At 46.4% G+C, this 904308-nt stretch overlaps 4 protein-coding genes and 5 long non-coding RNA genes across 26 annotated transcripts; 5 read left to right on the top strand and 4 right to left on the bottom strand.

Moving 5' to 3' along the window:
- Positions 1 to 3598: 3598 nt before the first annotated feature.
- SYNM (synemin) lies at positions 3599 to 28575 on the bottom strand. 2 transcript variants are annotated; one of them, XM_086364808.1, is made up of 5 exons: positions 27658 to 28575; positions 19645 to 19769; positions 9888 to 9955; positions 5301 to 7681; positions 3599 to 4379 (listed from the first exon to the last, which is right to left on the bottom strand). In XM_086364808.1, exons 1-5 carry the CDS (start codon positions 28465 to 28467, stop codon positions 4041 to 4043), a joined length of 3723 nt encoding a protein of 1240 aa, XP_086220934.1. In that variant the 5' UTR covers positions 28468 to 28575; the 3' UTR covers positions 3599 to 4040. The 2 variants fall into 2 exon arrangements, with proteins under 2 accessions (XP_086220934.1, XP_086220933.1); XM_086364807.1 differs by having other exon boundaries at positions 3599 to 7681.
- A 142066-nt stretch (positions 28576 to 170641) lies between these two features.
- Positions 170642 to 175818, top strand: LOC147349812 (uncharacterized). Its single transcript, XR_015150595.1, has 3 exons — positions 170642 to 172166; positions 173643 to 173710; positions 174800 to 175818. It is a non-coding gene; the product is annotated as an uncharacterized LOC147349812 (long non-coding RNA).
- A 24588-nt stretch (positions 175819 to 200406) lies between these two features.
- IGF1R (insulin like growth factor 1 receptor) lies at positions 200407 to 506444 on the top strand. Of its 5 annotated transcripts, none has more exons than XM_086365379.1 (21): positions 200407 to 201563; positions 254034 to 254579; positions 440375 to 440687; positions 444806 to 444954; positions 448138 to 448282; positions 456431 to 456645; positions 458542 to 458668; positions 460174 to 460412; positions 463025 to 463192; positions 463324 to 463528; positions 466846 to 467129; positions 468393 to 468529; positions 469005 to 469164; positions 473105 to 473207; positions 473705 to 473775; positions 477906 to 478135; positions 478390 to 478500; positions 482274 to 482433; positions 485417 to 485546; positions 490845 to 490979; positions 499263 to 506444. In XM_086365379.1, exons 1-21 carry the CDS (start codon positions 201470 to 201472, stop codon positions 499642 to 499644), a joined length of 4104 nt encoding a protein of 1367 aa, XP_086221505.1. In that variant the 5' UTR covers positions 200407 to 201469; the 3' UTR covers positions 499645 to 506444. The 5 variants fall into 5 exon arrangements, with proteins under 5 accessions (XP_086221505.1, XP_086221506.1, XP_086221508.1 ...); XM_086365380.1 differs by lacking the exon at positions 200407 to 201563 and adding an exon at positions 202973 to 203008; XM_086365382.1 differs by lacking the exon at positions 200407 to 201563 and adding an exon at positions 227784 to 227917.
- Positions 282231 to 326788, bottom strand: LOC147349811 (uncharacterized). Its single transcript, XR_015150594.1, has 2 exons — positions 282669 to 326788; positions 282231 to 282477 (listed from the first exon to the last, which is right to left on the bottom strand). It is a non-coding gene; the product is annotated as an uncharacterized LOC147349811 (long non-coding RNA).
- Positions 499263 to 582636, bottom strand: PGPEP1L (pyroglutamyl-peptidase I like). Of its 7 annotated transcripts, none has more exons than XM_086365385.1 (5): positions 581715 to 582636; positions 575554 to 575606; positions 523589 to 523711; positions 522353 to 522575; positions 499263 to 510519 (listed from the first exon to the last, which is right to left on the bottom strand). In XM_086365385.1, the coding sequence occupies exons 1-5, from the start codon at positions 581746 to 581748 to the stop codon at positions 510278 to 510280; spliced, it is 675 nt and encodes a 224-aa protein (XP_086221511.1). In that variant the 5' UTR covers positions 581749 to 582636; the 3' UTR covers positions 499263 to 510277. The 7 variants fall into 7 exon arrangements, 6 of the variants coding, with proteins under 6 accessions (XP_086221511.1, XP_086221512.1, XP_086221515.1 ...); XM_086365386.1 differs by having other exon boundaries at positions 522349 to 522575; positions 581715 to 582635; XM_086365389.1 differs by having other exon boundaries at positions 522423 to 522575; positions 581715 to 582325.
- Positions 582637 to 590644: 8008 nt separating this feature from the next.
- Positions 590645 to 687931, top strand: LOC147349807 (protein FAM169B-like). 2 transcript variants are annotated; one of them, XM_086365378.1, is made up of 8 exons: positions 590645 to 590694; positions 608939 to 609069; positions 612283 to 612382; positions 634826 to 634911; positions 640914 to 641091; positions 676615 to 676797; positions 678883 to 679017; positions 684647 to 687931. In XM_086365378.1, coding segments are annotated over exons 1-8 (846 nt in total). In that variant the 5' UTR covers positions 590645 to 590663; the 3' UTR covers positions 684649 to 687931. The 2 variants fall into 2 exon arrangements, with proteins under 2 accessions (XP_086221504.1, XP_086221503.1); XM_086365377.1 differs by lacking the exon at positions 684647 to 687931 and adding an exon at positions 683075 to 683451.
- On the bottom strand, positions 613354 to 617227 carry LOC147349808 (uncharacterized). Its single transcript, XR_015150207.1, has 3 exons — positions 617106 to 617227; positions 616452 to 616538; positions 613354 to 613595 (listed from the first exon to the last, which is right to left on the bottom strand). It is a non-coding gene; the product is annotated as an uncharacterized LOC147349808 (long non-coding RNA).
- A 111860-nt stretch (positions 687932 to 799791) lies between the features above and the next one.
- On the top strand, positions 799792 to 904070 carry LOC147349805 (uncharacterized). The gene is made up of 3 exons (XR_015150592.1): positions 799792 to 800024; positions 902219 to 902353; positions 903088 to 904070. It is a non-coding gene; the product is annotated as an uncharacterized LOC147349805 (long non-coding RNA).
- On the top strand, positions 815068 to 821085 carry LOC147349806 (uncharacterized). Of its 6 annotated transcripts, XR_015150587.1 has the most exons (5): positions 815068 to 815390; positions 815912 to 816109; positions 818734 to 818872; positions 819729 to 819856; positions 820957 to 821085. It is a non-coding gene; the product is annotated as an uncharacterized LOC147349806 (long non-coding RNA). The 6 variants fall into 6 exon arrangements; XR_015150589.1 differs by having other exon boundaries at positions 815990 to 816109; positions 819729 to 821085; XR_015150590.1 differs by lacking the exon at positions 819729 to 819856.
- Positions 904071 to 904308: the final 238 nt, after the last annotated feature.

The following is a 904308-nucleotide window of genomic DNA, read 5'->3' as shown; positions in this document are numbered from 1 at the left end:
TGTGGTCACTTGACTGTCCTATTTGGTGAAGACATGGACTTTGATGCGTATGGTGGGAAAGCATTTTAAGTACATACCACACTGGAGTCTGCCTCAAAAATGTTTGTGCAACTCAAAAATTCCTTTGTTGAGGCCCTCAACACCAGTGTGAAACTATTTAAAGTGGAGTCTCTGCGAAGTAATTAATACATGAAGGTCAAGCCCCCAGAATGGGATTGAAGTGAAGTGAAGTCGCTCAGTCGTGTCCGACTCTTTGCGACCCCATGGACTGTAGCCTACCAGGCTTCTCAGTCCATAGGATTTTCCAGGCAAGAGTACTGGAGTGGGTTGCCATTGCCTTCTCCAGGGGATCTTCCCGACCCAGGGATCGAACCCTAGTCTCCTGCACTGTAGGCAGATGCTTTACCCTCTGAGCCACCAGGGAAGCCCAGAATGGGATTAGTGCCCTTATAAGAAGAGACAAGAAAAATGATCTTTCTACCCTGTGAGGGCACAACAAGGCAGCCATCTGCAAACCAGAAAACAACACCCATCAGGAACTGACTCCACCAGCACTGTGATCTGGGGTTCCCACTCACCAGAACTGTGAGAAGTAAGTGTCCATTATTTAAGTTTCCCAGCCTGTGGTATTCTGTTCTATTATGGCATTCTATTATAGCAGCCTGAGCAGACTAAAAGCCCGTGCTGGGTTTTTGAAAAAACAAAATGCAAATTCTGATGTTATTTATTCCTCTGTTTCTCATAGGATAATATCTTGGAATCACAAGAACTAAAACACTTTTTTAATTTAGCCCCCACTCTGGGGAAAGAATGAATTTGGGAATATTCTCTATCAAACATCTCCCATCTATTACATGTGTTAACTTCAGAATGAAAGGAAGACTCTAGCTATTTATGTTTGGGTTTGTTTTTGTAAAAGGCTACAAACAGGTAAGCATATCTACTCCTTTGTCTCAAACTAGTGCAATTTTTTTCAAGCTCCTAAGAAATGGCCATGATTAGCCACTCCAATTTGCACTTAAGGTTAATAATGAAGCACCATGGTGTGCTCAGGATTGTCTTCATTTTAGCACTGAAAGTTCCATGTCCCGGGAGAGACCCCTCCATTCAAGGCCAAATGGGATGGCTGGTCACACTGTTGTCAGTAGTTTTGAAGGCTGTCATGATGACATTCTTACCACAAGCTGTCTAGTCTGTATTTCAATATGAACCAGTGGTTTACGCTCTATCTGCCATGCCTTCTCATTCTGTGCTAACAATATCGAGTTCTGAGACATGTGAGTAATTAAATAACTGAGACTTTTCATATCTATGTTCTCCCCAGTGATTCTGTGCCACCATAAAAAAACATGCACATAAACACATATATCCTTTGATTAGAACTTAAATAAAAACCACAAAACACCTACTGGAAAACATTCATTCTCTTTAGAAACAACATGGGGGTTTTTTCTTAGATTTTTATTTTTACACATTCTTATGATATATCCCTTCAAAGGGAACAGGAACAGGTTAGCAAGATCAGCTTTTTAGATGATTCCATTCTAAATATACATTTTAAACAAACAATATCCAAACAACCAGTGGGGAGGTGAGAAACATCCCATTATCACTGCTCTGTCTACACAATAATAAACGTGAAAGGACTGGCTGTGTCCTCACCCTCTCTCACCATAAAGCTACTATTGTCTCTGGTTTTAAAGGACATGGAACCATGGGGTGACCTGTCACAGGGTCAAGGGCACGCCCTGCTCTGGGCTGTTCCAGAGACTTAGGAACCAACCACAGCTCATGACTCCATGCTGGCAAACACTCTTGGCAGGATACTTCTTGAAGATGTGCACTCCAACATGGAGATACAAATTAAGACCCAAGACACTTATTTTCCAATGGAGGTGGGTCAGGACATTAATAATCTATTCACCTCAGCACTCATTCCCAGGGTCACAAGCTGGGAGAGTGACACTGAGCTCAGCCCACATTTAAGACACACACAACAGACACCCCCCATTACCAGTCTGTCTTGCCATCAGACAACAGGCTGTCACCTTGACCAGTTCTCACCAATAAATAACCTACACAAATACCATTACCAATTACAATCAACATAAAATCAACTCTTTATATTAGAAATGAGGAGTCTTTGTTGGAAAAGCCGTCACCTCCCCTGACAGTTTCTGACAATCACCAGTTCATCTGGCAGACAACAGAAGTTTACACTTGCAATTCAAATAAACTTTCCTTCTATGCCCTGCTTCACGGTGTTTTAAAAATAGATCATCCTGAAAGCTGTACTGTGATGCTCCTCCACTTCCCGATTAGGAAAACACACTCTCTAAACTACCTGCTGTAGCCATTCCTGGCAGCTGAGATGTGTTCTGTGGAGGTTGAGGGCCATCCTCTGAAACCCAGAGGGAAGACCCTCAGCTTCCATAACTGCCCCAGTAACCACGTCCCACCTGAGGATGACAAAGCTGGGATCATCATTCCTCAGTGCGCTACAGGCAGTTAGGTCTGTGCTACTGTGTTAGGGGGAGGTACAGTTTAGACATTAAGTGAAAGAAACTAGTTTGGATTAAAATTTTAATACTGTGCTGCTAGAGATACTATTTTTATGTGACGCTACAGCTTTAAAGAAGCAAGCTTTAAAAACAATACCTTTGTGCAAAACACACCAGACAGAGCACACCCATTCTAGTATCTTCAACTCAGTGGTGTATATCTGCAGGGCTATATACTCTGTGGCCTGGGAGGTGAGTAGGGCCTTTGCTTGCTCCAGGGCCCCTCCTGGGTGCCTCCGGGCTGGGTGGCAACAGAAGCACCCAGTTCCTTCCCCAAAACATCTTATTCTGTTTAATGTATCATTTGTTTCCCTGGAAAAATACACCCCAACGGTCATGACTTCTGTCTAAAGTGCAAAAACCTCCCTGAGGTTGGTTGCCATCTTCCATCTCCAACCCTTTGTGCTCAGAAAGGCCTCCACCCCCATCATCGGTGGGTTGGGAGGGGCTTCTTTGGGAGGCACAACCCACCTGGGCTTCCAACTGTACTGTGCATGACCACCCTGCAAGTATGTGCTTCAGCTTCCTATTGTCTTTAGGGTCTACCTCCCACCAGTAAAATTAAATGTTTAGATCCTAAGGGCTAAGGTGCAGAAAAGCTCAAGTACACTCTGGTAGGAGCTGGCTACTCCAGAACTTGTTAAAACCAAAAAGAGTATTTAGACTGCGCACTACTTAATGACCTAGTACCAGGAAAAGCTGGTATTATAAGCCATTCCCAGTAATCCTTCCCCAACCCCCTGCCCCCACCTGGACCCAGTGCAGGGTTCCAGGAGCTTGTGCAAATGTAGCAAGTGTGCTAATCTGATACACTGCAGGAGGCTGGAGCTGTCTTCTCCATAGATAAAATACTATATTTTTAAAAGTTGTGCACATAGAAGGCAATTCATTCAAGTCTTAAAATGAATTTAACTCTAAGGTGAGTAACTTTTTCCTAAGATGAAATCATTTCACTTTTTTTAATCTGCCTATTTCCTATGGTTTCTTTTTTGAAAAGACTTTGTAAATAGACAAATGAATTCATTTTTCCCTTATAATGTTAGTTTACTATTTCATGTTAGCACATGTGAATAAAATTTACTCTTAAATATATTACTTTAATCCCATTGCCATTTAGGTGTCTTACCTAGGCAATTATACTTTCAAACAGATGCCAGGCACTTCTGTGACCAGGTGCAAAAATGGGAGAAATCATCTCTAGGAGTGGAAAGAAAACTCCAGAAAAAGGAACTTTTAAGACTAAAAAGATAAAAGTATTTCTTGTCAAAGTCCCAACTCAATAAAATTCCAATGCCTTTTAAGGCATGAATTAGTTTGAAATCTTTACAGATTATTAAGTAAAAAGACACTGCCTGGAGTACTCGAAGTAAAAAAAGGGGGGGGGGTTTAATAAAGAGTTCACCTCCCTCCCTTAAAGTAAAGGCCTTTGTGTGTTGGTATGTTACCAAACAAGATGGCGTTTAAAATCAAATATGTTTATCAAAACCAGTGTCCCTCATTTTCCTCCTCCTGACTGTCTAGATAGAGGAGGGCAACCTTCTTCTCGTCCGAAATCACTGACCTCTGGTCTACCATCCTCTGCAGCTGCACCGTCTTATCAAATTCAGCCTGCTCCTTGCCCCTTTCCCCGGGGGCCTGGTGTCTGTCCCCAGCAGAGCCCTGAAAGCTCACGCCGGCTGCCAGGTCATTCCTACTGCTGGCATCTCTCCAAGCACCAGGCTCAGACACACTAGGAGCTTCTGCTTCCGTCCCTGCAGGGAAGAGGACTCTGGCCTCTTGTGTCCAGCGGGAGGTCGCCTCTACGTTACTCACGTCCATCTGAAAGGTAAACGAAGTTTCTTTGGGCCCCAGGGCAACGTGCCTTAGTGTTCTGCCACTGTCTGCAACCTCGCTTACTTCAGGGGAGTCTACCGAACCAGCAAGTGCAAAGGTTTTGGAAATGGGTCCGTGGAAGACAATGTGTTCAGAGGTCTTGGCTTCCGCGGGACCCAGCTGAATATGCCTAAAGGATCTGCTCACACCTGATGTTACTTCATTCCCTGACATGTCTCCTGCACTAGCTTCCTGGGGAGACTCCGAAACGGCCCTTTGGAAGGTGCTCTTTTCAGTCACAAGGATGTTCCGACCCACAGTGTAACTGCTGGTGGCCAGGGTCTCGTCTGCCGAGCCCTCTCTGTGGGTGCTGCTTTCTGAGTCGCTAAATTCTAAGGGCGGGGGAACGATCGGCTCGGTGGCTTGATGCCTCTGAGGCCCGATGGTAACATGCCTGACGGACGTGCCGTCCCCTGACCACGCTTCCATGAGCACAGAAGCTTCCCTGACGCCCAACTCCACTGCACCTGAGAGGGGGGCTGCGAGCTGGGTCTGCTCAGTGAGCCCCTCCCGGGTGCCTAACTGAAGGTGCTTTACGGAAGTCTGGGTGCCCGCTGACTCTTCTGCTTGAGAAGAGTCACCCGCCTTCCCCACCCCAGAAACGGGGGCCTGAAAAATAACTTCCCTCTGAGCATAAAACTGTTGGGAGCCAAATGGGCTGTGCCTCCCAAATCTGGGAGGCTCTGTGGGTAGCTCTGCAGGGCCAGGTTCTTCTGTGCCCCCAGCCTCGGGACAGGCGGCATCAGGCCCTGGGAATATGACTTCTGTGGACACTGGGCTCTGACGGGCACCCAACGTAATGAGCCTGGCAGACCGGCTGGTTCCCGCCGAGCCCTCTGCCCAACTCGCCTGGCCCTCTGCACTTACCTCCACTGCCTGGGCGGCACGGCCTTCGGCCGAGACCTGCTCAGTCCTCCACATTCCAGGGGATGCTATCTGGACGCGCCCCCCAGACTGGCTGACGTCCTCCAGCACGTGAGCATGGACAAAGCCCGTGGGGCTGGTGACTTCCACGGTGGCCGACACAGGGCCCGGGGGCGAAGCCAGGCCTGCGTCGGCCTCCCCCGCAGAGGAGCTGTATAGCTCCTGGGTGGCCCAGCGCCTGAAGCCGCGACCGGCCTCCGCCTCCGGGCTGCCTGGGCCTGGGCTGCGCCGCCACGCCAGGCTGTCTCGCACCACCGACTCCACGGCCTTCTCGATCTCCCCCGCTTCATCCTTGCTCAGCTCCTCCAGGTCTAACTGGTCGGCGTCCACCGTCTGTGAGAGGTTGACTTCGGCCACTAGGGTCACGGCCCTGCTGCCCGCGCTCTGGACTTTCTTCACGTCAAACGAAACACCCGCAGGCCCGCCCTGGCCCTCTCTGGTGAGGGCAGACAACTCTTCCTTCATGCGCTCCGGAAGGTTCTCCTCCAGCTGCTCGATCACCTCCACCAGCTGGTGCCTGGGCTCCTTGGAGCCTTCCTTAATGGATGTGTGGAACTCATGGGGTATTTTGATTTCCTTCTCAATGACTATGGGCTTGGCATGAAACTCGCCACTTCTAGTTTGTTCTTTCCAGGGAGCAGATGCCGTGTCCCCCTCCAGAGACACTTCTGGAACATCCACCGGCTTCACGACCTTCTCTCCCGGAACGTCATCCCTCCGCACTCTTCTCCGAGACCCCGGCACGATCTCATCCTGCCAGGAGTACCTGATGGTGGATTCCTCTTCAATGTGGATCTGCCCATACACGGAGCCTTCTTCTCGCTCGGGGGCCCCAGGGTGTTCGTCCGGAGTCGACACAAAGTAACTCTGCTCTCCCTCCAAGTCACCTGCCTCCGTCACTTCTTCCACATGAGTTACGCTCTCCTGGGGCCGCCTGGCCTCCTGACCTGCGTCCCCTGAGCACGTGACATCTGATTCCCCGTAAACTGCCTCCTCTCTCTCCTCAACAAGCCCCCTGGAGCTCGGAGACACGTCATCGATCTCCTCCACTTCGAACGGGGTAGAAAACTCATCTTCCTTCTCGCTGCTGACATAGCTCATGGGCTCTTCGATGATCTCCACGTTGACGACTTTTGCTCGCCCTTCTTTCCCCTTCAGACCGAGACGGATCACGTCTCCGATCAAACGCTCCGCCGATTTTCCTTTCAGCTCCACCTCTTTAGCATCCTTGCTTAACAGGTAGTCCAAGCCGGCTTCGTCCGAAATGTCAATCTCTTCAGTCAGTTTTGACTCCACGACTATCTCAGTCTTTGCTTTTCTGTCACCGGGAACTTCTTTCCTGTCCACATAAGTGACTTTTGTGTCTGGAAAAGACTCAGCGGATGCTTCTGCCTCAGGAGAGTGGGTAAACTGCTTCAGGATACTGGAAACGATGTTCTCAGCTATGGTTTCAGTCATGGAACCGCCTTTCAGAGAGGCTGTGGTGTCGCTGGCGCCCAGCGTAAACCCAGCCTCTCTGGTTTCCACCCCTCTCCCTGTCCCGTCACCAGCATCCTCCTTTAGGGGTGTCTGGAGACCCTGGGGGGCCACCTTTGCTGTGCTGTCCTGGGACGCCTCTAGCCTGATCGGTATCTCTCTCCCCTTCACACTTTCCTCCTTCAGCGACTCCTTCTCTCTGGCCTTTTCCCTCATCTGCTCGCTTTCTCTCTTTCTTGCTTCTTTATCTAACTTTGTCAGTTCTTCCCACCTTAAGTTTCTCTCCTCTGAAGCCTTCTCTTTGGAATCGAACATTTTCTCTTCTCGCTTTGTTTGAATGGTTCCTGGTCTGTTTCTCTCCTGCTCCTTTGTGGCTTTAGCTTCCGTTTTCTTCCCCCAAATGACGGTCCTCTCATTTGACCACGTGCCCTCGGAAGCGGCTGCCGCCTCCTCGGCCCGGCGTTCTTGGTAGGGCTCTGCAGCAGCGGCGGACTCTTTGGCTGAACTAGCGGGTGGAGCCTTTGTTCCTTCGGTTCTTGGCCTCTCAGGGAATGTTTTCAGTTGAGCTTCAGTATTTCTTAAAAGACCGGGGGTTGGAGAGAACGTTCTGAAGTTGGTCTGACCGCTGGCAGTTTTCTGGTAAGCGTTCTCCTGCCAGGCAGTGGTGAAGGAAGAGTATCCGGAGCCCAGCACGTCTCTTCTGGCATCGCTCCCGACGGGTGTCTGAGAACGCGGCGCCAGGCTCTGCCGGAAGCTCGCAGGAGGTGCTTTTTGCCTTGAAAACAGATTTCTCTCATTTTCTTTCTGTAATACTGAGGTGGTATATTGATAGGACTTCTCTCTGAATTCTGTAGAAATTGAACAGTACATTAAATTGATAGTCATCATTACCTTTTTTCATCTTAAAAGCATCACCACAGATCAGATCTTATCCCGTCATAATATATACCATTACCACAGAAGGCTCATTATAAATGAGATATGTTGGGTTCCCAAATTACTTTTTCCGGTAGTTTAAAGAATCCCAGGACAATAAAATACAGCTCTACAAATGCTTCCACACAACACTTTTCTCCAATTACTGATCTTAAAATACTCATCCATCTTAAATATATCAAACGTGATCATAAAGCATGGCACCTTGTGCCAGTGAGGTTAGGGGTGTATTTATGTGGCAGAAATCTCACAGTTTGGAATCCTTCATTTCCACTTTGTTAAGGTAACTTTATTTTACTGATGAGCAGAGAAGAGCTTCATAATTACCAAAGATAAGAGTATATAACTACTAAACATTGAATGGTATTACCCCACCACCTTTTACTATGCTCTTTTTTTTCTTTCACTGATTTCTATGTTGGGTCAACAAATACTGAAGACTTTAACTTTTTTTAAAGCTTCCTGATTTCTTCGACTTTTATACTTTTTTCCTTTTTTCAAACATCTCATTTGAAAAGGTGCCAAAGGAGGAAGCCAGCCAGTCATCACTACTACAATCTGTCTTAATGTCATGGTTGTAGGACTGGGAGGCTGTCTGTGGGGCTTCCTGCTTTGCTCTGGCCCATCCACAGAGATGCTACCCTTGGGGATGGCCACACACCCCAGGGTAACTGCTCTAGGGGTGGTCACTGGTGGTAGGAATGTAGCCTGGCCAGCAGGACCATCTACCCTGAGGGTACCCCCTCATGCCTACCCACACCCATCTGCTGATCTGGATAGAGCCTTCTCATCCTCTGGGTCTCCCCACTGCAGCCAACCAGCTTCCTCTCAAATTCAAAAGCAAACTTGCTGGACATTATCAAAGACCAAATTCCATCCAATCACAGATGACTGGAACCAAAATTATTCTGAACCCGGTGACCTGTCATCCTGTGAAGTATCTAACCTGGGATGTTGCTTTTGAAAAATAAAGATGGAGGGTGTTTTTTTTTTTTTAATCTACCACCTATACAGATTGGCTGTTATAATCACTCTCCTGACAGTGGTAACCAATACATACATGTATGCCCCACGCACCATGATTCTGAACATGACAATACTCACGGAGCTGAACTACAGAGTAGGGTGTACACCCAACACATTGTACCTAATGGACTCTGCCCTCGCTTAAGAAAGCAAGCTCTTAAAGGTTGTACAGGTCCACGGGAGTTTTCTTTTTCTTAGTTATCCTGCAGCTTCTCTGGGTCTTTCTAATGAACACTAACTCTCTAATAGTCGGTTCTGCAGCCACAGGAAGTTTGGGCTTTGTGCTGCGGCTTTTGGCCTGGACAGAGGTCAACCTCAGGGCACTAGCTGACATTGCTGCTCGCATTGCCCTGAGCTGCCCACAGGGACACAGGCTGGTAGAAACGGTATAATCCTTTTATCTCTGCTCGCGACTTCCAGAGCTGAGCCTGCTGGACAAAGGAATACCTCCCTGGGCCTGTGTGAAGGCTGTACGTCTTTGCTCTGTAAAGGGTATTCCCTCCAAAGGGTGTGATGAGCAAATCCATTTCCACCTTCTCACTGGCTCTCCATCAGCCCTCTCCTCCCTCACCAAGTTGGGTAGGAAGAATCCTCAAAACACTAGCTAGATCAAAATGAGTTAATGAAGCTCTTTCCTATACAATCTCATTTGCATATTATTGAAACTGTGTGTGTGTGTGTGTGTGTGTGTGTGTGCGCATGTGCACACACGCATGCGTGTTTAATCACTCAGTCATGTCTGACTTTGTGACCATTTGGACTATAGCCCACGAGGAACCTCTGTCCATGAGATTTCCCAGGCAAGAATACTGGAGTGGGTTGCCATTTCCTTCTCCAGGGGATCTTCCCAACCCAGAGATCAAACCCACGCCTCCCGTGTCTCCTGCATTGCAGGCAGATTCTTTATCCCGAGCCATTGAAACTAAAGTAAATTCTATTTGGTGCTTGAGAGGTACGAATGACAGTTATCTGAAAACTCTTATCTAACCCCAGCTCTTCCAGATAAATGATACTTTACTCTTTATCCATAGAATAAACCTGTGCAGATGGACACCATCTTAATGTTAAATGATAAGCTTCCCTTATATTTACCTTGTGGCATGTTTTCAATGCATTCAACGATCAATATCTCCGGATTACTCTCTCCTTCCAGTAAGGCTCTGTAAAAATTATTTTTAAAAAGCTCATTAGGAAATAGAAGATGAGAAGTACCTCTGTAAGCTGTGGATTGGGTCGATGACACTCTGGCGCAAGGTCACCGGTCTGCAGATGCCACAGGGCGTGCAAGACCATGCCAGACCTGGCTTGGGAGCACCTATCAGCCAAACGAACAAAGGGGCCGGGCCTCCAGAAGGACTGGAGAGCCAAGAACTTCTAGAAAGGCCCTCCAAACCCAGGGCGAGAAGGAGGAGGAGACAGAGGGATGTGGACCCAGGAGGGGAGGCCGGGGACCTGGCTTTCCTGGGAAGTGGGGAGGGGCCCATGCCTGGCAGACCACCCGGGGCCACAGAGCCCCAGAACAGTAACACTACCAGTAACACTACTACCCCACCAGGGTCTCCCTGGAGTCAGAGGTCAGGGGTTAACTAGGGGCAGAGGAAGGGCTGACATTTGTCTGTAAATAAGGAAGTCAGGCTGCACGTGCACTTTTCAAACTGCGTTCCATGGGGACATCTTAGAGATGAAAACAATAGAGGAGAGATGGAAGGGGCAGGCAGAAAAGGAGAAAGAGCTTCAGCCGCCGCCTCCACCACAGCCCCCAGGGATCATTTCTAGGCGGCATCCAGTTACCTCCTCTGATAAAAATGGCAAAATGCACTAGACTCGGGGGTTTCTTTGGCCATGTCTAACTCCAAAAGTGTAAAACTATCATAGAGTATTTATTGTTATCCACATCTAGGACTCGAAGCCCTGAAGAGAGAGCAGATGCAGGCCTCAGGGCCTCTGCGCTCCACGGTGGGTGAGCCAGACCCAGGGCCCCGAGACCCTAGGATGCGGGCTGCTACCGGCACAACAGTCGTTCAGTTGCCAGGGCAACGTGTGAGGTCACCAACGTCAGTTCCAAGAAATACACTGCATAGGGCAACGGGCAAGCAGAAGTGGAGCCCACTTGGAAATGCTGACTGACCACTGACAGCCGGGCAGGCAAACACGGGAGGGCCGCCAGCGGGGACTCGGGTCAGGCAGGGCAGTGCCAAGTCCCGTTTCCACGGACTCAAAGGCGGTGATTCCCACACACGCGAGAGCCCCGGGGGTGGCTGGAAGAGGGCAGGAGCCCCCCACTCCGCAGCCTAAGGAGAAGCAGAGACGAGGGCGAGGAGTTCCAGTCCAGCTGTGCACAGGAGGGTTCGTCCGACGCCCTGGGCCGCGCTCAGAGCCCCGCGCTCCACACCCGGACAGCCAGGAAACCAGACACCAGCCCGCTAATCCCACACCCTCCCGACCAGGCGTGTTGGGTTCCCCAAACACAAATAGAAAATGCCGAGGTCCCTACAGGATAAAAAGGCACACGCTGAAGGGAAAGTCAGCCTGTGGGGGGTGCACCCAGGATGGCACCAGCAGGAAAGGCAGTGTCCTATAGCCAAGGGGCCACAGAGGGTGCCGAGAAGCCAAGTCCTATTTCAGCTCTTCCCTCCGCCTGCTCGGGAGGAAGCCTCGGGTACCACAGGGTGCTCTCACTGGCTGCCCACAGCAGGCAGAAAGGGCCTGCAGGGTGTCCTGGCCAGCAGAGAACAGATGACAGGTGGGCGGGGTGCTCAGGATAAAGACGCCCCTGCAGGAAAAACACCTTCCTTCTCCTTCATAGGGCCATGGCTTTGTTCCTCTTTCAGGGAAAATCCAACTCATCACCAGACTTCTAGAGTGCAGGACCCTAAGTTGGGTACCGCGGTTCCTAGGAGGGGCACCAGACCTCGAGGGGTGATAGGGCCCTAACACTCCCACCCCCAAGGCCTTTGCCAGACCTAAGACGGGCACTCTAAGCAGGCTTCGACCCTGCCGTCTGTCTCACCAAGACCTGGCAATCCCACACTGGGCCGATGGTGCGTATGGTGGCCGACGGTGACTAGACAGGCAGAGACTGGGGCCTGGGCCTCCCTGCGGGGGTAGAGATGGCGCAGTCTCACACACACTGTCGATCGAACCCCGCAGACAGAGCCTCCAGACCACGCTAATGAAAGCACAGCCAACATCATTTGTGATTTCAGTCACAAGGCCCCAACGGGAAAGGAAACCCCCTGAGGACTCAGGCCCGTGGCGACACCCCTCCGGACAGCTGGCCCGACCGGCGGGTGTCACCTTGTCCCCCTGGCTGCCCAGCACGAGCCTCACAATCGGGGCCGCTGGTGCTGAACCCACGCCTCTGTGAAGCCCCCCAGACACGCGGCGCCCCGCCTCCCTGAAGCCCCCCAGACACGCGGCGCCCCGCCTCCCTGAAGCCCCCCAGACACGCGGCGCCCCGCCTCCAGTGCTGCCCACAGAACTACAGCAGAGGCAGACCCAAAACCTCGGGGCGAGGCCGCGAAGGGTCGGTCCCCTCAAAAGCTTTCAAAGGAACAGTTTTTAAGGAATAGACTTGTACAGCTTTAAGAAATAGGTCAAGCATTCTCCGGTTATTTTGGGAGCGGAGGAATAAAGCTGCTCAGAGCCACCGTGCTGCTGAGAGATGCCAACCGCCTGAATCATGGGCTATTACTGAGCGTTTCATAAGGCCCTCAGGTTGGCAGCCTCGAGGGGCAGGAAAACAAGCAAACGTGTGCGGGAAAACCAGGTCGGCGGCCTCCTTGAGGCCTCCTTGAGGCCGCCGAGCCAGGCCCGCGGGTGGAAGCAGCACTGATGCGGGGCCCGGCACTGACAGACCCCCGCGGGGGCTGACCGTGGGCCCCCGCTGGGCGGCCGAACCTGCAGACAGCCCAGGGCACGCACGCTGTTGGCCACCCTGCGCGCCCACCAGGCAGGGAGAAGAGTCCGGGAGGCAGAAGCTGTTTCCAGAAGCAGCCTTGCGGGGAGCCTGCCTGGTCCTGGTGGAGAGATGGTTCCCCAGGCGCTTCCTGACAAAACACACGTGGTGGGGGTGGGGGGAGGGGAGCGGCTGGGAGAAGGCTTCCCTGCGCCCCCAGCTCCAAAGAGCCTAGGGGACCGCCTGCCACTCTAGATGGGAACTGGGGACCGGAGGGTAAGGGAGGAGAGGGGGGCGGAAGTCCTTCTGTAGGACCGGCATCGCCATCGGAGTTGGAAAGGTCTGCCCCTGGCACAGGCGGGTCAAAGACTACAGGCAGGCAGTGGTGCCAGGCGCCTCTGGTCATTGCCTCTGCGATCGGGATGAACGCACACGTGGAAAGTCTGTCAAATCCAGAGACAGGGAAAAAAAAAAGCGGACGCAAAAAACAAGATTAGGAATAAAGCAGAGAAGAGAAAGCACAGGGCGTGGTGAGCAGAGAAACTTCCAGAATCAGGTTGCCTGGATTCAAACCCTGCCACTTCCTAGTCCTGTGACTCCGGCAAGCTGCTCAACCCTCTGTGGCTCAGTTTCTGCATTTCTGAAACAGGGAGCGTTGTCTGTGGTGCTAATTAACAGGGAACAGGTTTATGGTGTTAATTAATAAAGTGACTAGAAAGTTCTCGCAACAATGGCTGTCACAGAATACATGCTCAGTAAAGGTCAGCCATGGTCATTACCCACATCATTTTCTACTGGTCTCAGAAAACTGATTTTTCATTAATGAAAATAATTCAAGAAGGGAAGAGATTCTGGATTACCTAAAGTCATGGTTAACTGAGGGGTAATTCATTTACACAGTGATGTGGGGCTAACGACCAGCTGCATCTGTTGATCCTTGATCCTAATTGTCTATCCTTAAAACTACAAGATTTTATTAACTTCAGATTTTTCACCTAATAGGCAGATAAGTCTCAGCATTACACATTTTTATAAGTTTTCCCAAAGCGGGATTCAACTTTTAAAATAACAAAATGTATTTCTCCAAGAACTTGAGAGTTTTCAAGAAATGTTTTCCTTTGAACAAATACATAAAAAGGTATAGGTGCTCTTAAAAATAATGGAGCAACCAGAAACATCATTAAAATGATAAAATTACCAACATTAGGCGCTATCTGTATTGGATATTCTCAGTTAAAACCCACCGCATCTGCCCACTGCGATCAGATAAAGGGGGTTCTGTATGTACATCCTCCCCCAACACAGACACATCAACACAAGACCCTAAAGGACTTTGCCATGAAGTCCCCAGACAGGAAATCTTTGCACTATACTTCAGTATCCGGCCAGGCAAGACTAGCTTTTGTGTTTGAGAAATCCTTTGGCCCTGCTCTCCATTTTTCCAGGGGAAACTTAGAACTGTTATACTCTCCACTCCCAAAACATAAAAAACAAAGCCTCTTTGTAAATTCTAATGGAGATTTCATCATCTGTACCCCAGATCAGAAATCCAAGAGGGGCCCCTGCTTACCCTCAGTTTTGTCCTTTCTGGACTCAGCTTACTCTGGGTAGTTCTGCATTTTTTGTTTCAATTTTGACTATGTTCACCACCCCCCCCCACACACAAACACAACATGTTTTCTAACAGCCTACTCCTAATGATGGGGTTCTGTCCTCTTTTGGTGCAGGGGGTGGGGAGGGGGGATTCTCTATTTTTCAACTGTGTTTCTACAAATTCTCAATCTGTAGCTTATAGGCCTGATCTTTATGTCAGCAGCAAGGGGCTCAGGACATGGTGGGTTCTGAATACCGTCGTATTCCTATCCCCCCTTCCCTATCCTTCAAGGCCCAACTCAAATCCCACAAACCTTGAAAAGCTCTCAGGCTACCTTGGCCTGAAGCTCACCATTCCCTCTCTGAACCATCGGTACCAGATCCTATCACCAGCGGGAACCCGTGTGGAGTATTTTCTTGGAACGTGCGTTCTATTATTTTAACATCTTCTTTGACTTTTCACTGAAGCACACGCCTCCCTCTTCCCGTGACACCCCCTCACCTCCCCCTCTTCTGCGTACGATGTTCAAACCTCTGCCATCCTCCAAGACCCAGATCAACGTCACCTCCCTTGAGAAACCTCCCTGATTCTCACAACTCCCTTCTGACTCCAGAAGCCCCGCACCTGGGGACGCGTCTTATGTCCCGCGGTGTAGGTAGGAGGCTACCTCTGTCCACGTGGCCTTATCCTCAGCACCCGGCCGCACCCTTCTGACCCACACTGAGCAGGCATCATACCCTGCATGTGGACTGTCTCCAGAGCAGCCTGAGTGCACAGCCCCAGCTCACAGAACACAGCTTCACGGGCAAGGTTCTTACCCACCCATCACACGTGCTCCTCCATGGACAGCCCCTAAAACCAAGCTGCCCAAATGCTTGGCCTTGCTACAGACACGTTAGCTTAGTCCTCAGGTCCTTGCTTTGGCTGCCCCCTCGGCCTGAAAGGCCCTTTCCTCATGGTCTCTTCCTGGCTGCCCTCCCTGCAAGACTCAGAACTGCCTCTTCCAGGAAGCCCGCTCTGCATGCTCCACGAGCCCCTCGCTAGGTCTGCCCGTTCTTTGTCCTGTCCTCCAGCCTGCTGGGTGACAGGCTCAGAGCTTTCTGGATGCCCCCAGGGACTCTGCAGACAGCGATGTGGGCACAGGTCACCTGGGATCCTGTGATGGAAACTTTGATCAGGGCGGGCGCAGGACGTCCCAGAAGCCTGAGGTGCCGAGTGACATCAACTCTGTGGGGCTGCAGGCCTGTGTGAGCAGGGCCCCGGAACAGCGCTTCTCTGCCCTGGGTGCACCTGGCAACCACCCCTGCAGCTGAAGCACGACCACGCTCGGGCCCACCCGGCGCCAGGTAATGGGAACATCGAGGACTGGGCCCAGGAGCCGCCGCTTCATCAGCTTCTCTGGGTGACGCCCTCATGCAGATGCAGCCGAGAACCAAGCCCTTGCCTGTTTCTGAGCATCTCCCCACTGTCACTCAGCCCCTCGTAAACAAACATTCCCCCTTCAGGAAAACCTCGAGTGATGGTAGACAAGCATCTCCAGGCAGACCGGCACCAGGCAGACGAGAGCGAGCGCAGCCGTGCCCACCTGCCTCCTCCGCACCCCCTTCTCCCGGCAGCCTCAGCCTGGCCTGGGGCTCCTGCCCACCATCACCAGCCACATGGGGCAAAGGGCTTGTTCTTGGTCCACCTACCAAGCCAAGCTCTCCCTGGACACTGACCGACCAACTTGGCTTTGGTGAAATCCTCCAGCCTTGGACTCTGAGGTGTACTTTGTTTTAATTTTAATATTTTATTAAATTACATATTTGTGTGTTAGCCACTCAATCATGTCCGACTCTTTGCGACCCCATGGACTATTGGACTGTAGCCCGCGAGGCTCCTCTGTCCCTGGGACTCTCCAGGCAAGAATCCTGGAGTGGGTTGCCATTTCCTCCTCCAGAGGGTCTTCCCAACCCAGGGATCAAACCCAGGTCAGGTTTCAGGCAGATTCTTTTACCACTGAACCACCAGGAAGGCTATAAACTATAAGTTTATATATATTAATTATGCATTACACCATTCTGTTATTATCGTTTCTTCTTCACGGTGAAGGTTACTGGAAAGGGTCGGACACCTGGGTTTGGAAGGGTTCACAGCACTTGAGAGCTGGCCTCCACACAGCGCAGAGTCAGCTGCGCTGGGCTGCACTTCCAGCTTCCCGGAGACCAGCCCGCCCCTCCCGTGGGAAGCGCGTGGAGGGGTGACAGCTGACGAGCAGCGCCAGGGGGCAGCCGCGGCGGGGAACAGTCCAGCCATGAGGGGGAGCAACGCTGGGCTGGCTGCAGCAGTCGCCCACCTCAGCCCCCTGGGGCGGTGAGCAGCCGGGCGGCGCGGGCCCCTGCACCATGGTCCCTGTCGCCCTCCGGGAGGCAGTGGAGGGAAGGTCAACCTCCCAGGGACGGTGAGTCAAGGTTCATAAAGACCAAATGGGCGCTTGTGAAGAGGAGTTTTCAGACCTGAGCTCAGAATTTGGGCAGGAGCACAAAGCACTGAGAGAATCACATGAGACACAAGGATTTATCTTCAGGACACTTAGCAGTGATGGGAAATGCCAGGCTCTGGGCTGCTACAAAGGAGCGGATCAGATTCAGCTGCCTGCATGCCCTCCAGGTCTGCAGGCGGCTCCGGTCTCAGTGCTGAGCCCTGGGGGCTGGCGGCAGTTCTAACCACAGGGCCGGGCTCCCCATCCCCACCAAGCTCACCTGGCCTTCAGAAAGGCACAGTGACTTAAGTCACCCGCTTCCTGGGAAGGACGGATGCCTCCTACACTCCTAGGAGTTGGCCACGTTAGTCCCTAATGGGTGAGAAAAACAGATGCCCAGCCACAGACAGGAGTGAACTCTGTCCCTGCGGATATGAGTGAAAAAAGTTCAACCACCACCAAGAGAAAAGCTAAAAACACACTAAGCCTTGAGGAAAGCTGAGCTGGGAGGGTTGTGAACACCTCCCAGGAAGGGGAGGCCCTGACCTCTCAGGCAAGAGGCCCGCCTGTACGCGCTGACTTCCCACAACAGGGAAGTGGGGATAGGACGCAAAACCCCGGAAAGATGAGGCGTAAAGTCAGAGTCTCTGGACTCCAACCCAGAAGACTTTTACAGGAAGGAAACAGGAAGATCCAATACACTCTGTAGAGAAAAGACTCCCTCAAAACCAGGCCTCGCCTAACACGGCACAGGTGTGGGTTTTCTAGGCAGCCCGGCGTCTGCCCTGGAAGGCTGGGCCTCCCGCCCCGTCTCAGCCCGTGGGTCTCGGAGAAGCCGACCCCTGCGAGCACTCTGTTCCCTGGGCTAAGGGCAGGCACGGGGCCCAGCAGAGCCAGAGGGGCCCCGGGAGTCCTGCTGGGAAAGGAGCCCCTCCTCTGCCCACGCGTCTGGGGGCTACAGGGACGAGAGCCTGCAGCCGCTGGGGGCCCTCCTGCCATGGCGGGGCAGAGCAAGGCAGGGGCCAGAGACACAGGGCCAGACCGCCAGCAGCGCTACCCGGGCACCGAACCCGCCGTGCCGAGCGGACAGCTTTATCAGTTCTGTGAGGAACAAGAGCCTCCTTTGACTTGAGCCAGTCTGAGAAGGGCTTCTGTCACTGGCAAGTGACAAAAATCCTAATTAATGCTTCCTTCCCCCAAACAAAGCCCAACAATTTTGATGTTTTCCTTCTTAGTAAAGTTTAGCTTATCTCATTCAGCATGTGTTTGAACAGCCTGCCGATCTGATTTTGCCGTCGCTCATCCCATGAGGTTTCCGGGGAGAACGTGGGGAGATGGACCTTGGCAAGCACAGACCGGCAAGTGTTGCCTCTGCCTTCCCCGGTGTCCTGACCCCCCACCAGCTTGGCCCCGGAACCATCCCTCAATCCAGGTGGAGGGTCCATGCCCCTGGGCAGGCCTGGCCTCTTAGTGGCCCCTGTGGGTCCAGCCCAGGGCCTGCCCGACAGCCTGCTCCCTCTTCACTGATGGTAACATGAGCCCTGGCCAAAGGCTGGTTGAGGCAGGTCTTCCAGAGAGTGAAGAATCAGTGAGGCTGGCCCCAGGCTCCAATGTGGATGCCCAGCTTACACTTGTAGGAAAGAAAGCTGCTTTTAGATGCACATCAAAGCAACCAGGTCGCTCTGATGTTCAGAGTGAGGGTAAGATCAGGAGACCCCACCGACAGCCCCCAGGGCATGCTGATCTGGGCTGGGCTCCATCGCTGCTGCGTGCCCCAGCCTAGGAAGGGGTTGGGGGTGGGCTTCAGTCCCCTCCTCCCTGCTCCAGGTCTAACTTGCCCATCTGCTGACGATGATGGCACTGACGACCAGGCCTCCTGGGATCAGCCACAGCCAAGGCTCCAAAGCTCACCCACACCCACTATTGATTCATGCTCACAGCAACCAGGAGTGAGGGGGCATCGAGTCCACTTTACACGGCTTGGTGGGTACGGCACAGGCCCCGCACCAGCCTGGATGCCTGCTTCTAGACCCTTCCCTCACGTGCAAAAGGGGTGCATGGTGTCCACCACCTGAAGGATGACACAGGCAGTGAGCAGCCTCAAAGGACTTAGCACTGCATCGGGCAGGCAGTAAGGGCTCAGTAACCAGTCATCTCACAAGTGGGGAGCCTGGGTCCCTAAAAGCCCTTCTGCTGTAAGCATCTGCGAGCTGGGCCCTCCGGTCCAGTTCTCATTGCTTAGGAAAGCTGCAAGCAGTGGGAGGTGCCGCCTCGGCCAGAGATGGCTCACCCCTGGGGGCAGGAGGTGGGCGCTCAGGGCAAGCACCACTCTGCGACCCACAGGTCACGCCAGGGACACAGGGCCATGGCCTCCGCCCCTCTGAGGGCTCCGTGACTGGTTCATCTGGGTCGATTGAATTCAAGTCAACATCTTCATAAACAAAGCCAGGCACCTGGAGCTCCCTGCTGATCTTTAGGCAGAGACGAGTTTCTTGAAGGATGAACCCCTGGAGACAGAGTCAGAGCCCCGGGGTTTGAAACAACAGCACGACAACTGGCAGATCGACTCAGACTTTCTGGGTCCGAGTCCTGGTCCTCTCCTTTCTGGGTCTGTAACTAACATGGTACCTAACCCCTAGGATCCAGGGAGCTGGCGTGTGTACAGCTCTTCACTGGTTCCCTAGACACGCAAAGGGCAGGCAAGGGGGCAAAAGTCAGCTACTCCCAGCACCAGGGGGTGCCCGCTCTGTGATCTGAGTGGGACCCTGCCCCCCTCCCCACTCTGGCCCTGGACACCTGGCTTGGCAACCCTGGGGGCTGCTCCCCGCTGTGACAAAGCCATCGCCTCTGCACGGAGCCTGCAGGGGCTGTAAAGTGCTCAGTGCAGCACCCTTACCTGTAGGTTGCCACCTCCAGGCTGAGGCCAGTCTTCACCTGCACGAGATCCTGGTAGTCCCGCAGCCGGTCGGCCATGGCCAAGGTGAGGGCTGCCTTCTCATCCTCCAGGTAGGCGATCTCTCTCTAAAGAGAACAGAAGTTTTGGGGATCAGGGGGCTGGAGCTCTGTGGCGTCCAACACAGAAAGAGATGAAAAATTTCCAGATTTATTAAAAACACAGTCATTGCAAGGATAATTTTTAAATACTGTATTTCTCCCACCTGGAAAATTTTTGTTTTTTTTTAATCACTTAAGGAATATGTGATTAGCACACAGAATTTTCTGTTCACACTTCCTAATAATAATGAAAACTTGTAAAGCATTTCTACACCTTAGACATCAGTCAGCATAAGTAAGTAAACACACTGACACTGGCGAAGTAAGATGCTATTCAAAATAAGCCAAGACTAGAAAGCAAGGATTTTACTATATTTAAAACAGAAGTCACTCAGATCTGAAACAGAATTTCCCCCACACTCACAATTTCCCCAGTTATATAAGCTGATACAGACTTCTTTGCTTCACCTAGACAAGCTACTTTAAAATCATCTGGGAGAAAAGTTACATTAATGAGACAAGAAAACATTCAGGGCATAAATGTCAAAAGTCAGACCTGGATATAAACCTTTATGACTGTTCTCATAGCACAGTTTTCATATGGTTAATAAGAGCTCCCAGGCACGTGTTCACATTGTTCCCACAGCAGTTCCGCTCCCGCAGGGTTAACTGCATCTGTCCATGTCCCGCCGGCTGGGAGACACCGCAGGGCGCTGCCTGCTGCCTCCTGCACGCCCCACTCCCCTGCCTCCCCCCATCCCCACCCCCGTCTCTAGAAAAATGTCCTTTACATACGAGTCATACAACACACAACTGGTGAACCGGATTTAAAATGAAATGACCAAGAGAATATTACCTTCCTCAAAATGTATCAGTTTAAATCGACAATATATTTTAATAAACACAATGGTTTCATTTATACCATTTCCCAATTCTGCACTACTCTGCATTAACAGTTTTACATAGCATTTTATAGTTATGCTGGGGAATAATTAGCTGAACAAATACTTAGAACTTTGAGTAAGTCCACATACTTTAACTTCTGGTTTGCAATTATTTCTGTATACAATTAACTAAAAAGCTTACATTCTTAGACAATTGTCTTTGTGGAATTTAAAAACTGTAAGACTATTGGGAGAAGGAAATCTATTTTCATTTATCACATAATCCCTCCATCAAAGGCACCTGGCAACAGGCTGACCGTCCAAAATCAATAGTGTCTACGAAACTAAGGAGTGAATGCAACTAAGGTCTCAGACTGGATTTACCACCTAAAAAGAAGCATGATCAGCATGTAAATAATTCTGCTTCTCACAGCAGTTCTATACATCTAAACTAATAATTGCTCTTATGTTCTTTTTGTCTACATAAAGTATTTTAAAAACAAAAACTGAAGCTACTTCGCTTTGAAAGCGAAGAAGTAATTTTAAAGCAAAGCAGTAAATTTAAGAAGTGCTAGGTAGTATCTGAGGGTGGATAAGTGTAAACACCCTCCAAAACGGGCATTATAAAGAGGTTCATCAAAGCAGACCATTGGCCAGTCTTCAGTGACAGCTACCAGAATTTGGTCACGCATGACATTCACATATTCTGTAGTTAAGTCTCAGTGTTAAAACCCCATGTTCCCCCATTTTACAGGAAGTATAAACTCAGGTACAAGGTTACAGTATGAAATGTTTTGTAAACATATGAATCCTTCCTACTAGAGAAAATTCTACCTAAATATTAGAATTTGATGACACATAGTAATGTCTTTGCTGCTGCTGCTGCTGCTGCTGCTGCTGCTAAGTCGCTTCAGTCGTGTCCGACTCTGTGCGACCCCATAGACGGCAGCCCACCAGGCTCCCCCGTCCCTGGGATTCTCCAGGCAAGAACACTGGAGTGGGTTGCCATTTCCTTCTCCAATACATGAAAGTGAAAAATTAAAGTGAAGTCGCTCAGTCGTGTCTGACTCTAGCGACCCCATGGACTGCAGCCTACCAGGCTCCTCCGCCCATGGGATTTTCCAGGCAAAGTACTGGAGTGGGGTGCCATTGCCTTCTCCGATGTCTTTGCAGAGAAGTTCATATTGCTAAAATGCTTAGGAAAAGAACCAGACATATTCAGTTCTCTAACCACAAACCTCCTAGCAAGTTAAGATCTCCCAGCCATGCCAAGGAGGTAGCGTGAAGATTTTTCTCCCTCCCAGGGGCCCAGAACAGGTCTGTACCCCACAAAATAGAAGAAAAATCAAACTGTGTTCAAGTTACAATAAGAGCAGTTCCAACCACATCCCCATGTGAGTCAAGTCTTTCTAAACTGTCAAAGGAAAACTCATTGACTTTTGGAAGCAGGAACATAAGAATTACTGGCTCCCAGCAGTCTCCACAGGAATTGTAACCCATCCTGCTGGTTGAATAAAGCGTCAGACTTGGCCTCCAGTTCTCCAGAAGTTTTCAGACCCTGGGCCAGGCCAAGGCACTTGAGCCTGACACACAGCAGCGAATTCTAACCCAGGCAGAGCAGTTTTGCCGAGTGACACAAGAGCTGGGGAAAAGGTCACCTTTTCAGTTGCTATTTTAGAGCACTTCTGGGTGCCTCACAACGGATGACGAAATGCAAGCTACACAAGGGAAAGCATGCTGCGCTCAGCGTCCAGAGAATTTCCTTTCTCTTCACCCAACGTGAGCGGCTCCTAGCTAAGCACATCACCCAGACACAAGAGGAAGAGAGTGCAAAAGTCACCTTGAATGCCGGAGCTCGAGGCAATTTAATACTATGATAACCTCATTTAGATGCAAAAACTAAGTGTTAATAACAATGCATTGACTGGATGCTAAGTATTTGCAGCTCTGACCCAGGCCATTCTGAACTCCAGGCTCATCATTTTATGTTATAAGAGCAGGTGGCTATCTCGGACGCATTTCAAACCCAACTCTGCTCTCCCACCCAAGCCCGCCTTCCTGCACCAACCCCGTTCCTCCAGCTCCTCGGGCCCCAAGCCCTGGAGAGGACCTGATTTCTCCCTCTCTCCCACCATATCCAATCCATCTGCAAAGCCTTGGGCTTCAACTTCAGGGTGAAGCCTGACCTCTGCCCTTCGCTGCTGCCCATGGCCCAGTCGTCCAGCACCTCCTGTCTTGATGGCAAGGTCTCTGAAAGAGATCACCCTGCTCCCACCTGTGTGGTTGGAACTGCACTTAACTTACAGTCTGATTTTCCTCCTCTTATTTTGCGGGATGCAGAACTGTTCTGGGAGGGAGAGAATTTTTGTGTTACCTCTTTGGCATGGCTCGGAGATCTTGACCTGCTTAGCAGATTTGCAGTTAGAGCACTGAATGTGTCTGATATTTTTTTTCTAAGCATTTTAACAATAATTAAATTTCTCTGCTACAGTCCACGGGATCACAAAGAGTTGGACACAACCGATGCGACTTAGCACGCACAAACTTCTTTGCTAAGAAGTCATGTGCAACACAGCAGCCAAGGAGACTCCCTGAAGACACAGGTCACCACTCCTCTCTGCACAGAGCCCTCCAGCGGCTTCCCACACGCTCAGAGCAGAAGCTCAGGGCCTGCGGTGGCCCCCTTCTCCTCCCCCACGTGCCCTGGTCACACCCGCCCCTGAACACGGCACTGCTTCCACCTCCAGACCTGTGAGGTCAAGGACTTGTCCGTTGGGTCTGTTATGTTCCCTGCTGTACCCCCGGGCCTTTAGAGGCCAGCCTGGCACACTACGTGCTCAATGTGGGCTAGTTTCATCACCCTAGCTCACAGATGGGGAAACGGAGTCTCAAACATGGCAGAGCCAGAAATGAGACCCAAGCGGGGCAGCTAAACTGACTCCATTACAATCAAAAGAAAGTTCTGTCATTCACACCTCAGTGGTTGTGTAAGCTGTCCAGGGCCAGCCTCGAGGCTAAAAGCACACTTTCACAAGCCAAAATCTCTGTGTTTGTGGGTAAGGCTGGTGTAAATCACAAACGTCTTCCAGTTTTTGCCTGAAGTCCCTTCCTGCAGACTGGAAGGCAGGGTTCAAGTCATCTGTGCTCAGTCGCTCAGTTGTAACCAACTCTTTGTGGCCCCATGAACTGTAGCCCGCCAGGCTCCCCTGTCCATGGAATTTTCCAGGCAAGAATACTGGAGTGGGTTGCCATTTCCTTCTCTAGGGGATGTTCTCAACCCAGGGATCAAACCCACATATCTTACATTTCCTGCATTGGCAGGCAGATTCTTTACCACCACACCACCTGGGAAACTTCAAGAAATCTGAACCATACAAAAATGCTGGGGACTTGGATGTCCGTTCATCAAACTTCTCTGGCAAATCTGAGGCAAGGGGCCTACCAGACAGGCCTAAGGCATGTAGGCCATCTGGGAAGGCCCACTTTTCCCAGAGAGGCCTGGTGAGCAGCTTTCCCCCTCAAGCTGCAGACGCAGCCCAGAGCCTGGATACTGTGTGAGGGTTCCTACCTCCAAATAGGGGTTTCCATTAAACCATACGGGAAACAGAAGAAAATAAATGAATGACTTAACTCTAAAACTATTCTGACAGCAGCCAGCTGGAAGGGTCTGAAAGCATTTTGGAATTTTAGATTAACGGGCACCTCTGTGCTAGTCCTTAGGAAGAACAGGGATCATCACTGTCTGAAAGCAAAATGAACACTGATTTAAAGTCCATTTTAACAGAACAGACAGAAGAGAGGGAATAAACTAACTGGGTTTACTAACTGGGTGATCTATGGGCCTCAGTTTCATCATCTGCAAGGTGGGGCAAATACTGGTACCCACTTCCTAAGACTGGCATGAGGACTGAGAGTGAATACCCATGTGATGGGCTTCGTACCTGTGGTACCCGGCTTCAGTTCAGTTCAGTCGCTCAGTCGTGTCCGACTCTTTGCGACCCCATGAATTGCAGCACGCCAGGCCTCCCTGTCCATCACCAACTTCCAGAGTTCACCCAAACCCACGTCCATCGAGTTGGTGATGCCATCCAGCCATCTCATCCTCTGGCGTCCCCTTCTCCTCCTGCCCCCAATCCCTCCCAGCATCAGAGACTTTTCCTATTAGTCAACTCTTTGCATGAGGTAGCCAAAGTACTGGAGTTTCAGCTTTAGCATCATTCAGCTAATTCTTAGTAATGAAACTTTTATTACAGTAAATTAGTTAAATCAGGTCTTATATTTTCAGTCTCCCCAGGGTAGCTTCTTTAGAATTTGAAAACATCAGGAGCTTGGGGTTAAATCATCAATACTCACTCTTAAACAAAATTTCTAGCATTTCTACATTCCTTAAAAATAAAACACTAATGCTTTTTGTTGAGAGTCTTTTGGAATGCAACTTGAAATATGGTTGCTTTAAGCTAACTGATGAAAGATTCAGGGTATGGATAAGGAAATACACGGTACGATAAAGCCTGCAAGTCCTTATCAACATTTTCCTTCCTCTTTATTTACTTTTAGTGGAATGAAGCAAATTCCAGTAAGAGAGGTACTACCGGACAGGAGGGTGGGGTCCTGGTTCTGGGGCAGGTGTGACCCCAGGGAAGGGCCCTGGAGTCCCAGTGTCAAAGAAGGTAATCTGAACTGCATGTCAAGTGCCCACCTCTACTGGAATCAGAGGAACTCTGCTTCTGTTTCATATCTGGGGGCAAACTTAAAGAGTTAACAGGGAGCAAAAGGGTTCTGCTGCTAAAAGGAACACTGAAACCAGAGCTTCCAGGTCCAAAATGAGCCCAGTGGGCTATGACTGCTAATGAATGGTGAGGACTGAGCCCACCGAACACGCCTCAAAGAAGGCTTTTCCAAAGCTGCTTGCACAGCAGGGACCCTTGACGTGTAGCAGGGGTTCCCTACAAAGGGGTTCAGTAGGCAGGGAGCCTGGCAGACACTTCCCTTTGGTTAAAAGCTCTGTGAAAGCCTGTGTTAAAGATACTTTCTAGCTTTCACTCAACACAGAACATAGGGCCCTCTGGAACTGGTGTCCCTGGCCACCGTCACTGGAAAGGGAAGCGCTGTAGTGCAGAGTAAGTTCTGGAAACCAGCACACATTTTGCTAGTGCCTCCTCACCCTAGCTACAACCCTGGCAGGAGGCTTTTGCAAATCATGAGGCAAAGGCCTAAAAACCCACAATTCAAAAGACTAAGTTCCAAACAACTGGGTACTGTTTCACTTCATGATTTGCCATCCAGACTCCAGCTCTTTGACAAGGGAAGCCCCAGGGCAGTGCTAAGGACCAGGGGCAATCAACAGATACCTGCTGATTAATTGTACCTATGACGTCACCACAGGCCCCTATGCCACAACTGCTTCCTTTACTTCCGTTTTTAAAAAGGTACAAAATCACTCCAACACAAATTGTTAACTTGAAGCTATAAACAGTTTCCTTTCAGATACTTCTGAATTTGTGTGGATGACACACAAATTGTGTGGATGTGGTCTTAAACTGTCATCCTAAGAACTAATGACAGTTAGTAGGATTGGGAGAAGGCAATGGCACCCCACTCCAGTACTCTTGCCTGGAAAATCCCATGGACGGAGGAGCCTGGTAGGCTGCAGTCCATGGGGTCGCTAAGAGTCGGACGCGGCCGAGCGACTTCACTTTCACTTTTCACTTTCATGCATTGGAGAAGGAAAGGGCAACCCACTCCAGTGTTCCTGCCTGGAGAATCCCAGGGACGGGGAGCCTGGTGGGCTGCCGCCTATGGGGTCACAGAGTCGGACACGACTGAAGTGACTTAGCATAGCATAGTAGGATTGGGGAATATTTTCAATTCTAACGCAGTCTGGGGAGAACCGGGGCTAACCGCAGGACTGGGCTGGGTGTACAGGTTATAATCCAGCCACAGGTGTCACCTGTCAGTGTGAGAAGCCTGAGCTTCGCTTCTGTGGATGAGAAACTGTTTATAGTACCTGCACTTGTAATAACATCCTGCCAGAGACCTGCCTTAACCCAGTTTCTACCCAGAGATCTGGCATCAGCGTGTACTGTGAGGAAAACATCTCCGATCAAGTTCTTCTCTGCATTAAGATTGCTGCCCCTCCCCAAAACAAACAAGGCGGTGGCGGCCCAGGGAGCCCCGACCAGCTGCTTCCCACAGGGAAACCATTCTGGCAAAATAAAAACCCAATTTGGAAGACAATTTATGTTTTCACCAGAGGCGTCCTAGTGGGCAACGGTGCTGCCACTTTGAAGGACTCACGATAAGGGCTTGGCATTGCCGAGAAACCTCGCAACGCTGGGGCCTGTCTGAGGAGGAAGGAACTGTTACCTCTGGAAGTCACTTCGAGGGGCTTCCTGGTCGACTTTAAAGTGAATTTAGTCGGAGAGGGCAATGGCACCCCACTCCAGTACTCTTGCCTGGAAAATCCCATGGGCAGAGGAGCCTGGTAGGCTGCAGTCCATGGGGTCGTTAAGAGTCGGACACGACTGAGCGACTTCACTTTCACTTTTCACTTTCCTGCATTGGAGAAGGAAATGGCAACCCACTCCAGTGTTCTTGCCTAGAGAATCCCAGGGACGGGGGAGCCTGGTGGGCTGCCGTCTATAGGATCGCACAGAGTCGGACACGACTGAAGTGACTTAGCAGCAGTAGCAGTCCTTGAAGTACAGGAAATAGCAAAGAGAACCTGGAGCCTAGGGAGTCATTAGCCAGGATGCACCCAGGCCAGCCGAGGGCTACAGAAACTGACAAGCGGAGCAGGACCCCGCCCCTGGGCACGAAGAGCCATGGCACCGCACTCTACATCCAGCGGGTGATCTTGAGGCCGCGCCGCGGAGTCGGGCGGTCCCTTCGGCTCCGGGGTCCCCAGGGGCACCCCCTGGGCCGGGCCCGCCCGGCGGGGACGCCGCTCCCGGCCTGAATGAGGCGCTGTCCGGGGACCCCCCACCCGCCGGGCGCCCGGGGCCGGGGCGGGGGCTTTCCAGCTCACCGACCTGCCGCTCCTCGGCCTGCAGCTCGGACGCCTGGCGCACCCGCAGCAGCTCCTCCTCCAGCAGCGCCCGCAGCTGCTCCAGCTCGAGCACCTCGCGCCTCAGCGCCTCCGCCTCCTGCGCGCACAGCCGCGTCTCCTCCTCGGCCTCGCGCCGGCTCTCCCTGCCGCGCCGCAGCGCCTCCTCCAGCTCGCGCACCTCGTCTTCGTACCGCTGCACGGTCTCCCGCCAGGCCTCGGTCACCAGCAGCGCGCAGTCTTCGTGCAGCTCCCGCAGGCGCGGCGGGGGCGCGGCAGGGCCGGCGACGCGGCCGCGGTAGCGCAGGGTCAGGCCGGCGGCGCGCGCGCGAAGCTCCCGCACATCGCGCTCGCGGGCCGCGTCCAGGCCGCGGCGTTCTGCCTGCAGGCGGCCCAGCAGCGCCTCGAGGGCGGCGCGCGCGGCCAGCTCCTCCTGCAGCTCGCGGCGCTGCGAGTCGAGCTCGGCGTCCAGGCGGCCGCGGGCGGCGCGCGTCTCCTCGCCCAGCAGCTGCAGCTCCCGCAGCTCGCGCCGCAGGGCGTCCCGCTCGCCCTGCGCCAGAGCCGTGGCCCAGCTCAGTTCGTCCAGCTGCCGCCGCAGGCCGCGCGCCTCCTCCGTGCACCGGGCCTCCGCCTCGGCCCACAACCCCTCTTGGCCGCGCCGGCTGCGCAGCTCCTCCTCCAGGAGCAGGTTCTCGCGCTCCAGCTCCCGCACCCGGCACACGTAGTCATACAGCCGGGCGTTGAGCTCCTGCAGCTCGGCCTTCTCAGGACCCGTGTGAAGCCGCCAGGACAGCATCTTGCTGGGGTGCGGGGCTCCTCCGGCCGCCTGCTTCCCTCCGAACCCGGTCTTGTCCCCTCCGCCGCGCCGCCCCGGCCCCGTCGCCGCTCCGGAGGCCCGCAGACTGGGGCGCGAGCCGGCGCGCCGCGGCTCCTGGTCCGCCCGGCGGGCGGGAGTGGGCGCGGCTTCCAGCCAATCAGGGCGCGGCTCGAGCGGGCACCGTGGCCGCGCGGCGCCCCCTGGCGGCATGATCGTGGCCCCGCACAGTCGTCCCGCCCCGGGACAGTCCGGGAAACCGCGAGCGGGCTCGCAGAAGGGATGCCCAGGAGCTCAGGTCAGTGCAGCGGCTCAGTCGTGTCCGACTCTTTGCGACCCCAAGGACTGCAGCACGCTAGGCCTCCCTGTCCATCACCAACTCCCGGAGTTTACCCAAACTCATGTCCATCGAGTCAGGGATGCCATCCAACCATCTCATCTTCTGTAGTCCCCTTCTCCTCCCGCCTTCAATCTTTCCTAGCATCAGGGTCTTTTCCAATGAGTCAGTTCTTCACATCAGGTGGCCAAACTGATGTGGCCAAACACAGTCCTTCCAGTGAACACCCAGGACTGATTTCCGCAGGGCTCCCCGTTATGGTCCTCCGTTCACCCAGGTGCACATCGCCACCTGGCCGTTGCTTGTCAGGCTGCACGGCTGCTGTGATGTCAGCACCCAGACCGCTCTGGAAGTCCCACCAGTACGAGCATCTCTGCTGGGCCACACTGGGGCTCTATGGAGCGGCTCTCAGCCTGCAGGCATTTGTTCTCAATTACCCAACTCTCCACATTACCAGGGCTTCTTCTATTCCACCTCTTCCGGCTTCGCAGGGTAGGAGGTCCTTCTCAGGGACCAGGGGATCTCCAGCAGGATGCTTTGCTCTGATTACCAAGTTTTCTTTGCCGCAATGCCCTTCAGGGTCTTGGATTTTGAAATTTAAAACTTTTCTCCTACTTACTCTTTAAATCCTGTCCCTGAGAAACATCCACTGCTATAGCTGCCCAGTTTGGGAAAAGTTATGGGAAATAGCAGGTGGAAAAAATGAAGTACCACTAGCTAATCTTTCAAAATCATACCATTCTGCATCATACGTAATCCTCACCAAACTGTAGCTCAGAGAAGTTGAGCGACTTGCCTGAAGACCCACAGTTTCTACATTTGGGAATAGAAGTATTAGTAGTTGTGATCCCAGAAGCAGACTTGGGCAAGAAGGGTCCAGCCAGAAAAGAGAGGCGCACTCAAAGAGAAGGGAATGGTGAGTGGGACATAAGAAACGAGCGTGGATGTGATTGGGAAGCGGCAGGAACCAGCAAGAACAAAAAGCCATTAGCCCCCTAGAGGCAGAGGGAGGGAACTGTGGTGGCTGAGCCTAGAAGAGCAGGAGCTGCAGAGTGCATCCCAGGAGGGAGCAGAAGGAAAACCCAAGCCTTCGCTCTCCCTGCTCTCCCATATCCTGCCAGTGCCTGTCAGTGTGGGACCCAGAAGTCCTTGGGGCCTGGCAGGGGTACGCTGGGGTCAGATCCCAATGGCTTGTGAGAGCCAACTGTTAAATGATCAGTAACATTGTGAGCCAGTTGTTAAAAGCTATTGTTAGGAAATAATTCCAGTAGTCATGTACAGATATGAGAGCTGGACCACAAAGAAGGCAGAGTGCCAAAGAATTGATGCTTTCGAATTGTGGTATTGGAGAAGACTCTCAAGACTGCAAGGAGATCAAACCAATCAATCCTAAAGGAAATCAGTCCTGAATAGTCATTGGAAGGGCTGATGCTGAAGCTGAAACTCCAATACTTTGGCCACCTGATGCAAAGAGCCAACTCATTGGAAAAGACCCTGATGCTGGGAAAGATTGAGGGCAGGAGGAGAAGAGGGCAACAGAGGATGGGATGGTTGGATGGCATCACCAATTCAATGGACATGAACTTGGGCAAACTCTGGGAGATGGTGATGGACAGGGAAGCCTGCCGTGCTACGTCCACAGGGTCACAAAGAGTCAGACACGACTTGGTGAATGAACAAACAAGGAAATAATAGCCAGTTATTATTAGAAATGAAATTATATATGTTTACCATTAATTATACAAAAATGAAACAAACATTTAAAAATCACTTCCTAATTAGTGCCTTTTACTATTATCTGTTCTTGAAGTTATTCATGTCTTGAAGTTATTGAAGTTATTCTGTCTATAGGAAAGAAATGCTATATAACCCATGCTACTTGTCTCTATCCAATTCCACATTCACTGCCTTCATTTTGGTAGCTTGAGTATTTAGACTGCAGAAATCCGTAACTGGTTTGCTAATTGTCAACTTGATTTATTATTCTGTCAATTGTCTAGACTTAAAGAAGTGATGGAGAACATGTTAATAATGCAGATGAAACTCATGTGCTGTGTCTGAAAGTACTGAATTTCGATAGCACAAAAATTTGAGGAAATATCTTTCCAGTGTTTCAAAACTATTATCTGAGTTAGCAAAGAAGTTGCTTCCAGTTAAGAATGACGTTTCTTGTTTATTTCACCTTTTTTTGTTGTTGAGGTAAACAAAAATATCAACCAACATTCATGTCATGCTACACTCATTTATCAATTACAATCACAGATTGATGAGGGACACCAGAGTTCTCTAAAAATCAATGAATGCGTTCTGCAGGAATCAATTTGCTATATGGAATTTATGATAAGAAGTATATTATACGTCATTATTGTTTGTAATAAAAAAATGTAAAATTGCCCCAATGTAGCTGCCATATAAACAAATACACTTTTATATTAACAGTTTAAAGCCAATAAAAAAGACCTGCAGTCCTCATTTTATTTTTTACATCCTTCTGTTCAAAATAATGGGAAATCTAAGCTGTAGGAAAGAATATATATATATATATACACATATATATTTTTTGTACATACCTATAAGTGTATGTGATTAATAAAATCATTTTTACCTTGAGGTTTTAAAATTGCCTGTAAACATTTTTTCTAGAATTGGCCCAAAATAGAAGAAATTGCTCCCCACTGCGTAAAATGCAGAGAAGGCAATGGCAGCCCACTCCAGTACTCTTGCCTGGAAAATCCCATGGACAGAGGAGCCTGGTGGGCTGCCGTCTATGGGGTCGCACAGAGTCAGACACAACTGAAGCAATTTAGCAGCAGCAGCAGCAGCAGAGGTAGATAATCCTGGAGGTGTTTAGCCTGTCAGAGGGGGCTGTGGTTAAAAGAAAAATCTAAACCATCGTTTTACCACTGCTGCGGCTAAGTCACTTCAGTCGTGTCCGACTCTGTGCGACCCCATTGACGGCAGCCCACCAGGCTCCCCCGTCCCTGGGATTCTCCAGGCAAGAACACTGGAGTGGGTTGCCATTTCCTTCTCCAATGCAGGAAAGTGAAAAGTGAAAGTGAAGTCGCTCAGTCGTGTCCGACTCTTAGTGACCCCATGGACTGCAGCCCACCAGGCTCCTCCGTCCATGGGATTTTCCAGGCAAGTGTACTGGAGTGGGCTGCCCTTGCCTTCTCTGATTATCCACCTCACCTGTTACCAATTTCAGTGAAAACGGGACTCAGGAATATTAGAGAACTGGAGAGAAGAACGTTCCATTTTAGCCTCACTTACTGATTTCAGTAGGCTGATAGATGCTTGTCACCAGTTGAACAAATGCACGGCGGTGGGATGCCCCGATCTCTGTCCGCTGCCCTTGAGCCTTGAGCCCGAAGGAGAAGCGGGAATTTTCTCAACTTCCCAGCAGGCGGCGCTGCCTAAGGATGGCGAGCGCAGACAGGTCTCCAAGGCCGCTCCTGGCAGGATGCCCTGCTGTGCCCTCCTCTGCCCTGCTCTGCCCTCCTCTGCCCTGCTCTGCCCTCCTCTGCTCTCCTCTGTTCTCCTCTGCCCCCCTCTGCTCCACTCTGCCCTCCTCTGTCCTCTGCCCTCCTCTGCCCTCCTCTGCCCTCCTCTGCCCCTCTCTGCCCCACTCTGCCCTCCTCTGCCCTCTTCTGCCCTCCTCTGCCCTCCTCTTTCCTGCTCTGCCCTCCTCTGTCCTCTGCCCTCCTCTGCCTGCTCTGCCCTTGTCAGCCCTCCTCTGCCCTGCTCTGCCCTCCTCTGTCCTCTGCCCTGCTCTGCCTTCTTCCCTCCTCTGCCCTCCTCTGCCCACCTCTTCCGTGCTCTGCCCTCCTCTGTCCTCTGCCCTCCTCTGCCTGTTCTGCCCTCGTCAGCCCTCCTCTGCCCTGCTCTGCCCTCCTCTGTCCTCTGCCCTGCTCTGCCTGCTCTGCCCTCCTCTGCCTTCTTCCCTCCTCTGCCCTCCTCTGCCATCCTCTGCCCACCTCTTCCCTGCTCTGCCCTCCTCTGTCCTCTGCCCTCCTCTGCCTGCTCTGCCCTCTTCAGCCCTCCTCTGCCCACTTCTGCCCTGCTCTACCCTCCTCTGTCCTCTGCCCTCCTCTGCCCTCTGCCCTCCTCTGCCCTCCTCTGCCCTCCTCTGCCTACCTCTGCCCTGCTCTGTCCTCCTCTGCACTCTGCCCTCCTCTGCCCTCCTCTGCTCACCTCTTCCCTGCTCTGCCCTCCTCTGTCCTCTGCCCTCCTCTGTCTGCTCTGTCCTCTTCAGCCCTCCTATGCCCACCTCTGCCCTGCTCTGTCCTCCTCTGCACTCTGCCCTCCTCTGCCCTCCTCTGCTCACCTCTTCCCTGCTCTGCCCTCCTCTGTCCTCTGCCCTCCTCTGTCTGCTCTGCCCTCTTCAGCCCTCCTCTGCCCACCTCTGCCCTGCTCTACCCTCCTCTGTCCTCTGCCCTCCTCTGCCCTCTGCCCTCCTCTGCCCTCCTCAGCCCTCCTCTGCCCACCCCTGCCCTGCTCTACCCTCCTCTGCCTGTTCTGCCCTCCTCTGCCCACCTCTGACCTCCTCTGCCCTCCTCTGCCCCCCTCTGCCTGCCTCTGCCCTGCTCTGCCCTCCTCTGCCCTGCTCTGCCCACTTCTACCCTCCTCTGCCTTGCTCTGCCCTCTTCTGCCCTGTTCTTCTGCCCTGTGCAGGGTGGATGGTTGCAGAGCAGGCACCCAGGTCACTTCCCCAGAAGCCCCAGAAGCTGCACGGGGCTGGAGGACATGACTTTTCCACTGGCCCTTGGACTGTGCTGGAGAAATGGGAACAGCTGGTCTTTGCATGGAGAACCTGGAGCCGAGTGGCCAGTGGCTGGGGGGCCTCCCAGGCATGGTGGAACAAATGGGGGTGGGGAGGGAACAATTAATGGATTACCCCACCCCTACCCCCTATCCACCAGAGAAAGGGGAGGCAGGCAGAAAGCCAAGCCAGAAAGGTATTCCTAACTGTTGATCCTAAACATGCAGGTTCTAGAGGCTCGGAGATGCGATGGTAGAGAGACAGCTCAGAGGGATGGTAGAGCAGGTGGCTGGAGAGACGGGGTTTCCAGAGAGATGAGGAAAGATCCCCTCAGATGGGGGCGGGGGAGAGCGATGATGGGGACTGATGAGAGCGCGGTAGTTCTTAAGGGGCTCTGGAGAGGGGGCCCCTGTGCCCCTTCCTGGGCAGACCCGCAAGGAGACAGCAAAGGGCACACCCCATCGTGGGCTGCCTGTCCCGTGCCCCGGGGAGCTGGCAGGCTGAGGGGAAGGGAGGGCCTTTCTGAAATGCCTGCCTCCAGCGTGGGTGAGGCCAGAGCACAGCACCCTTCAGAAGGGGCAGAGGACTTGAGGGAGGCCCCCTGAAGGACGGATGATGCCAAGAGAGCCGGCTCTCAGGTGCCTGCGTGCAAGTTAGGAAGAGGGGCACGAAGGCGCCCAGATCCATAACTAGCCTGTGGGTGGGTCCTTGCTAGGAGGCAGCCCTGCCCCACACCCACAGCTTAGCAGGTCAGCACAGGCGGGGTTCAGTCCCCCAGCGCAGTTACATTTGTACAGTGGACCACCCGCTTAACTGTCCCTGGGGGCCCACCGTCCCAGTCTTTGCCTACGTGCGTGAAGACCTCGAGCTTGGATGCCAGCACAGACAGGTGCGATAAGGTCCAGGGAGGTCCCGGTCCCCTGTGCCTTGGCCCTGTGTAAGTCTCTGGTGCAGCCCCAAAGGGACTTAGAACCTTCAACTGATAGACGTTGAGTCTCCATCACCCTGCTGGGACACTTGGGGCCCTGAATAGAAAATAGGTTGAGACACAGAATGAACCAATCTGCCGTGACTCCCTCCACACCCAGGTTTGTGAGCTGGGAGGCACGCATGCCAGCCAGCAGGTCTGGCCAGGGAGCAGGTGAAGCAAGAGAACGCAGGGGCCGCCTGGAAGGTCTGAGCCGGGCTCAGTGACACGAGGGGACAGAGCTGCCTCATGCCTGGCACCTTCCAGCTGCGTGGCCATGAACACAGCCACCCTTCCAAGCAGTGTCCTCATCCGTGTGACAGTGAAGGCGAAGTAGCTCATGGAGAACCCCTGGGTTTGGGTCCTTACTGTGTCCGCGCTGGGCCCTCACCGTGCCAGGCACTGTTCTGAGTTCTTGATGTGGATTTACTCACATCATCAGCACCACCTAGGAAGCAGATTCCAGCAGCTCTGCTTCAGTGATGAGGAAAAGGAGCCTCAGTGCGTTCTGCGTGGCCAGGGCCAGGCAAGTAGCAAGTGACTGGATTCAGGCCCGCCCTGGTCTCACCCACGCCCACATCGTACTGTGTGAAGCTCAGCGTGCAGTGCCTGGATGCAGTGCCCAGGAAGTGTCGGTCATCCTCACAGGTGAAGCCCAGGAATCACATAGGCTCAGGGGAGTTGGAGGAGATGCTCAGGACCCAGGGGACTGATGCAGATGACAGGCAGCTCAGTGGGGCCCCCAGGAGAGTGAGGCTAGCAAGCAGGAGGGAGGCCTGGACCTTGAACCTTCCACATCCTGCTTGGTAAAGTGAAGAAAACTCCTGCTTCATTGCCAGAACTAAAGAAGAAGAGAATGCAAGGCCTTCAGGTGATGGTGGTGGTTTAGTCACTAAGTCGTGTCCGACTGTTTCAGCCTCATGGACTGCAGCCTGCCAGGCTCCTCTGTCCATGCCATTTCCCAGGCAAGAATACTGAAGTGGGTTGCCATTTCTTTGTCCAGTAGATCTTCCTGACCCAAGGATCAAACCCACATCTCCTACATTGCAGATGGATTCTTTACCACTTGACTACCAGAGAAACCAAGGCCTTCAGGACGCAGAGTCTTTGTGGCCTACCTCATTTGGAAAACTGAATCCAAACACACTTGCTTGGAGACCAGAAAGCTCCCCACTCTGTCACGGCTCTTCTTGCTATTTCGAGAGGGCAGCTCGTTTGTTTATCTCTGTTTCATAGGAGCACAACAGGTGTCTGTTGGAGTAGGGGCTGCCTTTTTCAAAGGTGCAAAAATAGCATTTGTCATATGAAAAAAAAAAAAGTGCAGTAACTTAACCTGCACAACCTCTGTCTCTTAATTTGGAAATCCATGACGTATACATTGCAAATGAACTTGAGAAGGGTCCCAAGTGGCAAAGAGACACCCCCTGGTTAATCTTCACAACAGGAGCAGGACTCATATTTCATCTTAAGAACTAAAAAAAGAAGAATCTTCCATCAAAGAACAGCATGTTTGCTGTTACTGCCCTGAACATATTTTCCACAGTGGGATAATTCAGAACCAGCTCTTGAGTCTCTCCACTGTGCCAAGGATGGGGCTGGGCACTGCAGACACAGGACAGAGGGAGACACAGCCCCTTTCCTCGGGGACTTGGGTTCCAGGGGGCACGGGAGGCTTCAGGAGGATGTTGTATTTCCTCAATGTTGCCTCGAATGTGTGTTTCCTCCTCTCTGTAAGATTGCCAGTCACTCACTGAGACTTCTAGTCTCTGTCTACCCTTGGATGCTCTAATCTCATGGCTTTGAATACCAACCATTTACCAACGACCCTCAAACATGTGACTCAGTCCCAGATTGCTCCTCTGAATGCACTGCGTCCTGGGCCAGGGTACTGTTTAGAACGTAACTCTGGTATGTCCCTCCTCTTACGGGAGAGTCAGGAGGATACTCTGCATCCCTAAGTGTCAGAGTCAATTTGAACCTGGTCATGGGCACCCAGCCACTCTGGAAAGAAATGGCTATTCCCCTTTCCCTGGTGTGAATGGCTGTCCTCGCTTTGGGGAAGGCCCTGGAGATCACATGTACTTCTTCATCGTGGAGGTGGTTAGGTCCTGCCTGCTGTCGACGGGATCAGGTCTGAGAGCTGACTCAGGCCTGGAAATCAGGCAGTGACCTACCACGCCTGTGTTTATTCATGATGGTTTTGTCACCAGCCCCATTTCTTTCCCCCAGAACATCGTGTTCTGTGAGTCATCTCTGTAGATCCCTGGGTCCTTGCTCTTCCCCCAGGTTACCATTCGCAGGTGGCTGCTCATCACAGTGACTCTTCTCGTCTTGCTCCTGACACCTACCGGCTGCCACCTGCCCCCCGCTGGGCTCTCGCCCAGTGGTTCTCACCACCGTATCAGGGTGCTGAGACTAGTGCCAGGCTTGACCAAGAACTTTGTAGAAATGTACATTTCCCAGCCCCAAACCCAAGCCTCTGAATCAAATCCTTCAGCTTCTGACAAGCCCTGTGATTGAGTTTGCTGCTGCTGCTGCTAAGTCACTTCAGTCGTGTCCAACTCTGTGCGACCCCATTGACAGCAGCCCACCAGGCTCCCCCGTCCCTGGGATTCTCCAGGCAAGAACACTGGAGTGGGTTGCCATTTCCTTCTCCAGTGCAAGAAAGTGAAAAGTGAAAGTGAAGTCACTCAGTCGAATCTGACTCTTAGCAACCCCCTAGACTGCAGCCTACCGGGCTCCTCCGCCCATGGGATTTTCCAGGCAAGAGTACTGGACTGGGGTGCCATTGCCTTCTCCGTTATTGAGTTTAATGCCCACTAAAGTTTGAGAACCACGACTGCCTTGCCACCACCCCCTGCCAGAGAGGTCCCCGTCTACTGTCAGCTCCTCCTCCTGCAGAAGCCACCACAGAGCTTCTCAGTGATGCCTCGTCCCCTCCCCCGTGGGTGCCTTATCAAGTCGGTAGATGGAGTGTCCACACGGCCTCCCAAGGAGCAAGGCCAGCCAGGGGGGTTTCCGCCTTATGGCCACTTCTGAAATCTTTTGTTCCCTTCCCCCATGGTTTGCTACAGAAGATTTGGTGTCTCTGCGTCTGTTAATGTGGGCTGGCCTGGCAGCACACCGGCAGTCAGCCGGGGCCATCACGAGTGTGCCCCACCCCACTGACTCCCGGACCGAGCCCCGCAGGACCACGAAGGCCTGCTGCTCCGGCTACTACTCGTAGCCAGGCTCTGTAGCACCTTCGACGGGTAACTCCTGTCCATCCTGTGCAGACCCAGCACTTTTCCAGCTGGCTTTTCTGAGGTGTCCACCTAGATACAGTTCTGGGAGCCAGGAGGAAGACGGTGCTGGATCCTGGAAACACCTGCTCCTTCTGAGGTCTCTGCATGGCCTTCTTGCCAGAGGCAGGCTCTATAATCCAACAGGGGAGAAGGCCACTTCTACGGTCCCGGGGAACACGGAGGTCCAAGTTTCTCACCTACAGTACCCAGATACCCCTGTGCCTAGTCTCCGAGCCCCACTCCTTCCCATAAGGAACATAGACTTGGCCGGTGTGAGAATGCAGCCTTCCCAGAAGTGCTTACCCTTAGGAAGTCCCGTGCCTGGTCTCCCATCCTCTCTGACTTATACCTTCAGGAGAACAAACGAGTAGCGACTCTGACTCTCACTCTTTGCTTAAATTGCTTAGCAGCAAGGCTGAGGACATTTTCTTTCTTAATGAGTCGGGGCACTTAGCAAACAGCTATCTGATTCCACAGTCTCTCAACTTGCTATTTTCTTCACACCTCTCCAAAGTCCATGCACCAGTAATGCATTCCCTCTGCCAATATCCTGTCCTAATCCATCAAAGGGGAAAGTCTTAGCAGTCACACCATGACACCACAGTGGGAACTCCTCCTACTCAATCCAAAAACAAAATTAAGAAAACAACTTCATTTACAGTGGCACTAAAAAAAAAAAAAAAAGATAACATACTTAGGACTAAAGTTTATGAAAGAAGTACAAGGCTTACACGCTGAAAACTACAAAGTATCATTGAAACAAGTTAAGGAAGATTTTAATATAATAAATAGAAAGACATCCCATGTTCATGGATTGGAAGATTTCATACTGTTAAGACGCATCATACACATACACACACATAACTCATGTATACACGTATCAATAGGTCTTTTTCTATCTATCCTCAAGCATGAGCGCATATGAATGCCTCCAGATCCCTCTGGAATCCCAGGTTCATTCTACCCTCCCTTCTCCCTCTGCTTATCTGTAACTTCTTTCTCCAACAGTGAGAAGCCTGGCCCACATTCTCTGCAGTATTTTCGCTTATTTGTCCACCCTGGTATACACGTAAAGTAGCTTCTCCATAGTCTCTTTCTTTTTAACGTGGGTGTATTTGGCTGCATCGGGCCTCAGGACTCTGTAGTGGTGGTGCTTGGGCTCAGTAGTTGCAGAGTCAGGGCTTAGTTGATCTGCGGCATGTGGGATCCTCGATCCTTGACCAGGGATCGAACCCATGTCCCCTGCGATAGAAGGCCGATTCTTAACCACTGGACCACCAGGGAAGTCCCTCTGTAGTCTTTATAAAGCCCAAGTCAGATCACTCCTCTGCTCAAAACCCTCCCACACCTTCCCATTTCACTCAGAGTAAACCCTCGTCCTTGACCCGCTGTGGCCTCCAGGGCACTACCACACTGACCCCTAAGACCCATCTCTTAGAGTCTTATCTTACATAGACCATAAGACCTCTTCTCCTTTGAGTTTCTGCTCCAGACACCTTGGCTTCCTTGCTGCACCAGAGGCTGGGGTGATGGGAAGGGAATGGACTTAAAACCAGGAAATAAGGGAACTCGTTGTGGGTAGAACTATTCCATACTTTGGCACTGGGGGTGGTAACATGACTGTATACATTTGTCATTATTCCTTGAACTATACACTTAAAATCAGTGAATCTTAATGTTAAATTCCCCTCAATAAAGTTGACCTTTTTTAAAAATAAAAAAGACCTTTATACCAAGCAATAAAATCTGTGACATCACCCATTTGAAATGTTTGCTATGCTTCCCAAATAGTTTGTTTTTTAAATGTAATTGGTAAGATTTTCCATGCTTTCATCCATTTCTACCTAAAATTATGTCCCCTGTCACCAAGGTTTGTTTTCTGTGGTGAACACTGTTGGGTTTAGCAAGGATTCAACATAGTTGGTTGGATTTGGCCACCTTTCTCTCCTCTCATACTAAGCAAAAATGTTATCCACCAGTGGCTTCCCAACTGTTCTGGCATTGGCCACAGTGAAAAGGAAGTATCATTTAAACTGAACACACATCCAAGTCACAGAAACAGAAGTATCAGGGTGGCCAACAGAAAAACCCCAATGAACTTTTTGGCCAGCCCAATACTACAAGTTGTTACTTAGCCCCTTAATATTTTAATCTTTTTTTAAATGCCAATTTGGATCTACAAATTTAATATTATGACTAATTAATGAGTCAACTAGTAACTTCAAAACTCCTCATCTAAATGATGTCATGTGCAATGTTAGTCAATAACATTGGCCTGGCATTCATCAACACATGTGTTTTCTAAATGCAATGGATAATGGATCCGGTATGAACGCATACTGTCACTGATCTTTGTTGATCATCCTTCTGCAACCCCCCTTTCTGAAGGTTCCGGGGCCCATGTGAGGGAAATGCAGCCTCAGTCCACCCTTTCCAGTCTCTTACTACCTCATCAGTAGTTAATCACTGAGATTGACTCACAGGCAGGTAAATCAATGGGCAAGGACGATTCTCCAAAATGACCAGGCATCAACTTACCAACGGTACTTAAGTTTTTTTTCCCCACTGACTTTGGGGATGGTTTTGATGATGTAGATAGCCATTGTCAGGAGGTTGCTTTAGGGCGATCGGCGTGCAAGGTGGTGGCTAGGAGCCACAGGAGGGGTATGGTGGGTCGGGGGTGGGGGGAGACGGAGAAGCTGCTTAATTTCTTGATTGCAAAGTATCAGCTCCACCACTAAAAATAGCAGTGGCAGCTAAGGGGAGTGGAGCTCTCTGCCGGAGCCCTCCTTCCAGACAGGCCCCAAAGGTTAACCATCAGTAGCCAGGAGGTGAGTCAGAAGGTGAACCCTTGACTGATACGGCTGTGTTTGAACATCAGAGAGTTAGGTTTGGAGCTCTCAGGTCGAATCATGGCCTCCCAGCCCAGGCCCCCTAGTCATCATTCCTCAAAGTTCTGCTTCGAGGCCAAACTGACATGTCCCCAAGTCCATGAGCCTCCCCCATGGTGCCTGTGGGCGTCGGGCCTTCTCTTGAACCCTTGGGGTCATCACTTGGAAGTCTCTGAGGAAATACGCTCCCTTCTGCGAAATCCAGTTCAGGAACCCTGTCCCTCAGTGCTCCTGTAACCTCCTGAGCAGGCACCCCGGTTGGTTTCTCACCCCGGAATCCAGGCTGCTTGGCCCGGCCTTGCTTTTGGCAAGCATCTAATAGATAAAATCAGTTCAGTTCAGTTCAGTTCAGTGGCTCAGTCGTGTCTGACTCTTTGCGACCCCATGAATTGCAGCACGCCAAGCCTCCCTGTCCATCACCAACTCCCGGAGTTCACTCAAACTCATGTCTATCGAGTCGGTGGTGCCATCCAGCCATCTCATCCTCTGTTGTCCCCTTCTCCTCCTGCCCCCAATCCCTCGCAGCATCAGAGTCTTTTCCAATGAGTCAACTCTTTGCATGAGGTGGCCAAAGGACTAGAGTTTCAGTTTCAGCATCAATCCTTCCAAAGAACACCCGGGACTGATCTCCTTTAGAATGGACTGAATGGATCTCCTTGCAGTCCAAGGGACTCTCAAGAGTCTTCTCCAACACCACAGTTCAAAAGCATCAATTCTTTGGCACTCAGCTTTCTTCACAATCCAACTCTCACATCCATACATGACCACTGGAAAAACCATAGTCTTGACTAGAGGGACCTTTGTTGGCAAAGTAATGTCTCTGCTTTTCAATATGCTATCTAGGTTGGTCATAACTTTCCTTCCAAGGAGTAAGCATCTTTTAATTTCATGGCTGCAGTCACCATCTGCAGTGATTTTGGAGCTCCCAAAAAATAAAGTCTGACACTATTTCCACTGTTTCCCCATCTATTTCCCACGAAGTGATGGGGCCAGAAGCCATGATCTTCGTCTTCTGAATGTTGAGCTTTAAGCCAACTTTTTCACTCTCCTCTTTCACTTTCATGAAGAGGCTCTTTAGTTCCTCTTCACTTTCTGCCATCAGGGTGGTGTCATCTGCATATCTGAGGTTATTGATATTTCTCCCAGCAATCTTGATTCCAGCCTGTGCTTCTTCTAGCCCAGCATTTCTCATGATGTACTCTGCATAGAAGTTAAATAAGCAGGATGACAATATACAGCCTTGATGTATTCCTTTTCCTATTTGGAACCAGTCTGTTGTTCTATGTCCAGTTCTAACTGTTGCTTCCTGACCTGCATACAAATTTCTCAAGAGGCAGGTCAGGTGGTCTGGTATTCCCATCTCTTTCAGAATTTTCCACAGTTTATTGTGATCCACACAGTCAAAGGCTTTGGCATAGTCAATAAAGCAGAAATAGATGTTTTTCTGGAACTCTCTTGCTTTTTCCATGATCCAGCAGATGTTGGCAATTTGATCTCTGGTTCCTCTGCCTTCTCTAAAGCCAGCTTGAACATCTGGAAGTTCACAGTTCACATACTGCTGAAGCCTGGCTTGGAGAATTTTGAGCATTACTTTACTAGCGTGTGAGATGAGTGCAATTGTGGGGTAGTTTGAGCATTCTTTGGCATTGCCTTTCTTTGGGATTGGAATGAAAACTGACGTTTTCCAGTCCTGTGGCCACTGCTGAGTTTTCCAAATTTGCTGGCATATTGAGTGCAGCACTTTCACAGCATCATCTTTCAGGATTTGAAAGAGCTCAACTGGAATTCCATCACCTCCACTAGCTTAGTTCGTGGTGATGCTAAAATAAGCAGCTGCTAAACTGAAATGTCGTAAAATACAGCAAGCCCAGGCTCAACTCTTGGTTTGACTTTGGCCAGCTCATCCCACCTCTCTGGGCCACAGCTTCCTTGGCCATAACGGAGGGAATCAGACGGTGTTGTCTCCGAGGCCCTCTGTAGCCGACTCCCAAAGTGGCCCCACGACCCCACCTCCCCACGGTCCTCCCCTTGCGTGCCTGGGGGAGGTGATGTGGCGCACTGGAACCCGGGTTCTGGGAGACACGGCAGCTTCCTTCTTTGTCACTTTTTCTCGCCTTTGGATCCCTCACTCTAGAAAAGTCTAACTCCACGTCCTGGGCAGCCCCGGTGAAAAGCTGAGGCAGTGAGGAACTCAGTCTCAGTCAACAGCCTTCAAGAAACAGCCCTGGGAGTGAACTCATCCTTAAGATGATTGCTTCTTGACAGGACCTCATGGAAAAACCCAAGCCACAATCACACACCTAAGCCGCTCCGCAGTGTCTGACCCTCAGACACTGACATAGTAAGTAGTTGTTAATTTGAGATTGTCTGTGACACAGCCACAGATAACTAATCCAGACCATTTCTGGCTCTAAAATCCTGTAAGCCTAAAGTCCCCGAAATAAACTTACCGCTTTCAGGAAAAGCCTGATTTATAACAATTGTCAATCTTCCCCCTCCCACCCAACCCCCCGACCAGAATCCATAAAGAGAGAATGCAAAATGTGTCAAAATATATTTTGGAGTAATAGTATTTATTTTATTTGTGTTTGTAAGCATTCCCAAAGCTTTGTTGATTTTGCTTCACTGAACCCTTTATTTCACAAATGAAGGTGGAAATACAGATAAATTAGGTGATTGGAATAATGCAAATGTTCTTCACTTCACAACATTTGCATCCCTCCAGTGGTGAATAAGAATGAGGTGCAGGCTGGCTTTGTTTTGCTCCAGCTTCATCTTGAGAAACATGTCATGAGCTGTGTTGACACTGGCAGCTAAGGACCCAGAGAAATCCTGGGGGCAGAGGGGGGGCTAAGGCAAGGTAGCTGGCTAGAAGAAGGGACCCTGCAGCATGCTGAGTCCCCCCGAGGCACGGCTGAAGGTCAGACAGAGGGCCAGCGGGCAGTGCGGCTGCCCACTCAGCCTGGGCTAAGGAAAGACTTCTGACAGAACAGCAAATGGCAGGAAGGGATTTTTTATTTTAAATGAGGCCACCCAATGCACAAGTGCTCAGTCGCGTCTGACCCTTTGCAACCACATGGACTGTAGCCCGCCAGACTCCTCTGTGGATTTTCCAGGCAAGAATACTGGAGTGGGTTACCATTTAGGGGATCTTCCCGACCCAGGGATTGAACCCAGGTCTCTTGTGTCTGATGCATTGGCAGGCAGATTCTTTATCACTAGCGCCACCTGGGAAGATAAAAAAAATAAGGCCGTGGTCCCCTGATAAACAGAGAAGGCAACGGCACCCCATGGATTTTCTTGCCTGGAAAATCCCATGGACGGAGGAGCCTGGGGGGCTGCAGTCCATGGGGTCACTAAGGGTCGCACACGACTGAGCGACTTCACTTCCGCTTTTCACTTTCATGCATTGGAGAAGGAAATGACAACCCAATTCAGTGTTCTTGCCTGGAGAATCCCAGGGACGGGGGAGCCTGGTGGGCTGCCATCTATGGGGTCGCACAGAGTCAGACACGACTGAAGTGACTTAGCAGCAGCAGTAGCAGCCCCTGATAGACAAGGAGAATGGAAAGGAAATTAAGGGTGTGGAAGGTTCATAGAGGGAGATCGTGTCTCCTCTGGCTGACGGCATGAGCCCACGTAGCCCCCCAGATGAAAACAAATAGCTAATGGCCTCAGAAATCTGAGTCAGTAAGTGTAGTAATGAGCTTGAGGAGAGTGGGAAAAGTGGCCAAGAGGCAAAGGTGGATGCCTGACTCTGACAAAGCCCATGGCTCTGTTTTACTCACTCAGGTATTCCTAGATTTGTTGCCTCCTGGAGGCAACCACCAACAAAAATTTATTGAAAGGACAAAAGTAAATGGGAAAATGAAATGAGGAAAAGGGGCACGGATGGGTGGGAGAATACCCTGGCAGAACACAAGTTTGCTCCTCTGAAAGCATCTACTTCACCAAACAGAATATCATTGCAGTATTTTCTGATTTAAGTAATACTGGCAATTAGAGAAACCCCTTCTTGAACTTGTTAATTGCCTTTTGGATCAGAAAGATCTAAATGGTCTTACCTGCTGTACAGCTCATGGAACTCAGCTCAGTGTTATGTGGCAGCCTGGATGGGAGGGGAGTTCAGGGGAGACTGGATACACGTGTGTGTGGCTGAGTCCCTTCACCCCTGAAACTATCACAACATTGTTTGTTAGTTGGCTATCAGATCAGATCAGATCAGTCGCTCAGTCGTGTCCAACTCTTTGCGACCCCATGAATCGCAGCATGCCAGGCCTCCCTGTCCATCACCAACACCCGAAGTTCACTCAGACTCACATCCATTGAGTCAGTGATGCCATCCAGCCATCTCATCCTCTGTCGTCCCCTTCTCCTCCTGCCCCCAATCCCTCACAGCATCAGAATCTTTTCCAATGAGTCAACTCTTCCATGAGGTGGCCAAAGTACTGGAGTTTCAGCTTTAGCATCATTCCTTCCAAAGAACACCCAGGACTGATCTCCTTTAGAATGGACTGGTTGGATCTCCTTGCAGTCCAAGGGACTTTCAAGAGTCTTCTCCAACACCACAGTTCAAAAGCATCAATTCTTCAGCACTCACCTTTCTTCACAGTCCAGCTCTCACATCCATAATTGGCTAGACCCCAACACAAAATTAAAAGTTTAAAGAAAACAAAACGTTTTAATGGTCTTAATTGGATGGGAATTTTTGGACCTTTTAGTATTGCTACCAAATAAAGCAGAAGGTTGGATCAAAAATATGAGGTGAGAAGCCAGAGGGAGAAGCTGATGGGATGCCCAGACTGTTGGTCAAATCTTTCAGGGGACTTAAGCCCTCAAGAGGGTCTGGTTGACTTTGGGCTGCAAACCTACTATGGATTCAAGAAAATCTGGTTGCTTCACCAAGATCACTCTCACAGATTCCTTCCTCCTCTCAACAGATCCCTTTCAAAATCGTAGACCACTTGCAGCTGAACATATTTTTTGCTCCTCTGTATGAGTTTTTCCTTTGTTAATGGAATAAAGATGTGTTTGGGGAATGAATAACAGAAAAGCCTATCAAAATGGAAATACTAGGGAATGGAATTCTGAGAGATAAAGGAACTTTTTCGTGTATTAAAGAGCAGTTTCTCCCACTGATATTTGCACACAACGTGAGGATTAATTTTTCTGAAGCTGAGTCTCAGGATAGATGTGATAATAGAAGAGAGCATCTTGTGTTCAGAAAGCTGCTGTACTCCTCACAGCATACCTGTCAGGAAGGGGGAAGCAAATGTCATTGATGTTTTGCAGTAACAAGACCAAACCATGGAGTTTTTAACAAGCTGCTCAGTGTGATAGGATGGGTCAGAGTGATTCGCTGGGTAATAAGTACCAGGAGATGTCTTGAACTGTAAATATGCTTTTCCACTGGGACCCTCTTAAGGTTTGGCACAGCCTCAGTGATGGGGAGCAGATCCAGAGAGTTAACTCTTCGCTTGCCTAGTTAGTGGTGGGTCATGGAGCAAAGATAACCCAGGATAACACAGACACCCAGAAGTGAGTCATGCTGAACCGTGTAAAGCAGGGTACATTGTTAGGAGGCCTGGGAAGACATGACTGTGGGGTCAAGTAGAGACTCAGTCATTGTCTGGGATTTGATGAGATGTGATTCACAGAGACCCAAGGCAGATCCCAGGGAAGCGAGTGGATAATATTTACAATAACAGTGAAACTCCCCTTCTCCATTCCATCCACTGGGTCTTGATGGTGCTCAGAGAAAGGCTGACTCTGCAGAAAGTAAGGAAAAGCAAAGACTCGGGTGCAGGCCTCAGCTTTTCTAATGGTCTCCGGGGTTACAGAAGAAACTGTGGTGTAAGCAGCAGATCGGGGGGAACACTCCATGAGGAAGAACACGCGGTTTTGCCTTCCAACATCAGCCACAGACAAGAGCATATGCCCCACACTTGGTGTATTCAAAGAGTTGCTAAGGAGGCTAGGAGTCAGTGGTTCCCAGAGGAGGGCTTCTGGGCTCTGCCAGGGAGCTTGGGGCATCCCGAAGGACAGAGGACTGGTCTGGGAAAGTGACAAGATTCCAGGAGGAAAATATGCAGTGAAACTAGACAGAAATGCTTACAGACAGCCCTGTATGTTTCCTGCATGTCTAAGGGAGATACGGAGAAGACAGAGAAGGAAACTGAACTTGAAAGGGTCGAGGAGGAATTAGCACGTTCTGGGTCAACCTGGACAGAAGAGCAGACAAAAACAAGGATATCTTACCAAGGTCCCTGAGAGGGTCTCTCTCCGTGGCTTCCTCTATCCAGCCTCACCTCGCCATATGCCATTCCTTACCCCCAACTCTTGGGCACCAGGCAAGCCCCCTGAAATACAGGTGCAATGCTAGAAAGAGTCCAGGGATCTCTCCAGATTGGTGAGATTGCATCCACCATGAAAAAGGCTCAGATGATTTTATAGAAAATCAGGGAAGTTTCTTTTCCTGCACACCTGAGTTTGTAGATTATGTCAGAGGACTAGCACACCCAGGGAATGGGCACAGTTCAGCTCAGGGCTGGGGTTTCACACTGGCCCCTCCAGTGATGACAAAGGTCTATCTACTCTGGGCCTTGTTGACTCCCCTTTTTCTCCTTTCCCCCATTTTGGCAGAAACATTGTACTAACCCATCATGGATGGTCCTCTTCATGAGGCTTTGTCTGAACTCAGCAAAACAAAACATGATAATCAAGTGTGAGGTTGGCCTTGTGGGTAGGGAAAGGGATAAACTAACTAGTATTTGCCATTTCATCCTCTCTCAAACACCGGGAGTGAAAATGGCTGGAAAACTGGGATGTGGAGACCAAAGCAAAAGGTCTAGTCATTCAAACACTTGGGGAATTTTCTAGAAGGGCAAGAGAAAGTTTGTATTGCTAAGTTAGGGGTCTGTTCATCCCAGATATTTGGCCATTGGACACAAGGCAGTCCAGGATGGCTTCCGATTCCTGCAGTGGGCACTGCCAGCCTGATGGGATGTCCTGGGAGCCACCCTGGTGTCATGATGGTGAGGCGGGGAGGGAGTAAGCCTGGAGGCGATCGGGGATCAGAACACACAGCAGTAAGGAGAATGATCTGGCAGGGCGAGATGCAGGTGGCTTCAAGGAACTGGAGTCATTTGGGGATTCAAAATATGGTAAGGTAATTGCTTTTAAATGTACACTCCCACTAGAGATAAGTGAATCTTGGTTGTATTATGAACTACTAGTTTTTAAAAATTGAAGTTTATTTACAATGTTTTGTTTTATGTGTACAGCAAAATGATTCAGTTTTACGTATGTATTTTTTCAGAATCTTTTCTATTATAGGTTATTGCAAGATATTGAATATAGTTCCCTGTGCTATGCAATAAATCCTTGATGTGTTTTGTATATAGTGATGTGTAATATTTTATATAAAATATGTGTACTATTTCTATATAGTGGTGTGTAACTGCTGACTCCACACTCCTAACTTCTTCCTCCCCTTCCCACTTCAGTAAGCATAAACTTGTTTTCTATGTCTCTGAGTCTATTTCTGTTTTGCAAATTAACTCGCTTGTGTTATTTTTTTAGATTCTATATATAAGTGATACCACATAATATCTCTTTCTCCGACTTCACTCAGTGTGATAATCTATAGGTCCATACACAGAAATAAGCTCTAAATGGATTAAAGACCTGAATAAGAGATAGGACACTATAAAACTCCTAGAGGAAAACATAGGCAGAACACTCTCTGACCTAAGTTGCCGCAAAATCTTTTTCAATCTGTCTCCCAGAATAATAGAAATAAAAACAAAAATAAACAAATGGGACCTACTTAAACTTAATAGCTTTTGCACAGCAAAGGAAACAATAAACAAAATAAAAAGAGAACCCACAGACTGGGAGAAAATATTTGTAAATGATGTGACCGACAAGAGAGTAGTCTCCGAAATTTACAAACAACTCATGATGCTTAACAATATCAAAACAAACAATCCAATCAAAAAAATGAGCAGAAGACCTAAACAGACATTTCTCCAAAGACGTACAAATGGCTAAGAGGCACATGAAAAGATGTTCGACATCACTAATTATTAGAGAAATGCAAATCAAAATTAAAATGAGATATCACCTCAACACCAGCCAGAATGGTTATCATCAAAAACTCCACAAACAATAAATGCCAAGAGAGAAGGGAACCCTCCTACACTGTTGGTGGGAGTGTAAATTAGTACAGTCACTATGGAAAACAGTATGGAGGTTCCTTTTAAAAACTAAAAATAGAGCTACCATATAGACCCTGCGATCCCACTCCTGGGTATATATCCAGAGAAAAGCATGATCCGAAAGGATACATGCAACCCATGTTCACTGCAGCATTATTTACAACAGCTAAGATGTGGAAGCAACCCAAATGTCCATACACACACACACCCAATGGAATATTGCTCAGCCTTTAAAAAGAATAAAATAATGCTATTTGCAACATGGATGGATCTAGAGATTGTCTTTCTCAGTGAAGTCAGTCAGACAGAGGAGAAATAGCCATATGACATCCCTTACATGTGGAATGTAAAAGGAAATGACACAAATGAACTTGCTTACAGAAAGTAAGTAAGGAGACAGACTTACAGAAAACAATCTTTTAAAAAAACAGAGACTCACAGACTTAGAGAGCAAGTTTATGGTTGCTGGGGGCAAGGATGGGGGAAGGGATAGTTAGGGCGTTTGGGATGGACATGTGCACACTGCTGCATTTAAATGGATAACTAGCAAGGCCCTACTCCATTGCACAGGGAGCTCTTGCTTAGTGTTATGTGGCAGCCTGGATGGGAGGGGAACTGGGGAGAGAGTGGGTACGTGTATATGTATGATGGAGTCCCTTTGCTGTTCACCTAAAACTATCACAACATAGTTTATTAATAGGTTTTAATAAGTATTAATAGGTATTAATATTTATTATCAGTTCAGTTCAGTCGCTCAGTCGTGTCCGACTCTTTGCGACCCCATGAATCGCAGCACGCCAGGCCTCCCTGTCCATCACCAACTCCCGGAGTTCACTCAGACTCACGTCCATCGAGTCAGTGATGCCATCCAGCCATCTCATCCTCTGTCATCCCCTTCTCCTCCTGCCCCCAATCCCTCCCAGACACCTCAATACAAAATTTAAAAATTTAGAAAAACCTCTAGGTCCATTCACGTTGCTGCAAATAGCAATATTTCATTCTTTTTCTAGGGCTGAGTACTATTCCACTGTATACTTATATCTACCCACTTATTTTCTTTACCCCATTCAGTTGATGGATACCTAAGTTGCTTCCTTGTGGCTATTGTAAATAGTGCTGTTAGGAGCATTCAGTGCGTGTATCTTTTCAAAGTAGAATTTTTGTCTCACAGAATACCAATTTAGTTCATATTATTAAATCAACTGAGTATCAATTTCCAGGCAGGTATCTTCTCTTCTGAAAGGCATTGAATTTAGAAACACGCTTATAGACAATGAGATACAAATCAGTACATATGTCAGATTTCCAGCTCACTGCTTTAAAAAGACACATTCTAACATGATGTCTAACTAACACTCGAGTTATAGAAAGCTGAGTGAAGATGCAGACAAAGTGAACTCCATGTGTACAACTGTTAGTTCTGCTAAGATGCTCCACCAATACCGTTCTTTAGGGACCATTGAAATAATACTAGCATGTGGCCTTTCGTTTAGATTTATGTAGCAATTTACAATGGAACAGATGTCTTTGTTTATGTCATATAACAGAATTGGGAGCAATTAAAAATACTTTTCTTATGATCATTTCATCCAACCTTCCATCATTGCTAGTAATTTACTTTATTGACAGTAAAGGAAGCCCATAAAAGAATGGCTGGATTCTACTGCCTTTCACATTATCAGCAACTAGTACTTCCAATCAAGGGTAGAAAAGCCACCATCACCAACTTTGAGGATGGCGTGAAGATCCAAAGAAGTGCTGTACACAGCTGGTGAATCAAGGAAACATAGGCTGTCCAGGAACTAAACCAAAAGGCATGGCAGCCTCGCAGGGAAATTCAAGCCTACAAATTCCCAAGACATGTCCCCCTGGGGCTGACCTCTACCTGGAGTAGCTCCAGCTTGCCTGTTTTTATAAAGTGGCTTTAAAACTTGTGGATAGCAAAAGAAATATATTGCTCAATTTGGTTCTAAGTAAATTAAGAGTTTCTGAAGTAGATTTTAATTCAAATGTGGAAGAGCACAAACCCTCACGTTGTAACAAAGTGAACACATCCCGTATCAGTATCAACACATAAAATACAGCTAGCACCCGGAGCATCCCTCATCTCCCATCCCAGGCACCCCCTTCTCCATTCAAAGCCATAGACTGCTATAGCCATTACAATGGAGTCACACAATACACATTCTTATGTATCCTACTTCCTAGCTGTAATCAACCTAAATGCTCAAGGACAGAACTAAGGAGTGAGTAAATTGTGATCTATTCATACGATGTAATACAACACAGCAACCAAAACGAGTGACCTGTTGCTACCTGCAGCAGCATGGATTGCTTTCACAAACATAAGGCTGAGTGAAACAAGCCCAGTTCCAAAGAATGTGCAATCAAAAACAAACAAAACTAGCTGCGGAGTTAGAAGTCAGAGCTACAGTTCCCTTTGGGGATTATGAAAAAGGCAATGTCCCAGGAGATTTTTCAGTATTTTAAATGGTGGCTATTATAATCAGTTAAGGTTTAGGGTTAGGAAGGAGAGTAGTGTTAGGATTTTACATTGTCCTGATTACCAAAAGGTTGAGCATTTTTGCATATTAGCTACTCTTTTGTGACATGTCTGTTCACATCTTCTGCCCATTTTGCTTTAGGGTTGTGTGTCTTTTGCTCACTGATTCATTTTTTACATATTTCAGACACAAGTCCTCTCTTGTATCTGTGGTTCTACCTCTCTGGTCATATGTATTACAAATCTCTTCTCTCAATCTGAGTCTTGCCTCTTCTTAATGGTGTCTTCTTAAAATTGAGATATAATTCACATTCCATAAAATAAAGCTACTTAAAGCATACAATTCAGTGGTCATTAAAACATTCACAAGTTTGCATGTCCTCTAATTTCAGAGCATTTTCATCTGCCCAATGAGAAACCCCATTCCTGCTAGCTGCCACTTTGCATTCTCTTATCCTCCTATCTTTAGCAAACACTACTCTTTGTCAAAAACTACTCTTTGTCTCTATCAGTTCGCCCCTTCTGAACACTTTGTAGAAATAGAATCACATAATACATTTTTTTGTGTCTGACTTTTATGCTATGCTATGCTAAGTCACTTCAGTCGTGTCCGACTCTGTGCGACCCCATAGACGGCAGCCACCAGGCTCCCCCGTCCCTGGGATTCTCCAGGCAAGAACACTGGAGTGGGTTGCCATTTGCTTCTCCAATGCATGAAAGTGAAAAGTGAAAGCAAGGTTCTGCCACATTGTAGCGTGTGTCAATACTTCACTCCTTTCTACGGCTGAACACTATTTCACTGCATGGATATAACAAATTTTGTTTATCAGCTGATGAACCTTTGAGTTATTTCCACTTTCTGGCTAATGTAAATAATGCTGCTATGAACATCATGTACAAGTTTTTGTGTAAACAAATGTTTTCAATTCTGTGGAATTTAAAGGAAGGTGTGAAATTGCTGAGATATATGGTAACTGAGTGTTTAACTTTTCGAGAAATGGCCAAACTTCTCAAAAACAATCTCACCATTTTACATCCTCATTAGCAAGATATGAGGATTCCAATTTCTCCACATCCTTGCCAATATCTACTTACTGTCTGATTTTTTTAGTTATGTTATTAGAGGATGTGAAGTGGTAATTCCTTCTGGTTTTGATTTGCATTTTCCTAATAACTAATGATATTTAGCATCTTTTCATTTGCTTGTTGGCCATTTGCGTATCTTCTCTGAGAAATGTTTATTCAAATCCCTTACCCATTTTTTAAACTGAGTTGATTTTTCATTGTCGACTTGCAAGAGTTATTTATATATACTGGATGCAAGTTCCTTACCACATGCATGATTTGCAAATATTTTCTTCCATTCTGTGTGTTGTCTTCTGACTTTATTGATAGCATCCTTTGAAGCATAAATTTTTACAATTTTGTAAATTTATCTATTTTATGTATCTAATTTATTTATTTTGTAATTTATCTATTTTTTCTTTGGTTGCTTGTGTTGTGGTATCATATCTAGGAAAATACCACCGAAACCAAGGTCATAAAGGTGTGCACCTGTGTTTCTCCTAAGAGTTTTATACCTTTAGCTTTGATCTATGATCCATTTTGAGTGAATGTGGGGGACATAGTATGAGCTAGGGATCCAATTTCATTCCTTTGCATATGGATATTCAGCTGTCCCCTCACTATTTATTGAAAAGACTATCAATTTTTCCATTGAATTGTCTTGGAATCCTTGATCCAAAAATATAAGAATTTATTTCTGGACTCAGTTCTATTTCATTGACCTTTATGGCTGTCCTTTTGGAGTACCATGTTGTCTTAATTGCTATAGCTTTGTTTTTCTCTTTCAAGATTGTTCAGGCTATTCTGCATCCCTTGCATTTCTATGTCAAATTTTTTATCATTTTATCAATTGTTGCAAAAAACAGCCAGGATTTTGATAGGGTTTGTGTAGAATTTGTTGATCAATTGAGGAGTATTGCCCTCTTAACAATATTAAGTAATTCAATTGATTAACATAGGATGTCTATCCTTTTATTTAGGTCTTCTGTAGTTTCTTTCAATGAAATTTTGTAGTTAACAGTATGCAAACTTTATATCTCTCTTGTTAAGTTTAATCCCAAGTATGTTATTCCCTGTGATGCTATTTTTGTAAATGGAGTTGGTTTCTTAATTTTGTTTCTAGATTAGTCATTGCTAGTATATAGAAATACACAGAGTTGCATATGTTGACCCTGTACCCCACAGCCTTGCTGAAGCCATTTATTATCTCTATGAAGTTTCCTTGGTATGGACTCCTTAAGATTTTCTATGTACAAGACCATGTCATCTGCAAAAGCAAAAAAGATAATTTTACTTCTTGCTTTCCAATCTGGGTGCATTTTATTTCACTATCTTTCTAATTGTCCTGGCTAGAACCTCCAGAACAATGCTGAGTAGAAGTGATGAGAGCAGACGTTCTTGCCTTGTTCCATATCACAGCATTTCATCATTAAGTCTTCCTACATTAAGCATAACATGAACTGTGAGATTTTCATAGATGCTTTTTATGAGAATGAGACAATTCCCTTCTTTTTCTAGTTTGTGGAGCATTTTTATTATGAAAAGTGTTGGATTTTTTCTAATATTTTCTCTGCATCTATTGAGATAATCATGCTATTTTATTTTTGATTCTATTAATATGGTATACTGGGCTTCCTTGGTGACTCAGATGACAAAGAATCTGCCTGCAATGCAGGAGACCTAGGTTCAATCTCTGGGTTGGGAAGATCCCCTGGAGGAGGGCATGGCAACCCACTCGTGATCTTGCCTGGAGAATCCCCATGGACAGAGGAACCTGGTGGGCTACAGTGCATGGGGTTGAAAACAGTCAGACATGACTGAGTGACTAAGCACAGCACACATGGTATATTATGGGATATTATGGGATAATATGGTATGTTACACTGATTGAGTATCTTATTTTGAACCAACAGTGTCCTTTGATAAATAGAAGTTCTTAATCTAAATATAGATCAATTTATCAATCTTTTATTTTAGGTTTTGTGTTTTTGTGTCCTGTATAAGAAATCTTTGACTATTCCAAGACCATGAAGTTACTCTCCTAAATATCTTTTACATGCCTTGTTGTTTTACCTTTCACATTTAGATCCACGATCCACCTCAAATCGATTTTTCATGTAAGTGTTTATAGAAATCAACATAAATTTTGCCCATATTGATTTCCAGTTGACCCAGCACTGTTTACTGAAACAATCATCCTTTCCCATTGCTCTGATGACAAAAATGTCACTCCTGTCACAAACTGAGCATGTGTGTTTACTTCTAGACTCTGTTCTGTTTCATTGATCATTTGTCTAATCTGGCCCCAGTGCCACATTGTCTTAATGACTGAGCTTTATTACAAGGCTTGATATTGCTTTAGTGTAAGTCCTCTATGTTGTTCTTTTTCTTCAAGGTTAGCTTGGCTATTTTGGGCTATTGCTATTTAAATTTTGCAATCAATTTGTGAATTTACACACACAATCATAGACCTACACCTACACCTACACACACACACACACACACACAACACACACACACACACAATCTGGAACTTCATTGTGATTACAATGAGTCTATAGTTCAATTTTTGACATTTTTAGAGAGACTGAGGATCCATTTGTGTTCATTAGTTAGGAGTATTTTAAGCCTTGTATTTTCTATGATTTTTGTGAGAATAAAATCATAGAAAGATAGATTTTATTAATGAGAATAAATAATAATAAAAATGACATTTAAATAATTCCTATATGCTAGATGACTGGGCTAAGTGCATTACGGGTTTTACCTTATTTTATCATAAAAAAATTTGCCAGAAACTATGAGACTTCCCTGAAGAAAGCCATAACATTTTGCTAAAGGCATAAAGATAATATCTGAACAAATCATGAGACACAGCATGGCCTTGGGTGGGAAGAATTAATCATCATTCATGTGTCAGTGATTTTCAAAGAAATATTTACCTTAAGCTAATTCTAATCAGAGTATCAGTGTTGTTTTCTAGAGCTGTACAAAGTGTTTTAGCACTTATATTTTTAAAATTCTAAATGTTTTAGAATTGACAATAAAAAACTTTAATTTCAAAAAAAGAATATTAAGGTAGGATTTCCTTACCAGATATTACTTTCCAAAATGCAAATGTACTAATTTTTTTAAACTGTATAGTTTGGCTCACAAATAAGCTTACAGATCAGAAGACCAAAAAGCCAAAAAGATCTGTGTATATATTAAAAGCTACCACAAGAAAAAAAAGCTTTTTTTCTCCATGCAGAGAAGATGGTTTATTTAATTAATGCAATTGGCATAACTGGCTATTGATCTGCAAAAAATCCCACCTCCAACCATGAGTATAATCAATATGAATGGATTACAACTTGAAACATAAAACAAAAAGTAATAGAGTCAATTTAAGACGAAACTTGAGTAGCCTCAAAACTAGGGAAGGGAGAAGTACTTAGGCAGTACAGGCAATCTAGAATACATAAGAGAAAAAAAAAGACTCATGAGTTTGAGTACAAAAAGTTAAAAGGCAAAAACCAATTGGAGAGAGTATTTGCAACTTTCTCCACTCATAAGTGAATGTCCCTAAAATGTTAATACAAGGAGCTCCTGCAATTGAATTTTTTAAAAAACGTCAACCTATTAGAAACATGAGCAAAGAGTATGACTGGCAATACAAGGAAAATGAAATTAGAATGGCGAACAAAACCCTGAACATCTCTCCAGACTCCCTAGTAGACAGAGAACTTAGAGTTCATACCAACGTGATCACATTTTCCCCCACCATTCACACTGGTAAGAATTGAAAGGCTTCAGAAGCACATTCAGTGTTAATGAAGGCAGAGAGGAAACAGACCATCTAATACTATGCTACTAGGTGGGTGAATTACTTCCTTTTGGTAAAGGAAGCTAACTGGCAGCATCAGTTAAAATGTCAAATGTATATATATCTTGAATCCAGCAAATTCATTTGGTGGATGTTAAACTTCAAAGAACCTATGGTCACAGATGGAATCTTGCAGTTGTTGAAGAATAGTTTAGATCTATTGTATGAATTATATGAATTATATTTAAATTGAAAAAGCAAACTGAAAAGAAATATTAAAGACACTTAGTAACATACATTTTCTTGGGCTCCAAAATCACTGCAGATGGTGACTGCATCCATGAAATTAAAAGATGCTTGCTCCTTGGAAGAAAAGCTATGACAAACCTAGACAGTATATTAAAAAGTGGAGACATTACCAACAAAGTAAGTATAGTATAGTAAAGTAAGTAAGTATGTATAGAAAGTAAGTATGTATAGTAAAGTAAGTAAGTATAGTATAGTATAGTAAGTAAGTATGTATAGTAAAAGTGAAAGTGAAAGTTGCTCAGTCGTGTCTGACTATCTGCGACTCCATGGATAGCTCATGGAATTCTCCAGGCCAGAATACTGGACTGGGTTGCCATTTCCTTCTCCAGGGAATCTTTCCAACCCAGGGAATGAAACCAGGTCTCCCACATTGCAGGCGAATTCTTTACCAGCTGAGGTGCAAGAGAAGCCCAACAGTACTGCAGTGGGTATCCTATCCCTTCTCCAGTGGATCTTCCCAACCCAGCAATTGAACCAGGATCTCCTGCATGCAGGTGGATTCTTTATCAACTGAACTATCACGGAAGCCTGTATAGTCAAAGCTATGGATTTTCCCAGTAAGTCACATTTGGGTGTGAGAGTTGGACCATGAAGAAGGCTGAGCACCAAAGAATTGATCCCTTTGAAATACTGTGGTGCTGGAGAAGACTCTTGAGAGTCCCTTGGACAGCAAGGAGATCCAACCAGTCCATCCTAAAGGAAATCAGCCCTGAATATTCATTGGAAGGACTGATGCTGAAATTTCAATACTTTGGCCACCTGATGCGAAGAGCCGACTCATTAGGAAAGACCCTGATACTGGGAAAGATTGAGGGCAGAAGGGAATGACGGAGGATGAGATGGTTGGATGGCATCACCTAGTCAATGGACATGACTTTGACAAGCCCCGGGAGTTGGTGATGGACGGGAAAGCCTGGCGTGCTGCAGTCCATGGGGTCACCAAGAGTCAGATACAACAGAGACTGAACTGGACTGAACATACATGTATTAACATCTATTACACAGTAGGATCAGTTGTAAGTGATTCACATGGAAGCATCAGGGCCAATGAGGCTGTGCCCCCATCAGTCCTAGTTTATTGATGTAGCACCAACAGGTCACACAGCAGGTGTATGGTGGAGCTGGTGTTGGAAACCAAGCCTCTGATCACATCTGTATCTGTAACCTGCTTGGAATGTTGCATGTTGATTCCATTTTTTAAAATGATCCAGTTTTAGATAAAAAGAAAGAAAAAAGAAACCTGTATATATGAAATATTTTTAAATGAAACGTGTGGTATGAAATTACTGCAGCAGGTTTTCCTACCTATTAATGCATTAACGCATGCTTTCAGTTTACAAAGATCACTGTTCTCACTGGAATGCTGATTCCTATGTCCCACTCCCAGAGACTCTGATTTAATTGGTGTGAGTGTTGCCTGTGAATACGGGTTTTTCCAGGCTCCCGGGGTGATTTTTAATGTGTAGCAAAGTCCAAGAACCACTGGCATAGATAACTTAGATCCGATGCCCAGTTTGGGAGCAGTTTGGCTCTGGATCTGTGAAGCTGTTTTTGCAACTGTCCTGTTAACCACTAGATGGGGTCTTGTCCACATGACAGTAATTCAGCAACCAGGTTTCTGCAGAACTCTTTTTGGTAGAAGTAGAAAGCACACGGGAAGTAAGGAGCAATTGCAGGGACCAGATCTGTGGTCAGGTATTTGGCCAGGCTGTGGCCTCACACTATATTATGTAGTCCAGCATACATCTTTGTAAAGTTCTGGGGAGAAATTCTTATTACCTTTTAAGCCTGATTTTCCCTCAAGTCAGAGACACATCTTAGTTTCTTCGTGTATCTGTGTCTTTTCTTGGATATGAATTACAGAAAGTCATTCTTTGTGGAAAGGCCACACCCTCTGTTGTTTGGCTGCAAGGGTAAAACAGAATGAGGCTCTTTGGAAATTTCCTAATTAAAAGTACATAATTGACTGTGTACTAAATAGCCAGGAGGGCAGTATTTAAAATCTACTTATAGATTCAGATTAGTGGTGGGAATAAACAGGACAATCAGGAAAAAACTGTTAAATTAAGATTCTCATCCCCCTAACACACAAGAGTCTGACTTTTCTAGAAAACAAGTATCTCTGAGCTTGATTGTTCTCCCTTTGATCTCAAAATAAACACCAACTTGCATACTTCTTGGTCATGCACTGTTGATTCATTAAAGAGCCGTACTGATTTCCTATTAATGCTTAACTCATAATGATTATGGGTAAAGTCAAGAAACATAATTTAAGGGGAAATTTTGCAGTAAAATTAGCCTGAAAACTGAGTGTAATTACTGTATCGGTGTTTCCACTATTTGGACCTTTTCCCATTGGAATTTATAAATAATGTTCTTAGTGAATGTACAATTTACATGTTTCTCAGAACAAAGAACAAGGAGGAGATGGTAGCTATATCCCAGAGCAGGAAATTAATATGAAGGCTTTGAGGTTTCTGTCATAGCTATTCATTCACAAGTAGTCTATAGACTATGAGGCCCTGCGGACCATCCTACCAAAAATCTGTACCAAAATCTGTATTAGTCAGGGTTCCCCAGAGTAACAGAACCAATAGGAAATGTATTTATACAATCATACAAGTGCATGCGTGTGTGTGTACACATATATATGATTTATTTTGAGGAATTGGCAATTCCTTATAATAAATTTCTCCGCAATATGGAAGCTGAGAAGTTCCCAGATCTGAGGTCAGCAAGTTGGAGGCCTGAGAGAACTGATGGTGTACATTCCAGTCCAAAGGCAGAAGATCAGTGCCTCAGTTAGGAGACTGGAGAGTGAATTCTCCGTTCCTCAGCCTTTTCTTCTTCTGTTCAGGCCTTCAGTGGGTTGGATGAAAATCCAATAGCTTTCTCAAAGTGTGTTCACAGAATTTGAGTTCCTTAGAACAGAAATTAGAAATTGTTAATACAGGCAATTTGGCATAAAATGGTTTCAATGTCAAATAAGTCTGGAAAATCCTGGGCGAAATAGTTAAGCAGATTTCCTCGCTGCCATCCTTCTCAAAGCCTTTAATATGTCCATGCACTTTGTGATTATCTAAGAAGAGGTGATACTTTGTAAAGCTTTCCAGACTTACTTAACACAGTATCTTGTTTGGCATTGCACCTCTCCAAATCCTGGTAATAAAGTAGTACAGAGCAGAAACTGTGTTTTATCTGATTTTGTACCCCAGCCTCTAGCTCAGTGCTTGCCAGACAGAAGAGACCAGATAAATGTCTGAAATTCTATTCAACAAAATGGTGAGTGATGGATGAAAGAGCAGTAGAGATATGGCCAAGCAATAAACAAATTTTACACAGTACCAGCCTGAGACTATGGCAAGGACTTCTCAGCCCACTCCTAGAGGGCCAGAAAATCTGAAAAATGTTTTAAGGATGTTGGAGTCAGAGCCTAAGCTCTCACCATTATGAAAGATGCCACAGGGAGGACAAGGTGAATTTGCTGTTTCTTAGTGAAGCAGATGCCTCCTATGTCCTGCCCATATCCTCTGCTTCTCCCAACTGCAGGCATCTGCATTTCTGTCTGAGGTTTTCTTTTTGCTGCAAGAGCCAGTTTTGCTGTCCATTCAGCAGGCCCTGGGAGCAGCTGGAGTTGGTATATCAATACCCAGCTCTCCACCCCACAGTTGGGCTAACTCAGCCTTGTATGTTTCACCACTCATAGCTCAGTGGGTAAAGAATCCGCCTGCAATGCAGGAGATTCAGGAAACGTGGGTTTGATCCCTGGGTCGGTAAGATCCCCTGGAGAAGGAAATGGCTACCCATTCCAGTATTCTTGCCTGAAAAATCCCATGGACAGAGGAGCCTGGAGGGCTACAGTCCAAAGCGTTGCAGAGTCAGACATGACTGAGCAACTAGCATGCAGCACAGAGCGCTCCACAGTAGAACTTGATGATGCACTGGCTGGTCCCATCCTTGCCTCACTTCCCCACCCTCCCATCCCTGCGAGGGTCCCAGGAATCCCCTCTTACTTGCACTACCTACTTCTGATCCTTGGCTCATGCTCTGTTTCTGGGGGACCCTAAAATGACAGCGCTTGCCTTTCCGTGGATTCTTTCCTGTCTTGACTCGTCCTCAACTACAGGACCTCAGAACCCCTGGAAATCCCCCCTAATCTAGTTCTCAAAGGGGACCTTCCTGTCGGCTCACAGCCCCACTGTCCAGCTGTACCCATCCCAGGGCATATTCCAGTCATGCATTCAGTTGGTATGAAGGGGAGACTTGGGAATGTACCCCGTCCTGGGCCAAAGGGGGTACTGGGGGCACAAAGGTGGGAGAGACAGGCTTAGAGCCAGCCCTCAGGGCACTCCCATGCTTTTACAGAAGACAAGCACAAATCACATTACCACACAAATCACCACGCAGTGATAATCCTTAGCAAGTGCTGAAAAGCAGAACCATGGGGTGCCATGGAGGAGAATAACAAGAGGGCCTAATCCAGTCGCGGGTGTGAGGGAGGCTTCCCAGTGGAGCTAACCCGCCTGTTGAGACAGAGGGTGTCCAGGCCCTGGGCGGGTGTAGGGGTGGGGTGATGTGGGGAAGACAGGTCGGGCAGAGGGAACAGCTACGCAAAGGCCCTGGGGAGAGGAGCGCGCACCTTTCCGCCCCAGTTGTCTGATGGGTGGGCCTCCCAGGGTTCCCGAAGCCATCAGAGCCATCCAGGGGCAGGAGCCAAGGCAGGGCTGGCAGAGCCCTCGTCCTAACTCTGTGCCAGGCTCTGTCCTCCGGGGCCCCGCGGCAGCTCACGGGTGTCTCCCCTGCAGACTGGGGAGGCCACCAGTCCCTCTCTCTGTGTGTGAGAATTGCACTCCCCAGGTCCCTTGGAAATGGCCTTGCTTTGGCCAATAAAATGTGAGCAGAAGTGATAAAGTCCACTTCCTAGAGAAGGTCTTTTGTGAGCTGAGGCACAACTGCGGTGCTCTTTCCCCTCTGCCATGGCAACTGGAAGTGCTCCAGACGGGTCAGCCCTGTCTGTCTAGACGACTGTGACATGTCAGCTGACCCTCAGTAATCATGTAGCATAAGCAAGAAATAAACTCTTGTTGCTTTAAGCTACTGAGATTTGAGGGTTCCTGCTGTGGCACGGTCCAGCCAACCCTAACAAACCAACCTGTGAAGACTGCTCCAGGGAAGACACTCGGAGCACACACAGGCAGGGTAGCACCGTGGTTACTGCACCACCCCCGAGACCTGCCGGCTCATGTTTGACCCTGGCTCTGCTGCCTTCTCACTGAGAGATGTGGGGGTATTTGCTCAAGCTCTCTATGCTTCTGTTTCTTCATCTATAAAATAGTAATGATTGTATTTACTACATATTCTTGAGAGAATTATGTAAGTTCATTCATGTAAAGAGCTTGGAAAATCGCCAGGCACTGAGTAAGTGCTCAATAAATATTAGCTTTAATATTAACATTTTTTTAAAAAACAAACAGCAGTTGGATGCCGCAGGTGGCCCAGATCCTTCCTTAGGAAAAATATTATCCAAAGGAAACCTCGCTGGCATCAGGCCTTCAGAAGGGCAACTCTCTGTATGCAAACTCAAATGTCTCCAAGGAGGGGTGGCAGCATCAACATGTTTAGCTCTCTTTTTTTCTTGTCTGATAGAGGCCCAGGTACTGAGAAAAGGTAGCTCAGCTGGTAAAGAATCCGCTTGCAGTGCAGGAGACCACGGTTCGATTTCCAGGTCAGGAAGTTCCCCTGGAGTAGGAAAGGCTACCCACTCCAGTAATCTTGGGCTTCCCTGGTGGCTCAGACGGTAAAGAATCTGCCTGCAGTGTGGGAGACTCAGGTTCGATCCCTGGGTTGGGAAGATCCCCTGGAGGAGGGAATGGCAACCCACTCCAGTATTCTTGCCTGGAGAATCCCATGGACAGTGGAGCCTGGTGGGCTACAGTCCATGGGGTCGCAAAGAGTCGGACACGACTGAGCGACTAAGCACAGCACACAGCTGTAATAAAAGCAGTGATGCAAATGAAGTGGTAAGTGATAGTTGATGCTCAGTTTCTGTGCTGGGTGAAAGTGAAAGTGAAGGTTGCTCAGTCGTGTCCGACTCTTTGCAACCTCACCGATTATACAGTTCATGGAATTCTGCAGGCCAGAATACTGGAGTGGGTAGCCTTTCCCTTCTCCAGGGGATCTTCCCAACCCAGGGATTGAACCTAGGTCTCACACATTGCAGGCAGATTCTTTACCAGCTGAGCCACAAGGGAAGCCCTCTGTGCGGGGCCATGGGTAATGCGGGTGCCATGGGGGCAGAGGAGCATGGAAGAGGGCATCCCCCATTCAAAGAGGTGGCTGGGACCCCACAAGAATGAAGGGGCAGTGACGTTAGCTTTTCCGTTTTTTTAATAGGAGATTCAGCTTTTAAAATGTGAACTCATGTAAAACATTGGGCAAGGCCAACCCATCCATCATATGATGGGTTGCATCTGTGGTTTGCATCTCCTGTTCTCAAGACCCTGCTCTTCCATGGGGCAGATGCTCAGATATTTGTATCCCTAAATGTTTGAGTGCTTGTTTAAATGGCTTTTCCAGAACCTAAGTAACACCTTCCCAAAGATCCACTTAGGCCTCCACCTCCTGAAAACATGAAATCACTCCCATTTTTGAAATGGCAATATCTTCAGGTCCACCGCCGTGTCCAGGTCACCCAGACTGTGGTCTCTGTCTTCGTCTGAGTTCAATATGAGTGATGTGGCTGTAAACACTTGGCAGTCTTTAGGGAAAGCGGCTTGTCTGGGCTCCTGGCCTCAACAAGGGGTCTGAACTGGAAAGGGGGACAGTGCAAATCAGCCCGGTGTCCCCACCAGCTCCACAAGCCTCTCAGGGCCAATACTTGGGAGGCGTAGGCGTCTGAGGCCACTTGGAGGAAGCAGTCCCCACTGCAGCCCGGGAGCTATGCTGCCTGCCATCCACGTGGGACGGGAATGTGGATGGGAATTGGGAATGTGTCCCCGTCCCTCCCCCACTGGTAGGCAGCCAACAGCAGGTGGGCTTGGGTTCGGGCGCAGGGGTGGAGGCCTTCCCACTGCTTCCCTGCCCTGCCGATGATGGAGAAAGGTTGGAGATTAGGAAGCTACCTTCTCCCCTTCTTGCCTGTTACCCTTGGCCTGGGGTGACCATAATTTCACATCAGTAAAGCAGCGGGATCCTTCAAGCTGTTACCAGTGACTTCTCAGCTGACACCAGGCAGATCACTGAAATTTTTTTTGATGATTCAGTCTCTTATCTGTACCGTAGGTGTAATAATAGCATCTTCAGAGAGTCATGTGTCACATACTTCATTAGCATTTCTAAAAGCCGGTGAGCTTCTTAGGGGGAGAGATGGCTTACCCCACCCTCCACCCAACACCACTCCATACGACCCCGATCCCCCTACGTGAATGTCTCCATTTTCTGGTAGCAGAATGGGAGAAATGCTTTTGAGAAATGTGCTTTAAAATACTTCACGATGATGCATTAATACTTCACATGACTGTCAGAGTTTCTCACTGCAATTTATCTTTCCATGTGGGTTTCTCCAAACAGAGCTGGCAGATTTTTTTGCTCCCCAGTCCAATCTCAATTCCAATTCCAGCCTTTGTCTGGTTTCTTGCATGTGATCTAAACACATAACCTCACAAACATGGGAACGAATTTGTTTTTAACCAAGTAGGAGAGCAGAGGGTCTTCACCGGGTAAGGAAATGTGGACAGCCTAACGTTCTGGAAGAAAAAAACCTTTCTAGAGACTTTTTTTTTTCCAGAGTCATCTTCATTAATATTAAAAGACTTTTGCTGCCTCTTTAAGAAATGAAGCTTTATAACATGTCTGTAACTAGTGCAGAACAAATTAATTTATTGCAGGTGGGTTCCTAACAGCAGCCAGGGGAAACTCTTGGTTACACGTCCACCTTTCCAGCAGGTACACTGGGACTGACTCTTTCTCCTGTGGGAATCTGAAGGCAAGACAAGGGCTCATGACCCCAAGAAGAAAGGAGCAAGGTGTTCTCCCATCTCCTCTAGGCACCCACAGAAGCAAAAGACACAGGCATTGGGCACAAGATGAGGATCTGGTTATTCTATATTCTTTTGTTACTCTCCAAATATTCTTGGCCCTACATTTACAAGAGTGGGGGCATTGGGGGGAGGGGTGTGGTAGTTAGGCATGGGGTCCATCCACATGTGCTTCCAAGCCCCTGGTGACCAAGAGTACAGAGGTGGGCCTCAGCCAGCAGGGGTCAAGAGGCCAGCCAACTCTGGGCAATCGTCACTCGTTAGATCATGGCAACCAGCCACTGGGGCTCCCCAAACATTGACTAATGAAAACACAATAGTCCAGTGGCCAACCCAGCTCTGATTGGTCAGATGTCCCCTCTGATTGGTTGGTACCTGTGCCTTCCGGGTTATTCAATATTTTCAAAGTTACCCCGTCCATGGGCAAGGAAGATGCTAACAGGTCCCAGTCATCCATGTGCATGAACTCATTAATCTTCATGCGGTTTCCCTCTATAGGAACTGTTAACATGCCCCATTTCACAGGTGAGGAAACTGAGGCTCCAATGACATCATTTGAGATCAGTTAACCAGCTAGATAGGGAGGATTCTCCTCTCGGAGGCATGATTCCAGGCTGACTCCCTCATCTTTGTGTTCCCTGGCACAGAGGGAGCGCTCAGTAAACAGTTCCTGGGTGAATGAACAAAAGAGTAGATGGCTGAATGGTTGTCCAAGGGCCCACACTACTCCAGTTCATGGTGATGCCTTCTCGGGGAATAAGGGCCCTTTTGATCTTTCATATTTTGCCTCCTCTTCCAGCCCCTGATAACTGAGCAGCCCAGAACAAAGCAGGCTGGCAGGGGAGCCAAGCTCACATAGCACCCTGCCCTGGGCTAAGAACGATATGCCTCCTTCCCCACCATGGCCTCCACTCAAGCCCCCATCACCCCTGAGGTTCCCATCGCCCTGCCACAAGGGGCGGGGCATCAGCTCTGTCCTCACCAGCTGGTGTCCTGGACCAAGTCTCTGAGTCTCCACTTCCTCATCTGTAAAATGGAACAAATAACGCAGCCTACTGTGCAGACTGGATGAGCCCAGGCTTCCCTGGGGTTTAGCATGGTGATCCTGTTACAATAACTGCAATTACACTCACAGAATGTGTGTAGGGGGTTCCCTGTGCTAGTCTCTCTACTTTTGGGTATTTGGAAGTTTCATACTATTTTTTAAATAAAGGGACTCATACAAGTACCTCAAGGACGCATTAGGACTTGTTCCTAAGGGAAAAGGGAGGTGGACACCCCCGAGGGCTCCGGCATGTCTGGAAGGGCTGGAGAGGGTGGTGCATGGAGTCCTGCAGAAAAGCCACTGTTTCCTCCCTGAGCCCAAGAGGCTTACCAAGCTCTCCGCAAACAGAAGTCCTGCCTCGAGGCTCCAAGCTGGATCCACTAACCCAACAATGAAAGCCCCATTGTTGGAAATCCAGAAAAGCGCCAAGAGCGTGATAATGAGAATGTCCTCATTCATCTCTTATCCCGCCTGGATTCATCACGCGTTCTTTCATCCCCACCCACTTGCCCAAGCCACGGCTCTCAGACCCCTCCTCTCAGCGACCCGCAGGACCCCATCATCACCTCCTGCAGGCATGACTTTCTCCTTGGTTCTTTTTTGACCCTAAACATTCACTCCATTTCTGGGCTCTGCCCCATCTCTGCTGGCCCGGATGGCGCTTGACAGGACTTGCAGGAGGCTCTGGGCTGGCGCATAGTGCTCTTCATTCCTTCTGAGGTGATGATAGGATTGGAGTTGGCCCCATGACTTGCCTTGTGACACGGGGTTAGCTATGTAACTTGTTTTTGCTGATAAAACATGAGTGAAGATGAAGCGTGTCACTTCCAGGCAGGAGCTTTAAGAGCCAGCAAACCTCGAGCCAAGCTCTTCGCCTCAGTCATGCAGCTGGCAGCATCAGCTGCAGCTCCTCTGCTGACCTGTGTCCTGGAGTGAGGCTGACTGATGTGGCGCAGAGCCCCCAGACGCCAACAGTGCAGATGAGCACGATTGGGAGATAAATCCTTTTTCTTTTGTGCCCCTGAGGTTTGGGGACTGTTTGTTACCCAGGCGGGACCTGTCCTGAACTGACTGATGCAGACTAGATTTCAAGAGTGGACAGGCGACTGGAAGAAGAGCACAGGTCATGGCTAATGGCTGATGACTGAGCTTCCCCTCCAGGAGCTTGTGAGACACAGCAGCAGAGGTGGAGAGCAGAGAAGCATAGCCTCATGGGGGGGCCTCTTCAACAGCTGTTACCACCCTGGCAGAAAGACCTCAGAGGAGGCAGTGTGGACACTGACTAAATGTGGCCAGGCTGTGAGACAGGCTGGCTCCATTTCATCTTACCTCCACCAGCCGAGGTCACTGTCCCTTCCCTGCCCTTGGGTTCACTCCCAGGCTCACATCAGTCCCCACCCACCCCCACCACCACGCAGGAACTTGCTAATCCTTTAAGATCCCAGATCATGATTGAAACTGTGTTAGCCACTCACTCCTGCCCAACTCTTTGTGACTCCCATGGACTGCAGCCCACTAGGCTCCTCTGTTCATGGGATTCTCCAGGCAAGAATGCTGGAGACGGTTGCCATTCCCTTCTCCAGGGGATCTTCCTGACCCAGGGATTGAACCCAGGTCTCCTGCATTGCAGGCGGGATTCTTTACCATCTGATCCACCAGGGAAGCCTGATTCAAACACATATATTGCACTAATTTATCCAAGAGTTAATCCATTCCCCTTTCTACCCATGCCTTCCAACTCTCATGTGGTAATGAATATATAAATTTTCAAATGTTTTTGGTCTGTATTTTTATAAATTCACATAGAGAAAGATGCTGAAACTCTAAGTGTACAATTTAGCAAATTATCAGCAGCCCACGACTCCTATAATTATCACTCAGTTGCCACGCCCTCCACCAGGGGATCTTCCTGATCTAGGGACTGGAGGCACAGATTCTTTACTGGCTGATCCACCTGGGAGCCCTTGGTAAGTTCTTGCAGGCTGCTACATTGTTGTAACTTCCAGCTGAGGCCCAGAGGTCCATGGAGGCTGTATTCCTTATAAATGAGCACAAAACCAGACACATGACTCTCAAAACTGGAAGCCACTTGAGTCTAGGACTGAGCTATTGGATATTAGAGACCTGTAAAGAGGGTCTCTTTGGAGAAGACTGAGCTGACAGTACCCACACCCCCACCCAAGAAGGGGGAAGTGGAGCTGCTTCTTCCTTCCTTTCATCAAGAGAGATGGGCTTCCAAGAGACCACGTGGTGTGCTTGACTTGAGTCCCTTGCCATAAAGGGGACCCAGTGGATTGACTGCTCAGGAAATCTTGAGCACAAGAAATCAAACTCTGGTAGGATTGTTTAATTAATGATCTATCCTTGGAAAAACTACCTAGATAAAGGACTAAGTTCAGCACAGTGCCTGGCACACACAGGATGCTCTCTGTCCACCATAGCAGTCTTGGTAATTATTCTTGCCCTTGGACGTGAGGCTTGGTAAAGGGGTAAACCCCTCCAGGAGAAGGTTTCACTGCTTCATGACTGCTTACTGGATAATTTGGGGCTGGGTCTTGGTTCTTGAAATTCCCTGGTGGCTCAGACGGTAAAGTGTCTGCCTGCAATATGGGAGACCCAGGTTCGATCGCCAGGTCGGGACAATCCCCTGGAGAAGGAAATGGCAACCCACTCCAGTACTCTTGCTTGGAAAATTCCATGGATGGAGGAGACTGGTAGGCTACAGTCCATGGGGTTGCAAAGAGTCGGACATGACTGAGAGGCTTCACTGTCACTCTCTCTTAGTTCTTGGAGAGCTGTCATTACAAGCACAGCAGGGGCACTCTGTGAGACCCGAAGGGAACAGATCTAGACATCTCTTCCACAACCCGTCTCTGCCTCTAAACATCTTCCCCCGCCATCTTTGTAAGTTCCATCATTCACCTTCCTTTCAGTATTACCCTAAAAGCTGCTCTTGACCATAGAGCACACAGCACATTGACCTATGGATGTGTTAGTGCCCTGGATTGCTCTGGCCTATGGATACCTGCCATTTTCTTTCGGGCTGCCTGGCACCTTACCTCCTTCCTTCTCATGGTGGGGGTGCCCCACCACGGGAACCTCAGTTGACAGAACACAGACAGGGCTGTGCTGGAGGGAGATTCACCAGCCCACCAGAGCTGAGATTCCTAAATTCTCAGGAGTCTTTGGAGTGTTAAGTGGTTGTCAGATAAAAATCAGTCATGGTGGGAATTTTGACACCACGGAAGTCAGCAAGTTGCCACAGATCAGAGTTTTTCTCACTGGAGAAGAGATTGTTAAAATTTTCCCAACCCATCACTAGGCACAAAGTGCATCACCAAGGCTGAGCCAGCTGATCCCATCTAAGGCGCTGAATCTGGAGAAAGTGATCTGACATGAAGGGACAAGACAGAACCCCCTTCCTGCAGCAGCCTCTGGCCATAGCAGGAGTATCTTCTTGGGGGTGGCAGTGCCCAGGGAGCCCTGGCATGACCTAACCCAGGTCTTCCTTCTGCCTGATTTCCTTTGTTTCTGCCCAGCTTCCAAGCCTCTTTCCCCTGCCTTCCCATCAATTCCAAGAATTTTCCTTTCCTGCTAAGTGAACCAGAGTCAGTTCCTCCCAAGGGGTCTGTCAGGTATAGATGGATAATCACCTGTACACAGAGGTCCCCAAAGAAGGAGAAGCAACTTTCATTTATGGAGTACCTACTGTGTGCCAAGCAGCAGCTATCTAACAACTAAATATGCCATTAATTCTGTGGATTGTTCCACTGTCATGAATTCATACCAATCTATTGATAAGTATTCGAAGCCCACAATGGGTAAAGTGCCGCCCAACAAACTACGGGACGTACTGACAAAGTTGGACAATCTGTACCGCCCTTCCGGAATTTACGGTTTAGCTGCTGACATTGGTATGTGCTCACGAGGCTGAATATCTGTCTGGACACAAGTTCTCACTTGTAAGGAGTATGAGGAGCTGTAACTTCCAATTCTGGGGATCAGGGGAGGCTTTCTGGAGAAAGTAGGATTTGAGCAGAGCCTCCCCCATGGTCACCTGTGTGTGTGTGTGTGTGTGTATGTGTGTGTGTATGAAGGATGTTGTTTCCTTTATCCTTTTTTTTTTCAAAAGTAAAATAGTTTTCTACTGGAAAATCCCATACATTCATTTCCAGAAAGGGTTCAGCAACATACAGAGGACATAACCTGTGAAGGGAGCTGCCCGCAGCCCCACCAGCCCCAGGTGGCCACACGGAGCAGTGCCACCAGCGCCCTTCGGCCCAGCTGCACAACCCTGCTCTGCGTGCTGTTGTGCGACCATCTGTTTTCACTCAACAACATGTCATGGACGTTTTCCCATGCCAATTATTCCCAATCTACATCATATTTAAGTGGCTGGAGAGTATTCCCTTATACGGATGTACTCTAAATTAATCAAATCCCCATTGATTAACATTCAGTGTTGTGGGCAAGGGCAGGGAGTCAGGAGCCCCACAGTCCAAGCATACATCTTGGCTCTGCCACTGCCCAGCTGGCTGTTCTTGAGAGGAAAACTAACCTCTGACTGCAGGTTGCCTTTCTATAAAATAGGGGTATTAAGAATACCCACTGCAGAGAAATGTCATGAGTAGGTATTTGTCAAACTTTGTAAGTTTCCAGCACATAGTAAATGCTCAATTAAAACCAACTGTTGTTGCCATCATATAGTGGGGTTGTGACCACCATCACCTGTGCTGCTGTGCTTAATCACTCAGTCCTGTCTGACTCTTTGCAACCCCATGGACTGTAGCCTGCCAGGTTCCTCTGTCCATGGGGATTCTCCAGAAGACCAGAGTGGGTTGCCATGCCTTCCTCCAGGGGACTGTCCCAATCCAGGGATCGAACCCAGGTCTCCCTCATTGTAGGAGGAGTCTTTAAATTCTGAGCCACCAAGGAAGCCCCTCCCCACCATTACCTACTTAGGATAAAACTTAGAAAGTGAAAGTGAAAGTCACTCATCATGTCCGACTCTTTGCGACCCCATGGACTATACAGTTCAATGGAATTCTCCAGGCCAGAACCCTGGAGTGGGTAGCCATTCCCTTCTCCGGGGAATCTTCCCATTCCAGGTATTAAACCCAGGTCTCCCGCACTGCAGGCGGATTCTTTACCAGCTGAGCTACCCCCACTAACTACTTAGGGTAAAACTTATAAGAGGAATGAAACAGTTAAACGGTAAACATATTAAAATCCTAATAAACATCACCCAATTGCCCTCCAGAAACGTCCCCAGAGTTGCAAGGGGACCTGGTGTCGGCAGGAGGCAGTGAGAGAGGCAGTCCCTGCCTCTTGGCCTGGAGCAGTGTCACCCTCACGAGTCACCAGCAAACCAGCTGGTGAGGTCTCCCGACTCGCCCAGCCTTCTGGGTGGCATTCTGGAATACAAAGCAAGAGGAAAATTAACAGCAAGTCAGGTCAGACTCCCTTTGATTTCTAGAAGGAAAACTAGGGTTGAGGCCATATTCAAAAATATAGGTCAAATCTTGGTTTCTGTGGTTACCAAATACTGTCAGCCACCAATGACTCCCTCCCTCGGGGGCGATGCCAGGGTTCCGAGGCCTGGCAGCAGGACCCGGCTCCCCTCGGTCTGCGCCCGCCGCCGGCGCAGGGGCCCGCCCGCTCCGAGCGCCGCGGGCCGGCGCGGGGGTCCGCGGGGAGCGCGGCGGGGGCGGGCCCGGGGCGCCTGCCCTGCGCCGCGTGGGGCGGGGAGCGGCTCGGCGCGGCTGCGGCGGGGCTGGGTGCCCCCTCCCCGCCGGCCGGGCTCCGCGCGCCCGTGGGGCAGGGAGCGCGCTGCCCGGCCCGGGGCCGAGCCCACCCGCCCGGGGAGGAGGGGCCGCCGCCGCGGGAACAATGCGGCCGGTGTTCCGCGGCCCGGCGGCCGCGTCCGCGGACCCGCCCCTCCACGCCCCTCGGCCCCGCCGCCGCGGGCCCGGCGCAGAGGGAAGAGCCCCCTTATTTGGTCTTGGAAAGAAAGGGGAAAGGTTATCCCCAGATGCCTGCGGCGTTGGGTCATCGGCCCGCGGTCCTGGGCCCGCGCCCGGGAGCAGTGCCCGCTCCCGCCGGGAGGTGGCGGCGCCGCGCCGCGCCGGGCCGCCCGGTAAACAAGCCCGCGGCTCCGGGTGCCCCGGCCCGCGGCCTTTTGTGTGCGCCTCGGGGGCGGGGCGGGGATGACGGCGGGGGTGGGGGGGAAGGGGAGAGGGGTGGTGCCGGGGGGGGGGCGGTGACTGGGGGAGGGGGAGGCGCGGTGACGGGGGGTGAGTAGGGGGAGGGGGCGGTGACCGGGAGGGAGGGGGTGACTGGGGGGACGGGGTGACCGGGGGGCGGTGACGGGGGAGCCGGCTCGACAAGGAGACAAAGCCCCTGTTTGCGGCGACCGTCAGCCGGCCGCGGTCTCAGGGTGTGACTTGGCGGTGCGGGCTCCAGGCGAACCCTGGAGTGCACGAGGGGCGCGCGGCGGGGAGGCCGCCTGCTGCGGGACCTCAGTGAGGCGCCTGGCGGGGTGGAGGGCCCCTCTCGCCCGGCCCCGCCCCCTCGGTCCCCCTCCGGCCGCCCCTCAGGTGAGCTGTGCGCGCGGAGCCGGCTACCGCCTTCTCTCGGCCGCTGTGTGTTAGTCGCTCACTGGTGTCAGACTCTGACTCCGCGGACTGTGACCCGCCAGGCTCCTCTGTCCATGGGATTCTCCACACAAGAACACTTCCGTGGGTGGCCATGCCCTTCTCCACAGGAACTTCCCGACCCAGGGATCGAACCCGGTGTCCTGCATCACAGGCAGATTCTCTGCCTTTTGAGCCAGGCGGAAGCCGAGGCCAGGAAGCGCCGGGCAGAGCAAACCCGAGCTCGCTGACCCTAGTTGCTGACCCTCACACCACACCCGCAAGCCAGGACTCATCTCTCTGCTACACGTGGTTCTGAGAAGCGGGGGTCACGGCACAGTAGATGGCACAGCCGGGATTGGAACCCTTGTTCTCCACTCCAGAGCCAGAGCCGCCCCACAGTGAAGGGCGCTTCACCTCTCTAGAAAGAAACGGAACGTGTTCATCGCTCGGTCGTGACCGACTCTTTGGGACCCCATGGACTGTAGTACACCAGGCTCCTCTGTTCATAGGCATTCTCCAGGCAGGAATACTGGAGGGGGTAGCCTTTCCCTTCTCCAGGGGATCTTCCCAACCCAGGGATCGAACCCAGGTCTCCTGCATTGCAGGCAGATTTTTTTGCCTCGTTCCAAATAAAGCTCCTGTAACATGTATCATTCTCCAGAGTTCTGTAAAAAGAACCAAAAGATTAACATGATTTGAATTTCTTCAGCAGAACAAAGCAAAAGCCATCACCGTGCGTAGGTGACTCTGGTGGGTGAACCTGCACCCCCAGCTGGGAAGGAGACCCAGGTTGGGGGCTGGAGCTTCTGCTTTTACTGCTTTGGGGACGCTGTACTTCAGGGAAACTCTGGGGCAGCATCCCGTGAGGTACCTGCTACTCCACAGAGGGCTCCAAAGAGGGGCCCGCTAGGTGGGGGGGGGGGGGGGAAGCTGTTCTAACTTTTATTTTCTATTTTAGGCAAGTTGCAGGCAGTCCTTTTGTTTGGCTGAGGTCCCACAGGCTCCCCTCCTCTGCCCATTGTTTCATCTGCCTCCTGAGGATGGGAGTGGGGGAGTGTGTCAATAATTTTCACTTAGGAGACCTGCTTCATGTTTCCTCATCTGGAAAGAAATTAATTTTTCAAGCCACACAATTATAGGCAACTTTTTAAAGAGTTTCAAGAATGACAGTTTCATACTTAGATTAACTAATGCCAGATTTTCTTTAAAAAAAAAAACAACACAAAATTTGTGTGAACAAAGTTAAACCCAAGAAATGTGGTTTTTCTCTATCTCATTGTAAAAAAAAAAGCTGCTTCTACCAGTTTTGGGGGGTTTCCAGGTTTCCAAGAATTTACTTAGCTTGCTACATAGTATATTTCTGTGGAAAAATTATAGCAAGAATATCTTTCAGATCATTGCTTTCCAGTCATTGTTTTATTGGTTCCCAGATTCCACGAGAACCAGCATTGTCTGGGTTTGCCCTGACATTCCAGAGTCCAGGTCCCCATCTGGGGAACCAGAGTCCTTCTCAGGATGAAGAACATGGCAGCCGTGGCTGTTGCTTTGTCCTTCCCAGAAATGCTGGCAAACCAGAGTGTGGTGTCCTCTGAGCCCTGGCTCTGCACCTCACTCTGCACTTCACCCTCTCCAACATCTTGATTGGCTCCATTTGGTTGCCTGGATTCTGCTCTCTGCCTATGCCTTGTGGCAAGTGGAGCCCACCTCCCTGTCATCTCAGGGGTTGCCCTGTTTGGAGGGGCAATGGCATCCAGCCACCCAGAGTGGACTTGGGGGACAGAGCTATGCAGATTTGACCATGCTCCTTAACTCCTGCACTTCAGCTGTGTGAAGATTTAATGATTCTTCATATGTAGGACTTGGGGAGCAGAGCAGGGCACACCTCCCAGGGTCATGTGGGAGGGTCAAATGAAATGATGTCTATAAAACCCTTAGCCAGGGCCTGGCACCTGAAAAGGGCTCAAAAGATGTTTGGTGAGTAGTATAATCAGCGACCTCTTTCTGAGAGTAAGCTGTCTGCTACAAACTACTTTAAGGCTCTCTACATATGCACTTGAATCCCATGGAAAACCTAAGATGTAGATAAAATTATTGCATGTTCGGGTGGCTTTAGTAAGTTTCCCAAAGTCACACAGATAGTATGTGGCAGGACCAGAATCTATCTGACTCCAAAGTGTGTGCCTTTTTGATTATGGACAACCTAGGGAGAAGGAAAAAATCATAAATGGTTTTTCGGTGGACAGCAGCCACGGTTAGGTCTCTTGATTGCCCTCTACCTAAATTCCCAAAGCCTCTTGGGGCCCTTGTAAGCCCAGGCTAGAGATGGATCTATGTACTGATCAGAATTCTCTGTTTTTGCAAAAGACAGAAACCCAACCCAAACTAGTTTAAGCAAAATAGAGATATAATTGGCTTATGAAACTGATAATGGAAAGGTTCAGCTTCAGGCATGGCTCGATCCAGGTGTTCAATAATATTATCTGGATTTGGCCTTCTCAATATCTCAGTTCTAGTTTCTTTCCATGTTGGCTTTATTCTCATGTTGGTTCTCTCATTGATTCTTTTTGGCCCTCATTGGTCAGGCCCAAGTAAACTTGGGTTCTTAAGAAAAAATCATGGTTCTGTTTATTAAAAGAGGTTGGGGATGTTGACAGGATGGAACAATCGATGTCCACTCCACCCTACCTATGTAGCACCATCAATCAGAAAGATGATCGAGAAAAAAATGTTAATAGTGAACATTTCTGACGTAAAGGACACTCATACGTGAAACAGACAAGGGAAGGGTAATTAGAATTGTTTCTAGTTACACAGAGGACCCAAGAGCACACAGGATCTTCCAGTTTCAAGTCAGGCTAGGTGATTCTAAAAGATAGAGTAAACCTTAATGTCACAGAGACTTCTGTTGGGAGATCTTTAGAAATCCTCAGTGTCTTACTACAGTAAAATGGTTTAAAAATATATAATAATAGAAATATAGTACATAATAGAATGCTATTATAATACAAATATATACAGATATATGTAAAAGTTTATATGTGTACATATGTACTTTTATAATCATATATAAATTAATGTAAAAATGCAGTGAGGTTCTACGGAACTAGCTGCACTAAAGATCCTTGCAGACCCTTAATGAGAGTCACCAGACACACAACTATAAATAAAACATTACAATCCACAGGGTGGATGCCGGGCTGTTGACTAGATTGGTCACAAGCTGCGTGATGATTTGTCCCTTGCACCAATCTGATGTAATTCAAACTGGTGCCTGAGCAAACTGGCAAATTATTAGATGTCACGGACCTTTGGTCACTTCTCAAACTGTCAAACTTGATTATGTTCACTGGATAAGTCCAATGTGCTGCTTTTCTGCCACTGAATGTGTCCTGGGCCACGGGTGAGGCCGCTGAGGCCCATACATTCTGGCCTGAGGGTGCTTCTGGGCACCCAGGGACAGGAATGGAAAGTGGGCAGGCTTCCCACCTTCAGCCTGAGGAGGGGGCGTTTCCTGCCCCCCATGCTCCCCTTCTGGGCCTTGTCCCCACTCCACATCCTGCACTGTCCCCATCACTAGGGTACAGACTCGGAACCCCATTCAGAGGAGCAAAACTGCCCTCAGTGTCAATCAGGGTGTGGATTGGTCCAGGGATACTTTAGTGTCATATCCATCACAAGAACAGGGAGCAGGTAAAACCCACCCAAACAGAAAGTCTCTCCAGAAAGCCCATTGTCTCTCCTGGTTCTCCGGTTGCCAACATTATTAGCTTCATTTTTTTCACAGAACGAACTGGGGCTTGCCCAGTTCTGTTACTTGCCCCGAATCACACAGAGAGAAAGAAAATGGGACCAGATTTAGTGCTGGCCCAGGTAATCTGTGCATTCCCTTATCAAGTCATTATTGGGCACTTCCTAGGTGCCAGGCTTCCCAGGTGGCTCAGTGGTAAAGGATCCGCCTGCCAATACATATATCTACTACATCTAACCCCAGTTAGATCCCTGGGTTGGGAAGATCCCCTGGAGCAGGAAATGGCGACCCACTCCAGTATTCTTGCCTGGAGAATCCCATGGACAGAGGAGTCTGGTGGTCCATAGGGTTGCAAAGAGTTGAATGTGACTGAGCAACTGAGCACACACGCAGGTGCCAGGCAGGGTTCTGGGGCTTGTGAATGCCTTGAGGAGCAGAACAGGCTCCCTCAGTGAGTTTAGGATCTACTGGGAGACAGACTTCCTAGAGCCATCGTAAAGCATGGTATGTATCAAATTTGTGCAGTGCTGTGAAGGTGGGGTATCCCGGGTGTGATGCCTGCCATGGGAGATCTGTCTTCACCTGGGCTCTCCTACAAGCTGACCCTGGGACTGAGTTTGGGTGTGAGTGGTTTATCTGGAGATGAACATCGAGAGGGAGTGGGGCAGGACAGGAAGCCAGTAACAGATACATCCGTGGGGCCTGGCTGCCTGTGGGTAGCTGAGCTCAGTGTGCACGGGCGTGCTCTGAGAGACAGGGTAGAGTTCCAGCACCCCAGGACTGAGTGTTCATCACCAGCTCCTGAGCCTCACTGATGAAGGACGTTTGTAGGGGTGTTGACTCCCCAGCACTTCCAGCTTGCATGGGGAGCCAGCCGAATTTAAAGCAGCCAGAGGGGATCTTCAGGCAGACGGAAGTAGGCGCTGCAGAGAGGGAGCTCTCAGCCCACAGGGACCCTTTCTCCAAAGTCCTGGGGCTCCACTTGGTGGCACTGACAGCATGTGCTGCCCTAACCCACTACCTGAGTTAAGTGCAAAGAGGTGGGCCAGAGGGAACAGAGCATGCTAAGGTGCAGAGGCTGGAGAAAGCCTGGGCTCTGAGAACGAGGAGGAGGTCAGTGCACTGACCTGCTGGAGGCGGAGAGCTACCTGGACCCTGGGAGGGCTTTCAGGAGGTGGGCGGCTCCCACTGTTAGGAGTCCCTGGCTGCAGTGTGGAGTGTGATGTGGAGAGGGTCAGAGTCACAAGACAAGATTGGGTAGGGGGTTCTTGCTTGGGAGGGGCAGTCCAGGTGAGAGAAGGTGCGAGCTGGGCCTGATGAGGTGGTGTTTGAGGAAGCAGGGATTAAAGTCAGCGGGACTCCTGCTCTCTGCCTCCCTACCCCATATCCCCCCACACCTCCGCCAAGGACAGAATGAGGGGACTCTCACTGGACCTGCTGCTGTTGCCCTCCCAGCCCAAGAGGAGGTTGAAGCATACGAAGAACACAAGGATGAAACAAGGGCGTTTGTTTTCAAGAGGCTGTGCATGAGGGCTCCTGGGAGCAAACGCCAGGCGGGAACGCTGGCCCTCTTCAGCAAGAAGGACAGTCATTGGGATGCTCTCTGAGCCCCGCAGGCGAGGGTAACAGGTTTGAGAACTGGACTGGGACCACGAGGGCTCCAAGGCAGCAGGAATCCCCTGTTCTTTCATCCTTCAAGTACTCACTGAGTGCCTACGATGTGCTACGCATGGTGTGAATGCTGTGGATAGCGCTCCTAAATGTGACGAGTGAGGGGGGCTCGTGAGAGCAGTTGAGGGGGCACAGGGATGTGTCGAGCATGGGTTCCATTTAAGATGGGGGGACAGGGAAGTCCTTTCCAGTGGAGCCCTCGGAGGAGACCCTGAGTGAAGCCGGGAGGAGGCAGGCAGCCTGGTGGAAGAGCATCCCAGCAGATGGGCAGAGGCTGGGGGAGGGTGCTTTCTTGCTGGCCTAACGGTGGGGAAGGTGGACTCTGAGTGAAATGGCGAGCCTCTGGCAAGGATTCAAAGAGGGGGACTGATGCAATCTGGTTTACTCATTGGAAGGGTCACTCTGACTTCTGTGTGGAGGATGGATCATAGAGGCCCAGGGAAAATGCCCCGGTAAGAGGTTACTGTAGGGGTCCCAGCAATGGGTTATGGGGGTGAGGGAGCCATTACAGCAGAAAATCAGAAGTGACCAGACTCAAGACTCTCTTTGGAGGCTGAGCTGACAGTACTAGTGGGATTCGTGTTTGAGGGAAAGAGAGGCGTCAAGAACAACACCTAGGTTTTTGGCCAAATGAGATGCCATTTACTGAGATGGGGAGGTCTTGGAACAGCTGGGGAATCAAGAGTTGTGAGTATAGGTGCTGGTGTTGGGATAAGACACAGCAGAACTTTGGAAGGATCCCTGGAGTTAGATATATACTCCAACTATCCCACATCTCTGTGTTCTGTCCTCAAGATCCAAAGTCCTGGATCCCATTTGTTTGTTCCCTAGCTGACCTCAGGCTGGACAAAGAGGTCCAGCTTTTGGGCACTGGCCACCCCCTCCCAGAGAAAGACCACCCAGGGAACACCCTAGAAGAGAGTCGGTGCTATTAAGAATGGGGTGGGGTGTTGCACAATCCAAAATGAGGGAGAATTCTCTAAGAAGATGAGTCTGAGGATAGGGTAGGGTCTGCCAGCCTTTGGAAGGGCAGTCTGTGTTTTGACTGAGCACTCCCATCAGGAACATAACTTGAGGCTGCACCTCCAGTATCTACATGTCTGTGTTCATTCATTCCAACATATATCATGTTCTACCATAATAATCATAACTATGCCTGCAGTAATAGACTTTTAAAAGAATGAGCAACAGATGAAATAAACCTGTTTAAATTAATTTTCATTTTATTAACAAAACTAAAAATCTTTTATCAATAAAATATTAGATTAATTATTAATACTCCAAAGCAATGTGATTGAAAATATTTCATATTTTATTTTATTGGTTTCCTACTCTAATGTGAAAGTCTGGTTCTAAATTTAGTTTACTTGTATGTGCTGAGCTGTGCTTAGTCACTCAGGCATGTCTGACTCTGTGACCCGATGGACTATAGCCCACCAGGCTCCTCTGTCCATGGGGATTCTCCAGGCAAAAGTACTGGAGTGGGTTGTCATGCCCTCCTCCAGGGGATCTCCCCAACCCAGGGATTGAACCTAGGTCTCCCGCATTGCAGGTGAATTCTTTACCGTCTGAGCCACCTATACTTGGTTTTAATAATGGTTGAGTTGTACAAGACAATTTTGAAAGATGCCTAATTCCAAGCCACAGACAATCAGCGTTGGTCATAGTCAGCAGTTAGTGAATCATGATTTCCATTTTCAGCCCCACCCATCAGTTTGTTCAAAAATTGTAAGTGAAATGTATTTAGTAATTCTCCTTTGATATTAATCAGTTATTCTTGAAGCAGAATTGGAAGGTATTGCACCTTTATATTGTTTTAATTGTGGTGGAATACACAAAACCTAACATTCACCACCGTGACCACTTTCAAGTGTACAGTGCAGTGATGTTAAGTACATTTACATGCTTTGCAACCAATCTCCTGAATTTTCCATCTTGCAAAACTGAAATTCTATACCCGTTAAATGATAATGCAGTTTTATATTTGAGTAATTCAGCACAAAACCCAATTAAATATTTCATTTGAAAAATAAACATTTTGTTTCTATATTTTAAAATACATACCTGCATGAATTTATTGTGACCACAGATATATTTTTTTGTAACAAATTTGAAATCACAACATGTTGAAGGTATTTTAAAACATCTGTTTCAAAATGATCTCCTTGTAGCATGTTTCTTTCAAAAAGCAGTTAATTTCTAATTCATTGTTCCAAGTGGCTCCTTTCCTTGAAGATACAGATGTAATCCATTACTCTCTTCAATTTTACTTGCTATGTATCTATATTATTTAAAGCCACTTGTCATCGCAGAAAAGGTCAGAAAATCTGAAGTATTTTTCCTTTTGTTAAAAAAAGACAACACCTGTTTTTTAAGGCCACCACCTGGCATTATACCTTTGTATAAAGATTTGACTGCATTTAAACTCCTTTTCATAAAATTAACTGCACTGATGACACCTTGAATCACTTTGCATACCTTTGCCTTTCACTTCTCTCATGCAGTGCTTTGCCTGGGGGTGATGCAATGAATGGTCTTCACTTCAGAGCAGTGCTAGCTCTGAAACCGGACCCTGGAACTTTTATTTAAAAATTACAATGAATGTAACCATTCCTAATGTGGTTACATCGATACCATCTTCCCACAACACATCATTTTTAATAAAGTCATAATGCTATTGAGAGTATGTCTTCTCTGCTACATCTTACTTTTAATAGTTTCCAACGACTCAATTCTTTATGTTTTCATTGTTGAAACAGAATTTAGCAAATACCATGAATGGATACATGTAAAATTAACCACAGTACTTTCATCCAGCTGTACGGCAAATGTCCCATATTGCATATTTTCAAATCTTCAGCAATATGCTATATGACTTTCAGCAGTGTTTGCTGACAAATGAATGTATTTTAGTTTGTCTTTATTTTTCTTTGTTTTGTTTCTACTATTTTTATGTGAGAAGAACAATTATTCATAAATTGCATATGAGTTTTGATCATTTGCACCAAAAGAAAAAAAAAACCCTCAGGAGACACTTCTAAACTATTATACCTAACGAAATATTTTCAAGTTTGGATAGATTCTTTTATTAAAGGTTGCCATGAAAGTTGTACAAGTGTATCTTTCTGTTCTAGATTTTGTCTGCTTACCTCCACTAAAACACACAAGCCTTACTTGTACAGCAGAATGAAGTTTTACCTACATACCTACCAGTATACCTGTGACCCAGATCAAGATTCAGAACATCTTCTGAGCCTCTGAAAGCTCCATTGTTCCCCTTTCTTGTCAAAAACCCGCAGAGGCAGCTGCTGATCTGACCTCTACTATTACGAATTAGTTTTCCTTGGAAACTAATCATACCTCTTCTACGTCTGCCTTCTTTTGCTCAATGGTTTTTAGATAAATTCAGGTTGTCGCATGTATCCATACTTCATCCTCTGTCTTTGCTGCATTGTATTATTCCAACGTACACATAGATAAATAAATCACATTTGTTTAACCATTCTTCTGGTAGACATTTGGTTTCCAGTTGTGGGAAATTATAAATAACGTCTCTATAAAAGTTGTTGAATAAGTTTCACAGAGGAGGTATATGTTTAATTTTATTAGAAACTGCCAAACAACTTTCCTGTTTATACTCCCACCAGAGATGGACGAGTTCAGTTACCCAAATCCCCACGAACACTTGAGCTTGGTCTTTTAAATTTTAATCATTCTGGTTGGTGTCTGTTGATATCACATTAAATTTTAACTTGCATTTCCCTGTCGAGTAATATGGCACATATATTTATTGATCATTTGTGTGTCTCCTTTTAAGAAGCATTTGTTCACATATTTTGCCCCTTTTAAAAAATTGACTGTCTTTTTCATACAGATGGCCTAGAGGCACATGAAAAGATGCTCCTCAGAGAAATACAAATCAAAACGACAATGAGGTATCATCTCACACTGGTCAAAACAGCCATCATCAAAAAAATCTCTAAACAATAAATACCGAAGAGGGTGTGGAGAAAAGGGAACCTTCCTACACTGTTGGTGGGAATGTAAATTGGTACCACCACTGTGGAGAACAGTATGGAGGTTCCTCAAAAAACTAAAAATAGAGTTACCACATGATCCAGCAATCCCACTCCTGGGCATATATCCAGAGAAAACCAAAACTCTAAAGGATACATGCACCCTAATATTCACTGCAGCACTATTTATTGAATGCAATAGCCAGGACACGGAAGCATCCTAAATGTGTCCATCCATAGAGGAATGGATAAAGAAGATGTGGTGTGTGTGTAGAGATATACACACACACACACACACACACACACATATATATATATATATATATATTCACACTCATTTGTGTCCAGCTCTTTACAATCCAGGCTCCTCTGTCCACAGAATTTTTCAGGCATGAAATCTGGAACAGGTTTAGTATTTCCTCCTCCTCCATTTCCTCCTCCATTTCCTCCTCCAGGGGATCTTTCTGACACAGGAATCGAACCTGTGTCTCTTGCATCTTCTGCACTGGCAGGGAGATTCTCTATCACGGAACCACCTGGGAATCCATATATATATATATATATATACATACATGTATGTGTGTGCACATATAACTGAAATATATGTATATGAAATCAGATGACATTTGTCTTTCTCTGTCTTACTTCACTCAGTATGACGTGTCATATGACACCATATGACAATCATGTCATACTGAGTGAAGTAAGACAGAGACAAATGTCATATGTCATTTATATGTGGAACCTAAAAAATGGTACAAATGAATCTATTTACAAAACAGAAATGGAGTCACAGAAGTAGAAAACAAACTATGATTACCAAGGGGGAAAAGGGGATGAGATAAACTGGGAGACTGGGATTGACATAAATACACTACTCTAAATAAAATAGGTAACTAATAAGAGCCTGCTGATAATGCAGAGAACTCTACTCAGTGCTCTGTATTACTACTCCATTATTCTGTATCCTATAGAATAGAATCTAAAAAAGAGTATATATATGTGTGTGTGTGAAACTGATTCGCTTTGCTATACAGCAGAAACTCATATAACACTGTAAGTCAACTACACTCCAATAAAAATTTTTTTAAAAAAGAAAAATTGAGTTTTTAATTATTGACTTAGGAGTTCTTTATGTATTTTGGGTCTATTCTTAGAATGTACTGCAAATATTTCTTCTCACTCTACAGTTTGCCTCTGCATTTCCTTAATGGTGCCTTTTGATAGGCAGTTTTAAATTTTGATAAAATTCAATTTACTAAAGATTTTATTACATGGGTTGTCTTTTGTGACCTATTTAGAAAATATATCCTATTTCTTGGTCATGAGGATAGCCTTCTCTGTTTTCTAGTTTCACACTTTCCAGGTCTAGCTTCTACAGTTAGGTCTAGGATCCCTCTGACATTCATTTTCTGAGGCAGGGCTCAGGGTTCTTTCCCGTCCCCTTAATGTGGATATTCAGCTATTCCAGCACCATTTTCTGAAAAGTGGATATAAGTTTCGAAGTGTCAAATGAATCACAGTGACTTCATTTTACCATTAGTCAGTGTCTCCAGGAGCAATACACACATACGGTGATGTTTATCTTGAAGGACAGTGGTTATAAATCCCTGTTTAAAAGACTGTTCTTGGAAATTATAACATTATTTGAACATCTTCTCTGATCTCATTATCTCATCATTATTTTTAATGTGCATTATGACTAAGAGATCATACTAAGGGTAGGAAAGAGATCAATTCTGAAAATTTCTTTAATTTCCTCATACTTGCATTATTATAATGTATGTCAAATATAGTATATAGTATAACATTTTAATATATTCCAGGAATCTTTTAAGCCTGCTTATTCATCTTGTTAAAAATTCCCCAACTTGATTTGAGGGTTTGTCTCTTTCACTATAAAATGTGTTAATTTTTACTGTTTATTTTGAGGGTATAATACTAGGTTCATATTAGTTCAGTTCATTCACTCAGTCATGTCTGATTCTTTGCACCCCCATGGACTGAAGCACACCAGGCCTCCCTGTCCATCACTAACTCCCAGAGCTTGCACAAACTCATGTCCATAGAGTTGGTGATGCCATCCAACCATCTCATCCTCTATTGTCCCCTTCTCCTCCTGCCTTCAATCTTTCCCAGCATCAGAATCTTTTCCAATGAGTCAGTTCTTCCCATCAGGTGGCCAAAGTGTTGGAGTTTCAGCTTCAGCATCAGTCCTTCCAATGAATATTCAGGACTGATTTCCTTTAGGATGGACTGGTTAGATCTCCTTGCTGTCCAAAGGACTCTCAAGAGTCTTCTCCAACACCACAGTTCAAAAGCATCAATTCTTTGGCTTTCAGCTTTCTTCACAGTCCAACTCTCACATCCATACATGACTACTGGAAAAACTATAGCTTTGACTAGATGGACCTTGTTGGCAAAGTAATGTCTCTGCTTTTTAATACGCTATCTAGGTTGGTCACAGCTGTTCTCCATCTGTTTGCCATGAAGTGATGGGACCAGATGCCATGATCTTAGTTTTCTGAATGTTGAGCTTTAAGCCAACTTTTTCACTCTCCTCTTTCACTTTCATGAAGAGGCTCTTTAGTTCTTCTTCACTTTCTGTCATAAGGGTGGTATCATCTGCATATCTGAGATTATTGATATTTCTCCCAGCAATCTTGATTCCAGCTTGTGCTTCATCTAGTCCAGCATTTCTCATGATGTTCTCTGCATATAAGTTAAATAAACAGGGTGACAATATACAGACTTAACATACTCCTTTCCTGATTTGGAGCCAGTTTGTTATTCCATGTCCAGTTCTAACTATTGCTTCTTGACCTGTGTACAGATTTCTCAGGAGGCAGGTAAGGTGGTCTGGTATTCCCATCTCTTGAAGAATTTTCCACACTTTGTTGTGATCCACACAGTCAAAGGCTTTGGCATAGTCAATAAAGCAGAAGTAGATATTTTTCTGGAACTCTCTTGCTTTCTCGATGATCCAATGGATGTTGGCAATTTGATCTCTGGTTCCTCTGCCTTTTCTAAAACCAGCTTGAACATCTGGAAGTTGACGATTCACATACTGTTGAAGTCTGGCTTGGAGAATTTTGAGCATTACTTTACTGGCATGTGAGATGAGTGCAATTGTGTGGTAGTTTGAGCATTCTTTGGCATTGCCTTTCTTTGGGATTGGAATGAAAACTGACCTTTTCCAGTCCTGTGGCCACTGCTGAGTTTTCCAAATTTGCTGGCATATTGAGTGCAGCACTTTCACAGCATCATCTTTCAGGATTTGAAATAGCTCAACTGGAATTCCATCACTTCCACTAGCTTTGTTCTCAGTGATGCTTCCTAAGGCCCACTTGACTTCACATTCCAGGATGTCTGGCTCTAGGTGAGTGATCACACCATCATGGTTATCTGGGTCATGAAGATCTTTTTTGTATAGTTCTGTGTATTCTTGCCACCTCTTCTTAATATCTTCTGCTTCTGTTAGGTCCATACCATTTCTGTCCTTTATCGTGCCTATCTTTGCATGAAATGTTCCCTTGGTATATCGAACTTTCTTGAAGAGATCTCTAGTCTTACCCATTCTATTGTTTTCCTCTATTTCTTTGCATTGATCACTGAGGAAGGCTTCCTTATCTGTCCTTGCTATTCTTTGGAACTCTGCTTTCAGATAGGTATATCTTTCCTTTTTTCCTTTGTCTTTCATTTCTCTTCTTTTCTCAGATATTTGTAAAGCCTCCTCAGAAAGCCATTTGCCTTTTTGCATTTCTTTTTCTTGGGAATGGTCTTGATCACTGCATTCTGTACAATGTCACAAAGCTCCATCCATAGTTCTTCAAGGCACTCTGTCTATCAGATCTAATCCATTAATATGGCCACATCAGCTTCTTGACTCTATTTGTCACTTCCACTGTATAATCGTTCATGTATAAGGTTCATATACATTTTAAATTATTGTATCTTTCTGATGAATTTAGCCTTTTATCACTATGAAGTGATCGTCTTATCTCTGCCAGGACTTACCGCATATATTATCTGCTATTAATATGGCCACATCAGGTTCTTTTTGTCATTGCTCTAATCTTTTTCAAATTTTGTGACCTTTTGTTTTCAACATTTTTCTTAAAAGCGGCATATGTTGAAATAGAGGAAAAAAGCAGTCTACCTTTGTCAGTTGACGAAAGTGCTTAACCGCTTATACTTTATGATATGTTTGTGTTAAATCTGGTGGCTTATTTTGTGCCGATAGTTCTATCTTGTATTGGTTTCCTAGGGATGCCATTATTAGCCTGGGTTCTCCAGAGAAAAAGAACCAGAACAATATGTTTGTATTTATACTTACTGCAGTGAATGACCTGTGCAGTTATGGAGACTGAGAGTCTCAGATCTGCAGGCAGAAGGCTGGAGGCCCAGGAGAGCCGATGGTCTAAATTTTAGTCTGAGTCCAAGACCCAACGCAGGAGAAGACCCATGACCCAGCTCAAAGACAGTCAAAGAGAAAGAATTCTTTATTACTCAGCTTTTTATTCTGTTCAGACCTTGAATGGATTGGATGAGTCCGCCCACCCACAGTGGAGAGGGAAATCTGCTCTACTTGATCTACTGATCTAATTCAAATTCACCTCACCCCAAAACACGTAGAATAATGTTTGACCAAAGATCTAGTCATCCCATGGTCCAGTCAAATTGACACATAAAATTAACCATCACACTACATAACAAAGCATCACAAACTGGTTGAATGAAAACAATAGAAATGTATTATTTCATAGTTCTGGAGCCAGAATTCCAAGATGAAGGTGCTGGCAGGGCCACACTCTCTCTGAGATTTCTGGGAGAATCCTTCCTCGAATCCGCCTTGCTTCGGCTGGTGGCTGTGGATCCTTGGCATTTCTTGGTTTGTGGCTGCATCATTCTGTTCTCTGCCTCTCTTGTTACCTCTGTGTCTGTGTCTTTTTTCCTCTTATAAGGAAACCAATCATATTGGATTAAGATCCATGCTACCTCAGCATTACCTCATCTTAATTATGTCTGCAAAGACCTTGTTTCCAAATAATGTCCTGCTCACAAGCGGGAGCTGGGACTGCAGCATACCTTTGGGGAGTCACGGACAGCACTTCTGTGGCTCCCTCCCTTCCTCTCCTTTCTTGCCTTCTTTTGGATTAATTTCATCATTCCATTTTTTCCTTCTACTGCTTTCAAAGTTCTATATTCTATTTCTATTTCTTTGGTTGTTATTCTAAGAATTACAATATGTATGTGAAGTGAAAAAGTGAAAGTCGCTCGGTCGTATCCAACTCTTTGTGACCCCATGGACTATATAGTCCATGGAATTCTCCAGGCCAGAATACGGGAGTGGGCAGCTTTTCCCTTCTCCAGGGGATCTTCCCAACCCAGGGATCGAACCCACAATATGGATACTTAACTGTAGAGTTAATCACCACTTTTACCCTCTTCCCAGACATTATAAGGACCTTAGACCACTTTATCGCCAGTTGCCCTTCTCCCAACCTTATATAACGTTATTATCATGTGTTCAATCTATTTTTAAATAATCTTACTGTAAAATAAAACTCAGAAGACAGAAAGCCACATGAGTCAAATATGTGGTTTAACGAAACTTTTAAGGAAAAGACCATTCAGGTCAGAAATAAAATTTTGCTGGCCACCCAGAAGCAGCTTTGTATGCTCCTTCTCAGGTATAACCCCCTCCTCACCACTTCCGTGCTTACTACCTTCATTTCAATACTTAAAACTTTTTGCATTTCTTTTAGAAGTTGTTTTATCAACCAAACGCACACTCCCAGACACTAGAACATTGCATTGGCCGTTAAGTTGTTTTTATATTTCTTTCAATCTGTAAGTTCTCTTTTCCATCTTTTTCTTTTCCTTACGATCTCAAAAAACCTGGGTTGTGTGATGAGTAGTTTAGCTTCACAGGAGTTTTTAAAATCACATCCTCATGGTTCAGCATATTTCTCTTTCCTCTATATTTCCAGAAAATTGGGTAGTGGGGTCAGATTTGGGTTTGATCCCTTTGGCAAGACTCTAGTTAGGGTTTGGCAAGATTATAGGAGGTAAATAGTGTCCAGTTATCACTCTTTTTGATGCTAGCAATTATTGATGTTTAATGCTTAAACTTGGAGAAGGCAATGGCACCCCACTCCAGTACTCTTGCCTGGAGAATCCCATGGATGGAGGAGCCTGGTAGGCTGTAGTCCATGGGGTCGCTAAGAGTCAGACACGACTGAGCGACTTCACTTTCCCTTTTCACTTTCATGCATCAGAGAAGGAAATGGCAACCCACTCCAGTATTCTTGCCTGGAGAATCCCAGGGACGGCGGAGCCTGGTGGGCTTCCATCTATGGGGTCGCACAGAGTTGGACATAACTGAAGCGACTTAGCAGCAGCAGCAGCAATGCTTAAACCTAGTAATTTGTTGGGGGGTTGCAAAGTGATGGTATCCTATATTTTTTGTTCTTGCTGCTTAATAGCTGTAATACTATTATAAGAAGACACTTCTCCATCTACCATCTGGTTATCCAGAATGGTATAATTCATTTAGGAAAGGCAGGAAATCCTGAAATCTTTTTCTTTATTCAGCAGTTTTCAAGGTAATGAATTGGTTTCCAGTCTTTATCCAAGGGAGACTGATTCTTTTTTTCCTCAATATTATTATGAACTTATGAATTTAAACATTATTTTTACTGCAGCTCAAATTGTTCCAGTGGGAACCTCTTCAGGTTGATTCTGGGTCCTTTTGACATGAGACTAGGAGTCTTTAAAGATTCCTTGCAACCTGATACGACAAGATGCTCCAGGTTCACCTTGTGTATTTCCTGCCCCAAATCCAGATCCAGGCACTTCCCCAAGTCCTCTGTTTCCTTTTAGTAAGAAGCTATGTTTTTCAGTGGTCATGACTGAGCGCCAAAGAACTGATTTCAAACTGTGGTGCTGGAGAAGACTCTTGAGGGTCCCTTGGACAGCAAGGAGAGCCAACCAGTTAATCCTAAAGGAAATCAACCTGAATATTCATTGGAAGAACTGATGCTGAAGCTGAAGCTCCAATACTTTGGCCACCTGATGTGAAGAGCCGACTCATTGGAAAAGACCCTGATGCTGGGAAAGATTGAGGGCAGGAGGAGAAGGGGATGACAGAGGATGAGATGGTTGGATGGCATCACTGACTCAATGGACATGAGTTTGAGCAAACTCCAAGAGACAGTGAAAGACAGGGAAGCCTGGCATGTTGCAGTCCACGGGGTCACAAAGAGACACGGCTGAAAGACTGAACAGCAATAACAAAGAACTTCAAGGCCACAACTCAGCACTGGGAATAATCGTTGCTCTAGATTGGTCACTGTTTTCTTATCAATGGAACTAAATATAACACACACACACACTTCTGAGTTGTTCTAATTCGGATGCATATCATTCTTTTCATGTCCTGTACACAGATGTACAAATATATATATAAAGATAGAATATCACGAGTCAATATTGAAACTTGTAATCTAATTCAAAACAAGATTTTCTTGAACTTCTCCATTATACTCTGATCTCCTCTCCTCTATACCATGAATCCTGATTCTCAAGAATATGAAGGATGACATATTTAAAATTTCCCATATTTGATCATTTGTTTTATCCTGATTATATTAACAATAGACTTTAATGATTATTTAGAACACTAAAATAAATCCTTTTGCATATGCCCTTTCCATCGTATCTCTATTGTTTGTAGTTGTACTTTAACTATAGTCGTCAGAGCCCACGACATTACAGCCTACACTCACCCCATCTAAGCCATCACTGAGTTTTAGTTCTACAGGTTACTGCAAATTTAATCCTCACCATCTACTCTCACATCCATGAAGGTTATTCTGGTTGTCTGAAGCTTATTCTTTAGTAAATATCTCACAAAATGCTCATGGAACAATATTCACTGAGGTCTTGCATGTTGATAACAGTTTGCTTTTGTATTTGAAATTCAGTTTTGCTGGATATCAAATGCTGGGTGTACATTTTCAGAAACACATGACTCTTTTATTCTGACTTAAAGTACTGCTGTCAAAAAGTCTGACGGTAATCTAGTATTATTTCTGAAAAATTCCATTCTCTCTTTACTGATGTTCAAATAGTTTTTGAATCTTTTCTTTAAAGACCAATAATTAGAGTAGAATATTGCTAGGTGTTAGTAACATTTGGTTGATGTTCATAGGTACATGGTATCTTCTATTGACATATAATTTTAATTATTTTTCCCTAATTTTAGACAAGTTTTTTGGATTATAGTCTTCAGTATTTGTTTTGTTTCCTTGCATGGCTTCCTTCTTCAAATATTTTATAATTCATTTGTTTAGTCTTCTTTGTTATCTTTAACGTTTGTCACTTTCTCCCAAATCCTTTTCATCCCTTTCTTCATTTTTAATTTGAAAACTTTTTTTTTTTACCTTATGTTTCTCTTAAGGCATTACTTGTTACTCATTTTTCCTCATGTTCCATCTAGTTTAGTCTTCATCTCTGAAATGATTTTTTTCTTTTATTTCTAATTACTTCTTAACTACTTCTGTCACTTCATGTCTAAATTTTTTCATTCTATGTATTCTCCTATCTTTTATCATTTTCTTAAATATTTTAGCTTCATGTGAAATAGGAAACTTTATTTTTATCTATTTCTATGTGGGCATAACTTTTTACGTTTTTAAATTTCTTTGTTTCTTCTTTTTTTCTTTTTAAATTCTAACTCTGTCTAGAATTTGATCATATTTTTTAGCTGCTAACTTTTCAGTGAAATCCATTTTCCTGACTTTGAGAATAAAGCAAGAGGTTATAGACTGCATATTCCTGCTCCTCTACCCCCACTTCATATGCTGAAATCCTAAATCCCAGCACAGGGGTATCAGGAGGTACGGCCTTTGGTAGATAATTGGGTCTCAAGGGCTCAGCCCCCGTGATTAGTGCTCCCATAAAGAGATGGCAGAAATCTCTCCCCATCCCACCACCCGAGGACCCAGCAAGCAGTCTGCAGCCTGGAGGGAGGCCCTGAGCAGGCAACACCCTGACCTCAGCGCTCCAGCCTCCAGAACTGTGAGCAATAAGCCACCCAGTTCCTGGCATTCTGCTATAGCACGCCAAGGTAGGACATGGGGTTCAGAAATTTTTTCTAACATCATGAAGTTCCCTCTTCTGCTGTTTTTGTGCGGAGTCAAAAACCAGATGGCTTACCTTCTCTTTCCTTCATCTGTGTGGTCTGGGCCTTCTCTTTTCTTCATCTATATTGTCCTCATCTGGCTTAATTGTAAGTGCACTGGGAGTGCATTTTCCCAGCGTGGGGCTTGGAAGGAGCCCTAGAAAGTCAGCTTTCAGAGTTCATGAGTCTTGTACTCACCCAGGAGGGCCCCTCTCAGTTTCAAATGCTGTTCTCAGTTGGTTTTCCAAGCTTTTCTGTGGCTTGCAGTTGGGGTCTGCTGCTCTCAGGTATTTCAAATGATATTCTGTTGCTTCCTTTTCTTCTTTTCACACAGACTCCAAAATCATAAAGATGTTGGAATTATTTGTGGTTTTCCCCCACCCACTTCTGTTCTAGGGTTTGAAAGGATGTCATGTCGTCAGTTTTGCTATAAACATGGTCCGTTGTTACGCAGGATTCAGATCAAGTAGAGAGCTGCCGCCACTAGTTTCCCCTTAATCTCTCTCTCTTTCTTAAACTTCACAAGACTCATTATTTTATACGGTCAGTGTTTGCTTAGAATTAGCCACATATTTTCTAACTTTCTTGGCTCTTCATCCCTTCTTTCTCTTCATTCTGGGACCAGTTTCTTTCTGCCTTTAGAATTTGAGAGTCTACCAGTGGAAAAGTCACTGCGTTTGTTCATTTGTTTCTGAAAGTATGTGTATTTTGCCCTTGAAAGATACCATTTCTGAGTATGGAATCCTAAGGCTGGCTAGAAATTTTGTTCATCCCACTGAAGATATTCAACCACCTCAGGACTTCCTTTGTTAGAACTGATAAGTTAGCTGTAAGTCTGTTACTCTTTTGAAGGCAGTATATCTTTTCACTCCAGCTTCTTTTATAATTTTTCTACTTATATTTCATGTGTTGCTATTTCACTCTGACATATCTACGTTTGCATCTCTTTTTATTTATCCCACATAAAATTCGTTACTGAATTAATTATGGAGTGATTCAATGTTGAATTCTCAGTCTATTATCTCTTCAAATAATTCCTCGGATCATCTCTCTGTTTTCTCCTTCAAGGACTCTGCTGAAATGGATGTGAGACCTTCCTAGTTTATTATCCATATCTTGTAACCGCTATTCTGTACTTGCCATCTTTTTGCTTCTTTGTACTGCATCCTGGAAAATGTCCTGTAACATATTTTCCATTTTGTTAAATTCTTTCCTTGGCCTTATCTAGTCTGATTCTGTGTACCTCTACTGAGTTCTTCAATTCTTGAAATTTTCACTTGTAGAAATCTTATTTTTTTCCCCCTGAATCATCTATGTCACTTTCACAGGTTCTCATTCCTTGTACATATATATATATTTTTTTTTAGACTGTCTTTAATCTTTAAACACAGTAAGCATACTTGATTTATAATCTGTTTGATAGTCTCAATACATAAAATCTTGAAATGTTTCTATTTTATATTGCTTTGGATTGTTCTCATTCACAGTGCTTATTTTCTTATGTACTTGATTATTTTTCACTATGTACTGCTTTCCGGCATTAAGAATTATTTGGATGAATAGCTTGAAATCTAGAAGGAAGAAGCATTCTTTTACAAGAGGATTTCATTTGTTTCTACTGCATATACCTCGTAGCCCTGCAGTCCGAGTTTCTTTCAGATGAAATTCACATCAGTGTCTCGATCCTCCCGAATGATGTTACTTGGCACTGCAAATCCACACAAGGGTTGGTTCACTACCAGATGACCCAGAGAGAGAGTATCCTTTGGAGTCCCAGTTTATTTGGGGGAGGGTTTATTATAGTTTGATTTTTGTACCTCTTTGCCCAAGAGGTTGTAAAATTTAATGCTTGTATATGCCTAGACCAGTGAGCGCCTTAAGAACACGGGTTTTCAGGGTTTCACATCTCCATCAATTTTCAATTACGTTGTAATTCCTAACTATGTTGCCAATTCCTCAATATTTTAAGAAGATGTTTTAAAATCCACTCAATCTAGCATTTTTAGCTGTGAAAGTAAGAGCATTAGTCCAAATAGCTCATCACTAACACATCCAAAGATTCCACTTGTCCCTTTCATTAGAGCTAGTTTATGTAAACTAGATACTATAATATAAGAAGCAACTTAATTTGGTACTTAGACTGCAGTGTATTAGGATGAGAAGACTTCCTCTTAACCCTCAAGATTCCTAATACCTAACTCACTGGGGAGGTTTGACCAAAAGAGGGTAGCAGTGTCATCCATATATTAGATACTCATTAAAGTTAATTTCTTCCTTCATTTTCACATAACAAATAAAAAGCAAAAAGTCTAATATTTCCTTTCTATGGGCCCAAAAGATCATCTGGTATATCCCTCTTTGAACTGGGGTTCTGCCAACCTGGGAATCCTCTGACTGTCAAGACCTGCTCCAGGAACTTACCTGTTATCAGTCATGTTCGGTCTTCCTTCTAGCTCTTTCTTTTGCTACAGGAGTCTTCGCCAGCACATTTAACCTTGCTTACCAATGTGTTTACAATTTGACTTGATTGAGGATGAACATACTTTCATGGGTGTAAAAGCTCCTTTTTAGTTGTGAAATGAAAGAAAATGCTTATTCCTGGTTTTCAGGCATCTGAAAACAAGTATGGGGGATTTGAGAGCTTTTTTTTTTTTTTTTTTTTTGACGGTTTTAGCATAGGGATTTCCCAATAGCCTTCTGATGACTCCACGGGACAGTTCTTTACAAGGCAGATGGAAAGTTAACCTCTGTGCTACTACCATCAAGCTATTTCCCTTCCTTGTGGTGCCAAGTAAGTTTCCCATCTTAAAGCTTCTCAAATGTCAAGCAGTGGTCCTAGGTTTCCATTTAGTGGGTTTTTCAGTGAACTTATGTGTAGTTCCCTCCTTCTGTGTTAGGAGGAGTAAGCAGGCTAGCTCTGAGGCAGGAAATCTGGGTTCTCCCCACCCTCTGTTGCTGATCCGCTGGTAACCTTTAGTAAACTGTCCAAGCTGTCCGGATGCGGCTCCCACTTCTGTGAAGTGAAGGGGGTGATTCGGTTTGATGCTCTTTAAGACTCTAGTCCTCAAACAATGATACGTTCCATGTTTTAGGATTCTCTCCCATTCCTCAGAAGGTTTCTATAGTGCCTTAATTGTGTAGGAACTGAAAAATCAGGGCAACTCTGCTAGATTAATTTCTAGTAAGTTTTATGTGGTCAGCCACAAAGTTGTCACTGAGACTGTGAGATGAGTGTGCTACCAGGACAAATGTCACATAGCTATTACATCTTAGTTTTAATAAAAGGGGAAGAATCTGGCATCATGTCTTGGGTTATGTCCAAAAATCACTGCTCCCTCTATTTTAAAAAACAATCTGAAATTATTTGTCAAAAATAACAGGTATATACACTCTATCGTGGCAACCCACTCCAGTGTTCTTACCTGGAGAATCCCAGGGACAGAGGAGCCTGGTGGGCTGCCATCTATGGAGTCGCACAGGGTCGGACACGACTGAAGTGACTCAGCAGTAGCAGTAGCACACTCTATCAAGGTGTTGTTGCTGTTGTTTGATCACTGAGTCGTGTCTGACTCTTTTGCAACCCCATGGACTGTAGCCCTCCAGGCCTCTCTTTCCAAGCAAGAATACTGGAGTGGGTTGCCGTTTCCTTCTCCAGGAGATCTTCCTGACCCAGGGATCAAACCAGCATCTCCTACATTGGCAGGCGAATTCTTTACCACTGAGCAACCAGGGAAGCTTATCAAAGTATTACTTAATGTTAAAGCTGCTCTTTTCCTTTCCCCACAAAAGACGATCTTTGCTTAAATTTCTTTTCCTTATCCTATCAATGAAATAGCAGAACATTTTCCTTGCTTACCCTTCAGGGATGAAGTCTAGACACAAGTCTGCAGTGTGCTGGGCTCGGTCAAGAAAAAGGTAGGTGCCACACTGCACTGCTTTTCCTTCCCTTCACATTTCCTATGATCTAGCTTTCACAACTTGAGCTTCCATTTAGAATCTGGAAAAAATTCTGTTATTTTAAGGCAATCATAAAAATTTGGAATGCTTTAACTCTAACCGGTCTTCGGAATCTTCGCGGGAAGGAGCGTCCCCGGGGGACGGGCTTGGTCAGGAGGCTGGGTGCTCTCAGCTTCCCAGGTGCCTCGCGCCCCCTCTTAGAAAGGGTTAGCGCCCACCCTGCTCGCCAGCTCCCCTCTGGCGGAGGGCACTCCGCCTCCATCGCCCCATGCTGCGGGGTCTTCTCCTGGGCTCATTCCGCTCCAGTCTTTTTCTCTCTTCACCACATTTTTTGGATTCCCCTCCCTCCCCCCCTCCCCTTTTTTTTCATACCTCAGTGGGTAGACTGGTGGGTTTCCAGGATTCCTGAGAAAGGTGTCAGCCACCATCTGTTCAACTGCTTCTCAAGTCGGGAACATGAGAGCCAGCTTGACACTGGTGCGAGATCGTGGTGGAACTCGGGCTCTGAGAAGGATGTTCGCATCCTCTCTAGGATCTGATTTCAACAGCGGTGAAATACCCAGGCAGGGCCTAATTGGTTTGTGCCGGGGCTCTTTCGGGGAAAATAAAAACTGCTAAAGAATCCCGGAAAATAATGAAAACCAGAGATTCACTTCTGCTGGGATGGGTTATCAAAGTTCATCATTTGCTTCCAATCTGTCCTACCCTCTCCTGTCTCTCTTTTCTGGGGATTCCTTAGCCTAGAAAGATGAACTGATGTGTTGTGCTCCTCTCTCCGCTCCTGTGGACTTGCCCATCACTCCAGCGCGCAGGCCGGTCAGCAAAACAGCAGGCGGTAACAGGTGCTGTGTGCCTTGGCCAGGTCTCTTGGACGGTGGGTCTTCAACATGGGCAGCAGCGCCCCCAACTGGGAGAAATTTGATGCAGGACGAGGGGTGGTGGCAAGTGATGGTTAATTTTGTTTCAACTTGATTGGGCCACACTGTCTGTCCAGACATTTGGTCCAGTGTTATGATGAGCTGTTATTCTGAATATGTCTGTGAGAGTGTTTCTGGGTGAGAGTAACGCCTGAATTGGTAGACTGGGTAACGCAGATTGTCCTCCCTAATGCGGGTGGACCCTCCATCAGTTGAAGGCCTAAATAGAACAGAAAGGCTGGCTTTCCCTTCTGCCAGACTACCCTGAGTTGGGAAGTTGTTTCTTTCCGCAGGATTTGAACTGAAACATCAGCTTTCTTTGCGTCTCAAGCCTTAGGACTGGAACTACACCATCCTGGGTCTTGTAGACAGCAGATCTTGGGACTCGTCATCCTCTATAATCATAGGAGCCAATTCCTAATAGTTCAGTTGGTAAAGAATCTGCCTGCAATGCAGGAAACCCCAGTTTGATTCCTGGGTCAGGAAGATCTGCTGGAGAAGGGATACTCCAGCATTCTTGGGCTTCCCTGGTGGCTCAGCTGGTAAAGAATCCACCCTCAATGTAGGAGACTTGGGTTTAATCCCTGGGTTGGGAAGATCCCCTGGAGAAGGGAAAGGCAACCCACTTCAGTATTCTGGCCTGGAGAATTCCATGGACTGTATAGTCCATGGGGTAGCAAAGAATTGGACACGACTAAGCAACTTTCACATATACTTGAATGAAGTCACACACACACACACACACACTTTGTTGGTTCTGCTCCTCTGGAGAACCTTGATTAATACTGGGGACCAAAAAAATAAAAGTCATATAGTTTAATGGTTTGCAATTCACACCCCCCAACACACACACAAAGAGCAATAGTACATAACAGATAATATATTTGCAGGATTAAAATTTGATGGGGCAGGGGCAATTAGGAAAAATTGCCTTAAAAGTCTCCTTAGAGTGGAAGTAATTTTTTTTTTTCATTTGAGAAACACTGCATTGGACTCTGCTTTTTTCACATGCCCCAGATACCTACCAACTACCAAGGTGTGTGCTTCTGTCCTTAAAGCCTTCCCCTCCCAACCTCCCCCCCCCCCCCCCCCCCCCCGCCACGCATTCTTCAGCGTCTGTAAACCACTGACTGGTGTAAACGGCCCCAGGCTTGCGCCCCTCAGGTGCATGGGTGAGTCCGAGCTCTGTGTTTCCCAGTTTGCCCACAGGGTAAGATCCAGCTCCTTTTGGGCTGCTGCTTAAGGACATACCCTTTATATGCTGCCTCTTTTTCTGCCTCACTCCTTCATTCTCCTGCTGACTCCCCTGCACCTTCCAAATAAACCACCTGCCCCCAACTGCCTTCAGGGTCTGCTTCTATGGGAGCCCAGACTAAGACCTTATATCTCTGTGTCTTTTGTGATTTGTAACTTCATTAATTAAATAAGTAGACCAGGGTCTGTGCATGAGAGAGTGTATCATACAAAGATTAGAATTAAGCCAACTCTATGTGTCTGAAGTCTTTTGAAACTTTTTGTCAAGCATGGACTTTGGAGTCAGACTGCTGGGCTCCTGCGCTTTCTATGTGACCCTCGGCAAGTTACTTATCCCCTCTGTGCCCCAAGGGTTACCCACTATCTCTGTTGTCTGTTGTTCTTGCTGAGTCTGTGGCTACTGCCAGACTGTGTACACAAGCTTTGTCTTTCGCACAGAGAGAACAGGAAAGGACATCAGCAGTAAAAGTTTTACTAGCACTTTCTGAACTAGAAGTCATCTTTTGTCTAAGAAGCCCCAGACACTGGGCTGTCTGGACTAATGTGTTCTTACTGTATTAATAGTCACATTACTTAGTTCTACCCAGAGCGATCCCACACCTCCAGCTCCGGGATTCAAAGATCTGCAGCTCCAGTAAAAGCCACAGCCGGTACCTGCCTTATGACCTGCTCAGCTTCTGAGCCCAAACAGAATTATTAAACAGGTAGGCACTGGCCTAATGTAATGAGCCCTATTGGGCAAGAGGTCCCTCTGGCATGAGAAAAATGTTGCATGTTTCTTTTCTCTCAATGTGCAGCAACAAATGTAGGTGATGACCTTCATACAAAATCCTAACAAAGAGAGAACTCAGCCGCTTTAAGTTCCCCTGGCAGTGGGCAAGAGGAAGTTAGGATCCTTCCCTTCCATTTGTGAGCATCCAAAGGAATGTTTGGCTTTACTGTAGTTCTGATATTTACGCAATTTATTTGTGAGCCAGAGATCCCATAACTTGATAAAATGTTTAATACCTCTATAAAAACCTACGTGGTAATTTCTCTTTGTACCCAAGCTGTTCCATTTAGATTTATGCTCTGCATAGACTGCTTATTTTAAAAATGGAATCAAAACACACAGAATCCATTACTCTCCCCGTTCCTGTGGGAACCCAGATCCTAGTCGAAGGCCCCAATTCCCCCTGCATATACTCTTTCTGCTTCTTTCTTCCCATGTGACTTTTTCATTCCCCCTCCTTCTGGCCACCACCTCACCAACAGACTGTGGACCTTCTCTGAAATAAGCTTCCAAAAGAACAGGGGTCAGTGATCTTTTTCTATAAAAAGCCAAATTACAAATATTTTAGGTTTTGTGGCTGTAGGGCCTCTGTCGCACTACTCAATTCTGCTGTTGTATCATGAAAACAGCCACAGACAACACATAAACCAATGAATGTAGTTTTTCCCAATAAAACTTTATTTATAAAAACAGGCCATGGGCCAGACTTGGCCCGTGGGCTGGAGTTTGTGGGTCTCTGCTACAGAACAACAAAAGCAAACAAAATTATTCATCTGCCAGAACCACTCAGTAAGGTATGAAAAACTGACCTTGCTTTTTAAGGCGACTTTTTTATGTAACGCCGTGTACACAAGAATTTCTATATTTACTTCTAAAGCTGCCTTGAGACCCAGCCAGAGCTGTCCTGCCGCATTCTCCAATTCACCACACTTTGTCTATTGAAAGCAGTAATTAGGGTCCTCATATTCATGCCTTCGTTTCATAAGAAACCACACACTGGCCACTAGGATTACACCCGTTGGGACATTCATCAGTGCTTCTTGTTTCACTCTTCTTCTTGTTGCACACGGTATAATTTTGTTTACCACATTAGGCACAGTAACAAGGTTTTCCTCTATTACAGACACACAATCAGAAGAAAAAGAGAATACTGACTAGTAGCTTTGGCCCGAGACATCTGCATGGCCGCCGTTGACCAGAAATACAGTCTCTGGTTATTTTTGCCACTCTCCCGAGTGCCACTGTGCACAAAGGCTTGTCCCTGTGCCGTCACAAATAAGACTTCATTGCCATCCACATTCTGGACGTGGTAAACAAGTTTATTTACACTCGAGCACGGCTGAAGAGTGAAGTCAGAGAGAAAGGTTCGGGGTAGGTGGCCCTGCCTTGTTCATTACGGCAGTGATTCCGACTGAACACCCAGCGCCTCGCTGGACAAGCTGCTTTCAGCTTCCCGGGGTTAATGAGAGCGCGGGTGTGGCCTGTTCAGAGAAGCTGGCAGCGCTGAAGGCTGGTCACAGCTTTATTCAATGATATGTGCCGTTCCTGTTTCTAGCATTTTCCCCTAACTCCTTCTTCCTTTGCTCTCCCAGTGCATATGAAAAGGCTAAATCAGGTCTCCACACTGACGTCTGATGGCTGGTTAGCTGTCAGTGATGTTGGGGTGTTGACTATAATTAGCTATCAAGTAGTTTTCGAAGTGACACAGCCTGAGATGTTGCGGCTCCAGCTGCTTATCTGGGATTGTGAGAAAACACACGTTTAACCGTCAGGTTGAAAAAACACTGTGGGGATTTGCCCATGTTTCCTTCCTTGAAAGCAAAATGCATGTAATGGGAAAACCCGTCCGGATGTCCAGGCCCGTGATGCAGCACTGGCTGGTGGCTCCTCACACTGGGAAAGGAGGGGTGAAATTCCAGCTCCTGATGCTGTGAGCGCTGGGAGAACAGGCGGCGGTAGTTGCAGACCCCCGGGATGGCCCTGCCTGCATAGAGGGAACCCCGAGCAGGCACGAGGAACTCATCACTCCCTCCAGCTTCATGGTTCAATGCTGGGTGCCTCCTGTGGACCTCTGACAGCCACGCCTAGTACTGCTCACACGTTCCTTGGGGCAGCCCATGGTGAGCATCCTACCTATGCCTCTACAGGAGGCAGAGGAGCACCTGTCTGTGGTCTGGACACCAGAGTGGTCTTTCCCGAGTCAGCTGGGTAGGGGTCTTGGGTGAGGAGGAGACCTAACATCCACAGAGTACCAACCCTGCTCTGGGCATGGCAGTAAGCGCCTTGTGTCATGCGGTTGCCTGTCGTGCAGGTTAGCCGAGACTCTGACAGCAGCTTTACTCGTACCCCAGGAAGGATGCTTTCCCCCCAGCATCCTTTTCCTGGGAGGTCGGCTTTGGATAGAAGATGAGCTAAAGACCCATGTGACGTACTTACACCAAAGCTATGAGAAGAGAGTTTTGTGTCTGGGTTGGGTTCCATTCTCATGCATCTGAAGCCATCTCCCTCTTATTTTTGGAAGAGGAAAACCTGTTGACTGCAACTAGCCTCAGGCTGGGACTTTTTTGTGGGAGAGGGATGGTGTGGTGTTGGGTTAAGAGGGAGGGACCCGGGAGGGGACATGGAGAAGGAAAATGAGGGAGCGTGACCAGAAGGGAGGGATTCCTGGATGCACGTGTGAGGCAAACTCTGGACGAACACCAACACAATAAGAAACATTTACAAACAGACCCCAGACCCCCTCTTGACTCTGGCAGCAAGATTTCTTTCTGGTAATGAACCAGTGGTACAGGGCTCCATCCACATTAGAGATGGGATCTGAGGCTCAGGGGCGAAGTCTGTGCCCAAAGGTTCACCAGCCCAGGGACTGGTCACATCCTGTCCTTTCCCAGCCAGTGAGTCCTTGAGAGGTGGCTGAGCATCCTGAAGATGAGGTTTAACAGCAAATGGGAGTTTGTGGCAGGTAAAGAGACAAGGTTTCAAGCCCCAAGGAGCTTTCTGTCCAAAAGGGGAGACTCAATGAGCTGGCAAGGAATCCCTTCCTATAAGAATAATAATTTAACTGATACTTTAATGTGCTCAGCTCTGTTCTACGTGCGTCACACACTTTTCACTCATTCAATACTCACAACAGTGCTATGGAGTTGGGACTGTCACTATCCCCATGTTAAAGATGAGGGAATCATATGAAGAGGTTAATGTGGACAAGCTACATACTTTGTTAAAAGACAGGGCTGGGATTCTGAGACTGATGATGTCAGAGAGGGAGTGAGAATGAAGGAAAATAAAGATTCCCCCAGCATCAGAACAGACATAGCTGTGCAAGGCAAAGGCGCTTCCATCGCCTCCCAAAATAATTATATTTAGAGAGGCTTTACAGTCAATACATCTGGTTCTCAAAAGATAAGAATGTGCCCCATTTTGCAAATGAGAAAACTGAGTGTTGGGGGAATAATACAACTTGGAAACACTCACATATCTAGCAGTTGGCAAAGTCACTATTTGAACTCAGATCTGTCTGATTTGCAGCTTGTTTTTGTTTTTTGTTTTTCTTTTTTTCCCACCTCTCCAACTATTAGAGAATAAAGGAACACCCTTAACCCTGCTGGGGGTCCATGATGTCTTGTTGCTGGGAGATTTCTATAGTTCGGAGCATTTAATCCCACAAATGGGCCAGGTAAGATTTCTCAAGAGTTGAGGTCTAATCATGATGACCGTCCAGAAGCTGGTAGATGGTTAACAGCTGTTTCTGTGGTGTTAGTGCTAAAGGGGGTCATAAGACCACTGAAGAGCCTAGTCCAAGCTGCCAGCTCCAAGGTCCTTCCCATGCTCCCCAGAAGCTAAAGAAATGCTGAGGTTTTTAAGGCCCGGATGTGAGGACTAGCCTGCTTCATACCAGTTGTTCCAGCCATAGTACCACTAGCAAGATCACCTTTCAACCATACGGAATGTTGAAGACTCCATGAGAGTCATTCTGAGATTAGTTCATTTGTTTTTTTAGTCCAAATGGGCCAGGTGGAGTCCTAGGAATTTGCAGTGATCAGGGTTTAAATTGTCTACTGAGAAGATCACAAGAGGACAGGCGGCTATCAAAGATGCTGAATATAAGTCATCACCCTCTTGCTAACTGAATCATCTGTCAGGTTAGTGCGGATTTTTGCAAGTCAAGGTGCCCAGCTCTTCGAGGCAGAAGGACCCAAAATAATCTGGACTGGAGGCACCGAAGTACAATCTTGGAGTGAGTGGCACTTTGGAAGCATTGAGGGTCAAAACTGGCAAAACTAAAATGGTCAGAAACCCCAAAGGTTAAAGTCAGATACACACTGAAAGTAAACAGGGGGAAAAAGATAGGAAGCCATCTAGAGGACCAGGCAATCGTCATGCTCTCTGATAAGATTAGACTCACAAGTGTTTAGCAGAAAATCCCGATTAACTAATAGGAGTTATGGGAGTCACAGAAACCAGAGAAAGTGGACAAAGCGGGGTTTGATGGTACAGCCAAGCTGGTCCATAGTGATCTTGAGGACTAAGTTGGGGTCAGTTCTAGCTGCAGTGACAGGCAAGCCCCCCGACATTAACATCTTAACACAATGAAAGCTGTTTCCCCTGGTCATTTGACAGTCCAGTCTAAGTGTTCCTGATTTGCAGGCATCTTTTCTCCATGTGGGTCCAGGGTATTGCAGGCTCTGTGTGTGCTAAGTCACTTCAGTCGTGTCTGACTGTGCAACCCCATGGACTGTAGCCCACAGCTTCCTGTTGCCGTGCCCTCCTCCAGGGGATCTTCCCGACCCAGGGATCAAGCCTGCGTCTCTTACATCTGCGTTGGCAGCAGGTTCTTTACCACCTGGGAAGCCCCACTGAGGGCTCTAGTATTTGCTAACTAAACCTATTTAAGAAGTGTATCCAAGGAGTCAGGTACACAGGCGGCTTCCGTCCTGCGGTCCTGCCCTTTCCTAAAGCCTCAGAATACTGCACACATGGCCAGAGATGGAGAAAGAGGTCCCGTGATAGGGTTGTGAGAAACAAAGGAGTCGACGTATGTAAAATGCTTAGAAGAGTGCCTGGGTCAAACTGAATGAACGAGTTGGAGGAAGAGGAAGTCAGGAGGGGGAAAAAGGTTCCTTGAAGCAGAAGGTTCTCCAAAGCATAAAATTCTCAGAAGTTTCTGCTTACTTCCCACTGGTCAAAACTTAGTCACATGGTCACAAAGCTGCAAGGGAAGCTAGGAAATGTATTTTTTTATTCCAGAGACTCATATGACTGGCTAAAAACCAGGGGTTTATTGCTATGGAAGAAAAGGAGAATGGATATTAGGGGACAACTAATAGTTTCTGCCACACTCACTAACAGTCTGGACAAAATTCATTTTTCATGAACTAAGTTCCCAGGCAGTGGGGCAGAACCCCCTGGTTTGAAAGACACAAGGGCAACCAGAGACAAAGCCCCCAGCCGGGATGGTGGAGTGAGCATCAGTTTGTGGTCTCAGCCTTACTCACAGGCACACTGGCTTCATCACTGTCCCCCTGAGTTAATCGTCAGAGGAACTGGGTCCCCTCCATCAGGGGTATGTGGGAACCCCACCACCTCCAGGACTGAGGCTAACTCAGCTGGGATGGCCCTACACTGTACAGCGATCCACCTGAACACTCCCTCCTGAAGGGTCTCCTTGACCCTTCAGCCCCTGAGAACGCCGGGTTCCTGACTGCTGCTTGGGACCCCACCCTAGGTCCCATTGGTGCCTGACTGCCCAGGCTGCATCCAGGCTCCCCTCACTCATGAACCTGGTGTTATAGGTTGAACTGCTTTCTCTCCAAATTTGAATGTTGAGGTCCTAACCCCAGTGCCTGGGAAAATGGCTTTATTTATTATTTTTGGAATTCCTGTCTTTGCAGATGTAATTACTTAAGAGGAGGTAAGATTGAGCAGGATAGGCTCCTAAAATCTGATGTACTTATAGAAGGGGAAAATCTGTGAATGGACACACACACACACAGAGGAAAAACGCCACGTGAACATAAAGGCAGAAATTGGCGGATGTGTCTCCAAGCCAAGGGATGCTGAAGACTGCCAGTAAACTCTCAGAAGCTGGGGGAAAGGCCTGGACAGACTCTCCGTCTTAGCCCTCAGAAGGAGCTGACCCTGCCGACATCTTGGTCTTGTTCTTCTAGCTTCCAGAAACTTGAGATCATAACTGCCTGTTGCTTAAACCCGCCAGTCCGGATACTTGTTGTGAGCAAACAAATACACCTGCTCTCACCCCAGCTCACTGTCAGAGCTTGAGCCAGGCCTTGCTCCAACCCTCCGGGCCAGGCCCCCCCTGCTGGTCCCAGCCTCGGTTTCCCCATCCAGCCGCACCCCCCAACCCGCCATCTGCGCGCCCCCTGCTGCCCAGGTCTCTGCCCCTGAAACTCCAGGCGCTGCTGCCAACACTGCTGCTGCTGATCTCAGGATTCGAGGACCCCACGTGCCCATTAAGACTCCTCCTCTCACGAAACAGGGACAGCCGGAGAGAGAACTCTCCTCCCCTTAGGTTTTATTTGTGCAACAAAATGAAATAGAGTTGAGTATCTTCCGGATAATCTGATTAACGCTGGCAGTCACATTGAATAATTAGGCGGGACGTTTTCTGTGTGGGGTGGGGGTGGAGTGTTTGCTGGAAACAGAGCAAGGGGTGGTTTGTCCGTCCTCATCTTGAGGACACATGGATGTGGCTGTCACCCAGGTAAGCCAGAACTTCCAAGGCGCCTGGGCCATCAGTGCATGAAGCTTCAGTTGCTACTTACAAAGTCATTTCTGAGAATAGAAATCAGTGAATTTCCTGAGGGAGACACTCAGGAAACAAGTGGAATGAAAGGTAGACCGTCTCCAAAAGGGTGTCCCCATCACTGGGAAGCTCCCAGGCCATCCACGCAGAGAGGCAACCACCAGGTCCCAGCTTCCCGGGGCAGCCTTGACTTCAAAGAGCCACCTCCCTGAATAACCTAGGAAGGCTCATACCTCATGTTTTGATTCGGGGTTCAGAAAACATGGCTGCCATAGAACCAAGACTCAAGGAGGAGTTTGGGGAGGAGCTTCCTGGAGGGAAGCACAGTGGTGGGTGGGGTACGAAGGGTGCTCCCAAAGACCTGAGGAAGGCTCACAACCCGGGGGAAAGCCAGGCCTGGGGCAGGCAGCCATCCCAAAGGCCCCCTGAGCACAGGCCATCGGGTCTCCTCCTCCAAGCTGCCGGGCAAGTGCCGTACGGTTAGAATGAACCTTGAAGTGGGAGAGAAGTCCTGAACTGTTAACCTGAAAGGTCATCCAGAGGTCAGCCGTCTGTCCCAGCTGTCTGTTCCATAAGCGGTTGAGCGTCGGCTCTGGAAATAGCACCCCAGGTCTCTGGCATGTCAGTATCCAGCTCCAGGGAGAGTGAGGGGCACAGGCCATGTGGGGGGCTGGCCCAGAGGCTGAGAGCTGGCAACAGAGCCCCACCGGTGCAGTGTCTTCCTTCTGGCCCAGCTCCTGCTCTGGGGAGCCATGAGCGGCTTTCTCCTCTGACTGACGCCTGCCTCTCCCTGGCAGGCCCCAGCCTGCGCGCTCCATGACCCCAGGCCCTAAGTTTCACAGGTCCAGTGTTCAGGGCAGGATGTGGTCCTCGGGGCCTGGAAGTCATGCCTGGCCCTTGGGCACTGCCCCCACAGGAGGACAGGAGAGGATAGACCCTCCCCTCGGCACTGATCACAGGGAAGAACAAGGACTCCTGCCTCATTTCAGAGGAAGTGTGACCAGGAACAAGGGGTGGGGCGGGGGCATCCAGTCCGTGTTGGATCAAAGTTTGGTTTTTGTTTTTTGTTTTTAATTTTCAGATGAATAATTCAGTGGCTATGCCAAGGTTGAAATATTTTTCTGTTTTCAGCAAGATGTGAGAAAAGGAAATGAATTTTAATGAAATGTTTTGGTTTACTTTATCGGAGGCTTCCAGTATCGTGGGATTCCCACGCCCTAAACAGATGTCAGCTGTTTCATCCTCTCGGCTGCAAAAGGCAAAAGGGAGCCGTGCGACTGCCCTGCTCAGCCCTCTTACGCCCCCATTTCCCAGACGGGAAGAGCTACCTGCAAACATCAGGCTGGTAGAACTTTGAAGCGATGCGAACTTCAGAAAACTAAAATTGCAAGTGGTGATTACAATGTGTTCACTGAAATAAACCAGTTGGTCTCCACAGGTGGGAGGCAGACACCTGCCCTACGTTCCTTGGGCCTCGCACCCCTATCCCATCAAGGGGGGCAGGCCTTGGCAGACGCCCAAGCTCTCTGAGCTGACTGCTCCCAGGAAGGACTTAAGCATCAGATGATTCTGAAAACAGAACTTAAGGGGAGGAGGAGAGATGTGGCAAGATCTCTGTGGAGAAAGCAGAGCCGTTAAGTGGAAGTGATATCACAGACAGAGGGGAATATGCCAAAGCATGAGCTAACTTATCGCTGCGGGCTCAGGACGTGTCTGTAGGAGAAGTTTCTGAACTAAGTCAGCAAGCAACAGACCACATGGGCTTTCTTAAATACTGATGAAAGTGAAGTTGCTCAGTTGTGTCCGACTCTTTGCGACCCCATGGACTGTAGCCTATGAGGCTCCTCCATCCATGGGATTTTCCAGGCAAGAGTGCTGGATTGGATTGCCATTTCCTTCTCCAGGGGATCTTCCCGACCCAGGAATCGAACCCAGGTCTCCCGAATTGCAGGCAGACGCTTTACCATCTGAGCCACCAGGGAAGCTGGTTAGGTTTAGATTAGATTCCTCCTAATTCAAGAAAAAGCCTGCCTAAAATGAGTTGTCATCTATAGGTCAATCAAAGAAGGACCGTAAAGCCCTGAGCACTGGGCTAGTTGGGGAGATGGAGAGGTAGGGTAACCAGATCCTGCCTGCAAGGGCTTACAAAAACTTGCTTGTCCAGGCAATGACGGTGCACAAAAAAACAAAGAAAACCCAGAGTCTGTGATCAAGCTCTCCTTGCCTGGATTCTCAGCTGCCACTATCCCTGAGGTGTCACCTTGTCAAAAGACCCAAGTGGATATCTAAAAAGAGAAAAAGAAAAGTAGTTGCTGGAAAAAAAAAATAGTCATAAAAGATTTCTGCCATCAAAGGAATCTCATAATAATTTTTTTTCCACACACTTCTCCATTTAAGGTTTCCCAATCACATTTGACTTGTCTGTCATCTTTGCTCTGGTAAGAAAAGAGGAAATGTCTTCATCATGGTCTAACTGGTGATTTAGAGGCGGGCACTGGAATTCACAATGCCAGCTCCTCAGGAGAATCTGTGCTCTGTCCTGATTCATGGGAAGGGGGTGTGCAGCAGAGAGGGGAGGGTGTCTAGCAGGCAGAAAACGTGAAACACATAGTGAAAGCCAAGCAGGAGACTCTCCTTTTCTTATTTTCTTTCCCCAGGTCTGATCCCCTAAGAGAGGAAAGTTCCCAAGCCTTCCTAGTGAAAGGCTACTGTGTTAACCATTAATATTATACTTTCCCCAAAGTGGTTAATGGAGGGACTGATGCTGTTGATTAACTTGCTATTTCTTCTCTGCCTTGGGCCTCAAGTCCAAAATCCTTTGGATACTGTCTGTATGCTGAGTTGGTCCTGAAAACACACTGCCTGGGTCCTTTCTCCATCCACTGTGCTCAATGTAGTTAACCCACATTACAGAGTGGCCAGCAGTGGCAAAACAGAGGCAAAGCCTGGCAAAACTTCCCTCTCAAAGTGGAGAGCATCTTAGAGAGGATGCCAGGAGCACAGCAAGCACAATGTCTGTGTCCCCAGGCTTTGCAGATACCAATATCCCTGAATATGGTAAATTGGTGAATGGAGGGGTTGAGGGGGACCTCTGTAGACCTGTCCTAAATGATTTGGTTTGGAAAAGAGGCTCACCAGAGCAGATGGAGAGCACCAGTGTATAGACAGCTGCAACAAGGGGTGAATGAATCAAGCAAAACCAGTAGAATTTAATAGAAGCCTGAAAAAGATAGCTACTTCTTTATCCTGCTATCAGACAGGTTGGTTCTAACATTTATGCAGGAAAAGCAAACTAGCAAAACTGGACAGGAAAATTGCCAAAAAGAAATGCAGGGAGAAGGAACTAGTCCTCTAGATAGAGCATACCGCAAAGTCTCAATAGTTAAAATAGTATGCAAATGACCAGAGTCAGACATGCCAGAAGAATAATAGACTCAGAGACATACACACATTTCATTTCTGATAACAGGGGCATCTCATTTCAGCAGAGGTAAATGGTATCACTTTAATAACTGGTCTTGGACAAATGGATAAACGTTTAAAAAGATATTCCTGGACCCATACTTCACATTGTACATGAGGATAATCTCCAAAAGGTTCAAAATTTAGGTGTGAAAATGAGATAATAAAAGCATAAGAAAAAAGCATGAACAAATTTCTTTAGAATCTTGAAGTAGAAAAGGCTTGCCTATGATAGAAAGAACCAAAGTCATTAAAAAAATTATTATATACAACAGAACATTTCTAGAGAGGAAAAAATGGCGTAGCAAAGAGAAAAGACAAATAACAAATGGGAAAAATATTTGCAACTCATACCTCCCTAATATACAGAGCTGTTAGAAATTGAGACTGTGAAAAAATAAGTACCTTATGGAAAATGGGCAAAGGATTTGAAATAGAGCTCACCAAAACAAACAAAAATGGCTCTTAAATTTATGAAAAATGTTCAGTGAAGGAAAGGCAAATTAAAACTACCGTGACACCACTTTTCACCCATCAGTTGGAAAAACCCAAAAGTTTGAGAACACAGGTTGCTGATGACTCTGCAGGCAAACACAGCTTGTGGAAATAACAAAACGACTCGTCTCTCCTGGAGGGCCATTCGGTGCTCAAAATCTGTCAGAAGGACGAACGTGCCTTCACCCAGCACTCCCACCTCTGGGAATTTCAGCTCAGTGCCACTTGTGCAAAGTTATACATGAACAAGATGTCTCACGGCAGCATCATTTGCAAAGGGGGTGGGGGGCGGGGCTGCGGGTGGACAGAATTAGAAACATCTCAGGCGTCCATCAAGAGGGAAGTGGTTAGATACACCAGTTTCATGGGACCATCATGCAACTGTTTTTAAAAACTGAGGGGCTCTTTATATTTTAGAAGGAAAAATTCTTTGTAACATAGTAAGTGGGGAAAGCAAATTTTAGAATGACATGCTGCCTTTCCTGAAAGAAGGAGGTAAGTAATTAAGGATGTGTATCCATATTGGCATGTATTTGCATAAACAACATTGGAAGATTACTTGGGAAACTAATAAATGTGTTTATGGAGTAGAATTGTCAGAGCGGGGAGGACAGAGCCTTTTAGTCTGGGTCCAGCCCCTCAAATGAGGGCTGTCCAAAACTTCCCCAGGGAAACCAAGTAGAGCTATTAAATAAAAGCATTTTTTAAGGTAATAGGAAGAAATTCAAATGAGAAAAAACTTGCTCTGAATCTCCACCTAGCCCAGTTCCTTAGTTTGAGGTGCCATCCTCCATTCTGTCAAATCTCAGTAAGAAATTCCAATTCTGTAGTTAGTGTTTCCTGAGAATGTCGGTTGGAGAAAGCAATGGCACCCCACTCCAGTACTGTTGCCCAGAAAATCCCATGGATGGAGGAGCCTGGTAGGCTGCAGTCCATGGGGTCGCTAAGAGTTGGACACGACTGAGCGACTTCACTTTCACTTTCCACTTTCATGCATTGGAGAAGGAAATGGCAACCCACTCCAGTGTTCTTGCCTGGAGAATCCCATGGACGGAGAAGCCTGGTAGGCTGCAGTCCATGGGGTCGCACAGAGTCGGACACGACTGAAGCAACTTAGCAGCAGCAGAGAATGTAAGTTACTGCTGATTTCCAAGTTTATTTCCAAGTTCACTTATTTGCTTAGTATAAAAGTTCAGATTGCTACAAAATACAGTGAGAATACACCATGACCGTAGGAATACACACATGTATGTCTCTTTTATGCCTGGCTTTATGTTACAAATATTTAAAATAAGGCAACCTTTATGATGTTTTAAAAGGGTGTGAGAGTTGAAGTCGCTTGTCTGCTCACTCAGCATTTTCCGGGCATGTATTGGGTGGGAGTTTCTATGTGAGACCTGCAGGTCCCTCTGCTCTAGAGGAGAAGGTCCTCCGGGGGGCTGCATGGCCAGCCCGACACCCTCTGTGCTGACAGTACATGCCCCTCATGAGTGCCTTGACTGTGTGTTGTCCCTCTACTGGACGCTGTCCATACAGCCGTCTGCCGGAAATCCTCTTGCCCCAACTACTCAACAAAGTGACTTGTACTCATCCATCAGGATCACAACCCAAGAGCTGATCACACAAAGCAGAGCCGTAGCTGCCAGGACCTGGGAGGTGGGGGACTAGGGGTGACTGCTCATGGCACAGGGTGCCTTTTAGGGTTAATGAAACAGTTCTGAAATGAGGGGGCATGGTTGCAAAACTTCATGAAAATACTAAGCCACTGAAATGTACACTTTAATGGGTCAATCTTATGGCATGTGAATTATATTCAATATTTTTTTTTTTAAGAGCCTTCTTCAAGGAAGTCTTCCTGGTTACAGTCAGACACCTACTGCCTCAGAGGACCCTCTGATGCCTGTTGACAGGTATCACAATTAAAAAGAGTAATTGTGTCACTGTTTATTAAATGCAATGGTTTACTTGAGGGCAAGGTGGTTGGAGGGGTCCATTGTCTATGAAAGTGAAAGTCACTCAGTCGCGTCCAACTCTGTGACCCCATGGACCATAGCCCAACAGGCTCCTCTGTCCATGAAATTCTCTAAGCAAGAATATTGGAGTGGGTTGCCATTACCCTCTCCAGGGGATCTTCCCAACCCAGGGATCAAAGCTGGGTCTGCTACATTGCAGGTGGATTCTTTACCTTCTGAGCCACCAGGGAAGCCCCACACTGTCTACAGAGAACTCAAAAGCGATAATAACACCAACTAAAAGTTAATCTCTTTATTATGCCATATCCTGGCAGTTCTAAATAATGTCAATGATAAAATACATTCCCCTCAAAAAGTTTTTTCGGTCTAAGTTCTAAACAATCAGAGATTACTATTGAGTTTAAGTGATATATGTGTAAGCTTCAAATGAACACATTCTTATTAACTTATCCTTTAGTAAACATTGTATTCTATGAGGAAGTCAATTCAGAGAATAGCCAATTACAGCCAGTTCCCCACAGGTGAACCCAGCTACAGGGCTTCCTTTTGAGATAAATTTTTCACTGTAATAGTTCCAAGTGGCTCAGCTGGTGTTTCCAGCCCTGTGTTACAACAAATACCTACCTTTAAACTGTAAATTAAAAGCAAACACAGATAGCACACTGATTACAAAGACAGAAACAGAACTTGCAGTACTTCAATTCCATTGAAGTTTTTATTTGTGTTTTAAGATTTCAAACAATGAAACAAAGTGAAAAGTGCAAGGTGCAATATTTTCATTTGGTGAGTACAAATTTTAGTTCATACACGAAACACTGTACTGAATTTGACACGGAGATGGTTTCTTCATTTCTAATTGTTGTTTGTTTTAAATGAAAGAACAGATCAAGAAAATTAAATGGTGAGAAGTGCTGCCATACAGTAGTTACCTAAATCATATCTTTTACAGACATTATGGTTTTATTAAAATTCACTTATTAGTTACAAAGCAATTATTTACGTAAAATAATATTAGCGTCTATAACCAAAGAATCAAAGTTTAATCTCAAGATATAAAAACTAAAGGATAACCATATTTTTCCTTTTTGCCCAATATCTACTTTATTTTTATTCTTCTGTACTGGCAAGATTATGTAAACAAATACTAAATACAAGAAAATCTTCAGCGTTTGTACTTCTTTGCTGGCCATTTTGTTATTCACCTGATTCTGTGATTACTGCTGAAAGTAATTTAGTCATAGAGAGGAGGGAATTACTTTTTAATATTCCTCACTCTGATTAAATAATGATATTCATGAAGGATGTGTTAATGAGCTACAAGTTTTTTCACTATATTCCTAAATATTCTGAATGTATGTCAAACTTATAATAAGGATATATATTTCTGAAGAATATTCATTTTCATTTAAAATACATAGGAAAAATATTCTTCAATGCTGGGCTGTGGTAAATTGCTAAATTTGTGAATCAACTCTTCAGTGACTTGGGCACTCAGGGAGTTATCTTCACTCCTATGAGATGGACAGTGTCATCTCCACTTATCTCCATGGGAACACTGAGATGTAGAGAATGTGAAAGGATTCATCTGCAGTCAGAGCACCAGTAAGGGGAGCAGGGATCTGCCTCGGAAGCTTCTAATGGGACAACTCACTCTCTCAGCCATGATAACATACTGCTTCTTTGCACACTTACTGTTAAAACTAAAGTTATCCAGGAAATGCCATCCAATTGCACTTTCACTAGAAATGCTGCCCAAGTGAAGATGAATGGCCAAGTGGGGATACAGAACTCTGACCTACACATCTGTGAGTCAAACTCACACCACACTGCATTGCCAAGGATTAGGGATGATAAGCAGGCAACACCGAAAATGGCAAAGACCTGCTTCCAGGACAGTTCATTGGGTCTATCTTCCCCGAGGCTTGGTCCTGGGCCACGCCACGTCATTCCTGCTTCAGGATCGTGGTATCCACTGTTGTTTCGCTTGGCTCCCCACCCTCTACTCTTGAAATAACTCTCAGGCTACCTCCTCTAAGAAGCCCTTCCTAACTATCATATCCAAAGTTACTCTTTCCAACAACTAACCAATCACTAACCACTGCCCCATTTCATTTATTTTATAGCACCAATTTTCTTCATCATCTATATCTATCTATTTACCTATCCTCTCTCTGATTTCTTTCTTCTCTTCCTTCCTTCCCTTTTCATATCACTGCCAGGCATACAATAGGTCTCAGTTCAGTTCAGTTCAGTTCAGTCGCTCAGTCGTGTCCAACTCTTTGTGTCCCCACGGACTGCAGCATTCCAGGCTTCCCTGTCCATCACCAACTCCCAGAGCTTGCACAAACTCATATCCATCGAGTCACTGATGCCACCCAACCATCTCATCCTCTGTTGTCCCCTTCTCCTCCTGCCTTCAATATTTTCCAGCATCAGGGTCTTTTCCAATGATTCAGTTCTTCATATCAGGTGGCCAAAGTATTGGAGTTTCAGCTTCAGCATCAATCCTTCCAATGAATATTCAAGACTGATTTCCTTTAGGATTGACTGGTTTGATCTCCTTGCAGTCCAAGGGACTCTCAAGAATCTTCTCCAATACCACAGTTCAAAAGCATCAGTTCTTCAGTGCTCAGCTTTCTTTATAGTCCAACTCTCACGTCCATACATGACTACTGGAAAAACCATACCTTTGACTAGATGGACTTTGTCGGCAAAGCTTTTTAATATGTCTGCTTTTTAATATGCTAAGTTGGTCATAGTTTTTCTTCCAAGGAGCAAGCATCTTTTAATTTCTTGGCTGCAGTCACCATCTGCAATGATAATAGGTTCCTAATAACTATTGTTAAGTTATGAAAATAATGATCACATGAAAGGTTAGTGATGCTGTGTTCATAAAGATTCTGAGGTTCCACTCCAGGCTCCATGGAACAGAGCAGTGTGAGAGATGAGCCATGCCTGCCTGCATAGGATGTAGGAAGGGGTGGCACCTGTATGTGTGAGCCCTTAGGCTGCCACAGCATTCAAAACAAAGGGATTGGTTCAGGTTCTCCCCTTGTCAACACCCATCGGTCCACTAGAACATTCACTAGTGGGGTTCCCTCAGCTCTCTCTCTTTGGAGATGGAGAGCTAGGCCCTCAGGTGTGCACATCAGAGCTGGTCCTTGAGGAGGGAGTGAGTGTTGCTCTAGCCAGCACTACTCAGATTCAAGAGTGTGAAGGCTTTGATTTCACCATGATCCTCACCTTTATAGGAAGAGAGGTGAGAAAAGGATATTCAATGAGGTTCAAAGTTCATAACCCAAGCCTCTCCCAGCTTCCCACAGCCTGAGTTTGAAAAGGAGTTCAAGAAAAGGATGCAGAAGAATTAAAAAAAAAAAAATACCAGCAGCCCTAGCTGTATCTGATTCTCTCCTTCCCCTCCCAAGTCATTAACAAAGACTGACACTGTAGTCTTTATCAAAAAAATCTTGTTCCCTAAGTGGTGATACAGAATAATTATCTCAGCATGCAATCAGCATAGCGATCTTCTTCAAAGCAATTTGTGGCAAGGATATGCATTTTTAAAATAGATTAAATTTTCAAGAGCTTGCCTCTTAAACCTGGTCAGAATGTATTTACAATTCACCTGGTGAGATGATGCATATCTCCAAGCTGGAATTCTCTTTCATTAGGCCTTGCTTAATTGAATCAAGCAAAGTCATTTTGGGATTGTCCCAAAAGAAAAACCTTTTATCTCAAGGCAAATGTGTCTTAACAAGGCCCTACAGGTAAATAAAGCCAGGTTTCCACTCCTCTGAAACCTCTGCTCCTCCTTTCCAAAGCCTACTACCCGATTTCACTTGTTTTCCTTTCAAGTGAGGAAATTGCTTTTAGAGCTAACTGTTGCCAGTGAAAGCAACAAGTTGGCTCTTTTGTTTTGTTTTGCTTCCTCCCAACAGTGAAGAAACACCTTGTCTTCTTTTTCTTCTTTCTTTTCTCACAAATAAATTGTACATAATCTAGAGTGTGCTTGCCATCAAGGGCGGGGTCACCGTATAAACCAGGAGTGTCATACGCAGTCCCCTTTTCCCGCTGGCTCCTCTCTAGAATTGAGATGTTCCCCATCTCCCACCCTCACCCCCGGCCTTAATCAACAGGTGATTGTTTCACAGTCTTGAGTAGACTTCAGGATCTGATAAAATCTCCATTGCACCAACGAAAGGTCAAAGACCCTGACTGCATTCCCACGAACACTGAGCGCGAAGGAGCGCAGGGCTCTGCCGCGCTGACCCGCCGTGCACTCTCCGCAGCAGGAGGCCTGTATTTTCCGCATTCACGTGCTGCTCGGCCCCCTACACGAGTTTTTGGGTTTTCATTCAAACACAGATTCAGGTTCCGTGGATTCTGGAGGCCGGGGTGAAGGCGAGGCTGGTCTCTGGGCCAGACTCGGGGCTGCAGAAGCTGTGAACGGTAACCCACGTGGTCGTCGCAGCCTTTAAACCGCGTCGGGGCCCCTCAAGCTCTAGAGCAAACCCACAAACCGGCAGAGGGGCTTGCGTGGCCCGCTGCCTGCCGGCCACCCTATACACAGTTTCTCCCGGGCCCCTCTGCTCCTCGTCCAGAAGAATCCCAGCATCTGTCTAGAAGAGTGGCTTGTCCTCCCCTGGCATTTTAGCACTATGCCTCGCGAGTTTCCTTGACTCAGCACAGACGCCTCCGGTTCCACCAAAATCCGGAGGCGGCCGAAGCGGCTTTCACTCGGGTCCTCCGCCATCCAGGCGGCCGCATCCTGGAGGACTGAGCTGGTTGGCTCGCATCAGATGTCACCCGGAGGTGACTAACATCGGACGCCGATCACGAGCCTCCCGCCTCCGGGTAAACGGGCCTGCGCGGACTCCGGGCGCGTCCTCCGACGGGTCCCGCGGGCGGGCGAGGCCGGCCCGCCCCCGCCGCGCCCGGTGACTCGGTGCATCGCACTGTCCTCCGCGAGGGGCCGCGGTTACATAAACGCCGGAGAGCTCACCGCGCGGGGCACGCCTCCTCCTCCAGCTCCCGGCCCGGATTCGCAGGAAGGTCTGGGGGCGCCCGAGGCTTCCAGAGCATCGAAGCGCCACCCAAGAAGTTTCTCTCTCAGGCAGGCAGAAAAGACAGCCTCCATCCTGGATCGCCGAGACGCTCTCCATCCTAGCCGGCTTCGGAGAGCGATCCCCCCGCATCCGCCGGGGCGGGGGCGCGGGGCGGAGCCGGGGAGGCGGGAAGGTCTGGCTTTCTTACGCAAACTTTTAATTGGCTCTGGCTCCTGCGGCTCGGGGCCCTGCACTCCGTTTCCGACCGGCTGGATTGCGAGGCCGGGCAGGGTCCTCCTCCTCCTCCCACCTTCGCCTCGCGGCGCAAGCCCCCCCCCCTCCGCCTTCCCCGAGTCTACCCCAATTTCCCGCGCTTCCCAGTCCTCCCCTGCTTCACGGAGGGCACCCAGAAAAGAACTGCTATATGAAAATGGCATTTGATTATTAAATTAACGTACGCCCGGCCTGCCAGCCCCGCCTCCAAGCCAACTCTTAGAAACAGGTAACTCAGGTGGAAAATCAGTGGTCCTAGACCCGTGGTCCTCAAACTTCTTTGCGCCTCGCGAGTTCTTAGAAGGAGGTGGGGCGGAGGATGTTGAACTCCGAGCGCCGGAGCCCCACCCACAGAGTTCTGCTCCGTCGGTCTGGAAGGGGCCTTGGGATTTGCGTTACGACATGGGCTTCCTTGGTGGCTCAGATAGTAAAGAATCCACCTGCGGTACTGGGAGCCATGGGTTCGATCTCTGGGTTGGGAAGATCTTCTAGAGAAGGGAAGTGCTGCCCACTCCGCTATTCTTGCCTGGAGAATCCCATAAACAGAGGAGTCTCGCGGGCTACAGCCCTTGGGGTCACAAACAGTCCCACCGACTGAGCGCATTTCACACGTTACTAAGTTTTGCTCATGCCGTCCAGCTACTGTTATAGACGGCAATGGGACCGCAAGTCATATTTTTTCCTCCATTCAAAAAGGTTTGCCAAACAAATGAACAGGGTGAACAAGATGTCGGGAGGACCAACCTCCTCTCAAGAATGCTCTGGAATTGTAGAAGCACGCATTTACAAATAAACCTGTTCATTAGAAACCATAGTATCCATCCCTGTGCGCAGTGAAACACGTGAGCACCTCAAATTAGTAACGGACGGTGGTTCCCTCCAGGAATTTGGGAATCAAGCGTTTTACAGTAGGAGGTGACCCCAGAGACAGGCCCAAACCTCACCTAACAGGTGATAAACGAAGTTCTGCAAGGTGGATAGATTTGTGCAGAGCGCCGGGAAGGCCAGTATTCCTGTAAGCAGATGTACTATCTGAATGCATCCAAACCAGGGCTGGACCACTGGTTAGCTGCAGATCTTAATTTTCTCTGTTTCCCAATCTGTGAAATGGCACCAAGGTCTGTTTTGCTGCAGTGTTATGAAACGATATACAGTGTATGAAAGTCACGTGATTCAGGCTTGCATATGCTAGTGCCAGTGCTATTAATGGCCAACCACACTATGCTATTTAGCAGGTGAGCTAGGACTCAGGGGGCTTCCCCCATGACTTAGACGGGATTTCCCTGCAATGTGGGAGACCTGGGTTCAATCCCTGGGTAGGGAAGATCGCCTGGAGAAGGGAATGGCTACCCACTCCAGTATTCTTGCCTGGAGAATCCCATGGACAGAGGAGCCTGGAAGGCTACAGTCCATGGGGTCACAAAGAGTGGGACATCACTGACTAACAGACTAGAACTCAAATCCAAGACCTCTGACTTCTAAGGCAAAACAATTTTTTCATCACCCTAGTGTGCAGGAAATATATATATTTAATATTGGCACTTATACCTCAAGCTTTTCTCTGAAAAGCTTTTCTGAACCATTTTCTCCAAATGACTCCAGAAGTGAAGTGTGTTGGACTTTCTGGTTTCTTATGAGCCTAATAGTGAACTAACAGTCACAGCCCAAGAACCAGAAGGATTCCAGATGCAACTTTAAAGCTTTTTAGAATTCCTATGTAGCCCCCGCCCCCTATTGGCCCAGGACAGATATCCCTAGAACAAATGGATCTTTGAAACTTCAATGTGAGGCTTAACGTTGTCCCCTAGAATGGGTGATTTTCCTGCCTCAAGAGCTTCCCCTGTACTTTTCAGCAAACAGGGCTGCTAGTCACACCATTGCATCTGCTTTAACCAAGCCCCCTCCTCTCCCGCCCAGAGACTCCCTGCTGCTTGCAGAGTCACAGAAAGGAAAAGGGCTTTGGGATGGGCGGGGGGGGGGGGGGGGGGGGGGAACAGTCAAATAATGAGGGTGGATAATTGAAAGTATAGAATCCAACCTGGCCTAGAGCGATATCGTGAGTACTGAAGCACAAGGCGTTCACATTCCCACATGAAATGAGATGCTAAATTGCTAACAGCCTCCCTGGTGTTCGGTTCCCGCTGCGATGCCTTCCAGGATGTTCACTAGAGTTTAGGTGCATTAAAATATCACAGCATAAGCTCACACGTGAGGCATCCACTCACACTCTCGATGTTGATGCTGAAATTCTATAAGGAAGAAAAGCTTCTTTCCCACAAAATCCAACTGCAGGTCGGTATCAACAGGCAATTTTTAAAATGAGAGCACTTGACCACTGCACTTATACACCTGTAGCAGTGTCTCTAGAAACATCCCTTTCCGTTAAGAGCCCCACTAAACGTCACACCGGATGGATGGTTACTGAAGAGAGTAGACTTGGCACATCTTCTCTTAGTCTTTTGATTCAGATTCAAAACTTACAGCACAAACCAGGTCAAAGTAACTTTATGTTAGAATTTATTGCCATTTATTCCTTTTTATAAATTTCTATAGATTATATTTCTAATTTTTTTATGTTACTAATTAGTCTAGAGCTGCAAACACGGGTTTGTCCTGAGTACATTTTCAAATAACTTTGTAATAGGGAAATGGTTTTGTGCACGTTCTTGGAAATACTTGTGTATGTACAGAAGGGAGGGGCTGATTATTTTTCTATAAAGTAATTTATGATTTTTAATTTTCTAATGTGCCTTGGATATGTGCCAAATGATGGGAAAGAAACAGTAAACTTTATGATTCTTGGAAAAAAAAAATGAGAGCACTGTTGCTGTGAGCAGCACTGTGACGTCTGAGGTTTCTTAACTGCTGGAGTATATACAGAGTGAGCTTTGAGCTGGTGACATTAGTTCTCAGAGCTTGTCTTTTCAACAGTGTTTCTTTTTTCCCCCTTTTCCAACCTCACTCTGATTCAGCCTTCAGTTTTATTTCATAATTGCTCTTATTTTTAAATACTTTTCCCACCTCCATCTTAGATTTGCTTGGCCTTTAAGATCTTTTATTTCCACTTTGGTTCCCAAAGCTAGTAGGGTTATGAAACCATGAGTCTGGTTTTAAAATCCAACCAGGCATACTGAGATTCGTGTGCCTAATGTGTCTTCAGGTAGGTGGCGTCTGTAACTGAATAGGAATCTATTTTAAATCAGTATGGTGTCTGAATATTTATTCTGTGTTTTTGCAAGTTATTGTCAGAGAGTGGTCACTTATTTTCTCTTTTCATCTTGATATTTTCTTTCTGAGTCAGTAACAATTTTTTTTAGCATGTCCTTAGGTACTCAGATAGAAAGATTTGGACTTATCTAACCATTAACAAATTCAAAGGCACAGCTTGTGTTTCTTAATATTGCAAGTGAAGTTTTGATCGTTTTTGTGACAATTATTGATGTATGTAATATATCCAGACCTGTTGTTTACAGATCTATCCAGAGAGGTGGTGTTGATATAAAATTGAAATAACCGCCCACCTGGCTCCCTTTCAAAGCTGTATCATGATTGTTTCTTGAGGGTTAATCACTTGGGTGTTAAATAATTTCTCATCCAGCAAGCACACTGACACCCTACTCTGCCAGACCTAGTACTCCTTCAGGAATCGAGGGATGGTGTCAAAATATGAACAGATTTAATCTATAACAATGCCATGATGGGAAACAGTGCCAGGGGCTATGGAGGCCTGAGGAGGGGCATCCAAGCTGCCTTTGGGAGGTCAGGGTAGCTTCCGAGAGTAGGCGGCACCTCCACTGAGTGTTAGAGGAAAAACAAGAACTTGATGGACAGTAAAGTGGGTCAGTCAGTTAAGTTGGAGCTTGAAAGCATTTTTTTTATATAAGTTAATATCTTGCTGCTGCTGCTGCTGCTAAGTCGCTTCAGTCGTGTCCGACTCTGTGCGAACCCAGAGACAGAAGCCCACCAGGCTCCCCCATCCCTGGGATTCTCCAGGCAAGAACACTGGAGTGGGTTGCCATTTCCTTCTCCAATGCATGAAAGTGAAGTCGCTCAGTCGTGTCCAACTCTTAGCGACCCCATGGACTGAAGCCCACCAGGCTTCTCCGTCCATGTGATTTTCCAGGCAAGAGTACTGGAGTGGGGTGCCATTGCCTTCTTATTTGTCTACAAATAAACAAGATCCCCCTTCCCTCAAAATAGTGGCCAAAACAGGAGGAAGTTAGTTTCTCTCACACATAAACAAAGTTCAGCAGTGATATGGAGGCTCAATGGTGTTCTTAATCCAAGCCCCTTCTATCTTACTGCACTGCCACACATGATCTCTTGGCCCAAGATGGCTGCAGGAGCTCCAGTCATGACAGCTTCATTCTAGATCGAATAAAGGTAGAAGGCAGGAAGGCCTATTCCTTTTAAGGCAGCCTCTTGCTATGCCATACTTTCCTCATTGATCAAAATGTATCACACTGTTCCACATAGCTGCAAGGGAGGCTAGGGAATGAGGTCTTTAACCATATCTGGCAATATGTCCTGGTAAAGTCAGGGTTGTTAGTAAGGAAGAAAAGGAGCTATTGGGAACAACCACCTGCTGTCTCTGCCAGAGCAGTAATTGTAGGTGGAGAGCAGGCTGTGTGAGCAAAAGAGGGAAGGGAATCTTATCTTGTTTCAAGGGAATTGATAAAGATATGTGGGTCACTTTGGTTTAGAATTTGGTTTGTCAAGAGACAAGGCTAGAGAAATAAACAGATGCGAGGCCGTGGGAGATCTTGTAAACTGTACGCTGCTAAGGAGCTGGAGTGCTATCCTGAGGGCCCTGGGCAGCCGATGAAAGAATGTCATCCTTGAGCTAGAGGGAGAAACGCATTGGGAGGTGAGGGCAGGCCGGCATCAAGGGGCCGTTACAGCCTTTCAGGAGAAACCATGACAGGCTCAGCGAGGCAGTGGCATCAGGATGGGAAGACATGAACTGATTCAAAAGATATGAGAGCGGTAAAACTGGTCAGATGGAGGTGGTAAGAGAGAAGTGGCTAAAGATGGCAGACACCCAGGAACCTGGGTGGATACGACGCTGCTCCTTGAGAGGAGAGCAAGTGCTGGAGAAGCCGGGTGGAGAAGCTGAGCTTGGTTTGGACGCGTTGTCCCAAACATTGTATCTGCGTACACAGTTTGGCTCGATCCATTTTCTTAGCAGTGCTGTTCCGGTGTAATTTATGTACCATAAAATTCATCCATTTTAAGTGTACAGTTGGGTGAGTTTTAGTAAATTTACATCGTTGTGCAACCATTATTCAGCTTTGGAAGGCTTCCACGGTACCAGAAAGTTCCCCCATGACCATTTATAGTCAGTTCCCTCCCACTCCTAGCTGCAGGGAATCACTGATTTGCTTTCTGTCAGATCCCCTTTTAAAAATGTAAGCTCATGATGTTATTCCCTGGTGGGGAGTCAAGGGGCAAAGGCAGGCAAGGCCGTGAGCCCCCAGGAGAGGACACAAGAATTATGAGGCTTTTCAGTCTGCACCCCCTCAAGGGTTAGGCTGCCTTCTGCCTCTAACCCTGCCTCATAATGGGCCACTGTTAAGAGTCGGGGATAGGAGATAGTTTTCAAGTATTTTAGGGCAGAAAATGGTAGGAAACCTCTAAACTTGTTGGTTTTTAAATAATTAGCTTATTAGATACTGTATTTTGTTATTTTCAGCTGGCTGTTTTGGCAGTTATCTAGAGAGAAGTCATTTTGGTTATGTTCCAAACACCAGATGAGATGGTGCTTCTGAGGACACTTTATATAACATACAGTTTTCAGGATCACCCCCTGGTTTTCCCACAAACAGTGTCTCAACGGTACTGAGGCACAAAGCCCGGTCGCTGCTCCCTGGACAAAGCTTGCCGGGTGCAGGCCCACAATTTACAAACCCAAGGGGTGCCCCAGCCTCCCTCAATACCAGAACCGTATTTTTTGGCTGTGGATAATCCCACACTTAAAAGCAGACAAGATGACTGTTATTTTTAGTGGCGATGCAATCCCTGTTGAGGTGGTTTGAGGGCGCATCCATCTGAATGTCCCTTGGTTTTCCTCAGGGAGACTGTTCCATCAGGAATACTTTTTCTTAGTCCTTGAATTCCAGCTTGTTATAGATATCTAAATTCTCTCAGACTCCATTTCAATTTTATCTATTTTGAATAATGTCAAGATTTCTTAATTGGCTGTTAACAACATCAACGCTATGAAGATGACTGATTTAGAAATGGGAATTAGGCAGGCACTTTTTGCTTCCTTGATTGTCTCAGTTCAAAGTGGCTTTTGGACAGGACCATGGCTCTAACACATTTCCATCCTTGAAAGAGCCTTCTCCACTGTTTTAACCTCCTCGATCTTTCTGTCACTTACAAAGATAGGAAAAGTGATACTAAGTGCTGCAGAAACCACAAGCTTTAAAAACCATCATATCAAATATTCTTCAAATTCAATGTTCCTTCTAGCCAGCAGCACTGGGATTGAAGCTCATTGAAATCAGTGCACAACCTCACAACCTCTCTGGAAATGTGGCCCAAACATGTTACCATGATTCCTTTATCCCACAAGTATTTTTGAGCACCTACTATGTGCCCTGTGCTGGGCAGAGGAGATTGAGCATGGAACAGGACAGGGAAGGTCTCTACTGTCTGGGGCCAACCTTCTGTTTGATTTCAAAGTGGTAGTTCAGCTCAGTTCAGTCACTCAGTCACGTCCAACTCTTTGTGACCCCACGTACTGCAGCACGCCAGGCCTCCCGGTCCATCACCAGCTCCGAGAGTTTATTCAAACTCGTGTCATTGAGTCAGTGATGCCATCCAAGCATCTCATCCTCTGTCATCCCCTTCTCCTCCTGCCTTCAGTCTTTCCCCGCATCAGAATCTTTTCAAATGAGTCTGTTCTTTGCATCAGGTGTCCAAAGTATTGGAGTTTCAGCTTCAGCATCAGTCCTTCCAATGAATATTCAGGACTGATTTCCTTTAGGACAGTCTGGTTGGATCTTCTTGCAGTCCAAGGGACTCTCAAGAGTCTTCTCCAACACCACAGTTCAAAATTAAGTGAAGTAAATAAAACAGGGTGATATTCTGGTGAGTCACCTGGGGAGAGTCATCTTAAGAGGGCAACAGGGAGGCCTTCCAGAGGAGGTGAATTTACACTGAGCCCCAGAAGAAGGGAAGGGGGCGCATGAGGTCAGGAGGAGGACAATTCCAGGGAGAAGGCGTAAGAGAGGACACAGCTTGGCATGCTGAAGGCTCTTCAAGGAGGCTGGGGGTCTGCAGAAGTGTGATCTGGGGGAAGAGTGCCATGTGCTGGGATGACTGCTGGGCAGGATATGGAACAGCTCCTGTTCCATGTAGCTCATTTCCTGCTACAGTGGGGGGGTGGCAAACAGCTCACCTGTAGCCCCCAGAAAAACATTTGGATTCTATTGTAAAAGCCATGGAAAGTCACTGTGGTGGGGAGGGGTGTGGGGAGATGGGCATGAAGCAGACAAGTAGGAAGATGTCCTTTGCTTTGCAGGAAAGTCTTCTCTGGCAGTTGAGCGAAAGGGCCTGGGAACAGGGCAGAGAGGAGGCAGGGTCACAGGTTAGGGAGGTGTTGCATAGTGGAGGTAAGCTGAGAAGGCAATGCCACCCCACTCCAGTACTCTTGCCTGGAAAATCCCGTGGACGGAGGAGCCTGGTAGGCTGCAGTCCATGGGGTTGCTAAGAGTTGGACACGACTGAGCGACTTCACTTTCACTTTTCACTTTCATGCATTGGAGAAGGAAATGGCAACCCACTCCAGTGTTCTTGCCTGGAGAATCCCAGGGATGGGGGAGCCTGGTGGGCTGCCGTCTCTGGGGTTGCACAGAGTCGGACACGACTGAAGCGACTTAGCAGCAGCAGCAGCAGCGTAGTGGTGGTAAGAGGGTGCGGTGGCTCTCAACTGAATAGTGGTGAGGCAGGTGGCAGGGAGAAGTGGGACTGGGGGCATACTGTGGAGTGAGAGCCCCAGGATACAATGGTGGGTGGGATGTGGCGAGGTGATGACAGAGGAATCAAATCTGACCCAAAGTCCTTGATTTGGACAACTGGGTGGATAGGGGTGCTGCTTACCAGGGTGGGGAGGATGGAGAATGAGCAGGTGTGGGGAGAAAAAGAGTTCTATTTTGTACATATTAAACCTCAGACATCTATTTGGTCCATTATTCATTCACTCATTCATTCAACTCCCCTAGAATGACCCTCTGTTCTAGATAGCAGGCATTTACACTCAGGTCCTCAAGATAAACGAGCCAGAGACCCTGTTTTCTAGGCATTCATAGTCTAGTAGAGGAAGAAGACATATAGGAAAAGGGTCATGACAGGGGTGACCAGGGCTTCTCCAGTGGCTCAATGGTAAAGAGTCCACCAGCAATGCAGGAGATGTAGGAGACGTGGGTTCGATCCCTGGGTTGGGAAGATCCCCTGGAGAAGGGCTTGGCAACCCACTCCAGTATTCTTGTCTGGAGAATCCCATGGACAGAGGAGCCTGACAGGCTATAGTCCATAGGGGTCACAAAAAGTCGGACATGATTGGGTGACTGAACACACACACACAGGTGATCAGTGACATAATGGAGGTGTGCTGATGGACCAGCCGAACCGAAGGGGAGACCACTTCTCCTGGGAGGGGAGGCATGGTGATGCTTAGGAGAGGGGAGCTCTTGAGCTGGATCTTGGGTGGTGACAGCAACCAATGAGTTAACCAATAAGGGGACTTTCCCAGGGCACTGGAGACAGTTGCCGTCCGAGGGTGGAGTCAGTAGTCCAGCCCTGGAGGGAGGAGGGGGAAAGTGTGTGACCCTCGTGAAGAGCCATTGAACCCCAGCTCCTGGCGTCTCGTTTGAATCTGAACCAAGCTGAGATAGTGATGTGTACTGGGTATCACAGAGTCTTAAACATTATTACATGAACAAACATATTAACATATTATATTAGGTCTAAATAAGAGCTTTGTAAAGCAAAGTGTATTTTCAATAGAATTCCTGGAGTTGTCTCTCCGTTTGTGGGGGAGACACAGGGATGTTAAGGAACTCACCCCAAGTCACCCAAGGGATAAGTGCTCAGCCAGGATTTTATCCTAGGAGGTCTGTCTCCAGAACCAGGCTGGTCCCCACCGCAAACCTTATGGAAAGATTAGCCAGTGAAGATGAATAAACTACAGAACAGCGGGTTCAGTGTGATCATGACTCCACTTATGTTCACAGGGAGAAAAGCACTTAACTACAAACTTATTCATACATACATTCTGTGCATTCAATTTTTCTAGAAGGATTTGAAAAGAAAAACTTCAAGATTACCTTTGGGGAATTGGAAAGAAGCTAGAGGAAGAGGAAATTTTCATTTTAAATTTCATATCCTTCTGCTGCTTAGATTTTTAAAATGTAAGACAGTGTTGATTTACAATTAAAATATTCAAGCTAGGTAGTACAGGCAGGAGTGTGCCGGTATCCGTGGCCCACCTCACCACCTCTGTGGAATTTTTAGAATGCTGGGTCATTTTCCCTCTGGTTCCCCAGGGTCAGTAAGAGTAGCTGTGGGTAGCAGCCATGGGTACCTCAGTGGCTGGCAAGAATCTCAATTTTGGAAGCTCAGTTTTGAAAATTTAGCTCCTGAACCTTGTTGCTCATACCTCACACCAATCTCTGTTGCCCCCAGCTTGGGACATGAAGTCTAGAGAGAGGTCATCGAATTCTTTCATTACTGCCCCAGGAGAGACATTACTGACTGTCTTGCTCTGATGGATTACAGTACCAGCCAGAAGCATTTTAGGGGTAGAAACCCCAGATACCAGACAATCTTGGATGAGTAGGGATGGCTAGAGACTACAGGTAACCCAGGTGGGACATTTCCATGCAGTAATAAAGAGGAGAAGAGTGAAGTTCAAACATTCCTTTTCTAGATTATTTGCCTGACACCATCTTCCACTTGCAATGCAGGAGACGTGGGTTCAATCCCCTAGTCGGGAAGATCCCCTGGAGGAGGAAACAACAACCCACTCCAGTATTCTTGCCTGAAAAATCCCATAAACAGAGGAGCTTGGCGGGCTACTGTCCATGGGGTTGCAAAGAGTCGAACAACATGATTGAGCATGCACGTTGGCTTGGCTATCTCGGTACGATAAATACCTGAACCACAGATGTGGCAGATAGGTTTCACCACAAGTACCCAACCCATTCAACTGCTATTACAGTAAACTGAGAAAAAATCCAAGACAAAATCTGAGCTCTGCAGGAAAAAAAAAAGGAGTTAGTGATTGATTAGTGATGTCTGAATGGACAAGGTATGGTATGGATGCCAGGTAGTTCTCATCTGGGCTTGAGTTCAATCCTGCCTTCGGGTTTTTCTTCAATGAGACAAGTAATTCAGATTCTCTCTGCTGATATTTATCTCATTCTTCCCTCCATACTCATAGCACCTGGTTCATACTCCTGGAACTGCACTTGCCACAGCCTGCCCCAGGTCCGAACCAGTTCCACATGTGTCTATCTCTCCTTCTCACACAGCATCCTGAGCACAGGGACCACGTTAAATCCCGGTTCCCATCTGCAGTGCTTGCTCGTGGCATTCTGCGTGCGACTGGCACACAGACAATGTTTGTGGAGTTGAAATACTTGGAACTGGATTTCGGTGGAGCCCCTGCCAGAGAACTGAGCAACCTGGCAAGTCCAGAGGGATCATAGTGAGGGTGAGGAGAACCTGCAGGGAGGGGAACAAGTCAGAGCACCAGGGTGTAATAAATATCAGTTCCACTTATTGTCTTTTGTGTTAATTTTCTGTGGCTGCTGTAATAAGTCACTACAAACTTGGTGGCTTAGAAGAATAGTTCTTTGCTGTTGTTCAATCACTAAGTCATGCCCAACTCTTTGCAACACACCAGGCTTCCCTGTCCTTCACTATTTACTGCAGTTGGCTCAAATTTCTGTCCATTGAGCCAGTGATGCTAACTATAGCTTTATTCTCTTACAACTCTCTAGGTTAGAAATCCAACATGCCTCTCACTGGGCAAAGATGGAGGGGTTGGCAGGGCCGTGTCCCTTCTGGAGATTCTGAGGGAGGATCCTGTCCCCTGCCTCCTTCAGCTCCTGGAGGCCACCTGCATTCCTTGGCTTGTGGTTCCTTCCCTTCCTGCTTCACAGGCAGCTATACAAAACAGCTTCAAATCATTTTAGGGTTCTGTTTTTCTGAAGGCGTCTTCCACTCTCTTAAGTGGAAGATTACATTAAGCCCGTTGAGATCCTCCAGGTCAGCTGATGAGCAATTTTAATTTCATCTGCAACCTTAATTTACTTTTGCCAAGTAAAACAGGATATTCATAGGGCCCAAGGATTAGGAAGAGGACATCTTTGAAGGAGGCGTAACTCTGCCCACACCTCTTAATAAACTTACAGACAGTTCTGAACTCCCAGCTGGTGGAGTTAAGGGGACATTTCAACCCACTCAGAACTGAAGCTCCCTCTTGTTGCCTTACAAAGGTGAGGGAGGCCCTCAGGGCTTCCAGGGGCCTGGCGGAAGGGCCATACTCTCCTGCCAGCTTAATGGTCACATCACTCAAGCTGTGAGGTCCCTGCAGAGGGACTTTTGGTTTCAGTGGCATTGTCCAGTCCGGAAACCTCAGTGAAGGCGGTCCAGCTTCCCTGAGACCCCCAGATCCTTCCATTTCCTCCTGCTCCTGTGTAAAGACCTTCAACAGAACCTGTCCTGGGAGCTGGGAGGGTTACGTGACCAGATCCCCCTCCCCCAGACACACACGCTTGGAGCTTTCAGTGGAGTGAAAATCCCTGAGGTGAAGGCTTACAAAAGGCCTGACTACTTGCTTGGAAATGAGGTGGAGGAGGGAAAAACACAGAGAAGGAAACATACATTAATACCTCAGAAATGTCTCAGGCCACACCTTTTGCCCGGTTTTGCCTGGGGCCAGCTCCACACCATAAATGCCTCATTACAACCCTGCCTGGGGCACTCTTCCCATTTGGACCGCGCCAGGCTCCTCTCCAAACCCTGGGCAGGAGGGCCCCCCCACCCCAGTCACTGGCTGCCATGATCTGATCGTAAATGCCCAGGCCAGGCTGGGCACGTCAGAGCCTCCCCTGGGAGCTGGGGAGTGTTTACATGGCTGGCAAGGAGGCTGGTCTCAGCGTGAGAAGAGGCCTGTTTAGAGTAGAAGGCCCGGAAGGATTTATGGAGGGCCGCCTGCTGAAATAGAGCGGTCATTAAGGAGAGGTGAGCGGCCGTTGGAAGCGGGAGTATTTGGTAATGACATGGCACAAATATTGGTCAGGGAGGCCTCCTAGAATGTACTGTTTTCTGTTTGCTTTGTGGGGGAGGAGAGTCTGCTGCCTTTTTTTGGAAAATGGGGATTAAAAGATGTGAATTTAGTGCTTGTGAGAAGCAGAGGAAAGGTCTGGAAGCAGAAGTCCTTAACTCGGCCCCAGAGGCGCAGGTGGGCTTGGCTGTGGCCCTGGAGGCTGCTGCTGGGGGCCAAGTGTTCGGGCAGAGGCCTGCAGAGGGGACTGGCCCTGGACACCCACCTGCCACCCCCAGAGCCTGGGAGAGACTTCTGATTTTTCCATCTAGCTTGCACTTCATTTCACCTGCAAAGATCAGCAAGACAAGCTTTTACTCCTTCCCTTTTAGGATTTATTTTAAAACCCCTAACACTCTCAAAACGGCTTTACCTTAGAGTCTAAGTCTTAGACAGATTTTCGTAGGTGCTCCTTGAGAGAATTTGCAAACTCTTCTTGAAGTTCTTGTTACTTTTCTGCATTGACTTTCCCCCAGACATGGGTAGCTGCATCTGTAATAATTTCCTTAATAAATTCCTGCAGTTGGAAGCCTAAAGTGTCACAGTCATGTTGTCTGCCCAACTCCCCTTTCTTTAGGGAACATCCCTCCCTCCTCTATATGATCCTGCTGTATGTCAGTCAAGGGACTCTCACCTCCCTCCAGAATGATGGGCATATGACCCAGGGCAGACATGCTGACTGGTCTAGGAAGAACACATGACCCAGACAAGCATAAAAGGAGTGCCCTTGGGAAATGGATGCAGGTTAATTTGAAAAGAGATGTGCTTTCTCCTGGAGCAGTTAAGCTGGGCCATCTCACCTGGCCACAGGAGGGTCCTGTCTAGAGTAGGAGAGAATGGTGCCCTGGCACAGGGAAGGAGAATGCGAATGGGGAGGCAGAGGGATCTGAAGTCATTATCTGCACCCTGGGATGAAGCTGAGCTTAGAGTCAGTAACACTCTGGGGCATTTTAGTTGGGTGAAATCCCCTTTGGGTGTTTAACCTCTTCTGAGCTGTGTCTCTGTCACTTCCAACCCAAAGTTCCTAATACATTAAGAAAATAAACTTTGTAGAATGGAAAGACATTTCATATCTCCAAATAAGCATTTAAAATATTGCTTTTTGAGTTTTTTTTTTTCCTTTACTTCCAATGGCCCGGTCCTTCCTTTGCCACGTGTGCACCTAACTCAGGTGCTCCCAAGTGCTCCTCCTCTGTCCTGTTGCATGGTGCCCCAGCTTGCAAAGGCCGAGCAGCTGCAGCAGCTTGAGGCAACCACCTTGTTGGTGATGAAGTGCCCGTTGTGAGAAAGGACATCTGCACCATGACGCTGTGCCCTGGTGCTCCCAAAGCTGGCCCAGAGCAGTGCAACAGAAGGAAGTTACCTGGAGGCAGTGTGGTACAGTGGCTGGCAGCGTGCTTTGTGGAGCCAGGATAACCGTAGTCCAATCCCAGATTTAACACTTAACAACTGTGCAAGTTTGGCCCAGTTCCCTGTGCCTGAACGGCATTATCTGTTCAGTGGGGCTGATAAGGATATGGAATCCACAGGTCTGGCTGAGGATTCAGTGAGTTGTTATTATTATTAATTGAACCCCAGAGCCCAGAAGTGGGACTACTTAGGCCAGAGCCTCACAAAAATCTTTTCATGAAATCCCCTGTCTTATCTGTGCTACTTTGGCGAGTCCATTAATGTCTTTCAGCCCAGTTTTCCTACCTAACAACACATCCCTCATAGGAATGTGTGAAGTCTGGGGGAAACCGTGCTTGTAAAATGTACATAATTGTGAAGTGGACGCAGTAAGCACTCAGGACACATCAGCTATCAGGATGCAATATAGTTCTTGCCCAGCAAATTAAAATGGACCCACCTCAGTGGTCTCTGCAAAGCGCAAAGCTCTCCTAGGTGCTTGGAGTGGCAAGTGTAGCTGGGCCTGACGTGGGGGCCGGAAGTTCTGCTCTGGTCAAGGGCCTCAAGGCTTCAGCGCATGCCCCTGAGGATGGGGGGCTCCATCTTGGAGGAGATTGCTCTGGCAACTGGTTCCAAAAGTTTCTATTTGCTAACTACTTATTTTAATTCACATGGACTATCCCAAGGCCTTGCTCAAAGGATTTCTTCCTTGTGTTACACAACACTCTGCTTTTCCAGGTTAGGACATACTGACTTTTTACTGTCGTCAAAAAGTTATCTAGGGCTTCCCTGGTGGCTCAGTGGTAAAGAATCTACTTGCCAATGCGGGAGACTCAGGTTCGATCCCTAGTCTGGGAAGATCCCACCTGCTGCGGAGCAACTAAGCTTGTGGGCCACAGCTATCTAGCCTGTGCTCTAGAGCTGGGGAATTGCTCTATTGAGCCCAGGGGCCCAAACTACTGAAGGCCGTGCACCCTGAGCCCATGTTCCGCAACAAGAGGAAACCCCCCTAGTGAGAAGCCAGTACACTGCAAGGAAGTGTGACCTTGCCTCGCCGCAACTAGAGAAGAGCCCACGCAGCAGTGAAGACCCAGCACAGCCAACAATATGTTAAAAAAAAAAAAAAGGGTTCAATTAACTTACGGTAGAGAAGTAAATTAATATAATTTATTCATGGAACTGCCTTAAAAGTCATCACGTTTTACCTTAAACCAACTGTGTTTTGATCTGATATTTATTTGACAATTTAGACATTGTATAATTTAAAATATACTATCATCAGTCTAAAATGACTTGGCGTATGCAACATATTTTATTCTGTCCCTCAGAGAAACAAATGATTGTTAACCTTGTGTTTTTAAAAGAGAATCGGTAGTTTTAGAAGCAATAAATATTGAGATATTTAAACTTGCTTGTTAACCTTTTTTTCCCCCTCCAAGGATGAAAAGTCCTTGAAGCAATGGTATCTCTAAATGATCTTCATTGAGGTGGCAGGAATGGCAGTCTACACAGCCCTGGAGAAGGAGGAGGAGAGGCATGGTGAAGGCCGGGGCTCCAGAGGCAGGGTGCTGGTCTGGCTGTGGCTCCCTGGGCACACAGGGACCCTTTGCAGCTCTGCCCTCAGACTTGATGGGCAGGCAAACCCAGGAGTGAATGAAAGTTCCCTTCATGGCTCTTTTCATCCTGGAATCAAAAAGGGCCGCTCAGAGCCCAGGTCAATGAGCCGTGGTGTGACCGCAGACAGGCAGCCACCTCAGAGATGAAACACAAACCCAGGTTCCTGCCAGAATATCCCGCCGAGGGGTGAGCGGCCACCGCACACCGAGGAGCACCGCCAAGTTGCCCAGGCCGTGTGCTAAGGCCCCTTCACCGGGCTGAGTGTGTTGGGCCCTTAGGGCTCTGTTTAGCACTTTGTCCTGATCTGCCTGTGTTTGTCTCTGTTTCCCTTTGCTCTTATTTTCTCCCCCAGCCTGGGTCTCCTCCTCCTCCTCCTCCCCTCCTGGGGGAGGCAGCATAGGCCAGTATAACCATTCTAGTCTTTAAAACCACAGGCAGGACGCTGAATCTCGGCTGGGTGCCTTAACCACTGAAAAGAATTCATCTTTACTATGTGTTTGAAAGCTTTACCTTTAATATCCTTTCCAGGCCTGTTTCCTCATCGGTGAAGTAACATTAGCACCTGCCTTACAAGTTTGTTATGAGGATTAAATGAGACAACCCAGAAAATGCCCAGCACAAAAGGTTGCCACTTAGTAAGTTCTTAATACATATTAGCTATCATTGTTCACATTTTTATTAATATCATCATCATTGGAATAGATGTGTAGTCATCCAAAGTTTTAAATGCCCTGCTTTGAAGAACAATAGTCACTCAATGACTAGTTTGCTGCATGATATTAGAAAAATAAGCCTCCTTAAAAAAAAAAAAAATAACTCCCATATCATTACAATCCCATACCAAGTTAAGGAGATGACACTTCAGTTTGAACACAAGAAGGGTAAAGCAGTTAAAACTGTAGTAATAAAATAAACATCGGGGACTTCCCTGGTGGTCCAGTGGTTAAGAATTCACCTTGCAATGAAAGGGACGCAGGTTTGATCCCTGCTTGCGAAACAGATCCCATAAGCCACAGGCAGCTAAACCTGGGAGCCGAAACTGCTGAGCCGGTACGCCGCGACTAGGGAGTCTGCATACTGCAAAGAAAGGTCCCACGTGCTGCAACTTTGACCTGAGGCAGCCAAATAAATACATAACAAATAAACACCAGCCTAGTGCACCTACCCAGCAAAATGAAACGGTGGGGGGAGGGGGGCATATAGTGAGAGGTTCTATTTAAAATAACTTATATTCATTCTGCTCCCATGTCCTCTCCTGTGTCATGTGGGCAGTAGTCAGTTACAGAACTCCCATCTGAAGCAAGCTCGTTTTCATTCTTTGTTGCTCACTGGAATTGCATCACAGCTAGGTAGGTTTGTCCTGCTTGTTTTTCTCCCAGGAAGCCTTCTCATGCCCATACCTTTCTGCTCTCTTAAGCGGTAGATGGGGAAACAATGCAAACAGTGAGAGACTTTATTTTCTTGGGCTCCAAAATCACTGCAGGTAGTCACTGCAGCCATGAAATTAAAAGACGCTTGCTCCTTGGAAGAACAGATATGACCAACCTAGACAGCATATTAAAAAGCAGAGACATTACTTTGCCAACAAAGTCCGTCTAGTCAAAGCCAAGATTTTTTCTAGTAGTCATGTATGGATGTGAGAGTTGGACCATAAAGAAACCTGAGTGCCAAAGAATTGATGTTTTTGAACTGTGGTGTTAGAGAAGACTCTTGAGAGTCCCTTGGACTGCAAGGAGATCAAACCAGTCAATCCTGAAGGAAATCAGTCCTGAATATTCATTGGAAGGACTGACGCTGAAGCTGAAGCTGCAATAATTGGGCAACCTGGTGTGGAAAGTTGACTTATTAGAAAAGACCCTGATGCTGGGCAAGATGAAGACAGGAGAAGTGACAACAGAGGATGAGATGGTTGGATGGCATCACCCACTCAATGGACATGAATTTGAGCAAGCCCTGAGAGATGGTGAAGGACAGGGAAGCCTGGCGTGCTGCAATCCATGGGGTCTCAAAGAGTGGACACAACTGATTGACTGAACAACAACAACAGGCAACAGAGACTTTAAATTACAGATCAAAAGCATCCAGGCCAAGACATAGTCAACTTTTGCATGGTCAGTCAAAGCTCAGTCTTCTCCTGTTCAAGCAGCTGAGGACAGAGTGATCATGCATCAGGAATTGCCTAGAACAGTCCCAGTTTATGCCTGTTGTCCTGGCATCTTGCCCTTGTTAGCATCTCTCTGAGATTTCCCATTTTTAATAAAGAATTATTATTAATAGTTTCATGGAAGTGAGTGACTTTGGAAGGTGTCAATTGGTCTTTCTTAGTTCTTTTAATATCTCTACTAGGAGCATGTAAGACTCATGCATAGTGAAAAGAGCTTTCACTTCAACATGAAGTGAAAACTTAAAGTTGAGTGCAACTCATTTTTCCCCAACCCTTCTAGCCTCAAGGTAACTAACACCTCCCTTCAGTGACTGCATGTAGGATGGTAGCTAATAGCACAGTATGCTCACACACAAGCATTTGGGGACGTGGCTCCTTCTGCTGTTTGCAGAAGGAAAATAATCAATGCTGCTGGGCCACTTGGTCTATCAGCCGGCTCTCCTATGGTCTGGGTTGAGTCACAAGCTGCCAGGCTTCCCTGCCAGAGTCAGCAAAATGTGGGAAATCATAGTTTAGGTGCAAGAGAAGAAATATGTGCAGAAAAGAGAAGCTGTGATCCTGTGAGAGAGCATTTAAGCATTTAATTTCTATTAGATTTCATGGGAAATTTTTTGCTGTGGTGGTATTGTTACTTATATGGTATAAACCGACAATTATAATTAGTTGGTAATGCTTTTTATTTGTAATAAACCTTTTTAGCAGCAATGAGCTAAAAAACAATGTAAGTATGTGTTTAATGATATGTATAGGTACTGAATTTTCATTCCTTAATGAATTAGTGCTAGTGCTCAGTTGCTCAGTTGCTCAATCATGTCTTACTCTTTGCAAGCTCATGAACTGTAGCCCACCAGGCTCCTCTGTCCACAGGATTTTCCAGGCAAGAATACCAGAGTGAATTGCCATTTCCTCCTCCAAGGGATCTTCCCAACTCAGGGATCGAACCCACGTCTCCTGTGACTCCAGCATTGGCAGATTCTTTACCAGTGAGCTACCTGGGAAGCCCTCCCTTAAGGAATTCAGTCAGTCACTTCAGTTGCTCAGTCCTGTCTGACTCTTTGCACCCCCATGGACTGCAGCACGCCAGGCTTCCAGAGCTTGATCAAACTCATGTCCATTGAGTCAGTGATGCCATCCAACCATCTCATCCTCTGTCATACCCTTCTCCTCCCACCTTCAATCTTTCGCAGCATCAGGGTATTTTCCAATGAGTCAGTTCTTTGCATCAGGTGGCCAAACTACTGGAGTTTCAGCTACAGCATCAGTCTTTCCAATAAATATTCAGGACTGATTTCTTTTGGGATTGACTGGTTTGATCTCCTTGCAGTTCAAGTGACTCTCAAAAGTCTTCTTCAACACCACAGTTCAAAAGTATCAATTTTTCAGTGCTCAGCTTTCTTTATAGACCAATCTCACATGCATACATGACTACTGGAAAAAGTATAGCTTTGAGTATATGGACCTTTGTTGGCAAAGTAATGTCTCTGCTTTTTAATATGCTGTCTAGGTTGGTCATAGCTTTTCTTCCAAAGAGAAAGCGTTTCTTAATTTCATGGCTGCAGTGACCATCTGCAGTGATTTTGGAGCCCAAGAAAATAAAGTCTCTCACTTTATTTTTCTCCTTAAGGAATTAGATGAATATGTAATTTGCAAAAACATTTGTTGACATCTGCCAATCCACGGGGGAAGCTACAGCAGTATTACTGGCCATATGAAAATCAAGAGACACCAATCTTCAGAGAAGCACTAACATCTATTGTGTTTAAAGCATGCAGCTGCAGAAAAGGTTTTACAGATCACTCTGTAAAGCATGATTTTTATTTAGATCAAACGTCTTTCTTATAAATTAATTTTGCTTATTTTAGATCCCATATCTTCTTGTGCACATGTAAGAAGTAAAACCACGGATTGGCTCCTCTGGCTGCAAAAGAATTTTTGCAAACAGTCAAGTGATGCCTGGTTTATATCAGTGACAAGAGATGCTTCAAACAGAAAACCAGTTAACTCTAATGATAATTTAATATTTTATCCAGTGCATGGAATCAAATGGAGGTTCGCTTTGTCAACAGTGAAACACTTTTAAAGATTTTAATCAGAAATTCAACATTGAAGATAAAATTATTTCTTTTCACAGTGATAATAGGATTACAAATTTTGGTGGAGCATAGAACTGTGGTTAAAACATTGTTATCTCTAAATTGGGAGCTTTCTGAAGCAGAAATGTATTTGGAATTGATTGTAATACACAGGTAATTTGTCATCACATTTAAACAAGCTGGAACATTTTCAAAATATGAGTGTTACTTGTCTATTAGTCTGCCGATCTAGCTGTCTATCAGAAGTTGAACTGCAAAATTTTTGTGACTGAGATGACATTGAGTACAAAAACATGCATCAGCATGGTGGCATGTATTTAGGCTTTTTCTTTTTTTTTTTGGGCAGTTAATCATGAATAAAATTTCAGAAATGTTAAAGCCTTTGAAAATATTTTATAAATCAACTGAAATATTCTGTAATGGAATTAAATTTTCCCAAAGATGAGTCATCTAACTGTTGGTTGTATTTTGGTTACACTTTGTTCCAAACAAATAATTCAAACAAATAAGTTGGAAATAGTCAACCAAGTATTCCAGGAATGAAGCAACAACAACAAAACAAATCCGTTTTTGAAGCTTTTTAGTGAATTGCAATGATTGAAAACAATGCTCTAAGCAGGAAGATATTACATTTTTTTCTCCACAAAAGCAAAGGAGGCATAATGAGATACCACTTCACACCCACTAAGATGGCTATCGTAATAAATAAATAAATGGAAAATAATGAGTGTTGGTAAAGATGTGGAGAAATCAGAGCCTTTTGTGTACTGCTGATAGCAATGTAAAATGATGCAGCTGCAGTGGAAAACAGTCTGGGGTTTTCCTTAAAATATTAAATATAGAATTACCAAATGACCCAGAAATTCCACCCGTAGGTAAACCACAAAAAAAACGGAAAACAGGTGTTCAAACAAACACTTGTACAGAAATGTCCATAGCAGCACTATTTACAATAGCTAAAAGGTATAAATAGCCCAAATGTCTGTCAACAGTTGAATGGATAAACAATATACAGTATATCCATACCATAGAATATTATTCAGCCATGAGAAGGGAATGAAGTCTTGACACATGCTGGGAGGTGGATGAACCTTGGTGGCATTATGCTAAGAGAAGCTGGAAACAACGGTCAAACACTGTCTGAGTCCATTCATATGAAATACCCAGAACGGGTAAACCCATAGAGACAGGTTGTAGGTAAACGGCTGTCAGGGAAGGAGGAGAATGGGTGTGGGGAAGGACTGCTTAATGGAAAGGTCCCTTTCTGAGGTGATGGAAATGTTTTAGAGCTAGATAGAGGTGGTGGCTGTACAACACTGTGAAGGGAGTAAATGCCGCTGAATTGTCCACTCTAAGATGATGAATTTTGCTTCAATTTTTTAAAAGTGAGGAGGAACTGAACACATTAAATTAAATGGTTTATATGATTTGGGGGAAGGGCTCCTATTTTTTACTTTTTTATATTATGTTTTTAACAAAATGGAATATAATTGAAAAGACCAGAAATTTTGCAGCGCTTAAACTTGGTGAAACAGTAAAAGAGAATCATAAATAGAGATAATTTATTTGATCATTTTTGTCTTGTACAAATGTCTGTCAAAGGAAGATTCTCTGAATGAACGCAAAATTATAATACCTGTGAAAATACTTTGACTAAACTATATGTGCATTTCAAATTAAAAAAATAGAATATTCCACCTAATACAATTTGCTCTGTTGTTATCTTGAGACCTGCAAAGAGTATTTTGTCAATAAAATTATTATAATCTATAGAGAAAGCCCAATTGAAGATGTCACCAATTTCAAATTTATTGTTATAATAAAGGCATAATAAAATGCATCTTTGAGAGTGGTTTCAGTAAGTTTTTTGAGGGAAAAAAGACCATATTGAATAAAATATGCTATTGGAACAAAGCTGAGAAACTGATAAAAGTATGCGAATATGCAACAAGAGCAGCTATTCTGCTTATTTCTTAAAATTTCAGATAATCAACATAAAGGAGTTTCCATATTTTTTAATATACATATAGAATTTTATTTTAGAGTAATAATTGTACTTCAAAAATAGTTTTTGAATAGAGCTGGTTTTATAATACCAATTTTATAACATGTTATAAAGGACATAGTCCAATTCTGCTCTGTCTCTGCCCTGTCTCTTCCCATCTTACTCCCACACTGGCTAAATAAGTTGGAGAGAGGACTTCTCTGGTGGCCCAGTGGATAAAATCCACCTGCCCATGTAGGAGACGCTGGTTTGATCCCTGATCTGGGAGTATGCCACATGTGGCACCAGAACTGAGCCTGTGCTTTAGAGCCTGGGAGCTGCAACCACTGAGCCCACGAGCTGCTGAAGCCCGCACGCCCGAGAGTCTGTGCTCTGCGACAGAGAGGCCCCCGCAGTGAGGAGCCCACGCACTGCAGTTAGAGTAGCCCCCGCTCCCCCCAACTAGAGAAAGCCAGGGCAGAAGCGAAGACCCAGCACGGCTGAAAAGAAATAAACAAATAATTTTTAAAACAAGGTAGAGAGAAGTAACGGGCCAAGGAAGTCTTTCTTGGTTGGATGTGTTGTGCTAACTTTTTCATGGGCACTTTCCAGGGCTCTTTGAAGATTCCCTGTTTTGGGAGCCTCCACTGAAGATCCCAGTAAGTAGGCAATGCGTATTCTCCGGCAACCTCTGCCCACCTGGCCCCTACCGCTGTCATTTTGTCCCTCTCTACCAGGTTTTACTGTTGGATTTAGAGCAGGACTTAAAATAGCTCCATAAGTATGGCACAGATGTCTATCGATGGGAAACAGCTGAACAAGTTACGGTGCACGATGGATTCCAGTTACTATGCAGTAGTAAAGAGGAATGAGGGAGACCACTATATGGACATATAGGGTAATCATGAAGATTTATTGTTAAGTGAAAAAAACAAGGTGGGTAACAGTGCTTAAAGAATGTTACATTTTGCATCATGAAGTTATCCCCCCCTAAACAGGGGATGTATATATATGTCTCATTCAGTTTCAAGAAGAAACAATAGAAGGATCCAGTAAAAACAATTAGGAGGCTTTCCTGCGGAAGAAGGAAGTCAAGAGAGTTGAAGCATGGCAGTGAATGTACCTTGGCATACAGCTATGATTTTGGATCATGTGTTTATTTTACATAATTCAAAACAAAGTAAGATCAAAATGGTGAAACTCAGCCACACAACATTGAAAGCAAGTGGAAATGACTTGTATAACTGTACGTTGTGTGGTGGCACAACCATCTGGAGACAAAAATTACCATAAAGAGACTTTAAAACACTTAATTTTGACTGTATGGGTGGTGGCAGCTGCACAAAAACATGAATGTACTTAACGCCCCAGAACTGCACACTTAGAACCGAGACGATAAAATGCAAGTTTCATGCTGTGTATGTCTTATCACTGTAAAAAAATATATTTCATTTAGAATTTTAGACAGCAGAGAAAACTGGAAAAGGAGAAAATAAAGTATCCTTAGTTCTATTAGTTAAAGAACAAAATGTGTTTCTAACTCTGTCCACTGAAAAGGCCTGGAAGCAATGACAAGCCGGTAGGGAGAGGACATTTAGCACCCAAACTGTGAACATTTCTTACCAAAAGGAACCTGGGTTCCTAAGAGAAATGGCTGATTCTAGGTCTGTTGCAATACTCAGAGACTAAAGCAGTAACGTCAAAAGGACACAGAAGAAGCTTGAGTTCTTGCTGACCAAATTCAAGACTATTTTGCTTCTAAATATTAATGTTTATTGTATAATAATCAAAATAATAATGATTGAAACATGTTGAGTGAACACACGGTGGTGAATAATAGATGTCAATGAATATGAAAAAAAGGAAGTTCTTCATTAAACAGAAATATCAGCTAATAAATATAGAGGTGTAAATTTTAAATTACCCTTGTGCACACCCTGGTGTATCCGTTGATTCAAGCAAGGTCTTCAATGGCGGGTAAAACCATTAGGAAAAATTTTAGGGAATTGAATATTTGTATGATGTCAAAGCATCACTCTGCAGGTTACTTCCTTATTTCAAAGGAGAAAAGATATTTTTGTAATGAGAGTTCTGGAGGTAGCCATCTTAAATGGACGCTCAAGATTAACTTACTAAGAGTAAAACAACCTGAGAGTCTCCGCACTCAGTTTGAAAAGAAGCAAATTGCTTAAGACATTTTTGCTAAAAAATAACAAAAACAAACAATAACAAAAAACTAAGCTGAATATGATCAAACATCTACAATCTGGAATAAAAAAAAAAAGAGAGAGCTTGAATGATTGGAAAAAAAAAATCAGTGTCACCCAGCACTCACGTATTTTGGTCTTTAAATACCATTGCCAACTAAAAGGAAACAGAAATCTTTGGAGAACTGGCCAATCCCAGGCCTGGGGCAGGAACGGCACAGGAAGAGCCACACTTGTACCAGGGAGCAGAGAAGCTATCAAAGTCCATCCATCCTGAAGAGGCTGTCAGTGGCCAAAGTGGGGAAATTTTGAGCACGTAGAAGAATAAATCTGCAATGAAAGGCTACAAGCCAAATAAGCTCAAAACCAGAGTACATATTGAAAATTATGAGAAAGAAAATTGAAGACAGTGACATCGCTCAGTCGTGTCCGACTCTTTGCAATCCCATAGACTATTACCTATTGGAATTCTCCGTCCGTGGGATTTTCCAGGCAAGAGTACTGGAGTGGGTTGCCATTTCCTTCTCCAGGGGATCTTCCTGCCCTAGGGATCGAACCCAGGTCTCCTACAAGAAGCCCTGGTTCGTCTCTGGGAAGGATGTGGCTGAGCGGGCTTGAGGAACACCAGGGCCCGCCCTATGCATGGCCCTGGGTCCCCCCTAACCCAGGCAACAGGAGTCATTCTAGTGACTCAGATCTCAGCAGACCTCAGCCCCCAAATCATTTCACTCACAGAATCCAAATGATGCACCCGAAAGCCTTAGTTTCAGGAGCTGTCCCTTGCAGGAGCCCCTTCTGAGACCCTGAGGAAACAAGGGTCCTACAGGGTGGTCCTGTGATCATACATTTCTGTAAAATTTACAAACCGAGAGCTAAGCCACATGTGGCTCAGACCCCTGTCTCTCTCCACTCCACCTCTGCCTCCTTCACTTTCCCTCCTGCTGAAAGGGACATGGGGACCCAGGTGGGGAAAGACGTTTAGTTTGGATTTAGCGGGACATACATGGATCTTTGGTTGTCAGTCATTTCACTGGTGTTCTGGTAGAGGAAGGGCTTCTGGGAATGTGCCCACCTCCGACTCGGCCGATCTGCCTGGCAGGCAGAGACCCGAAGGAGCAGGGCCAGAGGTCATAGACGGTATAAGCGGGTCCTGCGGCACCTGGCAGCAAAAGCCTGTGGGGACAGACTTAGAAAACCAACTCGTGGTTGCCAGGGGGAAGGGATAGTTCGAGACTTTGGGAAGGTCATGTACACACTGCTATATTGAAAATGGCAGTATTTTATAGCACACGGGACTCTACTTAGTATTATGTGCCAGCCTGGATAAAAGGGGCATTTGGGGGAGAATGGATACATGTATATGTGTGGCTGAGTCCCTTTACTGTGCCCTCGAAACAACCACAACATTGTTAACCGGCTATACCCCAGCACAACATAAAAACTGAATAAAATGAAGTTAAAAAAAATTCTGTGGAGAGTGCAAGAGGAGCAAGGTCTAAAATGCTCTAGAAGCCAATCTGTGGAAAATTCTCCCAAATCTTACAAATCATACATAAAGCTTGATGGAGCTTAGGGAGCTTTCCCCAAATCTACCTCAATCTTTACCTGGCACATGACACTACCAAAAATGAGTTGCAAAGCTGAAGGAAACATTTCACAAGGAGGGAGCAAGAATAAAACAAGACATTTTCATCAACCAACAGCTAGAGTAATGGCCACGTAACTTTCTCTAGCCCATATAAAAAATTGTTACCATATGAAACTGTGATTAAAAAGCAGACAAACAAAAGATGTTACAGAGTTATGTCAGGAAGCTAATAAAAAGTACTGTGGGCTTTGAGGGGAGGGGAGAACTCATGGTATTTGCAGCTTTAAAAAAATTTGTAATTTGTCACCATTTCTTTTCTCATTCAAAACTAATATTCTCTATTAGGCTTAATTTTGTATTTATAATTTTGTGCTGTTTTTCATAAAGATAACCCCTTCCTTCTACAGGATCAGGTCTACACCATCTGGATCCCCCCTGAACCCCCCAACCAGATGGGGTTATTCACCTAATGTTGTAAAGTGAGACTGTTATTGCTCAGTTGTGTCCGACTCTTTGTGACCCCATGGACTATAGCCCACCAGGATCCTCTGTCCGTGGAATTTTCCAGACAAGAATACTGGAGTGAGTAGCCAATCTCTCCTCCAGGGGATTTTCCTGACCCAAGGGTCAAACGTGAATCTCCCACTTTGCAGGCTGGTTCTTTACCATCTGAGCTACCAGGGAAGCCCTTGTTCTAAAGACAGTTCCTACCTTTGCTTGACAGTTCTTACTATGGTTTTGCTATTTTACATTCTTCATGGTGAAAAGTTGATTGATACCTACCTTCCCCCAGGCCTTGAGCTTAAGTTCTATAAGGACAGGGAACACTCATTTCTGGTATTGTTCTCAATTATTTGACTTCCCTGGTGGCTCAGACAGTAAAGTGTCTGCCTACAATGCGGGAGACTGGGTTTGATCCCCGAGTCGGGAAGATTCCCTGGAGAAGGAAATGGCAACCCACTCCAGTACTCTTGCCTGGAAAATCCCATGGACAGAGCATTCTGGTAGGTTACAGTCCATGGGGTTGCAAAGAGTCTGACACGACTGAGCGACGTCACTTTCTTTAATTTTCTTTCTTTCCCAATTATAGTCCCTATTTCCCTGTGCTCAAGCACGGCACTTGGCACATAATAAATCCTCAATAAGTATTTGTAGAATCACTTAATGAATGAATATGTAAGTATGTCTTCTTTCTTTATCAATATCAAGTCATGTGTTGGCCCATTGGTCAACATCTCTGATGTTTTGTATACCAGTTTCCCAGTTTCAGTGAGTGGTCTAAATTGTGAAGCTGGTAAAATATTGTCTTGACATGTTTCTGGGTATCAGCTGTTCCCATTTCTCAAATTGCGGCTCAGTACAAAATTTTTTTTCTTATCTTAATGTGTTACACTGCAAGAAACTTCCCTATTTTGCTACTTTAAAAGAAACAATACTTCTTTGGGTCTTCTCCTAAAATAAGTACTTTCTCCCTTCTATACTAACTCTGTGCCCTTATAACTTTGGCTCTAAATGTTCTTGAAATACTGTCTTAATGTATGAAAATTAGCTATACCAGAGGACTTTATTCAGGAATCTGAAGGGCTGTCAGGAGCCTGGGCTGGTTCCTGCGGTGTGTTAATGGTGGGATCACCCACTAAAATGGGAAGAGAAACACTTTCTCTGGTGGTTCTGAGAATAGATGGGGGGAAGCGAGAGATGTTGTGCTTGAAAGTGCTTTCAAAACTGTAAATTTTTTTGCATATAATAGGCATTATCATCATCACCACCACCATGTTTTACCAGAGTTTTGATGCCTGCCAGGCTCCTCTGTCCATGGGATTCTCCAGGCAAGAATACTGGAGTGGGTAGCCATTCCCTTCTCCAGGGGATCTTCCCAACTCAGGGATGGGACCAGGGTCTCCTGCATTGCAGGCAGATTCTTTGCCAACTAAGCCACCAGGGAAGCCCTTTGAAATACATAACTTACACCAACTCAAGGTATTGACAGGAAAATCTTGTAAAAAACATAATTCTGTATATTTATTCCTTATAGAATTTTAATGAAAATCATATTTTTCTTTAAATTATTTTTTTCTTCTCTAGAACAAGAATATGGTAATTTTGTCTGTACTATTGCTCACTTTTTTCAAGTTAAAATTGAGCATTCTTAGGAATAATTTCCCAGAAACAATAATCTTCTTATTTCAATTCATAGAACCCACTGCTAGTTCATTCTTTAGCAATTTTGCATGAAGAGAAGGCTTGATTTCTTCCAATACTGTTCCATCTTTTGATGTCTATTACCAAACTGTGAACTAGAATATAGAATTATTTTCTGGATGAAAAAACATCCTTTGTTGAAAATGCTAACGATGGAATATAAATTTCAATCTAGGCCTTGTGTAAAGAATAGTAGAGGTACAATGTATGCATGAATGCCTGAAAACAAATAAGCCCCTATTAACCCACTCATCTAATGTCAACCAGAAAGGGCTTTAAAAGTGTTCCACTTCAAATTAAAAATAAGTACAATAACACAAATTTGACCTGACATTTCTGTTCAGCTCTGAGTTTGCTTACCCATCATTTGTCATAAAATTCAACCAGGAGTCATTGACAGACATCCAAACACACCTAAGTTTCCCATCGCCCTCATTAAATACTGTTACAGAAATAGAGCTATTTCACAGGTATTGTCTTTTTATCTGACATGAGACAAGTGGAGCTGAGTTGATGACTCGTCCTGTTTACCGCTGATCTCTGCGGTGAGCCTGAAGGTTTGCCACCGTCAGACTGGCATGCACAAAGGTAGGTTACACCAGTGAGGGAAATTTAGAAAAAAGCAGAAAAGTGCAAGTCTTAAAATAAAAACTACTATGACACCACCTCCCAGAAACGACGCGCTGTGAATATTTGTGTGGTGGTCTCTTCCCTAAGCACATGTGATGATTATGGTGTTCATGACCGTCATCAGTCTCATTTGTAACCTGTTTTTCCCATGTGCATCAAGAACGGTATTTAACAACATTAAATATACTCTAAACATAATTTTGAATGACTGCATGAGAGACAATAGCAACTGTGCCATAACTGAATTCAGTTTTTGCTGGCATTCGTATACAACTTTGAGAAATCTTTTCATATACTCAGGATACATCCTAAAAGTGGAATTTCTGGGACAGAAGGTATTCATGTTTTTAAAAGCTTTTAAGAAATAGTTTTAAAATGTTTTCTAGAAGGCTTCAAATAATTCAACCCCCTGACATCCTCACCAGTGTTTGCTATTATCACTAAAGCAACACACTAAAGACAAAAACATTTTTACTCCTTTATTTTAATTTGCCTGTTTGATTACTAATAAGTTTGAATTTTTTAAATATATGTTCACATTGATAATTTCTCTCTTTGTGAGTGTGTGTGGTGTTTTGGGGAGAGGAGATCACCTCTCCATCTCTACTAAGGCAAAAAGTTGTCTTTTCTCTATTGATTTGTATGAATAAGCCTGGGGCTTCCCTGGTGGCTCAGACGATAACTGTAATGCGGGAGACCTGGGTTCAATGCCTGGGTTAGGAACATCCTCTTCTCCTCTGGAGAAGGGAATGACAACCCACTCCTGTATACTTGCCTGGAGAATTCCATGGACAGAGGAGCCTGGCAGGCTACAGTCCATGGGGTTTTTTTATAAACAGCAGCGGAAGACAAATTTCAAGGACAATAGTACAAGCTGATTGGTGATAGATTATTTATTATACTGTATGAATAGCATACTAGTCTCACTGAGCGCACACACACACATACACACACAAATACACTGTTCAATGGCAATTTGTAGCTGACACATTATAACCTCACCCCTAACATTTCAGTACTTGGGGGGCATCCAAGGAGTAGGACCCAGCCTTCACCTCCACCTGGCCAGAGCCTGTCTCAGGATACATCCTAAAAGTACTTCCAAGGGCATAGCTCCCGCTCATAACCATATTTGTATCAGGAACATTTCCTCCTTGTGACTATCTCCTTAAGAGCACAGGGCCTCAGGCAGAACCCACCTCGTACTAGACGGGTGACTCTAGACAGTCTCCCCAGCAGGGCAGCCTCACTGTTCTCATGTATGAAACAGAAATTGTAGGAGGATCTCTCGCATGGATTGTCGTGACAACAAATGATCATGGAGTGCTAAAAGACTTTGTGTCACACACTGCATATCAGTTCGGTTCAGTTCAGTTGCTCAGTCATGTTCGACTCTTTGCAACCCCATGGACTTCAGCACACCAGGCTTCCATGTCCATCACCAACTCCTGGAGTTTACTCAAATTCACATCTATTGAGTTGGTGACGCCATCCAACCATCTCATCCTCTGTCGTCCCCTTCTCTTCTTGCCTTCCATCTTTCCCAGCATCAGGGTCTTTTCCAATGAGTCAGCTCTTCACATCAGGTGGCCAAAGTATTGGAGTTTCAGCTTCAGCATCAGTCCTTCCAATGAATATTCAGACTGATTTCCTTTAGGATTGACTGGTTTGATTTCCTTGCAGTCCAAGGGACTCTCAAGAGTCTTCTCCAACACCACAGTTCAAAAGCATCAATTCTTTGGTGCTCAGTTTTCTTTATGGTTCAACTCTCACATCCATATATGACCACTGGAAAAACCATAGCTTTGACTAGATGGACCTTGGTCAGCAAAGTAATGTGTCTGCTTTTTAATATGCTGTCTAGGTTGCTGTGCTTAGTTGCTCAATTGTGTCTGACTCTGCAACACCATGGACTGTAGACCACCAGGCCCCCCTGTCCATAGGGATTCTCCAGGCAAGAATACTGCAGTGGGTTGCCATACCCTTCTCCAGAGGATCTTCCCAACCCAGGGATCAAACCCAGGTCTCCCGCATTGCAGGTGGATTCTTTACCGTCTGAGCCACCAGGGAAACTTAGGTTGGTCATAGCTTTTCTTCCAAAGGGCAAGCATCTTTTAATTTCATGGCTGCAGACCCAAGTGATTTTGAAACTCCCCAAAATAAAGTCTGTCACTGTTTCCATTGTTTCCCCATCTATTTGCCATGAAGTGATGGGACCAGATGCCATGATCTTAGTTTTCTGAATGTTGAGTTTTAAGCTAACTTTTTAGTCTCCTCTTTCACTTTCATCAAGAGGCTCTTTAGTTCTTTTTTGCTTTCTGCCATAAGGGTGGTGTCATCTGCACATCTGAGGTTATTGATATTTCTCCCAGCAATCTTGATTCCAGCTTGTGCTTCATCCAGCCCGGCATTTTGCATGATGTACTCTGCATAGAAGTTAAATAAGCAGGGTGACAACATAAAATCTTGATGTACTCCTTTCCACAATGCATATTAAGTATTTAACCAACATTGCAACTAAATGGTGGTGATTGACTTTTTGTTATCTATTTAGAAGGAAAACTTGATATTTTAGAAGTAGCAACCAAATCTAATTGTCCAGGATGCCTTAAGTAGCTAGTTGGTTGCTGATGGTCCAATTACGTAATCAAATGCAAGTAACGCCACACTCCTTTCTTGGATGAAACACTCCTTGACCACCAAAAGTAGTATTATTTCTTTGATTTTTCTACAGAACTGGCAGGTTGGGGAGCCCAAGAGAGAGAAGAGGAAAGAAGGAAGTGGGCTAAGAGCTGGGCACCACTGAGCACCATGTTGGCACAGGGAGTGTTGGGTAACAGCCCCACCTCTCTGCCCACAAACAACCCCAGTCACCTTCTCAGGACAGGAAAACCCGCATCGACCGGTCACCAAGCACACACAGACATCTCTCTCCTGAGAGAATACAATAGATGCAGATTTCTTATGCCCTCCCTGTGCTTCCAACCCTGTGTGATGTTGACCCAATGTGGAGGGGCAGAAGCCACATGCAAAGCATAAATGGAGCCCTCATCCCCCCGCCAAAATGCTCACTGCAGCCAGACAGCTGGCCAGGATGCTGTTGTTAGTGGAGGATATGCGTGTCACTGAGGATTCCAAGGAATTTGGCTTGTTCTGGGCTTTTCCTCTCCAGCGAAATGATTTCCACTTGTTCCCTGCGTTATAGGCTTCCTCGATTATGTGAAGTGGTGGTCTCCCTTCCCGGCACAATTGACAACACTAATAAAAATAGATAACGTATTTTTAAAACCTACAGCAGATTGTCATGGCAATAAATAATTGTATCATGTTGCTGTCATAGCAACGAAGTCTGTGTAACAGAGACAAATCAAGCCTATATGGAATTTTTCTAAATTTAGGTGTTTGAAAAGAGTTAAAATAGCCTATAGTCATGGAGAGGTGCATTGAAAAATCCTTAACCTTCATTGGAAAAATTAGTTTTAGCCATTTAAAAAAGCTGAATTGCTTATTATTTTTTTGTTCTCTTTAAAGTATAAAATTTACTTTCCTTTTTGTTCATTATACATACATATGTATTCTTAAGAGCTTTCATGAGCAGTAAAAGACTAGAGAGAATGCTCTCTCACTCGTTCACTCTCTCTTCTTCAGAAGTAATTTGCAAGGCAGCATATCATAATTCTTGTATTTTGCCTGGTAGCTAATGACACAATATTAATGGAATAACAAGTCACATTAGCTAAGCCATGCCATACCAAGTTAATAGCTAGTTTCCATACTCTTGGCTCCGTTTTCTTAAAAAGCATTTATTACTGCATGCTATCTAGTGTGTCATTAAGAACTACAGACTCCCAGAGCTAACTATGGTTATTCTCTGACACAGTAAACTTTCCCTCCCGACTTCAACTAGATGCTACTGAAATGACAAATAAGTGACATTGCCCGAAAAAGGGAGAATGATTTTTTTTCACAGATATGTAATTATTGTGCTATTTAAAAAAATAACCAAATCTAAAACAATTACATGAAAAAAATCCTGCAGTTTCCCATGTAACGAAACAAGACCTCTGTTATTTAAATTTTTTTCTTTTCTTTGGCTTCAATGAAAAAAAATGTGTATTTTTTTTTCTTCTGTAGAGATTTCTGCACCAGTGAGGGGCTATCAAACTATAGGAACAGAGTTCAATTCAAAGTTCTTACTACCTACATACTTTGTGAACTTGCAACATCACCAGACAGTATTATTTTGCTCTTTAAACTATTTAGAAAAAAGAAAATTTAGATCACATTTTAATTAAATGAGATAGTAAGGCAATGTTTCTAATGCATAGCAAGAGCTCAGAAATATGTTACCCGTTATTTTACTTCAAATCAAAGATTGAATTACATATTCAACATTGATAAGAGACTAAAATGATGAGATCCTTAAACAGTTATGAAGTAGGGGGAAAAAACTAATATAAGAATTATAAGTAATGTATTATAAATCAATGACTCTAATGATACTAATGTTTTTCTTTACCATGTAGCTTTATAAAAATTTCCATGATTTATTTTTCTTGGATGAAACTTTATTAAAAGGCAACTTTCAGAGTGAGCAGACTCTGACTTTCCTGGGGAAAGGGGGGCGATGGTGTCACAGAAGGACAGCATTCACCCCGCTGACCGCCACTGGTTTCAGAGGCCGGCTCCCTGGAGCACGTGGGGCTTCCTGGAAGGCAGGAGACGAGCCTTTGGTCCCTGCAGCCCCAGCTCTTCCCTAAAACCCTGCTGGCTGACCATAAATGTCCACGGGAGAAACTTGTGAAGGGATCCAAGAGGCTGTAACTTGCCTAAGAAACCAGAAGTGAACGTATTCGTAAGGATGAAGTGGGCAGCGCAGTGTGTGCAGGAAGGAGGTCCGCGAGAGTCCTAGTCCGAGAGCGGAGCCCGGCGCGCCGCGGTGGAGCTGTCCTGTCCTGTCCACCCGGGCTGCGCGTCCCACACAGGGACAGTTCCCTGAGTGTGCACAGAGAAAGCTTATTCTGACGTGTGGTGGCTTCTACTTTTCTGCTTCTCAGAGAATTTCTTTTTGCCTTAACTCTCCTGGGTTTTGTTTTATTTGTTTCATTTTGCTTTGTTTTTAAAAGGACTTAAATGCCACCAAAGGACACCCCAAAATTTTCGATAACATTTCCAAGCAAGTCACGCCTTTTAAAGTTACACACCTTTGGAAAGTTACTACAGTGTGAATACACAAAATGTATGGCTTTATCATTTCCTCACTGCAAAACCAAACTTAACCTCACATGTTTAGGACATAAGTTTCAATATATACTCTAAAGAAGGGAAACAAAGATAAAATTCATAGATGTTATTTCTCAGTGATGGAACTATGTATGATTTTTATTTTTCTCTTTTACTTTTTACTTCATTCCTAAAACTAATGTTTTTATCTGAATATAAAAGAACATTCTGAGGCAAAGTCAAATTCATCTGCATGTGTATCAGTTGTCCTGGCTGTAACTGAAATGAAATCATAGTGATGGTGTTGGGCTAGATAGGAGTCTGTGATCCCCTTCAACTTTTAGATCCAGTGGGTTCCATTTCCACAAGTGTGCATGCCAGCTAGGAAGAGGTGGTAGAGATAAAGTGATCCTCTTTTGCATCTTAGCCACCTTAATTGCTGCATTTGTTTTTTTGGTACTATCATTATTGCTATCATTGTATTACACATGACATCTTTTAACATTTTCAAATTGTGTTCCCATTTGTTATTTCCTCCTGGGACTACAATGTAACTTTATCCATTTTACGGAAAAGAAGACTGAGTCACCCCACAGTCAGCCTTCTGAACCACTTGTTACACTGTGTCTCTCTAGGAAATCTGAGAGGCTTTCAGAGTTGACATAGATTTATACATGGCATCTGATTTTTGTGTGTCTGGGAGAAGTGGCAGCAAGTGCATCTTCCCAATTACATTTTGCTTAGGCTAGCATAAAAACCGGCTTACATTTTCTGAGCATTCAGCAACTGGGAAGTATAGAGTGTTTTATGATGGGGAAGCTGCCTTGAGATACAAACTTGGGCATGTTTTAAAACAAATGAAAAAAAGAGAGAGAACACTTGTGGTGTGTGACCAAGTCTGTGTCAACATCTTTATTATATAATGAGCTTAGGCAAATCAATGACAGCAACACCAAACCCTCCAATATTTCTGTGTTTTCTATGAGTAGGAAAATAAAAATTTCTAGTTGAAAACATAGAAATGTTTTTCTCAAACAATGTGTTTTTGTTCAACTCTCAATAACAAAAGAATTTCAATTTAAACCAAATTGGAGTGAGGCACGTTGCAAAACAACCATAAACACCACAATATTATAAAGTAATCGCCTCCAATTAAAATAAACAAATTAATTAAAAAATATGAAGTCAGTATACTTAATCTTGAAAATTATCCTTCTTGAAAATAATCTGTCAATATCTATCAGTGTATATTAAGAGCCATCAAAACGCCCCATCCTTATACAGTTTTAAGGCAAAAATTATTAAATACATGTAGGAAGTATGTAAGAAGACATTTTTGATACATAAAAGGGTGTCCAGCAATGTGGAAAATACTCCTGATAAAATGTACACTCAGAAAAGGAATACAAATTTGCATATTTATTCCACAGTTATAATGACTTAAAAATAGATATGAAAAAGCAACATAAAAGAGACACTCAGATTATAGTGATTGGAGTGTTTTATACTTTTTACTCTTTTTTTTCCTAAAGAGAGATTGTGGAGTTCTGTTTTTTTTTTTTTTTTTTTTAATTTTTATCATTTCCATCTTTTTCTCTTCTCCACGCTTTAATGGAAAAAAAAAAAATATAGCCATGCCCACCTATACCCAGAACATTGAGTTGAGGGGCTGCTGTGCTAGAAATGTGACGGAAAGCAGGCTGGCATTTCCCTCTAGGTTTAAAATGTATAAAACAGCCCAGTATTAAAGAATAATAGCAACTTGCATTTTTAAAAACATAAAGTAGTAATTTTTTGTTTGTGTTCTTACCATTAGGACTACAGAACCTCAAAAACACCTTTATTCAATGACCAATTAGAGGTTTCTATAGAGGGGGAGTGATCTATTTGAACAGAATTTCTCTCTTAGAGAATGATACATGACAGTGTTGTTCTCTGGGCCATCCACCCTTTCACAAGGATCTGTGTGGTCAATTCCTGCTTGAATTTAGTGCTAGGAAAATTTTTTACAGAAGTGGATTAATTTGTAAGCTCTCAAAAAAAAAAAAAAAAAAAAAAACAAAAACCCACCACCGCTCTGTAGCCCCACAGCATGGATAAGAACCCTTTTTTCCTGTTCTCCTGGAGTCTCCAGGGAGCTGTGAGCCAGTCATTGCCTATTTGACTGTTATCAGCGCTGAACATCTCTACCTTCCCTTTCCTTCAGGTTATCTGTGTCCTGCGGTTTTAATGCTTTGATGTTTTTTCTTGAAGTTTTCTCAGAAGTAGGTAGGTACAGAAACTGAAAATAAACAATTGAAGAAAAGGATTTTGTTATAAAACAGAAGATACTAATTTTTCTATAAAGATGCAAATGATATAAACGAGCAGAAAATGAGAAAAATCACAGTGTTCCTCCATGCAGATCTGTCGCCTAGAGGTAACCCAGTTTGGACTACATCTTTTTATATCTGTGAATAGACAAACTTCTTTTTCTTAAAAAAGAAAGACAGTTGAAACATTTGTCTTTAACACTGAATTTAATGTAGTCTTCACATTTTAAACTTTTTTTTTTTAAGTTTATGTCTTTTAAAACCAGAGTGACACCCAGGCATGTGTGATTGCTCACAACTCCACACAAGGGGACACAGGAAGGCTCATGTGTGTTTTCCAAAAGTCGAAGAATTATATTCTGTGTGGCAGACGAACAGATATTTTATATCTAGATCAAGGAAGTGCCCATCTTCAAATATTTAATCAGACTCTCTCAAAGAATCTGAGCTGCTTAGATCCGCAAATTCACAAGAAACCCTTGGGGAAACATAAGGGGGAGCACTCCGTTGCTTCTGTGTTTGATTGCTGTGTATTTATATTTTGCTTTGATTTTACTTTTTCCTATGGAAGGGTGGACCTCGCGCCCTGAGAGCTCAGACATGTGACAAAAAGCAGTGCTTTCCAAAGGCTGCTTCAGATATGCTTTAACCATTGCCTCTTTTCTCATCAGGAAGCTCTAATTGACTCCTGGGAAAGAGTGGACACAGCCTCTAAAACTTAACTCCCCAAACCTTCTGCTTAAAAAGAAGAGAGAGAACGGGCAGTCCTAAGATGGCAGAGGAATAGGACGGGGAGACCACTTTCTCCCCCACAAATTCATCAAAAGAACATCTAAAAAGAAGCGAGAGAAAAATCAACCTTTTTTTTTTCTTAACTAACAAAGAAGTGTTAGAGTTCTTAGTGATTTTGGTTTTAGAATACATACAGACAACTCGGGTGTATATCACCTCCTTCAAATTATGAAAATTCTTAATGAATTTTTAATTTAAATTTAATTTAAATTCTTAATTCAAGTTAGAAAGCTTAAAATATTTTTTAATTAATTTCATAAGCATAATAAAGTTACCAAAGTGTTTATACACACACACACACACACACACACACACACAGGTCTATAAAATGACCTGAATTTTAAAAAGTTCTTTCTAGAAATATTAACAGAAATTTGACATCTGAATTATTTGTTATATTCATGGTGGTTTTCTTTTAGATCTAGTACTTATGGGCAAAGAATATATTTGCAATTTGCCAAAAATGCATAACAGTGTTATTTCAAATTAATGGAAACAGAAAAACTAGACGTAGGGTGTTATTTAAATGACTATTGATAATTTAAAGTTATTTTTAATGAAAAGAGAGGGTGTTACCCCCGTTAAAATAAGAAATTATTTGATACTTCATTTGTTCCATCTGAAATCAGCTGAAAAATTCTACATCATTTATGAAAGAGGTGTTCATTTATTCAATGTCTACATTTTTTTTTAGGAGCATATTTAACAGAAGAATTTAAAAACCCATTGGAAGTCTGGCTAGACACATTATACAGGATGACTAAAGAATGGGGTTAGGATATCCTAATTTACTGACAGGAAATAAACACCTTAAATCAAGAGTTTTTATAAAATATAAGGAAAGGTTAAAATTTTTTTTCATTTTAAGAATTCATGTGAATACTGCACAATTCTCATTTGTCACGATCTCTTTTTTATGAGGTGTTTGGTATTACTTTCAGCTTATGATCAGGAGCAGTACTACCCTGCCATGATTCAGAGAAACCTCCTCCAAACATAAACTGTGAGAATACACACACAGACCTTAAAAACAACATTTTTTATTATATTTAAGTTTTGTATAAGAGGAATTTCAGAAATACATTCCACTTTTAAAATTCAGCATATTTCATTCTGAAAAATGGTATCATTTTAGAGTGAATGGTTAAACCAATTGCAGTGTATCTGCAGTGTGGACTATTACTCAGAAATAAAAAGGGAGAAACATGTAATGCAGGCAACAACTTGGGTGGATCTCAAGGGAATTATGCTGTGTGGAAAATTCAGTCCCTAAAGTTTTGTATTCTATATGATTCCATTTCTATAATAATCTTGAAATGACAAATCTATAGAAATGGAAATTGTATAAATGGATAAATTGTATAAATTTATCCACACAATTGTATAAATTGTGTGCAGTGCTCAGGGGTTAAGGAAGAAAGGAGTGTGTCTATAACCAGGCAAGGGAGAGATCTTTGAGGTATGGATCCTGTACCATGTGATGTTCCCGGTCCTACATCTTGACTGAAGTGGTGGACATTTGAACCTACACACGTGATAAAGTTGTACCGGATGGAAAACACGCACAAATGGGTTCAACTAAAACTGGGGAAATCCAAACAAATTGGTGAATTGTATCAAGGTTCGTGATATTGTACTATAATTCTGGAAGATATTACCATGGGGGAAACTGAGAAAAGAGTATGTGGAATTTCTCTGTCTTCCTCCTTACAACTGTGGATATAAATCTACAATTATTTCAGAATAAAAGCTGTAATTTTTTCTTAAAGTTTCGTTGTTTTAGGATTGTGCATTCTGACCTGAATTAAAATCATGTACTGCCTCTCAGAATAAAAATTATTACAGGCTGGGAAAACACATAGCATTCCAACAAACCCCGCAACTTTCATTCATCCTAAGGACACAACGGATCCCATCCTCCGTTCTCGCTGGAGAATCCTATGGCCAGAGGAGCCTGGCGGGCTACAGCCCATAGGGTCGCAAAGAGTCAGACACGACTGGGGAGACTAGCACGCACATCTGATGAGACCAAGAGAAGCATAGCATCACCTGGGGCTCCTGAGTGTTCAGAAGCTTTTCGGAGTTCTAGTTTGTCAGACTTGCTTTGTTCCAAAAGTTACATGCCCATGGAGCCCCACCAGCTGTGTCCTTAGGATGAGTCAACGTGGTGCAGAGAAACCCTTTCAGATACCCCAGAACCAAGTTCTCGTCTTCCTGTTACCACATACAAAACTATCAAGCTTCAGAAAGCATAGGTTATCTAAAACACTGTTTCCTCTGTGGACTTGCCTCTCTCCATAGCAGGCGTTTTCATGCTTAGATGGGACCGGAAGAAAACCTTCCCCCTGCTCAGCCTGTGTTCTCTGTTCTTGGCATACTGCCTGTGTAGGAAGCTGCCGTTCCAGCTTCATGTCCTTGTCCATCATGGTCCACGATTGACTGTGCACCTCTGTCCCCACCTTAAGGAGCCCTTTCTGCCCCAGGTCCCAGAATACATTTGGAAGAGCTCTGAGCTCCTTCAGCTGGGAAGCCCTTAGTTCTTTATAGCTATGTTGGGATTCTCCAAACCAGCTGGTCTCACAGGGGAAGCTGTTAACAACTCCTTCAGAAAGAAATAACTCTTGCTGTTTCTAAAGTCAAATACTTTGGCCATTAACACACTGAATAGTTCTCCTAATTCATCTCTTTCTCTGCCAGAACCTGTCCAGCTCTTGGCTCTGGGCTGGTTTTCACTGTCATTTACTCTTGTTCTTTCTTCCTTTCCCCTGCTTTTATCTTCCAGAGGGCACGCCTGTTTCCTTTATCTTTTCCCCTTCAAGCCTGTTGAGCCCACGCATCTCCGTAGCCACTAATTCAACAGGTCTCTCCCGGGAGGATGCCACCTCATCTACCTTGTCAGAGATGAAGCCTAGGAAACACAACTATCTTTTGTTGTTGTCGGGGATGAGCTACTGAAGGAGAGCGTTGCCAAGATCCTGTGGACAAGTCAATGCAAGAAATGTTAACGCTCTTATCTGTTCCTTCCTAGGGATATTTAGCCTTTTGTCTCCCAATAAAGCCAGAGTGACTTAGGATCCTCATGCAGCTTCATAATTCCAAGGGGACTTTGGTAAACACTATGAAAAGTCATTTTGAAGCTTTCCTTTCTTTGGTGTCCCTGCAATAATAGTTTTGAGGGAAAACCATTTTGAAAAACACCTTTCTTGAGGGCATTTAAAATGAGGTGGGGGGGGGTGGCGGCTTATGCTCTCCTTCCTCTGTTGGTGATTCAGACCCAGTGATGCCTGCAAGGTGGGGTTTGAAGATGTTCACTGATCTCCAGACTTTGTCACCTCCCTGCATATTTGTGGGTCCTGCAGCTCCAGCAGAAATCCGTCAGGCCACATGGGTACATCCTACTGGGGGCGGGGTTGACCACTCATCCCACCATTTAGTTGAAGACACTCTCTTCTCTCTTCCTTGCTTCCCCGTCCACACCTTTGGATGGTGGGTGTGGACAGACTGGGTCAAACGCAGAGCAGCGGAGCTCACGGGGGAGTTCCTGGGTCCGGCAGGGACCTTTAATCCAGACCGAGGCTGGAAGGCCAGCCCCTGCTCACCGACCGCCTTCTCCAGCCATGGGTTCCTTCTGGCCCTCTGAGTCACCAGCGCCTCCTTAAAGGTGCTCGGACTTGGTGACCCCAACTCTTCCTGCCAGCCCCCCTGAGCTTCATAAGAAGATGACTGGGCAACCGAAAATTGTACTTTATTTCCCAGCTCTGGTTTCCACTCTTTATGTCCATAAAATTATAGAAGGAAACAAAACAACACAAAAGGGGAAGTTATTTCTCATCAGATTTTGTGCATTTTCAGACTAGGCATTTTGGTGACATAGGAAACAAACATCAGTCGTCCTAGACTTCAGAGATCGAGTTCACCCCGTCAGTCTGGGTGAAACAAAACATTGACTTCTGGTTATGTCATTTTGGTGGTCTCAGAACTCACTCCCCCGCCCCCACCCCCGCCCCCAGCAAGTCTCAGTTTCTCCTTTCGGAAAACAAGGAAATTGAAACACATGGTTTCCAAGGTTATTCTCTGAGCTAATGTTCTTATAAAACATAAATGAATCCTTCTGAAGAGGGTTAAGATGCAACTCCTGAGAAATGCTATGTCATTTTTAAAAGAATTAGCAAATGTGTGTATTTAAAAAAAAAACAAACACGTCAGATTCAAACACTAAGGGCCCTTCCATCTGACAATTTCTCTCCAAGGACTAACAGCTAGAAGGTCGCACAGAGAAGTAAAAGAGAGGACAGTATGGGAGACTGACCGCTGAATATTACAGTATGATATTTTCCTCAACTGAACATCCTTCCAGATATAAGTAACAGTGACTCATGCCTATTACATTAATGTTGCTTCAGTCACTCTTTCTCTGATTGAAACTATCTAACAACACAAGAGCAAACAAATTATCCACAAAGTAAGCATGAATTATAAAAGAAAAAAAGGAAGGAAGAAAAGGTCAGCCCTGATTTTTAAAAAATCACATTAACCTATTATTCTAGAACAGTTTTAGCAGACCCTCACCACCAAAAATGACAGCTGAGTTTTGCTTTGTTCTGAAAACCTGCGCGTGATTATTACCTAGAAAATTGGAGAATGTGCTCAGTTGCTCAGTCGTGTCCGGCTCTTTGCACCCCCATGGACTGGAGCCCGCCAGGCTCCTCTGTCCATGGGATATTTTCTGGCAAGAATACTACAGTGTGTTGTTATTTCCTCCTCCAGGGGATCTTCCTGACCCAGGGATCAAACCTGCATCTCCTGCATTGGCAGGTAGATTCTTTACCGCTGCACCACTTGGGAAGCCCATCTAGATGATTAGGTCAGGTCAGGTCAGGTCAAGTCACTTAAGTCATGTCTGACTCTGTGCGACCCCAGAGACGGCAGCACACCAGGCTCCCCTGTCCCTGGGATTCTCCAGGCAAGAACACTGGAGTGGGTTGCCATTTCCTTCTCCAGTGCATGAAAGTGAAAAGTGAAAATGAAGTTGCTCAGTCGTGTCCAACTCTTTGCGACCCCATGAACTGCAGCCCACCAGGCTCCTCCGTCCACGGGATTTTCCAGGCAGGAGTACTGGAGTGGGGTGCCATCGCCTTATGATTAAGTTTGGTTAAATTTTAGTTTATGTCTTTAGTATTAAATTACAATTAAACTTTCTTCTCCCATTATTTGGTATAACATTTGGTTCCTATTTTAAGTAGATTTACTTAAGTGATGTTCCCCCACCCCCATCAATCCTTAGGTAATGAGAATTTGTTGAACTTGTTAAGGAAGAGCAATAGAATGTGCTGACTTAGAAAGAGCTCGAAGAAATCTCCAAGCACAGTGAGTCACCTAAAACTCGTTCTGTAGCATTAACAAGAAAGGAGTTTAGGCCAGCTCTCTGGTGGGAAGAGAGCTCCAGGGGGCTCGTCTTATCCTGTTTGGATAACAATACACACTGTTTACAGAGGACTTTCAGTGCTTCAGAGTTTATAAACACCATCTCTTTTAATCCTCACAATAATCTTGTGAGATAGCTCTAATTGTGACCCAGTTTCATCAACCAAGAAGCCAGCATACAGCAGTCCTGAATTCACACATCTACTAAGAGGCTAAGAGAGATATAACTGTGGCTCTTCAGCCCTTGCTTGCTTAAATCAGCGCTTTCTGAACTACAGAGAGCTGCTAGACGGGGCCGGGGCCTGGGTCCTTTGGAAAGGCTCCTGGGTAACGCCGCGGTGCAGCCATCGGACAGAGCCACCGCTCAGAACGAACATGTCTCTGATTCTAACATGTGCACACATTTCTGGGGACCTTGTTAAAATGCGAATTCTGGTCCAGGCGAGCTATGAGTTCTGTGATTCTGCAGGTCTAATAAATTCCCAAGAGGAAGCTGATTCTGCTGGGCCTGGACCACACTCTAAGGAGCAATTAGAACGTCTCTCTTTGGGGGAATGGTTTTGAAGGAGCTGATAAAAGTTCTAGGAGTTCTAATCCCCCATCTCACCTTCAAAACACCCCTTGGTGGGACCCCTCCAAAGGACCCTTGAAAGCTCACCCTTGCCACCACTCACCAGTTTTCCACAAGCAGCTGCCTCTCTCCTGGGTTAGGGGAAATTAAAGTTCATCTTTCAGATCTTGAGTCATGGAAATGCCAACTAGATACAGGAGAAACGAAAAGGAAAGTCACATCAAGATACCCTCACTGTTCTTTTCCCATGCAACTGGGTTCTTATCATCAACCCAAGAGGACGCCAACTCAGACTCAGGACAAAAGAAGCATTGTATTTTCTGGCGCTTCAAGGACAAGTCTCTACTTTCAAAGGGACACTGAGGGCATTTTATTTTCTTCCTAACTCCAAGATCAACACCCCTGGGGAAGGAATAGGTAACTGATGCCTGGAAGAAACCCAAAGTTCATGGAGGAATATTCCAACCCTCCTCCCTTCAGCTCACCTGCCCTTAAAATAGTACTGCCTCCCTGAGAAACACACATCACTGTTATTAAAAAACTATTATTGTTTAACAGTAACTGCATTGTGAACAGAAAAGGTACAGACGGTACCAGATGGACCTAAAATCAAAATGATACAAACAGGCACCAAACAGACACACTGAGAAAGCCAGTGTGCTAGTGGGTTACATAAGGCTGGGGAAGAGGCGGATGGATGGGGGGACTGTAAGAGGCTTATTGTCATGACGATATCTGGATAAAGAAGGAGCTGTGCGGTTTAACTTTCAAGTGAGTGTGAAGAATCGAACGTACAGCTGAGGGCTGGTGAGACAAAGTGCAGACAACTAACTGCTGGAGAGCTCAAAGCATTTGGCTGCTTCTTCCAGAGGGATGCGTGCATGATCGCACCTGCGCGTGAGCGTCTGTGCAGATTTAACAGCGGGTGATGAAGAGGGAGCTACTTAAAGGTAATAGGGATTATATTTCCTTTCTTTATGTTAAATTCTATGGGGAAGTAGATTACACACCTTCAGCATCTTTGCTCTGACACTTGGGCTGTTTCTCTTACCAAGAGCAAGCCCCGAAGTGCCCGTAGGAGACCTGATCATCAAGGCCGCCAGTGTGGCAGAGGGACCCCGGAGAAAGAATGGCACTGCACACCGCTCCCACTTTGCAAACTTCTCCAGGTGGTGAAGGAGTCCAGACCTGGGCAGGAAGGAGTCTTCTCTCTCCAGAAGTTAAGCTGTAAGTGGTTTGTTTTTTGTTTCTGCAGTTTTGTTCTAGTTGGAGATTGCTGAAACCTTAGTTGCTGGTAAGACGTTAGCGGTGGCCTTGCTGTTGAATGCATCTGGCCCGGAGGTCAGCCGGCTGGGGGCTTCCTGTGCCGCCTTCCCCCCGCCCCCACCAGACCATCACCCGACTTCCGCACATGGGACCCCGCCTTTCAGGAGATGTCAGTCCTGTCCTGTGCCGCCTTGCTTTGAGAACAGGCCCACCTGCCACAACCAATTTGATCAGTCCCACTTTCCTGGCACAGGGCACCCCCACAGAGCATCCTGGAGCAGAAGCTCTGACTCCTGTGGACCGAGAGCCCACTGGCCTGAGCCCTCTAAGGGCAGGTTGGGAACACTAGTAGGGCACATGTGCGTGTGTACTAGGACACTTCCATTGTGTATGACTCTTTGCAACCCTATGGACTGTAGCCCGCTAGGCTCCTCTGTCTATGGGATTCTCCAGGCAAGAATACTGGAGTGGGCTGCCATGCCCTCCTCCAGGAGATCTTCCCGACTCAGGGACTGAACCCATGTCCTTTATGTCTCCTGCATTGGCAAGTGGGTTCTTTACCACTAGCGCCACCTGGGGAGCCCAGTAGAGCACACGTGTACAGAGAAATACTCCAGGATGCCTTATGGGAATCTGATGACAGATGAAAAGTGAGGGTCCTCTGGATTCCGTAATAGCCCTGTAAACACCAAACCAACATTTCAAAGAAGCCTAACATCTTCCACCCACTGCTACATTCTAAACGCTCATTAAGATGACATTTTGCTCCAGAAAAGATTCCAGTTGGCATTGTGAGGTATTTCTTTTTAAAAACTGCTTAAATATCTGATGTGTGAAAAACATTGAATTAAATTTGCCATTTGTAATTGGAACTAACATTAAGCAGGGTTTGTCAACAAGGCTTCCGTGGAAATGTATACAAACATACAGGATTTACTGTACATGTAATAGTTGTAGGAATTTATAAAAATACACAGCGTATCATTCCATAAAGGAACAATTTCTTCGGTAAAAGAAAAAATATACTTCAGGGTAAGTTTTAAATTTTAAAAAGCTTGAGACAGGTGTCGGCTTTGTGAAAAAGCACTTGCCTCTGTTGTGTGGTCCAGAGGAGCCTGCTCTTATCCACCACAATGGATCTGATCGTATAGTTGGTGTCTTTTCCACCAGTCTGCGAGTTCCATAGTATGAAGAACTGGGGAGGGTGTCTATTTTGTTCACCATATTATCTCTGGCACCACAGTAGGGTTCTAATAGCATTTGTTGAATAAACTAATTCTATACCTGACTCTTGGGAAAGTCCACCCATTGCATCAAAAAGGAAAGGAAAAGACTTAATGCTTTAACATTGCTTTATTTGATTCTACTCATAAAAAAAGTTCCTAAACTCAACATTCCACCTTTGGTTGAATATGCAAATCATAGTCATAGTGGCTAATATTAACCCATGGCTTACCATGCGTCATAGGTTGTATTCCTAGATCCTGACAACATCTTTTTAGGCAGATAGGATTATCATTATCATCATGCCCTTTTACAGTTGAGAACAGTGAGGTCAAGTAGATTGCCCAAGATCACAGCATCAGCAAGAAGTAAGGCCAGGATTCAAGCCCAGGCTATCTGACCCCATTTCACTGTCGATGTGTTTCTCCAAACCCATTCTTGGAAAAGAATCTTTGGAAGGTAAAGACAAAGTATCTGCTTCCCCTAAATTGCATGTTTTCAATTTAAAACCCAAAGCTGCTGCTGCTGCTGCTGCTGCTAAGTCGCTTCAGTTGTGTCCAACTCTGTGCGACCCCATAGATGGCAGCCCACCAGGCTCCCCCGTCCCTGGGATTCTCCAGCCAAGAACACTGGAGTGGGTTGCCATTTCCTTCTCCAATGCATGAAAGTGGAAAGTGAAAGTGAAGTCGCTCAGTCGTGTCCAACTCTTAGAGACCCCATGGACTGCAGCCTACCAGGCTCCTCCATCCATGGGATTTTCCAGGCAACAGTACTGGAGTGGGGTGCCATTGCCTTCTCCCAAAGCTACCAGGCTGCCAAATGAGGATCTGCTGGATTCAAATCCTAGATCAGAACATATGACTTCAAGTAAGTTATTTCACTGCATTGAAGGCTGAAAAAAACACCTCTCTTTTAAGAGATGATGTGTGGAAACTCTCAGGCCCTTAGGCACACAGCTAATGCTTATGAAGTGCATTTTATATCACTATTATGGGGAAGAGAATACAGGGCTACCTGGTGGGATTTTCCCTTCTTCCTTTTTCATACACACTAGGGGAGGAGTGAGGATTTTATATCCGTTTCACGGAGATGAAAGATATTTATGGACAAATAAAGCATTTACTAACAGGAAACAAAGAAAAGGGCATGGGGTCCGTGATCTACATAAATACAGACGGCATACACGCTGGCCGTTATTTTGTGCCTAGAAGCTGGAGTGCTGCAAAATGAGCCCTTCGTATCCATAGCCGAGGATGGACAGGCTGCAGGCTTTGTAACTGTGTTCCTCTCTTGCTGCTCAGAGGAATGGGGGCTTCAGACCAAGTCCCAAGTTTCTAATGACAATCCACACCAAGTTTTAGATTTAACATTCCAAGGGTCCCTATGTCATGAACTAAATATGTGACGTTCAAAAAACTGGAGTGGAATTTAATTTCCCTAGGGATCAGGACCTTTTGTGAGTAACTGAGTACCTTGGGTGCGTGCAATGTGACGCATGTGCGGGAGAGGGCTTTAAGTGGGAGGGCAGAGCTGAGGCCTCTGTTAAAAAAATGCTAAATACAATTCCGAGAACAAGCAGCCCCTGTATTCCTAGAGCTGGAAAGAATTGGACATACAGGTATGTTTACAAAGACTAGGCTCACTAAAAATGTTTAAGGACTAAAAAAAAATTTCAAAGGGAAGTAATGCCTTCCCCTCCCCACGCCCTCCCCTTTCCCCCTTCTTCTCTCTCTCCTTCTCTGCCCACGCACATGCATGTGTCCACACACACACACACACTCACACGCACGTGCTGTGCCATCGAGGATTCCATCCTCAAGGCTGCTGGCTGGCTTCTGTGGGTGGTCACCCCCCCAAAGAACAGTGGTCTCCAGGTTCCCCTGCGGGAGCCCCGGGCCCCTGCCCTGGACTCTGGTGTCTTCAGGGCTCCCCTGCGGGAGCCCTGGGCCCCTGCCCTGGACTCTGGCGTCTTCGGGTTCCCCTGCGGGAGCCCCGGGCCCCTGCCCTGGGCTCTGGCGTCTTCGGGTTCCCCTGCGGGAGCCCGCATCCCCTGCCCTGGGCTCTGGCGTCTTCGGGTTCCCCTGCGGGAGCCCCGGGCCCCTGCCCTGGGCTCTGGCGTCTTCAGGGTCCCCTGCGGGAACCCTGGGCCGCTCCTCTGGACTCTGGCGTCTTCGGGTTCCCCTTTGGGAGCCCCGATCCCCTGCCCTGGGCTCTGGCGTCTTCGGGTTCCCCTGTGGGAGCCCCGATCCCCTGCCCTGGACTCTGGCGTCTTCGGGTTCCTCTGCGGGAGCCCCGGGCCCCTGCCCTGGACTCTGGCCTGCATTCTGTTGGTCCCTTCTACTCTCACTTTCTCTTCATTGAAGCCGTTTCCTGATTTATACCGACAGCCTGAAATCCTACAAATTTGAAACTTCCACACCGTTTCCATAGTAAACACATAATGCATTATTTAATTTCTTCTTAAACTACAAAAATATTTCCTTAAAAACAATTGTAACAGGAACTTGGCTACATTTCGCAATGGGAAATAACAAAGTGGCCAAGGAAAACCTCAATAAAAAGTCAGGGAGAGCACACAAATTAGTCCTTTCATTTACATTCTTGTTTCCTTACAAAAACCTCCCCCTTCATAACTTTCGTATTAGAGCTGAAAGTCAACAGACAGAAATCAGTTTGAAATACTAAGTGAGCCAAACAGAAATTACAGACAGGTCTGGTTAATTTGAGCTGTTTTGTCTTACTTTTTCCTTTATTTAAAATACTGTGTTGTTAAGAAATTTAAAGGCAAGTAATAGAATGGGGGAAAATATTTGGAAATCATGTCTGATAAGTGGCTTTCCTGGTGGCTCAGATGGTAAAGAATCTGGAATACACAAAGAATTCTTATAACTCAATGACAAAGAGACAATTTCATTTGACAATGGACAAAGGATTTGAATAGACATTTCTTTAAAGAAGACACACAATGGTCAATAAGTGCATAGAAAGAGGATCAACATAATTACCCATCAGGAAAACACAAATCAAAACCATAATGAGGTACCACTTCATATTCTCTTGGATGACTCTAATAAAAAAGACAGACAGTAGCAAGTACAACAAATCTGTGGAGAAGTTGGGATTCTGATACAGTGCTGTTGGGAACGTAGAATTGTGCAATCACTTTGCAAAATATTTTGGCATTTCCTCAAAATATTAAATATAGAATTCCCTTACAACCCAGCAACTCCACTTCTAGGTATTTATCCAAGAGAAATGACATCCACACCCACGCAAAATTATGGATGTTCACAGCAGCATTATTCATAAGAGCTGAAAAGTGAAAACAACCCAGGTGTTCATCAACTCGCGAATGAAAAAATAAAATGTGAATATTACTCGGCCATGAACAGGAAAGATATATTCTACGATGTGGGTAAACCTTGAAAACATCAGTGAAAGAAGTTGTTCACAAAAGGGCTCATGTATCATGTGATTGCATTTATGTAAAATGTCAAGAATAAGCACATCTATAAAGACAGAAAACAGATTTGTGTTTGCCTAGGGCTGGGAATCGGAGAAGGCAATGGCACCCCACTCCAGTACTCTTGCCTGGAAAATCCCATGGACAGAGGAGCCTGGTAGGCTGCAGTCCATGGGGTCGCTAAGAGTTGGACAAGACTTAGTGATTTCACTTTCACTTTCCACTTTCATGCATTGGAGAAGGAAATGGCAACCCACTCCAGTATTCTTGCCTGGAGAATCCCAGGGATTGGGGAGCCTGGTGGGCTGCCGTCTCTGGGGTCGCACAGAGTCGGACATGACTGAAGCGACTTAGCAGCAGCAGCAGCAGGACTGGGAATGGGGAGAGTGGAGAGTGGCTGCTGATGGGTACAGGGTTTCTTTGAGGGTGATGGAGTGTTCTAAAATTAGATCATGGGAGATGGTTGTACAACTCTGAATATACTAACACCATTAAATCATATGCTTCACATCAGTGTATTTTATAGTATGTAAATTATATTTGAATAAATGCATTTAAGCTATAAAATTAATACCATGTTGACATTTCATAACTGTGCTAAACACCTTAATTTATCATTTTGTTCATTAACACACCCCAGTGTACCTGTTAAACTGTTTCTACCCCTAATGGCAGAAACAATTGTATATTTTGACATTAACATTTGAAAGAAATGTCAAATGGCTAGGAGTTAAACTTTTCCACTTTTCTCAATGTAAATATGAGGAAACGCCATCAGACAAGAATTTATTTTCTTTGGATAGCAACATAGGATATATTTTTCAGTTTTTCCCTCTGAAGAACGCTAAGCCTTTTTTTTTTTAAAGCAGTTCTTTTGAAAATTAGAAATACCCCCTAAGTGTTTTTCCAAAGTTTTCAAATAAACACACCCTAACAATTCTTTTACTTTCTCAGATATCAGATAAATACTGTAAATGAATGTTTATTTGCGCTGTTCCTTGCCCACCTTACTCCCGAGGGCCTTGCATGCGGGTGGTGCCCATGTGCTTGTTAAGAAGAGTGAAAGTCGCTCAGTCGTGTCCGACTCTCTGCGACCCCGTGGACTATCCAGTCCATGGAATTCTCCAGCCCAGAATACTGGAGTGGGTAGCCTTGCCCTTCTTCAGGGCATCTTTGTTTTTGTTAAGAAAGCCTACGGCAAAGTTAACAGCCGCCCGCCATGCATGCTGGCTACACTCTCTCCACTGGGCTCACAGAGGAGATGCTGAATGATCTTCAGGCATTTGCTCCAAGTGTGAGAGAGACCATGTCTTGTCCTGGTCTTTCTCTAGATCCCAGTTCAGTATTCCTCCTCTTTGGCACATCTGGCACGCGCGAGGGCGTGGGGCAGGTGATTCTCAGGGAAACGATGTGAGGAGAGCAGTTCCCAGCCTCATGGCACCCTCCGCCCCTTGGGGGGGGATGTGTGGACTCGAGCAGGGACCCTAGGCCATGGAGGGTGGGCGTCGTGAGCAGCGCAGACCTGGGGGAAGGCAGCAGAGGGAAGGGGGGTGATGGGTGATCTCCCGGCCAAGAGGGACATCATGGATAAAACCTGGAGCTGAAAAGGGAAAAACAGACCTGGGGAAGCATCTGGGAATGATGGAGACCACTCAGGGAAGCGGCAAAGGCCATTTTTAATGCGACTCTACCAACAGCCCCGCTGGAAAGGGGTTCGAGGGAGTCAAGGGCATCTTTGGGATACAGACTTGGGAAGTGGTGACGCTGGCTGCTGGTTCCAAGAGATGCCTGTCCTGGCACGTGTGCTTAGAGTGGGGGTGTGAACGCACCCGGGCGAGAGCAGGGCGGACGCCCAGCGCCAGGGGTTCTGCGTGGCCCAGACTCCAGAGGACCAGCAGCGTAGGCATGAAGTGCTATGCACGTGCTCGCTGCTGTCACGCAGGGTCACAGTGCCCGACGATTTATGGAAACACCGCACCATGGTCCAAACAGAAACAGAAAGTTTCTACAGTGTTTGGCAGTTTGGGAGGGGCCTGGGAACGCAGACATGGCACTTTATCCATGACACGTAAGCAGCAGCAAGGACGCAGAAGCAGCAGGCAGAATGATGCTGTCTTCTAGGGATCCCAGGAAGGGAGAGAAAGTTAGTGGGCCTCCCAGCCTTTGTTCTTCTGCCCCGTGACCGGGACTCCTCCCATGTGAGTTTCCAGTAGGCACTTCATCTGTTGAGTAGATGAGTGAGCTTGTTGGGCTGGGAAAGGACGCCCCCTGAGGTACAAAAGGCCTTGAGGACAGTCCTTCCTCATTCACTTGTTACAGGAAGAAAGCGTTGCTTCCTCCTGCAGCTGAAGGAACTGTCTAGAGCGTCTCACACATTGATGGATGGAGGATTTTCTCATCAGCACTTAGAGAAAGTCAAACGAGGTGGTGGAGATGGTTTGGGAGCTGGAACCATGTTGGGGGCATATCTCTCATCCCCCACTACAAGGCCCCATCTAAACCTCTCCTCCTCTAGAACTTTCCCCACCCCCAATCCCACCAGCCAAGATCTCCGTGCCTCTCTCTAGCTTCTTGGAAGCTGGCCCAACCTTCCCTCGCCGCACTCCCCAGATTGGCTCCTAATTGCTAGCCTTTTCTGGGACCAGAAGGCAGAGGCTGCCCAGCCATCAGCTTTGTGTTTCTAGCTTTCATCACCTTGCCCAGCAAGTGGCACCCTCCCAACAAATGCTTGCTGTGTGAAAAACCAACTGTTTCTTTGATGTGAAAGAAAGTGAAAGTCGCTCAGTCGTGTCTGACTCTTAGGGACCCCCGTGGACTATACAGTCCACGGAATTCTCCAGGCCAGAATACTGGAGTGAGTAGCCTCTCCCTTCTCCAGGGGATCTTCCCAACCCAGGGATTGAACCCAGGTCTCCCGCATTGCAGGCGGATTGTTTGCCAGCTGAGCCACCAGGGAAGCCCAAGAATACTGGAGTGGGCAGCCTATCCCTTCTCCAGAGGATCTTCCCAACCCAGGAATCGAACCAGAGTCTCCTGAATTGCAGGCAGATTCTTTACCAGCTGAGCTACCAGGGAAGGTTTGATTGATACCTAGTGGTAATTCCATATTGAAAAGTCACCACTGAAATCTTTTGTCCTTACATTTTATTTTATTTTTGAAAACAGTCTTATTTTCTTCTCTGCCCCCACTGGGGTTTACCTGGGCAGAAGAAGCTGGTGCCAGCCAGGAACCTAACCCCTTGGCTATGGCCTTTGAGAGGATGAAAAATGTGTCATGGGACTTGCTGGCAGTCCAGTGGTTAAGAGTCCATGCTTCCACCATAGGGGGTGTGGAATTGATCCCTGGTCGGGGAACTGGGATCCCACAAGACACATGGCACAGCCAAAAATAAGTGTCAGGAGTTAGGAGGACCCAAAGATCATCTGGTCTGACCTCTTAATTTTGTGGATGAGAAAACAGGACTTTGCCAAGTAACCTTGATTTAACCCTCCTGATTCCTGCCCAGGTCTCTTAGTGAGATATTTTTATATATAGAAGTAGGTAGAAATGGGTTTCTTTAACTGCCTGGGTGACGTAAAGATAATACCACTAGAACCAGAAGACCTTGGTTTGAGTCCCAGCTCTCCTACAGCTTTGAACAAGTCAGGTGAATTTCCAACTTCAGTCTGTTCATTTAGAAAATAGACAAGAAAGAGCATTATTATTGTAGTGTCTTCATCCCAGAACTATCGTGAGACATTTTATCTGAAGGCTCCTTGAAATGTGTAAACATCTTATAATGTTAGTTATTGTTATTTTTGTCCCTATTCTCAGTAAGTCCAAGGCTGTTTGAGAAGGAAGAATACATTTTACAGTTTGACAGTGACTTTTATAAAAGTGCAGATAAGGATGGGCACCCGGAGGACGCCCAGGACCGTGTGTGGCTGGATTCGCATCCACTTGGAAGTTGATGGGTGGTGGCTGCTCTGGTCGCACAGAAGCTCAAGGCAAGGGGCTCTGAAAGGCCAGGCTGCGCAGGTGCTGCCAAGCATGTCCTCCTGGCCCAGGTCCAGACGCCTTCCTCGTCCAGAAGAGAGAGACGCATCCATTGCCCACCTGCAGGGATGGACTAGGGTGTGTTCGTACCCTTAGGGAGCACAGGACGCCATCTCCCTAGGTTTTTGAATATCAGCCGAAGCTTTTCAAGGATGAATTCTGCAAGTCAGGACATGAATAGAACTAAGGAAGTCAGGCAAGTTTAGAGTGCCTCAGAAGGCTGCAAACATGATTCCTTCCAGTAACGCCAGCCCTTGCTGTTCATCTGAAATCCATTCCAGCTCATCCCTCCAGGACAGGAACAGTCTGGGTCAAGTGTCTGGGGCTGAGGTCAACCGTACTTTCCATTTCCATTCCCTGGGCCAGCTTTTTCTACTCTGATGGAAAGAGAGCATCAAGGCCCCCCGTGGTCACCACCATGGGTGATGACCAGGTGAGAAAACAAGACTAGTTATGAACGTGGTCACGGCCCTGGGAGGCCCACACACCTCTCTACTCCCAGCTTCCCTGCTTGGGGAAAATATGTGAACTCACAGGACCCAGGCCCTGCCCCCTGACACCTGAGCTTTTATTTTCCCTCATGAATCAACTGCCCATGATTCTCAAGCATGCACTGTATATAAATTAACAGCCTCAGTGTCTGAGATGTACAGTGAGTTTTCTGGATGTAACACCTATCCTTCAAGTGTTCTTACAATTTCCTTCCTTTGACTCATATGCTCTTTAATTTTACATCATGGAAAGAATTAGACATGACCCCAGAGAATGAAGACTGCCATCTCGTCCCTGGCTCAGCATCCTGCTGGCAGAACAAAAGAGGACACTGCTCCCTTGCATTTTTTTCTTACAGAGCCATCCATAACTGTCTGCCCCCAAAGCCACAAGCCATGCGGCTCAGCGCGGCTCCTTCCCACCAGGTTTAACTGTGGTCCGCTGTGTGCCAAGCCCTGTTCTAGGCCCTGGAGAAGCGGCGGTGACTTAAAGGGACAGAAACTGCTGCCCTCATGGAGCTTCCATTCTGAGAACTCTAGACAAGGGAAATAAAAGTCAGAGGAAATAAAATTAATGGAGGCATCGTTATTAACTTCAATTGCTAATGGTTTAGAAATAAATATGCTTCAAGTGCTTTTTTTTAAAACACCTTCATTTGACACCACAATTATTTAAAAAGGTAATATATTCCATTCTCTCTACTTTTCTGTATATTTGAAAAATGTTAATAATAAAACAATGTTCAGTAATATAGGTAGCTATGTCCTCTGCTCCTGTGCCTGTTTCAGGGCAAGACAGTCCCCTCTGACCCCCTGCCTTCTGCATGAGCTTCCAGAGTGAGTCTGTGGCTGAGCAGGCTTATTTCTGTACCTACCTGGTTTCCCTCCTGTGCACCCTAAGATGCTGGCCCCATGACCTGCCAACTGAGCCCCAGCCCGCGGCCCCACTGCAGATGATCGGGGCAGAGGGCACAGAGGCAGGGCTGACTCAGGGCTGGTGCTGCCTCTGACCCGTGAGAACTTGGCTGGCGCCCCTGACCCGGCCCAGCGCTGAGAAAACCAGTGAACGTACGTCCCGCCACCATCTGGACACAGTCTGAACACACGACCTCCAGCTCTTGGAGCCCCGGTTTTCATTACGGTGACACGCGTGTGACAGTCTGTCCAGTCTCATGAAGGTCATTGCGGGGTCAAGTGGGTTGGGATGAAGTTCTGCTTGCAGTGCCTTTGTGTGGCTGAAGATGGTCCTAGACTAGAGGTGTTCATCCTTGGTTGAATATTAAGATCATCTCAGCCCCAAAGAACTGATGCTTTTAAATGGCGGTATTGGAAAAGACTCTTAAGAGTCCCTTGGACTACCAGGAGATCGAACCAGTCCATCCTAAAGGAAATAAACCCTGAATATTCATTGGAAGGACTGATGCTGAAGCTGAAGCTCCAGTACTTTGGCCACCTGATGCAAAGAGCTCACTCACTGGAAAAGACTGTTACACTGGAACGATTGAAGGCAGGAGGAGAAAAGGGCGACTGAGGGTGAGATGGTTGGATGGCATCACTGACTGAATGGACGTGACTTTGAGCAAGCTCCAGGAGACAGTGAAGGACAGGGAAGCCTGGGGTGCTGCAGTTCATGGGGTCACAAGGAGTTGGATATGACTGAGTGATTGAACAACAACAATCTAATCTAGAATAATCTAATCTAACATAACATAATATAGTATATATTATATATGCCTTGATGCCTCACCTGGGCCAATTAAGTCCACCTCCTGGAGCCGGAGCCCCGCCTCAGCAGTGACAAAGCTGTCCAGGTGGTTCCTGCAGGCTGCTGGGCTGTGGGCCAGGACTCAGGAGCACAGGGGCCCTGGGCAATTTGGAGAGGAGCTGGTAGAGGCAGGGATGGCAATTAAATTGCAGTGTGTGGGCTATTTTTTGCAATTCCAGTTTAGGGGAACATGGCTGTCACAAGGTTTCTGTTTAGGATCTTGGTTGTTTAATGACAGTTTGAACCTGAAGTTCCCCGGGGATCTGAAACCAGGCAGCGCTTGTGGCTTGGTCTGGTCTGTGGGAAGGGGCAGCAGCTGGGTGCTGGTGACACAGAGGCATTAAGCGTGCTGTAAACTGACGATCTGAGGCTTCATTCTGATAGAAGTACTAGAAATCACACACACACACGCCTCACACAGATTGCTACAGAAAGTTACCTCCTAGGTGGTTAGATTTTGAGCACTTTGGTTTTTTTCCTTTGCACTTTAATACATTCTTTGAATATTTTACTGTGAGTAGGTATCCCTTTACAAAAATAATAAAAAATTTAGAAGAAAGTCAATGGAGAAGAAAGGGTACAGAAAGAAAGAGGCAGAGGGAAGAGGCATTTTATCGTTTGTCAGGCTAGCTCTACTACGATCTCATATTGATCACAAAGCAAACAGTGATATTTGCTCCTTAGGAAGCTCTGGTCCTCTTGTGAGTCGTCCGGCCTGGTTCCTGGTGATGGCTTTCAATCCTCATCTTGAGTGGCCTTCCCAAGTTCCAGGATATCCTGACCTCTGCTTTAGGGTTCCTGAACAGTGGCTACCAGAACCTTTCCTGAACTTGGCCAAGGGGAGGGCCTTTTTCTATGTTAAGCTGGAGCGTAGGTAGCTTGCAGGGGGTCCCTGCTCAGACATCTCTCCTGGGTGTTGGGAGAAGGCCGGGGAGTCCAGGCACACTCTCCACTCTGTTCCAGGGAGGGCTCCACTGGGCACATGATTGAATTCCCTTGCACACCCCCAAAATTGCCCCTGCTGGCCAGGAGCGGGGAAGGTACAGTGCTTGTCAACACATCCATGTAATCTGATAGTGTGAAAAAGTAGCAATGATCACTTCATTGTAGAAAAAGTGCTGCGAAATAGTCTTATTTGATTATTATCGGTGACTATTTTGTGATTGATTGGTTGATGCAGGAGAAAGCGCAGTAGCTTTGTTATTATCTGTCAGTATATCCTATAAACTAAAAAAAAAAAAAAAAAAGTTTTAAATACACTATTGACCGTTGCCCTGTAAACAGTTACCAGGGCCCCATTTCAAGAATTGTCTACAGCTGTGTCAACAGAGGTTGCCTGTTCCCTACACACCAGCGTGACGGCCCAGGACAGCTTGAGAAACAGATGTAAAAATTCCCGCGTCCAGCCCAAGAGTGGCCGTGGGCTCCTCCTGCCTCGCTCAGAGTCAGAATCAAATAAGGTGGTGAAGGTCCGAGCGGCCATTTGACCTGCGGCTATTCTGAAGATCACATAAGGTGGGCAGAGTGCAGAGTCTGTGAGATGAGATCCCCAACTCCTCACCCCAGCAAAGCGCGCACTGAGGAAAGGAATCCTGCGTTGAAGCAGCTTTCCTTTTGTGCTGTATTCGGTCCCTGTGGCTGAGCTCTTTAACCCCACTGGGATGGGACCATCTCCTTCCTTCTAGGTGAGTGCAGTGGGGTGGCACCAGATTGAGAGAGGACCAAGTTCCAGTGCAGGCTCTACAACCTAGAGCGAGCTCGGGTCTTGAACTTCTGTCTCTGAAAGGGGGATAACACACGGGAGGATACTTTACTCTTGGGGCCGACGGGAGCGTTCTATGAACTGGGCCACGCTGGAGTGCCTGCAACTGTAAATCCCAGCGTAGCCAAATATGGTTTTGCTTGAACAAGTTTACTCCCTGTGCTGCCCCGTCTTCTGTTGACCACACAGCCCCGGCTGCCCCCTCTGTGGTTCTCCTCCTGACTCCTGGGTGCCCAAGGGGAGGGCTTACTGAGCTAGAGGAGGAGAGAGAAGGTGCTCGAGTGTTTGTTTATACGCTTATCCTTGGGCTTCCCTGGAGGCTCAGCTGGTAAAGAATCTGCCTGCAGTGAAGGAGACTTGGTTCAATCCTTGGGTAGGGAAGATCCCCTGGAGGAGGGCACGGCAACCCACTCCAGGATTCTTGCCTGAAGAATCCCCACGGACAGAGGAGCCTGGTGGGCTACCATCCATGGGTCACAGAGTCAGAAATGAGTGAGTGACTAAGCACGTGCTGACTATTGGCCTCGTCACATTACCTGTTAGCTCCATGAAGGCTGGAAATCATCTGTTCATTGCTGTCACTCAGCAGCTAGAAGACTGTCTAGACCCCTCTTACCAGCATTACAAATTATCAGTATTATGTCAGTGCTATCAGTGACACTTATAATCAGCACATTATCAATTATATACCATAGAAGCTAATCTCAATGATATAATGGTATCAATTACATAATACTATGTTAGCAATTTTATAAATTAGAAGCTCTCCCATTAAGGAGGAGCTCCTGGGCTCAAGAGAGAAATTTGCATTGGTTGAGCCTGAAGGCTCGCTGCCCTTTGTTGCTACTTGCCACCGGAACGCTGGGACTTCAGACTTTCCTGCTTTACAGTGCCCTGTTGGCCCACAGCCCTGCCAATCACTGGGTTTGCCCTCCCCTCACCTGACAGCTAGGACTTGATTTCTGATGGAAATCTGGAAGCTTCCAGAGCATCTCCAGGAAAATTTCCTTCTCCCTTAGTGATTTTTTGATGAACACCAGAGAAACTTTCTACTCTACAAGAATTGTCTGAAGGCTTATTTTTTAAACCTGTACTGATCTTGATCCCACTTAGGTTGTCAGATGAGTTTTCCTGCTGGCAATGCTTGGGGGCCTTGGGAGTTCCATAAAATCTTTCTTTAGTTCAAGTGCTGCCTTCAGACTTATCTCAGGGTTTCTTTTTTCCTGTAGGAAGTTCTGGGAGCCAGATCCACGGGACCTGGCATGAAATGGGAGGCGTTGTGCCTGCCTGGCATACCGTAAGTGTCCATCACGTTTCTGTTGGATGGTTAAACACGGAGTAAACGAGATTTGTTCTTTCCAGAACCTGGAGCTCAGTAGGAAGGTGAGAGAGAGTGTCAGATATTTGAAATAGGAAAAATGAAGTTGAGGTGTGGCCTGGAGGAAGAGGAGCCAGGAGGCTACCTGCTGGAAATCACAGGCGACAACAGGGAGCTGGGGATGGAGCCAGGCTTCAGCCAACTGAGAATTGGGGCTCGGTGAACTGGCTCCTTCTGCATCCCTTTTATTTTCTGGTAATTTTAAAGAAAGTTCCTTGTGAAAAGGCCTCCATCATGTGGTCTCTTCTAAGGGAAGAGGGGGAAGGGTCTGGGAGCTGTGATGAGCCGAAGGCAGAGGACAGGTGGGAACCCTGTGTGAGAAGGGCTGTGACCATCCAGCCCTCCCGTCCAGCGAGCCCTGTCCTCTGTCCTTTCTGCTTGCAACAAACCTGCTATGTAGCTAGGGTCAGCTGCAGGGAGTTTATTGAACCCGGTGGGGAGGAAAACACTCAAAGGGAGCACACCGGGATAGCTCTCCCCTCTTGCAGCAGCAGGCAGCCCCGGGACTGGCATTTTCCACAGTGGGAGATGACAGTCAGGATTCTCTGGGTGAGGCGGGTGTTTCTTAAATACAGGGTTCAGGATGAAAGCAGAAAAGCTGTTGCTACCCCCAGCACATCTCGGAACCATTTCTCCCTGTAGTAGGTTGGATAATGGCCCCGAGAGATGTATGGTTCTAACCGTTGGAAACGCGCATGGTCAAAGGGTTTGTGCCTATGTGATTACATGAAGGATTTTGAGACCATTGGGCCCTACATGCAATCACAAGAGTCCTTAGAAATGGGAGGTGGAAGGAGATTTGACACAGATGGAAGAGAAGGAGGCAGCATGAATAGAGAGGCGGAGCGTGGGGGCTGAGACCATGAATGGGAAAGCGTTGGAGAGAGAGAGTGCCCCTGAGAGCCTGCAGAGAGCATGGCCTCTGGACGCCTTGATCGAGACCCAGGGGTACTGGTTTCAGGCTTCTGACCTCCAGAACTGCAAGAGAATACCTTTCTGTTGTTTCAGCCACCAAGCATGTGGTCACAGCAGCCATGGGAATCCGGTACGATGCATTCATTTAAGACCAAATTACAGGTTTCCTGAAGGTTTGGGACTCCATCTGATTTGTTCTCCCTGTTTAATGTCTAGTCCCCAAATGATCCTGGGCCTTGGTACACGCTTAATAAATATTTGTGGAAAAAATGTTGGATGTTCTTGAATCTCCTAGTGGAGGGCAGTAATTTGTGGTGCTTCCCAAACTTATTTATTAAAAGAACCCTTTTTGCAAAAACATCTTTTGGGACAAGGGTTGTTCACTTTGGGAAATACTGATGTCTTTTTTGCTGAATCTTCAGGAAGGTGGGGAAGGAGGTGTTGAAATGGTACATTGTACACGCCCGGCTCCTCAGCTGGTGACCATGTTTTCCCTCTGGGAATGGCCAGCATTTTACAAATTGTCCCGTAGTTGGTGGGCGATGGGAAAGGCTCATGGCTGTTGAGCTTAGATTGTGAGGGAAAATATTTATGGGCATGAATGGCTCCAATCACACATTTGTATTAACAAAAACGTGATGCTTTGAAATGTTTAAATGCTACACAGGCACTATTTATAGATCCTCTGTTGAGAAGGAGAGGCAGTCAGAAATGTGATGCTTGCTCAGCTTTATAGTAATAACACTATTTACTGCAGGGATGCAAATAGGAATGCTAACAATATTTAGCGTGGCATCCAGCTTTCTGTTTCCAGAGCAAGCCAATGCGGTGTTGTATGTGTTAACTGCACATTATCAATTACAGTTCTCCTGTAATTGATACAGTTTCCTTTCTGTTCACAGGAATGAGAGGAGGCCTTACTTCCTTTGCCATCCTCAGCATGTTGATTTCAGGCTTAAAAAAAAAAACAAAAAACAAACTCACAGTGCTTCTGCTCAGATTTGTGGGCACTTTTGTTGCTGGGGTGGCGGCGGGTGCCCCTCTTTCTCACAATGACACACTGGTGGGATCTGCCTCTCCCTGGGCATGTGTTGTTTTGAATTTACTCACACGGGGCACTCCTGGGAAGGAGGTTAAGAAACACAGGGAGGAACAAGTGAAAGATCTGGGCAACCGGCAGGTGTTGTGTGTGTGTGTGTGTGAGTTGCTCAGTTGGGTCCGACTCTTTGCAACCCCATGGGCTGCAGGGAATTCTCCAGGCAAGAATATAGGAGTAGGTTGTCATTTCCTTCTCTAGGAGAATCTTCCTGACCCAGGGATTGAATCTCTTGCATTGCAGGCAGATTCTTTACCATCTGAGCCACCAGGGAAGTCCAGCCAGGCGTTAGTGGTGGTGAAAGCATTTCCAGTGTCTATTGAAGAAAGATTTTGTTGTTGTTTTTCAGAGTGTTTGTTCTTCTCCCCCCAAAATGTAACTGTATTGACAAGTTCTAAGAGGCTCTATAAGAGAGGGAATTACATACCCAGATGGAAGGAGGTCGCTGAGAAGCAGAGTTATATTTAAATGATTGGTAATGAAAGGTCAAACTTGAGAAATCAAAAGATGTCTAAGAGAGCTTTTTAACACTGAGCTCACAGGAATCAAAGAATGAAATGTGTTCTCATGTTTGTCTTCCTTCCCAATAGTTGAGAACATTTAGTTATGTTTTGTGATCAAGGTCAATTACAGTCATGGACAAGGTAGTCTGCATTTTCCCCAGGTTCTGTTGGTGAAGTCAGCCATCAGGGAAGACCAATGTTCTCAGTAGATGATGGAGCAGATGGTAAGGTGTTCTATCAAGTAAGTCCTTTCTGTTGAGACCGTTGAGATACCAATTAAAACATCAGAAATCTAGAGACTCTATGCTAAGTCACTGCTAAGTCACTTCAGTCGTGTCCGACTCTGTGCGACCCCATAGACGGCAGCCCACCAGGTTCCCCAGTCCCTGGGATTCTCCAGGCAAGAACACTGGAGTGGGTTGCCATTTCCTTCTCCAATGCATGAAAAGTGAAAGTGAAGTCGCTCAGTTGTGTCCGACTCTTAGCGACCCCATGGATTGCAGCCTACCAGGCTCCTCCATCCATGGGATTTTCCAGGCAAGAGTACTGGAGTGGGGTGCCATTGCCTCCTCCAGAGACTCTAAGTGAGTGTATTAAAGCTTGAGAGAGAAATAGACAAAGCTCCTTAGGAGCCATGTAAAATAAAGAAGAGTAAACACTTTAAACGTATGTGAAAACCTTATTCAACACACACTGTTAATAACAGGAAAACTGTTAAAGCCTCTGTCCTCGCCCTCCTCACCCCAGTAAAGAACAATGACAAGAATCACAGCCAGGATAGAGCCAACCTTCCTTCTCAGATGGAGAGAACAACCACTGAATCTGGTTGCAGTTTTAAAAACACGAAAGTAGTTACTGCTTTAAACAGAACAATCTAGAAAAGACTAGAAGTTGAGTGGAGGGAATAGAAGTGGGGTGGGTGGAGAGACAGGACTCCAGAATATTGAGTCATTAAAATAAAGGATAAACTGGAAAAGCAAGTGTTAAAGAAAGACTGAATTTCTCTGGGAATATCAAGAAAGAAAAAAAAATGCAAGGGACTCAGTTAAAAGTATGGTTTTCCAAAACTAATAGCGAGGTGGCTCATGGCAAAAGGTTAGCAATTGAGAGCCACTTCTGATGCTGTTACTCCTAAGGAAACAATTTGTGCCCCAGACCATCATTTCAGCTGTGAGAGAATAGAATTTCCAGAACTGATGTAAGAGCTGAGACTGGAAACTGAAGCAGTGTTGAGTGTACACTTGATTTCATAGGTATTTAAAGTATTCCACATCTCATTCCAAAAAAGGATCTCCGCTGTGTGGGGCAGTTACATAACAGCCAAGCTATAAATATAAAAAGAATTAGTTCAATCGATGCACAAATAAATGAACGGAGCTCTGGGATAACAGAACCATCACTAGAGGTCGGCTGCTTGACAACCCTCAGCAACTCTTCCAGGTCTGTTTTTAGGCTAAGAAGCCGAGCCCAGGGCCACTGCTGCAGTTTGAGTTCTGAAGTCCACACTCCTTCCAGCAGGAGAGGGCCCACGGAGGCTGACAGCACAGAAAGGCAGCCAGCTACTAACTCTACAATCCCCAGGACAAGGGGTGCTGCCCTGCTGTCTCAGTGCTAAGTGTGAGGTGAACGCAGGCCACTATTCTATTCCTGTTCTTATTTAAAAGGTAATCAACAGCAATGATTTGCTGTTTGAAAAAGTGCTTTAGATTAGAATGTGATCAAATGTAGCAGTTGAGACGGTAACCTTCCCCATCGCAGTGGAAAACTACAGTGCTCCTAAAAGGAAACGGGGTCAGGGGGTGGGGGAGAAAAAGGAACCTCAAAAAAAGAGAAAACAAAAAGGAGATCTTTACCAATTATCTACTAGGTTTGATGGCAGAAAACTTCACAAACTCCCTAACCATAACCTCATCAGCAAATAGCATTTCCAGCATCATGGCAATAAGCAATCAGCGTCACTGACAAAAAAGTACAAACATTTTAAAAAATGATTTCTCTCAGATATACAAGCTATGAGGAGTGGAAAAAAGGGAAAGAGGAGAGTGAAAAATTCTAAGTGTCTGATTTTTCTCAACAGTTACTACTATCTATTTATTAAACTACAAATATTTGTGGAAGCTTAAGTATGACTCGGATTTCCAAGTGAAGAGACAAAAAAGAAATATACGCAAAAACAGATAGTAAGAAAAATAAAATAAAAATTAAGTAAAAGTTAAAAATAACAATTATAAGAGGATATGCCAACGGGTTACATTTCCCTATTTTAAAAAATTTCAGGTTATATGTAAGAAAAGATCCAAGAATACTCTACATAAAGATAAAGTAGATGTGGAAAGGGTAAAAATAACTGGATGAGTCAGAAAATATCAAACCTATTATGAAAGCAGAATACAGAACAAAATGGATGAAGCAATAAAAATAAGTTTATTATATGACAATGTAAGGCAAAATAATGAAAACAAAAGGTGTTACATTTTATATGAACCAAAACACATTGCAACAAGTATGTGAAAGAAACTTAAAACTACAATACGGAGTTGAAATAAAAATGGTAGCAGAAATCCTTATCTAGTCATAACAATAGACATAGTAGGGGAAAAAAGAAATAGTTTGCAAAACTGCAATTAATAACTAAATAATTGAAAGAGGAATTTTATACTGTGAATTGAAAGGGAAAACACGGAACACGGAAAGCTTTCACAAGAAAGAAAAATAACAGGCAATTTCAGTAAAGGAAAAATACCTAAAATGTTACTATTTTATTTTAAATTTGAAAACTGACAATATCAATGAAAAAAAGAATTTAACTGTTACCTGGTCAGGGAAGAAATATGAAATACAATTACAAATCACTGTCAAATATGGAAAACAAAGGTAGTACCCATCAAATCCTTGAACTGAAAGCTCAGGTATGTGTACAGGAAACTCACTTCTTAAAGGTCTTTATTAATAACAAAGAAAAATTTCAAAAACTAGAAACATACTTCTAGAAAAAGAACAAAGCAAAACCTCTGGGGGGAAAATACACGCAGAAGCAAACAAATGCGACAAGAAATATTCTCTGATATATGACAGCAGAGATTTCTCACTTTGAAAAGAAAAAACAAAATGTTTAAGTTTCACTAGTAAATTCAGTGAGGAAACACAGTTAAACTAGAAAGAATTTAAAAGCAATTAAAAAAGACTAAAAATCGTTAGGGAATGTCTTGTCCAATGACATTGGTGATGCGTTTGGACACTAAAGTAAAATGGATGATTTTACCAGAGTTACAGAAGTTTAAATAATATAAAAAGAGGTGGAGAATATGAACAGACCGATTGCTAGGGAAGAAATGAAGGCTGTTAGCCAAAAAACTGATTTCCTTGCTATAATGACATATGAGTTAATCGTAAATTTTTTTTCAGATTTTCAAATAAAAAAAGGACAACTCATAAAAAATTAAGTTCAGTATTTCTTAGCTTATTCTAGCAGGAAAAAAAATCCTGTTCTTAAGTCTGATAACACTACAAAAAAATAACTGCTTTGAGACACAATTCTTATAAATGTGAAAATATCCGTGAATAGAATATAACCCTATTTTTAAAGTATTTTTAGCATGAACAGGTAAGGTTTATCGGAGAAACATGTCCAGTTTCATGCATGTAAAGTTGTGAATAAAATACACAATTTAAATAACTTCAGGTACAAAATTCACATGGCCTTCATAAAAGATTAAAATATTTGATAACATTCAATGCTCTTTTTGGTAAAAACTTAAGAACAGAAATCAGAAAATACTCCTTTAACAAATCATATTTCTAAAACCTACCAGTTTGTAATAGAGAAATTTTTGAAGATTTCTATTTAAAAACAAGCAAAAACAAAGATGTTTTTTATTAAAATTATTTAGCATATCTTTGGAGATTCTTGTTATCCTAACAATGCTTCAAAAATGCACTGAAGAGTCAATACTATAAAATGAAAAACAGAATTTTAGGTTGAACCTGAAGAAACTGAGGATTCCAACTAAAAGTATTGAAAATAAAAAGATAGTTCATGAAAGTGTTCAGATAAAGACGAACTCCACAAATCTCCAAAGCATTTCTAGTAAAAGGCTGCAAGAATCTGGTAATTGGTTTGAGGCAGTCCCATTCACCATATCAGCAAAAATATATAATATTTTAGAATCACCCTACCTCAAGACATGCAAACAAAACTAGAAAATGCTGATTTTAGAAAAGAGATGTAAAGAAAAAAACTATTCTACATTGGGTGATTGAATATAAAAAAGGCTATATTTTCCACATGTTAATTGTTAGGTCTGATTTATTTTCAATTAAGCCTATAAAAATACTTATCAAAGTATGACAAAAATTATTCCAATTTTTGTTTGAAAAATAAATATGCATGATTGGTAATTACAATTTTTAAAGACTTGACCTCGTAAAATATTGAAAACAAATAAAATGCATGCTTATCAAAAAATTTTAGAAAGCACACAACAGTATAAATTTGAAAATAAAAATCTTTATGATTTTGGTTTAAAAACAGAAACAAATTTCAACTCAACAGAGAATGTAGGCGCAAGCTTATATATACTTGGTAAATGATAAATATTAACAAAGCAAATGGAGAGGTAATGATTATTTAATGAATGCTTTGGGAATAATTAGGAATCAAAATGAAGGAAAAATTAACTCACACCTAGACATCATAATAAAAAGTGAATGGAGTAAATGGTAAATTAATAATGGTAATAATAACAAGAAAACTAGGAGAAAACAGAATAGAACTATGTATGAAAATAATTTTGATGATTCAAGCAACAGAGAAAGTAGGTTGGTGGAATTCAATTTCCAGAAGTCTTCTATAGGTATAAAATACTTCAAACAAATGATAGGCAAATGTTTCTTATCTAAAATAGATGAAAACTTTTTATAAATTTATTAGAACAGAACCAAGCATCAGTGCTCAAGAGACAACTATTTGAAGAAAATGGATGGTTTAAATTAAACACCAATAGGAAATCAACATCTGATGAGCCAACCACGTTTTCTAAAATTTAAACAAATTCAGACTGAATCAGTGTGCCATCATTTCACACCCACCAATTTAAAGTGAATGACAAAATGTATTGCTAGCTGGGCTTTGGGGAAACAGGGAACTCTTGTATGTGGATGACAATAAGATTTACTTTGTTTCCTCTGGAAACAAATCTGATAATGCATATTGCAAACAAACAAAAAAACTATTCCACTCATAAAGATTTGTCTCTCAGAATATATCCCAGTAAAATTAGTTTTTAACAGGTCATGTGTAAAGATACTAATATCATTGTTTAAATTTCCAAACACTGAAAACAACTTAACTGTACGGGAAAGCGGAATCGTAAATGTTGAAATGAACTATCATGGTAGTTAGTTCTGGGCTGGGTGGATATCCCACCAAACCATACAGGATGTTGTCTGATAAAAGAATTATTCTACTAAAGAAAGTTGGAAAGTTACTGCTTTCCAAGAAAACAGAAATATTTAAAGGTGATTGCAGATACATTGAAAAATTGTAAAAAAAACAATTAAAAGTGAAAAAAGTAGAACATAAAAGTATATAAAATGTATGAAACTATGGATAATGATATGAAGTCCATTAAAATATGGATAAAAATCAGAAAAAGGCTTAAATAATATAAATAATTGAAGATTTGCTCAAATGAGGTGGATATTGTTTAAAATTATTTTATTAATAAATAAAATAAAAATCTTAGGCTGAAAAATAGAAAAGGAAAGAATGCATTCTTAAACCCTGACTCATACAGAAATCATGTGTTTTTTGGTAGGCATTTCTTAGATCACACCTTAGCAAGACCGCTACTGAAATCAGAAGTACGTTTACCCTATTGGGGGAACTAAGCAAAAGAAAATTATCTCGGATCAAGGATCTTTTCTACTTCTCTAATTCAACTCCTGGGGACCTTTTTCCTTGAGCAAAAATTGCTCAAAGAAGAATTATGTGTTATTCAAGCAATCTGAAAACCAAATCTCTTTTGACTTATGGATGGTTATAACTATCCAGTGTCTATGTTGTTGTTTCTGGTATCAGCTAACACGATATTTAGTTAAATATCTTTCTGATATTTTGCTTTAAAAATAAAACAAAAAATTTCAATCAGAAACTGTACCATTCTTCCACCTTTTTATAAAGTTGTGTGTGTGTCATAAAAATACATTTTAAATATCTTTATACATTTAATAACACATTGTTTAGGATAAATGGTATTTTTAAAAACAAATACCATTCACACTTTTCATTCTTAGAGCATCTACAACATTGTCACACAGCATCTCTGTGCATTTTAACCCCTTACTTTCAGAAAGGGAAAATGTCTTATGCTCTTTTCAGAAGGGTCATTTGAATGGAAACGCTCTCTGCCATTAGTTTTTTGTATACGTTGCATTTTGACATGACACTTTCACATCAGAAAAGTCACAGATCTGACAGAGTGGCTACGTTTTTGGAAGAGCAACTTGGTAGAATGCTCGGGACCTGGGGCCAGAAGTCCTGGGTGTGAGTTGCTGTTCTGTTCAGTTTTCCAGGACTCTCCGAGTCTGCACGTATAAAGCAGGGTGGAAAGGAATGACAATGCGTGCATTACCAATTTCACACATTAGTTCTGAGGCTCAAAACAAATTCTAAAAACTAGATCACACAGGTAAAGGTTAAGGTATGACACGAACCCATGTGACTGCTTCATTAATACCTGGAGACAGTATTTTTTATATTTTAAAATCTGAGTGCAATTCAAGAATTGAGCACTCGGTCCAAAGTCACCATATTCCGGGCATTGGGGCTGTCTGCCAAGTCTGTCCTGCTTCTCCTTCTGCGCTCTCAAGATAGAGGGCACAACCCACTTCACTGCCAGCTAACCTCCTGCACAGACCCAGAATCCTCACTGTCCCGCAACCGCCATGGCTTCAGATGGCAGTCTGTGCATGGGCAGCCTTACCTGAGAAGGACCTCGCCTCTTCCTGCCCATCTGTGAGCTGCCTTTATACCTTTGGTATTTCCTCTTCCTTAGGTCCCAGCTTGCTCCACCTCAGGCTCTCAGAGGTTCATTAGAGATGCACCTCGAGGAATAAATGACTCTGTAGTTGAGGAAGTGGGTGGGGAAAAGCATTTCATGGCCAAACGAAAGGCAGGAGCAACGATAAAGAAACTGGAAAGGGAGCACTTAGGTGTGGCTGGAGGAGTCATGAGCTCCTAGGCATGGTTGGAGGGGTCTTGGCAGGTGGGCGGGCAGCACCAGGTGTAACTTCCCCAGCAAGCAGAGCCCGAAGGGTGACTCCATCCAGATAAGAGTGGCAGAGAATGGCTAATCATTCTAATATACCAGATCTCTATTGATTTCTTCGTTCTTTTCTTTTCTGTACCAAAACTATCATTAGCCTAATAGTTTTAGAATCACATCCTTTATAGGGAATTTATTTTCATTAATTTTAGAGACTTTTATCAATTGTGACACTCACTGTTGGAGAAGACGCAATGAAGTCACAAAATGCAATAAAATTCCTGCAAGGCGAATAGTACATGTGCATTAGAAGATTTGTTTTTAAAGTTCATATGCTTTGACCCAGTAATTTTGCTTTGAAGAATTTATCCTAAGGAAATAATGAAATGTTCATAAAATGTATGACAAGAATGTCCATTACAAGATTATTTAAAATTGAGAAAGTACTGAAAACACATTATATATCCAACAATAGTTGATTGATTTAAATAAGGTTCACAGATGAGAATGGATGCTACTGATTGTTAGAACTGAGAAAAGCTTGGTCCTGTACCGCCTGATGCTGGGTGCATATCTGCATGCATACACCTATGACCAGGGGACAAAATGCACAGCTCATTATTCAGGTTCATTATCACTGCACGCTGAGATAGCAAGTGGCTTTAATTTTATTTTACTTTATAGGTTTTCCAAGCTTTCTTTAATAAGTATTTTTGCTTTATTGGGGGAGGGGCTTGAAGTAATTGCCTTTTAAAGCTTTCTTTTATTATGGTAAAATATACATTCCATAAATTTTGCCATTTTAACTATCTTTATGTATACAATTTAGTGACATTAATTACATCCACATGTTATTTAATTATCACCACTATTTCCAAAAACTTTTGCGTCTTCTTCAAACAGAAACTCTGTACCCACGAAACAATAACTCCTCCTTCCCCTCTTTTCTCAGCCTCTGAAAACCTCTGATCTATTTTCTGTCTCTGTGGATTGCCCTATTGTAGGTGTTTTATTTAAGTGAAATCATGCAATATTTCCCCTTTTGTATCTGGTTTGTTTCACTTACCATGTTTTCACGGTTCATCCATGTTGCACCATGTGTCACGATTTCCCTCCTTTAAAAAGCTAGATAATATATTGTAAGGATATACCAAATTTTGTTTATCCATCCATCTCTTGATGGACACTTGAATTGTTTCCACCTTTTGGGCATTGTGAGTAATGCTGGTGTACAAATATTTGTTCAAGACTCTGGTTTCAATTCTTTGGGTATATACCTAGCAGAGGAGTTGCTGGCTCAGATGGTAATTCTGTGATTAATTTTTGAGGAAACTGCTGCTTTTTATCCGGAAAAAATGGCATATTTTAAACCTCAGTGTGACTCAGCTTTTAGGAATATAGTATAGGAAGGAACAGTTTGATGTTGATATCTATCAGTTGTAAAATTGATTGCCTCAAAATGTTCTGGGTTCGACATGTGCCCACACCAGCTAGAAACTTATGCCAACTTTAGAAAATGTCAATATAAATTTAATTTATCCAAATATCCGTAAGAGCTCTACATATGCCAAGTATTTCAAGGCTAGATGCTAAAAGAAACTTTGTGATCACTAACTCTTTTTGGAATGCTTCAAGTTGCAAAAGCACCCCTGAGAAAACCACATCATTTGCTTTATTGCAATCTTTTGCCAATACTTAGATCTTTTCCTCACATTTCCACACATGAAGTTTTCAGTTGCAGGCAGACTGGCTTTTTTTAAAGTTAGGTATCTAATTTAAAAAAACCAGATTGCCACTTTTAAAATTTAGTCTGAAATGCAATTCTGTTTAAGGAAATTTTTCTTAGGTAACTCATCAGAAAAGCATGATTGATTGCTTATGGTTTGAATAGTTTAACAATAAGAATCATGGGATTTAATAAAGTATACTGTTTTCTCACAAGTTTAAGACATCTACAAGGAATCCAACTCAAACATGATGTTTAACCCTTCTGAAGTTTTTCCACAAAATTTTTTTCTAATTGACTTGGCAAACAAAGTAAATCTGGCCCACAGTTTTCAGGACAGGGGTTATCTCTTGTTGTCTGCTTTGGAAATGCTTATGTAGACAGAGAAGGTTCTAGAAACAGGAGAATGCATAGCATGTGGAGAGGAGAAAAAGAATCTTTACAAACACCTGAACTTCAAATTTTTCTAGCTGTACAAGCTAACTGTATAATCTAAAATCACAGTTACCTAGGATGTATTCCAGAAAAAAAAAAATGCAGTGTTTTTATGGTGGAACAGACATATAAAAAAATAGACATACAGACAGTGGGGACATTGGGAAGGGGATGTAAAAGTAGAAATTTAATAGGCAAAAGATTCATATCTAGAATGCATAAAGAATTCCTAAAAGTTAATAAAAAAAAGACAAACAGTTCAGCTTAAAAACTGACAAAGTGTTGAACTGGTAATAACCAGGAGAGGAAAGCAGAATGGACAAGAAGCATCTAAAAATATGATTGACTTCACTAGCAGCCAGGGGGCTGCAAATTAAAACAACCATGAGAAAGCATTTTATACCCATGATGCTGCTAAAAGCCAAGTTTAACAGCATCAGGTAATAGCACTGAAGCAGGGAAATCAGGACTCTTCTCTGTTGATGGAAGTGTAGATTGGTGAAGTCATTTTAAAGGGTAATTTGGGGAAATCTCAAATAGTTGAAAATGTACATCTCCTGTGACCCAGCAATTCTACTGCTAGTGTGTACTCTTGAGAAACTTGCACTTAAGGAAATAAGTGCAAATTCCTCCACTAAAAATAGCAAGTTTTATGAGGAAAACAGTGTTCGGGAAGATCACTCAAAAACTGTGGAATTGGTCACACAAGAACTAACAAAAACAAAAGCAAATTTTTTAAAATCATAACAAATACAGGGCAGTTAATACACTGCTGGCATTTGCTCCTGGAGTCCCAGACATCTGTCCTATCAGGCTCTTTCCTTCCCGGACCGCTGAGTGTGGCTGTCCTTTAGCAGAGAGCATTCTCATAAACATTTAAAATATGACTCTGAGGATAGCCTTCTTCATTACTCTATGGTTTTAATACAAGGGGGAGAGCTTCTGATTCCTCCATCTGCACTCCTGTCGTTATCTGCAAAAGATATTTCTGTAGATTTTCAGCTCAGGTCTGTATTCATTGCTAAGACTTTCTCTTTCAAGTGCTTCAGAATTAACATGTTGGGAAAAATCACATATGAGCCAGCATGACCTCCTGTTCTACCAACATCCTTCCCCTATTTGCAATGGTATGTTTAGTAATTTGTACAAAATGTAACCAGAGTTGTAATACGGATGTTCATTACAGCATTGTTTGTCAGGGCAGGGGGCCCCTGAATGCCTTTCACTTGGGAACAAGTAAGGAAAACGTGGTGTACAGAAATCGTGGGATGTTACATAGTAACTAAGACAAATCAACTAGATCTACGTGTGCCAACGTGGGCTTTCCAGGTGGTACAGTGGTCAAAGAATCTGCCTGCCAATGCAGGAGATGCAAGAGACGTGGGTCCGATCCCTGGGTCATGAAGATGCCCTAGAATAGGAAATAATCTGCTCCTGTATTCTTGCCTGGAAAATTCTGTGGACAGAGGAGCCTGGTGGGCTATATAGTCCACGGGTTGCAAAGAGCACACACACACAGACACAAACATGCATGTGCCAATGTAAATAGATCTTGAACACATATATTACACTTAAAAAGCAAGATGTTTACATTTAAAAAGTAGAAAAAGTAAAATGTTTTAAATCGTGTAAAATAATATTAAGCATTACTCAGTAGTAAAAGTACAAAAGTATAGATTGGAAAGATACATTCCAAAATAATAATCACCACTTTCTCTGCAGTAGGCAGGAAGAGAATGAAAGCTCTTTGTAAGTTTTATTTAAGCAAAATGAAGATTCTCAGGCAAAAATGAGAAAATCTTATCATTGGCTGCAAATCCTGGCTCATGGGTAATGTGTCTTGTCAAAACTTTTCTCCTTTTCTCTCCTGCATTAAAAATTTCCCCAATTGAAGAAAGTAGGAATTTAGCTCAGTTGAGCAGACATTTTACTGAGTGCCTCACATGTGCACACGTGGCCTTGAGTAACACCGATGGAAGGAGTGACCCAACGCTGCCCGCAAATCCTTTGCAAGGAGTGCGGTTGGTAAGAGGGGTCTGAGGGTGCGGAGATGAACAACCTACCCCATCTCCGGGACACAGGGCGACTTGTTCCTGAGACATGCAAGGCTTGGTGGACTGAGCAGTGCTCAAGGGGTGAGGGGTGAGGGGGAGATGAAAGATGTTTTGTTTCTGTTTTTTAACTCCTTTCCAAATGAAACCCAAGGACAGGAGACAAAGGAACCTAATGGTGTAATCAGAAATGGCACAGGAAACCCTCAATCTACTATTTAAAAATGTTACTGTAATGAGGTTGAATTCAAATTCATCCACGGAAAAATGTTAATGATCCTTTGCTAAATAAATTCATTTTGTAAGTAGTATATTGTAAGTAGTGTAAGTGGTAAAGGTTCTCTGTGTCTGGTTAAAGCAGAACTTTTAACACTGGAACATTATCGCTTGGGGAACCCTCCTACCCTCTCCTTACGCTGTAGTTTCCCCATCTGTCAAAGTCGCGTGGTAGTGACCATCACTGTCAGTTAAGGGAAAGGAGATGTTACATCAGGTGCAAAGCCGCCCCAAGTAAGCACTCTGCAAGGGTAAGCTCCCTGGCTCCTCTTCTAGAGGAAGCTACTACTATGAAAGCAATGTTATGTTACACTAATTACAAATGGTCATTATCTGTTCTTTGATGTAAAATTTGTTTCATGGCAATTTGTTGTCCCAGTAAAACTTATTTTTATGGCTTTGAAAAGAATAAAAGATGCAGTCCATTTAGGAGTCTGCATTTCAAATACTTTCCTAATTCTCACAATTTTCTTATATCACAGGGATAATGGACTTGCAGTTCAAAGAGTGTTCACATAGCACCTTAGGAGTCCTTGAACCCCAGAAACTGCAGAATTGTATTATTGAATAGAGACAGATTTTTCCGGGGAGAATGTCCATAACTTTTATTAAGTGGACCCCCGCCCCAGCCGCTGCTGTAATGTTATATGTGTCTTTCACTATACTCTAGCTTTTCAATTGTATACGAAATGTAACATTTGCTGCCTACCTTTATGGTAATAAAAATGGCTATGGAGAGGGATGGGAATTGGATAAAAAAAAAAGAGAGAATAAATCAGTAAATCAAGAGAAAAGCCTGGTGCAGAGCTACAAAAGTGGAATGAACACCCCCCACTCCCCGATCAGTGACCCACTGAAAAGCAAGAAGCAAGCAGCAGTCCGGTGGCAGCAGATCCATGATAAGCAGGTGAACAGGATGACATTTATAACAATAGTCAACATATCATCTTTTTTTTTTCTGTTGCATACATTTTTTTCTACTGTCACAGTCATGAACCAAGAGGAAATGTTTAAGAAAAATTTAATGTCTGTGTTGCAAATGTCAAACTTTGGAGCTGGAGGAAACATCTCTGAGCTCCAGGTGCTGCAGATCCAGGAGGGGCAGAGGGGAGCTCTGGTTCCTGCGGAAAATGTCCAGACCCTTCTCCCCTCATTCACTCTCACCCCCATAGGCTGGTGTCCCCAGAACAAGGGAAACTGCCCTTTGCCCTTCTCCCTTGGGCCTTCAGTGTTGACTCTGGAGCCCTTTCTTGGCTGTGGTCTTTGGACTTGATCAATTTTCCCATGGGCAGGGCAGGGTGGCCTCGGGGGTCTCAAAGATTTCCTCCTCTGGTAATGGATGCTCCCTAGAAACGGTTTTTACTTCTGCCACGTGGACCTTGGCTACTTCGCATCTAGGGAGCCCTATGGACCCCCGGCTTGGCCTCTGCCTCCACCCATGGACTCGAGGCTGCCCCTGCCCACCCCTACTCTCCACCTCATTGCCAGCCACATGGCACCATTTCTTTGGGGGTATCTTGTAACAGGCAGTGATTTTCAAACTTTTTTTTAAAGTAGTGGAATTATTCTTTCCAAATGAACTGCTGAGCCAAAATCCAACCCATAAAACAGCTTGAAGCAGAAAGCAGAGCTTGGATAGGGAATTGGTCATATCTTGACAGACTGAGCTTCTCAGCCACAGAGCAACTCTACGGCACCCCACAAACCCCAGGAACACAACCGAGAAATGCCTGGGAGAAGGGAGCAGAGCAGTCACTGGCCACTCACCCTGTCAAGTTTCTTGACTGTACAGAGTGAAATCGAATTCTAGGCCCCCTGATCAGTGAAGGAATTCATCAAAAGGCAGCTGTAAAGCTAAGCGTTATACGGAAGGCTGAGAGAAACAAGCTCAAAACGAGAAACAAAAGGGTCTAGATCAGCTGAGCTTCTGAGAAGAAGGTCATGCATGAACATACAATTTATGTACCACACAATTCCAGGGTGCCAAGTGCTAGACTTGTGTGGTGTACAACCTGCATAGCTGTCCATGACGGTCCTAAGCAAGGCCTTTGGGGTCCCTTGGGAGGTGATGTTCAGAGAGTCGGCAGTTCAGAACAACAGTGTCCTTCCTGCTCCTGTGCGCCAAGTGCTTTTCCTATTTCAGCTTATTTCGTCCCCTCCACAGCTTTCAGAACATCATACAAATCATTGGGAGCCCTTATTAAAATGCAGGTTTCTACATTTTGCCCCCTGGGATTCTATCCGATGATAAAAGTTCTTGGGTGGCAGCCTGGAAATTTCCATTTTACAAGAACTCCAGCTGATTCTCATGGGGGTGCTATAGAATATATACTTGGAGGAACACTGGTGGACATGCCAAATTTTATACAGACAGGACAAGTTTCACCTACAGCCAAGATCCCACAGCTGGCAAATTTGCAAAGAGGGGGTTTGAACCCAAACCCTTCTGGTTCCAAAGCATGTACACTTTTCATTAGACTCAAGGTACCATCTCTTTGTACTTGTTTCCAAAACTTTAGTTCCCAAATATTACTTCATATGTTTTTTCGAAGTGATTTTATTAAAAATCAAACAGATTTATTTTAAAATAAAAAAAAGTTTATTTCCACAGAAAATTGGTGTCATTTGCCACTTGCTGTAAATGGGAATCTGCTATAAATGTCACAGATCCCAGGCCTGCAGCTGGAAGGCAAGAGCTTGGCCCATCCTGAAAATAGCCAGGCTCAAACAATGCAGCTTCCACGTGAGCTCACTTGCTCACTCCTCCCTACTGAAAAACAAGCAAATGAACTTGACGTTCATATCGTACCCACAAGTATGACGTGCACACAGGGGCTCAAAGGTGAGGTTTCCCCACCGTGGGGCAGTTTTTCATGCTGCTTGAGCTATGCGAATGTCTTCCTGGGTTGAGGGTCCACAGCCCTTCCGAGTCTCAAAGGAATCCATTATTCCAAAGGAGGTAAGAATTGCAGTTGAAATAAATGTTTTCAATCTTGCTTTTCTCGTTAGCACCCACCCTTGCCTAATTGTCAAGAATCTCTCCAGGTGTGCTTTGGTGGTTTTCATCCTTCCCAAGTGGGACTCGTTTTGAAAGGACATTTTGCCCATGTTTCCAAGATGGTCCCCTGGAAAGGTACAAGGCACCAACAGAAAGTCTGTGCCCTGAATGCATCATGGCATGCAGCATCTTGCCCTTCAGATGTCTGCTCTGTAACTAATCTGTACCTTTGGTCTGGATGTTGTAATAAGTTGCAACCTTTCCCTATAGCTTTCATTTAAAAAATAAATTATAAATGGAACAGTGAATAGTTGGATGGCAGATGGTGAGAGCCAGGTCCGTCACTGCTGGAGCAGGGCAGGAGGTCAGAGTGACCCATGTGCTAATGGACTCGATCTGGCGATTCAGTATGAGACTTTACTATTAGTTCTTGCTTGGTTTAATCTAGACCCAGTCCATGTGAATACCCAAGTTGGTACACACACATATATTTCCTTGTTCTGTCAACTGAGGGGGCCTGGAAGCAATGACACCCCAGTAGCAACACGCGCACCCAGTGCCTAGATTTTGGTTTCTGATAGAATTCTCCAACAGAAGGAACCAGACCTCTTGGAGAAATGATTGCTTCTAGGTCTGGGGAGGAGATAGAGAAGATCTGAAGTATCTCGAAGTGGCAGGAAATAAGGAAGAGCTGGAAAAAAAAAACCAAAAACCTCTGAGAACAAACAAAATGCAATGATGAAGACATGTCAAAGGGACCCAAAAGCCAACTGAAGAACTCCCAATAGCCAAAGCTGGAAGAAACTGGGCAAAGCAAAATAAAGTTGAAATGAATTATAACCCCAAATATGAAATAAATATACATGAGTTCATACTGATACAAATAATGGCTAAAGAAAGAAATAAACGAGGAGAATAAACTAATCTCCCATGCAGAAGAACTCTAAATAATTTATGAAGAAACTCCACCATGAAGGAGAGAGAGCCTAACTTCCCACTCCTTAAGCATAGTGACTTTTTCCAAAAAGGACGGTATAGAAAGAGAGGGAGTGAAAGAGTAACAGTGGAGAAAATTGATAAATTCTCCATCAACCAGGTAATCAAGATTAGCATCAACAGTGATGTCAGGATGCCTGTTTGTGTCCTTGATATGAAGTGACAAGACGGCGCTTGCTTCGTGGCTTTCCTCCCCGAAACACACTACCCCAGTTGGATGATGAGAAAAACACCAGACAAATTCCAATCAAGGGACATTCTACAAAACATCTGACCCGTACTTTTCAAAGCTGTCAAGGTCCTCAGAAACACGGAAAGCCTGACAAGCTCTCACAGTCAAGAGAAGTCCAAGAAGACATAACCCCTAAATGTGGCATGGGGCCCTAGATGGGATCCTGCAGCAGGAAGCAGAAATTACCAGAAAACTGGAGAATATTCAAATAAAGTATGAGCTTTAGTTAATAATGGTATATCGGTGTTGGTTCATTGCTTGTGACAAATGTACAATACTAAGATGTTAATAACAGAAGTAATTGAGATTGGGGTATACAGGAACCGTCTGTTCTCCTCGCCAAAATTCTCTAAATTTAAACTGTTCTAAAATTAAAAGTGTATTTAAGAAAAGGAAAATGAAAATTATGAAATGATTCAACTGTAAAGAAAATTTCAGAGAGTAATTGAATAGACACACAGGTACTCATCAGCTAGGTTTAACAGATACTAGCGTTTGCCCCATTTGTCTTTCCAAGAACCATTTCCATGCATATTTTATGCTGGGTTATATATGTATATTTCCATGAACAAGATATGCTGTTGTTTTTGTATTAATAGTTACATAAATAGTGCATGCATGCATGGCTAAGTCACTTCAGTTCAGGCTCCTCTGTCCACGGGGATTCTCCACGCAAGAACACTGGAGTGGTTGCCATACCCTCCTCCAGGGGATCTTCCCAAACCAGGGATCGAACCTAGGTCTCCTGCATTTCAGGCAGACTCTTTACCGTCTGAGCCACCAGGGAAGCCCTCATAAACAGTAGCATGTGGTTATTTAACTTTTGCAAATTGCTCCTTCATACAATATTAGTGGTTAAATTTATCTGTGTTGATCATGATTACTTATATCTAGTTCACTCATCTTGACCTCTGTATAGTATCTTATTGTAAAAATAACACACCATTTTTCATCCTTCCCCTGAGGGACAATTAGGGAATTTTTTTTACTGTTGAAAATAATGTTTCTGTGAATACTCTTACATGTGTCTTCCAGTGCATATGTCAAAAGGTTTTAGGATATACTCTGTATGAGTAACATTGTTGGGTTGTAGGTTAGGTACAAGAATTCAATTCTGCCGGTCATCCCTGTGAAAAGCTGGTACAGTCCAATTCTTAATTTTGCCAACCAGATTGCTGAGTATATTTTCCTGCTTATTGGCTGTTCTGGTTTCTTCTGTGAATTGCCTGTTTATAGCTATTGGTTTTTGTTTTTGTTTTTGTTTTTTTGTACTAAGTTGCTTAAAAATCCCTTACCGAATACATATTTAATTTGCTACAAAGGTAATGCAAGATTCTTGGGTATCTTAATCCAGCAAGGACTGCAGCAGGCTCACAGGGTCTCACAAAACCCAGCTGTCCATCTCTTTAGAATTCTGTGCTCAGTGATCTCACATTGGTTGCTTAAATTAGCTGTAGTGGAATTTCCTTGATTTTCTAATCAAGGAAGATTAGAAAGTTCTAAAAATCAGGGCTCCCACTCCCTACTCCGACAGAGCCCACTGTCGGACACACCAGTACACTGCTTATCTTAACCTCCACCTGAGTCCCACTTGCCTCAACCATCCCCTTAATATGATTGGTTTGAAAGCAATCCCTGACCTCCTAACTTGACTTTCTGACCTGTTGGAACTCGGTTTTGGACCTCTTTCAGGAGCTATTTCATTAGGGTTTCTATAATATAAAATACATACAATATCCTATTAAACTAATACCTCTTCAACTTTGAAAGAAAGAAAGTGAAACTGTTAGTCGTTCAGTTACGTCTGACTCTTTGCGACCCCATGGACCGTAGCCTATCAGGTTCCTCTGTTCATGGAATTCTCCAGGCAAGAATACTGGAGTGGGTAGCCCCATTCCCTTCTCCAAGGTATCTTCCCGATCCAGAGATTGAACCTGGGTCTCCTGCCTTGCAGGCTGATTCTTTACCATCTGAGCCACCAGGAAAGCCCAATACATCTTCAACTTTGAAGCTGTTCACTGTTCATTTAAAGCAAAGGGAGGCCCCTTCAGTGGCCATAATACACAATTATCCAAGCCCAGAAGTAGAAGCCAAATATCTAGTGATCTTGGCATTGGAAGGGACCTCAGATGTTACCATGCCGGCCTCTGTTAATTCAGTGCTTCTTTGGACAGTTCGCCCAGTAGGTGTGGATCCAGCCTCTGCCTCCTTCTTATGCTGAGCTCTTTCCCACACAAGGCAGTGCTGCAAGCAGAGCCTGCAAGATAATGGTAGTTATTTGTTACTATTGGAAAAGAAGAAACATTCTTAAAAATAACTGATACCTCCTTTCCTTTCCCCTGGGCTAGCTCTGCCCATTGGAGTTACCTGGGTCAAGCCTAGGAATCATTTTCCAAGGGTATGAAAACAGACGTCACATGAAACTTAATGTCTGTATGTCTTAATGACCCCTCATGGGATACAGGAAGCAATCCTTTGCCATTCTTGCCCTGCGCCAGTACGGCGTTCTCTTGTGGATCCGTGGTCCTCCACAGACAGACATAAACATGCCAATTCTCCAGATGTGGTCTGCACACTGTGGAGCCGCAGAGAGCTATATAACTTTAAGGTCTCACTTATTTGCAGCGGGTCCACGAGGCCAGCAACAGAGTTTGGTTCTATTAAGGAGCCTGACATACTGGTGCCTCTCAAATTATTTTTTTCACTGAAATAATGTACAAATATATTCTATAAAATAAGGCTTCACCAGAACTTAATATCCAGAAGAGAATATTTTGCAGGAACATTCTCAATGATCAATAAGGGGATTATTCCTTCTGCGGGTCACCTGTGACCACTTGCTCCAGCTGCTGCTGTGGTGATATTTTTGCTCGTCTTTCTGTATTTGTATTCTTGGAATATATATATGGGAATTTAGAACCGGTGAAAAAAATGTGTTCTGCTCTAAGAAACTCCAATATGTGAAAAATCTAGATTAATAAAATACGTTAGGAAACAATTATTCCTTGAGTCTGGCTTCTGTTGCCTGTGCATTGATTTATAGATTATTAATTATTTGACAAAGAAACTAAAGGTAGGAACTATACTATGGGATACCAAGGTACCACTCTCAACTAGAAACCAAAGAAAGAAATCATGGTATTTTTAGAAGCAGGCAGGTCTACTCCAATACGATCATTTCTTGGAGGAGAAAACAGAGCTACAGAGACCCTCGGAGTCACACTGCTTTGCAGGGTGGGGCGGGGCATGTTGCGGACAAAACATCTCAGGGCTGGTGGCTTTAATCAGAGTGAAGAGAAATTTTGATTTAACTCCACTTTTCAGGTACTTCTAAGATGCATTTCAAAGATGAAGAAGCATCTTTTGTGCTCTCTGACAGCCAAGGATCCTTAAGATTGAAAGTGAAGGAGTCAAGAGGGCAGACCCATCTCAGAGATCAAGTGAAATAGACAAGTGAAGAAATATGGAGCCAGAACAGGGCTCCGGGTATGGCTTGCTTTCCCACAGATGATGATCGGGAGTTGAACACCCCCACACCCTCAGGTCAGTGCCAGCTTGTGGAAAGCTGGGCAGCGAGAGAAGCCTTCCAGCCTCTACCTTGGATCCATGGTGAGCACAAGGGTGCCTGTCCCTCCTGGCTCAGGCCTGAGTTTTCCAGGAACTCCCCTTACTGATGCTTCACCAGAATGCGATTCTGGAAGGTGTCTCAAAGATGTCCCTCTGTCCCTGTGCAAATGTTTTCCGAAACCTCCACCTTGCATTTCAAGTATTATGGAGGAATGTAGCACTGATGGCCCCGTGAGCGGGGTGTCCCTGAGCATCTAAAATAGGAAATCTTCTCAAGGTGAGTGTAAACAGATCTCAGGGAGACTGGGACTCACATCTCTGTGGCTGTGCAGGCACTGGGAACAGCTGGAGATCCCTTATCTCTTTCCTGCCCCTGGGTTGCTTTGTGGAGACCCCTTGGTGGCTTCTTCAGCTCAAGCCCTTTGTAGGGGACCTTGGGCAGATGTATCTCTGAAAGTGTATTTATTTGCAGAGACAGCTGTGGGCATGGAGGTTGGAGATGAGCTCTACTAACTCACATAATAGCAAAAACGGAAAGCATTGTGCTAAGCTTTTTTAGAACAGCTACAAAATTTCTAAATTACATAATGGACTCTTTAAAACTTAGATATAATTACACACAACGAAGTGCATCTATCTTAAGTGTACAGTTTGACTTGTTTTGATGAATGCATACGCTACCATGCTTTTGAGGCTCATCTATGCTTTTGTATGCATTAATAGTTCTTTCTTTTTTATTAGTATCCGGTATTGCGTTGAATGGATAGATCACAATTTGTTTGCCCTTTTCCCTTTTGAGGTACATTTGGGTCGTTTCCAGTTTTTTGCTATTAGGAGCAAAGCAACTATCAACATTCCCATATAGGTCTCTTTGTGGATATATTTTCATTTCTTTTGGTTAAATAGCTAGGGGTAGAATTGCTGGATCATGAGTTAGGTATTTATTTAACCTCACAGGAAACTGCCAGACAGTTTACATAATGCACTCAATTAATGAACCTGATTATTTACGAAGTCAATTCTCTGACATTTTTTGTTTCATGATTTGTTTTTGTCTTGAATTTCATTGATAGGATATGGGTAGTTATTCTTTGAAATATATCCTTAAGAATAAGACCTTGATTAACTATACAATTTTAGTGATTATTTAATGCTTCTGATTTGTTTATACAAACAGCTTGGAATCTGGAAGAATCCTACTGGACACCTGGGATGATCTTTCATGAATCTCTCTCATAATTTTTGTCTTATTTTCTTTAATATTTTATACATACAGAAATATGTGTAACATATGTGTTAGTTATAAGCATAATTAAAAAATGGAAATCTGTAAGTCTACCAGCCCATGCGAGGATGAACGTGTCTCCAGGAACGCTGCATGAGCTTAGCGGTTTGCTCCACTTCTCCCGGAAGTAACCAAGATCCTGGGTTTTGTGCTCCTCATGAATCCCCTTGCTAAGATAAAACCAAAGCAAAACAAAACAAAAATATTATAGTCTGTATTTAGATATTTTGCTTTAAAATTTGCCTCGTGGTTCTTGTTTTCCCTTTTAAGAGCTTTGTCAAAATGGGAGTATGTGTACAGCTTTTCAGAACTTGCATCTCTTTACCTAACATTGTGTTTCAAAGATCTGCTGGTGTTGCGTGTGGCTGTAGTTTATTCACTTACTGTTGCATGACATTCCTTCCTGGGAATATATCACAATACATTGTATTACCTGTCAACTGTCATTTGCAGTGTTTCTCATATTTTTCACTCCATATATATTCCATTGAGCGGGGGTGGGGTGGGGGTGGGGGGGGGAACCTGGTACATTTAGCCCAGTAATTTGAGATACAACTCTTTTCAAGTAAACAGTTTTTATAAAGTGAAAATGAGCAACCAGCTTCAGTTCCAAAATAAGGGAAATTTATAGGATACCTGAGGAAAACTGCATAAAACAAAACGTGTGACACATTGGCAGTGTAGTTGTAAAGACTCCAATCAATGTTTTACTATGTGGTTTTATTTCCAAGGTTGAAAAAATAAGTTTGACTTTGGTATGTAGAATGTAATAATTGAAGAAAATACAAATCACCTTCTATGTGTAATCAAGGTAGAGCTGAAAGGCAATCTAAATTTTGATTCTGTCTAAATATTAAGGCATATACTTAAAAAATCTAACTTAACTATCTAAAATAATTTAATCTTATTGACATCTTAGTACTTTAGGATAAAACAACATTTTAAAAAATCACAGAGGAAAAGTCATTTTCTTAAAAAAAAAATCCTACAATTTAAGTAACTGTATGCATTTCTCTTTATTTCATATATCTCTTATGTTCTCAGGGACAAATGAATGAATTTACTAATACTAAAACTATATTGTGTAGTATTTAAAGATTTTATATTAGCATCATTCCTTTAAAAACTCAACTCTAAACTTTTGTCTTAATTTAGATGTATTGTAAAATCCTGAATACTAAATACAATGAAGATATGCTATTGATATTCCTTTACATTTAATTGCAAAATGGATCTGTAGGCATCAAGACCAACTTCATGTAGGGTATTGTCTGGAGAAATATTTTAAAATAAAATTTAAAAATATAAGTAGATCAAATTTTAATTATTCATATGGCAGTGCCTACTTTTAAAATGACACGTGCTAAGTTTCAATTTCTTTTTAAAGATTCTAATTTCCTTCTTTCTTTGTTAATGTCCAGGAATATCTAAAACTGGAACATTTTAAAATTAAGCTGAATTTCAGTTAACAAAACAATCACATATGAATGACTTAAGTAAGAAAAGATTTATTTCCTTCTATCCAACTGACTCACTGAATTGAGCTAAAAATTTCCAAGAGGCAAATGATGTAGGGAATAAATATAGGGGGGAAAGGGCTAGGTTTCCATTATAATAGCTTTTGATTTGTTTTCAGCTCTTAATTAAAAAAATTATTTACGAACGATGGGATGCATAATGTAACGTCGAAATCTTTTACAATTAGAGTAAAAAAGGAAATCTACTTTCCTTTAGAACAGATCCGATCTTACCAGACAGCCTGATTATTTATGAGACAAACACTTCTACATCTCGACATCCACAATTCTTATTAGCCATCTTCTTTTTATTTACTGTTGACATCAATTAGCCTGAGTCATGAAGCCGGACCACATTAAAGGCGACACGTGGTCCAATCACTATGTTTAAAAGTCCACGTATTTCAAACTCCTCTCTCTAGATCTCGCTGGGCTGCTTCCCGCTTTAAGGACCTGGTTTCCGCAGCATTTATTCATTAGATGGCAGTCCAGGGGCAGGCTCTCTTTGGGGAAACCCCTCCTCGGGCACCTTCAAGAAAACCACGGAGGAGACCGGGCGGGCGCTAGTTTCCAGTCCTTTACGGAGCAAAGGAGGGAAGACAGACGCGCCCGGAAGGACGCGAGCAGGTGCGGGTGGGCTCCCGCAGTGGCCGCTCGGCGATCGGGCGCGGCGTGTCCGCGTGCCGAGAGCCCGGCCGGGAGACTTCGGCCCCAGGCCTCGAGCGCATCCTCCGGGGGCCCCCCGGCACGCCCCCTTGGCCTCCGGGGGCCCCCGCAGCCCCGCACCGAGCACGCGCCCTGGCCGCCGCCCGCAGCCGCCCACGTGGTGGGGCCGGCAGAGGAACCAGTCCGCGAGCCGCTCCCCGGACCCGCCGCGGGTCTCCAGTGCCGGGCCGGCGCAACCCAGCTCGGCCGGCCCCCGGCCCGGGCCCCCAGATTTCCTCTCCCGGAGGGAGGGGACACTCGGCGGGCCGGCCCTCCCCGTGCCCGCCGCGCCCCCTGGCGGCTGCGGCGGGGACGCGCCCGGGCGCGCGGGGCGGCCCGTCTGGGCCCCCCTACGCCCGCTCCGGGCCCCCGCCGGCAGTCTCCCCGGGCTCCCGGGCCCGAGCCGCGCCCTTCCCCCTGGCTGCCCGCGAGTCCCGGGACTATGGGGTCCCCTGGGGCGACGCCGCGGCCGTCCCGGCCTTGAGCCAAAGTGCCCGCTTAGTAGCCTGGTGGGGGGGGGGGCGTCTCCTTTCTCCCAGGTGTGCCCCTCCCGCCACATTCGAGCTTTCCAGCCGGCTGCGAAAAAATGCCGCATGCACGCACTTATTTATTTATTTTGCAACAGCTGCAAGACACAATGAAGCTTTTCAAGAACCGGGGCAACGCGCGCTCCAGCCGCGCTGTTGTTGTTTTCAATGAACCTCTCGGGCCTCGCGCTCCCCTCCCAGCCCGACCCAGCCCCTCCCCCGCTCCCCAGCCCGCTCCTCGGCCGGGCCGGGCCCGGCGCCGGGGGCATTGTTTTTGGAGTCTTGCGGGAGGGGCGCGCGCGTGCAGGCTGGCCGGCGCAGTGCGGTGGGGGTGAGAGCAGGGGCGCGCGCGCGCGGGAGCCGGTGCGCGCGGGCGGGGCGCGGGGGCGGCGCCTCGCCGCCTAGCCGCCCGCGCCGGGGCTCCGCTCCGCACGTCCCTGTGTTCCTGGGCTCCGGCTCTTGGCGCGCGCCGGCCGGGGCCCGGCCCTCCGCGCGCCGGGGCTGCGGCTGTGGCCGCACTAGTGCGCGCGCGCGTGTGAGTGTGTGTGCGCGGCCCCGAGCGCACGCGCGCGCCAGGCCCCAGTGTGTGGCAGCGGCGGCGGCAGCGGCGCGGCGGGGCTGAGGCTCTTGTTTACCAGCATTAACTCCGCTGAGCGGAAAAAAAAAAAAAGAAAAAAAAGGGGGGGGGGGGGGAACAACCCGAGGAGGAGCGAGCGCACCAGGCGAACTCGAGAGGCGGGCGAGGGAGAGGGACGCCACCGGCGAGCCTGGCCCCGGCGCGCCCGTGCCTGGAGCTTGCCGACCCCCGGGTCCTCCACGCCCCTCCCGCGCGAGGGGAGCTCCACGGCGCGCCGCGGCTTTGACCTTCAGCGAGCCGGAGCCCCCGCGCCGAGCCGGCGGCGGGCGGGGGCCGGCGCGGGGCGGGCGGCGGGAGCGCAGAGCGCGGCCGGCCCGTCGCTTTGTGTGTGTCCTGGATTTGGGAAGGAGCTCGCGGCGGCGGCGGCGGCGGCGGCGGCGAGCGGAGCCCGGCGGAGGAGGAGCAGCAGGAGGAGGAGGAGGGGAGCGGCTCATTCATTTTTCCTCCGCATTTCTGCCCCCGGCCGGCCTCCCCCGCGACCCGGGCTCTGGGGCCGTGTTGCGAACTGCGTCGCGCCCTCCCGCCGCGGAGGCTCGGGCGTCGGGCCGCCTCCCTCTCTGTCTGGGGTCGGGTTTGTTTTCCTTCGCCAAGACGGATCCGGGCTTGGCCCCCTTCTCTTCGCAGTTTTTCCTCCCTCCTGCCTCTCTGGGTTTGAAAATGGAGGCCGACGACGCAGACAGCCCGCCCCGGCGCGCCCCGGGTTCCCGACTCCGCCGAGCGCTGGGCCGCGGCTGCCGGCGCTGAGGGCCGCCCGCCGCCACCGCCCGCCCCGTCCGCGCCTCCCCGCGGACCCCCGGCCGGCGCCGCCTCGGGAAGTGTTGTCGCCTTCGCCCTTGTTTTTGGAGGTGGGGGGGGACGAAGACTCGGAGACTTTTTCTTTTCCTCCTCCACCACCCCCCCCCCTTTTTTTTTTTTGAGAAAGGGGAATTTGGTCCCAAATAAAAGGAATGAAGTCTAGCTCCGGAGGAGGGTCCCCGACCTCGCTGTGGGGACTCCTGTTTTTCTCCGCCGCGCTCTCGCTCTGGCCCACGAGTGGAGAAAGTGAGTATGTGCCCGCCGCCCGCGGCCACTGCGGGAACTTTTCCTCCGAGGGGCTGCGCCCTGTTTGCGAAACCCGAGTTGCCACCGTCGCAGCTGTCGGGCTCCCGGGCTCTGGGGCCGCGGGGCGGGGCGCCGAGGGGCTCGGCCGCAAAGCCAGGGGGGACCCCTGGGCCCAGGTCGTTGGGTTCGGAGGCCCGCGCGGCCCCGGGCTCGGCGCATCCCCGCGCGGGAAGGGCCTCGGTGGCTCTCCTTTCCGCGGTCCCGAGAGCCCTGCTCCGCGGCCCGGCTGTCTGGGCTGCGCTCCATACCCGGCGGCCCGCGGCGGGGCCAGGCCCCGGGGCTCCAGCGGGGAAGTTCGCGCCCAGCCGTCCGCACCGCGCGCCCGCGCGGGGCCTCCCGACACGCGGCGCGCAGGCGGCGGTGACAGCTCGCGCGGCGCCCTCGCGGCTGGGGGCAGGTTCGGTGCTCGGGGGTGGGAGCGGGCAGCCCGCCGGCCCCGGGGCTGCAAGGTGCCCAGGAGGAGGTGCCCGGCGGGGAGGCCCCGCGGCCCCAGGACAGGTTTCCAGACATTCCAGCGAGATCTCCTGTCGCTCGCCGCGCTTGGCCCCTTGGGCTCTTTGGGTTCCCTGTCGCTTTCGCCGGATCCGCGGCGGGTCGCCAGCCCCGTCCGGCCTCCCGGGACTGCTCAGTGCGGCTGGGGGTGCGGGGAGCGTTCCCACTTACATCTCGCACCCCACGGTGCAGCCCCTGGAAAAAGGCGAAGTCGGGGGCTCGGCGTCAGTCGGGCTGTTCCGGACAGCGCGTACGGACCCCGAGTTCAGAGGGTTTGGGGGGCCCTTCTCCCCGTTTTCTAGCGGCTCGTGGACTCCTTCTTCGTCCCGGCGGGGCTAGGGGTGGTAGGGCGGCCTTCGAGTGTGCGGGAGTGGGTGTGTGGTCGGAGCCGACGTGCATTTCCACACACGTGCTCGCAGCCACACGGCCGCCCAGGGACACCGGGCCGCCGTGCCCCGGGGAGAGGTGGCCCGCGTCGCGGTTTCGGGCGCGCGGGGCCCGGCGGCGGTGGGCGTGCGGGGAGGGGGCTCCGCGTGGCGAGCGCGCGGCCCCGGCTTGGGCTTCGTGTCCCGAGTTGTGTTGCGCGCCCCCCACCCCCCGCCCGCACTTCCTCTGCACAGTTAATAAGCAATATCGCTCCTCGCGCTGCCGCTTGCAATCTGATAGCTTTTGTTTTGGTGGTGTCGGCTAAGGGTAGGGACGGGCAGGGAGGGAGGGAGAGAGAACTTAGGGCCCCGCGGTATGTGGAGCGGGGAGAGGAGGGGTTTCCATTCTTCTCCAAACAGTAAAGGGAGGCTCTGCTGGTCCATTCGGGACGGCAGGGTATCTTGAGCACGATTATAAAGTTTAAATGTAGGCACAGAACTGGGGCTGGGAACGGCGAGGGCGTGTTGGTGAGTAATGTTTGCCGAGTTGTATGCAGGTGGTGCCAATTAACTTTGAAAAATCACGACTGCGCCTTGCACAGTGAGGGGGAGAGTCAGGAGGCAGCGGGGGCTGCCTGGCCCGTCTTAGGTGCAATTCGGAAAGACTGTTCGTATAAACAAACCCTTCTTAAACGTTTTGTAAGAAATGCGTTCACGACGGAGTATGAGCAGATTTTTACAGGATTAGCGTGTTTACTGCGTGGAGTAAGACTCGCTTTGAGTCCGGACCCTCCACAAATCTGAGCTCTCCTGCTCTTTGTTTCCTGAAGTTTCCGCACGCTGGATTGGGCGAAAGGCTCTCGGCACCCTTCTAAGGCTCACAGATGGTGTTTGGGGGCACAGAGAGGGGCTTCTAGCCTTCAGGAGCTAAATATAGTTCAGGAGACACAAGAGAGTTAATCCATTTTATTACGGCATGTTGTTGAACTGTGTCCTGTCTCTAGTTTTATTGTTTAATGTTAGTAAGTTCTGAAATTCACAACACCAGGGTTGGCCTTGCTTCTCCGACGCAGGGCTCCGGGATTTTAAAATAGGATGTCTTGTTGTTTGGAATTCTTGATGAAAAATACTCTTTGTGAAAGGTGTTTTGTTCTGTTTGTTTTTCTTGAGAAAACAGGCAGGAGAGGAAGGGGCGTTTTAACTACTTTTATAGTACAAGATGCCAAACTTTGCTCAAGGATCCGTTGCAAATAGTTGGTTTCTGAAAACTTGATGGATGGCCAGAAGACGCCCCATTCCTGATTATGGTTTGTTGAAGTTCTAACTCACTACCTGCCCCTCCCTATAGCTAGGAAGTTTTCAGGAGTAAATGGTATGCTCAGCATGTGTTCAGCTCTTAGTCCAAAAGGTGCTGGAACTCTTACTTCTGATAGAACTAAAACCACCGGCTCCTATCAGAGACAAGCATTGTTTTGACTGTCTAGTATAATATAATAAAGATTGGGGTGCTGTTGATTAATAATGTGTTGGCTTATTTAGGGATTAGTGTTTTCTCTCAGAGTGTAATAGCAGTAGGGGTGATTAAAAAAAACACAAAAGCCTTTAATTTGGAAAACCTAGCAGTTTTGAAGCAGACGAAGTCATAAAGACTTTGTATCAGTGTACTGTGAACACTGCATCTAAAAAAGGGAGGTCTGGAAGTTAGGAGTGATAGCCAAATAATATGATGCTTAAAAAAAAAATCAGTGTGCCCTTTAAAGGTATTGTGGCCGTCTCATTAAAAAGATTCAGTCATCTTTCTGCCCCAGGCACAGTAATACCCTATTGTCAGGGAAATGTAGGTATGTGAAAGATGGGTGTTTAAAGAACTTTGCTGTTTTATTACCAGGAGAAGAATCCCAGAATAAGAAGTTTGGGAAGAACCTAAATAGCAAATTATAGTTTAGCCTCTCTAGAGGGAAATAGCAAGTAAAGGGTACTTTTGTGGAGAGGTGGGGTGTGGGTTTGAAGTTTAAAAGGTTATATGTTTAATTTGTCAGAAGGATTAGAAAAGTCCAACATTAAGAAATATGCTAAGGTTGACTGGAAGAACCTTAAAAACATCATGCTTAGTGAAAGAAGTCAGTCACAAAAGACCACATATTGTATGATTCCATTTATATGAAGTCCAGAATAAGCAAATCCATAGAGACAGAAAGTAGATTAGTGGTTGCATAGGGCTGGGGAAGGAGGGGGTACGGGTTTCTTTTAGGGGTGATGAACATACTCTAAAATTAGATTGTGGTAATGGTTGCACAACTTTCTGAAAATGCTAAAAACCATTGAATTGTGTACTTTAAATTAGTGACTTTTATGGTATGTGAATTATATCCCAATAAAGCTGTTTTTCTTTCAAGAAACATGTTAAGGTTGAAAAGAATGTATTGTGTTACTTTGCATAGAATCTGTTGATAGATTAAAATTATTAAGTAACTTTGTCCAGCAGGTTGGTGTCTCCTTTTTTAAAATTTATGGAGTTTTTCAGACTCATGAACTACAAATTGATCATTGAAGCTAAAACAGCGGAGATTGAATGCCATAGGGGAAAAGGACAGACAGGAAAAAAGAAGCTTGGTTAGGAATAGCTCACATGAAGGATTAAGGGGTTGGGTGAAAAGAAATGCAAGTGCTGGGAGTGAAAGTCAGATTTGTGACACTGAAATCCTTGACTGAATCTGAAACGACGTTGGTCTTTCCAAGACTAGAGTTTAGGAGCTGAGTCTGATGGCGTTTTGTATTCCAGTTTTCTTACATATTTTTTTTCCAACAAAGAAATAATGTAATGTTTTAAGAGGATAAAGAATTCCCACTGTCTCTTTTGATATCCCGTATTAACCACCCTGGTAGTATAAACTTAAGAACTGCTTATTGTAATACAGTAGACTTTTTCTTTTCTTTTTTTTCTCTTTTCTTTGTTACTTGTTTTATTTCTTAAATAGTTGCAGAGTCTGAGCAGGAAAGAGAATTTCTGTAGGATGCAGAAGTTTTTTTAGATACACAGTGATTATATTTTTTTAATTAAAATTTCTTATCAAGAAAAAGATTTAAAAACATAGCAGAAGGATTTTTGTCTTCAAACTGGTCTGCCTTTATCCAGACTTAGCTTGGCCTGTTAATAGGAAAATACCTAAAGAATAACTGTTTACATTTGTTTTTGGTTTTTGCATAAGGCTCAGTTTACTAATAAAAATGATTCCTGTTGTTCTTATTGTTGCAAGATCAGAGCAGTAATGAATATCAACTGTATCATTTTCACTTGCTGCCTTCCAGTTTTGCCAAGGAGAGCCCTCATGGGACAGTAGCTTCCTTTTAAATCTGGTTTCATTTGTTTTGTAAGAATGTGCTGTAAGAAGCAGCTGAATCCAGCCAGCACTTATTGAGTACCTGCTGTATGGAAGCTGGACACTGCCTTACGTGATGCCTGCACAGAGAGAATTTCACTTTTGTCCTTAGGACATTTTACATAATCCTGCGTGAAACAAAGTTTCTTGAAAATTCACATCTTTTTCTGACTCAGCCCAGCATGCAGTTCTGAAACAACATTTTAAAGGCCCTTTAGAAACATTTCTATAGACTTAAGATAGGAAGTCTGTCAATGTTATTGATCTTTCTGGAGGCATGCATGGCATGGCTTGCCTTCTGAATATCCGCCCTTGTATTGCATTGCTGCTGGCAGGCTGAGGTGTACCTGCCAGCCACCCATCTCGATCAGCTGTGCTGTCTCCTTTCTAACATTGGTTTGACAATTGTGATTAAAAATGTGCAGTGCCGTGTTTGCCATTTGCCAAAACTTCAGTAGAAGTCACAGGTGTGCATGAGAATGTTCTATGGCACGTTTTGAGTTGTAAGGAAGGTGAGACTGACTCTAAAGCTTTTCTGGATTTATGCATTGCTTAGTTAGCTTTCTGGAAAACTTTAGAGAACTCATAATTGTAAGTCCTTGTTTAATTTCAAATACTTTGCTGCTTTTGAAAGCATGAGATTAAAGAGGTAATCAAACCTTGAAATGTCTTTTAATTGTAAAATGTCCAAGCCATGTTTCTCTCTCGGTTGTGATTTTTTTTCTCCAATTTGTTTTCAAAACTCATTTAAAACATCAACCCTAGTTCACGGAGGAGGGATTTGTGCCCGTGGGCCAACCTGTTTGAACTGCTGTTCTTAGCCAACTTATGACAGGTGCCATCTGAGTCCAAGGATGCACGCCCTCATTGTACTAAATATATGATGGTTGCACACATGCTTGGGATACAGTTTCTTGATCTCTCTGTCTGCGATGTTCTGAAGGAAAATTCTAAACGCTTTAAAGGCAACAAGTTGAATTATGAATGAAGCACTCTGACCTCTCCTTGAAAATGGCGTTTGGCATCTGATTATGCAGAGGAGCTTTTCCAGTTATTTGTAAACAAATGATTTGGCTTAAACTGAGAGGTGGCAGGGGTAAGGGTCGGGGGGTCGAAAGTCCTAATGTTTTTGCACATTGAGACCTGTTGACATTTGGGGAGGATTTTCAGTATTTGGAAACATTAAAACTTTGAAATGTGTCACCCTTACCCCAACCCCCAAGGATCTGGAAAGAACTGATTGTTCTTAGGAAAGGGCATATGGTTGGTATAAAATGGTTGGTAAACAGAAGATCTTTAAAAACAAATTAAGTTGTTATTTCAGTAGATGCATACTCCCTGGGCATGATGAAGTTTGTTTGTTTCTTTTGTTAAATTGTTTAGGTTATATTTGACTCAAAATATTAACAGTGTCTTTGATTTTGAAACTTTTGAACTATGAAGACTAATTTTTTTTTTTACTTTTAAAGCATCATTTCTACTCATGTTATAAAGTCCCTAATATCAGTTTTGAAGATCCCCTACTTTTCCCACTTATGCCAGCTTCACTTAGGGCTTATGAAGTTGATTAATTTCAAAATCTGAAGGAAATACTGATATTTCTTTACTGGAATTGAGAATTTTTTTTTCTCTTTCCTCTTTTCCTAAATAAATATATGTTGAGTACTTAGTGGACTCAGTTCTTCAAGTTTGCCTATCTTCCCTGGTGGCTCAGACTGTAAAAGCGTCTGCCTACAATGCAGGAGACCCGGGTTTGATTCCTGGGTTGGGAAGATCCCCTGGAGAAAAAAATGGCAACCCACTCCAGTACTCTTGCCTGGAAAATCCCATGGACAGAGGAACCTGGTGGGCTACAGTCCATAGGATCACAAAGAGTTGGACATGACTCAGCAACTGCACCTCTTTAAGTTTAAAAATTTGTTCTGATGTGATAAACTATCCTACATACATTTAAAAAGATACGTGTCACACCATAGAAATTGGGCTCCCCCGATGGCTTAGCAGGTAGAGAAGCCGCCTGCAATGCGGGAGACGCAGGAGATATGGGTTCAATTCCCGGGTCAGGAAAATCCCCTGGAGAAGGAATGGCAACCCACTCCTGTATTCTTGCCTGAAAAATTCCATGGACAGAGGAACCTGGCAGGCTACAGTCCAAAGGGTCGCAGAGTCGGACACGGCTGAGTGACTAAGCACACATAGAGATTACTTTCTATGTTCCTTTAAAACACTAAAGAAACAAACTAGTAAGCAAGGGTTTCATTTTTCTTTCTTTTTTCTTCATGGACTAGAATTCAGATTTTATTGGAACACAGCAGAGACTAGTTTCTTTTATGATGAGGGATGAATGCCTGCGATTGCAGTAACTGTTGTGTATTGTTGCTGCTGTTTATGATGGGGAAAGGCAGACAGGCTGGAGGGACTGCCTTTGTTCCCATGGTTGTCCTCTCCTTGGTCAGTTGCTGGGGGTGTGTCCATGGACCTGAGTGACCCACCTCTGGTGGCTGATGGTCTTAAAGCCCACTCTTTCTTATTTGAAATAGATTGGTAACTAACCACAGAGGGAAGATGTGCATGCATATGATGGATATCCCCAAATGCAGCTGAGATAGCTATGCCTGCTTTAAATTGTTCACATTATAATAGTCCGGAAGTCTTAATTTTTTTAAATTTTATTTTAAGCATTTATATTTTTAAAGACTTTAGAAAGTATTCTATTCTTAGTTTATTCCTAGTCCAGAAAGTTCTTGGGGTTTGAAACTTTATTTTTTACACCACTCCTCAGCCTCTTAGTCCCCTTATCAAGGCAAGCATCTACTTTAGTAATAGTTATATAATAGAAAAGGCCACTTGTTCAAAATTGTGTGTATTTCCGTCCATTCATCCAAATTCTGACGGTTTCAAATACATTATTATTGTTGTTTTGTATACTTTTGTATGGCTGTTTTTTTTTTTTTTTTTTAAAGCTGGCACTAACTTTCTTTAAACTGGCTGTGGAATTATTTGTCAGTTTGGTAATTTAGGTATATGCATACTGCTTTCTAAATTACTCGACCATGGGAGAGCAAATATATGTCGACGGTCTTAAAGCATAAATGTTTTACAGAGCAAAACTTTAAAAACTTTCTTGAGATATTTTGGGTGCCAACTTTGAGCTTATCTTGTCACATAAAATATAGTCAGTGGTTTGTCTTTATAAAATCAATTATTAGAAATGCATGTTGACTAAGTAAATGAGACAGTGCCAATTTGAGTTAAGAAAATTTAGTTAATAACAGTTTAAGGGAGAGAAGTCTGATGATGATTAGGGAGAGATGAGTTTATAACAGTTTTTCCCAAATCGGAAGCGTCCAGCTGACCTATAATAACCTCCTGGAGAAGAGTAGGAAGCATAGAAAGAAAGCCCAGGTGAGAGGTCCATGATCTCCTTGCCTGTGAAAGTGAAAGCGAAGTCGCTGAGTTGTGTCCGACTCTTCGCGACCCCATGGACTGCAGCCTACCAGGCTCCTCCGTCCATGGGATTTTCCAGGCGAGAGTACTGGAGTGGGGTGCCATTGCCTTCTCCACTCCTTGCCTGTACCAGCTAGCAATAGGGGAGAGGTCCATGGTCTTGCCTGTACCAGCCAGCAATAGTTTTCTTAGGTCATCAGCTGTTACTTATATTTAGGTTGTAAAGTCCTCAGCAGTTGTGCAGTTACTACCAGCGTTGTCCTGTGTTTATTCTCCCCTGCTAAGTTTTGGGGGTCTCTCAGTAGTGGGGTAAAATACCTACCCGTAGCTCAGACTCTGAATTTGAAAGAGAAACACAGATTATCATGAAGACAAACGATCAGAGACCAGAGGCAGAGGAAGATCTGCTGTTGGGCTTCCTTAGTTCTGTTGTCTGATTTCTGTGGATACTGAGTTCATGGAATGTGTGAGATCACAACATGTTATAGTTTCATCCCAGGAAATTCTTTTGTTACCACTGTTGTACTTGGTTGACCTGTGTATCTGGGATTTTCTGTCTGGCATTACCTCAGTAAGATTTTCAACAACAAGTGGTGTTGGGTCAGGATGGAATTCCTAGTTACATTTCTGTTCATCAGCCCCTCTCTGGGGAGACTCCTTTATTAAATGTTTCCTTTCTCCCTCCCTGAGTCACTTGAAATTGTTCACATTCGCCCATTTCTGGCTCCACCCTGGTCCCGTCCAGACCTGCATGGACTCTTGGAGGAGATGCTTGGTTGGCCTCTGGGCGGGGCATTCTGACTCCAACGCCCTCCTTCTGCTTTGATGGGCTTGCCAGCCCCAGATTATCAGCATGTGCCTTTTGTGGTGCTGCCCCTAGGTCCAGGAATCAAGTCCGAGGGCCCTGTCCTGGGCTGTAATCCGCCCTTACCGAGACTTTGCTATAGGGATCCTGTGTGAATTCCTAGGATTCTCTATCAACACGCTCTAGCTCTACGGTAAATAAGCCCGTTCCTAGCTCCATGTTTTGCTCCTTCTGTATTCAAGGCCTGGAGTGATTTTCCTTTTTACTGATGTTGCCAGAAAAGGTCAGAAAAATTGGAGTTGGAATCTCTTTTTCATTAAAAAAAAAAAAACCCTCTAGGTTTCAGATCTGTGAAATAGGGACAAGACTGTAACTGTGTAAAGTTGGGAGTTAATTCCTGTTCCCCAAGTACCTTCCTAGAGTTTTAGTTCATCTGAGATGCCATCTTTTAATTTCTTTTTTTTTTTTAATTTTACTTTATTTTTAAACTTTACAATATTGTATTGGTTTTGCCAGATATCGAAATGAATCCGCTACAGGTATACATGTGTTCCCCATCCTGAACCCTCCTCCCTCCTCCCTCCCCATACCATCCCTCTGGGTCATCCCAGTGCACCAGCCCCAAGCATCCTTTTAATTTCTAACACAGATTCCTTCTCCTTTATAAAGCTTTTCTTGATTACTCTCGTTTCTATAGACCTGACTTCCTACTTGTTCCTTTTGAGATCGTACCCCCTGCTGTGCCGGTTAGCAGTGATTGGTTTTTGTCTGGGACCCGAGCTGTTGTCATTTTAGGAGGCTGTAGAGAGAACTGCAGGCAGAGAGGCAGAGGGCTTGGGTTTGAATCTCAGCTCCTCAGTAGCCGAGGCCTCAAGCCAATTGTTTAATCTTCCTGTGCCTCATCTGTAAAGTTATAATTCTGATAGAACCTACTCCAGACGTTTATTCTTAAAAGCGAAAAGCGAGCTGATGCATATGTCAGATACTTAGGCTGGCGTATCCTAAGTCCTCCAGCTTTTGTTTGCTACAGCTCTAATGGATGCGGCATCCTTGAACAGAGTTGTTGTTTGGATACTGCCAGAAATGCAGGATGCACTTGACGTCGGGCTTCCGTTGTCGTTTAAATGTTATGCAGAGCCTGGCACATAGTAGGTGCTCAGTTAATGTTCTGTCGTGAGGATTTATTTTGCTAAGGTGGTTACCAGGATTGCAGTTTGCTTGTTTAACACAGTTTTGTGATTTTTTTAAAAACCTTTTTTCATTAAACAGTGGCCGGTGCCTGAAGTGCATCGTCCATTTCAGAGGTCTATTATGCTTTCTCTGTCTAATCCTTGGCCGTGTCTGCTGGTGCCCAAGAAGTGTCCAGTGTGCGCTTTGTCCGCCTCACCAATGCGTAGGCGCCATCTAGTGGCCAGAAAGGAAATTCGGCCTCTTCGGTGCCTAAGGATGAAGACGGCCCCGTGGTCCCTCTGTCTGGCTTAGGTTCCTGGGAACCCAGTTCCAGGAAAATGTGAGGACTGCAGGCTTCTGTAGGACCTGTTGGGATATGGTTTTCAATTAAGGTTGCTCTGCTGCATCAGTGAACTGGCTTGAGAGAATTTGGGTCTCCCTAAGTGGTGTGAGCAACTTTTGACAAAGTTGTATCTATCTACCTAGCGCACCTTTTACAGTTTGGGATTTAAGATGTTTTACAGGACTTAAATAAGTGACAACTTCTAAAATATTCCTTTCAAGGTTAGAGGTTTAAAACATCTACTGATTCCTTTTGAAAAATAAGCAAGATTTACTTCCCATTGCTCTACTTAAAATGTGTGGTAAGACTTTAATTATCATCTTATATGTGTCCCCTTGGGCAGTTTTCTGTAGTTCTGGTGCTCACACGCCAGAAATCCTAACAGAGAGTAGTAACAAACACTTTCATTGCTGCTGTTGGGCCTCACGTTGCTTGTATTTTGTTAGACATTTTTCTGTACTTGGTTTGCTACTTGTTGGGTAGTTTCAGAATCTGCTTTCTCACTCCCTTAGTTGAGGCTACACTAAGTTAGTGCATAGGTGGTTCGTTTAGAAAGTGTTAGGCTCATCTCTCTGTGATTGCTTTTGGCTAGTTTTCATTTGGAAGTCATTGGCTTGGCTGTCTGATAGAGGATTGCAACTTGCCATCCTCTGAGACATTTTGAACAACAGCTCTGGCTATTTCTGAAACAGACTGGACCCACTCAGATCTCTTTGCCTTGGCAGGTGGGAGCCCCTGTGCCAAGGGGCTCTTGGCAACTGTACTACTTCCTCTGATACAACTGTATTACCTGCTCACGCTCTGGCAGACTCCTTTCAAAATTAGCTGCGGCTCTCCCTGTCCGGGGGCCTCGACCCTGCCGGCTGGGTGGTCCCACAGATCTCTTTATACTCCTGTTGGTGCGTCGTCCCCAGACTGTTGCACTCTACTGGTCAGGGAGGCGAGCGGCACCTTGGTTATCCTTGAATTCTGAGCTCATGCTTCAGTGCCTAGCACGTAGGAAGACCTCAACTAATAGAAGACCTCTTAAAGGGACACACTCAGTCCCCCGTGTCTCCTCCACTGTGAAACAACGTGAACAACAAATTTATTTTCATCTTGTCATGACCACTCTTTGCTGACAAAGGTCCATCTAGTCAAAGCTGTTTTTTCCCCAGTAGTCTTGTATGGATGTGAGGGTTGGACCATAAGGAAAGCTGAGCGCCGAAGAATTGATGCTTTTGAGCTGTGGTGTTGGAGAAGACTCTTGAGAGTCCCTTGGACAGCAAGGAGATCAAACCAGTCAATCCTAAAGGAGAGCAACCCTGAATGTTCATTGGAAGGACTGATGGTGAAGCTGAAGCTCCAATAATTTGGCCACCTGATGCGAAGACCTGACTCGTTGGAAAAGACTCTGATGCTGGGAGGGATTGAAGGCAGGAGGAGAAGGGGATGACAGAGGATGAGATGGTTGGATGGCATCATCGACTCGATGGACATAGGTTTGAGCAAACTCTGGGAGAGTGAAGGAGAGGGAAGCCTGGTGTGCTGCATCCATGGGTTTGTAGAGAGTTGGACACGACTGAGCGACTGAACAACATGATCACTCTTCTAGCTGAAACGTTTTATCAGGCCAGTTACTACTACAGAGAACTTGGAAGCAATAAAATTATCTTTAAGATTATGGTTTAATCAGGCTTTTTGTACACTGAGGTGAGTGAAAACCCTAGAACCCCTGGAAAGGTCACTTGTGAGTCCAGCCCTGTGTTGAGGCTGCCTCATCTCTCTGGAGGGAGGCCTTGTTCCAGAAGTTCCCTATAAATGTGGTTCAGTCACTCAGTCGTGTCCAGCTCTTTGCGACCCTGTGGACTGTAGACTGCCAGGCTCCTCTGTCCGTGGGTTTTCAAGGCAAGAATCCTGGAGTCGGTTGCCGATTTCTTCCCCCGGGGGTCTTCCTAACCCTGGGATAGAACCCCAGTCTTCTGCTTCTCCTGTGTTGCAGGCGGATTCTTTACTGCTGAGCCACCGGGGAGGCCCTTCGAGGGTTTAACGCGTCTTTCTCAGCACCAGCTGTGTCCGGGACGGGATGCAGGCTGCGTGGAGCTAGCGCCGCTTGGAGGCAGCCTGGGTCCCGCTGTGTGGCGTGCTGGGCTCGGCCTGAAGCCGCGGGGCAGGTGGGGCGTCCGTGGGCTCCCTCTGCCACTCCTGACCCTGACACTTTCCCCTCTGAACGACTGCGAATGCCCAGGCTGTTTCTCGTGGTGTTTCCCATCTTCAGCTCCAGAGACAGCACGCAGAGAGATGGGGTTCTTAGGAAGGTCTGGCTGGACTGAGCGGGGCTGCTGTTTCTTGCACAGTTTCCTTGACGAGGCCAGTTAACTTTTGCCTTGACTCCTGGCGGGGACGATAGCTCACCTTAAAGACTCCTGTCACTTAAGTGCGCCCTCTCCTTCGGGGCTGTGGATGAGGCTTCTAACGGCCTCATTGTGGGGCCACTGAGGTTGGAAGCCTGCACCCTGCATCCCCCAGAAGTTGGTGGAATAATAGATCTCCTGAACGTAATTAACACCTGGGAGATTACCCTTGAAAGCTTCATACCCTAAGGCCTCTAGTCCAGTGGGATATTTCTTACAGATAAATGGAAACATGACCATTTGAACCTGGCACATTAATTTCAGGCATAGCCTGTTTAAGAGTGTCTTGGAAAGCGCCATGCAGATGTTGAACAGGGTCAGGTGAGCTCCATCTGTACAAGCCAGCATGGCGCCTGCCTTTTGTCTGCCCTCCTCACGGCGCTTTCTGCCTTTGAACCCCACCCCCCCCCCCCCCCGCCAAGTCCCCCTGCCACAGGCAGCCCCCTCAGACACAGGCAGATGCTGGAGCCTCAGTGTCCCCATCTGCGGTTCGCCATGCCATGAAGGATAATCTTGCATCCCAAGTGCCCAGCAGGACTGGCTTGTAGGAAGTGTCCAACAGGTGCATGTTTTAATCTGTCTCTTCTGCAGGCCCTGGTGGCCCCGCAGCCTCTCCCTGGAGGACTGGCCCCGTTTTCTGCACTTGCTGTGATGTTCTGAGCTCCTGAGACAGGTGGGCAGCCAGGGTGGGGGGCGTCAAGCTGCTGAAGAGCTCCGGCGGCCATGGGTGCTCCGACTTTGATGCTCCTTGAAGGTTTGACTCTCGGGTGCCCTGGGACAGGCTCCGGCGGGCGGGCAGGGCCACTGGAGTCTGAGGCAGACAGGAGAGCCAGGGGAGGGCTCAGACCTATGAGCGTCAGGGTGTTCCAGGGGGGAATGTGGAGGGCTGCTCAGGTCGGTGCTGGTGACCCCATGAACGTGCGGTGAGGGGGGCCCTGGAGGCCGGGTCACACCCCGACCTGTCAGAAGGGCGCCCCTGGAGCAACACCCAGGGACATCGGAGGTGCAGGGGAAGGAGAGCACCAGGCTGAAACTGGGGGGCCGCACAGCCTCCAGACATATTCCTCTTCTCTGGAAACAAAAGGGAAAGCTCTTCAGGTGTGTGTGCATTGCCGGGCACTGCTCTCCCGCTTTCCAGGGACCCAGCTTGGCTGTGACCCCAGGTCCCCTCCGAGCCGCGTGCTGGGCCGTGGCCTGAGGTTGGAGGCTGGCCGCCCAGAGCAGGGAGGGCTCATTTGTTGGAAACGGGAGGCCGGTTTGGTATCCAGCTCCGGGCTTTGCTACTGGTGCTTTTTAACTTGAATGCGTACTGATGATGTTTTGAACTCGACCGGCACATTGTTGTTCCCCTGAGAAGTGGTCACTGGGCCTTCCACAGGGGTCGGGGTGGGGGTTGGTTACTGCTGGAAGATTCCTGCTGCCCTTCCTGCAACTGTTGCCACTGCACAAATAGCCTTAGAAACAAACACGCCAGTTCCAGAGGTCGCCTGGGGGCCTTGGGCGACTTTCCTGCTCTCAGTGTGCTGACTTTCAAATTCTAAATCCCTTTCGCCTGTGGGAGCGAGCAGACCTAAGGGGTGCAGTGTCCATGTGCTGCGGGCAGAAACCGCGCCTTCTGCTGGGTCCAGAACGCCCTTCTCCCTGGTCGTCTTTGATGCTCCAGGTTTTGTACAGCTCGGGCTCTACCTCGAATGAGACGTCTGCTGATGGGCTGTGCCTGGACACCTTGTTTTCCTTCTGTATCCCAGTTTTCTCATCTGCAAGATGGGAATTGGTTAATGGCACCCATTTCAGAGGACAAGTCAAAGTATTTCCTGGGGAAAAAACCATACATTCCTTGGAATGGCGTGCCTGTCATCTGCACTAGGGGTTAGTCGTATTATTGTTATTAAAGATGGAGGAAACAGACGTTGAAAGTTGTCTACTTCCTTAAAAAGTGATCAATGCCCTCCTGGTGCATATGGGTTCTGATGTTGGGCATTTAGCATCATTCGCCTTCTCTGACCTTCACATCAAGACTCCAGCAGCTTCAGTTGACTTAGAGGAGTTTTGTGAGCGCTGGCTCCAGCCTTTCGTCTTTGGGGATAGAAGGCACCTCTGTCTGTTCTGTTCCTCTCTCTTCCTGTCATCCCTGCTGCCTCCGGGGAAGGACGCAGAGCGTGCTCCTCCAAGAGAGGCAGTTATTTGAACCCCAAGATAGCCCAGGTGTTGGGGCTCACCGGACGGTGAGTCACTCCTCAGTGGCACCGAGCGTGTACGGCCCTGCTCTCTGCCTTCCTCAGGAGTGGCTCGGGGGGCCAGGTGGCCTTCTGGGGAGGAAGGTCCGCATGAGAAGTGAGGGGGGCGTCATAGCCCCACCTTCATTCAGGACACAGATCCAAAACACGTGACTCTACTTATCCAAAAACACTAGTTCAGATATTCAAAATACTGGGAAGAGTGAGAACGTGTGGTGTGGGGTCCTGGCTGCCAGAGGTCTCAGTGAGGGGGTGGGAGCCAGCCCCAGAAATGGTGAGAGTGAGAGTGTTAGTTGCTCAGTCGTGTCCAGCTCCTTGCCACCCCATGGACTGTAAGCCCACCAGGCTCCTCTGTCCATGGAATTCTCCAGGCCAGAATACTGGAGTGGGTAGCCATTCCCTTCTCCAGGGGATCTTCCCAACCCAAGGATCGAACCCGGGTCTCCCGTATTGCAGGGAGATTGTTTGCCATCCGAGCCTTGGGGGAAGGTGGTGCCTGGTTAGTAAGTTCTTTGCCAGAGAGCCGCCTCCAGGAGGGAGAGAAGGAGCTGCCCTTTTGCTCTGCCCCCTTGGATGGTACAGGTTTCTGGTTCCTGGGATGGAGATGAGGCTTAGTCCTGCTTCGGGAGCTTGTTAGGTAGGTTTGGGTGCTCTCGTTAGGGAGCTGTTACCTATGGTAGTGTTTCCTAGGGAAGTGTGTTTTGAATCCAGACCCCTTATTCAACCAACTTGATGGAACAATTCACAGTAAGAGCGCTTTTCTTAGCAGGAGGAGTTAATTCCTTTGGTTTACAAGTTATTCCTTGAGGTCAATAAGCACGAGACAAGATGAGCCCCTTACTAGTCATTAGGGAAATGCAAATCAAAACCACGGTGAGATACCAGTTCATGTCCATGAGGACGGTGATTATCAAAATATTGAAAATAACAGGTGTTGGCAAGGGTGTGAAGATGTTACAGCCGTTCTGCGTTGCTGGTGGGAAAGTAAACGGGGCAGCTGCTGTGGAAAGCAGCGTGGGGTTGTCCCTGGAAAAATTAAACACGGAGTTGCAATCTGATCAGGAGTCCTACATTAGTATATGCCCAAAGGCCTTGATTGCAGGGAATCGGAGATATTTGCATACCCATGTTCCTAGCAGGAGATAATTGTTTGCGGTAGCTGAAAGCTGGAAGTGTCCGTTGGTTAAACAAAAGGTGGCCTGTGTAAGCAATCAAATATTATGCAGCCTTAAAGAAGGTAGGAGATTCTCACACATGCTACAAGAAGGATGAGCCTGGAAGACATTGTGTTATGTGAAAGGAGCCAGCCACAAGTCAACAAATGCCATCTGATTTCACTTAGATGAGGAACCTACAGTTGCCACATTGACAGTGATAGAAAGTAGAAGGCGGGTATCAGGAGCTGAGGGAGGGGAGGATGGGGAATTAGCGTCTGATGGGTTTGGAAGTTCGGTCATGCAAGGTGGAAAGAGTTCCGAGGACGCATGGTGGCGATGTCTGTGCAGCAGTGTGAATGTGCTTCATGACGCTGAACTGTGCACTTAAAGGTGTTTCAAGTGGGCTTCCTTGGCGGCTCAGTGGTGACGAATCCGCCTGCAGTGCTGGAGACTGAGTTCGATCCCTGGGTCAGGAAGATTCCCTGGAGAAGGAAATGGTAATCCACTCCAGTGTTCTTGCCTGGGAAATCCCCTGGACAGAGGAGTCCATGGGGGTCGCCAAAGAACTGGACATGACTTAGTGACTAAGCAACAACAAGTTGTGTTTATTTTTACCACGGTTTCAAAAAGTCTGGTTTCTTGAGTATGTGCCGTGCAGAGAGGAGAGCAGGAGCGTAAAAGCCAGCCCCCACCCGTGGTGATGGAGGCAAGCGAGGGCTGTCACAGGTGCCCCGGGAGCTCGGGGGCTGTGTGAGGTCAGGAGAGGTGTCCCCGAAAAGCGTGGCTTTGTGCTGAGCCACCAGGGGTGGGTCTGTTTGCCGTAATGAGAGAACGTCTCCAGTGGCGCTTTCCTTTCAAAGGGAAGGCAAGTCAGGAGTCAGACTCCCGTGCCATCTAGCCACAAATGAAATTTATTACTAATCAGCCATGTGACGTGTAATTGCTTTTTCATTTTCTTATTTTTCCAGAAGAGAGATTTGTTTAGATATCTGGTTCCCTCACTGATTAGACTAGAAGTTTTTCATTTGCCTTGACAGCTCAATTTCTTCCCGCTCGCGGACTCCCCCGCCACGTAGGGAGCCCTGAAAGAAAGGGCTTGACCCCTGCGTGCCCGAGTGGGAGCATTTCCTCAAGCAGAGAAGGAAGCAGAGGCCCTGGGGTGTGGCCTGAGGGCCAGGGCACGTGCTGCCTGTCCAGGCGGGCCGCCTGCCCCGCACCCGTAGCTGCTCTCCGGGCCTGCTTCTGCGTCCTAAGTTGTCACCCTCTGGCTTAACCAGGAGTCGGGGCTCAGGCCTGGACCTGCCTTGTTCCACCAAGAGTGGGAGGCAGGTGAGCCTGCCTGGCCGTGAAGGGAGTCCTCTCTGCCCCGCTCAGTTGAGCAGCCTCTCCGTTTGGGCCCCGTGGGAGGAATCTCTCTGTGGGCGGCTCCACCGGGCATGGAAGTTGACTGGTACTTTCTCTGCGTCTCAGAAGTCAGCTGGAGTGACCACTCTCGTTCTCCCCGGGCAGGAGGAAGTGTCAAGAGGCTGGGGTACTGCTTCCCGGCGTGGCAATGTGCTCTCATGAAGCTGGGGGGACGTCTGCATCGTCTCAGGCTCTTGTAACAAATCACCACAGGCTGGGGGTTAAACAACAGATACTTAGTTCCCACAGCTCTGGAGGCTGGAAGTCCAGGATGAAGGTGCTGGCAGGGGCAGTGTCTGATGAGTGTGTACTTCCCAGCTTGCAGATGGCCGGTGTCACACGGCGGCGTCATGGGGCAGAGGGAGGCAGGCGAGCACGCTCCCGTCTTCCAGCCCAGAGGACGCTCATGCCTTGGTGGGACCCGCCACAAGGTGCCATGACCTCACTGATAGCATCCTGCGGGGGGTTAGGGCTTCAGCATATGAGTTTTCGGGGAACACAAACATGCATTCCATAACGATGGAGTAATATACATATATATGAAGTTCTTGGTCAGTTTCGAGAGTTGGCTTCGGGTTTGTTTGGAAGAACTAAGGGAAACCCAGCACCTAAACATGGATGCTTTAAAGATGGCCCTGAGTGCACTTGGCTTCTGATGCTTTGGCCAGGTGCGTGAAATGTACAGGTGGTCTTCTGGGCATGCGGTTGCTTTTCTTAGAGTGGATGCTGCGTGAGAGGAGCGTAGTTATTGGGAAATCTCACACGACCCCTGGAGAAGGAAATGGCAACCCACTCCAGCGTTCTTGCCTAGAGAATCCCAGGGACGGGGGAGCCTGGTGGGCTGCCATCTATGGGGTCGCACAGAGTCGGACACGACTGAAGTGACTTAGCAGCAGCAGCAGCAGCAGCACACGACCCTGCTTCCTGCAGTTTTGGACAAGGGAGTTGCTGCCTTTGAACTCTGCGGTGGCTCCTAGTGGGCAATTGTACTCCAGGACCGCTTCACTTTGAGTTTTTGAAAGCTCAGCTCCTTGGTGAGGACTCCCCTTTCCAGTGGGATGGAATGTAGTTCAGAGGCCCTCATCTTAGCTGCCCCCCCCACCCCCAGGGTCTGTCTTGTGGATATGACTCCAGCAGTGGTGAAGGGTCAGGGACGTGCTGGGGATGGAACTCCCTTTCAACACGTCCACGAGGCTGGGTGACTGGGGAGGCGACTGTTAATTGTTTATAAGCATGAGCTGTTTACAAGTCATACTTGCTATTTTCAATCTGACCCTGCTATTATGTTGTTTTGTTTCTGTTCACAGCTGAGTTTTAAGCTGGGTAGGATTTAAGGGTGAGTCACTCCCATGACGGTAAAATCGGTATCGATCAAGCCTTCCTGTTAATCCTGCGAGCAGTTTAGAGATGGATGAGGCGTCTTAAGGCTGCTGCTGGGAGGATCCGAGAGTGCAGGCCGCGGCCTGAGGTCAGGCTTCCTCAGGACTCAGCTCACCACTCTCATCTGCCGGTCTGGATCCGGCACGCTGCTTGGAGCCTCCGCTGCCTAAAGTCGGGGCGTGTTTCAGTGAAGGGGATACGAGCCCTGGTGAGGGTTGCTCCCCTCCATGCAGAACTCTCTCTGGACCACTGGTCTGAATGTTCAGTGAATGTGTGCCAGGCATTTGTGGGGAACTTAGGATCCCTTTCCTGCCACCCTGAACTCTGCATTGAAGTCCGATTTGCCACCTCGTTCCTGCCTTGGTCAGAAAGTTGCCCCGAGGGTCGTGTGTGCCTGGCAGCTGTGGATTCTTCTGGATGGAAGGACAGAGAAAGGTTGAGGGTCACGTGTCCGGGCAGACTGACGGGAGCAGGACTGCAGACAGGGCCGAGCAGTTTCTGAGGGTTCAGCCCCCAGCTCCCATGGGGGCAGCGGCTAAAACGCTCACACCCAGCTTCCTTTCGCCTCCTGGTCATCCTGCCAGGTGGGTGTGCAGGCCCTGGGCTCTGCAGCCGGCTCAGTGTCCCAGCTTCGAGTCCCAGCTGAGCTCCTGGAGGCCAGCTGCCTGGCGAGGAAGCTGCCCAAGGCCTGGGGGGCACCCTGGCTCCTGGTGGGGCGGTGGGCCCTGTGCACTGCCTTCGGCCTTCTCTCCAATGCCAGGCCTGCCCTGGGCACCGTTGAAAGCAGACAGGGCACTGCCTGGATGTGGGCAGTGGAGTGGAAGGTTCTGGTGAAGCTTGTACTGCAGAGAAGAGGGGGTGAGCAGGTGGATCAGGGGCTTGAGGGATAGAGAGCATCTGGTTGGGAGAAGTTGAAGAGGGACAAATTGGAGTGTCTGGATGTTCAAGGACGTGCCAGCAGTAGGGAGGTGTCACGGAAGCAGCCCCTGCCTTGGAAGGGTGTGCCATGTGGCTGCAGAGACTCTCCTGGGAGCGGACCGGGGTCGTGATGAACAGGACCAGAGTGGGCGGGGGCACGGGCAGTGGGAGCCCAGCAGGAGGTCCTGGGCCTCCTGGAGGAGGTGCTGGGAGGGCCAGGGTTTACTCAGCCTGGGGCTGAGCTGGGTGAGGGCTGAAGCATGTGTGGTGTGGCCCAGGGAACAGGCTGGAGGTGGGGGCGGAGGGTGAGGCTGGGGGCAGGTTGGGGCTGGTATCAGGGGTCCTCGGAGGCCAGGCTGAGGGACGTGATGGAGTCTCAAGGGCAAAAACAGTCCACGAAAACCGATTCTCTTGTGTAAGTTAAACTAATACGCTGGTGGCCCCTGGTCTTTGTGAAATAACCCAGAGCCTTTTGGGGGAGGTGGGAGAGGCTGGTCCCCCTGCTGTCCAAGCACCATCACGCTGTGTCCCGGGCTGACTCGGCTCTGTCTGACTTGCCGGAGTTACTCATTTCTGAACCAGACAGAGGCCTCTCAGGTTATCACGTCCAATGGGAATAAGCAGAAACGTCCATTCTCTCTTCATTTGCTTCCCACCCCAGGTCAGCATTGTTTTAAATGCGTCACCACATGCAGCTTGCTAGTGGAGGTGGTGTGTCTGACCCCTGTAGAAAGTAACTGGAGATGTTTTCCAAGCCCTGGCAGCTTTTTGGTGTTCGGACTGTGAGGACTTTGGAATGGGAAGGCATTCTGGTTGAGTCGTGGAAGGAGGGAGACCTTTGCAGGGAGGATGAGAGTGTGGCCTTTCCCCTCAGATCAGCATAGTAAACGCCTGTGCAGACGTTTGTAGGGTATCTTTGTGGAGAGCGAGCCCTGTACTGTTGCTCGAGTGCCCTTAAATTAACAGGTGAAGGAGCGATGCCCGGCTCAAATCTGACATCTGAAAGCGTTTATGCAACTGTTTCGTGGATGTTTGAGTTTTACTCAGATTTAGTAGCCTCTGTCAAGTAGATAGAATCTTCCCTGAAAACCAGTGTGACGATATGCATCAACCATCGGGTGTTCTGAGATGTGAAATATTTAGTCCCAGGTCTGCTGCAGGCTCTACACCGGGTGGGAATGGAGGGGCCGAGGCGTGAGGCCAGCTGTCTGTGCCCACCAGGACCCCGCGCCTGGTCCTCTGGAGCAGCATCATAAACAAAACCCCATTTGTAGACAGTGAGTTCCCAGTGAACCTTTAATTATGGGGGCAAGGTATGTATGCTGGTCGGGGCACAGAGCCAGAGGTTAGGGGCTTACTCACTGCTTAATTCTCCCTGGCCTTTCTTGCTCAAATCTTGGTTCTTCTAAGGTTCAGAAAATAATGTAGAATGCCTAAGATTTCTGAAATTCCTAGCTCTGGAGACTTGATGACATGAAAGAGCCAGGATTTTTAGGCTGGCCATTTCAGCATCAACCATTTCCCACTTCCTGATTCGTAGCTTCCAGGATTTGTAATGCCTTTGGACATTTTTTTCCTCTCTCGTTTAAAAGCAGCCATTGAAGAAAAAGTAAATAGCGGAGTCCCCGGCCCAGAAGTCCTACTTCCTGTTGTTGTACTATTGAGCTCTGAAAGACGGCTTTGCAATTTAGGCTCTTGTTTGGGCTGTTACAAAGGAATTCTTGAGATCTTTTTGTTTGGACAGGCTGTATGAAGGCGATAAATGGAAAGAACTTCAGTTTAATCAGCCCAGAAGTGCGCAGGTGGCATTATAGTTTCCTTCTTAGCTTTATGGGGGGTGTGAGTGTGTGAATATAACCCAAGCAGTAGTGAGTTTGCTAGTGCACACACGCATTTGCAACAATGCAGCTGTTTCCCTCATAACGTTTACTTTTGAAAGACTTACTCAGGTACAGATGACACTTTCTGAATATAAAAGAAGTGGGAGTGTTTATAATTCTTGTAACAAGGGAGAAAGATCCAAAGTAATCAAGAAAATGATGGAATGTCAGACTTCCCCTTTCCCCACCAACCCTTTCCATGAAATGAAAGTGTGGAGCCCCAGAAGTGTCTCACATTCAAACGCTTCCGTGCTACAAATTTTATTCCTCCCGTTTGAAAGTTCTGATCTAATTTGTGATAAGAGTCACAAGATTTTGAGAAGTACAACAACCTTTCCAGCTTTAAGGGATGATATCTTGGCCACTGAAGTGGTCCTGATTGTGTAAACTAATTCTGGCCCCAGAATCATTTCATCTGTGGTGAATGGACCCCCTACCCGCAGGCCCCCAAATCCAGGTGTCTGAAAAGCTGAAGCAGGATATCTAGTGATAACTTGATCTAGGCTTTCATGAAGGTGAACGACAATGTTTCTGGGTAGAATTCCTAACGTCCAGCTCCCCTTGTGTGGTCCAGTACCTGTTCTGGATACTAGGCTGCGTTTGCATCTGGGAGCATGTGAAGGTGCTGCTGTCTGCCTTTCTGGGGTTATAATCTATAGCATGTATTTGGAGGGCACGTGGTTTTACACAATCTGGTTAATTGATATATTGGTGGAACAGCCCCTCTTCTGGGGGACTCTTCCTAAAGATCATAAGCAGGAAAATCTTTCCTCAGCTTCCCAACCAGTGGGGGAATAACAGCTCTCTATCTCTAGTTTTTGGGGGCCTCTCTCAACAATTAAAAAATGGGAAAGAGTACACAATCCCCTGGTATGACTTTTAGTTTTTAGTGATTTATTTATTTATTTTTTTAAGCATGAAGACCTTTGACTCTTAGTAGCTTTACACATGGGCTTCCCTGTAGCTCAGCTGGTAAAGAATCCGCCTGCAATGAAGGAGACCCTGGTTCAGTTCCTGGGTTGGGAAGATCCTCTGGAGAGGGGATAGGCTACCCACTTCAGTATTCTTGGGCTTCCCTGGTGGCTCAGATGGTAAAGAATCCACCTGCAATGTGGGAGACCTAGGTTCAACCCCTGGGTTGTGAAGATCCCCTGGAGAAGGGAATGGCTACCCACTCCAGTATTCTTACCTGGAGAATTCCATGGACAGAGGAGCCTGGTGGGCTACAGTCCATGGGGTTTCAAAGAGTAGGACACGATTGAGCCACTCAGCACAGCACAGCACAGCCTTACACCTCATCTTTGGAAACACCACCTTTTGAAACAGGTGGTAACTGCTGGCTCCTCCCACGTGAGGTGCAAGCTCTGTTACAGTTAGGCTGGCCTCACCTCTGGCCGATGAAGAAGTCTTCCCGGGTTTTGCTGATGGTGTAGAGAGAGCTCTTGGGAGCAGGGTGTTTTGAATTAGCAGATGGAGCACCAGCTTTTTAAACTTGCTGCTTGTTCTGCTAACTAGGTACTGTGCGTGTGTACACACCTGACAAGCAGCCCCTCTGTGTTGGGCTCTGCGAATTGGTTTCTCATTTTGTGTGTTTGAGGCCAGTGTGTTCTTCTCTCTGGAAATCTAGCTAGCTCCCCTTTCTTTTCAGCCAGTGAACTTTACATTGTCATTGCAGTTTTCTCTAGGAAATATTTGCACAAACTGGGGAGCCCTGTTTCTGTCGTCTGTGAAGGCCATCCTGGGGGTCAGAGACAAGTTCAATTGGCAGAATGAGTTGGTGGTGGTCTCTGAATGGTCAGAGTGTTAATGCTATCTATAGCCAACCTGTGTCTTTGGGGGAAGAGTGGATTTTAGACGTGCTTTAAAATAACGACTGCAGAATGAATCTGATTCTTGTATTGAGACAGGGAGGGAGTGAATGAGTGAAAGTCGCTCAGTCGTGTCCGACTGTTTGCGACCCCATGGACTACACAGTCCATGGACTTCTCCAGGCAAGAACACTGGAGTGGGTAGCCTTCCCTTCTCCAGGGGATCTTCCCAACCCAGGGGTTGAACCCAGGTATTGAGATAGGATCAAATCATAATCGCACATATCAAAAGGACAAAACGGAAGTCACTATCACTTTAACCTAAAATATGGGAAACAGAAACTGAAGGCTCCATGAAAGCAAGAATTGTGCTCACTGTTGAGTCCATGGTACTTGGCACATGGTGGGTTTTATGAAAAGCTAAGAAATGGATGCCAGAGAGTTCTCAGATCACAGCCCCAGCAAGGCCTCCTGCCTCCTTCCACGCACTGCGCTCTCGGTGGAGCCTACTGCCTCCTGTAGATGATCCTGCGGTCGAGAGGGTTCTGTGGCAGTGAGAATTGATTCAACAATCATGCGTGTGCACGGCAGTACACCGCTTCACATATTTGACCTGTTTAAAGATAATATGCCACTACGATGAACAATGAACCTTTAATTAGGGGCAAATTTGCCTGCCACCTTATACTACAATTATTACATTTATTGCTTTTTTCAAATTATAATAGTAATAAATGGTTATTAGGGGAAAATTGGAAACTATCATTAGGAAAAAAGGAAAATAAAAATCATCTGTAGTCAGTGTAGAGGTAACCGTTAATACTTCGTTGTAATTTCCTGAGGTCTTTTTTTTTTTATCTCCCTCAACTTACCTGTGTACGTATATATTTAAAAAAACAAAAATGAGTGTTCACTATATGCAAATTTTTATCCTCATTCCCCTGCTGCTTAGCATCACATTGTGAATTTTTGCCTGCTGCATTATATTTTTATCATCTGGAATATGGTCTTTAGTTATTAAAATTGTATAATTGCTAGATTTACGCATTTTACAATGTGTGCCATTAAAAATAATATGATAAAATCACGTGTACTATTGTTGGTACTACTCTTATTATTTCTTTGGGTTAGACTCCTAAAAGTTGAAAGAGTGGAATACTGGGAATTTTTTTTAAGTGTGTATACTTTTGATCCTAGATAAATATTGCCAGATTGCTTTCCAGAGAACTGTAGTTTAAACTCCATCAACAGTACCCAGCACCCTGCTCTTTGTCAGTATTGAATGCTAAATTGAGCCTCGCAGTTTTAGCGTTTAAAAAATTTAGTCTCACTGCTTTAATTTCCGTTTAAAGGATTACTGAGGAGATCTTTCTTCCGTTTTTCGATGGGCTTCCTGTCAGTTCGCGCTTAGATTGGTGTGGCCCTCTCTCCCCAGGAGTTTACCCTGAGGTGCTTCACCCTGTGCTCTCCCTATTGCAGGTCTTTCCTAGTCTGCTGTCTGTCTGTCTGTTTTTTCACTTGTTGAAATATACAGTGTTTCATTTTCATATGGAATAGCAGTCTCTTCATTATGGTCTTTAATTATGGTTTTTCTTTTGCTTGGAAAGTTTGTACTCATGCCAAAATCAGTTCAGTTTTAGCTTATGTTTCACCTTTTTCTTTTAGTTCTTTAACGCTTTGAGGATTTATTTTGTATTTCAATAAAACGAGATACCTTGCCTGTTGAATATTCAGTTTTCCCAACACGGTGATGTTTTGTTTTATCTTCATTGGATTATCTAAAATATTTTCTATTATAGCATCTGTTTAAGAACTGTCTTTTCCCACTGCTCTGTGTGCTGTTTGTGGTAAAATCATACTGTCGTATATACGGTAGCTTCATTCTGTGTATTAACATCTTCCAGGAAGACTCTGCACTGAGTTAAATATTTCTGGAGAGGCATTCTGCATGACGGTGTGTGTGTTGTTCCGTCTTGTTGCAAGTTGTCTTCTCCACTGCCCTCCTAAAACAGAAAAAAATCCACTGGGTTTTGGTTTGGATTGTTAATAAATCAATTTGGAAGAAAATAACAATTCCAAAATGTGGACTTCTCAGTCAAGGACATTTCATGTCTCTCTATTTATTCAACTTTTATTTATCTGTTAAGAAATCATAGAATGGCATAGGGTTTATATTTTTCTTTCTGGGTTATTCCTAGGTAATTAACACTCTTGTTGCTAATGTGGGAGGAATCTTTATTTCCCTTTATATCATTTAACTGATTATTGTTTATGTGAGAACAGCTATGGAATTTTGTGTATTTATCTTGTATTTACCCAATTCATTGATTGCTCTTATTATAGTTTTTTTTTTTTTTTCCTAGTTGATCCTCCTGATTTTTCTATGCAGAGTCACTGATAACCAATAAGGATAATTTTGTCTCCAGTTTTTTTAGTACTTAACTCTGTTTCAGTTATGTATCATTTAGGAAGATACATGGCTACATTCGAGGGCTGCTTTTTTTCCAGTTTAGGAAGTCTAGAGGAAAGCAGCCTGTGGCTGCTGCAGTGTGCTCAGTGTGGGCATGGGGGACCACAGTCCAGGCTTCTGTTTCTCCATCCATCCATGTGTCTTTGGTCCTCATGTCACAAGGTGGCTCCTGTGCCTCCAGACATCACATCTGTGTTGCAGGCAAAAGGAGGAAGATATAAAGGCAAAGGGCAAAAGGGCAGAGTGACTTGCCTGCAAGCCTTGCTTAACCAACTGTCCCTTCCTCACATGGCCAGCTGGGGCTAGTAGGTGGGAGATAGTTAGTGGGCCTGCTGTGGGGGATGGGTCAGCCAAGCAGCATTCATTGGCTACAGGGTCTTATAGCATTGGTCAGCTCATCTGAATAGTGTTATATGCTGATTATGGAGGGGTGTGTGTGTGCTTAGTTGCTCAGTTGTGTCTGACTCTTTGTGACCCCATGGGCTGCAGCCCGCCAGGCTCCTCTGTCCACGGGGATTCTCCAGACAACGATACTGGAGTGGGTTGCTATACTCTCCTCCAGGGTATCTTCCCAACCCAGGGATCAAACCCAGTTCTCCTGTATCGCAAGCAGATTCTTTACTGGAGAAGCCGAAGAATACTGGAGTGAGTAACCTATCCCTTCTCCAGGGGGTCTTCCCAGCCCAGGAATCAAACCAGGGTCTCCTGCATTGCAGGCAGATTCTTTACCAGCTGAGCTAACAGGGAAGCCAATTATGGAGATATTTGTCCTTTTGGGTTATATTAATGGTATATTCTTTGATATGTGTGATATCCTTTGGTTTAAGAGAGATTTTCATCATGTTGAAGAGCCGTCCCGTTTTCATGGGTGACTAATGAGGGATGGGTGTTGAATGTCATCAGATGTTATTTTGGTATCCATTTAGACTCAGATGTTGTTGTTATACCCATTGAGGTGATGTGGGAATTGATTACCTGGTAGTAATTCCTCAAATTCCTGAGACAGACTATTTTTGCTTGTGGTGGGTAACTCTTTCGATTCCTAATTTAGTTTGGTTTGCTTACATTTCATCAAAATTTTTAAGTGATATAATTTTGTGGTTCTGTTTGTATGCTCTCTTTTCCCAATTTTGCTATCAGGTTTATGCTAGCTTTGTAAAATGAATGACCAGTGATTTTTCTTTTTACCTTTTCTGCAACAGTTGATATAGTGGCCATATAGTGGAGGCAGATGTTTTTAAAATGGATTGTTCTGTAACAACTTAAAAAAAAATTCTTCCATAGCTGTTGGTTTGTCCAGGTATCTTTTTTTTTTTTTTTAATTAATTTTGGTAAGTTAAAAATTTCCAACAAATCAGTCTCATCCCATTTAAAAATTAGTTGTCTGTAGAATTTTCTTTGTAGCGTTCTTTCCTCATATCTGTTTTTCACTCTTTCTCTTTTTAGGTACTTTTTTTTATTCCTGATTAGACCTCCTGGGGCTTTGTTTTGTGCCTCCCTCCCTCCCACAAAGAACCAGAATTAATTTTTTCCATCTTTAAGCTTTCTGAGTCTTTTGCTTGCATTAGGCTCTTGTCTCTTCACATGTCTGCCTTGCTGACAGATCGGGAGCTGCTTGAGGCCAAGCACCCTGTCTCCTTTCTCTGCACTTACTTGTTTCACAGTCTGCCTGACACATGACACACACCTACTTGTTTAATTCTTGCTTTGCATCCACCACCAGCAGTTACTGTGTTATAAGGGAGATGTCCATTGATTTTGTAGTCTGTGCAGTGGGAGTGTTGCACTGACCTCACAGGCTTTATGGAGAGGAAGGTGCTGGCATATTTGGATTCATCCCAAGGGATAACCCCTTGATAGACCAAGTTGAGGTAGCATTGCCATTTGATGGGTGTTTGGGGAGCTCCAGAGGGCAGCTTGCATATCCTCAGGTCATTACGTGCTGCAGAGGTGGGACACCATCGCGCTGGGTGATGCTCTGTGATGGTGGGAAGGGCGGCTTGGGTCCTTTCCGGCTCCTGCTCCAACCTCAGGGCCGTGCAAGTCTGGCTCAGTTTCATTTGAAAATTCTGCTCATGTCTCTGGCTTAGACCAGCATCAAGCCAAGATTCTTGAATTTAGGATTGCTTGGATGTCATCTGAATTATTGTCTGGTACATGTAGGGGGAGGAGATTGTCATTATTCAGCATGGGTGGGTGGAGGGGGAGAAGTGCTGGGATCTGTCTTGGGTCATGTGAAACCGAACTGGGGTTTTGATGGAGGCCTTGCACTGTTTCCTTTGCGGGCGGTGATTGTCCATGTAGGGTGGAGAGAGACTAGGGAGGGCTTAGCTGCCCTTGAGGGTGTCCCCGGTCCCCGGTTCCTCTGGGGGCAGGACGGTAAGCGAACGGCAGGGTGGATGTGCCAGCAGCCTGCACCCTGGACCCCACAGGGGCCTGCCGTACCGTCTGGCCCCAGAGAGCCTGCAGTCACCATCTGGTTTGACGTGGTTTTGAGTAACTTCCTTCTCCCAAAGGACACCAGGGCTCTTGCATTCACAAACATGATCTGAGTTGTTTTCCAGGAAGGGCTGAGAACATTCTAGGAGAAGTGTTTGCTGAGGGTATTCCTGTTGGGTGAACCGGTGTTCTGGTTAGGGTCCGAGGACACCAACCTTCACGTTGAAAAAGCATGTCTGTGCTCTTGGATTATTTTTTGTGGGGAAAAGTGTCAAATAAAGAGTCTTTAAATAGTTGATTCAGAAATGTTAGAGATTTAATTGAAGAACTTGTCTACATTTTTACATTTTCCTTAGGGACGTAGAAACTAACATCTTTCTCTGGGATGCTTTTGAAATTTATGTTCCTTGTTTGGGGAATCTCAGATGCAGTGGGTGGTAACGCTGTACTTCTCTTGCTCTGCATTTTGCTTCAGGTAGGCTGCTGGGCAGCCCTTCCTGGAGTCGATAAACCTTGTGTGTCAGTGACATCCTTCCAGCCAGTGTATCTTGCATGCACTCCCTGGTACTGTGGTGATTGCTTTATCTTTCTCTCCCTGCATGGTTACAGGGGTTCTTTAAGAGCAGGGGACAGGTTCTTTGTTTCCCTAGGGTCTGGCAGAGTGCCTGGCACATAGTAGGTGGTCATTAAGACAGGTGGAGTTGAGTTAACGTTACAAGGATTTTAGAGGATCGGACTAGCTTGACTTCAAAGGGAGATAAAGTGCCTTTTCAAGGGTGCACCTCAGCGATTCCTCAAGTGATCTGGATGTTTACTTTAGGATTCAAAAAGTAAAGTGTTCCATTTAGTAAACTAAGTCTTTCACAATCTGATGTTATCCGGTTCTGTTGACTCTCCTCCGGATTTGGGGGCTGTTCCCACTTACAAGGCAGGGAGGGGGCCGGCCGGTCCCCTGGCTCCTGCAGATGGATGTGTGCTTCTGTGGGCACTGCCCAGCTGGGCTACCGCGCGTTTACTGCCGTCAGTTTCTAAGGGATGAGGTCATCTTAGCTCAGCTTAGTTTCCTATACAATAGTTTTGCTTGTTGAGGAAATTGTTCTCTGTTGAAGTTTTTAAGATGTAAGGGATGTTATGAACTGCAATCAAGTGGGGATCCTCTTATGTAAGTGCATCTGACAAGCCAATTTCACAAGCACATCTCATCAGTCACAGTTGGATGGCAAGGTTTATTGTTTAAAGTTTTTTGGTGTGTGTGTGTGTGCGTTGAGTATGGAAGGGAAGCCTCTATATAGAAACCAAATGCTTTCAGAGGCGAAGAAATGGCACGAAGGCATGGATGTTTAGACATCTGGACATAATTTCTCATTTCTCTTACTCTCTTTCTTCTTGGTCTCTGGGACATTGAGACAGCTGTTAATTGAACTCCTTGTTCAAAATATCAAGCTGTAATGAGATGCGAGTGTTGTGACCACCTGGTGGGTGTGGATCCCGGAATAGCTCTACAGGCTGAGGAGGCCACTCGGAGCGGCATCTTCACCAGCTTGGCCTCTGAGCTGAGCCAAGTGCTTGTGTTCATTTGCAAACAGTGCTGCCCAGCCCTTAGCCAGTTGTTAAATCACTTTGGATGTGTTGACAGCCTCCAAAAAGTCATAACTTAAAAAAAAAGTTCAAGCTTGAAAAAAAGGTAAGGAAATGATCTCCTAGGGAGACAACTTCTGCCTAAAAAATGAAAGCTTTAAAGACACAAATTCTATGTTATAAACAACTTGTAATTTTGATCTTTTTCAGTTGTAGCTCCAACAGCCTCTACGATAGATCTAAATACGTTTATCACAGCTGGAAAAATGTTTTATTGTCGTCTTTGTTTATCATAATATGCCACCTACTCTGGTTGTGTCTTACTGTAGCTCTGCTCCTTTGTTTTATGTTTTTTCATAGAAGGGGGGCAGATGAATGTAAACGACACCTAGAAATTGAAACAGGGAAGAAAAAAAACACGATGTATTCAGCCAGCGCTCTTTCCAGGTTCTAGACGTCAGCTGGCAGCCGCCAAGCTGTGGTTTATTGAATAATACTTAATACTTAGCACAGCCCTCAGTGAAGATCTTTTTATGGCCTTTTCTGAATGTTTTACAAACATAACTAGAGCTTATCCAGATGAGAGCAGGGAGCTTTTTTATTTTCTGTTTTAGAAGGAGCAAATTTAGCCATTGGGATGCTACCATTTAGTGAATAGGAGGGGAATCGCACTTGGAGGAGCTCCTCCCGGTGCTGAGAGCATGCGTGGGGTTTGGCCTCGGTAAATCTGGGCTTGCATTCCACCCAGTGTTAATACTTAGTGACTGATTTGCAGCAAATTAATGTAGCCCCCGTGAGTTTCTAGATTTTTGGGATACCCTGTTGAAAGATGGGTCCCACAGTATGCATTCCACGTATACATTTTTTCTTCCTTTTCTTATCCTCCAGACTTGAAATCTTTCCTGTATGATTTTTCAGAGCTTTGATGCCCTGCCACTCTGCAGATAATTAGGTGCCATTTGTTAACATAATTTGAAAATTGCAAATTCATTTTAATAATATCTTAGGCCAAGTATAATGAGGAAAGGCAGTTTTATGGCCCCAAATCGTATTACAAAGCTAAATGGAAACCAGTTTTAGATGATTCTAATTTATCCATTTCTTGGCCATTCCACCTGATGTATACCGGCTGATCTGGGCACACACTGACTTAACCCTGACGCTTTGGGTAGGAGGAGAGAGGAGAGACTGCGTGAACCACATCTAGCGGCTGATTTTGTGTTTGGCATTCATTGCCTGGTACGTGCTGAGATCTGCTACTCCTTAGACCTTGGTTGGGTGGACCTTTGTGAAAGACAGAGAATAAATACAGTCTCTGCCACCCAGGGGCTCATAGTCCAGTAGTAAGGGAGCCCCTAAACCCGCAGGCAGGTGGATGCTGCCAGGGTCCCATGGCTGAGCAGAGAGGGAAGGGTCAAGTTGGCACCAAGGTGGGTGTTGAAGGCTGGTGTGGAGAAAATGAGTGTTTTGCCCGAAGGAGCTCCTGGGAAGCCTGTGTACCTGGGGTCCTAGAGTTTGGGAACCTGAGGTGGCTCCAGGTACTGTCCGACGAGGGGCCTGCAGGAGCTGAGGCTGGCGATGTTGGCACAGTCAGATCATAAGGGCTCCAGGGAGGTTAGGTTTTGTCTGGAAGGCCTTGAAGGACTTGAAATGGAAGAAAGGGCACCGTCAGATTTGCATTTTCAGGGCACCGCCGTGGGAGCAGGTGTGCCACGGTGGGTCAGGCCCGGGACCCAGCCCCCAGCCAGGTGCTGTGAGGTTGTCAGGGAAGAGGTGGCTGTGGCCGCCAGGACTTGGCATCCATGCCATTTGGCTCCAAGGCTGTCATCGGGTGATGGTTAAATTCGGACAAAGGAACAGAGCTCTGAAAAGTTACAGCTGCAGAGCTCTGTCTCATTTTGGCTTTGCCCTCTCCGGCTTCGTGGGGAACGCCGCAGCTGCTCACCTCTCAGGTGGAGACAAAGCTCCTATGACCCCCTCCCTGGTTTGGGGCGGACTCGAGCAGACGAGGACACGTGGCAGGGTAGCTCTCTGGAGGTGTGTGCTTGTGGAGCCTCGCAGGCGCCGTGTGCTCTGAGTTCCAGAAAGCTGTGGGTGCTGCTGGAGAGGGCCCTGGGCCTTGCCAGCTGAGGGCTCAGCGTGCCTTGTCGGTGTTAAGGGGAGGACAAGGTGGCCACAGCCTGGGCCGCCAGTGTGTTCTCTGGTGACCTGGAGCACGGATTCTTGCTTCGTGAGCAGAATGCAGGGTTTGGACCGAGCCTCCAGCCCTGGCCTGGGTGCCTGCAGGGCAGTTGTGCAGAGCTCTCATTCAGGCTTACTACACAGACTGATACCAGGGGGAGTTAGCACGCTCCTGTTTCATGGATGTACCATTGTGCAGAATTGGCACATATTGGAATGGTGTTATAATGCTTTTTTTGTGGGGGTGGGGGGGTTGCCAAGGCTTACCTCTGCTGGGTGAGCTGCTTGTTCTCTGGAAACATCTCTGCTTGGTGTCATGAGATGAAGGCTTCTTCTCTGCCCTGCCACCAGCTAGTGGCGGGATTTTGAGAAAGCCATTTGATTCCCTGCACCTCAGTTGATTCATCTGTGAAGTGGTATTATATTCAATAGATGCTTAAGACCCAAGAGTACTTGGCTAGTGATCTTTGGCTCAGGAGACACAAAATGAGGTTCAGGGCTCTTGAAATTGCATGCAGAGTCTTTATAGGTTTTTGGACAAAAGACCCTGGTTTATAGCAGGGAGGGACCCCAATCCTCAAAAAGAAACCACAATTCACCTCCGAGGCTCCCTTGAAGCCCCCTGTGCTTCCATGCATCAGCACCCGCGTTTGGACAGTCCCCCCCGGCCTGGTGTTCCTGCCTTCTGCCCGCCTCTGTGAGGTGGGTAGTGACTTTGGCTTGCCCAGTTGTCAATATCAAGTAAACAGAAGCTCAGCCAGTGTTAGCAAAATTAAATCACTGTGGGGGAAAAAAAAAAAAATCAATGTTAGTGAAATTAAGTCACTTGATTTTAAAAGCAACTTGGAATAGCAATTTTTCATATTTATTGTGCTGTTTCCTCCCTCTAGATGTTTTATAGTTCTGTCTGTTTGCTTTTGATATCCTTTCAAGGAGCAACAGCTTTGGGCAGTTGCAGTGGGTTTTCAGATACTCCAGTTGGGGACCCTGGGGTTTGTCCTGGTTGATTAATCAGAAAGTATTAATCCAAAATATTCAAATGTACTTACTGCAGGAGGAGACCTTGCATAGTTTAAAGATGATTCAGAAGGCAGGTTCGGATCGTGCCATCCTTTCCTGTTGTTATGGGTGTCAGTTACCACATTCTCCCAGCTCTGCCGGGAAGCTACAGGGAGAACGGTATCCACACTTGCTGATCCTGTTGGACAGAGAGACTGTTACCGGCGGTCCAGCTAACAGCTGAGGGAGGGCTGGGGGGCCACGGCCAGGGTGCTGCTTGATGGCACTCCCCCCAAACTCCCACAGCCGCCAGGCAGAGGGGTGGGGTGCGCCCTAAAGGCAGAATTATAAACCGTTCGTCAGCTCCTTTGGGTGTGGTTCAGGGACAAGGCGATGGAAGAACAAGTAAGGGATGAAGGGTGACGATTTGTTGGCATTTTGATGATGATTGTTTAAAGATACATGCTTCTGATACAACACTTGAGCAGAAGGTAAGGAGCGAAAGTTCTGAGCTCCTCACCCCACTCTTCTCAGAGTCCTCCTCCTTCCAGCTTGTTTTCCAAAGGTAAGCTTCACAGATACCCACTACCCAGAGCAAATGTGTCATGTCCTGGGTGTTTCTTTAACATAGAAATTGTGCAGTTTGTAGTTTTCAAGGTAATCTATCTCAGATAGCGTCCTGTGGCAGAGAGAGCTACTTTGTTTTTGAAATGGTGTTGCATGCATGCACACATGTGTGCTCCTTGTAAAAATTAAAACAACCCAGAGTCACAGAGTAGAGGTGGTCGCCCCTCTCCTCTCCCTCGTGTCTCTGAATCCACCCCTCCCGCCCCTGGAAGTAACCACTGCTAACAGCTCGGTGCGTCTCCTCCAGGCATTCTCGCCTGTGTGTTTATACACCTGCTGGCAGGTGAGAAGGGAAGCTGCCACAGAGCAGTATCGATAGTTCAAGAACAGTGGGAACTTCCCTGGCGGTCCAGTGGTTAAGAATCCACGTTCCAATGCAGGGGATGTAGATTCGATCCCTGGTCGGGCGGCTGGGATCCCACATGCCCTGCTGAGCCCTTGCCCCACAACTAGAAAGTCTGTGCATCCCAAGGAAAGGTCTGGCATGATGCAACCAAGACCCAACATAGTCAAATAAGTAAACAACAGAAAATGTAAATAGGATCCCTCTTGTCATGAGTGTCTTCCTCCCTCTGTGTCACGGTCTGTCTCTTTTTAAAGAGAACTTCCTCTGTTAGAGTAGTTTTAGGTTACCCAGAAGTTGCCCTGACAGTACAGAGTCCCTGTGTACCCTGTTAATATTCTGTGTTGCCATGGCGTGGGCCACAGCCAAGGAATCAGCGTGTCAGCATCGCTGTTCATTCATGAAAACTCAGCGCTTTTTTTTAGGTTTTGCCATTTCTGCCCTGGGTTTCTCTACTGTCCCAGCATCCCAGGCAGAATCCTGCATTCATTCATTTGGTTGTGTGTCTGTCTCCTCCTCTGGTGTGTGACGGAGTCTCAGACATTGCTTGTTCTTGGTGGCTGCGACGGTTTTGAGGAACAGTGGTCAGGTTTTACACAATGTGTCCCTCAGTTGGGGTTTGTCTGATGGTTTTCCTGTGCGTAGACTGGGGTCCTAGGTTTGGGGAGGGGGAGGCCCCAGAGGTGAGGTCACAGTGTAGTCAAGGAACGCAGTGTCAACATGACCTGCCTTCGGCGATGTTAACCTTGACCTGCTTGGCTGAGGTGGTGTTTATTGGACTTCTCTTTTGTGAAAGGGCTTTAAAAAATCAGCAACATATTGATACTCTCTGTTCTTTGTAATCCCTCTGCACTGATCACTGTAAGGAGACCTTGAAGTTTCTTATTTTTTAGGGCTTCCCAGGTGGCGCTAGTTGTAAAGAACCCACGTGCCACTGCAGGAGACAGAAGAGATGCGGGTTCGATCCTTGGGTCGTGAACATCCCCTGGAGGAGGAAATGGCAACCCACTCCAGTATTCTTGCCTGGAGAGTCCCATGGACAGAGGAGCCTGGAGGGCTACAGTCCACTGGATCGCAGAGAATTTGACACGACTGGAGCTGCTTTGCATGCATGCATGATTTTTTTGACTGCAGCACCAGATCTTAGTTCCCTGACCAGGGATCCAGCCCGTTCCCCCTGCAGTAACCGTGCAGAGTCTTAACCACTGGGCCACCAGGGAACGCCAGCGGTTTCTTTAAAAGATGGACATTTAGGCTGTTTCCTGGTTTCTGATTTTGTAACTAAGATTCTGGGGAATGCTTTCACATTTATCTATCTTCCCCTCCTTTTGTGAGGGATGGGTCCCCAGAAGAGGAGTTCGCCAGTCAAAGAGTTTTGGGCACTTGAGCTTTAGTCGGATGGTGCAGTTCAAAATAGCCACACATTTGCGCTCCTACCAAAGGGAGGAGCGTCTCTGCTCTCCATCTTCACTCAGGCTTGGTGTTAGGAGATTTTTAATTGTTGCTCTTCTGATATGGTAAAAATACTTTGGTTCTCATTTGTCTAATCGTCTTGCCCTGGAGGTCTTACTGTAGATGGAGGACCACAAATACTGGAGTCTCCAGGAGCATTTGAGTTACCAAGCTCTGCTAGAAATACAAACAAGATAGAGATTTCTCTTCCAGCAGTCAGAGCATTTCTCTGAAATCTTTCCCACAGGCCCCGCATTTGGAAGTGGGGAGCACTCAGTATGTGTTCCCTCGAGTTTGTTGCTTTCCATCTGATACCTTGGAGGCAGCTGCTGCCCGCTGATGTGGGGGCTCTGACTTGGAGAAGGACGGACATCCTGCCCTGAGTGTCCGGGGTGAGGAAGGCCTGGAGGCTGCGGCGTGTGAGCAGCGGGGGGCCCTTGGGCCCCGGTGTCCAGCCTTTGGCTTGTGCCTCTTCTCCCGAGGCACTGCCCCGGAGCGGGAAGGCGGGATGGTGTCCCTCCCCCCGGGGTGGGGGCACCGGCCCGCTCGCCCCCCTCCAGCCCTGCTTCCGGGTCATGAGGACCCCCTCTTCTTCCTGCCCCGCCCCCCGGACTCGCCGCCCCCGCCGCCCCCCACCGCAGCGCCGTGCCTGGGAGCCCCGTTAGTCCCCGAGGCAGGGCGCCCGGGCGGGCTGGAGCAGGCAGTCCGTGCTGACACCGCCCGGGTGGGCCGCCCCACGCCTAGGGGACGGGATTTGCCGATGATTGAGACTTGAGGCTTTGGTTTAGACTCTTTCCTCCCTTGGGGAGCAGCTTCATTTTCATCGCGTGCTCGGAGCTTGGTTCTGCGCAGCCCGTGAACGCGGCTGCGGTCCAGGAATCTCTGTCTTCAGCCGCAGGACGCGGGGAACACGGCTGCAGAGGCCTCCCTGCCAGGGCTCCGTGTGTCCATGATAGAGGAGCGTCCCTCATTTCCCTCCTGTCCAAGGTGGCATTCTGAGAGGCGCACTGGGCCTTGTCCTGAAGAGGAGACGTTGGGGAAAGTCTGGGCTCTCCCAGAGCGCCTAAGGGGAACTGCCCGGCAGCGCCCTCATCTCCTTTCTGGGTGCATTTGGAAGTGTGTCCGTTATCCAGTACCAGGGAGCTCTTGAAGGAACCCCATTGCACGAAATTGGCATACTTTTATGTTTCCAGGTTTTCTTTTTCTTTTTTTTTTAAAGCATAATGATTCTTGCCTGTACCATGCTGCTGACTTTTAAGCAAATTTACACAGTGTGGACTGGATATAAGGGTGCAAGGAGACTGAATCGGAGGGTCGGGTGAGGGGCGTCCACCTGTTCCATTCCAGGCTCTTTAATCCTCCAGGAGGACAGCCCAGCAGGTGGGCTTGCCTGTCACCCTCCACCAATTAGAAGGCGCCTTGAACAGGCTCAAGGCCCCCAGATGAACTGCTGTGTGGCTTTGTGAATATCTGCCGCCTTCTTGGAGTGATGGCGGGGTGGCAGCCTGGTGTTTTGGGACTTCAGCCTGCAGTGCTTCTTCCTCCCCGACCCCTAGTGCCCCTGAGCCCGCCCTCCCGGGAGGTGCTCCCCCAGCCCCCTTGAGTTTGCCCACCTGGAAGGTGCTCTCCAGCGCCCTTGAGCCCACCCATCTGGGAGGTGCTCCTCCAGCCCCCTTGAGTCCGCCCACCCAGAAGGTGCTCCCCCAGAGCCTGCCCACCCGGGAGGTGCTCCCCAGCCCTCTTGAGTCTGCCCACCTGGAAGGTGCTCCCCCAGCACCCCTGAGCCCGCCCACCTGGGAGGTGCTCCTCCGGCCCCAGTGTCCCTGAGCCCTCCCACCTGGAAGGCATAGGTAAGAGGAATGCAAATGCTGTGGCTGCATTTGGCCCCTTATGCTTCACTAAGTGGTTTGCTTTAGTTTTTTAAATGGTCAGATATGTGCTTCATTACTGATTAGTTAGAAGTGAGGCTAAAAACACTGTGTATCTTTGGAAAGAAAAGTGTTAGTAAGTATGTGTGCTAAGTCACTTCAATCATGTCTGAGTCTCTGCGATCCCATGCTCGCCAGGCTCCTCTGTCCATGGAATTCTCCAGGCAAGAATACTGGAGTGGGTTACCTTTCCCTTCTCCAGGGAGTCTTCCTGACCCAGGGATTGAACCTGGGTTTCTTATGTCTCCTGCATTAGGCAGCCAGGTTCATTACCACTAGAGCAACCTGAAAAGTATAACATGAGGCTTATAAGCATGATATAGATCTTTAAAATAAAATCAGGAACATTTGAAGACAGATTTTTTTTTAAACTTTTTATTTTGTATTGGGGTATAGCTCATCAAGAGTGTTGTAATAGTTTCAGGTGGACAGCAAAGGGACTCAGCCACTCAGCCGTACATACACAGGTATCCATTCTCCCCCAAACTCCCCTCCCATCCAGGCTGCCTCAGAACATTGAGCAGAGTTCCGTATACTACGTTATACAGTAGGTCCTTGTTGGTTACCCATTTTAAACATAGCAGTGTGTACATGTCCTACCAAGCTCCCTAACCAACCCCTTTCCCCCATTCTCCTCCCCGCTCCTCCCTGCAATCATAAGTTTGTTCTTTAGGACCGTGGGTCTCTTTCTGTTTTGTATGTAAGTTCATTTTATCATTTCTTTTTAACTAAGTGGTTTGCTTTAAAAGGCAAGTGTTGCTCAGTTTCTTAGAGTTGTCTGGGTACTTGAGGATTCTATTGTTCTCAACCTGAACTTGTAAAGAAAAATAGAATGAGCTTCTCAACTACTGTGAAAGAACATATAGATTTTTTTCATTGGGTGGTAACTCTCTCAACGTTAGGGCATCTTGCTGTGATCTGAGTTTCAGCACCAAATAAAGAGTGTGTGTACCAAGTTCCAGAGGGCTGGCTTCTCTGTGACTTGCAGAGGAAAGCTTGACTTGTTTATAAAGAGCAACTGATAGGTGGAAGGAAAGCTGTTTGAGAATTGAGATAAAGGTGGGCATGTGCTTCCATGGGAACTCGGGGTGAAGAGCAGCGGTTGTCTGATGCAGTTGAGATCCTGCGTTCCAAATCTGTGAGCCCCACTTCTCTCCTCCAGGGAGAACTTGGCCTAGTGTTGGACAGAGTGTTTTCTGTCTTTATTTTTTCTCCGTGGCTTGTGAACAAAAACAAGAATTTGATGTTCTGCAGTGGATTTAACTTGTGGCGACAGCGTATGCTTTTCCTTGGAGTATGAGGTTGGAAACAGTAGCAGTTTCCTCCCTCCGCAGGATTTCATGCCTTTCCATGTGGGTTGAGGTATCTGTGAGGCTCTTACAGGAGGGGCTTTTAAAGGATCCTGAATGCAGAGGGTACCCGCCAGGCCTGCCTCAGTGGAGGAGTCAGGGACGCGACTGGCCTCCAGACGCTCTGATAAGAACAGCTAACGCAGGGTACACAGTCCGTCCACCACCCAGGACCCAGGAGGACCTGGTGGGAAGGAAAGTGGGTCCAGCCACAGCCCTGCCTCAGACAGGTGGGGCATTGAGAAATGCGCTGCCAGGCCAGGCATGACTGGGGTGGGAGTGCTGTGCCCAGGACAGCCAGAACACGTCAGGGCACACACGGGCCTCAGGAAGAGTCCTCCGTGGAAATGGGCTCTGAGCACACCAGAGGTGTAAGTGGTCAGACAGGTGGGCACCTGCACACGTCTCTATATAAAGTGGGAAGAAGCTAAGGTCTCTACCTCCGAGCCTGGGCAGGTGGCTCTCCAGGTGTACCAGTTGTGGGAGGACCCCTCTTTGGGCGACAGGCCCTGGGCAGTAGCATCCTTGCCAGCCTTGGACTGTCTCTCAAAAGGAGTTCTCTGCTCAGAATTGTGTGAGGGAATCCGTATTTTAGCCCCATCTCTGGGCCCTAGTGACAGACCGATCCTGGGCGGGTCCTTTGTTGGTCAGTGTTCTCAGCTGTGAACAGGACAAATGTCATCCCACAGTTACCAGCGGTGGGTAAAGTCAGGCTTACAAAGTCTCTGAAATGTGCCGGTCCACAGAAACCTTCGTCACCTCTTTAGCCCATTCTGACTTCAGATAAATCCTACTGTGTGTTCTTACCCGGAACCCAAAGCCCCTGTGCTGCGTTGGTTCTGTATTCTGTGTTTTCCTTCCCGCTGTGCCTTGCACGGAACCAGCCAGCCTCCTCCTGGGATCCTCGAGTGCTTGCTCTCTGCAGCTGTTCCCCGTGGGATAGACGCTTCACGGCCCTGTTCCTCCTGGCTGTCCCTGGGGTGCTCTCCTGTTTCCTCTCTTCTCTTTTGAAGTGCGGAGGCTGAAACCCCATTTTGGGGACCCCTCCTCTGGCCCTTTACTTTACAAAGTCTCCTTGAGTATAGTCTTAAGACGGCCTGGCTTTTTTTTTGGCAGTCACAACGCCCCATCATCACATACAGAAATTATATCCAATTAAATCTCCTAAGTCTTTTTCACACCTCCTACATTTGTGCATTTCTTTTTTTGCACCCAAGTGTCCAAATAACATTATTTCCTCTCTATTGCAATTCCAATCTGTTGATCTTTTTAGCTCATGACTCTGTCATCCAATGTATTTGCCATCTCTCCTGGAAACTTGTCATCCTTGATTAGATAAACATTTTATCTGTGCCATCGCTCAAGTAATTGATGAAAATGTGGAAACATACAGAAAGAGCCTTGTCGCCTTCCACTAGAGACCTTCTTCGGGCCACTCGCGAGTCAGCGCTTTGAAGGGTAAATTGTGCATTTACCAAGCTCTTCAAATGTAGTTTGTCTTGTTTTACCTTGTTGACAAGGATATGATGAGATTTTTAACAAGGCACTGTAAATGAAGTCTAGTGTCCCCCCAGTCTACCAATTTAAAAAGTCCTCAGACTAAGAAGGAAAAAAAAACCCCCAATTTCCAGGTCGTTGTGTCTTATGATGGTTTATGGTTTATGGCCTGAGGCTTCTCTGCAGCGGTGTTGTTCTCTGTTCGTCTTTGGCTGATACTCCGAGAGCACAGGGAGGGAGTGTTACTCTGGCGGCTGGGGTGTCGGGCTGTTATCTGGTGCAGAGTGGGATTGAACTGCTTGGGAGAAAGGCGTTTCACTGATCTTTGGGAAGCCAAGGCTTGGGGGTGCCCTGGGTTGGGGTGTCTTCTGGCAGGATGCGGGGAGTGTCTTCCTGGAGGCTGCTGTCCAGGCACCAGTGGCGTGGAGAGAGAGGTCCTGAATGCAGAGGGTACTCTCCAGGCCTGCCTCAGTGGAGGAGTCAGGGATGTGACCGGCCTCCAGACGCTCTGATAAGAACAGCTAACGCAGGGTACACAGTCTGTCCACCACCCAGGACCCAGGAGGACCCAGCAGGAAGGAAGGCGGGTCCAGCCACAGCCCTGCCTCAGAGAGGTGGGGCATTGAGAAATGCGCTGCCAGGCCAGGCATGACTGGGGTGGGAGTGCTGTGCCCAGGACAGCCAGAAGACGTCAGGGCACACACAGGGGCCTCAGGAAGAGTCCTCTGTGGAAGTGGGCTCTGAGCACACCAGAGGTGTAAGTGGTCAGACAGGTGGGCACCTGCACACATCTCTATATAAAGTGGGAAGAAGCTAAGGACCCCACTTGCAGGGCTGCATTTCTGCAAACTAGACTGTGGCCGACTTCATCCGATGTGACTCAAGGGCAGACCTCTCACGCTAGTCCATCAGTTTCCTAACTTTCGACATTCCCAGGTGGTTTCCTGTAGCCAGATACATCTGCACATCCTCGCAGCCCTTGTCCTGGAAGTGTGGTGAGGTAACCAAGAGTTACCTGGTCTCTGAGGACTGACCCGGTGCCCCTCCCTCTCATCAAAGGCCCCGATCAAGATAAAAAGATTCAGCAACTCAAGGGACTAACCTTCAACACCACATTTATGAGAAGTTGCCTCACAGTGCAGAGGAACAGGTGTGTGGGTTTTCTGCCTTGAGCATCAGTTTGTCTAGATAGCTGGCTGGTTGAAAGAGTGCAGGTCACTGAGGGAACCAGAGAACTGTAGAGACTAGGACAATACTCTTGAAACGAGGATGTGAACTCTTAACTGCAGTGATACGTGTTCTACAAAAGATGATGAGACGGAATGGGGGCCACAGGGCTGATTCTCATTAGAAGGCTTGCCCGTTCCTGAGTAGGAAGCCTGAAATCATAAGGGAGAGGGGAGAGAAGAACGCTTATTTTGCGGGTCAGGCTGTAGCACATCTGCTTCCTTCTGCTGGGACCGGCCCCACACCTCAAGCAGGGCCTGGGCCCCCCAGCATCGTCTGCTGGCCACACAGATTCAGGGTTCAGAGGCTGGGGTGCTGTCCCACCCGCCTGGGTAGTGGGGAGGCCCCACGGGGCCTGTGGGGGCCTGAGTGGGTAGCTGTAAGCAAGAAAGGCTGGTCCCTGTATGGTGCTTTGTCAAAAAGGCAGCCAGCTGTCGGAACTGGAAATAACTAGAAAGGATGGGAGGTGCTCATGAAGGCACTTTTAAAATATAGAGACTTAGAAAGAATATCGGGCTTTCGATATTTTAAGATCAGAAAGGAATTTGGAGTAACCGTCAGAGCAGGCAAAGCTGTTCTTAATGAAGACCCAGGAAAATCGTTGGTGCACCTCCGTGGAAGCAAACCCGGCTTCCTTCTTCAGCAGCCTGTCTGGCTCCAGATGCTTTATGTGATGGGGTTGCTGGGGCTTGTGTTCGCACCGGTCTCTGGTCTCTGAATTAACTCCCGGTGAAGCTTGCACTGCTCTGTTGGCAGGCAGGATGTAAACACCTTACTGGTCTTTGTCATTTCTGTGCCACATCGCAGCACTCTGTTTTCACATTCAGAGCCTCCAGGGCTACATCTCATGTGTGCATGCATTTTTAGGTTTGCTTTTATGCATGGTAGACATGGCTCTTAGGAGGGGGCAATGCATTTGTTCATTGCACGTTGAAAATCTCACTTAATTTTTAATTTCTGTCCCCAGAGTCACGTGTGTAATGCAATCCCTTACATTCTGAAGATGGCCTTCAGTCATTGAATGTATCAGGTGCCTGGGTCTGTGTGGAATATCCTGGATCTGTAGTCTGTGTAAGAATATAAATGTACATATACAGTACAAATACGTTCTCAATGATACACGAAGATAAAAGGCTTAACATGAATTGTATCTGTTTACATTTACACAGAAAATTCTATTTTAACAAACTCTGGAGTATCCGTAGTGTTTGTTATCACAACATTGTCTTTTCTCCCCTCCTCTGAGTTTTTGGTTGTTGCAGTCTGCTGACAAGTGGGCAGAAAGAGACTCATGCCCCCACTTCCCGGAGGCTGTGCTGAGATGCTGACTCAGAGAAGGGGCTGCATATTCAGCCGCCGTGGGTAGATCGGGGAGCGCTAGGGATGCTCCACCTCCACCCCCTTTTTCTTCATCTTTGCTGTGCTTTCTGCATAGTGTCTGTGGGCTTCCTGTGGGGATTTTCTGGTAAAAATCACATTGAGAACCACAGGTGCACAGGCGTGTCGTCCATCACATAGCGAGTATAGTCGGGGGGAGGGTACTGCTAGGTGAGGATCTTAAAGGATTATTTTCTGGGGCACTGGTTCTCACAGGGTGGTACCCAGGCCAGCAGGCACTTACTGGAAATGCCAGTTCTCAGGCCCCTGCACCATCTTCTTTTCCCAGGCCCTCCAGGAGGTTTGGATGCACGCTCAGGGTCTTGAATTCTGTCCTTCAGCCTGCAAAATGACGCTGGCCTACTGAGCGCTTGTCTCAGTCTGCTTTCCAGCATCCGGTCTGCTGTTCCCCTTGTTCTCTTCCCTGTCTCCCGGGTGGTACCCCTGGGGTTCCCCTGAACTGCTGCCAGCCGCCTCCAGGTGTGTGCCTCCCCTACCCTCCCCACTTTCCTGGCAAGACCCTGCTCACCTTTCAGATCATTCCTTAGCGATCCCTTCCCCTGCGAAGGCTTCCTGAACTCCCAGAGGTGGGAGGCCTGGCTCCCTTCTTTGCGATCCCTGAGGCCTGCTCATTGACTGTTAAAACTTTTATCTTGTTTTATTTGGCCCTGGCCCGAGAGGTGGTTATTGTATCTTCTTATACAAAGCTCAGTGACAGACATGAGTCCTCTTCTGACCTCTTGGCTCAGCGTGGCTTTTGCAGAGTGATAGGGTCTGGAGGGAATTTTGGTAGTACTCAGTGACTAGTTCTGAAGAGTTCATTTTAAGGGAAGTAGAGAACCCTTACCCTGGGCCGCGGGCTGAGACAGAAGGTTTGGTTTGTAGAATTTTCCCACCAGAACCAGAGATGACAACTGGCTTTCTTTGAGCAGGTTTTTCTTTTTCCTTATTTGCCTCTAGACCTGCAGGAAAGTGATGCTAATTGTGCTTCCTGATGTCTTTTATTTCCAAGTACAGCCAAGGCTGTCCCATGTTTTTAAAGAAGAGGTAATCAAAGTGGAGAACATTTTAGTGAGATAACTACCTTGGCTGTCCTTTAATGAAGCTGGTGTTAGAAGGCTAATCCACGATTTTGTTCATTGCTCCCCATTGCGGTATATTGGTTATGTTTAGATTGGCGCAACACAATAGATGAATGTTTTTATCAATGTTTAATTTATATAGTAATATTGCCTCAAGCTTCCTATTATGGTGGGAACACAGAAGTCCTCATCTGATCCTTTGACAGCCTCAGTGGGGTAGGTATGAGCTGCCCATTTTGCAGGTGTGGAAGATGAGGCTTAGAGATGGGAGCGGTATGAGCTGTTGGGGTCAGGAGCCAGGCCATATATATATATACACACACATAGCACTCTCCAGGGGTCAGACCTGAGTCACCCGTTTTCTTTTTCTAGGACCCAGGATTGTGTTTAATGCAGAGCATGCAATGGCATTGGAGTTGAATTTCTTGTGTAACTTTTCCAAATGTTAATACCTAGATACACAGCTTTTGGGGGTTTTCTCAGCCAAATGCTTTTCATTAGCCCTTCTTATATGAGCAGTTTTTAGGGATTCGTTTTCCAAAGATGTATAGTTTGTTTATGCCATTCACTCAAGTCCCTAGAGCAGAAATACTGCCTTTTGCTGTTTTGATGAGGAATTTGTGGGGAGCAGCATTTCCGTCGGTGGAAAGGCTGTTTAAAATGGCATCTTAGGGGAAGTGAGCCCTGCCCGTGTCCCTTGCCAGCCCGGCTGCCTGTGCTCCGGCCCCTTCCCTGCGGGGTGGCCCCCGCCGGCGCTTTAGTCCCCACCTGCCCGCACCCTGGCTCCCTGTCCTGTCAGTTCCCCACCTATTTCACTTCTGCTGCGGCTGTCCACCGGCTTTGGGGCTGCCCCCCGGCCCCTGCTCCCACCTTCCAGCTGTGTTCTTTCTCTCCACTTCCTACTTGCCTTCAACTCCACGAGCTTCCCTGATTCTTCCCAGGCCAGCCTGTGCTCTCGCGTGCCAGCGACTTTCCTAAGGTTTGCGAGTTCCTTGGCTCTCCGTTTCTTTGAGAAGGAAAAGCAGTGTTTTGTGACCTCTTTCTAGTTGCCAGTGAGTCGCAGCAAGGCTGTGCCTTCCCTTCCTTCGCAGCGTGGCGCGTTCCCTCCCTCGGCACTTGTGTTATCTCGCGGCACAGATGAAGCGCCTTGTATTCGCTTCCCTGTTGGTGGCCTGCGCCCTCTGAGCACGGTGTGGTCACTTGTGGTCCAGCTGGGTTTTCTCCTCTTCAGTTCCTATCACAGAACATCCCGAAGACCCACAGTGTCACTCATGCAACCCGAACCAGCTGGTGGCTGCGTCCTGCCTTGGACTTGTCTCTTCTTCAAGAAGAAGTGCGTAGTTTTTCCTGCCTTTTCCCTTTTCTTCTGTAAATGGCAAAAAAGTGTCCAGTGCGAGGCAGTGCTTTGATCTGAAGAAGCTGTTGGTCGTGGCCCTGAAGTGCGGCTTCCGTGGAGTGGTGTATACTGGCCGTGGAAGGGGCCTGGGACAGCATCATGGGATTCCTCCCGTGTCTGTCTCGGGGCCATAGGAAGTTTCAACAGACTTGGGTTTTGTGTCTTTATGGTCTTTCCCTGGGTACTGAATTTTCTGGTCTATTCAAAATGATCACAAACAAATTCATGTTAACACTTGCTAATATCATCAACATATGAATACCAGGATGAATACAGCAGTAATAAATTACATCCAAGTACTCCTGTATAAAAACTCCTGTTTTTTAGGAGCAAACTAATATACTTAATTTATAATGGCATGGAAAGAATATGAGTGTTTAGATTGGGCATTGTTGTTGTTAAGTTGCTAAAGTCAGGTCCAACTCTTTGTGACCCCATGGGTTGCAGCATGCCAGGCTCCCCTGTCCTTCACTAACAAACTCCTGGAGTTTGCTCAGATTTATGTCCATTGCGTTGGTGGTGCTGTCTAACCATCTCATCCTTTGCTGCATCTTTGTCCTCCTGCCTTCAATCTTTCCCAGCATCAGGGTCTTTTCCATTGAGTTGGCTCTTTGCATCAGGTGGCCAAAGTATTGGAACTTCAGCTTCAGCATCAGTCCTTCCAATGAATATTTAGGGTTGATTTCCTTTAGGATTGACTGGTTTGAGCTCGTTGCTCTCCAAGGGACTCTTAAGAGTCTTCTCCAACACCACAGTTCATAAGCATCAGTTCTTAAGCGCTAAGCCTTAGGACTGATCTGGACATCACCACAGGGTCAATACTGAAATCAGATTGATTATATTCTTTGCAGCCAAAGATGGAGAAGCTCTATACAGTCAGCAAAAACAAGACTGGGGGGTGACTGGCTCAGATCATAAACTTGTATTGCCAAATTCAGACTTAAATTGAAGAAAGTAGGGAAAACCTCTGGACCATTCAGGTAAGACCTAAATAAAATCTCTTATGATTATACAGTGGAAGTGAGAAATAGATTCAAGGGATTAGATCTGATACACAGAGTGCCTGAGGAACTATGGACACAGGTTCGTGACATTATACAGGAGGCAGTGATCAAGCAATCCCCAAGAAAAAGAAATACAAAAAGGCAGAATAGTTGTCCCAGAAGGCCTTACAAATAACTGAGAAAAGAAGAGAAGCAAAGGGCAAAGGAGAAAAGGAAAGATATACCCATCTCAAAGCAGAGTTCCAAAGAATAGCAAGGAGAGATAAGAAAGCCTTCCTCAGTGATCAATGCAAAGAAATAGAGAAAAACAACAGAATGGGAAAGACTAGAGATCTCTTCAAGAAAATTAGAGATACCAAGGGAACATTGCATGCAAAGATGGGCTCGATAAAGGACAGAAATGGTATGCACCTAACAGAAGCAGAAGATATTAAGAAGAGGTGGCAAGAATACACAGAAGAACTGTACAGAAAAGATCTTCACGACCCAGATAACCAGGATGGTGTGATCACTCCCCTAGAGCCAGACATCCTGGAATGTGAAGTCAAGTAGGCCTTAGGGAAGCATCACTATGAACAAAGCTAGTGGAGGTAATGGAATTCCGGTTGAGGTATTTAAAATCCTAAAAGATGATGCTGTGAAAGTGCTGCACTCAATATGCCAGCAAATTTGGAAAACTCAACAGTGGCCACAGGACTGGAAAAAGTCAATTTTCGTTCCAATCCCAAAGAAAGGCAATGCCAAAGAATGTTTAAACTACTGCACAATTGCACTCATCTCACACACTAGCAAAGTAATGCTCAAAATTACTCCAAGCCAGCCTTCAACAGTACATGAACCATGAACTTCCAGATTTTCAAGCTGGATTTAGAAAAGGCAGAGGAACCAGAGATCAAATTACCAACATCCGTTGGATCATCAAAAAAGTAAGACAGTTACAGAAAAACATCTGCTTTATTGACTACACCAAAGCCTTTGACTGTGTGGATCACAACAAACTGAGGAAAATTCTTCAAGAGATGGGAATACCAGACCACCTTATCTGCCTCCTGAGAAATCTGTATGCAGGTCAAGAAGCAACAGTTAGAACTGGGCATGGAATAAGAGACTGGTTCCAAATTGGGAAAGGAGTATGTCAAGGCTGTATATTGTCATTCTGCTTATTTAACTTACATGCAGAGTATATCATGCAAAATGCTGGGCTGGAAGAAGCACAAGCTGGAATCAAGATTGCCGGGAGAAATATCAGTAACCTCAGATACACAGATGACACCACCCTTATGGCAAAAGGTGAAGAACTAAAGAGCCTCTTGATGAAGGTGAAAGAGGAGAGTGAAAAAGTTGGCTCAAAACTCAACATCCAGAAAACTAAGATCATGACATCCGGTCCCATCACTTCATGGCAAATAGATGGGGAAACAGTGGAAACAGTGACAGACTTTTCTTGGGCTCCAAAATCACTGCAGATGGTGACTGCAGCCATGAAATTAAAATTAAAGACACTTGCTCCTTGGAAGAAAAGTTATGACCAACCTAGACAGCATATTAAAAAGCAGAGACATGACATTACCAACAAAGGTCTGTTTAGTCAGGGCTGTGGTTTTTCCCTGTGGTCATGTATGGACGTGAGTGTTGGACCATAAAGAAAGCTGAGCACAGAAGAATTGATGCTTTTGAACTGTGGTGTTGGAGAAGACTCTTGATTATCCCTTGGACTGCAAGGAGATCCAACCAGTCCATTCTAAAGGAGATCAGTCCTGGGTGTTCTTTGGAAGGACTGATGCTGAAGCTGAAACTCCAATACTTTGGCCACTGGAACAAAGAGCTGACTCATTGGAAAAGACCCTGATGCTGGGAAAGATTGAGGGCAGGAGGAGAAGGAGACGACAGAGGATGAGATGGTTGGATGACATCATCGACTCAATGGACATGAGTTTAAGCAAGCTCCGAGAGTTGGCGAAGGACAGGGAGGCCTGGCGTGCTGCAGTCCATGGGGTCGCAAAGAGTTGGACACGACTGAGCGACTGAACTGAACTGAAGCCTCAGGAAGAAATAAATAGTACAAAACAAGAAAAGACTTTCACGTTGAGTCATGGCTCAAAGCTGGGTGGTATGACTGGGTTGGAGAGTGCTCCAGGGGCAGAACCTGATGGAGACCTTGCTGTCTCCGTTTCCCCTCAGCTGACTTAACTCGGGTGGGAAGCAGCCCTGAAGCTCCCCTGGCTCCTGCTGGGCAGCCCGTCTTCAGTGATGCTGCTGTGGGCCTGACGCCAGGCCTGGGAGACAGAGCAGGAAGCATGCAGGGCAGAGCCTCTGCCTTCGGGGGGAAATAGCTAAATGTATCCTTTCAGGTACTGACACTTTGCAGGCTTGCAGAGTGCTCTGAAATGGGTGACACAGAGAAATGAGGGACAGGGAGGCAGGGGCAGGCTGGTGGAGCTTTGGTGTGCGGGCAACAGCTCCGAGGAGGGGGCGTTTGAGTGGAGTGGCTCAGGGTGGGAACCGGGCAGCTGTGGCCTGGGGTGGGGGCGTGGGCTCTGAACAGCACGGGGTGAAGGAAGGAGCTTGGGGGCTGCGGCTCGCTGAGCGGGAACATACTCGAAGAGGAGGCCGGGACGGCCCGGGGTCGGGGTGGGATCCTGGGCAAGCTGTCGTCCAGGCCAGGGATGCGGTGGCTCCGGTGAGACTGAGGGCAGTGGGTGGAGACAGATGGGCGTGGGGAAAGGCACCCTCACTGCATGCGTGTGTCAAGTGCGTGTGGACCGCACACAGGCTCGGTTTCAGGCTCTGCAGATAGAACTGTGGGCTCCATGGAAAATCCCTTCCTGTCCTCCCTGAGCTGCTGTTGTGGTGGCAGCAGTCAGTGTGGGAAGAAGGACCAGGCCTTGGTCCTGGGGAGGGTGGACACCCTCCAGGATGGGGAGGAGTGGGTGGCGGAGGTGAGGAGCTGTGTGCTGCAGAGAGGGGGCCTTGTGGCAGGAAGACCACCTGAGCCTCTCAGCTTCCCACAGGCTTGGGAGTTGCAGCCAGGAGGTCTGAGATGGTACTGACATTAAGACAGGGCATAAACATGAGTTTAAGGTGTGCAGTGTGGTCATTAGATCTATGTATACATGGCAGAATGATCGCTGATGTCAGACCCATTAACACCTCCATTCCCTCCCAAAATGGGACTTCTGCATGTGTCTATGCAAGTGTATATGATACAGGACTGTTCAGTGTGGTCACCAGGCTGTGCGTTCACTCCCCCAGCCCTACTGGGGAGTTTGTACCGCGGGACCAACATCTCTCCCAGCCCCTGGCTACCGCCATTCTACTCTCTTTCTATGAGTTTGGCTTTTTTTTTTTTTTGATACCTTATGTAAGTAGGAGCGTAGTGTTAGTCTTTCTCTGACATTTCAATAAGCCTGAGGCCCAAGAGGAGTCGTTGCTGCACTGGGTACCGAGTGGCGTGGGGTAGGGGACAGAGTCGGGAATGACTCTGGTGTTTGATACGAGCAGTTCAGGCATGGGACTGGCAGCGACCAAATAGGGAAGCTTGGGAGGCAGGCTTGGGTGGGGAGGACATGAGTTATTAGACCCCTAAGTGGAGCCAGGGAGTGGGCAGGTGGGTGTTCTCCTGCTGAGCTCAGGGCTCTGGGCCCAGGACGCAGGAAGCCTGTTGCCCTGTGTGATGGCGGGGGAGGCGAGGGGGAGGCCAGCACTTGGAGGTCTGGCGAAGAGGGAGGGCGGACGATGGGCGAGCAGGACCAGAGGGTCCTAGAGAAGGCGGCGAGGCCAGAGGACTCTGCCGGGGCCAAGTGAGATGAGGCCTGAGACTGTCCTCGGCTTTGATGGTGTCCTCAGGGGCTTTGCTGAGCCCTTTGGTGCTGTGACCAGGGAGGAAGCCCCGCTGGCTGGGTTGGAGATGACCTGTTGGTGAGGATGCTAAGGGCAGAGACGCTCTAAAAGCCTTGTGTCCGGTTTGAGGGAGGGGGCTGGTGTGTTGCACACGTGCGCCCTCGAGCTGGGCTCCCTCCTTCAGGAGGCGGCGGCATCGCGTGCCGTGAGTTGCTGTTGAGACCCACACGGTTGCGCCACGCAAGGGCGCGTCCAGAGCGCCCAGCGCAGCCTCCGTCCGCTGCGGATGTTCTCCGATGTCTGCTTTCTCCTGTTCTCCTCTGTCCGAGAGGCCGCTTTTTCTCACCAGTGCAAGGGGGAAGTTGGGCCAGATGAAGAAGTTTCTGGGTCCAGGTCCTCGCGGCTTGCCTGCCGTTCACCCGGGGTCCCCTGCTTCCCCCTCCTCGCTCTGTCGGGTTCCCCAGCTGTGGCTGTGGCCCCGCTGGGCTGCCTCCTGTTCTGCCTTTCCGCCTCTCCTTCACTCTGAGTCTTTCTCCGAGAAGCCGCCTTGGTGCGACTTCTCTTTCACCCAGGAGTATTCGCACAGGCCTCCTTCCTGAGGTCACAGACGTGAACCCATGGGACCTGTGCTCGGCCAGACTCCCTCCCTCTGCCTCCTCTCACCCCCGGCCATCCGATTGGCGGCCCCATGACTGTATCTGGCTCTTCCTTTCCTCTGGCCTCTGGCGTGTTACACCCAGCTTTAAACCAGGCCCGTCCCTCAGGAGCCGCTGTGTGTGAGAGTCCCCTTGGCTCTGCCACAGGGAGGAGCATCCCTCAGGGCTGGTGTGTGTGAGAGTGCCCCTTGGCGCTTCATAGGGAAGATCATCCTTCAGGAGCTGCTGTATGTGAGAGTGCCCCTTGGCGCTACCATAGGGAGGACCATCCCTCAGGAGCTGCTGTGTGTGAGAGGGCCCCTTGGCGCTGCCACAGGGAGGACCGTCCCTCTGCAGAAGCTTCAGGACCACCCCTGTCCTCCCAGCCTCTGGTTGCGCCCGCATATGGCTCGGGCCGGCAGTGTGCACACACCGACCCCTCCTGCTTTGCCTGGCGGCTGTTCCTCACGGGTCTCAGCTCCTTCCTCCCCCAGCAGCCTCCTGCAGGGCGTCTGTGTCTCCTGCAGTGCTGTGTGTGTTGGGAGCTTCACAAGTTAACAAATTACATCAATCAGGAAACGCCGCTGTGAGAACTGTAATGGGAGGGTTGGGGATTATTAACACTTTTGAGAGAGAATAGTAACCGAGGGTTTTTCTGCTTGTCTATGTCTAGAATTTTAAAAGTTAAAAACAGTTTCCAATGTTGACATTAGTCTACTTCTAGGGATTTATCCTCAAAAAATAGTTTTGAATATCTGCAGAGAATGTGCACTGGACTGTTGTTTATGATGTGGAAGCATGGAGGTAACCTGAATATTCGCCAGTAGGGTATCGGTTTAGAAAGAAACGAACTCATGGTGCACGTTTACATCTTACCATTACCGTCTCCTTCATAAAACGGTGACGTAGAAGGGTGTTGACTTGGTAACATGTTCATATGAAATGAAGGAAGTATATTTGAAAACATTCTATTATTGTCTGGTTTCCTTTACCTTAAATTATAGAGAAAAGATAATTGGCGTAGTTAGTGATATCTTTGGATGTTGAGATTATTGATGATTTTAATTGTCTTCTTGCTATCATCTAAGCTTTCTACAGGAAGCGTCCTTTCTCAATTAAGAAAGCTCTTTATTAAAGTTGGAATTGGATACTTCTTGTATTCATATAAATCGCAGGTTCTTATCTCACTGCTGAGTTAGCCTTTCTGTCTATATTCAGTGCTGGGGAAGAGCCCGTGGCCACCTGCCGACGTCAGATGGAAGCAGGAGACGTGGGCGTGTGCTTCCCGGGTCCCTCCCTCACAGGCCACGGCGCCTGTCCTCTGTGGACACGCAGGGTGTCCTTGAGGCTGGCGCGGCAGTGGGCTGCTGTCCCTTGGCTGGGGGGCTGTTTGCTCAGGCGCGGGGCACTGCGCTCTGTACTGGGGGCAGGGCGTGTGTGTCTGGGCACCTGCCGGCAGGCCTGGGGTGCAGCCCTGACCCTCTCCTGTGTCCCTGTGTGGCCCTGGGCTCCAGGCTGTGGTTTGCACGTTGGTGAGGTGGGGTGGCATCTTCCGCAGTGGTTAGTGTGCTGAGTGCTCTGACCCACACCAGGCACATCCCGAAGGAGAACTGGCCAGTGAGCTCCCCAGACAGTCCACCTGCGCCCTGCTCCTCCGGCAGTCGGTGGTGAGAAGGGAGCCTTACCTCTTTAACGATAATATAGGGTTCCTGGAGACTGGCCGTGTGGCGGGCGGGGAATTAGTTTGTGAAATGTGCTTTCCTTGTAACTGAAGCCTGTGCTGCCCTCCCCTCTTGTGTCCCTGCAGTCTGCGGGCCGGGCATCGACATCCGCAACGACTACCAGCAGCTGAAGCGCCTGGAGAACTGCACGGTGATCGAGGGCTACCTCCACATCCTGCTCATTTCCAAGGCTGAGGACTACCGCAGCTACCGCTTCCCCAAGCTCACCGTCATCACCGAGTACCTGCTGCTGTTCCGTGTGGCCGGCCTCGAGAGCCTGGGCGACCTCTTCCCCAACCTCACGGTCATCCGCGGCTGGAAGCTCTTCTACAACTACGCCCTGGTCATCTTCGAGATGACCAACCTCAAGGACATCGGGCTCTACAACCTGCGGAATATCACCCGTGGGGCCATCCGGATCGAGAAGAACGCTGACCTGTGCTACCTGTCCACGGTGGACTGGTCCCTGATCCTGGACGCGGCATCCAACAACTACATCGTGGGGAACAAGCCCCCCAAGGAGTGTGGGGACCTGTGCCCAGGGACGATGGAGGAGAAGCCGCTATGTGAGAAGACGACCATCAACAACGAGTACAGCTACCGCTGCTGGACGACAAACCGCTGCCAGAAAAGTAAGACGGGGCTGTGGCCTCGGTCCCCCCCCTCCCCCACCCCCGGCCGTGTCTGTCCTCCTCTTTGGGTGCCTGTTTCTCCCAGGTGGGTGTGGCTCTATTGCCACGAGAGTGTGGCATCTCAGGGGGCTTCTTGCCATGAGATTGTGGCATCTTAGGGCGCTTCTTTTCGCATCGGGGAACTGGTGGGTGCAGCCCGTCCCAGCTGCTGTGAAAACCCTTCCAGTGACATGCTAGAAACCATCCGCTGTACTCCTGGGTGGGAGGCTTGTGGAACTGCTGCTTTGAATTTCTGATGGGCAGGGTGACCTGGTGTGCTAGGAAGTGCCTAAGTCCCGCCAGTCAGGGGCTATGTATGTATCATCAGCTCTTTTATCCTTTGCGTGAAAGGAGGTTTTTTGGTAACGCAGGGCTTCCTTAGCATGAGTACACCTGGATTATTACGGAGTAGAGGAGAGGTAAAGACGGACTCGCATCCTGTGAGAGTGCTGAGCTGCAGCCCGTCCTTGGTCCTTAATGGTGAAGTTCCAGTGCTTGCACATCCTGGTTTAAGATGGAGCGGAGCCAGGGTGGTGCTGGCAGAGGAGCCCTGGACCGTGTCTAGGAGCCCCAGGTTCAGGCTGACCTGGCGGGTAGCTGGCTGTGCAGCAAGCTCATTTGTATACCCCAGGCTTCTGCTTCCTTTCTTGTCTACCTCTTTCTTGAAGAACTGTGCAAATCTTGTGAAGCCACTTAGTGAAAGACCTCTGAAGTGTGTTTACTGCTCCTGGGGGTCAGGCGGTGGTGTTCGGAAGCTCCTTGTTTGTCTGTCTGCTGTGCATGATGTCCTCTGAGTATCCCTGATTGTGATGTGTGCCTCGAGCGCTGGGTTCTTGGGTGTTGCAGCGTGACTCTGGGCCTTTGTCTTCTTGCTTTCGGCAGTGTTTAGCTCTGTTGTCCAGGAGGGTTCCCATCGCTGGCTGGAAGGCAGAGTGGTACCTATAAATAGTTCAGTGGTTGGCCCGGTTAGAGCCTCAAGGAGCCCATGTACTCCAGCTGGCCACGGAGAGCCAAGAAATCCCGGATTGGTAGGCTTGCCTAACCGTGACGTGTGTAAGATAAACAGAGCAAAGGCCAGACCCCACAGGTAGCGTTGTTTCAGCTTCCTGCCAGCCCAGGGCGGAAGCAGAGCAAGGAGGCTCTGACACACAGGGCATGCTTTCATGCTCCCTGTCGCTGCATCAGCGGGCGGGTGAACACTGGTCCAGTGAGGGCGGGACTCCACGGGCTGCAACCAGGACCTAAAGAGCTGAGAACACCACCGGACCACTCGGAGCATCCCTGTTGGCTCGGGTTGGGGAAAATACTGTGCTAAAGTCACATTTGTGATTGATGAAAACACTACCCTATCATTAGCTTACCCGCTGGTTCTGAGAAAACAACACAGCATATTTTCAAATAGTCTTGACATTTAAAAACTTTATTTTAAAGGAAAAAGTCATCTTCAGATGAAGTGTCATGTGTCGTGGAGAGATGTTGGATGTGGTATAAGGGGGGTGACCTTGGACTTGGATGTGGTATTAGGAGGTGACCTTGGACTTGGGTGTGGTATTAGGGGGGTGATCTTGGACTTAGATGTGGTATAAGGGGGGTGACCTTGGACTTGAATGTGGTATTAGGGGGTGACCTTGGACTTGGGTGTGGTGTAAGGGGGTGACCTTGGACTTGGATGTGGTATTAGGGGGTGACCTTGGACTTGGGTGTGGTGTAAGGGGGTGACCTTGGACCAGCCAGCCCTTCTGTGCGGTTGTTAGCCATGTTTAGAATGCTCCATTGGGCAGCCCCATATTATTCCTTAGTGGTGGTCAAATGTGTGTACAAAACTGTTTTGAAAACTCATAAGGTCTGTACTAAAGGGAGGTGTTGCTTAAAAGTCGTTCGGTGGGCACTCGTTCAGTGATTCAGTCAGCATTTACTTAGGTCTCACTGCGGATTCTGTCCAGCTTCTTGTTGGAGAAGTCTGGAGCAGGGGCGAGGCATGAGTTTCGGGCCCGAGTCTAGTAGCGTGACTGGACATTCGCCCTTGGGCTGGCCCTCAGTTTCCTCATCTGTGACATGGGGCAGCCCCGTGGCATCGTCATAGGCTGTGGGGGATTAGAGAGAGAAAGGGGAAAGGCTCCTGACAAAGGCCTGGGGGGCGGGCATCAGTCCGCTGCGTCTCATGCTGGCAGGCCTGTTGGCTGGACGCCCTCTTCCCCGAGGCCGCACCCTGCAGCTTCTCCTGGGCCAATGTCTCAGGCCTGCTCATGTTTTTCTGTGATTTCACAATGGAATATTTATTTAAAATTAATGACAGCATTCAGGGAAATTGTCTTCCCTTCAGGTTGTCCTGAAAACTCCAGGGTTGGCAGGTTTCTTAGGGATTCTCTAGTTGAATTGGAACTCTTTCCCTTTGCATAGATTCCCTTCTGACCTGCACAGTCCAGTATGGTAGCCACTAGCCACATGTGTCTTGTCTAGTACTTGAACTGTGGCCTGTCTGAATTGAGATTTTTTTTTTTAAGTGTGAAATACACATTGAATTTCAGAGCATAATATGGGGGAAAAAGGTATTTCCTTAATATTTTGTGTATTGATCACATGTTAAAATGATGTTTTAGACGGAGGGAGTGAAGCGTTACCATAGTTAGTTTCGCCTGTTTCTTTCCAGTTTTTAATGGGGCTCCTAGAAGATTTGAAGTCACAGGTGGGGCTCGCGCTCTGATTTATCCAGAGGGTGCTGCCTCAGAGCGTGCCGTGGAAGGCGCTGGGTTCTGGCCTGCAGAAGTCCTCTCTCTGCTGAGCACTGCAGTGCTGCTCTACACCTCTCTAGGCAGAGCCGAGGGGTCATCCAAGGAGCCAGTGGGGGCCACTGAGTCCAGATAGAACGTCTGCCTCGGGGTCCCTGTGAGTGTGAAGATGGCCAGTTGAAAAGAGGCAGCATAGAAGCACCCCATCCTTCCCGGAGCTGGCTCCAGACGGAGTCGGGGTCATCTGGAGAGACCTGTCAGGTCAAGGATGTGTGTGAGATCTTTGACAGGATGGAGAAGCACTCAATTATGGGGTGCCCATAGGCCGTTTTTCCCTGATGCTCCCCTTTAATCCCCCTCTGTAGACCCTGACTCTGCAGGGGCAGGTGGCTTTGTCGACAGCCACCCCCCCATTAAAGAAGTTACTGTGCTGGGGGTTCCCTGCCCGCTTCCATTTTCCGATTCCCAGGGGTGCTTTTATGTCGGCGAGAGTCATTCACTCCTAGGAGGTGAGTGGCCTTTAAAGAGCTCAAGTGTGGCTTTTCCCTGCCGTGAGCAGGTGGTGCCCCCTGAGCTGTGCACCGCTGGCTCCGCCCTCCCTGCCTGCCCGCCTCGCTGGTCCTCCTCCTGCTCGCTCTGCGGCCTTCTTTCTGGCTCCTCTTCCAGGTCCAGCCTCTACACACTGCTCTCCTTGGGCCGTCTCCCCACCGTCCTTTCCCCCGGAGTATCTTACCTGCTGCTTCAGCAGCCTCCCACCCGCATCTGGCTTCCAAACCCCACCTCCAGCTCAGACCATCCCCAGTCATGTCTGGACCCCCATGGGAATTTCAGCTACAGATGGGGGTGGATATCTGGAGAGAGGTGTCAAGTCAAGGATGTGTGTGAGATTTTAGATGTTACAGACATACAGACACTCAGTTATGCGGTGTCAGCGTCTGATGGTCTTCCTGGCTCCTCACTTCCAACCCAGGGTTCTCCCTGATTCCCCTCTGCATGGGCAGTGTTCCTGTTCTCCGAGCTCCTGTATCAGACACTTCGGTACCATGTGGATGCTTCCTTTTCCAGCTGGACACCGAGCCCTTTCCATGTGAGGTGTTTCCCCAGTCTGCCTTCCTGTGTCTCCCCTCTGCTGGCTCAGCGACATGGCCTCTCCCTGGCCGCCCTGCCTGTCCACCTCAGCCCAGTGGCCTTGCCCTCATGCATGCTGACCCACAGGCTGCTCTCCCTGGAATCCGTCAAGGAGCCCACGAAGCGGGCCTTGCACCTGGCATTGTGCCTGCAGGTCTGTGGCCCCGCTGAGCAGCTGGCTGCCCGCTGCTGGAGGTCTGGGGAGCTTGGTGGACTCTGGTGGGCTCTTCCTGAGGAGGAGACGCCTGTCTGAGGCGCTGAGTAGATTCTGGGCATGTCCTCCAACACGTGGCCATCCTGGCCCTCCCCCAGGGGTGAGCTTGCTCCTGCTTTGTGAAAGACGGGTTGTCAGGAAGACGCATCTCCCCCCCTCGCGCAGAGAGCGGTGTGGAGTAGCTGCTCGGCGAGCCAGGAGCCGCGAGGATTATAAAATGTGGACGTTTTCTGTGTCACCCCTGACGTGCCCTGCCTTGGTCAGAATGATCCAAGGCCAGGGATGATGGGGAAGGGTGGAGAGGGTGTGACCCATCCCGAAAGCTGAAGCCTGGCCCGAGGGTGCTGTTCCTTATCGTCCAGAGGCTGGCCGCATGCAGGGAGGGAACAGGGTGGACTCCCCCGGGCACCTGAAGTTCTCTCCCTGCCTGGTGCAACGCCTTGACCCTGTGTGGGGTTTGCCTGCCTTCTGGATTTCTGGTATGAGATTTCAAGTATGGCACCCCCTGCCAACCAGAAAAAAAAAAATCTGAAAGCCTACTGCTGGACTTAGTCTCCAAGTACTTTCTCAGTGGTCAGGGTGAACTCTGTGAGGTCCCTGACATCACGGTGCCGCCAGTGAGCGGGCCTGGGCTTTGCCGGGAGCCCCACTGGGCCGGCTTCGCTGCGGTGCTGCCTTCCTGCCGTCCAAAGGGTGTTGTCTGGGGACGGCGGCCCGGAGCTCCGTGCGTTTCCTACCGCCTTCAGAAAGGAGAAACCAGGGAGACAGGTTGGCGCTTTCAAGGAGAAGGCAGAAACCGGCTCCCTTCGTTGACAAGTGGAACACGTTTCACTGCCGTCTCACCAACCGGGGCCCGGGACTTAAAACGAAGACAGGTGGTGTAACAGAGAGAATCCTGTATTTCCCCCCAAGTAGGTTCTCCTGTTTTTATCACACTCTCACCAACCGGGGCCCGGGACTTAAAACGAAGACAGGTGGTGTAACAGAGAGAATCCTGTATTTCCCCCCAAGTAGGTTCTCCTGTTTTTATCACACTCTCCTCAAGAGGGTGATCCTGGAGTGAGGGGTGGACTTGCTCCCTTCCTCCTTTGCTTGTATTGCTGTGTCAGGCCCGATGGGTGAAAGTGGCGGCTTGTTAGTGTCTGTAAACCACCTGCTGGATTGAGATGAGGTGGGGGGACCCTGGGTCTCCATTACTTCATCTTAATGGTTCTGCTAATCCTTCTTCTTTTTCTTGTTTTCGTTCTGTGAAATGCTGTGTTGTGTGTTGCCGTGGCGGGCCAGGGCAGGGCCTGTGTGTGCACAGGGCTGAGGGGGTCCCGAATGTCCCGTGGGGGGCGGGGGGCAGGCCGTCTAGGGGGCTCTGGCTCACGTGTCAGTTGCGACCTGTCTCTCTTCCCCTGGAAGGCCCCTGCTCCGGTCAGCTGAGCCCAGTGTGGGGGTTTCTTTATTTAGAAAGGGGGTCACATTCCCCGGGCCTCCTTTCTCTGCCTTTGATAGTCATGCATGGAGATGGCATTTCTGCTCCCTGATGGTGACCCTGTTCCCGAGATGGAGAGGCAGTTTGTGCCCGTGTCCATGGGACCCTCTTAGCCGACGCCAGCTCTTAGTCCCCATGCCTTGCTGAAAGGCGTCATTCTTGGCTAGATGTCACCTAGTTAAGGAGTCACTCTCCCACGCTCCCTTCAGGAGTTTTTCTTTTTTTCTTTTTAATAGGGATCTCGTCTTGGAGATGAAAAAGCTTTCAGAATATGTCTCCTAGGGTGCTTTTTGCAATCCTAGGTCTTTGCAAAATATTCTGGAGTCCCTTCCCATTTCATTAGTTAAGCCTACTTATAAGACCATTCTGTTTTTTTTTTCTCCTAAAAAGCCTCCTTCTTTTGTTGTGTTAATATTTCTATCTCGCTTTCCATGTGTGGATGCCAGCATGACATTGCCTGCTAAAGTGGGGATGATGTGGGACGTGTGGGCCCGTGGCTAATCCTGTCCTGGACTGCGTTGCTCAACTTGAGTGCATGGGGTGGGTTAGACTTAGGTTTGGCTGGCGGTGGAGCTGGAAGCCATGACTTGGAGACAGGCCTCCTCCTAGCACGTGGTGTGACTCTGGGACTCGGGCTATAGGAGGAGGAGTCTCTGACACCGTCCTGGGACGGAAGGCGCCCCTGACTTAGAGGAAGCGAGAGACAGCCAGGGTGTTCTGGGAACATCAGGGGCGGGAGACAGAATCTCTGTCTGCAACACACAGGATATTAAACAGAATAGTCATCTGTTTATCACTGTGTCTAACTCGGGAATCTGGAGTTAAGAAATATAGAGGTCTTTTGGTGACGTTAGTGGTAAAGACTACTCTTGCCTGGAAAATCCCATGGATGGAGGAGCCTGGTAGGCTGCAGTCCATGGGGTCGCTAAGAGTCGGACATGACTGAGCGACTTCACTTTCACTTTTCACTTTCATGCATTGGAGAAGGAAATGGCAACCCACTCCAGTGTTCTTGCCTGGAGAATCCCAGGGACGGGGGAGCCTGGTGGGCTGCCGTCTATGGGGTCGCACAGAGTTGGACACAACTGAAGCGACTTAGCAGCAGCAGCAGCAGCAGCAGTGGTAAAGAGTCCACTTGCCGATCGAAGCAGGAGACATGGGTTTGATCCCTGGGTCGGAAAATCCCGTGAAGGACGGAATGGCAACCCAGTCCAGTGTTTTTGCCTGGAGAATCCCATGGACAGAGGAGTCTGGTGGGCTACAGTCCATAGGGGTCACAAAGTGTTGGACACGACTGAAGCGACTTAGCACACACACACAGAGGTCTTTTACGGGGAAGAAGGGAATCCCCGGTGGAAATCCAAAATCTAGACCATTCTGGGTTCTGCCGCTGGCTAACACAGCCTGCGCTGGACATTGTCAGGAGGGCTGGGTTTTGTGTGGGCCGACGTCCTGTCTTCTCAGTCCCTGGAGGAGCAGCTCCCTGGTCTGCAGGGGGACGTGAGGGGGGAGCCTTCTCAGATCTCAGGGGAGACAGCTGGCATCTCAGGTCAGGGAGGGATGGGGCTCCTGGGGCCTGCATGCACAGGGTAGGGTGACCATCCAGGGGAGACGGTGCTCCTCCAGGGCCAGCGTGGTGGCTCTTCTGCCGTTCTCAGGGTGCCGTGAGTGGCCAGGCCTCACTCCTGATTTCCTAGCGTGTTTATTTGTCCCTGGCAGCATCGTGGAGGCAGCAGCTAAGCACAGCGTGCCTGCCACCCTCTACCTCACTGGTCTTTGGGCATGTTTAGGCGGCCCTGCACCTGGACGGTGAGGCTTTCCCCTGTGGACCATCGTGGCATTTAAGGTTGATATTTGCAAGAATATGCAATTTTGTACAAAATGGGGCTCAGGAAAATAAGCCGCCTTCCAGCATGGGCAAAGGCGTCGTGTGGCGGAGGTTTGAGAGCAGCCTGTGGGTTGAGAGGGCTCTGCTGCCCTGCTCTATGCCCCCAGGTGCCGAGGCGCGGCTGCCAGGCCCCGTCTCCCGTCTGAAGCAGGGCTGGGCAGGTCTGTGTTTGGAAAGCGCCAGACAGTGCCCAGCACACAGTAGGTTCTTAGCAAACAGTAGCAGCTGCTGGTCTTTTTAAAAACTAAAAACGAAATGCCTAAGAGCTGCATTCTGAGAGCATTTAAAATTCTGAGCATTCTGACTGTGTATGTTTATTGCCGTGTCTTCTATGATATTTCTGCGTTACTTTTTCTAAATTGCAAGAATTCAATGATCATAAATAGCATGGCACAGTGTAGGAGTGGGTCTCGCTAATTTAATCCAAATTGTTCAATTCCTGTGTGTCCAGATGAGCTGTATCTTGAGAGAACCTTCAGTGAGGACAGATGTCCGCATGGGGAGGCGAGTAGGGGCCTCTGCAGTTAAAGGTGAACTGTATTTATTTGGTTATCAAACCCTGTGAACTTACTGCGCTTGCAGGCTGGGTGTTGGGAAGAATTAAGAACATCAACAACAAGATTCTTGTTTGATACTAACCTTAAATATTATCTTCTTTAAAAACGTGTTTTCCTCAGAGAGCAGCCAAGTGCTTCAAGTGGGCCAAATTGGGCTAAAGATAACGAGGGTGGACACTTTTGTCTGTGACAGCTTCAGGTCCCGCAGAGCCAAGGTAGCTCGCCGTGCGCCCCCTGCAGAGTGTGTGCCTGTTCATGCCCTTCTTTGGGTAGTACTTGCTGTGTGTGTGTGCGCACGCGTGTGTGTGCATGCCCCTGTGTTCTCCCACCCAGTCCCTTCGCCTGCTTTGGCTGTTTTGTTTCCTTTCTCTCCTCTCACCCCCTGCCCCCCGTGCAGGAAACACACACTGGCTCCCTCTGTCCTCCCTGAGGTCTTCCTTCCGTTCGAGGGGATCAGGTGGGTGGGAAAATGCTGTGCAGGAATGCAGGCCCTCTCCCGGAAGCCTGGCTTCTATTTCAGCTCATTATTGAACAGAAGTCGCTTTTTGTTTTTTGGCCTTGGTCACAAGCAGCCACCCGGCCCTCTTTCCTCTCTTTGTGCCATTTTCCACGGCACCCACGTGGGATGGGAACAGAGGCAGTGTGTGTGGGGACTCCGCGTTGAGGCTGTGCAGATGGAGCGACCCTTGCGGAGCTGTCTCCTGCTTGTTTTTGCGAGTCCTAATGAAGGGGCTGGGGGAGGGCCGAGGTTTGGGGGCCAGTGCAGCGAGGCCGTGTGGCCCCGGGCCCTGAGCCGTCTTGCCCTGGAGCCCCGGGAAGCGGGGCCCACCTGCAAAGGGGCTTCCGTCTGCCCTTGGCAGCAGATCTGTGAACCCAGGCTGCCATTCTGGATTTCTGGATAGATGAAAAGGGCTTGGATGGTTTTTAGCAGCTCCCGAGACCGGGTAGTTGGGCTTAGTAGTAAAAAGGGGCAAAAAAAAAAAAAAAAAAAAAAAAATTGGGAAGCATAGAGCCTGGGATACAAAAAGAAAGCAAGATGAAGGTTGCTATTATTAGAAGCACTTCCTGGACAGCCACAGTGTTCAAATTAAGACTTTTTTTTAACCCCAGAAGGTATTGGGTGGTAATAGGGAGACAAATGGAAACTGGTCACGTTCCCTGAGTCCAGAAAAGGCAGAGAGCTTTGTTCCTGAGGTTCCCAGTGTGATGTTTCTGTCCTGACTTCTTGGCTTCTGAATGGCTCCTTGTGCCTGGCTAAGTTGATGATATTATTCAGATCTTAGACTGCTCCTCAGGTTATAGGATGTATTTTTGTTCTCTTCTTCTGTGGACTAGAAGTGATGGGATTATTTTGTAATACACCGGTACTCTTTTAGAAGAATTTGCGTAACTGTGTCAGAGAAGCTCTGGAACAGGTTTTTAAGCAGGGCTGTGGGAAACGGCCCTCGAGTTCTCCTCCATTCATGAGAGAAGATGGAGCAGCCCGGGTGCAGGATGGGGTGTCTTGGGCTCCCCCTTGGAAGTAACTTCACGAGCGGTCTGGGTGCACCGTCTGGGGGTACAGTTTAGGTGATGGGGTGTCATCCTCTGAGATCACCGGGTCCCCTCCCCCAGCCCCTCGGCCACCCCCTCATCCTGACTGTCCTTTCACATCCACTGTGGGAGTTGAGACTCTCAGGATCTTGATACCATCATTGCTTATGAATAGAATTCTGAGAATGTATCATTTTTTTTCCAGAAGAATGCTTCTTTAGATCCACAAATATTTCTTGTTTGCTAAGAAAAATATCCTTGGGAAAAGTCACTGCATGCCCAAGATGGACGCCTAGGTGAGGTGGGAGGGAGTGGTGAACTTTTGGGTCTGCTTCCATCAAGCAGAATTTTATTGAGAGGCGATTGATAAAACAGCCACAGCCAACTTAACAGACTGTCATTGTAAGATAAATTTGTTTTGCAGGATTAGTGTGATGTTCCATTTTAGAGACGACAGCTCTCTGGGCCTGCTGTGCCTCCTGCCCGTTATCAGGCACAGGGAGTGGTGAGGCTGCAGTCACGGATTCGGTGAACTTCATGCTCGTGCTGTGAAGTTGGGGACTTCAGACGCCCAACTTGACTTGGTCTCATGGGAAGGTTTAGCCTGTTTGGGTCAATGCAACTCTGTCTTGCTGGGCACTGTTCTAGTTCATGGAGAGCCTCCGTGGTTAGAGAGGAGCCCCTGAAGATGTGTAAGGGGGATTAGATGGTGATGGGGATGGTATTCAGACCACCCCTTCTGCAAGCAAATGAAAGGTGACTGGTTTGGGTGATTGGTGTATCGTGAGCCAGTGCAGATTCTCTTTGCGATAAGCCTGGTGCCCATTTTTTTTTTTTTTAAGTGTGAAGCTTGGACTTTCATATGCCAGCTCTTCAACCTTCAGTCTTAAACTCTTCCACAATTAGCAAAATAAAAGCAAACCTCTTGTCAGCATCTTCTCATCTCTGAAGCCAGGCTGGAGAGGCAGGTGGTGGGTGGTCAAAAGACAGGAAGAAGTAGGGGGCCCCCCTGCCTCATGAGCTGATGGAATTTGCATGGAGACTGTGAACACATAAGCATCCCTGTTTACCGCAAAAAACATTGGCCAGACGCCGCTGCTGCTGCTTAGCTGAGCAGCCCAGTGCCAGCCCTTTCCCTGCCTGCTCCCCGGTTTCCTCATCTCTTAAACTGAGCGAGTCCAGCTCTGTTTCCCTGCTGTGCTGGAAAGTGTTGGGGACCTGGGATGGTGCTGCTGGCCCTGGACTTGAGGAAGCACTGCTAGAGCACGAGATAACATGTTCCAAGCTCACCGTGGCGTGAAGTGATTGCCTTCTTTTTTGGGATGGGCCCTACCCTTCCTTCAGGACAGGCTCCCGAAGCGGGCCTTGGAGGGTGTGCTGCAATCAGCCGGCTCTGACGAGCTCATGGAGGGGGCAGCAGATAGAGCACAGGCCAACGAACCATCTCAGTGAAAGGGTGGAAGGCAAGAAAAGCGGTTAGACAGGCATTGAGAGTAGGAAATTGAGTAGAATTTATGTTGGTCTTGTGTCTTTGACGTGACTTTTTCTGGTCTGGCTTTTGCTGTAACCAAAGTTAATTATTCACAAGTACTTTTAGAAACCCCTATCTAATGCGGTTATGTTGCACGAATTTAAGTTCATTTAAATCATTCTTTTCAACTCAAGTAAGCTCTCCTTCACTCGGAGCCAGAGCAAGCTGATGGGCCCGTGAGCATTTCTGGCTCTTGTGGCCAGTGGCTGACGTCTCCCGTGATCCTGACAAGGTGCCGTGGGCTCGGAAGCACTTCTGAATGATCAGGGTGGAAGTGCAGCACTTGCTGAGTAGCCTGGGAGTGGGATGTGTTCTGCTCTGCGTGCTGGTCCTAGCAGCCTGGCTGTGGGGCCTGTGCACAGTGAGTTCCGGCTGGGCAGACTTTGCTGTGGCCACGCTCTTCGTGATGGATCCTTAACCGTCGTCCATGGGGTCATTATGGCTTGGCTCAAGTCTGCTCTTCCAGGACACCTCCCTGAGTCTCCCTCATGGGAGGCTCACAGGCCTGCAAGGCCCACGTGCGAGTGTGGGGTCTTTGCCCTGTTCCTGCTCGGTGACGATGCCTCTCAGAGCTCTGTCGGTGGTTTCAGAAGGCCCTGTGCACTCAACACTTGTCTCTTTCTCTGGGTCAATGATGAGCCACTGTGGGTTCCAGCTTGTTCTCTGTTTATAAATCTTGGTTCTCCAGCTTCACAGCTAGGGTTGGAGGAAGGCAAGGAGGACATGTTCTGCAGAAATCTGTCTCCCTGGTGGACCTGCCCCTGCAGAGCTTCTGCATCTGAGTGGGTCGGTTCTCATGAAGACTGGGGGAACTGGCCATGAGAAGTGGAGGTGCCCGGGACCTGCAAACTAAGGGGTCCTCACTCTTGGTGTCATGTCGGGGTGAGTGAGCCCAGTCAGAGTTTGGGGTCCTGAATGCCAGCCTTGGTGCTAGGCCCAGTCTTGATAGGTATAGGAATTTTATTAATATAAAATGGGATTTATAACATGTTTTTAGATGACACATATGGTTTTCAGTTCAGTTGCTTAGTCGTGTCTGACTCTTTGTGACCCCAAGGACTGCAGCACACCAGGCTTCCCTGTCCATCGTGAACTCCCAGAGCTTGTTCAGACTCATGGCCATCAAGTTGGTGGTGCCATCCAACAGTCTCATCCTCTGTCGTCCCCTTCTCCTACTGCCCTCAGTCTTTCCCAGCATCAGGGTCTTTTCCAATGAGTCAGTTCTTCACATCAGGTGACCATAGTATTGGAATTTCAGCTTCAGCATCAGTCCTTCTAATGAATATTCAGGACTGATTTCCTCTAGGATGGACTGGTTGGATCTCCTTGCAGTCCAAGGGACTCTTTCAAGAGTCTTCTCCAACACCACAGTTCAAAAGCATCAATTCTTCGGCACTCAGGTTTCTTTATGGTTCAACTTTGACATCCATACATGACCACTGGAAAAACCATAGCTTTAACTAAATGGACCTTTGTTGACAAAGTAATGTCTCTGCTTTTTAATATGCCATCTAGGTTTTTCATAGCTTTTCTTTCAAGGAGCAAGTGTCTTTTAATTTCATGGCCGCAGATACCATCTGCAGTGATTTTGGAGCCCAAGAAAATAAAGTCTGTCACTGTTTCCAGTGTTTCCCCATCTATTTGCCATGAAGTGATGGGACTGGATGCCTGATCTTCTAGTTGGAGTGAATAAACTAAATATCAGTAGAGTTCAAGAACAACTGAGTGAGTGTAGGGGTGTGAGAGGATGTGCACACACAAGATTTCCGGGATTCTTAACCTCTGCTGAGTCTGTTTCTCCTCCTTACCATTCTCATTAACATAAATCCAGTCTCATTTAATGAGGTGGAAGAGATTGTATTCCGTGTATCTCATTCCTGTGGTAAGGGAGAATGGCCAAAAGGTGTGAATTATAAGAAACATCCGATTTCGGTCCTGATGTATCTGTGCACCTGGCCAAGGTTCCCACAGTTTCCATCAGTCATCCTGTTGTGTGCTGGTCCCATGCCAGGCAATATGAGAGGACAGACACTTAGTATTTTATCTTGAGATAAGATAAAATCACAGGACATTCCAGAGAGACACACACACAGCTTATGCCATGTGACGAGATACTCCACGATTTTTGCCTGAAGAGGAGGCGAGGCAGCCAGCGCTAAGAGCTCAGAGCGGGTAGAGTTCCGAATTTGGAGCTTTGCATGGAAAGCGCATTTGCCTCAAGTGAGATAGAGGCCTTTCTCGTAGCACGTGCTTGCGTGCTCGGTCCTGTTTGCCTAGCACTGTATACACGGCCCTCAACCCGTGACTAGCTTGCATTTCAGAACTTTGCGAGTCGTATGGAATGTGGAGGGTATCATTTCACAAAAGCAGAAGTCTGCGTGGTGGTTGAGGTACCCGCCGGCGGTCCCGCCCGAAGCCTGTTCAGCTGAGATATCGTTTGCATGGAATTACTGCCCACAGCGTGGTTCTTGGAAGAAGAGACCTATATTTTTTTTTTTTTAGAAGAGACCTATTGAACTTTATCCCAGAAGGTGGTGCCTTTGCTGACCAATGGTTAAGGCAGGGGTGATGATGGGAAGTTGGTGGTTTCCACTTTATATCTGATTTTTAAAAAAATCCTCCTTGAGGGCTTAGCACTTCCCAGGTCATCAGACCTGGGGGACAAGGCTGGGTGTGCAGCGGGAACAGCAGGAGCTAGGACTCAGCACTCTGGTGTCCCACTGGGCTGGGAGGGGGGTTCCAAGTTGATTCCAGGACATGTCCACCAGAAGGTGCAGTGTTTGCCTAGGAGGACTCTGGTTGGTTACTGCGTGGCAGACTTTGGGTTCGTTACTCGCGTCATGAGTTTATGATGTGCGGATCTGTGACCATGTCTGGATTAGATTCCCTGTTGCACCAGGACCACCGAGCAAGTTTTATTACATAAGATCAGTGAAGTGTCCGACCGTGTCTGGAACCAGAACAGGCTCAGGACATCTCAGTTCTTCCTTTTTCCCCCCTCTTTGGATCTGATGTGTAGGGCTGCCGATTTAAATTTTGTGTTACTTGTTTTGCTGTGAACTGTTCTTTGTGGCAACAAAGGGATCCCAGACAGCCCCCTCCCTCTCTTCCTGTCTGTCTCCCAGTTAGAGAAAAACTCAGCGTACGATCTTCGGCCTAGAGAAATATTAAATCTATGTTAAGTATGCAGACATGAATGGGCAAAGCGAGGATCTGTGGCAAAGAGGATCTGCTGAAACAAATAAGTCATGTAAACCGGCAGAAAGAAATGTGAAATTGATTTCATCTTTTCAGCTCCCGGTACTTACTGCAAAGATGAAGTACTGGGAACGGGTTGTCATTTGAAGTAATAGAAAGATGAGGGAGTTTTGAAGCTGACTGGGATTTTTCTGCCTGCTAGTAGAGTGACTTGGATTACAGACTATAAAAGTGAAGACGTTTGAGGAGGGCAGTTCCATTTAGTACGGATCATGCTTTCTGAGCAGCCTCTGTTCCAGAGGGGAAGAAGCTGAAATCCCCAGGCTTGGAAGATATTGGATAACAGCTCATTAAACTCTTGTCATAAGCCTTCATTTAACGTCATGGGAAAACTCACAGTATCTCCATTATGAAACCACTTAAATTTCCTTTCAAAATGCACATTGTTAACATTTTTTGTTTATTAAGTGGAGCAATAGATTGAAACTGAATGGATTTGATTCTCTCATCCTGTGTTGTATGCTCAGAAGACCAAGGTTTCCCAGAATTTTTATCATGGTAATGAGATCACATTTAGCTAGCAGGTTGGAAAAGTGTAGGAACCGTTTAGGTCCATCCACAGTTAATTGGATCAGTGGTGAAGATTTTGAGAAAATGGAAAGAATTAAACAAATTTGTATTTCTCCTAGGGTTTTGTTTTGTTGTTTAAGGTGATATTAAATGAGTTAACTTCTGATCTAGTAACTTTTGAACTAGTAGAGTTAACTTTTGAACTAGTAGACTAGTAGATACTGAGTTAACTTTTGAACTAGTAGACTAGTAGACACTGAGTGAGTCAGCCTTTGAACTAGTGGACTAGTAGGTACTGAGTGAGTTAACCTTTGAACTAGTAGACTAGTAGGTAATGAGTGAGTTAACCTTTGAACTAGTGGACTAGTAGATACTGAGTGAGTTAACCTTTGAACTAGTGGACTAGTAGATACTGAGTGAGTTAACCTTTGAACTAGTGGACTAGTAGACACTGAGTGAGTCAGCCTTTGAACTAGTGGACTGCACAGCAGGTAGCAGTGAGCTGTCCATACTGCGTGTCGCCCTCCAGCACACCCCATGCTATTCTGTGTCACTTATGAACCAGAAGCCTATGAATTTGCAAGATTGCCTTTTGAGGGGGTTCAACTTTCTGGATTTCCCTGGTAAGGGAGTGTTTGGTGCGAGCCCCAGGAATGAGAGCAGTCTGGGTGGAAGAGGCCGTCTCCCCAGCCGGGCCGGTGCATTGAGTGCTGTCCCCTGGGCGCTGGGACAGTTCTGAAGCGGGCACTGCCAGTGTAGGCTGAGGGAGCTGGCTCAGGGAGCTGCCGGTCTGCGTGGATCTCATGGAGGAGAGGATCTAGGGGATCGTGAGGTCTGACCCCGCCTTGGTTCAGAAGGCGCCCCTCCAAGGACCTCGGCGTGTGCCTGCCACTTCTCACTCGTGGTACCAGCCATCACGGTGACCGCTCCTGGGCCCCCAGCTTCCCTTTCCCATGGTGCTGAGACCTGTAGTAGACGCACCCTTGGGCTGTCTCCTTGCATCTGGAGTGCGCCAGGCCTCTGGCCGAGAGGGGCTGACTTGGAGCACAGAGACTGGCGGCTCTGGAGGCGCTTGCCCTCGTAGGACACGCTCTGGGTCAGGAAGGGGGAAGACGGGGTGTCCCGCGGTGGAGAAGCCCTGGTCTCCCCCTGGGGACCCTTCAGCCCTGCTGGGGTATCCGTGGATTCAGGTATCGAGGGTGTGGTGCCGTTAGAACAAAACAGAAGCCACTGGCCATGGAATATGTGCAAGTGGAGTTAGAACTTTGTGTTCCATGAACACTTTCTAGGAACCAGCTTCACATGCCCTGCCTAATCCTCCTGAGAAGTCACAGCGAATCAGTAGGAAGCTTCGACTTGGAAAAGGTCTGGAAGGTTGAGCCAGGGCCAGCCCCGCCACTCTGTGGGTCGAGCTGTGTTAGAACCCGGGGCGCCCCCGGCGGCCGTCTCAGGCCGGGCACGGCCGCCTTCTGCTGCGCAATCTGCCCCTCTCCGCTGTCTACCCCGGAGGGCTCTGGGCCTGACGCGAGGCTGGGCGCGTGCACTCGGCCCCTGCGGTGCGCTGTGAATGCTAAGAAAAAGGTATTTGCCTGGTGGCAGAAACAGAGCGGCAGCATCTTATGAGGCCTGGATCTCTGTCTCCTTGTTCGGTCTCTTTACGGGATTCAGTGTTTTGTGAATAGGAAAAAAAAAATCCACATCTAAATCCCAGGCATCTAACAATATTGACAAAAGAGCAATTTTTGCTACTTTGGTTAGGGCTCCTCAGACCTGTTAGAAGATCCCCCGACATTTGGAGGCTCTGCAGAATAGAACCCCACCGGGCTTCTGCAAGTCCTAAAAGAGCTGGGCCTCCAGGGAGCCTGCTGATCTAACCCTGGTGCGTGGACCCTGGCAGGTGGGGGATCAGCTTGGAGGGGAGATCGTCTGTGTGAGAACTCTATCTCCGTGCGGGTGAACCGCACCCTACCCCTCTGGATCCCTGTGGCACCGAGGAGGGACTGAGTTAATGATCGAAGCTGGCGCTCATGGAGTAACTGGTACGCGCCAGCCACCCCTCCAGCAGTCTGCTTCAGGCTTTGTCACAGCCTGCAGGGTGTTTGCAGACGTTCCGCCCTCCCCCCACCCCACCTTTTCTGTAGGTGAGGAAACTGAGGCAGGGAGACCTGATGAAACACGTGTGAGTTTTCATGCCGCCAGGCAGCCAACCCGGAATCAGACCTGCTTTTGTCTGATTCCGTAGCTCGTGACTCCCCATCACACCATGCCACTTTCCCGGGAGCCGCCCCGTGCCGTCGGGGAACACACACCCGGCAGTGACCGGCTGGCCTGTCTTGCCCTGGAGAAGGCAAGGCTCCACGACCGACAGGGTCGTGCTGTGCTCCTCTAGCCGAGGGGCTTCAGTGCACACCCGCAGAGTGAAGTGGTGAGGGTTCTGTTTGCATGGCCCCCTGCCTCCTCGCCCTTCCCTCCCAGCCTTCTTTACATGACCAGAAAATGTATGACTAAAGATAAACGTGAAAATGAAACAGTGTCGTAAGCGCAGTCAGAATACAGATGCTTAATCATGAAACAACTTGTTTCTGAATTTCAAATACTATGCTTGTGTCTCAGACTTGACCCCCCCCCATCCCCTCCCCTTAGGGAGGATTTATTTTTACATCGATGAATTATTTTCACATGGGGAGAAAAACTTTGATGCTGATCTGTGATCAGGTACCCTTGTTTGGCTGATAACTGGGAGAATTGTTTTCTTTTTAAAACCCTTCTTTAATCTCCTAAAAAAATATCTTTAATAAACAAGTGGATGCTCTAGCTCTGATGAAGGGCAAGTTGTGATAAAGGAAGAAAGGAAACTTGTTATTCCTTAAAGAAAGGAGTAAAAGTCATACAGAGGGTAATATGAAGTGTCAGAAACTGATTTCTTGAAATCAAATCTTGGATTGCCGATTTCACCGTGAATTAGTCTCCTGGATGATGAGTTGGCCGTACATTTGTGTTTTTTAGTCTTTTTTATTTATTGGGCAGACCAAACTTGTTGCCTGTCCAGTGTTTAATTCTGTTTCCCTGGAGCAAAGCACCATCATTTGCTCAGAGTTTTACTCAGAGATAAAGGTGCACCCCGAAACTCTGTTCTGTGATGCCTCAGCAAAGGTAGGCGTCTGCCCGGGCTGGGGGCTGCGACCCTCTGGCCCTCCTGCTCTCCCCCGGGCTGGGGGCTGCGACCCTCTGGCCCTCCTGCTCTCCCCCGGGCTGGGGGCTGTGACCCTCTGGCTCTCCTGCACTCCCCGGGGTGGGGGCAGAGCTCAGGTTTTCTTTCCGGGGAAGGGGCCCTGGGCCTCTGCCCCTGCCCAGCCATCCTCCCGTTGTCCGGGGGGCCGGGCACTGCGGATTCCTGTGTGCTTAGTCACTGGGCCGAGGCTGTGGGAGGATGGGGAGACTGCGGAGGCTGCTGTCACCCCAAAGGAATGCCCGCTGCTGGGCCACCGGCCGGAAAAGGTCTCTGCAGGCAGCCCGCTGAGGCCAAGGGAAGCCCCCTCCTCTCCTTTGCCTGGCCAGCACTGCTCCCTGGATGTGACTTTTTAAACTCACTTTTTAAATGCCTATTTTTGTTCTGCAAATTCCTGGGCCTGTAAACACCCATGGTTATTCAAGATAGGCGTTTTAGTGAAAAGCAAGGTTTCCAGCAAGAAACCCTCCCCACTGCATCAGATGGTCTGTCCAGGAAAAGCAGGCCAGGCGTGGTGGGGGTGCAGAGGTCAGCTCCGAGGCTTCGGCCTGGGCGGTCTCCCGTTCCAGGGCCCCCCCGAGACCCTGTTTGTGGGGCAACAGAACAAGACGAGGGGCACCCCCTGCCCTCCCCAGGCCGCTTGGTGAGCCTGCCCTGCCGTCCGAGCCAGCTCCAGGTGAGACCCCTGGGCGTGGACGCGGGTCCTTTCCCCAGCAGCTCTCTCAGTGGGTCCTTAACTGCAGCGGGGAAGCCCCCAGGGTCGTCTGTTCTGCAAGCCCTTCTCATGGGAGATGGTGGAGCAGGCAGTGCAGCCCAGAGCCCTGGCCCTGTCAGCGCCGGTGCTGACACCTCAGTCAGGAGCTTCCTTTTCTGCGGCTTCTGTGAGCCGGGCTGGCTTCCTTCCCGGGCTGTGGGGGTAGAGAGCAGGGCCCGCGATGCCCCTCCTCAGTGGAACGCTAGCAGACCTCCAGGGTGCAACCGAAGCCATTGTCAGGAGGAGGGGGTTTCGAGGTAGGCACCAAATACTGAGTGGTCTGGATATTGGATACATAGTGACATTCTCATGACACAGCTTTTTTTTTTTAACGTTAGATCTTCACATACTGATATAAATTAAGTGTAAAAAGGTGCAGACCACTGTAGGCAGATCCTTCAGGTCTGCCTTTAAAAAGAGCATTTATCTGGTAAAGGCTGGTACAGTCAGGAAGTACAAACAACACAAGCAGCCTCCCAGAGAGGGATAAGCACCTGCTCTCTGTGGGAAGAGGTTGGAGATACCGGGTGACCGCCCACTACTCCTCTTGTGCTAAAGCACCCTGTGGTCTTCTGACCATGCTCATTTATTGCTTTTATTCTTTTTGAAGGTCAGTAGATATTAGCTAGACAGTAGGGTTATCATCCATTTTTTATTTTCTTTATTTTACTTCTTTGTATTAAACTATTTTTGTGTGTGTTTGTTTTTTTAGGTAGACTTCTTTCCCCACGTCTGATTGTCCTTCTGAGAGAGCAGGCTCTGTGAGGATTTAGCGATGTCTCTAGCTCCCTGGAGACAGTAGCTGGGGATCTCCTTGCTGTTCCCACCAAGAACCAGGCTTTCTTGGGAACAGAAGCCTGGGATTCACCTTCAATCTCTATAAGAGCCCAAACAGTAGGCGCTGGCAGAGGCCTCAGTTCAGAATGCCCTTGGGACAGTGTGTGTGTTTCCTTGGTAAACGGCCTTGAAAATGCCGTGTACTTTTGGCAGGCTTGGATAAGGTTTTCCCTGCGTAACCCTTGGAAAGAACAATTCTCACTTGTAACACCCTGTTTCTGCAGGTCCACAATTTTGTAATTAAAAATTTATGGGATCCCAAGGGCCCAGTTAAAGGGCGTCTGGCCTTAACAACGCAGGTAAAAACAGAATTTGTGTCAGTGTTTCCTTTAATTTCTCAAATGTGGTTATTTGTCCGTGCCTCCTACTGGATGCTTGTGTTGAATATTTTGTTGATGAAGGAGGCAAGATTACGTGAGGGAAAGAATGTTTAAAAACCAGGAGGCCTCACATTTTACTGTCTGAATGCATCCCTGCTTCACAGGCATTACCTTGGGCAGGCCACCTCGCCTCTCTCAGAAACACGCAAAGCTGTTGTACCCCATCGGCGTTTTGCGGGGCTTTTGACCAGACCCGCAGTAAGGCCTAGATTTATATTCTAGCCCCAGGAGAAAATAAGGATTTGACTAAGATAAGTGTTTCCCAAACACTTCTTATCTGAAACAGTGCTCATTGTTCCTAAGAGGTACCATGATATTGTTTGATTCTAACAGTGGGGAGAAATGCGTTTAACTGATTTTGAGACCCGTCACTGGTGGCAGCAACTCAGGGTTTGAAAAGCACATTGTTAAGGTCTTTTCTAGCTCTGATTTTGAGTTAGTTGTCTCTGAGTTGAGAATCCTGACCCTAGTGCCCATGAAATTGGCCTTCGAGTTCAGCTTTCCGTTTTCATATGGAAATATGGAGGGAAGAACGTCAAGTTTTTTCTTGGGCTAGCCGCTGAGGTTGGGAGGGTTGTCACAATTTGAGGCTTTGTTCCCAGTGGAAGGGTGTATTCTGTTGTCTACCCACAAGCACGTTTAGAATATCTCGTATACTTGATATCACTTCCTATTTTATAAAATACTTTAAAGTCAGTTACTGAAATAACGGAAGTAATGGCAAATTTTATGCCTTCCTGTCTTTCCTCATGCTACTTCAGTACATACCCAAAACACAAAGAATGTATTGCAGCATTATAACCAGTGGTGAATTATTTTATACTGAGGGCTTTTTGTTAGGAAGGAGCTTGATTCAGAGTGACAATTATTGAGCACGGGGTGCACGTTCCGTTAACTCACACTTGCAAATAATCCCATTGGCCAAGTCCTCACCAAGCTTTGCCTGGCATGTGAAGTCATTAGATGAATTTTGAAAATAACTTGGTCTCTTCTGAGAGGCTCTGTGCGATCCAAGCCTGTGGACTGGCGCCTGGGAACTCCGATGGCCATTTTGAAATGTTACCATAGTGATAATTCTTCTGGAATCTCAAGCCATTAAAAGTGCTGTGGCTGACTCTGGGCTGTGTGCTGTACAAATAGATGTCATGGGTTGTGTGAGTCCTTTTCTCAACACTGTGGTCTGTGCCAGCTGCAGCAACCTGCTGGTTGACCCAGAATCCTTACTAGGGGCTCAATGGTTCGCTGCCCTTCTTGACGGAAGCCATCTATCCACGTAATCATTAACCTGCTAGAATGAATGGCATTTAAGAAATGGTTCGATTTCTCCCTCCTTCGAGTTCAGTTGATTTGCCCCTTGCTTCCTTTTGGTGGGTCTTTCAGAAGTTGGGTTGTGACCAGAGAGGGATCCCTGTTGATACTGCTCCCATGGATGGGCTTGCTTGCCTGTGTCCCGTGCTGCTTCTCCTGTGGCTGGGACTTCCCCTGTGGCATGGGCTCTCACCCCCCACCCCATGCCCCTACCAGGTCGTGGCGCCTCTTCGCAGAGGCTCGTGACTTGGCACCAGCCGTGTCCTGTTTCCTGGAATGTACCGTGGGCACCTCTGTGCACAGAGCACCCTTTCAGCTTTGCCCTGCCCGCTTCTCTCCTGAACCCCAGGGTAATAATTAAGAGAGTCTATATTAGTCCCTTCTCTAGGTAGGGGAATATAGGTTGGAGAATTCATAAATAGCGATTTGCTGATGGTCTGGGACATGAGGCAAGCCGCTGGAGAGTGTGGTTGGCAGCGACGGCTGACAGCATGTTTACACACAGCCGTGCTGCTGATTCTCCGTGTCGAGTGGAGTTCCTGGCCCTGGTAGAGGAGGTGGTGGGCCACCTTCACTCTGCCAGGTGGGGGGTGCTAGGCCTGCTCTGTGTGTTCCACCGGCACGGTCCTTGCCTGCGGCTCTCAGGTGCAGCCCCCGTGGGCTGGCTGCTGTCCTCTGCGGGGCTGGGGACCTGCGGAAGAGGGCCCTCAGCTGCTGTCCTGGCAGAGACTGCTGTGTCCATAAACTACACAGCAGCGTGGCGTGAATTTTATCAGGGCTGCGTAGGAGGTGTCACGAGAGCCTGGGAGGGGGCTGGTTGGCGTGGAGGGGTCAGGGCCTCAATAGATGGCAGAGGAGTTTGCTAAGTACTAGAGCTTGAGGGGCGAGGCGAATACAGGAGTATAGGAATAAATCGGAGCGTCAGGTTGCCTCAAAGAAGGAGGGCAGGGAGGCTGGGCTGCTTGGTCGAGCTGTATGTGAGGCGCCTGGGCTGACTTTACAGGTGGGGGCCGAGGAGCAGGAGAATGCTGAGTGCAGGTTTGTAGTCAATGCAGTTTCTCTGACAGTCATTGGGGGAGGGAGGGAGAGAAGCTGGTGGGCTTGGTGGGTGGTGAGGGTGCCCCAGAGACCTTTTGGAGAAAGGTTTTAGCAGGACCTAGTGAAGGACGAGGGAGCTGGGTCAGCAGGAGAAAAGCAAAGAGCCTGAGAGACCAGCTGGAGAAACCGCGTGATCACTGGTGCCACTGAGGTGCCACTAGGACAGAGGAAAACAGATTTGCAGGGCGCGAAGGACGGAGGGAGAGTGTTTAGTTTCAGCCTGTTACGTTTGGGATGCTTGTGGTGTGAGCAGGTGGACAGTCCAGGAGGTTTCTGGAAACACCAGTGTGTCTGGAGGGAGAGAGAGCCGTGGATGCTGTTCTGAGAGTCATCCCAGGACTTGGGAAGGGTGTGCAGAGTGGGAAGAAGAGAGTCCTGGGGCCACTTTTCAAGATAGATCTTCATCTTTTAGACAGTTTGTTTAAGAAAGAACAGCTGATACACAGAAGGCTAGACATACTCAGGCGCCTGGCACATTCCCTGCAGGGGATCTCAGTGACCCCTGTTTCTGCGGCTGGACCGCCCCACTGGCCTGGGGACTGGATCTAGGGGCAGCTCTGAGATTGCAGGGGAGGAGGCCATTCTGCAGGGCCCCGGTTCTTCCTGTCAGGTTTCAAATGGAAGGACAGAGGAACCATCGAGAAAGCTTAGTTTAAGCTCCGTATGGAGCTTAAGGAGGTCAGGAAGGGAGCTGCGTCCAAGGCCACCCACCCTTTGGGGGAGCTGGGCCTCCCCTTGCTGTGGCCTTTCCCCCGGCACTGCCACTTGAGAGGAATCCTCAGGACAAGCAGTGTGAGTCTGTCTGATAAAGGTGAGAAGAGATGGGACCCCCTGCTCTACTACCCCCAGTAAGATCTGGGGGTGACACAGGGCTGCCCATGAGCCACTTCTGGTTCCGAAATCACCAGGAGAGGAACCCCAGACAGTGACCGCCAAGGAGTCTTTGGGAGGCAGGGCCTGAGGGTTTGTCTGGTCTGCCTGTGGTCTCCTCTTCCTTTCTCCTTCTCGCAAGCCTGCTGTCCAGGTAATTCAGTGCATTTGATCTGCTGTCAGGCAGGAGCATGAGGGGCTGATATTACACACCCTGCATGTCCTTTGCAAACACGACTAGTTTCCTGAGCAGCAGGTAACACTAGCCTGCCCCGTGGGACCCTCGGATGCCGCCGAGCATGTAGCCGTCCTGAGATGGAAGTGTATGTTTCCATCTGAGGTTTCTGCTGTACTGTCATTTCTTTGGATTTTGTATTTTCCATAAGGGTATCACTTAATGTGAAGATGACTTGGGCTTCGTGGCCGGCCATAATCACAGGTATTTTCCTTTAGCTATTTTTCTTAGTCCTGTTAACAACCTACAGTCATAGAATGTGACACTTTTTATTCAGCACACCCCCCCTTTTTTTTAATGTTTAAAATACTTGGCCACAAATGCATCCTTTTTTATTTCAAAGTAGGTCCACCTCAATCAAGTCTCAATATTTCTCATCATGTTTTTTTCCTTGAAGTGGAAGCACAAGGGGAGAAAGTCACATGTTTCTGTCCTCTGGCTCACCTAGTACTGCCCAGAATGCCTTATGGAGTTTGCATCCAAGGAGGCTTTGTAAAGGTGGCATTAACTTTGCAGTAAAGTAACTGACCCCAGACCTGTGTCACTTCAGGTTCGGTCAAGTGCTAACCGAGCAACTTAAAACTTAAACAGAGGTGTGAGCTTGATAAATCAGTGTGTATTTTGGACTAATTGGTGACCAGCATTCTGAACATTAACTGCCCTTGCGTGCCAGGAGGCTGATTGTGTGTAACCTTTGAATACCTCCCTGAGTTTGGACGAGAGCTAAACTCCTATGGTGCATTTATTTTAAAGGACTTTGGTGGGTGGCGGGTGGGAGTGTGGGGAGGCATGGATCCCTTTCTTCTAAGGGCAAGTTTTGCATTGTTTAGTTTTTATGGTGGTGGTTCTGAATTTGGCATTTCCTGTCCATACCAAGACAAATTTGTAAGTTAAACTTAAAAAAACAAACTGTATAACCTAAATGTGAAAAGCAGTCCTGAGAAAGGACTTTACACTCTACATGCAACCTCTGCATTTAAAAGCGTGTATCTGTAGCACCCTTCCGTCTTCCCGTCTCAGCTTCCTGGTGACTGTGCAGTGCGGGCACGTCCCTGTGGCAGTGCCGACCGGGTCGTGACTCTGTTCCCTGTGGGTGCCAAGGTTGGGGTGGGTGGGGGGCTCTCCTTCCAGGGGCTCCTGCTGCAGCCACTCCCCAGTCCTTCCAGTTCAGGGAGGGCTCTTTGACCTCATGGGAAATGTGTGGTACGGAAACAGACAATGTAGTTTGATTTCCAAGGAAAAACCCACCCGTTTCAACTGGTTAATGCAAAAAAAAAAAAAAGCATTTTTCATCTTACTCAATGAAAAAGTCTGAGAATGGATCAGGGTTCAGGAGAACCCCTGGGCACCTCCCTTCCCCCTTCACCCGCCGACTGACCTGCCTGTACACTGGCTTCACCCTTAGGATACATGTGGTAGGGAGAGGGCTGTCTGCACCTTCATCCTGCGTCCACCCAGCTTTGGGGTTGGGGCCCACGTGTCTGTTCTAAGGGCACAGACTCATCTCCTTATGTCTCTGCTGGCTGAGCTAGGCCCCCGGCCCTGCCCTCCCACCAGTGTGTTCCAGAGAAGTGATGCTTCGATGGGCCAGCCCAGGCCGCATGGTCCCCGAACCTCATGGAGGAGGAAGAGGACAAGGTGATCCCCCGGGGGAAAGTGTGGATGCTCTGATCAGAAGAACGGAGGTCAAGAAACAACACCCACCCGCTGGAGACGGGCTGCACGGGGCCGACAGAAGTGTATTTCAGCGTGTGAACAGGTTGGAGATACTTCAAAGGCAAACAGGACTTTGGTTTCTTTCTCTCCGTGAGTTGAGAGAGGGAGATACTCTTTCTTCAGAGATACTCACTGTGGAGCAGAGACAGCCTCTGGCTTCTGCCTCTCCTCCCCGCTCCACCCAGATCTCTCTGCCCCGAGGAGGGCCTGGTGCCACTGCTGTGTTCTCAGAGTTGCATTGAACAGGCACATCAAATTAAAACCTTTCGGGCTTGCTCACCAACGTGGTTTCCTGTACAGTACTCCCCTGAGGGGGGATTGCAAGTAGTTATCCATCCGTTTCATTGATCTATTGTTTTTATTAAAAAGAAAAAAAAACCCAACCATCAGAGGAAGTGCAGCCAGCTGTCTCAAGAGGGGAGATGATGGGAGATGATATTTTGATTACATTAATCCATATCCTGTTAGTTCCCCTGGCTTCTGTCGCTGCCACTGGTGAAGTCACTAATGTGAACTAATTACATTTGCTCTGAAAAGCCAAAATTTTTAATGCGTCTCAGCAAGAAAGGTTAATATTATCAATTTAACAGCGTGAATGAAACATGGTGTGTATTGAACTCGAACTGTCCTAGAAGCTTGGATAATAAAAACCCAGTGGCTGCTTTTGTAGCCCACTGGATAAACAGCTGCTGCTGAAAGATGCTTCATCCCTTCTTCTCTTTAGTCTGATGTGGGCAGGCACTTCTGGATGCTCTCTGTTGACCGGGCGGTCTGGTGTGTGACATAGCAGACCACGTGATGAAAGGTGCTTCCTTCCCTTTTATGTCTTCCTGACTGTTGGGGTGTTTTCAGAGAGAAACACAGATCGCCTCACCTCCCAGTGCTAACAGCCTTCCCGTTTTAAAAGCCTCTGAATTATCAAGACTTAGAGCACTTCACGTGTCGGTCGTTTCTCCGGAACCAGCCAGCCCCTAGAGGCAGCATTCTAGAGAGCCGGGTGTTCTGGAGGGGCGCTCCCCTCCAGGGGTGTCTGTGGTCCAGCCTCTTGTGCCCACCCATGGTCCCTGCGGTGCCCACCTTGGTGACGGGCAGTGAGGATGCATGCAGCCTGCTTGGTGCTCTCGGCTTCTTGGAATTGGCGGGCGCCTTGCTCTGCTGGCAGCGTGTCGAAGGTTCTGACTGGTGCCGCTTTGCTGACCACTGGGTTCCTCGGCGTCCTTCCGTGTTCAGAGTAGGAGCTCAGTGAGGATTTGCTCTGCGGGGAACATGCCTGTCTCTCTGTGGCCCCAGAGGAGTGGTGGAGTGGCCTGATGGGAGCTGAAACCTGCTAGGAGCCGAGGAGGAGATTTCTCAGATAAATTCCAAAAGGTCCTTGGCTAAGGTTTTCAATTGGAATTTTTCTCCAGTCATTTTTAAAAGAAGAAAAAAAAGATTTTGCCTGCTTGCTTCCTGCCCCTCCTCAGCGGGATCCTAGGATGAAGAGAGGCAGGTTTTAGAAGCACGTTTTTCCTGTCACCTATGTGTCCGCAGTCTGAGCCTGTCGGGTGGAGTCAGACGGGGCGGGGGCGGTTCTGCAGCCTCCTCTGACCTCCTCTCTGGCTCCGGGATGGCCTGGAGCCTTGCGTGTCTGTGCTGTTTGCGTGGCGCTGACAGGCCGCCCAGGCCACCGGTGTCTGTCTCCTGGGCCTGACCCCCCTCCCCCAGGTGCGCTGATGATGCCTGTGACCCCGGCTCCCCTGACCGCCCCCGTCACTCAGGGGTGTTGGGGTGCCTGCTTACGTGCTTGTGTCTGGACTGAAAGCCTGTGACAGGCGCTCGCTGCACTTCTAAGCTTGGTCCGGGAGCCCGGTGACAGCAAACGACGGCAGAGGCGGCAGCTACCCTCTCCCCGAGTGAGACCCGGCTCGTTCCTCAGTGTGCTCCGGTCGTCAGGCCGGGGGAGAGGCCGCTGATGCAGTGCTTTCATGGGACCGCTGGGCTGGCCCGGCCCATTCATCTTAGGCTTGCACGAGCTGCCGGTGCCCCAGGACCTGGTCTCAGATGCTGTCTGTCCATGCCAACGTCCTGCTGGTGGCGGCTGCTGGATCCTGGGCCTGGCACAGGGCTCAGGCCTGATAAATATCAGAGAGGCTGTTGATCATTGTGTGCGGTCATTTCCTTTACATTCCAGATACTGTGTTTGAGCTAGAAAATCACCCCACAGAACCTTGGTCCTGACGTGTGCATTATTAGGCCATAATGTCCTTTCTGAGGCCAAGTAGCAGTCCACCCCCAGCCCCTCCTCCTATCCGGGATGTAGGTGGATGAATCTCAGTTTCATCTTCAGCTGAATTTCTCCATTAAGATTCTAAAAGACTGAAATGACTGGCAGTTCAGACTTGCACTTGAATACCTAATGATGTCCAACACTCTCTTGAATCCCACCTTATGGGATTTGCCCGGCGTACTCACTTGATCCTCCTACCAGCCGTTCAGGTGGGCGTAATTAACTCCGGTTTACATTCTGGGAGACTGAATGTTGTCGCGTGTCCTTGCCCAGACTTCTTAAGTGGTTGAACGTGAACCCTCACACCCTTCCAGTGCCAGGATGTGTACTCTTACATCCTGAAACACAAACAAAGCAAAACTAAAGAAGAACCAGGTCTAGATGACCTTTCATCCTACTCAAAATTCTAAGTTTACATTGCTTTACAAAAGTTAGTTTTAGCTTTGAGCGTGGGAATGACACGCTCATTGCTTTTATGCCAAAGGTGTGCCATCTGAGGGCTGTCCTCTGCGCTTTAGACAGAACTGACCTTGATTACTGCTTGACTCAGGAGCTATGCAGAGCATCCAGGGAATGGTGATGGCTGATCGTGGCCGCTCCTGGCTTTGTGCAGCTGAGGCTCGCGTGCGCGTTATCTGGGTGACCTGGTGAAGGCCCAGCGTGGGAGAGTCTGCAGCTCTCCTTTTTGTCAACAGCCAGCCCCCTTAGTGAATCCTACGCATACATGTTATTTTTCCATCATGTTCCTCAAAATGGCACTTTGGGACTTGCTCAGAGTCCAATATAACTGTGGATATGCATCATAAACAAAATTATAAATTGATAAGACATTATGCCTTTTGATACTAAATGGCATTTGCTTGGTGCTTCATCAAACCCTCTCTTAAACATTTGTCTCTTGAACCTATATTACCTATATGAGATCATTATGAAAATGCAAAATAGTTTGTAAAAAGGTACCTTTGCTTAGAGAAAATTCTGACTTCTCGACTGGAAATGATCTGGAGAGGACGGGGTTCCTGTGACGGCACCCTGCATTTATCCGGTCCCCTCTGCTCTGCGTTTATGATGGGCAAGGTTCAACCTCATCCCCTTTTAGGAACTCAAGCCCAGAGAACGTACTTACACAGTGTCACATTCTACTTGAAATATTTTGGCATCATTATGTACTTCAGAAAGTAAAAGCCTTATGACTCAATGTCCTATTCAGTTTTGGTTAGTTATCTTGATGCTTGAACATGTGTTCATGTTCCTGGTATTCCTGGGCTTGTGATGTAGCCTTTGACGTAACCTACATACCTGGTGCAGGTGATGAGTTCACCATGGGATGCCTGTGGTTTTTTTGGAACTCTTCTTTCCAGTTTTTCTTTTAGAGCATGTCAGGGCTGTGGTTAGGAAGATAATAAATGAGGCCAAGAGTAAATGAAGGCTAAAAAAGCATTGAACAGCTCAGGTATCTGAAGCTTTTGAGAAGGGAAAAAAAGAAAAAAACAATAAAAAAGGAACCCAAACAAAGCAAAATATAGTCTTGAAGCAGAAACCATCAAAACCTGGGGTTCAGCACTCACTGTAGCCTTGGTGCCAAGTCACGCTAAGAGCCGCAAAGGCCTCTGTGGTTGGGTACGTGTGGCAGGAGAAATCAGTGTGTCTCAGAGAAGGGAGGGTTCTCTTTTCGAGGAGAAAAGGACAACAGAGGGAAATGTTTTATTTTGAGATGTTTTATTTACAGTGAATATGTGGCTTGTGCTCTGTAGGGCAGAGCTTGGTTGGTAGTGTTTGGAAGGCAGGGTAGGGGAGGATACTAAAATATCCGTGCCACGGAGCTTCCATTAGGACTACATATGTGAAAACATTCTAGAATTCACACCGTTTAGACAAATGGTTGATTTCGGAATTTCTCCTTCCTGCTCCTTGGCACCCTCAAATGCCTCTCCTCCTTTCCCTGTTAGGAATCTGAACTGGCTCTTTAAAGAGATGGAGTGAAACTTAATTACCTAGGGAAACCTCCAGTTTATATAACACAGGAATAGTCTTTCTGGTTGGCACATCTCAGAATATCTACAGCCCAAAAAACCTCCTTGCTGGGTAGAAGTAATCAAAGGATGGTATTTAATATTGCTTCAACTTTTGTTTTTAAAAATCCTTTATGCTGTGTAGTTCCCAGTCTGACCTCACATTTCTAGACTCCATATTTTAGAATAACCTTCTTGGGTAAGTAATTAGCAGAAACTATGGTGGTGACCTGCATGTTCTTTCCATTAAGCTGCCTCCGTGGTAGGACTTCTGCCAGGGCTTTAGTGAGGTTTCCCTGAGCCTTGGGAGTACCCAGGAATCTACACTCTAAAAGCAAAAACCCTTGGCATTTCTGCGTATGTTGCTGTTGTTCAGTCACTAAGTCGTGTCGGAATCTTTGTGACCCCGTGGACTGTAGCAGGCCAGGCTCCTCTGTCCTCTGCTGTCTCCTGGAGTTTGCTCAAACTCATGTCCATCTGGCCAGTGATGCTGTCTAACCATCTCGTCGTCTGTCGCCCCATTCTCCCTCTGTCTTCAATCTCTCCCATCATCAGAGTCTTTCCCAGTGAGTCGTCTCTGTGCATCAGGGGGCCAAAGTATTGGAGCTTCAGCTTCAGCGGTGGTCCTTACAATGAATATTCAGAGTTGATTTCTGTTTGTATGACTTCCTAAAACTTTTAGACGCCATATAGGGGAGTGACTTTCTTCCAGGGTTTGGTAAAAGAGAAAAAGACATCTTCCCGACCCAGGGATCGAACCCACGTCTCTTGTGTCTCTTGCATTGGCAGACGGATTCTTTACCACTAGTGCCACATGGGAGGCCCAATATCACTTATATGTGAAATCGAGAAAAATGCAACAAACTAGTGACTGTAACAGAAAGAAGCAAACTCATGGATGTAGAGACACACCAGCAGTCACCAGTGGGAGAGGAGGATCAATATAGGGACTGGTGGGTAGGAGGTACAAAATACCGGGCATAAGATAGGCCACAAGGATGTATTATATTATTATCCAACACAGGTGGAATATAGCCAATATTTTGTAATAATTATAAATGGAAAGTAACCTTTAAATGGTATGAAAATTTAAAAAATTATTAAATGATTCTACAGAATAATTAGATTTAAGCTTTTGGGAATAAATGTGATTGCAGAGGTGAAAATCAATCAATCATTCTGTTTTGCCAGCAGAAAAAGAAGACTTCCTCCCTAGATGACATTTGCCATCTAGTCTTTCTGCCTGGCTTGCTCACTTCCTTCTTCAGCAACAGGGGGTCTGCATTGCCCTTTGTCAAGTACCCAGAGGGCCATGTAGGAAAATAGCAGACTCTGAGCAAAAGCATCACCTCATGGAGAAGAAGCGGCCGAGTCCTTTCCAGGCCGCCGGAGGGAGGGTTCTTTAGGCGTGCCATCATCCTGTGCTGGAGGCCAGGCACGCTCGTGTGCCCACTGGGTGACGCCAGTCCATTGCTGCGGCCTAGTCCTGCCCTGCCCCCGTGACTGTAGAGTCATTCTTGGTCTAGATGAACTCTCCAAGTTGTTGGGTTTTCCCAGGAGATAAACTGTGAAAGCTCATCATAAAGAAATAAAATCAGGTCTTGATCTAAAGCTTTCAGCAAGTAGGTTTAAAGGCATAGCCCTGTCGTTCTCTTCCTCAGGTCAGTTCAGTTCAGTCGCTCAGTCGTGTCTGACTCTCTGCCACCCTGTGGACTGTAGCATGCCAGGCTTCCCTGTCCATCACCGACTCCCAGAGCTTGGTCAAACTCATGTCCATCGAGTTCTCTTCCTACAGGTGGATTTTTGTGTGGTTAGTAACACAGTTGTGTACATTTATTTATCTAAATTTCTGTGATCTGTTCCTTTTCGTATGGATACATATATACACACTTGTGTTAATGACAGACTTCCAGCATTTTTGCCAAGTTTGAGATGCCTAGTGTACAGTAGTCTCTGAGCAGTCAAGCGACAGGGGCAGATGGTGAGCTGGTGTGTGGTGGGGAATTCAGGGCTTTAAGAACCAGTCTGTCCGCGGAAAGCTAAGGCTATAAGCAGTCTGCCAGGGCTGGGTCCTGAAATGGTTCACCCTCCTCTCGTCTGGGGAGGAAACAGCCTCTTCAGTGATTGGTCTTCTTCCTGAGAGAGTGTCCAGCAGTCCTGCATGCGTATCCTGTGAAATACCAGTTTCAAATTAGCCCAGACCTGGGGTGTGGACAACATGGAGCCAAGTCTAAAACAGATCAGTTTGTGGACAAACGAGGAATTCAGCAGCATTTGAGAAGAAAGCCAGCAGAACTGATGCGGCTCTTGGTCCCTGGTAAAGCAGGCCGCAGCAGCAGGTAGCGTGTTCTGGCTGAGAGGTGAGATGCTCGAGGGGATGTGTGCGCTCGCTCGTGGGGCATCTGTGTGCTGTGACGCTGTGGAAGTGGCGTAAACATTTCTGAAGGGGTTAAAGATAATTTTGTAGCATTAACTCTAGCCTAACGTGACTTGATCTGAACCAGTCCTAGCCAGAACTCCTGTGATTTAAGATTAGCGTAAGGTTTTCTGAGGTTCAAAGTTTCAATGTAGTTTTCTTCTTTTTTCTAAAAAAACAGTTCTGATCATTTGGTATTGTTTTAAAATAATATTATTTTCACTTGTTATAAAAATTAAGTTCACCTGTATAATAATTGCCCTCATAACGAATCCCTTAAGGAAACATGTGTTAATTATGATTTCATGGTAAATAGGTTATTTTTAGATTTTTAAAATTGCCCCTTCTTCCAGTAACTAGCACTTCTGTGTCTGCCTTTTGAAAAGAACGTACAGATTAGGTGGATGTAGACATAAGGGAGGTAAGCTGGAAATGCATTTCTGTTTTTGTAGTTTGCTGCTGTTAAGATTTAAAACGTTAACACAGCAGTGTTTCCATGACGCAGATATATCATCAAGTTCTTACAGCGTAGCTTGAGGTGACTAGGATTCTCGTGTCATTTGGAGGAGGGCAGGCCAGTGACTCATTCATCTCTTCTTTCATTGATTCATTCATTATGTAAACACATGCTCACTGGGCACCAGGAGTCACTCACATACATGGGTGCCCGCCCACATGGACTGACTATTGGGAGATGCATTAATCACACCAACCACAAACAGATACACTGTTATTGTTCAGTCGCTTAACTGTATCTGACTCTTTGCGAGACCGTGGACTGCAGCACGCCAGGCTTCCCTGTCCTTCACCATCTCCTGGAGCTTGCTTGAGCAAGCAAATCAGTGATGCCATCCAACCATCTGGTCCCCTGTCGTCCGCTTCTCCTCCTGCCCTCAATCTTTTCCGGCATCAGGGTCTTTTCCAATGAGTCAGCTGTTTGCAACAGGTGGCCAAAGTACTGGAGCTTCAGCTTCAGCATCAGTCCTTCCAGTGAATATTCAGGACTGATTTCCTTTAGGATTGACTAGTGCCCCCTTATTTGAGGAGTATATGTACATCACAAGACCCCCAGTGGATGCCTGAAACTGACCCCTATATATAATGTTTTTTTCCTATGCTTATATACTTGTGATAAAGTTTATAATTAGGCAGAGTAAGAGATTAACAGTAATAATAATAAAATAGAACAGTTGTAATAATATACTGTAATAAAAGATATAAATGTGGTCTTTCTCTCTCTAAAAATATCTTAGTGTACGAAATTAATGCCTTTCGCATCTTAACTAAGCACTGATCATACTCTGTGGCCAGAACTTTGGCAGTCTGAGATGTGGGAGCAGAAGTAGCCTAAGTTTCTTTTTGCTTTGTCACGGTTTCCTGGCTACAGGATTCATTCTTACCACTGATCTTGACAACCTCAGCATATGATTTTTCTTCCTTCTAAGTCTAGAACTTTTACTTTTTCACTTAAAGGAAACACTTTACAGCTTCTCTTTGCCATGTGCGAGTTGCCAGCATCACTACTCTTGCACTTTAGGGCCATTTAAAATAAGATAAGTGTCCCTTGAACACAAGTAACACCTGCGACCCCATTGATCTGCTAACCAAAATGGCCACGGGGTGGGTAACAGACGGATGTGCTGGAGAAAAGGTGGATGCACATCGCGGGCTGCGTGGAACCGGAGGGCACGCTGTTTCATCCAGCCGTGGGCAGGACTGTGTGCAAGTTAAAACTCACAGACTGTTACTTTCTGGAGCTTCCCATTTAATATTTTCAGACTGCGGTTGACCGAAGGTGACTGTAGAACGTGGCGTCTGTGACGAGGGTCCCTGAGGCCAGAGGTGGTGCTTTGAGCCCAGGGGGACAGGAACGCCCAGGGCCCAGGGTGGGAATGGGGGTGGGCAGCGGGCCCCAGAGGCCGAGTCAGGGGCATGGTGTTCGCCATGTGAGCAGCGAGACATCAGGTGCGGGGTGTGCAGGTGGGAGAGAGAGGCAGTAGTATGGGGAATATTGTGTAAGGAATCACCCTGTGCGCCCCGCCCAAACCCCAGCACGGGATTGGAGAGCGGGCTTATTAGGAAGCTATTGGAGGAGCGGCACTTGGGGTAAAGACCCGCCTGCTAAGGCAGGAGACATGAGAGCCACCGGTTCGATCCCTGGGTTGGGAAGATCCCTGAGAGGAGGGCATGTCAACCCACTCCAGTGTTCTTGCCTGGAGAATCCCACGGACAGAGGGGCCTGGTGGGCCACGGTTCATGGGGTCGCCAAGAGCCGGATAGGACTGAAGCGATTAGCAGCAGTAGCAGCGGCAGGCAGAGCGCCTCGAGCAGGGCTCGTGGCCGGACCAGGAGAGGATGGGTGGGCGGGGTCCAGGCAGTGCTGTGCTGGGTGGTGGGCGGGCATTCCAGACGGCGGCGCACGGGGCTTGGGGTGCACGCGGCCGCGGCAGCGCCAGGCCCTGAGCGGGGTCCCTGGAGGTGTAGGGCGGCGAGGAGCCGGAGCTGGTCTCTGTAGGCTGTGAGGCTGCGCGCCCCTGCGGCAGACAGGGTGGGATGTGCGCGGGGCTCCCAAGGGCCGCAATTCAGGAAGCACTCCGGGGGGAGGTGGCCCTTTAAAGCAGAGCCTGGTCCCCACGCAGACGGGTTGAGGGGCGAGGCGGTTGGGCCAGAGATGGATCTGGAGGCCCGTGGATGGTCTGGCCCTGCGGGGAGCATGGAACCGTCCAGGAGAATGAGGGCCCGACGGGGAGGAAGGTGGGGAGTGTGTGTCTGAGACCCGGGCAAAGGGTTTAGGGGGGCGGGCGGTTGGGAGGGCCTAGAGCTGCGGCCAGGAAGAGAAAGGAAGGTGTCCACTGGCTCTTCCCGCAGGGAGGCCTTGAGCGTGTGGCCTAAGGGATGGTGCCGGGGCGTGGTCTGGAGGACGGAGATCGGAGTTTGTTTTGTGGCTGCGGCATCTGCGATCTTAATTCCTTGCTGCTGCTGCTGCTAAGTCGCTTCAGTCGTTTTGGACTGTGTGCGACCCCATAGAGGGCAGCCCACGAGACTCTGCCGTCCCTGGGATTCTCCAGGCAAGAACACTGGAATGGGTTGCCATTTCCTTCTCCAATGCATGAAAGTGGAAAGTGAAAAGTGAAAGTGAGTCGCTCAGTTGTGTCCCACTCTTGAGACCCCCAAGGACTACAGCCCACCAGGCTCCTCCGTTCATGGGATTCTCCAGGCAAGAGTACTGGAGTGGGGTGCCATTGCCTTCTCCACTTAATTCCCTGACCAGGGATCAAACCCCTGCCCCCTGCAATGGTGCGCTAACCACTGGACCATCAGGGAATTCCCTGTGGAGTTTGTTTTCTGTATCAAAGCCTGGAGTCCAGGGGTGGCCCCCGTGAGAGGAAAGTGTGGGTCGGTGAGAGAAGAGGGGACGGCCCCAGGGGGATCTGGAGGCCCAGATGTCTGGGAAGAACACACGGAGGGAGCTGCTTCAGATTAGAGGAAGGGCCGGCGGTCCCTCAGGAGGGGCACTGATGCTGGCGTGCCGTGTGCGTGCTGTGCTGTGGCGTTTGCTGTGGGCTGTGTGTGCGTTTTCTCGTCCATCCTTACAGAAGCCTGTGAGCAGAAGCCGCCACGCTCGCGGAGGAGGATGCTGAGTCCTAGGGAAGCTTCAGCACTGTGCCCACAGTCCCCCCAGGAGGACTCGACCCCGGGCGCTGCCTTTCCAGGAGTCCGCAGCCCTGGCGGGGAGCTGGGCCACGGTGGTGCCCTTGTGCCCTGACCCAGGAGACTGGGGGTAACGGCAGCTGCGCTGTGGCGTTCCTACCCAGTAAATGTTAACATGAACTCAACGCTTTGGGAGGTGGTTGCATTCATTTTAATGATTAGTTCTTTTCCTAGTAATATTAACCAGTGTCAGAAGAGGGAAGCTAAGTACTCTTGGTGTAAAATAGCAGGTCTGTATATTGATTTACTCGACTGAAACTTCCACTCAGTTACTGGTGTCAATTTATACTTTGTTAACTCTTAGTTTTATGAAATGATGGCTGTGCATTTCTTATCAAATGGTACCGGTTATTCTTTCTTGGAATGCACACATCAGGCCACTGGCTGCACCAGGCATGGCCTATGTGACCCGCATTTGACACCCCTGGCGTCCTCTTGGGGTTTGTGTGTCTCCACTGACACCTGTTGCAGGTTAGGAGGCTGGGAGCACGGACACCCAGAGGCAGGGCCGGCCCGAGTCCTCAGTGGCACAGCTGTCTCTCCCTCTGGGTTCTTCTCTCTTCTTTCTCATTTCCCTTGAAATGAGAGCAGACTTGCAGACTTGCCTGTGTGGGGTCCCTGGTGGGGCAAAAGGGCTGCGCTTCTCTTTGGACCTCTTAGGGTGTCCTGAAGATAAAGAAGAAAAAGGTCCTTAAGGAATTGCAGATGCTGTGTGAAAGATGTCAGGCTGAAATTGCTGGGAGCTGTTCAAATTCCTCTTTGGAGAAACTACTGTTGTCTCTTCCTTTCCTGTTTTGAAGGTTAAAGCTGCTCTAAAATCTGAAAGTTGGTTCAACAATCTCTATTGTCAAGACTTTGGAAAAACAGCAACGCTTACACATTGCTGTTGAGAACGCAGAATAGCCCAGCTCTTGTGGAAGACAGTTTGACAGCCGTATATGTGAAAGTAACATAAATGCGTGTACCCTTTGACCCATAAGTCCTGCTTTGGGGAACCTGTCATGTGACACAACTGCACACAGACAAATTGCAGCTTTGTTTGTGCTCGTGGTACCTGGGAACAATCCATGTGTCCTGCAGTAGGGGACTGGTTAATAAACTAAGATACAGGCACAGGATGGAATACTCTGGAGCTTAAAGAAGCACAAAGGCACTCTATTCTCTGTGTGGATAGATCTCCAGGATGTTAACTGAAAAAGACAAGATTTGCTTCTTTTTTTGTAAAATTAAGGAGTGGAAATAAGACTGAATCTTTGCACTTGCTTGTGTATGTATAGACTGACAGCAGGAGGAAAGCCAAGAAAGTGACGAATGTGAGGACTCCCGGGGGCGGGTAGGGACAGGGAGGAGGTGACACACGCCAGTGTACATTTTCGTATCATTTTTGATTTTGTCTCGTGCTTATCTGTTTATCCGTGCTCTGCTGTGTCCCAGCTCTTTGCGACCCCACCAGGCTCTTCTGTCCCTGGGATTTCCCAGGCAAGAATACTCGAGTGGGTTGCCATCTCCTCCTCCAGGGGATCTTCCCGACCCAGGGATCGAACCCACGTTTCCTGCATCTCCTGCATTGCAGGCGGATTCTTTACCGCTGAGCCACTGGGGAAGCCTCCCACACCTTGTGCTTACATTATGTATTAAAACTTAGAAAAAACTGCTGCGCTTTCTCCTGCTGGGGTAGCAGGGGGCTCTGACGTTGATCTTGGATGGCATTCCCTGTTGTGGAAAGACCGAGTGACAGAGGCAAGTCCATGCCCCTTGGATAGGTTTCCCTCTTCTGTAGCGTATGTGCCATTTGAGTGGTTGCCCCAGGACGCTTCTGGGAAATCGCCTTGGTGTTGCGTGCTGCTCTAGCATCACCTGCACCATGAGAGGAGAAGCTTGTGCATCTCTTAGTTTGTAGAAAGGGCTATTTCCAGACATGTTTGTCTTCTCCTTTTGGCTTCCTTATCTTGTCATCTTCAAGTCACAAGGTCTGCTGATCAAATACACTCCCATGTTTTACAAGAACTTACTTTCTGATTGTTCTGTTTTACTTTAAATAGAGGGTTGAGATGCACGTGGTAAGGAATTCAAAGGACCACATGGATGTGTCTCCTTAGTTATTTCTTTGACCCTCTTTGGGCGCTTGAATGGTGTTGACTTTTTCACTAGTAAGTTGATGTAGAAATGCGTTTAATTTGTTGTTCAGTCGCTCAGTCGTTCCTCACTCTCTGCCAGCCCATGGACCGCAACACGCCAGGCTCCCCTGTCCTTCACCATCTGCCAGAGTTTGCTCAAACTCATGTCTGTTGAGTCAGTGATGCCATCCAGCCATCTCATCCTCTGTCTTCTCTTTCTCCTCCTGCCTTCAATATTTCCCAGTGTCAGGGTCATTTCCAGTGAGTCGGCTCTTCACATCAGGTGGCCAAAGTTTTGGAGCTTCAGCATAAGTCCTTTCAGTGAACATTCAGGTTGATTTCCTTTAGTATGGACAGGTTGGATCTCCTTGCAGTCCAAGGGACTCTCAAGAGTTTTATCCAGCACCACAGATTGAAAGCATCAGTGCTGGTTTGGAGCAGTGTTATTCTGTATCTCTTGAACTGACCCTAAGGGCTCGCTCGTTCGCTCGCTCGCGATGTCTGTCTGTCTGTCTGTCTGTCTCTCTCTCTCTCTCATGCCAAGTGTTCAGGAAATAATATAAACTCAGTATAATGTAAATTCAAGCTGGTGGCTCCGGCAGCTCACCCTTTGAATTACAGCTCTATTTGTTCCCATTTATAACCACCCTTTAACCACTCAGTTTGTAATCAGAGTAAGTCACTTCGGTGGTAAGTCAAATATGGGTTAGTTTGCATCATAGATTCCCTCTGACAGTTCAGTCTTATAAGAGGTGTGTGAGCATGAGAACTGTGTTGTGTGGTCATGGAAGGGGTGGAGGTTGGTAGTGATTAGAAGGTGATCTCAAGATTTAAAAAAAAAAAAAAAAATCTACCCCAACTGCAGCCCTGGGCAGTGAATCAACTGGTGCATTGCCCTCTGTGGTTGGGACTTTCGAGGGAGCCCGTCGGGTTCTGCTGTTACCTCCAGGGAAATGGTCCTGGGATCAAATCTGGGTCGGCTGTGCTGCAGGCCGTGGTAGTGGGTATCACTGGTTTGTTGGAAAAATGACTCCTTGTTATTGTTACTGTTCAGTCGCTCAGGCACGTCCAACTCTTTGTGATCCCGTGGACTGCAGCTCGCCAGGCTTCCCTGTCCTTTACTATCTCCTGGAATGTGATCAAATTCACGTCCATTGAGTTGGCGATGCTGTCTAACCATCTCAGCCTCTGTCATCCCCTTTTCCTGCCCTCAGTCTTTTCCAGCCTCAGGGTCTTTTCCAGTGAGTCGGCTCTTTGCATCAGCTGGCCAAAGTATTGGAGCTTCAGCTTCAGCATCAGTCCTTCCAGTGAATATTCATGATTGATTTCCTTTAGGATTGACAGGTTTGATCTCCTTGCAATCCAAGGGACTCTCAAGAGGCTTCTACAGCACTGAATGATTCCTTATTAACTCTTAAAAGTATCACCTATAATACTTGTTTTAGCAGCAGAATCTTCGCTTATGGTGTGTGTGTGTGTGTTTGTGTGAGTGTTGAGAGGTTTTGTGGGTAGGGGATGAGTTAGGCCAAAGATATTTGAAATATATTTGTAGGAGGTATATGTTTGTCTATTGAATCATTTTAAAGCTAAAATAACCCCCTACTTAATTTTGATTTGATTTGCTTACTACTACCAGGGAATGATGCTTATATGACCAAAACGTGCTTTCACGTATATACTTCTGCATGTCCTTTCTTTATCCATCAAGTGTATTCCTCAGTAATACTATGTAAAATACAGACGTGTTTGCAAAGCATCTTATTCTATTGACTTTCATTGTGAAATTTGAAAACTGTAGGATCTAAAACAAATCCCATTAGGACTCCTAATATTCATTTGCATCCCTGGTAGCTTAGTGGTAAAGAATCTGCCTACAGTGCAGGAGACCATCTGCAATGCAGGAGATACGGGTTGCATCCCTGGGTCAGGAAGATCCCCTGGAGAAGGAAATGGCTACTCACTCCAGTGTTCTTGCCTGGGAAATCCCATGGACAGAGGAACCTACAACCCGTGGGGTCTCAAGAGTTGGACACAACTTAGTGACTAAGCCACCATCAGTATTCACTTGTAGAGCTCACTTTTCAGCATTCAGAATGTTTTAAAACTTTTTCCTCTGTAAGTAGAGTTAATCCATTGGCGGTTAATCTATGTTTTGGTGTCTTTGCTGCAAACGTTTAGTTAATTGCTTTTATTCTTAAGCCATCCTTGCCCTACTTCTGGGACTTCATTTTTGGCAGCTACAGTGGCTACTCCAGGAATTATTAGAATTAAGAGCTGGAGGGAGATGCTGTTTAAATTCCGTTTAGGGTGGGTGGGTGCGCTCACATATCGTGTGGGGTGTCCAGGGGCTCTGTGCTCTGGGTCAGGCTGGGGAGAAGGCCCTTCAGATGCATCTCTTTTCTTTCAGTGAGACCCCACTAGTGAAGTGCTTCCTGCTGACTCATTATTCAACAAGTACTTGTTGTTCCTGGAGGTTATGATTGCTTCTTTTCCCCCCAATTAGTTTAAAAAGCTGAGTTTAGGCAGAATTCTTGTTGAAGCAGAATAATTTAATAGGTTATTGACCACCTCTCTGAAGCTCTTCGTCTGTGAGATGGGACTAATACCACCTACCCCACTGGCTTAAATTCTACAGGTCAATACTTACAGGTCAGTGTAGGCCGCGTTGGGGGCTAACAGCCTAGAGGTTGATTTCAGAGATGTTTTATTTTCATTTTGAGGTTGCTTTGCACCTGGCAAGAGAAATTAACACCCCAGTTTGTGATGCTCTCCTCCGTGTGATACCCTTCTTGTTATTACTGCTTTAGCAACTCTACTAGTACTCACCAGGAACTACAAAAATGCCCTTTTTTTCTATAAATACCTTCTAATTTAGCTGTTTTTAAACCTTAGGTTTTTTGTACTTACCTAACATATAACCAATGGCACCCCACTCCAGTACTCTTGCTTGGAAAATCCCATGGACGGTGGACCCTGGTGGGCTGCAGTCCACGGGGTGGCTAAGAGTTGACATGACTGAGCGACTTCACTTTGACTTTTCACTTTCATGCATTGGAGGAGGAAATGGCAACCCACTCCAGTGTTCTTGCCTGGAGAATCCCAGGGATGGGGGAGCCTGGTGGGCTGCCGTCTATGGGGTCGCACAGAGTCGGACACGACTGAAGCGACTTAACAGCAGCAGCCGCAACATATAACCAAGCGAGAATGCTATCTTTTTAAGTGTGGAGGTGAGAGTTTCAACTGTGTCTTAACTATTTGTATTTCTGTTTGTTCCTGGTGACACTGAGTGATTCGGGTCACTCTGACATTTAATCAAGTTAAACGGTGTGGCTGTTAGAAAATATGTCTAGCAGGTAATCTGAGAGCTTGATGACTAGTAACACAGCCGAGAAATTTCATCAGGACTAATTTATTAATTTCTTAAGCCCTTCTTGTCCAGTTTGCCTTTAATTTTCATTTTTTCTACGTTTCCATTAGCAACTGTGCCCTCACTTGTTATTTAATAATGAATGGTTACAAATTGTTTGTGTGTTTTCGTAATTAGAATGTGATAGCAATCATCTACCGGATGAGCTGACACTGTAATGACATAAAGTCAGTAACAATTATGCCTAACAGGAAAATTAATTATGTAATCTTATCATACCCTATTTCGCCTAGGAGATTAGATTTGGCTGTGACTAGGCTGGGCTACGCAGGTGACAGTGTGGTATAACACTTCTCATTCTTCTGCATCACCTAGTCACCATCGTGTTCACTGTATCACCCGGGAAAACCATTTGATTTAGATTTTTAAATAAATATTTTCAGCCTTTTGATTTTCTACTTAAAAAGAGCGAGAGAGAAAAAAAGACTGCTTCTACTTGGATGATTTATTCTTCCCATGCTTTTAGTGCTTGAAGGTCTTTGCTGGATTTTTATCCAGGAGCAGCCATCTTTTCTTTTTTCCTTTATTTACCTGCCAGGGATGTGAGCTGTGCAAGTGAGCTAACCACGCCCTCTGACCCGAGGCGCCCCTTCCTCCAGCACATGGAGCAGCTGCCTGGGTGCAGGTGGGACTGGACAGACCGAGGGTCCTCGGGTGACTCTGGAGCAGCCCACCTGGCCTCTGTTGGGGTGCCCAGCTGACTGGTCCTGCACCCCCCCTGTCCTTGGAAGCCCTGTGGGTCTCAGGCAAGGTGGACGGTCTCTCAGGACCCGTGTGCTTAGCCTCAGAGGAACCCTGCCATTAGCTCGTCCAGCTCCTCGCCTTCAAGGTGTAAAAACTGCCATTTGTCTGAGGGTCGAGCTGGGACCACAACCCACGTCTTCATGGTGTTCTTCCCATCACACCTCGTTCCTACTTTGTTCTGTTTTTTAAAATTGCTTATAACTACTCAGTATCTAGGGATAAAAGTTTGTCTCTAAGCTAAAGAATTTAGAAAACATTCAGAAAAGTCACGCCTCCTATATGCTCATCACTGATAACAGTTGAGTACATTTTTTTCCAGCTTTTTAAAGCGTATTTTCCGTGGTCCAGCCGCCTCTAGTGGCATGTTTATTCCTGGGAATCTTAAAGTTTATCAGCGCCATGAAGTCATCTCGGCCTACAGGGTGCTTAACCGTTCTCCAGGGTTGGCATTTGCCCTGGCTCCAGCGCGTCACAGTTGTTCATGATTGTAAGTAGGGCTTCAGTGAACACCGCCACACTTAAATCCTGTCCTTTACTTCACACGGACTCCTTAGCATGTCGGATTCCCTGAAGTCGGATTTCGGAGGAAAGGTGTGAACTTACGGCTCTTGCCCAGACGGCCTGTCCCACTTTATACTCTGACTTGTGCTCCTAAATCCTGTTGTGAGATGGTCACATTCGCTTTGTGAGAAGTACCCACCCCACAAACAAGACAGCCCCCTGAAGACAGACCAGCACCGTTGTTTAGGTGTGTGCTGTGGTTCCGGTGGGTCCCTCCTGCCTCTTTTCCCTCCAGCCTAGGTCAGTCTTGTTCCAGATGATCGATATACACAGTATAAACTCCCTCCTGTGTGTATTACACATTTGTTTCGTCAGCCGTGGTCAGTCTTTGTTTCCATGGCAGTCAGAGCGTCAGGCTGTCCTTCTGGGGTCCTCCCTGCCCTTTGTGTATAGTGTATAGTCTTAGTTCTTTGCGGACGGAGTCGAGGTGACCCCAGACCCATTTAGACACCTTCCCACACACCTGGCTTTGTCCCTGACTCTTCACATCTCCCTGCCCCAGGTGTTAGCAGATGACAAGTCAGAGCTTTCAACTAGGCATTCGTTTGTGGACTTTTTTCTTTTTCTTTTTTCTGCTCAAGTATAGTTGATTTTTTTTTTTTTTTTTGCATTCTGAATTTGTGGACTTTTGACGTTAATGACTATTTTCTAAACCCCAAACCAGGTCATTTTGTATAAAACTAGGTCACATAACTGTGAAAACTCAGGGGATGGCTTAGCACTCTTAGCCAATGGGTTCTGCTCTCTGTGGAATTGTCTTGCTTTAAATCCATTTTTAAGGAATGGAGTGTTTATCAGTGAAACCATACTTAAGTCTTATCCCCTAAATGTATTTACATATGAATAATATAGCTCAAGATAGTGATTATATATAATTAAATTTACTTTGAGTTATTGTAAATGATACGTAATTGGATTTTAATTAAAATGCATTATTTCAATCAATATCAAACCTTCAAGAAAGAAAAACCTATAATCATAATTAAATAAAACAGTTACTCAGATGAGTTGAGGACTATGTTTGGGACTGGAAAATTAGATAAATTTTGACAAATTCCTAGAGGAATGTAGAGGGTTTTTTTTTTTTCCTAAAGTGTATTTAAAAGTTAGTGGGATTTTACATGAAAGCAGCTTTTGAGTCACTTTATTTAGTTTTTAACTTATCATCTGGGAGGAGATTGCGAGGAGTTCCCTGGTAGTGAGACTATGGTGAGTTATGTTTCCCACAGATGGCTTTATTTCCTTTTTGTGACATTGCTTGGATCATGAAACAAGTGTCTTGGAAACTGCGCGATGCAGAGATGTGAGTTGGGAGATCTGTGTGCGTGTAAGTAAGCGCGGTCTGTGTTATTTCGGCTTAAGCTGCAGTGTTGCTTCTTTTCACCCTTGGCTGCGGCTTTGTTGAGCGCTTCTGTGCCTTTGTCCTCGAGGACAGTGTCCGCTTCTTGATGCTGCAGTGTCTCCTTACCCGCTCGTCCAGCTCCTTTCCCAAGGAAGCCCAGTTTTTCTTTCTTGGAAAAACTCAAACATATTTTCACACCCAGTTAAACTCCCTTCCCTACTGTTACTTTTTGCTTCTCCATATTTTGTTCTTGAATACCATCTTACAGAATGGGACCAGTATCAAGATTGGGAGGAGAGGGGACATACGTATCCCAATGGCTGATTCATGTTGATGTTTAACAGAAAACAACAAAATTCTGTAAAGCAATTATCCTTCAATAAATAAATATACAAATAAATGAAGATTGGGAGGGGACCAGGCCTCCACATTGCCCTTTCCCTTTTATTTCCCCTGATTTTAATGATCGCTCATTAACCTAGGCAGCTTGGAAGCAGTAGCAGTGGTGTCTTCCTGAGGTTCTCTTTCTACATTTCCTTCTGGTATTTGGATGCGGCGGTTTCTCCCAGTGCTTCCTTTGTCTTCTGTTATTGTCCGAAAGAGTCTGAAGTGATATTCCCCACGATCTCCCTGGCTGCTGTCAGGCAGCCTGACTGTGAATGCTGGAGAGAAGTTGCTACCTTTTGAATCAGTTCAGTTCAGTCTCTCAGTCGTGTCCAACTCTTTGCGACCCCATGGACTGAAGCATGCTAGGCCTCCCTGTCCATCACCATCTCCTGGAGTTCACTCAAATTCATGTCCATCAAGTCTGTGATGCCATCCAAGCATCTCATCCTCTGTCATCCCCTTCTCCTCCCACCTTCAATCTTGCCCAGTATCAGGGTCTTTTCCAATGAGTCAGTTCTTCCCATCAGGTGGCCAGAGTATTGGAGCTTCAGCATCAGTCCTTCCAATGAATATTCAGGACTGATTTCCTTTAGGATGGACTGGTTGGATCTCCTTGCAGTCCAAGGGACTCTCAAGAGTTTTCTCCAACACCACAGTTGAAGAGCATCAGTTCTTTGGTGCTCAGCTTTCTTTATGGTCCAACTCTCATATCCATACATGGCTACTGGAAAAACCATAGCTTTGACTAGATGGACCTTTGTCAGCAAAGTAATGTCTCTGCTTTTTAATATGCTGTCTAGGTTGGTCATAGCTTTTCTTCCAGGGAGCAAACGTCTTTTAATTTCATGGCTGCAGTCACCATCTGCAGTGATTTTGGAGCCCAATAAAATAAAATCTGTCACTGTTTCCAGTGTTCCCCATCTATTTGCCATGAAGTGATGGGACCAGATTCCATGACTGTAGTTTTCTGAATGTTGAGCTTTAAGCCAACTTTTTCACTCTCCCCTTTCACTTTCATCAAGAGGCTCTTTAGTTCCTCTTTGCTTTCTCCCATAAGGGTGGTGTCATTTGCATATCTGAGGTTATTGATATTTTTCCCTGCAATCTTGATTCCAGCTTGTGCTTCATCAAGTCCAGCATTTCTCATGATGTTCTCTGCATATAAGTTAAATAAACAGGGTGACAACATACAGCCTTGACTTACTCCTTTCCCAATTTGGAACCAGTCCATTGTTCCATGTCTGGTTCTAACTGTTGCTTCTTGACCTGCATACAGATTTCTCAGGAGTCAGGTAAGGTGGTCTGGTATTCCCATCTCTTGAAGAATTTTCCACAGTTTGTTGTGATTGACACAGTCAAGGGCTTTGGTGTAGTCGATAAAGCAGAAATAGATGTTTTTCTGTAACTCTCTTGCTTTTTTAATGATCCAACAGATGTTGGCAGTTTAATCTCTGATTCCTCTGCCTTTTCTAAATCTGGAAGTTCTTGGTTCACATACTCTTGAAGCATAGCTTGGAGAATTTTCAGGCATTACTTTGGTAGTGTGTGAGATGAGTGCAGTTGTGCAGTAGTTTGAGCATTCTTTGGCATTGCCTTTCTTTGGGATTGGAATGAAAACTGACTTTTTCTAGTCCTGTGGCCAGTGCTGAATTTTCCAAATTTGCTGGCATATTGGAAAATTTCCAGATTTCCAAATTTGCTTTCACAGCATCATCTTTTAGGATTTGAAATAGCTCATCTGGAGTTCTATGACCTCCACTAGCTTTGTTCTTAGTGATGCTTCTTAAAGCCCACTTGACTTCGCACTCCAGGATGTCTGGCTCTAGGGGAGTGATCACACCATCGTGATTATCTGAGTCATGAAGATCTTTTTTGGATAGTTCTTCTGTGTGTTTTTGCCACCTTTTATTATCTTCTGCTTCTGTTAGGTCCCTACCATTTCTGTCCTTTATTGGGCTCATATTTGCATGAAATGTTCCCTTGGTATCTCTAATTTTCTTGAAGAGATCTCTAGTCTTTCCTGTTCAATTGTTTTCCTCTATTTCTTTGCATTGATTGCTGAGGAAGGCTTTCTTATCTCTCCTTGCTATTCTTTGGAGCTCTGTATTCACCTGGGTATATCTTTCCTTTTCTCCTTTGCCTTTCACTTTTCTTTTTTTTCTCAGCTATTTGTAAGGCCTCCTTAGACAACCATTTTACATTTCTTTTTCTTGGAGATGGTTTTGATTACTGCCTCTTGTACAGTGTCAGTAACCTCCATCCATAGTTCTTCAGGCACTCTATCAGATCTAATCTCTTGAATCTATTTGTCACTTTCATTGTATAACCCTAAGAGATTTGATTTAGGTCATACCTGAATGGTCTAGTGGTTTTCCCTACTTTCTTCAATTTCAGTCTGAATTTGGCAATAAGGAGTTCATGATCTGTGCCATAGTCAGCTCCCAGTCTTGTTTTTGCTGACTATATAGAGCTTCTCCATCTTTGGCTGCAAAGATTATAATCAAGCTGATTTCAATATTGACCATCTGGTGATATCCATGTGTAGAGTCTTCTCTTGTGTTGTTGGAAGAGGGTGTTTGCTATGACCAGTGCGTTCTCTTAGCAAAACACTGTTTGCCTTTGCCCTGCTTCATATTGTACTACAACACCAAACTTGCCTGTTACTCCAGGTATCTCCTGACTTCTGCTTTTGCATTCCAGTCCCCTATGATGAAAAGGACATCTCTTTTTGGTGTTAGTTCTAGAAGGTCTTGTAGGTCAATTTCAACTTCTTTGGCATAGACTTGGATCAAGGCAAATTGGAAGTGGTCAAACAGGAGATGGCAAGAGTGAACATCGACATTTTAGGAATCAGTGAACTGAAATGTTTGGACTGGAATGAGCAAATTTAACTCAGATGACCATTATATTTACTACTGTGATCAAGAATCCCTTAGAAGAAATGGAGTAGCCCTCATGGTCAACGAAAGAGTCCAAAATGCAGTGCTTGGGCGCAGTCTCAAAAATGACAGAATGATCTCTCTTTTTGTTTTCAAAGCGTTTTAAATAGCAGTGCAGTTCAAGGCTGGTATTGTGGTCGTGATCAGTTCTCAGGGTAACTGAGGACTGCCAACATTTTCAGGTCACCTTTGACTCTTAAACTGCCAGTGGTGGTAACACTGAAAAGAAATCCGATCAAAATTTTGGCTGTAGTTGGAAGCAGCATTTAGGTACTGCCAGGCAGCCCTTGGAAACCCACAGCGGGGAAGTCTAGTTCCTTGTTTCTGTCTTTGTTTTTGAGAGGAAAGAGCTAATAAAAGGAATGAGTTAATAAAAAGACTTTAGTAACGATGAGCTTTTGCAGGTGAGATTAGACACTTAATTCTCTTAACAAGACAAAGAGGGATGGGAGAAGCTAAGGGGCTTCCCAGGTGGCACAGTGGTGAAAAATCTGCCTGCAGATGCAGGAGATGCAGCTGGATCCCTGGGGCAGGAAGATCCCCTGGCGGAAGCAATGGCAGCCCACTCCAGTATTCTTGCGGGGGAAACTCCGTGGACCGAGGAACCTGGCAGGCTGCAGTCCATGGGGTCACAAAAGAGTCAGACACGACTGAGCACACACACCCGTTTTACAGATGAGGGGCCAGAGGTTCTGGGAGGCTGAGGAACTTGCTACTCTGTGAAGTCAGAATTCACACTAGAGGTGGATCTGAGCCTGCCGCTTCAGGGTGCTCCTTGCCTACCTCCCCAAGAAATAACAGTGTGCAGAGAATCACTTTTCTAAATTGTGTGTGCGTGGAATGCGCTATGTGCCATCAGAACAGACTTCTTTTGGGGGGGAGGATCCCTTTAAAGTTTTCTTTAACAGAATGAACATAATTAAAAAGTGGTACACATGAAAGATAAAAAATATATGTAAGATACATCTCCAATGTGTTCTTTGTCTAGGAATATAAAGATATGCACATTTATACAGTATAAGTTCATGTTTTCATAAAAATGGATTCATCCATTAATATAAAGAGTATTATATAAATAGTGTTTCTGTAGGATTTTTGTTGATTTTTCTTAAAATATGAATGCCACTTTAGGTCAGCTGCATATATTGAGTCAAAGTTATCGCAGTTTCCAATATGCGTGCACTATAATTTAATCAGCCATCTCATGTTGATGGACAACAGCATCTTCTTGTTTGTTTTTTTCTTACGTTTTGTTTTGCTGCTAAAACAGGATTATAGTAAATTCACGTCCATGTATGTATATATGCTTGTTTCTTTGCTGGTACTCGTTTTTCTATAGGAAAGGGCATTGCTATGCCTACCTTGCTCCTGATTTAAATAAAAATATTTCAGTGTCTTAAGCATTGAATATGCCTTTGTTAAGTTTTGATAAATACAGTCGATCATATTTAAGTATCACGTATCCATTCATTTTTTAGTTTTTATTGAAAGAAGTTGATGAATTTTATTAAATGCCCTTTTACCATGATACAGTTGTAAGCTTTTGCCTTTATTTTGTGGTGTAATAAATTATGTTGATTAGATTTCCCAGTACTGAATCATCTTTGCATTCCTGGAATAAACTCTGGTTTGTTATGGTGTACTATTTCTTTCATATGTTGCTAAATTTGATTTGCTAATACTTGATTTTATTTTTATGACTGCAGTCTTAAGATGGGTGTGGAATTTCTTCCATAGTTGCACTGTATCAGGTATTGATATTAGGATTTTGTTTTTAAAATGATTTAAGAAGAATCTCCTCTTTTTCTAAAGTCTGAAAGCATTTGTGTAATAGAGGAAATATCTAGTTTTTAAATATTATGGAGAAATCAACTTGAAAACCGCCTTGGCTTGATATCTCCCCAACTCTACCCCCAAATCTTTTAAAGCACGTTCTTTAATTTTTCAGAATATGTTGCAGTTGTTCTACTTATCTTTTTACTTTTTCTCTGGATTTTTTATATTTCTTACTTACTAGGAAATTAGTTTGCCTAAATTTAAATTTATTGCACAAGTTGTACATAATATTGTTAAACATTTTTTGATATCCATGGTAATAATCCCTTCCTACTAATGCAGGAAGTTTTTGCTTTTGTTTTTTTTCCCCTTTAACCAATTTTGTTGAAGATTTCCCTTGGTTCAGATGGTAAAGAATCTTCCCGTAATGCAGGAGACCCGGGTTCCATCCCTGGTTTGGGATGGTCCCTCTGAGAAGGGACTGACAACCTACTCCAGTATTCTTGACTAGAGAATTCCATGGACAGAGGAGTCTGGCCGGCTACAGTCCATGGGGTCTCAAAGAGTCAGACACATTTTTTTCCCCTTAATCAAGCTTGTTCAGCTCAGTTCAGTTGCTCAGTTGTATCCAACTTTTAGGCTTGTTAGAGTTTATATATTTTATTCTCTTCAAAGAACTAGGCATATTAATTTTATGTTCAATATATTTAATTTCAGTATGTGATCTTAATTAATTCACTTTTACTATTCCTTTTGATTTAAGTTTATTAAGTTGAATGACTGTTCCATTTTACTTTTAGTCTTCTTAAAATAATGACACTTAAGGCTATAAATTTTCTTTAAGAACAGCTTTAACTGTGTACCTTTGGTTTTAGAGATCCATCTCCTTTTTGTTATTTTCTAGATGGTTTATGAAAAGTGAAACTTCACTTTCACTTTTCACTTTCATGCACTGGAGAAGGAAATGGCAACCCACTCCAATGTTCTTGCCTGGAGAATCCCAGGGACCGGGGAGCCTGGTAGGCTGCCGTCTATGGGGTCGCACAGAGTTGGACACGACTGAAGTGACTTAGCAGCAGCAGCAGCAGATGGTTTATAATTAAATTATTGTCTTTTGATCTTGAGATTATTTAGAGGCATGTTACTAAATTTTCTTTGGGTTATGTTTTGATATTTTACTACCATCTATGAATGTAGCTCTGAAATCTCTGTCTTAGAGGATTTAGTAAAGTTTACTTGTGTCCAAGCCAAGTGTGGGCTTTCCCCAGTGGCTCAGCGGTAAAGAATCCGCCTGTGGTGCCGGAGACACAGGTTTGATCCCTGGATCGGAAGGTCCCCTGGAGAAAAAATGGCAACCCACTCCAGTATTCTTCCCATGGACAGAGGAGGCTGGTGGCTGCAGCACCAGGGGTTACAAAGAGTCAGACACGACTGAGCACACACACTGGTGTCCAAGTACATGATCAGTTTTTAGTTGTTCGTGGATGTAAAAAAATTATATCCTTGGTGAAGTACACAGCTTTCATTTTCTATATTTAGTAAATCAAGTTTATTGATTGCGTTATATTCTGAGCCTGCAAATCTGTGTTTATTTTTACTATCAAATTGAGCGTTATGTTAAAGTACCTTTTATAATTTTTAAGCTCTCATATTTCTAAGAGCTTTTGCTTAATGTATTCATGGCATTTTGTTTGATGCATAAAGAAGTATAATTCTTATTTTTGCCTCAGATTACAAGTTTGTTATTATGTGATATCCCACTTTATTGGTTTATTACTTATGGCCTTAAATTCTTTATCTGATTTTTATATTGCCATCCTCGGTTTCTTTTTTATTTGTATTTGCTTGGTATACCTTTGTTCAACTATTCATTTCTGAACTCTTTATCACTTTGTTTTAGGCCAGTTCCATGTTTTGTTGTTGTTTTAAATAGAGGCAGATTTTAAAAGTCCAAGGTGACAAGTTTTGTCTTTGACAGGAAAATTCTGCCTTGTCTGTTGTGATAAATTTTGCTTTGTCACTTCCATCTTATTCAGTGGTTGCCCCTTATTTTACTTTGTTTTTCTCAATTCTTATGTTAGTTTAACACGGTTTTTAAATTAACAAAGGAATTGCTATTTTCAGTCCTGCCAGAGCCTGACAGTTGGAAATGAAACTTTCACATACCAGCAGGAAGTTACTGATGTGTCCACCAGGACCTGCTGAATTCTTGTTGTCCCTGTAACTCTCTTTCCTGGGTGTGTCTTCCACATCTCTTATCTTTTGACTCCTGGGTTCCAATTCCACGTTCTTGTTCTTTGCTTCTTCATGCCTGTGTTTCTTCTGTTTAATCTCCTGGTGCATTTATTTGATACTTTACAGCAATGGGTAAATTTTCTCATTTTATTTTATTTTTAAAATTTTATTTTACCCTGATAGGAACACTTGATATGAGATTTACTCTCATACAGATTGAAGTGTATAGTTCGGTCTTGTGACTATAGGTACAGTCTTGTAAAACAGGTCTTTAGAATGCAGTCATCTTGTTTAACTGAGACTTTATGCCTTCCTGTTGTTTTTTTCTTTTTTTAGTTCGGAGTGTCTAAGCTGCAGTTGCATCTCCGTGTGTGCACTGAAGCCCTTTCTGGTTACAGGTTCTCCTGCTGCATTAGTTAACCTTGTGCAGGCGGCACTTGCAGCTTGGCACGACCCCCAGCCGCTGTCCCTCCTCTGCTCTGGCTGCCCTCGGCAGGCACGAGGCCCCAGGTGGGGTCACCGAGCTGGCGGCCAAGCGGGGTGGTGCTGTGGATGGCCGGAGTGCGGGACCAGGGAGCAGTCCTGGCCACAGAGGCTTGGGAACCGAGCCCCTCCCCTTGACGCTCCCATCCCGCAGGTCTCAGTGAGGCCCAAAGCCTTCCTCCCTCCAGGCGGACCCTCATCTACCTTGACCGTGAAGGCTCACACCTCTTTCTTCTGGAGATCCGCCCCCACCTCCCAAGCCCCCTTTGAAGTCCCTCAACCCCAGGCATTGCCTGCAAGCTTGATAGATGGTTGTCTTGTCACTTCAGGTGGGGATCTGGCGGAGAGGCGGATCGTGTTTGTGTTCTCAGGCCACCACGTTCCCCAAGAGAGTGTGTCAGGGTAGAAGTGTGTTTGCTGTGTGTGTTGTGAGGTGGGAGGAGAAAAAGGTGTGCATATCTGCACTTGGAAGCAGCTCTGCAGAGTGATAATACATCAGTGAGGCAGGCCGGCCCTTCGTTTAACTGCGTGAAATCAGCATACAACACAGTATGTTTGTTTTACGAAAAGACTCTATTTCCAGAGAATAAGGTGTCCTACCAGTGGAGTAATCAGCATCAATTATAGTACACACACACACACACACATACACACACACACACACCCCCACACACACCCCCATTCCTCCCCTCTGTCCCCCCACCCCAGAGGGAAAGTGGAATTTTCCTCCCTTCACAGCTTGAAAACTTGAGGGAAAATAAGTAACCAGCTTGGCCCAAACTGGGTAATGTTACTGTCTGCATCCCAGGGGAGGTGTTTATAGGCTGTTTATATAAAGCGGCACTGGGGTGTCCCCGAAAGGGCTGCAGCATTGGGTTAAGGCCACGGACGCTTCCTTTTAATGAATCTTGTCTTTGGAATTAGTGTGTTTTTCTGCTGTCCAGTATCTTAGAATATAAATGCCCAAGAACCTCCAGGATTTGGTCCGACGTGGGAAAGGCCTTCCCTCGCATCACAGGGTAAGGGCCCCCTGCGTAGTCCATTTGGTGAACACACAGATTCTTGCAGCAAGATGCTATAGAAATAGCTTCATGTCCTAGCAAAATTGCCAAAACAAGTAAGAACCTGGAAATTGTTGCTATGCATGTATGTCGGAAGACTTCTTCACCACTTCCACACTGAGTTTTAAAAAAAGATTAAAAAAATTTTTTTTCAAGCTTTGTAAGCGTCTAAGGAAGTATATCAGATAAAGTTGCCTATTTTCACCACATTTTTAGATCCTTGGATACATATTCTGTTTAAAGCATCTCTGTGTATTGGGTCTCAAAGTTAAAGTGCCTGTAACCTGCTAATAAAATAGGTGTCTGCACTGGCCAGCTGTGGTTGAACCACAGCACGCCTTGCTGGGTTCCTGAATGGTGCAAGCTTTTTATTCCTCAGTCTAGCTGCCTGTCCCAAAGTGCTTTGAGACTTACTTCTTATCTAAGTTGACCAGTATTTGCAGACAAGGCTAGTGGCTTTGCTGCCAATTTTACTTGGTTTTTGCAAGAGAGAACCAACTTTTTCTCTTTTTTAATGAAGCATTAAGGTCTATTTACATAGTGATAAATAAGGTAATTACTACAGTGATGGCATTCTGCCTAAGTCATCTCAAAAACTGAATGCATAATCTTTCTAATAGCTGCATAATGGTCTCTTGAAGTGTCACAGATTTTTATAATGAAAGTTGTAATACAAGTGCTGTTATTTGAAGATTGAACCCTCTGACCACTTCAGGCGTCCTCATGCATCTCCAGCTGAACTGAGCATGCATCTCTGCAGACCGTGCGTGCTGGCTCCTCCGATGGGTGTCTCCCAGGGTTTCCCTCTGCCCGGAGATGGAGGCTGGCCTGCACCGTGTTGCCATGCCTGGGCTGGCTAGTCCAGTTCCTGGTTGCCATGGAGGATGTCTTAGGATATCTTCTTTTCTGGCAAAAGAGAGTTTCTGTTTCGGGAACTCTAAGGCATTGCCCGGTTTGGAGAGTGTTATGTAAGTTTTATTTCTTCTGTTTTCTGATTGCCCATCATTTGATACGGACCAAAGAGAGAATGCTTCAGTGATGAAAAGGGAAGGGAACTGTCGCTCCACTCTTTCCTTGCAGGTATTGGCTTCTTGATGTCTTAAGTTGTTTCAACATTTTCAAGGGATATATATTCTGAACAGTCCCTTTTTGCCGAAGTAAACTCAAGACGAGTTGAGCACAGAGCTGTATGGATGGTTGTCCATCTGGGAGGGCATGGCGCCGTGCGGCCAGTGGACAGGTGCCACGTGCTGTGCTGGGAAACCTGCAGCTTTGTGAGGAAGGTGCTCCTGGCTCTGAGTTCCAGAGTGTTCTCCTGTGGGAAAGCCTGCAAGGGTGAGGTTTGCACATCCATTATTGGCCGTCATTAGCTTTGGTGGCTCGGGGTCTCCGGGAGACGTGCCATTGTCACTCTCTGCGGTCTCTCTGTCGCCTTACAGCTTTCCAGCTCTTGCTGAGTCCCCGGTGAGTTTCAGGGACAGAGGCAGAGAGGGGGGAAGAATACAATCCCGAGCCAAACTGGAGAAGAGAAAAAGGGGTTACAGAGTCATGGCAGGGTGAGGTGGAAGGGGTCAGGGTTAGAGCAGGTACAGAAGTGATGTCACCCACGGTTCACAGAGAGCAGCCCCGCTGAGAGTGAGGCCCTCTGGATTTGATTCGTAGCTGGTCTGGGACTGGCTCCTTGGGCAGTTGATCAGAGACAGGGTATAAGCTAGACATGATCCCCCATCCCAGGCTGGGAGAGCCCACATGAGCCTCTGGCTCTGCGGAACTGTGCCCTTTGCTGCTCAGGGCGGGGGTGGACCATCTAGCCACAATCCTACCCAGTAGTCTAGTGGTCTCAGCCCTGGCTTGAGCTCCTGCCCCCGCCAGACAAGCCTTCCCTCCTGGGGGTACCCTGCAGGTCCCATTCAGCCCTGAGTCCTCTGTGATGACTCTCATTGATGCATCTTTTCAACAGACGCTTATCAGCCGCCTGTCACTGCCAGGAACCATGCTAAGCATGGAGGGGACAGCAATGAACTTGCCTCCGATCCTGCTTTCAGAGCGCAAATGGGGAGATGCAGAGAAAATGTACATCTTAACTACGCAGCCTTTTATGCCTCACCTGTTTTATCCTCCAGTCTTGCCTCCCTATGACTTGTTCCCTGTTTGGAGTGTGTCTGAGGCCTGTGGCACTTCCATACAGTGTGCGTTTCCCCACGTCTTGTAATGATCCCACTTACCTGCCTGAAGTTATGAGTAATTCTTATGTGTGCATGGTGACTGTTATATTTGCATAAAGAAATGTGAAGTGTGTCCTGGAAACTCAGGAAAGTTGTTACCTCCTAAATGTATCATTTTGATGTTTGAACCGTGTGATTATATCACCTATTTCAAAAAAGTTTTAAATTAAGAAGAATGCATCTTTCAAAAGTGCACACATTCCAAAAGCTAATTTTTCTCTTCTGGAGATCATATTTACTCAAATATGTGAATTAAATTGAAAAGAAAAAGTATACATCTGAGAGAAAATGAAAACCAGTGTATTACGTATAAATGCAGCTTTGACCATCTCTTGTTATTTAACATTTTCTGCTGTTCCTCTGACATAGTCTAGCCAGGGAAAATCTTTTCATTTTTTTTCTGTCTGACTTTTGTTTTTCTTGGTATATTTAGGTCCTCTTCCGTTCTCTGTGTTAATTTTCAGTGTTGTGATGTCAGATGTGAATTAGGGGTCACAAATGATCTTGGAGAACAGGCAAACCTCCGCAGGGGCTGTGGTTTGTTTGCTTGTGTGTTTTTAGCAACAGTTGACATTGTACAACTGACATGGCTGCGACTCCTGTTTTGTGTTTTTACAACAGAGCACTGTGTCGTTGTCATCCTAGTGTGGGGCAGGCGGCCCGGCCCCCATCTGTAAGGCTTTGTTTGTGACTTTGTTAATGGGCAGCAGCCTCCCACTCTGGGAAGGATGCAGCGTCCCTTTGAAAGTCCCTGGATCTTAGTCTCATCCAAGTTACAACCTTAAATTCTGGTCCACACTCGCTTGTTACAACTGGGCTAGGTGGTTTTAACCTCCCCCGTGCCTTCAGTGGGAATGTTCGGGCTGCAGTGGCCCTTGGACGCCACCTGAGTGAGTCAGGCCCGCTCACTTCTGCTGCCTGCGGGCTTCTTGGCATCCGCACGTGCCTGCAAATGACATGCCAGTTTGTTTGTTTGTTTTTGGGTAACAGCTTTATGAGATACTATTCACGTACCATGCAGCTCATCCATTTAAAGTGTACAATTCAATGACTTAGTACATTCAGAGTTATACAACTGTCACCACAATTACTTGTTTAACAGTGTACAATATTATGATTTAATATATGTATACATTGTGAAATGATTGCTGCAACCAATGAAATTAACACGTCTTCCGCCTCACATAGTTATGGGGCTTCTGTTTTGGTTTTTTGTTTGGGTTTTTTTTTTTTTTTTTGGTGGTGAGAACACTTAAGTTCTAGCAAATTTCCTCCTAGCAAATTTCAAGTATTATACGATAAAGTGTTATTGACTGTAGTCACCCTGCTGGGCATTGGAGCCTCAGAATTTATTCATCTTATAATGGAACGTTTGTACCTTTTACGCAGCATCTCCTCATTTCCCCCATCCCACAGCAGTTGGCAGATGTGTCTGGTTCTACGGGCTTGACGTTCTAGATTCTACATATGTAAGTGAGATTGTGTAGTATTTGTGTTTTTCCGTTGGGCTTATTTCATGTAGCATGATGTCTATCTACCAGGTTCATCCATGATATCACAAATGATAGAATTTCCTTCCTTTTTATAACTGAATAATGTCATATGTGTATATAGTGGTTAAGAGCCCGCCTGCCAGTGTAGAAGATGTAAGAGACCTGGGTTCAGTCCCCTGGAGGAGGGCATGGCCACCCACTCCAGTATTCTTGCCTGGAGAATCCCATGGACAGAGGAGCCCGGTGGGCTGAAGTCCTTGGGGTCACATAGAGTCGGACATGATTGAAGCGGCTTAGCGTGCATGTAGGCATGGCATATATACCTATAAATGTATATTAGTGTGTGTACATGCACACACATATATGTGATATAGAGATAGCTCACACCTTCTTTTTCCATTCGTCTGCCAATGGATGAGTGGGGCGGGTGTGGATAACTCGACTCTTGAACACTGCTGCGATGAACATGGGCACTCTCCACAGTGGGAAGCCTGTGGCATTGCCGTGAGCTTCTAGCAGTGTTCTCTGGCTATGATGTGCCATCTGGCCCAGTGTGACTCTAAATACGTGAGAGTGTCTTGTTTTTAAAGCATTTTCCCCTCGTGGGTCCCTTAGGATCAGTCCTTGCCACGTGCATGTGGCAGGTAGGGGTACATGTTTGGGCTTTTTTTATTCTTCTGGAGAACATAATTGCTGCTAATGAGGATGCTCCACTCGCATCTGATTTGTTCTTGCTGCTGTTGCTTTGGCAATAAATAAGGACTCAGTTTGTGTATTTAACACCCCATCTTCCTTCAGCCTACACCTCCGTTATAGGAACAGCTTTTCATTGCTTGTAGAGCTTTTAATTACATGGGGCTTTTCTGTCTTAAATGGGATATAACTTTTCTCCTCATTAATCAGAAAAAGTCACCAAAAATGTTACAGTTTATAATTGGGAGGAATAGTTGCAAATAATCTTATTTTTCTTCTCTCTTTTTGTTACACTGCTTTTATCACAAGACAAGGAAAAAGAGGACTTTGGAAGTAAAAATAAATTATTCATTGGATAAAAGTTGGCCTAGTGTTTACAGCAAAGGAATTACATACAGGAGAACGCTGGGGTCTTCCTGAATAAGAGAAATTAGATTTCATTACAAATACAGGCTTTCAACACAGAGACAGGGGACGCTTTTTAAATACTGTGAGGAGTTTTTACAGATAATAGAATAAAAACAAATACTAAACTGGTTTCACCAATTTCTAGTGCATTTTTTCAATAACATTGTTTCAGCGATACTTCTTCATATTGTCTTCGAATTCACAGCTCCACTGAGGTGCCATGTGTTTTCAGAGCAATTGAGAGTCTGTCTGAAGACCTCCTGATATATATGGTGGGGCATTTGCTTTTTTAATAACGTTTGTTTTTATTTTTTGAGGTAAAATTCACATAAAATTAGCCCTGGAAAAGCGAACAGTTCAGTGATGTTTAGGTCATCCCGGTGTTGTGCAGCCCTCATCTCTGTCTAGTTCTAGAACATTCCCATCAGCCCCGCAGAAAGCTCTGTGCCCACTGAGCGCTTCTTCCCCTTCCCTCTTGCCGTTAGCCCCTCACGACAGCTGATCTGTTGCTGTATATTTACCTGCCCTGGACATTTCATGTGAGGGGAAGAAGATGGTAAGTGACCTTTCATTCCTAGCTTATCTTATTTTTAAAGTTGCAGCATGTATCAGTCCTTCATTCCTTTTTTAAAAAAATTGACATTGTAATCTTAAGGGTTTTAATTGTAACTTTAATGTAATTTCTTTTTTGATCTAGTTCATTTTTTATTGAGGTATAATCAACATATATTAGTTTGTATAGATTGCTGCTGCTACTGCTGCTAAGTCACTTCAGTCGTGTCTGACTCTGTGTGACCCCATAGACGGCAGCCCGCCAGGCTCCCCTGTCCCTGGGATTCTCCAGACAAGAACACTGGAGTGGGTTGCCATTTCCTTCTCCAATGCATGAAAGTGAAAAGCGAAAGTGAAGTCGCTCAGTCATGTCCGACCCTCAGCGACCCCATGGACTGCAGCCTACCAGGCTCCTCCATCCATGGGATTTTCCAAGCAAGAGTACTGGAGTGGGGTGCCACTGATTAGTATAATTGACATCTACCAATGTGATTATTTGTATATTATAAAATGATCACCACAGTAAGCCTGGTTATCATCCATTACCACACATAGTTACAAATATTTTTTCTGATGATGGGAATTTTTAAGATTTACTCTTATAGCAACTTTCAAACATGCAATACAGTATTATTAATTATGGTCATTGCTATGCATTACTTTTTAATGGCTGAATGATGTTCCATTGAATGGATATACTACAGTTTATTTTTCTTGTTTCCCCCTCCAGAAGATCTGCTCTGTATTGCATAAACCCAGGACTTAACATCTCAATCTTTGTTATGGGATGAATACAAAGTTAGTGCATTCTTTCTCTCTTTCTAAAACTAAACAATCATGCCAACATTTATTTAGATATATAGTGAGAATGCATCTGAGCAGTAGAAATGAAAGGGCTTTAAAAAGAAAATATTACACAGTTGCTAGATAACTTGTGTTCTTATGGTTCAGGCTAATCATACCTTAATTTAGAGTGGCTGTATTCTTTACAGTACTTTCGCATCGTAGACATTTCCCCCTTCTACATAATTTGACAGCTCACTCCTCAGCCGGCTTGCATTATGCCTCAGCTGTGTACCAGGCACCACCCTCAAGCTCATGGCCTGGCTGGTTCAGCAGGGAGAAGACAGGTGGGTAAATGATGAACGTTCTGTGGTGGGCACGCTGATGGTCCCCGTGGGAGAGGGCTCCCAGTCCTGCACAGTAGCTGGCGGGGCTGGGGATCTGGGCTGGCACAGGAGGGAGACTGGCGTTAGAGACTGAGTCCGGCGCCAGAAGCCGTGTGTGCAGATGTGGTGGGAACGGGCGGGGGCAGGAGAGGCTGGACTGCAGGCGGGCATAGAGCACCCCCGGGGCCAGGCGGGTGCTCTTCTTTCTGCGGGCATTGGGCTGTCCGGGAGGGTTTTCCACTGCACCAGCATTCCTCTGGTTCATTCATTCTAAAGTTTAAATAATTCAGTATTGATAAACCCAAGTGATGAATTGAGTGCCACAAGGCTTTCCTCATCCCTGGAAGTCCTTGTCCCCCCCCACCTGACTTTGTTGAGTGCGTGTCTCCTCTTTGGTTCTCCTTTTTCTGATTCCTCCCCTAGCTTTTCCTTGATTTTCTGCTTAGTGGATTTATATTTTAAGGAAATAAAGATGAAATAGATATTCTGAAAATTCCAGTTTAATGAATGGTTAATGATAACTTTCATCCATTGATAGAGAAAAGCTAATCATTGCATACCATGCTTTTAAGGGTCATTGTTTTTGTTGTAGTTGTGGAAGTGGTGGTGGTGGTTTTCTCTTTTTTTTTTTTCTTTTAAGGGTTATTCTTTTTTGTTTTTTTTTTTTAATTTTATTTTATTTTTAAACTTTACATAATTGTATTAGTTTTGCCAAATACCAAAATGAATCCGCCACAGGTATACATGTGTTCCCCAGCCTGAACCCTCCTCCCTCCCCCCTCCCCATACCATCCCTCTGGGTCATCCCAGTGCACTAGCCCCAAGCATCCAGTATCGTGCATCGAACCTGGACTGGCAACTCGTTTCTTACATGATATTTTACATGTTTCAATGCCATTCTCCCAAATCTTCCCACCCTCTCCCTCTCCCACAGAGTCCATAAGACTGTTCTATACATCAGGGTTATTTTTAAAATGGCTTCATTTATCTAAGTATTTGAGTTGGTGATTGAATAACTCATTTCTTGATTACTCCACTCTCTGTGGATCTACAGGGACCTGTCTTTATATCCCTATTTAAGTCTTCTTTTTAAAAATTTCACAGTGTTAACCTCTGCCAAAGTGGGTGCAGTTACTGTGGCTGGTAGGAAGCAAGCTGTTGATTTATTCTTGTAGGCATCAGAAGGAGCCTGTCTTAGAGTGCTTTGTTGTGATCATCTCTAACCACAACTCTGCACCAAGTTGTTACTTTGTTAATTCACGTTACTCAACAGGAGCTTACTTAAGCATGTTCAGTTCAGGTCAGTTCAGTTGCTCAGTCCTGTCTGACTCTTTGCGACACCATGAATCGCAGCATGCCAGGCCTCCCTGTCCATCACCAACTCCCGGAGTTCACTCAGACTCATGTCCATTGAGTCAGTGATGCTATCCAGCCATCTCATCCTCTGTTGTCCCCTTCTCCTCCTGCCCCCAATCCCTCCCAGCATCAGAGCCTTTTCCAATGAGTCAACTCTTCGCATGAGGTGGCCAAAGTCCTGGAGTTTCAGCTTTAGCATCAGTCCTTCCAAAGAACACCCAGGGCTGATCTCCTTTAGAATGGACTGGTTGGATCTCCTTGCAGTCCAAGGGACTCTCAAGAGTCTTCTCCAACACCACCATTCAAAAGCATCAATTCTTCAGTGCTCAGCTTTCTTCACAGTCCAACTCTCACATCCATACATGACCACGGGAAAAACCATAGCCTTGACTAGACGGACCTTTGTTGGCAAAGTAATGTCTCTGCTTTTGAATATGCTGTCTAGGTTGGTCATAACTTTCCTTCCAAGGAGTAAGCATCTTAAGCATGTTAGAAGTTTATAATTTTATTTGTAGAAAGACTCCATCTCCTTGAGCCAGCCACTGTATTTCAGGGCTGTAGGATGTAAGAGTGGGCTTTCTTCAGGTGTGCCCTTGACCCCTGTCCTCCCAGGATGCCCTCTGAGCTATTGGAAACTCAGATAAGTGTTTTGCATGGGCCAGTGGGAATTATTAGTTTTCCTATCTATACTGTATTTGTTTTGTATTCTCTAGATCATTAGTCATAAATAGTCCATTTTTACATGCCTATATTAGATTCTTTGTGTAATTTTTTAATAAGTGCGATAGGGGAAGAACCATCTTGGTAGTGTTATTTTTAATAGTTCAGAGGAACTATCTTTTCTGAGCATGGATTTTTCTGTTCCATCTTTCTTTTCCAGGTAGGCTCTAACTCTGTGCTGTGGTTTTGTTTGGAAGTGGTGTTTTTGTCAAGGTGGCTACCGCTGTGAAGTTAGGAAGGGGACGTCAGTGCGTGAGGCATAAGCATAATTACCTGGTTGGGTGTGACTTGTATTGTTGTGCGCCTCTTCATGAAATTTTGAAAAATTGAGTCCAAAAGTGAGATTCCTTTTTCCCCCTCTAAAAACTGTTTTAAAATAAAAAAAATAAATGTAGGGGACACACAATTTTGAGGTCACTAGCCCGCGGTGACCCCCTTTGCCTGGAAATAAAGCTGTTCTTTTCTACTTTACCTCCCCCCAACACAGTTTTTAAAAATGTAATGAAAGAGCTATATGACTGTTTCAAATAACCCAGAAAATATATTTTTTTATTGTTGATATGTGTGCAAGTGTAATGGTCTCATAGGTAGATTTTACCTTGATATGTTTTTAGAAATGATGGAATCTAATATATTAAAATGCATGACTCTTAATTAAGGCAGGTTGTCATGGGATAGTGAGTGTGAACAAAGCTTCATCCTTGGCCCCAGGCTCCTCTCATCTGGGCAGCCAGGGTCAGGTCCCGGCTGGTGGGGGCCAGCTTCCTGCTGGTGCTGGCAGGATAGGGAGAGGTGGGGAGTGGGCCTGTCCCACCTCCCAGCCCAGACCGTGAGCATTGCTTGAATATTTGTGTGTTTGTGTGGGGGTGGTGTTCTCCTGAGAATGCCGCTAAATAACAGGAATTCCCAGAGTTCCTCTGCCTGCAGCCTACAGCTGAGTGGTGCCTGCCTTCCAGCAGTGAGGTAAAACTCAGGTTAATGGGAGACAGCAAGACTTAGAAAATCACCCTGATGGAGAAGAAGGTGGACTCTTTGGAAACCCACCAGTCCTTTTCCCACAGGGTCACCCGTCAGGACCTTGGATGAGCTCATTTTTCCAGGAAATTGGACGGAGGTCTCCTGATATCTTCAGTTCACTGAGGCTTTCCTTTTCCTCCTGTAACTTTGATTTCGTTGATACGTAGTCTCTCCAAAGAGACTATTCATCAGATTCCCTTTTTACACCATGGCATTGTGCAAGAGGTATCAGATTTTTAAAGTAAAAGCACGCCTTCTTGGCTGCTCCAAGCTTGCGTATTAATACATTTAACCAGTGTGAAGTGCTAATCCATTTGATGTTTATTGCAAAAAAATATAGTTTATCTCACCTCTTATTTGAACTCTTTTGGACACAGAGTATATCAAAATAGTCAACAAGAGTTTTAAGTTTGTGAATAAATATTTTGCTCAATGCTGCGAAAACTTTTAAACAGAAAGACCTAACATTTTCTTTGCCAGCGAGAACAGCATCGAAAAATAGCATTTCTCTGCTTTTCTGGTCTGCATCCTGCGACTGATTTGTCCGTGAAAGAATATGCTTTGTGTAGTATTGTTTAAATCACTAAAACCCTTTAAAATGTTACCAAACTCACCTGTCTTTGCTCCAACAAGTTTAAGGCATCAGAAAGTGAATGGACGTTAACTCATATTCTCACGTTTTCTGCCGATTCCCTTCTGTTCTTTTTCTGCAAAAACTCCTAGGGCTGTCCTCCAAGGCCCGCTCCCAGGAGCCTCCTGAGCGCCGAGTCCTGCGGGAGTGCTGCCTGCGAGCTGGGAGAGGACCCGCCGCTGGTCCTTCCTGCTAGACTTGGGGAGAAGCGTGTCCCAGCCTATCAGATGCTGTCAGAATCACAGCATGTTGCACCGCTGGTAATTAAAACTGGGGCCCAAATTGAAGGAGAAGTGATTTCTTCCCTTGATCCCTGGCATTTGTGAAGAAGGCTTCATTAGATCAGGATACGAAGGGGGCTTATTGGCGCTTGCATCCGCCAGCACTGACGTGAGTATTTGCTTGGAAATTTATAAGTCTCTCCCACCTTCTGATGAGTGTGCCAGCAGCATGGCTTTTATGCTCATTAATCATGGCCGTTTTGTTTTTAAACGTACACGTCATGGCACATGCTCAAAAGTTTTCCCAGGCGCAATTTCTCTGAAGTGGGACTTGAGGCTCTTGGCCCTCCTGTCCTGGGGCACGTGGTCTCGGCCCCTCTGTCCTGGGGCACGTGGTCTCGGCCCCTCCTGTCCTGGGGCACGTGGTCTCGGCCCCTCCTGTCCTGGGGCACGTGGTCTCGGCCCCTCCTGTCCTGGGGCACGTGGTCTCGGCCCCTCCTGTCCTGGGGCACGTGGTCTCGGCCCCTCCTGTCCTGGGGCACGTGGTCTCGGCCCCTCCTGTCCTGGGGCACGTGGTCTCGGCCCCTCTGTGGTTTCCTGTCCTTTGTGGCTCTCTTGGTGCTAGTGGGCCGTTAGCTTCCTTTCCAGTCCCTTCTCCCAGTTGTCTCCTGGCTCTGCCTGCTGGCGGCATCTAATGTGGACCTCCTCCTGGAGGTGGAATTTGTCTCTACCACACCGGTGGACTTCCCAGTTTGGAGGTGGTGGTGAGTCACCGTAGGCTGACCAAATGTCCTTCTGCAGGAATTAGAAGTTAGGGGAAGAGAGGTTTGAGCAGATTTTTATCCCAAGGGCCTTTGAAGTAGGGAGTGGAGGGGTAGGTTCAGGGTGTGGGTGTCCGTGAAACTGAAATATTGTGTCACAGTTAGTCTGTGTGTATTGTTCTGAGCTGGAGAGTCCCTTATAGTCATTAGATTCTCCTAGATTTCTGACCCCTAAACCTTCAGAAACTGCCAGTTGGTGTGAAGGTTCCAGCTGTGTCTTACTAGTCCCCATGGCAGGCTCTTGGAGACTGGCTCCATCTGGCTTAGCCCTGTGGATGAAGCTTTGGGTGGGGTTGTTGGTGAGAACCAGGTCACTGCTGTGTCATGATTCGCAGCTCTCCATCTCATGGGCTCTTCAGCAAGGGCTGTGGGGCTGGTTGGATGTGGCCCTGCTGTTTCTGTTGACTCTGTCCATCCATTCGTTGGGCGTCTTCTGTCCACGTGCCCGATGTGGAGATCTGGAGGGGCTGATCCGTAGCCTTTCCTGCTCCTGCTGCAGCGCTGTCCTGATCTGTGGTGGGGTAGTCTGTAGGATTTGGGCGATTTTCCCTGCACGCTCCCCTCCTACGTTGTTGTTCAGTCACTAAGTCTTGCCTGACTCTTTGCGACCCCATGAACCACAGCACGCCAGGCTTTACTGTCCATCACCAACTCCCAGAGCTTACTCAAACCCATGTCCGTTGAGTCGGTGATGCCATCCAACCATCTCATCCTCCGTCGTCCCCTTCTCCTCCCGCCTTCAATCTTTCCCCAACATCAGGGTCTTTTCCAGTGAGTCAGCTCTTCGCATCAGGTGGCCAAAGTAGTGGAGTTTCAGCTTCAGCATCAGTCCTTCCAATGAATATTCAGGACTGATTTCCTTTAGGATCAGTTAGGATTAGACTGGGTTGATCTTGCAGTCCAAGGAACTCTCAAAAAGTCTTCTCTCCAGTACTGTGATTTGAAAGCATCAGTTCTTCGGCGCTCAGCCTTCTTCATGGTCCAGCTCTCACATCCATACGCGACCTCTGGGAAAACCACAGCGTTGAGTGTATGGACCTTTGTCAGCAAAGTCCCAACCCCTTTGTTTGCCTGTCTTTCCCTGTGTTTCTCTGTCCTCACCGCTGTTGCCTGGGGGCTCCCCTATTCCTCCAAACACAGCAAACACATTTGCAGATGTGTGTACTTACATGTGCACGTGTGTTTGACTTGAAAACGGGACAAGAACATGGTGCAGCAGAAGGTGAGGCAGTTGGTCCGGGCCAGGCGGTGCCCACAGAACAAACTCCAGTGTGGCCTGAACGCCTCCCAGAAAGAGCGGCTCTCAGGCAGGGCTCCTGATGGCCACGGGCGTTCATCTGCAGATAGCAGTGACTTCTGCCAGAGATAAGGCCTTTATTTCAGAAGGAACAAGTACAAGGATAAGCGAGAGGAAGAAAATAAAGGGCAGGGTTAAGTTTGGATTGTTTGCCTGCTTGTTTAGTTTCTGGCAAGTGTTATAAAGCCCAGGGTGTTCTTTGTTTATCAACCGTGCACCGATCAGGTTACGGATGTTCAGGCTGACTTTCCCTCCTTCCCTTCCTCCTTCCTTCTCCTGCTGTGCCTGCAATTTTTTTTTTTTTTTTTTAAAGTAGGCAGAAAGGCTTTTAATTTTTTTAGCAGCATGGGAATTGCTTCAGTGTCCTCCCCTCTAGTGGTATATTTGTAGCAGCTTAGGTGCGGAAAGACCAGTTTGCACAGCTGACTTCTCAAATGAACAAGCTGCTCCTGGTTCTTTACACGCCTGCACTGAGGGCTTCTCCACCGAGACCCCCAGACTGTGAATAAACATACAGTTTTAGTTGAACTAAAAGCATGAGTTTTTTTTCCTTTGAGATATAACCCCATGACAATTGTGGAATAATTTGAAAATTTCTGAAAGCATGAAACAGGTGTTTGAGGATCAGTTTTCTGACTTACAGAATCTGTGCAATAAACCTTAAAACAATGTTATTAAAACTGGCTGTTTTACATATGTGAATGTTTCTTACAGTTGATTTAAATCATTAATACTTTCTGCTGCTGCTGCTAAGTCGCTTCAGTCGTGTCCGACTCTGTGTGACCCCATAGACGGCAGCCCACCAGGCTCCCCGTCTCCCTGGGATTCTCCAGACAAGAACACTGGAGTGGGCTGCCATTAGTCCCTGGTAAAAGAGGAGGTTTTTGAAAGTGGCTGGTACTTTTGCTGTGCTTTTTTTTTTAACTTCTCGTGGAGTAGTAGGCTCTGTTCCATGGATTAATATTGAACAGGCTATTCTGATCACAAGAAAGGTTTGTGAAGAATTACATGGAGGAAGACTTCAAAAGGTGCTTTGGAGGTGGGCAAGGTGCAGAGGGGGAAGTGGCCAGGAGTAGCAGTCGCGATTTACTGTTGTTCTTTCCATGGCATGTGAATAAAGACCATGCCCAGAGCCTGTTGATCTCAGGATTGTGTCTGCTGTTGAGTGAGGGGACGTTGACTCATTCTCCTTCCCCCGTGGGTAGAGCGATTGCAACTCCTTGGTTCAAAGTGCTCCTTGCATTATAACACACGGGTTTGTATTCTAACCTCAGAGTTAGAGAATCTTGCCTCACAATAGCATGCTTCTCTTTCTGAATAAATACAGTTAAGTAAGATCAGGTCAAGGATAGGTAAGAGAGTGAAAAGACTGTTTCCATTGTTGATCACCTTCTGCCCGGCTGTAGCGCGCAGATGCTTTTGGGTCATTGTTGTTGCCCTCCAGGGCAAGTACCTCCTGTTTCAGGAGCTCTCAGCCTGACCATCAGTCACGTGCTCCCATTTGGCTTGTTGGGGGCTATGTGAAGCTCGGGGTGCCTAGTGACTGTCATCTTCTAAAAGATAAATGTGGCTACTGTTGGCCTAGAAGTTCAACTTTATAAACATAGACATGATGAGGAAAAATTCAGGCACCTGTAAACTCTAACTTGATCATAGGGGATGAATCAGTTCCCTGAGGCAGAAAGGGGAATTGTAATGCTACATAGCTTAACATTCTAATCAAAAAGTTCTTAAGAAGTGCATGAAACATGGACACAAGGCTTGCTATGGAGTGTTGCTCAAGTCATGAGCTGCCTTGGGGTGTATGGTCTGACACCCATTTCCTTTTGCTCACAGTACCCACATTTTCCTTTGAGGATCCTATCTATCCCGTGTAAAGTAGGGACACGAACTGGATGACGTTAGTCTTAAACTTGGCGTAAGGGGATCACAGCATCCTCCCGTCCCCCAAAGATGTGCTGTAACACAGTCCCACGTTATAATCAGTGGGAGGCTTGTCCTGGCCACCGTCAACAGTATGATTTGGGTTGATTCATTAGAATACTGTAGCTCAGGACGTCGGGGGTTCTCGGAAGCAGGGTGAATAAGGCTGCACCCTGCCGTAGTGCTGAAGCCAGCCTGAAGGTGAAGCCAGTGGGTGGACGAGGGTGGCATGGAAGGAGTCACTGAAAAGTGGAGTGGGAGCCCAGGGCAAACTGTGCCTGAAGTCCACCCTATTTCTGTGTGTTCCAGTTTTCTGCAAATCTCCTTAACTGCATAATCCATTTGAATCAGTTGCTGTTACTCCTTTGAAGCTGCCTGTTGGTCAATGGCTAATTTGGAAATAGCTGAAGAATTAGGCTGTGGGTCATACAGTACTATGACAAAATGGAGAGAATCTTAAAAGAGGAGGGCCATTCACTGAAGTTTTATGAGTCCTCTCCTGCTGCTGCTGCTGCTGCTAAGTCACTTCAGTCATGTCTGACTCTGCGACAGCAGCCCACCAGGCTCCTCTGTCTATGGAAGTTTCCAGGCAAGAGTACTGGAGGGCGGTGCCATTGCCTTCCCCTAGTCCCTTCAAATCAGATCTTAGTTCCTTCCCATCCAAGTCTTCTAAGGAATGTTGTATCTTAAATCACGCTGGCCACAGCGCCATCATGGGTCCCTCGTGATTCAGGTTGGATTCATTGGTTTGATTGTGGGGCCAAGATATGAGGCAGAGATTGAAAATTAGAGAACATCTTTCACGTCGTCCCACAAGAGAGTAAAGGAGCTCTTTACCACAAATCATGTGAGAACGGTGTGTTGCATGAGAGCGATGTCTGTGTTTTCAAGCAAGGGAAATGCAGAGCTTGACTATAGAGCTTAGCATTTTTCAACTGATAATTGTTTCCTTAAGAAGAAATGTAGAATATTATTCAGCCTTAAAAAAAAAAATTCCATTGCACAGTGTAATAAGGATGAAGCTTGGGGACGTTGTACTAAGTGAAGTGAGGAGGCACAAAAAGAAAAACAGTGTTTGATTCCGCTTGTGTGAGGTTCTGAGAGTCATCAGACCAGGGGCAGAGAGTTGGAGAGTGGTTGCCAGGGTCTCGGGGGAGCAGGGAGTGGGGAGTTAGTGTTTATTGGGTACAGAGTTTCAGTGTTTTGAGAGGAATAGATGTCTGGAAATGGGTGATGATTTATGATGGTTGGTCAACAGTATGAATGTACTCAACAGTACTGAAATGTGCGTTTAAAACTGGTTAAAATGGTAACTTTTATGTTATGTTTGCTGTTGAGTTGCTAAGTTGTGTCCGACTCTTTTGTGACCCCATGGACAACAGCCCGCCAGGCTTCTCTGTCTGTGGGATTTGTCCATGTGTGTTTTACCACAATTAAAATAATTAAAAAAACAAAACAAGAGGAAATGTGTTGAGCTGGTCGTTGGATATTAGATCAGAAACCAGGAGGTAGGGTCTTGCACTCTCATTTTGTAGCTCAGGGAACCTAGAGTTGAGCTTACATAGCTGCTGGGAGGTCCTGGGTGTCGCTCCTGACTCCAGTTGGGGGCTGTGTAATTATTGCCCTGCCTTAACCCCAGATTCCTCATAAAGAAAATAGGTAGATAAGAGCTGAGGCATTTGTATTCAGCCTTTGCTGATGCTGGGACCCCAGGACCCCTCAGCGCAGGTGACACCTGACTTGTCCTAAGCCAGACTTCAGGTTCAGGGTTCAGTCAATTTAGTTCAGTTCAGTCGCTCAGTCGTGTCTGACTCTGTGACCCCATGAATTGCAGCACGCCAGGCCTCCCTGTCCATCACCAACTCTCGGAGCTCACCCAAACTCATGTCCATTGAGTCGGTGATGCCATCCAGCCATCTTATCCTCTGTCATCCCCTTCTTGTCCTGCCCCCAATCCCTCCCAGCATCAGGGTCTTTTCCAATGAGTCAACTCTTCGCATGAGGTGGCCAAAGTACTGGAGTTTCAGCTTTAGCATCAGTCCTTCCAATGAATACCCAGGACTGATCTCCTTTAGAATGGACTGGTTGGATCTCCTTGCAGTCCAAGGGACTCTCAAGAGTCTTCTCCAACACCACCATTCAAAAGCATCAATTCTTCAGTGCTCAGCTTTCTTCACAGTCCAACTCTCACATCCATACATGACCACGGGAAAAACCATAGCCTTGACTAGACGAACCTTTGTTGGCAAAGTAATGTCTCTGCTTTTGAATATGCTATCTAGGTTGGTCATAACTTCCCTTCCAAGGAGTAAGCGTCTTTTAATTTCATGGCTGCAGTCACCATCTGCAGTGATTTTGGAGCCCCCAAAAATAAAATCTGACACTGTTTCCCCATCTATTTCCCATGAAGTGATGGAACCAGATGCCATGATCTTCGTTTTCTGAATTTTGAGCTGACTTTTTCACTCTCCTCTTTCACTTTCATCAAGAGGCTTTTTAGTTCCTCTTCACTTTCTGCTATAACAGTGGTGTCATCTGCATATCTGAGGTTATTGATATTTCTCCTGGCAATCTTGATTCCAGCTTGTGCTTCTTCCAGCCCAGCGTTTCTCATGATGTACTCTGCATAGAAGTTAAATAATCAGGGTGACAATATACAGCCTTGATGTACTCCTTTTCCTATTTGGAACCAGTCTGTTGTTCCATGTCCAGTTCTAACTGTTGTTTCCTGAACTGCATATAGGTTTCTCAAGAGCCAGGTCAGGTAGTCTGGTATTCCCATCTCTTGAAGAATTTTCCACAGTTTATTGTGATCCACACAGTCAAAGGCTTTGGCATAGTCAATAAAGCAGAAATAGATGTTTTTCTGGAGCTCTCTTCCTTTTTCCATGATCCAGCGGTTGTTGGCAATTTGATCTCTGGTTCCTCTGCCTTTTCCAAAACCAGCTTGAACATCTGGAAGTTCACGGTTCATGTATTGCTGAAGCCTGGCTTGGAGAATTTTGAGCATTACTTTACTAGTGAGTGAGATGAGTGCAATTGTGCGGTAGTTTGAGCATTCTTTGGCATTTCCTTTCTTTGGGATCGGAATGAACACTGACCTTTTCCAGTCCTGTGGCCACTGCTGAGTTTTCCAGATTTTCTGGTATATTGAGTGCAGCACTTTCACAGCATCATCTTTCAGGATTTGAAATAGCTCAACTGGAATTCCATCATCTCCACTAGCTTTGTTTGTAGTGATGCTTTCTAAGGCCCACTTGACTTCACATTCCAGGATGTCTGGTTCTAGGTAAATGATCACACCATCGTGATTATCTGGATCGTGAAGATCTTTTTTGTACAGTTCTTCTGTGTATTCTTGTCACCTCTTCTTAATATCTTCTGCTTCTGTTAGGTCCATACCATTTCTGTCCTTTATCGAGCTCATCTTTGCATGAAATGTTCCCTTGATATCTCTGATTTTCTTGAAGAGATCTCTAGTCTTTCCCATTCTGTTGTTTTCGTCTGTTTCTTTGCATTGAGCACTGAGGTTCAGGGTTACTCTTCGGCTAATGTCACGGCCCCTCTGCAGCCCTGTGTCTGTCCTCTGCATCACAGGACAAATCCCTGTCTCTGTTTTATCAGTCATGGATTAGCAGGTAACCCTGATCTTTTTTTTTTAATGACTGAAAAGTAGTCCGCTGTGTGTGTATACACCACATTTTCTTTACCCATTCATGCGTAGCTGGACATGAGGCTGTTTGTGTATCTTGTCTATTGTGAATAATGCTGCGCTCAGTGTGAGAGTTCAGACAGCTCTTTGGGAGATTGATTTTATTTCCTGTGGGTCTGTACCCAGAAATGGGATTCCTGGATCATATGGTCGTTCCACTTTTAATGCCTGCAGGAGCCTCCATACCATTTTCCATGGTAGCTGCACCAGTTTTCGTTCCCACCGGGAGTGGAGGCTGCCTTTTCTCCACATCCTCCCAGTAGTTGTCTCCCGTCTTTCTGAGGACAGCCGTCTGGGCAGGGTCAGGGACGCCTCACTGTGACTCTGCTTTGCATTTCCCTAATGGTCAGCTGTGGTTAGGGCGCCCCAGGTGCGGCCCGTGTGGGAACAAGCCGCGTGTCGCAGCCCCGTGCTGAGGCTCTGGCACCCGACCCCTGGGTGCTGGTGAAGACTCACCTGGTTGGGTCCCCTCCTCCGAGGGCTTCCTGACTCAGCAGGTCTCCTCCAAGCGCTCCGGTGACCTGCAGCTCTGCTGGTGGTGGACCGCACTTTGAGAACCACTGGGCTGCTTAACAAATGCGTGCCAGTTAGGGGTGCCGTGGGTGGGGGGTATCGGGAGTGGAACGAGTGTTTGCTTGGATACATTGCCGAGCATTTGCCAAGAACACGGCCTTCCCTGTGGGTTTAATCACACGTAGACTTTCTAAATCGCACGTAATTGCACATCCTTTAAGCAGCTTTTGACTGATTTTGGTTTTCTTTTTGTGGTGATTTTCTTTAAACTCCTGAAGGGAGGGTAGGTGGGGCAAGATGGTATTTCTTTAAAAAAAAAAAACCCAAAGCAAAAGGTGTGTTAGTTATTACCAGGGTTGCCTTCTAAGTTCTTAACTTCAGCAGCCTTACCTTCAGGAGCCCCTGGGGGCCCCCGGGTGGAGTCAAGGGTCTGCATAGCTTGGGCCCGTGGGGGCTGCCCCGCCGGGCACCTGTGGTGATGCTGACCCAGCCTCCTCTCCGCCCCGTCGAGGCCACGGCCGTGAGCAAGGCTGGAGGTCTGTCTGGCCGCAACAGTGTTTTCAGACTGGTTGCTTGGTCTGTGCCCGGATGTCAGTCCACAGGAAAGCCCGACGGAAACCCGAGTCTTGATGGTCCAGGACCTCAAGTGGTCTTTCCGGCCGGGTGCCCAGCTCTGCGCTCTGGTCGCCCCAGGTGTGTGTCCAGCCCGCCGTCATGCTGGCGCTGGACACAGCTGCTTAGGAAAATTCCTCCCCGCAGGGCTTTTGGGACCGACAGGCTCTCGCTGTCTCTGCGACCTTGCATGGTGTCTGGTTTCACAGAAGGCTTTCTTTCTGGGTTCTCGTGGCTGCACCCAACCTGGCCCTGTAATCACTGGGCGCCAGGGAGGGCTGCGGTCTGCTTCCCGGGGTGCGTGCACAGACCGTGTCGGCCCTTGTGTGTCGCCGGGGCGGCAGGGGGCCTGGGGGGCAGCGTGCAGAAGTGCACTTGATTCCTGATCACGGCCTGCGTTTGAATTTCGCACTTGCTCCAGATGGAGACATTCCTTGGAGCTGCTCAGTGGGGTTTGTTTGAAATGGGCCATCGCTCAGTGTCACATGACCCTGGAGCTGGGTAGGGTAGGTCCACATGCTTTTCCAGGTTTAAAGTCTAGAAGCTGTTAGCTGTAAGCTTTCAAAGAGGGAAGAACTTGCCTTGAATTTAATTCCAGGGTTGGGGGGTTTGGGGAAGGTGGTGAGGGGATAGGGGAGGCTCTTAGGAATGGAAGTATTGGCCAAGAAACCAGCCTTGTGGGCTGCGTCAGAAGTCTTCAGTGAAGGAAGGGATGGTGACTAAAGGGGGACCTTGGGGTGCAGATGGCAATGGCTTCTCTGGGTACACATGTCTGTGATGGAGAGAGCAGCTAAGGAATGATGCCCATGGTAGATGCCACCCAGAGTCGGGAGATGGCGAGGCGGGCAGCTGGGCAGTGCAGGCGCAGGCCGGCAGCTCAGGGAGAGAGTGGCCTGTTAGCTTGAGGAGGACTCAGATGCTCGCCCTGGACTTGGAGAGGAGCAGCGTGGAGCAGCTGTGTTGTTTTTCTGAGAGTAGGGTAAGATCACTGTCGGGATCCCATATGGAGATGGTTACAGTAAGACCTAGATGAGGACTGACAGTGGGGAGGTACAGGAGAGCAGAACTTGACTGTACAAAGACCCACGCCTGCTGTTGTGTTTTGGTGGGGGTGGGGGGTATTGACATTTGTTAAGCACCTACTGCGTGCCAGGTGGAGTATTTTGCAGTGACGCTGCAGAACTCAGTGAGACCAGCCCTGGACCAGTCTGCAGGGGCAGAAGGGAGCAGAAATGGGCAGTTATAGCTCTGTTCTGAGAATGTCAGGAGTGGAGCAGTGGGCATCACGACCAGCTCCGCCCCTGGGCTGCTGAGGGCCTCATGGAGCACGGGGTCTGCTCCAGGACTCTGCCCCCTCTGTGCTGTGTGGCCTCTGTCTGTCTTAACTAGTGGGGAACAGAGAGCCTGTAAGGCCTGTTCAGTCTGCCCGTATCAGTAGTTTTATTATTTGGAAAATTAAGAGTGTCTCACGCCTTTGGGTCCTTTTTCATAATCCTTGATACTAAGGGCATGGATAGAGTTGGTTTACTCGTTTATAATCCCTCGTTTTTATTATTCAGTGTTCATCACCTGAATCCCTGCTGGAAGTCGCCCGGTCCCACCCCCCCGCTGCACAGGTGAGGAGATCCCGGCTGAGGCTGTGATTCAGTTTGTCACATGGCGCAGAAGCCCAGTGGCACAGGGGCTCAGCCTCTGACTCTCTGTAGCCAGCAGGCTCTTTGAGAACAGGAAGGACGCCTTCCCGGGGAGCAGAGTGGGGAATGGGGATGACCCTGGGCTGGGTGTCCAGTCACCGGTCCCTGCGTGAGCAGGCCCCCTCCCTGCCCCGCGAGCTGTCCTCTTTGTGGAGTAGGAGGTGAGGCTGCTCCCTTCGCACTGACTGCCTTCCCTTTCATCTGTCCTGCCCGGAGCCACAGTGTGGAAGTGGCCTCGCAGTGGGAGCCCCTGGAGCCACGTGTGGGGTCTCGGACAGTGACCTTTGCTGTGTGATTGCTGGGGACGGCTCACTGTCTCGTGTCTCCGGAAGTGAGCATGTGGGTAGTTCTCTGTCTTTTGAAAACAATGGAAAAACCCATCACCAGCCCCCAAACCAGCTGTCTTTCTGCTGATGAGCACACAGCACACCAGGAAGAGCAGGAGAGTAGTTCCCTGTAAGTGCTCTGGGAGTGCATAATACCTTTTAAATAAGATTAAAAATTATGTATTATCCTCCCATTCTGGCATCACTGTCAGATAATGGAGCGCGAGAGCCTTCAGCACTGTGTGCTAGGTACGAAGTAGTAACATCAGTTCCGTGTTCAGTACAGCCACTTTGTTCAAGAACAATGTATTCAAGGTCAGTGTATTTTGGCTGTGCTCGGGGTTCTGGAAATTCCCAAGAGAATAAGTTTTTTTGTCTGTTATATAATCCAGCACAAGTGAATGCAGTAGCTCATGTTTAGTGATGACTTTAAAAATGCAATTGATTCTAAAATTTAGCTTTTTAAAATTTTGACTATTTTTTTTTTTAAGTTCTCTTAAGGTTTAAGGTAGACTTTTGTTTGTTTCATTTATTCAAGAAATAGTTACACAGCACTGCTCTGTGCTAGGTACCATCCCAAGTGCTTTGCAAGGATCAGTTTATTTAATCTCAACCTCATTTGGTAAGCAGTGCTGTGCCCACTTTACAGATAAGAAAACTGAGCCACAGGGAGGTTAAAGTAAGTAACACAGTGACATGGATAATTGGAAGTTTTCATTACCTTTTAAGTTTCAGATGACCTCTGTGAAATTTTATTAGTTTGAGCTGCACATTTCAGAATCTTTTCTGATGTAGACCAACTCTTAAACAGTACCGTCTCTTCATCTGGAGTCAAGCACGGTGATAAGAGAGTAGGCGTGGCTTGGGCTTGTCCCTGGAGGGAGGTGATAGCAGCTCCTCCGGGACCACAGCCCTCCAGTGGCTCTGCCAGTCTCTGGGAGTCCTGGTGGAACAGAGGCTAAGGGGCCAGAAGGAACCCAAGCGAAGCAGAGCCAGCGACCGATTCCATTGGCAGTGGAGCTTTCCTGCCAGGCCTTGGTGGGCAAGTCTGAGGGTAGAGCTGGAGTTGCCTGTTCTTTTTTGATCATTAAAACACCAAGTTCTCTGGCTTGGAGATGTTCAGTTATTGGAGTGACCTGCCTGCAGCCTTACTAAGCTGTCATCTAGAGAGTCCTGCACCAGAGCGTAGCTTCCAGACAGCGGGTTTAGCAGGGTCTACTCAAAATACATACTTCATACAGTTTAATGCCACCTATGCAAATTAGTGGCCAAGAATGAAGCCAGGCAGACATTTTTCTCTAATAACAGCAGGCATTCGTAATTATTAAAAACATCTCTCTCTCTCAGACACTCCTCTTAAGTGCTTTGCAATGTATTATCTGACTTAATAATCCTTAATATTGTAAATTAATACAGTAGATAAGACGGTAAGGTGACTGTGTAGCCTTGACAGAACTCTTAAGTACCTTGACAAATTTTACTTTTTATTTACAGGTGAAATTAACATGCTAATTACAAGTCATCTTTCACTGTTCACACGAGCAGGTTGACTCTGAAGGATTCCCTAAAGGTTTAGATGGGCGACTTAATTGAATTGCTCAGTATATTTGAGATGAATAATACTGCATTCTTTTTAGTGATATAATCCAGATGACAAAAGAATAACTCTCATAAGAAACTGCAGGATGTATTTATGGATAAATCTATCCATTCTTACTGAGCAATATAGAAAAGAGATTTAAATATAGTGAAATGTCATTTTTCCTAGGTGGAAAGTTGGAATATTACCAGTGTCACTCTTTTGTAATTGATTTATAATTTAAAATCAGTTTCACTGCTTCTGTACTTTGTTGGAGTTTAATAAAGTGATGCTGAAGTTTTATGTGGAATCTTCAGTAGGTGAGACAAAAGAGGAATGTATTGGGATTGAGGTGTGGAGAGGACTAGTCTGATCACTTTTGCTAGAATTGTGTCGCCTCCATACTGCTAATGTTGCATCTCAGATCATATTTAAATCCATCACAAGGTTTTTACCTTTTAAGGTGAACTACCAAATAACTGGGAACAACTCTGCTTATCATTTGTGGAACCCAGTTTCCCAGCTTTCAGTTGATTTATTTAACTGAACTTTTTGTAAAGTAGTACTTGGCTTTATTTTTCCTATTTATCAAATGATTTTTGAATGGAAATAGACTTGTCACATTTCCTCTACCTTGGTAAACATGATCGTATTAACAAGATTATAAGGCGAATATGTAAACTACTTGGAACTCTGTATGTACCTTCTGGATTTTATAACTCTTGTTTGCATATATGTATCACATACTCCTTATATTAATATGTGGATACCCTGTGCTATCATAGTACCGGGCGCTGAGGTCATACTGAGTCCATTTCCTGCCTTTGTCTACTCGATGGGTAATATGGACAGCATCAGGGTATTGCACAGATGAGGAGGTCAAGTTCAGTGTTTCTCAAACTCTGAAATCCACTAAGCGTCTTTTCATGCACCGGCCAAGTAACAGGCTGATTATCTTACCCTCTTCCTGTTTATGTTTTAAACAGCATTTCTCAGATCTCTGTGAGCAAATAACTCTTATTAATATGTAGGGTTCCTTGGGAGACATGAGTCCGTGAGTCCCTGCTGTAGTCACTTTTTAAGAAGGAGCAATTCAGTGACAGATTTGGATAAATACCTGAATCTGAGAGATGATATGAAAAGAAGTAGTTTTTGTTTAAATTAAGTTGAATTAAATGGAAAACATATCTTACTTTGATCACAATTGATTGATAGAACTCTAAAGTTGTGTTCTGATTGACTTTTTTTTTTAACAGTAACATTTTAACATTTTAAAATGTCTATAGCAAAAAGTCCTTCAACCCTTCAAGTCATCACCCCTTTCCCTTGAATTGTTGCAAATAACTTTAAAAATACTCCATCTCATGTATTTACTCCATCTCATGTATTTACATCTCATTATTGTTTATATGCACATATTCTAATACAGTTTTGAAAACTGAAGTGGGATCATTCTTCTGCATTGTTCCAAACCTTTTTTCAGCTTAATTCTTTACCTTGATTATGGGCCAGTGACAGTACATGTGCCTCTGCCTTGTTATTTTTAGCCGCTGCGTGATGCGGGAATGATGGGCACAATTTGTTTAATCACTCCAAATCAGGCATTTAGGTTGTCTCCAGTTTTTTAGTATTACAAATAACCCTGCAATAAACATGTCTTGGATATGCATTCTTTTAGTTTAAAATAGTCTTGTTCCTTCAGAAAGTTGCTCAATAATTGGCTTAGAAATTCTTTTGTACTAATTATTGTGATTGCTTACTTTTGAATTCTGTCTTTAGTTTATTGTTTTTGTAGTATATAATCCTAAACTATTAAGACTGAAGTGGCCCTTCTGCTGAGAATGCAATTTAGCTCAAAGATGAGATTGCTAAATAAAGACTTAAAAATTAACCTCTCTGGAGCTGTGACTTCCTGATGAAGTGGCACTGCATGGGCAGGATCTGTTTTGCATCTGGACAGCCTACAGGGGAAAGTGATGTGATTCGAAAGAAGCCGTGTGTCTGCCTAGACTGCTGGAGGATGGCAAGTGAGTGTATTGTTATTGAAAGATTTTTCCCATTAATTGTTTTTTTTTGATTTTGAGATGATAGATTCACATGTGGTTATAAGAAATAATACAGAGTAACCCTATACACTAGTTTCCCCCCATCATGATATTTTGTAAAACTATATTACAGTGTTACAGTTGCAGTATTGACATTCATATTAGTGTAGTCAAGATACAGAACATTTTCATCTTCACAATATCTATCTCCTTTTGCCCTTTTATAGCCACATCCACTTCCTCTACTTCTATGACGTTTTTAACCCCTCATTACGACTAAGCTGTCCTCCATCTCTAAAATGTCATTTTAAGAAGGTTCTTTAAGTGGAGTCAGGCTTCCCTGGTGGCTCAGGTGGTAAAGGATCTGCCTGCAATGCAGGAGACCCGGGTTGGATTCTTGAGTCAGTAAGATCCCCTGGAGAATGGCAGCCCACTCCAGTGTTCTTGCCTGGAGAGTTCCATGGACCGAGGAGCCTGGCAGGCTCCAGTTTATGGGGGACTAACATTTTGTTCTAAGTGGACTCATACAGTGCATAACATTTGGGGGTTGGTCTTGTTTCCTCTCAGCGTAGTTCTCTATAGAGTCATCCAGGTCTCTGTGTGCCCTGTTTTATTGCTGACCAGTGCTCCATGGCAGGGATGTACCACTTCCTGTTTAACCAGTCGCTTCTCGAAGGATCTGGATTTCTTCCAGTTTGGAGGCATTTTTTTTTTTTTAAGCTGCTACGAACATTCATATACAGGATTTTGAGTGAGTGCAGTTGCCAGGTTGTATAGGAGATACACGTTTAGTATTTTAAGAAAGTGTCTGACTGTTTTCCAGAATGCCTGTACCATTCCGTGTAAGCACCAGCACTGTATAAGTGACCCAGGTTTTCCATATCCATGCAAGCATCTGGTGCTGTTGTTATTTTTTATTTTAGCCTATTCTGATAGATAGAGAATGCTATCTCATTGAGTTTGAATTTGCATGTTCCTGATGGGTAATGATTTTAGCCATCAGGATTTGAAGCATTTGTTAGCAATCCATATATCCTTTTGGGTGAAACATCTGTTCCTATCTTTTGCTGACTATCTAACTAGATTGTTTTTTAATGTTGAGTTTTCAGAGTTCTTTCTGTACTCCAGAGACTAGTCCTTCACTCGATTATGGTTTGTAAATATTTTCTCCAAATCTGTAGCTTTTCGTCTACTTAACAAGGTCTTTGCTGAGCAAATGTTTTAAATTTTGCTAGAGTGTAGTCTAGCAATTGTTGTCTTTCGTAATTTGTGCTTTTGGTGTACAAGAACTCTGCCTGGTGCTGGACCCCCAAAAGACTCTATTTTTCTTCTAAAAGACTTACAGTTCTATATTTTACATGGCTCATGGCCTAGTTTAAGTGGATTTTTGATGTAGGCTGAATTTTTCCCCCCAAAGGATGTCTACTTACGCCTCATTTGTGGCAACAGCTCTTGTTCCTCCATTTGGCTTGCTTTTGCTCCTCAGCTGTGCGTGTTTGTGTGGGTGTTTCTGGGCTCCCCCTTCTGCTCCATTGATCTCTGTGCCTCTTCCTCTGCCGGTAGCACAGTTTTGAGTTGCGTAGCTCTATAGTAACTTTTGAAAACAGGTAAACTGATTCCTCCCCCTTCATTCTTCTTTTTCAAAATTGTTTTAGCTCTTCTAGCCCTTTGTGCCTTTTGATATAAAATTTAGAATAAGCATGCCTACATTCTAAAATACCTTGCTGGCATTTTGTTAAGAGTATAAGTTTGCAGTAAACTTATGTATCCATTTGGGGGGGAACTGACACCTGCATGATGCTGAGTCTTTCATTCCTTGAGCACAGTGTGTCTCCCCGTGTATTTTAACTTTTCTTTAATTGCTTTCATTAGCACTTTGTAGTTTTCAGTATATAATTCCTGTGTATATTTGTTAGAGTTGTGCCTAAGTATTTACTTTTTTTCATTCCAATATGCTGAATTCACATTAATTTTGGGAGGTGGGTTGGGGCTTGTTTTTTAATTGTTGGTGGTGCTTTTTTGTTTGTTTGTTTTTAGAATTTCCTGAAATTTTCTACATAGACAATCATGTAGAGATAAAAGTTTTCTTTCTTTCTTTTCAGTCTGTATGACTTTAATTTCTTTTTCTTGTCTTATTGTAGTGACTGAATAAAGATGATGAGAGGAGAATTCCTTGCCTTTTTTATGATCTCAGAAGGCTTTTCGTGTTTTTTTAAACTTTAGGCTAAAATAAAATCTTACTTTTCTTACAGATAGATTGGACTGTTTTTCTATTTCAAAGTCTGTTCCTGTATTAGACAGTACTAACAGCTGTCTTATCACCACACCATGGCATTCAATTTTAATTTAGTCTAAAGAAGTTAGTTTATGCTCGATATGTATGTAAACTCATATTATTGTTATTAAGAACCACCTGATAAATTTTATGGAGCATACTGATGCTATTTCCTAGAAAAAGTGAGTTTATATATGTTTAAAACAACTCTTTCTGTAAAATTTTTTCTTCCTTCTTAGGAAATATTAGAAGTTATTTGGGTACTGTGTGTGTGCACAGTTTCTGATTGGTCTGTCACATATCAAATGACATTTAAATCCAGTTTTTAAGTATAACAAGTTTTCCTCTACCTTGGGATTAGTTGATATATGGTATAAAGAACTCCTTATGATATATATATATATATATATATATATATGATATATGGTATAAAAAACTCCTTATGGCAGTAAACAGAGGAGGCCTGGGAGAATCCTTTCCAACTTTTCAATACAAAATAGAATCTCTTTTTTTTTTTTTTTTTTTCTTTTGTGCTAGAAAGAATAGTGTCAGGATGAGGGAAAAAAACCAGGGTGGTCAGGATTGGCCAAACCACGGATTATCCTGCTGAGTCCTTTAGGCCAGGCTAACTCATACTTGACCACATGTCCCAATTTATGGTAATCTTTTACCTGAGTTATTACAGTTCAAATCACTTGTCATTTGAAATTGTATATTTACTTTTTTTATTTTTTATTTATTTTTTATTTTATTTTTTAACTTTACAATATTGTATTGGTTTTGCCATATATCAACATGAATCCGCCACAGGTATACACGTGTTCCCCATCCTGAACCCTCCTCCCTCCCCGTCCATCCCTCTGGGTCATCCCAGTGTGAAATTGTATATTTACAACATGCCTAGTTTTGACAACTTAAAGTAGAAAGAATATGAACACACATACATTGTGTGTGTGTATGTGTGTGTGTTTAAAAGGCGGGGGGGACAGCTAAACATGGGAAATAGTTCCTAGTAGTTTGTAATTTTATGATTACAGTTCAGTTTCCAACTGAAATTTGTCTTGATTGGTTAATGTTTCATAGTAATTAACCTCCAGCTCATCAGTAGGACATCTTGTTACAAGGAATTGAATCTAATATTCTTACATAAAGGATGTTTTTAGAAACAATGCAGTGTATATTTTGTTTGTACCAAGAGTTGAATGTACCTGGTCAAGTACTTGCAGGTTCTCTTAGACATGTGAGTGTCTTCACCCTTCTTTGTCTCAGATATTACAATCCCCTGTTTCACTGCAGCATATGACAGTAGTGTGTGTACACTGAATGTATATGACAGTAGTGTGTGTACACTGAATTTGGGAGCATCGGGTGATAGCATCCCTAGAAAATACTCACTCATCGTTGGATGTGGTGTTAATCAGTCCTGGGGCATGGGCTTTGAGATCCCACAGTCGTCATGCTTCGGGGTTTCCTCCCCTCCCACTTTTATTGAGATGTAATTGACACACAGCACGGGAAGTTTATGGTGCCCAGCATAGTGATTTGACTTCCATGCATCATGAGATAAGCTAGTGAACATCCATCCTCTCGAATAGCTAGAAAATAAAAGGAAAAAGAAAAAAAAATTTTCTTCCTGGTCATGAGAACTCTTAGGATTTACTCTCAGCAACTTTCATACATAACATATGCAGCAGCATTCATCATGTTAGCCATGCTGTGCATTGCATCCCCAGTGCGAACTTAGTTTATAACTGGAAGTTTGTGCCTTTTGATCACCATTATCATGTTGCCACTCTCTCACCGCACTTCTGGGAACTGCAAATCTGATCTCTTCTTCTGTGAGTTTGCTTGTTTTTGCTGTATAACTGACCTACGATACTGTGTTAGTTCCTGGTATACAACACGGAAATTTGATATTTGTATACATTTCAAAATAATCACAAAGAAGTCTGAGTAAGTCTCCGTACAAAGATACTACGTTGCTGTTGGCTCTACTCCCCACACTGTCCATGTTATCCCTGTGACTCACTGTTTTGTCGCTGGAAGCTCGTACCTCTTAATCTCCTTCACCTGGTCCATTCATCCCCCACCCCCTCCCCCTGTCAGCCACCTGTTTGTGTCTGTGACTCTCTGTGTTTTGTTATGTTTTGTTTCATTTTTAGAGTCCACGTATGGGTGAAATCACGTTGTGTTTATTCTTCTGACTTCTTTCACTCAGCATAATACCCTCTAGATCTGTCCATGTTGCAAATGTCAAGATTTCATTTTCTATGGCCGAGTAATATTCCATTGTGTGTTTATGTATATAACATATCTTCTTTATCCGTTCATCTGTTGGTGGGCACTTAGATTACTCCCATGTCTTGGCTGTTATGAACGATGCTGCAGTATGTAGAGGTGCGTGCATCTTTTCTAATTAGTGTCTTTGTTTTCTTTGGAAGAATACCCAGGAATGGAATGGCTGAATTATATCCTAATTTTTTTGAGAAACCTCCATATGGTTTTCCATAGTGGCTGCACCAATTTACACTCCCACCAGTGGCACACAAGGGTTCCTTTTTCTTTACATTCTCAGCAACACTTTTTATTGCTTGTCTTTTTGGTAACAGCCATTCTGATAGGTGTGAGATGGTATCTCCCATGAGTTTTGTGAAACGCGTCCAGAGACCTCATCAGTACATTGAGAATAAATACACCTGTAGAGGTATCTTGAGGATTCAAACATATAAGTGGGTAAACAGTCTAGCTTGCTGTTTATATACTCTTAATGTTATAACTCAGTAGCCTGTGTCACTTTCCCTTGGCGCTCCTTCAGGTGTGATTGCCTCCCCAGGAAGTAAGGGAGAGAGAGGCAGGAGGTCTGACCGTGTGGGACGCCCAGTACAGGTTCCCAGTACAGATTGGAGTGTGGAGTGTGGATGTCTTCCAGGTTTCCTTGAACAAAGCACATCTGCACAGCCACTCACCGAGCGCTGCAGCCTAGCTGGGTGCCCGGGGTGCTGGTGGCTGTCTGATCCGATTATGGGTCGCCTCTCCTCAGTCTTCTCGTTGGTGCCTGTCTCACCTTCCCCTTCCGAGCACGGTCCATGCCTGCCCCAGACACCCTGATGCATGTAGAGGTTCCTGAATCAGAGGCATCAGAAGCAAGTTGCTGAGGTCTCTGGTTGAGCATTAGATTTCCCAACTCATGACCTCTGTACAGAGCTTCTTCCTTCCAGCCATTCAGAGTTGGACACCCGTGTTGAGGCCAGGAGATGCAGAGCAAGGGGAGGGAAACTTGAAGACGCAGCTTGGTTTCCTTGACTCATAGACCTTGGACTCAGAGTAATTATCATTGTTGCAAATGGTCCTTACTCTGTGGTCTTACTGTTGAGCAGGGAGTCAAAACAACAACAGCAACTAACATCTTGACCTTTCTGAACAGATCTCCCATTTTTGGAAAAAAAGTAGCTGATTGCAGCAGGGGTCCCGGGTCTCAGAGCGTGGGGCCCTCCATGCAGCGTCTTCACAGGTTGCACGCTACTGAGGCCTCTGTCCCCTTTTGCCCATGTTGGGAAGATAGTCTAGGTTCTCACAGGGCTTGTCTGGCATGTTTGGGGGAGGACACCGTTCCTGGGCCAGCCGGTCACAAGATGACCCAGCAGGTGGACTATGAGCTGGGCCGTTTGGAGCTGCCTCTGAAATGTGAACACCCTCCCAGCTTGTTGCCAGCCTGACCTTTTCCTCAGCCGTGGAGAATCGATCCTGGTACCGGCATTCCTCACCCCTCTCACCCACTTGAGGACTGCATAGGGCCTGCCTTCAGGGCAGGAATGGCTCTATTTCTGGTTGTTGATGACATTCCCGAAGGCCGGAGCTCAGGTTAAATATCCCCAGGAGTGCCCTGGATCCATCACCACCAGTGAGTCCTTGGTCATGAGACCTGGCCGGAGGGAGTCGTAGTGCCTCCCGTCCTGGCTCGGGGAAGGAGTCACCACGCAGCTCATTTTCTGTCCTCCCCGGCGTCTGTCTGGCCTGCAAGGGAGAAGGAAGTTACCATGCGGGCCGCTCCTGGCCAGCCTGAGTTTTCTGCATTTGGGGCAGAGCATGCCCCCACAGCCCTCCAAATAAACACCTTTAGACAAGTGCAAATGCTGTCACAGCGCCCCCCTCAAAACTGACCAAGGAGATCCTACCAGTCCATCCTAAAGGAAATCAGTCCTGATTCTGATGCTGAAGGACTGATGCTCCAATATTTTGGTCACCTCATGGGAAGAACTGACTCATTTGGAAAGACCCTGATGCTGGGAAAGATTGAGGGTAGGAGAAGAAGGGGACAACAGAGGGTGAGATGGTTGGATGGCATTACCGATTCCATGGCCATGAGTTTGAGTAAACTCCGGGAGTTGCTGATGGACAAGGAGGCCTGGCATGCTGCAGTCCATGGGGTTGCAAAAAGTTGGACATGACTGAGTGACTGAACTGAACTGAACACATTGACTAAATCCAGGAGAAGGTGTTGGGCTGTGAGCACGTGGAAATGGCCAAGGCGATCTTGCCTGTCAGCATCCAAGTTACCATTACCCAGCCCTCCTCGCACCTTTGCTAGAGCTCTGAACCCGTGGGAAATGGGCATTGAGTGTCCTGTTTTTATTGAGCCTGAAAAAGGTGACCCTTTCTCTGGTGGCTCAGACGATGAAGAATCCATCTGTAATGCAGGAGACACAGGCTCATTCCCTGGGTTGGGAAGATCCCCTGGAGAAGGGAATGGCTAACCACTCGTATTCTTGCCTAGAGATTCGCATGGACAGAGGAGCCTGGTGGGCTACAGTCCATGCTGCTGTGAAGAAGTCGGACATGACTGAGCAACTAACGCTTTCACACAGTCGCTCACTTGCCCGCACCCCAGGTGTATTTCCAACCCTTATTTCCACACTGGAAACACTCTATGGAAACTTTGAGAATCCGCAACTTAGAAGGGAAAACTTGGCATTCTCAGATGGCAGTTTCTGTGAGGGGTGTGTGTCTGCCTCTTGAATGGGTCACAAGCATTTTGTTCGTGTGCCTGGAGGCCGTTTGTGGGTGAGAACCTTTCCTTTGAAGAAGGCGGGTGGACAGCAGGAATGAGTCTTGAGGCTCCCTCTTTGTGAGGAGTGGCAGGGTCCCCAGTTTGCCCGTGGGACCGCTGGAGCCTGGGGTCATGTTCCAGGGATGGCCAGGGTTGTTTTTTTCCCCCTTGTGTGGCATTTTTGGTTTTGGTAACTGGGTCCATGGCTGCTGTAGGTTGGTGTTCACTGGGGTAACCTGTGCGTGCTGAAACTGGACTGAGGGGCTTTGTGCAGAAGCAGAAGTTAAGACACCCTCGGAATGGATAGATTTTAACCTGAGAGCAGTAGATTTTCTGCCACTTTCAGAGTCCGAGAGCAGCCCGCATGGAGGCTGCCGTTGCCCTCATCCCGGGACTCGGGCACATCGTGGGCACGGACGACGCTGGAGGAGGAGACGCGGGCACCTCCCGGGTGGGGAGCCGCCGGCTGGGACCAGCCAAGGTCAGAGGGCGAGTTGTCCTGCGTCTCCGGCATCCCAGACTCCCTTCCTGTGCTCTGAGCCCGTCACTCAGGCAGGGCGCGTTTCGTCAGAGAGACCGGTGTCTGTTTACATGGTGCGTGCGTCTCTTCTATTAGAGGATTTTAAGGCATTTATCTAATGCACGTCTCCTTCTGTTGGGGGATCTTTTCTCTGGTTGCATGTAAATAATGATGTCAGCTCTGCAGTTTGTGCGATTTCTCAAGCTGTTTGTTTACTGCTCGGCCTGACTGGGGCTCCCTGAGGCTTCTTGGGCCGTGCTGAGTGAGCCCCGACAGCCCTGGGGAGGGCGGTGAGGGCTGGTGGTGTCCCCTAAGCTGCCGCAGATGATTCTGCGGCCTGGGGACTGTGCAGGAGCAGCTTCAGCCATTCTTATGCAAAAACATGCTTTCTCTCCCCTTTTTCTTTTTTCTCTTTGCTCAGTATCTCCCTGGTTTCCAGCAAAGCAGTGGACTTCATGTTTATTACTTGTGGTTTCTCAGCAGTTACTTCTAGCATCAGTTTCAATTGATTACAGGGGTTGAAGAATTTTTATGCTGAGGAGTCAGTTAAATATTATTTTCTCTTTCAATTTAGAAATTAGTTTTAGAGTGACTTTTTTTTTTTTCTTTTGTAACCTCCTTCCCCCTTTTTTTAAGTTTCTGAAGGCAGATCCCGCTTGTAACAGGAGAGAACACGTGAGCTCATGGCTTACTTCTCCCAGTTGACTTTCCTGGTCATTTACCTTTCTGTAAAATGGAAAGACAAACAAGGAAACCCTTAAACCCAACTCACATCATGATTGCCAACTTCTTTCTTTATGCGTAATATTTTCTTTGTATAGATATATTATTTCTAGGTTATGCCTTCTTTTATTTATCTTTGAAAGATAAAAAAAAAAGCCCTTACCCTGTTTACAAGAACTCGTTCTAAGGCTGCACAATTGTGTCTGTGACACTTTTTTCCATTTGGAACCATGGAGGCGATAAAGTTGATGTCAGCTGGCTAGCTGCCTTTTTTTAAAGGCAAAAATCCTTAATCTTTGTTTATACTGTAATCATTTTCATTGTGTATGTAGTATGTGTCTCAGAAAGTCAATGTCACAGCTCCAGCCTCCTGTTTGCCCTTCCTCTACCCACCACTACTTCTCTGTTCCTCACCTAGTCCCTTTCCTTTGAGGAGGGGATCGTCTTTCATTTGAAAATTCCATACCTTATAAAGAAGGTGACATTCCATTTCTTAAATGTAGTTAAATGCAACCAGGACTGTTGAAGTGGACCTTTAAAATTATGTATGCCATTGAACTTTTTCTTTGGGGAAGGCACTTTTCCATTGGATGGTCTCACAGTTTAATAAGAAAAAAAAAATAAAAGCAGGCTGTACAGGGATATGTTCTTAAATCCTGTGACCAGGGCCCCTAGTCTAACCCAAGGGCTCTTTTGTGGCCTTGAGAGGGTCTCTCGCTCTGATGAGACGGGGGTACTAGGGGAAGCACCATTGGAGAAGACTGAGGGGGGTGCTCTTGGAGCTCAGAGAAAAAAAGAAAGCCCATACTCAGAAAATAGCCCTGATTTGCTATCTGCCCCATCTGCCAGCATTTAGCATCTGTGACTTAGCCGGAGCGAGTGCATATTGGCTGCTGAGTTCCTATGGCTTTTGCTCTGGGACTTTGCACCCCAAGGGTACTCTGTGAAGGAGCAAGTGGCTCTGTTCCACTTGGGTTTGGGAAGGAGCCAGGCAGGTGACTAGAGGAAGAAAGTCCTGGCATCGTGAGAGTCATCATGCAGGGGGTGCCTGGGTGACCCGTGTCTCTGCCTGGAAAGATCATCGCTTTGTTTGTTTAAACAGAACATGTAATGGAGCCATCAGGGATCATTTCTCCCGTTTTTCCAGGTGGCCTGTCCCTCGACAGGTCTGTGACAGACCTGCAGAGAAAGCCTTAACTGCCACGTGGATGCACACCTGGGGGAGTTCGTCTCAAACGCAGCTTGCCGCGTGCACAGGTGCTGGGATACAGCGAGTAGAACAGGGAACCATCACGGGGCCTGGGAAGGATGCTGACCTGGAAGCTGGGGCCCTCGTCCTTGCAGTTTTGATGGACTCAGCAAAGCCCCTCGCTCCCTGGTCTCCTCTCTCTTTATATTCTTGATATCCCCTGGTTGGGTAACTACAATCGCATACAAACCCATGCCCAGTTTTTCATGAGACTGAAGCTTGTCCCAAACTTTCCTTTAAAGTTTTCGTAACTGTTAGTTCCTGTCCAGATGGCACTGTGATAACGGATTCTTGATTACACATGACTTAACAGTGCCTAATGAATTGCTGACTAATAGCATATATTCTTTTAGTGGCTAGATCACAGCCTTGTGGTGCCAGGGAAGCCTTGTGTGTGTGGTTGCCCTTGTTAGAGGGTGCTGTGCCTTTACCAAATGCAACAGATGTTACTCCAGTATCTCAAAAGAATTAAAAAGGCAACAACCAACTTACTTTGTATCTTTTCCTCTAATGATTGACTTGTAACTTATTATTTGTAACTTACTAAACTTAGTAAGCAGTTTTTCCTGTTGTTGTTTAGTCGCTTGGCTGTAATCGACTCTGTGACCCCATGGACTGTAGCCCTCTATGCTTCTCTGTCCATGGGATTTCCCAGGCAAGAATACTGGAGCGGGTTGCCATTTCCTTCTCCATAGTAAGCAGTTTATTTTTTCATTAAATTTTATACATACAAGGATGAAGCTAGGAAGAGTGGTGATCTGTTTAAGCATTAAAGTCCTTATCTGTGACCACCTGCCACACAACGTGTGACCCATGGTCTGTGAAAGAGGACAGTTTTCCAACCTAAAGCATTGATATCACAGATCGACAAGCCATTTTGCCACCTGATAAAAAGTAAGATGGACAGATGGATCTTGGAGATGCTGTTAAAGTGAGAGAAGCCAGTCATATAAGACCACCTACTGTCTGATCGCATTTTTAAGTTGAAAGTGAAAAGGCTGTGTGACCAATAAAGGCTGAGTGTCTTTTAGTAGACAGAGTTGCAGGGCTGGGATGAGTCAAAATTCACAGGCACGTGTGGCATAGTTAATGATAGGCACAGCCAGCACCGTGCTGCATGCCAATGATGTGCAAAAGGAAGGCAGCACATTTAAGGTACCTGTTATTTTACACAAGCGCAGATGGAGGGTCTTGGTGGTGTGGTTTGCAGGAAAAGCGGAAGGTGAGAGAATTGCTTCTGTATATACTCTCGTCATCAGAGAAGGTGATGGCACCCCACTCCAGTACTCTTGCCTGGAAAATCCCATGGATGGAGGAGCCTGGTAGGCTGCAGTCCATGGGGTCGCAAAGAGTTGGACACAACTGAGCGACTTCACTTTCACTTTTCACTTTCATGCATTGGAGAAGGAAATGGCAACCCACTCAAGTGTCCTTGCCTGGAGAATCCCAGGGAGAGGGGAGCCTGGTGGGCTGCCGTCTATGGGGTCGCACAGAGTCGGACACGACTGAAGCAACTTAGCAGCAGCAGCAGCAGCAGCAGCAGCATACTCTCGTCATAGCTCCTCACCTGGCCGGGGATTCGGTGGAAGACACTGGGTAGGCTTTATACAACTCTTTTTTGGTAGGGCCAACCAGGCAGTTAAGAGACAAGTTTCTTTTTGTCCTCCTTATTACCTTAAAAATCTCCAAATTCATTTCCTATAGAATACTTGAGTCAGATTGCCTTCCTGACATTCAGGTTTAAGGTGTGCAGGGCTGGCAGTAACACCATCCCCTGCCATTTATTTGCTGATCCAAATGAGTGTTAACTGGCAGAATATGGTTTACATAGGGGGGATAGAATCGGAGCCTTCAAATGGTAGCTGCTTAATCTCGAGAGAAGTGAAAATGACTGACACCCACACCCACATACCCATCGTTATATGAACTCAGCATTTCTGAGGCATTTGCGTGTATCTTGAGAGATAAGAGTACCCACAAGTGGGATTTCTGCCTGAGATTCATTTTTGGAAATGTAGAAGACAAATCAACAAAATATTTCTAATTTTAAAATGTGCATTTTGATTTGATGTCTGTCTGTTTGGAAAGAGGCTTTTAAAGTAAAAGCTATCAGTGTGTAGCTGTTACCATCAGAGGCTGAATCCTGGTGGGAAGCTACTACACAGGTTCCCACATGAGGGTGGATCTTCTCATATGTATTTTTTATCTTATACCTTCAGTCTTTTTGATTTACATCCCTAGATGGGGTCAGGTGGGAGGCCAGATTCCCAAAGCCCCAATTTTAAGCAGTTATTATTCCTCTTTATTGGATGTTTCCTTGAATTTACTGAGTTTTAATTTTGGAAAGGTTCACTTTCATTTTTGGGTATTTTGTACCAATATTCTATGTGTAAACAGAATTTTTTATACGTTCAGTGAATTGGTATTTGGGGTGGAGGGGTGGCTGTGGGTTGCTCCTTGTGAGAGACCAAATATAGATTGGAGTTCAACAGGCTTTTGAACTGGATATTTCTGTGTGCTAGAACTCTGTAAGCACATGTAGCTTTGTCTGCCGTTGTATATTACCGTATTGATTTCCCCCCTCTCCTGAAAAGCCTGTCTGTTCATACCAATGCAAAGGCTGGCCTGCTCCCCAGGGGCGCTGCAGAGAACCTCTGGGGTCTGTGCGCTATTAGACGTTACCGTCTGTGAAGTTGCTCCAAATTCTCTTGCACTTGATCATAAAATTCCATTCCAATTTTATATGAAGTTTTGTTGTCAAAAAGAATAAACGATTGCTCAATAGATCCAGTTGTCAGTTGCTGACAGATGTGAAAATTAACAAACAGCAAAAAAAAAAAGTCTCCCTTTTAGGAAAGGAACACAGTACTTTTAAAACACCTTGTATTGTCAATAAGTAACTCTGTTTTAAAAGCATTTTCAAACATTTGTAATGAAAATGGAGGCCTTCTAATGTTTCAGAGCTTAGAGACCCAGCGTGCATGTAATCAGATGCTCCTGTTTCTGTTATCACTGTAGTAATAGGGCTTCGTTCTGCCCTTTGAGGCGTGGACTTGGGTTACTCCTGGTCTTAGCAGTAGTCACAGTATGTTTTGTTGTAAAAGAGACTGCGTCCCAACACTTCTCTATACTAAAACACAAGGAGATGCCAGCCTGTTAGAGTGCCAGTTCAGATGTTTTTATTTTGATACAAATATTAGTAAATATGTCATATTGTCCCTTGCTAAATATTTATAGCTTAGAATGTATATTCTGGTGTATATAATATTTTATGAAAGAAACATCCATTTCCTCAAATTTCTTCTACCGTGTTGACATCAATCTGTAATTTATATCCAGAGATCTGTACGAAGACTTCTCTGTGAAGACCCTTTTATTTCAGTGAAGATAAAACCCTATTCAAAGAGGGAACATCCTTGACTCTTTGTGACCCTTAAAGGTAGAGTGTTCTGAAATATGTGTATTTATCCCTTTGCTCAGATTTTAATAGCTTCACTTTTACAAAAAGGCTCAAAGCAGGGGTGACTTTTAGGGTACAGCTTTAGTTTCTGAGGTGACGCAAGGTGCACAGTGGAGAGTTGACTTGGTCTCCTTGCATGTGTGATGGCCATGACACGCGTCCTGTGCGTGCCCTTCCAGGAGGGAAAGGCTGTTGTGAAAACGCCATGTCCTCTGACTTCAGCTCTGTGACTGAAAGACGTTGTTCAACAGCTGTGGGTTTGTAAGATGTTGCACATGGAGTACTTTCCTTGGCTTCTTTAAAGAAACCAGTCTAGACTTCCACAGTTTGGGATTCAGGGCCATGGTCTGGGCTCTGTGAGATGGCTCTCGAGGTGCTCTTGGGGAGACAGGGGTCATGCCAGCTGTCTGAGATGGTCTTGCGTGAGTGTGCTCGCCTGCAGGCGAGCACAGTGCGTGTGAGAAGGAAGGGGGCCGGGCTGGAGGGGGAAGGCCGGGTCCGGCAGCTCTGTTAACAGCCGAGTGGCTCTCCAGGAGGGGTCAGTCACTGTGTCTATTCACGAAATGGACTTGAGAATCAGTAAGCAGACCGTCTCCTCTGCGTGAGTGGTGTTCTGATCTGTCTGTGCAAAGTTCTACTTCCTAGCTGAGCTCCTCTGAGGCACTTTTGTGTACAACTGCTCTGCCAATGTTTGCTGTCATTTGGTTGTAGTCGTGGGCTTCAAAATGGAAGCATTTCAGAGCTCTTCCTCTGCAGTAGTTTGGGAGATGCTTGCAGTACCATGTGGCTTGCAGTACCATGAGTCACTGCGAACTCAACTGGAAAATGTGCCTGGTGTCTCCCTGAAGCGAGAATCGCTCGCCTCTTGACCCTGGTCCTTTGAGGCCCGAGTGTTCAACCTTGCTGTGCGGACGTCAGCACTATGTAATCTGTGACCTTCTCTGCTCTCTTCCAAGCTATGGCCTGATTGTTTATACCTTAGCATTGCTATCAGTTCGGACCACGAGTCATGAATCTTTCCCTGACCTTAACCTCACTGTGGGTTGGCTTAAGGAAGAATCTGGATCGGCTGATGTATAAGCACTAAATTATGTGACAATTAATAACATTTTAGCCCTCAGCTCCCTAACTAAAGCAGTGGGGAAAGAATTGAATGTTTTATAGCAGTTGTAAATTATCTAGGAAATAGCTAAAAGGTAAGTTTTTATTTAACTGACGTTTTAAAAACTGGAATGAAAGAAGGTGGGAAAGGAGAGTCCTTAAGAAGGCTCACTTTAACCTGGATGTGGTGTTATTTTAACTCTGCCCTCTAGGCTTGGTTAAATAGTCATGTATTTTATGTCTGTAAAAACATATCCACATGTATTAGTAAGTTAAAAATTTAACAATACACAATTATGTTAGAATTATTATGTTTCTTGAAGAAATGATCTAACATTAATGAGCATATTTTACAAATGCTATTTCCTGAGAACTGCTGCTTCTGGATGGAACATTCCAAATATTTGGGGTTTTGCCCCGTTGTGTTGGTCATGCTTTCTTCCGAGTAAGTTGAAACACCGATTTAAATTATCTTTTGCAAACAAAGTCACCAGGTCACCACTGAGGTTTGTAGCGTAACCTTTTGGATATCTGAAACGCTGGCGATACTGAAGGATGGTGCTGGTCTGCTCAGCGTCTCTTTCTCGTGGATGGACTGTGCTCCGCTGTGTAGCCCAGTGGGTGGTACGGGCCTGTGAGCAGCCCTAGGGCAGGAGGAGGTGGTGTGGCCGTGAGAATCCTAGTGCAGGAGGAGGTGGTGTGGCCGTGAGAGCCCTAGTGCAGGAGGAGGTGGTGTGGCCGTGAGAGCCCTAGTGCAGGAGGAGGTGGTGGGGCCCGTGAGAGCCCTAGTGCAGGAGGAGGTGGTGTGGCCGTGAGAGCCCTAGTGCAGGAGGAGGTGGTGGGGCCCGTGAGAGCCCTAGTGCAGGAGGAGGTGGTGTGGCCCGTGAGAGTCCTCGGGCAGGAGGAGGTGGTGTGGCCCGTGAGCAGCCCTAGGGCAGGAGGAGGTGGTGTGTGTGGGGGGTGGGGGGCGGGGGGTTGCCTGTGAGAGTCCTAGTGCAGGAGGAGGTGGAGGGCCCATGAGAGCCCTAGGGCAGGAGGAGGTGGTGGGCCCCTGAGAGCCCTGGGGCAGGGGGAGTGTCAGCAGGGCACCTGGGCGGCGGGGGCTGGGTGTTGTGTTGGGCAGTGCGCTGACTGGTTTGTAGTGGATTTCCTGTGCCCCCTGGGAAGGTGGGGGTGGAGGATAGGTAAAGGTGCCTGGGTGTGGGGGTACAGGGAGCTGTTTGGGATCTGTTGTAAAAGCCCACCCCTCCCTCAGTTCTGGATTAACTCCAGTCAGATCGAGAGGGTCCCCAGCCATGTAGCAGTGCAGAGTGTTTCGTGTCTGCAGCAAATGCTGCTGAACCTCTGGCCTGTGCCCGGGGGTCCTTCCTGAGCTGAGAATCACACAGGAAGTCATGGCCGCACGGTCAGCTTGGTCCTTCGGTTTACATTCCTACAGGAGCATGTTTGTCCGGCAAACAGCATCACTCCTCAGATGTCTCAGAACTCCGGATCCACAGTCTGAGCTGCTGAGTTCTCGAGACTAGTAATTGGTGGTTTTAACCTGGTTTCTCCACTTTGTATTTTCTAATATATGATTTAACTGAATAATGATGTCTTTTGGGTCCTTTCTCTCTGCGTCTCCCTCAGCCCCACCTCACGTGACAAGGGCAGGAGTCTGATCTTGCCTTTCTTCCCGATTCTCCCAGGCACCTAGACGGAGCCCCCGTCACCACAGCTGTGGTCAGTGTTTGCCGAGTGCACATTCACACTGGGTTTGTTTGAACACTCTCGCTCACACATCCTGTCAGAATTCTGAGAGCGTGTCTAACTCTCGAGGACAGGGGCCTGGGGTCTTGGGGGGCAGCAAGCTTGCTGCCACCTCATGTGGGGGGCTCTGGTGCTGGAGTGGGTCCCCCACATCCTCCACGGCTCTTCCCCCGCCCCGCATGTGCGGGGCCCGAGAGGCATGCTTCGTGGTCCTGGCTTCCCCGCTGCCAAACGGGCTCTGGTGCTGGAGTGGGTCCCCCACATCCTCCATGGCTCTTCCCCGCCCCGCATATGTGGGGCCCGAGAGGCACGCTTCGTGGTCCTGGCTTCCCCGCTGCCACACAGCAGCACCATTCAAGAGGTGCGGCAAAACGTGCAGCCTGATGGGCAGTTGGTCTTGTTAGGAGGGTCGCCCGATGTTCCCGCTGCACAGTGGTGAGTGCCTCGGAGGCCAGGGGGCTGGGTGCTGGGGTCCCGGCACTGGTTTCTAAGCCCGTCTCCGGGCAGCCGTGATGACCACGCTGAAGCTCGCTCAGGGGGAAGGGGAGCTGACGCCCGGTGTTTGGACAGGCCATGCCGTGTGGGATCCTTGGCTGTGTGTGGAGCTGCTCCTCTGTGGTGACAGATGTCGAGCTGTTATTTAGTAACTTAGGTTTGTTTTCCTTTGCGCATAAATAAGCTCCAGCTCTTGAGTGCTTCTGCCAGCGACCATGGAGCCCATCAGCATGGAGGTGTCTGTAGGCGACGGGGTTGTTGCATTGAAAGAGAACCTTCAGAGTGTGTGGGAAGGACGCGGGGAAGGACAGGCCCTTCTGTCCCGTTCCCAGATTTGCCTTTTAGAAAACTGTCAGTGTGCGCACCACCACCCTTCACAAACCCTGCCTCGGGTGCACTGCTGTAGGCTCTGGGGGCCCCGGGATGAGTAGATGCCCACCGGGATGGAACCCTTCTAGTGGCACAGATAGATCACAGTCCAGCTATCATGTTAGACAGCGATTCACCCTGTGAGCAGGAGCAGATGAGTAACTCTGTGTGTGGGGTGGGGTCGGGCGGTTGGTGTTGGGCTCTCCTAGGAGGGGGTGTTTGCTCTGAGAGCGTGAGTCAGCCAGGAGGAGATGCTGGGAAGCGCCGGCAGGAGACCCAGGGCAGGAAGCTCCCGAGGCGGGGGTGATCTTGGGCTGTGTGTGTGGCGGGGCAGGGCTGTTTACTCACCAGACACCCACTGGGCGCCTGATCGGTGTCAGGCGCTGTTCTCGGTAGAGGAGTAGAGCCAGGAGCCTGGAGCATCTGCCTTGTGGAGCGTTTGTTAAAGCAGGGCGGGCTGGGCGGGGCTCTCTTTTCCATAGAGTGCTCAGAGGGGGTCTCCAGGGAGACGGTGTTTGGGTAGAGACATAAAGAAAGGGGCACAGGAAAGCCAGGAGGCTGGAGGGCCAGGGGCCACGGCGAGGACCTTGGCTTTGCCTGGGACAGGTGATGGCGGGGTTCTGAGCAGAGGAGCAGCTCTGGCTTCTGAGTTCACCGTGGACCCTAGGGCCCAGACAGAAGCAGAGAGGCCAGTAGGAGAAGGCACGTGCCCTGATCAAGGGCAGAGGGTGTGCGCCTTAGACCGGGATGGAGGTGGGGATTGGTGTGAGAAGCAGTTGGCATCCCAGAGGGCCAGCAGGATTGGCAGATGCATATGGGATGCTTATGGGATGGCAGAGAAGGAAGAAGAGACAGGTCATGGGGCTGGAGCCCATGAGTGAGGGGCGGAGGACTGGCCCAGGCAGATCATCACACCGGGAAGAACAAAAGAAAGGGTTTTATTCCGTGTGCTGGAAAGTTAGCTGAGAATTTAGATGGGAGGGTGAGCTTAGCAACAGCACCTAGAGTTTATTGAGCACTTACTGTGTACCAGGTCTTAGGACTACCCTATGAGTCAGCTCCATTGTTATACCCATTCTACAGATGAGGCTGCTGAAGGACAGAGAGCTTAGCCATCTTGCCCTGTACCTCCCATTTAATTTGGATCAAGCTTGATTAGATGGTTGGATGGCATCACAGACTCAATGGACATGAGTTTGAGTAAACTCCGGGAGTTGGTGATGGACAGGGAGGTCTGGCGTGCTGCAGTCCACGGGGTCGCAGAGAGTCGGACACGACTGAGTGACTGAACTGAAGTGAAGCTTGATTAAGTGATGTGCACCCTAGGGTGTATTTTATTGTTCCTTTAGGGACGTTGCCATGTCTTTGGGTAACTATACCCACACCCAAGGACTTAAGACACATTTTTAATGATTAGCAGTTGTTTAGGAGTGGGGCCAGAGACAGTTTAGGTATTAAAATCTCCCTAAATCTGTATGCATTATGTGTGACTCATATACCTCCTCCCTCCATGGGCCCCTCAGGAATGACTGTCAGTACCAGAGCCACAGGCCTGTAGGTTTCTGCGTGGGAACTCTCACACAATGGCCAGAAGGTCTGAGATGAATTAAAAAAAAAAGATTGTGGATTCCAGGCAGCAGCCACTAAGGTAATCTCTTTGTCAAGGCTGGTGTAATTTCTGTAAGACTTGTTTATTTTACTCTCAGTTTGTTATCTTGACATTGCTGCCCTTGAGGAGGTTCTAGAATTATTGTGATTTAATTACAGACCAGGTATTTCACAAGATTCATTTGCTATCCCCACATTATTTTCTCATTTCTTTGGCTGTCAGTCCCTGGGTGAAGGTGGGAAGGGAGGCCTTCGGTGAGGGGAGAGAACGTGTTAGAAATGGATGCTCTGTGCAGGAGGGCGCTGAGGGTATCTGTCCCATCTGGGCAGGGGGCCTGGCAGGGGGTGGGCAGGGACAAGGCTGCCTGGGCCCCAGCCCTGATGAGCAGGGCCGGAGTATAGCCGGATGCTGGTGTTAAAGTTAGGATTCTCTGAGAGTGTAACAGACTCTCCTGCACCCCTTGTCATCTGAGATTTTTGAAACCCTGCTTGTGTTTTTTGCAAGAGCAGAGAGGGGACTAGTTAATAGTGCTGATCATCTTGTCTCTGGGGAGAATTTATATCTCAGTTTACTGGAAGACAGCTCTGGTATTAGGGCAACAAGAATGATTTTATTCCTGTCTCCCCTTCCTGCACTCTGCTTCTATTTAATTCTTGCATTGAAACCATTCCTGCTAAATTAGAACATGCCTTTGTGTTCGGGCCTTGTTTTGAAGAAGAGTTTTGAGTCTAAAGAAAATGGATAGCCTCTCATCTATCATGGTGATTTCTGACTGTCCTAAGGGAAGGTGAGTTTGAGCGAGGCATGTTCCTTTGCAGGAAGGACGTGGGCCTGGGAGAAGCTGTGCTGAGAGGGGAGGCATGGAAAAGGGCTGGACATGGGGGGACTCCTACCTGAATGAGGCATAGCCATTGTTGTTCTCTTTAGAGAGGTAAAAAGTAGTATTAAGAATTAAAGTTGTGCATAACCTCCTAGAGGTTTCTGCCCTGGCTGTGAAAAGTTCAAGTATGGTGCTATCAAGCTGAAAGTGGACAGTTTAAAAACTCCACCTCTTCTGGAAGTTTGTTACCACCTCCACCCCAGTTTGGCAGTCTTTAGATAAACTGGCAGCCCCCATTTTGCCAACAAGGAAGAACCTTCGATTTTTGTTTTTTGTGATTATTTTTTAAATAGCAGGGAGGTGAGAGAGTCGGTGAGTGACTCAGCAGACCAGGAGTTTCTTTAATACCACCCTGGGCCTGTGAGCTGGCTTCCCTGGTAGCTCAGCTGGTAAAGAACCCGCCTGCAATGCAGGAGATGCTGGTTAGATTCCTGGGGTCGGGAAGATGCCCTGGAGAGGGGCATGGCTTCAGCCCTGCTCCCACAAGCCGCTCTGCAGAGGCCCTCTGCTGATCCAGGCGGACCTGGAGCCGGTGAGGAGCAGCGCAGGAGCCCCAGAGGGCAGGCCCCTGGGGGCTGGAGGCTTCGGGGCTCTTTGTCTCAGTTGTCCCTCTGTCTTGGAAAATGCAGACACAGACCCGGTGCCGGCTCCGCAGCTGCTGAGGCAGAGCCGGCTTTTTATGAATGAGGCCCGGGCGGGGGAGGGAGGGCTTGTGTTACTGCGGCAGTCGGTTGGGTAATGCGTTTCATTCATGCCCAGCCATCTAGCCCCGGCTGTATTTTAAAGGATATTGTTCATTTTTTGTCAATTCAAATTAGGTTTTTCTGCCCCCCACTCCATGCAACTGTCCATAAATTAGGACACTAAGCATGGTGTGTGCATTGATTTTTTTTTTTTTTTTCCTCAGTGTTTGCTCCTTTAGTTGGAGGGAATGGTAAGGGAAGTGGACTGGAAAAGGGAAGGCAAGGCTCCGCCATCCCCGGGGGCCTTGGTTACGTCTCTGTCCCCGAGCCACCCCCGCGGAGGCAGGCAGGGTTCCTGTGCCCGCCGGAGAGGGGGTGCTGATCGGGGCATCTGCTGCCTGGGGTCTGCCCGTCCCCCGGCCGGCCCAGTCTGCTACTCCCAGTGGGCAGTGCATTATTTGTGGCCCTTGAAGCCTCATTGTTGTGGCTGCCTTTTGGCGTGAATTGGACGCTGTGTGGCAATGCGGGCCCCCTCCCTGCCCCCGCTTCCCGCTGGGAGCGGAGCCCAGAGGGCAGGCATTGTCCCCGCGGAAGCAAACCTCTGTCGAAACAGACTCCAGAGAGCGGCGGCGGGGTCACAGTGCCCCCCCAGCCCCGGCAGAGGGCTGCTGTCCTTGGAGAGGGCCTTAGGCCTGGATCAGGCCTGTCGCCCTGACCGTTCTGAGTGCAGAGAGCAAACCCCAGACCAGCTGGCCATCCATACCACCCTCAAAATGATTCCCCAAATCAGAAGTGCCAGATGGGTGCCACTGGGCGTGTTTGGGGGAAGGGAATTGCTCTGAGGCTTCACGGCTGTGTATATGGAAAGTGACTCTGCTGTAAAGTCGTGCTGCCGTAGTGGGTGAGCGTGCCCTCCACCAGCGTGGACCCTGAGAGCAGAGGTGTGAGGCTGGGTTTGGCCCCAGCTTTTAAATAGGGCCCTGCCCTCCCCTTTGCTAGCGGCAGCCAGATGCTTTACGACACCTGACGCCTGAAGTCACAAACTCTCCAGACGTGCCGGGTGCCTCTCTTTAGCTCTCTGTGTTTGGATGTTGTATAAATGGAATCGTCGGTAACCCTAATGTCCCTGCCCAGCACCTGTGGGGAGGCTTCCCATCCCCTTCCTTTTGCCAGCTCACTTCCCTTCTCTCTCTCTACTGGTGGTGTGGACGGCCGGTCGGCCTGGGCTTTGCTCTCTGTGCGTGGGGCGGTCAGCCCAGACAGTGCGTTGTGACATGGCTTGCAAGTCACACGACACTTTCTGGTGGCCCTGACTTCTCTCCTGTGTGGGTGTGTTGTGTCCCATCACCATGGGGACGGCCCCGCCCGAGCCTTGAATGCCACACCTGGGCTGTTTTAGGCACGTGGTGGTGATACGGGTTGGGTTTTTGTTTTGGTTTGGTTTTTACTCTGAAAGGAAAGTCTTTCACTGCAGTTACACCGAAGGACGGGATGAAAAGGAATGCACTGAGGACTTGATATAAATAGCTAGTCTTGGGTCCTAATTGTGCAGTCTCTCTTTTTGGCCAGCAGCCAACATGATGTCACCATGTCCCTGTCCTGAGGATCTGAACTCGAGGCCCACTGCGTGGGCCAGCCCTGGGCGCAGCGATGGCTTCAGCTTTGAAGTTCAGCGGGGCTCCTGATTAGAAAAAAGTCAGAGCTGATCCAGGGTGTGCCTGGCAGGTTTTAAGATGACGTTCAGAGTGTTACCCCTGACAGTGGGAAGTCACTTAAGCCCACAGGCTAGGCCCTTGGAGGACTTCAGGAAGAAGAAGGGATGGGAAAGACTGCTGGAACACCTGAAAGAAGGAACAGGAGAGGGCTGCTGCAGGAGAGGGACAAAAATATTTCCAAAGCAGGTGCCTCCTTATTTAGGAGATTGAGGGATTGTAGTGGGTGACTGTGCCACTGGTGATAAAACCATTTTAGTTGAGGGAGCGCTCCCTGGAGGACCCAGGGGCTAAGTGTCAGCAGAGGCAGGGGCTGTAGCCTCTTCTTTCTGAAAGATGAATAGAAGATGGAAGAGGGCAGATAAAGCAGGACTGAGGAGTGTTTGGGGTTTGGTTTTGTTTGGCTTACAGGTGGAGGATTTTACCAGTGAGGTCAAGAGAGCCAAAACTGTCAAATTCAAGAAGTATCTCAGAGATATTTTGAGACCAGCAGCAACTTTGGGGAGCAAAGGCTTTGAACTTGGCTCCTTGAAAGACAATGTACGCAAATTCACATCGAAAGAATGCATCCCATTGTAGCCACGGTCCTGTGTGCGCGTAGACACCTTCTGTACGCATTGTGTGTGTCTGGCCTCATTGAAACATAAGTTTTTTGCTTGGGTTGATTTCCCAAGTAATCAAACCTCACTTTTCAGAGTGCACAGTATTTACAATTTTGTTTTAATTGTTGATTGACAGCACTTTGCTTTCTTTAAAACAGATCATTTTTATGGCAACCCATGGCACTATTGCGAAACCTGGTGCTTCAGAATCTGTTGCCTTGTGGGGCTCTGATTTTTCCTTAAATGGCCTTGGACATCTATACATGTATCTATTTTATGCATTTGATGTATTCTCCTGTGTGCTGGGATTGCTAATTCTGACCGTAGTCTAACTATATGTAGATAACTGTGAGTTTTTATAAATGATTTTCCATGAAGCTCAGAGGACTTTTGCGATTGCTTTTATGTTGGCATCAGGTTGCACGTGTTTCGTGGTTGAGATTCTGTAATAGAATTCTGTCCATCCGATCCATCGAGTGTTAAACGCGTGCTCATAAAATACATACTTGACTGTGAACTCCAAATGGGAAAGATGTCTTTTTAATGATTTTAGATTTCGGGTCATTGCTATTTATACTGTTACATTTTTCTTTCTCGTGTTCATGGTCTTCAGCAAATCAGGAAGTTTGGGTTCATTTATCTTACAATTTTTTTTTACACATAGTTCCTTTGTTTTCTCAGACAGGAATCGTGCTGCTTGAAATGAAAAGTAAATGTAATGTGTCATGTTCTGTTGGTAATTGTTTGTTTCCGCTTTAGGCTGCCACTGAACTAATGATTTTTTAATTGTACCTGGCTTGAAACACAATGAAAACTTGGTTTCCTACTGCTGCTACTTCTTTTTTTTCCCCTTAAGCTGGATTCAGTAACTTGGAGGTAATTAAAAATGTACAGATCTCGGAAATGCACTTATGTTCATGGTCATGGGCTCACCAAGTAGTGCTCATGTATAATAGCTGGATAGGAGGTAAGAACACTGAGGTGATGAGTAGCCTGTTTTATGTACTTATTACGTTACTGTTTATTTAGAGGAATGAAAAAGTCTTCCTCTGTAGTTCCAGAATGCTGTGAAATGTCTTTTTGAGTATTATCGTGCCATTTTTGCAGGGTGATCTTCTCTTCTGAATGTTGCTCTGTGTTGCCAGTATTCCAAGGACCGGTTTGGGACTAAGACAAAGGAGTTAGGGGGCAGAAGGGAAGAAGTAAACACACGCCTTTCTTAAAGGGAAGAAATAAACATGCCTTTTCGTCTTAAAAGCAGGGTAGTAGTTGACTTGTTGATTTAGCTTGGAGACTGTGGAGGAGGAAGCACTCCCCGCAGGGTAAGTGCTGTGGGAGGGGGGGGGGCATGAAGGAGAGGGTGCAGAGTGGGGGGCTGAGCAGACACAGCAAGAGTGTGAGCGGGACTGGAGTGGGGAGGGGGAGTGCTGAGAGCCTCAGAGCCGCTCAGAAGACACTCGCTAATCCGCTTGTTAGAAGATACACTGAACTGGAGAGGATAAACAAAAACGGGAGATTCTTGCGGATAAGAAATCCAGGATAATCATCCGCCAGAGTTTGAAAGCATCGCCATGTTCAAGGACATTTTTCTTTTGGGGTGGTTTTGTAGTTACGATTTGCATTTAGATGCGTGATCCCAAATCCTGAGGGATTAGTGGAGTATTTAAGGTACAGGGGAATCTCATAGAGGAGCAGGTTAAATTTCATGTGAAGATGCACCTGTTTAAACTTTCTGCTGCCGGAGTTGGCAGGCAAATGAAAAATTAAAAGAAATTTGGATAGGTCTTGTACCCCAACCCCTTGAAAGGCTGACTTTCACTTCGGGTGGAGTGTTTCTCTTTCTTCACAGAGCCTAGGGTTCCTTGGAGATCATTTTCCCTGCAGTGTGCACTCGTAGACCCTGTGTTTGGGCAGAGCAACACGACCAGACTTCCTAAAGGCAGGCTGCATGGTCATGTGCCTTTATGCTCATCCTCTCCAGAAGGTCTCGGTCCACTTATCTGTGTGTGTGTGAGAGAGAGATTGATTCAAGGCACTGTGCATCTGCCCATCCTCACCTCCACGCAGCCCTCTCATCTCTTAGTTTTCCTGTAAGTGGTGACCTGTGATAACTTCAGGAAGAAGGATTTGGTTTGCTTGTCTTGCTTAACTAACTAAACCTTTGACCATGGCCCTTAAAAGGACCTCTGAAATCCTAAAGTAGCTCTAAGTTATTACCATAAATTATTTTTTTCTTAGCTAACATAAAGGACTTAACTATCCTTGTCTTTCTGGTTGGTGGGCTTTATGACCAAAATCATTTCTAATAGTTGTGTTCGCTGTTAGGGAAGACCAACGCATCTTTGGTCCTTTGAACTAGGAAAGCACTGGCCATGCGTTTCCTGTGGCCCTTCTGGAAGGTGAATACTGGACTGAGTTTGTTAGGGGCCCTGCCTGGGGGCAGGCGCAGACGTGTGTCTGTGAGGGGCAGGAGTCCACGTGGACCCACACACGTCCCCATCCAGCCTCTGGTTCCTTATCTGTTCCTTATCTGTTTCTGTGAGAGTCTGAATCTTTCCTGAGCTTTTGATTAGCTCGTTAGGAGCACTGGGGAGGCCAGGTCAGCACAGTGACTGTGCCGAGGCCCAGCGGCCCAGGGTTGTCCCATGCGGCAGAGAAGGCGCAGGTCTGCCCTGTGCTGGGCAGCTCCCCTGACCGCCCCCGCAGCCGGCTCCCCGCCTCCCTGGCACTCGCTCCATGCCGGATGTTCAGGGAGTGCTGCAGTTTCTGGGGTCTCTCCAAGGAGGCCCCCCCTGTGATTGTCACTCTCAGATAGTCCACGAGCACCCCGGCACAAAACGCAGCCTTTCCCCCCACCCCTGTCCTCCTCCTCCTCGCGTATTTGGGAAGTTGAGGCTCCCTGGCGAGAAAGTGGGAGGGGATGCTGGAGGAGGAGCTGGGAGCACATGAACCACGCCTGTCAGAGGTTTGCAGGTCTCTAAGACTTGAAGAGGGAAGCTGCAATGCCTTGTCCACCTGCTGAGCCCGCTTGAGGTGGCTCAGCTCCGCGTGCCGCGCCTGCGCCGTGTGCCGCGCAGATTCCGTGTGCCTTGGTGGCTCTGCGTGCTGTGCCGGCGCCACATGCCTGGCCAACTTGGTGTGCCGTGACGGCTCCGTGTGCCGCGCCTGCGCCGTGTGCCACGCAGATTCCGTGTGTCTCGCTGGCTCTGTGTGCCGTGCCGGCGCCACGTGCCTCGCCAACTCGGTGTGCCGCGACGGCTCCGTGTGCCGCGCCTGTGCCGTGTGCCACGCAGATTCCGTGTGTCTCGCTGGCTCCGTGTGCCGCGCTGGCGCTATGTGCCACGCAGATTCCGTATGTCTCGCAGGCTCCCTGTGCCGCACTGGCTCCGTGTGCCATGCCAGCTCTGTGTGCCACGCCAACTCCGTGTGCCATGCCAACTCCGTGTGCCACGCAGATTCTGTGTGTCTGGCTGGCTCCGTGGGGCCGGCATAGACCCAACCCTTCTTGCAGTGCCTCTGCTGGTGTCTCCCAGCTGAAAGTTCTGCCCCTCCCTTCTCTTCCTTTTTTTTCTTCTTAAGAGTTAAAAAATTTTTTAAAATTCTGATTGAATAATAGGAACCTCTCTCTATAACTGACATGTGTAGAAATAAATATTAAATAAACACCTTCAGCACTCCTATAGGGATTCTCTCATGATGCGTTTTCAGCATTGAGGGAGGAAAAGCCAAGGATGCGTGTTGCACTGGTCTTCCTCGTGGACACGTGCTGAAAACCAGGAGCCGTCCTGTGGCTGGAAAGGCCCATTATCTGGTCTTAGTAAGAGATAGCCGAGGATGTGTGTTCACGAATAGCAGACCTCTGCACAATATTGACATGAGTGTTTGAGGGCACAGCTGACTCTAAACCAGAGGTGATAGTCACTATCACCCAAGCTGAAAGTTCTGTAAGATCTGAGGGGTATGGTCTGTGGGCCCTGAAGTCAGATCTGCCCCGCTCAGCCCAGGCCCACTCAGGTCGTCCCCCTGCTCCACAGGATGCTGTGTCCACTGTAGCACGGTGGGATTTTATAGATTCAAACAAGCCAGAGGTCGTTTCACATTTTTAACAGCTGCAAACATGCTAATCATCAAGCTTAGATTCTCCCAAGTATGGTGCTGAACACAGGCCACATCGTGGGTGTATTAACAGAGGAACCACATTGTGAGATGGACCTTCTCTTTGCCTGCCTGAACCATATGCCTCTAGGCAGCTTTCTGGAGACTCTCCTTGTGCGGTATTGTCCAAGAAATGAATTGCTTGGTGCTATTGGAGGCACTTCGGTTGTGTGGAGCTTGTCAGAGTTAGGTTCCCGGCATGGTGTTGGAAGTGGTGTGCCCTCAGGCCATTCCGGCTCTGGCACCGGTGCCTCAGTTTCCCCCTCTGTAAGATGGCACAGACAGGGGTGCCCCCTCGGGGGTTTGTGAGGCTTAAGGGAGCCAGTGCCCGTGAGGACCTCACTGTGGCGCTGGGACCACAGTAGAACGCCATCCGTGGAAGCATCAGCCATCGCCACTCTTGTCGGCGTCGTCAGTTGTTAATGCATGCTCTGTCCCTGGCCTTTTTTTTTTTTTTTAATTTATTTCAGCAGTAGGATTTTCTGTCAATATAAAGAAAGTCTCTATGTTTCACACAGTATACGTTCAGAGGAAACAACAGAAAGCTGTATGAAAATAGTATTTGTGAGTTTAGTCAGAATATTTGAGCCACAAGCTTTCCTGTAGATATTGTCTTGTACTTGGAAAATTCTCTTAACAGCAGCTCCAATGAACATTCCTTTTTGATGGCTGAGGTGTGACTTTTGTGTGGGAAAGAAGCTGTGACCCAAAGGTACTAAATACATGTTGTTCAGGACAGGCGTGTGACAGCCCTGGCATGGGGCAGGGTGATGCTGGGAATCCCTGCGAGGAGCATGGATCAACCCAAGGGAAAGTAACATTTGTTGGTGTAAGAGCTATTAACATTGTAAAGAATTTTAAAGTAATAATAAGGTATTGGGATGTCAGCACCAAATTAGATAACTACAACTAAAATAGCATTTCATTAATTCTGAAACCTGAAGTTGAAAGATTTCCGTTTTCCTCATCGATATGTTTCTCTCCCTCAAAAATGTTTCCAGCTGTGGGATAAACGATGAGGAATTGTTTCATTTTGAGTTTTAATGCTGCCAATGCAGCAGCTTTTCATTGAAAGAAGAGTTGCTATAGGAATGATTATTTAGCTCCCCCCCCCCACGCTGGGACTCCTGCGTGTACCTGTGTCCCCAACAACACATGGGAACTTAAAAAGCGGATCCATCTGCTGAGAATGCTAATTGACCATTATGGGTTTGGTGCTGGAGTCAGGATAATGACCGTGACATGACCTTCACCTTAAGTCTGGGCAGGGGTAGGGCAAGTGTGGGCTTGAGAGATTTCTATCAGACAACTGAAATTAGGGGCTTTTAAGATGCACACCTATCCGGAGCATGCCAGGCCATGCAAGTGCTAGGTGAGGAGGCTGTGGTTGCAGTGGTGGTGGATAGTGGAAATTGGAGCAGGATACGAGGCCCAGGATTCTGGCTCAATTTGACCTTTGACCTTCCACGAGGCCAGGATGCTGACTCTCCAAGGCATGTCCTGGGCTAGAGTCAGCCTTAGGCAGCACTGGGATTCAGGCCTTGGCCAGTGGTCCTTCAGGGTGCTGGGAGGCTTACGGACCTCCTGTTGTAAACTTGGATTAGCCTTTCCCAAGAGCAACTGAGATTGCACTCCACCAGCTCAGGGTCAGGAGCTGGAAGGGATGGCTTATCCTCTGGTAGACCTGGGATAGTAGCCATCAGCGTGAGCTCTGTGCCTCCCGGGTCCTGCTGGCTCCAGAGGCTCGCATGGCGCCAAGGCCCAGGGCGTCAGATGCACTGCCTGCCCCAGACAAGAGCCGTGAACCACCGCAGTGAACCGGCAGTGACTGAGGCTCTTTCTTCTTCACTTTTTCCTCCATTCTGTGTTTTTATAACTCTGCTGCGTGGACACGAGATTGTAAACCCCGTGCATGTAGTCTCAGAGTAGCTGGATTCAACCCCAGGGAAGACTCAGTTGTGTTTTGAGGAATGCTTAAAACAAATGTGGGTCAGTTCCCTTTTCCCATGTTAAGAACTGAATAAGGGCCCTGCCCTGACCGCGAGGCATGTCCACACAGTCCTTGGGGAGTGCCTGCAGTGGACATGACTGCTTTGGAGAGAAGTGCTTCCAGTGGGTTTCCCACCCTCCGTCTTGGTTGCTGAGATTGTGTTCCCTGTGTTGGGTTTGTTCATGCAGTGAGGACCCACTTCCCCTGCTGTGGGGTCTTCCCCCACTGTGGGGTCTAGGCGGGAGAAGGACCCAGACATCCAGGACTGACACGGAGCTTGGCGTGAGCTCCTTCAGGGAGCTCCACTCTGAGGGGGGCCCACACAGGTCCTCACTTTGTGGATTTGGGGTGAACTAAGCAGAGTAGTCATTGGAGGAGGAAATGGCAACCCACTCCATTGTTCTTGCCTGGAGAATCCCATGGACAGAGGAGCCTGGTGGGCTGCAGTCCATGGGGTCGCACAGAGTCGGACACGACTGAAGCAACTTAGCAGCAGCAGCAAGCAGAGTGGTCAGGGGAGATCATGAAAGTCATGTTTATGGTTTGAGTGAAGGCCCACCTTGGGAGATGGGCCCAGGGTATCAAACCTTATGGTGAAAGGTATAGGGGGAAGGGAGAAGTTTTCCCCTTGCATCTCAAAGTAACCTGACCAGCTCCCTGCCCTCTGCTTTCTTGTGGGCAGTGGCTGTGCTGTTTGCTTAGTATCTATAGTATATCAACCCAGTGTATTAGAGCCTGCTGCTACTGCTGCTAAGTCGCTTCAGTCGTGTCCGACTCTGTGCGACCCCATAGACGGCAGCCCACCAGGCTCCCTTGTCCTTGGGATTCTCCAGGCAAGAACACTGGAGTGGGTTGCCATTTCCTTCTCCAATGCATGAAACTGAAAAGTGAAAGTGACGTTGCTCAGTTGTGTCAGACTCTTAGCGACCCCATGGACTGCAGCCTACCAGGCTCCTCTGTCCATGGGGTTTTCCAGGCAAGAGTACTGGAGTTGGGTGCCATCGCCTTCTCCAGTATTAGAGCCTAACTATTGTCAAATTACTGCACAGTGAAGCTAGTACTGACATACGTTAGACAAGACTCCCAACCTCACCCTTAAAGCAACACTCTGCCATTTAAAGGTGAAAAGTTAAAATATCTTGTTTCAGCCTTTTAGAATAAGTTAACGTGGAGAAGAGCGATACTTGTCAAGCGTTTATGTATGTGTGTGGCCACCCCTTTATATCATATTTAGAAGTGAGCAACTCTCTTGTAAACCAAAGAATCCAAATGATCTTCTCAAGTTTGAGTCAAGGTTCGGCAAACTGGAGCCCACGCGGCCAAAGCTAGCCCTCCATGCCTGTTTTGTAAATGAGTGTTCTTGGGCCACAGTTGCACTCCTTTGCTTAGCTCTGCAGTGCTTTCTTGCTATGATGGCCGTGCCAAGTAGTTGCCACACAAACAGCACGAGTTTCAAATCTCTTTTCAGAAAAAGTTTGCTGGACATCAGTGTATTTGGTAGAGGAATAACTAATCTCTCCCTGAACACCTCCGTGTCCAAGAACCTCATCATCTAATGAGGCAACTTATTTCATGTTCAGACAGCTTAGGAGTGCAAGAAGATTCTTCTTTTTAGAAACAGACAAAACCCTACTTCCTTCTAACTTGCTTCCTTTCATTGGTTCTATTTGTATCTTATGAGCCATAAAAAATAAGTCAAATATCCCTTCAAAATAATGGCCCTTTTGAATATGTGAGGACAGCTCTTCTGTACCATCTGAATATTTCCTTCTCCAGATTAAACATTTCTTGTTCCTTTCAGTTCAGTCACTCAGTCGTGTCCAACTCTTTGCGACCCCATGAACCGCAGCACACTAGGCCTCCCTGTCCATCACCAACTCTCGGAGCGGAGTTCACTCAGACTCACGTCCATCGAGTTGGTGATACCATCCAGCCATCTCATCCTCCGTCGTCCCCTTCTCCTCCTGCCCCCAATCCCTCCCAGCATCAGAGTCTTTTCCAATGAGTCAACTCTTCGCATGAGGTGGCCAAAGTACTGGAGTTTCAGCTTTAGCATCAGTCCTTCCAATGAGCAGCCAGAACTGATCTCTTTTAGAATGGACTGGTTGGATCTCCTTGCAGTCCAAGGGACTCTCAAGAGTCTTCTCCAACACCACAGTTCAAAAGTATCAGTTCTTAGGCGCTCAGCTTTCTTCACAGTTCAACTCTCACATCCATACATGACTACTGGAAAAACCATAGCCTTGACTAGACAGACCTTTGTTGGCAAAGTAATGTCTCTGCTTTTGAATATGCCATCTAGGTTGGTCATAACTTTCCTTCCAAGGAGTAAGCGTCTTTTAATTTCATGGCTGCAGTCACAATCTGCAGTGATTTTGGAGCCCCCCAAAATAAAGTCTAACACTGTTTCCACTGTTTCCCCATCTATTTGCCATGAAGTATGGGACCAGATGCCTGTTCTTTATTCCAGAGTTTTTAAGTTTCCTTTTGATAAATTCTAGTTTAACAACCCTCTGAGCCATGCCCCTGAGAAATTAAAATACCATCTTTGATGGTCACAGCCAGTAGAAATCAGACCCAGACTGTTGATTAGCCTTGGTTTGGATGCCATGGCCCCTGGGATGCAGCTGAAGTCTGTTATTTTCTTGGAGCTCGTTGACATGGGTCAGCAAAGCACGGTGGACTCTCTGACCCTTTCAGCTGTTAGCCACATCACTGATGTATTATGCTTAGTGGTGGTCTACGTTGATGTTATTTTTTATAAAGCTTTTTTAAACCTTGTTGTATAACATTTGGACCCCCTTTCCAACGTGATCTTTTTATATCCAATTTTATCTAACTTGCTTGCCCCTGCTGTCAACTTTATCTTTGAATTTCATACATATGTTGTCTAGGCTTCTCCTTGAGGCCTTGTCCTTGGGCTCACCAGTGGATCATCCCCTTGGGCTTGACTCCAGGCAAGCTGCCTTCACAAGGATCATGAAATGTACTATTGTTGGCAAGCGACCATCAGCCCATTATCATAAGTCCACGGACCCACTTCCTTTGTTTTATGCTGTTTCTAATCTTCAGCTGGAAAGCAGTGGTTTAAGTGGCTTTGCTGGCCGTTCTGGTGAATTAGGAGTTCCTTTTCAGATGTCCTCATCATCCTCTTTGACTTGATCAAGGGTTCCTACCCGGGGCTTTGGGAGTTCTGACTTAACTGACGTATGCTGCCTGGCAGGCTGCAGTCCATGGACTCGCGAGAGTCGGACACGACTTAGCGACCAGACCGCCGCCACCTTTCTGTGTTAATCCTGCCTCTTTGTGCTCTGTGGTTTGCTGCTTTAATGCATTGAGGCCTTGCTGACCCTAGAGAGACTGCCCCTCCCAGAACCAGCTGGTACCTCGGACAGTAGGTAAGCACTCCTTTCACGTGTGAGCTAAGCAGCCCAGAGCCCGGGCACCCACCCTCCACCTCCTGTCTGGGGCTCTCACACTCAGCCCGTTCTCACCCCGAGTACCAGACAAGTAGACTCAGCCCTGCTCCAGCTGACCCCCAGCCTGCTTACCTGCCTCACCCATGCCTTCCTGCAGACGCTACCGTGAAAGCTCGCGGTCATGCTCCCCTCTGCCGCCTGCTGTCCCGAGACTTCCCTGTGGGGCTCTGAGCGGTGGGGTATAACACTCCTCTCGAGAACCGGGGCCACAAACTGCCTTTTCAGTGGCAGTCGTCTCCTGATCTGCTGGTCTCACCATACCTGAAGAACAAGAAATGCACCACTATAAAACAAGTTGACATTGCCTTATGCCGGGAAGTGGATGAAAACGAGGGCAATTTCCTCGATGCAGAGTGGGCCCTCGGTTTCTTACGTCTGCGCTCTGAGACTTGACAGAAGGTGGGAGGCGCCTGGGTCCTGAAATTTCCTCCTCTGGTGAATTAGGTTGGAGATAACCCCACGCAGCTTCATCATTATGACTCAATATGTTGAAAAGCACCATGAGTTTTGATAACCTAGCTCCATCCAGTGGGAAAAAGGCCCGTAACAGACTCTGGTCTGCCGTAGATGAGACTTTTTACTTCTAATGCTGAAGCCCAGGCAAATGTGAAGGCATCTCTCCAGTGTTTTTGTCAGTCATGAGATAAGTGAAGTCAGCGTGATGCTGAATAAACTGGAGTCTGCTGCTTGAGCCTCATCACAAATGAAGCGCATGATTGTGGACTGTGCGCCTCACTAGGTCCTGTCGAGAAACCAAGATTAAACTTTAAAATACATTTTAGTTTAAGTTACTGGCATGAATGATGAATCCCCTCAGAAGAGCACTTTACCATGCAGCTGAAGGTCCTTCTTCTGCCCCGATGTTGCATTGATTGCTGTAGCTTTATATGGTTTGTTTACATGGTTTGAAAAAAAATACAATAATATATAAGCTCTCCAGATGGCTTTCAGAGGCTTTATTAGTATGTTGGCAAATTGGAACTCCATTTCTTCTAAATTGGGAGACTGAAAGAGGTGAGTAGGAGAAAGACCATTAAAATAGGAGAAGAAATCTCTTTGTGTCAAATGTCACTGACTCAGATTGGAAGAGTGGCCAGTCTGAATTACTGGTAATAGAAAGACGATTTTCAAAATTCCTTAGTGGAAATACACCGAGGACTTCCCTGGTGGCTCAGTCGGTAAAGAATCCTCCTGCTTTGTAGGAAACCCAGATTTGATCCCTGGGTTGGGAAGCTTCTTTGGAGAAGGAAATGGCAACCCTCTCCAGTATTCTTGCCTGGAGAATCCCGTGGACAGAGGAGCCTGGGGGTTTCCAGTTCATGGGGTCTCAGGACTCAACTTAGCGACTGAACCACCCCCGCCACAGTGGACATATCCAGCTGGTAAATAAGGCACTCTGGCTGAGGGGCTTCCTTGTACCCGTGGGGAAAATCAAACTTAAATTCTGAAAGGGAATCATAATGCTGTATGTTTCTAAACACAAGTTGAGCAGCACTTATAAAGTAATGAGTTTGGTTCTTTAGTTCACCTTTTCCTAACCAGGAAGAGTATTCATAATTAGCAGAAAAATATAGGCGCTCACTTCAACTCTGTTTAATTCTGAAGGAGTATGAAGTTTTGAGACATAAAAACAGGACTATTTTGAAACTTTCAGCTTATTACAATTTAAAATCATGGGTGACATTTCATAGAAAGCTTACAAGTAATCCCCTGCATAAAATTACATGGTTGGCATTTTAGAGCAGATGGTGAAAGGAGAGCTTCCTGGGTGAGGTCAAAGGCAGAGGAAAGCCTGGGGAACAGTGGGCATTGTTCTGAATGGGCACTGCCCCTTTTCCTGTGCTCAGAGCCTCTTCCTTTCCTGAAGGAATCACTGCGGTGGAGTTGCTGAATAGATGAGGAGGGGGCATCGTACCCACCCTTCTGCAGCAGAGAGAGGCCGGCCTGTGAAAGCAGGCCTTTGTGTGCGCTGGGCTGGGCCCCTGCAAACAGGGCACAGTCCGGCTATTGTTTGTTTGGGGAAAGCCACGGCATCCTATTGCAATTATTTATGGAAGAAAAGATGTGATGTTTTTGGAAGGGGTTGGGTGTCAGGGGGAGGGAGGCTCACCTCTTGGGCCGTCTACTCCCGCTTTCTCAGTGGGTGGAGAGAATGGTCTGTGGCCCTGGTGTCGGGGTGTGTTTGGGGGCAGTGACGGTCACAGCATCCCCGGCTTTGATCCCAGCATTGGGAGGGAACTTTGCCTTCCCCAGGCGAGGCTGCTGGGAGGCAGCTGTGTCCTCTGGGCCGCCAGTCCCTCTGACCTTTCGGTGCTTACCTGTGCCGCTGCCCACACTGCCCCGCCCTGGCTGAGGTCCTCACTCGGCGTCGGTGGGAGTGAGCGCGTGTCTGCCGCATCCCCTCGCCCTCGGCGTGCCCCCTGCAGCCGGCCACCCCCCTTCTCCTGCCTGTGAGCGGGGGCGTCGCGTGAAGCACTGTCTGAGCCCCCAGCCCACATTTGCAGTCCTCTCCGACTAGACTTCGTGCCCGGACAGTTACAGCCCTCGTGCCTGAGTGCACTTCATGTCCCTGAAACATCTGCCTCTCCCTTCTCTCCGTCATCACGCCCGTCTCCCCCTGAGGCTTCCCGGGTGGCCCTCGTCAGGGTCTGTCATCCACTTTCCCTGACCCTCTGTGACACGAGACCTCGCCCTCCTCAGGGCTCTCCCTGAAATTCCCAAGCTGACGGGTGCCTTGCCCACAGCAGGCCATCAGGACTGTCTGTGACTGTCTCACTGTGCGTTTTCCATTACAGAATCCCCACCCCTCATTCTGCATGTGTGTGTAGGCTCTCTTTGCAAGGGCTTCCCTGGTGGCTCAGGTGGTAAAGAATCTGCCTGCAATGTGGGAGACCCAGGTTCAATCCCTGGGTCAGGAAGAGCCCCTGGAGGAGGCGGGAGGAGGGCATGGCAACCCACTCCAGTATTCTTGCCTGGAGAATCCCATGGACAGAGGAGTCTGATGGGCTGCAGCCCGCAGGGTCGCAGAGCATCGGACAGGACTAAGCGACTGACACTGCTGCTACGCCTCCGTTTTCAAAGACCCTGTGGTTTGGAAGCACCTGGGCGTATGGAGTGTGGTAGAAAGAACGGACAGCAATCCCAGCCAGCAGGCCTCTCCCGGCAGCCCAGCCTCCATGACTTGCCTTGGGTTTCTGGGGCAGCTGAAGGCTGGGTCCTGTGAGCCTTACTCATGTGACACATGGACCCCTCCTTGGTTCGTGGGTGTGGAGAGCAGACACTGGGGACTCACTCTGTGCCTCCTTGGGCCTTTTTTTCCCAGGCCTGTGCTCCAACATGACATTGCGATCTGATGTTCCCCAGAGTGAACTGACATGGGTAGCTACTTGCTGCAGATACTGCCGTTAATTGTTCTTTCCTGTCCCCCTCCATCCCCAGAGCACTCTGAGATTGGCACAAACACGATGACCTTCTTGGGAGGTGGGAGTGGGCCGGGCTCAGAAAATGGCTGGAGATGCTCAGCTGTTTCAGTTTGAAACCTGCAAAGGCAGATTCATTCGTGTGCTTATTAAACTGATACTTAGCACCTACGCTGTGTCCTGTCTCTGGGTAGCAGTGAAGGAGATGGAATAGATTTCTCCTGGGATGGGATGAGGAGACAGACGATAAACAGAAAAATAAGCTAGAGATGACTCCCCAAGAGGAACGTAAGAAATGGGGCGCTGTGGTTGAAGGGCAGGCGTGCTGGGGTGGGTAGGTGTGTGGCTGGGAGGGTGGTGGTGCTGTTAGGCTGGGGAGTCAGGGAAGCCTCGCTGACAAGGGTTGCTGGGGGTCGGCCACAAGGAATCAAGGAGGCAAAACAAGGACAGAAGGCTGTGAAGCAGATACGGACCGATGACCAGGCTGGACCTTGGCAGAGGGGGGAAATGGTGTGTGAATTAGCTCAGGCTGTGATGCCAGGATACCAGAGCCGAGGTGGCTTCTGCTGGAGACATTTGCTTCTCACACTTGGGAAGCTGAAAGACTGAGATCAGGGTGCCAGAGCATGGTGGGGTCCTGGGGGCATCTCTTCTGGCATGTAGATGGCTGCCTCTGCTGCGTTCACACCTGGCGGGGGAGAGCAGCTGTCTCCCAGGAGAACGCTAGTCCTGTTGTATCAGGCCTCTACCCTGATGACCTCTTTAGCCCTAATTACCTTCTTAAAGGCTGACCGTCCAGTACAGTCACACAGGGCTGTTAGGGCATCGCCACAGCAGTTTGGTGGTCGGAGGGTGGGTTGGGACACGCACATGTAAGCGAGGCCATAGCTCTGAGTTCCAAGGCGGGCTGAACCAGAGCAGGTGGAGCCTGTAGGCTGCGGCAGGAGTGACAGCTTCCGTGACATCAGCGGGGAGCCAGTGATGGGCTTGAAACAGACATGCTCGGGTGTATATAACGACATGCTAGCTGTTGTGTGGAGAAGGGACCAGAGCCAGGGGGAGGGCAGTCGGAGTGGGATCAGGGGCACCGATGAGGGAGCTGCTGGGATAACCCAATGGAGACAGACCGGGGCGTGGACCAGAGCTGGCTGTCAACCTGGGGATGAGTGACAGCTGGGCTCAGGTAAGCCTTGGCCGGGGGGTGGTCTTGTGCGTTGTTGGGGGTTCAGCAGCACCCCTAGTCTATGCTTCCTAGATACAGCGCTCCTCCCTATGAGCGTTTGCGAAGAGGGTGGGAACAGGTGGGATGGGGCAAAATGGTCCCCTGATCAGCTTGGGATCAGAGTGATCGCGTCTGATAGTGGGTTGATCTAGGAATATCTGGGGATTTTTAAAATGTATGGAATATGAAGAATGGAGGGAGAAAAAGAGTTAAAGCCAGGAGAGACTTCTTGGCTTGGACAGAACAGGGGATGGAAGTGTTGGTTCCTGAGCCGGATGGGCAGTGGGGAGGAGCAGGTCTGAGACGCGTGCAGAAGGAGCTGCAGCTCTGTCTTGGATTTGCAGAGTCTGAAATGTCTCTTAGACATCCCGGAAAAGAGCTAACAGGGAGCCAAATATCGGAGTCTGGGGCTCAGCACACAGAGATGAAGAGAAGCATTGAATAGGTAAAAAAAAAAAAAAGATTAATTCAGCTAAAAATAATAAGCCCATCACGTGTAAACATGTTTTTGTGGTGGGGGGAACCTTAACCACCTCTGTCAGTGTAGTGAGTAGGGAGGCAGTGTGTCTCCAGATCTCTGATGTCTGGCGTAATGGGATTCAGCTGGGTCCCAGCATCTGTTACCACGTTCAGTCTGCTGTCAGTATCACACACTGGAAAAGTCCGCTGTGCACTCCTGAGACAGTGTGAGTGAAAAGGCAAGTGATGTCTTTGCAGCATTCTGAAAATTGGTTGGTCTCATAGCCCCTGCTCCTCCACATCCCCGACCCGGACACAAGGGCTGCAGAACCCCCAGGGGTCCACCAATCACACTTTGAGAACCACCATCCAGAGATTTTTATGCTGTTTAGCGTGTGGCCAGGGCTCCTCATCACTCCTCTCCACAGATAGTGAGTTCTATACCCCAAGCTGACATTTCAGTTTGGCCCTATCTAGGGACTTGCTGAAGCCATTTCCATATATGTATAAATTTAGCTTTACTCTCTGATCATCAAAAGACACATGCATATGGGTACCTTCATATCACAGAAATAGCTTCATATCCTAAACAGCAGAACACATTCCAAGGATACGAAGAAAAGTTTTCATTATATAAATGATAACTGAGTTACTTGGATAGTGAAAGAGTCATCTTTTTTAAGCAATGCAATTAAAATAATTATATTTAGAGGAAATATTTCTAAAGGACATTTTCAATTGCTTGCATTGAAGAGAATATAATGAACATAATCTCACTTTTCTCAGTACACAAGGTCATCACTGTGAAAGTAGCTTCATTTTCTGATGAGATAATAAAGTAGTGTTCCCAGGTGGGCAGAGCAGTTGTTTTCATCTGTGGCAGTTGAGACCCCTTTAAAGGTAAAAGATATTCACTGCCCCTCAGTGTCATTGTAAATTACTCTGCTATAAAGATACTTAAATACTACAACCATTAGGGATAAATGTCTTATGATTCTGAATCTTTTTTATAACTATATATTAAATATACACATTAAACGCAGATGAGACTCTAAAATGCAAACCCAAACATCAATTTAGTGACGTGCTGATACTTTGCTAAGACTAAATTAGCATTCAAACATGAATCAACAACTGACGTCAAAGGCGTGAGTGCCTTTGAGTTGTGGAATGCTTCTCTTTGGTATTTCAGTTGGCTTTTCTCTTCAGGTGTCGAAGAGCCTCAGTTCCCATGAACACCATGGCATAATGTGGCCTTCAGATGGGTATATAAAGATGTGTTTGTGTATTAAATTCACCTTTTCTCTTCCTCTTGGTGTGCAACAGCTAGAATAACACAGTTGGCTTCCGGTGTGTTTTGGATGTAAATGCTGATGCTAAAGTAACAGCGTTAAATTCTCAGAGGGTTAAATAGAGGAACTCGAGGTTAGAAAGGTAGATCGTATTCAGAATGGAAACAAACGAGATGAAAATTATAAAGGGGAGCTCTCAAGCCCGCAGGAGTGTGCTTGACAAGCTTTGATGTGAAACACTGCACTGAGCTGAATGGCCTGCGAGCGCCAGGGTTGGGGATCTTGTGTTGGCTTTTTTGTATAGGTGCCATTTCTGTGTGTTCTTCATGTTACTTTTGTTCAGATTTTACCACTGTCTCCAGCCTTACTCCCTAAAATTGGCTGCTTATGATCTTCTGTGGGCTTGAAACTTAAATATTTAATCGTGCTAAAAGTACATGCAAGTTAATGTTCAGTAACCATGAAATCAGATAAGTAAAACAGAATTGTGAATACATAGTCACCGTGGCCGCCTCTTTGCTAGATTTTGGGTTTGTAAGGGAGGTGACTTGCTAGCTAATTGAGTTATTGGTAAGGGAGGTGTGAGATGTGGATTGTACTCTAAGATGCCTCAAATATTTTGACTCCTAGTATGACCTCCTTTTCACAGATGATGAAGCCAAGGCAGAGGAATGAGATGTAGTTCTGTGACCTTTGTCTGTGATAGCAGTGCTGCTGGTTTATTCATGAAACTCAGCCTCAAACCACTACATTTGCTTTTGATATATTCAAGGAGCCTCAAGAATAGGATGCCTGGGCCAACAGGCCAAGATGTGAGGTATCACAGGGTGGAAGGGAATTAATCACTGGCCCAGCACATGGAGAGACGTATTCTCACACACACACGTTTACATTCACTGTGGCTTCTGAACCCCAGCTCCAGGCCAGCTTGCCTCCTTCTCCTCCACAGTTAGTCGTGAGCATACAAGGGATATAAAGTGCTAAAAACATTTGCAGGGTATATTGCAAATATGAACTACTCTATAAGCGATAACTAAGAATTGACAGGCAAGTCTGGGCAGAGCAGATCTGTATCATCACAAGGAAAGAGGTGTCCAGCCTTTGGAAAAGGGGGACAGTCCCTTCATCTCTGTAGGGATGAGGTTGAGCCACCTGCAAACAGTTCTGTAGTGAGTGTTCTCTAGTGAAGACGGGGGAGACAGTGGCCCTTCCCAAGGCCCTGCCTTTCTGAGACTCATGCCCAGAGCGGCAGTGGAGTGTGGGGCTTGGTCCTGCCCCTGGCCTGCAGGCCAGGGGGAGGTTTCCAGTGTGTTCACGCATCTCTTGGTGATGTTTCTGCAGGGAGCAAGTTAAGTACAAGATGGGGTCACAGGCATGTTCTAGCCTTGAGGCCTTTGTATGTTTGCAAGTTAATGTGGCTACATTTCCTACTTGCTCCAGTTCTGGAGTGATAGTTCCTGTCTTACAAGGTCCCAGTGAGAATGACTGAGCTTAACTTAGAATTTAAAATGCATTTTGAACCATGGGTATTGAAAGCTGGTGAGTCATTGGGCTTCTTCATTGGTTTGGGTTTGTAAAATCTGTTCATTTCTCTCTCTCTTTTTTTTTTTTAACACGCTGTCCTAAAAGGAAGCATTTTGCTTTGAGTTGAACGTGAAAAGTTAATAATTTGCACTGGGAGCCTTGAATGTTTGGGGACTTGTGTGGTCACTGGCTCTATGGAAGGTGGAAAAAATCAGAACAAACTGCTTTATTTCCCAAATCAGAAAGGAGTTGTTCAGACTTCTGGTGGTCACATTGTTAACATGAAAACAGTAGAGTTAGGTGAAATAAATTAAGATGACTTATTGTGGAGAAAGAGAGGTAGTGTTTGACTAAATTAGAAACATTCGCTGAGTTTTTGACGTGTGAATGATTTAAATGCGGCTCTGGCACAGGATTGCATGTGGTTTCCATTTTACAGTTTTCCTGCTTGAAAACAAACTGTCAGAATTTTTATTTAAGTCAATACGATTTAACTCACTTAAGGCTCAGCAGCAACCTTTTGCTCCTCTTCCCATCCCCCTCCTCAGACCAGGAGAAAGGTCTTTATCCCGGGAGGGGATGGTGTTGATTGAAACCTGCATCTCACCAGTTCTGTTATAAACTGGGTGACTTCAGCAAAGGCTGTTTGACCCTTGGTGACTCCACAGTACATGCCTCTTCCTCGCTCTTTCTTTTTTAAATGACTTGGCCTAGTGAGGTCCTGACGTCCCCGACAAGGGGAAGCTGAAATACAAAGTTGAATAACAAAGTGATTTCACCGGGAGCCACTTGGAACAGTTGGCACCACATGCCTGGGAGTGACTTGAAATGCCCATCACACAAGAGTGGGGGCTTCAGACCCCCTTCCTGCCCTTCTGGTCGGCATCTTTCTAGAACAGGGGCAGAGCAGTTACTGACCCAGGCCCAGCAGTTCAAGGAGCTTCATCTTAACCAGCTGAATTTAACTTGTGCATTCTCACAAAGCATCAGGGCTCATTCAGAGCTTTATTTTCTGTTTTTGCCCTACCGATACAGCCAAACCGTTTCTTACGGAGTGAGGACTGGGAAAGGGTCAGCCCCGATTCCAGCTGACCTAGGGAAGCTGAGCAGGGCTGGTCTGTGAGCCTTGTGGCGCCTTTCCGAGTGACAGACCCCTGTCTGGGGTTTTAAGCTAACGTTACTTTTCCAGAGCTTAGAGCAATAACCTCTTGGTTTCATTAGCATGGGGAGGTTTTGCACAGCCTCCACAATTTTCTGTTTGTGACCTAATAGTTAAAATGCTCCCAGGACATGCTTCTCACTTGGACCACCCTGGTTTAAGAAAACATAACAACCACCACAAAAAACAAAAATAAACAAACAGCTTGGTTAAACTACCAATTTCAGGCATATTCTCAGAGAGAAAAGACTGGACCTCCTTAAAAGCAAGCAGGAGGAATCACACTGATCTTTTATCACTCAGTTATTTGTGAATGATGCGGTTCAAACAAAACTGAAAGGAGAACAGTCTTTCTTAAAATATGTTTGTTGCATCCAGACGGAAGTAACGAGCGGAGGTAACAGGCGAGCGTGGTCGCGACCTGGGCTGCCTGCCGGGCGGACGGCAGCTCACCCGGGAGAGGACGGTGGATCTGACGCCCCAGGTTGTTGTCTTGTTCAGTTGCTCAGTCGTGCCCAACCCTTTGTGACCCCGTGGACTGCAGCACGCCAGGCCTCCCTGTCCCTCTCCATCTCCCGGAGTTTGCCCAAGTTCGTGTCCAACGCACTGGTGATGCCATCCAGCCGTCTCGTCCTCTGACGCCCTCTTCTCCTTCGGCTTTTGATCTTCCCCAGCCGCAGGGACTCTTCCAGTGAGTCGTCTGTGTGCATCAGATGACCAGAATACTCCCCAGCTAGCAGAGAGCAAGTGTCAGGCCTGTGTGAACCCCGCCTGTCTCTCTCCGCTTTCCCATGTATCAAGCAGCTCGTGATGATTAGCAGGACTTGGAAGTTTTTCTTCTCTGCCCCCTCCTTCCTTCTTCTATGCAGATGCCCAGCATTTCCCTCCCTTTCTCAGCCCCCCTGCCTGTCTCCTTAATTTGGGGTTACCCTAGTAGAGGCCTCACCATCAAGCCCTTCCTCCTCTCCAGTCCATCCTGCAAAGTAGCCAAATGGTTTTAGCTGAAGCTCTGCTTCCGTTAAGACACTGGCCCACTCGAAAAATTCGCACAGGCACCCTGTTGTCTCTGATGTGAAGCCCTAACTGTGAGACTCAAGCTATCCCTGCTCCAGGCCTGGGTTTATTTTTTGCAGCTTTCTGGAAATTTCTGCTTCAGTATCTCCCACCTCCAGCCTCCATGTGTGCTTTCTCCCCCATGACTGGACTTCCTTCCTGCGCTCCTTCCTTGACCATCACTCCCTAACTAACTAAGGTCTATTTTCTCCCTAAGTTGTAATTTTCAGTCCCTCGCCTAAGACTTGCTCATGTACCAGGCTGGTTTTTCCTCTGACTTCACAAGCTTAGTATAACCCAGAGGATGTCATACTGGTGCCCTGGGTGGCTCAGCTCCTGGGACTTGGGAGCTGGGTGACCTCTGTGGCTCTCGCCATCACTTGCCGTGTCTTTCGGATAGAATGATCATCTCTGTCTCTCAGGGACGTTGTGGGGATGGCGTGGTGTGGCCTGTGTGTGTCGAGTGCTCCAGGCACTGTCTGCTGCATCCTCAACGCCCATGAAGCCCGGCTCATGGGGCTGTGCTGGACTCCTGGAGACACGGGGATCCCCCATCCTCCCTGCAAGTCCAGATGCGTACACACTGAAGAAACACTGGTTGGATCCCTGTGTGCATACACTACTGTACCTGCTGAAATAAGCTGAGTATTTTTTAAAACTAGCCCAACTGTACATTTCCGTCAGAGATTTAACTTGCTAAATGCAGGAAAATGATAGAATAAGTAAGCTGTGTTTTTCTTGTGATTCTACTTACTGTCCATATTGCAACTTAGAAGATTTTTGGGAAGCAATGTAAAAATGATTTACTCTGCTGTAATTGGTTTCCCGAAAGCAAAATTGTATTTATGTGAGCTGCAGCGAGAGATGCAACCGCTGTAATTTATCGCCGAGGAGCACTTTCAGAGTATCCGGGAGGACTAAAGCTTAAGTGTGTTAAACGTTCTAGAGGAAGACATATTTAGACTATAAATCCATAGACTTTGGGGGACATTTGTTTTCCTTCTTCTCTGCCAGGTGTATGAAGATCTTAAGTTCTTAGGCCTCACTGGGAGGAAGATTTAAGTTTCCAGGAGTACGTTTATGTCTCTCTTAAATTCTCTGTTGTTTATCAATGACACACATAACTGGTTTGGGGGAAGTATTTACTGTAACATTCCCCACTCTAGCTCTGAACATAGTCTGGCAACCTATGTGATAAAGACTGAAGGAAGCGCTGTATTTCGCTGCTGACAAGGATGTCTTGGAAGTGCTGGAGCGCCAGAATAGGCAGTGAAACATGGAGAGCCACGCCCAGAGCAGTTTGCTCACTGCGAGGTGTCTACAGGGTTTAAAATGGTTCTGACCGTGCAGCTGCCTACGATGCCACTCCCATATCACACTCAACACTCTTCTTAGAAGAACAGGAAGACAGTTTATCTTGCTATGCACTTGCTGTGTTACTAAGATTTGAATTTAGTACCAAGAATAGACGATTATCTGTTACAGATGCTGATCGGCTAAAACTTTTCAGCAGTCTTCCAGCAGCCCCATCCCCCACCCAAGACAAAAGAAGAAATAACAAATGAACATGACTTGGCGTCTCATGCGGCAATTTCATACCTGTGATCAGGAGTCTGAGGACCCATAGCTCTTGGAAAGAGAATACATGGAATACATTCTGTGCGGAATACATGGCAGTGAGGGGTCTGAATACACGCCTCAGGACACGATTCCATTCAGACCCTAGTCCCGATCACTTTGTTGCGTTTAAGTGATGTTAACATCCTTAATGAACCAAAGAGCCTGGACTAGGTGTCATTCTAATTCTTCTGAGGAGAGTTGAAGGAAACCCTCTGACTTGGTGAACTGGGCCCTTGGAAGTGGTCTGAACTGGTTTAAAGGCCATTTACAAAAGGAGGAGTAAATGGCCTTTTAAACCGTCTCTTGCTCAGCTGATTAAATGTGGTCGTTTCAACTGCTAGCAACAATCAGAAGGCAAAAGACATCCTCGTTATGGTATTCCACAGTGGAGAGGGAGACTTGAAAAGAGATTTTTCCTCCCATCCCCATCTCCCCTGCTGAAAACTGATGCATCGGCCACATGTCTAGTTTTCCCTCTTTGTGAGCTTCTCTGGTGGCTCAGACGGTGAAGAATCTGCCTGCAGTGTGGGAGACTTGGGTTCGATCCCTGGGTTGGGAACATCCCCTGTTGTAGGATCTCGGAGTAGAGGCAAGGCACTCCAGTATTCTTGCTGGAGAATCCCCATGGACAGAGGAGCCTGGGGGCTACAGTCCATGGGGTTGCAAAGAGTCGGACACAACAGAGCAACTAAGCACGTTAGTAGTACTGACTGTCAGTCACTAACAGTTACTAACTGGCCTCCAAAAGTTGGTGGTGGGAGTGTGTGGGGGGAAGATCTAAGAAAGGAAGGTGGTGGTCAGGAGACCTCACCAGAACACTCCATGCTGCACAAGCGTGCCCTGTAGAGCAGTCCCTCTTGCAGGAACAAGACTTCCCAGTTTGCCTCTCTATTGACTTGGACAGGAGTGAGTTCTCCTGTTCCTCCCATTGCTGTAGATACTTTGTCTAAATTTTTCGCAGTTCTTCCTTCAGCCTCAGGAGAGGCTTTTCCTTGAGTCCCAGGGAGTCAGGCTCCGGGCAGGATCCCAAAAAGAGCCCCCTCACCCAGTCATACAAGACACAGCACCGTGGTTGGGTCTCTGCCACCGGATGGGCTGGCTCCTGGCTGTACAGGGAGGCGGGATGGCATGAAATGACTCCCCTGAGCCTGACATCTTGTGCTTCTGGCTCGTTGGGTTCTAACAGAGAAACAGAATGGCCTCTGCAAATGTTGGGAAAGACAGGGGCGGTTGGTCCATTTTGGAGGAGCACACTGATCTTCAGCTGCTGTGCCCCTGCCGGCTGGGGGGTCTCTGGGCACAACCTCCCTTGCCAAGTAATTAATGATTTGCAAAGAAACACTTAAACAGGTATGAGTGGGACCTATTATTCAAAGGAATCCTAAAGTGAATAGTTTCCTAATTCATATTTGTCCTATTTATTTTTGTATTTACTGAGCATTTATTTTTTCTATTTTGAAGCTTGTTCTTTTTTTTTTTTAATCCTAGGGAAGGCCTCCTATGTGCTAGTTAGTACATTTGCTCACCTTAACATCACTGAATGACTGAATGGACCAATTCAGTTAAATGCCATACAGGCCTTTAGATGAACTCGATGATGTTTGAACTACTAGAGAACAACTACTTTCAAGCCCTCAGAAACACTTAGTTACAATTGTTGGCTTAATTGCACATTATTCTTATTCAGTGAAACAAGTCCCCAAGGGCTTCTTGGGATACTGCTCCTTGTTATTAGAAGTCCTTCTAGTTGTAAGTCTTTACCAGCTGAAAAACTTCATTAATTTGAAAATAATCTCCAATTCAGACTTGTATTCAAACAAGTCATTTTACCAGCAAGTCCAGCTCAAACAGAATTTTTTTTTTAAACACTTTTGATGTGTTTAGTCACAGGAGATTATTTTTGCTCGATTCCCTGTTGTTCTGGTGGTCAGCTCCCGTCACGCCTCTGGCATGACCCATGCCTGAGACGACATGATGCTGAGTGGTCATAGCACTGATTTGACGGAATGGCTCCGTGATTTTTCTACCACGGTAGCTGCTGTTACCTTAAAAAATAACTGGAGATCTTTCCCCACCCCTGTATCAAGGTGTCACACAAATATATATTTAGGCTATTTGGGGGTTACAGATGGCAAACAACAAATCCACATTTAAGAATACATTTGCAAGCCAAAATTGAGTGGTGAGCCACTCCGGAGTGTGGGTCTGGGGTGGCAGGGGGTGGAGGGGTGATGTCTATTTTGCTTCGTTTTGTGGAATAATTTTTTCACATTTCTATTTAGCATTCATGATACTCTAAATAGAAGCAGGAGAACAGTGTAGCTCTTGGATCCTGGGAGAGGCAGGCCACGGGAGCTCCTGCTGTTTGGGGACAGTCTGTGATTCTGTTCTTTTTATGTGCAGCAATTATGACCTTGAAAATGGGTGACTCTAATAGCGGCATTCGTCAAACTGGAAAATTTTTAATGCCCCGGTGCCAAAGACCAGATCATCTCGATGGACCAGAATTGACCACTGCTGTGTTTGGAGCAGTGTTTTGGTGAAATCTGAAACCCTCGCTTTTCTCCGTGTACCTTGTATTTTATTGGGAAATTATTTATTTATGAAAATACCTGAGTATGAAAAACAAAGTCTAATTGAAGTTAAGGGGCGGTTCCAGAGAGTTGTAGCCAACTGACTAATCAGATGTCTATCATAAACGTGTTAAAGGTGATTTTTCACTACTGAGACAACAGGGGCAAGTAGCTTGACCCTGAAGTCTCGTTTGTTTGCTTGTCCCCACTGTATCCTGGCCTGGAATGCCCTTTCCCCTCCATTTAGCAAAGCTGACCCACCCTCTGGGCTCAGCTCCAGCCTCTCTGGGCCGCACTGTTTCTGCACTCCTGACTCTTGGCCCCGCCTCCAAGCTTCTAGAGCGGTCGTCCTGCCTTCCACCTTTCTGAGTGGGAGCCACCTTCGTGGCTTTATCTGATACGGCTGTAAGGTGTGTCCTGCCTGGACCTGTCTTTCCCCTGAGTGTTTTTTTTTTCTTTCCTTTTGCCCCATGTCACCTATGTCCACCAGACTCACACGTGGGAAAGGCTCCCGTCACCTCATGCTCAGCCGGTGGCACACCGCGTGCCTTGCTTCTTCAAAGCCAGCATGCCTTCTGGAATGTACCAGTGATGAACTGGCCTCAGCTCAAATCTCAAAGTCTGTCATCAGGCACCAAATCCTGCCACTTCCTTTCTACTGCGAAGCTCATCTTTCCATTTGTTCCACCCTCATCTGACCCCAGGATTTCTAGCATCCCGAGTGGGTTTTCTACACCCACTCTCTCCAGATCTGAATCCATCTTGCATTCCCACCTGCCAGCTTAACACTCCTTTGCATAGACCCTGCTCAGGCAGGAAGGTTGCTCACTGTTACCGGTTCGAGAACCCACCCCACCACTTTCTCATGTGACCTCCTCCCCTACTTACTGGGGTGTGTTGCCCCTACCGCATCTTCACTGCATCTCTTCCTCTTCTGTTTTCCCCGAAATAGAGTTCACTCTCTTTCTGTGTGTCTGTGTCCTTTTTTTATATGTATTTCAGGAAACTCTTCCTCTCAGCTTGCAGACTCCACATTGCTTTGACCCTCTGGTGCTCTCAGTTCAGCTCAGTCGTGTCCAGCTCTTTGCGACCCCGTGGACTGCAGCACGCCAGGCCTCCCTGTCCATCACCAACTCCTGGAGCTTACTCAAGCTAATGTCCATCGAGTCGGTGATGCCATCCTACCATCCCATCCTCTGTTGTCCCCTTCTTCTCCTGCCTTCAGTCTTTCCCAGCATCAGGGTCTTTTCCAATGAGCCAGGTTTTCACATCAGGCGGCCAAAGTATTGGAGTTTCAGCTTCAACATCAGTCCTTCCAGTGAATATTCAGGACTGATTTCCTTTAGGATGGACTGGTTGGATCTCCTTGCAGTCCAAGGGACTCTCAACACCACAGTCTTCTCCAACACCACAGTTCAAAAGCATCAGTTCTTTGGTGCTCAGCTTTCTTTATAGTCCAACTCTCACATCCATACGTGACTACTGCAAAAACCATAGCCTTGACTAGACGGACCACCAGGGAAGTCCCAAACCCCCTCTCATCTTAATCCCTGTGATGCACTGGGACTGACCTTGCTCTCTCCTTTCCTGGTTTGACCGTGTGACTGCACCGGCCCATCAGCGTGCTGCATCTCTTAGTCAAATGAAAGCACGAGACTCAAGATGGGCCAAGTTAGAGCTAATTTAGCACTTTCACTGGAGTTTTTGGGGAAAAGACTCTTGTGGTGGCTAAGCTGGTAATTCTGGAGTTGTTGGAGGCCATCACTGTTACCATCTCCGGGGAGAAGCTGCTTGAGGGGGTGCAGCCTTCACAGAAGAAAGTGTAGCTGAGAGATGAAGATTAAATATGGATGTCATTGCTTGTGCCCCAGGAACCAACCATGCCTGAAGCTGATTTGCATTGAAACTTACAGAAGCCAATAAATTCTTTCTTTGCTGAAGCTAATTTGAGTTGAGCTTAGGTTACTAACAGCAAGAAATATTTACTGACAGCCCACGCCTCAGCTATCCTGCTGCCAAGCACACAGTGGATCAGAGAACAAACGTTTGTCGATTGAATGAGTGAGTCCATGTGTGGGAATAAATAAGACATGAGAAACAACCCCCATGAGCTCTCGAAGAGTTCAGATGAGGTAGTACTACTGGGAAGGCCCATAAGAAAATGGGCTTTAAAAAAATTCGTTTTGCTAAATTTAAATTCTAAAGCTAAACAAGACATAGGAAAACTCACGCACTGCCATTCAGTTTTGTTTTTTGGTTTTAGACCATCAAGTCATCCTCATTAAACTAGGAAGGACCTTTGTTGGCCAAGTAATGTCTCTGCTTTTTAATATGCTCTCTAGGTTTGCCATAGCTTTTCTTCCAAGGAGCAAGCATCTTTTAATTTCATGGCTGCAGTCACCATCTGCAGTGATTTTGGAGCCTCCCAAAATAAAGTCTCTTACTGTTCCCACTGTTTCCCCATCTAATTGCCATGAGGTGATGAGACCAGATGCTATGATCTTATTTTTCTGAATGTTGAGTTTTAAGCCAGCTTTTTCAGTTTCCCCTTTCACTTTCGTTAAGATGCTCCTCAGTTCCTCTTCACTTTTGGCCATAAGGTAGTGTCATCTGCATATTTGAGGTTATTGATATTTCTCCTGGCAATCTTGATTCCAGCTTGTGCTTCCTCCAGCCCAGCGTTTCTCATGATGTACTCTGCATATAAGTTAAATAAGCAGGGTGACAATATACAGCCTTGATGTACTCCTTTTCCTATTTGGAACCAGTCTGTTGTTCTATGTCCAGTTCTAACTGTTGCTTCCTGACCTGCATACAGATTTCTCAGGAGGCAGGTCAGGTGGTCTGGTATTCCCATCTATTTCAGAATTTCCACAGTTTATTGTGATCCACACAGTCAAAGGCTCTGGCACAGTCAATAAAGCAGAAATAGATGTTTTTCTGGAACTGTCTTTTTCGATAATCCAGCGGATGTTTGCAATTTGATCTCTGGTTCCTCTGCCTTTTCTAAATCCAGCTTGAACATCTGGAAGTTCATGGTTCATGTACTGTTGAAGCCTAGCTTGAAGGATTTTGAGCATTACTTTGCTAGCGTGTGAGATGAGTACAATTGTGCTGTAGTTTGAGCATTCTTTGGCATTGCCTTTCTTTGGGATTGGAATGAAAACTGACCTTTTCCAGTCCTGTGGCCACTGCTGCGTTTTCCAAATTTGCTGGCATATTGAGTGTAGCACTTTCCCAGCAACATCTTTTAGGATTTGAAATAGCTCAACTGGAATTCCATCACCTCCACTAGCTTTGTTTGTAGTGATGCTTCCTAAGGCCCACTTGACTTCACATTCCAGGATGCCTGGCTCTAGGTGAGTCATCACGCTATCATGGTTATCTGGGTTGTGACGATCTTTCTCTTCTTTCTGGTGCTCTATTTCTGTTTAATTTTATCACTGTGTGCAGCTTCTGTGTACCCAAGAAAGTGAAAGTGTTAGTCGCTCAGTCGTCTATGACTCTTTGCAATCCCATGGATTGTAGCCCGCCAGGCCCCTCTGTCCATGGGATTTCCCCGGCAGGAATACTGGAGTGAGTTGCCATTCCCTTCTCCAGGGGATCTTCCCCACCCAGGCACCAAACCCAAGTCTCCTACATTACAGGCAGATTCTTTACCATCTGAGCCACCAGGGGCCTCAGTGTATAATCTGTGTACCCAGGGAGATTACAAACTCCTGGAGGGCAGGGATTAGGTCTTATAGGACTGGAGGGCAGACAGATGTTTTAATATACTCTTTCAGCCCCTGCCACACTCAGAGGTGGAGGAGTCACATGTGTCTTATACCGTAATGGGTCCCTGGCACCTGGCACAGACCCAGGGAGCTCATTACATACTTATGGGAATGACTGAATGAAGGAGAGAGACCAGGAAGGAAATAGTTTATATTTTACATTATTAGATTATCACTGAGATGTTTAACCTCTTCACAAATTAGATGTTTAGAGTTGCAATCTAGGCATTTTATTCCTACTCAAGCAGCTGAAAGATTAAGGATAATCCTTTTACAGATATATGTTGACACGTCTCTGTGAATATGAATTAACTATGTAAATCTTGATTGCCTTTCGTGGGTGCTCAGTTCTCTCTAGAAAAGCAGACTTAGGTGGGCTGCTTCATGAAGCTTTAGGCAGCTTTCTTTTCTCTCTTTTAGGACACAGTGAATTACCTTATGCTAAATGTAAATTGGCTTCCTAAATTCTGTTTACTTGCTGTGTCTACAAAAAAAAAAAAAAAATTCGATGTAATGTAAGCCAGGGCTGACAGAATTTCTGGCACATTCACTGGGTCCCTATTCCTCACAGATTTGTAAAACCAATTTGCTATTGCAGATAGTACTGTTATCGATGTAATTGCTTCAGATCCTAAACAGCCTGTATCTGTGATAGTGATTGTATTCATCAGTGGCCTTGATTGGCCCACTTATTGGGGTCTGAATTTCACTTAGTGTAGTGGGCTTGGATTGGCTGAATGACGCTAGCCATTACTAGGAGGAGATGGTGGGGGCTACATTATGGACCCTCCCTCCAATTCAGAACTGTCAAAGACAAGTCACTTTGGGTTGAAGTGTTACCCTCTCCTGAAGCTCAGTACAGTGATATGATGTGATGGACCATACTGGAAAAGCAAACAAACTTAGGTTCTCGTACTAACTCATTTGATCACCATTAAGACCACTTTCCTCATCTGTCAGTGCTCCCCATGTGGAAATTTTAAGAGCTACCGTTTATGGAGTCACCAGATGTAGCATATTCTCTGTTCTAGACCTTTGCCCGTAGTATCGCTTAGAGTCCTCTGAATATGGAAATGTTTGTTGCTCAGTCGTGTCTGACTCTTTGGGACCCCAAGGACTGTAGCCCACTAGGCTCCTCTGTCCATGGGATTCTCCGGACAAGAGTACTGTAATGGGCAGCCATTCCCTTCTTCAGGGGCTCTTCCTGACCCAGCGATTGAACCCCTGTCTCCTGCATTGCAGACAGACTCTCTTTACTGTCTGAGCCACCAGGGAAGAACCCTACAAAGTGAGATGAGGGACAGTTCTTGTTGTGACGCTGACTTGACCGATTGATTCAGTCTTGGTTGTTGACCTGGTCAGTCTGATTTAGCTCAACCTCAGGATGGATTTACAAGTAGAGAGCTTCCTAATATTTGTCGCAGTTAAGCCACTGGAGTACAGCATTTGCATTAGCTGTTTTGTGGAAAGTGAGTGATTTTTGATGGTTAATACCTTCACAATTCCACATGAATGACTTGACCGTAGTTCCTGTTATTGAATGGCCCGTTGATAGCTGAAGTCTAAAATTTTCCAGAAATTACACAAAGAATTTTTAAAATATGGTGGGAGTAGGCATGCTGGGGGGGCATGTATCAGTTCCACAAGAATCTTTAGGGCAATTTTATGCTGTTAGGAAGAGCATGTAATAGCAACACAGATATGCAAGTTTATACACACAGATCGTTAATCATGCATGCTCTTGACAGGGAGATTATTTTCCAGTTTCTTTCTTTCTTTTTTTTTTTTTAAGAAATCTTAAAAGCTTAAGCCTTTTTTGTTTGCTTTTTTTATTAAAAAGTAATTTGGAGCCAGTAACTTAACCTGTTTTTCATAAACGTGCTAGCTCGAGGCAGCCAAAAAAATATTCATGCTTACATAGTTGGGGTCCTCAAGTGAACTTATGTGTTGGATCATGATAGCTCTAGTAATTGCTTGAATTATCCTTGTTGAGTAATAGTATGGACCCTGAATACAGGGTTTGATTTTATTATGGCCAGATGTCTACTCTGCTGGGTTTATGGGGCTTACTAAATGCCGTCTCCTAATTCAAACCCCCTACCCCCAGGAAATGAATCGATTTTTCTTCACAGCATGTAACAGTTTGTGTTGTTATATGTTTACAGCTTGATCTTTGGCTAGACTGTGGCTTTTTAAGGGGTTTTTAAGACTTCTGAGCTAATTCTGACTTAGCTTTGTACCCCCAGCATCACCATATACCTGAGACACAGTAGGGTTTACACTTACAACAGAAGCACTAAATGTTCGAGAGAAGTGTCAGGAGGAGTCACTCCCTCTGGCCGTGGTAGTTATCATCTGTTCAAAGTGGGAAATACTCTTTTAGGAAAATGGAGGCCATTAAAACTATCCAGCTTCAACAATATAATCTGTGTGCTTCTACTGTATGAATTATTTCACCAGAACCTGGTGAAAACCCTTGGCTTCATGCTTGTTTCTGCTGTGTTCTGCCTTATTCACCATTTAGCCACCAGAACCGAGGCATGGGTCGATAAGGCTGTCCAGCCCTATTGGCACAAATAGAGCTGGAAAAGACACTGAACTCTGGGGGTTACCAGAAATACCGGAAACCAGAGCAGTGTCTGTTAGGTGGGGATCTCTGAGCATTCTTAACTTTGCAAGTCCTTGTAACAGCTCTGAAGGACAGTCTTGCTTGATGGGCCAGGCCAGGCAGTCCTGGGTGGTTCAGTTGGCTCGGGCACTGGGGACCAAGGGGGCCCTTTGCCCTTGGACTTGGAAGGGTATTAATTGTGAACGTTTGGGCTGTCCTCATAGCCTAGTACACATAAACCCAGTATGCTAGGTACATACCATTACTTGTGCTTAGGCTGCTGTCACTGTTACGGCCATTGTAGTGGGGTTTTGGGGTGTGGGGTGAGTCCAGTTGGACACACCTGAGTGCCTGCCTGTGTTTGTAAGTGGGAAAATATTGAGCTCCCTCACAGGCTGTATGGTGAGCAGTGAGATCTTTGTCAAAAGTAACTCAGACTTTTTCGGGGGCCGGGCAAGAGAAAACACACACACAGAATTTGAGGGCTCTGTGGAGAGGATACAATTAATACAGCTGCTGTTCTTTTGTGTAAGTTACTGTTAAGAAAGGATACAGGTAGGCCTGCCTACCATTAACTCTGAGCAGCTCTTACCAGCAAAGTGGAAGCGCTCATCTTACCCTTTCAGTGAAAGTTGCAGAAGAGGGATGCAATTTTCATGTGGCTTTAAAGTGGAGATTTCCTCCTGGAGGCATTACTCCTCTCAGTAGGAGAGAGGATCCCAAAGTTGTCTAAGAGTGTTTGTGTTCACCTTGCAGATTAGCATGGGCAAACACGGTGACCCTCTTCAGTTAAAATTAATTTTAGTTATTTTAGGCACAACAGGTCAAAGCGGGAGGGTAAAGGTGGAGAGTTACCCATCCGAGAAACAAGTGAAGTTGACTCAGCCTGGAAGGGTGTTGGGGAGGATGGAATGCCAGAGTTGTCCCAGCAGCTCTCTGTGTAGCTGTGGTCTGGGAAGACCGCCGGTTCCTAGAGCCTCTGACTTCTGCATGAGGAAGTCGCTGAATCATGTGGTCCACATAACTTACTAAAACCTTGTCAGGACTTTATTTTCCAGAAAGCCAAGTTCTGGATAAAGAGTGTGTGTGTTCTGGAGTTTAGCCCAATTACTGCCGTATTTTTAGGGAGCTATGCCTACTGAAGGGGTGGGGGGGGGGCGGGTAAAGGAACTGTGAGGATTGTGCTAAGTATACAGAATTTTACATTTTCTCAGTAATTCCTTTTTTCTCAATGTCAGCGTGGCTTCTTTATTTACCTTCTTCCTTCAGTCTCTTGAATTTGAATTTCAGTACGTAATATCAGCAGTGTTGAAGATTATAAAATCCATTAAGGGAGGAACGTCTGGAGTGCTGGAACCAAAGCCAGCACGTTTGTACTGAGGATGACCCCACTCACTAGGGCGAAACGGAATGGTCTCTTTCCTTTCTTTTCTTTTTAAAATAACTTCGTATTTTAAAATAATTTTAGACATACGAAAGTTGAAAAAATGCACAGAGAGTTCGTAAAATGTCACCCAGTTATCCCTAATGTTAATATCTTACATAACCATAATCCAGTTACCAAAACCAAGAAATGAACATTGGCATAATACTATCAACTGCAGACTTTATTTGGATGTCATCTGTTTCTCCATGAACGTCCTTTTTCCAGGCTCCATTGAATTTGTTTGCTCTATGTGGTCTCCTCCAGTTGTGACAGTTCCTCTGGCTGTCCTTGCTTTTTACCTTGATCCTTTGGGAGATGATTGATCATTTCTTTTAGAGCATACTCCTCCGCTTGTGCTTCTCTGATGTCTTCTCATAATTAGACTCAGTTTCTGTATATAGGGGAGGAAGACCACAGGCGTGAGCGTCCTCGCAGTGTGTGACGTCAGTGTGTTTACTGCAGGTGATGTGACTCTGATCACGTGGTTACGGGCCGGTTTCTCCACCGTGGAGTTTCCCCTTTGTAATCTAACATCTTGGGGGTGGAAGGATGATACTTGGAGCCTGTGCAGATGTCCTCTTTCTCCTCACTTGCTAATGTTGGCACCCCTTGGTGGTGCTTACCTGCAACAGTTACTACTATGATGTTCTAATGGTGAGTTTCTGTTTCCTTCTGTGTGTATTCATAGGGATTTTTTTGGTAAGGAAGAACTTCCCCTTCACCCCTGAATGTGCTCTTTAACCACAGTTTTCTTCAGATAACTCTCTGGCTGGCTGAAAGTGATTTACAGAGAATGGAGATGCCTCTTAAATGTTGAGAGGACAGCGATGCACTAAATCCCAACAGTGTTGTCCTTACCAGGCATTGAGCGTCTATAGACTGCCTTGACCACCATTCTGATTTAGAGCCGTTAGTGCCAAACTTGTTAGAGATTTGAAAAATAGTTTCCAAGCAGTTAGAGTCCTTCTGATACTGTTTTTGGTTTTTTGTCTGTTTGTTTTTAGTATTTCTTTACCAACAACTTTTATTTAGTATGATTTTATGGAACATATTTTGTGCTTACCTTTATTGGAAAGAAAACTTGAATTTTTCTATTTCAGTGTTTTCATTTTCTTGCAAGCATTTTAAGATACCATCCCAGCCCTTTGCTCAGCCCATCTGTCTGCATTTGACCATCTCAGTGCTTCCAAGCATCTTCACCAAATACTGAAAGATCAGCAAATAAAATGAAATATATTTCTTCAGAGTCGAATCAGAAGTACAAGCTGTAGGTTAGAAAAAAAAAAGAAGTTGACATTATTGGCTAAAAGGGATTTCTGAGATTATCTGTAGATTTCAGTTAGCCACGCTCTTTGGCCTTGCTTACCGCAGAGTATCAAAAGCTGGCCATCCTGCAAGGAGATAAGAGAGAGAGGTTGCCAAAAATTCTACCAAATGATGATAATGATATATTATTGATGTACAGTTGCTTGAATTGTGGGATCAAGATAGAGTCCTCAGCAGAGATGATATGCAAACTCACTGTGCTTAGAAAGAAGAAAATGAAAATATCCTCTATGTGTTGTATGTAAAGTGATGAAAACGAACATGTGACCCTGAAAACTCTCTGCCTCTCATTTCTCGGTTTTGCAGTTGAAACTGATGTCTGGAATGTTAAGAACTCAGGCAATTCTAGGACTTGTTGGAGTAGGCATACAGTATTTAGGAGATGGAAATGGTAGGGGTGCCTGCTTGCTTTCCTGAATGCCAGACTGCTTGTTTGGAAGGTAGATGGCAGCCCGTCCACAGCCGGGCAAGGCTCCAGAACGGCCCAGGAGCCCGCACTTCTGCAGCACATGGCTTTCTCGTGCTCTCGCCCAGGGGCCTCTCCAGGACTCCAGGGTCAGAGGGCTGGGCAGCATGCTGGTCTGAGCGTAGTGTTACCCTTGTCTCTCTCATCTCTGTTTATCGGTCGGGCCCAGGGCCCAAAGCATCCCTTGAGCAGGAGGCTTGGAACAACTGCAGTCTGCTGCCAGCCAGAGGCAGCTGGCCGCAGTCCCCCGGGAGCTGCTCGGGCCCCTTTGTCACGCCTGATGCTCTGTCCCTCAGCTTTCTCCTCCTGACCACGGAAAAATACAAGAATTTGTTGTTCCGTGTCTGTTGGAGAGATAGGCTCCTGCCTGTGCTGGGAGAGTTTCTGTTGTCTCAGTCCTCACTCAACCCCCAACTCCTGCCAAGGCCACTGAAGGCAGGTGGGAGGACCTGGGGACTCGAGGGCGAAGAGGGCCCTGGGTTTCACAGCAGCGCTGCCAGCCAAGCTGCAGCTTGTCAGCCATTCAGGATTCGCGTTCCTTCTGCTGGTGAGCTTGTGCTTGGATTACAGCGTTTGCTGTGTGCCACGTATGATGCCTAAGCACTTTACATAGACTGAATCAGTTTTCTCATAGCATGACTGCCCATTTCAGAGGTGAGAAAACTGAGGTACAGAAAGGGTGAATGATTTGACCAAGGAAGCATAGCTAGTAAATGGCAGACCTGGGCTTTGAGCCCGATCGATCTGGCCCCAGACCACTTTCTCTTAGACCCTATTCTCGGTGGCCTGTTTGGAGAGGTGCCCCTCCCCCGTACCCACTGCCAGACACACTCTGACTCTAGCCCGATGGCTCAGATGCTCAGATGGCTGGAAGTGGTATCTCAACTCTGTATGCGTGAGACATGAAAATGTTAGATTAAAATGCCACTGAGACTTCAGATAAGCTGGTGGCTCTGTGTGGAGAAAGGAGGCCCTTTTTTAGTTGCGTTCCCCTTCTTCCTAGACTGGGGAGCAACAGCACACCCCAGGGTGGTGGAGATGCCAGTAGTAGAAGATAGAACAGTGCCCTGATTCTGCTTTGACCCCATGAATGGCAGGTTCAAGACCTCCCATCTAGGGTGGATGTCTCTGCTCAAATGGTTCCCTGGGTCTTCATTTCATTTCAGAAGGAAAATCATTTGCCTGCTGTCATTTTATCTGTAATTTATTTATATATATATATACATACACACATACATACTGTACTGTAAGTCACTTCAGTCATGTCCGACTCTGTGCAACCCCATAGATGGCAGCCCACCAGGCTCCCCCGTCCCTGGGATTCTCCAGGCAAGAACACTGGAGTGGGTTGCCATTTCCTTCTCCAGTGCATGAAAGTGAAAAGTGAAAGTGAAGTCGCTCAGTCGTGTCCGACTCTTAGCGACCCCATAGACTGCAGCCTACCAGGCTCCTCCGTCCATGGGGTTTTCCAGGCAAGAGTACTGGAGTGGGGTGCCATTGCCTTCTCCTAATTTATATATATATATATATGTGTGTGTGTGTGTGTGTGTGCGTGTCTATAAAATCCAAACTTATACCATATTATTAGTTTTTTAGTTACTCTTTTCACCTGTCTTCCAAAAGCTTAGCTGTTCCACCAAACTTCAACATGGCCCTTGTGCTTAACTTGGGACTTAAATCACTCCCCCTTGTAGTTTTAACTGTACGTTGCATTCTCTGCTGTCTTCCTGGACATTACTGCTAGCACAGTTGGGGCTGGCAGGCCATCAGGGATCCCCTCACCCCTGAATGGGGGCATTCCAGCAGAGGAGGGCATTTAGTGTGCCCAACACACGTGATGCGAGAGCCAGTGTTGATGAAAGATATAGCAAAACCAGTGTGTGCTGTCATCAAACCTGACTGTCTTAAAACGTTGCTTTCTGTGGTAGCGAAACAGGCTTTTTGTATTCTTTTGAAATAATTATGTTCAAGAAAATAATAATTCTTCTTAATTCTTCTGGAGTTATCTACTGTTTCTTCTGGTATCATCTAAACCAGTGGGGGAACCTTCAGAGAAAAACAGAAGGTAGAGTGAGAAAATGTACCGAAGGGCTGGCTTTACCCATAAGTCGTTTTTAAAAGCGTATGTGTTTCTGCAAGTGTGTGTGTGTGTTGAAACTCAGTCATCCTGCCGTCATACTGAAGGTATCTAGTGCATTCTCCAGCCTACCAGGAGAGCTGTTTCCTCCATCTTGCCTTCTCTCCGCTGGGTCACTTGAGCGGTCACGCTGCCCATGTGTGGCCGGCCCTCTGCGGCTCCATGGCCTTCCCAGCACAGACCCAGATGATGGTGCAGGAAGCCTTGGGGTGGGGTGTCTGTTTCCTCCCCCCAGCTCTGGCTACCTGCTGTCAGGCCAGGGCTGTGGGGTGCTTCTCCTCCTCCTCTGTGGTCCGTGGGGACCCCCCCCCCCACCACCGCTGTGCTGTACATGTAACCAGAAGTTCCACCTGGAAAGGGGCTTCACCGACACCGCAGCATGTCAGCGCCCATGCTGCAGGCTTCCTGAGCAAAGCTGTTCCTGTCTTCCTGGAAGGGAGTGACCTCTGGCATCTTCGTTCTAGATTAACTCCTTCCTAGGACTCCTTCAAGAAGCAATTTTCTGGGTGCTTTGTTTTCCTTTGGTTTTGATCTTCCCATAGACGAGAGCAACCTCCTGCTTAGAAACACCCTGTTATGATACCTAAAACGGCCTCCCTGGAAAATTCCAGAACAGACCCCTCAGTCTCTGCCCCTAGACAAGCCGGTGATGTGCCTTCCTGGCAAGCTGAGTACCCACGACTGTTGCACAGTCTAAGCTGAGAAATCTACTCTTCCGACGTTCATTTTTTGGTTTTCACTCCTTTACTTCCTTTGCAAAGGCAGAGACTTCCGTATTAAAACGGATTTTGCTCTGAGGGGGCTAAGAGAAAAACAATCTATTGTCCTGGAGCGGTCAAAGCCGTGCTCAACAATGGGGCCATTGTGCAGCCGCCTTGTGGGTTGGGGGACAGGGGGAATGTTTATAAAAACAAACTTTAGAAGCAGGGACAGTGCGCGGCTTTGTTTACCTGGCATTCTAAACTTAAGGGACGTATTTTGCCCGAAGAACAATGAAGTGCAGAGCTGTGATTAGAAAAGGGTGGTGTAACTGATGCATTAACAACCTCCGAGGTTTCTCTCTCTCTGGCTTAGGATGGTCTTGTCTGTATTTTTCTGAAGCCAACATCAGAACTGTCCATCAGAGGCAAAAAAAGAGGCCTCAAGAAACACTGTCTTTTGGCAAAGAAAGACAAAGGTCCTTGTTCTCCAGGCCAGTGTGCGTATGTGTGGAACGTTTGAAAGAACCATTTTGAAATGAACTCAGGACGAAAGGCTGTTCCAGAGTCATTCTTGCAGAGACGGGACAGGATTTGTGCAAAGTGGAAATGCAGTCATAACAGAACTTGTTCTCTTTGACAGTATCTCTCTCAGTCTGGGAGTGAACGTTTCCAGAAAATCTGTAGAAACTCAGTTGCGCTCTCTTGTCTTATACATGTAACACGGTGGGTGGGGTTTAGAGTTCTCTTTTTGTTATAAGGTCTGGGATCTAAGTTAGAAAGTTACGGTTCTTACGGAAGATGTGTCTTTTGTTCACTCACTGGTATGTGCTCCATTTCCACTAACCAGCTGGTGCGTTTTGTTAAAGGTTTGCTCAGTAGCTTTGTTCCTATCGCATCTTTCTTCCCCCACCCCTGAAAATTAGAATGTTGGCAATTCATTGGTATTAGTGAGATTCCCACCTATGCGGCTGTGCACTCTCTCACGTCTACAAAGAGGTTGGGTGCATTCTTAGTCTGGGAGTGGGTTAGAGCTGTTGGCTCTGCCCCAGCTGTGATGAACTATGTGCCCCCTGCCGAGGGAGCCCGGGAGAGGACAGAAAGAGCCGGGATGGAGCCTTTCTTGGGTCCTTTCTCCTTGCCTTAGAGTCTTGCCGCCTCTGGGTGGCATCTGAAAGGAAATTCCTGTGTGCGCAATAGATGGCCGGTTTAAACGATTGTTGATCTCCTCTTCAGCGCTCACTTTCCCTGTGCAGATAGATGCATAGCTTTTCTTCATTCTTTTCTTTTTAAATTTTTCTCTACCTTTATCTATGAGGAACACAGTTCCTCCTCCCAACACAGACATCCCGAGGATTGACAGCAGCGCCTGGGACCTCCTCTCACACCAGCCTGAGTGTCCGCCTCAGGCTCACTGGGGAACATTTCCTCAGAGCAGGGGGCCCAGCCTCCCCACACCCCCTCACCCAGGCCGAGCTGCACCGTCAGCCTTCGGTACTCTGACACTGTTCATTCAGAGGCCATCCTGGAATATGGAGGCAGACAGAGCTGGGGCCAGAGGTCACGTCCAAGGTCTGACCCCTGCAGAAAGGCAGCTCTGGATGTCTTCAGCATCCTCTGGGTTCCTGTGGCCTGCCTTCAGTCCTGGGTCTCAGTCCTCACTGAGAAGACCAGAAGCCTTGGGTGGACGGCTGGACACCCCTTCTGACAGCTCCCAGACGTTTTGTTCCCCAGCAGAATCCCCATCACCCAAGGCACGGCCCCTCTTCAGAACGGGCGCCTTCACCATGGGCGAGACCGTCAGGAGAGGTGCTCTGTGCTCCCAAGCTCGCAGATCCCTGGCCTTCTCAGTTTCTCTCCTGACCAGAGTGCTCAGCTGGGCAAAGTCAGGGCCTGGGCCCTGGCAGGCTGGGGTCCGTGCCTGGGGACCCCTGCTTGGCACCAGGGACGCTGCTGAGCCACGTGGCGCCTCTTCATTCTTAACCCGACCACGGAGAGCAGCTTCAGTGACCACGCGCGGTTCCCCTGCTGTCCTTGGTGGCCCAGAAGACACTGCTGCTGCTCACGCGTCTCCCGGGCTTTCTTCAGAGTGCGATTGTTTTTCTGTTTTACCATAAGCAACAGTCTATCAAATTAACAGTTGCTAGAGGAGAAACTAGATACAGAATTATATTCTTGTCAGCAGCGCATTTGCCTAATAGCAGTGGAGGAAACAAGTTCTTCCCAGCAGCTGAAACACTGAAGAGATGCCTTTGAACCGTGTGCTTCACTTTTGTTTGTTTGTTTTTGGAGCAGATGGGCTTGTTTGCTTTTTGCTTAAACATTAATCAAAAATCAATTTATGGCTATGTAAGTGGCATTAGATAATTCTCATTCTGACTCCAGTAAATAATATCTATTTGTTCATGTTAGATAAGTCTAGGGGGTGGTGAAATGTAAAATAGAATTACATGAGATATGACATATGGCTATGTGTTTTATAAATTAATACTTCTATGCATGTGGGAGGAGAAGTAATTTAGCTTACTGACAAAAGGAAAAGCAAAGGAAATTCCAGAGGAAAAACAGGGTGGCAAGTCTAAATAAAATTGGAAGATGAAGAGAATTGATAGTTTAGTTATGTCTGTTTAACAAGTCATTTCTGTGTTGGGATTAGAACCAAGAGAAAAGGAATATTCTAAGTGCTGAACATTTTAATGTACTCCATTAAAGTACATTAACTTAAACTCTTTTTTAACTCTTCTGCTGACAAAAAAAATTCATTTGATGACTGGGGTGGCATCATATGGGCAAATGTATTTATACGTTTTCCCCCCAATCCTTTAGGAGGCATGTCTTCATTTGTAAATAAGCTGCTTGAGCTAGTCATGTTTGTGCAAACGTAACTGACGTTTCCCTGATATGAGAAAATAGACAATTAAATTTTGCTGAGTAACTCTTATATATCCATATTCTATATGTAGAGAGGTATACATTCATTGAAATAGCCAGAGAAAGTGAGAGAATATTCAAATTGCTATTAATATTCCCTTTTTCACAGATGTAGATCTGTTAATTGTAAGAAACCTGTTTTTAAATTAATCAACGAGAACTTTTTATTTCTTCCCTAAGATTCATTTAGCCTTGAAAAGGCCAAAAGTTTAATGAAGCTTCTAAATGCCAATCTTTCCTTCCTTTTGTTAGAGAATATGCTTCAACTATAATTACATTTGCATTGTTTGAAATATTAGTAGTTCTACAGCCAGATCTCTGAGTTAGCTGAGAAGTGTAAAAGTAAAATCTTGGAAGATTTCATCAGGCACCCTGGAGACCCTCTCCTCACAGCACACATTGATCCAGCAAAGGGTTTCATATGAGGGCTCCCCCCGCCCAGCTTTACTGAGCTGTAACTTATAAGTGAAAATTGACCAGCTTGACTGAGATGTACAACTTAAGGTCCTCATGTGCGTGTACACTGTGAAATGCTCCCCAGTTAAGCTCATGACCATGTCTATCACCTCACTTTAAAGTGAAATTCCCCTCGAATACTTTTGCCTGATTAAACCTGGAAGGATCTGGGAAGCGCCCTCAAACTTTGCAAACTCTTCTTGTATCTCATATACAGTAGGTACTCAGTGATTCTGAGAATAGGGAAATGAATACAAATAGGCTTCTAACACTTTATTCAAGTGCTGTTAACAGAGCAGGCGTTCTGATTTTTCCTGTGACTTGCGCCTTGGAATTTATTTTTCTTTTGCCCTAATTCAGGATCAGAGCTGGCCTGTGACCTTAGAGGAGCTTTGCCTGTGTGCAGTATGGGAACTGAGCTGGCCCTCTGCTTCCTCTCCCCCACTCACAGACATTCCCTCCTCTTCTCTCTCCCCAGCCCCACTCCCCGTTACGTACACCCTACCCCAAACCCCTGGTTTGCAGCCCTTGCTGTCTGTTGAGGTGAGCCTGTGAAGCTCCGGCTTTGCAACTGATTGGCAATGTTCTGTTCCCCTTCTGCTGCAGCAGCTGAATCATCCTCGCCTCCATCAGTTTTCTGAACACCTCACCTAGTGATCCTAGTGGGGAAATTATAGTCATTAGTGCTCCAACTCTTGTTTGCCCATAAGTGTTCCAAAGTAGTGTTTTAAAAAATTCTTCTAAGATATTTTCTTCTTTCATAGTAGATACAGTGAATATTAAATGTCCCCTAATTGCCTGAAATTTCTACTGTAAAATTGAGTTGGCAGCTTTACAGACTAAAAGGTTAGAGGTATCGGGTAGACGAAGGCTCACAATTTCTAACAGCATCCTTAGGTTGCCTTACCTATCTTACTGTTGTATGACTGCTGTCAGTGGCTGTTTCTGTTCAGTCTTTGTTCTTCTATAAGATATATTCACTTTCCCATAGCTCCTTTGATACCAACCAAAGGAAAGAAACTTGATTTTGATTATGTATACTTTTCTCCCCTCCATTCATTGACCTTAGTATCAACATTTGTTCTTTCACATGGCTTATAAAAATTTAAAATTACAGAAGTCGCACAAGCTGTGCATAAAAAGCAGGTTTGTAAAAAGGATCTGCTCATATCTTGTGTTGTTTGGCAGTTGTAACATTTTCTGTTGACTCCTTAGAGCTTCTGGTAGCTGGCTCTGATACAGTTATCAAGGGTACCATGGGAGGCATGAAGGCACAACAGTGTGGCCTTACTAAATGTGGAAATAATAAATGAGTGAGGAGAGAATTTAAGGGTAATTTAGCTGAGTTCAATTAGTCTTTCCTTCTGTGCCTACAGCTTAAACTACAGTGGGAAGAATGTAAGGCCAGGAGAAGTTAGGGCCCCTTTCCGAGAGCACCCCCAGGAGGTAGGTGCCTTTGGTGTGATCTGTCCGTGTGTCCTAGCACGACTGCAGGGTGCTGGGAGCCCCGAGATGCTGTCCAGTCCCGGGGGGCGGGCAGGGCTCCCCGAGGTCTCCATGGGGGAGACACAGTGGACAAGGGGCTGGTACCGGTGAACTCATGACCCAGTTCTGCACGGGCAGTGCTGCTGCTCTTGTGCTGCCTTAAAGAACTGTTTGAAAGCCGCTGATAGTCCCCTGTGTCCCCCATTCAAGATTAATTTTAGCAAGTCGGTGACTTAGGATGACTAAGGGAAACTATACACAAACATTTTCTCAGGACGTCTTCAAGTGAATGTGTGAATGCTCAGTTTTTGGCCTGGCGTAAATGAAGTACAGCCTTGACCCGGGAACACGTTACTTGGCTACCAAATATTACGTTGGCTCGTTAAGACGCAGGCACAGCAGACCATTCTGTGCAGGGAAACGTCTCAGTATAGGTAGAGGAGCGCTCAGGGGTGCCACGACAGCCCAGACCACACCAGCTCTTCAACTCTGCGCTGATGAACTAAGAGTGGTGGACAGTGTGCTATCTGGAGAGAAAAGTCTTCAGAACCAGACAGACCTGCCTACCTCTGGATCTGGGCTCCACTGCTTGTGTACGTTAGGTGGTCCCTATCTGTAAAATGAAAATGATCAGACCTGCTGCCAAAGATGGAAGGCATTTCAATTTACCTGGACAGTGTAACTGCAAGCATATAATAAATGCTCATTGATAGCCACGGAGGTTGCAGGATGTCTGAAATCTGATGACACTACCTTTTGAAATATGTTTATTTGATTCATGTGATTTGAGGCTTTTCTACTTCTAGTCTCAGAATTGTCTGGCCCTGCATTATATGGGGATTTTTATTCCCTTCTGTTCCCCCCTCAAGGAGGAAATGGCATCCAAATTACATATTGGGTCCGGAAGATCCCCTCGAGGAGGAAATGGCAACCTACTCTAGTGTTCTTGCCTGGAAAACCCCATGGACAGAGGAGCCTGGTGGGTTACGGTCCATGGTGTCGCAAAGAGTTAGATATGACTGAGGAACTGAGCACACACATACACGCAACCAAGATAACACTGTTGTCCTCAGGTTCCCAGGAAGGCATGAAGTCAGCTGCTCATCATCCTTAGAATGAGTCCTTTTTTTCCCCCCTGTGTATTAAAGCTTGAGGATACCATATTCTCTCTGCCAGCACCCTGCCTTGGCCTCTCCAGCAATATACCCCGCGCCATTTAACTTACTTGTTTTATGAATGCCGGCTCTAAATGTGTAACTTGGATGCTTGATTAGGATCTTAACCCTTATCTATTGTTAATGAGTATTCAGCCTTTGAGTTTTTCCATCCCACTATATTCTTCTAAGGGCACAGAACAGAATGACTTCTGCCAGAAACAGCATAAACACATTTATCATAATTAAATCCTACAATATGCAAGTAACTTATTAGAAGATATTATAGAAGAAAAGAGTATTTTCAATGAAAATAAAAAGAAAAAGCACTTCAGAATTAACAAAAACTTAATAGAAAAAATACAAAGACAACTTGAATAAATGGAAAGACATATTATCAGACAGGAATGATCAATGTTATCAAGACGTCAGTTCAAGTTAACTTGTAAATTTAATGTGATCCAAAGACCCAGTTAGATGAGTCCTAAAGCTATCATGAAACAAATAAATAAACAAGATAGCCAAGAAAACTGTATCAAAGCAGTGAGGAGCCCCAGTGTTAACAGATTTTAAAATAGTCCATAGAGTCTGAATAATTAAAACAGTGAAATACTGGTGCATGAACAGGCCAGTAAAACAGAATAGACGGTCCAAATATAGACACAAGTACATAAGGAAATTTAGTATTTGGTAAAGGTGGCCTCTGAAATCAGTGGGATAAAGATGGATTCTTCACTTACTGGCACTGGGGCATGGGTAACCATCTGGAAAAGAAGTAAAGTTCTGTCCATACATCATACCCTGCGCTACATTGAATTCCAAATGGATCCAAGGTAAAAATGTAAACAGCAAAACTATAAAAGTGCTAAAGAACACATGGGGGGTATTCCTTTACAAGCCTGACGTGGGTAAGGCCTTTTTGGTTTCAACACAAAATACAAGAAGGCAGAAAAGAAAGCATTCATAAGGACTGAATACATTATTAAAAACAAAAACAACTTCTGCATAGCCAAAATCTATAAGCAAAGACTAATGCTAAACTGGGAAAAATATACGCAACTTCTCTCTGAGACAGACAGCTAATTGTGTTGGTTAAAACAAAGAAAAGAAAAAACCAGAAATCTTGGAAATTGGTAAGGAAAAGACTAACAATTCGAAAGGATTTGGGGTGAAATATTGAACAGATAATTTATAGAAAAGGAAATACAAATAACTATTAAGCAATAAAAAAAGTTTTAATCTCACTCATAAAAAAAATGGAAATTAAAACAACACAGAGATACCATTTTTTTTTACCTTTTATATTAGAAAAAATTCAAAATGTTTGATAACACACATTGTTGGCAAACCTGCAGGAAAACAACCCCAAGTTGCTGGGAGGACTGCAAAATGGTACCGTGTCTGTGGAGGGGAATTTGGCAATATCTCTTAAGTTATAAATACATATCCCCTTTGACTCAGCAACTTTGGGAAGGGCATTTACCCCATATATACTTACACACATGCAAAGTGACTATTGTGCAAAGTTATGCAATATGCCACTGTTTGGAATAGCAATAAATGGGAAATAACTCAAATATCCATCAATGATGTAATAGGTAATAAAGGTTTTCCTTGGTAGCTCAGACAGTAAAGAATCTGCCTGCAATGCAGGAGTTCAGTTCAGTTCAGTCGCTCAGTTGTATCCAACTCTTTGTGACCCCATGAATTGCAGCACGCCAGGCCTCCCTGTCCACCACCAACTCCCGGAGTTCACCCAAACTCTTGTCCATCGAGTCAGTGATGCCATCCAGCCATCTCATCCTCTGTCATCCCCTTCTCCTCTTGCCCCCAATCCCTCCCAGCATCAGAGTCTTTTCCAATGAGTCAACTCTTCGCATGAGGTGGCCAAAGTATTGGAGTTTCAGCTTTAGCGTCAGTCCTTCCAAAGAACACCCAGGACTGATCTCCTTCAGAATGGACTGGTTGGATCTCCTTGCAGTCCAAGGGACTCTCAAGAGTCTTCTCCAACACCACAGTTCAAAAGCATCAATTCTTCGGTGCTCAGCTTTCTTCACAGTCCAACTCTCACATCCATACATGACCACTGGAAAAACCATAGCCTTGACTAGATGGGCAATGCAGAAGATGGGTTCAATCCCTGGGTCGGGAAGATCCCCTGGAGAAGAGAATGGCTACCCATTCCAGCATTCTTGCCTGGGGAATTTCATGGACAGAGGATCCTGGCAGGCTACAGTCCATGGGGTTGCAAAGAGTTGTACACAACTGAGCAACTAACACCCAATAAAGGGCAGTGACTTCCAAAATTGTGGGCTTATTAGAATCACTTAGGGAATTATTATTTTTTTTTAATTTCAAAGTTCAGGTCATACCCCAGACCAATTAAATCCATCTCTGGAAGGTGGGACACATATTTCATGTTTGTTTTTTTTTTTTTTTAAGTCCTTCAAGTGATTTCATTGTACAGAGTTTGAGAACCATTGAATTAGGGTTTATCCATACAGTGGAATGTTATTTAGCTGTTGAAGTAGATATCTTCAACATATATTAAGTGAGCAAAATAATAAGCAGAACAGTGTGCTGCTGTTGTTCAGTTGCTCAGTCATGTCCAACTCTTTATGACCCCATGGAGTACACCATGCCAGGCTTCCCTGTCCTTCACAGTCTCCTGGAGCTTGCTCACACTCATGTCCATCGAGTTGGTGATGTCATCCAACCATCTCATCCTCTCTCATCCCCTTCTCCTCCCGCCTTCAATCTTTCCCAGTATCAGGGTCTTTTCCAGTGAGTCAGCTCTTCACATCAGATGGTCAAAGTATTGGAGCTTCAGCTTCAGCATCAGTCCTTCCAATGAATATTCAGGATTGATTTCCTTTAGGATGGACTAGTTTGATCTTGCAGTCCAAGGGACTCTCAAGAGTCTTCTCCAACACCACAGCTCAAAGTCATCAAATCTGTGGCACTCAACTTTCTTTATAGTCCAACACTCACAGCCATACATGACTACTGGAAAAACCACAGCTTTGACTATACGGACCTTTGTTGGCAAAGTAATGTCTCTGGTTTTTAATAGACTGTCTAGATTTGTCATAGCTTTTCTTCCAAGGAGCAAACATCTTTTAATTTCATAGCTGCAATCAATATCTGCAGTGATTTTGGAGCCCAAGAAAATAAAGTCTGTCACACTGATTGCATTGTTTCCCCATCTATTTGCCATGAAGTGTTGGGACCGGATGCCATGATCTTAGTTTTCTGAATGTTGAATTTTAAGCCAGCTTTTTCACTCTACTCTTTCACTTTCATCAAGAGGCTCTTTAGTTCTTTTTCATTTTCTGCCATAAGGGTGGTATCATCTGCGTATCTAAGGTTATTGATATTTCTCCCGGCAGTATTGATTCCAGCTTGTGCTTCATCCAGCTCAGCATTTCATATGATTTACTCTGCATACAAGTTAAATAAGCAGGGCGACAATATACATCCTCGACACACTCCTTTCCCAATTTTGAACCAGTCTGTTGCTCCATGTCTGGTTCTAACTGTTGCTTCTTGACCAGCATACAGGTTTCTCAGGAGTCAGGTAAGGGTATTCTCATCTCTTGAAGAATTTTCCAGTTTGTTGTAATCTACACAGTCAAAAGCTTTAGCATAGTCAATGAAGCAGTACTAGATATTTTTCTGGAATTCTTTTGATTTTCTATGATCCAGTGGATGTTGGCAATTTGATCTCTGGTTCCTCTGCCTTTTCTCAATCTCTTGTGTGAAAGGCAAAAATAAAAACATTCATATTTGTCAAATACTGTAAGCAAAGTATGGGAAGGCAGATTCTGTGTTGTATCTGATATACTAATATATATATATATTTTTTTTTTCATTTCTGAGCTACAAAGTTATTATCTATGCCAAATTTTTTTAAATTTTTTATTGTGGAAAGTGCTAAGTTTGTCAATAATAGTTTACCCTGTCCCACCATTAATCTGTATTTGTTTGGGAAAGTTATATAATGGATGATACATGTAACATGTTACACAGGGAGCAAAGAGGTACCCCTGGTTCCAGCTGTAGAACCTGGGATTCTCAGGACGACTGGGACTCCTTGGGTTAAGTGGGGCCACAGAGCTTAGTCCTGTCTCCGCCTGGTATGGTTCTGTGAGTGTCAGACTGAGGGTTCTGAGGCAAACCGTCCCAGAAACCTCACCTTCCCTTTGCCTCAATGTGCTGCTGAGTGGAGCCTCCTATACTGTCCCTTATGGCGCCCAGAGTTGCTTTGGATCGAGGTACGCTGGAGATGTGGTTGTATATCCAGCAGATGAAAAAGAAGACAGACTATAAAGACAGCAAGTGGGTAATCAGATAGGAAGGATGGTAGTTAAATCTCATGATGAAAATGAAACAGATCTGTGTAATAGTGGCCCGGAGGTGGGCGTGGTGGGCGTAGAAGTGACATTTGAGCAAGAGAGCTGAAAGGGGAGGAGGAGCCCGCCCACAGTCAGACAGAGGCGGGGTCTTAAGGGAGAGGCACTGGGGAAGGACCCTGTGGCGGAGCCAGCTTGAAAGTGGGTGCACTGTCGGGTCTGGAGACCAGAATGGACCGGTCTGTGGACACCTGGTGGGGGAGGAAAGCACTTTGTGGATTTGCCTTTCAGTTCTTGGTTCTTGCGTACACCACGCCAGCTGTCGGACTGTCATTGTGTCCCGGCCAGGCAGAGATGCTCTGGGGGAAGGGGTGGCAGGAGCTGGTGAAAGGTCTGCTCAAGGTAGGGAGCATTTTTTAGGCTGAAGAAGAATTTTCCTCTTCTCGGGAGGGCAGAAAGGGGCCTGAGTGGCAGAGGAGACGGCAGGAACAGCTGCGTGTATGCAGGGAACCACAGAGGGGCAGAATTGCCAGGGCCTCCACCTGGGGGTCGGGGGGATGGGGGTACGTGTCAGCCAGAAGCCAGCTCGGAGAGCACCCTCTGAGTGAGCTGGGGGCGGGGAGAGGCTGAGGACCGCACGCAGAGGTGCGCAAGTCCAGAGCATGCTTACCGCATGCCTACATCTCCGTTGACACATCAGAAGCCGACACCACTTTTGCCCTCGGGAAGTTCAGTGTCTCCCGAGGCGGCCAGAGCTGGGATCCGAGTCTGCACGCAGTATTGGCCTGGCCATCAGGGGCACCGAGAGGCGCGGGCTGCAGGGGCGGGAAGTGGTGGAGAACAGTGGCCTCTCCCGGGCTGGCAGGGGATAGCGCAGAAGGCAGAAGGAGCAGACTGAGTGAAGGGCGTGAAGGGTGTGTATGGCGGGCACTGGAGCCTGCGACCGGAACCGAGTGCCCCAAGGGAGGTTGGCTGGAAGGAAGGAGGCTGCAGACCTGGGGGCTGGGTCTAGGGTGGAAGGGACAAGGGCACTAACTCCACGCCGCAGGCAGTGGGGGCGAGGCGCTATTGGAGCAGGCAGACAACAGAGGCTGGCAGTCCGTGGAGCTGGGGGGTGGGGGGTGGGGTGATACAGAGGACCCCCAGGTTCACTCTTAAGTTGCATCCTGCAAGGAGCCCTTTGTATCTTTATTTTTAAAGCTCTCCAGCAATCTGGCTGTCTGGCCACGGGTGGCAACATGGCTAACCATGAGAGTGTAGAGTCAGCAGGCAACCAGGTGTCCTGGAGATCCCGCCTGTGTCCAGCCCCACCCCCCTTCCCTTCTCCATCAGCGCCGGAGGCCTCTCTGTGGACTCTCCCAGGAAGGTAGTGTCTGGAGACCTCTCTGTTGATTGTGCCCCTCCTGGAAGCAGCCCCAGGAGCTGCCGGGCTTGGGGGAGCAGCTCCTCCATGGTGGAAGCTGCCAATTTTCTTGCTGAGGTCCCAGGAGGATGGTGAGGCCAGGAGGAGGAGTGGATTGTGATTCAAGTCAAACTAGATCAGGAGTTACCTTGGCATGCGTGCAATATCCTGGGTGAACTACCCCCTCTATGGAAAATGCAAGTTAACTGTTTATTTCTTGTCAAAGGAGCTTAATACAACATCATCTCAGTTTCTTTTTATATGTATGTTTCCAAACAGGGTCAGCCCTGAGTGAGATCACAGCTCCAAAAACTTGTGATGAAAAGGTCTAACAAGGCGTCTAATTCACCTCTGTGAAGGGCACATTATGTAAGCAAACAATTTTTAGTACCAGGGTTTAAAATCACTTCTGCAGAGACAAAAGTATACACTGTGGAGGGAGCGGGGAGAGGGAGAGTCAAGTGAATCGGCCCTCGCCCGTTCCCTTTTGGGAGTTTTTAAGTTGTAGGAAGAAAAAGGAGAGCAAGAATTGTAGAAACAAAACCTTTTTGGTTTTTCCACGGAACAAAAATGATGGGAAGCTGCAAGTCAGCAGTTCTCGCCCAGGGGATCTAAAGGGCGCCCACTCATGTCTGCTTTTCTGGGGGGCCCTCGGCCGTCTTGCCGCCGCGGGTTCCTTTTGTCTCGGGGCCGCCCGGGCTCGGGGCGAGGACCAGGGCAGCGGGCATCCCGCGCCCTCCCCGCCGCGGCGGACCGAGGTTGTTTACTACTTTCTACTCCGAGTGGCACGCCAATCACGAGGACCCGCCCTCCCCGCCGCCCAATCGGCTCGCTGGGAAAGTCCACCGAACCAGGGGCCCGGGCGGCGACTGGCCGGCACGGCCGTCAGTCAAACGCGCATCCCGCAAGGATGCGGCGGGAGTATTGGGGCAGCGATCAGCAGAGCGGAGGAGGAGTAACCTTCCCCATAAACAAGATGTGCGCCCCCCGCCACCCCCCGCCATAAAACGCGAGTGCGGGCACCGAAGCGTAACCCAGCCCTGGGGCCTCTGCGAAGCCGAGCGAGCGGCGGCGTGCGGAGCCGGGGAATCCCTCCCTCCCTCCGCTCGGCCTCCCGCCCACCGCCGCAGTTGTAAACACGTTTCCCTCCATGTCTGTTTTCCTTCTCACAGTGGCCATTACAGGCTGCTGTTTACCAGAATCTCACAGGGCACGGACAGCCTTCTGGCCCCTGTCCTCCATTGCCCGCGCCCCCCCTGCCCTCATGCCGGCCTCTTTCTTTTCCCTCCGGCTAATCTTGCAGACTAAAGGAGGCTGGGTTGCCATCAGGCTGGTTTTCCTTTGATTCCTGCCCATGTGGGACAAGTCACGCTTTGTCAACATGCACCATTTTCTGCGGAGATCGTGCTTCCTTTTTAAATTGCGTGCTTGGGCTAGACGGATTTTGGTTAGGAACACTGCACACGAAACTGGCGCAGCTCGGGAAGGACTGGGTGGGTTTGACTGTTTGGGGATGCTTGAATGCTATTTTAATAATGCGTTTCCTTCCAAAACGGGTCTTGAATGTCTCACCCACTAGTAGGTTTGAGATCTGATGCTCTACCATCACCAGCAGCACACGCAAGAAAGACAGCATTGTGTTGAGCTCAATGTTTTTGTACCTTCCTCTGTGGTCTGAATCAGGTTTCCCATTTCCAGCTGCACAATGTGGTTGTATTCAGTGAGATAGGGGCGTAGTGGACAGGAATTATTTGTGACAGGGCTGCCTGGAAGATGCGGACTGGAGTTTGCGCGGCCGGGAGCAGCTTCAGTGTCTGAAGCTTCTCTGTTATGCTACAGAGGCTCCGAGCAGGAAACGCAGGCAGAATGGCAAAATCCAGCATGAGCATGTGGCATTTGGTTCCAAAATGCCCCCCCTTTTTAGGAGCGGCTGTTCCAGATGACATCCAGTCTTGTTTAGCGATTCTTTTCAAAAGAAAGGAAAGTGCTCTATAAAGAGAGCTTGTTTGGGGATATTTTGTGAGAAGCCCCATCAACAAAAAATAAATGATTTTGAGGTTCTGGTTTGCTGAGTGGAGGTTAGGCCTCCTTCGGGCCTGAATCACAGTCATAAAAAGACAAGGCTTCTGCTTCTTGGTTTATGGTAACTGCAGAAACGCAGTGGAGCTGTAGCCGTGGGGCAGGACATGTCAGCCCTGCAGCCTGTGTGCTTTGTCAGCAGTGGGGCGTGTGAGGTGCTTACCGGGAATGAAAGGAGGGAAGGATACACTGCAAATATAAATATAAGGAATGGTACGTGGTGGTCGTCATGATTTGCAAGAGCAGCTTCCAGGCCACTTAAACCCTAGGAAATATGTCCCATTTCAACTTAGCCGTCCTATCCGATTTGGATTTCTTTGCCTGTCTCTCTCCCCCTGCTCTCGCTGTCCCTTTGCACTCCACAACTAGGATAATTTTCCTGAGAGGAGGGGTCTCGGCGCCATGGGTTGGGAGAGGGGCCAGGGCAGAGTTCCGCCCAGCCTTGGGGGCCCTGCGGTTCTGGGTGGCATTGTCGCCCCCCGTATGAAGTTTCAGAGAGGGCGAAGGCAGGCAGAGAGGCACTGCAGCCTCAGGCAGGGTGCTGTCATTCTCTGAGCCCCAGCTTTGGCCCTCCTGAGCTCGCGGGGGGCCATTCCTTTGACCCCTGTGAGCCTCGGCGTCCCCCCGGGGTGAGATGGAAAGCGTGACGCCCTGTGCAGGCTTGTGAGGCCTAGGGAAGCTCCCCAGGAAGGGCACCTGGCTCCCTCCAGGGCCCCTGGAGGTGCCCTACTGGCCTCTGCTCAACCCTCCTTCTCGCGGCCCCTTCCCGCGGGCCTCCTCCTGGTTCGGAGTGGCACGCTGAGCTCATCTTTTGTTGGCTTTCTCTGTCACCTGCTCTTCCCTGGCCAGGTCAGCCTGTTCGTTTTTCCACGCCAACAGCCTCTCCGTGCCAGTAAGTCACGTCTGAATAACCAAAGCCTGTTTCCCTGCATGAGGACGCCAGGGCAGGCGGGTCCGGGAGCCAAGCGGCTTCTCTTGTTCAGATAGAGCGGGCGGAGCAGGAGAGCCCCGGCAGCTCTGCCGACCTTGGTGGCTGGAGACCGGTTTGGAATCACCTTTAATCCCACCCCAGGGTCAGGTTCCCCAGGGCTTTCCCGCGTGATTGCGCCGGGAGCTCGTGCTGATCTGGCTGTAGCCCTCCCCGCACCGGCCTCCAGACCCCTCAGCGCCCCTGGCTGGGTGTGGCTCCCGAGGCCACTCCTGACCAGCCTCCCCAGTTCTGGGTGCCCCCCAGGCCCACCCAGTCCAGCTTCCAGAGCTAGCTCCAGCCCGCCCCTCCCCACAGCCCTCCCCGCGGCTCTGGCCCCTCACCCTCTGCCCCTGTGAGCCTCATCCTCAGCACCCGGGGGACCCCCACCCTGGCCTGGGTTGCGTCCTCCAGGGCCTCGGGGGCATCTTTTACTTTCACAGCATCCCCCAGCCTGAGTCATATAATGTCATTCAACGGCACCCCGGGCTCCGGAGCCAGACACACTGGCACCGTGGCCACATGACCGACCCTCTGAGCCCGTCTTCCCTCCTCTGTAAAGAGAGGTGACGATACCTGTCCCTTGGGGGAGCCATGAGGATTAACTGTGCTTGGCACCAAGTTGGCTCTTGGGAAGTGTGAGTTATGGTAAGCGGTTTTTGTCAGCCATAGATGGAGATGAACAAGGACCTCTGAGAGAGTAGGAAGTGGAGCCATTGATGTTGCTGCCTTTTCTCCATAAGAACAGGTGCCCATTGGTCTTTTTATACCTTTCTGTGTTCTACTTAGCCAGCCCTTGATAAATATTTATTAAACAAAAAAAAAGTTAGCTCTTCATGTGTATAAATTTAAAATCTGTTGCTTTGTCAATAGTGATTTTTATGAAATCACTTATAAGTCAGGCTAGAAGCCCTCATCTGAAGGAATTGGGCCAAACAGGAAAATCTGAGCCCCTTGCTTGAAGACAGAGTGGTCCAATACATACCAGGGGCCCAGTGGGTCCTTACTGAACCATTGTCAAGTATGTGTTAAAAATAAATGGGAAGTTCTGAACAGAGGGGGAATACATGATTGCACTTGAGGGGCCCCCAGCTCCTTCAAGTGTCATGCAGCTGGTTAGATTGCAGAAGCAGGCGGGCCCCTGATGTGGGATGGCCATGGTGTCCAACGCATGAGGCTCTGCATAGAGGACAGGGGACAGGGTCACTGTGATGCCGGCTGTCACTGTGGGAGAGGTGTGGAGTGTGCTGAGCTCTGCCCACTGCTGGGACCCAGGCACCTTCCCTGATGCTCTGTAGCCCTGAGCCATTAGGACTATTGAGTTCTGTTCAGAAAACATTTGTGGGATGCCTGTGGGCAGGTGCTTGGCTGAACTCTAGGGGTACAAAGAGGCAGAGCCGTGCCCAGCTCCTTCCTTGAAAGTGTGCCCAGGACCATCATCGCCTTCCTGACCCTAGCAGGAATTGTGTAACCTGGCATTATGACGAACTTGGTCCATAATTATCACCAGGGCAGCTTTTCCAATTATACAACTACAGCTCTGTGACCTTGGGTAAGTCACTTAATTTCCCTAAGCCTTGATTTCCCACTCCTCCTGGCAGAGAAAATATCAGAGTGGGGGCGGGGGGAGGTGGTGGTAGAGGCAATAACAAGTGTAAAATACTTAGTGCTATGCTTTTTGGAAGGAGCCATTGATGGAAGATACTGAACGGTAGCCTGCATACTTGCATGAATCAGTCTGCTGAGTTATTTTCAGTTTGTATCTGAAAATAAAGGGTGGATTGCTCTCCAAATATAAAAGAATTGGATCCAGTCTCTAAAAAGATGTTTGCTATTCTTCGGCAAAATACCATTCTTCTTAAGTTTCATTCAATCATTCCACAAAAATCTGAGCATCTGTTTTGTCCCAGGCACTGTGCTTGTAATGGGTGTACAATAGCAAACAGAACACTTGCTTTCTGCTCACATCAAGCTGACAGTTGGACAGGGAATGCAGACATTAAATAAAGAGAAGTGTGATGATAGCCATATAGGGGGAAGCCTGGTATGTGTTTTAATATGTAACACCTGCTGTGTGTTTTAATGTTGAAATGAATCTTGGGAAGGTGTTTCCATCTGAAAATAATGATCTACCCTTTTGCCTGCGAACACCTCTGTTCTCTGTAGGCAATAGTAATCCTTGTTCATGTTTTGGGTGAGAGATTCTGTTGATAGGGAATAGGGGGGTTCACGATAGAAAGTACACTAGACATGATACGGAGGAGAGACTACGTATTGGATTTTCCTTGGCTTGAGCACTGATGTGGCTTAGGGAAAACAGTTGTGTGCAAATAGAAAACTGTGGCTTAGCTATGCTTAAGTGACCCCCAAATTCAGGTAAACCATTTTGTGCAGAGTTGTAAAAATAAACGTACATACACATGGCTCACAGCTTCTGGTCTTTGATCTGGACCAGAGTTGTTCTGTGGAACTTTATGTGGTGGTGGCAGAGTTCGACATCTGCCCTGTCCAGTACGGGAGCCGCTAGCCACGTGTGACAGCGGAGTACCTGAAATGTGGCTACTGGGACTGAGAGATGCATTTCAGATTGTATTTAATTTTTAATTAATTTAAATATAAATAGCCACATGCCGCTGAGGTTTGTGGCCACAAGTCCATATGGTTCCAGACACAAGATTAACTGACAAAATACTTTCCTCTTAAAGTACATGTTTATTATCACAAAGGTAACTAAGATCTGTGTATTTTACTTTTCCTGTCATATTTCAGGTTAATAAAGGGGGTGTGCAAAATTTTAAAAATGCAACATGATCAGACCGGCTGTGTAATTGCACACATTTCCTGGAGCTATTGTTGATTATCAGCAAATGCTAAATACTCCTAATGACCTAAGAACTATAAAACAAGCAAGTCATCTTCTGTAACTGAATTCCAGTGGGTTTCCTGGTTGAGAGACGACTCAGAACAGCTTCAAGGTTCTATCAAGTGGCTGTTGACTCACAGACATTCAAAAGCTTCTGTGGCTGTGAAAGTAAGATGGATTTTAGAAATTTTGAAACAAAACTGAAACTCTCATTTAAGGTTAAATGTTGATTTTATTTCTTCTTCTGGCTCATCTGTGGATTCCCCCCCAACCTCCGTCCCTGCTTTGTTGTTTCATCAGGTAGTGAGAATAAAGCCTGGCTGGTCAGTTTCAATTTTATTTAAATTCGTTTTGTCTTCATTCCTTCTAATCTAGCACAGTCCTGTGATGCACTGCGATCTGAGTGTTCCCAGGAAACATTGACATATAAAAACAATTTTCATGAAAACATTTCCACTTATATTTAATTTTTCTTCTCAATAGAAAAATATTTCCAACTTAATCCTCCCTCTCCCCTCTTGAAATGAACTGCATGCTTTAGAAATAACATCAATCCACCCAAGTCCACAAGGACAATCTCAGCCATTTAATGGAGTTTACAGAATGGTCTGGTGCAGAGGCACAGACTGCCTTTCAGGATGCTAACGAACGTGGGCAGGCCCCCCACCCAGACCCCGGGTCGCCCACCCAGTAGCAGAACAGACAGCACAGCACTCAGCTGTGCCACAGAGTCATCTCGCTCCATCTTAAACCATCACCATCATTTTTATTTTGAACAGCTTGTGTTTGCCAAGGCCAGCTGATGTTGAAACTTCCTGTTTCCAAACCCCATCTGACATCTGGAATCAGCTTTGCTAGAAGGTGTTCAAACAGGCTGCAGAGTGGCTCAGCCCTTCCTTAAGGAATGGCAGGCAAGCGTGCCCCTTTCAAGGCTGGACTTGGGCTTTCCCTCCCTCCTACCCCTTTGTCTGGTTTTTGTTCCTCAGTGATTTCCCCTTACTAGGAAGCCCAGCCCCAGGGGAAGGTGAGCCTCTTCTTCCAAGGAAAAACTCAAAGAAAAAGACTTGGCCAACAGAGAGACACATTCAGTTTGAGCTCCACCATGCAAAGCCTGTGAATACTGGGGTCTGTGCAAAAATTTAGCACACACCTGCATAAAGATGAGTGCTTACAACACAGGGGTCAGGCTCATTTCATTTGTTTGCAACCACCTGTGAGTAGAGTCTACTAACATTGTTTTACTGATGAGCAAAGGAAGGCTTGAAGAAATAAACTGTCCATGTTCACACATCCAGTAGGCGAGCAAAATGGGATTTGAACTGAGATCTGCCCAGCTTTTAAATGTATGCTTTTCTGTGCTCTGCGGCACCTACCATCATGGCACTCAGACATTAGAAGAAATTCTGTTTCATGTTTTCCCCCAAGAGCTCAGTAAACGAAAATTGCCAGTTTGTAATCTTTTCTCTCAAGGGGGGAAAGAAAACCCTTGGGTTTCTAAAGCAGTAAGAAGATAAAAAAAAAAAAAAGTAATTTGATTATATCTGGATATTTGACTAAGTGGTATTTTGGTAATAATTGTGGACCTTTTTCAAACAATATCAAGAGATCTAGGATTTTTCCTGTAAAAAACTGTCACTACTTAAAACACACGTCTCTTCCTAAATGCATTGATGACATGCACGGTGGTTCAGTTTCGGGGTGTCACAGCTGAAATGTAAGAATGCACTGGGGTTAGGATTCTTTTCCTCAACAAGAACAGCTGGCAAATTCAGGAGCTGTAGTTCTCTGGGCCTTTTACGTTGTTTCGTTTTTGTGCAGGCAGAGCTGCAGACCTTGGTCATGGGTGCTGGTCCTTGAAGTATTAATTGCGTGGATTCCTAAGTGTCTGATCAAAGTCTTAGACCAGGTTCGGTTGCTTACATCCAAAAATAAGTCGAAGCTTCTTTCGGTCTCAGTACAAAAGTGCAGATGGCCAGCTCTCCTGATTGAAGTTGGGGTCTTGGGTATCTCAGATCCTTACTAGATGATGAACTCCACATGAGCAGACGTTTTGCTCTCGCAGCTGTCTCTCCAGTGTGTTCCGTAAATTATCCATCCAGTACATAAAGCTGAGACTACGGCACCAGTGTTTGTATACTCTCCATCTGAAAACCTTTCCAACAGAGAGTATGTCCTTCTTTGCTTCTTGTGCTCGTGAATATGATTTAATCATTTCTGGCCGACGCGGGGACAGCACAGAGCAGAAGTTGTTCTATTATGCATAATACAGCGATAGCCTCAAGGTCTAGTGGGAGGCAGTTTGCCCTATACTGGAGATTTCTCGGGCTTGTTGTGTTCTTATGGTCTGATTTTATCATTTTTATGTCTCCATTTCTGTTTTAATAGACTCTGCAGTAAGACAAGAAAGCTGTATCTCTCAGCTCCTCTGTAGGTGATTACTGGCTGCTTGCTCTTTGCTGCGGTATTTCAAACACAGATTTGCAAGCTTATCAGAATTGCGTGTAAGAGTAAATAGGCAATAAGTGCAGTGTAGCTTCTTTCTTTCCTTGGCTATATACCCCAAACGTGGATTTGCTGGATAGCCGAGTTCTGGAAAAGAGAGGTATTAGTCTATGAGCAGGATTTTCCTTCACTTCCTTCATCTGATACTTTTCTTCTTCTACTTCCCTCCTTTCTTACATCTCTGTCTCTCTTTCTCACAATATGAAAATGGCTGGAGAAATGAAAGTGAATGGGACACATTCGTCCACGTTGAAAGCTAACGTAGTGATGAAAAACCATCTTTGAAAGGCACACTGTGCCCACTGTTGGATCCTAGACCAGCCTCATACCTTGTTTAATGACACCCTGTTTTACGAGGGTCACCCTGTTCCTCACTGTCGGATAAATATGCCTGCAGGGGCTCCTAATCAGCTTGGTGGGTCCTCCCACCCTGCTGGTCTCTTTCCTTGGCCCACAAGGACCCTACTGGTCAGGGGAGCTGCATCACACACCCTCAGACATACCACTCAGCACAGCTGTGTCGCCCAGTTAGTGCTTCTGGTCCCTCTGAAAGTCCCTCCTCCTACGGAACACCAGCCTTCCCTTCTCTGCCCCACCGGACACCTCTAAGCCACTTTGTAAGTGAGCTCTGTCTTGATTTGGGAGGCCAAGTGGCCAATAGAGCCTGGATCCTGGAGTGAGGTCAAGCAGAACCCAGCCACACCTTCACATACACACCCCCACACAAACACGCACATATTAATCAGTGACCCTGGCAAGCCAGACCAGTCTTGGAGCCTTAGTCTCCTGTCCATAGGAAGGAGCTTGTATGGATTTAATCAGCACTGCTTCTGGCCAGGCAGGGGCTGAATCAGGGGAACCCGAGTCCTGCAAAGATGTGGTTCGTGTACTTAAAGGGGTCGTGCATTCCTTGACAACAGTGCCCTGACTTCTCTTGCACGCCTCCGAATGCTGGGATCACCAAAGTAAAAAATATTAGCTTTTGCACATTTGTCTTTGGCCTCAGTTTTCTACTGTTCCCCAATGAGGATCATTTCATTTGAGGCCAATATGTGAGAAAAGTAGTAGATCAATTCTTTCCAATGAGATTTTAGTGCAACCCTGACCAACTCTCTTGATTGCCTTCGCTACCACATAGTGGCAGATCAGGAAACTGTAGGAACTGCGATGCTAGGAAATTGCTGCTAATGAATGCAGTGGAGCTTTTTGCCGTTGAAAGAACTTGGTCTCTTCTGCATAACGGCAGGAGAGCAGAAGCCTGTTTATCTGCAGCAGATGACAGAACAGAGTATATGTTCAAATCAGGAAAATGCCATTCTGACACATGTAAAACAAAAAGATAGAGAATTGTTATAAGGCTCCAAGAGAGCCTTGCAGTTTTCTGCCATCCGTTCTGTTGATTGTTTTTCTTTGCATCCCTCAACCATCATACTTCCCTCTTGGAGGAGTTAAATGTTCTGCAATACAGCAGAATGGAAGGGGCCCGCAACACGCAAGCCCAGTTCTCCACTGGGAGCTCCACTGTCAGCTTTTCACACAATCTTTCTCTGGTAATCATCTGTAAAAAGTAGAGATTTGCCTTATCTCCAAACTGGGGTTTACCTAACTTAAGAAACTGTCTTGGAGGGAGGGATTGTCAGTAACTGGTTCAAGTGGGAAGCACACAAAGTGAAATTTTGGAGTTTACCAGTGATCGACCGGCATATACCCTAACATCTCAAGAGTCCTTCAGCTTAGTTGATAGTAAAGTTATAAGTTGCTTTCTTTTCCTTTATGAACTTTTTAGTAAGATCATAACATTTAGATTTAAAATAATTTCAGGCTGGCGAAAACTTACAAAAAGTACTGAGTTCCCAAACACCCTTCACCCAGCTTCATCTTATGTGACTGAAACAGTGTCTATTACCTACCATGTCCATAGCCAGGACATGGACATCAGTGCTGCGCCACGCATCTCTAGACCAGATTCAGACCTCTCCCATCCTCCACTGATGTCCTTCTGGCCTCAGATCTAGTCGAGATCCCACCTTGTATTTGTCGCATCTCTTCAGTTTCCTTGAATATGGACATTTTCTTCAGTCTTCCTTAGATACTCACTGTCTTCGCACATTTGAAGAGCATGGAGCAGCTATTTTGTAGAATGTCCTTCAGTCTGAATGTGTGTTTCCTCCTGATTAAACTCAGGCTATACATGATCGGGAGGCACCCGATGCCCATGTGTTTCATGTCTGTGATGATCACTTTGATCACTTGGTTCAGGTGGCCTCTGTTGTTGCTATGTCTCCCTTCCTAATTAGGAGGCATCTATCCTGTTCATACTGTTCCTCATTATTTCACCTACTAATTTTAACATCCGTTACTGTGGTGTTTGCCAAATGGTGATTTTTTTTTTTTCTATTTCTGTTTTCTACACTTAGTAATTGGAATTCTACTCTGAGGACCGTTATGTATTTTTAAAATGAGGGACATAAAACTTTTTAAATAGCAGTAGCAGCTTCACTTTTTCTGGGAGGGCAATTATGAATGACACGAAGCAGAAAAATATGCAGAAGCCTAAGTAATCTCAAATATGAATGTTATTTGAAACGTCGTTGCCATTTTTCCCTTCAGAGGAGGTGAAGGAGAAGGGAGGAGATCTCAACTGCCAAAAACGTCCCATTAATTTTGGTCCTGGCTGAAAGTGCCTCTTGCTCTTGAGGACTCAGAGACGGAACACAATTGCAGGACTGCCTCTTAAGCAGAGGCCCTGAATGTTTTGGATGAGTTAGGAAGGCTTATCCACCATAAGAAATTCAATTAATAATATGAAATTTTATCTCTGAGCTTATAATGCTGTAATTGAAAAGGTGCTCCAGATACTGTTTTCTTCTTTTAGAATAGATACTATTACTGGCATCAGTGAATGATTTGGAGGAGCCCCCTCCCATTTAATTAAATTTCAGCAACCCAACATCATATTCATATAAGGAAATCGTTATTTTGAATTCTCCACCACTGAAAGATTAAAATTACTCTTTAATCTTAGAATAAAAATATATTTAATTATGTATTTTTACAATATATATTTAAATATATTGGGCTATTTTATTCTTTGATTTTAATACTACCTGTATGAGCTTTTATATTTCTTATGCCTTAAAAGATTAAGAAAGTATTTGTACTCAACTATAATATTTTATTAAAGCTCGTGCATCTATTTGAAAGAACTGTGAACGACTACATTTTTTAATATCCTGCAATCCACCCCAGTTTGTAATTTTATTATCACACTCAGACAAAATCATACTAGGTACACTGGGCTTCCTATGGCCCTCATTCTTCTTCACTGATATTAGTAACTTCTCACAAATTAAATTTTAGGAGTTTGAAATGTAACCGTTATATTAGGAAAAGAAAAAAAAAAAAAGAACCTCAGGCACTCTCAGCCATAGATGGCTCAATCGGACAGACACACATTTTCAGGGCCAAATAGGAATGTTGGCAGCAGCACTGACGGTTCTGAATTAGTTTGGATGCTAAATATATGTGTCTTTTAAAGGTGTGGCCGCCTAGAATTCAGAAGACCTTGTACTAAGATTCTTCTATGTGTGCAGTTTCTTGGTGAACATTTTAAAACTTGGCCTCAGAGCAGAAGCAGATAGTTAACACTTATTTGTTATTTCTAGACCCCCAGTTCCCACATTGGAATAAATCCCACCGAATTGATTGAATTATTGCATATAGAACAGCTTCAGTAGCTGCACTCCGATGTGCAGACGGGATGCCGTAATCTTCTGCAACGCCACGGGCCGCGGTGGCCCCAGCCTCGGACGGGTCGGGCTGCAGGCGGGGCTCGGCCGGCGCATGCGCGGTGCCGAGGGCGGGCCGGGCCACGTGACCACGCGCCACTCCCCAGCCACGTCAGATGGCCCCTGGCCAGCGCGGCGAGGGGCCCGAGAGGGGAGCCGCTGGGCTGACGTGGCGGTCTGAGGATCGCGTCCACTCCGGGCTGCTGCTCTCTGAGTTTCCGATCCCGGTAGTGCAAGACCGTAAAGCAGTCCCCGTGGGTCTCTGAACCCCCGGCTGGCTCACATTTCCCCCTGAAACCGTGATCTGAGCCGTGCGGCCGCTGGCGCGGTGTGGAGCCACGCCGCCGCCCCTCCAACGTGGCCGGGCGGGTGTGGCCGGGGCTTCTCGTGTCGGGATCCGCTTCCCGGTGGACGCAGAAATCGTTCACAAGAAATGTACTGCACACTCCGGGTTTTTAAGAAGGCCTGAGTTTTGGTGGAAAACTAGCCGTCCTAAAGTTGTAAGGAGAGTGCTCTGCGGCTTCGGCGGCAGGACGGGCCTCGCAGGGTAGATGACCTGCTGAGGTCGTTCAGGGCGGGATTCTAAATTAAATTAATGGTGTAAATGTGACTGCAAGAGAGAAAAATTAATGCGGATGGAGAGGGTTCATTCGCACATTGAGCTGAAGTCATGCGGTCCTGCGATCGCGCCCAGTTCCTCATGCGCTTAGGTCAAATACCGATCGACCTTCGCTGGAAAGTTGGCCCATCCACAAGATTGCTGGGGCCTCCATCCCCCGGCGCCGCCGCGGGCGCGCGCACACTCTTTATTTCCCGGCACCCAGTAAACGCAGATTTTAATTTAAATCCCGGCACTCTTTATTTCTTCGCATTTCACGTGGAAATTTAAGATTTTCTTCGGTTTGCTTTCTATTCATCTTCTTTAAAATGCAGTAAAGCAAGGGAGTTTATTAACGGAGATCCAGTGTATAGAGACAATTTGGTGAGAGAGGGAAAGATTCGAAACGTTAAATCTCATCTTAAAAATCGGAAACAGACTCTTGTTATTAATAACTGAAAATGGACATCGAACTTGTGATAAATTATTTCAGAGGAGTTCTGGGGATCAGACATGCGGTAGGTAACTGTGTGTCTGGTCATCAGTTGCCGTGATTTCCTTGCATCAGCTCCAGAAAAATCAGATATTCATAAGCTTTCGGGTCTGACTCAGACCTTCGGGAGCCCTGAAATTTTCCTGTTGGGATGAGAGGCAGAGCTGTCAGTGGTTTCGGCAGCTGAATGAAACCAGAAAGAGATAAGTAGGGGAGAGAGGGGTGATGTACGTTGGTTTGGCCTCATCATCCTGCTTTTAATTTGTGAAATTTAAAGTTTAAAAAGTCGTGTTGAATGTGTGATCCTTTTTAGAATTCACTGGTTATATTATCGGAAGTGGTTTTGTTTTTGTGAGTTTGTTTAAACAAATGACTGAGGTTTTTGTGTTTTGCTCTGTCTGCCCAGGCAACATTGCTACATTTTTTTAAATTCATGAAATACTGACCAATGAGCCTGTTCTTTAGCCCTCCTCTCCTTTTGTGATGAGAGGACAAGGAGGCAGACACCGATGGCGCCTCTCACAATGGAGGTTTGTTTGTTTATTTTTTAATTTAATGGAGGGATTGTAGATGGTTTAAAATTTCCTTGTGCCTGGACAGAGAGAGAAGAAAAGAGAAAAAGGAATAATTAGTCTATTCTAAACAATTTCAGCAGTAGATAGTCCATAGGCATTAACTTCAGACAACAACAGAAGCCTCATTCTGGACCTCATCCTCTGATGTTTTACACAAATTTGATTTGTTAATTAGAATCTTTCTTAAAGGCAGAAATGCACTGAAGTCGTTTTTAAGAACTTTAATTAAGTTACATGTTAATAAAGATGGCAATTTGTAATTTCCTGTTGAAATACATGAGAAGCCCTGCCCGCACTCCTGCCCCCACCCCCAGCGCCAGTCGCTGAAACCCCAAGGCTCCCTTGCCCACTTTGAGTTCCTACTCAGCTGCTTCTGTCTTTCAAGCCATGATCCTCACAATGGAAGTATGCTTGTCCTTCTGATGTGTATCTTTTATGACATGAGTGTTTACCTTGAAATTATTATCTGTGTGCACATCTCATCTTCAGAGCCTGCCTACAGAAGGCCGTATGCACTTCTGTTCAGCCTGCACAGTGCCTGGTGTGTCTTCCAGACACGTGCAATCAGGTGTTAGAAAGTGTTGGTGTTAGCTCAGTTGTGTCTGACTCTTTTTGACCCCATGGACTATATAGTCCACCAGACTCGTCTGTCATGGGATTCTCCCGGCAAGAGTACTGGAGTGGCTTGCCATTCCCTTCTCCAGGGGGTCTTCCTGACCTAGGGATCAAACCAGGGTCTCCTGCATCACAGGCAGATTCTTAACCACTCCACCAGGGAAATCCAAACCACCAGGTGTTAAATGAACAAATATTTAATCCATAAGAACTGACAGAAGAAATGCCCTGTGTATCTTTTTTTTAAAAAGCCATTGTTACTAAACACTGTGTTTGGGGTAGTACTAATTCTTTGCCCTACCAATTTGTGTGAATTATGACATGAAAAGTAGAAATAACTGAGAAAAAACATAAATTTAGATTAAGCACAGCAATAAACTTGTCAGTTTTTTTTAGATAGCCAAAATCATGGCTTTTTGGCCCTTTGGGGTGGCCCAGAGTGGCTCTAACAAATCTGTAAGGCACAGAACTGAGTCTCCGGTGGTCTTAGTGCTGAGCTGCTGGCATTGAGTATTTTTCTGCTTATCACCACTGCCTTCCTGTTGAGTCACAGCCTCTTTGGTTCTCTGTCACCTCGTCAGTGAAGTAATGCTGCTTCCTTTCAGTGAGTTACGCGAGCGGGTTATGAGAGTTACAGTGGAAGGTGCACTGTAGATGCTGGTGGAAGATCCTGGGTTGGAATTTCTACCTCTTTGTCTTTCACGCTGTGTGACTCTAGGCAAGCTGCTCTCTACATGCCTCAGTTTGGGTTCAGAGGATGAGGAAGCAGCGTGGCTGTCCCTTTGTAAGTTGCGGAGATTAAACAGGCAGTGTTTGCCACACTCCTAGCACGTGGAGTGGTGAGTGCCCCCTAAATGCAAGAGCCTTGCTGTAATGATAACCTTCATGGCTTCCCTCACCACCTAGTACCTTCAGCTTTTACTTTCACCAAGCTTTTGAGAGAAAGAGAGAATTGTTTTCATCAAAAATTTTTAGCCTGCCCAGAAGTATGTATGACCTAAAAAACCTTGGTGTTGGGTCAGATGATTTCTTTGGTTATTCCAGGGGAAAACCAGCCGAGAAATAAACCAGAGGACTATGGGTTTATTTCATTTTATTCCAAATTATCTGAAGAGGCTCCTCTGATTTTTGTCATGTTTCTTCCTTTTTAGGTAGATGCAAAGAGAGTAGTTTTTCATATTATTTTGTCATTATTGTTATTTAATAACAATTGACTATCAAAACATAGAAAAGTACTTATCCTGTGAGAAACTCTCTTCTGTTACTTATCTGCTTTCAATTTATACTTTGTCTAATGCCCAAGAGAATCAGAATTTGAGGCTGATTTCAATTAAAGAAAAAAAAAAAGCCACCTGGGGGACAGAAGACCTGAATGGCCAAGTCAGCAAGCTACCCCATACCACACCAGAAGGGCTGTAGTAGTGCCCTCCTGGAATCTAGTTCCTCTGGGATTCTTGGCAGTCAAAGCAAGAGAGGAAATACAACAAAATCTGTATATATCTACATATATACCCTGCCCCATATACATATTTTGTATGCAATTCAAGAGCTTTGGCTTCCCTGGTGGTTCAGTGGTAAAGAGTCCACCTGCCAATGCAGGAGACTGATTCAGTCGCTGGTCTGGGAAGATCCCCCGAGCTGCAGAGCAACTCAGCCCATCATCTACAGCTCTTGAGCCTGTCCTCTAGAGCCTGGAAACTGCAGCTGCTGAGCCCACGTGCCAGTACTACTGGTGTCCTAGAGGCCGCGCTCCTCAACAAGAGAAGCCACCGAAATGAGAGGTGCCCACATATCACAATGAAGAGTAGCCCCCACTCTCCGCAGCTAAAGAGAAGACCTCACAGCGACAAAGATGCAGCACGGCCAAAAATAAATCAATCAATAAAATTATTTTGAAAAAGTCCAAGGGTTTTGTTTTTGCAAAGTTTGCATAAGTAACAGTCCAGGGTTAAATTAGCACCTGACCTCTACCTGTGTATGGGGCCCTCTGGAAGGAGCTGTGAGACAAATATAATTAAAGAATGGTATCCCTGCCCTCAGGGAGCTTACAGTTGAGTAGGAAACATGTGAGTATGTCATGAGCCATTGAACTAGTGTACCCTTAGCATCTGCTGTGGGCCAGATTCTAGGCATGGCCCTGGAAACACGATGATGCAAAAACGTAAAATTTCTACTCAGGGGGCAAGGAAGGGTGAGGGGGTAAACTAGGAGTTTGGGTTTAATGTATATACACCTGCTGCTGCTGCTGCTGCTAAGTCGCTTCAGTCGTGTCCGACTCTGTGGGACCCCATAGGTGGCAGCCCACCAGGCTCAGCCATCCCTGGGATTCTCCAGGCAAGAACACTGGAGTGGGTTGCCATTTCCTTCTCCAATACATGAAAGTGAAAAGTGAAAGTGAAGTCGCTCAGTCGTGTCTGACTCTTCGAGACCCCATGGACTACAGTCTACCAGGCTCCTCTGTCCACGGGATTTTCCCAGCAAGAGTACTGGAGTGGGGTGCCATTGCCTTCTCCGGTATACACTCTACTGTATATAAAATAGATAATCAACAAAAACCTACTGGATAGCTGAGGAGACTATTCAATGTTATGTGTCTGTAATGAGAAAAGAATCTGGAAAAGAATGGATATATGTTACGTATAACTGAAGCACTTTGCTGTGCATCTGAAACCAACACAACATTTTAAATCAGCTATATTCTGGTATAAAATAAAATGTTTTAAAAAAATGGATCCCCACACTGGTGCAGTGTACACTAGTGGAAAAAAGGGGAAGTGGTATTGCACAAAATTCGGTCCATGTTTTGAACTGCTGTGAAATACATGTAAGATGAAATTTACCAACCAAACCATTTTGAAGTACACATTTTGATGGCATGGAGTCCGTGCACATTGTCGTGCACGCGTGCTCACCACCCATTTGCAGAACGCTTCTCATCTCGCACAGCTGAAACTCCCCTGTAAGTCCCCATTCCCCTTCCCTGTAAGTCTCTAACCAAAAAAACGTCTTTGATTGTTAATGTGGCCAGTGCTTTGTAGGAGGTGAGCAGGGTGCTGTGACATAAATCAATGGGGCAGCAGGAATGGTCCCCACTCAGGAGAGATTTTTTGGGGATGAAGACAGCCAGGCCCAGCGCTGCAGGTAGGAGAGGCAGGTTGAGGGTGGGAAGAAGCAGAAGCCAGGAGAAGGAACAGCCTGTCTGAAGGCCCAGAGGCTCCAAAGGGTTTGCCTTTTTCTAAAAGGGAAAAGAAGGCAGTGTATGTGGAGCAGGGGCCAGGAGCGCGGGAAGTTTTCAGTTCAGTGTGTCTGTGTGCTTTGGTGTGTCTCTGTCACAATTCAGTAAAGTCGCCCTCGAACTGGCACTAAATTAAAACGAGCCATGTGTGGCTTTTCAGTAGCCTGCACCCCAAACTCCCAGCTGCATCCCAGAACTCCGGGCAGTGCCTGCTCTAGGAAATCACAGAGATCCTTACTGCATGGACGAACGAGTTCCTCCTCGCTGCTGCATGCCTGCCGCCGGGAGCTCTGGGAGGAGCAGGTGGCTGTCCTGCTCCCGGCTGCCCTTCCCAGCGCGGTGGCCTAGAGGGAGGGTCAGGATGCAGGAATATCCCCATGGCACTGGCGCCCGGGATTGTTTCTGTGAAGCCGGAGCAGTGGGTTCTAGATAGGGAGGTGCAGGTGGCGTGAGAACTGGACAGTCTGACGGGTGCTCCGGCCAGCTGGCCGCCCTCCCCACCTCCACGAGGACGAGCCAGCCTGGGCTGCCTGTGCGCAAAGCCAGTGTTTTGGGTTTTTTTTTCCCAAACAGCCTGCACATGTTGTCAGTTGCAATGCAGAGGTCTAGCCTGGAGATCCTGGAAGAGAGTCCTTTGACTTGGAAAATCGCAGCGGCAGACATTTTTACACAGCTCTCAAGCAAGCCTCCAAGTGGTTCTTGCAGAACCCATAAATTTGAGGAACCTCAAAATGGACAGTAGAAACTAGTTGCAGAGCCCTTTTGAATAGCTGTATTGAGCACTGCCTGTTCAAGCATCGATGATGCCTGTCTCAAAGGGTTCCCCTCCTCCTCTCCCTCATCCACCTTAGCCCAGAAATTAGCACGGTAGATGCTGCCTCATCTTTCTTTATTGCTTACGTGGAGTTTTTTCCTTCCCATGGAGGAAGGAGCTTGTTTATTTCTTTGCTACTGCTCAAGAGCCTTCATCTAACCTGAAAAAAAGTTGTATTAAGTTATTTTGGAGCAGTTTGTGACTCTTTTTGAAGACTCAAATGAAGTCTTTTGAAACATAGACAATTTGTTTGTCTAAAGCTTTCAGAGCTTACTGCTTACTAAAAGTTGAAGTTTAACATCCATGCTTGTGAATTAATCTGTCCAGGAAAATGAAATGCACTCAGTCATGTCCGACTCTGTACGACCCAGTGGACTATACAGTCCATGGAATTCTCCAGGCCAGATTACTGAAGTGGGTAGCCTTTCCCTTCTCCAGGGGGTCTTCCCAATCCAGGGATTAAACCCAGGTCTCCTGCATTGCAGGTGGATTCTTTACCAATTGAGCTATCAGGGAATCTGTCCTTGGCTCTCAGCAAACTGACTCAACCCCACCCACCCCTCATCCATTTGCATCCTTAAAGATCTGCATCTTTAAAATAATAATTGAAACTGCATTGGACCCCAAACGATGTAGTCTTAGGTAAGTCACTGTCTACCTTGTGCTAATGAAGATTATTTTGGAGCAAATGGATTTCAGAACAGCACTAAAAAATGGAATTGGATGCTAAAGCTAATCCAGAATTTATATTTTAATTTGTTTGGGCAGAGATGAAATTTGAAATATTTTAGAATCCTGTCTCTTGGTTTTCTTCCTTTTTTCTTTTTTAGCCATGTTAACCATCCCTCTGAAACAAAATCTTGTGTGATCCTCATTGTCTGAAACTAGGTCTCTCTCTCTCTGCCCTTCCCAGCACATCATGGCCCATAAGGCACCTCCAGGGGATTCGATAGAGACACTTGAGTCACAATGTGAGGCCACTTATCTCACCTACCCCATGCACTCACTGGTCAGCTGAGTGGGCGGATAGTTGGCAGAGCCAGGATGGAACCCTCGGACCTTAAAATCTAGTCTAGGGACCGAATTGTCATGGCTAATAATTACAGAGGGCCTATGACATGCTGGGGAAAATGCTCAGTACAGTTGCATGGTTTTACCACATTTAATCTTGCACCCAAAGCACAAGGTGGTACTATTTGTCTTCAATGTATTCTGAGGACACGGAGCCCCTTTGTCACGCTGTAGTCAATAAATGGCAAAGCTGGGATATAAACTCACTTCTGTGTCACCCCAGGGCCCGTGTTCTTCTCTAATCTGAACACTGTCTGCGCATTCTTGCTGTGTCTCCAAAACAGGAGGTGAACATCTCACAGTTTTAAACACTGACTCTCCCTAAAACCAGTTTACTTAAAAAGTAGATAGACATGACTTAGGCCCTTAAAAATGTGACTAACCTGGCACATAAATGGGCATAGGCGGTTTCTAAGTTTTTGCTTTAAATTTTGCCGGCATAGCTTCTTGGCTGGTAGTCCTGTTTGCGTTGTAATATATTTTTGACACTAGTTATGTGGAGAGAAATGCTACCACATGCCATTGTGTTGCTCCACCCTCAGGGCAAACCAAGGGTGTCCTGGGGTCACATCAGGGGACCTGTGCCCAGAGCCGGAAATTGCTGAGTGGGAGGGACTTGGGTGAATGACAGTGTTCCAGGGCTGGTGGACTTGCTGCATAGAGTCTCTCATAAACATGTCGTGACGTGTTAATATATAAGCTAAGACATGTTGAAGTGTCCCACTCTTTTCTGTTCTGTTTCTTCGTTTTCACTGATGCTTCTTTCAAGTATCAAAATATCTCCTGTAGGTTTAAGACCAAGGTAAAGATTCATCTTTGTTGTTGCTCAGTCGCTAAGTCGTTTCCGACTCTTTGCAACCCAGTGGACTGTAGCCCGCCAAGCTCCTCTGTCCATTGGATTCTCCAGGCAAGGATACTAGAGTGGGTTGCCATTTCCTTCTCCAGAGGATCTTCCCAACCCAGGGATTGAACCTGCATCTCCTGCATTGGCAGGCAGATTCTTTACCAAAGAACCACCAGGGAAGCCCAAAGACTTATCTTAGGCAGATTATTATTCTTGATGTCCATCATTGTCCAATGTGAAGATACAAGAAAGAAGCCCCAGATAAAGGAAATAGGACCATTGGCTGCTTTCTCCTGGCTGCCTTCGGTGTACACTGATTGTTTGTATGAATCAAAAAAGCAAGACGTGCCCCTTACGAAGGGGCAAAGCCACGTGGCCGCTGCTCCTCTGCTCCCACATGTGAGACCTGAAAGCCAGCCAGGATTTGAAAGTATTGGATTGGGATAATGTTATTTTTTTCAAAACACCTGGCTAATTTAATATGAAGTGTTTATACTTCATTTTTCTGACAGTGGGTTTTCCATGTAGGTGGTAGAAGATTTCCTGTTAAGTTTTGCAGGTTCCAGGGGAGGGGGGTTGCACGTGTGCCCTCTGTGGTCACAGGCACGAAGGGGATGGCTCAGTCCACTTCATTACCATGGCGTGGGCGGATGCAGGCCGCTGCAGAAGGTGTCCTTTCAACCCCTGGACTGTTGCAGGTTCACAGGTATGTTAATGAAAATTAATAGGAATGGCCTTTTTAGGAATTCCAAATATTGAGTCTTGAGGAAGGATCATCTTTCCCCTGAATGTGTGCTCCGGTTGGAATTGCTGTCGAGAGCACCCCGTGGGTGAAACGGATATTTTGAGCATGACTGAGCTTATTAAGAGCCTGAGGCGCTTCCTCTACCGGGGGTTTAGAAATTTCAAAGGATGGGGGTTGAGGAGGGAGGAATTAGGAGCATGCGATGTTGAGCTGGCAGGAGAGTGGAAGCAACAGGTTCAGTACTTATCTTCTGTGCTCCTGCAGAGCCCTGGCATGGGCTGAGGATGGGAATTTAGGAAGATAAGGTCTTACCATCTGTGGAGCCAGAGAAAGTGGATTTGGGGGACAGTTTAGAGGCTTTTATTTAGGAGGGGATGGGGAGAGGGCAGGGCGGTGGCCGGGGGATGATGAGAATACATTTAACAGGTTTTGCTTAGAGGAGAAGAGGTATATTTGTGCAGTGGGAGGTGTGTGCAATTTGGAGGGAAATACCTGAATAGGCAGTTTCAGAATTGGAAAATGGGGAACAAAGCCATTTCGAAATTTCTGATAGTATCAGAGCACATTTGTGGATGGGTTATGGCAAGGGGTCCTGTGCTTTTACGGTTTGAGATCCTTCTCTTTTCTGGGGAGTGTGTGTGTTGGGCTGGGGGATGGTAACATCACATCACAGGGTGACTGGAGCCCTGGGCCCCAGGTCCTGGCATCAGCTCTCTGGGCTGAAGACAAGTGAAGCCAGATATTGATCTGAACTCCGAATTCTAGAGATGCTTTCAGCTCCAGCAGACGAGGAAGACTCCTTCCTTTGGGCGTTCGTCTCATTTCAGAGATGCTCCCAGCTCAGTGGGGAAGCAAAGCAAAGTCATGCAGCCTAGACTGGGAGTGAGGTGTGAGCCCTAGGTGAGGGGTCCTCCTGGGTGAACAAAAACCAAGGGATCTTTGCCTTTCCCAAGCCTGCCCCTTAAGGAGCACAGCATAGAGCCTGGCTCAGGCAATGAGCAAACGCTGACTTTAGCCTTTACCCTGGGTTTCAGGTCACTTTGATTGTTTGCAAAACATGTTCTGTCTTCGTCACTTGCCAGTACTTGTTCTCTCTGTGAGTAGAACACCAGCGTCCTGAGGGATGGGCTCGTGGGCCATCTGCAGCCAGGGTGGTGGCTTGCTTCCACGCCTCCCCGAGCCCTCTGCTCGGAGGTGAGGATGCCCTGGAATGTAGGTTTTCACAGGAAACTCGAGGAAGTTGCTACAGAGCTTAATCCTCTGAAGGAGAAAACAGATGACTTTTTAATATTTTCAGATCTTTGTTTTCAGTTTATTCAAGTCCAGGATTTTGGATAAAATTTTGGAAGAAAAGATTTATGCTTGAGGAGTCTACCTTTTTTTTTTTTCAAGTGACTCGGCCAGTTTGAGGTTTTGTAGTTTTAGGGAAACGGTTAAGAAGTTTACTTGGGGAAGGAGAATCCTGTGTTCCGAAAGTAGCTCCCTGCTGACCCCTTCCGTTGCAGGCATGCTTTGCACACTCCCGCCGTGTGCCAAACGTGTGCGTCACAGGCACACTCGTTGGAGCCTGAGTGCAATTGGACCCCTTTATGTTTATGGACTTTTTGTGCAAATTACTTTAGTCTTGGAGCCAAGGGCAGAATGAAGGAATGATCCTCGGATGTGATTTCCAAGTTTGGGGCCTCATTTACGTTTTGCCTTGCCCTGCTTGTTTTTTTAAGATAAAGTTAGCCTGAGTGTTAAGTTGTTTCATCTTTCAAAGCAGATTCCTCTGAACCCTGGAAATCAGACTGTAGGATACAACAGATAATGTTCAGGAGGCAGTTGAAAGATGAAGACGTGGGATGCAGGAAAGGTTGCTCAAACAGTCAAACAGGAGGGGGAGACAGAGCCACCCACCTCCCGGCACAAGCCAGGCTTGCTGTGCGTTGTCTCTTGGCAGGCAGGCTGCTTGCCATGATGGCGGGGCGAATGAGTGGCAGTGTCTGAAGGGAAATCCCTGGAATTTCCACCCAGCATTTCAGAGCTCACAGTAAGCTCTATCATATTTTGCTTCAGATTTCAGCTTTCTTAGAGCCCTAAGTGATGTTGGGTGGGCCTCCCGCAAAACCATTCACTTTATAATCTGGATAACACTCTGGGGGAAAACAGACACCAAAAAATCGGAAATGATACAAGGGAAAAATGATACTAGATATTTAATGGCTCAGAGAGCAAATAAAAATTCACTCTCAGATGTTTTATTAATTAATAGGAAAAGGCAGAAGACACCTGTGAGCCCATCTCTGTTGGGGATTTACAACTGAAACACTGTCAGTTAGCCGTGTGTGCAGGACATGCCTGTGACGGCACTTGAGTTGAACCAAGTATTACCTGTTATTTATGAAAGAGAGCAAAACCCCAAAATCTCAACTCTTAGTGTTTTAAAAATGGGGAGGAGTCTTATTAAACTTCAGAATCCTTCAGTCACCCTTTCTGAAGTATTGAATCTGGGTTTTTCTCGGTTGAAATGGAGAAAATGATAGTTTCTAACACAATTGGTTATCAGTATGAAATCTTAGCACTTTGCATGCATTCTGGCCAGGTTCATAACATTTTTATTAAATGTGCTGTCCCACCATCCACAAAAAATAAAAACTAAACAAAATATAAATATGAGCCAACAGAATTCTGTGAGAACAGTAGGTTTTGTTTAATGGTAATCTTTGCAAGGACATGCCAACATTCTACATTTGTGTGCTTTTTCATGGCACTTTGGAATCATGAGATAGATTAAATGTAAGTTCTGCAAATTTGGGGGTGTCTGTGTGTCCAGTTCTCCAAAAAGTGATTCTCATAAAGTTTGTGTGGTAATTCCATTAACCAGAACATATGACTACCTGGGACACCGGTTCCTCCTTCTCTCCCTATAACAGGGTCTACTGTACTTTGAAAGTCTGGTGGATCTTTTGTGGTTTCTCAACAGTAGTAAAAATAATTTAACTCCAGGAAATAGAGCCAGCAATCAGATTAGATAACGGAAAAGAATAATGTGGCGTTCTAGCATAACAATATACTCCACAATACATGTTTACAAGTCCAAAAGTGTGCCACCAGGAAGTAACAAGATCAAAGGAAAAACGACCAGAGAGGCTGGAGGGTAATAAATCACTGGAAGGTTGTGATCTGTAGTGGTTGTTATTCATGCTCCTTGGGTAGATTTAATTACAGAAAAGGGGGAGGGGTGGGCAGGCATTTTTCTCTCTAGTCACCTAAAAAAATTCGCAAAGCACAATGCTATGTTTAAAAAGCATAGACAGCTTCAAGGGCTTAAACAAATTTAAATTTATGCGCTCAGAACTTAAGCTCCCAAGAAGAAAATGGACCAAAGATGTTGAGAGACCGGTCATTCAAGAGGTACTACAGGGGGGTGGGGTGGGGGTGAGGGTGGAATCCAGGTGACCCAAGGGACCCAAGCTTACTAGCAGCCAGAGAATTGAGCGGAGATGCCTTTTTCCCCTTCTGACATCAGGAAAGAAAGGGGAAAAAAATGTAATTAGGGATCATTTTCCCCTTTTTAGGAAGACGTGCCCCACCTTGAGGCTGTAGCAAAGAATGGTACTATGATCCCCAGAAGAGTTTTTTTTTTTTTTTTCAAAAGAGGTTTCCAAGGGAGCTTTGCAAAATTGTGAGGTCCTCGGCCAGATGGGTGTGCTCCCAGGGAGGCAGCTTTGGAGGGACTTGTCCAACACCTAACAAGAGGCTGCAGCATAACTCATCTACGTGTGCGGGTTTGCGTGTCCCAGTCTCCATCCACACAGACTGTAAAAATCTACCTCCACGGCGACCTCACGTGTTCTGTTATCACTGTCTCCTGGGGAGCGGTTCCGATGTTGACATACTGTATCCAAAACATTGCTGGTTTCTAAATAGTAGTTTCCCTGCGAGTGGCTGCCTTCAGTTGATTCATTTAAATTATGTTGACATAAATATTTATGCGTATGGAAAGGGGCTTTTTCATGTTTCGTTGAAGCGTCGCACCTTTTGGACCAGCAGTTTCTACCAAAGTAAACAGGCAGCAGGGGAGTGTAGCCACAGTTGTGCAGCACGGAGCTGCTCGTGGGCATGTGCGGCAGGCAGCGTATCAGTAGCAGTGGTACTGGTCAACACCAGGGGGCGTGTAGTTGCCCAGAAATGGACCCTAACCCCCGTTTTAAGAGATGCAGCCAAAACCACAAAGCTGGAGGCCTCTCCCTCCGAGCTTGGTCTCCACTTGGATGAAACAGCCCCCAATTTGTCCCTGCGGGACACAGGCCTGCCTTGTTTGGAAATCAGCAAAGTTTAGGAGCCCACAATACCTCACATAACTCTGTGTACAGTAACGGGGAGTGGAAATAGGGCTGTGAGCACGCACAAGCAGACAAGTTATAAATATAGACTACTCTCTCAATTCCTCTTCAGTTAGTCATGAGGGGCAGTGTGAGTTTTATAAACTTATAAGGAATATACAAACAGTTCCAAATTTAAAATAACTTGGAGTAATTTTTAAGTGTGTGAAAAGAATATATATTTTTTTCCCACCCTGTCCATTTACTTGTCTGTGACAGCAGGTACCTCGTGTGCTCACGCCTGATGGTCACAGAACTGGGGAAGTCTCTCAGAAGAACTCCTCATCAGGTGGGGATGTTTCTCCTCCTCTTTGGAGAAAGATTCAAGGAGAGCTGGAGGGAGGGGTGAGGGGTGTGAGAGACCCTGTGCTTCCGTGTGGAGAAGCCGGCAGAGACCCCAGAGCAGGGGCAGGTCCGTGCTTCCGTGTCTCTTTCCCTGGTTTTTCCTCCTATTAGAACTTGTCCGTATTTGTAAAAATTTTTTATACAGGCTTCGAATGTGAGTTCAGCAGAAGGAATCTTTGGAAGATGTTAGAGTACATTACGGAGAAGGCAATGGCACCCCACTCCAGTATTCTTGCCTGGCAAATCCCATGGACAGAAGAGCCTGGTGGGCTGCAGTCCATGGGGTCAATAGGAGTCGGACACGACTGGGTGACTTCACTTTCACTTTTCACTTTCATGCATTGGAGAAGGAAATGGCAACCCACTCCAGTGTTCTTGCCTGGAGAATCCCAGGGACGGGGGAGCCTGGCAGTCTGCCATCTCTGGGGTCGCACAGAGTCGGACATGACTGAAGCGACTTAGCAGCAGCAGCAGAGTACATTAGCATAGTTTGATTTTCTAAAGAGTATATTCTGTTTTATAAACACAGAGGCAGTGGAAGTCAGGCCCGCCCTCCCCTCTTAGCACCTGACTTTCTTCCTTTCCTTTTCCCTGCTTCCACTCTCCGGAGGCCTTTCTGAGAGGCAGCGTCGACTCCCGTTTGCCAGGCCCTCGTCCAGAGGTGAGGATCGTGAGGACACCTAGTTTTCATCAGGCAGAGCCGGCAGGAGGCTCTCAGACTGGGGGACCCTTCCTCCACAGGTTGCGTGGCTTCTCCTCTCATTTCCTACTATCAGGATGACAGAGTCTAGTCAGTGTGACAGGTTCAAGTCTCTCTCCCTTTAGAATAGATCCAGACTGTGAGTAGATCCTGGAGTCCGAATAGTTGATGGAAACATCAGCTTCTGATCGCCATGCCTGTGTTTCTCTCACTGCACAGGAACAGAAGGGCTTGTGGGGCCAGCGTTGTCGCCCGCGGGTCACCAAAGTCAAAATTTAGGAAAGGAAATGCAGGGGTGAGGGACTGATGCACCACAGCGCAGATGAACCTGGAATGTGTCGTCCTGAGTGGGAGAGCCAGACCCAGAGGATCCCGTGGGGAGCTGGCCCCGGCCATGGGCCCCCGGGGACCAGTTTCGGGGCAGACACTTTCTCCACGGATGTTGGGCTGGGGGCGGGGGGGCTTTCAGGATGATTCACACATTACATTTATTGTCACCTTTACTTCTACTGTCGTTACATCAGCTCCACCTCAGATCATCAGGCATTAGATCCCAGAGGCGGGGGGCCCCCTCGTGTAGTATATGATTCAGTTTGTATGAAGTGTTCAGAAGAGGCAGATCTGTAGAGTCAGAAAGTTGATCGGTGATCGCCTGGAGCAGCGGGGCAGGGGAGGGGTAGACAGCTTCCTCTTTGGGGTGATGTTTGTATAAGTCTGTGAATATGGTAAAAGCCATCAATTTGTACACTTTAAATGGGTGAAATTGTGTATGAGTTCTATTTCAGTCAAGCTGTTATGAAAATTGTGAGGGAAGAAAAAAAAAAATCACAGCACCCACAGTAACCAAAACCAGCAGTTTAGCCAAAGGAAGATTCCTGGCCTGCCTTCTGCTCCTCACTTAGCTTTTGCTGTGAATTGGAGTCCTGCACTGTGTCTGCATTGATGGCTGCTCTTTCTTTACTCTTCCTAATTAGCTCTTGACATTTTTACTTAATAATGGTGCCCTGAATAACCTCCCTCTTGGTTTCTTTGTTGCCTCTTTTCTTTTTCTTCTGTGTTCTCAATAGTCTGCTCAGCGCTGCATATTAGATCCTGGAGACTACAGGGGTCCGGTGTTACTTTCTGTGGATGATCATTTCTTTTGCTCATTAATGAAATCCTCATAGATGCCTTTAGTAGCTAGTATGAAACATATCCCCAAACATCGTAGCTTACCTGTGTACTAGTCAGTAGGGATCTACTTGGAACTTGGCTATTTCTGTGATCTTAGATTATATATGTTTATGTGCCCAACCAAGGGGAAGGCACAGACCTGTTTTTTCTTTTTCCTGACCAAGGTTGGAGCCTTGCTGAGACATAGGCGTTGGCGAAGAGAGTGAACTCTGGTTATCTAATCTCATGAGTAAGACTTGTTTGGGTGAAAAAGGTTCTGTGGGTCACCGAGTCTCCCCGGGTCTGGCTGCTCTGGCTCCTGACAGCACACTTGCTTATATATGTGGTCGCCTTTGCCCCACAGAACATGCCCTAGGCGCCTTCTACAACAGGAGCCACTGCTTCACCATTGCAACTAAGCACTGAGGGCTGCTGATAGACTCATCAGGGCTCAGCCTTTGAGAGAGAGAAGAATGTCTTTGAGAGTTCTATTTGCTGTAACCCAGTTAATAGAGAATCAGATGGTGACTGCAGCCATGAAATTAAAAGGCGCTTGCTCCTTGGAAGAAGAGCTATGACCAACCTAGACAGCATATTAAAAAGCAGAGACATTACTTTGCCCACAAAGGTCCGTCTAGTCAAAGCTATGGTTTTTCCAGTGGTCATGTATGGATGTGAGAGTTGGACTATAAAGAAAGCTGAATGCTGAAGAATTGATGCTTTTGAACTGTGGTGTTGGAGAAGACTCTTGAGAGTCCCCTGGACTGCAAGGAGATCCAACCAGTCCATCCTAATTGAATATTCCAGTCCTGAATATTCATTGGAAGGACTGATGTTGAAGCTGAAACTCTAATACTTTGGCCACCTGATGGGAAGAACTGACTCATTGGAAAAGACCCTGATGCTGGGAAAGATAGAAGGCAGGAGGAGAAGGGGATGACAGAGGATGAGATGGTTGGATGGCATCACTGACACAATGGACATGAGTTTGAGTAAACCCTGGGAGTTGGTGATGGACAGGGAGGCCTGGCGTGCTGCAGTCAAAGAATCAGACACAACTGAGCAACTGAACTGAACTGAATAAATACAGGGCTTCTCAGGTGGCGCTGTTGGTAAAGAACCTGTCTGCCAGTGCAGACAACTTAAGAGACATGGGTTTGATCGCTGGGTCAGGAAGATCCCCTGGAGCAGAGCATGGTAACCCACTCCAGTATTCTTGCCTGGAGAATCCCATGGACAGAGGAGCCTGGCGGGCTACTGTCCGTGGAGTCACAGAGAATCAGACACGACTGAAGTGACTTAACGCACACACCAAATAAATAATGAATGCTTAGTGGGTACATCATCCTTACTCTCACCTGCATGCTTGACCCTTCTCCAGAGCATCATGTTTCATGTTTTGTCCTTCCTCCAGACTAAGTGGTTCACCTTAAGGGGAAGAAAGAGGATGTTGAGACTGGTGGTTTATTTTTTCCTGGTGGATGCCAACTTACAGAGAAAAGTGGCATGAGAAGAGCCCCCTAGCCTTTTGCTCTTGGACAGCAGAGCCTGGCGAGAACTTCGTGCCAGCATGGAGCAGAGCAGGGGAAGAGCCTGTCACCCAGTCAGATAGATCTGGGATCCAAGCCCAGGTTTCCAGCTTGATAGTTATTCACTTGGATGGTTAATGGCCCTGGAACGTTATAAAATCTCTGTGCTTCCATGTGGGCATCTACAGATGAGCATGATGCTACTGCCCCATGTGATCGTTAACATTAAGTTAAATAGTATATATAAGGTTGAGTCCTGTGTTTAGACTCAGAGCGCATTCATGTAGGAGAGACTCCAGCAGCTATTGTGAAAGGACAGGAGCGTTAGGTGGTTAGATGGTCGGAATGAGCTAGCTGGGTGGGACAATGGGAGTTACCTTGAAGGGCATACAGAAAGCCCTCAAGTGTGCCGCCTCGGTCATGGAAGACCGCCGCTGGGCTCAGTGCCCTGGTGCTGCAGCTGTTCAGACTGCTTCTGCAGCCTTAGGTAGGTTGTGGACAGGTGTTAAGGAGCAGTGATGTTCGTGTATGTTGAATGAACTGTGGCTTGAGTATGGCCTTCAGGAGGAGGCCAGGATCACAACCTTGGAATTTTGAGACTGAGCAACTGTCCAGGGCTATTAGGAGTTCCAGACACCTGAACGAGGCCTGGGGGAGCGCCCTGTAGGAAAACGCATCCTGGGTGGGGGTGAGGAGGAGCTTGGTCAAGCGGGGTGTGGTTGGGCAGTAGCAGTTTCTCTAAGGAAGAGCTCCCTGCAGCACTGCTGTGAGGCTCGCCTAGGTTTCTGAAGAGCAGTGCCTCAGACACGCACGGGATGATGGCCTCTTAACTTTGTTTCATCTCTGAGGATCGGGGCTTGATGAAAGGCAGAACGTGGCAGCAGAAGCCCTGGTGTGTTTGAACTGGGGCAGATCTAAGGGCTCCGGGAGCTTCCCACAGGAGGGTCTCTGCTCCTGCGTGTTCTGAAGCCACCTCCTGGCCCCTCGGAAGGAGTGAAGGCTGGAGAAGACAGTTGACGGGAAGGCAGGGGTGAGGAGGGAGGTGTATCACTTCCTGCCCCCTCTGTGTGCCTTGGTGCTGCAGAACGTCCATCTGCTGACCCAAAGATGCTTAGTCCAGGGCCCTTCCTCTTCGGAAGGAAGAGGACTCAAAACTGAGTCTTGAAAACCCCTTGAAAGACTGCAAGGAGGAACTCCTTTGTGCACTCTGGACTCAGGAGAAAACAAGCACTTGCAGGCTCACTAATTTATCGGTTCAGGAGCCGAGGTCTCCCTTTATTAACCAGCCTCTGCAGGCTCCTGAGAGCTCTGTTTGGGGATCTTCCTGCGTGCCCCTGGGTGCCCTCCCCATGCTCCAGTGCTCATGCTACCCTTGATGCTTCCAACAGAGAAACTGAAGTTATCTTCAGGTTCTAACCATTACGTTGTCTCTTAGTCTGGCCACTATGATGATAGAATGTTTTCTCCTGCACAGGAGGTGGTTTCTTTGGCTTTGAGAAGAGAAAGCTTAGAGGGGACGCAGCTCTTCTTTCTGAATGTTTCAGACACCAGGGTTACCACCTGATTCCTCTTAATGGCTACAGTTTTCCAGGCAGAGAAGCCGGCTGAAATGAACTGGGGTTTCTAGGCAGTGATTCTCTGGAGTTTTCTGGTACCAGTTTCTCAAGACGGTCAAGACAGATTCTTCTTATCTTCCTTTTGAGAAAATTGTGCTTTACTCATTGTATGTATGATTTGTAAATACATATACACGTGCATACATATGCGTGTGAGTGGAGCTCACACACTGTTGTGCCAGGTTTATTTCACGAGTCTTAGCATTTTTGTGTAAGCCTACTTTTCCACACTAGCTGACATATTTAGAGAACTCCAGACTAAAACACCGGGGTGAGACAGCTTCATCTTGAGCCCGGGAAGCCTCGCGGCTCCTCTCCTCTCTACCCCTTTGATGGTTTCTCTTCTTGGACTGGTGGGTGGGGAGGAGTGTGTGCCTGAGGTCAAAAGGCAGGAGAGAGGGAAGAGTACTTGGCAGGATAAAAGGCCGTGGCCCCCTGGCCCGAGGCGGGCTCTCCCTGACCCTCTCTGCAGTCCCTCATGGCTCCTGGAGATGGGACACTCTTCAGTCCAGCTGGGACATCCCATCAAGGTGGCTCACCCACCTTCATGGCTGAAATGACCAGCATGGAGCTCCAAAGCGGCAGGGCCGTGCATGCCCTTAGAAAGGACAGAGCCTTTCTGCCCTCGTGCCTCAACTCGTGCCGCTTGAGTTGATGAGCAAAGAGGAAGCAGTGAGGCCCAGCCTCGCCTGTAGGTCCTTGGGATCACTTGTGAGGCTTAGAAGAGGAATCCTGTAGATGCATTATTATCCTTACTTAAGCCTGAGCTCTGTGTTAGGTCTATTAAGGAGTGGAGCAGGGAAGACTAGAAATGTGGGGCCCAGAATTCACAGGTGAATATACGGAAATCCATGTGAGCGGCCTATTTTAAGAGAACGTAGGTATCAGAAAGGCTCAGGGACTCTAGGCGCTGCTGGGCCCCGTGGGAGGTGGAGGCCTGCGGATCCCGGGTCCTGCCGGGCTCCGCTGCGTCCATCCGCTGACCAGGCCCCAGGGCACAGCATCCACGCAGTCCCAGGATTTCCCCATCTGTGCTGCTGCCCCTCTGTCTGCACCACTGCCAGGGCTCACCGGCCCTTCGCTTGCCCCTCTCGTGTTCCCGCTGCCGTCCTCAGGAGCTGGGCTGTCTTACCTGCAGAACCTGCAGGACCGGGCCTGGCTGATGTCTTTAACGGTCAAAGGAGACTTACCCATCCTCCCAGCGAGCTGGCTCAGAGGTCTCTGGAGGAGAGGCCTTGGGTGGGCTTCTGGCTATGCTGAATGGGGCACTGCTGTGAGTCCAGCAGACGCAACTGGGGCTTCCCTCTCTTCCCCTCCCCATGGTGTCTGGTGGAATCAGCTCCTCTCCTGGCCAGGCAGGAAAACCACACACTCTCTGGACCACATGTCTCCCGGATGTACTTGGGAAGTTGAAGTGTGCTTTCCTGGAGTTAGCAGCCATTCACCTTAGTGCAGAGTGATGCTTGTCTCTTAGGAAAGGCACCCTCTTTTTATGGGGAACTGCGGTATGTCCCTTAGGGTACCCAGAAATACCTTAGAAAACTCTACACTAGTCTGGATTTTGATACAGAAACTTAACCTTATTTCAGTGTCCACGAACTGGTTCTGTCCTTTTGAAATTATTTGGGATAAAATGTTTGTGTTTTTTAAACTCGTGTGACTAAGTGGTCCCTTTCCCATTTTTTTCTTCTGTGAAGAACTTGAGTTCTCCATCTTCTCTTCCAAAATATGCTTGTAAAAGTTTCTCTGAAGTAAAGATTGTTAAAGAGTTTATTGGCAAGAAAAGAAAGAAACGTTTTTAAAATCCCTAGAAAGAATTTAATAAATACAAGGACTCCGGGGAGGGAAGGAGAGAGTTAAAGGTTGATGTGTGTGACTTTTTTCCTGTTCCCCCAAAAGAAGAAAATGAGCTTTTAAGCGCAACACCTTGTTTTTATGGGATTGTGGCCCTGAACGAATCCTTTCAGTGCAGATGTGGGACCTGTTGTAAGCTTTCTTGACAGTTTACATAGGCGTTTGTTTTTATTTTTGGTCATTGTAAAAATTCCAATGACCAGAAAGATCTCACGGGCAAAATCCACTCGCTTCCCCCTGCGTGTATTTGTTGGTTTATAGCACCTTCCATTTTCCTTTTATTCTTAGAGGCAGAAATGCCTTTCATCACGCCAGGTGTGCTCCTTATTCATGGAAGCCAAGGAAGACGTTCCTTCCTTTCTCCCATAGCTCTGTGATTGGAAATTTGGTAACTGTACTAAATTTTAAGTTTTGGCACTCGCGTGGAGCAGCCATCGTCTGCTGGCTAGACACACTGCCCGGGGCTTTTCAAGAAATCCCTTAATAGTCCTGAACACTAATAATATTTATATACATTGAGATGAGGCAAAATTTACAGCGGGCTTCTGGGGCTGGCTCCAGGACTCTCTAATCCTGAACTTCCGCGGGTTCTCCTGCCTGCCTCCCGGAGCCCTCGTGGATCGTGCTGCAGCCAGGGGAACTCTGGCTTCCACCCCTGAGTTTGTCCTCCAGCAAATGGTCCCCTTTCTCTCTCTCTCTCCCCATCACACCCTGTTTTTATTCCCCCAAAGTATTTGATATGTGTTTGTGCACAGTGGCGTGATGTACCGTGGAAGATCTATGGTCGCAATTTGTGATCCCTTTAAGAGGAATTGTTCTGTCTAGGAACAGGATTTTACCTAATTTAAGCTTTACCGAAATTCCTTCTGAGGCAGCTCCCGTTGCTGAAACAAAACCCTACCTCCCTAGCCCGTGTGTTGCTGTGGCAGGAATTGACTAATGGTGCGGTTCCATGCAGTGCACCCCCAGAGGGGCGTGTGCTGCAGAGGACCACTGCCCAGAGATGCCATTTCCGGTGCAATAGGGAGCAGAGTGCAAAACATTAGCCACAGATACTTGGTTAGGTTTTTTTTCTCTTTCTCGTACTGGAAATGCCCAACATTTGTGTTTGAGTCTAAGCGTACCCAGGGCATTTTTATATGCTTTTAAATGCTTTTAGTCTTTAGCACTACATTAATACCTATTTGATATTGATGTCTGCTACTCATCATTTTATTGATATGTAACATTTTATTTAAATTGTAAGCAAGGGAAAAAGGGTTTTACAAGTAGACATTGTTCCTAGTTAGTCTCTGATGATGAGCATAATATTCTTAGCCACTGTTCGTTCCTCCAAACACAAGCCTGGTGGTGGTTGATGGCCAGTGAGCAGCCCTGGGGCCTTCAGTGCTCTGAACGGGGAGTGTGTGCTCAACATGGCAGGTCTGTGCTACGACAAATGAGCATGGTTTCTGCAGTTAGTTTCATTTTTAACCCTGTGAACCTCACAGATCGATTGTATTACAGGAACTCGGTAGGGACGGTAGAACATTTCTCCTCTGGCTTGATCCCGCTTCTTCTAGCACGGCCCCCTCTGGCCATCATACCCTCTGTGCTGCTGCCAAACGACCTCTTTCTACCGTGAAAATCAGACCGTCGTGTTCTCCTGCCCGAAATCTTCAGTGATGCCCACTGTCCGCCACTGAGCCAGAGTGCCTTGGACAGGCTCCCAAGGCCTCTCTGAGCTGCCCTTCTCCTCTCTCCCAGCATCACCTGTTACTGGATCCCTGCCATCTTCACGAGCACCCACTTCTCCCATCGCAGCCACTTAATCGCTTTTACACATGATTTCATCTGTTCCTCAGCTTTTAGCTTTCAGCTCCAGCCTTTCACACCTATGTGAAGCCTTCCTGGGCACCCAAATGCCCAAGGCAGGCTATGTACCACCACTTGATTCGTGTGCTTACCTGGTATATTATCCACCCCTTAAGAACAGGGTCTGGCACACAGCTGCAGTGCACACTCAATAAATAGTTGCTAGGTGGATGATTAAATGAAGGATAGGTAGTCTTATTCTCTCTTGTTTTTAGTTTAAAAACCTGAACTTAGGATTTGCAGAGTTATTCTTTCTCTAGATCTTGGGCCTTGAAGTTACCTCTATAATGGATATTTTGAACTTAGGCATTTAATCTGTAATTACTAGATCAAGTGTGATACCTGAGAGTCAAGTGTGTGGCCTCTGTGTGTGCATTTGCTGCAGATACAAGTTGGTGGTGTCAGCTTCAAGATGATGCTTTCCATAGACACAGCATTTTAGGAACTCCTACAACAACAGGCTTTTTTGATGTGACTGGAGATAGTTACTCCTTGTAATTGATTGGGTAGATTAGCTTTTGGAAACAGCCAGAAATCATTGAGAGGCAATTCTAGTAAACAACAATGACATAAACCAACAGTCACTGTCTTCTTCTTTGCTTATACATGGCTCTGAAGGCACTTCTCAGCTGGGATTTGTTCGGTTGCGTCTAACAAATAGCAGGCACTTAAACACGACACAAGTTTCTTTCTTATTCATGTAAAGAAGTCTAGAGGTAAGCAGTCCAGGGTCAGCCTACTGGCTGCACAGTCGTGAAGGACCAAGTTCCTTTGGTCTTGCTGCACTGTTCTTAATGGGTCACCTCATGCTCTAGTATGGTTGCTTGAGCTTCAATCATTACACCTGTATCCTAGCCAGCAAGGATGACGGGCATGCCCCCTTTGTTTGAAGCACTTTTCTGGGAAGTTCCACCCCAAACATTTGCTACTAGCTAGAGTAAACTCAATGTTTACTCATTAGCTTAGAACCTAGGTTGCTTTTAGCTACAGGAGCGGCCGGGAGATGTTATAGCTAGCTAGGTGGCAAAATGCCCAATTAAAAATCAAGGTTCTATTACCAAAAGAGATAACAATGCATAATGGAAGGTCACCTCTTTGTCTCAGTCAAAAGATGATGATCAGAGGAGAAACCTGCAAACATTTTTTTTAAGCCTGACAGTATCATAAGAACTTGTTTTTTCCGAGGTGACAGTATTCATTTGAACGTCCAAGTTCTGACAGCTGTTTTTAAATGCACCTTTTGGCAATAAAATAGGTACTCCTATGCAGCTACCAAATGTGTATATTGGTACCAACTTCCCAGAGGACAGTTCAACCCAGCAAGGCTAACTCTGGAAATTGATTCTATTGAAATAATTAAGAATTCTCATGAAGATTGACTGCTCATTGTCCTAATAAAATGTTGGGAATAAATGAAATGTCTAATAGAAAACTGATTACAACTTATGATGTACTATACCATGGGATGTGATGCAGCTGTTAAATTATTGTCGAATTCACAGTATGTTATGCCAAAAAATGCTTTTAGAATGACTTGATCCTTTTTTATAGATGTTTACATTTGTGTGTGCATGCACGTGCATAGAAAATGATCTGGTGGGGGAGTCTTCACGGAGGTACAGATAAAGTGCCATTGTGGACAGGCAGACTAGGTGGTCAATGTAGTTTTTAATCTGATTTCTGATTTTCTTCATCTTTTTTATTATAAAGAAAAACAGTAATAGAAGCTTTACTAAATAATGCATGTCAGAGTCAGTAATCTACATATTTAAATAATTTTGTGTTTTCCAACTCATGGAAAAAGTAGGAAGCAGATAATGCAAACCAGATTTCACATTTTGTTGACTTGCACTTTATTCGCTAGTAAGGCTAACAGAGAGTTAGTAAGGCACCTTTGCTAGTAAGGCACACTGCTCTAACACCCCTAGAGTGTGGTCCTTATGGCATTGTTATAGAAATAAATGCCAGCTCATCTGTTTGGGACAAGAATTGTGGTTCTCTGGCTTTTTTAGATACTCCTTTCACTTATCTTTAACGTAGAAGGGCTCACAGGAGATGGTTTGTAATGATATCTTATGGTCGTCTGGGCTGGAGACACTGCCCACCCATCTTATATGTGAGAAAAACCATCAGACATGGGGGCTTCTCTGTGATCTATTAGGTTGTGGTACATGCATATGTTAATATCCTTGTTTATCTGGGGTGAGACCTTTGGTATGATACAAGCAGATACAAACTTTCTAAAGCTAATTTGTCAACCCCTATAGTATCATCTTTAGCACATACTAGTTTTAATGTTTTAAAAATAAATGAGCATTTCTGCACACTATTTAAAGATATTTACAGATATCAGAAATAGTTAAGGATATTTCAGTAAGGAACACATGCAAAATGCAGATTGACTAGCGCATATAATGGCTTCTAAAGTAACAATAAACTGTACGGTCCACATAGTGCTTCCGGGGTACCACCCATGCCACAGGTAACCTTCCAAGATGGGGGCTACTACCGTGTTTTGTAGATGAGAAAGAGGATCAAGGTCAGAGATCGTTAAGCACTCGTCCAAGACCAAACAGAGTAAACTAGTAGAGGCTGGATGTTAAACCCTGCTCACCTGGCTCGAAATGCAGAGTACTTGCTCCCTGCCCCAGCGAAATTCTCAACATGTAACACTGGGGATTCAAGCTTTGGGGCCCCGGCGGGTGGCTGGTGGCTTGGGGGTGCCGGGTGGGGGCCCCAGCGCCCAGCGGCCTCACACCCTGCCTGTCCCCACAGTGTGCCCCAGCGCGTGCGGGAAGCGGGCGTGTACGGAGACCCATGAGTGCTGCCACCCCGAGTGCCTGGGCAGCTGCAGCGCGCCCGACAACGCCACGGCCTGCGTGGCCTGCCGCCACTACTACTACGCCGGCGTCTGCGTGCCCAGCTGCCCGCCCAACACCTACCGCTTCGAGGGCTGGCGCTGCGTGGACCGCGACTTCTGCGCCAACATCCCCAACGCCGAGAGCAGCGACTCCGAGGGCTTCGTCATCCACGACGGCGAATGCATGCAGGAGTGCCCGTCGGGCTTCATCCGCAACGGGAGCCAGAGGTCAGTGTGGGCGCGGGGAGGCGCGGCCTGGCTCCATCCGGGCGCGGCCCCGGGGAGGCTAAGGGAGTCCGGGGCACTGCAGAGGGCCGGCGTGACTCCGGCTGCTGATGGCGCCAGGCTCGATGGGCGGGGCTTCTGGTTTGGAAGCAGCCAGCCTGGACGGTTGGAATGAAGTACCTGATTTGCTGACTCCGGTCTCAGGAGGTCCCTGACTCCCTGTGTGCATGCGGGGCTCTCCCCTAGAGCCCGTGGGTAGGGGAGACTATAGACTGAGGTTTTCTCACCTCCAGGGCTGCTCAGCGCTAGACCAGTGAAGGCTTTGGAAGTGCAGGAGGGAAGTGCAGAAGAAGAGTAACCCCACCAGCATCCGTGAGGCAGTGAGCAGGCATAGGCTCTTACCAAGCAGTGTGCTCCATCACTTGCCACACACACACACACACACACACACACACACCCCTTAGCGCTGGCATAGGCTCTTACCAAGCAGTGTGCTCCATCACTTGCCACACACACACACACACACACACACCCCCCTTAGCGCTGGCATAGGCTCTTACCAAGCAGTGTGCTCCATCACTTGCCACACACACACACACCCACACCCACACCCACACCCACACACACACCCCTTAGCGCTGGCTTCCGCCCTCCACTCTGAGCAAGAAGTGTGCTCTGTCCCATTGCTACGCAAACAGTCTTCACGCTCCCTCAGCTTTCTCTCTCACAGCATCCCTCTCGTGCATGCCAACCGGACTTCTGTGAAGCTGTTATTGGTTTTAAGTTTTTGAAAAAGCAATGCCAGGGTTCTTAGAAAAAAGCAATGCCAGGGTTCTTACAAAATACAGGACTATAACCCTGCAAGCACGATAAGACTTGAGACCTGGGGTTGCTGATCCTGCCTCTGGAGCAGAGCAGAGAACTCTCAAGGAGTTCTTCTGATGGAATGGACTAAAAATGCCTGCTTCATGACTACACCAGAGGAGCCTTCCATTTCGGGTTCTTAAAAAATAAATCTATTCTACAAATATAAAATACCGCTGGAAAAGGAAATCTTCATTTTGAGTGTAATGTGTAATTTCCCTTCTGTTTGCTGCCTTCTGTTTCTGCAAACCTCCTCAAGCAAGTCTTGGTAAAGGGGCATCTGTTTCCGGTGTAATATTTGGAGATGTTGCTCCTTCCATAGGCTTAACTTCAAATCAGAGATAACACTCACGTTGTTGCATAATATCAAATGTAGAACATTCTGCCTGTCATCATTGCTGTAACGACTATAATAGTAAAAATTACTCTAAATACTTTAAAATGGTAAATGTGCCAAGGATACTGGTGAACTGTGGAGTATACGTATTCCACCCAAAATAAGTCTGCCACATTTTTCTCACATTTTATTGGCAGCCCTAGAACTTAAAAAGGCTTTGCCAGTCCCTGGGCAGTGCCTGGAACCCAGTTTAGGCTGCGCCACACTTCCTGCCCAGACTCACAGGACTCGGATGCAACTTTAGCCACTAAATCGCCACTGTCACGGACTTTAGCCACTAACTTGCCACTGTCGCAGTTCCTCCCTGGGCTGGGGGCTGAGATGGGGCAGCTGGTGCATGGCCGGGGACTTCTTTGCCCTGCGGGTGTGTGTCTTTTGATGCTGGAGGCTTTCAGTCCTTTGCAGCTGCCATAGCTGTGGGTGAAGTAGGGGGCGCTGTGCACTGTGACCGTTTCTCCTGCTGTAATTCATTCTTTGAAGAAAGCTCTTATTTTTCCTACTCATGCTTGCAGTCAGTTCAGAGTTACAGATCTACCTTTTTCACTTTAAAATAAAACACCATCAAAAACTAATAACACCCCACCCCTCAGCCTTTAAGGCCTATTTGACACTTATTTAAAATATTTATTTTTTAATACTGTTTCTACCCTCTCTGTACCAGGATGGACTTGAGGACGCTTAAACTATAAACATGTAATCAGAGCACTTCCTTAGACAAACATTTTTTAAAGTACTAGCTGATTCCTAGACATTTTAAGAAAGGTGTTTGGTTCAGAAATTGCTATTTGAATAAAATGTCAGGGGAACAAAACACACACTTAACCTACAACCCAGAAGTTACCCTCCTGAACGTTTATTCCAGAGAAACGAAAACTTAAGTTCCCACAAAAACACGTACACAGCCGTGGGTAGCAGCTTTAACAGCCAAAGCCTGGAAATAGCACAGACGCTCCACAATCGGTAAATGGCCAAGCAAACCGTGATCCATCACACCATGGAATATCAGTCAGAAGTAAAAAGAAACAAACTATTCAAACACACACAACATGGATGGATCTCAAGGACATTAAGCTGTGTGAAAAACAAAAAACCAGTCTCACAAGGTCAACACACCAGATGATGACATTTATGTAAGATTCTGAAAATAACATCATTACTGAGACCAAGAATGGGTGAGTGGCGGCCCCGAGTTGGAGGTGTGGGGGCAGGCTGACCGAACGGGCAGCACGCAGGAGGTGTTGGTGGGCACGGGCCGGCTCGTGGCGGTGGTTACTCCGGTGATAGGGTGGCGTGGGAGTGTATTGTGCCTGTGTGTTTCCTGGGCTTGATGTCGTATTGTCATGGTACAGGAGGGAGCCATCAGGGGGAACTGGGTCAAGGGTACACAGAACCCCTCTGTACAACTTTTGTGACTTTCTGTGTGTCTGTAATTATTTCACACCAAGTTTTTAGAAAGGGAGGTGGGGCATTATATAGTATGTAGGTAAGTTAGAGAAGGAAATGGCAAGCCACTTCAGTGTTCTTGCCTGGAGAATCCCAGGGACGGGGGAGCCTGGTGGGCTGCCATCTATGGGGTCGCACAGAGTCAGACACGACTGAAGTGACTTAGCAGTAGCAGGTAAGTTAGAAGCAATAAAAGACCAACAAGGAATGCTGAGGAAAATCTGCTGCAGACTCTAGAAGTGAAAGTGTTGTGATGTCAGAGAAAGGGGGTACCTCCATTGCTGTGGTCGGCGCATTTCCTCTGGAAACCTTCCCTCCTGTTTTCCCGACGTGAAATAAGAAAACAGTAGGGATACCATGTTTATCTATAAGCTTTTAAACAAAGCCCTTCATCTTTGCCTTAGATATGCAATAAAGTTCAGTGATGGAGGGCGGTACTTAATGCTAAGAGCTTTAACTGACACTGCTTTCCTGGATGTTTCTCACTTATCTTCATGAAGTTTGAAAGATCATTCAAGAATAATCATGTAAATATAGTGGCTCTCCAGTTCACCATCCTATTACACACACATCCCATAATGTTGTATCATTTATTTTGTTGGGAAATTGACCCAGCTTCCTGCGGTTCAGAGAATTGGATTAGTGTTTTGTCCACCATTCCCTAAATAAGGAAGAGTATCAAGGTCACTCGCTAGTCCCTGGCTGTTGGTGGGCTTGTGGCGTGTTCAAGATTGCATGTGAAATAGGAGCTCGTTATGAAGCAATGGAAGTTCCCGTTTTTATTGTGTATGCAGCAAAAACAACATTTGGATCAATTTACAAGTTTCTGCCAAACACTGTCAAGAAATTATTTCAGTTGTGCTTTAGCAAGAAAATAATGGATCTGTGCTACAGCACGTGCCTTCTGAAATCCCCCACTGGGCCGCCGGCCACAGGAGTTAGCTTCCGGTTGGCGGCGGGGACACTGCTGTCCCTTCGGCGTCCCCGTCCACTCTCCCAGCAGCTCCTCCGGGGTGCACCAGCAGGGCCCGTGACCTCAGAGAGCAGCTCTGTTCTTCTTGGGATCCCCCGGTGTCTCCCTTCTGCAAGGCTGTTTGTCTCACGTGGGACCAGCTGGCTCACCAGCCCCAGCCTATGATACACACATGCCTCAAGGGTGTATCATGTGTTCTGTCTGGAAGCAGGCAGCACGCTTTTCCTTTGTAGGCAGTTTCTCCTTTTGATTGCCGTTTGAGTGGCTTACCCTGGGTAGGCTTGGCAATGAGAAACAGCACGACCACTTGAATGCTTCTGCCAGTTGCTTTCTGTAATGTGGACTATAGAGACACCTGGAATAAAAGCATATCTTTTAAGAATTTTTGTAATGTAGGAAGACAGACTCAGCTCTCAGTGTGTTGGGTTGTTTTATTTTCAACAGCATGTACTGCATCCCTTGCGAAGGCCCTTGTCCCAAAGTGTGTGAGGAAGAAAAGAAGACAAAGACCATTGATTCTGTCACTTCTGCTCAGATGCTCCAAGGATGCACCATCTTCAAAGGCAATCTGCTCATCAACATCCGACGCGGCAGTAAGTATTCCCTTTTCCTGGAAGAGAGGGCCAGACCTCTCGGTTTTCTTTTGTTGAGCTTTTCCTACTCGTCCGTGACTCACAACTAAACTATGGGCCTAGAAAAACAACATGGTGTGTAAGCCACATGCTCGGGGCCCCTCCTTTGAGCGTCCCTCAAAGATTAAAAAGAGAGCAGGAGATTGAAAGGCAGTCGGCATTTTAGCCACGGGCTCAGCGTTTGTTTCTGCACAGGGTCATCCTTCATCTCTCTTAAGTCACACCTTATGCAGGATGTTCATGTCTCAACACATGCAAACCCCAGGAGAGACGGATGGATCAGAGGTGTGACTCAGCAGTCTCCAGCCAGAGCCAAGGCCTCAGAGCTTTAAGTCCAGAGAGTCTTGGTTCCTTGGATGTGTGGAAGAGACTGAGCAAGGGAAGGGTTTAATGATGTCAGTTTAAAGTTTTATTCAGTCCAAAACTGGCCCATCTCCAAATTTACTTCTGACAACCAAGAGAGATACAAGCATATTACATCAGCATGCATTTGAAGCTTCAGTCTCACCATCCTCTGTAGGATTCCCCACTGTTTGCAGTAGATGGTGTTCCAGGCAATTGCATGTGCGAAGCATTTCCGGTTGACTTATCTGGTGATATTTTCAGTTCTAATCTGTAATTGACAAAGGCTTCTAGTAATAGTGCCTTAAATTCTCTACCACTGGAACCACTTGATGAAGGCACCGATAGTTTCGTCAGCTGGGAGAAATATAGTAAGAAGGTGTTGAGGTTGAAAGGGACTTTTTTACTAAATTCTTAAAAAAAAAAAAAAAATTATATGGTTTGAGGGGCTTCCCTGATGGCTCAGGTGATAAAGAATCTGCCTGCATTTTGGGAGACCTGGGTTCCATCCCTGGATTGGGAAGATCCCCTGGAGAAGGTCATGGCAACCCACTCCAATATTCTGGCCCAGAGAATCCCATGGACAGAAGAGCCTGGTGGGTTACAGTCCATGGGGTCACCCAGAGTTGGACACAACTGAGCGGCTCAGCACAGCACGCAGCATTCTGTGCATTTACTTTCCCTTAATATTGATACTATTTGTACAGTGAGTGAGTGTTATTCTTAGGATTTAGAGATAACAGCATCAAGCTTTTTGCTTAGTTTTTTTGAATTTTGGATAGCCCTTTATTTTCACAACAACCTTCACCACTTCACAACAGAGATAACTTTATTTCCACACAGCTAGAATTTTATTACTTTCATGGTATTCTGAAGTTTTATTCTTTCTGCTCTTACTAGATTTCCTAATTTCTCAAACAGATTTCTTCATTTCCTAGAACGTACCCTTTAAGTGTGTAAAAGTGTTAGTCGCTCAGTTGTGTCCAACTCTTTGTGACGCCATGGACTGTAGCTCACCAGCTCTTCAGTCTGTTGAATTCTCCAGGCAAGAATATTGGAGTGGGTTGCCATGACCTTCTCCAGGGGATCTTCCCAATTCAGGGATTGAACCCAGGTTTCCTACATTGCAGGCAGATTCTTTACTATCTGAGCCACCAAGAAAGCCTTAAGTGCCTAACCCTTCTTTTATTTTCATATTTCTGTCCTCAAAATAGGAGAAGGAAATGACAACCCACTCCAAGATTCTTGCCTAGGAAATCCCATGGGTAGAGGAGCCTAGTGAGCTACAGTCCATAGGGTCGCAAAGTTGGAAATGACTGAATGAGTATGCACACGTGCATCCTCAAAATATTTTTTAAAGACTTTAATCCGTGAATCAGGAAGTATAGTTTACTATATAGTTTGAGGAGGAATTGGTACATATTTGTGTGTGATCATGCAACGTGGCTTCCAGTTCATGTCCACGGCAGGCAGTTGGTTGGGCATCTTATTGGAAAGGCCCCTCTTCAGCCTTGACTGAAAGGCGTGAGTCCCACCACATGTTTTATTCAGAATCTCTTCCATGAAACATCAACTGTAGGCAACTGCTAGTCTTTACAACTTGAATTTCTCCATTTCTCTTGGGAAACCATCACACTGTCCAGAAACACAGGGCCTTGCCCTAGAAGCTGCTGCTGCTAAGTTGCTTCAGTCGTGTCTGACTCTGTGCGACCCCATAGACGGCAGCCCACTGGGCTCTCCTGTCCCTGGGATTCTCCAGGCAAGAACACTGGAGTGGGTTGCCATTGCCTTCTCCAATGCACGAAAGTGAAAAGTGAAAGGGAAGTTGCTCAGTCGTGTCCAACTCTTAGCAACCTCATGGACTGCAGCTCACCAGGCTCCTCCGTCCATGGGATTTTCCAGGCAATAGTACTGGAGTGGGGTGCCATTGCCTTCTCCGTGCCCTAGAGGACAGTATCCTTATTCTTTGATGTTTATCAGTTGAAAGCAAAGCAGAACCTTTTATTAACTAAGCCTTCACAGGTCATACACAGTACAATTCCATTGGTTGAACCACACCCAATTCATTATAGTATGCCTTGTAATTTTGGCATAAGTTGAACTGAAGTTTATGCTTTTTACTTACTATGAGAAAAAGGCTGTAAGAGTAAATACACAGTTCATACAGCTTGTCATTTTTGCACATGTGTTAGCAATGATGTTCCCAACTCTTTTCCACCTGTGAGAATCATGTATGTGCATTATAGAAAATTTAGAAGCATAGAAGTGAATTATTGAAAATTACCTGCCAATAACCGTTGTTAATATTTTGGTGCATTTTCTTGCAGTCTTAGTAAGATGGAGTCTTTAAATATAGATCCCTGTATCTTAGGAACTAGGAATGCAGCAGAAGCAGTTCCTAGTGAGACCGAGAAAACATTGTTTGTTTAGTCATGCCCTTCTACTGTGGAGGCAGTGCTGTTGACAGAGCATATTAGAGATGTTCCCTGGATATGTCCGCCTTAGCTAATTGGCAGTCTGGTGTTTACGATTTTACATTCTGTTAATCAGCCTGGGAGCTGCAGTCCTCAGGCTTCTAGAAACTGCCCTCCCCCCGCCTCGGGGGCCCATCCCAGGCATTGGGAGTTGAAAGCCACACTTAGGGAAACGCATTTTTGACCACGGGCAGGGATCCTGGGAGGCCTCGCATCTCGGGGCACCGGGGAAACAAGAGCTGTGCCGAAGTGCTGCCCACACGGGTCTGCGAGAAAACGTGTGTCCCCGTGTGACAAGGCGCGCAGTAACCCTGTCCCCCTGCCGCAGACAACATCGCTTCGGAACTGGAGAACTTCATGGGGCTCATCGAGGTGGTGACGGGCTACGTGAAGATCCGCCACTCCCACGCCTTGGTCTCCTTGTCCTTCCTGAAGAACCTGCGCCAGATCCTAGGGGAGGAGCAGCTAGAGGGGTAAGAGCTTCGCGTTGCAGCAGCTGATGCTCTCCCGCCACCGCCACTTACACACGCTGCCTTTAAGGTTTTCTCGTTAAAAAGAAGCAGCAGTGCCCGTGGTGGGGGCGCCCTGCGTGGGGCCACCTCCTTGCGAGGAGTCTCCTGCAGTCAAGATTCTCCATCCTTGAGCCTGGGTCCTGACCCATCTGGGGGTGGGTGTCTGCCTGTGTGCTGGCAAAGCAGCAGACAGGGCCGTGGAGGGCACCAAAAGCACTGAGATGGGGGCTGAATGGCTCACCTCTCCATGAAACCATCGTCCCGGGCCCCTTATCTCCCTCTGGATGCTGTGGTCCACTTCGTAAAAGCCATTCCACCTTTTCAGATGTGTTGGAACACCAGAAATACAGAGACGTATGAACAGTTCATTTGGTTACAAAGAAATCTTGACTCACAGAATTGTTTCTATTGATCAGCTCATAGGATTTGTGCTACTGGTAGAACGTTTGCCTTCTGCAGAGATGCGCTTTGTGATAAGGGTTTTAGCCTCGCCCAAGGCCATCCACCGCTTGAGGAATGAAAATAGGTGCTTCGATCGCTGCGCACACATGGGCAGTTTCCCTCCCGAATTCACCCCAGGTGTTCCTGTGCACATGCGCTTCTCTTCACAGGCGCCCCTTTAAATATAATTCTTGTATTGCTTTAAGCTAATGCTTCGAAATAAAAGGAGACATCCATTAATGAGTTAACTCCTTCTAAAGAGAATTTGGGGAAATAATTTAGGAAAGCAAGAGGTGGGAAGGTCATGAGAAAGGTTGTCTTTGCTGATTTATGTGCCCCGATGGATAAAGTTACCACATAAGGGTTTCCTTACAGCCCTCCTGCTTTTCTCAGACTCACTCTCAGTCAGTCTTAAATTCTTAAAATTCCATCATCTGATATAGCCAAAAAGAGGGGGCAGCACTTCATTCCATCCCCGAAAAGCATACTGTCCTCCCCGCTGGGAACCCTGTTTCTTTCGAAAAACATCTTCCTCCTGGCGAATCCACCGAGGCTGCTGCTGTGCTCAGCCCGATGTCCCAGGTCACCAATATAGCAAGCCAAGGCTCTGCCAGTTTGAGGTGATAGTTATTGTTGGTTGTAGTCAATTTTAAAATGAATTTTAGCACAGCTATTTTTCCTTTTCCTCCAAGTAGGTTTTTCTTGAAACTCTGGTGATGGTAAGCACCTTTTCTTTAGCATATTGGTACCTGCAGGTTTTCCTTCTGCTTGAGGATACACTTTTTTCCCCCAGGTTGAGCAAGTGATATAGACAGAGGGGAGAGCTAGCAGGAGAGTTCAGTTAATTTTTACTAGGAATTATTACATGACGTGATTACCTATCAGTTGTGTGTTAACTAAAAGTATTATGCACTCAAGTGTAGCTGAAATTAAAGTGTGACTCTTATTTGCAAAAATATTTATGACGTATTTCTTATTATCTGAACCTTGTGTAAAGCCAGAAGCCCCAGTAGGGTCTTCTTACAGATAGATGCATATCGTCTCTTAGGTGTTTGGGCCACTTCCAGGCTCAGGGAAGCTTCAGGCCTCCCCTGATCTTAGTACTTTATTTGTCAGGGGATGGCAATGGTGAGCCTGCTGATCGTCAGTAGTCCTGGTTGCTCTGAGGAGACTGAGCGTCCAGCCTTGGATTTCTTCCTGCCATTGCTGGGAGGAAGTGCTCTCTAGCTGGAGCACTTGAGAACCTAGCTTCTCTACACGAGAGCTGTGTTCCTTTGACTGCCTTCCTCACCCATGACCAAAATGGTCTGGGTAACCTTGCTTGTGATGAGTGCCCCTGCAGCTGGCTTTGGCAGTAGCAACTCAATTCTGTATTTCTCCTCCTCAGACTTAGGAAGGAGGTTAGGTCCAGCCCCTTCACCTGCTCCCCTCACTCCTATAAGAAGAGTCACGCAGATACAGAGACCAAACGCGTGGTTACCAGCAGGGGAGGGGGAATGGGGTGGGGAGTACAGGGATAGGAGATTAGGAGGTACAAACTGTTACGTATAAAATAAGTTACAGGGAGGGATAAAATGTGCAACACAGGGGACATAGCTGATATTTTATAATAACTACAAATGGAGTATAACCTTTAAAAACAGTGGGGATTTCCACGGTGGTCCAGTGGTTAGGAATACAGGGGATGCAGTTTTGATCCCTGGTCACGGAATTAAGATCCCACAAGCCACGTGGTATGGCCAAAAAAAAAGTGAACTGTAAAAACTATGAATCACTATATGTACACCTAAAACTATAAAGAATGCAAAATACACTTTAAAAAGAGCCAATCTTCCACTCAAACCTTAAAAAAGAAAGGAAGAGTCCAAAGGAAGCAGAAAAGAAAGGAAGATGATAAATAGATAAATGCCAGCAGTGCTGAGCGAACTTTGCAGAGTGCCACAGGGGAAGAAAAGGCACATGCCATGGGCATGAAAAAGAGTCAGATATCTGATTGAGAAAGATCAGACAGGCTTCTGAGAAGAGGTGGCTTTGGAGACGGGCCTTGGGGGTTTCCGGAAACGCTCAGAGAGCAGAGGGTGAAGAAAGGCGTTTCAGGCCGGCAGCAGCAGAGGCAACGAGCTGGGGCGTCCTGGGACGTGTTTGGCAAAAAATGCTGGAGAGGTAGGTGGCATTAGGGTTACGTAAGCTGCTATGCACCCAGGTGTGGAGGTTATAATTTGGATAGGCAGCGGAACCTACACAGGACGTTTGAGTTACCAGAGTGTTAGTAGAACCTTTCACTTCCGTGTGCTTTTGCTATAAGCCAAGATGACTTTTACCCCAGGGGTTCCCACACTTTGCTATACTTAAGAGTCATCCAGAGGCTTTTAAGGAATCCTGATGCCCAAGTTGTACTCCATCCCAATTCAGTCAGAACGTTTAAGGGTAGGATCCAAGCATCAGTGCTTTTCTAAGGATCGCCAGGTAATTTCTGTGTGTGCCAAATTGGAAACCACTGCTTTACCCCTTTATTTCTTCTTCTCATAAGCATGTCCCCAAAACTTTGATTTTTTGCCTAGATATTTTCTTGTCACACTGTTGTCTTAAAGTATGATTTTTCTTATACCTCTCATGACCAAGTAAGTGCTTCCACTTGGTGCAGTGGGAAGAAAGTTTTATAGCCTTTTGCTTTGATGCTGAGCAGACAAATTGGTAGTACATACATCCTTTTTATGTGTCACCCCTTGCTTTCCAAACTGGAACTGAGACCTGTCCCCAGATGTCTCCCGAGTAGCCCAGACTACAAAGTCAAGTCCAGAATGTGAAATTCAAGAGCATTGCCTGGAGTAGGCCTCTTATTCCTCACTTAGAGTGAGCTGATTCTAGAATCTGACATCCAGGACTGTGATGGACACAGAGCAAAATCACGTGGGAACAGGTGGCAGGGCTGCTTGTCTCTGGGTCAGAGGGGCCAGACAACATAGGCAGTCTAAAGTTAAGCCAGCAGAATTCAGATGGCTAGTGCTTCCTTGAGGACATCACTCTGTGTAAGGTGGTGTGTTTCTGGAATAATAACCTTAGACATTAAGACCAAAGTTGTGCTGTTTTGGAAGGAAGTGGATTTTGGAATACACATGTACAAGGTTTCTATGAAATGGTTAATTTGTAAGCCCTTGAAAAGGATATTTCTGTTATCGGAAAAAAATTCCCTGATGTTGAACAACCCTGTTTTGTGATAGCATCAGATAAATGAGTTAAAATTCCAGATTTGTTGGTGCCACCAAGGATAGTCGCCCTGAAAAGAGTAAGAGTTAGACAGAGGTGGAGGGTTATAAGGATCGGAGTCTTGGATGCAGTCAGGCGTCTCTACCACTTGGCTTTGCAACACTGTGCTTTATTCTATCTTCTTGCAGCTCTAAGATTAGGTTGCAACATGGCTATACTTTAACACTTCTTTGGCACTTCCAAAAAATGTACACTCAGTCGTGTGACTCAGCAGTTCCAGGATCTACCCCAGTATCTACCCAAGAGAAACGAAAACATGCCCCCACAAGACTCGTACGGGATTGCTCATAGGAGTATTATTCATGATACCATCCCCCCTCACCCCACAGCAAATAAAAGCCCCACTGGAAGCAATCCAAATGTCCATCAGCAGATGAGTGGGTAAATAAAACGTGGCACAGTGGGTTCCTGCCCAACGATAATGTCACAACACGAGTGAACCTCAAAAACATCAGGGTAAGTGAAAAAAAGCCAGACACGAGAGACTCCACGTTGTAGATTCCCATTCGTTGTAATGGGTGATTTCTGGAAAAGGCAAAACTGTGGAGACAGAAAGCCGTGAAGAGCTGGGGGTGGAATCAGAGGTTGAGCACCACGGGGAATGAAGAGCTTTGGGAGTGCTGAGAGCGAGGAGGGGTGGAGAGGCTCCGACACTGCCTCGTGGGCATGGCTGGACCCCTGTGTGAGTTTACTGAGCTCCGGAACTGTAAAAGCTTACAATGACTGGATTTTTTTGGTAGATAAATTATACCTCAGTAAAGCTGTTTTTAAAACACTCAAAGAGGAAACATTTTTAGAGGATCTGTTTGGTTCTAGAGACACGTGAATATAAATTCCTACCCTTGCTGAACCCCCAAGGCTGGTGTAAATATTGAACTTCGGAGGAGATTTGGACGTAGTCGAAAGCAGTCTGCTGCAGACGGATTAGAGGCAGCCTCTGTGCAAAGACCAAGCCCTCCGTCTGCTGCGGAGTGCTGGGGACAGCCCCCATGTGCTGGGTTCTGATGCCCCCTAGGGACCGCAGGGAAGAGGCTGTGTTTTTTTTCTCTGAGAAATAAAGGGAATGGTGATTGCTTTTTTCCAGTCTGTCAGTGAAGTTTGGAAAGGGGGAGAGTGTTCATTCCTGCCCCGCCCTCCCCCAGCCCCATCTGTCCCAGCTGGGGAGAAGCTGAAGAAATGCTTTGTCTAGAGTTGCTGTCTAGTGAGACAGGAGATGACGCTCCAGCCTTGGACCTGGCGTTGTCTTCTAAGTACGAGGAGAATCCCCAGCACTGTGCCTTCCTCTGCTTCCCGGTCTTTCCTGCCCTTCATCTGAGCAGGCGGGGAGGTGGTGGTGTTGACAACTCAGAGATAAGACAGCCCTGAGACTGGAGCCATAAATAAAACAGTTGGGTGTACAATATATGCTGGGCATTTAGGATGTTGATGCAGGAAATACATAGATGTCCTCAAGGAAATAACCTCCCACTGGGGACCCACCCCAAGCATAGGAACAAACATTTTTTGCAACCTTAAGAGCTGGGGAAAGGACACTAACACAGATAAAATCCAGGCACCACAGAGTCTGTGTAAGGGACAGAAAAATAACCAGATAGTTTTTAAAAATACATTTTGAATGTAAAGGCAGTCATCTTAGAAACAATTAGGAAATCACATTTACAGAGCAATTGAGTTAAACAGCTAATTCCTTTAGGAAACAATAAAATCTAAGTGTGTTTATGAGTGTGTTGAAGATGTGCAGACAAGTTTCTGCCTTTTCCTACCTCGTAATCCTCACCTGATCTCAGAAGGAATGGGAGGGCAGCAGGGTGCCAGCTGGGGTTGGGAAAACAAGAACAGTATTGACGGGCAGCTCGTGAATGGCTTGGTTATTATTGTGAGGAGGGTTTTATTTTTATTTTCTGTCGCTTACTCCAGCTCCATAACGACCGGGTTTTATTGATATTGGTATCCGGGCTCCAGGCCTTCTCAGAGTTGTTAAAAAAAAATGTTTATGTTTACTGTAAAAAGATAATCTCGCTTTTCAAAGTGATTAATCACATACACAGAATTTCAGTGTGCCTGCCATTCATTTGTCAAATTCCTTATAATTCATGCTCCCTCCCCTGGGGAGAAGATGTTTTGTTCAGAAGGTATTTTCTGTATGGTTATGTTCCCTGCTAGTGAAATTAGTTTACTAAAATAAAAGCCTCATCTTAGGTTGAGTCAGAAGTTTGACCTGGGTAATTGGCCTTCACTCCCGGCTCAGAGGTTTCTGCACCAACAAGGAGATTTTGTCCCTCGCGGTTACGACCTGGGCACCTGGGAGCCGTGACACCGCAGAGCGTCCTTCAGAGCTGGGACTAGCCCGAGGGCAGGGACGGCCCTTGCCGGCAGGCATCCGACTCCACCTGCGGACACCCCTCCTCCGAGCAGCGGCCCCAGCAGCCTGGCTAGGAGGGATCAGACACAGCCAGGAGGGGTGCGGTGAACCCCGCCTTTGCGGTGCCTAGCCTGAGCCTCGGTTCCTTTGGACAATATTTCACATCCATTTTCCAGTATATTCCTATGTTGGGGAGCAAGCTCTCGTTGAAAGGAAAGGATTTGTTGGCCTGCCCGTTTCTGCCGCTGACTTGGTGACCCGGGATGTGTCTGAGGCCTCGGTGTGAGAAGGAGCCCCTCTTGGCTTCCAAGCTGCCGCCTTTCGGCCCGCGGGCTCACTGTGCCCCTCCGCCACCCGGCCCCGCGAGGTGCACTTCGTGAGGGGCTGGGCCTCAGGCCAGGGGCAGATGCCCCCTGGGTGCAGCGGCTCCTCCTGGGCCCTGCACACCCGCAGGGCTCTCGGGTGACGCCCTTCCTCCGCCTGCTGACCCGTGAGTGACGGACGGAACTGCAGAAGGAGCTGAGTACCTGCGTGCGTGCGTGCGTACCTGCAGCTCGTGGACCTCACCGCTTGTCCTGGGCCCGGTCTCGGAATGCCCCGGGAACTCCCGAGAATAAGTTTGGGCGTGACCCAGGCTTCCGCTTAGCTCAGCCTGTGGGCTGACTGGCGGGTAGAGGCCTGAACCTCACCGGGCGCCAGGCGGTGCCCAGCGCACCCCGCCCCAGGGCAGAGGAGCGCGCCGGGCTTCCGTCTGGTCCTTCCTGGCTCTGGGAACGGGGGCCGGGGTCCTTTCTTCTCTGCTGTGTGTGTGTTGGATCCCTGAGTGGGTCTTGGAAACCGCACACAAGGTGGCACCAGTGCCTAGACTCAGTTTTGTAGAGGGCACTGGAGTGAACCCCAGAAGGAAACAGGCGGGGGCGGGGGGGGGGGGGGGAGAGGGGTGGGGTCTGAGGTCTGCTGGGAACAGCCCTGTCAGTGCCGGACTGGGGTGCGCAGTGACCCTGCCCGCCTGTTGTGCAGGTGTGTCCAGACCCCGGGCGGGAGCTGTCCGCTCGCCTGCTGCCCCGAGGGGTGTGGGTGGTGTGGTTTCTAGGGAGACCCAGGCTAGCGGCTGCTGATGCTGGCTGTCCCCCCGCCTTGCCTTCAGAGGCGGCCGTGTCTGCTGCTTCTGGGTCCACCCACCGGGGTAGACGTCTCGCTTGGTCAGCTTTGGAGCCCCCGCCCCTCATGGTGCTCAGCATCTGTTAGACCGGTGCCTCTCCAGGTGTGGTCCCAGCACGTACAGCGTCAGCATCCCCTGAGCGCTGGTTAAAAATGCAGATCCTCAACCCCCCTAGACCTGCTCAGGAGAAACCCCCAGGGTGGGGCCCAGCCCCCAGCCCCCAGCCCCCAGCCCCCAGCCCTCTGAAAATCAGCTGTGTGCGCCCTAAACTCTGAACTTGTTGGACACTGAGTTGCTGTCGCCTGGATGGGTGGCCTGGGGAGTTGCCCTTCAGGGGCCATTTCTTCTCCCCCCCCTTCTCCAGTGACCAAAGCTGAGACTTTTCAGGGTGGGCTGCATCTGAAGGAGGAACTGAGCCATCTGCCTGTCCCGTTCTCTCTCCTCCCCGCTGAGCTGCACGGAGGGGATGGGATAGGATTTAACCCCGAGGATAATGGCAGGCTTTCTACAGCAAATATGTAAGCTGTTCCGGTTGAGTAACAGAGCATATCTGTTCTCCCGCGGACTGATTTCAAGTGCGTTGTACATACTCTGCTTGAGAGAAATAACCAGAGGCGTTTCTAGAGAATGATTTGAGTAGCAGCCTCTAGTGTGAGAAGTGTAATCGGGGTCATCAAATTAGTGTTTTATCTGTTTTGACATTATTCTTGAATCATATGGTTGCTATTGTTAACAGGGACTCTTCCTTCTTAGATACTCTTAATTCCATCTCTGATCGGCAGAGGCGGTGTTTTCTGGAGCCAGGTGGCGAAGAGTCCCAGAGCAGGGTGGCTGGAGGCAAAGGATAACGGTCTGATGCTGATCTCTCTGCTTCCAGGAACTACTCCTTCTACGTCCTTGACAACCAGAACTTGCAGCAGCTGTGGGACTGGGACCACCGCAACCTGACCATCAAAGCTGGGAAAATGTACTTTGCGTTCAATCCCAAATTGTGTGTCTCGGAGATTTACCGCATGGAGGAAGTGACGGGGACTAAAGGGCGCCAGAGCAAAGGGGACATAAACACCAGGAACAACGGGGAGAGAGCCTCCTGTGAGTGCGACCTCCCATACTGCGCCGTGGCTTCTGTCTGTGGCCGCTCCTCACTTCATGCAGGCCTCTTAAACCAACACCTGGACATCTTCAAAGGCAGTAGTGAGGCAGATTCATATTAGTAAATTTTCCATAGGTTCCATCTGTGTATAAACATTTATAAATGGCTTTTCACTCAGATTTTAAAGAGGTGCTTACAGAATACACAGAGTTAAGCATCTTTTATGCTCACTCAGACTGTTGGATTATTTTCCAGGGGAGAGCTGGTTCTCTCCAGCCCTGGGAGGGAGTGAGCCTGGCCCTGAGTCTCCGGGGTGGAGGGGAGGTCTGAGGGCAGAGGGGCTCAGCTGCAGCCCCTGTGGCCATGGGCCCCCAACCTGGATCCTGGTCCCAGCACAGCATGGAAAATGGAGAGAGACTGCCTCCCTGAACTGATAACTGCTTTTTAAATTTAGAACAGTATAATTATAATCTTATATTGGTTATATGACTTCTGCTTGAAGGTTTTGCCTCTGAGCGGTGAGTTTCTCACCTAACCTTGTATGTAAAACTGCTTTTAAAAACGGTGTGCTTCTGTGTGGCTGGATCAGGTTATGAAGGTAAATGCTTTCTCCACCATCGGCTTTTGATAAGGGACAGTATGCAAAAAACAGAGACTAACCCCTGTGATCTGGGGTGGTGCACATGTGAACACTGGTGGGAGAGAATCTTAGAGACTGTCCACATTGGACTTTGTTTTGTGGGCTCGGGATTCACCCCGTAAACTCTCGAGTTGCCCAGGAAGGGGTTTTAGAGGAGGGAAACCTGACGCAGAGCTGCAGGGCCTTCTCCCTGCGCGTCACACGCCCCCCTTGCCACGCTCCTGTTTAGACCATTGCAGAGTGGATGTCGCATAGCTCTCTCAAAGTGTTTTTCTGCTCAGAGTCAGCCAGTCTGACCTGTTGGATCATGAATACAGTAGCCATTTATTTTCTTTTGGGGGAAAAAAAATGTTTCCTCTGTAAATAACATTTTAGCGGAAACTACAGCATTTTTTCCATCTCAATCCATCACATTTTGCCCCACAGACATCTTGGATTGTAACTGTTGCAGGCCTCTGCTTCACCTCCCTGAGGGTGGAGGGTGTGGTGGGAGGGAGTCAGGCAAACACAGGGCCCCGGGTGGAAAGGGCCGTTCATAGGAGAGCTCGGGTCTCAGCCTGGGCGACTTCAGCAGCCCTCCCCGAGTTCTCAGCAGTTTGAATCTGGCCCGGGAGCACGACGGGACTTGGGGCAGCCTCCCTGTGGTGCTCCCCAGCCCAGGCTCCTCCCACAGAGGACGGGAGCCGTGCCGAGCAAGGTGGGCTCTATTAGTGCTCAGTCCATTCCCCGCTATGTGTCGGCACTGCCGGAGCCTCCAGGGAGTTCCTGGAGGTGTCACGCAGGAGGGTGTCGGTACCAAGCTCAGACTAAGAAGTTCCCCTCCTATGGCACACCTGCCCCGTTACTGACGCAACCAGGCAGATCCGCAGTGGTGAGACAGGTGTCACCTTGTCTAAGAAGACTCTTCCAGCGTCAAGGTCCCCAGCCCCCTCGGTGGCCCACATCTCAGGCATGAGCAGAGACAAGCTCCCTTGGTGCAGCCAGCAGTCCTCTTCCAGGTTATTAAGGATCGCCCACAGGTTCACATCCAGGGCCCCGCCTGAATGAAAGCAAAGGATGGAGCCCCTTGCAGGCCCTGTAGCACAGTGTTTGGGTCCTTAGTGGAGATGGCAGAGTCACTGAGACGTTCCAACAGGGGCTTTGCACACACAGCCAGCTTTGGGGGAGAGGGCCGTGGCCTGAGCAGATGAGCCCGCGGGCGAGTGGGAGGGGAGGGCGGAGATCACTGTCCCTCACGGGTGTGCCTCTGCCCCAGGTGAAAGTGACGTCCTGCACTTCACCTCCACCACCACGTCGAAGAACCGAATCATCATCACCTGGCACCGGTACCGGCCCCCCGACTACCGGGACCTCATCAGCTTCACCGTCTACTACAAGGAAGCGTGAGTGTCTGTGCTGCGGCCGTCCTTCTGTGGGCGGGCTTCATCCCCCACCCCCCACCACCGACCCCTGCTGTCCGGTGACAGCCACGACCACCAGTGACAGCTGTAAACGAAAAAGTGTTTTCTCAACACCTTTCCTTCTTCAGTGGGTGCTTAGAGGTGCTTGAATTTAAAAAGTCCAAAGCAAAAAACTTACTTTGTGACTTAGGTCAGTCCAAACATTCAGAAGCTGGGATGGCGCGTGTGGTTGCGGCATCATTGTAGCCTTGGTGCCCTCTAACCCACAGTCCAGGGACGCCCGAATCGGGGTGCTCAGCCCCCTCGAGGTGACCCTCAAATGCGTCCGTAGTCCACTCCCGTCATCTCTGTGGCCCCTCCCCCCAGATGTGGCCCTCGACTGTAGATCGTAAGCCCTCCAAACAAGGCACGGGAAATGGAGAGAGACTGACCTCCACGTCCCGAACCTTTCAGGATCTCTCCCAGAATCTGCCAGGGGCATTTCTTGTCCTTCAGGGGACACCTGCCTGCCCGGGCAGCCATCTCTCCTGATGGCAGGAGTGTCTTCTTGGTCCGCCTCTCCCTTCCGGCACCTCCTGTATCCAGATGATTGGTTGCCCGGGGCCCGCCTTGATGCCTCTCCCGGGTGCCTACCTTCCCTGGAGCTGGAACCAGAGCCATGGTGTCAGCATCTGGTACCCTTTCCCCTGCCCCAGCTGGGGCCCTGGGAGTGCCTTGCCCATGAGAAAGTCCAGATGCAGGATTCTCAGGCATTCAGTGTCCCGGCACACAGGAGTCACTCATCCGCCGTCACGACGATCGGGAGGGGTGTGTGAATGCCGGTTTCAGAAACCAGTGGCTGTCCAGCCCTTCCATCTGAGGGGCATGGGATCCCTGCCCAGCTCCGCATCTGTGCAGAGCCACCATCCTCTTTGACAGTTCTACCAGTGCTCTGGCAGGGTCGGCTGGCACTTTCCCCAAGGGGTTGACATTAGTGTCTGAGATAACCTGGAAACTAAATATTTGAGTGTGATAAAAATACTTAAGCAATCAGAATTGTTTGTGAGCAAATTAGATTTTGGAGGCTGTACTTGAGAAGCTGTTTTTCTGTGACAAAGGCATTTTCCTCCAGAAGTTATTCTTATCAATAACTGATGTTTGCATTAAGTGACTGCCCTTGTTTTTTATGGTGAAAAAAAAAAAAGCCACAGTGGGAAGAGAGGGAAAGAGTATTTGTATATACTCTTCAGGAGCAGTGTTTCCAATCCCAGTAATTACAGAACTTAACTCTTCCTGAGGCAGAGGGTTTGACTCTATAGTACATAGAGAACCAAGTGAGACCTGGAGTCTGGTAGCTTACTTTGATTCTATAAAGATCTAATTGCTGACGTGTTTTACCTAGAATCCCCATTATGGAAAGTGGAAGGGGGGACACCCCAGGGAGGTTCTTAGAACTTCAGTGTTAGCACCATAAAGCACTGTCTGAGCTTCGCTGACTTGTGTTTCAGCCCCTTTAAAAACGTCACGGAGTATGACGGGCAGGACGCCTGCGGCTCCAACAGCTGGAACATGGTGGACGTGGACCTCCCGCCCAACAAGGACGTGGAGCCCGGCATTTTGCTGCACGGGCTGAAGCCCTGGACGCAGTACGCCGTTTACGTGAAGGCCGTGACCCTCACCATGGTGGAGAACGACCACATCCGTGGGGCCAAGAGCGAGATCTTGTACATTCGCACCAACGCATCAGGTACCCACGCACGGCCCTCGCTGTCCCCGCCTCATCAGCTCACGTTCCTCGCTCATGATAAGGTGTAGTCAGAGGGCTGTCCCTGAGCTGTGCCCATTGTCTCCCCCCGTCCTGGGCCAGTGTCTCTCATTTATATGCGTTCTTAGTATATCAGTAGAATACCTTAGCAGTATCATTTTTTTCTCCCCCTACTCCCAATACCCCAGCCTCTTCCAGGACATCTTCTCTGGACTTAGGACCCTCTTCCATCATCATTCTGATTGTCCTGGACCAGTGAGCCCAGGTCAAGGTGCTGGGTTGGTTTCTTTGGGAGGCCCCAACGGGATACTGTCCCCTAGGCTCCCCTTCTTGTTTATTTGGATAGTTGGACCTCTGGGAACTGAAGCCCTGCCGGTTGGTGTTCCAGTTTATCTCGGGCTCACTGGCTTCTCACCTTCATCCCGTAGTGCCTAGGGTTCCAAGAAAACAAACACAAGTTGGAAAGCATGAGAGGAACCATGTGGTAGACACTGCAAGTGACTGCTGATGAAAATGTGCCTCCTTCTCCCCTGATCCCCATTTTCTAAACTACCTCATTTCTCAACTCCAGAATCTGAAACTAACGAGAGCAAATTTTTGTGTCAGTTTTCCAAGTGTATAAATACCAGGTTAGAAGTAGGGAAATGCACATCATTTTAAAAGGCACTTAAACATTTTTTGATGATAGCCATTGTTACAATGCGTAGGCTGTTACAACACATACAAGCTAGCACAAAGTGAATTTAAATGGCAAAGAGGGAGAGGAAAAAATGTTGGTCAGGAAATCCTTTTGCTCATGTTCTCTTGCCTCCTCCTCCCCTCCCCTGTTCCATCCCAATGCTCTTCTAAGTGGCTATGATCATGTCACTGATGGTACAGCATTTGTATCAATAAATGTGATGCAGACTTCTGATTCTAGGCCTGGGATGATGTAGCAGAGGCTCAAGGAAACAGAACAAGTTGTTCAGCCTAAAAATTTGGAAGTAATTCATTGTGACTAATTTAGGGAAAATAAAAATCTTTCTTTGCTATGACCAGTTCTTAAGAAACTTGTTTCCTTTCCCCAAAGATGGAAAACAAAGCACTGCACAAGTTGAGTCCGTTGGCCCCATCTGGCGCCTGTCCTTACAGGTGGTGGTCAGAGAACGGCTTAGTCCTCGGCTCCAGTTTTTTTGTGACACCTGTTGTTGAAACATCTCGGGTCCGCTGTGTGTTTCTGAAATACTTATTCTAGGAAGCACTAAAATGGCCTAGCATTTAGTAGTTAAACATTTTCCCAGAGAAAGTTAGCATTAGTCATAACTTTTTCCTAACGTGTCCTTCCCTACAAGTGTTCAGAACCTCATGTATATGTTGTCCCTTAAGCTTTCAAATGTGAAAAGGAGCTTGCATAGGAAGCTCAGCTTAGTGCTCTGTGATGACCTAGGGATGAGATGGGGATGTGTGAGGGAGTCTCAGGAAGGAGCGGACATGTGTATACAAACAGCTAATTCATGTTGTTGTAAGCAGAAACTAACACAACATTGTAAAGCAATTATACTCCAATTATGAAAAAAAGCAGCTTACATGACCACATTGCTTAAGTGGCACGTAGCGAAGGTGTTTTTCGCACTTTGGTAAACCTACCAAAATCAATGCTTTTTCTGTGAACCTAATGAAAACAAGATTTCAGTGGTCCCTGGGTGCATTTGCCCTTTATACACAATTCAGCTCTGGGTTTGGGATTTAGGGGCAATAGTAAGTACAGTTTGACCAGATCCTTATGCTTTGCCTGTAAATCGATATTCTTTTGATGGTAACAAGAGTCCATGACTTGAAATCAGGGCTTTATGTGTGTTCCAGGTATTTTTAGACTTCTCATAGTCATAACTCCATACTTCCACTGATTCGCGGTTATACAGTTGTCAGATTTACAGACCCTTTTTCATCGCCTTCTCCTCCAGAGCCCCCTGTGCCCCGCCCCACACCCTCCATCACCCTTTTTACGTCCCCCTTTCATTTTGGCTTTTTTCCTTTTTTTTTTTAATCAGAGATTCAAAATCTCAAATAAAATAGAAGTCAGTCAGTTTTTTTTTTCTAATTTAAAAAAATTTTATTTTAATTGAAGGATAATTGCTTTACAATATTGTGTTGGTTTCTGCCTTATATCCACAGGAATCTGCCACAGGTAAACCTATGCCCCCTCCCCCTTGAACCCCCTCCTCCCACCCACACACACACAAGGCAGTGGGTCTTACCATTTGCTGACACTGCCCCGAGTTAGACGTCTTGGAGGATGGCAGCGCTGATACATGAGGACGGTCCAGCATTTGCATTAACTGTAGATTCTAAGTCGGTCCTCCCAACCCCGGCTGCGCCCCACCGCCCTTTGCCGTCGACTGCTCAGTCATGTTTGTCACCGCGGAGATGCCCTGAGAACAGATGCTATAAAGGGAAAGTAAGACAGTTGGGAAAGGAGGTTCGGTTGGCGTCTTGTGTCTGTGTTCACCAGCGTGTCCTGTCCCGGTCACACTCTGGTGGGTTTGCGCTGAGTGTCTGGCAGCCTGGCTCTCGGCTTCCTTGCGTTTTCTGACGCGTCCTCTGTCCCCTCCCAGTTCCTTCCATCCCCCTGGATGTCCTCTCGGCCTCAAACTCCTCTTCTCAGCTGATCGTGAAGTGGAACCCGCCCTCCCTGCCCAACGGCAACCTGAGCTACTACATCGTGCGCTGGCAGCGCCAGCCCCAGGACAGCTACCTGTACCGGCACAACTACTGCTCCAAAGGTGAGGGGGAGGCCGGGGCGGCGTCTGTGGGGAGTGGGCGGCAGCGGCGGGCCTGAGCCCGGGGGTGCGGGCTCTCCATTCCCGGCAGCCCGTGTAACTTGGCTCGCACGGGGCCACTCTCTTCCGAGCAGACAAAATCCCCATCAGGAAGTACGCCGACGGCACCATCGACGTCGAGGAGGTGACGGAGAACCCCAAGACCGAGGTGTGCGGCGGGGAGAAAGGGCCGTGCTGCGCTTGTCCCAAAACCGAAGCTGAGAAGCAGGCGGAGAAGGAGGAGGCCGAGTACCGCAAGGTCTTCGAGAACTTCCTGCACAACGCCATCTTCGTGCCCAGGTACCGCCATTTTCGTGCCCGGGTACCGCCATCTTGGTGCCCGGGCACCGCCATCTTTGCACCCAGGCCCCACGTCCTCCGCGGTGCCGCCCCCCCCACCACAGCCCACCTTGCGCAGGTTTGACAGCCCGGAAGTGAGGCCCCGGGGGCCACCACAGGGCGGGCGATCGGCTGGGCAGGTGGGCGCTCGGCCCTGTCAGACGGGCCAGGAGCTCGCAGCCTGCGCTGTGGGGGCCTCAGGGTGACAGCCGGCCAGCCCGCTGTGGGCTCAGGGAGCGGCAGGCAGCGGCCACGAGCAGACACCAGCAAGTGAAGGAGCCGGGGTTTGGGCCCTTCCTGCACCTCCCTGCCGGACTCCCAGCCTGGCCAAGGAGGGGCGAAGTGAGAAGGAGAAACTGAGTCAGTTATGAAAGGGGCTCCACTTCAAAGCGTAACTGAGCACCACAGGGTCCCTTGAAAAAGTTTGTGAAGCCGTGCCAAAGACAGCCTTTCCAAGACAAACAGCTCAACCCCAGAGCATCTATCTTCTCTGTTGCTCCAGCCGCCACTTCTGCCAAGTGGGGACAAAATGGAGGAAAATAAATGTGTAGAGCAGAATTATTCAAGTTGCCAAAAGCTGGGAACAACCCATGTGTCCACCAGCAGATGAAGAGATGAACCAATGTGGTCTTTCCCTGCGGTGGAATATTCAACCATGTAAAGGAATGAGATTCTAAACAACAGGAATGAGCCTTGAAAACACTATGCTGAGTGAAAGCAGCCAGATACAGACATGTGTGTGAAATATCCAGAACAGGCAAATTCACGGCAACGGAAAGTAGATTACAGATTACCAAGTGCTGGGAGAGGGAAAATGGGGAGTTACTCCTTACTCTGTGTAGAACTTGTTTGGGGTGATGAAAGATTTTGGTGATGGTTACACAGCGTTATGAATGTCATCATTGACACTGAATTTTACCCCAAAAGTGGTTAAAATTATAAAGTTTTGTTAGCTTTTTTTTATTTTAAAAGTTTGTTTTACCACAACAAAAAATAGTTAAAAATCAAAAACAGAGGGACATTCAACAGGGCAGCCTTGTAGTGTCTGGGGAAGGAGGTAGAAACGGGGTGGTGGCTGATAGTGCCTTTTTCTTTCTGAAAAATTGTAGCACAGGGTTTAGAAACAACCTCGTGCCTGAAGTCTGGGCAGAGGAGCAGGATCCAGACCAGCGTTTTACCTGCAAGCCCGTTTCCCCACCCCCGTGGTGTCCCTGTTGCCAGCGCGTTCTCCTGGGCATCCGTCTTCTCCCAGCTCCCCACCCACAGGGATACCAGCGGCCCCCGGCTTCTGTTTATGCTGCATTTGCTTTGCCCTCAAAGGCAAAGGTTGTAGCAACAGAGGGTTTTGAAAGAGACTTCTATTTTCTGTCAAGTGACCTTCCTGGTATTTGTATACTAGTCAAAGATAGACATTTTACTTTAGAAGTCTTTAAAACAGGAAATCGACCTTTTAGAAGTGGAGGCACTAGCTTTTTCTTTTTTTTTTATTTTTTCCAGAATAAACTCTGGGTTGTTTAACAGCTTTCTTCCCCCTCCTTTCCTCTCCTGCCATTGAAACCATAGCACCTCCTGCCCTGCCCCACCAGTGACGTGTTCTCACAGTGGATGTTAGGGCTGCTGCTCACACGTTAGACGAGATGTTCTGTATGTTGTGCATGCTTTCAAGAATCAGGAAGTTTGAGGGAGGTTAGAGAAGAGCTCAAAGATGTTTTCAAACTAGAACCCAGGTTCAGTGGCTTTTCCACCACCCAGATTCATTAACAGTGAATTTGGGGCCTGGGTCTTCCTCCCAACAAACCAGGAAAGGACTGGTTCACAATTGGAAGAGGGGTACAATGAGGCCGTATATTGTCACCCTGCTTATGTAACTTATATACATCATGCAAAATGCTAGATGAACCACAAGCTGGAATCAAGGTTGCTGGGAGAAATATCAACAACCTCAGCTATGCAGATAACACCAGCCTAATGACAGAAGGTGAAGAGGAACTAAAAAGCCTTTTGATGAGGGTGAAAGAGGAAAGTGAAAAATCTGGCTTAAAACTCAACATTTGGACTTCCCTGGTGGCTCAGTGATAAAGAATCCACTTGCCGGTGTAGGAGATCGGGGTTCGATTCATGATCCTGGAGGAGCCCACATGCTGCAGAGTGACTCAGTCCATGCTCCACAGGTTTTGAACCTGCGCTCTAGAGCCCATGCCCTGCAGCAAGAGACGCCTGAGCACTGCAGCCAGAGAAAAAGCCCACATAGCACCAAAGACCCAGCACAGCCAATAAATAAGTAAATAATTTTAAAAAGAATGTAACATTCAAAAAACTAAGATCGTAACATCCAGTCCCATCACTTCATGGCATATAGATGGGGAGAAGTGGAAGCTGACTGACTTTATTTTCTTGGGCTCCAAAATCACTGTGGAGTGTGTGACTGCAGCCATGAAATTAAAAGATGCTTTTTCCTTGGAAGGAAAGCTATGACAAACCTAGACAGTGTATTAAAAAGTAGAGACACCACTCTGCCAACAGAGGTCCATATAATCAAAGCTATGGTTTTTCCAGTAGCATGTTTGAATATGAAAGTTGGACCATAAAGAAAGCTGAGCGCTGAAGAATTGATGCTTTTGAACTGTGATGCTGTAGAAGACACTTGAGAGTCCCTTGGACTGCAAGATCCAACCAGTGAATTCTAAAGGAAATCAACCCTAATTATTCACTGGAAGGACTGATACTGAAGCTGAAGCTCTGATAGTTTGGCCACCTGATGATGAAAGCCAACTCATTGGAAAAGGTCCTGATACTGGTAAAGATTGAGGGCAGGAGGAAAAAGGGGCAAAAGAGGATAAGATGGTTGGATGACATCACTGACTTAACAGACATAAGTTTGAACAAACTCCAGGAGACAGTGAAGGACGAGGAAGCCTGGTGTGCTGCAGTCGATGGAGTCGCAAAGAGTCGGACACGACTGAGCGACTGAACAACAGCCATCGAGTAACCACTCAGGGAGCAAGAGGGTGGTTTGCATGGTGAGGCTGAGGTTTGTAGTGCAGAGAAAGCAAAATAAATGATGAGGCAGGAAATCCCCATGTAAGAAAGCAAAATAAATGATGAGGCAGGAAATCCCCATGTAATTTGTTGGTTGTTATACAAGGGGGTTGAATAGCTCCTTTTATTCCAAGGTGAAGATTTTTTTCTTTTCTTTCTCTCACTCTGGCTCGAGTCAGAGGAAAGACAAGAGAGGTAGAAGCCCTCACTTACAAGCCACGTTTCTCTCTTCCTTGCAGACCCGAACGGAAGCGGAGGGAGGTCATGCAGATCGCCAACACCACCATGTCCAGCCGGAGCAGGAACACCACGGTGCTGGACACCTACAACATCACAGACCCGGAAGAGCTCGAGACCGAGTACCCTTTCTTCGAGAGCAGAGTGGACAACAAGGAGAGAACTGTCATCTCCAACCTCCGGCCTTTTACTCTGTACCGAATCGACATCCACAGCTGTAACCATGAGGCTGAGAAGCTTGGCTGCAGCGCCTCCAACTTTGTCTTTGCAAGAACCATGCCTGCAGGTACAGTGTGATCCAGCTCACCCACACCCAACCTAGTGGAGCAGACTGATTTGAAGAGACAGAGGCTGACACTCTTAGTCTCAGTCCTGCTGATTAAAGAACAGTGGTCATTTACATGTGACTTGGAAGCCCAACAGGGAATGGCATCCATGCATATCGACCCCACTCCCACCCTAGTCTCTCCATGCAAAGTACTTTGAGAGCAGGGAGCTTGATTCAGGATCGACTCTTTTCCTTCTTCTCGTGGATGTGCATTATGCATTCCCACAGCCCTTTTCTGCCAGGCCCCTCCCTAAGTTTCCATGAAATCCCCAGTGTGCGGCCCTGATTCAGAGTGAGCATCACTCCTCAGGGGCAGCTCCCATGCAGTCTTTGGTCCTGCTTGCTTAATCTTCACCTTCCCCTTGTAAGTTAGAAGCTGCCTGTGGCTCAGACAGCCACACATCCACCTTTCAGGATGGACGAACTGCAGCATTTGCTTCCCTGCAGAGCTGGCAGGGAACACAGAGTGTCTGCGTCTGGGGATGGGGCCTCCTGGGTTCGGTTCCAGCCTCTGCCAGCCAACCCAGCCTTCGTCTCCTCACCGTCCCAGGAGAGACACAGCCCAGCTGATTTCTCAGGGCTCTTCCCAGCTGGAACCTGCAGTGACTTTGCTCACCACCTGGCTTACTACTCTAAGAAACACAAGCAAGAGAGGAAGCACCCGAGCCTCCCCTGGCAGCTGGAGGAATCGCTGATTCCACCCCAGCGAGCTTGCGCTCAGCACCAGCTTCCTGGCGGCTTCCTCCCAGGCAGGCTTGAGGACCATCCTTCACACCTGCCCAGAAATTGCATCTGCCGCATGCAGATGCAGAGCACAGGCAGGGCCCAGGACCCAGCCTACAGGCTGGGGCCGCTGCTTCTGCTCACCCCGCACCTTTTCCGTGCTGCTGGTATCAACAGCATCGCATAGAAGCCGAGAACCAGACCTGAGTGACTTTAATTGCCAAGATTGTCCTCCTGTGCTTGAGAGTAGGCTTTTCTGTTGGGGGACTGGAGTGGGAAGGGAGGGTATGGTGGCATCTTGAGACTTACAATCATTAGGTTGTTCTGATTCCAAAACCCCTGCTGTGTGTGCGTGGCCAGGCCAAGAGGAGTCGCCACGCCTGTTGTCCACTGTCCTGTGTGAGGGGTTGGGGAGGCCGTTCTTAAATTAGTCCAGTGTTTCTGTCCCTCCTTGGGGGCTCGAATCTAACTTTCTTGCCTGTTTCAATTGTTGCACAGAAGGAGCAGATGACATTCCTGGGCCGGTGACCTGGGAGCCACGGCCTGAGAACTCCATCTTTTTAAAATGGCCAGAACCTGAGAATCCCAATGGATTGATCCTCATGTATGAAATAAAATATGGATCCCAAGTCGAGGTGAGTCGACGCTGAGCACGTGTGGGTGCATTTCTGTTACAGGTGTGGTGTACATTACACCGAGACACAGGGCACAGGGTTAGCTGAAGACTAAACAATGGAATAAGGAGGTAAGGCAGTGAGGACTTAGGTCTTTCTAGCAGCTCTCTGCTCTTTGAGGAATTTTCACAGTGTGCAAGGAGCTGGCTTATCCTTACCCCCCAAGAAATTGTTTCTTTACAGAAAGTGATCTTTCAGCCTAGAGACTGGTCTTAATAACTTAATCTTTCTGAAACACTTTTTGGTTAAAGTAATAAGGTCTGGTTAGGGCTTGGTGCGCTTTCAGTTCCTGGAGGACTGCCACCACGTAGAGCCGGTGTTTGCCCTTTTCCTGAGAGTCGGCGTCAGCATCAGCGGGGGGCGAGCGGCCAGGCAGCCACAGCTGTCTGTTTCCAACATGTGTGGGGAATTGACACCTGTGTTTTATTTCTTCCAGGATCAGCGGGAATGTGTGTCCAGACAGGAGTATAGGAAGTACGGAGGAGCCAAGCTAAACCGGCTCAACCCAGGGAACTACACAGCCCGGATCCAGGCCACCTCTCTCTCTGGGAACGGGTCGTGGACGGATCCCGTGTTCTTCTACGTTCAGGCCAAGAGTAAGGCCGTGGTGGGAGCCGCTGATGGGGCCGGGACGGGGGAAGCCTGGTTTTCTGATTCCCATCACCCACCACCGAGAAGAGGCACACTAATGCCAGCATCCCGTCTGGGAGCTCAGGCCGGGGAGCTGCTGCACGTGGGGTCCCTGAGTCTTTTGAGAGAGTCAGCAAGGGGGCCCTTGCTCTCAGCTTGATGTATGTCCAGAGCATTTTACAAAGTACTGAATTGACCATTCTGCCTTCTTCCTCGTCAGGGATGCTGGCTGGGGCTCAGACTCAGGGCTTAGCATCCTAAGGGGGATCACAAACCCAGGGGCCTTCTGGTCCAGCCTGCTTCAGGGCAGGAGTCATCGCCATGACAGAATCCCAGGCCGAGGCTGCGCCCCATCACTGCTCGTTGGTAAAATACAGATGCGCTTGTAAAGCAGCAACGCACATTGAGAGTACACGGTACTCCTGTGGGGTGACGGGCTTCCCAGGTGGCGCAAGTGGTAAGGAACCTCCTGCCGAAACAGAAGATGTGAGAGACTTGGGTTCGACCCCTGGGTCAGGACAGTCCCCTGGAGGAAAGCATGGCAATGCAGTCCAGTATTCCTGCCTGGAGAATCCCATGGACAGAGGAGCCTGGCGGGCTACAGTCCGTGGGGCTGCAAAGCGCTGGACACAGCTGAAGCAGCCTAGCACACATGCACACACACATTCCCCATTTGGCACAGAGGCTGGGCTGTGTGTTGAGTTTACGCTGAAACCATCAACACGACAGTATTCTTAGAAGGCCATTCTATGTGAGGATTTTAGATTTTAAAACCGAGTTTTGTAAAATGTATGAGCACAAGGGCACTGTACTTGCTTGGCCAAGAAAATTCGGTATTTTCGGTTGGTGACATAAATATTCCTTGTTATTTCCATTTTGAGTTTGTACTATTTTGTAGTAGAAACCAGATTTTTAAGATTATTTTATGTTCAGATAATGGGATCAGACTGGTTGTAATACTATTCCTGACTGCTTGTTGGAGAAAAAGCGACCCCCGTGTGCTGAGTGGTGCTTCTTTTGGGTCAAGTGGGCAGTTCCCACTGCCCTGGTCCCCTCTGGCGTCCACACCCGTGCTGCTCTGGTCCAGAGTCTGAGTTATTAAACTCAGGATTCAATGGATCCAGCAGTCCATCTGGTTAGTGCCTAAAAGTCCAAGACACGCATGATATTTAGAAATCTCCAATGTGACAGATACCAAAAGAAGGATGGGGGGAAATAGAATTGCCAACCTTGAGACATCATTTTGTGAGCCTGGAACTGTATGAGGGCTAAACAGATGCTTAAACAGATCGTTCCGTCATCTGAAATGGTCTGAATTCTCCATGCGCCCCGCTTCACCTGCTCTTTGCAGTTGGAAGATGCCATGCCCTCCAGCGAGGGAACTTTCTCCGTACTCCCAGAGCCCTCCCCAAAGAGCGACTTCTTGGCCTGCTCTGTGGCCTTCCCCTGTCCACATCCATCCCTCAGGAACAGGGCCCAGGTTTAGAGGACTCGGGCGGCGCTGTGTTCTTTGAAACAGCAGCGTGGGCTTTTGAGGCACGGTGAACTTGGCTTGTTGGCGAGAAGCCGTCCTATCTGCTGTCGCCCCCTGTTAACCCTGTGGGTCCTGGGAGCCCATGGGAGACCCAGAGCCCCTCTGGTGGCACCTTTCCAGCAGGAGTTGGCAAACACCACCGGGAAATTGGATCTGTGTGCCTACTTTACTATCAAGAGGCTGTTCCTTGTGTCAGACCAGATTCCCTCCTGCTACGGTTGAACCGCCTCTCCTGTTCGGTCCTCAGAGGAGACAGAAGCTTTGGAAGCTTTCTGGCAACTGCTCTCCTTTTAGGAGCCCTTCATGTGCTTGAATACTATTAAATTACTCTTCAGGCTTTTCTTCTCCAGACTAAATAATCTCAAGTTTGGGGCCCTTTCTCATAAGCCAGTCTCAGAAACCAATTTTCCAGCTATTCAATCATTTTGTTCTTCTCTGGATGTGTTCCAGTTTCTTCATGTCCCTGTTGAAATGTGAAACTCAAAAAGAACATGGTACAACCTGACCAGTAATATAAGTGATACAAATAGAATAAATAGTCCTCAGGGAGCAAAAAAAAAAACAACCCTCCATTAGCTTCCCAAAAGCCGTGTTAACTTGCAACTGTTTTCAAGAACTAGGAAATGTAGGAGCCTGCATCCATTTCTACAGCATTTTGATAAAAATACTTTAATTAAAAAAATAGGTTTAATAGTCCTTACAGAGTAATAATAATAGTAGTATTTAGTGGCAAAGTAATTATTGATGGGGGAGCTTAATAGATGTAACTGGGTCCCCAGTGAGTTCCACCCTCATTTCCACATAGACATTTCTCAAATATCCCACAGGCGCTTGAGATGCCTCGTGCACAAAACCAGAATCACAGCTGGCACCTTCAGAATCCTTCTCCCCCCGCCCCCGCCCCCAGTTCCTCAGCTCAGTCCGTGGCCCCGTAACCCGCACAGTCCCCAAGCCAGGAGCCTCACGGCCACTGCTCCCCTTTCCTTCTCTCCTGCCGCCCACTTCTCATTCAAACCCATGTCTCATCTTTTCTGCCTCTGTGTTCTCTCAGAATCCAGCTTCTGTAGCCACCACCACCACCTCAGCTCAGAGCCTCTAAGGCACTTACTTCATGGAGAGAGTGCGAGCTGGGGTACAGGAAGCCTAAGTGCCAAGGCCAGCCCGCTGCCTGTGTGACCTTGCGGGGGACAGTTCATCTCTGTGAGTCTTGGTCATTCGTAGAAAAGGAGCAGTGATTCCCTCGCGAGGTCCAAGTTGGGCAACGCAGAACATGCCCAGGACCCCTCCCTTGGAGAGGGCAGAGTCCCCTCCCCGCTGCCAGCCGCTCAGGCTGTCCTCGGGCACAGCCAGCTCTCCCCACCCAAGTGCTATCAAGTTTACTGCAGGGCTGGAGGGCTCTTCCCTATTCCTCCTCATCTGCAGAGTGCAGTTCACGCTGCTTGGCCTGGTCAGGGCCCCTGGGAGCCGGCCCTGACTTCTCTGCATGTCACTTCCAGCCATGCTGTGCTTGGCCAGCTTCTCCTGACTCTCTCCACACTCTTGTTTCCTCCCTGCTCCCTTGAAGTGTGTGTAGTCCACTTGTGGTTCTGCTACCTGTGGGCATGTTGATTGTCAGCATCCAGCTGAATTTTCTAAGCGTGTGGATCAGTGTCCAGCCTGTCATCTGTCATCTAAGAGCTGAGCATGGTAACGAGCAGGTGTGAGCTCTGTGGTCTCAGACTGTAACTGTGGCCTCTGATGTTTAGGGGAGAATTCAGAGCAGCTTTGGTAAAGGGTGCCATCCAATTACTCTTGTTTTTTTAGGTTGTCTGTGGAAGTGTCTTAAGACAGATTGAGCTTGAGCACTATATACATAAAAAGCTATTCATCTGATTTTAGCAAATGTATGCAACTCCATTAATAGTCATCTAACTGTGTGTGTATGTGTGTGTGTGTGTGTGTGCACTCAGTCGTGTCCAACTCTTTTCAACCCTGTGGGCTGCGGCCCACCAGATTTTCCAGGCGATAATACTGGCATGGGTTGCCATTTCCTACGCCAGGGATTGAACCCAGGTCTCCCAGATCTCCTGCATTGCCAGAGGATTCTTTAGCACTGAGCCACCAGAGATTATTTTACTTGAATCCATCATTTGAACTGCTTCAGAATATACTTAGGTTGACGATAAAAATGACTCTATTTCTCAGTCTGCACTTCTTTAATACTTTTGCAAATGACTTGGTTTTCTTTCTCTTTTTTTGTTATAGCCAACTAGACTTCCTAGTTCGTGATAAGCAATAGAGGAATTCTCAGGGATTTTTTTTTTCATACTTTCAACTGAATATGAAATATGTTCATCTCCTGACATGCTGTCATTTCTGGCTTGTTTCTGCAGCGACATATGAGAACTTCATCCACCTGATGATCGCTCTGCCCATTGCGGTTCTGTTGATAGTGGGAGGCTTGGTTATAATGCTGTACGTCTTCCATAGAAAAAGGTGAGTGCCTTGGTGCGAAGTTCAGACACTTGCTGCTTCGGACTGGTTTGATGATTTGAACCTGCGTTAAGATGAACTTTTTGAGGAGTTTAAGGAAATACCTTATGGATCAGAAAATCTGATTTTCCAGTCAAGTGTTCTTTGCAGAAAAAGAGAACATCTTCTAATGATTCAACAGCAGAAATTTTTTTTTTTTTTTTGGAGTCTGGTTGACGCATCACAGATATTGCTGCTTCTGCAGAGCTTTTTCAAACATGGTATTTTAACCCTGTCCATAAAATAAGCTTTCAGTTTCCGATGAAGTAAAGAAAGAAATGTTACTGATTTGAGGCCAAGGAGGAAGCCAAGAGAGGCCTTAGGGTGAGCTGTCCTGATGGCACTCCCCTCCCCCACTCCTCTGTCCTTAATGAATCAGAACAAATAAAACGGAAGAAAGTACAAACAGAAATGTGTGGGTTTTTTTTTTTTTTCTAACCTAAACTTCATCTTTTTGGCAGAAATAGCAGCAGGCTGGGAAATGGAGTGCTGTATGCCTCTGTGAACCCGGAGTATTTCAGCGCAGCTGATGGTAAGTCCCTGCCTGAGATCCCAGCTCGGGAGCTTTTGAGCGTTAGTAATTCAGGGGAAGGTGTTTGCATTGTTTTGAGGTACCTTTGACCTCAGATCTGTCTTCATTAATACTTCATTTTAAAAAAAATTTTTTTTGAGCAATTCACTGCATATGTCAAAAATTCTAGGACTGTCTGAGCTGCCCCAAGGGAATACGGGCTTCAGAGATGGATGTGGCCAACACAGTAATTCATTTATTTAATTGCCTGAAATTTTATGCTAGAATGAAAAAAGCTGTGTAATTGTCAACATCCAGTTGAAGATATGCTGGAGCTGACAAAGCAGTCCTTTTAAACTAGTTTTACCTTGAGTCCTATGTCTTTAAAATTGTCTTTGATCACCATGGCTTCTCAGCTTTTTGTATTTTGGAGATTTTTTGTTCATTCCCTCCTGACTAGGGTCTCCATGGCCCGTTCACATTCCCTCTGTTAATTACTCATGAGAGCTGTTTAATTTAAACGGCTGAGAAGGTCTGAATTGGAAGCTGGATTGTGCTTTTTTCCCCCTTTTTTGGTATCTTGTCTTCCTAGTTTGCCAAAATCCAAACTTTTCAAAGTAAGTCAAGGTGAGCCCTTTGCCATTGGGTGCCACTAACTGGCCCTTTGCTAGGGGCATTCACAAATGCCAACCCATTTGATCCCTACATCTTTATGAAGGTGAAAATGTTAGTCACTTAGTCATGTCTGACTCCTTGCAAACCCATGCATGGACTGTAGCCCACCAGGCTCCTCTGTCCATGGCATTCTCCAGGCAGGAACACTGGAGTGGGCAGCCATTCCCTTCTCCAGGAATCTTCCTGACCCAGGAATCAAGCCCTGGCCTCCTGGATTGCAGGCAGATTCCTTACCGTCTGAGCCACCAAGAAACCCGGTAGAATGGACTTTCTGATGCTTCTCTGTCTCTTCGTTGGGTGATAAGGCTCAGAGAAGAAACACGCCCAGGTCACAGAACTAGGCGGTTGAGAAGTCAGGGTAAAGCAGTCCTGGGCACTGTGTTAACGTGTGATGCAGTTGCTGTGGGGAAGGACTGTGAGGTTCTGGGGGTATTGCAGGCAAGCTGGCCCGTGCGAGGGGCTGGACCCAGTCTGTCAAATGCATGAAGAGTGGAATTAGGTTAATGTGTTCAGAAAATTATTTGACTCGCTCATGCTTCAGAAACAGAAGTGTGTATGCAGGAGACATGAAATAAAGAGTCCTGATTATTCTAACTGCTCATCCTCATCAAATGAGGAAACGATTAAAAGCACCATATATAAGTGTGTTATCTTTATTACTGTGATTCCTTTAATAATTTCTAATTCAAATTGTGTTTACAATAGAATCAGTCAAAAGCAGAGTCCTCTGAATGGGAATCAAATGTAGAAAGATGAGGACATTATAAAGGTCTCGCAAAGTTGTATTTTTAAAGGGCATGTATGTGCCTCCTTGGTGGTCCAGTGGTTAAGAATATGCCTTGCAATACAAGGGACGCTGATTTGATCCCTGGTTGAGGAAGATCCCACATGCCAGGGAGCAGCTAACCCCTTGACCCACGGCTGCTGGGCAGACACTTGCAAACCCACGAGCCACAGGTACTGAAGCCCACACACCTGGATCCTGAGCTCTGCCACAAGAGAAGCCAACGCGGCGAGAAGCCTGCGCACTGCAACAGAGTAGCCCCGACCCGCGACAACTAGAGAAAGCCTGCGTGCTGCAACAAAAGCCCACCACAGCCAAAAATAAAACGGATAATTTTTTTAAAGTAAAAGCCATATATGCGTACACACATACCTATACATCTGTGTGTGTGTGTGTATGTATAAGGCACAGAGAATGTTCTGGAAGGATACATGCCAAACTTAAAAGACTAATTACTTGTGGAGGAGGTCTTTTTCTTAAAAAAAAAAAGATTTTTATGCATTGTTTATGTAAACGTAGTTTTTAATCTAATATAGATTATTGTTATTTATTAATAATTTATTATTAATATAGGAAAATGCAGTGCTCTATCGGTTTGGAGTAAGACTGCTGTAGAGAATAAAGCATAGAAGATTGGCATTTGCAGCTTTGACTATGAAGTATCTAGGAAGTTTGAGAGCGCACAATCAAATCAGACTCTAATGGCGATTTGAATTCAAGTTCTGTGTCTTTCCAGAATGCTTTCATAATGTAATCTCTTGATTCCTTAAAAACTAAACAAAGAAAGCTTACTGTCACTCAGGCCAACAGGTAGAAATACTGTCACCTTATTTGAACTTAATTTATTTGGCCTTTGGACAAGCATCTTATAACTAGTTTCCTCAGGGGGCAACAAAATGACATCGCAGTTCAAAATTGCTTAAAACACTTCTCTGTCCAGAGCTGATCTGCATGTCACCATTCTCCAAGCACACTGAAAATCCCCTCCGGGGAAACGCTGATAGCATTGTGTGCGTAAGCCTCTGCTGCCCGGCAGGGCTTAGGGCTGCTAGCTGAAGTCAGAGCTGTTGGGTTGAATTGAGAGAAGGGATTGTGATTATTGACTTCAGCCACCTCCAAGGGATGAATGTGATTGGTTTTAACTCCATGTTTCATGGTGAGCTACATAGCTAATTCTGATTAAAAGCAAGCCTGGATTTTCAGAGATAAATGGATATAGACTGTCCCTTTATACTTTCTGAGGGGTATCAGAAAGAGTCTTACTTACTAGGGTGTCTTGCGTATTTACTGTCTTAAGCAAGCATCAGCCTTCTCTTCCAGGCTATAAACTGTCTAAGCCATATGGAGGGTGGAATTCCATTTGTGACATTCCTGAGCACATACCTACGTACTATGAAATACAAAAATGTATGTGAAAGAAAATTCTATGTTGATTAACATAGTCCATATTGGACATTCCTTAGAGGTGTAAATTGGTGGTATCTCCTGGGCCTGATTCATAGACATCTTTACTTTACGAGAGTGTCAGAATACAGCTGTCAACCCACTTCTTCTCTTACATCCAGCCAAAGGCCCACAGTTAACATCTAAAAGCGTAAAGGCAAACACAGGTTCCCAGTCTTTCTGCATTTCTGAGCCAGGGCCATCTCTTTCCAATCAGTGGAGCTGGCCAGGGGTTCCCCTCTCAGACAAGCACGTGAGCACACAGCATTAGAAGAATACAGTTATAATTGAAATTTCTTATGAATCTATGGAACAGGTACATTTTACTTTAGTTGTCACCTACCCATCAGAGTGGTCGGATGGATTTTCTTCTCTTTTCTTTCTTTCCTCCCTTCTCCCCTTCCCTCTTTCTTTCTCCTTCCTCCTGCCTAGAAATATTTATTTATTTTCTTAAACCAGCTTGAGTCTGACCAGAAGCATAGGCTGGAGAGGAAATCATATTCAGGCTTAGTCATCGCCAAGCCTCACTCGCCAGCCCCTCACCCCAGTGATGGGAGGTCCCTGAGTTCACAGAGCCCGGGCCCAAGTCCTGGGGAGACCCTTCTGCTCATCAGCTGTCCCTTCCTGCATGCTGGTCACCACTGACTACTCCTCGGTAGGAATGAGCACTGAGACAGAGCTCATCGCTTCCATAGCTCACTCAGTGCCCCAGGGTCTCTGACTCTGTCCAGGCTAGAGCAGAGCTACCCATGGAAGTGTTAATGCGAATCCCATAAGAAACCTGAAATGTTTCTAGTAGCCACATATAAAATAGGAAAAAGAAGCTAGTGAAATACATATTGATAATGTTTTCTTTAACTCAGTATATCCAAAGTATTATCAGTTTTAATATGCAGTCAGTATAAAAGTTACTGAAGTATTACATTATTTTTTGAAATCCAACGTGGATTTTATACTTATAGCAACATCTGAAGTTGGACGACTTTCTGTTTCTTCCTTGCCGTTAGTATCTTTGAATTATCTAGAAATCCATGAGGACTTGAAATTCTAATGTTTGACTGTACAATGGCCTTACTGACATCCCCAGCCTGTGGGAGATTCCAGAGCCAGCCATATGCCCATGCCCCCCAGTGCTCTCCTCTGTGGGCTCCAGGGAGCGGCACCTTGCCCTCCTTGGCCTGGAGTTTGCCGGGAACGCGTCCTGCCCAGCTCGGTCCCGCTGGCTCAGCTCCGGCCTCTTCCTTCTCAGTGTACGTTCCTGACGAGTGGGAGGTGGCCCGGGAGAAGATCACCATGAGCCGCGAGCTGGGCCAGGGCTCCTTCGGGATGGTCTACGAAGGCGTGGCCAAGGGCGTGGTCAAGGATGAGCCCGAAACCAGGGTGGCCATTAAGACGGTGAACGAGGCCGCCAGCATGCGCGAGCGGATCGAGTTTCTCAATGAGGCCTCGGTGATGAAGGAGTTCAATTGTCACCACGTGGTAAGAGGGGGCCCCGGGTGTGGGCCGCACACTCGGGGTTGCCGTCTCGCCCCGGCTTCCAGGAGGCTCCCCGTCACCTCGCTGCTCCATTAGATGCCGTGCACACCGAGGTTCCAGAGGTGGTACAGGGCCGACCCATGAGACCCGGGGCCATCGTCCGGGCTCTGCTCCAGCCCAGCGGTCCCAGCGGCGGGGAGCTGTGTCGTGGGGGGTCCTCACCCGCTCAGCCCTTCTCACTGTGTCTTTCCTCACAGGTGCGCTTGCTGGGCGTGGTGTCCCAGGGCCAGCCGACGCTGGTCATCATGGAACTGATGACCCGGGGGGACCTCAAGAGTTATCTCCGGTCTCTGAGGCCAGAAATGGAGGTAAGTTTTGATTTTCATCCGCATCCCATGTCATCTGTTCCCTTTCCTTTAGAACCTTCCCCAGAAGATACCGAGTCTTTAAATTCGTGTACTGTTCTTGCTGCAGGCTTGGTTCTCGGTCCTCTATAGCTGCAGTCCCCACCCATTTTGGCACCAGGGACCGCCTTCATGGGAGACAGATTTTCCACAGACCAGAGCCGGGGGATGATTTGGGGATGACTCGAGCGCGTTACATTTATTGTGCACTCCGTATGCACGCTAAGTCTCTTCAGTCGTGTCCAACTCTCTGCAACCCTATGGACTGTAGCCTGCCAGGCTCCTCTGTCCATGGAATTCACCAGGAAAGAACCCTGGAGTGGGTTGCCATTTCCTCCTCCAGGGGATCTTAAGGATCGAACCCACATGTCCTGCATTGCCCACCAACTCTTTACCCACTGAGCCACCTTAAGAGAAGCCCTTACTGTGCACTTTATTTCTAATCTAATACCAATGCCGATTTGCCAGGAGGTACTGGTCCATGGCCCAGAGGTTGGGGACTCCTGCTTTATACAAAGGAGTTCCCTGACTACAGAGAGACCTGGATCTTCAGTGAGAGGCCCTTGCCAGTACGCAAGATACCCTGTTAACCAAATCCCTGTGGGATTTTGCTGCCACCTCATTCTCTCTACCCACTGCGTCAGCTCCAGCACTGTCTCTCTAGTTCCCACTGACAGACCTGTCCACACCACTGACTCCCTGTGGCCTTTGCTGCCCGCACTCTGTCTGGGGTACCCATCTCTGCTGCCCCATCTTGGGCCGCGCTTGTCAGAGCTCAGTATCAGGTTGACCTGCCTCTTCTGCTGGGATGCCTTCCCCCAGGCTGGTGCACAGACTCCCACTGCCTCAGAAGCCCACGCGCCACGTGCGCCTTCTCCCCTCCCGTGGGCAGTCTGAGCCGTTGAGCTGAGGGAGCCCTATTTCTGAAAATGGGGCTCCCCTCCTGCATCCACATTTTTGGCTTTATCCTCAGTCAGCGTCTTGCTTGAGCTGCTGAATGTTCATCGCCTCAACTGAACCATGATCTCTTCCTAGTCTCGGGAAAAATATCAATTTGTATTACAAGCTTCAGGTTCATCACTGTGGTGTCTCTCCTTTGGCAGCGTGAACCCAGCTTTTAATAATTTGGAGGCATGACTTTTAAGAGAGTAGTTCTAAGAGTAAACTGGGAGATAAATACTTAGAAGGAATACTAGCCACATCTGCCTTCCACTTGACTGCCTCACTGGGCCTCCGGTCCTCATTGGGATCCTGACTTTGCTGCCTATTGAGGAAGCATTGGGTCTGCTGTACGAGCCTTGGATCCTGCCCTTTCTTTACCCTTTTTGAATGTCTGTAGCCTGTCTCTGAGCATAATCCTTTGTTTTCTTCATTTAATCGACAACTGAATCTTCTCTCAAATAGTAGTTCCTTAGTTTTTGTTCCAAGCACTTGTTCACACGTGGCTTCCTTTACTCACAGCCGATGGGTGTGGTTCTGCGAGGCCACGGAGCCCCGTGTGGACCGAGGCTCCGAGCAGGGAGGTTTGCGACACGCCCACCCTTTGTTCTGCCTCATGGGGCGCCCAGCTCCCCTGGACCTCAGTGCCTTGCCCCAGCCCGCTCTGTAACACCCAGACCAGCACAAAGGACAAAGGCTCCATCAGCTGGCGGCTGGAGGTGTGGCAGCGTGTTTCCTATCAGATTCACTGACGCAGCCTCTGAGGAGCCCGAAGCACTTGCTGCCCCCGTCCCGTCTCAGACACAGAGTGAAAAGCTCGTCGCCCTCGCCTGGCTCTGCCCCTAGCTGTCTGCATCTCAGACGGCGGCTCGGACTCTGGGCCTTGGTTTCCTTCCCTGTGCCTAAGAGGGTTGGTCCTTCTCATGTCAAAATTTCACTTTTAGGTTTGTCAGACTTAAAGTTGTCCTTTCTGGCCCATGTCAAGCATAAAGCTGCGTGTGCTTGTCCTGTGGTCCTGTTATGTTCTGCACGGCATCCTCTCCCCCCGCACCGAAGGTTCACGCGTTTCCCTTGCTGACCTGGATGCGCTTGTGTGCACGTCTTAAGCAGTTCTAAGCAAATTAAAGATTTCTGTTCTCTAAAACATCTGAAAGCATGGCAGTATTAGCACTGTGAACTGACAGAAAGTCAGCCCTCTCTTTCAATAATTAAAATCGGGTTCCTTTCTTTGCTTCTGTTTTTATATTAATCATGAATGGCCACTTCTAATAAAGAAAGAAAGTGAAGTCGCTCAGTCCTGTCTGACTCTTCGTGGCCCCATGGACTGTAGCCCGCGAGGCTCCTCCGTCCATGGGATTTTCCAGGCAGGAGTACTGGAGTGGGGTGCCCTTTCCTTCTCTGTCTGTCATATTAATCATGAGAGGCCCCTTCTAATAAGCACCTAATTTAATACTCCACAGCTTCTTGAGCGTAAGCTTAACATTTTACCTTCAGTTTCCCAGGGCACCAGACCAGGAACATCTAAAGCCCTGGAAAGGCTCATTTGCACAAGGCCCCTTTCTGAAGGAAAGGGGTGTCTGGCTTACCCTTCGGGCCATCTCATCACTTCCCCAGGCAGCTCAGTGATGAGGATTTTAAACCACAGACATTCCTGATAGTAGCTTCAGAATTCAAGTGTAGGGAAGCAACCCATAAGTACTTGGAAAGTTGTTACCCTGCTTTTAGAAGCCAACTTTGGGGCAGAAACTGCCCCCTCAGTGGGTAAAGCCAGCAATCCCTAGGCATGGTCTCCAGTCATCCTCCTAGCAGTGATCCCCGCCTTGACCCCAGGGGTGTGAAAGAGCCCAGGCATGAGCCAGTGCACACTCTTCTCGTGGCCCAGGCTTTGAGCTAGGGAGGGCACGCATGGGGCCTGTCAAAGCAGGACAGCTTTAATGTCGCAGGAGGTGCTCTGTAGGCAGGGAAACCGAGGTAAAGTGTCGAACTCACGCAAGCAAGAGATGGTCAGCACAGAAACCTTTTGGGATAAAGAAACTTGGCCACACATTTTATATGATGTTTTTCTAAGTGGACTTATTATTTGGGGGTATTTCTTTTCAGTGCTGAAGTCAGTATGTTGCCCTCCTCTGCAAAGAGGAAGTGTTTATCCAAGTTACTTGTTGGACATCGGTCCCCTCCAGAGTAGGCGTCCGTTGAACTTAAATGAACTGTCAAAGGCTTGCTTTCCACAGCATGCACAGAAAATTATAATCCAAGGAATGCCACTCTGTAAGGGGAACAAATTAATCTTGATGTCTTTGTACTTTAGAAGAAAGTGGAAGGGAAAGAGAAGGATTAAGTAATTTATAACAAAGCTTTCATGGGAAATAATGTATCCGGTGTCCATTCAGGACTGTTTGCTTCTTTCCACACAGCCTTTGTAATGTCCCCTCCCTCCTTTTCCCTGTATGGACTTGAATTGTAGACATAAAAGGAAGACTTAGACTAGTTGTAATTTGAGTATCCAGAATCCTTAATATCACAATTTCCTGGCTTCACTAAATGCTGTTAGTCCCACCGCAGCACCAAAGGTGCTGGTCCGAGTTGTACTACTAGGCGCTTCTCTCTGCAGCTCTGCGCTGGGTCAGAGGGCAGTGCCACGGCCTCCTTCTGAGCCACTCCTGGTTTCCTCGCAGAATGACTTGGGGTGCTCAGGTTGAACAAAAGAGGATCGACAAACCCTGAAAGAGCGTGGGGTGGGAAAAATCCCTAAATTCTCAAGTGTATCTTTTTTTTTTTTTTTTTTGATTCTCCAACAGAATAATCCAGTCCTAGCACCTCCCAGCCTAAGCAAAATGATCCAGATGGCTGGCGAGATTGCAGATGGCATGGCATACCTCAACGCCAATAAGTTTGTCCACAGAGACCTCGCTGCCCGGAACTGCATGGTGGCCGAAGATTTCACAGTCAAAATCGGAGGTGTGTTCTTAGCTTTTCAGATCTGAGCTAAAGTCGCACGAGTCTTAGGGACCCCATGGGCATTAGCCTGCCCAGGGAGAGGTCTTCCCATACATCCTGTGACTGCAGAGGCTTCCTCTTGGGAGTCATGTGACTGTGTCCCGTTGGTAGTCAACCAGCAGACTGGCTCCAATCTCGATAGCACGTGGGCGCAGCAGTCCAGGCAGTGGGCAAGGGCGAGCTGAGGCCATGATCCCTGCAGGTGCCTCTCCTGGGATGTGGGGCGTTTCTCCGCAGAACAGTTGTAAGCACCGGTTCCAAAAATAGTTGAGAAAATGTCCTCAGGTGATTTTGACTTGAACCTAAAAGTCACCACCCAGACTACCAGTATGTCCTTCAGTTGTCCAGCTTACAAGGAGTTTTCCAAACTCCGTGGAGTTTTCTAAGGGTGAGGCCCCCTGGGTGGACCCCATGCGCAGAGCAGGTGTGGTGATGGGGGGTGGTCCCTCGGCGGGGGAAGACCACTGCTCTCCAGGGCTCACACTTGAGCTGATCAGCCTCTGGGCTCCTGATCCTTGTGTGTGTGCTAAGTCGATTCAGTCTTTGTAACCCTGTGAGCTGCAGCCCTCCAGGCTCCTCTGTCCATGGGATTCTGCAGGCAAGAATACTGGAGTGGGTTGCCATGCCCTTCTCCAGGGGATCTTCCTGGTCCAGGGATCAAACCCGCATCTCTTATGTCTCCTGCATTGGCAGGCGGGTTCTTCCAGCCCCACCTGGGATCTTTGTCATAACCCTGACTTGGTATCTAACCAGCCTGCTCCTTAGAACCCTGTTGTCACTGCCCACCATAACAGCAAAAATGTGGAGTGGGTTATATTTTTGGTCACTGGTTAGGAGTTTATTTCAGCCTTTGGGCTTGGCTTTAACTGTGGTCTTTGAATCTGCTTGATCAACACACATGTAACGTCAGGGCTGCTCAGGAACCACCTGCTCTTCCCACTATGAGATGATGATGGTTCAGAAAAATGCTAAATATTTATTCTGAGAAGCCGCAGGAATTCAAAAACTATTCAAAATTATTCAAAAACTATTCAAAATTAGCCTCTTTGCCTAGCACATGTTCTGGAAGTGCTCACCTTCCTTTAGCAGAGCTGTGTTTTTTTTATTTACACAGTGATTTTGAATGAATATTTTGGCCCTTTGATAAACAGTGAGTAGCCCCTCTAGAATGGTTTCCCAAGTAGGATGTCTTTATCTTTCATTTGTAAGGAGCTTGAGGTGATGGATGAAGGTGTATCACAGAGCAAATATACTTGGCCATCAATTACTCCCTGTGTCCCTAGATTTGGCCCTTTGATGCTCCCGAGAGTCTGAGAGGCTGTCCCGCCCTGGGGCTCCCAGGGAAGACCCTCTGGCCGCTGCCGGGGCTTCCTCTGTGCGCCCGCTCCCTTCCTCTCACTTCTCAGCAGTAACTCAGACTATTCCCACATGGATGCCCACCAGCTCCCCTTCCCCAGCTGCGGAGCCGGGCAGCCACTAACTAAACAAACCTGGTTCTGCCACCAGCAGCCTCGAGGCTTGAGGCAGGTGTCCTGAGCTCTGTGAGCCTCAGTGTCTTGACCTCGGAAGGCGGCATGATTGTAAGAGAGCCGTGAGATGCTGGAGGGACTGGGTGCGGGACGGTCCAGGGCGCCTCAGTGCCTGGCGCGGGCACATCCTAACTCCCTGCTGCGCCCTCACGGCCCTGCCCACCCTGCAGTGCCACTGAGAATGCCCCCAAGAGCCGTTCTCATGCCACTTGCCGCTGAGAGTCCAAATCAGCAAGGTCTCAGTTTACTATTTAACCGGGTGGCATATCTGTAGTGACATTTTCTTTGTACTTGTGTTTCTCTTCCTAAAATTCGAACTTTTTCTTTTCAGTTAAGGAAGAAATAGTCTATGTTCTTTTTCTGGGATTTTTTTTTCTTTTTGTACAAGTAAACGCAAATCCTCTAATTTGCATGTCACTGGATTAATTTGGAGATAAGACTTCAGCTCTTCATTTTTATTCTTCACAAGGGTTCGAAAATGTTTTTCTAATACCCAGTGTCTAATGGATTACAAATACAGCAAGCAATTTTACCACAGGCAGTTCAGTGGCCCTTAGCATAGGACAAGGAATTATGTTGGTTAGCATCCAAGGAACTTTGTTCTCTGTGTTTGCTTTGTAGCCTTACCTCTTTGTGGCAGAGTTAGAGACATAAATGAACATTTTAAAAAGGAGAGCGGCCCTTTCTCCTGAGAAGGAGACGGAAGAAGCCCTGTAAGGAGAGGTTACATGATTGAGTGGAAAATCAAAATCTGACAAAGAAGCAATAATTTAGGATTATAAAGCAAGCCTGCCATCAAACATAATTATGTGACTTCTTCTAGAGTCATGGAAAATGGAAGACATTTTCAAAAATGAGTGGGAGTATTATGTTGAAAAACATTATTGAGTAATAGCTTCGGGGCCTAGTAAATAGCATCTCTAAGGCAGCTTGCTGTGGACTTTTTTCACTGTGAATTGGTACTCTCAATATTTTCCCCCTTATTAGATGGTGAAACTACTTTCATTTCCTCTGATAAGGAGGCAGTGCTACCAAGTAAATAAAAGTCAACATGCTCCTGGCTATTTGATCATGTTTTTAAACCACAGATAAATGACCTTTGCTCTGCACAGTATGTATTTTCCTGGTAAACTATGGGTCTTGATAATTTGTAAGATGCCTCTCATTTTAAATGCAAAGAGGGAGCTAACGTTTTAACAGAACTACTGGTATAAATATATTTAAAGGCAGAGATGTCTGGGTGTTTGCTTGTCATGTGACTCACTGACCCCATCAGACGGCCACACGGACACCTACATGAGCGTCCCCTTGGCTCAGCCGAGGGCACAGGCCCTCTCTGAGCCGTCATCGTTCTCTCCACTTCTGCCCCGCAGTGCTCACCCAGGGTAACCTCACGCCCTCTCTCCTCCTCACAGATTTTGGGATGACGAGAGACATCTATGAGACGGACTATTACCGGAAGGGGGGGAAGGGGCTGCTGCCCGTCCGCTGGATGTCCCCCGAGTCCCTCAAGGACGGAGTCTTCACCACTCACTCTGACGTCTGGTACGAGTCCTGTCCTGTCCCCCATTTTCTGTTCCCTGTTGCTCGTGTCCAGCTTTGGCTGAGTGTGATGCGGGCCACCCCCTCGTCATGGACATGTTCCTGTTGTCCGTGGGCACTTGTGGGACCTAAAGACTTTGAAGGACCAGTATTTCTTTCAGTGCTGAGCTGCTCACCAGGTCGTTAGGAGACCCAGAGACACAGCCCCAGAGGCTGGGATGTGGGGACAAGCCAGAAAACATCACCTCTTTCTGCTTCATCCCCTGCCTGCCTTCTCTCATTTTCTTTCACAATAAATAGATATTCTGTGTGTGTGTGGGGCGGGGGGGAGGGGGGGGAGGGGGGGGGAGATGGGTTGCTTCACCTAATTAAACCTTCAGATTGCAAACATTGCTTATTTTAGAGCCAAAGCTTGAGTCTTGATGTGTTTTCCTGCTGGTCCCATCTGCTGTCTGTCCTCTTCCAATGGGTCTTCCAAGGGGTCATCGTTGTTGACCCAGGGATGATGTGGAAAGCAAAATGCCCCCTTGGTCATGGTCATTCTCGGGGTAGGAAGCGTCAGTTGAGGTTGCAGAAGCCTCTCACTCGCAGTGTTTGTTGCCGCTCCTCAGCAGCCTTGCGGAGAGGTGGTCAGGTTCTGAAAAACGACTGAGGTTCTTGGCAGGCGAAGGGCCTGGCACATCTGCCTTCAGGAACGTCAGCTAGTTCCTTGGCTGTCCTCTGGGGAGATCCCATCACTGATGTGTTACAGAAATGGTAGTTGTTTACTCCAGCCATCAGGATGACCACATAGAGGAGTTATTTAAACAGTGACAGACGTCATTTTTTTTTTTAACCTCTTGACCCTTCACAGTTCAAGGGACTTGGATCCTGTTTTGAAGACAGGTGCAAATTGGAAATAGCATCTGAATATGACCCAGCAAAGCATGATTGCTTCTTGAGCTCAAGTATGAGATCTGTTTTGCAATCAGTCTGTTCAAGATGCATCTCTCTTCATGGTCAAATCGAAGTGCTCAATGCCATTTTTAGATACAGAGATGACGGGGAGGGGCAGGCCTGGGTCCACACTGCCTCTGTTTATTCTGGGATCCCTGCTTCCAACAACTTTGAGGTCAGCTTACAGGGCAATAAAATAGAAAACCACAGGAGCCAAGGAAAACAGGGGCAAGGCAGAAAGATAAAACTAGAGTTGTTGATATCCCTTAGGCTAAGTTTACCAAATTCTGGTTAGAGGTGATTGTGAAAAGCTGCAGCAAAGCATGTTCATTGCCATTTTTCTCCCATTTGATGACATTGACATTATGAACCAGGAGGAAAAATACATATATACAAACAAGAGTAGGGATTTCATCTTCATTCTATTCACTGTTCAGGCTTTGACAGTGCTTTAGCTTTTTTTTTTTTAATAGTCCTTGATAACACTGGTAAGGTGGGTAGGCTAGGATGATGGAGAATATATAGGGCTTCTCAGTGCCCAAGAATCTAAAGTGCTCCCTCTTGAAGGAATGAAAATCATTTCTGAGTGTATTCAATGGCACAGAACAGTCACCCCTGCATAGTTAGAGTCTAGAAAGAAATGAAAAGAAGTGTATTTGACCTTGAAGGAGATACATCAGAATTTTAGGATAAGAAAGTGTTCTGAGGTCAGGACTGGTCCCCGAACCCCACCTACAGTGTCACTGACAGCTGGCCATTGAGCTTCTGCTCACATATTTCCCTGGTACTGCTAATTCCTCTTTCATAAGACAGACTGCCCTGATCCTTAAGACATCCTTGGGTTGGCAGGTCTTACTCATGCTGTGCTAAAGTTGGCCTCTTGTTGGTACCCCATGGGCCCTTCTCTCTGCAAAACAGTTCACAACCTGCTCTGGTTTTGGTAAGACAGGCCTTGGAGTTATAAGGAAATGGTCTCTTGTCTCTGCTTGAAGCATCTCTGTTTCCCTGCTATCCTCAGAGACATTATCCCCAGGCCTTTGGGCTCTGTGCTGTTCCTCCTATAGCTCCCTTGTAGCACTGTGTCCCAAAGGGGTGGTTCCTTTGAGTTAGAAGACACAGGTGTGCCTTCTAGGCATGGAGGAAACCAGGCACAGGACTTAGGAGGTGGAACTCCCAGCTTGAAGGCGTGTTTCCTTCCTGAGCAACTGCGCAGCCCTACGGCAGTCTTCATTTCCTGACTGACTGAGAAGCTTTCCAAGTGGCCACAAACAGCCAGAGTCTTCTGCCCCACTCCTAGAGTTACTGGTTCTTCAGTGGGAAATCCACATCAGCAGGGAGTGTGTAGGTTTCCATCTGCTGGTGGGTGGGACCTTGACAGTTCCTGTCCTGGTGTGAGGAGTGCTGACCTTAACCTGCACTGGAACTGATGTGAGACTCACACCAGGTTGTCCCTTCCTTGGGGAAGACAGCCCAATGCTCATATTTAGGAAAGACTTCACACAAGTGCGTTTGCCTAATGTTTAAGGATTAAGTGCACAAAATTCAAGGCTTGGTTTCATCGGAGGCATTGATGTCAAGTCACACTGTAAGTGACCTGCTCCTAAATACCTGCAGGCTTCGCATATTTCTTAGTGTCTCTGGCTGTGTGGCCTTGGTCAAATCATGGAGCATCTGTGGACTTTGGCTGCCGGTCTGTGAGGTAAGGGCTATCTGGGGATGTCTGTCGAACCTCGATAGACCTTTAAATGGCCCCTGTGACAGCTGGTGACGACAGAGAGGCACATTGGTGGTGGAGAGAGAGATGTTAGCCTCCGTAGCTTGGGACAGACTGAACTCAGCTAGTCCTGTCCTATGCAGGACACCCGGACTCCAGCACTACGTGGCCCTCACTGACAGGTGACACTGACATCAAACCAGAGTTGCTCCAGGGAAAGCCTGTGGGGAGAGCTGACTATGTCACCTGCCATGTTCCTCCATGGGTGTGAGCTGACGTGGCCCAGGCACAGCGCTCAGTGCGCGCAGGAACAGGGTGCTGGAGACATGGTCCTGGTCCCTGGTGAACAGTCTTATGGAGAACAGGAAGTGACCCTGACAGGCTGAGATCACGGACCCCCTTCCCAGAAGAGCTGGAGTTGTGGGGCACCCTGAAGTATGGACTGTCCCCTGTGGAGCAGTGAGGAAGTGGGGACACTGGAGGAAGCCGTCATGGTGGGGAGCGCTGAGTGCATGTGGGGGCCAGTGGGACTTCCTTGGGGGAGTCAGCTGAAAGGAGAGCGAGTGAGGCCCTGGCTGCTGTGTGAGGGGTTCAGGCCTAGTTCTTCAGGTGCTATAAGGACTTTCAAGGGTGCTGGGCAGGAGAGGGACCTAGAGCCATGTTTAAAGAAGTTCGTCATACCTAGAGTGTAAAGCTCCACCAAGTACGATGTCGGTGCCGAGAAGGAGGAGTCCCGCAGGCCAGGCGAGGGGGCCATCTGCACTGAGGATGTGCTGGGCGGCTGGAAGGAGGGGACCAGACCTTTGGGCAAGTCTGAGCCTGCGTGGACAAGCCGTGGTGGTCCTCTGAGGGGGTGCAGGAAGGAAGAGCTCAGGGTGCTGTCAGATGGGAAGGAGCAGCAGCAGCGAGGCGAGAAGAGCAGGGTGACGAGACCGAGGTGAGACCCGTCCAGGTAGTGAATCCGGAGTGAGTGGAGCTCGGAAGGGGGCGGCAGTCACTGAGGGCTCAGGGTTGCGCCACCCAGCGGGTGCTGGCAGCTGTTGGCGCCGCTGAGGAGCATGTGGGGCAGGAGGAGACGTGGGCCTGGGGAGCTGCGTCTTCAGGTGATTCTTCAGTCCAGGCTTGCAGTCAGTCGCATGCCACGGCCTCCGAGGAGGTGACCTAGATGACCAAGCCAGTTCCATCTGCGAGATCCCTCAGCCCACACTGACAGGAAGCCCACTGCCCTCAGCCGGGCCTGTGCACACCGTGCTTGGGCCTTCGGCTTTACTAGATGACTCTCAATGTCAAGACTATTTCTTGGTCCCTGAGGTTCAGAAGGACTTTGGGTGGATCAATCCTCTGAGGACTAAAATTCTGCATGTCTGATATCTGCTCTTGGCATCAGTTTGAACAAAACCCTTTTGTTCATGGAAAGTAGCTGAAGGGTCCAGTGAAGCATTCTGATGCAAAGTCTGTGGCCCTCCTGGCTCTGCTCGGCCAGGTCCCCGGAGCTCTGGGCGGGAAGGGACACCCCGAATTTTCAGTGTGACCTTGTCCACACCCCTGGTCTGTAAAGGTCCAGTCAGAAGTCCCTCAGGCTTGCTCTTCACTTCCAAGTGGCCATCTTTAATCTGTGGAAATGACCCGAAGGGAAGCAAATAGACCGTGGAGAATTTGTGCAAGACAGTGATCTGTGCTGGGAAGGCACTTCCGTTTTGCAGTTTACAGCATTGTCCTTTTGAATGTCCTTGGTCTGAAGTTCCTGTGTATGTGTATATGTGTATTAGTTTGTTTTCCAGTAGTGCTCAGTCACTCAGTTGTGTCTGATTCTTTGTGACCCCATGGACTGCAGCTCGCCAAGCTCCTCTGTTCATGGGGTTTCCCAGGCAAAAATACTGGAGTGGGTTGCCATTTCCTTCTCCAAGTAGTACGATCTTCTAAATCGACCAGCAGAGGCACATTCAAGGCAGATTGCACCTGAACCTGCTCCCCTTGCTGACTTGGTTCCTCGACTACCCCCTTCCTCCTTGGCTAGACTCTGGGCTGAAGGATCCTTCCTGGGATGGGAGCCCTGCCCCAGCCAGTTCTGCCCACCGCTGTCCCCACCTGTGAGGCTGAACCCCACCCCCCCGGCCCCCTGGACTTGTAAGATCCCCATTGAGCTTTTCAACACCCCAAGGCCAAGGCTCTCAGCCCAGACCAGTGAGGTCAGTCAGGGGCCTGGGCACTGGTATGTGTTAAGAACTCACCAAGGGAGCCTGACCTGCATTGAGAACCACGTAGGCAGAAGTTTCCAGAACAGGAAGTTTGTTGAATTGCTTGCTCATCCCAGACGGCATTTGAGGCCACTAAGACACTGTCCCAGCCAGGCCTGGGGACCAGCATTTGATTATCAGTGGGATAAAGCACATTTGGGAGATGTGGCCCTGCAGGGCCCTGAACTCCGTTCACCTGGGGCTCCCATCAGAGGTCAGGAGCTTGCGGGCCCTGAACACGCCGTCCTCTCAGCTGCCAGAGTTGTGTCCCCAGGGCTACCGCACATGAGGCAGCTGTTCCACACTTAGCCCGTGCCTGGCTTGTGCCTGACATGCGCTTAGTTGCCGGAAGGGAGAGGGCTCCCGGCTGCATCCTCCCTTTCCGAGCACCTCACGTTTCTTCTCACTTGGCAGGTCCTTCGGGGTCGTCCTCTGGGAGATCGCCACACTGGCTGAGCAGCCGTATCAGGGCCTGTCCAATGAGCAGGTCCTTCGCTTCGTCATGGAGGGCGGCCTTCTGGACAAGCCGGACAACTGTCCTGACATGCTGTACGTATGTGCCGGGTCCCTGCGGCCTGGCGGTGCCGGACTGGCCAGAGCAGTTGAGACGAGGGCTTATCTTAAGGGAAGAACCTGGGCATTTGGGCTGCTGCCTTTACCCCACCCTAACTTCCTTAATCCTGGGAAGATTTTTGCAATGCAGTTTGCACTGCAGTCTCTCCAGCCAAACGTCTTTGTGAAATACTTGAGCACAGCAATCCCTGCCAATCTTCTCCAGGCAGAGTTGTCTGAAAAAAAAAATGCAGCAACCTGACACGGCTTCCTCTGAAGCCACAGTCCTGGGCTGCGCCCCAGCCATTGGCAGGGCTCCTCCAGGCTTTCGGGGGTGGCCTCGGACCTGCTGCAGGCTGCTCCAGGATGCTGCCGCCACCTGCGTCTCCCGCGGGTTTCTTTCCTGTTAGGTGTTTACAAAGGTTGTAAAATGTGTGAGGGGTGGGCTCCTGGTGACCTCCTCCAGCGGCCGTGCGGACCGGGAGGCAGTTCTGGGGGCCTCCTGGTACTCGGCTTTCTGTCCTGAGATTCGTCAGGAATGGGAAACAGTCCAGCAGCCTCATGGGCCTCCCTGCTCAGTGTTCTCGGGGCAAGCCCCTCTGTCTGTGGCGGTCAGCGCTGCTGAAGGAGTGCGGCTGTGCAGGTGTGCTGTGGTTGGATCTTCAGGTGCAGACAGGCACGGGTGAGGAGCACCGGGTTTGCTTTCAACACGCACCTTAAGGCAGGGCTCATGATTTTCTGGATCCCAATAGGTGGGAGGTAGCCTACCACTAATACCTTAAGACCAATCCAAGAATTTTCCAGAAGTGCTTTTCAGGACAGGTTTGGTCTCACGTTAGAAAGGACCCCAGAGGAGTTGTTGGGCTGTTTCTCTGTCCATGTGGAAGCCCCCCCTGCCCAGATCTGCCACCTCCCAGCTCACCAGCCTCGAGTGAGCCCTGGCTCGGGGAAGGGCTGCATCGTGGTCGGATGATATAGACGTGAGTCAGGCGCCGTGCTGTGTGGGGACCAGGGAAATCAGCCCAACAGCCGGGAAGGCTCGGTTCACTTGGTCTCTCAAGGTTTACGTGGATTGGGAAATGGGGATGCTGGGTCCTCTGCTCAGTGTGACAAGGTAGAGATCAAGATGTCAGCCTGGCTGTGACCATCTGGGACTCAGGGGCCACCATCTCCCAGGCCCCTTTGGGTTGCTGCCAGGAGTCGGCTCCTTATGGCTGTAGGCCTGAGGTCCCCGGGTCTGGCTGGCTTCCAGCTCCCAGTCCTTGCCGCCACTACCTGCACTCTCCGCCACGAGCTTCTCACAGCGAAGCAGCTTTCCTCTTCAAGGCCAGCAAGAGCAATTCTGCTGCTGCTGTTGACTTTTTTTTTTTCCTAATTAAGTCACATCCATGCTGGGTAATCTCCCATTTGATTAACTTAGAGTCAGTTATTAGAAGCCTAAATGAAGGAGTGAGATCTCATCACGTTCACAAAGTCCCTCCCACGCAGGTGAGGGGATCATATGGGGCATTTGCAGCAGGGGCAGGGATCTTGGGGACCATCTTAGAGTCTGACAGCTGCAGCCTGGGAAGCAGAAACTGTTGTCCTGGCAATAAATCAAGGTTTTGGTTTTTCTCTAAAGCATGTTTAGTGTAGGTTCCAAGACTGGATCCCTAAGCTCAAGGTAGAGTGTGGGAGGGGTGGTGGGATGGGGGTGGGCCTGTTCTCCTGGCTCCGACTGTGCTGCTGCTTTGAGAGAACATTAGCTGGGCATCCTACTCCTTAGCTGCTGCCTCTGAGCATTTGCTCAGCCAAAGCCTGTTCTATCTCGAGGACAGCTTCCATGGAGTTAGGAAAGAGGCCAGGGAATGCCACAGGAAAGGCAACATCTTTGCGTGTGTGTGTGTGTGTGTGTGTGTGTGTGTGTGTGTGTGTAGGTGGGGTGCCCATTGATCATCTGAGCATGGGCCCGGCCTAGGAAACCTACATATGTCCTGGACGTGGGGCACAGACCGTGACAGGAAGCTCCACTTCTCAGGGGGCTGTGCCTCGGGGGGCACCAGGCATCCCAGATCCCTCACCAACAGACTACCTGGCACAGCATCTTCAGACTTTGGGACCCAAAGTTGGAAGAGATTCAGATAGCCACTCAGTGTATTTTCTTGCCCCTCAAGGAAACTCTCCCTCTTCTTCTCTGTTGTTATTTTTTTTAGTTGCAGCATAACGTTATCTGAAACCTAACAGTTTAAGACAACAGGAAGCATTTATTATCTCTCAGCGTTTCTGGAGGTCAGGGAGCCAGGAGCAGCTTAGCTGGCTGGCTCTGACCAGGGGTCTCCTGAGGTCACAGTCCTGCTGGCAGCCAGGGTTGCACTCATCTGAAGGCCTGACTGGGGCTGGGATCCACGTCCAAAGCAGAGCACTCACCGCTGGGTGCCACGCGAGGCCTCAGTTCCTCTGTGATGCTGCTTGAGTGTCATCGTGCTAGGCAGCTGGCTTCTCCTAGGGCAGGGCTCGGCAAGCCTTTTCTCCAGAAGGACATATCGTAAGTGGCAGATAGTAAATATTTTCAGCTCTGTGGCCCCTGCAGCTGCTCGCCTTAGCTGTTCATAGGAGCAGTCAGAGACAACAGAGGAACAGGTGTGCTTATGGTCCAGGAAAACTTGTTGTCTGGATCCTTTGTTTGAATTTCACATAGCTTTCGTTTTGTCGTAAAATATTGTTCTTCTTTGATTTTTTTCCCACCCATTTATTGATATAGATAGAAAAGCCATCTTTAGCTCCCAGGCCTTGCAGAATCAGAGAGCAGGCCAGATGTGGCCCGTGGGCCCAGAGCTCACCTGCTGTGCCTGAAGGCAGTCGCTCCCATGGCAGAGCAGGAACACAGTGTTCTTCGTGGCCTGGAAGTCATGCTCCTTGGTGTCCAGCGCTTCCTGTGGGCTGTATCTGATGTGATGTGATTCTGTGAGGCATGGACACCAGGACGTGAGGGTCTCGGAGGCCAGCACCACGCCCGACTGGTGACTGCCCTCCGCTTTGAACAGTGGAGCCACAGCACTGCTGGCAGCCCGTGAGAATGGCCTTCCTTCAGAACAAAAGCATAAGTAGTGGACTTTGAGGAGTGATGCCCGCTGAATTTGCATGAGCGTGTCCGGTGCCAGCAGAGAATCTAACGCTAGAAGTGGTGGTGTGTTACCAAGCATAGAAGCATCCAGGAAAGCAGGTGTGAGCTTTGTCCGTGTGGTTTGGGGGTGTGGGAGGACAGGCACCGTTCCTGAGCTTTCTCTTTCTTTGACTTGAGTCATCATTGTCTCCTAGAAACTTGTGGGCCGCCTGAAGCTGATCTGCCCCCAGGTGGCGGGAGCTTTACTCTGATTTAATATGCCTGGGAAGCAGCCCCCCTGCCCTGGGAAAGGCAGCGCACTTCCTGTTCCCAGCCTGGAGTGACAAGGAAATGTACATGGTGCGGTTACTCTGGGATATTAAATGTATAACTCAGGAGGCCTTTCTGCCCTACCAGGCAGAACCCCCTTGGCAAACTTTCTTCCTTCTAAGAAAGAGCGAGAGGAGGCAAGTTGGTTTCATAGAGAGTATCTGTGTTGTCCCTTTTGAATTTATTGATGAGCTTAGGTGAGGAAGACATGTTCTGGGAGATGGTGTTCTTTTATTACAAAATTGAAAGAATGAGTCTTGTTTTTCCCATGGGGGAGGAAAGTCACTGAGCCCTTGGGAGCTGCCTGAAAGCCATGCTGGGCCCCACGTGGAAGAGAGCGTGTGTGCTTCGGTTTCGTGGTTCTGGAGGTGTGGCTGGCACCCACAGGGTAACGGGGCTGCTGGGGGACCTCAGGGGCTGCTGGGGGACCTCAGCTCAGTGTCTTCACTCGACGATGCCAAGAAGTTGCCGGCTGTTCTGAGCAGCCAGCGGTCCTGATGCCCTCCAGAGAACGGGTGCCCGGCTTCAGAGGAATGGCGTCAGGGACCAGGCCTCAGTGTGTCCAGGCCCGAGGGGCTCAGTCCTGAGATGCAGTGTGGATCGCTTAGCACGGGGTTGGAGACCGATTGGCCTGCAGCTCTTTGGCCTTGTCTTGCGCTCAGGCCTCCACACTCAGCTGCCAGTGTCCTGGAGCCCCTCCGAGCACATGCTGGCTGATCTGGCCCAGAGCCGGTGCTGCGGTAGCAGTCCCCACTCCCAACCGGCCCCGTGACTGAGAGGCCGGGGCACGGGCGGGACAGAGGCGGGCGCTTAGCGAGGAGCGTACTCTCTGCCCACGGCCCCCCAGATTGCGAAGCTGGACCTGTGCCAGGGAGGCCTTCAGGGTGCGCCATTCAGAGAGGAGTTTGAGCTGCTCAGTCCAGAGTCGTCAGCTCACGGATGAGCCTGAAGCAAACTCGGTAGACTCTGGTTGTTTTGCAGTTTTCAAGCATGGTTTTTCCCTGTTGCTGACTGTTGGAGATCCCGGGCCAGTTGTGTGGGAACCGAGCACTTGAGTGGGACGCAGACAGGCTGGGATGGCACTCAAGACTGGAGAGCCTGCGGCCGCTTCCCCAGGATTGGGCCCAGCCTTTGATCTCTGCCCTGAGACAGAGGAACGTGGGGTGAGCGATCAGGCCGGCCCCCGGCCCCCTGCCCCTGCCAGCCGAGGAGCGGGGCAGGAGCCTGAGTGTTCAGGGAGGCGAGGAGGGGTGCTGTGAGCCCTGCAGGTCCTCTCTGGAATGCCGTCTCTGTCATCACGGGGACAACGGAGGCCGCTCTTGGCGGGTGACCACAGCCTGCCCGCACACGGCTGGGCTGAGGGTGGGGTGGAGACGGCCTCCACAGGTGCACAGAGGCGGCGGCTCTGTCTGGTCCTGCCCAGGTGACGGCCATGCACACGCACGCCTCCCGTGCAGGCATTCAGTACAAGATGGCTCCTGCTCCCCAGAGCCGACCAGTTGTTAAAAAAAAAAATCTGTTTTTTTTTTTTAAGAGGAGTTTTATCAGCTCATAAATCCTTCTGGAGTCTACTGGAAAGTTTTCTTGTGGAGATAGTGTAAACAAGGTCTTGAATCTCGCCAAGTGAAAAAAGACTGCCTTTCATGGGCAGCACTACACGGCCGTGGCTCTGGGGAGGTTTGGACGCTGTCACGTGGCTTGTTGGTGCTGACTTCGCTCACAGGCCTCCTCCCCTGTGGGGGGCACTTCTCAGCCCCAGGCCAAGGGGCGCGGAGCCAGGCCCCGTCACGTGTCCTTGGCCCTGGCTGTGCTTCTATTCAGGGATAAGTCAGTTGGCTAGAGAGGAAATCACAGCTGAGCCATGGAGAGGCATGTCATGTATTTATGGCTCTTTATTTTATTTTTTATTTTATTGGGAGGGGGGGCGTTGGTCCTTTTTCATAGGAAATGATGGAGGTGAGGATATGGAAGGGGGCTCGTTTGCCATCTGACCCAAGAACAAGCCGCCAGTTTATCTGCAAAGCCCCCTGTGATACAGGTGTATCACAGACACCTGTGACTGTCGGTGGGCGGCCAAGAGAGGGAGATGGGGCAGGACTGTGGTTTCTCCTGTTGAGGCTGAGAGCAACTTTCTCTTTCTGAGGTTGGTGGTAGCATTCAAAGTGCAAGCAGGTCATTCGTGAGACTTCCATTCCTGCTCCACCCTCACTCATTTGCAGATCTATAAAATGGGGCTTTATTATGATACACACCTTCCCAGACCCATGCAGAGTAATGCTGTATACACCCATAAAGCTCCCGAGAGCACTGGTCACCTACCGTGGGGTTAGCATCCTGACTTGTGCGGGTGGTTTAGTTGGGAGGGGAAGAAATAGTCTTCCTGTTTTGACTAAGTCTTTCTCCACTAGAGCAGGGGTGGCAAGCTTTTTCTGCCAAGGGCCACACGGTAGGGCTCACAGGCCAAACCATCTCAACTATTCGGCCCGTACAACTGCTGGTTTGAAAGCAGCCACAGACCATATGCAAACAAACGGGTGTTTCCGTTGCAGTAAAACTTGATTTACAGAAGCAGCCGGCCTCTCTCCCGTGCCCACCCGCACTCAAGGTCACATCCTCTTTTCTCTGACTTGACGTGACACCCTTCTCCCCAGGTCTTTCAGGGTGTCTGGCGGGTAGACCTGGGAGCCTTCCTGTCCCCTTGGGCTTTCTCTCTTTGAAATGTTCTCCGGGGCCAGACTCAAGTCTGTCAAGTGTCAGCTTGAGGCTGGAAGCCAGTTTGGGGCGTGTTGAGCTTCCTAGATGTGGGGAGTTCCATTTGGCCATTTTTATTGAAAAGTATCTCATTAGCCAGAAGTTTTGAAACAAAACATAAAACACTTTCTGGAGAGAAAACAAGTGGAAGGGGAGGCTCTCTGGTCTCCATGAGAAAAGGCCGCTGGCCGCTGTCTCCTCAGAGCCTCCTTCATGCTCCCTGCAGCCTGGACCTTTGTTCGGCCACCTCCCATATGCCCCGGAGGTCTGCGTAGCTGGAGCCCTCTGCATGCCGGGTGAATGAGGGGTGCCCCTCCTCCCGCAGCTGTGCTGAACTATTGTCAGAGCCTGTTCCTGGCTTTTTCCCTGTGCAGCCGCCTGTTTTGGGGGCTTGGGCCCGATGTTGGGCTGGTCCCTGTGGCCACGTGACGCCGAGGCTTCCCAGGTGTCCTCTCTGCCCGCCCTGGGCCTGAGCAGGGACCCTGGCACCAGGCTCTCTCATCTGGCTCCGGGCCCCACTCTCGCTGGGTTCAGGGCAGCCCGTCTCCCAGGCTGGCTCTGCCCCCTTGGGGCACACCGTGTGCAGTCTGAGCCCCGGCACTGGAAGGGGGTCGTGTGCCCCTCTGTCTTGCAGCCACACTGCCTGGCACTGCCTGTCCTTGGTTCTCTGCCAGTGGCCCCCTGCGCCCAGGAGGAAGCTTGGAAACAGTGTGGGTAGAACTGAAGGAGAGAGCACTGTGGGGAAAACTGATCGCTGCTCAGCCTCCTTAGCGTTCTAATTCTGGAAATAGTGTTTATCCAGTGGCTGCAGGATATGCTTCAGATAGAAGGCTGGTTTGCATTTTATGTAAATACGTGTAATAAGAGGCTTTTGTGGGTGGCTCAAACACCTACAGAGAATCCGCCTGCGATGTGGGAGACCCTGGGTTCCATCCCTGGGGAAGATCCCCCAGAGGAGGAAATGGCAAACCCACTCCAGTGTTCTTGCCTGGAGAATCCCATGGACGGAGGAGCCTGGCGGGCTACAGTCCATGCGGTCGCAAAGAGTAGGACACGACTGAGCGACTTGACATTTTTGGCTTGTAATAACAGACTCTCTGTGGGACCTGTATTTGTCCCTCTCAGGATGCGAGAGTTAGGGTTGAGTCCTGCGTGTGGGTGAAGTGACTGTAGTGGTGGACATAAGTCACGAGAAGCTGAAGATACAAGTAGATACTGTACCTGTGTCATAGAGAGATAAGGTAGATACTCTCCTGTGTCAGAGAGACAGAGTAGATACTCTCCTGTGTCAGAGAGAGAGAGAGTAGATGCTCTCCTGTGTCAGAGAGACAGAGTAGATACTCTCCTGTGTCAGAGAAAGACAGAGTAGACACTCTCCTGTGACAGAGAGAGATAAGGTAGATACTCTCCTGTGTCAGAGAGACAGAGTAGATACTCTTCTGTGTCAGAGAGAGAGAGAGAGTAGATACTCTCCTGTGTCAGAGAGAGAGAGAGAGTAGACACTCTCCTGTGTCAGAGAGAGAGAGAGTAGACACTCTCCTGTGTCAGAGAGAGACAGAGTAGACACTCTCCTGTGTCAGAGAGACAGAGTAGATACTCTCCTGTGTCAGAGGATACTCTCCTGTGTCACAGAAACAGAGTAGATACTCTCCTGTGTCAGAGAGAGACAGAGTAGACACTCTCCTGTGTCAGAGAGAGTAGACACTCTCCTGTGTCAGAGAGAGACAGAGTAGACACTCTCCTGTGTCTGAGGATACTCTCCTATGTCAGAGAGACAGAGTAGATACTCCCCTGTGTCAGAGAGAGACAGTAGATACTCTCCTGTGTCAGAGGATACTCTCCTGTGTCAGAGAGACAGAGTAGACACTCTACGTGCGTCAGAGAGAGACAGAGTAGACACTCTACCTGTGTCAGAGAGTAGACACTCTACCTGTGTCAGGGAGAGAAAGAGTAGACACTGTCCTGTGTCAGAGAGAGACAGTAGATACTCTCCTGTGTCAGAGAGACACAGAGCTGGGGGCCTGGCACCGCCTGCAGCGTGCTCACTGCACTTGGTGTGGCGGGGCTGCCTGGCCTGGCGCCCTCCGGCGGGGCCCACCTCTGCCGTCTCCCCTCAGGTTTGAGCTGATGCGCATGTGCTGGCAGTACAACCCCAAGATGCGGCCTTCGTTCCTGGAGATCATCAGCAGCGTCAAGGACGAGATGGAGGCAGGCTTCCGGGAGGTCTCCTTCTACTACAGCGAGGAGAACAAGCCGCCGGAGCCGGAGGAGCTGGACCTGGAGCCCGAGAACATGGAGAGCGTGCCGCTGGACCCCTCGGCCTCCTCGGCCTCCCTGCCGCTGCCCGACAGACACTCAGGACACAAGGCCGAGAACGGCCCGGGCCCGGGCGTGCTGGTCCTGCGGGCCAGCTTCGACGAGAGGCAGCCCTACGCGCACATGAACGGGGGCCGCAAGAACGAGCGGGCCCTGCCGCTGCCCCAGTCCTCCACCTGCTGATCCCGGAGCCCGGCCGTGCACACAGTAACGCGCGCGCGTGCGCGCGCGGCGGCGGGGGTGGGGAGAGAGTGTTCACAATCTATTCACAGCTTCCTGTACCTCAGTGGATCTTCAGAACTGCCATGGCTGCCCACAGGAGACGGCTTCTTTGCAGTAAACACATTTGGGATGTTCCTTTTCTCAATATGCAAGCCGCTTTTTATTTCCCTACCCAAACCCTTAACTGACACGGGCCTTTAAGAACCTTAATGACAACACTTAATAGCAACACTTGAGAATCAAGTCTCCTCTCTCTCCCTGTCTCTCTTTCACTCTCTTCACACCTTTCTCTTTCTTTCTGCTTCATGATGGAAACACATTTGCCGCAAGCCCAGGCGGGACGCCCTCTGCATCGGATTGAAGCGAGGGCTGCCCATCTGTGGCCCCACATTGCCCTGAACATACCTGCCGGTCACCGTAGGTCTTTATAAGAAAACAAACACGTTGAGATGGGATTTTTTTTACTGTGTCTTTAACATTTTTAGGGACATATGAAATTTACAAAGGGCCATCGTCCACCCAAGGTTGTAACCATTGTTAACGCTGCCAAATTCTGCCAAAACCCCCACTTTTCCCCCTCAGCGCCCCCCCACCGTTCTCTCCTTTCCGGAGGCCTGGGCGAGACTGGAGCTAGTCACTCGTTAAGGGCCGCACTGCTGACGCCCTGCACCCGGTCGTCCCTGGTGTTCCGAGTCTTGCCTTCACACAGGCCCAATGGCTTCTGACGAGGTTATCTGGGGGCACTGGACAGAATGAGACTCGCTGTCAGTGAGGATGGGGAGAAGCTCAGCCTGGCTTCCCCACCCCCACTTTCTGCACACCCCCCCCCCCCCCCCTTCTAGCCCCCCGCAGGAATTCTGGAGGAAACAGGCCCTGTCGGGAGTCTGGAAGACAGCTTTGAGTAAAGGTCGTCCACATGCCAGTCTCCTGCCCCCGCCCAGCCCCCAAGGACACAGACGGGAAGGGGTTGCCAGGGACTCAGCCCAACTGTTCATGCAGGTTTGCAAGGAAAGCGATTCCAACACCACCACAACAGTGCGAAGAAAAGCAGTAAATGAATTCAAGCATTCTAAGCTTTGTTGACATTTTCTCTGTTACTAGGACTTCTTCGTGGGTCTTACAGTTCTATGTTAGACCATGAAACATTTGCATACACATTGTCTTTAATGTCACTTTTATAACTTTTTTACGGTTCAGATATTCATCTATACGTCTGTACAGAAAAAAAAAAAAAAAAAGCTGCTATTTTTTTTGTTCTTTATCTTTGTGGATTTAATCTATGAAAACCTTCAGGTCTCCCCTCTTCCTCTCTGCTCACTCCAAGAAACTTCTTATGCTTTGTACTAGAGTGCGTGACTTTCTTCCTCTCTTCCCAGTAATTGATACTTATATAACATAATTTGCCATGAACTGTTTGATGCCTTTTTATAAATACATAGCCCTCCCTGCTCCCCCTGCCCGGTTAGTTCTGTTCTCCCCGTACGCTCTGTGGGCACGAGGCTGGTGAGGGGGGCGCGGAGGGATGGCGGGTGCCTGCCCGGACCCTCCCTCCCCAGCCTGCCCTCACACCACGTCTGAGTCTGTTACAGTGCAAGACATGATACAAACTCAGGTCAGAAAAAAAGGAAATGTATCGCACACCCGTGTTCAGTGTTGATACTCACCGTTGTTGACAAGTCTCAGCTTCTCCTTCCCTGCCTTTGTTTCAGTTGTCACACACATATATCTGTTTTTTTAATTCTTGGGTACAACAGCAGTTTTAACTGCAGACACTAGGCATTTGGATTACTATTTTTTTTAATGGCTATGTAATCCTTCCATCCCATGGAAAACAGCTGCTGAGTCCAGGGGTGCAGCGGCGCGCGCTCCAGCGGGCCCGTCTACGGCGTCCCGCTGCCACCCCGGCCCCCAACCGGACCTACCTGTCTTTAGAACCGGAAACGCCCCAGGGCAGGCCAGCCCCCAACCCCGCGCCGGTGCAGTGTGGGCCGCACGGAGCCCCTCGCCAGGTCGGGACAGCAGGCGCCGCAGGGCAAGGCCCGTGCCCCTGCCGGGGGGACCGGGACCTGGCCCAGGGGAGTCGTTCCCCGGCCAGCAAGCCGAGTGCTCAGAGCCCGGGGTCCCGTTTTGTTTAGTTTTTAGCACTTCTCACCAGAGTGATGACAGCACAAGAGTTGCTTCTGGGATGGAAATGTTTAAATTATGAGTAAGAACAAAGCTATACAGTATGGTGATTGCTAGTTGCGACTGGAGATTAAACACAAAAAAGAAGGTTGGTAGTTGCTTTTTTGCTTATCAGTAGTTTCAGTCCCACTATTTCCTCTAGTCTCTGTCCCATAGTTTTTCCCTTAAAAAAATGAGAAAAAAAAATTAAGGTATTATATGTAGGAGTTTTAATTTATTTTGTGATACCAGTTTCAATCACTGTAGAGAAGCCCCCTTATGAATTTAAATACTGAGAAAAGGCTTTGTGTGTGTGTGCGCGCGCTTGTGTGTGTAAGACAGGACAGTTTAGGCGTTTTTGTTTTGTTTCTTTTCCCAAGCATTTATCTACCTCACTCTTATTTTTTATATGTGTATATATAAAAGGAGTACATCTCACATTTCTCAGCACCTGACAATATGCCGTTGATACTGGTAACCTCATGCACACCACAGGCCGTACACAGCAGGTGACGCAGGGCGAGGCCAGCCTGTGTCCCGGGGTCACAGCAGCGCGAGCTCACCTCCCCACTCACCTTTCTCTGCGACGGCTCATTTGGCGTCGCTCCTGTTCTCCTCCTGACTCAGTTTCCCCAGAGGCGGGGCGGGGCCCAGCAGGTTGTCTTGGAAACCAGCTACTCGGTGCAGACTTGGGGGAGGGGCGGTGGTTTCCATTCTGGGGACCAGGCCGAGCCAGGGGCCTCACCGCCCCTGTGGCTGCGGGGTGGCCGCTGGGCCCTCAGCGGGGTCAACTCAGCAGCCCCTGCGGCCACGTGGGCTCCGAGAGCCCGGCGAGCGCCTCCTCCTGCGGGTTCTCAACCTGGTGGTGGCCAGCCCCAGGTAGGATGCAGGAAGAGTCCCCGCCTCCCTATCCAGGCTGTTCTCTCCACCTCGCCCTCACCTCCTTCCCAGGGGCAAAGACGTACCAAACCTTTGGGCTGGAAGGGGCTGTGCCTCCTCCCCCGCTGCCGCTGCTCACAGGCGGACGGACGGCGCCCCCTCCAGCAGCTGCTCTCACAGGCACTGGCGTTTCATCTGGGAAATGCAGAGGAGGGGATCTCCCCAAGTGTGGCGGCTCCTTTCTGCTCCCAGGACTGCAGTTGTGCTCAGGAGCTCCTCTCTCCTGCTGGAACACCCCTCTCCTTCCCCGAGTCCCCTGGCATCTTAAGGTCACTGAGAAGTAGTCTCTGATCAGGGTTTCCCACTTCCCCACCGTAGGTGACCCCGTGGAATAGTGGCCTCTCCTCCGTTTTGCACATACCTACCAGTTTCCACAACTGGATTTCTACAGATCATTCAGCTGGTTGTAAGGGTTTTGTTTAAACTGTCCGAGTTGTTGGTGTCACTTTTTGTTTTATGTAGGTGGCTTTCCTTTAAGTAGAGAGAAAACACTAACAGTATATGCCCATCATAACAAATGCTTCAGAAACACTTAAATCAAAGAGAATTTTTTGCTTGTGTGATGGTGCAGTCATTTTCCTGGACCAAACCACCCACCTTGACTATACCAAGGCATCATCTGTCCACAGTTCTAGCCTAATTTTACGCTCATTTCCCCACTTCTTCTTGGTTTCCTCCTCTGTATGCTCCAAATAACTTAAGCTGAGTTGTGGCATTCTCCATGCAGCCTCCTTCTGACAGCAGCTTGCACTGCTTGACGTGACGTGAACCACTGAGGCACATCATTGAACTGATGTGAGCATTAAAACCTGATCACACACAGCCCTTCCCTGAGGCAGCAGGAGCTGGTGTATTCTGGAGACGTTGTTGAACTGCAGCTGGGTGAGACCCAGACCACCCCAGGACTCCCTTAGAGGATGTCCTGACATTTGACACAGTTGGAATGAGCTTCCTCCTTGGAAGAGAGAAGACCGTGTTCATGGCCCACACTGGCCTTTCCTTCCAGCCTGTTTCTTATGACTTGGAACACTTCAATAATAGAGAAAAAAAAAAAGTTATTGTGGAACTACTCAATGGAAAAATGCTTGGCATGAAGTGGTGTGTTTTCAGTTGGGTAACAGATGTCAGAGCCAAGTATGCTGCCAAATTCTAGGCCAGTTTGTTCCACTGAAGCCTCTTTCTCAGCAGCCCACCTCTGCTGGCAGGTGGCTGTATGGGATACAGGCCGCTGTTATGACAAGGCCACACGTAGCTCAGAGCAGTGAGAAGGCTAGGATACTTGGTCCAAGGTCCTCAGCTGTCACTCTTGGGTCCTCTGGCCAGACAGTGTCAAAGGCAACTCTTTCCAGAACACAGGTACCCTCCAGGTGACAGTGAAGCTCCATGGTATGCCTTGGCCCATTCCAGCAGTCCCAGTAATGCATTTAAGGTTTGGGGTTTGTTCTTTTGTTAATATTATTTTTGTGTTTGTTGGCTGTCTTTCCATTTCCTGGGCTAAGCAGCATTGGGAGACATGGCCCAGAGATCCACTCTTTAAGAACCAGTGATGAAAATCAAACTCTTAACTCCACTCTGACGTAGTGGGTGGTACAGATGAGAACGTCAAGAGAGGATGTTGCTTATATTGAACCTCTGTTGCCAGAGATGCTGAAGATACAGACCTTGGACAGGCCAGAGGGTTTCATTTTTGGCCTCCAGCTTAGATGACTAGTTGGTCATTTAGAGAAAAAGCAGATGAACACTCCTTGATGGTGGAATGAGGAAGTGGCAGGAAACCATTGTAACAGGGATCGTGAATGACATGGAGAGAGGAAAGCATGAGCAGAAGGTACAGGGCTTGGAAGAAGTGTGGGCTGTGCTTGGAACTTGATGGTTTCTGAAGGTATCAGACCACATCAAGGCTCAACAGTCATCCATGGGCATTTGGTGTCAACAGATAAACCTAACATCCTACTTTGGAAACTGTTACTGCGGAGTTCAGTCAAATTGTTCAAGAACACGAACTGCATCGCACCCGTCAGTTGTCAGTTCTGGGGCATGACTTTAGGGTTTTGTTTTATTTTGTTTATGCAAGAACATAACGATCGCTCATCTGTATGTCCACGTTTGTGTGTGTCCACATCTTTCTGGTAAACATCATTGTAATTAGTCACTCATTAGCGTTTTCAATAGGGCTCTTAAGTCCAGTAGATTACGGGTAGTCAGTTGACGAAGATCTGGTTTACAAGAACTAATTAAATGTTTCATTGCATTTTTGTAAGAACATAGAATAATTTTATAAAATGTTTGTAGTTTATAATTGCTGAGAATAATTTAAAGACACTTTTTTTCTCTGTGTGTGCAAATGTGTATTTGTGATCCATTTTTTTTAGGACACCTGTTTACTAGCTAGCTTTACAAGATGCCAAAAAAAGGATTTTTCCCTGACCCAAGCCGCGGCTCACCCTCTTTCCCCCCATGCTTTGTGCCCTAGTTTATAACAAAGGAACGATTTAAGAAGTAGTTCTGTATCTTCAGTATCTTGGTCTTCCAGAACCCCCTGGTTGGGTAGGGGATCATCTTTTACTGCTCATTTCCCTTTGGAGTGTAGCTACTTTAACAGACTGAAAGAACCTCATTGGCCAAGCAAATCACAGAGGTGTTGTAGCCCAGCGGCGCCGTGGCACCATCCACATCTGGTGGGGTTGGTTGGTACCGTTAGGCGGTGCCTCAAGATGGAAGGACTCCATCGCACAGCTCACGGTTTTCACGATGAGCGCGGCACACAGACCGCCACAGAAAGATGGTAATTCTGGCGCACGCAGGCCATTTGCTTCCATGCCTCATATCATGGTTAATGCTTTGTTATGACAAGGAAGAGACCCTGTTTTTATTTGAGGCAGAACACCGAACATAGATGTTTTTCAATAGAAAACAAACTTTTTAATAAAAACTACACACATTCAAGATCTTTTTTAAGTTTGACTCCATTGCTTCCTGCTCTCAGTGGGTTATTGGCCATATCAACACAGCTCCACAAAATCCCCATCACTGGAAACACCTGGGTGTTTTGTGCTACATGGGAGAAAGGTCCAGAAACAGTTTGGGTTTTGTTTGCAACTTTTCCTTTGGATGTTTGGTGTTGCACAGACACAACCACAGGTGATGGATGCTTGGCAAAGACACCTGTCTGCTTTCTAAGCCAGTGAGGTTGAGATTGGGGTTTGCCAGAGTTTGTCTACCTCTGGGACAAAAAAAAAAAATCAAACCAGAAGGCACGATGGAATGGATGCATCACAAATAATGCATTTTCTGAGTTTTCTTGTTTAAAAAAAAGTTTTAAAAAAAAAAAGTTAAAAAATTAAAAAAAGGTAACAACATGGCCAATTTGTTACATAAAATGACTTTCTGTGTATAAATTATTCCTAAAAAAATTCCTCTGTTTATATGAAAAAATCAGTAGATGAAAAAAATTTCAAAATGTTTTTTTGTATATTCTGTTGTAAGAATTTATTCCTGTTATTGCAATATACTCTGGATTCTTTACATTACCGAAAAAAAAGAAACTTTGTCTATTTTGAATGGCTGAAGCTAAGGCAACTTTAGTTTCTCTTACTCTGCTTTTTTCTAGTAGTTAAAGTACTACATGGTTTAAGTTAAATAAAAGAATTCTGTATGCACTTTGGTCTCTGATTTTGCCCCTCCCCGTGCTTCTGAGCAGGGAAGCTGAGCTGCGGGTGGCGTGTGTGTTCACACACGTCGCTGGGAGGCGTTCTGCGTGAAGGCTTCACCCTGTTTCTGACAGCTGAACCTTCTTGGCATGCACATTGCGGGTGAACAGGAAAGCTATTCTCCATTACATCAGCCAGAAGAAAATTTGAATTTCTATAAAATATAGATATCTGTACTTGATTTTTGCTGTGTAGGCTTTTCCAGGCGGGCAGGTTTCGTCTGGGCGATTCTGGGGCAAAGGACTCTCTTCACACTTTCACATCCTGGTTGGTCCCTCACAGTCCGCACACCACCTCAGAGGGCACAGGCAAGGCCTCGGACACACACAGGGTGAGGCTCACTGGCATTGCACAGACACGTTAGTTACTTTTCAGCCGACGATCTTGGCCTACCCAAGGATGCTGTGCCAAGTCGCTTGAGTCCTGTCTGACTCTGTGCAACCCTAGGGACTGTAGCCACCAGGCTCCTCTGTCCATGGGATTCCCCAGGCAAGAATCCTGGAGTGGGTTGTCCTGCCCACCTCCAGGGGATCTTCCCGACCCAAGGATTAAGCCCACATCTCTTCCGTCTCCAGCACTGGCAGGTGGGTTCTTTACCATTAGCGCCACCTGGGAAGCCCTGGCCCAGAGACTCTACAAATCCCGGGATCATTGTCTTTGCCAGAGGAAATGTCATGGTAGGAAGTGTGAAGACATGTTCTACGGAAACGAGCTGTACATGTTCTAGAATCAAACCTTACACATCAGGAAGACACGCTGATCATTTATTAAACTTTGATCATGGGATTTTATACATGAGTAATAAAATCAGGCTACTGGACAAAGGGGGTTAACTAGCCAGGTGTAGGAGGTAGAAATAAATGAAAGGCTGTGCTTGCTTACAACCTGGTGAGTGTCAAGGACTTGGACCTAAAAATGAAAAACAGGGTACTCTCAACTCTCAGTGTTGCCCTGGAGTTTTGCTTCCCATTATCACGGAGAGCCTGGTACCCAGGAGACCTTCACTAAGGACCCGTGACTCACAGCAGGCTCACATGAGGCTCGGGTGGGCATCTCACCTCTGGAAAGAGCCCAGCCAGCAAGATTCCCACCACCCCGGGTGGGTGGCACTGTGCCTCCAGGCTGCAGAGGCTCAGTCTGCACCTGTCCTCAGCCAGGGGAGCAGCAGGGTCTTCTGAGGCTGAAGGTGCTGGGGTTGAGACCTGCAATACCCTTTCCCCACCACGCCCCTGCCCAAGCCCGCAATCCAGCAGAACTACTTCCGTATCCACCCTCCGGTCCAGCTACGAGTCCGTATGTAGCTCTCTGTCATCACTGACGGACGTTCACATCCACTCTCTCACCAGGTCTTCACAGTAACTCTGCAAAGGAAGGATTTCTATTCCTCTGTTTTATAGATGAGCAAACAGGCAGACATGTCCAAGATCCCCCAGCTGTTAAATGACCGACCCAGGGCTGAGCATTTTGAAGCTGTGTCAACTTTCAAACCGTCTCAGAACCGCCTGCACCTCAGCCGTAACTAAAGAGACCCCAGTGTGTATCGGGGTGATGGCAGGCCACTTAAGACCAGGTGAATGGGTCTCTGGCTGCTCCCGAAAGAACCCTGGAAGCACAGTGGGTGGGAGATGATGGGTGTTCATCAAGAGCTCTGGGCCTCTGTGACATCTAAACGTCTGCTTGGCGCCAAGCCACACACATTTTACAATCTGAAATAACACTGGAGCTGGGTCCAAGAGGAGGCCTGCTTGGCACCGTCCTGAGACGAGCTAAAATAAGGCAGGGTCGGGGGGAGAGGCCCAGGGCTCTGGGTAGCAGGTGTTTGCCTACAATTGCAGAAGGCTCTCCTCATTAATAGCCGTGCAACCAGACCTGTGCTTGGTGTCCAGACCACCCCGCCCCTCTTGCTGCCTTTGGTCTGCTGCAGTAGGACTTTGATCTGTTCTATGTCAAGTGAGCCAGTTCCATTCGCAAAGGGGTCCTGTAAAATCTATCACAAACACACAAGTGTGCTGGAGGGCTAATGGTAAAGTGCGTTCCTTTGCCCAGTTCCTTTGTTATTAAGGTACAGCTGCTTTTTCTTCCACTGAAAAAATCTGGGCATTAAGTAAATGATTTTTCTTTAAATGAAATTAAGTAGAAAATTACAGTGTGAGCACACCAACATAACAAGAAATTTCCTAGAGCTTAGCTCTTCCTCCAAAAAATAATTTTGCTAAAGGGGTTTCCAATGGAAATGTGCCCCTAGAAAACACTGGGACAGTGAGACCTTGCTGTGAGCAGCTTGGCACAGTGCCACAAAGGCAAAATGAACGATGTAAAGGGCAGGTTCTGTTGCTTAAAAGGCAGAAAAATACTGTCCATGGTAGAAGAGCTAAACCCAGCTATTAACCTTTGCTTTGGGGCCAGACACTATGGGGGAATGTGACCTGGGAGGGCTACCGTGAAAAGCAGTACAGCAGCGCCTCCAAAAAAGTAAACTCAGAATCACCATATGATCCAGCAATGCCACTAGGTACAGTCACACACGCACACACACACACACACACACACCCCTAAACCAGGATTCTAAGAGAGATTTGCACACCAGTGTTCATAGCAGTAGTATTTTCACAACAGCCCAAAGGTGGAAGCAACCCAGTGTCCATCAAAAAATGAATGGATAAACAAACTGTATTCTACATATACAATGGGGGTATTACTCGGCCTTAAAGGAAGGAAATTCTGACACATGCCACATGGATCAATCTTGAAAATATTTTGCTGAGTGAAATGAGCCAGTCACAAACGGACAAAAGTTCCATTAATATGAGGTCTCCAGATTCAGAGAGGGAGGGTAGAAAAGTGGATGCCAAGGGCCAGAGGGAGAAGGGAGAAGATAATGAGTGTGGAGTTTCACTTTGGGATGATGGTGGTGGCAAGGGTTGCCCGAGTCAATGTACATATTGCCACTGAGCACTAAAAAATGGTTAAAATGATAACTTTCATCTTATGTGTATTTTATGACAATTTTTTTTTAATGAAGTTAAAAAAGGAAAAGCCCAAACACTAGAGACTCGCTGGCTCAGAGGGCTCTTGCAGCGCCTGGATGCACAGGCTCAGAGGACCAGCGTGGGGCGCCCGCAGTGGTGGCTACGCCCGAGTTTTCCCAGGTCAGCCAGTCACAGGTCATCCCACGACATGGGGCCCTGGGGAACGAAGCAGAGGTCCCAGCGATTGGACAGAATCACAGAGGCCCGACACATAGACTTTAAGAGGGAAAAAAGACATTACTAGCATTTCATTTTGGAGAAGGCAATGGCAACCCACTCCAGTACTCTTGCCTAGCAAATCCCATGGACGGAGGAGCCTGGTAGGCTGTAGTCCATGGGGTTGCTAAGAGTCGGGCACGACTGAGCGACTTCACTTTCACTTTTCACTTTCATGCATTGGAGGAAATGGCAACCCACTCCAGTGTTCTTGCCTGGAGAATCCCAGGGACGGGGGAGCCTGGTGGGCTGCCGTCTATGGGGTTGCACAGAGTTGGACACAACTGAAGCGACTTAGCAGCAGCAGCAGCAGCAGCATTTCATTTTATTGTCAGGAAAACCATAACTGAAGCTAGTTAATCCCGTATGAAATGTCTGCCTTTCAGAGTGTTCTTCTTTCTTCTGACAATAAAATAACCCTTTGTGATTTCGTTGAGCGAATTCAGAACATTTTTCCTCTGTGTAAACTGTTTTATAAGCAATTTTTTTAAAAGCCCCTCAAAGCACAGTTTAACTCTACACACAGGAGTGAAACATTTAATTTTCTCTAAAGGAGCAGTCCCCCAGTTGATTCTCCCTGGCTGGAACTGCAAAGGCTGAGCTTCTGGTTTTGAGCCCGGGCTTTCTCAATCTCCTCCAGCATTTCCTGGATGAGGACTTGCAGGGCTTTCCCCAGCAGGCTGGCGGGCAGCCAAGGAGATAATGGAGGGACGTGGATGAGGGCCGCACACCCATTTCCATGATGCAAAGACAGGTAGTAGGCGTAATCGCAGACATACCTATAACCACACAAAATGCCAGGTTACTCCTTGGACCAGCCTCGAACCTCAACTAAACGCAAGAGAAGCGGCAGGGCCGCAGCTCCGAAGCACAAGGGGCCCGCCACCCAGGAGACCCAGCTTTTGTTCTTCTGTCTCAGAAAGAACCTGCTGCTGGGGAAAAGCCATGGAGAGGCTGGCTCCAGGCCTCGTGTCCAGCAAGTGGCTGATCTCTGGAAGGCACCAGATTTCCAACCAAGGAATCCAAAAGGCTCTCTCTCCAGCCTGTGAATCCTCCTCATTCTCGTCTGCCTTGACTCATTTTACTGTCAGAGTTGCTTCAGGTCTTTGCTCACGACCCTCCAACCCCCACCTTTAGCAGGAGTTAACATAAATTCTTATGTTAAAAGATCCAGAAATACACACGGAAAATACAAAAAAAAAAAAACAAACAAACAACTAGATGGAACCAGCTAAGACCAAGAGGGCCACAAACTTGATCACCAACAGACCCTGGGGCTCATTATATGTTGATTTTTCTAAATTAGCATATTAAATGACACTGTAGCTAAAAGATCAGGCTTTAAGGAACAAAAATGATTAAAAGGGGGGTGGCACTCCACTCCCTGGAAAAAACCCTGACCCTTCCCAGGTAGTCCAAAGCATATGCCTCCCCATCACCAATCTCACTCCTCCTGCCTTTGTCTTTATTTTTAAAATTAAATCCCTCTCACCAGGTGGGTGATTTGGTCTGTGATCTTAGATCCCACTTCTCTATACTTTTACTGTTGAACAAAGCTTGAACCCAAGTGGGAAAAAGAAACCTCTCCAACCCAGGCAGAGAGGGTCCAAGCAAGGTCCATACAACTTAATTCTGTAACAAATTTTGGAGTTCATCTTGGGGCACACTCTGTCCATTAATCCAGGGTTACTCACTGACCCAGGGCCAACAAAGCCAGCTAAGTAACTGAACCATGTGCCCCAATTCTTGACCTCTGGGCCAGTGAGGGATACTGGAGATAGAAATTAAGCTGGAGACGGAAAAGCAGCCAAAGATCAGGTGGAGCACACACCCCCCCCACCCCCCCCCCACCCCACCCCCCCCCCCCGCCCCCAGCATATCTACAGCAATGATGCTTGCGGCAATTTGGGGAAGCTGGGCCGGCCTCAGATATGCAGATGACACCACCCTCAAGGGAGAAACCAAAGAGGAACTAAACAGCCTCTTGATGAAGGTAAAGGAGGAGAGTGAAAAAGCTGGCTTAAAACTCAACATTCAGAAAATGAAGATCATGGCATCCAGTCGCATCACTTCATGGCAAATAGATGGGGCAACAATGGAAACAGTGACAGACTTTATTTTGTGGGGTTCCAAAACCACTGCAGATGGTGACTGTAGCTACGAAGTTAAAAGACACTTGCTCCTTGGAAGAAAAGCTATGACAAACCTAGATAGCACATTAAAAAGCAGAGATGTTACTTTGCCGACAAAGGTCCATCTAGTCAAAGCTATGGTTTTTCCACTAGTCATGTATGGATGTGAGAGTTGGACTATAAAGAAAGCTGAGCACCAAAGAATTGATGCTTTTGAACTGTGGTGCTGGAGAAGACTCTTGAGAGTCCCTTGGACAGCAAGGAGATCCAACCAGTCCATCCTAAAGGAAATTAATCCTGAATATTCATTGGAAGGACTGATGCTGAAGCTGAAGCCCCAATACTTTGGCTACCTGCTGCGAAGAACTGACTCATTGGAAAAGACCCTGATGCTGGAAAAGATTGAAGGCAGGAGGAGAAGGGGATGACAGAGGATGAGATGGTTGGATGGCATCACCGACTCAATGGACATGAGTTTGAGTGAGCTCTGGGAGTTAGTGATAGACAGGGAAGCCTGGCATGCTGCAGTCCACGGGGTTGCAAAGACCTGGACACTACTGAGCGACTGAACGGACTGACTGACCCAACTTCTCGGTGCTGACCCATCTTCAGCCAGTAAAGCCGGGGTTGGTTGTAGAGCCATTTGGTTGAAGCCAGACCTCTTTCTAGAGGACTGGACTGGGCGGTTGGTTATCTAAATTGAGCTAATCCTCTGGTAAGGAGAGAGGGTGATGAGATAGTTGGTTACCTGGTTGGACTAGATCCTGGCAAGAAGATCAAACTGGACGGGATCTTTATCTGAGCAATTTATATGATTTAGAGCAGAGGCCCCAACGTCTGGGATCTAATGCCTGAAGATCTGAGGTGGAGCTGATATAGTACTAATATAAAGTACACAATAAATGTGCTTGAATCATTCTGCAATGATTCCCCCTATCCCAGTCAGTGAAAAAATTGCCTTCCACGGAACTGGTCCCTGGTGCCCAAAAGGTTGGGGACCGCTGACTTAGAGAACTGTTTTCCCACTCCCACTTCACTCTGTCTCTGGGAACTGCTTGTTGAAAGCAGTCACCTACATCAGGTATTTCCTACAGCTCACAGTGGGTCTGGCAACACTGAGTCACTGACTTCAGACGGTCTAAGACCCTCTTGGACAGTGTCTCCCCTTCTAGCCCCTGCAAAGACTGGTTCAGGTTGCAGTTAGAGCTCCCAAACCACTTGGGGTGGGCCAATCCAGTGGGCTCTGCATGGTCACCAACCCTAGGAAGAGGCTACTGGGAAGCTGAAGAGAGACTAGAAGTAAGGACTCCTCAATATGGGGAACCCAGCCTCCATCCCAGTGAACACTGCTCAGGTACATTCTCCGTAACTGTAAACTCTTTGAGTAGCACCCACTAACAGGGAGACAGCTTATTTTCTTTGTTAACACTGCATAGCTCCAATGTAAACTGGTGGATGGAGAAAGCTGGCCAACTAACGACTCTCTAATTCATTTTTCAATTGGATCGTTATTGCTAGTGTTTAAAAAGAAAATGGGATGAGATCCCCTATGTTGGATTTTTTATGGCTCTTAGCCAACAAAAGGGACTGTGGAAAAAATGTGAAGCCAGTTTAAATCTCTATTTCCTGGGAAAGACTGAGGGCAGGAGGAGAAGAGGGCAGCAGAGGATGAAATGGTTAGACAGTATCGCTGACTCAATGGACATGAAAGTGAAAAGTGTTAGTCGCTCAGTCATGTCCGACTCTTTGCAACCCATGGGCTGCAGTCTGCCAAGCTCCTCTGTTCATGAAATTCTCCAGGCAAGAATACTGGAGTGGGTTGCCATGCCCTTCTCCAGGGCATCTGCCCGATCCAGGGATCAAATCTGGGTCTCCCGCATTGCAGGCAGATTCTTTACTGTCTGAGCCACAAGGGCAGATCCTTTAAAGGAGGAAATGGCAACCCATTGCAGTATTCCTGCCTGGAGAATTCCAAAGGAGACTGGTAGGCTACAGTCCATGGGGCTGCAGAGTCAGACGTGACTGAAGCGCTTTAGTACATCTCAATGGACATGAGTTTGAGCAAACTCAGGGAGATAGTGAAGTACAGGGAAGCCTGGTGTGCTGCAGTCCATGGGGTCGAAAAGAGTCAGACAGGACTCAGCAACTGAACAACAACAAGCTTCGACAAAAACCAAATAAAAAGAATACTCATGAAGCAAAGAAGCCCTAGCATGCATGAAGCCTATAATAGAAAGTCTATTCAAACAAGGGCTTCTTAGACCCTGCCAGTGCTCTTGCAACAGTCCTATTCTGCCAGTAAAAATCTCAAGAGATGACAGCTGGTTCATGACCTCCAAGCTATAAATACAGACAGGAAAGAAATTCACCCGTTGAGGCCAGATCCTCAAACCATACACTCTACCCCATACCCCAGAGTATTTGGTATTCCAGGTGGTGTGAGTGGTAAACAATCTGCCTCCAATGCAGGAGATGTTAAGAGAAGTGGGTTCGATCCCTGGGTCAGGAAGATCCCCTGAAGAAGGGGATGGCAATCCACTCCAGTATTCTTGCCCAGAGAATCCCTTGAAGGGGGGAACCTGGCGGGCTACAGTCCATAGGATCCCCAAGAGTCTGGCACAATTAAAGCGACTTACCATGCACTTGAATGAAAGTGAAGTCGCTCAATTGTGTCCGCCTGTTTGTGACCCCCATGGACTGTAGCCTTCCAGGGTCCTCTGTCCATGGGATTTTGCCATTTCCTTCTCCAAGAGATGTTTCCAACCCAGGGATCGAACCCGGGTCTCCCGCATTGTAGACAGAGCTTTACTGTCTGAGCCACCAGGGAAGTCCATGCACTTAGCTAGGTTTAAAAGACACCTTCCTTTGTGTGCCCTTAGCCAGGTAAACTCAGTACATTTTTGCATTTGAATGGCAGGATCTAAACTACAGGAGAAAACACCACTTGTGCTGGGTGGTTCTGCCGCAGGGATTTTAAAACTCCCTCACCCTTTTAAGAAAGGTTTTAGCTGAGGATCTCTGTGACTCTGAATTAGAACAGGGGACTATCCTTCAATATGTGGATGAAATTCTAATCACCAGCCCCATCAAAGAGCTTTCTGACCATAACAAAGTTACTGCCTTAAATCATCTGGCAGAGAGAGGATATAAAGTTTCAAAGGAAAAAAGCCCAAATCTCCCTCCAGCGGGTAGAATGCTTAGGATTTAATAACAGAAAAGGGGCACAGGGCACTATCTAAGAAGAGGAAAGAATGGATTTGCCAGATGGCACCCCTAATACGAGAGAACAGCTCCAGGGTTTCCTGGGGGTGCCTGGCTCTGCCATGTGTGGATCCCCAATGCTGGCTTAATTGCTAAGCCCTCATATGAACAATTAAAAGGGAAGGACCTTGACTCTTCTGAGCAGACCCTCAACTGTGACTGAGCATTCCTGGAACTGAAAAAACATCTCGGGAGAGCCCCCAGGTTAGCTTTACCCAACCTGAGCCCCTCCTTCCATCCGTATGTATCTGAAGGAAGAGACACTTCCCTGGGGGTGCCTACACAAAAACCCGGACCTCTGACTCTGGTTGAGGCCTATTTTTCTAAACAACTGGACCAAAGTGAAACAGGAGGGAAGGGGGCAGGGCACAAACTTTAAAAGAATGGCACAGCCTGAGGACACAACATAACCTGATCTCAGGGAATAAACAGATTAAAAGAGGGGGGTGGGCTGGGGATTAGGAGGCTGCTGGAGGCTGCTGAAGGCTATACTTCTGCCAAAGAGCATATAGCCTGTATTCACTGGAGAGGCCATCAAAGGGAGAAGCAGAAATAACAAGAGGAAATCGCACAGCATATATGGCAGCTAAACAAGCTGTAGAGGGTGGGGACAGACTTCAAACGCCCCTGCTATCGCTGCCCCCAGATCCTAGCTCTTACCCCCCAGAAGAAAGAGAAGGCTTTGTGATGGGCCTGTTTTAAAAGCCCAGAATACCTGGAAAGGATGGTTAACAATCATGGGCAGCTGCTCTTTAAGCTACTGCACTTGAAGCCATTCTGAACGGGCACTTCAGGCCATAAGCAGGAGACCCTGTATCAATGGCTTATCACATCCATCACTACTCCCAATTTCTGAAGTCTCCTTAAACAGATAAGGTTGAACCGAGCCCTCTCTGTCTCCAGAATAACCTCAACACTCACCCCTCCAAAGTCAAGGGAGGGACCCCCACCTCGTACCGAGGCACATATCCAGGTCAAAGCTTGCAAATGGATTTCACAGTAATGCCCTGGGTACAAGGAAATTTTCAGATATTTGCTGGTTTTGACTGACACCTTTGGCTAGATTCCTGCCCCAAACCAAGACTACTTCAGAGATTTCTAAGGCCCTGCTCAAGGAAATAATCCCTTAGTTTGGGCTCCCTAAATCCATTCAATGTGACAGTGGTCCCACCTTTGTTTCTCAAATTACTAAGGAAATCTCTAGAGCACTGGGAATTAAATGGAGGTTGCAGCCCTCTTGAGCTTCCCAGGTGGTACTAGTGGTGAAGAATCCATCTGCCAGTATAGGAGACAGCAGAGGCGCAGGTTCGATCCCTGGGTCGGGAAGTCTCATGCAGAAGGAAATGGCAACCCACTCCAGTATCCTTGCTTGGAAAATCCCATGGACAGAGGAGCCTGAAGGGCTACAATCCATGGGGTGGCAAAGAGTCAGGCACAAGACCACAATCCTCAGGAAAAGTAAAAAGAATAAATCAAATTCTCAAAAGAAATTAAGCCAAACTATGTCAAGAGATTTATCAAACTTGGATCTCTCTTCTCCCCACAGCACTTCTCAGAATGCAATTAGCCCCTAAAGGAAAGCTTGGGTTAAGTCTGTATGAGATCAGGTACAGGAGGCCCATTCTTGAAGGACCTGCCTACAAAGCCAACCTTAGGGACATGGATGACTGAAATATGCCTTACAGACGGGAAAAAAAAATCAAAGCTTTACAAGCCTTCCCCTTCTGACATGGTTTTACATCCTTTGTTCCCTGGAACTGGGTTTATTTGAACACCTGGAAGGCTGGAAATCCACAAGACCAGTTAGCCCCCAAGTGGACAGGACCTTATCTTGTAATCTTGACTAATGCAGTGCCTGACAATTGCAGAGCATAACTCCGTGGGCCACCATACCAGAGTAAAGACAACACCTATGCCTCTGGAAGTTACTGAGCCACTTGCTCAATTACAGCTGTGTGAACCTGTCACTGAGCTTATATTACTTTTTAAAGGGACTAACCCTACTAATAAGTAAGTAAGGTGATGGACAGGCTTAGCAGTTGGCCTTGTCATTGCTACTGTATTACTTAGCTCCCACCGTTCTGCCAAACCTCCTCCTACTGGTAAACATTTCCTCTGTCCATGCTGGATATAGGGAACATTAACACTGGAGGCAGGATGAGTGGCCATTATTGTCTATTCCTTCTTATCTTCTCTGCGCTCTCTTACAACCATGCATGAAGAATGGGGATTCAGTAGTGAATTTCTTGAGAATTATAGCCTGCTGACAAAAGCTATCCCAGTGCTGAATCTGTCACCTCCACTCTCCAAGTGACACCTATAGATTAGCTGAACACAACTCAGTGAGGGACAGCATAGAAAACCTATTCCTCCCGAAGTTTATATCCCATCCCTAAAGCAGCTTCCCAGCTTGGATTCCCTCTATCAAACACAAAGCACGTACTCCACAGGACCACCACTATGATCAGGCTGCTGCCACCGCCCCTATTAAACACGCCTGTAAAAAGGAGGGACTTACAGTAACACCCTAGGGTTACTCGACTCTGGCCACGACTTCTTCCATTACCCCCACAATTTAAGTGCCTTGGGTTGACTCCTATGGAAATCTCACCCACTGCGCCCCCTGCACCGACCTGATGAACACCCACACGGACCAGATGGGAGATGTACTTACTGCAGATGGAAAATGCCAGTTGTCTGACAGTTAGTATATGGCCCTCCTAAGGCCTGGGGAAAAGCCACTGGTCAAGAATCCCTCAGTGACCCCCACCAGGCAGGTGGGCCTCTCTCCTCGCTCTGCAAGGGCACCCTCTGGGGCTAGCCACTTTCAAATGTGATTCAACTCCCCAGAACATATGCTCCCTATGGGTACCCGTTCCTTTGTGGCCTGAGAATAAACCAAGTACCCCATCAGAACAACTCTGACTCCTCCTTCCCTTCTCTGGGGTGGGCTCTAGTCCATCCTTGTTTAGATAAGCCCCATCTTGGGGACATTGCATGCTACGGCAGCTAAGTTCTCAGAACCTAGGTATAACCGTTTATAAGATCACCCAGCCCTGAGATAAAAGGACTCATTCTGGCAGCAGTAAGGACTTCTCTCAGACTAGTGGCCCCCTGGGGAAGGTTTGCACAGCATGAAATCTCTCTACAAAATCTCACCCAGGCCTTTAAAGACTTGCCTAAAAACACAGGGTATGCTTGACAAGAACTCCATACTTCTCTGGACTCTCTAACAAATGTTGTTCTGAACAACAGACTAGCCCTTGACTGTCTCCTTGCTGAGCAAGGGGAAGCCTGCACAGTTACTAATAAAACCTGCTATATATATGTCAATAACTAGGTTGGTTGAGATAAACCTAAAAAATATATGACTAAGCTCAATGGTTATACAGATAGAACACACAAGGTCTAGATCCAGGCTCCATCTGGAACATAGTCAAGCAGGGTCTTCCCAGGCTAACTTGCCTTTTTTCCATTTCTTGGCTCCACTAATTGCCATTATCTTCCTGCTTATCTCTGGGCCTTGTCTTGTCAACTTCCTTAGTAAATGTGACTTTGATGACTTTGAAGTAATCAAGCTTCAGATGATACTAATACAAGCGTACAAACAATTCTGACTGCAGCTTGCTGATAATTAGACTTAATTTAGGCTATCAGGAACAGTTCTGCTCCCCTAATCCAAGGAAAAATGGCACTCATGTTCAGCAGGAAGCAGCTTCAGAAGTCAGACCTTCACCCTTCAGTGGCCCTCAAGAATGAGAAGCAGTAAGGAGGAAGAGGTGGGGGTGGTGTTATTGCCAGAAGTGCTCCAGATTTTTGCTCAAAACCTGCCAGGCCCCACCTTTAGCAGGAGTTAACATAAATATTTAAGTTAAAGGATCCAAGGATAAGAAAGAAGGCCACAAACAAAAAAGATGGCCAGGAACCTGACCTCCAACAAACCCTGAGTCTCATTATACATTAATTTTACTAAATTAGCCTACTATTCTTAACATGACGCACCTACTGGTGGCCAGGACCAGCCATTAAAGACCATAAAAAGGATAAAAGCAGAGTGGCATCCTACTCCCTGGAAAAAGTCTTCCTAGGTAGACTAATGCATATGCCTCTCCATCATTAGCCTCACTCCTCCTCCCTTTGTCTTATCTTTAATATCAAATCCCTTTCATCAGGTGGGCAAGAAGTTGGTCTATGAACTTAGCTCTTGCTTCTCAATTCGTTGGCCACTGAATAAAGCAAGAACCTTCCAAGGCTATGCTAGGGCCTGAATAAGGCTCATATGATTTAATTCAGTAACGATTTCTTCATTCATTCTTTTGAAGGAGAATTAACTACCTCCTAGGGGGTCAGAATCTGGAGAAACAAAGGAAAATTAATCTTCATCTGAGGCTAAACTAGAATGGTTAATTCACAACTTTGCAGCAATAAATAACTCAGCAATCCCACTACTGGGTATATACCCTTCAGTTCAGTTCAGTTCAGTCGCTCAGTCATGTCTGACTCTTTGCGACCCCATGAATTGCAGCATGCCAGGCCTCCCTGTCCATCACCAGCTCCCGGAGTTCACTCAGACTCATGTCCATTGGGTCAGTGATGCCATCCAGCCATCTCATCCTCTGTCGTCCCCTTCTCCTCCTGCCCCCAATCCCCCTCAGCATCAGAGTCTTTTCCAATGAGTCGACTCATCGCATGAGGTGGCCAAAGTACTGGAGTTTCAGCTTTAGCATCATTCCTTCCAAAGAAATCCCAGGGCTGATCTCCTTCAGAATGGACTGGTTGGATCTCCTTGCAGTCCAAGGGATTCTCAAGAGTCTTCTCCAACACCACAGTTCAAAAGCATCAATTCTTTGGCACTCAGCCTTCTTCACAGTCCAACTCTCACATCCATACATGACCACAGGAAAAACCATAGCCTTGACTAGACGGACCTTTGTTGGCAAAGTAATGTCTCTGCTTTTGAATATGCTATCTAGGTTGGTCATAACTTTCCTTCCAAGGAGTAAGCGTCTTTTAATTTCATGGCTGCAGTCACCATCCGCATGGATTTTGGAGCCCAGAAAAATAAAGTCTGACACTGTTTTCACTGTTTCCCCATCTATTTCCCATGAAATAATGGGACCAGATGCCATGATCTTCATTTTCTGAATGTTGAGCTTTAAGCCAACTTTTTCACTCTCCACTTTCACTTTCATCAAGAGGCTTTTTAGTTCCTCTTCACTTTCTGCCATAAGAGTGGTATCATCTGCATATCTGAGGTTATTGATATTTCTCCTGGCAGTCTTGATTCCAGCTTGTGTTTCTTCCAGCCCAGCGTTTCTCATGATGTACTCTGCATATAAGTTAAATAAGCAGGGTGACAATGTACAGCCTTGACGTACTCCTTTTCTTATTTGGAACCAGTCTGTTGTTCCATGTCCAGTTCTAACTGTTGCTTCCTGACCTGCATACAGATTTCTCAAGAGGCAGGTCAGGTGGTCTGGTATTCCCACCTCTTTCAGAATTTTCCACAGTTTATTGTGATCCACAGAGTCAAAGGCTTTGGCATAGTCAATAAAGCAGAAATAGATGTTTTTCTGGAACTCTCTTGCTTTTTCCATGATCCAGCGGATGTTGGCAATTTGATCTCTGGTTCCTCTGCCTTTTCCAAAACCAGCTTGAACATCAGGAAGTTCACGGTTCATGTATTGCTGAAGCCTGGCTTAGTGAATTTTGAGCATTACTTTACTAGCATGTGAGGTAAGTGCAATTGTGTGGTAGTTTGAGCATTCTTTGGCACTGCCTTTCTTTGGGATTGGAATGAAAACTGACAGTCCTGTGGCCACTGCTGAGTTTTCCAAATTTGCTGGCATATTGAGTGCAGCACTTTCACAGCATCATCTTTCAGGATTTGAAAGAGCTCTACTGGAATTCCATCGCCTCCACTAGCTTTGTTTGTAGTGATGCTTTCTAAGGCCCACTTGAGTTCATATTCCAGGATGTCTGGCTCTAAATGAGTGATCACACCATCGTGATTGTCTGGGTCGTGAAGATCTTTTTTGTACAGTTCTTCTGTGTATTCTTGCCATCTCTTCTTAATATCTTCTGCTTCTGTTAGGTCCATACCATTTCTGTCCTTTATCGAGCCCATCTTTGCATGAAATGTTCCCTTGGTATCTCTGATTTTCTTGAAGAGATCTGTAGTCTTTCCCATTCTGTTGTTTTCCTCTATTTCTTTGCATTGATCACTGAGGAAGGCTTTCTTATCTCTTCTTGCTATTCTTTGGAACTCTGCATTCAGATGCTTAGAAAACCACAATTCAAAAAGACACATGAACCCCAATGTTCACTGTGGCCTATACACCACAGCTAGGACACGGGAGCAATCTAGATGTCCACTAACAGATGAATAGATAAAGAAGTTGTGGTACGCATATACAGTGGAATATTACTCAGCCATAAAAAGGAATAGACTTGAGTCAGTTGTATTAAAGTGGATGAACCTCGAGCCTGTCACACAGAATGAAGTGGGAAAGAGAAAAACAAACATACTATATTAAAGCATATGTAAGAATCTAGAAAAACCATGCTGATAAACCTGTTCACAGGGAAGGAATGGAGATGCAGACGTAGAAAACTGACTTATGAACACAGTGGGGTAAGGAGAGGGCGGGATGAACTGGGATAGTATTGACATATATACACCACCATGTGTAAAACAGAGCCAGTGGGAAGATGCTCTATAACACAGGGAGCCCAGCCTGGTGCTCTGTGAGACCTAGTGGGGTGTGAGGGCGGTGGGGGGGGTGGGGTGGGGTGGGGTGGGGGGGGTGGGGTGGGGTGGGGGGGCGGTGCAGGGAGGCTCAAGAGGGAGGTGATATATATATATATATATATATATATATATATATATATATATATATAAAACAGCAATTATCATCCAATTAAAAAAAAGAATAAAATACTGCAAAAAAAAAAAAAGTCATCCACAAAATGTTAGTGCCTCTCAACATCCCCTACCTACCCCTTCTCTTCTGCCAGCCAACAAAGGCTAGTGAGTGGGAGGGTCCTCAGAATCAGTCCTAGGCAGAAGTGAGCAACGTGTGGGTCTGAGTGATGACTCTGGGCAGCTCCAAGCACCCAGCTGGATGGCACAGGATGGCACATGCTGGGAGGAAGTTTGGTCAGAGGCCGCTTCAGCCCTTCCTCCTCCCCTGCAAGCCCAGTATCAGGACGCACCTACCCGCGTCTCGGGAAAAGGCCACCTCCACGCCCTGCACTGCCGCCCGCCTGCTGACCGCCTTCATGCTGACCTCTGACGCGATCACTTCTGGCCCATCCAGAAGGCACACGCCGCACTCGGGCCGGAAGCCCCGGATGTCGGCGTCTCGGTAGCCTCGGTTCTTGCTGCACTGCTCCAGAAAGATGGCCTTGGCGGCGGGGTCCACGCCCACATGCACAACGAACTGTGTGAGCACATGTGGAGGCAGAAGATTAGGGAAACTGAGGTCCCCTCTGCTCTCCAGACGGTTCAGAGGGAGAGCTCTGGGGAGCAAGACACCCCAGTCCCCCAAATGTGCCACCATCACATCCATCCCCTGCCGCTCCCCTTGATGAATGTGCTGGAACGAAAAATCACTGGATAGACACCTACATGGTATCTAATTTAAATATTTTCCTATTTCAAAACATTTTTATATGGCAGTGTATTCCTTTTTTCCCTGGGGGGTCCCAGCTGGTATCTAAGACTATCCCAGGAGAAGCTTAGTCTTTCCCTGGAAGCTTCCATCTCTTTTATGAAATTTTAATAAAGGAAGTTAATAACAGTCTAATAAAATACTGTTAGAATTTTTTGAGCTGATTATTTTTCCTCTTTGAAAAATATAGCTCATTATATTATCAAAACATTAGGGTATCATCTTAAAGGTCTGGTGGTATTTGTTCTATTAATATCATCTGGTCTTCATATCTGGAGGATGTTTGTACCAGTTTCCTGCATAGTAACTCTGTTCTGATAAAATATTCTGGGAGTGATGAAATGGGCCTCTCCAGGTGGGCCACTCTCCCACCTCCGGGTGGGGGCCACCCTCCAAATGCTCTCCTAGGCCAAGAGGTCCTTGCCTCTCACCCCATCTCACAACCCACCTGCTCTGCAAGGGCCTGGCTGGGACTAGCCCAGGGGCCTCTCTGTTAGGTGGGAACTACCTTTGAGTCCAGGCTGGGAATAAAGCTTCCTTTTCTTTTCCTCCTTCTCTCTTTCCAGAGTCTTATTCTGAGATTCTACTCTGTATTTCATCTTAAACTTTTATAACCAGACCCTTTTGAAATTGTCTGGGCTGTTACTGGTGGGCAGGGGGCAGGATACACTTGAGCCATCAACCCTAGAACCAGGGTCCTGGGGTTCACAGGCTCTGGGTCTCCACACATAATCATCCCACCCCCCGCTCCCATCCCCACTGCCTCCCTTGCTGTCATTTACTTGTGGTTGAAGATCTTCCCAGATTCTGGTGACCCTTTGTTTCACTTCCCTGTAATCCACCGGCAGCTGAAGAGTCTGCAGCTCTACCTCCATGTCATTCCCCAGGCCCAGTTTGGAGAGTTCCTGCAGAAAGAAACAGGTGGGTCACCTCGCTTGCTGGAGGGCCACAGGGAGCTCCTCACAAGCCAAGTTCAGGGCCATCCAGTTCGTTGCTGGGGCCTTTGGGGGCCTGGACCTGCCCTCAAGGAGCTCCCACAGAGGCGACGGGTCAACAGTGGGCCAGAGCTCCTGCTGCCCGCACAAAGCCCCATATAGTTGCCCTTGTCAAGGTGCACAGACCCCAAAGGCATGTCTGACCCAGTCTGCAGGTCAGAACGGCGTTCACAGAAGGGATGCAGGGTACTTCTAGTGGACAGATGAGGGTGAGCCAGATGGAGAAGCTGAAGGGTGTATAAGACAGAGGGAGGTGCACCCGGAGCTGAGAACAGAAATTCATCACCTCTGTCTTGCAGATGGAAGTCCAAAACCAAGGTGTCAGCAGGGTGATCCTGCCTCTGAACCTTGCCGAAGGCGCCTACCTTGCCTCTTTCAGCTTCTGGCAGCCCCCAGTAGTCCTTGGTTTGTGGTAGCATAACTGCGGTCTTCACATCATCGCCCCTTTGTGCGTGTCTGTCTTTCTGTCCAGGTTTTCTGCTTTATAACAACAACCCACCCATGACACTCTCTAAGGTAGTGCTTTCCAGAAGGCTGATTGCTTCACTACTGCCAAACCAGAAAGTTCAGGAAGGCCAAACTGTATTTCTCCATGGCCTTTATAGTTATAGGCGTGGGATGGAGTACGTTGGATACCGAAGTGAAGTGAAGTGAAAGTCACTCAGTCGTGTCTGACTGTTTGTAACCCCATGGACTAGACAGTCCAAGGAATTCTTCAGACCAGAATACTGGAGAGGGCAGCCTTTCCCTTCTCCAGGGGATCTTCCCAACCCAAGGATCAAACCCAGGTCTCCCACATTGCAGGCGGATTCTTTACCAGCTGTGCCACAAAGGAAAGCCCAAGAATACTGGAGTGGGTAGCCTATGCCTTCTCAGGGGCTCTTCCGACTCAGGAATCAAACCCGAGTCTCCTGCATTGCAGGCAGATTCTTTACCAGCTGAGCTCTCGGGGACCAGGCATTTCTGTGTGCTTTACTTATCTGAAAGTCAATACCCAAAGGTCCTGCTTCTCCTTATCAGCTGTTTCTTTTCAAGCTTCCAATGCGGTGCTCAAACAGCCTCAACTACAAGCTGGCATTAGAATCCCTTCCCTGCTGGATTCCAGTGGACTCAGAGTCTGGGGCTGCACTCCACAACTGGCCACCTTCACATTTCAGGGCAGGAAATAGAAACAGGCAATTTAGGTGAAATAAATACAGACATCACACTTTGCCTCACACCAGCTCAGCTCACCTTTTGCATCAACTAGATTAAGGAAAACATCTAATGTTTAGAGATCTTTGGATGTCAGAAATGCAGATAAGGAACTGCAGACCAGTATAAACTTGAACTTTTTCAAGGATTACCATGGAATTATCCTCCAGGATCCTCCTGATGCATTTTCTTTTCCTAACTGGTGTGTCACCCTCTACCTCTTTCCCTCCCAGTTGTCCCAACACGGGGAGCTGGCACCTTGGCAGGTCTGCCATGTCACCAGCTCCAGGGATTCTGCTAAGGAGCAGGCAGTGTCCCCTGGAAAGAGGTGACCACTGCCGCCCATACTGTGGGGCTGGAAGTCCAGGGGCTTGCTGGTTCCCCTGGAGCCCTTTGAGCAAGAGGAGCAACAGATGGAGCCAACAGACACCTCCCACTGAGGACAGAGGTTAGACAGGAAGGTAACTACACCACCATGGGCTACAGGCCTCCTGGGGCCTTGGCCAGGCTGCCTGGATGGCTCTAGGAAGTCTGCAGTCATCCAGAGATCACTAGGTTTTGTGGTCAGCTGTACTGGTATTGGGAGAGGGAGCTATGGACTAAAAATATGTCCCTGACCCAAATTCGTATGTTGAAACCCTAAGGTTTAGATGAGGTCATGAGGGTAGGGTCATGCATGGTGGGATTTCATGCATGTATGCACGCATACTAGGTCAGGTGTGTCTGACTCTTTGCAACCCAGTGGCCTCTAGCTCACCAGCTCCTCTGTCCATGGGATTCTCCAGGCAAGAATACTGGAGTGGGTTGCCATGGCCTCCTCCAGGGGATCTTCCTGACCTAGGGGTCGAATCTGCATCTCCTGGGTCTCCTGCATTGGCAGGCAGATTCTTTACCCCTGAGCCACCTCGGAAGCCCACATAATGGGACTAACACCCTTATAAGAAGAAGAGAGGCCAGAGCCTTTCTTTCTTTGCCATTTGAGGCAGGACACAGCCAGAAGATACTGTAAGTCAGAAAGAAAGTTCTCACCAGGAACCAAATCTGTTGGCACCTTGATCTTAGACTTCATTTACTTCTCTGTGAGAAATGCATGCATGTTGTTTAAACTACTCAGCCTGCAGAATTTTGTTATAGCAGCTTAAGCTGACTAATACAGGGGAGCTTCCAGCTGGTAACGAGATAAGTCCTGGTTGAGTTTCAGATGCCTTCCAGTTCATCCATCCAGCTCATTATAACTCTTGAAAGTGACACAGACAACCCGGGACTGAAGTCAGAAACTGATTTGGGAATCTGAGGAACTCTCTCCAACCTGCAATCATGCAAAGAGTCTCCAGGCACTGCCTCATGTGGACGCTCGGCTCCCTCAAGCATGTGTTCTCTCTAACGCCTACACACACACACACACACACACACACACACATGCACGGTGCCCTGGGCCATCTACACTGTGACCCATGGCAGACAATAGCATTTTACAAAGACTAAACCAAGCTGGTGGTCATCAGCAGCCTAAGCCTGGAATGAGGAGGGCACAGGGCAGAAGGGGGCACATGCAAAGTGAGATCCCACTAAAGTGAGACTCCAAAGGGCACGGACTTTGGAGTCACAAAGATGCAGGTTTGAGACCTGGCTCTGCCATCCATTTTTTTTTTTTTTTTGGCTACAATGGGTCTTTGTTGCTGTGCTCGGGCTTTAGTTGCAGAGACTGGGGCTTCTCTTGTCGTGGAACACAGGCTCCAGGCGTGGAGGCATCTGTAGTTGCAGCACACGGGCTTGGTAATTGCTGCTCATGGGCTCCAGAGCGCGGGCTCCAGAGCGCGGGCTCCGTAGTCATGGTGCGTAGGCAGAGGTGCTCCACAGCATGTGGGATTTTCCCAGATCGGGGATTGAACCCGTGTCAGGGGACATCGGCAGGTGGATCCCTACCCACTGTGCCACCAGGGAAGTCCTGCCACCTTTCATTGGGCAAATGTGGGCATCTTATTTAGCTTTGGTGCACCTCTGTTTTCTCATCTGTGAAATGGGCATAAATAAAAGTTGGAGATGCTTTCACAAATTTTAAATGATTCACAAAAAGTGCCCAGCACAGTATCTGTCACATAATTGGGGCTTTATATGAAGGCCCAATATGTATAATTAGTCCATATTAATTGGAGAAAGTCATGCAAGAGGGATTTATTAAAAGTAATATTTATTAGAATTTGATTACTTTTAGCCTTTCAGAAGCAGGGAGTAGAATATTCTGCGTAAGCAGACGGCAGACAACTGGTTGCCACCACCCTTTCTGCCAAGGAGGTTGGTAGTTTTAGCAAAGAGAGCATCAGTTCTATGCAGAGACAGCCAGGGGTTTGTACCTTCCAGACTGGCACACTTTCTCAGCTAGAATTGCAGAGTGTTTTGTGCCCAAGGGGCCAGGGACAAAGCCTGGTATAACTCTTACCAAAGTGGAATTCAGGGTACTGCTCTCGCCAGAGGAATCACCAGGCTCCACGGGGAGCTAAGAGCCTGTGCCAGGCCCCCGATCCTTCAAAAAGCCTGAACCCCACCAGTCACAAAGGCCCTTGGGAATAAGGGAGCCCCACCTTCTGCCTCTTCCACCCACTTCTTCCTGCCTCCATGTAGTCCAAAATCTGGTTGCCAGGAACACACAGAGATTTAACAAAGAGAACTCAGTTGCTCTCTGAATTTTTTTCAAATCCACCAAGGCTGTGGCACCAGCTGGTGCTGCAGAATGGTTGCTCTTTTTCCACAATCTGAGTCTTCTCTCATCTAATGGGAGTCTGTGGCTAGTACCATGAAGCAGGAAAGGATTTCTTCATTCAAACTTCTTGAGTGCTTGCAATGTGGTCCTCTGCTAGAGCATGGGCTGTCTGGGAGGTTCACATTCTCAGAGGAGATGGAGTATAGGAATGGGAAGTGATGGCAAGACTCCTGGTTCTGGTTCCAAGGGCTGTGTTGGGCCACACTGGGCTGTGGAATTCTGAGGACCTTCAATTATTAGGTGGTTAGGAAGGAGCTTAGACTCCATGTCTTCCTCTTCCTATTGTGTGTTTGTTGCTCAGTTGCTCAGTCTTGTCCGACTCTTTACAACCCATGGTAGCACACCAGGCTTCCCTGTCCTTCCGTATCTCCCAGAGTTTGCTCAAATTCATGTCCACTGAGCTGGTGATGCCATCTGGCCATTTCATCCTCTGTCATCCCCTTCTCCTCCGGCCCTCAATCTTTCCCAGCATCAGGGTCTTCTGAGTCAGCTCTTCACATCATGTGGCCAAAGTTCAGCTTCAGCATCAGTCCTTCCAATGAATACTCAGGGTTGATTTCCTTTAGGATTGATTGGTTGGATCTCCTTGCAGTCCAAGGGACTCGCAAGAATCTTCTCCAGCACCACAATTTGAAAGCATCAATTCTTCAGCCCTCAGCCTTCTTTATGGTCCAACTCTCACATCCATACATGACTACTGGAAAAGCCATAGATTTGACTATACGGACCTTTGTCGGCAAAGTGATGTCTCTACTTTTTAATATGCTGTCTAGGTTCATCATAGCTTTTCTTCCAAGGAGCTCAGTTCAGTTCAGTTCAGTTGCACAGTTGTGTCTGACTCTTTGCGACCCCATGGACTGCAACATGCCAGGGTACCCAGTCCATCACCGACTCGTGGAACTTGCTCAAACTCATTTCCTTGAGTTGGTGATGCCATCCAACCATCTCATCCTCTGTCATCCCCTTCTCCTCCTGCCTCAATCTTTCCCAGCATCAGGGTCTTTTCCAATAAGTCAGTTCTTCGCATCAGGTGGCCAAAGTATTGGAGTTTCAGCTTCAGCATCAGTCTTTCCAATGAATATTCAGGACTGATTTCCTTTGGGTTGACTGGTTAGATCTCCTTGCAGTCCAAGGGACTCTCAAGAGTCTTCTCTAACACCACAATTCAAAAGCATCAATTCTTTGGCACTCAGCAAGCATATTTTAATTTCATGGCTTCAGTCACTGTCTGTAGTGATTTGGAAGCCCAAAAAATAAAGTCTTTCACTGTTTGGGCAAATTATTGAAACTTGCCAAGCCTCAGTTTCCTGATCTTCAAAACGTCGTAGAAACAGGACCTTCCTCACAAGGGCTGCTGTGAAAGTTAAGCAAGACCATCCACGTGGAGTTACAGCCTAAGAGGACTGCCCAGAGGGGCTTCTGATCTGAGCTTGGAGGACTAGCAAGAGTGTTCAAGGGGAAGAAATTAAGGAGTGGGAACTTGGAGGTGTGTGCAAACAGCCTTCCCTCCTCCCTTCTTACCCCCTACTTCCTTCCTTCTGCCCTCTCTCTGTCCCTCCCTCCCCTCTCTTTCCCTTCTCCTTCCCTCCTTCTCTCGCTCACTCGTCCATCAGGCATCAGATGTGGATATGGCAGAGACCCTCCTGGGGCCTCTGTGCTGGGCTCTGGGTGAGGGTCTTGTGTGCCTGTGTGTGCGTGTCTGCGGGCTGACCATGGAAGAGGAAGCGATAGCCGGTTCTTCTTGACCTGCAGGGTTGGAAGGAACCTGGGAGCCATCGGCTGGTCCTGGAGATCCAGGCCCGTGCTCCCTCCAACCCCATCTAGGCTGGAGGTGCCCCACGGACACAGAAACTAGGGGCAGACCTGGGAGGGGCTCACCAGGCACAGGAAGAAGCCGTGGAGGTGACTGGGGGTCTGACGTATTAAGTACAGGACAGCTACCAGTGGAGCATAATGCAGCTATTATAAACGATTTTACAAAGAATGTGTTGACACAGGAAAACCCATGAAAAGAAACCAGTTTAAAACTAAGGATCTCAGACTGTTTCCTGCAGCCATTTATGGAAATAGGAGCATACTGACAACGAGGAGAATTAGGGGAGATTCTCATTTCTGTCTATATTTGTCGTAACATTTTTAAGGTGTATGTAGTATTTTTCCGGTTCTAAAAGCTTAACAAATAGTCTGGCTGATAATCAGACCAGCTGCCTCAGCAGCACTCTTGCTATCTGCAGGCAGTATGCCCAGCACCTCACCCCAGCCCCCTAACCTTGTCACCATTTTACAGATAAGGAACCTGAGGGTGAGTTTAAAAGAAGGGAGCCGTTCCAGAGACCCTCACAGAGGAGATGCCGCCACAACAGTGGGGTCAGCTGCTTAGGGCTGACCACAGCTCTCACCAAGGGCTTGGAAAATCTTAGGATTGTTTCCAGGTCACACTCTTTTCCTTAACAAAGCCAAGTTCCGCTCTCCACATTTGACAAATGTCCAGCCTATGCCCAATATCCTTTTGTTATTCCTCCAAAAGTCCAGTAATGAACAACAGTAACCCAGTAATTCTTGATCCTCTGCTTAGAGCAGTTGTCTCCAAATATTTTTGACCACATGCCACTATTGATGAAAAGATTTTAGTATGCACACATGCATACACACACACACACACACACAATATCATTAGCTGGTATCTTCATGTCTCAAGGCATGATACATTTTTCATGTGGGCTTCACTGTTCATATTCATTTTACATACAAGTATATGTAAATCTGTATTTATAATGGTTCCCTTAATTCTTCCCTCTTTTTGGCCAATTTCTTATGAGACTGTTACTGTTTTTACATCACAATGTAACTGGCAGAGGACTCAGATGAGGTTAGATAAAGGATCACTTGGCTGTTTTCACATGTGTTCAGGTTTGCATCATATTATCCTGTATCTGTGGGTTTCTTGAAGATCCTTTTTGTAAGGATTTCTTGATCATAATTTGAGGCTTAGTTTAATTAAAACTGGATAATATTAATTCTGAAACACATTAACTGAAGTGAAACACTTTATCAGTCAGTCTAGTCACTCAGTCGTGTCCGACTCTTTGCAACCCCATGGACTGCAGCACGCCAGGCTTCCCTGTCCATCACTAACACCCAGAACTCTCTCAAACTCATGTCCATTGAGTTGGTGATGCCATCCAAACATCTTATCCTCTGTCATCCCCTTCTACCGCCTTCAATCTTTCCCAGCATCAGGGTCTTTTCAAATGAGTCAGCTTTTTGCATCAGGTGGCCAAAGTATTGGAGTTTCAGCTTCAGCATCAGTCCATCCAATGAATATTCAGGACTGATCTCCTTTAGGATGGACTGGTTGGCTCTCCTTGCAGTCCAAGGGACTCTCAAGAGTCTTCTCCAACACCACAGTTCAAAAGCATCAATTCTTCAGTGCTCAGCTTTCTTTATAGTCCAACTCTCACATCCATACATGACCACCGGAAAAACCATAGTCTTGACTAGACAGACCTTTGTCAACAAAGTAATATCTCTATTTTTTAACATGCTGTCCAGGTAAGTCATAACTTTTCTTCCAAGGAGCAAGCATCTTTTAATTTCATGGCTGCAGTCAACATCTGCGGTGATTCTGGAGCCCCCCAAAATAAAGTCTGACACTGTTTACACTGTTTCCCCATCTATTTGCCATGAAGTGATGGGACCAGATGCCATGATCTTAGTTTTCTGAAAGTTGAGCTTTAAGCCAACTTTTTCACTCTCCTCTTTCACTTTCATCAAGAGGCTCTTTAGTTCTTCTTCACTTTCTGCCATAAAGGTGGTGTCATCTGCATATCTGAGGTTATTGATATTTCTCCTGGCAATCTTGACTCCAGCTTGTGCTTCATTCAGCCCAGCGTTTCTCATGATGTTCTCTGCATAGAAGTTAAATAAGCAGGGTGACAATATACAGCTTTGACGTACTCCTTTCCCTATTTGGAACCAGTCTGTTGTTCCATGTCCAGTTTTAACTGTTGCTTCTTGACCTTATTACAGATTTCTCAGGAGGCAGGTCAGGTGGTCTGGTATTCCCATCTCTTTAAGAATTTTCCACAGTTTCTTGTCATTTACACAGTCAAAGGCTTTGGCATAGTCAATAAAGCAGAAGTAGATGTTTTTCTGGAACTCTCTTGCTCTTTCAAGGACCCAGTGAATGTTGGCAATTTGATCTCTGGTTCCTCTGCCTTTTCTAAATCCAGTTTGAACATCTGGAAGTTCACAGTTCATGTACTGTTGAAGCCTGGCTTGGAGAATTTTGAGCATTACTTTACTAGCGTGTGAGATGAGCGCAATTGTGCTGTAGTTTGAAGATTCTTTGGCATTGCCTTTCTTTGGGATTGGAAAGAAAACTGGCCTTTTCCAGTCCTGTGGCCACTGCTGAGTTTTCCAAATTTGCTGGCATGTTGAGTGCAGTACTTTCACAGCATTATCCTTTAGGATTTGAAATAGCTCAACTGGAATTCCATCACCTCCATTAGCTTTGCTCGTAGTGATGCTTCCTAAGGCCCATTTAACTTCACATTCCAGAATGTCTGGTTGTAGGTGAGTGATCACACCATTGTGGTTATCTGGGTCATGAAGATCTTTTCTGTATATTTCTTCTCTGTATTCTTGCCACCTTTTCTTTGTATTTTCTGCTTTTATTAGGTCCATACCATTTCTGTCCTTTATTGTGCTCATCTTTGCATGAAATATCCCCTTGGTATCTCTAATTTTCTTGAAAAGATCACTAGTCTTCCCTCATTCTATTGTTTTCCTCTATTTCTTTGCATTGATCACTGAGGAAGGCTTTCTTATCTCTCCTTGCTATTCTTTGGAACTTTGCATTCAAATGGGTATATCTTTCCTTTTCTCCTTTTCTTCTTTTCATACCTATTTGTAAGGTGTCCTCAGACAACCATTTTGCCTTTTTGCATTTCTTTTTCTTGGGGATGGTCTTGATCACTGCCTCCTGTACAATGCCACAAACCTCTGTCCATGGTTCTTCAGGAGCTCTGTCTACCAGATCTAAGCCCTTGAAACTATTTGTCACTTCCACTGTATAATCATAAGGGATTTGATTTAGGTCATACCTGAATGGTCTAGTGGTTTTCCCTACTTTATTCAATTTAAGTCTGAGTTAAGACCTACAAGACGTTCTAGAATAAACACCCCCAAAAGATGTCCTTTTAATTATAGGGGACTGGAATACAAAAGTAGGAAGTCAAGAATCACCTGGAGTAACAGGCAAATTTGGCCCTGGAGTACAGAATGAAGCAGGGCAAAGGCTAATAGAATTTCGCCAAGAGAACGCAGTGGTCATAGCAAACACCCTCTTCCAACAACACAAGAGAAGACGCTACACATGGACATCACCAGACGGTCAACACCGAAATCAGATTGATTCTATTCTTTGCAGCCAAAGATGGAGAAGCTCTATACAGTCAGCAAAACAAGACCGGGAGCTGACTGTGGCTCAGATCATGAACTCCTCATTGCCAAATTCAGACTGAAATTGAAATACTTTATAACAAATTAAAAATGATTCAAAAATGGAGGGCCTAGCACCATGGTGTCTCTTGCTCCAAGGGTGATGAATTCCCTTTTGCTTCAGGAAATCAAGCTTGTTCAGGGACCTGCAGATGTACAAAGCCAAGCTAGCTTTGGTACAGCTATGAAATATTGTTCAAGGATGATTTCATTTTTATAGACTAATAGAAATTCACACCCATTAGGTGGCCAATATAAGAAAATAACAACTGTTGGCAAAGATATGGAGAAATTGCAACCTTTGTGCACAGTTGGTGGAAATGTAAAATGGTGCAGCTGCCATGGAAAACAGTATGGACATTCCTCAAAATATTAAAAATAGAATTACCAGATGATCCAGCAAGCCTAAGTCTTATCAAAAAGAATCAAAACGCAAGAGCTCAAAGGGCTATTTGCATATTCATATTCAATGCAACATTATTCACAATAGTCAAGAGATGGAAGTAACCCAAATGTCCGCTGATGGAGGAACAGATAAACAAAATGCGATCTATACCAACAATGGAATATTAATCAGCCTTAAAAAGGAAGAAATTTATGGCACATGCTACAACATAGATGAGTCTAGAGGACAATCTATGCTGAGTGTAACAAGCCAGTCCCAAAAAGACATACTGTATAATTCTACGTAACTGAGGGATCTAAAGTGAAAGTGAAAGTTGCTCAGTCGTGTCTGACTCTTTGCGACCCCATGGACTATACAGTCCATGGAATTCTCCAGGCCAGAATACTGGAGTGGGTAACCTATCCCTTCTCCAGCGGATCTTCCCAATCCAGGAATCAAACTGGCATCTCCTGCATTGCAGGCAGATTCTTTACCAACTGAGCTATCAGGGAAGCCCATGAGGGATCTAAAGTGGTCAAATTCATAGAGACAGAAAGTAGAATAATAGTAATCAGGGATTTGGGGGAAGGAAAATGGGGAGATGTTCAACAGAGTTTTAGTTTTGCGAGATGGAAAGTTCTGGATATCTGTTGCACAATAATGTGAATACACTTAACATTACTGAAATGTACACTTAAAAATGATTGAAAAGGTAAGTTTTATTTTGGTAAATTTTAAATGGTAATTAAAAAAAAAACATAGAAATGAAAACCCTGATATTTTCATGCCACGCTCCAATGGATCAACTTGCAAACTTGCAACTTTGCATTTTCAAAATCATTTTGAAAATGATTTGGGGTCCTCAAGAAAGCACTGATGTAGGGAGTATTGGTGGACAAAAGTTGGATGGCCCTGGACACCTCTCATCTCTGCATAGGAGGTTGGGCAGAAAAGGGTTAACCCAGCAGGCAGGGGCTGCTCAAACTCTGCACATTGCCAACAAACACCTGTCTTCAGGACTGGCCCTTGGCTGGCTCCTGGGAGAAAGAGCTCTGAGCCCTCGGGGTGTTCTGCCTGATTAGAGCAGTTGTATATGCCTGTGGCCTTCGGTCACATCATGCTAGTTTGATTAGAGTTTATGCCAACACTGTGATTTATGGCAGACGCCTGTTTTTGCTCTGGAGTCTGAGTAGCTTAGGTCAGGCATGCAGGCACTGCATACCTATGTGATTGACCCCAGTAAGAATCCTGGACACCAAAACTCTGATGAGCTTCCCAAGTTGACAACACTTCATACCCGTTGCCACATGGCATCGCTGGGAGAGTTCCATGGCTCCATGCAGCTCCACTGGGAGACACCACTTAGGAGCTCGCACCTGGTCTCTCGGGGTCTTTGCTCCAAGCACCTTTCCTTTGCTGATTTCAACTGGGACCCTTTTCCTGTAGTACACCACAACTGCGTCTGTGAGCATAACAGCCTGAGGGTGGTCTTGGAGACCCCGTGACACACAGGCATCTCAATGTCTCTTGGACCCTGACTCTCCTTTAGAATCATTTCTTCATTTTCTCTTACTAGCTGTTTTTTTCAAAAAAGAAAAGAAGGCAATTTTCTCTATTTTCATTCATTTTATTTTCCCCAACATTTTTCAAGCCCTTCCTTTGGCCAAGCACTGTGCTGCCCTGGTCCTACCACAGATAGGAAATACCCATGCAGAGTAACTGTCCTCAGGGCAGGTGGAGGGTGGGCAGGTGAGATGGTACTGCTAGGGTCAACTTGGAGGTTACAACACATGGTAGAGTCAATCAGGAGAACAGACTTAGAATCTGATGGGTACAGTTCAATTCTGCATTTGCCCCTAAAGCACCAACTCAGGCATTTGGCTTTAGGCAAATGACTTTGACTCCAAGAGCCTCAATGTCTCATCTACCAGTGCAGTTCAGTTCAGTTCAGTCACTCAGTCATGTCCGACTCTTTGTGACCACATGGACTGCAGCACGCCAGGCCTCCCTGTCCATCACCAACTCCCGTAACTTGCACAAACTTGTGTCCATCGAGTCAGTGATGCCATCCAACCGTCTCATCCTCTGTTGTCCCCTTCTCCTCCTGCCTTCAATCTTTTCCAGCAACAGAGTCTTTTCCAATGGGTCAGTTCTTCACATCAGGTGGCCAGAGTACTGGAGTTTCAGCTTCAGCATCAGTCCATTCAATGAATATTCAGGTTTCCTTTAGGATTGACTGGTTGCATCTCCTTGTAGTCCAAGGGACTCTCAAGAGTCTTCTCCAACACCACAGTTCAAAAGCATCAATTCTTTGGTGCTCAGCTTTCTTTATAGTCCAACTCACATCCATACATGACTACTAGAAAAACTATAGCTTTGACTATACAGACTTTTGTTGGCAGAATAATCTCTCTGCTTTTTAATATGCTGTCTAGATGGGTCGTAGCTTTTCTTCCAAGGAGCAAGCATCTATTAATTTCATGGCTGCAGTCACCATCTGCAGTGATTCTGGAGCCCCCTCCACAAAATAATGTCTGTCACTGTTTCCATTGTTTCCCCATCTATTTGCCATGACATGATGGGACTGGATGCCATGATCTTCGTTTTCTGAATGTTGAGTTTTAAGCCAACTTTTTCACTCTCCACTTTCACTTTCATCAAGAGGCTCTTTAGTTCTTCGCTTTCTGCCATAAAGATGGTGTCATCTCTATATCTAAGGTTATTGATATTTCTCCAGGCAATCTTGGTCCCAGCTTGTGCTTCATCCAGTCTGGTATTTCGCATGATGTACTCTGCATAGAAGTTAAATAAGCAGGGTGACAACATACAGCCTTGATGTACTTCTTTCCCGATTTGGAACCAGCCTGTTGTTCCATGTGCAGTTCTAACTGTTGCTTCCTGACCTGCATACAGATATCTCAGGATACAAGTCAGGTGGTCTGGTATTCCCATCTCTTTAAGAATTTTCCACAGTTTCTTGTGATCCACACAGCCAAAGGCTCTAGCATAGTCAATAAAGTAGAAGTAGATGTTTTTCTGGAACTCTCTTGCTTTTTCTATGATCCAACAGATGTTGGCAATTTGATCTCTGGTTCCTGTGCCTTTTCTAAATCCAGCTTGAACATCTGGAAGTTCACCGTTCACACACTGTTGAAGCCTGACTTGGAAAATTTTTGAGCATTACTTTGCTAGAATGTGAGATGAATGCAATTGTGTGGAAGTTTGAACATTCTTTGGCATTGCCTTTCTTTGGGACTGGAATGAAAACTGGCCTTTTCTAGTCCTGTGGCCACTGCTGAGTTTTCCAAATTTGCTGGCATATTGATTGCAGCACTTTCACAGCATCATCTTTTAGGATGTGAAATAGCTCAACTGGATTTCTATCACCTCTACTAGCTTTGTTTGTAGTAATGCTTCCTGATGCCCACTTAACTGTGCATTCCAGGATGTCTGGCTCTAGGTTGGTGATCACATCATCATGGTTATCTGGGTCATGATGATGTTTTTTTGTACAGTTCTTCTGTGTATTCTTGCCACCTCTTCTTAGTATCTTCTGCTTCTGTTAGGTCCATACCATTTCTGTCCTTTATTGTGCCCATCTTAGCATGCAATGTTCCCCTGGTATCTCTAATTTTCTTGAAGAGATCCCTAGTCTTTCCCATTCTATTGTTTTCCTCTATTTCATTAATTCCTCTATTGCATTAATCACTGAGGAAAGCTTTCTTATCTCCTAGAACTCTGCATTCAAATGGGTATATCTTGCCTTTTCTCCTTTGCCTTTAGCTTCTCTTCTTTTCACAGCTATTTGTAAGGCCTCCTCAGACAACCATTTTGCCTTTTTGCATTTCTTTTTTCTTGGGGATGGTCTTGATCACTGCCTCCTGTACAATGTCACGAACCTGTGCCCATAGTTCTTCAGGAGCTCTGTCTATCAGATCTAATCCCTTGAATCTATTTGTCACTGCCACTGTATAATTGTAAGGGATTTGATTTAGGTCAGACTTGAATGTTCTAGTGGTTTTCCCTACTTTGTTCCGTTTAAGTCTGAATTTTGCAATCAGGAGTTCATGATCTGGTACCTTCTGGTACCTGCAAATCCTTATCATACTGCAGAAATTCCTGACTGGCTTCAGGTTTATGCTCAAGCCCCTGTGAAACTCCTACAAGATGGCGGAGTAGAAGGATGTGGACTCTTCTTCTCCTGCGAGAACTCCAAAATTACAACTCACTGCTGAACAACCATCGACAGGGGAATGTTGAATCCCACCAAAAAAGAGAGACCCCACGTCCAAGAGCAAAGGAGAAGCCCCAGAAAGACAGCAGGAAGGGCAAAACTGCATTTACAATCAAACCCCATCACCTAACAGAGATGCTTGGAGGGCTCAAACAAAATCTTGTGCACACCAGGACCCAGGGACCCCACAGAGACTGAGCCAGACCTGCCTTTGAGTGTTTGAGTGTCTCCTGGGGAGGTACAGGTCAGCAGGGGCCTGCCGCAGGGCAGGGGCTCTGGGTGCAGCAGACCTGGGTGTGACATAAGCCCTCTCGGAGGAGGTCGCCATTAACCCCACCTTAGAGCCACCAGAACTTACACAGGACTGGGTAAACAGACTCTTGGAGGGCACAATCAGAACCTTGTGTGCACCGGGACCTATGAAAAGGGAGCAGTGAGCCCACAAGAGACTGACCCAGACTTGCCCGTGAGTGTCCAGGAGTCTCCGGCGGAGGCTTGGGTTGGTGGTGGCCTGCTGCAGGGTTGGGGTCACTGACTGCAGCAGTGCCTGCATGGGACCTTCTGAAGGAGGTCGCCATTATCTTCATCACCTCCACCATAGTTTGGTTTCAGGTCAAACAACAGGGAGGGAACACAGCCCATCAACAGAAAATTGGATTAAAGATCTACTGAGCATGGCCCACCCATCAGAACAAGACCCAGTTTCCCCGTCAGTCAGTCTCTCCCATCAGGAAGCTTCCATAAGCCTCTTATCCTTCTCTATCAGAGGGCAGACAGACTGAAAACCACAGTCACAGAAAAACTAACCAATCTGATCACATGGACCATAGCCTTGTCTAACTCAATGAAACTACGAGCCATGCCTTGTAGGGCCACCCAAGGCGGATGGGTCATGGTGGAGAGTTCTGACAGAATGAGGTCCACTGGAGAAGGGAACGGCAACCCACGCCAGTACTCTTGCCTTGCGAGCCCCGTGCACAGTCTCATCTATAAAACTGAGCTATTACTGCTGCCCTTGCAGTGGCTCGCATGGTGATACGGTCCCTGTAGAGGCGTTTGAACACATGCAGAGTGCTTAGTGTTTGAGGGGAAACTGCTGACAATGCCTCGAGGTTGAGATGCTGTAATGAGTCTGAGTGAACTCCAGGAGTTGGTGATGGACAGGGAGGCCTGGCATGCTGCAATTCATGGGGTCGCAAAGAGTCAGACACGACTGAGCGACTGCACTGAACTGAACTGAACCGAATAGCCTTCAATGCACCTTTCACTTCATCCCACATTCTACACACAACAGTCTCAGAAGAATAATACTAACTCCACCTTAAACAACATGATGACTGAAAAGTTTAAGATATTAATTTTTGTTTTGCTTTTGCTTTTTGTCCTTAAAGTAACTTGCTGTGTTTCAAAACTACTCATCACAGTTCCTCTCTGTGTGGTTGTCTCACCAACCGGACACACCATTAGGCTCATTAACTCAACTTTACTCATGATTTCCATGGATTCCTTTTTTAAAATATTTAGTGTTGTTTTATTAGTATGTAAAATAAGTTACACGGCTCCAGAGTTAAATCCACAGAACAGCTTTACTCAAAGAAGTCCCTTTGCTTTCCCCCTCCCCTCCATAAGAAACCATTTTTTTAGTTTTATGATTTATCCTTCACTTTCAATTTTCATAAACAAATATGTGACATATATTAAGGCGTCCCCCTGCTTCTTATATACACTTTCCCCATCTTTGTGAAGCTATCTTTTCTGATTTTTGCCAGCGTACCTTTGGGAGAGCCTCCAGAAATTTTGCGGATTGCTGAAGCAACACGTACATCATCTTACTGGGACTGCCAAACTCCTCTCCACTGGGGTTGTACCACCTTGCATTCCCTCCAGCAAAGTCTCACAGTGCCCGACAGCCTTACAGCCTTGCACACTAGTTGTCAAACTTCTGGATTTTTGCCAATCTGATCTTAGCATGGCTTTAATTTGCTTTTCTCTTATGAGCAAGTTTGAACGTATTTTCACGTGGGTATGAGTCACTTGCATTCCTTTCTCTGTAAAGTGACTCTCCATATCTTAGGCCTACTTTTCTATAGGGTCATTTGCTGTTTTCCCCTATTTATAGAAGCTCTTTGTATATCAGTGATATTTCCTTTCCACTTGTAAGTTTATCAGCTGCATCTGGCTTATGATGACTGGACAGGACTGAGTGGGGAAGAAAGAGAATGGGAAGGAATATTGAATAGCAATAGGAAGTCTGCCATGTTCAGAGACCTGGCTAGAATGGAAGGTTGGTAGAGACTGCCGCTGGAATTTGCATTGTAGAGGGACATGGTTGGATGTTATTAATCTCTGAATACACCTCCAGTCGTTTTTGTCCCAAGAATAAAACTACACCTTCATGGTCTGTCAACGGTACCCTCAGCCCCAGTGAGTCTCCATCTGGGAGCCTGGGGAGACTCTGCGTGTGGCTCCCAGACCTATGCAGGCCCCTGGTCTTCTATGCAGCCAGGAGCACAGGCTTAACCAGAACAGCTACTTGATACATAACAAGCAAAATCAAGGCTGTTGGCAGCAGGGAGGTGCTGTTTAGGCTACAAGAGCAGCAGTTCATGCTCTTGACAGGGGCTGAGCAGCTGTGGGAAGTAGAGTCATTAGTCGCATGGTCCTTCTGGCAAGGGAGATGTTTTACAGAAAAAAGTGTTCTCTGGGTGTCGGTCCCCCTAGACTTTCTAACCACAGAGGTCTTCAACCTCAGGTCTGCTCAGCTTACCCTGTCTCTGCAACTGGGTGGAAATGCCCCCTCATCCACTCAGCACGTCTTTCTCCCAGTGAACTACAGATGGAACAATCAACCCCAAATTATCTCAGCCCAGAAGAACATTCCCGCTGCAGGTCTGGTTTCTCATTACCTGGAGGCACACAGTCAAAGGAACGAGGGTCTGGAAAGTCGGGGCACAAGCCTGTTGCCTCTGACCTCCTCTCTGCCTCTTCCAACTCTGATACCCATGGTCCTGTGATGCTGCCCAAGGCTTTACAGCAGCAACTCCCTCCTCGTGGACCCCTTCCCAGGGGGCAGCCGCCCTGGTCACTCAATCGAGATGTCACGTCCTCAGAGAGGCCTTCCTGGCCCACTGTTGCTAGAGGAGTGCCCGGGTCACTGTCCGCTACGTCATCGTGGCCCGTAGGACTCGCAGACAGCTCTTGCTCAGCTTTTCTTTCTTGTTTTTGTTTCTTGTTTCTTCTTTATTTTGTGTTTTTTTTTGCGGCTGCAGAGGACCAGCAGCACCAGAGCGGGTGCTCGAGATGCTGTGGGATGAGTCGGGCCCTGACCAGCCTGTCTCTGAACTCTGCCCCACTCATCCTGAATAATTGCATTCTTCACTGGGATTCCAGCAGGATTCCAAACAAAACACAATGATAAATGCTTACTTAGACTTCTGCAATTTTATCAAACAATTTTTCCCAATCACCGACATGAACATTTGACTGATTAAAAAAAAAAAAAAAAATGTGCTTCATGGGGCACACGCTGGATAGGAAACCAGGAGTCTCTGGGGTTTTATTTCAGTTTATTTTTCAAAATTGAATGTGGGAGATAATTTTGCCTGTGTGTTATATTGGTCATGATTCTAGTCAAGCCAGACCACCTGATTCACATCAGTAAAAAATCTTGGAAATAAATGTTCTAACACACAGATACAATATATTATTTTAAATTATTTTCAGTTCCTAAAATGGCCAGTCAGGAAATCCAAAGGGATTGAGTTAATGATACCTCTCCACTCCTTTCAGTGACCTTTGTCTTGATTGAAGGGTACTATTTAATAGAATTTATATTAACACTATGCTGTTAATCAAACTGGCAAGGGTTTTAGAAACCATAACACCCTAGTGTTGGGGTGTGTAATGAAACACACTGCTACTGCAAAGGGGAATTGGTATAACCTTTCAGAAGGGTAACATTAGCTCATGTGGTAAGATATGTCCAAGATGGTGTTACCAAACCTGGCCAAGCTACTGACACCAGGCTGTAATGAAGGAAGGTACAGCATTTACTACAGAGCCAGACAAGGAATGGGCAGCTCCCGCTCTAAAGACCCAGACTTCCTGATGGCTTTCAGGGAAGGAAGGCAACACTGGGGGTGAGTGGTGCAGGGGACATGAATTTCTTCCGACTGATTGGTGGTGAGGTGACAGGGTGGCGTTTCAGGGATCTTAATGATTAACTTTCTGGTTCCAACCAGTCTGGGATCTACACACTTGTAGTCAGTGTACAGCCACCATCCCTCACCTGGGTTGGGGTAGGGCGTCTTACTTTCTGCAGAACAATGCAAAGATTTGCATCATATTGTTCTGTACACCCCTTGAGGAGGAACTGGAACTCTGTGTTGTCACTGAACTATTGTTTAAGCCATCCTTGGCTTTCTTGCTTGACTGCTTTTCCTTTGATTCTGCATTCCCTTGGGTCCCTAATTAGAACCGCTTGAATCTATTCTTTGGAACTCTGGGGAGGCTCAGGAGATGAAAGCTTTTTCTACAAACAAGAAATGTGGGACATGGAGGGCCAGCACGGTCCTACTCAGCTTCCATAGCTCCACTTATGGAATGAATGTTGGTGAGAAGGTTGGTGTCCTCCCCCAGTTCATAGGTTGAAGCCCTCACTCCTTGTGTGGTAGTATTTGGAGACAGGGCCTCTGGCAGACCATTAGGTTTAGATGAAGGCATGAAGGTGGGGCTGCCACAGCTGTCTTAGCATCTTTATAAGGGCACGATGAGATCAGAATTCTGTCTGCATGAAGCATGTATACACCAAGGAAAGACCCTGAGGTCACAGCCAAGAAGTGGGCCCTCATCAAGAGCCCAGTGGTGCCAGCACCCTGATCACAGACCTCAGCCTCCAGAACCATGACAAAGAGATGTTTCTTGTTCAAGCCACCAGTCTATGGCATTCTGTTACAGCAGCCAGAGCTAAGAAAGCCCGCAGTGGAGCATGCGTTCTAGGAGCCATCTCCTGGTTCATTGCCTGGTGTCATCTCTTCCCACGGTGAACCTGAGCTGGCCTGAGCTCATTTTCCACCATAATCCAGCCAGTTCAGGGCCTAGGCCATCAGAGGGCTTGGCAGTTTCTAACCTAAGCTCTCCCCTGGGGAGACCTCCTGTAGCAAGGTCTGCTGTCTCAGCACCCCACCCAGACTCTTTCATCCTGCCTCCGTCTCCCCCAACTACAACCACAAGAGAGGTCCAAGCGAGACCAGCAGAACCGTCCAGCTCAGCCTAGCTGACCCATAAAGCCAAGAAGGATAATAGAATGGTGGTTGCTTGACACCATTATGTCCTGGGGTGGCCACAGCAATAGATCCCAGTGCAGAACATGAGGGTAAAACCGGGAGCACACACACGACACTCGGGCTTCCTTTTAGACGGGGAATTACAATCTATTTTCCTGTTTCTTTGTGATCGTTGGAGGTCTTATGTAATTTCTCCTTTGTAATTGGAAAACAGAACAAAGCACATTGTTAAAAGATTTTCTTTTTTTTGCTTCCTTGGGAACATAGCTTCATTATTAATAACAACAGTATTTCTTCATAAATATTAGTTTTGCCTCTGCCATGTTTCGGGGCTTGTGCTGGATGCTAGAGACAAACTGGAGACCAGGCCAGAAGAGAAGCAACAGACGCAGAGAAGAACGTGATGGGAGAGCAAAGGTGCCAGGCTCAGGGACGAACGTGGTCAGAAATACAGACGCAGAGAAGAACGTGATGGGAGAGAGAAGGTGCCAGGCTCAGGGACGAACGTGGTCAGAAATACAGACGCAGAGAAGAATGTGATGGGAGAGCAAAGGTGCCAGGCTCAGGGACGAACGTGGTCAGAAATACAGATGCAGAGAAGAACGTGATGGGAGAGCGAAGGTGCCAGGCTCAGGGACGAACGTGGTCAGAAATACAGACCGATGGAGAAATAAGCCAGACATGAAGGACAAATGTGAAATGACTCCGCTGACACGAAGCTGCTAGGATAGTCAAATCATAGAGAAAGAGAGTATAAGGGTGATTTCCAGGGAGCAGGAAAAGGGTAGTTAGAATTTTAATGGGTACAGAATTTCTGTTTGGGATGGTGGAAAGTTCTGGAGATGAATGCTGGCGGTGGCTGCACAACCGTGCGAATGTACTCAATGTCACTGAATTGTGTGCTTAAAATTGTCAGTTTTATGTTATGTGTATTTTACCACAGTGTTAAAAAATTACAGATACCCCATCACTCTTTTCCATCAATATTTTTTAACCTGACTGAAATGTACAGTCTGAAGAAAGACTAAATTCAAAGTAAGTCACTTAGGTAAGGCTGATGTCTCCGTATTTCAGACAGGGCTGATAATCAGCAGAGGATTTTAACAAAGTCTCCCACTTTCCATGGCTGAAAGCCTTCTGGAATTCTATGGCGTCAAGATATAGAAGTTGTCTTCTCAGATGACAGCAAGGGCATCTGAAGAGTGTCTGAGCTGAAGCGTCAGGTTTGCTGAAGGAGTCCCAGGATCTGTGGAGTTCTTTTCTTCTAAAGAGACACCACCCTTCCAGCAGGAATTTTCTTCGTCTTGAGCCTATAAGAACTGGCCACTGGGCCACAAAAGGGCTCCACTCTCTCTGGTCTGTGAGGAAGTCAGCCACTGTGTTTGCAGCACCCTTCACTATCTCTGCTCTTTGTTCTCATAAATTCACTCTCTTCTGAGATACTGTGTGTCTGGAGACTCTTTTTCAACCTGCACATGGACCACAAAATTTTTGTGGCCGGTATGGGGACTCGTGGGGGTCCACCCCAACTCTCTCATTTCCTTTTCCTTGAACCCTCTGCAAACAGGCAAGTGGCTGTGGAAGCAACTGAGGCACTCTGGCCAGGGCTACTGTCGGGCATGTTCCCAAGGCCACACTACCCACGGTGCCCAGTCTCTGCCAACCAGGCAGGTGAAGGCTCTCCTCTCCCCTTTCTCCCTTAGGCTGAGAACCAGACCAACAGCAGGCAGGCCTGGGTCAGGCACTTCAGAGCCCTTAGTGTGCCTGCCGCTTGAAGACTCCTGTAAAAGGAGAGGGGAGTCTTGGAACAGACCAAGCTATCAGAGTGTCTGTCTCCAGTAAGACAATTTCCATGAACCATGAGGCGCATGTTGTTTCAAACAAAACAGAGCCCATCCCCTCCTTTGGCCACTGCCCTCCCAGCAGGATTATGAGGTGGGTTCCTCAGCCTGCCTTCCCTGCTACTTTCACTTTCTGACTGACAGGAACCTAAGTGCTGCCTCTGAAGTGCCTTACCATGTTTCAGGGAGTCATCAAACGATGCGGCACCCAGTTGCTCCCGGGAGCCTCTCGTTTCTTTCTCTCTGCTCGAGTTGCATGGCCCCTCAGTCACACAGTTTGTGCCTCTGTCTCAGACTCAGGATCATCTCTCACAGTTGGAGGCAACTCTTGGGACATTTGGCCATTTTGTGCCTCAGACACACAGAGATCACTGGGACAGAGGGGACATGTTTCTGTCAGCCAGTGACTCTCAGTACCCCATTCTATGGCATTTAGGCTAAGAATGGGTTCTGGCATGCCTTGGAAGTCTTCCTCAGACTCACTCCTTGGCTGGGTTCTTCAGCACTGGAAAAAATTTGACCCTGAAAATCTCAAAAAGAAAAGGCTCATTTCCTTTTGCGAGTTGGCCTGGTCCCAGTATAAACTGGGGGGCCAGGAGAAATGACCTCTTCATGGCACACTGAGTTATAACACAATCCTCCAACTCAATCTCTTTCACTGAAAGCAGGAAAAGGACTCAGAGGCTCCTTACGTTCAGTCCTTTACGGCCCTTAGTCAGAACCTGGATGTGAGGGACGTGGGCCGCATGGGTCTTTCTGCTGCCTCTCATCCCCAGGCCCTCTGTCTCCCTCCCCGTCAGAGCTTTTAGATGGCCCCCTACTTAATCTTTTCTATCCACAACCCAGCCAACCCCTTAGCTTCAGACTCAACTCACACCCTCAACTCACACCCCAACAGTGTCTCAACAGCCATTGCTCATCAGGACGAAGGCCCCATCTCCCTTTTCCACACAAGACTGAGGACGACCCAATGCCAGGAAACAAAATCTAATATGCTTGCCTTAAAGGAAGTGGTAAATGCAGACATGGGCACCATTAGAGTTCATGTTTCCTTTCCTATGTCTGGCATTTTTCAGATTCAAAACAAGTCAGGTTCCTTCAGTCAGGACTTCATCACTGTGATTAAGGAATTGCAGGCCCTCACTATAGCCCTCAGCCTAACTTGGGAAGACATTCATGTGGTTGACCACTTGCTGTACTCACGAGGAAAAGAAGAGGACATGGGCCTTAGCCTAAGCTTGAGCCGATAAGGCACACACTCAGAATCCCAGCGAAACCTGAATGGGGCAGCTGCAATCCCAAGAGTAGACCACGGATGAAGCAGCCAGGTGAATGATAAAGGGCCGGCAGGGGGACGAATTAGGAAAGACCATATGATCACCTGCCTGCCAGAGAGCATGACAAAGGCAATCATCAAAACTGTTCATTATAGCAAGCTTAGGGAGTTTCCCTGGTGGCTCAGATGATAAAGAATCTGCCTGCAATGCAGGAGAACCAGGTTTAATCCCTGATCGGGAAGATCCCCCGGAGAAGGGAATGGCTACCCACTCTAGTATCCTTGCCTAGAGAATTCCATGGACAGAGGAGCCTGGCAGGCTACAGTCCGTGGGGTTGCAAAGAGTCAGACACAACTGAACAACTAAATTGCTCATTTTTTCACTTAGGGAAGTTACTCAGGATCCTTCTGAGAACCCTGTCCTTCCACAGGCCTGGCTAGCAGTCGCCATGAGAAAACACACCCACGTAGATCCAGATACTAGTGAAGGAAGGGCTATCCTTGTAGTCCCTTTATAAGCCAGTCAACTCCAGACACTAGGCAAAAGCTACAGAAACTGGAACAGGGCCCACAGACATCATCCCGTGTCTCGCTTGATAAGGCCTTTAAGGTCTTTAACAACAGGGAGGACATTTCTAGGAGTAGGCGGGAACAGAGGGGAGGAGAAAAATTTTAAATAACATGCTCAGTACATGGCTCTTGCCATTTCAGTCCCTCCCACAGCAGGGGCTACGGGTGCACCTCCCTTTCTCAGAAACCTCGGACAACCTGTTACCAGTGCAATCAGCCAGGGAGCACGGGCAGGAGCTGCCCTGCTCCACCACCGACACTTACTGTCACCAGAGGGGCCCCTGGAAGAGGAGTTGTCCCTCCTTCCCTCAAGCAGGTAGGCCAACATGATAGCCACCCGATACCAGAGGTACCTCTGAACTCAGCACTCACAGCCGAAATCCAAGTCAGCTTCCGCTGTCAGTGGTAGGTGACGATCGAGAGCAGCAGTCAGACTGCACTTTAGGTCTTGACCTCCTGGACACAGATGGCTGAAGGTGCCCAGGGCTCAAACTGCAGGCCCCTATATCCTCTATAAAACTGAGGAGCCTGGTGACCCTGGATGTGGTGGGGGCCCCTGTAACCTTTCTGATTGACCCTGGGGCTACTTATTCAGCCCTTCTCTGGTCCCACTTACTATCCCTCAATCTTCCAACAGGGGGATGGACAGTCCTATGGCCGTTTCACTCCCCCGCTACCTTGTTCCCTGGAAAGTACTCTGCTCACTCACTCCTTCTTAGTCTTCCTGACCTGCCTCACCCTCTGTTGCTGCTGCTGCTAAGTCGCTTCAGTTGTGTCTGACTCTATGCAACCCCATAGACGGCAGCCCACCAGGCTCCCCTGTCCCTGGGATTCTCCAGGCAAGACACTGGAGTGGGTTGCCATTTCCTTCTCCAATGCGTGAAACTGAAAAGTGAAAGTGAAGTCGCTCAGTCGTGTCCAACTGTTAACGACCCCATGGACTGTAGCCCACCAGGCTCCTCTGTCTGTGGAATTTTCCAGGAAAGAGTACTGGAGTGGGATGCCATTGCCCTCTCCGATAGGCTGAGATTTATTAATAAAATTTAAAGCTACTTTATCATTTATGCCAGTAAATATGGCTTTAACAACAACTATAAAACTGGTTCTAGCTAAAACCCTGCCCCAGATCCTGAGGCAAGTTCCTCCAAAAGAATGGGATACTTCGACTTCCAGCAGGTCTGTGACAGCTACCCAAGTAGTTATCCATTTAAAGGATCCGAACTCTTTCTCTAGAGTATCACAATATCCTCTTAGGGAGGAAGGCTTAATAGGATTGAAGCCTCTAATCTCCGAGTTCCTCCAAACTAGGCTTCTAATCCTATGTAATTCTCCCTGCAATACCCCAATCCCAGCGTAAAGAAGTCTGACAGCTCCCACCATTTAGTTCGAGACCTACAGTACCTAACCCATATAACCTTTGAGGTCAAATCCCTTCACAAACCCAACGGTACTCCTAGACCTGAAGGATGCCTTCTTTTGGATCTCACTACATTCTGCCACCAAATTCTTATTTGTCTTCAAATGGAAGGCCCCAAATACCAAATAGACCCAACAACTCACCTGGACAGTCTTGCTTCAGGGGTTCATTTGTTTGGTCAAGCGTTAGCAAAGGCCCTTTCATTGTTAATGCTGGAGGGTGAAAGCTGCCTACTCCAATATGGTAGAGATCTCTTAATTTATAGTCCAGATAAACTAACTTCCCTGGTTGCTCAGTGGTAAAGAATCCGCCTGCAAGGCAGCAGATGCAGATTTGATCCCTGGGTTGGGAAGATCTGCTGGAGAAGGAAATGGCAACCCACTCCTGTATTCTTACCTGGAGAATCCCATGGATAGAGGAGCCTGGCGGGCTGCAAGTCCATGGGGTTGCACAGAGTCAGACATGACTTAGCACCTAACAACACAACAACAAACTAACCTCAGACAATAATGTTATTCTAGTTCTTAGCAGCATGAGGGTACTGGGTATTCCCTGCCAAGGCACAAATTACTTTCCGACAAGTCACTTTTCTGGGGCTAATACTAACCCCTGGAAAAAGAAGTATCGCCCCTGACAGAAGGAAGTTAATCTTAGACATGTCCATTTGAGCTAACAAATGACAGCTTAGGAACTTTACAGGAATGACAGGGTTCAGCCAAATTTGGATTTCCACCTATGGCCTATTGGCCAAGCCTCTTTATGATGCCCTTAAAGGACCAGAACACTCCTGGAATGGAGCCCTGAAACACAGGCAGCTTTTACACAAATAAACAAGGCCAGCCTTAGGCCTACCAGATCTAACAAAGCCCTCTCTCCGTTTGTTCATGAAGAAATGGGGTGGTTCTGGAGGTACTAATCCAATCCCTGGGACCATCTCAGTGCCCAGTAGCATATCTATCGAAAACACTGGACATAACATCTCAGGGATGGCCTCCCTGCCTAAGAACATTAGCTGTCACTGCAGTTCTCACAGAGGAAGCTTCCAAACTCACAACAGGAAACCACTTACAAACTCACAATAGTTTACACTCCTCACCAGGTCTTCAGTTCAGTTCAGTTGCTCAGTCGTGTCCGACTCTTTGCGACCCCATGAATCGCAGCACGCCAGGCCTCCCTGTCCATCACAACTCCCGGAGTTCACTCAGACTCACATCCATCGAGTCAGTGATGCCATCCAGCCATCTCATCCTCTGTCGTCCCCTTCTCCTCCTGCCCCCAATCCCTCCCAGCATCAGGGTCTTTCCCAATGAGTCAACTCTTCGCATGAGGTGGCCAAAGTACTGGAGTTTCAGCTTCAGCATCAGTCCTTCCAATGAACACCGAGGACTGATCTCCTTTAGGATGGACTGGTTGTATCTCCTTGCAGTCCAAGGAACCCACAAGAGTCTTCTCCAGCATCACAGTTCAAAAGCATCAATTCTTCAGCGCTCAGCTTTCTTCACAGTCCAACTCTCACATCCATACATGACCACTGGAAAAACCATAGCCTTGACTAGATGGACCTTTGTTGGCAAAGTAATATCTCTGCTTTTTAATATGCTATCTAGGTTGGTCATAAGTTTCCTTCCAAGGACTAAGCGTCTTTTAATTTCATGGCTGAAATCACCTTCTGCAGTGATTTTGGAGCCCCCCCAAAATGAAGTCTGACACTGTTTCCATTGTTTCCCCACCTATTTCCCATGAGGTGATGGGACCAGATGCTATCTTAGTTTTCTGAATGTTGAGTTTTAAGCCAACTTTTTCACTCTCCTCTTTCACTTTCATCAAGAGGCTTTTTAGTTCCTTGTCACTTTCTGCCATAAGGGTGGTATCATCTGCATATCTGAGGTTATTGATATTTTTCCCGGCAATCTTGATTCCAGCTTGTGCTTCTTCCAGCCCAGCATTTCTCATGATGTACTCTGCACCAGGTCTTAGAGGTCCTCAACTCCAAGGCATCCCATTGGATTTCAGGTAGCAGAATTCAAAAGTATCAAGCTTTATTCTCAGAGGGGTCAGAGATGTCAGTCAAGCTTTGTACCACCCTAGATCCTGCCACTCTTCTGCCCAACCCAAATCCTAACCCCTTCCTTCTACATTTCTGTTTAAAGTGATTGACCAGCCTAGTCATAGTGCTAGGCCTGCATAATTTTGAGCGTTACTTTGCTAAAGTGTGAGATGAGTGGTAGTTTGAACACTATTTGGCATTGTCCTTCTTTGGGACTGGAACAAAAGCTGACCTTTTCCAGTCCTGCGGCCACTGCTGAGTTTTCCATATTTGCTGGCATACTGAGTGCAGCACTTTAACAACATCATCTTTTAGGATTTGAAATAGCTCAGCTGGAATTCCGTCACCTCCACTAGCTTTGTTTGTAGTGATGCTTCCTAAGGCCCACTTCACACTCCAACATGTCTGGCTCTAGGTGAGTAATCACACCATTGTGGTTATCTGGGTCATTAAGATCTTTTTTGTATAGTTATTCTGTATGTTCTTGCCACATATTCTTAGTATTTTCTGCTGTGAGGAAGTTCTGAACCAAGAACTTCCAGATAGTCAAGCTGGATTTAGAAAGGGCAGAGGAACCAGAGATCAAATTGCCAACACCCACAGAACCACAGAGAAAGCAAGAAAGTTCCAGAAAAATATCTACTTCTGTTTCATTGATTATGCTAAAGCCTTTGACTGTGTGGATCACAACAAACTGTGGGAAATTCTTAAAGAGATGGAAATGCCAGACCATCATACCTGTCTCCTGAGAAATCTGTATGCAGGTCAAGAAGAAACACTTAGGATTGGACATGGAACAACAGACTGATTCCAAATTGGGAAAGGAGTACATCAAGGCTGTATACTGTCACCCTGCTTATTTAACTTATATACAGAATACATCATGCAAAATACTGGACTGGATGAAGCACAAACTGGAATCAAGATTGCCAGGAGAAATATGAATAACCTCAGATATGCAGATGACATCACCCTTATGGCAGAAAGTGAAGAGGAACTAAAGAGCCTCTCGATGAAGCTGAAAGAGGAGAGTGAAAAAGCTGGCTTAAAGCTCAACATTCAAAAAATGAAGATCATGACATCTGGTCCCATCACTTCATGCCAAATAGATGGGGAAACAATGGAAACAGTGACAGACTTTATTTTCTTGGGCTCCAAAATCACTGCAGATGGTGACTGTAGCCACAAAATTAAAAGACTCTTGCTCCTTGAAAGAAAAGCTATGACCAACGTAGATAGCATATTAAAAAGCAGAGACATTACTTTGCCAACAAAGGTCCATCTAGTCAAAGCTATGGTTTTTCCAGTAGTCTTGTATGGATGTGAGGTTGGACCATAAAGAAAGCCAAGCGCCAAAGAATTGATGCTTTTGAACTGTGGGGTTAGAGAAGATTCTTGAGAGTCCCTTGGACTGCAAGGAGATCCAACCAGTCCATCCTAAAAGAAATTAATTCTGGATATTCATTGGAAGGACTGATGCTGAAGCTGAAGCTCCAATACTTTGGCCACCTGATGCGAGGAGCTGACTCATTAGAAAAGACCCCGATGCTGGGAAAGATTGAGGGCAGGAGGAGAAGGGGACGATAGAGGATGAGATGGTTGGATGGCATCACCGACTCAATGGACATGAGTTTGAGCAAGCTCCGGGAGCTGGTGATGGACAGGGAGGCCTGGCGTGCTGTGGTTCATGGGGGTGCAGAGTCGGACACGACTGAGTGACTGAACAACAACGGCACAGTGCTAGGCCCGATCTCCGCCTTTACCCAACCAGACGCAGAACGGTTTATAGACGGCAGCAGTTCCATTGAGGAACGCGGAAGGGTCTCGGGGTATGGGATAGTCGACTTTACAGAAGTAATAGAGTCAGGAGCACTCCACAGGGCAAATACTTCCACCCAAAAAGCAGGACTCATCATTCTAACTAGAGCCCTCAAAGTAGGAGAGGGACTATGAGTCAATATTTACAGACCCAGCATACACCTTCCATATAGTCCACGCCCATGTGGCCATTTGGAAGGAAAGGGGCCTATTAACCACATGTCATACTCCAATTAAGGGGTATAATCCCCACTGCAGGACATCGTCCACTGCAGGGCAAACCAAAAGGATTCATCAGATATAAGTAAAGGAAATGATAAAGCAGCTAAAGAAGCCAAAAAGGCCACCCTAAGCATCCTATAGGCTCCCCGGATCCCAAGTCTAGACTTCTTACCACCTCAGTACTCACCCTCTCAACCCAAAGAAGGACAGAACTGCGGGTTCATTTTAATCCCTGAAGGATGGCTACTGAGCCCAGACGATAAACTCCACTTACCAGCAGCTTCCCAATGGAAGATACTAACCCACCTGCATCAGGCCACCCATTTAGGGGCTGAATTGCTCTTTAAACTAATGGGGACAATATTCACCAGAAAAGAAATCCTCTCAACCCTTCAATCAATATCCCAAGCCTGTCCTGCTTGTCTCCAGGCCAACCCAGAGTGGGCTATAACCTGCCCCGACACCATCCCACTGCTCCATCTGAACCAGAGGCGAGGAAGCCAAATCTATTGGTGAATAGATCTGACTTACATGCTCCCTTGCAAAGGCTATAAGTACCTCCGAGTGATGGTAGATACCTTTATAGATGAATTGAAGCCTACCCAACTAAGACTGAGGGTGCTGAGGGCGCCACTGCCCTCTTGGAACATGTTATACCTAGGTTTGGACTTCCAGGCTCTTTACAATCAGATAATAGCCCTGTGTTTATTTCTAGTCTGAGCCTAGGTGTCAACAAAGTCCTATAAATGAATCATGATCTTCATTCAGCTTGACACCCTCAAAGGCCTGGAAAAGTAGAAAGAGCCAATCAGGCCCTCAAAAAGTACCGAGCGATAGAAACTAGCAAACCTGGGTCACCCTTCTTTCCATCGCTTTCCCCAAATCCAGGACTCATCCAAGCCCTTATGAAACCATACATGGGGAGATCACTCTTAAGCACAGACCTCTTCATTGATCCTGAGGCCCATTACTGAGTAGACAATTTTAGATTTAACTCTTAAAAATATCTGAGAATACCAGGACCAAAACAGCCCCAAGCCAGATCCTAATTTTTCAGAGTCCTCCCTGCCTAAACCCCAGTGACTGGGTATATATTAACACTCTCACATAGGATGGAAATCCATCAAAGCAGTGTGGACAGGACCAACCTAAGTCTTGCTGACACTCTCACAGCTGCCAAAATCCAAGGCTTCACCTCCTGAATCCATGTGTCACAAGTGAAGACAGATCTTTCTCCAGAAGAAGAAGATCTCCAACCAACCCAAGACTCACGAGACGCCTCTTATGACTGAGCTCTGGGACGGCCTCCGCTTCCTCTTTAAAAAACCATCAGGTCTGTGGTGAACATAGAGCCTCACCAACCTGATTTTTCATCTTGCTATCCTCCTTTTCACTCCCTGGGCTCTTTCCCTCCCATGGGTTATTTTGTCTTATGCTTGTGGGACCACCCCGTGGCATTCTTGTCCTCCTCAAGCATTGCAAAGGCGGCCTAACCCCAACTCCTAACCTAAAAACCTACACCTTCCATCAACTCCTCTTTTTTTCCCTTTCTGTTGTCTCCCTTGAACTGGTCTCAGATTTCTATCTCAGCACTCTGCTTTTACTACTCCTTATGCAGGATACAAATGTTCAGACCCCTACCTACCTCTCCTAATCCCATTTCAACAACAACTGTGTGTGTGTGTGTGTGTGTACCAGCATGGGACAAAACCCTCCAAGGAAACCTACAAGATTATTCCCCACAACAACTCTATCGATAACTGAATCTAGTCTCCTAAAGCTGTAATCATAATCTTCCTGTCCTTTTCTATCCTTGTAGATGCACATAATCATCATGAGTATTAACCAATAGTTCAGGAAGCCCTTGAACTCCTCCACCAGCATGCCCCAGGATCATACAAGAACTGCTAGATATGCACCACTGTTTGCCCCCAACACGGCCTGGTGGTACTTCCCATTGTTGTTATTGTTTAGTCACTAAGTTGTGTGTGACTCTTTGTGACCCCATGGACTGTAGCCCACTAGGCTCCTCTGTCCATGGGATTTCTTGGCAAGAACACTGGAGCGGGTTGCCACTGCCTTCTCCAAAGGGATCTTCCTGACCCAGGGATCGAACCTGCATTGGTGGGTGTAGTCCTTATCACTGAGCCCCAAGGGAAGCCCAGCACTTCCCATACCACCTGCTAAATGGAACCCACTTGAATCCATTCCCGTCCCCTCTTACTTTGATAGACCAAGAGGGGCCGGTAATCCTAGAGTAAGGCTGACGGTGGACCATACACATCTGAACCACCTCCACCAGAAGTCATGTTACAACCAGCCAGGGCCCATATTCTCTTCAGTCCCCCATACAAAGCCAGTCCTTCTCTGTGTATCTTTTTCCTCCCTATGAGGCCTCTCCCCCATGAATAAATTCCTTAATATATCCCAGGCTTGTAATCATACTTTCACCCTTTCCCCTACCCAGACGTGAGGCCCCTCATAACCAGTGACAGAACACATCACCCCATACCTATTATTCTGACTCCCCCTTTTAACATTTACTCACCCACCAACTGTGACCACCAACTGGACACAAGTTGGCTATTTTGGGGTATCCCTTTGTCCCACCCCACCCACCAGCTGCCTATATCAAAACACAGTTTCTAGTTTCAGCCTTTCAATGTTAAACAAGAAGACTGCAAGAAACTCAAGACCCCTGAGAACTATGACATCAGATGGGACCCTACTATCCCTTCATTTAAGTGGGCTAAGGACGGTTCTTCCCTCTCCTCACAGATCGCAAGTCTTCCCCTCTATCTGGGATGACTCTAGCTACCAGTTATGAAGGCATGGAGCATTCCTATACCCATTTAGGGAAGTTCTATTTCAACATCACTTTAGACATCAGCCTGGACCCCAGGAATTGTATCTGTTTCCTCTGTGGTTTCAACACCTACTTGTATCTCCCAGCCAACTGGACAGGCCCCTGCACCCTGGTATATGTAATTTCTAACCTTACTCTTATAAATGACAGTATCCCACATCCCCTGTACTCTCAATCACATAGGTTGAAGAGGGCAGTGCCTGCCATAATTTCAGTTCTGGGGTTACTCATTAGGGTAACATGGGCTCAGCAGGCACTTTAAAAAAAAACAATATAACCACATTTACTTAAGAATATATTCCAATATCAAACAGCAAAGTTCAAAAATGCAAAATCAAAATTATTTTGCACCAACCTAATAACTTTACACATGGTAATGCACACGTTTCAGTGCTACTCTCTCAATTCTTCCCACCCTCGTCTTCCCCCACTGTGTCCATAAGTCCATTTTGTATGTCTGCATCTCCACTGCTGCCTTGCAAATATGTTCATCAGTACCCTCTTTCCAGATTCCATACATAGGCATTAATATACAATATTTGTCTTTCTCTTTCTGACTTACTTTACTCTGTTTAATAGGCTCTTGGTTCATCCTCCTCATTAAACTGACTCAAAGATGCTCCTTTTTATGGCTGAGTAAAATTCCACAGTGTATATGTACCACACTTTCTTTATCCACTCATCTGTTGATAGACATCTAGGTTGCTTCCCATCCTAGCTATTGTAAATAGTGTTGCAATGAACATTGGGGTACATGTGTCTTTTTTGATTATGGTTTCCTTAGGGTATATGTACAGTAGTGGGATTGTTGGGTCATAAGGTAGCTTTATTTCTAGCTTTAAAGACATTTCCACACTGTTCTCCATAGTGGTTGTGTCAATTTGCATTCTCACCAACAGTGAAAGAGGGTTCCCGTTTCTACACACTCTCTCCAGCATTTATTGTTTGTAGATTTTTTTTCAGCAGGACTTCTAAATTCAGTTTTCACTGCTTGACAGCGTTCCCTCGAACTTACCCAACAGGTTGTCAACCTAACAGCCCAAATTAACACTTTACAGGAATAAATAAATTCGCTAGCAGGAGAAGTCTTACAGAACAGAAGGGCTTTAGGCTTACTACTAACAGCTACCCAAGGTGGGATGTGTGCAGTGTTGAAGGAAGTGTGCTGCTTCTTGGTCAACCAGGCAGGCCTGGTCCAGGCTGACCTCTGAGGCACCCCTGACTGAGCAGAGAAGGGAGCCTCTGGGGATCTGAGCTGTGGAATTCCAAGACCAATGTTTGGTCCTGGTTCTCCTAGCTCGCCCCTCTTCTGGGCCTCTTGACAGCTCTTCTGCTTCTACTAATCTTCGGGCCATGTGTCTTAACCTTGTTACGTTTGTTTCTTCTAGAATACAACAGATTTACAAATGGCAGCATGGCAAGAATATCAGCTGGTCAACTCCTGGACAACACCGGAACAAGCCACCGTATCATCCTGTGGACCTGCACTTTCTCCCCTAAGTACACCCTGGCAAAGAGCAGGCAAAGGGAACCCAGGGCCCCACAACGCCTGTGTTCAGCTTGAAGAAGCCAGAGCAATCATCATCACCCTTTTCCTCAATGACCTGGGTCCTGAGGGCCTTAGACAGGGACAGATAGGCAGTGGGGTAAGGGTCAAAAGATTTGGCCCATGAGTAAAAAGATGGGGTCAGGTACAGTCCTATACTGAGGTTGCAGGACCAAATCTCCAAAAATGTCCAAGCCCCATAGCAACTGTTGCCATGAGCCCCCCTGACCTAAACCAGCCAGTAGCCCAACTGCATATTAGGTAAAATATTTACCATATTGCTTCCTGATCAATCACCTAACACCACCCTTCTAGCAGCAATTTCCTTTGTCCTGAGGCTATAAAAGCTGGCCACTAGACCATGAAAGGGGCTGGCTCTCCCTGGACAGTCAGGAAGTCAGACCACTGTGTTTGCAATGCCCCTCACTAGCTCTGCTCTTTGTTCTCACTAAACTCACTCCCTTCTGAGATATTTTGTGTCTGAAAATTCTCTTCCAACCCCGTGCACGGACCAAGACATTTTGGGTGGCAATTATTCCTCCCAAAATTCTGTATTGCAAACCCAGAACAATCTAATTGTGGTTATTTCCCCAAGATGCAGGGAAGAGGCAGGGACAGTGGGGAGTCCAGACTTTTCTGGTGGCCAGAGTTTGAGGACATGAGCTTTTTGGAAGTGGGTATGGTTTAGGAAAAGGAAGCTTGTGATTAAATGGTGTTTTCTTTGAGGCACTACTGAAGATACGAGACGAGCTAAGACCTTACAGGTTATTTATTATCTTATCTGATTGAATCCTAACAGCAACCTCTCAAGCCAAGAAAGGAGGATCTGGTCAACTTGGGCCTCAGTCTCTTCACCTCTATCATGGGAACAATAACAATACTGTATCTACCATAAAGACTATTAGGAGCCCATGGAGGTCAAGTAAAATGGCAAAACGAAAGAGGTCTTTAGTGACTCTGATGGGAGCAGCTTGAGTATGGAACCAGGGCTGGAAGCCAGAGTGTTGTAGTGAATTTAAAAATTAACAGGAACTATTCTCTCTTTTCTTGATCCCTCTGGTTAGACATTTATCAATTGTATTGATTTTCTCAAAGAACCAGCTCTTGGTTTCTTTGATTCTCATTATTATGTTTCTGTTATCTAGTTCATTGATTTCTGTTTTGATCTTTATTATTTTCTCTTTTCTCCTTAGCGTGGACTTAATTTGCTCTTTTTCTAGTTTCTTATGGTAGAAGCTGAAGACACTGACTTGAGAGCTTTCTTCTTTTCTAATATCGTCATTCAGTGCTATGAATGTCCCAAGTTCTGCATTAGCAACACGCCACACATTTTAAAATGTTGTGTTTTCATTTTCATTTATTTCAAAAGGCTATAATAGCGCTTCTTATTCCTTCTTTGATCCATGGTTTACTTAGAAGGGTATTATTTAGTTTCTAAATATGTGCAAATATATGCAGATTTTCCAGATATGTTTCTAAGAGCTGATTTCAAATTTAAATCCAGTGTGGCCAGAGAACTACTTTGTATGACTTGAATTCTTTTGAATTTATTCACACTTGTCTTATGACCCAGCATATGGTCTATCTTGATAAATGTCCTACATGTACTGAAAAGAGTTGTATTCTGCCTGGGGTGGAGAGTTCTATAATGTCAATTAGGTCAAGCTGATGGATAGTGTGTTCAGGTTTTCTGTATCTTTGTTATTTTCTGTCTATGTATTTCTATCCATTATTGGAAGGGGAATGTTAAAATCCCTAACTATAATTGTTAATGAGACTTACAGTTCTATTAGTTTTTGCTTTGGGTATTTTGGAGGCACTGTTATTAGTGGCCCAAATGTTTCGAGCCACGTTGTCTTGATTAACTGGCTCTTACTATACGTGCATGCTGTGCGTGCTTAGTCGCTTCAGTCATGTCCGACTCTTTGTGACCTCATGGACTGTAGCCCACCAGGCTCCTCTGTCCATGAGGATTTCCCGGGCAAGAATACTGGAGTGGGTTGTCATTTCTTTCTCCAGGGAATATCCCAAACCGGAATCCAACCACCGTCTCTTCTGTCTCTTGCAGAAGCAGGAGGGTTCTTTCCCAGTAGCGCCACTTGGAAGGGCAGGCAATTAATATATAATTGTCTACAAATTTTGAGCTCTTAGAACCTAGTTACCAAGATGGGTAAAGGACAGAAATAATCTTACAATGGGCAAAAGAGGAGGATCCCAGTAGGATGCTGCCTCAGGACCACTACCCCAAATGCATCCCAGGGCTCTCCAACCATATCCCCATCTCTGGGGAACCCAGGGCCTGAAATCTCACCTCCATAGATCTTTGGGTTCAACAGTTCCTGTCTAGATATTTCTGCAAATGCCTGTGAGAGAAGAAACCCTGTATCAGGACACTTTCCCGCCCAGAGAGAAGGTGTAGCATGTGAGGGGGGTGGGACCCAAAGCTGGGACAGTCAGGAACATCTCAGGGAAACGTAACTAAATCAAGGCTGGTCGGGGGTTCAGCTTAGTTACCTGTGATTAGACGTCAGTGCAGAGGCCCGGGACCCATCAGTGGTGTCTCAGGTTGGCTTGGAGCCTGGTTCAGATCCACAAGGGCCTCCGCAGCTTTTAGAATACCAGGTGCAGCATCCTTAATGTAGTGTTGAAGTTTTTTTTTTAATGTGAAATGTGTTTTCAATGTGGATGTGAGGACTGACATGAGAAAGACCATTCCTAATAGACTTTTGTTTGTTTCTGTAAAAGCTCTGTTCCTCCCCACAGGAACTAAGGGTTGCCTTTGAATCCCGGTTCAAGCTGACATTCTGCTGCCTGAACTCCAGGGTCACACTTGTTTGTGTTCTTTCCTCTGGTGTCAGACTGTGTGTGTTGCAGGATATATTTCCATCATATTTATGGCAACACAAATACAACCCTAATGCCCCCAAGAGTCTGGTTTGGATTCCACAAAGCAAGAAAAACAGACTGGAGTGTTTCTTATACTGATAAGAAGATGCAATCCAGAAAGGACATGATGTAGTTCATCAAATCTGAGCCCAGAGACTGAAGGCAAAGCATTACTGTATGAACCACCAACAAAGCAAACACTCTGCTCAACTGTAATAAAACATAAGATGGAATTGACTGAAAGATTCTGATTTCAGAATGCCAAAATGTTATTTAAAAAAAGGAAGTGTTTCCTTGGTAGCCCAATGGTAAGAATCCACCTGCCAATGCAGGGGACCGGATCCCTGGTCTGGGACGATTCCACATGTTGCATAGCAACTAAGCCTCTGTACCAATCACCGAGCCTGCACTCTAGAGCCCCAAAGCAGCAACTACTGAAGCCCATGCACCTTGAGCCTGTGTTTTGTGATGAGAAGCCTCAGCAACGACTGATCAAACAAGTGGGAAATGGGTCAGTCTGCTCTACTTTGGCACTAGGAAGGAGTTGAGGACTCTGCATTTGCTAGGGGGCAGTGGTGGGGGTAGAGCGACCCCCAGCAAGACCCTAGAAAGGTGCTGGTGTCATTTTAAAAGATATTACTCTTCTTTTTCTGATTTGTCATCCTATCAACGTGGGGATGGATTTAAGGTGTAATACTGTAAAAGCATGGCCCCATCCATCAGAACAAGACCCAGTTTCGCCCTCAGTCAGTCTCTCCCATCAGGAAGCTATCATAAGCCTCTTATCCTTCTCCATTAGAGGGCAGACAAAAGGAAAACCACAGTCAAAGAAAACTACCCAATCTGATCACATGTATCACAACCTTGTCTAACTCAGTGAAACTATGAGCCATACCGTGTAGGGCCACCCAAGACAAATGGGTCATGGTGGAGAGATCTGACAAAACGTGGTCCACTGGAGAAGGGAATGGCAAACCACTTCAGTATTCTTGCCTTGAGAACCCCGTGAACGGTATGAAAAGGCAAAATGATAGGATACTGAAAGAGGAACTCCGCAGGTCAGTAGGGGCCCAATATGCTACTGGAGATCAGTGGAGAAATAACTCCAGAAAGAATGAAGGGATGGAGCCAAAGCAAAAACAATACCCAGTTGTGAAGGTCACCAGTGATGGAAGTAAAGTCTGATGCTGTAAAGAACAATATTGCATAGGAACAAAGAATGTTAGGTCCATGAATCAAGGCAAATAGGAAGTGGTCAAACAGGAGATAGCAAGAGTTAGCATTGACATTTTAGGAATCAGCAAACTAAACTGGACTGGAACGGGTGAATTTAACTCAGATGACCATTATATCTACTACTGTGGGCAAGAATTCCTTAGAAGAAATGGAGTAGCCATCATAGTCAACAAGAGTCCGAACTGTAGTACTTTGATGCAGTCTCAAAAATGACAGAATGATCTCTGTTCATTTCCAAGGCAAACCATTCAATATTAAAGTAACCCAAGACTATGCCCCAGCAATGCTGAAGAAGCTGAAGTTGATCGGTTCTATGAAGATCTATAAGACCTTCTAGAACTAACACCCCCAAAAGATGTCCTTTTCATTATACGGACTGGAATGCAAAAGTAGGAAGTCAAGAAATACCAGGAGTAACAGGAAAATTTGGCCTTGGAGTACAGAATGAAGCAGGGCAAAGGCTAATAGAGTTTTGCCAAGAGAATGCACTGGTCATAGAAAACACCCTCTTCCAACAACACAATAGAAGACGCTACACATGGATATCAGCAGATGGTCAATACTGAAATCAGAGTGATTTTATTCTTTGCAGCCAAAGATGGAGAAGCTCTACACAGTCAGCAAAAACAAGACCAGGAGCTGACTGTGGCTCAGATCATGAACTCCGTATTACCAAATTCAGACTTAAATTGAAGAAAGTAGGGAAAACCACTAGACCATTCAGGTATGTACTAAATCAAATCCCTTATGACTATACACTGGAAGTTACAAATAGATTCAAGGGATTAGATCTGATAGACAGAGTACCTGAAGAATTATGGACACAGGTTTGTGACATTGTACAGGAGGGAGGGATCAAGACCATCCCCAAGAAAAATAAATGCAAAAAGGCAAAATGGTTGTCTGAGGTGGCCTTACAAATAGCTCTGAAAAGAAGAGAAGCAAAAGGCAAAGGAGAAAGGAAAGATATATCCATTTGAATGCAGAGTCCCAAAGAATAGCAAGGAGAGATAAAGAAAGCATTCCTCAGAGATTAATGCAAAGAAATACAGGACAACAATAGAATGGGAAAGACTAGAGATCTCTTCAAAAAAATTAGAGATAGCAAGGGAACATTTCATGCAAAGATGGGCACAATAAAGGACAGAAATGGTATGGACCTAGAGAAGCAGAAGATATTAAGAAGAGGTGGCAAGAATACACAGAAGAACTATACAAAATAGATCTTCACGATCCAGATAATCATGATGGTGTGATCACTCACCTAGAGCCAGACATCCTGGAATGTGAAGTCAAGTGGGCCTTAGGAAGCATCGCTATGAACAAAGCTAGTGGAGGTGATGGAATTTCAGTTGAGCTATTTCAAATCCTGAAAGATGATGCTGTGAAAGTGCTGCACTCAATATGCCAGCAAATTTGGAAAACTCAGCAGTGGCCACAAGACTTAAAAAAGGCCAGTTTTCATTCCAATACCAAAGAAAGGCAATGCCAAAGAATGCTCAAACTACTGCACAACTGCACTCATCTCACACACTGGCAAAGTAATGCTCAAAATTCTCCTAGCCAGACTTCCAACAGTACGTGAACCGTGAACTCCAGATGTTCAAGCTGGATTTAGAAAAGGCAGAGGAACCAGAGATCAAACTGCCAACATCCAATGGATCATGGAAAAACCAAGAAAGTTCCATAAAAACATCTACTTCTGCTTTATTGACTATGCCAAATTCTTTGACTGTATGGATCACAACAAACTGTGGAAAATTCTTAAAGAGATGGGAATACCATACCACCTTACCTGCCTCTTGAGAAATCTGTATGCAGGTCAAGAAGCAACAGTGAGAACTGGACATGGAACAACAGACTGGTTCCAAATTGGGGAAGGAGTACGTCAAGGCTGTGTATTGCCACCCCGCTTATTTAACTTCTATGCAGAGTACATCATGAGACATGCTGGACTGGATGAAGCACAAGCTGGAATCAAGATTGCTGGGAGAAATATCAATAACCTCAGATATGCAGATGACACCACCCTTATGGCAGAAAGTGAAGAAGAACTAAAGAGCCTCTTGATGAAAGTGAAAGAGAAAAGTGAAAAAGTTGGCTTAAAGCTCAACATTCAGAAAACGAAGATCATGGCATCAGGTCCCATCACTTCATGGCAAATAGATGGGGAAACAATGGAAACAGTGACAGAGTTTATATTTTTGGGCTCCAAAATCACTGCAGATGGTGACTGCAGCCATGAAATTAAAAGACGCTTACTCCTGGGAAGGAAAGTTATGACCAACCTAGACAGCATACTAAAAAGCAGAGATATTACTTTGCCAACAAAGGTCCATCTAGTCAAGGCTATGGTTTTTCTTTCTTTTTTTTTAAGGCTGTGGTTTTTCCAGTGGTCATGTATGGATGTGAGAGTTGGACTATAAAGAAAGCTGAATGCTGAAGAATTGTTGCTTTTGAACTGTGGTTTTGGAGAAGATTCTTGAGAGTCCCTTGGACCACAAGGGGACCCAACCAGTCCATCCTAAAGGAGACCAGTCCTGAATATTCATTGGAAGGACTGATGCTGAAGCTGAAACTCCAATACTTTGGCCACCTGATGAGAAGAACTGACTCATTTGAAAAGACTCTAATGCTGGGAAAGATTGAAGGCAGGAGGAGAAGGGGACAACCGAGGATGAGGTGGTTGGATGGCATCACCAACTCAATGGACATGAGTTTGAGTAAACTCCGGGAGTTGGTGATGGCCAGGGAGGCCTGGCGTGTTGCAGTCCATGGGGTCGCAAAGAGGCAGACACAACTGAGTGACTGAACTGAACTGAACCCGAAAAATAAACATCTGACTCACTTGTCTCTAATGGCAGGTTTTCCCCCAGATAAGCAGACTAAATGCATTTCCCTGAATGTTTAATAAAAGCAAGGTTTTTTAAAGCCACAGTGGACACTCCTGAACACGGAATGAGGTGCTCCCTCCACCGTGTATGTTTTCTCTTCATCCTTGGGGGACCCTGCAGTCAGGCTGCTTAGGTGGGCTGCCACTGCCATGGGAGCAAGCCTTCCGCCCAGGGCCCAGACTCTTCATCATGGGCTCTCACGTTCCTCATATCCTCATGCCATTTCAAAATGAAGACGCAAGGACAGTCCTACTTCAGGCTGTCCCGGGGCCAGCATGAACTAGGGACAGTAGCCTGGCTACTTCTCTTCCCACCCCTAAGATGGGTTCACACTACAGAGTCACCAGATTGTGAAGTCATGGAAAGGGGTTCAAGTGAGTTGGGGCTACCCAGCCTTCAAGGCCAAAGTCCATACAACCCAACCAAGTGGTTGCTCCAGAAGTGACTGGCACTGAGCTGGTTTCTGTCACAGGTGAGGTCCCTGCACGTGACAGGGAGATGTTGGCATCTCCCTGAATCCTCACGCTGGTGACTTTCATCCTCGGCCTTCCCCTATTAACCAAGAAAACAGAACAAACCTCACTGTGGGCCAGACTGGAAAAATGTCTGTGATATATATGGTCTGTTTCCCATAGGTTGGGAAAAGTTTTGTCATGGGATTTGGCAGGAAGAATGGAGACACTCTTAGGAAAGAAAATCAAGCTGAATCAAAAGAAAGAATTTACTGTTACTTGGAAAGGTAAGCAGTTTCCTGCCTGTCTCTGAGTGTGGTCTGAACAACTCACCCTTCATTCTAAGGTGTTCTTCAGCTTGGTGCTTCTTTTTTCTCTTCTGACTCATTGCCATTTGTTCTTTATTATTATGCTTTTTATAGCAACATCTAATAAAGGCACAAAGCTACCTCATCTTTGGAGTGTAAAGAAATTATTCTGCCATCTCAAGTTGATCAAATGTGGCAAGAGCTCTGACCTCTTGGCCCTCCAGGCTGGGTTTATTTTAAGTGCAGTTATATAATATCCTAGCCCAACTGACCCAGGGTGTGTTTTACAAAAGCCTTATTTTATTTGCTGCCTCTCCAGGCTCAGGCACTTCTAAAAGAGATCAGGACCTAATTTCTTTTGAAAGCCTATGAGGTGGTGCTGGCTCCAAAATGAGAGTGTCCAGAAAACCGGAGATAAGGCACAGCCATCACATAAGTCAGTAGATGAGATTTACCGCTGGGAAGGGCAGGGTGCCCTGTACAGGCCAGTCTAATGTTAAAGTCTTTGGTACATGCTGTTGGTAAGTAGCATTAAGTCACCTTTCTGGGAGTTTATAACAGATACCTTTGTTCGTCAGGAACTTACAGCATTTTATTTTATTTTTTTCTGTATTTTCCTTCTTTTTAGAAACAATCTCCCATTCAAGTGAAACCACAACAAAAATTCACTCAAGTTATTATTTAGTAGCTTATCTGTCTTGGAGAGAAAATGACATGAGTGTAGGACGGCACCCTTTTCCTCTCTCTGTCATTCCATACACCCCCACTAACGATGCCGGGCATCGAGAAAGGACTCAGGAGACAGAACCGCAGTATTAACAAGGTTGACCTTTTGTGGGAGAATGCAGGAGGACAGAAATGACAGACAAGCATTCATGTATCCAGTCAACTCAGAGCAACTGGGAAGCTCGCTTCAGGCCAGGCCCTTTGTGGGGACAAGGGAGCGTAGTTCCCACAGACAGTGCGCTGCTTATACTGCCTCAGGGAGCTGTGTGTCCTCTTGCGCATCATTAGCCCACCAAAGCACGTTTTGTATCTGTATAATGGGTCCAGCGTCTATACCTGAACTAGCTTAGACCTTTGTCTTAATACCCCACTTAGACGATCACCCCTACGATGGGTGCTCTGTTGGCCATATGCTGACACTTTCAGGGGATATTCCCAGGGAGGTCCCAAACCAGATTCAGAGGGTTTAATACTGAGTGGATTCTACACACATGCAATAGAGGAGGACACTGAATAACCCTAGATGGTGCAGGAAGAAACAGTGGTCCAAGGGCTGAGGGTGAAGTAGCCCTTAAAGAGACTGCAAGGACCTCTGCCCTGGAGAAAAGCACCAGAAAGAAAGGGAAGGCAGAGACCACAGGTGGCTAGCAGGGACCCGTGGAGAAGGCAGACGGGTGGCAGGTGGCCCCAAAGCTGGGCTCGGCTTTGCTTTCTCACCAGCCGCTACAGAGGTTTCTGTTCTGGTCATCAACCTGTGGTCTCACTGTGAGCAAGAAGATCAAGCAGCTCATCATCTGTCTGTGTCTCAGGCACGGATGGGAGAGCTTCAGAGACAGTTGAGATGAACTTACAGCAGAGAGTCAGCCATGATGACGTGGACATCGGGCTGAGGCATTGTAGTGAGCCTCACTTTGCTCACCCCTGGCTCACTGGCTAGGGGGTCTTGATTTCTTGAGTTCTGGGAAGTTTAAAAGCCATGCTGGGTGTTTTTTTTTGTTTTTTGCCATGCCAAAAAAAAGATCCCATGGCTTGTGGGATCTTAGTTCCCCGACCAGGGACTGAACCTGGGCCCAGGCAGTGAAAGTGCCAAGTCCAATCGCTGAACTGCCAGGGAATTTCCTAAACGCCTTTCTTGGGCTACAAGAGGTCTTCTTCTGAACTGAGTGTTGTTTTCCCCCAGGTGAAGAGTGAGGCAAATGGCCTGAACCTGAACTTTACTTGGTAGAATCACCTGAGATTGGATTCTAGGCTTGGCCACGTCATGGCATGTAGGTTTGATCGTCAACCTCTCCGAGCACCCATTTCCTCACCTGCAAAAGGGAATAACAGTATCAACTTCTTTGGACTGCAGGAAGAATTCAGCAAGCCACTCTGCATGAAGTGTCTTGGGGCACCCAGTGCATGGAGGGTTGGAAAATTTACTCCCTTTTGTCAGAAGTCACCCTGTCTTTCTCTGCTGCTCCCACCAGATGGCCTTCGCCGTGACCCCCCTCCCCAGGGGTGCAGCTTTTTCTCCCTTTGCTTTAAAAGGTTCCTTTCTTTGGTATGTTCTCCAGAATGAAATTAATCTTTCCCTCTTCAGAGTCTCATAGTGGAGCCCTTCTCAGAATCTGCTTTGAGTTGTAATTATCTTATTCATGAGCCACCTCCTCTCCTTACACAGGAACCCCTCTAGGAAACTGTGACATAAAAAAAAAGTATATCTGATCTTTGTCCCCAGTTCCAGGCACACAGCATCAAAACTCTCATAATTTCCAGAGCATCAGGAGTGTCTTTGTTATGCTGATACGGTGACTCACGGTAGCCCCTTGATGGCTGCAGGATGGAATCTGGTCACCAGAAAAACCAACCATTTGATTAGTTGGTGGGGATTTCTAGTTGCTTGACCTTCGGGGAGGGGAGATGTAGTTCAATCACATGGCCAGTGATTTAATCAACTTTGCCTACACAATGAAATTCCAATAAAGACTCTGCATACAGAAGTTCAGTGGAGTTTCCTGGTTGATAAATGTATTGATGTGCCAGAAGGCGGCTCGCCCTGACTCCATAGTAAGAGGGCAAGAAACTTCTGTATTTGGGAGCTATCCAGACCTCACCCTATGTATCCTTTATTTAAAAAAATGTAAGTCTAGTGCTTTCCTGAGTTGTGCGTGTTATTCTAGCAAATTATCAAAACTGTAGAGGTCATGAGAATTCCCAAATTTATAGTCAGAAGAACAGATGACTTGGGGACCCTTGAAATGCAGCTGGTGTCTGAAGGGAGGGTAGTCTTGTGGAGGACTTTGCCCTGAAACCATGGGAGTCTGTGTGTACTCCAGGGGGTTAATGTCAGAATTGTATTGCAGTCACCTGCCTGGGGCTTCCCAGGTGGAGCTAGTGGTAAAGAACCCAACTGCCAATGCGAGACATAGAGACGTGGGTTGGATCCCATGTGTGTCAGGAAGATCCCCTGGAGGAGAACAGGGCAACCCACTCCAGTATTCTTGCCTGGAGAATCCCACGGACAGAGGAGCCTGATGGGCTACAGTCCATAATGTCGCACAGAGTTGGACATGACTGAAGCCACTTAGCACGCACGCACACACACCTAGCTGGGGTGGGACAGAACAGGAAGAGACTCACGTATTAGTAGTCAGTCAGTTCAGTCGCTCAGTTATATCCACCTCTGTGACCCCACGAACTGCAGCACGCCAGACTTCCCTGTCCATCACCAAATCCCAGAGTTTATTCAAACTCATGTCCGTTGAGTCGGTGATGCCATCCAACCAACTCATCCTCAGTCGTCCCCTTCTCCTACTGCCTTCAGTCTTTCCCAGCATCAGGGTCTTTTCCAATGAGTCAGTTCTTCGCTTCAGGTGGCCAGAGTACTGGAGTTTCAACTTCAACATCAGTCCTTCCAGTGAATATTCAGGACTGATCTCTTTTAGGATGGACGGGTTGGATCTCCTTGCAGTCCAAGGGACTCTCAAGAGTCTTCTCCAACACCACAGTTCAAAAGTGTCAATTCTTCAGTGCTCAGCTTTCTTTATAGTCCAACTCTCAAATCCGTACATGACTACGGGAAAAACCATAGCTTTGACTAGACAGACCTTTGTCGGCAAAGTAATGTCTCTGCTTTTTACTATGCTGTCTAGGTTGGTCATAGCTTTTCTTCCAGGTAGCACATGTCTTCTAATGTCATGGCTGCAGTCACCATCTGCAGTGATTCTGGAGCCCCCCAAATTAAGTCTGTCACCATTTCCATTGTTTCCCCATCTATTTGCCATAAAGTGATGGGACCAGATGCCATGATCTTAGTTTTCTGAAAGTTGAGTTTTAAGCCAACTTTTCCACTCTCCTCTTTCACTTTCATCAAGAGGCTCTAGTTCTTCTTCGCTTTCTGCCATAAGGGTGGTGTCATCTGTGTATCTGAAGTTATTGGATATTTTTCCTGGCAATCATCTTGATTTCAGTTTGTGCTTTATCCAGCCTGGCATTTCTCATGATGTATTCTGCATATAAGTTAAATAAGTAGGGTGATAATATACAGCCTTGACACACTCTTTTCCCAATTTGGAACCAGTTTATTGTTCCACGTCTGGTTCTAACTGTAGCTTCTTGACCTGCATACAGATTTCTCAGGATGCAGGTAAGGTGGTCTGGTATTCCCATCTCTTTAAGAATTTTCCACAGTTTCTTGTGATCCACACAGTCAAAGGCTTTGGCATCAATAAAGCAGAAGTAGATGTTTTTCTGGAACTCTCTTGCTTTTTATATGATCCAATGGATGTTGGCAATTTGATCTAAGGTTCCTCTGCCTTTCCCAAATCCAGCTGGAACATCTGGAAGTACATGGCTCACGTACTGTTGAAGCTTGGCTTGGAGAATTTTGAGCATTATTTTGCTAGCGTGTGAGATGAGTGCAACTGTCTTCAAAATCAGGAACTGCATATATATATTGAACTGCGAAGAGCTGACATAATATTTTATGTATACATCAATAGCACCCCACTCCAGTACTCTTGCCTGGAAAATCCCATGGACGGAGGAGCCTGGTAGGCTGCAGTCCATGGGGTCGCTAGGAGTCGGACATGACTGAGCGACTTCACTTTCACTTTTCATGCATTGGAGAAGGAAATGGCAACCCACTCCAGTGTTCTTGCCTGGAGAATCCCAGGGACGGGGGAGCCTGGTGGGCTGCTGTCTATGGGGTCGCACAGAGTCAGACACGACTGAAGTGACTTAGCAGCAGCAGCAACATTATTATTTCTTTGGCCTTCCTCTGATTGGGGTGACCCATAAAATTAGGGTCTTGGTGGAAGGCAGGGCCCAGCTCCCCTCACAAATGCTGGAAAGATCAATCTCATTGAGGCCAGATGGACTCACCTTTGACTTCAAATCAGCAAATCTCTCTGATAGAAGAAACTTCCAGCTTCCCAGGGCAACAATAATGCCAGTGGGAGTATGCAGCAGCCAGTGTCATCGGGACAAGCTATAATAATTAGTATTCAGCAGATTTTCTATGGGTGATTTTTGGCCCCTTTGATTAAAGTTTTATTCATTTTCCATATTCTGTTTTGTTTCTGTGTTCTCTTGAAAGTCACAATTTTTTCTAATCTTCATAGTTATTCTTGAAATTTTGCCATATATATGTATATACAATGCATATACATATATATACATACACACATACAATGCAATTCAATGCAATCCCAATCAAATTATAAATATATATATGAATTTATTCCAAATATAGTAGGATTTTTCAATGTCTGCAAATCAATCAATGTGATATTCCACATTAACAAATTGAAGAATAAAAACCATATGATGATCTCAGTAGATGTAGAATACACTTTTGATAAAATTCAACATCAATTTATAAAAATTATCTAGAGCGTGGGCAGAGAGCGAGCATACCTCAACATAATAAAGGTCATGTATGACAAACCTACAACTAACATCATACTCAATGGTGAAAAGCTAAAAACAATTCCATCTACCACCACATCAAAAAGAATAAAACTATCTAAGGTGGCAAAAGACCTATACTCAGAAAACTATAAGATGGTGATTAAAGAAACTGAAGATGACCCAACCAGATGGAAAGACATGCCATGTTCTTGAGTTGGAAGAAACAATATTGTTAAAATGACTATTCTGCCCAAAGCAATCTAGATTCAATGCAATCCCTATCCAATTACCAAGGGCATTTTTCACCAAACCAGAACAACAACAACAAAATTTTTTTAATTGTATGAAAACACAAAAGACCCTCAATAGTCAAAACAATCTTGAGAAAGAAGACTGGAGCTGGAGTCATCACACATTTTGATTTCAGACTACACTATAAACATAGTAATCAAAACAGTGTATGGTCCTGGCGCAAAAACAGACACATTGATCAAGGGAACAAGACAGAAATCCCAGAAGTAATGTCTGCACTTGTGGTCAATCAATCTATGACAAAGGAGGCAAGAATATACAATGGAGAAAAGACAATCTCTTCCATAAGTGATACTGGGAAGATTTGACAGCTACACATGAAACAGGGAAATTAGAATAGTCTCTAATATCATACACAAAAATAAAATGAAAATTGATTAAAGATCAATTTTATATTGTAAGATCAGATACTATAAAACTCCTAGAGGAAAACATAAGCAGAAAACTTTGATATAAATTGCACCAATTTTCTTTTTGAATTCATCTCATAATGTTAATAAAATAAATAAATGACTAGCTAAACTTAAAAGCTTTTGCACAGCAAAGGAAATCATAAACAAAATGAAAAGACAGACTACAGAATAGGAGAAAATATTTGTAAATGATGCAACCAACAAGGGATTAATTTCCAAATTATGCAAACAGCTCATTATAAAACAAAAAATAACTCAATCAAGAAATGGGCAGAAGACCTAAATAGACATTTCTCCAAAGAAGACATACAGATGGGGCCAACAGGTCCATGAACAGATGCTCCACATTGTTAATTATTAGAGAAATGCAAGTCAAAACTACAATGAGGTACCACCTCACCCCAGTCAGAATGCTCATCATAAAAAAAGTCTACAAATAATAAATGCTAGAGAGGGTATGAAGAAATGGAAAGCCTCTTCCAGTATCGGTGGGAATGTAAACTGGTGCAGCCACTATGGAGAACCATACGGAGGTTCCTTTAAAACCTAAAAATAGAGTTAACACATGATCCAGCAACCCTACTACTGGGCTTATATCTGGAAGGGACAGAAACTTTAATTCAAAAAGATACATGCACTCCAACATTCATATCAGGACTATTTATAATAACCAAGACATGGAAACAACCTAAGGGTCCATCACAGATGAATAGTAAGAAGATGTGGGAAACATACACGATGGACTATTACTCAGCCGTAAAAGAGAATCAAATAATGCCATTTGCAGAGACATTACTCTGCCAACAAAGGTCCGTCTAGTCAAAGCTATGGTTTTTCCAGTAGTCACGTATGGATGTGAGAGGCAGACCATAAAGAAAGGTGAGTGCTGAAGAATTGATGCTTTTGAACTGTGGTGTTGGAGAAGACTCTTGAGGGTCCCTCGGACTGCAAGGAGATCCAACCAGTCCATCCTAAAGGAGATCAGTCCTGGGTGTTCATTGGAAGGACTGATGCTGTAGCTGAAACTCCAATATTTTGGCCACCTGATGCGAAGAGCTGACTCATTGGAAAAGACCCTGATGCTGGGAAAGATTGGGGGCAGGAGGAGAAGGGGATGACAGCGGATGAGATGGTTGGATGGCATCACTGACTCAATGGACATGGGTTTGCGTGGACTCCAGGAGTTGGTGATGGACAGGGAGGCCTGGCGTGCTGCGGTTCATGGGGTCGCAGAGAGTCGGACACGACTGAGCGACTGAACTGAACTGATTTGCGGCAACATGGATGGAACTACAGATTATCATACTCGGTGAAGTCAGACAGAGAAAGACAAATATCATATGCTATCATTTATATGTGGAATCTAAAAAATGATACAAATGAACTCATTTATAAAATAGAAAAAATTCACAGACACAGAAAAAAAATGTATAGTTACTAAAGAGGAAAGGAGGAAGGATAAATTAGGAGTTTGGGATTAACAGATACACACTACTATATATAAAACAGATAAACAAGAGCCTACTATACAGCAGAGGAAACTATATTCAATATAATTATAATAGAAAAGAATCTGAAAAGAGTATACACACACACACACACATATATATAACTGAATATATTGCTGTATACCTGAAACTAAGACAACACTGTAAATAAACTGTACATATATATATATATATATATATACACACACAAGTCTGAATTTGATTTGACATCAGGATGCCCATCTAAGCAAGGGCCTTAGAAGACTCAATCACTCCTCTTGACTTCTATGCCTTCATTGTCCTATATTTTGGTTCAGTCCTTTATTTTTAAGCTTGAAAAAGTAAAAGTGACAGTGTTAGTCACTAGTCGTGTCCAACTCTTTGCGACCCCATGGCCCGCCAGATTCCTCTGTCCGTGGGATTTTTCAGTTAAGAATACTGGAGTAGGCAGCCATCACCTTCTTCAGGGGGTCTTCCCGACCCACGGATGGAACCCAGGTCTCCTGCACTACGGGTAGATTCTTTAACATCTGAGCCACCAGGGAAGCCCACAATCAGCCATTTATTATTGTTTTCATTACAATAATTTCACAAATATTATATATTTTTTGTGACTGGCATCTTTCACTTAGCATAATTTGAAACTGTCTTTAAGTCATCTGTTAAACTCTTCAACAGTTGTATTTTAAATTTTTATAAGCTCTGCTGCTGCTGCTGCTGCTAAGTCACTTCAGTCGTGTCCGACTCTATGCGACCCCAGAGACGGCAGCCCACCAGGCTTCCCTGTCCCTGGGATTCTCCAGGCAAGAACACTGGAGTGGGTTGCCATTTCCTTCTCCAATGCATCAAAGTGAAAAGCGAAAGTGAAGTCGCTCAGTCATTATTACTCCCTTTTTCAATTTGCCTAATCTTCTGAGAGTCTCTTTGCTAGCTTTTTGCGATTCCATCATTATTGTTTCAAACATTCCATATACAATTATGCTATTTTCTGATAATATCTGGAAGAATGATCTAGAACCTGATTCTTCAGGTTCTAAATCTGCTTTTGCTCATTCTTACTCAGGGTAGTTTGTTTCTTTGCATATTTGGTGATCTTTGATTGGAAATAAATGCTGAGCTTATTTTAGGCGGCGGCGGCAATAGTGGTTTAGTTGCTAAGTTGTATCTGACTCTTGTGACCCCATGGACTGTGGACTGCAGCCTGCCAGGCTCCTCTATCCATGGGATTTCCCAGGCAAGAATACTGGAGTGGGTTGCCATTTCCTTCTCCAGGGCATCTTCCTGACTCAGGGATCAAACCCAAGTCTCCTTCATTGAGGGAAGATTCTTTATCGACTGAGCCTCTAGAGAAGCCCCTAACTTACTTGTTTGTAGAAAATATGAGGTTTTAAAAAATCAAGAGAAATTACATATACTTTGTTGGGACTCTGGGTGCTAGAGACCACAGGATGCCCCTTCAAGGGTCCAGCTTACAGAAAGTTTTGGTTTCATTCTAACCCCCTTGCTAATGACAATATTGATAATGGCATATGCCCTTCCTGCCTTTTTTGTGTTGTGGGTGCTGATCACTCACTCCTACAGGCTGCAGCCCTGGGTATGTGTGATATATCTGTGTGATGGTATGATGTATAAGAGCTTTCCTTTACTACTGTGTGCCCAGCAAGGCACAGAAGTTCTGTCTTACCTACTTCATCTGCAAGTGAAGGGTCCTTCACAACACCTAGTTTGCCATTCTGCTTCCCCTTCCTGGAAACTCCTAGCCTGCTTCTGCTTCTGCCCTTCTGCCCTGCTTCTCCAGCTTTAATGGTGAATCTTAAATGTACCGAAAAATCTCTACCCTCATTCCATTTCCTGTGTGGATCTCCAAAGTCAGATTCCATTAGCCCACAACTGAGAAAACTGACTTGTAGAGTAGCTTCTTAGTAATAATGATATTTGTGAGCATTAGTAGTTACTCTGTCATGCTCTGAGGGCTTTACATGTATTAATTCCTATAGTCATTACAACCTTCCTATTTTACAGATAAGAAAATTGAGGCACAGAAAAGTTGAGTGACTTGCCTTGCAACTGTTGGCACAGGGAGGTGAACCCTGGCAGCCTGGCTCTTTTCCATTCTCATGACTGCAAACAGAAGGGCTAAGGACCCATTTGGGATTTAGCAGAAAAAGTCTTGTTTTTCGAGGAACTGGCTGCAAACACCCAGAAACTCATAAAGCCCTGACCTAGCCTTTCTGGCATGTTATGTGCAGCAGTGAGGCTTGGCAGTGAGCCTGGGGTTCTCTGAGTTTTTTTGCTGGGTGAAAAAAGCCCAAGTTCTAACTCAAGAGTGGAGAGTTTCCTTGACTGCATCTGTGCAGACAGGCTAGAAAATCAATGCTACAGTGGCTGACAACGCACGATTCAAGTGGTTTTGCTACATTTTCAGCTTGACTGGGAAACTCTGAGAATAGACTCAAGACTCCACCTTTGGCGTGATCCAACAGACGCATGAAATTGATGGTCAAGTGTGAATAAATAGCCGGCTATGCTCTGAGCCTCTAAGTGACACCGAGTGGGGATGGGTACAAGTGAAGCAATGGTTCAGGGAGGAGAGGTCTGCTCTACAGAGAAGACCGCTCTTCATGCCCTGAACGAGGATGCACTTTCTTCTGATTACTTTCTTAAAAATTAAGCCATGTTGTTTATAATAATAACCACATATTAAGCTCTTACGATGTGCCAAGCGCTATGCTTGATAAAGTTACCTTTATAGACTTAGAGGCTTCTTTGCTTCGCACACTTCCCTCTTTCATTCCTGAGAACCACCCTGAGGTCAGCACTAGAATTCCCCCATTTCATGAATGAGGACGCTGAGGCGGGGGGGCTGTGACTTTCCTGAGACCCCGCAGCCAGAGGTATCTTCAGTTCTCAGGGCAGCAGAGCCTGCTTGGGCCACTCCCCACCCCTCCCAGGGTGTCCGTTTAGCCTGTTTTCTTACTGCTGAGCTGGACGGGCCCCTGGGGGCAGGTGAGTCGCAGCCAAGGATGGAAGCCTAGCCGGTGTCCCAGGGCATGCAGTGTGCATGCTCTCTCCTCCCATGAGGATCTGGTCACCAAGGGGACTATACGCTGGATTTTCTTGGAACCAGAGAAGGAACCAGCTAGGCCCTGAGTTCCTGGGTCTGGGCTCGTAGGGAGTTTACCTTCACCGCTTCCCAGCTGGAATTCACCAAGTGCTGCCGGAAGGGCCCGAAACCTGGAACCAAGGACAGGCTGGTTTGCTCAGGCCAGGCTTGGGCCGAGGTGTCTGCTTCTGCGTTGCTCCCCCCACCTCCTTGGGGACTTCTTGTGGCTCCTGGGGCCATCAAGGACCAGTGGGGGCTCCATATACCCCTTTCCTGTGGAGGCTTGCAACCTTACCAATCTGGGAGTGTTTCCCAAGTCCTCTTATGTGAGGTGTTGTGGGGGAGCCCAAGAGGAATGTGGAGCTGATCCACCACTAAGTAGGAGGGCTCCAGAGGTGTGTGCACATATGTCCAGTTAAAACGCATGCTGTGTAGAGAGCCCAGAAACACACCCATGTGAGTATGCCCAGTTGTTTGTGACCAAAGTTGCAGGAGCAACTCAGTGGAGATGGAATAGCCTTTCAATAGATAGGACTGGAAAAATCGGACACTGATCAAAAAAAATGGATCCCTCAGCCTGAACTGTATACAAAAATTAATTCCACATGCATCATGGACTCATATGTAATAAGTAAAATAATAAAACTTTTGGGGGCTTAGTGGTGAAAATCTTGGGACCAAGTGTTAGGCAAAGAGTTCTTAGACTTGATACCAAGTGCATGATCCACAAAAGTAAAAAATGAGAAAGTGGACCTCATCCAAATGAAAATCTTTTGCTCTGCAAAAGATCCTGCTGAGAGGATGAAAAGACATGCTGTAGACAGCTGCGAATCATGCATCTGACAAAGGCATTGTATGCAAAATGTACGAAGAACTCTCAGAACTCAACTTTCAAAGACAGTCCAATTAGAAAAAGGGGAAAGACATGAAGAAACATTTCCCTGAAGAGGATATACAGGTGGCAAATAAGCACATGAAAAACTGCTCAACGTCATTAGCCATCAGAGAAATGCAAATTAAAGTCACAGTGAGGTGTCACTACATCTCTATCAGAGAGGCTAAGACAGAAATACCGGTAATACCAAAAGCTGACGAGGATGAACAGGAACTAGGTCACACAGACATGGTTGGTGGGAAGGTCAAATGGTATGGCCACTGGGAAATAGTTCGACAGGTTCTTTTAAAACTGAACGTGGACTTCCAAGGACTTTCTCTGCTCCATATTTACCCCAGAGAAATAAAGACTTACTTTTACACAGAAACTCGTACACAGATGTTCACTGCAGCTTTATTTGTAATAGCCCATAGCTAGAAATCACCCCAAGGTCTTTCAATGAGTAAATGGTTAAATCAGCTGGTTCATCCAGATCATAGAATACTGCTGAGCAGTGAAAATATAAAAGTGGAAGCAACCCAGGTGTCCATCGGCTGATGATGAATAAACAAAACTGGTATTAGCCATACAATGCACATCATCTGTCACTAAAAATAACTGAAGTGCTATGGCCACACGACAGCATGGATGAGCCTTGAAAACATCAGGCTCCGTGAGCGAGGTCAGTTACAAAAGTGTATCATTCCATTTACGTGAGATGTCCGCATCGGCCGCCTGTAAAGACTGAGCTTAAGTGTGTGTGTGTGTGTGTGTGTGTGTGTGTGTGTGTGTGTGTGTGTGTGTGTAGTGGGGGAGTAGGGATGAGGATCAGGAGGTCCAGTTTCTTTTCAGGGTAATGAAAACATTCTAAAATTGATTGTGGTGATAAGTGCATAACTGTGACTACACTAAAAGCCATTGAACTGTATGCTTTAAATGAGTAGATTGTATAGCATGTGAATTACATCTCAATAAAGCTACTAAAATGGCTTTAAAAATGAAGGAATTATTGGTATACACAACTTGGATGAACCTCAAGGGAATTATGCTGAATAAAAAAAAAAAGTCACTCTCAAAATGATACACATTGTATGATTCTACCTATATAATATTTGTAAATTATAATTTACATCTATAAAATTAATTATAGAGATGAAGAACAGAATAGTGGTTACCAGGAGTTAGAGACAGGGGAAACGGTGAGTGTGGTTCTAAAAGTATAATTCAAGGAAACCTTGTGATTTTGGTTCTGTTATTTATCTTGATGCTGGTGGTTACACGAAGCTAAATATGGGGTGAAACTGCATAGAGCTGTGCACATGTGTGTGCACACACACACACACACACACACACACACACACACACATGCACACAGAGCTATACCAGGGTGAGTATCTTAGCTTTGATACTGAAAATGTTAACATTGGGGGTCTGGCTCTAGGGGACCATTCTATACATTTCTTTGCAAATTCTTGTGTATCTATAATTATTTCAAAATTTAAAAAGACATACGATTTGGTTCAGAGTTTCTCAAATGCTAATGTGCATGTATATCTTATTAAAATATAGAATCTGATCGGTCAGGTCTGGGGTGATGCTGGGGATTCTGAGTTCCTAACAAGCTCCCCAGTGGTACTAAGGCTACTGGCCCTCGCCACACTTGGACTACTAGGATCAGAACAACTAGGATCAGAATACTTCAAAGGGGGAGAGAGCGGCTGGAGTAGAGGTGGCTGGGGAAGTCTCCAGGAGGAAGTGGGGGTGAGCCAGGACTTTACTGGGGCAGAGGCAGAGGAGTTGCAGGGAGTGAGCCTGGGCGAGGAAGCCGCCGCTGGGGAGGCCTTTACACAGGGAAGGAGCGAGAGCTGGATGAGGCTTGTGGGCAGAAGGGCTTGTTCCTTGAACTGGGAACACTTATCTATGCTGTGTATGATTATGTCCTTTAACCGCAATTTATTATGATCGCTAATAAAAGGAAACTAAGTAGAATTTTGCTTTGAGGAGTACAGCAAGCCCCCTCTGGGACTAGCTTAGGAAAGGTTTTCTGCTGGCCTGGGGAGAGAGACTCCCTCCCCCTCTCACTATGGTTGCTGCTCCTTTTTATGGCATCCACACCGTCCAGTGGCCCCTCAAAGCTCAGGCCATGGCCCGACGACAGCCAGGAGTGGTTGGAGACCTCAGTGTTTGGGTTCAGGCTTCTGCTGTTGCATCTCACCTCAGCCCCACCACTTAGCAGTGGTGATCTTGAGCAAGTTACTCAGCTTTAGTGCCTTGGCTTTCTCATCTGTAAAATGGGCACTAATCATACTAATCTAATAGAGTGGTTTGCAGATTGAATAAATCAATAAGGTGGAGCATCTGCAATACTGCCTGGAGTACAGGAAGCAGTGCCAAGTGCTCACCTTCATGGTGGTTCAGGTACGTACCTCCTGGGACCGATTAAACAATGCTGAGTATGACGTGTATTAGTTCCAGAATCTAGTAGGTGCTCAGCAAATGCTAAATCCTTTTTCACCCTCTCTCCCAGTAGCATGGGATGGGCTCCAGCTAGATCCTTGGTCTGCCCTATTCTCTCTGATCATTTGATGTCACCATTTCTCAACCCCAACCCCCTACTTGGGCACTGAGCTAATCAGTCAGGGGTCCTGCCCTTTCTTTTCCATGTTGAGATTTCACCTGTAATTCAGGCCCTATTTCTCTCTCCAGAAATTGAGAGGCATGTACAGGTATGTATGTATGTGTGTGTATATGTGTGTATGTGTGTGTGTGTGTGTGTGTGTGTGTGTGTGTATGTGTGTGTGTGTGTATGGGGGGATTTATTATAAGGTATTGGCTCACATGATTATGAAGACTGAGAATTCCCCAGATCTGTCTGCCATCTGCAAGCTGCAGACCCAGGAAAGCCAGTAGAGCAAATTTCAGTCCGATGTTGAAGGCCCAAGAACCAGGAGCACCCATTTGAGGGCAGAAGAATATTGATGTATCAGTCCATGGCTTCAGACGGAGGGAACTCAACCTTCCTGGGCTTTTTATTCTATTCAGGCCCTTAATAGATTAGATGATGCTCACCCACACTGGGGAGGGCACTGCTTTCCTGAGCCCACTGATTTAAACGCTAAGCTCCTCCAGAAATACCCTCATAGACACATTCAGAAAGAATGTTTAACCAGGGGTCTGGGCACTCAGTGGCTCAGTCAGGTTGACACACAAAATTAACCATCACACGGCCCCTAGGATGGTGCCAGGAGGAGGGGCCAGCTCCCTGGGGCCTCTCCCTTCATCTCTCCTGCAGTGCGGCCCGTGTTCAGAGCTCAGTGGTTCCTGCCTGGCCCTGTAGGGAGTGTCAGCGGCTGGCAGATGGGTCTATGACTGGGGAGGGACTCACTGCAGGGTGGGGGGCAGTGGGCTGCAGGTGGAAGTGGCATTCTCTAGCTCAGCTTTACCAGGTGAGGCTTTGAATTCTAGCAATCTGATTTCTGGGATGCACTTCTCAAATCATGATTCCGAGATGGGGAGGAGCTATGATTAACTACCAATGTCTGGAACCCCGCCCCTATCCCCACCCCTGCAGAAGCCAGTTCTGGAGAAGACTGTGCCTCTGAAGTTGGGGGATCTCTGGGTATAGAGCACTCATAACTTCACTCAAAAAGGGTAAAACTTTCTCAGGGAAGAGAAAAGTTTGGGACAGGATGTCCCAGGAAATCTAGTGGTGTTTTCTGACTTTGACTGAATCCTATAGAATAAATAAGACTGAAGTGGCCAAGCAAAAAACAAAACAAAACAGGAAAATATTGAGATTAAGGAAAAACCACTGGGAAACCAAGTACCTTCTGGGATGACTGTAGGAATACTGAAAATGCAGTGACATTTTTAGTCCTCACCAAGTCACATGCTGCTTTCGAATCACATTCAGATCAGTGTATTCAGATCATCGCTTATCTGTTTTCAATTAGGCAAAACAACTCAGCAAATGAAGGTCTGAAGCTTTTGTTTTGCACGGTCAAGCCTTACACTTTACACTTGGCAAGACCTTGGGTAGAACTTGTGAAAAGTGGCTGGAGAAATCTCCTGGAATCAGAAGAGGCCCTTTGGAGGGAAGCACGCTTTCTGTCTCCCATTGTCACGGTGGGGTGCCAGTCCGAAGGCCTTGGTCTTGAGCCAGTTCTTCAGAGCTCTTGTTCCCTCACCATCTGTCTACGTGCCAATGTCCTGGCGAGATTTACATGTGAAGCAAATCCAATTAAATGAAAAGACCGCCCCTGGCAGCTCAGAGCATTTTTAATAAAGGGAGGCCACGCTCTGGAAGCCAGTGGGCATTCCCAAATCACCGCTGATGATCAGGTACCATCAAACAACCTGGAGTTTGCCAGCAAATCTCAGGCTGACAGGACAGAGGCAGGGGTCGTTGATGTGAGTCTAAGACCTTCCCTGGTGCTTCAGCATTCAGATTTCATTTGTGACAAGTATCACATTTATCAGGTTATAATGTCCTTAGGAATTCAAGGGTAATTTGAACCAATCTCTAATACCCAAAATAACACAAATGAGAACAAGGGAGAGAAAAGGTTTTCGAAAGAACTTTCTTTTTCTCAGAAGGTTAACAAGAGTTTGATTATAGTCTGAAAATATTAAGATAGGTAACGTTCAATTTCCCACACACACAGGAACCCTTGTCTCTTATTTCCTTCATCCACACAATTCAGAAAACTTCAAATATGCCAAATGTGACTGACTAAAAATAAAGAGCTGTGTGAAGAAAACAAGCCCTCCAGGGACCAGCTGTGACAATGACTGGGGGTGTCTGGGGTGGATTTCAAATGTGCTGGTAAAAGGTAGGAGTGGGTGGCTACCATTCCTTCTGGGGTTCAAAGTCTAACTGGTGGCTCTCAGAGGGTGCCGAAAGTTCTCCGAGTGGCTGGAAAGTCTCCAGTTTGCGGGGGAGCTATGTGCCCCTCTTGGGGTGGTCACTGCCCCCTTCTTTCTGGGTTCCCTGCTCCCCCTCCTTTTGCCTATTAACAGCTGCACCCCTAGTAGATGCCACAGGGGCCCCAGCCTCCGCTTCCCCACCCCCGTGGGCTGAAGGACAAAGGTCTAAGCCACATGAGGGCACCACTGTGTATGCCACTCAAGGGTTATTTGAAGTGAATGACACTGCAGAAGCAGAAACGCCTCTCCGTCCCCTCCTTGTTGTTTTTAACAGGGCATAGCAGGAAGTTAGCTCCCTCCGGAATTATTGGCACCACCAGTTGCCACTCTTCCCCCGCGCCCCCCACGAGGGAACTATTTATGACCAGGATCAGGCAAGAGCGCATTCCACGGTCAAGCTAAAGGCAGCATCAAGTGGAAAGCAGGAAAGTCGCCTTACCGGTCACCACCACGCAGCTGGACCGGGAATCCATGGAACCAGAGTGGGGAGCGCGCTTGTGCGCCTGCGCGGGTCAGAGGCAGGCCCCCGCTGGTGTTGGCCTCTGGCTTGGATGGATGGGGACAGACCACCCTGCAGCATTTGGGGGGCCCTGAAAGGCTGAAGACTCTGGGGGTGGGAGGAGGGTGTAAACAATGCCTCTTGAAAGCAGACATAGCCGGCTCTGGGCACGGGGCCTGCAGCAACAGAAAGGCAGAGGGTCAGAGCGGCACCACGGTCTTTCCAGCCACCTGGTTCTGGGTCACTTTGTTGGTTGCTATGTTCAGACGCGAGTCTGGTGACCAGCTGTCCCAGTTTGCATGGGACTGGGATTGGGCGGGAGCTAAAATCTGCTGCCACCGGTTAGCCCCAGCAAGTCATGATGGCGGGGACACTTACAAGGTGTTTGTTTAGACCGCGGCTTGATAAAATATGGTAACTCTCGAAACTGATTCTGCAGAATATGTGAGAAAAAAAAAAAAAAAGGAAAAAGAAACAGGCCAAAACCACAGATGAAGCTTATGGTTAAAAGGATGGTTGAAAGCACCTGCCGTCTATAAACTGTGCGTCCTCAGGCCAGTTAATCTCTCCCCACTCTTTTCTCCTTTCTGCGAAAAGGGGGCGGTCACAGCACCGTTTCCTGGGTAGAGAGCGCCCGGCACTGTCGCCAGCCCTCCCGCAGCCCTGGGGGCAGAGGCTCACATAGCCAGAAAGTCTGCGCCGGCTTCCCTGGCTGGGGTCTCACCAACCCCCATTCCGACTTCGATCAGCGCCCAAGAGGGCGCCAGACTAGCTTCATGCCCCGCGAAATGCTTGGGCTTGCCTCCTGGCTCTAGGGACATTCCCCTCTCCTCCTAAATTGTCCGAGTAACCAGAAGAGCTAACACCTGGGACTAGTTCCTCTATTGAAGAAGCCATGTCATGAAACATGAAACTTCTTGACCTTTCAGAATAAACTACTTAAAAAAAAAAGATAACTTTTTAAAAATTAAAAATACTTATATATATTTTTTTAACAAAAGCTTTCTAACAAGAGGTACAAAACCCATAATTCTAGGACTTCCCTGGAGGCCCAGTGGTTAAGACTCTGCCTTTCCAATGTAGGGGGTACAGGTTCAATCCTGGCTGGGGAATAAGATTTTACATGCCTGTAGTACAGCCAAAAAAAAAAATGAACAAACAAACCATAATTCTTTTTCCACATCTGAGTGAGGCCATCATAAGCTCCATCCAGGGAAAGCCAGTAAAACACCATGTCCCCCAGCATCACACTGCTTCCCCAAGTTCAGAATACTCCCTAATAGAGGGTGTGACTTTGAGGTTTCATCTTAATTGGCTCCCTGATTAAAAACAAACAAACAAAAAAAGTACACCTCCACCCCTACTTAATTGGGATCACTCCAACAAACTAGACTCCACCTGATGCCTTCCTGGGTCACTGAACCGATGGGACATTCCTTTTAATTGGCCCCTGGTGTGGGCTGCAGGCTTATTTACAGCAGACAACAGGTGGGAAGTGGCATTTGCCCCCAGGAGCCTTTCCCTGCCTGCTCTGGGAAGCTGGGGCGACCTTGTTTTGCAGGAAATACAGAGGGCTTTGCATGTCACCTTATTCTGAGATTAACACAGACACTACAAAAATCCAAGTTTAAAGTAGTAACCAATTTCTCATATTCTCACTGTTGATGTTTTATCTTCCTCCACGCCTCCCACCCCCACCTCTGATAAACGGATCCCCTGGTTCAGGTCACTCAACTAGTCCTTCTAGCAGAAGGGTTTGTCCATCACTTTTAAATGAAGAGATTAAATCACTGGAAATGCCCATATTTGTAAAGTTCATTACTGCCAAGGTCAAACTCTGATATCAACACAACTAACGAGGTCTGGGTATCTAACTTGTGTTTACCAATGTCAACTCATCATGCCTCAAAATAAACTCCTCAGCTGTTAAGACTGCCCATTTTTAACAATGCTACTTTCCTCTACTTTTCTGATAATGAGGCCGCAATTTTTATTTTCCAGGATTTGACATGAGCCATTCCTATTTCAACTGCAACTGAAATATGTCCTGGAATTTTCACTTTCCCATAATTCACTTATTTTCTTATATCCTAAAATTTTCTCTAATTTTATAATCAATAAACAAGAAAATGAGAGACATACATTTTGACTTAGCCACAGTGACATGTCTGATTGTATTCATCCCCCTTTGGGAGAAACACACACACACATTCTCACTCTCAAAAATGAGAACAATTCAGAGAAGTATGGATTTAAGGTCTGACATCTGCACTTTTTAAACTGTAAAACAAATGGTTCCCAACAGTCACCAATATCAAACACAATCTTTAGACCGATGAAATATAGTAAGCCTGAGAATGAACAAGGCAACTAAAGAGAGCTGTCTTGTTTAACAAAAAGCACAGTGATCCTCCTTACAAGTTAGATTCCCGAGAGGAAAATCCTTGTAATCATATTTGACTCTGGGATTAAGAGGACGAGGTGTGACCCTCTCTCAGTGAATGGGAAAGCAAGCAACAATATGCAGGTGTTCTCACCAGGGAGTACACGCGGGGTTGCCAAGATGACGCTATCCCAAGACCTGAAATATTTCTCACTTTGAACCAAACATACAACGCTGTGAGGTTTGTTTTAATTTTCTTATTGGCAAGTTGTGACTTCCTGCTTAAGCAAGAAGGATTTAAAAGGTTTGTTTATTGTCTCTGACACAGACAACTCTTGCAACACGTTTTGTACACTTGATATAAATGCTGCTGCTGCTGCTGCTGAGTCGCTTCAGTCGAGATGTAATCGAACTGGTCAAATTCCTCTTAGGAGGTGGAGAAAATAAATCAGCGAGAAGCACTGGTGGTTAAGATAATAATAATGTGTATATGTACCACAGCTTTCTTATCCATTCATCTGCTGATGGACATCTAGGTTGCTTCCATGTCCTGGCTACTATAAACAGTGCTGCGATGAACATTGGGGTACATGTGTCTCTTTCAGTTCTGGTTTCCTGGGTGTGTATGCCCAGCAGTGGGATTGCTGGGTCATAAGGCAGTTCTATTTCCAGTTTTGTAAGGAATCTCCACACTGTTCTCCATAGTGGCTGTACTAGTTTGCATTCCCACCAACAGTGTTAAGAGGGTTCCCTTTTTTCCACACCCTCTCCAGCATTTATTGCTTGTAGACTTTTGGATCGCAGCCATTCTGACTGGCGTGAAATGGTACCTCATTGTGGTTTTGATTTGCATTTCTCAGATAATGAGTGATGTTGAGCATCTTTTCATGTGTTTGTTAGCCATCTGTATGTCTTCTTTGGAGAAATGTCTATTTAGTTCTTTGGCCCATTTTTTGCTCAGCCATTAAAAAGAATACATTTGAATCAGTTCTAATGAGGTGGATGAAACTGGAGCCTATTATACAGAGTGAAGTAGGCCAGAAAGAAAAACACCAATGCAGTATACTAACGCATATATATGGAATTTAGAAAGATGGTAACGACAACCCTGTATGCGAGACAGAAAAAGAGACACAGATGTATAGAACAGTCTTTTGGACTCTGTGGGAGAGGGAGGAGGGGGATGATTTGGGAGAATGGCATTAAAACATGTATAATATCATATAAGAAACGAATTGCCAGTCCAAGTTCGATGCAGGATACAGGAAGCTTGGGGCTGGTGCACTGGGATGACCCAGAGGGATGGTATGGGGAGGGAGGTGGGAGGGGGTTTCAGGATGGGGAATATGTGTATACCCGTGGCGGATGCATGTTGATGTATGGCAAAATCAATACAATATTATAAAGTAAAAAAAAATAATAATAATAATAAAATTAAAAAAATAAACTTTTGTTTGAAGAAAAAAGATAATAATAATAATAATGATAATTTAATAATAAATAATAATAACTCTCCTCTGTCAAACATCACTGCTTCCAGATCAGCTACTTACTCTACCATAAGACATAGAACTGATAGCCAAACTGCCTCTTGTCAAAGCAGTTTGAAAAATGTCACTCTTTTAAGGTAGCCTTTGGGGACTCAACCTTCCCTATCACTTTGCTTTTTCATCTTAGTCCGGTAGGGGTGGACACACAGTTTCTGTAAAGCTAGATGGTAAATATTTTAAGCTTGTGGACCACATGGTATTTCCAGCAGCCACAGATAATATTTTATGCAAATGGTGGGTGTGGCAGTATACCAATAATTATCTGTGGATGCTGAAATTTTAATGTCCGTGTGTCACAAACTGTTTTTCTCCTTTTACTTTTTTTCAGCGATTTACAGGTGTAAAAATTATTCTAGCCCACAAGCTGCACAAAAACAGGCAGTGGGCTGGGTAGGGGCTGTATGTTGCAGTTTGCCAAACGCTGCCTGAGAATACAGTTTTTCTCCTATACAGAACATGACACAGCTGGGGGTAAAGTGACCTTGTGGTATACATGAACACATTTTCAGTTAAGTGAGCAGGTTTTAATTAAAATCAAAACAAGGATTAAGTAATTCAGAATGTTCCATCAAAAACCCATTGCTTTCTCTTTTTTTGTTAGGTTCACCAGGTGTTAAATTAGAGGAGCATTCTGAATGAATATGGTAGACAGTTTTGTTTTCAAAAATGGTACCATTTATGATTTTTAACTGCTGTGGAATTAGCTCTCTGAAGCAGTTATCAACTGATATTTTTTCTCACTCATGTGTGTAACTACTGGTTGTGCCGGGCAAGATTTGGCTCCACCACCCAGGTAAGAAAGAATCCTGAAGCTGTGCTTCATTTTGGGGGAGAGTTCAGATGCCATGTACTTATGTTTTTAACCTTCCTACTAAAGCCTCACCCTCAAATGCTTATGACATTTACTTATTTAAATATAAAAAATCTGAGACTTTTATAACATTCTGAAACAACCATTTAAAACTGTTTTGAAACAATTAGGAAACTGGTATGTTAGAGACCATATAACAATGCTGGGATTATCTTAGCGTTCCATGGGAAACTGGTTTGAAAGATAATAGTTTTTGTAACTTCACCTATGAAATTTGAATTAATAGCTTAAAAACTAATGCTTTAAAATTTCTGACAGTCTGCTGTGATAGACTGTAAATCTATTTTACTGTAAATCTCTTTCTTTGCTTCAATTACATTTACTAATTGGTTATTGCTCATATATGAGAAAATTGTTAGCTTGGGTAAATGCCAGTCTCAAATCCAGCCAGTTTTATGAGATCCAATAGTTTCTAAAATCAATTATCACAGAATCCCTAGGTAGACAATCAGATAGTCTATAAATAAGTTGTTGATTTCTAAACCATCCTCAAACAGTTTTTTTACATTTTATAGGAGAAAGGTCTGTGGATAATTTTCCTCGGTCTTGTATTTTTCCTTTGATTTTTGCTAAGTCTTGATTTTTTTTTCTTTTATTTTTAAGGACTACATTCTCTTGACTGAAAAGTGACAACTGCGGCTACAGCAGTTGGTTTCTTTTTAAAATCCAATACCTCCCTAGCCCTGTTGTTTAAATACTGGATTTTTCTTTCAAATTTCACAAATACTTTGGGAATGGCTAGAACAGTTGTGTGCTTAACACTGAGGAAATTCCTGTGTAGATGACTGAGGCCATTTGAAGGACGAAGCAGCGTGCTTAACAACCTCCTGGAATGAAGTGAAGACATACTGAAAGCATGCTGCAGGCCCCTATTTTCCAGTTTACATATATGAACAATATTTTTCATTTTTCTTTGTTAGAGTCAAGGGCAATTTTGGTGTCAAAAGTGAGTGCCATGTGGCTAAGTAGGTTTGAGGATGGTTTAGAAATCAGCAACTTATTTACGGACTATCTGATTGTCTACCTAGGAATTCTGTGATAATTGATTTTAAAAACTACTGGATCTCATAAAACTGGCTGGATATGAGACTGGCATTTACCCAAGCTAACAATTTTCTTATATACGAGCAATACCGATTAGTAAATGTAATTGAAGAAAAGAAAGAGCCATTAAAAATAGCCAACAAATATCAGAAATATATAGGAATAAACCTATCAAGAAATATATGAGATCCATTTATAAGAACTGTAGAACTTTGGTACCAAAAGAAAAAAAAAAGGTAAGAGTAAAGTAAAAGTCCTGACTAAGCCAAGGTGTGCTATGTTCTTTGATGAAAAGACTCAAAAGTTTGAAGCTGTTAATATTCTGCAAGTCGGTGTTCAAAACTAGGCACAATCTCCATCAAACCTCAATCCTTAATTAGTTGGTTCTAATATTTGATGAGGGAAAGTTTGTCCTCTCACATATTTAAATAAATGATAAAGCTGTGGTAATTCAAACAGTGTGCTATTGTAGAAATAGTAAAAAGAGTAATAAAGCAAGAGTCATAATGTATATAGGGATTTAATAAATGGTTAAGGAAGTAATTAAAATTAGTGGAGGAAAGAACGGACCATTTGACGGTGTTGGAACAATTGGCTATAGTGAGATGTATTCCTTATGCTACATACATAAATAAATTCTAGTTGGATTTAAAATTCAAATCTAAAGACCCCAAATAGTACAAACACTGAAAGCAAATGTAGAAGGGTTTCTTTCTAATTTGGGGGTGGTCTCAGCCCACCCAAGCAAGACAGAACACTCAGAAACTATAAAGGAGAAGAAGTATTTGACTGAGCTCTGACTTTGGGACAGAAGTTGAATAAGCAGCTGAGAAGCAGGGAACTTTTCAGTTTACAGCTCTTTCTTTTTAAAAAAGTAACAGGAATTCAGTAAGTAACCATGTAAGTAATTTTAAAAACAACACAAAAACTCAAAAAAAGGTATCAAGGTATCAAAACATGTTTGAACATGTTTTGTTCAAACAAACACTGTATGTTTTGCAGCAGGGGTTAATAAATCTTTAGCCCTATGGGCCAACAGCTGAAGTAGCATCCTTGATTTATCAGGGGCTCCACCAGGCACAGGGGCTGAAAAAGAGATTTCTTCCCACCTCAGGGACTTTGTACTTGCTGTAGCCTTGGCCATTTTCCCTTCCCACATTGCTCATTTTCCTCATGGTTTTTCCCTCCTCCCATCCCCTTTCTCTATTTTTTCCCCCTTAGCTCTTATTTAATGTACTATTCTGTTCTCTTTATCTCCTGCCCACTCTTGCCCATAAAGTAGCCTCCATGAGGGCAAGGTTTTGTCCATCTTGTTCATGGCTGAATCCCTAGAATCTAGAACAGTATAGGCTCTAAGTTGCTTCAGTTGTGTCCGACTCTTTGTGACTCTGTGGACTGTAGCTGCCAGACTCCTCTGTCCATGGGGATTCTCCAGACAAGAATACTGGAGTGGGTTGCCATGCCCTCTTCCAGGCGATCTTCCCAACCCAGAGATCAACCCCAGGTCTTCCACATTGCAGGCAGATTCTTTACCATCTGGGAAAGAGCCACCAGGGAAGCCCAAGAATACTGGAGTGGGTAGCCTATCCCTTCTCCAGGGTATCTTCCCAACCCAGGGATCAACCCCGGGTCTCCTACATCTCCCGTGATGGCAAGTGGGTTCTTTATCACTAGTGCCACCAGGAAGCCTCATAAGGCCCATAGTAGGAACCTAACAAACGTGCATTGAATGAAAACAAGGAGGTGTTAGGAGGAGATAAGTGTCTGAAATGCTACCACTCAAGAAGCTCTGTGTTTCCATCATTGTGGAAAATGAAATCTCACAGTTGCAAGAGACGAGTCAGGGTGGCTCTAAGGGGAGCCTCCAGCTCTGGACACATCAGATTCTGCAGTGATATGCAACGGAAGTAAAACTGGGGCCATTTTTCATCTTCTGCTTGGGGATCCCTTGGTCTTCCTCAGGTGGGTTGCTACAAAGGTAGGGTTACACCGCGGGGAGTAGCTAAGAGGCTCCCCTGAGCCAGTGTTTGCTGGGGTGCAGGGAGAAAGCAGGGAAATGAACTCTAGACCCATCCTGGGGCAGAGGGCCAGAAAAGCTGAGGATGGAGCTGGAGGGAGCCAGGCCAAGGGCAAACTCCAGAGCTGCAGCCGAAGACGGGGGGTGCCAGCTGACTGGCCACAGGCCTTTGGGTTCCAAGGCCACTGGCGTTTTAAAATCACCCTGACAAAAAACACTCTGCAACAGGCCAAAAAGAAACAGTACAGAAGCAATTGCTTCTCATTGAATTTTGCTCTCTTAAGTGAGTACAAGCTTGAATATTTAATAAATAAAATTATTAGTTATCAGAAAAAGTACTTTACAGTTGTTAGGAAAGAAACAGAAAAATGGGCAGAAAAAATTACCTGATGCCCTGGCTTTGAGTGTCATTCGTTGTCTTTGAGCGTCCTTTCAACTGTATACATTTTCAAGAAGGTATAAAACCAGGGATTCTTGCCCACAGAAAAAGAAATAGTAGAAGAAAGTGGGAAGGGGCCCAGAGAGTGGGGTGCCGGACCCAGGGGCCCTGGTGAGAAGGTGAGGCTGCGAACAGCTTCTCTTCCAACAGGAATAGTTGTGTGTGATGGTGAAAGTCGCTCAGTCCTGTCCCAGTCTTTGCGACTCCGTGAACTGGGGCCCGCCAGACTCCTCTGTTCTTGGAATTCTCCAGATAAGGATACTGGAGTGGGTAACCTGGGGATCGAACCCAGGTCTCCCGGAATGCACGAGGATTCTTCACCATCTGAGCCACCAGGGAAGCCCCAGAGGGATACTAACTACTCACTACTCCTCGGAGGTGCTGATGAGTGGTGCAAACTCGCTGTGCAAACTGTGTAGGGAGCCGGGGCCCCTAGAGACAGGTTGCAGGTCGATAGCCCCGGGGCAGGGGGCGGGGGCCATGGGGACCCGGGCAATTCAGGGCGCGGGCGGGGCCGCCGCGGGCCCCGGTGCGGGGCACCCCTGGGGATCCGGCCGGGGCGGGGCGCAGGGCGCGCGCGGGAGCATGGACGCGGAGGCCGCCCGCGGAGCCGCAGGTAAGGGGCGCCGGGCAGCCCGGCCGCCGGCCCGCCCGCCTCCTTCGCCGGCCTCCGCGTGGGCCCCACCCCGCGTATCGGGTTTCAATGGCTGGGCTGGTCCGAGCGCTCCGGGGCCCCGCGCTGCAGAGCGAGACCGTACACCGAGCGCCGCGCTCAGCCAGGGAAATCCCCGGAGTCGGCGCCAGGGCGCCGCAAGCCGCGCACCTGTGGCCGCCGCGGAGCGAGACAGCGGGAGGTCCGGGAGGTCTGGGGCTCGGCGCGCGGGGCTCTAGCGCCCACCGACCGGAGGCGCACCCACCAAGGGGTCTCGGTCACCGTCCTCCCGACCGTTCCTAGGATCCCCGGCTGCCGGGGACCCGCGGGTCTGACGAGCTCTCTGCCTTCCCTTAACCTCGGCGGCCTAAGAAGATCACGGTTGGGGCGGGGGAGCTCCATAAAGCGTCTAGGGTGGCGGCTGGCGCCCCTGTGGCCACCGCTCGGGGACTGTCAGTTTCGGCCCCGGCCCAGCCGGCCAGCCGGGGGGCCTGGGGTGGCGGGCGCGCCCGGGAGCCCGCCCTCTCTCCGGAGAACTCGGCGAAACCGTGTGACTTCTAAATTTGAGAGCACTTAGGACAAATACCCCGGAAAAGGCAATGGCAACCCACTCCAGTACTCTTGCCTGGAAAATCCCATGGACGAAGGAGCCTGGTAGGCTGCAGTCCATGGGGTAGCGAAGAGTCGGACACGACTGAGAGACTTCACTTTCACTTTTCACTTCCATGCATTGGAAAAGGAAATGGCAACCCACTCCAGTGTTCTTGCCTGGAGAACCCCAGGGACGGGGGAGCCTGGTGGGCTGCCGTCTATGGGGTCGCACAGAGTCGGACACGACTGAAGCGACTTAGCAGCAGCAGCAGCAGCAGCAGGACAAATACCCCAAAGCGTTTCCTGCTACCCTCAAAGAAAGGAGAGTGTGGATGGGCGCAGGCATAGACAGGGGCGGTGGATGCTCTTCTGCACCCTTCCCCGTCTCCTCGGGGACCCGCGGCAGGAAGGGCCCGGTGGCTAGTGCTCAAGGCCTCCTCGAGTCCAGTCCCGCCCTCTCACCAGCCCTGCGCCCACGTGCGGTCAGAACGCAGACTGGTCACTTTCTCCCACCACACATCTCTGTAAGAGAAAACTCAGTCTTATAGAGGCTCCTTGCCTTTTATTAGAAGCCAGCAGCGGTGAATTACTTGTTTTTATAACTTGCATTCCAAAGCTGTGACTGAGTTGTTTTTCTCCAGATTTCAAATGAGGGAGTTAAGGACGGACGGTGGCCACCGCCACTTGTATGAATCAGTGACATTCCCTGTGAAAAGTTTGTCCTGGTCTAGAGATTGAGAAGGGTTTTGTCTCTAGGTTTAGAAGGAGGAGAAGTGATTTTTTTTTTCTGTAGTGCTTCCTGGAAGGTTGGTTGATAGTGAGTGCTGTTGCCTGTCTATTTGAGAACTGGGGCAAGAAGAGAACATGTCTTGTTCCTTTGATATCAACTTTTTCACCTGCAAAATGGAGGAGACTTTGCCCAGTTGGGGACTTACTGTACAGAAATACCTCATGTATTTTAAATGCTTAGCAGGTCTGCACACAAAGCTCAGTTTGACTTTCTCCCCTCCCCTCCCTCTCAGAGTGGTGCCCTGAGTCAGAGTTCCTCCCAGCTGATGCCTTAGACCTGCTTATTCTACCCAGCTTTACTCCATTTTAATGGGAAAAGTAATGGTCATTTCATCTTCTGGAAAAATGCAGTTGGCCTAAACGGCTTCAGGATTTTCCTGTATTTATGTCAGCGTTTGCTGTGGCTTTCATGGTTGCTGATGGCCCAGATGACACACAGCAGTTGCACATTTTTCATTCCCACATGTGCTAGATTCTAATGGATGGGAGTTCTACATAGCTGAATCCGTGCCCAAGCTCTGATAGCCCGTTTCCAAAAAGGGCTTCAGCCAACCATGCCTATGTGGGAATGAATCCTTTTTCTTTTAGCAAGGAGGCATGAGACTGAGAATTGTTGCTTTCAGATAAGGCTGTATGCCGGTCCCCACTTAGTTCTAGCATGAAAAGCTAGGGAAAGGGTATGTAACATTCCCATGAGAGTTGCCTCTGTATCTAGATGATGTTCCTTAGTAAAGGTGTGTCTGGGGTGGGGGTTACCCTCAATAATTCAAGACATATTCGAGGACCACACATGCAGTCTCTCTCTCTCTCTGAACATTTGTATGTTTTTAATTTCTCTGATACTGAAGGCCTTCTTGGGTTCCAACAGACCATCTGTTGCTGTCATTTTAGCTTGGAGTATAAGAAAGGAGACAGTCAGACACAACCCAGTCCTGTTACTCCTGTCCTCTTTTACCTTGAACTTCCCTCATCTGCAAAATAAGATCTTCAACTGCCTCATGAGGATTAGATGAGACCTTGCATTCATCAGAGTGGACTGCTGGGTCTCTGGGAAAAGTTTCAGTAGACTCAGACAAGGTGCTTTGTTTTTGCCCCCCACCCCCCCATTTGCGGAGCTTCCCAGGTGGTGCTAGTGGTAAAGAACCTGCTTGCCAATGCAGGAGACCCAGGAGACGTGGGATCGATCTCTGGGTTGGGAAGATCTCTTGGAGAAGGGAATGGCAACCCACTCCAGTATTCTTGCCTGGAGAATCCCATAGGCAGAGGAGCCTGGCAGGCTACAGTCCATAGGGTTGGTCATGAAGACTCAGACATGACTGAAGCTACTTAGCACATCCAAGTTTACCCAAATAATTGAAGTGTTTGTGAGAATCATCTGTTGTATGATCTCCATTTGGGAAATCAGTTTCGAGTTCCAGTTTAGCAAAGTTAGGTGCTGGACAGTTTGCCATGGTGACAAAAGCAGAGCTCTGGAGACAGGAAAGCCAGCAAGCAAGGAGGAAGCTTGTGTTGCGGGAACAGGGACCGTGGTGATGCCACTAAAGGGACTGACTCTGGGAGGGTCAGTCCAAACACGCAACTTCAGAACTATTCAGCGTCTTCCGGTTGGAGACACGGAAGAGTTAGTCAGACACTGACTCTGGAGCAGGCAAGGAATCTAGAAAGGTTGGTGCTGGCCCTGCGCTCTGTCGGGAACCCCTGATGCTGAGAGGAGGGAGCAGAGCAGATGGAGGTCTGGGGAGGGCGTCTCCCCAGGGAGGGTTAGGCTCAGGGAGGGAGAAGCTCTGGAAACCTGAGAGGGGGCTGTGGGGAGGGCCTGAGGCTGAGGGAGGTGGGCAGGGGCTGACTGCAGGGCTCAGAAGAGGGGCTGGGGTGGGGAGGCCACAGGGAAGGGGGTCCGAGGTCAGGGACCCTGAGGGCTGCCAGGCACAGCTGCTGTTTTTGAAACATTTTCAGGAAAAGAAGAGGGAGCAGGCTGAGGAGGTGGTTATGAGTGCAGGAAGGTGACTGTTCCCTCGCGTTTTCGGTGGAGGAGACCTGAAGTCATTTTTGGTAAACTAAGCCTTAGAAGCACTTTTCTGCCTGCCAAGTATTGCTGTAAGCCCTTTCCAAGTACTACCTTAATTGATCCTCCTGTGCTGTGCTGGGGTTAGTTGTGTCCAACTGTTTGTGACCCTGTAGACTGTAGCCCGTCAGGCTCCTCTGTCCATGGGATTCTCCAGGCCAGAATGCTGGAGTGGGTTGCCATTCCCTTCTCCAAGAGATCTTCTGAAGGGGATCTTCTCCAGGGGATATTCCCAACCCAGGCATCGAAACCAGGTCTCTCGCATTGCAAGCAGGTTCTTTACTGTCTGTATCACCAGGGAAGCCCAAGAACACTGGAGTGGGTAGCCTATCCCTTCTCCAGGGGAACTTCCTGAACCAGGAATCGAACCAGGGTCTCCTGCATTGCAGGCAGATTTTTACCAACTGAGCTACCAGGGAAGCCTAATTGATCCTTATAGTAAATAGTAAAGGTAGATACTAATTTATCCCATTTTACTGGTGAGGAAGCTGAGGCACAAAGATAAGTCGTTTGCCTAGTCACCTGTCTAGTAAGTGGCAGTGTTAGGGTTTAAATTGGTGGTGGTTTGACTCCCAGAGAAAGGGACCTCTCATGGGGATGATGTCTGCCCCGCTCCCCCGACCCTAAAACCAAAGCGGAGGCTCAGGAGGGTGATATTCTATGAGCCAGTTCCTTGGAGATGAACTCATGTTAGCAAAACACGTCAAAATAATTTTAAATATTCATCAGCCATTTTGATGAATATTTTGGTCAAATATTCATCAGACCCAAAATGTAGAAGTGTAGAGGTGTCCTCTCAGAGGAACAGGGATCTGGCAGATTGGGGAGTGGTGGTCTCAGTTCCCGGGGGCAAGTCTTCCCTGGGGGTTGTGGCAGAGGGCTGGACTGGGCCCTGGGAATCCTGGGCCCAGTCACTGCTTTTGTGCCCCAGGGCAAGTCTCCATTGCTTCATCGAGAGGGAAGGGAGAGGATGAGACGGTCTCTAGAAGTCTGCTCTGCCGTGCAGTGCATCGCCCACCTCCCGTCCCTGTAACCAGACTATCATTCTGCAGAGGGTAGGACCTTGCTGATCTTTCTGTCCTCCTGCCCTGCTGGCTGCTGGCACACGGTCGGAGCCCCTCGAGCCTCAGATGGAGGAATCATCTCCTTTTAGATGCTGGTGAAGGCCTTTGTTGGTTCCCTGGCTGTAGGGAGGGTTGCCAGGGGGATTTTGCAGATTTGTGTATTAGGATGTCTGATGGTGCGCGCTGCTCCATCACCCCTGGGGTTGAGCACCCCGGGAGATGTCTTTCCAGGGGTCTCGCTCTCGCTGGGAAGGCCTGGCTCTCAGTGAGTCATCCTGATGCCTGGATGTTTTGTGTGTCCCCGTCTGTTGGCTGTGATCCTTTGCCCTGTAATGGTGTCCATCCTATAGATGGGCCTTGTTCACCTCCACCTCTAGATATCAAGGGGTATTTTATGTGCATTAAATGGGGATCTCTGCTATACGAGGTCAGGCCAGAGATGGCTGGTGTCCTAACCTCCGGCTCCTGCTGTGGCCTGGCAGAATCCAGTGAATGACCGGGTGGCCCCAGGACTGGGGCTGGGAGGTGGGAAGGGGGCGGGCGGGCGCTGAGGTGTTGTCTTTCTGACCTTTGAAACCCTAATCTGGTGACTGCCTGACTAGCCTTAGCAGGGTCCCTGCCAGCAGCTGGCTCCTACCTCTTCTGATGACATTGTTATTTGTAGCTCAGCCCTGGGAAATTCCAAACAGAGGATTATAGCAAATGGCTGTGCTTTCTGCTGTGTTGTGTGGCACAGAACACAATTTTAGGGCAAAATTCAAGCACGCTTGTTGGTCAGAGGCTCCTGGCGTCATGTGATTTTTAAAGTCAGGGTTATTTTGGGGGGTTTAAGTGACTGTCAGTAGCAACTGAAGGTCTAGGGCCTTTGAATAATGCTTGTTTGGGTTTAACAGCTGTGGTTGACAAATTCCATGCCTTATGGTGTACCCATCCTCTGCTGTGGGCTTTCTTTTCAAGGCCAGCAATCAGCAAACTTCCGTGGGGGTGGCACACACAGAGTGTGTATCCAAAGGTCACTGTTCCTTCGAAATCCAGGCTTGTCTTTCTCCCCGCTTCTCTGAGTCACTGGGACTGCTCCCAGCAGACCTCATGCACTCCTTGTGCCCACACAGTAGCTTTGTTTTCTGCTTAAACCAACACCTATTGTCTGTCAAGGCATAGACTTATTTTGATGTTTCTTTGCTCCTCTGAAGCTGGGCAGCAAAGGGGCCACTGGGAATGGCTTGAGGCTGAGGGCTGGGGGCTCCCAGGGAGGGCAGAGGGGGAGCTCCTGTCCATGTGTGTGTTGGGGGCTCCCAAGGCCCAAACCCTCCTAGACCGCTTGGTTTCCTTGTCTTGCAGAAATTAAGACAAATGTGTTTTTCTTGGAAACCTAGTCTCTAACCACTACTCGCAAATTCCACAGAGAGAGAAAGCTGTATTTGTTTCTCCATTGCACTGTGCTGAAATAACCCCTGAGAGTCCCTGAGTATTTCAGTGTAAGTGCTTGAGAAATCGAAGCTGTGATGATGCCAGCCTTGCAGTGACTTCTGCTCACTGTGCAGTGTCCCCACCCACCGTGCTCTGTGAGATGCTGCTTAGGGGATCAGTTTTTTTTTTTTTTAGGGGATCAGTTTTGCCAAGTGTATGTGGGTAGAGGCATATTGGAGAAGGCAATGGCACCCCACTCCAGTACTCTTGCCTGGAAAATCCCATGGATGGAGGAGCCTGGTAGGCTGCAGTCCATGGGGTTGCTAAGAGTCGGACATGACTGAGCGACTTCACTTTCACTTTTCACTTTCATGCATTGGAGAAGGAAATGACAACCCACTCCAGTGTTCTTGCCTGGAGAATCCCAGGGATGGGGGAGCCTGGTGGGCTGCCGTCTCTGGGGTCGCACAGAGTCGGACACAACTGAGGTGACTTAGCAGAGGCATATAGGCCCAAACAGGGAATTACACATGTTCATTTATTTGTACCTTTATGTTTTCTAGCAAGTGATTTCTGTAATGCATGTGTGTAGCCCACATTTGGGCTATTAGAATGTCTTGGAAAACCATTATTGTAAGCTCTGCAGAAGGAAAATAGTTGTTCTGTGTTTTTCCAGAATACATGATAACTGAGTAAAAATATAAAAAAATGCTTGCTAAAAGCATTAATAAAAATCTGTCCTTGTGCAAAAGCATAGACTGGTTACTTGTTGATGAATATGTTTTTAATCATAAGAGTTAAATGTGAATATTGACAGATCATCTTGTTTTCATTTCTTTCCTTTTTTTGAAATTGAAATTTCCCCCACCCTGGCCCTAATTCCATTTTTTCCCCCTCTCTCCTATTTTGAAATTTAATATCTATATTTCTGTTCTTTTAGGGGCTAACTTAGACATTTTAATATGCATGTGATTTCTAACTGATCCTGAAATTAATCAGGTTTAAACTTTCTCTGAAATCGTATAAGGGCCTTTGAATAACTTCACTCCAATTACTTCCTTTCCAGCTTCTTTTCTTTTTTCGTGTAGCACCTTAGTTCTATTACGATTTTTCTTTTAATCTCCTTAAATTAGATGTTTTTGTTCTGTATGATCAGCATTGGCTTGGGTTTTATCCACATGTGTCTCGTTTTCTTTGCTCCCATTCCTTCTTGACTAATTTCCTCTTGAGTTCCATCTCCTTTCCCTTGATAAGCACCCTTTGAGAAATAACTTTAGGGAAGATATGCTGGTAGTAAACTCAGATTTTGTTTTTCTAAATGTTTTTTATTTCGCCCGCATTGTTGACAGTTGCTTCTGCTGGATGTGGGTGAGAGTTATCTGCTCTCTCACTTTAAAAGTGCTCTTCCATTGTCTCCCGGCTGCCATAGTTGCCACCGAGAAGACCGCCGTCAGTGCAGTTGGCCTCTTCTTGGAAGGATCTGTCTTTCCCTCTGGCTACTTTCATCTTTTTGTGTTGCTGTTTTGCAACTTGACTACAGTATGTTTAGGAGGGGAGCTTTCTTTATTTTCCCTGCTTTAGGGTTGGTTGGGATTCCAGAGTCAGAGGATTGGTGTCTTTCATTAACTCTGGAGAAATTTCCATCAAATTTCATCAAATCTTGATTTTTCCTTATTATTTTTTCTCCTTCTGAAACTTCAGTCACATGGTTGCTGGATGGACCTCATCATTCTACTCTCCATTGCCCTTAACCTGCCTTTCATATTTTCCACTTGTTCTGCCTTTCTGTGCTGCATTCTGCATAATTTCTTCAGATATGTATTTTCAGTTCATTGGCTATTTCAGACATAAATTTCTAGAAGCTCTGTTTTCTTTCCCTCTTGAATCTTATTGGGCAATTAACAAATCTTGGCCCTTTACATTCCATATTTAAACTTTTAAGAAGATATTTCACATCTCTATCTTCCATATTAGATAATTTCAATATTTGCACCCTTTGTGAGTCTGAACCTATAGTTTGTGCTGACTTTTTTGTGGCAGTTTATTTCACCATTCATTAGAGATTTTTGAAATCAGGTCTGCTGCTGCTGCTGCTGCTGTTAAGTCACTTCAGTAGTGTCTGACTCTGTGCGACCCCATAGACGGCAGCCCACCAGGGTCCCCCATCCCTGGGATTCTCCAGGCAAGAACACTGGAGCGGGTTGCCATTTCCTTCTCCAATGCATGAAAGTGAAAAGTGAAAGTGAAGTCGCTCAGTTGTGTCCGACTCTTTGCCACCCCATGGGCTGCAGCCTAACAGGCTCCTCCGTCCATGGGATTTTCCAGGCAAGAGTACTGGAATGGGGTGCCATGAAATCAGGTCTAAATGAGCCCAAAGCTCTTGCCCTCATGCCCAAACCTCACTGTGTGTGGTTCATCAGTGTTTTAATACCAGTTCACTTTGTAATATCTCAAGGAAAATATTTAGTATTTTAGAATAATGTACAGCTTGTTCTTCTGTTGGCAGGTTCATCAATTTCCCACTTTGAAAAGAGCTAGGATCTTAACAGCAATTAGACTGTTTCCAATGTTAGTTTATAAATGTGTCACAATATGAAAGCTACTAGTTGAATTGCACTGACTTATATGAAGTGGTGAGGCTAAAGTAGAAAGTCCGGCCCCTCAGCCCCATCCATCCAGCAGCACATTCTGCCGTGTCCACTGCCACATGTAGCCCATGTCTTCTCATTATCTTCACTGTCGTCATTAGTCTAAGCCATTGTCATCATTTGTCTCAGCTTGCACTGCCTCCGATTTGGTTTCCTGCTGCAGTAGGACCTGGCGGAGGTGGAAAACACACACTCCAGTTATGCCCCATTGGGGACCCTTCAGCAGCCTCCTACTGCGTTTTTCTTGAAACCTGAAGTCTGGAACTTGGCCAGAGTCCTGTTACCCTGGCCTCTGCCTGCCTGCTTCCCACGACCTTACCCTTCTTCCCTTGACCAAGCACGCGGCAGGCACACTGGCTGCCCTTGAGCACTTGCCCTCTGCTCCTTTCTTCCTTCTTCGGGGGCTGCTCCTTTGGTCTGGGTGGCCCTTGGTCTTGCTTAGCACGAGGCCAGCGTTTTGTTCTTCCATCCTTGTGCTTAATGGTTACCCCCTTAGAGAGGCCGTCCCTGGTCGTTCCGTCCTGTCTCCCACCTCCCTCGTCACTCGCCTCCCTCCATGCCATGGGGGTGTTTAACTGTTTTTATGTTTCCTGACCAGGCTGTAAGTTCTATAAGAGCAGAGGTCACTTCTGATTTTTCACCATTGTGTTGACTAGCACGTAGCATGGTGTCTGGCAATTTGAAATTTCCTAAGTGATGGCCCAGTTTTATATTATACATTTATAAAGTAGCTTTAGAGCACAAAGTTTTTTCAAATCTTTGCTGTAGGGTTGGTAATGAATGTGACCTGGGTCTGATTAGACCTCTTCCTAGGACCATAGGTATCAGGAAGACCTTGGTCTAAGCTGAGGTCACCCTTGGGCAGGGACTCTGGCAGCAGATATCATAGAGGCCTCAGGGCATCACTGCTATTCTACTACGGTCACTACTACAGTTATCACTCCTATTACTGTATTTTTAAAAACGGGTAGTGGTTTTTTTCCCTCCAAGCCTTAAAGTATAAATGACAAACAGTCTGTCGTCTTTTCACTGAAGCCAGCTTCTAGCTTCTGCCAGCCTTCTTGCGGGTGTGGCCTGGCTGGACAGTGGGCAAAGGTGGCATCATTGCCCTGTAATGCAGGTGCTGGAGGAATCCTGTGTAGGGTAGCCCGTTTAGACCACATCGACCTTGCCACTTATCTCTGTAAATTCATGTCACTCTTTCTAATTCTTACAAGATTTAAAATAGTTGTTAAAATTATTAATATATGGGCAAAAGAGTTGAATAGACATTTCTCCAAAGACAGAAATGGCCGGTAAGGGACTTCTCTGGTGGTTCAGTGGTTAAGAATACACCTAGCAATGCAGAGGACATTGGTTCAGTCGCTGGTCGGGGAACCAAGATCCCACAAGCCACAGGGCAACAAAGCCTGTGCGCTGCAGCTGCTGAGTCTGTGCACTTTAGAGTCTGTGCACTGCAATGAAAGATCCCGCGTGCCACAGCTAAGACTCAGCACAGCCAAAGAGAGAAAGAAATATTTAAAACAACAGCAACAACAAATGGCCGGTTAGTACATGAAAAGATGCTCCTCATGACTAATACAAATGAAAACCACAGTGAGATACAACTTCACACCCATTTGGATGGCTGTTATCAGAAAAAGCAGAAAATAACAAATGTTGGGTGAGAATGTGGGGAAATTGGAACCCTTGTGCATTGCTAGTGGGAATGTAAAATGGTACAGCCACTGTGGAGTGTGGCAGTTCTTCAAAAAATTAAACATAGAACCAGCATGTGATCCAGCAATTCCACTTCTGAGTATATACCCAAAAGATGTGAAAGCAGGGACTGGAAGAGATATTTCTAGATCCATATTCATGGCAGCATTATTCACAATAGCCAAAAGGTGGAAGCAACCCAAGTGAATATCAACAAATGAATGGATAAGAAAAATGGGGTGTGTGTGTGTGTGTGTAAAGCAGAGTATTATTCAGCCTTTAAAAGGCACATATTTTAAACAGTGCCATACTGAGCACTCGCTGCCATTTGTGCTGGTACACAATGTGTGGTCCTCGACATGATATAAATTAGGAAGTATGCAAACTGGTAAAGGTCCTGCTGGAAATCTCAAGATCTGGGTTTGAGTCTCAGCTCCATTACTAACTTTCCATTGCTGAGTGTGTTTCCATATCTGAAAAATGGGTTTAATTTTTTGTTCTTTCTTAACTTCAAGGAGCTGATGTAAATTTCAAACAAATGAGGAAGTGCTCTAGCCCTTTTATTAACTGGAAAAAAAACTATTCAAGTATAAGGTATAAAAGGGTACATTTTAGTGTAAGAATACACCACTTTTTTTTCTTTTAATGCTTTCTTTCCCAACCAGTACTTGAGAAAATTGTTTATCCACAGAAGGTGGAATATTAACTTTCTTTTATATGTCTTCTGTTTAAAATTGAGCTAGTACTCACCTGGATGCAGATATTTCTGTTCAGCAGGTACCTCTTCATCTACTTTTCAGTTTTGCACAGAAAAGACCAATGCCTTTATAAAAATGTAGCTTTCTCCAGAAATAGAGACAGATGCAGGGAACAAACATGTGGATATGTTGGGATTGACATGTCTATACTACTATGTATAAAGTGGATAACTAATGAGAACTGACTGTATAGTACAGGGAACTCCACTCAATACTCTGTAGTGACATAAATGGGAAGGAAATCCCAAAGAGAGGGGATACATATAGCTGATTACCTTTGCTGGACAGCAGAAACTAACAACATTGTAAAGCAATTATACTCCAATTTAAAAAATGTAGCTTTCTCAACAGATTCGCAAATATTGGGACGTAACTGCGCCTTCGCTAAGTGGCTCACTGTCTAGGTTTAAGGTCATTTCTCTCTTCTCCATTCATTCTCCATGTGTAGCAGTCTGGGTGATAAGGCTGAGTATTTAAAAAAAGAGGCTCCAGCTTAATCTACAACTGTGTCATGGAGACTGAGGATTATTTTACTTTCAGTTCTCCTTGTTGCTTTGCACAGGGCTGAACATGACAGATAGAGACCCAGCTTTTGTTTTCTTTAGAAATATTATTGTTAGCAGTGTAATAGATGGACATATAGGGATGTGTGACTTCTGGATGAAAGTTTATAAAGTCGTCTAACAGTCACAGTTTTTCGGTGGGTTCTGAGAAATGTTATTCTGTGACTACTGGGTAAAAGCATGCTGGTGATGAGTTATTTTTTTCCTCTCGTTGTGTGCTGTGTGGTTTAGGGCTCTGCTTCCATGCTGGACAGCTGTCCCCTCCCCCACCACATTTTCCCACCAGCTCAGGACTGCCACGTGTTGTGGTGGTGTTACTGACACTGGAGTTTGGTATTTTTACAAGTTCCTGGTCAGTTAAATTCAGGATACAAAGAATCAGGCTTTCCATGTTTTCCTGAGTATGTGCCAAAGCCCTCTTCCTTCCTGGTAAAGGTTAGACAAATAGGGCACCGTAATGTTGACCACGTTGGGTGGAAGGGCTCAAGTTCAGGGGCAAGGTGGGCCTGAGCTTCCTGCAGCTATATCAGGTGAGGCCCCCCCTTCTGTTACCATTTGTGAGACATTCGAGATGCTATTTCCTCCTGTCTGCCCCCGTAGGGCTCCACATTTGTCCCCCAAAGTGACACCTCTTTGAATGCAAAGGGAACAGTCTGTTTCAGACCCATCGCATCTCCTTTTGAATGATTCAGAGGGAAAAATAGTTTTATCTTTGTATCATTCGCCTAAGAATAAGATGCACCAATGCTCAGATTATGAGACCTTCATATTAAAAGCAATTAGGATTACATAAATCTTTGTGTGGGTGGCACACAAAGACATCTGCATATTTTACCATCTTAGATTTGGGTGGGACAAGTGATTTATTCTCAGCCAAGGCAGTGACAAGTTGCAAGTTGGCCAATACTGAATCTGTGATAACAGAGCAACAGGCTCCCTGTCAATTCCCGGCGATGAAACCTACCCTGCTACCTACCACCTGCAGACCTTTCTCAGCGTTGCCTCTGTTCCCTGACAACTTTGCTCATCTGCTCAGAAATTCTAACATATTCTACATTCTGTCTTCCAACTTTTTTTTTTTTTTCAATTCTTTGCTAAGAATATTCTGGCAATCAGCTGCTTTTCAAAAACCAACAAAAATATCCAAGTGTGTCTTTGCTTCACCTTCTGTTCTCGCCTCCTCCAAGTGGAGGATTGCTCTGCTGACACCAAGCTCCCCTTGCCTGTGGTCCTTGGGCTGCAGACATTGGCACGTTTGCTCTCTAAGAGTGATGGGTTGTCTGGCCCTGACATCATGTCATCTCACTTTTCTTTAAGGTGTCATTTGTCATCTGTTAGTGTTCTGGAGCGGGGGTCCCTAGTGAAGTAAGTTTGGGAGATAAACGCTGGATTAAGAAAATCCCATTGCTGCAAGGTTTCTAAATGTCCTGATTGCTGATAGGTGCATAGAACCTCCAGCAGTGAGCTCTGAGCATCACAGCAGGTCCCCTTTTCCCAACTTGCTGGTCTCAGAAACCTCCTTCCACAGCCTATCTTGTGAAGCTAGTGTTCCAGAGAATATATGTGTGAAAACACTGGCAGGATACAAGGGAAGTTGGGAACCTTGGATTCTTTGATATTAAATAAACCCCAGACACTCCCTCACGTAACTGTGGGTATTTCTCACTGTGTGCAGTGGCCCTCTTTAAAAATTAAATGTAATCAAACTTCAAGTTAAAAGTAGTTCTCAGTTTTGAGGTGTGCTGTGGAGGGTCAAGATGAAGTTTGCATTTGTGAATACCGAACTTTCTTAAAGCAGACAGCTTGAAAGTGCATTTTTGAGGTGCATGCCTCACTGGGAATCAGGGACCCTGCCGAATTCCTGCTGCTGAATTCTAAGCCATGCAGGTGGCATTTGGAAAGCTTCTCCTATAGGCACTACCCTGCCGAACACCTGGGTGCAGAGACTTCTTGTCAGATGCCCTCTCTCTGGTTGGCATGGAGGAGCTGAGCTCTCTGCCCAGCTCAGAGGAAGGCACTTAACGTCCCTCAGCAGATTTCTCCTGTAATAAGGTTTCCTTCTTCTAATAATTTCCTTTTAGAAGCAAACTACTTTGGATGAAAACAACCAGCCTGATGATGTGAAAAAGGAAAGAAAGAAAGAAAAATTCTGTGCAAGTGATATCTGCTCTTAGCCAGTTGTTAAAAACAAAAGTAGCAGACTCTAATTTTGCATCCTTAAAATTGTTTTCACATATAATCATGAGCAAGAATTGTTCTTTCTGTAGTTCAAGAATGACAAGTCCCAGCCAGTTTTTTCCAGTGACATACGCCACGCGGTTACTGACGGGGGGCTCTCAGTAAAGTCAGATTTCTTCAAGAGTGGGGTTAGCAGAATTTAGAATCTCCTTATTAATGTTTCTCTTAATTGTAGACCCATAACGAGAAAAGTTGCACTTTGCTAAAATGGAGGAATTTGCCTAATCTTTGGCGTGAGGTGGTGTTTGGAGAGAATATCCTGCAAGTGATACTGAATCGGTAGTTAGGGGCAGAGCGTTGATCCTTTTCAAAGTCTTCATTAGTTGGCTTTGGTGTTTACATTGAGAGGACCAAGAAATGCTAGAAAAGCTCTGAATGCTAGGACTGGTGGCGTGGCTGACGGATCAGCAGTGGGTGACGGGCAGTGGCTCGGAAGAGTGTGGCAGGCCCCTTACCAGCCCTGGAAGCTCAAGCTTTGGTATGAAGATTCTGAATGACTTTGGCATTTTCCCTGGAAGAATGCTTTAAGACAGACCTTTGCTTTTGTTTTTCGGGTGACCAGAGCCAACATGTGCTTAGAGTGAATTCTTACATGCGGGGTTGGTTTGGGGATTTCAATTTCTTTACGGTCTGCACTGAATTATCATTTCAACTGTGTGCCTTTTTTCATGAAAGCATTTTACATTGCATTGAAAAGATTACATTCTTTTGGCTTTGGAAAAATATTTCCTGTTGGGTTCAAACCATTAAAGCCTCTTAGCCTTTTGCTTCTGGAAGCCCCTGCCTGGGTCTGCCTTCCCTCAGCAGCTGGGCGGCCGGCCGGGCTGCCTGAGCGCATGCGGAAAGCGCTCAGACTTGTTTACTCCCTGCGGCCTCCTGCCCGCTGGGAGCGCCCTGCTCGGGGAGGCTGGGCGGGGGGCTTCCTTCCTCCCTGTGTGAGGGGGGCTCACCAGCCCGTGTTTGCGTGTGCCTGTGTGTATGGTTGTGCATGCCTATGTGTTTGTGTGTGCCTGTGTGAGTGATTGGGTGTGCCTGTGTGTGTGGGTGTGCCTGTGTGTGTGCTTATGTGTGTCTGTGTGTGTGTGCCTGTGTTTGTTCCTGTGTGTGGGCCTATGTGTGTGTGCTTGTCTGTGTGTAGCTCCTGGGTTGGGGAGGCCCCCTCCCCTCTCCTACCTTAAGCAGCTCTGGGTTTTGCTCCCACCCAGTTTTCCAGAAAGCTCACCCAAGCATTTTCCATGTAAGAGGAAATCTGCCCAAACTTTTCAGATGGGGCCTTCTCCCCGGAGAGAAGACAAGGAATTAAAGCCCCAAAGGCTGCAGGATCACAGCTCCCCGCTGTCCCTGGGCTCAGGGTGCTTCTTCCTTCTCGAGGTGCAGGGGTCTGGCCCAGCTTAGAGTTCTGAAGGGGAACCTAGCATGGCGGCCACGGTGCTGTGGGTATTGAGATGTTTGGATATTCCTTTTTTGGACGGTTAGTGTTTTCCTAGAGGCAGCCCCATGCAGCCCCATGCTCACGCCATCTGGCTGATTGACTTTGCTGGGTTTCTGTGGAGAAGACCCCCCAGGGGCCTGCCCCTGGGCTGCAAAGCAGTAGCGCCCTGAGGCACCAGGGTGCCCACTGGGTTTTTTGAGGGGCTCTCCCAAGTCCGGCAGCACACCCGGCCGGGGGATGATTTCATGCTGCTCAAGGAGCAAAAGATGTTCACTGCATTTCTCCTGACCACATGCGACCAGAGCCAATGCCAGGCAAGCTGTGACAGCCTCGGGGGCAACCCAGTAGAGGGTCTCGGGTGAAAGGCAGCGGATTGAAACTGCATTTGTGGGAGAACCACGCGGCCTGAGTCGGGTGCCCGGGGCTGAAGCAGCCCACTTGCCTGTGCATTTTCCTTCATTTACCGGGATGTGCGTGGAATCGTTTTTCATACCTGTGGGAAGCCACGGGATCAACTGGATGAATAGCAGTCTGAACAGAGAGCTCAGCTAAACAACCACCCATGTTTCTGAAGTGCGTGGGATGAAAAAGGCTTCGGTAGGGAGAGGCCCGTATTGGGGGTTAGGCAGGGCTGGGAGAAAAGAGAACCACCGCTCCTAGGGTCTGCAGGGGTCTTTGGGTCCCCTGTTGACGGCCGTGAAAAGCTGTGAAATTTCGGGTGTGCACAGACCTGCAGGGCCGGGTGGGGCAGCCAGGGCCCCTCAGGTCCCGTCCTAGGCCCAGCTGGACTCACACACAGACTCAGGGGCTCTCAGAGCCCTTGCTTCTGGGGCTCCAGGAGCGCCCCAGGAGTGCTGGAGCTTGAGATGGGCCTTCAGGATGGCAAGGCGGGGAGGGGGCCCGCCAAGGCCTTTGAGGCTGGCAGAGGAGGCTGTCTGGATGGTGTCACCATGTCATCAGATTGTTTTACACACTCTGAGATCAGACACGCCTTCCTGTCCTGGTGTTGCCGCTGACTAGCCAGCTGGTCGCCTCTGCAGGCTTCAGTTTTCTCAGCCATAAATGGGAGTTAGGCTGGACTCAGTGAAATCGAAGGCAGGGAGGACTGAGCAGCCTGCTGTCACCTGGCACCAGGGATGGGCTGCAGTGTTTTTATTGGGGCAGATGGAAGAAGGATGGGCGGAGGGGAGAGGTGAGGCCAGAGGTTATCATTACAAGATGCTGACGCCTTGAACTGATGGCATCAGGACAATTGGAGAGAGGTGCTGCAGGCTGAGACTTTGGTGGCAGATTTGAAGGGGTCCCCCAGTAAGGAGCCATCCAACGTGGCTTGGATCTGTCAGCTTTGAGCTGCAATGTCCAGAGTGCCCAGCAAGGAGTGGGAGTGGGGGTGTGTATTGGTTCTGCCTGGCCGCCGTGTCTGAGCGGTTGCTAGGGGCTTCCTGGCCCATCATAGTAAGAAGGAACCTGGGCCTCCTTGAATGTGTGTGTGTGTGTGTGTGTGTGTGTAGAGAGAAAACATGCACACACACACACACAAATGCACACACACACCCCAGTGTGTGCCTTCCATAGCAGGATATCTCCACTGCCTAGAGGCACAACCTTGTTTAGAAGGAGACCCCCAGCTTCATCGCTGCCTGGTTCATCATCACTGAATGGACTGTTAATTCTTCACCTGTTTGACACATTTGCATCAGTGTATTTATAGTTGTAATTTTGGGGGTATGTGTTTCACACTCAAATACTTAAAATTGATAGTGGGAGAGTGTTTTTACTTATCTTTTCAACACTGTGTGTGTGCCAGTGACGTTTTCACTGAGAAGAGTCAGGGGCAGGGCTGAGGCCTGGTCCAGCCCTGCTCTTGAGAGCCTCTGTTTTCTACGAGCACTCCCCCCAGTCAATGGCCGTATAAGTCATCAGAGGCAAACTTGGTGAATTGGAGACATGAAACTTTTTGCTGCTGAGAGCAGTCTCTGTTCCCTGAAAAGTGGCTGGCAGAAGGAATGGAGATTCTGAGAGAGAGTGGGAAGCTGGTATTTCAGTGGGTGTTTATGTGCAGGCTTACCTCTCTTGAGGAGGCAGAGGAGCGGGAAGGAGAAAGAGGAGGAGAAGACAGCTACTCTGACACCCTTCCCACCACGGGAGGCCCAGAGGTGCGTCAGAGGAGGGGGACCGCAGGAGGACAGGGCTACAGAGCCTCCCCACCCCAGGGGTGTGCCCGTCAGAGTTGAGCTAGCATCTCAAGGGAAAACCAACTGCTGGTTCTGAGCTGAACTGTATGCACCCAGAGTGTATGATTATTCAAGGATATAGTTTTCCTGTAAAAGAGATAAGAAAGAGATGCTGAGTAGAGACAGGAGATAACTTACGAATTAATCTGCAATAGTCTTTGTACGGCCATATAGGTTTGCACATGTAGTTTCTTAGTTCATACTAACTAGTACATTTAAACTCTTACAGTTGAGCAGCTCAGTTTAAGGAGAACTGGCAAACCAACTTCAAAGCAAATGTAAGCTGGCAAAATAATTACTCAGGCTGGATTTTGTCCAAGTTATCAAGGTTCTCACCCGCTGGGGTCCACTCTCAGGGTACATGTGGCCAGGCTGACCCTACTGGGAAATACTCGGGAAACCATTTTATAATTTGAGGATATAAAGAAAGTTTCTGCAGTGGTCCAAGAGGGTTCGCATTGAACCTCATGTCTTCTGGGGGTGAGTGCCAACCCCAACATCAGGGCTGTCTTCTATTTTCTTTTGATTCTTGCTGCTATAGTGCTTTTTCCTTTTACACTTAAAAAAAAAAATAGATGAATGTAATTTTTAGAGCAAATTTCAATTGGCTGCTTTTTTTCTTTTTCATATTCAAGAAGTAAGTGACCTTTATCTCAATGAAAGAGTGGAGCTCATGTCATTTTTTTTTTTTTTTTTTGCCTTCTTTATCCCCCAGCAGGCATTTACCCTGTGGATATTTTGGAAGACGACCCTGCTGGGCATCAGGAAGCGACTCTGGCTTACTATGCCATGCTTGAGGAAGGAGCGCGGCCCTCACCAGAGGTTTTCTCTCTTCCCACTGGGGAGCAGGTATGTGTGATCTTCTCATTGGTGGAGAGTTCTGTATAATCTAACTTATTAGAAAGGAGAATGTTAGTGAAAGAGTATTGCAGATTAAAAAAAAAAAATCCTTCTGGAGTGAATACTAGAATGATTCCACTCTGAGAAGCAAAAGGAATCCTGGATTGAGATTTTAGAGTCAGGAGGGTAAGTCCAGATCTACAAGGCAGTCAACATGACAATCTGCTGTGAATCCCATGTCTACCACTTAAGAGCTGTGTGACCTTGAGCAAGTGACTTTACCTCTCTGGTCTTGCTGTTCTTATCTCAGAATTTGGGACAATAACAGTGCTTACCTCATACTGTTGTTCTGAGGATTAAATGAGATGCTGTGTGTATTGTCTGGCTGGCCTCAGTTTTTCCATTTGTAAATGAGGGGATTGACTGACCTCTAGTCTGTAAGGTTTGATTAAGTCCTAAAAGTTTGTGATTTGGAATGAAGTTGTACCAATTATGATTTTTAGCACTGATAAAATTATGCTTTGAATATGGACTGGAAGAAATTAGAAATGAAAACTTCGGATGGTGGGATTATGGGTGAAATTTAATAATTGTGCTATTTTTAAGACCTTTCCCCCCCTAAGTAAGTAAAAAGAATATGTGAATCTTGGACTGTACCTAAATTGGTTACCTGCTTTTCAGATTTGAGGCTGGTTTGTTGAAAGAGGCAAGATTTTCTTGTTTTATACAAATATAAGTTCACTCATACCAGGAGTTGCTGCTGTCTGGCAGGCAAAGTTAGTTGAGGAAGACAGGGTTTTATTTTGCTATACTGAAGTTGTTCGAGAGTTAATTAAAACAATGGCTGTACAGTTTATCTAGTGTGGCTTTCTTGAGATTTCGGAGATGCTTGTTTGTAATCAACTCCTGGAAGTATCCAGCTCCCAAGGGTGATTCCTTATTCTAGATCTGCAGAGGGAGGTGGCTGTACGCACATGCTTTCAGCGCCGCCTAGCGACAGGTGTGCCAGAAGGCAAACAGGCGCTCAGTCAAGGCTAGGGGCTCACTCTTGGGGGGCTTACTCTTGGGGAGCGGGGGGCTGGTGGGCTGAGGACTGCTGGACAGAGTATGGCATGCTGGGTAATCTGAGAAGTGTGGTGAAATGCAGGAGTTAGCCCTGAAGCACTTTAGGATGCACTTCTGCTCATTAGCGTTTATTTCCTGCTTATTTATGGGTTACAACATTACTTACACAACAAAACAAACTCTAATATGTAGTATGCTCACAAAGTGAATCATTTTAGTGTTACTATTAGCAAAAATCATAATAAAATAAGATCGTTACTAGAATTGTTTTAATGTGATAGAAGTGCTGAAATGTCTTTCCACCAATTTGCGTCTCCTCCTTCTAAAAAAAAAAAAGAAGAGTCCTGAAAATAATCATTTGGTTTCCTACCATTTTAGGAATTAATTAACAAAGGGTAGCTATTTCCTACTGCTTTAGCAGGTTTTGAAATAGTCTGATTTGTGATGATTATGGATATCCTCTTTGCTTTTAGCAAATTTAACTTTTTGATCCCAGAGAAATTTTTTCAAGCAAAACAAGAAAAGACAAGATAAGGATGTACCATACTGCATCACACTGGTCCTGCCCAGAACCTTTTCTTTTCATAATTAGCTCTGTTTTCAGTCTTGAAATTGTCTTATCATATTTAAAATACAATCATACTTATTGATTTCTCCTGGTTATAGAACAGTGTATGCTCTGTGTATACTATTTGGGAACTACAGCCAAGAACAAAGAGAATAAAATCACCCATGTTAACTGCTGTGGACACTTTGGAGTGTTTCTGTTGGGTTTTATTTCTGGGCATGCCTTTTTAACATGCAGATCACACTGGGAATACAATATTGTCTATAATAAGCATCTTTCCATGTCGATACGATGCTTTGTACATACTGTTTCTAATGGCCTTATAACGGCTGTCCGCTGGGTGAGTCTGAGGGGCCAACTCAGGGACTCTCTGTTCAGGTGACTTGAGCACGAGCAGACGCCAAAATGATGATGGGCCTCAGGCTTTAAGAAGCAGTCCTCTGAAACCTTGGAGGTCTGCTGTAAACCTTTACAGGCAGCCTGCCTGCCTCACTCAGCCCACACATCCTTTTCTCATCCTCTTCCACTCTCCTCGGTTTTCAAAACAGACTTTGCCGTGGAATGCGTTGTCCTTTTGCTCAGGGAGCTGAGGCCTGTGGGTTTGATGGCCGAGACAGGACTTGGCACCTGGGCACTTGAGAGAAGGCAGCCCAGTGTCAGAGACCCTGCTTGGAGTCCCTCAGGGTCATGAGCAAACGCGTGCTGGGTGCTGAGGGTCTTCACCCCCTGGGCACCTCAGAGCCAGAGGAGGGCCTGGGTTCCCAGAGAGGGTGTGGGCTTCTCAAGGATGCTTGCAGGGGCCTGAGCCGGGGCAGCGGGCAGCCTGGCACTGCGGGTGGGCACAGGCTTGTCTTCCCTGGTGGCTCAGCTGGTAAAGGATCCGCCCACAATGCGGAAGACCGGGCTTCAGTCCCTGGGTTGGGAAGATCCCCTGGAGGAGGTTATGGCAACCCATTCCAGTATTCTTGGGCTTCCTTTGTGGCTCAGCTGGTAAAGAATCCGCCTGCAGTGTGGGAGACCTGGGTTCGATCCCTGGGTTGGGAAGATCCCCTGAAGGAGAGAAAGGCTACCCTCTCCAGTATTCTGGTCTGGAGAATCCAATGGACTGTCTAGTCCATTGGGTTGCAAAGAGTCAGACACGACTGAGTGACCTTCGCGTCAGTTCCCAGGCTTGTCCAGGCTGTTTGCACAGAGTGGCCACAGGAGGATCCCTGAGGTCAGCCTGGCAGGTGTGGCCTCATGTGGCCGCCGGCATTCAAAGGTGGAGCCCCAGGAGGGATTTGGGTGGGAAGCCTGCTGGGGCCAGAAGGGGATGGAAGGAGAGGCCGTGAGGACTGAGGAGACAGCCAGGTGAGGGAGGGGATGAGTGGGGCTGCTGGGGGAGACAGAGGAAGGGCCCTTGTCAGGCTGCGCTTGCATTTAGCTCCGAGAGCCTGAGGTTCCACATTTGTGCTGCCTCCGTCCTGGCAGAGGACCCTCTGTGCCACAGTGTTCTTTCAAAGAGCGGTGTGCTAGCTTAACTGTTCAGCAGTTTCTTGTGCCCTTACTGTGATGACAGAACCAAGCGGTGATTTTGTTATTTTTTTCAGGTTAAACTTGAAGCTTCGTCTGTTTGCTTTTGCACCGTGCACCGTGATGAACCTCAACACAAAATCTTGGTCTTGGTTAATCCCCAGGACACAAAGACAGGTTAGTAGGTATTAATGTATTTAATACATGAGAATTCTGATTTGTTTGCAATGAATGGAATCAAATACCTCAGAAGTGATGGTTCTACTCTTTGGCTGGACTTAGAATGTCAAGGTGGAAGTGATTTATTTTCACCTTTTAGAGATCCATGAGGGTGTTATGCAATGGCAACCCACTCCAGTACTCTTGCCTGGAAAATCCCATGGACGGAGGAGCCTGGTAGGCTGCAGTCCATGGGGTTGCTAAGAGTTGGGCACGACTGAGCGACTTCACTTTCACTTTTCACTTTCATGCATTGGAGAAGGAAATGGCAACCCATTCCAGTATTCTTACCTGGAGAATCCCAGGGACAGAGCAGCCTAGTGGGCTGCTATCTATGGGGTCGCACAGCGTCAGACACGACTGAAGTGACTTAGCAGCAGCAGCAGTAGAGGGTGTTATGGGTTTCTGTTTATTGATACACGTATTGATTTTTGTATTAAAGACACCAGACACTTTCTGGCCCAGGGTGACGGTATTCAGAGCTGCTTCTGAGTGTCACACTTGCCATTCTTATTATTAATAACAGCATTGCCTGCACAGCCTGGAGTGTCACCACAGCCCTGTGAAGTGCAGGGACTGTTGTTTTTTTTTAATTTTCTTTCTTCTTATTTTGATTGTGCTGGGTCTTTGTTGCTAGGTCTTTGTGGGCTTTTCTCTAGTTGCAGCGAGCAGGGGCTACTATCTTGTTTCGATGGCTCCTCTTGTGGCCGAGCACGGATTCTGGGGTGTGCAGACTTCTGCAGCTGGGACTCCTGAGCTCTAGAGGAGGCTCACAGGCTCAGTAGGTGTGGTGCACGGGCTTAGTTGCTTCGCAGCACGTGGGATCTTCCTGGACCAGGGATCAAACCCACATCTCCTGCATTGGCAGGTGGATTCTTTATCACTCAACCACCAGGGAAGCCCAGGGACCATTCTTATCCCTGCCAGACTGGATGAGGAAACATCTGATGGTCAGCTGGTGCAGGGTACGGGATTTTTGCAAGGTGATGATCTGGTGGGGTTTTGTTTCTGGTGGTGAAATTTATGTAATCAGTAGCACATTTATTCTTCCTCTGCATCATGAAGCACCTGTTTGTGACCGATTTCAGCTTCTTGGGTGAGTGCTCTGAGCTCGCGTGGATGGCCGTTCGAAGCTGCATGGGGCGGGGTCTGGGGCCGCTGGTGGTGAGCACTGTGAGGTGGGAGAAGGTTCCAGCCCATCAGTCTGCCTGGAGCCCAGGCCACCAGCAAGCTGGAAGCAAAGTTCCTCATCTCTGGCCTCAGGGGAGCCCGAATATAAGGTCAATCCTATTTAGAAATTTACTCCTCTATTATACTTTAATGTGTTTTTACAGATTTCCTGCAGATACCATATATTGCTTGCGTAATAAGAAATTTAAAAAAACAAACCAACCCTTAGTGAGTTACCCCTCCTCAAGGACGTGGTGTCTGCTGAAAGTCTGGGGTTAGGGATCTTCAACTACACTTTGCAAAGGGGCCTCCTTCAACTCGCCAGCTCCCCTGGGGATGACCTTTTGCCTTTCACCCTGTGTGTGCATCTGAGGTCTGTAGTCAGAGGATGCCCTGTTTCACAGGTGTCATAAAGCCCAGAGTGACATCCTGGACCGCAGAACGTTATTCAGCACACATCTATCGTGAGTGCTTCTCTCATGACTCATCCTGAGACACAAGTGTGCTTAGTTAGCTGTCTTGGAGTTTTGGGCATGTTGGTGAAGCCTCCCCCTTGCTTCAGGGCTAGGGTTGGCTGAACTGTGTGTGAGAGCTTTCTGGTCAAGGTTTAGCACACTTCCTATTCCTGTTTGGCCAAGTCCTTGTTGAACAAGGGGGCTGGGATAACCCCAGGACTCTGACTTTGCCTTGAATGCACCAGGTTAGTGAAAGTAACAGGAGGTGCCCACAGATTGTCAAAACACTCTGAAAATATCGTTTGCCAGTTTTAAGAGGATGTCCAAATATCAGCAGCCCTCTCCTCTGCCTTTTTCTGGCATTTAACAATATTCTGGTTAAAGGTCTTTAACTGCATTTGCATAATGTAAAAACATATGACTGACTCATAAATCTGTTTCCTATTTCCATTGTACTTAATTTTTCGGTTGTTTTCGAGAATGTATTATAATAAATATTCATAAGCTCCAAGAAATCTCACTCTGGACCTTTCTTTATGTTTCATAGAGCTTTAAATAAAGTTTCCAAATGTTTTCCTGCTGCTGGGCTCTGTAATGGTTGCTAAAGTTTTGCATGATTTCCAAAGAGCGCTCAGGTGTTATGCACACCTTGTGCTCTTTCCTCTGGTATTTAGAAGCGGGCATCATACGTAAATGCCCCTCTGTGGCTTGAGACATGTGGACTCCCAAGCAGCCAGTGGTACCATAGAGCCTCTTGCCACTTGCCACACATGCCGCTTCAGCCATGTGCTTAGCTGTGACCTTCGAGAAGGCTGGCCCTTGTTCCTCTGTAATTTTCCAGTGACATTCATGGAGGTCTGTGTGTTTGTGTGTGTGGGTGGTTGCCTGTGTGCCTGCTAAGTTGCTTCAGTCATGTCTGACTCTTCGTGACCCTTTGGACTGTAGCCCGCCAGGCTCCTCTGTCCATGGGATTCTCCAGACAAGAATACTGGAGTGGGTTGCTGTTTCCTCCTCCAGGGAATCTTCCCAACCCAGGGATGGAACTCGAGTCTTCTGCATTGGCGAGTGGGAAGCCACCACCACCACCTGGGAAGCCTGTTTGTGTGGTTGCTGCTGCTAAGTCACTTCAGTCGTGTCCGATTCTGTGCGACCCCATAGACGGCAGCCCACCAGGCTCCTCCGTCCATGGGATTCCCCAGGCAAGAACACTGGAGTGGGTTGCCATTTCCCACTCCAATGCATGAAAGTGAAAAGTGAAAGTGAAGTTGCTCAGTCATGTCCGACTCTCAGTGACCCCATGGACTGCAGCCCACCAGGCTCCTCTGCCCATGGGATTTTCCAGGCAAGAGCACTGGAGTGAGGTGCCATTGCCTTCTCCGGTTTGTGTGGTTAGATGGAAGCTAAAGGGATCAGAGCTGTTTGATGAGACTGTGTATGAGTTAATTGTCACAGTAACTTCTGGTAACCCTGTGAGCAAATGAAAGACATCCCGGAGTTGTGAATTCCCTGGTGGCAAGCACTTAATGTTCATGGCAGAATACTGTGAAGATGTGAGTATAAGCAGGCCTTGGAGACCTTGTGGAGGTTCCAGACCACTGCAGTAAAATGAATATTGCAATAAAACGAGTCCACAGATTCTTTGGTTTCCTAGTGCATAGAAAAGTTATGTTTATACTATTGTCTATTAAGTGTACAGTAGCATTGTGTCTAAAAAATGTACACATCTTAATTAAAAATACTTTATTGCTAAAAAAAGCTGTCTATCATCTGAGCCTTCAGCAAGTCATAGTAATCTTTTTTGTAATAAGTAACATCAAAAATCACTGATCACAGATCATCATAACAAATGTAATGATAAGAATTTAAAATGACATCACAAATGTAATGAAAGAATTTAAAATATTGTGAGAATGACCAAAATGTGACATAAAGACATCAAGTGAGCAATTACCATTGGGAAAACGACAGTGGCCGAAGGTTGTCACAAACCTTTGATTTGTTGTAAAAAAAATACAATAAAGTGAAGCAGAGTAAAGTGCAGTGCAGTGGAACGAGGTCTGCCGGTAACGCAGCCTTCCAGCTTTCTCCTGTAAGAAGCTGGGGATGTGCTTTCCGTGAAGGTGGTCTGAGAGGCGCATGCCCTCATCCCATCTGTCTGGCGGCTCCCTGCTGTGCTCACGCTCGACTGTTTCTCTAATCAGTTTCTGTCCCCGAGGGGACACAGCCAACGGCTGCCAGAAGCCTCCCTCCCTGAGCTGCTTCTGCACCTGCCCCAGGACCCTAGCTTTCATTTATTTCCCCTGTTTCACTACTCCTCTTACTTTTAAATTATTAACTGATCTCAAGTGTTTACAAAGATTAAAAAAAATAACTCCTCTAGTCAAAAAGTTGTCTTTTCTTACCTCTCATATCGAATCAAAATTGTTCATCCTAGCATTCCAGATTCCCTCAGCTGATGGCCTTTTGCTCCTCTCATATCTTCCCGGGACCTGTAGAGAATGAGATGAACGTGCACTTTGGTATCGGACTCAACAGACTTGGCGTCCTGGCTCTGCCAACTGACTGGGTGACCCAGATAAATGGTTTGGCCTCTTTGAGCCTCAGTTGAGTCATTTGCAAAATGGGGATACCTTAGCTACTTCAAAGAGTAGCTGTGAGGATGAAATGATCTGTGGCAGAAAATCTGACGCTTTGGACTATCCAGGGCAGAGAGCGAGTGTGGGATTAGAAATATTCTTCCATCATGGAGCATCTTTGCATGTTCTTCTCTGTCTTTGAGTGTTGCACTGTAGAGGCACAGGGTTGTAGAATGGGAGGCCTTCCCATCAACTGCCGGCCAGACTTCGGCAGTTGAATTACCTCCTTGGCAGATTCTGCTTGCAAACCTTATGGAGGGGAAGGCGACCCTGCACTAAGGCCATCTAGTTTGTTTTGGAACCACTCTCAATGGTAAGACCATTGTTCTTTTTGCTAATCCCAAACTGCCTCATTGGATGAATATCATGCAGTCTGTCCCCAAGCAGCCAGAGATAAAGGACGGGCCAGGGAGGCTACACCTCTACACCACACGGAGGAAAGGAAACAGGCGGCGATTCTCATCCTTGGGAGCGCAGGGGGCCCCGGCGCTGCAGTGGGGGCTGCTGGGAAGCAGACGGGACTGGGGCTGTCTTAATGGAAGGATGATGTTCCCGCTCAATTACAGCCCATTCTCTTTGGTGCTGCTCAAGCCGCAGCTGAAACAAACTGGTGCTTATCTGTGGAGAGCAACAGGGGGATGAGAGGGCTTGAAACCATTTGAACAAGGCTCGAGGAAACTAGGGCTGTTAAGCTTTAGAGAAGGGAGGCAGGGGTCCAGAAGCTCACAGTCGAAAGGGCGTGTAGATTGTTAGGCCCAGTGCTTTCTGAGATGATTTAAGTGGTACTGCTGAATTTCAGAAGGAGAAAAAGGATGATCTTTTGAATTTTATTTCCGTCTTAAACATATCAAGGAAAGAGTTTCTGTTTCCTATTAACATGGCTGTAACACTTAGAACACTTGTTTATCAAGAAAAGGGTTTCTGTTTCCTATTAACATGGCTGTAACACTTAGAACACTTGTTAATCTCCTTCAAAAAAAGAAGGGAAATAGGTCTCCCAGCAGAGTACCCATAGATAGAATTTAAAGATTGGTCATTGTAAGATTTATTTTTATCATCATAGCACACGATGCCTCTTTTATGGTAGGGCTAAGATGATGGTACAGAGGAGCCTGACGGACTACAGTCTATAGAGTTGCGAAGAGTCAGACGCAACTGAGCGACTGAGCACACAGAAGATGGACTAGAGATAGGCCAGAATCACGAAGGTGCGGTCCGGGGCTCTGGCTTCTAGTCTGGGGCTTCCGTGTCCTGGGAGAGCCTGCTCTGCTCTGGGGACAGCTCCATTAGGATGTTCTCCTTAAGGAGCCCACACCAATGTGTTCGATGTCTCCTCATGGGCCTGCCGGGGCCATCCAGGCAGGTGGCACGGCCATCCCACACAGCAGGTCTTCCCAGGCTTGCGGCAGCCGCCATGTCTCCCACGTCTCCCTTTAAGACGGCCACGCTCATGCTGCTGCTCCTTTGATGTGGATCTTTTGCCCTTTATGAGTGGGTGGCCTGGGTTAAGCTATTTAGCACCTCCGGGCTTCGGTTTCCTGTCTTCCTGCTCAGGGGGGTGGCCTGTGGCCCAGCAGCCAGGTGTCCGCTGGGGAACTTGTTAGAAATGCAGGAGCTTGTGCCCCCCCAGCCCAGCCCTGCTGAGTCAGCATCAGTCCTGTACCAAGATTCCCAGGAGCCATCTGGGAAACTGGTGCCAGAGAACTGGGAGGAGAGGGGTAGCTAGTGAGACCGTGCCTCACTTTTCTTGGACATTCTGTTTCCACAAAATTAGCCTCCGTTTATCTCGGCGTTTTAGCAGAACCAGCCCAAAACTGACACCTCCAGCTGACAGCTCGTTACCGGGCATAACCAGCCCCTGGGATTTTAATGCAAACTTGTTGTCAAGACGTGGCTTTATCCCCCAGTGTTTGTGTAGTAGTTTTGAATCCACAGGAAGGACTATTTTTATTTCTTTATATATGTATGTATACATACACACAGAGTTATGGAGCTGTAGTTCACGTATCATACAATTACCCATTTAAAGCATATAGTTCAGTGGTTTTTAGTGTATTCAGAGTTATGCATCTCTCACCACGCTTGATTTTCATTACCCTTAAAAGACACCAACCCCACTTCCCTACCTGCCTCAGCCTTAGGCGATCTCTTCTGTTTCTGCAGATCTGCCTCGTCTGGACATTTCCCTTGAATGGACTCAGGCAGTGTGTGGACTTGCGCTTCTGACTTTTCTTCATTCACAGTGCCTTCAGGGATCGTCCATGTTTTAGCAAGTCTTAGTACTGCATTTACTTTTTATGGCTGAATATTATTTCACTGTGTGGATTTGCCACCTTCTGTTTACCTGTTTACTGACTGATGGACATTCGGGTTTTTCCACCTTTTGACTATTGTGAGTAATGCTGCTGTGAAAATTGTTATCCACGCTTTTGTGGAGATGTATGTGCATATATCTTTTCAAGTTTTTTTTTTTCTTTAGATTAATACCCAGATTGGGATTGCTGAATCAAGGGGTAGTTCTGTTTGAAAAAAAATGTAAGGGACCCCCCCCCATACTGTTTTTCATCATGACTGCACCAATTTACATCTTCATCAACAGTGCATAAAGTTTCCCTTTTCTGCACATCCTCACCAACACTCACGATCTCTTGACTTTTGGATAATAACCATTCTAACAGATGGGAGGTGATACTTCATTATGGTTCTGGTTTGTATTTCCCTGATTATTAGTGATGTTGAGCACTTTTTTGTGTACGTGTTGGCCATCTGTATGTCTTTGGAAAATGTCTGTTCAGATGAAATGTGTTTTGAGATCCAGTTTCCAGGGTGTGGAAGTGGGTGATTTCCCACAGCATCAAGTAGGTCTCCAGACCCCAGCTGGATGTTCTTCTGTTCAACTCAGTCCGGGCACTACCTGGAGAGACCACCAAAGTCTATAGGTTAAGGTTTCGGTCCTACCAGACTCCCCTGCTCCCCACTTTAGGTGCCAGTCTCAAGCCCATGCAGTTCCTTCTGACTGACTGGTTATAAGCCAGAGGTTCGTGTGATTCTATGCCTCCAACATATTCACCAGCCCAGAATCTCTGAACCCAGTCCTTTTGGATTTTTATAGGAGCTTCATTACATAGTCATGATTGATTAAATCACCGACCGTTGGCAATTGATTAAACCTCTAAGCTCTCTCCCCCTGGACATTGGGGAATGGGACCAAAAATTCAAGCTCTCTAATCACATGGTTGGTTCTCCTGGCAACCAGGTCCCATCCTTGTGATCCTTGTCTGTGTTAGTTGCTCAGTTGTGTCTGACTCTTTGTGACCCCATGGACTATAGCTTGCTAGGCTCCTCTGTCCATGGGATTCTCCAGGCAAGAATGCTGAAGTAGGTGGCCATTCCCTTCCCCAGGGGACCTTTCCGACCCAGGGGTCGAGCCTGGGTCTCCCGCACTGCAGGCAGGTTGCTTACCATCTGAGCCACCAGGGAAGCCCAGGTCCCATCCTTGGGTGGGTCAAAAATCATCTCATTGATATAAGTGACACCTTCCCTGCTCTTGGGGCTTCCCTGATAGCTCAGTTGGTAAAGAATCCACCTGTAATGCAGGAGACCCCGGTTCGATTCCTGGGTCAGGAAGATTCGCTGGAGAAGGGATAGGCTACCCACTCCAGTGTTCTGGGGCTTCCCTTGTGGCTCAGCTGGTAAAGAATCTGCCTGCAATGCAGGAGACCTGAGTTTGATCGCTGGGTCGGGAAGATCCCCTGGAGAAGGAAATGGCTACCTACTTCAGTATTCTTGCCTGGAGAATCCCATGGACAGAGGAGCCTGGCGGGCTGCAGTCCGTGGGGTGGCACGAGTCGGACACGTCTTGGTGACTAAACCACCGTGGTCACCTTTCCAGTGAAGAGGCTTCCCTGTGGCCCTTAGCGCCTCTGGCTAAGGTGTGTTTCTGCCTCAGGCTCTCTCCTCTGTCTGGCCAGCCACCCCAGGGAGCTCTCCTGTTTCCTTGAAAGTCTTCCCAGCCTGCCTGAACTTCCTCCCTGCCCGCCTTTTCATACCTTGATCTTACAGGACTGTGCTGGGCCCGGGGACCTTGGCCGTGGGGGGCCTCTTCCACCCTTGACGCTCTTCCTTTTAGCTTTTGCTCTTCCTGATGGAAGCTCTCTGCGGGCTCCTAGGCCACACGGTTACTTTTCCTAGATGATCTCTTCCTGTTTTCCTTGTCAGGAAACTTGTCAGATTTTTTTTCCAGCTCTCCTGACAATATCTGTTTGTTTACTGGCTTTTTTCCTCCTGTATAAAACCTAGTAGTTGATGATTAGAAGGCAGGACAAAGAATGTCCAGAGCCTGATTAAAATTGGGAGTTTATAACTGAGTCGCATGTAAGAGATGCAATGCCACAATGCTACGGAAGTTTCCAGAATAAGGGGACTCTTGAGTATTGCGAGGTGTAGGAGGAGCATGGAGTCCTTGTCAGGGAAGTGCCTGTCTGGCCAACGTAGAAGGTAGGAGGCCTGAGAAGTTCTCCACTGCCTGCTCCCTGGGACTCTTCTCTCCCAGCCTCCGGCTGGCTGGTGGGCATGCAGTGGGCACACAGCCACTCTGCCCTGCAGGGCTGGGCACTCTGGGCCTGAAGCAGCACCCATGGAGGCACTGGGGACCCAGGAGGGAGGCCCCTCTCATCCCAGGCAGCACCCCACCTTGGACTCTGGCCCTGAGTCTCGCTGACCCCTTTCTCTGAATGTTTTGAAGTTCACATTCGTAAAGCCTGGGAGATCCTGGTGGCTCAGACAGTAAAGAATCTGCCTGCAATGTAGGAGACCTGGGTTCGAACCCTGGGTCAGGAAAAATTCCCTGGAGAAGGGAATGGCTGCCCACTCCAGTGTTCTTGCCTGGAGAATTCCATGGACAGGGAAGTCTGGCGGGCTATAGTCCATGGGGTCATAAAGAGTTGGACACAACTGTGCAACTAACAGTTTAACTTTTTTTCACTTTTCCTAAAGCCTTCTCTATGCTTGTGGCCCCTAACTGGTGGGGAGGCTGTGCTGGGAGAGTGGGCAAGATGCCTGGTGATATTATGGAGGCTGGGTAGGGACTGGGGTGGGAGGAAGCGTCCTGCCTTTGGATCTCAGTCCTTCGCGGAATGTCTTAGTCATGATCAGAGAGAAGGTGGAGAGAAGGGAGAACAAGTGTTGGGGGTCCAGGAGTCTGAGGGCACCCAGAGGAGGGGACTGAGGGCTCACCCGATGGAAATGACAGGATTTGGGATGGACTGGAGCAGTCAGGAGGGGAATCCAGGAGACACTTGGGCTCCAGCCTGAATCAGTGATAGTGCCCACTGTGCTGGGTGATCTGGAAGGAAAAGCTTGGGGTGAGGCAACCTGAGCTGTCTGCAGGGTCTGGGGGCTGTCAAATTGGAGGCGGGGTCTGGGCGTGGGCCGGGTCCCAGCTGCACACTGCTCTGCAGCCTTTCTTGGCTCTTTCTTCCTGGAGGGAGCGGGGTGAATTGCAGGGGAGGCAGCACAGCTGAGAAATGGAAAGCAGGGTCCTTGAGGAGAAGGGGAGCGGGCAGGGGAGCGGGGTGGGCAGGCGGGGGGAAGGATGTTTGTGTTTGTTACCACATGCTGGCTTCCGTGATTGGAACATCGGTTCCCCCTAGCTCGCCTCCAGGACATTTTGTGACCAAGCATAACACTCATCCTTCAAATCGCTGCTAATTTATTTACGGTTTTTGGTGATTGCATGTCATGTGCACCCTGAGAAAAACAAGCAGGGAATCAAAAAATGATGATTTTTTCCTGGAAAAGCATGCCCATTCTAGGCCTGCAGTGACAGCAAGAGCCAAGGCAAACATTCAGTTGAAACCAGAGCCGCTGAGGAGCCGCCTTCCTGGTGGCTGTCGTGGGCTAGGCGGGGATTGCGACACGGTGGGCCCAGGGCCAGGCCTTGTCTGGGCTGCGTTTGGGGCAGGTGGGTGGTGGGTCACCAAGGGTGGGAGAGGGGGAAGTGAGGTGTGCCCCGAGAGGCCCAAGGAACTTCTGTAGGAATGGAAGGGTCTTTCTGGGACATTCCTCACCCCTGAGCAGGCCGCACAGATTGTGAGCAGGAGTTGGGGGGGAAGGCCATAAGATGGGAGTGGGGATAAGAAAGGGAAGGTTGTCTCTGACTCTCTGCAACCCCATTGACTGTGGCCCACCAGGCTCCTCTGTCCATGGGATTTCCTGGGCAAGGATATTGGAGTGGGTTGCCATGCCCTTCTGGAGGGGATCTTCCCAACCCAGGGATCGACCCAAGGTCTTCCGCATTGCAGGCAGATTCTTTACTATCTGAGTCACCAGGGAAGTGGGAGTGGGGGAGGAACTGTGAATCTCTGAACTTCAGGGAGAGGGGACCCGGCCAGAGCAGCTCCTGGTTCCCTGGGTGCCTTGAGGGAGACGTCAGGCCTCCCGGTGGGTGGAAGGGATGGGGCCAAACCCAGCTCTGTTTGCAGAGTGAGCCTACGGACATTAGTCGGTGCAGTGATTTTTGTCTTTCTGGCAAAAAGCAGGCTAATATGGTGGGAGTGGAGGAGAGGTATGCGGAGAAGTAATCACAGTTTTCCTGGCTTTGAAGTGTGATGACCCCTGCAGACTCAAGGGTCCAGGGACCACCTGGTGAGCAGCCTCCTTGGTACAGCTTCCTATGATTCCATGGATGATGAATTTTTATGCCTTTATGCTTGCGTTTTGGATAATGTAGAGGTAGGCATCAACTTGAAATGGGTCCCATCCTCCCGCCTTCTACAAAGGGGCATCCCACTTACGTGGGCTTGACAGTTTGGGGGAAAAGAGCCTCAGAAATTCAGCCTCAATTTAAGTACCTGCTCTGCCTGGTGGCTAAGGTGCCTGTGTGGTTGGGCAAGTGTGGGGGGCGTCAGGTAGCCCCCAGGTTGAGCAGGACCTGACTTCACAGAAGCTAAGAGAGCTCGTGCTGGAAATCACAGGAGTTCTGTTTTCCTTGGGCCGTGACGGGTGCAGATTGAAGATCTATTTGCAGTGACAGCACTGGGTTTTGGGAACACATGTTGGCTATTGTTTGGGATTTCCTTCTTTATTCCCTGTTAATTTATGGCACTTACTTGAGCTGGATGTCAGTGTAGGGGAAAAGAGCATCCCACAAACAGAGACATGTCATTCTTACCAAGGGACTGATGGTATTTGGAAAACAGGGAAGCTCCAAGGAAAATATTCTGAGTGTCAAGGATGGAGCCATTGTCTGGGCTGGGAGGTGCTTCTTTGAGTCATCCGAGGGTTTTACCACTACAGCTTGGGCTGTCTGCACTTCTCTCTGCTTCCCAGGCCTGAGAAATGTGCTGTGCTGGCCTGGGTGCAGCCTATGATTTTGAAGATGCCTTTCCTAGACAGACTAGCTCCAAAGTGGGTTTCTTTCTGCCTCCAATGCCCTGCAGTCCATCTGGGCCTCAGCATCCAGGCACCCCCATCTCACTCCATCTTCCTTGAGTTAAAATCTCCACTCATGGAAACCAAGTTGCTGAAGGCAAGAAGCGCCTGAGACCCACAGGGAGGCTGATGCAGATACAAGGCAAACCAGATGTTCCCTTCTGCCTGGCAGAGAGGCGCCCAAGTTCACAGGGTGTGTGGGGAAGTGTTTTCCTTTAAGGAAGACATCTGTATGGAAATGGTAGCCCGAGTAATGTGATGTGACCGTTGCCATGTCAACTCGTGTATTTTTCCCCTCCCCTCAAATTATTGACTGGCCCAGTCCATGTTGCATAGAAGTCATGCAATGCCTTGGAATGTGTTTATGTGCTGTCCTCTGCCAGGACTTTTCAGCATTTTTTTTTCCTACGTGTATTTTGCTTTCGGGAAGATGGCTTGTCACTTTGGTTTAACTGTGCTCTATTTTGGGGGAACTACATATTTCTTAGATTTGTAACAGGGCCGTGGTGGCTTAGATTCTGGAGAAGCAACCGAGGGAGGAGGGTGCGGTCAGCAGGGAGACCCGCCTGAAGCTCCGTCAGCTGTGATTGAAGAAGTGGGAACCAGGGGCCAGTCCGTGAACAACTGGCAATTACTGTGGGGAGGTAAGGGGTATGTGGGCTTCCCAGGTGGCACTAGTGGTAAAAAACCCACCTGCCAATGCAGGAGACATAAGAGGTGAGGATTTGATCCCTGGGTTGGGAAGACCCCCTGGAGGATGGCATGACAGCTCACTCCAGTATTCTTGCCTGAAGAATCCCTTGGACAGAGGAGCCTGGCAGGCTACAGTCCAGGGGGTTGCAAAGAAGTGACATAGCATTCAGGCAGGGGGTGTGTGTGTTTGTCTGTGGGCTTGCATATGCACACACGTGGAAACTTCTCCCTCCCAGGCTCCTGTGATGGCGTGGGGCATGGACCTTCTCTGACTCTGCTCAGCTCGGTTTATGTATCCCGCTGGCCACGCTGACCTCGCTGTCTCACACCTCTCCCACCTCCTCAATGCCTCCTGGTGCAGCACCCACTTCCTTCTGCTCGAGCCCCACCTCCGCTGTCTCTTCTGCCTTAGGGCCAGTTTGGCTCACAGGTGGTCTTCCCTGCCCCCAGGCTTCCCCTTCCCAGCAGCGTGACTGCTGAGCTCAGCCTTGCCTCACTTCTTGGCTGGATCTTCATACCCTCCATCGTCTTCCCTGGCTCCAGCCTTAACCCGCCCCCAAATCCAGTGTGATCTTCTCAAGCAATGTTTTTGTTCTTCTTAATCTCAAAAGGGCTAATTCTTCCCACCTGGGCCCAACCTACATGTTCTCTTCGTAAACCACTACTCTGATCATATCTATCATTGACTGGACTCCTCCAGAGACTTATTACAAAGCCTCTTACCTCTTACCTCAGCCTGGTCCCCAGGCACCTCAGCGTCGGAACCTAGTCTGGCTCATGCCTGTTCTTGGAACTCTGCCCCACTCCTTCCAGACAGCTTGCTATGGTCCGAATGTCTGTGTCACCCACCAAATTTATATGCTGAAATCCTAAACCAGGTGATAGGGTTGGGATGTGGGGCGTTTGGAATGTGCTTACGTCTTGAGGGTGGGGCTCTTTCAAATGGAATTAGCTCCCTTATCAAAGAGACCCCAGAGGCCTCCCTTTCCCCTTCTGCCACGTAAGGACACAGTGAGAAGTTGGCTGTCTGTGGTCCGGAAGGCTCTCATCGGAACCTGACCATGATCTCAGACTTCCAGCCTCCACAAGTGTGAGAAGTAAACTTGTATTGTCATATATGGTGTTCTGTCACAGCTGCATGAATGGATGAAGGCACGGCCCTTGAGTGGTTGCCTGATGCTGCTCACATCTGGGGTGCTGGTCATGGCCTGGTGGTCTGTCTTGCTCCTGCTGAGCAATGTCTTCTGTCCTGGGTCCCTGGTGTCAAGTGTCTGCTGAATAAATGAATAAATCACCTCCTTCCCATCTCAAAGTGCTGAACGAGGTTCAGTCTGTTAAGGTCTTTCCTGTTGGCCTCTCCGTGCTCATCAGTGTTTTGCCTGGCCACCTCCTCACCTCTCCTCTCATCTCTGCCTTCCCTACTCTGCCAGCCTTCTCAGGGCCTGGTCCTGACTCTGTCATCCATCTGTCTGTCTATTCTGCCCCTGGAGTATAGTGGTTAGAGCAGGTGCTCTAACACCTGTGAGACCCAGTTCATGTCCACTCCCAACACTGCTGTTTGCAGGCACTTGACTTTGAGTTTCCTAACCCCTCTGAGCCTCACCTGAGGGGAAAAAACCAAACAAACCAGGTGCTTTGTAGGTGCTTGGACATGTGGTTCTGGAGAATATTATTACTTTAAATCAGTAACAGTATCATGTTCCTCTCCTCCTCTGAAGCATGGTGGCTGCTGATGGTCTGTAGGGTGTGGCCCCAGAGGCCTCCATGGCTGGAGGTGCTTCACGTCCCAGGTGCAGTCTCCTCCTCCAGGTTGTAGATGTCTTAAGCCAGAGTCTAACTTGCATTCCTCTGGTGGCTTTATTATGTGCTCTGTTCACAATAGCTACTCAGCATGTGGGTTGGATGACCATGTGCTTCAGAATTGTGGCCTCTGGAGGGCCCTGAACTGCTGCTCCCCTATCCTCGGTGCTGGCAGATGAGGAGGCCCAGCAAGCAGGGCCTCCGTCCCCTGCCACCATCCCCTGCCAAGATCACCAATCCTTGCAGTGCTTCTCCTTGCTCCTTCAAGTCCTTCTCAGGAGAGCTCCCCACTGCCACAGGCCCCCCCGCCCCGTCCCCGCCCCGTGCAAGGTGATGGGTGGCAACCAGCTCTCCCTCACCCAATTTTTAAAAGGTGATTGTTTTATTTAAAGATATTTAAATAAAAAAGGATTTAGCTCCATTAAGAAATCTTAGGCAAGGTGAAAGGTTTAAAAATCTTGGGAGCTTCTGGGCAGGTGAAAGTGTGTGCCTTGATCGGGTATGGTTGTCCTCACAAACCTTGGAGGAGGAAGCAAGGAATATGACGGTTGGCTAACGCTCCCTGATGGAAAAGGACCGAGCGCAGTGGGGAGGAACGTGTCCTCACTCACACTGGGACGTGGCGGACAGGATGGTAGTGGTCAAGGTGGGGAAGAGAGGCAGACATTTCCCATGCAAACCGGAGCAGGAAGTTGGGCAAGAGAGCTCCCAGGAAGAAACAGCGTGTTAGAAACAGCTTCCATTGTGTCCCTGACAAAAGCCAGCAAACAACAAGGGCTTTTCATACTTCTTTGGAATCCCAGAGCAGCACTTGAAGCAGGTGGAGGAAGTCTTTGGAAATGACTGAAAAGCTTCAGACACTTTGGGTAAAGCAGTTGAGTGAAGTGAGCTCTTTCAGCAAAACTGTGTAAAGACTAGGTTAAGAGGCTGTTGAGGGCTCCATATGACAGACGGGGGACCCAAGGTGGGGCAGGGGGTGAAGGTCATGCAGCTAGTAATTGAAGAAGCTGGACTCCGAGCCCCGCCTGGCGCTGAGCCCTGTCTTCTCTCATACGAGGTCCACAGGGCCGTGTCCAAAATGCTTCCTGTTTCCTCTCTCTGTCGGCACTGGTTTATGTTTGTAGAGGTGGCGTCTGTGAAGAGTGAAAGTTACGTGTTGAGATTTATTTCTCGGCACGTGGATGTCCATTTGTCCCAGCACCGTTTGTTAGAAAGACTATCTGTGTTCTCCTGTGTTGCATTTGCTCTTCCATCATGCGTGTGTGCTCAGTCGTGTCTGACTCTTTGCGACCCCATGAACTGCAGCCCTCCAGGCTCCTCTGTCCATGGGATTCTGCATGAAAGAAAGGGTTGCCAGTTCCTTCTCCAGCGCCTCTGTCAAAGATGACTACATAGAAGTTGACTACATTCATGTAGGTCTGTTTCTGGGCTCTACGTTCAGTTGCATTGGTCTGTCTGTTCACCTGATGCTATACTGTCTGGGTTACTGCAATCTGGAAGTTGGGTAGTGTCCATTCTCCAAGTTTGTTCTCTTCTAGTATTGTCTTTTGCCTCTCTTTGTAAACCTCAGAATCATTTCAGGGAAATCCACAAAATAACTTCATGGAATTTTCATTTGGATTGTATTGCGTCTATACGTCAAGTTGGGAAGAACTGGCATTTTGATTCTATTGAAGCTTCCTATTCAAGAACACAGAATATCTCTTTATTTAGTTTTTCTTTGATTTTGTTCATCAGAGTTTTGTAAATAATTTTCCTTGTATAGCTTTTATACATATTTTATTAGATTATATAAATGAAAATATTTTATTTTGTATAAGCCTAAGTATCTCATTTTTGGGGGATGCTAATGATGAAAGTGAAAGAGGAGAGTGAAAAAGTTGGCTTAAAGCTCAACATTCAGAAAACTAAGATCATGGCATCTGGTCCCATCACTTCATGGCAAATAGATGGGGAAACAGTGGAAACAGTGTTAGGCTTTATTTTTGGGGCTCCAAAATCACTGCAGATGGTGACTACAGCCATGAAATTAAAAGACGCTTACTCCTTGGAAGGAAAGTTTTGACCAACCTAGATAGCATATTCAAAAGCAGAGACATTACTTTGCCAAAAAAGGTCCATCTAGTCAAGGCTATGGTTTTTCCAGTGGTCATATATGAATGTGAGAGTTGGACTGTGAAGAAAGCTGAGCGCTGAAGAATTGATGCTTTTGAACTGTGGTGTTGGAGAAGACTCTTGAGAGTCCCTTGGACTGCAAGGAGATCCAACCAGTCCATCCTAAAGGAGACCATTTCTGGGTGTTCATTGGAAGGACTGATGCTAAAGCTGAAATTCCAATACTTTGGCCACCTCATGTGAAGAGTTGACTCATTGGAAAAGACCCTGATGCTGGGAAGGACTGGGGGCAGGAGGAGAAGGGGACGACAGAGGATGAGATGGCTGGATGGCATCACTGACTCGATGAACATGAGTTTGGGTGAACTCTGGGAGTTGGTGATGGACAGGGAGGCCTGGTGTGCTGTGATTCATGGGGTCGCAAAGAGTCGGACACAACTGAGTGACTGAACTGAACTGAATGTAAATGGTATTGTTTGTAATTTCAAATTCCACTTGTCCATTGCTGGCATGTAGGGAAGTGATGGGCTTCTACACATTAGCCATGTTTGCTGCAACCTTGCTATAATCGATGTTTGCCCCTCTGCCTCTCCCATGTTTAAGCCTCGCCCAGCACACTGCTTGAGGTGTCCTGAGTGTGGCCTTGGATTTGCATGGCTCTGTGCCTCTTCTCGAGGGTTACCCTGCCCTCCCCTGTCGTCTCTGCCTGTTCTGACGCCTTACCCGGCGATCCAGAACCTGATCCGGCCAACTTCCTGTGGATGCTTTCCCAGTTCAGTTCAGCCGCTCAGTCGTGTCCGACTCTTTGAAACCCCATGGACTGTAGCATGCCAGGCTTCCCTGTCCATCACCAACTCCCAGAGTTTACTCAAACTCATGTCCATCGAGTCAGTGATGCCATCCAACCATCTCATCTTCTGTCATCCCCTTCTCCTCCCACCTTCAATCTTTCCCAGCATCAGGGTCTTTTCCAATGAGTCAGTTCTTTGTATCATGTGGCCAAAGTACTGGCACTTCAGCTTCAGCATCAGTCCTTCCAATGAATATTCAGGACTGATTTCCTTTAGGATGGACTGGTTGGATCTCCTTGCTGTCCAAGGGACTCTAAAGAGTCTTCTCCAACACTGCAGTTCAAAAGCGTCAATTCTTTGGCGCTCAGCTTTCTTTATAGTCCAACTCTCACATCCATACATGCCTACTGGAAAAACCATAGCTTTGACTAGATGGACTTTTGTTGGCAAAGTAATGTCTCTGCTTTTTAATATGCTGTCTAGGTTGATCATAGCTTTCCTTCCAAGGAGCAAGTGTCTTCTAATTTCCCAGCCCCTCAGCAGAACTGACCCCTCCTCTGGGTCCTCTGGACTCTGGCTCCCAGCTTGATTCCAGCATCTATCACGTCCTGCTCCATATTGAAGCAGCTTGTTTAGCTCTCTCTTCTCTGCAGGCTACCGACTCCCAGGGGCAAGGATGCAGACTTACTCAGCGGCCTCTGGGGAGCTGGGCCATTTGTGCATCCGGGAACTCAGCCCCAGCTGGTAGAATTCAGTTCATCCTGCTGAGCCTTGATGAAGCCAGGTCACTGGGAGTCAGTCAGCCTCACTGTCTTAACTTGTTTGGGAAACCTTGGGGTGTCACAGAATACAATCCATTACTGGCATCTTCTCTGTGGTCACCTGTCACTCAGGGGGAGATGGGCACTAAATCAGAGCAGTGAGGCTGGCCTGTCACCCACAGTGACCTGTCGATTGCTGACACCATGGCTCAGTCTTTTGCAGGGGTCCAGTCTCCCAGGTCCTACGTGGTGGAGAGCCAGAGGGTTCTGATCAGGATTCTATTTGTCTTTTAAAACTACAGTTGTGCGGTTTCTACTGTGCCTCTCGGAAACTGCTGGCCCCAGTGTCTTGGAAGTGATGCCCCAAGGCTGGCTCTGCAGTGGCTGCCTGTCCCCCGAGGGTCCACCTTTTGTCCTTGCTGAACTAGGAACAGCCTCTCTCCAAGGGCTCTGTCCCGTTCCCCCTGCCTGTCTCCTCTTGACTAGGTCGCAGGCTTTTCTGATCAAAAGCTGCTGTTCTTTGGAAGGCTGATTCTCTTTTTCAAGAGTCGTTTTGGAGACAATGCATTTTAAGCCTATTAAATTTGATCAGACGTCACCTTCATTGTTATGTATACTTAACAGCTTAAGATTAGTTTTGAAAAAAAAATTCAATCTATTCTGTGACAACTTGTGTGGCTAATTAATGCTCTGCAGTGCACCGTGAAACTTTGCAAGGCACCACACAAACACCAAGTAGTAACACATTTCCTGTTTGAAACTGTCTTAGTAAATCGAGCATCTGTATTACAAGTAATACACCATATTAGTAAATGGAACATCTTTTATTGATTCACCTTGTTAAGCAGGAAAATAATCCTTATGGTTTTATAAGCCTCCTGCAAGTTCTAGTAGGTGCCATTTGGAGCATGAATTTAGTTGAATAAATGAAGGCAGATGTCAAGCATTTAATTGGCTCTTCTCTCTCAGTCGGCTCTATCAATTTGAGAACTATTGTTGGAGAAGACAAAATTCACCACTGGTATGAAACTGACAGTGAATTAGATGCTATTGGGTTTTGGAAAGAAGGAACTGGCTGTGCAGAGTTAGTGCTCAATCATAGCTAATGTCCTCACTTGGTCTTAAGTTCCTCCAAGAGCAGAGAGGAATAGGGAGGAAGGTGGTGGCAGCTTAACTCGATTGCCGCACAAAATTTGTTTTAAAGTCTTGAGCCTGACATTACATGTTCAAGGGACTTTTGTTTTCTACTCTGGGTTGTTTTTTCCTTCAATTCTCCAGCTAAAAAGATTTGACTGGGAAGATGTATTTTTTTTTTTTTTTTTTAATCTTGTGGTTCCTGGACCCCTGGAGGCTCAGATACCTGTCTTGAGAAGCAGGTATAGAAATGGCAATATAAGTAGGATAAAAAGATAGTGGAGGAGGACTGAACTATGGTGCATTCAGACAGTGGAATATTTTAGCCCTGAATACAGTGCTGGAAATGATTTTGGGCTGTGAAATATCTATGAAAAGACATGTGTGCTCAGTCGTGTCTGACTCTTTGTGACCCCTTGGACTGTAGCCGCCCAGGCTGCTCTTGTCCGTGGAATTTTTCAGGCGAGAATACTGGAGTGGGTAGCTGTGCCCTCCTCCAGGGGATCTTCCTGACCCAGGGATGGAACATGCGTGTCTTGTGTCTCCCGCATTGGCAGGCAGATTCTTGACCACTAGCGCCAGCTGGGAAGCCCCATGGGAAAGTGAAAGTTGCTCAGTCGTGTCTGACTCTTTGCGACCCCATGGACTATACAGTCCATGGAATTCTCCAGGCCAGAATACTGGAGTGGGTAGCTTTTCCCTTCTCCAGGAATCTTCCCAACTCAGGGATCGAAGTCAGGTCTCCCTCATTGCAGGCAGATTTTTTACCAGCTGAGCCACAAGGGAAGCCCAAGAATACTGGAGTGGGTAGCCTATCCCTTCTCCAGGGGATCTTCCCCACCCAGGAATTGAACCGGGGTCTCCTGCATTGTAGGTGGATTCTTTACCAACTGAGCAATGAGGAAAGCCCCATGAACAGACATAGAGCAAACTTTAATGCATTTCACTGTTAGTTCAGTCAATCAGTTGTGTCTGGCTCTTTGCGACCCTGTGGACTGCGGCATGCCAGGCTTCCCTGTCCATCATCAACTCTCAGAGCTTACTCAAACTCACGTCCATTGAGTCAGTGATGCCATCCAACCATTTCATTCTCTGTTGTCCCCTTCTCCTCCCATCTTCAATCTTTCCGAGCATCAGGGTCTTTTCCAATGAGTCAGTTCTTTGCATAAGGAAGAAACTAATCTGAAAACGCTACATACTGTACGACTCCAACTACATGAACTTCTGGAAAAGGCAAAACTATGGAGACAGGAAAAAGATCAGTGGTTGCCAGGGGTAGGAGGTAGTAAGAAGGGATGAGCAGGCAAAGCACAGACAGCTTTCAGGGCAATGAAAATACTCTGTGTGATATCGTAGTGATAGGTACGTGTGATGATACATTTGTCCGAACCCATAGAATGTACAAGAGTGAACCCTGATGGAAACGTTGGGTGATCATGAAGTGTCAGTTTAGGTCCATTGGTTGTAACGAGTGTCCCACGCTGGTGGAAGATGATGATAACAAGGGTTGTGTGTCCGGGGAGGGGGAATATGGGAAATCTCTGTTCGCTCCTCTCAATTTTGCCATGAACCTAAAACTTCTCTTTTAAAAGCACTTAACTTTCTTTTAAAAATAATTTTGTTTATTTATTTCTGGCTGTGCTGGGTCTTTGTTGCTGCAAGGGTTTTTCTCTAGTTGCGGAGAGTGGGGGCTACTCTCTCGCTGTGGTGGGCAGGCTTCTCATTGTGGTGGCTTATCCTATTGCAGAGCATGGGCTCCCGGGCACGCAGGCTTCAGTAGCTACAGCACGTGGGCTCCGTGGTTATGGTTCCTGGGCTTCAGAGCACAGGCTCAATAGCTATGGTGCAGGGGCTTTGTTGCCCTGCAGCATTTGGGGTCTTCCTGGATCAGGGAGCAAACCCATGTCTCCTGCATTGGCGAGCAGACTCTTCACCGCTGAGCCACCAGGGAAGCTCTAAAACTTCTCTTAAAAAACAGTCTTTAAAAAAAATTGCCAGAAAGCAGCCAAAGTGACTTTAATGTTTTAAAATGTGATTTTTAAGCCATGAAAGGAGAGCTGCTCTGTTGGGAGATAAGAGGCGGAGGCCATGACTGGATTTGCCTTTGGAGCAGCCCCTTAGGATGGAAAGACTGGCAGGGGAGACTGGGACAGGGGACGGGTGGGGACAGACCAGTGGGCATCCAGAGCTCTGAGGGGTGGATCCTGTCGGGAGGCAGCAGGTGGGATGATGGGGCCTGGTGGCTGCAGCAGAAGCAGGGAGGAACTGGCGTGTTAATTAGCAGATGCTGGGTGCCCCTACCTGCTTGGCCCTGTGCTGCCTGTTTCACATCTGATCCTCATCCGAACTTGTCAGCCACCTTGGCTGATCAGCCTGGGTAGTTCCGATGACAAAGCTGGGGCCTGGTGAGTCTGAGGGTGTTCCAGGATCACCTCTACTAAGCAGCAGGTGTTAGTCACTCAGTCATGTCTGATTCTTTACAAATCCATGGACTGTAGCCTGCCAGACTCCTCTGCCCGTGGTATTCTCCAGGCAAGTATACTGGAGTGGGTAACCATTCCCTTCTCCGGGGGATTTTCCTGACCCAGGGATCAAACTCAGGTCTCCTGCATTGCAGGTGGATTCTTTATTGTCTGAGCCACCAGGGAAGCCCCCATGTCCAAACTCAGAGTGGGTGGAATCAACAGGTCTCAGTGATTGTCTCAGAACGTGGGGGCAGGAGTAGGGTGGGAGAGATGTCTCCACCCTCCCTCTCATGTAGGTCCTAGCCCCAGAGTTCTCTTACCCAAAGACCCCCACCACCCCTGCACAGTTTCCCCATCTACAACTGACCCATCTTGGAAAGAGCATTAAGCTTGGAGTCCCGGGTCTGAGGGCAGGACCTGACCTCAGCCCTCCTTGCTGGTTGCCTTTCCTTCTCAGAATGTCAGTGTCCTCAGAAGAATGCAGATGTCAATTTCATTGTGAGAATGAAAGAAAAGCATGTAAAAGAAGCCAATGCCAAACCCAGCACCCAGGATAATGAGGGGTCATTCCATGCCCTTAGATAATGTTGGGTTTGCCTAAATTTGTGGAGTTACAAGTTGGGTCATATAGTTGGACTTTAAAAAAAAAATGTAATTCTCACCCATTGAATTTGTCGGTACTACTGTGTAGCCTCTTGCCCCCAACAGCACTGGGGTACGTCCTGTGTTGGGGTCGTTAACAGGCCATCTCTGCAGACAGCTCTGAAGCCCTTTCAGGTGAGACTGGTCGCTCTGTCCTGGTGAGTGCTCTCAGACAACTCATCCTAGAAACATCATCTCTTCTCACACGTAAACTTTCCTTTGCATCTTGACAGTGGCTGCAAGCTGATAAAACTGCCCCTTTGATGGCCATGTGCACCTCATCATTTTCTCTTGGCTTTCTCTTTCAGTTGTGGCTGTTTATGTGAAGCAGTCCTGGTGGGCCACTGAAGATGTACTAAGAACCTCCAATCCTTCAAGAGAAGGTCTGATGAAGGTGAGGCATTGCAAATTTAAGTGGATATTGTGATTGTAAGTGTTTGTAAAGGTCAGCATACTTATTCTCATGTTAGTAAGTTAGTCTACCCCTGTGGATTCGTTTTATAGGACTGCTCTAACAAAGTGCCAGCAGACTGGGTGGTTTAAACAACAGACATGTGTTATTTCCCAGTCCCAGAGGCTGGAAGTCCAAAAGCACAGTGTTGGTGGGGCTGGTTTCTTCCAAGGCTGGTGAGGGAATCTGTTCCAGGCGTGTCTCCTAACTTCAGCTTTCCTTGGCTTCTCAGCAGTGCTCTCCCTGTATCTTCCCACCCTCATCCCTCTGTCCCTGTCTGGCTCTGTCCAAATTCCCCCTCTCTATATGGACACCTGTCATGTTGGATTAGGGCCCACCCTAATGACCTCATCTTGATGCAGTCAAGACCCTTTTTCCAAATAAATCACATTCACAGCACTGGGGGTTAGGACTTTAATATCTTTTTGGTGGGCACTGTTCCATATATAACACCCCACCTTCAAGAAAAATAGTGTTAATGGCTATATGTAACAGATATCTGTCTATTGGTAAATCTCTCTCGCCTTCTTGAGTGGCCTCTCCTGTCTTAATTCTGAAACATTAATCCACATCATCTCTCTAGTGTGTAGGGAAGTTTTATTACATTCCAGTAGATTTATTGGTGCTTTTTGGAGAAGGCAATGGCACCCCACTCCAGTACTCTTGCCTGGAAAACTCCATGGATGGAGGAGCCTGGTAGGCTGCGGTCCACGGGGTCACTAAGAGTCAGACATGACTGAGCAACTTCACTTTCACTTTTCACTTTCATGCATTGGAGAAGGAAATGGCAACCCACTCCAGTGTTATTGCCTGGAGAGTCCCAGGGATGGAGAAGCCTGATAGGGCTGCCATCTATGGGGTCGCACAGAGTCGGACACGATTGAAGCGACTTAGCAGCAGCATGAGTTAGACACTGTGCTAGATGCTAGCCTGTGTATTACCTAGACTTTTGACAGAGATTATCTGACTTCAAAATCTTTAAGGTATTTGCTTTGTAGACAAAGAAGTTGAAGCTGAGCCACATAGCTAGTAAGTAATTTAACTGGACACAACTCTAGCCTCTCTGATGGCAGGCCTGGTGGGCTTTGAGGTGCTGTGGCTTTATAGAGACTGAGGATGGCAAGGGTAAAGTTTCCCTGTGGCTAAGGATGTTCAGCATCTTTTCATGTACTTTTTGTCCATTTTGGGGAAAGTAGCTATTAAAATCCTTGGCCCGCTTTTTAATTGGATTGACTTTTTACTGTTGAGTTGTAAGAGTTTTTCCATATTATAGATGCAAGCTCTTATTGCATATATTGTTAGCAAATATTTCTCCCCTTTCTATGGGTTATCTTTTTCAAGTATGTTTCAAGGTTATCACTTCCACCAGCTTTGTTGAGGTATAAGGTGGCACAAATGGTAAAGAAACTGCCTGCCAATACAGGAGACGTAAGAGACATGGGTTCAATCCCTGGGCTGGGAAGATCCCCTGGAGACGGGCATGGCAACTCACTCCAGTATTCTTGCCTGGAGAATCCCATGGACAGAGGAGCCTGACGGGCTACGGTCCACAGGGTCACAAAGAGTCAGACATGACTGAAGTGACTTAGCACACATGCATGCAATTGACATATAACACTGTGGAAGTTAAAGGAGGGCTCAATGGTAGAGAATTGCCTGCCAAGACGTGGATTCAGTAGTTGGGTCTGGAAGATCCCCTGGAGGAGGAAATGGCAACCCACTCCAGTATTCTGGCCTGGGAAATCCCATGGAAAGAGGAGCCTGGTGGGCTACAGTCTATGGAGTCGCAAAAGAGTCATATACGACTTAGCGAGTAAAGAACAAGTTTAAGGTGCTCAGTCTTGCTTTGATACACTGATACACTGCAAAATGATGACCACCACAGTGTTAGTTAAACCTGCATCACATCACCTAATTGCCATTTCTTTTTGTGTGGTGACCTATGCTCTTGGCAACTTTCAAGTATATAATTACAGGTATCATTAGCTACAATCAGCATGCTGTGTATTAGACCCCCAGAACTTTTCCATCTTATTATTGGAAGTTTGAACCTACTGATCATCTTTCCCTTTTCCCCACGCCCAGACCCTGGCAACCACCACTTGGCCTCTGTTGCTGTGAGGTTGGCCGTTTAATGTTACATGTATAGGTGAGGCCACACACTGTTTGTTTTCCCCCTTATTTCATTCAGCACCATGCCCTCAAGTTCCATCCATATTGTCACAAATGGCAGACGTTTTCAGGTCTGTTTTTAATTGATTTGATAGATATTATTTTGAAAAGGGCTTTCTTCCAGTAAATTAATGGTGGCTGGAGGTTCAGCAAATAAGCATGATGTACTCAGTGAGGCTGCCTGACATAGCTGTGTGTGTCACTGGCCATAGATGAAGCAGGTGGCATGAGCGACTGGGTGGTCTAAATTCCAGGAAGAGTCTGGTTTGCTCTTTAAATATACATACATATATATATATATATATATATAGTTTTTTTTCCCAGAGCAAGAGTGGTAACTTCCTTTGTGTATCCATTCTAAATTTAGACCAGGAAAGCCCTCACATTTTCTGAAAATGTGGCTAATGCTGTGAACAGAAACTGAGTGTTAATTCCACTTAATGAACCAGGTTGTAAAGATCTGTCTGCCCCATCTGTGTGTGGGGATAGTTTTCCTCTCAATTTATAGAACACGGGGTCTTGACTTCTTTCCTTTTAATTGCATTCTATTTCTTAGCCAGCTCTTCACAAATTACCAAACCAAACTGAAACCCAGCTTCCTTAGTGTTCTTTCTGTGAACATCATTAGTGGCCCTAATTGAGGGATTAGAACTGGATCTTAGTTTTTTTGTTTTCAGAAATGTCTCTAAGTCAGAATCACATGTCACACATTCCCCTCCCACCCCCATAATGAAATTGGACAAATTAAGTGCATTTTCTTTTTTTCCTTTTTTCTCCTGCCAGGTTTTGATTGGTTATTTCCCTTCTGCCAGATGCAATCTGTTTTTCTCTTCTGGCTTTCCTCTGAACTTTTTGGTTTTATAAGTTGAAAAATATAACCTCCCACATCACACGCGTCGGGTTTCGTGATGAACTAGTTATTCTTAAAGTCAGAACTTGATTTGGCTGCTACTGTCTGAAATACAAAATTGGGGTGGCTTCTCAGAGTTAAGCTGGTGCAGCTTTTGCAAATCTTTTTCTCATCTAAGATTTGGCTCCAGATGAAGGTGAAATAGTTTGCATTCTGGGCCAATTAATAAGTTTATTGGGACTAAGCACTTCATGCCATTTGTTAGAGGGCCGCAAGCTGATTTATTTTTATTACTGAAGCATCTGAAAAACATACAAGTGTTTGAGAGACCACTGAGGCAGTCTTCTCCCTTGACTTGTGGAAGAAACAAACTGAAACGAACTGTGAGTTGCTGAAGCTCTCCCAGCAAATCTAAGTCGAGAAGCCACAACCACAAATGATGATGATGATGATAAATACTTAAGGGTCAAGTATTAAATATAAAGGGCTTCCCTGGTGGCTCAGCAGTAAAAGAATCTGTCTGCAATCCAGGAGACTCAGGTTCGATCCCTGAGTAGGGAAGATCCTCTGGAGAAGGAAATGGAAAACCACTCCAGTAATCTTGCCTGGAGAATCCCATGGACAGAGCCTGGTGGGTTACAGTCCATAGTGTCACAAAGAGTTGGACACGACTGAAGTGACTGAGCACAGCACACATTAAATATAAAACCAAGCATCATATTTATGTCAAACTTACGGACTTCGCATGTGGCACAGTGGTAAAGAAAATGCCTGCAATGCAGGAGAAGTGATGGTCAGGAAGATCCCCTGAAGGAGGGCATGGCAACCCACTCCAGTATTCTTGCCTGGAAAATCCTATGGACAGAGGAGCCTGGTGAGCTACAGTCCAGGGGGCTGCAAAGAGTCGGACACAACTGAGCATGCACGCAGCAGCAGTTCCCTCTCCCAGAGCCCTAATGGATGAAAATGCAGAAGGGAGCAGCCTTCTGGGCTGCAGCGGGTCCACTGGCCTGGGGCTCAGAAGTCCTGGTCTGGGGTTTCAGACCTGGCCTGCCTTTGGCAGAGCCCTCATCCAACTGTCTTAAGTCCTCTTGTGAACGAGGCAGTGAAATCAATAAATGTAACTGCTTACCCTCTTTGAGCTTCAGTTTCCTCACCTGTAAACCAGGATTTCCCTCGTGGCTGGTAAGAATCAAATGGTAGCATGTGGGTGGCAGTCTCAGCCCAGGCATTAATAATACTCTTGCTGATTTCATCGTGGTGCATACGAAGGGGTGATAAACACCCAGGCCCTTAGGCTGTCATATGGGAATGTTGTCTGAGTAAAATCTAATAATACTGTCATTGTGTCACTGGCTGTTTGGTTTTACCTCAAGTGCCACATTTTAGCGGAGAAGGCAATGGTACCCCACTCCAGTACTCTTGCCTGGAAAATCCCATGGACAGATGAGCCTGGTGGACTGCAGTCTATGGGGTCGCTAGGAGTCAGACACGACTGAAGTGACTTAGCAGCAGCAGCAGCAGCCACATTTTAGTGGTTTCTTGTAGTTGTCCAGAGGGCTGAATTTATACTGTATCTGGGCTCAGTCACATAGAATGGGGATTGATTAGTTATGTCTGCTGTGGGTGCAGGAGGCCTTCCTTTGTACCACCTGTGCCAGCCGTGAAATTAAGACGCTTGTTCTTTGGAAGAAAAGCTATATCTAACCTAGACAGCATATTAAAAAGCAGAGACATTACTTTGCCAACAAAGGTCCATATAGTCAAAGCTATGGTTTTTCCAGTAGTCATGTATGGATGTGAGAGTTGGACCATAAAGAAGGCTGAGTGCCAAAGAATTGATGCTTTTGAGCTGAGGAGTTGGATAAGACTCTTGAGATCCCTTGGACTGCAAGGAGATCCAACCAGTCCATCCTAAAGGAAGTCAACCCTGAATATCCATTAGAAGGACTGATGCTGAAGCTGAAGCTCCAATACTTTGGCCAGCTGATACAAAGAACTGACTCATTAGGAAAGACCCTGATGCTGGGAAAGATTGAAGGCAGGAGAAGAAGGGGACGACAGAGGATGAGATGGTTGGATGGCATCACCGACTCAACGGACATGAGTTTGAGCAACCTCTTGGAGTTGGTGATGGACAGGGAAGCCTGGCATGCTGCAGTTGCTCGGACACGACCGAGCAACTGAACTGTGCCAGCCGTGAGCTATATGAATGCAGCAAATGCTGAAAGGCAGGAACAGGAAGTCATTTTGACTTGTTAACGATGAAGCCCTTTTGTGGGCCTGACCTTGACCACAGTACAGTTCCTCAATTGTCGTGACATTGCAATGGGTGAGAGATGGTTCCATATGTAGCCTTAGGATGGGCTGGGCCTCGAGTTCCAGTAACTCTGTGGGGTTGAGACACTGGTATGTGCTCAAAATCTGTCACAAGTCATTGAAAATCAGTTGATCTTGGTGTAGCAACTGCACACCAGTAATGACCCTCTATTATTTACCTTCCTTCCGAGCATCAGAATTCTGGAGCTGTTGTTAAAGATATGGCAGATTGGGTTTCTCTCTGGACACATCCAGTGTTTCTGCTGAAATGGCTTGCCTGGAAGTCACCTCCTGTTTCACTGATATGTGACTGATTATTCTCTGTCCCCTCACACTCCACGTCTGTGGCCCTGGAGACCAAGGGGGCCTTTCTGGCCCTCCTCCCTGCTCCTGGAGGCCAGGGTGGGTGTGAGAGGCCAGGGTTGAGAAAACCTCCGTGAGAAACTATGATCCCCAGTTTTGATCTCAAGCACGAGAAGAATTGCGTGGTGGGGGAGCCCACACCTGGCCCCCGGCGTGTGGGTTGATTCCAAGCATCGAATTTATTGTGTCTGACTTTCCCTACTTGTCTCACTTAGATGTTCTTTTTGTTTTTCCTTCAAAGGTTCAGTCATTTGGGGAAAGGATTGTGCTTTTCATTCTGAACGTCGTTATTTTTGGAAGACTAGAAAGGAATTTGGATGATGATGACATGTTTTTTTTACCTCACTCTGTGAAGGAGGAGGCTAAGATTCTGTGGCGAGATGGAGCAGCTGTTGGATTTTACACAACCAAAAGGAAAGGTGAGGACCGTGCGGCCACGTGGGGCCACCACCCCTTCAGGCTTGCGGGGAGGCTCCGGGTGCCTGCCTGCTCGGAGGACGCCCTGAGCACAGACGTTCCTTGGAGAGAATCTTCTGGCGCGAGAAGTGTCACTAGTTCAGCTGTCATGTAAATAAGCCCGAGGTATGGATTTCGTTTTCACCACGTTTCTCGTTTTACTGGCAAAGAGGAGGAAGATCCATTAGGGCCCTTGGGTTCCCAGATAGTGCCACGTCCCCTGTAAGATGGTTGTTGCCGTTAATGGTTGTAAAATGACTGTGCAAGCACAATGCTATTCCTTTCTTTTCTTTAATGTTACCAGTTTGCTGTCAGGAAAAACACCATCGCTAATAGCTGACATGTGGTGCAAAGGCACACTGGATGCCAAGATTTATAGACATTACCTCAGAAAAGAGGGAGGTCGGCCACGATAGCGAGGTTAGGGTAAAGTCCTGGGACTTATATTTAGGGGAGGTGAGGAGCAGGGTGTGTGAAACTTGTGCTATTTTGTCTAAGGGATCACGCTCTTCTTTAACATTGCTTTCTTTAATAGTTTCTTTGAAAGTTCTGTCAACATCTCTGACTCAGCTGGTCAAGCCCTATTGTTTAATTCTTACAAAGTTCTGGATTTTAGCAAAAACAAAATTTCCAAGTACATCACCACAGATATGCTATTGTCTTAGTTAAGTGTTTTTCCCTGGGGATACAAAAGCTACTATTGTGGTTTTGAGCTGCGTTCACATGGGTATCTGTTCCACGTGTCCAGGATGGAATAGATCGGCCTTTCTCACTTTTTCCCTTCCCTCGGTGTGGTGTGAGACAACTTGTGTCTCACACAAACCAGTCGTGTAGGTCATTATTTGTCAGAGTCAGTCATCGAGGCAGAGGCACTGTGTCTGTCAGCTCCTGGGGCATTGAGAGCCGTTTGTCCTTCGATTTTGATGTCCTGCTTCACTCCTTGGGTGGCCGTGTTCTTTAGACATTCATTTATAAACCAAGGGATCTGGAGAATCCTCAAAGAGGAAGTATTTTGGTAATTCCTCTTTCTCGGGCAACCCATTTGTTGTCATCTTCTACCAAATGGCTTATCTTCAGTTTGTGGCAAAATCCTTTGTGCTATAAATGTCCTACTAACAGTAACAAAAACTGTTAATAGATTTGGACTTGATGTGTGAGCCACGGTTTAGGGGCAGAAAGAGCTTGGCCTTGGTCTTGTCCAGTGCGGCTGTTGCTGCTGGTCTCCATGATATCCCAGACTTTGTTCCAAGAGAATCAAGCAGAGGTTGGGTGTGATGTCTCATTCATCTCAAGACAGACCCAGAACTATGGCAGGGAAGGAGGATATTAAGCTGTTGAATTGAGGCAGATCAGACTCAGTGCTTGGATTTCTGCCTCCTCTTCGTTTCTCATGAATTCTACAAATCTGATGATTCTACAAATCCCAAATCTCTGCTTGGGATTCCTTGGTGGCTCACACGATAAAGAATCTGCCTGCAATGCGGGAGACCTGGGTTTCATCCCTTGGTTAGGAAGATCCCCTGGAGAAGGAAATGGCAACCCACTCCGGTATTCTTGCCTGGAGAATTCCATGAACAGAGGAGCCTGATGGGCTACAGTCCATGGTGTTGCAAAGAGTCAGACACGACTGAGTGACTAATAGTTTCACATTCACTTTCGCTGAAGCTGCTTACTAGGTCTCGTTTTCACCCATGACCCATGAACTGATTTTTTTAAGTGGCAATTGACTGTTAGTCACCCAAAAACTGAGTTTAAAAAGTATCAAATGAATAGAAAATTAAGTAAATAAAAAGTATTTTTCTGACAATTAAAAACTTTTTTTTTTTGTACTGCTTATTTCTGGATTAGCTTGTTTTTTGGAGAGCCAGAATAAAAGTATTTCTATGGAATAGTTACATAGACTTTGCTATCATCAGTGTTTGAGAGCTCCAGTCACTTCACATGCTTGCTTGTCCTCGGTGTTATATTGTTAATTCTAGTCATTCTGCAATTTGGTATCTGATATCTAATTTTGATTTTAATTTGCATTTTCCTAATGGTATTATCATGTTTTCATGTGCTTTTCTGATGGTCATATATCTTCTTTGGTGAAGTTTCTGTTCAGATATTTTTGCCTATTTTTTTATTGGGTTGTTTGTTTTCTTATTAATATTACTGAGCATTGAATATTCTTTATATGTTATAGCTCTCTGTTCTTAATCAGATATATTTTGAAAACATTTTCATTTTGGCATAATTTTTTCAGAGCGCAGAAGTTTTAAATTTTAGTGCAACCTAATTTATCATTTACCAAATTTCATTATAATTCAGCTCAAAGTATTTTCCAATTTACTTTATGATTTTTACGATTTCTTTAAAAGTAAGTTTTTAATTTCCAGATATTTGTGAGCACTTCCAGATGTTTTCTTTTTTGTTGATTTTTAATTTAATTCTGTTGCAATAAGATAATATAGTCTTAACATTTTAATATTTTTGAAACCTATTGAGAGTTGTTTTATAGTCCTGTATGGGGTTTATCTTGGTATATACTCCATATGGACTCGAAAGAGTGGGTGTATTTTGCAGGTATTGGGTTTCACGTTTTGAAGTGTTAGTTAGATTAAGGTGATTGATACTGTCATTCAATATTCTTGCTAATATATTTACCTGATTGTAAATATACAATCAGGGAAGTATGTTAAGTATGTAAATATACAATCAGGGAATATACTGAGGGAAGTATGTTAAGGTATTTGTGATTGTGGATTCACCTCTTTCTTCTTTTAGTTCTGTCTGTATTTTGTGTATTTTGTACTTCATGTATTTTGGAATTTTGTCATTAATCACATCTAAATTATAACTGCTATATTTGTCTGATGTGTTGACCATTCCGTCATTATGAAGTGGCCCTCCACTTGTCTTTGGTGATATCTCTTGTTAGCCCTCCACTTGTCTTCAGTGATATCTCTTGTTATGAAACTTATTTTCTCTGCTATTACTACAGCCACTTCATCTTCTTGCTTACTGTTTGCATAGAATATATTCTTCCTAGCCTTTTACTTTTAATCATTTATGTCTTTATATTTAAAGCATGTGTTTTGTTGACAGCATAAAATTGGGTCTTAGATTTTAAATCTAGTTTTAATAATCTCTGTCTTTTGATTGGAATATTAGTCTATTTCCATTTAATTATTGATATGGTTGCACTTAGATCTTCTCTGTTGCAATTTGTTTTATGTCTTCTGTTTCTTTTTGTTTTTCTCTGTTCTTCTTTTCCTGTCTTATTTTGTTTTAATCAGATATTTTTTACTGTTTCATTTTAATTTCTTTCTTGGCATTCTAGCTTTATATTTTTGTACTTTTAAAAGTTGTTGCTCTAGAGATTACATATGCATCTTAAACTTAGATTAACTTAGAGTGAATATTGAATTACTTCAGGTAAAATATAGAAACCTTGCAATAGTTTATTTTTATGTACCTATTATTTCATAGTGCTATTGTTGTGTTGGTAAATTAGATGTTTGTTATAAACTTGTTGCTACTGACTTATAAATTTTAATTTAGATAGTTATATCTTTTAAAGGTGTAAAGAAAAAATATATAATTTAGAAATGTTTATCCAGATATTTACCATTAAAATTTTTTTGTATAGGTTCCAGTTGCCCTTCAGGCTAGAGTTCTTCCTTTAAAATTTCTTGTAGGGAGTTGATGGCAATAAAGTCTCTGAAGTTTTGTTTATTGAAAATGTCTTTATTTAACTTATGTATTTGAAGTGTTGTTTATCCAGTTATAGAATAGTTAGTGATACCTTTTTTCCTTCAGAAATTGAATATATTGTTCCAGTATCTTCTGGCTTTCATAGTCTTTGGTGAGAAGTCCGCAATTAATTTATTGTTGTTCTTCACACATAAAATGGCATTTTTCTCTGAATGCTTTCAAGTCTTTCTCTTTAGCTTTTTTGCAGTTTAACTGTGATTTTCCTAGGAGTGATTTTATTTTCATTTATCTTTTTGGGGCTTTGTTGAGCTTTTTGAATCCAGTTTCCTACCAAATTTGGGAAGATTTTGGAGATTAGTTCTTCAAATTTTTATGCTCTTTTCTTTATCTGGGATCCCAGTTATATGTATGTTGGGGTGCTTCATATTGTCTTGTAGTCTCTGAAATTTTGTTCATTTTTATTCAAACATTTCCCTCTTTTTTGGTTGGATAATTTCTGTTGATCTGTATTCAAGTTTATCTGCCATCTCCAAACTGTCATTGAGCCTATTTAAAGATTTCAGTTATTATAGGTTTGACCTGTATAATTTCTATTATGTATAGTTTCGATTTCTCTGTTGAGATTCTCTATTTATTCATTGAGCATATCTTTCCCTTTAATTTAAAGAATTACTTTAATTCTTTGAACATATTTGTAAAGTCATTTTGAGTTCTTTGTCTGCCAAATCCAACATCTGGACCTATTTAAAATCAGTTATATCAGAGTGACATCAGCAACATGGTGGAATAAAAAGCTCCCCTTCGGTCTACACCCAGTAAAGCATTTGCAGTTCAGCAAAAGTGCCTCTGCTCAACACACCAGTATGGTGGAAAATTCTGCGTCTGTACATTTAAAGCTGGGTGGACTCGAATGCAGAGGGAAGGCAGAGCTAGGGAGCAGCAGCCTGGCTCTCTGGCTGTGGGAGCTGAGCCGGTCGTCCAGAGAACAGATAGCAACAGGGGGTGAGGGAAAGCAGCCCTGGCCTCTGAGGTGCCAGTCCAATCCTGATCTTTCTTGCCAGTGTCCTCCCCTGTGGCAGCAGAGTCTGCAGCTCAGGGATGCTGGGCACCAGGGGCGAGAGCACAGCCAGTGACACTGGGAGCAGGAAGGCCTCAGTGGCCCCTGGAGACACAAGAAGCAATAAGGAGGAGACAGAGCCACTCCTCCGACAGAAGTGGGAGAGGATAGAATGGACCAATTCGCAGGTGTAATTGGAGGCAGCAGGTAAGGAAAACCATAAACTTGTGCTATTGCGCCACCTACTGGAAAACAAAAGACCGAATTTCTGCCCTGTTGAATCAGAATCAAGCAGAAAGATACTGCTTCAGATGTAATGACAGGAACAACACATCAAGCGCCAAGTGAAGAACCAAAGTAACACCATACCACAAAAGGAAAATGACATTTCTCCAGAAGCCAAATTTAAAGTCATGGAATATCACAATTTAACTGACAAAAAATTCAAAAGAGGTGTCATGAAGAAATTCATAGAGCAACAAGAAAACTCAGAAAGGCAGTTCAATGAGCTCAGTAATAAAATTAGTGATCAGAAGTAATACGCTACTAAAGACTCTAAAAAGAATCAAGCAGAAATTCTGGAGCTGAAGAACTCAATAAATGAGATAAAGAATGCATTAGAAAGCACTGGAAATATTTCAGACCATATGGAAGAGAGAAATAGTGTGTTCAAAGACAGAAATCTATAAATGAAGCAAGTATTATAGGAAAGAGAAATAAGACATAAAAAATGAGGACATTCTATGAGAGCTATCCAGCTTCATGGGAAGGGTAAACATGAGGGTAATGTGTATCCCAAAAGGACAGGAGAGGGATAAGGGAGCAGAGAGATTCCTTAAAGAAATCAAAGCTGAGAAGTTCTCAAACCTCAGAAGAAATTGGGTATACAAGTCCTTGAAACTAAGAGAACACCTAATTGCCTCAATGCGAAAAGAGCTTCTTTAAGACAAACTATCTTAAAACTATCAAAAATCAATGACAAAGAATTAATTTTAAAGGCAGGCCAGGGATGAGGGGATGATGATAAAAAGTGCCTCTGCTCCAGAAACACCCACAGAGGCTATCAGCAGATTTCTCAGCAAGAAGTCTATAGGCCAGGAAGGAGGAGAATGATATTTGAAAGATAAAAAATGTCACCTGAAAATACTTTATCCAGAAATATTATCACTCAGATATAAAGGTGAAATAAAGACTTCCTGAGATAAATAAAAACTGAGGGAGTTCACCAACACTGCTAAGTCACCTCAGTCGTGTCCTACTCTGTGCAACCCCATAGACGGCAGCCCACCAGGCTCCCCCATCTCTGGGATTCTCCAGGCAAGAATACTGGAGTGGGTTGCCATTTCCTTCTCCAATGCATGAAAGTGAAAAGGGAAAGTGAAGTTGCTCAGTCGTGTCCGACTCTTTGCGACCCCATGGACTGCAGCCTAACAGGCTCCTCCATCCATCGGATTTTCCAGGCAAGAGTACTGGAATGGGGTGCCATTGCCTTCTCCGTCACCAACACTAGACATGCCTTATAGGAAATGTTGAAGGAGTTTTTCTACCAGAACCAAAAGGGTAAAAGGACAGAAAACTAAGTTGATAAATATGAATAGAATCAGAAAATTATAACTGTTTATCAGAATCAGTTTTAATTTATTATAGCATAAAGGTTAAAGGGATAATTTGAAAAAAACAAAAATAGAAAAGGAGAAGCGGGGAAAGGACAAGAACCCTATACGTAAATGAAGATAAGATGCTATCCGCAGAAAAAGGATTATCTATGAGATGTTTTATACAAACCTCATGGTAACCACAACACATAAATCTAGAACAGAGGCATGAAACATAAAAAAGGAGGAAACTGTGAAAAAATATCATAGGAAACCACAAAACCAAGATGACAGGCTGGAACACAAAGAAAAAGAAACCAGCAATGATACAGAGAAACCAGCAACAAAAGATGAAATGGCAATGCTAAGTCCTCATTCATCAATAATTACCCTAAATGTGAATGGAGTGAAATCACCCCTCAGAAGACACAGAGTGCCTGGGTGGATTAAAAAACAAGAACCAATTTGTTACTGGAGATTCCAGGAGACTCATTTCAGCCCTAAAAATAAACATAGGCTAAGAGTGAAGGGTTGGAAGATGATGTTCCAAGGAAATGGCCCCCAAAAGAAAGTGGGTGAAGCCATACTCATAGCAGACAGAATAGACTTAAAGTCAAAAAATTTACCAAGAGACCAAAATGGATGGTATGTAAAAATAAAGGGATGGGGGGCGGCAATTTATCAAGAAAACATCATACTGTCATAGTGGTTGATACACACAACACACACACACACACACACACACATATTCGTTTAACATAAGGGCACCCAAATATATATAATTGTTAACAGACCTAAAGGGAGAAATTGACAGCAACACAATAATAGTGGGGGACTTCAACATCTCTTTTACATCCATGGCTAAATCATCCAGACAAAAAAATCCACAAGGAAACTGGGCCTTAAGTGAAACATTAGACCAGATGGATTGGATAGATTTGTACAGAACATTCCATCCAAATGAGGCAGAATGCACATTCTTCTCAAGCGCTCTTGGAACTTTTTCAAGGGTAGGCCATAAGTTGGGACACAAAACAAATCTCACAACATTTAAGAAGACTGAAATCATATCAAGCATCTTTTCTGATCACAATGGTATGGGATGAAACTAAAAGTCAACTACAAGAACAAAGCTGGAAAAATCACAGATATGTGGAGACTGAGCAAAGTGTTACGGAGTGACTGTTAAGTCAATGAAGAGGAGAAATACAAAATCACCTGAAGATTAAAGTAAGATGAAAAGACAGCATACCAAAATTTACAAGATGTGGCAAAAATGATACTAAGAGGGAAGTTTATAGCAAAACAGGCCTACTTCAAGGTGCAATAAGAATCCTAGTGAACAATCTGAACGTACACTGAAAGGTAGCAAAACAGGCCTACTTCAAGATGCAATAAGAATCCTAGTGAACAATCTGAACGTACACTGAAAGGTAGCGAAACAGGCCTACTTCAAGATGCAATAAGAATCCTAGTGAACAATCTGAACGTACACTGAAAGGAACTAGAAGAAAAAGAACAAAGAAATGCCAGTCAGTAGAAGGAAAGAAGCAGTAAAATCAGAAATGAAAGAGGAGAAATAACAATGTACACCACAGAAACACCAAGGCTTACAAGAGAAGATTATGAACAGCTGTATGCCAACAAATTGGACAGCCTAGAAGAAATGCACGGATTCTTAGAACTGAACAACTGTCCAAGGCTGAATCATGAATAAATTAAAAATCGGAATAGACTGATCACTAGTACAGAGATTGAAACAGTAGTCAGAAGCTCCCAGCAAACAGAAGTCCAGAACCAGGCAGCTTCACAGGTGAATTCTACCAAATAGTCAAAGCTTTAAGTCCTGTCTTGCCCAAACTCTTCCAAAGTATGTAATAGAAGGGAATGCTTTCTAACTCATTTCGCAAGGACAGCACCACCCTAATACAAAAATCAAAGACAACACACGTGTATACGCACACACAGAGTGATGAACATACTTCAGTATCTCTGATTAACATAGTTGTAAAAATCCTCAACAAAATATTAGCAAAGAAAATCCAATAATACATTAAAAGGTTTGTGTACCATGATCAAATGGGATTTGTTCCAGAGGCGCAAGAACGGTTCAATGTAGGGACTTTTCTGGTAGTCGAGTGGTTAAGAATCCACCTTCCCATTCAAGGGACACACGTTCAATCCTTGGTTGAGGAACTAAGAGCCCACATGCCATGGGGCAACTAAGCCTGTGTGCCACAGCTAAGGCTCAGTACAGTCAAAAATAAATAAGTAAATATTAAAAAAATGGTTCAATATATGCAGATCAGTCAGCATGATGCAGAACATAAAAAAATTGAAGGATAAAAAACATACAATTATCTCTGTAGACGTAGAAAATCAGTTGATAAGATTAAACATCCTCTTATGATAAAAATTCTCAATAAAGTGATGTAGAAGGAACATCAGTTCAGTTCAGTTCAGTCGCTCAGTCGTGTCCAACTCTTTGTGACCCCATGGACTGCAGCATGCCAGGCCTCCCTGTCCATCACTAACTCCTGGAGTTTACTCAGACTCATGTCCATTGAGTTGGTGATGCTATCAACCATCTCATCCTCTGTCAGCCCCTTCTCCTCCCACCTTCAATCTTTCCCAGCATCAGGGTCTTTTCCAGTGAGTCAGTTCTTCACATCAGGTGGCCAAAGTATTGGAATTTCAGCTTTAGCATCAGTCCTTCCAAAGAATATTCAGGACTGACTTCCTTTAGGATGACTGGTTTGATCTCCTTGCAGTCCAAGGGAATCTCAAGAGTCTTCTCCAACAACACAGTTCAAAAGCATCAATTCTTCAGGGCTCAGCTTTCTTTACAGTCCAACTCTCACATCCATGCATACCTACTGGAAAAACCATAGCTTTGACTATATGGACCTTTGTTGGCAAAGTAATGTCTCTGCTTTTTAATATGCTGTCTAGGTTGGTTATAACTTTCCTTCCAAGGAGTAAGCGTCTTTTAATTTCATGGCTGCAGTCAACATCTGCAGTGATTTTGGAACCCCCCAAAATAAAGTCTGTCACTGTTCCCACTGTTTACCCATCTATTTGCCATGAAATGATAGGATCAGATGCCATGATCTCACTTTTCTGAAAGTTGAGTTTTAAGCCAACTTTTTCACTTTCCTTTTTCACTTTCATCAAGAGGCTCTTTAGTTCTTCTTCACTTTCTGCCCTAAGGGTGGTGTCATTAGCATATCTGAAGTTGTTGATATTTCTCCTGGGAATCTTGATTGCCGGGACATACATAAACATAATATAGGTCATATTTGGTAATCTTACAGCCAATATCACACTCAGTCATGAAAAACTGAAAGCTCTCTCTTGAAAATCAGGAACAAGACCAGAACAAGACTCTTGCCACTCTTATTTAACATAGTATTGGAAGTCCTAGCAAGGGCAATTAGGCAAGAAATAGAAATAAAAGGTATCCATTTCAGAAAAGAAGTAAAACTCTTTGTGGATGACATGATTTTATATTAATATATAGAAAACTCTTAAGATTCTACCAAAGAACTATTAGCCATAATCAGTGAATACAGTGAAGTTGGAAGGTATAAATTTAGCATACAAAAATGTGCTATGTTTCTATGCTAACAATGAGCTAGCAGAAAGAAAAATTAAGAAAACAATTCTACTTATAATTGCCACAAAAAGATCAAATACCTTGGAATAAATTTGACCTGGAAGTAAAAGACCTGAAATGGAAGAAGATACAAATAAATGGAAAGATATTCTGTGCTCATGAATTGGAAGAGTTAACATGGTTAAAATGTCCATATGACCTAAAGCAATCTACAGATTTAGTGCAATCCCTATCAAAATACCAAGAATATTTTTCACAGAAATTAAACAAACAAAAAAAAAAACTAGAATTTATATGGAACCACAAAAGACTTGAAATAGACAAAGCAATCCCGAGAAAAAGGACAAAGCTGGAGAGACCACACTTTCTGATTACACACTCTGTTTACAAAGTATAGCAATTAAAACAGCATGGTATTTGCAGAAAAACGTATATAGGTCAATGGAATGGAATTGAGAACCCAGACATAAACTCACACATATAAAATCTATTAAGTTATAACAAAAGGGCAAAGAACATACAATGAGGAAAGGATTGTTTCTTCAGTAAGTGGTGCTGGGGACAGCCAAGATGGAAATAGGTGAAATTACACACTCTCTCACCCTATACCCCAAAATCAACTCAAAATGGATTAAAGACCTGAATGAAAGACCTGAAACTATAAAACTTCTAGAATAAAATATAGGCAGCACACTGTTTGGCTTTGATCTTAGCAATCCCTGTCTAGATATGTCTCCTTGGGCAAGAGAAATAGCCGCAAAAGAGATCATCAACAAAATGAGAAGATTACCTACTAAATGGGAGAAGACACTTGTAAATGTACATATTATAAGGTGTTAATATACAAAATATATAAAGAAGTCATATAATTCAACCACCGAAAAATAACTTGGTTGTAAAAAATGGACAGAATATCTGAAATAGACTTTTTTCCTACGGAAGACATACAGATGGCCAACAGGCATATGAAAAGATGTTTGACATCACTAATTATTAGGAAATGCACATCAGAACCACAATGAGATATTACTTCATGCCTGTTGGAATAGCTGTTATCAAAAAGGCAAGAAATAGCAAGTGTTGGCAAGGATGTGGAAAAAAGGAGACCTTCGTATGCTCCCAAATACTGTTGGTAGGACTGTAAATTGGTGTAGCCACTATAGAAAACAGTTGGGAGATTACTGAAAAATTCAGAATAGAACTATTCTGTGTCCTATATCTGAGTATCTCAGCTGTCCTATATCTGAGTATTCAAAGAATATGAGAAGATGGCGGAGGAGTAGGATGGGGAGAACACTTTCTCCCCCACAAATTCATCAAAAGAACATTTAAACGCTGAGTAAATTCCACAAAACAAATTCTGAATGCCGGCAGAGGACATCAGGCACCCAGAAAAGCAACCCACGTCTTTGAAAGGAGGTAGGAAAAAATATAAAAGACAAAAAAAGAGACAAAAGAGGGAGGGATGGAGTTCCGTCCCGGGAAGGGAGTCTTAAAAAGAGAGAAGTTTCCAAACACCAGGAAATCTCACTGCAGAATCTGTGCCGAGCCTTGGAAGCACAGAGGGCAACATAACAGGGAGGAAAAATAAATAATTAAAACCCGCAGATTGCAAGCCCTACGGTAACTCCCCCAGCGGAGAAGCAGCACAGACGCCTGCACGCGCCATTAGCAAGCGGGGGCTGGGCAGGGAGGTGCAGCACGGGCTGCATCGCTTAGAGTAAGAATCTGGCCTGAATACCCTGAGCACTATCTGAGCGAAATAATTTGGGCTAGCAAACCAGACTGTGGGATATCTACCACGCGAAAAGCCAGCCCTAACCTAAGACACCGCCAGGCCTGCGCACGGAACAAAGGACTGAACAGAGATAGCCGGCTGCAGACCATCCCCCTCCGGTGACAGGCAGCCAGAGCCGGAAGGGGGCAATCGCAGCCCCAGAGAGACATTATCTATAAAACTGTAAGCAGGCTTCATTGCTAACTAAAACTTCTTGGGGGTCTGGACGGTCAACATCTGCCTGAGAAGGTGTACCGGTGCACACCTAGATAACCAAGCGGCAGGGAGGCGATAAGTCGCAGCAATTGCGCTTGCCAAACACCTCATCACCTGAGCTGCTCTGACCGGGAAGGGCACAAAACGCAGGCCCAACCGAGTCTGCGCCTCTGAGGACTACCCGAGTGCCTGAACTTCAGCGGCTTGCACCTGGGAGGTGCATGCAGCCCAGGGCCGGCCACGGATGGTTCCCAGCGGAGCAACCTAAAGCCTAAGCAGTGTGGGCAGGGAGGCTACACGTGCAGTGAGCGGGGGCAGACTCAGTGTGGCTGAGGCACTGCGAGCACGCGCCAGTGTTATTTGTTTGCAGCGTCCCTCCCTCCCCACAGCGTGACTGAACAAGTGAGCCTAAAAAAAAAAAAAAAAAGTGTCCACCACCGTCCCCTTTGTGTCAGGGCAGAAACCAGACACTGAAGAAACCAGCAAACAGAAGAAGCTATAACAGAGGGAACCGCCTTGGAAGCTACAGGCAATAGATTAAACCTTGTGGTTAGTACTGACTACATAGGAAGGGGCCTATAGATCTTGAGAAATATAAGTCAGACCAAGGAACTAGCCGAAAATGAACTGACCCCACAATACCCACAACAAAACCAGAGAAAGTCCTAGATATATTTTTACTATTTTTACAATCATTCTTTCTTTCTTTCTTTTTTAATTTTTAAAAAAATTTTAAGTCCTCTATTATTCCTTTAATTTTCACTTTTATAACCTACTATTACTTTGCAAAAAAAAAAAGACTTTTTTTAAAGCAAACTTCATATATATATTTTTTATAATTTTGGTGACCTTGTTTTTTTTTTTTTTTTTCTTCTTTTCTTTAACATTGTATTTTTGAAATTCCAATCTCTACTCTAGATTTTTAATTTTAGCTTTTTGGTATTGGTTATCAATTTTGTACCTATATTTTTTTAAATAATTTTTGTGACTTCTTTTTTCCCTCTATTTCTTTCTCTTCTTCTTTTATATAACATTGTATGTATGAAATTCCAAACTCTACTCTAGATTTTTGATTTATGCTTTTTGGTATTTGTTATCAATTTTGTACCTATATTTTCTTTATAATTTTTGCGACTTTGTTTTTTTTTTTTTCTCTCTCTTTCTTTTTCTTCTTCTTTTTTTTAACAATGTATTTTTGAAATTCCAAACTCTACTTTAGATTTTTAACTTTTGCTTTTTGGTATTTGTTATCAATTTTGTACCTATATTTTCTTTATAATTTTTGCAACTTTGGTTTTGTTTGTTTCTTTTTCTCTCTTTCTTTTCCTTCTTCTTTTCTTTAACACTGTATTTTTGAAATTCTAAACTCTACTCTAGATTTTTAATTTTTGCTTTTATGTATTTGTTACCAATTTTGTACCTTTAAGAACCCAGTCTTCAGTACCCATTTTTCACTAGGAAGCAAGATTACTGGCTTGACTGCTCTCTCTCCCTTTGGACTCTCCTTTTTCTCCATCAGGTCGCCTGTGTCTCCTCCCTAACCCCTCTCTACTCTACCCAACTCTGTGAATTTCTGTGTGTTCCAGATGGTGGAGAACACTTAGGGAACTGATTACTGGCTGGATCTGTCTCCTTCCTTTTCATTCCCCCCTTTTATCCTCCTGGCTACCTCTGTCTCCTCCCTCCTTCTTCTCTTCTCTGTATAACTCTGTGAACATCTCTGAGTGGTCCAGTTGTGGAGTGCACATAAGGAAGTGATTACTGGCTAGCCCACTCTCTCCTCTATTGATTCCACCTCATCTCATTCAGGTCACCTCTAACTCCCTCCTCCCTCTTCTCCATGTAACGCTGTGAACCTCTCTGGGTGACCCTCACGGTGGAGAAACTTTTCATCTTTAACGTAGATGTTTTATCAATGGTGCTGTATAGAAGGAGAAGTTTTGAAACTACTGTAAAAATAAGACCGATAACTAGAAGCAGGAGGCTTAAGTCCAAACCCTGACTCCAGGGAACTCCTGACTCCAGGGAATAGTAATTGACAGGAGCTCATCAAACGCCTCCATACCTACACTGAAACCAAGCACCACACAAGGGCCAACAAGTTCCAGGGCAAGACATACCAAGCAAATTCTCCAGCAACACAGGAACACAGCCCTGAGCTCCAAGATACAGGCTGCCCAAAGTCACCCCAAAACCATAGACATCTCATAACTCATTACTGGACACTTCAATGCACTCCAAAGAGAAGAAATACAGCTCCACCCACCAGAACACTGACACAAGCTTCCCTAACCAAGAAACCTTGACAAACCACCTGTACAAACCCACACACAGCAAGGAAACACCACAATAAAGAGAACTCCACAAACTGCCAGAATACAGAAAGGACACCCCAAACTCAGCAATTTAAACAAGATGAAGAGACAGAGGAATACCCAGCAGATAAAGGAACAGGATAAATGCCCACCAAACCAAACAAAAGAGGAAGAGATAGGGAATCTACCTGATAAAGAATTCCAAATAATGATAGTGAAATTGATCCAAAATCTTGAAATCAAAATGGAATCACAGATAAATAGCCTGGAGACAAGGATTGAGAAGATGCAAGAAAGGTTTAATAAGGACCTAGAAGAAATAAAAAAGAGTCAATATATAATGAATAATGCAATAAATGAAATAAAAAACACTCTGGAGGCAACAAATAGTAGAATAACAGAGGCAGAAGATAGGATTAGTGAATTAGAAGATAGAATGGTAGAAATAAATGAATCAGAGAGGAAAAAAGAAAAACGAATTAAAAGAAATGAGGACAATCTCAGAGACCTCCAGGATAATATTAAACGCTACAACATTTGAATCATAGGGGTCCCAGAAGAAGAAGACAAAAAGAAAGACCATGAGAAAATACTTGAGGAGATAATAGTGGAAAACTTCCCTAAAATGGGGAAGGAAATAATCACTCAAGTCCAAGAAACCCAGAGAGTCCCAAACAGGATAAACCCAAGGCAAAACACCCCAAGACACATATTAATCAAATTAACAAAGATCAAACACAAAGAACAAATACTAAAAGCAGCAAGGGAAAAACAACAAATAACACACAAGGGAATTCCCATAAGGATAACAGCTGATCTTTCAATAGAAATTCTTCAAGCCAGGAGGGAATGGCAAGACATACTTAAAGTGATGAAAGAAAATAACCTACAGCCCAGATTATCGTACCCAGCAAGGATCTCATTCAAATATGAAGGAGAAATCAAAAGCTTTACAGGCAAGCAAAAGCTGAGAGAATTCAGCACCACCAAACCAGCTCTCCAACAAATACTAAAGGATGTTCTCTAGACAGGAAACACAAAAAGGGTGTATAAATTCAAACCCAAAACAATAAAGTAAATGGCAACGGGATCATACTTATCAATAATTACCTTAAACATAAATGTGTTGAATTGCCCCAACCAAAAGACAAAGACTGGCTGAATGGATACAAAAGCAAGACCCCTACATATGTTGTCTACAGGAGACCCACCTCAAAACAGGGGACACATACAGATTGAAAGTGAAGGGCTGGAAAAAGATTTTCCATGCAAATAGGGACCAAAAGAAAGCAGGAGTAGCAATATTCATATCAGATAAAATAGACTTTAAAACAAAGGCTGTGAAAAGAGACAAAGATGGTCACTACATAATGATCAAAGGATCAATCCAAGAAGAAGATATAACAATTATAAATATATATGCACCCAACACGGGAGCACCACAATATGTAAGACAAATGCTAACAAGTATGAAAGGAGAAATTAACAATAACACAATAATAGTGGGAGACTTTAATACCCCACTCACACTTATGGATAGATCAACTAAACAGAAAATTTAACAAGGAAACACAAACTTTAAATGATACAATAGACCAGTTAGACCTAATTGATATCTATAGGACATTTCATCCCAAAACAATGAATTTCACCTTTTTCTCAAGTGCACATGGAACGTTCTCCAGGATAGATCACATCCTGGGCCATAAATCTAGCCTTGGTAAATTCAAAAAAATTGAAATCATTCCAAGCATCTTTTCTGACCACAATGCAGTAAGATTAGATCTCAATTACAGGAGAAAAACTATTAAAAATTCCAACATATGGAGGCTGAACAACACGCTGCTGAATAACCAACAAATCACAGAAGAAATCAAAAAAGAAATCAAAATTTGCATAGAAACGAATGAAAATGAAAACACAACAACCCAAAACTGTGGGACACTGTAAAAGCAGTCCTAAGAGGAAAGTTCATAGCAATACAGGCATACCTCAAGAAACAAGAAAAAAGTCAAATAAATAACCTAACTCTACACCTAAAGCAACTAGAAAAGGAAGAAATGAAGAACCCCAGGGTCAGTAGAAGGAAAGAAATCTTAAAAATTAGGGCAGAAATAAATGCAAAAGAAACAAAAGAGACCATAGCAAAAATCAACAAAGCCAAAAGCTGGTTCTTTGAAAGGATAAATAAAATTGACACACCATTAGCCAGACTCATCAAGAAACAAAGGGAGAAAAATCAAATCAATAAAATTAGAAAGGAAAATGGAGAGATCACAACAGACAACACAGAAATACAAAGGATCATAAGAGACTACTATCAACAATTATATGCCAATAAAATGGACAACATGGAAGAAATGGACAAATTCTTAGAAAAGTAAAACTTTCCAAAACTGGACCAGGAAGAAATGGAAAATCTTAACAGACCCATCACAAGCATGGAAATTGAAACTGTAATTAAAAAATCTTCCAGCAAACAAAAGCCCAGGTCCAGACGGCTTCACAGCTGAATTCTACCAAAAATTTAGAGAAGAGCTAACACCTATCCTACTCAAACTCTTCCAGAAAATTGCAGAGGAAGGTAAACTTCCAAACTCATTCTATGAGGCCACCATAACCCTAATACCAAAACCTGACAAAGATCCCACAAAAAAAGAAAACTACAGGCCAATATCACTGATGAACATAGATGCAAAAATCCTTAACAAAATTCTAGCAATCAGAATCCAACAACACATTAAAAAGATCATACGCCATGACCAAGTGGGCTTTATCCCAGGGATGCAAGGATTCTTCAATATCTGCAAATCAATCAATGTAATACACCACATTAACAAATTGAGAAATAAAAACCATATGATTATCTCAATAGATGCAGAGAAAGCCTTTGACAAAATTCAACATCCATTTATGATAAAAACTCTCCAGAAAGCAGGAATAGAAGGAACATACCTCAACATAATAAAAGCTATATATGAAAAACCCACAGCAAACATTATCCTCAATGGTGAAAAATTGAAAGCATTTCCTCTAAAGTCAGGAACAAGACAAGGGTGCCCACTTTCACCATTACTATTCAACATAGTTTTGGAAGTTTTGGCCACAGCAATCAGAGCAGAAAAAGATATAAAAGGAATCCAAATTGGAAAAGAAGTAAAACTCTCACTGTTTGTAGATGACATGATCCTCTACATAGAAAACCCTAAAGACTCCACCAGAAAATTACTAGAACTAATCAATGATTATAGTAAAGTTGCAGGATATAAAATCAACACACAGAAATCCCTTGCATTCCTATACACTAATAATGAGAAAACAGAAAGAGAAATTAAGGAAACAATTCCATTCACCATTGCAACGGAAAGCATAAAATACTTAGGAATATATCTACCTAGAGAAACTAAAGACCTATATACAGAAAACTATAAAACACTGGTGAAAGAAATCAAAGAGGACACTAATAGATCGAGAAATATACCATGTTCATGTATTGGAAGAATCAATATAGTGAAAATGAGTATACTACCCAAAGCAATTTATAGATTCAATGCAATCCCTATCAAGCTACCAACAGTATTCTTCACAGAGCTAGAACAAATAATTTCACAGTTTGTATGGAAATACAAAAAACCTCGAATAGCCAAAGCTATCTTGAGAAAGAAGAATGGAACTGGAGGAATCAACCTACCTGACTTCAGGCTCTACTACGAAGCCACAGTCATCAAGACAGTATGGTACTGGCACAAAGACAGAAATATAGATCAATGGAACAAAATAGAAAGCCCAGAGATAAATCCACGCACATATGGACACCTTATCTTTGACAAAGGAGACAAGAATATACAATAGATTAAAGACAATCTCTTTAACAAGTGGTGCTGGGAAAACTGGTCAACCACTTGTAAAAGAATGAAACTAGAGCACTTTCTAACACCATACACAAAAATAAACTCAAAGTGGATTAAGGATCTAAATGTAAGACCAGAAACTATAAAACTCCTAGAGGAGAACATAGGCAAAACACTCTCCGACATACATCACAGCAGGATCCTCTATGACCCACCTCCCAGAATATTGGAAATAAAAGCAAAAATAAACAAATGGGACCCAATTAAACTTAAAAGCTTCTGCGCAACAAAGGAAACTATAAGCAAAGTGAAAAGATAGCCTTCAGAATGGGAGAAAATAATAGCAAATGAAGCAACTGACAAACAACTAATCTCAAAAATATACAAGCAACTCCTACAGCTCAATTCCAGAAAAATAAATGACCCAATCAAAAAATGGGCCAAAGAACTAAATAGACATTTCTCCAAAGAAGACATACAGATGGCTAACAAACACATGAAAAGATGCTCAACATCACTCATTATCAGAGAAATGCAAATCAAAACCACTATGAGGTACCATTTCACGCCAGTCAGAACGGCTGCAATCCAAAAGTCTACAAGCAATAAATGCTGGAGAGGGTGTGGAGAAAAGGGAACCCTCTTACACTGTTGGTGGGAATGCAAACTAGTACAGCCACTATGGAGAACAGTGTGGAGATTCCTTAAAAAACTGGAAATAGAACTGCCTTATGATCCAGCAATCCCACTGCTGGGCATACACACTGAGGAAACCAGAAGGGAAAGAGACACGTGTACCCCAATGTTCATCGCAGCACTGTTTATAATAGCCAGGACATGGAAGCAATCTAGATGTCCATCAGCAGATGAATGGATAAGAAAGCTATGGTACACATACACAATAGAGTACTACTCAGCCATTAAAAAGAATACATTTGAATCAGTTCTAATGAGGTGGATGAAACTGGAGCCTATTATACAGAGTGAAGAAAGCCAGAAAGAAAAACACCAATACAGTATACCAACGCATATATATGGAATTTAGAAAGATAGTAACAATAACCCTGTATACGAGATAGCAAAAGAGACACTGATGTATAGACCAGTCTTTTGGACTCTGTGGGAGAGGGAGAGGGTGGGATGATTTGGGAGAATTGCATTGAAATACGTATAATATCATATATGAAACGAGTCGCCAGTCCAGGTTCGATGCACGATACTGGATGCTTGGGACTGGTGCACTGGGACGACCCAGAGGGATGGTATGGGGAGGGAGGAGGGAGGAGGGTTCAGGACGGGGAACACATGTATACCTGTGGTGGATTCATTTCGATATTTGGCAAATACCAATACAATATTGTAAAGTTTAAAAAAAAATGACAGAAGCTGGTTGAGCATCAAAAAAAAAAAAAAACAAAGAATATGAAAACACTAATTCAAAGAGATATATGCACCCCTATGTTCTTCATCATGGCATTATTCATAATAGCCAAGATATGGTAACAACTTAAGTGCCCATCAGCAGATAAATGGACAAAGATGTGGCATATATGCACAATGGAATACTATACAGCCATAAAAGATGAAACATTGCCCTTTCTGACAACATGAGTAGACCTTGAGGGCATTATTCTAAATGAAATAAATGAGACGGAGAAAGACAAATACTGCAGAATTTCTCATATGGGAGATATAAAAACAAACAAAAATCCAAAGTAAATGAACAAAGCAAACCTAGTAAGGACAGTTAGATATGGAGACCAGAGTAGTGGCTACTGCAGGGGAGGGGGCAGAAGGGGGAGGGTGAAATGGATAAAGGGGCTGAACCGAATGGTGAAAAAAATGGAATCAGTTCTTTTGACTATTCAGTTCAGTTCAGTTCAGTTCAGTTGCTCAGTCGTGTCCGACTCTTTGCAACCCCATGAATCGCAGCACGCCAGGCCTCCCTGTCCATCACCAACTCCTGGAGTTCACTCAGACTCACGTCCATCGAGTCAGTGATGCCATCCAGCCATCTCATCCTCTGTCGTTCCCTTCTCGTCCTGCCCCCAATCCCTCCCAGCATCAGAGTCTTTTCCAATGAGTCAACTCTTCTCATGAGGTGGCCAAAGTACTAGGGTTTCAGCTTTAGCATGATTCCTTCCAAAGAAATCCCAGGGCTGATCTCCTTCAGAATGGACTGGTTGGATCTCCTTGCAGTCCAAGGGACTCTCAAGAGTCTTCTCCAACACCACAGTTCAAAAGCATCAATTCTTCAGTGCTCAGCCTTCTTCACAGTCCAACTCTCACATCCATACATGACCACAGGAAAACCCATAGCCTTGACTAGACGGACCTTTGTTGGCAAAGTAATGTCTCTGCTTTTGAATATGCTGTCTAGGTTGGTCATAACTTTCCTTCCAAGGAGTAAGCGTCTTAATTTCATGGCTGTAGTCACCATCTGCAGTGATTTTGGAGCCCCCAAAAATAAAGTCTGACACTTTTGACTATTACCTTTCTTTTTTTCCCTGACCATAGGTCACAATTTCGAGCTTCCCTGGTGGCTCAGATGGTAAAGTGTCTGCCTGCAATGAGGGAGACCAGGGTTCAATTCCTGGGTCAGGAAGATCCCCTGGAGAAGGAAATGGCAACCCATTCCAGTATTCCTGCCTGGAAAAATCCCACGGACTGAGGAGCCTGGTGGGCTATAGTCCATGGGGTCGCAAAGAGCTGGACACGACTGAGCGACTTCACTTTCACCTTTCTTTTTTCCCTGACCATACATCACAATTTCCTGTTTCTTTGCATGTGTTGGTTGGAGACTAGATGTTGCAGACATATTGCAGCAACTCTGACTTTTTATGTATGTGTTTTTGAGGATTTTTGATATGAGAGGTAGTCAGCTTGCCTGGATTCAAATCACAAACTCTGTCTCCTTTGATATGTAGCTGCTACCGTGTATTGGTACTTTGTCCCATGGCTGCCTCTGTAGCTTAGCTCTGTAGAGGTCTTCTCTGTACCTGCAAAGTTGATGGTTCGACAAGATTCGGGCATGGATGCTGTTGACCCCTGTGGTTTCCTTGCTTCTGCTGGCTTTAGGGTCTGTACCCACACCCATCAAGCCCATTTGGCTTCAGCTTTCTGCCAGTTGAGGAATGTCCTTGGTTAAAAAAAGCATCAAACTTGTGAAGATCTGATCCTGTGTAGTTCCATCCTTCAAGGCTAGGTATCTCTGGTTTCTGACTTCTTTTGGTTGGGTTCCCTGGGGTCTCCTTCACTCATGTGTAGATTATTTATGAGCCAGGAATTTGGCAGTTGCTCTTAATTAGGGTTTCATTCATTCTGTGGTTCCATGTTGACACTTTGCCTTTAAATTTCTAGCTGCCTGAAAATTTCCTAGTCCTGAAATTTTATCTTTGACACCTTTAGCTGGTAAGACTGCAGTTTTTCCTACCAATATTTTCCGTAGCCTTGGGGGTTGAGTTATGCCCTGTGGCCAGTAAGCTTCAAACACACAGGTTTTAGCTATTTTATTTGAAATTTTTTAAAATTAAAATTCCCTCTGATTTCTATGTGCTTTTGAATGCCCTATGGCATCTGTGAGTGATTTTTTAAAATTTATTTTTCCAGTAGTTATTATATATGGGACTCTGCATGACCATTTCATTCTACCACCATCATCTGATGAGGACTCTGTCCAGGGAAGAATCATAAAATTTTATTCCTTGCTTTCCCATCCCTTACTATAAGGTAAGAGAGGAATTTACTTTGATGAACTAAAAAATGGTTGATATTAGCAACCTGCAGGTAAATTAAGCAAAAAATAATTTAGATAATGAATAGACATAGTTTACAATGTTTTATTATTTTACACACATGATCTGTGAATAAAGTCACTGGCAAGTACTTGTGGTTTAATTGACTACAGCAGGAGTTTATAGATCAAAAGTTCAGAACAGTTCATGGTGCGTCTTCAGACGTGGTCCTATCCTTAGCGCTTGTCACAAAGTCATGTAATGTTGTATTGATACCTAGATTATGGGTGTAGCACATGGCATGCTTCACAACTTTGCAGCAGTTCAATTTCTCTTCATTAATTTGTATTCACACGAGTCAGCTGTTGTTGTTCTATCAATACGTTGTACGCGACTCTTTGTGACCCCATGGACTGCAGCAAGCCAGACTCCTCTTGTCCAGTACTGTCTCTCAGAGTTTGCTCAAATTCATGTCCACTGAGTTGGTGATGCTATATAACCACCTCATCCTCTGCTGCCCCTTTCTCTTATTGCCTTCAATCTTTTCCCGTATCAGTCTTTTCCAAGTAATTGGCTCTTCGCATCATGTGGCCAAAGTATTGGAGCTTCATCATCAGTCCTTCCAATGAGTATTGGAAATCAAGGTTGATTTCCTTTAGGATTGACTGGTTTGATCTCCTTGAAGTCCAAGGGACTCTCAAGACTCTTCTCCAGCACAATTTGAAAGGATCAGTTCTTTAGTGCTCAGCCTTCTTTATGGTCCAACTCTCACATCCATACGTGACTATTGGAAAAACCATAGCCTCCAGTATATGGACCTTTGTTGGGAAAGTGATGTCTCTGTTTTTTAATACGCTGTCTAGGTTTGTCGTAACTTTCCTTTCAAGGAGCAGACGTCTTTTAATTTCACATGATTCAGAATATATACTAATTTAGTTTCAGCGAGGCTGCAGTTTATAGTTTCATTCTGTAAGGAAAAGAAAATGTGCAGATTTATTGCATAAATTGGATCACAGGGGGCTCGTTTCACCTATTTAAGAGTACACATTGTTTCTAAACATGTTAATTTTGGTATATGTGTGACTTGAAATGTCATTAAAGAAATTACTGACAGTAAGATTCATCTATTTTGGCTTTCCAGTTCTGTGAATTTTATAACCACAAGCATACTTAAAATACAGAATAGTTCACCCCTCTCAAAAACTCCTTCTTATTCTAGTCTTTTCTACCCCCTCACCCCCACCAATAACCTCTGGAAACCACTGGTATGCTCTGGATCACTGCAGTTTTATCTTTCCTGGAATATCGCACAGTGGGGTCTTACCATGTATAACCTTGTGAAACTGACTGTTTTCACTTTTTCATGATGCTTTTGTGAGTTATCCACATCGGTGTGTCTGTTAGTAGTTTGTGCCTCTTTAGTGTGAGGAAAGCATCCAGTTTTGAAACAAGTGGGTGTCTTGTTGTAGAATGAAAGATCTTTTCAGCTAGATTTCTTTGGGGGAACACTTGTTAATGGGCCAGTTTGAGTTTCTCCCTTAGTTTGATGGTTCTTTAATTGCCTTTCTTACAACATATTGACACTTTAGTCATTTCATTATTTTATGCTGAAATTCTCCTGAGATAATCAAAGTTAGTGGGGATTACTTTAACTTTGGCCCTCAAGCCATTCATCTATAAGACTTAGCACTGAAGGGAAGAAAACGCTGGATTGATAAGTGGAGAGTCGGCCAATTTAAGGCAGAGCTAATAAGTATTTTGCTTTTGTATAAAAATATAGAAAGGACACTTTGCATTTCAGATTCCTGAAATCCCAATGCTGATACAAGTCGTAAAAACAGGAGTGGCACTTAAAAGTGTTCAATGGAGTGATTAGGCGTCCAGACAAGCGTGTGACCTGTGATGCCTTGAAGTGGCCTCAGCTGACGTGTTGGTCACCAGGCCCTTCTGCTCTCCTGTCCCCTGATACTCCATGTCACAGGCCACTCCTACCCTGTTGTACCCTCAAGCATGGGCCCGTCATGCCAACTTCTGGACTTTAGCAGAGACATAAACAGCAGAACACTGGGTTCCCCGGTGGCTCAGTGGTAAAGAATCTGCCGGCAATGCCGGAGCCACAGAAGACCTGGGTTCGATCCCCGGGTCAGGGAGATCCCCTGGAGGAGGAAATAGCAACCCAGTCCAGTATTCTTGCCTGGAGAATCCCCGTGGACACTGGAGCCTTGTGGATGACAGTCCATGGGGTCACAAAGAGCCGGACGTGACTGAAGCGACTTACCACAGCACACACAGCAAAAGTGGAGTAGTGGGAGTGTGCTGTAGGTTCAGGTACCAACTCTGCTGTCTGATAAGAAGGGGGTTTCTGTTGTAAGACAGAGAAGGGCTTGCAGGATGGGGTATTAGAAGGGGGCAGGGGACGTTCATGGGGTGCAGCCTGGCTTCCTGTAAGTTGCCCCATTCTGATCTTCACAAGCCAGTTTCCTTTACTTACTTATGTTTCCTGCTTCCTCATAACCTTGCCATGATGCCTACCCAGCTCTACCTGTAGTGTCTCAAAGGACTGGGACCTGTTATAGTCCTGGTTTCAGTTCACTCAGAACCTTCTGCAAGAATCTGGTTGCTCCAGCTGGCCTGTGGATCGTGGGTCCACCGTGGTGGGCAGGCTTTTGTGGTTCTGATATGGTCCACGAGCCTCAGCTTTATAGCTGGGGCTGCAGTCAGGGCAATAGTAAAGAAGAACTGTGGCTGTGCAGACACCCCATAACCATCCATGAGAGGAACCGGTAGATGAGGTCTCAGCCTGGGCTGGAGTGCTTCTGGTCAGGACTACCCAGCAGCCCTTCTTTGCTGCACAGTGGATCACTCATAACAGAATGTTCCAGCAGCATAGTCTGTGCTGCTGGTATGTCCTGGGCCACATGAGTCCTCAGACTCTGCCCTAGACCTCTGGCACCAGATCTTCAGCGCTGGAGTGGGACCCAGCCATCTAGGGTTTAATAAGCCCTCCCGGTGGTTCTCATGTTTCTTTCTAGAGTTTGAGACCCAGTCACCCAAGGCATGCACTTTTCAGTGGTAGGTTTCTTTTGCCTAAAAATTGTTTTCTATGTTTTGTATTGTATGAACTGATAATGTGCAGGGTCCAGCATTACATTAAACTGAAGCAGTTCTTTCTCTTGTAATTGATAAGTGAGATGAATTACTGATACAGATTTTCTTATGTCAAACCACCCAGGATAAAGCCAGCTTGGCCAAGGTTATTTTCTTTAGGCAAAAAGTTTTTCTTCAATGTTTAAAAAATACAGTTTTATCAAACCTTTTAAATAAATTCCTGTTATAATAGTCAAATACATAGAAGTAAATGATACTTTTAAAAGAGAAAACAATAACTAAATAATAACTAGAGCTTATCTCCAGGTATATCTTATTTTGGGGAGGTTCATGTTAATGCATTATTCTCAGTTGTTTTTGAGAAAAGATGTTATTATACAAATACGATTCTAAACACTTAGTCTTGCTTGTTGAAAGTGATGTTTTTCTAGAGCAGGTGTTGGCAGCTGTGGCCCAGAGACCAAATTCTGCCCGTTGCCTATTTTTGTAAATAAAACTTTATTGGAACAGAGCCTCTGCCCATTCGTATTATCCATGGGTGATTTTGCACTGCAACTGCAAGGATAAGTGGTTGCCCCCAGAGCCTAAAGTATTTTCTACTTGGTCCTTATAGAAAAGGTTTGCCAGAGCCTGTTCTAGAGAATACAATTTAAATGTTTCATACTTTAAAGAAAATGATTTTATCCTGATTGATGTTAGTAATGCTCCTTGATGGGGAGAATTCGGGAACATCTAGATCATTTACTGGTATTATAATAGATGATCAGCTGCCCCAAGGGCCCAGGGAGTCTGGCTCTAACTTTGTGAAGTGGGCTCATGACAGACATGCAAAAAATTTCATGACAAAAAATTGTCATGAAAAGATAGTGCAAATGATTAGAATAAGTTAACACTATGTCTGCTGCTTCTGCTTAGAGTTTCCCTGGTTTAGGAGTATCCCAAATATCTTTATAATTTGCACCTGATCTCTTGGACTAGCAGCTATGACTACTTGGCCTGAATTGGATTTTTTAGAGCAACACCTTAACTTTCTTGATGTCTAGGCCTGGAGTAGCAAGACGGCTGGGCAGTGGGAATGCCCTGTGGCATTTGTCTTACCACTTGTCTTTGATATCTTCTTCCTTCCTGACCAGTCTCTTTTTGAAGCAGATACAGTTTCTTCTACTACTTCCTGGCTGGCTGCTGCTATTACTTCCCTGAGTGCACTGTCTGTGAAATCTGTCTTGGGTGTCCCAAAGTGAAAGTCACTCAGTCGTGTCTGACTTTTTGTGACGCCATGGACTATATAGTCCATGGAATTCTCCAGGCCAGAATACTGGAATGGGTAGCCTTTCCCTTCTCCAGGGGATCTTCCCAACTCAGGGATTGAACCCAGGTCTCCCGCATTGCAGGCAGATTCTTGACCAGCTGAGCCACAAGGGAAGCCCAAGACTTACTCCTTTCTTCCTGGAGTGACAGTCTTCCTCCTTGTCTTTGATCTCCTGTGGTTCGTGTTCAGGGCTTAGCCCGCTGGTGCCCCTCCTTTACTCTCTGGTGGGCTTTGTCTTGTCCTCACAGAGGGTCTGCCTTCAGGTCCTCCCAAGCTGTTGATGGGAAAGCCCTCTTACTCTGGTGGTGTGTTTGCTCCTTGGGGTGGTAGTTTCACCCTGGATACCTTATTGATCATGTGTATCTCCCCCAGCACAGCCTTGGGAGTGAGAAGAGAAACCAGCTCCTCATGGGGATCTAGAGCAGTGGTCCCCAACCTTTCAGCACTACGTTTTGTGAAGATGGTTTTTCCGTGGACCGGGGTGGGGGGTTGGTTTTGGGATGATTCAAGGACATTATATTTATTTTGTACTTTATTTCTATTATTATTACATCAGCTCCACCTCAGATAACTGGGCATTAGATCCCAGAGTTTGAGGACCCCTGATCTAGAGTAACATTGTTTACCCTCTTGGGTTTGGTTTGTTAATATTTGTTTAAGCTTTTTTGTCTTATGTTCATGTATAGCTGTTATTTATTTAATTATCCCATCTCTGTCTGCTTTTTGTTTTTTTTTCTCTGAGAAGTTTACTCTGTACTCATAGACTGAGTTGGAGAATATTCTCCTCTCCTCTTCAGTGCTCTGGAAGGCTTTCCTGGAAAAGTTGGCAGAACTTCTCTCTAAAGTCACCTGATCTGGTGTGTTCAGTGTGGGAGGGCTACTGAGTTCAGATTTCCATGGTCATAGGATAGTTTAGCTTTTCTGTTTTTCCATGAGTCAGTTTTTGTGGGTTGTATTATCTTAGGTGGCTTCCCAGCCCAGGTGGTGCTAGTGGTAAAGAACTCACCTGCCCGGGCAGGAGACTAAGAGACGAGGGTTCCATCCCTGGGTCGGGAAGATCCGTGGAGGAGGGCATGGCAACCCACCCCACTATTCTTGCCTGGAGAATCCCATGGACAGAGGAGTCCATAGGGTCACACAGAGTTGGACCTGACTGAAGTGACTTAACATGCGTGCACACACACACACACACACACTATCTTAGAAATTTGTCCTTTTCATCTGTTTTCAAATCTATATCAGTCTGCAGTTATTTATCATATTCTTCTACCTTTTACATTTCTGCCACATTTGTAATGATATCTCTATGTTAATTCCTAATGTGCTTTATGAATTGTGTCCTCTTTCCTGCTTTAGCAACACTTGAATTTTTAAAAAAATGTTTTCTTTTTAATTCACTTCTATCCTTTTGTCTCCTTCCCTGTAATTTCTTTGCTCTGGGATCAATGCTCCCCATGAGCTGACAGGAGGCTGCTGGGCTGCTGGGCAGTTGTTACTGACAAAAAAGGAGCCAAGTCCCATGTTTTTAACCTTTCTTGGCCCTCTCAGCTGCCTTGTCTATAAAGTGGGGAGAGTGGGTGAGGTCATGGCTGGGGTTCCTACCAACTGTTCTATGCTGTGTGGCAAGGTTTCCTTGGGTTTTATGTTCTGACTATGAGTGGAGTCCATCCGTGTGCAACCAGCTTACTGCCTCAGCCAGTACATAGCCAGGCTGTAATATTCTTACTAGAGTTAATTAATATTCTTATTTAAAGGCAAATCTGTTGGCTTTGGGAATGGAGATGGTTTTATTTGACCAGCATGAAGGCGTGATGAGCCTGCATCATGCCTTCCTGTTGGAGGGCTGGTGGAGTGTTCCCCTGCACTGCCCCAGATTTTTATTTTGGAATAGTTTTAGTTTTACAAAAGAGTTGCAAAGGTAAGGTAGACCATTATACCCTTCCGTCACCTTGACCTAATGTTAGCTTCTTTTATAACCATGACACAATGGTCAGGATGGAGAAACGAACATTGGCTGATTTTTCCAGCAGCGTTCTTCTCTTGTAGGATCTGACCTAGGATTCTTTGCTGCCTTTAATCTTCAGGTTATTTGGAACCATTTCTTGGTTTTCCTTGTCTTTCATGACCTGGACACTTTTGAGGAGTGCTGGTCTCTATAAATAGAGTTATGGAATGTCCATTAAAGTAGGTTCATATGATATTTTCTTATGATTCACCCAGGTTTATGGATTTGGGGCACAGTGAAGTGCCCTTTTCCTCAGGTGCTCACATCAGGTGTGGGGGCCCAGGATGCCAACGTTACTACTGATGATATTCATCCTGATCACTCAAGGGGGTGTCTGTTCCTTTTCTATACTGTGAATTTATTATTTTTTCATTTCCTTAATTGTATCTTTCTAATACAATTTATTATATCTTTTCAAGTCAATTTTATTAAAGTATAATTTTACATCTCATAAGAATTTCCAATGTTAAGTGTACCATTCAAAGATTTTTTTAAGCAAATATAGGGAGTTGCATAACCGTCACCACAGTCCCGATTTTGGATATTTCCATCATCCCCCAAAGTTGCCTGTTGGCGTCAATCTCTTTCCATCTCAGCTCTGGGGAGCCACTGTTCTGCTCTCTGTCGCCATCAATTTGCCTTTCCTGGATGTTTCATATAAACGGAAAGATACAGTTTGTGGTCTTCTGCATCTGGCTTCTTTCACTTAGCTTGGTGTTTTTGAGGTTCATCTGCTGCTGCTGCTGCTTCTAAGTCGCATCAGTTATGTCTGACTCTGTGTGACCGCATAGACGGCAGCCCACCAGGCTTCCCCGTCCCTGGGACTCTCCAGGCAGGAATACTGGAGTGGGTTGCCATTTCCTTCTCCAGTGCATGAAAGTGAAAAGTGAAAAGTGAAAGTGAAGTCGCTCAGTTGTGCCCGATCCTTAGCGACCCCATGAACTGCAGCCTACCAAGCTCCTCCATCCATGGGATTTTCCAGGCAAGAGTATTGGAGTTGGTTGCCATTGCCTTCTCCAGAGGTTCATCTAAATTGTAGCAAATATTAGTATTTCATTCCTTTTTATTGCTAAGTAACGTTTCATGGTATGACTATACCACATTTTGTTTATGTATTTACCAGTATAGTTTCCAGTTTTGGGTATTACGAATAATGCTGGTATAAATATTCATATATCCATCTTTTTTTTTTTTTTTTAAATACCTGGGTTCCGGCCTGGGGAGTGGGCAGTCGGCGGGCTAAGGAAGTGACGAAGGCTAGTTCGCGTCCTCTAGCAACAGCACCAGCAGCGTCCTCTGCCCGGGCGGCGCCACTGCCTCCACTTATGCTCGGCTTCCGCCCCGTGGAGTCCCCTGACACCCATATATCCATCTTTGTATGGACATGCATTTGTTTCTCTTAAGTGGGATTCTAGAAGTAGAATCGGTGGATCATTTGGTTAGCATATGTTTTAATTTTTTAAGAAACTGCCAAATTATTTGACAAAGTTTCTATATCATTATTTATCCTCCCAGCAACATATGAGGCTTCTAATTTCTCCATGTCTTGTCAACACTTGCTTGTCCTTTTTTAAAAAAATTAATTTTAAAGGATAATTTACAATATTTGTGATGGTTTTTGTCATAAATCAATATGGATCAGTCACAGGTATACTGGTGTCCACCCCATCCTGAACCCCCTCCCACCTCTCTCCCCACTCCAGCCTTCCAAGTTGTCCCAGAGCACGGCTTTGGGTGTCCTGCTTCATGCATCAAACTCGCACTGGTCATCTGTTTTATATGTGGTAATGTTTCAAGGCTTTTCTCTCAAATCATCCCATCCTCTCCTCTCACCGAGTCCAAACGTCTGTTCTTTACATCTGTGTCTCCTTTGTTGACCTGCATGTAGGATCATTGGTACCATCTTTCTGGATTCCATATATATTGTTAATAAATGATATTTGTCTTTCTCTGACTTCACTCTGTATAATAGGCTCTAGGTTCACCCATCTCATTAGAACTGACTCAAGTACATTGATTATAGCCATTTAGTAGGTCAAAAGTGGCATTTCATTGTGGTTTTAATTTACATTTTTAAATGACTAATATATTGAATATCTATTCATTGATTACTAATAATTTGTATGTCTTCTTTGAAGAAATGTCTGTTCAGATCATCTGTCCATTTTTAATTGGTTGTTTATTTTCTTTTTGTTGAATCATAAGATTTCTTTATATAATCTGAATATGTCATTTATCAGGAATGTGATTTGCAAACATTTTCTTACAGTCGGTGGCTTGTCTTTTTATTTTTTTGGTGGTGTCTTTTGAAGCACAAAAGTTAATTTTAATGAAGTCAGATTTGCCAGTTGGTTGTGTTCATTAATGTCAAAACTAAGAACTTTTTGCCTAACCCAAGGTTATGAAGATTTTCTTCTAAAAGCTTTATAGCTCCAACGCTTACATTATGTCTAGATACATCTTGAATTAATTTTTTATATGATGTGAAGTAAGGATCCAGTTTCATTTAAAAAATACCTTACACATTAAAAAATTCACATACTTTAATTTTTAGAACAGTTTTTAGGTTTATGGAAAAATTGAGCAGAAAGTACAGAGGGCTCCCATCCCCTTCCACACACACTGAGTATCCTCTCTTATTAACATAGTGCATTGTGTGGTACATTTGTTACACTTCATAAGCCAATATTGATGCATATATTAGTCCACTAGGGCTGCTGTAACAAAGCACCCACGTTGGGTGGCTTAGGCAATTAATTTTCACATGATTCTGGAAGCTGGAAGTACAAGGTCGAGGTGTAGGCAGGTTAGTTTCCCCCGAGGCCTGTGTTTTGTCTTGTGATGGCCATCTACTCACTGTATCGTCTCCTGGCTTTCCTCTGCATGTGCTCATTCTTTGGAACCCCTCTCGTGTCCAGATTTCCTCTTCTTATGAGGACACCAGCTGGCTTAGATTAGAGCCCATCTAAAGACCTCCTTTTGAGTTCATCACCTCTTAAAGGCCCTTTCTTCAAATACACTTGTATTCTGATGTACTGGGGGTTGGGGAGACACAAGTCAACCCATAAAGGATACACCATTATTAACTAAAGTCCATAGTTTACATTAGGGTTCATTCTTCATGTTATACATTCTGTGGGTTTTGACAGCTGTAGGGAGGCGTGTTCTATCATTGCAGCATTGTACAGAGTAGCTTCACTGCCCTAAAGATCCCATGATCCACCTATTCATCCCTTGCTCCTCCTACCCCTTGACAATCACTAATACTTTTATTGCCTTCATAATTTCACCTTTTCCAAAATATCATATAATTGTGTTAATAATTATATGGCCTGGGTCAGGAAGAGCCCCTGGAGACCAGGGACAGGGTCCCCACTCCAGGATTCTGGGGCTTCCCTGGTGGCTCAGATGGTAAAGAATCCACCTGCAATGCAGGAGACCTGGGTTCAATCCCCGGGTTGGGAAGATCCCCTGGAGGAGGGCATGGCAACCCACTCCAGTATTCTTGCCTGGAGAATCCCCATTGTCAGAGGAGCCTGGCAGCTACAGTGCATAGGGTCACAGAGAGTCGGACACGACTGAGTGACTAAGCACACAGCACATCCTTTGCAGACTGGCCTCTTTCACTTAGTGATATTCTGTAAGATTCTCCATTTCTTTTCAGGGCATGAAAGTGCATTTCTTTTCAGCACTGAATAATGTTCCATCATCTGGATGCACCATGGTTTATTTACCCACTCTCCCATTGAAGCATATCTCGGTCGCTTCCAAGTTTATTTTTTATTTATTTGGCTGTGCTGGGTCTTAGTTGCAGCATGTGGGGTCTAGTTCTCTGATCAGGGATCGAACCTAAGCCCCCTGCATTGGGAGCACAGAGTCTTAGCCACTGGACACCAGGGAAGTCCCATTTCCAAGTTTTGGTAGTTCTGAATATAGGTACCGTAAATATTTGTGTAGACATAAGTTTTTAACTCCTTCTGCTGCTGCTAAGTTGCTTCAGTCATGTCCGACTCTGTGTGACCCCAGAGATGACAGCCCACCAGGCTCCCCTGTCCCTGGGATTCTCCAGGCAAGAACACTGGAGTGGGTTGCCATTTCCTTCTCCAATGCATGAAAGTGAAAAGTGAAAGTGAAGTCGCTCAGTCATGTCCGACTCTTAGTGACCCCATGGACTGCAGCCTTCCAGGCTCCTCCATCCATGGGATTTTCCAGGCAAGAGCACTGGAGTGGGGTGCCATTACCTTCTCCATTAACTCCTTCAGGCACATATAAATGAGCACAATTGCTGGATCCTGTAGTAAGAGTGGGTTTAGTTTTATAAGACGCCACCAACCTGTCATCAGAGTGGCTGTACCATTGGCATTCCCAACAGTGAAGGAGGGTTCCATTTGTTCCACATCCTCACCAGCATTTGGTGGTGTCAGTTTTCTGGATTTTGGCTGTTCTAAGTACGTAGTCGCATCTCAGTGGTTTTAAACTTGCATTTTCCTGATGACATATGATGTGAAACATCTTCTCATATGCTTACTTGCCATCTGCATAACTTCTTTGGTGAGATGTCTATTAAGGTCTTTGGCTCACTTTTTAATCAATTCTTTGTTTTTTTATTCTGGAGTCTTATGAGTTCTTTGTATATTTTGTATAATAGTTCTTTATCAGATATGTCTTTTGAAGATATTTGCCCCCCCCCCCCCAATTTGTGGTGTCTCATTCTTTTGACAGTGTCCTTCACAGAGTAGAAACATTTGATTTTAATGAAATTGAGTTATCAATTGTTTTTCATGAATCATGCCTTTGATGCTGTAGGCACAAGTTCATTGCCAAGCCCAAGGTCATCTAGGTTTTCTCATATGCTATCTTCTAGGAGTTCTGCAGTTCTGCATTGTGCATTTGTGTCTGTGATCCATTTTCAGTTCATTTTATGAAGGGTTTCGGGTTGAGTCATGGTTTTGCGTGTGGACGTCCGATGTTTGAGCATCGTTTCTTGAAAAGGACTTTTCTTCCACTCTTGACTTTGCTTTCCTCCTTTGTCTGAGAGCAGTTGACTATTTGTGTGGGTCTAATTCTGGGCTTTGTTGTGTTCCAGCTTTATTTATTCATTTTTAATTAATTAATATTTGGCTTATGGATGTCTAGTCATACTACCACTATTTGTTGAAAAGACTATCTTTTCCCATATTGAGTTACCTTGGTATTTTATAGAAATTCAGAGCATAAGCGTTTACTTCCGGACCCGCCCTTCTGCTCCACTCATCTGTAGCTTACACTTGCCCCATTACCACACTGTCTGAGTACCTTGATTTTATAAGAAGCTTTGAAATTGGGTAAAGCCTCCAACTTCATTTTTCTCCTTCCTCCCCACCCCAAACTCTTTTGTTTATCCTAGAGACCCATTTCATGTGAATTTTACTACCAGCTTGTCAATTTCCACAAAAAAAGCCTGCTGGGATTTTGCTAGAACTAAACTTACAGATCTATTTGGGAAGAATGGCCAACGTAATTGAGTCATCCAGTCCTTGAACATGGAATTTCTCTTCATTGATTTAGATCTTCTTTAATTTCTCTCAACAATGTTTTGCTGTCTTCAGTAATTAAGGCTCATGCTTCCTTTGTTAAACATATTGAGTATTTACTTCTCTTTTAATGCTGTTGTGAGTGGAGTTGTATCTTTATGTAATTTTAAGCATTCCTAGCTTTGGAGGACTTTGCTATTTGGGGAACATTGTTCTCATCATCTGTAAAAGTTGGAAGTTATATAATTCCAACCAAGTTGGTCCTGTCATTTCAGGTACATTGAGGGTAAAGCACAAATACTTAATAATTACCATCTCAAGTGACTTGGGGGTTGCTTGTTGGTCGTAGATTATTTATTCATTCATTTTGGGCACAAAACCAGCTATTTATTTAGCTCGCATTTTGGTTGGTGATTTTGGTGAGGCAGAGCTGGGTGCTCTTCTGCTCTAAACTGGGTTGGCCTATGTGTCTGCAGTCACCTGATCAGCTGTTTCTTAGGACCAGCTAGATGTTGGCTGGCACCATGAGGGTACCCGGGCCTGTTTCTTGCATGGTGGCAGGCTAGTCCAGGTTTGTTCTCGTGTGAGGGGTAGAGATCTGAGAGAATGGAGAGGCCCTGGACCCCAGCAGGCCTGGGCTCAGAGCTGGTGTGCTCTTGCCAGCTTCCTTCTGTTGCTCAGAGTGAGTCACCGGTGAGCCAGATTGAAGGGGAGAGGAGATAAACCCCATCTCTTGATGGGAGAAGCTTCAGAATCACATGCAGAGGTGTGTGGATATAGAAAGGGGAATAACTGTGGCCATTTTTGCAAACAGTTCACTATAAGAGTGTGTACTTCTGTGATTCAGCCTGGCTAATTCAACTCTTCATTTGTTTGTTTCTTTGGGAAATTACTTACCTTTGAATTTTTTGCAGGCACGAATACCACCTCTTCCAATAGGCGCTGAGTAGGTGACATGTTTCTTTTCTTAGATTCCGGGACATTCAGAGCACAAGCAACCAGGTAGTTGGGAAGTGAGGAAGGTGATGTAGTCGGGTGCACGTGGCATTTCTAGCTTAGGGTGACAATGGAGATGACTGACTGCACGGGCATATTCCTGTTGCAGAAGCAGCAACTGTACTGGCATTAGTTCTGGTTGCAGTGAAGTTAAATCAGTGTGGGAAAGTGGGGGAGGGGCCAGCTGAAGCCTGTCTTGCTCTGCAGTAGCAGTTCACTCCTGTTCCATGGAAAACAGGACTTGGTCTGTTTGTGGTAAACGTGCTTTGCCATAATCGGCCAAGGTGAACTCTGTACCCTGGAGCAAGTCCTAGCCCATTTCCCTGGGTTCAGGGGGAACTCTGATGTTGCCCAGATGCTCCTCCTTGGCTTTGGGGGGTCTCTGAACTGTGTTCAGTGAGGGAGGGGTGTGAGGACTCTGTGTGCACCGTGGCCTCACCCTGCCTAGTCCCCTGAGTTTGCTGTGATTTCAGGGCGATAGCCGAGTGGCCTTGCTCGCAGCAGTTGAGAGTGTCTGGGCTGCCAGTCAGCTGAGGAGTGGGTGGTTTCGAGTGATCTGCTGTCTCGTCTTCGGGCGTTTAGTTTGTGAGGCTGGCGCTGCTTCCAGGGGTACCAGGGACCTGGCCAAGTGGGGTCCCGCTGGGTCCCGGCAGGCTGGTCCAGCCAGGGGACCACGCGTGTCTCTTGCCTTCCCACAGGCAGCCTGTGCGGTGACAGCACGGGTACCTGCTACCTCCTGCCGGTCTTCGACACCGTGTTTGTCCGGAGGCGCCACCGCCGGCGGGGCCTGGGGCTAACCATGCTGCAGGACTTCTGCCAGACATTCCGAGAGGATGAGGCCCTGGGTGTCAGCTGGCCTATCTCGCCCGCCATGTACCAAGGTGATGGCTGCATCGGGGAGGGGCATCTGGGGAATGGGATGCATAACTCCCGTGTGTTCCAGATGATTCTGGGGGGGAGGTCCCTTGGAAGCTCTGGCACCATGACAGGCCTGTGGGTTTTCTCTTCCTTCTGAGAAACCTCCCGTTGCTTCAGCACTGAGACCGCAAGCTTGATCACAAGGGGCAAACCTTGTCCGGCCCCTGAGAAAGAGCTAGATTTAGAAAATAATAAAAACCAAACCAACCCAGTGTCAGAGAGAAGCAGAATGCAGGGAACGTACACTCTGTTGACAGCTGCTGTCGGGCCTCAGTGGGCCTTTGCTCTCTGCTGAGAAGACGGTAATCATCACTCTGCCCTTCCAGCCAGGAGCCCCAGGGGGACCAGGAGCTGAGGGAAGCGTGCTCTGAGCCCTCCCCAGGTTCCCCTGGGGAGGAGCAGGCTTCAGAGGACAGGGGCCACACTGCAAAGACCCTCCCATGGCCTGTATCTCCACCTGGCAGGGAAGGAAGCTCTGACGGTGCTGACTGTGAATCATACTCGAGGTCTCAGTTGCTTCTGCATCGCCCTCGCTGTGCCTGGGCTCGGGGGTGAGCAGGCAGTGTGTAGACAGAGCAGCAGCTGGAGGCTCAGGCCAGCTGCTCCACGCCTCCCTGACCACCTTTTATCCGGTACAGTCCTGCCCTTGGAATGGCCCAGAGGGCCCGCTGCCCAGGGCCCCATGCTTTAGCGCCCTGTCGAGGCTGAACCTCTGTCCATGGAATGAGGAATCTATGGGCCCAAGGGGATGTTCTCAGCCGGGTCCAGGCCACTCCTAAACCAGCTTAGGCTACTGGAACCCGAGGATTCTTGCCCGGGGCTGTCGAGGGCCTGAGTCGATGCCATCTTGGGCCTGTGCACCTAAGGCGGACCGTAACACCCATCGGCACATCCTTATTCTGGTGGGGTGTCATGGAGCGTGGGTGTGGAGTCCACGTTCGTATGTCCAGTGTGTGGGGAGCTGGACGGGGAGGAGAGGGTGGGCTGCCAGCTGGGGGCCAGCTCGCTTGGCACTGCCACCTTCAAGTGCAAAACACCCAGGAGTCTAAGAATTCTAAATTTAAAACTGGCTTTTCCTCTTGTTGAGGAGTTACATTTGTCAAGACAGGAGAGCAGGGCTGCCTATCTAGCATTCGACCAGCTTGGCTTCCACCTTCTTAGCATCACGCCCTCTGGGTTTCATCTGCGCTCTTGCCAGTGGCCTGATGCAGCCCCCCGTGCTGGCTGAACTGGGGCCCTGCCATGTGGAAATGCTCACCCCGTGAATGTGGCATAGACATCTACAACCTTGAGGGGTTTGGAGTCCGGACGTCTGTGGATGAGCAGGAAGGGTCCCTGGGAGAGGAGGGCTGCAGAGCTCAGAAGCAGGGATGGTGTCTGCAGAGGGGACTGGGTGGGTGATGTTATGGGGCTGAATAGGGTCCCCCCCAAAGTCTAACCCCCAGGGTGACTGTATGTGGAGATGGAGTCCCTCAGTCGTGTCCGCCTCTTTGTGACCGCATGGACTGAAGCGCTCCAGGCTCCCTCGTCCTCCACTGTCTCCTGGGGTTTGCCCATACTCATGTCCATTGTGTCAGTGATGCCAGGAGCTATAAGGAGGTGATTAAGGTTGGATGAGGTCCTAAGGGGGGCCATGATCCAACAGGACAAGTAAGAGGAGGCCCCCGTAAGAAGAGGAGATAGGGCCCAGTGGGTACAGAAGGGAGATGGGGAGAAGACACAGTCAGAAGAGCCATCTCCAAGCCAAGAAGGGAGGTCTCAGGAGAAGGCAAGCCTGCTGACGCCTTGATCTCGAACTTCCAGCCCAGAGCTATGAGAAGACAACTGTCAGTGGTTTAAGACTACCCCCACCACCCCCCACCCCCCACCCCCCGGGGCGAGTGGTGTTTCACTGTGGCCCCGGAGCAGGCTGGACGGGGTGGGTAAAGGTGGGAGGCAGGGGAGGGGCACAGAGGGGTCAGAGAGCTGGGGGTGGGCCGGGAGGGGGACACAGGGGAGGGTGGGCACGGTCAGCGGCCCCCCTGACTGCTCTGTGCACCTCCCCCCAGTCTGCAGGAAGTTCCTGGCGGCCCACCCAGCCGAGCGGGGACGCCTGTGGGAGGTGGAGCCCCCCGGAGCCTGGGGCCAGCGAGACAACATCTGGCTGAAGGTTCAGCTTCAACAGTCAAGACTTCATCTGGACTGTGAGTGGGGTGGAGCCGTGCCCTGTGGGCTGATCACTTCTAGGGTCGGTTCGGATGAGTCTGCCGGGGAGACCATCTCTGTCGCTGTTGCAGGGACTAAGGAGAGAGCGAGCGCCGGGTGGTGGCATCCTGGCCTGCTGCCGCCTCCCTTCCTGAAGGAGCCACACCTTCCAGACCCTCTTGCTCAAATATTAGCTCTCCCTCAGTGTAGCTGGATCAGAGATTCCCCGGGAGTCAGGGTCCCCGTGTTCCGATTGGAAGGATCAGGGAAGTCTGCAGGAAGGTGCCTTGGAGACGCCGGTTGCCGCAGGCGGAGTGCGTCATCTGTGAAGATTCTGAGGCACACAGAGGTTCTCGGGGCAGCAGACTCTGCCCCTCTTCCGCCGGGAGGGCTCACGCGGGCAGCAGCCCACGTTCTGTGTCTGTGAGGCCTGCCTCGCGCTGGGTGGTGGACAGCCCTGTTAGGGACACACCTGCCGCCTCCAACAAGCGTGAAGCGGGTTTGGTGGCGGATGGCGTCTGTGCCCAGGTGGGGGGTCTCAGGTGGGGAGGCTGATGCCCCCAGGCCGGGTCTCAGCGGCAGCTGGGGCTCAGGGCTGCAGTGGGGTGTGGGGGGTCTAACTGTTCAGATTCACCGGCCGCAGTGAAGGCGTGGCTCCTCCTGGTCCCCAGCCCCCTTCAGCGTCTGTGCCAGCCCCGCGGCTGTGGGCAGCTCGTTAGGGATGGGCGTGCTGGGTGCCAGGCCTTCTCTTCCCCCGGGAGATGGATTCCCCTGAGGTGGAGACCGGGGAGAGCACCGGGGAGCTCACTGATGACAACAGCGATAGGTTTTGCTCCTCGGCTACCTTTGGGCCAGGAGGCTTAATGGGTCTTTGCAGGAATTAATGGGGTGGCCGGGCACCTGGGGAGGAGGCCGCAGCAGGGCCGTGACTGCGATTCTAATGAGGCGGTTAAGTGACTTGCCCTGCGGGGCTCAGTCAGAGATGAAGGGAAGCCCGCCTGGTCCTGAGCGCTTGGCCAGGCGGCCGTGGGGCTTCACAAATGAGCCTGCAGCCTCCACGCAGGCCCGGCCCTGCGGCTTGGACACTGCAGCTCCTTGGCTGAAAATGGGAGGGGAAAAAGGTGGGGGGCTGCCCTTCAGAATGCGGAAATAGCAGGGGCTGGAGGGGGTTGGCAGGGGAGGACATTGTCGCATAATTGGGGAGATGGTTTCCTCTGAGGAGAATTCCACTGGGGGTTATTTCAAGAGCTGAGGAAGCTGGTGTGGTCTGGTCAGGGGAAGCGAGCTAGGATTCCAATGCCAACCCTGACACTGTAGCTCACTCCGAGATGCACCAACTCTCTCCTTAAAACGGGAAATGAACTTTCACAGAGAATGTTCTAGAAACATGCTGGAGTCCCTTGAAGGAAGAAGGGCCATGCTTATAATTAGGGTTATAATTAGATTACAGAAACTGTAATTTTTTAAAAAAACTCTAAATTATGGTCTTTTCACTCCCTGTGTAAATCATGGTTAGTTCCCAGTTTCACCTACACCTCCTGTCTCCCCCAGGGCCAGCAGTCAGGATTTTAATTCACTGGCCAAGGTTTTCCACCAACCAGCTTCATCTTGTAACAATTTTGTCAGTTAGCGCTGACACGTAGGTTTTTTCCAGGTTGGCGAGTGGGGGCCACAGATGCAGTCACAGATTAGCCCAGATGCTTGGAGTTTCTCAATTTTTAGTCTGTTTCTCTCCTCACAGAAATCAGCCCATGTTAGCCCACTGGGGTTTCCCAACCAGCACCAAGACTGCACCCAAACAGTGCAGGTTCTGGAAACTCCTCTTCCCTGGAAATCTCATGAGACCATTTATTTTTAGTTTTTAATTATTCTTAGGGTCACTTTCTTTATTTGTTCTTCTTTTCAACTTCTATCTTTTGTGCCTTCATTCCTGACTATTATTTAGGAGGTCTCCCACAGTTTCATGGACCATAGGAATAGAACTTTAGCAAGAAGCCCGGTGGGGCCATGGCTTTTTACATTCTAAGGAAGGCGTAGACATTTTACAACATTCCACAACATCCCAGTGGGAAATTAACTTCTGCTCCTTTCAGATGTTTTAAAATCTATTTTTGAAGCTGTGTTGGGGCTTTTAGAGTTTGCATGGTCCTGACTGTTGATAACATCTGTGGCTTATAAAGGCCCTGAAAATATTTTCAGGGTTATGCAGACCTTTTGAGAGAAGGAGTTGGTGAGAAACTTTTTCTTTCTACACTCAGTTACAGATGAAGCCTTTGAAACTTGACCAATAGGATCAGAATTCTGTCTTATGTGACTTCCCTGAAAGCCTACACATGCCTACGTTTCTTTCCTGGAGAAGAAGAAACTGAACACATCAACAGTTTTTTTTTTTTTTTTTTTTTAAGAAAAAAAAGTTGCTGAAGGCAGGAAGTAATTACACACAGATTAATTTTTTTTTTTCATTTTTAGGTTATATTTTTGCTTTCTTTTTCCAGGTGAATTTTTAGTACATTCAATTGTCATCCTCAGGGGAAAAACATTTTTTTTTTCTATTTATATGTAATTTTTAAGCTGGAGGGAATGGACATTAAGAGATGTGAAATATTTGCGCTGAGGAGGTGGGGGCATTTTTCTAAAAGCCTGATGCTTTGCAGACTGCAGCTCTAACTTGTTCCAGCTTGTTCCGGAACATCCGACATTACTTGGAGCATGTTTATGGGGGAGAGCTATGCTGAGAGGAACAAAGGGCAGAACCGCCGCATTGGAAGGGCTTTTTGGGCTATCGCTGCTCTTTGAAAGGTTGTGTGGCTCCCTCTAGCGGCCACTGTTATCGTCTGCAGCCCCAGACGGTAATGGGTAGGCTTCTGCCTTCGCCCTGTGTGGCTGTTTCTGTTTCTCATCCTTGTGGGTCCAAATTAGTGCGTTCATGAATAATAATAAAAAAGTATTGCACTTTCATTGCCTAGGAATAAAATGCAAGTGAAAGTTTGAAACCTATTGGCATACTTTCACCCATAACACTGGAGAAGGAAGTGGCAACCCACTGCAGTGTTCTTGCCTGGAGAATCCATGGACAGAGGAGCCTGGAGGGCTACAGTCCATGGGATTGCAAAAAGTCAGACATGACTGAAGCGACTTAGCACACACACGCACGTGTCCATAACACGTGAAAAACAAAGGTTCACACACCAGGAAAGGAAGAAGATGTGTGATGAATGATCTACTTCATTCCCTCATCCAGCTGATCACTGTTAACGGAGCATTTCTCAACATTTCTTACTGTCCAGGTGATCAGGATACAGTAGTGAGCAAGGCTGGTTTTTGTGAAGGAAAGTACATGGGCAATTAGTACTGTGTTGTATAAAATCCTTACATATCACAGAGAGCTAATGAGGGCTGGTGTTTTTAAATGCTTATAATTAAATTTTCCCAAACCAAATTTTGGTCATTTATGATGTCTGGAAATGAAACTGTACACATTTATTTATATAGGTAAAATGTAGTACATGTATTCTTTATTTGAAAAATGCAATTTGTCTTTTCAGCTCAAATAGAAAACTGCCCATTCTTTGCCTAAGGTATCTGAACCCCCCACCACACCTTCACATATGGATTTTGAGGTGTTGGGAGGTTATACAGTAGGATAAGAAAGTTACCCCCTTCCAAGTTGGTGCTTGTTTGGTAGGATGCAGAGGGAGGCTAAATTAGCATGTCTCTCTTGTGAGTAGGAATTCCAATGCGCAAAGGGGAGGGCTGAGGAATAGAAGGGGAAATATGACTCCAAATAATGCCTGAACAGCTGGGAGAATAGATCTAAATTCCGGCTCAGAAATGCTTGAGTAGAGGTGCTCTCCCAACAACCTGGCAGGTGTTCCTGTCCTAGGAGGGCACGTAGCAAATGTCAGGGTGAAGATCAAAAAGGATGGAACTGGGTTGTGGGGAACCACACTTTACATGATCATAAGGGGTCCCCCTTCTATTAGTAATCGTTTGTCTGTCTGCTCCCTTGAGAGTCACTCCATTTGCTGACCTCACTCTCTTGCTTGGGGAGGGCAGCTCACCCAGGACATTCCAAGGAGGCCGTGGCTACTCGTGGGCAGACTTCTCAGGATGATGGACCCGGGCTCTCCCATAACGGAGAAGACCACAAGGCACGGTAACAAATGGGTGTCATTCTAGGGCTGGTCCTGGGGCCGTGCTCGCACAGCCTCCTGAACACCTCTGCTCTGGGCTCCTCTGCAGCAGTGGGCCCTTGATTTATGCTCAGAATCTCTGAGCTGTGGTGGATGGAAACACCATTGCAATCAGAGTTTTCGTGGCCCTCTTCTCTAAGCTTGACAAGCTCCAACGAAGCCAAGACTAAACAGAAAACACATGGGAATCAGCTGTAACTTTACATTGTTAAATAAATATGGAAAAATCTGAATTTCAAATTCTGCGACGGACCAGTGTCTTTCAGGCAGAACAAATGTGTTTTTCTTTCCTCCCCTGCTCCTCCAGTCCACATGCTCCTGCTCGGTCACTTCAGTCGTGTCTGACTCTTTGTGACCCTGTGGACTGCAGCCCGCCAGGCTCCTCTGTCCATGGGATTCTCCAGACAAGAATACTGGAGTGGTTGCCCTGCCCTCCTCCAGGGGATCTTCCCAACCCAGGGATCGAACCCTCATCTCCTGTGTCTGCTACATTGCAGGCGGGTTCTTTACTGCTGAGTCCAGATGCTAGAAAATGAAATAGGGCATGAGGTTATGAGATGGTCCAGAGTGATGGCAGATAGAACCGTGGGCAAGGTTGGGCTTCTGGATATTTCTTGGTGGCCTGCTGCCACTCAGTATTTTGTAAGATTTCGGAGAGATATGATTCCATGAGCATTTTCCTGAGGCCACGCCAGACACTTGTCCTCATAAGGTGATTGCACTGACATCCATTTGCTGGCATAGAAGGGCCTCTGCTCTTGAATCCCTGGAGAAGTGATAACAATGTTAAACTCCAAAACTGACAATTGCATGTTGTGGGGAGTGCTGCTTATCTTGCAAAGTAGGTGGTTCTGGGATAGAAGACTCAACATCAAAGGCAGAAAATATCCCAGAAACTGCTGGATTGTCTTGGGAAATCTGCCTGGTGTCTGACATCAATTCTTGTCCTCTGGCAGAGAAGGGCCTTCATGTTCCTTGAGTCGCAGTGGAAAGATGGGCTGGCTTAGGACCCTCTCAGGCTACTGAGCCGAGTGTGTGCTGTGCCTCTTCGCTGATCTCTGCCTCTCCTTTTCAACCTTGAAGACCATTAGAGAAAGCAGGAGGTGTTCAGGGTGCCCCGGACATGCCCATGGGCATGCATGTCTGGGGACATCTGCATTTTCCAAATTTTGAAATAGAATTTCCTTAGTCTCGTTCTTTCTTTGATCTCCCCTGGCCAAGACTTCATGCCCTACCAGTAAATACATTCCCATCAGTAAATCTGCACATGGAGCATCTTACATACAAAACATAAGACGGCCCACCCAGTGGCTGGCCTGGTGTTTGAACCTGGCTTGCCCGCTCTGAGTTCGCAGTGCAGGCGCTGCCAGGCCAGGACCCCAATAGGGCTTTCAGCGTTAACTGAGACGCTCTGTTGCTTCTCTTCTGGTTTTAGGAGAGGATCAGCAGAGACCGGGAGCAGACCGATGGTGACCACGCAGTGAAGGCAGCAGCGGGGTGGCTTGCGTGAGCCTGCTGGGCGGGGCAGGAGGGGCGGACAGTGGCAGGTGCCGGGCTGCCCGGGGGGCCAGCATGCAGCCCCGCCCCTGACCCCCGCAGGCTGAGCTGACCCTGGGGAGGCCAAGCTGACCCCCGGGAGGCCAGCCCCGTCCCTGACCCCCAGGAGGCTGGCCCCCTGCTCTGAACCCTGGGAGATCAGCCCTGCCTCTGACCCCCGCAGGCCGAGCTGACCCCTGGGAGGCCGGCCCCATCCCTGACCCTCGGGAGGCTGAGCTGACCCTGGGGAGGCCGAGCTGACCCCCGGGAGGCCAGCCCCATCCCTGACCCCCAGGAGACTGGCCCCCACCTCTGAACCCCGGGAGATTGGCCCTGCCTCTGACCCCCGCAGGCTGAGCTGACCCCGGGGAGGCCGGCCCCATCCCTGACCCCCGGGAGGCTGGCCCCTGCCTCTGACCCCCGGGAGATTGACCCCGTCTCTGACGCCCTGCCTCTGACCCCCGCAGGTCGAGCTGACCCCCGGGGAGGCCGGCCCCCGCCTCTGACCCCCAGGAGATCGGCCCTGCCTCTGACCCCTGCAGGCTGAGCTGACCCTGGGGAGGCTGGCCCTGCCCTCGGGGTTGGAGCGCCGCTGTCCCTCTAGGCTCCTGTCACGGGGTGCTGCCCCATGTCCCTGCTGTGCTGTCCTTTGAGGGACAAATGACCACACAGACCTCCCTACCCCAGGCTTGATGTGTGGGCTCAGGTGATGCCAAGTCTGAGAAGCGCTGCAGTGAATACCAAAGCCCTGTTGGGGGCAAATGACTATATTCCTGCTTGAGCTTCAGAAGCCTGTTCGTTAAGCCTAATGGGGTTTCTCTAGCTCAGGATGAGTTGGTGAAGACGGCCCCAGGCCCCTGTGACCGGACCCTCTTGCCTTAGCACCAGGAAGCACTGCAGCAATCCCCTGGGGGTTCGCCCACCACAGCCCTGCTGTAACGGTGAGACACTGGACACCAGAGAGCTTTCCGAGGAGATGCTTTTCTTTCCAGAGAAGATTCAGCCCCACTGGCTGTTCTCCAAGATCAGGCCCAGGCCGCCTGGTGCACCTGGACCTCCAGCCCCGGTCTGGCCTGTGTGGGAGGCGCTCAGGGAAGGCTCCAGGCAGCCTGCTTCTGCTTTGCAGGGGAAGTTCCTGGGGATTTTGGGGCCAGTGGCCCTTCTGGAGTGACGGTGCCTGCAGTGGTCAGGCTTGTGCTAAGGAAGGTGACTGTCAAGGTGCCAGCCTGGCCCGCTTGGGACTGCGGGCTCCCCTCTCTAAATATCTGCCCAACCCTGCTCAGGGCAGTTCCCAGGTGCTGTTGGGGATCCCGCCCCTGGACCCCAGGGAGGACAGGCGAGCTTGCCCTGGCCATGCTGCTGGTGGTTCACAGGTTGTGGCGCAGTCCAGCAGCCCCATGAGGCACCAGAGCCCATCTTCTGAGCATGGGGTGGACTTTCCACGTGTTGGCCTGGCCTCACCCGGGGTCAGTAGGATTCTTTCCAGGGCAGGCCGGTCAGCTGTCTTGGGGTGGGTGAGCTGAGTGCTGCCCTGACTTCTGGGGGCGTGTCTGTCTGATCATATCACTGGTGACCCCCACCCCCTTGGCTTAAGACTGTCTTTGCAGCACCCGGGGCCGTCACAGAAGCCCACTGGCCTGCGTCATCTCTGTGCTTGCCCTCCCCTCCTTCTATCTCCAGGGCCTCCCATCTTCAGACGCACAAGGGTTTTATTTAGGGTCTGCCAAGGGTCTATGCCTCCCCTCTCTCACCACTCCATCCTGCACACAGATACACACACATATACACACGCACATCAGTCAGGCTCCTTCCTGCACACACATGCATGCACACACATCAGTCAGGCTCCCTCCTGCACACATGTCTGCTCTCAGCTCAGGCATCCCCCCTAACCGTGGCCTCCACGCCCTGGTCTCTGCTGGGCCTCCCTGAGCCTCCACTAGGGTCAGCCCAGGGTGGGTTGAGTTGTCTCTCCTGTCCGCAGTATCAGGGCAGAGCTGGCCCTCTGTAACTGGGGCAGGGGGAGTGGATGGTCACAGGTCTCCTCGGGAGGGAGGGGTGACACTTTCCTTCTGTTCCTCTGTTGCTGGACCCTCAAGAGGTGGGCAGAGGGACAGTTTCGGTTTTTTAGGGACACAGGGAAGCTCATCCTGGAGCCCGAGGTTGGGAAGGAGACCCCTGGTGCTGAGTGCTGGCGAGATTCCGACCTGCTGCTTCCTGAGTGATCCGAGGATGTGTGGGGTGGGATGTGGTACTTACTACTCACTCATGTGTCTGTCCGTCCGTCTGTTCATCCCTGCACCCTCCCATCCATCTCCCTGGCCCTCTTGCTCTCTCCTTCCATTTCTCCACTCATCTGCTCACCCGCCCATTGACCCCGCCACCCTCCTGCCTGTCCACCCACCATCTCTTCATGTCTGTCCATCCATCCACCCATGGTCCATCCGTCCTGTTGTGTCGGGAGCCGTGTTAGACATTACTGACAAAATGGAGGCACGGCCCCAACCCCTTCTCCTCATCCCGCAGGCACAGTCCCGGGATGAAGGAGTTAGGTCTTGTGATTCTGACTTGTTCTTTCCTTTCTTTGGTTGAGTTGGCTGGAAAGAATGTTAAGGTGCTCATTGTTCTTGAGGGAAGCATGAGAAAGCACAAAGCCTTCTGCAGTTGTGCCCAGAGAATAATCCATAAAGTTAACCATTGACATTTGTTCAAGGATCTTTACAAAGAACGTTCCAGGATGAGCACATAGGCCGCAGCTTGAGGCCATGGGAAGGACTGTTATCCGAGACCTGTTTGTGAGGGGAATGTTTATGGCAAAGGAAGTTTGCTGAGCTTAGGGTTTAGGAATAATTAAGAATAGCTAGAAGCCTTTTTAGGAGATAGTGAGCTTAGGATGCTAGGGGCAAACAGGATTTAGAAAGGTAAGAAATAAACTGAGGAATGTGGCATGAGTTAGAATGTAATCACAAGTTAAGTATAGGATGCATAAGAGGAAGTAGATAATAGATAGTAAAGCCGATTCTGAGAGAATCACTGAAACAGGAACTGTTTGAAGGGCAACAATGATTTCTGGAGACAATAAATCTGGGTCGGGGGGGAACTGAAAATGTCAAACCTCTGACCTAATGCTTTTGTCAAAGTATAGAAGAAAACCTGAAGCTTGAAATAAACATGTAGTCCCGCACCTTGAGTCAGAGGCTGCATCATTCTCGCCGACACGGCTCATCCCTCAGGCTGATGCTCTGGCTGCTGGAGCTGGACTCCACCTGAAGCTTGAAATAAACATGTAGTCCCGCACCTTGAGTCAGAGGCTGCATCATTCTCGCCGACACGGCTCATCCCTCAGGCTGATGCTCTGGCTGCTGGAGCTGGACTCCACCTGAAGCTTGAAATAAACATGTAGTCCCGCACCTTGAGTCAGAGGCTGCATCATTCTCGCCGACAGGGCTCATCCCTCAGGCTGATGCTCTGGCTGCTGGAGCTGGACTCCGGCACTGTTGTACAGCACGTGTGCAGCGTGTGTGCTCAGGGCCAACCCTGCATCTTACAGAGAAGTGGGGCATGGTCCCTGGACCTAAGGAACCCGTTCTCTGAAAGCATCCATCCCGGAGTCTCCAGTGCGCATGTCTCTTTTATACCGTTGGGAAGAGAGAGGAGGCCAGCTGCGTAGAAGCAGAGCTTAGGGCTCCACGCGGAGATGCCAGAAGCCACCCACAGGGCATGTGGGGTCTCTGGAAGGAGGCACAGCCATCCAGGGGTCTCGGGTGTGCAGCCGAGGGGCTGCTGTGAGTGACGGCGGATGGACCCTCCCACACGCGTCGATGTGAGCTGCGAACATTGCACTGTTTGAGATCAATCATCGGTGCTTTGTGTTTACCTGGAAATTAACTGATCAAAGTGGCTCAGGGGTTTGATAAAGTTACTACTCAATAAAGGAATCCTCCCAAGGAAGGAAAACCCATCTGTTGATGTAATTCAATTGAAGACATACAAATGAACTGCATGAGAGGGACATGTGATGGGCTCAGAGCAGCCGCTCCCTGGCAGTGCACGGCCCTGTTGGTGAGGGGCTGTGTGCAGGAATCCTTCCATGTGACAGGTGTGCACGAGTATCAGTGAGGTGGTGTGCATGGGGTGTTGTTTTATTAAACCACCTTTTAAAATATATTATTTAGTTCTCCATGTTCTTGCATGTTATTATATAACAGCTCATTGAGATCTAATTTACAGTCCATAAACTTTATTTCATTTAAAGCATATACTGCCATGTTTCAGTATGTTTACAGAGTGGTGCATCCATCATCACAACCAATTCCTCAAAAAGAAACCCTGTACCTGTGAGCAGTCTCTCCCTTTCCACCCCTGCCCAGCCCAAGACAACCATGAAACTACCCTCTTGCTGTAGAATTGCCTGTGTGGACACGCTGTACACGTGGGCTCATACAATGTGTGGTCATTTGCACCTGTTATTTAAGCATAATTTTTTAAGGTTCGCTCATGTTGTAGCGTGCATCACTTCATTTCTTTTTATAGCTGAAGAATGTAAGTCTGGATACAATTATTTTATCACACATATCATTTGCAAATATTTTTGCTCATTCTGTGGCTGTCTTTTCACTTTCTTGGTGGTGTCATTTGAAGCGCAGCATGTTGAATTTTGATGAAGTCCAGTTGTCTGTTTTTCCTTGGGTTACTTTTGGTGTGGCAGTACTAATGGTTGTGTTTTATAAACATGTGTGCTTTTATTCCCGTCTAATGGCAGATATTGGGGAGAAAGTTATTTGACTCTACAATGAATATAGAAAAATCTGCAGAGGAGCCATTACTTGGAAGAAAGCTGTCCTGAGATCCCAGACTCACACCGTGAGATCCAGAAATCCCACTCTTGGTATATACCCAAGGGAGCTGAAGGCAACTGTCCACACAAAAACTTGTACACACATGTTCAGAGCAGCATTGCTGATAATAATAAAAATTGGAAATCAATTCAAAATCCCTCACTTGGTAGAGGGATAGACAAGACGTGGTATATCCATGCGGTGGAATATTCTTCAGCTATAAAAAGGGATGGAGTGGTAATGCATACTACAGATGAACCTTAGCAGCATACTCAGCGAGGAAGACCAGATGCAAGGGGGGGGAGGAGCATGCTGGGGACCCAGGGTCCCACGGAAGCTCACCTCGGGGATGCAGGGTCCAGCCGTGGTCGTGACACTTGTTGCTGCACACTGGACCTCAGCTGGACTTTCGTTTTCAGCCACCTCGGCATTGGGCATCTTGTTCCAGAAGGTCTTTGGGAACAAGCCCTTTGGGATGAGGGATGAATGAATCCAGCAGGCTGGGTGGGAGGCCAACACATTATGAGATGGTTTCTAGAATCCCTGTGTTCCATGAGAAAGAATGTAAAATTTCTGATTTTGATTTCTCTTTCTGAGGAGAAGATGGTCAGCAGCCGGAAGTTCTGGAACGGGGGCTGAGTTTCCACGTTGAGAAGCAGTGACATCCTGCAGCCGCTTCCCTGTCTCGGCCTCTGTGTCTCTCACCCCTCACAGGGCACAGAATATCGCCATGGCCATGCCGGGGAAGGGGAGCCGGGACACATGGACACGGTCACATGAGGCCCACAGGCCCAGCGCCCAGCCAGACAGCGAGGAGCGGGGTCTCTGTCACTGTGAGCATCGAAGGAGACAATCAGAAAGAGTAGTTTCTTTTCCTGTCAGAGAAACCCTGTAAATGGCCACCGCAGTAGAAAGGCTGCCATGAGCGTGTGTTAATACTTACTGGCTTATCTGATGGAGCCCCCCTTTCTACCAAGCAAAAGTCACCTTCAGACTTGCTAGAAGGCAGTCTCTGCACCAGGTACCCCGTTGTGCTGGGAGTTTTTACTTTTGTTTCAGGTTCGAAGGAGTTGTTAACACAGGAAACCACTCGTTATGCACAAATAAGCAATTTCAATATTTAATAGAGAATTGTCTAAGTTACTTTCACTCTACCATCATTAAAAGAAAAGAGAGGTAGAAACAGTGGAGGAGAGTAAGAGCACGTACGTCGCTGAGCTGGGCTGACTGGCATCAGGATTCCGGCAGTGCTGGGAAGTCTTGTGTGACAGTGGTCTGGAGTCCCTACTGGGGGAAGGTCCTAGGCAGTGTGTCCAGCCCAGGGGCAAGCCTTCACACTGCAGTTTTGGGGTTCCTGCTTATAATCCTTGGCCACAAACTGATATCATCTTCAGTTTGTGAGCAAAACTGCAGCTCTTGTTCCACTTTAACTTTTTTTTTTTACACTGCTTGTGAGTGATGAGATTTTCCAGACCTCCGGGGGATTGGCCAGACCCTCAGTGCTCAGGAGAATTCCAAGTCTCACTCCCTCTCTTATCGATAGTGCCTCTCAGCTTACTGGGATCAACTGGTGCACTTGTTGTGGGCAGGCATGAAGTCAGGGCGGTGTCCAGGCAGGTCAAAGCAAGGTCAGAGGCCTGCTCACTCTCTTGTCTCTGAAGCCGGAATAAGACTACTTCCCTCTGGTTTCCCTAACAGGCTCTTGACAGCATGTGGGCAGGCTGCAAAGCTTGTGGGCTGTCTTGGCCTTGGTTGTCCATAGCCTGAGGCAGCTCTTGGTTGCTGTACAGGGCAGACTCTGAGCAGATGGAACCTTGGGTCCTTGTGTGTCCATGGGTGGTTGGGATCTGTTCAAATCCTGTGGGGCCAGGCACTCTGGAAGATTTGTTCTGGTGCAGCTTGAGTTGAAGGGGTTGGCTCGGTTGATCATCATCATTCCTTCTCTGCGTGCCACTTGCAAATCAGGGGGCTTTGATTTGGGGAATGTTTGCTGGGTTCTCTTATGACCAAGAGAAGCAGATAACATCAACATGATCACATATATATATATATGTGTGTATGTGTAAGTATATATAGACAGACATATCTATCAATATATACATACAGATATGTACGTGTGTGTAAGCACTAAGTCCCCTCCTTACAAACCGTCAAGTTGCGAACTTTCAAAGCAGCGAACGTGGCTTTGAAGTTTGGCTGCTGTTCGCATGGCCAATCGTTTTCGTTAATTCTCGCGTCTGGCGTCCATCACCACGCATGCGCATTTCTCCCACCGGCTGTGCTGCGTCCCTTCCCGTCCAGCACTGTGTAGACTCCAGTAGCACAGCACTTTTACTGCAAACCCAGGACGTCGGGAGGCAAGCGTGGGAGCAGCAGACATGTAGCCGGTGCTGCTAAGGAGCGCCCCGCGACAGCCCCGGGACCTGCCGGGCAGCACAAGGTGCCTGCTAACGAAGACCTGATGGAATTGGAGGCCCAGAGGAGGCACAGAGAGGAAGAGGCCCAGAGGAGGCCCAGAGGGGGAGGCCCAGAGAAGGCACAGAGAGGAAGAGGAAAGAGAAGCAACTGAAGAACTTCAGAGACGAGGAGAGGGCAGGGGGGCTGTCTTCATTGGAGGAGGCACCGTTGGCTTTGAGGCGCAGGACCCGAATGTGCGCCACTCCGTGGAGGCTGCAGCAGCCACTCAGCACGCAGCCCAGGGCTCCCGCGTCATCTGTGATGAGGACAGAAGAGCCACTGCCCAGACACCACTGGATTGTTTTTCAAGAGGGTGGATGGAATCGAGTCCAGCGAGGAGCCAGAACCCGTGCCATCAGCACGGGCAGGAGTGACACTCAGCTGGGCCTCCGTCTCCTGTTGCTGACGGCCCTTCAGCTCTCCCGTCTCCCGCCACCCCACCTGCTCCGTCAGTACCTCTGCCGGCCTGTTCACTGGATGCCACTCTGTGCAAGCTGCTGTACTGACTCCTGTACTTTTATAGGTCCTGTACTGTAAGCTTAAAAATGTTTTCTGTGTGTGTGTGTGTGTGTGAAAAGTGTTATAAAGCTATTGCAGTACCATACTCTATAGTTGATTTTGTTAGTTGGGTACCTAGGCTAACCATGTGGGACTTATGAACAAACTGGATTTTGGAACATGCTATTGGAATGGAACCCATTCATATGTAGGGGGCTTACAGGGTTATATATGGGCTTCCCAGGTGGCCCAGTAGTAAAGAATTCACCTGCCGAGGCAGGAGCTGCAGGTTCGATCCCTGCATCAGGAAGATCCCCTGGAAGAGGAAGTGATGGCAACCCCCTCCAGGGTTCTTACCTGGCAAGTCCCACGGACAGAGGATCCTGGTGGTCTACAGTCCACAGGGTCGGAGAGAGGCAGATACGACTTACTGACTTAACAACCACTGTGTAGAGTACAGTAACTATTTCAAACAGGACTGAGTGACTGAGCATGCATGCACGCACACACACACACATAACCAACTACACATGCTGCGTTTATAAAATAAGTATGAAAACCCATATAACGAAATCCATGTAAGCTACATTAGAAGATGTTGAAAGGATGTTCCTCTGTGTCGCGTTCCTCCCGGGATCTTGTGCAGAGCAGACAGGGGCTTCAGTGAGGAGGAGACTCAGGCCCTGGGCCTGGCTCTTGCCACCCACACGGTGCCAGCCCACAGGCATGCCTCTCTGGCTCTCTGGCTCAGGTGGCCACCCAGGGGGGCAGCACGGCTCTCTGGAGCTCCCATCCACCTGGTCTCCTGCTGCGTGGTCCTGCTGCCGTCCGCTGACGCTTCCCCTGGTGCCACAGGGAGGCTGCGCCGGGGGCCACAGGCCCCCTCAGCCTGCATCCTCACTACTCTGGCCACAGGAGAATCATTTGTTTCCATCCAGGCCAAGGTGGCTTTGTGAGGGGCGGGCCCTGGTGAACCCGTGTGGCTCTCTCCTGCGGTCTGGAGCTCACGGGGGGCCCTCTGGGAACTCCTGTCTGGGGTGGGGCACATCTCCTTTCTACCCGCTCTCAGCTTCTCTCAGTTATGTCTGACTCTTTGGAACCCTGTCCGTGGGATTCTCCAGGCAAGAATCCTGGAGTGGGTGGCCATTTCCTCCTTCAGGGGATCTTCCCGACCCAGGGATAGAACCCAGGTCTCCTTTGTCTCCTGCATTGCAGGCAGGTTCTTTATCTGCTGAGCCATTGGGGAAGCCTCTCCTTTCTACTCTGGAGCCCCCTAATCTATTAGAGAGTTTCTATCAGCCCCTTCCTGTCCCTGCCTAACTGAACTTTTTTTAAAAATTAAATTTATTTATTTTAAATGGAGGCTAATTACTTACAATATTGTATTGGTTTTGCCACACATCAACATAAATCCACCACGGGTGTACACGTGTTCCCCATCCTGAACCCCCCTCCCACCTCCCTCCCCATACCATCCTTCAGAGCCAATTAACTTTTTGGTTTCCTTCACTTAGACCTTGTATCCTTGTATTCAGCACAGAGCCGAGCTCAGGTCTCGTCTCCCTAGTGAGAGCTACGGTCCCCACACTGTTCCCACATTGAGCCCCTCAGGCAGGGCAGGCTCCAGGCTGACCATTGTCATTTCTGAGCCTCGTGTGGGGCACGGGCCACAGAGGGCCGTGGGGCCATTTCTCTCTCCCAGGCCTGACACGCAGCTTGAAGTCCCACCATTAGAAATGACTTCCCTTGGGGGTGGCTGGTAGCCAGGATTTGTGACACAGGAGGGCATGGCGTTGTTTCCCCTCCCTCTGGTGGGTTGCCTTCTGGGGATCAGAGGACCCTCACGGGGAAAGTCAGGGTCTGTGAAAAACTAGCAGCTCAGTTTGCAGCTGAGACTTGTTTGGGTCACCCAGGGCTTTGGGACGAGGGCGCTGCTGTCCTCAGCGAGGGCATGGCCCGTCACCCTCTGGCTGTGTTGCTGACCTGTGCTCTCAGCTCTGCTGGAGCCAATTACATTTGTATTCACTGGTGCAGGTTGAGTAACCATCCCCCCAGCCCGCCCCAGCGCCCACGTCAGGCTCTTCAGACCCTGTGGCTATGTTCCCTTAGGTGGTAAAAGGGGCTTTGCCGATGCGGTTAGTAATCTCAAAAGGGGGAGATGGTCGTGGGTTATCCAGATGGGCCCACTGTCATCACATGGTCCTTAAAGAGGGAGACAGAGGCAGAGCTGACTACAAAAGACATTGCTGGATATGGATGTAGTGTGAGAAAAACTCCACCAACCTCGCAGAGTTTTAATTTGGAGGGAGGGGCCATGAGCCAAGGAATGCAGGCGGCTCCTAGGGTCTGAGAGAAGCAAGGATATGGATTCTTCCTTAGAGCCTGAAGAAGGGACACAGCCCTGCTGATGCGTTGATTTTAGCCCAAGGAGACCCATTTGGACTTCTGACCACTGGGACTGCATGATAATCAATCTGTGCAGTTTGGGGACAATAAATGTGTGGTAATTGTTAACAGCAGCAATAAGACCCTAGAAGACCCTCGACAGTGGTTCTCAGCTGGTGCTGACTTGACTCCGGGGGACAACTGGCCCCATCTGGAGGCATTTCTGGTTGTCACCATTGGGTGAGGAGGGCTACTAGTAGGTGGAAACCAGGTATGCTGCAACGTGAGGACAGCCCCCAGAGCCCCAGGAATTATGTGGCTTGAAATATCCTAGGTTGAGAAACCCTGTGCAAACTAACAGCGCCCTTAGCCCTCCAGCCCTGGGTATCTGCAGGTGGTCAGTCTCAGGGTTGTTTAGTTGGGCAGCAAGCTGAGAGTTCTGCCTGGAGGAGATGTCTGTGAAACACTCGAAACCACTTTTAGCTGAGCACTTGTTCTGTGCCGGCCTGGTCCCTACACAAAGTGGGTTCCTGGGACTCATAGGGCTGTTTCCATCTTTGAGACTGAGGGCATCTTGGAAGATGATCTGGCAAGACCAGGCCAGTCTTATGGATGCCTTATCTCTTGGACCTTCTGTCTGTCCTGATTGATAACAAAGTCCTTCCTTGTTTCCAGGAGAAATCACTACATGCCTGTAGTTGAGTTCCGTGGAAGGGCCCATGAGATGCTCTGAAGAAGATTCAGACCTGGACGGGAAGCTTAGAACTTGATTTTCCTCTTATTCATCTTGAGCCCTCCTTCTGACCGGTGGCAGAGAACAGCGTTCCTAGACTTGCGGAGCGTGGGCCGTTTTCCCAGGGAAATACCCGAAGCGGCCACACGATGGCAGCCTTGCACAAACCAAAGCCCGCTTGGCCCAGGCAGTCCGCAGCTCTCAGCGTTTGTCCCCGGCAGGGCACCCAGCCTGCCTCCTGCAGAGTCCGCGGAGGAAGCCCAGCCCCAGCCGGCATCTCTAATCGCAGCTGGGAAGTCGGCGCTTTGCAAGGGAAAGAAAGAGACGTGCAGACTGCTCATGCCTGTCTCTGTTGATTTTCGATATGAAACTAGTTTGCCACGGCCCCGCCCCTCAGCTCTGGAATTGCAGTGAGCAATACGACAGACAATGAGTTAGACTTACTCTTGAGAGAGCGCAAATCTCTTTCTTCCTTTTTAAAGGAAAAAATTGTTTAGCTTTTGTGAGTCGAGGAGTGCAGAGAGAAGCCAAAGTTTCCTGAATTCATTACTCACCCGGTAGACTTGCGGGAGGTCGGGGTGGGGGTGGGGGTGGGGCGGAGACTTGGAGCCACCAACCCACTAAAATGCACCCTGCCTCCCTCCTCTAGGTTGAAAGAGGCCTGCCTGCTTCCTGGGTTGCTCACAGAGTGAGTGCTTCCATGCTGCTGTGAAAGGGAGGGAATGGAAAATGTTGAGTGAACACTGTAGCATCTGCAGCGGATGGTGTGCACCCTGCAAAGGGAATTGTTCCCTTCGCTTTCCATGCACCATTCCATCCGCACTGGGAGAAACAGGGAGAAATTCCATTAAGCTCTCTTTTTAAAAACAGCTTATTGAGAAAGGAAGGGAGTGCAGGAAGGAAGGAGCTGGAGGAGGAGTATTTGGGGCATGGCTGATAAGGTGGGTGGCAGTGGCTGACCACGGCCTTGTCCGGCCCCCGGGACTTTCGTTACCATGCTGAAGGAGCAGCCGGGAAGTGAAGGTCCACTGTGGCTGTTCACCCTGGTTGTCAGCTCCCTGAATTCAAGGTCTGGGCTCCTGACCTCGCAGCGTTGAGGCAGTTGTCCTGCCCCCCACCCTCCTAATTGTGAAAGCCTGAAGAGATGGCAAGAATGTCCAGAGACTTTGGATGCTGTCACATCTGGTGGCGATCCCCTGGAGAAGCCCAGGGCAGGGTGGGTGATCCCACACCCACGTTAGGGGCCTGAGCTCCAGGAGGCAGCTTTGCGGAGCCTGCGGGACAGAGCCGTGCAATAGGGGAGCCCGAGGCTCTGCAGGAGAACAGGTGCCCTTGCCTTTAAGGAAGTCAAATCCTGCCGTGTTTCTACCCTACCCAGAAGTGGTGGTTGTTTTCCAGTTGCTGAGTCGTGCGACCGCATGGACTGCAGCACCCCAGCGCCTCTGTCCTCCACTATTTCCCAGAGTTTGCTAAAATTCATGACCACTGAGTGGGTGATGCTAGCCAACCATCTCATCCTCTGACACCCCCTTATCCTGCTTTCAGTCTTTCCCAGCATCAGGGGCTTTCTATGATCCAGAACATGTTGGCAATTGGATCTCTGGTTCCCTTGCCTCTTCAAAACCGAGCTTATATATTGGTTCTGCTGCTGCTAAGTCGCTTCAGTCGTGTCCGACTCTGTGCGACCCCATAGACGGCAGCCCACCAGGCTCCCATCCCTGGGATTCTCCAGGCAAGAACACTGGAGTGGGTTGCCATTTCTTTCTCCAATGCATGAAAGTGAAAAGTGAAAGTGAAGTTGCTCAGTCGTGTCTGACTCTTCGTGACCCCATGGACTGCAGCCTACCAGGCTCCTCCATCCATGGGATTTTCCAGGCAAGAGTACTGGAGTGGGGTGCCATTGCCTTCTCCGATATATTGGTTCATGTACTGCTAAAGCCTAGCTTGAAGGGTTTTGAGTATAATCTTGTTAGCATGTGAAATGAATGCAATCATATGGTGCTTTGAGCATTCTTTGGCATTGCTCTTCTTTGGGATTGGAATGAAAACTGACCTTTTCCAGTCCTGTCGTCACTGCTGAGTTTTCCAAATCTGCCAACATATTGAACACAGTACTTTAACAGCATCATCTTTTAGGATTTTAAATAGCTCAGCTGGAATTCTGTCACCTTCACTAACTTTATTCGTAGTAATTCTTCCTAAGGCCCACTTGACTTCACATTCCAGGCTGTCCGGCTCTGGGTGAGTGACCACACCATCATGGTTGTCCAGGTCATTATAACCTTTCTTGTATAGTTCTTCTGTGTGCTCTTGCCACTTCTTAATCTCCTCTGCTTCTGTTAGATCCTTACCATTTCTGTCCTTTATCGTGCCCATCCTTGCATGAAATGTTCCCTTGATATCTCAACTTTCTTGAAGAGATCTCTAATCTTTCCCATTCTATTGTTTTCCTCTCTTTGTGTTGTTCATTTAAAAAAGCCTCCTTATCTCTCCTTGCTATTTTCTGAAACTCTGCATTCCTTTGGGTATAGCTCTCCTTTTCTCCCTTGCCTTTTGCTTCTCATCTTTCCTCAACTATTTGTAAAGCCTCCTCAGACAGCCAGTTTGCCTTCTTGCATTTCTTTTCCTTTGGGATGGTTTAGTGTTCTGAATCTCCATCCATAGTTCTTCAGGCACTCTGTCTAATGGATATAATCCCTTGAATTTATTTGTCACCTCCACTGTATAATCATAAGGGATTTAATTTAGGTCATACCTGAATGGTCTAGGGGTTATCCCCACTTTCTTCAATTTAAGTCTGAATTTTGCAATAAGGAGCTTGTGATCTGAGCCATGGTCAGCTCCCGGTCTTGTTTTTACTGACTGTGTAGAGCTTCTCCCTCTTTGGCTGCAAGCAACACAATCATTTGATTTCTGCATCAACCATCTGGTGATGTCCATGGGTAGAGTCGTCTCTTGGGTTGTTGGAAAAAGGTGTTTTCTGTGACCAGCATGTTCTCTTAACAAAACGCTGTTAGCCTTTGCCCTGCTTCATTTTGGACTCCAAGGCCAAACTTGCCTGTTATTCCGGTTGTCTCTTGACTTCCTACTTTTGCATTCCAATTGCCTACGATGATAAGGACATCATTTTTGGTGTTAGTTCTAGAAGGTGTTGTAGGTCTTCATAGAACTAGTCAGTTTCAGCTTCTTCCGCATCAGTGGTTGGGGCATTGCCTAACACCTCCAGAAAGAATTAAGTGGCTGGGTTGAAGAAGAAATGATGCCTAGTTGTGGATGTGACTGGGGTGAAAGTCAAGTCCAATGCTGTAGAGAACAGTATTGCATAGGAACCTGGAGTGTTAGGTCCATGAATCAAGGTAAACTGGAAGTGGTTAAACAGGAGATGGCAAGAGTGAACATTGACATTTCAGGAATCAGTGAACTAAAATGGACATGAGTGGGCGAATTTAACTCAGATGATCATTATATCTACTACTGTGGGCAAGAATCCCATAGAAGAAAAGCAGTAGCCCTCATAGTCAACAAGAGTCTGAAATGCAGTACTTCGGCACAGTCTCCAAAATGACAGAATGATCTTAGTTTGTTTCCAAGGCAAACCATTGAACATCACAGTAATCCAAGTCTATGCCTGACCACTGATGCCCGGAGGTACACTGCTATATTCTGGTGTTTATACTTCTAGACCCATTGCTTTAAAAGTAAGGACATAGTAGCTAATATTGTACATGAAATTTGCTTCCTGCTTTTTTTTTTTTAAATGAGCATTACCTGAGTTATTTTATCCCAATGTTTTAACCATCGTACTTTAGTCTGCCTAACATCTCCTGGAATAGGTATAACACAATTTACATGGTCATGTTCCTCTTCTTGGATATTTAGGCTGTTTCCTATTTTTAGTGGTTATAAAGAACAATCTGCCAAATACAGAGGTCTTATCCAAAGAAATAAAAGCAAAGTGTGGACGTAGGGGCAGATTCTTGGTTGGGGAGGATTTCCGATGTCTCTCAGAGCCTTCCCTCATGAGACCAACTTTCCTTGGGATTCTGTTTCCTTGGCCCAAGCTTTAGGTCTAAGAGTCTATTCCGGTACCACCCCCCTCCCCTGCCCCAGCCTCTCTCTGAAGGTTTGGCTTTGTGTTCTGTGCCACTCTGCACACAGGTGGTCTTGGCTGAGTTTAGTCTCTCTGGGCCTCAGTCTCCTCGTCTGGGAAATGAGGATACTGAGATCTGGTTCCCAGGGCTTGCTGGGTGGTCCCGTAAACTGATGCGTGTGAGGGCTTCTCAGCTGTAAGGTGTGTGCTGCTGGGCTGGTACCTTGGCTGTTCTGAGTGCAGAACGCCTCGTGCAGTTTGAATGCGGCAGGTGACCCTGGCCTAAGCCAGTCAGAACAGGAGTTGGTCGAGACAGAATGAATCTGAGTAGACTGAAAAGAGGCTGGCGGGAAGCCTGTGGGAAGGCAGCTGCCATCTTGTGGCTACAGAGGAGCGCTAGAAGACAGAATCAGAGTGGAGGGAGAGACACTCCATTCCCGTGACTGAGTCCTTGAATCCCGCCTTGCCTAAAGCTAGTGCTATCTCTAAGGGGTTCAGTCGTGAGAGTTAAAGGTCTCCCTGTTTCGCCTAGAGAGGTCTGAACCGTCCCTTTCTTTCTTTCTCCCTTCCTCTCTCTCTTCCTTCCATCTTCCTCTTTCTTCCTCCCTCCCTTTCTCTATTTCTTTTTTGGTTACTTGAAACCAAGAGTCCACACTGTTAATTTACTGTCTTTTGAGATAATGGAAGGAAAAAAAAGGTGATCAGGACCTGATACATGACTTTCATAGGACTTGTCATTTTTGCCTCCGTGGGTCTCTCCCTCCATAACAGACAAAACCGCAAAACCCATTTTGCTAGTGTATTAGCATAATGATCATAAACCAGGACAGACTGTATTCATTTTTTTTTCTTATTTAAAAATAAATTAAAACATTTTCTTGAGTCCTTGGCACGGTGCCTATTGTGCTAATGGATAAGTCAACTCTAGGGAGGTTAACTTTTCTCCTGCTTGTACACACTTTTTTGTGTGGGCATACATTTGTAGTGAACAGATAGTTCCTAGTTACAAGCAAGTTGCTTCTTCGGTTGATGTATGATGCAACTAAGAGCCACATGAACTGAGATCCCGTTCTTGATTTACAGGTATAAGCAGTGTTGGGTAGGGGCTCAGACCACTGACCACTTCTGACTGGGTCGATTCATTTGTGGTCTGATTTAATGCGATGGGTGTGTGTGTGTGAGTGTGTGAGTGTGTGATATAGATCACTAGCTCACTTCCGACTGGCTGAATGCTTTTGTGGTGTATTTGACTTCAGTGGGATGCGGCGGGGCTCAAGGAATGCTGGCTTCTGTGTGGCTGAATACGTTTGTAGTCTGATACCAGAATGTAATAGGCTGTTACTAAGAGCACTACTCACTTCTGATTGGCTGGATGCAAACACTGGCTCATTGGTACTCACTTCTGATTGGCTGAATGCAAACACTGGCTCATTGGCTCCAGTGTCAGCAGATGCCCGGATGTGCTCAAGCCCGCGGGCTGAAGAAAACCACAGTGTAATGGAATCGGGCTCGTTGCACCAGCAAAGAAGTTGCCCATCTGTGTCGAAAAGCCTCTCGCTTGAAGTGCCCCCAGTACAAGTCTTTCTGTAAAGGTTATGGAAAACTCAGGGAAATTTACATTTTGCAGGGTTTACCAAAAGTTGTCCCTGAATGTTGGTGGATGGTCTTCTAACTTCATTGACTGGGTGGACACTGTGGTTAGAACCAAGGGTCTTCCCTGAGTCAGAAGGTCTGGGGCTGGGCCCAGCCTTGTCTCCCAGTGGATTCCAGCCTGCAAGCGCACGGGGGTGGGGGTGGGAAAGACAGTCCTTATGTTCCGTTCTATCTTATCTTCTCTCCCACGTCCCCCCAGCGCCTCCCCCGCCTTTCCTAAAAGAGTCCTCACACGAAGGCCCTGGAGCTCTGCCAGGAGCAAGATAAGTGTAGACTTCGGGAGCTTGCCAAATGTCAGGAGGAAGCTGTCCGGGGTAAATAACTATTAAGCTTCAACAGCGGGTCTCAGAGTGGAGCCCTAGAACAGCAACATCAGCGGTCACCAAAAGAACATGATGGAAATGCAGGTTCTCAGAGGCTCCAGTCGGGTCCAGGAATCCTTGTTTTGACAAGCTCTCCAGGTGAAGTTGAGGCTCACTCAGGTCTGAGAACCTGTGCCTTGTTATGATGTTTGCTTGAAAGAACACAGTCTTTTCCTTTATTGAGGGCTTTCCTGGTGGCTCAGACGGTAAAGAATCTGCCTGCAATGTGCAAGACCCAGGTTCGATCCCTGGGACGGGAAGATCCCTGGAGAAGGGCATGGCAACCCACTGCAGTATTCTTTCCTGGGAAATCCATGGACAGAGGAGCCCGGCGGGCTACAGTCCATGGGGTTGCAGAGTCAGACAGGGCTGAGTGACTAACACGCTTCCCAGGGCAGCTCCGCTCAGAGCTGCAGACCCAGCGTGCAAACTCCGGACTGGCGGCTCTCGTCTAGGCAAGTAGGCCCGGAGGCCTGGGAGGTCTCACATGAGGTTCCACGTGGGGGGAGTCCGGGCAATCCCACTCCAGCGACCCTTCATCGGCGCATAAGCCGAACAGGTCGATCCGTGTGTACGCGTTGGCCTTTACTTCTCTTAGAGATGTGGCATCGGCAGCCACTTGTGGTGTCCGAGCTCCCTAGGCGGCGTCCCTGCCCTGGGCCCGCGGACCCGCGCTTCCCGGGAAGGGGCGGGAGGCTCAGGCGCGCGCAGCTCCGCGCCTGCCCCCAGCGGCCGCGAGGTGGCGCTGTTGCACTTCCCCGCGGGCTCCGCGCTGCTCGCCCTCCCGGCCCCGCTGGTCAGTGACAGCGCGCCGTCAGCTGGGGCCCCTTTCAATGGGGCGTCTGGGGAGGGACATGAGCCCGGAGGCCTTGGACGGAGGGGGCGCTGGCCGTGGGTCGGAGCTGCAAAGCCCCGAGGGACTTGACTGTCCCACCGGCAGGCTCCGCGCGCCCCCGGCGCCCGGAGGGCACGGCTGGGTCACAGGCCCTGATGTTATCAGAAGAGCGCTCAGAAAAGCGCACACGGACGCGGGCTGCTGCTTCTCGGGGCGGCCTCTCGTCTGATCGCATCCCTCTTGTTCGTGTGTGTGCTTGTGTGAGCATCAACTCAGCCATGACAGGGAGTGGTGTGTGTGTTTCTGTGTATGTGTGTCTCTGTGTGTCTGTATCTGTGTGTATCTGTGTGTGTGTGTGTGTGTGTGTGTGTGCGCGCGTGTGTGCATCAACTCAGCTATGACTGGGAGTAAAAAGCAGAAGCTGCCCAGAAGGGCAAGGGCCCTTCCGCACAGTGAAAGCACGCCGTGAGGTGTGAGGCTTGGGGCCGGAGCCGTGGGGCAGGCAGACTGGGCCCGGGCTGACGACCGGCGCAGGGGTCGGAGCCCGGGACACGCTGGGTGCCTGAGAACCGCCCGCGGCTGCAGAGCGGCCGGGGCCACATCAGCGGAGCCCAGGAGGGCGCTCTCTGTGGAGGACGAGGCTGACGGTAACAACAGCAGCCGCGGCAGTAGAATGCTTACCACGCACAGGGCGCGGTTCAAAAGCGCCAACACCTGTGATCTCCACCGCTGCCCCTATGAAGGAGGAGGTGTGTGCCCCAGTCTTGTTGTTGTTTAGTCCATAAGTCGTGTCCTGACTCTTTGTGACCCCATGGACTATAGCCCGCCAGGCTCCTCTGTCCTGGGATTCTCCAGGCAAGAATCCTGGAGTGGGGTGCCATTTCCTCCTCCAGGGGATCTTCCCGACCCAGGGATCGAACCCACGTCAAGGGCATTGGTGGGCAGATTCTTTACCACTGAGCCACCCGGGAAGCCCTGCGTCCCAATTTACAGGTGGGGAGATAGAGGCACAGACGGGTGAGTCCGGCTGCACCACCAGCCTCTTTGGCTCCCAAACCTCCTGGACACAAAGCTGGCGGCCATTGGCTCCAGGAGGAGTCCCTGGAAACGGCGTCCTGACTCAGGCGGGTGCTGCCTCTTGGGGCCTCTTGGGGTTCATCTCACTGGCTTCAGGCCAAAGAGGAGCTAGAGGGCCCCAGCACGCTGGGGTCACACTGCTCTGGGGGAGGCCCCCTAGGTTCCTGAGGAGCCGCCTCGGCTCCTCACAGGCGCAGCTCTGGTTCCTCCTGGGGGACCTTGCAGAAGCGCTCAGCGTCCATCCCCCCAAGGCTGCACTGAGTAGGACTGCTGAAGCTACAGCTTTAGAGGGGGCGTTTTCTCTGGAAGAGGACCTGGGCCACGGGCGGGGCGAGACCAGGCGGGGGCGCTCGGGAGCCCCGGGTCAGAACAGGCAGTCCGCCAGGGGTGGGCATGTCCATGGAGTCTGCGGTGGTCTCAGCCTGGTGGCTAGCACCCCTTCACCTCACTGCTGTAGCCCCCACCCCTCCCTGGCTTCTGTCTCGGAGCTAATATAACTCCGAGACCGTCAGGATCACCCCAGACACCTAGCTCCTCATGCCTCCTGATGCTGCTGAAGCCAACTCGGGTCTGCTCACCCACGTGCAGTAAAGAGCATGTATCGACAGAGGGTTGGGCTGAAGGCAAGCGCAGGGTTTATTGCAGGCACCAAGCAAGCTGTCCAGGCAGCTGGCGCTCACGGGCTTGAACTCCCCAAAGGCTTTCAGGGAAAGGTTTCTAAAGACAGGGCGAGGGAGGGGGGTTGTAATCATCTCGTGGACGTTCTTCTGACTGATTGGTGGTGAGGTAATTGGGAGTCAACATCATCAACTTTCTGGTTCCAACCGGTCTGGGGTCTACGTGCTTGTGGACAGCACGCAGTTAACTCCTTCCACCTGATGGGGGTTTCAATATCTGCAAAGTGGCTCAAAGGACATGGCTCAGAATATTATCTATGGTCCTTGAGCAATTCAATTTTTTGACGCTCATTTAATAATGAAACCATTATTATTTTGCCTTGCTTTACTGTTTTCCTTTTTTTCCTGTATTTTCTCACTTCTCTGATTAAACTTACCCCTTGGAACTTGGGGAAGCCTAGGAGGCTAAAGTTTTCTACAGGCAAGAGGCAGGCAGAGGACAGGGGCCAGTGGGTTTGCCCCAGGGAAGGCTGAGACATGATCTGATTTACGTTTCTGAGCTTACTTCCTTACACTTTACTTTCTCGTATCTTTCTTTGAATTTCTCCTTTAGAGTGCCCAATGTTTTGTGATGATGAATCTGCTTGTATGTTCTCTGGTTTGTCATCTGCCTCCTCTTTCCCTCTAAGCTCCACCACACTGTCGATTTTGATCTCCACTGTGCTCAGGCCTAGGGAAGATTCTGGAACCTAGTGGGTCCTGTAGAAAAAATTGGAGTTGGCCTCCTCCTGAGCCCCGCGCTGGTCCCATCCCTGTCAGGTCACACTTTGGTGCTGACTGATGCTCTGCTGACTTAAACATTATGCCATGGCCCTTCAGCCCTGTCTCCACGTTCTTTCTTTCTTTCTTTTTTTTTTTAATGACGTTGACCTGTTTGAAGCATGTAGTAAGGCTGCTGTTCCTTCTCAGGTGTTGTGTCCGGAGGCAAATTTAAAGTCAGAGGCTTCCTGAGTGCCTTCCCTCAGTCCCCTCTTCCGATTCCTCTTCGCTTCCACGGTTTCTGTGCAAACGCTCTCGCTTCAGGAGGCGGCTCTTTTCCCATGTGGGCTCTGGAAAAAAAACGTCTTTCTTCTCAGCTCTGCTTGTCAGACCCGAAGGCGCCTCCTGGCTTCTGGCAGGAAGGCCTGGCTTCGGACGGGAGTGATGCTGGCGGCCCCTGTGGTTCCCTCTGCATCGCTTCCTCTGCCTACCACCAGGGCCTCGGGTGAAGCCGTCCTCGGGTGGAGCCGCCCCGAGGAGCGGATCCGGGCTGGGACCTGCCTACCTTCTGCCTCCCTGGTGGTGTCTGCACAGTGTTGAAAACACTCCAGTGTGTGCTGTGTCACAAATGGCAGGGGGTTGGTGGGAAGGCTGGGGCCCAGGGGATGTGCTCACCCGCCAAGGAGAGCGGGTGCTGGAAGCTGTTACATCCCCGTGGGATGTGGGGGTGAGCACAGCATCTCTGGAGGAGGGATGGGGCGTGCTGGGCCACGGGGGCTCGGGGGCTCGCGGCTGCAGCAGGGACATCCCCGCAGGCAGTCTTCTGTGTGGTCCTTGCCGGTCTAGGAAAGAAAGAAGACACTTCTGTTCTGATGTTTGATGCCTGGGGAAGTGGCAGGAGAGCCATGCTTGAGTCTTAAGTTCAGATCTTGGTTCTGGACATCGTGGGGCCGGAAGTACTCCTGAGCTGCTTCCGTGTTCAAAGTTGGCACCAATGTCAGAGAATGTGTCTAACGGGCATCGTGTTTGCCCACAGTTGGTGTCTCTGAAGTGCGTGTCCTTGCCTGCTCTGCTTCCTGGCCCCCTTTCCGCTCCCTCCTCTGCAGGGGGATGGGGAGAGACCCGGCAGGAGGCCCGGGTGCTGGGTGTGCTGCCGGGACCCAGGCCCGCATTGGCATGGTCATCCGTGGGCTCCCGCTGCCCTGCCACCTTTGACTCTCGCTGTTTGGCACTGTTTGCGGGGTACCCAGGACTTGCTACGGACCTGGCCCAGGAAGACGTACAGAAACAGAAGTGATCACTGTCCTGCAGGAGACTGAGATTGTGTTCACCATTTTCGAGGAATAGAAGGCACAGGACCCACCTTGGCCACAGGGGAAGCCCTGGGTGGATCCGGAGGAGAGGGGGCAAGGGGCGGGGTGGGTAGCAGCCTTTACTGTGGTTTCCACGGAGGCAATGCTTGAGGCAGAGTGTGTGGCCTTGGGCTGGCTAGAGTCATTTCAGTGCCCCGGGCATGTGGGCTGATCATCTGAGGCCTGGCCCTGCGGCGGGTGGGGCAGCTGCAGAGTGGGTCTGAGTGGAGCGCCGATAGGGTGGTTGAAGGTGTGCCGTCTGGATTGGACGGTCTTCCAGTGTCGTGAAATTGCTGCTCATCTGGAGAAAATGGTGAACCCTGGAAGGGACAGGCCCTCCAGGGTCAGCAAGGCCTGAGACGTCAGGGTCTCAGGAGACAGAAATTGAGTGACAAGGTCAGTGGGGGGCCTTCCACCCCCAGGAAGGAGGAAGACCTGCCTTTGAGGATCTCAACCCAGCCAGGCTGTGCTCTGGCCCCTCAAGGCCACAGCTTGTTTGTGGTCTTCGAGAATGCACGTTTCCTGGCCACAGATAAAAACTTTCTGTGGGCGTTTCATTCAGAGATGCTTCTGGTGTCGCGCCAATCCTGGCAGGCAGAGCGGGGCGCACCGGTGCCTTGGTCAGAGCCCTTCCTCCTTTTCTTGCTCAATCATCAGCCAGGCGGTCACCAGGGTTGCCAGCCTCAGATGGGCTGGCGAGGCCCAGGAAACAGTGACCCTGTGGAAGAGGGCAGCAGCATGGTGGGGGTGCCTTGCCTTGTGTCTCAGCTGAGTTTCTGTCCTTTCCGCTGGCAACTCGGGAGGAGAGGAAAGAACTGTACGGACTCTGGAATGGCAGAGGTCAGAGTTTACCAGCTTTTGTTTGCAGCTGGCAGTGAGACGATTCTAGGTCACCAGCCCTGGGGCGGGGTAGTAGAATCGAGTGACCTTGAACATTAGTGTGCACACAGGAGTGTGCAGGGGTAAGTGTGTGTGCACAGGCCATGGGGTGGTCAGACCTTTGTGGGTTCTTGGGATGAGGGTGAAGTTCACTCCTGGGCTCCCATGAGTGCACACCCAGTGTGGGGAAGACAGATCCCTCTTTCTCAGCTCTCTGACCAGGAAGGAGGGGCTCCTGATTAGCAGTGATGTGGCCCAGTGTTTGGGAGTGGGGTCTGGCTTGATAGCATCAGTGGTCTTGGATTGAGGACATTTTAGAGGAGTTCAGACTCTTGGGTGGGAGATCACAGCCTGTCCATTGAGCCAGAATGACTAATGGCCCTTCATCCAGCCTTAGGTTTCCCAGAGACTGTGTGAGGCCTCCTTCCCTCTCACCCTCTGTTCCTCCCTCTTGCCTTCCCTTCCCTGATTCCCTTCCTCCCTCCTGCACCATCTGTGAACCAGTCACGTGTCACAGGCACTGGGCATGAAATAGCGAACAAGGAAAAGCCCAGTGCCTGCCTGGCTGGGGTGATGATCCAGACCAGGTTTTTCGGTCTCACGCTTGGGGCTGGATGAATCTTTGTGGTGGGGCCTCTGTGCCCTGGAAGGTGGTTAGCAGCATCCCGGCCTCTACCTGGAAGACCCAGTGTCCCTGAGTGACCTGGCAGCCCCATTCCTGGAGCACGAAGGGCCTCGATGGCGTCTGTCCAGTGTCACCTCCTGCTCACAGTCAGGCCAGTGGAGCTAGCAGATGGTGCTGAGTTTGTTCCTGGCGAGAAAGTGATTGACCATGGGTCCCCAAATAAAACGCCAGTCCAGGAGAGATCCTGTCTTAATAATGCGGGCAGGATTGTCATGGAAGCTGTTAATTGGCATCTCCTGAGAAGGTAGGTGGAGGCATCCGTGAATAAGATTAAGAACAAAAGGACCTGCCCTGTGAGTCTGTTTTGGCCTTTCCTTCACCTTGAAATAACTGTGTGTAGGAGAAAGTATTCATTTGCTAGCAGACTGACCATCTGAATTCTGTCTACTTTTTGCATAAACCTCAAATTCCCTCCGGGTTTCCCAGGCCCCTTGAAGGGGAGGCAAAGGAGAGTGTGCAAATGGATTTCCTTGTGCCTCATCCAGGGGGCCAGCCTCAGCTTTGCCAGGTGTCTGGCTGCATCTTGAGCTTGGCGAAGGCATGTCCACATGCTCCCTGTGATGTCCAACAGAAGAGGATCGTCTGATTCAAGAATCCTTTACAGGAGATGCTGTCAACACCCGCTGCGTGACTCTCCCCATGTCCAGCTGGGTTTCTTTCTCTTTGCTCAGCTCCAAAGTGTTGATGGGTCAATCAATGCCGTGCTTGCAATTTTATCTCAGCTGGGAGTTCTGATGGGCGCCTGTGTGCCCGTGTGCAGACGTGCGTGTGAGCTCGCTCCTTGGTCGACACATACTCGGTTAAAGTGTTACAAGATGCCGCTGGAAAGGATTTCGTCTTGCTCATTTCAGTGTCTAAAGAGGCTGTGCCTGCTGCAAGTTGCTCAGGTGCTCAAGGATGATTACAAGCATTTTCGAAAGCAAGACGTGAAAATGGAAACTTCTTAGTGTAACAAGATATGCTTTGGCCATTTCAGTCATCGAAATGATAAGTTAGGAAACCCCTTTAAGTGAAATCCAGGACGCCATTCTTGAGAAGATGTTTTTTAAAAAGGAAACCTGTACTCTCCACCCAAACTAACAATGGTGATGGTGTTCACGATGCCAGTGACAGAGCCACGTAATTTCCACTTGCAAAGGCCTTCAGGTGCCTCTCAGTCATTCAGTCTCCAAACCGTGGAATCATCTTTTTGATCTCTCTTTTCTAACTTCTTGTCATCAGCCAGTTACCCAGATCCGTAGTGTTCCCATCGTTCATCACTGTTTCCACCACCCTCATCCAGCCGCTCACATGTCTTCCCTAAACCTTGGCAAGGGCTGTCTACCGGGTCTCCTTATTCCCTTCACTCTGTCATTCACTCTCTCCAGGACTCCTGCAGGAGCCTCCGCTCTGGACTCACTTTTCATTTTTGTTCACGTCCTCACCAATTTCTGGAGACACCTTTGCGTATGATCTGTCTACAGTGCACATCTGATCATGTTCATTCCTGAAAATCCCTGCTTGCCCTCCCACCAAGGGCTGTGTCATACCCTGCCTTCCTCTGCGGCGCCTGGGACTCTGGGCTGTAGCCCTCATCTGCTCCTGGGAGTCTTGAAGTCACGTGATGTTCTGCACCACCATCACGCCGGGCACTCCCCCACCTTAGCATCCTGCTCCTGTTTGCCTCTAGCAGGTGGGTTGAGGGACAGGGGAAGGGGAAGCAGAATAGTGGGGGCCCCGTGAATGTAAGTCCCAAGAGTCAGAGACATTTGGGGAGCACTGAACTTTACAGCTGGCGAGGAATGGGGTCCCCAGCCAATTTTATGTGGGCCTCAGAGGACCTATATACTCTGAATCTAGGCAGAGATTCTGAAACCAAGGCGCTAATTAAACTCCCTACTGATCTTGACCTGGAAGGCGAGGCCTTGTCCTGAGTCCCCCGTAAGCCCAGCAGCACCAGGGCCCGTGCTGCTACTGAGAACTCACAGCCGTCCTTGGCGGAGGAAGGCGCCCAGAGTAATTTCTGCTTCTCTGTGCATTTTAAAGGCACTTTCAAATGAGGGAAAGAAGCGCTTTGTCACCCCTATGCAAGAAGCCAAATTCTCCGAGGCGGTCCGTCCTATTCCTGCTCAACACAGACGGTATTGTGGGTGGCGTGCGTGCTCATTAGAATGAGTACGGTTGGTTGTTTTTTCAAAATTTTAAAATTAAAGTACAACAGAGTGTACTCTGTACAACAGGGTGATTTTCTGACCCGTTGAATGTTTCGACAAAAATTTTAAAGGCACAGAACAAAGATAAAACAAGAGAGCAGTTAGCAAATTCAGAGCTCCCTACCCTTTGCTAAATGCAAAATAGCAGCCTTTTTTTTCTTCCAAATTGAAATATAGTGGATTTACAATATTGCATTACTTTCAGATATACAGCAAAATGACACAGTTATATATATATTTGTTGTTGTTATTTAGATGCTAATTTGTGTCTGATTCTTTTGTGACCCCATAGACTATACCTACCAGGCTCTTCTATCCAGGGGTTTTCCAGGCAAAAACTGCAGTGGGTTGCCATTTCCTCCTCCAGGGGACCTTCCTGAACCAGGGATCAAATCCATGTCTCCTGCATTGCAGGTGGATGCTTTACTGACTGAGCCATGTGGGGCTTCCCTGGTGGCTAAGTGATATAGAATCCGCCTGCCAATGCAGGAGATGTGGGTTCAATCCCTGGGTCAGGAAGGTCCCCTGGAGGAGAAAATGGCAACCCACTCCAGTATTCTTGCCTGGAGAATCCCATGGACAGAGGAGCCTGGCGGGCTGCAGTCCATAGGGTCGCAAAGAGTTGGACACGGCTGAAGCTACTGACCACAAGTGCACGCGCACACACACACACACACACACACGCGCACACACACACACGTATAACATATATATTTCAGATTATTTTCCATTATTATAAGATATTGAATATAATCCACTGTACTATACAGTAAGTCCTTGTTGCTTATCTATTTTATGTATAGTAATTTGTATTTGTTAATCCCATGCTCCTAATTTATGCCCCCCCTATCTTTTTTCCCTTTTGTAACCATAAGTTTGTTTTCTATGTCTGTGAGTCTAGTTTTGTGTTGTATATAGATTCAGTTGTATTATTTTTTAGATTCTACATATAAGTAATATGATATATAATATTTGTCTTTCTGTATCTGACTTGCTTTACTTAATGACAATCTCTAGGTCTATCCAAACTACTGAAAATGGCAAAAAATTAATTTTTTATGGCTGAGTAGTATTCTATTGGCCTTCCCAGGTGGCTCAGAGGTAAAAGAATCCACCTCCCAATGCAGGAGTCACAGGAGATGTGGGTTCGGTCCCTGTGTTGGGAAGATCCCCTGAAGGAGGAAATGGAAACCCTCTCCAGTCTTCTTGCTGGGATTCCATGGACGGAAGAGCTTGGCAGACTACAGTCCATGGGGTCACAAAGAGTGGGACACGACTGAGTGGCTGAGCATGCACACACACAAGCATTCCATCATATATGTGTATATATATTTGTGTATCCTATATATATAATCTGCATATAAACATATATATCTCACATCTTAAGCCAGTTTTCTGAACTTGGGTTATTTTCATGTCTTGGCTATTATAAATGGTGTTGCTGTGAAACATTGGGGTCAATATATCTTTTCAAATTAGAATTTTCATTTTTTTCCAAGATGTATACCCAGGGGTGGGATTGCTGGACCATATGGTAACCTTATTTTTAGATTTTTAAGGAACCTCCATATTATTCTGCATGTGGTTGCACCAATTTGCATTCCCATTAACAGTGTAGGAGGGTTCCCCTTTCTTCACACCCTCTTCAGTGTTTATTATTTGTACACTTTTGGATGATAGCCATGCTAAATGTAGAACAAAGCTGCCTTCTGCACCCACCCCCTTCCACCCTGAGTTTGCAGGTATTGGGAGGGACCTGATGCTTTTGCCTTCCAGTTGTGTCTGTCGCCACTGGTCAGGTTTGAGTGGAGCTTCCTAGGTGTCTACTTCATTGCAGTGTATGGTGCTCATTAGTGAGATCCATAGAATATTTCCCTTTTCTCCTACTCTGTGCATATGCTGAGATTGCACTTCCTGGCTCCCTGGAGGTTGGGTGGTGCCAAATGATTAGTTTAAGCTAATGGTTGTGGTTCACCCACGGAGAGGACATTTTATTGCCAGTATGAGACTCTCTAGGGCTTGCTTTCTTCTTGGTGTTGGTGATCAGCACCATTTGAGATGCTAATTGTTCAGAAAGCCTTGATCTCTGAGAAGAGTCCCTTGCTGACCTGCAAGGAATATGTGACATGATTTTTAATCCACTGAGATTTTGGAGCTGTTTGTTACTGCAGCACAACCTAGCATTCCCTGACTGATACGTAGTGTTGGCATTTTGGGCAACCTAATATTGGTTATAACTTCATGTACACAGAGGCGATATGCTTGCCTTTCCTGGTTTACCAGTTTACATTCCTTGAGAGAATTTTCACTGATAATCTATTGGATGCTTAGAATTTACTGTCCTTTGCAAGATTTGGAAAAGAGGAGTTTTTTGGCCACTCAGCCCGGTGGTCTGAAAACCACACTTTGTATGGTTAATCTTTCTGTCGTGATAACAGATACCCCAGCTTTGGACAGGCTACTCCATGGCAGAGCTTGGTTAATGTTGATAATGACTACAACTTAGTGAGTGCTGACCATGTACCAGGCAATGAGCATATCTTGTTTCTGATTCTCTGCATAGGCCTTATTCTCAATGATAACTTTGAGGGACAAAGAGGCTAAATACCTTGCTTGAACTCACTTTGCTAATGGAACCAAGATTTGCATCCAACTCGGGATGTAAAAGTCAACCTTTTTATTTCATCTAGCCTCTTCTTTGCAAAATTTCCAGGAAAGGGGTAAAAGGTCCCCTTTTCTTAGGGCTATTATCCTTGAAGATTTAGTAGTTTGATGTTCTTTCTTTAGTTGGATGCTATATTTTCATTCATCCACTCACATTCACACACTCATTTATAAATTTGTTCACTCACTCATTCATTCATCTGTTCAATAGGCTTTTTTGAGTCTTTTAGGTGCTGGATTTCATTTGGGGCTGAGACTGAGACGTGACCAGGCTATGATTCTTACTCTCAATCGACTCTGAATATTCATTGGAAGGACTGAAGCTGGCTGAGGCTCCAATACTTTGGCCACCTGATGCAAAGAGCCAACTCACTGGAAAAGACCCTGATGCTGGGAAAGACTGAAGGCAGGAGGAGAAGGGGACAACAGAGGAAGAGATGGTCGGATGGCATCACTGACTCAATGGACATGAGTTTGAGCAAGCTCCAGGAGGTGGTGAAGGACAGGGAGGCCTCGTGTGGTGTAGTCCATGGGGGTGCAAAGAGTCAGACATGACTAAGTGACCGAACAACAACAGCAGCAGCTGGTCCCATAGAGTCCATCCTCTCCCCCAGCAGGCGCTCTACTCCCTTTCTGTTCTCTTGTCCGCATCAATTACTGTTTCCCTATGTCTCTTACAAAGAAGGTTAGGTGGCCCTGCCTAAGGAATCCTAGCACTTTGGGGGCATAAATAGATTTTTCCAGACTTTGGACTGTCACTTGTTCTTAATGGCTTGGGGTTGGTTGCAGAACTCTTCTCTAGCAGGAAAAATGAACAGGCCTCTCTGATTGTGGCCTCCTGAGACAGCTGGGGTAATTTGAGCAGAAACGGTTTTGCAGCTCTGGGGGAAAATGTAATTCTCGTGTATGAAAAGCATGAACCAGAGTTGCCATGTTCACTTCTTGTTTTTAAACCCCCCACAGGCCAAGTCACATATCTGGGTCAGAGGGTCTATTGATTACCTGTCAGGGCCTGAGGTGCAGGTAATCAATAACACTAACCTACAGGAAAGGTGGCCTTGAATGCAGAAATCCCATCACGTTGACCCACTGTTTCTTTTGGTCTGTAAGTGCTTTGCAAGGAAGCAAAACTCTCCAAACTAGAGCCACAAACCTCCCTGATCCTGCCCATGTTCCTTCAAGTCAAGGCTTTAGAAATGCTCCCTCTGAATGAATCAAAGGAGTTTGTTCTCTGGGTCCCTCAGCCCTCAAAACCCCATGGGGTTTGCATGGGGCGGGGTAGGGAAGAGACATTGCAATAGAATTCCTCAGGAAGAAAGATGAAGAGAGATTTTGTCAGGAGGTCCCTAGGACCATAACCTTGACCTGTTTTTAATGTTCAATCAGGTGCTTAAAGCATAGCATTGAAAAACGCCCGCAGACCCATAGGACTAATGAAGAGCTCTGTGATGGAGGAGGCTGGCTTTTCCTGGGTCAGCGTCTGACACTCCCTACCCTTTCCTTCTGGAGGGAAGTGTCACCTGGAGCAGGTGCTGGCTTCTTACCACGCTTCTGCCTGGGGATCGGGTCCAGCATTTGTGTTGAGAAGAGCTGGTGACATAGCAGCTGCCGTGACTCGTTTACCCAGCACCCAGTCCCTCTTCCTCCTTCCTCAGAGACCTCACGCCCCAGGGCCAGCTGTGGGAGGCGGGAAATATGACTGCGGAATCTGTGTGTAGCGTCCCCTAGTGGCTGAGCTGAGTTGCGAGGGGAGCATGTGACCTATGCTGGCCAATGGGAGGAAAGTCTCAGGGTCCACAGAAGGAGGAGGGGCTCTCTTGCGGGATGAAGAGTCTACCTTCCAGTCCACCTGTTTGATGGATAGCTGCTGCTGGCAGCCATCTTTCAGCTTCCTGGAGACTAGCATCTTCATGAAGTTGACTATGGACAGCAGAGCACAATCCTCAAAGATATCGTTGAACTGAGAAACCAGTGCTCAACCTAGGCACCGTATTATACAAAGTTATCAATGTTCATATTTTAAAACCAGTTTGAGTCTGGGTTGTCTGCTACTTAAAGTGAAAACATCCAAACTGGGCAGATATCATGGTATAGCTGTGATCCTGAATTATGGTCAAATAATGCTGGTTAATATAAAAACCCACCATCTGGGCCACTGGATGTGGGAAGGGAGTTTGAATTACAGAAAGTCTGAAAAAAAAGGTGTGTGTTACCCATAGGGAAGCCAGTGGGACTAATTACAGACCTCTTGATGGGGGGGTGTTCCTGGATGACATTCTGGGCAGGAACGGAGTATGGGTGTCGGACGTCACAGACCAGGCTGGGCGAGTTGTTCAGAGTTCCACTCTTTACTGGTTTGTCATCCCACGAGTGACAGAAGTCACACGTAATGGTGCTTTACAGTGGTTTCTTCTCTAAAGAGCAGCGGAGCCTCAGGTAGTCAGAGACCAGCATTCTAGCACCTTCAGTATCAAGAGCAACTCCTCCCTGGGAGCACAGGGAGAGAATGGAAGCTTCTGATGGGCAAGGGAGGTAGTGATCCCAGTGCCTCTCACCTGCCATCCCTAAGCCATCAGTGGGGTCTGCAGACTCCCAACCCCAGGCTTACAGAAAAGTGTGGTCTCCCAGGATGGGGCTCAGGAGTCTGTCTTTTCAGCAAGTGTTCCCAGGAGTTTTTAAAATTAATTAATTAATTATTTGGTAGATAAAGCCTTTGGATAATTGCCTTAAGGATTAGCAGTGACAGCGACAGTAGGAAAGCTGAAGATGACAGGGTCTTTTCTGGAAGGAAGAGGCTAAGAAACTTGACTGAGGGATTAACCGTGTGTGAGATGGAGGGGCAGAGGAGGGAGATAGCACATATTGTTCCAGAGTGCGATGTGCGTGTGTGACTTGTGTGGTTACAGCACTGTGTACAACATGTACACATGTGGTTTGTGTAGTTACAGCACTGTGTACGATGTGTACACGCGTGGCTTGTGTAGTCACGGCACTGTGTACAACGTGTGCATACGTGGCTTGTGTAGTTATGGCACTGTGTACAACGTGTACACGTGTGACTTGTGTAGTTACGGCACTGTGTACAAAGTGTACACGTGTGACTTGTGTAGTCACAGCACTGTGTACAACGTATACATGTGTGACTTGTGTAGTCACGGCACTGTGTACAACGTGTGAATACGTGGCTTGTGTAGTTATGGCACTGTGTACAACATGTACACGTGTGACTTGTGTAGTTACGGCACTGTGTACAAAGTGTACACATGTGACTTGTGTAGTCACAGCACTGTGTACAACATATACATGTGTGACTTGTGTAGTCACGGCACTGTGTACAACGTGTACACGTGTGGTTTGTGTAGTCACGGCACTGTGTACAACGTGTACATGTGTGACTTGTGTAGTTACAACACTGTATACAACGTGTACATGTGTGACTTGTGTAGTCACGGCACTGTGTACAACGTGTACACGTGTGGTTTGTGTAGTCACGGCACTGTGTACAACGTGTACACGTTTGGTTTGTGTAGTCACGGCACTGTGTACAACGTGTACATGTGTGACTTGTGTAGTTACGGCACTGTGTACAACGTGTACACGTGTGACTTGTGTAGTCACGGCACCGTGTACAATGTGCATCAAACTTGGATTCATCTCTGAAAATGAGAAAGGTTACAGACTAGTTGTGACAGGAGCCAGGGGAATGTGGTGACAGGGTGGACGGTGAGACCCGGGGCGGCGAGGTGCAGTCCCCGTAGTGGTGATTCTGCCAGTTGGGAATCTGCCCTTGACCCTGTGGCCCTGCGCTTGTACAGGATAAGCCCTCCCAGGTGAAGCCTGAGTGGTGGACTCAGCATCTGCTAGGGACACATTTCTGTAGAGGGAGGAAGAGACTCAAACAGGCTGGCGTCAGGCCCTGCAGCCTCACCTGACTTGCTCTAGAAATGTGAGTCCCCTAGGGAGGCCTGGACTCGGTGGGGCTGGCCAGGTCTGGGAAACAGCACGGGCCCTGACTTACATGGTGCATTTTTTTTCCTTCCAGTTAAAAAAAAACTGTGGTAAAATACACCTAACATTACATCGACCATCTCCACCATTTTCAAGTGTCTAGTTCAGTGGTATTAAGTCCCGTCATACTGTTGTACAACTGTCCCCACTGCCCATCTCACGCCCGCTCCCCTATCCCTGGCCGCCACCATACTTTCTGTCTCTGTGAACCTGACCTCTATAGGACTGGCATATATTCACTATTGATACTACGCATAGAACAGATAACTAATGAGAACCTACTGTATAGCACAGGGAACTCTACTCACTGCTCTGCTGTGACCGAAATGGGAAGGAAATCCAGAAAATAGGGGATTTATGTGTACATATTGGAGAGGGCAATGGCACCCCACTCCAGTACTCTTGCCTGGAAAATCCCATGGATGGAGGAGCCTGGTAGGCTGCAGTCCAAGGGGTCGTTAAGAGTCGGACATGACTGAGCAACTTCACTTTCACTTTTCACTTTCATGCATCGGAGAAGGAAATGGCAGCCCACTCCAGTGTTCTTGCCTGGAGAATCCCAGGGACGGCAGAGCCTGGTGGGCTGCCATCTATGGGGTCGCACAGAGTCGAACACGACTGAAGCAACTTAGTAGCAATATGTGTACATATGGCTGATTCACTTTGCTGTACAGCAGAGACTGACATAGCAGTGTAGAGCAACTATATTCCAATAAAGATTGCAGAAAAGAGAGAGAAAATAGTACCTGACTTTCTGTTGTCACACTGGTCACTCAAGCCCCCCTCAAACCCCCCTGAGCATCGGGCTGCCTCTGAGAGGAAGCCTTCCTTGAACACCCCGGGGCTCACCCTAGTTCCACTCTGCAGTGAAGACCCAAGGGGATGCATGTCATGGGATCGGAAGCTGAACTTAAAGCCGGGTCTGGTTGGGTGAGAGACCGGGGAACCCACCCCGTGCTCCTTAGAGACATGCAGAGATTTAATCCTGCCTCCTGATAGCCTGATGACCGCCCAGGTGGCAAGTGCTGCTGTCAGATTCGGTAAAGTTCGGTTTTGAACTAAAAGCCCAACAAACTTTGCAGTTAGGTCTGAAGTAACATTTGTGGAGCTTGCCATGAGTCCAGTCACCTTAGAGGTTCCCTTTGCTGACTTCTTGGTGACAAGGCTCTATCTCAGCAGAGAGGGAACATATCCTCAAGTAGACAGGACAAACACGTGGTCTCCAGATGTGGTCTCACAGAGCTGGGGAGGCGTGGGAGCCCCTGCTGGGAGCCAGCTCACATCTGGTGCAGGTGGGGGCCCCGCGAGTGAAGCAGAGCGTCTCCGTGGGCTCAGCCAGCACCTCCCACCCCTGACCCTCCTGTCTCGCCTCTACTGCCCCTTCCCTGCCCGCTGCTGCTGTTTCCTTCAGAGCCTGGTCCACGCATGTAGGAACAAGAGCACTATGACTAATTATAAAATCATTATGTGATTAAACTCAATTAACTTCAAATAACCCTTGAAATTTGCTTAATGTCAGCCCTTGGCCCCACTTGAACTGCTAAATATTGCTCTGCTTTGAAATCCTGCGGAGACGCGCTCTGGTACCTTCAGCTCTGTGGGCCGCCTGTGTCTCTGTGTGCAGGGCAGGGGCTGGTGATGGTGGTGAGGGTCCTGGAGCAGGTGGCAGGGAGCTTCTGGGAGACAGAGGAGGTGAAGTTGGGGCGCCTGCGGCTCTGCTGGGTGTTAGACCACGAATTGCTGGTTGTGTACCCTGAGGGACACTTTCCCTTGGGCTCTGACAAGTTTATTCAAACCTTTGACTTCGGACTTGGTGCTTCTTACAGGCTGAATTGGGTCCTTTTACCCCCAATCTATATGTTGAAGGCCTGACCTCAGTATCTCAAAATATATTTGACTGTATCTGGAGATAGGTAATTAAGTTAAAACGAAGTCATTAGGGTGGACCCTGTTCCAGTTGGACTGCTATCCTTTTGAGAAGAGGTTAGGACACAGACACACCCTGAAGGAAGAGCCACGAGGTCACAGGAAGAAGGTGGCCATCCACAGGCCCAGGAGAGAGGCCTCAGCAGAAACCAGTCCTGCCTGCACTTTGATCATGGACTTCCAGCCTCCAGAACTGTTGTGTGAGCAACCAGTGTGTGGTATTCTGTTATGGCAACTTGAACAGATGAATAAGGATCTTTCACTCTGCTTAATTTGGGCCAACTGTCTTCCACCCAGCCCTGTGTTGGGGGCCAGCAAGTCACCTCATTGGGTGAGGCATCCTGTTAGTCTTTAAGGAGGTAACTGGAGCCCTGATGTGGAGACAGGCACCCCTCATATTAGTTATGAGTAGAAAGATCAAGAGTTGGGAAAGTGATCAGGAGCCTTTCAGCGGGGAGGCCAGCAGCCACCTGAAATCTCAGTACTGACTAAAGGTTAAAATTCAGCATTCGAAAACTAAGACCACGGCATCTGGTCCCATCACATCATGGCAAATAGAAGGGGGAAAGTGGACGTAGGGACAGATTTTATTTTGGGGGGCTCTAAAATCACTGTGGATGGTGACTGAAATGAAAAGACAGTTGATCTTTGGAAGGAAGGCTACGACAAACGTAGACAGCATATTAAAAAGCAGAGACATCACTTTGCTGACAAAGGTCTGTATAGTCAAAGCTATGGTTTTGCCAGTCGTCATGTAGGCATGTGAGAGCTGGACCCTAAAGAGGGCTGAATGCCAAAGAATTGATGCCTTTGAATTGTGATGTTGAAGAAGACTCTTGAGACTCCCCTGGACTGCAAGGAGATCAAACCAGTCAATACTAAAGGAAATCAGTCCTGAATATTCATTGGAATGACTGATGCTTAAGCTGAAGCTACAGTATTTTGATCACCTGATACAAAGAGCAGAGGACTCATTGGAAAAGACCCTGATGCTGGGAAAGATTGAGGGCAGGAGGAGAAGGAGATACCAGAGGTTGAGATAGTTGGATGGCATCACGGACTCAATGGACATGAGTTTGAGCAAACTCTGGGAGACGGTGAAGGACAGGGAAGCCTGGTGTGCTGCAGTCCATGGGGTCGCAAAGTGTTAGACACGACTTAGCAACTGAACAACAAAAATGTTAGGAGAACAGGGTAGGAAGACACATAAATGACCAAAAGGTACATGAAAAGGGATTCAACATCATTAATTAGCAGAGAAATTCAAATCAAAACTGCAATGAGACGTCACCACACACCTGTTAAGATTGCTGTTTTTAAAAAGACCGGAGATAATGAATGTTGGTAAGGATGCAGAGAAAAGGGAACCTTTGGGCACTCTTGGTGAGAATGTAAACTGGTATAACCACTATGTAGAACAGTATGGCCGTTCCTTAAAAAATTAAAAATAGGACTACCCTATGATCCAGCAATTCCACTTCTGGGTATTTATCCAAAGGAAATGAAATCGGGATCCTGACTTCACATTAGGTAAGATACGAAACAACATAAATGTCTATCAATGGATGAAGAGACAAAGAAATTTATAAATGTATGAGTACAATGAAAAATTATTCAGCCTTAGAAAAGGAGTTCCTTCTATTTGCAACAATATGGATGAAACTGGGGGACGTTATGCTGAGTGAAATAACCCAGTTGCAGATGTAGAATCTAAAAAGGTTGAATCCATAAAAACAGAGAGTATAATGGTGATTCCCAGGGGGTGGGGCAGTGGGGGAGAAAGGGAGATGCTGGTCAAGGGTATAAAGGTTCAGGTAGGTCAGATGACTGAGAGCAGGAACAAGAACATGTGAACTGCGTGAAGAGACGGCCAGGTCAATTCGACTGCAGTTATCATCTCACTGTGAGCATGTGAATCCAAAGAGCAGGTTGTACACTTCACATGTATACCATTTTTGTTAAAAGAAAAAAGAAATGGATAGTCCAATTCAGTCGCTCAGTTGTGTCCGACTCTTTGTGACCCCATGGACTGCAGCACGCCAGACCTCCCTGTCCATCACCAACTGCTGGCATTTGGATAAGAACTGACTAAATGCTCAGTGTCCTGGTTTCCTCACCTATAAAATAGGGATGGTTAAGTGTCCACCTCATAGGGTCCTGAGACTTAATTGAATTAATTACAACATAGAACTGGCTGCCAGAAGTATTAGCAATTGTATTAGTTTTCTGTTGCTGTGTAACAAATGAGTAAGTGAAAGTCACTCAGTTGTGTCTGACTCTTTGCGACCCTGTGGACTGTAGCCTGCCAGGCTCCTCTGCCCCTGGTATTCTCCAGGCAGGAATACTGGAGTGGGTAGCTGTTCCCTCCTCCAGGCGATCTTCTCAACCCAGGGATCAAACCCACGTCTCCTGCATTGCAGGTGAATTCTTTACCATCTGAGCCACCACAGAAGTCTGTGTAATAAATGAGCACATACTTAGTGGGTTCACAAGATGTCCTTGTGTTAGCTCACAGTCCTGCAGGTCAAAAGACCTGAGACGTCATGGCTGGGTTCTCTGCTCAGGGTCTGACAGATGGAATCAGGGTCTTGGTCAGGCTGAGTTCCCTTGTGGAGGTTCTGAGCAAGAATCAGCCTTCAAGCTCAGTCAGTTTGTTGCTGTTGCTGAGACACTAAGTTGTGTCCAACTCTTGGCAATTCCATGGACTACAGAGTGCCAGGCTTCCCTGTCCTTCACTGTTTTCTGGAGTTGGCTCAAACTCGTGTCCTTTGAGTTGGTGATGCTATCTAACCACCTCATCTTCTGCTGCCTCCTTCTTCTTTTGCCTTCAATCTTTCTTGGCATCAGGGTCTTTCCCAATGAGTTGGCTCTTTGCACCAGGTGGTCAAAGTATGGGAGCTTCAGCATCAGTCCTTCCAGTGAATACTCAGGGTTGATCTCCTTTAGGATGAACTGATTTGATCTCCTTGCGGTCCAAGGAACTCTCAGGAATCTTCTCCAACACTACAATTGAAAGGCATCAATTCTTTGGTGTTCAGCCTTCCTTAAGGTACAACGCTCACATCCATACATGACAACCGAAAAAACCATAGCTTTGACTATTCAGACCTTTGTCGGCAAAATGATGTCTCCACTGTTTAATATCCTGTTTAGATCTGTCCTTGCTTTCCTTCCCAGGAGCAAGTGTCTTCATTTCATGGCTGCAGTCACCATCCACAGTGATTTTGGAGCCCAAGAAAATAAATAAAATCTATCACTATTTCCACTTTTCCCCTTCTATTTGCCATGAAGTGATGGGACCAGATGCCATGATCTTAGTTTTTGAATGTTGAGTTTCAAGCTAGAATTTTCACTCTCTTCTTTCACCCTCATCCAGAGGCTCTTTAGTTCCTCTTCACTTTCTGCCATTAGAGTGGTATCATCTGCATGTCTGTGGTTGCTGATATTTCTCCCAGCAATCCTGAATCCAGCTTGTGTCAAATTCACTTCTTTACCATTGTAGGAATGAGACCCCTGTTTCTTTAGGCTAGCCGTCAGCCAGGGGCTGCTCTCAGCACGTGGGGGTCACCCACACGCCTCACCATGTGGTCCCCTCCACCTTCAAAGTCATCCACCGAGATCTGCCCTTGCGTTGAATCCCTTTCAGGCTTTGAATCCCTTTCAGGTTTTGAATCTCTTTAGCCAGGGGGACCCCCGCCCTTCCAAGGGACCACATGATTTACCCAGTGTGATTGCCCTTTCTTAAGATCAGCTGATTTGGAACCCGACTTACATTTATGAGACCCCCTCACAGGGGTATCCAGACTAGTATTTGATTGAACATCTGCGAGAGCACATGAGTATATACCATCCCAGAATTCTGTTGGCCACAGCAATACTCGTTATCTTAAATGTATCATTCCAGCTCTATTTGGAGAGCTCGTTTGGGTGAAAGCAGCCTAGTTTGCTTGCCTCTAGAAAAGTCTCCTTCAGATAAGGCTGAAGTGACGTGAAGAATGCATTATCTCCTTGAGTCATTTCTATACACTTTCTACTGACCTACTGGGAAGGGGTCCTCACTCTTTTTTTTTTTTTTTTTGGGTCCTCACTCTTTTCCTCTTTTCCTCCCAGCTCCTTTCCCCACTTGTTGATTACACCCCCCTTCTCCCTCCTTGTAGGGGTTACTGTACCATGATAAGCAACGATCTTTGCTGAGACTGACCCTGGTGTCCCATAGTCTGGGTGCTCATCCCTCAAGTTAATAGTGGAGTCATGGTCAGCTGATGGATACAGCGGGAAAGTTTCCAAAGACTCCACTGAAAGACTGTGGCTCCTGTGTAGCAGGTTGGACCTCGGCAAGGTTGGGTGATGCTCCTCTTGGTGTCTGCCGAAGTCCCTCACCTGGTTCTTCAAGAAATGTGTCCCCAACCCTCAGAGGCTGAGGAGGCTGAGAATGTTATCATGTCTGCTCCGAGGGGAGCAAGCAGTTACCATGCTTGGGGACAGTGGAGCCCGATGGGGACTTTGATGATCTTTGTGATGGTTAATTTAATGTGTCAGCTTGGAAGGTGTTTTTGGATGAGATTAACTTTTAAATTGGTGGGCTCTGAGTAGAGTGTCTGACTCTTTGTGACCCCACAGACTGTAGCCTACTAGGCTCCTCTGTCCAAGGAATTTTCCAGGCAAGAGTACTGGAGTGGATTGCCATTTCCTTCTCCAGGGGCTCTTCCTGACCCAGGGATCGAACCCGGGTTTCCCACATTGCAGGCAGATGCTTTACCATCTGAGCCATCTGGGAATCCCAACTTTTAAATTGGTGGTGCTGCTGCTGCTAAGTCACTTCAGTCGTGTCCGACTCTGTGCGACCCCATAGACGGCAGTCCACCAGGCTCCCCTCTCCCTGGGATTCTCCAGGCAAGAACACTGGAGTGGGTTGCCATTGCCTTCTCCAATGCATGAAAGTGAAAAGTGAAAGTGAAGTCGCTCAGTCGTGTCCGACTCTTAGTGACCTCATGGACTGCAGCCTACCAGGCTCCTCCATCCATGGGATTTTCCAGGCAAGAGTACTGGAGTGGGGTGCCATTGCCTTCTCCATTAAATTGGTGGGCTCTGAGTAAAGTAGGTTGCCCTGCATGGTGTGAGTGGGCCTCGCCCAATCAGTTGAAGGCCAGGATAGACCAGGAAAACTGGCATCTCCAAGCCAAATAAAAAAAATTCTCTAGCAGACTGTCTTTGGCCTGGAAATGCACCATTGGATTTCCAGGTCTCTGCCTGCCTGTCTGCAATGCAGAAGTGGACTCCCCAGCTTCTGTGACTCTGAGCAAATTCTGTGTAATAAATCTGTCTGTCCCAAGACACCTCCCGTTGGTTCTCTTTCTCTGGAGAACCCTGATTGGGGCAGATATTTTTATCGGATCTGCTGTTTTCTCCCTCCATTCAGTGGTGTTCCACATTCCAGTCCTCAAGCCTGGGAGCTAGTGGCTGCCTTTCTCTGTCACCTGCCCTCCCCAACCCCTGCTCAGCCCCCAGTCTTGGCTGAGCCCCCTCTGAATGTGTCAGCTGTGACTGCTCTCCTCTGTTTGTAATTCTCTCCCTTGGGCCTTAATATCTTCTTGGCTAAAGACCTTTTAAGTTGTTTTACTGGTGTCTTCACTTGCAACTTAACCCTCTCATTCTCTGCAGAGATACTATCCCCAAACACGGCTCACCGCATGCCACTTCCTTCCTCAGATTGGTTCACATTCTCGCCACAATTACCTTTCCAGTTTCCTGTCCCGACCTTCTCACTTCCCCACCACTGACTTACGTGACCTTGTTCATGCCCCATGACCTCACTCAAGGCCACCTCTCCAGTGCGAGGCTTTTCCAAAGTCTCTGATAGTGTTTTTTTTTTTTTGAACACACAAGACTTGGGGATGTGGTCAAGACACGACACGGTTTTCTCTCCATTTCTTGCCTCACCTGGACTCCGTGATCTCACCAGCCACTCTAAAGCAATGGAACGTCCTGCAGTGTTGACAGCAAACAGGGTTTCCATGCAGGACTGAAGATGCTCAGTCCTGAGCAAAATCCAATGCTGTGAATCAGATTCAAGTTAATAGCTCTCTCGTCCAAGTACCAGGGCCGGCTGCCTGTCCCATCATGTTGGGGACAGGAGCACCTTGCTTGCCTTCCCTGTTGCCTTGGCCCCCAGTTTGCTGTTTCTGCTAGAACGTGGCGAGAGAGTGGGAAGGAGCTAACAACAGCTTTGCCTGATGTTTTGGTCAGTGTGAGCGTCATAACCTACAGGGAAGGGGGCTTAAATATTAGAAATCTATTTCCTCACAGTTCTGGAGGCTGAAGTCCAAGATCAAGGTGCCACCAGGGTCTGTTTCTGCTGAGACCCCTCTTCCCAACTTGCAGGCAGCCACCTCCTCACTGCTTCTCACATGGCAGAGGAAGCTAGCCCTCTGGAGTTCCTTCTTGGGTGCTAAATTGCTTCAGTCATGTCCAACTCTTTGTGACCCCATGGACTATAGCCCACCAGGCTCCTCTGTCCGTGGGATTCTCCAGGCAAGAATACTAGAGTGGGTTGCCATGCCCTCCTCTAGGGGATCTTCCTGACCCAGGGGTCGAACCCATGTCTCTTACATTTTCTGCACAGGCAGGCAGGTTCTTTACCACTAGCACCACCTGGGGAGTGGCATTAATCTCATCATAGGGACTCCACCCTCATGGCTTCATCTAAAACCATCTCCCAAAGGGCCCTTCTCCAAATATCATCACACTGGGGTAGGGCTTCCACACATGGATTTTCTGGGGACATGATTCAGTCCATAGCCGTTACCACTGGGAGGTGTTAGCCGCTCTCTGGATGTAGCTCCTATCAGAGCTGCCTCTCCTTCATCCTGCAGGTGTGGGTCTTCAGAGGCTAAAGCCTCTGTGGAGAGGGGGTACTTTCCTCCAGCTCTTGCCCCCTCCTCAGGTCAAGTTTCTCTAGCTGTCCCCCTGCACAGACCTCTGTGTGGTATCGTCCCTTGAACAATGTTACCAGGACAAGCTCCCACTTGTGGATTCTTGTCTGGATCCTTAACTCACCTGTGGAAGGAAGACCCTCTGCTTTGGCTTCAGCCTCTCTCCTGATCCCTTAGGCACGAGCCAGACTCAACCCCATGCATCCTGTACTCCAAAGCAGTCCAAGCATCTGCTCAGAGCCCCTCATTGAGAGAGAGACTGAAGCCTCAGCGAGGTCAGTGCCTGGGATCCTGTTTCATTTCTCAGAGGCCACAAGGCCACCCCCAGCTTGGGCCGTGCCGGCCTGTGATCTTCCACACGTCCACGTTCACCTGTCCTCCTATGCAAGCCTGAGTCCACGTGGTCTTTCTGCTGCTGACTGGACCACATCGACATGCTTTGTCTTGTGGTCCTGCTTCCTAGGAAAGATGGCCACTGGTTTCTGCCAGACCTCAGGAGGGTTAATTTCTTATCTGGCACCTGGATTTTGCCCTGTTGAGCCCAGCTGTGGCTGGGGCCACAAGACCACCAGCCTAAACATGGCTACTGAAGCCACAGGTGGGGTGGGATGTGGACAGGCCCTCTGGAACATGCCTCCTGCAGCCTGGAGCTGGATAGTATTTTCCTGGACGTCCAGTTCCTGGCGTCCGGCCCATCACTTTGCTTGGAATAGGTACACAGTTTACCAGTGAGAAGAATGTACATCATTGTTGAAAAAGATGTGCTTGCTTGTTTCCAATGCCCCCACAGCACCTTGCAGCATGCTTTATGTGACAGAAGTGCTTAATAAAAATTTTTGACTGATGCGCTGGGGAAAAGGTGGTCCAGACATGCCTTCTGGAAATGTCCAATAAGCCCCATTATTTCTTTTTTTGCAGTCAGTGAAATGGACCTTTTGGCATTAATTCCGAAAGGGCAGTAAACAAAGATGGCTGTATAATTTTATTGTCTCTCACCCTCCGTCGGAGCCGACTTCCTCGCCTCCATCTGCAGCTCTGCCTCATTGCGTCTGGGTTCACCTCTAGCACAGCTGTTGGCTCACGCTAATAGCCCCTGGATCTTCATTTTAAACAATAATGTTTGTTTCCAGAATAATTGAGTTCAGCAGGGACACAAAGGGTGTAGAACACTTTATAACACTTGCTATGAAAAGGGGAAATCAAGAATTTGCTTGATGGCATTTAGTTCAGGGAACACAATTTGTCAGAGCTGTCTTTATCTACTTACATTTTAGTGATTCGGGGCTGGGGGAAAAGAGCCTCAGACATAAAATTCCAGGAGCACTTCTGGCAAAGCCTGCCGGTTTAATTCAGATGTTAAATATTTTCAGGAGGGTCAAGCTCTCAAGGCCTAGAATGTTTTGTCCTTTGAGTGAAACTAGCTCAAATAAAACAGAGATAATCAGTAGCCCCAACCTGGGATACACTTCACCGTAGAAGGGTCAGAGGTCCCAATTTTACAGGAAACTAATGTTCCAGCTCTGGGGCTCTGAGAAAAGAGTTTGAAATGTGAATAATTTCATTATGTAAAATGCAGATTAAGAAAATCTTTGTTCCTGGAAAATAGATGCTTTATTTAAGGTTGATGAAGTTGGAACTCTGTCTGTCTGCAATTTGCCCAACCTAGATGAGTGGACATTCCCACTAAGGAACCTTGCAGAGCGACTTTTCTGAAGGGACCTGCCGTGTTTCCCAGCATGTGTTCAGTTGTGTCCGACTCTTTGTGACCACATGGACTGTAGCCCACCAGGCTCCTCTGTCCATGGGATTTTCCTGGCAAGAATACTGGAGTGGGTTGCCATTTCCTCCTCCAGGGGATCCTCCTGACCCGGAGATTGAACTTGTGTCTCCTGTATTGCAGGCAGATTCTTTAACGCTGAGCCACTGGGGGCTTTCCGTATTTCCCAGGGTCCAGGGCTAACCACCAGGAATGGGTGGATGTTTGTTGGCTCCCAGGTCTTAGGGAGCAAATCTGTAGGTTTTGGCCTACAGAGGGCTCCAGGTCACTTTGTGAGGTTTATACACAGAAGGTTCTTTATTTCCTCCCTGGGACCTCTTACCAATAGAATTGACTTTGTGATCCCTTGGGTTAAGATCCCAAAGGGGTGGTTTTCTAGGAACCAAGCCAGCAGCAGGTTCTTCCCACAAAAGTATGCCCTTGACAGAGAGAAATCTTCATCACACCCATCACACACAATGGGCTAATTACTAACCCAAACACTACATTTAAATTTTACATAGGTAAGATTTAGGGAATTAAACTTCTGTGTGCAACTTTCCTTATGGACTAGCTATGGTGTCTGGAGGTAACTGGAAAGAATTCTGTTAACTGGAACTCTTTATTAGATTAAGTATAAACATTAACTAGTTTTAGTATAAACATGGTCTTAAAATACAAAACTAGAGTAAGATTTAAGTAGTTAGCTTTTTTTATTTACTAGCTGCACTTATGGAATACATTTGGAAGAAATGTTGGAGGTTGGAACATATATGCAAAACAAAACAGAACCAAACACAGAGACTTACATTATTTGTGAGTATTGTATACTAAGTGAACATTTCAATTATAAAGAAATACTCTATGGACTTTTCTGGTGGCTCGGCAGTAAAAAATCTGCCTGCCAATGCAGGAGATGTGGGTTCAATCCCTGGGTCAGGAAGATCCCCTGGAGTAGGATATGGCAACCCACTCTAGTATTCTTGCCTGGGAAATCCCATGGACAGAGGAGCTTGGCGAGCTATAGTCCATGGGGTCTCAAAGAACCAGACATGACTTAGCGACTGAGCACACATTCTAATTTACAATCCCAATTAGGTTTAAGGACTTGGCATCTAAGACTCTTATGGCCTGAGGTCAAGTCTGCCCAGGGCTTTTGCAGAGAAAGAGTAGTCAGTTTCCATAATGGCTGCCTCTTGGAATTCCTTTTATTATTCACTTGAAGTCTATATAGCTTCACAAAAGTCTTAACCTTACAATGAACATACAGTTTATCATCCAAGCCTGGCTATTTTTAACGTGAAAGGGGAAGCTATTATTAATAGTAATTAAGCAGACAATCAGATATTAACTGGGGCTATCAGGATGGGCTTCTCAGGACCAGTGTAACCACGGCCTCTTCTTTCTCTGTCTCTACATTTACCATCCTGATATTTGCTTCAGGTTCTCCACTGAGATATTCCTATGGGTCTAAATGTGCAAGGCAGTTGTACTAAGTTCTCCCAAAGAATTGCTTGGAAGGCAGAAGAGCTCAGTAGTTAAGGGGACACATACTGGTGTTACCCTTTATTAGCTCTATGACCTAAAGTGACTTATTTCACCTCATGTGTCTTCATTTTCCTCATCTGTAAACTAGGAATTGCTTTGAGGGCTACAGAACCTAAAATGACATTTATTATTGCATCATAGTATATAATGCCCACTTAATGACTGTAGCTATTATGGTATGATTATTAAAATAATGGATTTGGTCAGCTTCAAAACCCACAAAAACTAGGATTCTGATTTCCGTAAAGATTGAGCTTTGCAAGGGCTAGATAGTGTTGGGAGGAAGTACATTGAAAAGGTTTTCTTATACTTTGTTAAATATTAAAATGGTTTTTCCTTTGGAAGAAGCACTTTGGAAGGCAAGTCTAGGAAAGGCCTTTGGTTTCCCGAATTTTCTCAGATCTGGAAAGGTCTGGATTTATACTTTCCTGGGTAACAGGCACCAAGAAGACCTTGGTTTGCAAGCCCCTTTATGGAAACCCATTCACCTGCACTCCTTGAATCTTTCCTTAAGCCATGCAGGGAAGTGATGCGGAGACATTTTGCAGATGAAGATACTGAGATTCACTTGGTAAAGAGAGGAAGACCCAGGCAGGGCTAGGACTGGTGGCAGATCTTGCGACACAAAGTTGGATTTCTTTCTGTCGCATCATTGCCCACCGGCTTTCTTTGAGGTTTAGCATGCAGCCATAAGGGCACACCCCTGGTGTGTCAGAGGCTAAACTTGGGAATGTAGAATGACCAAGGGATCCAGGGACATGCGTCACCGGCAGGGTCACAGTCAGGGGCTCCTCCAAGCGTCAACAAGGCTCCCATCCCACAGAGGCTCAGCTGGGACATTTTATTCAAAAACAACTTTGTTCTTAGGGACTCTGGTTTGTTCGAATGTAACAAATCAGGATGATACACAATCATAGTGATTTCCAAGGCATATGGGATGATTTCTTTTCGAAAGAGGAAGAAGAGCAACTGTTTTGTTGCATATTTCCACAGCATTAACTCCCCCCAGCGCATACAGATGTCAGATACACATACGGGATTGCACATTAATGCAAAAGACACACGGCACTTCGGCTGGCTTGTGTGGTAACTGACGTGGGAGGTGTGTGTGTGTGTGCGCACGAGCACATGCCCGCTGAGGGGGGTGATGCAGAATCACGTACGGACCTCCAGATGTCTGTCTGGTTGTGAATGGCCACACTCACCCACACTTATGTCGATACAGTGCTGCGAAGCTCGCTCCGCAGTGTGCATTTTGCTGTCCAACATCTTTATTTCTCAGCCACTTGGTTTCAGACTTGGAAAAGCTGCATCTGATGTTGAAAGCTAAGTTCACACCAGACAGCGTATTTTAAAACCCAACATCTGATGCCTGAGGTGTGAAAAAAGTCTTTTTCATCCTCTACGTGCATACCAAAAGCTGGGAAAGTTTTTCTTAACTTACCAGGGAGCATAAAGCCTGGACAGAAGATGACGGTATTGTGAGGGTAACTTATTTGACGTTCCAGAATGTATTTAGAAATGATCCCTGACATTTCAGCCACAAGACTGTTTCAATAAATATTATTTGCTTAAAAAAAAAAAGGTCTAAATCTTCAATGACAGGGGTAGCTTTTGAGAGAAGTTAAATTCAATAAATAAAAATAGTTTTATTTGACTTTAAAAGTATGTAATTACACACATAGATTTTGAAGCTTGTAAAACAAAAACGAAGCCACAAGAATCAGGTGAAGAAATCAAGGCTGAAGGAAGTAAGGGCAGCACAATTGTTATGACAGAGGGCACGTTATTTTGCTGGAATAATTACTGCACCCTCCAGCTCATTTGAGCCTTCTGAGGGGCTGGTCAAGACTTTCTCAAAAGTCCCAGGGCTGGAGGCTCTTCCCTCCCAGCCCTCCCTCTTTCCTTCCCATCTTCTCTCGCGGTCAGACCTGCATCGTCAACTGAAGGCTCCCCATCCTGCTCCTGATTCCTGCTCCCTTTACAGATCTCGTGTGTGTTAACTCCCGGAGGAGCCAGCTGACACGTGTGCTCGTCAGTCACCTGCCCATGATTCCCAACCTCTCACCAGCTCCAGATGTGGCTGCTGGTACCTACACCACACGTGGAGCACGGTCAGCCCGCCTTTGCCACCTGGGTGGCACTTTGTATCACAAGTTTTTATTTTATGTATATTCCCTGCCAGAGTGTAGGTGTCAAGGAGAAAAGGAACCTTGTCGGGCTTAGCTTTGTTTTATTTTATGTATATTATTTTATGTTTGGCTTTATTTTATTTTATGTATATTCCCTGCCAGAGTGTAGGTGTCAAGGAGAAAAGGAACCTTGTCTGGCTTAGCTTTGTTCCCTTCCAAGTGTCCTTCATAGCATAGAACCTTTCCCACAGAGTCAACTCGCAGCTAAAAGGTTTATTGAAGGAAGTTACAGGAAGACTGCCTCAGTCAAAGGATCTCCTGGGAAGTAGATTCTGTGTTTGCAAAAGTTAAACCTGGTCCCATAGTGGGCTTCAACTCTCAAGATGATTTTTTTTTTTTTTAAGTTAGGGTAGCTCAGAAAATAAATGATGGAAACTGAGAATTCTAAATCCTGCGTCCCCAGTTGAATGGGGATATTATCCATGATATCGGCTGAAGCCTTGCTTCCAGGCTGTGGTACGGCAGAGATGGGGAAACTCGTGGGCATCATACTTAGTCCTCAGACCGCTAGGGTCCAGCCATCACCCAACACTATACGGTAATAAGAGAGATGACATGTGCCAAGCCCTGTGGCTTCCGTAACCCTCCACTGTTCCTTTAGAATAGCAGTTGGCAAACTTCGTCTGTGAAGGGCCAGACAAATATTTTAGGTTTTGAGGACCAGAAGGTCTCTGTTACAACAATTTCACTCTGCCATTCTAGTGAGCAAGCAGCCATGGACAATAAATGAATGAGTGTGGCTGTGTTTTAACAAGTGGTGGGCTGGATATGGGCCATGGGCCGTAGTTTGCTGACTGCTGCTCTAAAAGTGTTTGTAGCGATAGAAGAGGCACATATGGAACAGATTCTCGAAGACCTCTCCTGAAAAGAATGCTTTCCCCCTGATCTCTTGTTTAATATTCAAGGAAGGAGGCAGCTTTGCCCCATTTGGTAGATGAGGATACCAAAGCTTCATAGCATCAGCCAAGTTGCCCATGGCAACAGAGCTGGTAGGAGATGCAGGTGAGAGCTGAGTCCAGCTCGACTGAGTCAGAACTGACTCAGTTCTGTGATTCTCAGAAGTGACTCTACTGAGTCAGTGTTCTTTTTACCCTATGATTTCCTGGGTCTTGCCTTGGAGTGTGGGCAAACTAGCTCAAAATGCCACCGTGTAGTGTAAGGTCACACCGCCCAGCTCTCCTGGAATGAATATCTGTCCCGTGCTCACATACATGGCAGGAAGCTGACTCTTATTCAACTCTTCTGCTTACACCAACAGGTCTGGTACAGATGACAGCATGTTACCTTGAAACATGTGGAAACTGGCTGACTTTTCTACAACAGGCCTTTGTGAACAAGCCAGTGAATACCAATAGGAAAAAAAATAACCTTATCTCAAATTAAAAGAACAATCTTTAGAAAATAGCTGAAATGTAAGGTTAATTGGAGCCAGAAATGTCAAATTAATGCAGCAATGCCCCGGGGAGCCTGCCCTGGCCTTTGTGCACAGAATCAGTGCACATGGCGAAGGGAAGCAGGGAACGACATAATAGGATTTTAGGGAATCCCCTGTCACATTAAACAGGCTTTGCAATTAATTTCTTGCTGCAGTGTTATTTTCATTGGCCTATATTTTCTTTGACCTCTCACATTTTTTAAGCTACCAATGTGGGGCAAGTGGGATTTAGGACTGAAATGGGACAAACCCACAAAACTGTTTTGACTTAAAATCAGTAGAAATGTGATAAAACTGCAGTGGGGTGAGTGGGTAGTCAGAGCGCTCCTGGGGTGAGCTAGGGTTCCCAGGTCTGCAGTGGGCAAGCACTGACCTGGGGATAGGGGCCTGCTCTGCTTGGTCAGTATTTTTCAACATCATTCTCAGGTCCCATCTTGCACCCCTTGCTTGGACTACCCACGAGGAGGGCAATGGTCTTGCAAGCCAAGGTCTTGCATTCACTGAGCATGAAACCCAGGCTAAATACTTTGTAAAAATATTATGTTATTTAATCTTCATAAAACCTCATGAGATATATCTTATAATTATTGCCATTTTCAGATGGGGAAATGGAGGCACAGGGTAGTTAAGGGCCTGGTGGAAGCCACATAGGTAGTAAATATTCCAGGCTCAGATTTGAACCTGGGTCTTCCTGATTCCAGGGATTGTGTGTTTAACTGCCCTTCCATGTTTTCTCCTCCTTAGGATGATGCCAACATTTACTCAGAATGCCTGCAGCCCACATAATCAAAATCAGTTTTATTTGCATTTTCATCTTTTTATTTTGAATCAGGGTAAAAATACACATAACATAAAAATTTATTATCTTGACTGTTTTTAGGTGTACACAGTTCAGTAGCTCTGTGTATTCACATTGTTGTAAACCAACTCCCAGAGCTTTTTTGTGTTGTAAAAGTGAACATCTGAAGCCATTAAAAAATTACTCCTCATTCCTCTACCTATCCTAAAACCTTGGCAACCACTGTTCCATTTTATGTCTCTGTGAATTTGACTAGGTATCTCATACAAGTGGAATCATATAGGATTTGTCCTTCTGTGACTGGTTTATTTCACTTAGCATGGTGTTGTAACAAGCATCAGAACTTCCGTCCTTTTAAGGCTGAATAACATTTCGTTGTATGGATGGACCACATTTGGTTTAACCATTCATCCATCACTGGGCATTTGGATAGCTTTCACCTTTTATCTATTGTGAATTATGCAATTGTGAATGCAAAATGGCTGAGTAACTGATAAAAAGATGAGAGACATTCTGCTATTTGGATTCATCTTTGCAGGGAACAGGAGCATTTAAACAAAATGCTGTGTAAGCTGGCTGCTTTGGGCTTCATGAGAAAGAATACGTGTATCTGAAAATTCTTTGGATGGACTTGGAGTAGAGAATTTTAAAGGCCTGTGTATTTTAAATACTCATAAAATATGGGAATCACAACTAAAATGGGGCATCCTTTTCTGGGAAAATATTGGTCTTGGAATTGTTGGAATGCCTGTATCTTCATTTTGGAGTAGTTTGTAGAAGTGAGTGCAGTCTCCCTATAGATCACATGTGTTAAAGCGTTTGCCCTATGTCAGGCTGATTTGCACTAAAATGTCACGTTAATTTAGAAATGTGTCCCAGGAGACATGAGTGGCTTTCCAGGGACCACTCTCAACCGTGTGCTCTAGGACTGTAAAGATAACGCCTTGGCCTGTGATCAAGTTCTCTTCAAGGACCAGGGGTCCTAACAAAGGCCAGGCTGCAGAGATGGCTTCCTTCCTTCTGAAAAGAAGAAAGGAAGGAAATGAGCGCTTGGTTTCATCTATTTCAATCCTCACCACTACCTTCTAAGATAGACATTGTTTTGTCCACTTTGTTGTTCAGTTGCTAAGTTGTATCTGACTCTTTGCAACCCCACTGACTGCAGCAAGCCAGATTCCTTTGTCCTCCACTATCTCTCGGAGTTTGTTTAAATTCATGTCCACTTAGTGATGCTATCTAATCATCTCATCCTCTGCTGCCCACTTCTATTGCCTTCCATCTGTCCCAACATCAGGGTCTTTTCTAATGAGTTGGCCCTTCTCATCAAGTGGCCAAAGTATTGGAGCTTCAGCTTCAACATCAGTCCTTCCAATGAATATTCAGGACTGATTTCCTTTAGGATGGACTGGTTGGATCTCCTTGAAGACCAAGGGATTCTCAAGAGTCTTCTTCAACACCACAGTTCAAAAGCATCAATTCTTTGGTGCTCAGTCCCAAGGAGGAAACAGAAGCTCAGAAGGGTCAGTAACTCTAGAAGTCAGTAAACAAAATAGCCAGACATGGTCCTACATCCTGAGTCCCAGTCCAGCTCTTGTTCCTGCGAGCTGTGCTAAACTTCTTGTCATTTGGTTTGTAAACTTAAAAAATATTCACAACCTAAAAGCTGCAAGTTATGTTTTATTTGGTGCCTGAGAGAACTGCTCCAAGGAGGCAAGGCGGGAGCCAGGTTATAAAGAAGTTTAGCAACAAAGATTAGGTAGTCAGAACATCAAAGGATGACTGTTAATTAAAGAAAACCAGATATTCCAAGTTAAGGAATTTAGCACTTTTCTGTGTATGGGAAGATGCAGGAGTCTGGATTCACAGAAATCATTCCTTTGATCTTCACTGTAGGTATCTGGTTTCGATGCTGTAGTGCTTTTGATTCTGCTTTTGAACTGTGGTGTTGGAGAAGACTCTTGAGAGTCCTTTGCACAGTAAGGAGATCCAACCAGTCAACCCTTAAGGAAATTAACCTGAATATTCATTGGAAGGACCTGATGCTGAAGCTGAAGCTCCAATACTTTGGCCATCTGATGCGAAGAGCTGACTTGTTGGGACTCGTTGGAAAAGACCCTGATGTTGGGAAAGATTGAAGGCAGGAGGAGAAGGGGATGACAGAGGATGCAATGGTTAGGTGGTATCACTGGCTCAATGGACATGAATTTGAGCAAACTCTGGGAGATGGTGAAGAATAGGGAAGCCTGGTGTGCTGCAGTCCATGGGGTCACAAAGAATTGGACAGGACTTTGTGAATGAATAACAACAACTAGCTGACTAGGACCAGTATCCTTTATTTTCCATCTGAGTCTCCTCAGGGCTCACCACAGGGAGTGGCTACAGTCTGATGGCTGCTAGATGGCAGGTATTTTTTCCTTCCTGTTTCTTTAGGGCTCACCAGCTCACTGTCTAGGGTGGCTGCAATTGTTGATGATTATGACAGCTTTTGTTTGCTGATATGGCTGAAAATATTCCATTTCTCAGGTTCTTTAGGATAAGTTGTAAAGTTAGAGAAAATTCCAGCTTCCTTACACATTTATAGGTATATCTTCCACAGACACATCTTCCATATTTGCATATGTTTATACACACATTAACACTATTTATATATAATGATAGAACTCAATCTTCCATATGCTAATAATTTTTCTGAATATGTGCAATTGTTTAAAATCCACCCAAACTGAAGAATGAGTTTGAGTGTGTATAGCCAACTCAGTGATTCATGATCTCTTAGGAGACCTGACATGTAACTTAGAGATGAGCATATATAGCTGGTGTATTTCTGGCCCTTTGTACTCCATTGATAATCTGAAATTCCAAGTTTCAAACTTTCTTACCTTCCCCCTACAATGAGCGCAACTGTTTGTATTTCTAGCATGCTGCAGAGGTAGATGGATTTTAGAAGGCAGGAAGGATTTTGCTCTCATCAGGGCAAATCCTTAATTGGCCCTGCTAACCAGGTGGCCAGCTGATGAACCACTATATTTCAATGGTATAAGCAGCAATTTATAGTTAAATATTTGCACGTGTATCTAATTGCCTTTGTGAAATTGTTCCTGCCAAATAGAAGTCTGGTTGAGCCTTCAAAATAACTTGGCATCCAACACTCATTAATATTTTAAACCAGTGCTAACACTTGGTGCTGCAGATCCAATTTTACTAATGTGTGTGTGTGTTTAAACACCTCCCACTGCAGTGTATAATTTTTGCATCTCTATAGCATGCTTAGAATACTACTGCAAGGTCCTGAGAACTAAGAATTCTGACGGTGTGTCCGCTGCCCAAATAACCACTAGAAACTACCCTGCCCCCCCAATTCCGTTAATCAACTTTTTCCCCCTAAATGATGTCCAAAAACCAAGTTCACTTTGTGTTACCGCCTTGGACCGTGGGGAAGGTCCGTCACTCTGTGCAATGCTGAATAGATGAGGGCACGGCAGCTGTGACTCTGGCTTTAACCCACGAATGAAGTCCTTCACAGAGCATGTATGTTCTCGGTCTGGGCTGGAGCAATGCAACCAGCATTTGCTGCAAAGCAGCAGGCGGTGGTTTGGGAAAGGGGTTTCCCTCGCCGGAGGCGGGTGGGGATGAGCTCGGAGTCCACTGCAGAACTTGTCTGGAGGGGTCCTGCAGGGCAGCGAGGAGCCAAGACGGTCCAGACAGAAGGAGGAAGGACAGAGCAGTCTCGGGGATGCAACCACATTGGCTTGGTGCCTGGCAAGTGAGGGGCCCACAGGAGGGGGTGGGGTGCAAGGCTGGTGAGGACAGGGGCTCAAGATCATGGACCAACTTGCAAATTCACAAAGAACTGTGGGCTTCAGCGAGAGCGTTCCTCGGGGGCGGTGCACTAGGACCCCTGATGGGTCTGTCTCTGAGACAAGCAACTCTTGGGCTGCAGCATTGGCTCTGGGCAGGGGAACTTCATTTAACTCTGTTGAATACACTGTGATCCATTGACAATGAGGAGTAAATCGCCCACTCCCGCCAACCCTGGGGTCTTACTTATACAAAGATTGTGAGGTTAAACATCACGGCCAATTAGAATTCAAAAGCAATATTGGTGCAGCTACACTCTCAGACACTGCAGCGGTCATTTATTGATTTAACAAACACTATTTCATTCAGTGGTTTCCCAACCAGACAAGATGTCTGGAGGCGGACACTTTTGCTTATCCTCACCGCTGTGGGAGTGCTCCTGGCATAGCATCGACTGGGCAGAGGCCAGGGGTGTTGCTACCTATCCTGCAGTGCACAGGACAGCCCTACAACAAAGAATTATCTGACCCCAAGGGTCAGCAGTGCTGAGGCTGAGAAACCCCGGTTTGGAACTTGTGCGTGCTAAGTTGCTTCAGTCATGTCCCACTCTGTGATGCTATGGACTGTAGCCTGCCAGGCTCCTCTGCTTATGGAATTCTCTAGGCAAGAATACTGGAATGCATTGCCATGCCCATTTTCGGGGGATCTTCCTGACCCAGGGATCAAACCCATGTCTCTTACATCTCCTGCATTAGCAGGTGGGTTCTTCACCACTAGCGCTGCCTGGGTTTAGTACTTAAGAGCTCTGAACTATATGCCAATCACTGAGGATATTGCGATAAATTAGACTTGCTCAGTGGCCTTGAGAAACCTGTGAGCTACAGCAAGGACAGATTTAGAGAGGCATAGCTGGGGTCAGGGCAGTGCTGTGGGCTGTATGTTTCCAGAAACAGGGGCACCTGTGCCTAAGTCTGTGCATGGACCATGGTGTTTGCTCTGCCCTTTCTCCTGTGAAAAAAAGTGAGCCATTTCCTTCCTTCACTGCTGGGCCAGCTCGTCTCTCAGCCTGCATCACAAGTGAGATTAGCATAGGGAAGTTGGAATGGAAAAGAGAAGTTGAAGGAAAACAGCTAAGAAACTTTACACGGAATTCACAATGCCTAGCTGTCCTTTACATTTTTATTTCTGCATCATATTTTATTTGTAGAGGCAGGCAAGGATGTTGAGTTGTTTGCAATCCAGGAGTTCTTGGGTTTCCCAGGTGGCTCAGTGGTAAACAATCTGCCTACCAACGCAGGAGACGCGGGTTGGATCCCTGGGTTGGGAAGATCCCCTGGAGAAAGAAATGGCAACCCACTCCAGTGTTCTTGCCTGGAGAATCCCATGGACAGAGGAGCCTGGTGGGCTACAGTCCATGGGGTCACAAAGAGTCAGACACGACTGAGTGACTAAACAAGAACAGGAGTTCTAGGTCCAGAGCCGACACAAAGGAGATGCTTAATAAACATTTGTTGTGGAATCTCATCTTGGGAGAAGTCTCTTACACTCTCCCGTGGGTGTGTTTTCAGGCAGATTCCTTTTATGGTGTCCAAAATTTGCAAACGATGGGTGAGCCCGTCCTAAAGAGAGCAACACCATGAAGAAGCAGCCACTGCTGACGCTCTGAGCAAGGCCATTGCTCCCACTCTGCCTGCTTTTGCAATTAGGCTAGCTACCAGGGTCCTGTTTCCTGGTGGGGAAGGTGGGCTGCAGCTGCTCCCCGAGCCAGGACCCCGACAGCTTCCCAGATGTTGGTGCTCCAGGGGCGACGGCGCCTTCGTGGTCCCCAGGCCCCCTGCAAGGCTCCTGCCAGCTCAGGCCTGCGGTGACCCTTTCTGAGACTCCCGTTGGTTTCAGAGTCATTTGCTGCCACTCTGGTTCACAGCAGGTCGAGTGACAGGGTGGGAGAAACACAGGGGGACCCAGGGCTTACACCTAGGTGAAAGAGTGACATGAATGGAGAAGAAAATGTAAAAATTCCTCTGTGTTGGAGAGAGATTATGCCGGCCTACCCACTGGGTTCCTGCTGGGCGCAGTAGTAATTGGAATGTATTCTTTGCAAAGTTTATTGGGTCCTGGAGCGACTTGTTACTGAACTGGTCAATTAATCTATTTTTTTGTTTTTTAATGAGTTAGGGGATTTCCTTCAGCAGAAACTCACCAGGAAGCATGACCGAATGCCCAGAGCTCAGGGAAAGGCTGGCCTTTCCTTCTCAAAAACCCTATCCAACAATTGAAGTAGGAAATGGACGCCTCCCGCTACAGGTGGCAAATTGGGCTGATGTGGGAGCCACAGAGGAAGGGTTTACCCCGCACAGAGGTGAGTGCAGAGAGGGAGGGGGGATCACCACGAAACCCGATTACTCAAGGGCAGCAGTTTGAGGATTCGGAAATAAATCCGTTAGTCTCCCTGCTGAGAGACAAATGATTTCTATTTAAAAACCTGCTTGTTCCATGCAGTAACTCCCAGCGTAGCAATAATTAATGATATCAGAAGGTTAAGAAAGACCTGCTGCTGGAATCCCTCTGCTCCAAGCATGAAATTGGATTAAAGTGAAGATAAACTTAGACACTAAATCTGTTGAGGAAATCAGTAATTATGTGGAAATGCACACATTTGGAGCTATTTGAGGGAGTCAAGTGGCTGATGGGGTAACAGTTTTGTCCCAGGCATTGGGGCCTTGGTGGAGATGAACCCTCAGAGGACGCAGAACAAGGCATCATGCCCACTTTAGTCCCAACTCTAGATTTAATTTTTCTTTTTTCCCCAAAGTGAAGTTCTGTGGGCCTTTTGGATACATCCTATGGCCAGTTCTACTGGATTCCTACCTAGTATCCATTTCTCTTCTTTATTAGCAGATTTTTTTTTCAGGGGGACAGTGTACAGACTAAAGAAGGTAATTGCCAGGCAGTCTGGCAGTTAGGGGGTGTCTGTGTGTTCTGGCCAAAGACACTCAAGTAGAAATATACTGAATGGGGCTTCTGGGAAAGTTATTTTTCTTGATAAAAAGGGACATAATTGAGAGACTGGGATCTATGTACATACACTACTACACAAAAAAATAGATAATTAATAAGAATCTGCTGTACAGCACAGGGAGCTCCACTCAGCATTCTGTAGTGGTCTGCATGGGAAAAGAATATATAAAACAAAGGAGTGGTGGATATATGTATATGTACAGCTGATTGACTTTGCTGTACACCTGAAACTAACACAACACTCTCAATCAGCTATATTTCAATAAAAGATTTTTTTTAAAGGGACAAAGTTAGTTAGTTGACTGGCATGTGCCTTTTGCCTTCCCTTCTCCTCTTTCCCCTGTCTGGAATAGCAATACAAGGGCTGGAGGTTCAGCAGCTGTTTTATCACCATATGGATGAAGTTTCTGTCTTAAGGGTAGCGGGGCCAGAAAGAGCCTGGATCCTTTGTGATTTCCTGGGGTAAACGGGAAGGAGAAAGCTGTGGTATCAGGCATCTTAACTGATCAAGCCCCAAGCCATGAATTTTAGATTTAGAATACAGTTTCATGTTACTGATTTCAGGCATACGGCAGAAAGCAATTCAGTCATGGCCAGCATGGGGGTGCCGTTTTGGATGACCCAGGGGGAGTCTTCCCTGAGAGGGTGAGCTGGGCCCCCTGGGACGCATTCTCTGGGCACAGGAAGGATGGAGGAGGTGCTGATGTCATCCTCTGGTGTGTTGCTGAGGGATGTGGCTCCTCTTGTCCTCTCTGGGTCTCCCCAGTCAGTCCTGGTGTATCACGTATCTGCCTCCAGTGCCCTGATTGGTTCCCTTCTCTCTGGATTCTGAGTTGAATAGAAGTCATACTGTACCTATGCCTTTAGGATTAACGGAAAGAACCCTTCAACCCCTCCCCTGTCAGTATCCAAAGGTGATGGTCTAGACTGTGTTCCACGTGGCCAGTTCTCTTCTTTCTAGGATGCTGCTATTTGGTACAGGCAAAGCTGAGCCACAGGGTGCTTTCCTCCTTCCAGGCATCCCTGTGAAGGGCCCATCAGAGCTGCTTATTATCCGGGGCTGGGTTTCCTTCTCAGAGCTCCATACCTCCGCCTTGCCTCTTGGTGATGGGCTGGCTCTGCTGGGCGTCTGGGGTGCAGAGGTGTGTGCTGACCAGGCCCACTTGGATTTGGGCAGGGACCAGCTCTCAGGCTGGGTACTTCCTGAAAACCCTTCTCCTTCAGCTCCTTCACATTTGCTAGGTGACGTCAAGTCCTGCTTTGTCTGAAGGGTCCAGTATTTGGTGGTTTATCATTTAAAGCCCACACACTTCCATGTGCTACTTTACTCAGTCCTCATAACATCTTAGGCTAGTTACTTTTAGTTTCTTTTTTTATTATTATTTAAACATTTTTATTTATTTATTTTTGGCTGTGCTGCATCTTTCTTGCTGCATAGGCTTTTCTCTAGTTGTGGTGAGTGGGGGCTTACGTCCGGTTGCGATGGCTTCTCTTGCAGAACGAGGGCTCCAGGGCACACGGGCTTCAGTTTTGCAGCACGAGGACTCAGTAGTTGCAGCTCCCAGGCTCAATAGTCATGGCACATGGGCTTAGTTGCTCCACGGCCTGTAGGATCTTTCTGGATCAAACCCATGTCTCCTGTCCTGGCAGGTGGCTTCTTTACCACTGAGCCACCAGGGAAGCCCGAGCTAGTATTTTTTTTGCCTCTTATCGCATATGAGGAGATTGAATATGTACGAGGTTTGGTGTCTTGAGTCTCAAAGTTATTTCATGGCAGAGCTGGGCCTGAATGCCACGGAGCCTGCTTCCTTCTCCCACTTCAGCCTGCCCACTCCTCCCCCTCCTCTGCACACATTCCCTCCTGTGTCACAACCCCAGAGTCACAGGGACTGATGGCCTGAGCTGCTTGCATTCACATGTCCAGCCTTTTACTCCTTCCTGGATGCATGCCTCAACTGCGATTTCCCGGCCTCCCTTGTACTGGATGGTACAGTGAATTTACCCAAGGATGTGGGCAGAGATGATTCCTGCCATTTTCTGTCCTGGTCTCTAAAAATTCCTGTGTGATGAAGTCCCTGATTGTGGAGGATCCTGGGGGACTTTAGCAAGTCCCTTTATCAATGGCAGAGCCACAAGGTAAAAGGAATCTGAGATAAGTCAGAATGGAGCTGCCTAACTTATACTGGTCTGTCATGCCAGCGAGAAATTTGGGACCTGTTTGTAACAGCAGCTAGTGTTCCTAACCCCCACCAATACAGGCTGCTTGGGTTGCTGACCCACAGATGTCTATGTTGGATCTTGTAGATCTGGACTAGTTAGTGCAGAGAAAGCATGTTCAAGATATTCTGAGATGGGTGTAAGTTTTTTGTGGAGATCAGCCAATCAGTCAGATCAGTCGCTCAGTCATGTCCGACTCTTTGTGACCCCATGGACTGCAGCACTCCAGGCCTCCCTGTCCATCACCAACTCCTGGAGCCTGCTCAAACTCACATCCATCGAATCAGTAATGTCGTCCAACCACCTCCTCCTCTGTCATCCCCTTCTCCTCCTGCCTTCAATCTTGCCCCGCATCAGGGTCTTTTCCAGTGAGTCAGTTCTTTGCATCAGGTGGCCAAAGTATTGGAGTTTCAGCTACTCTCTCACAATTTGAGATTCCTGTGACCACATGTCTCTGAGGATGGTTGACTCATACAATGTTTTTAGGCACAGAGCCACTGAAGTGTGAAGATAGCCCTCAGCCCCCAGTCACCAGGTCTGTCTGTCTTCAGTCTTTTTAGAGTTTTCCCCTAATGGTGACTTTAATCCCCAAACTGAATTCCTCCTTGGGCTTTTCCTATAAACATCAAAGTGATTTTCTTCATAATCACTTCTTGGATTCAGCTTATAGAGAATGCTTCTCAAGTTGCAGAAGTAGCTCTAGACACCTTCATCACCTTCTGCCACATTCCCTGTCTCTCTCTCTCTTTCTCACACACACACACACACACACACACATTCACTCAACTTTAAACTCAACGGAGCTTAAAGTTGTATTGTTTTGACCCCCAATAGTGGTATGTTTGAGACTGTGTTTATATATCTGACAGCAAGTCACTTCACTTCTGAAATTCAGTTTTTTTCATGGGGAAAATGGAGATGAAAATACCCGTGTCTGTGGGTTGTTGTAAGAACAGAATATAATCACGTAGGTAAAGCACAGGCACTGAGCTTCCTGGGCTCCACCACCTGGGGGTGTGACGTCTATTAACTGCACAGACTTCTCTGGGTTTGAATCACAGGGTGGGGCAAATTCAGAGTTTCTTAAGATGTTAAACAGTGGTTTAATTAAGTGGCTTCCCTGGTGGCTCAGATGGCAGAGAACCTGCCTGCAGTGAAGGAGACCAGGGTTTGATCTCTGGGTTGGGAAGATCCCTTGGAGAAGGAAATTGCAACCCACTCCAGTATTCTTGCCTGGAGAATTCCAGGGACAGAGGAACCTGCTGGGCTACAGCCCATGAGGTCGCAAAGAGTTGGTTGGACACGACTGAGTGACTAACATATACAATGAGAAGATGATATATGATCTGAGAGGAAGTGCAGCTACTGATTGGCTTCAATCAGCCAATTTTTAAAAAGAAGTTTTTGTTTTTTAAAAAAATTTATTTATTTAATATAGTTGTAGGCTAATTACTTTACAATATTGTGGTTTTTGCCATACATTGACATAAGTCAGCCATGGGTGTACATGTGTCCCCCTGTCCCAAATCCCCCTCCCCCCCCCCCCCCCCGACCTCCGCATTCCATCCCTCTGGGTTGTCCCAGTGCAGTGGCTTTGAGCGCCCTGTTTCATGCATTGAACTTGGACTGGTGATCTATTTCACATATGATAATATACATCTTTCAATGCTATTCTCTCAAACCATCCCATCCTTGCCTTCTCCCACAGAATCCAAAAGTCTGTTCTTTATATCTGTGTCTCTTTTGCTGTCAAGAATATAGGGTCATCATTACCATCTTTCTAAATTCCATATATATGTGTTAGTATACTGTATTGGTGTTTTTCTTTCTGGCTTACTTCACTCTGTATAATAGGCTCCAGTTTCATCCACCTCATTAGAACTGACTCAAATGCATTCTTTTTAACAGCTGAGTAATATTCCATTGTGTATATGGAAGCAACCTAGATGTCCATCGGCAGATGAATGGATAAGAAAACTGTGGCATATATAAAAAGAAGTTTTTAATGCCTTGAAAAGAATTACATTTTCTCAGGATTCCTGGACTTTTCTCCCATCATTGTGTTTCACCTTTTATCCTCTGTTTCAATTAAAAGGGACTTGCGATCATTCCCCTCAAGGTGGGTTAGTATATACCATGGGGCTTGTTTTAAGTGAAAAGTCCCGTAAATTTGCACACTTATTTATTATTTATGGCCAAAGAAGAAGGCTTCCCTTCTCACGCTCTCAGTGGCAGTCTGCTGACACTGGAGATGAGAAGCTGCATTCAGGATGCGCCTTCATCTCCGTGAACGCAGCAGCTACCCTTGCTGTCCTTCTGGGATGCCTTCCGCTTGGAGTGCTGCTTCCTGGTACCTCAGCTCTTCCTTTTCGTTGCCATTTCAACTTTGCTTCTTCTAGCATCCGTGGAATTGGCGAGTTGGCAGCTCTTACGTTATGTATCCAATGAAATATTTTGGGGACCTATTAATTCTCAACCACTTCAGTTGGCAAGCGAAGACCGGGAAACAAATGAGCTTGGCGAGCGGCCCAGACTGTCAAACCTGGCTGCTGTTCCTCAGGGGGACCCACCTTTTGCGCTCTGATGGGGTTCTACTCTGCGGCCGGTTTCTGTATCTTGAGCTCCTGGACGGCTTTGGGATCTTGGGGGTTATTACTTGACTCACTCAAGCAGGAACTGAGACGCTGAGTCGTGTGTGAAAGAGAGGCCGTGCTGGGGGTCTCTGCGGAAGGGTCTGAATGCAAACTTCTTGCCCGTTGTTTCTACCCCTGACTCTCGAGGTTTGCATTTCAATCCTGTTAATGGGGAAATGTGAAGTCATAAAAATACCTCTTTTTCTTTCCTTCAGAACAAGAGGTCAATTCGGACACGTGTCGTGTGAGTTTCTCATCCATGAGCAGAGTCTTGCGCTTCCTGGCTGCTCCGTTGCTCGTTTCTAATCCGTTCTTTCCTCCCAGTCACCCTCTTGTTGTCTGCCTTGGGGGTCCCACTGTTCAGGAGAAAAGTAGGGGAAGTTTCTGGATATTCTGTTTCCCCCCCTTCTCCTTTTATTTTCTTTGAGAAAACGATAGTTATTTTCTTATTATAAAAGTGTTATCTGCTTTCTGTAGAAACTACAAAATGTCCTTAGAATGCTCTAGCTGAGTTTCAACTGGGAGTGAGATATGGCAGAGTCTGATCAATAATGGAGGCTCAGACAGTAAAGTGTCTGTCTGTAGTGCAGGAGACCTGGGTTCAATCCCTGGGTTGGGAAGATCCCCTCAAGAAGGAAATGATCCACAGGTGGAGTGATGCGTTTCCTCCCCCTGCCCCTGCTAGGCTATTTGTATGAATTTACTGTTCATTTTCTTTTTATGAGGGTGCAAAGTAGGAGGCCAGCTAAGGAAGAGATACCTCAAGCCCAAGCATTTGAATCACATGTGTGTATGCTCAGTCATGTCCGACTCTTTGAGGCCCCATGGACTGTAGCCCGCCAGGTTCCTCTGCCCATGGAGTTCAGGCAAGAATACTAGAGTGCTGTGCCATTTCCTACCCCAGGGGATCTTCCCAACCCAAGGATTGAACCTGGGGTCTCTTGTGTCTCCTGCATTAGCAGGTGGATCCTTTACCACTCGCCACCTGGGAAGCCCATTTGAATCATATGGACTGCCAAAGTGTACCTGGCCTTTCTCTATGCAACCTTTAAGAATTGTGTTTACCTTCCTGGAGCATCTTCTAAATCAGCCTTTTGTGAAGCATGATCCAAGGACCCCTGGAAATTCCCAAGACTCTCAGAGATTCTGAAAGACCCTCCTTTACACAGTTACATATCTGTGTGAGGCAGAATTTTCTTCACATGCTTCAACCAAACAACATATTGTAGCATACTGAGTGCAGAAGCAGGTTCAGTGATACAGCTGCCTTCTGGGAAACCAGATTCTAAAGAGATTTGCAAAAATAAAACAATGTCCCTTCTTTTCACTGTTTTTGGGAAATACAGTTTTTCTTTCAATACATTTTTATATTAACATGTAATGGGTTTAATTATGGTTATTTAAAATGAACTAATAAATATTTAAACATTTCTTTTAGCTTTAATTTTTAATATGCTATGCTATGCTATGCTAAGTTGCTTCAGTCGTGTCTGACTCTGTGCGACCCCATAGATGGCAGCCCACCAGGCTCTACCATCCCTGGGATTCTCCAGGCAAGAACACTGGAGTGGGTTGCCATTTCCTTCTCCAATGCCTGAAAGTGAAGAGTGAAAGTGAAGTTGCTCAGTCGTGTCTGACTCCTAGTGACCCCATGGACTGCAGCCTAAATATAATAAATAAAACCTATGTAAACAAAATTGCTTTGGTGTCCTCGATAAGTTTTAAATGTGTGAAGGAGTTTTGAGAACAACTATCCTAGTTATCTCTTCCAGTGCATTGATGGATATTTTTGTGCCTTAAAAATTAATGATTTTTTGAAGCATCTTAAATGTCCCTCAACTATACTGGATAATAAATGATGATGTATTCATACAAGGAAATACCATACAGCAATGAATATGAATAAGCTACACACAATTATATGTTGAGTGAAAGAAGTCGGGCATAAGAGCATACATATTCTAGGTTTAAAAACTGGCATACTAGAGTGTCCTTCTGTTCAGGCAGTCTGGGGCATTTGCTTAGTCATCTGGTTCTTAATTTCCTTCTTGACCATAAAGGAGGGTAAATAGTGCCCTAGGTGTACTGTGGGATTAAATGAAATGATGAATACAGCAAGCTCCATAAGTGGAGGCCTTAAAAGCACGGCAGTCATCGTGCTTTGTATTCCCTGGATTGGTGGCTCTCTGTCTGAGCCAAAGACGTGCAGCACCCAAGGCTCCGTTTCACTGGAGACCCCATCGGCCTCCTCGAGAGAGGACACTCGGGAGCCAGGACAATCTCTGTGATAGTCTCCAGGGACTCAGATTTAATGTCACTATGGACTTCTTTCAATCCTGCTTGGAAGTGTTTTCACCGGAAATTGTCTCTCTCTTTTAGTTGATCAACAATTTTAAATTTGGAAGCTTCCCTCCCCGCCCTCCTTGGGGTCTTATGTCCTATCTTTGTGCTGAGTGTAAATATGGAAAAAATTATCTAGATTTATATCAATATAGATATAACACAGAAAAACAGATAGGGTGGGTTTTTTCTGCCCCTTTCCTTTCTCTGCCTTGCATCATTTCCTGAAATATTTTATTCTGTGGTTAGAATTAGAAAGAGTCAGTTAATACTATAGTTTAAGTCATGCTGTAAGAGGTGACAAATGATTGATGGTCGTGCAGGTGTTTCAACCTGAAGGAGGTAGAGGATGTCTCTAAAGAGCCTCTCAGGAGTCCTCTGAGCTGGTGATTGTGAGCTGGGGGTCTGTCAAGCAAGGCATGTAACCCACCAGGCTCCTCTGTCCATGGGATTCTGCAGGCAAGAATACTGGAGTGGGTTGCCATTTCCTTCTCCAGGGGCTCCTCCTGACCCAGGGATGGAAACTGTGTCTCCTGTGCTGCAGGCAGATTCTTTACCATCCAAACCACCAGGGAAGCCCTGTTAAGCAGGAAAGAAAAAGGTAAAGAATTTAATGTTGTGTGTGACCATGATCAGCTAATGGTGAGATTTCTTTCCAGCAATGGATTATACCTTCAAGTAATTTTAGACTTTGCTCACACAACTGAGTTTACACATGTAATCTTAATATCTCTTTCTATCACCAGATATTTAAAAAATGGATTCAAGTTGTTTTCTCTTTTCTCTGTCATGAGTAGCACAGAGCATATTGAGGCCAATTAAATTTTGCAATGAAGAATAGCAGGTAAACTAGATGTACTTCAATCATCTTTAAGGACACTGATGGCCCAAGCATACACTTCACATTCGAAAGTTCTAGAGGGAAAGGTCCTTCTGTAGATGAGAACTCAGAGGCCTTAGGGCCTCAGGGTCGTGTGGGAACACGAGCTGTCATGGACTAGGAGAGGCTAGGCTCAGACATCCTTTCATTCAGGAGATTTGGGGTTGGGCTCCGTGGGGCTCTGTGACGATGGAAGATTTAACCTGGCATATATACTTCTTAGTTTGCTGGGTAGGGTTGCTGCAGCAAAATACCACAGTGGGTGACTTAGAACAATAGAAGTTTATTGTCTTACAGTTCTGGAGTGCAGAAATCCATGGCCAAGGTGTCGGTAGGGCCGTATTCAGTCTAAGGTGTTGGGTGAGTGGGTGAAGTGAAGTTGCTCATTCGTGTCCGACTCTTTGAGACCCCATGGAGTCCTCTCTACCAGGCTCCTCTGTCCATGGGATTTTCCAGGCAATAGTACTGGAGTGGATTGCCATTTCCTTCTCCAGGGGGTCTTCCCAAACCAGGGATTGAACCCGGGTCTCCCACATTGCAGACAGACACTTTACCATCTGAGCCACTAGGGTGAGTGGGTGGTGAGGGTCTATTCTTGGCCTCTCTCCTTGCTTCCTGTAGCCTCAGGTTTTTGGATCATCTTCTCCCTGTGTGTTTTCACATCGTCTTCCCTTTGTGCGTGTCTCTGTGTCCACATTTTCCTTATTATGAGGACATCGGTCATATTGGAGTAGCAGCCATTCTTATGACCTCATTTTAACTTGATTGTATGTTAAGTCACTCAGTCATGTCCGACTCTTTGTGACTCCATGGACTGTAGCCCACCAGACTCCTCTGTCCATGGGATTTTCCCAGCAAGAATACTGGAGTTGGTTGCCATGTCCGCTTCCAGGGGATCTTCTTGACCTAGGGATTGAACCCATGTCTCTTATGTCTAACCTGCATTGTCAGGAAGGTTCTTTACCACTGGTGCCACCAGGGAAGCCCTTAATCTGATTACCTCTGTAAAGACCCTCTCTCCAAATGGGGTCACATTCTGAGGTACTGGGCCTTAGGACGACAATACATCTTTTTAGAGGGGGACACTATTCAACCCATAACAGATGTTTATAATGGATTGGAGCTTTGGATAGATGGGCTGGAAAAAGAAGTTCATTGCTAAATATTTTGAAAATTCGTTATCTGAAAGGTGAGGAAACTAAGGCCTAATGGGAATAGATGCTTTGCTCAAGTTGTACAGCTAATGTGGCCGTTTTGGGATTCAAACCCAGGACCTTGGGAGATCTCAGTGTGTTTTCCACTACAGTGGCAGCCAGGCTAGTTCGGATTGCTAGCATAGCTGCTTCCCCAACTTTATTCTTTGAAAATTGTATTAGTCTTTTTCAAAAATGTCCCCTTTAATTGGAGAAATTGACATTGACATTCTGTTGGTTGGAGAGAGCCTAAGGCAACATAAAGTAATTGTCTTTCATTAGATGAGTTCAGAAGTTTGATGATCTCCATCAGCTGCTGAAAAATATTCATTTCTTCCTGGAATAATTTTGAAGTGAAAAGGTGGAAAACAGTCCAACCGTTAATGACGTACAATCAATACTCTGTAGAAAGAACATAATACTGTTGTTAGACTTATTTCATTTCTTTATTCCCTTTCCACCTATTTTCCTCCATTATTTGACAAAACTCACTGATGCTAATTTAAAGGATTCAGGATTTAAAGGATGCTAATTTAAAGGAGTGGAAGCCAGTTTGGAAGTCTTGTGTAGTCTTGGTTCTCTTGTGATGGCTTGGGAATGTGGAGACCCACAGAATGAAATCAGTCTGTGAGAATTATCTTGTTAGACCAAGATCTGTGTTGTACTGTTTGGCACGAAGGGCAGCCTGAGATCTGTCTAAGCGTCCAGTTCTTTGACATGTTGGGTGGTGGGTCACACGTGTCCTGGGGACCCCTGAGACTTTCTCCATACTCCTTCCTGGTCTTTGACCATCTAGGCGCCTGGGGCTCTCCTTGTTTACTTCCTGTGCCATGCCCGAGGAACTCTGGGAAGATGGCAGCTTGCATGCCCGTCCCTGAGCCCTCTTCCTGTTTGGAATAACACGACGACTCATGACTGATGCAAGCCTGTCTGTGAGTTTGTCTTGCTCTCTGAGGAAGATGGGTGAGGCATTCTCCAGGGCATGGGGCATATGATGCCCTGGGAGGGACCAGCACAGAGACAAAAGCCTGCCTCCTCTGGTAGCCTAGAGGGAAGACCACAGACATGGTGTTTCCTGAGAAAGCCTGGCCGGCAGAGGCTGGGCCCTCTGTAGGGATCTTCCTGAACTTTCTACTCTGGGGCAGCCCACAGTGCTAACCCCAAAAAGCTGGATGGGCCCCTCAAAGAGGCTGGAGAACCATTGTGGATTCTGGTTGGGAGACAACCTGTTGGCTGAGGTGGAATAAACCTAAGAGTAGTGAGGCTCCTTTGGTGTTTCTCAGCTGAGAAATGAGACGGTTTAGGGTTCTCCAGGAAGCAGCTGCCAAAACACAGCTAGAAGTGCAAGCTATTCTGGGAGTTAAGGCTTGAGAAATCAAGGAGGAGAGGAGCAGGATTGAGCAGGGAAAACCTTCAGACTGTGATGTGGCATCTTTTCAGAAGAGGAGAGGGAAGAAGGATGGAGAAGCACCTCGGAGCTCATGAGTGGTCCCAGTGTGGAGCTGCAGCGCAAAGACTGCATCCCAGGGTCTTGGAGCAGAAATAACCAGGCCTGGTGCCTGGCTGGGCTCAATCACTGGCTGCGAGCAGCCCAAGGAAAATATGCCCTTGGCTTGAGCACTGTGGCAAATCCTAAAGGCATTGCAGCTGAAGGCTGCTACTTGCATTCCTGGGGGAAGTTCCCATAGGAAGACCTGAACAGCTATCTCTGTGGCTGCTACGAGGGGTTCAGCTTGATTCCCTCATCTGCCACCAGCACAGAAGAGCAAGGTCTGCCTTGCCTTCTTGCTTTCTGGCTTGTGCTGCTGAAAAGATCCTAATGACCTGAACTGTGCCTGTTCTTCATACAACCACGAGAAGACCAGCATGGAATAACTGTGCAAGGGGGCTCTGTAACTTGAGTGAGAATGCCAGGTTGCAAACTGGAATTAAATGAATGAATGGAGACAGGACACAATAAGAAAGAGAGAGTTGAAGATGGAGCTGTATTATATGTATGTATATATGGTATGTAATATTTTCTCTTTCCTTCTTTTCATACATCTATATCTGCATCTATATTTAAGTCTGTCTGCCTATATAGGTCAATTCAATGGCATGCAGTATAGCAAAAGAAGATTTTCTAGAATTTAAAAACAAAATATTCAACTTCAAAGATTTTCTGCATTTATTGTTTGTTGTTGAGTCTCTAAGTCCTGTCTGACTCTTTTGTGAACCTAACGACTGTAGCCCTCCAGGCTCCCCGTCCATGGGATTTCCCAGGCAAGAATCCTGGAGTGGGCTGCCATTTCCTCCTCCATTCTACATTTATAGTCCTTGTGTGATACGTACTTATGTGTTATGTATATCAGTTCAGTTCAGTTCAGTTCAGTTGCTCAGTCATGTCCAACTCTGCGACTGCAGCACGCCAGGCCTCCCTGTCCATCACCGACTCCCGGAGTTTACTCAAATTCATGTCCATCAAGTCAATGATGCCATCCAGTCCTCTCATCCTCTGTCGTCCCCTTCTCCTCCCACCTTCAATCTTTCCCAGCATCAGGGTCTTTTCAAATGAGTCAGCTCTCATCAGGTGGCCAAAGTTACATATATGTAACATACATAATATATGTAACACACATATAAATCATATGTATATAAACAGGTATAAACAGGTGGATAGGTACGTATGATACCTGTTCATGTCTGTGTTTGTGTTCTCATGGGCATGGAGAAATGTGTGCAAAGATATGTACATTCATGAGAGTGTGATTATCTGGGGGGTGAGAATAGAGAGAGAGTTGCATATCAATCCTGAATATTTTTTCACAACATGGGATTGTAAGCGTATTACCACAAATTATTTGTGCATTAATGTTTTAATTTTATCAAAGTAAAACATACCCATTGTAAAAAATCTTGTAATACCAAACAGATTGGTAATGAAGAACAGAGGCCCTGCCCTGCTCTTTCCAACCAGCAATCACTTTTAATTATTTTGACTGCCTCTTTCGATTGTTACTCCCGTATTTCTGAACAATATGCTCACGCTCCTCCTTCTCGATTTCTCCCCCTTTAGGCCTTGTCTTCCTGGTGATGTGGGAGAGATTTGTCTCCCTGGCACCTCCCCTCCACACCCCACCAGCCTCTCCTCTCCTCTTCCCTATATGATTTCATGGTATCACAAATGTTAGTTAAATCAATGAAAACTGTCCACATCATTACGTCTGTAGGACTAGGGTTTCCTGGGGAGCCAAATATAACACTATGATTGCATTTCTTTGATTATATAGGTTTTTTGTGTTTCCAATAAAACGTGTCTTTCCACCATTGTTATCTCCTAGCAATTTGATTCCTATTGCAGAGCAATAGGCATTTCTCATCAATTCTTTTAGAGAAAATTATAAACAGGCAAGCACATATGTATATATTTTCCTTCCCCCAGACACAGCAGATATTATACACAATGTCCCTCACTTAAAAAAATAATATGTCTTAGGAACTGTTCTACACAAACATTCCTTGCTCTTTATAATGACTGGAGAGCATTCTATCCTATAAATAGACCCAAATTTATTTAACTAGTGTTCAACTGATGAAAATTTGGGTTATCATCAGATCTGGACTGCATACTGTATACACATGTCATTTCATGTGTGTGTTTATTATCTACCTAAAAGGTAAATTCCTGTAGGTGGAATTTCTGGGTGAAACAACATGGGCATTTTAAATTTGGATGAAATGATGAAGTTGTTCTTCAAGGAGACTATACCAGTTTACATTTCTAGAAACAGTACTATTTTTCCAGGCTTTTGCCGGCACAGAATATTGCTAAATTATTTCTTCTTTGCAAATTGATAAAGAATTACAATGAGATATGATTATAGTTTTATAGTTTTGCATTTCTCTTACATGGATAAGTTTGAGTTTGTTTTAATACATTTAAGAGCCATTTATAATTCTTTTTATATGACTTATCTAATAGTGTATTTTGTCAATTTTTCTATTGGATTGTATGTCCTATTGATTTGTTGACAGTGTTTATGTTTTAAAGAAATTGGCTTTTTGTTGGGTTATGTCTTGCAGATTATTTTCTTCTGTTTGAGGTTTATCCTTTGATTTTGCTTACAGTGTTTCTTTCATGCAGAAAATTTAAATTTTCATCTAATCAAATTTGGCAATTGTATATAGCTTTAGTCTACTTAGGAGAAAACTTCAGGCATATCAAATTGAGGATGATTTGACAAAATAATGTAATACTTTTCATACTAAGGAGAAATTACAACTAAGTACAACATGGTACCCTGGATAAGACCTGGAACTGAAAAAAAAATTAATGGAAAAGTTGGTGAAATTGAAATAGGCCTTTTGTATTGTGCCAGAATGAATTTCCGGGTTCTGATAATTATATCCCAGTTCCCTGGTAGCTCAGATGGTAAAGCGTATTCCTACAATGTGGGAGACCTGGGTTCGATCTCTGGGTTGGGAAGATCCCCTGGAGAAGGAAATGGCAACCCACCCCAGTATTCATGCCTGGAAAATCCCATGGACCAAGGAGCCTGGTGGGCTACAGTCCATGGGGTTTCAAAGAGTCGGACACGACTGAGCAACTTCATATTATGTAAGACATTACATACTATGTGTTAACATACATACATATTATGTAAGACATTAACATTAGTGGAAGCTGGGTGGGGAAATGTATAAAAAAAACTATTTTTATAACTTTCTGTAAGTTTTAAAGTTAAAAATTTGTAAGTTGGGCAGAGGTTGCCAACTGTCTACCTGATATTTATTTTACCCTCCTTCCTTATTAACAGAACCCTGGGTAATGTTACAGTTTCTTTGCAGAATAGGGTAGTTAAAGCAGACTGTTAAGTTGGGCTTCAGTGAAAGTCAATTTGCTGTTCTCTCTCCAGCTGCCTAGGAAGCAGGAGAATGGCTGAAGCTTCACCAGCCATGTTTGGTTTGATTGTTTTGGTGTTAAGTCTGTAAGTTGTGTCCAACTCTGCAAACCCATTGTCTGCATGTAGCACACCAGGTTTCCCTGTCCTTCACTATCTCCCAGAGTTTGCTCAAATTTATGTCCATCGAGTCGGCGATGCTATCTAACCATCTTATTATCTGCTGCCCCCTTCTCCTTTTGCCTTCAATCTTCCCTAGCATCAGGGGCTTTTCCAGTGAGTCAGCTCTTCACATCAGGTGGCCAAAGTATTGGAGCTTCAGCTTCAGCATTAGTCCTTTCAGTGGATATTCAGTGTTGATTTCTTTTAGGATTGATAACTGGTTTGATCTTGCAGTCCAAGGAACTCTCACGAGTCCCCTCCAGACTTTTGCAAAAGCATCAGTTCTTTGGCTCTCAGCCTTCTTTACAGTCCAACTCTCACATCTATACATGACTACTGGAAAAAACATAGCTTTGACTATACAAACCTTTGGCAGCAAAGTGATGTCTGCTTTTTAATGTGCTCTCTAGGTTTATCATAACTTTGCTTCCAAGGAGCAAGCATCTTTTAACTGTTTGCAGTTAACTGTCACTGTCTGCAGTGATTTTAGAGCCCAAGAAAATAAAATCTGTCACTGCTTCCACTTTTTTCCTTTCTATTTGCCGTGAAGTTATGGAACCAGATGCCATGATCTTAGTTTTTTTGCCACTGCACCACCTAGGAAGCCCTTCTTTGGTTTGTGAAGGAAGGGACAAAAGAACTTCAGAGACTTGATACTTGGCATCCCTGATACTCTAAACCACCAGCAGCAAAAGTCTGTTCTTTTGTGATTAAGTCTGTATTCCTAGAATACATTTTCTAACTGGCCTTTCTCACTTTAAGAACTTAAAAAAAAAGACTCTATGTTCTTTTCAGTATGATTTCAGTTTCATTTTTATATTAACAATATCCCATCATTTGGAATTAGCTTGATCTGAAGATGCCCCGATCTATGGGTTGAGATAGAGATCTAACTTAATTTTCCCCAAATACCTACTCAGTTGCTCAAAGCCATTAATGTATTGAATTCCTCACCCTCACCTGATATTCAGTGTCACTTTAATAATCTGCTGCTACTGCTAAGTCACTTCAGTCGTGTCCGACTCTGTGCGACCCCATAGACGGTAGCCCACCAGGCTCCTCTGTCCCTGGGATTCTCCAGGCAAGAACACTGGAGTGGGCTGCCATTTACTTCTCCAATGCATGAAAGTAAAAAGTGAAAGTGAAGTCGCTCAGTCGTGCCCGACTAATAATCTACTAGATATTAATAGATATTTTGGTCTATTTTTGGAATTTATATCCGGTTGCTTCGATCTAAATATTCACATGCCATTTCCATAATGTTTTAACTCTAGTTTTCTAATATATTTTAATATTAGGAAGGTCAAGTGTTTCCTCAACTTCTTTTTCCAATTTTTGTCTGATTTTCTGTGTATTTCCATATGAATTTTAGAATCAGATTGTGTTCTATAACTTTTGATTGGTATTTATATTGAGATTGCATTAAATTTTTGTATTAATTTAGTATTAATTATCTCTCTATTTTAAATTTTTTTTCTCAATATCTTTTTAATATTGGGTCTTCCTTATTTCAACAAATGGAGTATGCCTCTTAATTCATTCAAGTATTCCAGTTCCTAACACTTAGTACCATGCCTACCACATAGCACATGCTTAAAGTTACATGCGTATATGTGTGATATATATGTGAATATAGCATATATATATAAATGTGTGTATAATGTGTACATATATTTTGAAATTATTGAATGTTATTTAGTCTTTAGTTATTGACTAGATTTTTATAAAACAATAACAGTAGCAACAAGAAAACAATGATATTGTATTAGTCAGGATTCACCTAGAGAAACATGTTTTTATGTATGTATATGTGTATTTATTTAAGGAATTGGATTGCAAGATTTTGGTGTCTGGCAAGTACAAAATCTGTTGGGCAGGCCAGCATGCTGGAATTTAGGTGAAAATCAGTGTTGCAGTCTTGAATCTGAACTCTGCAGAGCAGCAGGCTGAAAACTCAGGCAGGATTTCCACATCATAGTTGAGACAGAATTGCTGCTTCTTCAGGACACCTCCAGTCCTTGCGCCTAAGCCTTCAACTGATTAGACAAGGCCCACCCACACTGTGGCACATAATCAGATTTACTCAAAGTCTACTGTTTGGAGAAATTACCTTTGACCTAGAAAAAAATACTTTCAAAGAAACTGGACTAGTGTTTAACCAAACAACTTGGCTCTGTAACTGAAGCCAAGATATCACATAAAATTAACCATCACACACAAAAATGAAACCTACTTAGACACACATGATGCTGTGGTAGGTGCTGGGGCAGACACACCCTGGTGTGGCCCTTAAAGATTCCTGCCTATTGGTGTCTATGATTCTGTGTGATTCTCTCCCCCTGCCTGTGGGCAGGACCTGGGGCTGGCTTCTAACCCACAGACTTCAGAGGTGATAGGCTGTCACTCATGACTGTCTACATTATATAAAACCATACAAACAGACTGAAGTGAGCTGTGGCCCTGCTGGCCTGGATGAAGTTGTGTGGGGCATTTGCTGGGACATGATCTGAGTGGAGAAGCCACATGTCAGGGTACTGCAGGCATCCTAGGAGCCAAGGGCCTCAGATCTACAAGGAACAGATGTCTGCCAGCCACTGCGTGAGCGTGGAAAAGGACCCTGAGCTTCACACAGGACCGCAGCCTCAGCCTTGGTGGCAGGCAGACCCTGAGCACAGGAGCTGCCACCTGTGCCCGGATTCCTGACCCAGGGACCCTGTGAGATAATACATGTGTGCTCTTTTAACCCTTGAGGATTGTGGCGACTTTTTACACAGCAAGAGCAAGCAAATTCAACACTCCACTAAGACCAAAGGTAGGTGTCGGGGCCCCCATTTCCCAGATGAGGCCCTGGGGCTTGGAGAAGTCAAATATCTTGCCTACCCCTGAGCTACTTTGTAGCAGAGCTGGACTTCAGCCCTAGGGTTAAAGCCCACAGTCACAGTTCTGAGCGAAGTGTGATGGAAAGCAGACCTGTTACTGAGCTTTGTGAAATGGCGAGGACAGAAAGAAGAAAAATTTTGTTATGTATATGTAAATAGAGAGTTGAGGAGGTGAGATTTAAATGCCTTATTTTGCCAAGAAAGTCTCCTGGAAGCTGGGCCACTTTCTCTCTGGGCCCCCCTCTGCAGGTAACCTTAAAATGCTGGAGAGGCACATTGTTAGGAATCAAGGCTTTAAACACTGTCTGAACTGATCTTCTTTGTACGTATTCATATCCTTTGATGGACTTTGATGCACACAGGGTAGGTGGGAGGTGAGCAGGATTCTGGGGACACTCAGGGGCAGAGGAGGGGCATTGGGTTCAAGGCTGCTCTTGTTCAGAACTGAGCTGAGCCAGCCTGAAGGTGCTGGGAATCTGCTTGACAATTGCCTCCTACTCTCAGGGCAGCAAATTAGCTCCCTGCGGACAGTACTGCCTCCTGTTTTCTAAAAATACCAGGACTTTTAATTACTCTCTCTTCTGGGTCCCTTTTCTGTCTTAGTGTAGGAGATAAGACTCAGACAAGAGGCTCTGACCTATTTCACGCTATAGCTCTGCCTTGGGGGATGCACAAATCTCATCTGGTCATGGGATGAAGAGTTCCAGGGCCAGAACGACATGATGTTGTTGTTCAGTCATGTCTGCCTCTTTGCGACCCCGAGGACTACAGCACGCCAGGCATCCCTGTCCATCACCAACTCCCAGAACTTACTCAAACTCATGTCCAAGTCAGTGATGCCATCCAACCCATATCAGCCTCTGTCATCCCCTTCTCCTCCTGCCCTCAATCTTTCCCAGCATCAGGGTCTTTTCCAACCGGTCAGCTCTTTGCATCAGGTGGCCAAAGTATTGGAGCTTCAGCTTCAACATCAGTCCTTCCAATGAACACCCAGGACTTATCTCCTTTAGGATGGACTGGTTGGATCTCCCTGCAGTCCAAGGGACTCTCAAGAGTCTTCTCCAACCCCAATTCAAAAGCATAAATTCTTCAGCACTCAGCTTTCTTTATGGTCCAACTCTCATATCCATACATGACTGCTAGAAAAACCATAGCTTTGACTAGACGGACCTTTGTCTGCAAGGTGATGTCTCTGCTTTTCAATACAGTGTCTAGCTCTGTCAGAGGTGGGCTCTCAGATGAAGAGTCCCTCCCTGAGTCTTTGTGGTCCCCTGGGTGGCATTCCTGCTGGGAAGAAATCCCTGGTTACACTTTCTCCTTTTCTCTAAAACTGAGCAGTTATTTGCTCCTTCTGAGTCCCGTCTCACCTTTTAAGAAGCAACCTCAGCTTAACTTTATGAGAAGCCACTTCCTCCTTCCTAATGACTTCTGAGGTCAAATTGCTGTCCTTCTCAAGTCTCTGCTTTAGTTTTATGTTCCCTGATCCATGACATGTGACGTTCTCCATGACTTGACTCTGCCCACGACTGTCTGGTTTTCCTCCTGTGACCTCCCCTCGTACCTGAGTAGTAGTCGTTTAGTCGCTAAGTCATGTCCAGCTCTTGAGACCCCATGGACTGTAGCCTACCAAGCTCCTCTGTCATGGGATTCTCCAGGCAAGAAGACTGGAGTGGCTTGCCATTTCCTTCTCCAGGGGATCTTCCTGACCCAGGAATCAAACCTGGGTCTCCTGCATTGAAGGTAGATTCTTTACCACCTGAGCTATGAGGGAAGCCCGTGGTGCCTGAAGGTGCCCCAGGCCTGGAGCCTGGGATTAGGAACAGGTTTGGATGAGACTTTAGCAACAAGAAGTTCTCCTTTTCTCTGTTCTTATATCCATCTATCCACCCTTCTTACATGCTGTCAGAACTTTCTCATCTACAAAACAAGTTAGAGTTGACTTATTTGTTAACTTTGTTGGTCACTCAATGAGATCAATTATTTTGGTTATATAGAACTAGCTTAAGGAAAGTTATGACCAACCCGTTAGCATATTGAAAAGCAGAGACATTACTTTGCCAAAAAAGGTCCGTCTAGTCAAGGCTATGGTTTTTCCAGTGGTCGTGTATGGATGTGAGAGTTGGACTGTGAAGAAGGCTGAGCACCAAAGAATTGATGCTTTTGAACTGTGGTGTTGGAGAAGACTCTTGAGAGTCCCTTGGACTGCAAGGAGATCCAACTAGTCCATTCTGAAGGAGATCAGCCCTGGGATTTCTTTGGAAGGAATAATGCTAAAGCTGAAACACCAGTACTTTGGCCACCTCATGCGAAAACTTGACTTATTGGAAAATACTCTGATGCTGGGAGGAATTGGGGGCAGGAGGAAAAGGGGATGACAGAAGATGAAATGGCTGGATGGCATCACCAACTCGATGGACGTGAGTCTGAGTGAACTCCGGGAGATGGTGATGGACAGGGAGGCCTGGCGTGCTGCGATTCATGGGGTTGCAAAGAGTCGGACACGACTGAGTGACTGAACTGAACTGAAAACATTAACATGTAGTCCTAATTAAAAAAATATTGAACAGGGTCTGTCTTTATCTTTAGTTCCATTTTTGATGTGTCATTCAGTCTAAATTTTTTTATTTATTTATTTTTTTTGGCTGTGCTGCATGGCTTGTGGGATCTTAGGCCCCTGACCAGGGATGGAACCTGGGCCCACAGCTGTGAAAGTGCTGAGTCCTAACCACTGGACTGCCAGGGAATTCCCCATTCATGCTTAATATATATTATCATGAAGAGCTACATGATATAAATAAAAGTAGAAGTTTTGTGATGTTTGAAGATCCAATGGATCCTTGGTAACTGTCTCATAGTCCCATTGTTACTGTAGGCACTCATGATTGGTTTTTTTTCCCCCCCAAGGCCAGGAAAGACAAGAAGCTTACTCAGGTGTTGATTGGAACCATTAAATGGAGCATGAGGGAAAAGCACATTGCAACGATTATCATCTTTGCTAAATTGGATATAGAATCTTCTTATTTCATAAGGCCTTCAGCACTGATTTTTTTAAAAAAAATTATTTTCTCTTTCGTTTATGGATAGTGCCTCAGGCATCCATTATATGATAGGTGCTTAATAAATAATAATAACAGTTGTTATTACGGAGAAGAAATCCGCTGATCCTTTCACATGAGTGGAACCTTGAGACCTCTTTCCTATTATGTAGGAGTCTGTATTTGTTTTAACAACACATTATTGTGGTTTTTTATTTCAATGCATCAGCATTCCATTTATCCATATGCTTCAGGATTTATGGTTATTACTGTGTCTGTTTTTCTGTCTCCTCTGTATTCCCCAGCTTCAAATTCTTTTCTTTGCAAATTCCAAGAGTTCAGATAACAACATAAAATGCATAATAAATTTATGCCTCAGTAAATAATACAAGAAGTAAATGAAGCTCCGCATATGATTAAACTCATTTTGTCTGTATTTTTCTCACTTGAAAAAAATTTGATCAGTTTATTCTTTATCACTCTGGGAAATAATATAAAATGTGATTAGAGGCCTACATAATCTGGGCTGCATTCCCAGAACTGTTTTTATTTAGTGTTGCTGTATTTGGGTGATGAAATGCTTATGGCACAGCAACAGACTTTTTCAGTTACACTATATTCAGTAAAGATACTGCGTTTTAACCTCTTATTGTCCTTTTGGGGTGATTAGGACAGGGATTTTTTAAAAAATTCCAGTCATTATACAAAGTATGCATGGGTGCTAAGTTGCTTCAGCTGTGTCCAACTCTATGTGACCCCATAGACTGTAGTCCATAGGCTCCTCTGTCCATGGATTCTCCAGGCAAGAATACTGGAGTGGGTTGCCATGCCCTCCTCCAGGGGATCTTCCCAGCTCAGGGATGGAACTTGCATTTCTTATGTCTCCTGTGTTGTAAGGTGAGTTCTTTACCACTAGCACCACCTGGGAAGCCCCTATACAAAATCTATTGAATGAAAAATAATTTAATGACACATTTCTCACCATTTCATAAAATGAATATAATTTGATCTTTTCTTCATGACTCAAAGTTGTGATGAACCTAAACTGTGGAGTATCGGACTGATGCTGAAGCTAAAGCTCTGATACTTTCTCCTGATGTGAAGAGCTGACTCACTGGAAAAGACTCTGATGCTGGGAAAGATAGAGGGCAGGAAGAGAAGAGGGTAACAGAGGCTGAGATGGCTGGATGGCATCATCCACTCAATGGGCAAGCACCAGGAGATAATGAAGGACAGGGAAGCCTGGCATGCGGCAGTCCATGAAGTCGAAAAGAGTGGGACACGACTGAGCGACTGAATGACAAAGCAATGTCTTCAAGAGTTTCAGAATGTTCTCAGGCTTCTTTCTGGAACTTCTAATTCATTGGTTCTGTCTCTTTCTGCATTACCAAGCCGTTCATTTTTCTCTCTTTGCTGCTGTTTCTCATATTCCCTGCTTTTCCACCCTATAGTCATAATGTAAACTTTGAGATGGAAAAATAGATAATCAGTACTGTTGGTATTCCCTGGAGAAGGAAATGGCAACCCACTCTGGTATTCCTGCCTGGGAAATCAGATAGACAGAAGAGCCTGGGGGGCCACAGTCCATGAGGTCGCAAAGAGTCGGACTTGACTGAGAGACACAACACCAGCTGTTGGTTTTATATGTTAAATAGAGTCAGTACGCTAGGGACAAGGCACTAGGCTCTGTGTGGGATCTCAAATGTGTGGACCCAAACTCTGAAATCAACCCTGAATATTCATTGGAAGGACTGATGCTGAAACCGAAGCTCCAATACTTTGGTCACTCTTCACCATGTGAAGAGTCAGCACATTGAAAAAGACCCTGGTGCTGGGAAAGATTGCAGGCAGGAGGAGAAGGGGGCGGCAAAAGATGAGATGGTTAGACAACTTAGATTGCGTTACCCACTCGATGGATATGAATTTGAGGAGACGCCAGGAGACAGTGAAGGACAGGGAAGCCTGGTGTGCTGCACTCCATGGGGTCACAAAGAATTGGGCGTGACTGAGCGACTGAACAGACAAACGGAAACCCTGCACAGAGAGCTGCTGTTGTGTCTTTCTCAGGACCGCAGTTCCCCCTATGTAAAATGACAGAGTTAGGTTGTAAGAGCTCCAGTCTTAACATTTATGAGCCTTTATTCTTTGTACTTTATGACAGGTATGTTGTCTCCTTGTCCTTTCTGTTTACCTCTGGGTTGTGCTCTTATCATCAAGGTGATCGTCTGGACACTTTCCCTCAGAGGACATTAGCCTAGTCACTGCCTCTGCCTCAGCTGTGAATCTCAGTCACAACAGGCTGCGTGCATGCTCAGTCACTCAGTCGTGTCCCACTCTTTACGACCCCATGGGCTATAGCCCTCCAGGCTCCTCTGTCCATGGATTCTCCAGGCAAGAATACTGGAGGGGGTTGCCATTCCCTTCTCCAGGGGATCTTTCCGACTCAGGGATAAAACCTGCGTCTTACGTCTCTGCATTGGCAGGCAGATTTTTTACCCACTAAGCCACCTGGGAACCCCCTCCCCCATCCCCCACCTACTGTAAGTTGCTGCTGCTGCTAAGTCGCTTCAGTCATGTCTGACTCTGTGTGACCCTATAGATGGCCTCCTACCAGGCTCCTCTGTCCCTGGGATTCTCCAGGCAACAGTACTGGAGTGGGGTGCCATTTCCTTCTCCAATGCATGAAAGTGAAAAGTGAAAGTGAAGTCACTGAGTCGTGTCCGACTCTTAGTGACCCCATGGACTCTTAGTGACCCCAGGAACTGCAGACTACGAGGTTCCTCCGTCCATGGGATTTTCCAGGCAAGAGTACTGGAGTGGGGTGCCATTGCCTACTCCATACTGTAAGATACCAGAACACAAATCTCCATTTCAGAGGATGCTTCCTACAGGAAACCCTGATCTGTGACAGAGCTACTGAATAAAGACTTGTGTGATTGACTGTATATGCTGTACTGAAGAAAATTAGCAAAATAATACAGACAAAAACTGTAAGAACAGATGGTGGGATGGATAATGACTCCAAAAACACATCCATTTCCAGTTTCTGGAATCTGTAAACATATTATCTTCATAGGTAGAAGAGACTTTGAAGTTGCAATTAAGCTAAGGACCTTGAGATGCAGAGGTTATTTTGGATTGTCAGGTGGGTCCAATGTAATCAAAAGATCATTATAAGAGGGAGACACGAAGCTGATTTTGGACATGGACGACAGGACTTTGAACTAAGGAATGCAGCCGGTCCCTTTAAATTGGAAAAGTCAAGGAAACAGATTCTTCCTTAGAACCTCCAAAAAGAATTGCTGCTCTGCTGACTCATCGATTTCAGCCTTAGAAGGCTTCTTTTGCACTTCTGACTTCTAGAATTGTAAGAGAATAAATGTGAGTTGTTTTAAGCCACAGAGCTGTAGTTCTTTGTGACTGCAGTGGTGGCTGCGGGCTCTGTGTGATTGCAGAGCTGCTGTTCATCTCATGGTCTTTGACTTGTTCTCTGCCTCCTTGATACAAGTGCGCTGATTACGGGCTTCCAGAAAGGATGTCCTGGAGCCGTTTTCCCAGACAGCTAACCCATAACTGTGTTTAGAGGACAACTGGGCCCAGTTCTCTGCTCCTCTGTCCTGCCTGCTATCCAGCGTGGACTTCCTTTGCAGGCCCTGGATCCTGGGACCCTGGCGCTGGGGGACAGGGACCTCTCCGGATTCTGCCCCCGTGCTGACATGGACAACCAACATCTGCCTGTCTTCCCTGCACCCAAGCTTCCACTTGTGCCTGCGGGAGGTGGGCCTTCCTGGGGGTGGGGGGTGGGGGGATGAGGGGTGGTCAGGCTCTACCTCCTCGGATCCCTGTCTTTATTTTGGTTTCCTCTGGAGGGTCCTGGGAGAAGGCAATGGCACCCCACTTCAGTACTCTTGCCTGGAAAATCCCGTGGACAGAGGAGTCTAGTAGTCTGCAGTCCATGGGGTTGCTAAGAGTCAGACACGACTGAGCAACTTGACTTTCACTTTTCACTTTCCTGCACCGGAGAAGGAAATGGCAACCCACTCCAGTGTTCTTGCCTGGAGAATCCCAGGGACGGGGAAGCCTGGTGGGCTGCCATCTATGGGGTCGCACAGAGTCGGACATGACTGACATGACTTAGCAGCAGCAGCAGCAGCAGCAGCAGGGTACTGACTCTGCAGGCCGGCCCCCACTGCTGGTAATCTGGCCCTTCTTGCTCCCCCTGCTCTTGGGGCCGCCGAGGTTCCCTGCGCTCCTGCCTGCCTCTGTGACACCATCGACTGCAATCTGGGGATCTCTGTGGCTCTGGCCTCAAGTCACAACGCTCCAGCCTGAGCACTTTCAATCTCAGCCTGTGTATTTTGCATCTTTCAACACTCACATGCCAGAAGGGTGAGGAGGGAAAAGGACAATTGAAACATAGTCTTGGAACAAGAAAAATCAAAGGGTGGACATTTTCCATGGTTTTTATTGGTGCGTTTTCCTTCCACTTTCTCCTAAGATAAACCTTATACCCCAAATGCTCTGTAAAGAAGCAGACTATGCCTCATTATAATCAATAGGAAACTGTTTGACGTGTCTGTGTGTGTGTGTGTGTGGAGGGGGCTTGAGTGGGAGGTGGGGGGCACTCCCATTTTAGACTGCAGGAAACGCTGCTTCAGTTTCCTCCTTCTTTAGGGTGAGGCTACCAGAGTCTTTAGGATTGAGGATCTGTGTAGAGGGAGCTCCCTGTTCTCCATTTACAGAATTTGTTCTTTCAAATGAAGGTGTTAATTATGGGCTTCCGAAAATTATGCTCTGGGCACTGCCCCATGAGGAAAGCAGGACAGAAAAGTAACCAGATGAGTTTTCCTCTTGCTGGCACTTTAACTGGGGGGCTCTGGGTGGTGCCAACCAAGTCACCCTGCCTGGGGGTTCCCAGCCCATTAACACAGCAGCTAAGATGGCTGTGCAAGGCACTGCTGCTGCTCCTGCTGCTAAGTCGCTTCAGCCGTGTCCGACTCTGTGCGACCCCATAGATGGCAGCCCAGCAGGCTCCCCCGTCCCTGGGATTCTCCAGGCGAGAACACTGGAGAGGGTTGCCATTTCCTTCTCCAGTGCAAGAAAGTGAAAAGTGAAAGTAAAGTCGCTCAGTTGTGTCTGACTCTTAGTGACCCCATGGACCGAAGCCTACCAGGCTCCTCTGTCCATGGGATTTTCCAGGCAAGAGTACTGGAGGGAGGTGCCATTGCCTTCTCCTTAGCACAGCAGCTAAGACAGCCGTGCAAGGGACAGAATCAGCCAACTGTCTATTCTGATCTGAAAAATTTGTCCAGGGAGGGTTGTATTGAAATTGGTTCTCTACCAGATTTGTTGGAAACGGTCCGATGTTCAAATATCATCAGCCTTGTTTCACTTATTACTTGTTTGGTTACTATGAAGTGGAGAGGAGGAGGGGATGACAGGAAAGAAAATGCAACTTCATAGAGTGCATTAGAGCCAGCAGACCCGGGTTCAAGACTCAGGTGCACCCTTTTATAAAAGATAGGATCTGGGCCGAATGCTCAGTCATTTTATCTGTAAAATGCAAGATAGTAATAGAACATCTACCTTTCAGGACTGTTGATGAGTTAAATAACATGATATAAAGTGCCTTGTTTAGTACCTGGTTCACCCTATTGGGAAAGACTCAATAAAATGTTAATGTCCTTCCTTCTTATTATATAGCCTGTAACCATGACTTCTAAAGATCCAAACCGCAGGCACTACCCAGTATGCTGTTGTTTTATGTGAAATAGTTCTCTTTTTCTGTATTCTTTAATTTATTATTCTGTGATTTGGGGCTTCATGCTGCCAAAAGAATGGGTATTAGGTGTTCCAGGGATGTGTGCGTATTTACTGGAATGAGTCATTGCTCAGCTTTGCCCTTTAAATTAGATTTTTGTCTCATGATGTTGGCATCATCAAGGGCAAAAGGATTTCCCAGATTCCTTAGCAGCACTAGCATAGAGCTTAGAGGCGTCACATCACATAGCTTCTCTACATTATGGAAAGGGTCTTCCTTCATGTGTGAAGGCGGGACCTTGAGGCTCATTGCCCAGTAGGAAAGAGGATATCATGTAGGAGTGGAGGGGTTAAGCCTGCCTCTCTGGCAATAGAGTGTGGCATAAAGAAGGGACAGAGTCCTAGTGTGGAGGACTGTGCCTTGGGGTGCATGAGTGGTGTTTTAGAAATATCCAAATAGGTTTTGGGGCATTCACAGGAGATGGGGCTAATGGCATACCTGTTTGGCTTATCCTCTAGGGATAAACCTGTTCTCTGCCTCTTCCAGCATGACACAGGTTGATAGTGCAGCAGCACTGGCAGGAGGGGGCTTGCTCAGTGAGCTAGAGATTGGCCTGAGCATGACAAAGCCTGGGGTGCAGAGGTTTCTGTGTTCTAGCGACGGGAAGTGCAGGTGTGATGGGACTAGGGGCTGGGCCTTGGAGACTGGTGGTAACTGACTGGTCCTAGCCATGACTCTAGAGGGAAGCTTCATCGTGCTGAGGACAAAAAGTCACATGAGACCATTGCTTTGGAAGCAGAGACCAAGGAGGACCAAGGAGGATCCAAGAGCCTTTTCTTCTTCCCTACCCAATGCCCATGAAGACATCCTCACACCTGCCGGCCCACCTTAGGGAAGAGGACAAGTTTCTGCCTGATGAGAAGGACCCGAATGACTGCTGTCCTGAGGGTCAAACTTTGCACGGACTGTTTACTTAAACCAAGAGAGGATTATTCAAACCCAGAGAGACAGGAGAATGGTTAATTGGCACTTTACAATTTTTCTGCTACAAGGGAGAAAATAGATTAAGTGCATTTTCAAAGCACATTTGAGTGTAATGTGAATAAATTTGCAAACACACTAGTTATTAAAGTATGGTATGCAAAACTTTTGGGGAAGGCAATGGCAACCCCACTCCAATACTCTTGCCTGGAAAATCCCATGGACGGAGGAGCCTTGTAGTCTGCAGTTCATGGGGTCCCTAAGAGTCAGACACGACTGAGCGACTTCACTTTCACTTTTCACTTTCATGCATTGGAGAAGGAAATGGCAACCCACTCCAGTGTTCTTGCCTGGAGAATCCCAGGGACGGGGGAGCCTGGTGGGCTGCTGTCTATGGGGTCACACAGAGTCGGACATGACTGAAGCGACTTAGAAGCAGCATGCAAAACTTTACTTCCATCTAACTTTAATTAAGAGCTATAGTAGATTTAATATGTTAGAAGAAGAAGAGGGTGTCAGAGGATGAGATGCTTGGATAGCACCATCTACTCAATGGACATGAACTTGGGCAAACTTCGGGAGGTGGTGAAGGACAGGGAGGCCTGGCATGCTGCAGTCCATGGGGTCAAAAAGAGTTGGACGTGACTGGATGATTGAACAGCAACAACGTTAGATTTAATTTCACTTCAGTGGAATTTTGAGTTTCTCTTTGATTCTTATGCTACTGCTGTGATTTCTAAAAATAATTGTGTTCATGTGTCACAGGTTGCCTATGAATCTTTCAAGATTTCCTCATTGTCTTTGGTTTTCTGCAGTTTGAATATGATATGCCTACGTGTAGTTATTTTGGTATTTACCCAGGTTGGTGTTCTTTGAGCTTCCTGGATCTGTGGCTTAGTGTCTGTCATTAGTTTTGCAAAGTTCTCAACTATTATTATTTTGAATATTTCTGCTCCATTCTTTTTTTTTTTTTTTGTCCTTCTGGTATTTTGAATCTTCATATGTTACAGCTTTTGAAATTGCCCCAAAGTTCTTCAATGTTCTGTTTTTTCTTTTTTTTTTTAAATGGTTTTTACTCTCTGCATTGGAGTTTGAGAAATTTCTTTTGACATTTCTTCAATCTCTCAGATTCCTTGGTCATGTTCAGTCTGCTGAAGGGCTTATCAAAAAATTCATTTTTGTTATGGTGTTCTTGATTTTTAATTTGTTTTTAATTTTGGATTTCCATTTGGAAATCCATTTCCAAAATGGAATTTTTGGAAAATTTCCATTTCTAAAGATGGAAATTCTTTGTTAGAGTTTCCATCTTTTTTGCCATGTTGTATACTTTTCCCTTTAGAGACCTTAGCATATTATTCATAGTTATTTTAAATTCTTGGTGTGATAAGTTCAAAAATCTCTGCCATATCTGAGCCTGACTCTGAGTCTTACTTTATTTCCTCAGTATGTGTTTTTATTGTGCTTTGGCATGTCTTTGTTGAAAGTTGAACATGTTGTATTGGATAGTAGGCCTTTGGTATAAGATTTTATGTTGATCCAGCTAGAAGCTGGGCTGTGTTTAACATTTGCTGTAGTGTAAGTGCCATCTAGTCAAGGCTATAGTTTTTCCAGTAGTCATGTATGGATGTGAAAGTTGGACTATAAAGAAAGCTGAGCACAGAAGGATTGATGCTTTTGAACTGAGGTGTTGGAGAAGACTCTTGAGAGTCCCTTGGACTGCAAGGAGATCCAACAAGTCCATCCTAAAGGAGACCAGTCCTGGGTGTTCATTGGAAAGACTGATGGTGAAGCTGAAGCTCCAATACTTTGGCCACCTGATGCGAAGAGCTGACTCATTTGAAAAGACTCTGACGCTGGGAAAGATTGAGGGCAGGAGGAGAAGGGGACAACAGAGGATGAGATGGTTGGATGGCATCACCAACTCAACGGACATGAGTTTGAGTAAACTCTGGGAGTTGGTGATGGACAGGGAAGCCTGGCATGCTGCAGTCCATGGGGTCACAAAGAGTCAGACATTACCGAGTGACTGAACTGAACTGAAAGTGCCAAAGGCTTTATTATATTTATATTTTAATGGTGCATAATATTTTTAAAAAGTGTTTTAAATTTTAAATAATAAGCAGCCTCAAATTCATCCAGTATCCTTGATGCTTTTGAACTGTGGTGTTGGAGAAGACTCTTGAGAGTCCCTTGGACTGCAAGGAGACCCAACCAGTCCATTCTGAAGGAGATCAGCCCTGGAATTTCTTTGGAAGGAATGATGCTAAAGCTGAAACTCCAGTACTTTGGCCACCTCATGCGAAGAGTTGACTCATTGGAAAAGACCCTCATGCTGGGAGGGATTGGGGGCAGGAGGAGAAGGGGACGACAGAGGATGAGATGGCTGGATGGCATCACTGACTCAATGGACGTGAGTCTGAGTGAACTCCGGGAGTTGGTGATGGACAGGGAGGCCTGGCGTGCTGCGATTCATGGGGTCGCAAAGAGTTGGAGACAACTGAGCAACTGAACTGAACTGAACTGAACTAATCCTTATTTTTGTGTCTCCTATTGACTTCGGGTTTCCCTATGTACTGGTCTGAATCTTTGTGGCTTTTTCAGCTGTCATCCCCTCGTGTTCTCCGCGAGCCCAGTTGGTATGATGTAATGTGTCTAGGAGTGGGAGCATTGCCAGATCTTATGATTCAGTCTCAGTATTTTGGTGTGCCTATGTCTCTGGGTCTTCACAAATGTCTTTCCAGTGATGCACGTTATTTACCCCCAGTTGTGAGGGGCTGGAGTGGGAGGAACACCCTTCCCCCAACAGGGATGAGGCTCTTTTCCTTTGGAGAGTTGGCCTTCATTATGTGAACCCTTGTATATGCTAAGTTGCTTCAGGGGTGTCTGACTCTTGGTGACCCCATGGACGGTAGAACACCAGGTCCTCTGTCCATGGGATTCTCCAGGCAAGAATACTGGAGTGGGTTGCATGCCCTCCTCGTGTGGAACCCTTAGGGGTATTTTACAGTAATGACTTCCCTTTACTGCCAAACTACTGGATGGATCTTTCTTAGATCCACATGGAAAATCTGGTGGCACAGTGCACAAAAGCATGGAGGCCCCCAACACTGTAGCCCCAGGGATTCCTCCCCCTTAACCCTGCTCCACCCAGCCTCCAGCAGTTCCTCAAAATTGCCATTTAAGCCATGCAGTCGGTTTATGACTGCAGGGGCTTTTGCTCCAGGTGAGCAGATCCTGACTGTGACACTGGATTTGCCTACTTTCCTAGACCTCAGTTCTCTGATGAGCCCAAGACAAGGTGTTGATTTTCAGTTTGTTCAGGCTTTTCTTCTAAGAAAGAGAAAGACAGCGTCCAAACTCTTTACATGTCAGGGCTGGAACTTGAACTCTGTTTGGGTCTAAATTGTCTTCAGTTGTGCTGCTGGAATCCGAGGCAGGTCTGAGACAAGTTGGCATGCTGTCTAGAGTAGCCTGCAATCAGCGTACACAGCTCAATCCACTTGGTGGTTTTCTGCCTAGGTTACTAAACCTAGGACTTAGGTTACTAAACCTAAGGATAAGGAAGGACTGAGAAGCCGGCGTGCCGCAGTCCATGCGGTCGCAAGGAGTCAGACATGACTGATCGATTGAACTAATCACTTACGAAGCTTTTAAAATCCATAGCTTCCCAGTCTGACTCCTGAAGATTCTCAGTGAGTGGATCTCATGTAAGACTGAGGCATCTGTGTTTTTAAATAAACTCCCAGGTGATTCTGTTAGGTCCACTGTAGACGACTCAGGATGATGGCTGTAAGTCCAATACATCTCATGGAGAAATAGGAGAGACTTTGGCCTCTTTCTCCTTGTTCAGTCCCCCACCATCCTCAAGCAGATTGCCTCACGTTGTCTGGGAACAATGTTGGAGAACCAAGGCGGTCCATTATAGAACTTACAAGTGAAATAAAGATAGTTGGTAATTGTCAGGGCCCAGTCAGGAAAAGAAAGAAACAGAAATCACAGTAGATACTTCAGTAGGGATATTTTAATATGAGGTTAAAAAAATGTAGGATTGAAGGGACTGAAAGAGCAAAACACGAATTCTGAAGGAGCACAGAGACACCAGCTGGCAGAACCTCGGGTTACCAGAACGAGGGGCTCAGAAGTGGAGCCCTGTAGAGCTGGGACGCAGATCTTTGAGGGAGTAGTGCAGCTGGCTGCTGATGGAAGTTCAGGAGGGTGCAAAAGGGCTATCGTGGTGCTGAGACCCAGACCTCCAAAAGGGATGGTGTGCTGCTGATTCTGGGAATGTCATGAAAGCTTGAGGTTGGAACCAGTTGCAGCTGCCAGGGTGAAGTGCCAGGGTGAAGTGCCAGGGCAAAATGCCAGGGCCTGGGCATGATTGATGGGAGCCAGTCCTTTATTCTGCCTCCAACCCTGCAGTCTCCCTCCTTCGACCCCCTACTGGCAGAAACTAACAGGAGCAGCAACCAAAGGAGGAATGCTAGACCCAGCATCCCAGGGTGGAGAAGAGACCTGAATGGCAATAGTTTAATAACCAGCATTCAGAGAGTTAAAACGATTAATCCAGCACATAGTGACTGAGACAGAGAGCCACAGAGTCACCTTAAAGAAACTATCTCTAAGTGCAGTCAGACTGGACCAGAAGTTGATTTGAATGTGTTTACTTACCATGGGCTCCAAAATCACTGTGGACGGTGATTGCAGTCATGAAATTAAAAGACACTTATTCTTTGGAAGAAAAGCTATGAAAAACCCAGACAGCATATTAAAAAGCAGAGACATCACTTTGCTGACAAAGGTCTGTCTAGTCAAAGCTATGATTTTTCCAGTAGTCATGTATGGATGTGAGAGTTGGACCATAAAGAAGGCTGAGTGCCGAAGAATTGATGCCTTCCAACTGTGGTCTTCTGGAGAAGATTCTTGAGAGTCCCTTGGACTGCAAGGAGATCAAACCAGTCAAATCTTAAGGAAATCAACCCTGAATATTCACTGGAAGGAGTGATGCTGAAGCTGAAGCTCCAATACTTTGGCCACCTGATGTGAAGAGTTTACACATTGGAAAAGACCCTGATGCTGGGAAAGATTGAATGCAGGAGGAGAAGGGGATGATAGAGGATGAGATGACTCAATCGATATGAATTTGAGCAAACTCTGGAAGATAGTGAAGGACAGGGAAGCTTGGTGTGCTGCAGTCCATGGGGTTGCAGAGATTTGGACACAATTTAGCAACTGAACAATAACAACTTCTCTTAAGGGGAGCCAGTCTGTTCACAGGGTCAGAGAAAGGCATTGCTTATGATGGCAGTTGGTGGCTGGTCCCATTTGACATCATTATAACTTTATTTGGTTGCAAGTGATAGAAATCTACTCAAACAAGAAGGAGGAGTTTCCTGTAAAGGTAAGACAGTACCTGAAGGCTGATGTGTAGAGCAGGGAGGGACTCAGTTCCCAGGGTGATGAGCTTGTGGACAGGGCAGAAGGAGTTTGGGGTGATGGCTTCAGCAGTGTTCCCAGGGTGATGAGCTTGTGGACTGGGCAACAGGAGTTTGGGGTGATGGTGTCAGCAGGGTTCTTCTCATCATAGGGGAGAGTGCCCCATCACTTTAGCTGACCTACACTCTCCATTCTGGCTCAGGTCTTGGCTCTGATTTCATGTATGTCAAGGCTATTTCTGATTAGTATTTGATTTTCTATTCTGAATTTTCTCCTGTTCATACCCAAGAAAACAGTCTAGTCATGCCACGGCCATTAACCAACAGACATTGGGTTTATACCTCAGTCTCCGTTAATTTGACTATGGTGAGTCTGCCGTGGGTGACAGATCTTGGTGGGCTGACAAGACCAGACTCTGAGCCTTTAAGACTGAAGGATATGGCTCAGCTCTCTGGTGACCTCTTTGAGAGATATGCCTTCCATTTTCTCCTGGAAATGTTCCAAATGCACAGCATATCTTTCCTATAAGCAAAAGGATTTTGTCAATTTAATTATGTAAATCTATGAAGGAGGAAGTTCTTAAATATTTCTTTTGTTATCCTGGGCAAGCCTAATTTCTCCCTTTTTCCTTTCTGTTTTTTTTTTTTAATGTCTCTAATCCTACGTTTTGTTGGTGTCTTAAGACAAGAGAAATACAGCACTATTTATAATAGCCAGGACAGAGAAGCAACCTAGATGTCCATTGACAGATGAATGGATGAAGAAGTTGTGGTAATATGTACGATGGAATATTACCCAGCCATATAAAGGAATGAATTTGAGTCAGTTGAAATAATATGGATGAACCTAGAGCCTGCTATGCAGAGTGAAGTAAGTCAGAGAAAAATATCATATACTAACGCATATACATGGAATCTAGAAAAATGGTCCTGATGAATCTATTTGCAAGGTGGGAATAGAGATGCAGACATAGAGAAAGGACTTGTGGACAGAGGGGGAAGGAGAGGGTGGGACGAATTGAGAGAGTAGCCCTGATGTGTTTACACTACCATCTGTAAACTTGATGGCCAGTGGGAGCCTGCTGTATAGCACAGAAGCTCAGCTCGGTTCTCTGTGATGACCTGGAGAAGGGTGGAATGGGAGGGAGGCTCACGAATGAGGGGATATATGCATACTTAAAGCTGATACATGCTGTTTGTTATACAGTAGAAACCAACACAACACTGTAAAGCAATTATAGTCCAATTAAAAAATAAATAAAAAACAATTACACAATATCCTGTAAACTGCCTAGGCTACCCTGGGCTCCTTCCCAGTTAAATGAGGATAGTATTGTTAACTGTGGTCCCTTCAAACCGAAGTGCTTATAAAGCACGCTGCTGCTGCCAACTGTGTCACGAACAGTCCTGGAGCCAGAAGGATGCCTACTTGGGCCACAGATTTGGTCCTGATGTTTTTCAGAGGACGAGTGAGAGTCCCAGTTGCAGCCATCACGCATTCTCGGACCAACCTGTGCCGTCTTTGCCCTTGACTGCAATGCCTCGGTGCCCCAGTTTGGGCAGGATGTGGCTCTCATCCTGGCAGTCTCCAGTTTTATTCATCCCTCACTGTTAAAATCATACCATGCACAGTGGAATCCCATCAAATGAACATCTAACTTACTCAGATTCAACTCTACAAACTCCTTCTGGGTGGAAAATGATCATTTCATTGGCATTATTAGGAAAGGAAGACTCACCCTTGGAGGAATACAGAGGATACAGCTGCATTCACAGTTGACCAGTGTGTTTGATTTTTAGCAAAGACAATAATCCCCTGGGTAGTATGTACCATATTAGTATACTAAAAGGCAGTGAAGCAAGGGATTTGGGTGAGGGCTCTGGAGCCAGACTTCAGGGTTAGAATCCCGGGTCCACCACTTGGGGGCTCTGTGACCTTGGGTGAGTGTAGCTGAATTGCTCTGGGCCTCAATTTCCCGCAGCTCTACAATGGAACTCATAATCATACCTACTTCTTATGGACGGAATGAAATAATGCTGGCACACGGTTCTCACCGGGTGCTAGTTATTATCCCAATTATCCTTACTCAACTCAGAGCTATGTAAGGGATTTTCAAGGGCAACTGTGACTACATGATTCTCCCATTACTTGCTGATTTTATAAATTTCATGGGGCTAACCTACAGAAAGCAAGGCTCCTCTGCCAGGCATATCTCCCAAGCTAAGTTCTCCAAGGGGGGCTGAGAATTATAATCTTCCAGCTTGGTGGGAAGGAAGCCCACACCCCTGCCCAGGCCCCCTTCCCTCCCTGTTGCTGAGCTGACCTTGATAGAAACTTTCAGCCAAGTGTTTCTGCAGAGCAATCCATAAAGCATGACCTAGAGCTACATTTAGCCTACAAAAATCAACTTCCAATAGTGAGAAACAGTGTTATGTGATAAAGTAGTGATTACATTTTCTAATGATTGCTCAAAGTATTTTGTAATCTGTAGGGAATATATTTCACAGCTCCTGGGAGCCCTCCCAGCTACCCTATTTGTCATTCTAAGCTCTAAGTGGAGCACAGAATATGAGGAGAGCAATCTTGGCATACATTATCCTCTGGGGAACTCTGGAGGCAACACTCATGCAATTAACCTGTGCTTAGCCAGGATGCTCATGATGCTGCTGTTTTGTCCTGGCAACAAACGTGAAACATTGTGTGAACTGCACATCGGACTCCCTACCCCCATCTCATGTTTATTTATTTATTTTTAATAAGATCAATTTTTTCAGACTCTGAGTGAAGTGCTGTGTGTGTGTGCGTGCTCAGTCACTCAGTCATGTCTGACTCTTTGTGACCTTATGGACTGTAGTCCACTGGGCTCCTCTGTCCTTGGGATTTCCCAGGCAAGAATACTGGAGTGGGTTGCCATTTCCTCCTCCAGGGGATCTTCCCCACCCAGGGATCGAACCCAAGTCTCCTGCTTCTCCTGCATTAGCAGGTAGATCCTTTACCTCTGAGGCACCTGGGGAGCCTGGGTGAAATGCTAGCATTTCCCATTTTCTCATAAGAAAGTTTTTCTCTGTTACAAAGTTTAGAGCTATAGATTCTTGGCAAATCTTTGGAAGAGTTTGAACTAATGTGTTGTGGGTCCTGACAATATATTTATAAAAGCAGTGTCCTAATCAGAGATGCTCTAGCTCTTTTTCCTGCTTCTTTGTCGAACCTGTGCAGGTTTCCAAGGCAAGCATTCCTGGCTAGGGCTTAGACCCCAGGCACAGGAGTTAACAGCTTTTCTGAAGAGAGAACATGTGGTCCTGAGGCATATCCTCTGGGTCTGGATTCTAGCGGGGTATGGAGGAGACAGAAGGAAGGAAGATAATAGAACAAGCAAGTGTGGGGCTAAGTAGACTTCTGGACTGGCTCTGTGTTGGGCTGGAGAATGGCTTTGCTGCTGATGTCCATACGGGGATGATCGGCTGCTGCTGAGAAAGACCTGCCCTGGAGTAGATCAGCCTACTCTGTGCAAAGATGTAAAGGTCATTTTCTTGTTTGCAAATATGCACTGGCTCTCAAAGATTTCTATAATATTAAAAATATAAGCTAGGATGGCTATTCTAATAAAGGATGTAAAATATTAGGTTGTGAGGGACTGAAATAAATTTAAAAACGTATATACACAGGACATGTGTATATAGGTGTGTTTGTATACAAATATAACCTAGATGCATGTGTGTGTGTGCCCCAGTGTCAAACGCGATGCTGCATGTGTGTGTGTTTCATCAAAGGAGCACAGACTTGCAGCCTAGGCGATTATTTCCAGTGACGTGCAGCCTCGGGGGCAGCAGTGAAATGGAAAAGGTCACGGCAGCCTGCTCTCCGAGTGATGTTCCCTGCGTTTGAAAGGTCACGTCATGTTTCCCGGCGATTGACTCGGTGGGTTGGGACGCTGCACCGTAAGTGTGGCCTGTTTCCACCCTGCCTGTGTTTCCTGGGGAACGTGCCTCCCAGTTGCTTTTATGGTGACCTCATTACCCAAGGCTGGCCCAAGCTTGGCAGAGCCACACTGCAGCTACCGCCCGCCCTGGGCTGCCTAGCCCCAAGTCCCAGCACCTCTGTCCTGCGGGGGAGCGTGCTGGGTGTGGAAGCCTCTCTCTCGGCTTAGGAAGGCTGAGCCCGCCCCCAGCGAAGACCAGCTGTGCTCACTGAACAAGGACCGCTGGAGTGTGGGGATGTGCTGGAGAATGGGGGTGGGCGGGGATGGAAGGAGGGGAGGACAAGCGTTACTGAAGTCCCCTGTCTCAGATTCGTAACTGAACAGAGGGACCCAGGCAAGACCAACATCAAATTTCCAAATTTCCCAACTCCTCTTTGGAGAAGTTCTGGAAGTTCATTTTGAACCATGAGGCAGTAATGTTTTTGAACCTACTGCCTCGCATAACTGCTGACTGCAAAAGGCTCTCCTGGTCATTTTCAAAAGTATCACAGTTCTTGGAAGCAAGACTTATTTGGCAAAGAGGATTGTCTTGGGAAGGAGATTGATTGCCCAGAGATGGGAACATGTAGGTGAATTCGTTCCCCAGAGTTCTAGATGGGGCTTATTTATCCACGGCTCTGGTATGTTCCTAAGATAAGTAACTGAATTGTTGAAACTGTGAAACTGAGTACTTGTGTAAACTTTGGAAGACCCCTAGTGTGTAAGTCCGGGGGTTTGTGTCAGTTAAATCTTGTGTATGTATAACTAATTTTAGACGTGATAAAATTGGGGCTTACATTAAAGAAAAAAAGTTATAGTTCTTACGAAAACAAGATTATTCCAACCCTGGGAAATGGACCGTTCTTAAAATACTCAGTGAATTCAGAGTTTTATCTCCCCAGACAACTGAGGAACTTGAACACGAGTCAGTGGCCAAAGTGCTTCTATTGTGTGGATATGAGGAAGCCAAGTGGGTCGGGATGGGTCTGGGCTTGTGCTCATCAACCCTAGTCTCAGGCATGATCCCACTCCTTCTGTTGAGCCATGGACGAGTTATTGGAAACCCCAGAGCCTGTCAGATGCAGATCATGTTCCATACTCTTGTTATGATGATTAAATGAGATCTCATCCCGGGAGAACTTAATCAAGGCTAATTTAAGTCATTTAAAACCTTATTTCTGGGTTTTACTATAGAGCTAATTCATTCACTGGAGTCTGGCCAGCTATGTGCTTTAGTCAGAAGAAGGAAAACTAAAGTCTGACACGGAAGAAACAGAACATTCTGAAGCATGAAGGTCAATCAGGCAGTAGAATAATTTTGCTCGGGGAGCTGTCAAGATACCAGGCCTAGAGATATTCAAGGGAAAATTGGATGTAATACTTAGGGAAATAGTGTGGGAAGACTTTGTGCCCTTGTGTTCCATGTCTGAAGGAGATGACCCAGCAGCCAATCTATAAATAAAATGCTTTTTTTGTTGTTGTCTAAGATTTTGGTGCTTTGGGAATGATGGGATGTGTTGAGCACATTGAAAAGTGATAATAAAAAAAGCATTGCAGTAAAATGAAAGCCTGATGCTTCTCTTCATCACAAAAGCTATATTTGAAATGTGGGACCCATTCTAAAATGCAAATCTGACCATGTTACTCACTTTTTGCATTAAAGTAGACAGCTTGCACTCTGTACAAATAAGTATAATAATTCAATACCTCAGAGCTTTATTTTTTGCTCCATAGTTTGAGGCAGCTGTACTGGCCTGGCAGGAAGTTTTCTTCCACACAGTGATTCAGGTCCACTTCCTTTTGTCTTCTGGTTCCGCATGCCCTACACCCTTGCTATCCTCTGCAATCACTGATAGGAGAAATGAGCCGCTTCTAAAAAGCCTTGACCAGATCAGACACCATCTTCCTTCTCCCATCACACTGCCCAGGACCCAGACATGTGGCCACACCTGCCAGCAAGGTGTGCCCAGAAACAGGGTCCACTGGCTACTTGGGGAGAGGAGGAGAGGACTCACATACTCTTTATTAAGATCCCCACTGCTCTGAGACTGGCGCATTTACACCAGGCAGAGCAAACTCACAGTCTTCTTTGGGAAACGAATAAAAGCCACAGAGCATCTCCCTGTCCTTATACCAATTGCCTGTTCTACCTGCCTGTTCAGAGAGCATTCCCAGGCAGAATCCCTGGTCTAGAGGGACTGCGACACTGTCCTTTGAAAATGGTTCAGTCTATGAGGTAACTTTTTCATGAAAACACCAGTGCGCCTTCAGAAGGCCTGGAGTGGATGGGGCTTATTGTAAGGCCAATGTCCCTAAGATTGGTGGCCTGAAGACACACGTGGATGGAAAATGCTAGTTTCACACACAGGGAGCTGAGCCGTTTCCTCCAAAGGCACTGCTAATAAGGCCCTGTTTGATCTCCGTCCTCTGCCTCCTGAGACCATCTTGGCTCCCCAGCCTTCGAGGCGAGGCTGATTTGTATACACAAGGTAGCCAGTCCCTGAGGCCCAATTTCAGAGAAATGCTTGCAGGTGTCATATTTAGCCATTTACTGGCAAAATCCCACAAATGAGCTATAATCCTCAAGACACAACCCTCTGGAACCGGTTACAGGATTGTTTGCAGACCAAATAATACTTATCTGTAGCCTGTTTAATTACCCACACTGTATATTTAACTGCCTAGGCTTGCTGTTATGAGTCTTACAGTGAATTGGATGTGAGGGGGCTTAAGAGCAGGAAGGGCTCCTGCCGCCACGTGGAGCCCTGCGAAGTCCAAGCCAAGGCAGGTCTGCCCAGAGACACGCTGGATGGGTGCAAGGCTGCAGTTCTCTCCTCTGTTCCTTACCCGTCAAGAACAGTCAACATGTCACGAAGTGACCAGAGATGTGGGTCGTTGAGCAGAGTGTTTCAGCAGTCTAAGCAGGCTCCGCTGAGCCCCACGTGGGGAAGTGAAGTCACGAGGGGGCTGACTTTGCCTGAGGGGGAAATCTCCCTTGAATATTCCACTTTCCTCCTCCAGGTAGTCCGTGTACATCCAAGCTAATATACCAACCAAACATTTTCCCTTTTAGGAGAAACTCAAATTTCATGTTAGCATCTACATGATGTTTCTTTGGGCTGCACTTGTCCCGGGTGGCATAGATTGGGCCTTCTCTCCCCCAACAGCAGGTTGCTGGGGAGCTACCATGAATTTTACACCTCAAGAGACGTGTCTTCTGGGGGTGCACTCGTGTGGTGAGCCTCCTAGGTGTTTAGAGGGTGCAGTCATTGGATAAGCAATGGCTCAGGGTGTCTGGATGTATTTTCATCACAGCTCATCTGTCCATGAGCAGGCATCACTGCCCACTCTCCTCTGAGGAGCACGGTACTCATGTGGTTGTCGAGCCCATTAACCTGCGTGGGCTGGGGTTTGCACAGAGACTGTTCTGAGACAAATGCAAACTTAACTGTATGGTTAGATGAGAAAGTCTGATGAAAAGGTATTTATATGAAATGCAATTCATTCCTCTTTGGCAATATTGGAAATGAACAAATTGTGATATGATGGAGAAACAGCAATTTTTTCTCCTGTATTTCCAAAGTGTAAAGCTATACACATTAGAGAGAGAGAGAGAGGTTAACCTGGTCATTTGGGCAAAGCTTTATTTGTTGTATTTATTTGAAATAAACCTGTATTGTTTCTTTTCCTGATTATTGTAAATAATTCTTCAATGAACATCTTCCTACAAAAAACTTTTCTTCTTCTAAACTATTTCCTCAAAATATATTTTACACATGAGAATAATTGAATAAAGGGTATGCCTTTTTTTGACATTTAAAGTGTATTGTCAACTTATTTTTCAGGAGAATTATTCTAACTTACAGCAAATAATGAGCTTAACAATTTCACTACAATTTTATCAGTGTTGGATTTTGCCTCATTCTTTTGTTCATGTACTAGGTCTGAAATGACACTTATTATTATTTCAATTTGCTTTTTCTTTTATTTATAGCAATGATATTTTCCTTGCTTGCTTACTCTTTGTGGGTTTTTTTGGTGAATATTCAAATATCGTGACTTTTTGCTGATTTGGCTATATAGTATTCTTTTCCATTTGAATGAGCCCTTTATAAAACATGAGCATTATCCTTTTAAACAAAGTGAAGCCTGGCAGTGATAATTATGTTCATATCTATAAAATGTGCATAATAATTCATTCCCTGAGCTATTGTATCAAATTGCTGTGATAATGCATTTGAAAGTGTTTTGAAAAATCCCAAGCATTATATACATGCAAGGTGACCTTAACATAAAATTTAAATGTAAAAATTTATATTTAGAGAAAAGTATGAATATAAGTGTATACTCACTTATATAGTATATAGATAGATATATAGATATACTTTGGAGATAAAAGTTTTAATAGGAGTTTACATGGAAAACATCTGGGTATTTTAACTGATTATAAACTCAATAAGAGACAGAGGTGGGATCCAAGTGATCAGAGGACAATATAAGATACAATTTGTTCCTGAATGCACATTTTTTTTTCTACCAAAGTTATCCATTAGAAAAAAACCTTATATTCAGGTTCTAACAAAGTCTCTCATATTATAAGGAAATATATTAGAAAGATATATAAACTTAAAAATACCTCAGTCAATGCTAGTTTTGATACTTCCAGAAGCTCCTGAGTAGAATCAGTTAAAAAAGGAGGCAAAGAAGTTTAACATCAATTTTATGATTATTCCCAAGTATGCTGCTGCTGCTGCTGCTGCTAAGTCGCTTCAGTCGTGTCCGACTCTGTGCGACCCCATAGACGGCAGCCCACCAGGCTCCCCCGTCCTTGGGATTCTCCAGGCAAGAACACTGGAGTGGGTTGCCATTTCCTTCTCCAATGCATGAAAGTGAAAAGTGAAAGTGAAGTCGCTCAGTCGTGTCCGACTCTTAGGGACCCCATGGACTGCAGCCTATCAGGCTCCTCCTCCATGGGATTTTCCAGGCAAGAGTACTGGAGTGGGGTGCCATTGCCTTCTCCGATACCCAAGTATATGACTTCACAATTTTTTTTTTAATTTTTAACTTTACAGTATTGTATTGCTTTTGCCATATATCAACATGAATCCACCACAGGTATACGTGGCGGATTCAGTCGTGTCTGACTGGGATCCCCTGTCCCTGGGATTCTCCAGGCAAGAACACTGGAGTGGGTTGCCATTTCCTTCTCCAATGCATGAAAGTGAAAAGGGAAAGTGAAGTCACTCAGTAGTGCCCAACCCTCAGTGACCAACACTGACTAAAAGGAGCTAAATGCAAAAAAAGCACTTAAGCAAAATTCTAAAACAAGTAGCTCTGATCAACTGTATTAGAATTCAGGATGGTGGTTATCTTCTGAAAGAGGGAAAGGGGGATGCTCCTGGGGTGCTGGCTGTGTGATGGATGCAAGGGTTCATTCACTTTGTCCAAAACCAATGAGCCAACACGAATTTGTGCTTTTTTCTGTATATGTGTGTTGTATGTTAGTGAAATATTTTAATAGAACTTCATTTTGAACAACTTACAACTGAAGATGGTGTGCTTTGAAAAACTGTTTTATATGATTCCAACAGAGGTAATTATTTGTTAGAAATACTTGTAGAAGGGATTTCCTTGAATGGACTAGCTCTTCCTTTAAGATTTTTATCTCAACTTCATGAGCTCATGACTTCACGGGACCTTTCTTAGCTGTCTTTCCCTGGTCAGTGCCGCGCCTGCGATGTTTGGGATGTGGAGAGTTACTCTGTGAAGTTTTCCACTCCACAGAGTCAAGCTATTATGACACCAATCCTAGACTAGGAGATCTGGTTTCATTCTTCACAGAGGTCATATGAACAAAAATTGACTGTTTTTCTCTTTGTTACTTTTTCTAGGTCAAAATTCTGAAGCACCAACGTGCTTTGCTTGGCTTGTGCTGTGCTTAGTCACTCAGTTGTGTCCGACTCTTTGTGACCCCATGGACTGCAGCCCACCAGACTCTGTCCATAGGGATTCTCCAGGCAAGAATATTGGAGTGGTTGCCATGCCCTCCTCCAGGGGATCTTCTCAACCCAGGGACTGAACCCACGTCTCCTGCATTTCAGGCAGATTCTTTACCATCTGAGCCACCAGGGAAGACCAAGAATACTGGAGTGGGTAGCCTATCCCTTCTCCGGGGGATCTTCCCAATCTAAGAATCAAACGGGGTCTCCTGCATTGCAGGCAGATTCTTTACCAGCAGAGTTTACAAAAAAGAAAAGACTTTTTTGGCACCATTTAAAAATCAGAAGTTTTTACAGAAAATTCCAGGTTTTGGGGGATTTTCTTGAAAAGTCTGTAGGCAGGTAATGCTGGAGACATTTCCTACAGGCTATAATACGTGCATGTGGTCTTTCCTCCCTAAAGATGGGGTTTTCCTGGGTTCATTAAGCCCCCATTCACTCGTTAACATCATCTACCCAAACCCTATATCTTCTGAGTTTGCAATCTTTATTATAAGAAGATAAATGAAAAAAAAAATTATACGTAATTTCAATTGCCTGTAAAGAGCAGTTAAGTTTACAGGGATCAATCCATAGCATTGAAAACACAATGTCTGATGCTTATCAGTCAAATTTACACTCTAAGGACAAACTGATCCTCCTTAAGAATTGTTGTGAGATCTGCTACCTTGCTTTTCAGTGTGAATTTCAAATGTTCTTTTTCTTGCCAACTTCATCTCTCTGTTCCTCAGTTTCCTCCTATGTAAAACACAACATAAAATAAGAGTAACTACCTCATGGCATAATTTTCATGGTTTAGATGGAGACACGCTGCCAAGCACTATGCCAGTGCTTGGCATGGAGAAAACTTTCAGTAAATATTTATTTTGGGGAGGAGTATGATGAAGGTATAATGTAAACTTCAAGCCGTCTAAAGCATATTCAATAAAATATACTGAGAAGAACTATGACACTGAATTGACAAATATCCAATAATTTGATGAGTTGGCAAACTCATGTCATTGTCATGCCCACTTTCCAGTGCTCTCTCTCTGAGCCAGTGGTTGCCAGCATCAGCTCCCTTAGGCTTGGAGTGCTTACTCCGTGGGACTGGGGTCTCTTAACAAATAGTAGTCCTTTCCCCCATGTTCTTCTCTAGGACATATCTGGAGGGAGGCATTCCAAACAACAGAGCCAAAACCCAAACAAATGAGCCCACAAACAAAATAGACAAAATAGATAGACAGGCAATTGCTTTTGGAATAACAGATGGCAAAAGTCTCTTAGGTACTACCTGGAGTTAGCCAAACCCAGGGTGGAGGGCACAGTCCTCTGAGACTGCCAAGCCTGCCCGAGACTTCTGATGCCAGCTCTGCGAGTCAGTGTCCGCCGGCCCACCTTCACATGAAACCATTTAGTTATAAGCTTGGGGGTCTTTGCGGACTTTCTCTGACTTGGTACTTTGCTAAAATAGCTCACAGAACTCAGGAAAGCACTATACTTGCAATTAAAGTTTTATTGTAACAAAAGGATGCCAATCAGAACCAGCCAAAGGAAGACACACACAGGGCAGAAGCTGAGACCAGGAACGCCTGACTTGCAAATCTTCAGTGTCCTCAGCGACGGGCAACCTACTCCTGTGGCAGGCGTGTGGCAGTATGCGTGGAGTATGGCCAGCCCGGGAAGCTCACCAAGTTTCAGAGCCCCGAGTATTTGCTGGGGTTTCATTATGCAGGCATGATTCGTGGGACCCTCAACCTTGTGATTGAGGGGGCCTCAACCTGTAGGCCCCCTCCCCTCCCTGAAAGGCCTGTTACTATCGGGTGGCTCAAAGCCCCAGCCCTCTAATCGCAAGCCTGGTCTTTCTCACAGCCAGTCCCCATTCTGAGTTACCTTCTTAGCACAAACTATCCAGGGACCTACCATGAATAACAAATACGTGGCTGTCACTCAGGAGATTCTCAGTTTTAGAGATTCCCTCTCAGCTGAGATGGAGCTGGGACAGAGGCTTTACCCAAAATTCTCTTTGGGTAAAGTTCATTCTTCACCACACAGGTACGTGTCTGCAGCAGGCAGCCTCTAAGATGGGGCCCAATGATCCCCACTTCCTGGTGTTCACACCTTTGTAATTCCCTTCCTTTGAGAGTGGGCTGGACCCAGAGACTCATTTCCAGTAAATAGAGTTCTGGAAAGTGATGGATGTCCCTTCTGGGATCAGTTACAGAAAGACTCTGGCGTCCCTCCTGCGGCCGGTCTTCTGGAGTTGAAGTCAGCTGCCATGCTGTGGGCTGCCCTATGGGGAGGCCCATGGGGAGGCAGTGAGGAAGACCTTTCACCAACTGCCAGCAGGGAACTGAGGCTTTAATCCACCCAACAGCCTGTGAGGAACTGAGTCTTGGCAATAACCATGTGAGCAAGCTTGAGAGTAGACCCCTCCCCAGCTGAGCCTTGAGATGAGACCCGTATGACATCTTGATCGGCATCTTGACTGAACCCTGTGAGAGACCCTGGATTCCTTGAGACACCCAACTAAACCACATCTGACCCGCAGAAACCATGAGAGCATAAATGCCTGCTCTTTAATGCTGCTAAGTGTTGGGATAGTTTTTCATGAACCAACAGGTAAAAATATCACATTAGCCTATCCTTTGCTCTTTTCTCTTGGAAATCTGCTTGACAATAGGTTATAGAAATATCTTTCAGATCAGCAGGTTGAAAGATGGATTAGAGAGGCAATATTTAAGTTTAAGTATGACCTTTATTGGCTGTTCAAATGCACTCTGACACAAGAATGAAGTTACTTTAAAACATTCTTACTTACCTCTTCTCTTCCTTGCAATAAGTCAGTATAAAATTAATACTACAGCTTGTAGGTTTGTAATTTTCTTAATTATTTTAAGACAAAGCACACACATTTAACCAATGTTATTCAAAAGATAAGCTTCTCCTCAATAGGAGAAATTAATGGGATTTTTAAAAGGTTTATCTTCACTGCTACTGCTGCTGCTGCTAAGTCGCTTCAGTCGTGTCTGACTCTGTGCGACCCCAGAGACAGCAGCCCACCAGGCTCCCCCGTCCCTGGGATTCTCCAGGCAAGAACACTGGAGTGGGTTGCCATTTCCTTCTCCAATGCATGAAAGTGAAAAGTGAAAGGGAAGCTGCTCAGTCATGTCCGACTCTTATCGACCCCATGGACTGCAGCCCACCAGACTTCACCATCCATGGGATTTTCCAGGCAAGAGTACTGGAGTGGGGTGCCATTGCCTTGCGACCCTATGGACTATAGCCCGCCAGACTTCTCTGTCCATGGAATTCTCCAGGGGAGAATACTGGAGTGGGTGGCCCTTCCCTCCTCCAGGGGATCTTCCCAACCCAGGGATGGAACCTGGGTTTCCTGCATTGCAGGCAGATTCTTTACTGTCTGAGTCACCAGAGAAGCCTGTTCTATTTTCCCCAAACTGAGTATAATCAAACTAACAGGGGATTGAGCTATTAAAATATTACTTTGGGAGAATATATTTTTAAAACTATGAACATTCAACCCCAAAGCTATGCTTTTCCTGAGAGCTGTTGTTTTGTAATTTGAATTTTCTTGGAGCTAAGCCCTCTGACAATTGTAAAGTCTACACCTGTGAATTTGCTCCCTAGGTGACACTTTCATTTAGTGACCAATTGTTTCTCTGTGGATAAATTCAATTATAAATTACAATAGAATTGACTTTTTCATAGCATCCGTCACTCTCCAAGTATCTTAAAGTCCTCTGTGGATTATAAAGTAATTACAGTGCTCCAAGGACAGCTTAATAACTGCAGACTTGAACACAGACTCTCCTCTCTATTCAAGAAGGGCTCAGTCCCAGCTGGGAACATTAAGTTGGGTTTTATTGAGACTGAAGCCAGGCAGCTGGGTGATCCCTGGTACTGTTTTGAAAAGTATCCTGGGATCTCTAATTTCCACCTGGTTGGTCAGGGAGGTGAGAGAATGACCTCACTGGGAGTGACCTTGAGTTGCATTTGGGGTCTTGGGTCAGGCAACCTCCCACCTGGGAGGGGAGATGTGTAATATGGGTGAATAACACAGCCTCCTAATGATTTGTGCTCAGTCCCAACTGCATTCCCACGGTTGGTTCTCTCCCACGTGAGTTCAGATGAAGAAAAGCTGGAAAGTTTTCAGATAAGTGCTTCCTAAGAATGTTTTGATTAGCCTCTATATGACTTATTTTGTTGCTGTTGCCTTCTGATACACTTTTTTTATTCTTTCTGGAATGCCATCCATATGATACACGTGACGACCACTCGAGCTTGTTTGGTTGTTTGCCGCCGTCTTCCTTTGGTGCACCTAAGACGCAGCCTCTCCCTCTCTCTCCTTTGTTCCTTGTCATCTGTTGCCTTGGCACTGCTGACTGATTTCACGATTACTGTGTCTTCTGCACTTCACCTCGACAGACTTCACTATCGAAAGGTGCTAGTTGAGCTGTAGCTATTGGCCCTGTTTTTTTGTGTCATTCCAGGATGCGTAACGGGCTTCCCTGGTGGCTCAGATGGTAAAGAATCTGCCTGCAATGCAGGAGATCTGGGTTGGATCTCTGGGCTGGGAAGATCTCCTGGAGAAGGAAATGGCTACCCACTCCAGTATCCTTGCCTGGAAAATCCCACGGGTAGAGGAGCCTGGTGGGCTGCAGTTGATGGGGTCGCAGAGTTGGGTACGACTGAGTGACTAACACACACTTGCATAAGGACACATAAGACCCAGGTTAGCCTGTGTGTGCATGCTTGTGTGTGCTTGTGTGTATGCATTCAGTTTCCAGCTTTTTGAGGACTCGGGACCAGTGAGAACGGAGAAGGCAATGGCAACCCACTCCAGTACTCTTGCCTGGCAAATCCCATGGATGGAGGAGCCTGGTAGGCTGCAGTCCAAGGGGTCACTAGGAGTCGGACACGACTGAGTGACTTCTCTTTCACTTTTCACTATCATGCATTGGAGAAGGAAACGGCAACCCACTCCAGTGTTCTTGCCTGGAGAATCCTAGGGATGGCGGAGCCGGGTGGGCTGCGGTCTATGGGGTCGCACAGAGTCGGACACGACTGAAGCGACTTAGCAGCAGCAGCAGACCAGTGAGAATTGGTTTAGAGGTTATCAGCACAACTAGTTCTTCAAACTACCCATGGGGTTGCCTCCAAAGCAACTCAAAGGGAGTTTGGCAGCTAAGTACATGCTGTGCAGTGTGTGGTAACCGTAACTCCATGTCCATGAAGCTGAATAGTTTCTGAATCCGCAGAGAAGTATGTGCACACTGGAAACAGTTGTTATCTTCCTCCCTCTCCTCACTTTGTAAATATTGGGAATGTGATGAAGAGGATGCTACTTCATCAGTATTGAAAATGTGAGGTAAATTCACTCCCCTGGCTGGCCCCGCGTGCTCACTCCTGGGTAGTGAGAACCATGCCGTTCTCGAGGGAATTGGTTCCCAGGCACTGAATGTGCTTCTTCTGAAGCTAAATACTTGGGTTTGCTTCCACGCCTTTGACACCACTAGAGCACATCACTCCGCATCTTTCACGACTCATGAAATTACAGGATTATATCTTGCATTTATAGGATTTCTTTTTCACCTGGGGTGAGAATCTATCTTGTTGTAGTACTGTTTTTCTGAAATCCCATTCATCTCTTTACATGAATCCCATTTTTCTTGCTATAGTTTAAAAAAAAATCACCAAAGCTTTCTACATAGATGTGAAATTTTTGCTGTGATTTCCTTGTTGTTCAGTAGGACTGGAAAGCTTTAATCCTTGTATTCTGAATGCCTCTCTCATTGCCCAGAAACAAGCAGACACTCAACAGTTATTGAGAAGTAGAAAGTTGAAGAGTGGTCACTAGGGCAGGGAGGTGGGTGGGAGTGTGGAGGTGCTAGTCAAAGGATACAAAGCTGAATTTATAGGCTGGGTAAGTCTAAGATGTAATGCACAGCATGAAGATTATAATTAATAATATTATTTTAAATACTGGAAATTTGCTAAGAGTATATTTCAAATGCTTCTGCAACCCTCTCCCCCCCACCAAAAAAAAATATGAGGGACTTCCCTGGTTGGTGGTCGAGTGGCTAAGACTCCGAGCTCCCAATGCAGGGGGCCCAGGTTTGATCCTTGGTCATGGAACTAGATCCCACATGCTGAAACTGAGTTCAGATGCTGCCACTAAAGATCCTACATGACGTTACTAAGACCTGGTGTGACCAACATAAATGCATAAATAAATAAAAATAAATATATAAAAAAAGAAACCTGGAGAAGGAAATGGCAACCCACTCCACTATTGTTGCCTGGAAAACCCCGTGGACACAGGAGCCTGGTGGGTCACAAAAGTGTTGGACACGACTGAGAGAGTAAACAGCTTCTGAAAAATGGCAGAAAGTACGGAGCACAATGGCGGATACTCTGTTCAATAAAATTTTTGGTGAAAATGAAAAAAAAAAGAAACAAGGGTAACTATGTGAGGAGATGAAGATGTTAATTAGCCTGATGGTAGTGATCATTTCACTATATTGTATACCTTGTGTGTGTGTGTGTGTGTGTGTGTTAAGTCGCTTCAGTTGTGTCCAACTCTTGGCGACCCCATGGACTGTAACCCGCCAGGCTCCTCTGTCCACGGGATTCCCCACCAAGAATACTGGAGTGGGTTGCCATGCCCTCCTCCAGGGATCTTCCCGACCCAGGGATCAAACCCTCATCTTTTACGTCTCCTGCATTGGCAGGCTAGTTCGTTACCACTAGCGCCACCAGCTGCTAAGTCACTTCAGTCGTGTCCGACTCTGTGCGACCCCATAGACGGCAGCCCATGAGGCTCCTCTGTCCCTGGGATTCTCCAGGCAAGAATACTGGAGTGGCTTGCCATTTCCTTCCCCAATGCATAGAAGTGAAAAGGGAAAGTGAAGTCGCTGAGTCGTGCCCGACTCATATCGACCCCGTGGGCTGGAGCCTACCAGGCTCCTCCGTCCATGGGATTTTCCAGGCAAGAGTACTGGAGCGGGGTGCCGTTGCCTTCTCCCAGCACCACCTGAGAGGCCCTTAAGTATATACAATTTAAAAATTAAAGTCAGTTATTGAATGAAGAAATGATGGAACAGTTCTCTAAAGCAATCGATTGAATTAATTTCATGCACTTAATTCATTGGTTGACTGAATTAACCTGCTGCAGGGTTGCTTTGGAACTTAGGGATATTCACACATTTCTGGAGAAAAAGTCACCTTGGTTAATAATGTTTATTGGAGGCATTCAGTTGCAAGGGACCCAACAGTGGTTGAACTCTGCTTGGGTATAATGCCATTTTCTCCTAGAAAATGATTAGAGCTTTTTGATAATTGATGTGAAATTTTCAGCTCTGAATGACATCCAGAAAATCTCCTTCTGTAGTAAACAAACAAAATGTTCGGAGGGGATTGGAGAGGAGGCTGGGTCTTTTATCTCTTACAGAGCAGGGAAACCCTTGAAGTCTCTTAAGAGAGGATGGTCTCATTATGAAATGGTGGAAGGGCTGAAACATCAACCAACGGCTCACGGTGGGAAGCAGAGAGGGAGCTTCGCGCTTAGGGGAGGCCCGATCATAATAGTGAATGACAGCTGAAATAATAAAGACATGCCTTCCATGCTACTTTTTTGCAGAAACTGTAACATCCTTGTGAAAGTTAAAAGGGAGAAGAAAACGGCGTATTTTGAAAAGGGAGGTGAGGGAGGGAGGCTGGGCGTGGAAACAAAGAGCGGTTTGATGTGTCTCATTGGCATCTTTCAGCTTAGCCTCAGAGGCTTTTACCTAACCCTGTCACTGTCCCAACACCTTCTCGCCCTGACAGTCTTGGTAATTGATGGGTTGGCGGGGGCTCTTTTCTGCAGACTTCTGAAAGCAGGAGGGAATACTCCCGCCCCGCCTCCTGTCGCCTGGCATGGGGACCCAGAGGCGAGTAGACCCGGGGCCTGGTGAGGCTGGAGAGAAGAGGGATCGATTCTGTCAATCAGGCTGCCCAGCGACTGTCAGGCTCCAGGACCTTTCACCTGCTCCTCAGCGTCGTTAGAACTCCCAAATCTCTTTGCAGGCCTTTTCTATTAAACACAGACTCCCAAGTTTTGATTTTTTGCTCCCAAAGTCATTTTTTTTATAATTACCTGCATTGAACCACACTTACCATCTGTGTGCTGAGAGCGGGCAAATGATTTATTAGTCTTGGTTTCTAAGCCTGTGGAGCAGTGTGGGATTGATCTGGCTGGTGACACCACCGCCGGTGGGTGGGGGTGCGTGTCAGGGTGCCGCTTCTCTTGTAGCTGACACGCACGTGGGGACTGGGTTTGATGTTCGGTCTGCCAACTGTGACATTGCCAGAATGCAGCCTCAAGTCGGAGCGAGTCTCAGCTGGCGGAAAAAAGTATTGAGGGACACGTGGGACGTTTCCCTTCAAGCAGATAGTAAAACGCTGTGTGAAGAGAGGGGACGGTGTGTAGGACTCCATGGTTTCTGATGAGGCTCAGAATCCCGTTTGCCCACACTGCCTGCCTCGTGTCCAAGGGTTTGACTGTCGCAGTGGCAGGCCATGGTGGGGTGTTCCTGACTCTTTGACGAGGCTTTTGGGTGTACATCTCGATTTACACCCACATCAAAGTATCCATCAATATCTGTATCATTTCCCACTGATAAGGCATTCTGCTTTCAGGGCTAATTTTTACACTTTTAAATCTCTTTCTTTGGAATATGGTTCATTTATAATGTTGTGTTAGTTTCTGGGATACAGCAAAATGCTTCAGACATATACACATATGTTTATATACAGATTTTTTTCCATTATAGGTTATTACAAGATATTGAATATGGTTTCTTGTGTCAAACAGTAAATCTTTGTTGTTTATTTTATACACAGTAGTATGTATCTGTTAATCCCAAGCTGCTAATTTATCCCTCCCCCTGCCTTTCCCCTTTGATAACTATTGAGTTTATTTTCTATGTCTGTGAGTCTGTTTCTATTTTGTAAATAAACTCATTTGTATTTTTTTTTAGATTCCATATATAAGTGGAAGAGATATCATAGGGCTTCCCTTGTTGCTTAGCTGGTAAAGAATCCATCTGCAATGTGGGAGACCTGGGTTTGATCTCTGGGTTGGGAAAATCCCCTGGAAGAGGGCATGGCAACCCACTCCAGTGTTCTTGCCTGGAGAATCCCCATGGACAGAGGAGCCTGGTGGGCTACAGTCTGTGAGGTTCATTTTTATTTTTTTTTAGATTCCACATATAAGTGATATCATATGACATTTGTCTTTGACTTACTTCACTTGGTACGATAATCTCTAGTTGCCTCCATGTTGCTGCAAATGGCATTATTTCATTGTTTTTCATGGCTGAGTAATATTCCACTGTTTATATGTACCACATCTTTATCCATTCATCTGTTGATGGACACTTAGGTGACTTCGTGTCTTGGCCACTGTAAATATTGCTGCAGTGAATATTGGGGTGCATGTATCTTTTGGAATTAGTTTTTGTCTTTTCCAGATATAAAGGGCTAATTTTCTCTAGGCCAATGACCCAGTTGCAGCGTGGCCCACTAGACGGGTCTTCTTGGAGAAGCCCCCGTCCTCCCACGGAGGATGTGACTGTAAGACACCAGCCTCAGGGCACGGCCTGTGGGCGGCGGTATTATTTCATCAGATGGTGCCCCTCCTTCTTGGTCTCTTATCTCCTCCTGCCCAGAACAGTAAGATGGAGACTGACCCCCATTGCTTGGAACGTTGAGTAAAATGATGTGAGGAAAGTATTGGGGTCCAGCGTGACGTCTGTGTGCTCTAAGCACTTTTGCCTTCATAGGACTCTTTTTCCATGAAAAAAAAAAAAAAAGAAAAACCATATTTTACTACCCATTGCTATAAAGATGACATTATTAATACTACATACTAAAGGTTTTTCTTCCACCTTAAGGTTTGCATTGGTTTTCTTCTGGTTCTAAAAGGAAGGAAAACATTTATGGGCCCTAGGCACTGTGTCTGTTGGCTCTGGAGAGAAGAGGTCAGTGACATTTAATGTCAAGCAGAAAATGTAAAATAACACAGCCTTTCCCCAGTGATATACTAAGTAAGATATACAAAGCATGTTTTGTTTTATTTTCTTGAGTGAACTATGGTCTCAGCTGTGAATGCTCTCTCCTTTAGATTTGTAAGGTAAAGTTCAGTTCAGTCCAGTCGCTCAGTCGTGTCCGACTCTTTGTGATCCCATTGATCGCAGCATGCCAGGCTTCCCTGTCCTTCACCATCTCCTGGAGTTTGCTCAGACTCATGTCCATTGTGTTGGTGATGCCATCCAACCATCTCATCCTCTGTCACCCTCTTCTCCTCCTGTCCTCCATCTATCCAGCATCAGGGTCTTTTCCAATGACTTGGCACTTTGCATCAGGTGGCCCAGTACTGGAGCTTCAGTATTAGCATCAGTCCTTCCAATTAATTTTTACGGTCGATTTCCTTTAAGAGCGACTGGTTTGATCTCCTGGCAGTCTAAGGGACTCTCAAGAGTCTTCTCCAACACCACAATTCAAATATCATTTTTTTTCAGCTGCTCATTTATGGTCCAACTCTCACATCCATACATAACTACTAGAAAAACCATAGCTCTGACATAGCTTTGCTGGCAAAGATTTTGCCAAAGCATTTACACTGTCTAGGTTTGTCAGTGGAGAAGGCAATGGCACCCCACTCCAGTACTCTCGCCTGGAAAATCCCATAGACGGAGGAGACTGGTGGGCTGCAGTCCATGGGGTCGCTACAAGTCGGACACGACTGAGCGACTTCACTTTCAGTTTTCACTTGCATGCATTGGAGGAGGAAATGGCAACCCACTCCAGAATTCTTGCTGGAGAATCCCAGGGATGGGGGAACCTGGTGGGCTGCTGTCTATGGGGTTGCACAGAGTCGGACACGACTGAAGGAACTTAGCAGCAGAACAGCAGGTTTGTCAGAGCTTTTCTTCCAGGGAGCAAGCATCTTTTAATTAACAAAGAGTGCTTCATTTCATCAACATAAAATTTTTGTTTAATAGTCAGCTACCTTTCTTCAAGGTTTTCTGCCATTCCTGGGAGGGTGTCTGCAATCTCACCATCAGCAGCAGCTACTGCACCTACCATCTCAAAAATAACCTTTCTTTTACATTTCCTACTTTCTTTAATCTGTCCAACCATCCAGTTCTTGGTTTGGAGCTCAGCTTCTCCACAGTATGCTCTTTCTCCTTCTTCTGACATTTGAGGATGCTTAATCCCATCTATTGTTCCTACAGAAGGTTCTGGCATCCCATGGTGGCCAGCAAGCCCCATCACCTGGCTTTTTCCAGTTTCTCATAAATAAGATGATTTCCTGAGTAATATACTGAAGCTCTCCACAACCAGCCACTTTCCTAGTTTTATTTTCCCATGCATAAAAATGTGGGCTAGTATGTGATCAGCATTATATCTTCATGTGCCCGTTTCCTTCATTGCCACATTTTTGTCTAACGTGTATGCTTTTCTAGGCATCTTAGTCTCACATAATTGTCCACTTTCCTAGTAGACATTTTTGCTCCTTAATGTAGGGAAGATACTAGCAATAAGACACATATTATTTAAACAGTACTTAAACAAGGTTTAAATTAAATTAGTGAGTGAGGATGCAGCTTCTTATACCCTCTCATGAGATGCAGGAACATCAAATAGTGACTTCTGGGTAAACTCTTTTTGCAAAGATTTCTAACAAATATTCTACTAGTGAAATTCAGGTAAGGCATACTTGTAGCACTCACCTTATGGAACAGCTAGGAGGGTGAATATGGAACCCAAGGGCAAGAGGTTGTATGGAGAGCACCCACTGACATTGTATTGGGTCTCTGAGCCCAGGAGCCTAGTCATGTGGGTCATCAGTCGTGAACTGCTTCTACAACCTGCCTCTCCTACGTGAAGTTGTGCTCAAAGCTTATTCAACGGTTGCAAATGAGGTTCACTTCTGTTATCCTTGTTTTATGGCTGGGAAAGTACTGTGAGAAGAAGCCCGGAGAAAGCTGTTAAAAAGAGAGGATCCAAAGGGGCTTGGATGTGGCAAATGGGAGACAAAAAAAAAAAAAAGAGGTAGAGAAAGAATGATAAGGATAAAAATAAAAATCCTTCTGAGGAAGTTGGGTGGGTTCTGCCTTGGGTCTCTGGGTCTGTTAGTGTGCAAAGAGGCTGAGACGGAGCCTACAGGTCTCTGCGTCCAGGGCGACAGGAGGTGGGAGAGGTCTCTGGGATGACCCGAGAAGGGTGGACAGAGAATTTCCCAGGAAGCACCTTGCTCGCTCCGTCAGGATGCCCATCAAGGAGCACAGAGAACCATCAGCTTCTGCTGCCACTTTCTGAGGTGGTATTTCTGAAGGTCAGCTCTGCTAGTGCGGGATCCAAGTTAGCAATGTTAATAAGACAAGTGTAGGATGAGATGTTTCCACGTTCAGCACACGCTAACAACTCAACCATCCATATAACTTTTGATCTGGGCACTTCATGTCCTAGAGAGGTGACATTTAGACGGTGAAAAGAGCTATTGTTTTTGTAGAATGCTGGAAGGATAGGGCTGGTTTTTGGATTTGGTCTCATATTCTTTTTAAACCAGCTGGTAAATTTTGAATCGAAAATGCCAACATTATTTTGGGTCACGTTTATGTGGTATAACAATGAAACATTTCACGGGACTAAAGGAACGAGGTGGGCGGAACTCCACAGTTCATTACCTGTGGCTTTTTTAAACGTTATTGCTTCCCCAGGAGATGTTTGTGCAGATGACATGGAAAGATTCAGAGCTTTGTAACCTAATTCTTGGTAAATACAGAGAAAAAAATGTATGTGGGGAGAACATACACAAGCCATATAGAACTTTGGTACCAAAAGCAGGTGTGATCTAAAGACTACCCACGTTAAGAGCGACGGCTAGATTTTAAACTCTTGGTTTAAAATTACTATCGTGCCACCGCCACCTGCTGGCTAATACAGGTATTAGGTCAAGGCACCATCAGTAAAGCGTCTGGACTTCAGGTAGAGTGAACGCATTGCTCCCCATGGTTATTTTCGTCTGTATACATAAAAAGTAAAAATGTGAAAAATTGAAAAATGTGTTTAAAATTTTTCCTGCCTAGAAAATGTTTTGTTATTCTAAAATTGACATTTAAAAAATTTATTAAAAATAAGACCATTGTCCTTGTGGAAAATTGAGAAAACACAGAAAAGCATAAGGATTGTGTTGTGTATTTTCTTCTCTTCAGTTTTACTGAGAAATAACTGACATACGCCACTGTATAAGTTTAAGGAATACAGCATGAAGATTTGAATTACATATACTGTGAAATGATTACCACAATGGTTTCAGCTAACATTCAACTTCTCATATTTTCTTTACATAAATACCAAAATTGACTTTGTTTTATTCAGTTATTTCTTTTTATCAAGAAATGTTTTAAACATACCCCAATATAGAATATAGCAGATATCCATGAACTCACATATTTAGACTTAATTCATTTTAGCATTTTGCTATATGCTTGCTCTAGAACTTTTAAAAAAGGAAATACAACTTTGCAGGTGTGGATATAGTTCACATCTGTCCCCACCCTCACCATCAAATTCCCCTCCATATATCTATAAAAAATTTGTCAGTGTTATTTAATATATTTAAAATTATGAACAGTTGGGTGATGCTCTATTGTTTTCTCAATGTGCTTTTTACATTGAATACTGTATTTATGATATTTATTAATGATTCTATAAGTAAATCTGGTAGATTCATTTTTTGCATATAACTAAATTAAAATATTCAATCTGGAAAAGTTGATTTTTAACTGGAGAGTTTAACCCATTTATATTTATTGTGAATAACTTTAGATGTATTTCTGCCACATTTTTTGTTATCTGTTTACCATGCTTTGTTTTAAATATCTTTCTGTTTTCTATTAGAGGCTTAGTATTTTTAAAAATTCTTTTTCCTCATTTGCTTATTTTGAAGTTATATATTCAAAGATGCTTTTCTACCTTTAAATCAGCATGGTAATATAGTGTTTTTTTAAAAAAATAATAAGATTTGATTGATAGATAATTTTATATTCGTTTTAGGTGTACCTCATAATGATTTGATATTTGTATACGCTGTGAAATAATTAGTAGAGTAAGTCTAGTTACTATTCATCACCATACAAAATTAAATTTTAGGGTTTATTCTCTTCAGTTCAGCTGCTCAGTTGTGTCCAACTCTTTGTGACCCCATGGACTGCAGCACACCAGGCCTCCCTGTCCTTCACTATCTCCTGGAGCTTGCTCAAATTCATGTCCACTGAGTCGGTGATGCCATCCAACAGTCTCATCCTTTGTCATCTCCTTGTCTCCTGCCTTCAATCTTTCTTAGCATGAGGGTCTTTTCAAATGAGTCAGTTCTTCACATCAGGCGGCCAAAGTATTGGAGGCCAAAGCTTATTCTCTTGGCGACTTTCAAATATGCTCTAAAATATGATTGGTTGTAGTCATCGTGCTGCATATGACACCCCCAAGACTTATTTAGAATGGTAATTTGACAGCACCCTTATGGCACAAAGTGAAGAAGAACTAAAAAGCCTCTTGATGAAGGTGAAAGAAGAGAGTGAAAAAGTTGGCTTAAGGCTCAACATTCAGAAAACTAAGATCATGGCATCCGGTCCCATCACTTCATGGGAAATAGATTGGGAAACAGTGGAAATAGTGTCAGACCTTATTTTTCTGGGCTCCAAAATCACTACAGATGGCGACTGCAGCCATGAAATTAAAAGACGCTTACTCCTTGGAAGGAAAGTTATGACCAACCTAGACAGCATATTGACAAGCAGAGACATTACTTTGTCAGCAAAGGTCTGTGTAGTAAAGGCTATGGTTTTTCCTGTGGTCATGTATGGATGTGAGAGTTGGACTGTGAAGAAAGCTGAGCACCGAAGAATGGATGTTTTTGAACTGTGGTGTTGGAGAAGACTCTTGAGAGTCCCTTGGACTGCAAGGAGATCCAACCAGTCCATCCTAAAGGAGATCAGTCCTGAATATTCATTGGAAGGACTGATGTTGAAGTTGAAACTCCAATACTTTGGCCACCTGATGCAAAGAGCTGATTCATTTGAAAAGACCCTGATGCTGGGAAAGATTGAGGGCAGGAGGAGAAGGGGACCACAGAGGATGAGATGGTTGGATGGCATCACCAACTCAATGGACATAGGTTTGGGTGAACTCCAGGAGTTGGTGATGGACAGGGAGGCTTGGCATGCTGCGATTCGTGGGGTCACAAAGAGTTGGACACGACTGAGCAACTGAACTGAACTGAACTGAATTTGACTTAACAAGTCTAAAGGTAATAGTCATTGCTTCCCTTCTCCTAAAGAGTCTAAAGACCTTAAACTGCTTGAAATTCCTTTTCCATTTCTTCATTTTCTATGTTCCACTCTCTAAGACAATTTCAGGCTCCTTTAGATATCTCACAGTAGCTGCTGCATCACCATCATTTTCAGTCCGTCTATGCTTATTTAGATTTATCCACATCATAGCTTGTTGAATATTTTTTGGTGAGATTTATTTTATATTGTAGTGTTTGTATTCTGTAATCTAGTAATTTTGGAGGGAGGGGGAATATTCTTTTTAGGAACTGATAAAAGAAAGAAAAATCTCTACCTAGAAGACCTCAGTTAAATCCCTACAGCCTTTGAGCCCCAGTTTGATTGTCTGAAAAATATGTCTTTTGGACTCGGTGAGCTGAAGGTCTGCATGTCCCTGTAAGTTCCTAGAATTTTATGGAACCACAAGAGGTTCTTTCTAGAATTGGCCTCTCATTGTATCAGAGTCAAACAATTAGTGACACAGAGGAGAGGCCCCAGGTGCTCACAGCCCAAGACCAGGGCCAAGGCTATAAGAAGGACTGTCGGAGAGGAGAGACCCCTTGAGATGTTGACAAAGAAGATGAAAAGGAAGCTGAGTTGGTGCTGGCTTTTGAAGAGTGACTTCGGCAAATTGGAGGAGAATGAAGAAGGGCCAGCTTCCCAGGTGGCTCAGTAGTAAAGAACCCACTGCCAGTGCAGGAGACAAAGGAGATGTGGGTTTGATCCTGGGTTGGGATCCCCTGGAGAGTGGCATGATAACTCACTGCAGTGTTTGTGCCTGAAAAATCCCATGGACAGAGGAGCCTGGCAGGCTACACAGTCCACAGGGTTGCAAAGAGTAGGACACGACTGAGCATGCACGCAGGCTGGAAGAAGGGCCAGGAGTTCCAGCATGCCGTGTTAATGGCCAGTGTGTGTGTGCAGAGGGAAAGGCAGCTTGTTTATTTCACTGTCTAGGAAAGCTGAAATGCTTTGTGCAAATTAAAATCAATATTGCATGTCACACACACACACACAAGAAAGGATGGGGTAACAATGGGATCTAAATGAGGATGTGGTAAAAACTGAAAGAGAAAAGGAAATAGGAACCTAAAGAATAAGAAGATGTAAAGATTTATGAACAGCAGAGAATCTGCCTAAAGCAATAAGTGCGGTTATCCCCCCTTACCATCTCAGCTATGAAAGGAACATTCATGGACTCCAAATTATAAACATGTGAACAAGAGCAGTCTACTGCTTGCTCTGACTGTGTGGTCATGTGACTGTGAGATGCTATCAGTTCATACACAGTGAACATCTGTTAGGAAAATCTGTGCTCCAGGAGTTGGAAAACAACTGGATAGAATATAGAAATAATCTCTTAAGCTTGAACAACACATAACTTCTCTTACAATCTGATATGATGGAGCAGGATACTAGGTCAAATTTACTCACTTTGATAAGCAAGTGGATGAAGAGACAGGATCAATGTTTTATGTGACATTTAGAGATGTCCTTTATTATTTAAAAATTTTTTTTCTTGCATTGCCTGTTGTTTGCTCTTTTGGGGAAAGCCTTTGTCTTTGTATGACCACACGTGTGGCTTGTTAGGATGGAATATTAAGTTGCTCTGCTTTTGGAAGTTGCTTCTACAGTGGAAGGCCAATGGGGATTGTATTTTTATGGCCTCATTTTGAAATGGGCAGTATAGGGAAAGAACAATTGGCCAAGATGGTGGCGGTCAGGTTCCCTCACCCCAACGGCTTCTTGCTCTTGCCCTGTGTTTTGTAAATAATGATTTTGTAAGAGCTGAGATCATTTATAGCACTGCACATGCGCGTAACCTATATAAGCACCACCTGACAAGTCCTTGCAGCTGCATCCACTGGGTCAACCAAGAGAAAACGTAGCACGTCTGCTGCTGCCGCCGCCTTGCTGCTGCGAATAAAGAATGCCTGTAGTTCCTATGGCTCCTTGCATCTTCTTCCATCTTCCCATCTGCTTCCCAGCTCCCGCCTTGCTACCCTGGGTTCAGCGAACAGCGAGACAGGCAGCTACTCACATGAGCTGAGGCAGTAGGTGAGTAGAATGTTTGAGTTCCATTGGCAACTTCTTTAGCTGCTCCTGACAGAAGGAATTTCTTTGAAACACTCACAGTAGACACATTTAGATAATAGAATATGTAGGTTAGCCTGGAAAACTCCTTAGAAGTGTATTCATTCAGCCCCATAACCTTCCAGAGAAGGAAATGAGGGGTTGGCCTGGTTGGTGGTTTGTGGCACATTTTCCCCTAGCTTGCTCTGCAGAACGTGTGGCTCATTCAGAGTTCTGGAACACTGGAAGCATCTTTGTGAACTCCAAGATAACCCACAAATACTCAGAATAAATAGTAGCATCTCTGTTGGAATCGTGGGATCCACCTTGTGGTCAGGGGAGCCTCGAGCTGGGAGTCGGGAGGCTGGGGTTGTAGTCCTGCACGGCCATCCCCAGCTGGTGACCAGGAACTTCTCCTGTAACGTGAAGCCATGGGGAGCTGAGCCCTACCTCCTCCCATGTTTCAGTCCCTGCCTGGGTGACATGTGTAGCTGGCAGAGTAGACTCTAGGTGTGGGCGTCCCTTCCCCTGGGGCTTTATCCAGGGGCCCTTGCTATAGACTGGATTGTTTGGTAAAGCTGAGCCACTGAAAATACAAAAAGACTGTGACCAGACCATATATAAAAACAAAAACTCTGACCAACTACCTGTAGCAAACTGCCTAGGAAAGCACCTCATTATCTATAATAATGAATTTCAGAAACCAAAGATCATGGCATCTGGTCCCATCACTTCATGGCAAATAGATGGGGAAACAATGGAAACAGTGAGAGACTTCATTTTCTTGGGCTTCAAAATCACTGCAGATGGTGACTGTAGCCATGAAATTAAAAGACGCTTACTCCTTGGAAGAAAAGCTATGACCAACCTAGACAATGTATTATAAAGCAGAGACATTACTTGGCTAACAAAGGTTCATCTAGTCAAAACTGTGGCTTTTCCAGTAGTCATGTATGAATGTGAGAGTTGGACTATAAAGAAAGCTGAGAGCCAAAGAATTGATGCTTTTGAGCTGTTGGTGTTGGAGAAGACTCTTGAGAGTTCCTTCAACTGCAAGGAGACCCAACCAGTCTATCCAAAGGAAAGCAGTCCTGAATATTCAGTGGAAGGACTGATGCTGAAGCTGAAACTCCAATACTTTGGCCACCTGATGCAAAGAACTGACTCATTGAAAAAGACCCGGATGCTGAGAGAGATTGAAGGCAGGAGGAGAAGGGGAGGGTAGAGGATGAGATGGTTGGATGGCATCACTGACTCGATGGACATGGGTTTGAGCAAGCTCCAGGAGTTGGTGATGAGCAGGAAAGCCTGGCGTGCTGCAGTCCACGGGGTTGCAAAGAGTTGGATGTGACTGAGTGACTGGACTGAACTGATCTATAATAACCAGCCCAAGAAGCCAGCCTGCTATAAGCCATACTTGCAGGAAGCCATACAGCGATGTCCAGGGACAATCCAGGACAATTGACCCCAAATGGGCTGGACTTGATTAATAACTTACTACTTCCCTTAATTTTTTCACTGCTTCCAATTTAGGACCAGGTGGACAAAGCTGAATGAATATGATCCCCTAACCAATCATATAGGCTGTCCCTGTTCTAGTTAGCTGCCTCCAGCTTCCGCATCAACAGTCTGTAATCGGGTCATACCTAAAGGCTTCCGTTTATCCCCGAAATGTCCCCACTCCTCTGATGAAAATGGCAGTGACGACTCACTGCCTGCGCGACCTCTGAGAGGCTTTTGCCTCCTCCCTTTGCTCGATCTTCCTTTATTTCCACACGGCGGTCATACCAGGAAGAGAACTAGAACCTTTGGCCCCATCTACCCCTGCCTTCCTCTTGGCCACTGAGGGTTCTAGCAAAAAGAAACAAAAAAATAATCGGAAGGCAGGGATGCCTGAAGGAGCAAAGGACCGTCACCTCCGGCCTCTCCCTTTTTCTGTCCTTTCCAATCCTGTTTTGTGACATTTCCCCTGTGGTTGACCACATAAAAGAGAATTTTCATGATATATAAACTCCGTGTAACTTCAGCCTGGTGCCTCTGCTGGCAGTGTGTTTAGATGTACATTTCCAGTGAGTTTTGTGGCTTGTGAGCTGGAAAATTGCTGGGGTTAGGCCATGGGTATGGAGTCAAAATTCCCTTTGAGAGCAATAGTGTATGAGACCCAGTCCCTTTTGCTTGGTCCTCCATAATCTTTCTTCAACTTGCTTTTGCTGATGATAATGTGGAACAAAATTTTAAAAGTAATTAAAAAAGATGTGTCAACTGAAAAAAAAAAAAGCACATCATGAGAGGTGTGAGTTAAGTTTTATTTGGGGCAAAATAAGGACTATAGCCAGGAGACAGCATTTGAGATAGTTCTGAGAAACTTCTCCGAAGAAGTAGGGCGGGAGGTCAGTACGTATGTGATTTTGGTGAAGGGGGAGTATGCGCAATCAAGCCCGTGTTTTTTTGCAGAAGGTTGACAGATGCATCTATTCATCAGTTATTGAACTCCTACTGTTTACCAGGCTCATGGCTTACTATCAAAATATATTTTCAGTATTTCTATGAAAGAGCAAGTTATGCCGATACCATTGATTTGTTGTTACCCCTCCTGTTACTTTCTCCTCGCCACAGTTTACAAATTTTGTTGATCAGCAGAATGTTGGACGAGAGAAAAGTATGAACTGCTGTTTTTCACATGAAGTCCTCAGATCAGCTGCATCCACACGTTCAGATGCTTATTCTAAAAACGCTGTTCTCCAGGCCTTGCCTAGACCTAAAGAATCAGAAATTCTGAGAAGTGGTGCCTGCATTTTGGGCAGGACTCTCAGGGGACGTTGAACTTTGAGCAGAGCCCTGGAGCGCTGAGAGTCTAGGTAATGAGGCTTCTGCGTTGTTGGATGGAGAGGGATTCTGTTATGTATAAAGGAACTCTGCAAAGCAGGTTAAGTGGCCTGCTGAAGGTCGTCGAATCAGGTAACAGGTGGTTGTAACCTACAAAACCCAGGGAGTTGAATAATAAATTGATGTGAATCTGTGAGTCTCTCAGGGGTTTCAAGTCAAGTGCCAACTCTTTACAACTCATAAAAAAAAATCACTTAATAAAATGGGATACTGTTCCCACTCAAAAGTTCTTGAAATGGAGTTGGAAACCTGATGCTCTTTCTAGAGCCTTAGTTTCCAGGCTCCTAGGCAATGGCACCCTACTCCAGTACTCTTGCCTGGAAAATCCCATGGATGGAGGAGCCTGGAGGGCTGCAATCCATGGGGTTGCTGAGTGTTGGACACGACTGAGCGATTTCACTTTCACTTTTCACTTTCATGCATTGGAGAAGGAAATGGCAACCCACTCCAGTGTTCTTGCCTAGAGAATCCCAGGGACGGGGGAGCCTGTTGGGCTGCCGTCTGTGGGGTCGCACAGAATCGGACACGACTGAAGTGACTTAGCATAGGGCATCAGGTCTGGGAGACCTAGGTCCCAATCCAGCACTTGGCTCAGAGAGGGTTCCTTAACTCCTCCAGTTAAGGAACTGGAATCTCCAGTTCCCATGTGCAGAGCCACTATAATGATGCCTCTCCCACCCCAGGAAGAGTCATGCCCTCAAAGCATCACTGAGTGGAAAATTCAGGGGCATAGATTTTCCTTTGTGAGTGTGTGTGCTAAGTCACTTCAGTCATGTCTGACTCTGTGCGACTCTACGGACTGTAGCCTGCCAGGCTCCTCTGTCCATAGGATTCTCCAGGCAAGAATACTAGAGTGGGTTGCCATGCCCTCCTCCAGGGGATGTTCCCAACCCAGGAATCGAACCTGCATCTCTTATGTCTCCTGCAGTGGCAAACAGGTTCTTTATAACTAGTGCCACCTGGGAAGCCCAGATTTTCCCATGAAGTCTGGGGAATTCTGGGAAGGTTTAATCAGAGGTTTTAAAAAAAGAATTCTTTCCCATTTTGTTTCAAATAACTTAGCCAGAAAGTTACTTTCATTGTAATTGACATCCCCTCTTCTTTGCCCCACAATTTCCTTTTGCATTTCTTTTATTTTACTTTATTATATTGCAGTTACTTTGCAGGGCTGGTCATCTCTCTGGGGTGGGCTGCGATCTCAGTTGGGACTTTGTTATCTTCTGAAGCAGCAAGCAGATGCTGCAATGTCACAGGGTCCTTCTTGCCTGCTTTACCTCTTCTGGGTAACTGCCCCAATCAGGCAGGTCTGTTGACCCATTTGCAACAATCCAGTAGTTTGGTGCCCAAGTCACAGATTGTACGTGCTGTGCAGTCGGGTTCCGATTGAAACATGCCTAAGACAGGGCTGACGTCTTCAAAGGGGCAGGGCTTGTCCTCATCTCTGTGTTTGCCCTCACCTGGGTTCTCTGGGTTCTCTTCCTGGATATCACGCTGTCTGGATTGAAGCAAACTCTCTCAGGCTGGATGGTTCCCTGTGGATGTCTGTGCTCAAACTTGCTCAAATTTCCAAGTCTGAAGTCTTCTCTGTGAGGCTTACAAGGAGGCTCTGCTTTCTTCCAAAGTGCTCTGAGAAATGCCGGCTGCTGATTACTTATTAATAACCTGTCTGACACTTCAGCTCTGTGTTCTGACCCAGGCTGTCTGCTGGGTCAGCACTGCAGCCCCTGAAATTCTCTGCTGTGTTGGGGTGAAGGAAGGATGAAGGCAAAGCATCAGCCATACTCCCTTCACTCATTAAAAGGATAATATGATTACATAGGTTTAAAATATACAGCAATGTGTACCTAATAAATACAGATGCTGTGCAAGTTAGAAAATACAGAGGAACTAAAAAGAGAGGGGTCTCTTCCATGATCTCATCCCAGAAGTAGCAACATCAGCATGTTGGTCTACAGCAGGCACTGATTTTGCCATCTGGCAATCTGCTCTCCACTTACGTGGCATCTTGAGCGTCTTTTAAGGTCATTCTCTTATTTTTAAAAATTGTTTATTAAATTTAAGCAAGTTATCATTTCAGCAGCAGTATCTTTTTTTCTCTCCTGTGCTTTTAGAAATGATAATTTAGTACGTCATTGTGTGGAAGGTCTGTATAACTGACTTCTGTTGGACGATATAGGTTGTTTCCAGATTTTCAATATTTCCAACCACATTGGGGTGAACGCCCTGCAACTACCTGTTTGCACCATCCTTAATTATGATTATGGAAAGGCTGCTTTTAAAGTTCTTTTGCCTGGCTGAGGTCTGAGATGAAGATGCTTCCCACAAGGCAGAACTGACTACGTCCTGCTGTTCCTTGGCATCAGGGAGCATCTTCCTTCCAGCAAAGCCCGGAGGTGTCCTGCTTGCTTCTTTTCCAGCTCCCTTCAGGGTTGCACTTTGACTTCTCAGTGATGCCTCCTCACTTGGGAGTAGGGAGGAGGGAAGAAATGAAAGTGTTAGTCACTCAGTTCTGTCTGACTCTTGGCGATCCCATGGACTGTAGCCCTCCAGGCTCCTCTGTCCGTGGGATTTCCCAGGCCAGAATACTGGAGTGGGGAGCCATTCCCTTCTTCAGGGGATCTTCCCAATCCAGGGATTGAACCCGGGTCTCCTGCATTTTGGGCGGATTCTTTAGCGTCTGAGCTGGGCACCAGAGAAGCCCAAGGAAGGAGGGAGGGGCAACAAATTTGTCTTGTGGGACAGGGAGCAGGTTCATACCAGTCGGCTTCCCATCCACCCATGGCTGCCACTTGGCTTAGGACCTGTCTTTCCCATCTGCTAATGAAATCCCCTTTTTAAGCTGTGGTCCACGTTCAAGGCCGAGCATGTTCTGCATACCCTTTGTGGTTCCTTTTCTTAGAGCGTTAGGGAGGGAATCGTTTCCTCATATCTTTTGTTTGCTTTTTGCTCTGTGAGCCCCTCAATCTTAGCACACAGGCACTGAAAACCCAAACAGAAGCTGCGTGACTGCCAGTTTCTCACATGGGTTTGGAGTAGAGGGCTGTGGGTGATGGGTGTTCTCTTTTGGGTTTCCTGGGTGAAAGGTAGCTGCTTCAGGAGACAAGGAAGTTTCCCTGAGCAGGTGGACCTGACTTTTTCTTCTTTGCTTGATTATAATTGCTTCCTCCGCTTTGCAAAACCAAATCCAGCTGACCACTCACACCCCACTACAGGGAGACAAATCTCTGTGTCCTTTGGACAAAACAGGGGCTGCTCGCATGGCACTGGCAACCCTTGCTCCTGCAGTTTGGGTTTTAGAGTTTTCAAGTCAGTGGTGCAAATCTGGGCAGGAAACAGTGGTAGCTAGGCTCCAAGCTATCCACTTTCCAGGGGGCCTTGGCCAGACTCTTTGGGGTCAGAAGGGAAGGGCCTCAGGGTGGTTGGGTCCAGTTGTCAGAGTCCAGGTGGGCTTTGTGTTTATCAGTCATGTTCGAAGGGCAGGGGTGTGTTAACCAAGATGGCCTTATCAACAATAAAAAGTAAGCCATTTCAAAGTTTTTGATACCCTTTGTTCCAGCACTTCAGGAATCTATTATTAAGGATTTAATTAGAATCATCAAATAAGCTTTTTAAGGATGTTCATTGTATGTTGTGATACTGTTATGGAGAGGAAGAGAAAAATAAAAGCAAACAACTCAGATGTACAACTAAAGGGGATTAAGAAAATCAGGCTAAATCAGGATAATCCTGAATGACCATGAAGGCACCTGGGGAAATGTCCTGACTCTAACGCCGAGGGGATGCAGGAGACAAGACCACAAGCAAGTGTGCACGTGCTCAGTCGTCCAGTCGCCTCCGTGTCCGCCTCCCTGTGACTCTGTGGCTCCTTTGTCCACAGGGTTTTCTAGCTGAGAATACTGGAGTGGGCTGCCGTTTCCTTCTTCAGGGGGTCTTCCTGACCCAGGGATCGAACCCTTGTCTCTGACATCTCCTGCATTGGCAAGTGAATTCTTTCCCACCAAGCCATTTGGGAAAGTGACAACAAGTATAATTTGATACAGTTCTGTTATATACATACATACATGTACCGCTGACGGACACGCACCAGTATGTTTAAATAGTTGGAAATGGCTGGAGGCATTTTTTGTTTGTTTATTGGTGCCATTCAATTCTTATTTTGGGGATAGGTTTCTTGTTACTGTGATTAGTAAAACCCCATAAAGAATGTCTCTGCAAATCTATAGAGTCCTGGTGCTGCCATAGCCAGAGTTTAAAACTCCAGGATAGAAATGGGTTACTCCCCATGATTTTTATTTCTTTTTAAAAATTTTTTTATTTATTTTTTAAGGATAATTGCTTTGCAGAATTCTGTTGTTTTCTGTCAAACCTCAACATGAATCAGCCATAGGTATGCATATATCCCCTCCCTTTTGAACCTCCCTCCCATCTCCCTCCCCACCCCACCCCTCTAGGTTGATACAGAGCCCCTGTTTGAGTTTCCTGAGCCGTACAGCAAATTCCCGTTGGCTATCTATTTTACATATGGTAATGTAAGTTTCCATGTTACTCTCTCCATACATCTCACCCTCTCCTCCCTTCTCCCTAGAAGCAGAGAATTGGTTGAGGTCTCACAGTTTTGTAGCATTTTTGACTTTTTCATAGTGCACACATCTTGGTTGGTTCACTTTGCCTTTGCAACCTCACTCTTGCAATGAGAAACAGAGAGAAATGACCCACTCAGGTCTAAAGTGATGGTATTTCCTCGGTCTCAGAGTACTTGTGTGGATCATAAGACAGTGTATTTGAAATCGAGACTTGTCTAGAGAAAGCAGCATAGTCACCATTCGCCTATAAGCCTGCATTTCCCTCCGGACATCCGAGGAAGACGATGCCAGAAACCAGCCTCTGCTGCCTTTGTGGACGTTGTGGCTGAAGTCTCGCCGTTATCGTAGAACTGCTTAAAGTAAGAGAAAGCGCAGTGGCAGAGACAGGCGGATGAAACTGTATGAAGCGAGGTTCCGTCGGAATCCTCCCTGCAGTGTGCAGGGGTACATATGCACACGTGCGTGCACACACACACACGCACAGAGCAAGCTGTGTGGATGTGGGGAGTGAGCTTGGATGGATGCAGTTGGGAGGGGGACAGCCTAGATGGAAGGCTCACCCCTCTATCCCCCCAACCTCACTCCCTAGGAAGAAGGGGAGAGCGTGAAGCTGTAAAATCCATAATCGAAGCCTGAGGAGAAGGACATTCCCCTAAATTGACATTTAGATAAAGCAGCATCTTCTTTATTGGGAGCATCAGGGGGTGCCTGGTTGGGAGTCAGAAGAAATGTTATTCTGGAGACATTTTGCAGGGATTTGAAGAGCTGAAGGTAAGCTCCATGGGGTCCAGTAGGAGGCAGGGGGCCCCAGAAAGGTGGGTACACAGGGCCCGGAGACCGTGCAGACACGGGAGACCAGAGGCAGAGAGAGTGGGAGGGGCAGAGTCTGGTGAGCGAGCCACGTCTGGGCTCCTTGGAAGCAGAAAAGGGGAGAGAGGGTAGGGAGGGGCTTCCTGAGGAAGGGGCCCACCCCTGGCAGAGCTAAGTGGCTCTTCACCCTTCAGAACCACGTGGCCTATTAGCGGGAGCCAGGTGAGGGGGTCTTACCTGGGCACCTGAAAGGATATGAAGCATATCTTTTTATTCTGATGTTTTAATGTCTGGGGACTTACTGACTTGACCCCGGGGAGCCTGACTTCCCCAAGACTAGCTGATTTCTAGAGACAGTGGAGGACTTCCCCATGAGCGCATACTTCACATGCAAGCCAACTGATTCAGAATCACCCCCAAAACTGATCAGGCTCTCATGCATACTGCATGCTCAGTCCCTCAGGCGTGTCTGAGTCTTTGTGACCCCATGGACTATAGCCCGCCAGGCTCCTCTGTCCATGGGGCTCTCCAGGCAAGAGTACTGGAGTGGGTAGCTATTCCCTTCTCCAGGGGATCTTCCTGACCCAGGGATCGAACCTGGGTTTCCAGCATTGCAGGTGGATACTTTATCACCTGAGCCACCAGGGAAGCCCTAGACTCTCATACTTTGGACCATTAACCACCTGCCCTGATACCCCAGGGCCAGGGGCCAGGCACCTAGGGACAGCCCCCACACCGAGACTCCCGGAATTACTTTAACCAGCCAGTCCTAAGCCTTCTTACCTTGCCTTGCCCATTTCTTCCTGCCGAAGCTATGGTAAAGACTCATTCCCGTGTTTTCCTCCTGCTCCTTCTGCCTCCTGACCAACCCTGGTGCCTCCCTAGGTGGCCCAGTGTGCTTTGAGGCAATTGTAAGTAACAGCTTCTCTTTGCAAAAATCTTTTTATTTTGTATTGGAGAAGGGAACAGCTACCCACTCCAGTATTCTGGCCTGGAGAATTCCATGGACTGTATAGTCCATGGGTCACAAAGAGTCGGACATGACTGAGCAACTTTCACTTGGATTGGGATATAGCCAATTAACAAACAAACTCCAGTTTGTAATAATTTCAGGTGAACAGCAAAGGGCTCGGCCATACATATACATGAATCCATTCTCCCCCAAGCTCCCCTCTCGTCCAGCCTGCCGCATAACATTCGGCAGAGTTCCATGCGTTATACAGTCGGGCCTTGTTGGTTATCTGTTTTCAGTATAGTAGTGGGGACATGTCTATTCCAAGCTCCATAACAGCTTCTTACATGTCTGGCTCTGTGTCTTACCACCCCTGATTAAAACAAATCACAACATATTCTGAAACAGAAAGTGAAAGGGACCTGACCCCAGCGAAGCTGGCAGCTTCTGTGGCCCCGGCACTCTCTCTTCCGAGCTCCTAGGTGTTCGCAGAGGCACCTGGCATTTTTATGCATTTTTTCATCCCTTCCCTTCAACTGCAATCCCTTGCAATGCCATTTAGTCTATCAGCTGACCCTAAGGCCAGCTTTCTCTGTCCGGCTTGGTGACAGGCGGATCAGGTGCAGTGGGATGCGGGGACTGGGGCCACTCTCACTGGCTGCTATCAGATGAGGTTGCTAAGGGAAGGAAGAGGTTCCCTCACCTGCTATGTGTGACCTAGAGTGTGGGGTCGCTGACAGCTCCTGGAGGCCAAGCTTTCTTTTTGAACCAGAACTTGCTTTGAACACAGAAGGGAGGTGCATGTTCTCCACCAGCGACCAAGGAACCCATCTTTCTAAGCCCTGTGCCTGACTGTGTTAGACAAAGGCTTGTGATGGGAGTTACGACATAGAAGGAAGCCAGGTTTTTCTTCCAGTCCTGCATTGCTCTTCATAGGCAGAGAGCCTGGCTGGTATGGACGTGTATCAGGGAGTGAAATGAAAACAGCTGAGTCTGTTTTGTGTGGCATTTCCAGTGAAGCCCTGGTCAGGGCAACGAGAAGGATCCGGGTGATTATGTTATATAGTGGTCGTGCCTCAGAATTCAGTCCTCCACACTAGTAAGGGGGGAAAAATGCATATGTTTGTATAAGCAATGATGTAAAATTCTGTAACTTCCGTGATTCTACATTCGAGCTGAATGCTCTTCTATTTGCCTACTAAGTTGGCATTGTATGATGTAAGGATAAATGGTAAAAGTAAAAAAATAAGATTAAAAATGCTCTTCCCTTAGAAGGCATTAAATGGAAAATAAAAAATGTAAAAAAATAAGATTAAAAATGCTCTTCCCTTAGGAGGCATTAAATGGAAAATAAAAATACCATACCAAGTCAAGAGAGAGAACACAGAAGAAAGAAAAGCCTTTATATTTTAGTACTTTTAATAGCTCATTTCCTCATGCTGCAAATTAAGTAGCCCACCCTGGGCCCTGCTCACTCCTCGACAAGTCCTAGCAAAGCTGAGTCTGAGTGGGAACCGTGAGTCAGCATCACACACACAGCCCTGGTCCTAGAATTTCCCATGTGGTTCCCCCGACTCCTCATTTACTTTTGCTTTCTCTTTTATTTTTTATTTATTTATTTTTTTTTAATTAAAAAAAAAATTATACATGTGTTCCCCATCCTGAACCCTCCTCCCTCGGAGAAGAATTTTCATAACACTCCCTGAACCTCATATTTGGTTGGAGTCAAAGCTTGTCAATTCTCCTTAAGAAGGAAAAAGAAGGAATCTAATTGTATGGAAGCCATACAGTACTCACAGCATACATATTTATGAAAATAAAGTTTCACACAACTTCAAGACATCATGAAAGGAAAAACAAATTATATAGACCTTCTACAAACCCTTTGAAAATGTCCAAGACAGAAAGTTTGGAGCATGTACTAACTAAAGGTGATTTAAATACTGAACGAGAAGATCACATGTCTATCTTATTACCTTACAAAGATTTCCCAGGAATCGTAAGGCTGCGTGAGAGAGTAATTTTGGGTGCGATTTTAAAAATAGATTCCTTCCCTTTTAACACTAGAGGTCACTGTGCCGCCACAGATGTGAAGTAAGCGCCCAGGGGCAGGGAAGGTCAGCACAGCTAATCTGTATAAATTGCTGAACCGTGAGCCAAATTTGTACCTAATTATGAGTTGCTTTGATGCGGCCTCGCTCCTATTAAAAGTTTCCTCTTTCCCACAGCACTGTGGTGGCTGTGACATGTGTATTTCAACCCCAGCCCTGCAATTTCCTAGGGAAAATGTCACATTTCAGGCAGTTTAATCGAGGACGCGCCTCTCCTTACACTCCAGACTTTTTGATGTTCATTTTTCAGTTGGAGAAGAGTACCTCTCCGCTTGATTTCAAATGCTGATAACTTGGTTTATATTACCTTTATGAAACCTAGGAAGAGATGGATTTAATGCAGCTCTGGATATGGACTGGCAGATGGACCAAACTGTATGGAAACAATGATCTAGAAATTTCCATTTCTCATTCCTGTTTTGGAGATACACAAGAGTAGCTACTAGTATACCACTACTAACTGGTATCTCGTGAGGACAGTACTATTTGCATCTGAAGTGGTTGAGGCTGGGATCTGAAACTCAAAATGGCTTGTAGTTGTTCAGCTGCTAAGTCCTGTCTGATTCTTTGCCACCCCATGGATTGCAATACACCAGGCTTCTGGGTCCTTCACTATCTCCAGGAGTTTGCTCAAGCTCGTGTCCATTGAGTTGGTGATGCCATCCAACCATCTCATCATCTGTTGTCCCCTTCTCCTTTTGACCTCAGTCTTACCAGCATCAGGGTCTTTTCCAATGTGTCTGCTCTTGGCATCAGGTGGCAAAGTATTGGAGCTTTAGCATCAGTCCTTTCAATGAATATTCAGGGTTGATATCCTTTAGGATTGACTGGTTTGATCTCCTTGCTGTCCAAGGGACTCTCAAAAGTCTTCTCCAACACCACAATTTGAAAGCATCAATTCTTTGACACCCAGTCTTCTTTATGGTCCAACTCTCACATCTGTACTTGACTACTGGAAAAACCATAGCTTTGACTAGATGGAACTTTGTCAGCAAAGTGATGTCTCCACTTTTTTATATGCTCTCTAGGTTTGTCATAGCTTTTCTTCCAAGGAACAAGCGTATTTTAATTTGATGGCAGCAGTTACCATCCACAGTGATTTTGGAGCCCCCCCCCCAAAATGAAATCTGACACCATCTATTTCTCCATCTATTTCCCATGAAGTGATAGGACTGGATGCCTTGATCTTCATTTTTTGAATGCTGAGTTTTAAGCTAGCTTTTTTACTTTCCTCTTTCACTTTCATCAAGAAGGTTTTTAGTTCCTCTTCACTTTCTGCCATTAGAGTGATATCATCTGCATATCTGAGGTTGCTGATATCTCTCCCAGCAATCTTGATTTCAGTTTGTGATTCATCCAGCTCAGTATTTTGCATAACATACTTTGCATATAAGTTAAATAAGCAGGCTGATAATATATAGCCTTGATGTACTCCTTTCCCAATTTTGAACCAGTTTCATGTCCGATTCTGTTGCTTCTGATCTTACATACAGGTTTCTCAGTAGACATGTAGGGTGATCTGGTATTCCCATGTCTTTAAGAATTTTCCACAGTTTGTTGTGATCCACACAGTCAAAGGCTTTAACATAAGTGAATGAAGCAGAAGTAGATGTCTTTCTGGAATTCTCTTGCTTTTTCTATGATCCAATGAATATTGGCAATTTGATCTCTGGTTCCTCTGCCTTTTCTAAATCTAGCTTGTACATCTGGAAGTTCTTGATTCACATACTGTTGAAGCCTTGCTTGAAGGATTTTGATCATGACCTTGCTAGCATGTGAAATGAGTGCAGTTGTACTGTAGTTTGAACATTTTTTGCCATTGCCTTCATTTCTGATTGGAATGAAAACTGACCTTTTCCAGTCCTGTGGCCACTGCTGAGTTTTCTAAATTTGCTGGCATATTGAGTGCAGCACTTTAATGGCATCATCTTTTAGGATTTGGAACAGCTCAGCTGGAATTCCATCACCTCCCCTAGCTTTGTTCATAGTGATGCTTCCTAAGGCCCACTTGACTTTACATTCCAGGATTTCTAATATAGGTGAGTGATGACATCATCATGGTTGTCTGGGTCATTAAGACCATTTTTGTACAGTTCTGTGTATTCTTGCCACCTCTTCTTAATCTTTTCTGCTTCGGTTAGGTCCTTGCTGTTTCTGTCCTTTATTGTGCCCATCTTTGTATGATATATTCCCTTGCTATCTCCAATTTTCTTGAAGAGATCTCTAGTCTTTCACATTCTGTTGTTTTCCTCTGTTTCTTTGCATTGTTCACACAAGAAGGCTTTCTTATCTCTCCTTGCTATTTTCTGGAATTCTGCATTCAGTTGGGTATCTTTCCCTTTCTCTTTGCCTTCTGTTTCTCTTCTTTTCTCAGCTAGTAAGGCCTTCTTAGACAACCATTTTGCCTTTTTGCATTTCTTTTCCTTGGGGATGATTTTGATCACCACCTCCTGTACAATGTTATGAACCTCAGTCCATAGTTCTTCAGGCACTGTCTATCAGATCTAATCCCTTGAGTCTACTCATTACTTCCACTGTATAAATTAAAATCCCTATGTCAGCATCACTAGAAAATTTCGATTTTCTTTGTCTTGAGCCTTTTCAGAGTAACTTACAGTATTTCTGATTTGGATTCCTGAGGTTTTGGATACTTGTCCTTGCAGAAATATGTACACTTTAGGCAAAAATCTGTGCTTCCTATTAACACCGTTTCCTCATTGGTGTTCTATCTGCGATTGATGAGACATATAAAGGACTTTGCAGAATCCTCATTTGCGGGGCTGGGGTTCTAAACTGGGTAGGCATCAAAGACGTCATCAAATACCAAACTTCACGAGAAATCATGGGGACAGTGGACATTTGTCACTCTGCAGTAGCTTCATGAATTGCAGGTAAGGACATCACAGGAGAGGCAGGTAATGCACAGGACATGCACATCCAAATTAGATAGACCTTAACCCCGGGCAAGGAGACCCTCCTCCTGTGGATTGCACCACAGTCACATAATCGCCCTGACCCCTCTGTGTGGCATCCAAGCCTGGATTAGATGTGTGTGTGTGTATTTCGCTTAGATTTAGAGCACTCAAGGTGGTTGAGATCATTATTTTCTGTAAGGAGATAACAAAAATACTCTATGGTCTCTTATCTCAGCACCTACCCATCTGCCAACCATTGATTTCCTCTGTTGATTCGCAAGGTGCTGAATGGAGCCGATCAATTTCACAGCGCTGGTGCGACCCAAACATTCCCATAATCTATATTATCAGTGGGCTGCCTTCCTGATGCTCTCGTCTGACCTGGTCCCAGTGGCTTCTTGATCTGAAGAGTGAAATGCGGATTCGGGAGGTCTTTATGGGAGCGTGTTAGCGCTACCGTTGCTGCTCTGGGGAGCTGGGGGCGGGGCTCCTCATCTCCTCCCCGCCTCCTAATGCTTTTCCTGTAGTACATGCTCGCATCTCCCTGCTTGGATTTAAATTAAAAGCTCTAATTAGTCTCCTATTTTCTAGCAGACTGGGGAAAAAAAACAAAAACAAAAACACCATTTAGGGAAGAACAGTTTAGAAAGCAGGTTTTTGCTTAATAAGCAGTGATCAATCGAATCGATTAACCATGAGCACGTTCCCGGGGAGTCTGTGGGTGGTGCTTGTTGTTGCTAATTGCGGTTCACGTGGGCCAGACTATTACAGACGATTTCCCAGCTCTCTGCATTTAACAGGACTGGGGTGGGGGGTGGGGGTTAGTGGGTAGGAGTACCCCTCTGTTGACAGCACTTTTCGGGCTGTGACTGTGCCTTGAGCCAGCCTTTGTTTCCAGCGTGTCTTTGCAATTTCTCTATCAATTGTGGCTACTTACTAAGCACTTGCAGGCATTTCTGGAAACCTCGCATCTGTGTTTTGACTCATTCACGTGGTAATTAAATCATCTTGTCCTGGCTTTGGGGCTTTACAGAAACCTGAAGTGTTGGGAGCTGCCTGTGCATCAGAATTAGTACTGGGCAAGCCTTCTGGAGGTGAGCTTCCTGGTACCTTTGGCAAACTAGCTGCCTCTTGGGAGATGCAGGTGATGGAGATGAAGGCGGTTTGTGCAGGAGGTCACTCGCCATCCTGCTGAAGCTGCTATCGGAGCCTGGAGCTGCAGCTGATGGACGCAGGCTGGAGCAGGAAGCACGGCTGGGTACACCCAGGGGAGAGGCTTCTGTCTGTGGGATGGAAGGGGAGACACTGAGGCGAGGACACCTGCCAGGTGAAGCCCTTGCTGATGGTTCAGCTCTTGTGCAGCAGGCTTCTGAGACTTTCTGGGCTTAGTTTATCAAATGACCAAAGTACAAGAGAGCAACATAGTGTATTCTGGGTGATTAGGCTTCAGTAAGACTTAGTGAGGAGGATGGGAGACAGGTGCATTTGTGTAGGTCAGAATGCCTGTTGTGCCTCTGGCACTGTCCCTAGGGGAATGGGAAGCCGCCAAGGACGCAGATCACCGTCCTGCAGGCTCCTGATTCCTCAGGGCTGCTATCTCTTACGCCCTCTGTAGTTCACCCACGCTCTCTCCATGGGCTCCTAACCCACGGTGCTGAACTTTCACTGGGAGTCTCAATCGCCCGGCCCACAGGGTTCGTTGGTCTAAGAGGACACCCAGGCATGGGTGAGTTTTATGAGATCCCCTGGTGACTCTCAAGTGCATCCTGGCTGGAGAACTGATATAAACCAAGGAAGGACAGAATCCCACCTGGTAGGTGGTAAACCGTATACTTTTGGCTCTGAAATGCTTACTAATTGTGTGTTTACTTTTATGTTACTTAACATTTACCTGGGTAGTTCTAACATGCCAATGTCTAATCCTCTGGGAAGATCCTGCAGGTTGCCTAGCCTGACAGCCATTCCCTACCTTGACCCCTCCTAGAGCAGAAAGTGAGGAATGAGAGCGTCTTGCAGGGGGTGGCCATGTGGCAGAGCTGGTCAACAGAATGCAAGGCAGAGTCTGCTAGCACGTGTTTCTGGGAAGCCTTTTTTTTCCTGTTAGAAGAGATGTAGAAGACCACCACCTCTTCCCCTTCTTGCCTTCAGTGGAGATGTGGTGCCTGGAACACATGCAGCTGTCTTGCAACCTTGAGGGTAAGACTAGGAGAAAGGGAGAGACCCTGGATTAAGCAAGTCAGCCTCAGAAGTGATTGCCTCTAAATGTTTTGTTACAGGGGAAAAGCAAGCCTCTATTTTTTAGACATTTCATTTATATATCTTTGGCTGTGCACGGACTTTAGTTGCGGCGAGCAGGGGCTCCTCTTCAGTGTGGTGCTCAAGCTCAGTGTGGAGGTTGCTCTTGTTTCAGAGCCTGGGCTCTAGAGCATGCAGGCTTCAGCAGTTGTAGCTCAGCTTGTGGGCTTAGTTCCCCCAAGGCATGTGGAATCTTCCTGGACCAGGGGCTGAACCCATGTCCCCTGCATTGGCAGATGGATTCTTAGCCACTGGACTACCAAGGAAGTCTGAAAGCCTGTCTTTGTTTAAAGCACTAGTAGGTTATCTGTTACTTATGCAAATATTTCTCACCAAATGCACTTTCAAATAGAATATCATGGTGAGAAGCTGGCTAGGAGAAAGCCGAGAAGAAAACCACGTTACTCTATAGGATCTACCACAAGCCAGGCAGTGGGCTCTCACTGGTGTTATCTGAGGCAGTATCAGAGGCATTGGTCTCATTATTACCATTTCAGTTGAGAAAACTGGAGTTGAATAATTGTCCCATGTTCAAACAACCAGTGAAGGATCAGTTACCAAATAAGAATCAAATCTCCAGTGAGTTTTGTGTCTTTAGAGTGCTTACTCCTGTTGCTTGTCACAAGGAGATGCTAGTCCCTCACTGCAGAGAAGGCTGGTTAATCCAGAGAGGCTGCTGCAGCCACAGGGAGATATATTGTGTATGTCGTGTACAGGCATGTCATGTACAGACATGTTGCATGTAGGTGTGCCGTGTACAGGCGTGCCATGTACAGGCATGTCACATGTAGGTGTGTCGCATACAGGTGTGCCATGTACAGGCAAAGCATGTACAGGCGTGCCGTGTACAGGCATATCGTGTACAGGCGTATAGTGTATAGGTGTATCACATATAGGTGTATCAAAACGTGTAGGTGTGTCATGTATGGTGTATCGTGTGTAGGTGTATCACATTTAGGTATATAGCTTGTAGGTGTATTGTGTGTAGGTGTGTAGGACTTCATGGAGAGTGTGCTGTGTGTGGTACTCAGCCTTGAACCCTTGTCTCCTGAGCACACGGAACAACGATGGGGCCAAGATGCAGGGCGGGCATCTTCCATCAGAGAGAGATGGACAGAGAGCGGGGAGGGAAGTAAAGCTTCAGGCAAGCTCTTTTTGAAGGGAACCTTGATTTTGGATGAGAGAAAGATGGAAAGTCCCCCAATATGGGCCCTGAAATGAGAAGCAACAGTCCCCTTCCAGGTCTGTGCCAAGAGCACGGGATCTGTGTGCTTAATAGCAAGAGCTGGAGCACTGATATCAGAAACTCACTGACAATTGTGCTGTTTAGCAGACACATTATAAAAATTCACGTCTTATAAATAGTGTGGATCCTCATCACTAATTGTGGGGTCCATCATTCCCTATTCATCCAACATGAAGGTAAAAACCCTTTACCTCCAGGCGCTGCTATGCATGGCCAGGTGGGCATGGACCGGAGGGGCTCTGAGAGGTGCCCACAAAGTGCCACCCTCAGTCTTCAGTTCTAACTGTGTGAACTGGCACCATAGCGACCCCTCTCTGAGTTACAGCCACCAGCCTCGGCTCAGAGTTCCCTGTATCATTGATTCACACCTTCCCCTACTGGAAAGATCATTAAGAGAATTGGTTTACAAGGCTCTTGCTGAGTGTTGGCTGTGGGGGAGAAAGTAAACAGACGCTAGATAGAGCTGTAACATATGATGTTCTATCCAGTGTTTAATGAGGCCAGTAAAAACAGGAAAGCAATATTAGCCGCAGATAAATGAACGCGCCTTGTGTAGAATCGAGAGTTGACTATTTTATTTGATTTAGCCCTAGAAATAGCAGATGTTGTCTCAATTACTGCAAAGTAGTTCTCACTAATCTCTTCATTGAATTCATCTTGTTGACTGAAATGGATTAAAAAGTTACTTCGTTTCCATGCTTGTAAGAGTCAAACAGTTTCATGCAGAAAAATATAAAGAAGAGTTGAGACTTGAAATGACCAGTAATCCCACCATGAATAACAATTTATGACAATAGATAACATTTACAAATGCCTGTAGGGCTTCCCTGGTGGTGCTAGTGGTAAAGAATCTGCCTGATAATGCAGGAGACATGAGATGTAGGTTCAATCCCTAGGTCGGGAAGATTCCCCTGCAGGAGGAAATGGCAACCCACCTCAGTATTCTTGCCTGGAGAATCCCATGGACAGAGGAGCCTGGCAGGCTACAGTCCATAGAGTCGCCAAGAGTCAGACACACCTGAAGTGACTTAACAGGTAGGTGCTATGCTCTATGAACCATTGCTCTATTAGCACATCACTTTCACTTTCTAACCCTCTACAGAGTAGGAACAGCTAGCAGCCATTTTCTTTTTTAAAAAACTTCTTATTTTATATTGGAGTATAGCTGATTATTGACTTCCCTGATAGCTTACTTGGTAAAGTATCTGTCTGCAATGCAGGAGACTCCGGTTCAATTCCTGGGTCAGAAAGATCTGCTGGAGAAGGGATAGGCTACCCACTCCAATATTCTTGGGCTTTCCTTGTGGCTCAGCTGGTAAAGAATCTGCCTGCAATCAGGAAGACCTGGGTTCAATCTCTGGATTGGGAAGATCCCCTGGAGAAGGGAAAGGTTACCCACTCCAGTCTTCTTGGGTTTTCCTGGTGGCTCAGCTGGTAAAGAATCCACCTGCAGTGCGGGAGACCTGGGTGTGATCCCTGGGCTGGGAAGATCCCCTGGAGAAGGGAAAGGCTACCCACGCTAGTATTCTGGCCTAGAGAATTCCATGGACTATATAGTCCATGGGGTCACAAAGAGTCAGACATGACTGAATGACTTTCACATAGCCTATTAACAATGTTCTGATAGTTTCAAGTGGACAGCAAAGGGATTCAGCCATACATATACATGTATCCCCAAACCCCCCTCTCATCCAGGCTGCCACAAACATTGAGCAGAGTTCCATGTGCCATACAGGAGGTCCTTATTGATTATCTATTTTAAATAGAGCAGTTTGTACATTTCCATCCTAAATTCCCTAATTATCCCCTCCCCACTGTACCCATAAGTTTTGTTCTCGACACCTGTGTCTGTTTCTGTTTTGTAAATTTCATTTGTATCATTTCTTTTCAGATTCTGCATATAAGGGATGCCATATGATATTTCTCCTTCTCTGTCTGATGTACTTCACTCAGTATGACAATTTCTGGGAACGTCCATGTTGCTGCAGATGGCATTATTTCATTCTTTTTGATGGCTGAGTAATGTTCCATTGTATATATATACCACATCTCTCTCCATTTCTCTGTCGATGGTCAACAGACAGTTAGAGTGCTTCCGTGTCTTTGATATTGTAAACAGTGCTGCAATGAATATTAGAGTGCATGTACACTTTTGAATCATGTTTTTCTCTGGGTATATCCCCAGGAATAGGATTGCAGGGTCATATGGTAGCTCTATTTTTAGTATGTTAAGGAAACTCCATACTGTTCTCCATAGTGGCTGTACTAATTACATTCCCACCAACGGTGGAGGAAGGAACAACTAGCAACCACTTTCTTAATACAAGGAAACTGAGACACAAGAAGTTAAACAACTTCTCCAGGGTCTCACACTCAGAAGGGATGGAGTCAGGATTCACACCTGGCAGTCTGGCTCTGGAACCTGCATTTTAAGCCATGCAGCTCTAGTGTCTCTGAGGGAAACTACAAATAACATATGGTTTCCTTCTTCTGAAAATGTAAATACACATAACACGTATTTACAAATTCAGGACCTTGTCCCATATGCTGGTTTGCAGTGTGCTTTGTCATGTAACTTTACACATTGTTATTATAAGTAAAATTTTGATGTTGTTGTTCAGTCACTCAGTCATGTCCGACTCTTTGCCACCCCATGGACTGCAGCATGTCAGGCTTCGCTGTTCTTCACCATGTCCCCGAGTTTGCTCAAACTCATGTCCATTGAGTTGGTGATGCCATCCAACCATCTCATCCTCTGTCATCCCCTTGTCCTCCTGTCTTCAATCTTCCCTAGCACCAGGGTCTTTTCCAGTGAGTTAGCTTTTCACATCAGGTGAACAAAGGTGATTGGAGCTTCAGCTTCAGCATCAGTCCTTCCAATGAATATCCAGGGTTGATTTCATTTAAGGATTGACTGGTTTGATCTCCTTGCAGTCCAAGGGACTCTCAGAAGTCTTCTCCAGCACCCTATGAAGGTGTACTGAAACATTTAAAAAATGAGTCTCCTTAAAGTTCAGGCATTTATGCTCTTTTCAAGTGTTGGTTCATTTTATAAATCATGCTGAGATGAAACCCAAATTTATACACACATCTCTGAGTAAACCCTTTGTTTCCTCTAGGTGAATTCCGCAAGAAAAATTGTTGGGCAAAAAAGCATGAACAGTTTTAATCATCTCAAAGTTTGCGTAGATTTAGTGATGTGATTTGTTTTGATCATGATGATGAAATAAATGGGCTAATTTCTAGTTTTTTGTGATTACAACTTGTTCTTGTCCCGGCTGAATGACAAAATGCATTTGACAGGTTGGAAAATGACGCTGTGGCTTGAAGGCACCCCTAATCCATGGTAATTGGCTGTCCTTCTGGACCCCTCGCAGGGTGCTGTGTTGCACCCCCCTTGCTTGGCTGCCATCCCCTCTGGGCTGTCAGCAGGAGGAGAGTCAGTTCAGCAGGAGGTTGCTCAGGGCCGCTGAGCATCCTCTCATGACCAGTCACTTGGAGGCAGGTCCCTTGTCCTCACTTCCTCCCAGCACTGGTGCAGATCTGAATGCTCTGGGCCAGAAAGGGCCATCCAAGGAGCACCCCCTGGCTCTAGTTTGCCTGATGTCCTCACACTCAGTAGTCAAAACTCACCTCAGAAGCCTTCTCATGGGATGGGAAACAGTTACGGCTGACAAGTGTGATGGCCTATCCAACCCTTGGAAACATCTTGAAAGCTGCATCCTTTGCTGTGATCCCATTTTACAGATGAGGACGCCAGGGCACTGAGATGAACCCACACTTCTACCAACATAAGACTTGGGGTGTTTGAACCCATCTGTGCTGAGTTCCCAAAGCTCTCTTTTTTCTACTTCCAGCCTGTGGTTTTAGGAATGAACTTCAGTGATTCTGGTTAGAGTTAAGCTTAGGGTTCAGCACTTGCCTGGACTCCTCTAGAGTTTGTGTGACCCAGCCCTGAGCCACCCAGAGAGCTGGGGCTGGATCTCCTGGCCGTACCTCCAGCTTCAAGCGATGGATCCAGATGTCCCTGGGGAGGGGAGGAAGCCCAGTGACCGCAGCAGCCCTCAGGTTGTTGCGTGTTCAGATGGATTCCCTCTGGTCGCACTTTAGCCTCTTCCATCTATGGCAATAATCTCAGCTTGCTTCTTAAAAAGGGGACTTCTGTTTCCTTTGTTGTTTGGAGTAGAATGGTGTCCACTGCACTGTCAATTTCAAATAAGGAAATCCAAGGGTCCTCTCGTTTGAGCATTTGGCCACTTTTGAGCCCTTTCTGTGTGCCAGAACTTGTTCTTCGCACAGAGAATCCAGACAGGACAGAGGGAAGGCTTCTCCCTCAAGGGGCTCCCAGTTTAGTGGAGACACACTTGGGCATAACTCGTGTGCCACCCAGACCTGGACGATGGCTCTAGGGGCAAAACGCTCTGGGTGCAAGAGGAAGGCACGGTGAGTCCAAGAGAAGTTATCTCTACCAGAGACAGTGACTGAGAGAAAGCTTCTGGGGAGGATGCTTTTTGAGAAAAGAACCTTAACCAAAAATGTTAGAAAGTTGTCAGCAGGAATGTTTTCATATAGAACAAGCTGAAGGGCCACGTGCATGCTCAGTGCTCAGTCGTGTCCAACTCTTTGCCACCCTATGGACTATAGCTCGCCAGACTCTTCTGTCCATGGGGTTTCCCAGGGAAGAGTACTGGAGTTTCCTCCTCCAGGGGATGGATATACCCAACCCAGGGATCGAACCTGCATCTCCTGTGGCTTCTGCATCGGTCAGTGGATTCTTTACCACTAAGTCATCTGAGGGTCAGGAGAAAAGAAAAAGAGGAAAGATTGGCAAGAAATTTACATCACAACTGAGCAGCTGTAAAAAGTGGGCTCATTTTAGATCCTTTTTGGCCAATTAGCGAAAAAGAAAATGAGGTAAATGGGAAATAGTAATAAAAAAAAGATTGATTTCTCTCTCTCATGCCAGCAACATTTGCAAAGCTTGACATAATTTGTACTGATATTTTCTTGTGAAATGCATCAGGACAACACTTCTTAAAATAATTATGCTCTTAACAGTCCCATGCAGACTAAGAGCTGGGATGCTGCACAGAAATCCGAGAACAGAGCCTCTGGGCTCTGAAGTCCCCAAGGGTCCCAGTCCAGGGGAGGGGAGCAGCCGCTTCTGCAGTGGGGTTCCCCGAAGCTGGCAGGTGAAGGAGGAGAGATTGGGGGTCTGCCCACATGTGGTCAGTAAGCCCAGAAGCTGTTCTTAGAGTTACATCTGGAGGGAGAGGGCTAAACCCCTACAGACAGTCAGCCCCGATGCTCCTCTCTGCCATGGGGACCCTGTCCCTGGGGCCGCGCCCAAAATTCTGACGTCAGGAGCCCTTGCCAGGCATGGGAAAACAGGCAGAAGTTACAAGTCAAAGATGGTGCTCCCCTGCTTTCTCTATGCAGAGAGTGTATTTTTGTCCTTTAATCTGCACTGTGAAATAGAATGTTATCTACAGTTGAAAGAAGTACAGACAATGAATTTTTTTTCTGAGTCCTATGGCAACAGCACGTATGGAGTGAGGACACCATTTCCTGAAGAAAAAAAAAGAAAAGAAAAGCGTACTGGCTCTCAGCTTGGAGATGGCTTCTAGGGTCCTTCCCTTGTTCTGCTCCTGGATTGAAGCCAGAATACATGTGGCATTGGGACCCTCTGAGGATCCTGGCTCGGCCCTGATCCTGCAAAGGGCTCTGTCTGTGACATTTCCCTGCAACCCTGAGGCATTCCAGGGTCAATAATTTGCAAATTAAAAAGGGTTTCCATTTCTAAGTTGTCTTTGCAATAGTTTCAAAAGGAGATGCTGGAATCTTTCAGATCAGAAGGCTTTAAAAAGTGCCTGCTGTTTTCACACTACTGGCTCGACTGAGTCCACTGGGTTGGACTCAATAATTCAAGCTTTAAAAATTCCATTTCTATGTTGCATGTTTAAACATTACAAAGCTCTGTCGTAAATCACCGCCCTCCTGTGGCAACCTCCTCCATCGATGAGAAACTCTGGTTATAAATTAGGATCAAACCAGACGTGGTGGACCATCCCCCGCCCCTCGCTTTTAAGAAAGTTTATGAGATGTTTTAATTATAAGAAATAGTGCTCCTTGTAGACATGTTAAACAATAAAGATATAATGAATTTGTAAAAACCAACTATAATCCTTCCAATCAAAAGCAGACCAACTGTTAATTCCATCTCTTTTTTTAAACAGCACAGCTATTGTTATGCTATTCTTTATGTTGAACAAACAAGGATGGATTAGCACCCATGTACTCTGGTGTGCTTTTAATTTTTTTTCCCCTAAGCCAATTTTAACAGCTCAGTGCCACCACCATGTTTCAAGGTAGGTACAGAGACAATGCAGATTTTTCTTTCTCTGATGGTCTCACTTAAACTATCTTAGTTACTATGGCTGTTGTTCAGTCGCTCAGTCATGTTCAGCTCTTTGCAACCCCACAGACTACAGCACACCAGGCTTCTCTGTCTTTCACTATCTCCCAGAGTTTGTTCAAACTCATGTCCATGGGGTCAGTGATGTCATCCAGCCATCTCCTCCTCTGTTGCCTGCTTCTCCTCCTGCCTTCAATCTTTCCTAGCATCAGGATCTTTTCCAATGAGTCGGCTCTTCACATGAGGTGGCCAAAGGATTGGAGCTTCAGCTTCAGCATCGGTCCTTCCAATGAATAGTCAGAGTTGATTTCCTTTAGGATTGGCTGGCTTGATCTCCTTGCAGTCCAAGGGACTCTCAAGAGCCTTCTCCAGCATCCTAGTTTGAAAGCATCATCAATGGTTGCTATGAGGAGAAGTAATCTCTGGGCAAGATCAAAATGCAGCCCTGTCTGGGGGTGCACACATGGGATGGAGTAACTCAGTCTTTAGTTTGAAACCAATGATGTCTGAGTCTGCTGGGGCTGCTCTAACGTAGTATCAGGGTATGGCTTAACCAACAGATATGTATCTCCTCACACTCTGGAAACTGAGAAGTCCAAAATCAATTTGGTTTGGCCAGTTTAGTTTCTGGCAAGAGCTCTCTTCCTGCCTTGCAGACTGCCACCTTCTCACCTTGTCCTCAAATGACAGCTCTCTGCTGTCTTCTCAGAAGGACACTAAGCCTATCAGGTTAGCACCCCACCCTTAAGACCTCATTTAACTTTCAGTTCAGTTCAGTTCAGTCACTCAGTTGTGTCCTACTCTGCGACCCCATGAACCGCAGCACGCCAGACCTCCCTGTCCATCACCATCTCCCGGAGTTCACCCAAAGTCATGTCCATTGAGTCGGTGATGCCATCCAGCAATCTCATCCTCTGTCGTCCCCTTCTCATCCTGCCCCCAATCCCTCCCAGCATCAGAGTCTTTTCCAATGAGTCAACTCTTCACATGAGGTGGCCAAAGTACTGGAGTTTCAGCTTTAGCATCATTCCTTCCAAAGAAATCCCAGGGCTGATCTCCTTTAGAATGGACAAGTTGGATCTCCTTGCAGTCCAAGGGACTCTCAAGAGTCTTCTCTAACACCACAGTTCAAAAGCATCAATTCTTCAGCACTCAGCCTTCTTCACAGTCCAACTCTCACATCCATACATGACCACTGGAAAAACCATAGCCTTGACTAGATGGACCTTTGTTGGCAAAGTAATGTCTCTGCTTTTGAATATGCTATCTAGGTTGGTCATAACTTTCCTTCCAAGGAGTAAGTGTCTTTTAATTTCATGGCTGCAATCACCATCTGCAGTGATTTTGGAGCCCCCCAAAATAAAGTCTGACACTGTTTCCCCATCTAATTCCCATGAAGTGATGGGACCAGATGCTATGATCTTAGTTTTCTGTTTTCTGAATGTTGAGCTTTAAGCCAACTTTTCACCCTCCTCTTTCACTTTCATCAACAGGCTTTTTTGTTCCTCTTCACTTTCTTCACTTTCATAAGAGTGGTATCATCTGCATATCTGAGGTTATTGATATTTCTCCTGGCAATCTTGATTCCAGCTTGTGCTTCTTCCAGCCCAGCATTTCTCATGATGTACTCTGCATAGAAGTTAAATAAGCAGGGTGACAATATCCAGCCTTGACATACTCCTTTTCCTATTTGGAACCAGTCTGTTGTTCCATGTCCAGTTCTAACTGTTGCTTCCTGACCTGCATATAGGTTTCTCAAGAGGCAGGTCAGGTGGTCTGGGATTCCCAGCTGTTTCAGAATTTAACCTTAATTACCTCCTAAAGGTTCTATCTCCAGATATAATCACATTGGGGTTTAGAGTTTCCACATGAATTTTGAGGGGACACGATTCAGTCCATAGCAAATGTGGTTGCTGTGACAGCAGTGGCATCCAGAACGCATCCTCTCCTGTCCTGAAGGTTGAAAGGAGGGGACTCCACCACATGAGTCTTCAGCACCTTTCAGAACATATCCTAAAGGAAAATCAAGGCACTTTTCTTTCTAGGTGACCTGAGTTAGAGAACCATAGCCCAGTGCTTCTCAACTGGTGGAAGTTTTGCCCCTAAGGGTATTTGGCAAAGAGACATTTTTTGGTTGTCATGACTGAAGAGAGGAGTTCTCCTGAGGCTGGTGAATCTGCTAAGTGACCCGTAATGCACAGGACAGCTCTCCCTCCCCACAAAGGGGGAGCAAAGGATGATCAGGTCCCAGACGCCAAGAGTGCTCAAGCTAGGAAACCCTTCTTTATGGAAGGAAAAAGTAAAGATTTAGCACAGGGAGGAAAATGTCGAGAACTAACTCACATTGATCACCATGGACTTGCTCTGTGTTACGTTCCTCATGGATTAATGACAGCCATGTTCACTCAGCATGATGGATCTTTGAAGGTGGTGTCATCCCCATTTACAGCTGACACACTTAGGCTCAGAGAGGTTAAGTGACTTGCCCAGAGTCGTACCAGTAACACAACCGAACAAAAACCTATCTTGTTTCAGAGCCCACACCATTTCCACTGGATGTTTCCTACAGGTGGTGGGACCTTGATCACTTCCTGAGAACGTATGTTATATGAAGACCTCATCAATCCAGAATCTGAAAATTTGACCAGGCTGAGGCTAATGTTTCCTATCGCATCATCTACTGAGGAAAGATTGGCCCTGCGTAGATAAGTTGTCCGGTGGCCATGGAGGACTCTTTCGGGGACTGCTATTTTTAAAGTGGTGGTTGTTGCTTAGCAGGACGTCAATGGCAACTGTGTCCCTGTTACTTAGTTGTGTCACCTGGAAAGTGCTAGCATCCCAGCACCCTGCCTTCACAGGGAGGTGGCCGCCCCACCTGAGTCTGCTGTTAACGCCTTCAAACCACATTTACTGAGCATCTGCTTTGTGGCTGCTGTGCCCTGGGGCCTGGGGATACTCCTAATACAACCCACTGGAAAGGTTCAGAGTCTACTTAAGGTGAGACGTTAAAGTTTCGAGACCTTGTGTGAAGTTCCGCTACTGCAGCATGGGTTGAGATGCACGTATCACTTGGCAGGTGACAGGAGACAGAAGAGAGGACAGAGGAGTCCCTTGGGGGAATAAGCACAAGGAAAGCCTCCCTGAGGGATTGAAGCTGATCTGGGCTTGCTCCAGGGTGAGTGGAAGTTTATCGAGTGTGGGCCTGGGTAATAAGGGCACTGCTGACAGAGGAAGCAAAGAGGGTGAAGCCTTGCAACCAGAGACGGGGCTGTTCTTGGGGACAGTGAATATTTGTTCATAGACAGATATTGAGCAATAACCTCAGATATGCAGATGACACCACTCTTACGAAAGTGAAGAAAGTGAAGAAGAACTAAAAAGCCTCTTGATGAAAGTGAAAGAGGAGAGTGAAAAAGTTGGCTTAAAGCTCAACATTCAGAAAACAGAAAACTAAGATCATAGCATCTGGTCCCATTACTTCATGGGAATTAGATGGGGAAACAGTGTCAGACTTTATTTTTGGGGGCTCCAAAATCACTGCAGATGGTGATTGCAGCCATGAAATTAAAAGACGCTTACTCCTTGGAAGGAAAGTTATGACCAACCTAGATAGCATATTCAAAAGCAGAGACATTACTTTGCCAACAAAGGTCCATCTAGTCAAGGCTATGGTTTTTCCAGTGGTCATGTATGGATGTGAGAGTTGGACTGTGAAGAAGGCTGAGTGCTGAAGAATTGATGCTTTTGAACTGTGGTGTTAGAGAAGACTCTTGAGAGTCCCTTGGACTGCAAGGAGATCCAACCAGTCCATTCTGAAGGAGATCAGCCCTGGGATTTCTTTGGAAGGAATGATGCTAAAGCTGAAACTCCAGTACTTTGGCCACCTCATGTGAAGAGTTGACTCATTGGAAAAGACTCTGATGCTGGGAGGGATTGGGGGCAGGATGAGAAGGGGAGGACAGAGGATGAGATGGCTGGATGGCATCACTGACTCGATGGACATGAGTTTGAGTGAATTCCGGGAGTTGATGATGGACTGGGAGGCCTGGCGTGCTACAACTCATGGGGTCGCAAAGAGTCGGACACGACTGAGTGACTGAACTGAACTGGGCACTGCACAGTGATGACTGTCAGAGACAGGTAAGATTTGATCAGAGCAGGAATGCTACAGGAAAGAGAACAGGAGAGTCATAAGGTAGAGAGACATGGATATTAGAAGGTGGATGGAATTGCATTCAAGACCCATGTGGCCAAGTGACAAGTTATGTGACCAGCAAATTCCAGGGCTAGATTCTCCCCTTTTCCTGCCTCAAGCCGCTGCCCACACATTTTATTTGGGCAGTAGAGCCCATCTTTGTTGCTAACATTCCTGGGCAAAGGTCACCAGGGCACAGGAAGGGTCACAGGGAAGGAGGCAGTCCCCCTGCCTCTCCGTTTCCTGTGCTGACCATTTTGGAGAGGAGGGGCCCATGCTAGTATCGACCAGCCTCTCAATGACTCCCTGAAGCTCCACCCTGGAGACAGGACATGCTGAGCTTCCCACCAGATACAGGCTGTCTCTCTGACTAAGGGGCCACTGGGAAAATTCTACTTCCTTCCTGGGGATGGTGCTTATCCAGGGTCACAGTGATGTGAAGTCATTGAGAAGGTGTAGACCCACTCAGCACTGGTATTTCCCATGGGGTGAGCCTGGGAAGAGTATCTTCTCATCGGGAAGACTCCTGGGGTAGGGAGGGGAGGAGGCTGGGTACCCACCTGGGCTGTGTCGGGAGGCAGGGCCATTAGGGCACCATCTTCAATATTCGGAGCTGCCTTGCCACGGCTGGATGCACTGGACGATCAGCTGGGTGAGGAGTGAGCAGAGGGAGGGAGGTGAGAAACCATCTGGGTGAGTGGGTTGGGAGGGCTGGGAACCCAGGAAGAGCCTCGTCTTAAGTCATGTCCCAGACCTTGGATTTCCCTGTGCATGTGATCAGGGGACACCCGAGAGTGTTGGGTGGTCAGTGACAAGGCCGATCTGCACTTTAGAAAGGTTCCCTCTAGACAGTTGAGATGACTGGTTAGAAGAGGGGCAGAGATGATGTGACTGTCTCAGAGGGGATGAGGTTGGGACCAAGTAGAATCCAAGTGTCCCCAAGTGGGACAAACAAGTGGATGTTGGTTCTGTCATGAGATAGAGAATTTGGAAATTCCCCAGGCTTGCTAGGGAAAGATCAGGAGTTGGGTTTTGAAGATGTTGGGTGTGGAGAGCCAGGTCAGCCTCTGGAAATTCAGGTCTGATGCTCTGGAGGCCTGTGACAGGGTAGATGACAGAGTGGGTGAGATGTGGGTGGCGGCGGGGGTGGGGGGTGATACCCGAGACACGGGAAGAGAGAGAAGGCAGAGGACAGAATCCGGGCAGATCCCAGCTTCTAACAAGCAGACAGAGGCAGGTGTTCCATGGAGGTGACTGGCAAGGGGCAGCCCACAAGGTGGAGGGGGAGAGAGGGTGCAACCACCTTTGAGAAGAGTTTGTTCCTTTTCATGGCAAAATTGAAGCTTGGAGAGTTAGATGATTCCCTCTGGTCACCAGCTTTTCCGTGGAAGAGAAGGGAGGCCTTAGGGACAGATCCATCAACCAACGCCTCAGTGTAGATTCATTGGGTATGCTTGCAAGAGCCCTGTTTACAAGAGTGATGGATTTGCTTCTTTTTCATACCATATTACTATGTATTTTTCCATTAGAAAGAATATAAACGCAATGCAGAAAATTTGGACAATAAAGGAAAGGGAAAATTATCAACCATAATCCTTTTCTTTTAAACCAGTTGCTGTTCGTATTTTGGTATGCCTTTTATGATGGTGTTTCTTTTTTTCTGATTTATAGTCCAAATTTCTAAACCTAATATTGTAACCAACGGTTCAGATTTTGCACAATTTCCATAATCATCCTTTTTAAATGGTCACATAACAATCCATCCTGTGAATGTGCCACTTAAATGAACATTATTCCAATTTTGAACACTTAGATTATTTTCCTTTTTGTCACGGCTGTTTTGTGTAATATTATTGCACTGTATTGAACACTTCTCTGAATTGAAGATTATTTCCTCATGAAAGTTTCACAGTCACTATTTTTATTGTTCTTAATACATATTGCCAAATTGCTTCATGAGAGGGCTGTACAAGTAATTATCCAGCAAATGTGTGACTGAAGATGTTTATTTTTTAATTCTGGATTTCTTCATGGGAATCACTCAGCTCAGTGAGATGGGAGTCAGAGGCAAGAATGCCACCTCTGGGCTGCAAAGTGGCTTCAGGGCAACATTTAAAGCAAGTTGGGATTGAGACAAGCCCAACTTGATCTTTCAGCCCAGTCTTCACTGATGCGTGGCAGAATTTGCAAAGGTATAGGAGAGGCTGAAAGGGGGGCCTGGGTGGGATTGGGGGTGGGTGAGCAGGAGGAAGCAAGTGGAGGAAGAAATCCCGATGGTGTGTAACCAACAAGAAGGCACGAGAGGGTGAGGTAGGCAGGAAGCAGACATGTGGGACCCCTCAAAGTCACCTTTGCCCATTTTTAAATCCTCCTCGGAGGATTTGCCACTGGGAACTGGACCCTTTGCATTCTTGGGGGACTCATTTATGAGACTAGCTGAGGATCCCACCACATCCTCTAGGGAGCCATGAATTCTGAAGGTGCCTCTCACACTCTGCCCAGTGGCAGGTAGAGAGTGGGACCCTGCCAGCCCCGTGCATGGCTCTTGGGAGGGCTGAGCCTGGCCACCACTAATGAGCCCCACACTAGCATCTTAGATATCAGGGCTGTGTGCACATGGCCAGCTGAAGGGGGCTAAATGCCACTCCTCTGTGTGCATGTTCTCATTTCTTTGGCCTCTTAGAGATCCTTAGAAAGATAATAGTAATAGAAGAGAGTTAAAGTGATGGGAAGGGGTTGTACCCAGGTTTCAGTTAGAGATACTGTATCAGCAAGACCTAAATTCTGCACTGCCTGGGAGAGAATGGGTGGTGACTTTCTGGTCCTTGTCCTTGTCACCTTCCCCGATCCACCAAACAGGTATTAGTGGGTGGGAATTGCTTTCAGGTCCAACTTGCCTTCTGTGTGTTTTTAAATCCCCAAAGGTTCAGAGAAGGCCTCTGCATTCCCAGTGGAATGAAGGAAAAAGCACCACACAATTGCCACTTCCTCGAGAAGCCTTAAGACAACAAAGCGCTCATTAATAGAAGAAATATACTGAGGCAGACACCTTTATTATTGTTTAGTCTTTTGACAGGGCTGAAATGAAAAGAGTTGTGTGATGGAGGCGGTGGAGGGCAGCCCTCCCTCCATTTAACTTGCTGTGTGCTACAATCAGGTGTAATTACCTGTAAGTGTAATCACAGAGGAGACAAATGGCATTTGAAGCTGCGGTCTTAAAGAGGCGAGTTAATTTCCGACTTTGACCAGAACTATGTTAATTAGCCTCATGCTCCGTCTTTCTCTGAATGGAGGTTTCCTGCCCAGCACTGAGTGTGGCCTGCCTCTCCTGCCCCTTTGAGTAATGAAAGGACATCGCGTGCCAGCCGAATCGGGGCCGCCGTATTAATAAGGCTACCTTCTTGTCCATTTATCATCAATTAAAGGTGTGCTAGTTTGTAAAGTAACCCCACCTTCGGCCCGGCCGCCCAGAACAGCTCCTCATTTATTTTCTGCCTGGTTTCGGTTGGAGTTAGACCCACCTTGCAGCTCAGAGGTGACAGCCAGGATGAAAAAGTACACTAATTGAGACATCTCGAGGGAGAAATATAAGAAAACTGAAACGGTAATTAGAATGAGAGGATTTCAAGCTGGGTGAGGAAAATCGAATGGAAGTGCATATCAGGGGCTGTTACGAATGGGGATGGGAGTACTTGGAGGGGGGAAAAGAGAGAGGTGGATCTCAGAGTAGAGTGTAGCCTTTTAACACTCCAGGGAGAGAGAGGGGACTAAAGAAATCTCCTGGGTCAGGGGCAGAGGCATTTAGGAAGGGCAGCCTGGCACGCAGGCTGGAAGACCAAGCAGGTAGGAAAACCCACCAGCACCTCTCCAGGGTTTACATGGACACTGACATTCTGGGCAGAGGGACAGGCTGCATCTCTGGTAGGGAACGTGGCTCTGAAATTAAAATATGATTTCAAGTGCTCCCAACCTTTTGGGCAAAAGTGGTGAAAGCAGCTTCAGGGATATTTCCTGTGATTTGGAAGTGAGAGCGTTCCTAGGGTTCTGTCTTGAGCATCTGTAGTTAGATGCCCTTAAAGTTGGGAGGTCTGCATAGGATTTGGAAGATGTGACGACGAGGCCAAAAAGTACCAAAGACAGACATTTCCCTCCATGTCACGTCTTGCAAAAGTTGAGTGTGGACACATTTTTTTGGGTCAGAGGTTTGAATTCCAGTTGATTATTTTCTTTTCCTGAAATATTAATTCCCAGAAACCAGATGCAAATGGGCCATCTTAAGAAATGATCCTCTAGGTGTGAAGATAGTTTTGAGTGGCTGGTTCCAGTGTTAGCTTAATAGATTAGAAATCCCCAATCAATGCCTACCAAATGCATAAGCTCAGAGAACACAGCAGGGGGAATTTGGCCCAGTGTTCTCATCTAGCTGATAAAACTCTGAAGCCCAGGATGGATTTCCATGGAAATGCATGGACCACCCCTCCCCCACCTCCCACCCCAGGCTGGAAAGGAGAGAAACTGTCTCATGGCCCAGCCCATACTGGGAACCTTGTCCAGTGTCTTGAAGATTCAGGTTGGACATTTTCAGCAACAGGAGCCTCAGGAGGCATTGCTCTGTCATCGCACACCTGCTCTTCTCTCTACCAAGTAGATGGTCTACATTGTCATATGCATGCTTCAGATATGTGAGAAAAGTGGCTGTGACTTTCCCGCCTTGTGTCCAGCCTATGTGGGCTTAGCTCCTTTAATGTGCTTGGGAGAACATGGCTTTGAGCTCCCCAGTTTCACCATCATCTTGGTGTATCTCCCAACCTAAACGCTGGTGTGTGACCTGACTGGCACAGAAAGGGCCTATCACCTCTTTGGTCACAGAACACATACCTCTTTTAATGCGTTCCAAGAGCATATTGATTTCTTTGCCGGTATATCACACTAAATATCATTATCAATTTCTTTCTTTCCTTCCCTGCGCTGAGTCTTAGCTGTGGCGTGTCCAATCTTTGATCTGTGTTGCAGCATGAAGGATCTTTAGTCTATTCCCTTGAAGTTGAGTCCTGTGACCTGCTGGGAACTGGGAATAGTGGGACGAGCAAGACAAACAAGCCCCCTCCTGCACAGAGTTCGCAGCGAGGTGAGGAAGATCCAGGTGGGTGCAGGAATTGGTCATGCGGGTTAAGGAAGGAGAGGTCTGGACAATGATGGGATTACAGGGCATGGGCTTGGATCAGGGTCAGTGGAGGTGGAAATCCCCCTGAGGAACAGATGTTCCAGCTGAGACCTGGAAGGCAGTGCAGGCCTGCCTCTCGGGTGAAGAGGGGGTGGTAATGAGGTGTGGCAGGTGTTCCTGGAGGGGGACAGCCTGTGTAAAGGCCCAGAGGTGAGGAAAGGTGGGGTGTGCTGCATGAATCGTCCTGGGCAAAAGTGACTGGACCAAAAGGAGAGGGAGCTAGGATGAGGCAGAGACCGGAGCCAGCCTGGCCCCAGGAGCCTGGAGTTCAGACAAGGGTTCTGCCTCCTGCTAAGGCCAGGAAGGCCCTTGTAAACAGGAAGACATATGATTAGACTTTAAGTTCGCTTACATGAGAAACCCTTGAGGCTTTTTCATATGTCCTCCTGGGAGACCCCGTTCCTTCCCCCGTTTCCCTCCTTAGGGAAAGTGTTTCCCTCCTTAGGATTGTGTCCTGGTTTTGTACATTCCCACGAAGAATTCATATTCATCCATATTTTAGACTCTATTGTATGCAGTCATGACCATCTGTATGGACATTTTTTGGATTTTGGTTCTGTTCCCTTTATATATTTCCTCTCCCTCCCAGTTTGGTTCAGTTTTGCTAAGCAAAGTTTCCTCCTCTGGCTGATTCAGGTCAATGAGGATTTTGAAGCAGATAGAGCCCTGTGACACTGCACTGTCTTCTGGACTGATGTAGACTCATTCATGGGCACAAGCTGGGTCCCCATTGAAATGTCCCTTGAATTCGCCTGATGCCTTCTGCTTTCCGTCGTCTGTGAGGGTGCAGGGGGAGCGAGGGCCACTGGGCACAGAGCCCCCAGGGCCATCCCTGACAGTGTGGGGATCTCACCTGCAACTACCTAGCCTCCCTCACAGATCTTTTCCTGAGGGGCTTATGAGAAAGCTTAATTCCCTTAAATCCTGTCTTAATCTTGGCTGCAAAAGCAAGGGCCAGGTGACAGCCCCATGGCCGCTATCAGGAGAGTGAAGGGACCCTCCACTGGGAATGACTCTGAAACCTACAAAACATCCAGATGTGAGAGTTTGACTTCCCTTCCAAACATTTTTAGAAGAGAATGTTAACATACTGACTCAGTTGTCAGATGACCCAAATGTTTATTTTTGTTTATGCCTGAGGCAATTTATTGTTGATGTTGCTAAGTCATGTCCGACTCTTTGTGACCCCATGGACTGCAGCACGCCAGGCTTTCCTGTCCTTCACTATCTCTTGGAGCTTGTTCAGCTCATGTCTATTGAGTCGGTGATGCCATCCAACCATCTCATCCTCTGTTGCCCTCTCCTCCTCCTGCCTTTAACCTTTCCTTGATGCGAAACAATTTGGAGCTGTCTAATTATTACTCCAGAAAAGAGACGAAATTCCACTCAGCAAGTACTGTGGCCCTGAGTGCTGAGTGGGCTGGTTCTGTTGTTAACCCTGGGTCCCACTCGAGTTCCCATGCTCACTGGGCTTCCAGGACTGTGCCGGTCGCTCTGAGAACTCTGGCTTTTTGTCAGCCTGGTGGACATGTCTGCTAGGCTGCTTTGGGTCCTGTGTGTTGCCACCGCCTTCTGTGCAGCTCTGAGTTCGCATAAACGCTGCTTTCTTGCTGTTTTCTGTGCCCAGAATAGGGGATCCTTAGTCTCTCCACCCACAGTTGTACAGCAGTTGTCCTCAGACTCAGGTGTCAAAAGATATTCCTGAAACCCGTGGTGTCTTGCTCCCCTCAGTGTGCATCTCCTGCCAATGCCTGTCCTGGGTGTGCTAGTAGCTCATCATGTCTGACTCTGTGCGACCCCATGAACTGTTGCCCGCCAGGCTCCCCTATCCATGGGATTCTCCAGGCAAGAGAACTGGAGTGATTTGCCATTCCCTCCTCCAGGGGCTCTTCCTGACCCAGGGATTGAACCTGGGTGTCCTGCATTGCAGGCAGATTCTTTCCCATCGGAGCCACCAGGGAAGACTCATACCTGTCCTGGCTCCTGCCATCAGCTTGAAGGGCTCACTCTGGGAACTCTGCTAGAGCACCAGAAGGCCTTTTGCCTAGACTGAGCCCCGGCTCCCTCCCACGATGTGCACGCTCCCCTTGGCAAGTGTGGCCAAAGCACCTGCACTGTTGCGATGTCAGGGCTCCAGTCACCTCCCTCCACTGACTTTTCGTACTTTGTCCTGGTGGCATCAGAAGATGGCTCTTTTACCCTTTTGTGCTTGTTTCAAGTGCACAACCCTTTTCTGAATTGCAACTGCCAATTAGCATGCCTTCCTGTTAATAACCATAGTAATGGCACGATGGATTTCACTGATGAGGCAGAAACAGTTATCAAGGCAGCATATTTGAGTGAGAATGGGTAATTTTATAAAGCCACAAAGACATGACTTTATGAAGGTTGAAAATTCAAAGCAAGCACCACTTGGATGGCATGGTGTTGAATTAGCTAATTATAGTGTTTTATATCTATGTTTGATCATTATTAAAAAAAAGTTTCTCCCTTCCCCCCAACACACACACAAAAGCAGACAAAATCCTATCAAACAAGTTTCTCTTTGAATTTAAAATTACTCTTGGGGCTGGGAGGTTTCTGAATCACAAATGAAAATTTGGACATCAAAGAGATTTTCCTCCTTCTTCTAAGGGAAGAAGAGCTTTTTGTTACCAACTATATAAGAAGAGGGGGAAAAAGATATAAATTTGAAAGTAAATTTCATCAAGGTAATGAGAGAGTGGAGAACACAAAATTCTTATGTATAGACAATTTTGAATGTTGCTTTAATGGGATAAAATGTGGCTGTAAGATAGAGACTGAGGCGAGAATAGCATTTAACATGTATATTACCATATGCAAAATAGATGGCCAGTGTGAGTTCAGTGCTTGAAGCAGGGCACCCAAAGCCAGCGCTCTGGGACAACCCAGAGGGATAGCCTGCGGAGGGAGGTGGAGGGGGGTTCAGGATCAGGGGGTACATGTGTACCCGTGGCCGATTCATGTTGACGTATGGCAAAAACCAACACAATATTATAAAGTGATTAGAGTTGTGTCCTGGCCCTCCCACCTCCAGATGCAGGCTGGTCATGGCACCTGTCAGAATCCACACTCCTAAAGCCAACAGAGGGGCTTCTGTGCAAGACAGAGAAGAGTGCTCCTACCTGGGAGTCACCATACTGCTGTCCTGGGAAACACCTCCTCCAACAGTCACTCGCTGTGCAACTGTGTGTGGGCCTCCCAGGTGGCATTAGTGGTAAAGAACCCATCTGCTAATGCAGGAGATGTGAGAGGTGCTGGTTTGATCCCTAGGTTGGGAAGATCCCCTGGAGAAGGATATGGCAACTCACTCCAGTATTCATGCCTGGAAAATCCCATGGACAGGGGAGCCTGGCAGGCTACAGTCCATGGGGTCGCAAAGCATCGGACACAACTGAAGTGTCTTAGCACATATATGTGTGTGTGTGTGTTATGTATTTGTGTGTGTGTGTGTGTATATCTCAAAGAACATTAAAATGTAAATACTGCATTGGGTTTTTTCCTTTTAATTTCTGAATTGGAATTTGTTTTTCACTGGAAAGGGAAGAAAATCATATATATATATATAAAACAAAAAACCCCATGCAGGACTTACATTTTAATGGTCTTTGAATTTCTGAGCTTGTTTGAAAGTACGGTCTGGCTTTTCTCATGAGAATATGTTGCTTACTAAGTTCAATAGACTAGAATAGTTTAATCAGGCAAGGTTTCCCATTTAGTGATTGATTTTCATTTTCTTAGGTTATAAATTAAATTTTATGAGACCTTGGCACAGTTTTGGGCAGAAGTCTCCACCAAAGTGGAAGGCTAACAAAGATGTGGTGATGAATGGCTGGACCGGGCATGTCCCCTGGGCCGGGCTCCACTGTGTCGGTGACAGGACACAGAGGCAGCCGGGGCAGTCTAGCTTTAGAGTCCACCTGCCTTGGCTCTTTCTCCATCTGTTCCTTACTAGGAGGGAAGGAGGGAGGATGGGGAGGAATGATATGGCTCCTGCTTCTCGCCAGCCCCATTTCCATCTCCCCCTTCTCTTGAGCTTCCTCCCTGTGGCCACAAGGGGGCAGGTGAGGCTGGAGGAGGACCACCCTCCCCAGTTTTCAGGTAGAGATGCTCCCTGAGGAGGTGAGCTCCAGGTCTGCGCCACAGATTTCCAACTGCTTCGAGCCTGGGGGAAGAAAGCCATTTAACTTTAGTGTCTGTAGCTCCAGCCACATAGAATCAGCTGTTCTAGCAGAAAGTCAGTCAGTCAGAAGTGCGTGCATACAGTTCAGCTCAGTTCATCTGTTTTGTTAGTTCCCACTCTTTGCAACCCCATGGACTGCAGCACACCAGGCCTCCCTGTCCATCACCAACTCCTGGAGTCCACCCAAACCCATGTCCATTGAGTTGGCGATGCCATCCAACCATCTCATCCTCTGTCTTCCCCTTCTCCTCCTGCCCTCAATCTTTCCCAGCATCAGGGTCTTTTCCAATGGGTCAGTTCTTCGCATCAGGTGACCAAAGTACTGGAGTTTCAGCTTCAGCATTAGTCCTTCCAATGAATATTCAGGACTGATTTCCTTTAGGATGGACTGGTTGGCTCTCCTTGCAGTCCAAGGGACTCTCAAGAATCTTCTCCAACACCACAGTTCAAAAGCATCAATTCTTCGGTGTTCAGCTTTCTTTATGGTCCAACTCTCACATACAGGTACTCTTTACTACTTCTTTTACTACTGGTGGCAAAGGGTATTTTTCTTTTCTATATGAAAAGAGCATAATGAGTTATAAATTTCCTTCCTGTTATATATTTTGCGCTGGATCTGGGATTGAGTTTTGCTGTTGCTATCTTTTATTTAAATTAATTTTTATTGGAATATAGTTGATATACAATGTGTTAGCTCCTGCTGTACAGCAAAGTGAATCAGTTATATGTATACATATACCACTCTTTTTTTAGATTCTATTCCCACGTAGGTCATTGCAGAATATTGAATAGAGTTCCCTGTGCTGTATAGTATGTTCTTATTAGTTATCTATTTTCTATTTGCTGCTGCTGCTGCTAAGTCGCTTCAGTCGTGTCCAACTCTGTGTGACCCCATAGATGGCAGCCCACCAGGCTCCCCCGTCCCTGGGATTCTCCAGGCAAGAACACTCAATTTAGTAGTGTATTTATGTCCGTCCCAGTCTCCCAATTTATCCCTCCTTCCCATTCACCCTTGGTAACCGTAAGTTTGTTTTCTGCATTTGTAACTCTATTTCTGTTTTGTAAATAGGTTCATTTGTATCCTTATTTTTCAGATTGCACATATGAGTGGTATCCTATGATATTTGTCTTTCTCCATCTGACTTCATTCTGTGTGGCAATCTCTAGGTGTATCTGTGTCACTGCAAATGGCATTATTTTGTTCTTTTTTACTGCTAGATAGTATTGTATATATGTACCACATCTTCTTGGTCCATTTCTCCATCAGTGAACTTTTACGTTGCTTCCGTGTCCTGGCTACTGTCTATTGTGCTGCAGTGAACACTGGGGCACATGTATCCTTTCAGATTTTGGTTTTCTCCAGATATATGTTTAAGGGTGGGATTGCTGGATCATATGGTAGCTTCATTTTTAATTTTTAAGGGAAACTCCATACTGTTCTCCATAGTGGCTGTATCATTTTACACTCCCACCAACAGTATATGAAGTTTCCCTTTTCTCCACACTCTCCAGCATTTATCGTTTGTAGATTTTTTGATGACGGCCATTCTGACTGGTGATACCTCATTGTAGTTTCGATTTGCATTTCTCTACTAATTAGTGATGCTGAACTTATTTTGAAGTGCCTCTCGACCATCAGTCTGTTTTCTTGGGAGAAAGGGCTATTTAGATCTTTTGTCCACTTTTTGATTGGGTTGTTTCTTTTTCTTTTTTTGGTATTGAGCTTCATGAACTGTTTGTACATTTTGCAGATTTATCCCTTGTTGGTTGCTTCATTTGCAAATATTTTATCCCATTCTGTGGGTTTTCTTTTCAGTGTTGTTATCTTTAGTGCAGCTAAGGCTTCAAATTTTGGTAGCAGTAGGTTGCTCTTTGTGTTTAGAGTTGGGGTTTGAGTGTTGAACGTATTTTCTCAGTCTTTCTGCTTCCGAATTAGCTACAGGTTATCTCTGCTTGCCTGAAGCATAGTGGGAGGGTAAAAGGCAGTCTCCTAAACTTTTCTTTGTATTCTATAAGGTGCTGGAACAGTCTCACGCAGGCTCATGAAAGCCAGCTGTGCACTTCTCTCTTCAACTCGGTGTTCAGTGATGTCATAGGTCATAGTTTGAAATAAGACATTGTGTTCATGCTTGCATCATGGAAACTGGCCAAATTTTTGATAAATCTGCAAGCAAATTTCCTGTAAAACTTCAAGTCTAGACTTTCTATCCCAGAAAACTGGTACTTGAACTTTTACCAACACACTATCTCTTGTATTTAGTCTTGAGTGGGCAAGTATGATGATCCTTCCTCAGTGGTAAAAACCAAACCAAACAAACAACCCCTTTCCCCCCAAAAAACAGACTAAAAAATAAAACCTTCCACGTAGGGCTTCCCAGGTGGCACTGTGGCAAAAGAATCTGCCTGCTAATGCAGGAGATGCAAGAGACATGGGTTTGATCCCTGGGTTGGGAAGATCTCCTGGAGAAGGAAATGGCAACCCACTATTCCAGTGTTCTTGCCTGGAAAATTCCATGGACAGAAGACCCTGATGGGCTACATTCCATGGGGTTGCAGTCCGACGTGATTGAGCATGCAGTCCTTTCTAACAGTGTAAGGTCCTACCCGTGATAAGGTCCTGCCCCTCCTGGGGTAGAGGGCTTGATTCTACTATTCCTCCAGCAGCAAGGGATTTTTGCCTCTGCTTTGGAAAGAGTTTTCTATCTTTTCTCCCAAAGCAGACAAATCTTACTTCTAGTTATCTCCCAGAATTATGGGAGATAGTCTGTGCCCTTGTGAGTCAAGGGCCTTATGCCCCTTTCCCAGTGGCTGAGGTTTTTGATTCACAGGAGGGGAAGGTGTGATAATGAAGATGAGGCTTCCTACCTGTCTACTTGCTTCCATCGATCACCTCCTGATGCCTGTGCCCCTGTGTGCTCCTGAGGGAGTTTTTTCCCCAGGTCTCCTGTCCAACACCCAATCTTTCTCATCAGAAGCTGGTGGAGAAGAGGTGTGAGCACCTGCAAAGTTCCTTTATGGCTGAAGCCCCCAGCCATTCCACAGTAACCTGCTTGTCCATACTTGCCTTTAAGAGCTCATTAAAATTTATCCAGTTTCCTTCTTTCAGGCTTGTGTGGTGCGCACTTCTTTTTCCAGGTACTGTCAAACATGAACAGTTCACATGTCTCATATTCCCTTGGAAGGACCAGTCACTCATGAAAAATGGATCACTTGGTTGCCTAGTGACCACAGCTTAATGATGAGTTCAAGATATAAGTTATGCTTTTGTAGATTATTCAAATTTCCCTTGTTATTAATGTGGGAGTAATATTCTTTGCAGTTTTCTAAACCCTAACAGATGTCCTTAAACTTGTTTTTTTTTTCAAAAATATTTACAGTTTTTAAGGCATAATTTATGTACAATAAAATGCATATATTTAAAGAATATAATTGGACAAGTTTGACATATGTGAAATAATCCTCATATCAACATAATGACCATATTAGTGAAGTTTTCTTGAATTCTCTGTTAAAGTATCTCTCCCTACCCTCACCTTAACCCCATACCCTAGCAATAACTGATCTATTTTCTGATCTTAAATAATTTTTTGGTGAAAAAACAGATTGCAGACTTTACATTTTAGGATCACAGTTGACCAGTTATAGCTAAACAGAAACAAATTGTAACATGGTCCTGTTGCTCTTGACTAATAAATAGTTCACAGTATATATGATTCATCATGAGTTAGATATGATTTTGGGAGACCTGAATATAGCTCTACTCTACTCAATACGATGAGTCTTCTGTCCAGGGGCTTGGATATTAGATTATGTTACATTGCTATAAACATTTCTAAATGCTTCCTCTTAATTTCTAGAATTATCATGGGTCAGTAATAAACAGTTTATGGATTACATTGTCAATAGATTGTACGTTGAGTAGCACTGCTGTAGAGTTTCATGTCTGTATTTTGCTGATTACATTTTTGTAGTTTTATTTAACATCTTCTACTGTAGCCACTCCCTGCACCCCCGCCAAACTGACAATCCTAGAGGCTTGATTTGATTCAAATTTGTTCTTCAAAAGTATTTTTTCGGTGGTGATGTGTATTTCCGTCAGGGCTTATGGAATGACTGGTTGTCTCTCTTTCTGTGATTTTATCAGGCCACTAATGATTGCTACTTAGATCTATTAGTTCATCAGAAGTTGAAAAATTATGTCCTTATAATTTTATTGTTAAAATTTTTTTTAGCAGGTTGAGTACCTCTGTAAAAGGGTACTTCCCCTTATCAATTATTAGATTAACTTTCCATATATTCATTTGGAAAGTTGGATAAACATCTGATTCTTTCCTTTTATTTCCTAAGTTTGAAAACAATGATTTAATGAAGAAACATCCTCCAAAGATGGCCAGTAAGTTTTAAAGAAAGAATTATTACTATGAACTCATATTAATGCATTTGATAGGTTATAATTCATTGCACCTATTCTTATTCTCAAATTGTACCTCCTTTGGCCAGTGGAAGGTCCTTAAACTGGCTTCTGAATCCTTTGACAGAATTCTATTGGTGTTTGAGTGTTTTTTTTTTAACTTTCTGATACAGAAAGTTCTAGATTCATTTTGTCCATTTCCTGCTCCAGACTTGGCATTAGGACCCTGGTTCATTTTTTAATGGAAAATGACATTTAGAGACCATAATCTGGATGCTAAGCGACCTACATTAATAATGATTAGGGCATCTAAAATAATTTTAATGGAAAGTTAATCACTTTCCAACCGACAGACAATGACTGCTCAATTTTTAACTTCAATTCTTTACACATACCCCTTGGTTGCTGAATGTCTGTTTTCAGACTTGGTGAGATCAGAAGAAATCAGCAAAGTAACACATAGGGCCCATACCAGCGTAGGAATGCTCATAAGTTCCCAGATCATGCTAATCATTTAAGGGGTGGGGAGAGGTATGTGGTAGGAACTCAAACCAATAATCCTAATTCATACTCTAAAACCTGAATCTGGAGAAAAGAGGACAAGAATAGATTCTTTTCAGTATGAATTACCCACTGGTGAGACTGATAAAATAAGTTTCATCTTCTTACCCAGCTTTCTGTAGCCAAGTCCCAAGGCTTTTCCAGATTCCATAAGATTTCCTGATCTGAGGAAGCAAAACTAGAATCTGTCACTGACTTAAATAAACATTGCTGTCAAGCAAATTACCATCCATTAATCAGGGAGCCTTGACGTCTCCATGGGCAAAGCCTAGAACTAAAAGTCCGTTGACAAGGTTCTGGTATTCTAAGTGAAGTGCACAAACAGATCATAAAAACAAATTAAAAAAGGAGGCAGTATAAGTAGAATCCCACAGAAGGCTATTTTCTGTTGCTTTTTGGGAATAAGAGAGTGAATGCAGTTGTAGGCAGAGCAGTGATTTGATAATGAAATGTTCACAGGTGGTGTTAGAAAATCACATGACTGCCTATTCCTGTGTATGAGTTTGGCACATTTGCATGAAGAAACATGTTTCTCCACCTAAACCATGACAATAAATGAGAAAAATGATATTTACTTTTCTGGAATGAAAGTATTATTTCCTCTGCAAAAAACATTGTGAAAACCATCGTTAATTGTAATTTAAATTGTAATTTAATAAATAAATACCATAACAATGAAAAGAAATAAGGAGTAAACATTAAAAAATAAAAATTCTATATCTCCTGCTCAGAGAAATGTGATACATTTTTATTTAGTGAATGCATTACATACCTGTGTCGTTCTTAGCAACACCCTCTTTCAAAAGACTGGAATTTCCCAGCCCTGGTTCTCATCTCTTTCCACTGCACAGATTTTTTTCCCAGTAATATTATCCAGTTCTCTGGCTTTGAACACCTTCTATATGCTTTTGAATCTTAACGTCATATTCATAGCCTTAAGTGAAGTCAAGTGAAGTGAAGGTGTTAGTCTCTCAGTTGTATCCGACTCTTTGCAACCCTATATACTATGGCCTGCCAGGCTCCTCTGTCCAGGGAATTCTCCAGGCAAGGATACTAGAGTGGGTAGCCATTCCCTTCTCTAGGTGATCTTCCTGACTCAGGGATTGAATCCAGGGCTCCTGCATTGCAGGCAGATTCTTTGATCTGAGCCACCAGGGAAACCCCCCAGACTAGTATAACCATTGGCCTATTCAACATGCTAAATCTTCCCCACTCCAGTCTTCTCTGCAGCATGAAATTGAACCACCATCAACCTAGTTGTTGGGCCAGAGATCTTGGAGATATCATTAGCTCTTATTTCTTCTTCAAATTATATAGGACCAGTGAGCAAATTCTGCTATTTCTTATCACCTCTACCCCCACTGTTTTCTAAACGACCACTACTTTAGCCAAGATTTCTACAGTAGTGTCTGAATCCATGTCATAGCCTTTTACCTCATTGATCATCTGCTGTATTCCAGACACTGTGCATGGCAGGCGCCCCACCCTTGGGGATTCACTTTCAATGCAGGAGACAGACATGGAAACAGGCAGCTACATTATCATGAGGTATGCACTAAAGTCCCTTGGACTGCAAGGAGATCCAACCAGTCCATCCTAAAGGAAATCAGTCCTGAATATTCATTGGAAGGACTGATGCTGAAGCTGAAACTCTAATACTTTGGCCACCTGATGCGAAGAACTGACTCATTTGAAAAGACCCTGATGCTGGGAAAGGTTGAAGGTGAGAGATGGGGATGATAGAGGATGAGATGGTTGGATGGCATCACTGACTCAATGGACATGAGTTTGAGCAAGCTCCGGGAGTTGGTGATGGACAGGGAAGCCTGGCGTGCTGAAGTCCATGGGGTTGCAAAGAATCGGACACAACTGAGCAACTGAACTGAACTGACTCATGCACTAAAGTGGAGGTGGGTGGAAAGTACAGTAAAAGGAAAGCAACTAACTGTGGCCATTGCTCAGGAATATTTGAACTGTGACCCCAAAGATGGCTTCACTGGTGGCTCTGATGGTAAAGAATCCGCTGGCAATGAAGGAGACCTGGGTTCAACCCCTGAGCTGGGAAGATAACCCAGAGAAAGGCATGGCAAGCCACACCAGTATTCTTGCCTGGAGAATCCCATGGTCAGAGGAGCCTGGCAGGCTACAGCCCTTGGGCTCTCAAAGAGCTGGATATGACTGAGTGACCAACACTTTCATTTTTACTTTTTCCCCCAAAGATGGAAATGAATTTGTGGAGTAGCAGGTTGACCAAAAAATTTGTTTGGGTTTTTCTGTACTACTGTATGAAAAAAACAGAAAAAAAAATATATTTTTTGCCAATCCAATATATGAGTGGGAGAAACTTATTCAAAACAGATTTAATGGTAAGTATAAGACTTATATAAGCACATGGTATCTTCAGCAGTACTCCTGGTAGTTGAAAGTTCTCTGGGAAGTTCACATATATGGACAGTTTTAAGGGAATCCTTTCCCAGATTTTCCACTTTAAGATATGTGCTTTCCTGGAAATGTTCTGCTTAAGATGTCCATACATGCAATAACCCTTCTCCACTTTCCAGTAGCAAGACATATCTCTCACCCCTTCCAGATCTCACTTTGATGAATTGCTCTCTGCTAGGATGTTAAAACCCCAAGGATGTCAAATAAAGGGATAGATAGAAATGATCAGGCTATAATAACACACAGTGCTCCTAGGCTTCCCTTGTTTTATACACATTTATACTGAAGGTATTAGAAACAGGGTTTGAACATTTTCAGTTCAGTTCAGTTCAGTTGCTCATTTGTGTCCGACTCTTTGTGATCCCATGAATCGCAGCACGCCAGGCCTCCCTGTCCATCACCAACTCCCGGAGATCACTCAAACTCATGTCCATCGAGTCAGTGATGCCATCCAACCATCTCATCCTCTGTCATCCCCTTCTCCTCCTGCCCCCAATCCCTCCCAGCATCAGAGTCTTTTCCAATGAGTCAACTCTTTGCATGAGGTGGCCAAAGTACTGGAGTTTCAGCTTTAGCATCAGTCCTTCCAAAAAACACCCAGGACTGATCTCCTTTAGAATGGACTGATTGGATCTCCTTGCAGTCCAAGGGACTCTCAAGAGTCTTCTTCAAAACTGTAAGCATCTTTTAATTCAGGAGTTGTATTAAACAGCAATGGTATTCTTCTAAAAACAATGTTCTGTGAACTACCAGAAATTTTTCAAGAGTCATTGACGACAACTAATGTATATTTTCAGGATTACTTTTGGATTTAATGGCCTTTATTCAATAAGGTAACTAAAAACTATATTTAGGCATACAGTTACATAAATATTCCAATTCCAGTTGATCTTCTTCCTGTAAATCATGTATAAGAGACCCATGTGCAGAAACTGAGACTTTGTTGTAAAGAAGCAGCTGGGATTTGAATCAAAATCCTCTTGACTATGAAGGCCCTGCTCTTGGCCTCATGAATGTGACTTCTGATGGGTCTGTGGGTTCTGTGGGGCTTCCCAGGTAGCACAGTGGTGAAGAATCCTCCTTCCAGTGCAGGAGATGCAGTAGACTTGGGCTTGATCCCTGGGTTGGGAAGATCCCCTGGAGAAGGGAATGGCAACCCACTACAGTATTCTTGCCTGGACAATCCTGTGGACAGAGGAGCCTGGTGTGCTATAGTCCATGGGGTTGCAAAGAGTCGGACGTGACTGATCAACTGTGCACGTGGGTTCTCTCCCCATCTGTGGAGTGTGCCTCTGGCCAACAGCCAGTGAGGGTGGTGGATGGAGGAAGGGCCGGGGCCCAGCACTCAGTTCTTGGTCCATAAAGGTTGGTTCTGTCATCTGTCAAACGAGGCTGGTGACTCCACTGTTTCTAGGTTAGTCTTGGGAGCAGACAGGATTTTGTCAAGAATAAAAAAGTTCTCAGATAGGATTGATGATTTCAATGCTTGAAAATGATGTTCTACCCAAACTCTTCCCAATGGCCTCTCCTGATTTGTGAATCATTTCCCATATGAAGGCACATCTGAAGCAAGAGTATACTTGTTTTAGGATGTCTGCACTCACAATTTCCTTTTCTTTGCATTTTGAGAGTCGAATTCAAGTATTTTGGACCCTAAGTAGGAAGGAAGGGCAGAGAGACCACTGGTAACTTCTCCCCTGGAAACCCAGGTTTGAGTAGCCCTGGAATTGAGTCCATGTTTTGTTCTGGACTGGCTACAAGGCATTTTCTGCATTCCTTCTTAAATTTAGCAGGGAAATGGAGGCAGACGGACCACAGACCGTTCTTGAGTAGAAGACTAAGTTTGCTCCTCCACCACCCTCACTGGCTGTTGGCCAGAGGCACACTCCACAGATGGGGAGAGAACCCACGTGCACAGTTGATCAGTCACGTCCAACTCTTTGCAATCCCATGGACTATAGCACACTGGGCTCCTCTGTCCACAGGATTGTCCAGGCAAGAATACTGCAGTGGGTTGCCATTCCCTTCCCCAGGGGATCTTCCTGACCCAGGGATCAAGCCCAAGTCTACTGCATCTCCTGCATTGGAAGGAGGATTCTTTACCACTGGGAAGCTACCTGGGAAGCCCCAACATTGGCATCAAAGTCTGATGGGTGGATGTTGGCTCTTCCTTCTGCTGACCCTGGGTCTGTCCTGGAGGATGAAGCAAGTTCCACTCAGTGCAGGGAGATTCCCCTAAGGAAAGTGCTAGGTTCTAGTTGTGAAAGTGATTGATGTCCTTCTAGATCCCACAGGCTTCCGCTGTCATTTCCAAGCAGAAAAAAGTGCAAGTGTGTGTGGGGAATTGTGTGAAAAAGGCATTTCTCTTTATTTTGTCCAAATGGGGAGGAGAGAAAGGGAAAAAAAATGTGAGAGTAAATACTGGGCTTTGTGATAAATAGACTGCTTAGATTTTAACAGTGAAGGGACTCTTCTTCAAGAAAGAATTGTTTGGCAATTCATTCATTCACTGAGCAGATGCTGAGACCTTATTATCTGCTGGACCCTGTGCTGCCTTTGGGATAAACCAAGATGAATAAAATTGAGTGCCCCCCATGTGCAGTTCATAATCTTGTGGCAAATACATATGTTTAAACAAAAAAAAATATGACAATGCCACTTGAGATATGATGTAGGGAATGTGGGACTACTGTAGGAATGAAGGGCCCCTTTCTGGGCTGTTTAAAGGGAAAAGGATGGGCTTTACAAACAGTAACATTTTAAAAATTTGCTAATATTTTATTGAGGAGCAATGGATTTTAAATATCTGAAAATATCATTATTTACACAACACTTTAAAAAGCTTTTTGTTGTGAAAATTTTCAAATATACCCATGCTTTTGATACTCATTTTGATAAACTCTCTTGTGTCTGGGCAAGCAACTCTTTCTTTAACAATTATTACAACTGTGAAAAAATGAAGACAGTGAGATTTGGGCCAAATTTTCAGAGAAGCATTTAGCATCAGGGCAAGAAGACTGGCTGGGAGTGGGCTTCATGGGTCTGTAACTTGCTCCCCTACCTCTTAGCTTTGTGACCTTGGCCATGCCCACATTTGTCAGTGAGCATCATAGCATTGTAGTGGTGTTGTGAGCTTTAAATGAGATGTGCCTGCAAACAGAATGCTTAATGCACTGTGGTGCACAAAGCAAATCACCAACAAAGATGTGATCTGTTGCTATGATCCTGGCTATTGTTTTTGTTGAAGGATAAGTAGGAATCTGTCACTCAGGGAGAAGGGGAAGGGCAGATGAACTGATCATCCAGAGAAACAAAGTTTACATCCAGTTAACAGGACGTGAGTCTGAGTGAACTCTGGGAGATGGTGATGGATAGGGAGGCCTGGCGTGCTGCGATTCATGGGGTCGCAAAGAATCGGACACGACTGAGTGACTGAATTGAACTGAACTGAACAGGCTGGACGGAGGCTCCACAGATTAAAGTGGAGGGTGGGGGAAGGGGTCAAAATTCCCTCTATGACAAGGGATTGATCTTCTTTGATTTTGGTTTGTATTTAGGGGTAGAATGGGAGTGGTTATGCCTTCCCAAGGGCATTTAAAAAATTAAGGAGAGGATGATTTGATTCAAATTATTTTGAAGATGATGTGATTCAAGACCCATTCTCAGGAGGTGCCCCTGAGATGAAGGATGGATTAATTGCGGGTGTTCAGAGTTGATTTCATTTGATAGATGCATCTTTTTTTTTTTTTTTTTTAGATGTTGGTTGATTCAGAAGGTTTTAGGCATGAACTGTGGTGGCTCTGGTGCTGGTGGGCTTCATGGGATTCTAATAAAATTAACCTGAAATCTCCTTTCCTTATCTTTCTTTCAAGTCAGGTTTGTATTAAGCCAGTGGCTCTCACCTATGGTTGTACATTAGAATCACCTTGTTGTTTAATCGCTAAGTCATGTCTGACTCTTTGCCACCCCATGGGCTGCAGCATGCCAGGCTCCTCTGTCCTTCACTGTCTCCTGGAGCTTGCTCGGTTTCATGTCCATTGAGCCGGTGATGCTCTCTAACCATCTCACCCTTTGCCGCCCTCTTCTCCCTTTGCCCTCAATCTTTCCCAGCATCAGGGTCTTTTCCAATGAGTTGGCTAGATGAACAAAACTACCCCTAAAGACCCTGTTTAACCTGATTAGGGGGATGTCCCTGGCCCTAATATTTTACAAAAGCACCCTCCCCTGCCAAGTCATCCTAAGGCACCATCAACATTTATCGTCAATGTCTTGGTTGACGATATCAAAGGCTCATTGATGACCTTGACTCTGCTACTGCTAAGTCACTTCAGTCGTGTCCGACTCTGTGCGACCCCATAGACGGCAGCCCACCAGGCTCCCCCATCCCTGGGATTCTCCAGGCAAGAACACTGGAGTGGGTTGCCATTTCCTTCTCCAATGCATGAAAGTGAAAAGTGAAAGTGAAGTCGCTCAGTCGTGCCCGACTCTTAGCGACCCCATGGACTGTAGCCTACCAGGCTCTTCTGTTCATGGGATTTCCCAGGCAAGAGTACTGGAGTGGGGTGCCATTGCCTTCTTCAACCTTGACTCTACCTACTGACATTAGGCCTTCTTTGTAGAGGTAGCTGCCTCAGTGATAACGTGCTAGGATGCTTCCTAGCAAAGTCCCTTCCATGAGGAAAAGTATCTTCTTAGTAAATGCATTATATTGGGAAGGCACTTCTGGCTCATCTGAGCTAATAGTTCACCTTCATCCAATCCACCCCCTAGAACTTGGGCTTGGACGCCAAGAAGAATCATTTTGGGCTTTTGGGTGTGATTGCATAGTAGCACCTATTTTGCCTCTTGCTCTCTGTCCCTCCTAGCTCTGCCCAACTTCTCACCCAGAGGCTCGGCAACTCTGCCTTTAGAGCCTTGATCCTTGGAACTGCCTGGAAGAAACCACCTTGTTCTGCTGTGACACTGGGGGCACTTTGAGCAGGACACCTGCCTTTCTCAGCCCTGTTGGCAGCCTCTCTCCTACCCCTGAGCTTGGCCCACACCCCACTCCCAGGTGTGATCACTGACCCTGTCTCTTTAGAAAAGGCCTGAGTTAAGTCAGCTGTTGAATTGGTTCAAATGTGTTCCTTTGAGGACCATGAAATAGTGCCTGCTCCCCAATCAAAGGTTAAATGTATATGAATTACTTTTTGCCAAAAGCAAGATGATTGGACTTGCAGAGGGGGAGGCAAGACCTTTTGATCTTCTGCTGAGCACCCCTGGGCAATCCTGACTTCTGGACTGAATTCTGGGCAGGTTAGCTCACATCAAGGGCAGTGCCAGGGCTTGAAGGTTACAAGTGTTGTTTTGTTGTTAAGACTTCCAACCTTAAGAACCATTGCTCCACAGATGGGGACATTTGAATGGCTCAGTGCACTGTGATTGGGGGGAAGAGAAAAGGTCAAATAATAGGAGAGACAAATCTCAGCATCAGGAGGACTTCAGAAATCTTTAGGTTTACTCTCTTATCACCCAGAAAGGAAAGGGTGTATTCTTTACATAGGAAGTATCTTACATATTCAATTTTGATATTCCAGTAAGATTTTTTAGTCCTTTGACCAACTACAATGGGAAAAAAAGCCCTAAAAACATATGCTCTGAAAATCACAATAAGTATAGATTATTCTCTTATGCCTGAGAGAACATCTAAGTAATAAAAAAAACCTAAGCATGACTGAAAGGGAATTTTTTTAAGTTACATAAAAATTCTATGCATAGAGTTAGTGACTATACATGTAGAAGAAGTTACTATTGAAGCAGTGACATGAGTAATTCCATAAGTACAAGGTGGTGGTGAGCCTAGCTTTCCTCCTGCAAATGCTGGCTACCCTCACATGGCAGGGTGCTGCTAGAGAAAAGGCGTGGGACCTTCACTCCTTTCTCCAGAGCCGTGTAATAAAGCAAGCTCGTTAATCAAGGAAGAAGATGACATGGCATTCCTTGCTCTCGATGGCAAGACCCCACATGCTGTCACCTGAAAAAAATGGGCAGAGACATGGTTCCACGGCAAAAGAATTGGGGGCATGAAAATTTGTTTCTTCTTTCTTTTGGAAACATACACTTTCTAGAAGGGTTAAGATGGTTGAAAAGTGGTTAAATAAACAGCACTTTCTGACCATTGTTGGTAGACTGTCTCGCAGTATTAGCTGTTTATTTCACTGACATATTCTGAAGGGTCTATAGGGGGCTTTTTCAGAAGTCAGGACCTCAGTGTAATATACAAGCATTGATTCTGATATTTCCCTTGATAACAGTGCTCGACCATACTGGGGTCGTAAGTCAGTAAGGTTCATTGGCTGCCGTAATGCTCACTGTCACCAGTAATAAGTACAAAGGACTTGCTCTAAAAGCTGGCTTATAAAACTTTAAGGAAACTTGGATTGCTTAAGTGAACTTGCAAGGCTCTGGAGGGGGGCAAGTGGGCCTTAGTTGTCTACTTATATTAATTTCACAGAGTTTAAAGGGTCAAGAAAGGCGGGCGGCGAGGCTTATTAATTTATGAGAGACAGACTCTTGTCTTTCTCACTATCTTGCTTTGACTATCCTGCCTTTCCTTTTAGAAAATTTAATATAAATTAAACCTTACCAGACAAGAGTGCCCTAAAGGATTAAGTCTAAAGTTCACAGCTGGACTAAAGGAATCCAAAGATGCTGTGTTTTTTACTGGCATAATTTCATTTGCAGTGATGTTCAAACAAGAGAACCACATAATGGACATAAAACACGAGGAGAAAAAAGCAATTACAGACATACTGCAGTTAGTCAAGGATTAGGATATTTTAAAAATATGAGACATACTTGCTTCTAAGGATTTTTTTCTTGTTTCTCCAAGAAATAATGACTTGTAACAAGAGCATCTTCTTGGCTTTAAGTGGGGGCATGGTTCTTGTTAAGATGGGAGTGTTTGTATGTCATTACAATGTCTCCAAACATATCTGATGGCTGAGGCCAGACTGCTGAGAAAAGGGAAATAGACCACTGCCATAGAAACTCAAGACAGTTTTACTGATGGAGATGTTCCTTCTTGGTTGATGTGCTTTGGAATAAAGAGGGAAGACCATAGTCATGTAAAGGCAGCCATTTAAAATTGCAACTCCTTAGTTCTAATGAGGTGGGTGAACCTATAGCATATTATACAGAGTGAAATAAGTCATCAAGAGAAAAATGAATATCATATATTAGTGCATATATATGGAAACTAGAAAGATGATACTGATGAACCTATTTGCAGGACAGCAATGGAGATGCAGACATATGTTCTGTATGTGGACACATGTAGACTTGTGGGCACAGTGGGGGACGGGAGGGAAGGACACACTGAAAGAGTAACACTGAAACGTGTACCTTACCATATATAACATAGATCGCCAGTGGGAGTTTATTACATGATGCGGGGAGCTCAGACCCGGTGCTCAGTGACAACCTAGGGATGCAATGTTGTGGGAGGTGAGATGGAGGTTCAAGAGGGAGGGGACATATGTATACTGATGGCTGATTCCTGTTGATGTATGGCAGAAACCAATGTAATATTGTAAAGCAATTATCCTCCAGCTGAAAAAATAAAAATGCAGCTCCTAATTTAGTGCTCATAAAGAGCTTTAAATGTTTTTCCCATTTTATGGGCAAGGGCATTGAGGCTTAGAGAGAGTAACACTTTTTCTGAGTTTGTAGCATCTATTTCTGCCTTATTGACTACGCCAAAGCCTTTGACTGTGTGGATCACAATAAACTGTGGAAAATTCTGAAAGAGATGGGAATACCAGACCACCTGATCTGCCTCTTGAGAAATTTGTATGCAGGTCAGGAAGCAACAGTTAGAACTGGACATGGAACAACAGACTGGTTCCAAATAGGAAAAGGAATTCGTCAAGGCTGTATATTGTCACCCTGTTTATTCAACTTATATGCAGAGTACATCATGAAAAATGCTGGACTGGAAGAAACACAAGCTGAAATCAAGATGCTGGGAGAAATATCAATAACCTCAGATATGCAGATGATACCACCCTTATGGCAGAAAGTGAAGAGGAACTAAAAAGCCTCTTGATGAAAGTGAAAGTGGAGAGTGAAAAAGTTGGCTTAAAGCTCATCATTCAGAAAACGAAGATCATGGCATCCGGTCCCATCACTTCATGGGAAATAGACGGGGAAACAGTGGAAACAGTGTCAGACTTTATTTTTCTGGGCTCCAAAATCACTGCAGATGGTGATTGCAGCCATGAAATTAAAAGATGCTTACTCCTTGGAAGGAAAGTTATGACCAACCTAGATAGCATATTCAAAAGCAGAGACATTACTTTGCCAACAAAGGTCCATCTAGTCAAGGCTATGGTTTTTCCAGTGGTCATGTATGGATGCGAGAGTTGGACTGTGAAGAAGGCTGAGTGCCAAAGAATTGATGCTTTTGAACTGTGGTGTTGGAGAAGACTCTTGAGAGTCCTTTGGATTCCAAGGAGATCCAACCAGTCCATCCTGAAGGAGATCAGCCCTGGGATTTCTTTGGAAGGAATGATACTAAAGCTGAAACTCCAGTACTTTGGCCACCTCATGTGAAGAGTTGACTCATTGGAAAAGACTCTGATGCTGGGAGGGATTGGGGGCAGGAAGAGAAGGGGACGACAGAGGATGAGATGGCTGGATGGCATAACTGACTCGATGGACGTGAGTCTGGGTGAACTCTGGGAGTTGGTGATGGACAGGGAGGCCTGGTGTGCTGCGATTTGTGGGGTTGCAGAGTCGGACACGACTGAGTGACTGATCTGATCTGATCTGACACCTAATAATTGCCTGAGGAGTACTGGGGAGTCAAGGAGTATCCCTCCTCATCCCCTTGTGCCCCTTAAACCAAGGCATCAGATTGAGGATCACTACTATCAAGCCAGACCCTTCTTCTAGGAAAGCTTTTCAAGCAGCACATCCGAGGTAGGAGACAGCATGTATGTCAAGGCCTGGAGTGAGGACAAAATCTGTATCTTGGCTGCAATGCAGTGGGTGTGGAGCACACAGGGGATGCAGGGTAGTCTGGGGAGGTAGCAGGCAGACAGGCAGCAGAAAGCAGGCTTGTAATTTGAATTTTACTCTAATGACTGTTGTCGTTCAGTCTCCCAGTCATGTCTGACTCTGTGACCCCATGGACTGCAGCACGCCAGGCCTCCCTGTCCCTCACTATCTCCTGAAGTTTAGCCAAGTTCATGTCCATTGCGTAGTAGGGGACATTTGGAGATGTGACGCACAAGAAAACTTAGATGTGTAGGACTGTGAGCTTAAAAAGATTACATTGAGAGACTACCAGGAGTAGCTGGTAGCAAAGTTTGATCCTGTAGAGAACAACTGAAAAAAAAAAAAAAAAAAAGCCTGGATAAAATATAGAAACTATCCCTTTGAAGGTAGCACAAAACTGCAGAGACAAAGAGGATGATGAGGGTGACTCAGATGCTGGAAAAGTGAACTGACTTCTGTGGCCTCTTGGGTACAGGCAAAAGGTTGAATTTCCAAGATTTGTGCTGATGGAAGGCTGTCCTGGGAAAAAGGGAAACCAGTGGATCTTGTGGAAGAGACTTGGGAGGCCTCATGCATGCAGCCGGCTTTGCCCTCAGTTGAATTCTGAGGCTGCATGGAGTAGGAGGCAAAAAACCTATGTGAAAGTCCTCTGGGGAAAAAAAAAAAGCAGCAGAGTTTTCATGTTCAAGAGTCTTCATAGTTTCAGGAGATGAAGTTTACAGTCAGAACTTACTATGGGAAGGTGATACAATGAATGTACCAGGCTTTTAGGTGTAAATTGTGGAAGGCTGCACCTTAAATAAAGGCAAACAGGAAATATTGGGTTGACCAAAAAGTTCATTTGGGTTTTTCTAGAAATGCCATGGAAAAAACCTGAACCAACTTTTTGGCCAACCCAATAGATTGAGCTTTGCACTGATGGCAACACAGCCTTGTAATAGCATCATTTCTGATTAGATTAAGGTGATCAACTATATGCCTAAATGAGGGAGGGATTAAATTGTCTATGGAACAGAAAAACATCACCTGGAGTCACTACAAGTTTTATAAACAATACACATGAGTTCAACAGTTACTAGACATGCCAGAATACAGGATCACATGAGCTAAAACCAAGAGAAAATCCTTAAAAGCAATATGGCAAATGTACCAATCTACATACTCCCAGCTTCCCAAAGACTCTGCCTCATCTCCAGGATGGTTTTCTTCTTTCTTTGGAGGTTGCCTGAGCCACTTCATGGACCAACTGGTTGACTGAGATGAAAGCACATCTTCCCCACAAGATCGTCTCTGTGGTAGCCCTACGCTTCTTCACTCTTGCCTTCACATTTGCTGCCTAGTGGCTAAGCATTCCTCTGGTCTCTGTGGAGAATCTCACATCACATCATAACAGAAACTCTGGCCAGGGGACTTCACCTCTGGTCTTATCCAAGATATGTGATGGTCAGAGTGCAGGATTATAGACAAGTGGCCATAATAATGGGCAAAGGACTGGGTGGGGGTGGATGTGGCATTTTTAAATTTTTTTGGAGTTCCTCAGTTCAGAGAAATCTGAACTGGGGAGGCTGACTTCAAGTCTAACTTAACTGAGTCTAAACACCACTTCTGCCAACTCCTGGTTGTACAAACTTGGGTCTCAGTGTCTTTAATCTGGAAAATAGGATTGCTGTAATATCTGCAAAGGTGCTGCCAAGTACACAGCCAGAGGGATGTCAGGAACACCGTGCTCTATTCCTCTGGCTGGCCTGGACTGAGGAGTGGTCTGACACAGAAGCCACTTGCCAGGATGAGGTGCTCAGAGACCAGGCCACTTGCCAGGATGAGGTGCTCAGGACCAGGCCAGTCCTCTCAGCATGAGCCATAGTGATCTTTGGGCTCCTAATTGTTCATTCTGGGTCAGGAGAGGATTGGGAGGATCTAAGAGAGGAGAAAAGCCAGACCTCTTTGACCAAAGACATAGTCATGGGAGTAGAGAAGGGTGACAGATCAAATATCAGTAGCTTCTCCATAAGTTCAGGTCGAGTTTTGATAAAATCAGAACTCTTCTAGTTTAGCACCTGCTGACGAGAGCAAACTGAAACCAAGCTGAAATCAAGTGACTTGTCTTTGTATCTGTCCTTGTGGCAGTACTGCACTCTCGATTACTGTAGCTTTGCAATAATTGTGATAGCAAAATGAGACGTGAGATCTCCGTTGCTGTAACTAAGAGTGATTACCAGCTGGCAATCTGAGGTGTCTCTGTGATGCCTTTTGCTTTTGCTTACGCCATGAAGATGAAGAAAGTTTATTAACCTTATGAAGATGAAGCGTGTTTTAGCTCCCATTAAAATTCATAGAAATTTGAAGACAAAGGCCTCTGGAAATCTCTTCTAGGCTCTGGCCTTCATTTGACATTTATGGTTGTCTTTAGATGCACGAAAAAGTGAGAAGGAACAAACTATTTTCACCCAACTATAACTCATTTTTAAAAATTCTATCCCTTCTCTCTCCTTTAATCCAGGCACATGTGTTTAATCCCTTATATAAATTAAGATTAGATTAGGTTGCATATAATAGAAAATAGAATAAAATTAGATGTTTCTCTCTCAGATAAGGAAGTTCAAGGATGGGCAATCCAAGGATTATGTGAAGCCACACAAACTTTTCAGGGACCCAGCTTACTTACAGTTGTCTGTTGAGCCTTCCAAGATTGTAGCTTCTATTTTTTTACTCTGAGATGAAAACTGAATCTTATTACTTATACTTATACTTATACTTATACTTAAGTATAATAAGTATACTTATACTTATTACTTATTACTTATCACATCATACTATGTCACATCACAACAGTTTGAAGGAAAAAAAAAAAAAAAACCCAAAACCCAAATCCATTCTTTTTAAGGAGACTTCCTGGAAGAATTACACAACATTTCCAGTTACTACTCATTGGCTGTAATTTAGTCACATGGCCACAGCTCTTTGCAAAGAAGTTTTGGAAATAACTCTTTGCAAAGAAGTCTGGGAAATGCAGTCTTTTGACTGAATTAACTCTGGGGAGTTGTATTCATGAAGGCGGTTGTTAGGAGTCAAAATTGACATCTCTATCACAACTTTGAATATCATCAATATAAAATTCTGTGTATGTAAATTCTCTAGAGTCTTAATTTTATGTTTTATACTGATCTGATATATATGTGCTTCATGGATCACAGCCTTGTCGTAATGAAGGGGCTTGCATAACTCAATGAAGCTATGACCCATGCTATGTAGGGCCTCCTAAGACAGATGGGTCATAGTGAAGAGTTCTGACAAAATGTGGCCCATTGGAAGATGGAATGGCAAACCACTCTAGTATTCTTGCCTCAGAAACCCCATGGACAGTATAAAAAGACAGGACACCAGAAGATGAGCACACCAGGCTAGAAGGCATCCAGCATGCTACTGGGGAAGGGTGGAGGGCAATTACTGATAGCTCCAGAAAGAATGTAGCAGCTGGCCAAAACAGAAATGACACTCTGTTGCAGATGTATCTGGTGGTGAAAGTCCCTTGGACTGCAAGGAGATCAAAACAGTCAATCCCAAAGGAAATCAACTTTGAATATTCATTGGAAGGACTGATGCTGAAGCTCCAAAACTTTGGCCACATGATATGAAGAGCCAACTCATTGGAAAAGAGCCTGATGCTAGGAAAGATTGAAGGCAAAAGGAGAAGTGGGTGTCAGAGGATGAGATGGTTAGATAGCATCACCAACTCAATGGACATGAGTTTAAGCAAACTCTGGGAAATACTGAAGGTTAGGGGAGCCTGGTGGAGAAGGAAATGGCAACCCACTCCAGTGTTCTTGCCTGGAGAATCCCAGGGACTGCAGTCCATGGGGTCGCACAGAGTCGGACACAACTGAAGCGACTCGGCAGCAGGCAGGGGAGCCTGGTGTACTACAGTCCATGGGGTCACAAAGAGTCAGACATGACTTAGCAACTGAACAATGACAAATACATGCCTACATATATATATATATATATATAACATATAATAATACTATTATATGTATTAATATACGTATAGCAACATAAACAAATGTTTATGTTTATGTCATCACTGCGACAGAACAGGATATAAGTATAAGACGCTGGTGCTTGGAATGAACATAGACGGCCCTGGTGATATCTGAATTTTTTAACCCAAACATATTCCAACCCCCTTTGGGGTTCCATCATTCACCTTGCACTGGCAGGTGGGTTGGCATTTTTATTTCTTCATGCTTATTTTCCTTTGTGGCCTTATTGCTTTGCTGGATAATTTTATGTGATCTCAATGTCACGTGACCTACTAAAAGAAAGGCAATTTTAAGCAAAGCATCATATGAAAATTGACGCAGTCTAGGTTGCTTCCGTGTCCTGGCTATTATAAACAGTGCTGCGATGAACATTGGGGTACACGTGTCTCTTTCAATTCTGGTTTCCTCAGTGTGAGACAGCAAAAGAGACACTGATGTATAGAACAGTCTTGTGGACTCTGTGGGAGAGGGAGAGGGTGGGATGATTTGGGAGAATGGCATTGAAACATGTATAATATCATATATGAAACGAGTTGCCAGTCCAGGTTCGATGCACGATATTGGATGCTTGGGGCTGGTTTACTGGGATGATTCAGAGGCATGGTACGGGGAGGGAGGAGGGAGGAGGGTTCAGGATGGGGAACATGTGTATACCTGTGGCGGATTCATGTTGATATATGGCAAAACCAATACAATATTGTAAAGTTAAAAAAAAAATTGATGCAGTCTAGTTGGCCTGCCCCTGCGGTCACCAAAATTCTGACTACAGTGGTTCCTTGGAGTTCACAGACTCAGATATCTATCTAAATATTAAATATTCCATTTAATCTGGTGCTAAAAGATTCAACAAGGGAGTTAAAAAGTAGAAAAAGAATGCAAAATTCACTATAGAGTTAAATTTAGCAAAGGTATGTGTATCGACACGCACGTGTGCATGCATGTTAAGGCACTTCCGTTCTGCCTAACTCTTTGCGACCCCGTAGACTATTGCCCACCAGGCTCCTCTGCCCATGGGATTCTCCAGGCAAGAGTACTGGAGTGGGTTGCCATGCCCTCCTCCAGGGACCCACAGGCATATATGATGGCTACTCCCACCTCATGAAAGAATTACTGAAGTCATTTTTCGTATGTGGCTAAAGAAAATCCTTCAGTCCCATTCCAGTTTAGAGTCTCTTATTACCCACCTATCCCTTTACTCTGTTTAGTTTTTCCATATCTTCTGCCTTTGCTTTAGAATACTGTTTCTTTAATTAAAGACTTTGAGGATTTTAAAATATTAATTGCAGAGATTTTTTTTCAGAATTGGCACCAACAATGGCTCAGATTCACCCTTTCCTCCAAAATGATTATAGGTTATATTTTTTAGTTTCAGTGGCATATAGGTCCATGCAATGCTTAAATTCATTAAGTTTCCTTCTCCTTAAAAACTCTGTATTAACTTGTTGGGAATGTTGCCTGTCTTCTGTGGGTTCCATGCCCTCTCCTCCCTCACTGACCCATCCCCTGTTTGATAACCAGTGGCTCAGTTATTAAGAAGTTATCATGTACATAGGATGCGTTTCTGCCATAAAACACAGTCTATAGTTTAGTTGAAAGTAATGATTCTAGAACATTTTTGGGAGGCTTTTCCAAGTAGATCCAAGGACATCTGTAAGGATTTTGTTTCCAGTTTGAGGGTAAAATGTTTCATATTTTCCAAAGCTTTTCAGATAAACGGGCTTGGAAACTTTTCAATCAAAGAATACCATTAAGTGAGTTATTTGCTGAGTATTGGACACTGTGTGTGATCAATACAGGCTGACTCCCATTTCTCCCAACAAACACACTTTGCTTTCTCCACCGGTAAAGTAAATTTGTTACTCTTTATCTCAACAGCTCTGAGAGTGTTGGGAATGGTAGTGATTAAAGAGCAGTCCGGATACCTGGAAAAAGACTTAGGACAAAAGTCCCAGGTTCAAGACTCAAATCCCTCATTTGTGAAATGTGGATGATAATAATATTCACCTTGTCCATCTCCCAGAGTTTCAGGGAATATCCACTTTAACAAGAGATGTGAGAGTGTTTTGTAGATTATAAAACACTGTAAAAATGCCATTTGTTACTATAACCTTCATGCCATTGAGTTCCTCATATTTCTTGGCCCAAGGTGATAAAAAGATTGTGACCTTTATTTATTTATTTATTTACAATTTTTGTTGCTTCTTCCTAAAAGAGGTTTGCTTTATTTTAGTTGCAATTGACAGAAATTCAACTCAAAGTAACTTGAGGGAAAAGGAGACCTTAGTTCCTCTTACTGGGAAGTCAAAGCCCTCTTCAGGCATAATGAGATCCAGGATCTCATATAATCTCATCAAGACTCTCACTCTCTTCGTCTCTGGTTCTGCCTCCCTCATGTAGGAATGTCGTTTCCTTTGGGCTTAAGTTTCCTCCATGTGTCCAGGCAGGATGGCTATTGACATCACCACGTTGCATCTGTTCCTAGAGAATCCAAGTCAGCATTAGCTATTGACAGCATGATTTTTAACTCATGCGGAAAATTTTAACTCATATGGGAATAGTTTGAATTTGTATTCCTGTTAGGATTTTAGAACTGGATTTTTATGAAGCCTGGCATTTTCCTCAAAGGAATTGTGAGTTAGGCAGAGAGCGAGGAAAATGATCTGTAACAAAGAAAATGATAGAAAGAAGGATAAGAAAAGAGGGGAAAGAGTGAGCTGGGGCGGGGGAGCGGGGAGGACAGGCTTGGGAGAATGGAGTGGTGAAGAGCCTGGGGCTGGTGGAGGCGCCCAGGGAGGCTGAAGTCTTCTCTGCCACACTCTGCTGTGAGATGTGGACCAGGCCCCACCATCCCGGACATCCAGTGGGCACATCTATGAAGCAGGGACACCAGCGTCCACCTCCCCGTGTTGTGGGGATCACACCCTCTGCAAGCACACACAGTCTGACCCAGGAAGAAGTGATGCAAAGATGTAGGGAAAATGAGCCCTGTTCGGTAACATATACTGTAAGAGAAGGGAGTTCTGATGAAGGTGGCTCTGTGTGAATGACTAGTGTGGAGGATATTTTCAAAGGGTGGGACTTTATTTTTTTTGCCTGGTGCCAGCCCTGTAGTTGAGCTTATAGCTTATCTACCTCTGTTGAATGCAGCTGGTGTGTCCGGCATGCAGATGGAATGTTAATAAATACATTCATACTGTGCAGTCCACCGTGTTTTGTTGTCCTTTTCCAATTAATGCCAGACTGGTGACTTAAAAGGAAAGTGAGATGTTGTGAGTCCACCATTAGGGGTGGGTTAGGTGTACACAGGGTCTGTATCAGACAACGGCCAACTGAGGGCAGACCACCCCCAGGTAGCCCTCTCTGTTTGGGAAGCAGTGGTGATGAAAGAAAAAACATCTGCTCTGCAGCCAGGCATGATGAGAACTAAGCCCTAGTTCTGACTTTTATAGCTGTGTGACCTCAGAGAAGTCACTTTACCTCTCTGAAAAGTGAGATACATCATACTTTCTTCTGACTTAATCGTTGTTTTTTAGTCATGACTTTTGATATTTCTCTATGGACTTGACCATTGCATTTGGGATCCAAAACTGATATATTGAACACTTCATGATAAACCACTGTGTCACCCACTCCCTATTACCTCTCACCCCAATGGAACTCAGTGGAAGGGCCTGAGCTTTCTTCACGGCAATTCAGCCATCACTGTTGATAAGTTTCCTGTCACCCGGGCGCATCATGATGACAGTTGCTTCTGAGCAGGCCTGAATCTGCACGATTGCTCAGTAATTAATTCTGTGCAATGACTGCGGTCCTTGCTCCTCCCCATCTAGGGATGTCCGGCTGAGGTCCCTTTTTGTCCTGCTCCATGAAGGGTCACTACGTGCACACATTTTTCCTCAGTGGGGCTTCTGCCCCCGATTCCTGCCTTCTCTCCATCCCTGAACTAGAAAATGCAGAAGGAAATCCCAAGGTTCTCTTTCAGTTTCTCTTTAAAAGCCATCAGAGAAACATCAGTTCTAACCACTAAGATCTTTTTCTTAAGATTCTGTCCTGGTCTCTCTTGCCCTCTTCTGAGCATAAGGGCCTTCCTACCTGGAAAACAGTCTAATCCAAGAGTCTGGGCAGCCCAAAGGCTACTTTCGTCCAAGAGCCCCCGAAAACGGCTCTCTCTGCAGCCCCTTCACTCTTCCTATAAGCACCTCCCACCACCAGCTCTGCAGTGTCTTCCTGAAAGGGACGGAGGGTGGGGTTGAGTTCATCCCTGGATGCCTCCTACCTATGCTGTTGTTTGCTGTTGGCTCCTTTCTGTGAGTCGACTCTGGAGGGAGGAGGCAGGGGCTGGAGCTGGGGGGGCATTCAGATTATGGGGGCACGGGTGTCAGCCACAGGTGCCGGAGGGTGTTGTGACTTTCAAGGTCCCATTTGCAGACCAGCTCACTCAGCTGGGCTGAGTTCATACGGCTCATAATAATGCTTGGGGAAGGGAAAGACAAAAAGTTGCCGAGCACCAATGCATACCAGGGATTTTGTGTGTCTCCTGTAGCTCTCACAGAAACTCCTCATGCAAACTATTACACCCTGAACTTTAAAGAATCTATGTTACTGAGATGCAATTGACATACAAAGGACTGTGTATGTTTATATGTACACACACATATATGTACACATGTGCATGGGCTTCATGTCTGTAACTTGATGATATTGGAGATAAATGTATTATTAATACATCCCTGAAACCATCACTGCCATACACACATTCAACACGTTCAAAAATTTCTTCTCCTCCTCTTTACTTATTATGATTATTTTATGATTAAGAGTACTTAATATACCCTTCAAGTACATTTTTTGGTCCACAGTGTAACACTGCTAACTGTAGGTCTGTGCAGTAGATCTCAAGGATGCAGTCATCTCCCATAACTGAAACTTTAACCTTGTTACTCACACCTCTCTCTTAGCTGCTGGTAACCACCCTTCTCCTCTCTGTTTCTGTGAGTTTGATTATTATAGATGCTCTAGTGTTTTCCTCCAGATCACACACCAAAGCTCTGAGTTAGCCTTTTAAGACGCCTGCTTTGGTCTGCTAATCTGCACCGTCTCCCGTTTTGACAAAATACACAGTTCATCCTCTTTGGATGTTGTCCCCAAACCAAAGCTCAGGAGGGAGTCATGGATGACATTCTGCAGATGAAAAAGTGTGTGTTCCTGGGCTATGCAAGGGAGAACGGGTCAGGGAACTGAATCTTTTGACTTTAAGTCCAACCGATGGAGTCATTGCATGGAGGAAAAGGAGGAAGACGCATTCTTGTGGGATTCTGTAGGTAGCATGGAACCCAGAGGGAAGGGATATAGACAGATTTTTGGGTGAACAAATGGGAAGAAAGAACCCCTAACGGGAGTTGGCCACAAGGTCTGCCACTGCCTGGTGAGCTATAGTTGTATTGAAGTTGGCCAACCAGCTCTAAGTACTTATGAGTCTTGTGGTTCCGGGAATTTCTTCCTTCCTTTCACAGAATTATAGACCATCTTACCCTAATGCCAAGATTGAGAACCAATGTCTCAGCATTCCAAGTGCCTTACCATTGCAAACTTGGAGGATGGAGACCATAAATGATTCATCTAGTGCTCCCAAGAATTCCGACTGATTTGCCTATTGATCTGCATTTGGCAACAGCCTACCTGCTCTGTGGGATATGATTTTGACTGCAATCCATATTACAGAGAATCTACTCTTTTGTTTAAAAAGCTCATCAGTTTTCTAAACTTGAAAAATACTGCTCTGAAATGCACAACACTAGACGCTCTTACAACTTAAAAAAAAAAAAAAAGAATGTCAGCATTAACTGTTAATATTTTCCTAAATCTACCCCTTCTCAGCTCACATGCCTACAATTCAATGCTACCAGGCGAGGCGGGTGTTTTTCAAATGAAATTGCAGTTAATGGTACAAAATATTTACATTTATGCCCCAAATCCAAAGAGCCACCAAACTTTATTCCTCCTTTTGTAGTTTCAATATTTAATTAGTGATAAAGTACCAGAAACCTGCAGGGAGAAAACACCCCATTATTTTTTAAGTTATAGTATATTTACAACCCGTTTCCACCTGCTCCCTTTGTCTCCACCTGTCTCCACTGTACACAGATTCATCTCGGCCAGCCCCTCAGGAATACAGCTGTGTCATCATGTACTGTGGCATCCCAATATTTCACACTAAGCTTTAAACCAATTAGGAATGACTACTGACTGTGCTGACTCATGGGAAGAGAAGGGGATAATGTGTCCTTCAGGTAATGGACTTCTTTGGGGACTTAACACATATTTCACTTTTTAGCATTGTTGGTTTTCCCTTGTCACATTTCTGTGGTTGTGGCTTCGTTTTGCTTCACTGTGCTAGGAGGATTATGAAAAGATGAATATTTGTGAAGTAACCAAGCTTATAGTAATAATGGCAGGAATTGGCTGGGTACATGGTGAGATTATTGGGCCAAACTCTGAGGCCTCAGGGGTGTCCTGGGATGATAGAGATTGTCTGGGTGCTGGGACCCATTTAAAGGGGCAGCAGCCTCAACTGACTTGGGGCTGTTGTGGTACATAGAAATCAGAATTTCAGATTTTATGAAATGAACCCAGAATCTAGCTTTATAAAATATGTATGTGTGCATGCTAAATTGCCTCGTTGTGTCTGATTCTTTGTGACCCTGTATACTGTAGCCCACCAGGCTCCTCTGTCCACGGGATTCTCCAGGAAAGAATACTGGAGTGGGTTGCCATGCCCTCCTCCAGGGGATCTTCCTGAATCAGGGGTCGAACTCACATCTCTTATGTCTCTTGCACTGGCAAGTGGTTTCTTTACCACTAGCACCATCTGGAAAGCCCTGTGAAATGTGAAATTTCTCTATTTCAAAATGAAGGCACTGCACAAATGAAACAGACAGACCACCCTTTGGGTGATGTCTCTGGCTGGCTCTCAGCTGCCAGGTTGTAACCTCAGGCCTCAACCAATCTACCAACTGTTTTTTTTTAAGAGAGAAGACAGCAGGATAGGTGCATAGCAGCCTGCACAGACTTTCTGTAGGGTTTCCTTCAGCTTTGCCACCTGCCCATCCTAGTCCAGTGGAGGACTTGGGTCTCCATTCCCTGTCTCGGTCCATGTGGTGAAAACCTAAGGCAGGGACTGGCCAGCTGGGGACAGGCAGGCTCAAAACCCTAGTGGGCAACTAGAAAGTGGTGGGGAGGTTCTGTGCAAGTGACATCGGATGAAACTGTTTACGGAAGAGGATTCTAGCCGTAGATGGTGGTTGAATCTGGAGTAATTTCTGAATTTATTATTTATAATACAGTAAGTGTTGTGTTTATTATTAAGTAGACTTTGATATAGCAGTGAGCACACAGAACAGTTCCCCACAACAGAAGAAGAAGGCTTGGCTGTATCCTCTTCATGGAGAACACTTGTCCTTGGAGCTTTCACATGCTGCGTTTCACTTAACCTACACACAGTGTGATGAGGTTGTTATCGCCACTTTGCTGAAGATGAGATTAAAGGTCTGAGAGTTTTAGCAGTCTGTATATGTTTGAGCTGGGACCTGAATCTGGATCATCTGGTGGGATGATAAGTGACCCATCACACTGAACTCAGGGTAATATGCCCCGTCTCCTTGCCCAGGAATATAGCATGACAAATGGCAAGTACATCAAGGCTTTCACCTAATTTTTTTATAACCCTAGATTTTATAATGGGAATCTGCCCTCACATTTGCATATATTCCTGCATAGGAAGAGCTTTATTTTCTTGATTAGCATAAAAAATGACTGCAGGAGAAGTTCATTCTCAGCTCAACTAACTTGTGTTGAAATAGGATGTTAACAGAAACCTCCTTTACTTTGCAGAGCCCACTTCTGAGTCATTAACAACCCTGAGTTTGAACGAGGCAGGTCCTAATTCTTCAACTGAGAGTTCTTTGCTCCACTAAGTTCAATCCATGTTGAGGCTATTAAAAATATCTTTTTAGTGCTTAGTCTGAAATTACCACCTTTTACGAAAATTCCCATTACATAGATCTACAGCCTTTTCAAAAAGGAGTTGTTTTTCATGATGAGGGTGGAATGCTTGTAATTTTAATTTTATTATATAATGTATCTTGATTAATCAGTGTTTGAGAGTCATCTAGTTCTAAGCAAGATTACAAGAAAATAAAACAGATTTTGAACCTGTCCTCTGCCTCCAGAAAAAAAGCCCTCAAAAATGGAGATGATAGGAGTAAGGGGATGGCAGGATCTGAGCTCAAGAACCCAGAAGGTTGAAGTGGGGTGCTTAGTATTCATCTGGTAGTCATTGCACTAACATCAATCTTACCAAATTCTCCTGGTATTAATGTAGATGTTCTGCATTTAATATATATTTCCAGTGGAATTTCATTATAATTGAGCACTAAATGATACCCACTTATGGTAAAGTGATTCCAGAATTTTTTTGTAATAAATGGATTTTTGTAGAATAGAAGATTCCAGATTCATCTCTGAGTCTATATTAGAGTCTTTATGCTCTAATTGTCATTGACTGTCTTTACTGTATTATTTCCAGACAGTTCATAATTTCCCCCATTGAACAGATGATGATTTGTGAGTGAAGTAAGACACTGACTAGATAATGAGGTGCCGTTGATTTTTTTATTGCTCTTGTTTCACAAAATCTCTTTGAAAGCCATTTGAATCATCTCTGTTGGTGTCATTACTAATGGCTGCAGATTTATAAGGGGAGCGACTTGTAGAGCAACAACGATAGCTAGCATTTATTGAGTGCTTACTGTGTTCTAAACACTCTGTAAAGGTAAGTGCTTACATTAATCATCCCATTGGAACCTTATACCCATTCGATCGGGCTGGTTACCATTTGTATTTTAATCATGCAGGCTGGACATCAGAGGTTAAAGATTCTGTAGGAAGTCATAAGCTAGAAAGAGGCAGAGTTGGAATGGAATTCACATCCAACTGGCTTTAGACTTCAAAGTCTGTGCTTTCAGCCGCCAGACCAGATGGCTTATGGAATGGAATCTCTCTGAGTAGACGTTGGAAGCCGTGGATTGTGAGAAATTCCTGTGTTTCTTTATCACAAGCAGATAGTTATTAAGATAACTCAAAAAACTGTCTCTATGATAAGACTCACAGATGCAGTCTGTTGTTTCAGGGGAGTATCTGCCTGAAAACTGGAGACACAATGATTCCATGAAGTGAATAACTGGTAAACCAAATCAATTACTACTGTATGTGTTTTCATGGAGGGTTTTTTTTTTTTCTTTTTACTAGATATGAGACAGTGGCTAGTTAATCCCAGGGTTAGAGCAAGTGGTTGTTAGAGTCAAAGTTGAAAGCCCTGTGTGGTTCACGACCCTCACATTGTTCAGGCTGAGTGCTGTGGGAGGTACCACGGGAAGGGACTGTCCCAGCTCTGTCACTGACCAGCCAATAGCCTTGCTGAAACACCCCGACTTCTCTCATCAGCAAAATGAAAAGACTGAGCTGAATTCAAGACTTTCAAACAAATAACTCAATTGAAAAATGGGCAGAAGACCTAAATAGGCATTTCTCCAACAGAGACATACAGGTGGCCAATAGGAAAATGAAAAGATGCTCACCGTCACTAATGATAGAAAAAGGCAAATCAAAACTGTACTGAGGTGCCACCTCACACCAGTCAAAATGGCCATCATAAAGAAATCTACAAATAACAAATGCTGGAGAGGCTGTGGAGCAAAGCAAAGCCTCCAACACTATCGGTGGGAATGTAAAGTGGTTCAGCCACCATGGAAAACAGTATGGAGGTCCCTCATGAAACCAGATAGAATTACCATATGATCCAGCAATCACACTGCTGAGCATATATCCAGACAAAACCACAGATAAAAAGATACACACACCCCTAGCTTCACCATTCACAATAGCCAAGACCTAATAGCCTAAATGTCCATCAACTGATGAATGGATAAAGAAAATGTGGTACATACACAATGGAATGTTACTCAGCCACAGAAGGGAATGAAACTGGGTCATGTGTAGTGATGTGGATGAACCTGCAGTCTGAATACAGAGTGAAGTAAGTCAGAAAGAGAAAAGCAAATACCCTATATTAACACACACATATGGATTCTAAAACAATGGTATAGATGAACCTATTTGCGGGGCAGAAATAAAGATGCAGATGCAGCGAATGGACTTGTGGACACGGAGGGGGAAGAGGAGGGTGGAACGAATTGAAAAAGTGGTATGGAAACATATAAATTAACATGTGTGAAATAGATAGCAGGTGGAAATTTGCTGTATAATGTAAGGAGCTCAAATCTGGTGTTCTGTGACAACCTAGAGTGGTGGGAGGTGGGACGTAGGTTCAAGAGGATGGGGATGTGTGTATATCTATGGCTGATTCATGTTGATGTATGGCAGAAACCAACACAATATTGTGAGGCAGTTATCCTCCAATTTTTAAAATAGTAATTGGGTATTTTACATAACTCTGCAAACCACTTCAAGAAATTTTTTTTGAGCAAGGTGGATTAAGCAATGAGCCAATCGACAAAAACATCTTCCTCAAATCTTTTCAGGTTCCAAGCACATAATGTGTCATGAATGCCTACACATTTTGCCGCTTGGGGCACAATTGGCACTTCCTCAGGGAAGCCACCCTGGTGACTCCCATCCTCACTTGTGTGCTCACGCTGAACTTGTGTGATTACATGATTCAGCTCTGAGCTCACACTGAACTGCAGGTTCTCTGAGGGCAGCAAACATACCCATGGTGTTGGCTGTTTTATCCTAATTATGAGCACAATTCTTGGTATGGGGCAAAAGTTCACCAAGTGTTTGCCCAGTGAATCAATGTTGAAATTATTTCTGTTTCGGGGCAGTCTAATCAGATAGCTGTTAATTCATGGTGAAGCTCTGGAGCCTGGCTCCTTGGTTCAAACCCAGGCTCAACCAATTACTCATTGTGTGTTCTTGGATAAGTCACTTAAATCTTTTAAGGCTTGATTCTTTTATCTGTGAAACAAGAGATAAAAAGTGATAAAACAAGAGATAAAAGAGATAACAAGAGATAAAACAAACAAGAGATAAAAGCAAGTGATAAAAGTATACTGCAGGGTTTGTGTAAGAAATAATGAGAAAACTTATGTAGGACACTTAGTTCACTATGTGGTTTATAGTAAGCCTCCACAAATTTTGGTTTCCTAGTATTATATTTATTTCCCCAACAGAATGCATTAGTTCGGTTCAGTTCAGTCACTCAGTCGTGTCCAACTCTGTGCGACCCCATGAATCGAGCATGCCTGGCCTCCTGTCCATCATTAACTCCCAATTCTACTCAAACTCATGTCCATCAAGTCGGTGATGCCCGACTAGCTCATTCTCTGTAGTCCCCTTCTCCTCCTGCCACCAATCCCTCCCACCATCAGGGTGTTTTCCAATGAGTCAACTCTTCACATGAGGTGGCCAAAGTACTGGAGTTTCAGCTTTAGCATCATTCCTTCCAAAGAACACCCAGGACTGATCTCCTTTAGGGTGGACTGGTTGGATCTCCTTGGAGTCCAAGGGGACTCTCAAGAGTCTTCTCCAACACCACAGTTCAATGCATGAATTCTTCGGTGCTCAGCTTGCTTCACAGTCCAACTCTCACATCCATACATGACCACAGGAAAAACCATAGCCTTGACTAGACAGACCTTTGTTGGCAAAGTAATGTCTCTGCTTTTGAATATGCTGTCTAGGTTGGTCATAACTTTCCTTCCAAGGAGTAAGCGTCTTTTAATTTCATGGCTGCAGTCACCATCTGCAGTGATTTTGGAGCCCCCAAAAATAAAGTTTGACACCGTTTCTACTGTTTCCCCATCTCTTTCCCATGAAGTGATGGGACCAGATGCCATGATCTTTGTTTTCTGAATGTTGAGCTTTAAGACAACTTTTTCACTCTCCTATTTTACTTTCATCAACAGGCTTTTTAGTTCCTCTTCACTTTCTTCAATTTCATAAGAGTGGTATCATCTGCATATCTGAGGTTATTGATATTTCTCTTGGCAATCTTGATTCCAGCTTGTGCTTCTTCCAGCCCAGCATTTCTCATGATGCTCAGCTTTCTTCACAGTCCAACTCTCACATTCATACATGACCACAGGAAAAACCATAGCCTTGACTAGACAGACCTTTGTTGGCAAAGTAATGTCTCTGCTTTTGAATATGCTGTCTAGGTTGGTCATAACTTTCTGCCATAAGGGTGGTGTCATCTGCATATCTGAGGTTATTGATGTTTCTCCTGGCAATATTGATTCCAGTTTGTGCTTCTTCCAGCCCAGCGTTTCTCATGATGTACTCTGCATATAAGTTAAATAAGCAGGGTGACAATATACAGCCTTGACGTACTCCTTTTCCTATTTGGAACCAGTCTGTTGTTCCATGTCCAATTCTTATTGTTGCTTCCTGACCTGCGTATAGGTTTCTCAGGTCAGGCAGGTCAGGTGGTCTGGTATGCCCATCTCTTTCAGAATTTTCCACAGTTTATTATGATCCACACAGTCAAAGGCTTTGGCATAGTCGGTAAAGCAGAAGTAGATGTTTTTCTGGAACTCTCTTCCTTTTTCCGTGATCCAGTGGACGTTGGCAATTTGGTCTCTGGTTCCTCTGCCTTTTCTAAAACCAGCTTGAACATCTGGAAGTTCACGGTTCACATATTGCTGAAGCCTGGCTTGGAGACTTTTGAGCATGACTTTACTAGCATGTGAGATGAGTGCAGTTGTGCGGTAGTTTGAGCATTCTTTGGCATTGCCTTTCTTTGGGATTGGAATAAAAACTGACCTTTTCCAGTCCAGTTTTCCAAATTTGCTGGCATATTGAGTGCAGCACTTTCACAGCATCATCTTTCAGGATTTGAAATAGCTCAACTGGAATTCTATCACCTCCACTAGCTTTGTTCATAGTGATGCTTCCTAAGGCCCACTTGACTTCACATTCCAGGATGTCTTGCTCTAGGTGAGTGATCACACCATCGTGATTATCTGGGTCATGACGATCTATTTTGTACAGTTCTTTTTGTATTCTTGCCACCTCTTCTTAATATCTTCTGCTTCTGTTAGGTCCATACCATTTCTGTTCTTTGTCGAGCCCATCTTTGCATGAAATGTTCCCCTGGTATCTCTAATTTTCTTGAAGATATCTCTAGTCTTTCCCATTCTGTTGTTTTCCTCTATTTCTTTGCACTGATTGCTGAGGAAGGCTTTCTTATCTCTCCTTGCTATTCTTTGCATTCAAATGGGAATATCTTCCCTTCTCTCCTTTGCTTTTTGCTTCTCTTCTTTTCACAGCTGTTTGTAAGGCCTCATCAGACAGCCATTTTGCTGTTTTGCATTTCTTTTCCATGGGGATGGTCTTGATTCCATGGGGATTGTCTCCTGTACAATGTCATGAACCTCAGTCCATAGTTCATCAGGCACTCTATCTATCAGATCTAGTCCCTTAAATCTATTTCTCACTTCCAGTGTATAATCACAAGGGATTTGATTTAGACCATAGCTGAATGGTCTAGTGGTTTTCCCTACTTTCTTCAATTGAAGTCTGACTTTGGCAATAAGGAGTTCATGATCTGAGCCACAGTCAGCTCCCTGTCTTGTTTTTGCTGACTGTATAGAGCTTCTCCATCTTTGGCTGCAAAGAATATAATCAGTCTGATTTCGGTGTTGACCATCTGGTGATATCCCTGTGTAGAGTCTTCTCTTGTGTTGTTGGAAGAGGGTGCTTGCTTGTGACCAGTGCATTCTCTTGGCAAAACTCTATTAGCTTGTTCCCTGCTTCATTCTGTACTCCAAGGCAAAATTTGCCTGTCAGTCCAGGTGTTTCTTGACTTCCTACTTTTGCATTCCAGTTCCCTATAATGAAAAGGAAATCTTTTTGGGTGTTAGTTCTAAAAGGTCTTGTAGGTCTTCATAGAACAGTTCAACTTCAGCTTCTTCAGCGTTACTGGTTGCAGCATAGGCTTGGATTACCATGATATTGAATGGTTTGCCTTGGAAATGAACAGAGATCATTCTGTTGTTTTTGAGACTGCATCCAAGTACTGCATTTCAGACTCTTTTGTTGACCATGATGGCTACTCCATTTCGTCTAAGGGATTCCTGCCCACAGTAGTAGATATAATGGTCATCTGAGTTAAATTCACCCATTCCAGTCCATTTTAGTTCGCTGATTCCTAGAATGTCGATGTTCACTCTTGCCATCTCCTGTTTGACCACTTCCAATTTGCCTTGATTCATGGACCTAACATTCCAGGTTCCTATGCAATATTGCTCCTTACAGCATCAGACCTTGCTTCTATCACCATTCACATCCACAACTGGGTATTGTTTTTGCTTTGGCTCCATCTCTTCATTCTTTCTGGAGTTATTTCTCCACTGATCTCCAGTAGCATATTGAGTATCTACCAATCTGGGGAGTTCCTCTTTCAGTATCCTATCATTTTGCCTTTTCATACTGTTCATGGGCTTCTCAAGGCAAGAATACTGAAGTGGTTTGCCATTCCCTTCTCTAGTGGACCACATTCTGTCAGACCTCTCCACCATGACCCGTCCATCTTGGGTGGCCCCACACAGCATGGCTTAATTTCATTGAGTTAGACAAGACTGTGGTCCATGTGATCGGATTGGCTAGTTTTCTGTGATTATGGTTTCATTGTGTCTGCCCTCTGATACCCTCTCACAACACCTACCATCTTACTTGGGCTTCTCTCACCTTGGATGTGGGGTATCTCTTCACGGCTACTCCAGCAAAGCACAGCCACTGCTCCTTACCTTGGACGAGCGGTATCTCCTCATGGCCACCCCTCCTGACCTTGAACGTGGAGCTACTACTCCACAGAATGTATCAGTCAGTTCAGTTCAGTCGCTCAGTTGCATCCAACTCTTTGCGACCCCATGAATTGCAGCACGCCAGGCCTCCATGTCCATCACCAACTCCCGGAGTTCACTCAAACTCACGTCCATTGAGTCAGTGATGCCATCCAGCCATCTCGACCTCTGTCAGCCCCTTCTCCTCCTGCCCTCAATCCCTCCCAGCATCAGAGTCTTTTCCAATGAGTCAACTCTTCACACGAGGTGGCCAAAGTACTGGAGTTTCAGCTTTAGCATCATTCCTTCCAAAGAACACCCAGGACTGATCTCCTTTAGAATGGACTGGTTGGATCTCCTTGCAGTCCAAGGGACTCTCAAGAGTCTTCTCCAACACCACAGTTGAAAAGCATCAATTCTTCGGTGCTCAGCTTTCTTCACAGTCCAACTCTCACATCGATACCCGACCACTGGAAAAACCATAGCCTTGACTAGACGGACCTTTTTTGGCAAAGTAATATCTCTGCTTTTGAATATGCTATCTAGGTTGGTCATAACTTTCCTTCCAAGGAGTAAGCGTCTTTTAATTTCATGGCTGCAGTCACCATCTGCAGTGATTTTGGAGTTCAAAAAAATAAAGTCTGACACTATTTCCACTGTTTCCCCATCTCTTTCCCATGAAGTGATGGGACTAGATGCCATGATCGTCATATCTGAATGTTGAGCTTTAAGCCAACTTTTTCACTCTACTCTTTCACTTTTATCAAGAGGCTTTTTAGTTCCTCTTCACTTTCTGCCATGGGTGGTGTCATCTGCACATCTGAGGTTATTGATATTTCTCCCGGCAATCTTGATTCCAGCTTGTGCTTCTTCCAGCCCAGCGTTTCTCATGATGTACTCTGCATAGAAGTTAAATAAGCAGGGTGACAATATACAGCCTTGATGAACTCCTTTTCCTATTTGGAACCAGTCTGTTGTTCCATGTCCATAGTCCCATGCAATACACTTGGTAAGTCAAAACATTTGACTCAGTTTCACTGGGGTTCTGTTGAAATCCACTGGAGGAAATGAAGAATGAAATGAATAAAGAACACAAATTATTCATTTATTTTTTCATTTTATGACTAATTCCCTTATTACTAATAAATGACTAATTTATTTATTCTAGTTCTGGCTTCGATATAGGGATATAGAGAAAAATATGATAGTGTTTTTACTTTTTAAACCTTATTCAATCCAATTTTATTACCCCACTCTTTTTTAGATTAATTTTAATAGCTCAATAATTGCATTTTATTTATTTTTGACATTTAAATTTTATTAATAAGGCATGTTACTTGCATTTTTAAAGCTAGTTCCCTTTTTTAAAAGTCGAAGTATAGTTGATTTACTGTGTTGTGTTAATTACTACTGAACAGCGAAATGGTAAGTGTTCTTACCACTGGGGAATTTATAAAATTTGGTTTGGGAAAAATATTAATAAAATTATTGTTGTATAATATGTGACTTAATCCCAGCAGGATTCAGACCTTAGTGTCCTTAAATTGTGAAACAATTATGATTTCACCCTTACTGTTTCTTCCCCTAAGAATTCTGAAGGAAATCATAAAATAAGTTTGCGTGCGTGCTAAGCTGCTTCAGTTGAGTCTGATTCTTTGTGACCCTATGGACTGTAGTCCAGGATCCTCTGTCCATGGGACTCTCCAGGCAAAAATACTGGAGTGGGTTGCCATGCCCTCCCCCAGAGGATCTTCCTGACTCAGGTATCAAACCCGTGTCTCTTATGTCTCCAGCATTGGCAAGCGGGTTTTTTTTTTTACCATTAGTGCCACCTGAGAACCGCCCCCCCTCCCCCCACCAATAAGTGTAAGGAAAGCCAACAAAATTCTCATTTTTCCTGAGGTAACTACTGTGATAGTAGTCTGAAGTGTTGCTGTCAATAATATGTCTTTGAGGTCCCTGTTCTGCTGACCTGCACTCATCCTGGGTGTGCCCCTGGGTCCCCAACCCGGAGCATGGGCCTGAGCGCCTGGCACTGGCCATGGTGGGGGTGCATTCAAGGCACTTTGGGAATTTTGGAGCCTGCTGAGGCTCTGGTGATAAAAGCTGAAGCCTTTGCATCTCCTCTGGGCACTTGCTCACCCCGTCACTACTGGCCTCCTATGTACGGCATACCTGATTGGTGAACTAGAGGTCTGGTTATTTCCTGAAGCATCACCCAATTGCTTCTCTTGGTGTTTCTTTCCTCGGGCCATTTCCTGCTCTGAGCCATCACCACACACACTGTCGAAGTAGAAAAACTGTGTTCTGATCGCTCTTGTGAATCCTCCCTCTCTACCCATGCACTATGTTGTTTAAAACTTGTTTTCTGACTGGTTGTTTTGAATTTGCTCAAGTGCGTGCACATACACACGTTCACTGACAGAGACAAAGGCGCTCGGGAGCAGAGCGCTGCTGCCCGCCTCCTTTGCGCCCTCAGCTCACGGAGAGGCGGTCCCCTCTACTGGGCGTGGCCAGTGAAGGAGGCGCATGCACGGGACAGGGAGCGCGTCGTCCTTTGGGATAACATGTGCTCTGGTCCCTGGTGAGTTCCCTCAGCAAGTGAAGTAGCAGGAACGGGGCAGTGGCATCCTCTGCCTGGGGATTAGAGAAATTTCACAGGACCCTAAATGAGAAAACGCTCTTCAGTCAGAGAAAGGGCTTGCCCTTTAATGTGGTTGAGTGTGTATGTGTGTGTGTGTGTATTCCATTGTGTGTGTGTGTATTCCATTGTGTGTGTGTGTATTCCATTGTGTGTGTGTGTGTGTGTGTGTGCAGCATCTGTCGACACACACAGTGGGATACTGCCTATCAGACCTTCTTTATTCATTCTTCTTCAATGGATATTAAGTTGCTCCTATGTTTTCTAAGTGTTGAAATCACATCATTTGCATCCATGTGGATAGGCCTAGAAATTGTCAACTATGTAACTATTGTCAACTATTGTAAACTAGACGGAAAAAGACAAATATGATATCATTTATATGTGGAATCTAAAAGAAAATGATACAAAAAAACTTATTTATAAAACAGAAATAGATTCACAGACACAGAAAACAAACTTATGTTAAGGGGAGAGAGGGGAAGGGACAAATTAGTTTAGGATTAACATATACACACTGATATATATAAAATACTTACTAAGATCCTACTGTACAGCACAGGTAATTATACTCAACATTTTGTAGTAACTTATAAGGGAAAAGAATCTGAAAAATTATTGTATATATAACTGATTCATTTTGCTATATACCTGAAGCTAGCACAACATTGTAAACCAAGTATACTTTGATTAAAAAATGAAAATAAAATTATACCAGACCAAAAAAAAAAGAGAGAGGAGTTTGTGTGTTCGGGTATGTGGAAGGGAGGTTTCTTTTGTGTAACGTGTGTGGGTATAGGACTGTATGTGTGTGTTCTGGGGAGTTGCAGGTGTGTATGAGTGAGTATGGGAGGATTGTGCATGTATATTGTATGTGTGAGGGAGACTGTGTGTGTAGGTGTGTGTGAAGTGGTGGGTGTGGGTTTGGGGGGTTTGTTAGGAAGTTATATGTGTGTCATGAGGTTGTAGGTATGTGTCTAGGGATTGTGGTGTGTATGGAGGGATCATGGGTGTGTGTGGTGGGTTGAGGGTGTAGCACTGTGGGAATGCTGTGTGTGTGTGTGTTTAAGGGTTGTGTGCATGTGTATATGGGATTGTGTGCAGATGTTTTGGGGGGTTTTACGTGTGAGCGGGGTTATGACTATGTGTGGGGTTGAGGATGTGTGGATGGGAGTTGGGTGTGTGTGTGTGTGTGTGTGTGTGTGTGTGTGTGTGTGCGTGTGTTTGGCTGTTGGCAGGCATAGGTGGATCCATTAAGGATAGAAAACACACATGTTCAGCAAATGGAGCTCAGAGAAAAGCCCGGCTCATTGGAGGATGCTGAATTTTTAGGAGAGGAAGCTGGAACAGTTTGGGTTGGGTTAAACTAACCCCAGTTAAGGCTGGGACCAAGCTGAGGTAGTGAGACTTTATCCTGTTCAGTTACAAAGCCACACACACAGACAGTACGTCCTCAGTCAACCATTGCCGAGTGATTGCAGGAGACAAATGAATCCCTAGAGACTTCCCAGAAGGCTGCCATCGCCACTTAAGACTCCACGATGGGGAAAAGCAGTTCTTTATTGTTAATGCCAACACCTCAGATAATACACTTTTTATCTCTGCTCATAATGGTCATGTAGATAAATTCCATAAATCAAGTCTCCGCAGTAAAAAGGTTAATAAGTTTATGCTGTATAATTGAAAGCCATATTGGTGATTAAAAGGATTTTATATATCAGTTTTCTGGGTCACCAACTAATTATTTTCAATGGCCGGTAATAAAACACAGCACCGTAGCTGGCTAGACTCTGCAAACTGTCAGATGTTAAATTGTGTAGAAAGGACTACAGCAGATTACGTGAAGTTGGCTGGCCTTTCCCTTGGGAGGTGATGTCAGTAAAATCTCTGTTGTTAGTGTTGTGCCAAATGTACATGATGCTTTGGGGTCCTCTTTTACCCAAAGTCGAAGCTGGACAATCCCCTAGATATAAAGGACATGGTAAGCTGCTGTGATCCCAGGGTAGCTGTAATCATTCATGTTTGATGCGCTGCTACTAGTAATACTGGACAGTGTCTCTTTTAAAAGATGGTAATTGGCCATCCTTGCTCAGAATGGAGGATTCAAAAAGGCAAGGAAAAATGTGTGACATGGAGCAGATTCACATTTATTGATCCCCTAAAATGTTCCTGGAGTGATGCTTTGTGATTTATATCTGCTAGAGGCCACTACAGTGCACATTATTAACCCAAGGTTAGTGATGTGAAAACTGAGGCTGAGAAAATGTGGATGAATTGCCCTAGGTCACGGCGTTTAAGTGATATAGCAGCTCTTAAGCTTGGGTCTGTCTGAACCCACACTGAAGTGATTCCACTATTGGGTTATACATTGTTTGTGTCTGGCTTCGTGGAGGACCCTCTGAAGGCACAAGAGCAAAACAATGACAACAGTTCAGCTTGACTGGGGGTTTGTGCCGCTAGCGGGTGGTGGAAGCATGGTTGCTGCATTGCCGAAAACACACTTTGTGTTCCAGGGAAACAGTGCCCCTTGGCAGAGTGCAGGGCAGCGGCACATGCTGAGACCCTCTGTGCTCCCATTTTGGAGGCTGCGTAAAGGTGGACAGAAATGAAACTGGGAGAAACGATGGCGGAGGGGCCCTGGTTTCAACTCCTGATTTTATCTGAATAACGTAGGAGCAAGCCCAGTGGGTCACTTAGCCAAAGTGCCATCATCTCCAGAGTTCGTTCAAAAGGAATATGTTTACAGAGTGTGTTTATATAATTAAAGAGCATAACTGTTACATATGTGAGTATGAATTCATGGGTTTAAACCCAGAAAAATTGCTAGAAACAGTGGTTAGTGTCTTTGACATGAGTGTATCTGGTCTTGCTTCATTAAGGAAGAAATTAAGGTTGGAAACTTACAGTCTAAGTCTTCCTGTTTCTCGGGTTTCTTGTTAGGTTCTGGTGTTAAAGTAGACACTGTGCGGGGCTGTATGGACTGTGTGGTGAGGATGATCTGTAAGATCATTCTACTGGGGCTCTACAAGGTCTGCCACTAACAGATGAATCAGAACGTTTGAACTACTCAGTTACTTTCTTCAAAGGCAAATGATTTGCAGATGAAAGACAAGCATGAAAATTGGAAGGTGAATGCCATTGTCTTGACCGCAAAGTTTAGTTGTTTAAAGACCAGCCAAGAGCATCCAGGATTGTGATGACTGGTTTAAAAAAAATGCAGTTGGAAGATATAGTAATTAATTACCAAATAAGGGAAACAATTGAAGATGGCACCGAGACTGGACATTCCTGGAACTCTCCATGGGTTTGGTAATTAAATCCAGGTGCTTCCTCCTTTGGGATAAAGTCCTAGGAAAGGCTGACTATTAGTAACTCCCTAGGCTCATCTGCTCCTACGTGTCATGTGGAAGCAGCCTCAGGTCCTTCCTAGAGGAAGAAGGAGACATGATTAGCTCAATAACCCAAAGGGAAGACTCAGAAGCATGCACAGAGAGAAGGCGACTACCGCTCCTTCCGCTTGGACTCGAGTAACTCACCCTCCAGGGAAAAGCTGGGCTTCTCCCATCAGAAGGATGCTTCTCTGCATCCATCGTGACAAGAGGTTCTAAAGATGACAGATGCCTTAGCAGCTGGGCCATGTTTTAGAAAGAAATACTGGGGTACGGTGAGGAGTAGGAGGCAAAAGGGAGAGCAGGAAGATGTGTGAGGAGCAGATTAGAAAAGGAAGAGAGAAAAGAAGAGAGAATGGCAAATGCAGTACTTTCGCAAACAGGAAAACAAATGGGCACAAGTGACGTTTCTCTTCCATGGGAAATACACGCAAGCAAGCAACCAAGCAAGCATCAGTCATCATCTTTCCTCCGGATACACCTGAAGAACCAGTGTACACAAGGCCAAGTGGGACTCACGCGGGGATTGAGGGTGAGAGCCTAGTCAAAAGGAAAGGCTTGTCTGGGCTGTAGTGCTGGCTGCTGGTAGAGGGAAGCCAACGTCAAAAGTCCCCTTAGTGGACTGCTCTTTAGAGGGAGGTCTGTCTCTGCCATGGGCAGACCCATTGCAAATGGCTAGTTCTCACCCTAAAGGGGGGCTGGTGAGAGGCTGGGCAGGGGGAGAGGCTGTAAACATGTATGCATTTGCTCTGGCCTGGTCTCTCCCTCCAGGGGCCAGAGCTTTGCCTGACAGGCTGCTCCTGTCTTCATCCTCTCTCCAATCAGACGTTTTATGCCCTGTGCTCACTCTCAGCTCATCTGATGAACACAGTCAGTCTGGCATGAAAATACCTACTAATGGGTTCATCTGTTATTATCAGGTGATGGGCTAAGATCACAAAGAGCCTTTTGGGAAACAATACCATAAACCAAGGACAGGCTTTATGGAGGAATTTCAAATTCTGTTGTAGTCAGGGGAGGGATCGGTGGGAGGTGAGTGAGGCACTCTCTGTGGGCACAAAATTGAAGGGAGAGTGAAAAAAAAACCTCAAGAGTTAAGACAATGGATGGTTTATTACAGCATTTTAATAAATAAAACTTAATGCAAGTCCATGATGAACCAAATGTCAAAGTTGTAAATACAGAACCCATGGGCATGATGAGGGTGAGGCCAGGAAGCTCACACTCTCGGGGTCATGCAAGCCTGGGGTTGGATCTGGTCTTCATTTAAAACGCTTTGTTCATGTGGCTGGTGAGGCCAGGATGCGTCAGTGGCTCCTTGTCTAGTTCTAGGCTCACCCTGTCTTGCAGCCCAGCTAGGACTCTGTATTCTCATTGTCTCTTTGCAGTAAATTCCCTTTTATTTAAGCTGTGTTGAGTGGGGTTCTCCTTCTGGCAACTGATAATCCCTAAGACAGAAATAAACCTTCATTTCTTTCTCTTCCAACTTCACTGAGTCCTATCAGAGAATTCTTTCTTCTAGAGTCAATTTTTAATTGCAAAGAGAAATTTTTATCACAATAATAAAGGATTTCTTTTGTAAATGTATCACCGCTAATCTCATACATTGAACACAGTGGTTTCATTTTTACATGTTCCCTTAGAAGGTCTCCCCCGGAGAAGGAAATGGCAACCCACTCCAGTGTTCTTGCCTGGAAAATCCCAGGGATGGAGGAGCCTGGCGGGCTACAGTCCATGTGGTCGCAAAGAGGCGGACACAACCGAGCAACTTCCCTTTCTTTCTTTCTGTCTTTAGAAGGTCTGGCCATAGTCTCACACAGTCACGATCACACTGGACATATAACTTTGTACTCTGCTCTTTCTGGTGAACTTTGTATACCAAAGATTTTCCATGTTATCACCAAAGCTGTTTCTGCCAATGGCTCTAGGTCATTCTACCGAGTTTAGGTGCCCTGTTTTGCTTGTTAAATGTTTTACTATTTGACTTATAAACTGCCTCCAATTTTTACCTGTAATAGTTAATGTGGAAATGAATATGTTCATTTCCAAGAGTTTTGTTTCTTCAGTTATTTCTTAACATGATCACCACAGAAGTCTGAGCCAAAGCCCCTTGTTACACTTCTTAATGGATAACTTGTATTACCATATAGTTTTTAATAGCACTTAGAATTGAAAGTGAGGACAATAGAATTTGAATCAAAAGAAATCTTAACACATAAGCTGCCTCATTTTAAACTTAAGTGGGACTAGGGGAAGTAGTCATCTTTGAAATTTGATTTTCTGATATCGTTTATTTTTAAAATTAAGCCTCAGGTGTCTACATATACAGCAAAGCCTTGTGGCTAGGACAACTTCTCTTTCTCCAGTTTATTTTGTGAACCTGAGGAGCAGTCATATTTTCTTGGTTTCTCTACCAAAAAATTGTATATGGCACCTCTGCTGATAACTAAATAGTCATAGAAGTTACAAATTTAAATTGGAGAATACCAGCAGATATCTGATGCCAAAACATTTATTTAAAAAATAGCAATATTAATGTTATGCCTCTAAGAAAGAATCAAAATCTTTTGTTTCAACTGTGGGCATATGCTGTAATACACAGTATCCCCTCTGCTACTGAGGAATCAAATATATGCAAATGAAAATCCATATTTCACATTTTTGTGCTTTATTTTCAGTGAGGCATTTCAGACCATTTTTAAACAAACAGCAAAGACAAAAGAAGGACCCACGTTCCCCAAAGGCTTCTTTTTCCCAAACTGAGTCAACGATTGCATTAGTGATTAAGTAAATATTCCTTATCGGAGAAGGCAATGGCACCCCACTCCAGTACTCTTGCCTGGAAAATCCCATGGATGGAGGAACCTGATGGGCTACAGTCCATGGGGTTGCTGAGAGTCGGACATGACTGAGCGACTTCACTTTCACTTTTCACTCTTATGCATTGGAGAAGGAAATGGCAACCCACTCCAGTGTTCTTGCCTGGAGAATCCCAGGGACGGGGGAGCCTGGTGGGCTGCCGTCTATGGGGTTGCACAGAGTCGGACACGACTGAAGTGACTTAGCAGCAGCAGCAGCAAATATTCCTTATACATGGGTCATTGTCTCTCTATAAAAGAATTCTATAAACATTTCCCCCCAAACCAACATCTTGAAATATTAAACTGGTTTTCAACCTAGATAAATAAAATGGAGGTAGGAAGCCAAATGTGACTATTGAGAGATCAGCCTTTTAAAAGCAAATCTGGTTGTGGCTACCTCCGTTAACAGAAATACTTTCGTCAGCCACAACATTAAGTCAACAGCTTTAGAGTCCAAATTGCCTTTCAAAAGAGGGATTTTCAGGGGTAGACATGGAAACAGAAAGCAAAGGATAGGAAGAAATTTGGCATATCTCGGAGAGCAAGTTTCAAGCATGTAGGGAGAACTAGGGAAAGTCCAACTCCTGACAAAGAGACCACTGGAGATAACAAGTATCTCGAGATTCGCCTGTAAAATAACCCCCTTATCTCATTTATGAAGAATCAAAAGCTCCACAGATGTCCAAAGTCCAGTGGTTGGATGGTTCCAGCATCAAGGCCACACTTTAGTGTTTTGTAATTCTGGGCACCTTCATTTCCTTTTACTAGCACATCACTGACAGTGATGTTCTTCCTCGTGGCACACCTCGATTCCTGCCTCTCTTCCTCCTGAGTTACCTGCGTCTCTACCCTGCGAATCAACTGAGGGGTGGTCCCCATTCCAGGCAGCGTCATAATCTACAGGTTGCTAATAATGTACAGCACTGTAAGGTCTGTCCCCAAATTCTCTTCCTTTATCCTCTCAGGGTGGGACCCCCATTACCATTCAACATCTAGGTCTTCTACACAGAGCAGAGCAGAGAAGGGGTTTGGGAAATAAAAGAAAAACAAAACAAAAAACATGACCAACTCTTTCTCTAGAAGTCTTCTCCTTTAATAGTCAAACAGTGCCATTGTGTGGTTAAGGAATCTGAGATACCTTGACAAGGTACACTGAATCTTTTCTGAAATAAGGTAGAGTATTCATCAGTGAATTTGTTCACAGTCACAGAGTTAGTGTGTTACTGGGATGTGAGCACATCTGTTTGACCCCAAAGATAAAAAGAGCATTTGACATCAAGTATACAGATGATATTCAGGCATAAGGCCAAGATATTCACAGCAGTTATATCATTTCATCTTTGCAACAGCTCTGGGGGCTACTTTTTTTTTTAATTTTATTTTTAAACTTTACAATATTGTATTAGTTTTGCCAAATATCGAAATGAATCCGCCACAGGTATACCCGCGTTCCCCATCCTGAACCCTCCTCCCTCCTCCCTCCCCTACCCTCCCTCTGGGTCATCCCAGTGCACCAGCCCCAAGCATCCAGTACCGTGCATCGAACCTGGACTGGCGACTCGTTTCATACATGATATTATACATGTTTCAATGCTATTCTCCCAAATCTCCCCACCCTCTCCCTCTCCCACAGAGTCCATAAGACTGATCTATACATCTCTGTCTCTTTTGCTGTCTCGTACACAGGGTTATTGTTACCATCTTTCTAAATTCCATATATATGCGTTAGTATACTGTGTTGGTGTTTTTCTTTCTGGCTTACTTCACTCTGTATAATGGGTTCCAGTTTCTTTTACCACTCTGTCAGGGTGCCGAACTTGGGGTGCTTCATCATCACGAGGCTCCTGGTGAGGTGTCTCCGTTTATGGAATAATGATGATTTGAAATGACATTTTTCCCAATCCTTAGAATGAACCCATAAGGCAGGTGGTGTCCCCACCTTACAGATGGACGAGTTCAGGTTCTGAGAGACACATGGCTCAGGCAAGCTCAGATGGTCCTAAGTCACAGCCAGAATTTCAGCTGTGTTAGACAGACCGACAGTAACATCTGCCCTCTTAGCTTTAATTCCCACATTTCACTTTCTCATCCACCCTAAACTCAATTAAAAACCTGGAAAAGAAATCCAGTAACTTGTTTCTAAGAGTCAGGTAGACCTAACATATTGCCCCTCTGGCAATCCCCATGTCTTCATCCAAACAGAAAGAATGAATCTTCCTGTCTCTTTTTGTCTGAACAGAGTAATTGGAAAAAGTGAATGAAAGAATGAATGAGTGAATAAATAAGCACAGGTATTCTCCTTCTGACTCTATGAAATCCATAATTTAAACATTTTATTGTGTCATTAAAACCCTAGGCTTGGTGGTTATTCCTGTTTTACTGAAAATCAGGTCTTGGAAGAATAAAGCTGCATGATTTAGTTTTCCTTGCGCTTTGCAAGTTGCCTCCACTAACCTTTCAGATGAAGGGGGCTGAAAAAGCCTGCAGCAAATATTTAATGGACGTATTTATTTGGTGTGTTGGTTACTGGACAGAACCCTTTGAGAGTTTATAATCTGAGAAATGGATGTTAAATTCTGTAAATTAATGGGGCCGTGCAACTCGGCCAGGATCAAACGGCCAATGAATGGCCCTTGAGATGCCTAGTCCAGATTTTCTTCTTGACAACAGAACAGTCCCCTTGAAAGGGGATGTTGTCCATTTAAATCTGGCATTCAGAGTTGGGAGGACTTCTATGGAGCCATGAGGAGGCATGGGAGATGTGCTCAGCCATGCACATCACCTGAGTAAGGTCTGGTGATCAAAGGGTGATTGATAGGTACCTCTCTTCACTGCTGCTAAGTTGCTTCAGTTGTGTCCAACTCTGTGCGACCCCGTAGATGGCATCCCACCAGGCTCCCCCGTCCCTGAGATTCTCCAGGCAAGAACACTGGAGTGGGTTGCCATTTCCTTCTCTAATGCATGAAAGTGAAAAGTGAAAGTGAAGTCGCTCAGTCCTGTCTGACTCTTAGCGACCCCATGGACTGCAGTCCACCAGGCTGCATCCATGGATTTTCCAGGCAAGAATACTGGAGTGGGTTGCTATTGCCCTCTCCACTGGGCAGGTATTATTATCAGAATCATGCTTCTTTAACTTCATATGCACACAAATCACAGGGGAGTCTTGTAAGAGTACAGATTTTGACTCACCAAGTCTGGAGTGGGCCTGAGTTTCTCCATTTCAAATAAGTTCCCAAGTGATGCTGTCATCACTGATCCAGGGACCATATTTTGAGTAGCAAGGTCCTGGGATATGCATTTATCTTATTGCGGTCTTGATCTCATGATTTGGTCAGTGATCTATAAGAGGCTTTACCCAGGCCAGGGCTGATCTTTACACAAGAACATGTGAGGCCATAGAAGTCATTGTCATTGACACTGAACTCATTTTGGAGTCATCACTGTTATTGCCGTTCTTTGCTGAGGCTCTCAACCAGGGCAAAATGTTGGCAAGCACCAAAAATTCACTCAAAGAGGCACAAATAAAAAGGAAGATATCTTCATTGGAAGATACCAACAAATCCCTGAGAATCTAATTACAGCTCTGTGGGGATGAGTTAGAAAAGCAATTTCTCTATCTTTGCTTCCCTCTGCTCATCTGCTCATTCAACTTTGCGCACATCAAGACTGCCCATCAGAGGTGGCCTAGTGACCAGCTACATAACCTAGAAGCTCAGTTCCTCATAGCTAACTGGCTGGACCGATTCCAAATGCCTATTGGTCTAGTTTCAGTCTTGGGTTCAGCCTGGGTCCAGTGTTAGAGAGGGGTGTAGCCAGAATCTTAAGGCCCAAATGTTGCCAGGACTGAGGGCTCAGAAAGGGCCTTTAGTGGGGAGGCATGATGAGAGTGTCTACTGCAGGTAGGACTTATTACTATTTTCCTTGATTGATAGAAGATTGAGATTTCCTAGCTCACATAGCTGTGAGTTGCTGAACTGGGATTCACATAACATCTTTTTTTTTAATTGAAGTATAGTTGATTTACAGTGCTTCAGGTGTAGAGTGAAATGATTCAGTTATATATATATATTTATGTGTGTGTATGCATATATATACATATATATATATGTGTGTGTGTGTGTGTGTGTGTATTCATATTCTTTTCTAGTATAGGTTATTACAAGCCATTGCCTTCCCTGTGCTATAGAATAGGTCCTTGTTGTTTATCTACTTTACATACAGTCGTGTGTATCTGTTACACATGTCTTTCTGATGTCCCACTCTGGAACTTGCCATTCTATTACACCTCTCCATGAATGAAGGACCCTGGTCTCCTCGCCACCCACTACCTCTAAGAAATTCCGTTCTTTGGTTTAACATCTCCCCTCTAGAGAATTGCAGCTCAGAAGGTGGTGGCCACCCCTTTTCAAGGGCATCTCACAGCTAAGCTTCTGAATGTCTGCCCTGCAGTTTCAGTTACATAGCCAACACTGACGCGGACAAAACCTTAGGGTTAATCATTTTCTGAGTCTAGGTCCTAGGATTATCTACCCACAGCTGCGTGGCTCCCATGCGGTCGTCACGCAGCTCCTGGTATCTTTCAGCTCACACCTTGGGTGTCTCCTTTTCACTCCTGCCCTTTTTCTGCTCCCCGTGAGAGTCTGCCATTTTCTCTGTGCTGCACCTGCCCTGGCCTGGACTTCTGCAGGTTATGGGCCAATCTCCTAAGACCACTGCCAGTAACCCAATGTCCAGTCTACCATCACCACATTCCTGTGGGATGAGAAATCCACAGATCAAAGTATGCTGGCGGTCATGACCTCACTGGCCCCGCATGTTTGGTACTTCCGGATCCCCTCTGAAGTCTCATCTTTATCTCCAGTGTATGTTTCAGCTTGGTGGGCCAATGGGGATGCTTGTCCTGCCCTATAGCTTCCTGCTGCCCGAGCAGGACATCAAGCCTTGCCCATAGTCACGTGTGCTTTTTAGTGACAGAACCGGCAAGCTGAGTGGGAGGAGAAAGGCAACGTCCCCTGCATTTATGCGTCCTGAGGTCTTCTTGACACTGAGTCTCACGGCTCTTTCATGAGCAAAATCTCCTCCAGGTTGATGGTGTTCCATCTGTTGAGGGCAGTGATGCCGCCTTCTGTCAGGAGAACAGTGGGCCTCCCCTGAGCTCTGAGGAGGAGGATTCAGGGAGAAGGAGGGCCCAGGAGGAGAAGGAAAGGCTTCTAATGGGAGGTTGACACCAGCCTAGACCTGTCTGGGGAGTGGGGCTGCTGTGGCTCTGACTTCCAGCTCGTCAGCTTCAGCTGGGACAGATGCCATGCCACAGCCAGGGCACTTGGACAGTCAGCTGGCCAGGCTGGCGTGTCTCCAGCAAAGGAGTAAAGGGGAGGTGGTGGTCTGTGGGTATCCACAGCAAGGAAGCTGGCTGCAGGTGGTGGGCCTGGGGAGACTCACTCAGGCTTGGTCCCACTGGCTGCTTGGTTTTAAATCCCGGCTACATACTTCCATGACTTCCCAGGTAGCTCAGGGGTAAAGAATTCACTTGCCAGTGCAGGAGATACAGGAGATGTGGATTCAATCCCTGGGTTGGGAAGATCCCCTGGAGGAGGAAATACTGAAGGCAACCCACTCCAGTATTCTTGCCTGAAAAATTCCTTGGACAGAGGAGCCTGGTGGCTACAGTCCGTGGGGTCACAAAGAATCAGATGTGATTGAGCATGTCAGCACACGCATATATACTTCTATAACAGTTTGTGTGTCTCTTTACTTCCCCCAATCTCTTTTTAAAAGTCAGTTCTTGCTCTATGGAGATGGGAAGGATTAACTGAGATAATGCATGACAACACATGCATTTCTATCCTATAGTGGGTGGGAAGACTGGACTAGTTTAGGCAAAAGTGGAAGGGAACTGTTGAGTAACAAAAAGATTACAAGACTTCAGCAACACTACTACATTAAAAACAAAAACAGAGATTTTGAAAATGAATGGAAATAAAGTTTTGACTATCAGCCACCCTGATTCGCTTAGTGATTATCTTCATAAGTGTAAATTCTGTGCCTCTAGCAAAACACCCTGCCCTTTGTTAATTGTCACCTGAGTGGTCTCCTGAGAGGCCTTTCCTCCCCTTCACCCCGCCCCCTACCCTGTAAACTAGTATGTTGGCCTGTGGCATCTCTCCGTCCTTTGAAAAAGATTGTAAAAAAGATCCACAAAAGAAAAACTAAGCACCCTTCCACTTTTAACCCACTTTCTACTTTTCAAGTTTCGCTGACCATTAAAAGTTTTTATGGGTTGGGAGGAAAGGCATTTTGCCACTTGAAGTTAAGGTGTGATTCAAATTACAGGACAGCAGAGTCTATTTCCAAAGTGGTGTTGAGCGAGTTTCACAGATATCTCTTTTTCACAGGACATTTCTTCTGGAGTAGAATGCCAGAATGAGGGAAAGACTTAGAAGCTCCTGGGTAACCAACCTTGAACCCTCGGTCTGTTTACCATGCAGCCTGGTCCATTCTTTTTCTCAGTATCTTTCCTTCATCCCTTACTAAACAACCTCAGTATGCTCTTCCATGGATGGCCCCTTACTGGGCCCCCACTGGGCATGTACAGCTTACTGGGATCAGTGGGTGCCCCAAAGGGGCTGCCTCAGTAGGTAAATGTGGTGTTTGTGTTCAGCTGTCTGTGGGGTCACATGTGACATCTTGGCTTTTATGCCATTTTAATCTAACTATTGTCCTCACATTTTGTTCTTTTATTTGGGTAAAAAAGAACCACATACAAGTTGAAATATAAACCACTGTCATTAATCCTTGCAAGACTTGGATTTTGAAAGCTGCAAACAGCTTCTGTTTTCCAAAGGATAAGAAAAAACAAGCAAACAGAGTTGCTTCATTATTTAGTAGAATGGGTATGCAGTATTGACACACAGATTAAATTTTTAAAGAACCACAGATTTAAGAACCATGACCTAATTTATACCCACAGCTCTTGCAGTGAAAACATGTGAATCTGTTCTCTTTCTTCTTGGGAGCACTGTCTTCTTGCTCAGGGCATAACCATCTAGTTAATCTGGTCAATAATTCAAATGATTTTTTTTTTTTTTTTAATGAGAGGGCTGATTTATCTTTGATTTTTTTTTAAACGCTTGTCAAATTAGCTGGATAATCACATAAATGATACTTTTCACTTCATGAGACCCAACTTGAATGCAGAACAAATTAAAAAATGATTTCCCCTGCCAATTTAGAAAAGAAAAACAGTTCTCACTCATATATTGCTAGATCCATCATTGTCTATAAGCAGTGATGGAGAAAACAGTTTTGGGTGGGGGGTAAGCAAACCCATTGTGAAAGTTCTACTGTCTTTACATTGGATATAAGATCATCTCCATTGAGACAGAGTGGTCTGTTTGACTCAACTACTATTAAAATTCCTTTAAAAAGTAATGATGAATACCCTCCAATGTCTATTTACACAGATTTCTGACTGAACTGAAAAGACATGGGAAACAAATTTTTTAAACTTGCAAGAGAAACCTCTTCCCCCCTTAAAGTCAAGCAAATCTGAGTTGACTTCTCTCATAAATTCAAGAACAAAAAGTTATAAATTGAACATATGAAGGACGTTGCTTTTTTTTTTTAAGTGATGTTTCCTTGCCTTAATGGATTTAGCTGTGGCAGAGAGTCAGAGTAAAGCTGTCTTAACTAAATCTTTGACTGATTATGCATTTTTTTCCTTATTCATACAAGATAGATTCATCATCCCAATTTGTCAAGCTGGCGAGGTTCCAATTAATTACACCCGGCAAACCTCAGCTTGTGCCCTGCTGGTGTCAGGCCTAATCTAGTGCCTCATTTGCTGGCGGCCCAATGAAGAGGCATCAGAGGTGTTGCTCCTTGGTACTTACCGTGATGGATGCCCCTGGCGGCACGGCCCGTGGAGGAGGCGGAGCGGCGAACGCCTCTCTCCTCCAGCCGGGGACTCACAGCTCCTGCACTAATTTGAGGGCTCATCTGTATAGTGGATGTTGTCGGAGAGTCTATCCTTCACGGCCAGGCTGAAGGCTCTCCCTGACGCTTGGGCTGTTTAAATATCTATGCAGGTTCTACATTTCTGTCAGATTTGTCCTTGCAAAATGAAAAAAAAAAAGAAGGCGGCGTGTCCTCGAGCTGAGTTTTTGAGCTCTAAAACTTAGCGGCCTGTGTGTGTTGCAGGAGACAGAGGCACTGGAGAGGTGCACCGAGGTGCTCAGGAGGGTATCTGTTTGTGCTCGTGGGTCTCCAGGCCACGTATAGGCAACATCAGACTCTTGTGATTATGGTGACTTTATTTCATGCTCTTAGTTTATCAGACAATGTTGTTGTTTAGATACTAAATCGTGTCCGACTCTCTTGCCACACCATGGACTGTAGCCCACCAGGCTCCTCTGGCCATGGGATTCTCCAGGCAAGGATACTGCACTGGGTTGCCATTTCCTGCTCCAGAGGATCTTCCTGACCCAGGTACTGAACCCATGTCTCCTATGTCTCCTGCATTGGCAGAGGGATTCTTTACCACTGAGTCACCTGGGAAGCCCATCAGGCAATGACCTGATAACAGTTATCATTTATTAAGCAACGTGAGGTCCACAGGATTTTGATATGCATTCTCTAGCATAGTGTGCAGGAACTCACTTTTGATGGGTGACTAGAGCCATCTGCTATGTCGAGATCTATACCGGCATAAAATCTCTTTAGACCAATTGTTTCTATCCTTGTTTAAGAATGGGAAAGCTTAACTCAGAGAGCTAAGTGATTTGCACACAGTTACACAACTATTAAGTGTGGAGTTGGGATTTGAACCAAAGTTTATCTGATAATAAGATCTGAGCTCTTCCCAGGATGTGAGGTCATTTCTCTTAAGCACCTGCTTCTTCCTCTTCCTCCCTTCACGCTCTGCCTTGGCCTCTGACCCTTGCCTTTCTCATAGGCAAACCTCAGGGGGAAGCTGCAGCCTCTGTGCCTTGAGGGGTGCGTAATGGCACTGCTCCTGGAGCTGTGTCTCCTCCACTGGACCCATGGAGACAGCAGGCACAGGGTGCAATGGGGCTAGAGTGTGGGCATGTTCCCAGATTGCCTTGATGGCTTCCTTCCTCTCCAAGTCACCCCCTCATCTCAGGCGCTCCTCCGTTCTCAGATCGGGATGATCACTTCAAAGTTATTTGAACTGTGGTGCTGGAGAAGACTCTTGAGAGTCCCTTGGACTGCAAGGAAATCCAACTAGTCCATCCTAAAGGAGATCAGTCCTGAATGGTCAAGGGAAGGACTGATGCTGAAGCTGAAACTTCAATACTTTGGCCAACTGATGCAAAGAACTGACTCATTAGAAAAGATCCTGATGCTGGGAAAGATTGAAGGCAGGAGAAGTGGTGACAGAGGATGAGATGGTTGTATGGCATCACCGACTCAATGGACATGAGTTTGAGCAAGTTCTGGGAGTTGGTGATGGACAGGGAAGCCTGGAGTGCTGCAGTCCATGGGGTTGCAGAGTCGAACATGATTCGAGTGACTAAACAACTGAAAGTCATGAGGGCTGGATCCCAGAGCGGCCACTAGAGGGCCTCATGGTGCAGCCCACATGGGACAAGCCTTGACCCAGGGCAAGGGGAGATGGAAAGGAGCCAAGCTGATATCGACCCTCTCCTTTGTGCTTTCCTGGACCACCCAGGGAGCATGTCTGCTGAGTTATGGGCTGTGTTTCTGAGGCTCACAGTGAGTCAGCGGCTGGCCAGTAACACACTGCCCTGCTTGCGTTGTGTCTCGGCCTCATTTCTTCTTCTTTTAACTCAACTCAATTTTAAAACAAAGTGTTGGTGTCTTGATCCTTACCTCCAGACCCAAGACAGGGTTCCAGTGGCACGAGAAGCAGATCCGACTCTCCCTGTGCAGCCTCTGCGGACGAGACCCTGAGAGGGATTCTTACGTTTTGGGAAGGATCAAGTCACATCCAAGACCAACTTTTAATTTAAATAAGACCTCAAGTGCATTAATATTCAGCATTTACATTCCTTCTCGGTTCTTAAATATAATGTGTTTTACAGTTATCAAAAACATATGCTCCTTTTCCACAGCATTTTATATACAACTTGTTCAACAGAAGGTGCCGGCATCCCAATATGTTTTGCTTGGTTTTGGCTTTAACTATTGTGATGAAAGAATTCAAGTGCAGGAGAGTCATCTTTATGGAACTGTTGCCAAAGAGTGCCTCATGCATCCAGAAAAAAAAAGGGAATTATTTATTTTTTGTTTCACTGAATTGATTTTTTATGATGTTTCTAATATGAGGAAGGCTCGGTACCAAGCCATGTGAACTACATGGATGAATCAACCTCAGATCTTATTTTCAAGGAACTCTCAGTCTAATAAAATACCGTCCCGAAGAAGTTGGTAATGGCATTCTTCTTATTAAAGGAGTTAGAGCTGATCTATAGCTTCTATACATGTGGAGTCATATTAATTGGTAAAATATTGAAATACTTTCATGCCTGTTTTTCAATGTGCATTCTCCTAACCCCTCCCACACTTGGCATAGTTGGTTCCTCTCCTTTGGTCCAGCGACTGAAGCAATAAACGCTTGGGAAGGCAGGGGATTCCGAGACTTTCCTCCAGAACTATGGCCAGGGTCTGTTCTGATGGCTCAGAACCCACGCCTCATTTGTTAAATTATTGTGATGTCCTTTGCAAAAAAAGAGATGTGGTGACAATTATATTCATGTGATCTTCACCCTGATTGTTACAGTCTCTAATAAGGATCGTGGATATGTCTCTGCCTCCTTTTAGATCTGTCAGTTTTTGCTTCCTGTATTTTGAGACTTTGTTATGAGATGCATATTCATTCAGAGTTGTTATACCTTCCCGATGAGCGGACTCATTTATCACCATGGAACGTCCCCCTTTAACTCCTTATCTTGATGTTTATTTTCCCTGGTATAGTAAAATCCCCTGCGTTTGCATAGTTTTTTCCCATCCTTTTATTTTTAACCATGTCTGTATCTTTATATTAAAAGTTCTTCTCTTATAGATGGCATGCAGGTGAGTCTTGGGTTTTTGTTGCTGCTGTTGTTTGTTTATTTTTTAATCCAGTATAACAATCTTTGCCTTTTAGTAAGAACTGTATGTCTGTTTACATTTAATGGATTTTGGGGTATGGCTGGGTCTAGCTGGCATTTTGTTGTTTGTTTCCTTCCTGTATATTGGTTTTTTGTTCCTCCTTTCTTGACTTCTTTAGGTGATCAAATCTATCTTTATTATTTCATTTTCATTTCTCTAAGGGACCTTACCTACTCCTCATAGTGTGTTTTTAGTTATTGTTCTAGGAATTATTTTGTATGAGATGCAGAGTGAAAGTACAGAGTTCTGACCACTGGACCAATCATAATAAGCATAATAATATGATTTTACATTCTGGAATTATTTTTCCTTTTTTTTTCTACTTTTCCATCAATTGATATGGCCATCTACTTTTATTGCAGCCTAGTATCCCATATCTGTTTGCCATATTTTTTTACACATTCATAATTTATAAGAACACTGACAGTGGCCTGGGTGCTTCCCTGATGGTTCAGTGGTAAAGAACCTGTCTGCCAATGCAGGAGACAGGGGTTTGATCCCTGGGTCGGGAAGATCCTCTGAACAAGGAAATGGTAAATCCCTCCAGTATTCTTGCCTGGAGAATCCCATGGACAGAGGAGTCTGGCAGGCTATCGTCCATGGGGTTGCAAAAGAGTCAGGCATGACTCAGTAACCAAACAACAACTATATATATATATTTCTTGTATTTCTGGTGACAAGTCATTTCTAAATGGCTGGCCCTTCTGCCAGTGCACTGGGAACGAGATTATAAAACTGGGTGTCTGTAACTGGCTGTGTCTGCAGACAGGCTTTACTGACCTGCACAGGGTTTAATGTATTTTAAACTTACTTTTAGATTTGGAAGATTTTACATAAAATTTGTAGATTTCTGACTTTTCCTGAATATAAAAAGTCCCATAAGTTTAAGCCCTAAATTCTGTCATTCCATTTGGCCCCATCAACCAAGGCAAATAGTATTCCTGCCCCAGCAAAACTTGTGCTTTTTAGTTTGCCCTAGTTTTCCACTCCAGTTCACCCACCAACATTGTCCTGCTGGTCCTCAGGCTCAAGAATAAGAATTAGAATTTCTTCATGCACCATCCAGGCTGTATCCTGGGATGATCTAGAAAGTGATTTGAGATAATTCACTGATTCACATCAGTTAAGAGATTAGGTAGGAAGCTTGGGCTTGTGCCTCGTTAAGACCAAATGAAATCTACAAAGGGAATGTGACTTTGGGGAACTCACCATGGCAAAAAGAAAAAAAAACAAACCCTCGAATTTTTCAATGGGGACTCCAAGCCTGAATACATAGCACTAAATTTCTCTGGCTGGGTGAGTTGACGCATACTAGATAAAGGACTTCCACTTCTAAATCATAAAGGAGTCCACACTTTCTGAATGCATTTCACCTCTGAAAGTAAACCTTAATCATAAAAATTGGCTCAAGATTACAATCTTTTCAGAGGTGACAAGGCTCCAGATTGTGCTGGGAAAGATACAGGTGACATGAAAAATAATCTCACTGCAACAGTGATTAGATGCACTGGAAACACTTTTGTCTCTTTTCTCTCTTAGAATCATTTTTCCCCTCTTTTTTTTTTTTCATTTTTATACTATTTATATATATTTTAATTAATTAATTTAAATTGGTGGCTAATTACTTTACAATATTGTAGTGGGTTTTGCCATACATTGACATGACTCAGCCATGGATGTACATGTGTCCCCCGTCCTGAAATCTCTCCCACCTCCCTCCCCACCCCATCCCTCTGGGTTGTCCCCGTGCACCAGCTTTGAGTGCCCTGTTTCATGCATTGAACTTGGACTGGTGATCTATTTCACATATGGTAATATACATGTTTCAATGCTATTCTCCCAAATCATCCCACCCTCACCTTCTCCCACAGAGTCCAAAAGTCTGTTCTTTATATCTGTGTCTTTTGCTGTCTCACATATAGGGTCATTGTTACCATCTTTCTAAATTCCATATATATGCATTAATATACTGTATTGGTGTTTTTCTTTCTGACTGACTTCACTCTGTGTAATAGGCTCCAGTTTCATCCACCTCATTAGAACTGATTCAAATGAATTCTTTTAAATAGCTGAGTAATATTCCATTGTGTATATGTACCACAGCTTTCTTATCCGTTTGTCTGCCAGTAACTTCAGATTTAGACACTTTGCTTCTGCAAGATGCATTCCATAGTCCTGTCCAGGAGCCAGTGCTGTGGGGCTAAGCAAAAGGGTAGGAACCAAAGAGAACAAAGAAGAAGGTATCCTAAACAAGGAGCATGTTGGTGGTCATCAGCGAAGAGTGATATTCATGACCTAGTATGAGATAAGGTCGGAGAAGGAAATGGCAACCCACTCCAGTACTCTTGCCTGGAGAATCCCATGGATGGAGAAGCCTGGTAGGCTGCTGTCCATGGGGTCGCTGAGGGTCAGACACGACTGAGCGACTTCACTTTCACGTGTCACTTTCATGCACTGGAGAAGGAAATGGCAACCCACTCCAGTGCTCTTGCCTGGAGAATCCCAGGGACGGGGGAGCCTGGTGGGCTGCCATCTATGGGGTCACACAGAGTCGGACACGACTGAAGCAACTTAGCAGCAGCATGAGATGAGGTTAAGTCTGTGCTGTGCACTTGGCAATAAAAAAACTTCAAAGCCAGTTGGAGTGGTTTTGAAATTTCAAATAGCCATCTGTCAGTGTGGACAGGGAGACAAGCACTCTTCAGCCATTTTATCCTCTTTGGAGTTTCATAGAGGGGAAAAAGAAAACTTTCTCTGATGATAGAAAATTAGAAAAGACAAGAAGAATGGAATCTCTGCCCCAAATCCATCCTTTTAGATTAATGCTCACTAATGGATATTAAAACATGGTAGATTAATGAGAGCCTGATAGACCATGCAGCTGAAAAAACACATTTTATTTTGACAGCCAGGCAATCAAGAGCTACCCAGGGATTAAAGAGCAATTCAGATTAAATTACCCTCTCCATTAGGACATCCTTTCCTTGGTAAATCCTGAGCTGGAGGAGAGGGGCAAAGAGACACTGTGGCCACCAGAGGCATTTCTTCAACCTGAGGTTTGCAGGCACAGACTTAAAGGGCATACTTAGGTTTTATGCCCTGGCGGGTTAACCAAACACAGGCCAACAGGAGAAAGAGTGCTGGAATTTTGGATCAGCAGGGGTTGGAAGTCATGAGGAGCTTGGATGGCGGGGAGTGAAGGGGTCGCTGCGTGATCCAGCGGCCAGTATAGCAGTGAAGTGTATTTTCATCGTTGCGTTGTTATTTATTCTCTGGGGTAGTTATGTACTGCGTGAATTTAACTCACCTGGGGCTACACTTCCCAGGTTCCCTTTTCTGTCTGATTCCTCGTCAGGGTTGGTTGCAGGAGAAGTTTGTGAGAGATTTGGAAGGTGAACATGAAGCAGCAACCAACTTGATGCTCTGAGGGTGGAAAGAACATAGTGGCGGCCGGCATGCACTGCCCCTCACGTGCCATCTCACCTTCCAGGCTCAGCAAGACCCCGGACCGCCGGCTCCGCTGACTCCCATCGAGTCTCCCCCATGGGCACCTCTGTGGCAGAGGATGCCAGCTCTTCCTTCATGCCGCAGTGAATTTTCGGTGGTCATAGACAGATGTGGGAGGTCCAGGGTGTGTCTGTGGGTTCCAGCTTATGTGTGTGGGGTCCAGCCTTTCACTGTCCTCTCCCACATTGCACACGCTTCCCTGGAAGACCACCCGCCTGCTGACTTGATAGTGGTGACTTCAGGGACAACACCAGAGGGAATCACCCTGTATAGACTCTCTTCTAACCTCCAGGTCTAATTTTATCAACACTTATACTATTCTAAATGCCTCATAGTGGTCCTGCTTCTTGGGTCAGATTCCCAGTGACATCCAGATGATGTGCAGTAGATTAACGTCTGGGGCTGTTACCAAAGCAAACCTGGGTCTGTTTGCCTACATGCAGTAAAGCCAGTCTGCTGCTGCTGCTGCTGCGTCACTTCAGTTGTGTCCAACTCTGTGCGACCCCAGAGATGGCAGCCCACCTGGCTCCCCCGTCCCTGGGATTACTCCAGGCAAGGACACTGGACTGGGTTGCCATTTCCTTCTCCAAGGCATGAAAGTGAAAAGTGAGAGTGAAGTAGCTCAGTCGTGTCCGACTCTTGGCGACCCCATGGACTGCAGCCCACCAGGCTTCTCCGTCCACGGGATTTTCCAGGCAAAAGTACTGGAGTGGGGTGCCATCGCCTTCTCTGAAAGCCAGTCTATTGACTCTGAATTGCGGTGAAGAAAACTGTGGTGTTCATTGGAGGGCACCAAGCTCAAAACCTTTCAAAAAAGAAAGGTTTTTTTAAAGACATGATGAGGGAGAAGGTTACAGGGTATATGATCAACTCATGGACTTTCTTCTGATTGGTTGGTGGTGAGGTAGCTGGGAATCAATATCATCAACCTTCTCGTTCCCACCTGTTTGGGTTCCCACCTGCTTGTGGTCAACATACAGTTAACTTCTTCCACCTTGTGGGGGAGTTTTAGTATCTTCAAAATAGCTCACAGGATATGGCTCAGGATATTTTATATATCCCTTGAGGATAAACTTTAAGCCCTTGATTTTGTTTAATGTCTAAACTAGTATTATTTTGTCTTGCTTGACTGTTTTCTTTTAATTATACATGTTATCACTTCTCTGATTAAATCTATTCTTTGGAACTAAGAGAGGCTAAAGTTTTTCTGCAAACAAGAGACAGGTGGAGGACATGGGAAATTTGTCCTAAGAAGGCTGCATAGAGTCCTGCTCTGTGACAGGGGGATTATTGCAAAGTTGTTGGGAGAGTCTCTGTCCTCATAAGTACAAGTCTCCTTGTTAGCTTTAGGCTCTAGGGCAATCTAAGTTAAACTGTGATGAGCTCTTTGTACATTCTGTACAGTGATGAAGGCTGCTGAGATGGAAAGATTCTGGCAAAATTATGCTGTATTGATGGGATACAGCCTGTCTGTCGTTTCTCCCTGTCACTGCCTTTGACATGCATCCTCCAGGGTAAATGCAATCACTGCATTTTGGCTCCCATTATAATTGAAAGTTGGGAGGTTGATCCATGTTTTTTGTCCTCTGCCTTTAAGAGTTAGCAGTGTAGTCACCTTCCCAATCAGAAAAACAGGGATTACTTTTAGTTTTATGGAGTTGTCATGTTCAACTCTTTGTGACCCCATAGACTACAGCATGCCAGGCTTCTCTGTCCTCCACTATCTCCCAGAGATTGCTGAAATTCGTGTCCATCAAGTTGGTGATGCTATCTAACCATCTTATCCTCTGCCACCCCCTTCCTCCTTTGGCTTTCCGTCTTTCCCAGCAGCAGAATCTTTTCCAGTGAGTTGGCTCTTTGCATCAGGCAGCCAAAGTATTGGAGCTTCAGCATCAGTCCTTCCAACGAATATTCAGGGTTGATTTCCTTTAGGATTGACTGGTTTGATCTCCTTGCAGTCCAAGGGACTCTCAAGAGTCTTCTCCAGCACCACAATTTGAAAGTTCCTTCAGCACTCAGTCTTCTTTATGGTCCAGCTCTCACATCCATACATGACTACAGGAAAAACCATAGCTTTGACTAGATGGACCTTTGTTGGCCACATAGAGATGTCTCCACTTTTTACTCCACTGTCCAGGTTTTATGAAGATTTAGCTATCATTCCTAGGTTGGAAACTCAGTGAGTGCAAGGCTTGAGGTGATTTTTTAATAAGCTACTTTAAATTGTGGGGCTGAGAGCCGCAGATCATTGCATCTGAGATCTTATGAGTGGAAGGAGAGGAAATAGCCTTTGCTGCCTTCTTGCTTTGTCCTCTGAGTTTCACATGCATATTCTGTGTTATCTCATCTAATCCTCATATTATGCAAGGGAATGGGTGTTAGTATTCCTACCTCACAGGTGAGAACATGGCATCTTGAAGAGGTTTAATTACTTGGCTAGGTTTTGTTAGTATGTGGGTAGTTGGTTTTGAATCTAGAGTTTTCTAGTTCAAAAGCTCTCGAACCTGCTTTATGTCACTTCACTTTTATGAAAGTCTACATTAATACTTGTGTATGCTAACCGAAAGGAATCTGAAGAAGATTTTCATTTTTACAGAAAGAGAGGTAGAAGGTCAAAATAGGGTTCAGCGCTTGTTTTGCGGCAGCAATTATAGAGGCATAGTATACCGCAAGCAATAAGAGCAACCCCATCAGCCTCCTTCCCTGAGAACCACAGTTGGCAGCTCAGCATTAAGCCCCAAGGCTTTGAACTGTGTCTCCGACCATCTGGGCTGGCTCTCGATTCATTTTGTGCATCCTTTAGCAAGATGAGATCTAAGGTACTTGCTTCTTTGCTTTACGTCATTGAGGCTTGCAAAAGGTTTCAAGGAACACTCTGCCTTCGAATAACAGGGGAGCCTGTGACGGCTAATTGGGAGTTTCAGTTTGTTTATTTCGTCCACAAATCCTTGTCCAGCAAATAATGTAAACTTTCCCCTGAAGTGTGAATGTATGCAACTCAAGTAGGACTAGTGACAGGAGGGAACTTCCACTGAAAATATCACTTCACCCCTCCCTTCCCCTTGTCAGGGACTTCCTTTCAGTCTATTTGCTCTGTCCAAGCTCCATCGTCTCATGAGGCTTTCCGTGGTTCTCTTGTATAAGCACCATCCTTTTGGCAATGTGCAGGGTCAGGGGCCACTACTCTGCAGTCATTTTTTCAGAACTGCGTGTTATCTACATTCACTTACCACTAACTTTGGAAGGAACTTGACTTGCTTATTTCACACTCTTAAGTATCTGCATGCCATAAACAATTCTGTTCAAAGATACAGTTGTCTCATCATTCTTGTCTCACTGGGCTTGATAAGAGCTCCTTTTTACTAATTTGCATAGGGAAGAGTTATGTTGAATTAGAAATCCAGAATCTTGGGACTTTTTCCCTAGTAAGTCAGCTATTCAATATGCTTCTCAAATACAATGTTATTAGGGTATCTTTTCAATCCACATTCAACTCAATTTTCCTTGTTCTCACCATTATCATCCTCACTGTCACCACAAAAACTACCTCTTGAGTGTCTGTGTGTTGTGATGCTTGTCAAAGTGATATGAGCATTTAAGGTGAGACACTGCTGCTGCTAAGTCACTTCAGTCGTGTCCGACTCTGTGCAACCCCATAGACGGCAGCCCACCAGGCTCCGCCATCCCTGGGATTCTCCAGGCGAGAATACTGGAGTGGGTTGCCATTTCCTTCTCCAATGCATGAAAGTGAAAAGTGAAAGTGAAGTCGCTCAGTCGTGTCCGACTCTTTGCGACCCCATGGACTGCAGCCTACCAGGCTCCTCCATCCATGGGATTTTCCAGGCAAGAGTACTGGAGTGGGGTGCCATTGCCTTCTCCGGGGTGAGACACTAGTGCAGAGGAAAGAGGAAAGGGGCTGGGACATCAAGTTCTTATTCCAGCTTTCCAACTGAGCCAGTTCTGAGTCTTGGAATACTCGTAAAATGAGAACATGGATGCCTTCTTTCATCTTTTCTTATCTCAAAATGAATGAAATGAAATATGATAAATGAAAATAAATTTTGCAATTCGTGGAAACCACTTTGGACAACTAGGAAAGAAAGAAAACACTAATCAAATCAAAGCTTAATTTTTATTGGGTTTCTTTATTTGTATGAGCTGTACATAGTTTATCTTAGGATGATGGCTTTTGAGCTGTGTGTGCCAGTGTGTGGTGTTGGTACCCTGGTGCTGGTGGAAGGATTCAGTTCCATTCTCATCAGAAAAACTCAATTTTTACCCTTTTTAATAATGATATTTTAAAAATTTAAGATTATTTTAAGAGCAGTTTAAGATTCACAGCAAAGTTGAGAGGAGGTTACAAAGATTTCCCATACACCCTCTGTCCCCTGAACACTTAGCTCCCCTCATAATCAACATCCCTCACCAGAGTAGCACATTGATGCAACCGATGAACCTACACTGATACATCCCAGTCACCCAAATCCATAATTTACTTTAGAGTTGGCTCTTAGTGCAGTTCATTCCACGGGTTTGGACGAGTGTAAAGTGATATGTATCCATCATTACAGTGTCATAGTACAGAGTATTTTCACTGCCCTAAGAATCCTGTTCTCTGCCTACTCATCCCTCTCCTCACTCCTCATAATGAGATTTGATATTGGAATAATGAATAAGTTTGATTAGAAGTAGAAAAGTAAGAACAAGCTTCTGGTACTCAAGTTTGAAAGGCACTGGTGCTGGATAAAATTCTTGATGACTTCATGTCTTTTGTACATGAGTTGGAAAGGAAAATATCTGTGTTGTGTCCAAAAGTTGATAAATCTGGAGTGGAAGGCAAGTCTAGGTGTATAATTAGGGTATACATTAGGGAAAGTAATTATGGAGAGTCCAGATTCAGTTCTGATTTTGTGTTTGGCAGGGGATGTATGCAGTTCTTCTCTGACTTTAGGAGGAGAGGCTAGCAGTGGCTCAGCTAACTAGGAATCAAAATGCCTAGTGACATAGGTCCAGGAAGAAACAGCAGTTGGGAAGACAGGAGACACAGGCCTGGTACAGCAATTGCATGCATACGTGGTAATTAGCAAATCACTTCCCTGCGCAGATGCTCATTTGAGCATTCACATAGATTAAGTGTCTTTTTTGTGTGCAGGTACTGAAGTCAAAGTAATGATATCGAGAGTCTCTAAAAATATTCTAATATTTTATGCTCAGTTGCTGCTGTTTATGTGGTGTGCAGATGAGCAGAGGAAGTGCGGAGTATTGTTCAGGGGGTGGGGAAGAAAAGAGTGAAGGAGGTGTGAAGTTGGGAAAGGGAACATTGCCTGATTTTTCCTCTCTTTTCATTGCTCTCCGCTCTCCCCTCACCCCTTCCCCAGGTATTCAGACAGATGATGGGGTTTTGGTGAAGTCCATTGCCGGAGAGTATTTGCTAATTCCATGCTCTAAACGTCCACAGGGGGCCATCCTTCACTTGAGTGATTCCAGCAGCCAAAAGAAGCCGTCTAGAGAACCCAGTCCTTCTACAGAGGTGACCCTTTTTGGAGGAGGAAAATTGGAACCCATCAAGCTGACCTTTGGTTTTGCCAACAAAGTGCGTCAGTACTGGCCAGCTCATTCTCAGACAGTCGTTTTGGGCAGCAGTCTTGAAGACAGCAGTGGTGGAGAGCTTTTTACAAGGATGCAGAGCATCCAAAGCCATAAAAGGCAAAAGAAACGCTTGTTAGTTATGGGGAAGGTGAACGGCTTAGAAAACTGATTAGCGTAGCAGTGTGGTCAGATGGAAATGAAAGCTCAGAAGCATAATCGTTAATTGGGTGCTTACCTACTAATTTGAGCTTGGATGTCAGCAGAACTGCAGTTCATTTCAAACTCAGGGTCAGACTTTAATGCTACATCATAAATTACATAAAGGCACAACACTAACAATTAGATAATTATGGAGACCCATGCTGTTGCAATTTAACTGGGCAAGTTCAGGGCAAACATGACAGATTACTGCTTAACCCTCAGACTGCTGGCAGGTTTTTCCCCAAAGAGACACATAAATATATAAGTTGATGTTGTTGGCTGGTTTTCAAAGCCTAGGGGTTAAATAATTTCTTTCCAGTAGCTAGATTTATCAGATGACCGAAGCAGACTCGGAAGAAATATTAGAGAAGTGTTAAATATTTCTTAGAAAAACCTCATTCTTTAAATCCACACCAGTTAAAGCTTCTGGGTTGGGTTGGGTTCTAGCTGAATTTGAAGCTTAAGCTTAAAAGTCAAAGCTAGTTTTTACCATTTGAAGACTTTCTGTAGATAAAATGTGTGATCTTTCAATTCCAGGTCCTTCACATTACATGTGAATCAAAATAGAAGATTCAGGGTCCATATTTTATTCTCATTGCATTCTTGCTGGCAAACAAGTGGCTGACTCAACTGATGAAGATGTTTTCATGACCAGTGTGAGCTGACAAGGCTGTGGTGGTGCTTCTTTGATGTGCATCATTCATTCATTCATCTGCTGCTTTCTGACATCTTGAGCACCTCTGTATGCTGGGGGTGGGGGATATAGACATTGTTCAGTAGGCATTTAAACATCAGTGTATTTTCCTGGTGGAGTCAGATGTGTGGAGGGTTGGCCCACATGCCAGCATTAAGGGTGTTTCTTAGTTTTATTTTTACTGTCAGAATATGAGCTTGAGAAAGTCGATAGCCATACCTTGTTTTCCTTCCATTCCCACAGCCCCAGCACAAGGACCCAGGTACAGTCAGAGAAACAGGTTTAAGAGCTTTGCTGAAGGAATGAATAATTTTTATCTGGAAACGAAAAAGGAAAAAAATGGAGTTTCACCAAAGTTTAGGTTTTGGAAACTCAGGTTATTTGGCAACTAAGATCATATTTTAACTTTTGAGAAGTTGAAATTGAATTCCATCATTAAATAACTTTGTTAAATACAGATCTGATATATTTGTTTCTTGTTCCAAAAAAGATACAATGTGATCCCCTCAGTGCATACAGTTGGGATGACAAAAGATCATAGAAACAGGACCATGGAATTTAAGGTTGTGGGATTCATGGGGAGTTGCATGTTGAGTGTCTTTTTAATGTGTAAGAAAATGAGTTTTTCTGAGCCTTGGCATGGGGGACCCTAAACTTTGATTCAGGGCTATGATGCGAAGATGGAGAGGGAAGGATCTGAGACTGGAAATCTCCCTTGTGCTCCCCAGCCTGGGGTTGAGGACATCCCAGGGGAACACTGCTATGTGTGTGTGTATGTGCATGCACACATATGTGCATATGTGTGTGTGCGTGTGTATCAACAACCGGCAGAGTAGTATAACTGAGTTTAAGAGTAGGGTGTGTTAGAACCAAGCCTGGAGAAGAGAGATGTCCTTTTCTATCCAGTTTCTCCTCTTTCTGATGAGAGATGTTGCTTGGTAAGCTGTCCTCCACCTGCTCTCCTGGTTCATAGGGTGCATCGCAGAGTTCCGTGGCAGCACTCGGCAGGCCGTCACCGAGCCTCCAGAGCGGACCAGAGTAGCACTGACCAAAGAGAACGGGCC

Source organism: Bos grunniens, chromosome 21, assembly GCF_055505025.1.
Source record: "Bos grunniens cultivar Pamir isolate PY7600 chromosome 21, Bosgru_T2T1.0, whole genome shotgun sequence".
Taxonomy (NCBI): Eukaryota; Metazoa; Chordata; class Mammalia; order Artiodactyla; family Bovidae; genus Bos; species Bos grunniens.
Note: the sequence above shows the minus strand (reverse complement) of the source record. Positions and strands in the feature narration are given on the sequence as shown.

Coding starts and splice junctions, on each gene's coding strand:
- SYNM (XM_086364807.1), bottom strand. CDS start 28,467: ATGCTGTCCTGGCGGCTTCACACGGGTCCTGAGAAGGCCGAGCTGCAG. Junction 19,770..27,657: donor TGCAGGCCGAGGAGCGGCAG/GTCGGTGAGCTG, acceptor TGTTCTCTTTAG/AGAGAGATCGCCTACCTGGA. Junction 7,682..9,887: donor CATTGAAAACATGCCACAAG/GTAAATATAAGG, acceptor CAATTTCTACAG/AATTCAGAGAGAAGTCCTAT.
- IGF1R (XM_086365379.1), top strand. CDS start 201,470: ATGAAGTCTAGCTCCGGAGGAGGGTCCCCGACCTCGCTGTGGGGACTC. Junction 473,208..473,704: donor TACGTCTTCCATAGAAAAAG/GTGAGTGCCTTG, acceptor TCTTTTTGGCAG/AAATAGCAGCAGGCTGGGAA. Junction 478,136..478,389: donor AGTTCAATTGTCACCACGTG/GTAAGAGGGGGC, acceptor CTTTCCTCACAG/GTGCGCTTGCTGGGCGTGGT.
- PGPEP1L (XM_086365385.1), bottom strand. CDS start 581,748: ATGGATTCCCGGTCCAGCTGCGTGGTGGTGACCG. Junction 575,607..581,714: donor CAGCTGCGTGGTGGTGACCG/GTAAGGCGACTT, acceptor CCTTGGTTCCAG/GTTTCGGGCCCTTCCGGCAG. Junction 522,576..523,588: donor GGGAAGATCTTCAACCACAA/GTAAATGACAGC, acceptor GTGCTCACACAG/TTCGTTGTGCATGTGGGCGT.
- LOC147349807 (XM_086365377.1), top strand. CDS start 590,664: ATGGACGCGGAGGCCGCCCGCGGAGCCGCAG. Junction 609,070..612,282: donor CTCTTCCCACTGGGGAGCAG/GTATGTGTGATC, acceptor TATTTTTTTCAG/GTTAAACTTGAAGCTTCGTC. Junction 641,092..676,614: donor TTACACAACCAAAAGGAAAG/GTGAGGACCGTG, acceptor GCCTTCCCACAG/GCAGCCTGTGCGGTGACAGC.